General features: G+C 39.4%; 9 protein-coding genes, 5 long non-coding RNA genes, 1 other non-coding gene and 3 pseudogenes across 68 annotated transcripts, besides 23 other annotated features; 11 read left to right on the top strand and 7 right to left on the bottom strand.

Annotated features, from left to right (window-relative positions):
* Nucleotides 1-75,405: 75,405 nt before the first annotated feature.
* Nucleotides 75,406-181,219, bottom strand: LINC02066 (long intergenic non-protein coding RNA 2066). Its single transcript, NR_183765.1, has 5 exons — nt 181,115-181,219; nt 96,905-96,992; nt 96,104-96,234; nt 90,501-90,669; nt 75,406-75,721 (listed from the first exon to the last, which is right to left on the bottom strand). It is a non-coding gene; the product is annotated as a long intergenic non-protein coding RNA 2066 (long non-coding RNA).
* LOC105374157 (uncharacterized) lies at nt 107,763-113,447 on the bottom strand. The gene is made up of 3 exons (XR_924581.3): nt 113,367-113,447; nt 109,942-110,080; nt 107,763-108,112 (listed from the first exon to the last, which is right to left on the bottom strand). It is a non-coding gene; the product is annotated as an uncharacterized LOC105374157 (long non-coding RNA).
* Nucleotides 113,451-300,944, top strand: IGSF10 (immunoglobulin superfamily member 10). Of its 15 annotated transcripts, XM_011512709.3 has the most exons (11): nt 113,451-113,470; nt 132,425-132,629; nt 151,722-151,837; nt 194,114-194,223; nt 273,029-273,115; nt 274,666-274,860; nt 276,221-276,350; nt 279,602-279,992; nt 284,111-288,457; nt 289,492-290,392; nt 294,779-297,173. In XM_011512709.3, exons 6-11 carry the CDS (start codon nt 274,667-274,669, stop codon nt 296,685-296,687), a joined length of 7,872 nt encoding a protein of 2,623 aa, XP_011511011.1. In that variant the 5' UTR covers nt 113,451-113,470; nt 132,425-132,629; nt 151,722-151,837; nt 194,114-194,223; nt 273,029-273,115; nt 274,666; the 3' UTR covers nt 296,688-297,173. The 15 variants fall into 15 exon arrangements, with proteins under 15 accessions (XP_011511011.1, NP_001371991.1, NP_001371992.1 ...); NM_001385062.1 differs by lacking the exons at nt 113,451-113,470; nt 132,425-132,629; nt 151,722-151,837 and adding an exon at nt 272,331-272,430 and having other exon boundaries at nt 194,060-194,223; NM_001385063.1 differs by lacking the exons at nt 113,451-113,470; nt 132,425-132,629; nt 151,722-151,837 and adding an exon at nt 272,331-272,430 and having other exon boundaries at nt 194,060-194,223; nt 273,010-273,115.
* Nucleotides 153,198-153,398: a silencer, noted in NCBI's record as "peak4860 fragment used in MPRA reporter construct". NCBI's record gives its function as "represses an SCP1 promoter by STARR-seq MPRAs in K562 erythroleukemia cells {active_cell/tissue: K562}" and the evidence as "EXISTENCE:reporter gene assay evidence [ECO:0000049][PMID:32103011]".
* On the top strand, nt 167,381-167,500 carry MIR5186 (microRNA 5186). Its single transcript, NR_049818.1, has one exon. It is a non-coding gene; the product is annotated as a microRNA 5186 (primary transcript).
* Nucleotides 248,800-249,299: an enhancer, noted in NCBI's record as "H3K4me1 hESC enhancer chr3:151201865-151202364 (GRCh37/hg19 assembly coordinates)". NCBI's record gives its function as "activates a minimal SCP1, AML or CMV promoter by ChIP-STARR-seq in naive H9 embryonic stem cells {active_cell/tissue: H9 hESC(naive)}" and the evidence as "EXISTENCE:reporter gene assay evidence [ECO:0000049][PMID:30033119]".
* Nucleotides 249,300-249,801: an enhancer, noted in NCBI's record as "H3K4me1 hESC enhancer chr3:151201363-151201864 (GRCh37/hg19 assembly coordinates)". NCBI's record gives its function as "activates a minimal SCP1, AML or CMV promoter by ChIP-STARR-seq in naive H9 embryonic stem cells {active_cell/tissue: H9 hESC(naive)}" and the evidence as "EXISTENCE:reporter gene assay evidence [ECO:0000049][PMID:30033119]".
* On the top strand, nt 257,202-257,572 carry MRPL42P6 (mitochondrial ribosomal protein L42 pseudogene 6; annotated as a pseudogene).
* On the bottom strand, nt 296,723-647,712 carry MED12L (mediator complex subunit 12L). Of its 24 annotated transcripts, none has more exons than XM_017005676.2 (46): nt 647,440-647,712; nt 646,351-646,578; nt 616,934-617,038; nt 610,402-610,593; nt 605,392-605,551; nt 577,046-577,215; nt 574,577-574,687; nt 573,275-573,544; nt 569,334-569,483; nt 567,857-567,956; nt 567,394-567,530; nt 547,915-548,046; nt 544,896-545,022; nt 542,445-542,659; nt 540,722-540,826; nt 539,710-539,886; nt 383,170-383,317; nt 378,137-378,255; nt 377,337-377,480; nt 376,000-376,163; nt 372,771-372,902; nt 368,170-368,397; nt 367,385-367,526; nt 365,610-365,730; nt 365,125-365,226; nt 363,827-363,940; nt 360,610-360,809; nt 357,162-357,350; nt 356,502-356,576; nt 356,198-356,385; nt 355,203-355,364; nt 353,152-353,263; nt 350,631-350,720; nt 349,488-349,597; nt 349,158-349,293; nt 348,185-348,346; nt 345,204-345,566; nt 343,241-343,397; nt 338,509-338,720; nt 330,398-330,448; nt 324,044-324,133; nt 321,869-322,098; nt 320,081-320,237; nt 316,954-317,064; nt 302,996-303,077; nt 296,723-300,624 (listed from the first exon to the last, which is right to left on the bottom strand). In XM_017005676.2, exons 2-46 carry the CDS (start codon nt 646,447-646,449, stop codon nt 300,572-300,574), a joined length of 6,594 nt encoding a protein of 2,197 aa, XP_016861165.1. In that variant the 5' UTR covers nt 646,450-646,578; nt 647,440-647,712; the 3' UTR covers nt 296,723-300,571. The 24 variants fall into 24 exon arrangements, with proteins under 24 accessions (XP_016861165.1, XP_016861166.1, NP_001380698.1 ...); XM_017005677.2 differs by having other exon boundaries at nt 368,170-368,394; NM_001393769.1 differs by lacking the exon at nt 330,398-330,448.
* Nucleotides 304,181-304,475: a silencer, noted in NCBI's record as "tiled region #9761; K562 Repressive non-DNase unmatched - State 3:PromF". NCBI's record gives its function as "represses a minimal TATA promoter and a strong SV40 promoter by Sharpr-MPRA in K562 cells {active_cell/tissue: K562}" and the evidence as "EXISTENCE:reporter gene assay evidence [ECO:0000049][PMID:27701403]".
* Nucleotides 339,904-340,499: an enhancer, noted in NCBI's record as "OCT4-NANOG hESC enhancer chr3:151110665-151111260 (GRCh37/hg19 assembly coordinates)". NCBI's record gives its function as "activates a minimal SCP1, AML or CMV promoter by ChIP-STARR-seq in naive and primed H9 embryonic stem cells {active_cell/tissue: H9 hESC(naive and primed)}" and the evidence as "EXISTENCE:reporter gene assay evidence [ECO:0000049][PMID:30033119]".
* P2RY12 (purinergic receptor P2Y12) lies at nt 348,623-396,533 on the top strand. 2 transcript variants are annotated; one of them, NM_022788.5, is made up of 3 exons: nt 348,623-348,684; nt 392,616-392,780; nt 394,517-396,533. In NM_022788.5, exon 3 carries the CDS (start codon nt 394,531-394,533, stop codon nt 395,557-395,559), a length of 1,029 nt encoding a protein of 342 aa, NP_073625.1. In that variant the 5' UTR covers nt 348,623-348,684; nt 392,616-392,780; nt 394,517-394,530; the 3' UTR covers nt 395,560-396,533. The 2 variants fall into 2 exon arrangements, with proteins under 2 accessions (NP_073625.1, NP_795345.1); NM_176876.3 differs by lacking the exon at nt 348,623-348,684 and having other exon boundaries at nt 392,554-392,780.
* Nucleotides 355,239-355,308: an enhancer, noted in NCBI's record as "active region_20701". NCBI's record gives its function as "activates an Ori minimal core promoter by ATAC-STARR-seq in GM12878 lymphoblastoid cells {active_cell/tissue: GM12878}" and the evidence as "EXISTENCE:reporter gene assay evidence [ECO:0000049][PMID:35858748]".
* On the top strand, nt 403,827-407,064 carry P2RY13 (purinergic receptor P2Y13). Of its 2 annotated transcripts, XM_006713664.1 has the most exons (3): nt 403,827-403,895; nt 404,369-404,944; nt 405,784-407,064. In XM_006713664.1, the coding sequence occupies exons 1-3, from the start codon at nt 403,848-403,850 to the stop codon at nt 405,832-405,834; spliced, it is 675 nt and encodes a 224-aa protein (XP_006713727.1). In that variant the 5' UTR covers nt 403,827-403,847; the 3' UTR covers nt 405,835-407,064. The 2 variants fall into 2 exon arrangements, with proteins under 2 accessions (XP_006713727.1, NP_795713.2); NM_176894.3 differs by having other exon boundaries at nt 404,369-407,064.
* Nucleotides 415,971-417,170: an enhancer, noted in NCBI's record as "MED14-independent group 3 enhancer chr3:151033994-151035193 (GRCh37/hg19 assembly coordinates)". NCBI's record gives its function as "activates an origin of replication core promoter dependent on BRD2, BRD4, P300/CBP and CDK7 cofactors, and independent of MED14, by STARR-seq in HCT116 cells {active_cell/tissue: HCT116}" and the evidence as "EXISTENCE:reporter gene assay evidence [ECO:0000049][PMID:35650434]".
* Nucleotides 416,556-439,290, top strand: GPR87 (G protein-coupled receptor 87). Its single transcript, NM_023915.4, has 3 exons — nt 416,556-416,790; nt 433,178-433,309; nt 438,165-439,290. The coding sequence occupies exons 2-3, from the start codon at nt 433,276-433,278 to the stop codon at nt 439,205-439,207; spliced, it is 1,077 nt and encodes a 358-aa protein (NP_076404.3). The 5' UTR covers nt 416,556-416,790; nt 433,178-433,275; the 3' UTR covers nt 439,208-439,290.
* Nucleotides 449,061-449,355: a silencer, noted in NCBI's record as "tiled region #3159; HepG2 Repressive DNase matched - State 8:EnhW". NCBI's record gives its function as "represses a minimal TATA promoter and a strong SV40 promoter by Sharpr-MPRA in HepG2 cells {active_cell/tissue: HepG2}" and the evidence as "EXISTENCE:reporter gene assay evidence [ECO:0000049][PMID:27701403]".
* Nucleotides 454,834-521,259, top strand: P2RY14 (purinergic receptor P2Y14). 6 transcript variants are annotated; one of them, XM_005247922.4, is made up of 4 exons: nt 454,834-455,089; nt 471,938-471,989; nt 513,734-513,841; nt 519,036-521,259. In XM_005247922.4, exon 4 carries the CDS (start codon nt 519,060-519,062, stop codon nt 520,074-520,076), a length of 1,017 nt encoding a protein of 338 aa, XP_005247979.1. In that variant the 5' UTR covers nt 454,834-455,089; nt 471,938-471,989; nt 513,734-513,841; nt 519,036-519,059; the 3' UTR covers nt 520,077-521,259. The 6 variants fall into 6 exon arrangements, with proteins under 6 accessions (XP_005247979.1, XP_016863072.1, NP_055694.3 ...); XM_017007583.3 differs by lacking the exon at nt 471,938-471,989 and adding an exon at nt 455,319-455,383; NM_014879.4 differs by lacking the exon at nt 471,938-471,989.
* Nucleotides 463,082-463,934, bottom strand: SETP11 (SET pseudogene 11; annotated as a pseudogene).
* Nucleotides 464,459-464,528: an enhancer, noted in NCBI's record as "active region_20700". NCBI's record gives its function as "activates an Ori minimal core promoter by ATAC-STARR-seq in GM12878 lymphoblastoid cells {active_cell/tissue: GM12878}" and the evidence as "EXISTENCE:reporter gene assay evidence [ECO:0000049][PMID:35858748]".
* Nucleotides 490,708-491,305: an enhancer, noted in NCBI's record as "NANOG-H3K27ac-H3K4me1 hESC enhancer chr3:150959859-150960456 (GRCh37/hg19 assembly coordinates)". NCBI's record gives its function as "activates a minimal SCP1, AML or CMV promoter by ChIP-STARR-seq in naive and primed H9 embryonic stem cells {active_cell/tissue: H9 hESC(naive and primed)}" and the evidence as "EXISTENCE:reporter gene assay evidence [ECO:0000049][PMID:30033119]".
* Nucleotides 491,306-491,905: an enhancer, noted in NCBI's record as "NANOG-H3K27ac-H3K4me1 hESC enhancer chr3:150959259-150959858 (GRCh37/hg19 assembly coordinates)". NCBI's record gives its function as "activates a minimal SCP1, AML or CMV promoter by ChIP-STARR-seq in naive and primed H9 embryonic stem cells {active_cell/tissue: H9 hESC(naive and primed)}" and the evidence as "EXISTENCE:reporter gene assay evidence [ECO:0000049][PMID:30033119]".
* Nucleotides 522,041-522,335: a silencer, noted in NCBI's record as "tiled region #7583; HepG2 Repressive non-DNase unmatched - State 2:TssF". NCBI's record gives its function as "represses a minimal TATA promoter and a strong SV40 promoter by Sharpr-MPRA in HepG2 cells {active_cell/tissue: HepG2}" and the evidence as "EXISTENCE:reporter gene assay evidence [ECO:0000049][PMID:27701403]".
* GPR171 (G protein-coupled receptor 171) lies at nt 530,160-535,622 on the top strand. 6 transcript variants are annotated; one of them, NM_013308.4, is made up of 3 exons: nt 530,160-530,272; nt 532,379-532,467; nt 533,937-535,544. In NM_013308.4, exon 3 carries the CDS (start codon nt 533,990-533,992, stop codon nt 534,947-534,949), a length of 960 nt encoding a protein of 319 aa, NP_037440.3. In that variant the 5' UTR covers nt 530,160-530,272; nt 532,379-532,467; nt 533,937-533,989; the 3' UTR covers nt 534,950-535,544. The 6 variants fall into 6 exon arrangements, with proteins under 6 accessions (NP_037440.3, XP_047304010.1, XP_047304012.1 ...); XM_047448054.1 differs by having other exon boundaries at nt 532,379-533,814; XM_047448056.1 differs by having other exon boundaries at nt 532,379-535,622.
* On the bottom strand, nt 545,153-545,277 carry RNA5SP145 (RNA, 5S ribosomal pseudogene 145; annotated as a pseudogene).
* Nucleotides 646,960-647,254: a silencer, noted in NCBI's record as "tiled region #19; HepG2 Repressive non-DNase unmatched - State 4:PromP, and K562 Repressive non-DNase unmatched - State 10:DNaseD". NCBI's record gives its function as "represses a minimal TATA promoter and a strong SV40 promoter by Sharpr-MPRA in HepG2 and K562 cells {active_cell/tissue: HepG2 | K562}" and the evidence as "EXISTENCE:reporter gene assay evidence [ECO:0000049][PMID:27701403]".
* Nucleotides 647,691-648,060: a silencer, noted in NCBI's record as "silent region_14822". NCBI's record gives its function as "represses an Ori minimal core promoter by ATAC-STARR-seq in GM12878 lymphoblastoid cells {active_cell/tissue: GM12878}" and the evidence as "EXISTENCE:reporter gene assay evidence [ECO:0000049][PMID:35858748]".
* On the bottom strand, nt 652,650-760,698 carry CLRN1-AS1 (CLRN1 antisense RNA 1). Its single transcript, NR_024066.2, has 6 exons — nt 760,283-760,698; nt 670,373-670,733; nt 668,300-668,363; nt 666,947-667,066; nt 658,124-658,265; nt 652,650-654,487 (listed from the first exon to the last, which is right to left on the bottom strand). It is a non-coding gene; the product is annotated as a CLRN1 antisense RNA 1 (long non-coding RNA).
* LOC124909448 (uncharacterized) lies at nt 656,006-657,857 on the top strand. The gene is made up of 2 exons (XR_007096133.1): nt 656,006-656,170; nt 657,550-657,857. It is a non-coding gene; the product is annotated as an uncharacterized LOC124909448 (long non-coding RNA).
* CLRN1 (clarin 1) lies at nt 760,377-807,213 on the top strand. 5 transcript variants are annotated; one of them, NR_046380.3, is made up of 5 exons: nt 760,649-760,920; nt 787,697-787,847; nt 791,615-791,794; nt 792,857-792,895; nt 805,175-806,809. NR_046380.3 is itself a non-coding variant. In NM_001195794.1 (4 exons), exons 1-4 carry the CDS (start codon nt 760,668-760,670, stop codon nt 805,438-805,440), a joined length of 738 nt encoding a protein of 245 aa, NP_001182723.1. In that variant the 5' UTR covers nt 760,377-760,667; the 3' UTR covers nt 805,441-806,809. The 5 variants fall into 5 exon arrangements, 4 of the variants coding, with proteins under 4 accessions (NP_001182723.1, NP_001243748.1, NP_777367.1 ...); NM_001195794.1 differs by lacking the exon at nt 787,697-787,847 and having other exon boundaries at nt 760,377-760,920; NM_001256819.2 differs by lacking the exons at nt 787,697-787,847; nt 792,857-792,895 and adding an exon at nt 789,385-789,556.
* Nucleotides 806,970-807,470: an enhancer, noted in NCBI's record as "H3K4me1 hESC enhancer chr3:150643693-150644193 (GRCh37/hg19 assembly coordinates)". NCBI's record gives its function as "activates a minimal SCP1, AML or CMV promoter by ChIP-STARR-seq in naive H9 embryonic stem cells {active_cell/tissue: H9 hESC(naive)}" and the evidence as "EXISTENCE:reporter gene assay evidence [ECO:0000049][PMID:30033119]".
* Nucleotides 811,800-812,094: an enhancer, noted in NCBI's record as "tiled region #9248; HepG2 Activating non-DNase unmatched - State 22:ReprW". NCBI's record gives its function as "activates a minimal TATA promoter and a strong SV40 promoter by Sharpr-MPRA in HepG2 cells {active_cell/tissue: HepG2}" and the evidence as "EXISTENCE:reporter gene assay evidence [ECO:0000049][PMID:27701403]".
* Nucleotides 820,588-820,687: a silencer, noted in NCBI's record as "silent region_14821". NCBI's record gives its function as "represses an Ori minimal core promoter by ATAC-STARR-seq in GM12878 lymphoblastoid cells {active_cell/tissue: GM12878}" and the evidence as "EXISTENCE:reporter gene assay evidence [ECO:0000049][PMID:35858748]".
* MINDY4B (MINDY family member 4B) lies at nt 827,937-863,000 on the top strand. Its single transcript, NM_001351281.2, has 12 exons — nt 827,937-828,049; nt 828,287-828,314; nt 829,960-830,127; nt 839,071-839,190; nt 839,961-840,052; nt 842,273-842,438; nt 842,991-843,056; nt 847,938-848,008; nt 849,604-849,676; nt 850,318-850,479; nt 860,009-860,189; nt 862,189-863,000. Exons 1-12 carry the CDS (start codon nt 827,937-827,939, stop codon nt 862,329-862,331), a joined length of 1,383 nt encoding a protein of 460 aa, NP_001338210.2. The 3' UTR covers nt 862,332-863,000.
* On the bottom strand, nt 840,978-842,806 carry LOC124909446 (uncharacterized). The gene is made up of 2 exons (XR_007096131.1): nt 842,506-842,806; nt 840,978-841,330 (listed from the first exon to the last, which is right to left on the bottom strand). It is a non-coding gene; the product is annotated as an uncharacterized LOC124909446 (long non-coding RNA).
* Nucleotides 857,551-857,600: a silencer, noted in NCBI's record as "silent region_14820". NCBI's record gives its function as "represses an Ori minimal core promoter by ATAC-STARR-seq in GM12878 lymphoblastoid cells {active_cell/tissue: GM12878}" and the evidence as "EXISTENCE:reporter gene assay evidence [ECO:0000049][PMID:35858748]".
* Nucleotides 884,002-884,503: an enhancer, noted in NCBI's record as "NANOG hESC enhancer chr3:150566660-150567161 (GRCh37/hg19 assembly coordinates)". NCBI's record gives its function as "activates a minimal SCP1, AML or CMV promoter by ChIP-STARR-seq in primed H9 embryonic stem cells {active_cell/tissue: H9 hESC(primed)}" and the evidence as "EXISTENCE:reporter gene assay evidence [ECO:0000049][PMID:30033119]".
* Nucleotides 911,340-912,014: an enhancer, noted in NCBI's record as "H3K27ac hESC enhancer chr3:150539149-150539823 (GRCh37/hg19 assembly coordinates)". NCBI's record gives its function as "activates a minimal SCP1, AML or CMV promoter by ChIP-STARR-seq in naive H9 embryonic stem cells {active_cell/tissue: H9 hESC(naive)}" and the evidence as "EXISTENCE:reporter gene assay evidence [ECO:0000049][PMID:30033119]".
* Nucleotides 926,275-926,796: an enhancer, noted in NCBI's record as "OCT4-NANOG-H3K27ac hESC enhancer chr3:150524367-150524888 (GRCh37/hg19 assembly coordinates)". NCBI's record gives its function as "activates a minimal SCP1, AML or CMV promoter by ChIP-STARR-seq in primed H9 embryonic stem cells {active_cell/tissue: H9 hESC(primed)}" and the evidence as "EXISTENCE:reporter gene assay evidence [ECO:0000049][PMID:30033119]".
* Nucleotides 926,797-927,319: an enhancer, noted in NCBI's record as "OCT4-NANOG-H3K27ac hESC enhancer chr3:150523844-150524366 (GRCh37/hg19 assembly coordinates)". NCBI's record gives its function as "activates a minimal SCP1, AML or CMV promoter by ChIP-STARR-seq in primed H9 embryonic stem cells {active_cell/tissue: H9 hESC(primed)}" and the evidence as "EXISTENCE:reporter gene assay evidence [ECO:0000049][PMID:30033119]".
* Nucleotides 945,313-945,372: a silencer, noted in NCBI's record as "silent region_14819". NCBI's record gives its function as "represses an Ori minimal core promoter by ATAC-STARR-seq in GM12878 lymphoblastoid cells {active_cell/tissue: GM12878}" and the evidence as "EXISTENCE:reporter gene assay evidence [ECO:0000049][PMID:35858748]".

Below are 962,034 nucleotides of genomic sequence, written 5' to 3'. Positions count from 1 at the left end.
GTGTCAATTTGACTGAGCTAAGGGATGCTTGTGAACAGTAAATAGCTTGTAAAAAAGTATTTCTAGGTATGTCTTTGAGAGTGTTTCTGGAAAAAATCAGCATTTGAACTGGTAGAGTGAATGAAGAAAATCACCTTCCCCAGTGTGGGTGGGCAGAATCCAATCCATTGATGGACTGAACAGAACAAAAATGTGAAGGAAAGGTAAATTCACTCTCTTCTTGGGCTGGGACATTGTTGTAACGCTAATTCATATTAGTGCTGCCTCAGCACCACCTTCTTGGTCCGTCCCCAGCTTGTCACAAATGTCCTACATATTTTGAGACAGTCTCCACCCAGTTTCTGTTTCAACATAGATGTGGTCCCATTTGCTGCCTTATTTTTGCTTTAAGTCTGGTGAACACAATCATGTAACCCAAGTTCTCACACTTAAACTCATGCTTCCTTCAAATTAACCAATCCAACTCTGTTGTGGAAAACCCATCTAGGTAATCCTGAACCCCAATAAAGGGTTCTACCCATAGGTCCCTCCATCTCTCACTTGCTTTTCATCTGCTGGGTGAGAGACAGTGTCCTTGACTGCCTCACCCTTTCCATTGGCTCTGCAAGGCATTTTACACTCCTCTTTCTGGAATCTGCAAGTAATTGTAGTCTAATTGTGCTGTACCTGACTACACCAAACCTAACTTAAATTCTTCTTCACTTAACAAACCACAACAGACATCCATCTTCTCCTGCCCTTGGATATCAGAGCTCCTAGTTCCTATGCCCTTAGACTCTGAAACTCACACCAGACACCACCTCCCTGCTCCCAGTTCTCAGGTCTTCAGACTCAGACTGGTTTTATAGAACATTAACTTTCCTGGTTCTGGTTCTCCACCTTATATACAGCATACTGTGGGACTTCTTTGCCTAGATAATTGCATGGGCCAATTTACACTTTTTTATATATATATACACACACACACACACACACACATATGCATATATACATGCTAATATATGGATAGAGACACACATTTATATATTATAACTATACAATATATAAATTTATATATTGTATAGTTATATATTATATATGTATATATAATAAATTATATATAAATTTATATATTATAAATATATATAAATATGTGTGTATATAACATATAAATTTATATATCTTTATATATTATATATGTATATATAATTATATATAGAAATTTATATATTATAACTATATATAAATATATGTATCTATCCATATGTTATATATAATACAATAGATAATAGATATATAGATATAGATATATAGATGTATATAGATATATAGATGTATATATAGATATGGATATATAAATATAATGTATGATCGATATCTATATATAGGTATATAGATATACCCGTGTTTGTGTGTGTGTGGATGTGTCTATCTATCTATCTATCTATCTATCTATCTCCTGTTGGTTCTATTCCTTTAGAGAACCCTGACTAATACATATAGTGACTTTGTTCATGTGTTTCAGTGGTAAATCTTTAGGACTAATTCACATGAATAATTTAGCCTAGGGTGGCAGAGAACATAAAATACAAATGTTGGACTTTGCCTGCTGCAACCTGACAGGCTGAGAGAGACCCTGCCACATTACAGCTGATCACCTGAAAATTTTTCAGAGATACAAGGACTACTAGAGATTTTCTCTGTGATGTGTCAGGACATAGTAAATAGTAAGTACAGGATTGGTACTTATGGGAAGTAATTTTTAGTAATAGAATACACTCATATCAGAGGTCCAATATATACTTTTAATGATATAAGTATATATATCATTATACTGACATAAGTAAATGTCATAAGTATATCTATCATATGTATCATTAAAGGTATATATTGGACCTCTTTAGTGCATGAGTATTAACTCCAAAGTCAATCAAAATTGAATTATTTAAACATTTATTTTTATTCACCTATATTTCAGGCTTCTCTGAATTCTTTAGTTATAACTTAATATAGTCTATCACTTAAAAGAAGAACACTATTGCATCTATTTGATTCTCCTCTCTTTTCTTCTTTATTAGTCTTGCTAGCAGTCTATCAATTTTGTTGATCTTTTAAAAAAAACAGCTCCTGGATTCGTTGATTTTTTTGAAGGGCTTTTTCTGTTTCTATCTCCTTCAGTTCTGCTCTGATCTTAGTTATTTCTTGCCTTCTTCTAGCTTTTGAATATGTTTGCTCTTGCTTCTCTAGTTCTTTTAATTGTGATGTTAGGGATTCAATTTTAGATCTTTTCTGCTTTCTCTTGTGGGCATTTAGTGCTATAAATTTCCCTCTACACACTGCTTTAAATGTGTCCCAGAGATTCTGGTATGTTGTGTCTTTGTTCTCATTGGTTTCAAAGAACATCTTTATTCCTGCCTTCATTTCTTTATGTACCCAGTAGTCATTCAGGAGCAGGTTGTTCAGTTTCCATGTAGTTGAGCCGTTTTCAGTGAGTTCCTTAATCCTGAGTTCTAGTTTGATTGCCTAAAAAAAAGAAAGAATTTTTGTTCTTTTACATTTGCTGAGGAGTGCTTTACTTCCAACAATGTGGTCAATTTTGGAATAAGTGTGATGTGGTGCTGAGAAGAATGTATATTCTATTGATTTGGGGTGGAGAGTTCTGTAGATGTCTATTAGGTCTGCTTGGTGCAGAGCTGAGTTCAATTCCTGGATATCCTTGTTAACTTTCTGTCTCGTTGATCTGTCTAATATTGACGGTAGGGTGTTCAAGTCTCCCATTATTATTGTGTGGAAGTCTAAGTCTCTTTGTAGGTCTCTAAGGACTTGCTTTATGAATCTGGGTCCTCTTGTATTAGGTGCATATATATTTAGGATAGTTAGCTGTTCTTGTTGAATTGATCCCTTTACCATTATGTAATGGCCTTCTTTGTCTCTTTTGATCTTTGTTGGTTTAAAGTCTGTTTTATCAGAGACTAGGATTGCAACATCTGCCTTTTTCTGTTTTCCATTTGCTTGGTAGATCTTCCTCCATCCATTTATTTTGAGCATATGTGTGTCTCTGCACGTGAGATGGGTCTCCTGAATACAGCACACTGAAGAGTCTTGACTCTTTATCCAATTTGCCAGTTTGCGACTTTTAATTGGAGCATTATGGAACCAGAAAAGGGCCTGCATTGCCAAGACAATCCTAAGCCAAAAGAACAAAGCTGGAGGCATCATGCTACCTGACTTCAAACTATACTACAAGGCTATAGTAACCAAAACAGCATGGTACTGGTACCAAAACAGAGATATGGACCAATGGAACAGAACAGAGCCCTCAGAAATAATACCACACATCTACAACCATCTGATCTTTGACAAACCTGACAAAAACAAGAAATGGGGAAAGGATTCCCTATTTAATAAATGGTGCTGGGAAAACTGGCTGGCCATATGTAGAAAGCTGAAACTGGATCCCTTCCTTATACCTTGTATAAATATTAATTCAAGATGTATTAAAGACTTAAACGTTAGACCTAAAACCATAAAAACCCTAGAAGAAAACCTAGGCAATATCATTCAGGACATAGGCATGGGCAAGGACTTCATGTCTAAAACACCGAAAGCAATGGCAACAAAAGCCAAAATTGACGAATGGGATCTAATTAAACTGAAGAGCTACTGCACAGCAAAAGAAGCTACCATCAGAGTGAACAGGCAACCTACAGAATGGGAGAAAATTTTTGTGATCTACTCATCTGACAAAGGGCTAATAGCCAGAATCTACAATGAACTCAAGCAAATTTACCAGAAAAAAACAAACAACCCCATCAAAAAGTGGGCAAAGGATATGAACAGACACTTCTCAAAAGAAGACATTTATGCAGCCAACAGACACATGAAAAAATGCTCATCATCACTGGCCATCAGAGAAATGCAAATCAAAACCACAGTGAGATACCATCTCACACCAGCTAGAATGGTGATCATTAAAAACTCAGGAAACAACAGGTGCTGGAGAGGATGTGGAGAAATAGGAACACTTTTACACTGTTGGTGGGACTGTAAACTAGTTCAACCATTGTGGAATACAGTATGGCAATTCCTCAGGGATCAAGAACTAGAAATACCGTTTGACCCAGCCATCCCATTACTGGGTATATACCCAAAGGATTATAAATCATGCTGCTATAAAGACACATGCACATGTATGTTTATTGCACACCATTCAGAATAGCAAAGACTTGGAACCAACCCAAATGTCCATCAATGATAGACTGGATTAAGAAAATATGGCACATATACACCATGGAATACTATGCAGCCATAAAAAAGGATGATTTCGTGTCCTTTGTAGGGACATGGATGAAGCTGGAAACCATCATTCTCAGCAAACTATTGCAAGGACAGAAAACCGAACACCGCATGTTCTCACTCATAGGTGGGAATTGAACAATAAGAACACTTGGACACAGGAAGGGGAACATCACATACCGGGGCCTGTCATGGAGTGGGGGGAGGGGGGAGGGATAGCATTAGGAGATATACCTAATGTAAATGACGAGTTAATGGGTGCAGCACACCAACATGGCGCATGTATACATATGTAACAAACCTGCACGTTGTGCGCATGTACCCTAGAACTTAAAGTATAATAAGAAAAAAAGCTACATGCTAAAAAAATAAATAAATAAAGAAGAACACTATTAAATAAAAGAGACACTACTATTAATAATAATGTGCATATATTGGAACTGTCCTGGATAAAATGAGACTTATCATCTTAGCCCAATTATAAAACTTAAATTTAACTCATTTGTGTGCCTCCCTTTTTAAGTAGACAGTAAGATTATTAAAGGAAGACACCCTAATTTTTTTATCCTTGCAACCCCTAAGTGCTCAAAGCTGTGCATGTAGCAGTGCTTAATAAACATTTAAAATAAATTAATGGATGGCCTAGTTAATTGGTTAATTAATGCCTAAAGATACTAGGAAAGGGAAATTCTCAAATCCACCAACAGCAATGGTATCTGGAAAGTAACTTTAGGAGTGGTCAGTTATGGCAAAAACTAAGGGAGGAATAGAGTTAAGGTAAAGATAGCAAGACATCTGCCTTCACACACACCACACATGCACACACATAAATGAACAGAAAGAGACATTGTGGAAGAAAGAGAAATAATGTTTGATTTGCCCATTTGTGGCTTTTGGTGTGTGAAGTTCTGAGGCACCATGCAAACAGTTCAGGACAGTGTGCTTATTTAAGCTTCACAAATTTTCACCACACAGTGTCATAATATATGACTAATATCTATGGAGTCTTGGATGCCCCTTCCCACAACTTAGTTCTATTAAGTTCAGACAATCTCAAACACTTTTATAGCAAGTAGTATTTTTTTCATTTCCTCTGAGATAAAATCCAAATTCCTCAATAGGATGGTGTATGTTTCTGATCATCTTCACAGTGTCTCTTCTTTTACCCTATAATTTGGGTTGACCTCAATTGCTGGAAATGATTGTATAAGAACAACAACAACAAACCAATAAGGCTTCTAGAGCTCTTGTCACATGTCTCCTCTTAGAATGAACCACTCAATTTCTCTGATCCCATCTCCTTGTCAAACATTCATTTTTCCTTTTAATTTTCTGTTCAATTCCTTCTATGTTGCTTTTTGTGATCCCTAACAGGTAGGGTTGATCAATTTATCTTTATCTCCTCCTAAAGAAATGCAAATTATAATATAAGTAACACCAAACTGAACTTACATAGTGGGTATGAATCTTCTTCTTTTAATGATATGTGCAGGACACATACATACAAATATTTCTTTTAAACGTTGCTATACATTGAATGTTTTTGCCCCCCGCCAGAAGTTATATGTTGAAATCCTAACCACTTTCAAGAATGAATAAAACAACCAGATAGAAGATCCATGAAGGAATAGAGAACTTTAACTACACAATAAACTGACTAGACCTAACAGACATATATATAGAACACTCCACTCAACAACAGCAAAATATACATTACTTCAAGTGCACATGGGATATTCTCTAAGATAAACTATATATTAGGCCACATAATAGGTCTTAATAGATTTTTTAAAATATAGTAGCTTATCATAAAAAGTATTTTCCTATGATCAGAATGGTATAGTTAGAACTTAATAACAAAAAGAAAACTGGAAAATTCACAAATATGTAGAAATTAAACAACTTTTGTTTCTATTTATTATTTATTATTTATTTTTTATAGACAAGGTCTTGCTTTATTGCCCAGCCTGGAGTGCTGTAGTGCAATCATAGCTCACTGCAGCCTCAAACTTCTGGGCTCAAGCAATCCTCCTGCCTCAGCCTCCTGCCTCAACCTCCTGAGTAGCTAAGACTACAGGTGTGTGCTACTACACTCAATTAATGTTTTAATTTTCTGTACAGGCAGAGTATACCTATATTGTCCAGGCTGGTTGCAAACTCCTGGTCTCAAGCAATCCTCCCTCTTGGCCTCTCAAAGTACAGGCATGAGCCACTGCACCCAGACTAAACAACACACTTTTAAACAACCAATAGTTCAGAGAAAAAAAAAATTATAAGGAAAATTAGAGAATACAAAGAGATGAATGAAAACAAAACCACAACACACCAAAACTTATGAGTTGCAGCAAAGCAGTGCTAAGAGGGAAATTTATAGCTGGAAATGCAAAAAAAAAAAAAAAAAAAAAAAGAAAGAAGAAAGAAGAAAGAAAGGAAAGAAAGAAAGAGAAAGAAAAAGACAAAGAAAGAAAGGAGAAAAATCTCAAGTCAGCAACCTAAATTTATACCTTAAGGAACTGGGGAGAAAAAAGCAAATTAAGCTCAAAGCTAGCAGAAATAACAAGTAGTAAAGATTAGAATGTGAATAAACAAAAGAAAGAATAAAAAAAATAGAGAAAAACAGAGAAACCAAAAGTTGGATGTCTGAAAAAAACCAACAAAATTGACAAACCTTTAGTTGGAACAACAAATCCAAAAAACAAGAATACACAAATAACTAAAACCAGAAGAGAGAGTGGGGACAAAACTAACTTGTCTTACAGAGATGAAAAGGATTATAAGAGAATACAATAAACAGCTGTAGGCCTAAAAATTAGATAACCTCGAACCAAGGGACAAATTCCTTGAAACCTCAAATGTCCATTGCAGCATTATCCACAAAAGCCAGCCACAGAGCTGGAAACAATCCAAGTGTCCATCAACTGAGGAATGCATAAACATAAATGGCATATATTTGCAATAGAGTAGTATGTATTTGCAATATTCAGTCATACAAAGGAATGAAATTCTTTTCCTACAACATGGACCTTGGAAATATTATGCCTAGTGGATAAGCTAGGCACAGAAGGTTAAATATTTCATAATTTCACTTAACTGAGCTACCTAGAATAGATAAATTTACAGACACAACATAAAATCGAGGTTACCAGGGCCTGGGGAGAGGTTGGGAAAGTGAGTTATTGATTAATGGGCACAGAATTTTATTGGGAATGATAAAAAAAAGTTTTGAGTATAGATAGTGGTCATGGTTGCAAAACATTGTAAACGTATTTAATGTCTCTGAATTGAACATTTATGAGTGGTTAAAATGATAAATATTAGGTATATTTTATCACAATAGAAATAAACAAACCAAAAGCAAGCCAGGCAAGTACTTGAAAAAATATGAGTAAACTCTGTTATAACAAAGGAGAAGTTTGTTTTAACGGTTATTTAAAGACCTGGAAGTGATTATTAAAAAGATTGACACATTTTACAAGAAAATAAAAAAAAACCTTAAACTCACAGTAAGCAAGTTCTACATATGATATGGTTTGGCTCTGTGTCCCCACCCAAATCCCCTATTAAATTGTAATCCTCAGCTGTGGAGGGAGAGACCTGGTGGGAGGTTATTGGATCATGAGGGTGGTTTCCCCCATGCTGTTCTCATGACAGTGAGTGAGTTCTCACAAGATCTGATGGTTTTAGAAGTGCTTGGCAGTTCCTCCTTCACTCTCATGCTCTCTTGCCTGCCACCGTGTAAGACATGCCTTCCTTCCCCTTTGCCTTCCACCACAATTGTAAGTTTCCTGAGGCCTCCCCAGCCATGTGAAACTGAGAGTCAACTAAACCTCTTTCCTTTTTAAATTACCCAGCCTCATGTAGTATTTTTACAGCAGTGGGAAAATGGACTAATACAACATATATTTAAAATGTTAGGTAGATAGACATTAACAGCTAGGAGGCGGTAAAAGAAGAGAACAAAAAGGCTGTCACTAAGACAGCAGCCTATGGTCCACCTAAGTTCAGCCCCAGAACTGCCCTAACTCCACCCTAAGGGATCGAGTTACTGGTAAAGTCTGTGGCCAGCACATCCTGGAGAAGGAGAAACTAGGGAAGAGTTGGAAATCCCCTAAAGTGGTGCATACCCAGTAGCACGGAACTGTGTCCTCAAGTTCACCCCAAGCTCTTTATACCATAATTATAATAAAATTTACATGTGGTTTTATCCCTCCAGTGGGTTTTTCCTAATAAACTATGGGTAAGAACATATGCAGTTTAATTTTAGCTATGTAACCATAAACTGCTAATCAAATAACATCATTCTGTCACTGACATAGCCCAAACCTCAACTCCTCTCCAAAAAACTCTCATGAAAGCCCGTTGAGTTTTGTAAGGAGGGGCTAATTTCACTTTGCAGAAATTAGTCTGCTCTCCCTCTGAGAATGTATTACTGTGCTTCAATAAACTTTGCTTTGAGCTTGCATTTTGGTGTTAGTTTGCAATTCTTTGCTCACTATCACATGAGCCGAGATTGCTGGTCCAGAGCTTCAGGTCTGTTGACCTCCTCAGTTAAAGAGTTCATCCAAACGCAAAATTCCCAGTAAGAAAAAGACAAATGTAAAAACATTTAAAATGTGTGGAATGTGTACTACAGAAGAACAGATAGTTCCCTAATATATAGATGTTCTGTATATTAAGAATAATACTACCAACAATGCAACAGGAAATCAATGAGGTTTATGAATGCACATTCAAAGCAAAGGGAAACACAAATGGCCTTTAAACATGTTAAAAGAAGTTTAATATCATGTATAATAGGCTCATAATATTTCAGTGAAATGTAATTTTTTCCAAATTAATTGTGAAAAATAAAAAAGATTGACAACTCATTCTAAAGGCAGCATTAGTTTTGCACTAATACAGTAGTGCAAAATGGTCAAACCATAGGAAAGACAATTGTAACACCTAATAATGTAAATATATATTCCACTTTGATACAAACAACACATTTCCGAGAATTTGTTATACAAATCTAAATTATGAAATTATGTATATATAACTAAATTTTACTTCGTGACATTCTTTTTAGTAGAAAAACGTAATAAGTAACTCAAATGCCCACCTATGGGTGACTGGTTAAAGAAACTACAGCACCTCCACGCAATAGGATATTGTGCAGATATTCAAACAAAGTGGAAGCTAGGTAGTTATTTAAAAATTTCTTCAGAGTATATAATTAGGTAAAAAATAAAATGTGGAGAATTATGCAGATAATAGCTTACTTATAAGAAATAAATAAGAAAAACAAGAATATATAATTGTATTTTCTTATAAAGAAATACTGGGAAAATGAGCAACAGAAAAATAGCAAGGTCAAATGTCATAAAATTAATAAAAGTTACATATAGTTGTGGGGGTGCAGGAAAAAGTGTGAAGAGTAACAAGAATGTGACCACCACTTTTCCATGTTTTCTTTTTTGTATAAATTTGATTCTTGAACTGTATAAATCAGCTAAGTGTTGAAAATAAATTTAAAATTAGAAAACAGAACATTTATATAGATATAAAAACAATAAAACCATCTATATCAATACAATTATACTAGTAATTTTTGTGAAATACAGTTTTCAGTTAAAAGGTTAAGATTAGAAATTTTGGAAAAATGGAGGTAACAAGTAGCAGGCAGTTTTTAGGACTTATTGACATCTACATAGAAACAAATGGAGCACTACATATCAAAACTAAAATGAAATTGACAATGTGTACAACAAAACTTGTTGACAAAGTATTCCCACAAATCTCAAAACATAAGAATGGAAACAAAGTGTATTAATAGGCATAAAACTGGCGTGTTATCAACATCTAGGCAGGAGAATACAGAGGAAAGCAGAGGCTGTCTGACAGATCAAATAACAAGGCTATCAAAAATTGGTTAACAAGTATTCACTGAAAAACACAGGAGGCCAAGTTGAGAATAGTAGGTAAATTGGGACGGGTTTTGTCCATTCCAATAGCAGCTGCCTTCAAGAGGCCCAGTCTGAAACAATGGAACCATCTGGCTCCAATAAAGCCTGGATCTGCCCAGCCCTGGCTTCCATGAAGGATAGAACCCCACAGAGCAGAAATTGATGGGAGTGAAATACAAGCTGAGGAGGACGTGAACAACAAAGAGGCCATAAGCAGAGGTCCAGATAAAAGTGGGGAAAGGCTACTGAATTGAAAAACATCTGAAAGCAAGCCACTCTACTTTTTTATTTTAACACTTTCCAAAAACCGAAGAGGGAACTCTGATATCAGAGAAGACGTCTGAACTGTTTCCTTCTACAAGTTCAGAACCAAATGAAATCCAAATCGAAAAGTATCAAAGTCAAATCTCATACAAAGTAACTATAAAATAAAACATAGACATAAAAACCGAAATAGAAGGAATGGAGAAAAACACAACAAATCACAACAAAAAATGCAGTATGAAAAGGAATAAAATTTTAAATATCAAAAAAGAAGAGATAAATGGTATTCAAGAGAAAGTGACAAATTTTGAAGATAAGCAAAGAAGAGCCACCTCATGGATAAAGCAGTCACTAAAAAAAAAAAAAAATTGGCCAGGTGTGGTCACACCTGTAATTCCAGCACTTTGGGAGACTGAGGCTGGAGGATCACTTGAGTCCAAGAGTTCAAGTCCAGCCTAGGCAACATAGTGAGACCCCTGTTTCCACTAAAACATAAAAAAATTAGCCAGGCATGGTGCCACATGCCTGTAGTCCCAGCCACCCAGGAGGCTGAAGAGGGAGAATTGATTGAGCCCGGGAGGTTGAGGCTGCAGTGAGCCATGATCATGCCACTGCACTCCAGCCTGGATGACAGAGCAAAACCCTGCCTCAAGAAAAAACAAAATAAACTAACAAACAAAAACAGAAGGCAGCAGAAAAAAATATTAACTACAATTCAAGAAACTTTGCTAAAATAAAAAAGACCTGGAAATACATAATTGAAGACCACACCATGTACCTGAGAATATGAACCAGAATGGTCAACACCAAGACATATTCTTATAAAATTACTGTACTCTAAAGAAAAGGGAAATAAATATGTATCCAGACAAAAAGATCACTTGGCTTATAAGGTAACTAATTAGATTATCATTGTAATTTAATAGCCATTCTTTATGCCAGAAGAAAATATAGTGTATCTATATATGTAATAAAAGTAAATGTGAGGTAAGAATTCAATATTCACAATTTTTCAACATATAAGAACTCAGTAAATATTGTACTCAGGAGCACTTCCAACGTAATCCAAAAGTGGTGGGAAGGGAAGAGTGTGGTCCCTTTAGATGATACAGAAGTGAGGAAGGGAAGTGCTGAGTAGAGGAGGGCACAGTCCCTGGCTAGGGCTCCACCCCCACGGACCTAAATGAAAACAGACACTTCCGCCTTTGCACCCAAATGTTGCATTTCCCAAGATCACCCTGGCCTGCCATGCCCCAGTCCTGTGCCTATAAAAATCCTCAAGACCCTAGGGCAGACAGAAGCGGCTGGAGTTTGAGAGGAACACATTGGCGGAAGAAGACACAACTGGCAGGTTGGTGAGAGCACGCTGGCGGAAGAGCATGCTGACAGGCACTGGCAGGATGGGAGGCCATTGACTGGCGGAAAAAGGCAGAGTTTGGCTGGGCCAGTTGGAGCAGAGCCGGGGCTGCTGAGTGGCCCAATTCCAGGGGAAAACCATCTCCCTTCCGGCTCCCCCATTGACTGAGAGCTACTTCCACTCAATAAAACTCTGCACTCATGATCCAATTCTTCCAGTACACCAAGGCAAGAACCCAGGATACAGAAAGTCCTCTGTCCTTGCAACAAGGTAGACGGTCTAATTGAGCTGGTTAATACAAGCTGCCTATAGCCTGCAAATTAAAAGAGCATTCTGTAACACACGTTCACTGGAGCTTCAGCTGTAGACATTCTCCTAGACACTGCCATGGGGTCAGAGCCCCACAGCCTGCATGTCTGTATGCTCCCCTAGGGGTTTGAGCAGTGGGGCACTGAAGAAGCAAGCCACACCCCCATCGCACACCCTGTGAGGGGGAAAGGGAACCTTTTCCGTTTCAAAAGGAATCTAGTAGAGAATAACCTTCATACAACCAAAATTAATAAAGAGATATCAACATAGGTATTGATTGACATCATTAAATATATTGTTATTTAATACATTTATAAAGGAGAATCATTGTTAAAGGAGAGAGAATAGCATGTAAGGGCATTTTTTATCTGACAGTGTAGACAAAGTGCAACTAGATTAAGTAGGGGAAAAAGAAAATAGTAAAAGACAAAATTAACTATTTTCTGTAATCAAAATTAGTGGTGATAGTATTCATATTGTTGTTCTGAGACTGCTTAATTTTTAAGTGAGAAAAAGCAAACTTGAAAGTATTCGAAATTGTGGCTCTTTTAATTTTCTCATTGTATGTCTGTTAAGTCTCTATATTCTTAAATTCTTTTTGTGAAAAAAAGAGAGATGTGATACAAAAGAGATCAGGTAAAAACCTTGTTCCTGCATTTAAGCTAAAAAAAAGAGTAAAGTTAAGAATTACTTTAAATATTTATATAACATTCCTATTTGTGTTCACTGAAAAGAACTTGTGCTCAGATAATAGCTTTGAAACATCATTTTCATCAAAGTAAGCCAGATAGTAAATGGAAATTTGGTACTTGGGGATAAATAGCTAATCCCAGACCTGTGCTGGGAATACATAATGTGAGCCAGGAAAATACCAACATACCAGACAGCAAGGAAGTGGTCAAAGATTTCCAGGCTCATATCAAGATGACTGAAAAGAGTGTCCATTGGCCCTAAATGGGAAAATTTGAACTACTTTAATAAGGAATTAACCAATATAAGGGGCTGAAATCCTTGAGTATATACTAACATATTATTTTAAATTAATTGGTTGCACTATGAAGATAGCAGGGAATCCATTCATTATCTTGAAAAGTAGGTAAAGAAAAGGAAATGATTGACAATTTATCCTGCCTTTCTTATAAGATGTGTGCCACTGGATAACTAAATAATATATAAAGGTAACCATTTTGTATAAATCATCCAGGTAATGTATAAAAACAAAATAATAGAATTAAAATATTTTGCAATCTCCAGTGAATAAATCTATACTTTGAGTCTCAATGGTTTCTAACATAAACAAAAAGTGACAATTATATCCTTTCTAAGGAAAGAAAACCCCACTGTGTATACTCTTGCCAAAGTGATTAAATTTGAATCTGATCAAGCCTTTGGATTCCAACTGGCAATTCACAGAAAATACAGAGACAATGGAACATGGTAAACTGCAAAAAAAAAATGCAATCAGCAAAATCCAGATTTTAGGAAGCTACAGGTCAAATGGTTCATGTCCTTAAATGGCTCATGTCCTTCAACAGATAAATTAGAAATACAGTGTACCTGTAGATTAAACAGATTTAAAAGACATACCATGTTTTAAAATGTGCAAGAATAAATTAGAGTTTCTAATGATTCATAGGTTGGTGATAATACTATATGGAAATGCAGTAAAATTACTACCACGAAATTACGGATAGGGTTACACATGGAAGAACAGAGTAACTATGATTTGATTGTAGCACAAGGGTGGGCACATGGGTGGCTGGCAAAGTTCTATTTCTTAACCAGGGTGGTGGTTTACAAGGGTCTTCATATCATGATAATTCATTAACTATAAATTTGTTTCATGTAATCTACTATATCATTTGATTTTACAATGAAAAAATTTAAAAAATACTCTGACATCATATAGAAAAATTAACCCAAAACAGATTAAATACTTAATTGTAAGACCTAAAACTATAAAACTCCTAGCAGAAAGCATAGGGCAAATATTGGGACACTGGATTTGTCAATGATTTCTTTGGATATGGCACTAAAAGCACAAGTAACAAAAGCAAAACGGACAAATGGGACTACATCAAACTTTACCAAATTTGCACAACAAAGGAAACAATCACCAACAGGAAAAGCCAACCAACAAAATGGGAGAAAATATTTGGAAGTCGTATATCTGATGATAAAAGATTAATATCCAAAATGTATAAGGAACTTCAAAACCTCAACAAGAACAACACAAATAATCTGATGAGCAAAGGACTTGAATAGGTAATTCTCCAAAGAAGATATACAAATGGCCAACAGGCATATGGAAAGATAGTCAACATCGCTAACCATAAGAGGAATGCAAATCAAAATCCACAACAAAATATCACCTAAGATGGCCACTATCAAAAGAATAGAATTAACAAATGTTAACAAGGATGTAGAAAAATTGGAACTCTTGTGCATGGTTGATGAGATTGTAAGATGGTACAGCCATTATGGAAAACAGTATGGAGGATTCTCATGAGATTAGAAATATGATCCAGCATTCCCTCTCCCAGGCCCTGGAATCCTCCTGAGTGACCTAGGACAGATGATTTACTATAAAAAATAGATAACTCATTAACCTCTCAGCCTAAAGAAGGCAAAAGGAAGAAACCAATGACGACAACCTAAACCCTCACAAACAGAAAAGGAGCCGAAGACTTCACCACACTCTTCTCAGAGTGGTGGCAGAAATAGATAAACCTGATCCGAGAGATGAACTAGCAGGTACTACTTGTTCTAGAGTTATACGGAGCCCATCACTCAATCTCTTCCCTTGCTAAATTATATTGAAATACAGAAGAAACTTAAAATGAAATTACATCTAGTAGGTTTTTTTTAAAGTAACAACACTGGCTTTCCCAGTAGGAGTTGCAAAACCCCCATGCTTTAAATCAGAGGAAGCTAGAAGCAACACCATGATATTAAGATATTAGCATAAAGGAAAAGGGGGAAAGGGAAGAATGCATAGATAGGATGAAAGTGGCTAACAAGTACCACATCTACTGTGTTATTCTGGGCCACTGGCATCTCTTCTTCTGCCAAGTCCTACTGTTTTAAAGCTGTATGCCGAGATGATAAGGATCTCTTCTCTTACCTTTACACACTAACTAAAATCACCCTCTGATATGGTTTGGCTCCGTGTCCCTACCCAAATTTCGTCTTGAATTGTAATCTGAATTGTAATCCCCACGTGTTGAGGGCACAACTTGGTGGGAGGTATTGGATCACGGAGGTAGTTTGTCTCAAGCTGTTCTCGTGATAGAGTGAGTTCTCACATGATCTGATGTTTGAAAAATGTTTGGCAGTTTTCTCTGTCCTCTCTCTCTTGCGTGCCACCATGTAAAATGTGCCTTACTTTCCCTTTGCCTTCTGCCATTATTGTAAGTTTCCTAAGGCTTCCCCAGCCATGCAGAACTGTGAGTCAATTAAACCTGTTTCCTTTGTAAGTTGCCGAGTCTCGGGCAGTTCTTTATAGCGTGTGAAAACAGACTAATACAGAAAATTGATACTGAGAGTTAGGTGCTATAAAGACAGCAAAAAATATGGAAGCAAAAACTTTGGAACTGGGTAACGGGCAGAGGTTGGAACATCTTGGAGGGCTCAGAAGACAGGGAAATGAGGGAAAGTTTGGAACCCTAAGGACTTGTTGAATGGTCTTGACCAAAATGCTGATAGTAATAGGGACAATGAAGTCCAGGCTGAGGTGGTCTCAGATGGAGATGAGGAACTTATTGGGAACTGGAGCAAAGGTCATTCTTGTTATGCTTTAGCAAAGAGACTGGCAGTATTTTGTCTCTGCCCTAGAGATCTGTGGAACTTTAAAATTGAGAGAGATGATCTGAAATTTGAACTTAAGTTTAAAAGGAAAGCAGAAAAGAAAAGTTTGGAAAATTTGCAGCCTGACCATGCAGTCAAAAATAAAAACCCGTTTTTCTGGGGAGAAATTCAGGAAATTTGAAATTTGCATAACTAACTAGGAGCCAAATGTTAATAGCCAAGACAATGTGAAAAATGTCTCCAGGGCATGTCAGAGATCTTTACAGCATCAGAGGCCTGGAGGCTTAATGGTAAAAAATGGTTTCCTGGGCTGAGCCCAGGGCCCTGCTGCTCCTTGCAGCCTCAGGACTTGATGCCCTGTATCCCCGCTGCTCCAGCTCCAACTGTGGCTAAAAGGGGCAGCTTAAGCCATGGCTTCAGAGGGTGCAAGCCCCAAGCCTTTGTGGCTTACATGTGATGTTGGGCCTGTGAGTGCACAGAAGGCAAGAGTTGAGGTTTGAGAACCTCCACCTAGATTTCAGAGGATGTATGGAAATGCCTGGATGTCTAGGCAGAAGTCTGCTGCAGGGGCAGAGTCCTCCTGGAGAACCTCTGCTAGGGCAGTGAGGAAGGGAAATGTGAGGTCAGAGTCCCTATGCAGAGTCCCTCCTGGGGAACTCCCTGGTGGAGCTGTGAGAAGAGGGCCACCATCCTCCAGACCCCATAATGGTAAATCCACCAACAGCTTGCACCAAGCACCTGGAAAAGTTGCAGGCACTCGATGCCAGTGCATGAAAGCAGCCACAGGGGCTGTACCCTTCAAGCCACAGAGCTGTGGGAGCCCATCCCTTGCATCAGCATGCCCTGGATGTGAGACATGGAGTCAGGGAGATTATTTTAGACCTTTAAGATTTAATGACTACCCCATTGGGTTTTGAACTTGCATGCAGCCTGTGGCCCCTTTGTTTTGGCCAATTTCTCCCATTGGAATGGGAACATACACCAAATGCCTGTACCCCCATTGTATCTTAGAAGTAACTAAATAGCTTTTTATTTTTAGACTCATAGGTGAGAGAGACTTGCCTTGTCTCAGATGAAACTTTGGACTTGGACTTTTGGGTTAATGCTGGAATGAGTTAAGACTTTGGGGGACTGTTGGGAAGGCATGATTGTGTTTTGAAATATGAGAAGGACATGAGATTTGGGAGGGGCCAGGGGTGAAATGATATGGTTTGGCTTTGTGTTCCCACTCAAATCTTATTTTGAATCGTTATCTCAATTATAATCCCCATGTGTTCAGGGAGGGACCTGGTAGGAGGTGATTGGATAATGGGGGTGCTCAGGATATCTTTGGCTATGCTGAGACTTTTGTAGTTCCATATAAATTTTAGGATTCTTTTTTCTATTTCTGTGAAATAGAAATTGGTATTTTGATAGAGATTGCATTGAATCTATAAATTGCTTTGTGTAATATGGACGTTTTTTAACAACATTGATTCTTCCAACCCATGAACATGGAATATCTTGCCATTTTTTAAATGTCTTCTTAAATTTATTTCATCAATGTTTTATAATTTTCATTGCAGAGATCTTTCACTTCTTTGGTTAAGTTAATTCCTAAGTATTTTATTTTATTGGTAGCTATTGTGAATGAGATTACTTTCTTGATGTCTTTTTTAGATTTTTAGCTATTGGCATATGGAAATGCTACTAATTTCTGTATGTTGGTTTTGTATCTTGCAACTTTACTGAATTTGTTTAACAGTTCTAACAGGTTTTTGTGTAGTATTTAGTATTTTTTCAAATATAAGATTATATCATCTGCAAACAAGGATAATTTGAGTTTTTCCTTTTCAATTTGGATGCAATTTGTGTATTTTTCTTGTCTGACTGTTTAACTTAGGACTTCCAGTACTATATCAAATAAAAGTGGTAAAAGTGGGCATACTTGTTGTGTTCCAAATCTTAAATAAAAGGCTTTTAGTTTTTCCCCATTCAGTATGATACTGGCTGTGATTCTGTTGAATATTGCTTTTATTGTGTTGAGGTATGCTCCTTCTTGCACTGTTTTTTTGAGGGTTTTATTTTAAATTATGAAGGGACATTGCATTTTATCAAATGCTTTTTCAGAGTCAATTAAAGTGACCATATGGTTTGTGTCCTTCATTCTGCTGATATGTTGTGTCACATTGATTCACTCGTGTATGTTGAAACATCGTTACATCCCTGGCATAAACCCTACTTGATTATGATGATCTTTTTAATGTGTTGATAAATTTGGTTTGCTAGTAATTTGTTGAGGATTTTTCAGCAGTATTAATCAGAAATATTGCCTGATAGTTTTCTTTTTTTTAAGGTGTGTTCTTCTGGTTTTAGTAGCAGTGTAATACTGACCTCATAGAATAAGTTTGGAAGTATTCCTTCCTCTTCTATTTTTTGGGATAGTTTGAGTAGGATTTATATTAGTTCTTTAAATGTTTGGTAAAATTTTGCAGTGAAGCCATTGGGTCCCAAGAATTTTCTGTGCTGGGAGACGTCTTATTATGGCTTTGATCTCATTAGTGACTTTGGTCTGTTCTGCTTTTGGATTTTTTTCACGATTCAGTCTTAGTAAGTTGCATGTGTCTAGGAATTTATTAATTTATTTTAGATAATCCAATTTATTGACATGTAGTTGCTCATGGTATTCTCTAGTGATCCATTGAATTTCTGCAGTATTGGCTATATCTCCTTTTTCATCTCTGATTTTATTTATTTAGGTATCTTGCTTTTTTTTTCTTAGTTGTCAGGCTAAAGGTTTGTCAATTTTATCTTTTCAAAATGCTAATTTTTCATTTTACTGATCATTTCTATTTTTTATTTCAGTTTCATTTATTTCTGCTCTGATCTTTATTATTTATTTTCTTGTACTAGCTTTACATTTGGTTGACTGTTACTTTCTGGTTCATTAAGATGTATCATTAGGGGTTTTTTTTACCTGAAGTTTTTCTACATTTTTTATATAGACACTTATAAATATAACCTTTTTCTTAGTACTACTTTCACCATATTCCTTAAGATTTGGTATGCTATGTTTCCATTTTCATTTGTTTCAAAAAAATTTTCAATTTCCTTCTTAATATCCTCATTGACTCACTGGTAATTTAGAAGCATATTATCTAATTTCTGTGTGCTTGTATAGTTTCCAAAATTCCTCTGTTATTGATTTCTAGTTTTATTCCATTGTGGTTAGAGAAAATACATAATATAATTTCAGTTGTTTTGAATTTTTAACAATTGTTTCATGAGCTAACAAATGGTCTATTTTTAATAATGATCTATGTGCTGAGGAGAAGAGTGTGTATTCTGCAGCATTGCATGAAATGTTCTCTAAATGTCTATTAGGTCCATTTGATCTATAGTGCAGATCAAGTCCAATGTTTCTTTGTTAATTTTCTGTCTGGATGATAATGTCCAATGACAAAAGTGGGGTGCTGATGTCTCCAGCTACTATTGGGGCTTATCTCGCTCTTTAGCTCTAATAATATTTCCTTTTTATCTAGGTGCTCCAGTGTTGAGTGCATATATATTTACAATTGTTATATCCTCTTGCTGAATTGACCCTTTTATCTTTATATAGTGACCTTCTTTGTCTCTTTATATAGCTTTTCTTTTGAAATCTATTTTGTTTGATATAAGTGTAACTACTCCTGCTCTTTTTGGGTTTCCATTAGCATGGAATATCTTTTCCATCCTTTTATTGTCAGTCTATGTGTTTCTTTATAGGTTAAGTATGTTTCTTGTAGGCAACAGATCATTGGGATCATCTTTTTTTGTTTTTTTTTTAATGCATTCAGCCATTCTGTATTTTGATTGGTCAGTTTACTTCATTTACATTCAATGTTATTATTGATAAGCAATAACTTACACCTGCCATTTTGTTATTTGTTTTCTGGTTGTTTTTTGGTCTTGTTTTCCTTCATTTCTTCCATCCTATCTATCTTTTAGTGAAGGTAATGTCTCTGATGGTATGTTTTAATTTCTTGCTTCTTATTTTTTGTGGGTCTGTTGAATGCATTTTGATTTGAGGTTACTATGAGGTTTGCAAATAATATAACCCATTGTTTTAAATCGATGACAACTTAACAATGATTACATAAAGAAACACACAAACTAATAGGCCAAAAAAAAAAAAAAACCACTGATAAAAACTCTAGATTTTGACTTCATCTCTATGCTTTGTAACATTTAGCTGTTTGTATTATATCTTATTGTACTGCCCATGTCTTGAAAAGTTGTTGTAGTTATTATTTTTGATAGGTTTATTTTTTAGTCTTTCTACTCAAGATATGCATAGTTTACACACTATCATTACAGTGTTGTAATATTCTATGGATTTTTGTTTATATACCACTACTAGTGAGTTTTGAACATTCAGATGATTTGCTGTTGTTTGTTAACATCTTTTTCAATCAGATTGAAGAACTCCCTTTAGCATTTCTTGTAGAACAGGTCTGGTATTGATGAAATCCCTCAGCTTTTGTTTGTCTGGAAAAGTCTTTATAACTCCTTCATGTTTGGAGGATATTTTCACTGGATATATGATTCTAGGATAAGTTTTTCTCTTTCAGCCCCTTATATGTCATGCCACTCTCTCCTGGCCTGTAAGGTTTCCACTGAGAGTTCTGCTGCCAGACATATTGGAGCTCCATTGTGCATTATTTGTTTCTTTTCTCTTGCTGCTTTTAAAATTATTTATTTATCCTTGACATTTGAGAGTTTGATTATTCTGTTTTCAGGTAGCCTACTTTGGGTTAAAATTGCTTGTTTTTCTACAATCTTCTTATATTGAATGTTGATGTCTTTCTCTAGGTTTGGAACTTTTTCTGTTATTAAACCTTTGAATAAATTTTCTTTCCCTATGTCTCTCCCTCCTGTTTAAGACCAATAACATAGATTTGCATGATTGGAACGGTTTTCTAGAGATTCTTAAGTGTGCTTTATCCTTGTTTTTTCCCAATGATCTTTTTTTTTATTTCAACAGATTTGGGGGGGAACAGGTGCCGTTTGTTCCCCAGATCCTTATCCAGATTTGTTACATGGATAAGTTCTTCAGTGGTGATTTCTGACATTTTGGGGCACCCATCACTCAAGCAGTGTACATGGTACCCAAAATGTAGTCTTATCCATCAACCCACTCCCACCCTTCCCTCTGAGTTCCCAAAGTCCATTGTATTATTCTCATGACTTTGCATCCTCATAGCTTAGCTCCCGCTTACGTGTGAGAACATACAATGTTTCAGTTTCCATTCCTGAGTTACTTCACTTAGAATAATGGTCTTCAATTTGATTTAGGTTGCTGCCAATGCTATTATTTTATTCCTTTTATGGCTGAATAGTATATATATATATAAATATATATATACATTTTGTCTTTATCCACTCATTGATTGATGGGCATTTGGGCTGATACCATGTTTTTGCAATGGCAAATTGTGCTGCCATAAAGATGCGTGTGCAAGTATCTATTTCGTATAATGACTTCTTTTTCCTCTGGGTAGATACCTAGTAATGGGATTGCTGGATAAAACAGTAAATAGACTTTTAGTTCTTTAAGGAATCCCCACACTGTTTTCCATAGTGGTTGTACTGGTTTACATTTCCACCAACACTGTAAAAGTGTTCCCTTTTCATCACATTCATGCCAACATCTATTATTTTTTGACTTTTTGATTATGGCCATTCTTATAGGAGTAAGATGGCATTGCATTGTTGTTTTTATTTGCATTTCCCTGATAATTAGTGAGGCTGAGCATTTTTTATATGTTTTTTGGCCATTTTTATATCTTTTTTTTTTGAGAATTGTCTAACCATGTCCTTAACAAAGCCCACTTTCTGATGAGATTGCTTTTTTCTTGCTGATTTGTTTGAGTTCCTTGTATATTCTGGATATTAGTCCTTTGTCAGATATGTAGATTACAAAGATTTTCTCCCACTCTATGGGTTGTCTCTTTACTCTGCTGATTATTTCTTTTGCTGTCCAGAAGCTTTTTAGTTTAATTAAGTTCCATCTATTTATCTTTATTTTTGTTGCATTTGCTTTTGGGTTCTTGGTCATAAAGCCTTTGCCTAAGTCAATTTGTCTAGAAGGATTTTTCTAATGTTATCTTCTAGAATTTGTATTGTTTCAAGTCTTAGATCGAAGTATTTGATCCATCTTTAGTTGATTTTTGTGTAAGATGGAAAACAAGGATCCAATTTCATTCTTCTCCATGTGTCTTGCCAATTATCCCAGCACCATTTGTTAAATAGGGTGTCCTTTCCTCACTTTATGTTTTTGTTTGCTTTGATGAAGATCAGTTGACTGTAAGTATTTGGCTTTATTTCTCCATTCTCTATTGTGTTCCATTAGTCTATGTGCCTATTTTTATACCAGTACCATGCTGTTTTGGTGACTATAGTATTATAGTATAGTTTGAAGTCAGGTAATGTGAGGTCTCTAGATTTGTTCTTTTTGCTTAGTCTTGCTTTGGCTACATGGGCTCTTTTTTGGTTCCATATGAATTTTAGGATTGCTTCTTCTTGTTGTGTGAAGAGTGATGGTGGTATTTTGATGGGAATTGCATTGAATTTGTAGATTGCTTTTTTCAGTCTGGTCATTTTCACAATATTGATTCCATATTCCATGACCATGGGATGTGTTTCCATTTGTGTCGTCTATAATGTCTTGCAGCAGTGTTTTGTAGTTTTTCTTGTAGAGGCCTTTCACCTCCTTGGTTAGATATATTCCTAAACATTTTACTTTTTCTGCAGCTGTTTCACTGTTGGTGTATAGCAGTGCTACTGATTTGTGTACATTGATTTTGTATCCTGAAACTTTACTGAATTCATTTATCAGTTCTAGAAGTTTTCTGAATGAGTCTTTACAGTTTACTAGGTGTATAATCATATCATTGGTGAACAGTGACAGTTTGACTTTCTCTTTACTGATTTAGATGCCCTTTATTTCTTTCTCTTCTCTGATTGCTCTGGCTGGACTGCTTTATTCTTTTTATTGTTTGTTGTTGTTGTTGTTTGTCTTATCTGACTGTGGTTTTTCCAATAGGCTATCTTCCAGCTCACTAATTTTTTCATTTGTTTGATCAGTTCTGCTGTTGAGACTCTAATGCATTTTTTGATATTTCAATTGCATCTTTCAGCTACACATTTTCTGCTTGACTCTATTTAATTATTTTAATCTGTCCATTAAATTTATCTGTTCAGATTCTGAATTTCTTCTCTGTGTTATCTATCATGCATTTAATTTAGCTTCCACATATAGCTATTTCTAATTCTTTGTCTATAAAGTCACATATCTCCAACTCTCCAGGATTAGTCACTATGTCTTGTTTAGTTCATGTGGTGAGGTCATGTTTTCCTTGTGGTCTTCATGCTTGTGGATGTTCGTGGTGTCTAGCAATTGAAAAGTTAGGTAGTCTTCACAATTTGCACTTATCAGTACCCAACCCTCTTGGGGAGGCTTTCCAGGTATTTGAAGGAACTTGGGTATTATGATATAAGGTTTTGGTCACTGCAGCCATACATGCATTAGAGAGCACCCCAAACCCTCTAACACTGTTTCTCTTACAGACTTGTAGACATACAACCTCAGTGGTCTTGAATAAGATCCTGAAGAATTCTCTAAGGCAAGAGACTCATGTTCTCTTCCCTTACTTTCTCCCAGACAAACAAAGTCTCCATCTGTGCTGAGCCTCCTGGAGCTAGGGTAGTGGTGATACAAGCACCCCTGTGGCCACCACCACAGAGACTGCACTGGGTCAAACCCAAAGCCAGCAAATCACTGGTTCTCACCCAAAGCCTGTGGTAAACATGCCTGGCTACCACCTATGTTCGCTCAAGGCCCTAGGACTCTACAATCAGCAGGTGGCAAATCCAGCCAGGCTTGTGTCTATCCTTTCACGGCAGTGAGATACCCTCGGCTCCAGGTGGGTCCAGAGATGCTGTCTGGGAGGCAGGGCTTTAGGAGTCTACTGTCTACAGGTGTCCTAATCTACTGTCACTGTGCTCGCACCCAAGCTACAAGGCAAAGTCCTTCCCATTCTTCCCTATTCTTTCCACAGGCAAAAGAGTCTCAGCTTGTGGTGAATGCTTCCAGCCCCAAGACTCTCTGTTCAGGTCAGTGGGCTACTCTCTGGCACAGAGCAGGTCCAGAAATGTCATCCAGCAGCCACAGCCTAGAATCAGGGACCCCAGGAACCCTCTTGGTGTTCTACCACACTGTAACCTAGCTGGTACATAAACTGCAAGATAAAGTCCCCTTCTCTTCTTTCACGCTTTTTCAAGCAGAAAGCATTCCTCCCTGTAGTCACCACAGCTGGGAATGTGCTGGGTCACACCTGAAGCCAGAACACAGTTCTGAGTCTCACCTAAGATCCACTGCAAGTACTGCCTGACTACCACTGCTGATTATTCAGGGCCTAAGAACTTTTTAGTCAGTGGTGATGAATTCTGTCAGGACTGATCCTTCCCTTCAAGGCAGTGGGTTCCCTTCTGGCCCAGAGTGGAGCTAGGGCCTGGAATGGATGCCTCAGTACTCTGCCTAGTGCTTTATTCTACTGTGGCTGAGCGGGTATCCAAGTTGTAAGAAAAGTCTTCTTTTCTTTCCCCTCTCCTCTCAAGTGCAAGGAACTAGTCTCTCCTGGAGCTGCAAGCTGCACTGCCTAGGGTTGAGGGAGAAGTGTTTCAAACACTCCTTTGGCCACCCCAGCTGGTGTTTCACTGGGTCATGTGCACCCCAAGTCCACAGGCTACAAATCCAGCATAGCACCAGGACTTGCTCAAGAATTGCAGTCCTTGTTGCCTAGACTGCCTTTCAAGTTTACCTAGGACCTCAGAACAGTATAGCCCATGATGGCGATAATACAGGAGTTATTAAGAATTAATTTTAGGCAGCTAGATAAGGTAAAGATTCTAGGTGGAAACTTTTCTTTTAATAGAAACAACCTGTGAGTCATTTCTTTTCTAACAGAAAGGCAGCTTAAAGAGCCAGGCTGGCAACCTTTAATATGCAAAGGCAGGCAATTAAAAACTAGGCCCATCTGGCATGGCCAGTATGGCTAGTCCCACCTTCTCCTTATCACCAGGTGTGCCAAGTGTCATGACCACCTTCAGATAATATCATGCTCAGAACATTATGGTGACCCACATTTGCATATTAAAAATATTCTTGAATAAAATATTCATTCCTGGTCAATGATAATTACAATGAAAGATTTTTTCAATTTAGCAAATGTGTCATTTTAAAATTAACTTCTATAGCTAGTTTTATTTTAGTTTTATTTTATTAAATTAAATTAAGTTTAATTTTTGTTTCCTCATCTCTCACAGCTTCTCTCATGGAATAGATGCTGACTACCTCTCTATTAAATAATAATCAGCAACTATTCTAGACATTATTAAATGGTATTATGGGATAGATGCCCTCCTATTCTCATAGTAACACTGTAGCTTGTTGATTAGCTTTCTCATTTTGCAGTTGAAAAAACTGAGCCACTGAAGAATTAGATAAACTTTCTAAGATCTTATTGTCTTTAAAGCTCATGTTTGTCTCCTACTTTAAACTATATAATTTGAATGTGTGACTGCAGAGTATTATTTTTTTCTACACCATTTTTATCAAGAACCATAATATTGGTTTCCCTGACATATATTTAAAAATTAGCATCTCTCCAAGAATCACTTGAGTTATTGTAATTTAGTCATGACAATAACAGAACAGTTACCCCTTGAGCAAGTGGAAGTTGATCAATCACTAGAATAATCATCAAAATAATTCTTTCTCAATATTTTCTTTCTAATTGTGTGTATATACAATACATATATATAAAGAAATGCATAATGCCAATTCTATTTTAGATGTACAATGTCTTAATTCTATTTTTTATTTGAGAAAGTACAAGTCAAATTCTTACAGTTGCAGAATGTGCTTACATTGAGAAAATAAGCATTAGTCACTCTAAAGTCTAAACATATGTGAGCTATTCAGGGAAGATAACAGCAGTCACTGTAGGGCTGGCCCTTGCTCATACACCTTTCCCTCTGTTGTCCAGTGAATAAGACAAGACATTAGCAATTAATATTAAAAAATGGGAAGTTGAGGTCATTCAGCAAATTTTGGACTTTGAATAGAATATGCCTCAGGTATTTAGTTTGAGAAATCTGTCATCTTTTCTAGGTAACATAGCAGTCAGCCTCTTCCTCATATCCCATGCATTGCTCTGTTTTCTGTGATCTTTTATTGTCTGTTGCTGCTTTCTCCCTAGTTTCCTGTTATCACTATTATCTATGAGGTTTCCAGATACCAGCATGTTTTGAGAGAAGGAGTGAGTGTGGTATCTTCAACGTGGCAGATTTGAGTTCAAATTCTGGCATGGTCATAAAAAAAATTCTAAAATCTAGCAATTTAAGATTGAGGTAGATAAGAGCAGCAGATCTCAAAGTGTGATCTTGCAATGCTTATGGGTCTCTGAGACACATTCAGGAAGTGCACATAATATAATGATTCTTTCTGACTTTTTAAAAAAATCTAATTCACCCATGAGTATACAGTTGAATTTTCCAGGAGCTACATGACACACGATATCACAACAGACTAAATGTGAGAATCCAGCTATCTTCCATAAAGACATTAAAAAGAGTAATAATGGAAAACAATGCCACTATCATAACTATTTTTTCCTATACAAAGACAAACAACACAGACTAAAAGCACAATCATCATTGAAATCACAGAGCCTCCAAGTGTCTTTATCCATTTTAATGGGTTAATAGCTACTAATCTGTCTGCAGCTCCTTCAAGCACTCCAGTTCCTGGCATTAAGGTCATGTGTGCCTGGGATGCTTTGAACATTTGTTCTTTTAATTTTGCAATATCCAAAGACAAGTTTGTAGAGTGTCCTTCTAGACGCTTTTTTATTCTTTCCCAGATTTTGATCTTATTTAAGAGCCATTAATAGTTGCCACAAATCTTTAGTTTAACTCCTACAGTGGTCCATATCATTTGAGATTGAGGTGCCACTATACCATCAGGTTTCCAAATAATAGGAACTCTTGCCATATTTCTTACTATTTCTACCATATGACCATTTTGTTTAGACCAGCTGAACATAGTGTGGCCATGGCACACAGACTGAGAGGTGCAATTCAAGCTAAACATCCCCTTAGGGGACCAATCAATAATGATTCCATAGGAATCGTTGCACAGCCCCTCTGCCTGTTCTGCAATGCAATCTTCCCAAACAAGTATGTTCATTATTTCTGGCCAGGTCCAATTCTGTTTACAAATAGGTTTTTGAGGGTGATATGCCTCAATTAAAGGAGCAGATTTATTATGGTAAATACTGAGATCAGAAAGCATGTGTAACTGTACCATACAGTGATTACATCCAGGCATTATTGCCAGCCAACATTGACAAATATGCCCAATAAGTATAATTGTTTTCTGTGTCAGCCCTTGCTAAAGGAATACTCACAGCAATGGTGATCACTGCTATCATAGCTATCATTAAATTACTCATTGTGACTGGTTGTCCCGCTTTTCTCAGGTTTTCTTCCGCCATCTGTGACAGCTTCTTGATCTGTCCCCAGGTAGGTGGCTGCATTCGACGGGTGTTGCTCATGACAGTTGGGGTCCTCCTCAGTGTCAATTTGGACAATGCTGCCACCGGTGGGTCTTTGGGATCCTCCCGAAACCTCTTCCTGGGTATCTGGCTCATGATAAAGTTTTCAGGTGTCTTGATGGTATCCAAATCGACTGCTGGTTCTGGCCTGGAGAAACACAAGCATAACCTCTACCCTTAGTTATTATTTTACCTATTTCCCAACTTTTTGTTGTTGGATCTCTCCACCAAACCAGTTGTTCTGCTTCTGTTTTTGTAGCTGGTTTCTGTAGATGCTGTTCAGCTGCTGATAGCATCTGGCCTTTAGGCAGGCTAAAAAAACTTAGAGTTAATAATGTTAGATTCAATTGTATATGTGGTGTCCCATGGTCCTAGTTTCCCCCTTTCTGCTTTTGCAATTGTCATTTTAGGGAGAGATTCATTCTTTCTACTGTGGCTTGTCCTTGAGAATTATATGGGATGCCAGTAATGTGTTTAATATTCCATATAGAGAAAAATGTACCTAGAGCTTGGCTAGTGTAGCCTGGGGCATTATCTGTTTAATAGAAGCTGGAATGCCCATCACTGCAAAAGGTGACACTTAACACAGACAGAAGACTCTCCTGATTGGCATGTAGCCCAGACAAAATGAGAAAAGGTGTCCACACATACATGTACATAAGCTAGTCTCCCAAACGAGGGAACATGTGTGACATCCATTTGCCAAAGAGAATTAGGTTCCAGTCCTCGAGGATTAACTCCTCCTGTAAAAGATAAGGAACGCACCATTTGGCAAGTTGGGCATCGCTGGATAATAGCTTTAGCTTCTTTCCAGGTAATGCTGTATCTGCGTTTGAGACCAGAGGCATTAATATGGGTTAAATTGTGAAAGTGTCTGGCATTAGATATTGCAGTAGCAACTAGGTGATCAGCCATTTGATTCCCTTCAGTTAAAGGTCCTGGAAGAGGTGTATGAGCCCTAATGTGAGTGATATTAAAAAGAGTGCATTCTAGTCCTAACTGCTGTTTGCAATTGGGTAAATAAAGTCATCAGTTGTTCATCTGTATCAAATCATAACTGAGCATTTTCAATTAATTGTGTGGAATGAACCACATATGAAGAATCAGAAATCACATTAATAGGCATAATAAAAGCAGTCAATACCTCAATTACAGCTACAAGCTCGGCTTTTTGAGCTGAAGTATAGGGAGTCTGAAAAACCTTACCTTTCAAGCCAGAATAAGAAGATTTACCATTACTAGACCCATCTGTAAAAACATTTTCAGCACCTTCAATTGGTTTAAATTTAATTTTAGGGAGAATCCAATTAGTTAATTTCAAAAATTGAAATAATTTTGTTTTCGGAAAGTGATTTTCAAGAACACCCGTGAAATCAGCTAAATGGGTTTGCCAAGTAAGACTATTTATAAAGGCTTGCTGTATTTGTGCCTTCGTGAGAGGGACGACAATTTTTCCAGGATCATATCCATGTAAATTAACAATCCAAGTTCTCCCATTTCCTATCATAGTAGCGATTTGATTTAAATAAGGAGTTAGAGTCCATGAATTAGTATGTGGAAGAAAAAGCCATTCTACTAAGTCCTGCTCTTAGACAATAACACCAGTAGGTTAATGCTGAGTTGGAAAAATCAGCAAATCTAGAGTCTTCTCTGGTTCTGTTCTATTTATTTGAGTCTTATGCACTTGCTTCTCAATCAGCTGTAACTCTGTCTCAGCCTCCTTTGTTAATTGTTGAGGGCTAGTGAGATTAGAATCTCCTCTAAGGATAGAAAATAGATTACTCATGGCATAGGTAGGAATGCCTAGAGCAGATCATATCCAATTAATGTCCCCTAGTAATTTTTGAAAGTCATTTGATGTTTTCAATTGATCCCTACATATGGTTACTTTCTGTGGCACAATAGTAGTGTCATTTACTGAAGTCCCCAAGTAGGAGTAAGGAGTAGTAGTCTGACTTTTGTCAGGAGCTATAATTAAACCAACACGAGAAATCAAATTTTGCAAGTGATCATAACATTTGAGTAATATTTCTCAAGTGGGAGCAGCACAAAGTATACCATCCATATAATGAATAATGTAACACTGTGATAACTTTTTATGAGTAGGTTCAATTGCTTGCCCTACGTAAGTCTGGCAAATTGTTGGACTGTTTAGCATGCCTTGTAGCAACACTTTGCAGTGAAAATGCTTAGCAGGCTGAAGGTTGTTTACTGCAGGAATTGTAAGTGCAAACCATTCACAGTCTTGCTCAGCTAAAGGGATAGTAAAGAAACAGTCTTTTAAATCTATGATGATTAAAGGCCAATTTTTTGGAATCAAAGCAGGAGAAGGCAGTCCTGGCTACAATGCTCCCATAGGTTGTATAACTGAATTAATGGCTCTAAGATATGTCAACATTCTCCATTTACCTGATTTTTTCTTAATTACAAAAACTGGAGAATTCCAAGGGGAAAATGTTGGCGCTATATGTCCTTTTTCTAATTGTTTAATAAGTAAGTCCTCTAAAGCCTCCAGTTTCTCTTTGCCTAGCAGCCATTGTTCTATCCAAATTGGTTTATCTGTTAACCATTTTAAAGGTATAGGTTCTGGAGGCTTAACAATGGCCACCATAAAAAATGATATCCTAAACCTTGGCAAGAACTTTGTCTTTCTGCTTTAAGCGGTTCTTTCAAACCTTGCAAATTTTTTCCTAGTCCCATACCAGGGACATGCCCCATTTCATGCATCATATGTTGACTTTGAGGGCTATATAATTGTTCTGGAATTAGAACCTGTGCTCCCCATTGCTGTAATAAATCTCTTCCCCATAAATTTATAGGTACAGAAGTTATAATTGGTTGAATAGTCCCAGGCTGTCCATTGGGCCCTTCACAATGCAAAATATAACTACTTTGATATACTTCAGGGGCTTTACCAACTCCAACTATGTTAAATTTAGTGGGTTGAATTGGCCACGCTGACAGCCAGTGCTGCAGAGAAATTATTGAAATGTCTGCTCCTGTATATACCAAACCTTTATACTTCTTTCCCTGAATAGTTATTTCACAGGTAGGTTATTTATCAGTAATTTGATTTGCCCAGTAAGCTGCTTTGCCTTGTTTATTTGTGCTTCCAAATCCTCCTGTTCATTTAATTTCATTTTTCCCCATTTCCACATATGGCACAATCAGGAGCTGTGCTATATGCTCTCCTGGCTCTGCTTTCCAGGGAACAGAAGTAGACATAACAATTGGAATTTCCCCATTGTAATCTGAATCAATGACTCCTGTTTGTACTTGTTGTCCTTTTACATTTAAACTAGACCTACCTACAAGTAATCCTACCATCTCTGCTGGCAACATCTGACCGGAGACAGCAACATTCTTTAACAGCCCCATTACAAAAGGAGAACCTGGTCCATATTGATTAATAGCTTGTTTAAATTCTTCGAGTAATTTGAAAGGAAAAGGCTCAAATGTGGCTATAAGATTTCCCTGTTGATCTGGGGGGTGTATCCTAACAGGGAACTGCCAAGCCTCTATATCACCCTCTCTTCTAGCTTGCTGGATTCCTGCCTGAATATAACTGAGAGCAGTCTCTTGAGGAGCTGCTCGAACAGTCACTGGGGCAACTACTTTTCACCCAGCTTCCTCCAAAAAAGAAAGATCTGTAGGGTCAGGCCACTCTATTTCTTCAAAATAATGAGGGGACGCAGAAGGGTAGGGACAAACCTCTTCCTCCTTTGCTGCTTTAGCTTTAGCTGGTAAACAAACTTGCTATATTACTTCATTATACTCTCCTTCCTCCTCATCAACAGTGTGAAAAGGTTCCAAGGTGGAATGAACCAGAGCCTGCACTTGTCCCATTGTTACCCTGATGCTTCTGAGCTCCCCTTCTTACTCACCACGGGAATTGCTTAAGAGTACTCGGGTGTCCTCCAGCTTAGTTCCATGTTCTCCAACCATTGCTCTGGCGACCCTTCGACCTGGGTTCAAGCCCCATGTATGGGCACCACTTGACAAGACCAGCTCGATCATGGAGACCCTAATCCAGCAGCGCTAGAGGAATTAAAGACACATGCACAGAAATATAGAATGTGGACTGGGAAATCAGGGGACTCACAGCCTTCAGACCTGAGAGCCACTAACAGAGATATTTATTGACAGCATATGTTTATTGACATATTTATTGACATCAAGCCAGTGATAGGTATTGTTTCTATAGATTATAGATTAACTAAAAGTATTCCTTACGGGAAACAAAGGGATGGGCCTAAACAAAGGGATGGGCTCTGGCTAGTTATCTGCAGCAGGAACACATCCTTAAGGCACAGATCGCTCATGCTATTTTTTGTGACTCAGGAACACCTTTAAGCAGTTTTCCACCCTGGGTGGGCCAGATGTTCCTTGCCCTCATTTTGATAAACCCACAACTTCAGCGTGGGTGTCATGGCCATCACGAACATGTCACAGTGCTGCAGAGATTTTGTTTATGGCCAGTTTTGGGGCCAGTTTATGGCCAGATTTGGGGGCCTGTTCTCAACAGAAACAACAATATTACCATGAATTATCCAAAAAATATAAGAAATACTTCTCAGTTTATTTTATGAGTTCAGTATGGAGTTAATATCAAATTCTGACAAGAACATTCCAAGGAATATCACAGGACATCATCACTCATGAATAGTGATGCAAAAATGTTAAACAAATGGTTATCAATCCAAATCAAGATGTATATAAAGCACATCACAAATTAGTTGGATCATGTTCATGATGTTTTACTAGTTGATTAAAGCCAGTCAGAGGGCCTGACATCTGAAAAGGCAAAAGAGGGCCACTGAGAAGCACCACTCTGCGTTCACAGTGCAGCACACTTTCACCACCTCAGTTCAGCTAAGCCATACACTGTCTCTACCTTTCTATACACCAATATAAAAGAAAAGTCTTTCACTTACAACTTGAACTATGTCTAAGTAGGATGATATATTTCACTCTAACTAGATCTAACCAACTAGGGTGATAAACAGATATGACGTGAGCAAATCTAAGATGCTGGTCCACCACAGAACATAACAGAACACTTTATACTGAGCAATAAACAATAAAATTCATTATAACCAATCCAAAATCAATTTATGGACTCCTGTCATCCTATTCAGGGTGCAAGTTTCACATATAATTTATGTAACCACAGGAGACTCCCTCCCTTTAAGATTCCTGGACTTTTCTTGTTAATTATCTAGCAAGTGTTTCTTTTCATAACAAATAAATAAATTCAGTGGCCAGGGGCAGTGGCTCACACCTGTGATCCCAGCACTTTGGGAGGCTGAGGCAGGTGGACCACTTGAGGTCAGGAGTTCAAGACCAGCCTGACCAATATGGTGAAACCCCATCTCTACTAAAACTACAAAAATTATCCAGGTGTGCTGGTGTGCACCTGTAGTCCCAGCTACTTGGGAGGCTGAGGCAGGAGAATCACTTGAACCCAGGAGACGGAGGTTGCAGTGAGCCGAGATGGTGCCAGTGCACTCCAGCCTGGGCAACAGAGTGGGACTCCATCATAAATAAATAAATAAATTAATTAATTAATTAATTAATTCAGCACTTGGTTAATTGATAGCTGGTACATTTACACATTAACATGTTGGTTTTTGATCTTTACAGCTTTAGTGTTTTTATTATATTTTAATATTTAATTTTTGCAATTAACTCAAATACTTTAAAGAGGTTCATTATATTATTATAATACTCTGAATTCTAACAGGAGGTACAAATGCTAAAAATTAACCCTCTTTGAATACTCATACAGCTATGAATACATTATTACCCAAGAAGATATAAGGTAAAAAAATTACTAGGTCAGTAAATGTATTTCTTAGTTTCAAAAACTCATTTTCTACAGTTGGAATTCAACCAATGGCTGTGAATCTAAATGAACTTCAGGTAATCAACTCTGGGGGAAGCGTCTCTCTCTGATTGCAGTGGGAACAAGTCTCACATTAAGACTTGATGTCTTTCCTTTTAAGTCAACATCAAAATGCACATTCATTTTTAAGTTTTATGTCTAACCCAGGTGAACAAAGTCAATATGTGATACTCTCAGAAACAAGATTGGTTTCTCCCACACTTAGTTCTGAGTCCTTCTGAACTCAGGGCAGTACCAGAGAGATGATCTGTAATTGACTCCAGACACTCAGCAACATAATATGGATCATAAGGAAAGAACTGGACCCCTTTTGCTAAGCACAATTGTTCTTCTTCAAACTTTTAACCATGATTTTCTCATAAAGATAAACTGTGTCTTTGTTATACAAATGAACTAATTAATTTCTTGTGACGTTTCAAAGACCTAAATATGAAACAGATTTTTATCTTTGGTACATTGTAAAATTATAGTTAATTAACCTGATCAACCACCATTTCTCTGCATAAACCATGTGGTGATTATTAGTCTTTTCTTTAAAGCTTTTCTGACTCAAATTCCTAAAACTCGACCTTGGGAACTTCTTCTAGGGCTAGAAATTTTTTTTTCTGCTTTTTTTTCCTTTTTTTTTTTAATGATACTTTAAGTTCTGGAATACATGTGCAGAACATACACATGCCATGGTGGTTTGCTGTACCCATCAACCTGTCATCTACATTAGGTGTTTCTCCTAATGCTATCCCTTCCCTAGCCCCTGACCCCCTGATAGGCCCCAGTGTGTGATGTTCCCCTCCCTGTGTCCACGTGTTCTCATTGTTCAACTCCCACTTATGAGTGAGAACATGTGGTGTTTGGTTTCTAGGGCTTGAAATTTGAATATATGGTTAGGGAAATGATTTCATGATGACAAATTTCCCGTCAATCACAACTGAGCCTAACAGAAATCAATGCATGTACATGAATACAATTTTTAATTCAACCCGAAAAAAACCAAAAGAAGTAAAAAATGAGAATTGCTATTTACATCATAAACAAAATAATTATCCACATAATATTTAGCTACCAAAAATCAATAATAAGAAAAAAATCATTTTTAAAAATTCATAGAAGATTTGGGCAGATCAAAAAATGAGAAATACAAGAAATCCATCTGGGTTTATAATATATGAAGACCGCCCACACTAAATTATAAGTGAAATGTATATTAAGTTTACAATAAAAACCACATATCACTTGTCACGTTGACAAAGAACAAAACTTCTGGTAACATAATTCATGATAAGAATGAAAATGAGACAGTCATACATTGTTGTCAAGTGTTTCAATTGACACAGGCAATATAATTTATCATTTAAACAAAAACACTTCAGAGAGTGAAAGAGGCACTATTAATAACAGCATTCATAATCTATGGTTCTGGCTAATTGACATTCCTGCAGCTTATGAAATGGCAACCCTTTAATCATGTTTTATTTGTGTATCTGTCTTTCCAAATAGTAAATTCACTGATGGAAGACACTATAAGATTTTTGCCTTCTGACTCCTAAATATGTAGTACTTAGCATATAGTATGTACTTAATAAATATTTTAATAAATTAAATAATGGCTTAATTCATTCATTAGTGCCTAAAAGGTCTAAGGAATGGAAAATATCAAATCCGTTAACTGTAATAGTGATTAGAATTCTGAGAGAGGCCAGTGATAGGAAAGGCCAAGACAAGAGGTGGCATAAAGTTTACGATAAACAAGATTTCCTGTCTTCAAACCACAAATATAAAGGAGAGGAAAAGAGAGGAATTTTATGAAATTAAACTGTATGGTAGTTATGTAGAGAAGAAGGGGCCAATTAATATAATCAAAGAAGTTAAATGTAGGTGTCTGGAAACTTTTCAAAACTTGGACATCAAGTGGTTGGGGTTTATTCTCTCAAATGTGGAAATATCCATTGTGGTAGGCAGAATAATGGTCCCACAAAGCACAAAGATGTCCACATCCTAATTTCCCAAACCTGTGAATATTTTCTATTACATGGTAAAAGGAAATTGAGGATGCAGATGAAATTAAGATTGCTAATCAGCTCACTTAGAACAAGGAGATTCTGACAGAATATCCGGGTGGTTTCAATGTAATCACAAGGATCGCCAGAAGATGGAGGAGAGAGAAAAGAATAATATCAGAGTGTTGCAATATGAGAAAGTTGACTAGCCCGTTAGCTTTGAAGATTAAGGAAGGTTAGAAGGCAAGGAATGCTGGCAATCTCTAGAATCCGGAAAAGAAATAAAACAAACTCTCCCTTAGAAACTCCAGAAGAAAACAGAACTCTGCTGACACTTTGGGACCCATTTTAGACTTCTGACCTATACAACGGTAAGGTAATACATTTTTATTTTTTTAAAGCCACTAAGTTTGTGGCAATTTGTTACAGCAGTGACAGGAAACTAATATACCCATGAGAAGTTATAACAGCCATTATCACTGTAATATATTCTCATTTCTTTCCCAAGAAAGTTAGAGAAAATCCTAATACTTTTTTATTTAGAAAGGTAAAATATATGTGACATGATAACTAAGTTAAACTAATCAGATCATAGGTGTTTGCCTGGCACATAGTAAGCACTCAGAGACTGTTATTTATTGTCACTATTATATACATTATCATTTATATATACACATATACATATATATGTATCTCATGCATATGATTATATTTTATATTTAATTTTGCAATTAACTCTAGTACTTTAAAGAGTTTCATTATATCATTATAATACTCTGAATTCTAACAGGAGGTCCAAATGTTAAAAATTAACTCTCATTGAATACTCATACAGCTATGGATACATTATTACCCAAGAAGGTATAAGGTAAAGAAAAGTAGGTCAGTAAATCTATTTCTTAGTTTCAAAAACTCATTTTCTACAATTCTACAATTCTACATATACATGTATATCTATATATATATGTATCTAGATAATATCTAGATATATATATAGATATATATAGAATATATATACATATAGAATATATATAGATATATATAGAATATATATATAGATATACATATATACGTATATGACATAGGGTCTCACTCTGTTGCCCAAGTAGGAGTGCAGTCACATGATCATAGCTCACTGCAGCCTTGACCTCCTGGGCTCAGCTGATCCACTCACTCCAGCCTCCCGAGTAGCTGGGACCACAGTCATATGCCACCATTACTGGCTGTTATCATTTTTATAGATGATAACAAGAAAAGAGGTAATTTTGGAGCATGAGGCTTTTCATGAGACACAGCTGTTTGTTGATGATCAGTGGGAGAGGGCAGTCTAGGATCACAAGCACCTGGAGAGCTAGATGTGGCTCAAAAAAGAGCACCCTAAGACTTTGTCCTTTTATTGCTGGACACTAGTGTTTGTCTCTGAAGATTTTCTCATTCTGGTAGTGACACATGTTCCTCGGATCATCAGTCTTAAGTTTAGTGGGGAGAAAATATCAGTTGTATGAAATGAGAAAACAATGAAACTGACCCCATCATCTGTCAGATTGTTTTCCAGAAGCCATCAGCATTGTTCTATGGCTGGCTTTAAACTTTATCTTGTTTTACTCAATGAAAAGAGAGAAGAATAAAACTTTCAGAAGTTGGACACTTTATATGCCACCCTTTGACATTTGGCTTGCAGATGTTTTTGATAATATTGAAGTTTTATAGTTTGCAAGGAGCTGAGTATTTGCCAAGGTTCTCATTCTGTCATTCCCAAAGTTCTAACTTTTTCCTTTTAAAAACTGTTTGTATACATTTCTTGAACAATTTTAGATTTACAGAAAAATTGCAAAGGTGGTACACAGAGTTCCCCTATACCCTGTACCCAATAACAACTTCTATTAACATATTAATACTGTATATTTTTCAAAATTGATGGCCAACATTAAAACATGAACTTTAATATTAACTAAAGTTCATACTCCATTTTCCATGAGTTGTTTCATTATAAATATAGTCCTTTCTACATTTTTCTAGAAGTAAGGTACTCCAGCAAACAACAGAGTTTCGATTTCATAGGCATATGTTGGAATTTTCCACATTCTTTGAGGAAATGTTTCTTCTCAATCAATGAGTTTTATTGCCAACTTGCTTGGCAGAAATGGAACATGTTCATTTTCTAGGTAAGATGGCATGACTTAGGTACCAGCTGTATATAAACGAAAGTAAATTAAAGCTCAATTTCATTTTTTTGTTTCAAAAATCACTCTACCTGTAAAACTGTAAGACAATATATTTTTGTTCTTTTAATCTTTGAATCCTTTGATGTGAGTCAAAGGATTCCAAAATACAAAATTGAGAAATTTTATTCTAAACATAAACAAGCTATGACATAAAGCTATAAAAATTAATGTCATGAGTTAATAAATATTTTAACAGTTTTCCTATCTTTCAGGTACATGAAAAATATGAGAACTTTAATGCTAGTCTAATTTTAAAGTATTTTAACAAAAATTATGAATACATATATAATGAGGAATATTTCAAAGTATATATATTAATGATATATAAAAATAAAAGAATAAAATATCATGACCGCAGTAGCTAAGGAAGAATTCCTAATTGAATATATTATCCAAAGGCAAATGCAATTTCATGCAGAAAAATACCAATAAAAATAACAGATAATAACTTTCCTTCTGGAGGGAGGCTGTAGTGTTGTCGAAAATTAGTGGAGGAAATTGTAAAAAAATCTTTGCTAATACCCATGAGTGTAAAAGGCAGGAAATTGTATTTAGAGACTCTTTTTCTTTCCAGAGAAGAAAGGTTTATCTTCTGCCATTGGGCAAGGATAGCTCCGTACATTTTCCTTTTGTTTTCTTCTGGCCTTGCAGACTATGGGAGAAATTGGAACTTAATCTCCCAGGAGCAATTTTCTCAGCTATAGAGTGGCATCTGCAACAACAGCATCTAGACAAATGAATATAATTTGACCTGTTTCAAATGAAAAGCTTGGGATCTGAAGGCTATGCCTCTAAGCAATCTCTCACCACGGCTGCTGGTCAATTCCAAAAGGGAGAATTAATTGAAATCCAGGAGGCACCTGGCAAGAGGAAATAGACTCCAACTACCTCCGTAATGTACTCTCAAGATGATAGAGTTTCCACAAGTTTATAATGAAAACGAGCACATACAAAGTTTTTAGACAGAAGGTCTCCCAAGGTCCCTCCTCTCTCCCCAGCATCCTAAGGTAGATGTTTTACTGAACAAAGAGAATTAACCATCAACTTCAATTTCAAAAACTATCAGAAGTAACTCACAGAGACCACATAATGTGGTAGAGGCCAAAGAGACTCTACTCACACCCTTCCTAGGCAAATGCTGCTGGTTCAGGAGATATTCAGAGCCTATGTTTTCAGTTTCTTCATTTGTCAAATCGTATTGAAATAAGACAAAGGTTAGGTATTTGATCTAATTCATGGCAGTGCTGCAAAGAAGTGAGTAGAATTTTGTCCTACTGGGGGCCTGGCGCTGTGGCTCACGCCTGTAATCCCAACACTTTGGGAGGCCAAGGCGGGTGGATCACGAGGTCAGGAGATCGAGACCATCCTGGCTAACACGCTGAAACCCCGTCTCTAAGAAAAATACAAAAAATTAGCCGGGCGTGGTGGCGGGCGCCTGTAGTCCCAGTTACTTGGGAGGCTGAGGCAGGAGAATGGCGTGAACCCGGGAGGTGGAGCTTGTAGTGAGCCGAGATCGCGCCACTGCACTCCAGCCTGGGCGACAGAGCGAGACTCCGTCTCAAAAAAAAAAAAAGAATTTATCATACTGGGGGTGGAAGAAAACCCCAAAGTTTAATATGTAAGAACCTAGAAGCAATATTAGATTAGCAAATGGCAGGAAAGGAAACGAGCAGAATTAAATGGCTTTGTTATCATGTTGTCTGGGACTGCTATTGTCACTTCCTGTGCCAAAACCCACTCTGCTGAAGCCAGCTTGCAGAGATGGCAAGCATTCCCTTCCCTGTCTCTGGACACACACCTAAATCACACCTGTTTATGACAGTCTCAAAAAGGTCCTGCCTAGCGTGTGGGGTTATTTAAGGGTCATTTACCAAACCCCACAGAGATACCTGGGAAACTATGACTGGCCGTTGTTCACATGGGAGAGCTATTCAAGGAGGCTTCAAATTGCCTAGATTACTCTGAGGTATTTGCGGCCTGTGGAACAGCAATGGAAGTCACTGCCTGGTTACCGTAACAGGCCAAGACAGACAAGTCAGACAACTGTGGCATTGAACTTAGCTGGAGTCCTGTGATAGTCTCTAGAGGATTAGACAAGGAGAACTGCCAGTGAAATCTGTAATATTTCAAGAATACCCCACATCCGAGTCATTTGGAGAGGAAGCAGTTGTACTCTTTACAACTGGCACTACAGTAAAATTCTTCCAGTAATTCAGGTAACGTTTTGTCTAAGACTAGCCTGGTATCAGAACCTCAAAAGAGAAGAACTCAAGTTGCTTATGACCACATGAACTGTTACTTCCTTAAGAGAAAAATTTTCAGAACTTGGAGAGACCAGTACGAACAACTAGTCTACAATAACCATATCACTAATTAAAAGTAGTTTTAAATCATCTATGCAGCATAGAAAGTACATTTCAGTTTTATTCCACTAATGGTAACCAGAAGGAGGAAGGACCAGGTAGTGTGAAGAGGCAATAGCAACCCTTTAGCCTGGTCACAATTTAATGTCACTGGTACAACATACAAGGCATCAGCCAAGACCCAGGAATCTCTCACAGGAAAGGGATGCTGAAAGGAGAAGGTCTGCCAGCAGATGGTGACAGTCCTGATATGATGCTTCCCTTAATATGAACATTGCCCTTAATATTTTTAGCCATCTAATATCTGGCTCAAATCTCGCCTTCTGAGAAGCTAAATGTATTTTTCTTTTCCCAATATGACTTCATTTTTTTCTAATTATATTGTCCAATATCTTATCACACAATGACTTTTCCTATTTCTCTGCCATTCTTTACGATTCTGGTCAAAATTAACCTCCTTCAAGAAAGTATAAGAGATTCAGGCACGGTGGCTCATGCCTGTAATCCCAGCACTTTGGGAGACCAAGGCAGGTGGATCACCTGAAGTCAGGAGTTTGAGACCAGACTGGTAACATGGTGAAACCCCATCTCTACTAAAAATACAAAAATCAGCCAGGAGTGGTGGCAGGTCCTGTAATCCCCTCTATTCAGGAGGCTGAGGCAGGGGAATTGCTTGAACGTGGGAGGCGGAGGTTGCAGTGAGCCCAGATCGCGCCATTACATTCCAGCCTAGGCAACAAGAGAGAAACTCTGTCTCAAAAAAAAAAAAAAAAAAAAAAAGTATAAGAGAAACAGGTACCCAGACACTCCAAGGTTGATTACTTCTCCGCAGACCTAACCTTCCAGTTGTGTCACTGTGGAAAAATTTTTCCTGATTTTTAAAAACACATTTAATATATAATTTTTATCATATAGGTATAAAATTGTGCATGTAAATATATGATCTCATGACTCTCTTTTATACACTCCCAAATTTAAAGCCAATTTCCATGGTTTTTCTTCTGAATTTGATTAACCCTGACGTAATTTATTAGTCATCCCTGTATTGCTCTCTGGGAGCAAGATGGTGGAATTATCAAAAGATATTATGAAAAAATAGAAGAAATAATCAGTTGATATTGTTGTTCCGCTTATAATTCAGTTGTAACCAGGAAGACTAGTAAAATGCAGATGAAAAGAAGTAAGCATAATGTTCTATCTAGAAATCAAAGAAATATTACCTATTAATGCAACACAGGAAAAATCATAAAGTAGGATCTTGTTTCCTTACTTATGGGGAAAAAAAGAAAACAAAACTAAAAAAGAAGAAACCTGAAACAAACAAACAAAGAAATAAAACACGATTGTTATTATAAATAATACCCCACTTCATGTAAGAATGAAGTGAAGCAGGTAAGTGTCTATCTTTCCAGTGTCTATGGTAGTTGGTGTAAAATATTTCCAACGCAGAATGCATCACATACTTAAACATGTTCATTCTTTTTATGCAGCTGTTCCTTTAAAAAAATCTATCTTACCACAATAAGCCTACTATAGAAAAAGTGACACCCCCACAAATGTTCAGTAGAGTATGGCTCAAGAAAATTCGTTAGTAAAATGTTTTTGTCTTTACATAAAACTCGAGCGAACATATGTTTTACTCTTATCTATACTTCTTTTTTCTTAAGAATCTAGAGAGGAATAACAACTTTTCATGATATTGTTCTCAGAGCCTCTGAGTGGTGATATTCCCATCAATGAGAACAATAAGATATTAATGCCAAAATCTATTCATTAGCTAATATATGCAAACATAGTTGCTAGTGTCTGTGGATACTTAAGATGAAACAAACATGATGTCCCCCTTCTAGTGACTTGTAATCTAATAACCAACTCCTATGGGCTGGTATTTTAAGAACTGTTGAGATAAATTTAATCAGTAATTTATATTTTTAAAAGGTTAGTAATAATTATACATGTGAGAGTAGGAGCTATTACTAAATGTGAGAGAAATACTGTAATAAGAAACAATGTATTATTTTCATGAAAACCAAGAGGAAAACCATAATTCACTAAAAAATATTATACGCACAGTCCCCCAAACAGACATTTGTCTTAAGAATACTTGTACATGGAAATTGCTGCCCTCCCACTGAAAACTTTGCTCTCCACATGCCCTTATTGACCTAAAGAAAGAAACTGAGACAAAATTAATACAGAGAGTTTATTTGGATCAAGATTGAGGACACTGGCCTAGGACATACTTCCACATTGTCTTGGGGAGTACTCTGTTTCATCTTCATTAAAAGTAGATTTTTAAAGGCAAAAGGGGACAAGGAATGGGCTCATACAAGGTGTTTGACAGGAATTCTTGTTGGGCTACAGAAGTAACGTTAGTGAGTGGATATATATTGTTGAACTATATGGTGACCAGCATGTAACATTTTATGACTACTTGGTGTCAGTCTAAAACCCACATAGCTAGTGGCTTCAAGAGATAATTATTTAGCTCAGGAGGAGGGGGCAAGGCATGACTTCTGTCATATGCTGTCACATTTCAAAGGTTCTCTGGGTCTGACAATTAAAGGGGGCTAGCATTTCTCAAATGAAGTTTCTTTTCTTTCTTATTTCCCACTTTTGATCAAAAATCTTTCTTATTGAAAGCACTGATGATCAAAGTCTGAGTGTCAAGGTGTCCCTCATTGCTGGGAAGGCCCATTCCTGAATAGTCCTGCCCCGTGTTGAGGGGAAAGAAGAAGGCATCTCAGTGACAAAATTTGAGAGTACCCAAAAGCCAAATTGAAATGGCATCATAGGGCGGCAAAAAACAAACAAAAAAAACCAAAAAAAAACGAGATCTCAGTCAAGGCATTGATTTATATAGTTCAGTTGCCGTCACCTGTTGAATCATCTCTAGTCTTTGAAATGGCATGCTTTTAGTTTTCCTAGAAGAAGTAAAACAATGAGAGATACCTAGCCTTAATAATTTGAATGATAGAAATATACGCATTTAAGGATTATAATCAAAAAGATAATTTGTATGCCAGGGTGACAAAAAGACAAAGAAAAAACCTGTTCTATTAGAGAGCCAACTTAAAACATCATGAAGAAAATTAAATTCAGGTTTTTCTTTAGAGACTTCTTGTAGCCAAAATCAACTCAGGATTCAGTCCAGATTTCAAATAGATAATAAAACCACACAGAAAATGAACTGGGCTAGAAACTAATATTGAATACATATTGAATACATTACAGTTTTCTTCTGAAACCTAATTTTTCTCTCTATAGTCACCCTTACTTCTAACAAAAATAATTATAATCGAACTAATTTATTTGTTAAATAAATGTTAGTCTCATTATACTTGGCCTGTTTATTTGCATAAAGAGCAGCAATAAGAGTGATCAGCCACATACGCTCCTTCTAAGTTGGCTTTGCTGGAACTTTTTCATAAGGAATTTCAGATTAGACTTTTAAAAGCCTCTTGTGGCTCAGAAGCCAAGCCAAGGTTTACCATCAGATTGTGCCTGTCATATCTGTACAAGTTGGATGAATTTCTATTTTCTTGAGGTCCCAAAACATCTTGAATTTCCTGGGCCTGTCAGGAAGTGACATTACTTACTGCAAGGTTGAGAACCTCATAAGGGAACCATGTATACAGGTTAGGAGGCCAGTCTTTTCAAACTCTACTGGCTCTATAAAGTCAACTTCAATCCCTCAAAGCAATCTGGCCATATCTGAAAAGATGCCATTCCAGTCAAAGCGTTGGTAAAAATAGCCAATGTTTCCAATGCGTCCTGTTATAAAAGGAAAACAGATTATTGTTGAACTTATAGAAATAACTATATTGCCATAAAACAAGAATACTCACTAATAGTTTCCGAATTCTGGAGGGATGAGGTGGGAAGAAGAAGTAAATGTTTCCATTTTTGTTTACTAAAGTAAACTTTACCAAGTTGCTGTAAGCTATGAACAGCTTAAAAGAAAAAAAAGTTTTTTTAGGTCTGGAAAACAAAACAATCAAAGAACCAGCAGTGTTTGAAATAATGTCATGTCATTAGAAATGTCAGTCCTTCATCAGTTCAGTCCCATGTAATTAATTATTGTTCTGATTGATGTTGGATTAATAATCTTCATAAACCCACCAGTTTTTCATTAGAGGTCTGAATTTTTAAATCTAGTCCAATGGTATGATCTCCAAAGTTATCAGAAATCTATATTCAAGAGTTCTTGTCGTGGTTCTTTTCATAAATTTTCTTGAAGACACAACACTTTAGGATTTGCAAAGAACTTTTAAAGGAAAATAAAGCATCAGAATAAAGTAATTTACTGTGCTTACCAAGACACAGCAGAATTTTTGTTTGAAATCTCATGCAATTTTGGAACACATATTAATTACATATTCATACAAATATAATTCAAAGTATTTCAAACACTATTTCATATTTGACAATGCTTCCCATATAATTTTAACATCCCAGTAAGCCTAATGTGTCCCTCTTGGACTTCCTTTTTTTGAATGTCCAATAGTTAGTTCAAGATCAACAAACCTAATTTTAGACTTTGAAATTTGATTTTGGAAAGCCTTCCAAATGTGTCAAAGGTTTAAAAAAGACTTGATTTCAAAGTAGACTGATTACTATGAAATAACAGTCATTCATTTAGTCAAAGTGATAATTCAAAAATTCCAAAAGCCAAAACGTTTACCTTTTAATAGAGAGGGAATTCAGTTTTCCAAACAATCAAAAGACGTAATAAAGACAGTATCAGACCAACAGAATCTGTCTCTTCCTTTCTCTTTTGTTTTTACGGTTTACTGAAAAGGTAAATTAAAAATCCTTTATTATTTCTTATTAATACTATTGAAATTTTGTATAATTAATGCTAAAGCTAATTTTAATAAAATGTTATAAACAGATCCATCCAATCTCAATCAGCTTTGAATATACAAGATAAGATTTTCATAAATCTTTTATAACTTATTATAATTTTTCTATTCCTTTTCACTACTTTCTATATTTCTATATTCAGTTATCATTCTATTCTTTTATTCCTTGAATATAATACAACCTTTACATAACCTTTAAAAGGGCAAACTTACTTTTTGTTTAACAAAAAACACATCTTCATGTCTTTCTTATAATCTTCCTTACCAAAGACACATCTTATTTTCTCATACTTTCTGTATATGGAATTATTTCTCTTTTTACATCTAGTTGCAGTTAACATGTAATAGCCAGAATTTTAACTCTTAATAACTCAATTCATAGTGAAAACCTAAGAAATAAGCAATTTTTAACTGTCGGTCACATGCCAAGAATTTATGAATAAAAATTTTATAATATTTGAAAACACAGGCTTTCTAATTTAACAATTTTTTTAATGTGGAAAAGGACTTTTTACTAATAGATCAAAATAACTTTTGTTTCTCTGAAATAATAAGTCAAAAGCATAAATACTTAAGCTCATAATTAATTATTAATGTCTTGGAATTATATCTTATATGGAAGTGATTTAGATATTCAACTGTTAGAGTAGGTAGCTTAGGCAGACATGAGCAGGGCAGGAGAGCCCACCCATCATGCCAGGAATGGCAAGAGACCATCATGTGATGGTCAGGTGGTTGTTAAACTGTCTCTCTAAAATAATTGGTCAAGTTGGTACTAGGGAAAGGCAGTCTCCCAATAGATAGAAAGCACCTGAAGCTGGTGATTACCAGCTTCCTGGTAAAATCTCAGGAGTTGGGCAAGTGGGCGTATGCATGCACATTAAGAGGTAAAATGATGGAGTTTAACTGGTGTCTAACCCTCCTTTGGGAATACTCAACTAGTAAGGGAAAAATGCCTTAGATGAGCATGCACACAACTTCAGTAAACGTACTGCACATGCAGCTCCTCCTAAGTGCTAGCAGGCCACTGCACATGCGGACAGCCCATCTCAAGAGAAGAATCAGGGAGAAGAAATGCAAAGCCCAGAATCTTGCCAATGTATAAAACCCCAAGTCGAAGGTTGGACAGAGCACTTGGATCTCGCTAGTCTCCTGCTTGGCCCTTTTCCAAGTGTACTTTACTTCCTTTTGTTCCTGCTCTAAAAGTTTTTAATAAACTTTCACTCTTGCTCTAAACCTTGTCTGTCTCTCACCCTGCCTTATGCTCCTTGGCTGAACTCTTCCTTCTGAGAAGGCAAAAATCGAGTTGCTGCAGACCTGTACAGATTCACCACTGCTAAAACAACAAATATTCATCATTTAATATAGCTTAGCAAAATTCTGAGGGTATAGTTATTAAAAATATTTGAAAAACCATTTTAAGCAAACGTATTATAAAACATAATTATTGTTAAAAGTTAATTTATAACTTTTATTCATTCTTGACAGTTGTTTGGAAATTTTCATGTTAGACAAATACAGCCATTATCTCAAGTTAAATTTCCTATTTGCCATTTTTATGTTACTGTTTGTTAGGCAAGTATGAAAAAAGCGAGAACTTTGAAGTTAAATATGTATATTTTCTGGATAACTCAGAGGACGTAGTTGTTTTATTAAAATAACAATACTAAACTACTTTAGTTTAATAGCAACCGTATTTACCAAAAGAGTTATTCAACTCACGTGAACCTGAAAAGCATTTGGGCATATTAATTTATGAGTGCTTATTTATTTATAAGTCAATTTAGTACCATACTGGTAATAAACCATTGCAGATGCTGACCATGGGTGAAAATGCAACCTTCACTCACGAAGCGGGAAGGCATAGCTGGCAGGAATATTCACTCTCCTACATAGTGCCAAAGCCTCCCACTGTCATTAACCTTTGAGTTCCCTAGACCTCATCTATGCCATGCATATGAGTGAGACCTCCAACCACAAAGTGGGAGAGCCTAATCAGCAGGAATTAGTCATGCTCACCTACACTGTGCCCCAAGCTTCCGCTGTTGTCTGCCTCTGGGTCCCTCAGACTAGTACCATGAAGACAATATGCAAACATAGACCTGTACACATGTATACATAAAATAAAAAGGTTTTATAGCTTTGATTTTTAAATTTTAGCCATGAGAAAAGTAAAACTCATTAGTTTAAAAGGACAGCTGTATTCAAACTATGCCTTTGTAAACAGAACAAGTTAAGGTTTATGTGTCTCACATGACTGAAGCCTTTACCAAGTTTTAGAGGGCAAGGTAGCAAATTTACATTTCAAAACACAGAGGAAGAATTTAAGCTTTCCAAAAAGCCAATGAAGTTTTACATTATTTTTGGCAAAAATCATGTCAGCAAAAGAGAGGCAGACTGAAGGTATGCATATAGTTAGCAAGAGATTAAGAAGAAAGAAATTCAGTCTTTTGAGAAGGTTTTATAGAGAGAATGAGAACAGAGGCCTCAAATATGTGTGTGTGTGTGTGTGTACATACATATTCTACATATCTTTTAATTAAGTTAGCCTTTAACTGTGGAGCTCTTAAAAAATATCTTTCCAAAATCTCTGATCAGATTATTTTAGCCAGGACAAATAGCCAATATTCCTGCTTTTGTACTGTTTTCCCCCTCTATTAAACCAAAAGTAACTTTCCAAGTGATTCACTAAAATCAGTAAGCCTTAACCAAGTTGTTTTGGAAAAACAATTTTTGATCTGTTCTCAGACCACCACAACAACAATCATCAACACAAGAGAAGCCTTCTATGACCAAATGCGTGGGAGACTTTCCCCACACACCAAGCAGTGGACACCAGTTGGGTGTCCTCCAATTCTGGAATTTCTGACCAACTGGTTTCAAACTGGGGTTTCCATGACTCCCTCTTTGGGTTCCATTAATTTGCTAAAGTTGTGCATAGAACTCAAGGAAACACTTATGTTTACCTGTTTATTGTAAAGAATATTTCAAAGGATACAGATGAAGGCAGGTGTAGGGCAAGGCATGGGGGAAGGGGTGCAGACCTTCCATGCTCCTCCTTGGCACACCACCCTACAGGAACCTCTGTGGGTTCAGCTATCCAGAAGCTCCTTGTACCCAGTCCCCTTAGGTTTTTATGGAAGCTTCACAATGTCAGCATTCCTTTCCCCAGGGTGTAGGGTGGGACCCTTTCTGGGGAAGGTCTTAAGACCCACAGTCAGAAAGGTGGCAGAAGATTAGTGTCCTGCCTTGGGGCAGGTAAAAGGAAGGCAGGAGAAGGTCCAGAGATTTTGTTTCCTGAGGCCTTGCCCCTTAGGCTAAGACACTCAACATTGTAACAGGCCAGGAGGGGTGGCTCATGCCTGTAATCCAGCACTTTGGGAGGCCAAGGCATATGGTCAGCTGAGGCCAGGAGTTTGAGACAAGCCTGGCCAACGTGGCAAAATCCTGTCTCTACTAAAAATACAAAAATTAGCCAGGCATGGTGTTGCGCACCTGTGGTCCCAGCTACTTGGGAGGCTAAGGCAGAAGAATTGCTTGAACCTGGCAGGTGGAGGTTGCAGTGGGCTGAGGTCACGCCACTGTACTCCATTCTGGGTGATAGAGTGAGACTCCATCTCAAAACAAAAATACAAAAAAAAAAACCCACAAAAACAAAAACAAAAAAACAACAAAAGACTTACAAGGGCTATGAGCAAAGAACTGTGGATGAAAACATTATACCTATCTATCTATCTATAGTGCCACAAAAATGTTATGAGTTTTATATATATTGTATATATAATGTTACTATATATGTGAGATATATATATATATAGTAACACCACAAAATGTTATGAGTTAACCAAGGGCACATGAGGTGTCTCTAAAGAGGTGTAACTCAGTCCTCAGAAGATCCAGAACCACCCCCAGGACAGCTCCAAAAAAGGAAAGTTTCAGTAGCCACAAATGGTGTACTTCCCATATCTGACCCACCATATTCTCTCATTTTGTTGTTGTTTTAACATTTATTTTTGGTACAGGGTGCATGTGCAGGTTTTTTATATAGGTAAATTTGTGTCATGGGGTTCTGTGGTACAGAGTATTTCATCACTCAGATACTAAGCCTAGTACACATTTTTTCTGATCCTCTCCCTCCTCCCACCCTCCACCCTCAAGTAGGCCCCAGTGTGTGTTGTTCCCCATTTTGTGGCAATGAGTTCTCATTATTTAGCTCCTACTTATAAGTGAGAACATGTGATATTTGGTTTTCTGTTCAGTTTGCTAAGGATAATAGCCTCCAGCTCCATCCATGGTCCTGCAAAAGACATGAACTTGGGTTTTTTATTGCTGCATAGTATTCCATGATGTATATGTACCACATTTTCTTTATCCAATCTGCCATTGACGGGCATTTAGGTTGATTCCATGTCTTTGCTATTGTGAATAGTGCTGCAGTGAACATACGTGTGCACGTGTCTTTATGGTAGATTGATTTATATTCCTTTGGGTACATACTCAGTAATGGTATTGTTGGGTCAAATGGTAGTTCTGTTTTTAGCGCTTTGAGAAACCACCACACTGCTTTCTACAATGGTTGAACTAATTTACATTCCCTCCAACAGTGTATAAGCATTCCCTTTTCTCCACAACCTCACCAGCATGTTATTTTTTACTTTTCAATAATAACCATTCTGACTGGTGTGAGATGGTGTCTCATTATGGTTTTGATTTGCATTTCTATAATAATCAGTGATACTGAGCTATTTTTCATATGCTTGTTGGCCACATGTATGTCTTCTTTTGAAAAGTGTCTGTTCATGTACTTTGCCCACTTTTTAATGGGGTTGTTTGTTATTTTTTTCTTGTAAATTTGTTTAAGTTCCTTATACATGCTGGATATTGGACCTTTGTCCGATGAATAGTTTGCAAATATTTTCTCCCATTCTGTAGGTTGTCTGTTTATTCTGTTGATAGTCATTTCTCTTGCTGTGCAGAAGCTCTTAAGTTTAATTAGATCCCATTTGTCAATTTTTGCTTTTGTTGACATTGCTTTTGGCATCTTTGTCGTGAAATCTTTGCCTGTTCCTATGTCCAAAATGGTATTGCCTAGGTTGTCTTCCAGGGTTTTTATAGTTTGGGGTATTATATTTAAGTCTGTAGTCCACCGTGAGTTGATTTTTATGTATAGTATAAGAAAGGGGTTCAGTTTCTATCTTCTGCATTTGGCTAGTCAGTTATCCCAGCACCATTTATTGAATAAGGAGTCATTTCCCCATTGCTTGTTTTTGCTGACTTTGTTGAAGATCAGATAGTTGTAGGTATATGGCCTTATTTCTGGGCTCTGCATTCTGTTCCATGGTCTATGTGTTCATTTTTGTAACAATATCATGCTGATTTGCATCATGTAGCCATGTAGTATAGTTTGAAGTTAGGTAATGTGATGCTTCCAGCTTTGTTCTTTTTGCTTAGGATTGCCTTGGCTATTTGGGCTATTTTTTGATTTCATATGAATTTTAAAATAGTTTTTTTCTAGTGTTATGAAGAATGTCATTGGTAGTTTGATAGGAATAGCACTGAATCTCTAAATTGCTTTGGGCAGAATGGCCTTTTAACAATTTGATTCTTTCTATCCATGAGCATGGAATGTTTTTCATTTGTTTGTATCATCTCTGATTTATTTGAGCAGTGTTTTGTTATTCTCATTGTAGAGATATTTCATCTCCTTGATTAGCTGTATTCCTAGGTATTTTATCCTTTTTGTGGCCATTGTGAATGAGATTGCATTCCTTATTTGGTTCTCAGCTTGACTGTTGTTGTTGTATAGGAATGCTAGTGATTTTTGTACATTGATTTTGTATCCTGAAACTTTGCTGAAGTTGTCAGCTGAAGGAGCTTTTGGGCCGAGCTTTTGGGTTATCTAGATACAGAATCATGTCATCTGCCAACAGGGATAGTTTGATTTCCTCTCTTCCTATTTGGATGCCCTTTATTTTTTTCTCTTGCCTTATTGTTGTAGCCATGGCTTCCAATACTACGTTGAACAGGAATGGTGAGAGAGGGCATCCTTGTCTTGTGCCAGTCTAAAAGGGCAATGCTTTCAGCTTTTGCCCATTTAGTATGATGTTGGCTGGGGGTTTGACATAGATGGCTCTTATTATTTTGAGGTGTTTTCCTTCAATACCTAGTTAATTGAGAGTTTTTAAGATGGAATTATAACATGAATTATTTTAACATTTTGGGTTTTATCAAAAGCCTTTTCCGGTTCTATTGAGATAATCATCTGGTTTTTGTCTTTATTTCTATTTATATGATGAATGACAATTATTGATTTGCATATGTGAACTAACCTTGCATTCCAGGGATGAAGCCTTCTTGATCATGGTGGATTAGCTTTTTGATGTGCTGCTAGATTTGGTTTGCAAGTGTTTTGTTGAGAATTTTTGCATCAATGTTGATCAAGGATATTGGCCTGAAGTTTTCTTTCTTTTGTTGTATCTCTGCCAGGTTTTGGTATCAGGATGATGCTGGCCTCATAGAATGAGTTAGGGAGGAGTCCCTCCTCCTCAATTTTTGAAATTCCTTCTGTAGGAATGGTATCAGCTCTTTTGTATACCTCTGGTAGAATATGGCTATGAATCCATGTGGTCATGGGCTTTTTTGTTGTTGTTATTGGTAAGCTGTTTATTACTGATTCAAATTCAGAGCTCATTATTGGATGGTTCAGGGAATCAATTTCTCCTGGTTCAGTCTTGGGAGGGTGTATGTGTCCAGGAATTTATTTATCTTTTCTAGGTTTTCTAGTTTGTATGTATAGAGGTATTCATAGTAGTTTCTGATCATTATTTTTATTTCCATAGGGTTAGTGGTAATATCCTCTTCGTTATTTCTAATCGTGTTCGTTTGGATCTTCTCTCTTTTCTTCATTAGTCTAGCTAGCTGGCCATATTCTCTAAGGTCTCAGGTTCTCAGCTGTTCATCTACACACAAAGTCCTGACAGCAGATTTAATAAGACAATTGGTAAAACAGGAAAACAAAAGCTGCCCATGGAGGTAATGCCAAAAGGTGGAAAAATGTGGGAGAGTAAATTTATGGGAGGAGTATAGTTTGCTTCCAGATTCCCTGGCCCTGCTGGCATCACCAGCAGGGTTCATGGGTTGATAAGTAGCTATCACCAATAAAGAATAATTTATGTCCTGCCTTTAGGCAAACAGAGGAAAGGCAGAGAGAGTTCCCCTCCTTTTTAATTGTCTTCAGATTACCAATCCTCATTACTTTAGAGAGGAATAATTTGGTTTCCTTCAGTAGAAAAGATTACAAATGGGTACCCCCCAAAAGATAAAGAGTCATACAAACAAATTAGTTTAATAATTCAAATTCATTTCTTATAAATGTTTGTTTCCTACCTAAAGGTATCCAGTGAGGAAAGGAATTTTGTGGTAGTTTTAAAGAATTTTAACTCTATTTCAAATCTGATCTCAGCTAGAATGCTGCTTAGTTAATTCTCTGGATGTTAACATTTTAAAGACATGGTACTACAAGATGATAGAGAGGGAGAAAAATTAAAAATAAATTAAATAAAGAAATTAATAAATAAATAAATTTGAAAAATAAAATAAAGATTTATATCTCCAAGAGACCAAGAAAAGCCTGCAGGCCGTTTGGGCATTTACTGGCCTTTCTGGGGGTTAAAGAGCTCTCTAAAAAACTAATATTTTCAAATCTCTTATCTTCTGGGCAAGAGAACTTGCTTTCATGCACTTTTCAGTTTAAAACAGGAATTGGTCACAATATTTTTTAATGTTCAAATTATAAACAATAGAAAGCAGCTGAAATTTTAAAAACATGCTATGTAATTTTAGGCAACACATGCATACACACACACACACACACACACACACACACACACACACACACACACACACACACACACACAAAACAAACCATTGATGCTAGACTGCCAATATCTTGACCCAAACTTTCGTGCTGCATGGCAGAGGCAGAGAAAGGCAGTTTTTCTTTTTTTCCCCTGAAATTCAAATATCTTACCCTCTAGGCCAAAATGGAATCCCCATTCTGAAAAGGAGGTTTGCAAAGAATAGCCCAAATAAATTTAAGACCTTCATCCAAAGGGTGGAAAAGGTCTGGATTTCAGCAGGTCTCACCGCTTACATTCAGTAATTCTCTTGGAGACAGAAGACAACAAGGGGTTCAGAGCTGGCCAAGTACCAGGTCTGGGAGGAGTGTTAGATGGCTCGGGAGGAGTCAGTCTGAATCCTGCTCACAGCACTGGAAATACTGACCTAAAGAAAGAAACTGAGGCAAGATTAATATAGGGAGTTTCTTTGAGCCAAGATTAGGGACAGCTGTGCAGGAAGCAATTCCAAGTTGCCTTGGGGAGTGCTTTGTGTGGCTTTTGTTAAAATCAGGTTTTTAAAGGCAAAAGGGGACAAACAGTAGTCTGATACAAAGTTGTCTGACAGGAATTCTTACTGGTTTGCAAAAGTAACATTGATTAGTGGTTGACTACACATTGTTGAAGTAGGGTGTATGTGTTATGGCATCTAGCGTATGGCTTTTTTTTTTTTTTTTTTGGGGGGGAACAGAGTCATGCTCTGTCGCCCAGGCTGGAGTGTGGTGGCGCAATCTCGGCTCACTGCAAACTTCGCCTCCCGGGTTCACGCCATTCTCCTGCCTCAGCCTACTGAGTAGCTGGGACTACAGGCGCCTGACACCATCCCCGTCTAATTTTTTTTTTTTTGTATTTTTAGTAGAGACCAGGTTTCACCGTGTTAGCCAGGATGGTCTCAATCTCCTGACCTCGTGATCTGCCTGTCTTGGCCTCCCAAAGTGCTGGGCAGTGTATGGCATTTTATGGCTAACTGACGTCAGTCTAGAACCCATATAACAAGTGGCATCAAGAGTTAATTATTTAGCCCAAGGGGAGAGTGATACATGACTGTTGTCACATGCGTCACATTTCAATGTATCTCTGGGCCTTATAAGTAAAGGAGGCTCAGATTCCTCAGATAAAAAGTTTCTTTTCTTTCTTACCCTCCTAGACTTGATGTGCTTTCTCCCCAGGGTTGAGACCATTTCCCTTCCAGGATCTCCCCATCGTTTTTATGGGACACATCAAAGCTCCTAATACCCTCTTAACTCTGTTGATGCTGAAGATTTTCCCACATGTGTCTAGGGACCCTTCAATCACCACTGATTCCACAAACACCCATAAACTTGAAGAATCAGAAACGCTCAAATCTCAGGATCTAGATGGGCTCAGAGATTGTTCAAGACTCTGAACAGAGGGACGTGATGAAGGCCATTTTATTCTAGTCAGATGCTAAATAAGATGCCAACAGTTGGCCCTATTAATGACTAATATTTTTACCGAAAGGTACATACAATGATTGTAAATTAGTTTTTTAGAACACATGTTCCGGCCTGGCACAGTGGTTCACATCTGTAATCCCAATACTTTGGGAGGCCGAGGCCTGAGGTTTACTTGAGGCAAGGAGTTCAAGACCAGCCTGGGCAACATAGCAAGACCTTGTCTCTACTAAAAATAAAAAGAAATTAGCTAGGTATGGTGATGTGCACCTGTAGTCCCAGCTATTCAGGAGGCTGAGGCAGGAAGATAACTTGAGCCTAGGAGGATCAAGGCTGCAGTAAGGTGTGATTGTGCCACTGGACTCCAGCATATGCAACAAAGTAAAACACTGTCTCAAAAAAATAAAAACAAAAACGACACATGTTCTATATGTTAAGGTTGTACTTTATATTGAAATGGTTTTCTCTCTACTTATACTTCTTTTGTCCTATAAGAAAAATACAGTGCCACAGGAAAAAAAACCTGTAATGGACATAATTATTATTTAATTAAACTGCAGTCAATGCCTTCACATAGAAAGGCTTTAAACAAGGCCAGGCGCGGTCTCACACCTGTAATCCCAGCATTTTGGGAGGCCGAGGTGGGCAGATCACCTGAGGTCAGGAGTTCGAGACCAGCCTGGCCAACATGGCAAAACCCCATCTCTTCTAAAAATACAAAAGTTAGCTGGGTGTGGTGGTGCACGCCTATAATCCTAGCTACTCAGGAGGCTGAGACATGAGAATTGCTTGAATCTAGGAGGCAGAGGTTGCAGTGAGCCAAGATCGTGCCACTGCACTTCAGCCTGGGCAACAGAGTGAGACTCCATCTCAAAAAAAAAAAAAAAAAAAGGCTTTAAACATGAGGCCAGTAACACGGAATCTACTCATCTTAAAATAATAATCTATATCACAAATATTATATGACACAATATAGAGTATTAACATATTGTTCACAATAATTCTAAAACTTTGCAGGCATTATAATTTACCTAAAAACAATAGCATTACATAGTGTAAAACAGTTATTCCTAGATCTTGCTGTATTTCTCTTTATGAGGTTTTCATTTTATCTCCCGTATATCCAAGACTGGGCTGCAACCTGAAATACCAAACCATCCCCTTACTCCACACCAGGCAGCAACTGGAAGCCCTGCTGATGCTACTGGTCACTGTAAGTTTTCTGTGTGGGCACACTTAAAAAAAATTTTTTTTGAGATAAGTTCTTGCTCATCACTTCTATCCAACATTGAACTGGACATTCTATCCAATGCAATGAATAAAGAAAAATGACCAATAAAAGCATGTAGATTAAAAATAAAGAAACAAAACTTTATTCTCAGAGTGATTATCTATGTAGAAATGCAAAAGGAATGTATGAAAAACCTACTAGAACTGACAAGTAAGTTTTGCAAGAATACAGAATAAAAGACAGAATAGACTGGCACAGTGGCTCACACCTGTAACACCAGCACTTTGGGAGGCTGAGTCAAGTGGATTGCTTGAGCCCAGAGGTTTGGGACCAGCCTCGGCAACATGTCAAAGCCCTGTCACTACAAAAAATAAAAATAGCTAACCATGGTGGTGCACATCTGTAGTCCAAGCTACTCAGGAGGCTGAAATGGGATGATCACTTGAGCCTGTGAGGTAGAGGCTGCAGAGAACTGTGATCACACCACTGCACTCGAGTCCGCCTGGGTGACAGAGTAAAATCCTGTCTCAAAACAAACAAACAAACAAAAAACAAACAAAAAAAAGAGTTTTAAAAGGTAGAATATACAAAATCAATTTTTCTATTTACTAGTAATTAATAATTAGGTATTTTAATACTGTTTACAATTGCATCAAAGCATATGAAATACTTAAGAATAAGTTTAACAAAATAATTCAATATATATATTTATGCTTACAACTACACAAATTTATTGAGACTAATTAAAAAGACCTAACTACATCAAAAGAATACTACGTTAAAGTTGTCAGAATTCCAGCCTGGGCAACATGGCAAAACCCTGTTTTTACAAAATATACAAAAATTAGCTGGGCGTGGTGGCACGTGCCTGTAGTCCCAGCTACTCAGGAGGCTGAAGTGGGAGAATCGCTTGAGCCCAGGAGGTTGAGGCTGCAGTGAGTCGTGATCCTGCCACTGCACTCCAGCCTGGGTGACAGAGTGAGACTCTGTCTCAAAAAAAAAAAAAAAAAAAAAAAAAAGAGTTGTTGTCAGAATTAAAATTGTGGTACTTGGTTTAAAACCCTGTAAAACAGAGCCGGAGAAGGTCACAAAGGGAAGGTCCTTATGCAGAAATGCCTAATAACAACTATCACATTATCACAAAAGATTTCAAAAACCACAACCTTGCACAAAGACCATCACAATCTTATACCCACAAATACTTCATCAGGACATGTACCCAGCAACTGCTTGTCCCACTGTAACCACCCAGTGGGTTCACCTTGCCCACCACCTAGACAGAGCCGATGTCTCGAGACAGGGGAATTGCAATAGAGAAAGAGTAATTCACGCAGAGCCAGCTCTTTGGGAGACCGGAGTTTTATTATTACTCAAATCAGTATGACTGGGGATCAGAGTTTTTAAGGACAACTTGGTGGGTGGAAGGAAGCCAGTGAGCCGAGAGTACTGATTGTTCAAGTCAGAGATGAAATCATAGGGAGTTGAAGCTGCCTTCTTGGCTGAGTCAGTTTCTGGGTGGGGGTGGGCCACAAGATCAGATGAGCCAGTTTATTGATCTGGGTGGTGCCAGCTGATCCATCAAGTGCAGGGTCTGCAAAATATCTGAAGCACTGATCTTAGCAGCAGCTTAGGGAGGATCAGAATCTTGTAGCATCCAGCTGCATGACTCCTAAACCATAATTTCTAATCTTGTGGCAAATCCGTTATTCCTACAAAGTCAGTCTAGTCCCCAGGCAAGAAGGAGGTTTGCCTTGGGAAAGGGCTGTTATCATTTTTGTTTCAAACCGTAAACTAAGTTCCTCCCAAAGTCAGTTCAGCCCACACCCAGGAATGAACTAGGACAGCTTGGAGGCTAGAAGCAAGATGGAGTTAGTTAGGTCAGATCTCTTTCACTGTCTCAGTTACAATCTTGCAATGGTGGTTTCACAACCTTGGACTGAAACCACCCTTGTAGCCGAGAATAATTATGTCAAAATAATTGTGTAATCCTTCTCACTTTTCCTTTAAAACCTTTGTCTTCCTTTACCTTTCTTAATATAGACATAGTTTATTATGGCATACATATTCCCATTGCAATGGCTATTCCCAAATAAATATCATTTTCTTTTGGACAGTCTTTCTCTCTGTTTGTTACTGAGATTAACAATGATGTTCATTGATCAGAAGACTCAGTACCGTTAAGACGTTAGGTCTCCAAAAATTGATCTATAGGTTCAGTGCAATCCCAGTCAAAATCATAGCATGCCTATCTGTAGATAATGACTACTCTAAAAATAATTTAGAAATTCAAAGGATCTAGAAGAGCAAAAACAATTTTGAAAAAAAGAACAAAGTTAAAGGATTCACTCTACTTGAATTCAATACTTATAATATAAAGCTTCAGTGATCAAGAGAGTACTATCAGAATAAGCATAATTATTATAACTGATTAGAAATCCACACATATATGGTCAATAGATTTTCAACAAAGGTACACAGGCAATTCAGTGAGAACATGCATGGTTTTTTCAATAAATGGTGCTAAAAAAATTAAACATTCATGAACAACACATTGTTCAATTTTCTTACACAAAGTTAACTCAAAATGAATCATAAGTTTATGTGTAGAGCTTAAAGTATCTAGAAGAAATATTTTTGTCTTTATGTTATAAGACCTGTGTTGGTTTTTTTTTTTTAAATAGCCTGTCAGAGAAAAATAAATAAACCAAAATTTAACATGGTAAATGCATATAAAAAAGAAATAAGAATAATAAGCAAACAAGGAAATATTTTGGCTTATAAACATTAATTTTAAGTAACTATACAGACTAAAATCTGCTATATTTTCTTGGTAGATGTCTTACCAATAATTTCATTTTTTTTCATTACTCCTATAATTTGATTCAAACTTTAAAAAATCATTGTATTACCACATTACTAAAAGGCTGATTTTCACATACAAATAGGTTCATTTCCTTCCTTAAGAGAAAAACTAGAAAAAGAGCACTATTTCTATACCTCTTATCACTGATACAAAATACTATTTACTATTTCTCTCCAGGCTTTTAGCATTTTCTGACAAGTCACTGGAGAATCCCTCACAAAGGAAATTTTTAAAAGATTCTGTAGCAGTAGCAAGTTACACCATATCTATTATTATACATTTTATTGTATAATACTTTGCTAAGATTTTCCCAAGCATCAGAAATTATGTAACTCCTCAACTTTAAAGGTAAGGAGACTAAGTCCAGAAACTCTGAACAAATTTACACAGCTAGAAAATGATAAATTTGGATTAATCACGTTTTTCTAAGTATTGTTCTATTTGCCCTGAAAATATATATAAATAATTACTAAATTCTGGAAAGAGCTTGTAGGAATTCAAAGAGAGATTAATGAGGACTAGAGAAATTAGAAGAAGCTTTTGAAAGAAAAGAGAGCTTAACTTTGAAGGAAATAAAACTATTTTATTCCAAAATATGGCTCCCTGGTATAATCAGTATTCTTAATTAAAACTCTTTAAAGATCAACAAAAATCTTTAGAGATCAACAAGTGGCAGAGACTTCCCCTATCCACATAAAGATAGGACTGACTCACCAATGAGAACAATTGTTTTTGTTCCTCTCCCTGTTATCTCATTATCCATTACAGGAGAGAAGACCAAAAATGTAACCACATTGTAACAGACCTTTTTTCAAGATAATAACTGTTTCCAAGAATCATTTAAATTCCAAAGAGAAGCCCGAGCATGGTGACTTATGTCTATTATTCCAGCACTTTGGGAGGCCAAGGCAGGCAGATCACTTGTGGTCAGGAGTTCTAGACCACCCTGGCCAATATGGTAAAATCCCATCTCTACTAAAAATACAAAAATTAGCCAAGCATGATGGTGGGTGCCTGTAATACCAGCTACTTGGGAGGCTGAGGCAGGAGAATCACTTGAACCAGGGAGGCGGAGGTTGCAGTGAGCCAAGATCGTGCCATTGCACTCCAGCCTGGGTGACAGAGTGAGATTCAGTCTCAAAAAAAAAAAAAAAAAAAAAAAAAAAAAAAAAAAAAAACTGACAACTATTTACAAGTTTATTTCTGTTCCTCAATCCAGTCATTTCCCCCTAGTAATCATTCATTGTTCCTCAATAGAATTCCTCTTCTCCCCCATCCCATAACCTGTTCTACCAGGATCGAAGTCCCCATTCTTTCTGTAACCTCAAGAAAGTATATAAACTATAAACTTCTATACCCCATTGTGAAGCTGAATCTACATTTTGAAGGCTCCCATGTAAACATTTTACATAAATTTGTATGTCTTTTCTCTTATTAATCAATCTCTCTCATGACAGTGATTTTCAGCAAATGTTTAGAAGGCCCTTGGCTCCCACAACTTTTACCTTGAAAAATGCCTGAAACCACCTCTGCAAAAATTACAACAGTGAGAAAACTCTAACTTCTTTTTTTTTTTTTTTTTTGGAGATGGAGTCTCACTCTGTCACCCAGGCTGGAGTGCAGTGGCGCAATTTCAGCTCACTGCAAGCTCTGCCTCCTGGGTTTATGCCATTCTCCTGCCTCAGCCTCCTGAGTAGCTGGGACTAGAGGAGCCCACCACAAGGCCCGGCTAATTTTTTTGTATTTTTAGTGGAGACGGGGTTTCACTGTGTTAGCCAGGATGATCTGGATCTCCTGACCTCGTGATCCACCCGTCTCAGCCTCCCAAAGTGCTGGGATTACAGGCATGAGCCACCATGCCTGGCCTGAACTGCATAAATATAATTAAAAACAAAAAATGTATGATCATTTCAATAGATGCAGAAAAAGCTGCATAAAATCCAACATCCTTTCATGATCAAAACCCTCAAGAAACTAGGCACTGAAGGAACATACCTCAAAATAAAAAGCCATCTCTGACAAACCCACAGCTTACATCATACTGAATGGGCAAAAACTGGAAGCATTTCCCTTGAGAACTGGAACAACACAAAGGTGCCCACTGTTACCACTCCTCTTTAACATAGTACTGGCAGTGCTGGCCAAAGCAATCAGGCAAGAGAAAGAAATGAAAGCCATCCAAATAAAAAAAGAAAAGTTCAAATTATCCCTCTTCACAGACAATATGATTTTATACCAAGAACACCCTAAAGAATGTGACAAAGGTTTCTGGAACTGTTGAATGACTTCAATGAAGTTTCAGGAAACAAAATCAATGTACACAAATCAGTAGCATTTTTATACACCAATAATGTTCAAGCTGAGAGCCAAAACAAGAATGCAATTCCATTTATAATAGCTGCAACAACAACCACCACCAAAATCCTAGGAATACAGCTAACTAAGAAAGGGAAAGATCTCTACAAGCAGAACTGCAAATCACCACTAAAAGAAATCACAGATAACACAAGCAAATGGAAAAACATTCCATGCTCATAGATTGGAAGAATCAATATTGTTAAAATGGCCATACTGCCCAAAGCAATCTACAAATTTAACATAATTCCTATCAAGATACTAATGTCATTTTTCACAGAAGATGAAATAGAAATAAACTATTCTAACATTCATATAGAATCAAAAAAGAGCCCAAATAGCAATCTTAAGCAAAAAGAACAAAGCCTGAGGCATCCATCAGATTATCTGACTTCAAAGTACACTATGAGACTACAGTAACCGGCCAGGTGCGGTGGCTCATGCCTGTAATCCCAGCACTTTGGGAGGCTGAGGTGGGTGGATCACCTGAGGTAGGGAGTTTGTGACCAGCCTGACCAACATGGAAAAACCCTGTCTCTACTAAAAATACAAAATTAGCCAGGTGTGGTGGCACATGCCTGTAATTCCAGCTACCAGGAGGCTGAGGCAGGAAAATCACTTGAACCCGGGAGGCAGAGGTTGTGATGAGCTGAGATGGAGCCACTGCACTCCAGCCTGGGCAACAAGAGCGAAACTCCATCCCCCCACCCAACCAAAAAAAAGACTACAGTAACCAAAACAGCATAATATTGTTACAAAAACTAGATGCATACACCAGTGGAACAGAATAGAGAACCCAGAAATAAAGATACACATGTATATCCATCTGATCTTGGACAGAGGAGACAAAAAATGTGCAACGGGGAAAGGACTCCCCATTTAATAATTGGTGCTAGGATAGCTGCTAGCCATATGCAGAAGAATGAAACATGATCTCGACCTTTCAGCATATACAAAGTTAACTCAAGAAGGACTAAAGATTTAAATGAAAGACCTCAACTATAAGAATCCTAGAAGAAAACCTCAGAAATATCATTCTTGACACAGGCCTTGAGAAAGAATTTATGATTATCCTCAAAAGCAATTGCAACAAAAACAAAAATTGACAAGTGGGACCTAATAAACTCAAGAGCTTCTGCATAGCAAAGGAAAGTGTAAACAGAGTAAACAGACAACCTACACAATGGGAGACAATACAAACTATGCATAAAACAAAGGTCTAATATCTAGAATCTATAAGGAATTGAAATGATTGACAAGCAAAAAACAAATAACCACATTAAAAAATGGGCAAAGGATATGAACAGACAATTCTAAACAGTGTCCACTGATCATATGAAAAATTTACAACACCATAAATCATCAGAAAAATGAAAATCAGATGAGATACTGAGAGGTGAAGCCAGCTGGGCTTCTGGGTCAGGTGGGGACTTGGAAAACTTTTCTGTCTAGCTAAAGGATTGTAAATGCACCAATCAGTGCTCTGTGTCTAGCTAAAGGTTTGTAAACACACTAATCAGTGCTCTGTGTCTAGCTAATTGGGTAGGGGACTTGGAGAACTTTTGTGTCTAGCTAAAGGATTGTAAATGCACCAATCAGCACTCTGTCTAGCTAAAGGTTTGTAAATGCACCGATCAGCACTCTGTCAAAACGGACCAATCAGCACTCTGTAAAATGGATCAGTCAGCACTCTGTAAAATGGACCAATCAGCTTTCTATAAAATGAACCAATCAGCAGGATGTGAGTGGGGTCAAATAAGGGAATAAAAGCAGGCCACCCGAGCCAGCAGTGGCTACCTGTTCAGGTCCCCTTCCACACTGTGGAAGCTTTGTTCTTTCGCTCTTTGCAATAAATCTTGCTGCTGCTCACTTTTTGGGTCCACACCACCTTTATGAGCTGTAACACTCACCGCAAAGGTCTGCAGCTTTACTCCTGAAGTCAGCGAGACCACGAACCCACCAGGAGGAACGCATAACTCCAGACACACCACCTTTAAGAGCTGTAACACTCACTGCGAAGGTCTGCAGCTTCACTCCTGAAGTCAGCGAGACTACGAACCCACCAGAAGGAAGAAACTCTGGATATGTCCGAACATCAGAAGGGAAAAACTCCAGACACAACATCTTTAAGAACTGTAATACTCACTGCGAGGGTCTGTGGCTTCATTCTTGAAGTCAGTGAGACCAAGAACCCACCAATTCCGGACACATTTTGAAGACCATGAAGGGACTATCGCCTATCGCCAAGCGGTGAGTCCATCGCCTATTGCCAAGAGTTGAGTACCACTGGACTCCTTTCGCTTTCTATTCTGTCCTATTTTTCCTTAGAATTCGGGGGCTAAATACTGGGCAACTGTCAGCCAGTTAAAAGCGACTAGCGCGGCCGCCGGACTAAAGACATGGGTGTCAGGCTTTTTGGGAAAGGGCTCGCTAACAAACCCTGACTCTTCGGAGTCGGGAGCGTTGGTTTGCCTGGAACCAGCTTCCACTTTTCCTGTACTTCTGGGCTGAGCTGTGGGTCAGCAGAGAGGAAAGCCATTCAGCTCCAGGATCCCGACAACAAGTTGGTTGACCTGCGACCATGAGCGGAACTCTTAAAGGCATGTTGCCAAAGCAAGACTTGCCCATCTATCCTACCTATCCTGACCCTTGCCCCGTGGGTCCTAATGCCTACCAGACAAACTTCCTCTCGCCTCTGTTCTCCAAGGCTAGTCATGCTCCTAAAAACCACTCCCTGTCTCTGGTGCTTTTCTAATTTCTCCTGTAAGAATGATTTCTAGTATAAACTTCAGGACTCTGTTACCTTCTTTAGACACCCGGGCTCACCAATCAGAAAGACATAAATTTTGCCCAAAGTAGGGGGGACTATGTGGAATTTTAAGATCCCTCCTCAGATAAGCAGACCTAGCAAACGCTATTCCTGAAGCTAGGATATGAGGAGCCTCAGAAATTATATCCTTCCTATTCATATAAAAGGCATCACTCTTCCAAAAGGCATCACTCTTCCAACTCTGGAGATCCCTCCCCTCCCTCAGGGTATGGCCCTCCACTTGATTTTGGGGGCATAACATCTTTATAGGACAGGGGTAAGGTTCCAATACTAACAGGAGAATGCTTAGGACTCTAACAGGTTTTTGAGAATGCATCAGTAAGGGCCAGTAAATCCGACCTTCCTCGGTCCTCCTTGTGGTCTTGGAGGAAAACTAGTGTTTCTGCTGCACGTTGGTGAGCGCAACTGTTCCAATCAGCAGGGTCCAGGGACCATTGCGGGTTCTTGGGTTTCTGCTGCTGTGTCAGTGAGTGCAACTATTCCGATCAGCAGGGTCCAGGGACCATTGCAGGTTTTTGGGCAGGGGGGGATACAAAAAAACTAAAACCATGGGTGGTTTTGTCTTTCAGATGGGAAACACTCAGGCATCAACAGGCTCAACCTTGAAATACATTCTAAGCCATTGGGACCAATTTGACCCCCAAATCCTGAAAAAGAGGTGGCTCATTTTTTTCTGCACTATGGCTTGGCCCCAATATTCTCTTTCTGATGGGGAAAAATTGCCACCTGAGGGAAGTACAAATTACAATACTATCCTGCAGCTTGACCTTTTCTGTAAGAAGGAAGGCAAATGGAGTGTAATATCTTATGTCCAAGCTTTCTTTTCATTGAAGGGGAATACACAACTATGCAAAGCTTGAAATTTACACCCTACAGGAGGACCACACAGCTTACCCCCATATCCTAGCCTCCCTATAGCTCCCCTTCCTATTAATGATAAGCCTCCTCTAATCTCCCCTGCCCAGAAGGAAATAAGCAAGGAAATCTCCAAAGGACCACAAAAACCCCGGGCTATCGGTTATGTCCCCTTCAAGCTATAGGGGGAGGGGAATTTGGTCCAACCCGGGTACACGTCTCTTTCTTCCTCTCTGATTAAAAGCAGATCAAGGCAGACCTGGGGAAGTTTTCAGATGATCCTGATAGGTACATAGATGTCCTACAGGGTCTAGGGCAAACCTTCGATCTCACTTGGAGAGATGTCATGCTATTGGTAGATAAAACCCTGGCCTTTAATGAAAAGAATGCAGCTTTAGCTGCAGCCTGAGAGTTTGGAGATACTTGGTATCTTAGTCAAGTAAATGATAGAATGACAGCTGAAGAAAGGGACAAATTCCCTACTGGTCAGCAAGCCATCTCCAGTACAGATCCCCACTGGGACCTTGACTCAGATCATGGGGACTGGAGTCATAAACATCTGTTGACCTGTGTTCTAGAAGGACTAAGGAGAATTAGGAAAAAGCCCATTAATTGAATAATTGAATTAGGAAAAAGCCCATCATCATTGAATAATAATGTCCACCATAACTCAGAGAAAGGAAGAAAATCCTTCTGCCTTCCTCGAGCTGATATGGGAGACCTTAAGAAAATATACTCCCCTGTCACCCGAATCACTTGAGGGTCAATTGATTCTAAAAGATAAGTTTATTACCCAATCAGCCACAGATATCAGGAGAAAGCTTCAAAAGCAGGTCCTGGGCCCTGAACAAAATTTGGAGGCATTATTAAACCTGGCAACCTTGGTGTTCTACAATAGGGACCAAGAGGAACAAGCTCAAAAGGAAAAGCAAGATCAGAGAAAGGCCGCAGCCTTAGTCATGGCCCTCAGACAAACAAACCTTGGTGGTTCAGAGAGGACAGAAAATGGAGCAGGCCAGTCACCCGGTAGGGCTTGTTATCAGTGTGGCTTACAAGGACACTTTAAAAAAGATTGTCCAACGAGAAACAAGCCATCCCCTCATCCATGTCTGCTATGCTGAGGCAATCACTGGAAGGTGCACTGCCCCAGAAGACAAAGGTTCCCTGGGTCAGAAGCCCCCAACCAGATGATCCAACAACAGGATTGAGGGTGCCTGGGGCAAGTGCCAGCTCATGTCATCACCCTCACTGAGCCCTGGGTATGTTTAACTATTGAGGGCCAGGAAATTGACTTCCTTCTGGACACTGGTGCAGCCTTCTCAGTGTAAATCTCCTATCCTGGATGACTATCCTCAAGGTCCATTACCATCCAAGGAATCCTGGGACAGCCTATAACCAGGTATTTCTCCCACCTCCTCAGTTGTAATTGGGAGACTTTGCTCTTTTCACATGCCTTTCTTGTTATGCCTGAAAGTCCCACACCCTTATTAGGGAGGGACATATTAGCCAAAGCTGGAGCTATTATCTACATGAATACGGGGAACAAGTTACCCATTTGTTGTCCTCTACTTGAGGAGGGAATCAACCCTGAAGTCTGGGCATTGGAAAGACAATTTGAAAGGGCAAAAAATGCCCACCCAGTCCAAATCAGGCTAAAAGACCCCACCACTTTTCCTTATCAAAGGCAATATCCCTTAAGGCCTGAAGCTCATAAAGGAATACAGGATATTGTTAAATATTTAAAAGCTCAAGGCTTAGGAAGGAAATGCAGCAGTCCCTGCAACACCCCAATTCTAGGAGTACAAAAGCTGAATGGTCAATGGAGACTAGTGCTAGATCTTAGACTCATCAATGAGGCTGTATTTCCTCAGTATCCAGTTGTACCCAACCCTTATACCCTTCTCTCTCAAATACCAGAGGAAGCAGAATGGTTCACGGTTCTGGACCTCAAGGATGCCTTCTTCTGTATTCCCCTTCACTATGACTCCCAGTTTCTATTTGCCTTTGAGGATCCCACAGACCACACATCCCAACTTAAGTGGATGGTCTTGCCCCAGGGGTTTAGGGATAGCCCTCACCTGTTTGGTCAGGTACTGGCCCAAGATCTAGGCCACTTCTCAAGTTCAGGCACTCTGGTCCTTCAGTATGTGGATGATTTACTTTTGGCTACCAGTTCAGAAGCCTCATGCCAGCAGGCTACTCTAGATCTCTTGAACTTTCTAGCTAATCAAGGGTACTACGCATCTAGGTTGAAGGCCCAGCTTTGTTTACAGCAGGTTAAATATCTAGGCCTAATCTTAGCCAGAGGGACCAGGGCCCTTAGCAAGGAACAAATACAGCCTATCCTTGCCCTAAGACATTAAAACAGTTGTGGGTGTTCCTTGAAATCACCGGCTTTTGCCGACTATGGATCCCCAGATACAGTGAGATAGCCAGGCCCCTATATATTCTAATCAAGGAGACCCAGAGAGCAAATACTCATCTAGTAGAATGGGAACCAGGGACAGAAACAGCCTTCAAAACCTTAAAGCAGGCCCTAGTACAAGCTCCAGCTTTAAGCCTTCCCACAGGACACTTCTCTTTATACATCACAGAGAGAGCAGGGATAGCTCTTGGAGACCTTACTCAGACTAGTGGGACAACCTAAGGAAATTGATGTGGTAGCAAAAGGCTGGCCTCACTGTTTACAGGTAGTTGCAGTGGTGGCTGTCTTAGTGTAAGAGGCTATCAAAATAATACAAGGAAAGGATCTCACTGTCTGGATTACTCATGATGTAAATGGCATACTAGGTGCCAAAGGAAGTTTATGGCTATCAGACAATCACCTACTTAGATACCAGGCACTACTCCTTAAGGGACTGGTGCTTCAAATACAAACATGCATGGCCCTCAACCCTGCCACTTTTCTCCCAGAGGATGAGGAACCAATCGAGCATGACAGCCAACAAATTATAGTCCAGACTTATGCCACCCGAGATGATCTCTTAGAAGTCCCCTTAGCTAATCCTGACCTTAACCTATATGCCGATGGAAGTTCATTTGTGGAGAATGGGATACGAAGGTCAGGTTATGCCATAGTTACTGATGTAGCTGTACTTGAAAGTAAGCCTCTTCCCCCAGGGACCAGCACCCAGTTAGCAGAACTAGTGGCACTTACCCAAGACTTAGAACTGGGAAAGGGAAAAAGAATAAATGTGTATACACATAGCAAGTATGCTTATCTAATCCTACATGCCCATGCTGCAATATGGAAAGAAAGGGTTAGGGTTCCCCCTAATCTCTGGGGGTACTCCCAATAAATACACAAGGAAATTATGGAGTTATTGCATGCAGTGCAAAAACCCAAGGAGGTGACAGTCTGACACTGCTGAAGCCATCAAAAAGGGAAGGAGAAGGGAGAACAGCAGCATAACAGCTGGCAGAGGCAGCAGAAAGGAAAGAGAGAAAGAGACAGGAAGTCAGAGAAAGAGAAAGAGGAAGAAACAGAGACACAAAGAGAGGGAGTCAGAGAGGGAAAGAAAGAGAGACACAGAAAGAGAGAGAGGAAGAGACAAAGAAGGAGTCAAAGAGAGAGACAGAGAGAGGAAGAGAGAGAAAGAGACAAGAAGTCAAAGAGAAAGAAAGAGAGATGGAAGTAGTAAAGAAAAAACAGTGTACCCTATTCCTTTAAAAGCCAGGGTAAATTTAAGACCTATCATTGATAATTGAAGGTCTTCTCTGTAACCCTATAACACTCCATTACCACCTTGTTGTCAGTGTAAACAAGGGCATAGCCCAAAAGCACTGAGGTCACTGACAATCCGTAGCCTTTCTATCAAAAATCCTTAACTCAGAAGGTTTCCTAATAGGTGATCTAAATCTTAATTAATTACCATACAAAGGTCCAACCAGACCAAGGAGGAACTCCCTTCAGGACAGGATGATAGATGTTTCCTCCTAGGTGATTAAGGGAAAAAGACACAATGGGTATTCTGTAAGTGATAAGGAAACGCTAACAGAAGCAGAATTAGGAAAATTGCCTAATAGTTGGTCTGCTTAAACATGCGAGCTGTTTGCACTCAGCCAAATCTTAAAGTACTTACAGAATCAGGAAGGAGCTATCTATACAGAAAAAGTAAAGTTTGCTAAAAGTTAACAGTGTAACATGCATTATCCTACTACCACACACTCTCAAAGGATTTCTCAGTTTGCAAGAAATAACAAAATCTATCCTTACTTTACAATCCCAATTAGACTTTCTGTGTCTGTCCTTCTTTCTCTCTGACTCCTTTTCACGTCACCTCTCAGTAGGAATACAGGAAGCATGAAAGTCCGGAGACTAGGAAATAATTGTCAAAGGGCTTAAAATGAACCGGCTTAGGGAATCTTGGAAGTAGGAACTGGTGTTACTTATTCTGCAATTTCCTAGGGCATTTCTTGCTTCTATTTGGTGATAAAGATAGGGTGTTGGTATTTGGGATCCATCTTGTTCCTATTCCTGTATGGTTCCCCTACAGATTGGCTATATAACTGAAGAGCATATTTTCTTACTTTTTTTCTGATTTCCTGTATCCCCTGGGGAGAGACCCGCTGTGCAATTTTTAAACTACCATATTCTGTACCTCCAGACAGAGTGTATGTGGGGCTCCATACTATATGCCTTTGAAAGAAAAAGGGTATGGCAGAGGGGGCCAGTCCCAGACCACAGTGGAAAAACACACTGAGCTGAAACAGATCCATGCATTGCTTGGCCTTAGAGCTCAAATAAAATGGATAAAACCAGTTATGAAAGAATCAAAACAATAAGGGATAATTACAAAGGGCACTAATCCTGTGATACCCCCATACTTCCATTAAAGAAGTCAGGTAAATTTGATAAAGATGGTTGATGTCTATATAGCTTTCCACAAAATTTCAGGAAAGTAAATGAATTTGCTGTTCTATTAATCTCTATAGTCCCTAACATGACGATTATTCTGACTTCTGACTTTGGTACCATTGTCTGAAAATGTTTTCTCTAGAACTGGTCTACACTTTCCCTCCCTCCCTCCTTTTCTCCCTTCCTCCCTTCCTTCTCCTTCCTTTCTCTCTCTCTCTCAGGGTGACAAATAGGGATTCTCTGAGCCAAAAATGCTCATTAAAGGAATCCTACATTCTGCAGAAATGGGACAACAGTAATCCTCCACTATTCTTAGTCCTCTGCTGGGAACATTCCTAGAGAAGTGTAGTCATAACTAGAATATGGTGGTAGATGCAGAGGGGCAACTGCTGTAGCTGGTTCTGTTAAGGAGGTCTGAGTGGTACATTTCCATAGCTGCCACATAGTGAGATACTTTTTAACAATAAAAGGAATGAAACTCTAATCTACACAACCACCTGAATAGGTCTCAAAAAGATTATGTTGTGCCAAAGAGGTCAGATACAAAAGAGTGCATGACACCATTTATATAACATGACACCATTTATATAAAATTCTAGATAATTCCTACAGTACAATAGCAGATCAGTGGGTGCCTAGGGTCAGGGAAGAGGGGTAAGGATTAGCTGGACAGGGGCACAAGGAAACCGTCTGAAGTAATAGAAATGTTCTGTTAAATGTGGTGGTGGTTACACTGCTTTGTATATTTGCCAAATTCATAGAACTTAAAATGGGTGCATTTTCTTGTAGGTGAATTACACCTTAATAAAGCTGACTTCTTAGGACAATCTACCTTCTCAATAAGCTGTTGCTGCTACCCTGGTTTTAAACATTTTTTTGTAAAACTTAATTTTTTCCTAATGTTTCTACTGTTTTGGCATTTTTTCATTTTATTATGAAAGATGATTAACATTCAGAAGATTATGTAAAATGTGTACTCATTTAAAAATAATACTACTAATAATAAAGCAAACACTACATACTTACCACCCAGGATAAAAGGAGAAAGCATTGCTGATGCCTTAGAAGGTCCATGCGCCTCCCCACTTCCTCCCCCTTCATATAGGTTCATATAACTCTCTTAGTTCTGTACTATACATGTTAGAAGCCCTGGAATTCTGTCTCCTACTCACTTCTTCTGCTTAGACCTTTCTGCATGATGTTGTCTAGCTTTTTTTGTTTTCAGAGATTATCTATATGCTGATCCATCTTCTAAAACTCCAAATATTTTATGGCAGATGTAAATTTATTGTCACAACAGGCAAATCTTGAAAAATGCAAGTCTATTTGCTTGCTATAGTGAAACTTCACATAGCCCTTATTTTGTCTTAAGTGCCCATGAGGGGAAGTTTCATTCCTGTTAATTCAGAGTAAACTGAGTTACTGGCAGCTTAAAATTCATCATCTTTTGGGTAACCACTCAGTCAAATTAGGATGTTCCTTCGCTGAATTTTCCTTGCCTTATCATCAAGCGATACTCTATGTTCTGGGTTAGTAGACAAGGTATTAACATCTGCTCTCTGGCAGCCTCTGCCAAGACTTACTTATGCCTAACATATTGATCCCTAGTGCCAAGAAATATATCTGCTAAAATAATCAGTGCATTTCCTCTTTCCTACTCCTTTTCTTCAAAGCTTCCTATTTCTTGAAAAGTCTAGAACTTGTATGAAAGTGAGATTGTAAAAACTTAAATAAGATTATCTATTCAACACTATTACAAGCTTCCAGTTTAGTTTGTTTTAAAACTTCTAGTCATTGACAGTCTTGAATAAATTAGCCTACAAGATCATAAATCAATATGCCTATTAATATTATAAATCAATTTAAAAACTGAGGCATTTCTGAAAAACTGTAGACACCAAATTGTGGGTCCTCACCCTATATACAGCAAACTCATAGATTTCAGAAACCTGTTTTTCCACTCTTTTCATCACTGTTTTTGGCATAACATCTTACAGCAAATTATAAAGATACTACTACTAAAAGGAGAAATAGTTGACAGCTTTGATTATTCAATTCATCAACAAATGCTGAGTAATGTCAAGGGGACAAAAGTGGAGTATTCCCTTTTTGTTATAATGAATAATAATTTTTTTGATGATTGAAACCAAATTGTACTCAACTCTGTCCTTCTGCAGGTTCTTGGAATAGCCCCGTGTTTATAGAAACACACACACACACACACACACACACAAGTTGAACTAAGCCAACTTAACAGGTAGAGAGGTTAAAGTAAACTTTAAACTCTCTAATTTGTAAGATTTATTCTTAGGATACCAAAATACAGATCAAAAAGCCACTTGGTGGCTGGGCAAGGTGGCTCACGCCTGTAATCCCAGCACCCTGGGAGGCGGAGGCAGGTCAATCACCTGAGGTCAGGAGTTCCAGACCAGCCTGACCAACGTGGTGAAACCCTGTCTCTACTAAAAATAAAAAAAATTAACTTGGTGTGGTGGCGCATGCCTGTGATCCGGGCTACTTGGGAGGCTGGGGCAGGAGAATTGCTTGAACACAGGAGGTGAAGGTTGCAGTGAGCCGAGATCACACCACTGCTCTCCAGCCTGGGTGGCAGAGAAAGGCTCCGTCTCAAAAAAAAAAAAAAAAAAAAAAAAAAAAAAAAAAAAAAGGCCACTTGGTAATATCTGGACTTATGAATTTTCATAACTCATAACAATGAACTTTTCCAAGCTGATTATGCCCTTTACTCAGCCTGGTTTGGCACCTTCTCTTTCAGAATACATCAATGCCTCCTTTGCATATAGACTAATTCATTCCTTCTTTGGGGAAAGTAGACCTTGAAACTCTTTGTAACACATCATGGCTATTGGTGTCCAATCAATGGGGGTAGACAAACATATATTGCAAGATAACTCACATTACTGTTTTTCTTATGAGCTAATCGAAGTAAAAACACTGAGAAATCTATTATTGAAAATTTTAGGTTTTTCATCTCATAAAATATTTTGTGATTGAAATAAATATTAAACGAACCACTGAGAGGCAGTATAGTCCCCAAAATTATTTTTTCTTCTCATGAAAAGACAGGCATACTTTGAAACCAAAGCGTACCAATATTGCTGTCAAATATTTTAATGTACATAAGAGAAGAGAAAATCACCAGCCGTATCTCATTCTTCTGACTTGTTTTAACCAACCAGAAAACTAGCCATTTTAGAAACAGAAACTTGAAAACTAGAAAATTGAAAACTACAGTATTAAGAAAAAATGGTTTCACAGCAAGATCATAAAGTGTGTTTATATTTTTAAGGGAACAGTAAGGAATGAATCTAAAGATCCATTTGTTAGGGATCTTATTTTAACCAAGTGTCTATTTTTGGTAAGTAATTTTACTAAAACAAATTCAATGGAAAAATTCAGAAGCAAGGGTTAAATGATCCACTGTGAAGGTATAAGACAGATTTGTAAAACTAAACAAAAGCAAACTCATAGTAAAATATTTCAGTTGAACCGACAGAACTTTTTTGGTTCCTGCTCCATCTGCAGATGATACTAGTCCCTCACTGTGCCACACATCATGTGGCCTCTGTGGAAAACAACAACAACAACCACACACAAAAAAAAAAACAGGACACATGAAGCATTTTACAAAAATAAATATTTTTCTCTTGCAATATTTTGCAAAAAATGTCCAGGTTTCAGAATAACTGTCTATTTAAAAATATATATATAGAAGGTACTTAAAGTAAAAACCCATAAAGAAACAAAAAATGTTACCAAAGTTAGTCTGTTCAAGGTTGGAAAATAAAAATTCATTCACTTGATTTTTATATCTGCAAGGGTCAAAGGTCATCATATATCTCTAGTTATCAGTATTTCAAAAGTCAGAGAGGTAGCAACTTAAGAAAGGGCTCAAGGCTTCACTACTGAGGAATTAGTGCTCTGTGGGATGTTTTGCTCTTTAAAGTTTATCTGAGGATATAAAGTATCTTTCTTCCCAACTGTTATCTGAGGTGTGTAACCACAATGGCAGCAGAGCAAGGTGTCCATTTTGCCCACTCAGTGTCTGTTTCTGGTCATTTCATCTCCAAAGTGAAGATTTAACCACACAAATTTGTTTAGCTATTTTCTAATTCAGTATCACTAATTTGATGTTTTCTTTATTTAGTTGGTTTTATTTATTTAAAAATGTACTGGTTGATATGGTTAACAAACTAAATCCATAGGAAACTATAATTTCGTATTTTATTTCTCCCTGGAGGATCTGTGAAGCTCCCGAGGTCATAGTCTTCTTGCCAGAAGGACTTTCATTACCCTTATAAACATATGTATTCCAAGGCTAGTATTTAGACAACATCCAATACACTCCTACTAAGTTTTGCCTGAAGTACTTATAAATGTAGAGATATTTTTCTTCTTTCAAGATTCCCATAGTGTCAATGTTCCTATCCTACCAGAAGTGATATTCTTTCCAAGCTGGTAAGTCTGGGACCTATAAATCATAGAGCAGGCACCAGGGAGTACACAGTAGCCTCAAGAAGAATATCCCCTGTTCTTCAATATTGGACTTAGCATGCTTGATTTAATAAAATTTATCTGTAGCTGTGGCATTTCTGTAACACTCATGGTTATAAATTTGATTTGTTCAATTATATCCTGTAAAGAAGAAAGATTTATGTTGAAACTATGTAAATAACCACATTGTAATAAAAAGCAACAGGACACTTTGGAGGCATTATGCCTAATGTTTAACTATTGTTCTGAGCAGTTTGGTCAACACAACAATAATGTGTTTTTTAGTTTGGCAAAATCATCTTCCTTAAATTTTTCCGATGATTTATTAGTTATTTTGTATATTAGATTTTTTTAAACTTCTTTGAATTCTAACGTGTCAATTGAAAAAGATAACATTTAAAGAGTTTTTCCAGTTTGTAGAAGTATACTTAGTCTGTTAACATCGATAGATCAAGAAGAAAGAAAGATGGGCGTTGTTATATTTCAATTAAAAACTAAAACATCAACCACAACTTAATTTTCTCATCAGTGTCATTCAGACTGAGGTCATTACTTCTTATTCATTTTATCTTGAATTATTTCACAACATCATCTGTATTTGCACCAAGAGTGTTAGAAATCCTCAGTCTGCTCACGGGAGGAGGAAGCATGTGCACCTTAGGCTATTCCATGCAGAACCCATTGTTAAGAGCATGCAGTAAAATCCTTTACTGAAGTCATCATTCTTTTGATATTTCTTCTAGAATACTCTGAATCTTGTAGCAGAGGACTTTATGCAAGTGTGAAGGAAAAGCAGAACCACTTTTTACTTACAGGACTAAAATACTCTTGGTGATTTTATTACAATAATGAACAAAATCAGAATGGGGAACAGTGAAGTCCTGCACTGAAGTTTCACATGAATAAATATTTTAAGAATTTAGTAAATGATTACTCTAAAAATAAGAATATATTATTGATGAAGTTACTGATGAGTTTGTAAGGTCCTTTAATTTATCCTATAAAATGTGTGTTATGATTGTCACAATTGGCAAGCGATTTTAAACTTAAAAAGTAACTCTGTTTCAAATCAACTTAGTTATTCTGGCAGTCTTTATGCATTACCTTAACTGTTCCTATTCATTTGTCCAAAAGTACACATTTATTGAAATATATTCATTTTGTATATAATTACCATAAGAGAGATCAGCTTTCCTTTTTGATTTGTCAGCGCTTCTTTTATCTTGAGTTTGGCAAACAGGACAGTTTTGACAGTAGTGTTAAGCTAATTAAAATTATGGCACAATCATATATACATATGCAATCATTTTTCTTATCCCTCCTCATGAAGAGAAAGGGCAAAGTATTGGTGGTGTCTAGTAGTCTTTTGGGGTAAAAAACATATTGATAGTTTTTATTATTCTGGTTTGGAGGCGAATTTGTTGCTCAAAAGGAGGCCGTATATAAGTTCTAACAGTTTTAAAGATAATAAACAGTTATAGGAAACAGTTGTAATTTTGACTTAGGTTGAAAATCCAACTCAGCAGTAAGTAATAAATATTAGAAACTCTAGCCTTTTGAGACTTCAAATTTCGTTAGAAATGGATTCAAAAGCATGAAAAAAATCACACACACCCACACACAAACACATACACACACAAACGGGCTCTTGAGTGAGAGTGTTTTAATAATTATAACAATCTTTGCTATCAAAGAATAAAATCACATAGTGCTTCTTGTTAAGAGCAGACTATATATTCAAAGATTAATTTTTCTTTCAAATATTTATCTTCTTTATCATCTGTAAGCTTCCTTTAATAATTTTAAAATCTTGATACATATTTTTAGCCATACATTAATGCACATATAGTTAAAGGTTAGTCTTAAATTATCTCAGAATGCAAATTGCTATTTTCCCCTCTCTGTGGCAAGTGATGCTTCATTAAAGTGGCTAAGAACAAGGGCCAGGTTTTTCTTCTCAACCTAGAGACAGAAAAGAAAGAGCTATCACAGAGGGAATCCAATATAATTTTTTGTCCTGGAAAGATAAAACTTAAAGTTCCTGGGTAAATGTAACTCCCCCTTCCAAAATGAATACAGCAGGCTTACATTTGTTTAATCGATCAGATGAAAAAACTGTGGCCTGAAGAAGATAAGTGCCACATAGACCAATTTTTAAAAAAAAATTCATCCTGTTTTAAAATGGCGAGAATCAAAGGTTACATACATGTGCCTAGTAATAACCCACTGTTTAATGAGCTGACAGTTAAGGAATTAATGATCTACTTAAATATCTCCAGGAAAAGATGAAGAACAATCATTTAGAACAGTTCTTATACATCAAATCACATAAGCATTGGGTCCTTTGAAATCCTAAGAGGTAGAAAAAACTGAAATTAGCAAGTAAGTTTAAGAAGAATTAAAAGAACTTTAAGAGTGGAAGTTTCAAACTTGCTATTTACAGGCTGTATACTTTGTTGACTAGCCATACTTTCTCTTAAAAACATCTTTACCATAATTTTTTTAACTGCTGAGGTTGAAAAGAAAAACAGGAGAAAAACATAACTGATTTGTCTGATGCAGTTGGGCATGCCCTATACATTTAGATTCCTGCCTATCTGCAACACCACAAGTATATATTTTAATATAAAAAATATCCCTGGAAGTTCCGGCAAATCATTCAGAATAACCTAGGTTGTGTCAGAAATTAAGGTACATATATCACCATTTCATGGTAATTTTTAGGATATAAACAACATTCTATTCCTTAGGAGAAAACAATGAGGGAGTGGGATCTTAACCATAGATTTGTTGAAAGGATGGTTATTCTGCAGAAAAGCCCTTTTAATGTGACTTGTTTTAATAGAGAATATTTAAATGGCACCAAAATATTTGAAAGGCTACCCAAAAAGTTTTAATGCAAAAGAGAATGGTTTCTTTTCTTTTTTGAAAAAAAATCTGTTATTAATTACAGGATTAAGACTTGCACAATTGGAAACAAATGGCTTTATTTCATAAACCATCTTTTGAATAAACACACAACTCCAAAACAGAAAAATAAACCCAGGTTAAATATCTCATGATTTTGAGATAGGCCTAAGCCAAACTATCTTTCACCAAAAGAGCTTTACTTACAAAAGCAAAAACTATGTACTAGGTAGAAAGTAATAATCTCTGTGGCCCCCCAAATTATCCAATTTCTTTGTATGTTACATTATTGTACATTGATAAAGTAGTGTTTTCAAAGTTGCATAGCTGTTTGTAAGACACCCCTAAATCAGAGGGACCCTATAGGATACAAACAAAGCTGGATTCCTTTGAACAAAACAGGTAAATATTCTGTAATAAAGTGAGTTTATCTCAAAGTATCTGGACTTTAAACAATCGTAATCTTAACTTGTAGTAGTCTTAATTAAATTCTAATTTAAGTAAATGTTGTTTTGCTGTTATACAAATAGCAAAACTTGCAAACATCTATCTTTATGATTTTATACTTTCAGTTTAGGCTAGTTGGGAACCCAAGAAAAATCTTAATATGGGACTTTCAGGAGCATGAATAAAAACAGGGGGTCAGAGGATGCTCAGATGATCTCAACAGAACTTCATCATAGGAAATAAATAGTGTTAACTGTTCTGCTCTCAAGAAAAAAAAAGCTGTTATAAAAGTATAATGTATTTAATCCTTAAATATAACTCTGTGTGTGCCCACACATAAAACTTTCTAGCTTTGTCAACTTAAAAAGTCTAAAAGTGATTTAACTAACTCATGAACAAATGAACATCCCTGGTATCTTAACTGTGATCTTGAAATATCATTTCAAAACCATAAGTTCTTGAAAAATGGCTGTTTCCAATCCAAGTAATGTATTAGTTGAGCCTAGAACACCTTGTCTTACTAGACAGTAAGGAAAATATTAAATACTACAAGGGTTATGTCAAAAAGACTCAGGAGCCAACTTAAAGAGGTTCACACTGATTAAAGATGAAACAGCTTAAGCTTTAATATGGTGAAGAATTGCAACAGATCAAAGCCTATGAAAAATGTTTAAATCAATGGGTTCATAATGGTATTTAAAAGTAAACCAACAAAGTAGTCATCTTTAAGCTAGCAATTCATTATACTGAAAATTGTTTATAAAGGTAAAGACTCAAGAGTCTATCCTGACTTTTTCACATGAACTGTACCACTGGGCAACCTAGTAGATGAGAGGAAAAGGCTCTTTATAACATCATTACACCTAAAAAATAAAAAAGACATAATACAATTAGAATATCACCATTTTCAACCCCAACTGAAGTTAATGGGTCAAGGCACTGAGCATCAATAACTGCTAACAAAAAGGAACAAAACTAAATAGTATGGTGATCTGATGAAAGAACACAATACCCTCCAGTCTGAACAAATTGACAACCTGAGGCTGCAAGACATTTAAGCCTGCTACCAATTTGCAGCAAATACAGAAGACAGAGGTACATGTTGAACTTCATTATGAATGTGCAAGACAAATATATAAAAAGCAATGGTATTTCTGCACACTAGTAACAAAAGGAATATGAAACATATTCTCTGAAAATTACAAAACATTATTGAAAGGAATTAAAGAAGATCTAAATAAAAGAAGACACATTAAATATTCATAGATCTGGCTGGGCACAGTGGCTCATGCATATAATCCCAGCACTTTGGGAGGCTGAGGTGGGCGGATCACTTGAGGTCAGGAGTTGGAGACCAGCCTGGCCAACCTGACGAAACCCCTTCTCTACCAAAAATACAAAAATTAGCCAGGCGTGATGACGTGTGCCTGTGATCCCAGCTACTCTGGAGGCTCAGGCATGAGAATCGCTTGAACTCAGGAGGCGGAGGCTGCAGTGAGCCAAGATCGCGCCACTGCAATCCAGCCTGGGTGAGAGAGCAAGACCCTGTCTCACACACACACACACACACACACACACACACACACACACAAATTCATAGATCTCTTCTTCCCTACAGCCTAACCAAGAAAGTTCAGTTTCGTTCTTTATCTTTGAGAACTTTTTTAAATATAAGAGAGAAAATATAAAAATAAGAGTTAATTCCTTCTGAGTGCCTGCAAATAAAAATTTTTAAGATCTCAGATTTATAAACAAAAATTAAAATAATGAGATAAAGCATTTTGCCTGTCATAAAGACTTGTTTTAATTTAAGAATCACTGCTAATAGGAGTGTAATTAATTGGGGAAAAAAATGATTGCTTGAATCAAGAAATTGATTAATATTTTATTCTTTGATCCAGTAATTTAAATGTTCTTCTGGGTCTTCTAAATACAGAGAAGGTTTTTATATACAAAAATATTACAGTGCACAATATTTTTCATAGCCATATTTATAAAATGATAAAATTGGAAACAATTCAATAGTAGAGACTGCCAAAATAAAATATGATACAACTACAGGACACAATTTTATATAGCCATCTACAAAGCAACTATCATCAAAAAATGTTTAGTAACATGGAAAATGTTTAGGTTAAAAAGTTAAGTGAAAATAATCTGAATAAAAATATATTTACAGAATCTCAGTGTATAGAAAAAATGTTAATCAAATTATTGATAATGGTTATCTTGTGGAAGACAGGAAGAGACCCAAGTGATCAGGTTTTCTTCTTTCCAATAAAAACATTTTCATATAACAACTATATATTATTAGCTCTTAGTTTTAAGAAAGCTAATTTTAAAGATAACAATTAACTCGTGAAAAATAACCTGCTAAATCAGATAACAGGCAGTGCTTTTTAAGATGAAATTTCCTTGGCCGGGCGCGGTGGCTCACGCCTGTAATCCCAGCACTTTAGGAGGCCGAGGCGGGCGGATCACAAGGTCAGGAGATCCAGACCATCCTGTCTAACACGGTGAAACCCCGTCTCTACTAAAAATACAAAAAAAAAAATTAGCTGGGCGTGGTGGCGGGCACTTGTAATCCCAGCTACTCTAGAGGCTGAGGCAGGCGAATGGCGTGAACCCGGGAGGCGGAGGTTGCAGTGAGCAGAGATCGCGCCACTGCACTCCAGCCTGGGCGACACAGCGACGAGATTCCGTCTCAAAAAAAAAAAAAAGACATTTCCTTAACTAATATTTATGTTTGATCTGCCAGTTGAGTAAATGTATACACATTTTTCCCAAGTTAATCTTTACAAGTTTATGCTCAAAGTGACCTTAAATTTATAATTTTGAAAACATCAGGAAGTAAACTCTATTCTTCAAATATGATCACTAAAGATATGTGCATAATTCTTAGGCATAAGTCCAAAAGTTATTACAAAAATTCAAAATATTATTCTAGGCAAAATTTCATTTCTGGGCAATCACATGCAATTTAAGTGAAATCAAGTCCAAATGTCATTGATTCATTTACACTTACATCACATTATTTCCACTTTTAAGAGAGATTTGGTAATTTAGAAACTTTAAGTCTCTTTCATGAGCTTGTATTTTTCTCTTAGAATTGTTATATCATTTCAAAGTAACACTTTACTTGCTATCTCCTAGTTATGAAGAATTTGATTTAGAGCTGAGAAACTCCCTCTCTAAGCATAACTTTCATTATTCAATCTTATTTACTTCAATGGGAAAGCCAAGTCAAAGATTAAAGTAAAAAAAAGTAGAAGTGCTACTAGCTACATTGGTATATGTGTATTATTATCATTATTATTATTAGGAGATGGAGTCTCACTCTGTCGCCCAGGCTGGAGTGCAGTGGTGCAATCTGGGCTCACTGCAACGTCCGCCTCCAGAGTTCAAGCCATTCTCCTGCCTCAGCCTCCCAAGTAGCTGGGATTACAGACACATGCCACCACACCCAGGGTTTCGCTATGTTGGCCAAGCTGGTCTCAAACTGCTGACCTCAGGTGATCCACCCACCTCAACCTCCCAAAGTGCTGGGATTACAGGTGTGGGTGACTACAGCCAGTCAATGTATATTATTAAAAATAAATATGGCTGGGCATAGTGACTCATACATATAATCCCCACACACAGGAGGACTGCTTGAGCCCAGGAGTTCAAGACCAGCTGGGCAACACAGCAAGACCCTATCTGCACAAAAAGGAAAAAAAGGATAAATATATAGCAACTGCATTTTAGGCAGAACCTCTCAAAATTTGAGACACAGCCTGTTTCCTTTTTTTGAGTCTGCCAAAATTTTGAAACATGAAGACCTGCCCAAACAAGTCTATGAAAACTGAATTATATACAAATGTTTAAATCTAACACCAAATTTTTAATATAATTTTGCTATTCCCAAGATGATTAGAAGATTTATAAAAATATTAATTCACCATATTAGAAGGGTATATTGTCCACTATGAACACAAGGATGATGAAAGCCGTCTTCTCTCACACTGTTAGATTATCCTTAGAATTGCATATAAAACTTAATGATACATGCAAAACTTACAGACACAGCACTAGATTTTAACCTAGGATGCCTGGGTCCAAGGCTGTTGTACTCTTCAATCAGAGTGGACACAGAAGACTTTCAGACACTGAAGTTCTCTGATCAACATTGATATTGAAAATCTTTCTAAGACTCTCTTAATTATCTAGTCTCGTACCTGGAAGAACAATAGATATTACAGGGTCCATTCACCATGTTGGCCAGGCTGGTCTTGAACTCCTGACCTCAGGTTTTCTGCCTGCCTCAGCCTCCCAAAGTGCTGGGATTACAGGCGTGAGCCATCGCGCCCAGCCATGAGTGACCATTTTAATTGCACAATAAAAGTTTGAGGCATATGGCACCTTGACTTTGCTACTCAAAGTGTGGTCCTCAAACTAGTAGGATAGGCATTGCCTAGTAGAAATCCAGATTACAGAGCATCCCAGATCTGCTGAATCAGATTCTACATTTAAACAAGATCCCAGATAATTCAGGTAAGTCATAAGCACGTTGAAGTCGAAAAATTCTACACTAGATAGATACCCTTTCACTTTGTTTAATGGGTAGATGGACAGAATCATATAGATAACAAACTAAGGAATATTTTAGTCACAAACGTTCACAGCAATGTGATCAGCATTTACTTCTTTCCATAAGCTGCAGTTTGGATTAGACTATTAAACATTTCACAATAAATAATTATTTGAGATACTAAATCTATGTATTAAAAACTATAGAAAAGTGTTCTATATATTGAGAGTCTAGGGTAAGGTTAACATATGCTAAATGTTACAAGAAATATAAAAGAAAAATGAAAGCGTTATACCTTCAAAAATATGATTATCTTCATCAGAAAGTTGGAAATACCCAGAGAACACCATTTAGTAAGTTATTATATTTATACGTGTGTGTGCGTGTATGTGTGTGTGTTATCTTCCCATAACGATCGATCCTTTCCTTCTCTCTTCTGAGAATGGCATCCCAAATTTCACCGGGATACTTATTTCTCCTTCACTCTCAGTCCAGCTAGTTCAAGTAAGGCTCCACTCTGGGCTGCTGCTACCAGTCTAGACTTAGTATTGGCTAAAAGACCAACACATGATCTAAGTTAATTCAGTCAAAACAAGTCCCATTCATAAGTTCCCAGGAAGGAATCTTTCTTCTCAAGTTTATTTGAACATAGCACCAAATGAGCTTCAAACTGCTGAAGACCAACACACAGAGGGAGATAGTAAAAAATATTTCCCAACAGCAATACTTCACAGCAGCAATTTGATTAATAACTACGATCAACTTTATGAGAACTTAAAAATAAGACTTTGGACGTATTTTGGGCATAATTATTATTTTGCTATATGTTTACAACTGTGAAGGAGTTACATCTTTTGTGTTTTCATATTTATTTCCTTTTTCCCTGGTTTGTCTCTGGCAACCCAGGACTTGTTCTTTTTTATTCTATCATCTTATTCTTACTTTTTTTTAGTTCACATAGAAGCAAAAACATAGACTTCAAAAAGAAACTAAGAAATTTCAGAAGCATACTAACAGTGCGAGTTTTTAAGAATACATAAACAACTGGGACTATATGAGAGGAAAAAGGAGGTAGCAGAATGACCCAAAAAGAAAAGAAAAAAAAAATCAACAACGACAAAAACAACCAGAAAGATAACAAGGAAAATGTTTTTCCCCAAGAACAATGAGTGAAGTGCAAGTGGTGTCAGGGCTGAAATTTCTATCAACCACCAACCCTCAGTGAGATATCCATTGACCTGAAATCTCTAGTGCCAGGAGGAGTAGAGAGAATGGGCAGTCCCACCAACCTGCTAAAATCCATATTGGGATTCTCCAAAGAAAAAGAACCAATTGTGTGTGTGTGTGTGTGTGTGTGTGTGTGTGTGTGTGTCTGCAGAGTAAGAGAGAGAGAGACTGATGGATTAATTTTAAGGAATTAGTTCCTGTAATTGTAGGGGCTGGCAATTCAAAATTTGTGGGACAGGCCAGCAGGCCGGAGACCCAGGGAAGAGCTGGTGTTACAATCTTGAGTCTGAAGGTTGTCTGAGGCAGAAATTCCCTCTTCTTCAGGACACCTCAATCTATTTTCCTCTTAAAGCCTTCAATTGATTAGATGAGGCTCAGTCACGTTACGAAAGATAATCTGCTTTACTCAAAGTCTACCAATTTAAATGTTAATCTCATCTGAATAATATACCTTCACAGCAACATCTAGACTGATGTTTGACCAAGTATCTGGGTATCATGGCCTAGCCAAGCTGGCATACAATTAACCATCACAAGTTCATTCTGTCAATTTGGTAGTCAGACACATCTTAAAATCCATATCTCTGAAAAAAGACTGAAAGACTAGAAAGGCTTCAATATTTTTGGCTTGAACAACACTGGGTAAGTGGGAAATACTGGAAGGGGTAAGCTGCTAGAGTGGTGCTACTGGGTGGAGTAGCAGAAAGGAGGAAAATACCTGTTTCAGACATGTTGAATTTGAGATACTTAATAGAATGGATATGCTAGATAGGGAACAGAATGCACATGTCTAGAGTTCAGGTGAAAGATCAGAGTAGAAAATGTTAAGTTTAGAATTCATTGATATATGGATAATTACATGAAGTCATGAGATAAATGTCTGACAGAGAGAGAGAAGGCTCCTAGGACCTGTTTTGGGCAGGTCCAACATTTAAAGAATAAACAGATGAAGAGGACCCAGTATAGGGGATGAGAGGGAGTGGCAGGAAGGGGAGCCAGGAGAGGGTGGGGTCCCAAAAGCCAAGAAAACAACATGATTCATCAAGAAGGGACTAGTTGACTGATTCATTTATAACTGACAACATGGAGAAAATTGGTCGTGGAATTACTCTGGATTTTTTTCAAATTAATATACTACATTCTTGCAAAAAGAGAAGAAACCAAGATAGTTCATGAACCTTATCTTTTCTTAGGTGTTATAAACCTCAGGAAAAGAGTCAGTGTGTTACATTTTCTTACCTTTGCCTATACCAAATTAGCTTCCCTGATAATTGTGATGATCGCTTACAGGGAGCCTTTACTGCTTACAAGAATAAAAGAAGAAATACTGGAAAATGTGGAAAGGTGCTCTACACACACATAGAAATGTCCTGCCCTTTCTGAAGAGAATGAATTGCAGGTTCCCAAAGGCTCTAAAGAATAGCACTTGTTGATTTGACTCTCAGCTTGGACCTTATGGGTGTTTGGAAATGTCGCTGATTTTTGTACGTTGACTTTGTATCCTGAAACCTTACTGAAGTTGTTTATCAGCTCTAGGAGCTTTCCTCACAGCACTATTTACAATAACTAAGATATGGAATCAACGAAGATGCCCACCAATGGTGGACTGGATAAAGAAAATGTTGTACATATTCATCAATAGTACACAGCCATTAAAAAAGAATGAAATCTTGCATCCTTTGCAGCAACGTGGATGCAGCTGGAGGCCATTATCCTAAGCAAATTAATTCAGGAACAGAAAACCAAATACTGAATGTTCTCACTCATAAGCGGGAGCTAAACATTGAAAACAAAGATGGGAACAAGGGCCAGTAGGGACTACCTTAGGTGGGGAGGGTGTGAGGGGAGCATGGGTTAGAAGGCCACCTATCGGTTACTACACTAAGCAATAAATTATGGTCCAAGAAAAATTTCCAGAAAAAAAAATCATCTGAATCTACACGTTGAAAAGTTTCTCCTGGTACCTGGCAAAAATTAACCCAAAATGATTAACTCTTTGACATTATTTTAGTAAAATTATTATATTTCAAAAATAAAGACAAGACTCTCAAGACCACCAAGCAAAAATCTAAAATAACTTAAAAAGTCAAAAGAATTAGAATGCCATTACACTTTTCAAAACCAAATACCAAACAAGACAACTATGAATCAATCTTTATAAAAATACTCAATGAAAGAAAATGTGAAACAAGGATTTTATGTCCAATCAAGTTGTTCTTCAAATAGCAAGAATAGTAGAAATATTTTCAACATACAAGAACATAGGAGATTCTACACATGGCATCCCTTCTTGAGGAATTTGCTAGAGCATGAACTTCACATAAGTGATGACTGGGAAAGCTCTACTAGAAGAACTGATAATGAGCTTTTTTTTTTTTTTTTTTTTTAGACAGAATCTTGCTCTATTGCCCAGGTTGGAGTGTAGTGGCACAATCATAGCTCACTGCAGCCTTGAACTCCTGGGCTCAAGGGATCCTCCCACCTCAGTCTCCCAAGTAGCTGGGACTACAGGCATAAGCCACCAAGCCTGGTTAATTAAAAAACATTTTTGTAGAGACAGGTTCTTGCTATGTTGCCAAGGCTGGTCTCAAACTCCTGGCCTCAAGCAATCCTCCCTCTTTAGCCTCCCAAAGTACTAGCCTTACAGGCATGAACCACCACACCCAGCTGCATTTTAAAATATATAAATGTACACATAAGACTGAAAAAAATGTAGGATAAGGGTAGAAAATTAAGGTATAAATATTATATCCTGTGAAAAGTAGAAATGAAGCAACTAAAAAACAACCAAGTACAACAACTAAGGAAAGCAAAAAATAGGAAAAGCTTGGTGCTATATAAGCAACATATGCGCACTAAAGGATACTGGGGAAAAAAATGGTATCAACCAGATAGTTAAAGGGCAGATAAGAAAATAGACTAAAGACACTTATAAAAATAATAAATACAAAGGTAACCACTAGAATAAAAACACAAACCTTCCTAGACTGTACAAATAATAAATAGCACAAAGAATGTACATCTCATACAGAAAAAAACAAATACAAAATACACATAATTACAAAGTATCAGGACAAAGCATATTAGTTATATCGATAAATGTGAATATGCTCAACTTCCCATTTAAAGAAATCAATTTTCAATTTGGTTAACAAAACAAGACCCAAATATACGCATTAAAGAAAAGGCAATTTGAAAGCAAAGTAATTCAAAGAGGTTAAAACTAAAAGAATGGATACTTTACCCTATTTCTTTCATTCAGTATAAATTAAAATTCTGAATGTTTTGTTTTGTTTTGTTTTGTTTGTTTGTTTGTTTTTTGAGATGGAGTCTTGCTCTGTCGCCAGGCTGGAGTGCAGTGGCACAGTCTTGGCTCACTGCAACCTCTGCCTCCCTCATTCAAGTGATTCTCCTGCCTCAGCCTCCCTAGTAGCTGTGACTACAGGCATGTGCCACCACGCCTGGCTAATTTTTTGTATTTTTAGTAATCACAGGGTTTCACCATGTTGGCCCAGATGGTCTCAATCTCTTGACCTCATGATCTACCTGCCTCAGCCTCCCAAAGTGCTGGGATTACAGGCGTGAGCCACCATGCCTGGCCAAAAAATTCTGAATGCTATATGTAAAATGAACATAATAAAGGTGGTAAAGAAGGCAGCAGACCAGCTAGGGAGCTAAAGACCTGAGGAACAACATGGTGGTGAGTCCCCTGAGTTTTCTTTTTGTCTCATATATCCCACACTTGGATCTGAAAAAGCCAGCAATGTAGAAAAGTCAAGAGGTACCAACAGAGCAAACAAACTGTGGTCCACACCTATCCATGGCCAAGTGGGGGGCCTAGACTTTCATCTTCATGAGACTTCAACTCAACAGAAAAGCTGAAAAACTATTTCAAAAAATAAAAGAATTAAGTATGGTGGCAGGATACAAAATAACTATACACAAATCAATGGACCTTATATTTCAAACAAGAAAGTGTGAAAATTAGAATTAAATAGACTATAAAATTTATATTACATTATGATATAAAATATCAAGGAATAAATTGAAGAAATATTTGTAGAAAACTTTACAGTGCTACCGAGAGACCAAAAGCAGACTTGAACACATAGAAAGTTCAGAGGAAAATAAGAAAGATGCTAATGCCAGGGTTGTGAGAGGACTCCAACAGCCACGACTTCAGGGGGCATACAGGAATTAGTGAGATTGAGGTAAGATCCAGAGGAGGTGAGTGGGGCTTCCCAAAATGTTTGAGGCTATGAATCTTGCTAATGATGAACCATCAATTCCAAAGAGCAAAGTGTAAAGACTTCAGGGTTGGGAAGGTGGACAATAGAGAATAGGGGATCTGCAGAGCTTGGCACGGTGTGAAAATAAAGACTGACCCTGGTATCTGGTGCTTCTTGTGATAACTGACAAAAACAATAATAAGAGGCATAATGAGATTAGTCTTAGTGGACTCAAGGCAGATAGTTTTGGAGACTCTGTGAACAGAGGGAATAGGGACTAGTTGGTGGATATATCAGGCTCTCTCTTCACCCCTGACAATGGATGATTTCTCAGGCCAAAATACCTTGGAATCATTTATTTTTTGGTTTATCAAACTCCTCTTATAGCCTTTATCCAAATTCAAACATATATTATGGACTGAGAGAAGATTTTTGCAATACACATAGCATGCAACAAGAATAGTATTGGAAATACATATGGAACTCCTAATATTCTTTAAGACAGTCTACAAAAAGGAGACAAAACTGAAATGCTAATAAACATATGCAAATTTGTACAAATATGTATAAAATCATTATTAATCAGATAAATGAGAAATAAAATAACCAGACACTTTGGCTTAGCAATAGATAAGCCAAAATTTTAAAATGTGATAACAGCAAGTATAGAGAGGTAACTGGGAAACAGGAACTCTCAGCCACTTCTGTGACAATGTTTTTTATGATATCTAGTACTCTTGACACCGAATGTAGTCTGAAACCCAAAAAATCCACTTCTCAGTATAAATCTTAGAAATTTTCTTGTCTCTATAAGAAGACATGTATGGGATATCTATGTGGTCAAGTTCATAATAAACAAAAACTAGAAACAAAGTAAATGTCTAACTGAGAATGAATGACAAAATCAGTTATGTTACATGACTATAACAGAACACTAAATAATAGAGAAAACAAATGAACTGATTATGTGTTGAAATTATGGACTGTTGAGAGTGAAAACACAAGTATCAAAGAAGATGTGTATAATGTAATACTATCTTTCTACAGCTTACAAATGCAAAACAAAACAAAAGACCTTGTGTATTCTTTATGGGCACATGCATATGAGTGTAAAAGTATAAAAACATGGACTAGAGGGATATACACCAACTTCAAGACAGTGCCAGTCTCTGGGGATGGAGGGAGGAAAATGGGATAGGAAAGGTCATACTGAATCTTTATTGTATTTAAGCAGAACAACCTGCAACAAATACAGTACAATGATATTTTTTGTACATTCTGAGAGGTAAGCACTTAAGTGTCTGTTATATAGTCCTAGATACTTTCTGTATCTAGGATTATTTCACTTTTTAAATTTTAGTTTCTATTTGGATTTAAGAAAGAGTAGGAATCTACAAAAAATATTTTGTATGTCGTCTCTTAAAAGCAGATATTTTGGCATTCATCTTAATATCCCAAGTGCCTTTAAACAGGCTATTCAATTAATATTATGTACCTAGGTAAATAGTAAATGAAGAAATGAATGAATGAATCCCACTTTTAAATGCCTCTGCTTTTCCACATATATCAAAAAACATAAAAGAAATGAAGAACAATTAATATATATAGGGTAATATACATATAATACAACTCAATCTTCATTTTTGCTTTTTGTCAATGCTATTTGTGACTGGGCCTTTAATGCTCTGGAGTTTTTGCCTACTTGTGCCTCTGTCCACCTAGTGAACTTGACTTTTGCCCTACATCTGTGGATGGGACAGATGTCTCCCATTAAGGGGATAGCCAGTTTCAGATCCTGTTCTCCAAACCTGCCTTGATGTCTTCCACATTCCAAAATGATACGCAAAATTATATGAAGTCTCTTAATGGCTTTAAATTTTTATTTCCCATTTGTTTTTAAAGTTGTTGAAACAATACCATTATTACTAGACTACTTGTTAAAAGGGGGGAGAAAAAACAGAAAAGAAATAAATGCTAATTCTTAACATATGTTTAAAAACCATTGCCAGTAAATTTTTAAGAGTTATTTGCTTATGTAAGGGAAATTTTACCCAAGCTACTGCAAAGAATTTGCCAATTATATTGCATAATAATATTACCAAAAATTGGGAATTAAATACTGATTTTTCTGGGCATGTGAGATTTCTCAAGGAGGTAGACACAAAATAATGCCTCTTCAGGAAAGGTTGTATTAAAAGATATTTTTATAGTTCTCAAAAATATCAAAGTCCACTTTGGGAGCCCAAGGTGGGTGGATCACGATGTCAGGAGTTCAAGACCAGCCTGGCCAAGATGGTGAAACCCCATCTCTACTAAAAATACAAAAATTAGCCAGGCATGGTGTTGGGTGCCTGTAATCCCAGCTACTCAGGAGGCTGAGGCAGAGAATTGCTTGAACCCAGGAGGTAGAGGTTGCAGTGAGCTGAGATCGTGCCACTGCACTCCAGTCTGGGTGACAGAGCGAGACTCTGTCTCAAAAAAAAAAAAAATCAAAGTCATATTTTCCATCTGATAAAATAAAGTACCTCTTGAATTTGAAAATTATGCTATATTTGTATTATCTGCTCAACTACAAGATGACTTTGGGATTATATCTTTATAAAAAGAAAACTGATTTATACCATTAAATGCCCTATTTTTTATCTTTCCGATATTCTTTAACTAGGATAGGGTTTAGGCACTAATCTTCTCCTGAGTCCTACATTTAGTTCACTTTTCTTTTTACTCCGGTTTCCTCATCAATATCATTTATTCATGTCTTTTAACCACTGGTTACGTACATAGGATTTTGACGCCAGTATTTCTAGCCCACTTCACTCCAACAATCTGACTTGTCTAACGGCTTACTGGATGTATCACAAATACTGTAAACTCAGTAGGTCCCCCAAACATTTAATTTACCCATAATTTACTTCCTAATCTATTTTCTCTGTCTTGGTTTTTTTTTTTTTTTTTTTTTTTTGAGGCTGAGTCTCGCTCTATTGCCCAGTCTGGAGTGCAGTGGTGTAATCTCAGCTCACTGCAACCTCCGCCTCCTGAGTTCAAGCGATTCTTCTGCCTCAGCCTCCCAAGTAGCTGGAATTACAGGCGCCAACCACCATGCCTGGCTAATTTTTGTATTTTTAGTAGATAAGCAGTTACATCATCTTGACCAGGCTGGTCTTGAACTCCTGATCTCAAGTGATCAAGTGATCTGCCCGTCTCGGCCTCCCAAAGTGCTGGGACTACAGGTGTGAGCTACCACACCTGGCCTGTCTTGATTTTTAATACCTTATCTATTATACCTTAAGTCCAAAATTCTTTCCTTTCCCTTTCCAAAATCCTGTTGATTCTACCTCTAATTGTATGCCAAACAACTTACCTTCATTTCAACTGTCCCTTGGTCATAATTCTCTCTCACTTGACTTGAAATGTTCCCCAAATGAGCTCTATGTCTTTTACTTCTCCCCATTTTCAGGATTATGATCAACACTGCTAAAGGATTATCCTTGGCTTCTGGTTTGAATAAGTACATGGAGGTTGGTGCTTTCCTGATATGGAAAAGAGTAAAACACAAAAGGGTAGAAGAACAGTAAGAATTTTAAGATGCTTTGATATAAACTGGCAAAGATGCAGCCTAGGCATTTTGGTATACAAGCTAATAGTTTATTGATGACTCACCGTATCCCAGATCTAAGAGCTTTATATTATTATGGACTGAATGTTTCCCCCCCAATGAAAAATTTATATGTTGAAATCCCAACTCCCAATGTGATGGCACGAGAAGGTGAGACCTTTGGGAGGTGATTAAGTGTTGAGGATGGAGCCCTCGTGAATGAGATTAGTGTGCCCTTAAAAAAAGAGACATGAGAGTTTGCCCTCATTGTTTGCTCTCCACCATGTGAGGATACAACAAGAAGACAGCCCTCTGCAAAGTGTCAAGTAATGAGTTGGAGTTTTGATTATTTTTCACATGAAAAGCTGTATGTCTATCATAAATCCAGTGATCATATTTTCCAAATTATGGTTGAACTTATGGGGACAACTGAGTTGAAGAGTATTCCAAAAACTTCAGAGCACTGAGTGGCCATTGTCACATAGGAAATAATGTATTGAGCTCCTTAAAGGAAGGGCTCTGCATTTCACCTTTCATTTCTATTTCCTGGAATGCACTCAAAAAGGGTTAAATATATTAAACATAGCATAGAAAAATTTTTTGATGATAAGTAATTTTGAGGAAAAGATATGATTTTACTCTTATTTTCAATGTCACTAGGTTTGCTAAGTTTGCAGTCTCAGAGTTAGACTAGTCTTACAAAGTTTTCCTCATTTGTTTTTTCCCCATCAAATAAAATCAACCTTCAGTTTTGATAATGCAGCATGAAACACTGGGTTTAGGTCTCATTAGTTACAGAGCAGAGTTGAGCCTTTGAAAGCTCGAAAGAGAATTACTACTACATCATGCAGTAATAAATGTGCAGTAGTAGTTGACATTTAGGAAGCTAGTGTTTAGACCTGTAAAATTCAGACTTCTAAGGGACAAATTCGATTTTTAAATTATAACAACTTAATTAAATCCAAGATGTATATTCAGCTACATAGAAAGAAGGCTTTTTTACAAAAAATTTATTTGGCAATCACAAAGAAACAAGTAGAAATTATCACAATCTTCTTTAAATGGAAATTTTAAGTCTCTAAAAGAGAGAGAATGCCATCTCTTAACTTTCTTAAATACAGAAAAATTTTACTGATTTTCCACAAAATGTTTTCATTAGGGTAAAGAGAAACTTGGATTTCTCATCTGTCTTTTTTTTTAAGTGGTGGGGAAAATGTTTAATGTAAGACCACTAAAGGCCAGGCGCAGTGGCTCCCGCCTATAATTCCAGCACTTCAGGAGGCTGAGGCAGGTAGATCACCTGAGGTCAGGAGTGCGAGACCAGCCTGGCCAACATGGTGAAACCCCATCTCTACTAACAATACAAAAATTAGCAGGGCGTGGTGGCGGGTGCCTGTAATCCCAGCTACTTGGGAGGCTGAGGCAGGAGAATCACTAGAACACAGGAGGCAGAGGTTGCAGTGAGCCAAGATCATGCCATTGCACTCTAGCCTGGGGGACAAGAGCAAGACTTCATCTCAAAGAAAAAAAAAAAACACTAAAAATTTTTCAAAACTCTCCACTGATGTTTAAATAATTTTAAACTGTCATTTATATTTTCATAAAATTTTATGCCCTTTTTTTCCTATGGGAAAAAGGAAGTGGCAGAATGATGACAGTGATGAAAGGAAATAGATGGAAGCTGTGCTTAGTTGATCCCCAGATTGTCAGGTTGAGGTGTGAGCCCAGAGTCCTTAAGAAGCCAATCCCTGTGTGGGTTCCCAATACACTACCTGTGCCCAAGAGAAGAGAAAGAATAAATATTCATGAGGAAATAGAGAAATGTGTAATTGATATTTTTCCCCAAAGTAACAATTCTAGTGAACACAGTAAATAAAGGTGGTTTTTCTCTACTCTTTTCCTTGGGGCCCACTGAAAACATCAAAATAATTTTTTTTTATAGGGGAGGGAACACCATCTTCAGTAATTTAGAGAAATGACCATGTTTTCTATGTCTGTCTTGGGACACACACCTGCTGAATAGTGAAGGACCACGAAAGAAAATAGATGCTACATCAGACTGGAAGAAAGATACATTTCTCTCCCAAAAGGAGCGTCATGGCCCCATATGGCATATCCAACAATTCTTTGATTAGGAAAATAAGCTATAAGGGCATGGGCAAGCCATGAAGACAAAAAGAGTCACAGATTGACATTGCAAAATGGTGGAACAGAGCCAAAGAAGCAACCTTGCTGACCCGCCATTTTGTTTTTTTTCTCAGTGGGCCTCTCAGCTGACGAAGATGAGCAGAGGGAAAGCAGGGTGGGGTGGAGTGGGAAAAAGGGGAGAGAATGGACAGCCTGTGCCTTAGAAAGGTTTTGTTGTGTACATACACCAACCTCCTAAATAGGGGGCTACTCCCAGCATAAAGGAAGTAAAACATTTGGTGAGAGTATTTGCAACTACACATCTGAGTATTAAACTAAGAACTATTTTTATAATTTTTATTAAGTACATAAAAAGACTTAGTTTAGAATTAACTGCTGTAATTGAGAACTGGCTGACTTACAAGTAGCCTCTGGAGAATGCTGCTTCTCAAGGCTGTTAAGTGATATTTTTCTGATGTAAGCAAGTTTAGGGGTAACATGGAAGGAGCCATAAACAAGGTGACTTAATCATCCTGGTTTTCCCAGGATTCCCCAGGTTTTAGCACTGAGAGTTCTGCATCCTGGAAAACTCCTCAATTCTGGGAAAATGAGAATGGTTGGTCACCTAGGGAAGGAACCACAATTCCTCCAAGATTCCTCAGTGAAGGGGGTCCTAAAGATAGGATTCTAACTATCGTTTGGGCACTGCATCTGGAAAACAATCAAGAATACAGGTTGCGGAGAGTTGAGGTGTGGGTAAATGATCAGAAACACCAAGGTGGCAGTAATCTGTAACCTTACTGAGCCCTTTACCACTGGTAGGCAATTCGGGCCCTGAGAAGCCTCATACCTACAGTAAAATGATTACTTGATTTCTAAGTAGCTTTGTAAGTAGGATCCTGTTGCTCAAAAGAAGCAACAATGACATAAGGAACTAGAGAAGGCTACAGTTCTCTGATCAGGGTCCAGAAAGCCAGCTGTCACATTCCTGTGTGGTAGCAGGGGAAAGTCTGGCAATGAAAACAGTGAGCTTTATTGAATTGTCCAAAAATATCATGGCTCGTGTGACTAATTTTATTGTTCCATTAGCTGCTTTTCTAGAATTCTCCTCTGGAGAAGTATTAGCCATCATTAAATAAAGGAAGTCCTGCTGCTACTCTCCTGTGGCACACGATGTGGAGCAACTCACATGAGTGACTGAAGTCCATGCACCTGTTTATTCACTGTCAAGGGCTCAGCCATAACTGTAAATCACAAATGTGTGATGACACTAATTAACTCACTTGTGTGCTTTCTTCAGCACGTGGCAATCCAGGGAGAAAGGGTTGTTCTGTGGGCCCTGGTTTGAGGGTTGGCGGTAGTTGTGAGAAAGTGCTTGAGGAGTTACTGAGAAGGAGGTTAAAATGATTAACTAGAGAGTTCTGGGTGGATAGAGAAAGACAGGAGAGAGCCAAGAAAATGGGAGTGCAGATAACAATCAAAGCTACAATGAGATGAAAGAGCAAGTAAAGTGGGTCAAAAGTTATGATCAAAGGATGGAATGTCAAAGTTCAAGATTTCAGAGATAAAACAATTACAGTTAATTGAAGGTCCAGAGTATTGGCATAAAAGTGGGTTGCTAAAATGAGGTGAAGAAAATGTCCTTGAAATGAATGACTGAAGGAATTCCTAGAGGGCTGGATAGGTCAATGTGGACACTGAAGTTTGCCCAGAATTATGTCATGAGTTGCAATGAGCCATGGGGAGCCCCATGGGATTGGGAGAGCCCGTTAAGACAGGCCTATCCATGCCACATATCCTCACTGTGGTTCACAGCTCTTATCAGAGCAACCCTTTGTTTTCTATTTGGGGAAGTAACAGACAGATTTGTACAGGGAACCTAAATTTGGGTTCAAATCATATTACAGTAATGTAGTGCTCAGAAAACTGCATTCATATCCTAAATTCTGAAAAAATTACTACAACACAATGCGGAAGCTTTCTTGGCTTTGGGATGATTGAGCAAAGGCCTCAGGGATACCATAGCTGAAGAATTTCTAAGCTGCTTAAATATCAACAAACCTGATCTTGAAGTGAAGCCGGTCACTTCAACTATAGGATAAAAGGCAAGTTTATGGAAGAAATGACTGAATGATCACCGTGAGAACAGCTTGGATGCAAAAGGCAGAATATTTCATGAGCGAGAGAGATTGAGAGAGGGGGAGAGAGAGAGAGAGTGTGTGTGTGTGTGTGTGTGTGTGTGTGTGTGTGTGTGTGTGTGTTGTTCTACCATTGTTAACATGAGCTGGGGAGCTAGGGAGTGGGGAAGGGAAGCAAATTGTCTCTACTTGAACTTTGCTCTCCCAACTTTTTCCCTGACTATGACTGGTTGTCCATATAGCTGACTTCTCCTTAAGTTTTCTACCACTCATCTTGTTTCATGCAATTTGTTCATATTTCCCATTATGCCCTCTATATAAACCTTAACCCAAATTGCAGACATTAAAATGAGGCTTTTTTTCCAGAAACTGAGAATCATTGTAACTACTTTCAAGAAAAATTAATAAGAACAGTAAACATATATATAAACATATATATATATACATATATACACACACACTATGCACCAACCTCTGTTCTAAGTACTTTATATTCATTCATTTACCTAATCCTCACAATAAACTCATGAGATACATATTATAATTATCCTTATTCTATCTATTTGGAAACCAGGCACAGAGAGGTTAAGAAACTTGCCCAGGATGAAGGCTTAATTTGAACCTGGGTAGTCTGGCTCCAGGGCCAGTGTTCTTAACAACTAAACCCGTGGCTTTCCAGGGCTGGTCACCAGGCCAGCAGCAGTACCAGCAGCATTTGGGAGCTTGTTAGAAATGCATAGCCCTGAGCTCCACACCAAGCCTGTGGAATCAGAAACTTTGGAGGTGGTGTTAGGGATTTGTGTGTTTTAATGAGCTCTCCCAGAAGTCTGATGTTGTCTCAAGTTTGAGAAACACAGCAATACACCACATTGCCCAAAGCAGCCACGTAGTAACAAAGCTGGCCTCAGCGTCAAGAGACCACATGGATCATTTCTCTACCCACATTGGGAGCTCAGAATAACTGCTGTTTTAGAATTTCTAGATTGAATTTTTACAATCACGATTTGAATTCTACTAAAAGGAATTTACTTGAGAACCCACAACAGGGTAATGAACATGGCACAAGTTGTCAACATGCTGGTTAGGGTAGAAAAAGTATGCTACCTCTTTGTCCAGGGTTGTTTACACATCTGCCCATTTTCAGCTTCAATTGGAAAGGATGTGGCCAAGAAACTGTTTTGAATCACTGAGTCTGGTCCAAGTTAAAAAGTCATCCAACTTCTTCAGAGTGGCACCTGTAGACACAGCCAAATCTGTGTGGCAGAACATCTGCAACACAACTCCAGGTGACACTCTGCCAGATCATTTAAAATTCTGCATGTCTATTACTATGAAAAAGTGACTCTCCATCATTCTCAAGTTTCAGCAATGCCTTTTTAATCAAATTAAGAGATAAAATGTCATTGCCTCTACCTAAGGTCATACATTTTTTGAATATTCCCATGCTCAAAGAATACACCTACATAAAAAGACTGGTAGGAAGTAAATCAGCAAGTTAAGTGTCTGTCTCTAGAAATAGGGATTATGAAAGTATTTTTTCTTCTTACACTTTTATATCTCATGGCTTGACCTCTGCCCTGAACTCTAAACTCCACCTGAACTGCTAACTCAACACTCATTTAAATGCTTGATATGCAACTGAAACTTAACATGTAAAGAAATAGCAGCTTAATTTCTACCATTCTCCCAATAAAATCCTTCCCCTTTTTTTCATCTCAGTTAAGAAAAAATTCATACAAGTTCTTGAACCAAATCTTGTAGTCAATCTTTATTCTTTTTCGTTCACAAATTATACAAATTATATCTAATTTGTCAGAAATTCTGTTTGACTAACTACATCCAGAAGGGACTATTTTTTACCAACATCACAAAACCACCCTGATCTAAACTACCACCATTTCTCACCTGAATTATTGTAGTTCTTTCCTTGCTGGTCTTCATGTTTCCACCATCTCCCTCTAGGTCTATTCTCCACAGAGTTGCCAGAGTGACCCTTTTAAAACATGAGGCAAATCATGTCATTTTATTGATCAAAATTTTACAATGGCTGTCAAGAACTGTGAAGAGTATGAGATTTATATTACCCTACTTCGAAGTTAATAAATTAGCCTATTAGTGTTTCAGGGATGCTAGCAAAGACAAAAAGACTCCTAGGTCCAACATGAAGGATTTTGTTACTCAGAGCCCAGCAGGCAGCATGAGCATCAGCTGCAAACATCAGTTCTCCATACTCTCCAGGTCCCTTGACAGCAAGGCAATGGGCCAAAATAAATATGTGCATATGCAGTGGGGTACATTATAAGAGAGGGACAATGAGTTCATGGAATGCATCATTTTATAGCAAGCACTAAGCAAGCCTGCTCTTTGTTCTGGAAGAAGGCATCCCTCAAGGTTGCTCATTACAAACACGACTCGGAGAAATGGTCTGGATAAAGAGTGCTCAGGGACTTGCATTCTTGGCATACTTAGCAATGAAGTATGAAGGTGCGTAAGACGTCCATGGAGGACAATCTACTCCAACAATGACTTCCCATGTTAATTAGAATAAAAGCAATGGTCTTTATAATGATCTACAAGGCCCCACACTATCTGCTTTCCTTCACTGCCTTTTCTTTCTATCACTCATCACTCTATTGATCACCACTCTGCTTTAGCCATACTGGCTGCCATGCTGTTCCTCACATATGTGAGTCATGATCCTGCCTCAGAACTCTTGGTGTTACATTCTTCTGCCTGGAATGCTCTTCCTCCAGTTATACTCATAGCATTATAGATTGAACACTTATGTCCCCCCAAAATTAATACATTTAAATCCTAACCCCCAGGGTGATGGATAGTATTAGAAGGTGGGTTTTTGGGGAGGTGATTAGGTTATGAGGGCAGACCCCTCATGACTGAAATTAGTGCCCTTATAAAAGAGATCCCACAAAACTAGCCCTCCCCTTCCACCATGTGAGGACACAGCCAGAGGTGCTCTCTGTGAGGAAACATGTCTTCACCAGACACCAAATCTGCTGGTGCCATAATCATGGGCTTCTCAGCCTCCAGAACTGTGAGAAATAAATCTTTCTGGTTTATAAGCCATTCCGTTTACAGTATTTTTGAAAAAGCAGCCTGAATGAAGACACATGATTTATTCCCTTATTTCCTTCAAGAACGTGTTCAAATGTCACCTTTTCTGTGAGGTCTCTTCTGGCCACTATATTTAAAACTCCTATCTCTAAACCTTCTGGCACTCCATATGCCCCATGCCCTGACTTATTTTTCTGTTTGTACTTATCACCATCTGACATACCATATGAACACCTATGTTATATATATATACACACACACACACACACACATATATACACACACAAACATATACACACACACAGAGGTATATGCATATATGTGTAAATATATATATGATATACTATATTAGATATGTGTATAATTTATTGTATGTCTCTCCTCCAAGAGGACAGGGACTTTATTGGTTTTGTTCACTACTGGATCATCAGTGTCTAAAACCAGTCCTACAGTACATAGCAGGTACTCAAAAAAATACTTGTTGAGGCTGGGTGTGGTGGCTCACACTTGTAAACCCAGCACTTTGGGAGGCCGAGGTGGCCAGATCACCTGAGGTCAGGAGTTTGAGACCAGGCTGGCCAACATGGTGAAACCCCGTCTTCACTAAAAGTACAAAAATTAGCCGGGTGTGGTGGCAGGTGCCTGTAATCCCAGCTACTCAGGATGCTGAGGCAGGAGAATTGCTTGAACCCGGGAGACGGAGGTTGCAGTGAGCCGAGATCTCACCATTGCACTCCAGCCTGGGGAACAAGAGCGAGACTTTGTCTGAAAAAAATATATATACATATATATATATATTTGTTCAATAAGTTGAATGAGTTAATGTTTTTGTATAGTTTTCAAGTTTCCTAAAACAAACATCATTTTTATAATCGGAAACAAATAGTATAAGGTTACTTTTAGTGGCATTACTTTTAATGGCAAAAACCACAATTACTTTTGCACCAACCTAATACTTTCTATATAGAAGAATTTGCCCAAATGCAACAAGTTGTTTATAGACCCAAACAACTCAGGCAGACCCCACCCACGTCCCTGGCTGAGGTATGAGTAGCTAGCAATAGCTAAACTTACTAAGCATTACTATGCTGGACACTTTATAAATTAGCTCATATAATTTTTGCAACTTTGTAAGACATAACCCCCATTTTATCTATAAAGAAACTGAGGTTCAGTTAAATAACTTTTTCAAGATCACAAAGTTTATAACTGGAATTGTGATTATGAATCCAGACAGCAGTACTGCCCTGAGATCTGGGTAAGGAGGGCCCCTGTTTGAGACTTCGTATTTTTGTATGACTTCCTCAGCATTTTCTAAGTACCCTCAGTTGCCTGAACTCAATCAGGTCTACCAATGCTGTCTGGGCATGATGTCCTGATCTTAAACCCCATTTCTTCTCTTCCAAATGCTCTGCAACCCTCTCCTCTGCACAAGATCCTGAAGAGCATCAGAACTCATGCTAATAGGCTCCAGGAGAATGGTTCAGATGCAGGTTCCAGGACAGTGGCCTGACAAGTGGATCACTCCTGCTGACTCTTGCAGTATTTCTTTCATGGGATTATGTGAGATGGGACCATCAGAATGGCTAACTTGGGTGGCTCTTACCCCAGTGAAAAGATAAGTTCTGGGCTCCAAGCTACTGAGGACCATTGCTGGTACTTGGGTTTGAGCCAGATGTGTGGTCCCATGCATCAGCTCTTGCCTATCTGTATCTCAACCCTGATGCCACATACTGTCTATAGCACCTAAGGATGGTGGGAACAGTGATCTCTCAGCTTATGTGTCCCTCACCCACTGGCACTCAAAGCAGTCATTCCACCTATCTTCAGGGTCCATACCCTGCATCCAGCAGTGCTCTGGAGAATCTGTTGCTCTGCAAAGCCAATGGACCTTTCTCATCATTGTCTTCTCTTGGCTGATTGGTACAATGATAGAGGTCTCTCCTGGGTCAGTTTTAATCCATGACAGATGAGAAATGGTCATTTCTTGTGCAAATGGGACTGCTCTTTTTGCTCTGCCCTTGGGCTCTCACATCTTCTCCCCAAGAGCGGCAGTGAATGGAAGGCACAGGTGGGAGCCACATAGAAAGGGATCACATTCTCAGAATCCATCATTACAATTTAACAAGTTAAAGAGAAAACATGGCTGGTTGTTGCATTGCTCTAGTTTATGCTCTAACATTCCAGTCTGTAAACTTAACATGAATAGCAAATGAATTATTGTTCTCCATTTTTTCTGAATACTCTGCATAAAACTTGCATTTGTAGTCATCACAAGTACATATGTGGCACTTAACTCGGCACAATAATAACCTTTGAGTGTCATTGGAAGCCAGTATTCATGGGGTCACAATGAATAATGCAGCATCACGAGTAATGGTGTAACCAGCAATTAAATAAATGATATTAGGAAACTGCAAAATCAAGATAATCTCTGTTGCTTCAACACAAACAGGTTCCAGTGAGCCATGGCATTGTCCGTAACATCATTGCTCTCTTTTCATTGTGATGAGAAAATAAACACGAAGAGATATTTTCCAGAACACAATTGGCAGAGATGGTGCCAGAACACAACAAAAAACTTTCTGAGGCCAACCTTCTATTTAATATCCAAATAAACTATCAGCACAATCTATCCAACTTTTATTTTTGTCATCAGTCACAGTTCTCTACTATATTTGTAAAAGGATGCTTTATCTTGGCATAGCTGCAGCCCATTTCTGTGTTAAGATTTTTACATTACATAGTATTATTGCTATTTTCTCACACTGTGTACCTTCCTGTGCAAATCTCCCTCCCAAACGCTGACAATCAGCAGCTTATCTTCTTGATACCTAGATTCCTACTGGCCAACACCTCTCAATTCCTCTCTCAGCTACTTTTGTTTTCCTTTGTCCTACACTGTTTACCAACCCTTTCTCTTCCTCATTTTCTCCTTCTGCAAATAAAAACCTAAAAAAGAAACAGAAATTCCTTACTTTCTATCCTCCCTAATCTAGTGTTTCTCAATGCATGATCTTCTGATGCTCTTAATTAAAATCACTAGAGGGCTTTTAAAAACACTATACAGGTTCCCAGGCCCCACCTAGATCAACTGAATCATGTCTTTGGGAATATGGCCCGGGTCACCCATGTTTAATCAATCAGGTTGATTCATTCACAGGCTAAAGCTTGAGATCACCAACTTAACCACAAGGAAAAAAGAAAAACAAAACAATAACAACAAAAAAATTGCACCACTGTTGTCAAGCTTCATGATTTATAGAGTCAAGTACAAAAGCATATTGTACAGACTGATGACACAATGTACAACTGTGCTAGATACAGTGTCGTACATATGCTGTGATGTTAGAATATGAGGTACAGGCTTGCACACATTGCCCTTCAACCTGGAACCTCTTTTGCTCACTTATCTCATTTCTATGTCTTTCAAAACCAGATTTCTCCATGAAGCCTTCCCTGGCTCCTCCTGCCTCTCCTTTCAAAAGCCAGGTTCACATGTTGTTCACACCTCTCTTTATATTAATGATCAGACTGTATTTCTCATTGTTTCTTCATGGGGCTGTCTCCTCCTTCAAAGTATGAAGTTCATCAGAGCTATCTGTTTATCTCCAACAATTTATGAATATATGTGTCCCTATGCTATATGGCAAGTGCACAATAAATAGTTGTTGAATTAATGAACTATAAAAAACTAGAAGAACAAGAACCCATCCAAGTGATTTTGCAAAGTTTAAAATGAGACACTATAAATTATCTAGGTGAGTGCTGCATTAGAAATGAAATATATTATTCAAGTTCTACTCTCAGATTTTATTGATTTCCTTATGGAAAACATGTGCTGTGTTCAAAGTCAAAGAAGCTTTAATGCAAGTCAGATCTTCCTTCGTAATCCTTTGGAAATAGCCTTTGACAATGAGGAGAGAGTGAAATGTGACTTGTCACATTATAAATAAGGCTAAAAATACACACTTGATGTCATCTAGTGTTTGGTGTTCCAAGAACCAAAACTAGTCATTGCAACATTTCAGCTTAACATCTGCTCTTTCAACCTGTTCAGCTGGTTGTTTGTAAAACATTCCAGCTTATCTCTTCAAAGTAATGTGAGTGGGAGTAGGAACCCTTTGTTGAGAACATTTTTTAAGTAAGATTCTAGAGGGCCAGTTATTTGTGGAAACCAGCTGATGGAAGGGGGCAGCTGGAGGAGCCAGAGATAGGTGAAGAGAATAATTTGATCCTCCTGTGACTTTTCCTAGTGCTGACTTCCATCTTCCCAGCTGAGAACTCCTGTGATAGCTTCCTGTCTATCCCCCCACCTCCACCACTGGCTCATTCCTCCCTGCAGTCTAGTCTCTCCCCAAGCCCCACCACAGCAGACAACTTCAGCTGAAGAACATTTTGGTTTGAACTGTCCTAAAAATGGAGACACCCCTTTCTTGGATTTCTTTAATTGATATATCATACTTGTATGTATTTGGAGTTACATGTTATATTTTGATACATGTATACAACATGCAATGATTAAATCATGGTAATTGGATATCTGTCATCTCAAACATTTATCTTTTATCTTTTCTTTGTGTTGGGAACATTACACTTCTTCTCTTTTAGCTATTTTGAAATATAAATAAGTTATTATTAACTATAATTTCCCTTCTGTACTATTAAATACTAGAACGTATTCCTTCTATCTAACTGAATTTTTGTACCCATTAACCCAATTCTAAACATTCTACAACTATAAATCACTGGCAAGGAAAAAATGATAAATCAAAACAAAACATCAGAACTTAAAAACAGCTGGATTTTCTTCCAGGTGGAGTTGATGCCCTCTGAATTTTCTTGTAAGTTGTATACTTTCTTCAGAGAAGATCAGAATATTATCCTCTAGGATTAGGGTAACCTTTTATAGGAAGAACTGACACTCTCCAAATTCTCCCTCAACCAGCTTCTTAGTGCCCCACATTCCACAATTAGATGCTCATTTGTTGGTTTAAAACTTCTGTAGCTTTGCTTGTTTACTTTTCACTCCCTCATCGTGTTTATACATCATGACCTTAACATGGATACCTCAGAGTGGAAATATTTGTCAGATCTATTTCTAAGACCAAAAGACATTGGGGAGGATGCTGTTGTGAGGGTGGGGGTTGGGGAGTAACTGGGAGTTCCAGGGCCCACTTGGGCTGCCAGGAGGGAGGGAATCACAGGACGTCTTCAGGCCTATCTCATTTTCTTCACAATTTCCCCTGCCCCGTCCTACTCAGAATGTGAAAAAGCACAGCTTTTTGCCATATGTTCTTTGATTCCCCTGGTTAGCAATAGTCCTGAAATATCAAAATGCTTTTGCTATTTAAGACCTTAATGCTCTTTAAAGACTTTTTTATTAACTGTAGCACGTAAGTCCAAGTTACGGCAAGAGACTTAAAGTTGTTCGAGGCATTGCCAGTAATTCAGGACAGGATCACAAAAGCAATAAAAATGGGAGAAAGAAAAAGATGATGATGCATTGCTGATGCAGTACCTGAGATTTTCATGTCACAGGCTGAACATAGGTACAAGTTTTCCCACAGAAATAAATTCTACCAACTGTTATGTATCCGCAGCAGAGAAGGAAGGTATGATTCAGAAATTAATTTCTATCAAATTGTTTATAGCTCTATTTTGATTATCCACACTTTCATATTTGTAATATTATGTTAACAGAAAAGTAATCGCGGTTTTTGCCATTACTTTCAATGGCAAAAACCGCGATTACTTTTGCACCAACCTAATAGCTGAAAAAGAGTTAGCAAATAAAAACCTGAAAATGTACTATGCAGCCCTTTCTAAAACCTTTCCACAGCTCATCCTTTCTTCCAGCCATTAGGTCCAGCACCAAATTCTTTCCTTCTGCCTCTCCATTACCAGGACTAGTTAGTGCTTTAATGTTCCTTATTATTCACGAATTATCTGACCAAAATAACCCAGTCATTGTTAAAATTAATTCCTCTGAAACGGTTTAAAAATACGGCACATAAAATTTAATTAGGCTAATAAATACTTGGAATATTGTTAAGATATTACAAATGAAGGATACAGGAACTTATGGTCTAGTGGGGAATTTACAGTCTAGATCAAAACTATAGCCGCCAAGGAAGAAGACAAAGCAAATGCAGCTTTGCCATTGAAGAGGCACAGAGCGCTGTTGGAGCACCAAGGAGAGAGATATTATTTCTGTCTGAAAGGAGAAGGGAAATGCTCATAAAGGAGGAAGATGGTAGCTAATTGAGATAACCACCGATTTGTGAACACCACTTCTTTGAATGATCATTATGAAAAATATCTATGAACTAGATTCTTCTCTACATAGAAGTTTGAACAAAGCATTAAATGTTGAAGGCAGGAAGTTACCTAAACTACTAAATAAAAATAATTTATTTTTGTTATACCCTGACGTCTGTTAATAACAGATAACACTTCCTTGAAAGTCAGAGTTTCAGTTAAATACTGGGTAGAGAGTGAATTAAAAAGCAATAAACAAGTAACCCTTGTATACTTACATAACATCGTCTTTAAAAAGAGTATCCAGTATCAAAGTCAAGTGCCAAGGCTAAGGGAGGCAGCCTGGTGCCCTGGAAAGGGCATACATAGGCTTTGCCTATGGAGAGACCTATGTTCAATTGCCGGCTCTACCATTTGTTAGCTCTGCATGCTTTGATTTGGGCACTTTATCTTTTTCTCAAAGTTTTCAATTCTTTTCCTATAAAAGAGAAATGTTTTTAGATCTTACTAATGCACACACCTAGAAACTTAAATTCAGTGTCTGAAAAAAAATCACGGTTTAGCCTAATAATTTTGTTAATTTATTTCATTTTCTTGAATTGTGGTGTCTGATGCCAACCTTTGGAAGGCTAAGGCGGGAGGACTGCTTGAGCCCAGGAGTTCAAGACCAGCCTGGGCAACATAGTGGGATCCTGTCTCTACAAAAAAAACAAAAAATTAGCGGGAGTGGTGGCATGTACCTGTAGTACCAGCTACTAGGGAGGCTGACGTGGGAGGATTGCTAGAGTTCAGCAGGTCGAGGCTGCAGTGAGCCGATTACAGCACTGTACTCCAGCCTGGGAGACACGAGATCTTGTCTCAAAATAAAATAAAATAAAATAATTTAAAAATTTAAACAAATCACTCTCTCCCTTTCTCTCTTCCTTGCTTCCTTATCTCCCCTCCCTACTCTCTCATTGTATTATATATGCTGCAATTCTATCCACAGGTAGACTAGCTTGTAATCCTACTTACTGAAAATTTTACTAATAAATTTCTCACATAATAATAAAAATAAGGATAATAAAGAACACCAAAGAATTAATACTATCCCCGGTAATGAAGAGACAGAAGGAAGCAATCCATGTCCCATCTGAGGGTTTGAGGAAAGAAGAGGAGGTATGGAAGCCTTCAGATGGGGCAGCAAGGTACATTTTTCACAGATCCTCTAAGGTTTTTAAGAGGACATATTTTCCCTAGAGATTCTCCAAGACACACCTGCCAAATACAAATTTCAAATTGCTCTCTATATGCTAGTGTTCCTGATTTGTATGGCTGATAATTGCCTTTTAAAGGGGCTTCATATTTAGGATCACACCTTACCTTCTCCACACCATGACGAACCTGGGGCAGTAAATATCACCACCCCATGTAGCATTTCATCAGCACACAATATCCATCCTACGCTGAGTTTTCCTTGGTGCCCAGCTAACTAGTGTTAGAGCCCAGCCTTAACTCAGATGTTGAGTAATTCCAATTGCTAGGCATTCTGACCTCAAGCTTGTGGGGTGCCCTTCCTGATCTTTCTTAATAATGACAATATCACCTACCTTGTCCCAGACAAAATGCCAAGTGCTTAGCATGCACTCTTGATTACCTGTAACCTCAATGCACATTAGGAAAGACTGTGCTTGCTTTACAGATGAAGAAATGATGAGGCTCAGATCGGTTAAGAAACTCACCTTAGATTGGGTGTGATGGCTTATGCCTGTAATCCCAGCATTTGGGGAAGCCAAGGCAGAAGGATAGCTTGAGGCCAGGAGTTTGAGGCCAGGAGTTTGAGACTAGCCCAGGCAACACAGTGAGACCCTCTACAAAAAATAAATTTAAAAAATTAGCCAGGCATGATGGTGTGCCTGTAAGTCCCATCTACTTGAGAGGCTGAGTAGGGAGGATTGCTTGAGCCCAAGAGTTTGAGGCTTCAGGGAGTCATGATCATACCACTGCACTCCAGTGAGAGAAATTTGCCTTAAATCACATCGTTAGTGAATTCCAGAAGCAAAGTGCAAACCCAGGCACATTCTACATATTTCCCAAATGTCTTTTTCAAATCAATGTCACTGCAAAATAAGAAAAAATAAAAAACTAATGTCACTGCAACCTTCCTTTCCATTGAACTTCCATTGCTTTCTGTCTGAGTCTTATTTAGAAGGAAGTCTGCAAACTTCTTCCCTTCTCCACTCACCATTTCACTGTAAGGTCTTTATGACCAATAAATGACTTGCTGTATTTTTCCTACAATGCCTAGCACTGTAAGAGCTTAGACATATTTTTAAGTGATTAACACCATTTTTGAAAAGCTGTCCCAAAGAAACCAAAGCTAGGCCTGTGACTCCAGGTACTTCACTCCTATTGAAAAGTAGTAAATAATTAAGAGAAAGCATACAAATTAGTAGAATCTTAAATTTCCATAGGAGGCAAATAAGTAACCCCATTTTTATTTGCCAGTGAAGTAAAAAATGTGATCACTTACATGCCCATTTATGCCCACTCTTACCAAAATCTTTGAGGTGGCCCATCCATTTACGAAGACACAGTCTACTGTGAGTAGACATCCGCAGAAACTTCTAGATGATGATATTTTCCAATGCTAATTATTTGATAAAGAAGTTTAAAGGAACTCATAGTTAAAAACTCTTTGCTATTGTGAATAGTGCTGCAATGAACATACAGGTTCATGTATCTTTATAATAGAAGGATATATATTCCTTTGGGTTGCAGGAACATAAAACTAAATACTGCGTTCTCACTTATAAGTGGGAGCTGAACAATAAGAACACATGGACACAGGGAGGGGAACAACACAGACTGGGGCCAGTCAGGGGGTGAGGGTTGGGAGAACATCAAGAAAAATAGCTAATGCACACTGGGCTTAATACCTAGGTGATGGGTTGATAGGTGCAGCAAACCACCTATCAAACCATGGCACATGTTTACCGATGTAACAAACCTGCACATCCTGCACATCTGCACATGTATCCCAGAACTTAAAATAAAACAAACAAACAAACAAAAAACTCTTGACATGCATTGAATCAGTTCAGTCTCTTCTGTAGCTTTCAACCAGCTGCTGTGCTGGTTATGGCAGATCTCTCTGTGAATGTAACCTTCACGTGTTGCTGTTGTTGTTGTTGTTGTTTTCATTAATGTTCTTAGGAGTCTGCTGTTCTTCCTGGACACTCAGAGCAGGAACAGGAATACACAGAGCCTCAGAGTTGGCAAAGTTTATTATTTGACTATCCTTTTTCAAGGGGGGAGGTGGACTCAGGCTAACATACAATATCCTGTATCATAAAGTTCCAAATAGTAAGTTCCAAAACCAAATGAGAAGTTTTCATTGTTTCTTGAAGAAATAAATAAGATCACAAAACAGACAGCTTAATCTTTTGTTGATTGTTTGTATTTAAGGTAACATATTAATATAAATTCATCTCAAATATTTAATAATCCTTAGACACCAGAAACAGAATAATCTCTTCTTTTGATGGGGAGGGGCTGATATTTGGGTTGTGATTCACTGTCTTGGACCAGCAGACCACCAAAATGAATTTCCAATCTATAATAAATAGTGACGATGGAGTCTAAAAACTCTGGAGAAACATTTACTACTAACTACTGTTCCCTAAATGTCAAGATGTGCCCAATTCCTCTCTGGAAATATTACAGATGAAAATTACATCAATCCTTATTCACGTCTTCAGTTCCAGGAAAATATAAGCTCTCAGTCACTTGGGGAATTTTCTGGGAGAGAAGGAAATTAGTTTCAAATGGTTTGGTAATCATCTGAAAGGCGTATCTGTCAAAGTGAATCAGCCTGAAGGTTTAGAGAAACATTTATGTTGTTGCTGCTTTGTTCAACTGAACAGAACCCTCTGAAGAAATCTGAAGAGCTAGCTTCCTCACATTCTCCAAGTCTTTTCTGAAATCACCTTCCCAATGAGGCCTTCCCCACAACCCTTTTTAAAGCTGTTAACTCTCCTCCTAACAATTTTCTACCTTCCTTTCCTATTTGCTTTTCTCCAAAGCACTTATTACCAGGTGACAAACTATATATTCTACTATTTTATTTATATATCGCCTATCTTCTTCAACTAAAATGTAAACTCCATGAAAACAGAAATTGTTTTCCTGCCATATCCCCTTCACCTAAAATAGGCAGATACAGGTGCTCAGAAAATTCTTACTAAACGACCAAGATAATCAATAAATAAATAATCTAAGATAGTACTCTTATTGAAATTAAAGCCATACATTCAGAGCTGCCAAGAAATAATAGTTTTTTCTTTATTTTTATGAGCCAGATTTATTTTCAGCAAAGCTACAGATTTTTAAAGAAAATATGTGTGTGTCTTCAAACCACACACTTGGAAAGCAATAAATGACACTGAATGTTTCAGGAGTGAAAACATGGCTCGTGAAACATATTTTTTCATTAGTATTGTCTCTCAAGCAGTTACAAAAGGTGAATGACTTGAATATTCAAATACATGGCGCTTTCTGCACTGAGGCTAAAGGAAAGAAGCACCAAGCTAAGAACCAAGACGAGTGGGGTTTTGAGTGTGTGTGTGTGTGTGTGTGTGTGTGTGTGTGTGTTACTATTACTAGAGAGCTGTTTCTCTACTTGCATTAAAAAAAAAAAAAGTGTGGCCAGGCGCGGTGGCTCACACCTGTAATACCAGCATCCCAGCACTTTTGGAGGCCAAGGCGGGTGGATCACGAGGTCAGGAGATGGAGACCATCCTGGCTAACACGGTGAAACCCCGTCTCTACTAAAAATACAAAAAATTAGCCGGGCGTGGTGGCGGGCGCCTGTAGTCCCAGCTACTCGGGAGGCTGAGGCAGGAGAATGGCCTGAACCCGGGAGGCGGAGCTTGCAGTGAGCCAAGATCGCGCCACTGCACTCCAGCCTGGTGACAGAGCAAGACTCCGTCTCAAAAAAAAAAAAAAAAAAAAAAGCAACAGCAACAACAAAACGTGTGGGATGGAAAGTGACTCCAAAGTTCTGTGCCTCAGTTTCCCAGGCTATAAAGCCCTTTCACCCTTTCTAAGGAAAGAATATACTGTGACAGTAAAATGGTAAAGTAAAATCAATTTGAAAAATATAAATACAATGTTATTATTGCCAAATATTGATAATATTTATTGACATATATTTACTGATAATAAAGATGTATGCTTTGGCACTATGTTATACTTAACTTTAAATTTAGGAAAATGTTGGACCATATTGAACACAAAATGTTTGCAAATATATCAAAGATAGATATGCTTCCTTGACTGTGCCATAAAGAGAAGATGGGAAAAGGAAATCTTGACTTTCCTATGGTTTGATTTTATGAAAACAAGTTATCTAGTCTACAGATATAAAAAGAACATATTATATGCGCCATTGAAATGAATAGTAAACTTAGGAATTAATTTAAGATTTAGTTGTCTATTAATTTGGCAATAGAGTAATCAAGTTCCACAGATTTTTATGTGAACATTTTGAAATAATAGTAAGATCTACATTTACTTATTTATCTATAATTTCCTAAATAAAAAAATTAAAATTGTAAATTGTAGCATACCTGTGTCATGAAATAGGAGAACTGATAACTCAAATATGTTCACTCAGTCATGCTATGGTGAAAAGTTGAGCCAACTCTTTGGTAGATAAATATTTTGGAATTCCTGTCTTCAGTTAAGTGGCTGGCTCTGAAACACACTCTAAGAAACAACGAAACGAGCTGTGAATTTAGCATTGTGCCTTCCAGTTTGTTTATGCTGCCAGTTAAGTACCATGTATAGTCTTGACCAATGTTTATTCTCTGGGACTCAGTTTCCTTCTCTGTGAAAGGAGGTAATTGAATTAAATTATCACGGGAGCATCACAGAATGTTAGGACTAAAGGAGCTTTGGGGATTGTTTTGTCTAACTCCTTTGTGTTATAGAAGAAACCAATGCTAAAGTGCCTATATCTGTTGGATACGATGATTCTATTACTACTCTTCCAAGTCAGATATCTTACAGTAACATCCCCACATCCCACAAAGGAAATTAAATTGAATTAAGCCTTCTATTCAAAAAGCATAGTAAAGGATATTATCCAAATAAATAAAATGTGTCAGAAGTAAATTTCTAACCTATGACTAGCAATGCTATTTCTAAATATCCCCCTACCCCCAATTTGAAATAGATCTACTCATTCACACAGAGTTAAAACTAGAGTTGTTTCTCTTCCTTAGAGCATGGAGAGACCAGCATAAGGCCTGAACCCATATTGATACATAACTGCTGTAGTTGCTGAAACAGCATTTGGTAAAAGTTAATAATCATTATGGATTAAAATCATTCATAAAATAGCAAAAGATGGACATTTTCTGGTTATTTATAAATACATTTATAACTAAAAGATCTAGCATCAAGCTTAAGAATACAGGTGATACAGATGATAAACAGCTTCTAATTAACTTTAACACTCTAAGACAAAAACAGAAGGGGAGAAAGGCAGTGAAGGAGAAAGGAGGAGAAGAAGAAAGATGGGAAGGAGGAGGGGTGGGGGAAGGATAAGAGAAAGAAAGAAAAGTATGTTACCGAACTTGCAGAAAAAGAAGCAAAATTAACATTATTTTCAAATGATAGGATTGTAGAGATTGAAAAAACAAGACACTCAAGTAAAAGAGACTCAAAGTCAAAACCACTACAAACTATAAGAGATCTGGTATAAACATAAACATGCTTCAATAAAAGCAATAACCATTTTTCAAACATTATATAAGAGATCATATGTAGTATTTCTAGGCAAAGGTAGTATAACTACAGAATAATTAGCAAGAAAGTGAAGAAATGTTTTAGAATGCTTCTGAAAGACAGAAACATACTTGCTCAAAAGGAAAGCCTACCTTGCTCTTGGATAAGATTTATCATTATAAATCACAAACCAGAATCACAAACTGGAAAGAAGGAGAGGAAAGCTCACAGAGTTCTGTTTTATTAATGTAAAAAATAAAGCTTTCCCCAAAATGCCTAGCTGACTTCTCTTCACCCTTGGTAATATGAATGTGATTTGCATACGCATCCATTTCTTTTACACAAAATTACTGAGCATCAATATCAGGCAAGTACTCTTGTTATGAGTTTGGTTATTAATAATAATGTTATTAATAATCTGACCCTGAATGTTGGAAACAATTATAAATTGTAGAGTTGACGAGAAAATACTTGATTGAACTCCTGTGGGAATCACCTAAGTATATTCTGTCCAGTGAAAATCTTTCATAAATAACAGTCATTTGTTAAACTGGTTAAAATAAGTAGTCCAGATCACAATATTTTTTCTCCTACTCTTCTCAGTTATCATTTACCAATCAAAGTATTTTTTCCACATTCTGTAGACACAGATCTAAGTGACATGAGGTATATAAAAAGACATTTTATATACACAAGATCCTTTCGGTTTAATTAGAGAAATAAGACCTACATTCTGAAAAGAAAACATAACATAAGCAAGAGTGAAATATTCCTAAGTAATACTTATAGATTTTTTAAATTGTAGTTCTGATTAGCTAGCAGTTTCCCAAACGTTCACACTTGTTTTTTTTTAATTTACAATTCCATTCTGTTCTCTCCTTCCCTTTCTCCTTATTCTTTGAAACTCAGATCAAGGGTTAGCTTCTGTATAAAATCTTGTCCAACCACCCCATATCCTAATAGAATTCACTATTTCCTCCTTGTGCTTTATGTACCCTCTGCATAATATTTCAACAGCATCTTACAAATTCTTGCGCGTATTTCTTTGCATGCTTGTCTTATCCAAGATCATGCTCATTCAACTTTTTGTACCTGTCACCTGGCACAATGCTGCAAACATAAGAGATCAATTGATTAAGTGAATAAAATGATGGGAGTTTGACTATTAAAAAAGGAAATAGAGTCTGGGCATGGTGGCTTATACCTGTAATCTCAGCACTTTAGGAGGCTAAGGTGGGAGCATCACTTGAGGCCAGGAGTTCAAGACCAGCTTGGGCAACATAAAAATACCCTGTCTTTATTAATAAAATTTTTAAAACAAAATTAAAAGGAGATAGACTATAATGTTTTATGGAACAAAAAAACTAGAGGAGCACAATTGTGTTGTCCTTGGATTCGTTTTGAACTTCTTAAAATAAGAAATGAACCCAATTTACTTTACTGCTCCTGGGATAGAAAGTTCAAGGACCAAAGATATTTTCCTGTTTCTGTGCTACACAAAACTGGAGCTAGGCAAAAGTCACTTAGCTACTTGCTGCAGTAAATACATGCTCTAGAAGATAAAACTATGAAACAACAAAAATAGCTTAGTGTTTAAGACTAATAGCGTATTTCTGGACCCTTTCCTTGCCATGCCCACCAAACCAAAGTTATTATGCTCCAAACCCTGACCAATCCCAAACAGCTCCATCTTGCAAAATCTGCCTTAAAACCACCCAATGCCCTGTATATTTTTCTTCCTGTAACTTCCTTCTTTAGAGAATTTATTGACAATCTCAAACATGTTGATGTTCTCCTTTAGTGTAGTAAGTCTAATTAACTGAGCTTTACTTGATCAATATGTTTATCTAGTGGTCTTTGATGGCATTAAGGGCCAATAGTAGCCTTAAAATGAATTTATATATATATTCCCCAGTTTTGAAGAACAGTTTATCTATAATGGGGAAGCTGATTTTGTGTTATTTACCTTAGATTCTGTTATCCCCCAAAAGGAGGAAGCATGAGCTAATTTATAAAAACACAAAGTATTTTTTATTCACTTTTTAAATGACAGCTAAAGTTATACATTTTTTAACTCACTTCCTCTTTTAACAATATTTCCTCATATTTATAACTTCATTGAATGGCATTACCTAAAAGATAACCACTTATTTTATTTTTAACAGTTTTATTAAAGTATAATTTTGTCTTAGCTTGTTTGCTGCTGCTATAACTGAATGCCAGAGATTGGATAATTTATAAAGAAAAGAAATTTATTTCTTACAGTTCTGGAGGCTGAGAGTTCCAATGTCACATGACTGTCTCTGGAGAATCTTCTGCCAGTGGCGACTCTCTGGAGAGTCCTGAGATGGCACAATGCATCCCATGGTGAGGGAACTTAGAGAGACAGCCAAACTGACTATACAACAGACTCACTCTCATAACTCACCCACTCCTGTTATAACCCATTAACCTATTAACCCATTAACCTATCAACCCATTAATATAGTAATCCATGAATGGATGAATAAATTCATGAGGGCAGAGTCCCAATAACCCAATCACCTCCCAAATATTCCACCTCTCAACCCTGCCGCAGTGGGGATCAAGCCTCTAACAAATAAGCTTTTCCAGGATACATTTAAACCATATCAAATTTACATACCCACTTATTTTTATAGTAATATTTGGGGTTAATCATAAAATGCATATTCATTATTAAAAACTGGAAAAAATACAAACAAATATAAATTCTCAACTGTCTGATAAATCCATCTTAAAATTTTGGTCTATTACCACAAATTTGTTTTTCCACTACATACACACACACACACACACACACACACACACACACACACACACATTAAAAGTAATTGAAATACTATTTCATATGCCATTTTATAATTTGCTTTTTCTCTTGTTATATTATAAAAAATGTTCTGCTTTTATCATAAATACTTCAAAAACTTTACATTCATATTTATGGTGAAGTAATACGATGCTTGAGATTTCCTTCAAAATAATCAAGGTGGAAGCAGGGGGAGGCCAATGGATAAGCGAATAATAAAAATAAGCTAGTGTTTAGTTGATATCTGTTCAAGCTGAATGATGACTACATGTGAGATCTTTATATGTTTATTCTCCATACTTTTGTATGTTTGGTATTTTCTATAAAAAATTTAAAATCTTTATTTTTAGTATTTACATTATATTTTATTTACATATTTACTTCATTTTATGTAACTATTCTATTTATTAATTTTCATTAGAGATTTAGATTATTTATAGTTTCTTACTATTGAAAACACCGTGATAGGGTCTTTGTACATAAATATTTGTATTTCTTTGTATGAGACTTTCAGTGATAGCTGAAAGTTCGGAAAACTTCACATCTCTGTTTATTTATTTACAAAATATATGAAAAAAAGCCTGCTCTTGTACTTGCCTCCTGGCATACATAGTAAAACAGTATAAACATTTTTATTTTTATTTTTTATTTATTTTATTTTTATTTTTAATTTTTTAATTTTTTATTTATTTATTTTTTATTTTTTATTTTTTTTTGAGATGGAGTCTCACTCTGTTGCCCGGGCTGGAGTGCAGTGGTGTGATCTCGATTCACTGTAAGCTCCGCCTCCTGGGTTCACGCCATTCTCCTGCCTCAGCCTCCTGAGTAGCTGGGACTACAGGCACCCACCACCACGCCCGGCTAATTTTTTGTATTTTTAGTAGAGACGGGGTTTCACTGTGTTAGCCAGGATGGTCTTGATCTCCTGACCTCATGATCCACCCGCCTCGGCCTCCCAAAGTGTTGGGATTACAGGCGTGAGCCACCGCGCCCGGCAAACAGTATAGACATTTTAAAACTTCTTTATGTCCATTACTAAATAGTTTCATGGGAAAGTTGTTTCAAAGAAATTTTAAAACATTTTAGCATCTTAATCAGTTTGGGTGGCTGTAACAAATATAACATAGACTGGGTGGTTAAAACAATAGAAATGTATTTCCTAACATTCTGGAGACAGATGTCCAAGAGCAAGGTGCCAGCGCTTCAGTTACTGGTGACGACTCTCTTCCTGGTTTGCTGATGGCCAACATCTTGCTGTATCCTCCCACAGTGAGAGAGAGAGATCATCTCTCTTGTGTCTCTTCTTACAAGGTCACTGATCCCATTAATAAGGGTTTCATTACCTAGTTAACCTAATTAACTCCCAAAGGCCCCACCTCCTCATCACACTGGGGATTAGGTTTAAATCTTTGAATGTGAGGGAACATGAACATTCAGTCTATAACAGACATGTCTATTTATTTTCTGAATTGTTTATACTTGTTCTTGACCATTTATTCGATGCAGGATGCTTCATGATGAGGGGGCTAGAGCATGCTAATCTGGCTTTTATAACATAATCACTCTTGTGATAACTAACCCTCTCCCATGATAACCTATTAATTCATTAACCTATTTATCCATTCATGAGGGCAGAACCCTCATGACCCAATCACTTTTAAAAGGCCCACCTCTTAATACTGTTACACTGGGGATTAAGTTTCAACATAAGTTTCAAAGGAGACAAATATTCACACTATAACACTTTGCTCCTGGCCCCCCAAAACTCATATTCTTCTCCCATACAAGTAGATTCATTCTACCCTCACATCCCCAAAGTCTTAATTCACTTCAGCACCAACTCAAAAGTTCAAAGTCCAGAGTTTCATCTGCATCAGATATGGGTGATACTCAAGTGACAATTCATCTTGAAGTAAATTCTCCTTCGGTTATGAACCTTTGAAATTAAACAAGTTATCTACTTCCAAAAATACAATTGTGAGACAGGAATAGAACAAGCATTCCCATTCCTTCAGGGAGAAATAGCCATCCCCCCAACAAAAAAAAAAGAAGATGAAGAAAGAGAAGAAAAGGGAGAAGAAGGAGAAGGAGGAGGAGGAGGAGGAGGAGGGGGAGGAGGAGGAGGGGAAGAAGAAGAAGAAGAAGAAGAAGAAGAAGAAGAAGAAGAAGAAGAAGAAGAAGAAGAGAAGGAGAAGAAGAGGAGGAGGAAGAAGAAGAAGAGGGGGAAGAAGAGGAGGAGGAGGAGGAAAGAAGGAGGAGGAGGCAGAGGAGGAGGAAGAGAGGGGAGGGGGAGGGGGAGAAGAAGAAGAGGAGAAGAAGAAAGTAGTATCAAGTCCCAAGTAAGTCTAAACCCCAACAGGGAAAACTACTTTAAATCTTACAGCTGGAGAATAATCTCCTTTGACTCCATTTCCAGCATCCTGGGCTCACCAGTGCAGGCATTGGGCCCTAAAGGCTTCAGGCAGCCTTGCCTTCTCACTATGTGATGTCCTGTGCCACCCTGAAACTCTACAGAGGGTCCTTACCTGTAAAAAGGCCCTTACCAGATGCCACCCCTCAACCTTGAACTTCCCAGTCTCCAGAATTGTAAAAAATATTTTTTTTCTTTATAACTTACCCAGTCTCAGATATTCAGTTATAGCAACAGAAAACAGAATAAGACGCATTTCGTAGAGGTTTCTATAGATGATACATAGATGCATGAATGGATAGATGCTCTTTATAAATTAGAATATTAATCAATCAGTTAACTTATTTGTGGAAAGCATTTTTACTCAGCTTGTCAATAATGAATTTAAATATTTTAATGTAGAAAAGGTTTTTGTTTAACTTTTATGTGCCCAAATATATTAGTCTTTTGCATTGATATTCTGCCTTTTCTATGTTTAAAATATCCTTTAAAGGGGCCTAAGTATTTATTTTGGAAGTGTGTGTTTTCTATGAAAGAATTCTCCAAGATACAAAACCACTCTCTCCTTTAAGAGATGTTTTTACTTAATGAATGTCCATAAAAAAGAAAAGGATATAATAACACCATTCTATGTTTTTATATGTTAGATTTTAGTTAATTCTATACATTAAGTTACACTTAATTGGCATTATTTTTGAAGACTGAAATATATGTTGGATGAATGAAACAAAATAGAAAATAAAAGAGTAATAACAAAATAAATATTTAGTGCCAGGCACGGTGGCTCATGCCTGTAATCCCAGGCCTTTGGGAGGCTGAGGCGGGAGGATCACTTCCTGAGGTCGGGAGTTCGAGACCAGCCTGACCAACATGGAGAAACCCTGTCTCTACTAAAAATACAAAATTAGCTGGGTGTGGTGGCGCATGCCTGTAATCCCAGCTACTTGGGAGGCTGAGGCAGGAGAATCACTTGAACCCAGGAGGCGGAGGTTGTGGTGAGCCGAGATCACGCCATTGCACTCCAGCCTGGGCAACAAGAGTGAAACTTAATCTCAAAAAAAAAAAAAAAAACCTCAAAAAACAAAACCAACCAAACAAACAAAAACAAAATAAATATTTGGTAAGTGGATAAATAAACGAATCCCTATAAATTAACATAACTCCAAGTTGTCACAGTTGATAGTTAAATGCTTAACTGAATATTTTGCCATTTTAAGAATTACTGTTAATATTTTTCTATCTTTATCCTAAAAAGGATTCTTCTCGACCTTTGTATGCTATTTTAATCACTCCCTTAAAGCTCTATTTAATCACTCCCTTAAAGCTCATAATTTTTATCTGCCCTTGCTTTTTATAGTTTCCTTTCAGCGCTTCATATTTCCTTCCCTTTGTAGTTTATTTGATCCATAAAGAGCGTACTTAAAATTTTTCCTACTTCCGCACTGTTAGGTTCTCATTAAGCTTATTTCATATGCCCAGCATAATTTGAATGTCTTATTTCCCATTACTGCAAATTTCTTCACATATTCAGAGTTCTCTAATTTATTTTAAGTAAAAGAAGAGTAAAGTAATTAAGACACAGCATACATGGAACAATATAGGAGAAAAGTAGTTCTTTTTAGGTACTAGCTTTTAATATGTAATAAGAGAAATTTAAAATGAAAATTAAGTCTGTATTTATATGGTGAAATAAATATAAAAATTGTTTAAGAAAATTATAAATTAAAAATAGTGATATAGACATTAAAGGTGAAAAAACACACCATCATTTTGGGTAAATTACTTTTCATAGCTATAACTCACAAAAAAACCTTGACATTCAATCTTATAAATGAAGTAGCTTTCAGTTAACATATGCATTTTAATCAAATGTAACATTAGAGGGTAGAACATTGTCTGACCCAAAATAGAGGTTTCATGCATATTTTTTCAAATGTAAATATGTAAACAAAACTTACCAAAAAATGTGGCATTAAAATTTTTCTGACCTTAGCAAATGCTTTTAAACATATTTTAGAAGTTCATAGGCTTTCCAAAGTCATCTATCATTACAAGAATAGCTGTCATTGCTTTTAGTAAAAGTTTCAATTTTCATTGATATCACCATAATTATTACATTACAGGCTTCTTTTTTTTTTTTTTTACTGTTTCTGTTACCTCACTTCCAATTCCTATACTTCACTTTACCTTTTCTTATTTTTTTATTTTATTATTATTACACTTTAAGTTTTAGGGTACATGTGCACAACGTGCAGGTTTGTTACATATATATACATGTGCCATGTTGGTGTGCTGCACCCATTAACTTGTCATTTAGCATTAGGTATGTCGCCTAATGCTATCCCTCCCCCCTCTCCCCACCCCACAACAGTCCCCGGTGTGTGATGTTCCCCTTCCTGTGTCCATGTGTTCTCATTGTTCAATTCCCACCTATGAGTGACAGCATGCGGTGTTTGGTTTTTTGTCCTTGCGATAGTTTGCTGAGAATGATGGTTTCCAGTTTCATCCATGTCCCTACAAAGGACATGAACTCATCATATTTTATGGCTGCATAGTATCCCATGGTATATATGTGCCACATTTTCTTAATCCAGTCTATCGTTGTTGGACATTTAGGTTGGTTCCAAGTCTTTGCTAGTGTGAATAGTGCCGCTATAAACATACGTGTGCATGTGTCTTTATAGCAGCATGATTTATAGTCCTTTGGGTATATACCCAGTAATGGGATGGCTGGGTCAAATGGTATTTCTAGTTCTAGATCCCTGAGGAATCGCCACACTGACTTCCACAGTGATTGAACTAGGTTACAGTCCCACCAACAGTGTAAAAGTGTTCCTATTTCTCCACATCCCCTCCAGCACCTGTTGTTTCCTGACTTTTTAGTGATCGCCATTCTAACTGGTGTGAGATGGTATCTCATTGTGGTTTTGATTTGCATTTATCTGATGGCCAGTGATGATGAGCATTTTTTCATGTGTTTTTTGCCTGCATAAATGTCTTCTTTTGAGAAGTGTCTATTCATATCCTTTGCCCACTTTTTGATGGGGTTGTTTTTTCTTGTAAATTTGTTTGAGTTCATTGTAGATTCTGGATATTAGCCCTTTGTCAGATGAGTAGGTTGCAAAAATTTTCTCCCATTCTGTAGGTTGCCTGTTCATTCTGATGGTAGTTTCTTTTGCTGTGCAGAAGCTCTTTAGTTTAATTAGATCCCATTTGTCAATTTTGGCTTTTGTTGCCATTGCTTTTGGTGTTTTAGACATGAAGTCCTTGCCCATGCCTATGTCCTGAATGGTATTGCCTAAGTTTTCTTCTAGGGTTTTTATGGTTGTAGGTCTAACACTTAAGTCTTTAATCCATCTTGAATTAATTTTTGTATAAGGTGTAAGGAAGGGATCCAGTTTCAGCTTTCTACATATGGCTAGCCAGTTTTCCCAGCACCATTTATTAAATAGGGAATCCTTTCCCCATTGCTTGTTTTTGTCAGGTTTGTCAAAGATCAGATAGTTGTAGATATGTGTCATTATTTCTCAGGGCTCTGTTCTGTTCCATTGGTCTATATCTCTGTTTTGGTACCAGTACCATGCTGTTTTGGTTACTGTAGCCTTGTAGTATAGTTTGAAGTCAGGTAGCGTGATGCCTCCAGCTTTGTTCTTTTGGCTTAGGATTGACTTGGCGATGCGGGCTCTTTTTTTGGTTCCATATGAACTTTAAAGTAGTTTTTTCCAATTCTGTGAAGAAAGTCATTGGTAGCTTGATGGGGATGGCATTGAATCTATAAATTACCTTTGGCAGTATGGCCATTTTCACGATATTGATTCTTCCTACCCATGAGCATGGAATGTTCTTCCATTTGTTCATTGAGCAGTGGTTTATAGTTCTCCTTGAAGAGGTCCTTCACATCCCTTGTAAGTTGGATTCTTAGGTATTTTATTCTCTTTGAAGCAATTATGAATGGGAGTTCACTCATGATTTGGCTCTCTGTTTGTCTGTTATTGGTGTATAAGAATACTTGTGATTTTTGTACATTGATTTTGTATCCTGAGACTTAGCTATTTGAAGAATTGCCACACAGCTTTACACAAAAGTTGAACTAATTTACACTTCTACCAACAGTATAAAAGCAGATGATAGTATCTGACTGTTGTTTTGATTTGCATTTCTCTAATGATCAGTTGTGTTGAGCTTTTTTTCATATGCTTGTTGGCAGAGTGTGTGTCTTCTTTTCAAAAGTATCTGTCCTTTGCCTACAAATTTCTATGTCTTGATGCCAGGTCTTCAACACTCATTGAGAATTTTTGGTCTTTATCTGATAGCTTAAAGTCCAAATTTAAATATAAACTTATTACAGTCTGTATGCCCATATCGCTAATTGTTTTACCTTTGTTCGTATCATATAAGGAAATCACTCTCTTTTAATTGAATTATCAGCTATAAGTTGGCTGCAGATATCTATTACCTGGGAATGGGTTCTTTAGGGAGTGGAGAGCATCTTCTTTTCTACTTCTATACTCTTATTGCTCTATCCCTCTGACTTCTTTGAAGGGAAACAATTATACAGGCCATTCTGACCTTTTGCTATTAAAGAAAACTTGGAGGCTAATCACCACCTGTAAAAGTATTTTCCATGATGCTGAAATTACTGGTTCTGTGGTATGTGTGTGTCACACAATGAGACGTCCTTTATGATTAGAACAGCCTAGGATTGTACTATGAAATCATCTTATTCACACTCTGTGTGAACCACATCCAAGGGGCTTGAATAAGACAGGAAATGTTTTTCAATTCATTTTCAAGAGTTTTCTTGGTGTACTGAGATTTCAGCAAGTTTGGGAAGGAGAAGAAGGAAATGCTATGAGAACTTGACACGAAGTGCAATGCCACATGCAAGAGCAAAAGAAAAGAAACTGCAAGATGGATACTGCCACAAAAGAAACTTGAAACATTCATTTGGGGACAGGGAAAGGGGAAGACCAAAGAGAAAGGAAATAGTCCTATTATCCATTTTGTTGGCTTCTCTATTGCTGGTCAAATTATCTGAGCTCTACAACTTTCCACATGTAATTGATTTTCCTATTTATTGGCAAAATGACTTAAGACTGAAGGTGAGTCAGTGGCTCAACCTAGAAGGAAATTCGTACATAGTTCTTGGTCAACTTGTTAATATTTCTTTTTTAGTTCAGTGCTTAGTATAGTTTCCAAGTAATAAATCTTAATAATTCTTGAAAACGGAAGGAAAGAAGTCAGGTTAAAATACAAGCAGCAAAATAAATATATGATTTAAGCTGCTTTTCTACATACAGCTAAACTTTTAGAAGTAGAGTTTGTTTTTATTGGGCTAACACACATCATGTCAGGAGGTCTTAATAATGCTGGCAAGCAAGAAAGCTGATGGAAAGTTTCTCTGGCTAACAAAAATCCTTTTTTAAGAACACATGGAAGATATCCATTTCAGAGAATTTAGAAATCCATGGGGAAAAAGAAATTCCGAAAGACATTATTTTTGTTCTGGCTCTCGTGTTTTCTCTTTCTCCCCTTTGCCTCTACTTACAGAAAGAAAATCAAGGATTTCTTACTTCATAGGTCAATGAATCAAGATACTGAATCTCTGCACACTCACAACTGTATGCACTGCCCATGTGGCCTCAGGCAAAAGTAGCTGGCCTTCACATTCAAATTGTACAAATAATAAATGGCCATAGATTAGTACTTTAAGATTTGGAAACTGAAAATAAACATTTGGTGAGTTTTCAGTGAAAACATTAAAATATGTTTTCCAGGTGTTATTTTATAGGGATATCATTTATAAGGTGGGATATTATCATTTGTAAGGTTTCTTTGAACATATGTGAATTTTTGCATATGACAAGCTAAATTAGAAAATGTGTATTCTCAGTTGTTTCTTCCCAACTTGATTTATAACAATCCAACAACAATCATTTAATATTTTCTTCTTCCTTTTGAACCAACCTACTATGTGCACTTTACAAAGTTATAGATTAGCTGGACAGCCTAAGGCCTGTCAAACATATACCCAGTCAACTAAACCTTGGTGCTATGGTTTGAATGTATCCTCTAAAATGCATGCTGAAGTTTAATTGTCCTTGTGATGGTATTAAGTGGTGGGACCTTTATGAGGTGATTATTATTAATGCCATTATCTAGAGAGTAGATTAGTTATCTCAGGAGTGGGTCCTATACAAGGATAAGTTTGCTCCCATTTTCTCTGTGTCTCACATGCTCACTCTCCATGTAATGCCTTCTGCCATAGACTGACCCTCAGCAGATGCTGGTGCCATGCTTTTGAACTTCCCAGCCTCCAGAACCATATGCCAAATAAATTTCTACTATTTATAAATTACCCAGTCTGTAGCATTTCATTGCATCAGCAGGAAATGGACAAAGACACTTGGCCTCCTTAGAAATATGCATGTTTTATCTGAATGTAATTAAAACTTATTTGCACACACCTTCATCTGAGTTCTGTCATTTAATAAAACAATTGTTATTACAAAAATGATCATTAAAAAAGAATCTAAGAAAGTCTGACTAGCTATCACACCTATAAACTGCCTCCATATAAAGTTTTTCATTTTGTATCAATTAATTTGCTTTGTCCCATGTGAGCTACAGCTTGATCCATGACTCATTTGAGCTCCAGATCCTAGAGTACTCATTTATTGACTAGACACAAGGAAAACCGGTGGCCTATAAGATGGCATCATGCTCTGTATTGGGAATAGGAAATGTTCTATCAATATTTGAATGACAGATTCACTACTCTGATTCTCTTTCTTAGGAAGTTAGATATCAGATATGTAGCAAGTCCTATCAGTTCCTCTTTCACAATATTTCCTTTACCAATGCTCTCCTTCCACCCAACTGCCACCATCCTATCCAAACTACCATCATCTCTCTATTGGACTGAGACCATAGCCTACTTACCCAGTCTCTCCATCACCACTGTTGCCCTGTCAAAATCCACTTTCCTTATAGCAGCCAGAGTGTTCTTTTATTTTAAAAGATTTTTTAAAGTCATTTCAATTTTTATTTTAGATTCAAGGGGGTACATGTAGAGATTTGTTACATGGGTGTACTGCATGATGCTGAGTTTTGGGATATGATTGATTCCATTACCCAGGTAATGAGCATAGTACCCAATAGACAGTTATCAGCTCCTGCTCCCTCTCTCTCTCCCCACCAGCAGTCCCCAGCATCTACTGTTTCCATCTTTGTGTACATGTATATCCAATGTTTTGCTCCCACTTATAAGTGAGAACATGTGGTATTTGGTTTTCTGTTTCTGCATTAATTCACTTAGGGTAATTGCCTCCAGCTGCATTCATGTTGCTGCAAAGAACATGATTTCAGTCTCTTTATTGCCGCACAGTATTTAATGGTGTATATGTACCACATTTTCTTTATCCGTACACTGTTGATAGGCATCTAGATTGATTTCTTTGCTATTGTGAATAGTGCTGTGCTGAGCATATGAGTGCATGTGTTTTTTTTTTGTGGAACAATTGGCTTTCCTTTGGGTATATACTGAGTAATGGGAATGCTAAGTCAAAAGGCAGCTAGAGAAAAAGGTCAGATCACTTACAAAGGGAACCATCCGGCTTCTCAGAGTGTTCTTTTTAAAAGTACAGAAGATCGGGTAACTTACCTGATTAAAATTCTTCAATGATTTCTCATTCCTTATAAACTAAAATTCCAACTCTAGCATAAGCTACTTTCTGCCTGCCTCTTTGCATCTCCATTCTCCAACCTCACTCATTGTGCCCCAGATATGCTGACCTCCTTCCTGTTCCTCATGCATGTCAAATTCTCTTCCACCTCAGGTCCTTTGCTATTGCTGTTTCCTATCTCTGGAAACATCTCCTCCCCTTTCCCCCATGTATTACATGGCTGGCTTATTTTACCTTCAGAACTCAGCTCAAATATCTTCTTCAAGAGGTTTTCCTCTAAAGCAGTCGTTCTCAGTCTTCACTGTTTATCAGAATGTCCTAGGAAGCTAATAAAAACTTCAGCTGACTTGATTACTTCCCAACCCTGAGAAGTAATTCAGACTAGGACTCTGGCATCAGTATTAAATCAGAACAAAACAAAACCCTCTACAGGTGGTTGTAATTGCAGCCAAATTTTGAATCAGTGATCTAAAGAAACTCACCATTTTCTTTCTCCATTATATCCACCTTTTAGTGTCCCTTAGTGTGTATCATATTCTATAATCACCTTATTTACTTATCATTTTCATATTGTCTTTTTCTTTGACAAAAATGTCAATTATATGAGAGAAGGGAAATATTCTCCTTATTCACTGCTGTGCCCCTAATGTCCAAAATATAGTAGGTCAATAAAAGAAGGACTGAAGGACCTTTAGGTCAATAGACAAACAAACAAAGAAGTGTTAAGCATCCGAGAAACAATATGGAGAATCTATTAAGTAAAGGGGATACCAAAAGTGAAAGAGAGTAAGTGGTGGAAAGATATGAAGAAACCAGAGAGAAGCTGAATCATGAGAATGAAGAAAAGCATAAACTATGGACAACAACATTTGCTCTTAGGTCATTGGTCTCTTCCAATGAAACCTGAACGTCCAAAGGCTAAAATTGAGTCCTTTTTTGTGAGTCCTTAAGATGTCCTACATTATCTCAGTTTTATGCAAACTCAGTTCCATGCAAAACCATGCTCAGCTCCATGCAAACCGCTTTGCTGACACATTGAGATTAAGACTATTTCATTACTGAATTTTAGCATAGAGAAGCCTTACCTTAGACACAGAGGCTTTCTCTTTTTTATTCAAACCATTTTTAATAGAAACCTTTTTACAGATATGCTAATTTACTTACATTCTTCAAAAGGATATGCTAAAGCATATTTCACATTATCTTGGTAACTCCAGGATTTTTGAGAGTCAAATATTTCATTATCTTATATTACCCTGGTATTTTTAAGAAATTTTAAAACATAGACCACTATTATAAAAGTCTTCAGACCACAGGACATTTATAGTTCTCAACTTTTTTCTCTTTTTTATGTTTTAAGTTTTCTTTTTTATGTCTATAGGAACTCTACTTTTACTAGCATGTTCCCATTTCTTTTTTTTTTTTTTTTTTTTTTTTTCCGAGATGGAGTCTCACTCTGTCGCCCAGGCTGGAGTGCAGTGGCGCAATCTCAGCTCACTGCAAGATCTGCCTCCCAGGTTCACTCCATTCTCCTGCCTCAGCCTCCTGAGTAGCTGGGACTACAGGCGCCTGCCACCACACCCGGCTAATTTTTTGTATTTTTAGTAGAGACGGGGTTTCACCGTATTAGCCAGGATGGTCTCTATCTCCTGACCTCGTGATCCGCCCGCCTCAGCCTCCCAAAGTGCTGGGATTACAGGCATGAGCCACCGCGCCTGGCCCATGTTCCCACTTCTTAATCATGCTTTTATTAAGCTGTGAGCTTTTAAAGTTAATTACATACTTTTTAAAACAAACACAAATAGTGATTCCCAATTTTACCTAAAATTGTAATCCCCTGGAGAGTTTTATAATCTACCTATGTCTGCCCTTCTTCAGCCCCTAGAATTTATCATTTAAACGCCCAAGGTGTGGACAGGGCACTAGTTGTTATTAGTGGTTTTTTTTTAAAATTTTATACTTTTTTTATCCCCAGGTGATTCTAATATGTACCTCGTGCTAAAATGCACAGAGGTTTAGCAAAGAATAAATTTGGAATTATCCAGAAGTTTTCCCTATTTTTAGGGATAATGTTCAAGTAGCCTTGACTCTTTCCTTAATTCAGTCTCTCCTTAGTATCCCTCACTTGATTACTGCTGCCTCTGCCAATACTCAGCCTCTAAGATTATAAAGCTTTCATTTACGATTCCACCCCAAGAACAGACAAACTCCATTAACTTTGTTCTCTTTAAGCTCAAGAATATTAGAGTTGAAAGGGCTCTTCACAAATAATCTAATCCAACTCTCCTCTATTTAGAGATGAGAGATTTGAGACAGGGAAGTAGTGTGCCTGAGGTCCAGTAAACTAGTTCCCAGAAGAGATGGCACTACAAATTCTCCATCCATTGACAATTACAATACTGTCCCTGTGGAAAAGTGGTGCTATAAAGTCAGTAAGAGTACGTGTTTAACAAACTGTCTTAGTCAAGGTGCTTTTAGAGTACAAAAAGAAAAACCCATTCAACCTAGCAAAAAATCACAGAGAGAAACTTAAAAAGTATCAGTAGTATCTTGCAGATCTCCAGTCAGGAGGCATTAGGAATTGGAACCAGCAATTGGAAAAGCACTGGGGGCCCAGTTCGTCTGTGTGTATGTGTGTGTGTCTATCTCCATGCTACTTTCTCAGCTTTACCTTGCACCTAAAGGTAAATGACTGGCACCCCTGCTCCTGCAAATAAATGTCAGTTTCTGAAACTAATGAATCCAACAAATACCTCTGTCTCCATTTCAAAGTTTTGGGAGCAGGGACCTGATCAGCCCTTTGGTCAGGTGTCCACTCATTCTCCTCCCAAAAATGAGCAGGGAGCAAAGTCATGTTGTAGAAATATGGGTACAGGCTTATGTTACCATTGGGGAGAGTTCTGGAGAGACATTCTCAGAAGTGGGTCATGTACAATCCTAAACAATGATCTTACCCTCACTTAGTAAGACAATTAAACTTCTGAAATTTGCATAACGAAAAGCTTACCGGTTTGTCTTTGACCTATATTATATCATGAGATTAATAGCTTCATTAATTAGGAGTTCCTGGCCAGTCCCATATTGAAAGCTACATTCCAGAAACATTAATTTTTAAAATTACTCTCAGGTGATTTAAAGGAATTAAATAAATATCTCAAAGCTCAATGAATCAAATATGCAATCATAGAGAAAGCGTTTGCACGTGCATGTTTAGACAGGTGGCAGAACTTAGTGACAACACAGCAGAATAAGGAGCCCACCCTCTCTTCTTCCACCAGCCTCACTGGGAAATGTCACCCAGTGAAATTGGTTCAGATAGAATAGTGATTCCCAATAGTGGTCTCTGGACCAGCAGCATCACTATCACCTGGGAACTTATAGAAACAAGTCCTGAAGCTCCAGCTGAGATCTACAGAATCAGAAACTCTGGGGGTGAGGCCCAAAAATCTGTATTTTAAACAGCCCTCCAGTTGATTCTGATATAGTCTAAGCTTTGGAAACCACTACAATAGAAAGCTACTGAGATTGGGGCCACTGCTTTGACTTGGAATAAGCTGGTTATCTGTCCACAGAGTGGCAAGGTGAAGAAAATGAGCATAGAATAGACTATGGAAAAACCTAGCTTTGTCCTGGAATTGTCTTCGCTAGAAGAATGGCCTTGATCAAGTCACCTAGCCTGTCTAACCCTTAGTGTTTTTCATCTTTAAAATAGAAAATAAGGAAAATGACTTAAGTTTTTGAAAATCAAATTTAGAATAATGTGTGATAGCTTTTTCATCAGAATGTTTAAATTAATCGCACTAGAATTTTCGTAGCCATAGTCTACACCTATCCCCAGTACTGAAGAAGAAAAGCAGAATTCAGTTTCACAGTAAAGGGGAATTTTAACAAGCCCGACATACCTGCATATATATATCATATATAACAGTGTGTGGAAACTATTTGCTGTAACAGCTGACTGTAAGGCTAACTTTGTAATATTGATTAAAAATCCCTTCTAAAACTCCTTAAGAAACATCCACAGATATGGGTACAATTGATCCCCACAGATTCTATATTTGCAAATTTGCCTACACATTAAATTTATTTGTAACCACCATAGCAATACAGAGATTTTGTGGTCATTCACATGCATGTGATGAGCTGAAAAAAATTTGAGTTGCTTGACACATACATTCCCAACTGAGGTCAAATAAAGTAACACTCTTCCTTCTTGTTTAAACTCTCTGTTGGTGATTTTGCCCTTTTAAATGGCCCCTAAGCGTAGGCTGAATGCTGTCTAGTATTACTAAGTGCAGAAAGATATGATGTGTTTTATTGAGAAAATACATGTGTTAGATGAATTAGGCATGAGTTGCCACACTGTTAGCCATGAGTTTAATGTTAATGAATCAACAATGTATATTCAAGAAGTTGTCTTCAAACAGAAACACACATAAAACAAAGTTATGTATTGATTGTATGACAAAAATATTATAATCAAAGACATGCAGGAACCTGATCCTGTTTTTCTGCTAGGAGTGCTGGTTCAGTATTCACTAATTAAATGCTCACAGTGACTTTATAGAATATAACTACTGCAAATAACAAGAATTGTCCATATTTTTAAAGTCTAAAGCCAAGAGGAGCATAAAATCAAAGCTTACCAAACAAGCCTTTGGCAGCTGGAAGGTTTTGAGGACAGTAAAAATATATATAGATATTTTTAAACTATATATATATATGTGTGTGTGTGTGTGTGTGTGTGTGTGTGTGTGTTATATTGGTACAAATATATATATAATCCTAATATATCTCCCAACATGTACTGGGGGAAAGATGATACAAATACAATCTTTCAAGAATTATTAAAGAAAGGATTCTTGCTGAAGGTAGAAAGGCTTATCAAGTTTAAGATTATATTATGATGCTTATTTTTAAACTGTCTTAAACTTCCTAGTTGATTTACATATGTAAATATATTGAATGAATCACGTATTTGCCAAGGTAAACTAAAATTAGCTTATTTATGTTCATTTTACCATAGGATATAAATACTAGATTGAATTTAAAATGCATAATGCTTTCTGCCAATAAACATCAGCACATTCTGCCAGATGCTTATCACCAAGACAGATTTAGTATCAGACTCAGAATCTGTGATTACTATTAAATAGTTCTCATAAATATAATTAGAATCATCTTTGTGTTTAGATAGTTTACTTACTATACTTTAAAGTATTCTATATAGTATTTTGGATATTTTTGAATATCTACATTATCAGAAATGGAAAAGGTTTATAATTTTCAATTAGTTGACTAATTATGTAACAAATATTTATTGAATGCCTATCATGTGCCAGGCACTGTACTAGATATTAAATATACAGTGGAAAATAAGATAAACACATCCTTGTGCTCAGAGAGCTCGCAGGCCAGGAAAAAAGGACAGTCTCGGAACAAAGGCAAGGCTGACCATCCCCCAGGAGGAAAGTATTTTTTCTGCCTGACTGTTTTTGAACTGGGACATCAGCTTCTTTCCTGCCATCAGGCTTGAACTGAAACATCAGTTCTTTCTAGGTCTCAAACCTATCAGCCATTGAATGAGAACCACATCATGAGCTCTCCTGGCTCCCAGGCCTTCAGACTTAGATTGAAAGTAACCATCAGCTCTCCTTGGTCTACAGCTTTGCCAACTCACACTGTAGATCTTGGAACTTGCCTATCCCCATAATTGTATGAGCCAATTTCTTATAATAGATCTGTTTATCTATATATACGTCTGATTGGTTCAGCTTCTCTTGAGATCCCTAATACAAAGAAGGTATTAAAATTATACAGATAATGGTGATAAAGGGAGAAAGTTCTAGAAAGAAAGAAGAGCTGGTAGAAAGACCTGGAGGAAAAGGAGCTAGCCTCTTAGAAGAACTGAAATAAAATTTACAACAGCAAACACTTTCTTAGCACTTCTTGTATGTCAGACTTGTTCTAAGATCTTTTCATATGTTTTCTCATCTAATCCTCACAACCACCCCATGAATAGGTTCGGTTATTATTCCAAAGAGCAGATGAAAACATTGAGGCACAGAAAGGTTGAGTCACTTGCTTAAGATCAGGCCTACAGAACAGAAAGAACTGAGTTCCACAGTGAGGCCTTCTGTTTTCAGAAAGGCCTTCACTCCTCCTTAGGACTGGTGAGAAGAGTAAGTAAATGGTAAGGAGAAATACCAGATCACAGACAACCTGAAAGCCCTGTTAAGCAAATTCAAGCTTTTTCTTACAATAAGAGCAAGAACCAGAGGAAGGTTTAAAGCACAGGATTGACTAGATTTGATTTTTGTTTTAAAAAAGATATGAAATAATTGCAGGGAAGAAAATAGAACAACAGAAAACAAGACAAGTGAGTTTTGCTTTGATACAAGATTTGTCCTTCAACCGCTTTACCTGAGCACCTAAGAACAGTTTAGTCACTCCAGAAAATACGAAAAGAAAAACTCCAAACAATATAAACACCTTTAAGAAAATCTCTTCTCAACTGGATAATCATGAACCTATTCCCTTCAGTTATCTTGTCATCTTGTCCCAATAATGTTCAGAAAGGTTCCTGGCCACTTAAAAGAGCAAAGATGGGAAAATGAAGTATGAAGGTGCATGGAGAGGGCAAGACATCTGCAGGAGGGTGGCAGGGAACTCCTTGGGCTAAGGAGTCTCAGTGGTCAGGCAGCTGATCAGCCGATGATGAGGGACAAAGTAGATGGTGAGAGGTGGAAAGGAGAGAAAGGAGATCAAAAAATGAAATTGTAGTGTAAATATGATAAACCATTTTTACAAATGTGATAAGCCAATCAAAACCAATCTCTTACTGAAAATTTAAAAATTACCATGTCACTATTGTCTAAGCTGACCCAGAAAGTGTTTTGAAGGCCACACATGTAGCATTGGGCCACTTGGAATAATAATTTGCCAAGGAAAAGTTTAGCTTCTTAGATTCAGAATATAAAGATTGAGCACAGGAAATCAAATAGTGGGTTGAGGCCAAATTTTGCGTGAGCATGAAAGTACAAACTATTAAAAGCTGAAAAGATATATATATTTTTAAATGCATAAAGGATTATCCAATTCAATAAATTCTCCATATGTAATGATATCGAATGCTCTATTATGAAGAAAACCAAAATAACCAGTTCTAGTCTTAGAATCCCTTTATGTCTCAGATTCTTGAATCCACAACAAAGGCTTTCCTTAGCAGAGACTATCACAGTAAATATTCCTCTAGGCTGCTTCCAGCTTTGTTTTCCTTTTAAGAGCTGCTAGTTAAATAACACTGATAAAAGCAAAAAAAAAAAATCTTAAGATGCTAACTTGATTGATAGCAATGCTTCTTAAGTGATGACATCTGTTTGACATCTCAGATTTCCCAAAAAGCATACTTGTGAGGACATTTGGTAGCCTTTTCTATACAGGAAAGACAAGATTCTGAAGGTTGTCACTAACTGCCCCATGGAGACATGTCAGAGCTTGGATTGAGCTTCTCTTAACGGTCCTACTCATATAAGCACAGAATTTTAGAGTTCATTTCGTTTAATGCCCTCATGTTCCTGGGGTGTCTATTACCAGTTGTATTTACCAAAGTGCATGTGTAGATCTTTGTAATTTTTCAACAACTTATTGACAGAAAGAATCACAAAGGTGCTGAGCTCAGACTCACACCTCTGAGGAACTTTACTTTGGATTTTAGCCTATGTTTTAAACCTCATGAAACTTTATGCATAGGCAAAGAACACAGGCCCCAAGTAAAGCAGTCTAGTCATCAAGCATATGTCTCATTTAAAACATGTTCTTTGAGCCAAAGCAAGAGTTTCTTATTTGTTAAGTGTGTTTTTCCAAGGCAGTATGAGACTTGACTTTAAAATTTACTCAAATAAGCATGTGTGTGTGCGTGTGTACTTTATTTTTAATTCCAAATTCCATTTTTGTTTCAAATGTATATTTTTGCATAATTTTCAATTGTTCTGCATGAATTAAAATTTGCTAGTTTTCTTTCTGTTTTTGCTATTATTCTAATCATTTTCGGACTAGCACTGTCGTGTAAAAGAGATTTTATTTTATTTTTCCCTCTACCCTGGATCTGAACTTCCAAAGTTTTTAATTTAGAGTTTGAGCCAGTAATTGATTATTCAATAGGGAAGATGTGTCACCAAAATATTAATTATAGATCACATAGACTTGTGTGAATCTCTCAGGATATGGTATCAAAGGAAGCTAAGTGGGGAAAATTCTTGTTTCTGGTAAAGTCATCAAAACCTTTGATCAACACCAGTTTGTTTCTTTTTTTTTTTTTCCTGTCTACAAAGTTTGACTTGAATAAGATTTCTTTCCTTGACATAATACTTTCAAGAATTGTTTTATTTTTAAAACAGAATCTTAACCCAAAAGAAGAATGAGCCAAGAACATGAACAGACAATTCAAAGAAAAGGAAATGACCTTTAAACATATGAAACAATGTCCAACTTCAGGCAATAAGAGAAATGCACTTATTAAGACTACAAGAAAATGCCTTATTTTTTCATCTATCAGTCTTGCAAAGATTTGAAAGTTGACTATTATATCATTTTGACAAAAAGGTAAGAAAATATACACTATAATACATAATTGGTGATGTTATAAATTGATTTAAATTTTGGAGGTCAATTCGACAATATTTTCAAAGTTAAAATACACAAATGCCCTGCACTGAAATTTTACTTCTAGAAATTTTTCTTGAAGAAATCCTATAACAAATGCATAAAAATGTAGGTATACTGTTATTTTTTGCAGCAGCCATGCATTGGACTACTCCACAGCTTTTAATAAGAATAAGAAAAAGCTATAGAAAGTGATATGAAAGTAACTGCAAATCATATTAATTGACTAAGGGAATATACAGTATAGTTTGCAGAGTACATTACTTTGTGAATTACAAAAATAATACGTGTAGACATGAAGTATAAGAAACTGGCAAAATAATTTGCCTCTGGAGAGAATTGGTAAGCAGGACTAGGAGACCAAAGTGAAATGGAAATTCACTTTTTACTGTGTATCTTTTTATACTGTTGAGATTTTTTTCAAACCATCTGCACTATTACTTATCTTCTTAAAAATAACATTTTAAAATGAAAGAGTAAGAAATTGTGTTTTAGCTACCTGAAAATGAGTAAAAAATGCCAATATGAATGAACTTTAAAACTTTAAACCTGATAAAAATAGAAAACAAAAATGCATTTACAATGCATTAATGTTATTGATCTTAAGTTACAACTTCATGATACTACAATTAACTGAAAATGATACAGACAACTTACTACTTTGTCCACATAGCAAAAACACATTTATTACACTCCTGCATTCTCCAAACCAATCAATACATATCCAGCCCATTAATATCCTTGGACAGCCACTCATACTTGGATGGTTCTATTTGATCTGTTTCCAACTTTCCCATGCTGTCCTAATCATCTTTCATTTAGACCAGAGGTGGGCCAGCTTATTCTGTAAAGAGTCAGGTAGTAACTATTTTAGGCTTTGAGGGCCATGAGGCAAAATCAAACTTATTATCTATGTGTTTATATTTAAAAAAAATACAAATATCCACATTCTTTAATTGACAAAATTTAAAATGCAATAATAATTGAGAAAAAAATGTCTACTAACAAGAAGAATTATTTTGTCAGAAGGAATATTTTGCTTAATTAGTGTTTAAAGTTCGATTTTCCTATCATTAAGTCCATTGAAAATTTGTAAAAGCTTTTATCTTCTGGGTCCACAAAAAAGACGCAATAAAGTCAAATGTGGCCCATGGGCTGTAATTTTCCACCCCTGATTTCAAGACCAGTATCCTCCCCACCTTCTTGCCTCTGTTATCTTGACAACCAAATCCATTCTGCCTCAAAGATATTGCTAAGCTCTAATGTTACCAGTCACTCCCCTGCTTAAGGTTTCCTGCAAAAAATTTTTATTGCTTAGACTAGAGAATAAAAGCTAGGCTCCTTAACCCGCAGGCCAGTTCCTCCTAGTGTGGTGCTGGCCTATCCTCAGCCTCCTTTCCCTCCTCTCCAACCCTCAGCCCCGCCCACCCCAGACGCACAGGCACTTTTTGCTCTAACAACTCTGAACAACTTCTTGACACACCACAAGCTGTTTTACCCCCTTATAGCTGCTGCTGCCCTTTCCTGGAGCCCTTCCCTTCCTTTTCCACTCGACGGCTCCCAGCCAGCCAGCAAACTGCTCAGCACTCATCCCTTCTGAGAAGCCTGGCTGCTTCTCCACACACCCTATCCACATGGAATCACCATTTCACCACTTCTCTCAGCACTTCTATTCTTGAATGGATAACATTTGATTATATTTACTACCATTGGAAGTCTGTTGCCTTTCTTGTATCTAGTTCCTCTTTCCCTGGCCCCTAGAATATGCCTGGAACACAGTAGGAACTCACTTATTGTTAAGCTAAACTTTTTCAATTAAATGGCAGCTTTGATGTTAAATACAAATGAGCCCATCACCCACTCACTAGATACCTATGGTATTAACAATGTCCCAAACTTGTACAGTTGGCACTCCGTATCTGTGGGTTCCACATTCGTGGATTCAACCAACTGAAGATCAAAAATATTTTAAAAAAAATAGATGGTTGTGTCTATACTGAATGTACACATATTTTTCCCTTGTCATTATTCCCTAAATACTGTGTAACAACAATTTACATAGCATTTACCTTGTATTAGGTATTGTAAACTATCTAGAGGTTATTTAAAGTACATGGGATGATGTACATAGATTATATGCAAATGTTATACCATTCTATATAACAGCCTTGAGTATCCATGGATTTTGGTATCCTCAGAGGGTTCTGGAACCAATCCCCCATGGATACTCACAGATGACTGCATTTGGGGGTCAAATAATTAAGCAAACATTTCAGTACTACCATATTTCAATCATATTCAAACAATCAAGAGTTTTCTCTTTTGTCTGAGATGCTTAGACTTTTGGAAGCACAATTATAGCTAAAGGCTAAAACTTGCTCACAAACATTGCCCAAAGGCCAGCTCTTCTTGATGAGAATTTGCTCATACAGATGTACATACAATATTTGCAGGAAAAGTTGGCTTAAGTATCCCAACACTGGTATACAATCCACTACAAACCCAGGGCAGGAATAGGGGATGGCGGTGGGGGGAAGAAGCAAAAAAATGAATATTTTTCAAGTACTGAAGTATTCACACACACACACACACACACACACACACACACACACACACCAGTACTCATTTGTGCAGGTAACATTTCTGTTATTGCTATTGCTCTCTCCATGGGTTCCAGGAAGAATTTTCCACCAAAATATTTCAATTTGTGCCTCCACAAACTAAACAACTCTGTGTTGTGTAGGGTTGTTGTTGTGTTTTTTTTTTTTTTAGACAGAGTCTTGCTCCTGTCACCCAGGCTGGAGGGCAGTGGTGCGACCTCGGCTCACTGCAACCTCCGCCTCCCGGGTTCAAGGGATTCTTCTGCCTCAGCCTCCTGAGTAGCTGGGATTACAGGTGCCTGCCACCACACCTGGCTAATTTTTGTACTTTTAGTAGAGACGAGGTTTCACCATATTGGCCAGGCTGGTCTTGAACTCCTGACCTCAGGTGATCCACCCGCCTCAGCCTCCCAAAGTGCTGGGATTACAGGCGTGGGCCACCTCAAGCAGCCTGTGTTGTGTAGTTTTTAGGACTGGAGCATGCCAGGGTATTTCCCTTCATTTATGGGTTTCTATGTGCCAACCTAAAATAAAAGAGCACACCATTAAAGTTTCTATGTGAGTGTATTTTTGATGATGACTGTTAGGTAATTCTATGGCTTTTGCCAAAACCAGGCCTTATGCCAGGGATGTTCTTCTTCCTCATCTTTATTTACTTATCCTCCAGCTCTCTGGGCTTCCTCAGAAAAGCTGGCTCTGATCTCATCCCAGAGCAACCAAGCCCCTTTTTAGTGCTGTTCTAGCTCTCTATATTTGTCCTTCGTAGCACTAACCAAAGTTCATGATTAGACATTTGGGTGATTATTTAATCAATGTGTGTTATTCATAAGACCCGTGAAGTAGAATCTGTGTCCATTTCCTCACTGTGTCCACAACACCTACACAGTGCCTAAAGATGCATGCTCTGAAATACTGTCGAACACTTGTAGAGTGAGGTCAATGGTTCATTTGGTACTACTTCACTATTCTGAAGTAGTTTATATCTGAGACAATCGTGTGTTTGGAGGATAGAATTAACATCATAAAGGAACTGTGGAAACTGCCAGCTTCAATCTATTTATTTACTGAAAAAAAAAAACCCCGGAAACTCAGAGAAGTTACACAACTTGCCTGGAGTCTCATAGGAACTACTGGCAGAGTGTGGAAGGCCCATCTCCACCATTCAGTTAGTGGCAGCTCGCCATACCATTTACCTTTCTGTGAGGTCTCAAACCTTGCTTGCGATTTCAAACTCCCACCACGACTTTGGCTAGCATATCATAGCTTTGGCTCAATATGACACCTAATAACATCCATTTAGTTTACATGCTCACCCATCATCTTAGTGCCCATTTCTCAGTGACCTAATTTCAGTTCTGGTGAGGGAGAGAAAACCTGACCAGCATAAATTGGGCCCATTGTTCAATGCTGGTCTAGGTAACTGGGACCTAAGGAAGGAGTGCATTACAAGATACCTTAGGGATTGGGAATAGAAAGAAGGCGTCTCTAAGACGCTGGTGTCAGGGAAGATGTAGATACACAAGATACACATAGGCAATTGTAGCAAGGCCAAAGCGCATAAGAACATGCATAGAAAACACATACACAATACACACACACACACACACATAAACACCATAATATCTTTGTTTTGAATTCACTAGAATGGACTTCCTTATATGGAAAGCATTTTTGGTTTGTCATTTTGCCTTTTGTTTTGTTTATCCTTTGTCAAGCATGCAAATAAACATTTAAAAATACATTATGTCTGACGCATCTAATTATAAACAAACTTTATAGGAAGCATCTCACACAGGGTCTCCTAGGCATCTAGTAAATGGGCATTCAGTGATATGCCTGCTCCCATGAAAACATTGTTTTGTCTATTGCTTTATGTTACTGTTTTTAAAAATTTACAATAGTGACAGTAGCAATCTAATTGTCACCCATGGCTCAGCAAAGCCCATTGAACCATTCATATGACCACATTTGGCTTTTTGGTTTTTGTCTTTTCAAAAATTACATATATTTAAGGTATATGTGATTTTTTAATACATTTGTACATAGTGAAATGGTAACAACAGTCAAGAAAATTAACACACCCATCATCTCAAATAGCTACCCTCTTTTGTGTGTGTGTGTGGTAAGAGCACCTAAAATCTACTCTCAGTAAATTTCTAATATACAATACAATACAATATTATTAACTGTATTCCTCATGTTGTACATTGGATCTCTAGACTTATTCATTCCACTACGTAACTGCAACTTTGTACCCTTTAATCTATTTCTTTCCATTTCCTCCTCCTTCTCCTTCTCCTTCCCCTAGTAACCACCTTTCTATTCTCTGTTTCTATGTACTTCACCTTTTTTTTTTTTTTCAGATTCCAGATATCAGTGAGATCACTCAGTATATTTTCTTCTGTTTCTGGGGCTAATTTCACTTAGCATAATGTCCTCCATGTTCATTCATGTTGTCACGAATGACAGGATTTCCTTCTTTCTTAAGGCCAAATAAGATTCCATTATATTTATGTATATAATATATAGATCATTTTTATTCTATAATAGAATATAATAATATATTAGAGTATTGATGCTATTATAAATATATAATATTATATAACACTATATTATTCCATTATGTTATGTATGTGAAATATATGATATATTTTAATTTTAAGAATGTTTGGTCTATACCACATTTTCTTTATCCAGTCAGCCATCAATGGACACTTAGGTTGCTTTCATGTCTTGGCTATTGTGAATAATATTGCAGTGAGCAGGGTGGTAGTGAAGATATCTCTGTGGGGGGCTGATTTCATTTCCCTTGGGTATATACCCAGAAGAGGGGGATTACTGGGTCATTCGGTAGTTCTATTTCTAATTTTTTGAGTAACCTCCATACTGTTTTCCATAATGTCCGTACTAATTTACAGTCCTACCAACAGTGTGCAAGGATTCCTATTTATCCACACCCTTGCCAACAATTGTTATCCATTGTCTTTTTTATAATAACCATTCTAACAGGTGTGAGGCGTTATCTCATTGTGGTTTTGATTTGCATTTCTCTGATGATTACTGATGTTGAGTACATTTTCATATACCTAGTGGTCATTTTTATGTCTTTTTAAGAGAAATGTCTGTTTAGGTCCTTGTCGTTCTGCTTGTTTATTTTTGCTTAAAAAATCTTTATTGGTACATAATAATTGTACATCTTTTGGGGGTATATGCAATACTTTGATAAATGAGTACAATGTGTAATGATCAAATCAGGGTATTTAGGATATCACCTGGAATGTTCATCATTTCTTTGTGTTGGGAATATTTTAAAATCTTCTCTTTTAGCTATTTTGAAATATTCAATATATTGTTGTTAACTATAGTCACCCTACTATGCTACTAAAACTCAAATTTGGTAGACATGTTACACAGTTCTATAGTTTATCATACATTCTAAGAGTTGATAAAAAAAAAAAAAAAAAGGGCCGGGCGCGGTGGCTCAAGCCTGTAATCCCCAGCACTTTGGGAGGCCGAGGCAGGCGGATCACGAGGTCAGGAGATAGAGACCACGGTGAAACCCCGTCTCTACTAAAAGTACAAAAAATTAGCTGGGCGTGGTGGCGGGTGCCTGTAGTCCCAGCTACTCAGGAAGCTGAGGCAGGAGAATGGCGTGAACCCGGGAGGCGGAGCTTGCAGTGAGCCAAGATTGCGCCACTGCACTCCAGCCTGGGCGACAGAGCAAGACTCCGTCTAAAAAAAAAAAAAAAAAAAAAGCAGTTTTTATTCAGTTACATAATGGAATCTTTATTCACAGCTCTCTTAAAAAAAAAATCTCTGCTGCTATTACATTCACAGACAGTATCTCCCATAGCTCAGCCATTAAGACTTAAACTTTGAATCTGGGCACATTTCTTGGAATTTGGAGTTCCAGGACAAGGCTTCCAAAGAGTGTTATTAATGATGAGTCAGTTTTAAATGTGTGGTACAGACCACATAGAAACTACTTGAATTTAACTACTGGAAAGAGCTGAAACCCAGAGCAGACCAGAGGCAAAATGTAGCTGAGGCAGCTTAAGTTACACCTGTGGTCAAACAGTCTCTTCTGATCTGCCGTATTCATTCCCTCAGCCCATTCCTCAATCTTTTTTTCTGAGATGAAATCCTAACCAGAATTTATATTTGTTTCTCATATTATCATTTTTCATGAAAGTTTGTGCAGTCTTTCCCTTTTCTCTCAAAATCCCCTACAATAAAATCAAATTTATTAAAAAAAGGTTTTCTTAGTCACAGCTCTTAATTTTGAGTTGCCTTTTCTGTCAGGAATCTCCCTAATGCTAGTTCTTTCTGAGATTTAATGGCCAAAACACTCAACATTTCAAAATCTTTTTCTCTATCAGTACTGTATTATCTACTTTTGCTATTTTTTTCTTTGTCTTCCTCCTTCCTAAATGGTCCCTAATACTTTTCTTTTTCAAATATTTGTCAGAAATATGCCTTTGTCTTCAGAAAAAATCTTTTTTCTGATGACTTTTCATTTTTACATAGGTACAACCATTGGTGAAATATCCCAAAAACCCGAAGTCTTAAACAACATGGTAATCAAAAGAAAAAAAAAAAGACATAATTTGCCATGCATAAATGGTGGTAGCAGCCTCTACCTATCTCACAGAAAGCCATCATGAGGTTAATTAGAAGCCAGGCATGGTGGCTTATGCCTGTAATCCCAGCACTTTGGGAGGTGAAGGCAGGATGATCGCTTGCGCTCAGGAGTTTGGACCAGCCTGGGCAACATGGTGAAACCTCGTCTCTACAAAAAATACAAAAATTAGCCAGGTATGGTTGTCTGTGCCTGTGTTCCCAGCTACTCAGAAGGCTGAGGTGGGAGAATCAAGGCTGCAGTGAGCTATCATCATGTCCCTACACTCTAGCCTGGATGTCAGCGCGAGCACCTGTCTTAAAAGGAAAAAATTAAAAAATAATTAATTAGAACCATTTTTTACATGCTAATTGTTATACTTAGGTTTAATTAATAAAATGTTGACAGAGTGTTTAAACGTCTGTCAAATTGACTAATGGAACCAAAGCAGTTATGTGCTACTGATTATAAACAAGATTTCAGATTTGTTCAAGTATATATCTGAGAAATGTATTTACATAAAATACATTTCTTTGTAATTCTTTTCACTTAAATATATGATAAATATTGCAATACCCAAACATTATATTAAGTTTAGATGTGACTATTTCATGATAATTGTTCTTTCAAAGCACTGCATTACACAGTATGTAGACTAGTCAACAGTAATGATAATAGTGTCACTGAGAGCACTTAAAATGTGCACAACATTGTTTCTAAGTACTTTAAATTTATAGGTCTCTCATAATATTATAAGTCTCCCTAGATATATCAATAATTCAAGGTTTTGAGCACTCTTTACCCAAACCAATTCTCAGGGTTGTATTTGCAGTAGGTAACCCTGGGGAATGAGGTGATATCTCCCATTGAGACAAAGAGCAGACCTGCATACTGCCTGCTGTAAAAGAGGTGGATTCCCCAACTCAGGGTCCCTTGACTGCAACACTAATTTACCAAGTGCATAATAGCTATCTGGATCCTCTGAATCATCCCCCTAGAACTTGGAGGACAAGGGAACTGATGCAAACCTGATGCACATGCTGCCTGCTGTGCCTTCAACAACAAAGTCCTTTGTCTCTGTCAGGAGCTTTCCATGAAACAATAAGGGTCTAATTTGCCAACATCCATGAAATAGTAAAGGTCTTATTTAGCTTATAAGTAAGGTGAAATCAAATCCCAGCCCCTTACATGTGTGTGTGCGTTTGTATGTGGAGTGTGTGTGTGTGTGTGTGTGTGTGTGTGTGTGTATTAATCTCAAAACAATAAACACTTCTCTAACCCCCTTTTAATAGGTAAGGAAACTGAGGCAAGAAAAAAAGTTCTGTCATTGACCCAAAGTCATACAACTGGTAAAATTTTGAGCCAAGATTTGAACCTAGTAGTCTCCAGAGTTCATGCTTTTAACCACTATACTTTGTTACTACTTCAGGAGACATATAATTTCATTAAAAAATATTTTTAAAGACTCAATTCCTTCTTTTGATGGTACAAACTGCATTTAAAATTTGCTAAATTTTTGTCTTTATTAAAACATCATTCCCAGTGTAATAAAACATAATAGCACATTTATGCAAGCTAAAAAAAGAGAAAGATGTGTTTTTATTTGCCAAAATATTTCCAGGATTTTTGCATCTTTCATAAAACAGTCTAAACAAAAAAGAATAATGCACAGCAAAATTCTTCCTCTTTCCAGGACTTCATAGCCAATCTTATATATTTTTCCAGGCCAGGCTTAAGTGCCATTTCTCCAGCAAGCCTTCCCTAAAGAGCTAAATATTATCTCTCCAACCTATTTAGCATTTTTTCTCTAGAAGGAACTTTGCACTTTAGCCCTTGCATTCTTCTTATCCAGGTGTAGTTCAACTCCCACTTCTAGATCGTTAACTCCCTAAAGGTAATTTCTATTTATGATTCCCTTTTTCTCCTTCACAACTTTCAGCATGGTGCCTTGCAACTAGTAATAAGTACTAGTTAAAGATAGTTAAGGAACTATCTTTAGTATCTGGTAAATATATATATAATATATATATTTATATATTTTTATATAAATATATTATATATTTATATTTATATATTTTTTATATATGTAAAATAATTATAATCATCAAATACAACAAAATTTTAATGCTTTTTACAAAGAATATTTGTAGCATACTAAGATGTTTATATTTTTGAATCTCTACTCTGGTTGCCTAATAGCAGAATTAATGTTTTCCCACTTTTTTTCCTATTGCATAAATAAATTATAGAAAAAAATACAGAAATATTGCATATTTCTTGATGCATTATGCCAACATGTATCTTTTCTTTTAGCCGAATGTTCTGACATTTTGGGAATGAGAAATGTGCATTTGCATCATGTTTTCCCATCCAACAGTACATGATGGCCATCACAAGGCAGATTCATTTCACATCTCTTCCACCATTAGAATCTACACGTAGCCTCCCTTTCTCCAGTTCACTCCTCTCTCTAATCCATTCTGCTACCAGATCAACTTTCCTAATGTCTTTTCCCTACACCATCACTGTACTCAAAAACCTTCAGTGACTTGCCATTGATCATAATATAAATTAGAGCTCCCTAGCCAAGCACCCAAATCTAAATTTACCACAATATTCTTAGTGATCCCTATTGCTTACTTCTTCTTTATATGAAAACGTTACTTCAGTCAAATTTATCTGCTTTCTATCTCACACATATATGTTGCATTACCCTCCTTCTGTTTCTGTCCATGGGATGAAATAGTTTCTTTTCTACACATCTAAATCTTACCCATTCTTTAAGATCAAAATCTGAGCCATCTCTGCATGATGCTTTTCCTAACACCTTGGTCATGAATACTGCCTCCACTCTCACATTTTTTTCCTGTGCAACCATGGTAAATTTATCTTACTCCATGTCATCTTTTTTACTTGAGGTATTATTGTGATATATATCAAAATGTTTGCACTCCACTAAATGTTATCTTTAACAGATTTTCATCAGGGACCATTCCAATAATGCTTGCATTGTTTGAAATATTTCAAGGGCTCTTCCTCTGGTAATCAAAACACCAGCTGCACTATAAAGTCATCCATTTTATTTTATAATCTTTTCTTGTTTTCATTTTTTTTTAAATTACTCAACTTGGCTGGGCACGGTGGCTCATGCCTTTAATCCCAGCACTTTGGAAGGCTAAGGCAGAAGATTGCTTGAGCTCAGGAGTTTAAGAACAGCCTGGGCAATATAGCAAGAACCTGTCTCTACAAAAAATTTTTTAAAATTAGCCAAATGTGGTGGCACGCGTCTGTAGTCACAGCTACTTGGGAGGCTGAGATAGGAGGATCACTTGAGCCCAGAAGATAGAGGCTGCAGTGAGCCATGACTGCACCACTGCACTCCAGCCTGGGCCATAGAGTGAGACTCTAAAGAAAACAAAACCTAAAAAATAAAAAAATACCCAACTTGATCATTCACTCTTTTTCCCAAAACCAGTTTCCAATAATTTTTTATTTTATTCTTAAAAAAAAAGTAAACTCTTTCTTTCAAAGGGCAAAAGTTGGTCACCACTGAAGACATTCTAAAAAACACATCATAAGTTTTCAAAGCAATATATTCCTAGCTGTGACTGAAAAAGAAAACCTTTCCTTTGGATTAATTAGTAAAAGAATGACTAGGATAAAGTCTATAGCCATTTACTTCAGTAAGAAATTTAAATCACCCTGCAGAGTCATTTAGGGTTCATTTGCATCACTTTTGGCAATGGCTTAGGCAGTGGTTTTCCCATCAAAAACCCTTTTTTCTAGTTGGCATGACATAAAAAGTGAAAAATTTTGTAATATTTCAAAGACTATGAAATAAGAGAGCACACTCTGCTTCCTCAAGTCGCAGACAAGTGTAGTTGCAAATCCTTCTTCTGTGGCCAAAGAACAGTGAAGAGGTTTACTATGGAAGGATTTACCATGGATTTCCTCAGAGTTTCTCTCACTTCCAAAGGCAACATGGTCTCTGGTCTCCCTGGCCACACAAGGATTCCGTGGTCAGCTGGGTGAAATACACTAATGTTGCAAGATTGTGCATGTAAGATCATTGTCAAGTACATCTTCAGATGGAAAATTAGTGATGGCACATCTGCATTAAATAAAACCTAACTTCATTGCCGCTCTCAGAATGGCTGAGGGAAGATAATATTCTTCTCCCAACAGTTTCCATTTGGTTCTATTTGTAGAAACCATGTCTCTTCCAACTTTTAAATGATCTCTAACTCTACAGAAGGACAACAAGCTAACAAGCTAACAAGGCTTCTAGAAAGAACTCAGAAAGAGCTCACTGCATTTTCCATAAAATTTTACTGAAGAAAATTTAGCAAAAATTTTTACTTATCAATTTCCAAAGAAAATGTGTTAATTTATATGTCATTTATTTTATATAACTATAGAAATAGTTTTAATGAAAAGTTTTGTTATGATTTCTAAATTATATCTTCCTAAGATTATTGCTATAATACTTCTTCTTTATATTGCTATAAAGAAATACTAAAATTTAGAAACCATAGTTTAAAAATTCTTAAGGAAACTCCTACTTTTGTACTTGTTTTATTTTGACTATGCATTCATAGCAAGCCCTGGCACTCCCTATTCTCTTACTCTACTTTGTTGCTTCTGCATTTTACTTACTTGATATTCTATTGTATATTCTCTTGTTCTATTTGCTTGTGGTCAGTCTGTCTGTGTCCCTCACTAGGATGTAAGCCCCATTAGGGCAGAGATTTTGTCTTCCTCACCATGACATTCCTTGCTGGAACAGGGCATATAGGACCTCAGTTAATATTTACCAAATGCAAAGATGATCTACTTAATTTTTAAGTCCTAGTTGTCATAAATTGTATACACCGTATCAGAAACTGGGCTGTAACCACCTAATAGGAGCTCATAACTGCATGCCCCTGAAATTATACAAAAATATTAGTGTGTATATGCATTTCCCAATTTTTCTAAGATTCTCTGTATGCACATAAACCCCCAGAGAAGTTTTGCTATAGGGAAAAAAATAAGTATCAGCTATGTCAGAAAACATTTGGAATTCAGTTATGGCAGACAATCAGCTAGAGGGGCTGCTGGACATAGGAGAGTGTACTATTGTGTTCTCTTCTGAATATTCCCCAGTTACATTTTTCTGGGGATTCAGGACCAGAACAAGAAAGGCCATCATGATGAGACCCAGCAGAAGAAGTGAATTCAAAATTTCTAAAACTAGTTTTATGTGCTCAGATAAGGTCCTTTTCATGCATCTGTCTCTGACACATGAATCTAACTGAAACACTGAAAATAATTGATACACTATTATTTGAAGCCCCAAATCCTAATCTTTAGGTATCTCAAAAATTAGCTTATATTGACTATTTATTTATTTCATACCTCACTTAATTCATTTAGTGTCCTCTGGAACTTTTGACTTTACTTCTTCAAATGTTTTATTAGTCCATTTTCACGCTGCTGATAAAGATATACCTGAGACTGGGCAATTTACAAAAGAAAGAGGTTTAATTGGACTTACAGTTCCATGTGGCTGGGGAAGCCCCACAATCATGGCAGAAGGCAAGGAGTAGCAAGTCATGTCTTACATGGATGGCAGCAGGCAAAGAGAGAGCTTGTGCAGGCAAACTCCTGTTTCTTAAAACCATCAGATCTCATGAGTCTCATTCATTATCATGAGAACAGTGCAGGAAAGACCTGCCCCCATAATTCAATCACCTCCCACTGGGTTACTCCCATGACATGTGGGAATTATGGGAGTTACAATTCAAAATGAGATTTGGGTGGGGACACAGCCAAACCATATCAATATTGAAATGTGTTTTGGCCAATATGCTGCTGTAGGAATTTTGGCAAGTGTTAACAAGAAAAATAATTCATAGTGTCATTTTGAAAACAAATTTGTAATCCTATACAAGCAATAAAAACTGAAAAAAAAATCTGATTCAATGCCCAGAAAACAAATTATTCATTCAAGTACTGCAAGTAGTAAAAGTTAGCTACTCTTTTTAAAAATAAATCAAAACATCACCTTAGTTCTATCCAGAACAAAAATTACACATTCTCAACAGACTAATATGTCTGAGCCAAACTTACATATTAATTCACAATACAAGATGACATTAATCCAAGAAAACCACCAAACAGTATGGTTTTCAGAGGTGAATTCTCTGTGTTAGGAGAAAATTCTGACGTGATACTCTGATTCAGATCCTAAATGTGGGTCTGGAGCTCCCTGAATGCAGGAACCATGCTTCACTCATCTTCTAAGAACTATGGTGTCTAAGATATAGAGAGGCTGCATGGATGTTGAATTAATTAATGAATTGCCATAAGTTGTGAGGTTTTTTTTTGTTCCAACACACTGTCAGAACAAATTCCCTCAAAAATTTTTCTTACCAAAACAAATGCTATAAAACAGGATATCAAGTTTTATTTACTTTATTAATTCCTACTTTAAATTACAAAATGCCTCAGTATACACTGAACCCATGCTCAAGTCAGAACAGGGCCTCATTTATTCATGTTATTGCATTTCCTTTGCTAATAGTTTTACTGGGTTTTCTTTTTTTGTGTTTTCCCCCCCTCTCCATTTTCTTATAATGCCATTCCATTGTATATTTGAGCTAGTAACAAGAATTTCTTAGGTTGACTTTAAAGAACAAGGACACCTTTTATTTCACCAGTTGATTAATAAGCACTTTACTGGTCAGAAAACATTTGGAATCAAGGACCCAGGTATTTGCATCTCTTCACAATGAAACAGCTTAGCAAGGCATCCGGAGCAGTTACAAAAGTCATATGCAGAAATGACAATTTCAAGGGGAGATAAAGAATACTCTGAAGAAACTTCCCAAATCAATGACAGCAGGCTTATCACCATATTTCATTGGCCCTAATTAAGTACTATTTCTGATCTAATTACATGCTTCATATTCTCTGGTTATAATACTATACTGTTTTTCTTTTCTTATTGCCAGTTTTTATTCCTCAGATAAGCATTGATATTTCTTGGTGCTAATTAATAAAATTATAGCACTTAACTTTGAAACTGTAGGTTCTTCTAATGTTGGTGATGAAATACTAGCAAGGTAAAAAGGAAAGAAAGAAATATTCTTTTTCATTGAAACTATAGAAAAAAAGCTAATTTTTTGGCATCATAATGTATATGTTGTCCATGAAAAAGTTAATATGGGCCAGGTGCCTTCGCTCATGCCTATAATCCCAGCATTTTGGAAGGCTGAGGTGGGCGGATCGCTTGAGCCCAGGAGTTTGAGACCAGCCTGGGCAATGTGGTGATACCTCATTTCTACAAAAATACAAACATTAGCCTGGCGTGGTGGCAACTCGGGAGTCTGAGGTGGGAGGATTGCTTGAGCTCGGGAGGTGGAGATTGCAGTGAGCTGTGATCACAACACTGCACTCCAGCCTTGGCAACAGAGTGAGACCCTGTCTCAAAAAAAAAAAAAAATGGTTAATGTGAGCAAAGCAACTTCATAATATTTCAGAAATGGTTTATCCCATAAATATAACGTTTAATCTCTAAAATGCTTGTAATTCTGAATTGCCTTATTTAATAATTTGTTGTCCAGGTAATGGTATTTAAATTGGCATCATTATTTTCTAAAATGTGTAAAGGTTTTTAAGTTCACCAAGGCACAAGAGGTTAATTGACACTTTCTTCTTCCACATGCATGGAAGTAAAAACAAATAAAATATATTATATCTTATTAGAAAAAAATAAGTGAAGCTATTTCCAGTTAAACAAAAACTGAGGGAATTCATCAACAGTAGTTACAAAATAAAGCAAATACTAAAGGTAGTCTTACAGGCAGAAGAGAATAATCCCAGAAAGAATAAGAAAATACAGAAAGGAATGGAACCCAATAAAAAGGTAAATAAAAATATCAGCAAATATAAATGATAACTGACCACATGAAAACACAGTGACATGTACATAGTTTAAAATACATATATAAGTACAAATGCATGCAACAATAGCAAAATATGAGACAGAGTAAAAGAAATTGTAAGGTTTTAGCTTTGGTTGAGAAGTAGTAAAAACATCAGTTTATATTAAACAGCTTTGTCCCATTAAAATATAATGCAAGACACATATGTCATTTTAAATTTTCCAGTAGTGACATTAGAAAGAGTAAAATGAAATAAACACAGTCAATTTTGATATATATTATTTAACCCAAATTATGATCATTTCAACATATAATCAATATAAAAATTATTAATGAGATATTTTGCATACTTTTTTGTACTAAATCTTTCAAATTATATTAACAGCAAATCTCAACCCAAACCAGCCATATTACAAGTGCTCTACAGCCACATGTGGCTAGCGGCTATCATATTGGACAAAGCAGTATTAAACTCTAATAAGCCAAGGAAGTAGCTTGCAATCTTTACAGTAATCATTAAAAGGACTAAATGTAAAAGGACATATAATCAGAAAATTTGTAAATACAAAAGAATGTAATTTTAAATAAAGTTGCTGGATATAATGAACACAGACAGTGCCCTGCCCTATTGCCCGTTACTTGGTCAGCACACCTGCACCCCATCTGCTTTGTTAGCTGCTAATGACTCACAGCTTCCCCTATCTGGAGAAATCCCCTTAGCCAAAGAGGAACCAGCTTCCCTAGGAGGTTATGCTCCCAACCCCAACAATGAATAACTGACACATGGCTGTCAACCTTGTCAAAATGTTGGACTGACTTCATGGTACAATTTATGCTCTGGAGATCCCCAGGGGGTAAAGCTAAAACCAGCCTCCACCTGGGACCACATCTTAGCTCAACTCTTTTCCCTGCCTTATTCTGCTTCCTTCGCTTTCTTCTTAAAGCACTCCTTTGATAAATCATGTGCATCCACATCACTGTATCAGGCTGTTTCTAGGGAACCTGATCTAAGCCCCTGGGTTTATAAAAGAGAAAGCAAGAGGGAGAGAGAAAAAGCAACATAAAATAAGTAAGACAAATAAAACACAAGCATTATTAATATGGTGAGCATAAACCTAAATAAATCAGCAAGTATATTAAAATGCAAATGGTCTAAATGGCCTCATTAAAAGATAAAGATTGTCAGAATTGACAAAAAACATTAAGAAAACCTATGTGTTGCTTATAAAAAGGGTACGGAAAGATGTACTATGCAAATGCCAAGAGAAGTCTGGTTTTGATATACTGATGTCAGATAAGATCTACTATAAGGCAAGAAACATTCCTAAAGATGAGAAGAATTCTTTCATAATAATAAAAGGATCAATCCACCAGGAAGATATAAAAATTCTAAATTTGTGTGGACCTAATAATATAGTTTCACAATATGTAAAAACAAAAATTGATCAATTTAAAAACTGGAATACACAAATCCACAACTAAAGTGAGAGAATATGACACTCTTTGATAACTGATAAAACAAGCATCCAGAAAATTAGTAAGGCTATTTATAATCTAAGTAACACAATTAATAAAACAAAAACACTTGCTAAAATATACCATCGAATGACAGAATATACAATTTTGACAAGTGTACATTTACAAAAATAGTCCATATGTTGGGCCAAAAAGTCAGACTTGACAAATCTACAAGGACTCCAATGATTCAAATATATTATTTGATTATAGTGAAATAAAGGTAGAAATAAATAACTAAAAGATTAAAATAAAATTTTCAAATGTCTGGAAATTAAGCAGACTTATTATTTATTTATTATTATACTTTAAGTTCTAGGATACATGTGCACAACGTGCAGGTTTGTTACATATGTATACGTGTGCCATGTTAGTGTGCTGCACCTATTAACTCGTCATTTACATTAGGTATATCTCCTAATGCTATCCCTCCCCTCTCGCCCCACTCCACGACAGGCCCTGGTGTGTGATGTTCCCCACCCTGTGCCCAAGTGTTCTCATTGCTCAATTCCCACCTATGAGTGAGAACATGCGGTGTTTGGTTTTCTATCCTTGTGATAGTTAAGCAAACATTTTTAAATAACTGGGTGAAAGTTAATAAAAATGTGTACTAAAATACCTTGAACTGAATTATAATGAAATGTAATATTTGAAATGTATAATTTGGCTATTACTATGCTTAGTGGAAAATCTATAACTTAAATTCACATATTAGGAAAGAGGAAAGCCTGAAATGCAATTGTATGGGTATTCATCTCTAGAAGTAAAGAAAAGATAACAAATTAAACCCAAGAAAGAGTAAGAAGAAAAAATAAATATAAGAATAAGAAAGAACAAATAATAAAGAGAATAAATAATAAAGAAAAGAACAAAAAAATTAGTTAACTAGAAAACATACATGCAATAAAAAATCAATATCAAAAAGTTATTAGCTGAGGAAGCCAACAACATATATCAGGAATGAAGCAGAGAGCATTACCACAGATCTCAGTAGATGCAAGAAAAACTGATAACATGCAAGACCACGGGTAAGAAAATAAACCTCTAGGCAAGCTAGGAATAAAAGATATTTTCTGGAATAAAGAATATTTACCAAAAAATGACATTTAGTAAAATAAGGGAATTTTATTAAACTGATAAAGAATATTTAGAAAAAATTAGTAAAAATCATACATAAATGTGAAGTGCTGAAAAATTCCCCTGATTTTGAGAATGAATGAGAAAATGTTGCTCACTATCACCATTTGTATTTAACATTGCACTGCAAGTCCTATTCTGTTTAAGATATATGACAATAGATGCAGTTTGATAGAGATGGATAGATAGATAGATAGATAGACAGACAATAGATAGATGGATGATAGGTAGCTAGTATCAATAGTTGAATGGGTGAAAAAATAACAATATGTTCATACAATGGCATACTATCTGCGGTGAAAATGAACAAACCGTAGCTAAATACAATAGCATAAATCAATCTCACAAATGATAATGAGCTAAAGAAGCCAGCCACAAAATGGTATATATTATATTATTCCATTTACATAAAAGTCAAAATCTGGTGCGAAATAAATTAGTGATAGAAATCAGGATAGTGTTAAACTTGGTGAAAATAATCACTGGAAGGGAAAAAAGTGGGACTTCTGGGTTGCTGGATTCTTGCTCTATTTCTTGATCTGAGTATTAGTTAAATGGGTTTTCACTTAGAATTTGTGCTTCCCGCCCCCCCCCCCGGATATTTTTAATAAAATATTTATTTAAAAATAAAAATATATAATACCTCATAGTTGCATTTGGGTATTTGGGGAAGCCAATGAAAATATCTGTTATGGAAAACCGGTTCAATTCTTTAAAGACAATCTATTATTTGTTCTATTTACAGTTTAGAAATATATTTCAGGGACAGCATTTTGTGTTGTTCAAAGTAAATAATGGTATATTTTTGTTTTGTTTGTTTTTTGAGACAGAGCCTCACTCTGTCACCCAGGCTGGAGTGCAGTGGTGTGATGTAGGCACACTGCAACCTCTGCCTCCCGGGTTCAAGCGATTCTCATGCCTCAGCCTCCAAAGTAGCTGGGATTACAGGTGTGCACCACCATGCTAATTTTTGTATTTTTAGTGGAGACAGACTTTCACCATATTGGCCTGCCTGGTCTCAAACTCCTGGCCTCAAGCGATCCGCCCACCTCGGCCTCCCAAAGTACTAGGAATACAGGCTTGAGCCACCATGCCCAGCCAATAATGGCTATATTCTACAAATGCAGTCACCGTTGAATAACTAAAATATGGAGAATTGAAAGAAGCTATAAACTTATTCATAAATGGCTTTAGATATCACCTTCTAAATCTGCTTCATTATTTGTCACATCAGGGATCTGGTCTTCAACAAGTACAGGAAAGAATCTCTTCTAGCAGTGGGAAGAAAAAGTGCAAACTTTGGACCCATTACATGGTGGAAGCTTCAGAAATCTTTGTGCTATGAATAAGGTGAGCTGTCATTCCACTAATAAGAACTCCAAGACTCTTTCAGTAATCTCATTTTTGTTTGAGGTACCAAACAACACAAAGGAATAACAGTCCTCTAGATACGGTTTGGTAGTGACAGTGAGCACAAAAAGAAATACAGAGTTTAAAAAAAAACTATAATTTGTCTCTTCATTTCCATTTTGATCAAGATCACTGCAGGTTATAAGAAGTCTCTAGAGGCTTGTGGTATGAATAGAAAGTGTGAGAACTGCTGATTTCTGTTAAAGCTGTTGGGGTCTAAGTTGAATGGGGTTGCTGAACTACCACATTACGTCACTTCTGGTTGTATCAAATTTATATTTACTAAGCACCACAAAAATTTCGTGGCAGACTACTTTCACCCACAGTCTAACACAGCAACATGAAAACTGAGAAAAAGATCCATGAACATGTGTAAGAAAATATAAACTGCTTGCTTTTTTACAAATCATTTCTGTCCCCAAACAAGAAAGATTATACAACAAAATAGCTTTTTCTGCTATGATAAAAGCTTTTCCCTCCCCCGCTCTTTTCTTCTCTCCTCTCTCTCTATTTAAAAAAAAAAAAATCTGATTTTATAAAAAACAGATCTGGAATTTGGGTGTCATGAGAAGAAAGAAGACAATAGATACCATAAATTTAAGGGCACTTGAAAAAATGTCTGGTTATAAACAAGTGAAGAATTCTGCTAGGAATCAAGTTGGGCAATTTAGTTCTTTCTTCTGTAAGGCACAAAGAATGTTAGAATTACAAAGGCAATAAATCATCCTTGGAAACTGAACCACAGTAGAATTCCTCCGTAAGTGTACACACAGTAAGCTCCCTTATAGACAGATTTTTTTTTTAACGTTAAAACTGCTGAAGGTCTTTTGTTAGTTAGTTTGTCAGATGGTTGGTGGGTGATTAAGTGAGTTATATGCTAAATAATGATCTTGAGTCACAACAAACTTTGACAGGCTTTCCCAGTAATCAATAATCAAATATTAAAATGCTTCAACAAACATTTATGCATTGTATACATGAAATACATTGCTACTAATTTTGTAAATAGTGAATTATCTTCTAGAGTGATTAGAATAAGAAAAGATGTATCTTATATTTACCTTCATTTTTACCATTTTCAACATTTCTTTCTGTGTGTAGATCCAGGTTTCTGTCTGATGTATTTCTTTTGCCTAAAGAACTTCCTTTAAGTTCTCTTATAGTGAAAGTTGGCTGATAATAAATTCTCTTTGTTTTTCTTACGTGTAAAGTCCTCATTCTTTATTTTTTCAGTAGTATATTAACTGGGCATTGATTTCTGGAGATGACCACATCTGGCTAATTTTTTTCAATTTTTTGTAGAGACTGGATCTTGCTATATTGCCTAGACTGATCTCAAACTCCTGGGGCTTAAGCAATCCTCCCACCTCAGCCTCTCACAGTGCTGCGATTAAGGGTGTGAGCCGTGGTGCTTGGTTGTGGCTTGGATAGCTTCTAATAAGAAGTCTGTTGCAATTCTTATTTTTGTTTCTCCATGTGTATGTCTTTTTACTTCTGGCTGCTTCAAGATTTTATCTTTATCTTTGGTTTTCAACAGTTTGAATACAATGTCACTAGGCCCTTCCTTCCTTCCTTCCTTCCTTCCTTCCTTCCTTCCTTCCTTTCCTTCCTCCCTTCCTCCCTCCTCCCTTCCTTCTTTCCTTCCTTCCTTTCTTCTTTCCTTCGTAATATTTATTCTTCTGAATGCTCTGAGCTTCTTGGATCTGTTATTTGAAGTCTTTTGTGACTTGGGGGAAACACTCAGCCATTATCTTTTCAAATATTTATTTGTTCTCTCCATTCTCTCTCTTTTCTCCTTCTGGGATTCCAGTTGCTCATATATTAGACCATATGACATTGCCCCACAGTTTTTGAATTCTCTGGCAGTTTTTTTTTTCTTTACTTTTTGTTTGAATCATTTCTTTTGATTGATCTTTACTTTTGTTACTACATATTTTTTGTTTCTGGCCATTTCTATATCATTCTCTCTTACAGTTTCCATTTCTCTGACAAAAATCCCTATATTTTCTTGAATGTTATCCACCTTTTACACTAGAATCTTTAACTATATTTTTATAGTTTGTTTGTTTTTAAATTCTCTACCTGAAGGCTCTAATGTCTTGGGCACATGTGAGTCTGGTTCTCTTGATTGCATTGTTTTTTGACAGAAAGTTGCTTTGTCTTGCATTTTTGTATGTCTCATAATTTTTGGTTGAATACTGAGGTATATAGTATTTATATCCAGAATTAGGCACACTCCTTTTATACTACACATTTAATGCAAGGAATTGACTCAGATAATGGGGTTTGGGTTGTGTTAGTGCTATATTTACCCCTAGCACACCACTGGCCTCAGATTTCTCTAGCATTATCTTGTGCTTTGGGTAGGGATTGGGTTTTCGGAGAATGTTTTTAATGTTCTTTTCAACCCTTGACTTTAGTCTTTTTCTGTGAGTCTAAACCTCAGAGAAGGTTTCCCTTCATCTTCTTTACTCTTTCCCATTGATAGACTGACACAACTTATTCAGTGCTAGCTAGCGTGGTAGTAGTAGGTGGAAACATTCTGTTTCTTTCTTTATCCTCAGTCTTGGTCAAGACCTGTCTTTTTGTGTCTCACAGGTATGTCTTCCTCAATGATTCTGCCTCTTGACCAGCAGTAGTAAACTGCTAATGGTCTTGGCTAAAAGCAATTTTCTGTCCTTCCCTCAAAGATAGAAGATCTTTTTTTCTATTTCTTCTCCTAGCTCCAATGGGTCTTCACCTACATCTGAGACAGTATTTGTTGTCCTGCCCCTAGTGGCTTAAAGTGTTTGTTTCACAGAAAAGATAGGAAGAAGGATGCAGGCAGGGCTTTCTTTATCTCCCATTGCTGTTACTCTACTCAGTATCGCATTGCAAAGGAGTTCTCTTTGGTCTACTGCCTTGATCTCAGTCATTCTCATGAGCAATCAATGAGGTCCATAGAGAAGAGCCTGCCAGTGAGTACAAACTGCCTTTCTATTTGCTATTCTTAGGTATTCTATGTTAGAAGTCAGTAAACTATGGCTTGTTAGACCAATCATCTGTTTTTGCAAATAAATTTTCAGTGAAAACTTATGACAGCTACACCTAGTTATTTGCATAATGGCTATAGCTGCTTTTGTATTGTAACCACAGAGTTGAGTACTTGCCATAAGATACCCCATAGCCCACAAAGCCTAAAATATTTACTATTACTATCTGGCCTTTCAGGAATAAGTTTGCCAATCCTTGTCTTACACTTACCCTACAGTTAGGCTCTAGGAATTTATTAAAAATTTAGGTAATTTCTTTCATTTTTTTAATTTAGAAACAAATTTTATTGAAGATATGAAATACAATTCCTAAGATGTCAACTTTTCCAGAAAATTATGGCTACACAGTAATGCATTGCCTCTATCATGTTAGAATGTTCATTAGACTCAAATACAAAAACTGTGAAACAAACCACCATCCTTAAAAATTTGAGCAAAGATAGAATACCTTAGGGACAACATAGATGGACTTGCAGAGGATGGGCTATTTTACTTCAAAGCAACATTAAAAGAAACAAAGAGCACAAATGCTTGGGTTTTCAGGCATACGCATTGCCCACTTGTCTGGTGGTCTCCTTGTTTTCCCATGCTTTACCCCAGGTGAGCTCACTTACTCATCTCTTAATGAAGCCACCTGTCTCTTCTTAGTTTTCAGGTAGTTTGTTGCCCTTATTAACTCAACTCTCTGATGCATTCAAGAAAAGTTACTATATCTATAGTTCTCAGAGGTCAGGAAAAAAAAAGAAAGAGTTACGATTCTGTATAGTTGCTGGCATTTGTGGATTTTTTTTTTATTGGTGTTGGTTTAGGAGTGATGCTTTTTCCAATTTTCAACATTCTCAGAGAAGCCCCTCAATATGCATTTAATATGATATGTAGTTTTTAAAACTTTAATCATTAGAAATTTGGTAACCAATATTTAGTACAGATAAGTCATAATTAGGTATACCATGGGAAGTATCTCTAAAATTTGAGGACAAGTCTAGAATGTGACACAACATAAAGCTCATGTAAAAATGGAGAAGATTTAGTCTTTGAGGGAAAAAAGGATTATATAGCATTGTAAGCTTAGTAGACTACTGGATTAAAGGACAGACCCCTTAATATGGGCGGACATGGGCTATAATCCCAAATCCGGGTTCTTCCACTTTACTTTCCTAGCCATGTTATAAAGCATCTTCTTTTTCATGAGGATGTTGTAAAGATTATAAGACTATGCTCAAAAAAGGTAACTACCAGAAATAAAAATCTTCCTAAATACCAAAAGAAATGCCAAAGAAAACAATTCTACCTAGAGAAAGTGTGCATATAAATATGCTTGTATATACATAAATATATGGACAGAATAAATATAACGTAAAACCACATGACAGACCCGATGTCATAGGGCAGACTCCAAAGCTGAGGTTCAGCCCAGGAGGCCTTGGCTTTGTGCAGGAAGGAATTCAAGAGCAAGCCGACAGAGTAAATTGAAAGTTTACTAAGAAAGTAAAGGAAAAAAGGGGCTTCTCCATAGGTAGAGCAGCCCCAAGGGCTGGTAGCTGGCTATTTTTATGGTTATTTCTTGATCACACACTAAACAAGAAGTGGATTATTCATGAGTTTTCTGGGAAAGGGGCTGGGAATTCCCAGAACTGAGGGTTTCTCCCGCCTCTCCTCTTTTAGACCATATAGGGTAACTTCCCACATGAGCATGGCATTTGTAAACTCTCGTGGTACTGGTGGCAATTTCCTTTAGTATGCTAATATATTATAATTAGTGTATTATGAGCAGTGAGGATGACCAGAGGTGCTTTCATAGTCATTTTGATTTGGGGAAGTTATGGCCAGCTTCTTTACCACATCGTTTTATCAGCAGGGTCTTTGTGACTGTGATCTTCTAAAAGAAGTCCTGCCAAACTCCTATCTCACTGAGACCAAACGAATTGTCTGTTTGATTAAATGTAAGGAGAATTTCATGCCTTTGAAAAATTCAGATTGGCTTGCAAAGCAAAATAAAACTCTGGTCTGTGTTTATGAAAATATTCAAAACAAGGAGACTCAGAAAGATGATGATTCAGAGAAGATGATGGCAAATAAAAATGTAAATAAGTGAATAAATAAATAGCAGGAATCACAATTTTGACTTCAGACAAGGCATAATTTAGGCCAAAAGACCTAAATTAAGACCAAAAAACGGATATTTTGTAATGCTAAAGTCTAAAATGTATAATGAAAATGGTGCTAATATATTTAAAATAATATATAACATGAAATAAAATATAAATAGATAAAATAATATAGCAGCTACTTGATATAGCAGAAACTGGAAGAGGTAAATTAAGAAAAAGATAACAGACATAAACTAATAATAATAGACCAACACGCACACATCAAACCTAGAAAAATCAAATGGGAAAAATTAGAAAAGATGTCAAAGTTCAAAATAACATAATCAATAAATTAGATCATATAAAATTATATTAAACTCTCTAGCACAGTATATGAGAACTTGCCTTATTTTCAAATGGACATGGAATATTTGTGAAAATTGCCTATACGTAAGTCCACAAAGAAAGCCTTGATAAAGATGAAAAAATAGGGGTCTGTTCCAAGATGGCCGAATAGGAACAGCTCTGGTCTGCAGCTCCCAGTGTGATCAACGCAGAAGATGGCTGATTTCTGCATTTCCAACTGAGGTACCTGGTTCATCTCATTGGGACTGGTTGGACAGTGGGTGTAGCCCACAGAGGGTGAGCCGAAGCACGGTAGGGCATCGCCTCACCCAGGAAGCACAAGGGGTCTGGGAATTCCCTTTCCTAGCCAAGGGAAGACATGACAGACTGTACCGGGAAAATCGAGACACTCTCACCTTAATACTGTGCTTTTCCAATGGTCTTAGCAAATGGTACACCAGGAGATTATATCCTGCACCTGGCTCAGTGGGTCCTATGCCCATGGAGCCTTGCTCACTGCTAGTGCAGCAGTCCCAGATCGAACTGCAAGGCAGCAGCCAGGCTGGGGGAGGGGCATCCACCATTGCTGAGGCTTGACTAGGTAAAAAAAGCGACCGGGAAGCTCGAACTAGATGGAGCCCACCGCAGCTCAATGAGGCCTGCCTGCCTCTGTAGACTCCACTTCTAGGGGCAGGGCATAGCTGAACAAAAGGCACCAGAAACTTCTGCAGACTTAAACGTCCCTGTCTGACAGCCCTGAAGAAAGCAGTAGTTATCCCAGGATGGTGGACAGACTGCCTCCTCAAGTGGGTCCCTGATCCCCGTGTAGCCTAACTGGGAGACACCTTCCAGTAGGGGCTGACTGACACCTCATACAGGCAGGTGCCCCTCTGAGACAAAGCTTCCAGAGGAAGGATCAGGCAGCAATAATTGCTTTTCTGCAATATCTGCTGTTCTGCAGCCTCCACTGGCAATACCCAGGCAAACAGGGTCTTGAGTGGACCTCCAGCAAACACCAACAGACCTGCAGCTGAGGGACCTGACTGTGAGAAGGAAAACTAACAAACAGAAAGGAATAGCATCAACATCAACAAAAAGGACACCCACACGAAAACCCCATCTGTAGGTCACATCATCAAAGACCAAAGGTAGATAAAACCACAAAGATGGGGAGAAACTAGAGCAGAAAAGCTGAAAATTCTAAAAACCAAGCACCTTTTCTCCTCCAAAGGATTGCAGCTCCTCACCAGCAATGGAACAAAGCTGGACAGGGAATGACTTTGACGAGCTGACAGAAGTAGGCTTCAGAAAGTCAGTAATAACAAACTTCTCTGAGCTAAAGGAGGATGTTCGAACCCATCACAAGGAAGCTAAAAACCTTGAAAAAAGATTAGATGAATGGCTAACTAGAATAAACAGTGGAGAGAAGACTTTAAATGACCTAATGGAGCTGAAAACCATGGCATGAGAACTATGTGATGCATACACAAGCTCCAGTAGCTGATTCAATCCAGTGGAAGAAAGGGTGTCAGTGATTGAAGATCAAATGAATGAAATGAAGTTAGAAGAGAAGTTTAGAGAAAAAAGAGTAAAGAGAAATAGACAAAGCCTCCAAAAATTATGGGACTATGTGAAAAGACCAAATCTACGTTTGATTGGTGTACCTGAATGTGACAGGGAGAATGGAACCAAGCTGGAAAACACTCTTCAGGATGTTATCCAGGAGAACTTCCCCAACCTAGCAAGGCAGGCCAACATTGAAATTCAGGAAATACAGAGAACACTACAAAGATACTCCTCGAGAAGAGCAACCCCAAGACACATAATTGTCAGGTGCAACAAGGTTCAAATGAAGGAAAAAATGTTAAGGGCAGCCAGAGAGAAAGGTCGGGTTACCCACAAAAGGAAGCCCATCAGACTAAAAGCAGATCTCTCAGCAGAAACTCTACACGCCAGAAGAGAGTGGGAGCCAATATTCAACATTCTTAAAGAAAAGAATTTTCATATCCAGCCAAACTAAGCTTCATAAGTGAAGGAGAAATAAAATCCTTTACAGACAAGGAAATGCTGAGAGATTTTTGTCACCACTAGGCCTCCCTTACAAGAGCTCCTGAAGGAAGCACTAAACATGGAAAGGAACAACTGGTACCAGCCACTGCAAAAACATGCCAAATTGTAAAGACCATCGATGCTAGAAAGAAACTGCATCAACTAACAGGCAAAATAACCAGCTAATATCATAATGACAGGATCAAATTCACACATAACAACATTAACCTTAAATGTAAATGGGCTAAATGCCCCAATTAAAAGACACAGACTGGCAAATTGGATAAAGAGTCAAGACCCATCCATGTGCTGTGTTCAGGAGACCCGTCTCATGTGCAGAGACACACATAGGCTCAAAATTAAGGAATGGAGGAAGATCTACCAAGCAAATGTAAATCAAAAAAAAGCAGAGGTTGCAATCCTAGTCTCTGATAAAACACACTTTAAACCAACAAAGATCAAAAGAGACAAAGAAGGCCACTACATAATTGTAAAGGGATCAATTCAACAAGAAGAGCTAACTATCCTAAATATATATGCACCCAATGCAGGAGAATCCAGATTCATAAAGCAAGACCTTAGAGACCTACAAAGAAACTTAGACTCCCACACAATAATAATGCGAGACTTTAATACCCCACTGTCAATATTAGACAGATCAACGAGCCAGAAGGTTAACACGGATATCCAGGACCTGAACTCACTCTGCACCAAGCAGACCTACTAGACATCTACAGATCTCTCCACCCCAAATCAACAGAATATACATTCTTCTCAGCACCACATCGCACTTATTGCAAAATTGACCACATAGTTGGAAGTAAGGCACTCCTCAGCAAATATAAAAGAACAGAAATCACAACAAACTGTCTCTCAGACCACAGTGCAATCAAACTAGAACTCAGGATTAAGAAACTCACTCAAAACTGCACAACTACATGGAAACTGAACAACCTGCTCCTGCATTATTTACTGGGTAAATAATGAAATGAAGACAGAAAAAAAGATGTTTTTTGAAACCAATGAGAACAAAGACACAACGACACAACATACCAGAATCTCTGGGACACATTTAAAGCAGTGTGTACAGGGAAACTTATAGCACTAAATGCCCACAAGAGAAAGCAGGAAAGATCTAAAATCAATACCCTAACATCATAATTAAAAGAACTAGAGAAGCAAGAGCAAACACATTCAAAAGCCTGCAGAAGGCAAGAAATAACTAAGATGAGAGCAGAACTGAAGGAGATAGAGACACAAAAAAACCCTTCAAAAATTTAATGAATCCAGAAGCTGTTTTTTTGAAAAGCTCAACAAAATAGATAGTACACTAGCAAGACTAATAAAGGAGAAGAGAGAAGAATCAAATAGATGCGATAAAAAATGATAAAGGGGATATCACCACTGATCCCACAGAAATACAAACTATCATCAGAGAATACTATAAACACCTCTACGCAAATAAACTAGAAAATCAAGAAGAAATGAATAAATTCCTGGACACATACACCTTCCCAAGACTAAACCAAGAAGAAGTTGAATCCCTGAATAGACCAATAACAGGCTCTAAAAATGAGGCAATAATTAATAGCCTACCAACTAAAAAAAGTCCAGGTCCAGATGGATTCACAGCCGAATTCTACCAGAGGTACAAAGAGGAGATGGTACCATTCCTTCTGAAACTATTCCAATCAATAGAAAAAGAGAGAATCCTCCCTAACTCATTTTATGAGGCCAGCATCATCCTGATACCAAAACCTGGCAGAGGCACAACAAAAAAAGAGTATTTTAGACCAATATCCCTGATGATCATCAATGGGAAAATCCTCAATAAAATACCGGCAAACCGAATCCAGCAGCACATCAAAAGGCTTATCCACCACGATCAAGTCGCCTTCATCCCTGGGATGCAAGGCTGGTGCAACATACGCAAACCAATAAACGTAATCCGTCACATAAACAGAACCAAAGACAAAAACCACATGATTATCTCAATAGATGCAGAAAAGGCCTTCGACAAATTCAACAGCCCTTCATGCTAAAAACTCTCAATATGTTAGGTATTGATGGAACATATCTCAAAATAATAAGAGCTATTTATGACAAACCCACAGCCAATATCATACTGAATGGGCAAAAACTGGAAGCATTCCCTTTGAAAACTGGCACAAGACAGGGATGCCCTCTCTCACCACTCCTATTCAACATAGTGTTGGAAGTTCTGGCCAGGGCAATCAGGCAAGAGAAAGAAATAAAGCATATTCAATTAGGAAAAGAGGAAGTCAAATTGTCCCTGTTTGCAGATGACATGATTGCATATTTAGAAAACCCCATCGTCTCAGCCCAAAATCTCCTTAAGCTGATAAGCAACTTCAGCAAAGTCTCAGGATACAAAATCAATGTGCAAAAATCACAAGCATTCCTATACACCAATAACAGACAAAGAGAGAGCCAAATCATGAGTGAACTCCCATTCACAATTGCAACAAAGAGAATAAAATACCTAGGAATCCAACTTACAAGGGATGTGAAGGACCTCTTCAAGAACTGCAAACCACCGCTCAACGAAATAAAAGAGGACACAAACAAATGGAAGAACATTCCATGCTTATGGAATCAATATCGTGAAAATGGCCATACTGTCCAAGGTAATTTATAGATTCAATGCCATCCCCATCAAGCTACCAATGACTTTCTTCACAGAATTGGAAAAAACCACCTTAAAGTTCATATGGAACCAAAAAAGAGCCTTCATTGCCAAGACAATCTTAAACCAAAAGAACAAAGCTGGAGGCATCACGCTACCTGACTTCAAACTATACTACAAGCCTACAGTAACCAAAACAGCATGGTACTGGTACCAAAACCAATGGACCAATGGAACAGAACAGAGGCCTCAGAAATAACACCACACATCTACAACCATCTGATCATTGACAAACCTGACAAAAACAAGCAATGGGGAAAGGATTCCCTATTTAATAAATGGTGCTGGGAAAACTGGCTAGCCATATGTAGAAAGCTGAAACTGGATCCCTTCCTTACACCTTATACAAAAATTAATTCAAGATGGATTAAAGACTTAAATGTTAGACCTAAAACCATAAAAGCCCTAGAAGAAAACCTAGGCAATACTATTCAGGACACAGGCATGGGCAAGGACTCAATGACTAAAACACCAAAAGCAATGGCAATGAAAGCCAAAATTGACAAATGGGATCTAATTAAACTAAAGAGCTTCTGCACAGCAAAAGAAACTGCCATCAGAGTGAACAGGCAACATACAGAATGGGAGAAAATTTTTGCAATCTACTCATCTGACAAAGGGCTCATATCCAGAATCTACAAAAACTTAAACAAATTTACAAGAAAAGATCAAACAACCCCATCAAAAAGTGAGCAAAGGATATGAACAGACACTTTTCAAAAGAAGACATTTATACAGCCAACAGACACATGAAAAAATGCTCATCATCACTGGCCATCAGAGAAATGCAAATCAAAACCACAATGAGATACCATCTCACACCGGTTAGAATGGCGATCATTAAAAAGACAGGAAACAACAGGTGCTGGAGGGGATGTGGAGAAATAGGAACACTTTTACACTGTTGGTGGGACTGTAAACTAGTTCAACCATTGTGGAAGACAGTGTGGCGATTCCTCAGGGATCTAGAACTAGAAATACCATTTGACCCAGCAATCCCATTACTGGGTATATACCCAAAGGATTATAAATCATGCTACTATGAAGACACATGCACACAAATGTTTATTGCGGCACTATTCACAATAGCAAAGACTTGGAACCAACCCAAATGTCCAACAATGATAGACTGGATTAAGAAAATGTGGCACATATACACCATGGAATACTATGCAGCCATAAGAAAGGATTCTTTCATGTCCTTTGTAGGGACACGGATGAAGCTAGAAACCATCATTCTCAGCAAACTTATCACAAGGACAGAAAACCAAACACCACATGTTCTCACTCATAGGTGGGAATTGAACAATGAGAACACTTGGACACAGGGAGGGGAACGTGACACACTGGGGCTTGTCATGGGGTGGGGGGATGGGGGAGGGATAGCATTAGGAGAAATACCTAATGTAAATGATGAGTTAATGGGTGCAGCAAACCAACATGGCGCATGTATACATACGTAACAAACCTGCACGCTGTGCACCTGTACTCTAGAACTTAAAGTATAATTTAAAAAAAAGATTAAAAAATAGTTATAATGCCATGATCAATTGAAAATATATTCACAAATTCTTTAATATTTCTATTATCTAGAGATGGAGTCTGTATTTCCTGCCCTTGAACCAGGGCAGGACTTTGTGGCTGCATTTTAAATCTCTAGCCTGTAGAACACATTTGTCCCTGAAAGCCAAGGCATTGCAATACCCCTACTTAAATGGTGTGACAGATTATCTCAGCACTTAGCATCACTTTTGCCCCTTTTACACTCTTTTCTGGTATCATGGGGCAGGAAGCCTGGGAACTACATTTCCTACAATCCCACCCCATCAGTTATAGTAGAGATAACAAATGAGAGGCACACAAGTGATATTCAAAAGATGGAAAGGCCGGGCACAGTGGCTCATGCCTGTAATTCTGGCACTATAGAAGGCTGAGGTGGGTGGATCTCTTAAGATCAGGGGTTCAAGACCAGCCTGGCCAACATGGCGACACCCCGTCTCTACTAAAACTACAAAACTTTGCCGGATGTGGTAGCGCATACCTGTAATCCCAGCTACTAGGGAGGCTGAGGCAGGAGAATTGCTTGAATCCAGTGGATGGAGGTTGCAGTGAGTCAAGATCTTGCCACTGCCCTCCAGCCTGCACAACAGAGCAAGATTCGGTCTCAAATTAAATACAGGTGGAAAGGAGGCAGAATGTATTGTTGCAATAGAAATGCTGGTGGCAGACTAGCAGCAGTTGCTAGGTTCGGCTACCTCAGACTTCATACTCCTCCGTTATTCTTCTTTTCGGGGGCTGTGCAATGACTGTGACGTCAACAGTAGCATTCTGCACTTTGCTGTAATCTATTGATTCCCTATATTAAGTTTCTTTCTGCTGGAAATATTTAACATAGTTTGGTTTCATGACTACACACTCTGACAAATACACCTGAGAACAGTCATAAGGGTGTCTTACCTAGTAAATGGAGCTTCAGCAGCCCATTCTTCCTTTACCAGAAAAGAGACAATCCAGTGTCTGGAAGTCAAAATTGCTAGGATACACTTTTTCTATTGCATGGGAGGGTTGGAGGGTAGTGTTGCTATACTAAAACTAAATCCTCCCCCACCATGATGTTCAAAGACTAAAGGGAGGTGGATATTTCTGACAGACATGCTATGTGCTTGAATGTCAGCTTATTACACACAGGGGTGAAGCAGGGTTTTATAAAGAAAGAGAACTCTGTGTGAGCCGTCCCTAGGGAGATATTATAAATCAAATCGTGATTCAGGCATTTCTGTGTCCTCAAGCCAAACACTATCTAGTAGTGTCCCAGACCCCATTTAAAGTCCTAACAAGAGAATTGTAATACCGATAATTAAATTCTGAAAGAAATGAGGTCATTGTTTTGTTGTCATAATAAAAGGATTTTGGTTTGCACAGTGTCTGGAGGAGGCACGTGTCCATGTGTTTTCAAGCTTTGTCCAGTAAAACAGTGTGCCTGTGACAATTAGTACTGACTTTTTACCAAACATATGCTTAGAAATAAGGATAATTTATTATAATAATCATAAATACAGGATTAAAGAGGAAAAAGTACTTTTTTTGTTCTATTGTATATGTTCTGTGGCAGTAGACTAGACAGCTAATAATTTAGACATCTGAGAGGACCACCTACCAGAACAGAGGGTCTTTACTCTTCTGACAAATAAACTAGTAGGTACCCAAAGATTGAGGCCCAGAAGAAAACAGAGAGAGAGGCTTTGTTTTAAAATGTACTGGGGTTTGTTTTGATCACTTATAGTAAGACGTGAGCCTGACAATGACTGTCATGAAGGAAGAAGGTGTTTGCACTCACAGTTCCCTAGAAATAGGAGGCACAGCAATGCAGGGAAGTCGCTTGTGGAAGCCAGGCAGGGGGCACAGGGGAAAAGCAGGGGTCAGCGCCTTTACTGCAGTTTTGTGGAAAGGAATGGGCAAGGCAGGAAAATAGGCTAAGCAGGTTTAGAATTGTCTTGTTGAATCATTTCAGCAGGCTCTGGGGTGTAGGAGCTGTTTGGAATTGTCTAGCACCTCGCCCTGGGCTGATTAGGGCAAGAAACTATTGGCCTGGAGTGGAAGGGTCCCACAGAGGTAGGGGGCTAGTTACAGTAGGCTTTGAATTGCTTAGTTTGCATATAAAAGAGACCCTCCCAGGTAACACTGTTTGATATCTGCAGGAATTAACTAATGCTGGGAGAGGCCATCCCTCCAGATCTGTGAGGCCCAAGATGCCAGAGCATCAGGAATACAGAAAATAAGAAAATAAAGTTCAAGTAGGTTTACAGTGAAAGTTTTTCTTGTTAGTTCCCAACTATACACCCTAGCACGAGTCCCAGAATTTCTACAGTCCTGGTTTACAGATGATACTCTCAGCAGAGGCAGAGTGACTAGGCTTCTCAATTTATTCATATGGATAATAAAGTGGCTCAAATAAAATGAATATTTATTATAAGGCCATAAAGCCATTTCACAAAAAATGAAGCAGAGGTGAATCTCCCAGGAATAGGAGCTGAGATCCAGGGAACCACTGAAGATAGAAGTTTCTCTCTCTTTGTCTCAACTGCATATAATCTTCCTCATCTATGATCATTGGCTACTGTCCACAGACAGGATCAAAATGCCCAGGGCCCAAGTCTACAGACCCATTTACTTCATAGGCCCACATCCATTTGACTAGAGACTCTGTGTCTCAGAAAATACATTTGCCTACAGGCTAGCCAACAGATTGACAGCCACCTGGATAGGTGTTGGTCCCTGGTCCAATCAGGGAAAAGGCTATGACATTAGACGAACTTGAACAGAGAGACTCATCTCTTCAGCAAGGGTGAGCATGGAGCTGACAGTGCTGTAGATAGGCCAGGCAGGCACCCTGAAACTACACCACCTCTGTTAGCTAAGAAATATAATTCTTCTTGACATTGAAGAAATTGCTAAAAATTGTGACAGGACTTGTGGCTGTTAACCTATTCAGAGGGAAAGATGGTAGTACCGAATGCTGCTCACTAAATATTCCCAGCTCTCTGCCCTCCGGCACATAGCACTCTATGGCTCCCAGTGGTTGGTGGAGGCCATGTAACTATTCTGGCCAATGAACTGAAAGCACAAACAATGTATGCCACTTTCCTGTTGAATGTTTATCTCTTGGCATGATTTCCTCTGAGCTCTCTTTGTCCCTGCCATGGTAGCATCCTCCTGATAGCGACTATTCTATCAGCCTGGGACCCAAAGCAGGGACAACACATGGGTTGTCAGAAGAACAAGAAGTCAACTTCCTTGTTAGCCACTGAGATTTGGAGTTTGTTATAGCATAACACAACCAATGCCAACTGGTTTAATAAATCCAAAAAGTTGTACTTATTAAGTAGAACCCAACAAATGCTATTAACTTTAATCATCCCTCAGTTCTGGGGAGAGCAGAGGAGACCTTATGCACTATCTTTTCTACTATTCATCTCAAATCTTTCCTAATCTATCATTTGTGGGGTAGGGTTTCACTTCCCTGCTTCCTAATTCATAAACTATCATGTTTATCATTATTTGGTCAGATTTCTGATTTTCTAGCTGATACCTCCCATTCTAATCCAAATTTGCTTTCTCCCCTCTGCCAGGGAGTTCTCATGACATGTAGCTAGGGCCTCACTTTGTGGCAATTTTATAAGCCTCTCATTAAACATTGGCACTGCCTCAGTTGCTTTCTGCACTGATTCTCCCAGGACTGGACCCCTGCCTACTCCCCAACTCAGCCAGCTTATGACTTGACCCTCTCACCTGATTTCTACCAACCTTTCCTCAGCTGATTTCTTTCTGGGGAGAGATTGGTAGAAATCAGGTGAGAGGGTCATGCCATAAGCTGGCTAACACTTTCATGCATTAATTAATACAGGAATCATAGCTATCATCTTAATCTATCACTCTCGTATCTATCTGATACTATGCATTAACGTTCTCAAAAGGCAAATTCCAACTAGAACAGTGTTTCTCAAATACCAATCAGTGGGCCAGAAGCAACAGAATTAGCTCAGTAACTCACTAGAACTCCAGGGTAGGTGCTTTAGTAGGTCTAAAAATATAAAGCAGAACATTTCTATGTTTGTTTGTTTTTATAACTTCCCCCAGGTGAGTCTGATGCACAAAAAAGTTTTGAACCCCTGGAACAGATCATTCTGTAGCTGCTTGAACTTCATAATTTGAACTATTTACCTCAACCTGGAGGCAGGCCTGGCTTTCTTGATCCCTTGTTTCAATTTTGACAATGTTCACCTTCTGCTCTGGCCAGGAGCTCCCAGGATGCCAGTAAACCAGACCTTACCACTCACCTCTGTATATAATGGCATCTCAAATTCCTTATTCACTTTTTGTACTTCTGGGTTACAAACATACTGGTGATTTTATATTATGATTTTTACAAATGGGTGAAATATGGTTTCTGGGCCTATAAAGTCAAGCACTAGATTCTAGATTCAAGGTCTCTCTACCAATTTGCCAAACCCCAGTGAAGTACTGCTTAAAGTTCTCAACTGGTCTTACCTCCTAACAATTGATAATTCACACAGCAATTGTCAAACCATCATATGAATTAACCAGTAAATCCCATTCTCTGCCAGTACTAGAGAGTTCTTTCAGAGTTTTTAGAGAGAAAGTATAGCATAATATAAGCCACAGATTCCAGAACCAGATTGCCTGACTGAAGTCCTAACTGCGCTGTTTATTAGCTGGTGATCTTGCACAAGTTACTTAGCTTGCCTCTGTCTCAGTTTTCTACTTCCTAGGCTTGTTACAAGAGTTAAAGGGACTGATACCTATAAGAAATCTTGTGCTTAGTATGTATTCAATGAACATTTAACCATTACCATGATTCTTACTTTTTAGTTATAGGCTATTTATTTACAACCACTTGTATATGAAACTTTCAACTGCACGCTTACCTTTGGGTACCTCTTGTAATTGATTCACCGGTAACTCACATGTCATTATGCTCTCTCATGCTAAAGCTCAGTCAGTAAGTAAATTGTTTCTTGGCCTCTAAGGACATGCATACCTCATTCAACTGCCGTAACCCAAATGCATGCAGATATCAAGCAAAGCAAACTGGTAAAAACTATGGCCAACTGGGGAACACAAACTTCATCTAAAAGGTCAGCCACTTCTCAGTCCAGCCTAATATTTCCATGCCTGAATGCAAACCCAATGCTTCCTTCTGTCTTTTCAAAAAGAAGCCAGAAATTTAGACTTTCATGGTCAATTTCCCAATTTGTAAATGTTGTCAAAGAAAAAAAGAAAGAAAGGAGGAAACAAAGAGAGGAAGGAAGGAAGGAAGGAAGGAAATAAATTCTTAAACGTCATGCTGGCCAAAACATATATGTAAGCCAATTTGATCCAAAGCTGCCAATTGGCTCCCTGTGCAATTAAAAAAAAAGTCAAATATAAAATTGAATGTGTGTACTGATGCAAAAAAGGAGTATGAAACCCGATAATATCAGCTTGGTCAAATTAAATATGCATGTAATGCCCTAAAAATATGTATTTAATACATTGTTTATTAGAACTAACATAAAGAAATTAGAAAAAATATAGCTATTTATGTTTTACTCCTAAAGCCAATGCAAGGTTTGTGGTAAAACCTGATGATGATCATCTTCTATGAAACAGAATATTCTTTTCACACTCATAACAGGAAGCGAGCAAAGATGTGTTTAGGAACATAAATGCTGGATCCAGACTGCCTGAATTTAGATCTTAGTTCTGCCTCTTGCTGGGTGAATACCCTCTGATGTCTTCATTTGGATTGCTTCCCCAACCTGTCTGTGCCTCAGTTTCCTCACCTGTGAAATGGATATAAGAACAGCACTTACCTCATAGGTAGTTCTCTGACAATTCAATGACTTAATTATTATAAAGCATTTAAAACAGTGCCTAGCATATAGTAAGCCCTATATAAATATTTGTTAAATAAATTATGGCTTTTGTTCAACCAAAATTTTACTTCCTAAATACTTATAAAATATCATAAGGCAGGCTAATATTTTTTTTAAACGCTGCAAATTCAACTACAGGAAACCAAATTCTCTCCAGTGCTTTAAACTAGAGCTAAATGTCCAAGTGAATATTACTGTTGTTGGTGACAACTCTCCAGCACTTGGATATAATTCTAACAGAAGGAAAAAATGCAAGTTGTTGTCAGGGACAATTGAGTATCTGATGGCTTGATGGCTTCTGAGGTCTCTTTTATATATCCATAAACGTGTTATTTGTCTTACTTGGCAGTGAAGCTCATGGAAAACTGAACTCTCTCCCTAGAGTCCTTAGCTTTTTATTAGATTCAGGATTTCCTGAAGCCCATTCACATACCTCAAATTAAGAAGGCCCAAGTTAGGACATTTTATTATTTTGTTATTCTAGTTAGTTGATGCCTAAAGTGTAGGCAGGATGCCCTGGGACATGAGGTGCAGAGGTACGGGCCTTAGCAAGCAGTACCAGGTAGGAGAAATGGGAAGAAAGTCACTCTCACGGTCAAGGCTGTTTATTCCCTCTCCTAGAGGGCCGCAGGGTGAGAAGATATATGGCAGACACACCTGAGAGCATTAACTCAAGCATACCCTATGAATGACCTACCGTCTAAGAAAAATGTGTGTTAGGAGTTCTGAGCTAAGGAATCCGGGAGTGGCCAACCCAGAGATTCACTCCTTCTCTATGAAGAACATATGAATCCCTGGCCCATCCCTTAGAATGCAGGTCATGCAGAGGATTGAGGCCCTATGTTTTGGGTTAAATGGAGTTTGCTAGGTGGAGGTTGCTAGGTGGAGGGGGTTAAATGAACATTTTTATATAAACTCCATGATCTTTACAAGTGGTAGCACTTTTCCTGTCCATCCGACCACTCCCTGACTGCCCTGTATGTACGTCCTTGATAAAGTCTATATCTTATTCACTTGGGTCTCTTCTTTGGGCTCTTGGACATGGTGCATTGGTGCCTTCCCTACTGGAGTCAATAGGGGTCTGGCACCACAGTAGAGCACTTCTGTAGAATTAAGAAGCTTGAGGCTCTAGTCTGGACATTGGTACTAACAAGTTGTGTAATCCTGGCCAAGTACCTTCCACTCTTGGAGGAAGTACCTTTAGAAGGTACTTCCTTAAAATGAGGTGGTTTGACCAGGTGATCTTTAAGATGCTTTGAACAGTATGTGTCATCTTTATACTAGAGTAAAACTGTTACCGGAAAGGGGTCCCAATCCAGAACCCAAGAGAGGGTTCTTGGATCTTGTGCAAGAAAGAATTTGAGGTGAATCCATAGGGTTAAGTGAAAGCAAGTTTATTAGGAAAGTGAAGGAATAAAGAATGGCTACTCCATAGGCAGAGCAGCTCCGAGGGCTGCTGGTTTCCCATTTTTATGGTTATTTCTTGATGACATGCTAAACAAGGGGTGGATTATTAATATTCCCCTTTTTTAGACCATATATGGTAACTTCCTGACATTGCTGTGGCATTTGTAAACTGTCAGGCACTGGCGGGACTGCAGCAGTGAGGAAGACCAGAGGTCACTCTCATTCCCACCTTGGCTTTGGTGGGTTTGGGCTGGCTTTTTTACTGCAAACCTGTTTTATCAGCAAGGTCTTTATGACTTGTATCTTGTGCTAACTTCCTATCTCTGTGACTAAGAATGCCTTATCCTCCTGGGAATGCAGCCCAGTAGGGCTCAGCCTTATTGTACTCAGCCCCTTTTCAAGATGGAGTTGCTCTGGTTCAAACGCCTCTGATAAAAGAAAAAGATAAGTCTTGAAAGTATGTGTTTGGACCAGAAGAACGTCAAGGCTATACACATGGGTTACATTTTCAATGATTTATTTGTGTAATTTAAATAAGAAATATTGCAGCATGCTTCACTATTTAAACAGCACAAAAGATTGTATAATAAGGAAAAAATTATTTCTCCTCCTCTGCCTTCCACATACTTTGGTTCTGCTTCCCCAGGTTACCAGAGATATGTATACCTCTCCCCACTCCCCTTCCTATTTTTAAACTACAAATGGTAACAGATGTATATATTATTTTGCTTCTTGTTTCTTTCTTTATCAGGATATCTTAGAGGACGTTCCATGTCAGTACATATGCATCTTGTTTACTCTTTTTAAAGCCACATTTTATTTCATTACATAGATATACATATTACATAGAGATGAATAAAACTGTTTCCCTATTAAATAATATTTATATTTACAAAAGAGTCACCAGCATTTTGCATCGATGAGCAATTCTAAATAAATCCCTTTATACACCTCTTTGTACAGATGAACCTGATGAAAGGGAAGAGTATTTGGTTTTCTAGGGATTCTTAGATTCTTCATAATAGAGATTAAAAAGAGGAAATAGTATGTTTCTGCCTAAGGAAGTAGACTAAGTTCTCATTTAGAGAACTATTTAACCCATGTGCCTCAGACAATTAGATTTTTCTCCCTTTACTTTAGCAAGAAACAACATTTAGTTTTTTGTTTTAAAGAAAAAATTATCAAAAACTTTTAGGGGTAATAAGATGATTTCAAGACTCTCCTTGGGAAGCTGCTTGTTGTTCTGATTCGAGGCTGTCATTAGTGGGCTGTTTTTCAGCAAAATTGCACTAATATGTTTGACAGAAAACAAATAACAAACAGATTCTTCCAAAAATGCTAACCAGATTTTATCAAAGAATGTATACTCTCTGAAATATGTTGGCTCAATTTAGAAAGAAAAGAAGAATTTCATCATTTTCTTCCTTGGAACAAATACAATAAATAGCTTTGTTACTCTTAACTTTCCAACAAGTAAACGAAGACTCAGAGGCTATCCAATTTAAAATTATGTTTGGTCAAGAAGTCAACGTTGTTAAGAAAGCACTCATGTGGGTCACTTTTTTCTTTGATTAATTTGCTCACACATCTTGTAGCTTAAACAAACAACACACCACAGAGTCTAAAATTCCAAGAACTGGTGTGGATTTGAAGAAATATACACCCTAGTTTAATCCCTTTGCTTAAGAGATTGTGGGACGGAGGGGGGGGCTATGGCAATGCATAATTTGTTATAGATCTGTAACATGAGTAGTCCCAGACCTTATTAGTTTGTGTTTATAAATGGGATTAAATTAACATCATAACTTACACTTCATTGGCTCTAATTCATCTTGCCTAAGACGTTATAGGGGTGGGAAAAATGACTTATCGCTACCTTCTTAGGTTCTTTGGCTGGGCTATGAATTAAGTTAACATAAATCAAATCATTGGGAGAAAAATAATTTTAATTATGCACATATGCCAGGGATACCCACAAAAATATGAGACTGTAAGAAGGAACAGATGATTAAAGCTCCCTGAGTTAGACGGAATAGGAGTTTGGGGCTGCTGGGGTGATGGTAGCCACAAATTATGGGAGTGTGAGAGGAGGAAATGTATGGTGAATAAAAGTTGTCTTGTTATGCAAATAAGAGCCCCGAGGTGATAAAAGTTGTCATAGGAACAGCTTTCTTCCTGGTACAAATACCTATATTAATGAAAATTTCCTTTATAGATAAAAATTTTCTTTACAAAAGGGCAACTATTAAGAGCCACTCTTGTGTCCACAGTTTCTCAAAGTAACAAGCTCAAAATAATCAATATACCAAAAAGGCATATTTTGGGGTGGCCTATCCTGGTCTTCTGCAGTCATATGTTGGGGTTTTCCCTGCAAAACTTGCATCTAGCTCTGGATTGGATTTGGTCTTCTAAGCACTACACCATCTCCTCATAAACACAGATCTGACATTTGCCTGGAGTCCTCTTTTCCGTGACTCAGATGACCCAAGGACCAACTGGGGAATCCCATATTTCAGACAGATACCAGGCTGTCTTCATCACGTTGGAACTGCTCCACCCCCTAAGAACCCATGTAAAGTCTTTTTCTCCAGCAGGTGTCCTCTTGCTAATAACAATTCATCGAACCTATTCGAAGTAGTCTGAAACCTATTCAAAATAATTCAGGATAGGCGAGGACCACTCTCTTACTCTCCCATACCCTCCCCTATCCTCTACTCCTCTCCAACGCTCCCAACCCTACCTTTTCAACAACCACATTATACATCAGAAAATTCTTTTATTTGACTCTGATTAATAATTACCTTGATCCTACAAAGTAGTGTTAATACCTTTCAGCAATAAATTAAGAAATTTTCCTAGATATACAAAATTATCAATACAACCAAAATAATTTTCTTCTAGAACCTCCAAATTTTTAAAACATTCATGTCAATTACTCTCCCAATAGTTGTTTCCTAGTATATCAATTTTTGTATAGTGTTTATTACATTTTTGCAAGTACGTGTGTACTCCAGATTCTTAGAGCATCTTTATTCTAAACTCTCTCAGTAATCAAATGTTTTGTTTGGTGAATTCTCACTGTGCATGTGAAGCCAGACCTTGAGGTGTGGTACTGCTAGGGAATTTCCAGTCACCAATTATTAGAAAACACTCTGCCTTCAGGTACGTGCCTGTGCTTTCACATATATTGGCAAAATACCATGATCAATAGCTGTTGAGAGGCTTCATTGTTTGTTTGTTTTTTACTCCCTTGAATTATTCTTCTAGCCTGGCTAGAATGTTCCTTTTGTCTTGTGACTATAATTAGCCCAAAGAACTTGGAAGTTAAATCATCTAAATCTACTTGATTTATTTTCCTCAGTGTAAATGCAAATGATTTCTTTTTGTTGGGTTACTGTAACTGAACCCTTAAGGCCTTTCTCATGTCTCATGTCTTTTAAATGAAGCTTGGCCAACTTTGGCTTCAGCATTACATTTCTAAAATTTACTAGGTGGAAACATGTGACTGTATATGAAGATTGTGCATGAAAAATGGAATCTATCCACTAGAATTCTCCAAAACTCCTCCTAACAGACTCATTCTGGCTCAAAAATGAAATCACATGTACCATGAGTCAAAAGGTGACCCCTCCAGAGATGACAAATCTGAGTTCTGCCATACTATGCCAAACATTTTCATTGGCAAGCTCTGGGATTTCAGTGTGTGACCTCCTTAGGCCAACTTCTGCATCAAGTAGTAGGAAAAATATGTATTCACTATAGTCCCAGCTACTCGGGAGGCTGAGGCAGGAGAATCACTTGAATCTGGGAGGCTGAGGTTGCAGTGAGCTGAGATCACGCCACTGCACTCCAGCCTGGCAACAGAGCAAGACTCGGTCTCAAAAAAAAAAAAATGTATTCATGGGGCATACTTCTGAAGTCATGTGACAGCAATTATTAAACCCCAATAGTATAGCAAGAGTATGTGCTTGGCAGTGTCTTGAATGGGCATGACCTACATTTGTGGTCTTTCATTCCATTTATTCCCATCAAGCCTGGGTAATTTCTGTGATAGTAAAGCCAACCTGAAGCGAGAGTGTGACTAGAATTAACCCGAAGAACTTGGCAATTGCATCTTCTAAATCTACCTGACTTATTCTGCTCAGTGAAATGGAAATGATTTCTTTTTGTTGGGTTACTGTAACTGGACACTTAAGGCCTTTCTCATATCTCATGTCTTTTAAATGAAACTTTGCCAACTTTGGCTTCAGTGTTACACTCCTAAAATTCAGGAGGTGGAAACCTGTGACTGTACGTAAAGATTATACATGAAAAATAGAATCTATCCACTAGAATTCTCCAAAGCTCTTCCTAACAGAATCATTCTGACAAACATATTGTACCAATATATATATTATATATATATATTATATATACTTTATATTTGCTTTGCATCTGTTAAAATTGATTAAGCAGCAAGGCATGAAATACAGCTCACGGAGTTTTTTTAATAAGAAAGAAAAACTATACCCCAACTTGTGAAGATGTCTCTAAAATGTAGACAATATACTGAAGATGAGTTAACATTAAACTTAGGGGAAATGTTAAGCTTAGTAATAAACAAAGAGATCATTTGTAGCAAATAACGATCCCAGACTAGGAGAGTGCCACTATTTGCACACAGGGAAACTAAGCAGTCCACTCACTCTTCTTGTATTAGAAGCAGAATCTCTTCTTTCCAGAGAGATTGGAAGTCTATCCACAAAGATACTAATGGAATCCTTAAAGCCAGCTAATGCTACTTTATCTTACATGCTAAGGATCTTGGGTCACTCACATAACTTGTTGGGGGCTCAGAAAACATCATTGCATAATATGCCCCTTTGTATGCAAACTGAGAGCATCTGGGAAGTAGCAAATGCAGGGAAGGGAAGGGCTTTTTCTGAGGCTCCTCCGTCTAACTAAAGGCCAGATCTTTCAGAAGATAGTCAACTTCTGTAAATTTCTTCCCCACATATTCTCATCAACTAAAGGAAATTGATGCATATCACAGGAAGGAAGACTGGAGTTGGCACCACACCAGAGGCCAGGAGAACTTTGTCCTGGACAACTGTCTGTTCTTCAGGCCCATTCACCTCTCTTAAATTTATTTACTCTTCCCCTAACATTGCCTACAGCTCTCCTATGAAGAGGAAGGGTGTTTGAGCTTCAACCATCTGGCCTTTGTTTGAGTCACATATTTTGTGTGACTCCCATGCACAAGTGCACATAATAAATATGTATAGCTTTTTTCCTGTTAACCTGTCTATTGTCAGTTTATTTCAGCAGACTCAGTTATTGAACCTTCAGAGGAAATGTTTGAACTTTCCAACAAACCTAAAACTCTCTTCATCCTCCTTCTCCCCTTACCGCACCTTTTGTTATTCTCCTTCATTCATACATTGAACAAATAAACATTTTCCTCACAAACCGAAATTCCCACTCTTCCTCTCCTTCTAAAAGACTTTACAACGATCATTTGTGTAAGATGACCAGAGAAATGGTTATCCAAACTGGCATGTTATAGACAGAACGAATGGTCAGCCAGACAGGATCCCAAGGCATTAAGCAATAAAACATGACTTCTATGAAAACAGGAACTTATCCTCCCTATGCACAACTACTTAACAATCAAGCTTCTCTACATCTTTAATCTGAAACTTACCTACCATTTCCCCTACCATCCTCTCAAAGGCTGGAGAGGAGATTGTGTCAGCATTCTTCTTACTCTCCAGTGCTATGTACTGAAATCTTTTTTCTTTGAAACACATTCCATGACTCTGTCTGCTCCTTTCTCTCTCTCTCTCTTCCTTACTCTCTTCTTTTCCCTTCTACTGTATTTCTTTAACAAATTTGGCTACTGTTTACTAAAGCTTCTTACATCTTGTTCAGTTTTTCTCTCCATTTTTTGCATGACTTCAATATGCAAGCAGAAAACCTGTTCCATAACATAACCTTTTCCTTAGCATAACTGGTCTGTTTCATCAAAACTCCCATGAGAGAGCAAGGGAAAGTGTGCTCATTGAGTGCATTCTTCAGCTTAGTTTTCCACAAAGAAAGTTATGATTCCAAAGACTTTCATACATTTTGGGTAGTCTCACATCGTTTTAGTCTGTGTTAGTGGTACTTTTACCCATGGAAGTCTCTAAATATTTTTTTGTAATTTTCCTGTGAATCTGATTAGCATACATGTCATTTGGCAAAATTCACACCACTGGCTACAGAAAAATAAAGATCAAGCTTTTAAAGAATGAAAGTTAGTTTTACTCAGAATTCTTACTGAGGACTAACCAGCGGGGCCTCTGTAGCCCTAGAGCAGTTCCGTCAGACTGCTGCAGCCCAGTATTTCATCCCACTGCTCATATACAAGTAGTGAGGGTTCAGTATGTGTGAAATCACATTAAACTTGCTCAGAAGTTACACTGAGGCAGAATCATATCAAGGTTTGAGTGTAAGAGCATATCTGGTTATAGATTACAGAGGCGTAATTACTAACCCCTTGAGATGTTTTTTATTTGCAGGGAAAGGCAAGGACTAGAGTCATTTATCTTTTAAGGAATATAGTGACACAGGCCAGAGACATGGGGGGCTGCGTGCTCTATCCTGTTTTGTGTTCAAAGCATTTCTGCAGAGAGCTGCACATTGTTACAGAGGCAGGGGCTTTGTGAAATCATGCTGGCAAGCAGAAATGAGTAAACATGTCTTCTTACATTTGTTCCTTTATCTCACAACACCCATAATTCTTTTGAAACAGGCCCTGTTCTCTAGACTCAATCAGTGCTACTTTGATTAGGTCAGGCAGCTGGGAGATGAGACCCTTATGATTCCTAGCAGACTTTTGTAGGCTCAGAGGTATACCATGGACCACTTTAATTCCTTCAGAGGTCTTAACAAGAGTTCTTTCATCCACACGCTTGATTTGATCATTTCCTTAATCCCAATATTACTTTGATGAATTTTTAACTGACTCAACTAGATGAAGATGATAAATAGCTTTATTTTTCCAACCGTGTAAGTCCTAGTTCCTCTCTATTCCCTCTAAATTCTGCTTGCAAAGTGGCCAGTGTTTTGTCTGTCTCATCTGTTTTATGTAGCATTTTATCATCTGCAGCTAATAAAAGATAGTTGACCATTTTAATATTTTGTGTAGAAATCTTCTTGCTCAAATCCAAAAAGTTTATTTAAATACATTTTTCGTTTTTGCAGTTACCACAGGTGACAGTTTTACACGTTTTGTCACTATTAATGGGACACAATTTTTCCAGTTTGCTATGGCAGTTTCCTTAGTTCTCTTCCAGCCTTTGCTAAGTTTCCTTGCCACTTTAAAGCCTATGCTTGTCACCTGAATCAGAAGCTGGTGCCACGTACTTCAAGGGTTTGTTATGCCAGAATTCTGCTTCAGGATACCAAATTCCATATCAATTATTTATTACCACAATGTAGTGCTGCATAACAAATCACCCCAAAACTTAGTGGTTAAAATGGAAACCATTTAGTATTTCCCACAGATCTCTGGATAGCCTCGAACCCTTGCAAGCTATGAAAATGGCACTAACATATTTATTAAATAAAAAAATTGTTAGAGCTAAATATTTCACTGAAACTCCAGAGGCATTCTTTAGGCTTTGTATAGTACATGGTTTAAATTTGTTCTGAGGAAATAAGGTCTCAACCGTGTCAATAGTGATGATAGTTTTTGGTACAATTCAAAGATTGTATGAAATATTTTCTGGATCTGACAAAATATGGAACATCCTGATAAAAATACATGTTTAATGTGACTTTATAACCACTTCAGATGCAATATAGAAATGAAACTAGACAAGATTTTATATGAACAAAATGCAAATTGATTTATAATAGATAAAATAGGTAATGAACTATGAGAGTTAGGCAAAATCACAGAAGGTACCCAAACATGGAGAAAATCGCTTTGGCAAAAATTGAAATATTTTGCTAGCCTTAGTTATTTATTATGAAGTTGTTTGGTACTAAAGATGTTAGCAAAATTTACAAAAAGGAAAAAAAAACAGGCTGATCTAAGATGGGCTATTGACTTTTTTAAAGTATATAATTTTTTTATTTTTATTTTTAGAGTTAAAATACATTCAAACAATGCAGCAAAGTGCTATTCCAATAAAATCTTTGGAATTTAAGGGAAAAGCAAAAACTTTTGTAATTTTGACTAGGAAGAAGAAGTTCATGTCTAAGAATCTCAAAAACAACTTTGCGTGTGTGTGTGTGTGTGTGTGTGTGTGTGTGATCTCACTCTGTCACCAAGGCTAGAGTGGTGCAATCACAGCTCGCTGCAGCTTCAAACTTGGGAGCTTAAGCAATCCTCCTGCCTCAGCCTCTGGAGTAGCTGGAACTACAGGAGTACGCCACTGTGTCTGGCTACTATTTTTCTTTTGTTTTTTTTTTGTTGTTGTTATTGTTGCTGTTGTTTTAGAGACAAGGTCTAGCTTGTTACCCAAGCTGATCTCCACCTTCTGTCTTCAAGTGCTCCTCCCAACTTGGTCACTCAAAGTGCTGGGATTGCAGGCATGAGCCACCATGCCTGGCCTCAAAAGCAAATTCTAATGAAAATATTTTCTGCCCAGTGTTTTTCAACATAGGGTTTGACTGAGGAGACTTTTGAAAAACTTGAGGAATGTATCATTGTTTTTGGTTTGCTTTATAATATGCTAGTATTGAAAAACTCAGAAGATGAAAAAATTAAGAAATACCATATATATTGTAAATATATATTGTATATATATAGAAAGAGAGAGAGACAGAGACACAGAGAGAGAGAGAGCTCTGAAAGAAAGTGGAAGTCATGATATACATTATAAGAAAATTTAAACTAGTTTTAAGAATCTGTGATAGTGATTTGTCATAACTGATCACATTCTAATGTTTTAACATGGTATGAAACATTTTTGGTTCATTTCTGAATCTAAGTATTGCTTTAAGAACTTTTATTGACAATTTTAATAGCTACTGACTCAAAAGAATAGTTTTCCAACTTAAAATAAATAAAAATGTTATTTAATGAAAACTCAAGAAAGATTATCTTCTCATTAGCTTCATTAGAATGCAGATTATGTGAAAATTTTGATTACAACAATGATATGTGATTTTGCTGAAATAAAGGAAAGTAAATTTCACAAAATATTTAAGATAATTTGTCTTTATATTACCATCTATCCAAAATTGCTAACCCTTCAGCAGAACACTCAGATGTATAACCGTAATTGTTACAGGCATCTCTATAATCATAGATGTATACATGAGTTTCTACTTTGTATTAGAAAGGTATATTTATATTATAAAGCTACATTTATTATATTTTCAGTTATATGAAAATATAGCTTTGCATGTATTTTTTAATTTTATTAGGGTTGGGCAGGAGCTAGAGATAAAGGTATTGGAGTCATCACTTGGATTCATAGACATGGATGAGCCGTAAAACTAATGGGGTCCTTAAAAATTATGTAATATAACCACTTCCTCTTAGATATTATGCCAGATGGTTTAACAGTAAAAAGAAGGCCTATCATGACTAATTTCATTTTGCTCCTAACCCCATCACTGCAGTCATTTCTTTTAGGTTAACTGCTTTTGCTTATCTCTGCATGTAGGCAAAGCGAACTATGAGAGGTATTTCATTTATAGTTTAAAGCAAGAATAATAATAGTTTCTTTCCCAGCACTAACCCCCTGAGGAGATAAGAGAGGATGCATGTGACTAACAATGTTATGCTAAAGATTTATAGGAACATTGTGACCTGACTTACATCATCCAAAGCCAACTGATTGAGAAGAAAGAAGATTGAGAACCTCCTCGGACCCTCACTGCCACCCAGATGTCCGTGGTCATAGGTCTATTGATCTTAATGCCCTCCCTCTTCCCCTAACATAAAAGGAAAATAAAATTCCTGAAATTCATATTTACTTAAGATGTTGCTTAAGGACACTAGTTTGTCATCTTCTCGGTTTGCTGGCTCTCCAAATAAAGTTGCCTTCCTTGCCCCAACACCTTGTCTCTGTACGTATTGGCTGTCATGCGGTGTATTAGTTCATTCTCACATTGCTATAAAGAAGTACCTGAGACTGGATAATTTATGAAGAAAAGAGGTTTAATTGACTCACAGTTTCTGCATGGCTGGGGAGGCCTCAGGAAAGTTACAATCACAGTGGAAGGCATAGGGGAAGTAAGCACACCTTCACATGGCTGGCAGGAGACAGAGTGAGAGCAAAGGGGGAAATGCTACACACTTTTTAACAACAAGGTCTTATGAGAACTGACTATCACAAGAACAGCAAGGGGGAAGGAAATCTGTCCCCGTGACCCAATCACCTCCCACCAGATCCCTCCGCAAACACTGGGGATTACAATTCAACATGAGATTTGGATGGGGACATAGAGCCAAACCACATCATGCAGTGAGTGATTATGAGCATTGGATTTGATTACAATGGCATTATTGTCCTGTTCAAAATGATCACAACTTGTTTGAATCACAGCTAAGACTAGAATTCCTAGTTTTTTCCATATAATGTTTGAATATAGGCTCTAGATTTTGTAACTTAAAATTCTTGAAATTAAAAGAAGGATCCTCAATTAATATTTAAATTGCAAGAATAGAATGCCTTAAATTAATTAAAATATTTTAATGAAAAATTGAAACCTCAACAAATATGCCTTCAGATGTGTGTGTGTGTGTGTGTGTGTGTGTGTGTGTGTGTGTAATGCCCATGTTCCAAGGCATTTTATATCTTAAAAATTTTATATCTTGAAAATTATTTCTTGTATTTGACATCTGATTAACCTTTCCTCAAATTAAAGTGCAGTTGACCCTTGAACAACATGAGTTTGAACTGTATGGATCCACTTATAGATGGATTTTTTCTTTCTTTTTTGTTTTTGGATTGTGTTCAATTGAACTCAGATCAAAAATGCGTTATTGAGGTGATGCAAAACACATGAAAAATAGAAGGCCAACTTTTTGTGTACATAGATTCTGCAGGGCTGACTGTGATACCTGAGGATGTGTGGATTTTGGTATACTGTGGAGTGGGGTCTTGGAACCAATCCCCCACATATTGAGGGATGACTATAAGTTATTTAAAAAATAATAATAAATTAAATAGGAAACCACTGAACTCATTGAAAGCTTATAAGTATGCATCAAAGGGAGTTAACATCTGTGTTTAAGGGAACAAAAAGGTTTTTATTCAGTACACAGCAAATTTCTCTGCAAGCCAAGAAACCACTCTTCACCTCTGGTTGCCAGTATGGTCTGAGTTTGCTTGGCAGGACAAGGTCAAACCTTGTAGACACACAGGCAAGTTAATCTTGAGATGGGTTTTCAGGGGCCACACTGAACCATGCTGGGTTGTTAGCAGGACTGGCCCAGGTAAGTCCATTACAAGGAGTGAGAGCCAATGGGGACAAGGAGCAGAGCCAAATGACAGCACCAAGGGAGCAACATCAGCCTCAGATTTATCGGGCAAGCATACAATCGCAGGCAGGAGCGTAGGCCAGATGTCAGGAATCAAGAACAGGAACAGACCAGGATATGAAGGGCCAACAGACAGCAAGAAATGATAGGATCAACTCCAGGGTACATGGACACAATCTAATTTGGTGCTGGCCACATGAAGCCAGAGATGGTCAGATCAGCTGAGTTCATGGCTCAGGGCATGGTCAGACAGTAGAAATGTAAAAAACGAGAAAAAAATCGTAATGACCAACTTCTTTTTTAAAAATCAGGTCTCTAAATACACCTAAAAAAAAGATCTAGTTGGTAGCCATATGTGCCATCCCTATCCCAAAACACCCCCGAAAAGAAACATTTTAAATAGCCATTTGTGTAATTAAATTCTTCATGAATTAATTTTGCCAAGTTGGATTCTTTGCCTCACTGTATCCAGAGGATATGTGCAGAAACCTCAAATGCCCTTTCTCTTGTCCGAGAAAGCTCTTGGAATATGTTCTTTTCTATTGGCCCGGACACAAGAACACTTAAAAATAAATTCTCAATTAAAGATTATAAAAGACAATCTAGAAGATTTCACAACATTTCCTTGATAACAAGTAAAAAAATTCAAATGTTTGACCAGAGGGAAATCAGGATGAAAATGTCAAACTCACTACTCCGGAGATATGCCAAAATGGAATAAGATTTTCTTTTGCCTCAGGTAAAATTGTGAAATTGTGTACAATTCCATGATGATTCATTTTTCTCTTACTATTAGCAGAGTCAAAATATAAGACAAATTATTAATGAACTACTACAAGTCATTTTCTCCCTTTGCTTTGTTGCTAAAAGTTCTCAATTTTATTTTTTATATTTAATTACTATAGTTTCTCAGCCCAAATATTTCCAGGATTTTACCCTTTAATTTTTCTTAAACCAAGGTCTCTCTTACAATCAACATGTATATTTATTGGAAATAGTCTCTTTTTTCAGAGGCTGTTATTAATTTCAATATGCCACTCAGAAATGAATGAAGAAATTATAACGTTAAAAATTACAATACTCTTATAAGAAAAGGAATTCAATGAGACATATCTAGATTAGTTAACAAATTCTAAATTTTAATGTAGAGATTCCTTTGATGTACATATTTTAATTTAACAGTAAAGAAGGTAGATTGAGTACATATATTTACTCTCTCTGCCTCTCTGGTTTCCATTAAAATCATAGCAAAGAGCCATCTAAAAAAGCATATCAACCAAAGACAAAGGGAAAAGGAAAGAAAATGACAGTTGCAAAATTTTGGAAGCTGTAATATGAATGAGTGATACTGACTTAGCAGAAGCAAAGCTAAATTCTGAAAGTTAAATCTCAAGACTGGGCAGAAGAAATAAGTAAATATTTGAATTCATGCTGCAAACCCTTAAATGCATAGGAATTGAGGATATCAGACAGCTCTGGATATAAAGAAGAAGATAGGACAAAAACTGGAAGATTGGTTGAAAGTATCTTCATGTTATATGCCAAGTCCATGCAGCTAAACAACTGTCCTCTCCTGCTGGAGGCTACAGGTTTATTCTCTGGAGTGTAAAATAGAGGATCTCTGGGCTGGTAGACAGCAGGCACAGATCGAGGTAAGGAATCACATCAGTTCCTGCCACTTCCCTCCAAAAAAAGATAAAAATATTGACACCAGGACTTCCCCCAATGAAATGGCCCAGACAGAATATCAAGCGGTAAAGCCACCAACCAACTACTCCTCTCCATTTTTAGTGTCCTATTCTTAACTATGAGAAAACAACCAAGGGTCACAAAGCATCAAAGAAAGAGACAAAAACAAACAAATAGATAAAAGCAGCTTTTATGCAACAGAGGCTATGCAAGTAGAAGAAAACTTTAAAAAAGAAAGAAAAGTGAACAAAAATGATTACTAACATCCTAGTATAGACAAGAAGAAAAATTGCATACATTTTAGAAAAGAGAAAAAGAACAAAATGCCCTTAATAAAAGTGTTGAAAATTAAAACTATGACAAGAATTAGAAAAATAATGTTTGGAAATTTTTTCAGAAATTAAAATTTAAAAAGAGCTGGAAAATAAAAGAAAAAAAGAAGAAGAAATGAGAAAATTAGAAGATTATTAGTCCAAGAGGTCTGGCCTCTAAATAAGAGAAACTCTAAAAATAAAAATTAAATTAAAAAAAGGAAAAACTATCACTGCCAAAACAATTTGATAAAATTTCTAAGAACTGAAAGATATGAATATTTTCACATTGAAAGGGTTGACTTACAATGAGTGAAATAGCCATCATAAACTTTCAGGACACTGAAAAACAAAAATGAAATCCTAAGAGCTTTCAAAAATGTTTTTAAAAGTCACATACTGTTCCAGTCATTAGTGTCATGCAACAAATTCTCCCAACACTTAGTGGGTTAAAACAACAATTTTATTATGCTCTTGGGTTTTGTGGGTCAGTAATTTAGGCAGAGCGCAGTAGGAATGGCTTATCTCTTCTCCACAATGTCTGTGACTTCAGCTGGGAAGACAACTAGAGATGACGGACAGATGGCTTAAATCATCTGAAGTCTCATTCACTCATATATTTAGCATTTGATGCTGGCTGTCAGCTTGAACCTTAGCTGGGGCTGTTGACAGAGGAACCCCATGAGGCCTCTCTATTTGCCATGGGTTTCCTTAGAGCATAATGTTTAGGGTAGTCAGACTTCTTATATTGCCACTTAGGGTTCCGCAAACAAGTGTCCCCATGAACAAGGCAAAAGGCATACTGCTTCTTTTAAACTAGCCTCGAAATTACCCCAACATCACTTCCACTATAATGTGTTGGATATAAGCAAATTACTGGCCATGCAGATTCAAAGGGAAGGTACACACATCTCAATGGGAGAGTAGAAAGGTCACATTGTAGAAAAGCATGTGAGACAAAGATATTTTGCAACCATTTTTGGAAATACAATCTTCCACACCACAAACATATAAAACTAGAATGACTTCAGGTTGCTCAAACAGTAAAACTGGAAGTTGTATAGTGAGGGATTGATGCCATTAAAATATGAAGGAAAATACATTTAAACCTAGAATTCCATTTGCAAGCTAACTGTAAATAACATGCCGGCGGATTCTTTACATTTTCAGACATGCAATATCAGGAGCATTTGTCTCCCATGCACTCTTTCTCATAAAGTTACTGATGGATTTGCTCCAAGATGAAGACTTAAACCAAGAAAGAAGAATATCTGGGCTCTAGAAACCAGAGTACTCCATACAACCCAGAGGCAAAGAACATCTCTGAAAGAGGAAAACCAGAGTCCAATGACAAATATGCACCAGGTACAGTAAGCCTCCAGTCCAGGCTCTAGGAGAAGCTGTTTCACAAACATGATATTAATAGAATACATGATGTCTATACTGAGAGAAGACCTAGACAATTGGCAACAGTTTAGTTTTGAATAACGTGTGTGTGTGTGTGTGTGTGTGTGTGTGTATATATATATTTATATAATATATGGAAAACTAAGGAGAGGAGTCAAAAGTAAGATTAATTACTAACTTCAGGAAGAACATAATTGTGCAAGAACATAATCACTGGCTATGGCATTGCTCAGCTGTGAAAAGCATTTACATACTGATGAACATATTTAACAAAATGAATATTGTTCTAATGAAAACTATTAAAAAGGATGGAGTGGATCTTGGAAGCTTGCATGTGTGTGGGACGGTGTGGTTGTGAAAGGGAACTAAATCCTTATTTTTCATGGTAGAAAGTTAATAGAAAATGTCTAAAACTGAAAAATCCTGAAGAAGCAATATAAACATATTATTTAGAAATATGGAGAAAAGAGGCCGGGCACGGTGGTTCACGCCTGTAATCCCAGCACTTTGGGAGGCCAAGGGGGGGGTGGATCGCCGGAGGTCAGAAGTTCAAGACCAGCCTGGTCCACATGGTGAAACCCCATCTCTACTAATTATATAAAAATTAGCCGGGCGTGGTGGCAGTTGCCTGTAATACCAGCTACTCAGGAGGCTGAGGCAGGATAATTGCTTGAACCCGGGAGGCGGAGGTTGCAATGAGCCGAGATTGCACCATTGCGCTTCAGCCTGGGCAACAAGAGCAAAAACTTCGTCTCAAAAAAAAGAAATATGGAGAAAAGAATTAATTTAAAAAATGTAAAGAGGCTATACTTATAGAATGGGGAAGAGGGACACAGAGGACTTTGACTTTAATCATCAGGCTTGTACAAGCAATTTATGTGTATATAATGTTGCCAAAAATAAACATACGCCAGGCATGATGGCTTACTTTGGGAAGCCAAGGAGGGATTTGAGCTCAGGAGTTTGAGACCAGGCTGGGCGACATACTGAGGCTTTATCTCGACTAAATATTAAAAAAAAAAAAAAATTAGCCAGGCATGGTTGTGGACACCTGTACTCCCAGCTACCCAGGAGGCTGAGGTGGGAGGATCGCTTGAGCCCTGAGGGTCAAGGCTATGGTGAGCCATAATTACACCACTGCACTGAAGCCAAGGCAACAGAGCAAAACCCTGTCTCAAAAAGTAAATAAACATAAATAGTAAATAACAAGCATAGAAATTTATCAGTTGCTCTTGTTGGTGGGATGGTGGTGGTATCTTGGTGGTGTAGATAATGCTGTATTTTGGTAGGAGAGGGTTTTCATAATAGTCTCGCTGCATGCTAATATCACCCCCTGAGCCTTGCCAACAGAGATTTTTGCTTAATGGTCCAGAGTGAGACCTGGTCATAGATCTGTTTTTGATGCTCCCAGGTTGAGAACCACTGCACTAAAGCTGGGTTCAGCAATATCTTTCTGTACAGAGCTAGGTAACAATTATGCTAGGCTTTTTTTTTTTTTTGTGGCCACATATGATCTCTAATCTAATGTTTTGTTTTGATTTGTTTTGTTTTACAACCCTTTAAAAATGTAAAAACCAGGCTAAGCTCATCTGCTGCGAGCAACATTTGGATAGGGAGCAGTAATTTGTTAACCCCTGCACTACAGATTCCTAACCAGTTACCCTTCAGCACCCTTTTGCTTCTTCCTGATTCATGACAATTTCAATTAACAAATATTCACCACGTTTATTTTCTTTCCATCCAAAAATGTTATCAAATTGACAAATGATTTTTAAAGTACAAATTCAAGGACAAAGCTGAGAAAGGTGAGGAGATGACAGCAGATGAGGAATGCCAATAAATAATTGGAAAATATAAATAAATAACAAACAGATGGAAGGCCGGTTCTTGACAAAGCAAAGTGCAGGAATGCTAAAGTGCAGACACCTGCAGAGGGATTGCAGCTTGAATTGAGCCAATTTTCCCTATGGAAACTTAGAGAACTTCAGGACTTGATGGTCAAAAGTACCACAGAAATTGGGCTAAACCATAAGACCAAAAACAATGGAAGTGATAGAAAGCCTATTATTTAGCACTCAGAGCAAAGGCCTTGCTTCATCCTCCAAAGCTGCAAGGCAGAGGATTATAGAATTCTTCACTGTGAAACTGAGCAGCTCAAGAGAAAAATCTCTTAGTATCTCCTACATGAGAAGAGCACCTTGCTGCCTTATTACCCTACAGTGAATTCTGCCAAACTGCACTCAGTGATTCCATTTGCTTCTCAGGGCCTCCTTTTAACTACAAGTGGGGAGCCAAGCATTGCCAGGTGTTTGAGAAAAGTCTCTAATGTGAAAACAGGCCCACAATAATAGAAAATCAAGCCCAGAAAAAAAGAGAATATGCAAGAAGCATAAAAAAACTTTCAAAATTATGTAACTAATATGCTCAAAAAGATTAAAGGATATATTACAGTTGTGAAACAATAACAAAAGGCTATTAAGAAGGATCCAAGTAAGAATTTTAAAACACTTAAATGTAGAATAACTAAAATAGAAAATTCAACAGATATGAAAGATAAAGTTGTGAAAATGTCTCAGAAACCAAGAGACAGATGGAAAATTTAAAAATTAAGAAAGTTAGAGAATCAGTATAGAAGACCCAATAGCTAAACTAATAACAGTTCCAGAGTAGAAAACAGAGAAAACAAAGGAGAGAAGAATCATCATAGAAGTAAAATAAGACAATTTCCAAAACCAAAACACAAAAATCTTCAGATTGAAGGGCCTATCGCATGCATAATACAATAAATAAAACACAGCAAAGGACATCACAATGCATTTCAAACCCCAGGGCATTGAAAAAAAAAAAAAAGAGAGAAAATCTTAAATACTTTTAGAAAGAGAAAACAGGTCATTGAACAGAGGATTTGGAAATCAAATAGCATTAGACTTTCAGCAGCAAAACTAAAACAGGGTGGGTAGGTGGGTAGGGAATGAAATATAGAGCAGTGTCTTTAAAATTCTCAGTGAAAATGCTCTCCAATTTAGAATTTTTAAGCCATCAAACTGTCATTCAAACATGGAAGCTGGATATATATTTTCAAACATTCCATGCATTCTTTCTTGAAAAGCTTTAGAGGTTGCTATACCAAAAGAAAGATGTGAGGTAGAGAAAACAGGAAATCCTATGGAGGTGAGAGCAGAGAAAACCCCAGAAAGACTGCTGTGTTGCAGCAGCCTGGAGAGCCACCAGGAGCAATTAGAGCCAGTCAGAGGGCCCCTGCAGAATGTTCTCCTAGGCAAACCCAGTCCTGATGTGTTTGAGTACACTGGAAATATTAAAAGACATTTGACAGGCCAGGTGTGGTGGCTCATGCCTGTAATCCCAGCACTTTGGGAGGCTGAGGCAGGTGGATCACTTGAGGTCAGGAGTTCAAGACCAGCCTGGGCAATATGGGGAAACCCCTTCTCTACTAAAAATACAAAATTAGCCAGGCGTGGTGGCATGTGCCTGTAGTCCCAGCTACTTGGGAGGCTGAGGCAGGAGAATTGCTTGAACCTGGGAGGCAGAGGTTGCAGTGAGCCAAGATTGTGCCACTGCACTCCAGCCTGGGTGACAGAGTAAAACTCCGTCTCAATAAAAGAAAAGACATTTGACAGATCTGTTTGAGCACTTAGGGGTAGGGAGTTGGGGGAAATTATCAATAGCTACATAGAAAACTAAACAGATACTTATTGTAAGGTACATGGATATGCTTTGATCAAGGAATAGGCCAAGGCAGATATCCAGGCCTGCATGACTCAGCAAGTTTGGCAGGCAGACGCACACCTCCACTTGTTATATAACCTATTTGTGTAAGTTCATACTTGGCTCTGAGCCACTATTGTCTGTAAAAGGTGTAATTGCCCTGCTGACACTGTGCACAGGGGCTTGGCTCAGCTCGACTGGTCATGGCTTTTGTTCAGGCATTGGTACCCAGAGAAAGAGAGAGAGCAAGCAAAGCTGTTCATCTTGCAGGTGAACAGAGGGGAGGCAGGACACAGCTTGGCATGGCACGGCATGGCACAACACTGCTCGTGCTCTTGCCCAGAGAGAGAAAGAGTTAAGCTGCTGACCCTGAAGGCAAGGGAGAGCCAGCTGTGCAGCTGCAGGTGTGGGGGTAGTAGAAGCCACAGAGCTGGAGCAGACATCCAAGATAAAGGTGGACAGTGTAAGAGAGCTAATGTGGGTAAGCTGCTGATGAAAAAGCTGCTGAATAAAACTGCATTTCACCTGCCTATGGCCCCCTGAGTGATCTTTCTGCCCATCGACCCACTCCTCCCCTTGGACGGCAGCATAGGCTGGACCCAGACCCCTGAACCTAATACTTATTTACTGCAGGAAAACCCAAATGATAATCATGGACTTAGTCTCCTTGACTACGGAGAGAATTCTTACAAATATTCATAATGTAAAATTTAGCCTTAATTAAACCAAAATTCTGATATAATTATATTGAAAAATTGACTAGGGGAATTAGTAGGAGAGATTTTATAAATGAGCTGAATCATTTTTGAACAAAAATATCAATAGACGATGTCTAGAATTGGTGAAGATAAAGCACATTTTTAAAGATGAGCACATTGTTTTGAAATACAGTGGCAATGTCAGAAAAAAAGCTAAAATTGTGTGGCCTCTAGACAGCAGGTGAGGAAAGTACAAAAATACCTTTAATAAAAACATGTGATTTTAACAAGACAAAAGTATATAAAACAAATTACAATCATCAACAGTAACTTTAAGCATTCCCTCCTTGAAAGGACGTAATCTAACAGGATTACAGTATAGTTAGTTTTAAGAACCCAAATCAGAAACTATAAGAAGTTTTCCTTATGTAAATTCTTACTATAAACATTTCTTACTATAAACATTTCTTACTAAAAACATTTATTTTGTTTTTATAGTAAGTATTCAAGTTATACTGTTAGTGGAAAAACAAGGAAAGAAATGTATCCACAGCAGAATATAAATTTTAAGAAAAATACACATGCATATATATTTATACAAAGGGTATCCCTGCAAGGATGTAGCTGATGTTGAGAAGAGTCGATGCCTGTGAGGAAGAGGACTAGAATACAGAGGTCAGAAATGAGAGGAAGACTTGCTTATCCCTATATACTTCTGTGTATTGTCTTACTTTAAAATATCCTTATGAATGAATTCTACTTATGTTAAAGTAAGGGAGATTTTCGTTATAGTGAGAAAATACAGTAAAAAATTACTATATGTGTCTTATATTATGTCCAATATTATATATAAAGAAAATGAGTATTTATATGCATTTATGGTTCTGACATAAGATATACAGGAAGAAAAGCATTTGCAGCCTGGATATATAAAATAATGGATTTATTTTGAAATGTTTTGAGTTTAGTGCCTGTGTGATAGCCAGAACCTGGAGTACCTGAAAGTCATTTGGGCTGGAGATAAAGCAAGTGCTGTAAAAGCCACTGAATAAATAAGATCACCTGGGAAATTTTTAAGCGTGAATGAGAGGAGAAGGGAGTTGGGTGTGAAAGCAACAGTAATTTAAGGAACAACTCAGGAAAAGAGATTAAAATGAAGCCAAAGAATGTGTTAAGAACATTGGTCATGCTACCTGCCGCATACACAATCCTTTCTAAGGAAAGTTGCTTTTCTTAAGGGAGAAAGTGGCCATGCTTAGCTTGCTTTGACCCCCATTTTCTCCACAGCTGATTGGTCTAGCTTGGGCCCCAGACATACATCTATCTATCCACTCATCCACACATATGTATGTATATGTATTTATGTATTGTACTTCTGTATGTCCTCGAGAGAAGGAGGAAAAGATGATGAATTTCATAAGACATGAGGAGGTATTAGTAAGATGAAATAATAAAAAATAGAGATACTACAAAGAAAAAACTAAAACATATGCAGAGAGAGAGAAGCCAATTTATCAAAAAGGACAATATAAAATTAGAAATATCAGCCTCCTAAAAGAATAGTGTCAACTTTAAAATACAACCATGAGCAAACCTCTAAAAGTACTTTGTTTACTCAGTAATGTGTTTAAATCTCATCTATATGACTATAAGAAAACTGAATTTATGGCCTAGCAAATTAAACAAAGAACTTTAGTGTGCTAGCTAATCTCACTGACATCAAATTCTAAAATATGATTTTTTTGACATGACTCAGCTCTGTATCATAACAAATTTTACTGTTTTGTTAGCCTCCCATATAATGTAAAGATATACTGTCTTGAAGTCATTCTACTTCAACAGACACATCTGACTTTCTGCCATGAAGTTTGTAAAATATGTTTTAGATAACTGTGGACAGTCAAAAACATGACTGATGTAGGAGAAACTGATAGTTTATGAATCTTACTGCTAATCACATCAGATGTAATGAACTTAATTAAACTACTGAGGTTTTGAGGGTATTTTAAGGTTTGTTTTTTTAACCTTAAACGGAATCATTTGTTCCATACACACTATACAAACTTCAGCATGATTTCCACTATCTGGAACTGAACTCCCTCTGATGTCTCCCCTCTGCAGTTGTTCCAATAATTTCTTCTGTAACCTTCACACTTAAAATGTAGATGGTTGTTCAGGGTTCAACAGTGAAAAACTGAGGAGATCCTCAGAGAGCAACAAAATTACTAGTGGATCTCCACTGTGGCTCTGAAAGTTCCTTTTGCCATGCAAGGTATCATATTCACAGATTGCAGGGATTGGTTCGTGTGCATTTTCGTGGGGGACTAGGCTTGTGAGGATGTAAAGCAACTGGAATTTTTGTACACTGCTGGTGGGTGTATAAACTAGTAAACACTTTGGAAAACTGCTAACATCCACAAAAGCCAAACAAATACATACCCTCTGACCCAGCAATACCACTGTAGGCATAGAGTCAACAGAAGTACATAGATATATGTGCACCAGAGGTACGAACAAGAATGTTCACATCACTACTATTTATAATAGCTCTAAACTGTCAACTTCTCACAGGCTATCAAAAGTAGAATGGATAACTACACTGTGGTTTAGTTACACACTGCAGTACAACACACTAATGAGAATAAATGATCTGCAAATATACACAATAATATGGATACTCCTCAAAAAAATAATGTTAAGCAAAAGAAGCTGGACACCAGAGTACATACTGTATTACTCCATTCATAAAAAGTACAATGCAGGCAAAATTAATGTATTATCTTAGAAATTCAGGTAAACTTACCCTTGGGTGAGGGTGACCAGAAGAGAATAATATAGATCAGAAGAAATGGTAATGTTCTGTTTTTCGATCTAGTGTTGGCTACACATGTTCAATTTTTGAAAATTAACTGAGCTGTACACTTATGATATATACGCTTTTCTGTGTTTATTTCATACTTCTATTAAAAAATTTAAATTATGTTATTTGGTTGTGATGGGTGAGATTTCTTTATGACAATTAATTGAGGGATAGGCTTCTGATTTGTTCATCGATTTAGAAAGTCTTCTTTCACTTCCCACCACAAAATGACACCACTGACGCCCAGCTAAGGGGATGAAAAACTTATTTAGGTTACTTAGGCTCGGACTAAGGCCAGTTCTGTCAGAAGCCTCTCACTACAAATTCCCTCCCTGCACCTCTTGTTTCTTAGATGAATGGATGGATGAACAGACAGACGAATGACAGACACACACAGAGATGATAGATAGACAGATAGATAGATGATAGATACAGATAGATGATAGATAGATAGATAGATAGATAGATAGATAGATAGATAGATAGATAGATGCTGTTGAAATAATGCTGGGTGAAAGGATTACAGCCTAAGAATAATCATCAAGGATCACTCTTCACTATCTATTGAGAGAACAACCAGCTGGGTGTTGGAGGTGGGGGTGGTCGGATTACAGATTCATATTGATACAATGAGTTTCAAGTGACTATGACACATTTTTTTCTGCATCTCCATTTCTTAACTGTAAAAAGAGGGAAAATATGTACTCTGCTTGCCATCCTGAGTTTGGGAAGAAGATGAATATGTAAACATATTTTAAGCCAAGATGTGTTAAAAGACCCTTAAGTAGAAACAATGCTCCACTCCTCTGGTTTTTCTAAGCACCAGTTTCTTGTTCCGCCCTTAACACTCAAACACTCAGGTGGAGTGAATTCGCCTATTTGATGAATTTAAAAGAAGGAAGAGGGCAGTCATAGCTAGCTCCTCTCTTCCCCTTCCTCTTAAGAGCGGCTATGCGAAAGTTCACGTCTGCATCTGGTCTTCTCTCGGGTTACAGAGCAAGCCTCCACGTGGGAAGCAGAGCGTTTGTCTGGACTGCTGTGACTTGTGACTCTTCTGTAGTCATGTGTAACATGTGGACTCCGCTGGAAAAAAGCAAGGATTAAAGTAAGTCCCTAATTCTAGGGATCTGTATTTGCAGGTCTAGCCTTACCAAAATCTAGGCCCCTTTCCAACAGCAATGAAGCTGATATTTTGATCGCCATCTGCCAGAAATTTTTGTTCCTCTTCCAGTGTTTTTAAAAACACAGGCAAGAAAAAAAGCTGGCTCTTTATCGTGCCTCTTCAAATGCCCACAGAAACTGAAGTATTATTGTTATTGGGATGTGTTTTCGTTTGCTGGAGTAACAGTTCTCACAATGCATGTTTTGTTCTAAAACCTTTTCTTTTTCCCTGAGCCCTTGCTGCCTGTGAAACAATTATAATGGTTTTAAGGGTCCAAGATTTAACTTACATTCTTTATGTGGGGCTTGTAAATTCAACTCAACATTGTTCTGTGACTACTACATGCCAGACACTGCGCTAGACTTGGGGGTTGAAAGAGTAATGTTCTTAAAGCAATATTGTGTCCTGGACATTTTAAATTAAATTTCTTTATGGAAATTCTGCTCGGGGTCTGATGTCAGCAGTGTTAATGGAAAAACAGCATCAAAGTCTTGGTGATTGTGTTTGTTTAAATATTGGAACTAGATACCCTTTTTCTCACTTTTATATTCCAATGAATAATCCGAAGACTTACATTTCTCATTCTACTTAGGCTGTGGTCTTACGTTTCTTCTACTATTACTTGGCTGTGAAGTGAGGTATTTAACCATTTAAACCATTATAATGTCCTTATTTAAGTGAGAGAGAATTAAAAACCAAATGAAACAAGCACAGACCCACAAAAAATCCAGGTCCTTCTCGTTATAAAAAGGGCAACAGCCTTTTTAAGCTTTTAGTTAATAATTAAAGAAATATATTAAGCAATAATGAGTGGGCAATAATGAACTTCTATGGGCTTTGTGTTTCTGGTGTTATGGTGGTCCCAGGAGTGACCCATCACAATTCTAAGAAACCTCTAAGAATATCAAATATGTTTATCAGTGAAGTCGCAGAATGAGACTTTGACTCTGCATCTGACAATTAGTAGGTCCTTCTGAAGACCCTTAACTAAACGTGAAGTTTGGCAACTATTAAGAATCCCACAATTTTGATCTCTGCCAAGTCGTAGACCCAGGAAAAGTGAGGAGTGAGTAATAGTCAGAGGAATCTGAAACTGAGGAAGCAGGAGGGCTCATGAGAGGGATCCTAGCTGCTCTGAGGATTTCAAATCTTTTGGCCTAGCTAAACTACATCTTGGGGAACAGAAAGAACGTATGTCTATAATTACTGAACCACTGTGGGTAATTACTGGGAAACCATGGAAAACAGGAGAGGTTCCAGGAGACTGAAGGATGGAAAATGTTGCTCCAATTTTTAGAAGGGAAAGAAGGTAGGTTTATTGAATTACAGATCAGAGAGCTTGACAAAAATCCTAGAAGAGATTATTATTTTTTTTAAGAGTCCATGAACACTTAGAAGAGGAAACAGTGATGACTAAAGTTAGAATGCCTTTGTCAATAACAGGCCATTACAGACTAACTTCACTGCTTGGTTTTTGACAGTGTGGCTAAACTGGTGTATGAAGAAGGCATAGTATAAACCCTATTTCGGTTAATTAGTCAAGTGCTTCATCATAGCATCATGTACATGATGGGGAAAAATGAACTAGATGGTAGAACAATTGGCTTTGAATGATTTAATGATGTTGTCTCCATCTAAAGAGTGCAGACTTGCCTAGTGACAGGCTATAGTTCTTTCTTCTCGGCCTCAACCTCATCAATATTTCTCTATAATTTTGACAAAAATCAATAGCTTGTTATTCTCTTCAGACTTCAGGGGAAAGTCACAAATCTTTGAGCATCTGTCTACCTTTGAGAGAAAGTAACCCAAGCTGATTCTTTACTACCTATGTTGCTATGACTCAGTGCTATACGTATTGAGTAAATCCTACACTCCTGCTCTAGCCACAACTGATTGGCCAAAGTAACAATGCAAGATCAAAGCAAATACTAATGTGCCCAACTTTAGGGAGGCAAAAAAATTGCCTTTGAGATGGCTTACCCAAAAATTTTTCCCTCACAGTCCCCCCATATTAAATCCTTGCAAATCATCCCAAGCAAATATTGTTATTGGAAAGAATAAATGCTCGAATAAAGAACAAACTTAAATTCTGTAGTTTGGGGATCTCACTCTTATTGGGCCTGCTGTTTTAAAAGCAACAGGACCTAGAATAATAGTTCTTTCAATACCCATCAGCCAAGGTAATTTGCCTGTGTCTTTCTGATATTAAAAGGACTGGTTTATCACCTGCATATCAAATTTAAGAATCAAATTATGCTAGAAGTAGTTCACATAGTTAATGTGATGTATTACAGAATTAAGACTTCAAAATATTGGCCCATATTAAATTAGTGGGCCAAATTGAACAAAATGAACTTTAAGGGGAAAAGTAAAGAGAAAACAAAATCTTTTTTAGCCTCTAGTCAAATCTGGTACTTTAGATTCGGCATTTTTTTGGTGAACATTTTATTGTTAACCTTGGTTAACAGTAACTGAGGTTAAGCTTTACAGTAGAATCAGGACAGATTTACAATGCTAATGAAACTTAAGCTTCAGGATCCCTTCCTTGCATGGACCCTTTTCAAAGCTGTCATGTAGGGCCACAGTGATAAGGTTGCCAAATAAAATACAGGATGCTCAATTAAGTTTGAATTTCAGATAAACAATGAATAACATTTTCACTTAAGTAGGTCCCAAATAACAAATGCAACCTACATTTTTATTTGCTAAATAAACTCTACATGGGAAAGAATCATCAACCTCAGACTGAGGGTCACCCTCTCTGCCCTCGTGGTGGTCTTAGATCCGTAGGTGGAGTTGAGAGGCTGCCAGTCCTACCTTCACATCCACGCAGCCCAAGTGACAACCTTGTCCCAGGGGACCTCTTGAAGTATCCAGACTTTGACTCCAAGGAGAAAGGCACAAATGAGATTTTTTCCCTGCTTCCTGCTCAGAAGTCAATGCTAGACTTCATGGCATTTCACCACCACCTCCCATCCCCTTAATCCCCCTAGGACTAGTAGCCATGGTGGGACAGGACACAGTGGCAGCTAGGACCTAGCCAACCTAGAAATTGCAGCTTCCAAAGAATATGAAGACTGAGATCAAGGGGCTGCAAACATATGAAAGTCTGCCCCTGAAAGTAGTGCCATCTCAGCAAGAAGCTGCAGCTGGAGCTCCATGTACAGGATTACAAATAATAAACAGTGAAGTTGAAAGAAACTGCGAAGCCATCAATTTCAAAAATGAGTTTTGCTCTATCATTCTAGAGGAAAGACTTGATTATTTTTCTATTCTCTTTATTGAAAATGTAAGACTTGTGACAGAATGAAGCAACCAAAGAAAATGCAGCCCAAAAAAGTTAATTTAGAGGCATGTAAGCAAATAATTAGAATTGAAAGATTTCCTGACTTGCACTATTTGTAATACCTACCATACTTTATATATATGTAATTTATTGTAAATTCTAATTCTAAATATGAACTTTTATATCTTATTTTAAATAAAATAATTTTAACTTTTATTTTAGATTCAGAGCATACATGTGCAGGTTTGTTACATGAGTATATATAGTGATGGTGGGGTTTAGGGTACGATTGATTCCTTCACCCAGGTAGTGAGAATAGTACCGAATAGTTAGATTTTCAACCTTTTCCCCTTCTAGTAGTCCCAGTGTCTATTTTTGCCATCTTCATGTCCATGAGTATCCAGTGTTTAGTTCCCACTTATAAGTGAGAAGTATATTATTTGGTTTTCTGTTTCTGCATTAATTCGCCTAGGATAATAGCCTCCAGCTGCAGCCATGTTGCTGCAAAGTATGTGATTTTGTTATTTTTTTTCTTTTATTTGGGATTTTTTATTACAGCCAAATATCCTCAAAAATAAGTTTCTGTGGTGGCCCACATTATAATACCTCTACTAGGAATAAAATAAGGGATGATAACTAGATTTAATAGTTATTGTTTTTGCACTGTGTCAGATGTTGTTACCATTTGAGTTACATTTTCTCATTTAGTTCTCTCAAAAACCTTTAGAGATAGTATCATCTTTAATTTTATAGATGAGAAAACTGAAATGTAGATAGCTTTTTTTTTTAATTGCCAAAGATCACACCCATAGAAACTGATAAAGCTGGTATTGGATCCCTTATCAGTCTGACTCCAAAGTTCGTGTATGCTTGTAACTACTGTGACAGAACAGTTGGATGGAACTACATTTTTCATGCATCCAGTGAAGGTGATTCTGTAGTTTCCTCTAGATTCCTATAACCCTGCCCAAACCTTCATACACACACACACACACACACACACACACATACACTTTAAATTCTGGGGTACATGGGCAGAACGTGCAGGTTTGTTACATAGGTACACACATGCCGTGGTGGCTTGCTGTACCCATTGACCCGTCATCTACATTGGGAATCTCTCCTAATGCTACCCCTCCCCCAGCTCCCCACCCCATGACAGGCCCCAGTGTGTGATGACCCCCCTCCCCACCCATGTGTTCTCATTGTTCAACTCCCACTTACGAGTGAGAACAGAAACTTGTTTGGTTTTTTGTTCTTGTGTTAGTTTGCTGAGAATGATGGTTTCCAGCTTCATCCATGTCCCGGAAAAGGACATGAACTCATCATTTTTTATGGCTGCATAGTATTCCATGGTGTATATGTGCTACATTTTCTTTATCTGGTCTATCATTGATGGGCATTTGGGTTGGTTCCAAGTCTTTGCTATTGTGAACAGTGCAGCAATAAACATACATGTGCATGTGTCTTTATAGAAGAATGATTTATAATCCTTTGGGTATATACCCAGTAATGGGATTGCTGGGTCAAATGGTATTTCTAGTTCCAGGTCCTTGAGGAATCACCACACTGTCTTCCACAATGGTTGAACTAATTTACACTCCCACCAACAGTGTAAAAGTGTTTCTATTTCTCCACTTCTCCAGCATCTGTTGTTTCCTGACTTTTTAATGATTGCCATTCTAACTGATGTGAGATGTTATCTCATTGTGGTTTTGACTTGCATTTCTCTAATGACCAGTGATGATGAGATTTTTTTCATATGTTTGTTGACTGCATAAATGTCTTCTTTTGAGAAGTGTCTGTTCATATTATTTACTCACTTTTTGAAAGAGTTGTTGTTGTTGTTTTCTTGTAAATTTGTTTAAGTTCTTTGTAGATTCTGGATATTAGCCCTTTGTCAGATGGATAGATTGCAAAAATCTTCTCCCATTCTGTAGGTCGCCTGTTCACTCTGATGATAGCTTCTTTTGCTGTGAAGTAGCTTATTAGTTTAATTAGATCCCATTTGTCAATTTTGGCTTTTGTTGCCATTGCTTTTGGTGTTTTAGTCATGAAGTCCTTGCCCATGCCTATGTCCTGAATGGTATTGCCTAAGTTTTCTTCTAGGGCTTTTTTGGTTTTAGGTCTTACGTGTAAGTCTTTAATCTATCTTGAGTTAATTTTTGTATAAGGTGTAAGGAAGGGGTCCAGTTTCAGCTTTCTGCGTATGGCTAGACAGTTTTCCCAACACCATTTATGAAATAGGGAATCCTTTCCCCATTGCTTGTTTTTATCAGGTTTGTCAAAGATCAGATGGTTGTAGATGTGTGGCGTTATTTCTGAGGCCTCTGTTGTGTTCCATTGGTCTATATATCTGTTTTGGTACCAGTACCATGCTGTTTTGGTTACTGTAGCCTTGTAGCATAGTTTGAAGTCAGAGTGATGCCTCCAGCTTTCTTTTAGCTTAGATTGTCTTGGCTATGTGGGCTCTTTTTTTGGTTCCATATGAAATTTAAAGTAGTTTTTTCCAATTCTGTGAAGAAACTCAGTGGTAGCTTGATGGGGATAGCACTGAATCTATAAATTACTTTGGCCTGTATGGCCATTTTCACGATTTTGATTCTTCCTATCCATGAGCATGGAATGTTTTCCCATTTGTTTGTGTTCTCTCTTATTTCCTTGAGCAGTGGTTGGCAGTTCTTGAAGAGGTCCTTCACATCCCTTGTAAGTTTTATTCCTAGGTATTTTATTCTCTTAGTAGCAGTTGTGAATGGGAGTTCATTTATGATTTGGCTCTGTTTGTCTGCTATTGGTGTATAGGAATGCTTATGATTTTTGCACATTGATTTTTGTATCCTGAGACTTTTCTTATCAGCTTAAGGAGATTTTGGACTGAGATGATGGGGTTTTCTAAATATACAATCATGTCATCTGCAAATAGAGACAATTTGACTTCCTCTTTTCCTAATTGAATACCCTTTATTTCTTCCTCTTGCCAATTGCCCTGACCAGAACTTTCAATACTATGTTGAATAGGAGTGTGAGAGAGGGCATCCTTGCCTTGTGCCGGTTTTCAAAGGGAATGCTTCCAGTTTTTGCCCATTCAGTATGATATTGGCTGTTGGTTTGTCATAAATAGCTCTTATTTTGAGATACATTCCATCAATGCCTAGTTTACTGAGAGTTTTTAGCATGAAGCGCTGTTGAGTGTTGTCGAAGGCCTTTTCTGCATCTATTGAGATAATCATGTGGTTTTTATCATTGGTTCTGCTTATGCGATGGATTATGTTTATTAATTTGGGTATGTTGAACTAGCCTTGCATCCCAGGGGTGAAGCTGACTTAATCTTGGTGGATAAGCTTTTTGATGTACTGCTGGATTCGGTTTGCCAGTATTTTATTGAGGATTTTTACATCAATCTTCATCAGGGATACTGGCCTGAAATTTTCTTTTTTTGTTGTGTGTCTGCCAGGTTTTGGTATCAGGATGATGCTGGCCTCATAAAATGAATTAGGATTCCCTCCTTTTCTATGGTTAGGAACAATTTCAGAAGGAATGGTACCAGCTCCTCTTGGTTACTCTGGTAGAATTCGGCTGTGAATCCGTCTGGCCTTGGACTTTTTTGTGGTGTTTGTAGGCTATTAATTACTGCCTCAATTTCAGAACTTGTTATTGGTCTGTTCCAGGATTTGACTTCTTCCTGGTTTAGTCTTGGGAGGGTGTATGTGTCCAGGAATTTGTTCTTTTCTTCTAGATTTTCTGGTTTCTTTGCATAGAGGTGTTTATAGTATTCTTTGATGGTAGTTTGTATTTCTGTGGGATCAGTGGTGATATCCCCTTTATCATTTTTTATTGCATTTATTTGATTCTTCTCTCTTGTCTTCATTAGTCTTGCTAGCGGTCTATTTTGTTGATCTTTTAAAAAAAACCAGCTCCTGGGTTCATTGATATTTTGAAGGGTTTTTCAGGTCTCTATCTCCTTCAGTTCTGCTCTGATCTTAGTTATTTCTTGTCTTCTGCTAGCTTTTGAATTTGTTTGGTCTTGCTTGTCTAGTTCTTTTCATTGTGATGTTAGGGTGTCAATTTTAGAACTTTCCTGCTTTCTCTTGTGGACATTTAGTGCCATAAATTTCTCTCTACACGCTGCTTTAGATGTGTCCCAGAGTTTCTGGTATGTTGTGTCTTTGTTCTCATTGGTTTCAAAAAACTTACTTATTTCTGTCTTCATTTCATTATTTACCAGTAGTCATTCAGGAACAGGTTGTTCAGTTCCCATGTAGTTGTGCCATTTTGAGTGAGTTTCTTAATCCTGAGTTCTAATTTGATCACACTGTGGTCTGAGAGACTGTTTGTTATGATTTCCATTTTTTTCATTTGCTGAGGAGTGTTTTACTTCCAATTATGTGTTCAGTTTTAGAATAAGGGTGATGTGGTGCTGAGAAGAATGTATGTTCTGTTCATTTTGGGTGGAGAGTTCTGTAGATGTCTATTAGGTCTGCTTGGTCCAGAGGTGAGTTCAAGTCCTGGATATCCTTGTTAACTTTCTGTCTCATTGATCTAATATTGACAGTGGGGTGTTAAAGTCTCCCACTGTTATTGTGTGGGAGTCTAAGTCTCTTTTTAGGTCTCTCAGAACTTGCTTTATGAATCTGGGTGCTCCTGTATTTGATGCATATATATTTAGGATAGTTAGTTCTTCTTGCTGGATTGATCCCTTTACCATTATGTAATGCCCTTCTTTGTCTCTTTCAATTTTTATTGTTTTAAAGTCTGTTTTATCAGATACTAGGATTGCAACCCCTGCCTTTTTTTGCTTCCCATTTGCTTGGTAAATATTCTTCCATTTCTTTATTTTGAGCCTATGTGTGTCTTTGCATGTGAGATGGGTTTCCTGAATACAGCATGCAGACCAGTCTGTGTCTTTTAACTGGGGCATTTAGCCCATTTACATTTAAGATTAATATTGTTATATGTGAATTGGATCCCGTCATTATGATGCTAGCTGGTTATTTTGCCCGTTAGTTGATGCCGTTTCTTCATAGCATCGATGGTCTTTACAATTTGGTATGTTTTTGAAGTGGCTAGTACTGGTTGTTCCTTTCCATGTTGAGTGCTTCCCTCAGGAGCTCTTGTAAGGCAGGCCTGGTGGGGACAAAATCTCTCAGCATTTGCTTGTCTGTAAAGGACTTTATTTCTCCTTCGCTTATGAAGCTTAGTTTGGTTGGATATGAAATTCTGGGTTGAAATTCTCTTCTTTAAGAACGTTGAATATTGCCCCCTGCCCCCCACTCTCTTCTGGCTTGTAGGGTTTCTGCCAAGAGATTCACTGTTAGTCGCTTCCCTTTGTGGGTAACCCGATATTTCTCTCTGGCTGCCCTTAACATTTTTTCCTTCATTTCAACCTTGGTGAATCTGATGATTATGTGTCTTGGGGTTGCTCTTCTTGAGGACTATCTTTGTGGTGTTCTCTGTATTTCCTGAATTTGAATGTGGCCTACCTTGCTAGGTTGGGGAAGTTCTCCTGGATAATATCCTGAAGAATGAAACTAAGTTGGGAAACACTCTCCCCGTCTCTTTTAGGTGACTCATCCTATCAAACATAGATTTGGTCTTTTCACATAGTCCCATATTTTTTGGAGGCTTTGTTCATTTCTTTTCACTCTTTTTTCTCTAATCTTGACGTCTTGCTTTATTTCATTGCATTGATCTTCAATCTCTGATAGCCTTTCTTCTGCTTGATCAATTCGGCTATTGATACTTGTGTATGCTTCATGAAGTTCTCGTGCTGTGTTTTTCAGCTCCATCAGGTCATTTATGTTCTTCTCTAAACTGATTATTCTAGTTAGCAATTCGTCTAACCTTTTTTCAAGGTTCTTAGCTTCCTTGAGTTGGGTTAGGACATGTTCCTTTAACTCGGAGGAGTTTGTTATTACCCACCTTCTGAAGCCTACTTCTGTCAATTCGTCAAACTCATCCTGCATCCAGTTTTGTTCCTTTGCTGGCGAAAAGTTGTAATCCTTTGAAGGAGAAGAGGTGTTCTAGTTTTTGGAGTTTTCAGCCTTTTTGCGCTGGTTTCTCCTCATCTTCGTGGAATTATCTACCTTTGGTCTTTGATGTTGGTAACCTTTGGATGTGGTCTCTGAGTGGACGTCCTTTTTATTGATGTTGATACTATTCCTTTCTGTTTGTTAGTTTTCCTTCTAACAGTCAGACCCCTCTGCTGTAGGTCTGCTGTAGTTTGCTAGAGGTCCACTCCAGACCCTGTTTGCCTAGGTATCACCGGCAGAGGCTGCAGAACAGCAAAGATTGCTGCCTGTTCCTTCCTCTGGAAGCTTCATCCCAGAGGGGCACCTGCCTGATGCTAGCCAGAGCTCTCCTGTATGAGGTATCTGTCAGCCCCTAATGGGAGGTGTCTCCCAGTCAAGATATACAGGGGTCAGCAACCCACTTGAGGAGACAGTCTGACCCTTAGCAGAGCTTAAACGCTGTGCTGGGAGATCCGCTGCTCTCCTCAGAGCCATCAGGCAGGGACGTTTACATCTGCTGAAGCTGCGCCCACAGCTGCCCCTTCCCCCAGGGGCTCTGTCCCAGGGAGATGGGAGTTTTATCTACAAGTCCCTGAATGGGGGTGCTACCTTTCTTTTTTCAGAGATGCCCTGCCCAGAGAGGAGGAATCTAGAGAGGCAGTCTGGCCACAGCAGCCTTACTGAACTGTGATGGGGTCTGCCCAGTTTGAACCTCCCGGCAGCTTTGTTTACACTGTGAGGGTAAAATTGCCTACCCAAGCCTCAGCATTGGTGGACTCCCCTCCCCCACCAAGCTCAAGCATCCCAGGTTGACCTCAGACTGCTGTGCTGGTATGAGAATTTCACGCCGGTGGATCTTAGCTTGCTGGGCTCCATGGGGGTGGGACCCACCAAGCCAGACCACTTGGCTCCCTGGCTTCAGCCCCCCTTTCCAGGGGAGTGAACAGTTCTGTCTCACTAGCATTCCAGGTACACTGGGGTATGAAAAAAAAAAAAAAAAACTCCTGCAGCTAGCTCAGTGTCTGCCCAAACAGCCACTTAGTTTTTTGCTTAAACCCATGGCCCTGGTGGCATAGGTACCAGAGGGAATCTCCTGGTCTGCCAGTTGCAAAGACCATGGGAAAAGCATATATCTGGGTACCATTCCTCCCGGTACAGTCTCTCATGGCTTCCCTTGGCTAGGGGAGGGAAATCCCCCAACCCTTTGTACGTTCCAGGTGAGGTAACACCCCACCCTGCTTTGGTTTGCCCTCCATGGGCTGCACCCACTGTCCAACCATTCCCAGTGAGATGAACAGGGTACCTCAGTTGGAAATGCAGAAATCACCTGCCTTCTGCATCAGTCTTGCTGGGAGCTACAGACCGGAGCTGTTCCTATTCTGCCATCATGCCAGCAAGTCCCCCATACCTAATTTTTATTCATAGCATTGTATGCTTTCTCTTTTAAAAAAACCTTATAAATTATATGAGCTTTAGGCCCCTCGAAATCTGGATCAGTCCCTGAATGCAATGACCTAATAGAATAAAATTATGAATGACAACAAAAAGAATGAATAACAGATAAAAGTGGAGGAAACCAACATTTCTGAGAGTCTATTATGTTTCAAGTTCACTGCTAATAATAATAGCTGATATTTATTAAGAGCTTTCTTATGCCAGGTCCTATCTAAAGAGCTTAACCTACTGTATCATTGCATTTAATCAGCATGATACTAGGAAAAAAAGCACTGTGAGTATTATCTTCATGGTGTAAAGAAATGAGGCTAAAAACATAAAATATTTTGCTCAGGTCATGCAGCTATTAATTGATGAAGTTAAAATCTGAACCCAGGTTTCAATTTTTTTCTTCAAGACAGGATCTTGCTCTGTCACCCAGGATGGAGTATAGTGACATGAACACAGCTCACTGTAGCCTTGACCTCCCAAGCTGAAGTGATCCTGCCACCTCAGTCTGCTAGGTAGCTGGGACTACAGGCATGTACCACCATGCCCAGCTAATTAAAAAAAAAAAAATTGTAGAGACAGGGTGTCACCATGTTGCCCAGGCTGGTCTCAAACTCCTGGGCTCAAATAATCCTTTCACCTCAGCCTTCCAAAGTGCTGGGATTATAGGCATGAGCCACTACACCTGGCCCAGATTTGGATTTTTAAAACAATGCTTTTTCTCCTGCTTATTCCTTTTCTTTTCTTTTTTTACACTAGAAATTATCTTCTGGGCAATTAATACTGGGACTTAAATATCCATTTGTTCCTTTTTCAGTCAACTAGCATTTTTATTGGGCGGGTAACATGTAAGGTAATACAAAAGTTATGTAAGTCAAAAAGTATTTATGGAGACATTTGAATATCTGCCTTATCACTGCTATATAAAAAATCCATTATCGACTCTTCAGAAATGTATTGGGCCAAGAAGAATTCTGACATTTTATTGTTCATTAGGAATAGATGACCCCACAGACATGTTTTGATGAGGGAATTGCTTGAGAATGGAACCAGCATGAAGCATAAATGAGCCAAAAAAAAGAGTGAATCCAGCTCCCGCTGGTGTGGTATGGGCCTATTAGGTTAGGTGAGCCAAAAATCTTCCTATTTTCCAGAGCCAGGCTGGGCTGAGTTTTCTGTCATTTAAAGGCAAAATAATTTTAACAGGTATAATATTCTAAAGGAAAAAAGTGACTTCTAAAGTCAGTAGTGGTTTTTGTAGCCAATGGAATAGGGAAAAAAATTTTTTTCTACAAATTCTACCAAAAGTTAGGAAGACCAGATCTGTACAGGGTTTAGGTTAGGTCAACAAAAAGCAAATTCAGCAACTGAACTCTGCTCAGTTTCCACCCACATACGCTGGAGCTACATGAACTTCTCCTTCACATATGTACATACCAAGATCAAGCTGGTGGCCACAGTGCAGGCAGTTTTGGCCTCTCCAGTGTGCACACATTCTGCCCAAGCACCTGATACAGAGGGTGGAAAGAAAGGCTTCCGGCAGGGAACTAGGTAAAGATGAAGATGAGGCCAAAAACATTAAGGATAACCAGGAAAATTAGTTTGAAAGAAAGGGAGAAGACTGGAGTAAATCTGAAAGCAAATGCATCAGAAAAAGAAAAAAATGAGATCAATGAGAAAAACATCAAGGAAAGAAATTTAAATTTTTTTAATATTAGAGGAACTAGAAGAACCTAAATAACTTATGCAGAAGAAAGTTAAGAGAAACCATGAATCAGAAAATTGCTGGAAGAGGCTAAATTTAAATTGACAATAGAAACTTCGTGGTACTAAAAGTCTATGGAGTAGATACTCTGAACTCAAAGAGACTTCCCAGTTTAAAAAGTTATTAAAAAATAAAATGATGCAACATTAAACATTTTTTCATTATACCAAGTCTTTTAAAACATCAGTTTGAGATTATGACATTAACGCTGAAATATACTAAAGATTACCAATTTATGGACAAAGTTATACAACTGAAAAAAAAAACAATCAAGAAAAATGACAAGAAGAAAGGTCTGGCCTCTGGAGGGAAGGTCAAAGGCTTCCAGCCTTAGACAATCCAATAGACTGTGGAGCTCTGACAAGAAAAATAACAAGACTGGAGACATTTCCTCTTCTAAACCTTCACTCTGTTTCCCAATCTCTTCAACAGGTAGCTCAAACTTTTCCCTTTCAGTTCTGCCAAATGTTAGCCAGAAGTATCATGGTTATGTGCTAGATAAATAGTTCACTCCTGACACTAAGATGCTCAGTGATGAGGGGCCTTGGAGCAACAAGAAGTTAAAATTGGTGTGGCAGGAAGAATTCTGAGATGACCTTTGAGATTCCCGCTCCCCGGTGTACATGTTCTGTAAAATCCCCTCCCCTTGAGTGTGGGTGAGAATTGACTATGATGAACTTCACTCCTGTAATTAGGTTACTTCATATGGAAAAAAAAGTGAAGGGATTTTTGCAGATGTAATGAAGTCTCAAATCAATGTACTTCGAGTTAATCGGAAGGGAGATTATCCCTGGTGGGCCTGACCAATTTGGCAAACCCCTTAAAAGAGATTGGGCTCTTGTTGAAGGAAGGGATTCAAAGGGTAAGGGTATGGAGTGGGGCATGTGGTAAGGATGCTTAGGGTAGTCTCCAGTCAATAGTGGGCAAGAAAACTGAGATTTCTGTTCTACAGTCACAAGGAACTGAATTCTACCAACAACGTGAATAATCTTGGAAGCAGTTCTTTCCTTATTCAAACCCTCAGGTAAGAATGCAGCTGGCTGGCACCGTGATCTCAACACATCTGAGACCTTAATAGAGTACAGACTACTGGCCCACAGGAAATGTGAGATAATAGACTTGTGTTCTTTTAACCAGCAAACTTGGTGGCAATTTCTTACACAGCAATAGAAATTAATACAGTTAGGAAACTTGGATGCTACTCTATCTTAAACAAAAATCTTAAATAGTATTTTTTGTGGCTACCTGAATTCAGAGTGGCAACTAAACTGGAATTAAAATGTACATGTTATGCATATTCTGTAATATAGCCTTAATTGTACTTCCGTAAACTACTCGAATTTGTCAGAAAAAGGTGTTTGCAATAAAATCTAAATAGTTTTGTGTTAAAGATGATTATAATGAGCCAGGCAGGGTGGCTGGTGCCTGTAATCCCAGTGACTCAGAAGGCTGAGGTGGAAGGATCACTTGAGCCCTAGAGCTCAAGGCTACAGAGAGCTATAATTGTGCCACTTCACTTCAGCTGGGGTGACAGAGCAAGGCTCTCTTTAAAAAAAAAAAAAAAAAAAAAAAAAAAAAAAAAAAAAAAAAAGGTGTAATGCATTTTTAAAATTGTTACAAAGATTATCTATTTCATATTGACAATATTATAGCTGGAAAAGACATTTGATACTAAAAAGGAAAGAAGGAATGATGGAAGAGAAGGAAGAAGGAAAGAAGGAAAAAATCAAAATCCACTCAGTTGAATCTGATAAAGTAGCTTTCCATTATTACATGTCTCAAATCAACCTTTGGAATATCTATTTATGTATTTTTAACTTTTTCGGTTCAAGGGTACATGTGAAGGTTTGTTACACAGGTAAAGTCGTGTCACAGGGGTGTGTTGTACAAATCATCACCCAGGTATTAAGCCCAGTACCCAATAGTTATCTTCTCTGTTCCTCTCCCTCCTTCCACCCTCCACACTCAAGTAGACCACAGTGTCTGTTGTTTCCTTCTTTGGGTTCACTAGTTCTCATCATTTAGCTCCCACTTATAAGTAAGAACATGTGGTATTTCGTTTTCTGTTCCTGTGTTAGTTTGCTTAGGATGATAGCCTCCAGCTTCATCCATGTTCCTGCAAAAGACATGATCTTATTCTTTTTTATGGCTGCATAGGATTCCATGGTATATATGTACCACATTTCTTTATCTAATCTGTCATTGATGGACATTTAGGTTGATTCCATGTCTTTGCTATTGTGAATAGTGCTGCAGTGAACATTCATGTCCCTGTGCCTTTATGGTAGAATAATTTATATCCCTCTGGGTATATGCCCAGTAATAGACTGCTGGGTCAAATGGTAGTTCTACTTTTAGCTCTTTCAGGAATCACTATGCTTCTTTCCACAATGACTGAATTAATTTACATTCTCACCCACAGTGTGTAAGTGTTCCCTTTTCTCTGCAACCTCGCCAGCACCTGTTATTTTTTCTACTTTTTTGTAGTAGCCATTCTGACTGGTTTTGATTTGCATTTCTCTAATAATCAGTGATGTTGAGCTTTTTAAAATATGCTTCTTGGCCACTTGTATGTCTTCTTTTGAAAAATGTTCATGTCCTTTGCCACGTTTTAATGGGGTTTTGTTTTTCTCCTGTAAATTTGTTTAAGTTCCTTATAGATGCTGGATATTAGACCTTTGTCAGATACAAGGTTTACAAAAATTTTCTCCCCTTCTGTAGGTTGTCTGTTTAATCTGCTGATAGTTTCCATTGCTGTTCAGAGGCTCTTAAATTTAATTAGATCCCACTTGTAAATTTTGGCATTTGTTGCGATTGCTTTTGGTGTCTTTGTCATGAAATCTTTGCCAGTTCCTATGCCTAGGATGGTATTGCCTAGGTTGTCTCCCAAAGTATTCATAGTTTGGGGTTTTACATTTAAAAACTTGCATTGATTTTTGTATATGGTGTAAGGAAGGAGTCCGGCTTCAATCTTCTGCATATGGCTGGCCAGTTATCCCAGCACCATTTATTGAATAGGACTCTTTTCCCCATTGGTTGTTTTTGTCAGCTTTGTCGAAGATCAAATGGTCATAGATGTGGGGCTTTATTTCTGGGCTTGCTATTCTGTTCCATTGGTCTATGTGCCTGTTTTTGTACCAGTACTATGCTGTTTCGTTTACTGTAGCCCTGCAGTACAGTTTGAAGTCAAGTAACGTTATGTCTCCAGCTTCTGTTCATTTTACTTAGGATTGCCTTTTGTATGTGGGCTCTTTTTTTGTTCCATATGAATTTTAAAATAGTTTTTTCTAGTTCTGTGAAGAATGTCATTGGTAGTTTGATAGGAATAGCATTGAACCTATGAGTTGCTTTGGGCAGTATGGCCATTTTAATGATATTGGTGCTTCCTATCCATGAGCATGAGATGTGTTTCCATTAGTTTGTGTCATCTCTAAATTATTTGAGCAGTGTTTTGTAATTCTCATTGTAGAAACCTTTCAGCTCCCTGGTTAGCTGTATTCTTAGGTATGTTATTCTTTTTGTGGCTATTGTGAATGGGATTGCCTTTCTGATTTGCTCTCAATTTGGCTGTTGTTGGTATATAGGAATGCTAGTGATTTTTGTACATTGATTTACTGAAGTTGTTTATCAGCTGAACGAGATTTTGGGTTGAGACTATGAGGTTTTCTAGATAAAGAATCATGTCATCTGCAAATAGAGATAGTCTGACTTCCTCTCCTCCTATTTGGATGTCCTTTCTTTCTCTTGCCTGATTGTCCTGGCCAGAACTTCCAAAACTATGTTGAACAGCAGTGGTAAAAGAGGGCATCCTGGTCTTGTGCCAGTTTTCAAGGGGAATGCTTCAAGCTTTTGCCCATTCAGTATAATGTTGACTGTGGGTTTGTCATAGATGGCTCTTATTATCTTGAGGTATTTTCCATCAATACCTAGTTTGAAAGTTTTTAACATTAAGTGTGTTGAATTTTATCAAAAGCCTTCTCCATGTCTATTGAGATAATTGTGTGGTTTTTACTTTTAGTTCTGTTTATGTGATGAATCACATTTATTGATTTGTGTATGTTGAACCAACCTTGCATCCCAGGGATGAAGCCTACTTGATTGTAGTGGATTAGCTTTCTGATGAGCTGCTAGATGTTTGCAAGCATTTTCTTGAGGATTTTTGCATTGATGTTCATCAAGGATATTGGTCTGAAGTTTTATTTTTCAGTTGTGTCTCTGCCAGGTTTTGGTATCAGGATGATGCTGGCCTCATAGAATGAGTTGGGGAACAGGTTCTCCTCCTTAATTGTTTTGGAGCAGTTTCTGTAGGAATGATACCAGCTCTTTGTACATCTGGCAGAATTTGGCTATGAAGCCATCAGGTCCTGGGATTTTTTTGGTTGGCAAGCTATTTATTAGTGATTCGATTTTTGATCTCATTATTAGTCTGTTCAGGGATTTTCTTCCTGGTTCAGTCTTGGGAGGTTGTATGTATCTAGAAATGTAGCCATCTCTTCTAGGTTTTCTAGTTTGTGTTCATAAAGGTGTTCATAGAAGTTTCTGATGTTTATCTTTATTCCTGTGGGGTCAGTGGTAACATTCCCTTCATCATTTCTAATTGTGTTTATTTGGATTTTCTCTTTTTTCTTAGTAGTCTAGCTAGTGTGGCCTGTCTTATTTTTTTCAAAAAGCCAACTCTTGGGTTCGTTGATCATTTGAATGGTTTTTTGTATCTCAGTTTCCTTCAGTTCAGCTCTGATCATGGTTATTTCTTGTCTTCTGCTAGCTTTGGGATTGATTTGTTCTTCTGTAATTCTTTCACTTGTGATATTAGATTGTTAATTTGAGATCTTTCTAACTTCCTGAAGTGGGCATTTAGTGCTATGAATTTCCCTTTTAACACTGCCTTAGCTGTATCCCAGAGATTTTGCTATGTTGTATCTTTGTTCTTATTAGCTTCAAATAACTTCTTAATTTCTGCTTTTGAATTTCATTATTTACCCCAAAGTCATCAGGAGCATGTTGTTTAATTTCCATGTAATTGCGTGGTTTTGAGTGATTTTCTTAGTCTTGACTTCTATTTTTATTGCACTGGGGTCTGAGAGTGTGTTTGATATGATTTTGATTCTATTGCATTTGCTGAGGATTGTTTTATGTCCAATTATGTGGTCAGTTTTACAGTATGCACCATGCAGCAATGAGAAGCATGATAGTCTGTTTTTGGGTGGAGAGTTCTGTAAAGGTATATCAAATCCATTTGGCCCAATGTTGAGTTCAGGTCCTGCATATCTGAATTTTCTGACTCGGTGATCTAATACTGTCAGTGGAGTATAGAAGTCTCCCACTATTACTGTATGGGAGTCTATGTCTCTCTGTAGGTCTCTAAGAACTTTCTTTATGAATCTGGGTGCTCCTGTTTTGGGTATAAAACAGGATAGTTAGGTTTTCTTGAATTGAACCCTTTACCATTATGTAATGCCCTTCTTTGTCTTTTTTGATCTCTGTTGGTTTGAAGTCTGTTTTGTCTGAAATTAGTATTATAACCCCTGATTTTTTTGTTTTCCATTTGCTTGGTAAATTTTTCCTTCATCCCTTTGTTTTGAGCCTGTGGGTGTCATTATGTGTGAGATGGGTCACTTAAAGACTATTGGATATTGCTTTTTTTTTAATCCAGATTGCTACTCTGTGCCTTTTAAGTGGGGCATTTAGCCATTTTTTATACATTCAAGGTTAGTATTGATATGTGTGGATTTGATTCTGTCATTGTGTATTAGCAGGTTATTATGTTGGCTTGTTAATGTGGTTGCTTTATAGGGACACTGGTCTTATGTTTAAGTGTGTTTTTGTATTAGCTAGTATTAGACTTTCATTTCTATATTTAGTGATCCTTTCAAGATCTCTTGTAAGTAGGTGTGGTGGTAACAAACTCATTCAACATTTGCTTATCTGAAAAAAATCTTATTTCTCCTTTGCCTGGGAAGCTTAGTTTGGCTGGATATTAAATTCTTGGTTGCAGATTATTTTCTTTAAAGATATTGAATATAGGCCCCCACTCTCTTCTGGCTTGTAGGGTTTCAGCTGAGAGGTCTACTGTTAGTCTCATGGGGTTCTTTGGAATATCATGAATGTATAAACAGTATGGTTTTTAATCAGAATACTTCTACCAGTGACATTTTTCATAAGAGGAATAAAATTTTTATCAGTTTTGTCTGCTTTACATGTCTGAGAAGCAAGTTCTCTTTCATTCTCTTAAACTGCAATAGGACTACTTTTACCATCCTTTCCTAGCCAAGATATGCTAATAAACTGGATTACTTAAATATACTTTGGTAGGTTAACAGTTATGACCTCTGCAGTATTCTATAAAACATTTAATAAAGTCACCATTATGAAGACAAAACAAACTCGGGCAGGATTAGCTGGCAACAACAAAATATATCAATAAAATAAAATCCTGAATATCTGAAAAAGGTACACCAGAGTGTGTTTTGTAAGCTACCACTTTTTTTTCAAATGGAAGTGCATACATTGACTATCACTGAGAGGATACAGGAAAAAAAAGTAGAAAGGGAATCTGGTGAACCAAAAGTTGGATTAGAAGACTTAGTTATCACTTTATACTCTTTAGGACTTTTAGAATTCTCAAAACCTTCAGGTATTATTTCAATATGAAGCAAAATGAAATCTTTAATATGCACTATAACAAAATCAATATATTAGTCTTTCTTTCAGCTTGAAAAGTCAATATGTTCTCACTGGGAGATGTTTACTGAAAGAATGCACATAGTAGCCTACAGGCCCAGTATGTCTAAGGCTTTACTCTCACCTGGGACAGTGGCTCTTTATCATTCACAGTACAGTAGCAATCAAAACTAGTCATTTTGTTTCCCCTTCAGAAGTAAGAATTCATTGCTTTATTTTGCCTTTTTAGCATGCCTTTCACACTATATACCTCAAAGAAAAAAGATGATGTCTATTAGTTATCATTCTGCAGGCAGCCCATCCATTTGTCAAAGTCTAGCACCAAAGTAACCACATTCTTAACAATGGGATGGCTGGCATTACTTAAATTTAGGGTAAGTTGAAAGTGACTCCCAGTCATATTAATATATCCCACTAAACCTAAATAAAATATATCCCCCAACTTAACCTCCCTTTAGCCAGGTACCAAACTGTGGCTATTCTAATGCGGCCTAACACAAAAATGATGAGGAAAGAGGATTGGAAAGAGACAGTGGTCTTAAATTGCAGTTAAAAATCTAACTTTTGAAATTTTTACAAAAATACATGACCCATGCAAGTGAGGGCCCTAAAACTTAAGCTTCATTAGCTTCACAGAAAAATGTGCCTCTGGGTGGCTGAATGTATGGAAGACCTAAGGCTGGCATAAAAATTAAGTTGCCATAGTCTCCACAGACACATGAACAAGAAACAAATGCTAATTGCTTCATGTCACTGAGATTTTTGTGGTTGGTTGTTTTACAATATTATTGTAGCAATAGCTAACTAATACAAATACAAACAATCATACATATTCTGTGATCTCCCATCTCATCAGAACCATTTCATTTTCTTGGCATTTTTAAGTATTCTGCTAGTTTTAAGTGTAAAGTCCCAATGCACAGAAGCTGTCAAAGATAGCTAGCACTTTGCACATATAAATCAAGTCACCATTTTGGTAAGAGGAAGGAAAGAACCAAGTGAGGATGGAAATGTTCCCCCACTGAACACTAAATCTATCAAATTTAGAGCCTCAAAATACTAGCGTACTCTTTAGAACGTCTCCTTCTTTGACATTTTCCCAATAGAGTGACTCTTAGTTATCAATACCCAACTTTCATAGAACATACAGATCTCTCAGTACAAAACTTTTGGCTGATACTTACATAGGAAATATTTATATTATGTCCCAAAACTCAATACAACATTTTAAATAAAACAACATGCAGATAAAGTCCTATGTGACATCCCAAATACAATTGGTGAGAAATCAGAGTTATATCCATATTTTGAAAAACACCCTCTCTGTCAACAAAGGGGATGTGTACTGCATTACTGCATTAAAGCAATTGTTCTGGTGACAATTGTACTCATTGCTTAGTGATTAGAAAATGGTATTTTAAACATTTTCTTCCTAACCTAATTGTTTTTACTGTTAAAAGAAAAACTTTAGCCAAATTAAATTTAAAATGGTTTAATTGAGCAAAGAACAATTCATGAATCGAGCAGTCTCCTGAGCCAGAGTAGGCTGAGACTCCAGTGCAGCCACTTGGTGGAAGAAGATTTCTGGACAGAAAAACGAAAGTGAGGAACAAAAAATGGAAGTGAGGTACAGAAATAACCAGATTGGTTATAGCTTGACATTTTTCTTATTTGAACACAGTTTGAACAGTTGGCCACCTTTGGCCAAAACTCAGTGATTGGCACAAGAGTTGACTACAGTCTGTATAAACTCCACTTAGGTTATAGTTCACAATGTACAGAAAAACCTTTAGGCTGAACTTAAAATATATAAGTAGGCAGCTTTAAGCTAACCTTGATTTAACAATTACCCCTTTTGGTCATCCTCTCAATTTGGAGAGAGTGATTAGTCATTGAAAGCACCAAAACCATTGTAATGTATTTATTTGTCTTGAAACCCACTAGGAAATAACAGAACTCTGGGGTTCGTAAGGTGAGAACAAGGACTTCAGGTTATATTTTTTTTGTAAGGGTCAGAGTAGAGGGTACCTCCTTATGCTGGAATGCCCTGTTTACAAGAGAAAAAAGCAAAACCCAGTCTGTTCTAGTATCTATGTTTCCTTAAAGTCTTAGTTTGATTATGTTACATTTAGCAAGAGTGACTCCATTTTGGTTTGGTCTGGTCTTTTGGTACTTAGTGCAAGAGCTCATTCCAGAACAATGGCCTCCCATAACTTTGTTTAAAAATTCCTCCCTTTCGGTCAGATTCTTACTTAGGTGAGAGTGTAACCAAAACATAGGGCCTTAGTGCCACTCTGTTACTATCATATTGGATTTCCAGTCTCAGCATATCATTCACAGGTTACACTGCCCTCATGGTCACACATTTCTTTTGACTCTTTTCAGTTGAAGGGAGACCATTTGACATTCTAAGATGACTGCATGCAAAGATTTAAAACTTTTGAGAGAATACAGTGCACCAGGGAGACTGCTATTATGACTATCAGGAGGATAATACCAAGAGTTTGGAGTACCCTCCTTGGCCAGGGTGCCTGTAAACCAAACGACCTAAAATCAAATAGATCAAAGAATGAGCTAAACAGTCTACTCACTTTAAGCAGTCTCTTTGTTAATCCCCTACAACTAAATCTCTATAATATCTGATGGGATATATTTCTCCATGGTCAACAAGAAGGGCTAGCAGCTGCAGAGACACTCCTGTTTAGTCAGTAAGTAATCTAGAGTGATTCTATTATTTGGCATAACTTTCACAATAGAATTTAAACTCTGTTGTGTAACCATAGCCTTTATAATATAATCTACTATAGAACTTATCATGAAGGATAAATTTCTAATCATTGCCTCATTTACTTCCAACCATAGAAAAAAGAACTTAACAAATGATGCCCTTCTAGAAGAGTGAAGACTTCCAGGCAATGTCACATAAATGTCCTATGTGACATCCCAAATACAATTGGTGGGAAATCAGAATTATATCCATATTTTGAAAAACACCCTCTCTGTCAACAAAGGGGATGTGTACTGCATTACTGCATTAAAGCAACTGTTTTGGTGACAACTGTACTCATTGCTTAGTGATTAGAAAATGGTATTTTAAACATTTTCTTCCTAATCTAATTGTTTTTACTGTTAAAAGAAAAACTTTAGCCAAATTAAATTTAAAATAGTTTAATTGAGCAAATGTTCCAGGCAATGTTCTCTTGAACCCATATGATGTAGGTTAAGAGGAGTGGACCAATGTTCTGCTTCTGGAACTTAACAAATGATGCCCTTCTAGAAGAGTGAAGACTTCCAGGCAATGTTCTCTTCAACCCATGATGTAGGTTAAGAGGAGTGGACAAATGTTCTGCTTCTGACTGATTATGAGGCAACGTCCGTGCCATTAAAATTTCTCACATACATTGGGCCTTCATCTTCCATCTGTCAAGGCATAAGTTTATCCACATATAAGGCTGGCTGCAAAATCCTTCACAGGTTAAAGTATACCCCACAAGTGCACACAACAGACTCCCTTTTCACCTCTATTGTTCATAGAGGCATAAGTGGGGCTGGGGAGGTGGGGAATTGAAAGACAAGGGTCTTGTGATAGTAATCTTGATCTGTCAAGATTGATCTTAGACAGTGATAAAGCTGTTCACGTCAAGGATGTCATCATCTTCCAGGGAGAAACTTCCCTTGTTACCTTTACCTTAAGGTTTCCAATGGGTGTACAGTTCTAAGAATATGGAGGAACCTTCTGAGTTGTGAGATTATGAACCCAAGGTTCAAGGTCCTGAAGTTCTGCTGTAGCGTGGACAGCAAGGGCAGTCTACTTCAGAAGATCCAGTCTTTGAGTTCTAGATTATGAAGGTGTTGATTGTCCTCAGTCAGTGAACCATGAAAAGCTTTCTTTATCTGGTGAAAATGAATATGCACTGTGGCATAATGAGCATAATATGTAGTGTCAGCCCTCTTGCCTTGTTGCATGGGAAAGCTTTTATATAACCATGAAACATGAAATGAAAATGGCAATTGAATGAAATCCCTCTATAAATATTTAAATGGCCCATCAGATAGTGGGATGTACCTGAAGTTTTGATTGTCTTCCCAGGATTTTGGGCTTGACAAACCAAATACTGGTCATAAGCAATTTAGCAATTAAGAAGTCACCATACACACAAACACACACACACACACACACACACACACACGTAATATAATTTATATATTTTTTAAATTATATATATTATATATTTTTTGGTCATTTTATCTTCTCCATGATGAGTCACAGAATGCAGCACTTTTATTTTTTATATTATACTTCAAGTTTTAGGGTACATGTACACAACGTGCAGGTTTGTTACATATGTATACATGTGCCATGTTGGTGTGCTGCACCCATTAACTCGTCATTTAGCATTAGGTATATGTCCTAATGCTATCCCTCCCCCCTCCCCCCACCCCACAACAGTCCCCAGTGTGTGATGTTCCCCTTCCTGTGTCCATGTGTTCTCATTGTTCAATTCCCACCTATGAGTGAGAATATGCGGTGTTTGGTTTTTCTGTCCTTGCGATAGTTTGCTGAGAATGATGGTTTCCAGCTTCATCCATGTCCATACAAAGGACATGAACTCATCATTTTTTATGGCTGTGTAGTATTCCATGGCATACATGTGCCACATTTTCTTAATCCAGTCTATCGTTGTTGGACATTTGGGTTGGTTTCAAGTCTTTGCTATTGTGAATAGTGCTGCAATAAACATACGTGTGCATGTGTCTTTATAGCAGCATGATTTATAATACTTTGGGTATATATCCAGTAATGGGATGGCTGGGTCAAATGGTATTTCTAGTTCTAGATCCTTGAGGAATTTCCACACTGACTTTCACAATGGTTGAACTAGTTAACAGTCCCACCAACAGTGTAAAAGTGTTCCTGTTTCTCCACATCCTCTCCAGCACCTGTTGTTTCCTGACTTTTTAATGATCGCCATTCTAACTGGTGGGAAATGGTATCTCATTGTGGTTTTGATTTGCATTTCTCTGATGGCCAATGATGATGAGCATTTTTTCACGTGTTTTTTGGCTGCATAAATGTCTTCTTTTGAGAAGTGTCTGTTCATATCCTTTGCCCACTTTTTGATGGGGTTGTTTGTTTTTTTCTTGTAAATTTGTTTGAGTTCATTGTAGATTCTGGATATTAGCCCTTTGTCAGATGAGTAGGTTGCAAAAATTTTCTCCCATTTTGTAAGTTGCCTGTTCACTCTGACGGTGGTTTCTTTTGCTGTGCAGAAGCTCTTTAGTTTGATTAGATCCCATTAGTCAATTTTGGCTTTTGTTGCCATTGCTTTTGGTGTTTTAGACATGAAGTTCTTCCCCATGCCTATGTCCTGAATGGTATTGCCTAGGTTTTCTTCTAGGGTTTTTATGGTTTTAGGTCTAACATTTAAGTCTTTAATCCTTGAATTAATTTTTGTATAAGGTGCACAGAAGGGATCCAGTTTCAACTTTTTACATATGGCTAGCCAGTTTTCCCAGCACCATTTATTAAATAGGGAATCCTTTCCCCATTGCTTGTTTTTCTCAGGTTTGTCAAAGATCAAATAGTTGTAGATATGTGTCATTATTTCTGAGGGCTCTGTTCTGTTCCATTGGTTTACATCTGTTTTGGTACCAGTACCATGCTGTTTTGGTTACTGTAACCTTGTAGTATAGTTTGAAGTCAGGTAGCTTGATGCCTCCAGCTTTGTTCTTTTGGCTTAGGATTGACTTGGCAATGCGGGCTCTTTTTTGGTTCCATATGAACTTTAAAGTATTTTTTTCCAATTCTGTGAAGAAAGTCATTGGTAGCTTGATGGGGATGGCATTGAATCTATAAATTACCTTGGGCAGCATGGCCATTTTCACGATATTGATTCTTCCTATCCATGAGCATGGAATGTTCTTCCATTTGTTTGTATCCTCTTTTATTTCCTTGAGCAGTGGTTGGTAGTTCTCCTTGAAGAGGTCCTTCACATTCCTTGTAAGTTGGATTCCTAGGTATTTTATTCTCTTTGAGGCAATTGTGAATGGGAGCTCACTCATGATTTTGGTCTCTGTTTGTCTGTTATTGGTGTAAAGGAATGCTTGTGATTTTTGTACATTGATTTTGTATCCTGAGACGTTGCTGAAGTTGCTTATCAGCTTAAAGAGATTTTGGGCTGAGACAATGGGGTTTTCTAGATATACAATCATGTCATCTGCAAACAGGGACAGTTTGACTTCCTCTTTTCCTAGTTGAATGCCCTTTATTTCCTTCTCCTGCCTGATTTCCCTGGCCAGAACTTCCAACACTATGTTGAATAGGAGTGGTGAGAGAGGGCATCCCTGTCTTGTGCCAGTTTTCAAAGGGAATGCTTCCAGTTTTTGCCCATTCAAGTATGATATTGGCTGAGGGTCTGTCATAGATAGCTCTTATTATTTTGAAATACATCCCATCAATACCTAACTTATTGAGAGTTTTTAGCCTGAAGGGTTGTTGAATTTTGTCAGGCCTTTTCTGCATCTATTGAGATAATCATGTAGTTTTTGTCTTTTGTTCTGTTTATATGCTGGATTACGTTTATTGATTTTTTTTTTTGTATGTTGAACCAGCCTTGCATCCCAGGGATGAAGCCCACTTGATCATGGTGAATAAGCTTTTTGATGTGTTGCTGGATTCAGTTTGCCAGTGTTTTATTGAGGATTTTTACATCAGTGTTCATCAAGGATATTGGTCTAAAATTCTCTTTTTTTTGTTGTGTCTCTGCCAGGCTTTGGTATCAGGATGATGCTGGCCTCATAAAATGAGTTAGGGAGGATTCCCTCTTTTTCTATTGATTGGAATAGTTTCAGAAGGAATGGTACCAGTTCCTCCTTGTACCTCTGGTAGAATTCGGCTGTTAATCCATCTGGTCCTGGACTTTTTTTGGTTGGTAAGCTATTAATTATTGCCTCAATTTCAGAGCCTGTTATTGGTCTTTTCAGAGATTCAACTTCTTCCTGGTTTAGTCTTGGGAGGGTGTATGTGTCGAGGAATTTATCCATTTCTTCTAGATTTTGTAGTTTATTTGCATAGAGGTGTTTGTAGTATTCTCTGATGGTAGTTTGTATTTCTGTGGGATCAGTGGTGATATCCCCTTTGTCATTTTTTATTGCGTCTATTTGATTCTTGTCTCTTTTTTTCTTTATTAGTCTTGCTAGCAGTCTATCAATTTTGTTGATCTTTCAAAAAACCAGCTCCTGGATTCATTGATTTTTTTTGAAGGGTTTTTTGTGTCTCTATTTCCTTCAGTTCTGCTCTGATTTTAGTTATTTCTTGCCTTCTGCTAGCTTTTGAATGTGTTTGCTCTTGCTTCTCTAGTTCTTTTAATTGTGATGTTAGGGTGTCAATTTTAGATCTTTCCTGCTTTCTCTTGTGGGCATTCAATGCTATAAACTTCCCGATACACACTGCTTTGAATATGTCCCAGAGATTCTGGTATGTTGTGTCTTTGTTCTCGTTGGTTTCAAAGAACATCTTTATTTCTGCCTTCATTTCGTTATGTACCCAGTAGTCATTCAGGAGCAGGTGGTTCAGTTTCCATGTAGTTGAGCGGTTTTGAGTGAGTTTCTTAATCCTGAGGTCTAGTTTGATTGCACTGTGGTCTGAGAGAGTTTATTATAATTTCTGTTCTTTTACATTTGCTGAGGAGTGCTTTACTTCCAACTATGTGGTCAATTTTGGAATAGGTGTGGTGTGGTGTTGAAAAGAATGTATATTCTGTTGATTTGGGGTGGAGAGTTCTGTAGATGTCTATTAGGTCCACTTGGTGCAGAGCTGAGTTCAATTCTTGGATATCCTTGTTAACTTTCTGTCTAGTTGATCTGTCTAATGTTGACAGTGGGGTGTTAAAGTCTCCCGTTATTATGGTGTGGGAGTCTAAGTCTCTTTGTAGGTCACTAAGGACTTGCTTTATGAATCTGGGTGCTCCTGTATTGGGTGCATATATATTTAGGACAGTTAGTTTTTCTTGTTGAATTGATCCCTTTACCATTATGTAATGGCCTTCTTTGTCTCTTTTGATCTTTGTTGGCTTAAAGTCTGTTTTATCCGAGACTAGGATTACAACTTCTCCTTTTTTTTGTTTTCCATTTGCTTGGTAGATCTTCCTCCATCCCTTTATTTTGAGCATGTGTGTCTCTGCACGTGAGATGGTTTTCCTGAATACAGCACACTGATGGGTCTTGACTCTTTATCCAATTTGCCAGTCTGTGCCTTTTAATTGGAGCATTTAGCCCATTTACATTTAAGGTTAGTATTGTTATGTGTGAATTTGATCCTGTCATTATGATGTTAGCTGGTGATTTTGCTCATTAGTTGATGCAGTTTCTTCCTAGCCTTGATGGTCTTTACAATTTGGCATGTTTTTGCAGTGGCTGGTACCAGTTGCTCCTTTCCATGTTTAGTGCTTCCTTCAGGAGCTCTTTTAGGGCAGGCCTGATAGTGACAAAATCTCTCAGCATTTGCTTGCCTGTGAAGTATTTTATTTCTCCTTCACTTATGAAGCTTATTTTGGCTGGATGTGAAATTCTGGGTTGGAAATTCTTTTCTTTAAGAATGTTGAATATTGGCCCCCACTCTCTTCTGGCTTTGTAGAGTTTCTGCCAAGAGATCAGCACTTGATCTGATGGGCTTCCCTTTGTGGGTAACCCGACCTTTCTCTCTGGCTGCCCTTAACATTTTTTCCTTCATTTCAACTTTGGTGAATCTGACAATTATGTGTCTTGGAGTTGCTCTTCTCGAGGAGTATCTTTGTGGCGTTCTCTGTATTTCCTGAATTTGAATGTTGGCCTGCCTTGCTAGATTGGGGAAGTTCTCCTGGATAATATCCTGAAGAGTGTTTTCCAACTGGGTTCCATTCTCCGCATCACTTTCAGGTACACCAATTAGACGTAGATTTGGTCTTTTCACATAGTCCCATATTTCTTGGAGGCTTTGTTCATTTCTTTTTATTCTTTTTTCTCTAAACTTCTCTTCATGCTTCATTTCATTCATTTCATCTTCCACCACTGATACCCTTTCTTCCAGTTGATCGCATCGGTTACTGAGGCTTGTGCATTCATCACGTGGTTCTTGTGCCGTGGTTTTCAGCTCCATCAGGTCCTTTAAGGACTTCTCTGCATTGGTTATTCTAGTTAGCCATTCATCTAATTTTTTTTCAAAGTTTTTAACTTCTTTGCCATTGGTTCACACTTCCTCCTTTAGCTCAGAGTAGTTTGATCTTCTGAAGCCTTCCTTTCTCAACTCGTCAAAGTCATTCTCCGTCCAGCTTTGTTCCATTGCTGGTGAGGAGCTGCATTCCTTTGGAGGAGGAGAAGCACTCTGATTTTTAGAGTTTCCAGTTTTTCTGCTCTGTTTTTTCCCCGTCTTTGTGGTTTTATCTGCCTTTGGTCTTTGATGGTGACGTACAGATGGGTTTTTGGTGTGGGTGTCCTTTCTGTTTGTTAGTTTTCCTTCTACCAGTCAGGACCAACAGACTGCAGGTCTGTTGGAGTTTACTGGAGGTCCACTCTTTGCCTGGGTATCAGCAGCAGTGGCTGCAGAACAGTGGATATTGGTGAGCTGCAAATGCTGCTGCCTGATCGTTCCTCTGGAAGTTTTGTCTCAGAGGAGTACCCGGCCGTGTGAGGTGTCAGTCCGCCCCTACTGGGGGTTGCCTCCCAGTTAGGCTACTTGGGCGTCAGGGGCCCACTTGAAGAGGCAGTCTGTCCATTCTCAGATCTCCAGCTGCATGCTGGGAGAACCACTACTCTCTTCAAAGCTGTCAGACAGGGACATTTAAGTCTGCAGAGGTTATTGCTGTCTTTTGTTTGTCTGTGCCCTGCCCCCAGAGGTGGAGCCTACAGAGGCAGGCAGGCCTCCTTGAGCTGTGGTGGGCTCCACCCAGTTCCAGCTTCCTGGCCACTTCGTTTACCTACTCAAGCCTGAGCAATGGTGGGTGCCCCTCCCCCAGCCTCCCTGCCACCTTACAGTTTGATCTCAGACTGCTGTGCTAGCAATGAGGGAGGCTCTGTGGGTGTAAGACCCTCTGAGCCATGTGCAGGATATAATCTCCTGGTGTGCCGTTTGATAAGCCCATTGGAAAAGTGCAGTATTAGGGTGGGAGTGACCCAATTTTCCAGGTGCTGTCTGTCACCCCTTTCTTTGACTAGGAAAGGGAATTCCCAACCCCTTGCACTTCCCGGGTGAGGCGATGCCTCGCCCTGCTTCAGCTCATGCACGGTGCGCTGCACCCGCTGTCCTGCACACACTGTCCGGCACTCCCCAGTGAGATGAACCCGGTACCTCAGTTGGAAATGCAGAAATCACCCGTCTTCTGTGTCACTCATGCTGGGAGCTGTAGACTGGAGCTGTTCCTATTTAGCCATCTTGGCTCTACCCCCAGAACTTTTAATAAAATCTTTAAGGACGCAGGAAGGAAAACATGGTCGTCTTGGTTCTCCATAAGTCCATGTTTAACATTGGACTGCTGTCCTTTTGAACACCAGTTGTTTCTCCAATTTAGGTGTATAGCACTGATAACTGATGGGTTATCATAGGTAATTTGACTGAGACTGGAGTTCATTCAAATTGTATATCTAAACAATTTAGTATTGGCTGATTAAGCATGAAAATCTGGTAAAGTATTTTCTTGGAATTCAATTAAATTTTGTTGTGCTTGGTTAGCAGTTTAATAAACCTGTCAGTCTTTTCATTAAAGCTCTAGGAATTCTTACCCAGTCCAAATGATGTGATTCTAAAGTTAACAGATACTGATATTCAAGAGTGTTTTCCAGGGTCCTTTTCATCCTTTCATGAATCTTCTTAAAGATACCTTATTCTAGGATTGTGTGCTGTGAAGTTTTCAGACGCTGCATCAGAGTTAAGCAATTAACTGTGGAAATGACTTTAGTAAAGACACAGTTGACAAGGAAATGTGCATATTTCTGTGGTCTATGGTAACATAATAACCATAATTATAATTGATAGCATAAACTCAGACATATTAGAATTTTAGAAATCCCATACAATTTTGAAACATATATAATAACGTTCATTAAAATATAACCTGAAGAAGGTTAAACATTATTCTTATTTGACAGTGCTTCCCATGTAACTTAACATGTCAAATAATCCTGTTTATCTCTCTTTTGGATGCTCCATGGGCCCTCTGAAGCATCCCAAAGTTAGAGGTCAGAAAAGACTTAATTTCAAAGCTGAAATTTGATTTTGTAAAGCTTTTCAAATATGTCAAAGATTTAAAATATTTGACCAACATAGGATCACAGATCACTGTAAAACAATAGTCATTTAACCAGAGTACTAATTAGAAGATTTTTAAAAACAAAAACCTGTACTCTTTGATAAAGGAGACTCAGTTTCCCAAACAATCAAAAGACCTAAGACAGCATGAGACAGAATCTCTCTTTCCTCTTCCACACTTTTTTTCCTTTTTGCGGTTTACTCAAAAGGTGAAAAATACTTTGTCTTATTAATGCTACACAAAATTTTTGTTCAAAAGAGAGAACCAAATTTTATTTTTATATTAGTGTATTATCAATACTAAAACTAATTTTAATAAAACCTCATAAAAACTTTCCATAAACCTTTCATTTTATGTTTTCCATAACTTTCTATTTTTATCTTGTTGTATCTATTTTTTACCCCTTCAATTTGAAACTTTTAAGTAACTTTAAGCCAAACAAAATTTTTAATACACATTTTTATGCCTTTATAACTTCCTCATCAAATGCATATTTTGACTTTGTACACTCTGTATATAGAATTGCTTCTCTCGTATCTAGTAGTTTTTAATGCTTAGTAGCCAAATTCCTAGTGAAAACTCTAGAAAGTAATTTTGAACTGTTTTATATTAGTATTTGTAGATAAAAACCATTTTATAATCTTTTAGAAAAATAGTTCTTCCAATTATTTATTGATAGATCTAGATCTAAATTTATTGACAGACCTTCAAATTATTTATTGTCAATTATTTATTGACAGCTTTCTTTATACCATATAAAAATACTTTCCAGGTATATAGACTTAAACTCACATTTAATAATTAATATTTAATATGATTTAACTGTGTTCTCACCCAAATCTCATCTTGAATTTTAGTTCCTATAATCCTCATGTGGGCAGAGGGACTTTTGGGAGGTAATTGAATCATGGTAGTGGTTACCCTCATGCTGTTCTTATGATAGTGAGTTCTCATGAGATCTGATGGTTTTATAAAAGGCTTTCTCCCTTTGCTCTGCTTGTCTCGTTCCTGCCATCGTGTGAAGAAAGACATGTTTACTTCCCCTTCTGCCACGATTGTAAGTTTTCTGAGGCCTCCCCAGCCATGCAGAACTCTAAGTCAATTAAATCTCCTTTCTTTATAAATCGTCAAGTCTCAGACAGTCCTTTATAGCAGGATGAGATTGGACGAATACAATATTTCAGTATCTTACAGATTACTCAGATATTTTAAGATTATCTACTTAATTTAATATAACATGACTCTAAGATTTTAAATTACTGGAAAGAATTTTGAAACTCTGACACAGGTAGCTTCCTTAATGTCTTCCCCCAGTAATTCTAGGTCCCAAGTAGCCACGTGGCTCCCAGGAGGAATATGAAGGTCAGGGCCATTCTGAGTCCATCAGGACAGAAGACAGAACTGTGAAGACTATACCTGGAGGATCCAACCCCTCTCAAAATAACCAGGAGACAAAACAGGGAAAGCAGAGGAATAAAGGGCCATATTGGACTTGATTCTGGCTTGCAGCTGCTGGTCTAGGCACTAAGAACATGTCACCAGACTTCATCATGGCCACCTATCCAGACCCCTGAATCTAGAGACTCTAAACCAAAGCCATAAGCTCACAGTCAAATCAAGCAAGTATCTAATTATATTTAACTGATAATTTTGAAACCAGTTCTATTTTTACCAACTATTTAAAAACTATAATAGCTTTATTTACCAAATATCACATATGCATATAGGGATACAAATACATAGAAGCAGATTTTATAGCTCTCACAAAGAACGTTCATTTGTCAGTTTTGAAATAGTTTTCTTCTCCCCATTTGGTCTATCAATCTTCCAATTACTGGTTTTGTTGCCATAAGAAATTGTTAACTAGGCAATAAATTTACATTTCTAAAGGGACAACTCTTAGGTGGAACGAAAAATATTTTATATCTCGTAAGCACAGAGCTAAGATTTTAGGCCCACATATTGTTCAAACCAAAGGAATTTAGGCCTACATTTGATCAAACTAAGGGAAAAGAATCTGCTCAAATAAAAGTTCACTTAAGAGAAGGTGGCCAGAAAAGCACCTTAAACAAAAGTATGACCTCTTATATAAATTTAAAAGAATGGTAAGAGTTTTTATTATACATAGGCAGAAATCTTTAAAAATGATTTCCTTTAATAAATGTAAATTCCTTTGACAAAAGAGTTTCAAAATAGCCAATTAAAATCCAGAAAGGTGTATTTGAGTTTAACAGGGTGTTCCTTTTAACTTACCTACTGTTTTTTAGCTAAAATTACGGAGTTCAGGGTAATTGGTGGAGTCCATAAAGGAATAGGGCCAAGAAAGCATTGTATGCCTGGATTCAGCATGGATAGATCTGGAAAAAAAAGCAAGCCTAGGCTGGGTGTGGTGGCTCATGCCTATAATCCCAGCACTTTGGGAGGCCAAGGTGGGTGGCACATGAGGTCAGGAGATCGAGACCATCCTGGCCAACATGGTGAAACCCCGTCTCTACTGAAAATACAAAAAAAATTAGCTGAGCGTAGTGGCGTGTGCCTGTAGTCCCAGCTACTTGGGAGGCTGAGGCAGGAGAATTACTTGAACCTGGTTGGCAGAGGTTGCAGTGAGCTGAGATCAACACCACTGTACTTCAGCCTGGCAACAGAGCGAGACTCCATCTCAAAAAAAAAAAAAAAAAAAAGGAAGAAGAAGCAAGCCAGCCTAGTTTGCCTGAAGGTTTTATATAAACACCTTATCTAGGTTAGCTTAATTTGCACCTTTGGGATGGAACACTAATTAAGCCAGAAGATTAGCAGGTTTAATTTTTTTATCAACTAGTCCCTTAATCATTTTATTTGCCTTTTATAAAGTCTTTAAATGTATATGCGGAAAATTTATAGAAACTTCTGCATATTAATAGGCATCCCTAGAAAAGACTAATTTGGGAGGCCTCATTTTCAAATGCAATTCAGTGCAGTGTTGTTCATTTGCAATGTCCACTGTAACATATCTTTAGAAAGATTTCACCATTCCCATAAGACTTTGCAGCTTCCAGGGCCTAATACCTATACATATATAAGCCAGAAAGAACTTCGTTCTCGGGGAACTAAGGATCCCCTTTTCACCTGATAATTTTGAAACCAGTTCTATTCAGTTCTATTATATTAGTCAATGATTTTTTTCCTCACTAAATGTGCAAATCTCATTGAATTGTTCCCATAATCCCCACTTGTGATGGGAGGGACCTGGTGAGAGATAACTAAATCATGGGGTGGTTTTACCCTTTCTATTCTCGTGATAGTAAGTCCTCACGAGATCTGATGGTTTTATAAAGGGCTTCCCCCTTCACTTGGCTCTCATTCTTTCCCTACTGCCATGTGAAGGAGGACATGTTTGCTTCCTTTTCCACCATGATTGTAAGTTTCCTGAGGCCTCCCCGGCCATGCAGAACTGTGAGTCAATTAAACCTCTTTTCTTTATAAATTACCCAGTCTCTCTCAGGTCTTCATAGCAGCATGAGAACGAACTAATAAAGTAAATTGGTACCACAGAGAGTGGGGTGCTACTATAGGGATACCCAAAAATGTGGAAGCATCTTTGGAACTGGGTAATAGGCAGAGGTTGGCACAGTTTGGAGGGCTCAGAAGAAGACAGGAAAATGTGGGAAAGTTTGGAACTTCCTAGAGACCTGTTGAATGTCTTTGACCAAAATGCTGATGGTGATATGGACAATGAAGTCCAGGCTGAGGCCATCTCAGATGGAGATGAGGAACTTACTGAGAACTGGAGAAAAGGTCTCAGCCAAATCTTATCAGTACAGAAACAGCTGCATTGATTATAGCTCAGCATTTATCTTACTTGAACACGAACAGTTGGCCACGTTTGGCTAAAACTTGGTGGTTGCCACAAGAGTAGACTACAGTCTGTATACAATTTCATTTAGGTTATAGTTCATGATGTGCAGAGAAACCTTTAGGCTGAACTTAAAATAGTCAGCTAGCTTTAGGCTAACCTTTGTTTAACATTATTTATATATAGATGCTTGTATATGTTGTGGGAAATTGATTGGAAATGTGAGTTTGATATGTAACTATTGGAACTTTCATTTAAAATAGGAAATAGACTTCCAGTCAATATTTAAGAGAACAATTGATTTTCATGATGGGATTATTGACCATAAGCAAAAAGGATCAAGATATTTTTTATTAATCCTAAAGAATGTTCAGACATTATCTCTTCAGGTATTACCTCTGCCTCATTTTCTCTCTGCAAATTCTGAAACTCTGATTAAACATGTTAGAATTTCTCATTCCCAACTCTATGATGAAACCACCTTTGCAAGCATTTATAACAGTGAGAAAAATTATGACATTAAAAGACCTAACCTAACCAACTCCATCTTGCCTTTAACCTCCAAACTGCCGTTGTTCTTTCCTGGGCAAAGACTAAATTTAATATAGGAGGAATTTGTAGTTTAACTTTGAAACAGGTGGTAATCGCCTTTTCCAGAAACAAAGCCCCTTCTTCTTGCCTGGGGCCAGACCACCTCTATAAGATTAACAAATTAGCCACAAGATTAGAAATTATGGTTTTGGTGTCATGCAGCCAGAGGCCACTACATCCCAAATTGCTCCTAGGGATAACATCACTATTATAAAACCTAAGGTTGGTGTTTGATATATTTTGAGACCCTTCATTCTGATGCACAAGCAGGCACCACCCAGACTGGTAATTGGGCTCAACCAGTTCTGCGATCCCATCCAGAAACAGAAGACAGCAAGAAGAACTCGACCCCCTGCAATTTTATCTCCTATCTAACCAAGCAGCACTCCCCTCTCCCTAACCCTCTACCTGCCAAACTATCTTTAAAAAACTCCAGTCTCCCAATTTTTGAGGAGACTGAGTTGAATAATAAAACTCAGGTCTCCCATTTAGCCAATTTGGCGTGCATTAGACTCTTTATCTGCTGCAATTCCTCTGTCTTAATAAGTCAGCTGTATCTGAGCAGTGGGAAAGGAGAACCCACTGGGCATTTAAAATGTCATGAATTATCCTTTTTGTTTCTTCCTATCTTTTTGTCTCTCTATGCTGCATTCTACACAATTTTTTCTAATATATCTCTTAGTTTACTCCTTTGTCTCTAATCTGTTAAGGCTATCTATTGATCTTCATTTTTATTGTATATAAGTATATTTTACTTCTAGAAATTCCACTTGTATTTTCAAATTCATGTTTTTATTTTTTCTTGTTCCTGCAAATATCTCTAAGTTTACATTATATTACTTTAAACGTAATACTTGCAGTTAACTTATTGTCTGTGACTTATGTTTTAACTGAAGACCTTGTGAATCTGCTTCTGCTCATTCTGCTTGTTCTCACTCTTGGTGTCTTATTTCCTAGTGGGCCTGATTATCTTTGACAGTATACTGGTCATTGTACTTGAAGATTTATTTGTAAAGCATTTTAGGGCCTAAGATAAAAGTATTTTCTTCCAGAGAGGATTTGCCTTTGCTTTTGCACTGCCAGCCTGGGGACCCTTTAGTTCAGGTTCAAGACTTAAACTTCATTATTTTTTGATATGATCTCACACAGAAAAGATGAAGGCTGTTTTATTTCTGATTTACTCTGAGAGTGATGATGGAGTCCCAATTTATTTTGGAGAGAGTTTTTGCTATTAGCCTTCTACTTCAAGTAGAGAAGGCCCTTTAATATCTGTCCTTCTCACTAAAAAGCCTTTCAAAATAGAAGTTCAAATTTGCTAAGGCCACAAAAGCTCTCAAGACGAAAGCACCTTTCTGGTTTTCTTATCACTCTAGTTTTTGCTCAGTATTTTCTTGCTGTATTGTTAGCTCTTCGTAGATTTTAAGGAAGATTTTAAAATAATTTACATGAGCTCTTTAGTTCTTTTTAGTAAGAGGTTGGTCCAAATAACCAAGCCTGCCAAAACTGGAAGCTAGAAGTCTTACTTCAAGTCTTAAAATATTTTAAAGTAATAGAAAAAATTTTAGTTATATAGTAATTTTATAATATTGATAATAAAATGGAGGGTTGAGCCATTATAAAAACAGATCGAAGTAAATACCCTAGGTTCTGAATTTTTCCTTGCTAAAGTGTAGTTAAAAACAGGAAGCAGCTGTGGCAAAATCTATGGAGAGAGTTTTTGTTTATCTGCTTTTTTAGTGGAGCTAATATTCTACAAATAGCATGCCAAAATACTAGGCCAAAAGTGACTAAAATACAAGCGTCACTCCATAGGCTCTTTTCTTTACCCATCTTCCCTTACACTTGAATCCATGACTTTCTCTAAACTCCAGAACATTAAGATTTTTACTGTGAAAAGGATTTACTTACAAAATGTTAAGATTTTTTCCTGAACTTGTTGTTGATACTATGAAAAACCTTCTGGCAAATCATCAGTTCTTACTAACATAATGAAAAAAAAAGATAAAACTTGTCATTTCACACTTTGCAGATAAGAAAAGCAGTTTACTGAACACTTGGTTCCGTAGAAACGTGGCTATGGAGAGTCATAGGTGTAACATGAGCACTTAAATAAGGCCAAGAGTAATACATTTTAGACATGTGGCTGGATATATGGGGGTGGGTAGGAAGATCTATTAAGTAATTTCTCACTATTTTAACAGCTTTTAGGTCTGTAAAAAGTGATACATCCAATCTAGGACTCCTTGATTTAAATTAGAGAAGAAATAAACAGAAACATGCTGAGAAATAAATGCTGAGCTGTTATCAATTTATTGTGTAACTTTACTGGCAAGAACAAAAGAGCTATTTCACTAATTTTTCCAAAAACAATGTTGATATTGTATAAACAATATCTGAAAAGGTCAAGGAAGCATGTTTGTGAACTGTACTTTTCAAATTGGTTACCTACGTAAACACTCAATGTTCCTATGAAGACTCTTAATCATTTCTGAGACAGATTTGTTGACTATCATTTTGTTTGTTGGTTTGTGCAAAATCTCTAAAATTCTGTATCAACATTTCACACATTTTGGCCAAACCACCAACTCAGCATTTCTCAAACTAAGGAGCCTGCAGATATCCTGTCCTGACATTCTTAGGTTTCAAGTTTGAGAAATACTCTAACACTTAGAAGGAATCCATATACTGATGACTAACTTGAATAGATCCTTGAATGATAATAATCTCGGGTACCATTTTTTAAATGCCTTCGCATACCAAGCTTTATACTAAGTACATTATTTTCAATATATTGTCCTTTTTCTAATCCTGGAAGTTAAATGTTATGATGATCCCTATTTTACATATAAAAAAGATTCAGAGAGGCTGTTTGACAAGAGCAGTAGAAACTAATAACTTGTTCCAGCTCTTGAATGAATGGGCTAGAATTCAAATCCTAGTCTGCATAACAAAAGTGCGGAAGACAGGGAAGCTTGAGGCAAACTTAAAAAGAAAAATAAAAAATAAAAAGTCCTCAAACTGCCTTACGGATCATTTCCAATGGTGTAAGCAGCCCTTGAATTTTGGGACAGATCTTTTTGGTTTTTTATTATCCACACGCTTATAATCAAGCAGGCTTTTGTTACCACTGTGGTAGATTGTATTTTTGTTCAAAATATCCATCCTTTTTGAGTTGTCCCTCTTCATGGGAGGATTATATATCCATGGTTCCTTGACATTATAGATACATAATATCATGTGACTTCTAGCACCTTTCCCTGAAGGGAAATTTTACCTGATGGAAGTCAGGCATGGCCATGTGATTTGTGACCAGAAATATATGAACATAAATGACAATAGAACCTGTAAGAGGGAACTCAAGATCTGCTATGATCTCTTAGTTGTTCCCTTGAGTTTGACAACAACAACCCCATAAATGGCTGCTCATTAGGGTTGAATACCAGAGAAAAGACGATATGGAATATACGTGCAAATGTGATGGACAAGTAATATCGGTGAGAAATGCTTCTTTGTAACCACTAAACTTAGGAGTCACTTATTGCTTTTTTGAGTCTCGATTTCTTCATTTGTAAATTGGGATGATAATACCTGCTTGTAGATATTGTGAAAATTTGGAGAATTGTCTAAGAAAATGAATTTAAAAAGCTGAACACATTGGTATGTGCCATGTCTGGCCATTACTATTCCCCGTTCTATTATTGAGCCATATATTTAAGCAAATAAGTAAGCAGATGTATCTGAGCTTTCTTATTTCTGGGATGGGCTTGCTGCCCCAAAATAAAATTAAGATATCCCCATGTGAAATTTGGAATTCAAAATCTTTCTTCAGAATTCAAAAAAATAATAGCAAAATATACTGGTCAATTCCTCAAATATTAATAACATGTATCAGATATTGTTTAGTGTCTGGGAGATACACAATACATGATTCATTCTCTTTTCCTAAAGGGTGCTAATCTAGTGCATTTATGAAACTGGTGGCAAATTAAAGCTTAAAATAGAAAATAAGGTTACATTTTTTATTTGACTGCAGCCATATTTCTTTCCAGTAGAATAATTTGAGCTACCAAGGTGCTATTCCTAAGAAGTTGAGTTGGCTACAATGGATAAATAAAATTCATTGGTAATTAATGTCAACATTGATATTAAATGATCATGCTGCTATTTTTAAATGATTTTATGACAATAGTGTAATTCTATTTTGTTTATAATTTCTTTGTATCTTGTTTACACTACAATTTCTTTCATGGAAATCCAAATAGTATAACTTCAACCAAAATCTAAAACACCAAGTCGCTCATCATTAAATTATAAATTGATGATAATTTGCTTTTACATGTAACATGGCAGCAGGCAAACCCATCAAGTCCTTAGATGTACATTTCTTTGCCTGCAGGGCCCATATTTTATTCTTCAGTTTTCAGAGCTCAGACAAATTATAAAGTGCATTTTAATCCCATCAGAAGCTACAGAGTTGGAGCGAATGGGGCACCTGAAACCACTGTGTGAGCTGAATCACCTGAGTGTGACAGACAGGAGTAGAATGTCCTCTGGTGGGGTCCTGGAGCCACACTGCTTCTTTATGGGTCTTAAGAATTTTTTGTTAAAATACTAGGCATCCATTATGAACACAATTCTCTTGTTCATAGAGAGTTTATAGAGTGCCACAGATACTGAAGTCACAGTCCCTGACTTTGAACTCAGCAAACTGCTCTCTGAGCAAAACTCTGCTGTAATCCACAGTTGCCATTTACTGAGAATTGGGTGGGGCAAGAAAATCAGTTCTCTAGATCCTTGGAAAGATTTACTGTGTAATGCCACGTGTTTTTTATTGCAGAAAACAACGTACAAATTTCCCTGCCAATGCCAAACTGACATCACTAAATTAAGTATTCTCAATGTATGCTTTCATTCAATTCCCTGTTGGCATTACCTTTTAGCAAAAGATCTGCAACCACTGGCAAGACTTTTTTAGTCAAATAAAATAAAGGAATTGTTCAGGGTATAATGCTTTTTGTTGCCAATGCTCTCGACAAGATTAATAATTCAGATGAAATACATAGCCAAAGGAATTGTATGCTTTCTCTCATTTGAACAAGTGTTTAATTATCTGCAGATGTGCAGGAAAACATGTACAAAAGTAAAATGTACTCACTTGCTATCACTTTAAATGTAAATGCCTCCTATGGCTTCCTTTGCATATTAAGAATTTTAAAGGTAAACATTTGTTAGATCTCTTGAAAAAAAATCCTATTAAAAACAAATGCAATATGAGCCAAAATGTCCATTTTAGCAGCCAGTTCCTGAACTAATATTATCCTGTATTGAGCGAAACTTTGATGGAATTGAAATCAGTATGCTCAAGTGTAAGTAGATGTTCTGAAAATACACAAAGGCAAAGTTGTTAACAATGAGGTCCATTATGGGGGAAAAATTCTACCTCTTTGCCCAGCAGGACATCCTTATTCAGCTTCTGAAATGGCTGTCTGCTTTTAGTTCATTTCCCAGTAAAAATGAAGATGTGTAAATTTTCAATTTGTCTACTTGTATAACTTTATCTAACATGTCCCATTACTGCATTCGCTATACATTGTATAACAAATACCACTTCAAAGGCCTTTTCTGCATCTATTGAGATAGTCATGTGGTTTTTGTCATTGGTTCTGTTTATATGCTGGATTACGTTTATTGATTTGTGTACGTTGAACCAGCCTTGCATCCCAGGGATGAAGCCCACTTGATCATGGTGGATAAGTTTTTGATGTGCTGCTGGATTCGATTTGCCAGTATTTTATTGAGGATTTTTGCATGGATGTTCATCAGGGATATTGGTCTAAAAAACTCTCAATAAATTAGGTATTGATGGAATGTATCTCAAAATAATGAGAGCTATCTATGACAAACCCATAGCCAATATCATACTTGAATGGGTAAAAACTGGAAGCATTAGAAAACTGGCACAAGACAGGGATGCCCTCTCTCACCACTCCTATTCAACATAGTGTTGGAAGTTCTGGCCAGGGCAATCAGGCAGGAGAAGGAAATAAAGGGTATTCAATTAGGAAAAGAGGAAGTCAAATTGTCCCTGTTTACAGATGACATGATTGTATATCTAGGAAATCCCATTGTCTCAGCCCAAAATCTCCTTAAGCTGATAAGCAACTTCAGCAAAGTCTCAGGATACAAAATCAATGTGCAAAAATCACAAGCATTCTTATACACCAATAACAGACAGAGAGCCAAATCATGAGTGAACTCTCATTCACAATTGCTTCAAAGGGAATAAAATACCTAGGAATCCAACTTAAAAGGGACATGGAGGACCTCTTCAAGGAGAACTACAAACCACTGCTCAGCGAAATAAAAGAGGATACAAACAAATGGAAGAACATTCCATGCTCATGGATAGGAAGAGTCAATATCGTGAAAATGGCCATACTGCCCAAAGTAATTCATAGATTCAATGCCATCCCCATCAAGCTACCAATGACTTTCTTCAAAAAATTGGAAAAAAACTGCTTTAAAGTTCATATGGAACCAAAAAAGAACCCACATCACCAAGTCAATCCTAAGCCAAAAGAACAAAGCTGGAGGCATCATGCTACCTGACTTCAAACTATACTACAAGGCTACAGTAACCAAAACAGCATGGTACTGGTACCAAAACAGAGATATAAACCAATGGAACAGAACAGAGCCCTCAGAAATAATGCCACATATCTACAACTATCTGATCTGTGACCAACCTGACAAAAACAAGCAATGGGGAAGGGATTCCCTATTTAATAAATGGTGCTGGGAAAACTGGCTAGCCATATGGAGAAAGCTGAAACTGGATCCCTTCCTTACACCTTATACTAAAATTAATTCAAGATGGATTAAAGACTTAAAAGTTAGACCTAAAGCCATAAAAACCCTAGAAGAAAACCTAGGCAATACCATTCAGGACATAGGCATGGGCTAGGACTTCATGTCTAAAACACCAAAAGCAATGGCAACAAAAGCCAAAATTGACAAATGGGATCTAATTAAACTAAAGAGCTTCTGCACAGCAAAAGAAACTACCATCAGAATGAACAGGCAACCTACAGAATGGGAGAAAATTTTTGCAACCTACTCATCTGACAAAGGGCTAATATCCAGAATCTACAATGAACTCAAACAAATTTACAAGAAAAAAACAACCCTATCAACAAGTGGGTGAAGGATATGAACAGACACTTCTCAAAAGAAGACATTTATGCAGCCAACAGACACATGAAAAAATGCTCATCATCACTGGCCATCAGAGAAATGCAAATCAAAACCACAATGAGATAACATCTCCCACCAGTTAGAATGGCAATCATTAAAAAGTCAGGAAACAACAGGTGCTGGAGAGGATGTGGAGAAATAGGAACACTTTTACACTGTTGGTGGGACTGTTAACTAGTTCAACCATTGTGGAAGTCAGTGTGGAAATTCCTCAGGGATCTAGAACTAGAAATACCATTTGACCCAGCCATCCCATTACTGGATATATACCCAAAGTATTATAAATCATGCTGCTATAAAGACACATGCACATGTATGTTTATTGTGGCACTATTCACAATAGCAAAGACTTGGAACCAAGCCAAATGTCCAACAATGATAGACTGGATTAAGGAAACCATGGAATACTATGCAGCCATAAAAAATGAGTTCATGTCCTTTGTAGGGACATGGATGAAGCTGGAAACCATCATTCTCAGCAAACTATCACAAGGACAGAAAAACCAAACACCGCATGTTCTCACTCATAGGGAATTGAACAATGAGAACACATGGACACAGGAAGGGGAACATCACACACTGCGGACTGTTGTGGGGTGGGGGGAGGGGGGAAGGATAGCATTAGGAGATAAACCTAATGTTAAATGACAAGTTAATGGGTGCAGCACACCAACATGGCACATGTATACATAGGTAACAAACCTGCACGTTGTGCACATGTACCCTAAAACTTAAAGTATAAAAAAAAATACTGCTTCAGAGCTTCTGACAAAAGCCGTGTGACCTTCAAATGAGACCTACTTTGCTGAAACCACGTGTACATACAAGCCAAGAAGGAGTGTATCCTCCCGTTCAGATGCAAAAGTGGCTTCTAGAAAGGCCTTATATTCAACGTGTTTCATAAGTTTTTTCCTCTAATGGCACTGTATAGAACATGAGTATCAGACTGAACCTTAATCATAGGTTGACTTTGACCAGTAGCATTACGGATATAAGCAAATATGGTAAAAATCCAGCAAATCTCAATACAAACTTTAATATCAGTAGAAGAAAATGAAACATGGTTGATCCTATTCAGCCTGGTGCAGATGTACATATTGGGAAGTAGGAATACACTCATATATAAGATTGTGTCTAAATAGTTCACCAGTTTCAGGAAAAATATGTTATTTGGTGGTTTAGTATCCAATTTGTGAGAAATCCTCAATATTTGGCTCATGTTCCCCTTCTCCCCTCTGGCTAGATGCCTTTTGGCCATTTCACTCCATGGGCCTATTTCCAGCAATGGGTAGAAAGACAGAATAAAAAAAGGTAAATATCAACTTGGTCATTTGGGATGCTTGTTATTAGTTTATGAAAGGTCTGATAAAAAAAACAGTGAAAATTAAATTTTTGAGTTATTTGTCGTTCTTAATTTTTTTCACTTTATCTCTAATGTTGTCACGGATAATGTAGAATTGGTGTTTTAGCCCAAATTCTACCATTAAGCTTGACATGTTTTTATTGAATAAGCCATGAGTATTCATTGACATTCGTGGTAGATCATAATCACAGACACAGTAGGTTTTGTTCCACAGATCCCCATTTAGTTTTCACACAACTGCATTTGTGCTATTTTTACTTTGCAACTGACCTTCTCTGTTGTATGAGAATATAGTTAGAATTCAGTACCTTGATGAGCACAGGAAGTTTCCCATTCCAGTCATAATTTCTAAATTGCCCAGGTTGCAGCTTTGGAATGATGTGGATTAAGTCAGTTAATGCCCAGAGAAAAAGTTTTGCTCAAAAGAGAAAACAGTAATCACGTTTATGTAAGTATTAAATTGTGTCAGAAAGTATAAATGTCATTTCCATTTTCCAACCAAACTTCAATATACGCTTTGGTGTTTTGGCACCACATGGTAGTATGTACAACCAGACCAGGAGAATGTTCATCCTTACCTTGCATATACTGTCTGGGCTCTCAATTTATTCTTTCTATGCTTTTCAAAAAGCCCAATATTGAATTACATAAAGTAATAAGCCTTTCCCAGAAGGTTTCTGAAAAATATTTGGAATATTTTTTCCTAAAATGTGTTTGTGATTTAATGGCACTGCCTTAAAATACAATTGTCAGACAAACCCTTGCTGATTATCTTGTTTTGCCAGCAAATCCTGGCACATGAATTTTATAGAGACATAGTGAAATTCATTTCCATCGAAGAACAAGAGAATTACAGTTAAAAGTAAGCCCTATTTTTGACAGAATCTATGAATAAAAGGTAAACTTCTCAGTATTTTCAATATGAAGTGATAATTACCTTGTAAGTACAATCAGGTCCAGTTATTGTCAAGATCTGATTATTAAATTGGGAACTAAAATAGAATTGCAACCCTGAGTCGTATTTACATTATTTGCTCATAAAATCAGCCCAGATATTCCATGAACAATTGAAAAGTCATCACTAAACAATGCAGAGGGGAAGAAAAAAATCCAAATTTTTAGTTACTTGAATTAGTAAGGCTGCCTTATGATTATTTTTTAATGCAGTTAACATTTTCATCAGAATTTAAAGCCATTCCCATTCAAGATATGCCTGGGGTTTCTGCACATAGCTCCCCTCCTGTCTTTCTTCCTAACTTAATAGAAAATTCTAGTTATATTTAGAAGATGTTGAAAAATCATTGTTTCTTCTTCTTTTTGCTTTATTTCACAGAATACAACATTTTAGAATTAAAGTCAAAGGAGTATTTATGTTAATCAATAGAATACTTCTGAAAATTTGGAATCCTGGGTCTCTTTCCAAGAAATAAAATTTTAAAAGGTATTTTGGAGAAGTTGAGTTGTAGATGTGGTATCTTAAAGCTACTAAATTAGAAATTTCTCAATGTTTCTTATTTTCTCTTCCGGAATGTATTTATTAAACATCAGTAATAGTCCAGAACTACAATATAAATTTTTTGTTTTTTTTCTTTACAATGCTCTTGAGTTCTACTGTTTTAGTCATCTATTGCTGTGTAACAAATTACCCCCTAAAATTTAGTGACTTAGAACAACAAATACATACTTGTCATCTCAGTTTCTGTGGGCTAGCAATCTGTTTTTGTTTGTTTGTTTGTTTTTTAAACAAAAACCAAAAACAAAACACAAAAAATTGGTACCTTTTATTTTGTATATGGGAGGTTTACACCATATTATGGGATACATATACAGTCATGTGTCACTTAACAATGGAGAAAAATGTGTCCTTAGGCAATTTCTTCATTATATGAACATTATAGAGTATACTTATACAAACATAGTTGGTATATCCTACTATACACCTAGGCTATGTGGAATGTTTTATTGCTTGTAGGCTACAAAGAATACAGCATAGAATTACAGCATTTTAGCATTCTGTACTGGATGTTATTGTACTGAATACTGCAGGCAACTGCAACACAGTTGTAAGTATTTGTGTATCTGAACATATCTAAACATAGAAAAAGGGCAGTAAGAATATGTTATAAAAATTAAAAATGGCACCTCTGTACAAGGCTGCTTCACTAAAATCTTGTGGGACCTGGTATATGGGGGTCCATCGTTGACCAAAATATTATTATGTAACACATGACTATAGATAGTAAAATGGTTACTATAGTGAAGCAAACTAATATATTAACTCACATTGTTACTTTAGTGACAAGAGCAGCTAAAATCTACTTATTTAACAAAAACCAGTAATATAATTTTATTAACAATAATCCTCAGGTTGTACATTAGATCACTTGTTCATTCTACATATCTGCTACTTTGTATTCTTTGACCCCTACCCTCACCCCTAGTAACTGCTATTTCATTCTATTTAACCTTTTTTTCCCCAAAATATTCTACACATGAGTGAAATCATGCAATATTTTTGTTTCTGTTCCTGGGTCATTTTACTTAGCATAATGTCCTCCAGGTCCATTCATATTGTGGCAAGTGGCAGGATCACTTTACTTTTTATGGCTGATTAATATTTCTTTATAAACTATATACATATGCATATATAGGCATACATATACATATATAAAATATATATCTCACATTTCCTTTATCAACAGACAGACTGTTTCCAATCTTTGCTATTGTAAATAATGCTACAGTGAACATAGGAGTACAAGTATCTTTTTGAAGTGATGATTTCATCTCCTTTGGGTATATATACAAAGATTGCTGTGTCATATGATGGGGTTTTGTTTGTTTGCTTTAATTTTTTTGAGAATGAGTCTTAAACACTGAAAGCCTGTACTGTCACCCAGGCTGGAGTGCAGTGGCGCGATCTTGGTTCACTGCAACCTCCGCTTCCCAGTTTCCAGTGATTCTCCTGCCTCAGCCTCCCAAGTAGCTGGTATTACAGGCATGCGCCACCACACCCAGCTAATTTTTGTATTTTTAGTAGAGGTGTCAGGCCGGTCTCAAACTCCTGACCTCAAGTGATCCTCCCACCACAGTCCCCCAAAGTGCTGGGATTATGGTTCCAATTTTAATATTTTCAGAAAACTCCATACTGTTTTCCATAATAGCTGAACCAGTCTATATTCCCATCAGCAGTGTGTTGGGGTTTCCTTTTTCTCCATATCCTCGCCAACATTTATGATTTCTTGCCTTTTTGATGATAGTCATCCTAATGGGTGTGAGATGACACAGGGGTTTTAATTTGCATTTCCCTCCTCATTAGTGATGTTGAGCACCTCTTTATATACCTGTTGGCCATTTATATGTAGTCTTTGAAGAAATGTCTGCTCAGGTATTTTGCCCATTTAAAAAAATCGTGTTATTTGTTTTTCTGTTATTGAGTTACAAGAGTTCTTTATAAATTTTGGATATTAACTCTTTATCATATATGTGATTTGCAAATATTTTTTTCCAGTCTGTAGGTTGCCTTTTCATTTTGTCGATTGTTTCCTTTGGTGTGCAGGAGTTTTTTTAGTTTGGTGTGGTCTCATTTATTTTTGCTTTTGTGGTCTGAGGTTTTGATGCAATATCCAAAAGCATAAATAATCATGACATATAATCTTTTCGAAGTATTCTTACACTTGGTTTGCTAATGTTTTATTGAAGGTTTTTATATCAATTTTTATCAGAAATATTGGCCTGTAGTTTTGTTTTCTTGTGGTATCTTTGTGTGGCTTATGTATCAGGGTTATGCTGGCTTCATGTGTTTGGAAGTATTCCCTCTGGCTCTATTTTTGGAAGCGTTTAAGAAAATACTGATATTCTTCTTTGAATGTTTGGTAGAACTCAGCTGTGAAGCCATCTGGTCCTGTGCTTTTCTTTGTTGGGAGATGTTTTATTACTTACTCAATCTCTTGCTACTGGTGTATTTCTTCCTGACTCTATTTATGTATTTATTGTTTGTTTGTTTGTCTATTGTAACTATTTCTCACTCCGTCACCCAGGTTGGAGTGCAGTGGCACAATCTTGGCTCACTGCAATCTCTACCTCTTGGGTTCAAGAGATTCTCTTGCCTCAGCTGCCCAAGTACCCGGGATTACAGGCACACACCACCACACCTGGCTAATTTTTTGTATTTTTAGTAGAGACGGGGTCTCATCATGTTGGCCAGGTTGGTCTTGACCTCCTGACCTCAAGTAATCCACCTGCCATGGCCTCCCAAAGTGCTGGGATTACAGGCTTGAGCCACCACGCCTGGTCAACTCAATCTTGGCAAGTTATATTTTCCTAGAAATTTATCAATTTGCTCTAGGTTATTCAATGTGTTGGTACATAGTTGTTCATTTATAATCCCTTATGATGCTTTTTATTTTTGAGGTGTCTGTTGCAATTTCTTCAATTTCATTTTCTGTTTTATTTATTTTTGTCTTCTCTCTCTTTTTCTTAGACTAGCTAAGGGTTTGTCAATTTTAATTTTCCAAAGAATCAACTTGGTTTTATTGATTCTTTCCATGGCTTTCTGTTTTCTGTTTATTTCTGTTCTAATCTTTATTTCCTTCCTTCCGCTAATTTTGGGTTTGTTCATTCTTTTATATAGTTCCTTGAGACATAATCTTTTACTATTTATTTGGAATTTTTTAATGTAGGTATTTAATGCTATAAACTTCCTCCCAAAACTGCTCTTACTTCATCCATAAGTTTTGATATGTTGTGTTTCCATTGCCATTTGCCTCAAGAAATTTCTTATTTTCCCTTTTGATTTATTTGTTGACTTATTGGTTGTTCAGGAGCATGTTGTTTAATCTCTACATGTTTGTGAATTTTCCAAGATTCTTCTTGTTATTTATTTCTAATTTCAAACCATTGTGGTCTGAAATAATATCAGATATTATGTGAATTTTCTGAAATTTGGTAAGACTTGTTTTGTGGCCTTTACATACAGTCTATCATGGAGAATGTTTTATGAATGCTAGAGAAAAAAGTATATTCTGCTGTTGGGTGGAAAGTTCTAAATAGTCTGTTAGGTCTTTTTGGTAAAAAAAAAAAAAATGCAGTTCAAATTCAGTATTCTCATATTAATTTTCTGTCTAATTGATCTATCCATTGTTGAATATGGGATATCAAAATTCCCCACTATCGTATTGCTGTCTATGTCTCCCTTCATGTCCATTAATATTTATACATTTAGGTTCTACAATGTTGGGTGCAAATACATTTACAATCACTCTGTCCTCTTGATGAATTGACCTCTTTATCATTAAATAATGACACTCTTTGTTTCTTGTCAGTTTTTGACTTAAAGTCAACTTTAAATTTAGCCACCCCGATATCTTTTGATTACCATTTGCATGGACTATCTTCTTCTATCCCTTCACTTTCAGCCTATGTGTGTTCTTAAAGCTTAAGTGAGTCTTTTGAAAGCAGCATATAATTGGATCTTGTTTTTAAAAATTCATTCAGCTACTCTTGAGTGGAGAATTTAATGTTTAAATTAAAGGTTATTATTGATAAGTAAAGACTTATTACTGCCATTTTGTTTGTTTTCTGGTTGTTTTGTAGCTGCTTCATTCCTTCATCTTTTGTTATTATACTTTAAGTTCTGGGGTACATGTACAGAGTGTGCAGGTTCATTACATAGGTATAGACGTGCCATGGTGGTTTGCTGCACCCATCAACCCATCATCTACATTAAGTATTTCTCCTAATGCTATCCCTCCCCTAGCCCGCAACCCCCCAACAGACCCCAGTATGTGATGTTCCCCTCCCTGTGTCCATGTGTTCTTATTATTCAACTCCCACTTATGAGTGAGAACATGTGGTGTTTGGTTTTCTGTTCTTCTGTTAGTTTCCTGAGAATGATAGTTTCCAGCATCTTCCATGTGCCTGCAAAGGACATGAACTCACCCTTTTTTATGGCTGCATAGTATTCCATGGTGCATATGTGCCTCATTTTCTTTATCTAGTCTATCATTGATGGCATTTTGGTTGGTTCTAAGTCTTTGCTATTTTGAATAGTGCTGCAATAAACATATGTGTGTATGTGTCTTTATAGTAGAAAGATTTATAATCCTCTGGGTATATACCCAGTAATGAGATCACTGGGTCAAATGGTATTTCTAGTTCTAGATCCCTGAGGAATCACCACACTGTCTTCCCAATGGTTGAACTAATTTACACTCCTACAAACAGTGTAAAAGCGTTCTATTTCTTCACATCCTCTCCAGCATCTGTTGTTTCCTACTTTTTAATGATCACCATTCTAACTGGCATGAGATGGTATCTCATTGTGGTTTTGATTTGCATTTCTCTAATGACCAGTGATGATGACCTTTTTTTCATATATTTGTTGGCTGCATGAATGTCTTCTTTTGAGAAGGGTCTGTTCATATCCCTCACCCACTTTTTGATGAGGTTGTTTGTTTCTTTCCTGTAAATTTGTTTCAGTTCTTTGTAGATTCTGGATATTAGCCCTTTGTCAGATAGATAGATTGCAAAAATTTTCTCCCATTATGTAGGTTGCTTGTTCATTCTGATGATAGTTTCTTTTGCTGCGCAGAAGTTCTTTAGTTTAATTAGATCCCATTTGTCAATTTTGGCTTTTGTTGCCATTGCTTTTTGTGTGTCAGTCATGAAGTCTTTGTCCATGCCTATGTCCTGAAGGGTATTGCCTAGGTTTTCTTCTAGGGATTTTATGGTTTTAGGTCTTACATTTAAGTCTTTAATACATCTTGAGTTACTTTTTGTATAAGGTGTAAGGAAGGGATCCAGTTTCAGCTTTCTCCATATGGCAAGCCAGTTTTCCCAACATCCTTTATTAAATAAGGAATCCTTTCCCCATTGCTTGTTTTTGTCAGGTTTGTCAAAGATCAGATGGTTGTAGATGTGTGGCCTTATTTCTGAGGGCTCTGTTCTGTTCCATTGGTCCATATATCTGTTTTGGTATAAATACCATGCTGTTTTGGTTACTGTAGACTTGTAGTATAGATTGATGTCAGATAGCATGATGCCTCCAGCTTTGTTCTTTTTGCTTAGGATTATCTTGGCTATGCGGGCTCTTCTTTGGTTCCATATGACATTTAAAGTAGTTTTTTTTCTAATTCTGTGAAGAAAGTCAATTGTAGCTTGATGGGGATAGCATTGAATCTATAAATTACTTTGGGCAGTATGGCCATTTTCACGATATTGATTCTTCCTGTCCATGAGTATGGAATGTTTTTCCATTTGTTTGTGTCCTCTCTTATTTCCTTGAGCAGTGGTTTGTAGTTCTCCTTGAAGAGGTCCTTCACATTCCTTGTAAGTTGTATTCCTAGGTACTTAATTCTCTTTGTAGCAATTGTGAATGGGAGTTCACTCATGATTTGGCTCTCTGTTATTGATGTATAGGAATGCTTGTGATTTTTGCACATTGATTTTGTATCCTGGGACTTTGCTGAAGTTGCTTATCAGCTTATGGAGATTTTGGGCTGTGATGATGGGGTTTTCTAAATATAAGATCATGTCATCTGCAAACAGAGACAATTTGACTTCCTCTTTTCCTAACTGAAAATGCTTTTTTCTTTTTCTTGCCTGATTACCCTGGCCAGAACTTCCAATACTATGTTTAATAGGAGTGGTGAGAGAGGGCATCCTTGTCTTTTGCTGGTTTTCAAAGGGAATGCTTCCAGTTTTTGCCCATTCAGTATGATATTGGCTGTTGGCTTGTCATAAATAGCTCTTATTATTTTGAGACACGTTCCATCAATGCCTAGTTTATTGAGAGTTTTTAGCATGAAGGGCTGTAGAATTTTGTCCAAGGACTTCTGCATCTATTGAGATAATCATGTGGTTTTTGTCAGTGGTTCTGTTTATGTGATGGATTACGTTTATTGATTTGAGTATGTTGAACCACCCTTGCATCCCAGGGATGAAGCCAACTTGATCATGGTGGATAAGCTTTTTGATGTGCTGCTGGATTTGGTTTGCCAGTATTTTATTGAGGATTTTTGCATTGATGTTAATCAGAGATATTGGCCTGAAATTTTCTTTTTTTGTTGTGTCTCTGCCAGGTTTTGATATCAGGATGATGCTGGCCTCATAAAATAAGTTAGGAAGGAGTCCTTCTTTTTGTATTGTTTGGAATAGTTGCAGAAGGAATGGTACCAGCTCCTCTTTGTACTTCTGGTAGAATTTGGCTGTGAGTCTGTCTGGTCTTGGACTTTTTTTGGTTGGTAGGCTATTAATTGCTGCCTCAATTTCAGAACTTGTTATTGGTCTATTCAAGGATTCGACTTCTTCCTGGTTTAGTCTTGGGAGGGTGTATGTGTCCAGGAATTTATCCATTTCTTCTAGATTTTCTAGTTTATTTGCATAGAGGTGTTTATAGTATTGTGTTTTGGTAGTTTGTATTTCTGTGGGATCAGTGGTGATATTCTCTTTGTCATTTTTTATTGCACCTATTTGATTCTTCTTTCCTTTCTTCTTCATTAGTCTGGCTAGCAGGCTATTTTGTTGATCTTTAAAAAAAACAGGTCTTGGATTCATTAATTTTTTTTTGAAAGGTATTTCATGTCTATCTCCTTCAGTTCTGCTCGGATCTTAGTTATTTCTTGTCTTCTGCTAGCTTTTGAATTTGTTTGCTCTTGCTTCTCTAGTACTTCTAATTATGATGTTAGGATATCAATTTTAGAACTTTCATGCTTTCGCTTGTGGGCATTTAGTGCTATAAATTTCCCTCTACACACTGCTTTAAATCTGTCCCAGAGATTCTGGTACATTGTGTCTTTGTTCTTATTGGTTTCAAAAACCATCTTTATTTCTGCTGTCATTTCATTATTCTAATCTTGTCTTCTTGCTTTATTTCATTGAGTAGTCATTCAGGAGGTTGTTCAGTTTCCATGTAGCTGTGCGGTTTTGAGTGAGTTTCTTAATCTTGAGTTCTAATTTGATTGCACTGTGGTCTGAGAGACGGTTATGATATCCGTTCTTTTGCATTTGCTGAAGAGTGTTTTACTTCCAATTATATGATCAGTTTTAGAATAAGTAAAATGTAGTGCTGAGAAGAATGTGTGTTCTGTTCATTTGGGGTGGAGAATTCTGTAGATGTCTATTAGGTCTGCTTGGTCCAGAGGTGAGTTCAACTCCTGGATATCCTTGTTAATTTTCTGTCCCATTAATCTAATATTGACAGTGGGGTGTTAAAGTCTCCCACTATTATTGTGTGGGAGTTTAAGTCTCTTTGCAGGGCTCTAAGAACTTGCTTTATGTATCTGGGTGCTCCTGTATTGGGTGCATATATATGTAGGATAGTTAGCTCTTCTTGTTGCATTGATCCCTTTACCATCATGTAATGCCCTTCTTTGTCTCTTTTGGTTTTTGTTGTTATAAAATCTGTTTTATCAGATACTAGGATTGCAACCCCTGTTTTTGTTTTGTTTTGTTTTGTTTTTTGCTTTCCATTTGCTTGGTAATCTCCCTGCATCCCTTTAGTTTGAGCCTATGTGTGAGTCTTTGCACGTGAGATGGGTCTCCTGAATACAACACACCGATGGGTCTTGACTCTTTATCCAATTTGCCAGTCTGTGTCTTTTAATTGGGACACTTAGCCATTTACATTTAAGATTAATATTGTTATGTGTGAATTCGATCCTGGCATTATGATGCTAGCTGGTTATTTTGCCTGTTAGTTGATGCAGTTTCTTCATAGTGTGGATGGTCTTCACAATTTGGTATGACTTTGCAGTGGCTGGTACCGGTTGATCCTTTCTATGTTTAGTGCTTCCTTCAGGAGCTCTTGTAAGGCAGGCCTGATGGTGACAAAATCTCTCAGCATTTGCTTGTCTGTGAAGGATTTTATTTCTCCTTTGTTTATGAAGCTTAGTTTTGTTGGATACGAAATTCTGGGTTGAAAATTCTTTCCTTTAAGAATGTTGAATATTGGCCCCCACTCTCTTCTGGCTTGTAGGGTTTCTGCCAAGAGATCCACTGTTAGTCTGATGGGCTTCCCTTTGTGCATAACCCAATCTTTCTATCTTGCTGCCCTTTACATTTTTTCTTTCATTTCAACCTTGATGAATCTGGTGATTATGTGTCTTGGGGTTGTTCTTCTCAAGGAGTATCTTTGTGGTGTTCTCTGTATTTTCTGAATTTGAATGTTGGCCATCTTGCTAGATTGGGGAAGTTCTCCTGGATAATATCCTGAAGAGTGTTTTACAGCTTGGTTCCATTCTCCCCATCACTTTCACACACACCAATCAAACATAGATTTGGTCTTTTTACATAGTCCCATACTTCTTGGAGGCTTTGTTCATTTCTTTTCACTCTTTTTTTTTTAATCATGTCTTCTTGCTTTATTTTATTCAGTTGATCCTCAATCTCTGATATCCTTTCTTCCACTTGATCGATTTGGCTATTGATACTTATGTATGCTTCATGAAGTTCTTGTACTGTGTTTTTCAGCTCCATCAGGTCATTTATGTTTTTCTCTAAACCGATTATTATAGTTAGCAATTCATCTAACTTCTTTTCAAGGCTAGCTTCCTTGCATTGGGTTAGAACATGATCCTTTAGCTTGGAGGAGTTTGTTATTACCCACCTTCTGAAACCTACTTCTGTCAATTCATCACACTCATTCTCCATCCAGTTTTGTTCCCTTGCTGGCAAGGAGTTGTGATCCTTTGGAGGAGAAGAGGCTTTCCAGTTTTTGGAATTTTCAGCCTTTTTGAGCTGTTTTCTCCCTATCTTTGTGGAATTATCTACCTTTTGTCTTTGAAGTCAGAGACCTTTGGATGTGGTCTCCGAGTAGACGTCCTTTTTGTTGATGTTGATTCTATTCTTTTTTTTTTTTTTTGTCAGTTTTCCTTCTAACAGGCCCCTCTTTTGCAGGTCTGCTGGAGTTTGATGGAGGTCCACTCCAGATCCTGTTTGCCTGGGTATCACTGGCAGAGGCTGCAGAACAGCAAAGATTGCTGCCTGTTCGTTCCTCTGGAAACTTTGTCCCAGAGGGGCACCTGCCAGATGCCAGCCAGAGCTCTCCTGTATGAGGTGTCTGTTGGCCCCTACTGGGAGGTGTCTCCCAGTCAGGATACACAGGGGTCAGGGACCCACTTGAGGAGGCAGTCTGTCTCTTATCAGAGCTCAAACACTGTGCTGAGAGATCCGCTGCTCTCAGAGCCATCAGTCAGGGACATTTAAATCTGCTGAAGCTGTGCCCACAACTGCCCCTCCCGCCATGTGCTGTGTCCCAGGGAGGTGGGGGTTTTTATCTATAAGTCCCTGACTGGGGCTGCTGCCTTTTTTTCAGAGATGCCCAGCTCTGAGAGGAAGGAATCTAGAAAGGCAGTCTGGCTGCAGTGGCCTTGCTGAGCTGCAGTGGGCTCTGCCCAGTTCAAACTTCCAAGCGGCTTTGTTTATACTGTGAGGGTAAAACCGCCTATCAAGCCTCAGCAATGGCAGATGTCCCTCCCACCACCAAGCTTGAGCATTCCAGGTTGAGCTCAGACTGCTGTGCTGGCATGAGAATTTCAAGCCAGTGGATGTTAGCTTGCTTGGCTCCGTGGAGGTGGGACCCGCTGAGCCAGACCACTTGGCTTGGTGGCTTCAGCCCCCTTCCAGGGGAGTGAACAGTTCTGTCTTGCTGGTGTTCCAGGTGCCACTGGGGTATATAAAAAAAACTCATGCATCTAGCTCAGTGTCTGCCCAAACAGCTGCTCAGTTTTGTGCTGGAAACCCAGGGCCCTAGGGACATAGGAACTGGAGGGAATCTCCTGGTCTGCAGGTTGTGAAGACCATGGGAAAAGCTCAGTATCTGGGCCAGAGTGCATGGTACAGTCCCTAATGGCTTCCCTTGGCTAAGAGAGGGAGTTCCCTGACCCTTGTGCTTCCTGGGTGAGGCAATGCCCCACCCTGCTTCAGTTGTCCTCCTTGGGCTGCACCTATTGTCCAACCAGTCCCAGTGAGATGACCTAGGTACCTCAGTTAGAAATATAGAAATCATCCACCTTCTGTGTCGATCTTGATGGGAGCTACAGACCAGAGTTTTTCCTATTAGGCCATCTTGCCAGCAATCCCCCCTCTTTTCTTTTCTACATTTGTGATTTGATAATTTTCTATAATGCTAAGCTTTGATTCCTTTCTTTCTTGTTTGTATATCTGCTGTAGTTTTTTATTTTGTGGTTACTATGAAGCTTACATAAAATATTTTATACTTACAATCTGCAATTTTAAGCTAAAAATAACTCTGTCACATAATGAAACTCTAGGTTTTTATCCTTCCCCTATTTATGTTTTGAATGTCATAATTTACATCTTTTTATGTTGTGTATTCCTTAACAACTTATTGTAGCTTTTGTTATTTTTGACCATTTTCACTTTTAATCTTCATATTGAAGATATATGTGGTTTACACGCCAGCTTTACAATATTGGCACATTCCAAATTTGACTCTAAATTTATCTCTACTAGTAAGTTTTATTTTTTCATATGTGTTAATGACAGTAATTATCATCTTTTTGTTTCCATTTGAAGAACTGCCTTAAGCATTTCTTATAAAGTGGGACTATTGATGAATTTCCTCAGTTTTTGCTTATCTGAAAAGACTATTCTCCTTCATTTTTGAATAACAGATTTGCTAAGCATAATATTCTTGGCCAGCAGGGCTTTAAAAAAAAAAACAAAAAAACACTTAGACTGTATCATCCCATTCTCTCCTGGCCTGCAAGTTTTTCCCTTAGAAATCCACTAATAGTAATGAAGGTTCTCTTATCTATGATGTAGGTGCTTTTCTTTTGTGGCTTTTAGAATTCTTTTTGTCTTTGACTTTTGACTGTTTTATTATAATGTGCCTAAGACAGGACTTCCTTGGGTTGAATCTATTTTGGAACCTATAATCTTAATGGGTCTGCATGTCCACATCTCATCCAGGACTTGGGATTTCCCCACAATTATTTTATTAAAGAAGCTTTCTTTGTCTTCTCCATCTCTTCTTTCTATGGAATCCCTATAATCTGAATATTTGTTTGCTTAATAATGCCCTATAGACTGTCTTTATTCCTTTATTTTTTTGCCCCTCTGAGTCATGTTAAAAAACCAGTCTTCAAGTTCATAGATTCTTTCCTCTGATCAGTATGGTCTGCTGTTGAAGCTTTCAATTGTATGTTTTATTTTATTCATTTAATTCTTCAGCTCCAAGATTAGTGGTAGTGGTGTTGGTGGTTGTTTTAATGATACCGGTCTCTTTATTAAATTTCTCATTCTGGTCATGAATTCCTTTTCTGGTTTCATTGAACTGTCTATTTGTATTCTCTTGCATCTTGCTGAGTTTCCTTAAGATCATTGTTTTGAATTTTTGAATTTCTTTTTGGGCAATTTATAAATTTTCATTTCTTTAGGGTTAGTTACTGAAGAATCATTGTGTTCCTTTCATAGTATCTTGTTTTCTTTTTCATGTTTCTTGTGTCCTTGCATTGATACGTATGTCTCTGGTTGTGCAGTCAGCTATTCCAAATTTTATTGATTGGCTTTCATAGGGAATTACTTTTATCTGCAGATGTGCTTGAGGGTGTCGGTTGGGCAGGGTGTGGTGACTCTGGTTCCATGTGGATATAGTGGAGTAATCTCCATGCAGTTTCTTTGGCTGTGATCAATGTTAGCGATGACTGAGGGTGACTCAGTGATCTAGGCTGCAGGGTTTGTGGCAGTGACAGTAGCTGTATAAGTTATTAGGGTAAGGACTTTAAGAATCCTCTTTAGTTAACAGATTTGCTAAGAGTTCCTCACAGTGGGAAATCTTAGTTGAGGGGATCTCTGTTGGTGCTGAGTCTTCCGTGGGTCATAGGTAGCCACAGTGGCACTGCAATCCAGGACATAGGTGCTTGGAGTAGCTGTGGAGTCAGGTTTGTGGACTTAAGGTCTTACAAAACTATTGCAGCCCTGGGGATTTAAGGTGCATGTTCACTTTCTGAGGCACAAGTGAATGCATTTCTCCCACTAAGCCAGGGTCGGTTGCTCTGAGATACACCCAAGTTTTTATCCAGAGTCCTGAGATATAGCTGTGATTTTGACCCTGAGGGGTAGGGTACAGCACTAGCCTGTGCAAGAAAGAAGGGATGCTTCAGAGCCTCAGGCCTTGAATTTAGGACCGCTTCAATTTGGGGCTGCAAATTAGCTCTGTGAGGCCAGGTGCAGCAGCAGCAACATGGACCCAAGAATGGAAAGATGCTGCAGTTGCTTGGACCCTGCGGGTAGGGAACAACACAGTGATGATACCCCTCCTTACAGAGGTGGAGTGCTGCAGCTTAAACTGCAGAAGGCTAATGTATTTCCAGATAGGCAAGGTGCTATACCTGTTCAGCCTGGAGAGTGAGGTCACACGGCTCATGCAAGGGTCTGATTCCCTGGGATGCAAGGGTCTGCATCTGCTCAACCCCAGAAAGTGCAGCTACGTGAGTCAGCAGAGCCTCTGGATCTCTGGGGGGTCAGGCACCATGTCAGCTATGGTGCTGGGAAATGCAACTGTTCTGATGGGCTAGAGCTCAGACTTCCTGGGGCGTAGCATGCTGCCGCCCTCAGCTTTGGCACTAGGGACACCAATAATTCCTTGTGCAGGAGGACTGAGGTCCCTGGGGGACAGGGTACTATGCCTGTTCTGAGGCTGAAGACACATTTCTCCAGTGTGCTGGAGATGCAGGTTGCTGGGGGAATGGGGTGATACCTTGGCTGTGGTGCTGGGGGCACAAATGTTCTGGTAGTTCAAGCCTCTGGGTCTGCAGGGGTGGGGTATTACTTCAGTTCAGCCCTATAGGGAGGATCCAGCAGTAACTGGGATGGGGGCATGGGGTGGCTCTGCAGGAGCTTGGCTCTGGGCCAAGCTCAGGGTATAGCAGCAGCTATACCCAAGCAGCTCTGCTTGGGGGTGGTGCACTACTGGGTGGGCATGGTGCAGTGGCAGCCGAGCCTCAGGGATAGATAGATGCAATGGCTGCTTGCCACTGGAATAGCATGCACTCTAACTGTGCCTCTGCTTATAAGATGGTGCAGAGCAATAGCAGCAAGGGCCATAGGGAGGTGGTCAGTGCACAGCGTCAGCTCCATCTCTGAAAGTAGCTCAGTGCGTGGACTCTAGGAGCTCTCTCGGCTGGGCTTAGACCCTGTGAAGGACACCTATGAGGACTGAAAGTGTCCACGATGCTAATGGTGGCTGTTGGGATCCTATTGCTTACCTTTTTCCAGCAGAGAGAAATCTCTCCTAGTCCCAAGCTGATCCCAACTGGGAAGATGGAGGTAGTGAGGGAAAGGTGTTTCCTTCCCTTCTCCATGCAGCATCCTGGATTTCTGTGCTCTGCAGGATTTCTGCTGCTGCTTTGCTGTTCTATGGTACTCTTCTTTATTTTGGTCAAAATATAGTTGTTTATTTGCTGTTTGGCGGGAGGATTTAGTGGGGAAGAAGAGCTCTAGGAGCTTCTAGTCGGCCATCTTGCTGACATCATTCTCAGGCAACTATTATTTTTAAAATCAAAGCAGTAAATGCAGGCTTACCTTCATATGTGGCTATTTGGATATGCACTCCTGAATAGATGTGTGTGATAAAAAAAAAAGTGTGATAAAAGTAATGATTTGTCACTTATTTTTTTTTTCTTCGTTAGATTATTAACTCTTCAATGCAAAGACTGTGTCTCTTCATGATAATAAGTTTCTATAGACTGCCTGGTATAAGACTAGAAATGTCACTGATGTAAATAGCAGTGGCATAGAAGAGGAGGATATAAATTATATTCCATATTTATAGTTAAATGTGTCTGTTTGCAGACCTTTCATTCACTCCATAGCTATATTTTCCATATTCCCTTGCATTGTTAAAAAGTGACATATTTATGAGCCACATATTTGGAGTTCTCAGATTCCAGTAAACACTCTTGGCCCTAACAAGGAAAGGTCTGTTCTGTGTTTCACTTTAGTAGAGGACATGTTTAACCACTGTGCTCGCTGGTGAATTGCTCTAAGTGTCCATGAGATTAGCCAGGAATTTCTTATGCTTTATTATTTTTCTGTTAAGTAGAGAATTTAGTGTTAAATATTAGTCAGGGCTGTCTTGACTCACTGTTCATTGTCCATCAAAGAAATATTAAACCTAAAAAAGAGCGGAAAATAAACTTAATAAAAAGACATTTTAATTAATTAATTAATTACCCAAAAAGAGTGAAAAATAAATTTAATTAAAAGACGTTTAAAAGTTTGCTTTCACATTAAACAGAAAGAAACATTTGTTTTCAATATGTGCAGGAGTCACCCAGAGTTTCCAACCATTTTTCTCATTAAGACTTGGGGTAAATCTGTCCTAGCTTGTTAATTACCAGCATCCTACTTTCCATCTAGTATTGTGTTTAATCCATGTACAGGACAAAAACGTTGATCTTTGTGAACTCTTTCAACTTTAGCTCTTTCAACTCCTACAACTGGGATTTCTTTGACCTAGACTACAGGATTTGAAAATATCTTGCTGCTATGCATTTGCAGGCATGACTTTCCTCACTTAAGCTTAGCAGAAAAATAAGGCTTGCAAAATATTAAACACTATTTACCTGAGAGTGTAGGTGTTAGGAAGTTTTAAGAATTTAAAATGCTTCTTCTGAATACTTGATGAATCTTACCCTTGATATTTTTGGTTTAGGTTAATGTTCTCTGAGCATACATCAATTTAATTTAATACAAAAGTCTTTTATTTTATCTTATCCAAAGCTACATCCATGACTTCATCCTATCACTTAAACACTTTCTCTCATATCACACTCTTTTTTTTAGTCCCTAAGGATGGGCCTTGTGTGTGCTTTTATCTTTTAGTGTTTATCCTTCTTCTCAAATGCAAAATGATTCATTCTTATAGAGCATTGGAATTTGATTGTCTTCTTATGATGATCAGAAGTAAATTCTCTCTTTTCTAAATACAGAATTCTGAAAAGAAAAGGGCATTTACTTGCAGACTGCAAAGTTTTAAATTATCTGTCTAGTTAGGCGTCCTTTAAGACTGCATCAGAATCTTGTCAATGCTGTAATATGTTACTCTGGTATGCTGGCAGGATTCTCATGGAATACTGCACAAGAAACTCCAAATTACACAATGGCTATGATCTGTCCAAAAAGTGACTTTTGACTTCTGAAGAGAAATCTCTTAAAGCAATGTTTAGATATTTAGTCCTGGATTTTAAGTGAAAGAAAACCCTTAAACTGTTCCCTTTTGTATTAGAAGTGCTAGATCAAAGTTTAATATGACAATAAATGCCAGTGTCCAGATAATGTCTCCATGACAAAGAACACCATGGTAATGTTCAGCTCTAACACAGGAGCAGGCAAACTATGGTCAAATCTCACCTTCTGACTGTGTTCCTATGGTGAGCTAAGAATGGGTTTGTTTGTTTTGTTTTGCCACTGCCTTGTCACTTTAAGGGGCTTTAAGGTTTTAAGGTTTAAGGTGCTGCCTGAGGGTGTGGGGGCAGGCAGCCCAGTTCCTGCTCTGCTGGTGCTGCAACCTGATCCCCTGCACACCCTGGAGAAGGCAGCATGTAAGAATGGATTTTGAATTTTTAAATGATTAAAAGCAAAATCAAAAGAATAATATTTTGTGATACATTAAAATTATATGAAATTTAAATTTCCATGGCTAGGAATAAAGTTTTATTGGAGCATAGCCATGCTCACTTGTTTACATATTATCTATGGCTGCTTTCCCTACAAAAGCAGAGTTGGGACTTGTGAAAGAGAACATATGGCCCACAAAGCCTAACATATCACTATCTGGTCCTTTGCAGAAAGTTTGCCAACCCCTTCTCTAACATCATGAACTTTGCTCTGCATTGTTTCAGTGGTTATTCTCAGAATGTATTAAATTTAAATCTCTGTTGAAGGAAGTGAAAAACAAAGTAACTTCTCTATGATGGTCGGTGATTTTTGGAATCCTTTTTACTGGATCTTTCCATATAAAGCTTCGTTCTCTCATAATTTCCTAATACATGTCTATAGCTTATTTCAAGAGAAGAACATCTAATATATTTTACAACATTGTTTAGTGACTTAAAATAACAATGAAAAATAAAAACTTCTAAATATTTTGTGAATTATGTATATGAAGATAAATCCTTAAAATCCAAGACACCTCCCCTAAGAAACTTCCCCATTTATTCTATTTATACTTAATTCTGCAACATACTGGAAAACAGTACCTCTTGTGTATATATATAAAAGCATATAAAGCTTTCACAAAATTTTGGGACTTCGTTACTTTTCCCTACTATCAGAGAAACTGGGTTTGAAGAATCATGGCATTTTGGTATTAGAGAAGAATGGGCAAGGTTCTAATAAAATATGGTATTAAATCAATGACACAGCTGAGATTAAAAAAAAGGGAAGAGATAATAAACAGTGTAATTGTTGGCTTTAAAAAAAATTTGTAAAGCAGCATCCTGACAAGGATATGATTCTCTAGACCTTACCCTATTCAAAATTCTTACAACCAACGTTAGTACAACTCCATACCCCAGAATGCCTCAGTGGTGTAGAAGGGTTTATACCATAGTTGATGGCCTAACCAGACACTGTGTATGTTTTGCCCATAATTTTGGTTTTGCATTCCTTCACTCCTCTTCCCAGTGGCTGACATCAGAAAACACCTGGTAGGCATCTTCTAAACACAACTCCTAGGGTGGTTAATTATAGTGCACTTGAGTCTACTTCATGTGCTGACAGCTCTGGTTCTGACTCTCCACTTGCTCTTAGAAAATGCTCATGAAATCCTGACTATATTGTACTGCCACCTCTCTAAACATAGCACATTCACTTTTGGACAACCTCTGATGCTTTGTCTCAACAAAACTGGAGGGGGAAACAAGATGACAGGCCTGTGGTGAGTGTAAGATTCTCCCTGGGGGCCTGAAAGCTTAAGGAGATGAATTAACTCCTCCCTTCTCAGGCCCAGTCCCAAGGCGCAAGGCCACTTGGTGTCAGCAGTGTGTGTCAGCAAGATAGCAGAAGCAGGAAGAGAGCTGGCCGGAAGATACCTCCTCTGGCCGGAAGATACCCCTGAAGATCGAGAAAGAGGCCATCCGGGTACAATGTAGCAGTTACGTCAGACTAGGATGCTTCCTGTTTATAGGAGACTATAAAACTTTTGCCCCATCCTCATTTGGGGCAGAGGCCTATTAGGCCTCAGCCCACCTACACCCAGGCGCTCATTAAAACAGCATGTTTCTCCACACCTATTCGTGTTGTCTGTTGGCACACTCTCAGGGTTCAAACCGATACAAGAACCTTACAGTGAGGAATCGTCAAGGGATGAAAATTGGTATGTCTTAGAGGCAGTTTAAAAGCAGTTTCCTTCAAAACATATTTTTATACCACTTTATAAGTATCTCAATACATCATAGCAGTAGCAGCAGTAAAATAGGTGATATCACAGAGAATTATTTTGAAACATTTCCAATCCAAATGTTTGGACTGGAACTGTCCAAATCCAAAGATACACTATGACAGACATAGTGTATCTGTCATAAATGTAAGTAGTCTTCTCCACCAGATGACTATAATTGCAAAGTCGAGTTTGATGTGATGTCTGATGGCACCCTTCTATGGACATTCCATATGAACATACAAAACATATCTCTTGACTAGATCCTGTGCATAATAATGAAGAAACACATGATCTAGGGCTGAAAACCAGATTAGAAGAAAAAGCTGAACACCTTGAGCAAGGACTCATGACAATTTAGCAAAATGTTCTTTACTACTAAGCACTGTTAAAAGAAAACGTCAGACAAAGTAAATTTAACGAAGTTTAATTGAGCAAGAAAAAAAAAGATTTATGAATCAAGCAGCCCCCAAAATCACAGCAGATTCAGAGAGATTCCAGGGATTCCTCATGGTCAGAACAAACTTACAGACAAAAAAAGGACATGCAGAAATCAGAAGTGAGGTACAGAAACAGCTGGACTGGTTACAAGTTGGCATTTGCCTTACTTGAACACAGTTTGAACACTCAGCAGTGTATGAGTGGTTGAAGTATAACTGCTAGGATAGGCCAAATGTTACAGGCATATACTCCTAAGTTAGGTTTTCAATCTTGTTTACCTATTAAGTTAGGTTATGGTTCATCCCCAAGGACTCTAATATAGAAGCATGAAATCCTTCTCAGGCCATATTTAATTTGCATTAACATTTCCCCCCTTTTGGTTAACCTCTCAATTTAGAGAGATTGACCAAAACTTTAGGCATTGACACCAGTCTCTCTCACAATCGAAAAGACTTATTTGGTCTGTGTGTTTACAAGTCCTCTTTAGTTTTAGTAAGGAGCTTCACATGTCTTCTTGGGTGTCAATATGAAATTCACAAGTCACATCTTTTTTCCAGCTGAATGAATCTTTATGTTCTTGCTGACCCATTTGGAGTGAGACTATTAACTCTCAATGGATGGCTATATACAAAACATTTAAGACTTAAGAGGATACAGTACACCAGGGGGGCTATTACTGTGACTATCAAGAGAATAATATCAAAATGCCTAAGACATGCTCCTTAATAAGAGTTCTGATATGGTTTGGCTGTGTCCCCACCTAAATCTCATCTTGAAATCCCACATATTGTGGGAGGGACCCAGTGGGAGGTAATTGAATCATGGGGGAAAGTCTTTCCCATGTTGTTCTCATGATAGTGAATAAGTCTCACAAGATCTGGTGGTTTTGGAAAGAGGAGTTCCCCTGCACAAGCTCTCTCTTTGCCTGCTGCCATCCACATAATATGTGACTTGCTCCTTCTTGCCTTCTGCCATGATTGTGAGGCTTCCCCAGCCATGTAGAACTGTAAGTCCAATTAAACCTCTTTCTTCTGTAAATTGCCCAGTCTTGGGTATGTCTTTATCAGCAGTGTGAAAATGGACTAATATGAACTGAACCAAATTAACCAAGTTAAGGTTTATACAATATAGGCAGTTCAACAATATTAGGGTCTAATTGGTCCTAGTCCTCATTTGGAGTGTGAGAGCGACTAAGGACCATAGTTCGCTGGAAAGTAGCCTAATTTAAAGAGGTACTCATTTTCCTTGTTACCCTGGTGTAATACAAATCATAATAACTTGGAAACTTATTGGAAGAAATATAAAGATTAGAAACCCTTGGAAAACCCAAGCGTATCATCCACCACTTAGGATTATGTGCAAACCAACTGTCAGTTGCTCCTGTAAACACATCATGGGTTCCTTTCTCTTGAGAGATTTCTTTAAGGTATTTGGTAGTAGTGTCTAAGGAAACAGCAGTATCACCCACCTTTTAAATTAAGCTTTCTGTAGTAACGAAATCAGGGGTGAGATAAGTACAACATTCAGTTCTGTTTAACACCAAACGTATGCCTTCAGCTTGAGCAAAATATCTAAAGCTGCATGATGTTCCATTAAGTGCTTGTTTTGAATGTGTATGTTGTCATCTACTTTTCAGAGAGTAGCTTTTACCCATCTGAAACTCTAGGAGGTCTAATTGGCTACAAAATCTAAGATTTTCCCCAATTCACAAATTAGCTTTAAATTCCATACAACTGATACCCCACTACCACCAAGAGTGAGCCCCCAGGAGCCCCACTGGAATATTTCATCAGTGGAAACTAGCTTATCCTTATCTTTTTCAAAGCTAGTGCTAATTTCAGTTATTGATCATTTTGGCCTCCAATTATAAGGGCTATCATGAGAATTTTCAGGGGAAGCTATTAAAAAAACAGGAGCAAGCCAGGCAAAATAACAAGATCTGAACCAACGAGGAGGTAGAACAGAATATGCAGATTCTCCACAGACCCAATATAGATCCTCAGGGCTTGGAAAAAAGGGCCCCCTAGTTACATTTGAGCAGAGGTCAGTCAAGTTTGTTCATCCATAAATCTGCACAGCTCCTGAACAACATCCAGTGGGAAATTTACTTTTTTTGTGGCTCCTTTATAATATATAGTAAGGGTGTATAACCACATTTAGTAAAAGGAGACCCTACTGGGTTTAATCCAGTTACATTATACAAGCAATTACTTGTACCAACATAGGTAATTCCCAAATCTTGAGTGCATGATACCTTGGAAGCACAATATACCTTTTGCTTGCATCACTTGGATTGTTTTTTTATAATTGGCAATGATCAAGTTATCGATTGAAAAAGTTAGTGAGCGTAGGAAAGCAAATAGCAGTGATGTTTAGAATATCAATAATAGTTTTCCATTCCTCCCTTGGAGTCTCAGGGTGATTCTCACTGGGAACACAGAGAGGCATTGGCATCAGTGGAATCATTTCCTGATTTTTTGGCATTAGCCCACAAATCCAACAATTACTCTGGTTTTGTGTTCAGCACAAGCTTGAGCTAAAGCCATCAACTGATTATGGTCCCATGGATTTTCCTGTACAGAAAACGAAAGGATTAGGGCAACAAAAGATGAGGAAAACAGAAGAACACATAAGGCTTTCATGATGGTAGAGAAGTCTTGATCCATGATCTTAGGAAAGCTGTCCACAACTAGGATGGCATCTCTTCCTGGAGAGAGATTTCCCTGGTCAACTTTATCTTAAAGTCTCCAACAGGTGTACAGTTCCACAAGTCAGAAGGGGTCCTTTTGAGTTGTGAGACGTGGACCCAAGGTTCAAGGCCCTGAAGCTTCACTGCAGTGTGGGTGGTGAGAACTTGGTAAGGTCCCTTCCAACAAGGTTCAAAAATAGTCTTCCTCTGATATTGTTTCCAGAAGACCCAGTCTCCAGGTTCTAAACCATGGGGAGGGTCTGATTGTCCTCAGTTAGTGGATCTCAAAAAGTTTCCTTTACCTGGCAAAAGTATACTTTGGCATAATGCATTAAAGCCTTGCAGTACTTAGTTATATCAGAATTTAAGAGAGCAGGAGAAGCATGAGGCCTTCCAGTGACTATTTCATAAGGGGTCAACTTATGTTTTCCAATAAAAGTGGATCTGATTGCCATTAAAGCCAAAGGTAGTACCTTTGGCCAAGGCAACCCAATTGATTCAGTTAACTTTGCCAACTGCAGTTTTAATATGACGTTTGTTCTTTCAACCTTTTCAGAAGAGTGAGGGTGGTAGGGACAATGGTAATGCCGCTGCATTGGTAGCACCTTATTTAACTGCTTTATAACTTGCCCAATAAAATGAGTTCCTCTATCACTGGAAGATTTTTCCAGGGATCCCCCAAAAAAGGAAAAAGATTTTCTAATTTCTTATCACAGCATCAGCTTTACTACATTGGAAGGCCTCTATCCAACCAGAAAACATGCAAACTATTGCAAGAATATACTGATATCCCATTGAGGGTGACAGTTGAATGAAGTCTATCTGTAAATGCTAAAATACTCCATCAGGTGGTAGACATATATTACCTGAAACTTTGATTGTTTTTCCAGGATTATTGCTTTGACAAGTCAAACACTGGTTATAAACCATTTTAGCAGTTTTGGAAGTCACCCCACCAGTATTTTTTTCATAATTGGATCATTTTGTCTGTTCCATGATGAGTTGTGGAGTGCAGAGCTTTCAACAATGGAAGCTTCAAAGACTCAGGAAGCACCAGGCAGCTATCTGGGCTATGAGTCTGCACTTTACATTAAATTTACATCCTTTTAGATACCAATTTTGTTTTTCCAAATGAGATGCATTGCATTGTTTATTAAATAAGTCGTCGTAAGGAAGCTGGCTTGGATTAATCTTATGTAGTTCATTCAGATTGCATATCTTAACAGTTTCAGCACTACCTGATTCAGCATAAACATCTGCTAAAGCATTATCCTGACTTTCAAGTTCAGTTCTACAAGTATGAGCTTCAATCTTAACAACAGCAACCTGCAATAGTAAAAGGATAGCAGAAAAGAGTTCATCTACTTTGAGTCAATTTTTGATGGGGGTTCCACTAGATGTGAAAAACCCTCATAGTTTCTATATCATTCCAAAATCATGTAGTATTCCAAAAGCGCATCTGCTATCTGTATAAATATTTACTGACTTGTCCTTAGCTATATGACAAACTCAGGTGAGGGCAAAAAGCTCTGCAGGTTGGGCCAACTTAAATTGAGGAAGAGTTCCCTTCTCTATTAACTCATTTTGGGTAGTAACAGTGTATCTTGCCTGAAATTTTCCTTCTGAGTTTCTGACATAGGATCCATCAATAAAAAAGTATTAATTCAGGATTATCCAGTGGAGTGTCTTAGAAATCAACATGAAGGGCCACTATTTCTGACACTACAAGTATTATTCTGTTCTCACTGCTAATAAAGACATACCTGAGACTGGGCCATTTATGAAGGAAAGAGGTTTTTAATTAACTCACAGTTCCACATGGCTGGGGAAGCAGAAGGTGAATGAGTAGCAAAGTAACGTCTTACATGGTGGCAGACGAGAGCATGTGCAGGAGAATTCCCCTTTATAAAACCATCAGATCTCATGAGGCTTATTCACTATCATGAGAACAGCATGGAAAAGACCCACCCCCATGATTCAATAATCCCCACAGGGATTATTACAATTCAAGGTGCGATTTCGGTGGGGACACAGAGCTAAATCATATCATTACACTTACACAATTGTGGTCTTCACCATCATTGGGCAGAGATAACAGTATCAGGGTTAAGTAGATTACAGTGTTTTAGATGAAGATTAGAAGGAGATAGGAGAAGTAATTCATAAGATGTTAGTCTGCTTACTGAAAAATGCGGGTTTGGTTGGAATTTAATAGACTTTACACAGCGTGTGGGATTTGCAAATTAAGTTCATTTCCTAAAACAAGATCTGATGAAGTTTCTACCAGTTTGGCCACTGCTGCTGCTGCTTTTAGTCAATTAGGATATGCCTTAGTGACTGGGTATAATTGCAGGCTATAGTATGCAATGGGCCTATGTTCACCACCATGTTCTTGAGCAAGGACTCCTAATGCCTGATTGTTACACTCATGAACAAACAAGGTGAAAGGTTTAGTGTAATTTGGAAGTCCTAAAGATGAGGGCTGTTGTAAGGTCAACTTTATTTGGCCAACAGCCTGCTCATGACTGTCTTCCCAAGGTAAAGGCTCTGGTATAGCATTATTAGTGAGCTCATACAATGGTGAAGCTATTAAGGAAAAAATTGGAACTCAGAATCTGCAACATCCTGCAAGTCCAAGAAAACTTCTTAATTGTCTTTTGGTTGCAGGTCAAGGAAAACTTTGAATAGCTGTTATCCTCTTAGTTGAGAGGGAAATTCCTTCAGCAGCCAAGTCACATCCCAAATGGTGGACTTTTTGCCTTGAAAACTTAAGTTTTTCCACTGAAGCCTTGTGACCTTTGTATGAAAGTTGCTGTAAAAGGTAAACTGAGTCCATTACAGAGCACTCCTTAGTGGGACAGCATATATTCATCTATGTACTGAATGAGAGTAGAATTTTGAGGCAACTGTAGTGTCATTAAGTCTTGATGCAATGCCTGGGAAAAATAGAAAGGGCTTTGGTAAATCCTTGTGGCATTACAGGCCAAGTGTACTGCTGATTTTACCAAGTAAAGGCAAACTAGTATTGACTCTCTTTATAAACTGGAATGCTAAAGAAGGCTGAGCAGAGATCTATTATTGTGAACACTTGGAATCAGTGGGTACATTAGATAATAAAATATTAGAATTTGGGACTACGGGAAATCTTGGTATTACAATTTTATTATTGCCTGTAAATCTTGAACAAATCTTCAACCTCATCCTTTTGGCTTTTTAACTGCTAGGATTGGAGTGTTACAAGGGCTCCTGCATGGGAGTATGAGTCCTTGTTTAATTAAATCTTCTACAATTGGTTAGAGCTCTTGAATTGCTTCAGATTTTAGTGGATATTGGGGTAATTTAGGCAAAGGTTTAGGATGATCTATTTGGACTTTCATAGGTTGCACACTTTTAATTCTTCCTATATCAGTTGGGGAAGAGGCCCATAAACATTCAAGTATTTTTGAGAGATCAGGGGTATTACAGGCCTGAGTTTCTATCTTATCAATTTATTTCTGTAGACAGCATAACAATTCTGCTTCAGGAGAATCAGGAAACTCTGAAGAAGGTTTACATGCCCTTTTAACTTGAAAGTAAATCTCACCCTAACAAGTTTACTGGAGCAGCATCACATAGTACAAAAGTATATTTTTCTGAAAAGGGCCCCAATGTTAATTGGATGGGTTCAGATACAGGAATGTCTTGAACTTGATTTGAAACCCCCACCACAGAATGTAAATTATTTCAGCCATTGTGGAAGACTGTGGCAATTCCTCAAAAACCTAGAAACAGAAATACCATTTGACCCAGTAAACCCATTACTGGGTATATACCCAAAGGAATGTAAATCATTCTATTATAAAGATACATGCATGCATATGTTCATTGCAGCACTATTCACGATAGCAAAGACATGGAATCAACCCAAATGCCCAACAATGATAGAATGAATAAAGAAACTGTGGTAAGTATACACCATGAAATACTATGCAGCTATAAAAAAGAAATGAAATCATATCCTTTGCAGGGACATGGGTGGAGCTGGAAGCCATTATCCTCAGCAAACTAATGCAGGAAGAGAAAACCAAACACCATATGTTCTCATTTATAAGTGGGAGCTGAACAATGAGAACACATGGACACAGGGAGGGGAACAACATACACTGGGGCCTAGGCAGCAGGGCAGGGGGAGGGAGAGCATCAGGATAAATAGCTAATGGGTGCAGGACTTAATACCTAGGTGATGGGTTGATAGGTGCAGCAAACCACCATGACACACATTTACCTATGTAACCTGCACGTCCTGTACATGTATCCTGGAACGTAAAATAAATTTTAAAAATACAAACAACCCTCACAAAAATGACCCTTTTTACTTCTAGGGATTTACTGGCTTATTAAAGTGGGGTTTATGGTAGATAGAATAGCTCCAGTATTCATCGGGACTGTACACGACTCCCCATTTATTTTAACCTGTTTCTCCATGTTCATTTAAAGGTATTACGGGAGCAATTTAGTAGAGAATCCCTGGGAGCCCCGTCAATGCCATTATCAGGAGGGCTAAGGTCTCTTGGGCTCCCTCTAGTGGAGAAACAGTTCAGCCTAAAGGGAGGCTTATTGGCAGACCTCTTACATAAAAGCGGTCAATCCCTTTTCCAATGCCCTGGTTGTTTGCAATAAAGGCAGATATCTTGGGGTAAAGAATTTCTTGTTCTAGGATCTCTCGGTTGTGATTTAAAATGAGAATGAGAAAGGTCCCTTTGGTCGCAGCCCCTGTAGCCATTGTAACTGAAGGGTCAGCTTGTTAGCTTTTTGAGCTTTTTCTTGCTCTAGAGTCCTCTCAAAATGTTCAGCTAAAGCCACCAATTCAGTCATATCTGTAACTTCCCATCCAAGCTTATGTTTTTTAATTAAACTTCTAAGTTCAGGACGGAGTCCATTTATAATAGAGCAGTTAATGCTATTTCAGTCCCTGCAGGAAATACTCCTTGCCGTACTTTAAGCCCAGAATGTTTCACAAACAATGTCTCTAAGCGAGTTCTGTAATCTCAAACTGGTTCATCCTTTTGTTTTTGTTTACAAGATTGTATGACAGACTAATCAACTTTTTGCAGAAAAATATTAGAAATTGAATGTAAAATGTTTTCAGCCATTTTTCTTTCTTTTTTTCTTTTTTCTTTTTTCTTTTTTTTTTTGAGATGGAGTCTCGCTGTCGCCCAGGCTGGAATGCAGTGGCACGATCTCGGCTCACTGCAGGCTCTGACCCCGGGGTTCACGCCATTCTCCTGCCTCAGCCTCCCGAGTAGCTGGGACTACAGGTGCCCGCCACCTCGCCCGGCTAATTTTTTGTATTTTTAGTAGAGACGGGGTTTCACTGCGTTAGCCAGGACGGTCTCGATCTCCTGACCTCGTGATCCACCCACCTCGGCCTCCCAAAGTGCTGGGATTACAGGCGTGAGCCACCGCGCCCGGCTCAGCCATTTTTCTAGCTACTTTTGGTCCTTCTCATGAGGAGCTTTTGGAGGGGTCTTTAATACCCTCCTCAGGTTTGTCCCATTCTGCTACTGCCATCCATTCTTGAGCTTCATCAGGCCCTAATATCATGTGAATAAATTGGTAAAGGTCAGGAAGCCCTGGCTTGTAAGCTCCTATTAGGATTCTAAATTCCTCAGTAAATTTTTGAGATTTTCCCTTGAATAAGGGAAGTCCTTCACAAAACTTTAAGCTCAGTTTTAGACCATGGAGTGAAAGTAGTTATAGCAGACAGGCCTGGCTGATCAGGTCTTACTTTGTAAGGCATCTAACTTCCTCTTTTTCATCATCTTCAGGGTGAAAGGGTAATTTAGCAAAAAGGTTAGTGGACTCAGTATATAGGCAGAAATGGATAAAGAGAAGAAACAGTCGAAGTTAGTTCAGTCAGAGCACAGCCCTCTTTTGTCATGTCCTTGGTCTGGTGCCTAAGCTTTCCATTTGCTTTTTGCAAAGAATCTTTCAAGGAGTTAATTTTTGATTCATTTAGTCTTTTGGAGACCTCTGCATACCAATGAAAGACTATGTCCCACTGTTTCTGTGGGACATAGTCTTTTTCCAATATGCCTCACAAATACACAATTTTTTCCAAATTATAACTTCCTCATTTCGACCATCTTAAGTTCTCTTTAGTGGGGTTAACCCATTTTTCTAAAAATGCACACGTTGAGCCAGGCATAATGGCTCACTACTGTAATCCTAGCCCTTTAGGAGGCCGAGGCGGGTGGATCACCTGAGGTCAGGAGTTCAAGACTAGCCTGACCAACATGGTGAAACCCTGTCTCTACTAAAAATACAAAAATTAGCTGGGCATGGTGGCAGGTGCCTGTAGTCCCAGCTACTCGGGAGGCGAAGGCAGGAGAATCATTTGAACCCAGGAGGTGGAGGCTGCAATGAGCTGAGATTGTGCCATTGCACTCCAGCCTGGGAGACAGAGTGAGACTCTATCTCGAACAAACAAAACAAAACAAAACAAAACAAAAACACGTGCTGGGCCCATAATTTTTATACATAAAATTAGCTGGAGTTCCAGAAGGTGGAGTCCCAGACTCCTTGGACTGAGATAATTCCATTATTAAAAATAAAGTACCTACCCAAGGTCCAAGGCCTCTAATTGAATTCAATCCAGTTAATTATCAAATCCAATTTGATCTTAGACTCGGTGCAGTCTAAGTATTGCTCAAGTAAACTCAGAGACCCCAAAACACAAGTTACTGGAGTTCAGAATCTGAGAGAAAACTCACCCATGACCTCCATTTACAATCAAGAGAACAGTGAGCACAATGGGCTCAGCGGGTACCTCGCCTGGTCACCTGGTATTTCTGGGGGTCGCCAGAGTTTTACTTTGAATCCCACTTCTGATGCCAGATCTGTTAAAACTTCAGACAAATTAAATTTGACAAAGTTTAATTGAACAAGGAAAAAAACGATTCATGAATTGGACATCCTCCAGAAATACCGCAGATTCAGAGAGACTACAGGGATGCCTCGTGGTCAGAAAAAATTTATAGACAAAAAAAGGAAAATGATATACAGAAATCAGAAGTGAGGTACAGAAACAGCTGGATTGGTTACAGGTTGGCATTTGCCTTATTTGAACACAGTTTGACACTCAGCAGTGCATGAGTGGTTGAAGTATGACTGCTAGGATTGGCCAAGACTCAGCAATTGTTACAGGTGCATATTCCTAAGTTAGGTTTTCAATCTTGTCTACCGATTAAATTAGATTACAGTTCATCCACAAGGACTCAAATATAGAAGTACAACGTCCCTCTCAGGCCATATTTAGTTTGCTGTAACAGCACCATTGGTATCCTCTGGATAGTATGACAGATGTCATAAGAAATTAAATCCTCCAAAAGACAGATGATACTGAGCTTCCTGGAGAAATCAGAAAAATGTGCCTCATTTGCCATTTCCCATTTGAGAAAATACAAGCTGCCGTATTCACTAATATGTTATATAGTAAAGTAATAATAATGTCTTTTCATTAAAAAGAAGAAGAAACTAGAAGAGTTCTCAAATCTCTTAGGTGCATCTCCTACCCAGGCTTAAGAAATCATGGTGAGTTCTGCAAACCTCAACCAATGGCTTTTGATACAATACTTATCATAAAAGCAACACAGAGCATTTACAGCGACCAGAGTACAAAACTAAAGTCAGCAGAGCTGCTCTTCAGGCACCTATTTCTAAACTCTTGACAACAACAATGGTCATTCTTGTGCTCCTTCTGCCTTAGTCTTCTCTCAGGTTTGCATCTATATCAGGTTTCTAACTTTTATCTACTTCAGCCCTGGCTTTCCTAGGATCCTTGGATGTCACTAACAAAAATGTGAGATTCATCCATCCTCTCTTTTATTCCCTAAGTAAAATCTTAACTCTTGTTCCTCCAGATCTAAAATCTTTATTTATTCTCACAACCACCACTTTAATTCATTGTCTTAAGGCTGGACTATTATAATTGCCTCCTAGGTAGTTTTTCTATTTCCTATAATCCAGAGTCCATGGACTTATAAGAGGACCATGCATTTGCTTCAAATTTTTCTCCACATCTTCCAAAACTGTACCCATACATGGTGTTCTGAAAGCTCTGAAAGGTTAGAGATCTGGAATACTATATATAAAGTCTTCAAGTCATGTAGTTTGACTTTAGTTGGTTGAGTTGCAACTGTATTGGAAGAAAGATGATACTGATTTTCTTTCTACCTCCTTTTCCTGCATTATGTCTCTTCATGGCACTTATCACTTACCGTGCTAGTCTGTAACTTCAAAAAAGGAAGGGCTAAGATGTCAGTCTACTTCACTGCTATTGGAATCACTCAGTGGAGGTCTTGACTGTTTGGTTAATTGAATAATATGAAAATTGTGGAGCTGGGAGGTGGTAATGATTGTGCCTGATTAAAAGATATGTAACAATTTTGGCATTTGGTTATCTGTTGACACATATATAAGTCAGTTTTAAAATTCATAGCTTGTTCTGATTGTCAGGTGATCTATGACTTGTAACTGCTTGCGCTTGGTTGATTGGTGTTAAATAAATACTCTGATTAGGAGGGTGATGTAAAGGATGGTATGGATGATAAATTAAGGATGAGGAGTAAGAAGTAGTAATTACTAGAAAAGACAGCAAATAATGTCAAAGACCTAGAGATGAGGGGAAATGTAATTCTCAGGGGTGATATAAAAGGTGAAGAAGATGTATATTTATTGTCGTGTTTACTAGAAAAAATACAAAGCCTGAGAATTTACCAACAATACTGTTTAAGAAAAGAGTAACAAAAAGAGGGGGAGGATTTAAAGAAAATCATTAGGTAAAACTATAGTGAGAGGTAATTAAAATGTCAAACCATCCTTAAAGCGTAGGTAAATTACCGTAGTCCAGGAAACACAGGTTTAGGAGTTCAGATTGACAATTAACTCAGAGTCGCTATGCTCAGCTCTGAGATCTTGGCAAATTATACACTCAATTAACTTCTGCAAAATAAAGTTACAATTACAAAATAAAGTCATTATCATTGAATTTCATATATTTCTTATTAAATGAGGCCATGTTCAAAGGTGAAAGTGATTTGTAAACCATATGAATCTATAGAAACATATTGCATTATTAAGCATGGTTAGAAAAAAGAGTGGTGAAACTTTTCTTTGATATGCTGTGGACTCTCCAAATTTTATAAATAGAAGCAGGAAGAAGATAGAAAATATAAGGCTTTTTTTGTATTTTTGTAGAGACGGGGTTTCACCATGTTGACCAGGCTGGTCTCAAATTCCTGACCTCAGGTGATCCTCCCGCCTTGGCCTCCCAAAATGCTGGGATTACAGGTGTGAGCCACTGCGCCCAGCCATGGTGGCATGTGCCTGTAATCCCAGCTACTCAGGAGGCTGAGGCAGGAGAATTGCTTGAACCCAGAAAGTGGAGGTTGTGGTGAGCCGAGATTGCGCCATTGCACTCCAGCCTGGGCAACAAGAGCAAAACTCCGTCTCAGAAAAAAAAAAAAAAAAAAAAAAAAAAAAAAAAAAAAAACCAGAAAATGTAAGGCTTAAAAGCATTGGTTTTACAATTTTAAAATTAATTCAGTATTGTATTTTGGCTCTGAATCATTTAGCATTCTTTATCCTCAGCAATCTCATCTGAAAAACTGGTATAATTTTAGCACTTACTCATCAGAATATTTCTGAGAATTAAGCAATACATATAAAGGCTTTGACACATATATACTCTAACTATAAAAGTAATTACAAATATTAGAATTGTTATTAAGTGGAGCAAATGGAACTAGAATTGGTGCCAATATGACTCAGGTTTCTAATAATTCTGGAAGATGACATGAAAAGTAGAAAATACGTCAGAGAAGAGCTCTGACATAAAGCAATTGTAGAGATTTATCTCATAAAAATTCTTAAGAGAAGCAAACATTCCTATCAGGAGTTCACTTTGAAATTGATAGCAAGAAAATGACCCCAGGTAACAAGCCTAGGAAAATAAGTTTAACATGTTGCTGTCATCTTTCTGTGGTTCATCCTAGTTGAGGTCTGGAAGTCCAGACCTGGGTTAGAAATTGACTAAAGAATACGAAGCCATGAGGTTGGTCACCAAGGAGCTTTGGGAGAAAGATAAACTGTGGCTGCCAAAACCCGACAAATATGCCACATTTCCAAAGCAAGCATCCAAGTTTGGACATCACGTGAATTTTTAATTTAAAAGAATCTTGTCAGCTCTGCAGAGCTAAAGACCATGTTCATATACATGCTTCTAGGGTTACTTCTAACTCTGAGTCTCTGATTCTATAATTCTACTTTGGTAACTGACTTATTACTAACCATAAATCACATGAATGCTCGGCATGGGATATGGCACATTATCCATGTTTAGCTAAGTGAGGCAGCCACAACTTTATGGTTAAACGTTCAGACCATAGGGCAAGACTGCCTGAGTTTGAATTAACGGCTTTTCTACTCACAAGCCACATGGCCTGGAGTTCTGTCACTTTCCTTCATGTACCTTACTTGTAAAATGGGAATAACATAAATACTTTCCTTTTAGGCTTTTTGGTGCTATGGTGAGGCTGAAATGAGTTGGTATTTGTAAAACATTTTTCAGAAGTTATTTCACTAAACCAGCAATTCTCACATTGTAGCTGCATCAGAATCATATGGAAGGCTTGTTAACACATGGACTCCTAAGCCTCCTTCGTACAGTTTCTGAATCAGTGGGTCTGGGATGGATCCCGCAAATTTTTGATCTTAACGAAGTCCAAAGTAATGCTGATGCTGGACCCGTGACCCTATCTTGAGATCCACTGCCCTAAAACATTCATTGCAAATTGTCATCAAAAGCTTAAGTGCTATGTAACTACGTGGAAGGAAACAAGGTCATTTTAGTTATGTTAACTCAGTGTTTATGAGTATTGGGAGCCCCACCAAGAATTGCAGGAGATATTACATGTGGGCAAGTTGGTAGAGGTGATTCTGGAGGCATCTCTGCCTCCAGATGGTAGGGTTGGAGATGAGAAAGGAGAATGTAATCCAAGCAGAAATAGTAGTATTTAAATCCGGTTCTGTGATAATGATTTAAAAGAATTCCTCTGAGACATCTATATACGATGTAATATTGTTTGGCAGTTAAAAAACAAAAGGGAAATATTGCCATTTGTCACACATGGATGAACCTGGAGGACATTATGCCAAGTGAAATAAGCCAGAAACCAAAAGAAAAATAGTGTATGATCTCACTTATATATGTGAAATCTTTTTCTAAAAGGTCGATTATACAGAGATAGAGAATTAAATAGTGGTTATAGGGGTTGGAGAAAGGAAATGGAAAAATGTAGATCAGAGAATACACAGTAGCATACATTTATATAGATCTAATGTGCAAGAGGACTATAGTTAATAAAATTGTATGGTATTTGGGATTCTTGCTAAAAGAGTAGATTTTAGCTGCTCGTGTCACAAAAACAAAAATGGGGTAACTATGTGAGATGATGGATATGTTGTTTCACTATAGTAACCATTTTACTATCTGTATATAGCCCATAACATGTTGTATACCTTAAATATACGCAATATAATTTACTTATTTTTAAAAGAGGGGTTTAAATAAAACATTGACACTGCAGGTATCACAGGTCATTAACGCTAACTTAGCCTTCAAATAGAACTTTGGGAGCCACAGGACCAAGGACAGCCTGCGGCGATTTACGTAAACCCTTAAACCAAAAGGCCCACCTGTCAACAGGTGGAAGAGGTCAAGGAGGAAATGAACGGGCGGCCACTGAAACTGCTCTGCCACCCAGCCAGGACCTGCCAACTTGCTAGGAGAAAGCCCTGGGAATTTAAAGAGTGAAGCCACGGCGAATTAGCTTCCCACACGCTCGTAAACATAAAGAGGGGCCCGGTGGTCGTTTCTCATCCTTGTGCTGCTGAGCCCCGGCCGCGTCCCCAGACACAGAAGTCGGGCTCATCCCCCGCCCTCGCTCCGCCTTCCTTCCTTCCCTCCCAGAGCTCCGGACCAGCTCCGCACGACCCCAGCAGCTGAGCCCGGGACCGAGCCCGGGACCTAGCCCGGGCAGCTCGAGCCCATTGGTCACCAGGGCAAACAGGTGAGCGCCTCGGCCAATCCTTCCCCGGAAAGGGCTGGAACCCCACGCCGGCTGGGGCTTGGCGTGGGAATGGAGCGAGTACCGTGGCTGCAGAAGCGGGCGCTGGGGCGGGGAGGGCTGAGGGTGGGGGAGGGAAGACGCACCCGGAGAAGGTGGGGGCATGAAAGCACACGACAATTCTTCGGTGACTGGTGCCAGGCAAAAAAAAAAAACACACACTGAGGAAAGACAATCAATAGATGGAGACATCTGTGACAGATTTGTCCAAAAAAGACAATTTGAGGAGAAGCTCTTGGGACTTTGGAGCAAAATGGAGTGATTAGTAGTAGTTAATATTCAAGTGATAACTTTAAGGAGTATTAAGTACACTACTGAGGGAGGAGAAAGGAAATTTAAAAACCTCCACTTAGCCTTTTGTTTCTGCAACAGCAAGCATCATAATAAAAGAACGCTTCTGGGTTAATGTGGTTATGAGTTATAGAACTTTGAAGCTGTGGAAGCGGCTCCAGGTCTCCCTGAAGAGCATTACTCCTGGCTGTAAGCCAAAAAGAATAAGGCTTTTTGCTCACTTTGGAGCAGAGAACTTTTCCTCCCTCAGGTTTGGACACAATTTTCCATTTCCTGGGAAGATTTTCTGTCTCTGCCTATGTCACAAGAGGACTCAGGACCTGAAAGAAGAGCTCAGGTATTGCCAATTCCTATTTCATTATGTACATTTTCAGCCTTACGTTTGTGAGAATCCCTTATTCATGTGTTGTCTTATGCTATTGATCCTCTTTTAAATAATTTGAACGTGGGCATACCCAGAACTTTTATTTAAGCTGAACGAGAGAATTACCTTCATCCTGCTGTTCCTTCCTTTGTTTATCTAATGATAAGGTGGAAATGCTGTCTCCAATCATACAAAGCTTATTTAAAATTATTGTAACCAGGTGGTTACGATGGCAAAAGTGGTCATATGATTAATCCTATCTTAAATTTTAATTTGGACTAAATTATAATAATACATCCATCATCTTTTTATCTGTATGAAAATCCAAGCAGTTCAGCCCCAGTGTTATTTCTCAGTGTAGTTTGTAGCTAAAGGGTGGTTGCTGGTGGAATCCAACATCATGCTGTTCCACAGAACGGTGGGATTTATTACAAATTATGAAGGTCATTTTGCTTGGAAAAGCACAATAAAGAGTTTATTTCAATCCTGCATTTCAGGAGAGAATTAGGTTTGAATTCCTGGGCTTGCCCCACATATGGGTAACAGATACCATTTTTTTTTTTCTGACAAGCTGAGCATATTTCTTCCCTGGTTATGCTCCCCACCTCCTGTGGCAGCCATGAGCTGGAGGAGGGACCAAGGAAAAAGGCAGAGAGATGTCCGAAGCTGAGCAAAAGCAGACAGCATCATGCCTGCACAGGGTCAGCATGGCTCAAGCCCTCTCAGCTGGTCAGTCGCTGTTGCTTATGGTCATTACTTGGCAGTGAAGTGTTCAATGTGTCTTTTTTTTTGGCAGGGACTTGAAAACCGGTTAGAAAGAGATTTATTCTCCCTTCCAGTGGATTATTACAACCTTTAAAAAATGTTTCTGAAGAAGGTTTAATAAAATGAAAAAACATTATATATGAAATGATAAAATGTGTTACAAAATTGAGTTTGATCACATGTACACATATACACGTAAATGTATGTACACCTATACATATACACACAATAGATGAAAAAGGCTGGAAAGGAATACAACAACATGTTTAAGGATTATATAAGTGGTGAGATTGAGTAATTTTTTTCCTTTTTACTGCTTAATTACAGTTTCCAAATGTTTTATTATGCACAGATATTACTGTTATAATCAGTTTCTTGAAAGTTACTCTAAAAGAATTAATGTATATAAAGGAAACTAAATTCTATATATTTTAGTTGTCACAATCTTTCTTATGGTTTCCAGTTTCCCTTTTAATGAATGCCTGAGTAATAGGGATTGCTGGTTTTCATAAAGAAGTGAGAAGCTGTGAAGAAATTTTCACAACAGTAAATATCCCACTTGATCATAAAGCGCAGTGTGAGGCCAGCAGCACACACTATAGTTTTGTAAAGAGTGCATATGACCACAAAGGGTAGGAATGGAATTGACCACTTACGACCCTTAAAGAAGGTCTCCCAGATTCCCAGAGTGAGTGTGTGGTGGTCCTGGGACTTTGCTCCACCACTCTTTATAACTCTGAGGTATGATGTTTTTTCAGGATGAAGGTAAAAGGCAGAGGAATCACCTGCTTGCTGGTCTCCTTTGCTGTGATCTGCCTGGTCGCCACCCCTGGGGGCAAGGCCTGTCCTCGCCGCTGTGCCTGTTATATGCCTACGGAGGTACACTGCACATTTCGGTACCTGACTTCCATCCCAGACAGCATCCCGCCCAATGTGGAACGCATCAATTTAGGGTGTGTGAGACCTCATGTTTCCTCTTCTCAAAGAGGGATCAGTCGCAGCAGTGACTTGTCCCTCAAACATCTATGACTTTGGGAGATGAATCTCAATTGTTTTAACAATATTTCTTTTCTGAAATGAGCTCATGAGAATTTTGTTTGTTGGGGGCAATAAGAAAACTTTTCCTGGTAAACTTTTATTAGGAGAAAGTTCTTCTAGAATTTGAAGTCCCTCTTGGTAGGTTGGGAGACTCATGACGGTAAAAAGCTTCTTTCTGGCTACATTTTTGCTGGAAAATGATATAGTTTCTGTTAACTATTGGGGTTATGATCATTCATCATAAGAGATGACAGGGTAACTGGAAGTGTCTGCCTATATAATACACACACACACACACATACATACATATATATATATATGTATCCTTTTTATAGGCCCTTTGGTTTCTTTCCATACAAACTTATTTAAAATGGATGCCTAATTAAATTTTTAAAAATATGACTGTATTTTAAACGTTCATGAAAAAAAAGTCTGTGTGTGTCTGAATACACATGTTGGACTTAGCATCGTTTATTTGACATTAGTGAGCATGTACTATGCACTGGGGATACAATGGTAAGATATACTATTCACTTCTAGGATGTGTATTGATCGTTAAAAAGACCAGACAAATGTACGGTCAGTACAATTAATAAAAACTAATAGAGCATACAAAGTGTTTTAGAGACAGTCACTAATATTAAGAGCTAACATTAAGGTTGTGCTCAGTAGGTGCTGGCATTGGGTTAAGCACTGCATCCATTTAATCCTCATAACCCCTTTGGAGTGAGTTCTATTATTTACATTTTATAGATGAGGAAACTGAGGCACAGAAAGCCTGCTGATTTTACCCAGGGTTGTACCACTACTCTGTTGAGCCTGAGCTCGTAATCATACCCAAACGAGACGCCCAAGCCTGGCCTCCAGAGCCCAGGCTTCTTAACCACTGCTGACGAATTCCACCTGGGGGAGTGGTGAGGAGATAGTGTCATGAAAGAATGGGCTAGATATTAAGTGTTCACAAATAGAAAAAGGTGAGGTCAAGGGCATTCCAACCTGAGGGAACAGCATATATATAAAAGTTTGAAAATGATAAGAAATGTGACAAGTTCCCAGAATATGAGGGGGGTGATTGTAACTGAAATGGCAAGAACTGGGTAGAGAGCCGACCTTCTGTGGCATCTGGTGAATTTCAGTTTTTGAAGCATTTGATTGTCTCAATAGAGTACAGTTATAAAGAGAGGTATTGAGTTTTCTTGTGTTTATTTTGGTTATGACATTTGAACTTTAGTTGACAGACTTAGCTTATGCCTAGAATGTCATTTTTTATTTCAGATACAACAGCTTGGTTAGATTGATGGAAACAGATTTTTCTGGCCTGACCAAACTGGAGTTACTCATGCTTCACAGCAATGGCATTCACACAATCCCTGACAAGACCTTCTCAGATTTGCAGGCCTTGCAGGTGAGACTGATGGAGAGAGGGGGCAGGTTAAAGAGGTAAGGTGGGACCTGTGAGATAGACCTTCAAAGGCTGCCTATCTCTACACAATACGAAAATCAACATTCTGTAAATTAGAAGCAGACGTCAATGGAGAATGTTAACTGATTTTTAACTGTGGAACTGTGTGTATAAATTAGAATAATAAGAACTCTGAGGCAAGTTTTCTACTACCTCAAGCTAATAGAAAAAAAATCAATACCCAGAGACGATAAACCTTCAAAATTTAATCCTAAAAGGACACTTCTAGTCATGTTTATCTGGGAATTGAATGTGGTTCCTAAAAGTAATGACTATCTTAGACAGATAATAGTTTTATATAAATCAATGTACTATTTTCAGTTTCATTTTATTTACTTATTCATGTTCTACATTGTTCAATTTTTTAAAGTTAAGAGGACTCCCAAGAATGCATAAAATCATGCAAGAATGATCACAAAAGTAAGTGAGAAAGTAAAAGGTAAAATAAGCCTAGAGAAAAGAATAAAGGGAACATGAGGAAATGCATACATAGAGACCTTTAAGTCTGCTATAAGTAGGACTTGAAGCTTTCAAGACGCTAACAATACATGACATCTATTAAAACTTAAACTGTTCAGGAAAAGCACAGCCATGTATGATTTTTAAATCAGAAAGAAATGTCTTACAAAGCTCCTCATAAAATACAGTGCCATAAAATAAAGTCAATAATATCCTTGTAAAAGATGAAGTACCTGTGTTCATAGAGCCTTCTAACATATACCAGAGCTATGTAAGGGAGGTTATAACCATGGTGAGAGCAATAGAGTATAATGTAGCTATGTGATTCTGTTGATTTGGTTAATCAGGCTCTATTTGGAATGTATGTCTTCGGAGGAATAGATGGATTGCATGTCCTTTATAGAATTCTCTACATATATTTATTCTCTCGACCAAATTTTCAATGGCTGTTGAGGAACATTGAGTTGGAGATTGAACTCCCAGGTTACATTTGGGGCAAAGCTCTTCTATGTTGCCAACTTATATTTTCTTTTCTTATTAGGGGTCTTGGCATTCTAGAGAAGCATTCTCGACAGAGATGATAGTTCAGGCCAAGTCAGGAAAATATGATGAGAAATGGTGTTTACTAGCATTTCTTTTTTCTTTATGGGAGAGAGTATGTTCAACTGGTAATTGGAGAGGGAATTGGAGAATACCTGAGCACTATTGAAATATTCAAAATTATTTTAATTGCAACTCAAAATTAGTCATATTACTCATAACCAAAAAGTATAAGACACCTCTTAATGTCCATCAACCAATGATAGATAAAGCGTTGTGCATGTATACAGTAGAATACTATTCAGCAAAGAAAGGAATGAAGGGCTGATACATGCTATGAGAGGGACAGGTCTTGAAAACATTTTGCTAAGTGAAAGAAGCCAGACACAATGCCATAAAGTGTATGATTCCATTTATATAAAATGTTTAGAATAGGCAAATCCATGGAAACAAAGTAAATTAGTGGTTGTGAAGGGCTAAGAGGATAGGAAAAAATGACTGCTAATGGGTATTAGTTTTTATTTTAAGGTGCAAAATAAAGTTTATTAGAAACTTTAGGCCGGGCGCAGTGGCTCACACCTGTAACCCCAGAACTTTGGGAGGCCAAGGGGGGGCAGATCACCTGAGGTTGGGAGTTCAAGACCAGCCTGACCAACATGGAGAAACCCCATCTCTACTAAATAATACAAAAAATTAGCCAGGCGTGGTGGCACATGCCTGTAATCCCAGTTACTCAGGAGGCTGAGGCAGGATAATCACTTGACCCAGGAGATGGAGGTTGTAGTGAGCCGAGATCACTCCATTGCACTCCAGCCTGGGCAACAAGAGTGAAACTCCATCTCAAAAAAAAAAACAAAACGCAAAAAAGAAACTTTATTTAGAAGTTTCTAACAGTGGATATGGTTGCACAACTCTATGAATATACTAAAAACCAATAAATTGTACACTTTTAAATTATTTTTTTGAGACAGAATCTTGCTCTGTCACCCAGGCTGGAGTGCGGTGGTGCAATCTCAGCTCACTACAACCTCCACCTTCCAAGTTCAAATGATTCTCATGCCTCAGCCTCCTGAGTAGCTAGGGAGTATGTGTGTGTGCCACCATGCCCGGCTAATTTTGTGTGTGTATATGTATTTTTAGTAGAGACAGGATTTCGTCATGTTGGCTAGGCTGGTCTCAAACTCCTGGCCTCAAGTGATCTGCCCGCCTCAGCCTCCCAAAGTGCTGGGAGCCACCATGCCCAGCCAGTTGTACACTTTAAAAGGTGGATTTTATGGCATGTGAACTATAACTCAATAAATTAAAATCAATAGTCTCTCTTATGAAAAATTTATGTTTAAGAAATCTTAAATTTACTTGAAATACTAAGACTTAAAAAAAAAACCTTATAAAAATTTTCAACCATGGACAAAAGTAGAAAGAATATAATGAACTGTAATGGACCATTACCCAGCTGCAATAGTTATGGACTCATAGCAGATGTCTCACCTGCACCTCTACCCACTATTCTCCGCTCCATTCAACTATTTTGAAACAAATCCAAATTTTCATAATATTCATCTGTAAGTACTTCTATATATCTCAAAATTAAGAAATCTTTTTAAAATAACCACAATATCATTCATATATCTTAAATTTTAACAGTCATTCCTGGCTGGGCATGATGGCTCGTGCCTGTAATCCCAGCACTTTGGGAGGCTGAGGTGGGCGGATCACCTGAGGTCAGGAGTTTGAGACCAACCTTGCCAACATGGTGAAACCCCATCTCTACTAAAACTACAAAAATTAGCTGGGCATGGTGGTGGGCACCTGTAATCCCAGCTACTCAGGAGGCTGAGGCAGGAGAATCGCTTCAAACCAGGAGGCGGAGGTTGCAGTAAGCAGAGATCACAACACTGCACTCCAGCCTGGGCGACAGAGCAAGACGCTGTCTCAAAAAAAAAAAAAAAAGAAAAAGAAAAAAAGAAATATATATATCTCATTCCTTAATATAAATAGGCAAATGTTCATGAGTGTTCTAATTTTTCTGATATTGTCATATTTAATTTGCAATGAATTTGATTGAATTGGGATCCTAAGAAGGTATATAAATTGCACTGAATTAATTTCAACATAAGTTTTGTTATTGATAGGACTTTTCCCTCTTGTGAAAATTCCTTTGACAACATAAATATGTTCTTTTTTTTAATTCATAGGTCTTAAAAATGAGCTATAATAAAGTCCGAAAACTTCAGAAAGATACTTTTTATGGCCTCAGGAGCTTGACACGATTGCACATGGACCACAACAATATTGAGTTTATAAACCCAGAGGTTTTTTATGGGCTCAACTTTCTCCGCCTGGTGCACTTGGAAGGAAATCAGCTCACTAAGCTCCACCCAGATACATTTGTCTCTTTGAGCTACCTCCAGATATTTAAAATCTCTTTCATTAAGTTCCTATACTTGTCTGATAACTTCCTGACCTCCCTCCCTCAAGAGATGGTCTCCTATATGCCTGACCTAGACAGCCTTTACCTGCATGGAAACCCATGGACCTGTGATTGCCATTTAAAGTGGTTGTCTGACTGGATACAGGAGAAGCCAGGTATCTATATTGTTTATTTTTTTGTCCCAATTAAGTGGAGGAAATCTGCTTGGAGGTATTATATTAGGAAGTGGAGAGCCCAGGGTAATTTAGGAGAGAAAATAACATCTCAGAAATAATTCAAGAATAATGAATTATTTACACATCATCTATGGCTGTGTTTTGGCAACTGTGGCAGTCAAGTAGTGTCACAGAACTGTTTCACAAAGCCTAAAAATCCTTACTATCTGGCTCTTTATAAAAATGTTGCTGATCTCTGGCTTAGAGAATAAATCTCATGCTCCTTAGGCTACAAGCCAGGTCCTCATAGTGTGGTGCTGGCCTATCCTCAGCCTCCTTTCCCTCCTCTCCAACCCTCAGCCCTGCCCATCCCAGGCACACAGGCAGTTTTTGCTCTTAACAACTCTGGACAACTTCCTGCCACACCACAAGCTGTTTTACCTCCTCGTACCTGCTGCTGCCCCTGCCTGGAGCCCTTCCTTTCCTTTTCTGCTTGATGGTTCTCAGCCAGCCAGCAAACTGCTCAGCCGTTCTGAGAAGTCTGGCTGCTTCTCCACCCACCCCATCTCCATCAGAATAACCATTTCACCACTTGGGTTGTTTGCCTATACTTCCATTCTTGAATGGATAACATTTGGTTATATCTACTCCTATTAGAAGTCTTTTGCCTTTCCTGCATCTAGTTTATCTTTAACTGTGGTTTCAATATGTCCCAAACTTACATATATGTATAAAAACACATCATATATGCATTTATACATCTGTCATATGTACATATACATATGCGCACACACATAATCACACACTGCATACTGACATCTCAGTCAACAACAGATGGCATATATAATGATCCTCCCATAAGATTTACAATGGAGGTGAAATAAAACTATTGCCTAGTGACATTGTAGCCATCATAAAGTGGTAGTGCAATATGTTACCTTTTCTAAGTTTAGATACATAAATAATTACAATTGTATTACAATTGCTTACAGTATTCAGTAGAGTAATACACTGTATGGGTCTGTAGCCTAGGAGCAGTAGGCTTTACCATATAGCCTAGGTGTGTAGTAGGCTATACTATCTAGGTTTGTGTAAGTACACTGCATAATGTTTGCACAACAAAATTGCCTAATGATGCATTTTTCAGAATGTGTCCCTGTTGTTAATTCATAACTCTATATGTGTAAAATAATTAAACCCATAGGGGCTCACATCTTTCAGTCTTAATAATCAAGTGTTATCCTTTTGACTGAGATGACTTAATAATTTTTACGAGACCCATGGGTCAGTCACATCAACCTCTTCTGCTTTGAAAAATTTTCATGATTTCAAGAGATTCGACAGTTGTTCATGGCTTCAGGTGCCTCACTTGGCATGTGGTAGGCAATCCTTTTGCACTGATCTCAGTAGTTAAATGTAACACTCCTTTATCTACTTGTGGGTATCTTCTATTCTTTGATTCTGCAAAGATGTTGATGCAGCATTTCTATAAAATGAATTTGTGGCTGTTTCTCTAATGAGCATTCATTTCATGAATATGAAATTTATGTTCTGCTGCTCTGTTTCCATTCTTTTTTACATACTTGACAACCTGTTTTTATGCTAAATCATAGTGTAATCTTAATTGAAACATTTTAAAGGCAAATTTAATATATGTCATAGCACCAATACATGTGATACAATGGAAAGCAATGACAATAGCTATGACAGTCTTTATAGGTATACAAGCTGTGATAGCTATATTGATTGCCAATTTGTCAGTTGTTACTGTAAAACATCCTCAATTGTAAGGCACATCTTAATTTATAAGTTGAAATGTGAAAAAACAAACAAAAAAACATGGTCACAGAATTAGGCACTTTTTCTTGCCTGCCTGTCTGCCTTTCTTCCTTCTGCTGATCTTTCCTGAGCATCCATTGGCCAGGGCTGGGGACATACAGATGAACAAGAATGAAGTTTATAGTTTCATGGGAAGACAGATAAGTAAACAAGTCATTCTAATAGTGAATAATGAAAAAGTAGGATATAAGAAGTGAAGGGTACCCAGAGACTATAAAACAGGGAGCCCACCCAGAAGAAGTGCTGTTCAGACTGGGTTCTGAAGGATGATTGGTAAGTACTTGGGTCATGATGAAAGACACCAAGTGTGCGGGACATAGAAGGAACAGCGTATGCCAGAGCCAATGGGGCATGGCAGGGTTGAGGAATGGAAAGGATTTCCATGGGGCTGGAACCGAGGGAATGGGGGTGATATGGTCAGGTTTGCATTTGAGGCAAAATACCTGATGTCCAAGGCCTGCTAACTCTGGCTCAGTGCAAGCAATAATAAGCATGCCACAGTGTGAGCATAGTCTATGATGAGGTTTCATTAAGCCAGAAGTCTGCCATGTTGTCTTAGCCCAGGGTACTGATAAGTAGGTAAAGGAATACAGCTTGTTGGCAAGTGGGTGATGGGGAGGCAACTCTTTTTTTTTTTTTTTTTTTTTTTGAGACAGAGTTTTGCTCTTGTTGCCCAGGCTGGAGTGCAATGGTGTGATCTTGGCTCACTGCAACCTCTGCCTCCCGGGTTAAGTGATTCTCCTACCTCAGCCTCCCGAGCAGCTGGGATTATAGACATGTGCCACCATGCCTGGCTAATTTTGTATTTTTAGTAGAGACGGGGTTTTTCCATGTTGGTCAGACTGGTCTCAAACTTCCAACCTCAGGTGATCCGCCCACCTCGGCCTCCCAAAGTGCTGAGGTTACAGGCGTGAGCGATTGCGGCCAGCCAGGAGGCAACTCTTATGATTGTTCAAAGGTTTCCCAACTTGCCAGCCACCTCCTCTGCATAGGTTTAGACTATAAAATTTGCTGAAGAATGCCCACTGGTCAGGCATCTGTGACATTACCTGTCACACTGTAGTACACGCAGAAGAGTTTGGTGTCCTTGGTCAGAGTGAGTTTCTTAAGCCTTTGAGAGGACATGTGCACACATGGGAAGGAGATTTGACCCTATCTAGCCACTCTGACAAATTAGATCTTCTAAGAAGTACAATGCTTTTGTTAAGTGCCATGTCCAGTGCATCATATAAGAGCTACTATATGGAACAGCATGGATGTCTCAGGCTGTATTTTGTGTAAGGGAAAAGTCTATACCTCTTACCAAGTATTCCAGTGACCAGCCATTTTAAATAGGCTCACCAGAGCAGAGCTTTTAAATGGTATGTGATATCCAAATATTTGAAAGACAAGGCACCTATGACTTAGAAATGCTGGTCCTTATAATGCTGGTCCTAGTGCTGTAAGACTTGCAACCTCTGACTTCGCCAGAATGTCAGACCTTTAATGAGCCTCCCCACTGCCTTGGCAAAATGTTCTTCCCTCCCCCTTAAACCTGAACCTGCTCTAGTGCATCTACCTCATCCAAGGGAACCATCAACCATCCAGTTTCCAAAGTCATAAAACGGAGTCTTCCTTGACCCTTCCTTTTAGTCACTGTCCATATTCAGTCAATCCTCACCTCCTATTGATTGGTTCTACCTTCTTCATTGTCTCCTGCATCCATCTGCTTCTCTTAATTCCTGTTGCTACTAAGCTAGACCAGGTCAAGGTACCCTGTAATTCAGTCAATATTCTTTTGGATAATGGAAATAAACTTGGGTTTTTTAATGATACCCAAGGAATTATAAATAATCCTTTAATAAACAGCTTATCTTTTAAAGAACAGTGAGGTCCTGTGGCCATCTTAAAATGTTAAAATGAAGAAATAGAACTAAACTGTTATTAATAAAAACTGACAAACATGAGCATATCATTTTGTTTCCCTAGATTTAAAAAAATGACTTATTCAACTAATATTTACTGGGTACCAAATATATATCAGGCATTTGCTGAACATGGGAAATACTGCAGTGAATAAGATAGACAAAATCCTATGTCTATGCATATTATGTTGTAGCAGGGTATACAGACATAGCTTTTTAAAAAATCAAATTCAGAAGCAAAAAATCAGAAAACTTTCCATTGAACACTAAAATTTCCAAATTGTTTCAGCTTCTAGCAAAAGCTATTTCTTCAAAATGTTTGTGTCAATTCATAAAGAGGTCACAACTGATAATTCAATTGTGATTTTTTTCCAGATGTAATAAAATGCAAAAAAGATAGAAGTCCCTCTAGTGCTCAGCAGTGTCCACTTTGCATGAACCCTAGGACTTCTAAAGGCAAGCCGTTAGCTATGGTCTCAGCTGCAGCTTTCCAGTGTGCCAAGCCAACCATTGACTCATCCCTGAAATCAAAGAGCCTGACTATTCTGGAAGACAGTAGTTCTGCTTTCATCTCTCCCCAAGGTTTCATGGCACCCTTTGGCTCCCTCACTTTGAATATGACAGATCAGTCTGGAAATGAAGCTAACATGGTCTGCAGTATTCAAAAGCCCTCAAGGACATCACCCATTGCATTCACTGAAGAAAATGACTACATCGTGCTAAATACTTCATTTTCAACATTTTTGGTGTGCAACATAGATTACGGTCACATTCAGCCAGTGTGGCAAATTTTGGCTTTGTACAGTGATTCTCCTCTGATACTAGAAAGGAGCCACTTGCTTAGTGAAACACCGCAGCTCTATTACAAATATAAACAGGTGGCTCCTAAGCCTGAAGACATTTTTACCAACATAGAGGCAGATCTCAGAGCAGATCCCTCTTGGTTAATGCAAGACCAAATTTCCTTGCAGCTGAACAGAACTGCCACCACATTCAGTACATTACAGATCCAGTACTCCAGTGATGCTCAAATCACTTTACCAAGAGCAGAGATGAGGCCAGTGAAACACAAATGGACTATGATTTCAAGGGATAACAATACTAAGCTGGAACATACTGTCTTGGTAGGTGGAACCGTTGGCCTGAACTGCCCAGGCCAAGGAGACCCCACCCCACACGTGGATTGGCTTCTAGCTGATGGAAGTAAAGTGAGAGCCCCTTATGTCAGTGAGGATGGACGGATCCTAATAGACAAAAGTGGAAAATTGGAACTCCAGATGGCTGATAGTTTTGACACAGGCGTATATCACTGTATAAGCAGCAATTATGATGATGCAGATATTCTCACCTATAGGATAACTGTGGTAGAACCTTTGGTCGAAGCCTATCAGGAAAATGGGATTCATCACACAGTTTTCATTGGTGAAACACTTGATCTTCCATGCCATTCTACTGGTATCCCAGATGCCTCTATTAGCTGGGTTATTCCAGGAAACAATGTGCTCTATCAGTCATCAAGAGACAAGAAAGTTCTAAACAATGGCACATTAAGAATATTACAGGTCACCCCGAAAGACCAAGGTTATTATCGCTGTGTGGCAGCCAACCCATCAGGGGTTGATTTTTTGATTTTCCAAGTTTCAGTCAAGATGAAAGGACAAAGGCCCTTGGAGCATGATGGAGAAACAGAGGGATCTGGACTTGATGAGTCCAATCCTATTGCTCATCTTAAGGAGCCACCAGGTGCACAACTCCGTACATCTGCTCTGATGGAGGCTGAGGTTGGAAAACACACCTCAAGCACAAGTAAGAGGCACAACTATCGGGAATTAACACTCCAGCGACGTGGAGATTCAACACATCGACGTTTTAGGGAGAATAGGAGGCATTTCCCTCCCTCTGCTAGGAGAATTGACCCACAACATTGGGCGGCACTGTTGGAGAAAGCTAAAAAGAATGCTATGCCAGACAAGCGAGAAAATACCACAGTGAGCCCACCCCCAGTGGTCACCCAACTCCCAAACATACCTGGTGAAGAAGACGATTCCTCAGGCATGCTCGCTCTACATGAGGAATTTATGGTCCCGGCCACTAAAGCTTTGAACCTTCCAGCAAGGACAGTGACTGCTGACTCCAGAACAATATCTGATAGTCCTATGACAAACATAAATTATGGCACAGAATTCTCTCCTGTTGTGAATTCACAAATACTACCACCTGAAGAACCCACAGATTTCAAACTGTCTACTGCTATTAAAACTACAGCCATGTCAAAGAATATAAACCCAACCATGTCAAGCCAAATACAAGGCACAACCAATCAACATTCATCCACTGTCTTTCCACTGCTACTTGGAGCAACTGAATTTCAGGACTCTGACCAGATGGGAAGAGGAAGAGAGCATTTCCAAAGTAGACCCCCAATAACAGTAAGGACTATGATCAAAGATGTCAATGTCAAAATGCTTAGTAGCACCACCAACAAACTATTATTAGAGTCAGTAAATACCACAAATAGTCATCAGACATCTGTAAGAGAAGTGAGTGAACCCAGGCACAATCACTTCTATTCTCACACTACTCAAATACTTAGCACCTCCACGTTCCCTTCAGATCCACACACAGCTGCTCATTCTCAGTTTCCGATCCCTAGAAATAGTACAGTTAACATCCCGCTGTTCAGACGCTTTGGGAGGCAGAGGAAAATTGGCGGAAGGGGGCGGATTATCAGCCCATATAGAACTCCAGTTCTGCGACGGCATAGATACAGCATTTTCAGGTCAACAACCAGAGGTTCTTCTGAAAAAAGCACTACTGCATTCTCAGCCACAGTGCTCAATGTGACATGTCTGTCCTGTCTTCCCAGGGAGAGGCTCACCACTGCCACAGCAGCATTGTCTTTTCCAAGTGCTGCTCCCATCACCTTCCCCAAAGCTGACATTGCTAGAGTCCCATCAGAAGAGTCTACAACTCTAGTCCAGAATCCACTATTACTACTTGAGAACAAACCCAGTGTAGAGAAAACAACACCCACAATAAAATATTTCAGGACTGAAATTTCCCAAGTGACTCCAACTGGTGCAGTCATGACATATGCTCCAACATCCATACCCATGGAAAAAACTCACAAAGTAAACGCCAGTTACCCACGTGTGTCTAGCACCAATGAAGCTAAAAGAGATTCAGTGATTACATCGTCACTTTCAGGTGCTATCACCAAGCCACCAATGACTATTATAGCCATTACAAGGTTTTCAAGAAGGAAAATTCCCTGGCAACAGAACTTTGTAAATAACCATAACCCAAAAGGCAGATTAAGGAATCAACATAAAGTTAGTTTACAAAAAAGCACAGCTGTGATGCTTCCTAAAACATCTCCTGCTTTACCCAGAGACAAAGTCTCCCCTTTCCATTTCACCACACTTTCAACAAGTGTGATGCAAATTCCATCTAATACCTTGACTACCGCTCACCACACTACGACCAAAACACACAATCCTGGAAGTCTTCCAACAAAGAAGGAGCTTCCCTTCCCACCCCTTAACCCTATGCTTCCTAGTATTATAAGCAAAGACTCAAGTACAAAAAGCATCATATCAACGCAAACAGCAATACCAGCAACAACTCCTACCTTCCCTGCATCTGTCATCACTTATGAAACCCAAACAGAGAGATCTAGAGCACAAACAATACAAAGAGAACAGGAGCCTCAAAAGAAGAACAGGACTGACCCAAACATCTCTCCAGACCAGAGTTCTGGCTTCACTACACCCACTGCTATGACACCTCCTGTTCTAACCACAGCCGAAACTTCAGTCAAGCCCAGTGTCTCTGCATTCACTCATTCCCCACCAGAAAACACAACTGGGATTTCAAGCACAATCAGTTTTCATTCAAGAACTCTTAATCTGACAGATGTGATTGAAGAACTAGCCCAAGCAAGTACTCAGACTTTGAAGAGCACAATTGCTTCTGAAACAACTTTGTCCAGCAAATCACACCAGAGTACCACAACTAGGAAAGCAATCATTAGACACTCAACCATACCACCATTCTTGAGCAGCAGTGCTACTCTAATGCCAGTTCCCATCTCCCCTCCCTTTACTCAGAGAGCAGTTACTGACAACGTGGCGACTCCCATTTCCGGGCTTATGACAAATACAGTGGTCAAGCTGCACGAATCCTCAAGGCACAATGCTAAACCACAGCAATTAGTAGCAGAGGTTGCAACATCCCCCAAGGTTCACCCAAATGCCAAGTTCACAATTGGAACCACTCACTTCATCTACTCTAATCTGTTACATTCTACTCCCATGCCAGCACTAACAACAGTTAAATCACAGAATTCTAAATTAACTCCATCTCCCTGGGCAGAAAACCAATTTTGGCACAAACCATACTCAGAAATTGCTGAAAAAGGCAAAAAGCCAGAAGTAAGCATGTTGGCTACTACAGGCCTGTCCGAGGCCACCACTCTTGTTTCAGATTGGGATGGACAGAAGAACACAAAGAAGAGTGACTTTGATAAGAAACCAGTTCAAGAAGCAACAACTTCCAAACTCCTTCCCTTTGACTCTTTGTCTAGGTATATATTTGAAAAGCCCAGGATAGTTGGAGGAAAAGCTGCAAGTTTTACTATTCCAGCTAACTCAGATGCCTTTCTTCCCTGTGAAGCTGTTGGAAATCCCCTGCCCACCATTCATTGGACCAGAGTCCCATCAGGTATGTGAAACTTTTTCTTTACACTTAGTTTTTGTTAGAAAACAAGAAGAAGATTGTTATGTTTTGGGATTAAACATCCAAAGAATCAGTATCAGTTTCAAATTTTTCTAAGACAAAGAAACTATTAATATCCTCATTTGACACTGGCATATTTTCACTCATCAGAAGGGATTAAATATGTTAACTAAGAACATTTTTTGGAATGCCTCAAAAGCTGATTCAAAGTAATATGATTTGAAAAAGAGAGAATGGTTATTGTGTTGAACCATCTGGCTTTTAAAGTAAAATTATGTGAATAAAAAAATCCAGGCTGAGCACAGTGGCTCACGTCTGTAATCCCAGCACTTTGGGGAGGCCAAGGTGGGTGGATTACCTGAGGTCAGGAGTTCAGGATCAGCCTGGCCAACATGGTGAAACCCCTACTCTACTAAAAAAATACATAAATTAGCCGGGTGTGGTGGTGGGCACCTGTAGTCCCAGCTACTCGGGAGGCTGAGACAGAAGAATTGCTCGAACCTGGGAGGCGGAGGTTGCAGTGAGCCAAGATTGTGCCATTGCACTCCAGCCTGGGCAACAAGAGTGAAACTCTCTCAATAAAAATAAAATTAAATAAAATAATCCAGGAATAATTTTAGCAATCTGAAGACTAGATGTCCTAATTTTTTTTTTTTGGTCTGTCACCTAGGGTGGAGTGCAGTGGTACAATCATGTCTCCAGGGGCTCAAGCAATCCTCCTATCTGAACCACCTGAGTAGCTGGGACTACAAGTGCACACCACCATACCTAGCTAATATTTTATTTTTTGTTTGTAGAGACAGGGTCTCACTATGTTTCCAGGGCTGGTCTTGAACTCCTGGGCTTAAGTGATTCTCCCACCTCAGCCTCCCAAAGTGTTGGGATTATACAAGTGAGCCATAGGGCTGGGCTTTCATTTTAATTTAAATGTATTCTTAGTAGCCCAAAAAACGATAGCTTTATGTTTTCTAAATAAACTTTGATGACCCGTAGCAATAATTTTCTTTTTTTCTTCTCAGGACTTGATTTATCTAAGAGGAAACAGAATAGCAGGGTCCAGGTTCTCCCCAATGGTACCCTGTCCATCCAGAGGGTGGAAATTCAGGACCGCGGACAGTACTTGTGTTCCGCATCCAATCTGTTTGGCACAGACCACCTTCATGTCACCTTGTCTGTGGTTTCCTATCCTCCCAGGATCCTGGAGAGACGTACCAAAGAGATCACAGTTCATTCCGGAAGCACTGTGGAACTGAAGTGCAGAGCAGAAGGTAGGCCAAGCCCTACAGTTACCTGGATTCTTGCAAACCAAACAGTTGTCTCAGAATCATCCCAGGGAAGTAGGCAGGCTGTGGTGACGGTTGACGGAACATTGGTCCTCCACAATCTCAGTATTTATGACCGTGGCTTTTACAAATGTGTGGCCAGCAACCCAGGTGGCCAGGATTCACTGCTGGTTAAAATACAAGTCATTGCAGCACCACCTGTTATTCTAGAGCAAAGGAGGCAAGTCATTGTAGGCACTTGGGGTGAAAGTTTAAAACTGCCCTGTACTGCAAAAGGAACTCCTCAGCCCAGCGTTTACTGGGTCCTCTCTGATGGCACTGAAGTGAAACCATTACAGTTTACCAATTCCAAGTTGTTCTTATTTTCAAATGGGACTTTGTATATAAGAAACCTAGCCTCTTCAGACAGGGGCACTTATGAATGCATTGCTACCAGTTCCACTGGTTCGGAGCGAAGAGTAGTAATGCTTACAATGGAAGAGCGAGTGACCAGCCCCAGGATAGAAGCTGCATCCCAGAAAAGGACTGAAGTGAATTTTGGGGACAAATTACTACTGAACTGCTCAGCCACTGGGGAGCCCAAACCCCAAATAATGTGGAGGTTACCATCCAAGGCTGTGGTCGACCAGCAGCATAGGTAAGTCTATACCTTTGGGTTGGAATTATCTGCTTTATGTATTTAGCTGTACAACTTCTGAAATGGAAAAAGTGACACAGTGAGGCTAGCAGCAGTTTTAGAGTACACATAGACTTTGGACATAAAGGAAACTCTCTCAAAAAAAACTAATCTTTTGAGATCATTTGAATACAAAAACCATTCTTTTCACATGCTTAACTCAAAGGGTCAACTTCTTAGGGTTTTTATATTTTAGGCAGAATTAAAAAATCTCATTTATCTCCATACTTGGCACAGTTTTAAAATAGTAACTGTAGGACAGGCACGGTGGCTCACGCCTGTAATCCTAGCACTTTGGGAGGCCGAGACAGATGGATCACCTGAGGTCAGGAGTTCAGGACCAGCTCGGCCAACATGGTGAAACCCTATCTCTACTAAAAGTACAAAAAAAAAAAAATTAGCCGGGCATGGTGGCCGGGCGCCTGTAATCCCAGCTGCTTGGGAGGTTGAGGCAGGAGAATTGCTTGAACCTGGAAGGCAGAGGTTGCAGTGAACCGAGATTGCACCACTGCACTCCAGCCTAGGCAACAGAGTGAGACTTTGTCTCAAAAAAAAAAAAAAAAATAGTAATTGTATAAATATATTCACACTCTCTGTAAACAAAACAGAGAAGGGAATTTTTATGATGCAGTGGAGATTCTAGAGAGAGACACTCCGTTATTTTACTCGTCTGAGTCCCCTATTCGACATTTTAAACTTCATTATAATCAGTACTTAATTTTTTCTTTCCTAAAATTACAAAGCACTTTGTGAAAGTCACAATATTAAGACCTCCACCAAGTGAAACATATTCAGGGCCCCCGCATTCTGATGTGATGAGACACATATATACAAATACACACTTTCTCTGGTCTGTTATAGGCATATGAATATATATATTTTTTGAGACGGAGTCTCGCACTGTCGCCCAGGCTGGAGTGCAGTGGCAGGATCTCTGCTCACTGCAAGCTCCGCCTCCCAGGTTCACGCCATTCTCCTACCTCAGCCTCCTGAGTAGCTGGGACCACAGGCACCCGCCACCACATCCGACTAATTTTTTGTATTTTTAGTAGAGACGGAGTTTCACCATGTTAGCCAGGATGGTCTTGATCTCCTGACCTCGTGATCTGCCCGCCTTAGCCTCCCAAAGTGCTGGGATTACAGGCATGAGCCACCGTGCCTGGCCTCAATATTCATTTTATAGCTGGCTTTCTATATAAATTATATCTTCAAAAATCAATAATTATAGCTTATGAGGTTTTTTTTTGCAAGTGGCATGACTTTACACAATGGTTTTCCATTACAGGACAAAAAATGAGGATGAGAATTTCCATCTTATATATCTGTTTATTCATTAATAGAAAACATCCATGCAAAAAAATTACACATAGTAAATGTGAATTTGTACTCATGCTTAGGAGTTGAAGATTTTCTTCTAATGACACGAGTTGATACTGAATACAGCTAATAAATTTAACTTGTGATCTTTAGTTCAAAAGTAAATGTTAATTCTCAAGTTTTTCAAATGTCATCAAAAATCACCTAAATTAAATTGAAATTTGTTTAGATTTAGAATTTTTAAATGCTGAGTTATGAAATGTGAGTTTTGTGCTTTGGAGAGGCTGAAGATGCCTCTGCATTAATCTTTATTAAGAATTCTGTCTTCCACTCTGGGAAACCTTCTATTTTCAAAAGTAAATTATCTCTCTCAAAAATATTAGTTTATAAAAAGAAACATCAATAGTTCTGTCTGTTATATGTCACAATCTCCAGTTGCATCAGATCTTGGGTGCAGGGGATATCACTCTAAGCCAGTTTTTCTCCAAGGGAAGACCCCCTACCAGTAGCATTAGCATTGTCTGGGAATTTGTTGAATCAGGAGCTCTGATTTTGTTTTAATAAGCAATCTGTTCTTAAAAGCCCTCCAGGTGATTTTGTTGCTAAAATTTGACACTTGTGTTCAAACTTAATTATTTATGTTAGCTGGGAAGTTTTTTAAAGAGTGGGTTTCTACATCCTTGGCGAGACCTATTGAAGCAGAATTTCAGGAAACCAAAGCCGGGGAATATGCATCTTAAACTCGACCCATGTAATTCTAATGCAGCTGATGAGGGATCTTCATTGAGAACCCAGTTAGAACAGTGGTTCTTTGCTGCACATGGAAACCTTTAATCCGGAAAATTCTAAGAATCCTGATGCCCAAGCCATGCTGCACACATATTAAGTCAAATTCTGGAGGTGAGACTCAGACATCATTATTATTTTAAACTCCACAAGTGTTTTAATGTTTAGCCAAGTTTAAGAACCAATACTTTTAGAAAGCATTAGGAAAGAATGCCAGTATAGCATGGTGGAAAGCGTAAGGCTTGAGAACCAGCCCTGTGACCTAAGGCAAGTTGCTAAATCTCTCTAAATACCAATTTTTCAGCTGTATAGTGAGGGAATTACTTCAAGATTAAACAACCAGTGCAAAGCACCTGGCAGTTTCCCTTCCTTTAGGTGTATTTGTATTGATTTTACTTTGGTTTATATGCCAGAGAACTTCCTTCCATACTTGGGGAAAAAAAAATTTTCTCTAATATTTTACTATAATACTTTCCATACTTACCTTTGCTGGAGAATAACAGTGACTTGATGACTGGGTGTGGTGGTTCACGCCTGTCATTCCAGCACTTTGGGAGACCAAGGCGGGAGGATCGCTGGAACCCAGAAGTTGGAGACCAGCCTTGGCAACACAGTGAGACCCTGTCTCTACAAAAAATAAAAAAATTAGGAGGGCATAGTGGTGTGTGTCTGTAGTCCCAGCTACTCAGAGGTTGAGGTTGGTGGATTGCTTGAACCTGGGAGGTTGAGACTGCAGTGAGCCGTGATCTCACCACTGCACTCTAGCCTGGGCTCCAGAGTGACACCCTGTCTCAAAAAAATATAAAGTAAATAGAAAATAGGAGAGAGAGAAATGACTTGAGGCTGTTTGACTTGGTTAGCACTTATGCTATGAAAACAGTTTTTACTTTCCTCTCGTTTTATCTACCTGCTTAGCCCATGTTGCCCAAAAATAAGAAAGACGTTTTCTCATATAGGTATCCCTGATAGCACTTTTAGCACCAGTTGAGTCTCCACTGGTCTAAAAAAGTAGATTTAGTTTTACCAGGAAAGATCTGCCATCTGGTGGTTAAATTTGGTAATGATAGGCTGTGCAGCCACTGTACATCTGGAGAAAAATGGTATTCCACACAGCTCAATCTAGTGCAAAAACTAGTCACTGTACAGCTGCCCATAGAGGGCAGATGCTGCAACAACCTTCTAAGGAACCTTGCGTTGGTATTCTAACAAAGTAAAATTTATTTTTTTCTAAAACAGTTTCATTTTTGTCACCCAGACTAGAGTGTAGTGGTGTGATCTCGGCTCACTGCAACCCCAGCCTCCTGGGTTCAAGCGATTCTCAAGCCTTAGCCTCCCGAGTAGCTGGGATCACAGGCATGTGCCATCATGCTCAGCTAATTTTTCGTATTTTTAGTAGAGATGGGGTTTTGCCATGTTGGCCAGGCTAGTCTCAAACTCCTGCCCTCAAGTGATCTGCCCACATTGGCCTCCCAAAATGCTGGGATTACAGGTGTGAGCCACTGTGCCCAGCCAAAGTAGAATTTTCTAACCAAATGATTCAGTAATTGTTTTGTTACTAATAACTGTTTAGAAAGTATCATCTGGCATCTTTTCTGAGCAACTGAGTTTACCTATATATATTACAAAATCACCATGTTTGTGGATCCAATTAGTTTACTTGGTATGTGAAATGGTCAAGGAAGTCATGGTGTCTAGAACTCCCATATTTCTAGCATGTGCCTCTTCATTAAGATTTTTTTTAAAAAATTACTATGTAACGGAGATTCATTTGAATTCCATCTGAGAAATACTTACTTGCACTAAATTATACCTGTTCAATTAGATAATTTCATCTTTCAGCAAATGGCTTAGAAGACAATAAGCTGGTAGTAATTTTATTTTTTTATTGCAACAATTTAAAGCTAATCACACATACAAAAACAGGTAACTATGAGGTGATGGACATGCTAGTTAATCGTGGTCATTTCTCTCTCTCTATATATATATATACCTCAAAATGTATGTGTATATATATATATCTCAAAATGTATATATATATATATCTCAAATATGTGTATATATATACACACACACCTCAAAATGTATATATATCTCTCTCAAAATGTCATGTTCTACACCTCAAAGATACACAATTTTCATTGGTCATGCTTCAATAAAGCTGGGGCAGAGGGAGGCAATCCTGAGTAAAACAGTTTCCCTCATTGCTAACAGCTGCACACTCAAATGAATCTCTTTTCTCCTTAGAGTGGGCAGCTGGATCCACGTCTACCCTAATGGATCCCTGTTTATTGGATCAGTAACAGAAAAAGACAGTGGTGTCTACTTGTGTGTGGCAAGAAACAAAATGGGGGATGATCTGATACTGATGCATGTTAGCCTAAGACTGAAACCTGCCAAAATTGACCACAAGCAGTATTTTAGAAAGCAAGTGCTCCATGGGAAAGATTTCCAAGTAGATTGCAAAGCTTCCGGCTCCCCAGTGCCAGAGATATCTTGGAGTTTGCCTGATGGAACCATGATCAACAATGCAATGCAAGCCGATGACAGTGGCCACAGGACTAGGAGATATACCCTTTTCAACAATGGAACTTTATACTTCAACAAAGTTGGGGTAGCGGAGGAAGGAGATTATACTTGCTATGCCCAGAACACCCTAGGGAAAGATGAAATGAAGGTCCACTTAACAGTTATAACAGCTGCTCCCCGGATAAGGCAGAGTAACAAAACCAACAAGAGAATCAAAGCTGGAGACACAGCTGTCCTTGACTGTGAGGTCACTGGGGATCCCAAACCAAAAATATTTTGGTTGCTGCCTTCCAATGACATGATTTCCTTCTCCATTGATAGGTACACATTTCATGCCAATGGGTCTTTGACCATCAACAAAGTGAAACTGCTCGATTCTGGAGAGTACGTATGTGTAGCCCGAAATCCCAGTGGGGATGACACCAAAATGTACAAACTGGATGTGGTCTCTAAACCTCCATTAATCAATGGTCTGTATACAAACAGAACTGTTATTAAAGCCACAGCTGTGAGACATTCCAAAAAACACTTTGACTGCAGAGCTGAAGGGACACCATCTCCTGAAGTCATGTGGATCATGCCAGACAATATTTTCCTCACAGCCCCATACTATGGAAGCAGAATCACAGTCCATAAAAATGGAACCTTGGAAATTAGGAATGTGAGGCTTTCAGATTCAGCCGACTTTATCTGTGTGGCCCGAAATGAAGGTGGAGAGAGCGTGTTGGTAGTACAGTTAGAAGTACTGGAAATGCTGAGAAGACCGACATTTAGAAATCCATTTAATGAAAAAATAGTTGCCCAGCTGGGAAAGTCCACAGCATTGAATTGCTCTGTTGATGGTAACCCACCACCTGAAATAATCTGGATTTTACCAAATGGCACACGATTTTCCAATGGACCACAAAGTTATCAGTATCTGATAGCAAGCAATGGTTCTTTTATCATTTCTAAAACAACTCGGGAGGATGCAGGAAAATATCGCTGTGCAGCTAGGAATAAAGTTGGCTATATTGAGAAATTAGTCATATTAGAAATTGGCCAGAAGCCAGTTATTCTTACCTATGCACCAGGGACAGTAAAAGGCATCAGTGGAGAATCTCTATCACTGCATTGTGTGTCTGATGGAATCCCTAAGCCAAATATCAAATGGACTATGCCAAGTGGTTATGTAGTAGACAGGCCTCAAATTAATGGGAAATACATATTGCATGACAATGGCACCTTAGTCATTAAAGAAGCAACAGCTTATGACAGAGGAAACTATATCTGTAAGGCTCAAAATAGTGTTGGTCATACACTGATTACTGTTCCAGTAATGATTGTAGCCTACCCTCCCCGAATTACAAATCGTCCACCCAGGAGTATTGTCACCAGGACAGGGGCAGCCTTTCAGCTCCACTGTGTGGCCTTGGGAGTTCCCAAGCCAGAAATCACATGGGAGATGCCTGACCACTCCCTTCTCTCAACGGCAAGTAAAGAGAGGACACATGGAAGTGAGCAGCTTCACTTACAAGGTACCCTAGTCATTCAGAATCCCCAAACCTCCGATTCTGGGATATACAAATGCACAGCAAAGAACCCACTTGGTAGTGATTATGCAGCAACGTATATTCAAGTAATCTGACATGAAATAATAAAGTCAACAACATCTGGGCAGAATTTATTTTTTGGAAGAAGTTTAATCAAAGGCAGCCATAGGCATGTAAATGAATTTGAATACATTTACAGTATTAAATTTACAATGAACATGCAAAATAAAAGGACTTGTAAATAAATGCATTATGAACTGATGATACTGATTTATTTAATGGATCTCAAAACAAACTTTTAACTTAAGGCACTTTTATTTTGCCAACAAATAACAATAAACAAACATTGAAACGGTTCACTATAAAATAACAAATGGCTAATGTACCTGAATTTTTCAGTAAAAAAATGAACTTCTAATACCAGTTGCCTAGTGTCCACCTCCTATCAATGTTACAAGCATGGCACTCAGAACAGAGACAATGGAAAATATTAAATCTGCAATCTTTATGATGTAAATTTACCATCCTGATGTATAAATATTTTGTGGTTTATAAATTTTTTTGCTAAAACCTACAGAAAATAAGCACTGAACTGTCTTATGATTCACCATTTGTTCACACTGAAAATTTTCATTGATGGGGAATACAAAAATGTTTTAATAACTGCATTTAAAAATAAATGCAGGCTCACTTTTCCACATGTAAAAAGCAATGTAATACCTGCACATCATAAAATGTGAAAAGGGGGTTATTTTTGTCCAAATACACCCATTAAAAAGGTTTTAAAAATACAATGAAACTTCTTTATAACTTTAAAATCTAGCTCAGGCACCCCTGGTTTGGAGCTGTTTATAAGGAAATTTTTCTGAGCAGGAATCGTTGCTCTATAAGCATTTCATTTCATTAATTCTTTATGGGATGGGAAAATGCTTGGGAGGGTCTAGGTCTATTATATATAATGAAGTTTCACTGTATTTAAAATCTGATCAATCCTACACAAAATGTGTTTTTGTAATTCACTGAATTTATATTACATGCTTAATTCAACCTGAATTAATTTGGGGAATATTAAATGATTGATCTTATCTAAATCTAGGGGTGGGGTTTTCCAGTGTAATTTCTCCAGCATCTATTCAAACATTCACCTAGTACTTACTTAAGAATTATAGGAGCTTTATAAATGGGAAAAAAATGCCATAGGTCTTAGATATCTCAGTGCACAAAACCGAGAATTACTAATAAGTTAGCCCCTGCCAATCATTTGAGACATGTGGAATAGCGCCCTTGGGTTTTCATCACACTGACTTTCAGTTAGCCCCATCTCAGCCTAAAATGTGACCTGGTTGCAACTTATGTCTGATGTTAGTACCCTGTGGCTGGAAGTGGTCAAAGCTACGCATTGATCTCCTCTACTTCCAGGCCAAGAAGGGTAAATGCAATGACTGACAAATGCAACCCTATTAAGAAAAAGCCTACAGTGTAAACAAGAGAGTCTATGGGCTTCTTATATCCAAGAACTGTGATTGATTGATAGGTATAGCTGACTCCATTTGATTTCAAGGTCTTGTCTTTAAGGGGAGCTGGGGTCTCGCTCCATCTTATTCTAAGGTAATTTCCTCTGGTAAGGTAAAGTACCAGGTTCTGCCACAGGGCTTTACCTTGTGACCATCTTAATGCAAAAGAATGCATTTGCAAGAAAAGAAAAAAAAAAAAAAAAAAAAGAAACCTCTCAAGATACAGAATTAACAGGGAGAAAATCTGAAGACTAAAGTAATTCTAGTTATTTTCTTTATAATGCGCAGGGGTAAAACAGCATTCCTCAACTTTCAATAGAATCGTGGAATTAATTAGAGTCGTAGCATAACTTCCTCACCTAAAAAAAGAAAAAAGATATGCCCCACAGCTTTCATGTGCAAAATGATTAATAATTTAACTCACCTCTGCAAAGTATAAAGTGCATACAAATGCTATGCAATTATAACACTCATTCTTAAAACAGTATTACTGTTGTTTGCAATGCTGAGCTACAAAATATATGGTTCAAACTGAACTGGCAAAGAAATTTGGAAAGAAATAATGATGGAACATGACTCACTCACTAGGCACAACATTCACATTTCGGTTGATTTGCCAATGCAGTCATTATATAGATATATTACTTTGAAGAAAACAACTTCATTAGCTTATCTAAGTATGTTTCTTGAGAGGAAAAAATCTGATATACAAAACCAGCAAAAATGTGTACAGATAGATGATACATCTTCTGAAAGCAGATAGACTATTAATTTAGTGAAAAGAATAGTTTTTAATGTTTTGGCAAAGTCTTTTCCAGCCCAGAGTAAACACAAAATGGGCAGGCTGGAGTGAAATATTTTCACAGTGTACAAAGCAGTTCACATGGATGTTGCCACAGCAAAGTAAGCTGACATGTATTTGAGGTCATTTGCATGAGTCAAACTTTGCAATGAGTAACTCACCCAGGAAGATATAAATTATTTATAGATAATGATTTGCAAAAGAAAATGTCTACTAAAGTTGTACTAGCTACATTTTAAAAAAAGTAGATTTACATGGTCTGCTCATTATAGACAAGTCTATTCACAGTATGCTTGACTATATTATATGTAAAATCATATGGCAAAAGAAAATGAAATAACAGAGAACATGGGAAAATATCCCCCACATATGTTTTAAAATGCCCTGCAATTTTCACATTCAAAATTTTATGCATCTAAATCTAAAAAAATATTATATAGAATACTCTTAAGTTACACAAACTGATAATTTACTGGTTTCTTTTTTACTCTAATAGGAGCAAATTACCACATACTTGAACAAAGTTAAAATAGTTACTATTTCTTTATAATAAATTTGATGTATAATTTACTTGTGCTTTTTGCACCAATTTATAAATACAGTATATGCAATACACAACCAAGACTGACACTGACAGTAATAATTAAATTCAAAAGAGCAAATACTTACCATACAAAATAAACAGCAAATACACCTTTTATGAAAACCAGAGCCTTCTGGACTTTGGGGCCAGATTCTCTGGAAACCATGTCAAGTGTGAGCACTGGAATCTCAAGCCAGCTACTGGATTTTTTTTTCCCCTTAAGGTGGCATAAGGTTCAGGAGAACCAAAACTGGCAATAAATAGTTGGACGATTCCACTGCAGTTCTTTCAGGCCTTTAGGATTTACATGTTGTACCTTCACAATGACTCTCATCAATGATCTTGCCTCAAAACAAATTTGAGTACAGCTACTTCTAACAGGTTTCCGCACATCTTAGGGCGGCTCTCAAAGAAACCTTGGTTTAGGTTCTTGGTTTAAGAAGTTTAAGTACGAAGCAACAATCTGTTTCAGCACCTTTTGACCACAACAAAAGCAAAGAAGAGTCCTACATAAATAAGAACAAAGTTTATAAAGTGCTTATGAGATTACAAACATTTCAAATTAGAGCGATGCAAATAAATGTCCGTTTCACCATCACAGGTGAATGCAGAATAAACAGGCCATGTTTCTGTCAAGATCTGACATGCCTTTCAAATCAGTAGTTTGGTCCAGCACAGTTTGGAAAATAAAATTAAAAAAAAAAAAACAACGTCATCATTAATGAATGAAATACATAAATACCTTAGATCCATCATAATCCATTCTTTCTAGAAATGTGAGATTCAAAAAAAGCACCAATTTCAAAAGGTCTGCTAGCACACTCTTCCGGGAGTAGGCCTGCCTGCATGATTCACATTTGTAAACCTACTTTAAAGGTGAATTCAACAAAATCAAACCACAACTTCTCCTTGGCTTTTTGTTTAAACACCTTTTTTTTTTTTTGTGAGATGTAGCATAAAATATAGTAAAATGTCAAAGAAATGAAAAAAAGGGACATTTTTAAGATGACTAATGCATTAAATTTGATTTTCTGTTTTTCAGTGCAAACATAAAACGTCATGTCTTCTCCTCTTGCAGATTCAGAAGTGTGAAGGATGCCCATACGGAGTCACTCCTTGCTGTGGCTGGTTGCCTAAGGAGAAAAATAAATTGAACCAAAATTACAGACACAAAACTATTGCACAGATGGATGCTACCCTCTTGTCACTGCTCTCAGTACCAGCTGCAGGTACAGGGAAACAGAATGGCCGGAGAGTACTATCCTTGCCCTGAAAAACCCTTGTGGTGGGATTCAAGTACCACCCTGCAGAGGGGACACCTTTATTCACAGTCCACACTTGCCAATGCAAGGCCGCAGGATTTAGGTTACTGGCCCATCCAGAGTGTCTCCCTCTGAACTAAACTACTTGGTATTAACTTTCAAAAGGAATACAGTAAAAGTTTCATAAAACATTGAAAGTTCTCAAAATGCTTATGAAAGTCAGCAATTCTACTTTAACACATAATTGGTAAGAAAAAATTAGATTGGAACTGGGCAATTTTCTGCAAATAGCCATAAGGTATGTACAACAGAACTGTGCAAGAGTATATGCAGGTGCAAGACTGTCCGTGTGTGATGACTCAAGCGTGTGCCTATGTAGACATGCATGCCTGCACATGCATACAGAAACAAGGAATGGTCAGTAGATACCAAAAAATGACATGGGCTTAGAAACAGCTACTGCTTGTTTAACTCTGGAGTATTCAAATCCGGAGGCCCCATTCACATGGGCCATGCTATCAAAGGAGCCCTCTGGAGTTGTGTGGTGAGCAGCTCAGTTTAGTCACCACCCTTCAACAATGGAGTGTGGCATAACTGCTTATCAGGCAGCTGAGTATATACTGTGGTTAGGAGGTGGGCTCTGGAAGGAATGCTTCTGAGCTCAAGCCTCAGCTCTATTAGCTGAAAAACCTTGGGCAAATTAGTCAATGTTCCCGTTCTTCAGTTGCTTCCTCATCTGTAATGTGGGAACAGTAATAATACATAATCTCACAGGGTGGGTTAAAAATAAAGTAAATCAATACATGGAAAGTCCTAGTGCCTGGGTCCTAGAGAGTCCTCCATAAATGATGGCTTTAACAAAAAGCTGAGCTCTGGTAGACAGGAACTAAGAGTAGATATCTTTCCCCAAACAGATGCCACTTTATAAAAATCATAGTTACCTATTTCTAAACACTAGAAGAAAAAATCTGCCTTAAGATTGTATTTTCTATAAGAATAAGGATTCTGGAATTAGTGAAACATAATGAGATTTTAATTACAAATGTGTTTTAATAGACCAGATCTATTAAACAGTAAACAGTAGCTAGAAATGAAGATTTACTTGATTTAACTGACATTAAATGAGGCCATAAGAGGAAAATATTTTTAAAGAAGAAAAAAAATTTTGGGTATCCACTGGTAGAGACAGACACTAAGGTGTAAGAGGGATATCCCTCTGTCAGAAAATCAACTCACACAGCAGCCAGGCAGAAAATTAAGACTAAAACCAAGCTGCCCCTCAGTAATTACATGACCTGTTTCCTTATGTCTCAGCAGGCTACCAGACCTGCACCACTGCCTTCACCACAAACTAGTCTTCCCTCTGGTACCTCACAAGTACATAATCCAAGACCAAGAAGAAACTGCTAGTCTCACTCATTGCACGGATGGAAAAACTACACAATCCAGATAATGGCAGCCAAGCTGACACCAAAATTTACGTCTTCTGACTTCCAGGCTAATATTCTTTGCATCACAGGGAGCTTGCTCCCATTTCTAAAAGGATTTTCCGTCCTATGACACCCGCCCAGGGGTGATTCAATTCATGGGAGCACACTGCTGGCATTGAGATGAGGTATGATGAAATGGGCTATTGGTAAATTCTCTAGAAAGGCAGCACATTAAACAAAACAAAACAAAACAAAAACACCACACCAGCACTACAGGCAAGATTACTAGGGAGAAAACACTGTCTCGATCATGCTGTGTATGATGTTATAGGTTTTGATTTATGAGTCACTATCAGAAGGGTAGGATGGTGCAGTGGTAAGAACATTCACAGTCTGACAGTTTAGTGCTGGCCTCCCTGTATCTGAAGATCTTCGGGAGGCCAGCTAACTTTATTCATCTGTATAATTAAGGGCATTAGCTGATGCTCCCTGAACTCTCCAGCTTTAAACAAAGGACACCTTTGATTCCATAGGAGTCCCCCCAATGAGAAGAAATATTTCTAGATTCTGGTGGAAGCAAAAAGAAAGTATCTTCACTGAATTTGAGAAAAATTGGGGCTTTCCCAGGAAAGGAAGCATTCAAGCCAAAACCAAACGAAGACAGAATGAAAATACCTTGGGCTAAACCAAATAACATGAACATTGTACTGAGGAAGATGGTACCATCTTGGGAGAGCCGCCACTTTACGTTTCGCTGGCTTATTTTTAATTTTCCGGGAGCTGTCTGTTCCATGACACACAGGGGTACTTACTGGAAAGCTGCTTCTGGAGCTGCCGCACCAAGGCGGCCGTCTGCTGCTGCTGCTGGGTCTGCTGCAAGCCTTGCCTGGGAAACTGTAATGGCGACAGGAGAAAGGACAGAAATCATTCCATGGTGCCAATCACAGACAAGAACAGAGACTAACTCGCAGGGCCAGTCTGTAAGGTACTTCTCAACACTTCACGAAAAAAGGGCTATGACAACTGTGTGTGGATTAATTTTCATCTACACCTTGTTGTGCATCTGGTGAACATCTGAAGTACCCCATCTATTCAGGAACCCAAGCTCCAGGTTATTAGTTGGCATTTATTTGAAGAGCCCCAATGAAGAACTCCACACTACAGACGTAGCTCAGCAGCTCAAAGATCCTGGTCATCTCACCCTTCACCAGCTAGCTCATGAGTATCATGATATTAATACTGGCAAAATGAAAGCTCTCTGGTTGGAAGATTTGTTCAAGGACTACAGGTTGTGCCTTGCACAAATGGGAGAAAATAATCTGGTGAGGCAGGGTGGTGCCCTAGGACTAGGGCTCATTTGGGACTATACCCTCCCCATATGATGGAGGATGAAGGTTCGCTAATCCCACCCTCAGAGCCCGGGCCTGGGCAGGATGAGTGAGTGAGGCACTAACTTTAAGAAAGTGCTAATTCCCAGGGCCATGCAAATACAGGCTCTGTAGGAAGAATCAGATGAGAGGCACAATATAGGGGACCACATGCCCTGATTCTATCTATTAAGTTGATGCAAGAAATTGTGGTTATTCCAAAGAGGAAAAAAAGCAGCATCTACCAGAAGCAAAATTACTTTTGGTTAGAATCACTGGTAGTGCCAATTTACTTTTTTATCTTGATCTTCAAATTTCAGACTATCGTTTTCTCCTTTTCTTTCTTCCCCTTCTCTCCTCCTCCAACCCTCTTCTCTCCTCCTGGTCTGTCACTGTCATAAACGAGGCGTTCTGACACAGGCACATACACCAGCACGGTGCTGGCTGTTTCCCATGTGCCCACTCTCCGTGTGCTCACCAGGCTGCCTGTGTGGAGGGCATCAACAAGGCTGGCTCCTCTGCCCTCCGACTTCTAGGTGGGGAGGAGGTGCTCCCAGGAGACTGGAGCATAGGAGCACAGTGAGGCTGGGAGGGAGCAGAGTGAAGTTTTGTTTTTGCCAATTTTCCTCCATGAGTCTCTGCTGGCTGGCCACGCCCCACACCGGGAAGGTTGCAGCTCCTGTCAGGTAGCCTCCCTACCTCTCTCCCCTTCTTGTCCCGCTGGGATTAGGGGCAGTCAGTGAGTGGGCCATCACCTCCAGCTGGTTTTCCATACCTTTGTAATTTGTCTTTTGAAAAAGACTCTTCAATTACCCAACGCCAGTGCAACATCTATTTCCTCCTCAGAGCTTGTCAAGAATAGCCCAGGATTGTAAGTACAGTTGCTAGATTTAGCAAATAAAAACGCAGCACGTCCAGTTAAATGTGATTTTCAAATAAACAATAATGTTTTAGTTCCAAGCATGTCCCAAATATTGCACATGACAAATATTGCATTTAGTACAAGTATATCCCATGCAGTATTTGGGATATACACTAAAGTGTTATTCATTGTTTACCTGAAACTCAAATTTAACTGGGAGCCGTGTATTTTATGTGGCAATCCTGTCTTATCCTCTATTTAGAGGGCATTACCAAGCTGATACTTTCAAAACTGAATATTTGGCATGACAGCTGGTTCAACTTTCTCTCTCCCACTAGACAGTGAGTGACTGAAAGACAAGGGCTTGGCATACCTACTGATGTATCTGTAATATCCGGTACTGCCAGGCACACAGCAGGTGCTCAGTAGCAACTGATGGAATGACTAATTCTAAGAGCCTTCAATTCCCACAACTTTCCTAATAACAAGAAAGATCCACAAAACTAATGAACTATTCCCTCCACCAATGTTACTATTTTCCCCAATACAAATTAGAGAAGCAGCAGCTTGCCATTTTTTTCCATTGCCCAAATCAAGAGTGAAAAATAAAAATCAATCTTTCATTTATATGGAAATGTTAGTATTCTTTTCTATTCAATAGTTTTTATGCTTACTTGGGGAAACTATTGTACTATGTGCCAGGTACTGTTCCAGACATTCTATGTGTCTATTAGCATATTTAATCCTGACTTAGCTGTAACTGTCCTCAATCTCTTATCCAAAGTCCTAAGACAGATATGTGCTTTGGAATCTGAACATATGCAGTTTACTAAGAAACACTCCTAATATGCAGACCAGGCAAAATGTAGGACAGCACTCCATAATCAAGCATATTACATTTCTGTAGCAAGCACATGAATAATTATATCAGGTAGGATAAATGAAAAGAGCCTCATGTCTATTCAGGTCAGCTTTTGCCACCAATGAGTTCATGTCAAATTTTGCTGTTCACTTCTGACTGGTTAAGACTGCTGCCCCCAGAAAATGTCCCATATCTATGACATCTATCATCTTGCAGACTTATTTCACTGTGGTGAACACATTTAAAATCTACTTTAGCAATTCTGGAATATACATTATTAACTATAGTTACCTTGCTATGCAATAGATCAACAAAACTTATTCCTCCTGTCTAAATGAAACTTTGGACCCTTTGACCAACCACTACATTCCCCTCAAGCCTATCCATGATTGAAAATACCAGCTTCCAAATATCAACTTATTCAGAAATAATTACAGATTCTAAAAGGCTGGCTATAAAGATGTCTAAGCTGATTGAACAGCATATTGGGGTACATGGTGTACAAATAGTCAACATTTATTCACTCAACAAACACATAGCTGCCTTCTTTATGTTCATTTAAAGCCTGCTTCAAATAGAGTATTTCACAGAATAAAACACTGTAGTGGTTGCCTCAGATACTATATTTTGCAGAGCCTAAGCAGTAACTAGGTATACCCTAGGAAGCTTGTGTACACATGTATGCGTGTGTGTGTTGGGGAGTTCAGGGTGGTGTGAGGGTGGCTTAAGAGGTAGTACATAGTCAGAGGGCCTCAAATTGTGATCCAGGGATTCCTGGGAGAGGTCCCCAAGACTCTGTCAGGTTATCTGCAAGGTCAAAACCATTTTCAAAATAAATACTAAGACATTATCTGCTTTTTTCACTTATTTTCTCATGCACGTACATTACAGCTTTCCAGAGCCTACATAACATGTGCTATTACAACAAATCAAATGTTCTCTATTAAACCAGACACTGAAGAAATTTTCAAAAATGTAAACCAGGCCAGGCACAGTGAGTCACACCTGTAATCCCAGCACTCCTGAGAGGCCAAGGCGAGCAGACAGCTTGAGCCTGGGAGTTCAAGACCAGCCTGGGCAACATGGCAAATCGCCATCTCTACAAAAAATTACTAAAATTAGCCAGGCATGGTGGTGCATGCCTGTAGTTCAGCTATTTAGGAGGCTGATGTGGGAGGATCACTTGAGCCCATGAGGTCAAGGCTGCAGTGAGCCGTGATCGTACCACTGCATTCCAGTCAGGGTAACAAAGTAAGACCCTGTCTCAAAAAAAAAAAAAAAGTAAAACCATGTCATTCTCATATAACTTTATTTTGAAATATATGCCTATTTTTCATAAAAGCATGTTACTTCCAGGAACATAAGTTTATCTTTAGGTACTAAACATAACAATATTTAGTATTAACGAATATTTGATTTCTAACATGGTAAATATTGATACACAAAAGCTCTTTGGGTCTGCAATAATCTGTGAACATGAAAAGATTCTGAGGCCAAGAAATTTGACCAACTTCCTTAAACTGACCAGAAGTACATGATCTATATCTACAATCTTCTTACAGTGTTTTACCACATCTGCTTCCTCTCAAGGCCTCTGGCTACTAATTTTAACTTGCTTTCACCTGTACATGCACAGGCAATAGGCCCCAGATGCAATTTCTCTGGGCTCTGGAGCACCTACCACTAGGGGATGAGGGCTGCCTCCAACACCCTACAGAAGCCTCACTACTGAGCATTTCAATTCAAACTGAACCCCTCCTGTGAAGAACTGAACCCTGTATGTGGCTGAGGCAGCACAAAATCACTGGGGGAAATTTAAAGGATTATCCTCCCGGGACTCCTCTCTAGACTTCCTGAATTAGAATTTCTGTAGCTAATGTGCTAGAAATCTGAATTTTTAAAATGGCTCCCCCAAGTGGTTCATTCAGGTGCCTGGTGAGATTTTGGAATCATCACTGTGGTGGGAGTTGAATTTTTAATTTACCAAAACAGGTCAATAAATAGGTTCAGTAAGGTTTACTAGAGGTCCCCCAAATCATAATCTATGTATGTTTTGCCTTCCCTATTCAAATGTGATAAATGAAGTGGGAAAGATTTTTTGGCCCATATCCATACAGAAGATGATCTCTCCCCTCTGTGCCTTTGCAGATGTTCATCCCTTCTCCTGGAATACACTTCCTCCCCACTTCGTTCCACTCTACCCTTCCCATAAATCTACTCATCCTTCAAAGATCAGCTGAAGTTATCATCCATTCCCTCACGCATTTAAAGAGTGAATCACTGCTTTTGTATCCTTAGTACTGTGTAAATGCCTCTATTAGCAAACATATGGTTTAACATGATAATTGCTTCTCTCTCTAGGATTCTGGATTTTTACTTCTCAGAGGCAGAAGCCATGCCATGCTCCTGCTGTAACCACAAGACCGAATACCCAGCTTACTACTGTCAGGTATAACTAATCAACATGGTATAACCACTTCTCCAGGAAATACCATTGTTTGCTGAATTAAACACAGACACACACACACACACACAAACAAAAACAAAAATGTATTTACTGTAGTTCCCAGCTACTTGGAAGGCTGAGGTGGAAAGATCACTTGAGCCTAAGAGTCTGAGACTGCAGTGAGCCATGATCACATTGCTGCACCCCAGCCTGGCTGACAAGATTGAGCCTCTGTCTCTAAAATAAATTAAAATTAAAATTCTGATAATGTATTTTGATGTATTTTGACTGATCTCTAAATTCCTATTTTATTCAATAACATTTACTTCTTCTGCTCAATCACAGCATAGGCAAAAATGTGCTGCTAATTAGTAATTTCTATTTAAATAAACATCATTTAAATATTTTTTGTCTCAAAACTTGAGCTTGCCCCGTCAGCGAAAGCATATGCTGACAAAATCAGCTGCAGGACTGATTCAGTAATGGACCTACCGATGCTCAGATGGTCTGGACACCTTGCCTCCTGAATTGTGTTTTCCCTTTCTTATGGATAATGTGTGATTTTAACAAAGGTTTTTTTCATTGCTTTGACATCCAACAAATGAGTCATTCAACAAATATTTATCAAAATCCAGGCAATCTTCTGGGTTCCAAGGGCACCAGAGTAAAATACATCCCTTCCCTCATGACAGTTAAGAGGTTTTTGCTGTGACCACTTCATTTGTTACCAAAAGAACAAAGCAGCAAAGCAACATTTATTTTAAAACTGCACTACCAACTGACAGAGTCCACAGATTGCTCCGACGAATGAAGCATGGTCGTCCGTCCCTACAAGCGGCAGCGGAAGGAACAACAACGTATAGGGTTGTGCATGCACTCAGCCACATCTCCACTCTCACAGGGCGGCACACTCTCAGTCCACACTCTCAGACAGAGCTAGCAGCTGATGTGTTTCAGAATTTTTTGTGTGTTTATTTTCAAGGTAACTAGTAACTTGCATAGAGTTTTTTTGTTTTGTTTTGTTTTGTTTTTTTTGAGACAGAGTTTTGCTCAGTCGTCCAGGCTACAGTGCAGTGGCGCAATCTCGGCTCACTGCAAGCTCCGCCTCCCGGGGGTTCACGCCATTCTCCTGCCTCAGCCTCCCGGGTAGCTGGGACTACCAGCGCCCACCACCACACCCAGCTAATTTTTTGTATTTTTAATACAGACAGGTTTCACCGTGTTAGCCAGGATGGTCTCAATCTCCTGACCTCGTGATCCACCCGCCTCAGCCTCCCAAAGTGCTGGGATTACAGGCGTGAGCCATTGCATCCGGCAGAGTCATCTAATCTGTACACAGTTTAGTAAGAAAAAAGTACTATATCAAATATATTGGCTATCCAGTTACCAGAAATCTCCTGATATTTCTTCCCCAACCTCTTTCTATAAATATTACTTCTTCTTTTCCTTCCAAAAGAAAAAAAAAATTTCCAAATTCATGCAAAGGAAGGCAACGTAGCTCAATGTTCTCTGGACCTAATTTCTTCCACTTCAAAAGGAGAATCATATTATCTGTGCCTGCTACTTCCCAATTCCAGAGGCAGACTGAAAAAATATCTCAATTTCTCTGAATGGAACAAATGAATTTCTTGAGGAAGAGTCAAGGACAATTTCACAAGTGATCACTGACTAAAATTTAATGTAATTAAGTAACTACTGCTACCATTATGCATATTTTTAAAAGGCAAATATTCAATATAATATGAAACGGACACAAGGATCAGTCGATGTAAAAAGCCAACTATTTAAAGCTTTCTGTTAGCATATTTTTTTAAGTCACCAAACTAAGACAACCTGAGTTTAAGATGAAAGGAAATGATGCAGCGGGATGGTGTTAACATTATTTTCTTAACACTGGAAGTAGTTTTAAAGAATAGATCATGGTCTGTCAACATATTTAGTTAAGAATTAACTTAATCACAACAAGAAGCATTAAAATTATTTAATGATTTAATAAGCATTAAAAATATTTTTCTAGTCAAGAACTATAATTTAGGCCAAAATCAGACATGCCAAATATATTTTCCCAGCAAGGGTACCCATGTCTTTATTTCCAGATGTTTTTCCTTCACAGAATACAAGCAACTGAAGTAAGTAGATGGCAACACAGGCATTGATATTAAGTCCAGACCAGATTTAATTTGTAAACATAGGCTTTTCTTAGTCTTTCTTGCTCTTTTCACAGAAAAACTCTGTTTTCTGGTGACACGTTTTAAAGAAGCACTAATTTCTGCCCTGAGTCACTTTTTACAAGTTGTTAACTTTTTATAAGTTTTTAAAGTGATTTTTTACAGCCAAAACCAAGGGATGATCATTGTCCCACACATCCCAGCTGATGACGTCAACGAGCAAAGAGATGAACAAAATAGTCAAAAAGCAATGAATCCATTCTGCACATGTACCCCAGAACTTAAAGTATAAAAAAAAAAAATAGCTGGGCATGGTGGCAGGCACCTGTAATCCCAGCTACTCGGGATGCTGAGGCAGGAGAATCGCTTGAACCAGGGAGGTGGAGGTTGCAGTGAGCTGAGATCATACCATTGGACTCCAGCCTGGGTGACAGAGCAAGACTCCGTTTCAAAATATATATATATATATATTTTTATGATCTCCTAGAATGCATTAAAATAGAAGGGACTTGTGCAAAAGCTAAAAAAAAAAAACCTAGTTCTGTTCCTCTTACAACAGCAACAAAAGAACAAAAAAATATATTTTCATTAATTCTAAATAAAACTTGAATTCTAACTCTAAAAAAAATTAACATTCAATTTCTTCTTTTCAAAAAAAAAAAAAAAAAGCAATGAATCAAATCCTACTGCCTTCAACATCTGCCACATTCAGCCTCCTCTGTCAAGGCTTCCCAAACTTCTCTCACCTTCTGACCTGTTATTATTTCGGTTGAATTATGTTCCCTAAAAAAGACATGCTGGAGTCGTAACACCCAGTACCTCAGAATGTGACCTTATTTAGAAACAGGGTCTTTACAGTGGTAATCAAGTTGAAATTAGATAATTAGGATGGGACCTAAACCAATATGACTGGTGTCCTTATAAAAAGTGAAAACGCATAAGGACTGGTATCCTTATAAAAAAGTAGACACGTATATGCACAGGGAGAATGCCTGCGAAGGTGGAGGCAAAGCTCAGGGTGCTGCTTCCACGGGCCGAGCGATGCCAAAGAGTCCCAGCGAGCCACCAGAAGCTGGAGGAGAGGCATGGAACAGATTCTCTCTCACAGCCCTCAGAGGGAACCAACAACCCTGCTGACACCTTAATCTTGGATTTCTGGCCTCCAAAACAGACAGTACATTTCTGTTGTTGAAGACATCTAGTTTGCGTACTTTGTTAGGGAGTTCTAGCAAACTAATACAATGCCTCCAGCTCTTCTGTCAAAAATTCAGCAACCGTAAACTACTTTCCACAGGCAGTGCTGCCATTGAGCCACTTCCTATGATTCTAAGTCCTCTAGTGGCAGGAAGTGATGTTTCACTGGCACGCTCTATAACATCTGGCAGGGTGCTGGTCTCCACCACACACACGACTGCAATCACTTCTGCACTACCCTAAGAAAAAAGCATTTATTGAATTCAACTGTGAATGTCACCAGATAGCAGCAGGACAAGTCAGGGGATGGGGGGCAATGTGTTACCATTACCACTTTGATACAGCATGAATCAGAACCCCAAAACAGGAAGAGTTCACTTATCTTCAACAGCTACCTTACCACCCTCTTCTCTAGCAAAGAAAAAAACAAAGAATGAAGAGCTTTGGCTAGTACCAAGAACTGAATCTGCTGGAGATGTTTATAAAATATAAATAAATATATTTATAATACATACAATGCATCTTAGTGGAACTATTAAGAAAAAGAAAAATACCGAAAGATAAAAGGATATATAAAAATTTTCTTGCCAGGCATGGTGGCTCATGCCTATAATCCCAGCACTTTGGGAGGTCCAGGCAGGTGGATCACTTGAGGTCAGGAGTTCGAGACACCTGGCCAACATGGTGAAACCCCATCTCTACTAAAAATACAAAAATTAGCCTAGTGTGATGGTGCGTGCCTGTAATCCCAGCTTCTTGGGAGGCTGAGGCACAAGAACTGCTGGAACTCGGGAGGTGCAGGTTGCAGTGAGCCAAGATTGCGCCACTGCACTCCAGCCTGGGTGAGAGAGCAACACTGTCTCCAAACACAAAGAAACAAAACAAAAAAAAAAAACACAGTAAAGCACAGGAAGAAGCATGATTGGAAAACTAGTGACAAAGAAATTTGGGGAAGAGGTATGTGGCTGGACCTCTCTGAGTGGTTGAAAACTGTGAAGATATTTGTATTCCATGTGAGTGCTCGCCAATGGGTGACCTCAGCAGAGGAAGATTTTAATAATCAAGTGGATAGGATCACCCATTCTGTGGACACCACTCAGCCTCTTTCCCCAGCCACCACTGTCATTCCTCAATGGGCCCATGAACAAAGTGGCCATGGTGGCAGGGATGGAGGTTACGCACAGGCTCAGCAACGTGGACTTCCACTCATAAAGGATGACCTGGCTACGGCCACCACTGAGTGCCCAATTTGCCAACAGCAGAGACCAACACTGAGCCCACGATATGCCACCATTCCTCAGGGTGATCAGCCAGCTACATGGTGGCAGGTTGATTATATTGGACTTCTTCCACCATGGAAATGGCAGAGGTTTGTCCTCACTGGAAGACACTTACTCCGGATGTGGGTTTGCCTATCCTGAACACAACGCCTCTGCCAAGACTACCATCCGTGGACTCACAGAATGCCTTATCCACCATCATGGTATCCCACACAGCACTGCCTCTGACCAAGGCACTGACTTTACAGCTAAAGAAGTGCAGCGGTGGGCTCATGCTCATGGAATTCACTGGTCTTACCATGTTCCCCATCATCCTGAAGCAGCTGGATTGACAGAATGGTGAAATGGCCTTTTGAAGTTACAATTACAATGCCAATTAGGTGACAATACTTTGCAGGGCTGCGGCAAAGTTCTCCAGAAGGCCGTGTATGCTCTTAATCAGTATCCAATATATAGTACTGTTTCTCCCATAGCCAGGATTCACAAGTCCAGGAATCAAGGGGTAGAAGTGGAAGTGGCACCACTCACCATCACTCCTAGTGATCCACTAGCAAAATTTTTGCTTCCTGTTCCCACAACATTACGTTCTGCTGGCCTAGAGGTCTTAGTTCCAGAGGGAGGAACACTGCCACTAGGAATACAATGATTCTATTAAACTGGAAATTAAGATTGCCACCTGGACACTTTGGGCTCCTCCTACCTTTAAGCCAACAGGCTAAGAAGGGAGTTACAGTGTTGGCTGGGGTGACTGACCCGGACTATCAAGATGAAATCAGTCTACTATTCCACAATAGAGGTAAGGAAGAGTATTCATGGAATACACGAGATCCATTAGGGCGTCTCTTAGTGTTACTATGCCCTGTGATTAAGGTCAATGGGAAACTACAACAGCCCAAACCAGACAGGACTACAAATGATCCAGACCCCTCAGGAATGCTTTGGGTCACTCAACCAGGAAGAAAAACACGACCTGCTGAGGTGCGTGCTGAAGGTGAAGGGAATACAGAATGGGTAGCAGAAGAAGGTAGTCATCAATACCAGCTATGACCACGTGACAGTGGCAGAAAAGCGGACTGTAACTGTCATGAGTACTTCCTCCTTTTGTTAAAAACATGTTTGTGCAGGTATACACTTGTACTAATATCTTAATTTTATTTCCTTTTCCTTTATCATGTGACATAGGATTTACTGACTTCATATCAGGATTTAAGCATTGTTAACTTTATGTAATAGTATTTGGGTTGGGGATTGGTGCGTTTCCGGTTGCAGGAAGGATAGTTGTATTATGTTAGCTGTAATTACGACCTTACTATTGTCTTTATTTGAAGATTATGTCTGATCTCAGGAGGTGTGTATGGGCTCAAGTAGACAAGGGGTGGACTTGTGATGGTTAATACTGAGTGTCAACTTGATTAGATTGAAAGATGCAAAGTATTGATCCTCGGTGTGTCTGTGAGGGTGTTGCCAAAGGAGATTAACATTTGAGTCAGTGCGATGGGGAAGGCAGACGCACCCTTAATCTGGTGGGCACCATCTAATCAGCTGCCAGCGAATATAAAGCAGGCAGAAAAACATGAACAGGAGAGACTGGCCTAGCCTCCCAGCCTACATCTTTCTCCCGTGTTGGATGCTTCCTGCCCTCAAACACCGGACTCCCAAGTTCTTCAGTTTTGGAACTTGGACTGGCTCTCCTTGCTCCTCAGCCAGCAGACAGCCTATTGTGGGACCTTGTGGTCATGTGAGTTAATACTTAATAAACTCCCCTTTATATATACATATCTATTCCATTAGTTCTGTCCCTCTAGAGAACCCTAACTAATACAAATACCAACTGCTAAATGCAGAAACATAAGAGTAAGAAAAATCACCATTTTGTACCCATTACAAAGTAAGAACTAGTGTTTGGTAGTACAATAGGGCAACAGTGGTTTACAATAATTTACTATATGTCTCAAAATCACTAAAAGAGTAGAAGTGGAATACAAAGAAACACAAACAACACGAAATAACACAAAGAAATTAGAAATGCTTGAAGCGATTTTGGGTACCCCAATTACCCTTATTTGATCATTACACATTGAAAGCTTGTATCGAAATCTCACGTATCTGTACATAAATATGTACAAATATTATGTATCCATAATTAAAAGAATTAAAAATTAAAAAAAAATAATTTTTCCACATCCATAGTAAGAATGAATTTAGGCAAGAATAATTTAATAGATGCTAACAGTAGTGTGTGAAGATTTGATGAGTAATGACAGATTTATCAAACTATTCTCATAAATTATTAATTGCAAAGGGAAAATAATAAGTTCACAGTGGGGAGATCTATCAGACACAAGACACACAAAAGGATTAAAGTAATATCACCAACAATGTATATCCTAATGCCATACACTGAAAAGGACACAATGGCACCTCTAATGTTGCCAAAAATGTATAATCTGAATCTAATCATGATTAATCTAGGCAGATAAATCAAATTGAGTAGCATTCTACAAAATAAACATTCCATAGACCTTAAAAATGTCAACTTCATGAAGACAAAAAGGCAGCTTTGGAGTTGGTCTAGATGAAGGCGAGTAAAAAGACATGAAAGCCAAATGCAAAATGTGATGATCCTGAACCAGGGGAAAAAGAAAATCAATGCAATAAAGAGCATTAATTTGTCTATCTGCAAAAGAGTTATAGGTTATAAAGCATTGTAGTAATGTTCAATTTCCTAATTTTAATAATACCCAGTTTTTATAAAAGAATATCTTTGTTTTGGAAAAAAAAAAGTGAAAGTACTTAAGGGTAAAGAGGCACATGTATGTTTAAATGGCAGTAGGTGGGGGGAGTGAAAGAGAGAATAATAAAGCAAATGTGACAAAATGTTAAGAATTAGTAAATCTGGGTAAAGGGCTTATGGAAATTCTTTGTACTATTCTTGCAAATTTTCTGTCATTTGAAATTATTTCAAAACAAAAGGTGTATCTCGTTCTTGTACGGGACACTAGACTCAGCTAACAGTGGTGCATCCAAAGGAATCTCTTCTACAACATTTGCTAAGTAACAGCCAGTTCCTGCTAATACACATTGGATAGGTAGGCAGGCAGTGCAGTTTTACATACTACCTCTACTTTAAGAAGGTTTTCTGAAGTAGATTGCAGTAAATGTCACAAACATATATATATTTTTAAATCAGAGCTGGAAAAACTAGATCCATAATTAAAAAGAATTAACTTAAAAATGGGGAATAGGCCGGGCACAGTGGCTCACGCCTGTAATCCCAGCATTTTGGGAGGCCAAAGTGGGTGGATCACCTGAGGTCATGAGGTCAAGACCACAGTCTGGCCAACATGGTGAAATACAAAATTTAGCTGGGTGTGGTGGCAGGTGCCTGTAATCCCAGCTACTTGGGAGGCTGAGGCAGGAGAATTGCTTGAACCTGGGAGGAGGAGGTTGCAGTGAGCTGAGATCGCACTGCACTCCAGCTTGAGTGATCGAGTGAGATTCCGTCTCAAAAAAAAAAAAAAAAAAAGGCGGGGGGGGAGCTGGGGGAGCGGAACAAACTGGCTTACGCAGAGTTTGTTAAATGTACTATGGATGCCCTATTCCAGTTGACCATGTTCTGGTCAATCTGATTTGGACGCAGTTCTTTAACCACCTAACTCTACTCTGATCCCTCCACATGTACTATCTCTATACCACGTTGTTCCCCCTTTTCTACAAGTTGTGAAACCAGCTAGTTTAAAAATCCTGTGCTGAAGGCAGTCTACACTAGTGTTTCTCAAAGTGTGAGACATGAGCGGTCAGCCAGCTCATCGTAGGTAGGGCTCATTCATGCAATTCACATCACTCAGTTAAATGGAGATTCCCTTCTAAATTATTTTTGTATTTACTTTCACAGATATTTCCAATATGTGGCAAGTGATATAATTATGGATGGTAATGATAAAATGCTTCTTTGAAAACTACATTTATTTAAGCAAATATAATAAGATGACAGTTTAAAAAAAAGTAATTAATGAAACAGGAATATGGCTGTTGTAAATGACTGAGGTTTAGAAAACTTTGATGGCTATGCATATGACATTTCCAAATTTGATTTATGAAGCTAGAGAAGTGAACTATCCGACTGTGAGTTACATGAAAACTCTTGCAGCAAGTGCTAACTGAATGAAAAACAATTTCTTATTGAAGATAATAGATAATATTTTAGAAAGTGCGCCCATGGTTTTTGAGATTATAGTAAAAATCAAAGTATGGTAAGACACTCTTTTAAACATACATAGTAAATCATCGTTTTATCATTGTTTAGGAAAAAAAGACCACGTCTCAATGTAAAAAATTTTGTCTGTGGAACAGTCCGAAAAATTTTGAAGAATAATGGTATAACCTACTGAATCCCAAATATTTACTTGTATCTTCCTATGAAAATAAATATACCAACTACAATGACAATAAAACTCTAGTAAAGTTCTAGGAAAAATTTTTAGGGTATACTTAGGCTTTGTCGATTCTTAACAATCTTATGAACATGAACAATGCAACCTGCTTTTAAAGAAGAAACCCACATGTCTGATTCCAAAACAACAGGCCTTACCAAGGGCTGCTGGGGCTGCATTGCTTGGAGACCAAGGGTCTGACTCTGGGACTGCGAGGACTGCTGGGGCTGGGGAGGCTGCTGGGGCTGGGGCTGCTGGGGCTGCTGCATCTGGAAAGAGGGTAAAAATGTTATACACTTAAAAGGAAGAAGAAAACAGCATTGCTGAATCTGTTTCCCCCATATACCTTTTATCTAATTTTTATGTTGTAGTAAAAACAATATATACCTGCCTGCTGCATCTCTACCTTGCTGAACCTCATTCGTCCTTTTGAGGGCAAGACCTAAACCTGCTCATCCATGAAGCCTTCTAGGACCACCCCAACCCTACGGATCTCTTCCACTGGCAGTCAGTACTGCTGTCTATTCCACACTGCGCTGTCCGGGGCCATCCCTTCTGCTTACTGTTTTAATTCCTTTCATGTCCTTTGTCCTTCCGCATGTTTTATCCCTTCTTACACTACAGGTTGGACGGGGACTGCTCAGTAGTAATCCTCTCATTCTTTATGATATCTGGCAGAATTCTTAAAGGTTTTTTTTTGTTTTTTGTTTTTTTCCAAAAGGAAGAGGCAGACTAGTCGCCATGACACCTTCTGGCATAATTTACATCAGAAATTCAGAAATCATGTCAGTAACAGGGTTGGCTCAAACACACAGCTCTTGGAAAATGCTTCCAAGTCACAGAAAAAGCACAGACCAGACATCCACAAGGTGGGACACAGAGGAGAGAAAAATATTAATAGTTGTTTTGTTTTGTTTCAATGACCTTTAAAATTTCCTCCACCCAAACACTTCATCCTGATAATGATGACAGTCTAGACATTTCTTCATCTTTTGTACTTTTCCAACTTGGTTTGCATACTATCCCCTCAATTACTGGTCTGCTTTACAGCCAACTAATAAATAGCTATTGCCATATGGCATGTCTCACTAAGTGACAATGCTCATGGATCTGGAATCCTAGCAGAGGTCTGGGTAGCATGATCCCAACAAGAACAACGCAAGTTGGACCCAAATCACAATGACTGCAATATGATTCTCCAGTTAGCCCTCTAGAACCTCTTCTAAGAAAAATTAACCCAACTTCATCATTATTAACTTTTTCCTTTACAGAGGTGGCCAGTCACCAAAAAAGAAGTATAATCCTGTTGTAGAAGCAAATCACTTATCTCCAGGGAAGAATGTGTTGATGATGAAAAAATTACCAGAAGGACATATTATGCTAATTAGGATAAAAAGTACATATGGTCTAATAAGAAAAGGCTTTCCGTATTTGCAGCCTTGAAAAACACCAACATAAGATTTAAAACTGGTAAGTAAACAAATAATGTGGTAACTTTCCTCAGTGATTTGGAAATGAGAAATTCTAAACTAGAGCAAAATATAAATTATCAATCCTAAAAAATTCTGAAACATAGCCTCAGAACTTGGAAAAAATGATTTAAGAAAGTGAGTACTCATAGTAATGATAATAGTCATAACATTAATCGTAAAATTATCAAATGAGTGGTTTACTTGAATATTCTTATTTAATCCTTTCTACATATTTAAGAGATAGGTACTATAAGTATTTCCATGACAAAACAGGATTAGAGAGCTTTTACCATTGGAAACAACATCTATACAATGACTGAGATTGCTATCTGAAGGCCATACTCTCCTAATCGGTTACCACATGTTATCAATTTTGTGATACAACTTTTTTTTTTTTTAACATTTTTAACAGGTCACAAATTGGGATGGAACTAATGACATCTTACTACTAATGGCATCTTATAATTGGGAAGCCCAGTTCCAGAGGGTGTGTTGGCTTTTGCCTGTCACCTGGGCACTACCAACCAGAATTTTGTGGATCACACTGAATTCAGACTCAAACCCACCGGAGCTTGTGGTTCAAATGCTCAGGGGAGATATTTGTTTCTCCCCTCTATCCAGTGTCAAGGATAAGACATCCAAGCTCCTTTGTGTCCCTTTCTGCATGGCAGGTTTACTTCTCACTGACCTCATACCGAGTTGAGAGTACAGCCCTTGGGCACTCCAGCTCTACTAGATTCCTCATTTTTGGTGTTCTGTTCTTGGTAGTATATAAAGTAAGTGTGTATCTCAAGTTGGACTGCTGATAAGATTAGAGCCCACTGTACAGTCTCCTTAGGAAATCTCCAGTCCAATAACATAGGACAAGCTTGTTAATATTGAAGACAAATGACACAGGTAAACATAATGGCCTATATTTTTTAAATAAGCAAGTCAGAAACAAGAACATATCAAGGAAGCTGCGTGTGGTGGCTCACACCTGTAATCCCAGCACTTTGGGAGGCCGAGGTGGGCGGATCACTTGAGGTCAGGAGTTTGAGACCAGCCTGGCCAACATGGCAAAAACCCGTCTCTACTAAAAATACAAAAAAATTAGCCAGGGGTGGTGGTGGGCGCCTGTAATCCCTGCTACTCAGGAGGCTGAGGCAGGAGAATCACTTGAACCCGGGAGGTGGAGGTTGTCCAGCCTGGGTGACAGAGGGAGACTCCGTCTTAAGGGGAAAAAAAAAAAAAAATGTATCAAGGGGAAGAACCCTTTATCTAACTGACTTAAAATGTACATCAAATAAGTGAATGACAGTTCTCTGGATTCTAACAAAGACAAGATGAAATATCCTTTGAAACAGTCTATGTTCCTCCCATTTCACAGCCTTATCAGACCAGAGGTGTTATAGAAATGTTTTTAGATTGCAGAATGCTCTAGGAATCTGATGAAAGCTCTGGATGGCTCAGTTTTTTGTTTTCACATTTATGACACTTTTAAAAAATTTGCATGGCTCCTACTTAAACAGAGACTGGGTAAGCTGAGGCCAACTCTATTAAAGGCATCCGTCTGCCCTCCCAAACCTTTGTGAAATGGGAAGAATGTTCTGCAAAACGTACTCTTCTGCCCATAACCTGGTAGATACACAGAGAAAATAAAATTCTTGCCAAGTTGTAACTAAATTGTACCAATGTAGCTCCTAGCATCAAATCCACAGGGATCCTTGGAATCTGGCAATTGACAACTATAGTGTTTTTCATTTTTTATGACTGTTGCATATTTGCACTGTCTGAAGGGTGATGGCATTGCCCTCATCTCCCTGCCCCGTACCTGGAGGAGTCTCTGCTGCTGTCGAACTTGCGGCTGTCTGGGTCTCATGGGATCCTGAGGCAGGGGCACGGAGGGAAGGTTTGGATGTGCAGAAGTCAGCACAGCATCAATTCCCCCGCCCACCAGAGGGCTCTGCTGTAGAGCCTGATGGTTCAGTCTGGCAAAGAATAATGCAACTTGGTTCAGGCCCAAGCATAATGTCAAACTTTTAATCAGTGCTACCAGCACATGACATACACCAACCAAGAAACAATCAGTGCTCAATAATCCTTTGCACAATTCAAATAGACTAAAGCCCAGTGGTTAAAATAATAGATGTGACCACTTGAAAAAGTACAGCAAGCACATGACTTAAGGTAAAATTGCAGTCATGCAATAAATCACTTTTTAAACATTTAATAGTTTTTAACAACGAGGAATATTAATTGAGCATTTACTTTGAAGCAGGCACTGTACTAAAGGTCTGAAATGTGTTACTTCATTTACTCCCCACCAGAGAGCCCTTTAAGGTCAGCAGTTTCGTTATCCCTACTTTAAAAATGAAAAAACAGAGCTAGAGGTAACTTATTAAGAAAGCAAATGGCACAGGTGGGATTTGAACCCAGAACTTTTGGGCTTTGAAATTCAAGTTTGTGGGCCATGCTATGCTGCTATTTATTATAAAAATTGTACATACAATGCACATTTTCCAAATTATTATCCAAAATATCTATTTTCTCAAATGTGTTACCATCAACCTTGCTAACTTTCCAAAGAGCGATTACTTGGAGTCGTCATGCAGCCATTGATGGTAACAGATGGGAGCTGTGCTGCTATCCACTAGATGGACACGTTTTACATGATGCTGCTAAGACAGTACTATCCAACAGAACTTTCTATGATGGCTGCAATGTTTTCTCTCTGCGCTGTCCAATAAGATAACTACTAGCCACAAGAACGAACTGCATAATTTTGGGGTCTCAGTGAATAACGAAAACACAAGGCTCCCTGATCAAAACTTAGTAAGAATTTCCACAGAGAAACTGCAGAGCATTAAACTAAGCATGAAGCCTTTTTAAACACAGGCCCTTCTAAACACAGTGCACGTCACACACCATTGAAGCTAGTCCTGCTGGCCACATTTGGCTACCACTGAACACTTGAAATGTGACTAGTGTGACTGAGGAACTATATTATTAATTTAATTTTAAATAGTCTAAATTTAAACAGCCACAGGTGGCTGGCAGCTACTACAACAGACAGTACAGTTATACACTCTAAGGGATCTAATTAAACAAGAACAGAAAAAAGTCTATCATAATCCTGTTTTGCCAAATATCTTTGAGGTGGAAAAGGTAGAAACTAAGTTATAACAAAACTCTCATGTGCACCATGCACAATTAGTATTGCAATCACACATTTTATTGCTCCAATCAACAAATTGTAGTAAGGCATTCCTAACAATAATCAAGAGTTTTCTCTGTTAGATATGTTCAGAGAATTTTTAAAAAAGAAGAGGAAAAAAAAGAACACTGAAGCAAACACACTATCACGTAAAGACTGTTACACTCATGTCTTGGAAGACATGAGTCAAAACTGTAAGGATCTTTAATGAAATAAACAAGATGGAGCATTCTTTATGTTGAACCTCTATCTGGATACTACTAAAAACGAGATGACAGAATGCAAATTATCTGCAAATATGCAAGCTCATAAAAACAATGATAAAGTACCATGCCCTATAAGAAGCATAAGAAACCCGAGAATGTGACTGTTCATTATTGCCATCATCATTTCCACATGTATCACCTCTGAGAGCCAGTCAGGGGCTGCAGGTACGGCGAGGCCTGCTGCTGAACATAGCCACTCGGCTGCTGCTGAATCTGTCTGAGTCTTTCCATTAGCACGGGGTTGGAATGTGCGGCCGGATAGGCTCTGGAGTTATAGCTGGGAGACAGGACCACACTGCCAGCCTGCTGCTGCGATGTCTGCTGCAAAGGCATCTGTGTCCCATACATTGTATAGCCCTGTGGCATGGTCTGCAGGTAGGCACAAGGGAAGAAGTCAATGTTTCAACTTATCACCTAGCTTTCCCATCACTACGATATATGGGGCAAAAACAAACCCATGAGGACTCCCCTGAAATTCACTGTTTTCAAAGGTTCTCATAACTCAAAATTTGAGGAGGACTACCCTGGATGCAGGGAATATGGTCAGAAAAGCCACAGAATGATCTGGCTGTGTAATGACTCACCAGAAATGTCAACTTAAAAAAAATGAATCCTCATTTAGTTAAACTGGCTTTTAAGATTAGCTGCTTATTTTTAGAGAAGGGCATGTTTCTATATAGAAACAATCAGGCAAGCATCTAAATCTTCAGTGCACAGATGACACCAAAGTTCAACAGATGAAGTATTATTAATATCATTTCCAAAATTAGAAAAGCTACCCATGCTCAAATGTAAATTAAAATAATGAAATACACTTTTCCAGTATGTGACTACACCTCTTCAGGTCTGATAAATGTGTGTGTAGTAACTAACCAGTTCCAAAACAATAACAAAAAACTATTAATACCTTAGCCAGGAATGGTGCAATTGGTAACTGTTCATTATCCTCTAGTACGGGCTGGACCTAGTTTGGCACTCTACTAATAATGTGAACACTTAATTTACCTAATGAATATTAATATACAAGTACCTAGTTCTTTGTGTATTGTCACCTTATGGAAAAGAGAAACCTGAAGTTCTGTTGGATCACTAGGTACAATTTATAGAACACAATGCTAATTAAGGTAGAACAACATTGCTCTTCAAATCCTCAAAGCACATTTTCAGGTAGTTTAATGCCTCTGACTTGGAAGACAGAGAAATGGATAATGAACTTCTAGCAGGCAGCATGAATGGATCCAGGCTGAAGGACGCAGTGCCTGTGTAGGCCAATGTGGGCTTTTCTTTCAGCTGTGGACATAGATTGAATTGTCAATCCAACTAGCAATCTTGCCAACACCCCTGCATTCCTGATTCCCAGAGGGATGGGGTGAGAGTATACGAATACAGAAATAGCAAAATTATTAGTAAAAGTAGCTCAAGATTTGCATTATATTGTGTATCAGGCACTATGTTAGTTCCATAGGTTAGTTCCACTGGTTGTTCCATAGGTTGTCCTCATACACTTCATCTCTATTTTACAGAGAAGGAAACCGAAGCTCAGAGTAAGTAACTCACACAATGTCACACAGCTAGTAAGTTGCTAGGAACTGTGCCAAAGTCTGATTTCAAGCCCCGTTATTTTCTTATTCTACCATGATTCCTCATTGATGCTATCTTTGAATATGACAATTTCTATTTATTTATTTATTTTGAGACAGGGTCTTGCTCTGTTGCCCAAGGCAACAGATCACAGCTCACTGCAACCTCAACCTCTCAAGCTCAAGCGATCCTCCACTTTAGCCTCCCGTGCAACTGGGACTATAGGTGCATGCCACCACGCCTGGCTAATTTTTTAATTTTTATTTTCTTTTGTAGAGACTGAGTCTCACTATGTTACCCAGGCTGGTCTCAAATTCTGGGGGTGAAGCAATCCTCTCACCTTGGCCTCTCAAAGTGCAGATTACAGGCATGAGCCACTGAGTCCAGCCCAAATATGATGACTTCAAAACTGAATTACATCATTATACATTATAACATAAAAGAAGTAACTCTGGGATTGTTAAGTATTTCAATATCTATAATCATCACTAATAAAAGGTTTGAATTTACACTTTTAAAGGGTTTTCTAGAATGTTTTATGCTCCTTAATCAATCCTAAGACTTCAACAATCCTGATCATGCTTTTTTGAAATATCAATTATAATCTATAAGTAGAAGAAGTAATCAAGTTCTAGACCCTATAGGGAGTTGATATATTCTATTTACTTAATTTCCCACCTCCAATAAAGAGCTTTGAAAATCCTGTCAGTACCTACAAAGCAAATGTGGGTACCTGTGCTTGCTGCAGCCCTGGATACTGAGGGAGCTGAGGGGAGGGCCGTGCTTGCGCAGCAAAGAGAGCAGCCTGGTCCCCCGGCTGGCCCTGGAAAACAAAGCCAAAGCAAACTCTTGATCATAACAGCAAGGGCTTGATTTGAGCTTCTGGTTAATAATCCAAATAACCCACATCTAATCTCATTACATGGATAAAGAACTCAAAGATTTTCAAAATGTATTAAATATTATTTCTCATCAATATCCTATGTGTTTAGACTGTTGAACTTATTCCTTCCAAAGAAGACTACAGATTTTCCCAATGATAACAAAGCCATAAATACAAGCCTAAGTTATCAATGGTCTGCTCAGCAGAGAGGCTGTCAGCTGGCTTCCAATACATGCCAGGGTATAAATGTCCCACTAAGTGTGAAATCTGGAACCACAGGGCTGCACTACCCAGTGCCTATAAAGGGAAGAGAACGTGTGGTACAGACACACGGTGGCATATAAAATTTTTATGACTTTTTAATGAAGCTTCTTCACAGTGACCTACTAATTGCCTATTTAGCCAGATATTCAAGGAATACATTTAGTACTTTCTATGACTCTAAAAATCAATGAGAATATAGTCGATAAATTTTGTAAGTTAATGGCAAACATAATTCCAACCAACTACAATGCAAAATAAAACCAATTAACATCTGTTCACCAATCTTAATCTAATACATGTTTTGGCCATAAGAAAACAAATATATTCACAAGAGCAATGGTATGTGTGTTTTATGTTTTGGTGGCAGAAGTTACTTCATGGAAGCTTGCAGTAATAATCATAAAAATAATCCTAGTTTCCTACCACTCTGTTTTTTTTTCAGGACTTACTGATTGTAAAGAATGAGATTTATTGTAGGATTATTTTACTACTGTCTTTAACAGAGATTCTCATTTTAAAAAGTGCTAAATTATAGTTACATAAAGCTATTTTAATGTGTTTGAAAAGTAGTGTAGGTATTTCTAGCAGGGAGAAAGGGATAAATATGTAGCTTAAGAGGAAGGATATCAACGATTATTAAGAATCGATCATATTTCAGAGGCTGGGCTTCTGGTTCTTACTCTCATTTTCTCACAAGAACCCTATAGGAAAGGAGCATCATTCTCATCTTCTTCAGACAGGAAAAGCCAGGCTCAAAGAGCTTAAGCAACTTAGCAAACTTGCCCAGCAAGACCTGGCAGTGCCATGATCTAAACTCCAGGAAGTCTGACTTGAAAGCCTAGGGCTCTTTCCATTATCATGAGATGCCTCCATGTGTGACATTAAGGATGAAAATACTTATTTGGTGCTTATTATTTAAGGACATATAGCCTCTTAAAATCATCCTAATGAAAAACCAAAAGGACAATCTCTATTAAGCCTTATTAATGAGATACCAAAACCAAATGCATACCTAAGACAGTTAAGCCCTTTCTCTGATCCCCACAAAAAAAATCACGTGGCCATTTACGAAACTTCAGCATCTCTCTAGGTGACTATCTATCTACACATGAATGAAACATAAATTTTTGAGTGTACCTCTGAGGGTATTTATACATACAAGAATCTTACTTTCAGAGTAGGCTATCATGAAGATACTCTTAGTCTCTAACTCATTAATCTGTTAAAAAAACAATTGTATCTCCATTTGCTTGGGTTAGAGAAATATAGCCCAAACTTCCTCTGTGAGAACACATACCATGACAGTATGACCATCAGGAGCCTAAAACTGTTCTTCCCAAAGAATCCAAATGGCTCTTGATCCTCCAAACACTATGCCAAGGAATAATTAAATCAACCAGATCCTTAAAGACCACTCCTGGACACTAGCATCATACAAGGTCCCTGAGACATACTGTTGTGCTTCTTTGTAGAGACAAATATATGTATATTACCATTTTTACAAAACAGAAAAATCAACTATTTATATATGAGTTAGAATCTAGGGATCTATAGGTAGTTTATAACACTCGTGCCCTCTTTTGGCTTTGTGGGAAGCAGAATGCGATCTGCATGTGACAGCTGCATTCAGATGCATAAAGCAGATGTTTTCTAACTCTTCGCTCTTCTTTTGCTTTTATTGAAGAACTTTATGAAACACATTATGACTTACATGGTGGGGGGAGCTAGAATACTAATAAGGTATATATCTGAGCTATTGGGCAATATTCTTATTTACATATATTAGTTGAGATCATGGGAATTTAAGAAATAGGAACTGGGCAGGTGCGGTGGCTCACGCCTCTAATCTCAGCATTTTGGGAGGCCGAGGCGGGTGAATCACCTGAGCCCAGCAGTTCGAGACCAGCCTGGGCAACATGGTGAAATCTGATCTCTACAAAAAATACAAAAAATTAGCTGGATGTGCTGACACGTGCCTGTAGTCTCAGCTACTTGGAAGGTTGAGGTGAGAGGATTCCTTGGCCTGGGAGGCAGAGGTTGCAGTGAGCCAAGATCGTGCCACTGCACTCCAGCCTGGGCACCAGAATGAGACCCTATCTCAAAAAAAAAAAAAAAAGAAGAAGAAGAAATGGAAACTGAAAACTATTATTCTACATTTTTAAAAATCACAAAACATTCAGAAAATTGTGCCATACTTTTAAAAGGAAAAAGAAATACAAATGGAAATATAGTTTTTGTATATAGTTTTATACCATGTTCAGGTACACACCCTAACATTTTCCACCTTTATGTCTAAAGGTGAACTATTTATATGTGAGCATATTATGTTTCCTCCTGACCACCAGTTTGTCCCAACATACTACTTAAGTATGGAAAATAATTCAGATATGCAATATTCTCCCTGAGAAAATCACAAACATCCCTATTTGACTAGCACTTCCCAATTTTGCCAGGCATAGCTGTTATCATCATGTGCTCCTAAAAAGAAAACACCCTAATCTCTCCTATCAGAATGAAATGGATTCCTACTTTTCTTTGTTTTTCCAAGAATAATGTCAGGAACACATTATTTCAATTTGTAGAAACAGTTCAATTAGTTGAGAACAGAATGAATAAGTTCTTTAATAACTTGAAATATTTTACAAATGTTAAATAAGAACCACAATGTGGGAATAATAAAGGAAACTAGAGACTGAGAATTAGTAAAAAAACTTTTAAATGTTGGTAGGCATGGGTTTGGCCACATTAAACCAAGAACAGACTATCTAACATGTCATCCAAACTAGGACAAGACAGGGCAAGAGGGCAAAGTGAGACCATGCCTGGCAAATCAGGACATCTGGTCACCTTAGTTATCTGTTAATTTCTGAAAAATTTTTAAGCTTTATTTTTAATTAGTGCCTAGCACATATAGTAAGTGCTCAGTAAATATCTGTTCAGAATAACTAAGATTTAATTTAGTTTATCTGTTAACCAAGAAATCCAGAGGCAAATTAGGATTTATGTTTGAGCATCAATTACTTTACCAAGTGCTTTCTAATTGCTTCACAGTTGTCAGCTCCATCTTTTGAAAACTCAAATTTAATTTAATGTTTAGCATCTATCATTCTAATGATTTCTTCTTCCTGCCAGCATTAGTATCTGAAGAGTAACTTAATTTCTCCCTATTTATTCTGCTCAACCAAAACAACTGAGGCCACTTTAACTTCATATTTTTTAATGCATGGAGAGAACTATATGGGAACATGATTTGTTTGTTTTTGTTTATGTGAAACACAAAGTGAGACAGCATCTCACTTTGTTGCCAAGGCTGTAGTGCAGTGGCAAGATCATACTTCACTGCGGCCTCAAATTCCTGGACTCAAGAGATCCTCCAACCTTGGCCTCCTAAAGTGTTGGGATTATAGGTATGAGCCACTGCATCCAGCCTGCAGGAAGATGGTTTTTGGTGGCATATTTGTGTCTAGGCAGGTGCTATGTGATTTTAAGCATATCAGTAAGAGAGAATAAGATATTTGTTCCCTGCTCAAGCTTCCATGGCTCAGATACCTGACTTGTATGTGCAAAGGGAATGATCTACAGAGAACTGGGACAGTCTAATAATTGTATAAGCCCATCTCTACATTGCTACCTGAGGTAAATTCCTACACATGGTCTCTTTACTTCATTTTCATGCACTCTGCTTTGGGCTTACCTCTATAAACAAAATATAACATTAAATAAATATGTACTTTCTAAAATTTCCATTTTTAAAAAACTTCTAAAGAAGCTGTGCTGTTCAATACTGACCTATCTTCCTAACCTTTATAAGAAGAGTTCTCTCTCTTACTGCTGTATTTTTTAATTAGACAGAAGTATGTGAGCTCAAAGAGATGTTGACTCAAAGGCTTTTGGCATAATTTGAAATGAATGCATCCGATAAGTTTTAAATTTTTAATGATCCTCGAACATAATTTTCATTCTTCTGTGTCTTAATCTGATCTGTATTAGCAACTACACCCTCAATCAAATGAGAAAATGTGAAGATCTCCTTTTCATGTAGGACTGGTTATACCTCCAATTAGCAATCAGTAAGGATTATAATCAGAGCATTTTAGAATCAGGAGTTTCCTATCCACTCAATTTACTAGTAATGATTCAAATCCTTATTTAGTAATTTTTCAGTAGTGTTTAAGGGTTACAAGTAGAGAGACAAGTTATATCTATAAAAACCACAGCCAGATTTTGTGACTTGGTTTCTGGAAATACTGATTTGGAAAAAAGTAATAAAAGGCACATAACAAAAACCAGTGGGTAATGTTTTACAAGTCACCTAGCAGAAAGGGTTTTATTTATAACTCCTAGTTTGGAAGTTACTGAGTGCTTTAGGCTAAAACACCACATGGTATGAACCAGAAGTTGTGGTCATTACATCATACTGGTTTATTTCAACTGCAGACAACAGAGAGAGGAAATTCTAAATTATAAGAGGTCTTGTTGGCTAGTTATGCTTGATACTTTTAAAAGTTTTCACCTCAAATACGACTTGGTTGGGAATCAATGAACAGTAACTAACTGCTAGAATAGTCTGATTCATTCTAAAACAAACACATCCCATACAGTAATGAACCTTTATGATTTTAGCATGTCCATATATTATAAGAACTGATTGAGTATAGATTCATTAACTTCCTAAGAAAGCAGAATATTATAGAAAAATAAGAGTGGTAAAATGGATAGCAAAAATACACATTTTCATTACTTTGAATTAATATAGAAATCACGGAACCTTCTTTTGACTTTAAATACTTATACATAAAATAGCTGTCAATAAAAACATTTTTTAAAAAGCCAGTGATTGATGCAAATTGTTTTCTATCTGAATTACATTATCACCTGAATAATAAACAATGCCCTATAGCAAACATAAGCTGTCTCCAAAACATTTTTGAACTTCATAGTTTAACTCAAGTTTTTCAATAAAATCCTCACCTGCCCCCTGAATACCATAAACTGTCAAGAAAAACTGAGTCTTTTCAGAAAAGTTTCCAAGCTTTCCTTTGCTGAAATAACTATTGGAGAAAATGCTTATACAACAAGTATTAAATAACCTAAATATTTTCAAAGTTTGAATATGCAGTTAAGGATATCTTTATCAATGTATAGATAATGTTACCCATTAAAATGGCAGTGAAACAAGTTAACTTACAGTCACATCTGAGATGTGTGCTCTTTTTTATTCTAATGCTTCTTGGGTTTATGTTGTGGGTTGGCTACCTGATACAGAAACCTATAAGTAATTTAATGCAAAACATGCATTCTTAGCTAGCCCAGGCAAAGCAGTAGAGATGAAGTCTTATGACATGCATGCACAAGACCTATGCTCAAAAAAAAATCTTCTCCATACTGGAAAGAAAATAGAGATGATGTGTTCCGTTGAGATTTTGGGAATAGCCAGTGAGTGGGATGTGATGAGAGGGTAAGTTTCATAACCACAGTTTTCATTATCTTGCATTGGCCTATGAATCAGCATGCCATGCATTCCTCTACTAATGATATAAATTACCACAGAGAGAAGCAAGAGCTCAGGAATAGACAGGTTCAAAACTGGGACTGAGATGAAGGTGCACGAACTGGTCTATGTTCCCAAGCCCAGGCCATGAATGTCTATTGGTTTCTATACCATAGATGTATATGATGGAAATCATGAGGCGATCAAAGGGGTGCATTTTCAGAAAAAAACTTCCATTAAATTAAACATGGTCAATGCATTCATGATTCTGTGTTACAGTCTCAAACATAAACCGAGTTAACAGTGAAATGAAGACTATAATTATTACCAGCTACAGAAAAACCTGCTTCTCATTTTGACGTTCAAAGGGCAATGCTATAAAAATTTATTAAAAAAAAAAAGAAAAAAGAAAAGAAAGAAAAAGGAAGGAATGACAGCAGGGGTGTTACCATTATGTTGTCAAAGTCTTCCAGAAGGGAGACAGCAGAGTTACAGAAGTCCTACAGAAAGGGGACAGCAAGAAAATGGCAGACAATACAGATAAGATTTTTTAGCCTAATGACGTGGGTAGCCAAAATACATATGAACTATTTCATTTAAAACAATGTTGCAGGAAGTCAAGACTTAAAAACATAGGCCCTATAAGGGTTTTATTAATTCATATGTCAAACATCCTCACTACAGACTGCAACACTGATAAACAATATGGTGATATTCATATACTAGAATAGCACAACATGGAGGTTAAATGGTGACATAAAGGAAGTAGAGGAGATATCAGACACCAAAACGTGCTGCAACTAAGGGGCTTTGGAACCCCCATGTGACCAACAAGGGGCTAGGGTCCTTCCCGCCCTAGGGCCAGTGGGGGAGCTCAGGACATGTGGGTCACATTAAGCAGACAAGACATTAAGTAAACAAGTCAGCAGGCCATATGTTCTTGAAGGATGTAATTAGCCCCATCCCCAGTAAATCCAAGTAAGAAGAGATCATCAGATTAACCACACATTCAACCAATCACAGTAGACAGCAAATATTTATAGTGCGACCACTGTTTGCACACTAAAAGGTAATCTGATTTAGGAAAAGTCAACTGAATACCTGGGGAAAATTGCTATTTCTCAACTAAATGAGTCCCTTTCTAAATCATTTATATATTCAAATGCCAAAGGATATATTACTGAGATGTTAAAAATTTCCCTGAGCTCACTGAGTTCTGGAGATAGAGATGAAGCAAAGGATTTCACCAATAATAGAAAAAGCATTTTACTATACTGAGGATTGGAAAGTATAGGAGGAATTTCCCAGGCAAATAATACCTATTCTCACCATTTTACATATAGGTACATAATTGATTGCATTTGTACATTGGTCTTTAGATCCAGCTGCCATGCTTGTATTGGTGATTCATTTCCTCACCCCTCCATCCAATCTTCTGCCCTCTCTCATAAAAATCAAGCTGCAAACACTATCTCCGAGCTCATTATATCTGCCTAATCATAATTTTAGCAAATAAAATCAGCACCTTCCTCATCATTCAAATAAACAGAGAAATACCAGATATAAGTAATAAGTGAAGCACCCACCTCCCTGAACATGCTTTCTACCCAAAAACCAAAATGATAGAGTTTAGGACATATTTACCAGGACAGTGGTTTTCTTCTCCTAAGTTCATTTTTGTCATTGAAATGTATATTAATTACACCCTCTGAATAAACACATTAGTTATCAATACTCAAAATATGTTTCAACAAGACTATTTTGCCTACCTTTAACAAATGAGACTATCATTTGAAATATGCTCTATTTATATGATCAGGAAATTTACAAAAGGGAAAACCTGAATAGCTAGCAAAGTTATAAAAAATGGTTAAACTCACAGGTAATCAGGACAATGCAAATTAAGATGTCATAATATAATACCATTTCACCTGCTCTGATTGAGAAAAATAAGGTCTGATAACACCAAGCATTGGTGGGAATATGGAGAAAGAAAAATGCTCATATACTATTCTAAGAGGAATCACCACCACTTTCAAAATCAATCAGCATTTCCATGTTCAGGTACACACCCTAAAACTTTCCACATGTATAGAAGAAATGTAAAAGAATGTTTACTGTAACAGTTAACAGTTAAAAAAAAAAACAAACAAAAAAACTGAATAAATTAAATGACCATCAACAGAATGAATAAATAACATATTAATATTCGTAATGAAATAACATCCAACAGGATAAATGAATGAATATAACTACATAAAGTAGAAATAATTAAATTAGCTACAAAAAAGCCGCAAAATAATACAACACGTGTGAGAACATTTACGTAACATTTCAAATCTACAAAGTAATACTGTACAATGTTTATGTTGATGGATGCAAACGTATAGATTAGAAGTATAAAAACATGCATAAGAAAGTAAAATGCTAAATCATGATGGGGATTCCCACTTTAGAAGAAGGGAGGGAAATGATGATACAAGGAGACTCATCCACATCTGTAATTTTTTTTAAAAAAATAATCTACAGCATTATGGAAGAATATTATTTAATAAAGCTAGTAAGTGCATTAGTGATTATTACATTTTTTCTATTCTCGTCTCTATGCTTGAAATATGTATACCATTAAAGAGTGAGTGGGAGGGATAGAGAAAATAAACATATTCCAAGGTGATACCATTTCCTTAGGGTGGGAGATCAATTACCGAACAAAGGGTAATTACTCAATTTAAATGGTAATCCAAGAGCATGTTCCCATGAAGTCACAGATTCATTTTTGCCAAGGAGCTAACAGCTCTGGGAGGTTCTGACTCAGTCATCCTTCATTCTTTAAATTACCTATTTCCTTGATTTGGATACACAAATGATGGGACCTGCTCCACGGTGGATAACCTAACCTCTTTACAAGTCGCTACATGTACTGGTCGCTACATATACTAGCTATAACTGGGCACACATTCCTGTCCTCTGAAAGGAAGCTTCCTCTTTTCTGTCCTGAAAAATCCTTATGATTAATGATCTGTATGGAGCCTATAACCAAGTGCATTTTTTAACCAATTTGTCTGAATCAATTCAAGCTAAACATATCTTCTGTCTATCCTTCTTTGGACTCTTGAAAATATGCTGTCTGGAATTATTACAAAGAAAAATAAAATAATTTAATATACTGAAAGAAAAAATCAGGATAAAGCAACACCATAAATCAAGGCATAAAGTTCTTTTCCTGGGTCAAAACTTTAGATTGCTTCTGCAAGCCCCTTCCCTAGATGTCGATATTGTGAGGGGTATGAAAGTTCCTTAAGGCCTGGCGCGGTGGCTCGCGCCTATAATCCCAGCACTATAGGAGGTCGAGACAGGTGGATCACCTGAGGTCAGGAGTTCGAGACCAGCCTGGCCAACATGGTAAAACACTGTCTCTATTACAAATACAAAAATCAGCCAGGCGGGGTGGTGCATGCCTGTAGTCCCAGCTACTCGGGAGGCTGAGGCAGGAGAATCGCTTGAACCCGGGAAGCAGAGGTTGCAATGAGCGGAGATTAGGCCGCTGCACTCCAGCCTGGGCGACAGAGGGAGACCCTGTCTCAAGAAAAAAAAAAAGAAAGAAGGAATTCCTTAAGATTCCTTCTGCAAGCTCCTTCCCTAGATGATCGATAGAGTGAGGGGGATGGTGAGGTGAGCTGAAAAAAAGTTCCTGTTGTCAAAAGAAAAATACCGAGTATAAGAAAGGAATGAGTGGAAAATAATTAAAGCAGCATTTTGCATTATAACCAATATTCTATATTCTGTGATAGTTCTAACAGAATATGTGAAAAATAAAATACAGTGATACTTTTAACACTGAGATTGGAATAAGTCTCTCAAGTATCACAGTATTTAAAGAACAAAAACACACCACTCTAAGAAGCTAAAATGACAATTAGGATGACAAAACAACATTCCTTTTTATGAGTTTGTTCTATTGGTAACCACTAAGCAAATGAGGATTAAACCAATCCTATTAATGGCAATTTATGTAATTATACAAGTAAACCATTTGATATGCTTTTATTTTAAAGCTTAACATATTTAAGAAAATAATATTGTTATGGGAAATGAATTTCTTTTGAAATAACAAACCATAAAAATACTAATAAGCAGCAACGATAAGTATGACAGCTAACACTTTTTGAGCACTTACTATGAGCCATCCACTGTTCTAAGGGCTGTTTTACACATACTTAATCATTAACTTCACAACTACCCTATAAAGTAAGTACAGTATAGTATTAGCTCCAGTTTATAGATGGGACTCTGAGGCACAGAAAGATAGTGTAACCATTGTACTGAGTCCCATCTAAATACAGGATATTGAGTAAGAAATAGAAATAGTTCTTTTTTTTCAGTAGTCGCCACTTCTCTGCGGTTTCACTTCCCACAGTTTCAGTTACCTGCAGAAAACTGCAGTCCGAAAACAGGTGAGTACAGCACAGTAAGGGATTTTGAAAAAGACGACATTTACATGTTTGTTACAGTATAATTGTTCTATTTTACTATTAGTAAGATATTGTTAGTATCTTACTGAGCCTAATTTATAAATTAAACTTTATCATATAGGTACCTATACATAGGAAAAAACATGGTCCATATCAGGTTTGGTCCTCTGTGGTTTCAGCAATCACTGAAGGTCTTACAACATATTCCCTGTGGATAAGCAGGGTGATAGGACTACTGTATTTTCCTAGATGAAGACTGCAACCAAGAAGAATGAAAACAGGTTTCTTGCCAAAACATCTTTCTGCATGTCCATATGCACTAAAGCTATAGGGAAATATACTCAATTATAACAATTATTACATCAAATAATCTCATTAAAATACTTAACAATATCCATGCTATTCAGCACTTGTTGTCTAGGTACTGTGTTAAACACTGTCTTAACACATTCCTGAGGAAATATAAGACAATCCATGACAGAATATTCCATGACTGACTGAAGCTCATGTACAATCTCTGCAGTGGAACTAGAGGGTTATTTTATGGAATTCTAGTTTTCATTGTGTATCACTGAAGGCTGGATGGTTTCTGCATATGCCAACTTCCCCCACTAGACAGAAAGAGGATAAGGGGACTCTGTGAGGTCTTAGATATATCCTGAGTTCAGGAATTTATGTTTACCTTTCCCATTTAGGTTTCCAAAACAACTGTAGCAGACGTCACTAGAAGGGTCAGTTTCTGGAAGCACTGGAAGGGAAAGCTATGAGAAGGGTGTGTGGATAAAAATCAGAATGCTGAGGATTAAGGCTACTAAGAAACTTTAGGCTCCTGGAAGCAACTGTTCAAATCTTACATTATTCATTTGATACACAGCTCACAGATTGTACCGTGTGCTTAGCAGATGAAAGGATAATACAAAATAGTATACAGCCCAGTGTCTGACCTCATAAGAAAAGGGGGTAACCAGTGGGTTACTAGAAAACTGTCGTAGGAAGCAGTCACATCCAAAACCTGGAGAAACTCATCAGCCTATAAAAGCATCTGCTGAATTCCAAAATCAGTTTTGAAGGTTAATATAAATGGAAATTCTCTAATATGTTTGTTATATTTAAGAAAATGGACCTCTGGAATAAAAACATATCTACTTACTTTTCTCTACAAGAAGCCAAAAAATGAAAAAGTAACTATATTATTAGTCCTTATGTAGCTAGAGAAATTCATATCATATGTGGGTGAGTAACCTGAGAAAATCTTCCTGCCATAGCACGAAATGGTCAGTACTCACTAGAAAAGCAAACTGTGCCCAGCAACAGATATTAAAACAATTGATCAATATTGCTTACATTCCATATAATTCTGTCTTTAGATTTTGAAGGATTATCAGAAGAATTTTTTTCTGCCATAAGACCATATTTGCTAAATTCCAGTTATATTAATAGCTTATACATGATCTATTGAGAGGAAAGGCACTAACATTTCCTCAGAACCTCCTAAGTACAGGTACCATGACGGATGCTACATGCAAATCTCATTAGCTCGATGTACTACAGGATCACTGTACATCGTGACTGCATAATGTATGCATTTCTCTTCCTTTAAGAATACTATTTTCCTCAATTATCTAACACTTGAAGAATGATGAGAGAAAAAGACATATCCTACTTGTGAAAGCCCTTCAGAGACTCCATAGTTAAGTTTCAACTGTTAAAAACAATATGAAGTGAGTCTGAGATGAAGAGGTGAATACTGTACAATCACTGTTATGAAGTGGAGCTTTTACTATTTGAAGATGGCATTTCTGGTCTTAAAAGTTTAAAAAGAGAAGAATAAAGAAAAAAAATCCAACACTGTAATGGAGTTAGCACAAAAGAATCAGAAAAAGAATGAAATCACAATTAATTCCCATTGGTACAAGCAGTACAACTGTCGGTGGTACAAAAGGATACAGCCAGGTATTTTTGGTAGGAGAAAGAAAAGTAATGGTGTCATCAAGGTACACTTCCCCAAATATGCAAGGATATCTTTGATTACATGTAGATTATTCAATTAAATGCTTTAAAAAAATTTCTAGCTGAAATCGTTTGTCATGGCTTATATCAGGAAGTGAACCTTTTAAAAACAGGTATATTTACCCATAATGGCCCAGTGGGCTTTTCCCTAGTGCTAGGAACAACTTAACAAGTACTTCAAAGTTAATTTGGCAGTAACAGTTTGAAAGTGGGCTATAAATAAGAAAAACTATGCCTTGTGATAAAAAGGTAGATATGAAAAAATGAATTAAAGTGGCAAGTTTTACTTTACTTTATTTATTATTTTATTTATTTTTCTTGAGACGGAGTCTCACTCTGTTGACCGGGCTGGAGTGCAGTGGCGTGATCTCGGCTCACTGCAAACTCCACCTCCCAGGTTCAAGTAATTCTCCTGCCTCAGCCTCCCAAGTAGCTGGGACTACAGTGTGGCATGCTCTACCATGCCTAATTTTTGTATTTAGTAGAGACAGAGTTTCACCATGTTGGCCAGGTTGATCTTGAACTCCTGACCTCAAGTGATCCACCTGCCTCAGCCTCCAAAAGTGATGGGATTAGAGGCGTAAGCCACCACGCCTGGCCCTAGGCGTTATTACTTTGAAAGAGGGCTAAATTCATTCTAGTGGGATGGTTTTTCAACTTCTAGTGAAATTTTTTAACTCAAAAATGATTTGAAGCAATAGTATAACTCTATTTTTGCTGATTCCCAAAAAAGAGCTAAAAATCCCAATGAGGTTTTAAATGGCTCTAAACATGTTGCTTATTTAGGCAAATTAAATAATTTTTTTTCATATTTTAATCAAATGTTCATCATTTATGTGCAAGCAGCAGCTTAGACTCATCCTTTCTGACACTCAGGGAGCTAAAGCAATTAATTGTTAGAGGTCAGGAAGAGACAAGCACATGGTGATGACTGTTGCTTGCGTCATCATACAGTTCAATTGGTTTCTTCTCTCTTGTCCTTATAATGACTAACCTTGCCATCACCATCCACCAAAATCATCACTAAGTGGCCCAAATGCAGGAAGTGCCGTAAATTACACAACGGAGATATGCCTAGAAAGTTATCCAAAAGACAAAGAATATTTTTTAAAGCATTTGAATTTCTTGCTATGTTGAAAGTATTATGGTTATTCTTAGAGCAGGATGTACCTGTAGATTCGCTATTTCCATGTGAGGATCACGAAGGTACCTAACTCATAGAGTTACCCTGGTATCTTAAGATAGCTAATACATCTAAAGTGCTTAGAAATGTTTTGGCATATAGTAAGTGCTCTATTAGTGTTAGCTATTATTATCAAAATACTGCATGACCATTTTAGAAAAGCTAGAAAATACAAGTATACAGAAACTAGAAAAAGAAATCCCCATTCTCACCTCACACTTTATTTTAATGTACAGACGCATAGGTGTTTCATGAGTTTATACTAAGTGCTGATGTTTTCTTAAACATGGATCACTGTCTTCTATGAAGAACATTGAGTTATAGGCCACAAAAATAGAAATATAAATCAAGAATTAAATTGAATGTATCCAGATCCTGACTGTTGTTTATAATTTATCTGCTCTAGACCTTATTAAATATACACTAGAAACAAAAATTAAAGGCAGGGCACTATCAGAGAAAACCTAGGAAACATCAGGGCTTCAGAGACATAACCTCACAGTAATAAGTCTAAAAATAATACATGAACACAAGAGCTGAAAGTAGTACAGAATATGGTGGTAATTATAATAGAAAAATGAGGGCTCAGAGAAGGTCACCTCAAGGATAAAAGGCCTGCTTCTTCTAATTGACCAAAAGTCATCAGCCCTTCTTTTTGTTTTAAGGTATACTTTTAATAAACCTAAGACATATCAAATTCTTATTTGAGCAATGATAACAGTAAAGTACAATGGAGGAAAACTATTTACAAGCCTGTAACAGAGAGATAGACCTGCACTCACACAAGTATACAGGGATATGCATACAGAAAGAATATGCTACATATCCCAAACTTATCCCAAGCTAGCAGAGGTAATAAAATGCAAAGGACTCCATTGCTGGGGTCTGGACAAACCTGTTGGAAAGGCCGAGTCTGGGCTTGCCTGAGAAGTCGCTGTTGCTGCTGCTGCTGCAGAAGCTTCATCTGTATCAACTGCTGCTGCGATGTGATTGCATGAAGAGAAGGCGGCTGCATCATGGCGCCTGAGCGCCGCTGTAGCATGTTTGACAGAGCTTGTTTGGTGTTGGTTGGGACAAAGGAGCCTGCAGGGTCCAATCTGGAGCCACCTACAAAAGCAACCAAAAGGAAACACTTTCTAACTACGTTAATGCAACAGGTCTTTTTATGTATCAAAACACAGAAATTTCACCTTCTAAGTCTCACTTTATGAACAAAGTAGAAAAAAATGCACTGTCCCACCTGCCACAAATATTATAGACCTGTTGAGTTGCATAACTTACAAAAGATGAGGGGAGTGATGTAGAAGTGAATTATACTACTTTAATTTCATGGAGGTCTTCAGTTCATAAATTGAAATGTGTAAAACATACAGTTGTTGGCATAATTTCATAATTACATGGGTTTTAAATTAGGCAAGGCCCTCAGGAACATATTACTTGTATAAAACATACTGCCTTTGTGATGTATTTTGCCAAGTTCTTAAGCCATTCATATAAATCCTTTTGTACTTTTCATCAAATCTGAAGCTCATGTCATTAAAGTCTTTTCACCATGGCAAAATGAAAATGCCTGTTTTATAGCAGAGGCATGAAAATACTTTAAAATCTTGAAATGCTTGCAAACTTCAAGTACTATGATTGTAATGACAAAACATCTTTTTTGAAGGCTAAAAATCAAATAAACAAGCAACTATTATACCGATGCTTAAGAAACCACAGGAAATCCTTTACATATTTGTATATTATAATTTGTCACGCGCATTTAAAAGTTAGGGAAAAAAAAGTCGACATTTGCTGGCTTCACAATAAATGTAAATTCTTCATTCACCAAAAATAGTCCTTGATACATGTAAATGAAAAAAACCTCTACATAAGCACCTCACAAAAGTTGTTTTATCTTTTCTATAAAGCAAGGTGTATGATGAAAACAAACATTTTAAAGCTGTTTTTTTGGAAAAACCCACATTCTTTTAAAGACTCAGTGCCACAATCAGCAATACAATTTATGAAGTTGTGAAAGGAAACTAAAAATCTTGGGACACCAAACTCACTATGACAAAGGTAAAAGTCAATGTTGGGAACTGAGTCATGCAAAACTATCCCCTGGTTTGTTTCCTAAATAGATAGCTACAAAGATAGAAGGCTATATACCTCCCTAGGAGGTCTCCCTCATAATTTGCTCACAAGGAAATTCCTTGTGGGTTCCAAAAGATTTACCCTAAAATTAACAGCTTATCTTTACGGTGGGAGGGGGGGTTGTGGGGGAGCAGGACAGAACTAGAAGTCATCCCTCCACTTATCAGAGACAAATATATACTTGACTTCTTCCTCTACTCTATGTTTACTTAATCTTATGTAAAAATGCAGATTCAACACCGTAATTGACTAAACCTTTAACCTGCTTCTTTCATATGTAAAATGTAGATTCAGGGAATGCTGATCAAAGCCTCTAAAGAATGAAACTGCTTACTCCTTTTATCTACTTCCCCTTCTTTTTCTTTCTTCTTTCCCCTACTGCCTACTCTTTCCCCTTTAAATACGGAAGCCCCCAAATCCTCTTTGGAAAAAGCAGAGATGTTCCTGTGATTCTGTGTTCCTTTCTCCCAGGCATGTCCTCAACCTTGGCACAAGAAACCTCTAAAATGAGTGAGATTTGCCTCAGCCATCTTCTTCTATTTACAAAGTCATTCAGCAGCATTTGAAGAGCATTTGGAAAAAAACAGAAGATCAATCTAAGTAACACATGGCTGGGTAACTTCTATTGAAGCAACAATCAGAACATATATTACGTGTTAAGAATTATGTATATTGATATGTAAAAAGAGACTCATTTACAGAAAAGGGAAATTCTTTTTAAAGATTAAACTATAATCTAATTTTTAAAAATTTTCCTAACTCTATGATCTTGTACCTCTGAGAAACTACTGGAATAAAATATTACAAATATGGCTGAAGCCCTTTGTACACCTAATTACTTTCCTCACTTACTCCTACCAAATGCTACTCTGAATCTGGAGTTTACTATCCTATGCATTTCCTTACAACTTTATAATACTGGTGTGTATATATGAGAAAGATTAGGAAAGATACATATGTTTTTGTATGTGAGTGATGGTGGGAGATTGTTTTGCATTTAAACCCTATATGAATGGAATCATGCTGTACATACTGTCTTGTAACTTTAGATTGTGCTTGTTTAAATGAAAATAAATTTGCTCATATAAATCCTCAAAAATAATTTTTTTCAAAATTTATTTATTTATTTATTTTTACTTTTTTTTTTTTTTTTTTTTTTCTTGAGATGGAGTCTCGCTCTGTCACCCAGGGTGGAGTGCAATGATGCAATCTCAGTTCAAGCAACCTTTGCCTCCTAGGTTCAAGTTATTCTCCTGCTTTGGCCTCCCAAGCAGCTGGGATTTCAGGCACCACCATGCCTGGCTAATTTTGTTTTTTGTATTTTTAGTAGATACGGGGTTTCACCATATTGGCCAGGCTGGTCTTTAACTCCTGACCTTAGGTGATCTGCCCACTTTGGCCTCCCAAAGTGCTGGGATTACAGGTGTCAGCCACCGTGCCCAGCCCAAAATTTATTTTTTAAATGCCATCTCACACCTAAAGTTCCTCAGTTTATAAAAAGCTTTCTATAGTATTCTATAGGGAGAGATTATGTGCTTTTACAAAGTAGTTAGCTTTCAATTCACAGACAGTCCTTGTGTGTCAAATATCTACAAACAAACTTCTACATCTACAAACAAACTTCTACATCTCCAAAGTTTAAAATGGCTAAAAATTCACATGGACCGTGGCATTAAAAAGAGGAAGTTTAAAAGGATGATGATTGCATCCTTCTTTTTCACTCTGAGTCTAGTTTGTAGTCTATATTCATTCACTCAACAATCTATTTTTAAAAGCCTACTATAAAGCCAGAGGTTCCTCTAAGTTCTGGGGATACTGCAGTGAACATAATAGGAAAAATATCTGCCACGAGGCTTACATTCTGGGAAGATAATAAATCAATAAGAAAGTAAGATATAAGCAAGTCTGATGCTGTAGAGCAAGCTTGTCCAACTCATGGCTTGTGTGCTGCATGCGGCCCAAGATGGCTTTGTATGCAGCCCAACAAAAATTTGTAAACGTTCTTAAAACATTACGAGTTTTTTTTGTGATTCTTTTTTTTTGTAGTTGATCGCCTATTGTTTGTGTATTTTATGTGTGGCCCAAGACAATTCTTCTTCCAATGTGGCCCAAGGAAGCCAAAAGATTGGATGTGCTTGCAACAGAGAAACAGAAAAAAGAGAGAAACAGAGGGTACAGGGAAGGGGTATGGGTCTACAATTTAAAACAGGTTAGTAAAGGCCCCAGTGAGAAAGTAATGTGACCAAGCCCAACGGAGACAGGCAGGAAGTGATGTAGATATTTGAGGGAGAGCACTGCAGGCACAGGGGTCAGCAAGCACAAATGCCCTGAGCTAGGAATATGTGAAGATCACTTACTGAACATGTCTGTGGGGTCAGGCTACCTTCAAAAGGCTATATAACTATTACAATTTACTTTTAAATCTTACATATGTATGTGTGTGTAACATAAACTTTATTTCATCTTTTAAAAAGTAGGTATTTTGCACACTTTAGTCACTGCAATATCCTAGCATCCAAAACTGGGTCCACTGTATCATGAAGCTCAATACATTCTTGAATAAATAACTGAATCACCCACCCTATGGGAATAGGTATTAGCATATTCATTTTACAGATGACCAAAATGAGGCACAGAGAAATTAAGATTTGGCCAAGATTATACAGCAAGAGAGTGGTAGAACCAGATTTGAATCTAAAACGCTTAACTACCAGACCAGTTCCTTTAACCATTAATTTAGAGGACAAAATATGGATTTCCCCCTGCTATAAGCCATAAATGAAACATTTTCTTCCACAGACCTCAAAATGTCAAACTCAAGTTATAATAAAAATCACAATAGAAAAATTTAAAAAATTATTTGTTAAAATGGCACATCCTAACAATGCTGACAGATTTCAAATAATTTAAATATGCTAAAACATGCAATGTTTCATATAGAAAGAAAATTGAATTCATTTTTCATTAAGAGATGTTTTCATTTAGAAAATTTTCATTTGGGACGAGAAATCTACTTGGGCTTGAACCAAAGCAATACTAAAATCAGGAACATTTACTATGGTAGTTTTCCTTGTTGTTATCTAAATCTTGCTGAACCAATTTTCTTAGCTGTCATGATAATTCAGAACAATAAAAGACACTGTGCAATATTGTGTAATCTTTTAAAATGCCAATAAGAATTATATCTGATAAAAATACACACATTTTATAACATAAAACCGTTATCAACTTTTATATCTTACAGCTTAGATTTTCATCACTAGCTAATTTCCTTTTAACACTAAATAAAAGTTCCAAAATCAGTACATAAACTCGTAATTTAACCTATTTTAGAAAACAAAAAACATTTCTGTGTGAAGGGAATTACAGAAATGTCAACTGAGCACTCAGTGGTTGAAATGTCCAAGTTTTGTGGAGGTTTCAGGTTAAAAGCAAAGAGAACCACAAGCTGTTTCTCATCTCTGAGTGATCTGTGCTTTCTCATCACATACCTGGAGTAAGAGATTGGTTCTGAAGGAAAAAGCCGGGCTGCTGGGGCTGGCCCACGAGGTTGTAACCCCACAAGGTGGACTGTGGATGGTGCATCATTTGGGAGGAGATAGGCGAGTAATTAGGAGGCACTCGGTATATGTTGCTCTGTGGATATTCCTTCAACATAAAGTTTTTTAAAAAGTTACGTAACTCCACATATCACACAGCTAATTAATGCAAATAACTTCAGTAAGCTATCTGAGGTACCTCCTATCCCAATGTACAAAGCTGTTTTTTATAAAGGAGAAGATGGAAGGAAGAGTGCTAATAAATCCCCTGGAAATATTCATTTGAGGTAAACTTTTCCTTGACTTAAACAGTGCTTGGCTTGCAGTGGGCAGAGATGGAAAAGGATCTCTTCTGAATTCTATTTCAAAAGACTACAAGTGTGTCAGGAATACCAATACTGAACGACACTCATCACTGAAAAAGCACCTTCAGTTGCTAAGACTCATGATCATTTCATCTTAGAAGGCCTTTCCAATATCTTGGGTCTGGAGAATTACGCCAGAGAGCCCTACAGTGCTTCAGAACCACTCTTTGGCCAAGATGGTATTTCACTTGCAATTTTCCAGACATCGTTCTAAAGAAGTAGACACTCCCCTCATCCCCCATGCTTCCTCTTCCTTATAGTAGCTGCAAAGCCTGTAAGGATCACACCTGAAGGTCTCAATTTCCCTACCTTCCCTCATCTAGTCTAGCCCTAGAGGATGGAAGAGAAACAAAATCTCATTTCCCTGCAATTTTACTGAAGAGCATATCTCATTGAAAAGAGGGAGCTTCAGGAAGAATAGAGGAAGAGGGGACATGACCAGACTGACCTGGGGAGCAGGATTGGTTTCAGGGCTTTTTCATCAGAAAAGAACAAAAGCCCATCCACGTGGACTGACAGGCTGGAAACCCCAAATTTGAGGGAGTGTCAGTCTGGACCATTTTAAACTTCCCTTCAAGACAAAGGAATACTGGTAGGAAGACTGAATGAGAAGGGGGCACTGATGCTCAAGTGGCATCCTAAAGTGGTGGTGGTCATTTCTAAAATAGTATTAATCACCAAGCTATCAGCTAGGAAAAGATGTATTTTAGTTCTCACATAGGTAAACAATAACCAATCATGAATATCTGAATGAAATGGTGAATATTTCTTCCACTGTGCAGCAAGAATGCTGTGGAATTTCATTAAAAATGTCTCAAATCCTCTATCAAATATTTTCCAGGTTTTAATTTAATTTAAATAGAAAAACATTTTATGCATTACTTCTCAAGGTTTATAAAATTATTTCTAAATCACCATCAAATAGATTTCTGTTGTAATGAAAAGATTATTATACGTGGGGAACACTAATAGAGAAACAAGAAGTAAAACTATTTTAAATTAGGCTTATTTTCATCTTTTATAAAGTCTGAAAACATGGTAAAGAAGGAAAATATATGAGGGTAAGATGGAATAGTAAAACATAAAATCTCAGGAACATCCTATTGGCTATGCTAACTCCAAGTTTTATCAAAGAAAAACCAAATAGAGCTTTTTATGTTAATTTACTGAAGATATCAACCACTTAAAATACAATAAATATTTTAGACATATTAAAAATATGTGAGAGAATGGGATTGTATAGTTCTAAAAATTTCAAGTTTCAAACCCGAGGAAATTAGGAGGCACTGAAATATTAATTAAATATTACAATGGAAGCCTACAATTAAAATAAAATTATTAAAAGTGGAGGACGGAAAATCAAAAGCTTTAATCTTTTGTCTGTGACAAGTCATTGTGTGCCATTCAGTTAATGCAGAAACCTGTTAGGAGAACTGTCATAACAAAACTTATCCTGCTCTTGGTAATGTTTCGAGGGATATGATTTGGGCACGAGTAAATCTCATACTAAATGCTAATGAGCCAAGGTTCTCCTTCCTTTCCCCACTTACATCAACTCTTGAGCTAGATTTCGTCTTGCGCTTCCTTCCTTTTGTTTTCTTTTCTTCATCTGTTGTGGTTTTTCCCTGATCTGACAGCTCAGCGGACTTCCTTTCTGGTTCCTGAGAAACTGGAGATGTGGGCTCTTCCTCTTCCTCCTCAGGAGGCAGGGGCAGTGGCTGGAGGTAGTAACTGCGGGGCTTGGGCATGGGGTGTGTGTGATACAGCAGGAGGTGATGCTGCTCCTCGTACTTGATCACTCTTCGGTCCACTCGGACTGTCCCAAACCAGGCCCAGGACAAAGGAGCTGGGTTCTTCTGACCCTCAAACAAGTCCCACGGGGACACCTTCTGCTTCGTAGAGACCTGGAGACCCTGTGGGAAAATAGCGCTCTAAGATAGCACACTCAGATCTTTTCCTTATTCATAGGCCAGGCTTGTATGGGACATGGAGTCAGAGAACACTTTGGCTGGCATGAGCCCTAGAGAACCCGAGAATACAGCAGAGAGGGTTACACAGCTACATCACCGGAGAGCAGTGGCTAGAATTCAGACCTTTGTAAGCCCGGTTCTACAGTTCTTTAACCACATGATGCTCTGTTTAGGCAACAGAGGCAGTCTAGCATATTTTATTGTTAATGTGTATTTCCTCTTTTTGCTAAAAAAATTCTAAAAATTTGTTGCTAAAAATTCTAACACTGCAAAGTTAATCTTACTAAATTATAACCAGTTCTAAATCTCTGTAATCTATTTATAATTTTGAAGATAATATCAAATTTAAGAGTCAAGTTATAGTCAACCTGTAATTGGGTTAGTATTAACTTCAATCCAAATCTGCATGAACTTGGTTCAATATGTGGGCCCTGTACTTAATAAGCCATACTCTGAATATAATATTATTATTAGAGAATTAAATTGTAGCAGCAGGAATAAGTAAAGTCTTTCAACTCAAGCTTATATTTACTGACTCTAGAAAAAAAAAAACGGTTACCCTCTTTTTATTCTTAACATTAATTGGTGACATCTCTTGGCACTTGCCTTAAAATGTCAATTTAAAAATATTTTTCCTTAAATGGCCCCCAAATAACTACTCAGTCATTCCCTAAGATGTAAGTGTTACTGTTGTTATCTATATGCATTCTTTTATGAGTAGCTTCATCTAAAACTAAGGTTCAGGCCAGGCACAGTGGCTCGTGTCTGTAATCCCAACACTTGGTGAGGCTGAGGCGGGTGGGATCACCTGAGGTAAGGACTTTGAGACCAGCCTGGCCAACATGGTGAAACCCCGTCTCTACTAAGAATACAAAAAAAGGCTAGGTGTGGTGGCTCACACCTGTAATCTCAGCAATTTGGGAGGCTGAGGCAGGTGGATCACGAGGTCAGGAGTTCAAGACCAGCCTGGCCAAGATGGTGAAACTCCGTCTCCACTAAAAATACAAAAATTAGCCAGGCATGATGGCAGGCACCTGTAATCTCAGCTACTCAGGAGGCTGAGGCAGAGAATTGCTTGAACCCGGGAGGTGGAGGTTGCAGTGAGCCGAGATCACGCCACTGCACTCCAGCCTGGGTGACAGAGCAAGACTCTGTCTTGAAAAAAAAAAAAAAACAAAGACAAAAACAAAAAAAAATTAGCTGGGCCTGGTGGTGCATGTCTGTAATCCCAGGTACTCAGGAGGCTGAGACAGGAGAATCGTTTGAACCCGAGAGACAGAGGTTGCAGTGAGCAAAGATCGCACTACTGCACTCCAGCCTGGGCGACAGAGCGAGATTCCATCTCAAAAAATATAAATAAACAAAGTAAAACAAAATAAAACCAAGGTTCAATTGCCACCTGTAAATTGACTGTTTCCTAATATTTGTCTTGAGATGAGAACTTTTTCCTTGGTGTAAAAACCACACATCCAAATGGATTCCAGATGTCTTACTACCAGGAAGTCCGCTGACACTGCAAACTCAAACTTGACCATGACTTTAGCTTTTTTTCTTTACACAAACTGGTATTAGATTCTCAGGCTACTCTAAATTCCCTGGTAAATCTGATTCTTTCATGTCTTCATATAAACTCTCCCTTTATTTGTACCACAATTTTCCCTACCTCCCAGCTAACTCTTAATCCTTCAAAATGACTCGTGTCAATTTTCCTGGGGACCCTCTATTCTATCCCCTAATACTCTCTCTGTACCATGTCACACAAATCTCATTACACTGTAATTGTCTGTCTACTTCCCCCTTGAGGGTAGGAACTCTGTCTTTCATCTTGGTGATTGTGGAATGTCGGTGGTTGCTTACTGTTCATTAAAAGAGTAACTGACCAATTTTCTCATATTTTAGAGAACCATCTTTAATATCTTATATAAAACAAATGTCCATTAAATACTGCTTGATAGGAATAGAGAATATCCTAACAATTAAAATAATTTTTATTTGAAATAGCTTACTACAGGAAGGTTTTTTTTTTTTTTTCCCCCCCCAGAGACAGGGTCTCACTTTGTTGCCCAGGCTAGGGTGTAGTGGCTATTCACAGGCATGAGCCTAGCACATTGCAGCCTTAAACTCCTGGCTTCAAGCAATCCTCCTGCCTCAGCCTCCCAAGTAGCTGGAACTAAAGACATGTGCCACCATGCTCAGCTTACAAGAAATTTTTCATTGATAAATATATTCTGCTTCTAAATCTGAAGTATAATCAGAACTTATTTATGCAATTTTTTTTTTACACTAAGCTTTTACTTAGTTTTCTCTTGGTAGGTTTCCAAAAATTTACTTAAATTCAGGGAAACATTTTAAGTCCTTTAAACATATAAAACGTAGATCTTCAAAGATATGACCTCTTTATATGATAATGCCAATGACTAAGTACACTTAGAAGACAAGCATATGCCTTAAAAACATCAACAGCAAAATTAATATATTTTATATATCCTATGGTAAGACAAAAAAAAGTATTTCATCTTTTGTAAATAAATTTATATATAAGAAAAAACATTCACTCTTGCCTGTTTTTTATCTATAGAGTCAAATCCAGCAATTTTGTTTCCTTTTGTGTCAATCAAGGAACCCATAGGTTCACAAGTGATGACATCACATGTCTGTTTCGGCAAAGGTAGTAACTGTCGAACTTTGTCAATACTTTCTGATCGCTTGTCTCCTAGCTCTTTCTAAAGAAAAAAGAGAGAGAGAGAGAGTGAGAAGTGGGACAGAAATTACAATGAAGGCAAAAGTTAACCAGAAGGAAGTTCCCCTATGAAACATTTCCCTTTTTATAGCTTAGCGCATGTTCTTTAACCCTGAACATGTTCTACAAGGCAGTTCCAAATAGAGCAATGAGTGTTTCATTTCTTCTATTTAAGTAGAAAATAGAACACATACAAAGGCACTGTTGTTACACAACAAACATCATAGTGCTGAAATGACAAAAATCCAGGGTAGTGATCACAATCAGAAGACAGGAGCTGCAGAACAGAACACTTTCTCATGTCCAGGGTCAGATTACAAGGTAACCATTGATTTATTTGATTGGTAATGCATCAGATTTATTTGGTTTCTTTTTTGCACTGTTTTCTTACAATTTTTTTTTAAAGGAGTCTGTTAGTGGTCGGTCAAATGAATCGATTTATAAATTTCAATGCAGATGGCTATTTTTTCAATTACACGTGCCAGTCCAAGCATAGAGTTATCCTAAATCTATCTAATGTTAGTATTCTGGTTATATATTTAACAGTGGATTTCTAAAGTTCTTTAAAAAATTAAACATGTTTTATAATGTAATTGTTTTCAATAAAAAATAATCAAGGTTATGTGCATGTAACTTCTGGGTACTAATAAGGTTAGGTGAAACAAATAGCAAATAATCACATTAAATTAAGTTGAATACAATTAATAACATTTAATGAGTAATAAATTAAAATGCACTAGATAATAAATCCATAAACAACTTGAGCTCATAATACAGGCTGATCTCAAACTTACTTTCAGTTTCTTTACTAAATTCATGTATGCACGCTTGTTCTCTTCAGATCCCCCAGGGGATGCATTTGATAGGTCAGAGGCTAACGTTCCATTGATTAAAACACCCAGCATGTCAAGAACTGTTGTGAATAATTCACTAAGAAAGAAAATAATTATTTTCATCTTAAAGTGAAACTGAAATACACTTATTTAACTGAGTATTTTTATTCAAGGCACAGAATTTTTAATAGCATCCAAGTAAATAAGATGTGGCAGAAATCGCCATCAGTATATCAAAGCTTATACCATGCATACATGTAGCAAAATCAATGTGAAGTGATAAAAACATACTTGTTAGTGTGCATGTCAACAGTTCCTGAAGTAATGATCTGAAGGAGTAGCAGGGCCCAGTCTGTAGTCCACTGGGTGCTCCTCTGCACCGTGTCAAACATTCCTCCTACCTAGCAGACAAAATACAGTAAGATATTTGCATTCTGTAAAACAGAAAGAACACCCCATTGCTTTATGTTATCAAATTTTGATTGTTTTTTATTTAAAAAAACAAGGGATGCTCTAGTTTATAGATTACCTTATCTTTTCTCTTTTACCTACATGTTTATCACTATTTTTAGTTCTTTCAGCACAGTTCAGTCATTCAAACATTAACTAAAATGAAGAAGGGACGTGAGTATCTGAATGTGGGCACCAATAAACTTAGCTTTCTTTTGTTCCAAATCTTTTATGATGTCCAGTTTTATGATGCAATTATAGTTGAATTAAACCTGAATAATGTCAAAGTCATGTAATCCAATTATCTGCATCTTTGTGTTTGCTGTACAATTACTATTGAATCTAAGCCTGCTATCATAATACCATATGGAAACATCCACTATCACAGCAGTGGTGGGCAGGAGGCTTGGCCCGCACACCTACCAGTTCACGTGTTGGGACAAGGTTAGAAACAACTGCAAAAGTATCAGGCAGGCCATCCTCCAGAGGGGCCTGCACTTGGGCCTGCCTGATGGGAAAAGAAAACTCAAGGAATGCACAATATGTGAGACATTTTAAATTTCTATAAAACTTCTCTGTGGGATTTGTCTTTATAATCAATTTGATGGAAAGTTGGACAAAACTTTGAGTTAAAAGACTTTTTAAATGGTTTTAAGTAAGTATAGTAGAAGCTAACACTTATAACAGTCTTCTCAGATTTATTCTTAGCACAAACTGAAGAGAAGGAGAGATTCACTGGGGTAGAGGTAGAGAAGGCAAATCTATGCTTAAAATACCTAGCACTGTCTAGATGTCTGACCAGACAGGAAGGAAAGCAGCAAGGGAAACAGAAGGCTTTAGAAACAGGGAAGTAATTACAGAGAGCAAAGAGTGGAAGGCCTCACCTTGTAATGCAGACTTTGCACTTAGGAGAAGTGGAAAGCTGGAGGTATTTTCACATGTAAATATGTTTAATGGAGGGAAAATACTAGAAATGTCACTTACCAAATTTAGGCGGAGTTGCAATGCTTCGTGCATCATCTGCCGCGCTTTTATGTCATCTTGGTATCGTTCTTCTCTCCAGTTACTTAAAATCTAAGATCCGGAAAAAAACTCCCCATTAAAGTTTAATTTTTCTCTCATTTAAAGATAAATTGAGCTTTATACTGATAGCAAAAAACCACTTCTTATCTTTAACAAATTAACAAACAAAGCTAAATAAAATTTTAGCTTTCTTCTTCCTCCATGCAGAAAGAAATCTGGCTATTTATTTGTGCATTTGCCGTTCTAGGTGGAGGAAGAAAATCTTATATAATTATATAGCTAGCCTATGATTAAGTCTGGGAAAATGCTTGAGAGGGCCATCAAATTAAGCATTAATAAAAACTTTTAAAATACATTACCTCATTGATCTTACGAAGAAAAACACTGGAGAGAGAGAATTACATTTTGCCTCAGTCCTGTTATATTTCTAGGGACTTGCTGAACCCTAGCAAATGTATTATTTTGATGTTTTATAGAAGAGAAGGTCTGCTATCTTATGTATGTGTCTTCCTTGATAAAGAGAACGCACGGTACTTTGAAAAATATGGCATTGCAGACATCAGCCAAGTGGCTTTATCAGTTTATAAAGTGGGCTGCTTCTTCACTTCCTCACTGACTCACACTAATGCTGGAAAAGGAAAAATTTGCTTAGGAAAGGGAGCCACAAGTGGGCAACACCCTAAAATCAGATGAGATGAGCAAAAAAAAAGTGCAATTCAAAACAAAAACAAAAAACCACTAACAAAAACCCTATCATGCTCTGAAATATGGTCATTAATGAGAGTCATCTTAAAAGAGTTCAAATGAGTCACATGCAGAAGTACTCCATCCCAACAGATGACCTGTAAGTACCCTGCAAGGTGAGAGGAAAGCACTTCCCAAATCTCATCAGAAGAAATGAACCCCTCCCTAAGGCTGGCTTAAGGGGGCAAGGTAGTTAACTAAACAACAAGCTCTCATGGAGCTCAAATAATAGTAGTGGGACAAATAAAACTAAGTGTAACAAGTGGTTTGAGGCATGGCAATGGCATACAGAATGGCTGTGGTCCTATTTTTAGAGGTGATCAAAGGCCTCCCGAAGGAGGTAACATCTTAACAGAGAACTGAATGAAGGGAGCAGGCCATGCTAATCTCTGGAAGGGAATCTTTCCACCTAAAGGGAAGAAAAGATGCACAGGCACTGAAATGAGAATTTGCTCAGCAAGTTCAAGAACAGTAACATGGCCAGTGCAACAACCATGGAGGAAAGAGGGCCATGACTGGTAGGAGACAAGGTAGGAGAGAGAGCCAGTGTCAAATCATGTCTGGCCTTATCAGCCCGAATTTTTTATACTAGGTATACTGAGGTAATATGTGACTTCCATTTAAAAAGGTTCACTATGATTGCTATATCTAGATCTCTCCTACCCAAAAGGTGAGAAATGACAAGAGGATCAAATAAGATTAAGTGTCCTTGTCCATGTCCATCTAGTACCATTCGAGGGAAAGACATGGTGTCATAGAAACACAGTGCCACAAGAAGGGGTCAATTAGGCTGTGTATCAGGATAAAACACCTCATAAGACCAATCTATCCACTTTGCTTAATTCCATGCTCTCCAATTTCTGTTGTGAATGCTCAGTTTCCTTATAGTACATAGATGCAAGAGCCTCAAACAGTGACCAGGAGAACTGTGTTTGGTGAAAAGGCAATGTCCAAATTATTTCTAAATAAACCAACATGCCTTCTGATTTATTTCTTGTGTACTTGGTTGGCATCAATACAACTGAGTTTCTGAACCTACAGATTTCAAGCTGAAAGCGTGCCTGATAATGTGGCATCCAAGCTTGAGGAGCTGGACTCACTGCCATGCCTACTGCAGCATAGATTGCTCCAGGTCCTCTCCTATGAGGCAGAGTTAGGAGACGGGCAGATAGTTCAAAGTTATATGCAATATATAAAATTTTACTTTTATAGGCAGTACACATTTATTGTATATATCTCATTAATATAAAGTTGTTAATCTTGTGGTGTCTACAATGCCAGGTAGAAGAATAAGGCATGGATTGTTTCTCAGCGTCTACTCAAAACATTTTGTAACCTTACTAGTTGTTTTTTTTTTTTTTTTTTGAGACAGAGTTTCACTATTGTTTCCCAGGCTGGTGTGCAATGGCGCGATCTCAGCTCACTGCAGCCTCTGCCTCCCAGGTTCAAGCAATTCTCCTGCCTTGGCCTCCCGAGTAGCTGGGATCATAGGCGCACACCATCATGCCCGGCTAATTTTTGTATTTTTAGTACAGACGGGGTTTCACCATGTTGGCCAGGCTGGTCTCGAACTCCTGGCCTCAGGTGATCCACCAGCCTCCGCCTCCCAAAGTGCTGGGATTACAGGCATGAGCCACCACACCTGGCCCTTATTAATTTAATCTCAGTATTTGAAAGGCAAATAAATGAATGCCGTTAGAAAGATATTTGCCTGTCTTAATATTATACTATACTTTACCTGGTTAACTTGATTCTGGAGAGATGTTAGGAGGCCTTCCCTTTGTTCATCTTGTCCCTTAAGGCAGGTAAGTACCAGTGAGAGGAAGGGTTGTTGACTCAAAAGAGACATACTACAAAGGAAGTAATAATAACAACAGATCTAGTTAGAAATAATGCATTACTTCCTCTGGCAACATTCATTTCTTTGCCTCACTATTAGATAAATAAGAGAGGTGGTAAATAGCCAAAGACTGCTTGAAAATTTAAATCATACCTCTACTTATAAAATTAAAAGCCACTGTAATGCTTCTAAATCACTTCGTATGCTCTAATTGCCCTCGAAGCCATTCTCAAACTAGCATCAAACCATACTGCATGTGAGCATGCCGGGCAGTGAGGGTAGAAGACAGTGAATTCATCTTCTACATCAATATGCAGAATTTAAAAATGTACATCAGAAAGAATATCAATTTATACACAGGATAAAATTAAAAATTTTTAAAGTTCTCATATAAAACTCTTGTTTTAGAGTCTGGGAAAACAGGCCTATATATATGTCTGTTGAGCTTGTTTTGGGGTTTGATTTTGTTTTTCAGCACATTTCCCAAGACCAAAAAGCAGGGTGTTAGTAGAGCTAATTCATCAGCCAGGGCTGAGGACTCCAAAAACAGTGTACTTGCTGGCGACCCCTAGTGTGCAGCTCCAACACAGCCCACAGGCTCCAACATAGCCCGCAGCATCCACTGGTAAAGAGGTGTCAAGGCATTTGGTTAAAAATTCTGTTTTAAATTGGCATTTTAACAAAATGTCTTCAATTAGAGAATAATCAACAAATCATATTGACAAACAAAGCGCCATGTTGGAAAGACAAATTTCTTAAAATGAGACCTAGGCCAAAATATTTCAATCAGCATTATTCTCCATGGGCAGAATAAAGAGCCCCTGATGTGGGAAGAGCGATCTTTCAAGTCTCTTCAATACCATCTGTCCTGCCTATGGGAAGTTAGGCAATGCACATACACTCACCTATCAGCAAATATGATTTGAAAATTAGAATTATGCTTCCTTGTTGGTTAATTAATCCTGGCCAACATGGTAAAACAACCAGATGTAAAACAAATACAGTACATACAATGCTGGGTCTCTACCAAAATGTACTGTAGTTAAGAGCACAAGCTCAGAAGCCAGACCTCCTGGATTTAAACCCAGGCTTTATGTCCTTCACTGTGTGTCCTGGAGCAACTCATGTAACCTTTAAGTGTCTGTTTCAACATGATATAAAGAAGATAATGAGAGTACCTACCACATGATTGCTATAAGAATTTTAAAAGCTCATGTACATAATGAGTTTTAGAGAGGAGTTGCCATTCTGTAAGCAGTCAATAAATGGTGGCTACTATAGTATTATTCATTAGTGGACAAGAAATCTATGTGCTTAAAATATTTTTTTAATGGAAGAAATTATCAATTTTTTTCCTTTACTCCTAGGTTTCTTGGCATTTTCACATTAGGGTGAGGTTTCTTTCTTTCTCAGTAACACGGTTTTCAAATATAATTACTTGAAACCTTTTCTTGGGCATAAAATAAATTAAGAAAACATTAGTTGTGGTGGCCGAGGAGTCTTAATGTCTAGTCTAGAACAGGAGCCCTAAATGTTAAAAATATGAGCAACTAGTTCAGACACCAACATGCCAGAATTATACATTATATTTATTTTAAACATAAATATCTAAATAATAAAAAAATAGAAATAATTAAAAATAAAATACAGGGATCAGGTAGCTATCCAGATCTGATTCAGTTGGTCTAAAGCGGGTCTCGGAAATCACTGTTTTTAACAGTTCAGCAGTGATTTGGATATAAAGGCAGAATTGAGAACTAATGTATTAAGGATTATAACCTGAAATTTTTTAGGAATAAGACAGCCTTGCCTAATAGAATATTCCCAGTTCCATTTAAAAACTAAATTTCAGTGGACTGTGGGTACAGTGACCACACAGGTTTACAGGAAGTGAGACTTTCTCAATTATTCTTTAAACTCTCACACAGACGCCCATCTTCCAGCCACACCTTTTCTGTTTCTGTCTGTCCCTTTCCTTTTTGGAAGAAGAACCCAAGTGCTGTCCCTTCTCCAGCTCTTCCCCAGCGGCTTTCAGCACTCTTCCTTGCACAGAAGTTGGCAACCTGGCGATGAGGGGGGCCACCAACCATACACCCCTGCGTTCGGAGGAACTAAAATCAGAAACAGGTGTTACACCGGAGAAAGCATCCTTTCCCCTGCTCTCACAGTTATAACAGAAACTCCAAAGCGAAACTTTGATGTATGAGACACACAGACTGTTCTAAAATTTCCCTTTTATTTCTGTATTATCTTTCCTTTTTCCGAACACTAGACATTTGCATGAGCTTTCCACCTAAGCCTACAGAAAGCAATAAAACATGCAGTTCTGGAAGGATATTGTAACTAAACTGACTTTAATGTTTTCCGATGACCCCCTCTCTCTAATTAAAAACAATCACTTTGTCCAACAAACAATATACTTTTCTGTCACAGTTACAATATGAAATATTATATGTAAGCATACTAATAGCTAATTTTTAAGGTTTAAAATTCGCTAGTTATACTTTATACCAAAATGATGAAATACAAATCAGCCTTTCATGATTAAATAATTACTTTAAGACTTTATATGCCTACTGGTTCTAATTCTGCACAAAAATTACCAGGATATATTTGTGCAAAATAATTAATTAATAAAAATGGTGGAAAAAGCGTTTCCCATATAATGAATACTACGTAACACAGTAGACTAAGGGACACTGAAAGCATGAACCAAACCTGAGTTCACCTGCAGTTTCAAGGTGTTTAAGCCTACTCAATCAAATATTCCGAAGCTATCATTCACCCCAGCTTTACTCATTAACTTATTAATAATAATCCCTGCTTACAAGTAACTATGTTCTTCACATTCCTATGACTTAAAGAAAAATCACTGTGCTACACAAAATTTACCGTTACTTGTGAAAAATTCATGACAGTTCAATAAAACAACAGACAAAAATACCTTAGGAATGTCTTTATTCCATTCTGTCTCGTGCTACTTGTATCAGCACTTCCAATACTGTTTGGGTTGAAGAGGCTCATGCCAGAATTAGAAGAATTATTTAGGTCTGCAGACTGCTGGAATACCTCTATTGTTGCCTTTGCAATATTGTCCAGTAAGTTGTTCATTTCGGCCACAGAACCAGAGCCCTAGAGTTAGATATAAGAATACTGGCACATATGTGTATTCCTTTATCCTCAAACATCAACGTGTTTTTGCTTTTTATAAAATTTCATACAGAGATAAGCTTTCAATATAAACTCACAGGGTCCTTCAAGCACTGTTTGATCATTAGCTGGAGTTCTAACCAGGATTGCCTCAGTGTCCACTGCTCAAGATTCTGGGAAAAATGGAAAGAATTAAAACATTATGGGTATCAAATGTGTTAAAATACAGTAATTTCTTACAGTACTCCTTCTCTCAAGAAAGAGCAGAATAATCATACACAATGAAATAATTTATATGAGTCAAAAGGTTCCCAATCTTGCTGCATATATATTCAGTAGCGATACAAACCAATAAACAGAAACATTAATTATTAATTAGTTAATACTGTGCCTGACTCAGCTATGCACTGAAACTAAATAAGCATTTCTCCTTTCAAAATCTATTTAACCAATCCCAATCCAAAATGATTTCAATATTTCTTTAATAATATATTTAACATAGCCCCTCTCTGAAGCATATTTCTCATGTAAATACAATACTGATTTAAAATATCAATATTTGTTTGATGATCATATACAATTTGCAGCATGTACATCCACCCAAAAATAAAGTATGTCAATTCCACAGAAAATGTGTGGGAATAAAAATCAGAATTGAAATCACAAATTAGCAAGGACAAAAAAAGAGAGGAAGTAACTCTTTTTATTATTACGAAGAATTTATCAAATGACAGAAACACAATCTGTATACGACTGACCTGAAGAATACGCTTAATGTGCTGTCTTTGCAGATTGTCCCCCTCGGTACATTCTTTAATGCCATGAGGATAACAGATAAGCTGCAGTAATTTCTGTGCTTGCATATTTGAAAGCACAGGGTCCAATATAAGTTCTTTGTCTGTACATAATCTTTCAGGTTCTTTTAAGCAATGCTCTCCTACCCATTCCTAAAAATAATATGGCAATTAGATTGACAGGCACTGGCTTTCGGTATATATATATGCAATATGTACTAAATCCACAGTGCATAATTGAATAGAAAACTGATAGGAATTTTCCAATTTAAAAAATTACATTAAAAAGTAGGTAGAAAAATTTTAAAAAACAAAATTTTTAGCATTTTGGCTTCTAAAAAATACAAAGTAGAACTTGCTTAAAAACATTTTTTAATGGGAAAAAAGAAAAGACAATAAAGAGAATATTAGTATGTTTTTAACTGGAAAGTAAGGTCTTGCTCTAGGCACTATTTTGTGTCAGTTTTTTCTAACTTGCTATATAATGATTCTATCAGATATACGTTCTTCATAATTTTTATGGAATACATTGTACTATCTCACTGACTAGATACAACATAGTATAACAAATATTTAGAAAACGATCTTCCTTTTTGATACTATTATGAATAATGTTATCATTATAAATGAGTAGTAGTGCACATCTCTTTTTTATACAATAATTTTCTTAGGGTAATTTCATAGAAGTGCAATTGCTGGGTCCAGTGTGAGTGGGGGGCTATAGATGCATGGGGTTAATGACCCTCTGAAGAGTTTCTACCAATTTAAACTCCTATTGCCTTTTCTTTACCATTTTTTTCAAAGGCAAATTATTATACTAAATAAAGTAAGAAATCATCAACAGTAACAGAGCCCAATTTGAACCCAGATCTATTTCGGGTGAAGTCTGTTTTTTAACCACCATACCAGTGGCTCAATGCTGGTTGCCCACTAAAATTACCTGGGATCTTTATAAAATTCCATGCCCAGGGCCCACATCAGACTAATTAAGTCAAACTCAGGTGGTGGCACCCAAATATCAGTAATTTTTTAGGCATCCAAATTGTTTTAAATGCCCCAGCTGATTCCAATATGCACTCACAGTTGGGAACCAACACACAATTGCCTCTCAATACTTATATGACTATGTAGCTATCTTTTACCATAGTTATAACATGCCTGTAAAAATACAAAAACATGACCCAGTCGGTATGACACCTATAGCAAAGTACAAAATAATATATAAGGTATGTCACTTTTTTTTTATAAGAGAACTTTTAAAACAAATATATGGGAGGGAGAATAAACCAAAAAATAATAAAACTGGATCATCTGGTAAGAGGGATATGGGAGGGAGACACATCTCTGAGTATACTTTTTTGTATAGTTTCACTTTTGAAAGTAAGCTATTCTATAGCCAGAGCTGGGGACAAGAAAGGAATTTAAATAATGCAAAACCAAATGAACCTAGTTCTATTTCACATAAAGAATACACTCATAGGGATGGGAAAAGTTCAAATAATTTTTGAACACAGTATTTTAAACCCTTAGAGAAAATGGAATTGCAAACAAATCTTCAAAGCCTTTTAGGTAGGTTTGTTCTTCCTAGTGGTATGTGTGTAACATTTCTTTCTTTCTTTCTTTCTTTCTTTGAGACAGAGTCTTGCTCTCTTACCAGGGCTGGAGTGCAGTGGCGCAATCTCGGCTCACTGCAACCTCCGCCTCCCAGTTTCAAGCGATTCTCATGCCTCAGCCTCCCAAGTAGCTGGGATGACAGGCATGTGCCACCACACCTGGCTAATTTTTGTATTTTTAGTAGAGATGGGGTTTCACCATGTTGGCCAGGCTGGTCTCAAACTCCTGGCCTCAAGTGATCCACCTGCCTCAGCCTCCCAAAGTGCTGGGATTACAGGCTTGAGCCGCTGCGCCCTAGCCTAGTGTACATTTTTGATACTGTATTTTAATTAATCATTTTTTGACAAAGCGCTGGATAGCACATTTAACATGCCCGGCCATGTGTAACATTTTAAAACTATTTCAGATGTATCATAGAATTAAACAAACAAGTAAATTGACGTTTTTGGGAATCAGCATTCTTACTAGGGAAGAAGGTGATACTAATATGAATTAGGGGAAAACACAGAACAACTTTGTGGGGTTGGATTGGAATTGAAGGTATCAGTAGGACCTCATAAATATATATATTTACATATATTTAAGTGTATGGATATATTTTTCTTTCTAGCTTTGTCTGCAGACAGGTCGTAGAATTAATGATACTCCATAACCATGAGCATACATAATACCCAGATCTTGGTTTCTCAGTAACGTTCTCTGCTAAATAGAACCAAGGGCTCCTTGGAGGAATAGTTGATTCCAGGCCCGGGGCAGAGAAAGTACAACATGGGCCAGAAACTATGAAAATACCAACTATTTTTAAAATGTCAAATGATGTGATAGGATGAATAGATTCCTACTGCACAAATCTGGGACAGTCTGAACATGAAAATAACTAAGTACAGTATATTATAACCCATATGGATAATAAATAAACAGGGGAGAGGAGGGCAGGCTCTTCCTTAAAATAGGACACAAACTGATATTATGAAGGGAGAGGAGAAGTTGGGGAAAAAAAAAAACCACCATTTTGCAACCATCATAGTAAAGACTAGACTGGGCAAGAATGAAAATGAATGCTTATGAGGGGTGGGGGAGTTAAACAAGGAGAAGAAAATTTGCACTGTCTCGAAGTATCTCCTCAAAGATTGCTTACTGCAAGGGGAAAATTAGTAACTACACAGTCCCCACTGTATAGTTACTAATCTTGAAACTATACAATGGAAACATCTTAATCAAAATTAACATCACCCTTGAGGTGCAAATGGACATCACATGCCTTCAGACATGATTACCTGAAAGAACTCAAGATTATTTCTGTAGTATCTTGGCCAGGGATGCATAATCTGAAGCTAATCTACAGGAAACCTCAGACAAATCCAACAATACTGGGACAATTAATAAAATCGAACTGTGGCCTATAGATGAGAAAAAATTACTGTACCAAAAGCTAAATTTTCTGATGTTTAATAGCTATATTTTGGTTATGTTATGAAATAATGCAATATTCAAAAGAATAAAATATACAATCTACTCTTAAATGATTCAGAAAAAATAGGTATATGCACCCACATCTCCACATACAAATTACAAAGCACATGTAGCAAAATGTAAAAATTAGTAAATCCGTGTAAAGGATGGACATGAGTTTTTTAAAAATAATTCTTGCAACTTTTCAGCAAACTTAAAATTATTTCGAAATAAAGTGAGCAAGAAAAAAAGGCCCACCTATGCACAAGTTTCCTATAAGTGTAAGTAGCTCTCTCCAAAAGAAGAGTTACGTACTCAAAGTAAAAGGCAAATTAAATTAGAATACCTGTTGACAGATAGTCCTCAGTACATATCTAGCGTATTCTCTTAAATTGGCAGTTTCTATGGAAATGCTTTTCCCACAGGATTTTGGATTTTGTGAGGCAGTCCAGATATCATCAGCATTCCCATCACATCGCAAACCTCTCATGGTGAAGTCATCATTCTTTAAAGAGCTGACACTGTTATTGCCAATTTTGGCATCTCCTAAGTAATAGAATCACAAAAGCAAAATCACAGAAGTTCAAAATATTGCCAAATAATTGAGGAGCAAATGAGGATAGCATTCAGGGATTTAAAATATATGAACAGTATTATTATTGAATAGCCAGTTGTTCAGGAATAGAGAGAATGGATCAAGAGCATAAATGCATGAACCCAGAGAAGTTTCTAACAGAAATGGAGAAAAAGCAAGTTCAAGACTCGGTCCTTATTTTGTTTGTATAATTATAGTTTCACCAAACTTGGAAAGGCCATTATGAATCACACTAAGTAATCAGAGAACATTGGTTTCACCAATATTTCAAGCATGAATGTATTCAAATTCATTTGACTTATAGACAAGGAAAAAATGGGTTACTCACCCTTCTAGATGTCCCTTTTCCATTTCTTCTCTTACAATGACTTATTTTCTATCCATAGGTCAAGAGAAAAGTTTTGCCTTAGCCCACCTTACTATCAACTTCTTGACAAGAGAGATTTATTTCCCTGGGAATGGAAAAGGGCAATGCATACTAAGGAAGCCCTGAAAAGTAGGGCATTCATTGAATAACCCCTGTTTTTTTACCTTCCTCTCTGTAACATACAAATTAGAAAACCTTACCTGATAAATCTTTAGTATACTTAGTGAAATGAAGCTAAGGAAAGTGTTTTCTTCATAACAAAGTTCTGGGAAAGAAACTAAACAGAATGTCTGAATAGCTAGAAATAAGAAAACTCTAGCCATGAGAGACAAATAACTATCATATTTTAAAAGTGAGAGAGTAATAAAAATTCAAAATAAGGATTGCCAAATGACAGCACAGCCTTCAAACTTTTGCCTTTTACTCACAGGATCATAGGCCTTGACAAGAAAATTTCCTGGAACCAACAAATGCTTTTACAGTAGGCCTTCACTGCTTGCAGCAAGTGGGCAAAACAATGCCCAAGTTAATGGAAAAAGCCTTTTAAAACCCACAAGTCAACCAAGAAAAAGTTTTGACTTTGCTGAAAAAAATGGCTTACTGAGTATTTACTAACAAAATCTTAAGCAGAGGAGAGGAATAAATAATGTATTTCAATTTATCAATATATAATCATATGTTTCTCATTAAAATACAAACACAAAGAGTACCAGCTTCACTTTACCCACAGGATTTCATTTAATAGATCACTTCAGGAGCTGAAAGAAAAGACTAAATTCTGCAAGTACCAAAATGTAGTATGCTTTCACTACCGTTAGGTGATGTAAACAACTACCTCTATACCTTGAGTTACATTGTAGAAATTAAAAACCAAATTTGATATAATGGTCCCATCTCCCTAACTCAAAATATATCCTGGTGGATAGGAATTGAGAGTTGGTTAGGGCATGGTAGGGTGGATAAATTAGAGCTTCTGCAAATAAGAAAAGAGAAGAAAGGAAAAGAAAAGAAAGAGAAAAAACAGTACCTGCTAGCCCCATACTAGGAGATCCTCATTTAGTTTAGATGTTAGGACAACAGAGAAGGTATGAGAGTCTGTGCCAGGCCTTCTGCAATTGCATTGACAATAGAATACATTTGAGCGTTCAGTGCCCACCTGGCTCAAAGCTCTGCTGACGTTAAACTGACCTGATCCTGACTTCTTAGACCCAGGGAATCCTCCAAATTATGTGGATGAAGAGGTGGGCAAATTCTACTTGAGATTAGACTAATCCTACAAATCATGGGGCCAGTGTCTAGAAGGTACTCATCTTGGTTTCTGCCATTAGCATATTTGTCATTTATAGATTCACACTTCCAACATAATTTTATTGAAAACTGATTCTTTGCTAGCTTCTCTGATGAGCACTAGAAATACCACAGGTAAAAAAGCCAGTCCCTATCTCTATGGTCCCTACATTTATTTATTAAGTAGAACCGACCAACTGACCTTCCCTTCAAATATGATCACAGTAGGGAAATTCTACTCACTGAAATGAGCACTTAATGTTGGCTGTATAAATCTATAAGCGCCTACACTCAGAGGAGGCTGTGGTCCTTGACGTGGCTCTACCTCCCCTTTTTACTACAAAATTCACAGGCCCGTGTGTGTATCCTTTCTTAAGGTGAAGTTTTAATAGCTTGTTTTATGAAAATTCTGTTATCCTTCCTCATCATCACCAAATAACATTTCCAAAGCAGAGCAAGATTATAGCCCAAAACATGTTATTTAGGACTCATCTAAAGCAATTCCTATCCACTCAGTAATTTCTGTTCTAATGAAGGGGAGCTACTTCTGAACATAAGAGTCAAGACCAAAAGAAGGTACCCAAAGTTGGAATTAGGCAGTCTGACTTGAAGACTTCCTAATCATTCAAAGCCTTTAAGATTTACAGAATAATGTTTTAATGTATTACCCTGTAAATGAAGAGAAAAGGCAGTGCTATTATTCCAGGAAAATTCTTACAAATAAGGATGTAAAGAACATCTTGGACATTATGAATTAAATGAAAAAAATTATTGTGAAACTTAATATTGATTTATCAATAATATCAACATCATTGCAACTATTGCCTGGGTCATCAAAAAACAAAGGTAGAAGGAAATATACTCGTTCAGGGTCATGATAGGAGCAAAAATACTAAGATTAAGACTCAGATTTTCTGGTGTTCTGCTCCTGAAATATAATCTGGATAAAATGTAAACATTTAGTTAGATTACCAAGTCATCCCTGTCTCTCACAAAGTGTGATTTCTGCCACCAGAGAAGGCAAAACAACCCTGTGGGTCTGAGGACCTATTTTACATCAGAATGAGACATTATGCAACTAAAATACCATAAAAAATATTACATGTAAGTTCCCCCAGAGACACTAGATAAGGGACAGGATCTTCCAGAGTCTGATGTATTTGGTCTAGGAGAAACCACTAATTTTTCCAGGAGAATAAGCGATCAAACAGTATCATGTTTCCAATAATACTACTAGATTTAAACCTGAAAATAAATTATTTTGCCTTCATTTCTGGTGATTAACCAAGAAGCTTAGGGTCAGAATAATCTTACCAAGCATCATAATTGCTTTTAAGACAGCAAACACGGCTCCCACTTCAATGCTGTTGTGAGCAGCGGCTAAGAGGTGTCTATCACAAGATGATCTTATTCCAGGGAAAGGTTTGCCTACAAAAACAACAAATCTTTAATAGTCTCATTACCATCATTAGTAATGTTTTGTAATTATTTACAGGCAGTCAGCCTTTCATTGTTAGACTGTGGGTGCTTAATTGCCATTAGCTTGCTTTAATTGATGCTTCATGGATTCACTAAGAAACATGGCCAGTATTCCTCACTTATCCTTTTCTTTTTATTTATTAAAACAATGTCGTTCCTCCTCAGAGAGCTACATCAACAAGATTAGTAGGACCTTCACATATTTGTGTTGATTCTCACACAGACACATGCCTATCTATATGGAAATGATCTTTAGGAGCAGACTTCACCAACGCCCCTAAAATTCTTACTTTATTCCTTTTACTTAGTACAAGAATAAATGAGGGATGGGTGCGGTGGCTCACGCCTGTAATCCCAGCACTTTGGGAGGCCGAGGCAGGTGGATCACGAGGTCAGGAGTTCAAGACCAGTCTGGCCAACACAGTGAAATCCCCATCTCTACTAAAAATACAAAAATTTGCCAGGCATGGTGGTGCATGCCTATAGTCCCAGCTACTTGAGAGGCTGAGGCAAGAGAATTGCCTAAGCCCGGGAGGCAGAGGTTGCAGTGAGCCGAGATCACACCACTGTACTCCAGCCTGGGTGACACAGTAAGACTTTGTCTTGGAAAAAAAAAAAAAAAAATGAAATGACATGAAATGAAATGAAATGAAATGAAATGAAATGAAATGAAATGAAATGAAATGAAATGAAATAAAATGAAATGACATGAAATGAAATGAAATGAAATGAAATGAAATGAAATGAAATGAAATAAAATAAAATAAAATAAAATAAAATAAAATAAAATAAAATAAATCACCATTGCCCTAAGCTGCTGTGATGTGGTTCAGAACCAACACACACAGTACGTGAGAGGACCATGCTGCCCACCAGCATGGCTTGGCCTAAGAGCAGAGGTATTTTTATTGCTTACTAACTCTTGATTCGTATTTCTCAATATATCCTGATATTACACAGATAAAAGGTGCTGACAGCCCTCTCAATGAATAGTATCATCTCACCCTTCATCACCCCCAGGGCATGCCCAAAAAATTAAGAAGGCAATTACAGAAAGGGACAGCCTATTTGGTCATTTTAGAAACTTTAGCTACCAATGAAAAGGTAATCAGATTTTTCTGCAGTCAGCTCACCCGTTGCTTGAGGTAAGAAGCAGGCCTGGGGAGCTCGGAAGAGATGAAGCAAGAGTCGGCATGTCATTCTCGCCCCAGGCTCGGCGTCCGCATCCCCACAAGCTAGGAAAGGGGGATTGGAAAAGCAAGTTTTCTAACACACTTGGGAACAAGTCCTTCAGGTTTCCTATTAAGCTAAATTTCCTGGAATAATTATTTAAATAAATTTTCCTTATGGTAAGAAAATAAGGCCCTGGCTATTTTTCTGAGAAATCTTGGTGCTTCCTTAAAACAGACTGTAACATAGCAGTTTCCCACCTTTTTCACGGTGATACATGTTAATTTGTATAAAATAACTATTAAAATTCTACCATATCTACCTTGATACTACACCACTTCCCAATATACATACCCTCAAATACTCCTTTCCCTGTGTTGTAATGTTAGAAACCACTCCATCAAGACAACAATCAAAGAGCAACGGATGTTCATGGATGCTGCCTTACCTGCTGCTAGAAGAGAGGGAAGTGCGACATGCTGCACGACGTCCTCCAGGGAAAAACACTGTCGTGCTATCAGAATAGCAATGAAAGTAGCTAATGAATCATGGAATGAAAGGTCACTCACCTTCAAGAAAAACATTGACAGGTTTTAATACCTAACAACCTTGTAAGCAGTATCTAAGATTAATAACTAAGAGAATGCAGGCAATACCAATAAGATCTCAAATCCCAACATGAACCAGCAGAGGGAAATGATAACATATCATGATGATTATCCTCTAGGCCTATTTCTATTTTATAAAACAATGAATGAGGTTTACCCACATTCCAATGCTGTAAGAAAATACTGAGCTTTGACTTGCATACATGCAAATGAAAAACACAACAACAAAAATGGAAAATCAGGAAATCACTACAAGATGTAACATCATTAAAACATTTTGGCAGACTGCAACAAGATATACCATTTAAGAGTCAGACAATTAGAAGGCAGGGAAAAACCAGGAGGCTCCCCCTAGTTGAAAAACAAGCCTCACTAAGGTTTTGGAGTTCCTTTCAGTGGTAACTACTAAGGATTCTTTAATGATTAAACTCGTTTTAAAAACAACTCTGAAAGTTTCCAATTGACTCTTAAATTTAAAAAGAAGAAAAAGGACAGAGGGGGAAATTAATTCAGTCACAGTGAAATCTTTACCTTTCTAGATCTCACGTGACCTTGGCAGAAAATAATAAGAAAAACAACTACAATAGCAATCTTCATACTGATTCGCACCATATGCCAAGGACTATGGTTAACTTGCAAAAATCACCTTATTTATTAGCACACCACCATAAGGTTCACACTATTATTAATTCCAATTTTTTAGATGAGGAATTGCAGAAGGTAAAGTGTAATTTAAAAAAACAACTAAGAGATTAAGAAACTATATTAAAGATAAAAATTTAAGTCTCTTCTGTCCAGAAAAGCAGGCCACATCTATGAATTTTATATACATAAATTCTTAAGTCTTCATATAATGAAGATATAGAGATAGGATTATCCAACCAGTCCTGATTAGCAGAATTCAGAAGTCAACCTTCAACTGAGAGGCAGGTGTAAAGATGTATAAAGAACTATGCATAAGAGATACTAGTGTACGACAAAGACTACTCCAATAAGTGGCAACAGGAGAAGTAAAGAATCAAGACAGATTTTTAAAGAAATACACACATCATGGATGCAACATGATATCCAAGGAAGTCAGTGATATATACAAGGGGTATCTTTTCATCATCTTCCAGGCATTAATTGCCAAAAAACACCGGACATCCTCGGAATCTAGACCTGGACATTCTTATGTAACCCAACAAAGCCTTTATTTGTATACTGCGCCTTGCACTTAAAAATATCAAAGTGGCCTTCTTCAGAATGTGAACTGCTTTAGTTAGATTATGTCCCATGCTGTGAGGAATCCAGGGCAGTTGGTAAAAAGAAAAAACAGCTCTGAAGAGACCATCCATATGGAAGAAATCTCAACTAAATGGAAATTTCAGGAAACAAAGAAATTCTTGGCCCCTCTGCTACAGATTAAACTATGCATTCTATTTATTTCTATTTTTTTTCATGTATTTAATCCCTGGCAATGTCATTGTGGTTTACTGCTTTTGGACAGAGAAAGAAAAAATATTTTATAACATTTCAGTTGAATCAATTAAATAAAAGCCAAAAGCAAAAAGATTACCCACTAACTAAATATTTAATTGCACAGTTCAATTTTTAAATGAAAAAGAAAACTTACATCTACAGTGCAAAGTACATCATTAAACCCCCACACGTGATTTGAAGAACAACAAAGAGCCTTCAGAACCCCCAGCCATTCTGAACTAAGAACAGTGCAGCAAGCCGTAAGCTCAGAGGAGAAATTGGCTATGTCGTTAATCCTAGAAAAGAAAAAGAAGACACAGAAAGTAACCTTGTACAAAAGAGAAATACTCACCTGTGATATACTTAATTAACATATATTTCACTAACATCAAACAAGTCATTTTCTTAGATTCACAGATAAAATACTCATTTGTCAAATAACTTAGTAGAACCTTGAGAAGAAGATAACAATGGCTTCAAATATTTTTGACAATGCTGTTAAGCAACAAACAATAATCAGTACATACACGAATTAGAATATTTTTAGTTTCGTGAATAAATCTGAGCTACGATTTACATTTTTAAGGGCATCAAAAAATTTATAGACATCATGTAATTTAGGTGGACCCAAATACGGTTTTTTTCAAAATACAGGCATTCTTATTTATATTTTTATTATATGTTTTTGAAAATAAATCATGTAATTGTTGGCCATATTGAAAACATCTCATGCCAGAGTAATAAATAAGAAAGCACTGTCTCTCAGGTTAAGGAAATTAAAAGATAGTGCAGAGGTAAATTAAGGAATAAAAGAAGATTTAGAAAAAGCAAATGATAGCCAAATGTGAGTCCAGACACTTACTAACGACATCAATTTCAAAGAAGCACCAAGGCAACAACTCTTTGGTTAATCATGAATTCCAGGGTAACCCATCTCACCTGCCAGCATCCTGATGGCCCATACATACATTCATGAGTGTATTGCAGACAAAGCTGTAGCGATTGGCCGCATTGTCACTGAGGATCTTGCCCAGCATTGAGTAGTTGATGCTGCGGGCTGAGGGATTCTCAATAAAATCCATCATGAAGTCTGGATCCCATCGCAAGTTCGAATTTGCAGGCATCACGTTATTATATATGGTTTGCTTTACTTTTGAACAGGCACTACTGAGGTTATAAGAAAAAAAGTTAAAACAGAAAAATAAAACTAGAATAACTAGAAAACTATTTCACTTAAGGACATATTAAATGGCAGGAACTGTAATGCATTCCTAGAGAAGATTCACATTATGAGTTCTTAATTAGAACTTCTTACTAATTGGCGCTAATCAAAGTACTTTGGAATGTAGAAATTCCTCAATAAATAATTTCTAAATAGGTGGAAGAACAAAACAGAAATGAAGTATTTGGTTATAAATCTTAATTATTTCCTAAATATGGTCTACATTTTACATGCTTTAAAAATCAAAGAAATTACTATGGCTTCCAACAACTGTGTCTTAACAGTTGTTGAAAAGTGTTATTACTTAAAAATAAAAAAAGATTCAATTACACATAAGAGTACTCTTAATTACATATCTTACAAAACTATTTCTCTGGTATAGTGTACGCAGTAGAAGTTCGTGTGCCAAGACTATTCTGGAGACTATGGCACAGCTGTGAAAAAGAGAGGCACATTCCTTGTCTTCAATGAACTTACATTCTAGTAAGGGGATATGGATAATACACAAATTCTATGGAAGTGAAAAAACTATTATATCATTCATAAAAACTTATCATGTTGTATTTCTCAGAGGCATTAAGAGATTTTTAAAGAGCCTGCTCTATCATATAAAAACAGCTCATGTTTCAGTGAGTTACGTCTGAATCAGATATAGACTACTAGAAGTATAACAGGAATTAGAACCTATCTCCTCCAAACCTGCTCTGTGAATGAGACTGGCAGAAAGATTTGATGTAAAATCTCAGATTCTATATAAACTTAGCCATTTGTGCTTACCTTCTGTAGGTAGCATATCCATAAACAACATTCACTCTCTCTACTCAAAAGCTCTTTTATGCATCAGAAAGTCTGTTTTATAGATTAAGTTTTTGGCAGCAAAAGTATTTGTGGTTTGTGGTGACCTATGGCTTTTTTTTTAAACCCCATATTGTTATATACTTGCATCAATGGCAGCCAGGAATGAGTCCCTCGAAGATGAAAAGTCACAAAGACTCTCTATTCTAAACTATTGCCACTGTCAATAGCTTTAAGAAAACAGAGATTGTTCAGTTCAATGTTTACCAAAATGTAGTTTCAGCTCTATTCCTTGAGAATCACTTTTGGGGTGTTTGTTAAAAATATAGAATCCTGGGCCTCCACTGTGGGTGTATAGAGTCCGTATGTGTAACAAGATCTCCCACATAAATCAAGTGCCAAGTAATGCTTGGGAAGCACTACTCTAACAAAGAGGACTAAAGTCATCTACTAAATGGCAGCAATTACAATCTTCTACACTCTCTTTCTGTGTAGACAACTTATATTTTAAAAAATGTGTTGGTTGTCATTGAAGGATACAAGTTTGCAATTCAGAGTCATGACATTTTCAGTTTCTTGAGGTTGATGTGAGAAATAAAGCTCTTGATGGAAATAACCCAGCACAGTGCTTGGCACACAGCAGTAGCTCAATCAGTGGTAGAGGTGACCAGTGTTGTATCTCCCCCAAATACTCCTCTCACACAACTGTGTGAATGGTGTTTCAGAAAAAAATACTCCTCTCACACAACTTTATGAATGGTGGTTCAGATAAAATTATTAAAGTTGTTTTATCAGCATACTGATAGAAATCTCTCTGTGTATCCAGCTTTTGTTTGCCCATTTTTCTTCATCTCAAACTACAAATAGGTCTCTGACTTCAAGATATCCCAAGAAAGTTGTATTTCTCTTTCATTTTTTCAAATAGAGGAAACTTTAGACAGTGCCAATCACTATGATGTGCCACTCTGCTGACCCCTGAGTAATTACTCTATTCACTGTGTGCTGGTACCCTAAATTTCCACACACCCCACGCCCAGCGCATGTTACTTGAATTACCTCATTTAACCTATTTGCACCACACTGCAGGAGTATTAAGGGTCAAATAGGCTACTGGGGCTGTCTGAGGAAGTTCACTATTAAAAAAACGGCTGCTGTAAGAACTAAATCATGTAAGAGAAAGCTCTTTGAAAAATGTAAGCTGAAATGGAAAGCTCTATGTAAAGTAAGAGAAGAATGTTAAGTATTTTTAAATTGTGACACAATTTCTGTGGAAAGATATTTCCTAAGACCCACTCAAATATTTCACAAAGGATTATTTTGAAACCTAACCCATTTCATATTTTCACACTTTATTAATACCATTAAAAACATGAATTGTCTTAGATATAACTATCATTCAACAGATTTTTTTTTCAGTGCCTACTAAGAGCCACATACTCTTCAAGACACTGGGATGTAGCAGTGAAAAAAATAGAAAAAGCTTCTGCTGTCATGAAGCATACATTCTAAGGAGGAGCCAGGCCATAAATAAATATAGAATCTACAGTGGGGGTAGCAAGTGCTGAGGCTCAGAATGATGACATGGGGGTGCTATTTAAAATGGTGTGCTCAGGGAGACAGTCGTGAGTGAAGTGTGGGAGTGGGGCACACAAGTAACTGAGGACAAGTATCACAAGCAACGTAAGATAAAGTGCAAAAGCCCTACTGTGGGTTGTTCTTAGAGTGTTTGATCAGTAAAGAGGTCTGTGTGGCCACAATAAACAGAGGGAAAGGGGTGGAAGAGAAGATGGGACCCTGCAGATCTTGAAGGCTAGGTAGGGATGGTGAATTTTATTCTGAGTGGGTGGAAAATCACTGAAAGCCTGTGAATCATTCGTATATTAAAAGGATCACTTTAGTGGATGTTGAAAATGTGTTTTAGAGTTAAGGGTGGAAGCAAGGAAACCAGTTAGAAGAACTCTGCAATGGTCCAAGCAGAGGTATCCACAGCGGTAAAGAGAGGGTGAAGAATGGGCAGGTTCTAGAGATGCTTGGAAGGCAGAGATCACAGAATTTACAAACTGGATACGAGGTATGACAAAGGAAAAAAAATGGTAGTTGAACATCCTTTCCCTACCTCCTTCTGGATTCCAAATTTGTTTTCTTAGCTATTACCTTCTACCACTCTCCTCCTACCCATCTATAGTAAATAATTGTCCTCAAAATAACATTAAATAAGCATTTACTTTCCAGCCCTAGTGCTGCCTGTGGGGGTAGCAAGTGCTAAGATACAACGAATGACAGGAAGTTGGGGATGCTATTTGAAGTAGGAATGGCCATGGAAGCAGAAAGACAAACGGAGTGAAGAAGTCAGCATGCAAATAGCTCTGAAAGAATGTTCTGAGTGGGGTGATTTCAAGAGCAAAGCACAGAATATTGTCTCTCACACTTACAGTAATTTGTAATAAAGGTTATAGCTACAGCCAAAAATAATTCAATACAAATTCTGGATAAGAGTATTAAGAAAATAAAAATATTTATAAAAATACAACTTTCTGGACTCATTAAACAATAAAATATTCCTTCAGCAATAAGATGTATTGACAGGAATCAAATACTACTATCATTATCAGGTCATGAATTTTAAGTCTAAGATAGCAAGTAGGTTAACTGCAGAATTTACAGTACCTTTTTATGATTAATTCAGTTCTATTTTTTTCATACCAGGAAACATTAGATAGCATTTATCAAGCTGAACCTGAATCTAATACAATCTGTAATAGAAACCAGGTTTCCTACTTTTAATGCACATTGATTTAATGTTATTCAGTGAGGGTACTGGTCATTTTAAAAAAACTCATTAACACATGAAAAAGTTACCTGCTAAACAGCAAAATTGTTTTTGTGAAAAAAGAGGAAAAGTAAACACAGTCTGAAAAAGTTCTAGAAAAGTGAATGGGGCTATAGAACCTTCTATGAGTCACCAGGAAATAAAAAATGAAACACTGTAATGCCCAAAGGATATTAAAGCTAATCCAAGTAATGCAAAAAGTCAGCTCAGAAAAGGTAGATATCAAAATCAAGAGGGATACAAATAAAGCAAAATACAAAGAGCTGCCTCATTGATCTTTCTATTAGATTTATAATCCAAATTGAATTTTAAACTTAAAATGGAAAGATATATCAAATAATCATTACTTCAGTAGGACTTACTTAAAATGCACTGTCTGTACAACATATAGAAAATGTAAAATCTTAAGAAATACTTTATTTATTGAAGAAATAAAATCAGACCTAACATCATTTCAATATTGGGGGAAAAAAAACCTATGATCACACATTTACATTGTGTAATAGACTATCGTGTATTGTCCCTGTCTATTTTAATATTCAGTTTAAACAAATCATGAGTATATCAAAATTACTGCCTAATAGATACAATTGCAATTAGCTTTCATTATTCAAAAGGATGACAATATTGTCAGGGTCACTAACAAACATAGGCATGATCCTATTTCTGTCCTTTTGAGTCTCTTCTACTCACCTGAAGAGGTCTCCAAATTTACTTCTGAGGTGGCTACATGACACATAGAGATCATAGAGGTAGGCTAAAATGCATCTTTCAGGGGAAGAACATTCTGAGGGGTTTACGACATGCTTGACCACACCACACAACCTGAGGAGAAAAATATACGAAGAAATAAGACATAGATTTGTACTATGTGGGTTATCATTTGACTCTTTTAGAATGAAAATATGTATCACTTGGGTAAGAAAAAGGATATTGGATTGTTGAAACTAATAAATAGAATAGTAAATAACTCAGTACAATATAATTTTTCTATTATGACACTGAAATAGATTTTAAAAAAAACTTCAGAAATGTCACTGATGACAAGAAACAAAAGCAAGGAAAGAAATTCCTTCATAAAGAAGGTACGTATGGAGGAATCCACCGATTAAGTTGCTGGGACTGAGACACAAAAGGAAAACTGTTGTAGAGAGCCCCTGCCTCCGCAGATTCACAAATTCCATCAGCGTGCAAAGATTCCCAAGTTTTCTCCTTTGTAAAGGAGCAATGCTTCAAAGCAGTCAATCTGGAAAACCCATTTTCAAGTGCATAAGCAGTTCATGGTTTGGAGTCACATTCCCCTTATGCATGTATACATTCCCCTATGTATACCAACTAGTAATAAATTTATTTTAGTTTATCTTATATAAGAAGATAAAGCCCCTTCTGTTTTGTAATATTCTGTATAACTCCTGTAGTTATAGGCCTCTTTGTCCACAGTCCATACAACACAGAAGTCCATACACCACAGCTGTAAACACTTGTGGTCCATTCACCTATCTGTGCATCTGATTCCATCACCATCTTGTATTTTGTTACAGGGCTCAGCCATTATATTACACTAACGGAGTCACAGATGACAGATTATTAAAGACGAAAAAAGCTTTAGAAACTATCTGATTCACCATCCTTATTGTATAAAGGAGGCTCTGAGAGGCAGAAAGGTGGGGTGACTTGCTCAAAGGCAAAGAGCTAGTTCTAGCAGAAGCAAGACAACAGCTTAGGTTTCCAGACTCCCAGATCAAACTCCTCTGTACTATTCAGGGGAAAGGGCAAAGTGGAGAGAACATAGGATGTCTAGGCCAAGGAGGACAATGGAATCACAGGTACCATAGGTGGAACCAAGGAGACTTCTTGAGGAAATGGCAATGTAGTATCCCAAACCCTGTGAAATGACATCAACAGATGGGACTACCTAGCAGCAGGTAAAAGCTGCCAATTAGAACAAAAGTGTCACACAATTAAGAAGAAAAGTAATGATTCAACCTGTTAACTATATAAACAAGCAAACCAAAAACTATGCAGCCATAAAAAAGAACAAAATCATGCTCTTTGCAGCAATATAGATGTAGCTGCAGGCCATTATCCTAAGCAAACTAATGCAGAAACAGAAAGCCAAGCACATATTCTCACTGTAAGTGGGAGCTAAGCATGAGGTACACGTGGACATAAGGATGAGAACAACAGACACTGGGGACTACTGAAGTGGGGAGACAGAGAGCAGAGGAAAGGTCTGCAAAACTACCTACTGAGTACTATGCTCACTTCCTGATGGTTTCAATCATAACCTGAAACCTCAGCACCAAGCAATATACCTTTGTAATAAACCTGTAATAAATCTGTTCTAAAATAAAAGTTAAACAAAATCCTGATATTATCTATAAAGCGAAAAATTATTTTGTGACTAAAGTAAATAAACATTTATTCAGAGTCTGTTAGGTTTAGGTATCCATCGTATAGTAGTCAGTGTTTCCTCAACTTCTTTGATTTGCAAGCAATAAGAAAAACATTTCACATCGTAATCCAGTGTACTGTTCACATAAGTACGAAGAAGTGAAATAATAGTTTTAAGCATAATACTTACCCTTACTAATATAAGGTAAAAATACAACAAAGTTAATGTCAAATATGATTTTATGAATATTTAACAGGATAAAAATTTTCAAGGCCAAACTAAATGATACTGAAATCAATTTCAAAATAACAATATTAAAAACAAAAAACAAAAACAAAAAAACTTGTCACAACCCATTAAATTCATTTCATGACCAACTAATGGGTTTCAATATACTATTTTAAAAGTAGAACATAGATTAAACAGCATGAATAAGCTTCCAGTTCGAAAGATTTTTATTAAAATCTGTGAGATTTATTAGCTATGTGATATAGGGTACATCACTTCACCAAACACTTAACAGGCCTGAATCTCAATTTCCTGGGCTGTAAAATAATACTAAATTCAAACTTTATACAGTAGCTGAGTTATTAAATAATTCTCTATTTCCTGAATTCTAATATGTAAATATTCTTACATTCTGATGTTTTTAGGATGTTTCAGATTTCATTTCATAACATGTAATTAATACAAATAAAGGTAGCATTTCCTCTTTCCCAGAATAGCTACTGTTAAATTGATATCATTCTAGGATAGCATATAAATTGATTACATGTGCTAGATTAAAAAAATAAAAGGTACTATAAAACCAAAGAACCCCATGATTCTTTTGAGCTCAGAAGGAAAAACTGAAGAGAAAGAAATAACAGGTTGTCTTTCTGTGTTTAAATAAAAAGCCCTGGAGAGTGGATAAAAAGCAGCTTATGTAAGTTTTTGAGAGCTCATTTACACTAATTTGGTGCCTTAGCCTCAGTCTTTAATGGGGGTGGTATTAGCTAATTCTGTAGCTCAACTTCATTAGTAGAGTAAGCCCCAGCCTACAACTGAAAATGAAGTAATTTGTTCTAGGTTAATTCTTATCAAAAGATATCTTTAATCAAAGAAATGCAATTGAAGAACCAAATTTCTAAGATGATAATGTATGCAAAGCTTATTTGATGTTGAGTCTGCAAACATAAACTGAAATTACATGAATAAAGAAGTTACAGCATTCACTATTCATAATATGCCAGGATGCTGGCCAACATTAACCGTAGAGTGCTATAAATGACTAGCTTTGTACTTAGAAACCAGGGAGAGGGAAGAAAGGCAAGGAGGAAGGGAAGAAGGAATCACACATTATTAGAAAGAACATACTTTACATGCTTAGACCTTTTTGATCGATGTTTTCTGGCAAGAGTGTTCTTTAACCATGTTTTAACTAAAACAGGTATCAGTACTATTTTTCTTTTAAAGCCACTATAATATTTCATCACTAGTTATACATTCTGAGATTGGAAAAACAACAATGACATGCTATATACCAACCCTTCAAACACCTGGGCTGTCTGATCAGGATTCAAGATTAGACAACTGTGATAGCGCCTGAGAACAGCCACGATGCAGACACACAGTCCTGTTGTATAACTTCCTGCCAGGCTGGAGGATTTTAGGAGCAGTTCAGCTTCCACAACACTCAGTTCATTTAGTAACTGTAACAGGAGAAAAGACTGAATAAACATGTAGGTGCCAAAACAAATAGAGAAAACATTTATTTTTATAAACCATAGATATACTGAGTCATTACACTACAAATACATTCCCTAAATTTAACTTTTTTAAAATTTTTAATCCTTTTCCAATTTATAGAGTTGTTCTTCTGTCTAGACATCAGGATGTATACAATTAGGAAGTACCCAGTGCTGAAATAAGGTACTGAAACTTCAGGGCAGTGCAAGGTCCTGGACTGTATAATTTTAGAAAACCCCACCCCTCACTTTTCTCCCCTTTGTCTTTTTAATAAAATGAAAGTTATTTGGCTTTTCTTTTCATTAACAAAGTTAATATCTCCTATAAAATAAACAAAGGAAACCAAGTCTTATTTCTGTTTGCTAATAGCAGAAGGAAATAATGAACTCAAATGTGCATAAGAAATAACACAGTGGGGCAAATCAAATCATAAGGTTTGTTCTGGCTCTTAACCTAAAACATGCTCTATTATAAAGAGCAAATAAACTTTCATCTTTGCTTCAGGAAAATAACAAAGACCAAAAGAAAAACAACAACAACAACAAAAAAAAACAGAAGAAACACTCAAAACTCTCACATTTTTAAATGGTATATATTTTGGCACCAATGATAATTATTTAATTGAAAACTATGAACACAACTTTAAATAAAATGTTAGTTTAAGACTGTTAATTCACAATGTCTAAATTATTCAAAATTGTACTATGTCCCTAAAATGATGTTAATGTACAGCAATTGGTTCATTGATTTTTATTTTTTAAATTTTATTTATTTATTTATTTTTGAGACAGGGCCTTGCACTGTCCCATAGGCTTGAGTGCAGTTGTATGATCATGGCTTATTGCATCCTTGACCTCCTGGGCTTAAGTGAGTCTCCTGCCTCAGCCTCCCAAGTAGCTGGGACTACAGGCATGCAACCAGCTAATTTTTAAATTTTTTGTGGAGATGGGGTCTCACTAAGTTGCCCAGGCTGGTCTAAAACTCCTAGATTCAAGCAATCCTCCTACCTCGGCCTCCCAAAGTGCCAGGATTACAAGCACAAGCCACTGTGCCCAGCTAATTGGCTCACTTTAAATTGCACAATGCCTGGTGGATTTGCTTTCCTAAAAGTAAGAGAAACATGGTCTCTTTGACACCTGTATTGCGAAGTCAATTAGTCCGTTGATGTTCAGTGCTGGCTCCATGAGATCAAAGATGAGCTGAATGTGGTGAGCCAAAGGGAGATGATAGGATGTTCCTGACGCAAAGCTTGTGATTTGTTCTAGCACATTGTTAGAAATCTGTGCAAATAAAAACAAAAATATTGTAAGACCAATATTCTAAATAATCTTTTACTAAGATAAATCATTTTTACTTTTTAAGACAGTTGAATCTATACATGATTCTACTTTGACGAAAGTCAAAACGTGTTTCTATAGAAACTATAAAACTATGTACAAAGAAAATGATTTCTTCATAACTACAATTTTAAAAAATACAAAAAGTTGTCATTCAGACCTAAATCTTAAGTATTCTAATGGTAGAACAACTACAAATATTAATTTTTAGACACAACCATTTGAATATCAATGGATTTGTAAAGCAAAACAGATGTGTTTTCTTCTCAATGTCGTAGTATTTTATTTCAATCATCAACAGATTTCTCATCAATTGCAATATAGGACCAAACTCTAATAACCTAACTATTTCATTAGCTATTACTTTATATGTCACCGATTATTATCATAAGGACAAAAAAAGTACATAATAAAAATTAATCCTTCGAGGAAGGCAACCTGACACTTAAAAGAACTACTCAATAGTCTGAGATACTTCCAAGTATGTTTATAAAATATATGTCTAAAACCATTAAGGTTGAGAAAATATACTGCATGAAAAAAATTTTTAAGTAAATTAGAATACTGCAAATGCATAATAAACAGCTTTAAATAGCTACCTGAGATGTCACTTGATGTTGATCAAAATATGAAAGGAGCTGGAGTTTAGTGAACACAGTCTCCAGTGTTGGAAATGTCTCCTGTTTGTTCTTCCTGGCTTTTTGTCCTTCGTCCCCAACTACATAAACATAAAGCAGATCCATTATTTTCCATTTAATAGAAGCTCTCGACATTTTTAATGGATACTTTTTTTTAAAGTATAGCATACATACAGAAAAGTGCACAAATTCTATGAATTTCAATAAAATAAATACACAATAAGACTTGAATGCAAAGTAACAGAATGGAATCTCAGAAACTCCCTCAGGCCTCTCTAGGCATGTCTCCCTCCCTAGGAGATCAAAATCCTGACACCTAACAACTTAGATTGCTATTGCCTACACTGGAACTTTATATATAAAGGAAATCATATAGTATATGCTTTCCACATCTGGCATCTTGCAATCAACAGTATGCTTTTAAGATTGATTCATGTTGCTGAGGTAATTTTAATGTGTTCTAAAAACTAATAATTCTCACTTATTTACAGTATTCCAATGTGTTACTGTACCACCATTTACTTAACCATTCTAGTGAGTAGTTTCCAGATTTTAGCTATCATAAAAAGTGCCTTTATAAACATTTCTCACTAAACAACTTTTAAATTACAATGATATCCACAATGAAGGTGGGGAGATCTCCTGGGCTCACTTTGACTTAATCAAACACTTGCTTGGCATCTTCTTTGGAGACTCATCTTGTTACTTTTCTGACACAGTTTAATATATTTTTTAAAAAAGAAATTACATGATTCCTTTTTTAATAGTGGCAAAAAATTAAATCATTCCACATTAATGAAGAAGTGACATGTTTATCAAATTAGCATAAAGAGGTTTGAAGAAAATTCCAATTAAAAAAAATAAGCATTGCTTATTCTAGGGGTACTCTTCTTAACTGTTCTAACAATAAAATCCAAAGCTAGCTTCAATCCTGCTTTTAAATACTTTAATATTTTATGTTTACAAAGACAAATCTAAAAACAAAAAGGAAAAGTTGGATATATGATTGATAATGTCATTTCTAGCACTGTGATTCTTTTTTTTTTTTTTTTTTTTTTTTGAGACGGAGTCTCGCTCTGTCGCCCAGGCTGGAGTGCAGTGGCGGGATCTCGGCTCACTGCAAGCTCCGCCTCCCGGGTTCACGCCATTCTCCTGCCTCAGCCTCCCAAGTAGCTGGGACTACAGGCGCCCGCCACTACGCCCGGCTAATTTTTTGTATTTTTAGTAGAGACGGGGTTTCACCGTGTTAGCCGGGATGGTCTCGATCTCCTGACCTCGTGATCCGCCCGCCTCGGCCTCCCAAAGTGCTGGGATTACAGGCGTGAGCCACCGCGCCCGGCCAGCACTGTGATTCTAAGTAGTTAAAGGCTACCAAGACAAGAGTTCTACTCCTCACACTGTCGTCTTCTTTAGGAAAGTTTAATTTCAGAGAACAAAGGTTACTTTACAGATTTCTCTATTAAAGACACAAGAAATGAACAAGATTTCACTGAACTCAAAAATATTTTGCTAATGGCAAATGTAATGGTCTTAAACAATAACATGAAAATAAAAGAGACTTCTCTTTCAACAATAAGCAATTAGTGGTTACAGTCAAAAACAAAATAAAACAAAACACCACAAGGCTGGTTCTTTTCTAATTCCCTAACAAAGAAACCTTGATGCTAGAGTACATCAGAATTTAAAGGTGCTGGGGTAACATAAGTTACAAGCTTGTGCCACTTTTGGCCAGTAACACCAAATATAATGCAAAGATTAGGAACTAACAAATTCATTAAACCTGCTTATTTTTTCAATGTCTATTCTCAAAAGTACAAATTATGTATGAAATTTTGCCTTCACTGTAGCTGCTCACATGTCATGAGCATGTTTAAAATAACCAAGTTTTGAATTTTTCATTTACTAACATCTTTGATCCAAGGCTGAAGAGCTAACATCAATAGTCTTGTGCACAAAATGCCTTAAAAGTGAAATTAATGCATTGATTCAGTTCTTCCTGGGACAAAACAAATAATAACAACAGACTTAAAGAAGTAGATCCTACTAAAAACTCCCAAGTGCACCTTTTTATTTGTTTGTGTTAATGGACTCCATTTATCTATGTATCACTAACTTCTTAAAACTTCATGTAAAAGAATGTAATTGGTTCTTAGCAATTTATACTCATTTTAACAGCAAAATGTAAGAAATCAGTGGTGATTCTCAACGAAATACTTTATTTTAATGATATTTACATGAGTAACATTATAGTCAATATATATTTTTCCTCATCTTTCTTATGTTAATTTGCTTTTATAACATATTATTGCTCTTTTGTTGCTTAATTTTGATTTTCTTTTTTAAAAATCTTTAAGTCCTGAAACTTTAGCCTCTTAAAGGTTGTCATAGTAAACTTCACTAATATTTTCAAAAGATACACCATTGACAACCAAAAAAGATAACTGGTCAAGGCAAATGAAAAATGAACTTTGATCATTCAACTGGAAATGTTATTTAAACTTTATACTATAAATTCCCCTAGGCAAGACCTGGCTGATCTGACAACACTCCTAAATGAGTTGGTTCCTCAAAATATTATTTTCATGTGTTCCCAGAAATCAAATACATGCTAACACAAGGTCTGTTTTCCTTACCAGTACTCATGTTGCTGAAAAAAGTGGGCATATTTCCATTAATATGAAGTACAGTTAGCTAATTTCTGGTGCTTACACTAAGTTTTAACTAGTGACTTAAAATTAAGATTATTTACAATACAGCAGCTCACTACATCCCAAATTAACAGCTTTCTGGTTAAGGAACTTTATCTAAAATGAAAGAAAGTCAAAAATCCCCTCCCAACGATGTGGTTCCACAGATGATGTTTCTATTTACTGAAAAAGGTTGAGGATCCCTATTCTGAGAATCCAAAATCTGAAATTCTCCAAAATATGAAACTTTGAGTGCAGACATAATGTCACAAGTAGAAAATTCCACACTTGATCTCACATAACAGGTCACAGTCAAAATGTAGACACACAACACAGTTTATTAAGCATCCCCAAGAGAAAAATAAAATTACCTTCAGGGTATGTATATAAAGTGTATATGAAACATAAATGAGTTTCATGTTTAGACTTGGGTCTCATCCCCAAGATTTCTCATTATATATGCAAATATTCAAAAATGTGAAACTATCCAAAATCCAAAACCCTTCTGGTCCCAAGCACTTCGTATAAGGAATACCTCACCTGTTTCTCAAAAGGCAGCACAGAACAACAATGTTTTTCGCTTTGTGAGTTCATATGCTAGAATTGCCTATTTGAGGGACTGCTACAAAGACAGGACAAACTATAGTGTGGCATTAAAAAGCTGTGAAGGAAGTTAGTACGCTCAACAGAAAAGGATACCACATTGCTTCCTTCCCCTTCCCATACCCCTCAAGCCTTCTAAAAAGTTCCATAGGCTCTGGAAAGACCCTCTAAAAATAATTTAGATAAAATATGTATTACGAACCTCCTGAAGGAAATACTGACTCCCCCCTACCCCATTGCCAAGTATACCAAAAGTAGTTTTAAATATTCTTTGCTAGCTAGTTTCAGGGCTTCTAAATTCAATCTTCTAAATGCAACTGTTTCCTCTTTTCTCTAAGACAGAGAAAACACCAAAACAACAGATAAACAGTTTTCTTAGACAGAGCACTTTCTTTTTTCAAACTCAATAATGACACATCAACAAGAAGGTTTCATTTCCCTTCCACAACTCTTGGTTGCTTCCTCAGAGAGCTGAGGTATTTCAAAGCCCTTAACTGGGAATGGAAGGGAGTTAGGGAAGGTGATGTGAATAACAGGAAGGATAACTTTCCCACTGTGTTCTGAGGACTATCACCTCTGACATCAGATACCCAGAATGCCATATGCAGATAGAAACACACTGCCTCTTGTACCATGTTTCTGCATGTGCACCATGATTGACCGGGAAGAAAGAGAACCTATCTTCATTATTAAGATCTGTATTTTTCTCTAGTAAAGATCTAGGGTGGACAAATTCTAGCAATTTATCCTGCTAAAGTCTAGGAACTGGATCTCCTGTGAAGAGTCCATAAAAAAGTATATGTACTACAGAACAGTAGGGCTCCTAGAGGTGGTTTATACCACGTGCAGGAAGAATGTTGTTTACATAGAGTAAACACAAACTTTCTTTTTCCTTCTATGATTTAAGTATTAGAGAAATAAACACCAGTGGTGGTAGCAGGATACCTAATTATATATTTAAAATAATTTGATTGCCTAATGAAATAAACAAACCTTGAAAAGAATAATTAGGCAAACGTGAAGTGGATAATTACAAAATTCCAATTATGCAATGTGGTGATACAACATAAAGGCACAGCTTCACTGTAAAAACTATGTCAAAAGGATGAGGAAAGAGCATTTCAACTAAAGAAGACATTATAGAGCAAAGATCAAATTCTTTTATTTGAAATCATTTGGAGATATAGGTAGCCATCACTACCTACTGCAATCATTTTTCTCAATAATGCAAGAAAAGGTGAGCAAATATGCTGTCATGATTTTCAATTAACATGCAAATGTGAGTGCCCCAGAAAAAAAACTAACCACAAGCTTGGAAAATTATGGTAAAGAAACAGAGAAATGGATCTCTTCCAGACTAAAGGTTTTCAACTCATTCTTCAGTACTTCATTTATTACTACTATAGAAAATTTGAGAAGTATACCAAAAATCAGAATAAATTACCTACACCTACCTATGGAATACAATATTTTAATAAAATAATATTTAATATTAATACCTTGTATTAATATTTTAATACAAGGGTTGCTATAAATGGAAACAAGGCTTTAAAATTTAAATGTGCTTGTTCACATTTCAATGTGAGAGTCATTCAGGAGGGGAAACGCTCTGTTGACAGTGACATAGAACACTTTGATAAAGACTGTGCTCAGAGGGAAGGCAAAAGGCAACACAATGGGAGCAAATGCATTAAGGTTCTTTACCCCCTGTCTCTGTGGTGCTCTTCTTATTTAGAATTTTCAGGATATCTTTGGTAATCTTCTTCAGCTGATGCCTTGCTTCATCACGCTCTTTGCCGACTCCATAGAGAAGGATTGTGCGCTGGTTACATTCATGACTTGAAGATTCATCCTGAAAAACAGAAAATGCATTCTGAAACTCTTGTCTGCAGGGGTGGGGTTGCATTTCATATCCCTGAAATGCACTGACCACAGCACCTCCATGCTGGCTTGCGGTGGTGGCATCCCGCCCTCCCTTCAATTCACCTCAACCTCCACTGGCAACACCCTTGTTTTTCCAGTTTGGAACTTGCTAACATTATAAAAAAAAAAAAAAAAGTGTCAACTGACCTGAAGTCTTAATAGAAGCACTTGATGTGGGCGTACCCTACAAAGTAAGTTTTGGCTATTGAAAAACTTTTCATTGTTTAAAATTGAACATGGTATTAATTTCACATCATGTAACATATTGTCTAGTCATATTTTTCCCTTAAGGAAAATGTTATCTCTTCATAAGCCTGGTTTTATATATAGCAATAGTAAATATTTACATTTAGGGAAAAATATCTTGCTAGGATCCTCAAACACCTTTATAAAAAATATTCCTGGACAGGGTGCAGTGGCTCCTGTCTGTAATCCCAGTGCTTTGGGAGGCCAAGGTGGGAGGATCTCTTGAGGACAGGAGCTCAAGACCAGCCTGGAAAAGAGCAAGACTTCATCTCTACAAAACTATATATATTCCATTTATTTCCAACATGACTGTGTGAGATACATGTATATTTATTTCCAAAAGACAAAACAATAAAGCGTGTAGGTGTCATTAGGTGTGAGGCAAACAGCTGAAAATGCAAACATGTTCTGACATCACCACTCTTCCCTTCTGGACCACCTCTCCACCACCACCCCATAGGCACAGTGAATCCAAGCACCATTTTTTTCCCCACGTGGGAAAGAAATTTAGTCACAGCATAACGAAAGCATATGCACACCACTGAACACATTCCTCAGCCAAAGTAACAGAGTCCAAGATGTGCCCTCTCTTGTGCCTGGCTCTGAATCTTTCTATAGCAATTTCTCTCTTGGATCTTATAATCTTCCATTTTCTTAGAAAATGTCCAAATCTATCCTTTGGTAAACCTCCTTTTCTTACTCTATGTATATTTTTGCCCATGGCAAGCACTTACCCTTCCCAACAGCATCCATCTTATCCTAAGGAGCTTATATGAGAAAAGAATTCCTCACAGAGAAAACAAACTGCACTGTGTTCCTAATTAGCAGTGGCAGCAACAAAGAACAAAAACCTCAGACTAGGAGAAGTCCAATGTTTGACCTGGAGTACTTCACATGTGTACTCTGCACAAAGTAGCATATTGCTTCTGTAGCGTTAAACTAAGCGCCTGTTTTTCTCTCTCCAATTCTGTTACTTGGCTCTCAGTCTTTGTGTCGGTCTGTCTTTCTCAGGGACACACTTGCCACTGCTTCCCATTGCACTGGTTCCTTTTTTATTATACATTACAAGAAATAAACATTTATATGCCCTGCCAATCTATCTATTCCCCACCCCCAAATGATTCTTAATGTTTCAGGTGTTCAAATTTGCCTCCAAAAAAAAAAAAAAGAAGCTAGGAGCGAGTTTCTCTTAGAAGCTGTTCTTATTTAATATCCTGAGTACCTCTCCCAAATTTTCAAAAGATATTCCTAATCATAGGATACAAATGACATAAGCAGTGATCCCTAGAGCTGGCTGCGCATCTGAATGAGCTGAGCTGCTTGCTAATTTCCCATTTTCGTTGTTGCTACAGAGAATTACTGATATATTTCTTTTTTCTTTTTTTTTTTTTTTTTTTTTTTGGTCTGGTGGTTTGTGTACATATGAACCCTAGGAAGGAAACAGGGGGGCACTAATAAAATTATGAAAAATGAAGGCAGTGCCAGTCACATGCTTTGGCAATTGTTTTCAGTTAAGGCATATCAGATGGTCCTAATGTAAATGTCCATGTGAAGGCTGATGACTGTAGCATAGTTATTCAGTAACTGTTTATAGAATATCTATTTGAGGCAAGACAAAATGCTAGGAGCCCTGAAAAAATACAAGGATGAATGATTCCTGTCTTCAAGGAGCACAGATTCAATGTCATCAAAGTAGTATTTACAGACCTAGAAGTCCAAAGAGGGGTGGTGAAGGAAAGCATCCTAGAAAGAGCCACGTGCTCCTCACATCGCACAGGATCACTATGGCTCCAAATTTACTGATAATAGCCCAAGCTTGGGGTAAGAGAGCTGTGACTGCATACTGGTTGTGCCACTTGCCAAGTCCATGATCTCGAATAATAAACCTTTCTAAACCTCTAATTCTTCCTCTGAAAAATGGGGTAACATCGCTTCCTTGTAAGGTTTTTGTGAGAAAACCTGGGATAAAGCGTGTAAAATGCTTCGAAGTATAATGGACAGTGTTCACTACTGTTAATTCACATGCTAGACTTCCCCTCCTCCTCTGCACATCCCCCACACCCACACCGAACTGCCTTACTCAACATTTCACCAAGACTCCAGGGCACTTCCTCCCTTTGCTGTTGCTCGTCCTTACACCTAAAATACTCTCATAGCCACGATTTCACTTGCTGAAATGCTATGTACAAATACAGTGTCAGTTCCCTCACTCTGTCACTCCAGTTTATTGAAAACCTCCCCACAGAAGGAGGGGAAGTAGACTTTGGAGCATTTATTACAGTATAATTCACTTATTTTCTAGGTATTTGTTTAATGTCTGTCTTCCTCATTAGTGTGTAAATTTTGTGGAAGACTCCATGTCTGTTTTGTTCATTTTTATAATCTCCTTAATAGGCAATGAATTAGCATCTAATATTTGTTGAACATACTAAATACAAAATAAGCAGACTAATGAACAAATATATAGCTAAAGGAATAGGGCAGAGGTGAAGATAAGGAGAAAAATTAGTTTTGTAGGAAACTTTACCTGATGATTAAGTGTTGAGAAAAATGAAGGGGAGATGTGAGAGACAAAGCTAGAGTAAAAAAGTTTGTAGGGTGAACTAAGTTTTAGTGGTGGGAATGAAGACTAAGAAGCAAAATGAAGAGGTATCTAAGAAGTTAGGAAAGGATCAGGCTTTTGAACCCAAGGAGTAAATGTGCATCTCACTGGACTTCAAGATGTATCCACTAGTTAAAATTATTTATAATGTATACTAATAAATAGTATTGTTTATATTACCAAGTAATTATTATTAATCTATTTACAATGTATAAAAAATTAATACATTATAACAGCAGGGAACTTTTGAATTTACATGTAATTGCAAGGAATTTGAAGGGTAGGTAGAAATGTGTAAATGTCCAGTAATTGGTTTGATATGGGCCCTAACACAGAGGTGACAGCTCAGGAATAAGGGCAGTATGTCAAGTCCTGGGAGGGGTGCAAAACCTTCACATTATGTTTAGGGAAGAAGGGCTAAGAGAGCTGAGATGGTGAGGGGAGAAATAAGCCAGCAAATGGTGCACATACATGCTCCTTAATTAACAAGATACTATAATTCAGGGTCACACAAGTCAGGGGAGGGGATACATAAGAAAGAGTGTCACTGACAACGTCCAGTGAGGTTAAGAAGTCACAATGGATGTGACTTCTTGTTTACTGACAAACCATGTGTGAACCTCAAAGGAGAAGAAGTTTCTCTAAGTGGCAGGGCACAAAGCTAAGAAACAAGCGGTTAAAGTAAGAGGTGATGATGAAATGGTGAAGATAGGGAAGTGACCCACATTTACCAGGAGTTGGGCATGAAGAACAACAGCTTGAGAGGAAAGAGCGTTATGAAGATCATCAAAAGACTCTTGTTTCAGACCTATCTTTCAAATAAACAAATTTCCATAGTAGAAATCAAGATTGGGGAACAGATAACTGATGATAAAGGATATAAGAGACAATGGCCTCTTAGCTGGATTAATATGGAAAGAAAGAAAGGAACATCTTTCTACTTGACCATCGGGAAAAAAAGAAAATTAGTGAAAATAAAAAGACATTTTGAGGTGAAGAAGACACTTAAGAAGCTCAAATCATTCCTTGGCCTTGATATGCTCAGGGAGTTGGGCCAAGGAACAAAGTCATGAGTTGAGAATGCAGGGATAAAACTGAAAGCAAAAGCAGCACGTAGTGAGCTGGAAAAGAATCACTGCTCAACCTCTATAAGGGGTGTAAAGACAGTATTCCTTTCTTAGCATTAATATTTTCAGGGAACTCATGCTAGGTGTTACTACAGTAGTCTTCAAATAGGACAGGCAGAGGCATTTTAGAAGCTACTATTTTTCAAGAGCCTACAAGATTTGTTTACATCAGTTTTTCATACAAGTAGAAAATGTAGGCTGGGCATGGTGGCTCACATCTATAATCCCAGCACTTTGGGAGGCTGAGGTGGAGGATCACCTGAGGTCATGAGTTCGAGACCAGCCTGGCCAACATGGGAAAACTCCATCTCTACTAAAAATACAAAAACTAGCCAGGCGTGGTGGCAGGTGCCTATAATTTCAGCTACTCGGGAGGCTGAGGCAGGAAAATTGCTTGAACCTGGGAGGCAGAGGTTGCAGTGAGCCGAGATGGTGCCATTGCACTCCAGCCTGGGTGACAAGAGCAAAACTTGGTCTCAAAAAAAAAAAAAAAAAGAAAAAGAAAAAAGAAAGAAAACGTAGAAGCCTTCAAATAGCAATTCATAACAAATGAGAATAAAGTCAACCTAAGAAAATATACCAAATATTTTCAAAAGTATCAACGATTTCTGCTCTTTCAACTTGGTGTTTAAACGCCCTCAAGTTGCACAGTTGTAAGTAATATTAATAATCTGAGATAAACACCCAAAAATTACTCTTGTTTATTCCCTCAAGGATACAGTTGTTGGACAAGGAAAAGCATCAACTGGAGAGTCTGTTACAGGAGACGTCAGGCTACCTCTTTTATCCTAGTCCACCTGCTGCTATTGAATTGAATGTGTCATCTCCCATGTAAACTAAGTTCTAAAAATCTCGTCCTTTAGATCAATTACTTTCTTTCTCCAGATATTATCTCATACTCACAGAAACTTAATAGATGAAGAAACTAGAAACATGCATGCCCAAAACCCTGGCAGGCTTGTTGTACTACACGAATTAAAATATGTCTCTTGAGCCAAATGTCCTTAGAAAGAAGAAATGGAGTTAAAGGAATTGAGGTCTGCTCTAATTCATCTTTATTTCTTTAAAATAACTGATTAGAAATTTTGCCAAAATGTGTATGTGTTGACAAAGATGTCATAATGATGGTAAGATGATCAGAGCTGTGTATTATCCTTTCACCTTACTCACATTTTCTGATATTTCAACAATGATTCAATTATCATAGAATTTTTAAATTACTAATGTCCTTAAGGAAAAATGAAAAAGATCTCACTCAGAATGCGCTTCCTTTCTTCCAAACACTAATAAAAACAGATGAAGTGGATGTAATTGTCCTTCTGATAAGACAAAATATGGCACTTCATACTTCCCAGTACTTCCTAATTTTTGCATGCTCTACTTCAAATGCAAATCCAGTATATATCCGGAAGTAAACTGCACATAGCAACCTATCACGTCTCTAAGAAAAGCAGTAAAAACCAGTCTTTAGAAACAATAAATGCATTTAGTTAAAATTTTTAGCTTATTAAATAACTCTTAAAAGATGCCTTAAAACACTATTTCTTTCAGCTGTATCTTTCAATATACCATGCTATTTTGTTTAGAATAAAACAAGTTCATATAAATGTTCCATCAGGAATAAGCTTCGAGCCTGGGAGGAAGAATGGGTGTGCACATGGATGAGGAAACTGTTACAGGAATGAAGAAATTAACAGGTTTTTTTTTAATCATTAGTAACTATACATAGAGTATATTTTCTGTAAATCAAGAAAATAGGAGGCGGATTTAACTACATTTGTATATTAAATCTTTGTTCTACACAGCTTATAGTCCACAGTATGACTGATATTTATATATCTACTAGTCCTCTTCTTGCAAGCAGAACACTTAAGACTGGGATGTCAGATAACTAGGTCACAAAAGACGGCATTCATTTTTGCGAAATATTTCAATGCCCAAGACTCGTTACTTTTGGAACCTGTTGGTATCTAACCTAAATTTCTATATTCCAATGGATAAAGCCAAGCTAGCAGACATGACTATGCACTGCTTTAAAATACACACCCTCAAACAAAATATTAATGTCAAAATGACCACATTTAGAACCAGAGACCACTGGAACTAAAACAGCCTAAGAGCTATCAAATGTCATAATTATATCTCTATCCTCCTGCCCAGTTCCAAAAGACTACAGGTTTCAGAGTAATCCCATTTGAAGCAAACATTTTCAGATGAGCAGACTACCTTTAGTAGACTTGGTAAAATAAACAAACCAGTTAAGCCACTTAAAAGTAAAAATTCTGTTCATTTTTCTAACTCATCTCAATTATACAAAATAACCAAACCAACCAAAGTTAGCTCTGTTCCCAACACTAACACAAATAACTACAAACTGTATGTGTTGATGTTATTTACTAATGAGAGATTAAAGTATCTATAACTTGCTCTGCTTCTATTCATATGAAAATATACTTCTGTAACTGAGATACTTTTCACTTAAAGATTTTAGTCACTTTCAGCATTAAGTGGTCTAACTGGCAGTCTTCCTCCAATGAAAAAATGTTATCAGAGGTGGTTTGTAAATAGGTATGTGGTTGTGAGTTAAAAATCAGAGGAAAAATAAAGTTAATTTAGATCAAGAACTGAAGCCCTTCTTTTATCCCTCAAATCTCTACTGTTAGCCCTTCTAGAGGTTTAGAAATATAAATTCTCAATAAGGTAGTATGACTTAAGTATTCTGAATTAGTAATATGGCAGATTGATTTGTTAAAAATAATCATTTTCTTGAATAAGCCTTGTTTCATTTGATGGTCTTAGAAAAAGCATCATAAACATCCTTTAGCATTTACAATTTGCTGTAAAGGAGAGTATGGTCCTTATTTTATTGAAAGACGTACAACCATCCCACACGAGATTCACTTCTCACTACTGGGGCCTCTTAGTGGGAGAGGGGTTGAGGAGAGGGTGTGATAGGGAAAGATTCTCAGGTACAGAAATACACAAATACAGATTCTAAGGCTAACTAGACAGCACAGGTCAGAATGGGGTCTCCATCTAACTTCACTGCTCTGCTCTTCAGTTCCCCTCATCCAGAGAATGAGGATGATACGCGTACTTCAGAGAATAGTTGAGATTATTAATAAAGTGAGTTAATCCATGACAGTGTAAGAAATTAAATATTGACAATTATTATTTGAAGTACATACAGCATAAAAGCTCTTTTTAAAATTTTGAGACTCCAACAAATAAGGAAGGCTAAGATTTGTTTACAATAGTCATATTTAAAAATAACAATACAACCCTTTCCAAGAGTTTAATATCAAACTAATCCCTTTAAGATGACCAACATTTGGGGATTATTATGTGTCTGAAGTGACTGATATTAATAGCTTCAAGTTCTAAATGGCAACAAAATTCTTATTCCATTTAAATCAGTGGTCCTCACATTTGAGTGTACCAAGCATCAATGGAAGGCTCACTAAAATACAGATGCAGGGTGGGGCACCCCAGAGTTTTTTATTCACTCAGCTAGATTGGTGCCCAAAAATGTGCATTTCTAGCAAGTTCCCAAGTGATGCAGAGCTGCTGCTCTGCACTGTGAAAACCAATGAAGATATTTAACATGTAAAGACATAGACAAATACTCAAAACGCAGAAGAAAAAACCAAAACGTGTTCACAGCAAAGGCACCAACACAAATGATTCCCACTGATAACAGAAGGACACTGCAGTTTGAGACACCAGGGAGGTGTGTTTCTGCAAAGCAATATTTACATAAAGTTAAAGCAGCACAGGTGTTGGAGAGGATGTGGAGAAATAGGAACACTTTTACACTGTTGGTGGGACTATAAACTAGTTCAACCATTGTGGAAGTCAGTGTGGTGATTCCTCAGTGATCTAGAACTAGAAATACCATTTAACCCAGCCATCCCATTACTGGGTATATACCCAAAGGATTATAAGTCATGCTGCTATAAAGACACATGCACACGTATGTTTATTGCGGCACTATTCATAATAGCAAAGACTTGGAACCAACCCAAAAGTCCAACAATGATAGACTGGATTAAGAAAATGTGGCACATATACACCATGGAATACTATGCAGCCATAAAAAATGATGAGTTCATGTCCTTTGTAGGGACATGGATGAAATTAGAAATCATCATTCTCAGTAAACTATCGCAAGAACAAAAAACCAAACACCACATATTCTCACTCATAGGTGGGAACTGAACAATGAGAACACATGGACACAGGAAGGGAAACACTACACTCTGGGGACTGTTGTGGGGTGGGGGGATGGGGGAGGGATAGCTTTAGGAGATATACCTAATGCTAAATGACGAGTTAATGGGTGTAGCACACCAGCATGGCACATGTATACATATGTAACTAACCTGCACATTGTGCACATGTACCCTAAAACTTAACGTATAATAATAATAAAATTAAAAAAAAAAAGTTAAAGCAGCAAAACACTTTGCCCTTCAATCTCACCCCTAACATATTTTTTGCCCTTCTGGTTTCAAAGTTAAACAACTGTAAATAATTGTGATACAAGGATGCCTTAATTTAATGTTATATTTTCCCAAAAACTCAAAGTTAGGTAAAGAAACAAAAAAAAATTGTTTATATTTAAATTCTATTCAAGAAAAGCATGAACGACACAGTATATAATAAGCCTGGCAATGGATACAATCACTTCTCTAATGTAATTTTGGAATCTGCTAATTTATAATAGAAGGAAGCTGTTTCACCTACAAAGGAGTTAATCAAACACAGGTTTAAAATAATGACATTATTAACCAAGGGAAAAACAAAGGGCCAGAGACTTAACATCCCTAGCCAGCACGCATTTTGAGTTAACATAATTACTTGTTAGAAGAAAATACATCACCCAGTGTTGTACACAATATATTTCAGATAAATTAACCACCCAAGAAAGCAAGCTTAAAATCTTCTCCAGGAAGCAGACTTCGAAGGCTTGATCTCAACTTGGATTTATCATTTGCATAGAAAATAACCATAACTCGAAGTTATAAATCATCAACTCTATAGCAGGTTTCAGTAAAAAGCCGCAAGATTTTAAATTGCTTTTTAAAAGATGACTTCTCAGCCATCCTCATCCCACATTTCCTGGGAAATAAAAGCAGAAGTCCTAAAAGAGGACAGATAGAAATTCAGTGTCTGCATAGCTTTGAGTCCAGTGTTTGAAGACAATCTCTGATTGTGAAGCCCTCTTTTTCTCTCCTTCTATTTCTCTCTAGAGCACTCAAGACTTTACTGACGAAAACTCAGGAAATCCTCTATCACAAAGAGGTTTGGCAACTAAACTAAGACATTAAAAGGAAAATACCAGATGCCACTCTGCAGGTTGCAATAACTACTACTTACTGGATACATTCAAACCCTCCAGAATCAACAGTTATCAGGTAATGTTATTTCTACAAGTACTTGACAAATATATGTATTTACACTCTGATATGTGTGTACATTTTTTCCAAGTTTCTCTTAAAATTGTAAACCTTAATAACTATCAATGCAAGCATGTATTTGGAATAAAAATTATAATTAAAATAGAAGTCTAATTAGTGATGTCAGAGACAATTGTTAATTAGCCTCTTTATTAAGAAAAATTATACAAAGCATAGAAATAAAATATAAATGGTCTTAGTTACTTTGCCTCAAGTATAAAATGAGATTTAAATACAGATAAAGGGAGCTGAAATTCTCAATGTCAAGAATACTTGTTAAATATCTTACAGACTACACAAAATGTATATTCACTAAGTCGAATTTCCAAAACGGTCAGGGATGAACTAAGACCACACAGCAGTAGCAGGAAAGGTTAAAATCAGTGATCTTGTATTGGAAAACATTAGGTTTTGTTTAGCATTATTTTAAAGCGCTAAATAGGTGAGGAGATGCTGAAAATTGAAGCCATACTGTGACAACATGATTCTTAATCGTTTTCCTTCCATAATTAAGGACAGAAAGGAATTCCATGGACATTTTGGGGAATTTAAGTGCTACATTCATTTATCTAAATATCTTTTACACGAAAGTTATTTTTTAAAATTTGTTATTTGTACTTTCAATATATCTCTGATTATTAAGAATATTTTATATAGAATCAATTTCACTTATCTCTGGTGAAATAAAAAGATTACAAACGTCATTTCAAATTCCCAAGATGTAGATGCCATATAGCATATTCAAGTCACTTGTTAAGTTTTCATTATAGCTGCCTATTGTGGTAATAACCTATATTTTATTTTAGCTACCATTACACACTCCATAAATCTGGAAAGTATGCCCTGTTTTGAGGAATGCCAACTCATGACCATATATACACAGGCCATTTCTGACTCTTATTTTTTTTTTTACTGTTTTAAAATTTATACTGAATGATATTCAAGAAAATGTATGCAGCAACTTCAAAACACTGAGGAAAGTTGGAAATAAGATACACATGGGTTAAAATATTTGAAGCAGAATAATGAATCTCCGTGAGGCCAATCTTTGAATGAGTGAGCAATATAGAGGCAGGAATATCTTCCAAATATAAAGAAAAAAGGTCAGCTTTTTTTTTTTTTACTGATTCAGTATTTTATTTAATAAGTTTCCCAAGAGTAATTTTCCATCAATTTCTTCCCCCTTTTTATTACTTTAGGATTCTAACAGGCAATTATCCATCATTTCTCTCTCAACTGTTTTGACGGTACTACAGTAAAAGAAGCTCAGAAATAAGGACGTTGGGGGGAAAAGTGACTGTGAATAGAAACCAAAAAGCTAAAAGGCATGGAGGGGAAGCTAGAGAAGAGTAAAGCACAGCCCCATTATTTCTCTTCCAGCTTTTGCATATAAATATGAGTGAGCTCTAAGACAAAATGTGCTTTAAGAGGCAAACATTCAACAAATAAAAAAATACTAAGCATCTATAACTTCACATATTGTACTTCAGATCATTTCTCTTCAGCAGAGATGCAATATTTGCTGCAATGAAATATTTTGGGATTCAGTTTTCTGTGTTCATACTAACTACTACAATGAAGATGAGAAACCTCAACTTTTAGAGGAGGCTGTGTCCAAAAAAGTTACACACAGAGATAACAGCAATAATAACTACCTTAGGCTGAAAATAACCATCCTCTCTTTTGTTCTCTAGGTAACCAACAAGAAATGCAAGCCGTCGACAACCTCACCTCTGCGCCTGGTAACACCAGTCTGTGCACCAGAGACTACAAAATCACCCAGGTCCTCTTCCCACTGCTCTACACTGTCCTGTTTTTTGTTGGACTTATCACAAATGGCCTGGCGATGAGGATTTTCTTTCAAATCCGGAGTAAATCAAACTTTATTATTTTTCTTAAGAACACAGTCATTTCTGATCTTCTCATGATTCTGACTTTTCCATTCAAAATTCTTAGTGATGCCAAACTGGGAACAGGACCACTGAGAACTTTTGTGTGTCAAGTTACCTCCGTCATATTTTATTTCACAATGTATATCAGTATTTCATTCCTGGGACTGATAACTATCGATCGCTACCAGAAGACCACCAGGCCATTTAAAACATCCAACCCCAAAAATCTCTTGGGGGCTAAGATTCTCTCTGTTGTCATCTGGGCATTCATGTTCTTACTCTCTTTGCCTAACATGATTCTGACCAACAGGCAGCCGAGAGACAAGAATGTGAAGAAATGCTCTTTCCTTAAATCAGAGTTCGGTCTAGTCTGGCATGAAATAGTAAATTACATCTGTCAAGTCATTTTCTGGATTAATTTCTTAATTGTTATTGTATGTTATACACTCATTACAAAAGAACTGTACCGGTCATACGTAAGAACGAGGGGTGTAGGTAAAGTCCCCAGGAAAAAGGTGAACGTCAAAGTTTTCATTATCATTGCTGTATTCTTTATTTGTTTTGTTCCTTTCCATTTTGCCCGAATTCCTTACACCCTGAGCCAAACCCGGGATGTCTTTGACTGCACTGCTGAAAATACTCTGTTCTATGTGAAAGAGAGCACTCTGTGGTTAACTTCCTTAAATGCATGCCTGGATCCGTTCATCTATTTTTTCCTTTGCAAGTCCTTCAGAAATTCCTTGATAAGTATGCTGAAGTGCCCCAATTCTGCAACATCTCTGTCCCAGGACAATAGGAAAAAAGAACAGGATGGTGGTGACCCAAATGAAGAGACTCCAATGTAAACAAATTAACTAAGGAAATATTTCAATCTCTTTGTGTTCAGAACTCGTTAAAGCAAAGCGCTAAGTAAAAATATTAACTGACGAAGAAGCAACTAAGTTAATAATAATGACTCTAAAGAAACAGAAGATTACAAAAGCAATTTTCATTTACCTTTCCAGTATGAAAAGCTATCTTAAAATATAGAAAACTAATCTAAACTGTAGCTGTATTAGCAGCAAAACAAACGACATCCAATTGTCATGCTGCATGCAAAACTACACAGAATTCATGTTTTGCAGAGTTTTGCCAAAATGAGTAATCATATAATATTTACTGTAATTTTTAAAATACATTATCGTTCACAATTTTATTTTTTCATAATCAACTAAGGAAGAACGATCAATTGGATATAATCTTCTTACCAAAAATGATAGTTAAAATGTATATATATCCTAGTCCCCTAACCAAATCCTGACCTATTGGGATACTTATAAAAATTTAAGTAAGTGGGATACACAAAGAATAATAACTATTAACTTTTCATTATTAGCAAAAACCTAAGGGATTTAAACTAATTGAAACTGTATTTGATTGGACTTAATTTTTTATGTTTATTTAGAAGATAAAGATTTAAAGAAGACCTTTACAATAAAGAGAAGAAATATCGAAGTCATTAAAATAAGGAGACTTACTTTTATGACATTCTAATACTAAAAAATATAGAAATATTTCCTTAATTCTAGAGAAACTAGTTTTACTAATTTTTTACAACTTCAATAATACCATCATTGACACTTACCTTTATTAATTAGCTTCTAGAAAATAGCTGCTAATTAGGTTAATGAACATTTTACCTTAGTGAAAAAAATTAATTAAATATGATTACAAAGTTGCACAGCATAACTACTGAGAGGAAAGTGATTGATCTGTTTGTAATTACTTGTTTGTATTGGTGTGTATAAAATACAAAATTTACATTAAACTCTAAATCATTCTTTGTTGTAAATTCTTTGTTCAAAGATATTAGATACCATGACTCACCATACCATATACAACTACATCAAATCCATTTAAGAATTAATGCCAACACCTTTATTACATGTTATTGTGCAAAGTCTCTTCTGAAGATGACTTCTCATTTCAATAAGTTCAAATGTAAATGATAAAACAGGTCAGACTTATAACATGCAGTCTAATTCTACACAAGGCATATTCGCTATTTTAACATAAACAAAACATATAACACATGTGGAAGTTTACATCACTTATCTCAATTTTTTATGATCCTCAGAGGTGACTCTCAAACAGAAGGAGGAACAGACATCAATACCTAAATATAATGCCAGAAGAAATAAAAGGGTGTATTGTTGTATAAAGTTCACTGAACTTTAATAATAATCACTTTTATTGAAACCCTCTACAACCTCTGCTGAGTTCTATTTCATTACGAAGCTGAACTCATTTAACTACTAAGTGGTATTCATTTCCAACCAGCCACATTTCTTTCTCCGGCACCACTAAAAGTGAGCACTCAGTGTCAGTGGAGATACAGAGACAGTTCATATAGTATATAACCTATACACTGCTGGGATAAACAGCAGTAATAATTTCTGCTATGTAGACTAGTACAGTTCACTCTAAAATCATATGCATAAATTTACATGTTCTATAGGAATACCAGGATATTTGAGGTAGAAGACAATCTAGAGATCAACTAATCTAACCTTCTTCTTTTGCATATAACAAAAATGAAAGGCAGACTCATCCCTCCACCCATTCAAGTTGGGGTAGAGCATGGACTGAAACTGACTACTTCACAGTGTCATGGAGGTCAGATGTTCGGAGACTACAGAGGGGACACAAACTACCCCCAAAATCTTTGTCACTGAGATGACAATTTCCACAAGAGATGAAATAAACAGAAATGCTAATAGTAATATGGTATTTTAGTAAAAGTAACTGAAAGTATTTGAAATTACCTATGTTTTATGAGTATGTATATATGCCATGGAAATTTTACATAAAACTCTAAAATCACACTTTGCTGGGATATCTTTATTCAGAGACCTTAGACATCATATACTACATCAAACTAAACCCATTCAAAACAGTGTGAGAGTTAGTATTTATGGAGGGATCATTATACATAAAACATGCCATTATCTCTAGCTTTTGGCATATTAATATATATTAACCCCACATTTCACAGTGAGTTTTACTTTTTTAAATGAAGCCAAATTCTGTAGACTCAGGTCCAGATGTGAAAAGTTCAAAAGATGAGACAACAAAATGTAGTCTTGCCCATAGCCTCAGTGGCTTACAAGTCCTAAAGGTATTGGTTATTGACAGTTTTTCTCAGTGGTTTCTTACAGAAAAGGTCTGAAGCAGGTGTTGGCAAACTATAGCCCACAGGCCAAATCGCAGCCCACTGCCTATTTTTGTACAGCTTGGGATTTAGGAATGTTTTGTTTTCATTTTTGTTTTTAATTGTTATGGATACATAATAACTGTACATATTTATGAGAGTAGAATGACAGTTACTAGAGAGTCATGGGGAAGGAGGAGATAAAGAGGTACTGGTAAATGAGTACAAAAATACAGTTAGTGAGAAGGAATAATATCTAGTGTTCCATAGCACAATAGGGTGACTATAGTTAAAAATACTGTATTGTATATTTCAAAGTAACTCAAAGAGTGGGTTCCTAATAGAAAGAAATGAATGCCTGAGGTGATGGATATCCCAGTTACCCTGATTTGACCATTACACATTGTATACTTACATGAAATATCACGTGTACCCCTTTTCAAATGTTTGTGAGGAAAAAAATCAAATGAATAAAATTTCATGCCGAATGAAATTTATATGAAATTTGAATTTCAATGTCCATAAATAAGGTTTTATTGGAACACAACTATTCAGGTTTTATCCATGGCTGCTTTCATGCTACGACAGAGCTGAGTTGCTGTGATGTAGACTGCATGGCTCACAAAACCTAAGTATTTTCTAACTGGCTCTATAAAAAAAAGAAGACTGGGGGACCTGGTGCAGTGGCTCACACCTGTAATCCCAGTACTTTGGGAGGCCGAGGCAGGCAGATCACCTGAGGCCAGGAGTTTGAGACCAGCCTGGCCAACATGGTGAAGCCCTGTCTCTACTAAAAAAATAAAAATTAGCTGGGCGTGGTGGTGGGCACCTGTAGTCCCAGCTACTCAGGAGGCTGAGGCAGGAGAACCGCTTGAACACACGAGGTTGCAGTGAGCCGAGATTGAGCCACTGCACTCCAGCCTGGGCAACAGAGTGAGACTCCATCTCTAAATAAATAAACAAATAAAAATTAAAAAAGAAGACTGCTTCCCCCTGGACCAGTACTTTAAAAACAGGTGGAAAAAAACCTTTTACAAAAAAAAAAACACAACTCTCTTTTTGTACCTAGGTGTTTCAATCATTTTGCACTGAAGACATCTGATCACTGTTCACTGCCAACACTCAAGGTGTGATTACAATACTGTCAGTGGGAACTAAAGATGTGGAAATGCACTTCATAATCAATAGGTAGTGAGAAATCGCCTTTTTTTTTTAAATGGGGCAAGAGCATGAAAAGGCAATTTCCAGGAGAAATAGAAATGGCAAAAAAAAAAAGAAAGAAAGAAAGAAAAAACACATAACATCACCAATAAGGAAATAAATTTATATTTATATAACATGGCTTTTTCACTTACAGATTTCAAATTAATTTAAAAGATTTTTTTTCTTTTTTTTGAGATAGAGTCTTGTTCTGTCACCCAGGCTGGAGTGCAGTGACATGATGTCAGCTCACTGCAACCTCCGCCTCCCGGGTACAAGCAATTCTCTGCCTCAGCCTCCTGAGTAGCTGGGATTACGGGCACCTGCCACCATGCCTGGCTAATTTTCTTATTTTTAGTAGAGACGGGGTTTCACCATCTTGGCCAGGCTGGTCTTGAACTCCTGACCTCATGATCCACTCATCTTGGCCTCCTAAAGTGCTAGGATTACAGGTGTGAGCCACCATGCCTGGCCAAGAATCCCACTCTTAATTGAACAATAAATTGGTACAATCTTTCTGGAAAACTATTTGAAAATATTATTTAACATTTTGACAAATAACTTTTTCCTAGAAGGACTGAACCAATAATCCTTCTTCTAGGAAACTTCCTACAAACATGCTAGAAAAAATGCTCAAAAATATATGGACACATACATGCTCTATAGCATTGTTTTTAATAGAGAAAAACTATTATCGTAAACTAACTACATGCCCATCAGTCGCAGCTTAACTATGGTAAATTTATGTAGCATAACTGATTTTAAATTTGATTGGCATGTTGTTAGAGAAATGCAGATCAAAACCACAATGAGACATCATCTCACACCAGTTAAAATGGCTATTACTTAAAAGTCAAAAAATAACAGATACTGGTGAGGTTGTGGAGAGAAGGGAACACTTACACACTACTGGTGGGAAAGTAAATTAGTTCAGCCACTGTGGAAAGCAGTTTGGCTTTTCTCAAAGGACTTAAAACAGAATTACCGTTCAACCCAGCAATCCCATGACTGGGTATATACATAAAGGAATAGGCGTTATTCTATCATAGAGACACATGCATGTGTGTGTTCATCACAGCACTATTCACAAAAGCAAAGACACAGAAGCAACCTAAATTCTTATCATTGGTATACTGGATAAAGAAAATGTGGTACATATACACCATGAGATACTATGCAGCCACACAAAAGAAAGAGATCGTGTCCTTTGCAACAACATGGATGAAGCTGGAGGCCATTATTCTAAGCAAACTAACACAGGAACAGGAAACCAAACACCAGATGTTGTCACTTGTTAGTGGGAGCTAAACATTGAATTCATATGGACACAAAGAAGGAAACAACAAACACCAGGGCCTACATTGAGGGTAGTGGGTGGGAGGAGGGTAAGGACTGAAAAACTACCTATCCGGTACCATGCTTATCACCTGGGTGACAAAATAATCTGTACACCAAACCCCTACAAAACACAATTTACCTATGTAACAAACCTGCACATGTACCCCTGAACCTAAAATAAAGTTAAAAAAAAAATCACGTCAGTCTACATGTACTAACATGGAATGAAACAAAAATCCAATACATAAATAAATGTAAATATATTTGTACACATATATTGGTATGTATATGTATTAACTTTCACTTTCTACTATATATGTTTGTATTTCAATTTTTAAACATAGTGTGAAATATTAAATGTTCCAAATAGCAGTGAATTTATTGCCTATCTCTAGCTACATGTAGATATTTTCTACTATTGTTCTTACTCAGAAAAACAGATTGTTACATTAATAAAAAGTATAACTTATTTCAGCTTATTATTACCACTTTTAGTTTACCACTTTTAGTTACTCTTGTATGGAATTTTTAAAACAATTTCACATAATCTGAGAAAGTACCATGGTATACTTTGATGGGAAGTAAAAGTCTTTTCTAAGAGTATAGAAGTATAGGAGTTCCTACTTCAATTTTCATCCCAAATGAAAGCAAATACTTCCTCATCTTTTCACATATTATTTATATGGTACTGGGCCTTGGACTGTCAATTTTGATGCAACTGAGAAATCCCAAATAAGACTACAAATGGAAATAGTAGTTTATTCCTATCTGGCTAGAGACTGATTTCTGTGACTTTTCATTTTATCTTCTTTGTATCCCTTCTGATCACACTGCTTTCACTCAATTTACATTGGCATAAAGTTTCACAAGTCCATTAAACATTGTGGCTGATTGTTTCCTTCTCACACATCAGGAACTTTCAGCTCAAGAACTCCAGAATTTGGCAAACAATTCCACTGTCACCCTATCTATGGCTTAATCGGAGGCAAGAGAGTGAGGCAGGTTCCAAGCATGGGCTCTGGAACCAGACCAACTGTGTGACTTTACGGCAGATTTGGGTTGCATGATATGGGGAAAATGGCTTAACTTCTGCATTTCCTTTTTTCTCAACTCTAAAAATGGGACCAATCTCTGGGGATTGTTAAGGATTAAATAAGATAATATAATCACTTAAAACAGTATAGCTAGTGTGACTTTACTGATTTTTAACTACATTTCCTTAGAGCCCTATAGGATCTTAAATGTTTAGTTTATTCCCATTTGATAGGCTCCTAGCCTCTGGGATCTTTCACTGTATCTTCTTTGATTCTTCTCTCCTTTCGTGAGACATCACCATATGTATGCACAACATTCCAATTTTCTTTCAATTTCATTTAACAAGAAACCTACATGATACCTACCACATGACAGACATTATTCTAAGCACTGGTGAATGTTCACTCATTTTATTCTTTTAACAACACTGTAAAGCAAATACTATTATTTATTTTTATTGTAAAGATAAGGCAACCATTTCATAGTGGGCATAAGCAGCTTGCCTAAGGTCATAAGAAAAGAAAGAATTGGAAAAAGGAATTGAGCCCAGGCACTCTGGCGCCTAAACATTCTGCTGAGCAGCTTCTCAGCTGTGTCTTCAAGGGCAAAAGGCCTCCCCAGCAGGCAATAGTGCTGCTGTAAACTAAGGAAAAATCAGCTAATACATAAGAAGCACAAACACATAGAAATGAATGATCTATTGGATATTTACTATAGTCAAACACTTTGACATCTACCACATTTAAGAGACTCTATTTCCATAACTCTAGAAACAGGCACTGTAAGTCAGTTCCTCTTTGGAAAGTTTCCCACACTTCAGTGTTTTGAAATTTGACCAAGAAGTGATTTCCAGTTTTCAGATTATGAAATTATCCTGCACAGAATTTATCTTGCTTAAAGAAAAACTATTCCAGATCTTCCTTTAGATTATGGATTTGGGGCTATAGGAAAATTTACAATTAATTTTGTAGGTTAAATTTCTCTACTTAAGAAATAAAGGATTTTTTTTCCTCTGCTGAAGCAAACAAAAAGATATACATTTATGTTTAAGACATACATGTATGTTCTATTAATGAAATCTTGAATCTATACTCCCAAGGATTAATTTATTTCAGTCAAAGAGAAATTTTTCAAACTGTGCCGTTATTGGGTAGTCTAATCAAAACTATTAGACACTGTATTGCCTCATATTTTAAAATGTCCAGGGGGATATTAAGTTTTTCTTCTCAGAATTCAAAGCCAAGTCACCCAAAACTTTGTGATCAACTAACACTAGTCTCGTCTAACTCCATGGTAACACTTGTGGCAAGAAACATGAAATGAAACTCACCATGAACTCCACATCCTCCGTAAGATCTCCTAATTTCCGCTTTTCCTATGCCTACCTGGCAAGTAGATTTCTGCCATGGACAACAACTTTCTCTATGCAAAAGCACCATTACATCTTTCAAACTTGAAGAGAATTAAAGCAAAAAAAATGCACAGATATTGGCCCAATGTTGATTGATGAAATTCCTGAAGTCCTCTGCACTCGAAATACACCAAATACAAAAAAGATTTCTAAAAATGGCCCTCTACTAAGTGAAAGAGTATAATATCTCTATCTGGATTTGCAATTCATTCCCATGGCAATGGGACTAAAAGCCACTAAAAGTGGCTAACATTTTTTAGTGCCTCCTATATGTCAAGCACTATTCCAGGCAACCAATTCATTCTTAATAACACAGTGTGTTAGATACTATTTTCAAACCCATTACACAGATGAGGAAATTGAGACACAGAGCTGTTGAATCATTTATCTATAATCTAATCCCAATTAATTGGTGGAACTGGGATTCTAACTCCAAAAATCTGGATCTAATAGTCTTCACCTCTCAGAAAACATCATGTTAACTCTCAGAGATCCCCAAACCAGAAGACTAAGTCAAATACCTACAAAAATAAACATACCGTCTTCCTGAACACAAATTACTGGAAAATCCAGTTTACAAGGATACAGAAGATTATTCTGTCTGATTTTAGGTAGTCTTATTCTCCTACTTGATTGTAATTTGGGACTATTTTCTTCATCTTTCTACTTTCCACTATATACAAGAGGCACTCAAAAAGTTCACTGAACATGCAGATCAAGAAGATAAACTTCAAGAAAGTTATGAAGAAATTTAAAGATAATTGCAAATAAGCTTCTTTATTCAAGTCACAGATTAACAGTATGAAAGTTTGAACTAAAATAGAGTATTAGCAAATGTCCCAAAGGTCTAAATATGAAGAGGTTCTAATGGGTCACATTACATAAGTAAAAATAAGGAAGGAAATCCACTATAAGAAAGCAGAACATTTGCTTCACATGCTCATTTGTAGGCTGAACTAATGACTGCCGCCATAAGAAGACAGAGAGAACTGAGTATCCTCCCAAAGGTGAATTTCAATTTTTGTTATTATGAGTGTGCTTGCTTATATAAAAGAATATGCTTAAGGGAAAAAAGGTGCTTTAAAGTTAATATTCTACAAACCATAGTTTATGAGCATAAGAAATTACATAATTTACAGCAATCTGATGTATTAGTAATAATAATGTATTATTATCTCTTAAACAGTGTTTTGTTTTATGGCTAACAGTAGCACCTGTGAATGAGGCAGAACCTGTTATTTGGATTTCACAAGGATGTGAAAGTAATGGTACTGTTAAAAGTACCAAAAATGTATTATATGCTTTAAAAATTCTAGCCAGAAAACAGTATTTTCCTTTTCAACACATCTATTGAAAGTGTTGGATAAATGCAGGATGTTAATATGCTATAAACATAAAGTCTGTTTTTAAAAAATAGCATTTGAAAATCATGAAGGGCTTTTTGTTTTCTTTTGTTTGTATATATGTTTATTGGTAACAGGTGACACTGGAAGCAATGAACACCACAGTGATGCAAGGCTTCAACAGATCTGAGCGGTGCCCCAGAGACACTCGGATAGTACAGCTGGTATTCCCAGCCCTCTACACAGTGGTTTTCTTGACCGGCATCCTGCTGAATACTTTGGCTCTGTGGGTGTTTGTTCACATCCCCAGCTCCTCCACCTTCATCATCTACCTCAAAAACACTTTGGTGGCCGACTTGATAATGACACTCATGCTTCCTTTCAAAATCCTCTCTGACTCACACCTGGCACCCTGGCAGCTCAGAGCTTTTGTGTGTCGTTTTTCTTCGGTGATATTTTATGAGACCATGTATGTGGGCATCGTGCTGTTAGGGCTCATAGCCTTTGACAGATTCCTCAAGATCATCAGACCTTTGAGAAATATTTTTCTAAAAAAACCTGTTTTTGCAAAAACGGTCTCAATCTTCATCTGGTTCTTTTTGTTCTTCATCTCCCTGCCAAATACGATCTTGAGCAACAAGGAAGCAACACCATCGTCTGTGAAAAAGTGTGCTTCCTTAAAGGGGCCTCTGGGGCTGAAATGGCATCAAATGGTAAATAACATATGCCAGTTTATTTTCTGGACTGTTTTTATCCTAATGCTTGTGTTTTATGTGGTTATTGCAAAAAAAGTATATGATTCTTATAGAAAGTCCAAAAGTAAGGACAGAAAAAACAACAAAAAGCTGGAAGGCAAAGTATTTGTTGTCGTGGCTGTCTTCTTTGTGTGTTTTGCTCCATTTCATTTTGCCAGAGTTCCATATACTCACAGTCAAACCAACAATAAGACTGACTGTAGACTGCAAAATCAACTGTTTATTGCTAAAGAAACAACTCTCTTTTTGGCAGCAACTAACATTTGTATGGATCCCTTAATATACATATTCTTATGTAAAAAATTCACAGAAAAGCTACCATGTATGCAAGGGAGAAAGACCACAGCATCAAGCCAAGAAAATCATAGCAGTCAGACAGACAACATAACCTTAGGCTGACAACTGTACATAGGGTTAACTTCTATTTATTGATGAGACTTCCGTAGATAATGTGGAAATCAAATTTAACCAAGAAAAAAAGATTGGAACAAATGCTCTCTTACATTTTATTATCCTCGTGTACAGAAAAGATTATATAAAATTTAAATCCACATAGATCTATTCATAAGCTGAATGAACCATTACTAAGAGAATGCAACAGGATACAAATGGCCACTAGAGGTCATTATTTCTTTCTTTCTTTTTTTTTTTTTTTAATTTCAAGAGCATTTCACTTTAACATTTTGGAAAAGACTAAGGAGAAACGTATATCCCTACAAACCTCCCCTCCAAACACCTTCTCACATTCTTTTCCACAATTCACATAACACTACTGCTTTTGTGCCCCTTAAATGTAGATATGTGCTGAAAGAAAAAAAAAACGCCCAACTCTTGAAGTCCATTGCTGAAAACTGCAGCCAGGGGTTGAAAGGGATGCAGACTTGAAGAGTCTGAGGAACTGAAGTGGGTCAGCAAGACCTCTGAAATCCTGGGTAAAGGATTTTCTCCTTACAATTACAAACAGCCTCTTTCACATTACAATAATATACCATAGGAGGCACAAGCACCATTATTAAGCCACTTTGCTTACACCTTAAGTGTGTACAATTCAAGTGTGAGAATGCTGTGTTAACTATTCTTTGGAATTCTCCTTCTGTCCAGCAAATACTCTAATGATGGTTAAACATGGCACCTACTCAGCAATGCCTTCCTGGACCACAACCCCTATCCCCCTGCCCCACCCTCCTCATTAAAAACAAATACTTCTACTGTTTGGGTGTGTGATAGGGTTCTCAATGCAGATCTCCCTTTTCTAGTTAGCTATATTCTTGACTGCATCCGCTAAAAATGTTAAAGCTTCTTGAGAGACAGACATGCCAGATTTTCTTGGTATCTCCCATAATACGACCTACAGTCCATGGTCTACAGATGTTTTAAATAGAATTGCTATTCTCGATACATACAAAGACGTAATTGCTGACCCACAATCAGTAACATCCATATTGAGAGATTTTTCAAAGGATGGTGACCCTGCTTGTATTTATTTACCTTGGTATTTTTTCTTGCATCCTTCTGTGATTCAAAAAAGTAAAATGTGGCTTTCTGAAATGATGGATAAGAGTCTACATCTTCTAGAAAAAATACATAAAGGAGTAGTTAAGCTCTGTAAATGTGCCACGAGCTCCAACACGACCATCGTAGGGTGAAGCCCACGTTTTCTTCCATGGCCTCAAAGGCCCTAGAACTTGCCTACCTTTCTGGCCTTACCTCCTAGCTACTTATCCATCTCTTGAACTTTATACTCTTGTATAAATTTCTAACTTTCAGAAAATGCCATACTCTGTTTTGGCACCACACATGTATATTTCCCCCTGGTACACTTGGAAGACTCTTATCCATCTGTGAAACCCTATGTTGTCATCACTTGGTCCATGAAATATTACCTGGCCAATATCCCACCATCACCTCAAACCCAATCACCCCCTCCTCTGTATGCTGTCACACCTATATTATTAAACTTATCACATTGCATTGTAATTACTTCCTGACCTTTGTATCTACTCTTTTAGTAACTGATGTATATATCTGAAAGGAGAGATTGTTTCATTGTGCAATCAATAAATGTTTGATAAAATAAAGCCCATTTGGTTTATTTTATGTATTAGAGAAGCAAAAGGGAAGCCAATTCTCATTGATGTTTTTATTATCCAAAGACAACATAAATTTCTTGAAATGAAAGCTCAAGCTCTGTCCACTCTCCTATAACATGTATGTAGGGCCTGAAAATTGTGGTGCTCCTGGGGTCACTAGTGAATGATCATGACAACAGGAGGATCATGGAATAGCCAAATCCAAAGTTTTAAAGCTATTGACAAAATCCTTTAGCTATGCACTATTGATAATGGTTAAGTAAAATTTGTAACTGTGAATATAACAAACACCTTTAGAAAGTACTCTTGATGTCTGATCTTCATTCTCTCTGATAAAAGAATTAAATAATCATTACTATTAGGGATGCCACTAAATCCATATTACCTCTACTGAGTACATTACACAATCACAAATAGACTATAATCATGTAAATAACTGCATCCAAGCTACCCTTGTTAAACAGCCAGGTATGTCTGGTGGGGTAACCTGTGTATTTTGCCTCTAATGACAATTTCAATCTCTACTTAATGTGGGTACACCTAAAGTATACAATTTTTGGGAAAGATCTTTCAAGATAAATTCCAAGACCAAATCTGTCATCCATAAATACAAATATTTCATTCCATTATAATATTCCACTCAAAGGCAGAGTGCCTGATCTGTAGAATAAAATAATCTATTACATCAAGAACGTGGTGAAGAGGCATAGTAGAGAGATCTTAAAATCACTTTCACAAAATGAAGAACTTCCTAAAATCACTTTCACAAAATGAAGAACTTCCTAAACTAGCAATCACAAATACTAAGTTCTAAAATATTAAAAAAAACAAGATGCTACAATATAGTCATAAATGATACACCAAAAAGAATAAAAGAAAATAATAGCTTTGGACTGATAGAATATGTGAGCTCAGAATACAAAGGCTTTTGTCAAAAGTTAAAATGTAATTACTTGTACAAATAAATAGGATAAGATCTTCCCAATAACCTTCAAGAAAAGAGAGGGGTTGAAGGGAGTGAAGTTCCCACACTCGGAAGAATTCTTGAGAAACCAAGGAAGATAACTGTAAAGTGGAAAGGATGAGGCAGAGAAGGAGTGAGAATTCTCAATTCATGGAAGCCAAAAGGTAGATAAAGTCATTATGTCATAACTTATAAAACAATCATTCAATCTTATTAATCCCATTATTTCTTACATTCCATATCCATTTAAAAGCTTTTGCCTTTCATAACTTTCCAAGGTATTCTTTCTAAAATACTTAACTCTTACCCCGACATAAACTGTATTCCTTCAGCAAATTAACAAATCAAAGTTCACACAGATATTAACAGAATATCCAGAGCAAAAAAACCCAAAGTCAGTATTATCTATTATTTAAGAAAAAACATACTTAGAAGACAGTAGCCCTACTAAGGAAAGTGCAGAATTTACAAATCATTTGAAGCACCCAGAAACACATCTCAACATTTGAAATTTTACATAGAAACCAAATGTAGGAAATATGAATACAGAACACATGTGCCATATTAGTTTGCAAATTTTAGTGGCTACCGGAATCGGCTGGAGAGATTCTCCAAATACACATTGCTAGAACCATCAAAACAACAAAGCAGCACATCTGTCTCCTTTAATAATCCCAGGCAGGCTATGAAATGCTTATTATCTTCATTTTAGAGATCAAGAAGTTGAGAAACAGAAAGGCTAAGTAACTTGCATGAGGTCACAGAGCTTGCCATCTGCAGGAATGGGGCTTTAATTGAGACGTGGCTTCTAAGCCCATATTCTTAACAACTGTATTTACAACCTCAGGTCTAATTTTCTCAAGTGAATTCACAATTCCAGTCTCCCATGCTATATTTCCTGTTATTTACAAAACTTCCGTAGCCACCCCCATGCTCCCTGACCCCACAAAAACGATACGTTTCTGTGTGGGTAGTAACCAGCCCAGATGCTGCCAGGTAATAAGCCCTGACCTAGAGGCTAACAAGAACCTCCCAGGACCTTACCCAAGCAGCTCACACTCATTTCCTGAATGCCTGCTGTGTGCCAGGCTCTTTACAAAGATTATCATTTTTCTAATTCTTACTACAATCTTATGAGACAAATACTACTAGGCTCTCTAGTTAAAAATAGGAACAAAACTGAAGCACAAAGTAAACATACACCTTGCCCATGGTGCACATCACTCACCAACAAATGGGGCAGAGCTGGGACTGAAACCCAGGAAGGTGGTCTCAAGACCAGCACCTCAACTGCTCTGGTCACTGCCTCTCTGTCCTGTCAGACTTAGCAGAATTCCTCAAAGGCCCCACTAGGGAGAATGAGGAGGCTTCTTAGAGGGGAAGAGAGAAGTCTCAACACGAATGGGCTTCAACAACCTCAGGGGTATGAATGGTGCAATAGTGGCACCTACAATTACTTCAGGGGTCCCTCCAGCACTTGAGAGCTCAGGGGGAGTAAACTCCCCAATAGTGGATTCATTTGTTCATTTAGCCAGTCATTCCTTCATCATCAACTTGGGTACAGGGCCTTTTGCATCTCTAGAAGGTGAACACTGGTAAGGAACACAGATTATAATGACTCAAGATGTGATAAGAGGTGTGAGAGACACACCACAGAAGTTCAAAGGAATAGGCAATTCATTCCACATGGAGAAAATGAAGAAGGGTTCACAGGAGATGGAAATTTGAACTGGAACTTGAAGAAAACAGAGCATTCAAAAGGGAACCCTGCGGCACAATAAGCAGTTTCAAGGCAGGCTCAGGTAGGGGTGGAACTGTGCTGTGGTTGGAGCGTGAGGGTTGCAGGGGGCCTGAGCCTACAGCACATGACATAGGGAATACATTTGGGACAGAGATGCAGGACTGTACAGCCAAGCACTGTACTGGGACATCTAGTCTTCACTAATGAGTCGTTGAAGGTTTCTAAGGTGAAGAACCACATGTTCTGGGCTGTGCTTTAGGAAAATCAATTGACCAACTATAGGATGATTCTAGACTGAAGGAAGAGCCAGTGAGGCCAGGTCAATTAAAGAGGCTTTCCATGTATGCAGGCAAGAATGATGGGGAAAACATCTGACATGGACCTTCCAGACATTCTCAGGGAGAGAGGTTTTAAGTTCAGAGTCCAAGACCATTGAAAGTGGGGGACTCTATGTAAAACATGTGGTTAACATGTAAAATATATTAGCAATGGGATCCATAATGCCTCCACCCCCTTCTCCTCGAATTGAGGGTTGATTTCTCTCAGGACCGTTAGCTTGAACGATTTGCTAGGTCATCATCACAGAAGTGGATTTGGGGTATGTTCCATTTGAGGTATCAGTGAAAGAGCTAGGGTCAAAGAGCCCACAGCTGGGCCAAAATATGGACCCAGGCTCCAAAAATAGGACTAAGATTAGAGGTCTAGGGAATAATCTTTTTTGAGACAGGGAGAGAAAAAGGAATGAGATGAGAACCCCAGAGGCCATACTACACAGGTCTCATGGTCACAACAGACAGAAGAGGAACAGGGGATGATGCCTTGGAACTGGGAGGAGTGGGTAGTGTTAGTAGAAAAGGAGAATCAGGAAGTCCAGTGTACTGAATACCAAGGAACAAGAGAGATTCAAGGAGGAAGAGATAGCCAACAGAATTATACACTCTAAATTTAGTCAAAAGTGATGAATCTACAACTATAAGGTCAACGATAACTCTGAGGTGGAAGTGGGGTGAGCTCCAGTTTGTGAATGGGAAGTGAGGAAGTAGAAGCAACCCTTATCTTCCCATAATGGATAAGTCAGTTTAAAAGAGTTCCATGGGGCGCCAGATGCAGTAGCTCACACCTATAATCCCAGCATTTTGGGAGGCCAAGGCAGGTGAATTGCTTGAGCCCAGGAGTTTGAGACCAGCCTGGACAACATGGTAAAACCGCAACTCTACAAAAAATAAAAAAATAAAAAAAAAATTACCTGGGCCTGGTGGCATGCACCTGTAGTCCCAGCAACTCGGGAGGCAAAAGTGTGAGAATCACTTGAGTCCAGGAGGTTGAGGTTGCAGTGGGCCATGATCACACCACTGCACTCCAGCCTGGATGACAGAGCAAGACCCTGCCTCAAAAGACTTCCAGGGAGAAACAAATCAGCTTTTATATTAGTTAGGCTTTTCCCAGGGATTTCTATGAACATGTAGAATAATTCCTTTCTATGCTATGATGTGCATAGTGAACATGTTCCATGTGAAATAGCTAACAGAGAAGTACAAATCAAACAGTTGGGTGCAACCACACAGGCCAGAGAACTCAGCCTTGGTCAGAAACTGGGTGTATCAATATTTTCAATATCCATGTAACCCGGGTTTCTGCTTCCTTGCCTCCATTCTCATTCTAATATGAAGTCCTTATAGAAAAAAATAAGATGGGAAGAAAGGAAGTCAGAGGAAAGGAGAGATGGGGACACTAAGAGAAAATGGTAGGAATGGAAGTTGAGACAATTGGGGGGAGTGATAAAAGGGAAAGAAAAAGGCAAGATAATATGAAAGAGAAAGGAAATTAAATTTAAGACTTAAGGAAGTAAACTAGTTCTTTAAAAATTACATAACTTACTCAGCATGTGAACTTTTGCCACTCTTGTAATACAACTCAAACTGACAAATATAACATCCTGAGGCATAATAACAGAATGTCCACCTTTATTTTTGAACTTCAGTTTAAACGTTAAATGTGTGTATATGACTTTACTTACTGGTGTTGATCTTAATTGTATCTAATGTATTTCTGAAGGCTTTCATAGCTTTGGGTTTTTTAAAAAAAATATTAGCTTTATGTATTGACTTTATATCATATATACACATAATGTCACTGGTCTTTAAGTCTTTTTTTATTCTATTTAACTGTACAACTGAGTTTCCTAAGTCCAAAAATGCCCAAACTGTGAATGAATGAAGCTTTATCCTGAACACAGTAACCCTACTGAGACGACCTCCCTTCTCTCCCCATATATTCTAACCTCAGCTTTTATAGATTCCCACAATTTCAGATAGTCTGGAATAAAGAAGTCCAAACTTCCTTCTTTACAGGAGAAAAAAACTGTCAAAAAAGATTATAAAAAGCATTTCAAGCAATCATCAGTTTGTCACTAATAGGAAACCAGAAGCTTTCTAAAAGCAACCAAAATTATGGATGTACCTTAACTTCTAAGCTGAGGCATATCATTCCAACTCCACCATGCATCAGACACCCCATTCATTCGCTTGCTCTCCCTTCACCTTCTGACAAAAGACAAAGTGCTCCTGTACCCTTAAATGCCAACCAAGTTCCAAACACTGTGGAACTACACTGTATATATTTATCCTGAATAGATTACCTCATTTAAGCTTTACAACCCTACATGGCAGGCATTGCCATGCTCATTTTCAGAAGAAGATATGCTTTGCCCAAAGTAAAAAAAGCTGCTAAGTGGAGATGTTCCAAATTGGAGTTTACCTGACCCCAATCACTAGTCTTGTCACAGCCGGACACTGCCTCTCGCACAAGCAAGATTTACAAAGCAAGGAGATAGATTAAGTTGCCCAGCATAGGAAGGAGTATCAGTAAAAGGACAACAGTCAGAGATGCAGCCTTATCTCCAGACTCAATCTCCAAACCATCCCCCTTCCCTTTAATCAAATGAAGTTCTCATACCAGAAAAAGGTGTTTCGTGTAAAGCAGACCTGATAGATACAAATAATTTCAAATGACAGATTAAACACAGTAATTCAAGCATAGGGACCCAATGATACCAATCTTGTCAAAGGACTGACTATTAAAGGGCTTATAATAATTATACTCAGCACAAGTTCTCAGCTACTGGATGTGAGCCACAATTAGAAAGACTTGTGTACAGAGATGGAACAGTAAGACTTGGGCAAAGGTTTTACTATAATCCTTGTTGCATGTTCCAGCCACATGGAAAAGACCAACACGGGCATTCAAGAGAGATCACCTTGAGCTATGTTGCAATTAGATCCCTGCTTGTCTTTGTTTTGTAATAACAAGTTAGTGTACTATAAAGGACTATGACGCCCTTTATATGTGCATTTTCCTTAAGAAGAAACAGATACATCTGAGATTAGTGATACAGAAAAATGAGATTATAACACAAATACTATGCCTACCAACACTGGGAGGAAACACTGTCCCCAGGTCCACACCAATGCAGAAAAGCCAAAGAAAGAAGGGAGGAAAAAGTCATATGCCATGGAGAAACCACTAGAAACCAAGGTAAGCCTTGGTAATACATTTGCTCAATGTCTCATATCAAAAACATGAGAAAACAGAATAAAGAGTTCATTTCAGGACTGAGAAAGGCTTATGAGTAATCTTACCTATTTTAATTCCTTCGAAGATGTGACACTTTTTCTCCTTGAGCGCCCCTGTCTCTTTAAGAATATATTTTGAAAAATCAGTAAGATTACGGGAATCCTCATTTGAATTTCTGTGACTAAACCAAATATGTTTGGTTTAGTTTGTTGCCAGTTTGTTGTATTTTGAGTAAAGAGTTATGCTATGCAGATTTTGCCATTTTTCATGATGATTCATAAATAATAAATGAGGTACTGCTCATAATCTGACATTTTACTGTCGTCAGTAAATATGTTGGAGTGGGGAAGAGTATATGTGAAAAACAGTAACAATTTATAAATCTAGATGAAATCTAGTTGAACAATTCTTTCAATTTGTTTGTAGTCTTAATACCTTTAAAAATAATGTTAGAAGGAAAAAAATCACCCTAGTATAAAAACAAAACAAAATTTTTTAAAGTTTTCTGGTGGCCGACACACACACACACACACACACACACACACACACACACGCACACACACACACACACCTGGATGTTCTGTATTTAAAATAAATTTGGGGTTTGTAATGGCTAAACAAAATTAATAAAAGAGTGCCCTGCATTTAACAGGATTTTCCAATGAAGTGGAAAGGAAATTATCGCTATGAAGATTCCCGGGGCTTTTATGAAATGTGAGACTTGCTATAAAAACCAGCAGGAAAAAAATTATGCTGGTTTACCTTTCGATTATGTGAACAATAATAAAGCTATGGGCTGGCTGTTAGCTGCTCTTTGCATCAAAGTGTTACACTTTTTTCATGACTAAACATGTATTACTTCCCTTTTGGAATGTTAGGTAAGACCAGCTTTCACAAGTCCCAACTTGAGACTGGCATAATATACTTTAAGACTAACGCATAAAGGCTGCCTTGCGTTAACTTTTTTGTTACTATACTAAATTTGCGCTGCCAGCCAACGAAACACTGAAACACTCCAAGCCAGCTGTTAGGCTACCGTCCCGGGCACGTTGCTTACAGAGGTATTGGGAAAGGAAAAAGTGCATCCTATCCCAAGCCCACTTCAGGAGAAAAAGGGGGCCACCTACTGTAGTGAAGGGACATCACCTTATTTCCTACTTAACACCATCACACATAAAGTTAAAGATGCTTCATTATACAGGAAAATTTCATAGGCCCCTCACAAGCCCTTCTTCGCACTTAGAAGGGCCTATGATAACCCTTTCACAGTAGGGCCCTCTCTTTTTTTTAAAAGGTCTTTATTCTTATAACAGAAGCCTGTCAAATATCTGTCAGAATAAGCTCCCTACTAAGATTTTATACACATCACTGGAAATTTGGGGTGATAATCCTCAGTACTTGCAGCAAAGTTCTTTGCACAACATACTTTTATGGGGGCCATAAGAGATGCTTCTCCCTTTGACTGATGCCTTTAGTACTTAACAGTTAGTTGTTCTGGCAGTAAAATGTCAAATTATGAGCAGTACCTCATTTATTATTTATGAATCATCATGAAAAAATGGCAAAAAGGTCAACACAAGGACAAATCTCCCAAACTAAAGTCTGCATAGCATAACCCTTCTGCTCAAAATACAACAAACTGGTTTCAAAAAAAAAAAAAGAAGAAAAGAAAAGAAACTGGCTTCAAATGCTAAATCAATGGGGAAGTATAAAATAGCACAGAGAGAGTCAAAACTAAATGAAGGATTGTTTGTAAATCTGCAAATTCTTAAAAGATTAGGCCATTATTAAGTTGGCTAATTGTTATTCAAACACCTTCCCCAGGACTAGCTACTTTTCCGTAACATACTTAATCCACCCAAAGCAGAATGTAAAAAAAAAAAAAATTAAAATTGTAGGTGTCTGTTTTTGTATGGTTAGGAAGCAGATAGGAAAATACAAAAAATATAATTTTGATACCCAACTCTTGATTTTTAAGTTAAACACCCATTTGTTTTTCTGTAAAAACATAAGGAAAATCAACTAGTACGTACACATTATTTCCTTAAGACACAAGTAAACACTAAGTAATACCTATTATAGATTTATTCACTCCAAAAAAGTTTTCACCTTTGATTATTTTCATTTATCTTCATCCACAATAACAGGTTTTGATTCCATTTGATGAAATTTTATTTTTTTAAATGTATTTAAATGTTGCATTCAAGAAAATATCAGAATCTTTGAGATTCTCATCTGAAAGCAAGAAAATTATTTACAAATCAGAAAAAGTGGCCGGGCGCAGTGGCTCACACATGTAATCCCAGCACTTTGGGAGGCTGAGGCGGGCGGATCATGAGGTCAGGAGTTCAGGACCAGCCTGGCCAACATAGAGAAACCCCGTCTCTACTAAAAATACAAAAAATTAGCCGGGTGTAGTCGTGGGCACCTGTAATCCTACCTACTCAGGAGGCTGAGGCAGGAGAATCACTTGAATCCGGGAGGTGGAGGTTGCAGCAAGCTGAGATCATGCCACTGCATACCAGCCCGGGCAACAGTGTGAGACTCCGTCTCACAAAAAAAAAAAAAAAAAAAAAAAAAAAAAAGTGATATGATTATATAAATTTGTCATTGTTGGATGCTTTTTTAAAGCAATAAAATAAATTGTTTTATGTTAAAGGTCAGCATTCAAAGGAGTCAGTGAACCCAGCCCCTGAATAATTTAACATATTTTGAATACTTATCATTGTGTATGTGTAAAAATATGTCTATTGTGTATGTGTAAAAATATGTCTACAGATTTCATTAGTTTCATAAGACTACAAGTTTCCAAAGTTATCAATTACAACAATACTCTTTAAATAATATGTAGAATAATATTTTCAAAGAATTCATCTGTCATAAAGCATATTCTTATTTCTTTTAATCCAAAATTTAATTGGCAGGAAGGCTGCAAATACATGTTTTCTAGATAGCAATAGGAGGCTGGAAAAAAAAAATGACCTAAAAATTGGATCTGATGAGTTAGTAGGCCCCAACCCGAGACTTCATCCCCCACTCCTTAAGCAGACTTCTGGCAGTCTAAGCTCCAGCCCTCTGTGTTTCCTTCAGGTGAATCACCATCTGATTCCTGCAGGTTCAGGAAATACTCTTCCCCAGTCGACAAATCTCACCTACTCTTAGTTATGAGTCATTTACATTAGCAAGAGAGCAAGTTGTTCCAGTAGTCGCCTGGCAGGAGAATTTGAAAGGGTGCCCCAAAGGACAATCTCTAAAGGGGTAAGGGAGATACCTACCTTGTCTGGTAGGGGAGATGTTTCGTTTTCATGCTTTACCAGAAAATCCACTTCCCTGCCGACCTTAGTTTCAAAGCTTATTCTTAATTAGAGACAAGAAACCTGTTTCAACTTGAAGACACCGTATGAGGTGAATGGACAGCCAGCCACCACAATGAAAGGTAAACGAAAAATTTTTCATTTTCTTAAAAGCCGTGGTTGATAAGACACAGCAATGATTAAAAACTGTAATTATACTTCTGCTTAACTCTGAGGTTTGAAGAAAAACTAGAAATTAGAATGCTGACAGTAAGATATGAGGCACCACTGTGAGCCATGAAGCTTCAACTGTTTCCAGCTCAGGCAGGCAGAAATATAAACTACATATTGTGCCTTCAAAAGTAGAAACAATGTTTTGGCAATCACTCCTATTTAGTACATTTTTTTTTAAACCACATTTACTTTATTAGATGAGTAAAAGTCAAAGTCTCTTATAATTGTTTCCCAGGACCCAAAACTTAAAATTTGTTTCATAATCGTTTATCCGTATTGTTTTTTTTTAAAGAGAGAGACAAAGATTTTTCTCTTTCCCAACTGTCTCATTTTGATAAAATAATCTCAGTCTTTTCATTGTACCACAAAGAACAGGGCAATCCTCATTCTGATCCCTGGAGAAGTCATGTTAAAACATGTCAGGAAAGGCACTGAGAAAACTGCCCAGTGACTGACAAACAGGTTAGGAACAGCTTACTGTTGTTCCACATTCAAACTGTTTGGGAAGTTTTCACTGCAATGAGGAAAACAAGAAGCAAGCATGGAGATCTCAGTTCTTTTAAATTTTAATAAGGACTTTTAAAAGATAGATGAGCCTAAAGTAGAGTGACTTTTTGATTTCTTATTTTAAGATTTATCTGCTATGGAATTTTACATCACATTCTCAAGTTGAATCTGCTTTTATTTTAGGTATATTAACATTTTTAACAAGAGATTTCTTTCATAATTGTTCTCCAATTTACTAGCAATATGAACAGCAACAAATCTGGTTCTATATTACTTTATACTGGGGGGAAAAAAGCCAGACACCCTGTTGATATTTATTATTTCTGCCAATTGAGATTAACTGTCTCCATGAAGTTAGGGATCAAAGAGGCATATTCTCTTAATCCTTCAGCAACATCTCATCCTCAGACTCTTGTTTCTGACCTCTACTTGAAATGTGTTGCAGGTATACATGGGTTAAGGACAAGGGCCTAGAAGAGCAGATGGATGGCTGAATTTCATATTTAAGGATACAGCCTATAAAAAGAAAGTATCCCGCCAGAAAATCTTTATTTCATGAAGACACTGAGAAAATGCCCTAACCAGAGATAACATGCTAAGAGGATTTACTGCATTCAGAGATGTGGGTGGGAAAAGGAAGACTAAGTTAAAAGGAATGTTCTTATTTAGAGTTGTGCTGTTTGTGCTCTTCAGAGTCTGCCTGCTTTTCTTCCTTAATATCTTGGCATTTAACTCTCTTTAAGAACCACAACAACAAAATATTTCACGCTTAGCTCTTTACTCTGAGAAAATACCAAGGAAAGTTAAGATAGAGGAGACCACAATGGCCATTAGTTCCTTGTATGCTCCTGAAATAAGAAAAGCCTGGAAAATCCATGAAAATCCCTCAAAGCCCAATAAAGGGTAAGGTTGTGAAGACAGGACAGAAGTGAGGTGAAATCTACGTAAAGTCACCTCCCTAGAAGCATCCCCCAGTCTCCAGGGTAGATGTTCTCTATGCAGGCAAGAGGCAGTAGTTTGGGTTTAAAGTAGAAAGCCCAGGACTCACAGCAAAATGACCTGGGTTTAAGGGCTGATTGTACCAAATATTATCAGTGTGACTTAGGCAAGTCTCTGAATTCCCCAGGAGCTCACTTCCCTTCCTCACAGGTAAAATGAAGGGATTAGATCAGAGGGTCATTAGAGGCCCCTTGCATCTCTAGATTCCCACGATCCAGGTGATATGCTGAGACGCTGGGGTTGGTAATGAAAGAACCCAAGGCTTGGACCAAGCACACAGGAATGCTTGAGAGGAAATGGGGTAGAGCCACAAATGAGGACCTTCCCAATTCTGCCCCTAGCCAGCTACGTGATGTTAATCAAATCTCGACTTCGCTAGGTCTCAGATTCTTCCTCTACAAGATGAAGATGAATGTACTATTTGCTCTTCCTACCTGGCTGAAAGTTTTGCATTAATACAAGTATTAATACAAGTGCCAGCTGCAGTTCTTATACTTGTAACTATCTAAAGCAGGGAGGCAAGAGCAGAAGCAAATGCAAGGTGACCCTGCTGTTAAAAACTAGATGAGATGCACCCACCTCTCAGACCTTCTGCTTCAGGCCAATGGTGAAAGACAGGTTCTTTCTGACCTTACAAATATTACGAAATCCTCTCCCTCCTTATATGGCAAACACAGGCAGAATAGAATATTTGTTCTCTATCTTGTACCTAATTAACATATTTTGTTTCATTAATATTATTATTGGCCAAACATTTAAAAAATTACACTAAAATACATTTAAGCGAGAGCACTGATTAAGTTCCATTTAGTGTAAGCCATGACATTAAGTCATTTATATCAATGATTCTATAGTTTCTCTTAAACAGTAATTTCTAATGATTTCCATCATTTTAAAAGAAGAGCAAAGCTCCTTAAATGACCTTTTCTAATGTACTAGATAGGATCCGTATGGCACAAACTGTCCTTCTATCCTTAATACTAAAACAACAATAATTAGCATATACATCTAGCTTGATATGTGACAAGATTACTGCATATTTTATCATGCAATTTTTTTTTTTTTTGAGACGGAGTCTCGCTCTGTCACCAGGTTGGAGTGCAGTCGCGTGATCTTTGCTCACTGCAACCTCTGCCTCCTGCGTTCAAGCGATTCTCCTGCCTCAGCCTCCCAAGTGGCTGGGATTATAGGCGCCCACCACCATGTAACCTCTGCCTCCTGGGTTCAAGCAATTCTCCTGCCTCAGACTCCTAAGTGGCTGGGATTATAGGCGCCCACGACCATGCCCAGCTAATTTTTGTATTTTTAGTAGAGACGGGGTTTCACCATGTTGGCCAGGATGGTCTCAATCTCTTGACCCGGTGATCCACCCATCTCGGCCTCCCAAAGTGCTGGGATTACAGGTGTGAGCCACCGCACCTGGCCTTATCATGCATTTTTTTTTTTAACTCAGACAACCTTAAGGTATAAATTACTATTATCCACTTTTACAGCTGAGCAAACTGAGGCTTAACAAGCATAACAGTAGGGAGCACAGCTCTGACCTTGAACCACTGCCCACAGTCAACCACGCTGTATTTGCTGTTACCTCTTTTTGTGGGTAGTTTCATATGTAAAATGATATAGACTTATTGTATATTTACCATATACTAGTACCATAGTATAGACTACAGTAGATAAATGGCCAACTTGGGTGCATGATCCCCTGCAATCAAGTTGGAGCTATTTTAACTTGGTAGTTTTCCCAAAGGAGGCATCAGGTGCTAATCAGCACATGAATACCAAACTTCTGTGCAGGCAGTAGCAGAGCGGTAGTTAGGAGCACAGCACTGAGATGGGCTTACGTTCTGTTCAAATCCAGGCTCTGCCCCTCATTAGTGGTGTTAATGAGGGCAAGCTCTAGCACTCCAGCGACAGCACATATCTGCTCAAAGAACAAATAACATGTGCAAATAGCCCAAGTATATTGTATTCCAAGTATTCTCTCTAAGCCTCAGGTTTTTTCATCTGAAAAACTAGAGTACTAATTCTTACTACCCACTCAAGTAGCATGTCAATACTGAGTTATTACTACATGTCAAGTTTGAATAAAAGGTCTATGCTATGGTAATACTTCATTCAAAACAATCTTATGAGGGCTGTTTTACAGAAGAAGGCGGCACAGAGGGGTTGGGTAACCTGCCCAAGTAAGTGGCAAACCTGTAATGTGAATCCAAAGTCCTTTTAATAAATTAAAATATACATAGGTAATTTAGAACACTTCTAGGCACACAATAATACTAGCCAGCATTTGGGGAGCTCTTTTACTGTTGTTGTATGTAGCAAGATAGACACTTAGACTTCTCAAGCTCCCAGAAAGGGTTTTGCCCTGTAGCCTGAACAGGCTCTCAGGTCAAAGATATTACTGTCTCTTGACCACCAGAGAAACTCTCTGGAGGACATATAACAAAGTGAAACTTTGTTTTCCAAGTCCTTGAGTCTAGAGGGTACCCTTTACTGACTATATCAAGATTCGGAATGCCTCCAAAGCAAAGGCCAGTATACCAAAAGGGCAGCAGAAACAAAATGATCTGAAGTCCCTGTACTAAAGGAGCTTATGATCTAGTTAAGAAAGAAAAAAGTTAACAGAATACTTGGACTGTTTGCACATACTAGAGTATGAAGCTCTGTGGCTCTCAGGCTGAGAACTAAAAAGAGAGATCCAAGAAAACAATGCATAAATATCTGTTGCCTCTAGACTGTAGGCATTTGAGGATTTGCTATACTCTTTTCGGGGTGGATGACCTACCTGTCCCCCATCTTGTTCCTCCTCAGACCTGCTAGGCCCCAAAATTACAAATAAAACTGAAAATAAATCACTGGGCCTTTCAAAACTTTTTTAGATAAACCGGCTCCAAGACAAATTGGGAAAAACTGCAAAATCAATTGTTTTTGTGTTGTTGTTTTTGAGACGGAGTCTCGCTTTGTCACCCAGGCTGGAGTGCAACAGCGTGATCTTGGCTCACTGCAACCTCTGCAACCTCCGCAACCTCCGCCTCCCAGGTTCGAACAATTCTCCTGCCTCAGCTCCTGAGTAGCTGGAAATACAAGTGCCTGCCACCACACCCGGCTAATTTTTGTATTTTTAGTAGAGACAGGGTTTCACCATGTTGGTCAGGCTGGTCTTGAACTCCCGACCTCGTGGTCTGCCCACCTCAGCCTCCCAAAGTGCTGGGATTACAGGCATGAGCCACCACGCCTGGCCTAAAATTAACTGTTTACTAGATATATTTATATAGAAAACAGTGCTACATATCATGATGAAGTAGAATGTGGCTCAAAGTAATATGCAATCCTTAAATAATCGCAGCTACAATTGTATTCTAGTTGTCACACCTAAGCATTTTAAAAACCTAAAAAATGAAAACTTTTAGAGGATAATGGCTTGCATTAGGTCAAAACGGTACATGCCTATATTATATATAGCAAAACAAATTAATAGAAGAATAGTAAATGCCATTTAAAAGGTAATTACTACATCAATGTGTCAGCATATACCATGATGGCTGCTGGAAAAATAAAACTATAGTATCTGCTAAACATCAATATTCCCTTTACCCTAAAACATTCATTCTAATTTCATAATGTAAACAACAACACTAAATATATATATATACACACACACACAGTTTATATATATATATATAATTTTAAAAACTATTCATTCTGTGCCTAGAGCCAACAGTACAATACCTCAAGTATTATCTCTACTTTTCATCCTAAGACCCAGAAATGCTAAAATGTACTCAATCCTTCACAGAGTCATGCTGGATCTTACCATGGTCTGTTTATATCCAGTTTACAGTCTATATGAAATTGCAAATAAGACAGGCACTAAACAACTGGCCAGTGCGGAACTCAGTTTGAGTGCTCAAAGTTGCAGGCACCTGAAATATAAATGTCATGGTACACTACTTCTTGCTCTGATGGCTTCCCCATCCTGGAAGATGCTCTCAGCAAAATAACTGTCTCACAGCCAGGGTGGCAAAGCCAAACAACTCTACCCTTAAAGTTTTTCCCCACCCCAGCTCCTATCTAGAGATGGTACATTTCCCATACTGCCTCCCTTTCCTCTTCTGTCAATTACAACCTGATTAACTTCAAGCCAACTAAGCTCTCCTTCCAATGTACTCATATAATTATTTATTTATAATCTTTCTGGTTCCAACAACAACAAAAATAAGGTGTTTTATGGAGATGCTTAATATGAAATTAATTCAAATGAACTTAAATTTAAACAAATGAAGCCTGGGAAAAAGAATGGTGGGAAATTAAAAACCATATGAGAAATTAGTTCACCAAATGCATTCATCCCTATCAGATGGTGTTGGGCCTTAAGGTGGATCTCAACTCCAACAGGAAAACAAGAAGGCATAATGATTTGGTGTTGATAAATTCATAGCTGGCCTACAGAACACCATTCTTATTATGTAGAGTAGAAATAACTTTCTCCCATGAGTCTTAACATAAAGAACCAATGTTGTATTGAACACCCAAAGAGTAGGCACAGTGAAAAGGGCTGAATGCTTGAAGACACCAACTCAAAGCTTAATCCAGGCAAAGCCATTTTACAGAGGCAGGATAAGACAACATAATGGGGTCCAGGCATGTGGCTCACTTTAAATATTTTCATCTTACTGCTGTTTCTTCATAATTGTTCTATGGAAACCTTTCTGCCTCCTTCTCCCCAGTGTACTTTATTCTAATTATGAAAATTTCATAAGTGTTAGACATACTAGCTGTCTTTTATTAGCATACTGGTACTGTTGTTTCTTCTTATACCTGGCTGACTTTCCTCACTGACATAACCTGTGGGGCTGCTGCTGGCATTTGAATTTGCAGCCCTCCACTTTAGCTCCCCCAACTTTACAGTGAGCTATTCAGAAATGTCAGCAGGCCCAGCGTTTGATTAGCCTCCTAATGGTTTGATCAGGCCTTCTTCCTGGTCTTCAGCCATGCCTTACACAGGTCAATGGCCAATTCCTACTCTTGTCTCCACCCCTCCCTGGGTTGTACCATTTCACTTCAGAAGGCAGAAAAAAAAATTGTTAAAAATAAAAAACAAAAAACTGACATATGCCTTCCAAAATGAAATTAAGTCAGAGAGGAGGCCAAATTCCATGACTGCCTAATAGTAAGTCAAAGGTGTTTTTGAACTCTGACTCTGTGCCCGCAGGTACTCTGCTAGACCCTGGAGATAAAAGGATGCAAGGACACTCTGGTAGTCAGGCAAACAACAAAAATAGAATACAACAGCTGGAGGTATGGGAAACCACAGGGGCTGAGGAGCACTTATGTGGCACATGGGGATAACATGGAAAGCTCTGAGAAGAGGAGGCAGATGAGTTACACCTGAAGGCGGTATAGGGAGCTTGCCTAATAGATAAGAGGCAGAAGGGATTTTCAGGATAAAATGCAAGGTAAGGAGGGTCTGGTGCAGGAACTATAAAGTGGGCAGGTATACAGGTCAGGTCAGGAGGTCCTCATCACCTGCAGAGGAGCCTGAGTTGTATCCCATATAAGACAGTAAGCCAGTGAAGACTGTGACAGAAGAGGACATCAAGAAAAGAAATGTGAATAGCAGGAAAATGCATGTGGCAAATATTAAGATAATACAAATATACAGGTTACTATTTCTCCTAGTTGAGGAAGTTACTACATCTATAAATCAAGCCAGAGAAAAATATTTTAATTCAAATATTCCTATTAGTTTAAGAGACATTGTTTAAAACATGATTAATGCCAGAAGTTGATAAATTCACTGAAGTATGAATTACTTTGAAGAAACGTTGTGTGTGTGTGTGTGTGCGTGTGTGTGTGTGTGTGTGTGCGTGTATTTCATGAAATGAGTTATATGTGATCCCAGATCCTTTTACTACATATGGGTGAGGGTGGGTTATTTATTTGTATTCATGAGAAGAGAAAAATGAGAGTGAACGTTTGATGCTGATTAAGAAAGGTGAAATATCCACTCATATTAAAGACTTCACTTGAGAATTTTAAAATTGTCAGTGAAGACAAGTGATGAAATTGAAGTAAAAATGCTCTCTTAGGTAATTGTCTTACTCCATTAACTTAAACAGCATTAAGGTTTGGTTAAGCTGTGATTACAAGAATAAGGGTAGCTAACCTGACAACAGTTCTAATGGAAAGGTCTGGAGAATACTTGCACCATATCCCACAGCCCAGAAAACTATAATGATGACTGTATTAAAATATCAAGGTGACGCCACCACCACCACCATGAAGAATAATTATAACTCTTAAGTAGAATGCTTAAGCCACAGGATGCTATTCCAAAACAAGGAACAGCATCTACATGAACTTGTGAAAAGCATTCTGCATCTTTTAATAGCCTAGTAAACAGTAATCAAACAACTAAAGACTTTACCTGGAGTCTTGAATTCTAAGAATATCTTTAAGGGCCAGAAGTCACTTGAAATGTATTTAGTTTAGAACATATTCATTTAAAACCACTATGTTGGCTACTGGGACTGTGGCCCCTAAACTGACTAGCCTCTTACATAAATGATCCAGAAGTTACCTATATGGAATTTATACTTTGCTTAAACAGAAAATAAAAATACATGTTTCACCTCAGTAAGTTGTAAAATTTGAGTAAAATTCTTATTACTCACAACTACATAGTAATGTGATACAGATCTCCTGATCTGACTCACAATAGCCATAGTAATGTGAGTAGTAGGAATTTTACTCAAATTTTACAACTTACTGAGTTAAAAAGTGTATTTTTATTTTCTGTTTAAGAAAAGCATATTTCTTAAATATGCTTTTTAAGAAATATGTTTAAGCAAAGTATACTTGCCATGAATTACACCTTTACATTACTATAGCACTTACAATATAAAATTGACTTAACATATGTTTTCTTACCACATTCACACAGCACCCTTGGGAAGTACGTCAGGTATTTATTATTCTCCCTGTTTCATAGATGAGGAGGCTCAAGCTCTGTGAGGTACAATGCTTAACAGGGTCACAGACTGAGCCAAAAACTTAACAGCTGCCTACTGAATCCAGGTCTAGGATACTTTGCACTGGTCAGGGAATCTCAGTCTAGAACACTTTCTACCAGGGAAGCTACTTCTGACACTCCACTAGGCCAGCAAAGCAACACCACAGAGGCAGCCTGTTCTGGGGTCTTAAAAGCTAGAGCTCATTTCCTGGTTTTGCCTCTCACCATCTGTGTGGTATTGGGCAGGTTGTTGAATCCTGCTCAGTTCCCTCACTTGTCAAAAAGAATAGTCAGGTTTGAGGTTAAGGTTATAAAGAACCATTAGACACAAATCTTGTCTTCAGGGAGTTTACAATCCACTTTACATCAACCCCCCATCTGCTCTAAACACACACACACACACACACACACACACACACACACACACACACACACACACAGAGCAAGTTACCTGAGGTCACCTAAAAAAAATTTAACTCTAAATTGTTAACCAAAATAGGTCTATTTGTAAGCTACATGTACCAGCAAAACTATGAGAACAGAACATCAGTGTAGCACCTGAAAAACCTGAATGAAGGGCTGCTGTGCTTTGCATTCCAACACATTTAGGAGACTAACTCCATGCATGCATTAATGAAATGTGCTATGAATACAGTGACCTAATTCCATTACAATAAGAGGTAACTCATAACCAGTGAGGTAATCTGCCTCTTTCCCCAGGCCTTCAGCAGAGCTATAATCTTAGCATTGTTGAAAAACACACATAAATTTACAAATACACATACACATAAAGTCAGGCTTAAACTGAGAAAGATTCTTAGATTATAGGTGATTCCAAAATAGAAGAGATCCTGTATCTTTCAAATAAACTTTCTATCAGATGGCTTTTGTGAAGACTATCTCTTTACCACAAAAATGCAGGAACTACATCAATATCTCTATATAATCAATCAGTTCAGTATAGCTTTTCAGAACTAAAGTGGCAAAATAAACCTTCAGATCTCAAATTCTTACAATTTCAGATGTGAGCTTTTAGAGGGAAAACTGGAGAGTGGAGGACAGATAGCAAAGATATTGATATTATAACTCTGTCATTTGAGAACCACCACTACCAAACACTAAGTCAAAAATTAATCATGAGCAACTGCATTTAGGGAGCCAGCATTTAACTGGCACTGATATTTCAAGATCCTGACCAGAGGGCAATAACAAGAGAGATGAAGCCCAGGGAGAGTTAAAGCATTGCCATGGCAGGGCAGGGCACACCGGCCTGCTCTTCCTGCTGACAGAGTTTCCCCCGGCGTGGTACAAATGACTCCCCACCCATGCCAAGATCCAATCCAGTGAACTGCAACAGCAGGCTGGCTCTGTGTGGACCACAAGGCTGGGTGTCCAAAGTAGCTGTTCAGTAGTCCTGGATGTTGTCCTCCCATAGCCCTTCTGGGGAGAGAGCAAATGTTTGGGCATCCAACACAACTGGGGTCAAGTCCCTATTCCACTACTCAGAAGCTTTTCGTAACACCAGAAACCTCAGTTTTTCCCCACCGAAAGCAGTTTTATAACACAATCAGTAGGGTTTTCACTTAAAGGCCCCAGTAGAGGGGCAGGCACAGAGAAAAGCTCCACTGTGACTATTAACACATTCTCAGGTGTGAACTAATCAACATGACCTCCTGTCACTACTTTTTTCTGGGTTGCTAAGAGGTATAAGAAAAACCATTTGAAAAGAAATGGTTAAGTGATGGTCAGTAATACAAGAAAAATCAGGCGTTTGCAGGGAGGAGAGACACAGAAGAAGGGAAAGATACATTTATAATCAAAGTAGAACAATTGGGGATCTATAGAGGTTAAGTATAGCCACATAAGATTAAATGATAAGCGGAATAATCATTGCCAAATCAACTGACTGTAGGACCCGGCAGGTAATGCTCCTGAAAGAGGTGGCCCAGGGATGTCAACGCGTATGCTGTGAGCCAGAGAACTGGAGAGAGCTCACTTCCCCATCAGGAAGAGGCAACTAATAGTGCTGGATTGTTCATGCTGGATGCTAGCAAATCTTCTCATCTTTCAAAATGGGTTCCAAATCTGGATTCTTATGTGAAATTTCCTGATGTTTTCAACATTGTTCAGGCCAAATAAAACTAGACCTCTAGTTTGGAAGATTAGCAGTTCCTTCACAAGCTTGATGGAGAAAACAGACTCCTACCTCTGCCCAATACTGCCCCCCTCCCACTTCCTGTCCTCTAAAATAACCCCCCAGAATCATTCTTCACTTTTACTCCACAACAGTATAATAGAACTGCAATTTCAGTTTCTATTGTATTTGATATGAATCCCAGCTCTACCCATTACTCACAGTGTGAGTCAGGGCAACTTAATTAAACTGTCTGAATCTCGTATCTTCCTACCTGGCGGGGGTGGAAATATATCTAGGTCCTAGGGTAGCTCTGAAGATTGCTTAAGGTATCAACCACCAAGTTCGGGGTCCAAAAGCAAGGAGAAACTGAGAATGTGTTAATCCTTTTCCACCAACCTCATTTTACAACCAACAACAAAGAAACATGGTTAGTAAAATAGCCAAAGGAAAATACCAATGGGTGGCTGGAAAAAAAACAGGTCTCTAAGCAGCGATACCATCTAACCTCAGGAATGACTGTGAAACCTAGGCCTACCACAAACATCACATTCTTGTGTGGTTTCATCAGCTCTCAGCTGAAGGAACAGTAGGTGGCAGGGCAGGATTCCCGCCCGGGATCCAGGTCCTGGAACCAAGCCCTTTACTACCACTGAAGCAATCTTCCTTGCAACACCCTGCAAGTGCTGGGACATGCAGACAATGCAGAGCCACTGTAGTAAAAGCACACAGGGAGCGCTGAAGCTGAGGCACTGATCATTCAGAAAGACAGCAGGCAGGTAAGGCTCTGAGACAATTTAAAGGAAGGGCAAGCTATTGGAGCAAAAGTATCAGTCAAATGACTCCTGAGAGGGCAGCTGAGGCCACCAGCCACACAGCCATCTCAGCATAAACAAGGTGCAAGGATCCACCCCCCTCAACCCCCTTGTCCAGCCTATGAAGTGCTAAATAAATTCAACTGTGTACCTATGATATACAGCAGGAACTAAAACGACTTCAGCTCCACCCTGCGCAAGTACACAGGCTGCTTTGTAAACGTTCATCATTTTAACCTCGCAGTCAACCTATAATGGATGAGTCTTCATACCCATTTTATACAGGCAGAAATGGAGGGTTAGAAGCTAAAACCAACAGAGCTGGGGCTGTAATTCAGAGAATGAGAGAATCAAATCCTTGCTCTATACACTCCACCACGGTGCCACCATACTTGGCTAGAGGTCAAGGCAGGATTTTTTTTTTTTTTAATCCAAGCTGGAAAAAAAATTTTTTTTTGAGACAGTCTCACTCTGTCGCCCAGGCTGGAGTGCAATGGCATGACCTCGGCTCACTGCAAGGTCTCCCGGGTTCAAGCGATTCTCCTGCCTCAGCCTCCCGAATAGCTGGGACCACAGGTGCACGCTGCCATGCCCAGCTAATTTTTGTATTTTTAGTAGAGACAGGGTTTCACCATGTTGGCCACGCTGGTCTCGAACTCCTGACCTCAGGTGATCCACCAGCCTCGGCCACCCAGTGCTGGGATTACAGGCATGAGCCACCGTGCCTGGCCAGAACATTTTTAAATGCCAGACATTGAATGATATGCTTAAGAAAACCCTCCATTAATCCTTTATCTATCTCCACCTCCCACCTTCTCTGTCTCCTTTCTGTCACAGGCATGTTCTTTTTTTGAAAGAGTTTTCTGAGATTGCTGCCTCCACTTCCTCACCTTACAATCATTACTCAACCCTCTGTCATTAGGCTTCTCTCCCCAAAACACCCTGGGCCCCCCAGCACGTGGAGCACTGGCAAAGATGAACAATGACCTTTTTGTTGCTGAATCCCATCCAGTGGCACTTTGCTGTCCTATGTCACTTGACTTCCCCCACAGGATAAAACTAGTCACAATTCCTCATTTCCTAAACTCTCTTTTTGGTTCACATGACATTATTATTATTATTTGGTAATCCTCCCAACTCTCTGGCCTCTCCTTCAGGCACTCCCCTCACCCTAAGACTGCTCCATTAAAAAGTCTACATTAGCTCTCTGCTATTCTCACTCCACTGTGTGGTTTTGGGTTTTTTGTTTGTTTGTTTGTTTTGAGACGGAGTCTCACCCTGTCATCCAGGCTGCAGTGCAGTGGCGTGATCTCAGCTCACTGCAACTTCCGCCTCCTGGGTTCAAGCAATTCTCCTACCTCAGCCTCCCCAGTAGCTGGGATTACAGGTGCACGCAACATCATCTGGCTAATTGTTGTATTTTTAGTAGAGATGGGGTTTCACCATGTTGGCCAGGCTTGTCTCAAACTCCTGACCTCAGGTAATCTACCCACCATGGCCTCCCAAAGTGCTGGGATTACAGGCGTGAGCCACCATGCATGGCCGACTGTGCAGTTTCATCTTGAACAATCTCATTCATTCCCACAGCTTCTTCTATCACCTATTTTCTATTGGCCTTAGATAGACATCACCAGCCAGGAGTACTTCTCCAAGCTCCAGACCTTTCTCTTTAATCATCTAGTAGACACCTCCACATGCATACTACACAGGCATCATGAAATCAACCAATCCAAAACTAAACTCCACTCTTCCCAGTACGTGTTTGTCCTTTCATGGGTCCTACATCAGCGAAAGAGACTAAAATCTATAGTCAAATACCTGGGAGGCCTCCAACAATCTTCTAACCCTTTTCACCAGCATCATTCAGCCACAGATTCTTTAAGATGCCTCATATTTTGTCATATATCTCCATCTCTACATGCTGTCACCAGTTCCTCAGTAGACTATTATACCTTATCTTTGGCTACACTCAGCATTTCCATGTGCTCCTTTCTGATTGGACCTTGGGCAAACCTGCCACAACCTGGGCATCATAGTTGTCATGGAACCTCTGTAATCCTTGCTTCCCCTCAGTTCGGGTACACCTCTGTATCTTCACAGCATCCCAAACCTCTCATTCGATATTGAAATGGTCTATTTCTGGATTCTCAACTAGACTCTAAACTTGAGGACAGAAATGTACCTTTCTCTTCTTTATAAACTCCAGGGCCTGAAATATGAGCAGACTCTTAGTAAACGACCTTATGAAAGAGATCAGGTTATGGCTGGTACTGAAGAAGTAGCAGAGATTCCCAAGGTAGGGAGAGAGGGGAGAAAGGAGGCCATTCACAGGGCAGGAATGGGTATGAAGAAAAGTAGGGAATTAAACTCAGGCATATGGCTGACAGTCTGCAGTTTGGTTAAACCAGAGAGTTCCAATAAGAGTAACAAGATCTTGACTTTAATTTAGGCAAAGATTAATGGAAATAACAGAAGCAGAAACTGGCATTTATAAAGCACTTAATTTATAAATGTATATTCAATTTAGCCTCATGAAGGAGGGATGCTAGATACTATAAAGTAGGTATTATTGTTCCCATGATTCAAAAGATTATGGGGCAAGCAGATTTCCCAAAAGTCTATTGTGATCTCTTAGTTACCAGAATTTAGCATGTTCTGACTTTCACATTCCGTGATCTTTAACACTACAAGAATAACTCCTTATCTTTAGTTAGCAATTATAATTCAAGAATTGCCTTACCATACAGTAACACAGGATTAAGGAGCAAAACAATAATATCTTTAATGCCCTCCACTCCTGCCCCCAACCCCAGCAGACACTAATCGACTTTCTGCCTCTACAGATTTGCCTTTCCTGGACATTTCACCTAAACACATGTAGTCTTTAGGTATCTGGCTTCTTTCTCATGCAAAACGTTTTCACGGTTCATCTATACAATAGCTGTATTTCACTTATTTTTATTGAGTAATATTCCATCCTTTGCCTATACCACAGTTGACTCATCTACTCTCCAGTCAGCACTTGGCTTCTTTCTGCTTTTAACTATCATGAATAATGCTGTTATAAACAACTGCATACAAGTCATTGCATGGACATAAGTTTTCATTTCTTGTGGCTAGATACCTAGAGGTGGAACTACTGGGTCATATGATACATTTGATTTTAACTTTTTAAGAAACTGCCAAACTCTTTCCAGAGTGGCTGTACCGTAATTTTAAATTCTTATCATCAGTGTATAAGGGGTCCTGTTTTCACCACCCTCAGCAACACTTGTTACTGTCTGTCTTTTTCAGATACAGCCATTCTGGTAGATGCAAGATGGTATAGCACTGTGGTTCTCATTTGAATTTCCCTACTGACTGATGATGTTCAGTGTCTTTCCCTGTGCTCTTGGTGAAATGTCTAGACAAATCTTTTGACCTTTTTTAAATTGGGTTCTGTTCTCCTTATTAAGAAGCTGTAAAAGTTCTTTGCATAGTCTAAATAGAAATCCTTTATGAGAAATATAACATGCAAATATTTTCTCCCAGTCTTCTCTCTCTATGTCCTGCTTATTGGCCAACTGTCTGCTCTCTCTCTCTTACTGCAACTGTCAGTGAGGAAGGTTACAGGAAGCCATCTGAAGAGGACAACCATACAACTTGAGAACAGAGAAACATAAAACTAAAAATGTGTCTATCAGGCAATTTCCTTGAAATGTTTCCATGAGAAACTGGATTCAAGCTTTTTAGGCTTACTGAAATCCAAAGATCATTATTATAAAGTCTAGAAAATTAACTGCGTCAGTCATTCTCCCCAGTAAACTTTAATAAATAAAAAGAAAGTAGAGTTTTACCTCTTTGCCTTACATTAAAAAATAATGTGATGCTGGCACCCAAAAAGGAGGGATTCTGAGAGCCTTAATCATTGCCTATGCTGCATTAACCAAAAAAACACTTTCTGACTTCTGCTGTGTACCACATACCGGAGCTGTTCAAGGTGACGTATGGATAGACTGTCTAAACTCTCAAAAGAGTGGATTCTGGGTGGAGAGCATCACTGAAAAATTAAAAACCATTTTTTCCATCTACTACCAAATCAAGTACCTTAGCTACATGTGATATTTGCAAACAGAAGAGAAGGACACACACAGGAACATAAAAAGAAATAATAACTGCCTCTCCACTTACTGCAAACTCTTACACATACTCCTGCCTCCCACATGCCCTTTCCCTGCTATCTCAGCACATATGCAGGGACAAAAGTAACTGCTCACACCAGCCTCAAGTTTGCTTTGTGATTGGACAGAATGAGGTTACCTGGGGTCTCTTTAAGCAACATCAGTGATGGGACCTGAAAGTCTCACATGGTTTTATTTCATGAGAAAGAGTGTGACTTCCCCTAATGGTAAACTGTCCTATAAGCATATTTTACTTTAGCTGCACTTTCCAGAACAGTTCCCAGGAATTCTGCTTTCTATGGTCAATACGTGATAGAATCCAGAGAACAGGGAACAGACCCAGCTGCAGGGGAAGGGGTGGGGGAAATCATGTTTGATAATATCCAACATTGCACATACATATGGTCTCAGCTAACCTTTATTAAGATGTTGTGAAGAATGCAAAGCTCAGAAATGTTAAGGTATGTAGCCAAAGTCACCCACAAGACATAACTCCCAGCAGGGAATTATGAAAGAGGGCAACTCTGTGTGGCCCAGGTGTTCATCTCCAAAGAGCACATGCTTTCTGAATCGTGGAGGCAATTGCTTTAACTGAAAAGACCAAAATGTTGTATTTTAAAATTCCTTCCCAGATGATTTTTTCCTCATTTTTCATTTTCTCCCCAGAAATCAAACCAGGAATAACCTATGCTGAACCCACGCCTCAATCGTCCCCAAGTGTTTCCTGACACGCATCTTTGCTTACAGTGCATCACAACTGAAGAATGGGGTTCAACTTGACGCTTGCAAAATTACCAAGTAAGCCGTCGTAAGAGATACAAAGAAAATCTTACTTTATTGATGACTATTATTTCCACTGTTTGGGAATTTGGGGAGTTTAATGGTCAGAGAACCAACTAACAAAATAAACCAGCATTTAGCTTTGTGTTTCCTTATGTATAAAACAGCAAACATGCAGGACAGTATCGCTGAGATAAATTTAGCTTGCTATCATTTTGTTTTAAACTTTGTTTCATCTAGACATCATCTCTAAAATGACAAGTAGGATTAAATTAATAATATTTATGGAAGATTTTAAACACAAACTAAAATTACGTATTACTTTCCAGATTTAATAGTCTAAACCAAGGTTCATGAGGTTCCCCAAGAGGCCAGAGATAACATCTACCTAATCTACTGGGTAACTATTTGGAAAATGATCATACCTAAATACAAAAAATTAGCCAGGTGTGGTGGCGCACGTCTGTAGTCCCTGCTACTCAGGAGGCCGAGGCACTGGAATCGCTTGAACCCAGCAGACAGAGGTTGCAGTGAGCTGAGATCGCACCACTGTACTCCAGCCTGGGTGACAGAGCAAGACTCTGTATCAGAAAAAAAAGGAAGAAAGGAAGAGAGGGAGAGAGAGAGGAAATAGAAAAGAAAAGAAAAGAGAGGAGAGGAGGGGGAGGGGAGGGGAGGGGAGGGGAAAAGAAAAGAAAAGAAAAGAAAAGAAAAGAAAAGAAAAGAAAGAAGGAAGGAAGGAAAGAAAGAAGGAAAGAAAGAAAGACCGACCTAGGCAGCTGTGCCCTGGTAGTGACACCCTATAATTTGAATGACTTTTATTATTTCATTCCCACCTGGCAGGTAGAGCAGTGACATATGTTGAGACTTTCACATTTTGTGCCAAGTGTCACGTCCCAGTGAACAATGATGTAGCTTCACCAAAGGCAAAAGTGGCAGATTCTTCCCTACTCTGTCATTCATAATGTGACTCTATTAACAAGAGAAATGGTAATTAAGCTTTATGTTATAGAATGCATACCTACTAAGTACTAGATACTGTAGTCAAAATGTTTGCAAAGCATTTAACTCTCAGAAGATCCAGCAAGACAGCTATGTATTCCATTTTACAGTTATTAAGAGGCTAAACCAGCATTGTCAAATAGAACTTTCTGCATTGATGAAAATTCCCTGTATCTGCACTGGCCAATACAGTAGCCAGATGTGGTTACCGGGAAACTTGAACGTAGCTAGTATGACTGAGGAAATTAATTTTTTAAATTATGTTTAATTTAAATTTAAAAGTTTAAAGCCACATGTGGTTTGTGCTATATCTGGCTACAAAGCCCAAGCATTCCCCAACACACACACTCAGTCCTGTACACACACATGCACAAACCTATTCCCCCCGGCAAAGACAGCCAAAGTTCCCTTACGTCCCAAACAAATACCACCCTCACACATGGCACAAAATAATTTACTATGGAACTAGTAAACTGAGTTATGTCACTGCATTTGTTAATTTAAAAGGAATTGGAATGAGAGTCAGAGAGAATACCAAAGTAGGTTTTACTCTCAATTATCGCTCTGTGTCAAGCCCTGCACTATACAATCCAGAGAATACCACCCTAGTAAACAAGAAGAAGGGATGGGGAAATCATGTTTGATAATATCCAACATTGCATGCACATATTGCGAGAAAACAGCCTTTACACTGTAAAACAGCTTCTAATTTTTCTTAACTGAATGACCAAGCTACTGTCAATTAAAGATGTTTCCTAACTTGGCCAAGTTCTTTACTGTCAGGGAAGAACAACATGATAAAACTGCCTGGGTGAAGAAAGCCATTCACTTTTACTGGTCAATATTCCTGAGTGGAAATATCATATAGAGAAATGCTTCTGAGTACACCTATACGTTTTGGAAATATTTAAGGCAATGATAGAGAATAAATGATGGGCATTAGCTGGCAAAAAAGAATGTGATATAAACTTAATTCTAAAAAACAAATTAATCACACGAAACTCTCAAAGTTAAGTTTTGAGCCTTCCAGAGCAACCAGATGAGTAATGGCTCATCTGCTTCTTACAAACCATTTTTTGTCTCTACTACCATATTGTTTCAGCAAATAACCCATAACAGGCTTTAACCACTAATTTGTTTAAGCTTTGCTGCCTAAATGTGAAATTTGTGAATGAAGTAATAACCAGGAGAGTAATAATATATATATATGTATATATGTATACACACACACACAACCTTTTTTGACATTCTGATTGGAGACTATCTTTAATAATAACCATAATTGTTAGGCAAAATCATCATCAATATCATCATTTAATAAGAATGTGTTCATATAATTAAACTTTAAAATATTATAATGATATATGGAACTCATATCCCTAAGCAACACTGTGAAGTAGGGGTTCTTGCACTCCACGATAGGTATGCATAGCAGATCCCCAGGGAGCCAACACAAGCAGTTGAAATATTCCCTGCCAAGTATGCTGTAGCTCATGAACTAATATATTTGTATTTAAAATGATTTTGAAAAGCAATTCATAAGTAATTGTTACAAGGCACAGCCAGCACCTCAAGAGATGACATGGCTGCTCCTTTTCAGGCTGTGTCCCTCAGCTGGACCCTTTATTCCGATTTAAACTCACATGTCCTCTCTCTATTTCCCTAAGAGTTCTATCCCAGGTTAGATGAAAGTGACTGCTAATCATTTAATTGGGTAAATTAATTCAAGCAGACATCTTAACTCAGTTAAAGCCACACATCTTAAGAAGTTCCTAACGTCACTGATACTGATTTGGATCTTATGATGCAAAAACAGCCAAGACTACAACACGTCATTAAATCAAAATAGGCTTGAATGATACTGTACAAGGAAATATTACAAACTGGCAGCAGTGATATAGATGGCTGCTGAATCAGGCATTTTAACTTGTAAAGCTTAGTAATACTATGGGTCTCATAACAGGCTAGTCCAGATATAAATTACTAGCCTGTGTAAGGATAGTTAGGTCAGGGAAACCAGTTTTTAAAAACACTCATGGTAAGGAATAAAAGGGAAAGAATTAGGAAGAGCCTGCACTTAGATGTCAAGCAGCAATTTAGGAATCTGTTTTTGGATTTTAATCATCAAAACTTTCCTGTTTCTCTCCTCAAAGAAGGGAACCAAAACAGACACTAAACTGCCTGTGTGCAGGGCAGTGAGGGCTTAAATTCATGGTGTTATCTCTATAACAAAACCATTCCAAAACATAATTATAACTATAGTAAATATTATTAATTACAGGGAAGTAAAAATTGAGAAATGATCTTCCTTCTAACCTTACCTCCAAAAGGTGAATCTATAAATTAATTCCATTAGTTCAGGTTCCCCAAAAATAATGATGATAAAATGTGCTTAAATGGCCAAGAGATTTACTGGGGAAAATGGCTACCAGGGAAAATGGGGACAAGCAGAAGGCTGGCACAGCCTTCCAACCACTTGTGGGAGAAAGAAGGAAGGAAGATTGAGTAGGAACAGTGCAGTTTGAAGAAAGTTCAAAGAAAAGGTTTGAAGACTGGTAAGTACTCCTCCAGCCAAAGTCCTTTGTCAGAGAAACCCCTCCTCTTACAAAAACAGGTTTGTCTTGGTGTCCCTGCCATGCTCAATCACAGGCCTGGAGCAGTCCGCGGGAAGCGTGGCAGCAGCAAGAATGTGGTGGTGGATCCACAGCAGGAGCTACCTGTCCATCATGCTCCCCACAGTAGGAGACATGAGAGGCCCATGTCCATGGCTGCCACATAAGTCAAATGCTCATGACCCATTTCACTGATTATATGATGCAGTGATATGGTACAGGTCTTTAACAACAGAAACTAAAAATTCCAAAGAAGCAAAAGGTTTAAAAATTCCCACAATAAATACAATAGGCGTAACCTAGCCTTGTAAACAAAAAAAATATACCAGGTTGCAATTACTTTTAACAAGTTGTCCTCTTTGGTAATAAACTGTAAATCTGCAAAACTTAATAAGAATGAGAAAACAAAATCAGCATTTATCATTAGACTATACAAAAACACATTTGTGGATACTCCTGACTATACAAATGCATTTTAATGAAGAATTTACTAGATGACATGTAAATATTTATAATAATCAGCAGTAACTTCACACCAGCCTGCAACTTAAATTCTACTAAGGTGAAAACAGATTTCAGAGAATCAGCAAGTCAGATCTGTATGTATCCAGGACTTTTTTTGTCTGTTCACTTTAGAAGACAGTAGATTTTCTTTTTATTTACAAAAAATGCCAAGACATTTTCTTTCTATTCCTATCAATGATCCCTAAAATATCTTAAGTACTATAAGAAAGTCACAGGCAAAAAATTCAAAATGACCCACTAGTTTTACAGCTTCTTAATTCTTAATGATTAAACAGCTTAAAACTGAGGCAAGGGAAGGGAAGATATATTCAAAGAGGGTGCCAAAGACTACACTGAAACAATAACCATGTGTTGGCTATTGTATTTTCTTGTTATAGAAAATTTCAATTTTCTGTCCACATTTTGTTGATTCTATTTGTAATGATATCAAACATGGGAGTAAGAATCGGAATAATTTACACTGGTATGTTTATTTTCAAAAGGCTGGCAAAGGGGATCAGAAATGGGACTTTTTACTCAAGGGTCCTGATATGAGGGAGGCAGGGTAGTGAGAGAAGGTCACTAATTCTTTGGCCACTCAAAACATTAACAATGTGCTACCTTGACTCTGTAAATCATTGATGACATCTTTAAGTTCACCTGAAATAACAAAAAGTTGGGTCTGTAAGGGAACCTAGTAGCCTGTGGGCATGCTTGCCAAGCACTGAAGTCCTATCTCCCCACTTCTCCTACAGATAACGAGCTGCACGGCCAAGAGAGTCACAATTCAGGCAACAGGAGCGACGGGCCAGGAAAGAACACCACCCTTCACAATGAATTTGACACAATTGTCTTGCCGGTGCTTTATCTCATTATATTTGTGGCAAGCATCTTGCTGAATGGTTTAGCAGTGTGGATCTTCTTCCACATTAGGAATAAAACCAGCTTCATATTCTATCTCAAAAACATAGTGGTTGCAGACCTCATAATGACGCTGACATTTCCATTTCGAATAGTCCATGATGCAGGATTTGGACCTTGGTACTTCAAGTTTATTCTCTGCAGATACACTTCAGTTTTGTTTTATGCAAACATGTATACTTCCATCGTGTTCCTTGGGCTGATAAGCATTGATCGCTATCTGAAGGTGGTCAAGCCATTTGGGGACTCTCGGATGTACAGCATAACCTTCACGAAGGTTTTATCTGTTTGTGTTTGGGTGATCATGGCTGTTTTGTCTTTGCCAAACATCATCCTAACAAATGGTCAGCCAACAGAGGACAATATCCATGACTGCTCAAAACTTAAAAGTCCTTTGGGGGTCAAATGGCATACGGCAGTCACCTATGTGAACAGCTGCTTGTTTGTGGCCGTGCTGGTGATTCTGATCGGATGTTACATAGCCATATCCAGGTACATCCACAAATCCAGCAGGCAATTCATAAGTCAGTCAAGCCGAAAGCGAAAACATAACCAGAGCATCAGGGTTGTTGTGGCTGTGTTTTTTACCTGCTTTCTACCATATCACTTGTGCAGAATTCCTTTTACTTTTAGTCACTTAGACAGGCTTTTAGATGAATCTGCACAAAAAATCCTATATTACTGCAAAGAAATTACACTTTTCTTGTCTGCGTGTAATGTTTGCCTGGATCCAATAATTTACTTTTTCATGTGTAGGTCATTTTCAAGAAGGCTGTTCAAAAAATCAAATATCAGAACCAGGAGTGAAAGCATCAGATCACTGCAAAGTGTGAGAAGATCGGAAGTTCGCATATATTATGATTACACTGATGTGTAGGCCTTTTATTGTTTGTTGGAATCGATATGTACAAAGTGTAAATAAATGTTTCTTTTCATTATCCTTGCTTGAGCCCATCAAAAATATGAATTCAAAGAACTAAAATGATATGAAATGGGGTCATAATTTGAAAGTAAGGAAAACATTAAAGCATAGCAAAGAGATAAACAAGAGGTAGCGTATGGGTGAATGGCAGGGTTAATGGCTGGAAGTCTGAGGAGCAGAGTGAAAGGGCAGAATGAGCCACAGCAATGTCCCTGCACTGTGGCCATCCTCCAGGAAAAGCTGCTGCTCTGAAGCCACTTTTGCAGAGAACAAAAAGTATAGAAAAGAGAATTATATCTATCCTTGAAGTTGAAGGATAGGAAAAGAAACTACTACTTTCCATCTATAAACTAAGATCTTTGGCAGTCATCCCCTCATTCTCTGTGTGGGGATTTTTTAAAATTATTTTTTCCTTTACTCAACACTATAGAAATGAAGGTAGAGGGTGTGTGTGTGTGTGTGTGTGTGTGTGTGTGTGTGTGTGTAAGGGCTTCATTTTAGGACCGTGTGTGTGTGTGTGTGTGTGTGTGTGTGTGTGTGTGTGTGTAAGGGCTTCATTTTAGGACCCTCTGTGTCCAGGTCAGAGCCCACCTTCAGGGCTCCAAAAGCAAGTAGGAATGAGCTGTGGAAATGCTTCTGCCTCCTCTCTGTGCTTCATGCCTCACCCCCACTCCTGTGATGCTCCTGTGATACTACCTTTCATTCCTCTGGGTAAGAGATTGCCCTCCAGCATCGTAAATGCCTCGTGGGAGACGCATTAACAGAGGAGGAGTGAAGGCGTGTTTGCTGACTAAAAGAAGACGTTATGGTTAACAGTCAAACACACGTGAATAACACAGTACAATACTTCATTTAGAGTCTTGTAAACTGCAAAGTTCTAAGAAGCTCAAATGAGCAAAAATGAGAGCACAAGAATAACTTAGCTCAACAATGACTATCATTGTTAGGTAGAGGAAAAGAATTCAGGGACTACAAAGAATCTTACTCTAAGTGTCTAGTGTCTTACTCTATCTAAGTCAGTCAGGTTTAGCAGAGAGGTTAATGGCAAAGGGGTTAAAAGGATTATCTGAGGACTTCTATCAAAATATCTGTCCATCAAGATTCCAATTCTATAAATGCAATGGACACTGAAGTGCATGAATTTATATATACCTCAGTTGGTCATTTGCATAGCTATCACCGCCCCCAATTGTGTGTCACTGGCTAGATTAAGATAGTCATATTTTAGATCAGCTAATTAAGAAAAGGCAATTTGAAAGGCCAATTCTTTTCTCCACTTTCCCCAGAAAGTCACAGGTAAATTACAGCTTCCGTATATATATAGAGGAGGAGCAGACCAGCCTGACCAACATGGAGAAACCCCGTCTCTACTAAAAATACAAAATCAGCCGGGCGTGGTGGCGCATGCCTGTAATCCCATCTACTCGGAAGGCTGAGGCAGGAGAATTGCTTGAACCCGGGAGGTGGAGGTTGCAGTGAGCCGAGATCGTGCCATTGCATTCCAGCTTGGGCAACAAGAGCAAAATTCCATCTCAAAAAAAAGAAGAGGAGCAAGCTGCGCGCAGTGGCTCACACCTGTAATCCCAGCACTTAGGGAAGCCAAGGTCAGGAGCTCGAGACCAGCCTGACCAACATGGTGAAACCCCCCGTCTCTACTAAAAATACAAAAATTAGCTGGGCATGGTGGCACACACCTGTAATCCCAGCTACTTAGAAGGCTGAGGCAGGAGAATCTTTTGAACTCCAGATGGGGAGGTTGCAGTGAGCCAAGATCATGCCACTGCACTCCAGCCTGGACAAAAGAGCAAAACTCCATCCAAAAAAAAAAAAAAAAAGGAGCAATATTATTGCTGGGAAAATACCTTCAGTACATGTCCTATCCTCTTCATCCTCTGTTTCTACCACACCACAGCTCCCAGGCAATAATCTCAAAAATGATATTATCTACTTTCGTGTTTATATAAGCTATTAAATGTATGACCTCTTTAACAGCATCAACTGGCTCCATTCAGCACTCTGGAGTTTAGCAAGTACTTCTCTATCCCATATCTCATTTAATCCTTTCATTCAGGCCTCAATTCTAAGAGGTCTTTAAAACATCTAAATCCCACTTTAATGTTTCTAAAATTAGACTGCTATATAGTTACTAGGCATGTTTAATGTGATAGTAGCTTTATTTCTCCTACATGACATTATTAAATCAATGGAATATCTTCAAACGTAGGCTAAAAACACAGAGAACATCATCCCTATTTTTTTAAAAGTCATATGACAAAAACCATCAATATCAAACTGCTTATATTTCATACCAATTCCCACGCTGTGGCATGAAAAATATTTATCCAGGCCAATGAAAAATGAATCATTTACATGAGCTAAATAACATCAATGGGAATAATACATGATGCTAGTGTCAGAAGTTACATAATACTCTATTAATATTGAATAAAATAATTACATTTGATTGCTTTTTCAAAACTGGCTTTTGGGAATAATCTAAAATTTGAAATCCAAAATTTCTTACTTAGGGCTTTTGGATTACATTCAGTATTTCAGAATCTTCTCAGAAAGCAATAAATAGTGTATTTATTCTTCCTTTTATGCAGAAAAGAAACATATTCAGAGAATTTCCAAAAGGAAATTTTCCATTCTTCATAAAACTGACATTCAGAGAAACTGATCTTGTAGAAAATCTTTCAATGTGTGTGTTACTGACTGTTATATTCATTAAACCACTTCATAAATATTTTACCCTCAATTTGAAATTGTATAATAGTATTTTGTTTCTCAACCATCGTTTCAAGAGAATGTGGTGCCTAAGGGAATGCAGAAATTTAAATACGTCAAAATTTTGTGTGTGTGCACACATGCAAACGAGAATAAATACAGCTTAAACATAAAAACATGTAATGACCACCATAAGGAAATGTGACATACTAGAAAAAAACAAATAAAAACAAAAAAAAAAAAAAACAGAAAACAAGGACAAAATAAAGCGTAGGAACCATTTAAATCTTATAAAGACTGTACCCAGACTAAGCACCACAAGAAGCCAATTATCAATAAATACTAAGCACACGCCATATAAAAAGATACTGTGCTCAGCATGATACATAAAAGAATCTCTGGATACCCCTAAATGACTTCTAAAATTAAATACTTAAGAACAAACATTTTCGATTTTCAACATAATACAAGTATCATAGTAGATGCAGAATTCAGCACACTCCCCAGTCTTCCATCACCATCTAGTGGTAAAATTCACAAAACAGGTGAAGAAAATTCAATTTTTGTCCTATTTACAGCATTCGAATTCACAGTAACACAGCCTAGCACTTTGCTAAAGTTTTCCTTTAAACATCCTTATTAATGCTAATGTATACAAATGTGTATCCTGCAGCTGCCTAGTTCAGTGTAATATGGAAATGCTTGATGAGAATAATTAATGCTGTCAAGAAGTTTTGTTACAGATGTAAAAAAAAAAAAAAACAAGGCTGTAATAACATGAATTTCATGGGAAAATGCTACAAATAGACTGTTCTTTCTAAATTAACTTATAGAAAAATTTTAAAAATGTATAATTTATAGTTTCAAAAGTATACAAAATCATCATTAGAACTGAATAGGGAGGAGTAAGACTACCAGTGTTAAATAAAATTTTCCATCAATTTATCAAGAAACTCCTAAGATTCACTTTGAATGCAACTTTCATTTTGAATACTCTTGAAGTTTTCTTATAAGCCACAATGAAAGGAAATCATCTAAAATTATAAAAATGATTTAAAAAAAAGTCATCCTTAGAGACACACATCTCTTTTTCTCCTTAGTTGGAAACTCAAGATACAGAATTAAATTGGAAATTCCTTTTATTTCAGTTTAGGCAAACATTTTTAATAAAAGTAAACTGGCCAACTTCTCTTTGAATTATGTTAGAGTACGGTCGGAAGTGGTGGCTCATGCCTGTAATCCTAGCACTTTGGGAGGCCAAGGTGATCACAAGGTCAGGAGTTCAAGACCATCCTGGCCAACATGGTGAAACCCTGTCTCTACTAAAAGAATACAAAAATTAGCCAGGCATGGTGGTGTGCACCTGTAATCCCAGTTACTCAGGAGGTTGAAGCAGAAGAATTGCTCAAACCCGGGTGAACCTGGGAGGCGGAGGTTGCAGTGATCCGAGATCGCACCACTGCACCCCAGCCCACGTGACAGAGCAAGACTCTGTCTTTAAAAAAAAAAAAAAAATTGTGTTCGAGAATATTCAGTGGTTGTAGTCTGGGCAGACTCCCCAGCAACTCCTAGAATTGAACCATACATCTGATTTAATCAGCCTATGACAAGAATCTGCAAATAGATACTAGGTTCCCCAGGGTCTCCAAGTCTAGGTATAGGTTTAAATGTTACATGCAAGACTTTTCAACATTCTGGACACATTTACATAAATATATATGCAGACAAACACATAGCATGTATAATTGAGGCTAACAAGTTTAGCATAAAGAATGTAAATCAGCCCCTTAACCCATGATAGTTTTTAAACAGTCTTAAAAAGCTATATACAATGCTTAAGATGGTTACTGCTAGCCTGAAGCAAAATATCTTTCGTAACACAGAAAGCCATCTGTCAATTACCCAACGATGAATTACCTCTACGTATTTTGCAAAAAACCTGAACCATATCATACGTCCTTGAATAGTTCTTGACTTCTTCTCAGTATATAACTTATAATACAGAGTGAGTATCTTTTTCTATGCCTTATAGAATTGTCATGTACCTTTGTAAGTATGAGTCAACTTCCAACATTTTATCCTTTGTGCTTTCTACGTCATGAAATATTTCAAAAATTCCTTAATTGTGAAGTTTCTTGTCAGCATCACTTACTCTGGGATAGCTCATCCGTTCCCTGTAGATGTTAATAACTTTGCCTTCATTAAGTTCATCTAACAGCATATTATAGAGGTTTAACCTTCCCCTGGTTAGCTATTTCTTTTGTATTTCCATATGCCTGTGATTCAAATTTCACTTCCTATATTATCACTTTTCATTTCTCTCCTGAACTTTAATTTTTGTTGGTATACCCTCTTTCAAATATCTCTTTTTGTAAAATGTCATGGAGTTTATTATTGGCAAACAAGGAGGCAACACAACTACACACTTTGCTGCCACCTGTGCATGAACTGAATACCAGATGTGCAGTGACCAATCTCCAACAGACTTTGAAAGAAGTGAGATGACTGGCCACTCCTGTATGTTATTTACATGATGAGCTGCGAACTGGAGAGCTATCAATTAAGTTTGATAGCTTTATGCAACTACTTACAGTTAATATAATGTGGTAACTAAAATTTGGACTGTTGCAGGGAGACTGGTATTATTTAACTAAATCATGATAACTCAAATACATGTCAGAACTGTGAAATCAAGGCCTGCCTGCAAGTGTATATGTAACCATAATCATAATTCAAAGGAAAAACGGAGAGAAAAATATATAATGACATGTAATGGAACATGTAAATGCTTAGGCAGAACTATTTGAAATAATGTCATTCATTCATTCAACATGAAGTGGTCAAATGCTTGGATCTATACATTTAATTATGTGAATTTTTAACAGATACAAATATTTGTGACCCAAACACAACTTATATCATTACCATTAGTGATGTGGATCTCCAAAATAAATAATTCTTGACAAGATTCCAAATAAAGTATTTAGTAGACAGTAGCTATATACTTGGAAAAATTAGGCTGGTGTCTATTAAACCAGAAAAAATACATTTATATGTAAAATAGACTTAAATTATAGGCTCAGATATTAATGAACAAGTTTTTCACCCATGGGAAAGTTAATGGGTCACTCCTATAAGCAGCATGGGACAATTCTTCACTGTGTAAGAATTGTGCCTCATACTTTGCATGCTATAAAGCATTCATGGTCCCAGCCACTGAACATAGGGACAACAAGAAAATATCCTGAAATCAACAAATACTCTCTGGGGCAGTAATGCCTACATTGAGAACCCTGATTGGATTCCTGAGCCATTTGTGGAAAGATAGAAGAATATGACCAAGGTTTCAAGCAATATAGAATCCCAGATCTCTAGATATCAGCAGGTACCAACCAAATTTGGGAAGGGATAGAGTATTAATAAATAAAGGGTAAACTTTTTCTGGGCCGCTTCTATTAATCACAAAAATGGTAAAAAAAGAAAGCAATGATTTCTATAAAGTTTATTAAAAAGCTTCAATAGATGACTGCTTTGAAGTTTTGTACAAATGCTATTTGAAAGATAACTGTAGATATATAGATATACTTCCCATAGAAATCCCTAAAGAGGCAAGTTAAAAATAGTGATAATGATCAAATCTTACACAGTGCTCATCAGTCACTGTCCTACATGCTTTACTTTTTAATAAACCTTTAAATCGCCACAAGAACCTTATATAGTAGATATCCTATTACAGATGAAGAAACCGAGGCACACCTAGCTAGGAAGTGAAGTGATCGTGACAGGTTTTGAAGCTCTGGTGTCTGACTACAAAGTCCATGCTGTCACCAGGACTGCAATACTTTCTGTCTCCACCCCATCCAAGGAGGCCGCTTACCCTTGAACTCACTTAACAATACCATCATATACCCAGGCCCCTGAACTGAAAATCTGAGTGCCCTCTTTTCTTCATTCCCATTAACAACCTTTTACCAAATCCTGCCACTCCACCCCCAGAAATAGACAAGGCAGGTCTCTGCCCTGCCTGGCCTGGTACCCACTGTAGCTCAACCCCAGCAGTAGCAAGTCTGGTCTCATGGATAAGAAAGGATTTTGGAGGTAGGCAGACCTGTATCCCACCTCTTACTTTGTGCCATCTGAGAGAGGAAAAATAAACCAACTGCCATGATTTACATTGATGGCAATACTACTTGAGGTCTTGATTTTTCTGCTCCTTGCCAGTCTTTTGCATACTCTTTTCTAGAACTTTTAACATTGACTGATTATTTTCTAATAACATTAAAATACCTAATGTCTACTGAACACTCCCTACATACCAGCACCCGACTTGTATTAACCCATTTAATCCCCAAAACAAACCCATAAGGAAGTACTAGCATTGCCCCTAATTAGAGATGAAGAAGTAACTTTCTAAGGCTTGGGTTGAAGCTGGGAAGCCCTCTCAACTAAAGCCTGAAAAAACTGATTAATAAGCATAACAGACAATATCTAACTATGAGAACATTAGTTTAAGCCAATCAATCATACACTTTCGATCATTTTATTCCCTTATAATTATAAATTAGAATGGCTCATGTAATTTATTGTCAAAACCAGGACACTTTTGAGAGTGAAAGTGTTGCTTGCTGAGCTGGCACAACAGGTTTCAACTGGGACTGTGTAGGCAAACAAGAATATATGCCCCTATGTTCACAATACATAGGAAAATATGTCTATGTTAAGATAGCATTACCTAATAAAACAAGCAGCTTAAGGAAAAAGAACTCCATGAATCCAGCCATTTCATCAATGAGAAGCTCCCCCTCCTGTGAAGCTTCTTCCATGGAGCTAACACAAACTGTGAACCCCTGGATGCTGGATTAGCAGCTATTTAACAAAAATCTCTCATGGATGCTTCCTAAGAGCATGGAGAACAGTTTTCTGAGTTAGTGCCTATTGCTTGAAGTTTTTTGCTTAACACCACAAGAAGGAACACAGCCCATCCAATTTGAATATTTGCTTTTGCTTGCAGAAGGAATAAATAATTTAAATTCTAATTTATATTTTTTCTCTACTCCAAAGCAAAACTATCACAAATCTTTCCTAATACTATGGACTGGTAGGTACAAAATTTATGTTCTGTATTGATTTCAAGAGACCTTTAGAGACAGAAACTACATTTGCCTTTCCAAGGCACTGGTCTCCCTGCAGGCCACAACTAAATGAAAAGCTGATCAGGAGGTAGAGCCATGTGAGGGCACAGAGTACTCTAACTACAACAGCGGGGTCACAGGAAGTCTGTGATTCTCCTGAGAGAGACTGATGATTGCAAAGCCCAATCAAGTAGAAGGTGGGCTCTGAATAAATCCTCCTATCATAACCACACACCATCATACAACTCACCTCTCTTAGTTCATTCCTGCTGCTGTAACAAAATACTTTAAACTGGGTAATTTATAAACAACAGAAAGGTCTTGCTCACAGTCCTGAAAGCTGGGAAGTTCAAGATCAAGGAGCCAACGGATTCCATGTGAGGTGAGGACCTATTCCTCATGGATGGTGCCCTGTGTCCTTACATGGCGGAAGGTCAAAGGGCCTCTTTTATACAACCACTGATCCCATTCACAAGGGCTCTACCCTCATGGCCTAGTCACCTCCCAAAGGCCCCACCTCTTAATACCAACACATTGGGGATTAGATTTCAATATGTTTTTTTCTTTTATTTTTTTTTTATTTCAATAGGTTTTTGGGGGAACAGGTGGTGCTTGGTTACATGGAGAAGTTCTTTAGCGGTGATTTTTGAGATTTTGGTGCACCCATCACCCAAGCAGTGTACAATGTACCCAATGTGTAGTCATTTATCCCTGGCTCCCCTCCCATCCTTTCCCGAGTGCCCAAAGACCACTGTATTATTCTTTTTTTTTTTCTTTGAGACAGAGTCTCACTCTGTCACCCAGGCTGGAGTGCAGTGGCGCAATCTCTGCTCACTGCAAGCTCCGCCTCCTGGGTTCACGCCATTCTCGTCCTGCCTCAGCCTCCCGAGTAGCTGGGACTACAGGCACCCGCCACCACACCCGGCTAATTTTTTGTATTTTTTAGTAGAGACGGGGTTTCACCGTGTTAGCCAGGATGGTCTTGATCTCCTGACCTTGTGATCTGCCCACCTCAGCCTCCCAAAGTGCTGGGATTACAGGCGTGAGCCACCACGTCCGGCCAGTCCACTGTATTATTCTTATGCCTTTGTATCCTCATAGCTAAGCTCCCACTTATAAGTGAGAACATATGCTTGGTTTTCCATTCCTGAGTTACTTCATTAAGAATAATGATCTCTAACTCCATCCAGGTTACTGCAAATGCCATTATTTTGTTTCTTTTTATCAACACATAAATATTAGAGGGACACAAACATTCAGACCACAGCACCACCTCATGACCACTGAGAATTAGACAAGGGTAACCAGCACAGCTGTTCCTTAAATGGCTCATTCAAAGACTAAATATAAAATTTTGGGCTGGGCACAGTGGCTCACGCCTGTAATCCCAGCACTTTGGGAGGCCAAGGTGGGTGGATCACCTGAGGTCGGGAGTTCGAGACCAGCCTGACCAACATAGAGAAACCCTGTCACTACTGAAAATACAAAATTAGCCAGGTGTGGTGGTGCATGCCTGTAATCCCAACCACTTGGGAGGCTGAGGCAGAAGAATCACCAGAACCCGGGAGGCGGAGGTTGTGGTGAGCTGAGATCACGCCATTGCACTCCAGCCTGGGCAACAAGGGCGAAAACTCTGTCTCAAAAAACAAACAAACAAACAAACAAACATACATAAAAAATTTGGCCTCACTGATTCTTCATTCTGATTAAACTAACAGGTCCACACATAATAGCCTAAGAATAACTGTTGTGCTCAAATTATTAATTATAAAGATATGCAGCTCTCTACAGCATTAATTGCCTAAAACCACTATTCTAGTCAGGCCACCAAGGAAATTAAATTACCAAGATAACCACACAACCCTCCCACAACCCAGAACTAAAAATAAGTGTGCTTAGCTAAAATCATTTGCTGGGCAGAGATGACTGATCTACATAATGTCAGGTGCGGCTTATTCTTTGGGTAGAAAAAAAAAAACAAACAAAACTCTACATGTGATCACCCATAGCACTTCCTTTGATTTCAGTTAACCCTCAGTCAAGTTCCCTGAAAAGTCAACACCACAAATCTTTCCTTAAACTTGCTGAGGCCATGCTCCTCCCACACATCGTGGCAGGATGACAAGCAGCACTGTTTATCAGAACAACTGTGGGAAAGTTTATCTGACAAAAACGAAGTATGTTCTTACATTCATTAAGTTTCATTCCAGCTCACTCAGTGACTTCCCAAGGCCTGTTTTCCTAACTTGTTCTATCACTGTATTAAAAAGCTGAGCAGTTAGGGTACTGAGTAAATAAACTGTCTGATAAAGCGGCGTGTCATCCTCTTAGTTACCTGTCCTAAGTTGAATCATTATGCAGGTCAGGGATTCAGACATCTACAAAAGGGATTCAAAAGTGTACAACTACAAGTGATTAGATGATTTAATACACTTGGGATAATATTATTTAAAATATTCATAGTCATTGTTCTCAGATAATTTCCATTATCTCATTTATCTTTACTTGCAGAACCAGAGCACGGAGTTGGAGAATATTCTCTGTCTTCCCCATATTTTGGTTACAGATATTCAATTAACAAATACTTCTGAGTATGTACTATGGTAGTGAACATCACGGGTACAAAACAAAGCCAGCAAGGACGGCTAGGCATGATACAGAAACACAGGCCACATCAGAAGAATAATGACAACACTGAGGTATTAGGGACATGTCTAAAGACGTGGTGAGTCTTGCAAGCAAATGGGAACAACAGGAAGATAATCAGAGATGACACATTTGTGAGACCTCAAGGTGAAAAAGAAAATGCTTTCCTCTGCTTCCTCAGCATCTTTCCAAAAAAAATACTGAAAAGAGAAAATACACATACAAAAGTTTTTGTTTTGTAACAAAGTTCTAAATTCTGATTCTTTGCTAACATCAGTCGAGATTCAGTCCTTCTGATTTTCAAGATTTAAACCCAATCTAATGCTAGCAATACAGAAAATCTGTTTGCACACTTCAACTAATTGGGATTAGACAATCAACCATGACTCAACGTTAGTATCCACACCAAAGTGAGGTTTTGTGAACTGCCTACAATACATGTACAAATTGCACCTATTAATTTTTTTAAAAACTGTTACTTCTTTCAATCTACCAGAAGGGGGTGATATTGTACCAGGCATTTGTTTCTCCATTGTAATTCTCAGATGAAGGCAAGTGCACAATTGCCAATGAAGTCCCATGTCCTGTCATTCATTGCAAGAGGTTTAACAAAAAGGCATTATTTTATAATGTGGTGACTTATCTCACATCTTAATGATGTAATTTCTGCCCCCTTTCTCCACTACTCTAAATCAACAAGCTGGTAGAACTGAATGCTTCACATAGGGAAACATAAAAAGGCATGTCTGCATTCAATGTTTTCCTATCAGATTACAATTTTTTCAAAACACTTTTTCAATTATTTTACTACAAAGCTCAAAAACTTTACAGCACACTAAATTAGGAAGTCCTGAGCGTGACATTTTGGATCCCCGACATTACGCGCTCCTCCACCTTTGCTGGCTTTCCTAACATTAAACCTTGGCTCACATCATTCTTTTAATACAGTACTAAGTTGACTTTCACCCCCATTCTACAAGTAAAAGAGCCATCCAACAAGAAGCATTTTGGATGCTAGTTCCTTCAGAGATCCTATAGAGGACAATTTCCAAATATGCTTCCTTTAAATATCCTTGTACACTGTACTTTCATAAAATGTTTACACCGGGCCTTTACTAAAATCCTCTACATTCTTACGTCAACATCTTTCTCAACAACCAGTGGAATCCTTTCGGCAGCCATGCCCCCCAACACATACAAAACACACACACACAATTATAAATAACTTGCCAGCAAAACAAACAAACAAACAAAAAAAAACAAAAAAAAACTAAATTATATAACCCAGCAAATATCTGCTATGGTTAAAATAAATTCATTGAAAATGTTCATATTTATCTGAAAATCCATCAATAGGTACTGATTAAACAAATTATGGAATACTACAAAGCTACGAAAAAGAATAAGGTCTATACAGGGCTCACATGAACAAGTCTCCAAGAGAGCAAGTGGGGATGAGGCCGGATGCGCTAGTGTCTTACTCACTATGCTCAATAAAGCAACCAGGGAAAGGCAGGGGAAGGGCAGTAACAATGAAGTTGTCTCTGTACTTACTTTAAAGAAAAATGATTTCAAAAGACATATGGTAACAATTATGCATAGGTGAATTCCGGGGTAAGGAGCAAAATAGGACATTTATGGAATCAAAATGTAAGCCAGCCAGCTATTTATGCGCAGTCGATGACGGCCTGGATAGAAACTGACTGGAAACAGTTACAGACATATTTGGGGATTACGTGTGTTAAACTCATTCTATTTGTAGTATGAATACACAAGGGATGTTTATATATAACCAGTCCTATTACTAATAAGGCAGAGTCCTGTCTCTAAATGGTATTGGAGAATGTGTGAGCACGTGGGGTGGGCTAGGGGTGGTTGTCATATCAGGGTTATGTTGAGGGCTCTGAGAAAAAGATTAGTCAGGAGGAAATCACAGTACTTTAATCTTAGGATTCCACCAAAGGAAATGGGAATTCAGAACTATTTAGCATAAATCAAAACACCACAGATAAAAGGAAAATATTGACTATTTTAGATTTTGTTTTTTAAAAGATTCTTGCACACAAGGACCAGGCCCTCTATTATTTTAATTATAATGTCGTTATTGGCTATGTTGTATTATGCCTGGTGTCTAGTGTTGAAAAGAGTCATTACCTACGTTGCTAAAAGTCATAATAAAATATCTTTTTATTTTTTATTTATTTATTTTGAGACAGAGTCTCACTCTGTTGCCCAGGCTGAAGTACAGTGGCGCAATCTCAGCTCACTGCAACTTCCACCTCCCGGGTTCGAGTGATTCTCCTGCCTCAGCCTCCTGAGCAGCTGGGATCACAGGCGAACTCCACCATGCCCAGCTAACTTTTTTTTTTTTTTTTTTTTTTTTTTTGTATTTTTGGTAGAGATAGGGTTTCACCATGTCGGTCAGGCTGGTCTGGAGCTCCTGACCTTGTGACCTGCCTGCCTCGGCCTCCCAAACTGCTGAGATTACATGCGTGAGCCACCGTGCCTAGTTTAAAATATCTAATTTCAAAAACATATGAAGATAGAATAAATATTGTCAGGCTAAAATATTTTTTCAAACATTAATACTTACTTCCAATTCTAATAAAGGAAAATGTGTACAAGCTAAACTGTGATTTAAGCATATCCACAAAATGTACAGCACAACCTAAAGACTACTTCAAAGTCCAGTCCTGCTACTTTCTAGCTTAGACAACTGTTAAATTTTCTGAGGCTCTATTTTCTTACTTGTGAAAAAAAGGAATAGTTACTTCTCCAAGGGTTGCCAGGTGTTTTGGCTGTGAAAAGATCTAGTAGGCACAGAGTACGCTTCAATCGAGTGTACGAGTATGTGCATTTGAGACGATCCAATCTTTCCAGATGAGCTTTCCTTTCAAGTGCCTAGCTGTCTGCCCCCTACCCACCCCTCACCATCCTTGTACTGCTACGTGCCAATAAAACCACAGAACAGAGGTCACAAGCTGACTGCTCACAAGCCCAATACAGTGCACACTCAGGTTTTGTTTTAGCCCACAGGGTATCAGGTCTACACTGGTTTGTAAGGTATTCGATTTAGACACCAACAAATGAAATCAGAGGAGACATATAAAGGCAGTAGCAGTGCACAGGCTCCAGGATCTGCCCAGCTCCAGCAACCTGATGTAACATCTCCATGCCTCAGTTTCCTTGTCTATTAAGAAAAAGGTGGGGAAGAAGTAGTAGACAGACCTACTTTACTCATGGAGCCATTGTGAGTAATCAAGCTAAAACACACAGAGTGTTTAGAACAGTACATGCAAATCAGCGTTTAATGTTCTGAAGACACTGGCCCATCCCAAGATGAGGCCCATGACTCTGGCAAGCTTCCAGACACAACTGTCCCCCTGGGTGGGCCCTTTAGCTTTCCATTTCTCCATACTCCCTCTACTCCCAAGTGTCTTACACAGAGTCCAACCCATTTGTACCACCTGCCACGAGGGGACCACCTGTAGGGCTATCCTTTTGGCCTTGGACTTTGCAACTCCTGGCATTAAGAGGCAAGCAAGCAGCTCCAGTCAAAGAAATTATCATGTTCTCCCCAGTCATACTCAATAACATCTATGTGAAACACCCCACGGGGAAGTCAAGAAGCAACAAATTATCATGTTCTCCCCAGTCATACTCAATAACATCTATGTGAAACACCCCACGGGGAAGTCAAGAAGCACAAAAGGGACCCGGAACAATTAATGGGTGTTTTTGAGACTGTCAGAGTAAACAGCATCTCCTGCAATAAATCAGGGAAGTCTTGAGAGTCGCACCTTAGAGATACGGTTCCTGCCAAATCATCAATTTAATCAGCAAAATGTTTACATCTGGAGGACTCTGCAATGTGCCCTGGTAATAACCAGGCTCTAGCGGCTCCTCCTCACATCCACTTGTCCTTAAGTTTATTTACCTACCAGATCTCACTGCAGCTGAAGCTAACAAGCCTCTCTATGCACATCAGTATTCTTAGCCCCTCAATCAAAGCATCAGTGAGGACTATTGGGGCCCGCTGGGGGTCTGAAGAAGAGTCCCTCTGGCAGGGAGAAATGGCGAACTTCTCTAAACAAGCTCTGTGTCTCACAGGTCTTTGCCAAGGATCAACAGTGACTAGCAAGTCTGTGAGACAGAAAGTAAGAAAATACTCTTCATGAGGGAAATAACTGTTTGGGTATGTGTCAGTCACTACTCCATCTCCAATGTCCAGAACACTGCCTCCTACGTAGCAAGTACATATAAAGCAACTAGAATAGTAACGGGCATGTCATAAGCCAGTTATAATTATTATAACTAAATGTATAGCTATGTTTTTAAGGCAAGCTGAACTTTACTAGTTGTTACCCATAATTTGGCAATGGAACAGCCTAAGTAAATACACTTAAAATGCAGGAACCTTATAAAGTAAGCTTTTCAGCCCCTTGTCTTCTTTCTTTCTGGTTCTGAGTTATACACTTTGAAGAGGACTTTGTAGCCATCTTCTGAAAACTTCCAAATCTAATGGCACTAATAGTCAATGGGAAAGACAGTGGAGCACTGCAGGACATCACCAATTATATTACAGAGCCTGAAAGGAACTAAAAATATGAAGACTTTCAAAATAGTAACACAGCACAAACACCAAAATGTTAACACACGAGGAGTTTATCTGAAGTCCTACTTGTGATCTATTTATCAGTAATGTTCAAATATGGGAAAATTAATGTGGGAAAAATGACAATGCAACACCTCTTATCTAGAATATGTCGACATTGGTGTCAAAATACTTCTTTATTCTGTTAATTCCGCATTTCCAGGTAGCTCCAACTACCCATCTCTGCACGTTATACTGTGAAGCTGCTGACAATTTTCTGAGGGTGCTTCAGAAAGAACCATATCTTACACATCAGTTCTCCACCTCATACCACATGTTGAATTTGACAATGGCAAAGGTTAGAAAAGAAAACAGGTTTTTGCCTGGCTGTGCATCAGATGATGTAGGGATGTGGGGAAAAGTAGGAGGAGAAATAAGAAAGCAGGACTGTTTTTGCATTACTGGAGGAAAGGAACTAGCTCAGAAGTCAGCCTAACACCCACAGAGATTAAAACGTCTCTTCCTTCCTCTTTGTTTCCACGTCCCAGTCTTCAATAAATTCTATCTGACAACAGCAGCAGAGGGACCCACTATCTTGTGGTTTCTGTCAAGTTCCTGATTTTCATCCGTAGTTGAAGATGAGCAAGAACTCTGTAACAGTGTTACCTTGGAGCCTACAATGAGAGGTATTTCAAAATGAGTGAAGCATGACTCTCACAGATGAAGGCCTAGACGCAGGTAAGAAAACAGCTTTTCCATGAAATGACTTGCATGTATGTGAATGGTGCATGGGAACAGAAAAGATTTCTGAGCTGGGCAGCAACAAAGCTGAGGAACACTGAACCATTGCCACTCACATTTTTCTCAGTAGGTTACTTTTTGTTTGACAACTATAATTGGTATATTAATATATTTCCCCATGCTAATATGGGGATCCAATACTGAAATATTATCATTTATGATTTAGGATTTCCAATCGTGGCTGTCAAAATATATCTGTGATGAAGAGATATCAAGGAAAATGTTTAAAAGGTATTCATCCAGGACAAACATTTCAAAAGCTCGTAAATGTGTATTAAAATTGCTTCTCAAAACTACAAAATCGATTAGCATAATACTTAGGTCAGTATGTCTTTGTTTGCAATTGCATATGTGTACAGATATATAGTTGCATTTACTTGTACATACACTTATATAGGTAAAAGTTTTTATCTTTGTCATTATTAGGATAAGTTAACCCCATTAACACCTACTAAAATAAAATGCCTTTAAATTGTAAATCACAGAAATATCTGTCCTAGGCATAGCAAATATTTGAGTTCATATGCTACTTATTTATAGTCTATGACTAATCAGCTAAATTACTTACAATTCTTTAAACATTATAAATTAAATTACATTCAGGAGAATTAGCACAGACCCACAATGTCAGCTTATTCAACCAAGCCCATGCAATCCATCTTGTCTACATATACTTTGTTAACCAAGGACAATCAATCCTACGGAGAAAATGAATCAAAGATCACACTAGTAAAAAAATAAATAGTTTGTATATTCATCTTTCTAAAACATACAAACTTGATAATCAGTTTTAGCACTAAAAAAAAACCTAGCCATTAAGTTAAAAAGAAAACAATGCACTCGGAAAATACCAAAATGGCATATTTTATGATTTGTAAACATGCAATGAATTTTATATTTCGGTAAAATTTATGAATACTATATATACAAACATGCATACAATTGTGTGCACACAATTAACACATTGGTATATATGAATGAACTCTATATTGTCATGTCTGGAAAAAAAAAAAACAAGGAGGCCAGGCATGGTGGCTCACACCTGTAATCCCAGCACTTTGTGAGGCCAAGGTGAGTGGCCTCAGGAGAGGCTGGTCAGGAGTTCAAGACCAGCCTGGCCAACGTGGTAAAACCCCTATCTCCACTAAAAATACAAAAATTAGCTGGGTGGTAGTGGTGCATGCCTGTAATCCCAGGTACTCAGGAGGCTGAGGCAGGAGAATCGCTTGAGTCTGGGAGCCAGAGGTTGTGGTGAGCTGAGATCGGGCCACTGCACTCCAGTCTGGGCGAGAGAGTGAGACCCTGTCTCAAAAACAAAAACAAACAAAAATAAAACCAAAAGAACAGTGGGGAGATTCCAAGGTACTCAAAGCATGAAGACACAGGGGAAGTGGGCCGGGTGCAGAGGAAGAAGTATAATTTCCTGAAGTATTACGGTGCCCACTTCACAGTTGAAGCAGGTACAGAGGGTGTGACTATCCTGAGCAAGGCCACCTATGATGCTTCTAAAGTGCTGAACAGAAGAAGAACACGGCTCCCTAGAAGAACGTTCACTCTATAAAGTGCTTCTGAGTGAATTTAGATGTTGAGGCTTCCCTAAGCCTAAGGCTCTATGAACTCAGAAGTCACAGGTTTATTCCATTTGGCCCCAGGATATCCTTAGAAGTTAGGTCGGTCACAAGTGAGCTGTTTCAACCTCCCAGTGTGAGCAGTCTCTAGAATACCAAAAACAGACCAGTCCAGGAGGTAGGCTGACACCAACACAAGCATATTCTGCCATCATCATGAGCATCCTCACCTGCAGAAGGCTGTCTAGTGGAGGATGATGGACAATAAGGAGTGTTTCCTTTAATTGAAAATTATATCAGTACAAGAGTGCCAAGTTTGTTTGGATAGAGCAGTGGATCTCAAAGTGCAGATACTATACCAGCTGAATCAACATCACCAGTGAGCTTGTCAGACATGCAAATTATTGACCCCAAACCTACAGAATCAGAAACAATGGGGGTGGAGCCCAGCAATCTCTTTTAACAAGCCCTCCAGGTAATTCTGTTGCACATTCAGTTTTGGGTGACCCCATGTCCTGGGACAGATCCAGTTTTCACCTGTTGTCTGGGCATAATTGAAAATAGTGCCTCCTTTCTATCTCAAAAGTGTCCTTGATTGTATAATAAATTAATTATGATCATCAATATGATCACCCTGCCAGTTCATACTGGATGCTAAGAAGGCATTTCATTGGCCAGATGCTGTCTACTACTTGGGATTTCAAATTAGCTTCAAGTCTGGTGCTACACCCATAGCCTCCCCACCATCACCCCGCAATACTAAAAGATGCATTGCCTCCTAAAAGTCTGAGCAGCACAGCTAGATAAATCAACTTCAGTAAAAATATCCTATCTTAATGAGAAAAAATACCTACAACCAAACTATGTAAAATCTATTTTAAATTCTCAGCTTCCTAAGTAGCATGAGAATCAGGTCTCCAAAACCCTCTTTACTAAATTTTCTGGTTCTTCTTTACAGGGAATTTTCTTTTCCTCCCTAGCACCCTTAAAAAGGATAAATCTAGTAATTAATGAATGCTATTTTTATAGTAATCATTTGGTTACATTAATTCACCGAAACACCAAGTTTACCACAGCAAAGCTTCTCAATCCACCTGTTCTTTAAAGTCAAAGTGAAATACTGGTCATATGCTTTTAGATCTGATTAGATTCCTTTGAAATTTTTGTCTTTACTCGGTATAAATTAAATTGCTAGCTTTTTATTTTTCACTGAAACCTCCCATCTGTTGTTTTTGAAAAGCATCAAAGGCCTTAGATATCATGTTCTGACCCCTCATCATTCAAATAAAAGAACAGCCAGGGACGGGTGCTGGCTTCTACCCAATTATATGACATCTGCTTTTGAGGTTAAGATACCAAAGAAAAGAGGAAAAGATCAGTTAGTTGGCTTCTGAGGTTGGCCCAAAGCGATCTGTACACTTGTGGTGTGATCACTTGGGGAAAAAAATCTGATCCTCGATACTCTCCAGGATCATACACACGCAATTATTTTCATCACATCACTTATAGCCTCTAGACTCTAGGAGCCATTTATACCAAGCAGATGGGAAATGTGCCACCTTCTATAGTGGGAGAGACACCTGGCTGGAAAGAACTCACCTGTTGCTGATGTGATCTTCCCAGTGAGTCGAGCCCTAAGGTCAAAGGTTGGTAGGAGAGCTCACACAAGGTTTCATCTAAGAACATTTCCATCCTGCTACAGATGATGAATGAAATCCCCTTCTCACTCTAGGGATATTTTGGCCATTTATTCATTCAACACTGATTCCTTACAATGAGGCAGCCAACATTCTAGGAATGGTAGAGATGGTGTGATGAAAAGGTTCTGGGCCTCTGGTGGCTTACATTCTAACAGACATATCCACAAACCTTAACATCATCACTCCTAGGAATTGATAGTCATTCAATTATGACAACAATCTTTGGACATATTATAACTTATAAGATTACATTTTTATTTCCTTAATGGGGATTTGGAGACGATTCTAATCTCATCAGAAGTCATTTACTGACTAGATCCAAATCCCTAACCTTAATCCAGCTGGGAGCTGATAGCCCTGCATGTACAGATGACAAAAACAGAATATGAAAAATGATACTTAGTTCAGTTAAATGTCCTAGGAGGTGGCCTTTAGTGTTGAATGTTCTTTCTCTCCTGGCCCCCAAAACTGCCTACCTATGTTTCTGCACAAGGATTTCACTGCCTCTTTCCCCACTATAAATATGCCTATAAGCACTACCTTTATAGAAGTGAAAAAAGGAAGAGGGAGGATATGGTCTGAGATAAAAAGAAAACCTAAGATGTCAGACCAGCTGTCCCTGTTATCACTGAGTTTGATACACAGCAGCTGTCCTTATAACTGGTACCACTGAGGCAAGTTAGTTAAGGAAAAATACAGGTTAACCAAAATAACAGGTTAAGTAGGAATTATTTTTAGAAACCTTAAATACATTATTTTAATTTGAAATACAAAGTGCACATTAATTGCTTAATCTTTTGGTTTTGTGGCAGCGAGGCCTTTTTTCTGAATATGGGTTGGTTCATCAGATATCTGCACCAATTTTCTTTCATGAGCCACGACTTTAGCACACTGCCAGTCAAATCCAGTTTCTCAGTTTAGTTCAAGTAGTGTGAGAACTTTAAAATGCTTTAGAGGCCACACGATTTAAAAAATCCAGACCCAGTCCTAGACTTTAAAGTCCCTCAAAAGAAAAGACTCTGTCTTAGCCTCATAACACAGTGAAGTTTTCAATAAATGTTACATGAATGGACAAAAATGAGGGTCTTAAATATGATTTGAAAACAACAGTCTGCATCACCAAGTTTTATTTAAATCCACTCCTACCCCAATTAAGAAATGGTATATGCCTTGTTCTAAAGAAGACAACCAGTCCCTATGTGTACAATGCCAAGTAGTATAGCATAATAATGAAAAGTGGGCATTCTAGAATCAGACTTTTTGGCTTCAAATCTTGACTCCACCACTTATTCTAATACAACCTTAATAAAGTCACTTAACAACTCTATGCCTCATTTTCCTTACTGAGTTATGGGGATTAAATGAGTTATATACATAAATTACCCAGAACAGTAATTGGCATAAGAACACAATCAGGCCGGGCGCAGTGGCTCACGCCTGTAATCCCAACACTTTGGGAGGCCGAGGTGGGCAGATCACAAGGTCAGAAGTTTCAGACCAGCCTGGCCAACATGGTGAAACTCTGTCTCTACTAAAAAAAAAAAAAAAAAAAATACAAAAATTAGCCGGGCATGGTGGTGTGTGCCTGTAATCCCAGCTACTCAGGAGGCTGAGGCAGAATTGCTTGAACCCAGGAGGCAGAGGCTGCAGTGAGCTGAGATCGCACCACTGCACCACAGCCTGGGTGACACAGCAAGACTCCATCTCAAAAAAAAAAAAAAAAAAAAAGAACACAACAATGTTTATTGCTGTCATTGCCAGCATCATCTTCTTTCCCAATAACATAGTGTGGTGCTCTGATGACTATAAGAACAATGGAAGCCAAAGAGATACAGAGGTTGAATATTCCTTGATCATACTGCTTTGGACCAGGAGTGTTTCAGATTTCAGATTTTGGAATATTTGCATTACACTTAGCAGATGAGAATCCCTAATCTGAAATGCTCCAATGAACATTTCTTTTGAGAGTCATGTCAGCCCTCAAAAAGTTTCGGATATTGAAGCACTTCGGACTTCAGATTTTGGGATTAGGGATACTCAACTTGTATTCAAAATTCCAGTGTGTTCCTTAACCTCTCCCTGCTCAGTTGACTCATCTGTAGAAAACAGAACAAAAATAACCACCTAGAAGAATGGCTGTAAGAGTTATCATGCCTGGTACATAGTTGAGAGTCAAAACATTATAGCCATTAACACTCATACAAGGAAGAAAATCTACAACTCCACACTTCAAGCCATATCCACAGATGTCCCCACCTCCTGCACATCTGTCAACCTCTACCCACCAAATCTTAATTAACCAGGATTTGGTTGTGTACTCAATATTTTATACTTGGGGCAGAGGACAAACAACCTTTCCCGAGTATGCACTTTGTAAGAATATCCACACTGAAAAACAGGATATAATCTAGGAAAAATTAAATGGTGCTTTTAATTTATAAGTTAGAAAATGGGAATTTGGGAGGAGGAAATACCACTGTGTGCTGGTGCACCTGGAGAACAGAAGAAGCAGAATTAAGATGAGTCTTGTAAGAGGGACATGATACATATATATGGGAAATGATAGACTGATAACTATGGGAATGATATACTGAGTAGAAAAACAACTTCAATTTATGTTTATTTGTCCAAAAACATGTCCTGTTTTATTTTTATCTTGACCTCTTGACTTGAGAAACCTTGACCCTATTTGAGAAATCTTATCCCCAAGTCCTAAAAACATTTACCTCTTTGCATCTTCAAAACACAGCACAAACCATCTATTGTCCAGAAAGCCTTTTCTGTTTATCCTGCCTTTTCCTGCAAGCTCATGTGGTACACACTGTCACTTCTGCCCTCTTTCAAGCACCCTATACCATTTACACACACATTACAATCTGCTCTGTGTATGCTCAACATCTGTATTGCTTCAAGAGCAAGTTTTGTGCCTTTGACTTTTTCCCCTAATTTATATTGGGGTATAAACCACATACAATAAATGAAAATTAGATTTTAAGTGTAGAGTTCATTGAGGTTTGACACCATATAATCACCACCCCAATTAAGATAAATAGTATTTCCATCACAAAAATTTCATCATTCTCTTTTCTAGGCACAGCCATCTACATTCCTAATTTCTCTCATTAGAGCTTAGTTCTACCAGTATTAGAACTACACTGAAATGGAATCACAAGGTACATAGTCGTTTGTGTCTGACTTGTTTTGCTCAACATGTTTTGAGATTTAACTTGTTTTGCTCAGCATGTTTTGAGATTTACCTATATTGTGGGCCCGCATCATCCTCCGGATCACCATATGGTATTCTATGAGTATACCACAATTTGTTTACCCATTTTAATCTGTTGATGAGCATTTGGGTTGTTCCCAACTTTTGGCTGTTGTGAAAAGAGTTGCTATGAATATTCTAATATAAGTCTTTCTATGGACATACACTTTCACTTCTCCTGGGTAAACACCTAGGAGTGAAATTACTAGGTCACAAGGAAGCAACATGTTTAACTTGATAAGAAGTGACCCGTTATTCAAAGTAGATTTACTATTTTACACTATAACCAAAAATATACCAAAGTATCAATTATTCTATTTCCTCGTCAATTCTTAACATTGTCAAGTTTTTTTCCATTCTAATGGGTGAAAGTACTACCTTATTATTTTAATTTGTATTTCCCTGTTGACAAGTGAGGCTGAGAATCTTTTCATGTGCTCCTTGACCAAACAGCTTCCTTTGTGAATTATTTGTTTGCATCTTTTCAGCATTTTTTTTAAGAAACTGAGTTTGTCTTTTTATTATAGAGTAATGAAAATTATTTAAATAGTCTGAGCCTTTAACAGAGATACTTTTGTGAATATTTACTCCCCAATCTATGGCTTGCCTTCATTTTCTTAATGGTGTCTACAAAAAAAATGAAAGTTTTAAATTTGGGGATTTTTTTTTTTTTGGTTTTTGGGTATGTGTACACATTTAGTTTTATTCTAACAAAGCAACTTGTACACTTTTAACATTTAAAACTAAGTGTCATCTTTCCTTTCCAGTGAAATAAAAAGAAAATTTTAAAATAGACAGGTACAAAAGTACAACAGAGAATGTGAATTCTAAATAATATCCTGCAGGTTCTGTGGATTGTCCCATCGAGTGGCAGGGCAAGAGTCATCACTGGAGAGAACTTATTTTAAATGTGTCATGTTAAACTGCAAAGATGCCCATTAAACATCACAATTAAATATGCCAAAGGAGAAGCCATGTTGTCAAAATACACACTTAACCCACCCAAACATCTCAAACTCACCCTTTGCTGACCTTACATAGTCCCATTTTTTGTTTTGTCTTTTTTTAAACAAGAGAAAGTAGACAGATACATGTTGGCAAATGCTAACTATCCATATTCACGCAGAGACACAGTGTTCTGAGCATAATACACAGAGAAAGGAAGAAAAGCGCTAAAATTCTGTGCACTAATACACAGGGGCTTAGCACCATGCAAATTCCAGCAGAGCAAAGGGAGGTTTTTCTTTTTTCCCCAGAGAGTTCAGTGGTATTAAATCCATACAGTTTTTGTTCAGACAAGAAGGGATAAAAATGAATTTGGAACAGAAAGGGGTAGAGATCCTTTTCCCATTGTATTCTGCTCAAGTTATTTTCCCCCCAAATAAGTTGAGAGCTGTGGTGTAGAGAAAAAAAGACCTCAAGAACAAGGCAGCTGAGCCCAAAAGAAAACACACACACACACACACACACACACACACACACACACACACACACGACAGCTTGCTCCCAGGAACTGGAGAAAATTTTTAAAAAGGTTGGAACCTATCAGTGTTCTATTAGTCATTTTCTCCTTCACCCCCTTTCTTTCCTCCCTTTCATCATCATCTTCATCTTCTTCATCTTCATCCTTATCCCCTTTCTTTATCAATATCTTCCCATCCTTCTTCATCATTTATCTCCTTCCCTTTCTTCATCATCCATATTGAAAACCAAGTAGTACTGTAATGGATTTGTCCAAGTATTATCTTTGATGAACTCTCCCAACTCAACAACACCTGCATCAGAACGGTCAGTAAACCAGGTAAAGAAGCTCTCTGGTTCTTCGTGCTGCCTCTTCCTGCTGACTTTACTCTGCGTTTGACTGGAACGTTTTCATTATATCCTTTCCAGATTTGCATTTGACTTCAGTGGACTCTAAAAATAGATCACCACTCTCATTCAGATGAAATTCCTTGGAGAGAACTTTATTTTCAAACTAAAGATTTTCATCAAAATAAAAATCTTTCTGTAACCTGATTTAATACCTCCAAATTCTGTCACTTCAACTCGTCAAATAATACAGTGCCTCTTTGTCTTCCTCCCCAAGTAATGTAGACACTTGTGGATGGCTGACAAATGCTGTTACCCAAAAATTTGAAATTTGGGCAATCAATTTTGACCTCTTCCAAAAAATGGTTGGCAGAATTTGTTATACTTCTGTTCTGCTTTCACAATCTCCCCACTGGCTTGTTCATTAAGTCTCTGAATTTTGTGTGTGTGTGTGTGTGTGTGTGTGTGTGTGTGTGTGTGTGTGATGGAGTTTCACTCTTGTTGCCCAGGCTGGAGTGCAATGGCACGATCTCAGGTCACTGCAACCTCCACCTCCCAGGTTCTAGTGATTCTCCTGCCTCAGCCTCCCAAGTAGCTGGGATTACAGGCATGCACCACCACACCTGGCTAATTTTGTATTTTTAGTAGAGATGGGGTTTCTGCATGTTGGTCAGGCTGGTCTCGAACTCCCGACCTCAGGTGATCCACCCACCTTGGCCTCCCAGAGTATAGGCATAAGCCACCGCGCCCAGCCTGTATTTCCTTTTGTACGTCGTCAATATATTCAATTGCTTCTTTCTGTTCTTTTTCTCCCTTCTTCAGCAAGCCCAGAGAGGCCAATGTCTCCTCCGGTCTCAGAGCAGGAAGTAGTCTTGGTTTTGGGGGTCACACCGCTAGGAAAGTTCAAGAACCAGACCACAATTCTTCTTTCTCGTCAGGAAGACGCTCAGAAAACTTAATTTTTTTTGTTTTGTGGCTAAAAAATTTTGCATACTAAAACCAACCGAAGGTTGGGAAGGTATTTTACATTTTCCTCTAGAAGCTTTGTGGTCTTAGTTTTACCTTTAGGTCTATGATACATCTTAAATTGCTTCCTTGATTCCTCCATTTCATCTGTTAGTAGCTCTCTGCAGAGAACAAGTGCTTTGTAAACACTGCTGACTCACTTATAAATGCCCTATAGGTTAGAAGAAATGTGTTTTCAAAGCTTACTAAAGGCTCTATGCTCAGCCTCAGTAACATTCTAGATTTAAAAAACCACTAATGGGAATGAACTCACAAATTAGACAAAATTTGAAACAAATTAGGCAAAATTTGACAAAATGTCTAACTCACAAATTAGACAAAATGGAGAAACCTGGAAGCTTCCATTTAGAACTCATGTTATGGTTCTGCCTAGGACATGCCTTGACTAGGGCAGGGATAATCCAGTTTCATTTCTGTACAAATAGCAGTTTAACTCAGCACAGAAAATGGAGAGCAGTATGCTCACCATATTTTCTTCCTCTTTGTATATATGTTAGAAAATTACCATGTCATTAGCATAGACTGAATTCTTTTTAACAAATTAGGCCATAAAACAGTAATTCACAGCAGCTCTGTTGAAAACTGACTTATATATATATATAAGTAATAAATGTTACAAGATATTACTCTCAAGAGACATTTTCTATACCCTAAAACACTGGCATTATTTTATAGGATTTAGGTAGCTTTAAAAAATGTTTTATTAATGCTTTGTATTGAAAACATGTAAGCTGAAAACATAAAAAGAAGTATTCCCACTGTTTAAAGACTACCACCGATGCATATTAAAACAGAGCATTTCCAGCTATTTCCTTGAGACTTTACTAAGAACGCATAAGACTAAAAAGAGCAAAAATTACCCTTGTCCATTTTACTGGCATTTGGAGAAATTCATAAATTAGGATAATAGCGCATTTCTTAAGTACTTAGCAACTGATAAAATACTCTACGTACAAAGAAATTTTAAAAAGCTATTCTCAAACACTGTATTTTGACAGCTGTTTCCTTGATATTATTCAGCCAAAACATGCTCCATGTTTTAGCAAGGTTCCTTTCTTATTACTCTGCCTTAGTGCCTAAGTTTCTACACCACAATTAGGCAATTCTTTTTAATGAATTAGGCCATAAAACAGTAATTCACAGCAGCTCTGTTGAAAACTGACTTATATATATAAGTAATACATGTTACAAGATATTACTCTCAAGAGACATTTTCTATAGCCTGAAACACTGGCATTATTTTATAGGATTTAGGTGGCTTTAAAAAAATGTTTTAAATTCATAGGAAAACTATTTACATCTAAGCAAGGACCGAGGCTCTCATTTGTAGCTTGCACTTTTCTGTTTTTAACAATTACCCAGATTCACAAGCTAACATTTCAGGGATAATCAATAGTGGCTTAGAATTTAGGGTGAAAAAAGAGAAAGTAACATATAACCTTGATATTGTTTCTTTCTAAAAAGAAAAGGGGATTTGTGATTAGCTACTTAAATTTGATTACATTATACACTTAAATTCCTTTTCTCATGAAGTATTTCAATGACTACCATTTCCTTAATAGCACTTCATTATTGTTATGCCTTTCTAAATGACAATGTACAATCCTTTTCACAGCCAAAGGTCAAAAAGAATAAAGAAAGCAAAAATCTCCCAGTAAGGAATACTGTCATAAGTCACATCTTCCATGAAGTGTTTAGTTGATAGTTCCTGTAAACAGTCAAAATAAACTTCACTTCAAGAATGTAAGGAGTTCTAACACGCAAGAAATGAACTCTAGAATGAGCTGCCCAGACAATTTTAAATTAGGAAAAAGTCTTTTGTACTTTACAGTATAGATGTAATTTGTCAACACTATGTATAAAGTAAATCCAAACATCCCATAAAATCCATTTTAAACCATACTGAAAACACTCCAGGACAGAATGGATTGACTTCATGTGAAGGTGGGGGTTTATAAAAGTTACAGACTCCTACAACATGCTGGGCATGACAGCATACCAATTCCTTCCCAGGAGAAGGAAGTTTTCCCTTCGTAGGACATCTACAGCACTTTTTTGCTCTGACCTTAGTCTTTCTTCTTACCAGGCAGCTAACTATTTCCTGCATGTATGCTTTATTTTTCCCTGTGCCAAGCCACCAAGTCCCAAAGCTTTCCTCCCATGGCTGGAGTTCCTTTCCACTGATATGTTCATATCACTTGCTCATCCACTCCTTCATTTACTTAAAATCTTCAAGGTACTAGAATAGGAAAGAATGTTCAAGGAAAATAAGACAGCAACCCCCATCTCTTATAGCTAACGCTAAGGTGGAAGTCAAAATTGAAACGCGATTTTTAAAAAGGACTGCACTATTATACAACTGCTTCTGTAAAAATATAATTTAAAAAATGTCTAGAGTCTAGGCAACCTGTGTTTAATGTTAAGTCCGTTCGCTCAACACTAAACTGCTTTCTATCTGGATGATACTGTAAATGTGATCCTAAAAGTCTCTTCTGTTTGAGATTTCCAGACACATGCAGTGATAGGGTTCAAATATTTCACAAATTTGTTAACATTTTGGCTTTGATAAGTTCATGTTCTCATTTTAATAGAAGATGTTGAATACCTTGGAAATTGAGGTCATGAAGGGACATCTACTTATTTAACAGAAATCAGATGAGCCTTCCTCAAAGGCACAGAGGCAGCAGCATCATTAGCATAAAGTTGCCGTAACAACGTTGTGCTGCAAACAAAAGCACTAAGGAGAAAGGGGAACTGAAAGGGGAAAGATGGCAGCAAAGCCAAGGGCACCTGTGCACACTGCCAAGTCGAATCTAAGTCAGTAGCTCAGAAACTCTTGTAACTGAGCAACCTGAAGGCACAGACAACAATTAAATGCCTCTTTGAACCAGAACTAATCAGACTTGCCCAGCGCTGATGCCCTTTGCCTGCCATCTTCAATTCTCAGGGCCGCAAGACTCTGCTCCAAGCCTTTCCATGATTCCCTGAAAAGGACCAAGAGACCCTTCCAATTTCATAGGTGTTCTGACTTTAATTTGCAGGGAGAAATTTTTTTATACAAACACAATCTTACCAATACATAAGACAGAACCAGAAATACTATACTCTTGGTGAGGCTGAGATGGGGACACCATCCGTCTCCCTGGAACCCCAGAAGGCCTATGAGGACTGCCAGAAGCCAGCCAAGAAACATTTTAAAACCTACTCAGATTCCTCCGTATAAAAAGGAATATTCTTATGATGAGCCTGCTGTATACTGCCTATTTTCTTAGAGAGAAACCCTGAATATAACTGAAAATCTGTCATCAGTGATTTGAGAGGAGATAGGGAGGATGATGGCAGTGACCGGCAAGTGGGCAGTTGAGAATAAAGACTCGAAAAGGCTCTCATGGTGTAAGACACAAATATAAGAGTAAAGAAGCAGAAGATAATGATACTCAAAAAAGAGAAATCAGTCTGTGAAACTTCTGCTTTTTAAAAAATTCTCAGAAATTCCACGTCTGTGCTGGGAAAAATAAACTCAACAGTTTTATTTTCCTGATCTCTTTAACTTTAAAAGCCAAAAGATCTACTCAGTTTCCATGATGACTATTTAAAGTCTCAGAATAGAGCATCGTACATTATATTCTATGAGTAGCTCCCCTTTGTTTATTCCGTCTTTGGCTCAACCATTATTAACTGAATACTTCCACTGTGCCAGATACTGCTCTAGGTGCTGGCGACACACAGCATAACAAGTGGTTCTGCACTGAAGAATAATCTAGCAGGCTGGAGGCAGGACATAATGGCGAGTTCTGGAAAATAGGGTGAGAGGAAGAAATCATCATGAAGATGAGAGATCAGAACAGAAATAAGGGAGACAAAGAGGGAGAAAGAGCAAATGGAGAAGATGGGTGTGTTATCTTTGAAGTGGAGGAGCAAGAGCAAGAAGGCCAGTGTGGCTACAAGAGAAGGGCAAGGCAGTGGCCACAGGAGGTACAGTCAGAGAACCAGGCAGGGCCAGCTGGTCATGTAGAGCCATGCAGGCCATGACCAAACTCTGGATGTTTTCTAAGTGTGATGAGACCACACACACACATACACACACACGCACTGGGTGGGCCTGAGCAAGGGAGTAGCAAGACTTAATTTGTGTTTTTAGAGCTCCTTCTTGCAGCTGGCTGGGGTAGGGGGCACAGGCTGGAAGGTCACAGGAGGCTCCTGCTCCCAGCATTGATTATGACAGAGCAGTTTTTAATACACAAATTAAACTGCAATTTGAGGGAAACAATTTCAGGAGAAAGAAACCCCATCAACTATAAATGAGAAAACTCTCCATACTGGGTTATGGTTATCTTAGAGATGTGCGCTTTACACAATCATAAACCAACTAATAAGCTCAGGTTTGAATTTCTGAGACAGGCCATAAGGCGTTTTCAATAAAAGCTCTTAAGCAGTTTCTTCTTTCCTAACTGACAAAATACACTCCTACTGCCCTCGTGAGAAGAGTTCAGTTCTTCCATTTAAAAGATGGCATGTCCAATAATTACTTAATTTTATGCTAAGTGAGCACAAACTCTTTTTGATGTCACAGCAAACAAGTGCTTACAAAATAATGAAATCAATTACAGCAGCTGTACTGAAGACCAACCTCAAAACACAACCTTCAAAGATTTTAGGGGAATGTGGGAGGGAACAAGGAAATACAAGTACAGAGATCTTTAAACACTGAACAATGAAATAACCCAAATGTCCAGTAACAGAAAAATGGTTATGATTCTTTTCTTCAGTGAAATGAAGTAGAACTACTCAAAAGAAAAAGGCAGAACTTTAAAAACTGAAATGGAAAAGTCACCATGATATACTGTTAAGTGGGTAGGGGAGAGGGAAGGAGTGGTGGTAAGAGATCTCAGCCTCTGTCCATCGTTATCTGCCTTTCTACAATTCCTAACATTAACTGAAGGCTGTGCCACACTTTACCCTGCACTGACTTCAACACTGCTTTGTATTGTCTCACTCTTACCACAACCCTATGGGGTAAAGAGAATTATTACCATTTAACAGATGAGTTAGGTATTTTACCAAGAGTCACAGAGCTGATAAGTGGGGGGGGTGGTACGGGAATCCAGGAATTCCAACCCTGTAGCCTGCATTCTTAATCTCTATATTACATTAATCTCTTAGAGATGAGTCCTTATTCACTGAACATGTTAAATTAATTTTTTCTTGGATTGTTTCTTTCAAATAACACTTAAAAAATTTAAAACTCCCATTTGATGTTCTGGGAAATAATTTCAAGGAAAATTAAATTAACGATAAAACACGTAAAGCTCATGATATTTTGGAAAGTTGATATGACCCAAGTTGGCATTAAACTCAAAATCAAAGAACAAAACAACTTTACAAACAAATGTTATTTAAAGGCTCAGTGACTTATGATAATTCTGTCAGCCTTCACTATGATAGCAAATTGTGAACACCACATTTGTACATTTCCTTCTGGTTCCACATGTTTGTAATAATGCAATGTTATCCAGTTTAAAATGAAACAGATGCTCACAAGTTTAAGACACTCTGGGGAGGTCCACTCAGCTGGCATTATTTCAGCAGTTTCACGTGCTGATGACAAAGGACTGGAAGATAGCTGAAGGTGAGGCTGATTAGCCAAATCACTAAAGGGTGCTGGGCCATCCTAAAAGCACAGGGCCTGTGCACACTCCTCAGCTGTTGATCCATCTCTGCACCCACTTCGCCCATGCAGACATGTCCTAATCCTCACTCGTCAACCCCATGTACTCCTACATGGGTCTCTTCCCCAACGCCACCCCACGCGACAGTCATTCATTGCAGTGTTTTCTCTTCCTCCTAAAGACCAGCAGAGGGTACATGTTAAGATGCCCTAGAGAACTACGGCTTCCCCTGCCTCAACTCAAATCCTTACCAGCTACGTGTCTTCAGGCAAAATGCTTAACCTCACCAAGCCTTACTGCCCTCTATCATTTAACTGAGGAGACGTTAACAGGACTTACTTTATATAGAAGCTATCAGGTTTTAATGAGTTAATATAAATAAGGAATTTAGAACAGTATCTGGCATACAATAAAAACTCAGTAAGTCTTAGGTATTATTATTATTCCTGTTATCTTCCTAGTGCATTTTACCATTTGCAACAAAATAACTGGTTACCCAAGAATAAATCTGTCGGTGATTTTAATTTTCTGCTTTCTACTTTTCTGTATTTTCTAATGTATTTACATTGCCCATGCATCCCTTAGTAAATTTAAAAAACACATATACAAACTAAGCTTTTAACATAGGCCTCACCAAATTTCCTTCACAGTGGCTGGCACAGGGACCTCCAAAAGGCTGAACTATGTAAAGTCTATGGCTGAGCAAGCAGGCACCCACTGTTGCCAGCCAGGTGTCAGGGCCACCCCATAGGTACCATGTTTACATTCACCACAGGGCCCAGCATTAATGTCTGGAGATATCTCAGTGTGCAAATTCTTCCCACAAAAAGTTGGGGGCAAACCACAGTCCAGGGCTACTCATGCTACTGGAGATGAACAATAATCAAATTCTCAAATCCAAACTATCACTAGTGTGACTTAAAATCTAATACTTCTGATGGGATACATCCTGAAACCAAAATGTTTCCTTTATAACAGGGGACTTAATCAGGAGAGTTCATGAATTCCCTGCTAGTGTATAAAATGTGTCTGTACATTTTTCTAGCTATCTAACTTTCAATAAATTCTGAAAGGTATTCATAACCCAAAGCTATTAAAAAATAGTAGTTTTAACAGTGATTCTCAAACTTTAACATGTTTGTTAAAACATCTACCCCTTCAGCTGAGTGCAGTGGCACATACCTGTAATCTTAGCACACTGGGAGGCCGAGGCGGGTCAATCACTTGAGGTCAGGAGTTCAAGACCAGCCTGGCCAACGTGGTGAAACCCCGTCTCTACTAAAAATACAAAAAAATTAGCCAGGCATGGTGACGAACGCCTGTAGTCCCAGCTACTCGGGAGGCTGAGGCACAAGAATGTATTGAACCCAGGAGGTGGAGGTTATAGTGCGCCAAGATCATACCACTGCACTGTGGCCTGGATGACACAGCAAGACTCTGTCTCAAAACACAACACAACAAAAACAAAACAAAACAAAACAAAACAAAACAAAACAAAACACCACGTACCACTGGACCCCTCCCCAGAGGCTGAGTTTCAGGAATGGAGGTGTCTGGGAGTCTTGGGTAACTTGCATTTCCAGCAAGTTCTCAGGTCATGCTGATCCAGGCCCAGGAACCACACTTTGAGAACCACCAGCTTAAGGAGTTATGTGGGCATTTTTACTTTATTCTGAAGATAAGCAACCAACCTCTCTAACGGAAGTAATGTATGAAAACTAATGGCTGTTTCTCCATTACTTACCCAGGAATTACCTAGCAAGCCATGGCCACCATCCCTCTTACCCTCCACAATTCCAGGTAGGCTACACTTGACTATCAGTTCAATCCTGCAAATATTATCATATTCCTTATATCCTATTAGATTAGAAACCAGCTTTGATATTAGGATAAAACTGTGGCTGTGAATGTATCTCCACCTCTGCCTTTTGGGGTTTTTTTTTGGTCTCTCCATCATTCGTTCATGCAAAATACCTCTCTAATCTGTCTCATTCATGGGCATTTCCAAAAGAGAATGGGGAACAGTATAATTTAGTTTATAAAATTGCACCCCCTCTTATTTCAGAATTAAATGCATAAATAAACATGGCCCTGAAAATCAAGATGCTTCCCCTCCAAAAAAACAAAAGCCGATGACATTCCATTGTTAAACACACAGGGATCCTCAGGCCATGCTTGCCCTGCAACACACAGAACCAAAGACACCATACACATCCACACCATCAAGGAAATCAGTCTGGGGAGATGGAAACTGGAAGGCCAGAAAAATGGATGTGACGCCGTCAAGATAAAGATAAATGTTGACTTTACTGGAAACGTCTCAGCTTTGAGTATAATTTAGTCTGAATACAACTAAGGCAGGAACAGTATTCTGAAGAGAAAAAAAAAGATTACAGTTATTTACAAGAATACAGTTATTTACCTTTTAAAGACTAGGTCCAAATACCTACAAACCTCAGAAAAGTGATCACTGGGAAACAAAGCCGGTCAGCATTGAGCTGTACTTATGTAAAATGTCATTAAAAACCAGCTTTAGGGCCAGGTGCAGTGGTTCAGGTCTGTAATTCCAGCATGTTGGTAGACTGTGGCAGGAGGATCACTTGAGTTCAGAAGTTCGAGACCGACCACGGCAACATTGTGAGACCCCTATCTCTATGAAAAATATAAAAATTAGCTGGACACAGTGGTACACGCCTGCAGTCCCAGCTACTTGGGAGGCTAATATGGGAGGACTGCTTAAACCCAGGAGTTTAAGGCTGCAGTGATCCACTATCATGCCACCTCACTCCAGCCTGGACAACAGAGCAAGACCCTGTCTCAAAAAACAAACAACAACAAAAACTGGCTTTTAAAAGATATTAGTAGACCTAGATTAAGAAGGAAATGAGAGGTTAACATAAGTTCATAATGCATTTTGGCTGTATCAACTCTTAACAGAAAGTCCATACAATTTAATTAGGCTAGATAAGGTGACGTTGCGGCTCTTTTCTTTATTTTTAAACACCGTGTCCATTAAGTTTACTAGCCCTCATTCTTTCCACAACTGAAACACACTCATGATCTGCTACCCTAAGCCCACCAATGGTGTCCCCAGTCCCACCCATCACCATATCCCCAGCAGTGAGCTGAATGCTGTGGTTGACAAAAACAAAATACAAAATAACCCGAGCTCCCCACTTCACAATGCCTACCAATCTTTTATGTATCACATGAAGAAAATATTTACCACATACCAAAAGGGGATTGGTTTCCAAACTTAGAATTAAAATACAAGGATTACAGAAAGGACAGAACAGGATGAACTAACACAGTCAGAGACGTCATGAAGGAATCAGCTTTAAAATAGAATAAACAGAGTGAAAAAAGAATGCACTGGGGCAAGAACTATAAACCAGGACTCTAAACTTTTGTTTGGAAATGCTATGAGCTCGTTTAAGTGGAAGAATTCTCTGAAAGATTAACACAGAGTATTTATACACAGTAGAAGCTCAATAAATTTGCACATAGTAGCATTCACTGCAAAGAGGGACAAAGTAAAACCTACCTATCTTGAGGCTCATTTTCAGATGTTTATGAAGACCTGAGCTTGCAAAAAATTTTTAGTATTTGAAAAGTTTATTCTGATTATCCAGTGTCTACTTATTCTTAGGGTGAACACATACCCCAGTTTGCCTGAGACAGACCCAGTTCACTCCTGCTGTCCCCATGTAATTAAGTCCTCTTTTCATTCTCAAAAGTGTCCAGGTTGACTAATAAGTTAGAAGACCACCCTATCCAAATCAGTACTGGTTAAGCATTTGGTGAATAAAATCTCACTGAAAGTATTTCCTGGGGTTCTGTACCTCAGATCAGAAAATTCCTCCTTAAATCTTAAAGGCTTTAAGAAAAATATAGCATAGTTCAAAAGGAGTGCCTATTTCTGAAGGAAAGCCAGAGGTTGATAGCACCTCACAGAAACCATTGTTCTCAGAGAGTTGTGTGGCCGTAATCCTACAGCAGGATAACTAATCAAACACAAAGAGTTGAAATATGCAGAGGCACCACCTTAGGTGAACCTTTCAGTCCATGTGTTAAAAAAGGTTCTCCTTATTCCAGTATATTTAAAGTATGTCATTTCCCAAATGCGTTTAAAAATTAAATTTGATTTATTGCTAATAGTAAATACATACATATTACATATGTGTGTGCAGCACCACTTATCAGCACCATTTCACAGGTGGCAAAGGCGAAGCCTGCAGAGGCTAACAGCACACACAACCTGAATCCACAGCTCCCATCCACAAAGCCTCCTCTACCTTAGAGTAGGGAAGGACTTTTTTTTTTTTTTTTTTTTTTGAGACAGAATCTTGCTCTGTCGCCCAGGCTGGAGTGCAGTGGCACGATCTCAGCTCACTGCAACCTCCACCTCCCAAGTTCAAGCGATTCTCCTGCCTCAGCCTCCCAAGCAGCTGGGACTACAGGCATGCACCACCACACCTGGCTAATTTTTTTGTATTTTTAGTAGAGACGGGGTTTCACCATGTTGATCAGGCTGGACTCTTAAAAAGCCCAAGGATGTTTATTTGTTGAGGCTAGATCTAAAGTGAACAAAGGTAGAAAAGGAAAATCCTCAAGTTCCTCAGGATGCACCACAGCCCTAGAGATTTAGCAGTCATTCAAAAAAACAGCTAAGAATGTGAAAATTCTCATTGTTCTGTTGCAAGGGATACCCTGGAATTTAACCCAGGGCCAGCCTCAGATAGCATTTCATGAATCAGTCTTTTTATTTTATTCTTCAAGAAAATAACAGAAAATTTTCTTCACCTGGTTTATACACAATGACCACATTAGAAAGTACTAAAAATTATTTTGTCAGCAACAAGACAACAAACAGAATTAAAGAAAGTGGGAAGAACTAGTGAAATTATATTAGAAAGCAACAATTGTGAGGGTCAAGAGTACTTGATTATGCCCGAGCTAGTTCCCATCTAGCTTCCAGATCTTTCTAATCCATCTCACAGTGGTCTCATACCATATCGGAACTCCCACTTTGGGCCTGTGGAAGAAAATGAATCCCAGGAGTTTGCCTGTAAATGCCTTGGAGCAACTCAGGGACCCACAGATTGGAATGGTATAGATACTGGGCTTGCACCTTTACTAATCAGGAATATCAAAAATAAATACAGCTTTATGCCAGAAAAATTGAACTTGTGGCCAAAACAAATTGTTTCTTATGTTATCTATTTACAAAATGCCTAAAAGAAGCTAGAGAGGGAAGGTGGGGAAGGAAGCAGCAATATTAATTGCCATTCAAAGGCTGTAGTAGGGAGAGAGAAGGAGGAACTTGGAATATAAAAATTTGTGTGACTCTCATCTAAGCCAAGTGGTCCACATGACACTTGAACAAAAGGTGGTCTAAAATGTAAGCCAGAGGAAAATTGTTGTGAGATATAGCTCCATAAATACCATGTTTACACTGAATTTCAAAAGCATGTTTTCTCCAAAAAATCATCTCTTGAAGATGGTATGAAAGCCCACACAATGCAAATCTTGAAGCTCCTTTCAGTTCTCCATATACGAAATAATACTGATGACAGACAATATTTATTTTTCTCTTCTATGTGCCAGGCATACAGAACAATATTCCTCACAACAGTATTCTGAAGTAGATATTATAATCACTTTTGTACAGATTCTCCTAACGATGAGGGTGCTGAAGCACAGAGAGGTTAAGTAATGTGCCCCATGACACAAAGCTAATGTGTAACTCAGCCGGTATTCTAACTAAGGCAATCTATTCTGGAGACAATGCTCTTAATCATTCAGATATATTGTTTCTCACATAAACAATTTAAAAAAACAGGACTACAGGTCAACAAATGTTTCAACTGTCTAAGAGATTAATACGCAGTGGAAAGGTTCTGAAAATATTTAAACTACAACATGCCAACTGGCATACAGTAAACTGAGAATTACACTGAAGCTGAAGAATAAGTGGTACAGAGAAAGAAACTACATAAATATGCTTTCCAGGCGAGGTCACTTCAAAATCATTCCAAATGGTTCTAGAAAACTTAACAGCTCAAAAATGTCTAAAATCTCTCATAAGCATTTCTTTTTAAAACTACACCATTTCTTGTATCTCAGAAGCAGCTGTATCGTGCTGCTTTTCTGTTGTTTTCAAATCCATGTGCTTCTAATACAGGGTTAAGTATCCTAACTCCTGGCAAATCATACATACTTCATATGTGGACTTGATAAGTGATATTTGATTTGGCAAATGGCAAGAGATTATTTAGCAAATTCAAACACTATTTTCCCCATGACCCATTTAAAAAAAAAAACAACAAAAAAAAAACCTCTGTCATTTCCCACCAAGAAAAAAAAAAAAACAGACTGGATTAATAACCAGTCAGCTGAACTAACAAAGTATTAACAAAATGCTCTGCTTGTATGAGTTTTTGTTCTCCTTACCTAAGAAAAATAAATGTTTCCTGCCTTTACTATTATTTAGCATCTCTTAGATCTTAAAATACGAGAAACTCATCTTTAGTGTAATAAGCTTTTGTCTTTCCTGTAGGACAGCAGTCTGTTGTGATTTCTGGCAATGGAGAGGTACTTTAGGACCACATGTTTTGCCTACATTAGGAAAAAAATAGCAAAACCCTAATTTCTGTGGTTGACAAGAGGGAAGAAAGATGGAGCCATCCTCATTCACACTCCCTGTGGAGACAGGGTGGGACTGGCAATGGGGACCAAGGGAAAGACCACCAGCTCTGGTTGATCCTGGATGTGTCTCCATCCCTTCCTTACTGAGACCACAGAGTAAAGCACAGATGAGAATATCTCCTATTACCTTAGGCATGTTGAGGCAAAAATGTAAAGCTCCGAGAAGCACTCCATCATGTGTGCCCCATCCGTAATAGTTTGAGTTTACCAGGGTACTGCATATGAGATCTTATTTCCTCTTGTATTAGATTTATAATTTGAAAATACTTTCCATGAGTTATGTATTGCTATGTATCTAAAAGAGCCTTCCTATAACCACAGTGGCTGGGTCAAAGACCTACTCAAATTTGGCTCTTTCCATAACAATTAATATTCATTAAAAACACAAAGCATAGCACTGTATTTCTATCTAGCATATGTTGAACCATGCAGTTTTGAAAGCATTGTAAAGGAACAATTAGCCTGTCATAGTAAAAAGAGACCCTACCATTTACTGACCTTAGAGCTAGGCATTATAGTAAGAAAATACACCTTACGTGATTTAAACTTTCCAACAACTTTAATAGTGCAGGTAGTACTAGACTCTTTTTGCAGATGGGGAAACAGATTGAGAGAGATTACATTACCAGCCTGAGGTCTCCTGGTTTATACAAGGCAGTGCTGCTGGCTTGTATATCCAAATTTAACTCCATATGCCACGTTATGTAGCATTAACTGCAAAGAATCACAATTAATCTAATCCTGACTTTGTCTCTATGCTGGAGTAAACAAGTTCGCTGTATTTTTTCTTCATTTGTCCTGGATAAAACACTAGCTTAAGATGGCCAAAGGTTTCATCTCAGGGGCCAGTTTTGACAAGACTTTCTAAGCTCCACTATAGAAGGGAAGCTGCAGGAAAAATCGCGTGTGTTCAGTTAGAGATGTCTGAAAAGGCCCATAGCAGCACAGACCCTCCTCCCCAGCCATGGCAGAACCAAAGTTGGTGGGCATTTATACCCAAACCGCCTGCCCGCACCCCCAGCCCCCTCCCCCTGGCCTTTTCTGCTGAGCAATTTAACTGCCGTGGACTTTCCGTCTACTCTACTGGATGCTCATTATCTAGAAACTCCCTCCCCCAACTTTTGAACTATGGCAAAAGCTAAGGTAGATATTTAAGTCACACTGCATGTCACACATGAAGGGTACCCATTAGTATAAATCCCAAAACAGCATTTTTACAAACAAATGGAAGTCACTGTATCCCTCTCACATCCCCTGTTATATGGCTGATAGTTCTATCCTCAGATTGCTCCTTCTTACATGAAATTGGTCTCCCAACAGCTTCATCAATTCCATAAGTCAATCTTCAGCCTGCCTATTTGTGACTCGAAAGTTCCTATCTTTTAAGCGCTTCTCTACATTTTTAAATGAATACAAGCAAAGGCCTCGCTTATTATGAGTATAATACTATATTTATATTGTTAAGTATAATATAAAGTTTCTGGGAAAACTACAAAAAAAAGAGCAGCAAGGCAAAGTATCAGAATCTGACTCAGACTTTTGGTAGCAGACAAGTCTCAACTATTCCGACAAGAATGAAAAACACAGTTTTGGAAGTGTGTATATATATCATGTATGTGACATTTATAAGACAGCAATAATTGCAACCTGCCAAAAGCAAAAGGCCTAAAACTGGTAAGCTAGAGGTCTCTCCGGTGAAATGTAACACAAAGTTATTAATAACAAGCACATTTGTCAACACGAATCTCCTCTGCCTGTTGAGTTGTAATGCTAAGAAGCATCTATGCTGCGAAAGTTTTATCATATGCATAAACATGCACTTGGACTTCACATTTCTCTCTAAATGCAGCTGTTCACAAAAGTACTTTTAAGCTTACACATACACGTATAGCTAAGAACTAGATTAAATAAGGTTTGGTTCAAATTATAATATTGAAATAATAACAGCTAACATTTATATAGCATGTTTACATATCTCAACTAATTATAAATGGGAAAATGGGCAAATGGGCAGGCAGAACCCAGAGGGAAGCCTGCCCTCATTAGACCAAGACAGCAAGGTTTCCCCTGGTCACTAGATGAAATTAGGGAGTTGCAATCCTTCAAACGTAAATGTTAAGCCTCTGCTATAAATAATACTCATATAGCTCTAGTTACGTGAATGAAAGATGCTGATTTATCCAAAAATTGTGGACATAATTATCTGGTAAAGGGAAACGTGCACAGTGAGCTAAATCCTCATCTTCCACACAAGGAAGTCAACAGACACTATCAAAAGCCAAGAACCTCCAGTTACATAAGAAATACAGGCACTAATACCTAAAAATAGATAAAAGGAAAAAGAGGTGGCTACCAGGGCATAAGAAAAGGGTATGGACTTCTATTTTTTTCATTATATGTTTTTTTAAATTGTTTCTTAAAGTACACAAATGCATAACTTTGATAAATCTTAAAAGTTTAAATTAACAAAAAAAAAAAACAAGAAAAAATCAAAACAAAAAGAAGGTATATCAAATGTATCCATTCCTTGGACTAGAAGAAGAAAAAAAAAGTAGTGGAGGTCCTCACTGATTAAATTAAATCACCTTCTTGGATATGAAAGACCTTTTTCAGTGGAGCTAAGTCTTAGGAGTCAGGTGTCCATGGATTGCTCTCAGCAAAAGGACAATGTTTCAAGCCCAGAAAGTAATCCTGGACAGCCTGGCAATATGGATGAGAGAGGCTGCAAAAAAGTCACCTGCCCCACCCCATTCCCCAGACAAGCCAAATGACTCCATGAATGAGACTGGGGCAACATCAGCAAAATACCCACCCACCCCCTCACAAAAAAAGAAAAAATCAGAAGACACAGCCATCACCATCTGTGATACAGTACAAAGCCTGAGGGGTGGCCTAAGTAGAATTAAATTAAGCACTATAGGAATTCAGAGAGAGGAAAACCATTCATTCTCAGTAAGAACATAAAGGAAAGCTCCACTAAAGTTGAAATTTAAGAGGGCCCATGCCAGGCTTAGGAAACGGCCCAACAAAGGCCAGAGGAGGGAGAACAGAAGGTGTGTTTGGAAATGAACATGATCTAAGCCATATTAAAATGTGTATCTTATGCTGCTGTTGCTCCACTCTAAACTGGAGTGAGGGGTAAGAGCGGAAGGCCCCTGGGACAGTCAATGGTTTCCGGCACAGTGCAAAACTTGAGTGCAGTATACGTGCCTCTCAATTAACTCATTTATAGGAATATACTCTCCATATTTGTTGGCTTTTCTCGGAACAGGCTCTTAAATCTCAGACACTGACATTTATATCACTATACAGGGTGCCTGTCATGACCCCAGATCTCCAGAAGTCCTTAGCTGCATGCTAGTGGATTCTGTTAATACATTTTCCTTACAATTTCCCAAGAGTGTTGAACTCAAAAGACAGGGACTTTAGTTTAAGGCAACATAATTTCTCCCTTTAGCTCACGACATGTAATATTTATTTTAAGGGCAAGTTCCCTTAAAATAAATATTCTCCTAAATGTATACACATTCCCTATGTCATTTTAATGTAGTACATGCTCCTTTTAACACTACAGTCATTGCTTTAAATCAATAAAATTGGACTAGGTTTGATCCACACAACCCCAAATACCAGTTTTGGTTAAAATACACACATTTTACTCAAGGTTTTCTAGATAAGTTCTAGAACTTATCTAGTTAGTAGATAAGTTAGTAGATTACATATGAACAAACCTACTCCTGCATAGCAAACTGAATATGTACAAAAGACAGTCTATTTGCATGCATCATAAGCCTTCAAAAATAAAAATGAACATATTAACTTTTACTTTTTTACTTTCACTCTGGCCTTTATGAACATGTTTAGAAGTATCATTTACGAAACACAAGTATAAGTAAAACTTGAAAGAGAAAATTAAGGAAGCAACACATCTTTACTTTTATATTCCTTTAATTAAATGAATAAAAATGTCAGGTGCCAAAGATGCAAAATTAAGACACTGCCCTGGCTCTCAACAGCTCACCCAATCTAGTTGGGAGAAACAACTGGCAGACAATTAAAAATCAGTATTTATGCCAGAAGTTGCAATTATTTTCTATGAAAAATCAGATCTTAGCGATGACCATGAGCAATAGGATATGAATAACTCCCATGAGCTTAGTGTCCCAATAATGGAACACAAGGTATAAACAAGTTAAGCACTACTCCTGGTTGTACCTCCCACAGTATTTAATACAGAAGGTTACTAATAAATTATTAGTTGGGTGACTGGATAAACAGATGGATAGAAAGATGAATGAATGGAGATATTAATAGTACTTTTTGGTAACACAGGAAGGTGAGTTTATCCTGCATAGGGAGGGAGGGGATGGGTGGTCCAGGAATAACCTCCCATAGGAAAGGGTGGGCCAACTGCATCTGAAAGTAGTATGTTTCCACAGGGATAAACACACAGGTTAAATAGAACTCAGACAAATTACACAGTTATGTAATAATTTCAAGGTATGTTAAAAGAATCAAAATCTGTGACTTCAAAGCTATTTTTACTTAGGATGAGGGTAAACATTTAATTTTTAAGGTGATTCCATGTACATAAATATCAGATATAAACAGATCAGGTGGCATGTGGATATAATAAAGACTGAGAAGCAAGTACACAAATAGCTGAAATTTTTTAAAATGCAATTCAAATTCAGAATAAGCCAGGTGAAAGAAGAGAAATTATTCCAGAGAGCTGTTCTAGGCAGAGGAAAGATCTTAAGCCCAAGCAATGGGGCAAGAACCACAGATATTCACAGAGAGTTCAAACAATTGAGTGTTGCTGTGATATACAGACCAAGGCAAATAGTGGTGGAAGAAGAGGTGTCAAATCACAGAGCACTCTACTGAATTAAACACCATGAACTTATCTTTTAAGTATTAGAGACCCACAAAAGGGACACAGTGCTGCTTGTATTTTAGAGGGATTCCTCTCACGGGTGAGTGGAGGACACACCCTGTGGGTGGGAGGCAGATTGAAGGCAGGGAACACAGACAAAAAATGACCTGAGGTTTGGTGGGAATAACAGTCAAGAAATATTTAAGCATAAAAAAAAAAATCACCAGGCTTTGGAGATTGACTGGCTAGGAATGGATGAGACAGAGTGTTTAATTGTTGACAGCTTGGGTAATGGGTAGATGGTATTATCACAAATTGAGAGAGACACATTGAGTAGGAAGAACCCAAGAAGCATCTGGGTAGAAAGGTGCAAGGAACAACAGTGTACAGAGGTGCAAGGTGGTGAGAGATGCTGGCAGAGATGTCACAAGTGCTAACAGGGCAGGGCAAGGGCAGAGAAAGGCAAAAGCATGGGGCTCAGGATGGAATCCATAAAACATCAACATTTGAGGGCAAGCCCTTAATCATGGAGGGAACAGTGTCAGAAAGGTACAAGGGCAGTATGCCAAAGTACCACAGAGAGAATCATCATCAAAAGCTGCCTTAATGCCTCATACCCATTAAGATGGCTACTACTAGAAAGAAAGAACAAACACAACACACAAATGGAAAACAAGTGTTAGCAAGGATGTGGGGAAAGTGACACCTTTGTGCACTGTTGGTGGGAACGTAAGATGGTTCATTCAGCCTCTATGGAAAACAGCAATTCCTTTAGAAAATTAACATAGGATTACCACATGATCCAGCAATTTTGCTTCTGGGCACATAACCAAAAGAACTGAAAGTAGGGTCTTAAGCAGATATTTGTATACCCACTTTCATAGCAGCATTGTTCACAATAGCCAAAAGGTGGATGCTACCCAAGGACTATGGACAGATGAATAAACAAAATGTGGTATATACATAGAGCGGAATATTATTCAGTCTTAAAAAGAAATGAATTGTCACATGCTACAAAATGCATGAACCTTAAAGACATTATGCTAAGTGAATTAAGCCAGTCAAAAAAGGACAAATACTGTATGATTCCACTTCTATGAGATAGCTAGAGTATTCAACTTCGTAGAGAAGAACAGTAGTTACCAGGGACTAGGGGCAAGGATAAATGGAGAATTATTATTTAATGGGTACAGAATTTTAGTTTTGCAAGATGAAAACAGTTCTAGAGATGCATGGTGATGATGGTTACACAACAATGTGAATGTAATTAACGTCACTGAACACTTAAAAATAGTTAAGGTGGCAAATGTTATGTGTATTTCACCACAATCCCAAAAAAGCTACCTCAAAGACAAAAAAAATCTTTCAAAATGTCAATTGGATTGAGGAATGTGCAATGAGGAGGTCTTTGGCAGTTCTAGATAAGTGCTGAGGACAGAAGGCAGAGTGGACTAGATTACAGAGTGAATGGGAAAGTGGAGACAGCAAACGCAGACCATTTCCAACAAGTTTGGATAAGGAGATAAAGGTACCGACTGGATGATTGCTAATAAAGAGGATTCACATTTAAGGGAGAGCTTTGAGGGTTTTCGCTTTATTTTATTTGATAATGATAACAGGCATGATTGATCGTGAGCATGCCTCTCTAGGACAGAAGGAAAGAAACTGGTAAAATGGGAAAAGTTGATGCTATAGGCCCTAAACTGGATGAATTCAAGTAGACGGAGTATAGGAGACTCAGGCCTTTCCTTCTGAAAGATGTATTATGACTGTATTAATCCAGAGCATAATTTCAGAAATCCCCAGGAAGAACTTGTTAAAGAAGGAAATATCCAGGCATTGGGATCAAGTAACAACCCAGGACAGAAACAGAATGTTGTGAAACCAGATTTAAGTCAAGGAGTAATACGAAGAATGATTGGAGACCCAAAAGCCCCCATTCAAGGCTGGAAATGTGTCAGGATAACAGATGGAGTAGAAGAGGTACTGGCATGCATCAAGTCCATCCCTAGACCAGGATAAGTCTAGAGGAGCAAATCCCCCAAGTCCCAGAGGAGATAGCATAGTCTTGGGGTCCTTTCAATATCTCTTCTCATTTGACAGTTATCTTGCCCTGCACCAATCAAGACCCCCAAGTTAACACCTACTTAAACAGCTTTCCTGCCTCCTCCCCTGGTACTGAAAGAAGGAAACGTGCAGATGTTTTACTCTCAAATATTTTTTGGTTTTCCAACTAATTTCAAGGAATTAGTTTGAAACCATGTGAATTACAACTTAAAAATACTTCCCAATAAATACAGAAGCTATTATTACAACAGCTTCACAGGAAAAGGTCATAAACAAGCATGGGAAAGATCTATCTTCCTGCTGGCTGGAGCTCTCACTTGCTCAGTCTCCCTTTTCACAGCTGGTTTCATACTATTTACTATTTGGTCAAGCCGTGCTAATCTGTAACCCTAAGCAAATCCAAATCAGGTCCAACTTATGCAAGCATATATTAGAGCTGGGCTCCAAAGAATACTGGACATCTGTAGTACCTGACATTCAAGCATTTGGCGAGATGTCAATATTTCAGAGAGCACTTTAAATGTTTTGATTTGAAAGCTAATGCAGTGTTTCCCACTGGTCAACACGAGCAGTCCAGCAGAGAGCAAAATCTATTTCCCTCAACATCAAATGCTACACTCAGTTGCTGATCCTATCTTGCCTACAGAGAACCTAAAAGACTGGAAAAATTGGTAAGTAAGAAAATTCCATCTAATGCAGAGTACAGTTAAATAATATTTGTGATTACAATGTAAAATGGCTTTGTGTGGTGCTGACATCCTAAATTTTTTTTTAATGGATGGAGTCACAGAGTTATAGGCTATGCAAGACTTTTCCAAATTCAAGTAATAAACCAAGTCTAGTTAAATTTTCCTTGTAAGTATCCTTTTTTAATTTGATAAGGCATGATTTCCTTTCATGGGGCTTGTACATTAGGCATTAGGAAATTCCTATTTTAAAAATACTTATTATCCAGACAGTCGGATGGGTATGTGGGTAGTGACAAAATTAGTATTTGGTATGATAAAGTGGACCAGTACAGCTGGGTTATGATATATATAATCTCAGGGCAAAGACAGTCCAATAAAGAACGAATATACTGAAGAAAGAAAACAAAAACCAGACAGTTTGGTTTAAAAGCACAAAATGCTAAAACTCTACAAATAATGAAACCAAAGGTGAAATACTTCATGCAAGGCAGCTGTGATGTCTTCTCTAAAATATTAAATGCATGGGTCACTGGTATGGATTTAATGGTGAGTCACAATTTATTTTCAAAGGAAAGAAATAGGAATTAAATAGGTCTCATAGTTGCTGTTTTATTTTTTATTAGTGTCTTAGGTTTTAATTTTCCTTTCCTTGGTTCTTCTGATTGCTTCCTCTGAGCGTTAAACATTTAAATAACAAACATTCATAGCATTTTTTGTTTTAACTTGTGGATGGCAAGGACAAGGAATATTATTGTGTAGTTTTTCTATAAATTATGTAGTAATTTCCAAAAATCTAGACTAATAGATAATTTAGAAACTTAATATACATGCTTAGAATCTACTCCAGATTATTTCTCAGGCAAAAAAAAAAAAAAAAAAAAAAAGAAGAAGAAGAAGAAAGAAAGTAAACAAAAGAAAATCTTTTTAAAAGGAGCCCTGTCTTCTGAATACATTATAAGAACACTGCAACTAAGGGAAGGCAGAGCTTTTTTAAAAACTGTGACTCTTGTCAACAAATGACTCTCTAAATGGAGAAAATGCAACTTCTTAAGTCCTAATTCATTTTTTTTTTGCTTTTTTTTTTTATTATACATTAAGTTTTAGGGTACATGTGCACATTGTGCAGGTTAGTTACATATGTATACATGTGCCATGCTGGTGCACTGCACCCACTAACTCGTCATCTAGCATTAGGTACATCTCCCAATGCTATCCCTCCCCCCTCCCCGACCCCACAACAGTCCCCGGAGTGTGATATTCCCCTTCCTGTGTCCATGTGATCTCATTGTTCAATTCCCACCTATGAGTGAGAATATGCAGTGTTTGGTTTTTTGTTCTTGCGATAGTTTACTGAGAATGATGATTTCCAATTTCATCCATGTCCCTACAAAGGACATGAACTCATCATTTTTATGGCTGCATAGTATTCCATGGTGTACATGTGCCACATTTTCTTAATCCAGTCTATCATTGTTGGACATTTGGCTTGGTTCCAAGTCTTTGCTATTGTGAATAATGCCACAATAAACATACGTGTGCATGTGTCTTTATAGCAGCATGATTTATAATCCTTTGGGTATATACCCAGTAATGGGATGGCTGGGTCAAATGGTATTTCCAGTTCTAGATCCCTGAGGAATCGCCACACTGACTTCCACAATGGTTGAACTAGTTTACAGTCCCACCAACAGTGTAAAAGTGTTCCTATTTCTCCACATCCTCTCCAGCACCTGTTGTTTCCTGACTTTTTAATTATTGCCAATCTAACTGGTGTGAGATGGTATCTTCTTGTGGTTTTGGTTTGCATTTCTCTGATGCCAGTGAGGATTTTTTCATGTGTTTTTTGGCTGCATAAATGTCTTCTTTTGAGAAGTGTCTGTTCGTGTCCTTTGCCCACTTTTTGATGGGGTTGTTTGTTTTTTTCTTGTAAATTTGTTTCAGTTCATTGTAGATTCTGGACATTACCCTTTGTCAGATGAGTAGGTTGCGAAAAGTTTCTCCCATTTTGTAGGCTGCCTGTTCACTCTGATGGTAGTATCTTTTGCTGTGCAGAAGCTCTTTAGTTTAATTAGATCCCATTTGTCAATTTTGGCTTTTGTGGCCATTGCTTTTGGTGTTTTAGACATGAAGTCCTTCCCATGCCTATGTCCTGAATGGTAATGCCTAGGTTTTCTTCTAGGGTTTTTATGGTTGTAGGTCTAACGTTTAAGTCTTTAATCCATCTTGAATTGATTTTTGTATAAGGTGTAAGAAAGGGATCCAGTTTCAGCTTTCTACATATGGCTAGCCAGTTTTCCCAGCACCATTTATTAAATAGGGAATCCTTTCCCCATTGCTTGTTTTTCTCAGGTTTGTCAAAGATCAGAGAGTTGTAGATATGCGGCGTTATTTCTGAGGGCTCTGTTCTGTTCCATTGATCTATATCTCTGTTTTGGTACCAGTACCATGCTGTTTTGGTTACTGTAGCCTTGTAGTATAGTTTGAAGTCAGGTAGCGTGATGCCTCCAGCTTTGTTCTTTTGGCTTAGGATTGACTTGGCGATACGGGCTCTTTTTTGGTTCCATATGAACTTTAAAGTAGTTTTTTCCAATTCTGTGAAGAAAGGCATTGGTAGCTTGATGGGGATGGCATTGAATCTATAAATTACCTTGAGCAGTATGGCCATTTTCACGATATTTATTCTTCCTACCCATGAGCATGGAATGTTCTTCCATTTGTTTGTATCCTCTTTTATTTCCTTGAGCAGTGGTTTGTAGTTCTCCTTGAAGAGTTCCTTCACATCCCTTGTAAGTTGGATTCCTAGGTATTTTATTCTCTTTGAAGCAATTGTGAATGGGAGTTCACTCATGATTTGGCTCTCTGTTTGTCTGTTGCTGGTGTATAAGAATGCTTGTGATTTTTGTACATTGATTTTGTATCCTGAGACTTTGCTGAAGTTGCTTATCAGCTTAAGGAGATTTTGGGCTGAAACGATGGGGTTTTCTAGATATACAATCATGTCGTCTGCAAACAGGGACAATTTGACTTCCTCTTTTCCTAATTGAATACCCTTTATTTCCTTCTCCTGCCTAATTGCCCTGGCCAGAACTTCCAACACTATGTTGAATAGGAGTGGTGAGAGAGGGCATCCCTGTCTTGTGCCAGTTTTCAAAGGGAATGCTTCCAGTTTTTGCCCATTCAGTATGATATTGGCTGTGGGTTTGTCATAGATAGCTCTTATTATTTTGAAATACATCCCATCAATACCTAATTTATTGAGAGTTTTCAGCATGAAGGGTTGTTGAATTTTGTCAAAGGCCTTTTCTGCATCTATTGAGATAATCATGTGGTTTTTGTCTTTGGCTCTGTTTATATGCTGGATTACATTTATTGATTTGTGTATATTGAACCAGCCTTGCATCCCAGGGATGAAGCCCACTTGATCATGGTGGATAAGCTTTTTGATGTGCTGCTGGATTCAGTTTGCCAGTATTTTATTGAGGATTTTTGCATCAATGTTCATCAAGGATATTGGTCTAAAATTCTCTTTGTTGGTTGTGTCTCTGCCCAGCTTTGGTATCAGAATGATGCTGGCCTCATAAAATGAGTTAGGGAGGATTCCCTCTTTTTCTATTGATTGGAGTAGTTTCAGAAGGAATGGTACCAGTTCCTCCTTATACCTCTGGTAGAATTCAGCTGTGAATCCATCTGGTCCTGGACTCTTTTTGGTTGCTAAGCTATTGGTTATTGCCACAATTTCAGATGCTGTTATTGGTCTATTCAGAGATTCAACTTCTTCCTGGTTTAGTCTTGGGAGAGTGTATGTGTCAAGGAATTTATCCATTTCTTCTAGATTTTCTAGTTTATTTGCGTAGAGGTGTTTGTAGTATTATCTGATGGTAGTTTGTATTTCTGTGGGATCAGTGGTGATATCCCCTTTATCATTTTTTATTGGGTCTATTAGATTCTTCTCTCTTTTTTTCTTTATTAGTCTTGCTAGCGGTCTATCAATTTTGTTGATCCTTTCAAAAAAACCAGCTCCTGGATTCATTAATTTTTTGAAGGGTTTTTTGTGACTCTATTTCCTTGAGTTCTGCTCCGATTTTAGTTATTTCTTGCCTTCTGCTAGCTTTTGAATGTGTTTGCTCTTGCTTTTCTAGTTCTTTTAATTGTGATGTTAGGGTGTCAATTTTGGATCTTTCCTGCTTTCTCTTGTGGGCATTTAGTGCTATAAATTTCCCTCTACACACTGCTTTGAATGCGTCCCAGAGATTCTGGTATGTTGTGTCTTTGTTCTCACTGGTTTCAAAGAACATCTTTATTTCTGCCTTCATTTCGTTATGTACCCAGTAGTCATTCAGGAGCAGGTTGTTCAGTTTCCATGTAGTTGAGTGGTTTTGAGTGAGATTCTTAATCCTGAGTTCTAGTTTGATTGCACTGTGGTCTGAGAGATAGTTTGTTATAATTTCTGTTCTTTTACATTTGCTGAGGAGATCTTTACATCCAAGTATGTGGTCAATTTTGGAATAGGTGTGGTGTGGTGCTGAAAAAAATGTATATTCTGTTGATTTGGGGTGGAGAGTTCTGTAGATGTCTATTAGGTCCGCTTGGTGCAGAGCTGAGTTCAATTCCTGGGTATCCTTGTTGACTTTCTGTCTCGTTGATCTGTCTAATGTTGACAGTGGGATGTTAAAGTCTCCCATTATTAATGTGTGGGAGTCTAAGTCTCTTTGTAGGTCACTCAGGACTTGCTTTATGAATCTTGGTGCTCCTGTATTGGGTGCATATATATTTGGGAGAGTTAGCTCTTCTTGTTGAATTGATCCCTTTACCATTATGTAATGGCCTTCTTTGTCTCTTTTGATCTTTGTTGGTTTAAAGTCTGTTTTATCAGAGACTAGTATTGCAACCCCTGCCTTTTTTTGTTTTCCATTTGCTTGGTAGATCTTCCTCCATCCTTTTATTTTGAGCCTATGTGTGTCTCTGCACGTGAGATGGGTTTCCTGAATACAGCACACTGATGGGTCTTGACTCTTTATCCAATTTGCCAGTCTGTGTCGTTTAATTGGAGCATTTAGTCCATTTACATTTAAAGTTAATATTGTTATGTGTGAATTTGATCCTGTCATGATGATGTTAGCTGGTTATTTTGCTCGTTAGTTGATGCAGTTTCTTCCTAGTCTTGATGGTCTTTACATTTTGGCATGATTTTGCAGCGGCTGGTACCAGTTGTTCCTTTCCATGTTTAGCGCTTCCTTCAGGAGCTCTTTTAGGGCAGGCCTGGTGGTGACAAAATCTCTCAGTATTTGCTTGTCTGTAAAGTATTTTATTTCTCCTTCGCTTATGAAGCTTAGTTTCGCTGGATATGAAATTCCAGGTTGAAAATTCTTGTCTTTAAGAATGTTGAATATTGGCCCCCACTCTCTTCTGGCTTGTAGGGTTTCTGCCGAGAGATCCGCTGTTAGTCTGATGGGCTTCCCTTTGAGGGTAACCCGACCTTTCTCTCTGGCTGCCCTTAACATTTTTTCCTTCATTTCAACTTTGGTGAATCTGACAATTATGTGTCTTGGAGTTGCTCTTCTCGAGGAGTATCTTTGTGGCGTTCTCTGTACTTCCTGAATCTGAACGTTGGCCTGCCTTGCTAGATTGGGGAAGTTCTCCTGGATAATATCCTGCAGAGTGTTTTCCAACTTGGTTCCATTCTCCCCATCACTTTCAGGTACACCAAGCAGACATAGATTTGGTCTTTTCACACAGCCCCATATTTCTTGGAGGCTTTGCTCATTTCTTTTTATTCTTTTTTCTCTAAACTTCCCTTCTCGCTTCATTTCATTCATTTCATCTTCCATCGCTGATACCCTTTCTTCCAGTTGATCGCATGGGCTCCTGAGGCTTCTGCATTCTTCACGTAGTTCTCGAGCCTTGGTTTTCAGCTCCATCAGCTCCTTTAAGCACTTCTCTGTATTGGTTATTCTAGTTATACATTCTTCTAAATTTTTTTCAAAGTTTTCAACTTCTTTGCCTTTGGTTTGAATGTCCTCCCGTAGCTCAGAGTAATTTGATCGTCTGAAGCCTTCTTCTCTCAGCTCGTCAAAGTCATTCTCCATCCAGCTTTGTTCCGCTGCTGGTGAGGAACTGCGTTCCTTTGGAGGAGGAGAGGCGCTCTCTTTTTATAGTTTCCAGTTTTTCTGTTCTGTTTTTTCCCCATCTTTGTGGTTTTATCTACTTTTGGTCTTTGATGATGGTGATGTACAGATGGGTTTTTGGTGTGGATGTGTTTTCTGTTTGTTAGTTTTCCTTGTAACAGACAGGACCCTCAGCTGCAGGTCTGTTGGAATACCCTGCTGTGTGAGGTGTCAGTGTGCCCCTGCTGGGGGGTGCCTCCCAGTTAGGCTGCTCAGGGGTCAGGGACCCACTTGAGGAGGCAGTCTGCCGGTTCTCAGATCTCCAGCTGCGTGCTGGGAGAACCACTGCTCTCTTCAAAGCTGTCAGACAGGGACATTTAAGTCTGCAGAGGTTACTGCTGTCTTTTTGTTTGTCTGTGCCCTGCCCCCAGAGGTGGAGCCTAGAGAGGCAGGCAGGCCTCCTTGAGCTGTGGTGGGCTCCGCCCAGTTTGAGCTTCCCGGCTGCTTTGTTTACCTAATCAAGCCTGGGCAATGGCGGGCGCCCCTCCCCCAGCCGTGTTGCTGCCTTGCAGTTTGATCTCAGACTGCTGTGCTAGCAATCAGCGAGACTCCATGGGCGTAGGACCCTCCGAGCCAGGTGCGGGATATAATCTCGTGGTGCCCCGTTTTTTAAGCCCGTCGGAAAAGCGCAGTATTCGGGTGGGAGTGACCCGATTTTCCAGGTGCCGTCCGTCACCCCTTTCTTTGACTCGGAAAGGGAACTCCCTGACCCCTTGTGCTTCCCAAGTGAGGCAGTGCCTCGCCCTGCTTCGGCTCGCGCACCCACTGACCTGCGCCCACTGTCTGGCACTCCCTAGTGAGATGAACCCGGTACCTCAGATGGAAATGCAGAAATCACCGTCTTCTGCGTCGCTCACGCTGGGAGCTGTAGACCGGAGCTGTTCCTATTGGGCCATCTTGGCTCCTCCCCTAATTCATTTTTATACCTCCCAACTTTCTTGCCAGTATTCCACAAAGAAAGCATTCACAAGAGAAAAATGAAAAAAAATTATGTATGTGTGTATGTGTATATATGTGTGTATATACATATATAAAATATCCTACTGTGTGTGTATATACACACACACATATATATAACCCACTGTGAAAGTGTGTGTGCATATGTATTCCAGTTAACATAATTAAAATGACTAGACTAGCATTTGCATCTCTCCACATCAGTCCATCAGTCCCATCCATTATAGGGGAAGATGCTTCACTGCCTTTAGTGTTTCTTCAACACAAAACATTTAATAAGTCGCTAGGGATCAACACATGGAATTCAAGATAGCCTGAGGAGAAAAAAATCAAGAGTAAAAGTTTGTTTTGAAAACTACAATAAAATCTAGGCTTACTTGCCTTTTGCCATACTCTTTGATATTGATACAAATACATATATTTTAACATTTGTAATTTTACTAATAACCTTTGGTATTGCCATTTTTGAAGGTAAAAAATTGTAAAATATCAACAATTTGATCACTCAACCAACTAAAGAGATATAGTCTCAAAAGGCAATCCCAGATGCCAAAGGGCAAGGAGAAAACCACTAATGATATTTTACATAATTTTTATGTGATAGTGAGATCTAAGACTTCTAACTAACACTTCCAAGTACAAGTACTAAACTCCCATGAGTATAGTCCCCCGTTTTTAAAGCCTTTACACAGATACTCTCATCTCACTGGATGTTTTTGGCAACCAGGAGACACTGGAAAAGGCCTTCTATTCTTGCCCCTGTTTCACCAATTAGCAAATAGGGTTCTAGAGAGGTTCAGTGATTCAGGCAAGATGACACAGCTAATCAAGACCAAGCATGGTACTTGAAGAATAAAGTCATCTGGCTTCAAATCCACTACCCTTTCACCTATCACTCCTTGTCTCTGACCTAAGGAAATGACCAGGTCCAATAAAAACCATGATTAATATATAAATACAAGTTAGATGCAAGAGTGCACAAAACTGGTCAGTCCCTTGACTGGATATTTACATAACAGCAGCAATAATCACACTGTATAAAATAGTCAATATTATTGGGACTCAGATTTTCATAGAAGCAATCTTGCATGGTAGATAAAGGAGATGCTTAAAGATAAACAACTAGATTTGAATCTGCCATGATCTTGAGCTACACCTTTTGTTTTGTTTTTTAGCTCTTTCACCTCTGTGACCCTCTTCTGTCCCACTTCCTATTAAATAAATTTTAAAACAGATAAAGCCAAACAGCTGCTGAGAAACTAAACAAGACATGCTAGTACCTGGCACGCAGCAGCTATTCAATTAAAATGGAGTTTCCTTCCCATCCCTGCTAATAACTTATTAGGATAAAAGTGTAAAATCCCACTGGAAACTGCTTGAGCTGTAATCTGAGAGTCAGAGGTCCAAAAAAGAAATCACAGAAATAAAGGGTAAGGAGTACCTCTCCCAATTTACCTGCCATCATTCCCACAAAAAACTGGGCGTCGTGTCAGTACACAGGTAGTGAACATCTATTGACACAGGCCCATTGACTACCTACTACCTTAAGTAATCTACACTCTAAAAAACGGGGCCACTCCTTCCTGGCCAGAACAATGGTCCTGACAGTTATGGAGCCTGGAATTACAGGTCAGGGGCTGTGAGACCCACAGGTGGTGGCCATACACACACACACAAAAAAAAAAAAGGTGGGAGAAAGACATCAGGATTACTTCCTGTTTGATTCACACATCTGGTGGGTAGATAAACAACCTTAAAAATGCTCAAGAAAACAAAGTGAAAGATATGTGTTCTGTACAAGTTACAAAAATGAACTTGGGAAGTTTCATATATTTTTAAATTTAATTACTCTTCATAAAATGTGGTGTCCTTTTTTGATATTTATAGACAGTCCAGTATAATACATATATTTAATAGCTTAAGAGCTGGAGTGCTAAAACAAGCAAACTAACAACCATAACAAAATCTCTTATCAGAAAATATAGATAAATGTATTTTAGCCAAGAATTCTCAAATTTTTGGTCTCAGGATCCCTTTTACTCTTAAAAAATTACTGAGGACCTCAAAGAGCTTTTGTGTATACCTATCCATACTTATTATTTTAGAAATTAAAATTGTGACAGTTATAAAACTTTTAAATAGCAGGTTAACACAAGTAACATTTTTATGAAAAATATTTTCAAAAAAATTTATGTCAACAAGTCATGTTATTCTACATTTTTGCAAATCTCTTTAACATCTGGCCTAGAGAAGACAGTTGGATTCTCATATCCACTTCCATGTCCAATCTCTTGCAAAATGTTTAGGTTAAAAGTATGTTGAAGAAAATCCAATCCCATACAGATAAATAATGGCCTTCTGGATTTTCTTCTTTGACAGCACAAAACTCAACAGGTGGTTTTTTAAAGCATGATTGCAATATTGGATCTAAAACCATGTCAATGAATATTTTATACTTTGTAACACTGAAATCTTTTGGTCTTGACCTTTAAGTCTATGTGTTTTACTTATGCCCAATTTTATAACATCATACATTGGTCATGTAGATAAAATACATTCATGCAGAAATTTGTAAATATAAACACTTTTCATTCTACAGTACCAAAAAATCATACTAATTAATATTGCCCCTCCTCACAGTGTCAATACCGGAAAGCTACGAAACTCACAACAGCAGACAGAAGCTTTCCAAAATTCTGCTTTCAGTTTGAAAGCTTGAATTTTATCATTGTCAAAAATTGTCTCTCAGTTCATTCAGTTTTGAGAAAATGTTTGCCAAACACCCAAGTACAATTATTAGTTTGTCATTCGATCAAGTAAAAATGGTGTTCCATGAAAAATGCATCTAATTCAGCTTATAACTCAATTATACAAGTGTTCATTCCTCTAGACAATCATAAGTAGCAAATGTACTTTATACATAATTAATATTTTGGCACACAAAATATTAAAAAGATATTTTTATGGTTGAGATTTAATAAAAACTAGTATTGCTTTATTAAGCAATTGGTAAAACTGATTTTTCTTTTCTTGTTTAAGATTGTATGTCAGTAAGGTATAAAATGCAATGAACAGTTGAGTGCACTGCCTTGATTTGTGCTAAGACACCTGAACATTTTACACATCATGGCTTTTGCACCATCAGTGCAAATTTCAGCACGATGAAAATAGCAACATCTTAGTACTCTTATAAAGATGGATTTGATTTCATAGTGTCTCTGAAAGGGTGTCAGGAACCCCTGTGGTTCTGCAGACCACATTTTAAAAACCACTGTTCCAGGCTGGGCGCGGTGGCTCACGCCTGTAATCCCAGCACTTTGGGAGGCTGAGGCGGGTGGATCACCTGAGGTCAGGAGTTCGAGACCAGCCTGACCAACAAGGTGAAACCCCGTCTCTACTAAAAATGCAAAAATTAGCCGGCCAAGGTGGCAGGTGCCTGTAGTCCCAGCTACTTGGGAGGCTGGGACAGGAGAATTGCTTGAACCTGGGAGGCGGAGGATGCAGTGAGCCAAGATAGTGCCACTGCACTCCAGCCTGGGTGACAGAGCGAGACTCCATCTCAAGAAAAAAGAAAAAGAAAAAGAAAAAAGAAAAAATGTGCACTGTTCTAAACTTTAGGACAGAAAAGTTTTAAGATACAAAAAGCACTAGTTAGAAAAGAAAAAAACGATAATTTGATCCTTAAAATTGGTAAATTTTGCTTCTTGAAATATAACTTTAAAAGTGAAAACAGTAAGTCACAATCTAGAAAGCCTATTTATAGTAGAGACACCAAACAAAATATCAACAATATTCAAAGAAGTCTACAAATCAGTAACAGCATAAACAACCCAACAGAAAAATAAGCAAAAAATGTGACTAGACATTTCATAGAAATACCAGTGATCATATGAAGAGATGCCCATATCATTTGAGATCACTGTACAAATGAAGACTACAATATAATAACATTTCATAAGAAAAAAATTTTTAATCTGAAAAGATAAAACGTCAGAGAGGACTGATATCCACAGGATCACTACACATCATTGGTAGGAATATAAACTAGTGTAACTTCTTTGGAAAACAGTTTGGCGGCTGGGCGCAGTGGCTCACACCTGTAATCCCAGCACTTTGGGAGGCCGAGGCGGGCAGATCACCTGAGGTCAGGAGTTCGAGACCAGCCTGGCCAACATGGTGAAACCCCATCTCCACTAAAAATACAAAAAATTAGCCAGGCATGGTGGCGGGCACCTGTAGTCCCAGCTACTTGGGAGGCGGAGGCAGGAGAATCGCTTGAACCCAGGAGGTGGAGGTTGCAGTGAGCCAAGATCGTGCCACCACACTCCAGCTTGGGCGACAAGAGTAAGACTCTGTCTCAAAAAAAAAAAAAAAAGAAAAAAAAAAAAAGCCAGGCGTGGTGGCTCACGCCTGTAATCCCAGCACTTTGGGAGGCTGAGGCAGGTGGATCACAAGGTCAGGTGTTCAAGACCAGCCTGGCCAACACAGTGAAACCCCGTCTCTACTAAAAATACAAAAAATTAGCTGGGCGTGGTGGCATGCACCTGTAGTCCCAGCTACTATGGAGGCTGAGGCAGAATCGCTTGAACCTGGGAAACGGAGGTTGCAGTTAGCCGAGACTGGTACTCCAGCCTGGGCAACAGAGCGAGATTCCGTCTCAAAAAAAAAAAAAAAAAAAAAGTTTGGCATCACTTCCTGAAGTTTAACATTCATGCTGTCCTTGACTCAGCAATTTAACTCCTAGGTTTATATCCACGAGAAATTTTCAAATGTCCATCAATAGGCAACAAAGATATGCATCTCGGCATGACTCACAATGGCAAAAACCTGGAAATACCCCAAATACAAGAAACTGAATTAACTATGATATGGTCACACAGCAGAATGCTATACAGTAACCAAAACAAAATTAATTATAGCAATACTTAATAACATGGATGTGTACGATATATATGAAATCAAATTTTATATATTTATGTCAGTAAAATATATAGAAAAATCATGAAGAGATTACATACAGTTTTAAAATCATAACTTCATTCACACACACTTTTAGGAATACATATAGATGTTACAAAAATTTGTAAAACAGGAAAAGTGAAAGATTGAAGAACACATGACTCAGGTAATGTGGAATAAAAGTATCCAGAGAGATGGCATGGGGGTGGGAGGATGGACCATTTAGACAAGAGCAGCTGCTTACTGTCAAGGTCTTGGCTTTCGTTTTGGTTACTGAGTCTGAAGGAGATTATTAACATCGTTAAGAATAACAAAATAAATCTGTAAAAAGTCATCCTTGCTTGAATGCTGCATAACAAGAATGCTTCCTGAATCAAGAATTATGATTATTCTAATTCTGTGATCCAGAGATTTAAAAGGATATCTATATATGTTAATCTACTATGCACATTGAAGTGGCAATTCAAAATATAAAAGTACATTTTAAAACTCTAGAAGTGCTGAACAAACTCATCATTTGACAGTTAAGGAAATCCTTAATTTGACCAAAGTTGTATAAGTAAGTTCATTCTGAAATTCCATAAATATTCATTGAGCTTCTAACTGTAGAGCAAGCTCTATTCTGGGACCTCCTAATTTTGCCGTTAACAAGAGAAATAAATTCTGGTCTGGCAAAGCTTACCTTTAAGAAGGGCTGTATGTAAGAATAGGGGGAGAGGAGAATAAGTTAAAAAATATTAGATTGGTGCAAAAGTAATTGCAGTTTTTGCCATTGAAAGTCATCACAAAAACCACAATTACTTTTGCACCAACCTAATATTTTAAACAACAAAGGGAGACAAGAGAAAACAAACGTGGTAAGAGGCTAGAGAATGCGACATAGGGGGAATGGCTATGTTAGATGCCATGAACAGGAAAGGCCTTGCTGAGAAGGTGACATTTTAACAGAGACCAGCATGTGGCAGCCACACAAAGGTACCAGAGACTGACAATCACAGGCAGAAGCCAGCTCCAAGGACCTCTGCCCAAGTGAGTTGCTTTTACTTATTTATTTATTTATTTATTTATTTATTTGAGATGGAGTCTAGCTCTGTTACCAGGCTGGAGTGCAGTGGCGCGACCTCAGCTCACTGCGACCTCTGCCTCCCAGGTTCAAGGAATTCTCCTGCCTCAGCCTCCCGCGTAACTGGGATTACAGGCACGCCCAGCTAATTTTTGTATTTTTAGTAGAGATGGGGTTTCACCATGTTAGCCATGATGGTCTCGATCTCCTGACCTCATGATCTGCCCACCTCAGCCTCCCAAAGTGTTGAGATTACAAGCATGAGCCACCATGCCAGGCCATGAGTTGCTTTTAGATCTTTTCAGAATCAAACTTCAACCCCACTATAGGGAATATTCACATTCACCTGAACATTCCTGCTACTCTTATGCAGAGCTTGACAAAACTCAGCTGGTCATGCTTGCAGGGCCCTGCCCCCATCAGTTTACAAAGGTCCAGAAATCTTTCACAATTTAATGAGACTGAGGAAAACATGCACCTGCTCAGAGTTCTGCCAGGCATTAGATGACCAAAAAGCTCAAGTGGGTAGGTTAAGCTTTTACTTTTTATTTTGAATTTTTGTTCCACTGGACCAAAATACCTAAGTAGCTTAATAATCTACATCTACAAGGAATATTGGTTTGCCTGCCAAAGGCACTAAGTGTCTGCTACCCTGCTTTCTTCACAACCTCCACCGCATACAAAAAAACACGCCTGAGCTTTTTCTACAAGTTAACCACGTCCATGACGTGGTTAGAAATAGAAGAGATAGAAGAAAGTTCGCTGGAACGTTTGCTGCTTCAGGCTGGACAGATTCTTATTATAGGTAAAAGAGTCACACAGCTGAGGATAGGCTTCTGCTACCCACCAGGAGAGTGATGGTGACCCCTGACTAAGGAACTTGACAGCAGGGTTAATGATAGTCCACATTATATGGGCATCACTTATGCCAGGCTTCTCCCAGCCATTTACTAGAAGAGAGGCATGCAACCAAGTTAAGAACATACAGGTTGGATATTACAGTAACTGAGGCTTCGAATGGTTGGGTCCTAGTTGTAGGGGCTCTGATTACCATATCTGGGAACTTACTCAACCCATTAAGCTCCCTTCATCTTTCTTCCTGTGTAAAATAAGGATATTTTTGGTCATTCATCAGAAAGTTTATACAGCACCTACTATGAACCATTTGCTGGGTTAACTGAAAATACAAAGCTCTCTCCCAACACAGTAAAACAGACAAGCTAGTAAAAACAAATACTTTCAGTAGGATGCAATATTTTCCATTGATTAAGGCTGTAAACTGGCAATGACCTCGATTCAAATCTCAGCTCTACAACGTAACTATTTGCAATACCTAGACAGACAATTTATTCAAGCTCTCTAGGCTTTGTTATCCTCCAGTATAAAACAGGATTACTCCTATCTTGTCAGGACCACTTGAAGCTTTGAAAGTTACTAACTGTAGTTAATTCAGTCTCACTGCTGCATAAAATTTCACTAGGCAAATAATGGGTTTTTTACCCATTCTCCTGTCAATAATCATCTGGGTTATTTCCATATTTTTGCTATTACAAACAGTGCTTCTATGAGTGTTCTTGGACATGCTTCCTGGCATGCATCTGCAGGAGTTTTCTAGGGCATACACCTAAAAGTTAAAATGCTCAGCTACAGAGTGAGTGAATGTTCATCTTCACCAAGTATTTCCAATTCCCTTTCCAAAGTGATAGACTTTTTAAATTTCTCTACTCAGCATTATGTTTTAAAGTCCTAAAAGATTACATATAGCATGAACAATTTTTACAAAGGAATGTATGTACACATGGACTAAAATCATTAGTTTTAAAAGGGAGGAAATAAAAAACACACAATTCAGGACAGAGTTACCACAAGGCGGAGAAAGGCGGATGGCAGAGGAGGAACAGGAACGATCCAAGAATGCCTGTGGGACTCTCGCTCTCAAGTCGGTGCTGTGTTTTTGTTTTTGTTTTTTTGAGACGGAGTTTCACTCTTGTTGCCCAGGTTGGAGTGCAATGGCACGATCTCGGCTCACCACAACCTCCGCCTCCCGGGTTCAAGTGATTCTCCTGCCTCAGCCTCCCGAGTAGCTGGGATTACAGACACCTGCCACCACGCCCAGCTAATTTTGTATTTTTAGTAGAGACAGGGTTTCTCCATGTTGGTCAGGCTGGTCTCAAACTCCCCACCTCAGGTGACCCGCCAGCCTCGGCCTCCCAAAGTGTTGGGATTACAGGCGGGAGCCATCACGCCCGGCCCAGTGCTATGTTCTTTTTGTTGTGCTTTAACTTATACTACATGTAGTCTTTTCAAAGTATCAAACATTCCATTGAAAAGAAAGACTATATTTAAAAGCAATTAACACTGTCTGTGTTTGGTAAAACACAAAACTCAAAATGAATGGTAGCTATTGCTACAGAATGTGATGAGAATAAGAGATGACAAGACAGCGTAGCTCAAGGTGAGGCATGACTAAACTCAGAGGGCACGAGAGTGCTACCCTGTGGAGGTGAGGCAGCCGGGCTCGTCAACATCCAGAGCTGCAAATGACCCAGATCTGCAGAAACTAGAGATGTTCAGGGGAGGAGGGGAAAGAAATGGGGCTGCTCAGATGCCAGAACAGCAGGCTCTGAGCTCCAAGAGGGCAGGGACAATGTTGGTGTTTTTTTATTGCTTTATCACCAATAGCACATACACTGTCTGGTAATAGCTGTTAGAAGAATATTTGAAAGGTGAAAAGAAAATTTTGTTTTACAGATGATGGTTTTAAACAATATTAAAAAAAATTTAGTTTCAAGGGTACATCTGAAGGTTATATAGGTAAACTCATGCCACAGGGATTTGTTGCAGATTTTTTTGTCAGGTACTAAGTCTAGTACCCAATAGTTATCTTTCTGCTCCTCTCCCTCCTCCCACCCTCCATCCTCAAGTAAGCCTCAGTGTCTACTGTTCCCTTTGTGTCCATGAGTTCTCATGATTTAGCTCCCACTTATAAGTGAGAACATGTGGTATTTGGTTTTCTGTTCCTTTGTTAGTTTACTAAGGATAATGGTTTCCAGCTCCATCCATATTCCCACAAGACATGATCTCATTCTTTTTTTATGGCTGCATAGTATTCCATGGCATATATGTGCCACATTTTCTTTATCCAATCTGTCACTGATGGACATTTAAGTTGATTCCATGTCTTTGCTATTATGAAATAGTGCTGAAATGAACATTCATGTGCATGTGTCTTAATGGTAGGATGATTTCTATTCCTCTGGGTTTATACCCAGTAATGGGATGGCTGGGTCAAATGGTAGTTCTGTTTTCACACCAATCAGAATGGCTATCGTTAAAAAGTCAAAAAATAACAGATGCTGGCAAGGTTGCAGAGAAAAGAGAACACTTCCACACATTGGTGGGAGGGTAAATGAGTTCAACCATTGTGGAAAGCAACACTGTGATTGCTCAAAGAGCTACAAACAATGTTTTAAGTAAAGACTACTTTGGCATAGAGGAGTATATAGAAAGAGAAAAGAAAATGGCCAAGAATAGAACAAGAAACATCAATTTTAAGGATGGGCAGAGGAGACCCCACAGGAAAGTAAGAAGGAAAGGTAAGAAAAATAGCAGAGACACCCAGGAGACTGTTATTAGGCATTCGTTACCTGTCAGGCACGGAGCACAGGACCCTTCCCTCAAAACCAACACACACACGTGTGTGTATACATGTATATGTGCATATAGGCATGCATATATCAGCAAAAAAAGCCCATGAATACACAAGTTTATACAAACATACAAACATAACACTTTGTTTTCTTGTACTGAAGTACTTTCAAAATAAGTTGCAGGTAATCATGACCCTTCCCTTCTAAATACTTCAATAAGCATCTCTAAATACTCTCTCGCTTAACCACACCATCAATATTTCTGGGAAGATTATTACTCAGTAATATTACCTAATCTAGAATCTGTATTCAGAGTTATACAACTGTCTCAAAACAATTTGTATGGCTATTCCCTCCAGCCAACAATCACCACTCATTAACGGTGTTATTTCTCTTTGGCCTGTTTTAATCTACGACTGTCCCCTTCCAGCCCATCATGTTTGTTTCTCGTGGCATTGATTTTTTTAAAGAGTCCAAGGCTGGTTGCTTTATCAAATGTTTCATATTCTAAATTTGTCTGATTGCTCATTGAAGATTTTTGATACAGTTTATTACAAAAGTATGTTGTGTACATCTAACTAAATCATATCAGGAGGCATACGATGCCAGATTATCTCACTTTTGGTAAGTTGGATCATTCAGTGACCACCAGATCTCTCTGCTTCAGAGGTATACTTTTTATTACTCTAAATGATGGGGGAGTATGTTTTCAGACTGAAAGATACTATTCTCCCACACCCATTCACCCAGTGGCTTTTGGCCACAATTGAAGCTTATTGCCTGAATCAGTTATCACACTGAGGTTGCAAAATGGTGATGTCCTAAATTCTACCCTTCTTCTACCTTTACTAGCCAGCATTCTCCTGTAAACAAGAGCTTTCTCATTTGCATCCTACCTTTTTGTAATCTGTACTTTTAATATCACCATAAACTCCTGAATTTGTTTTGGTTTTCAATGTATTTTCACCTGTTGCTATCATTCTCATTAATGCCCAAACTGTCCCAGATCTAGGAGTGCCCTCAAGTCGGCTTCTGTGTCCTTTTTTAGCATTTCCTAATCGGTCTGAGCACTTCCTTGCTTTCTGATCAAAAGATGTCACAACTCAACTTATACTTTTCCTGTACCTGATCGGAAATCAGTAATTTCTCTTAAGGAGCCCTGTTTCCTTTCAGTGGCTAGTGAGAGTTCCAAACAAGATGAGCTCACTGACAGTGGGAAGTCACTACTTCTGCATTGGCAGGGGGGTTTCACTTTTGTTATTTAAAAATGGCTTGAGCAAGTTTACAGCTATTGGGGTGTCATGACTTACAGACATACAGATTTTATTACTTTTTTTTATTAAGGACTTTGAGCAGGTTTAAAGTTTGAAGGGAAGTAGCCCTTAGAAAGAGACGTTGAAAATAGAAAAGAGAAAAGCAATAACACATAGAGTTCAAAGAAACATTAGAAGGAAGTGGAAGTGCATTCAAAAAAAAAAAAAAAGCGTGGAGTAAAACAAAACTAGTCCTGGCACGTTTCACAGTCCAAGGATGTCAATGAGCATCAAAGTGTAGTGTATAGTATAACGAGAAAGGAGTGTTTATCAGAATTTTTTTACATACAGGTATTATACCTGAGGCAATAATGAAATGGCATCTAACAGCTCCCCTGGGGCAGGGCAAGACATAAGACTATTTTCTTACACTGTACTTGACTGACTTCTATTGAAATTCATGGGAAAGGTGAAATATCACAAGTGGAATGTTCTAAAACAGACACGCATATTCAAGAACAGATCCCGGCCGGGTGCGGTGGCTCACGCCTGTAATCCCAGCACTTTAGGAGGCCGAGACTTGCGGATCACAAGGTCAGGAGATCAAGACAATCCTGGCTAACACGGTGAAATCCCGTCTCTACTAAAAATGCAAAAACAAAAATTAGCCAGGCGTGGTGGCGGGCACCTGTAGTCCCAGCTACTTGGGAGGCAGAGGCGGGAGAATGGCGTGAACCCAGCAGGCGAAGCTTGCAGTGAGCTGAGATCGCACCACTGCACTCCAGCCTGGGCAACAGAGCGAGACTCCATATCCAAAACAAAAACAAAAAACAAAAAAACAGATCCCAACATGTGAGCCTAGGACTCATAAAAAGTAAAGGTCTTTGATTTCAAATACAACTTGAACAACATCTTCAAGCTGCATAAAAGTGCATCTTTCACCCTTAAGTCCTACTAAGTTTGCAACTAATACAGTTGCTCCATTGTTGCATGCTCTAGTTAATAAAACACAAATTCGTTTAAGAATTGCTCAGTTCGCCTGGCGCAGTGGCTCATGCCTGTAATCCCAGCACTTTGGGAGGCCGAGGCAGGCGGATCACGAGGTCAGGAGATTGAGACCACGATGAAACCCCATCTCTACTAAAAATACAAAAATAAGCCAGGCATGGTGGTGGGCGCCTGTAGTCCCAGCTACTAGGGAGGCTGAGGCAGGAAAATGGCATGAACCCGGGAGGCGGATCTTGCAGTGAGCCAAGATCGTGCCACTGCACTCCAGCCTGGGCGACAAAGTGAGACTCCGTCTCAAAAAAAAAAAAAAAAAAAAAAATTAGCCGGGCATGGTGGCACGAGCCTGTAGTCCCAGCTACTCGGGAGGCTGACGCAGGAGAATCGCTTGAACCCGGGAGGCGAGGTTGCAGTGAGCGGAGATCACGAAACTGCCCTCCAGCCTGAGCAACAGAGCAAGACTCCATCTCAAAAAAAAAAAAAAAAAAAAGAATTGCTGAATTTATAAGTTATTACCACAGTATGTTTTATTAAAATCAAAGAACCCTCTAACAGGGATTAATACACAAAACAGGGAGGAAACATACAACACTTTGGGTTAGAGAGTATATGGGAATCACTTCTGTACAGTATTTCTACTCCCACTTAAAATTCTGGATATTTATATTCTTTTCCTTTGGCTATATAAGCCTGAATCTTGAACAAACACACAAGTGGTTGATATTCAGCTAAGCAGTTAAAGCTGTTGTTTTCTCACACATGGAAATTTGTCTTCATCTTCACAGCAAAGGATAACCACTAATGGTCTAACAGCCCCATGATCTGCAGATCTGAGTACTGCTTGCCTGAGAAATGCAAATACCATCTCAGTGAGGCGAAAAGAGGTCATGGATTCATTTCCTTGCCTGGCCCCAGGGAATAGGACCACATATTCCAAAACAATGCTGCAGAAGAACAGGCTGGAAAAAATTCAGTAATTCAGGCAGCTCAACCTAGTTCCAGGAGAAAAAAGAATTGGTTCCCAAAACCCTGAAGCCAGGAGTGATGCAGAGCTTTGTGCCACTCTCATGAAAGATTAGCATTGTGTAGGGACTGGTAAATTAGAACTGAAACACTCTGGACTTCATACATACACTCTGTTGTTGAGTGCCACTTCCTGTGACTAGAATAGAGGGATCATCAGAAGCAAAACCTCTCCCAATTTGTCCCTTGTTCAAGCACTGCTGGGCCACATACTGGAGGAAGCTCAGAGCACTCTGCAAAGGGTCTACTGTGCCTCCTGCAGCCCTGAATTTCAGTGTAGAAGAGCGTCAACTTAAATCAACTTAAAGAAGAGGGGAAACTGTCAGGAGCCTGATAGTTTATTCTGTTATCAGCTGAGTCACTCCCTGTACGCGCAATGTTCCCACTGAGTCACAGCCTGCCTCACACCAGGTATTTGATTCTTATGGGAACAGGAACCCTAGATGTAGCTGAGGTAGCTACTACTTCTCCCCTCATTTTAGACATGTAAAAACTGATACACAAAGGCAGTTAATAATTATCGCAATATTCTAGCGCCATACATGTAGCCAAGGCCCACTGTATCCCACAAGCATGCATGTAATCATTATGCTGCACTGTCTGTCCTCTGTCCACTATTCCAACAGAGCAGTAAATAAAGCACACTTCACATTCCTAGACCTTAGCATACAGATTACTTACTGCTGATGAGTTATTCAATTACAGTTAAGGTCTGACCCCAACAAGAAAGCTAAATTCTCTTCCTGTATCAAAATCATCTGAAACATACCTACCATTAAGGGGTCATTCCAGTGGTTCTCAAGAAAATTTAGAAATGTGTGGGGACGTGGCTGGTTGCACAAACCATGGCGTTCTACTGCCACCTAGTGGATACAGGCCAGGGATGCGGCTAAACACCCAACAATACACAAGACAGCCTACCCACAAAGAACTGAAACCGAAAAAAACAGTTAACAGTACCAAGGCTGAGAAACCCTGGACTATTCCAATCATTATAGGCAAAAAATTACAGGTCCATCCTGACTACCAAGATGCAGTCCCTAGAGTAAAGGCTAACAGTGGGTGGCCATTTTCCTGGCCCCCAGTTTGCCATTCGGGAAGACTGCATGACTATGTATCCATTGGAGGTCATGAGGTGCCTATGCCACACCTCACCCTCCACTGACAGCTCCCATGATCCATTTGCATAATCACAAAGTGAAGACAGGCTGGAGTTCTTAGACATGCCAATATGCTAGACTTGCAGTCTGCCACAAGCTATGCCAAAAGTGTTTTGAGGGAAGCGATTAGAATACAAAGTAAAGACTATGTTTGGACGTTATCAGTTTATAAATCCAACCTAATCCGTCCCCCCTTACCATTCTCACACATAATCAAGAGTTGGATCTGTTTGTAGCAGAAATTCAGATTTCTTTTATCTTTATGGGTTGTAAAGACTGTGAATACGAAGATCAAGAGGGAATCAAGAGAGGGCCGAATTTATGCTTTGGTGGAGGAGGAAGTTCTTGGGTATCTGCAATTCAGCCTAAGAAGAATATTTAGATATTTCTAATGTGAAAACTTAGCACAGCTCCTCAATGAAAGTATGTGGCCACACCATTCAGCCAATTTTAAGTTACATTAACACATGTTGGTCACTGACCTGGATTCTAACTGAAGGTAAAGTCGATGGGTCACAGCAGCAGGAGTTAGGATCAAGTGACCTGATCTTGAGCTCACATCTCCTGCCAGAGAAAACTGGCTGAAGGTGACAAACAGCAGCAAGCAGAGCTCTCCTTGTGCCAGGGGCCCCAGGGGATCTGCGTGTGGCATCCAAACCACATGCAGCAGATCTGGGTTTCTCCCTGCAGAAGAGTTTCCACCATTTATAGGTTAACGTTACCTGTTGTAATCACCATTCATGATAGTCCGACTCTGTATCTCTCTTTGGATATCAACGCAGGAGATAGAAAACTGAGTCAAAAAATCAGAAACTCATTTTAAATACTTTTAGAAACTGGCAAATCAAAAGGAGGTTCTCTATGCCGCAGTATCTGGAAGATAACTGAAGAAACTGAAGGCATCCACCTCATGCAAAACCTTAAAACTCAGATCAAAAACAAAAATAATATATATACTCTCAAACATACACACATGCACATTCCTTTCTTGAAAAAAAAACACTGGCTGACTTCTCAAGATGCGACTCCAGCAAAATGTTGAAGGGCCTGTGTAAAGGATCACATTCATATAAAACATGCTGCCCCCACATTCTTTCAGGAGCAGGGGAGCCCTGGCTTGGAATCAATCAGACATTAGTTTGAATACTGTCTGGCTATGTGTTAGGTGCCCTTTGATGAATCACTTAACCATTTTAAGCATCACTGTCCTCATTTGTAACGTAAACGTTTACTCATTGGCAAGATTCCATCATGTTACCCAAGAGCTTAGGCCATCCATTTTCCCCCACTGTGACAGCCTCTCGTGTCAGTCTTGATGCCTGTTCCTATAGCTCTCTCACCCCAAAACTCCTTCCTTCTTCTTTGCCTAGCTAAAGCCAACTCATTTGTCAATCTTCACTATCACATGCTCCAGGAAGGCTGCCCTGATGCCACCATTTCTGAAACTAGATACGTGCTCACTGTGTTCCTGTGCTTCCTCCTTCAATGATGACCCCATGTCATACCTTGAAGTGTCCCTCTGTTCAGCCTCCCCCTAGACTGGAATCTTCCTGAGAGTTCCCTGATGTGTTTCCATAGGGCATGGCAGCATGTTCTGACGGCTTTATAGTGAGCAAATGAACAAAAGGCCTTGGCAAAGGAAGAAATATCAGGGGTACACAGGAGCCAAAGGTTACAATGTACTTTATAAACAGCAGATTTCAACAAGGGGAAATCAATGATATCAAAAACTGCAAGCAAAGAGGTCAGGAAATAGAATAACTGAGAAAAAGACAACAGACTTAGAAATTAGGTCCCTGACAGCTTCTGAGAAGTGTGGTGAGTGTCAAACATCAAATGCTGTGGGTAATGAAAAAAGATAGGGGGTGGGAGAGTTCCTTCTTCTGGGTGAAGGAGAAAGTGAGATTCTCCTTGACTGAGCCTAGACAGGGCACGGACAAGAGTGCCACAGGAATGCAGAACACGGATGAGACAGCTACCGATAGGATCTGACAGAAAGCTGCTACGGTTTGAGTGTCCGTTTCAAAATTCATTTGAAATTGATTTGCCATTGTGACGGCATTAAGAGGTGGTACCTTTGAGAGATGATTAGATCATGATAGCAAAGGCCTCGTGAGCAAATTAATGGTATTACTGCAGAAGTTGGCCCTCTTTTTCTCTTGGTCTCACATGCTCACTTGCCCTTCCACCATGATGCAGCAGGAAGGCCTCACCAGATGCATCCCCTCCATCTTGAGCTTCAGAGAATCCAGAACCATGAGCCAAATTAATTTCCTTTCTTTATAAATGACTCAATACGTAGTATTGTTATAGCAGCAGACAATAGACTAACACAGGAGCTAAGCAGAAGAAGGATTTCTGAGAAATAAGGGGAGTGTAGCCAATTACAGAGAGAGAACAGCAACTTCTGTGAAGTCGAGGGCACCCTGGACAGGTCTATGACTTAGAAACATAGGACATTGTTTACCCAGCCCTAAGGAGTCACAGTGCTGGGGCAGAAAGGCAAGCCCAATAGGCAGGGTGAAAGAAGTTCTAAAATATCCAGCTCTGCTTGGGTAAGAAAAGCTAGGAGGCTGATGACAGAGAGAATTAAATAACACTAGTAAATAATATAAAATATTTTAAAGATGTAAAACGCTGTAAGTTATTTTAGTAACATAAAATGTAATAAGCATGTTCTGATGGCTTTAGTGAGCAAATGAACAAACGGCCTTGGCAAAGGAAGAAATATCAGGGGTACACAGGAGGCAAAGGTTACACTATATAAACAGCAGATTTCAATAAGGGGAAATCAATGATATCAAATGCTGCAAAGAGGGTCAGGAAATAGGATAACTGAGAAAAAGACAACAGGCTTAGAAATTAGGTCCCTGACAGCTTCTGAGAAGTGTGGTGAGTGTCAAACTTTAAATGCTCTGGGTGATGACAAAAGATAGGGGGTGGGAGGAGGATTCCTTCTTCTGGGTGAAGAAGAAAGTGAGATTCTCCTTGACTGAGCCTAGAGAGGGCACGGACAAGAGTGCCACAGGAATGCAGAACACAGATGAGACAGTTATTTGTAAATTATTTTAGTAACATAAAATGTAATAACACAACTATAAATACACGACACATAAATACTATGAAAACCGCATAGGCGATCACATTGACACCAAAAAAAAAAAAAGTGTTAAACATTAAGGCATGAGAGATTAAAGCAGCAAGAAAATGGCTTCAGTAAGTTTAAAAATGTATAAATGATTACATACATCTATACTATTTTCTATTGATACAGAATCAGCTAGAAAACAAGTATTTATCTCATAGAAAAAGATCCAGAGCACTGTGTATTAAAGCTTTTGATGTCTGGACTGAAAGGAAGGAAAAAAAATATATAAAAGTTGTACCTTTATAAGAACTGAAAAAAGAAGAGGAAGAAAAATGCACGTCATAAGTGGGTACTGATAAAAGCATTATTTGAAGGCAATCCATTCTCCATAGATATTTCTATTCCTAATTATGAAATAATTTAAATATACAAAAACAGAAGTGCAGACACTAATGTTGATAACACCAATGTACCAGTCACCAGTGTTAATAGGCAGTAATATTAGGCATATTTGATTCAGAATTTAAGAAATAAAATATCACAGATACAGCAAAGTCCAACCACCCTACCACTTATAAGCTCCCACTTGTAAGTTAAAACACGAGGTATTTGGTTGGGTGTAAGGAGGCTGGACTTGCTCCTACTTCCCTCCCCAGGAGTAGGCAATGTTCTTTTCTTTTTTTCTTTTAGGTTCAACAGTTACATGTGCAAGTTTGTTACTTGGGTATATTGTGTGACACTGAGCTTTTGGGCTTCTAGTGAACCCATCACCCAAATAGTGAACACAAAACCCAAGAGTAAGTTTTTCCACCATTTCCCCGCTTCCTACCTCCCCGTCTTTGGAGTCTCCAGTGTCTACTGTTCCCATCTTTGTGTCCATGTGTATCCAATGTTTAGTTCCCACTTATAAGTGAAAATATGTGGTATTTGGTTTTCTGTTTCTGTGTTAATTCACTTAGGATAATGGCCTCTAGCTACAACCATGTTGCTGCAAAGGACATGATTTCTTTTGTATGGCTGCATAGTATTCCACAGTGTATATGTACCATATTTTCTTCATCCAATCCATCATTGATAGGCACCTAGGCTGATTCTATGCCTTTGCTATTGTGAATAGTACTACAATAAACATGTGAATGAAGGTGTCTTTTTGGTAAAACAATTTGTTTTTCTTTGAGTATATACCTAGTAATGGGATTGCTGGGTGAAATGGTAATTTTATGTTTAGTTCTTTGAGAAATCTCTACACTGCTTTCAATAGGGACTGAACTAATTTACAATCCCACAAGAGTACATAAGTGTTCTCTTTTTTCTGCAATCTCACTGACATCTAGTTTTTTTTTTTTTTTGGACTTTTTAATAAAAGCCTCAATGTTGTAAAGTTAGAATATATGATTTACAACCAGCACATGTTCCATACTGCCCTAGGCCACTGAGATTATTACTCCATGCAGAACTTAACCTCTTTCTTTCCAAAGAGAATCTCATGACTTTTTAGGAACATTCTAAGTAAATATAAGATGATCACAATCGCCACCTCTCAAATAGGTATAAAATACCAATTTACATTTCCAAGAGACCATAAAGATGGGAAGATTATGATGAAATGTAATGAATAAACTTGGGCAAAGATCCTAGATTTCAGGCCTACTTGGAATATAATTTTTCTTGTCTAAAGTCCCGACTACAACAAAAATATTTTACCATCATCACCTTTATTAAATGTCTCCTGGGCACAGGATCTGGGGGAAAAAAATGATGCTAACTCAAAGAGTGGTACATGGACCAGCAGCATATCATGCTTTATTAGTCCATTTTCACACTGCTGATAAAGACATATTTGAGAATGGGCAATTTACAAAAGAAAGAGGTTTACTGGACTTATAGTTTCACATGGCTGAGGAGGCTTCACAATCATGGTGGAGCACATCTCACATGGTGGCAGACAAGAGAAGAGAGCTTGTGCAGGGCAACTCCCATTTTTAAAACCATCAGATCTCATGAGACCCATCCACTATCACAAGAACAGCACAGAAAGATCTACTCCCATAATTCAATCATCTACCACCAGGTCCCTCCCACAACACATGGAAATTAAGGGAGCCACAAGATGAGATTTGGGTGGGGACACAGAGCCAAACCATATCATTCCACCTCTGACCGCTCCCAAATCTCATATCTTCACATTTCAAAACCAATCATGTCTTCCAACAGTCCCCCAAGTCTCAATTCATTTCAGCATTAACTCAGAAGTCCACAGTCCAGAGTCTCATCCCAGACAAGGCAAGTCCCTTCCGCCTATGAGCCTGTAAAATCTAAAGCAAGTTAGTTACTTCCTAGATACAATGCAGTACAGGCATTGGGTAAATGCAGTCATTCCAAATGGGAGGAACTGGCTGAAACAAAGGGGCTACAGGCCCCATCCAAGTCCAAAATCCAGCAGGACAGTCAAATCGTAAACTTCCCAAACGATCTCCTTTGACTCCATGTCTCACACCCAGGTCACGCAATGCAAGAGGTGGGTTCCCATGGTCTTGGGCAGCTCCACCCCTGTGGCTTTGCAGGGTACAGCCTCCCTCCTGGCATTGAGTATCTGCAACTTTTCCAGACCAGCGGTGCAAGCTGTCAGGGGATCTACTATTCTGGAGTGTGGAGGATGTTGGCCCTCCTCTCACAGCTCCATTAGATGGTGCCCCAGTAGGCACTCTGTGTGGGGGCTCCAATCCCACATTTCCCTTCTATACTGCCCTAGCAGAGGTTCTCCATGAGAGCCCTGCCCCTGCAGCAAACTTCTGCCTGGACATCCAGGCATTTCCACACATATTCTGAAATCTAGGCGGAGGTTCCCAAACCCCAATTCTTGACTTCTGTGCACTCGCAGGCTCCACACCAGGTGGAAGCTGCCAAGGCTTGAGGCTTGCACCCTCTGAAGCCATGACCTGAGCTCTACAAGGGCCCCTTTCAGCCACACTAGAGTGGCTGGGATGCAGGGCACCAATTCCCCAGGCTGCACACAGCACAGAGACCCTGGGCTGGGCCCACGAAACCACTTTTTCCTTCTAGGCCTCCAGGCCTGCGATGTGATGGGCTTGCAGTAAAGACCTTTGACATGCCCTGGATACATTTTCCCCATTTTCTTGGTGATTAACATTCAGCTCTTTGTTGCTTATGCAAACTTCTGCAGCCGGCTTGAACTTCTCGTCAGAAGATGGGATTTTCTTTTCTATTGCATTGTCAGGCTGCAAATTTTCTGAACTTTTAAGCTCTGCTTCCCTTATAAAACTGAATGCTTTTAACAGCACCCAAGTCACCTCTTTAATGCTTTGCTGCTTAGAAATTTCTTCAGCTAGATACCCTAAATCATCTCCCTCAAGTTCAAAGTTCCACGAATCTCTAGGGTAGGGGCAAAATGCCTCCAGTCTCTTTGCTAAAACATAACAAGAATCACTTTTGCTCCATTTCCCAACAAGTTCCTCATTTCCATCTGAGACCACCTCACCCTGGACTTTATCGTCCATATCACTATCAGCATTTTGGGCAAAGGCATTCAACAAGTCTCTAGGAAGTTCCAAACTTACCTACATTTTCCTGTCTTCTTCTGAGCCCTCCAAACTGTTCCAATCTCTGCCTGTTGCCCAGTTCCAAAGTTGCTTCCACATTTTCAGATACCTTTTCAGCAATGTGCCACTCTACTGGCACCAATTTACTGTATTAGTCCGTTTTCACACTGCTGATAAAAATGTACCAGAAACAGGACAGTTTACAAAAGAAAGAGGTTTACTGGACTTACAGTTCCACATGGTGGGAGGCCTCACAATCATGGCAGAAGGTGACAGGCATGTCTCACATGGCAGCAGACAAGAGAAGAGAGCTTGTGCAGGGCAACTCTCGTTTTTAAAACCATCAGATCTCATGAGACCCATTCACTATCACAAGAACAGCACAGAAAGACCCACCCCCATAATTCAATCATCTCCCACTGGCTCCCTTCCACAACATGTGGGTATTACGGGAGCTACAAGATGAGATTTTGGTGGGGACACAGAGCCAAACCATATCACGTGCCAAACTCCAGACATAATGGAATCTCAGTCCTCATTTTAGCAAGATCCCAGGTAATGTGTATGCACATTAAAGTTTAGGGAGCACTCACTGGTTTAAAGAATTCAGAAATATGAAAACCTAGACTAAGGCAGAACCAAATCCAACCACCATTTTGCTAAACCTATCCTCTTCCTATCAGACCACATGGCTTTCAGGTGTTATCTCTGCAAAGTCCACACATTAGTCTCATTACACTGGTGGTAATCAAATGAGGGCAATTTTGTCCCTCAGAGGACATTTGGCAAAGTCTAGAAACATTTTTGATTACCGCAACTTGGGTAGTGGGTTACTGGCATCTAGTAGGCAGAAGTCAGAACTGCTGCTAAACATCTTACAATGCATAGGACAGCTCCCAAAAATAAATAATTATCTGGCCCAAAAGGTCAATAAGACAAAGGTTTTTAAAAAACAAAACAATTAAAAAAATCCACCTGCAATTAGACTTATGATTTCATGGCTAAGATGAATTGTTATATTCAGTCATTTGATAAATTGATTCGATCATCCATATCCAAGGGGGGGGGGGGGGTAATATAAACCAATAACCAAAACCACTTCATGCCCAAGCTCTCAGAGTTTAAGTTTCCCACAAGAGGCTGCAACCAAATCAATAATCAATAATGACAACAAATAGCAAGTATAGTGAAACAACAAATGCACATGTTGAAATATTTCACAATTACACAAGCTGAATTTAAGAAGTAAGTACAGACATATTTTCCCAATAAAAAGTCAGGTGCTCACTTAAATCTTTGGTTTTTTGTTTTGTGTAATGCAGGATCTTTAATGAAAAAACACTTGGGCCACTTCAAGACGACAAACGCTCACTGGGCAAAACACCTTCACTGAAAAGAGACCTCATATTATGCAAAAAAAATCTTAAAAGGTAATTTTTTAAATCCCTCAAGTATTATCAAGAGCTTTGTTAATTTCATCGAAGTGCTATGAAGAAAAAATTCTTTTCTTCACAGAAGGAATTACAGCTCACAATTAGGAAGGTGGAAGGTGTTCTAATACAAGAGGAAAATAGGTCATGGTATATAATTACACAGATGAGTAATGAACTCAGAGCTGACTAAGCCTGCTTTTATTAAGATGAACGTATTTCTGGAGTGAGCAATGCTTTGCACAGCCTTGTATCAATTAAATTCTGTCCAAAGAGAGAACCCTGAGGTTATCTGTAATACATGACAACTTGAAAACACTTCATGCAGCACAATCCTAAGATATTACACTGCACTAAGGGACAAGTGCACTCACTATCTAAATCAGATTGAATCTTTGGCATTGACATTCTTTCTACACAATGCTCCCACTACACTTTAATAACTGTCTTTGGGCCTCATAAATCTCATTCTGCCATGTTCTTTAATTATGTTACCAAAGTCTCCAAAGTGACAGTAGACAATGTAGGCTAAAACATTTCAGACCACTTCATTCTCATATATCTGGATTTGTGAAACAAGGCAAAATTTCACTGAAGAAAATTTCAAGACTTACACTATTACAGTATACCCCCCCTCTTTTTTTTTTTTTTTTTTTTTTTTTTTTTTTGAGACTGAGTCTTGCTCTGTCACCCAGGCTGGAGTGCAATGGTGGGATCTCGGCTCACTGCAACCTCCGCCTCCCAGGTTCAAGCAATTCTCCTGCCTCAGCCTCCCAAGTAACTAGGATTACAGGTGTATGCCACCACACCTGGCTAATTTTTTTATTTTTAGTAGAGGCAGGGTTTCATCATGTTGGCCAGGCTGGTCTCAATCTCCTGACCTCGTGATCCACCCACCTCGGCCTCCCAAAGTGCTGGGATTACAGGCTTGAGCCACCGTGCCCGGCCACAGTATTCCTTTTTAAAAAGTTTAGCTATATATATGAATCTTTCTTAAATGTGATCTCTAGAATTTAGGAAGCATTGTTTATATTCCTAAAGCCTCAAGGTTAACATAATGACAACTTTCACAGCAGAAATTCAGTGATAATACCAGAAGTAACTATCAATGAGCAGGGCTCCACAAACAGACACCTACACAAACTGGCTCACCAGACTGCCTGCTTATCCAGTAATCCAGTTAATCATCATCCAGAAGTCCTGTTCATCTTTTAATTTTTTTCTGTTGCCTATCTCTCCTCTTTAATGGACTGGCATGAGCTGGTAAGAAACAGTGAATCAACTGAGAAGTGGGCAGGGAAGGGAGGGTTGCTGAGCACACTAAAAGCTTCTTTTCTGATTCTTTTGGTTCTTATTTATTTTTACATTTTTGTATAAAATCAGCATGAGAATAAAACGATTTCCTTCATTTGTGAAAGATTTGAAGTTTCTGTAGGTCCCTGTATGAGGACATTAAATCATCTCAATCTGTACTAAAGATAAGGAGAGGAGACTGAGTAGATATCACGAGGTCCAAATGATGCATGTCTTTTTTAATGATTTTGTCCTGATTTTCATCCAACACATATTCCTGCCTTTTGGTCTCAATATATAATTTGGTCTTACTTGCCTTAAGAGAGCTTCTTTTCCACACATCTCTCAGTCTATTACTGCTCTGATCTGCCCTACAGAAAAGGCTGCCATGCTCTAAGACACTTGAACCCGTAAGACAGTATGTTCTCACCATTAACCCCACTGCTTTTAAAAAAAAATCAATATTTAAGAGTTCAAAAATTACTACCAAGAGTATCTTGGAATTTCTCTTTAGCTTGTTCCTTTAGAGTGTTCCTTTAAGATGAAGAAATCTGTCCTGGCATGAGCCTCTGCTGTATCAAACCAGACAGTGGCACAGGGTAGCAGAGGCACCCAACCAGCATGTCTAAAACCTCCCACCCTAAACTGGAGGCTCATCTGCAATTGCATCAAAACTGCCAAAATAGCAGTGTTTGGGGAAAGGGCGCAGGTAAGCTGTGTGCATTCACTCCATTTCAGGAGGCAAAGCTGCTCTAGAAGTTTACCTTGGTCAGTCAGTCCCTTCCATCCAACTCAAAGTGGTGGGAGCAGTGAAGGGGAATGGTGTATATCACCAGGGCATACACATGCAGATTCCCAGCAACCTGAGGAATCTGAGAGCAGAGTTCTGGACCTGCAGCATTAGGTCACATGCAGAAATACTGCAGCTCAAAAATACAAAAGACACAAGACTCTGAGAAAATAATTTTATAAGGGTTTCTATAAGAAAAGGAATTATGTCTCTCATTAAATCATTTCTGGGATTCACTATTTCTATAAATAGTGGCTTCTACAATATTTCTAAAAGGAAAGGAATTTGGCTCTCATTAAATTATTTCTGGGAAATTATTCAATATTTCACCATATAACTATATATTACACAGTTATTATTTCTGTTTTCCAAAATAACAGCTACAGTTTTTTATATTTTAAACTCAAGTGAATCCCACAAGTACTCAGTACCTACCATGAGTATGACACCACAATGGCCAGGCGCTGGGGGGTTGTGTGGCTTAGGACTGGGAAACCAAATTAGACCTGGGAATACAGCAGCATGCATTCTCTCAAGCTCTGCAAGACTGGCATTTAAACCAAAATGCATCTAACTGTCAAGAGACAGTTACCAGACAAATTAGTTACCAGCCACAGACTCTTAGTCACAGTAGACAGCTAAAAATGGAAAATGTGCTCCCCCTCCCTTATCTTTTAAAATATGAAACAGGCTCATAAGGAGAAAGGCGATAGAAGACCTACAAAGAAGCAAATGAGTACAAACCCATCATGCCCAGAGCCAAGCACACAAGGCTACAGGGAAGAGGAAGAATAGTGCTAGTGAAAGGTTTTGTGGAGGAAGTGATTTGGGGTACTCATTCCTTCTATAGGAAGTCCATAGACTGGCAAAATCAAGTCTATCAATATTTCTAGTTTTGCCATAAAGCAAAAGGAAAGCATATGGGAAAGGAAAATACGCAGAAACAAGATATTCTTGTGTAGGAAGCAGCACACAAGTTTACATGGATGTACTATTTTTTATGTGGAATGTGACTGTATTTCATATTCCATATTTCAAAATATCCCTTTGTCATGCTTAAATGTATCAACCTAACTTGTCATTCACTGTGATATGCACTGTGCTGGCACCACAAATACAGATGAAAAAGATGCATTCTCTGACATCAAGGTACCCACTGTTCCCACAATCTTTCTTTCCCTTGATCCCTGAATAAATCTTAAGAGCAAGGATTCATGCCTTGTATTCCCAGAGTGCATATTCATTTATTTCACAAATATTTTAACTATCTAATGCCCTAAATATTATGCAAAGAATTCAAGAGTAAAAAAATGACATGATCTTTCTCCTCTGAAGGAGCTTGTAGTAGTGGAAGAGACAAACAGCTGGAGAGAGGAGTGTTGATAGGAGAAAGACACAGGATGATAAGCACACACTCAACCCACCCCAAACCAGGCTAGGAAAGTTGAGGTTTCCTAAGGAAAGTGACAGCTAAGCTGAGGCCTTGAGGATAAAGAGAAGTTAGCCAGCCAAGAAGGTATGGAAACAGTTTTCCACACAAATGAAAGTCTGTGCAAAGGTCCAGGCTGAGAGAAATCACAGAACCTAAAAGGAGGCAGATGGGCCCAGGACAGCAGGAACTCAGTGCTGGGGGTGGAGGAAGCAGGAGGCAGAACAAGAAAGGACTTCAACATTACAGACTTAGGGCATTCTCCTGAGGGCAAGGACAGACTACTAAAGGGTTTTAAGCAGGATAATTGGTACTGTTCACATATAAGATGGGCAGTAAACATCTGTTCCGATATATCAAATAACCTTTTGAATTTAATTCTAGTCTTCCCTCTGCCCTAAATCAACACTTCCGACATCAGTGAAGAATATACAGGATTCCTAAACAATAGAAGTTCTGGATAACACCTAGCACAGCACTGTGCAATAAAACCATAATGTGAAACACATATGTAATTTAAAATTTCCTAGTAGCCAGAGTCTTAAAAAGTAAAATTAAGTTAAATTTAAGAGTAATAATATATTTTATTTAATAGAGCATTTGTAGAATATTACTTCAACATGTGATCAGTATTAAAAATACTGAGATATTTTACATTTTTTCATTCCAAGTCTGCAAAGTCTAGTGTGCATTTTATACTTAACAGAACATCTCAATCTGGACTGGCCATATTTCAAGTGCTCAATACCCACACATGGCTAGTGGCTACCATACTGAATAGTACAGATGTAGAATGTACTTTGGGAAGCATTTCTCAGAATGCTTAAAGTACTTTTTATCATTTGTTTGTATTTGTATTCTAATTTATTAAAATAATGCAAATCAGTTTTTCAATGGGAAAAAAAAAAAGCTCAATATTGAAAAGGTACCCATAATCCCATACCAAAAATACCGGTTAACATTTGAATGTATATGTTTGTTAGACACTGTCTTCATGTCCAACATATATGTAGAATACACTTTTCTAAAAGTAAGGTCCGTCTGAATAGCTCTTAATATGTAAACATTTATAATGATTTTTATGAATCCATAAAAATTTCTCTTTTAGGAAAAAACAATCACATTTCCAACATAGGTTTTAAAAAAATACATTACACATGGGATTCTGAATAAAATAAAACATTAATTCTGCTTTTACAGTTACTACCTTTTAAGATTATACCTAAATGAGTATTTCCTAGAACTCTGGAGTTTTATAGGGAACCATTATTATTTTAGGGGCATGCTGGTCTCCGTATTACCTAGAAGTTCTCAGAGACTGCCCTGCTGCTCCAGTTTCTCTTTACTGCCACCTGTCTGCTCCATTCTTCCCTTTTCATTGCCCAAAAAAAAGGAAGAAGGAAGAGGAGGGAAAAGGGAGGGGGAGAGGGGAGAAGGAAGAAAGGAGTGGGGGTTGGTGGGTAAAGGGGGAAAGAGGGAGGGAAAGGAGAAAAGGAAGACCAAAAGAAAGAAAAGGAAGAACAGAGGGAGGGAGGGATGAGTGTCTAACTTACACAGAGTAAAAAGGTGGCTTCAAAAATTTGGTAGGTTTGACTATATTCATTGCCCTTTGCCTTATTACTCAGCAAATGTCTTGGAGGCCATAAGTGCCCTATGAGTGACCAGTTCACACCTCTTTTCAGGCCTCTGCCTTCAGAAGTTACAAGATGATCAATTCAACCTCCACACAGCCTCCAGATGAATCCTGCTCTCAGAACCTCCTGATCACTCAGCAGATCATTCCTGTGCTGTACTGTATGGTCTTCATTGCAGGAATCCTACTCAATGGAGTGTCAGGATGGATATTCTTTTACGTGCCCAGCTCTAAGAGTTTCATCATCTATCTCAAGAACATTGTTATTGCTGACTTTGTGATGAGCCTGACTTTTCCTTTCAAGATCCTTGGTGACTCAGGCCTTGGTCCCTGGCAGCTGAACGTGTTTGTGTGCAGGGTCTCTGCCGTGCTCTTCTACGTCAACATGTACGTCAGCATTGTGTTCTTTGGGCTCATCAGCTTTGACAGATATTATAAAATTGTAAAGCCTCTTTGGACTTCTTTCATCCAGTCAGTGAGTTACAGCAAACTTCTGTCAGTGATAGTATGGATGCTCATGCTCCTCCTTGCTGTTCCAAATATTATTCTCACCAACCAGAGTGTTAGGGAGGTTACACAAATAAAATGTATAGAACTGAAAAGTGAACTGGGACGGAAGTGGCACAAAGCATCAAACTACATCTTCGTGGCCATCTTCTGGATTGTGTTTCTTTTGTTAATCGTTTTCTATACTGCTATCACAAAGAAAATCTTTAAGTCCCACCTTAAGTCAAGTCGGAATTCCACTTCGGTCAAAAAGAAATCTAGCCGCAACATATTCAGCATCGTGTTTGTGTTTTTTGTCTGTTTTGTACCTTACCATATTGCCAGAATCCCCTACACAAAGAGTCAGACCGAAGCTCATTACAGCTGCCAGTCAAAAGAAATCTTGCGGTATATGAAAGAATTCACTCTGCTACTATCTGCTGCAAATGTATGCTTGGACCCTATTATTTATTTCTTTCTATGCCAGCCGTTTAGGGAAATCTTATGTAAGAAATTGCACATTCCATTAAAAGCTCAGAATGACCTAGACATTTCCAGAATCAAAAGAGGAAATACAACACTTGAAAGCACAGATACTTTGTGAGTTCCTACCCTCTTCCAAAGAAAGACCACGTGTGCATGTTGTCATCTTCAATTACATAACAGAAATCAATAAGATATGTGCCCTCATCATAAATATCATCTCTAGCACTGCCATCCAATTTAGTTCAATAAAATTCAAATATAAGTTTCCATGCTTTTTTGTAACATCAAAGAAAACATACCCATCAGTAATTTCTCTAATACTGACCTTTCTATTCTCTATTAATAAAAAATTAATACATACAATTATTCAATTCTATTATATTAAAATAAGTTAAAGTTTATAACCACTAGTCTGGTCAGTTAATGTAGAAATTTAAATAGTAAATAAAACACAACATAATCAAAGACAACTCACTCAGGCATCTTCTTTCTCTAAATACCAGAATCTAGTATGTAATTGTTTTCAACACTGTCCTTAAAGACTAACTTGAAAGCAGGCACAGTTTGATGAAGGGCTAGAGAGCTGTTTGCAATAAAAAGTCAGGTTTTTTTCCTGATTTGAAGAAGCAGGAAAAGCTGACACCCAGACAATCACTTAAGAAACCCCTTATTGATGTATTTCATGGCACTGCAAAGGAAGAGGAATATTAATTGTATACTTAGCAAGAAAATTTTTTTTTTCTGATAGCACTTTGAGGATATTAGATACATGCTAAATATGTTTTCTACAAAGACTTACGTCATTTAATGAGCCTGGGGTTCTGGTGTTAGAATATTTTTAAGTAGGCTTTACTGAGAGAAACTAAATATTGGCATACGTTATCAGCAACTTCCCCTGTTCAATAGTATGGGAAAAATAAGATGACTGGGAAAAAGACACACCCACACCGTAGAACATATATTAATCTACTGGCGAATGGGAAAGGAGACCATTTTCTTAGAAAGCAAATAAACTTGATTTTTTTAAATCTAAAATTTACATTAATGAGTGCAAAATAACACATAAAATGAAAATTCACACATCACATTTTTCTGGAAAACAGACGGATTTTACTTCTGGAGACATGGCATACGGTTACTGACTTATGAGCTACCAAAACTAAATTCTTTCTCTGCTATTAACTGGCTAGAAGACATTCATCTATTTTTCAAATGTTCTTTCAAAACATTTTTATAAGTAATGTTTGTATCTATTTCATGCTTTACTGTCTATATACTAATAAAGAAATGTTTTAATACTGTCTATTTTTTCTTAATAATCAACATATGAGGAAACATTACCAGATTTCCTCACAGTCAAGACATATGTAGTTTCTTTATATGCTCAATTATGCATGCTAATACAATGGAGACAGTTACATAGAGAATTCAAAAATTCTATCTGCCAGTGACTTTTCAGAAGAAGTACTCCAGATAGGGCATGGTGGCTCACACCTGTACTCCCAACACTTTGGAAGGCAAAGGTGGGCAGATCACTGAAGTCCAGGAGTTCAAGACCAGCCTGGGCAACATGGCGAAACTCTGTCTCTACAAAAAAATATAATTAGCCAGGCGTCGTGGCATACGCCGATAGTCCCAGTTACTGGGGAGACTGAGGTGGGATGATCACCTGGGCCCAAGAGGCAGAGGTTGCAGTGAGCCATGATTGTGCTACTGCACTCCAGCCTGGGCAACAGAGCAAGAACCTATGTCAAAAAAAGAAACAAAAGTACTTCATATGTCCTATAACCTCATCAATATTTTAGGCAAAACTCAGAAAAAAATACCCTAAATTGGGGAAAAGCTGGACAGGTTTTTTTTCCCTCAGTATCTACTTTCCACTGTTCTAATAGTTCCCAATTCTGGGTCAATCAGACCGTCTCAAAAAATAAAAAACGAAAATTGCTATGCTATCACAAATGTGCTTGGTAAACTAAGCTTGCTATAATTGTTTATCTAACTACATCTGCAAAAAAAAAACAAAAAACAAAAACGAAACAAAAAAAAAAAACAAAGGCAGTGTTTATTCTTCACAACTTACATTGGCCAGGACAAATGAGTAAATACTAGGGTTTTAAATGCCCCCTACTGGGCCATGGTAAAAAAGTGAAAGTGAAAAAGAGAAGATGAGTAGCACCAAGAAATGCCTTTGTAAGCATGTGCTAAAGCAGAATAGCAATGCAAAAGTAATATTTTTCAGGAAACAACATGGATTGCAGATAAGGATATTGTGAAGCAACAGCTGAGTAATAGTTACTACCTATTAGAACTTTCAGGTCCAGAGTAACAACTAAAAACCAAGTGGCAGAGCACCAGCAATAATAAATTAACCCAGCGACTTCCCAGAAATCACTAGCACTAGTGTAGGTGGGCAACAGGGAACACTTGCCAGGTCCTTTTGTAGATAAAGCTATAGTGCAGGCACGCCAGTGTTCAGGGTGCCCACCGAGGCTTACAACTCAGGTGCCTGCAGAAGGCACTGTAAACACAGCTGTAAGGAAACAGGGGAAGCTAATGACAGTCTGCTGAGAGCCTCTGCCTCAGAGTCTCTGCCAAGAGAGGCCAAAGGGCTCTCAGCTCTAGTCAATTATTTCCTCATTTTTCAAGATACGAAAAGTCACAAAGTTTTTCCATTGCTGGGGCACCAATGAAAAGAAAATATACCTGCAGATAGAATATGCTAATGGCTACTCTGTAACATGTGGAATGCAGAAATCTCACAGAAAGATATTCAAAAGTCACTCATGACGACTAAAAACCTCCCTTTAACAGAAATCCTTACATTCCATTTTGATGCATAAGTGATTCAACTACCTATACAAAATGTTTTAAGGTGTTTTTATAAAAGGAATATTTGAGATAAGAGTAATAAAGAAACAGATCATAGAAAGATCATAATCATATAAAAAGATCACACACTGACATCTACCCACTGAGGTGGATGAACCCTGCAATGGTCTTTTACGAAATGTTGTCATCACTAGTGCTCATTCGTTGGTCATCTTCAGCCTCCGTCTTCTTTGTCCAGAAACAGAAGCAAAACTTTTCCTTTGGGAAAGTCATTCTGTCCTGTTCTCAACCATGCAGCTATCATATGCAGCTGACCCCATCCCCCACATAAGGGGCCAGCCATAACTGACTCTAGGCAATCAGCATGTCTGATTCCACTGGCCACAAGTTGGGATGGAACATGATCCAATTTGACCTAATAAGAGCAAGTTCTAGGCTTCTGAAAAAATTATCTGGAGGGTGTGCCATGAAGATATAAGATCTAGAAGCACTTCTTTCATCTGGCTACCATAGGAAAGAGAGCCTAAAGCACCCTATGAGTTGAAATTGACACCATGGAAGGCACACTGAAGACATGGTACAAACCCAGTCCTGGTTACAAAGCTGAGTGCCTGCATCAGTCCTAACCTAAAAACATACCCACAGCCAATAAGCCCAATTTTAATTGGTTTCTTTTCTCTTTCTTTCTTTTGGCAACTACAAATGAGAAACTCGTGATACACTGGCTTTATCTAACAGAGTAATCTAAAGAGTTCAGAAGTTCTAGAAAACACCCTCACACAAAGCTGTACTTCTGCTTGATGATGTTAGTCAAGTATGTGTCATTAGTTCTGCGCTCTATCCTTAACCCTATCGCTGCCATCTGTATCTTTCAACTCTGGAGAAAAAGCATCAATAAATACAAAAAACATCTGTAACATCAAGAGATAATATTATACAAATTACAAATATAACAGATCACTCCCCCAAAATGACACGGGATTTCTTTCGGGTAAGCAGCACTGTGAGGGTTTGTGTGTTTGGTAGTGTGTGGTCTTCAACAGTAAAAGCCATTACTTCCTTTTGTTCACTATTTTCCACAAGACTCTAATGGCATGTGGATTACCGTTTCAAGACAAGACATGCCCGTCAAAAAAACCACTTTAACAAAATGTAGTTTTTCTTTCCCACAGGTCACTTTTCAAAATGTTTTAACCACTTTATAGTACTGCTTGTACAAAATGATTAAATGTCGTATTAATTTCTCTGCAGTAAACGTATGTGATAAATATTACATGTGAATCAGCTACAAAAAAACAAACAAGAAAGTGCGCCCCAAAGCAATCTCAAGATTTTTAGGAAATATGAGATGTTACTGCATTCCTATCTCCCCCTGCTTCAATAGAAGTTGGGTGTAAGTAAGAAAGGGGTGTTATAAAAATAGGCCCACCTCAATAAACAGGAAAATATATGACAGGTATTCTCACTGATAAAACTTATAAGACTACTTGTTACTTTTTGAAGGTGTTCATTGTATGATTCTATGGCTTCTCTCATGGTCACCGTCATAGCCACTAGCCACTTCACTCCACTTCCTAAATATTGTATCATGTGTTTTGGGGACCTGCAACACAGGACTTAAGACAAGGGAGTAAATTTGTTCTTTATCAGCCTCCAGGTGTCACCAGCCTTAACTCCCATGGTATCAGCATGGCAAGGGAAGCCCATACCTGCACTACTTCTCCCTTCTCTCCCAAATCCCCCATCATCTGATGACCTGCTAAACCTGCCCCAGAAGTGTGTGGCAAAGGGCTTACTTTCCTATCATTCCATTTCCTGACACAAATGAACACCAAGAAAACATGGCCCTCATCATATCCATACAATATTACATATTACTTAAATTCTTGATTTTTCTGTTTTCTTTTTTTGACATAGAGTCTTGCTCTTGTCCCCCAGGCTGGAGTGCAGTGGCGTGATCTCAGCTCACTGCAACCTCCACCTCCAGGGTTCGATTCTCCTGCCTCAGCCTCCCAAGTAGCTGAGATTACAGGTACCCGCCATCACGCCTGGCTAATTTTTGTATTTTTAGTAAAGATGGGGTTTTACCATGTTTGCCAGGCTGGTCTCGAACTCCCGACCTCCGGTGATCCATCCACCTCGGGCCCCAAAGTGCTGAGATGACAGGCGTGAGCGCCCGGCCTCAATGTTCTATTTTCTAAGCTAAAAGGGTCTCTACATTTAACTTGCAGCTTTTTTCAAGCTGTTAGTTATGTTGTACTTTCAACCATTATCTTTCTAAAGGAATACTAGCTCTCTCTGATATCATATTGACTGCATGAGAACATAATCCTTATAAAAGCCAACTTCAACTCCACATCAAATTCACTTTCTTGTTAAGAAAAACAAGCAACTATAAAAAAATTGGCATGGCCAAGTGTAGTTCATATCTGGCTAACAGTATGAAAGTAGTTAGGTAAAAAATAAGAAAAATGGTCTTATTTTAAATAAGAAAACCAGCATTTCCATCAAGGCCATTCAAAATAAGAGCTCCTTAAGTGTTTGCAAAGTACATTCAGAATGTTCTGGTTAATGACAGATAAAGCTCTGAGAAACATTTAAAACCTAAATGAAAAAGAATAAAATAAAAATCTATCTAAGCTATATCAAATAAAAACTTTGTCAGCCAATAAGGCAAATTCACCTTTCTATCTGACCAAGCTGCCTCTCTCCTCAGACTTCCTTTCCCAGGACTAAAACCTCAGTCTCCTCTGCTCCCTCTCTACCCCACCCTGCAGTGATCTTACTTCTGCAGTGGTTCTCAGCTATTCCTCCCTTCCCATGTAATTTCAGATCCTTATTGCTTCTCACTTAAAATGACTGCAATCTTTCCTTAACTGGCTTCTCACCTTCCACTTTCTCTCCTAACCAAGCAAACTCCAATGTTGGTAGATTCACCTAATACTGCCCAATTGACAGCTCCTTGCCTTGTATAACCATGAGCTCTCCAATGCTTACTTTATTAAAATCCCAGGGAGCATCCAAGATTTGGTCTCAATCTTTTCCTCACAGAGACACCCAAGCCCCCAAATTGCCTGACAGTCCCCCCCAAAATTTCTCATACTCCAATTATCTGTGTCATCCCCCAAGCATGCCACCTTGTAGCTCATTCTGAAGAAGCTCCTATTCACCCCACCACAGTCTGGAGCATTACAATACCCGGATTCCCACAGGTTCTAACAGCACATAGCAGGTGATAAGATTCCTTTTCATTCCTGTACAAAGCATAAAATATTCTCCAGGATAAGAGCTCAGGAGGCAGCCTGTAATTGATAAATATTTGCTGTTATAATTTTTCATAAATACTTGATCAAGAAATATTCACATGGCTGGGTGCAGTGTTGTGCCCCTGTAGTCCTAGTTACTCAGGAGGCTGATGCAACAGGATTGCTTGAGCCAAGGAGTCTGGGACTGCAGCAAGCTATGATTAGACCTCTGAATAACCACTGCACTCCAGCCTGGACAACGTAAGACGACCCTGTCTTAAAAAAAAAAAAAAAAATCACATGGCTAGGAAAAGGGAGATGTTCTCCAAAGAACATTCTCCTGGAAAGTAACTAAAAAGTTTTAAAAATGTGTTCTGTGCTTTGAAAATGTGTTAGTCATGGCCGGGCACGGTGGCTCACATCTGTAATCCCAGCACTGTGGGAGGCCGAGGCAGGTGGATCACGAGGTCAGGAGATCGAAACCATCCTGGCTAACACGGTGAAACCCCATCTCTACTAAAAATACAAAAATTTAGCTGGGCGTGGTGGTGGGTGCCTGTAGTCCCAGCTACTCGGGAGGCTGAGGCAGGAGAACGGCGTGAACCTGGGAGACGGATCTTGCAGTGAGCTGAGATTGCACCACTGCACTCCAGCCTGGGTGACAGAGCAAGACTCTGTCTCAAAAAAAAAAAAAAAAAAAAGATAATGTGTTAGTCATAAGTTCATAAGAAATGGACCATAAACAAACAAATGGGGGAAAAAAAGCATGAAATTCAGTGACTAAAAAGAAACGAGATAATCTTTAAAAGTTCTTTATTATAAATTTCCCCTCCATAAATTATCTTTTAACCATGGACCAAATAGCAGTCACACCTCACAACCAAAAGGTAAAATGAAATGTTGACGCAATAACATCAACAAAAAGGCAGACAACCAAAAGGACTGTCAAGGGGAAATGACAGGGTAATGTACCCAGCCATTCTTTTAACTGAGTTCACATTCCAAGAATGTGAAAAAAACAAATTTGCCTTCAAATCATTTCCAAACATGTATTCTCCATTTCAGTAAAGAAAAAAAAACAAGGCAGAATTTAAATAATACAGAAACAGTAACATGGAAACCATACGTCTACATTTCACTTTAAAACTACACTGCTTAATCACATCAGTCACTCTCAGATTTAAAGCTACCAATCTCAGAGCACAGAAAAAAATCTTTGGGCTAACGCAGGTGGGAAAGAATATTATGTGCAAAAAAAAAAAAAAAAAAAAATTATTTTCTTTCAAAACATAACCCTGAAGCACAACGGCTATAGAGAGAGGGCTGAACTGGAGTTGCACAGGCTGTGGCAGAAGTGACTGATCATAAAAATCTTCCATTTGTAAATTATTTTGATGTAAGAGCGTCCCAAATTCACATTCCAGAGGCTGAAAACTCCATGAGGAAGGCAAGAACAGTGGTACACTGTTCTACCACCCAATGGCATGCAAATTCAAATGGTTACAAATACTAAATGGGAAGGGGGACCGGATTGACCTGATGGCCTCCATTGTAATCACTGTCCCCAGCAATTTCATTGTAAGAAGCATAACTAAGAGCTGGGACGCTAGGGTCTAACTGTGCAGGCTTGAGTGGGCCTTAATTTCTCTGCACCACAGTTTCCCCATCTGTAAGAGGCAGAATCTCCTGTATCTCATGGCTTGTTTTAACAAAAACAAGTCCTCAGACCTGTGCCCGGCTGTGGCAGTGACCACCGACCCCAACATTTGCTTTCCCCTTCCTCATTAGTTCCAAATGGCTTCCATGCTATGCCGAAAAAGCACATTTTAAAAACGCTAAATATTCAAAGCAAGTATTTCTACTGAAATACCGTTGTTTGGTATTTGTGTTCAATAAAATCAAAAGCACGTTTTGTATGGATAGGAGAGTTGACCACAGAAAATATTTTCTTTCTCAATTCATAACTTGGTGGACAATTTAGCTTTAATTTTTATTTTACACATACAAAATATCCATGAAATATTCATAAGTAATGAATAGATTATTTCTTTAACAAAAAGTACTGCCATGACCAAGGTAAGGGAAAAATAACTTCACCTCACTTCTTCCCGCTTGGGTGTGTATTAGTGATGACATGCAACTTCCCGGAACACTAAGTACAGTCACAAACACTTGTCCTCAGTGAAACAGATAGAAAAAAGTGGCTTATAGAAAATCAAATGAAACTAGTATTAAAAAATGAAAACTACATGTATTTCCACTGTGAATAAACTTCCACACAAAGCCAGGTTGCCTAAGCTCATTCTCAGAAGGAGGAATATGATTCATCTATTAAAAGATTAATTCTCACTATTCTAAAAATTAAATAGAACTCTGAGAACAAGGGCACTTCAGTGCTTTCACATTTGGCAATCCAGACACAGAAACTGTGGTCTGGGTAGATTTTTAAGTACAATTGTTTGTACTTTTCAATTGTGTCTACAACCTTAAAGTGAACCGAGGAAGTAAACATATAAAGAGACCTAACTAAAAAAAGCAAAACAGAAACTGTCAAAAATCTTTCATCCCAGTTTTTCTCCATGCCATGGTAAAATCATTCACCACTGTTTGCAGTCAACTCCACTCATCTCTAAATTCTCTCCCTTTCATCTCCTCTACCCTCCAGTGGATGTAAACCCTGATCACTTCTCACTTACTTGTCTGCAAATATATCTTTTCTACAAGTATGTTCTTCAGTGAGTCCTGTACAATGTTGAAGCATACATATCTTAAAAGAAAGATCCTTTCCTAGCACTATGATGATGAAGTTCACAGTGGTTCTTAACATAAAATGTTTGAGAAACATTTGCTTTTTCCCTCCTAGTTTATAATTTATGGTCTTCACTGGCAAAAATAATAATTATATGAATTTGGGAGAATGTCAGAATACCTGAGACGTGACCAATATCATCATAAGCATCTTTACATTTTTTTCAAAAGTCTCCTTAGACTTTCCCTAAATTCTCCCTAGCTAGATACTTCTCATTTCATCTTTTGAGACATTTTTCTTTTTAAAAACTAATACCAAGAGATTAATTTTAGATCCTGGAAAGGTATCTTCTTTTTTCTTATCCAGAAAACTGACCAAGTATTATTAAAAGAAACCAAAGCACCTACCAAGCCAATGAAGCATTAGAAGAAACCAGACCCTAAATAACCAGGCAATGGCTTTGCATTAACACATCAACTTTGAACCAGAAAATTCAGAACTCTTGAAAATATGTTTGTTAGGTCCCCCAGCATGCTAGGCTTCTTTCAAACATTCAGTTAGTTCTGCCACAGACACAATGAACATTTAACCAAACAACTTAAATACACACTGTAGGGTTCCTTTACACACAATCTATTAATTACTAAATACTATTCCAATTCATCAGGCTGTTTGAGTCAAACAGACAAATACTTATTACAAGTCTAATCTCATAAATTGAATATATAATATATTCTTCAATGAAAAATTATAAACTATAAAATAGTATGAATAACATCTAAGTGGAAATACATAAGCATAGAAAAAATTTAAAACTTATGTACCAAAAATATTAACAGTAATTATCTCTCTGCATAATGATGTTCCTTTTTTATTTCTATTTCCAGATTTTTCTATAATGAACATAAAATAAGATAAATAAAATGTATACATTAGCTGACTCTGTAAAACACATCTTTTTGTTTACTTCTTTTTTTAATAATAGGTGTCTCAGCAGGAATAAAAACTGCAACTATTTTTTAAATTTTAACTTTGAAATGCTGTGTTACTATATATACTGAAAAAATATTTGCTTAAACACCTTATATCTTTAATTATTAATCCCCATCAAGGCATGAAGAGTGATATTCTTTGAAATCATTATGACACAAAACATACCTTGGATACTTTAAAAAAAAAAAAAGGCTAGGTACTAAATGAAGATCTTTTCTCTAAAAAATATGACAAATAAATTGCTTAAGAAAGCATACATGAAATTGTATACATTAAAAAAACTTCTTTAGGAGACTTTCATAAAGTTAAACTACTTGCAAACCACAGTTTCATCTACGTCAATATGCAACATTTTAAAACCACACAAAAAGGAAAGGAAATTTTTAGTAAAGCCAGCAGCCTGCAATGGGGTTGCTACTGCTGCGGCTAACCAAACAGCTCATGCTTCTCTGAAGACTTGCAGCAAGGCTTGCTGAGGCTCACAGAAGATAGCCCCAGGTATGTCTTTTTAAACACTTAATATATTCAAATGCTTTTCCGTGGAAAACAAAATTGTGATTTTTCAGTATTTAAGGCTTATAAGTAGAAAAAGCCAAGCTGTATAAAAAAAAAGCATCAATTTTTAAACTCTAAATAGGTCCTAGCTGTGAATGACACTATAATTTTCTTATATCTGATGAACCCATTCATCTGTCTCCAAAAGACAGGATAATTGACACCAGACTGAATACCTGAGCGAGCATAACTATTCAGTAACTCAATCTTATAACTGGGTGGATAGAGGCCATGTTGTAGATCTTCACAACAGGGAACAACAGGCCTTAAGATGACTTTCCTCTACAAACATTACAATAGGTGATTTCAAGAAGATTCCACTGTGATTCCCATAGAAAATCTAATAAGCTTTTATTTTGTTTTTGTTTTGTTTTGTTTTTGAGGAGTCTCGCTTTTTCACCCAGGCTGGAGTGCAGTGGTGCGATCTCAGCTCACTTCAACCTCCACATCCCGGGTTCAAACAATTCTCCTGCCTCAGCCTCCCGAGTAGCTGGGATTACAGGTGCCCGCCACCGCGTTGGCTAATTTTTGTATTTTTAGTAGAGACAGGATTTCACCATGTTGGCCAGGCTGGTCTCGAACTCTTGACCTCAAGTGATCCACCCGCCTCAGCCTCCCAAAGTGCTGGGATTACAGGCGTGAGCCACTGTGCCCAGCCAGTTTATTTATTTTCTAAGCAATGGGCACTCTATCCAAACTACAGAGACAGTTAAAATCTTGTATTGTTGTTGCTGCACTACTTCTGAGTATCTCACATTTTCACTGGTAAGTAACTGTCTGGTAAAATATTTATTAAGCACTTAGTTCTCAAACTTGTGACACAGAACACAGGATGTTATTATACAATATTTTAACCTCTAATTTACATAAGCAAAAATTTTAAATAAACAGATTTGTTTCTCACTGCAATTTAGACAAAAGTTCACAAACACAAATGTGAGAAATGTGAGATGCTCCATGATTCTTGAGAATTACTGAATGATTATTCATTTCAGATAAATTATTCATGTACGGTATATATCGTCAGTTCTAGCTACAGAGAAAATTAATCAAAATAAATTACTCTAATTCTTCTCTTTACCATATACGTCTCATTGATACAACAGACTTATTTTATAGTTGTGCAAGCAATGGAGCACTTAAAGAAACACATTATGTTACCATTATTATGTAATATTTGAAATAGAAGTGCGTAAGCCAAAATCCTAGGGCCTTAGAAAGTAACAATAAGCAAAGATGTGACACTATATCAATGCACACGAATACTAGTTTTTCACATAAAGAAGAAAAGTATGTTCAAAATTCCAAGGTACAAATGGTAACTATCCAAATTCATGGTCGCCAAGGACATCGGTAAAGCCTGGAGTAGCTTTCAGATGTGAGGAGCTTCCTTAAAGCTCTGGAATAAGCAGGATTCAGGAATAGTAAGGATAAATGCAGAGCGCTTAGAAGATGACCAATAAGAACAGATCTTAGTCCTGCCTGAACATGCTGTGAAAGCTTGAGGAACACACCAGTGCCAGCCCTCAATCTCCTCAACTGACTTGGGGATTAGACTACAGGCTATCGATAAAGTTTCCATCCATCCTTAAAATCCTATGACTCCAAAATTTCTATCACATGCAAAAGTATAAAGGCAGGAAGGAACTGTACACAGAATAATAGAGACCCCACCAATCCCAATCTTAATCTGGGATGTAAGTAGAGATGGTAGAGAGAAACTAGGTTATGGAAGCTTTGAGAGCAAAGTTGGTTTAAACTTATTGGATGGGCCTAGGTTTTGTTTTTAAATGTGCGTGTGAGAGAGAGAGAGAGAGAGAGAGTGTGTGCACGTGGTTGTATGCATAGAACAGCAAAATATACGAAAAGCCTAAACTTATATTCTTAGTATTTTGGTAAAAAGTTAAAAATAGTTTATTTCAGCTTTATTACATAAAAATTGTTTAGAACATAGTTCCTGCCCACACAGTAAGCCCTTAGTAAAGACTGGCAGATATAATAATAATCATTATCATTTCTATCATCATCTTACTATTGTTACTGAGGCAGTGTTTTGGAGTGGTTTTGAATGTGATTCTGAGATCAGACTGACTGAGCTGGAATCCTGGCTTTATATCTTACCAGCTACACAACCTTGGGTAAGTAACCCCATTATGCCTCAATTTCCTCATCTGTAAAGCAGGGACAATAACAACACCTAGCTTATGGAAATGATAAGAAGTTAAATAAGTACATGTAAAGTATTTGGCATAGTGCCAGATACAAACCAACTGCTTAATTATTTTCATCGAGTTTGGTAAAGAATGACATTATTCATGGACTCTAACGTGCTAACTCAGGTAGGGAAAGAGAAAGGGCATGTAGCCTTTAAGCAGCACTTGAATTTAGAAAGCTTTGTGTACATCTGCCTTATTCATCTGTTTGCATACATTGTTTCATTACAAATGCACACAAAGGATCATTAATTAATTGGGGAAATTAAAATTTAGAAAGATGTCAGAAGTTTTATTCTCTTATTAAAAGGCACTTACAGAGTAGCTGATCTGGCCTTCAATGTTGGTCACTATAACTTATATTTGCTTCTTTTAAAAAGGTTGTATTATAATATAAAATGTTTCCTTGCTAAAATACAAAAATAATCTTCAGGTCTTTAAAACAAAAGAACACTGTTTAATGTGCAAAAGGGGGACCCACACCAACAGGCAGCACCAGAAAGATTACTAATGTACCCTTAGCTCTAAGCATGTGAGTTTGAATAGACCAGGTCAAAGGGAGCCCTATCAGTTTAACTTGAGCTTACAAACCCGCTCAATGTTCCAGATTTGGGAGGGACATGACAAGACTTCATTGTCATTATCAGTGGTGATCACAGTAGTTCTAAGGGTATGTCTTATGCTTCTGGGCTTTTAACTGCTTCAAAACCCACAATGAAAGAAAAAAAAAGCGACTCAAGTGTTGAAGTCAGATGTTTTGATACTAATATAAATAAATCTTTCTCCAAGGATTTTGTAACCAATGAACATACATCCATGTTCTGGTAGTTGTGGGTTTTTTTGTTTGTTTTTTTGGTTTTTTTCTGTTTGTTTTTGAGACAGACTCTTGCGACCAGGCTGGAGATTTTCCATCAACTCCTTACTTCCCCTGTCAGCCTGGGTTCTCCCAGCCTTAGGAGCCACATGAATCTATGGAAAACAAAAAACTAAAACAAGAAAAAAACCAGAAGGCCTCATTGAAAGCTCTTCATGCTCAACCACAACCCTAGTTTCCTCTCTCTACTTCTCAGAATCTCGGTTCACTTATCTCCTCTGCAAACTAACTTCCAACCCAACTGGTAACAAGAACTACCAGAATGGAAAAACCTGAGGTTGAAAATATCCCTACCAAAAGCAAACCTGCATGGGATTTCCTGAAAGTCACAAAATCAGACAATGGAAAACCCAGGCATCTTCACAATCTAGTATGTTCTCACCAGGCCATATGGTCTGGTAAGTTCACCAATAAAATTCTAAGAACTGGAAAGACAACGGTATTGTGAAGACCAATGTCTTTTAAAGAAAATAGTTGCTAATTTTAATTACTAACCTCCCTTTCCTTGTTTCTTTTACAGAGTCTTAGAAATTTTTTCTTTTCAATAAGCAGTCATCCTTACTTTCCCTCAAGATGACAAACAGTTCGTTCTTCTGCCCAGTTTATAAAGATCTGGAGCCATTCACGTATTTTTTTTATTTAGTTTTCCTTGTTGGAATTATTGGAAGTTGTTTTGCAACCTGGGCTTTTATACAGAAGAATACGAATCACAGGTGTGTGAGCATCTACTTAATTAATTTGCTTACAGCCGATTTCCTGCTTACTCTGGCATTACCAGTGAAAATTGTTGTTGACTTGGGTGTGGCACCTTGGAAGCTGAAGATATTCCACTGCCAAGTAACAGCCTGCCTCATCTATATCAATATGTATTTATCAATTATCTTCTTAGCATTTGTCAGCATTGACCGCTGTCTTCAGCTGACACACAGCTGCAAGATCTACCGAATACAAGAACCCGGATTTGCCAAAATGATATCAACCGTTGTGTGGCTAATGGTCCTTCTTATAATGGTGCCAAATATGATGATTCCCATCAAAGACATCAAGGAAAAGTCAAATGTGGGTTGTATGGAGTTTAAAAAGGAATTTGGAAGAAATTGGCATTTGCTGACAAATTTCATATGTGTAGCAATATTTTTAAATTTCTCAGCCATCATTTTAATATCCAATTGCCTTGTAATTCGACAGCTCTACAGAAACAAAGATAATGAAAATTACCCAAATGTGAAAAAGGCTCTCATCAACATACTTTTAGTGACCACGGGCTACATCATATGCTTTGTTCCTTACCACATTGTCCGAATCCCGTATACCCTCAGCCAGACAGAAGTCATAACTGATTGCTCAACCAGGATTTCACTCTTCAAAGCCAAAGAGGCTACACTGCTCCTGGCTGTGTCGAACCTGTGCTTTGATCCTATCCTGTACTATCACCTCTCAAAAGCATTCCGCTCAAAGGTCACTGAGACTTTTGCCTCACCTAAAGAGACCAAGGCTCAGAAAGAAAAATTAAGATGTGAAAATAATGCATAAAAGACAGGATTTTTTGTGCTACCAATTCTGGCCTTACTGGACCATAAAGTTAATTATAGCTTTGAAAGATAAAAAAAAAAAAAACAAAAAAAAACTCAGTATGAAAAAATACAGTTAGCTAGCAAATATGGACAGGTTTACTTAGAAATCCTGTTTCTAAATGCAAGTCAAGCTTTATTGTTAGGCTTGCTGCTACTCATTAACCCAAATATTTGTACAAAAAACTAAAGAGTCTCATTGAACGAATGTAAAATCCTGCAATATCCTTGAAATCCAAAAGAGGTCCATGACATAGACCCAAAGGTATTCATGAGTTATTCATTTAAATGCCTGGAACTGACTTCTTGATAAAAATATAAAAAATAATTTCCATGTAAGTTACCAGAAAGCCCACCAGCAACATAATTTTAAAGCCTTTCAGATTACTTTTAAAAAATGCAGCTTACATATAACAACTTGTGCCTATTTTATTTCTAATCTATCACTTCAAAAGATGGTAATCTTTCAACTCATTATTCCTCCAATTTTTAATGTCGAATTTTTTTCTAACACAATAACCAAAAGCTTTTATTTATAAAAAGGCTTGAAAAATATAGACAATCTTTAATGTATTATTTGTAATTATATTCTACCTGTAGGTTATAATAAAGGCTTCCTGATGTTAGTAATAATACATTTAGTGACTTCTCATTTCTATTTTGAAGTAACATGAAACACAGAGGCCCTGTAACATTTCAGAGGGAGTTGTTAAGTTATACTAACTACTGAAACTAGTGTTTTGGAACTAGAAAATCACATCGATAGCACATCAATGGTAAAACAGCACCAGTCAGATGGTCTTTATAAAACAGATACACTGACTTCGCATAGCAAGGCCGTGTTAGGAATGTAGCACAGGCCGAGCTACTCAGTGCCACCCAGGTCCAGAAAGATGAGCCTGACTCCACGTAGGGCCCCAGTTTAAAGTATAGGTGACTCCAGCCGGGCGTGGTGGCTCACACACTTTGGGAGGCTGAGGTGGGCAGATCTCAGGTCAAGGGTTAGAGATTAGCCTGGCCCACATGATGAAACCCCCTCTGTACTAAAAATACAAAATTTAGCCTGCTGTGATAGTGCACGCCTGTAATCTCAGCGACTTAGGAGGCTGAGGCAGGAGAATCATTTGAACCTGGGAGGCAGAGGTTGCAGTGAGCTGAGACTGCGCCACTGCACTCCGGCCTGGGCAAAAAGAGCGAGACTCTGTCTCAAATAAATAAGTAAATAAATAAATAACAATAAAGTATAAGCTGACTCCAGCTCTCAGAGTCACAACTCTGATCAAATTCTCTCCACTGCTGGTGATGCAGAAAGAATACACAGCATTAAATAAAAGACTTATTAGGAAAAAGAATATTGGAAAAATTTAGATAAGCATACATGATGACTTTGTGTTTTTTATTTCATTAGTAAAATAAGCCCATATAAAAACCGCTGGTAAATCCATTTGCATTAGCTGCAATGATTAAGAAATGGTGTTCCTGAAAGCTAGGAAAACAAGTTTGATTCCAAACTCATTTTTGCATTTCACAAATTATTTTCTAAAGCTTGAAAATCCTATCTACAATTCCATAAAAATATTCTGACTCTGCAGTGAATAATAAATGAGAAAATGCATGAAGTGCCTATTACAAAACATACAACAAGATAATGCTATACAATTCTAGCTAGCTAATGGTAATGACAGAAACTCCAGCAGCCTCACACATCTGACACAGTGTAAATGACTTACCTCAGTTGCAGGCTGTAGAATGCCTATCCACTAGAACCTGTGTTTGCTGGTAGTCTAGGAAACATGGTTCACTAATGGGCAGATCAAGTATTATTCACAGAATAGCATCATGAAACTGTTTTTCTGAATCTTTGGTCAAGCCCCCTTTAGTCCTCTTCTCTTTGGTCTTCATTTAGTAGGGCCCCATATGACAGATGGGGACATGGAAAACACTTTTCTTAACCATATTTTTATAGTCTCCTCACATGCAATGAGAAGCTAGTCAGATTTTCTCTTTTTATTAAGGGAAAAAAAACAGACAGTAGCATTCCTAAAGTCAGTGTTATATTAGCATATCCTTTGGCTTCTTCTGAATTGAACTCATGGTAACAGGGAGTTTAGGGCAACCAGTGGTGGAAGGCTATTAAAAAATGTATCCTACAATATCAATTGTCTAGCAGTTCTTTCATGAATTGTTATAGTTAAATTATCTCATGATTCATTATGACATGTGGTCACTGAAAATCATTTAAGCTCTTTCTTCCAAGGAAGTAGAATGTTAAATGCAGGGAAAGGCTGTAAAACCAAGGTCACAGGAACAACAGAATAAAGAAGCTGAGGCTTAGTGTCCAGCTCTGACACCCAGACACCTGGGAGAGAGACATGCAAAGCTCTGTTTACCCAAGAAAGGAACACATAACCCTCAACCATTCAACCAGTTTCAAACACTTTCAACATTTTGCCATCTTTGCTTAATTTATCACCCCCCTTAATTCTTTCTTTTAAATAAACTTTTTATTAGAGTAATTTCCGATTTACAGAGAAGTTGCAAAATAGTACAGAGAGTTCCATATGCCATTCAGCCAGTTTTCTCTAATGTAAATGACTTAAGAGAACCACAGTACATTTGGTGAAACTAAGAAGTTAACATTGGTATATTACTATTAAATAAACTCCGGACGTTAATATTGTCTCCCTTTTTTACCCAGAATATTTTAAAAACAAATCCCAGACATCATGATAGCTCATCTATAAATTCTTCAGGATACATCTCTAAAATATAAGGCTACTCTTTCTGCTCCCCTAAATAAACTGTGAGATTATTCCATTATATTATAAATGAATAATGTCTATAGGTAACAGTAGAAAAGCATAGATATTATTCAGGCAGTGATAGATAAGAACAAACTTTGGCAAGTTTTGACATATCCCTGGACATAGAAAAATTAACAAAAAATGGATTAATTGTAATAAGGAAAAAAATATGGGTTTGATAATTTGACAAGTTTTGAAATGGCCCTGGACATAGAAAAATTACAAAAAAAGAGACTTTTAACTGTAATAAGAAAAAAATAAATGGGTTTGGTAATTTTGAAAGTCATTTCAGGAGATATTCCAAAATACCAAAATAAATAAATAAATAAATAACTTAACAGAATACTTTGTTTTGCTGATAAAAACTCCTAGAAGATACCCAGAAAGTAACGTAATACATCTACAATTACTTTTTCTATTTTGAGACAGAGTCTCCCTCTGTCGCCCAGGCTGGAGTGCAGTGGTGTGATCTCGGCTCACTGCAAGGTCCACCTCTGGGGTTCACGCCATTCTCCTGCCTCAGCCTCCTGAGAAGCTGCGACTACAGGCGCCCGCCACCAGGCCTGCTAATTTTTTGTATTTTTAGTAGATACGGGGTTTCACCATGTTAGCCAGGATGGTCTCGATCTCCTGACCTCGTGATCCGCCCACCTCGGCCTCCCAAAGTGCTGGGATTACAGGCATGAGCCACCGCGCCCGGCCCAATTATGCTTTTTATATGTAAAAGTAACACCCAATGAAAAAAATGACTCCCTGAAATTGTACTTAAAATAAAAATCCAGAAAAAAAGTTAGTGAAGCCAAGAATAAACTTTTTATTTCAAATTTTGACCCAATTTTTATTTCTAATATTAAGAAACCAATTTTGTTACACTTTAGAATAAAGCACATCACTTTGCTAAGAGTCAAATGGTAAATTTCCTGCCAAGCATTTCCCATTTGCTATACAATTCTTAAATTCAACCAGTCCAAATCTGAGCCTATCTTGTACAAGCCTCTATGAAGTCTTACCCAATTTTTCAACTAAAATACTCTTGTTCTCTCCAATACTCATTCTTTGAGAGTGGAAGGGGCCCAGAAATGTCAACTGGCTCACCTTCCAGTAAGAATTTGTGTTTTTACTCAATTATTGCATGTATTTGAGGGCTTGCCATTTATAGATGTTTGTCTCCTGTCTTTCCTATGCCTCAAAATTCTTGCTGACATTTGTCTCCCGTCTTTCCTATGCCTCAAAACTCTTACTGACTAGAAGTACCTACCATAATACAGTGCACATAAAAGCTACTCAGCAAATTTACTTTCAAATTAGAACACATTTACGCCTGGCACGGTGGCTCACGCCTGTAATCCCAGCACTCTGAGAGGCCTAGGCGGACGGATCACCTGAGGTCAGGAGTTCGAGACCAGCCTGCCCAAAATGGTGAAAACCTGTCTCTACTAAAAAGACAAAAAATTAGCCAGGCGTGGTGGCAGGTGCCTGTAATCCCAGCTACTCGGGAGGCTGAGGCAAAAGAATCACTTGAACCTGGGAGGCAGAGGTTGTGGTGAGTCAAGATCGTGCCACTGTACTCCAGCCTGGGCAACAGGAATGAAACTCCGTCTCAAAAAAAAAAAAAAAAAGAAAAGAAAAAAAACACATTTAGACATCACCTGCAGTGACTCAAATGCTCTTTAATAAAAGGATACTAACATAGAAAATTTCATTTTCTAAATCTAATTAGCCACTAATATCACTACAAATTCGGACAACCTCAGTACATAAGCTTAAGATCAGAATTAGAACAGAAGCAGGAGCAAATGCAAAAAACTCACCTGCTATCATTATTAGTCAAGAATACAGTTGAATAATCTGACGTTCAACAGTTATTGATCTTATAATAAAATAATCAGGGTATAGATTAACTGAAGCAATGACTTACCAGAGGTATAGGAAAATGTGTTGCATACTGTAAGTGGCGAAGGAGGTCATAATTAGATGGAAAAATTAATTCCCTTGGCTTTTCCCTCTTCACCAACTTCTCACAATTAACTGACATTCTTCTGCCCAACGAAGTGTTGGCATTCTCACAGGATTCTCCAGGCATAGGAGAAAAAATCTAAGTCATGTAAAACAAATGTTGGAGATTGTAAATGAAAGCCAGCAAAACCAAACCACAGTGCTACATACCAAAACACACACATAAGACACTTATACACCTTTTCCTACTTAACCACTTAGCAAAAAAATATGAAGAAATTGTGTTAATTTCCACAAAATTCATATTCAGATCAGTACGAATCTGTGAGCATCACCCTCCATTTTGTAGATGAGAAAATGACAACCACACACATAAGAAATGTGTCTACACTACCTGGAAAGCTAAAGATAAAAGCAGAATTATGGGTAAGTGTTTTCCTCGTAGGGCTACATTTCGTACAGAAACATATACATAATAATAAACTAGTAAGACTAATGAATAATAGACATAAAGGTTTTGGTCTGTACTCCAAACAATTTTTTTTTAAAGTTATATATTGTGATTCATGAGAAAGAACACATTATAATTATATTGAAATAAAGTAGAAGAATGCATAATAGGCCCAAAGCCACCAAAGCTATTATATAGAAGCTGAACATATACATAGCAAATCAACATGGACTGTCATCGTGAAGCTACATTCACGCATTAATGAGATGATGATGAGCTCAAAATGAACAAAAAAGTTAGCCAACCAGGAGGACAGGAGTGTTCCAATTTACAGAGTAGGCCATGCAACCAAAACTGAGGATGACCCAATTGTGTCAGATGATAATTGTACCAAAGGAAGAATATGGCAAGATTACATATCACAAATGTGCAAGTCATTCTGAGAACACAGAAGGATCGAGACAGGCTGGGATGGGAACGGGTTAATTCTTAATTGTCAATAAGAATCAAAGATTGAACCTACTGGAAATTCCGAACCAAAGTCAGTTTTAAAGTCACTCTTGTCTACTTCATCAAAAATGTTAGTGGTTCCTGAGTCAATGCCCATATGCGCCATAATACTCTGTTCCTGATAATCGCCAGAGAAAGAAAGTAACATTGTAAGTTTTGGAGTTCATCAAGAAACTGAAGCTAAAACATGACAGTGGGATTTTTAACCATCTCTGTCTTTTGTTCCCCGTATTGTTTTCTTCCCCGCAAATTGAAGGAAGCTTTAAGGCATGCCTTGCTATGAACAGTCACATTCTTTTCCCTCATCATGAGAAAATTTAACTTCCATGATATTTTAAGAGAAGAGCACACAAACATCCGGATTAAAACAAGTGTCCACAATTTCCTTTCTTGGGCTATTTCCCATCACATACTTTAACCAACTCTTCTTATTAAGAAAAATATAAGACTATATCTGAAATATAAGACACTTTAATATCTATAGAATAGAAAAGAAAAAGCAGGAGGATAGAAAACATGTAAACAGGTAAAGGAACTTCAGTTTTTAGCCTTGTAATTGCTACTGTCAATAAATTAAGACAAATGTTTAAATATTTTTAACCCGACACCATTTTGAAAACAAGCCTTAACAGTATGAACTATGAATCCATGTTTGCAATTCTAATACCAGGTTTTTAATTGTAAGTATAGCTACTGTTTTAAAAAATAATAATGGTATATGCCTAAACTGTGAGGTGTTTTTTTTTTTTTTGTTTGTTTTTTTGAGACAGTTTTGCTCTTGTTGCCCAGGCTGGAGTGCAATGGCGCAATCTCGGCTCACTGCAACCTCCACCTCCCGGGTTCAAGCAATTCTCCTGCCTCAGCCTCCTGAGTAGCTGGGACTACAGGCATGTGCCACCACGCCCGGCTAATTTTGTATTTTTGGTACAGACAGGGTTTCTCCATGTTGGTCAGGCTAGTCTCAAACTCCCAACTTCGGGTGGTCTGCCCGCCTCAGTCTCCCAAAGTGCTGGGATTACAGGCATCAGCCACCGTGCCCAGGCTAAACTGTCAGTTTTTAAGCAATTGTCTCAAGTTCTCGTCATTTTCTATAACTTCCTATCACCACCTCCATCTTTTTTGCCTTGAAAATTTCAGTAAGTATCTGGAACAATATCCAAAATACCAGAATTTGGCAGAAAATTATAAAGTCACACTCATAGCATAAAATAATTTGTTGAAAAGGACACTTCTACAACATTTGAGAAACAGAGATTAAACTTTTAATTAACTGAAATGAAAATATGTGTTGTGACTAACAAAGAATTTCCCATTATGAATAAAAGAGTGATATAAGTAATGAATGATACATTAGGGAAAAGACGATTCTTAGAATGAAAACTCAGCTGACACTTAAAGGTCAAAACAAGTCCAGTTTTGAGACACAATGTTAAAGAAAAACTAGAGATTAGAAACATCTAGAACTGAAAGTATATAATTCCAATCCTATGAAAAATGTTATGGCCTGTCAGATTATTTTCATTACAGTTTTATAGTATCCAAAGGGAAATTCTGGAAGACATAAGAAGCTACAGTGTAAATATCTTTCCTGCTCGAGAAGTAGAGATAAACAACCACTGGGGCAAAAGAATACAACAAAAAGCCATCACTCTTCTACCACTACATGACCCATTTGAACATGGTTCCCAGTAGAGTTTAGTTTCTGGGGGAGTGGGGCATCATATCCAGGGCCATACCTCCATTTTCACATCATGGTCCTTTGAATAGTGTTCATCTGCATTTTCCCCTACTGGTGACCGCGGCCGAGTTGAGGCAGTGACTGACAAATCTCCTCGAGATATGAGGGTACACATGTATGCGTCATGGGAGAAGACATCATGGCGGATGAACTCGCAGAAGAGCAGCACCAGGTTCACAAATTCCACCTTTTCACATTCACTGTTTGGGTCCGCTATAGAGAAACAAATTCAATCAAGAATTCCTTGAGCAGGTGGTAGAAAAAAACTAATTACTAAGGCTTAATATTTTCATTACTTTTCACAATCAACTTTTCTGGGGAAAAAAAAGATCTATTGGAAGATTTACTGAGGCACTAGCATTTTGGGCAGAACTGACAGGCAGGTTTTGATTGTCCCACCATAACTGAAAAATATCCAGTATGGTAAACATGATTACAAGTTTAAAGATAGTAGTCCTGGCTGGGTGCAGTGGCTCACACCTGTAATCCCAGCACTTTGGGAGGCTGAGGTGGACAGATCCCCTGAGGTCAGGAGTTCGAGACCAGCCTGGCCAATATGGTGAAACCCCGTCTCTACCAAAAATACAAAAATTAGCTGGGCATGGTGGTGGGTGCCTGTAAGCCCAGCTACTCGGGAGGCTGAGGCAGGAGAATCGCTTGAACCCGGGAGGCGGAGGTTGCAGTGAGCCAAGATCGTGCCACTGTACCCCAGCCTAGGCGACAAGAGCGAAACTCCATCTCAAAAAAAAAAAAAAGATAGTAGTCCTGAATACCCATTCAAGTACTAATGTAAAAAAGCAAAATTTCAGGATCAGAAAAAAAGACAGCAGGACTAGACTGCCGTCCTCTGGTTTTACTAATAAAACAGTTCATGACTGCTTTTTCTAGCTTGAGTGGGTCTGTGCAATTGTGAGAATATGGGTGCACATTTTCAAAGGAGATTTTACAATTGAACCACAATTTAAATGGTGTTTGAAAAAAATGTAAGCAGGATCCACGGAAAAGAAAAAGGAACAACTGAATAAAAAGAACACAAAGATGGAGCTCTGCAGATTATTTTTATTCATAACTAGCCTATTTAACTCACATTATGACTTTCAATATTGTCACTGCACTCTAAAGTTTTGTGACTACACCTTTAAGATAAGATTCAAAATTTGTAAGATGAACCTGCAAAGCTCAATCCTTGGTACCATCACATTCACAAACACCAATAGGAGACACATTTATCCAAGGAACATTAAGCTCAGTTCCCTAAACCTTGAACCTAAATGTTTCCTCTTGCTCACTACCAAACTCGGTGATGAGCAGCCTCTTTCAGGGAACAGATCAGCTTTTTCTGACAGACAGTAAATGAGATGAACTAGCAAAGACACAGGAGTAAGGAGTTTTTCCTAAAGAGAGAACAAGAATGGGGAAGAAACGAGGGAAGCAAAGGGCAAATGTCTGTCTCCCCCAGGGTACAAGGTAAGTTACAACTGCTAACTTCATGCCTGACAATATATTTTCTGCTATCAGGGATCTCTTCAGTCCTTTCACTTTTCTGCTTCCTTTTCCATGAATTACTCCTCCCTATGTTCCAACCACTAGATTAGCTCCAGTGCTTGCTCTCCTTCTAGCCTGGAAGCCACCAAATAACTGAGAGAGCCCTTTGTCTCAAAGAACCTCACCTGCAGGTCTCACTCAGGCCCCTCCTCAGAGGACTCAGAAGAGTACTGTTTGTTGTTGCTTTACCTCTTTCTTCACAAGCATCTTCCTCCTCCCCAACCTTTTTCTCCCTCTTTCTATTGCTTTTGACTTTTTGCCATTTTTCTGTTACCTTAAGATCCTCCCTGTTGCATTTTGTCATATGAAAATCTCAGAATAATTTCAAGCCTACATAGCTCACAAAATATTTCAAAAGTGTTCACCCACAGTCTGAACCCACTGGGTGGCTGTTTATTTCAGAAACCCTCAACTCCTCACTAAAAAGGCAAAAAAAAGAGCTTGAGATGACATAAACATCCCAGAGAGTGTAGAGAAGCAGCTAGGCATCTATAAATTACTTCCTTGTACCATGCCTCTGGCTATAGAGTACTGTTGCTTGATTCCCCCCTACTCCCATGTTTAAGAGCAGGAACTAGAAAATCAGACATACAGAAAACTACTAAAAAAGAGAAAATTCCAAATCACATTCAATATACAGACAAATGTCACAAGACCTTACTTCCTTACATGAAGGAGTGAGGTGACTTTTAACAATTATTTTAAAGTCTTTGAAGCTTGACTGATTTTAAAATTGCCTAAAAGTCTCCATGAAAAAACATGCCACAAAATTTTGCTCAGTAAAACATACATTATATTCAGTGCCAAGAATATTAAATAAGATCTAAATTTTTAAAAAAGGAATCAGAAAAAAAAAATCAATCCCTTATTTAAGATCTAGAGGCAAAGAGTTTTCTCTACTTACACAAAGAGGGGGCCTGTGTATCTAAAAACCTTAACAGCACATTCTGGAAAACAGGCAAACTGGATCCAGCAAGAGAGGATGAAGAAATAGACTCCTTCTCATCTAAGACTTCTGATTCACCACATCTCTACAGATTAAAAATAAATAACAAAGTTAATTACAGAAGTATAGTCATAACAGATCATGAATTTGTTAATTTTTTATTGGCATTTAAGTGCTCAGGTAAAACATGTAAAATTAATTGATATGTCTGTACTTATTTAAGGGACCATGCACCTCAGGTGAATATAATTTCTCCATCCAAGTACTAACCAGGCCCGACCCTGCTTAGCTTCCGAGATCAGACGAGATCGGGCGCGTTCAGGGTGGTATGGCCGTAGACAGGTGAATATAATTTCTAAAAGTTGGAAAAAACTACCCCAGAACAACTCAAAGGATTTCAAAAACACCCCTGAAAAACATTTATTCATGTGAACTATAAACTCTGCACAGTATTACATGAGTGCCCACTAAATATATTATGGTACAACAAACTATTCATTATCCCTATGCAAAATTGCTAAAAATAATTTGAGGTTGTCTTCATTTTTAAATAGTTCATGTTTAACTGTATTCTCCCTGGAAAATATTGGGGCATATATTATTGAACTGTTTTTGTCAGAAGGGTTTATTTGTGTTTTTGGAGAAACATGGTATCAAATGAGAAGGCTAACATAATTCCCCTAACAATATTCTTTCACTTACTCATCACATTCCGCCAATAAGATCTCTCAGAACCTCTGGGAATGTCCACAGTTCATGAAGTACCTCTAGGGAAGTTATTTAACTTCTATTTTCTTAAAGACAGAACTTACACAGGACCAGAACCTTGTTTTCTATTCTTTGTTATATTCCTTTGATCATTCCCATTTTCATTACTCTTTAATATCAAGATACTAATTATGTTAAGAATATCATTATTTTTCCAATCTATTTTCTCTTTGTGAAGGTCAAATTTTAAAGATGGTGATGTTTAACAAAAAATCAATTATTTTAAATATCTCTGAAAGAATACATTTTTAGATATAGATACATTTAGGCTATTAAAATTACAAGGTAATCTATATATGAACCTCTTCTAAAAGTGGAATGTGTATGTTTGTATGTCTGGAATAGAGGCAGGAGAAAAGCAGTGTAAAAAAACACATATGCAATACAGAAGGAGCAATGAAATATTTGGGAAATTTCATTTTAGCTGCTGAAGTTTATGGACTGCAATTCACCACAGAATAGTCCAACTATTCACAATGTATGGAAGAAAAGCAATGAAAGGCTTTTCCTAATTTGCACACTGTTCAATAGGTCATTTAGCTTACACCTTAACATTAATATCTTCAAGCCCCAGTTTCAACAATATGATCTTTCGTTTTTGGTGAATACAACTTTCCTAACAGGAAGAGAAAAATGTCTATAAAATGTTCTTCCTATTTCATTTTTACTAGCTTCACAAGAAGGAGGTGTAATATCAGCAACACAGAGAGCCAGCTAAGGCTCATCCAGTCATGCAACAAATACCTCCTGAGCATCTACTATGCAGTGAGCACTATTCTGTGCCAAGGACACAACACTGAACAAGATGAGTGAGCTTTCTGCTGTCCAGCTCACCTTCTAGAGGGGGAAGGTAGGTATTAAACAATAAGCAGATTAACTAGATAAATGTGCACTGCAACAAGGAAAGTAAAAACAGTGACGTGAGAAAGAGTGCTTGAGGGGTAGAACGCTGTTAACTTTGATCACGTGGTGATGGAAGACCTTCCCCAGGTGCCACATGTTGAGCTAGGAATGCTGGAAAGGAAGGTACACTTCTTGAGATGGGAATGCCAGGAAGAGGCTGGCCATGCAAAGACTGGGGAACAGTCTGCAACCTAGAAGGAACAACAAGAGCAGAGGCCTCAAGGTGACAGTGTGTTTTGTGTATTGAAGGAGTAGAAGTACCAAGGTGAATGGAGCTGTGACCCTGGGGAGAAGGGCACAAGATGAGGTGGAAAAGGCAGGTGAGGTAGCTCAGGAGATGCTGCAAAGGCTACAGTCAGGAGCCACAGAGAGTATCAGTAAGGAGACAATGCGATCTATTTACATTTCGAAAAGATCGGCAGTTGCTGTGTAGAGGAAGCAGAGAGATGAGGTAAGATGCCTCAAAGTTGCCAGGTGAGAGATGACAAGGACCTGGTCAGATGATATACACACATTCCCCATAGCCATCCCTGCTAACAGTCACAGGCAGAAAGGAAGGCCTGCTTAGAAAATTTCCCTCAACAAAAGCTAATGTTGATGAACTTAGTTTTGCTTTTTCCCTTATAATTTACTTCCAAGGCTTTAATTGCTCTCTCTGGGGCCAGAATATAATCTCAAAAGCAATACAAATTGGTATTTATAATATCATAATCATAACTGCCTCAAGAAAGTATATCCAAATCCACTAAAATATGTAGTTGTAAATTTCATAAAAGTTGGTATATCTTATACACATGTGCACATGTATATTGCACATGTGTGTGTATGTTTTGTGTACGCATATTTCAATATAGCAAAGAAATTTCTTTGTTCTAAATCAGATGCTAAAATTGTATTATTTTATCTTTTATTTATTTACTTTTTTAGAGACAGAGTCTCACTCTATCAACCAGGCTAGAGTACAGTGGCACCATCATAAGCTCACTGCAGCCTCAAACTCCTGGGCTCAAGAGATTTTCCTGCCTTCTCCTCCCAAAAAACTAGGATTATAACAGGTGTGAGCCATTGTGCCCAGCCTAAAGTTTTATTTTAAAAGATACCATTTTTAAATTAGTCCAGAATATAAATGGCTGCATCAATTTAGAGAGATTCTACTATAAGAATCTTCCTTATGTGAATTTTTACATCCTCCCTTTTTTCCTCAAGAGCAAAAGAATAACATAATGAGGGTAAGAGAAAATGATCTTCCCCAAAACAGTATTTTTACATTACGGCATTCAACAAGCAGAAAGAAAATGGAACCTACCTCTGCCTCAATTTCTGCTTGCCTCTTCTCCAGGAGTTTTGCCACAGCCATGGCCCTGTGCTTGCCAGACCGTTTGCAGCTCACGGCCCATTCACATAACAGCGTCACCACAGCTTCATCGTTGGGCGCAACCTAATGACCAACAGAGAGGGGTACCAGCCACATCAAATGAAACATTCACCCAGCAAGAGGCAGGAAGCAAGCAAGGGAATATCTAACACTTTAAAGCTTTTTTCCATGTTTTATTATAGTAGCTTTAGAAAGCGCTTCCAAAACATTTTTAATTGAAATACAAAAAATAAACCTATACAAGGAAAGAAATCACTTATGCTGAATCTGTGACAATTCCAAAAGAATTAGAGCTTCCCTGTGGATGCCTTCACTTACACAGGGACATAACCTAGCCCCAGCTACCCTCTAGAACTCAAATTTCAAAACCAAATAGTAAGGGAAAAAAACAACCACTGACTGTCAAGAACAGCTGTCACAAAGTCAAAGTACATCACTCTACTGTTGGCACCCTCAGGCCCCCCACTCACTCAATGCCTCATACAATAAATAATTCTGACAAGCCAGGTTATCCAGTGACCCACTCCAATACAAAATTAGAAGGAACAAACCAGAGGGGAGGCTGGAACGCTGGTAAAACACCCGTCCCAATGGAAATAACAAACACGAAAAATGACAGCCCAGCACCAAAACGAACCAACAATTAAGGGCAGACACAGTCAACCAAGGACAGCAGCCGGGTCTAGGTAGGGCTCAGCATGGTGACCAGAACTGTCAGCCACAGTTGTCATGGCCTAGAAATAGGCACCAGCGACTGAGGATGAGAGGATGTTGGGGACCCAAATGACATGAGTCGCGGATAGGGGTGCAGCGAGTGGTGAGCGGGGAGATGGTACTTCCGTGTGATCTGTCCTTTCCTTTTAGAGGGTCCACGCCAACCAATAGGACATCAACTACAAGTTTTTAATATGTCCCCATGGGGATAAACATGATGCCAGAAAAACTAGATAATCGCAGCATTAGCACTACAGGCTATGAAGGAAGTTAATACTGTAGAATCCATAAACTCAATTAAGATTACGATATGGCTATGAGCACACGCCATGGAAGAACATACATACATACATGCATGAACTTAGCACATTTCGGAATGTCTGTGCAGTCTGAAAAGCCATCCAAGAATCCCAGAATAAGTATCCCTGATCAGCTGTAGATGCTAGCAAACAATTCAGATCATGAAAATCAGTTTATTCCAAGATTTTTATTCATCATACCCTAAATTTTGTCATTTAAACACATGGTTACTCAAACCAAAGAAATGAGTTACCTGAGGCAGATACCTCAAAGGGAGCTCTGTTTTCCTAATTTAAAACAAGAGAAGTAACTCAATTGAAAGAAATGTTTGAACATAACATTTAAAACAGAAAGTAAACTGGGAGGACTTTCTGCCCAGATTCACTCTAACCTATATGAACATAAAAATATAAAAGTCAATCCAGTGAAGGACCACATGCTTATAGGTTTAGAATATTAAAGATAACAAAAAGAGTTACCCTAAAAATACTGCTTTCAGTTTTTATTAATCTAAGCAGTAATATGCTTCATATCCACATTTACACAGATTTTTTTTTCTCCTGCATCTTCAGGATTACACTAAAATGTGCTACAAGAAACAGGTGATTTTAAAATTTAAAAACTTCTTTTCCCACTGAAGATTTTATGTGAGATTTAATATCTATGTGAAATTAGGGAGACATATAGAAGAACTGTATGTGATCAGTAATGTCTCAACACCTACGTGGGAGAACAGATTTCTTCAGATCTACTGAATAAACTACAACAAAAGAGAAGTCAAAACAAATCACATTACCACATCCCTTTTATAAACCAAAACAACAGCTAGTGTGCCCACATCATCTCTGAGAAAACAAACACAAACTCATCACACACGACACTCTGAAGATCAGCAAACCAAGCACGGTGTACACACAGCACACACGATTCTGAAAAGGCAGGAGAAAGACAAATCTCATCTGGGCACCCATAATGTGCATGAGCGTTCAGTGCTGCTAGGGATAGGAAGGCACATTTTCTTGCTTAAGAAGCTTACACTCAAGAGATAAGAAGGAAACAGCAAACACAGAGCAGAATAAGAGGCTCTATACACTGCACATCCACAGGGACAATCCAGGGAAGGTTTTACGAGAGGCATGGTCTTGAACCTTCATATAGTCACACTGTTAACTAGGGTTTTATCCAGAGAGAGGACTACAGGAGATTTTTATTTTCTGCTTTTATCATGCAAAAGAAAAACACTGTTTGTTTTGGGGAAAAAAATGTAAATTGGGCCTTGGAGGAAAAATATCAGATTTCTGATAAATAGAAAAAAAATGTAAAGGACAGAAAAGACCTATCTAAACATAGTGGAAATCATATGCTCTCCTGAAGCCTTGGGGTATAACATCCACTTACACAACTATGTGCTAGGCACTGTGTTCTGCCCTATTTATACATATGATCTCATTTTACCCTTACAGAAACCTGGAAGTAGTTATCCCAACTGTAATGAGAGGCAAGCTAAACCCATGCCTCCAGCCCCAAACTCACCCCTAAGCTACTAAAACCCATCCGCTCCCTGGGCACCTCCACCTGCTGACCACAATCACCTGATCCCAAACTAAGCTCATCTTACCCCTCAAATACATTTCTTGTCCTGTGAACTTTCTCTTAGAAAATGGCATCACCATTCAGGCCAGAAAGCTGAGAGTCCTTCTCTCTCCCCAGCCACATTCTACCTACACTGCAGTTTGAGCCCCTCAGACATGCTAAGCCCACCTCCACCTCGGGCCTCAGTGTTGGCAGCCCCTTCCCTCCAGTGCGTTCCTTACCCCCGAGTTTCACAGAGCAGCCCCTTATCTGCCCTAAAATCTGGAGGATTCAGGCTGACCAGAGGCTCCCTGGCCACCCTTGCAAACGTCATGCTATTTCATTTGCTTAGCAGTGAATGCTGCTATCTGAAAATGTTTTCTTCACTTATTTATAATTTTACTGTCTGCATTCTCTCACTAGTAAACAAGGATTTTAGGTGGGAACATCATGAATAAAGCCACTCAGCAGGCCCACTTACAGAAATCCTATGAATGACAAAAAAAAAAACTCATTCTAATTTAGGGCAAATACTGGGTTTATCTTATGGCATACATCCAACAGCAGTCTGAACGAATTTTAAAAAGTAAAATAAGGAAGCACTGTTATAACATCTAGAGCATTCACAATAATTTTCAATCAGCTTGCTCTAATCTCTAAATAATGCTCCTGGAGATGCAAAGAAAATAAGCAGAGACATTTTTTCTCTCCTAATTCATATAATCTTCACTCCTTTAGGTGTCTTGTCATCTCAAGCAACTTTAACTTACCTCATTAAAAAAAATAATTTAGCTAAATTAAAATGTTCTTTTTACATTTTCATGTCTTTATTCCACTGAGTTATTATTGCAAGGTCACAATGCTACATAAAATGAGCAAAATTATTCCTTTAAGACTGCCAGAAATGGTTATTACAAATGACAGACTGGGCATGGTGGTTCACGCCTATAATCCCACACTTCAGGAGGCAAAGGAGGCAGATCACCTGAGGTTAGGAGTTCAAGACCAGCCTGACCAACATAGTGAAACACCATCTCTACTAAAAATACAAAAATTAGCCAGGTATGGTGGCGCATGCCTGTAGTCCCAGCTACTCAGGAAGCTGAGGCAGGAGAATCATTTGAACCCAGGAAGCCGAGGCTGCAGTGAGCCAAGATGATGCCTCTGCACTCCAGCCTGGGCAGCAGAGTGAGACTCCATCTTAAAAAAAAAAAAAAAAAAAAAAAAAAAGACAATGAGCTAAGTACAGTGGCATGCACCTGTAGCCCCAGCTACTGGGGAAGCTAAGGCAGGAGGATTACTTGAGCTCAGGAGGATTACTTGAGCCCAGAAGTTCGAGGCTAGCCTAGGCAACAGAGCCAGACCCTGTGTCTTAAAAAAAAAAAAATGGAAGGAAAGACATGGCAATGATTTCTACATTTATATAAAAGCACTAATGATGAGCTGAAATTACAACTACCAATTTTTATTTTTAAAAGAATAGATTTCACTTTTACATTTCTAAACATGCTTGAGATAAAATACCCACCAATGTGACTTTCATTTTACTTAAACTTTTGCATATATTCCAAATTTTAAACGAACATATATTATTTTTAATACCAAAGAGATAAAATACATATTTAAAAAATATCTATAACATAATAACCTTAGATGCTGATTCCAAATATGAAATAAGCCTAGGATTTTGACAAATCTCCAAATGGCTTTAAAAAAAGATTGCCAGCAAACTTAACCACCGAGAAAACAGAAGTGTTTTTTTTTTAATCTTTTAAAAGTAAAATCACTTAAGAATTTAAAATCATTTAGGAAAGAATTTTTTTACTAATCATAAAAATGACTTGCAAAGAAAACAATTTACTAGAGAAACTGGTCGATTCTTTGGAAGAAGAATAGGGTAGTTGCTTACATGTTAAACAATGTAGTGAAATAAAGCAAACATTGTATCTATGTGTATACTGTGCACTGAAGGAAATTAAATTTACAAAATGTCCACTGGAATTCCAAGTCTGTGCAGAAGAGTTGGGTCCTTGATAATTTCCTAAAATAGATTCATAAAAATCCAATGAATATGGAAAGGTACACTTGTCTCTCAATGATTTGACTCACCCAATTTAAGTAACTGACACGTCTTCACCTAGAGATGCATAGAAAAGCACACATAAAGAAAAGAGTTCTTTTGAACACATCCAGATGTCACCACTGGGGTTTGGGAGGCAGAATGTGCTAGAAATAGAAAACAGGTTCCAAGAGGAAGTCAATTCACTTCCAAAAGTACCCATTAATGTGCTTTCTTTTTAAGTGCCCATAATACGGTAGGCATGGGGAAACAAAAATTTTAAAGATCTTGTCCCTATCCTCAAAATGCTCACCTTCTAGAGAGAAACGTCTAAAAGACAAGTAATCATAAAGTAACAAGACATTTCTAGAGTGGAGGAATAAGTAAGTCTAGCCTTCCACCCCTTCGGTATCTCCTGGGAGGGGAGCATACATCTGTCCCAACTTACTGACATCTGAGATCTCAACCTGAAGAAATTCCTGTGGACTACCTGCTGCAGTTGTAGTCCCAATTTCTGATTTTTAGAAATTAAGTGAATTAAGAAACCCAGAAATTAAAACCTTGAGGAAAATGCTGCTGAAAAGACTGAGCTTTTAAAAAATAGAAAATTTCAGCACAAAAATTTTCTTGTCCTTTTATCAATTATGCCTATAAAAAGTTATGCATTTCAAAATCTTATATTTAACCAATAAATATTTTCCAATACTAGCTAGATACCAAGAATGCAATGTCCACTATTTCTTAAATATCATAAAACCTGCCAAGTGATGCCATCCTTTCCTTAGGATATTTAGAGTGGTGGGAATAAAGGAATAGACAGCTTCTGCGCCTACTTTAAAAGAAATGATACTATCAAAGAAGTTTTACAATGACTTATACTAACTTCTCAGATTGAATGTCTTCAGCAATGGAACTATGAAAATTTTTGGTTTGTTTTTATTTCCATTTTTTCTGCAGGCTAATGGGCCAGATTTCAATGTCTGATTAAAGACATACAGATAAGGGCAGATGGCAGAGGCTTCCAAAGGAACACAGGAAAAGGAAGGTCAATGGTGCATGACCAGCAGTAAATCCCAAGTCCTATCCAAGAGGGGTCGTTCTCAGCCCTCAGACAGTGTCTCTCACCATGCTTTCCTTCTTCCAGGAGCAGTACCCCTACTGCTCCTTCCCCTTCTTGGGGTAATTACAGTACCCCATCCTCTCAGCTTTATTGTTATAGTCTGCATTTGGAGCTGTGAGAGGCAGTGAAAATTTCAGGCAATTCTTTGGACATAAGAAAAACAAAATTCACTCCATCAGGTACTCATTAGGTGCAATGTCCTGTAAAACATTTCAGATGCCAAAGGTCTAGACCAGCCCTGACCAAATAAAGTATATGTTTCTCTTATGATTAACCCCCCGCCCTTTTTTTTTTCGGTCTGGCTCTGTCACCCAGGCTAGAGTACAGTTGTACAATCTCGGCTCACTGCAAGCTCTGCCTCTTGGGTTCAAGCGATTCTCCTGCCTTAGCCTCCAAAGTAGTTGGTGTTACAGGTGGGTGCCACCTCGCCTGGCTAATTTTTGTACTTTTAGTAGAGATGGGGTTTCACCATGTTGGCCAGACTGGTCTAGATCTCCTGACCTCAGGTGGTCCGCTCACCTCAGCTTTCCAAAGTGCTGGCATTACCAGTATGAGCCACCACGCCCAGCCAAAAACTCATTTTTAGAATAGGTTTTCTACAGTATTTATTGCTTATTCTAGTCATGGACTAAAGTCATAGGACTGATAGCAGACACAATAAAAATAAAAAATTGAAAGTCTTAATGTTACATGTAAATCTTTTCAGTTGCTTCTAATGAAAATTTAATATAAAATAACTTGCAGATTAAGTTATGGGTTTAATCACACTGAAAATCAATAATGATGATAGATTACCAAATTTACAGGTAGTAGTAATAAAGATAATTAACATGTACTGAGTGCCTACCCAATTTACAGTCAGACATTGCAATAAATGTGTTTCAGGAATTCTTTCTCTCAATCTTTACAACCTATAAGCTGGTTATATTATCCCCAGTTTACAAATAAGGAAACTGCAAGGCATAGAGATAGCAAATAACTTGTCCAAGGTCACTCAGCTAAGTAATGGAGCTCTTCCCACAACATAACTCGTGGAAATGAACCAAACAGGTAAAGCAAAACCTGTGTGTCAAAAGAACCTGGGTAGGTAACTCTGTCCTTCCCTCCAGCGTACACAATACACAATGGCCTTTTGTGTGAGCCCCCAGCACCTCTGGCTTCTCCTGACTCCACCCTCCTCAATGCTTACACAGCCTCAGAGTATTCTGCTCCCTTTTGAGCTGGAATATTTACTCCTATGTAACATGCACATTTCACAACACAGCTTTGTGGCTATTAGATTTCCAGCTTTTGGCTTTAAATATACACTAGGAAGGCTCAGGTACCACCCTGGAGGTGCACCACTGAGAATAACCAAAAGGAAGTACTTCATTCCAAACACTACAAAGGAGGGTTCAGGTCTTCATGGGGCAGAAACAGGCAGCTTTTCATATTGGCACTTTCTTTTTTTTTTTTTTTTTTTTTTTTTTTGAGACCAAGTCTCATTCTGTTGCCCAGGCTGGAGTGTAGTGGCACAACCTCAGCTCACTGCAACCTCCACCTTCCAGGTTCAAGCCATTCTTGTGGCACTTTCTAACGAATAGTAAGAAGTTGAACAATGTAAGCATGCCTCCCTAGCTTTAAATAACAGGTGAATGAGATACATAAGAACAAGAGGTAGGCTTGAGGGGAGGGAATAATTGAACCCTGGCATATAAAGTTAAGGTCAAAGAAAAAATAACAAACTATAGGCCCAGCCCTGGCATAAATTAAAACACATAATCATGGCAATAATAGTATTAACAGTTTTAAATTTCCAACTACAGGTAGTTAGCAGTAATTAAAAAATATTTATTGGCCAGGTGCAGTGGCTTATGCCTGTAATCCCAACACTTTGGGAAGCCGAGCAGGAACAATGGCTTGAGGCCAGGAGTTCAAGATCAGCCTGGGCAATGTAGTGACACCCCATTTAAAATAAATAATAAAAAAAAAAAAGCCAGGCATGGTAGTGTACATCTGTAGTCCCAGCTACTCAGGAGGCTGAGATGGGAAGAGAGCTTGAGCCTAGAAGTTCAAGTCTACAGTGAGATATGATTGTAGGCGACAGTGAGACCCTGTCTCAAAAACAAAAATTATTGAGCAAGTACTGGAAATTTTACACACATCATCTCTAATCTTAATAAACTTGAAAGCAGGTATTGCTATTCCCATTTCAAAGATAAGAAAACTGAGGTTCAAAGAAGTTAAGATGGTCATGGGCACAGAACTAGAAAACAGCACTAGGCTGTCCTAATTCCAAAGCCCCCATACATTCTGCTATACCATGCTGCTGCTCACATCACGGGTAAATCAAGATTACTTATAAAAGGAGGATCACCGTTACATGTAAGTCTCCTGAGTGGCTCACAAGGCCCAGGATCCCTGCTGCCCAGCACCACTCCGGCCAGCCATTGCCACCCTCTGTTCCAGCCCTGACTTCTGCCTCTCTAGGGACAAGCTGGACTTCTAATCTAATTGATACACAGAAAATAAAACCACAGGAGTGAATTACCAAAGACTTTATTCTGTTTCCAGATGCTCATATGATATCACCTAGAGCACAATCCCCTTTATTCTGCCTCTAACACATGCTAGACTTACTGTCATTTTCACGGTTTTATTTTCAGCACCTTCCACGGTGCCTGGTGTAGAGTAGGTTCGACTGTTTTTAAATCAAAGAGTAAAAGTAATACACTGTGTTACATTAAACCAAAGGAATAAACAAGGTAGATGGGGAGAAAGTTTACAGATGCACTTAATTAATATAAGTAACTGACTTAATTCCGCAGTTGACCAAGTGTGACACACTAGAAGCATTCCCATTCCTCATTTAATAAGTTCAGGCTGCTGGCCTCAACACTATCACTTAGCATCATTTTGAAAGTGTTAACCAATGAGAAGAGACAGGAATAAATATCTGAAAGGATATGGCAATGTGTCACTACAGTTTGCATAAAAGGATTATGCCCCACCCCCACCCACCCAGATAATTAACTGGAAAACTTTATTAGAAGTAATAAAAGAGTGGAGCACCATGACCAGAAAAAAATAAACAAGAAAAAAATGATGAACAATATTAAGCAGTAAAAGAAAAAAAATCCTGTAGAATATTATGCATAGAGCAATTTCATTTATGTCCTCCAACCTTTATAGTTAAGTGTTCATATATGTTTATGAAAGTTTCCATACTTATATTTCCAAAAGATATTTGAAACGTATTTTTTCCCTAGGCAAGTAATGGACCTCTTGCCACAACATAACTCTTGAAAGTGAACCAAATATGGACCAAAATTAACAGTGATTACTGCTGGTATATATGTTTGTTATACAGTATGCCCTGTTCTCATGTTTTAATGACAATCCTATCATTTTACAGTTGAGCAAACTAAAGTCTAAAGGTTAAATAACTGTCAAATGTCTCAAAGCTACTAGGTCAAATCTGAGTCCAACTCAAGCTATCAGCCTCCACAGAGAGGGCTCTTACGCCAATACCTCCTGTCTGGGCAGGGGAGTGGGACAGGGGTCCACACTGTGGGCTGAACGAAACTTAATATCAAGAATGTACTCCTGTATTATATATATAACAATCACAAGAAGAAACTTCTACAATGACAGCAAACAAGAGAAAATGAATGGACACAAAATTCAAAAATCAATAAGGTCCTTCAAATAACAGCATTGTTTATCTGGTCTCATGAACTTGGGGCATATCTACAGTGGCAAAATAGTAAAAGAATTAATTATGTAGCAAATAATCATAATTAATGATGTTATCTTCATCTATAATAAAGGTATCTCAAATGTGAAGAAAGGTTTTCAACATCGGGGGATTTGCCACATTCTTCTTTCTCAGGGAAGAGCAGGCACAAATCTGAAAGATTAGGCCTAATTCCGTAATTCAGTAATTCAATGTATTCAGCAATTCAATAACCTAATAGTTGTAGAAGCTAACCACAGGTCTTCTATCCCTCAACAAATAAAGAAGGTAAAATAACTGACAACTACATCTGAGAGGCAGGCTTCCTTTAGAAATTAGGAGGTACATGGTGAGATCTTTTGCCAGTTTCAAATAAGAAATTTGTTAATATATTACCTAGGTTATATAACACCATAAAAAGGAGTGGGGGAAAAAAATCAATGACTTATTACTATCAGCAACAGCTAACTAAAAAGAGTTGAAACGTTTTTTAAAATTAAAAATAAAAGGACGTAAGATACTGAATAAAGCTCTTAACAGCTCTTTAATCTTAGACTAAAAGGACATGTTTATAAATGAAATCAATCACTTAGTCAAGGTCAAACAAAATGGTCAAATTTGGAGAAGATATTATTCATATTACAGCACCAATAAATAATATGGAATAATATGTAGTGTAGTTATATTAGCAAGTCATATAGGTTGCAAGCTGAGGCATACTGTGAGGAGCTGGATGAACTGCAAGTCACAGAAGTAAAAAAGTTAGTCTTAACTGCTAATAGAACATAACCTTGCTGTACCTGGTCACAGTCACCAATATAAGATAATAGGCCTAACACTGTTAACCATAAATTCACAAGATCTATTACATAAGCATAAATGGTATTCATTTTTTATAATCTTTATACATATAAACATTTCCAAGCCTGGCATGGTGGCCCAGACATGGTCACCTGTAATCCCAGCAACTCAGGAGGATCACTTGAGCCCAGGAGTTCAAGACCACCAGCCTGAGGAATATAGTGAGACCTTATCTTTAATTAGCCGGGTGTGTGGCGTGTGCCTGCAGTCCCAGCTACTCGGCTGGGGATCACATGAGCCCAGGAGTTCAAGGCTGCAATCAGCTGTGATCGCACCACCGCACTCCAGCCTGGGCAACAGAGCAAGACCCTGTCTCTTACAAGAAAAATTAAAATAAAAAAAATTAAAAAAATATTTTGCATATATACATTTCCAAAAGATATTTGAGGTGGCTGATTTCTGACTGAGAAAGGGACAAGTTTTCCTAACTTCACATCCTTAAAATCAATGTTGATAGTCTTTAGGTCTTGTGACATCAGATAAACCAAACATATACCATGGAAGCAAAAGCAACTTCCTTTTTGTAAAGCAGTAGTTAAAAACAGAAGAGATCTAATTCTGCGAGGAAACAAGACAGATAAGACAATCCTCTCTGAGTATTTAAATCAACTAATTTTTTACTTAGGTTTGTCATTTATTTGCACTTTAACAAAAAATGATTCTTCTAATCTTCAGTCAACGTTTAAGTAATACAAATGAAAAAAATAGAGGAGTTGTGAGAAATACATAATTGCATAACAGAAAGTCATACAGGGGCTGATCCATAATTTCAAAGTAAAATCTCTCCAAAAGTCCTTAACAAGTACATGTCTCTCATATTTAAAATACAGACTGAGCATCCCTATCTGAAAATCCAAAATCTGAAATGCTCCAAAATCCAAAATGTTCTGAAGACCAACCTGATGCGCAAAGGAAATGCTCACTGGAGTATTTCACACTTCAGATTTTCAAACTGGGGTGCTCAACTGGTAAGTATATAATGCAAATATTCCAAAATCTGAAAAAAGTCTAAACTCCTAAACACTTCTACTCTCAAATATTTCACGTAAGGGATATTCAAGCTATAATTAAAATATTATGCGTAATTTCCAAAATTCATCACTGTACAAAAAACTTTACTGCTTGCCTTTTATGAAGATCAAAGTAACATACAGATAAGAAGGAATTACAAATTTCTAGAAGATGGTGCTTTGTTCTACTCACTTGACAACCAAAAGCTGTCCAGTCAAGAACATAACAACTGGCATTTACTAAGTGCTTATCATGTACTACTACACGAAGTGGATTCTATTAGTAAGGCCATTGTACAGACAAACAGACTGACACTAAGGGAGATCTGAAGCCACTCAAATACTTGGGAGCAAAATGAAGACTGAAAATCAGGTCTGAACTGGCCTAAAGTCTATGGTATCCTACCAAGGCCAGCGTGCTCAACTTGAGGATTTGAATTTTCTAATTAAAATATTGTTTACTATGTTAAAATTGTCAAGCAAGCTTTTAAAAATTAATAGATTATTCCATCACATAAATGTACCAATATTCATATTTGGAAATTGTTGGTGAAAATTGTTCATGGCAATTACAAAGGTGTCTTCCTCTTTTTTCCAAAATTACATCTGAAACTTGTTACTTCAGCTATATTGTTCACTGAAATAAAATCATTTTTTAAATAAACAGTAGAAGAAATAGAACGTACTAGTTAAGAGTACCATTTGGATTGTACTGTTAATTGGAACTACTTAGGATTCCAATTCCTTTCTTCCACCAATGAGTTGGGTATCAGCCTCAACAATTTCTCATCCTCTCTAGCATTGGTTGCCTTGTCAAAAAAGTAAAAGATTTTTTAAAAAGAGAAAGTAAGAAAAAGAATAACGTGCATCTCACAGGCCAGGGAAAAACTAAATAAGATGACATAACACTAAAACAGGGCTCGTTGTCTAAAAAGAACACACACAAAAAAGTTAAAAAAAAAAAAAAGTCGCATAATACTCAAAAACAAATCAAGAGGCCCACTCCAATCTAAACAATGTGTGACAGGCCCTTCTCAGTGACAGCAAGTCTAAATAACTGGACACACAATTTTGTTTTCCCAACTATGTTACTAGAAACCAAACTTTTACTAACACATTATTTCAAAAAATAAGAAAATACTAGTTGTAAAAGACTAGCAACGCTTCCTTTGGGTGTCCAGTAGGAAATGTGTTAGCTTCTGAAGCACAATACACTTCTGGCTGGGCTGTGATCAGCATCAACAACATAAATTCAGCACACCTGGATCTCAACAGAAAGCCATCCATGCACATTTTCCTTGCTTGCTTGACTTTTGCCTTATTTGACTTTCTGCAGTCTTGGTTTTAGAAACTGACTTTTTTCCTTAAACAACAACAAAACCTAAGCATTTAAATGAACATGATTTCCTTTACAACATGGTCCTGCAGCTACCCCATCCTGAGTGGATCAATGCCATCCAACTGCCTCCCTACAGAGAGTAAAGACTTCATGAAAACCAGCAAATGTAAAAAGCCCAAAAGATCCTGGCTGTGCCTTATGATTAGTAGACTGCGTGATGGGTATCTGTGTGTGCCCACAGTAGCCCCAAGGGGCCCACTATGAGTCTCTGATCATATTCCTTCCAATTCTGCAGTTTTTAACTAACTCTATATACATCAGTCAGTAATAATAGCAGCTAGTGTTTATTAAGTACCCATTTACATGCTGGGAACTATAAATATTTGAATGGTTTATCAATCAAATATTTCATGTCATTTTCACATCGTCAGGAAATAGCATGCCCATTTTACAAAATGAGGAAACTGAGACTCATCAAAAATACGTGAATTGTCCAATGTCCCTAAAGAAATACACTAAACTGCTGATTTCACAGCAGAGAGCTCCCCTGTCAGCCACACCCCTACCTCTACCTGCACGTACTCTCTCCCACATCTGAATCTAAGCATTCGTCTAAGACTGATATATACAGATTCCATGACTGTATTCATCTCTACCTTTCCAAGCCAAATCTTATAGGGGTGCTTCCCCTTCCAGTTCACTGCCCGAGTAGCTTTTTAATGAGGTCTAAAAAATGAATTCAATAAATGCGACTGAGCATCTCCTGGGCCCCATGCATGGTACTTGGGGCTGATAATGTGCATAAGGTGAGGAGAAGAAGAAACATAGACCCCAGGGAAACGCTTGCAGGAAGACAAATGTGGAACAAGCCCAGCACTGACAGAAAGCGAGCTTTTGTCCTCTGGATCGTGGTGGTGAAGCAGAGTTCGCCAGCTGCACTGATACAAACCTGGCTGGGCCTGGGACACTCTGTGCCACAGGTGAGGAAAGCACATTTTCTAAACTTAGGGCCTTTGCCATTCAAAACATCACTATGAACTCATCACAACCTTTCAAAGAATTCTGCACGAATAGTCTAAGCATAAAACAAATCCAAACAATAAATATGTAAGTTTCCCCGTCTGGGGTGTGTGGTTTTAGCAGCAGGGAAGGAGGAAACACACATGCTGCTGCAGGAACACTCTGTCCAGTGCAGCCGGTTCCATCTTTTCATTACTCAGGATAAAGCTGGCTTCCTGGGACCCCCAAAGAGAGAAGTGAAAAGGCAGCTCTTCCTGCCACCTTTAGCCTGTCCCTTCTATCCATGTCCTTGAGGCACCCTAAAGATGCAGCTGCCTCCGTGCTCACACTCATCCCAAACAGAGAGATGCCAAGAGGAAGGAAGTGGTCTGAGGCCTCTGAAAAGCAAAGAGAGCAACTCCTCCTCCAGCTGCTCAGAGGTGAGGTCACAAGTGACAGGCTCAGTGAGCATGTGGAAACCAGGGGTCCCACTGTCCACATAACGACTCCTTTGTGTGGATGTCAGGATTTGCCACCTCCATCACCCAGACTAGAAATGGCTCTGAAACACTAAACAAGCAAATAAGTGAGTACATGTTGTAGAAGACATGTACCAGGAATTGAAAAGTGACAAGCATCTGAGTGAATATGGCCAGCAGACACACTGCCTGGCTGCACAGTATTTTAAAATCAGGAAAGTTTACATGCAGATCTTGACATCCAGCTTCTCTTGAAATGTTGGATGATCAGGGAACAGTGGATCCCAAGCAGAATCTAAGAATTTGAGAGGCTTCCCTCTTCAGACAGGGTCTGCCCACTTCCCAGACACCTCAACCCCCACCACCTCCAGGCTGCCTTATACATAGCATCCCCCGACTCATTCCCACTACCTGCCTGGCCACTGTGGGACATGAGCCCTGACCTCAGTATTACCATCTTTATATCTCACACTACTCTGAATGGAAAACTAAGCAGCACAGATCTAGAATAAGGAAACACTCAGGTTTTTGAGATTTTTATTTTCACCTCCCTTGCCATTATACCCAAAAGCCCAGACACAGAAACAGTGGCCAAGGAAATGGGGCGGTAAAGGGCAACAGGGAGGGAGAGTAAAGAATTAGCACATTCCAGGCCAGGTGCAGTGGCTCACGCCTGTAATTCTAGCACTTTGGGAGGCTGAGGTGGGTGGATCACGAGGTCAAGAGTTCAAGAACAGCCTGGCCAACATGGTGAAACCCCATCTCTACTAAAAATAGAAAAATTAGCCGGGCATGGTGGCAGGCGCCTATTAATCCCAGCTACTCGGGAGGCTGAGGCAGAGAATGGCTTGAACTCAGGAGGCAGAGGTTACAGTGAGCCAAGATCACGCCACTGCACTCCAGCCTAGGTGACAGAGCAAGACTCCATCTCAAAAAAAAAAAAAAAAGAAAAAGAAAAAAAGAAATAGTGCATTCCATGTGGAATCAGTGAAGGCACACCACATAGCCTGGCACACCCCAATGTGGGCACAGAATCAGCTCCTACTCCCACTCTCATGACCACAGTCCAACCACAAGGCAGGGCCCAGGCCTCGGATGCCTTCATCCCATGCACTGCAGTTTTCAACAGGCTTTCACCAATACTGAAACTGATTACACACACAAACTTCTCCCATTTAGACAGAAGTTCTCCCCTCCCTACAAGGAAGTAGAGAGGACTGCATTTCCCTGTCGCAGTTCCAGAGAAAAGGGAATTAAGGAATCAAGGAGGGTGAAATTCAGGTTTTCCCAACAGATGTGAAGAAGCAGGCTATGCAACCTGGGGCCTAGGCCTACCTAGACACGACTTCTAGTAACAGCAAACCTCCAACCTATTGCAACTACAGAAGTTGATCATGTTTTATCTATCGTGCTATCTAAATCCTGAATGAATTATGAAAACAAAAAAGGGGAAGTATATTTTAAAGAAGTGAGACCAATTTCTGAATCCTAACCACACGTAACTCCTTATCAGAGAACAGCATCATCACATTAGTTCTTCCAGTATAATACTAATAATTGCTATATTATTATTGTTAACAATTTTTAAAACATATTTGTATAGTGCCTTATAATTCTCAAAGTGTTCATGTTTCCTTAGAGAAAAAAAGGGCAAGTACTCTATGCCTACTTAACCAGGAAGGGCACTATTGCACAAAGCCTTGAGTAACTTACTCAAGATCACCAGCTGATCAGTTAACATGATGCTGCAGCACATGCATGAATTCCAGAAATACGCAAAGTGACTCTGCAGTCAAGAAAACAGGGCTGGGCACGGTGGCTCATGCCTGTAATCCCAGCACTTTAGGAGGCCAAGGCGGGTGGATCACTTGAGGCCAAGAATTAGAGACCAGCCTGGCCAACATGGTGAAACCCAATCTATACTAAAAATATAAAAATATTAACCGGGCGTGACGGCAGGGCACCTGTAATTCCAGCTACTTGGAAGGCTGAGGCAGGAGAATTGCTTGAACCCAGGAAGTGGAGGTTGCAGTGAGCCAAGATCACGCCACTGCACTCCAGCCTGGGAGACAGACAGAGACTCCGTCTCAAAAAAAAAAAAACAAAAAAAAAAAAAAACAAAGAAAAAGAAAACAGTAACCCCTGTTAAGGAGTAAATAGAGAGATAAAACTTGATTACATATACATATATACCTTGATGCATATACCATACATACAGATACCAACGACATATTTTAAAAATTAATTTAGTCCAGGCACACTGGCTCACACCTCCCAGCACTTTGAGAGTCCAAGGCAGATGGATCACTTGAGGCAAGGAGTTTGAGACCAGCCTGACTACAAATAGAAAAATTAGCTGGACACAGTAGTATGTACCTATAATCCCAGCTACTGGGGAGGCTGAGGCATGAAAATTGTTTGAACCTGAGAGGCAGAGGTTGCAGGGAGCCAAGACAGTACCACTGCACTCTAGCCTGGGCAACAGACTGAGACTGTCTTGGAAAAATACTAATAATAATTTAATGTTAAGTATTACAGAAGGATCCATCTATTTTGTTATCCTTTTTGCCAGACTATTAAGAAAAGGTGACCAATCTGAATTATGGGTTGAAAACGTAGTTTTCATCAAGTCTTTCTGAAGTTGAGTCAACATTCAAAATAATTACTGCTAAATGGGGCAACACTGATGGCCCTTCCAGAAATGTGCGTGCCTAGAGCCTCCAGGACTCTCAGTCCTGAGCACATGTCGCCCTCTGGTGGCACGCACCTCTCTGAATCCTGGAGAAGTCACTCAGGTAGGGGAAGCTTCCGGCAGTGATTTCCAAACATTTCCCACACACCCTCTCAGCTCAAAGAGTTTTTTTAGTAAAAACTTTCAACACACACTTATTTATAACTTCTATACCTATACGATCATAATAATTACATTCATTTCCAGAGACAAAAGAAGCTTTTGAAAATTATAATCTGAACAGAAGTTCTAATAACCTTCTTGCACCCTAATGGCTCATTGCAAGCACCCACTCCGGAGATATCTGTGATTTACAAAGAACCTCACAGTGTGATTTCATTCAGAAAGATTGCAACATAATTTCTGCCCTTGAATTTTTTTGAAAAAACACCCCTATTTTTTTCTTGAGAGTGCTGTAACTTAAGTGTCTGCAGGTGAATGGGGCAATAATCCTGAAGTTAGCCAGTGCATACACTCTGAAGGTATATAGTCAGGCTAACCACAAAACTAAGGTGGTTATGATAATCTTGGTAAAACCCTCACCAGGAAACAATGTAGCTTTTACTCAATACTTAGTGCAAGAAGCTAAACAATCCAAGATCCCCCTGAATTTTGGGTATCCCTACTTTCCTTCCAGATAACTCACCTATATGTATTAAAAATCTTAGTATTCATGAAGTCTTTTATCTAAGAAAGTCTTTACTAAAAACACACTTTAAGGTTTCCACCCAAAAAGAGCACGTAGCACTCTAACTTGCCTCAGTAAGCAGAGGATTATATCAGCATGCTCCACTGAAGTAGGGAGGCATTGCTACTGAACTCGCGATGAATTTAAAAAGCACACTCAATCAGTCCCTTGCTCTCAACGTTCTGAATGATCCTAGCTGGCACCATTAGTCTTGAACCATATCTTTGAGAAGCAGGGTGATCAATCAAAAATTATTCCAAAAAGAATAATAATCTGGAATATGTATCAGGCTCACATAAAGGTAAGAGAAGGAAAGGTTTTTGATGGTGGTTGTTGTTGCTGTTTCATCTTTTCTTTCCACATATGCATTCCCAAAAGCCAGTTGAAATATCAAAGATGCTTGCCATCAGCTAACTAAGGTATTGAAGGTGTCTTAAAACTTAACTCTGCAGTCCTAGTGCCTAGCACAGGCTGGATATTATCATCGGCAGTTTTCATTGTGAAAAGAAGACAAACTTTTTATTTCTCCCCAAATAAGGCTGAGGAAAAAAACAACTGAATATCCTAGTTTTGGGGCAATTCATTCATGAAACAATCTATTGCTAGATATGTGTGAGATAAAAATTATCTGTGATTATCAATTTTAGATATTAACTTGGCTAAGCTATTGTATCCAGTTGTTTGGTCAAACACCAGTCTAGTTGTTGCTAAAAAGATTTTTTTAAGATGTGATTAAGATTTAAATCAACAGACTTTGAGTAAAGCAGATTATGTTCTATAATGTGTGTGAGCCTAATCTAGCCCATAGAAAGTCTTAAAAGACTAAGGTCCCGGCCGGGTGCGGTGGCTCAGGCCTGTAATCCCAGCACTTTGGGAGGCTGAGGCAGGCGAATCAGGAGATCAGGATTCAAGATCAGCATGGCCAACATGGTGAAACCCCATCTCTACTAAAAATACAAAAAATTAGCTGAGCATAGTGGTGGGTGCCTGTAATCCCAGCTACTCGGGAGGCTGAGGCAGGAAAATCACTTGAACCCAGGAGGCAGAGGTTGCAGTGAGCCGAGATTGCACCACTGCACTCCAGCCCAGGTGACAGTGTGAGACTCTGTCTTTAAAAAAAAAAAAAAGACTGAGGTCCCCAGAGGAAGAAAGAATTCTGCCTCCAGACTGCCTATGGACTCAAGACCGCCACATCAGTTCTTCCTTGAGTCTCCAGCCTGCCCTGAATATCTCAAATTTGCCAGCCCCATAATCATGTGAGCCAATTCCTTAAAATAAATACCCCTCTCTTTTCTCCCCCCCTTTCTCTCTCTAGGTAGATATAAACATATATGTACGCATACACATATATATACATACACTTAACACACACTTTTTTTCTATTGGTTCTATTTCTCTGTAGAACCCTAACACATTGTCTAAGGATTTTTGAAAGATCATGACCACGGGTATTCATGCACTGCCCTCTGCTGTGCTAAATGTTAACATACATTCCCCCAAGTTAAAGCCAACCCACCATATTAAGTCCAATCACTAAATGAAGGATATTCTTCTAAAACTAAAATTGGAAAGTGATGGTAAAAGGGCCAAGAAAAATCTTGCCCGTCAATATATCAATATTCCTAGGTAGATAAGCCCCACTGACATTTCATTTTAATAATGGTAGGTAATCTTAGTCCAACAATAGAATGATTTCAAGTGTGTATGTCTTCATAAGATACTACACTTCATAGAAAAGGTTTCGCCAGAGTTTCCTGAATGAGAAAGAAGAAAAAAACACTATGAAAATAAAAGGTGAAAAGAATTAAAAAAAAATTAACTACCTCTTGGTTATCTTTGTTTTGGTTTGCCCAGAAAATCTTATGATAAAGTGTCTCCATGGAATTGCTGGAATCAGTTCGGTCAAAACAGTGACGATCCAAAACTTCCAACGTGTGCAAAACCCGACTAATAGTCACCCCTATAGGCAGAAATTAAACAAGTGGTTAATGAGGCCAAAAATAACACAGTTATAACACAGTACAAAATCACCATTCTATGTGAGGCAAAAGAATTTTTTTTTAATTATCATTCTTGGCATATGTTATCAAACAATCATCAACAAAACCAAACTTGACATTCTAGACAGCCAGGATCTAAAAGGCATAAACTGAAGATTGTCCTCAAAATTCACCAAGTGGCTCTGTCAAAAAGCTGCCTTATTCATGTGGAATGGTTTATAAGAAGCAAAAACACAGCATAAAGTCCAACATTCAAAAGCACTCGTTCCTCTGTGGCATTCTGTACCTGCTGTGGATTCTTGGCACTTGTCAAATGACCACCGAACTTCCACTGCACGGCCTCTTTGTTTTATCTGTTGTTCTACTTCATAAATCCTTGCCCGAACCTGAAAGATAATCGCTTCTAATTAACTTGTGCTTGGAATGCCACAGCGCATGTCTAAATCATGTCAGGTTTTTCCACGTGAGTAAAGTATCCTATAGTGAACTACAATCTTGACTGCATTGTAAGAAATGCAGCCTGTGGCCCAATAAGTGAATTTTTAAAATTTACAAAGGGCAATTCAATGTCAGTTTTCAATAATAAATGTTCACAAAAATAAATGCTTGCAAAATTTGTTTTACGAGTGAAATTTCTTTTTTAGGACACCACGTGGAAAGGTGAATGTTCTAAAATAATCTCTTTGAGCCATTCTTCCATGTGTGAAAGCAATTTGCAACGTTCTATTAAGAAAACTGCTTGGGAAAAGACAGGGATCTTATTCTTTTTTTTTAATGGATGAATATGATTTTATTTTATTTTTATTATACTTTAAGTTTTAGGGTACATGTGCACAATGTGCAGGTTTGTTACATATGTATACATGCGCCATGTTGGTGTGCTGCACCCATTAACTCATCGTTTAACATTAGGTATATCTCCTAATGCCATCCCTACCCCCTACCCCCACCCCACAACAGGCCCCGGTGTGTGATGTTCCCCTTCCTGTGTCCATGTGTTCTCACTGTTCCATTCCCACCTATGAGTGAGAACATGCGGTGTTTGGTTTTTTTTTGTCCTTGCAATAGTTTGCTGAGAATGATGGTTTCCAGCTTCATCCATGTCCCTACAAAGGACATGAACTCATCATTTTTTATGGTTGCACAGTATTCCATGGTGTATATGTGCCACATTTTCTTAATCCAGTCAATCATTGTTGGACATTTGGGTTGGTTCCAAGTCTTTGCTATTGCGAATAGTGCTGCAATAAACATACGTGTGCATGTGTCTTTATAGAAGCATGATTTATAATCCTTTGGGTATATACCCAGTAATGGGATGGCTGGGTCAAATGGTATTTCTAGTTCTAGATCCCAAGACAGGGATCTTATTCTAAATATTAATCACAATCCTATGGTTCAAGTCACATAAGGCTTTGAAACAAATAACCCAGTACCAATAAGAACATATAATAATTACCAAATATCAAAACTACTACAGGAGTCATGGTCATGTATTAGAACCACCACCATAATTACAGTCTGGGTGGCAGAACTCTCAGCAAGAACTGTTCAGCAAGACAGTGAAAAGAAAGGGAGCAACTTCGAGAATTTCAGTGGTTCTGAAGAGGCTAAACAATTCTCTAAGGTCACCCAGAGTGTTAGCAGGCAAAACTGGGATAGCACCCAAGCATCTAGATACTAAAACCTGTGCTTGACCCACTGTGCCCTGATGCCTGTCAAGAATGAAAACAGCCATCAAATCACTGAAACATAAAGTCTACCTGCTGATTGAAAGCCGTGTTCCCACCCGGCATGGGGAGGCTGGACGGGGCCACCTGCAGCAGATCCAGGGGTGAGCCTGGGTTTGCGCTCTTATTTTCATTTGTGGAATAATTCCACACCAAGGCACTTGGGCAACAGAGAGTGACAGTCTGGAAATGAAACAGATAAAGTTGGATGTTCAGAGGAAGGAGAAAAGCATAACAATAGCTAAACAGTAAAAACGACACCCTGTCATCACTGTATTATTGTCTCCTACTAGTAAGTTTAAAATACGAGAGTGTCTTACCCCATTCTCAACTTCGCAATTGAGAAGACAAAACTAAAAATTATTAAGTTGAAAGGGAGGAAGTACAGCTGTTGAGAAATTAAGGAATAATTCATAAGCTAATACTCCAACAGGAACCTGAAGGAACTTAATAAAAATGCAGTAATCATCACTTAAAAATCGTCACTTAAACCAATTTTTCATGCAATTAAAAACATGAGATGAACTTATAATATGTAATTTCTAAGGCTGTAAAAGCTAAAAAAAAAGAAGTATTTAAAAACAAAAACAAAATCAAATAATCATGTAATAGTAGCTTCATAAATGGTGGGCAGGCAGTAACCCTGGACAAGGGGTTGTCAAACTTTTTCTATAAGAAGCCTGATAGTAAATGTTTTAAGCTTTGCAGGCTACCTACAGTTTTTGTCACACATTCTTCATTTTTGTTTTAATAATGCATTAAAAACATAAAACCTATTTTTACCTTGTGGGCCGAATTTGATCCACAGCCTGTAGATCTCCCTCGCCCTAGACACTTGCAGACACTCTTCACTCAACCAGAAGTACTTTATATGACCATCTTGCTTATGTGTCACAATAACCCCATGATCTAGGTAGTGTTATCCCCCACCTTTACCAAAGAGGACTATGAGCCGCGTAGATTAGTAACCAACCCAAGTTTGATTTTATTAATAGCACACATGCTCAGAACCACTATGTTATCCTGCCTCCTAAACATAGATTAAACATTATAGCTCACATTTAATTAAGCTAATTACACTTAGTCTACGCTGAACACTATCTTGGAAGCTTTCCGTCATCATAACCTTAACCCTATGAGGCAATGAAGTAAGAACTATCATTACTCCCCAACCAGACACGGGGAAACAGAGGCTCAAGGTCACCGTTACTAAGTGGCAGAGTGAGGTTTAAAATCAGGTCTGTAACAGCTTTAAAGTGTATATCTAAGCCATTATGCTCTTGTGCCATTCAACAGCAAATTTTTTTTCAAAAATATGAAATTAAGTACAAAAAGCTGGCCAGGCACAGTGGCTTGCACATATAATCCCAGCGCTCTGGGAAGCCAAGGCAGAAGGATCACTTGAGCCCAGGAGCTTGAAACCAGCCTAGGCAACACAGTGAAACCCCATCTCTAAGAAAAATTTAAAAATTAGCTGGGTGTGGTGATGCACATCTGTAGTCCTAGCTACTAAGGAGGCTGAGGGGGGAGGATCACTTACTTGAGGCAGGAGGATCACTTGAGCCCAGGAGCTCCAGGCCGCAGTGACTGAAGATTAGGCCACACTGCCCTCCAGCATGGGCAACAGAGCAAAACCCTGTCTCAATCAATTCATCAATCAATTTAAAAAAAATAAAAATAAAAAAAATAAACTCTGAGGTCTAGGAGACATCTTTGTGGAAACCAGATAGCAGATACAAAGAATGTCAAGTCCCTGAAACCTACCAATCCATCTCTTTCCACTGGGCTACATCCCTACTGCCTTCCTCATGACTGTAACAATGTGGAGTTCTCAACTCCTCCTGACAGAGCCCTTCCTTGTGTCCTTGATTCCAAAGCCCTCTAATACCCAGGGCACTGATCTATCAAACACTGCTCCTTCTCCTATTTGCTCTTAGCCCAAAAATACATTCAAATCTGCCCATCAAAATATATATATATTTTTAACTCTCCACTCAGCTGCCATCTTTATCCATTATCCATTCTCTTCTCTTCTCTTCATAAACACGTTTCTCAAAACAACAATTAGTGCTATTTCTCCTTATTCTCCATCACTCCTCGACATTCCTTAATTTGGCTCCTTATCCACCATTCAATTAAATAGCTCTTTAAAAGATCACCAATGAACACTATATTGTTAAAGACTACTTCAGCCATCTTCTTGCCAGATGTCTCCAATACTCTACACATTGCCCACTACTAATTCCTTTTTGAAACTTTCTGCAGACCCCAGTTTAGCATAGTGGTTGAGTGTGGACTCTGGATCCTGATTGCTTTGGTTTGGATTCCAGCTTTGCCACTTTCTTGCTCTGTAATCTATGCATTATTGATGTTATAAGAATAATAATGGTTCCCATCTCAAAGGCTAGTTCCAAGAACTAAATGACTTAATAACATACGTTGCAACTTAGAACGATGCCTAGACCATAATAAATGCTATCCATACGCTAATATAATTATGACAATATTACTGTTATTCTCATCATCTTTGGGCAACAATACTCTCCCCCTGTTCTCTCTCCAGTCTGGCCAACCTTCCCGGTCTCCTCCATGGACTTCCCCTCTGCCCGACTCTTAAGCACTCCTGTCCTTCAGGTTCACGGATTCTCTCTCACTACAAAATTCTTCAGGCAACCTCACTCCCTCTTGGGTTTTTGAACAGCCAAAGTTCTTGAAGGATTCGAATCCACACAAGTAGCCAACTGTCTGCCCAAATCTGCAGAATTGGACATGTAACAACTCTTGAACATATCCATTTGGAGGTTCTAAATAAAGGACAAACAGTCCAAAATAGTCCAAAGCTGAACTCCCTGAAATGCTTCCAAACTGATTTCTTTGCCTTGCAAGCCTCCTTTCCTACCTCCCCACTCCCACCAATCTTCCCTCTACTGTGGCCAATCAATCTAACGACAATTACACAACTACCTGTGTCACTTTGCTGCATAAAACCCTCTGATGACACCTCAATCATAAGGCCCACAGGGCATCTTCTATGCCCTGACCCCCAACAGAGTTTATAATGTATGTCCCACTAACACCCACCTACACAAAAGATAACTGACCAGCCTCTGGGCCTCTTCCCATAGTGTTTCCCCTGCCAGGAAACTTTTACTACTTCTTTTTACTTGATCTTTCTCAACTCATTCGAAGAACTAAAAAATTTCTTTCACAAAGCCTCCGTGAGTTTTAGGCTGGACTAGAGGTTCCCCTTTTCAACTGCCTTGGCCCCCTGTGTATCTCCCCAACAGCCCTTGTCATATTATTTGGAAACTGTCCATTTATGACCCAGTTTTCCTGAAAAGACAGTAAACTCTGAGAGTGGAGACCATGTCTTGAGGGTCAACTGTTTCAAAGCTCCTTAGTATACAGCAGAACACATTAAGAGCTCAAGAAATACAAACTGAACACTAAGCTGTGAGCTCCTCTAGGGCAGGACTGTACCTCATTCCTGATATTCCTGGTAGTATCAGCCCAGCAACCAGCATGTTACTGGATGTTCAAGGACTACACAAGCAACAATGCTTGGAAGACGAACGGAACCCGATACGATTTGGACTTTAAACACAGACAGGCAACCAACCCAAGATGTGAACTTAGAAAGATTAAAAATGCTAGCTGGAGAAGCTGTCTTTCCAGAAGAACAATAATACAACTGACTTATTCTGTGGGTTCCCTGAAGGATTTTTAATTGAACTGCTTAATGACCCTAATAAAGGACAACTGCAATAACACTCTCCTAGACGAATGTGACAAATCTTCTCTCAGCTTGATCCATCACAGGGAAATAAAAACATAAAATTTCAATCAATAAATTACTTGGGTGAGGAAAAAACTAGAGTTGTAAAAAGTCAACTAGAGAATTGAAAATGCCATTCCCAACTCAATCACTTCCCACATTGAATTTTAACATAAAATAACAAGGGCCAAGGACTTACCTGCAACATACAACTAAGTCCATAAACCAGGGGACCATGCTGTGCACAGGAAAGAAAATCTGAGAAGGCCAGCTGCACGGGGCTCATGCCAGGGCCGGGGGGGCCAGGGCTGGGGGCCCCGATACTCGAGTTGTTTGGTCCTATCATCATGTGGGGTGAGTGGGCAGCAAGGAGGTTGGGGCTATCGCTCAGCAGCAAGGAAAGACGCCGGGCACAAAAGTAGGCAAGACGACGAGACAGGTAGGCCGACTGAACAAACTCATCTGAATACTGAGAAGTAGAAGGACACCAGACTTCAGTCATGTCTTATGCGTCTTGGTTAAATAACTATTTTAACACAGACTTTTTTTCATTTAAAAAAGATAAAAAAACTTCAAAGGTATAAAGCAAGTGCTGTCCAATAGAAATAGAATGTGAGCCACACGTATAATTTTAAAGTTTCTAGGAGCCATGAAAAAAATAAGAAACAGGCAAAAATTAGAATAATGTATTTTATTTAGCCCAATATATTCAAATGTTATCATTTCAACAGGTAATCAACATAAAAAGTATTACTATTATACACTTTTCCATACTAAGTCTGAAATCTGGTGTGCATTTTACACTTAGAGCACACATCAATTTGGACTGGTCACATTTCAAGAGCTCAGTAGCCACATCTGGCTAGTGGCTATTGTAATGGACAGTGCAGGTACAGACTATCTCAGGGGAGAGACACAGGAACCTATGGTATAGTCTGTGGGGAGGGTATGAGAGTGAAAGGGAGAAGTGCTGTTCACTGGATATTCTTCCATCTTCCTTGAATTATCAAATACATGTATCACGTAAGAATTTTTTTAAATAAATCTCATCTAGATACATCAAATTTAAGCACATCTTAGACCAATCATCAAAATAAAAAGTTTCCTATCCCAAGAGTCTCAAAGACTTGTCAAAAGAATGTAGAAGATCCCCTATCTTCAAAAGGGATGATTTGTTTTGTTTTCACAGAGATTTGTGTTATTATATGGAGACAGTATTTTAAAAGTTGGTTGCTTTGCTCAGTGATAGGAGAAATCAATGTGGGTAAAATTACTTAAAAATTAGGACACATGGATAAAAACTACCAACATGGTTAACACAAATGATGGCTAAAACTTATTAGAAGCCTTTATCACTTCATGTGTTATAGCATCAAAGACATTTTTTCCTTCCATTTCAACAGGATATTTTTTCCTTTTCCTCTTCCACTTACCTAATCATTCTTATCAGGCTCATTTCTTGCCCATAAAACCAACTGCCTCAAGGGGACATGTACTATACCTGCAGCATTAGTGGTAGCAAGAGTTTAAGAAGATCATCATCCATTGGTCTGATCTTTTCTAAAACATCCAGGATCCATGTCAAATATTCGTGTTTTTCTAACATTCCTTCCTTAAATGAACAAAGAAAAATTACATTAATAATGTTAAAGAAAAAAAACAAAAAAGGCACTGTCATTCTTATGCTTAAGTCTAACTGTACTACTGTTTTTGTTGTTGTTAAACATAGTCTCATTGCTCACAGTCCAAATTCTAAACAAAACAAATAACTAATATGTTTTGTATAGTTTTTTTTGTTTTTTAGAAATCTGCTCCAAATTGAGAAAAATTCATTCCAACAATGAAAAAAAAAAATTTCAGAAGCTTTCACACCCCCAGTGTGTGTCAGGGTCCTGGCTAGATTTCGGGGGAGTATGAACTCATGCTCATAGAAGGAAACTTGGGTAACAGTGATAATTATAAAGAAGATAAGCACTGCTCATGCCATCATCTTAACAAAAGTGTGAAAATCCCATCAGACCCAATGCCCCCTTAATAGCTTCTTCCACTATCCCAAAATTAGTTTCAGATACTATCACCTATCTATAAAATACAACCTTAAAAATCAATGACCTAATATACAGAAATGAAAGGAATTTATGATAAAATAATGTATAAACATTTCAACACAACTACAATAAAAAACAGTAATACCCCCTACAATTTCCAAAAATGCCCCACGGGGGTGACACAGACCCTATAGAGACCACTAATCTTGATATAAGCACTACAAACATCTTTTGTCTCTTGCCTTCATATGCATATACACATAGATAAACACATTATTTTATGACATTCTATGCACATATAGATTTAATATCCTATTATAGTTTTGTATTATGATTCACAGAATGAAAGAAAGAAACAAAAAACTGTTTTCTGGGAAAGACATATACTTTTATGGTCATTCTGGTAACAAACTTAGTAGTTCATATGAAATCTTACTTTGTTCCTAGCAACTGTTATGTATTACCAGTGTTCCACTGCAATGGTTATCAAGGATTCATGTGAAAATATTACACTGATAAATTACAGTTGTAGTATTTCAAAGTTTACAGTGAGGCCACATTGACATGACATCTTGCTAATTTCTAATTTTTAAAATGTTTACAGTCAAAAATAGTTAAAAAGTCACATAAAAAGTGCAATTTAAAATTTTAAGACCAATAAAGTGAGTTCTAAATAAATATATATACAGTTTTCATTTGTCAATTTAAAAATTAATTAAAATTTTTTTAAAAAAGAGACAAAATGGAATTTTCCATTAAGGTATAAGAGATGGTAAATTCAAGATTCAAAAAAACAAAGAGAATCTTCATAAATAACAGTCCATCCTGTAGATGCTTTGTTTATATACCCATGCCCTTGTTTCTGCATATACATGTCTTCACGTGTATGAATTAGGGTGTGTTTCACATTTCAGAATACGGCAAATTAAAATATAATGAACATTTAAATTTTAACATTACTATTTCGATTATATTCATTCCTTTAGGACCTAACTGCTTTCTTAAAAAAAAAAAAATTCTAATTTCAATACTCCTAATACGTAATTCTTCCAGAACCATTAAACATGCTGAGAGATACTTTTTCCAAGATGCAGACTAAATTCTGAGCCCAGTAAAAGTCATAAAAGCTCAGGGCAGCACTAAAGTAGTCCCTCTTCTAAATGGAACTAGAATTTATTTTTACTGACTTAAAAACTAACAATATTACTTCTCAAAAAGACCTTATTTTTTCCTATGTTGACCTCTTAGAAGAGGAGCATGAAAATTATAATAAAGGTTCTAAAGGGAAAATTTAGAAACCACATGTCCCCTCCCTCTTTAATCAAGATAACAGGCACTAAAATCTCTGCTAATAATAAGACTTGAACTGAAGTCATCTCTCTTACCTTACCATGAATAAGGTAATTAAGAGCCCAAACGCCCTCTTCTGGTCAACATTATTTACATCAGCTTGTCTGGGTGAGAGTTCAGTCATTCCTAAACGCCCTTACCCCTCCCCTCAGCTCTGTTTGTATTTTCAGCTGCAGCTGAATTAAGATGACCTTTCTCTGGAACAACTTAGGTCTAAAGGAGGTCTGCTACCACAGAAGGCATCAGCACAAAGGTGTTTTTAAATAAATATATCCAATTTTGCAAAATAAAAGGTTTAGAAGGATTACATTTAATAGTGCAATTACGAACTAATTAATAGCACTAAAAGAGCTAACATGATTGAAAGCTGGAGATCAATATGTATAATAAGCTGTCATCCCAGGGCAGATGTGTCACCCTGAATACAATTCGATGTGAGAAATGTCAGACTGCTTTCTTTGAATGTATTGGTTCATGTAAAATAGGATTTAACCCCAGAACACCAAACTATAAGGAATTTGCTGTCTTCTTAAAAGCATTGCACACAACTCTGCATGTCTTCAAAAGGTTACCTGGAACATGTGAAATGCTAGCTTTTCGTTGTATTCCCATTGCTTCATGGCTTGCTCCACCTCTGGTGGCACAGGGACAGGGCCATCGCCCGTGCTGGAGGCCATGTGGTAAAAGTCAGAAATCTTGGCCAACTGCTCTCGAAGATATCTGGTAGATATCTGTGTCCACTCTGCATTTTAAAAAAAGAAAAATATGAGTTTCTAGACACAATGGGTACAAGAATTACATGTTTTCTTCCCCATTCTGATTATCTCGAGGGTGTACTGATAAAACAAACATCTGCTCCCTAAAAATGATCTGTGCCTGTACAAGCAGTGCTCAGAAAAGGATACCCACCCAAAGCCCTTAGAGAACGCATGCTAGTGTGAGGTGGCCTGCCCTGTGGCAGCAGCCAGCTCTCGGAGAAACAGGCAGCTCTACCCTTGTGCTTCTGTGACTCTTAACCTAGGAGAAGAGATGTTCACTCTCGAATTGGGTCCATCTGGTGATCCTCCTTGTTAAACATCAGTTAGTATATCAAAAAAACAAAGGCAAAGCAGGACAGAATCGTGAAGGGGAGATCTCAAGGAATCTCAAATTCCACAGCAAAAGAATTCAAAATCCCCCAAAAGCAGCTCTCTTAGGATCCATTTTTCAGGCTCCACATGGAATTTCAAATATGCCTAATTAAGATTTGTTTGTTTTTGTCAGTCTTTAAGAGGACAGACATTCATTCACTGCGGGCTGGACCATGAAAGCATTCCAACCCGCACTGCCCCAGGATGTGTCAGGGACACCCGCATGGCTTCCCTCAGGACAATCATCTGGATCTTCAATTATTCTACTCTCCTCAACCAACACCAAGTGTCTCAAAACTCAGGGAGGGTGAAATCAGAGAGGTTGGGGAGCAACAAACAGTGGGATACTGGAAAGGAAACAACCAAAGTAGCAACAGGAAAAAAATCACTGAAATTGTTCAAAAATGTCTGCCACAGGGGCACAAATTAAATCAGTGTGTTGCCTCTGGCAACCATGAGGGATGTGATGCCAACTTTAGCCCATTCTGTGGATAAAAATGTAATAATTGCATGCTCACAGCCAAATTTCCCCAAGGATTAGCAAAACAGCATTTCAGAAGAAAACACCCTACTGAAACATTACCACACAATGCTGTTTTCCCATTATTCAGCAATAGGTTCTCCCACCTTCTATTTTGACAAAAGAAAGAGTAGAAACTAAACATCTGCTAGTCACTGAGTGCTTTGTTTTTACTTTTTAAATACCCTTAAAATTATTTAACAGAACCCAGAGATAACTACTGTTAAGTTTTCATCTAAACCACTTATTTTAATTGTGTCTTATTTAAAATTCAAATTCAAATGCACGCTGGAGTTGTTAAACTTCGGTAACAAGCCAATGCGAAAAGACGAACAAATACTAGGTCGACATTCTGTTCCTAGTTTAATAGTTTTTCTGAAAGCACCGATAACAGATATTAAAGTTAGTCCATTGGCATTAAAAACAGTAAACTATCTATGTCATCATGTTCTTCTGTCCTGTTATGGACTAACAGTCTCATGACACTCACTTGTTCAACAAAACGAAATACCAACCATCAGATGAGACAAGTTTAGCTTAGCTATAATAAGCAAAAACAAAAATAACAAGGATCCAAATCCTAACTTTTGTATGCCAACCCTTGCTATTAACTCACTGTCAGTATGGTACTATTCTCAATATCCCCACTGAATATTTTAGCCTCAGGAGCTAAAAATATTAATAACACACACATTCATACACCCCTATTTTGTCTAGGGTATATCTCCTTTTTAAGATTTTTTAAAATATAGGAGAAATACGCGTTCATTATAGAAAATTTATACTGCAGACATGAAAAGAAAAACCATCTGTAAGGCCATCACCTATAATCACAAAATATTTTCATATATATCTTTCCATCTTTTCTACTCTAAGTATGCATGAATGTTTCTATAAACATATGCATATCTTTTTTAAAAACGTTGCTGAATATACTATTCCACAATCTGAACTCCTTTTGGGAGTCCATAAATAAAGCCCTCTTAACCCTGTGCTTTAAGTGTATTTAACTGACTTAAAGTTATGTCAATCAGATAGCTACAGGGCTCTGGGACATAAGACAGTCGAGTGGATGCGGATTAGTAAAACTGCAATTAAAAATTAAAAATAGAAAATAACACATAGTGACTAGTACTGTACTCCTTAATAATTATTAATAATGTTTATAATTATTCACGACTAGAGAATGGTAATGAAACCGGACCAATGAGCGGACAGTGGCCAGACGGGCCTATTTTCAACTCAGCTCTCAGCCCTGAGTGCACAGCAGAATGGTGACGGGAACTTTTAACAAATACCACTGCCTTAGGCCCCAACCCATCAGTTTCTAATTTAATTGGTCTGGAGTGAGGCCCCAGTTTCAGGTGACAAAAAGAAAACAGAAGGCCGGGTGAGGTAGCTCACACCTGTAATCCTAGCACTTTGGGAGGCAGAGGCAGGCCAATCACCTGAGGTCAGGAGTTCAAGACCAGCCTGGCCAACATGGCGAAACCCCGTCTCTACTAAAAATACAAAAATTAGTCAGACATGGTAGTGGGTGCCTTTAATCCCAGCTACTCAGGAGGCTGAGGCAGGAGAATCACTTGAAGCTGGGAGGCAGAGGTTGCAGTGAGCCGAGATCACACCACTTCACTCCAGCATGGGCAACAGAGCAAGAGTCTGTCTCAAAAAAAAAAAAAAAAAAAAAAGAAAGAAAACAGAAACGGATACATACAGATTATACTGAAGATGAAGGGGCGGGGAATGTTCAGGGGTAGAAAATACAAAGAAAGTGACTATGCAAGCTACTCTGAAAGTAGAGCAGTTCTAAATTCAGGCAATGCAGATGATATGAATACATGTGTAGTTGTTGATGTTAAATAGAACTTAATGTCCATGAAGCCAGATTATTAGAAAGTTTATGATCATGAATGTTACTGAGAGTGGTGTGAGGGGTCAGGATTGAAAAGAATGACAGCTTTTTTGGACCATACTCTACCTAGCATCCAGAATTCTGGAACCACTATTCCTTCCTTGTTAATGCCTAACCCTAGGAACAGAAGGCTGACCTGGAAGGGGTTTCAGGGGTCATGCAGTCCACCCTACCATTTTAGAGTTATTAGCACTGTGATCTTGGTCACCGATGCATAGCTAAAACAGTAGTACACTGAGTGCTTTGTTTTAGTAGTACAAAAATTGTGCCTTGCTCTAGTATATGAAAACACGTAAATTATAAACACATAATGGGTGACAGCAGAGATGTGTCACATTACATACAAGCAGCTCCTCCCAGGCCTGGGATACCTGCAGTATTAAAGAGAGAAATGGAAGCTCAGCAGAGGAGGAACACCCGCCATGGAGGCAAATACAGAGCACACCAAATGAAGTGAGGCTCACAAAGGTCACTGGCGGTGTTACACCACCAGAGAGGTAGTGTAGGGCAGCATTTAGTGCTATTAGCAGAATGGACTTTGGAACAGGATGGCCTGGGGTCCAAATCTCAGATCTGCCACATATTAGTTGTGCAACCTGGAGCAAGGCATTTACCTCTGCTAAATCTCAATCTCATTTTAAAGAGAGGCATTAATAATATACATATGCCTCAGAGTCACTGTAAGGATGAGTCACTTAGCATGAAGCATGCAACACGGAAATCAATAAGTGGTAGCTATTATCACCATCAGGATGAAAGTCAGTAGAAAGGAAACTGATAGACCTTGAGTATCAATAGACAGCACCTGCTGTCACCAATGTCAGACCCTGCCTCTGCCTCAGCTGAGTTAACACCCCATGATTAATATAATCCAGGCAATGCTCTGGATAAGTATTTACGGAATCAATCAATGTCAGTTTCACTGTTCAGTACCTTCGATGGGCCAGGCGGTGGCTCACACCTGTAATCCCAACACTTTGGGAGGCTGAGGCAGGACGATTGCTTGAGACTAGGAGTTTGAGGCCAGCCTGGGCAACACTGTGAGACATCATTGTTACAAAAAAATCAACAAAATTAGCCAGGCATGGTGGCACACACCTATAGTCCCAGCTGCTCAGCAGGCTTAAGTCAGAAGGCCGCTTGAGCCCAGGAGATAAAACCTGCAGTGAGCCCAGATTGCTCTACTGCACTCCAGCCTGGGCAACCGAGTGAGACCCTGTCTCCAAAAAAAAAAAAAAAAAAAAAAAAAAAAAAACCACCTTCAACTGATCCACAATTCTTAATGAATTAAGGACAAACTCCTTAGCTAGGAATTAAAATCATTTCAAACACTATCTACCATTTCTCACCACCATGCTAGCTCCAGTTGCTTTCTCTCCCATGTTTACAGTGCTTTATCCATCTAAAATACAGGCATACTTCATTTTATTGCACTTTGCCTTACTGGGCTTTGTAAATACTGCATTTTTTAAGAAACTGAAGGTTTGTGGCATCATTTTCCCAACAGCATATGTTCACATCATGACTCTGTGTTACATTTTGGTAATTCCCTCAACGTTTCAAACTTTTCAGTTATTATTATGTCTGTTATGGTGATCTGTAATCAGTCATCTTTGAGTGACTATTGTAAATGTCTTGAGGTGCCACGAACCATTCCCATATAAGACAGCCAACTTAATGGATAAATGTTGCGTGTGTTCTGGCTGTTGCATCAACCTGTCTCTGTCCCATATCTCTCTTCCCACCCCCCACCCAACTTCAGGCCTCCCTATTTCCTGAGACACAATATTAAAATTAGGCCAATGAATGAACCTACAATAACCTTTAAGTGTTCAAGTGAAGAGTCGCACATCTCACTGTAAATCAAAAGCTAGAAATGATTAAGCTCAGCGAGGAAGGCATGTTAAAAGCCAAGACAGGCCAGAAGCAAGGTCTCTTATGCCAAACAGCCAACCTGTGGACGCAAAGGAAAGGATCTCAAAGGAAATTAAAAATGCTACTTCAGGCTGGGTGCGGTGGCTCACGCCTGTAATCCCAGCACTTTGGGAGGCAGAGGCATGCGGATCACGTGGTCAGGAGATGGAGACCATCCTGGCTAACACGGTGAAACACCGTCTCTACTAAAAATACAAAAAATTAGCTGGGTGTGGTGGCGGGCGCCTGTAGTCCCAGCTATTCAAGAGGCTGAGGCAGGAGAATGGCGTGAACCCCGGGACGTGGAGCTTGCAGTGAGCCCAGATGGCGCCACTGCACTCCAGCCTGGGCAACACAATGAGACTCTATCTCAAAAAAAAAAAAAAAAAAAAAAAGCTACTTCAGCAGTCATACAAATGATAAGAAAGCAAAACAACTTTATTGCTGATAGGGAGCAAGTTTCAGCAGTCTGGATAGAAGATCAAACCAGCCACAACATGCCCTTTAGGCAAAAGCCTAATCCAGGGCAAGGCCTCAACTCTCTTCAATTCTATGAAGGCTAAGAGAGGAAGCTACAGAAGAAAAGTCGGAATCTAGCAGGAGCTAGTACGTGAAGTTTAAGGAAAGAAGCCATTGTCACAACATGGAAGTATAAGGTGAAGCAGCAATGCTGACGTAGAAGCTGCCACAAGTGATCCAGAAGATCTAGCTGGGATCATTGATGAAGGTGACTACAGTGAACAACAGATTTTCAAGTTAGACAAAACAGCCTTCTGTTGGAAGAAGATGCCATCCAGGACTTTCATAGCTAGAAAAGAGAAGTCAAGGCCTGTCCTTAAAAGACAGGCTGACTTTCCTGTTAGGGACTGATATGGCTGATGACTAACCTAAAACCAATGCTAATTCACCATTTGGAAAAGCCTATAGCCTTTAAGAATTATGTTAAATCTAGTCCGTCTGTTCTCTGTAAATAAAACAACAAAGCCTGGAGGACAGGACATTTGTTTACAGCACGGCTTACAGAATATTTTTAAGCCCACTCTTGAGATCTACTGCTCAGAAAAAAGAGAGATACCTTTCAAAACATGACTGTTCACTGACAAAGCACCTGGTCACCCAAGAGCTCTGATGGAGATGTACAAGGAGATTAATGTTGTTTTCATGCCTGTTAACACAACATCCATTCTGTAGCCCATGATCAAGTAATTTTGACTTTCAAATATTATTATTTAAGACATATATTTCATTAGGCCATAGCTGCCACAGATAGTGATTCCTCTGAAGGATCTGGGCACAGTAAACTGAAAAGCTTCTGGAAAGGATTTACCATTCTAGATACCATTAAGAACACTTGTGATTCATGTGTCAGGGGGTCAAATATTGACTTCCATAGGAGTTTGTAAGAAGTTGATTCCAACCTTTATGGACGAGTTTGAGAGGTTCAAGACTTCAGTGGAGGAGACAGCAACAGATGTGGAAACAGCAAGAGAACTAGAATTAGAAGGGGAGCCTGAAGATGGGACTGAATTGCTGCAACCTCCCAGTAAAATTAAGCATGAAGAGTTGCCTCTCATAAATGAGCAAACAAAGTGGTTTCTTCAGATGGAATCTACTCCTGGTGAAGATGTTGTGAACACTGCTGAAATGACAACAAAGGATTTGGAATATTCCATAAACTTCGTTGATGAAACAGTAGCAGAGTTTGAGAGGACTGACTCCAATTTTGTAAAATGTTACCAAACAGCATCACATGCTACATAGAATTCTTTCATAAAATGAAGAGTCAATGAATGTGGCAAACTTCATTACTGTCTTACTTTAAGACTTAAATTGCTACATCCACCCCCAACCTCCAGCAGCCACCACCTAGATCAGTCAGCAGCCATCAACCCTGAGGCAAGACCTTCTGCTAGCCAAAAGGTTACAACTCAGTGAAGGCTCAGATGACTGTCAGCATTTTTAGGGATGAAGTATTCCTTAATTAAGATGTTACTTTTTTTGACATATGCTATTGCACACTTAATGGACTACAATACAGTGTAAACATAACTTTTATATGCACTACGAAACCAAAATATTCATGTGATTCACTTTATTGTAGCAGTCTGGAACCCATAATATCTCTGAAGAATGTCTGTACCTTCTCTACTTGCCTGTATTCTAACATTTAGTTCCCTCTAGTCTCTGAACACCACTTCATCACCTAGCAGGGCTTTGTCTCCCGTCTCTGACATATTACAATTTCCTCCATCCTCCATCCCCGTAAAACTACACCTTACACGTAGACAACACCTAAGTATTGATTTCAATCAATACACCATAAGGTCCTCCCAAAATAACTACCAAATCAAGTTCCCTCCCAATGATTCTCTCATTTCTTGAAACAAACTTATTTCTTTTGTAGTTTAAACTCACCACTGCACACCTAAAAGGTTTCAAACATGACAACAGGGAAAAGGCCAAATTCCTTCTCTAATACACTGTCTCTAATATAGCTAAATAGAAGCACCTGTTAATCAATGGCTATAAATGGGCCGGGCAAATATTGGACTTTCCATTCTTTTTCAATAAATTTCCTTGTAAATGTATGTGTATGTATAGGTTTTTATATAACCATATATGAAAAAACTAACTTTGTAAAGATTCATTTTCCTAGCTACTTCCTTTTCCATCATCAAAGCCAGTGGGAACTCACTATGTGAAATGAAATGCAACAGAGATTGTTTTTTTTAAAACTCCAACCAAGTCCAGAGACTAAGGAGCAAATCTTTAAGGTGATCCACCTGACACAGCACTTTAAGTCAGAGGTGATGGACTCCTCAATGGAGAAATTCATTTCCTTGGAAATCCTTCTTTAGGCTATATGACTACAATAATACCCCCTTCTGAGTGTGAACAGCCTGCTTCTCAAAGCTGCAGGACATAGAGGGTTTAACCAGCCTGACGTTGGTGCAGACTGAATGAGAGAAAAAATGCAAAATCAAAAATTTCAGTACATGTCAGCTATTATATATACCATTACTCAACCCTCAGTAAGAATGGCTGAAAGATTTTCCACCATTTTTCTCACATTTTCTGTTGTTAAAATACTTTTTTGATCAAAGACACAATTAACAGGGTGAAAAGATAACACACCAATTGGGAGAGAATATTTCAAATCATATATAAAGGAGTTGGATCTAGAATACATGATGAACTATTAAACTCAATAATAAAAAGACAACCCAGTTAAAAAATAGGCAAAGGATCTGAACAGACATTTCTCCAAAAATAATAAACAAATGGCCAATAAGCACATTTAAGATGGTCAACACCATTAGCCGATAGAGAAATGCAAATCAAAACCATAATGAAATACCGCTAGGACAGCTATAATAAAAAGACTGATAATAACAAGTATTGACAAGAATGTAGAGAAACTGAAATCCTCAGGTGTTCCCCACGGGAATATAAAATGATAAATGTAATATGTGGAAAACAGTAGGATAGTTCCACAAAAGGTTAAATATAATGTCATCACATAATCCAGTAAGTTATACATACCCAGGAGAACTAGCCTGTATATCTAAGAGAAATGACACATGTCCACACAAAGACCTGTAAACAAATGTTCATAGCAGGATGTTCATTATAACCAAAAAGTGAAAACAATCCAATATCCGTCAGCTGATACCCAGATAAATAAAATGTGGCATATGCATACAATGGAACACCATTCGGCCCTAAGAGAGAATGAAGTACTGAAACCTGCTACCACATGGATGTACCAGGAAAACATACACTAACTGAAACAAGCCAGTTTCAAAGGACCACATGTTGTATAATTCCATTTATATAAAATGTCCACAAAAGGCAAATCTACAGAGAAAGTAGGTTAGTGGTTGCCTGCGGCTACTGAAGGCAAATGGGGAGTGACTGCTCATGGGCATGGGGTTTTTCAGGGGTAGCGAAAATGTTCTAAAATGTGGTTAATAGCTTCACAGCTCTGTGAACATGCTAAAAAACACTGACCGTAGACTTTAAATGGATGAATTATATAGTATTTCAATTATATCAATAAAGCTGGTTTTTTAATATTCAAATATTTAAAATGTCTTCTTGAAGTACTTAACTACCAATAAAATGAAGTAAAAGATTATTTCTTCATGAAGTAAAAGAAAAGATTACTCCATACTGATAAAAAGTAAAACACTAGGAAATGATATAATTTCACAGGTGGGGGGAGACAGAGAGGATAAGGGGTAGAAACAAGAGTGACTGTGAGTCAATGGTTAAAGCTGGGTGAAGAGTAAATGGGTGTTATTATATACTTCTATATTTGTACATGTTTGATGTCCCATAATAAAAGGGTTTAAAAGTTAATCAGTTGTACCCTATAAAATGAGCCACAGAAAATCCAAAATCCCATACTCAGCCACTGTTCACATGGGGAATGAAAAGTAGTCAGTGCACTGATTGGCTGCCTGGATAAATAGCCCAAATGAAAACTGCTGCCTCAGTGCCACAAGACCAGCAGAGTCAGACCACTGGCCAGACTGCTGGGTTCTGCTGAATGATCAGATAGTTAAATCAGGTTCTCTGGCTGGAGAGCAGGAAAAGAGAGAAAAGGAGGAGGGGTGGGGATGGGCTGTTGGTACACAGTGGAAATGACACAGCGTGATACATTACTGAAATACATTTTTGCTTTTAAAAAGTTTTCCTCTAACAGAATTACCTGTAGAACACTGGGGACAAATACAGAGTGCCTGTTTTTGTCTGGATGACTCATTTTACTATGTTATTTTAAACCAGCCATTTCCCTCTGGTTTTAATTATTGTGCAATGACACCGTGCAAAGTACTATTACTTAGGGATCAAGTAGGCAGCTCAAGATCAAATAAAATAAAACCCATCAATATGTAGCAGCAAACACTAAATGCCTACCACGACCCTCTACTGGGATATGAGGCTACAAAGAGAAGAAAGTGGCCCTGCCTGAGGTGCACATGACACAAAAGTAGACAGCAACAAGGTAAGTGCTCCATTGTACCCTGAGACCCAGGAAAGGAAGCAAAGAGGCGTTTCATCCACATATTGGGGAAGGTACAAAGGAGTTCCACACACAGAAATGGCAGCGTGTGACATTTCAGGCAATGCAGATGGCAGGAAGGCAGAGGGAGTCACCAGTGAGGCGCAGGAAGGTCCCCAGAGGCCAGAGTTCCTCAAACGCTAGTGCACAAAATGGTCACCAGAGGGTGCTGGTTCAACGCACACGTTTATTTCCAACTCCAGGGATTTCAACTCCAGAGGTCTGGAGTCGGGTGGAGAAATCTGCTTTTTTAATCAGCAGCCTGGAGGACTCTGACCCAGGCAGTGGCAAGCTATGGAGTTTGGTTTTTTATCACAAATGGGTAACTGAAACATTTTAAACACAGCAACGGCAAGATCAGATACGTAAATTAACGCTATTTCTCAGGAAGTTGTAGGGGAAACCCTGGAAAGGAGGCTGCCAACTCCATCAGGGAGGTGACTGCAGCAGGGAACAAAGAGGCAGGTGCGACACCTTTGTGAGGCAGAAGAGGAAACACCCTAAAGTGGAGATGAAGGAAAGAGAAAGGGCAGCTAACACATTTCCGAATGGGTGGTCCTGGTGCCATCAACGGAGATGTGGAATTACAGAGAACAGCTGGGGAGGGGTGGCAGGGCTGGGTTCAGTTTGTTATTTCCTTAACTTGTTTTAATGAAACTTCTTATTTTGAGATAACTGTAGATTCACATCCAAGTGTAAGAAAGAGATCCCATGGACACTTTACTTAGTTTTGCCAAATGTTAACTTCCTTCAAATCTATAGTACAATATCGCAACCAGCATACTGACACTGAGGCAACTCACCAATCTTACCCAGGTTTCCCAGTTTTCAGTTTAGTTTTGAATACGCCAGATTTAAAATGCTGGAGATATTCATGGGAAAATATGTTAAGGAGCAGGTGGATATGCAAGTCTGATACTCAGAAGGGTCAGGGGAAAGATGCAAATGTAGCGAACATTACCATATGTGGGATGCAATGCCTTAAAGAATGTGTTCATGACTACAGAAGTACCTAGCAGACACAATCCTGGGGACAGACCAGTTTATCATGCAGAGTAACAATATTGGTAGTGCACTCGCTGTGCACTGGCCCTCTTCTAAGCCCCTGACATGCATTAACTAGCTTAAGAGTGGTGAAGGGCACAGGTTCTAGAGTTAGCTGGCCTGGTTCCTGCCCTGGCTCCAATCACTTACCAGCTTTGGAGTTTTAGAGCAAGTCAGCCCCTGGGTGCTTCAGTTACTTGCCTGTAAAACAGGGCTAGTAAGTGTTCTTAGCCTATACAGAATTATTTTGAGGATTAAATGAGATGCAACATGCTAAAACAGTGACTGGCACAGAGCGAGGGCCCAGAAGAAAGCAAACTTACATGGTTTACAAGGCTGGGTAGGGAGGAGGCTACAAAAAAGGAGGAAGTAACCTTAGGTGAAAGTAGCATCTCTCCAACCAAGACTGGAGGAAGACGGGTAAGGACAACCGCTGCAGGTAGGTTTACATGATGCAGGTATGTCGGGGGCGGCAGTGAATAGGTCACTGAGGGAAACTGACAGGACTGTTCCTCTGGGATGTTCCTGGGACAGGTGGTGGGGAAGGGAAGGAAGACTGAAGAGAGAGGTGAAGAGGTGAAGATATGACCAGCCACAGTGAGTGAAGGGCCCTCTGCCTAAGGAGTGAATAACACAGCTGAGGAAGGGGGGCAGTACCCCAGGAAAGACAAGGCCATTATAAGGCAATATCTAAATACTTGCCCAGTTGTGTGTCAGGTAGTCAATGCTTAAGATTTCAGAAGAAAAGAGACCAGCGTGGCCAAGTCAGAAAACAGGGGGCCGAGGCCTCTGACAAGGATACAAAAATAGGGGAGAGGGGTCGACAAGGGAGGGTCTGACAAGAGCACAAAAGTCTTGTACTGCAAGGTTGCATGGAAACTCCCGACTGCATCTTTCTTCCTGTGAGGTTGCTGGGCTGTATCTGATAGCTGAGGAGAACCACACTGGACACCTTTCTTGGATTCTCCCTTTCACTCACAGGTCTCCAATTCTCATTTTCATTTTAACGTAAACATGCTAACTGTCGCATTTAGGGATTTTTTTTTCCCCCAGTTGTCCTTTTTCCCTATCAACCCTGTACATGCATCTCAAGCTAAGGCATGCGGCAACCACAGAATCCAATTTTAGCCCTTAGAACAAGAATTTCTTATTTGACACATCAGTCACACCACCAGCTTCCCCCACAGCTACAGTTTCGGGGGCTTCCTTCTAACAGAGGGACACACTGAACATGTGCCACCAACAGGCTCAGCTCCTTCTCCAGGGCATGAGATAGCAGTCTGAAATTAATGTTGGAATTATCATATGGTAAATTTCTGTCATCTTTTCAGATTTCTATATATACCTGAGTGAGCAACAGCCTTGGCTTTGGTGAAATATTCGTATCATAGGGAATAACAGGGACAGCATTTTTACAAATATTAAATTGGTGCACTTAATTAACCACTTAGGACATATCCCCACAGCCTTCTACATGTGACACCAAGTCATGAGTTTTACTGCCCCAGGACAGGAGGACTGTAGGAAGATGTAAGACTTGTCTTCTAGCAAGACACACAGGCCACCACTTTGCTTCTGTGTAGAGAACACACCTCTGTGCACTCCTCTGGCCAGGTCTTGGGGGACAATGCTGTAGAAGGGAGAAGAGGAGACATGGGGAAGAAAGGGAAGGCACCCACCCTCCTGAAGATTCAGGGGAATGGGAGCAAAAGAAAAACGGAGGACAAGCACTGGTGAAAGATACTTGCTGCTAGCCCCACTCTGAAGACACAGAAGTTATTTAAATTATTACATCAGACATTTCACGACCCTCACCTCCTCTCCCAGCTTCTGCTGCAGAGGCAGTGGGAGGAAGCGCCCAATCATCTGAGGAGCAAAAATAAACAAACTACATTTTCTTTTTTCACTTTGCATTGGAATTTAATCCCATGATCAGCTGTAGTTAGAGTAACGTTTCAATAGTTAAAGTGGCATTGTGCTTACTATTTAGGTCCTAAATGCAGTTACTGTAAAGTTTCTATTTCTGAACAAGCTTTAGACAGCTAAGAGTCTTTCATTAGAACACAAATACGACAGACATCATATTGCCAGATGACCGTGTAAAATAACCCTAGAGCAAAAAGCTCTAAAACACAGCAAAAATGCTTACACAGTACACAGACCAGCCAGATCCACCCCGGCTTCCCTCTCATTCCCTGCTCCGGAACTCACTCCTGTGTGATTTTTCTGGAGACTAAAGAATGATGCATGTTATGTTCATTTAATTAAAGCTATTTGCTTTAGCTGTGTTAGATTCACAAAGACATTCCAACTATAATTTATTGACCCTTAACTGTTTTCTACCCGGCATACCCTATGAATTCCTTGACTACAAAATAACAGATTTGAATCAGGCTTTAGAGCCATGTTATTCCAGGGATTTCACTTGGAAGTTTATACACATTTGGAAAATGACTTTGAAACCTAATGTACTTCTTTTTAATTAAAAAAAAAAAAAGCTTTCTATTTATCATGGAATTAACATTCCAGTGCAAATTGCAAAAATAAAGAACCTAGCTTTTATAAATAAGTCATTAAAAGGTTAGCTTAGAGCCATTTAAAAAACAAGGCCACTGTATGCACAGTATGGAGCAAGCACCAATTTTTTAAAGGACTGTTAAAAAATACACAAAATCTACACTTAAAAATACATGAAATATATCTCAGAGGATATGCATGAAACTGGTAAGAATTATTGCTTCTAAACTATGTAAGGAGGGGTCTGGGATAGAGGTAGGGGGTCTGAAGACAGTATGTTAGAAAGGAGACTTCACTATCCCTTTCTGAACATTTTGTGTTTTGGACCACATTTTGTAATATTACCTATTAGAAATTTTAGCTCATACAAGAAGCTATCTTTTCTTAAAATTCTCTTGTTTATGCTTTAAGCAACAGATCTGCAAGATGCCCAACAAATTAAAACTCATTAAACATTGAGCTTTTGGAAGCATTCTTCATACCTTAAGCAAACACCATTCCCCCACTCAGCTTCACACAGTTGATCTTCATTTGATGTGAGCAGCATGCAAATTCTGTAAATCAAACAGGACCCAGAAACAGAAGTCTAGGATGGAATTTCCCATTCTTCCACTTTCCACGAACTTTGTCCCCTCATTTGTGAAATGGAGGCACTCAACTACCTCAGAGAATTTTCAAGAAAACTAGCCCAAATGAGAAGCTACGAAACCAGCCTGTAAACTGCCAAGACTTTGAACAAGCTTATTTTGTAGTATACTATCTTCCAAGTATGCACGTATATACCAATAGCCATAAAGAGGGTAGGGAACCATGATTTACCAATTAAATCAAGGTTCTTATTAACATTTTATCATAGAAGATGACTGATTAATTCAAGTGGGAGTGAACATTTACTAGGACTGACTAGAAAAAACTGTTGAGTAGCAATGGATTCTTAACAGAAAATGTGGGACTAGACCATTCACCCAAAGTGACAAGACCAGAAGAAATGACAGTAGTAAAGACTGCAGCGAATATACTATCTGGAACAGAACTATAAACTTAATTCATTTGCTCATAAGTTGCCAAAGAGGAAGATGGAAGATAACTGAAGAACCAAGAACTACTTAAGATCCAAAAAACAGAGTAAAAAATCCCAATTCTTACTTAAAGGCTAGATTTCTTTAAGGCATAGCTCATATTTTACTACTACAGAAAACTTTCCCTAATTTTTCCAGTCGATCCATTATTTCCTATATGATTACAGGTAATTAGATACTAATGTATTATGCTCCGTTTTAGGTGTGTATCTTGTAACCACAAAAAGATGGTATCCCCTTACAGACAAACAGCACAGCCCCCATTTGGTTAAAAATCTTCACAGCATCTACCCCAATGCACAGACTCTTGATAAACCTTTTTTAAACTAAATCACTCCTTATTCAAGTGAAATACAGTAATTTCTTTCAATGCATTTCTCTAAGAAATTCAAAAACTGGCCAGGCCCAGTGGCTCATGCCTGTAATCCCAGCACTTTTGGAGGTCAAAGCAGGTGGATCACGAGGTCAGGATTTCGAGACCAGCCTGGCCAACACAGTGAAACCCCGTCTCTACTAACAAAAAAAAAAAAACAAAAAAAACAAAAAAAAAAACGCCAGGCACGGTGGCTCACGCCTGTAATCCCAGCACTGTGGGAGGCCAAGGCAGGTGGATCACAAGGTCAGGAGATCGAGACCATCATGGCTAACATGGTGAAACCCCATCTCTACTAAAAATACAAAAACTTAGCTGGGCGTCGTGGCGGGTGCCTGTAGTCCCAGCTACTCGGGAGGCTGAGGCAGGAGAATGGCGTGAACCTGGGATGCGGAGTTTGCAGTGAGCCGAGATCGTGCCACTGCACTCCAGCCTGGGCAACAGAGCGAGACTCCCTCTCAAAAAACAAACAAACAAACAAACAAACAAACAAACAAAATTATCTGCGTGTGGAGGCACGTGCCTGTAATCGCAGCTACTCGGGAGGCTGAGGCAGGAGAATGACTTGAACCCGGGAGGCAGAGGTTGCAATGAGCCAAGACCAGGCCATTGCACTCCAGCCTGGGCGACAGAACAAGACTCTGTCTCAAAAAATAAATAATAAATAAATAAATTCAAAAACTATCATGGGCATACATTTTCTTTGATTTCACCAAAAAATTAATTAAACATAAATATACAACCACCACAACCACACACCAGCATTCTAACTTGGAAGAGGGTATAATATTTTTACTTTGGAAAAGCTGAAATATGTTTCCACAGGGCAACAATCGGGCACATAGAGTTACAGTGCAGCATATTAAACTTGATTAGAACTTTTTAAAGTTTCTGTAAATCAGCAAAGTATGATGGCAGTAGCCAGAGGCTGGTGGAGGGGGAGAAAGGGGAGTTGTTCAATGGGCAGTTTCAGTTTTGCAAGAGAAAAAAGTTCTACAAATCAGTTGTACAACAATGTGCATTGAGTTAATACTGCTGTACCATACACTTATTGTTGGTTACAATGGTAAATTTTATGTTATTTTACGTTAATAAAGGGTCTGTAAATAGGGAAAATTTGCATATTCAATTAACTAAAAAGCTACATACCTGGAAAAATATTAGAGGTCTTCCAATTTTTACAAAGAACATCTACTTCATTTAAGTTAAGGTCCCAAAAAGCAAGTAGTTAGCTTAGAGAAAAGTAAGCTCTTGCAATTTATCTAAGAATAACTAAATTGTAATGCTACTGGGTAAGATGGCATTCCTTAAACTTCCTCCAAATCTTTTTCATAAAACATTCTTACAGCAAGATATCTTCCAGGAAAAGTACCAATGACAACAAAAAATAGGCAGTAATAATTTGGGACTGCGATTAGGCTTAGCTAACTTTTGTTTATATGAAAGCTCCTCTTGTGCATGTCTTAAAGAGTCCAATAGTTCTATATGATTTATTGTGAACACAACAGCCTATTGTCCATAAACTCCTCAATTATTCTCCAAAAGCAAATTATTTTCAACTCTTTCATCTGTTGTATTTACCTCTACCTCTAAATAACATGCTTACAGTCCTACTTCCTGATTGTAAGCATTACCCACTGGCTTCCTACATGGAAGATGATGAACATTCAGCTCTCTTTCACCTCCCATCAAGACCTTGCTTACATATTTCTCCTATGCCTGTCCCGCCAATATTCTCCTCTCACAACTTGAGTAGGTCTAGTCCATGTTAATACTATGAAGGAAAACTTGGCAGAATCTAACAAAATGGAAAAATGCACTTACCAGGCATCAATAAGAATTCATGTTTAGCTCAAGAGATAACACAATCACATATAAAAATATTTATAAATATATGTACATACATGAGTTAGTCCACACACATGCATCTCCTTAATCTGTCAACTGAGAGGGCCTAGAAGCAGTGACACCCCAAGTAGCAATAAGCACTCTTTGTGCTCAACTCTTGGTTTCTAATACCACTCTCCTTTAAAGACAACCAGGGCTCCTTGGAGAAATGGCTCATTATAGGATTGGAACAGAAAATATACACAATGAACATGGAATGCACCTTCTAGTGCCAGAAAAGAAGAAAGTACTTAGAAAGACAAAAACAAAAGCAAACTAAGATGGGTATGTCAAATGGACACAGGACACAGCTGAAAGAGCTCTCAATGGACAAAGGTGGAACAAAATAGAGTATTATAAACCAAAAGATGAAGTAAACATCTATGAATCAATACTGATAGAAATGCTTGAATACATACATACATTAATGAATGAAAGAATAGTAGGTAGGTAGGCAGGTAGGTAGGTAGGTAGGTAGATAAGAGACAAATCACCCATGCAGAAGAATTTTAAATAAGTAGATACTCTGCCCTCAAGGAGGGGGATGGTTAACTCCCCACTTCTTAAGTGTGGACTGTCCATATTACTTCCTTCCAAAGAGTAAAGTGTGGAAAGGGATGGGAGGGAAATAACTTTACACTGTAAAACCTGGTAAGTGCTACCTCAGCCAGGTGATCAAGGTTAACATCAATAGTCATAAGTCATGGTGATAGCATGTACCCTTGATGTAACATGATGAGAATGACATTTGACTTCTGTAACCCTGGTCTAACCATAAGAAAAATATCAGACAAATTCCAACAGAAGATAACCCTACAATATACCTGACTAGTACTCCTCAAAACTGTCAAACATCACTGAAACTGAGAAAATGTCACAGCCAAGAGAAGCCTAGGGAGATATGAGAACTAAATGTAATATAATATCCTGAATAAGATCCTGAAATGGAAAAGGGTCATTAGGTTAAAACTAAGGAAATCCAAAGTATGGACTGACTTTTATAATAATCAATATTGGTTCATTAATTATAATAAATGTATCATATTAATGCAAAATGTTAATAATGGGAGAAACTGTTTGCAAGGGTGAGAGAATGCATGGGAACTCTGTACTATCTTCTCAATTTCTCTGTAAATCTAAAAAGTTTTTTTAACATTTTTGAAATAAAAACAAGGGACTGGCCAAACTGTGGTACATCCACACAATGAAGGACTAAGAGGCCACAAAAAGGAACAGAGAACATCAAGTAATCACTAGGATATTGTTAAGTTAAAAAAAAAGGCAAGGTATCCAACAGTATATATAGTATGCTAATTACTATGTAAGGAGAAAGAAGAAATAAGAAGATATAAGTATTTGCATATTTTTTGCAAAAATAAAAACTGGAAGATTAAAAACTAGTAAGAAATGGTTACATCTGAAGATGGGGTAAAGGGAATTGTGTGAAAAGATGGAGATAGAAGCAAAACTTCTGCACATCTTTATATAGTTTTGACTCTTGAATATGTCAAGGTATTACATATTCAAAATATAAAATTAGTTCATAAGGGAAAAAAATCAAACCCTAAAATGGAAAACAAACTGAAACAGTGTACCTTACTGCAGAGAGAATCATTTTAAGTGAAACACAGTGTAAAGCTTAAAAAAAAAAAATTTCACATACTTTTAATGTATCAGATTATAATTCTCAAGCCAATATGTTTGTAGCAAGATGAAGCAGGTAAGTAACCATGTTCATTTACTAGAAATCATTTGATTGTTCATGTAATAGAAATGAAATAAACATAAAATTGAAGAAATTACTAAAAACTCTTTCTTGTTAAATAGGAAATGCTAAAGATAAGCTGGAAATAGGAAAACCCCCACATACATGCACACACATGCAGATATGTGTGTCTCCATCCATTTACCCACTGATGGGGCCTAGACACAACATCCCAGTAGCAATGAGCACCTTTAGCACCCAGATCTTGCTTTCTAAATACCATTCCCCACTAGAAAGAAGCAGAGTTCCTTAGACAAAAGGCTCTTTGGAGATCTGAGGCAGGAAAATTACAAGCGCCTGGGACATCTTTCTGTGCCAGAAAGCAAGGAGATGTCCCATGACAAATGGTGTCATGTCAAAAGTTTACAAGGAGCTAGAAGGGTCTCTGGCCAATTTTGGGGCAATTTTAACACGAAATTTAACAGAAGTGTACTTGGTTGTAAAATACAGAATAAATAAAACTTCATGAGCCCATAACAATGATCAAAAATAAACTTTTTTTCGTTCTTTTTTTTTTTTTTCTTTTTTTTTTTGAGACGGAGTCTACCTCTGTTACCAGGCTGGAGTGCAGTGGTGCGATCTCAGCTCACTACAACCTCCGCCTCCCAGGTTCAAGCGATTCTCCTGCCTCAGCCTCCTGAGTAGCTGGGATTACAGGCACATGCCGCCATGCCCAGTTAATTTTTGTATTTTTAGTAGAGATGGGGTTTCACCATGTTGGCCAGGATGGTCTTGATCTCCTGACCTCGTGATCCACCCACCTTAGCCTCCCAAAGTGCTGGAATTACAGGTGTGAGCCACCGCACACAGCCTAAACTTTTTTAATAAATAAAAAAATAGAGAAACATTTTTCACCACTGTGGAGATGCAACAATTTCTACTCCCAAAATTGAAATCAAAGGAAAAGAATTTAGCATTTATTCTGCCTTTTTTAGAAAGAACTGTAATTTATCACATGAGAGAAAGCCCTCATTTACTGAAGAATGCCTACATCTTGCCATTCCCAAAGAAATAACTATTCCAGGCTCAGTTCATCAACAGATGTTAAAACTTTTAGGTAAAAGATTATTGAGGAATGGAATAGCTGCAGGTACCAAAGTCTCACCCCCAATAGCCCCATTCCTTCTATTGGAGAATGGTTTTTACCAGATAGCCAGAGTTACCTCACCGGTTAAAACCTATTTTTCATGCCTAAGCAAAGTGTGAATTTAAACTAAGCTTATACAAGCACTTCTGTCCAATCTTCAGGATTACTTTCAGCATAAACAAGGCAGATATCGCCTTTATGACAAATGAGATAGAAGGAACACTGTGAAAATGTGGAGGCAATCTTGACAAAACTAAACGCTTGTCCCTGGAATCAAAAAAGTTAGTATGCAATGTCTTCACAGACCCAAACTGCAAGTAAGCTGGTAGGCTTAGATAAGAAACCAGACTGTCAATTATGAGTTTAGCAGGACTTATTTTTGCAGTCCAAATGGCTCAGTGAATATGTCACAAATTAATTACCCACTGTGAAAGAAGGGTGGCTGTTTATTCTTTGTATTTTGGGAGCGATAAGGATAGTGGTTACAAGAGTATAGTCAACCAAGAAAAGTCTCTCATCTGACTCAAATCCCCACAAAACCTCAGGTGGCACAGAGGAAATGACTAGGGGTAAACAGAGCAGTGCCCCAGGCAGTTTAACCACGAAGCATTTTAAGCTTCTTTGAATCTATCTGTTCCCCCAAAAAAGACCTCATGCGCATGATATGTCTTGTCACTTTTCACCATATTGAATACCCAAAAATTCCTAGGCAGAATTAAGGCTGCTCATCTTGCAAGCAGTTTCATATTTCTTTCTCTAGTTGCCATGGCACCCTGGACTTTGCTTTGCTCCTCCTGTTCCCCATAGCACCCATGAGAACAAGAGTTCTGACTCCTCAGATGCTGCTCAGAGCCACCAGTCCCGCAGCCTGCTTCCTGCCAGCATCTTTCCACCTAGAGATGCTTGTTGCCTCCAGTGGCCCAGACCCACACCACACACAGGCCACCAGCAGCTATCACCTCACAGCGAGGAGTGAGGAGCAGGCACTCTAGTGGCAGGTGCCTGGGCAGGGATCCAACTCCATCTAGGCCAGCAAGTTACTTAACTTCTCTGAGACTCAGGTCCCTCATACACAAAATGGAATAATGAAACCTACATTGCAAGGTTACAGATAAAGTCTGCAAAGTTCCCAACGGAGTAACACAGGATAATCAATAAATACTGGCTGGTAACAGCAGTTCTAAGTAGCAGTTGTCGCATATTATCAATGGTCTACATTTACTGTATGCCAGTCACTGTTCTAAACACTTTAAAGGTATCGATTCATTTCATTCTTAAAAAGTACTATCAGGCCAGGTGTGGTAGCTCACGCCTGTAATCCCAGCCCTTTGGGAGGCCAAGGTGGGCAGATCACCTGAGGTCAGGAGTTCAAGACCAACCTGGCCAACATGGTGAAACCTCGTCTCTACAAAAATTAGAGGAGCACGATGGCAGGTGCCTGTAATCCCAGCTACTTGGGAGGCTGAGGTGGGAGAATTGCTTGAACCTGAGAGCGGAGGTTGGCGTGAGCCGAGATCACACCAATGCACTCCAGCCTGAGCAACAGAGGAGACTCCATCTCAAATAAAAATAAATAAATAAATAAGTACTGTCAATTATCCTTATTTTTTTACAGACAAGAAACTGAGGGAAAGAGTCATAACAATAATAGTAATAATAAACCCTTCCATGGCTTTTCATCATGCACCAGAGGGAACTCACATATCTCACTCTGGCAAACAAACCTTCACACAGGCTTTCAGCACCTCCCCACTGGTAACTGATGCTCAAGCTGAAGTTAAATCCTGGAGGTGCAACAAGTCAAACTATTTGATAACGTATTTCTCTGCAGACTTCATCCTTCTGTCAGAAATGCCCTTCCCTGAACAACAGCCCACTCCAGCTGTGTCCTCCTAGGAAGCGTCTCTTCTTGCAAAAGTATACACCTAAGTCACTTCCTCTGTGAATCTCCTGGATGTCCCAAGTTCCCTCAGTGGCTTATTCCTTAAGACTTCCTCTGTATTTTCTTCCTGTCACTATGAAGTCTTCCTTCTCTAATATTTGATTGTTTGGATGCATGTCCCCTACTCATACTGCAAATACCTAGAGGGCAGTGATTACACTGTCACACTCTTGTCCTCACTGACCAGTGGTGTCCAGCACAGGCTCTGGAGCCAAGTTTGGACACTTACGCTGAGGGGTTCTGTGCACCACCTGCACATCACCATCCTCATCCACGAAATGAGAATAACGTATCTCTTTCACAGGCTATCTGAATAATAAGTCATAAAACGGACAAAATATACATAGAACCCAGCAAACATTTACTAATGAAATGGGGAACACTGTATCACTGCACAACAGAAGAACCGTGGCAGAGAGCCAATAGACCTGGTGAGGGACTGACCATTTTCAAACAGGCCAAAAAAAAAAAAAAAACAACCCCACAACAGCAAGGGATGGGGCATTCCCATGGCTGACAAGCTTCTCCAAACAACCTAGATCATTACCCAGCACACATCGGGAGCTGATTCAACCTTGAAATGCAGTTAGCACCGTATCCCTGCTTATCACAATACCGGGGATTCCATAAGTGCTCAAGAAATGCTGTTAACAGTGACAGCAATAACAGCAATAAATGCTGTAGTTATTATTAGTTGATTCAGCAACAATAAGACTCCTCATGGGGAAAATTCCTATAAATAAATGTACAAAATTCCGTTATTTACTATAAAGTCATATTTCCTAATCTGTTCAAAGACTTCAATTGCATAACTCAATGTGAGTTTTACTTTTTCATTTTTAAGTATTAGCTAGCCTGTTTTAAATAATTTTCTCTGGTGAGCTCAAAATATTTAAGGCAGCTGAACAATCTTGTTCTCTTAAAAATGAAACTTAATTCAACTCTAAAAATATCTGAAACCGAACATGCATTATTTCTGGCGTACTCTCCCTCAAGTAGCAACATCAACTATTTCATGACATTTTCTAAACATCGTGTCCACCTAAACCTTTTTTTTTTTTCAGGTCTCACAAGGACTAAGAATTACAAACTCTTCTTTCAGGCTTCCCTAATTCCCCTCTATTTAAAATCTCTGTCCTGATACTCAGATTTGTCCAAGTCAAATATTTCATTACCCACTTTGAAGTTACACATGAGACCTCACTCAGAAACCCAAGGCGCTTCTCACTCCTCTCACTTTTGTGTATACAGTGTACTGGGTACATCTTTGCTGACTGCAAGCTCCCCAGGGCAGCAACCCATTTAATCTACATTTGAGATCTGTAACTCTCTGCATAACGACAGTAAGGATCTCTGTGTTGCTCCTTGTTGCTGTGAGCCCACTTAACTTTGGGAAAAGTTCCCTTCAATAAAATCAAACAGCAGTGCTTTATAGCTCTGCTCCAATGCTGAAAGTAGGAACTGAAAATAAAACACGTTTCTATTACAAAGGAATAAAAGTCATTTCTACCGAAAACACTTTACAAATCCTAATAACAATCATCAAGACAACGGAAGTCATAAAACCAATGCCAGAAAAGGATGACACTTGATAGTCAATCTTTTCCCAAACGTGCTGAATGATTCTTTTTGCTATCAATGCCAGAACACAGAACCTATTACTAGAAGTTAATCTTCTGAAGTGTATGTGATTTAATCCAATTCAACACATATATATGTGTGTACTCCCTTGGCTGTATCCCTTGCTAGGAGTGTGAAACTTGCTACATTACATTATGGCTATGTCTACACAGCCAAATGCTTTCAAATATACTGTATAATTTGCTTTTAAAAGTTGAAAAAGCTGCTGACGACAAAGGCGAATGTCAGAGGTATCAGGTGTAACAAAGTGATAGTAAAACAAGATTAGATATTTGGAAAACATGCTCTTTTCATATAGTATAAACAGAATCCTTCATTTTCAATTAAAATACATATAAGAATATAGAGAAAGGAACTGTATATTTACACAGGTAAATTACTAATTACAAAGGGTAGAATAGTAACTTTGAAGGAGAAAAATCCGATAGACACCACCTTACCCAAATCATCAAAGTTACCACCATCAGTATTGGGATATGATACACTGATACATTCACAGCATCACCTCCAGGCTATTCCAAGCAAAGGTATGTAACTTAAATCTATTAATGAGAAACTGGAGAAAGGAAAAATCAATGGACAGTCTACAAAATAACTGGTGTGCCTCCTTCAAAAATATCAAGGTCAAAAGAAAATGGCTAATGAACTGTTCTAGATTAAAGACAACTAAAAAAACATGACAAAGGCAACACAGACACTGGATTGAATCAAGGTTGAAAAGACTGATGTCTGGAGAAGCTAAGGACTTTGCATTAAATCACCTTGTCTCTTAGTGGCAGCACTGATAAAAGTAAAGCCCAAAGCTCCCTCTGAGATGGTAGACCTGGGAACTTAGGGGTAAACTCCTGAAATTCATACATTTTAAAAATATTTCTCTTTTTAGCCTTTGGCCTGTCTTAGTTCAAAGCCTGGATACTCTAACATAAGAAATATTATTATAGGCACTTGATCTTCATGGAGTTAATATTCACAATTTTAAATATACATTAATAATCATAAAAACCCATGAACTGCAATATACTGTAAATCAACTGGATCAAAAAACAGAATCGTATGTTATCTGGCTTACAGAGGAAGAAAAAATACAGCTAGTGACTAAACCTAATAATCCATCCATTATGGGTATGCAAAAAATAAAAGTTTTAACTTTTTGGTGGGGAGAAAAATAACCCTCCAAAGTCCAACCAGCCATAGTGATAAGGAAATTAATGGTAAAACTAATGAATCCAACAAGTCCATAACGTTCTTAAGTAGAAACTGGAGCTATACTTCCCTCCATTTCTCCATTTAGTAGGGGAAATCATGTGGTCCTGGTGAAACACTCATATCTGGGATTTCCCAGAAATTACATAACCTTTCCAAATTATCAAGATCTATCAAACTGTTTTTTGTTTTTGTTTGTTTGTTTGTTTTTTGAGGGAGAGGGTCTCTCTCTGTTGCCCAGGCTGGAGTGCAGTGGCTCAATCCCAGCTCACTGCAGCCTCAACTTCCTAGACTCAAGCTATCCCCTCACCTCAGCCTCCTGAGTAGCTGGGAATACAGGTGTGCACCACCACACCTTACTAATTTTTTTGGTGGGGAGGGTTGGAGAGACAAAGTCTCACTATGTTGCCTAGATTGGTCTTAAACTTCTGGGCTCAAGCGATCTTCCTGCCCTGTTCTCCCAAAGTGGTGGGATTATAGGCATGAGCCACCATGCCTGGCTTGAACTCTTATTTGCTCTAAAATCGTTTTAAGTTTCAGTTGTAAAAATCATTCCTGCACTTCCTTTTTGCATTTTTGTAGCAGTCGAAGTCAGATTAAATTGAACATCAGGAAAAACACTGACAAGAACATGTTACCAAAAAAATATATATTAAGAGAACATAAGGAATGGAGTAGTCTCTCCGATATAGCTGGTGATAATGAAAGTTTCAAGGATTATCAATTGGGAGAAATTTTTTTAAATACATACATACACAGATGCAGAAATATGTAATCACATCACACACACACACAAACATAAATGTTTCAGGCCTAATTATTCATTTATTTATTTTAAAGATTACTGACCACCTTGTGTATGCCAAGTACTGTCTTCAGAGACTCAGCACTGAACAAATCTAGCGAAGTCCTTCATGGAGCCTGTGTTGTACTTGGGAGTGGATGTAGACAGATGATCAAAAATTAATAAAAAATATAACATCAGATGGTGTTAAGAACAATGAAGAAAAATAAAGCAGAATAAGAAGACAGTAACAGGGAGATATTTTGGCAGCAGTGGTTGGAGAAGGCTTTTCTTAGGAAGCGCGTCTGGGCAGAGACCACAGTGGAGCAAGGGAGCAGGCCCATGTGCACCCACAGGTGAAGGAAGAGCCGCGCCCACAGGTCAGCAGAGCTCTGAGTTTGGAATGTGCAGGCAGGTCGCTGGCGTCGCTGAGTTACACAATCTGAGTGGGACAAGGGGCCATGCAAGAATTCTGGGCATAAGGGTGGCGTAATTTCTGCCCTAACAGGATCATTCTGGCTACAAAGTGGAAAGCTGACATTAGAGGAAGAAAAACAAAAACAAGAAGATTGGCTAAAACCCTGCCATAGACAGGCAAAGGTGGTGGTGGTTTGGCCAGAGTAACAGCAGGGACACAGAAGACCAAGTTTTCAGATTCTGGTTTTATTTTGAAAGTAAAGATGACAAGATTGTTGACGGACTGAATGTAGGATTTTGAGAGAAAGATAAATACCAGGAATGACAATTTGGCTCTTACCCTTACCCATCCAATAACTACACATAACATTTACTAAGAAGAAATGTCAGGAAGAAACAGTTAAGGGATGACAAGAAATCAAGACCTTGATTTGATATACATTATGGTTCAGATGCCGATTCAGACACTTCAGATGTCATCAAAGTGAAGGTGGCTAGTAAGCAATTGGATATCCAGGTCCTGGGGAGAAGTATTAATAAATCCAATGGAGACTGGTTGGGCAGTGGCTCACCCTGTAATCCCAGTACTCTGGGTGGTGCAGGTGAGAGGATCACTTGAGCCCAGGCATTCCAAAAAAGCCTGGGCAACACAGTGAGACCCTGTCTCTACAAAACATTAAAGAATTAGCCAGGCATGGTGACACACGCCTATAGTCCCAACAACTTGAGAGGCTGAGGCAGGAAGATCACTTCAGCCCAGGAGTTTGAGGAAGCAGTGAGTTATGATCATGCCACTGCACTCCAACATGGGTGACTGAGACCCCCCACCTCTAAAAATAAATAAATAAATAAGTTAATCCAGTGGAGATACACACACACACACACACACACACACACACACACAAATGTAGATATATGAAGAAATATGTGTGTGTGAAGGCTGAACTTTGCTGAATGAATGAAACTTCAAAAAGGATAACAGAGGAGAAGGGAGAAGAGAAACCTGAACATCATGTTGTATCTACTTCAGCACTATTTGAAAATTTTGTAATGAAAATGTATTACTTTAGTAATAAAAAGGGGCACTTCTTTTGTATTCCCTCAAATAAAATAAAATGCTGATGGGGGGAATAAACTCAGAGAAATATAAAGATAATAGAAGACCACCGTGAAAACAACACTAAGAGGCCATCACTGTTAACTTGTGGATTACTACCTTCTAGTATTTTTTCCTGGGCATTTCTTCTCTAAAATACAGTTTCTTTTTGCTTATTTCTTTTAACACGTATAGGATGATGCTGAACTCAAAGATGGCAGCCACAGAATTCAGACCATGTTTTTGTTTTTAATTTTAAGTGTTCATGCTTTTTAGAGTGTGCTCCAATCACACCACTCCCCACCACTTTATACCCCAACTCATTTATCCAGGGCACCACCTGGCATCTGAAGACGTCTGTACTTTCTGTCCCTCCTCCTCAGAGATTTGTGATTGGACTCTCCCTTACAAAACCATAAGCTGTTTTCATTTCATAAGGAATTATTTATAAACCCAATCTCTAAATGGTCATATTTATATATAACTCTTTATGTACATTTCTGGTTTAGCATCACATCTTCTACAAAGCATGCTTTAGCACCACCTCAAGAAGTCACAGTCTAGAAACCAACATAGTGGGGACTCTGACTCAAAATACTGACCATGGCCAGCATAACTCTGGACACTGGGGACTTGGTGAGAATAAGACCAACATTCCTGCCCTTATGGGCCTTACATTTTAGTGTATGTGAGGTGGGGCACAGAGTGACAGATACAAATATTTTAAACATAATTTCAGATATTGAGATGGACATTGAATAAAATAATAACGTGAGAACATAACCAGAAGTAGAGGGAGAAGAGAGAAAGAGAGGGAATGCAATTTAGGTAGGTGGCCAGAGAAAGCCTCCTGCAGAAATGACATTTGAGCCAAAGCTGCAATGAAGAGACAGAAGCATGCAAATATTCCAGAGAAGACCAACCAAGTACAACAAACAAGAAACACAGAAGCCCTGAAAAGGGAAGGAGCTCTGCTCAGCATATTAGGGAGATAGAAGGAAGGCACTGTGGCTGGAACATCACAGGAAGGGGGGGAGCCGGGGGTGGGGGCAGATCAGCGATGACTTCACTGGCCACAGTAAAGAATCTGGATCTGTATTCCCACTGTAATAAAAAATTGCTGCAAATTTATAAATAGAAACACAATATACCATTTAGGTTTGGAGATTAGTATAGTAGTTATGCAGAGAATACAATGTAAGGAGCAAAAGTAACAGCAGAGAAAGCTGCTAGAAGGCTGTGACTCCAACCAGTTAAGAGATGTCGGTGGCTTGAACCAGCATTTCAACAGCTGTGGTGGTGAAAAGTGTTCAGATTCAGGATATATTTTGGCAGTAAGATCAACAGCCCTTGCTAATGGAGTCAGGATTCTGAGACTGAGTGAACTAGGAACAGCTGCCCTATCCATACCCGAGCAAATCAGTCTCACCACGGACCTTCTCAACACTCACCATGCTGGGCTGTATCCAGAGGGTACAGGCAACAATTACTTGCAAAATCAATAATGAAATGTAAGGTGTATTGTATTCTCTCACTTACCCAAATTCGGATCAGGAGCCTGACGTTTCTTAATTTTAGCTTCAGATATAGCAGAATAATAGGCACAAGTCATCTTGATCAGCCACGTTGCTCGAACCATTGGCACAGAATATTTAGCTAAATATGCAAAAACATCCTCTTTTTTACTAAGGATAGGAACCTAAAAAGAAACAACATAGTATATTTATAATAATCACGTACTGTGTTCATCACTAGATAAACCTAAATAAAGGGGAAGCAAAAGAAAGAGTCTGTAAGTTACCTGCTGGCCCTAAGAAAGTATATCCTTGATGGATTTTCAAATAGTGCATGTAGTTTTTGTTTTTTTAAAGGAACATTTTAAGCCAATTTTCATTAAGAAAAAAATAATCAAAACTAGGTGTAGCACAATATAAAACTTTCACTAGTTGTGCTTTCCATTTTTTTTAAATAAATGATTTTCAAATTCTCAGATGCTGAGAGCTACTCATCTTATCAACAGAGCAAGGAAAAATAATTTCATGACAGTCCTCCAAAGAATTTATCTCAAAATTGGAAGGGACAGACCAAGTGAAAATTGTCCCTACTCTATATTTTATCCAGGACCTTTTTTTGTGTGTGTACAAAGCTTTCTGATTAAAATTTCATAAGAGTAACAATTTCCAGAAAGCTTCTAAAAGTGACATTAGTACAAAATTTAAAAGAGAGACTACAATGATGGATCAGTGAATCTGCCTAATAAACACTGAGCCAGAAATAGCTAGGTAATTAATTTACTGGTTGAAATTAGGCACTTGAGGCAGTTAATTATGTCTTCCAGACCACAAAGGTACTATTTAGCAAATTAGTATCCCAATGTACACTGAATGGTTTGAAAGAGTTAATTCATTCTTCTAGTATCCCTCATAAATATCCTAAGAATAGCCCATTCATCTATATCATCTATTCAAGTTTATGAATATAAAGGAAGAAAAACAGTGAACAAAGACTATATTAGCCACGATGCAGCAGGATGAGAGCAATGAGACTGAGGGCCAAGGACATGCCCCACGCCAGCCATGACCCCCTCTGTACTCCACTCCTGAATGAAACCTGTTTGGCTAAGCCCTTCATTCCTGGGATCCTCATTTATGAGCTGTGTTATTAACATCAACCCTGTCCACCTCACAGGGTAGTTATAAGGATAAAGCAAAACAATTACATGAATCAAAATTACAATGATTATTTTGTTGTCAGTTCCAAGGATTTCTCCATGCCAACCAAAGTGCTTTCAGGCCATGGATGTGACCCTTTCTTAGAGGATCCTGAACATCACTACTATAAATACCAAGAGCCCTGGTCTCTCTGTCCCAAACTCTTACTTGATTTTGTGAAAATCAAGGCTTCAAACCAGCTAACTGATTGATATAGCATGGCATTTTTCTCTTAACCAAATCCTCACTCATACAGTGGATATCTGTGCACTGACATGTCACAAATTTGACCATTCACACACTTGGTACAAAGTGTGATCCTAGAATAATTCTTTTTAAGAGCTCATTCTTTTAGTATGTGGCCCTTAAAAACAAGCAAACTATTTCACCTGGTCTTGCCAAAGAACCATAAAGCTTTTCAATGCTGAAGGAAAAGCTGCCTGGGTTGCACAGTAAGATGCAGCATATAGGCCCTGCACGGCAGCTCAGGACTATTAATACCAGCACTTTGGGAAGCAGAAGCAGGTGGATCACTTGAGCCTAGGAGTTTGAGACCAGCCTGGGCAGCATGGCAAAACCTTACTAAAAATATAAAAATCAGGTGAGTGTGGTGGCACACACCTGTGGCCCTAGCTACTCAGGAGGCTGAGGTGGGAGAATTGCTTGAGCCTGGGAGGTGGAGGTTGCAGTGAGCCAAGATCATGCCACTGCACTCCAGTCTGGGCAATACAGCAAGATCATGTCTCAAAAAAAAAAAAAAAAAAGAGGATGCAGTATATCCACATACATATTTTATGGGCAATTGAAGAGACTTTAGGTCATGTACAGTTCCTGCCTTGGGTGCTGACTTCAGAACACAGACCCCATGACAGAGGCGATTACACTGCACACAACACAACTAAACAGGAGATAAAAGTCATATAGGCCAACGCTAGAAGGCTTCCTCTCTGCAGACAGATACTAAATTTTATCTCTTTTAGACAAAAAAGATACAACTTAACAGGAACATTTCCTGAAAATCAGGCTTACAAGGCACATCTCTCATGGAGCACAAGGCTCTCGGTTTACTGGCCATCATTTAAGTCAGGGACAAGAAAAGCACAGAGTTCAATATTCAGTTCAAGACCCGAGTTGCTGCTTTTCACTAGAATGTACAGTGTGGTGTCAGTGAGTTAAATTTTCATTGTCAAGGTGAGACTGTCTCTCATTCAGACATGCCAAAAGGTTATACAGGTCAAGGCCTAAAACATAAACAAGCGCAAGTTAGCATCTCCAACACAGTCACCACTAGTAGTTATCTTTCACAGATGCCTAAAGGATTTCCTTTGAACTACAATTGGCAGAGGGGAAAAAATAAAACATCTGAATTTGTGAAATGTTTAGATGAGACAGCAAACAAAACTCAGCACAGATCTTACATTAACAGCACAATGCAAACCTCTACCTCACTGTCTCCGTACTAGCAGAACCCCATGAGAACTGGCTGATGCAAATCAAGACTTCGGAATTAAGAAGAACATATGTGAAAGAAGTTACTCAATTAAGAAAGCAGACCGACCAGACACATATTAATAATTTTGTCAAATCTACAGTTGGGCCCACTCAAAAAGAAAAATACGTTTATATTGACTAAAGTATTGACTTCCTCACCTTGTTGCATTACATGTTATTCAGTAAAGAATCCATCTGATTTTAAATGATAGCTAAAACTTGGCAATCACAGGGCAGTTGTCTGGTTCTAAATCAAGCTACAGCCGCATCTAAGTACAGAGAAAATTAAGACACCTAGCATGTGCTGGCTTTCAATCCACAAAAGGGTGTCCTATCACCTTTCTCCTTGGATGCACGTTATCACTGCATCCTCTGTTTGCTAAGCAAGGGTAAAGGCAAAAGAAAATTTCACAGACCACAGTAATCAAAGTCACCTGAAGGGAACAGGTGAGAGTTAATGAACTGCTCAAGACCTGGAAGAATATCCCTAGATGCCAGAAGTCTCCTTTTCCAAATCTATCTACAATTGTGATTGAGTTAAAAGGTCCTTTACAAGCCTCTCTGTGGATAAACGCCTTGGCGCGCTGTGAAGCTTCACAGTAGCAGAAAACCAGGTCCTGAAACATGATCCATACAGGAAACTATTATGAACTCAAGGTAAGATTTCAAAGATGACTCAGGATCTTAGCAAGTAAACCCAGGCTTTCAACCTTAAGCCATCGCACAGATGAATACCAAAAATTAAAGAAGTATTTGAACTTTCTATTATGAAGAACATGCAGAGAATGTATTGCTTTACCCCATTCTAAAAGAGATTTCACCATCTCAAGAAGATGATATGCTGAGGAGGGAAGGGGAAGGATTCTTGAAATGCTCAAGAAATGAATAATTCAAGGTATATTTAATCATTTTATAAAGAAACCATCTTCAAGTTTGCAAAGAATTAACATCAGGGCTTACCTGAGGAACACCTGACTTGGCCAGAGGCAGCTCCCAATAAAGAAAGAAGAATAATGGCTAACACACTGCACCATGATTCAACTTCCTCCTACAAGAGGAGAAACCACTACTTCGCTAGAGCAAGGGCATCAACTCCTCAAGAGTAGCAAATCCAAAATATGCACTCTAAAAACTTATGAAAAAAGAAAACCTAAATGGAAAGATGTCAGGCTGGCAACATGGAAAGTATGAACTGTTAGTCAACAGCCATCAAATATTGAAGGATGCCCTATGACTTATATGGCCTTCAGATACAATTCATAGGCCACAGTGGGACCACAAAGTAAATATTCACCACTGGAAAAGAAGTCATACATGGTTCAGCCTGGATTGAGACAGTGGTACTAACTGAATGGTAAGAGGTGGTTATGCTGACTGTTACACTCTTCCAAGATTTCAGTTGCCTTTCACCACTGAAATCTATGCAAGGCAATACAATGTTATGACATTAAGGCAAAATAAAGCCAATGGAAGCTACAGACACTATTTTCAAAGAGTTGCTTTGGAAAATAGGCAAATATACAAAAGAGCTCCCCTATAAACTGGGCCTGTACCAAGCTGGTAAGGAAAACTTAATACTAAGAACAGAAGACAGGCACTCCTAACACTAAAGGGCCTTAGAAGAGATAAGAAAAGACCCCTGGGATTATTTCAAAGTTGTGCAAGAAATCAGAGATCAGGACTATAAGCGAGGTTTCTAGTTTCTTATATAAATTTCAAGAGGTATCTTATACTGTTTGGACCACAAGATTGTTGAATCTATGTATTATTTCCCACTTGAGAAAAATGACCAAAGGCAAAGATTTTAAAAGAACCTCCCACATCCCCTCCCCTATAAAAAAAGCTAGAAGCTATGAATAAACCTGCCCATTTTGTTCTAAAAATTTTTCAAAGAACAAGCACACACAGAATCACAATCTTTATCTTGCTTGGTAGGAAGGAGACAGCTTGAAGCATTTGGATGGATACTTTTAAAGACAAGAAAATAACCTCAAAGCAAGAATCTTTTTAACAAATCTTGGACATCTTGGCCTAAGAAAACTGGAAATGTAATTTTTTTTTAAATGAAGGCTTCTTGCCTGTTCTTGATTTTAAAATCTTGTCTACCTAAAATCCACATAAACAGCTTGATATGCAGAATGTTTAGGGATTTATAGATGTCCTAGGCACTACATGCAATCAAAATAAAGGGGAAAACAGCATGGAGTAACACCCACCTGGGACCACAAACCTGCCAATAGGCTTGCAGTCTCAAAAAGAATTGGGAAAAACAAATATATACTTGAATATTATCCCAAACAGCTGATTATAAGACCATAACTAAAACAATGTAAGAAATATTTGATACCTTTTTTGCCAAAATAGAAAGTGGCTTATTTCCTGCTAAGTCAGAAAACCAACTATGAATTGCACTCTGGGATCGAGCAGTAACCAGCCAATAATTATCTTTAGCATTAACTTGTGGTTTCTTCTTTCCCGTGTCCTGGAAAGTGTTAAGCTTCAGTTTCTCAGCTAATATGCTGCTAAAATAAGCTCCAATCTGTGGAAAGAAGAGAAAAAAAGGGAAAGTTAAGACAATAAGCAAGTAGCTTAGTACTGTACATTAGTATTTTTCTTTATTGTTTCAATTGAAAATCTTCATACATCCCATCAGAAAATAAATTGGGAATTTAAGTCTTTGAAGCCAAGAGATGTGATTTCCTTACACTAACTCTGATACACAGCACCTTTATACCACTACTCACAAGTAGTTTGGCGGAGGGGGTTAAGGAGAGCCTTTGGAAATCTCTGCTAAGATGAAATTAATTACATCCTGAATAAATTTCAGTAGAATGGGTTCTGCTTTAATCCTTCAGCTGCTCTTTCTCCTTTCTAATACTACGCACCCGTCAGGAGAGAATGCTTTCCCTGAGAGGAGAAAGCCTAGTAATCACTCGGTAATCATTCTTTTTCTTGTTTCATCTTAATAGCACTTATTTTTGGAAAGGAAACTCGGTATTTACACTCAATGCTTTTAAACAAAGAGTCTAGAGAAATTTAATTTATTTAAATGGAAAATTACAAAAGGTTCAATTAAATTTGGTATTCAACATTTTTTATTGGGCTGCCAATTTCAAAACTACAATGTTTCAAGAGAAAGCTAGTATTACCTGCTCTGAATGAGGCAAAGTGGCAAAGAAAGCTACTATGAATTACTGTATCATTTTCATATTAACCAAATTAAAGATGGACAAGGAAAAAAGAAAGGAACAGGAAAGAAGTAACAAGAAGGCAAAGAACAAAGTAATATCTAAAAATTTAGTGAATCTCACTGGGTATGGTGGCTCACGCCTGTAATCACGGCACTTTGGGAAGCCAAGGCAGGCGGATCACCTGAGGTCAAGAGTTCGAGACCAGCCTGGCCAACACAGTGAAACCGCATCTCTACTAAAAAAAAAAAATACAAAATTAGCCTGGCATGCGCTTATAATCCCACCTACTCGGGAGGCTGAGGCATGAGAATCACTTGAACCCAGGAGCCAGAGGTTGCAGTGAGCCAAGATCACACCACTGCACTCCAGCCTGGATGACAGAGTGAGACTCCATCTCAAAAATAAAAATAAAAATAAAAAATAAATTCAGTGAATCTATAGAAAATCTGTTGGAATTTTTTCAAGAATCCTATCAAAGCATCACATTTCAGACTCTGGGAGTTCTTTAATACAATGATGCAGTTAATTTCTGATAAATATCCCCAATGAAGTTAGCAGAAAGTGGCAACCATGACTAAAATAAAATACTTACCCTGTTGAAGCAAAATAAGAATCACCACCTTAGTTAATGAGTCAATAAACAATTAGTCTATAGGTTGAAACACAGTTGTAAGCCATTAGCCAAATTCATCTATAGGGTAAAAAGCCTGACATTCTTTGATCTTTGTGATTGATGTAATGCCATGAAGTCTGGTTTTGGTGTGTTAACGTAATACAATAATAAAAATTAGAATAAGTAGAAAAGGAGTCCGTCTTTTTTTTATACAAACAACTTCATTGCAGTTTGTGATTTCTTTCAAAGCAAATATTTGCAGGATGTCCAAACAGTGAATAAATTAAGTGCAAAAATGTAGGAAAACCAGCTGTTTGGAAACAAGCAGCCAGTAGCAGCCAATTGTTTAATTTTAAATTTCTCAATTGATATTTGGTCTTTGCACCAAGAGCACAAAACACCTACAGCTGCAGATTGCTATACATTCAAAAGGTCTCTTATTTGCAATTATCTTTAAGTATTTAATAATAACAAGCAGAGCTCTAAAAATGAAAAAAGTAGTCTGAGCAATCTATTTTATAATTATATTCTCCTATATACTTAATGATAGCAATGGAACACAGTGACTGCATGTTTATGTATTAATTCCTGCTAACAAGCCCTTGTAAACAAATGCATACTGTTAACAAAGTCAAAATTCCCAAGAAAGCAAAAGACTAGAAAATACACATTAGGGCTCCAAAAAAGGTCAAAACATGATTATAACATTTAATTGCAATAGCAATATATATTATTCAGAAATCAATCCATAAATACAATAAAAAGTAAAGAGCCGCCTCATTCCCAAGTCCCAATGTCTACCTCCAAGTAAACAATTTGATTCATTTCTTATGTGTCCTTCCATTGTTTCCTTATGTGGATACAGGTGAGTAAACACACATCTATTATTTTTTTCTTCCTTGTATGTATAGCTCATTATGCACACTTAGTAAATGAGACCCTTCCTTATCTGTATACAGAAAGCTTCTTCATTTTTATAGACACATAACAATGTACTGTGTGGATATACATTTAATCAAGCTACCATTAATGGACATTTACAGCATTTTTTGCAAAATGTTGCTATTACGAATCACACTAAAATAAGTAGCCTTTCACATTTGTTATTTCATACATAGTCAGCTGGAGCTTTAGGCTAGGCTTCCAGAATTCAGACTGTATAATTCTGCAATTTTAATAAGCATTGCCAAATTGCCCTCTAAAAGGTTTATAGAGTTGTGTACTCCCGCAAACAAGGTATAAGAGGTAAGGTGTTTTTTGTTTGTTTTTGGTTTTTCGTTTTGTTTTTTTTTTTGAGACAGTCTCACTCTCTTATCCAGGCTAGAATGCACTGGTGTGATTTCGGCTCACTACAACCTCTGCCTCCTGGGATCAAGCGATTCTCCTGCCTCAGCCTCTCAGAGTAGCTGGGATTATGGGTGCCGACCACCACACCCAGCTAATTTTTTTTTTTTTTTTTTTAGTAGAGACAGGGTTTCACCGTGTTGGCCAGGCTGGTCTCGAACTCCTGACTTCAGATAATCCACCTGCCTCAGCCCCCCAAAGTGCTGGGATTACAGGTGTGAGCCACCACACACGGCCAGAAATAAGGTTAAATTTAACATTTGTTTCCATCCATCCAAAGCTATTTTCAAAAATAATTCATTTGATAAGAATGTGGGGAAAAAATTTAGGAGTTACATTATAATTCATGTATTTCATATTTATAAAATCAAATTCCCCTCAGAAGTCTTGGGTCCTTGAGTAAATCTCACAGAAAGAGTGGTAGCGGAAGTGTAATAGATGTTATTTCCATTTACTTAGTTATTTAAACTGACATAAAACTTTATACAACTGAACAATTTAGCAGTTCATATCAAGAGACATAAAGCATTCATACTCTCTGTTATGAGACTAAATTGCATCCTCAAAATTCATCCTCAAGCCTTAACCCTCAATGTGACTATATTTGGAGATAGGGCCTTAAGGAGGTAATTAATGTTAAATAAGGTGACAGGACTGGGCCCTAATCCAGTAGGACTTTATAAGAGGAGACACCACGGAGGAACACACAAGGAGAAAAGACCATGTGAAGACACAGTGAGAAGGTGGTCATCTGCAAGCCAAGGAGAGACGCATCTGGAGACACCAGACCTGCTGACACCTTATCTTGGACTTCCAGCCTTCAGATAGTGAGAAAATAAATTTCTGTTGTTTAAGACACCCAGTCTGAAGTATTTTGTTATAGCAGCCCTGGTAGATTAATACACCCTTTAACCAAGTAGTAATACAATTCAGGGAATTTATCCTAAAGAACAAAAGCTATACTTTCAAGTATGACTACAGTTTCTTTATACATAACCATGAGAAATTGGCAACAGACTAACTGCTGTATATAGAGGTTTCAGTCAATTACAGCACATACATCATCGAATGTTATCTAGCCATGAATTATTATTCATATGACTACTTTAGCCATAAGGAAAAGTGCATACAAAATAATGTTTCAATTTTTTAAAGTAGACCAATTAAGAAAGATGGTAAGGCTCTGAGGCCGGGCACAGTGGCTCACATCTGTAATCCCAGCACTTTGGGAGGCCAAGGCAGGCAGATTACTTAAGGTGAGGAGTCCGAGACCATCCTGGCCAACATGGTGAAACCCTGTCTCTACAAAAATACAAAAATTAGCCAGGTGTGGAGGCGGGTGCAGCCAGCTACTCGGGAGGCTGAGGCAGAAGAATGGCTTGAACCTGAAAGGCAGAGGTTGCAGTGAGCGAAGATTGCACCACTGCACTCCAGCCTGGGCGACGGAGCAAGACTCCACCTTGTAGATCTGGTTTGGGGGAGAGGAATATAAACCTGGAATACGTCTCAAAAAAAAAAAAAAAAAGTTCTGGAGATGGATAGTGACAATGGTTGATGTTTGCAACAACGATGCAAATGTACTTAATACCCAAGAACTGTACACTTAAAAATGGTTAAATGGTAAATGTTATGTATGTTTTATCATAATTTTAAAAAAGAATCATAAATTACATATACATAATTGCGGTTGTAACGTAAAAAATTGTACCAAGATTGAAAAAAGACAAAACTAAAAACGTGTTTAGTCAATAGGACTATCTGCAGAAAATGTTTCTATGTTCTTTCACACTGCTTAAGTAATATTTCAGTTGATAGTTTAACAAATTGTCAATTATTTATATATTTGTGTGCACATAAAGAGAGATCTGGAATGATACACAAACCATTAACATGTTTCTCTGGAGAAGGGAAAGGAAATAGAAATTCACCTGCATGTCTGATTTCTTTTCATTTGTATGTGTGTTTTTAATTTCACAAAAGTATTTTAACATCCAACTCAAAATATATATATAAAAAAAACCCTAAAAGATTACAAATAGAAACACAAACAATTCTATTTACATTCCTTTTTTTTTTTTTTTTTGAGATGGAGTCTAGCTTTGTCACCCAGGCTGGAGTGCAGCGGCGCAATCTCGGCTCACTGCAACCTCCGCCTCCTGGGTTCAAGCAATTCTCCTGCCTCAGCCTCCCAAGTAGCTGGGATTACAGGCGCCCACCACCACACCCAGCTAATTTTTATATTTTTAGTAGAGACAGGGTTTCACCATGTTGGCCAGGCTGGTCTCGAACTCCTGACCTCAGGTGATCCTCCTGCCTCGGCCTCCCCAAGTGCTGGGATTACAAGTGTGAGCCACCACGCCAGCCTATATTCCTAATTGATAAGATAAACACACAGAAAAAGACATTTAATTTTAAAAAAATTTTTTGAGCACAACATTCTGAGTATACACTTTTAATGAGAGTTAGTCTAAGGGCAAAAAGTATTGTAGAAAAATTCTACATTTATTCAGTGGTTTTGTTGTTGGAGTGGCAATGAAGTATTTTATTCTGGAACTTTTTTATGTGTGTTGTAAGGCGGAATAAATGAATAAATATATTGATATTATTAAGAGCCAGGGTTCTCACTTTGGGAGAAGGGAGACCTAAAAACGGAATACGAAAAAGCAGGGGAAATACCCTGCAGCACTGGGCTAGAAAAGGTAATGATAGGTAGGTAGAAAAAATATGTATCTATGTGTCCCATCTCTGTCCACTGAGAAAGCCTAGAAAGAATGACACTCCAGTAGCACTGAGCATCCAGATCTGGTTTGGGAAAGAACAAGATAAACTTGGAATATGTTTTGGTGCCAAAAGTAAAGAAGTGCTCAAAGGATGACAAGGACATTTAACCAGCAGCCAGGTTAGCGGGGCCCCTACTGGCAGAACATGAAACAATTTGAGCATCAAAAAGAAAAATGAAGGTACGGATTATAACACGACAAATTAAAAGAAAAAAAAAGAATCCAAAGTGACAATAAAAACTTGAGTTTAAAAGAAAGCACTTCTTTTAATAAAAGAATGCCAAGTAAAACATGCGTATGGAATAATTAGAAAACCTGCATTTTGCAATCACCAGCAAAATAAATCATTCAGCAGGAGTCATCAACTGATGCTAAAATAACAGGATGAACTTTTACTGAAGAATAGGATATTTATATCCTCTCAAATTATCACCTTGTAGACCTTACTAAGAGGTAGAGAGGACTACCTTTCCAATGCAGGGAGATGGTAGACACCACCCGGACCAAGCGATCAAACTATAGCCAATAGTAGGGCAAACTGGCATTGTGTGTCTCCTGGTATGATGCAATGTAGTCTTCTTACCAAAAATATCTAACCTGGATCCCGTCATGAGAAAACAATCAGAAAAATCTAGAATATAGCACTAGTATGTCAGACAACTGACCTGGGCTCTTCTAGAATAGCAGTCATAAAAGCCTTTTTAAAAAAAGGCAGGAATGGGGAGGAGGGAGAGGCAGAGAGCTGTACTGTACTAAATTAAAAGATGTGACAAGGAAATGCAATGTATGATCCCTGATTGGATCCTGGGGCAGGACGGTATACATGGTATTTGGGGGAAATCTGAATATGGACTGTGGCTTAAACAACACTAATTTATCAACAGTGATTATTAAGGGTGTCACATATACACACTTTTTCAGGAGTTTGAGGAAACAAACAAATAACATTACCTTTGATGGGTTAATTACAATATTTCTGGCTGAGCCATGTTCATCTCCAGTGAAGGCTGGCTGATTATTGAAGCCTTGCTTTACATTCACAGCAGTAAGTTCATCCTGTTCAAGAGACGGTATTGATTAAGCAGAAGGATGTAAAAGCTTCAACATAATCCCACATATTGCATCCTAAGTAATGGCTAAATTTGTTATACTCTGTAGAGGAGAACTCTTGAAAGGACAACAATCAGAGAAGGCAGAAATTGAAGTTTAAACACCAATACATAAACACATAAATGTGTAGAGGGATGAAGCAAATGTTAACTGTTGACTCTAGGTGCAGAGTATATGGGTATTCCTTATACTATTCTTTTTTTTTTTTTTTTTTTTTTTGGAGATGGAGTCTCGCTCTGTCGCCCAGCCTGGAGTGCAGCGGCGCAATCTCGGCTTACTGCAACCTCCACCTCTCGGGTTCAAGCCATTCTCCTTTTCCTCAGCCTCCCGAGTAGCTGGGATTACATACAGTCGCCTGCCACGATGCCCGGCTAATTTTTGTACTTTTAGTAGAGATGGGGTTTCACCATTTTGGCCAGGCTGATCTCAAACTCCTGACCTCAAGTGATCCTCTGGCCTCAGCCTCCCAAAGTACTGGGATTACAGGTGTAAGCCACCCCACCTGGCCCATTATACTATTCTTTTAACTTTCCTGTAAGTTTAGATTTTTTTTTACTTATAAGTTAGAAAAAGAAAAAAATGAGCAAAAATCTCACCGAAATATAAAATGATAGGATTTTTTTAAGAATTGTTTCCAGGCCGGGCGCGGTGGCTCATGCCTGTAATCCCAGCACTTTGGGAGGCCAAGGCATGTGGATCACCTGAGGTTAGGAGTTCAAGACCAGCCTGGCCAAAATGGGGAGACCCCATCTCTACTAAAAACAAAAATTAGCTGGGCGTGGTGGCAGGTGCCTGTGATCCCAGCTACTCTGCAGGCTGAGGCAGGAAAATCGCTAGAACCTGGGAGGCGGAGGTTGAAGTGAGCCGAGATCACACCACTGCACTCCAGCCTGGGTGACAGAGTGAGACTCCATCTCAAAAAAAAAAAAAAAAAAAAAAAAAAAAAAAAAAAAAAAGAATTGTTTCCAGAGAGCCCACAGTTTGTTTCTCCATTCCTGGCCAACCCCTATGCACACACCTGTTTTATGTTTAAGAAAGCTGGCTCACCAACTTACCCAAGACTAACAGTAAATTAAAGACAGAAACAAAAGGTTCCTAGGCACACGCCTTATGATTACAGCCACACAACATCACAACCTACAACTGAAGGGAAGTTTAGAGCTGCAATGTTTTCTCACGTATTTTGGCTCACTTGATCTTTGCCAACTCCAATTCCAAGGGAGACAGTAGGTATGTATCTTCATGCCCGTTGTACAGATGAGAAAAGTGTGCCTCACTAAGCTAGTGCAGCAATTGGACAAAGCCAGCACGGAAATACTATCTTCTAAATCCTAGACTAGGAAGAGAAATTTCCATGACACCATGCCACCAAAGAACAAATGCCACATGAAAATGTGGTCTAAAAATATGTGCCTACAACTCCTACTCTCCTTAAAAAGATCTCCTACTGGATAGATACAGGAATACTTTTCCAAGGTCACAACACATCAAAAATAACCCAAGGCTTTAAAAAAGAAAAAAAAAAAAAACCTTCTTGCCCTACCCAGATTATCATTGAGTTATGGAACTACATCAGAGTTCCTAAAATACAGACCTGAAAGAATAAGAGGGAGAGATTTGAGTAAATGAAGCTACCTCCTGCTCCCCTCACTCCAAGCCAAGAAATAATCCTAGTAACAGTTGGAGTAATGGTAGCCACGGCACAAGAATAAGATACACTTATTCCTCTATGTAACTGCTGAATGCATAAAATGAAAAACAGCAATTGATCAAAATCACCGCTATGATTAATCAAGAAGCTTAGAACAAAATAGTTTATGACATTTAAGCACCTAACCAAACTCTAAAAAGGTCACCCTAGCTGAGAAAGAGGTCTCCTGGAGACATGCCATGTAACTTTACTTAATTATGTGTGCTCTTACTAATGCCTTGGCGGGCCACTGTTTTGGCGGGTTTTCAAAAGACCCCGCTATAGGAAATTTCACTCTATGGTAATCAAGTCTCCTCCAAGCATAGGTCACTGAAATCGTGATCCGCACAGAATATGAGTTACGTGTACATTATCAGAAGATATCTCCAAACTGCTCCTACATTTTCAAATAAATTATGTGAAAATATAGAGCAAAACTACATAATGCATATTTTAAGTCAGAAAGGTTTCAGTCAACTTAAAGCAAATGTGCTACCAAAATTTCAGTAGTCTCTGAGTCTAAGAAAGTAGGAGTACCAGCAGTGAGCTCAGGGGGAAAGTAGGATGAGAAAACTGAATATTTATCTTTGATTTGCCGTCAGAGTATTATAAGAAACATTGAGTAACAGCATATGTTTTTACTAAAAATACATTCTGGCCTAATCAAGAAGAATGTGTGAGATTTTAAGAACCAGATAGTTTAGTATTGCTTCAGTTTTTACTTTAAACTAACACCAGATCAGATAGCTGCTCATTGTATCCAACTGCTAATCGCTGGGATGAAGAGACACACCCACTCCTGAGTGTGTGCACAAACTCAGAATCCCCAGAAGGAAAAGAACATGGAACAATGGATACATATCTGTCATCTACCTCAGATTTTCCTCAAACTAGGAGCCACACAGATATTATTGGGAGCTTTGAGTTCTGAGAAGTTTAAACTTTGCATTCTAAATTTCACAAAAATACATGTAGAATTTGACCACTTCTCATTACCACCACTGCATCATCTCATGCTTACGCAATGCAATGTCTCCTAACTGGTCTCCTAGCTTCTCCCCTTGCCCCCTGAAGGCCACTTTGACCACAGCAGCCATAGGGAGCTTTTTAAAACTCAAGTGAGACCATGTCACTCCTGCTCCAAATGCTCCATTTTACTCAAAGTACAAGCAAAGGCCCTATGATGTCCTAAAAGTTCCTGTGTGATCTTAACCCCATTACCTTTCTGGTCTCATCCCTAACCACACTTCCCTTCACTAACACTGTCTAGTCTCCTTGCAATTTCTCAAACACACCAGCCCAGCATTCTCTAATCAGGGATTTTGCACTGTCTGTTCCCTCTGCCTAGACTGCTCTTTTTCCTGGTATCCACATGGTCAATGACCTGACCACCTTAACTTTTTGCTCAAATTTCACATTCTCAATGAGAAATGTGATGACCCTATTTAAAACTGGAACTGTCCACCCATTCCCTTTACCTCCCAGCATTCCTAATCCTTCAACAATCCATAGCATTTATCACCTAAAACACACTATAATTTACTTAGAATGTGTATTGGCTGTCTCCTCGACAAGAAGATAAGGTGCATAAAACTGGGGATCTTTATTTTGTTGACAAACGCAGGCCAAGCACAGAGTGCACAGATGCAGTGCCTGGCAAATAGCACACATCGCAGCTGTTCAATAAATATTTGTTCAAAGAATAAATGAAAGACATCCTATTCTGAACAATTAACATGAGCATATTCTGAGTCACTACCTCATGAATTTGGAGTTGTAATTTCATTTGTGTTTCTAACTAGCACTGCTTTGTCACCCAGAGTAGGGGCACTCAACCCATCAAACCCCACACACCATCCTGAAAACAAACATTTTATAACATCGATTTCCCTAGTGTGAAATGAAATTCATAGATAACTTACCTATATCAATATTTTTTAATCAATATAATGCTCTCGTTCTAAAATTTTTAAAAAGGAAAGTAACTTAAAATAGGCACTTCAACAGGAAACGCTCAGGCACACTACAATGGACTCTCACAACTGAAAGTGTGGTCCATGGCCCTGGAGCACTGGCATTACCTGCAAGCCTGTTAGAAAGGCAGAATCTCACTCCTCCCCCAGAGTCACAATCAGCCTCTTAACAAATTCCCACATGATTCATGGACACATTAGACTTTGAAGAAGCAGGGCCCTAGAAGGCAGAGAATTGCTTGAACCCGAGAGGTGGAGGTTGCAGAGAGGAGAGATCGTGCTGCTGCACTCCAGCCTGGGCAACAGAGCGAGACTCCATCTCAAAAAAAAAAAAAAAAGAAAAAGAAATTGTTAAATGTTTGCTCCTATTCCTAGCATTAGCACAACATAGTAACTACAAAATGCAAACTGATACAGGTGTGCTGTATTGCCATTTCAAATGATCAGGAAGAGCATAACATGAATTTTTTGAAACTGTGATACACTCTTGCTACAGTTTCAAACTAACAAAATAGTCTCCCAACATAGTAAGACGCAACAGTTATATTCCTCAGAAACTCAGTGTGTATTAAATGTATATTAAAATCATACAAAAAATACTTTGAGATCATACGTAAAACAGATTCCCATCTGAGATGGGAAAAAAACAGTTGAAGGTTTCAGTGACACATCTGAAAGTGCAGGGGACACAGGACAATTTTTCATGGAACCCACCCATCCGCGCACTGAAGACAGCCCCACCCACTCAATGGTAGCAGCCACAACCAACTAACTCCTCTTCCCCGCCCAGATTTCCACAGCACTTCCAGTGAGAGCCACAGACCCACCAGAGGGATAGCTTTTATCTTTTAGAGCCCTATTCTGAAAAGGAGGTTCACAGGCTCTGGGTTTAAGAAACACTGAGCTCCATACTGAAGTGTCAGTCAAAATCTTGCTCGTGCTGCAACACGACAACAATGGGGATGCTCTAATTCCAACTCACTAGGCCATCCTCTGGCTCGCAGTTGTGGTTCCAGGTGGATACACGCTGGCACCAGCTAAGACTGACTGATGGAGATGCAGACAAGAGTGGGGACAGCACTGTGGGTAAGAGCCCAGGGTCTGCAATCAGACAGCTCGAATTTAAACCCCCTACTCCATTTAAGAGGGACTCTAAGCAAGCTCTGGGACCATTGCTGTGCCTCCGTTTCCTCAATTGTAAAACGGGGATAGTAATAGTTTCTACCATGTTATCTCCATAACCCAGTTCAAAAAAAAATAAAGCCCAGAGAGAAACTAACTTGACCAAGGTCACACAGTAGTGAAGAATTCCAAAAAGTCTATGCTCCCAACCATCAAACCATATAAAAATGGCTGGCAATTAGCATTGCTGCTATTGTTCGTATCATATTTTTGGTTCCAGAAAGTGATAACCTGAAGCTCCAGTCAGAAGAGATACAAAAAACCTTCTTGGGAAAATAAAAAGACCCTTTCCTTAAAGCAGTGGCTCTCTAACTTTTACATCTATCAGAATCCTCTGAAGAACTTGCTAAAGCACAGCTGCTGGTCCCACCCACAGAGTTCCCACTTCAGTAGGTCAGGGGTGGTGCCTGAGAATCTGTATTTCTAACAACTTCCCAGGTGATGCTGATACAGAGACCATGCTAACATGAAGAGTTGAGGTTTCTGCCTCTCTAGAAAACCGGGGTTTCCATGCCCAGTGCCAGTACAGGTCTCACCACCAGGAAGAAAATGGATGTCCCATCTTGGCTCAACAGCAGCAGATCCCAAGAGGAAAAGTCCATTCAGAATTCTCTACCATACCCCCTTCCTTCTCTCACTGTAAGGGCACAAATGCAAAGCTACACACACACACACACAAACATACATACAGATCCAGGAAGGAACCAAGCGTATAAAGTTTTCACTTCACTCCTTTAACTTCCTATAGAACACTAGGGCCACAGAGCCAAAAAAGAAGCTGTCACTTCTGTGAGGTTTATTAGTACAAAACTTTAGGTCAGGGACCTAGAGAAACTAAGTGAAAGGAGGTAAAAATCCAGAGTATCACAACCAAAAAAATGCACCTTGATGGTCTATTTCCTGAAGTTTCTGAGAAGAGTTAACATCAATGACAAAAATCCAAAAGATAAGAATAAGATTCAAGTTCCAGAGTGTTAACTATTGTTGCTTAGACATTATTTCTCAAACTCCAGTAATGCACCAATAGACCCCTTTTAGAGGAAAACCACAGCCTCAGGGAGTCCTTAGACCCCAAGTTTGGGAAACTGGGCTGGACATGGACACTTAATGGTATTAGGCAGCATTAAGAGGTTCCAAACAAGAGGTAATGCGTGTCACCTGAACTCAAATAACAAACTTTTATGACACTGCTCTGAAGGCTTTTGTCAAGTCTAATCAGGCAAAAATAGAAAGAGGAGAGTCCAAATTTTGGAACAGCATGCCTCTAAAACCCCCAAGCCAGAATGTTTAAGGGACACAAATAGCTTCCTCTTGTACTAGCCCCAAACCTCTTCAAAGATGTCTTGAAATAATGGAGGGTAACAGCCACCAAAATTCTTACGACGCCTTTCCTTACAGAGATTTAAGCTTGTTCACTATATCTAGCCAACAGTTCTTATAATAGAACTTCCAGCAACTACTTTGCCCATCTGCAAAGGTGAGGCAACTAAGATCCCAAAAACGTGAGGCACACACAACAGTTAGTCAAGATCCTGTTCCCAGGGTCGTGCTCTGGGAACCAGATCAACAGCACTGAACCTTTTAAAAGGACTCTTACTAAAGGCTGCACATCTTCCTGTTGTACAACATGGAAAGTAAGAGAAAAAATAAAGCACTTTTAATAACTGTTGGGAAGCAGAAGAGACCATGAATCCAGACATACTTTTAAATATGTTTAACATTAACAGCATCTAGGGCAAAATAGTTGTACACACATGTCCAAGACCAAGTATTAACTAAGCCAAGAGACAATGCCAGCTGAGAATGTGAATTCACAGTCCTCACCAAGCGGCCCAGAGTAGCAGTGCACCAAACCATTGTGCACATGGATTTCAACAGATTTACAACAAAGTAATCCAAACATAGAGAAAGGAGAACTCTCACACCTCTTGTCATTGGTTTCGACTAAAATAACAAGCTTTAAAGCAATTCGAGGGAGACAGGCACACAGAGAGAAACAGAAACCAAAGTCCAGAAAATAGTCCATGCTAATATGTAAGGCCTGTGTTCACTCTGTATTTTTGTATTCTACACTGATAACAAAAATCAGACCTTCGGCCCAGTGCGGTGGCTCACGCACTTTGGGAGGCCGAGGCAGGCAGATCCCGAGAGGTCAGGAGATTGAGACCATCCTGGCTAACACGGTGAAACCCCGTCTCTACTTAAAATACAAAAAAATTGCCGGGCGTGGTGGCTGGTGGCTGCGTGTAGTCCCAGCTACTCGGGAGGCAGGAGAATCACTTGAACCCGGGAGGCAGAGGTTGCAGTGAGCCGAGATTGCGCCACTGCACTCCAGCCTGGGCGACAGAGCGAGACTCCATCTCAAAAAAAAAAAAAATTCAGACCTTCGATACTTCGGGTAACCTCCAACTGCATCCATAAATCTCATGCATTTACCTTGAACTTCACAGAATGATCTTATTTTTTGGATCACTTTCAAAGCAATCTTTTAATTTCAATGAAATGTTTCACTGGGAAAGTGAAAACATTTTGATGCTAGTTTGGGAATTTCTTAAGCTCTTTTGCACTCAAGAAAAAAATAAGCTCAGTTTAACACAATTTTCAATGGCCATCTCAAAGTCAGATAATGCACACAAATACATACTACAGACACTCACAACCTCCTGAGCGTCACCCTCTATCGCACAGAACATGCGCAGAAACTCCCAATTTTTTCCGTCCCCTAGTCACATCTAACAAACCAGTTCCATGACGATTCAATGAATTGGACAGAAATGTCCACCAGGGATGAGAAAGCCACAGAAGTAGAAAAATATCCCTCTATGCGCTAGTCAAGAAGGCTGAGTTAGCTCAAGTCTTACTCAGAACAAACAAAACACTTTTCATGGTTTTATAGCTATATTTCCTAGCCTTGTCCACCTCTCCCCCAAAAGAACATTCTCTCAGACCCCCAAGGATGTCTGTAAACCCCAGTTTGGGAAACTGGGCTATGATAATCCCCATCACAGATACATGTAATTGTTACTAGGCAACACCTACAGTTAGCAGATATAAAAGACCTGGAAGATAAGGGAAGAATCTTTTACTCCTCATAACTCATCATTAACCAAACCTATCCATACTTCTCTCAAAACATATCTCCCCTTTATTCCTTCCTTTAAAATACTACAACCCCCCTCCCACCCACCACCTGCCCCTCACCCCACCCCTACCAACTGAGGCAGCTGTTACAGCAGGATTCGGCTACTGCTCCGCACACATTTCACTCCTGTCCAGCATGCCTACTGGCCCTGGATGAATCTTCCTGAAACAGTTTTCTATTCTGCACTCTCCTATCCAAAAGCATCAGAAGGCTTTCTTCTCTTTTTCCCCTGAGAAGCGAAAAAGCAGCATCTAGCATAACTGTCTACAAACCCTCAATAACATCTCTGGTCTTCTCCCCACTTATCTCTGGCCCCAAATCAAAACACAGTCGCCCAGGACTGGCATTCAAAGCCTTAAACAATCAAGCCCAGCATTCCAGCCTTGCTTCCATTCTAAGTGTGCGAGTCACATGGATCTGCGTTTGAATGCATAGGCTTACCTACGATTGAGACTAAGATAACTGATCTCTGTATCTTGGTGGCTTTGTTTGAAAGGAGACAGGAATAACTCACAGGACTGAGGTTACATAAGATTAAATGTGCAGAGTTTAGCACAGTGCCTGGTCCATTATTAAATGCCCTATAAATGGTGGCTATTGTTATTATAGCTGTTTTCTATTTTTGTATTTTAACTTTCATTTAATCTATTTTATTATATGCCATCCCACATACGCTGTCTTTTCAACCTCTAAGCCTTACATCATGCCATTCCCACCCCCTGAAATACATTATTATGAAATATTTTATATTTTTCAAGCCACAACTCAAGGCCTGCTCCCCGTCCTTCATTCGATTAACAAATAATTATGCATACAGACTCTGCTAAGTCCAGGGGATTCCATAGTGAGCGAATTCCAAGTGTTATAAATACCCCAAACTGCCTGCTCAGAAAGCACATAACAGTGGCTTAAACTAGTCTGGGGAGTTAGACAAGAATGCTCTGAAAAGGTGGCCTTTGACCTGAGCTCTGACTGCAAAGTAGGAGTTAACTTCAAGAGGATAGCCTCTTACAGTGGTAAGCTTCTGATATTTTGCATGAAATGATATAATATTAACTCTAAGGAGATCATGAATAGGTAGGGTGTAGACTGTAATTCCTAGAGCAACAACTCCGAAAAACAACACAAATAAGTATAACTAAAATGCAATTGGTAAACAAAAGTTATTTTTAAAATAGTCTAATAATCCAAAAAAAAAAAAAAAGCTGGGGACACAGAAAACAAATAGTAAAATGGTAGACCCAAAGCCAACCATATCAATAAGCACATTAAATGCTAATTAAATATTCGTGGACTAAGACTCCAATTAGAAGACTGGAATTGTCAGAATGAGTAAAAAAGTAGAGCCCAACTACAGGCTATACTTTAAATATAAAGACATACTTTAAATATAGAGACAGATAAGTTGATAGGAAATGGATGAAAAAGACATATACCATGCAAACAATAAACATAAAAGAGTTGAAGTAGCTGTATTAATATCAGATATAGTAGACTTCAAGACAAAAAGTATTATCAGAGATAAAGAGGGACAAGTCATAATGATAAAAAGGTCAATTCATCAGAAAGGCATAACAATCATTGGTGCATGTGTGCCTAACAAAAGAAAAGACAGAGGATGGGCATGGATAAAGTCTGCAATGTTGGGAAAATTAAAGAAAGAATGCTGTCATAGCAGTAGCAGGAAGTGGAATGCAGCTGTAAAAGACAAGAATGAAGCAGTACAGGTTGGGGGAGAGACTATGCAGGGTCTGTGAACCAAGTAAAGAGCTTCTGTCTTTATCATAAGAACAGTAAAGGTTTTAAGCAAGAAGGTGACATCAGGCGGGGCATGGTGGCTCATGCCTGTAATCCTAGTACTTTGGGAGGCTGAGGCAGGAGGACTGCTTGAGACCAGGAATTTCATATTAACCTGCCCAACATGGCGAGACCCTGTAGGAAAGGAAAGGAAAGGGGAGGGGAGGGGAGGGGAGGGGAGGGGAGGGGAGAAGGAAAAGGAAAAGGAAAAGGAAAAGGAAAGGGAAAGGGAAAGGGAAAAGGAAAAGGAAAGGAAAGGAAAGGAAGGAAGGAAGGAAAGAAAGAAAAAAAAACAGAAGGTGACATTATCCGACTTGAATAGAAGTGCAGTGTGGACAACTGACTGGAGTAGGGTCAGACCAACTGGGAGGCTGAGGGTAAGGGGATTGGGACCAGTTACCAGGCTCTCATGAGAGTTGGAAGATCACATAATAGTAGCTTGGACCAAGATGGTGGTGGTGGAAGTAAAGAGAAGGAAGAAATGGAGGGATATTTAGGAGGGAAACCCAACAGGATTTACGTTGATTTCTTGGATGGAATGACAAACAGCAAGGTTGTCAACGATGTCCTAGACTTTTGGGATGGTATATCTCCCCCATGTTGGGGGCTTTTTGCAGAGGAAGGGGAGCAGATCACAAGTTCAGGTATAAACGTCGTAAGTTTGAGGCATCAGACACACAGAGAAAATGTTTCTAGTAGGCACTCAGCTATACAGGTCTAGAGAAGTCTAGGCTGGAGTCTTAAAGTCGTGAGTTGTCTGCATATGGCTAGTGACTGAAGCCTGGAGATGGCTGGGATCACCTAGAGAGAAGGTCAAGTGAGAAAAGACCAGGACCTAAGACAGACCCTGGGAAAAATCCAGTATTGATTTAATAGCCAGTTAGAGGAGGATAAGCCTTCAAAAAAGACTGAGACAGTGTGGCCAGAGGGGAGAGAAGGAAACTAGGAGTGTTTTACCTCAGAAGCTGAGGGAAGAAACTGCTTCCCAAAGGGAGGGAGCAACAGAATCAAGTGCTGCAGGGAACATGGCCATTCCGGGTGACCTGAGAGGGGTGTCTCAGCAGAAAGATGAGGGCAGAACCAGACTCGAAAGAGCAGAGGAAGAAGTGGGAGGTGAGGAAGACAGTGAGTACACTGGATGCTTCTGGAAGTCTGGAGAAAAAGGAGGAGAGATGCAAACATGGGGTCTAAGGTAGGAGATCTAAGATGTGAGAGCTTGGTGCATGTTTTAATCACACAAGGAAGAAGGCGATGAAGGAAGCAATTGAAGCTAACAGGAAGAAAGGGAGATGGCAGATAAGTTCAAGCTCCTGAGAAAACAGGAGGGAATGAGCTGCCAACCCAGGCCCTAGAAGGCAATAGCTAGTACCAGACCAACTCAGGAGGATGTGCAGAGGAGGATCTGGAGACAGCCCCTGGAGCCACACTGTGATGGGTAGAATTCGGTCCCTCAAAGAGATATATCAAAGTCCTAACCCCTGTACCTGTGCATGGGACATTCTTTGGAAATAGGGTTTCTGTGGATAGGACCAAGTTAAGACAGTCATGCTGAATTAGGGTGGGTCCTAATCTGGCATAGCTAATGTCCACATATGGAAGGGATGGACACAGGGGGAAGACAGTAATGTGAAGACAGAGGCAGAGATTGGAGTTAGGCTGCCACAACCAAGGAATACTTGGAGCTAGCAGAAGCTGGAGGAGGCAAAGAAGGGTCCTGCACTAGAGGCTTCAGAGGGAGGATGGCCCTGCATATGTTGATTTCAAGCTTGCAGCCTCTAGAACCATGAGAGAATAAATGTCCATTGCTTTAAGCCACCAAATGTTTGGTACTTCATTACAGCAGCCCTAGGAAATGAAAACATACAGGTAGGGGAGGGCAGGCTCTGCTCTATTCCCCATGGCAAGACTGCCCCCTAAAACCAGGATCCAGGCCATTTAGCAGCAGCATGGAGACCATTACTGCAGAGTCTACAATGGCCAAGAAAAGCAGCTTCACTAAGGCTCTGGATAAGCAGACATCTCGGCCGCTGACTGCACAGCAATAGGGACTGATTTCTACTTGGAGCTCCTCTACTTGACATGATACTTAATAGCTGTTTGAGAAGTTTTTTAAAGGAGGCTGGGGAAGAATTCCCCATTGCAGCCAAAATATTTATAAGAGAAAGCATTAATACCAGCCTCCTGAAGAGGGCCAGAGGTAGGGGCCTGACTTAGGAAAGGCAGGACTTCCCTAAAAGGTCACCTTGTCCTTCTCCTGCCCCAACCCTTCTAACACCAGAGCCACATTTGCATCAAAGCCACATATGAAAGTCAGCTCTTTACATCCACCGTCACCTATACTGCTATTAGCATTCACCCCCATCCAAATCACACCTGCAGGCCATCAATCACGAACTGTGGGGACCAACAAAACCAAAAGGATATGAGCTCAACACAAAACAGCAAATACTATCTTAACATCCGTACCTAGAGCAGGCAAAAAGAAAAAAATCATGGTAATAATACCACTCCCTCACATTTAAACAGCACATTCATGACCATCCTCATAACAGACAAGTGGCTTAGGCAGGATGTGTCCCATTTTATAGGGTGAGAAACTGAGGCTGAGAGGTGAGAAGTAAAATGGATGGTTAGGTGGCCATATGAGAAGCAAGCCCCAAATAGGTCCAATGTATGCTCCAAGACAGTGAAATCTTTGAGGAGAGCACAGTGTGATTCCAACAAACTTAAACTGGAATCCCATCTCCCTTTCTCTTCTGCGAAATGTAGATCACCCCACCTACCTCACATGTCTACTGTAAAGGGTAAGTGGAAATCAGTTGTGATACAATCAACACAGTAACTGGCACGCACACTAAGTACTTTAAAAATGGTATCACCATCATTATAATTATGATCTTTTGTATGACCAGCACATATGGCCCAAAATGAGCACATGACTGACTACTCAGTAAATTCAATTTAGATGGAAATGTCCACCATGAATGAAGTGTTGAACACACAGCTCTCAGAAGTGCCAATTTCCCATGACAACCTCCTTCATCCTACCCAGAAGTGTCCTAGTGAGACAGGCAGTTCCTCCTCCCTCATTTAAAAGTGGGAGAGAGCCTCTGATTCCAATTATATCTAAATATACTTAGCATTTACTCCACTCTTATCTAAATAATTGTATCCCATTAATTAATTCATATTCAAATCACATTCAAATGCATATCACCCTCTGATATCAAACACCTGGATGTGGCTCTCAGAAAAAAAATCTAGGAAACTGCAGGAGAAAAATACTTGAACTTTTAGATTTGCATATTCATAAAGCAGACTTAAGGTATTTGCTAGTTTATTCTGCCCAGAATTATATTTAAGGCAGCCTCAAAAGATAGTTTTCTCTTTAGATCCCTTATTGCTGAGGTATGCCATATAGTTCTTGCATTGCAATCTTACATAACAAATTTTTCCTTTAAATCATTTTTCACAGAGTACTTAACAAGCTAGTGTGCTAGGTGATCTGAGGGCAGAGAACACAAACATAAGCCTTGGTTTCTGTCCTCTGAAGTCCAGTTAATTGACTTACACTTAGCCACTATGTAGCTCCTTTCTTTTATCCTTCTTTCCCACCTCAATTCCATCTCTGACCCCACGCTCAGCACACATCTGCAGGAAGCCATGTTGTGGGAGACAAAAGAATGATTCCCCACCAAATGTATTGCAAATTCATGAAAAATAACAAGGCTGGGTGCAGTGCTTCACGTCTATAACCCCAACACTTTGCGAGGCCCAGGCGACGATCACTTGATTGTCCAGGAATTCAAGACCAGCCTGGGCAACATAGTGAGACCTTGTCTCTACAAAAAACAACATAAATAAAAATTAGCCAGCATGGTCTCAGCTACTTAGGAGGCAAAGATGGAAGGATTGCTTGAGCCCAGAAGGTAGAGGTTGCAGTGAACCATGTTCACTGCAGAACATCCTTCTTCTGGCTTGGAAAAGAGGGGAAAGAGAATGGAAATGTCTCTTTTTTGCTGTTGGTGGTGGCAATTTTGTTCATTACTTTTAGGCCAATTATTCAGAAACGGGCTAAACGTATAATTTTGAGTCAAGGAAACAAATTTCCCCTGGTAAACCTCAGAAAAACTAGTCTAAACAGTTAACCTCTGTTAGCACTTCTCAGCCTCCACCCTTTTTATTTTCAGGGGGCTTGCTCATCCTCCACCAAGCTTAGGAAACCTTCCAAGCAAATCTGGTGATTAACTATCACCCAAGCAGCCCACAAGGAGGTCAATAACAGGCGTTAAAGGGAGATTTAAAGCACAGGACAAGCAGTATAAACCAAAGCTACAAGGGCCCTTTTAATAATAAGACCTTCAAGTAAATCAGTTAATGCCAGTTAGAAGTCACAGGGTGGGTGGGAGTCTGAGTATTCATTCCAATTCAGCACCCAAGGAATTCAAATGCCTGTCCCATCACTGAAGACTGAGTACAAAACTGTGTCACTCTGAGGTCCTCAAGCAACAGGACCTACTATCCTAGCTGAACAGTGTTCCAAGAAATATGAGTGTTGTCTATTCTCCTCTCTTCCTTTCCTTTGACCAATCTGTCACCAACTGCCAATTCTTCTCCAGTCCTATTTAAAGCCCTGATCAGTCGGGCTCTTTTTACTTCACGCTTTGGTTACTAGAGTCGTCTCCCTCCCAGCCTCTCCGACTCCACTGTCTCCCACACTGGATTTATTAGGCATGAGCTAGTGAGATAAATCTAACAGCAAAACCACGTGAGCTCACCACCATCCCCCACCCCCCAACCTGCTGGGGCTCCAGCAGACGCTCCACCAGGCCTGATCTGCAGAAAAACTGCCCCCCTCCTCCTCCCTTCCAGCTTTTTCTTATGAGAGGATACAGCATGTCCCACCCATTCAGGTCCTGCCTTTCTCAAGACCCTACATCAGCCAGTGTATCCTCCATGTATCCAGCCCTCTCTTTTCTGAACTCACGCAGCATTCTTAGACTCACTATATAAATAGAGCAGAATGTTTACAGCATGGGCTCAGAGAGTCCAACTCCATCACTATGCCACTCAATGACCCTGGGCAAGTTAAGTACCTCTCTGTGCCTCAGTTTCTTCATTTCTAAGCAAGAGATAATAATGACCACCTCACAGGTACCGTGAGGCTGGCATAACACCAAACACCTAAAGCACTCAGAACAACAAACACAATAAATAGTGGCTATTATAATGTCATGTGGCACTTTGTACACTCTACGGAATGTTATTCTTCAATTTTCAAATAAATAAATAAAACTAATGAATTAGTCATTTTAAAAATTGTTTTATGTGGGTAGGTAAACCGACATTAACTTCCAGAGCATTGCTACCACCCTGAGTGTGGTCTGATACTGTCACTGGTCCTCAACATAAAATGTGCAAAAACTAAGAGTATTTGAAAACTTTTACAGCAATTTGACATTACCACTACATTCAAGCAGCATTTCATTTTCCTGGTAATTCATTTTTATATTAATCTACAACAGATTGAAAATTAATTTTTCTAAAAACTGATCCTTCGCCACAGTTATTTTGAGAAGCACATTTCTAGAGGAGACAGATAGGAGGCTTCTATTTCTTTTCTACACCCCCATATCACCTAACACAGTGGAAGACACATATCAAGTACTAAGTAAACGAAAATATAATTTCAAAAACATTTCAATTAGTCAATAACTTAAAAGCAGATTCAAGTGAGTAGTAGAAATGTAAATAGTGTCTCCAATTCATAAAGAATCTTTTTCAAGAGGGAGTTTACATTTAGTCTGAAACTGACCAGAGTAAAAACAACTCTGACTCCATACTGTCAAATAACAGCACTGTGTGAAGCTTTATTAAAAAAGAAGATGAAAAAGAACCTAAGCAATGTCAATATTAACCTTCCTCGCAGAACTCAGGAGAATGATAAATTATTTAGCACTGCCTCAGCCACAGTTTTGATAGATCCTCCATACCTTTAAGTAAACGAGCATCTTAGCAAAAAATTCCAACAACACTTCAAACAAAATACATTTTTATTAGTTCTTCACTCCTGCCAATGCCTTAAATAGTCCAAATCTCAACAACCTCATTAGATTATCCATGAATGAAATGGCTGGAAAAGGAAAGCAGCAAATTCTACCAAATTTTAATTGACAACAAGGAGGCAGTTGCACAGCTGATCTGCAGCACATTGGATGTGGGTTGAAGGCTGAGTTATTCTTACTGAGGGAAATCTTGGCACATTCCAACTGACTCTGGAAATGCCTGTAGAAAATTCAAGGTAAGTGGGGAGCCCTGTGTCAATTCCGTCTCCTCTCCTTTCTAAGAAGAAGAGATTTATAACAAGGTCAAAGCTATCACTTCCCTTGGGTCCTCAATCCCCTGCCTCAGGGCCAGTTCAGCCTCGCTCAGACTGATAAAGGAAAACTAAGAGGAGGCAAATGGAGCTGGAATCTCACCGATGTTAACTGTCTCTTTGGGTCACTTAGTATCTGTACCCATAAATCCCTATCAACTGCCCTCAGAGATCCCCTGAGTCCAGGAAGTCTATCCCTAGAAACTTCCATCTCTCCAGGTCATCCAGATCCTCCATCTCTTTGCACACTCTCAACAGGTAATCACACCCATGACTTCAATTATTTATGAATATATCACATTGGAAGCATTCAGAAATGAACTCATTCTCTCCTCCCCTCCCTCACCCACCCCATCCTTGGAAAACAGTTAAATTACTTTGTTCCCTATGGCATGTTAGTTTACGGACCACCATTGATCTACCTACCCAACAGTCTAAACAAGTAGTTTTCCAAGTCCAATACCTCTGGAGCTCTCGAGAACATTTTAACTATTTGTCTGTGAAAGGCCAGATTTTCTGCATGCTCTTCAACCCAAACAATGTCTCAAAACAGATTGAATGCAGAACTAAATACAAAAGTCTAGACATTAAAGAGATATGCAAAAATGTAAAATAATGCCACTCTTTTTTCACTATTTTTTGTTTGGGGAAAAAGTTATTTTCCATTAAAAAAACACAGTTTAACATGAAATTGGTTGACTATGATTTTTTAATGAATATGTATTCAAATTTCTCAGTTTTAATTTCTAACACAGTAATTATTGAGAGATGTAACCTACATAAATAAAAGCTTAATAGATCCTCAATCTTTAAGACTCCCAAGAGCAGAAAGTTTGGAAACCACTGGCTTAAGCTAAAAGTGTTGGTAAATTCTCATGCTCCTTCCTCTTACTTCACATATTCACCTTATTGATTCTGCCATCCAAATAACGTTTCTCATAAATTCACCCCTTGATATGGTTTGGCTGTTTCCCCACCCAAATCTCATCTTGAATTGTAGTTCCCATAATCCCCACCTGTTATGGGAGGGACCTGGTGGGAGATAAATGAATCACGGGTACAGTTTCCCCCATATCTTTCTCTTGGTAGTAATCTCATGAGAGCTGATGGTTTTATAAGGGGTTTTCCCTTTCACTTGGTTCTCATTCTCTCTTGCCTGCCACCATGTAAGACATGGCTTTCACCTTCCACCATGATTGTGAGGCGTCCCCAGCCACATGGAACTGCGAGTGCATTAAACCTCTTTTTCTTTATAAATTACCCAGTCTCAGGTATGTCGTTTTATCAGCAGTGTGAAAACAGGCTAATACACCCCTCCTTTCTTCCTGAGCTTCCCAATCCCACAGACCAAAAAACACTCCCCTAAAAGATATTCACATCAAATCCCACAACCTGTTAATGTGACCTCATTTGGAAAAAGGGTCTTTACAGATGTAATTAAGGATGAGATCATCATAGATTATCTGGGTGGGCCCTAAATCCAATGACAAGTGTCCTTATAAGAGACACCCAGAGGAAGACCATGTAAAGTGGAGAAGACCATGTAAAGATGGAGGCAAAAATTAGTGATGTGTGGACACAAGTCAAAGAAGCCCACAAACACCTGGAGCCACCACAGGCTGAAGGAGGCAAGGAAGAAGTCTCCTCCTAGAGCCTTCAGAGGGAACGTGGCCCTGCCAACACCCAGATTTCAGATTTCTGGCCTCTAGAACTGTGAGGGAATGAGCGAATGTTGGTTTAAGCCACCCAGTTTGTAGTCATTTGTTATGGCAGCCCCAGGAAACCAATCACCCACTTCCAGTTCTGAATGTCAGGGACCACCTAGCTAGGCAATCCTTCTGCCTCAATATGACCCTCAGAGGCACTGTCCCTTGAAACTGCAACCCTCAATCATCTTAAATCTCATTCCCTTATCACCCTTGAATGGTGGCTGGCTTCCTCCACCATAATACCCAAAAGCCTCCACAAAGTAAAGATCCCCATGACTGTGTCCCATCTTTCTTTCCCACACCAACCCAGCTCTCCCCTGGATGCCCCGCACCATGCGGCAGGCCCACAGCCGAAGGCACACCCATATCATTTTGTCCTGCGACCCTTTGCATGTGCTGCTCCTTCGTCCTGGAATTAATCTTCTTCCCTATCCTCAACCCCATCCACTCCTACACACCCTCCAAGTTCCAGATTCAAAAATCTCTTTCTCTATCCACAGCACTTTGTACCTTCCTCTTAAAGAATATCTGAAACATTGTGCTCCTCATTTACAAGTCCATCACTCCCTCTAGACGACAGTTTCTCAACCCCGGAACTACTGATAGCAGGGGCCAGTTAAGTCTTTGGTGTAGGGGGTTGTTTGGTGCATTGGTGAACATTAGCAGCATCCCTGGCTTCTACTCACTATATGCAAGTACCAAGACACACACCCAGTTGTGGCAACCCAAAATGTCTCCAGACACTGCCAACATCCTGAGGAGAGAGAAAGAAAATGCACTCTCGCCCCTCGCCAGTTGAAATCCACTGCTCTAGACTGAAGGCCTGGGGCACTGGGACTATATCTAATGCTCTTAGCATTTGTGGATTCTCATATGCATTCATAAAAGAAAGTTTTGAGTCCTCGGTGCAGGCCAGGCACTGGGTTGGAAGTCAGTGACACAGTAGGAAATACAAGTCTGTGGTCCTGTCCTCATAGTGCCACAGCTGGCAAAGAGCCTACAAGGTGCTCAGTCATTTGCTGAATGACTGAATTTGTTTGGCATGCATATGTTATAGTAAGATTTTGTGCAAAACATGGAAAATAAAATCCAATGGCTAATATTTTTCTCCTCTTCTCAGGGTCACAGCATTGTACAACTAAGAAAGATCCATTTATATAGAATGTCATGTACATATCGCTTCCGGGAACTGGGCAACTGGTACCGCTTGTGTGCGTCTCTCTCAAGAGAGCTGCCCATAAATAAGGGGGTATCTCAACCAAGGAAGTGAAACTAGATAGAAATGACCTCCAGCACACACACAGTCCACAAATGCCAATGCCAGAGCTATCCCCAGAGGCTGCAGATAGGTCTGGGAACCTTCCATCAAAAAACACAATGACAAAAATGCATGAGCTTCTGAAGCATTCTTCCCCCTGCCCAGGAAACACCACACAAGATCTGGCAAGCTCTGAGAGGATCAAGTGGTGAGCTGAAGAGTTACCAGCTCTCAAAGAGGCACCGGGTGCCCTAAATTGCAGAGTGATTCTCATTTCCAGGGCAACGTGAGGGTGTTTACCAGAAGGGGAGGCTGTTTACAGACAGGCCAAGTAAAGTTGCAAGAACAAATCAGGGCACACAAGTGCTTGGCCCAGATCTGCTTTGACAAGCCACTTTAACCTGCCTGGGACTCAATTTCCTTTTGTATTGAATGAGATGGTTAGAACAATCCACCTCAAAGTTCCCTTCTAGCTATAAACATGCATGGCTTCCCCCCCCAAAATAGCAGACCTACAGAATCTCCCTCTCTCAGCAAAACAGAACAGGCTTCTTCCTCCCTTCCCACCAAAATGCTTTCTGCCAGAAACAGATATAAATAAAGGAGGCCGCTGTTCAGCTCCCCCTCCATTTCTGATAGGACCAAGTCAGAATGCACTGCCTAATGGACAAGATGCCACTGCTCTTTGTCTCTTGCCATATATTCCTCATGAAGCCAAAGAGCAGGAGAGTTCCTGGAATGTGTAATCCCTGAGGAAAAAAAAGGGGGTGGGTGTGGGGCGGGGGGAGTGGCCCTCATGATTATTCAAGGATACCAAAATATAAACAGAAAGTACCTTAACAACATTATATGGCTATAAGAAATTGACATATGGTCCAACTGTGGCTTAAACCATGAGGATAGCTATGCACTGTTTACTTAACAAGAAGTCCAAGGAGAAGTGGTCCCAAGGTCAGTTTAGCAGCCTAGCGATTTCATAAAGCCACTCAACTGACTCCTCATGTTGTCTTTTCTCCATAGGCTTGTTGCCACAAGGCCATAAGATGGTTGCCCCAGATCCAGCTATCATGTTCTTTTATTACCTTTCCAAAGATAGAAAACTAAGGAGACTTCAGGTCATCAGGAGATGCCATTCTCCTTCTGTGCCTGTACTTTTATCAGACAGGAAACAAATATTTTCCAGGAGTCCAGATTTTCATTAAATTTCTTGGGCCAGAGTTAAGTTATATGCTTATCTCAACATGCAAGGGAAACTAGGAAAGTGATAATCTGGCTTTCTTTTGAGATCGGCTCTCACTATGTTGCCCAGGCTACTATTGAACTCCTAGGCTCAAGTGATTCTCCCACCTCAGTCCCCAGAGTAGCTGGGATTACAGGCATGCACCACTGAGCCTTGCTAGGATCTGGCTTTAAAAAAAAAGAAAAAAAAGTTTTTAGTGAGAAGCAGGCAAGGGAAAAGCAGGATAATAATCATGTTGAAGTAGCCAACAAAGTGTCTGCCATCTATAACTACACCCGGTGGTAGGCAGGTAAATGTTAACCAGCTTAGACTGAAAGAAAGTCAGCCAGGCACAGTGGCTCACCTGAGGTCAGGAGTTCAAGACCAACTTGGCCAACATGGCGAAAGTCCATCTCGACTAAAAATACAAAAATTAGCTGGGCATGGTGGCATGCGCTTGTAATCCCAGTTACTCGGGGGGCTGAGGCAGGAGAATAGCTTGAAACTGGGAGGCAGAGGTTGCAGTGAGCCAAGATGGTGCCACTGCACTCCAGCCTGGGTGACAGAGCAAGACTATATCTCTAATTTAAAAGAAAAAAAATGAAATTAAGTTCTCATTTGTAGCATTTGCCAATTTCCTTGGTGTAAATACTACTACTATTGAATTGTATGGCCAATTTCAAGCTACCAACATGGTATCAACCATTTCATGAAATTCCTGAAATTTTAACAATCAGCTGGTATAAACCTGCTCCTGCAGGTCACTGAATTTATACCTTACATTTGATTAAAAAGTTAAGTTTACAATGCTACTTCACATTTAAAATGCTCTATATATCAGATATTATTCTCTGCAGCTTATAGGTGAGGAAAATGGCCAAACTGCCCGATATCGCACTGTTCAAGTCGTGGAGCTGGAATGATCACCTAACAGTCCTAACTCCAGCCCTATCCAGCTTTTGGCAGATCGCAGGTACATAAATGCTTCTATCTATACCCTAGGAGATCCCTCTGCCTAGGCACCACCTAAAGGGGCTCTAGGTTGGCTTGAAACTAACAGAAACCCATTTCTCTAAATCAGTCAAAGTTACTTAATAATTATTCTTTAATGTACTTCCTCCAATGACAAAAGTAGTACATATCTATTGTTACAGCTTAGAATACAAATTAGTACAAAGAAGAAAATAAAAATCATCCTTAATCCTATCCCCCAGAGATAACTGGTTGCATGTGAGTGGTAATCCTTCTAGATTGTGTATATATATTTTTAAGTCAAAATTAAGCTACTGTATAACTTAATGACATTGTTCTTTACATATACATACACATTTTCTAAGAGAAAGAGAACAGTATCATGAACTCCCTTGTCACCATCACCCAGCTTTAGAAATTATCTAAAGGTAATTAAAAGTCCAAGTGTTTCCATGCTCCCTTTTTGGGGAGGAATACGTAGGAGGTAAGAGCGTCCCCTCTACATTTCAATTGGATTTCTTCCCTCCACCTGGTTTTTCTCAGATTCTGAAGTTAGCTTTTCTCCAAGCTAAGTCAATCACCCCTTCCTTCACTGCTCAAGAGACTTGACATTTTAACATCTTTCATCATGTTCATTCTTGTGGATCATTCCAACTTCTCAAATTCCTGCCTAGTCTAGAAGCCCTGAGAATGGTGTTCCCAGAACCTCATGGGAGGAGAGCTTCAGAAGAAATACATCACAGTTCTTGTAGTTTGCAAGTTTCACTTACTCTATGCTTCTACTTCTGCTTTTCTTTTTTCTTTAACTCTCTACTACACTAACGAGGAGCACTGTCTTCACACACTGGTGCATATATGCATGTGCAGACACACACGTGCACACACCTGCGGGTGGCACTATTAACTGGTTCAACTAGAATCTTTCAACTCTGTGCATCCTCATCCTCTCCTACCTCGTGCTCACCCAGTGCAGTTTACTCTCCAGATCTCATTGTGTGGTCCTCCAACCTCCTAAAGGATCACATTTCATCTCCTCAGGTACTAGTCCAAGGGAAATATCTGACAGGCTAAAGGACAGTGGTTGTACCCCTAACTGACAGCCTTACGGGGTCCCCAAAGAGCAAAACTGAGAACCCAGGGACACAGTCAAAGAAAATCCCTCAACCCTGACAAGTTCAAAGAATGGCTTCATGGAACAAAGCAAGACCTGCTCGCTTATACCCCAGTTTAGCCAAGTGCATGCAGAAGGGAGATATAGCTATTTCAAAACCAAGGCATAAAACTCTCCTCTGCTATAAACTGTGTACAGCAACAGAAAACAAGCCTATGCTGGGAACCATTGTTATTAGAACTTCAAGGAGGAAAGTAACTAAACTCATTTGCACTGTTTAGTACCAAAAGGTACTATACTTCGAGTAGTATTTATTATCCAAAAGATTCTAATATATCAAATCAAGGGCAGCAGGTAGGAATAAGGGGGAGCCCAGTTCACAATGCTCTCTACAGATAAGGATAGCAAACTAAAGCAAAGGTTTTCAAGCTTGACATGTTTCGGAATCACCTAGAAAGCTTGTTTAAAATGCAAATTTCTGAGCTTCCTTCCCAGAATTCTGACTCAGCATTTCTGGGGTAGAGGTGGGCCACTTTATCTGCATTTTTTAAGAGACAGGGTACCACTCTATAGCCCAAGCTGGAGTGCAATGGCAAGATCACAGCTCACTGCAGCCTTGACCTCCTGGGCTCAAGTGATCCTCCTACCTTGACCTCCCTAGTAGCTGGGACCGCAGGTGTGCACCACCAAACCTGGCTTTCTGAATTTTTTGTAGAGATGGGTGTCTCACTATGTTGCCCAGGCTGGCCTCAAATTTCTACTTTCAAGCAATCCTCCAGCCTTGGTCTCCCAAAGTATATATGTCCATTTTTAACAAGCATCTTTCACATTCGGCTGCAGAGGCTGGCAGACCCTGAAAAATGACAACCAGCTGAGTTCCTCCTCCCTGGCCATAGAGTTTGGGTAGCAAACTGTGAGAAGCTGAAAACAGCAGGACCTCCCAACCAGTGCTTCCTACACTGCTCCTCTCCTAAGAGTCACCTGAGGCATGAGTTAAGCACAAACATCAGTTCCTCCCTGAACACTGGGATTCTGGGAGGTCTGCAGCAGCGCCTGGGGCCAGCCAATTAGTCTCAGGTGAGGAGCTTTCTGAAATGAAGTATCTCCCTTGCCTCCTCTTTTGGTCCCCCAAGTCAACTGGTCAACCTGTCCTTTCTTCCCAGAAAACTTTATCAACATCCTCCCCTTTTGAAGAAACAAACTTTCCACCTCCCTCACTCCACTTCCCCAGCTGCCTCTAAAACAGGCATTCATGCCTTTAAGAGTTTTCGATGCTAACAAGAAAACTAACAGGAGTTACCAAAATAAACCAAGCATTGAGATAGTTAAATGTTATAAATACTCACAATTGCTCATTAATAGTTCTTTCTGCATTTATTAATTTCTTCATGAAGTATTTACTGAGCACCTAGTCTACTCCCAGGCACTAGGCCGTTCACAGATGTGAACACCACAGACAAGCCTCTGCTCTCATGCAGCTTACATTCCAGCTGGAAGGCAGGCCATGGAGAGAATAGCATCCTAATAATTGCATTTCAGTGACAAGCGCTACAAAACATATTAACTCAGGGAAATGAACTGGCAAGGATGAGGGAAGACAGGCTGCAAGGAAGGCCTCCCTGTGGGGGAGTTTCCGAGCTAAGAACCAAATGACAGGAAACAAAACTGCTGCAGGGAGCAAGGGACAGGAACCTATACACAAAGAAGCTAGGCCTGTTGGAAGAAGAGAGAGGCAGCCTGTGGTCCCACCACACAGCAAGTTGGAAGGGGTGACTCAAAGCCCAGATCTTGAAAGGCAGGATCTTGTGGCTGTTATGGTTAAGTACAACAGGAGACCCCCAGCATCCTTTAATAAGGGATCAGCTAATAGTGGCTGACCTGTGTTGAGTGCTGCCTGTGTGACAGGCACGATTCTACACACTTTGCATACATTAGCTCATTTTCTCTTCCCAGCAACTCTATGAAGTTGGAAGAAATACAAACCTCATTCCATGGTTGAGGAAGCTGAGTCAAACAGGCAGTAAACAGAGTAGCCAGAACTCAAAGCCAGGCTGTTTGGCTGCAGGCAATGACTGCAGAGGTGAACAAGGGCCAGACTGGTAGGGCCTTGAAGGCCAAGGTAAAGGGTTTGCATTTTATTTCAAGTGTAATGGAAAAAGCCACTGGAGGGGGACTGAGACTTCCTGGTCCATTCCCTTAGATCTGAACTAAGAGAGGGCACAAATTCTGGGACAAGAACACCAAATCTTGGCTGGGTTGGCTGTTAAACCAAACTACTGCAACTTCAGCCATACATAGAAGTCTAATCCAGCCCTGCTCGTATCAAGCAGAATGCTCTAGCCCCTGCAGAACTGGATGTCTTCCCTTTAGGTGAGGGTTCTCGAAGTGGGGCCCTAGACCAGCACCATCAGATTACCTGGGATCTTGTCACCAGTGCAATTTCTGAGGCCTGACCTCAGACCTACTGAATCTTAGAGACCCAGCAATCTGTTTCAACCAGCCTTCAGGGTAATCTGAATGTCCTCTGAAGTTGAAGAACCACCACTCTGGGATATCCGCATGCAGACACCACCATCACCACCAGCTCTCCTAAGTCATGCTGTGTATATCTTCGGGCAGCCCCTGCACTGCACACCAGGCCATTATTCCCGTAGGTCCCTGCTGGTGGGGCTCTACAGCTCCTGATTCCCGGAAATCTCATTACTGCCCCAACCCATTTTTCTAACAAATTTGATTTTCTGCACATATTTACTCTTCAAATGTTTCGGCCTCTTTTTCTGTTGTTTTTTGTTGTTGTTGTTTTGTTTTGTTTTTGAGATGCAGTCTTGCTCTGTCCCCCAGGCTGGAGTGCAATGGCACAATCTCGGCTCACTGCAACCTCCGCCTCCTGGGTTCAAGAGATTCTCCTGCCTCAGCCTCCCAAGTAGCTGGGATTACAGGCGCCTACCACCATGCCCAGCTAATTTTTGTATTTTTTAGTAGAGACGGGGTTTCACCATGTTGTTAAGGCTGGTCTCGAACTCCTGACCTCAGGTGATCCACCCGCCTCGGCCTCCCAAAGTGATGGGATTACAGGCATGAGCCACCACGCCTGGCCCTGTTTCAGTCTCTTTTGTCCCAGAGTAAACCTCCTCTTCCTTCCTACTTCTGGAGCTTAATTTTACTTTCAGGCTTAACCTAGGCTCCAAAGCAGATAGATGCAAAGGATACTTTCAGCTTTAACCTTGACTTTCCCCAACAGCCCTCAGTCACCGGATTTCCCTTTTTAATTTATTCATCCCAAGTTTATTCATGTTCCAATAAATATTTGTGCCCTCAGCCTTCTAGGAACTAATTGTGCAGGTGCCAGGTACTTCTGCCATACCAAAACAGACCTCATCCATGCCCTCATGAAACTGACCTATTAGGGGGAGATGGCAAGATGCAAATAAGTATATAATTGTAAATGATATATCAGAAAAGCCTGAGACTTGAATGATGAAGGGGCAGGCATGACAGTAGTTCATGACAGCAAACATATAGGGGCTGAATCTATGACAGATTCTGTTCTAAGTGCTTTTTACATATACTATCTAGGTAATCTTCCAACAGCCCTATGAGTTAAGTAGTATTATCACTCTCACTCTATATGGAAGGAAAATGAAGTATAGGGAGAATAAGGGGCACATAAACAGGACAGCCAGGGTCCCAACCCAAGCAGACTGGCACCAGAGCCTACCTTTCTAACCACAGGCTAAGGTGAGAAGAGCTGAGTGGAATGCTAAGTGGGAGGGGGTGGCTAGACAGGTGTCCAGGCAGAAAGACCAGAACAGAATATGCAGGAGCCCTGGGGAAGAGAAGTCACCCTGAAGCCAGAAGGGAGACCAAGCATACTGGTGAAACTGGAGAGCATCTGGTGGATTGGAAATATATTTTGGAACTGAACAGGATGTGCGCATGGATGTAGAGACGCTGATGGATGAATGGGGTATAAGCAAGGAGGAGGTCTCAAGGATGACTGCCAGTTTTCTGATTCCCTGCTTTAAAGGCTTGAGCACAGTCTGTTTGTAGGAAGCAAAGTATTATAACACAATATATAATGAAGTCCTACAGGATGCTGATGCACAGCAAGCTCTCAAAAAAATATAACCAATCCATCAGGCAGGTTAAAGCTTCCATATTCTCCCCCCCGCCCCACCCCCATACTTCTCCACATGGGTCTTCGTTCATGGGTTCCACCCTACCTTCTGGGAGCCCTTTTCTGAAATATATTACCACTGGTTAACAACAACAATAAAAATTACATTTATGGTGACAAGAATAACTTCTACCAGGAGGAGGGCTTTTCTCACACAAATGTTGGTTTGAAATTTTTTCTGAAGTGCACAAACTAATTTACAAATGAGAGGCTATGCAACTTGCCCAAGGCCACACAATTGCAAAAAAAAAAAAAAAGCTAAATCCAGGTTGGCCCAACTTGGAAGCCCACACTTCCTCCATTAAATCAGCATTTTCCACCACAGCTATCTCTAATGGAACACAACTGTTGTTTTCGATACACAGATGAACTTTTAAAGTGTTAATAGTAATGGTCTCATTTTATTATGTATAATCATATACGTGTGTGCATGTAATATCAAATAGATTAAAAATAGTATGTAAACATGATTTGATATAAATTTTATATATACATATATTTCAATAAATCCATGACTCCACGTGTAGTACTGCCCAGGAAACACAAAGTTTCTTAAAAAATTAGTTTAAAGAAAACTTCAGAATAAAAGTACAGGTGGTACAGGGGTAGGGTAGAAATCTTGAGGGAGGTAGGACATAAATAACTAAAGCTTAGGAAACTCTACTCACCAACCACCCAAGAACAGCCAAGCACCTGTTCCATATTGTACCCAAATTTGGCTACAGCCACACATAACTCTGTCTGCTTGGGAGAGTTAAAACATTGGCTGCCTTGGGGGAAAGGGGATAACATCAGAAGATAATTTAGCATAAATCATCCTCAAAGCAGTATTAGTTTTGACATAAATACTGGTTTGGTGGTACAACTCCTCTGCTTATTCACCTATACACCTTGGTTAAACGAGTCAAGCTTTCCCAGGCCTGTTTCACTTAGTCAAAAGGAAGTTATAGAAAGTAGTCCCTAAGGTCGCTTCCAGTTTTAGAACTCCATAAAATGTTGTGAGACCCTGAAATCCAAAATTACTCTTTCCAGAATCAGAGGCCCCAGTCGTGAAATGAGCATTGGCCTGAAGAACAAATGCTAAATAAGCCCACACAGCACCCCAAGCCATCATGCCATCAATTATGCTGCCCTCTGGAAAGACAGAGTAAGACATTAATTACAAGATGATAAAGTTCAACCAACAAAATATCCCTGTCCCTATCAAAACTTTAAGAATTTCCTCCCAATAATTTTTAAGCTATTAACTGTACACTTGATCCTCAGCTTCTCTATTATTTCCAGTCCTTAACCATTAACTTCATTCTAAGTTGGGGTAGCAGGGTGGGGTAACGGGTAGGAAAAAAAATCTGGGAAATCTTCTCAAACCTCTACCATCCTGTAAAGCTGGTGCTGGAAACCACCTGTAAAACCTTCCCAGCTTTCATCTGCGTGACTCCACTGATGCTAGAGCATATTTAGTGTGCTAAACCTCTAAAAGGAGTTGCTGTTCCTTACTTCTCAGACACTTTATAAGCAAGACAGTTTAGCCAGAACAAGCACTTACTCTCCTAATGAAAGATACACTTATCAAAAGGAAAGTCTTAAGGACCCCTCCTTGCCTGGTTTACAAGGCCCTTTCTGTGCTATCAGTGGGCCCACAAACTTTTAATGGAGGGTTTTTAGATTCTCAGAAAGGTAAGTTTTGAAATATGGTCAGTTCGTGTTTAGCTGAACAGAAGATGGGTGGACTGCAGCTGGCAAACTCAGAAAGCACTGCTGGGTAGCAGGTGATCAAAAAAAAAACAAAAAAAAGGCAAGTCCCTGGGCAAATGGTGTAGCCAAAGGTGATCATTATAACTAGAGACTTGTTACATAATTACTTGTTAACTCCTGACAAACAGATACACAGCTACAAAATGCCATGGTTACCCTAGCCATTGAAGCTAATGTAGCTGGTGCAAGAGTCAAGGTGTCTCCAATTAATCTCATTCAAAGAAATAAGCAATCCTGGGAACTATTCCCTCCCAAGGTAACTCGCCTGCTTTTACGTATACAAAACAGCCTCTAGCAATTAAGCCCATTGCCTCTAGAGACGAAAATCAGTGTTTCTCCTTAATTTTAATTTTTAAAGGGCAGAAGGGTTACAGAGGTATATTCAGAGAGCTAAATATTTATCACTTCGATAAAAACGACTTCCATTCCAAACTGGAAAATTTGAAAAGCTTCCCCCTCACCTTCGTCCCTGGCCAGCAAAAGCAAAACGCAAGACCTCAGTGTAGGATGCACTGCATTCCAACATTTTTCAAAAAGTTTACGACGATTTACCGAAGCGGCAAGAAGAAAAATAAAGCAGGCAGAAACGGGTGAGAGCGAGCAAGGTTTCGGCAGGGAAGAAGCCCGAGAAGCGCCCGGCGGCGCCGTGCAAGGCCCGGCAACGGGAAAGCGACCGGCACATGGAAAGCGAGCGCCCCAGTGGAGCGCGGGGACTGACAGCCGCTCGGTCTCCGCCGCCGGGGGGTCGCCCAGCACCCCCAGCCTGGCCCCCGCCTCTAATCCCCCTCCCCGACCTCTTCCACCGCAGCGCCGGCGATGCCCGCTGGGCCAACTTGGCCCCGGGTCAGTGCTGCAGAGCGCGGCCCCGGTTGCCGGGGAGGCCGCCGGCGCCCTTACCTCCTTCTGCTTGGGGTCCTGTGGGTAGACGTCGGGCGGCCCGAGCCGGGGGCGCTTCAGCGGTCTCTGCTCATAGCTGAGAAGCCCGAAGGCGGCCATGATCTCTCATGTTAACCGGCGAAATGAATGAGAGTTGGAGCTGGAGCAGCCGCCTCTGAGCACCAGGGAGCAGCACTTTGCAGACAGACTCCCTCTCTCCCCCTCCTCGCTCGCTCGCTCGCTGTGGCGCTGCAGGCAGGAGGAATAAAGCAGGTTGGATGCTGCCGCTGCCCGGCAGCAGACACGCACTGATGGGGACAGCCTTCGGCGGGTACTCGGCTGCGCTCGAGCCCCGGGACGCACCGCTCCGGTGGCGGCGGCGGAGGGACTAGAGGTCGGCCAGGGTCCTCCGCGGCGCCTGCCTCCTCTGCTCCCCCCTACCTTGTCTCCAGGGGGAGGAGCAGCTGATGGGAACGTGTGACTTTTTTCACCAATGGACCCAAACCCACCCCAGCTGGGCGCAGGATGGGGGTGGGGGTGGGGCACTGGAAAAAAAAAAAAAAAAACTTTTCTTGGCGCCTAGGCTGGTGGCTGAAGTGCTCGCCCAAGGCGAGGGTGGCCCTCCCCTCCCGGGAAGAAGCTGTGGAGCGGACCGCCCCCGCCTCTCTTCCCCGGCAGGGACCCTTCCCCCGCCGCCACGCGCCCCGCAGACCCCGCCACCTGGACACGGACCGGGCCAGTGCAGGCAGAGGCAGGTCTGGAGGGGGCGCGAGACGCAGGGATGCGGCCGGTGGGAAGCGGCCGGTGCCTCCTAGACGCCCGCCAGGTTCCAGTGGCGCATCCGCAGCTACGGTCCCCTCGGCGGCTCCGGGCAGGCGCCGAGGCGCGCTGCTGGCGGTCGCGGCGGCTGGAGGGGGCCGTGCTCACGGTGGCGTGGGGCCGACTTAACCCTTTACAGTCCCTCCAGGGGCTGGGGAAGGGGGTGAGGAGCGATGGCTGTGAGCGCCGACGGGGGCAGCCAGCCCGCAGGCGTCTCGGGCTCCTCCAGCCCGCCGCCTCCCCACGGCCCCAGCTCCTCTTCCCTTCCGCCCCCAACCCCCAACACTTTACCTGTTGGTCCGCGGCTAGCGGGCTGGGGCTGGCGGCGGCGGGGTCACTCCGGCCGCCGCAGCCTCCATCATTCGGGTTGGGATGGGGGACTTGGATTTGATTTTATTTGTGCGGTATCTGCCTCGCCCGGACGAGCTCCGGGAACGCCGCGAAGTTTGCCACTGTCTGGGGGCGGCGAGCGACGCCGGCTCGCCGCCGGCGTTCTCGCCCCCACGGCCCGGGAGCGCGAGCTTCCGAGTTGGCGGACGGCGGCGCGGCGTCCGCACTGAGCATGCCCAGCTCGGCGGCCGGACCGCGGAGGAGTTGGCTGAGAGCGCGGTGAGCGCGCTCCAATCCGCCTCTCCGGGTTTTCGCAGCCGCAGAGCGCGCAGCCCGCGGGCCCCGGCGCCGAGGCTGGCCCTGGGGTGAACCTGGGCGAGGGAGGGAGCGCCCTCTGGAGCCCTGCTCCAAGCCCCCCGCTGCACCCTCCGCCTCGACCTCCCCAGAGGTCGCGGTCCCCGTGGCCTGGGCCGAAAACCTCACCTGCGCCGGGAGCGTGGAAGGGGCGGGGGGGGTGATCCTCCAGGGCAGACCTTGGTCATCCAACCCGCCCTCGCTCCTCGCTTCGGGGCGCGGGCACCAAGATGCTGGGCCACCTGGCGCGAGCTCTGCGAGACCGGAGCCGCGGAGGCGGGCTCGGCCTGTCCTGAGGGACCCCGCGGGAGGCGTGCCCGGGAGAATGCGCCCGCACTTGGCCAAGAATGATGGCTGCCATTTATGGAGCCTTCGCTACGTGCCAGGATCTTGATAGTCAGAATCTCTGGTCCTTACAACCTTCCACGGTCTTACTGTACCCTTTTTATGGATGGAGAAATTGAGCCAGCTCAGAGAGGACCACTCACTTGCCGAAAGCCACGAAACGAGTCGGAATTTGAACCCACGACTGATTCTAAGTTTCTGACCTGTTTTCCCTGACTTGGACTTGGAGGGACTGGGTTCCTAACCTGTCCTTGCCTGATGGACTCACGTTCTCCACGGCTTGAGGCATTCTCGGCCTTCCCTCTCTGTAAGGTGGTAAAGGCAGATTCTAACCGGAAGCCTTTGATACATAGTAGGTGCTCTGGAAATGCTGGTTGAATCTGAACATCAACTTTGATGTTCGTTGACATTTAAGCAAAGGGGGAAGAAGGAGATAAATAAAGTGAAGGTAATGTGGTAGAGGCTAGTTCCTCACTCCTGATCCTGACCTGTGAGCACCTCCAAACCCAGTTTGAGGCTGAGTCAGGTGTTTAGCTTTTGGCTTCCTTAATCTGAACAATTACTTCTAGAGAGCATTTACCTAACTTCACTGGAGGGCATTTCCTGACCACCTTCCCCATCTTGCCCCAGGGTCTTCTCTTCCACTAATATCCTGGGATTAATTTCATGGCTGGACTTGCCCTTGTGATACAGGCATCTATCAAATGTAGCTCCCTTGTTTGAAAGAAAGGACAGTTTTTTGTTGTTGTTGTTTTCTTTGTTTGGTTGGTTGGTTGTTTTTTGAGACAGAGCCTCGCTCTGTCGCCCAGGCTGGAGTGCAGTGGCGAGATCTCGGCTCACTGCAAGCTCCGCCTCCTGGGTTCACGCCATTCTCCTGCCTCAGCCTCCCGCGTAGCTGGGGCTACAGGCGCCCGCCACCACGCCCGGCTAATTTTTTTTGTATTTCTTTTTTTTAGTAGAGACGGGGTTTCACAGTGTTAGCTAGGATGGTCTCGATCTCCTGACCTCGCAATCCGCCCACCTCGGCCTCCCAAAGTGCTGGGATTACAGGCGTGAGCCACCGCGCCCGGCCGAAAGGGTTTTTTTTATTATCTAACTTTATTAGGGAAATTATTAAACATACAAAAAGCTGAAGAAATCATATAAGGAGCCCTCAAATATTCATCTCTCAGCTATAAAAATTAAAGTTACTATTTTTGTTTCATCTTTCTCCCCCATTCCCAACTCACTGACATACACTAGTAAGGACAGTTTTACTCATTGTTGCAACTCAGAAACACTGTATGGGACCTGACACATGGTGAGCATTCAAAAATGTTGGCTTATGGAATGGATGATAGGTAGGCGATGTGTGGATGGACTGATGATTGCATCATTAGTGGTACTTTGGGAATAACAGCCTGCGCTGCTACTGAATCAAACACCCCTAGTTTGGGGGAGAAATGTAATCTCAGTTCTTCCCTTGGGATGCCTAAGCAAGCGCCTCCAACTGAAACACTTTGAAGCACTTAAAATCTTATCTGCCCATAAGAATTTTATCTTAAAATCAAAATGTGTCAGTAGTGTGCCCCTGGTGTTTGGGAAGAAGGGAAAATAATAGCCCTCTCCCTGTTGTTGTCCCTTCTTAACTCCCTCTCCTGAAACAGTCTGGCATGAATTCCTTGACCCTCTCAACACAAAATAAATAAATATTGAAAACTTTAATATGCTTAGAAGCTTCCCCTAGGAATCATTATTTTACTGCATGGATTTCCCATGGGCATTTGGCTCCTTACCCTGGGAAATCTTTGTAATCTACCCCCTACCTAGCAATTCAGCTTTTTCTCCTTAACCTCTTGCCCTAGTTAGCTTCCTTTCCTAATATGGAATTCCCAGGCTCTTCATCTTCAAATACTCACCTCTACAGTCCTCAGAGTACGGATTCCTGTACAAAGCCCCTTCAAATTCCCCTGGCAAAAGGTGATCTTTTGGCTTTTTAGTGCCCTTAGCACTTAATTTTTATTATCTTAACACTTATTTATTGGCATGCATTTGAATGTGTCACACAGAATAGTCTTGTTGCCTCATTCTCACCTTTTCCTCCTGGTCCCCTTCTTCCATTCCAGGTCTTTAAGCAGACTAAGATCAGCTCATCATGATGGGCTTAACCTGTAACCCACTGTGTTCTATACAGTGCTTGAATTTCCCACGTGGTGCTGGTTAATATAGCAGGCAAACATTCTCGTTGAATAATGTGGGTTCTAGCTGATACTGTTCCTAAGGGGTATTTTATCTTTACCTAGCTAATGATTCCCTGGGACCAGGAAAAATTTGCATGGAACAGAAATTAGAGAAGACCAGAGGCTCCCCAAATAGGTCCCAGCCTTGAACCTCAGCCTAGCAAGAAGGGATGAGTTCAGGTTCCTAAGGAAGTTTTGTATAGCTATCCAGGGAAATGGGGTTGAAATGTGGCTGGAGAAAGGTGAATGAATTACAAACCATTTTAAGCATATGGTGCTATATCCTCCAAGTATAAAGCTGAGTCTTCACTGCTGCTTTTGAGGGTTACCAGGTATTTAAAAGTTGACCCTTTTTCTTGGGTCACATTCAAGGGTTTCTCAAAGATTCCCTAACTGCTTATGTTCCCTCTGAAAGCCCTGATTTTCAGCATTCTGCAAGGAGTCCCTCACAGTTGGTATCCATTTGTGCTTTTGGGCAAATCCCTTCAATATAGCTCATGGCTGGCTTTCTCTCCCTACATTTGGTCTGCCAGAAATACACAAATGTCCTTTGCCTGTACATACGCTAGTGCAGGCATTTTCTAACCAGCCTTCTGTCCTTGCCCACCATGAACACACTCTGCAAGCCACAATTCTCCACCTTGAAAGTTCAATAGTCTAAATCGGAGACCAGTTCCTCAGGTTCATCCAAACTGCAGAGGATGAATGTCAAATGCTCAGGTCAGTGACCCTCTCAAAAAGTTTGAAGTGAGGAATAAAATTTCTTTGGTGAAAGGCAGAGACACAATCATTTGCAGAGAAGTTGTTTTTTGTTTTGTTTTGTTTGTTTGTTTTGTTTTGTTTGAGACAGAGTTTTGCTCTGTCACCCAGGCTGGAGTGCAGTGGCGCCATCTCTGCTCACTGCAATCTCCACCTCCCGGATTCAGGCGATTCTCCTGCCTCAGCCTCCTGAGTAGCTGGGATCACAGGTGCATGCCCCCACACCTGGCTAATTTTTGTATTTTTAGTAGAGATGGAGTTTTGCCATGTTGGCCAGGCTAGTCTCAAACTCCTGGCCTCAAGCGATCCACCCATCTTGGCCTCCCAAAGTGCTGGGATTACAGGCATGAGCCACCGCACCTGGCAGCAGAGCAGATTTTTTAAATGAGAGTGAAGAATGGCTAGGAGCAGAGGCAGGATGTTTACCCATCAGAAACTGTGGTCCTGGCTGGGCATGGTGGCTCACACATGTAATCCCAGCACTTTGGGAGGGCCCAGGTGGGTGGATCACTTGAGGCCAGGAGTTCAAGACCAGCCTGGCCAACATAGCAAACAAAAAATTAGCTGGGCGTGGTGGTGCATGCCTGTAGTCCCAGCTGCTTGGGAGGCTGAGGCAGGAGAATCGCTTGAATCTGGGAGGTGAAGGTTGCAGTGAGCGGCGGTCACCCCACTGCACTCCAGCCTGGGTAACAGAGACTCTGTCTCAAAAAAAGAAAAAAGAAAAGAGAAAAGAGAAGGGAAGGGAAGGGAAGGAAAAGGCAGGGGAAGTGGGAGGGGGAGGGGGAAGGGGGAGGGAAGGGGAGGGGAGGGGAGGGGAGGGGAGGGGAGGGGAGGGGAGGGGAGGGAAGGGAAGGGAAGGGAAGGGAAGGGAAGGGAAGGGAAGGGAAGGGAAGGGAAGGGAAGGGAAGGGAAGGGAAGGGAGTGGTCCTACTATTCCTATTCCTATTTTACAGATTAGTAGGTAGGGCTCCAGAGGTGAAGCTGCTGTTCCCAGGCCATTGAGTTAGCGACTAGCAAAGCCAGAATCAAACCTAGAATCTCTCTGACTCCCAAACTTATGCTTATTATTGTTGTCAATGTGTTACATGTATTAATTATCATTTACATAACACATAAAGGTGAGCCTTTGAAGACAGTTCTGGTATAAGAGAAGCAAAACTCCTGACAGCTCACTCTGGCATAGCAGCACAATTCCACTCAAGTGGAAAGAAACAATTCTCAGTGTAGTGCCTGTAGGTAAAGTAATTAAAGTTGCTAGCTTTCCTCATGGGATTGTTGCGTGTCCAGGTGTATATACTGTGTTTTGTTAACAGATTGTCTATAGGCAGTTTGCTTACTTTCCATTTTTCTTACATCCCCATTATATTTCAATGTATTTGTCTCATGCCTACTTCTAAATCAAAACAGAAAAATTTCCCCTTTATTTTAAACTCCCCAAAAAAGGAAAGATGATAATGACTTGGGAAGGTGGGTCAGAAGAGAGAAAAGAGAAATGGAAGAGTAATTTGGGGGTGTTTATTCAAATTGGGTTTTTAATACAGCATTTATGCTTACAGAGATATAAAAAATACAGACATTAAGACTCTCAAGTAGCACTGACCAATAGTTTTATATTGCTTGCCAGATAGGTACTTTTACATTTTCTGGTATTAAAGAAGTAAAAAGAAATAGATGAAATTAATTTTAATGTACATTTGCTTAAGCCAGTATAACCAAATATTACCATTTCAATAGGTGATCAATACCAAAAAAAGTATTAATGAGATACTTTACATTCTTTTTTATCTTCAGTATTCTAAATCTTGTGTGAATTTCATACCTATACCATCATTTCAGACCAGCCACATTTTGCATTTCATGTATGCAATAGTCACATGTGGCTAGTGGCTAACATGTTGGTCAGCTCAGCTCTGAAGGAATGTTTCAGTCCTAATGAACCTGTAACATGTGGGTTTTTAATAATGACACTGAGGAAGCAGGTGGGTTTCCAAATTAAAAGAACAAAAAGTAATGACAGAAGTAAAACAAGAGAGGCTGTGTGTGGTGGCTCATGCCTGTAATCCCAGCACTTTGGGAGGCCAAGGAGGGCGGATCACCTGAGGTTAGGAGTTCAAGTCCAGCCCGGCCAACATGGTGAAACCCCGTCTCTACTGAAAATACAAAACTTAGTCAGGTATGGGGGTGCACACCTGTAATTCCAGCTACTCATTAGGCTGAGGCAGGAGAACTGCTTGAACCCGGGAGGTGGAGGTTGCAATGAGCCGAGATTGCGCCACTGCATTCCCGCCTGGGTGACAGAGCAAGACTCCATTTCAAAAAAAGAAAGAAATAAATAAAACAAGAGAAAGGTAAAGAAGAAAAGTAAAGGCAACTTGGGGAAGACAGTAGATACCCAAACAGTGCTTAGTTGCTAGACAGATGGAAACTTCAGGGGGCAAAGGACACAGAAAGGAAAATCTGGGGATTTAAAATCAGAGGGTAAAATAAGAGAGTTTTAAATTACAAAGCCGAACCAATGACAAGGCTAAAGATTTAACCTCATTCACTAGCAAAATGGTGTCTGCTACATTTACAAAATGAAGGCTGACTGGTTGGTTTCTGGAGAACGAAGGGGGCCACACAAACTTAGGTCACTGTTAATATCATGGTCACATACTCAGCTTTTCAGCACCAGAATCTTATTTTGTCAGCTGACCCAGAGTGGTTCAATCTCTACAAGGCTCAACACACTCAAGAGTTCTGGCTTCTCAATACAAAGAAATACCCCTTTCCAGAGACTGAAAAACATATATCCTCTTATTCAGATCACCTCCTTTCTAAAGTTTGTTGTAAAACAAAGTTAGCAAGCAGAAATTTGGTGACCATGAAATTAGAGCAAAAGGAATTGGATAATCTCCTACGAGCAGTCACACAGACTGTCCCACAGTAGAATTCATCTCCCTTATGACATGAATAGGATAGATGTCACACTGTGGCCCATCGGTCCCATTGGTGGATATACAGACAGGTTATTATTGTTCAATGCCTTTATTATTTACTTCATACCAGAGGTTCTTGGTGGTCCACAAATATTTGTTTGGATTGCTTTGGGCTTGCACAGTCACTTCTGGACTCTCTAGGAAAGTCTGCCTACACTGGGTCCACCTTTTCCAATGACACCAATCTGTTGGAGCTGAGAAGGGTCTGCCCCTTTGAGTGTGCTATGTTGTCACAGCCCCAACTGACCAGCTTCACTCAGAGGGCTGGCTAACCAGTTGAGATCCTACATCTTGAAAGAGTGAGATCCCTACTATACGGAGACCTCTGCTAAGCAGGCCTGGCTTCAGACTTTCCTGTTGGGAAAGGAGAGAGAGAGAGATTACTTTTCAGTTATACAATAATTGATTATGTTACTACTTTTTTATTGTTAACCAGTTAAGGATCCAGTCTTTATCATCAGTTAGTTTCAGATTGTAACTAACCTGTTAGGATGGGTTACATCTGATGAAAATTATAATCTGATAACTATTCATTATGAGATATTTCGGTTCTCAGAGAAATATTTTTCTCCAAGTTCTAGGGACATCCTCTTATACTTTCTTATCTATCTGCTGCAGTCACACAGAGCAAGAAAGCGTGGAAAATATATTAGATGGCAGAATCTGTATAGTAAACAAAATATCTTGATGGATTAAAATGATGAACTAAATGTAACAGGGTCAAATTTTATATAAGAATAAATTCTTTTTTCCCCTCTCTACTGGATATATCTAAGACTGTTTGGTACCTACTGTTTGCTAAATCTAAAGTTTAAATTCTAAGCAGTAAAAAATAAACGCTGCCAACACTTTGCTCTCAGTAGCATTTGGGGAATAGTGCACAAATCAATTACATGGATCCTTTATATAATAGTATTTTTTATTAGTATTGTTAAAACATTGCCCAACATTCTCACCACTATGCCTCTTCCCAGGGCTGTTAACAAATAGGAGAGAAAGGAAAACACCTCTTGGCTACAGTTGTGGTATGCGGAACTGCAGAGTGAATATAAAAATTGTCTCGGAGAGGATGTTGCAAACCAAGATGGAGAAATGTGTCAGATCAGCAAAGGAGCCTGGAGAAGTTAGGGTCTCCTGACCCCTGGAACCTCAGCCACCTGGTCCAGTTTTGCTAACAGGAAGCAGGGGCCAGCTGGGAGTGTGGTGATGAGCAAAATAGACATTAAGTTCAAGTTGGGGCATCTTGAGTACGAAGAGACAAAGGGAGTCCTTTCTGAGCAGTAGTAAATGGAGGCTATAGAGGCTGTGACAGCTAGACTGAAACAGAAGATGAGAGTAGAGACTGGCTGAGTAAGGATGAGAGCAGAGAGGAAGAAGAGCTGAGAACCAAGTTGTCATCAAGACGGATCAAGGCTTGTGTGTAGGAGGCAGGCAATTGGCTTGCCCTGCAGAATGGTTGGCTTTTTGCCCATTGCCAAGGTACATAATGAACGCGAGGACCCCCCATTAGATGACAGCACCAACAGTGGATGGGGGGAGGTAGGGCAGAATAGCTGAATGGCATAAGATCAAAGGAGAATGGTTTTTAACAAGACAGTGAAATATAATGTGGGGGAGTGAAGCAGACACTGTGGCAGACACTGCTTGTTCTCTGCCCGATATCTTTATCTTTATCCCTTTTCTTCCTTAGTAACGAAATCTTGAATTTGTTCTGGGGTACAATATGCCAGCTAAATACACCTACCTTCCTAGATTACCTTACATCTAGGGATGGCCATGTGGCACACTTCTAGCCAATGAGACATAAGCTTAACTTCTCTAGGGATTCTGAGAATGTTTTTCTTTCCTGATGCAGGCAACACCCTTTAGCTCCTTTTCTCTTCTCGCCTGGAATTTAGTCATGAAGTCTAGACTACAATGGCCATATTGTGACCAAGAAGTTAGAAATATGGTATGAGGAAAAGGCAAGACAACCCCAGAGATGAGCCCTGATTTCAAGTGGCCACTGAACCAATACCAACAGCCATCTACAACCAGGTATCTGGTTATGTGAAGAATGAGCCCTACTTAATGAAACCAGTGTTAGTGACTTTTCTATTATTCATAATGTAATATATTCCCCATAGATATTAACCCACCTGGTTGAACTGAAATACAAAGGTAAGAGGGGTGCAGGAAAAGCAGTGCTCCAAGGGAAGAGGCCAGCTTTCCCAAGGTAGGAGGAAGGAGGTGAGAGTGTTAGAAAAGAAACTGTATAGGTATGGCAATTTGCTAGCTATGGGGAAAGGATTCAAGAGGCCAGAGTGGAAGAGAATGAAAAGGAGATAAGGGATGGAAGCCTGGGGCAGAAAGACGTGCAAAGCTTCATGAGGACGATAGCGTGGAAGTGGATCAGTTGACTATGTGGGCATAGGGGTAGAGGCTACACTTTGAACCTAGACCAGCATGAACAGAAGTGAGATCCATGGAAGATTTGGTCTCCAAGTCTCTTTGAGGTCAGAAACCTTGTTATCTTCGCAGAGGGATTACCAGGTTGCACCAGTGGAACCATCATCTTTCCACATCCTTGGTTAGGAAAAAAAGGAGAAATGTCATCCCTTTCAGCTCTCTAGAGAATCCATGTGCAGGTTTAAAGCTGAATAATGAAACCTGGCAATTTATCTGGATTCCCTTTAAATCTCTCTGGGGTCAGAAATAGAAGCAACCTGAAGGAGGCGGGGAGGAACTGAAGGCCACAGGGCCTGCTAGGGCAGGATGAGGGAGGCATTTTGCTCTCTTTTCTGGTAATTGGCCCACAAGGGCTGTTGTCTCCCCAAGGAGGCTAGTGTTCCCCTCCCTAAGTCCTTAGTCCCAAAGCAGAGTGACAGCCGTGAGCCTGCTAGATCATCCATGTTGCCATAGCAACAGGCTTGCCCTTGGAGCAGTGGGTTCATGACAAAATGATCAGCCCTCTCTTAAAGGTTGTTGCTGTGTGTTGGACCAAGAATGCAGGCCAGGTGGGTGGGTATGAAGGCCTGGAGCCAAGAATATTCAGGGTAGGAATTTTTTCCCAAGTGGTGAAAAGCCTGAAGAGTCTGAGAATGAGTACAAGCTAAATCTAACCAGCCAGGGGCCAAAACAGAAGAAGCACTATTCAACCATCAAGCCTGAGGGACATCCCCATGATGAATTTGGTGGGGGAAAGTACGGAGTGGTAGTGAGAGTAAGAGAAGAAGCCAGAGCAAGAGGGGTTGGAGTGTCTGTGATTCTTTTCTTAGGCTGCTGGCTACATGTTGTGTTAGATGAGCTGCATTAATAATATTCAGGGACTCTGGGTGGACACTGGCTGACCCCAACCCTGTTAAGCCATGGATAGCTTGTTTCCAACCCTCATTCTTGCTCTAAGTCAATGAAAACCAATTCTGTTGGTGTTCTAGGACTCCATCTTCACCTCTTCTTCAGTCCTTTCTCTTGGATGAAGTTCTCAGCATCTCTCTGTGGGCCTGTGAAAGTGCGGATACCATCCAGGATACCTGACCAGTTTCTACAACCAGACATATTCCTAGATTCTCCTGTAGTTCTTAACTAGGATCAATCCACAGCTCTCTAGGCTGGGACCTGGTGGAATGTAAGCTCCATCAGGGAAGGGTCTTTTACTGAGCGTTTATCACTGTATTCCTAACACATAGCACAAGCCTGTCACATAGCAGGAGTTTAATAAATATTTATTAAATGAATAATTGAACAAGAGTGCTTGACAACTTTCATAACTTTCACCTACTCCAGGTTATTGGACTCTTCTGTGGGCACTTAACCATAGTCATAGTCCTGCTTCTTCCAGGATGGACCCTCTTAGATCCAAGACCTTCTACCCACTTGTCACTGAAAGCTTCTATGACCAGAGATTCCTCATTATCCACCTGGGTGGGCCCATGGACACCAGTGCCAGCCTTGACTAGGACAAAGATTTCAAATGTCCCTTTAGGCACTGCAGTGATAGCTTTTTTATACCCTTCTTGGTGACAACAGCATTAGTCCCCTGACCCAGAACTTGGGTCTCAGCCTACTTCCTTCTTGTCATCCTTCACAGGCAGCTCTATGAGAGTTGTGGTGATATTGTAGACGCCCTTGAGGGTCTCCCTGCTACAACAGCCTAGGAGTAAAAAGTAGGATTATAATAATGTAATTTCACTCTGATTCACAATTGAAAACATGTAAATCTTCTCTCCTAATATGCTAATATATATATACATGTCTGTTTTTAATTTTCTTATAGCATTTACTGCTATTTGAAATTGCCTATATATTTGTTATCTGGCTTTTTGTCAGTTTCTGTCATAGGAATATAAGCTTTTTGGTGTCAAGAATGTTGTCTGTTTCATTTACTACCTGTCCAGTAACTATTAAATGGATGAATTAATTACTCTGGATTAATCAGGGTCAGGGTAGGCCCTCTGTGTACCTAGGAACCCAGATCTCTGACTGCATTGTGAAATGCTTATTTTCCTCTTCACTTGTTCCATCTTTCCTTGGGCACAGGTCCAGTCATTGCCTCTAACGTCAACACACTGCCAAGACACTTGGTGCTTCCTCTGCTATCAAAGCCCCCAGTGTCATCTTACATCTACCCATACCAGAGAACCCAGTTCTCTGACTGCATTGTGGAAGGCCCATTTTCCTCTTCACTTGCTCCATCTTTCCATAGGCACAGGTGCAGCCACTGCCTCAGGCATTCACCACACTGCCAAGGCCCTGGTGCTTCCTTTGCTATTAAAGCCCTCAGTGTCATCTTCCACCCATATCTGCCCAAACCACACTGCACCAAGGAGCCTGTTGAGCTGGGCCCAAGCCTGCATTTCCAACCCTGATAACATACCAGTGTGGAGATGTCCAGCTCCCCACTGAAGAGGAGGCAATCTCTTTCCCCTACCCTTTGTATTACCCACATCCCAAAACAAGGCTTCCTTGAACGTCCAGATATTTTTTGTAAAAATAACCTTTTGATCTTTGCAGTAAACTCCTTTGCTTAGGAATCTGGCATTAGCCCATCTCAGTAACAAGCACAATGCTATACCCAGGCATCGGTGTTAGATTAAGCTCGCATGCAGTGTTTTTCCCAATCTTTTATCCCCAAGGTCCCTCAATTTCTCTTTAGAGTCCCTAGGAAAGCCTCTGCCACTGCCTGTTCCCATAGCATGACTTGATGTGTCTAAATTCTCCTATGAGCAGCAGCCAGAATGGCCACAACACAAGGAGTTTGGATTTTACCCTGTGGTGACAAGGAACAAATGGAAGCCTTGGATAAGGAGATTTTCTTGGAGAACCAGTGCCTTAGAGATAGATATGTATTGTTGATATGTAGGATGATACATGGGAGAAGACTCTAGGCTGCCTTTGGTCATTGTAATTCACCCTCCCAAAGATCCTGACTGAACAGAATTCCACTTCCTTCCCATATTTCTGTGAGTCAATAGTTCTCTCTGAATATTGCTGGCTTTCTGTTTTCTTGGCACATGGTTGGTATGATTATTAATTTTTTTTTTTTTTTTGAGACAGAGTCTCACTCAGCCACCCAGGCTTGAGTGCAGTGGCTCCATCTTGGCTCACTGCAACCACTGTCTCCCAGGTTCAAGCGATTCTCCCGCCTCAGTCTCCTGAATACCTGGGATCACAGGTGCCCGCCACCACGCCCGGCTAATTTTTGTACTTTTAGTAGAAATGGGGTTTCACCATGTTGGCCAGGCTGATCTTGAACTCCTGACCTCAAGTGATCCTCTGGACTCAGCCTCCCAATGTGCTGGTATTACAGGTGAGAGCCACTGCACCTGGCCCATTATACTATTCTTTTAACTTTTCTGTAAGTTTAGAATTTTTTAACTTATAAGTTAGAAAAAGAAAGGGTTTCCTGTATATTAGATAGTTTTCTGTGGGCAAAGAACTTAGAACAATGCTTGGCTTAAGCATGCAAATAAATGTTACTTGTTCTGATCATTCTAAGTGCTTTACATGTAGTATCATGTTTAACCCTCACAATGGCCTTGTGAAGTTCTGATCGTAGGATGCTGTCAGTCTCTCGCATCCCTTTTACCAGGCAAGTGCACACCTCTCCAAGTTACCATAAAGTATTGGTTGCTAAAGGTTTACAGCTCCCTTTTCTCTGGAGAATTGCCTTCAGTCTAACAGAAACCGCCCCGGAGATTATACCACACACCAACCCTGGGGGACGGTCAGCAACCAATGACTAAGGAACAAAGAGGCATAAAAAGCTAGCCCTAGTGGTGGCCTGTAATCTCAGCACTTTGGAAGGCCGAGGTGGGTGGATCATCTGAGGTCAGGAGTTCAAGACCAGCCTGGCCAACATGGTGAAACCCTGTCTGTACTAAAAATACAAAAATTAGCTGGGCGTGGTGGCACATGCCTGTAATTCCAGCTCCTTGGGAGGCTGAGGCATGAGAAGCACTTGAACCCGGGAGATGGAGGTTGTAGTGAGCTGAGATCACACCACTGCACTCCAGCCTGGCAACAGAGTGAGACTCCTTCTCAAAAAAAAAAAAAAAAAAAAAAAAATTAGCCAGGCGTCCAGGCATCTTGGTGGGTGTCTATAATCCCAGCTACCCAGGAGGCTGAGGCAGGAGAATCACTTGAGCCTGGGAGGCAGAGGTTGCAGTGAGCTGAGATCGCACCACTGCACTCCAGCCTGGGCGACAAAGCAAGTTTCTGTCTAAAAAAAAAAAAAAAGCTAGCCCTGGCCTTAATGCAGGACTCACTTTGTGGTCCAATTCCAGAGCTCCCTGAGGATCAAAGTGAAGCTGGACCCAGTTGAGACCACATCTTTACTTAGCTCTCCACTTTGTCCTATCCCTCTTCCCTTCCTGCCTTTGGACTGTGAGTCAAAAAATAAATCACATGTCCGCTAAACCTTTATCAGGTTCTGCTACAAGGGAACCTGACCAGGAGGAAACAGAGGCAAGGAGGGCTAAGAAACTTTCCCAGGAGCCTCCCCAGACCACACAGTAGTAGATTTGAACCCAGGTAGTCTGAGCTCATGGTCTTTACCACTGCTCTTCATACGTAAAGAACTTGTTATGTGCCAATGAAAGTTATGTCTCAATAAACCTCAGCTCTAGCCTCCTTGCTCAGTTGCTGAGCATTGAAAGTCAATCAGACATGATTCTTGTGCTTCTCATAGCCTGCAAACTCATGGACGAGACAAACATAGTCACCAGTGGCAGCCAGTGGTTACAGGCATAAACACACGCACACACACACACACACACACACACACAAACCCACATACATACACATATATAAGCCTACACACACATACATATACAAACCTATACAAACACATTAACACACACGGAAACCTATACACATATGCACATTCACACATGCATATGCACCCAAGCCATACCCTTACAGTGGAATCCCCTACAGCTGCTAAAAAAGAAAGTCATAGGCTGCATGTTCTAGGAATGTATTTGTTAATGGAATAAAAAAAATAAACAATATTTTGGAAATTTCAATCATATACATATATTACATATATTTCTTTTTAAAAATCAGTGGAATTGTTTTTTGTCTGTTTCCTTCATGTTTCTATATAATAGGATATTTAAAAACACATAAACAGATAAAACCTGAGGCACATCGATATTTGTAGAGGATATTTATGTAGCTCAGTAAATAATAATGGTACATGTGTGAAGCAACCTATAGCCTTATGAAAAGAAAATAATATAAAACTGCAGGTCATTTAGGGAAGTAATAATATGAACATTAAATCTTTAGATATTCATTTGTTCTAAGATTATTAAGCTATGTTTTCTAGTTGCTGAATTCCCACAGAATCTGTGTTCTAAGGCCTTCTCCTCTAATGTCTCAGAGCTGCTATGTTTTGTTTTCTGATTCTGCAACGTCTGTTGATGGTCACAATGTTGGGCCCCTGAGGCCTGAACTGATGTGAAATGAACACTGAACCTGAAGTCCTAGGTTGCAATTACTGCTTTGTAATTTACTGACATCGACTTTGGGCAAGTCACCTCTTTGAGCTTCATTTGTCTCATCTATATATAAATGGAGGAAATAAAATCTACTTCACAAGATTTTTGTGAAAATTAAATGGGGTAACATTTGGATGGCACCTAGCCCAGCACCTAAGAAGATGGAAATAAAGGAATGAATAAATCCATAGCCAATAAACAGCAAAGGGTGTGCACTTACTGCAAGAGTCCCTGATTATTAATGCAACCCAGCAACCACAAGCAGCCATGAAAAGAAATCACAGACAGTCCTTCACCTAGATTGACCAATTAACGTTTTGCCACATTTATTGTATATCTACTGTTGTTATTATTACTAAGGGTGGGGATGGTGGCAGTGGTAGTAGTAATAGAAGTAGTTTTGGTGGAAACATTTGAGAATAAGTTCCAGACATCAATCCTTTATCCATTAGATACACTGGCATGAGTTTCCTAATAGCAAAGACATTCTTTTACATATCCACAGTAAAATAATCAAATTCAAAATTTAACAGTGATCTATAGTTTATATTCAAATTTTCTTTCTTTCTTTCTTTCTTTTTTTTTGAGATGAAGTCTCGCTCTGTCACCCAGGCTGGAGTGCAATGACATGATCTCAGCTCATTGCAACCTCCGCCTCCCAGGTTCAAGTGATTCTCCAGCCTTAGCCTCCCGAGTAGCTGGGATTACAGGCACCTGCCACCGCGCCCAGCTAATTTTTTATACTTTTAGTAGAGACGGGGTTTCACTAAGTTGGTCAGGCTGGTCTTGAACCCCTGGCCTCAGGTGATCCACCCACCTCAACCTCCCAAAGTGCTGAGATTACAGGCGTGAACCACCGCACCCAGCCTATATTCAAATTTTCTAACTGTCCCAATGTTGTCCTTTATAGCTTTTATTTCTTCAATCCAGGATCACATATAGTTGTTGTTTGTATTCTTTTCCTTTTTTGTCCTATATGAGAAGTCTTTGTCTATTCCAATATCACAAAGATTTTATTCTGTTTTCTGTTAGAAGTTTTACAGTCCAAGTGTGGTGGCTCATGCCTGTTATCTCAGAACTATGGGAGGCCAAATTGGGAGAATCGCTTGAGCCCATGCATTCAAGACCAGCCTGGGCAACATAGCGAGACTCTGTCTCTGCAAAAAAATTAAACATTAGCCAGCCATGGTGGCACATGCCTGTGGTCCCAGCTACTTGGGAGGCTGAGGTGAGAAGATGGCTTGAGCCCAGGGTTTGAAGCTGCAGTGAGTAGTGATGGTGCCTCTGCACTCCAGCCTGGGTGACACAATGAGACCTCATCTCAGAAAAGAAAAAAAGTTTTATAATTTTAGCCTGTATTTTTAAGTCTATAAATAGATATTTAACTTAATAGAGTAAAATCTATTAATATCGTTGTTTATTTGATGCTCATATTTTCCCAGTTTTCCCAGTAGAAGCTGCTTCAAGGCAGTTTCCATAGCCTTTTGACAGATTCCCTTAATTTTTTTAGCACTTTCTTATTTTCTGGCACATGATGTTTCAGGCTTATCTTGTACTTTAACTGCTCCAGCCCTGGAATCAGCATTTTCCCAAGGAGCCCTCCCTCCTTTTAGTGTGAGTGATATTTAAAAATCAAGATCTGGATACTAGTTGCTCATTGCTATTGGGTATTACTGCTTCTAGATTCTTTTAGAGGACAGAGCTAGGAAATATCTGTCTATCTGTCTGTCTATGTAGATTATTCCAATTCCAGTGCAACAAATTAGATTCTTTTTTGTCTTCACTTGTTTTATATTTGTATCTGCCTTCTCCCACAGTGAGAACCCTGGCTCCCAACACATCTTGTATGTACCTGTTTGCTTAGTTCTACAATACCCAACATAGTTTTAGAATTGCTATAACTATGGTCTACAAAAAACCTACTAAACAGAGTTTAAGTGTTTTTATTACTTTTTTTGTTTGTTTTTTGACTGAAGATATTTAGCCAAAGTATTGTATTCAAATGTTACTTGAATTATTTTTTTCCATGTAGATGTGCTATTCATTTGAAATATAGTTAATTGGTTTCTGTTTGCATTCAATTTGCATTTTTTTCTCATACTTGTTTTTATTTAACATTATTTTTGAATTTATAGAGCATTAATATGGTTTTAAAATAAAAACTATACAAAATACACACTCACAGAATTATCAATTCCTCTTCTATTCCTTTCATTCTATTCCTATCCACCATCTATGGATAATCAATATATTAATTTCTAGTATATATTTCCTATGGTTTATTTATTTATTTATATTTTTAAATTTATTTATTTATTTATTTATTTTGAGACGGAGTCTCGCTCTGTCACCCAGGCTGGAGTGCAGTGGCATGATCTCTGCTCACTGCAACCTTGCCTCCAGGTTCCAGCGATTCTTCTGCCTCAGCCTCCTGAGTAGCTGGGATTACAGGCGTGCGCCACCACACCTGGCTAATTTTTGTAATTTCAGTAGAGATGGGGTTTCACCATGTTGGTCAGGCTGGTCTCAAACTCCTGACCTCGTGATCCGCCCGCCTCAGCCTCCCAAAGTGCTGGGATTACAGGCATGAGCCACCATGCCCGGCTGGCCATTCCTGTGTTTTTTGGTTTGTTTGTTTTTCTTTAAGAAATAAGCTTTCTTACTCATATGGCATACCACATATACGCTTTTGTATTTTGGTTTTTTTACTTGATCACATACCCTGCAAATCACTCCATATCAGTTCATAGAGATCTCCTAATTCATTTCCCTAGCTGCAGAGCACTCCATTGTGTTGATATCATAGTTTATTAAACCAATCTCCATGCCAGGGATTTTAGGTTGTTTATATACCTTTTCAATTGCAAGTAATGCTGTGTAGGTATTTTTGTATCATCGTTAGAGGTAGTATCAGTCTGGACACAGAGACCATGCAGTAATTAAAATGAGGAGATTTACTATTAAATTATTAAGCTATGATACAATAACATAAAGATGTAAAGAGAACTCTAAAGTCGGGCTGGCAAACTTCTTTATAATGGGACAGACAGTGAATATATTAGGCTTTCTAGGCCATATTTTCTCTGTCATAACCATTCAGTACTTTATAGACAACACATAAATAAATGGACCTGGCTGCATTTCAATAACATTCTATTTACAAAACAGGTAGGGAGCTGGATTTGGCCAGAAAACTGTGGGGTTTGAACACAGTTTGCCAACCCTTGCTCTAAAGAATGCCCTAGGACCGGTCGGGTACAGTGGCTCACACCTGTAATCCCAGCACTTTGGGAGGCTGAGGCAGGAGGATCACCTGAGGTCAGGAGTTTGAGACCAGCCTGGCCAACATGGTGAAACCCTGTCTCTACTAAAAATACAAAAATTCACCAGGCGTGGTGGCGGGTGCCTGTAATCCCAGCTACTCGGGGGGCTGAGGCAGGAGAATCATTTGAACCCGGGAGGCAGAGGTTGCAGTGAGCTGAGATTGTGCCACTGCACTCCAGCCTGGGCAATAGAGCCGGATTCCATCTCAAAAAAAAGAAAAAAGAAGAACGCCCTAGGGCCTAGGGAGAGTGCTCAAGGCAGCACAGACCTGGAAGGGAAACCCCCACCTTCCTAATGAGGTTAAAACCTAGTTGAAGAAGGTGTGGTTGCAGCCTACTGGATAGCCCAACATTTGCTGGGTTCCCTGGGCCAAAGTTTGCCATAGCAGGAAAAAAACCCTCAGGCACACAGGTACATAGAGATGGTCAGGGACCCACCTGGAGCCACTTAGTGTACCCAGCAGGAGGCTCACAGCAAGCTGGTCACTAGGCCTAGGCTGGGAATTGGATTTTGCTGAGGGGCCAAACACTCAGGTACCTCCTGGCTCCACCACTGTCCTTCTACTGCCTCCACTCCCACCCCAGCCATTGCCCCACTGACAGGCTATGCAGTAGAGCAAGTAAAAGCAAAGTGCAGCTTACCAGAACTAGAAATTGCCCCCATTTCTCCTGCAATGTCCCTCCAGTGCCCTCTACTGACAAAGGTTAATTAACGTCGTGCTCTCTGTTGAGGAGAAATGCTTAAAGAGTCCAGTTGATTACCCCAGAGCAGGTACTGAAGGGTAAACTTGAAGCTGAAGTCTCCTGGGGTAAATTCTTAAAAGCTGGATTTGTGAATCAAAGGGTAAAAAAATATTTTGCTAGGTTTTGATGAATTTATTTCAGTGTGTTTGTATCATTCTGCATTGCCACCAACAATGTATGGGAATACTATGTGTTATTTTAAAACGTCATCAACGGCATTGCCAAACTTTTTACTTTTTGTCACTATGATCGTTATGAAATCTTATCTCATTGTAGTTTTTTGTTTTGTTTTCTTTTGTTTTTTTTTAGATGGAGCCTCATTCTGTTGCCAGGCTGGAGTGCAGTGGCGTGATCTCTGCTCACTGCAACCTCCACCTCCCGGGTTCAAGCAATTCTCCTGCCTCAGCCCCCACTGGTAGCTGGGATTACAGGCGTGCACCACCACACCTGGCTAATTTTTGTATTTTTAGTAGAGACGGGGTTTTGCCATGTTGGCTAGGCTGATCTTGAACTCCTGACCTCAGATGATCCACCCGCCTCAGCCTCCCAAAGTGCTGGGATTACAGGTGTGAGCCAACCAGACTGGCCTCATTGTAGTTTTAATTTACATTTCTTTTACTGTTTGTAAAGTTGAACATCTTTTCATATGCTAAGAGTGATAAACTGTTCATATCTTTCATCCACGTCCCTATAGGGTTAGGAAATAAGTTCTTAAACTAGCTTAAAGCAGGAAAAACATCAGGTAAGCTACAACTGCAAATTACCTGTGAAGAAATAGTTTTGTAGAACTCTTGTTGTTTTTCCTAAGTTAGACACCAAAGTTTAATCTAAGTTCAGTTTATTTCAATATTTAGTGAAAACTTCCTGTGGGCCAGGCACCAGAGCTGCAGAGAAAGACATAATCCTTGCTATTAATGAGCTTAGTGGTAAAACAGACATATAAAATCACTTGGGAGATAGTAGAACATAGTGATTAAAATATGAATTAGGGTATGTGTGGACTTGGGTCCAAATTCTGACATTGCCATTTCAACAACTAGCTGTGTAATATTGGATGAGTCATTTCTATCTTTGCGCTTCAGTTTCTTAAGGCAGAGATAATAATATATATCATAGAAATATTATAAGAACTACATGAGTTGTTATATGAAAACAACTGCATGCTGCTTGGTATATAGTAAACATACAACAAATGTTAGCTAATAATAATAATAAATTAAAATGAAATAATGAGTAGTGACAAAATGATAGAGGAATTTACATCACACCATGATTGCATATATAAGCTCATTCCATTTTAGCTGAATTTAAATATATTATAACTAAGCCATCAAAAATGTTTAAACCATATGCAGTTGTTCAGTTTAATAAGAGAATCTATCAGATTTTTTCATATAATTTTCTTAGACATTGATGAAAGTAAATACTTAACAGAAGAATCTCAAATACTGAAACAACTAATCTGACATTCTGAATTGTTAATTATATAAATAAAGTGTTAGTAAAAAATACAAGACCATAGAATTTACATATTATTGTCATCCACTGACAGTTTTAAAGAACTCAAAGACCTACTTCAAGCAGGGAATCACAGTTCAATTGATTGATTCATTTGCTAATTTCCTTTCAGTCTCTATTACCTAATATATACTTAGAAACAAAAGTTGAATTCAAGGGTTACATTTAATGTAAAATATAAAATATCAAAGGTCTAAATATATTTAATAAAAATGCTCAATTCACTATGATACAATGTAGTCTACCTCTTCTACTTCAAAGAGTCAGCAAAAATTTTCCAGGAACCATAATCTTGAATATTCCAAACGTGCAGCTATGTGCACAGCCATAAGAAAAAACAGTTGTTTTATTTTACCTAATTACAAATACTCCAGATATACCTTTGAGGGAAATTAACAAAATACAGAAAAGCAAAAATGAATAAAAGTCACAAATAATTGTATCACTTGGAGATAAACTGTATTTGGGTTGTACCATAGTAAAACAAGTATTTATAGACCTCCTACTCTATGCAGGTGTATTAGTCCGTTTTCACGCTGCTATAAAGATGCTGCCTGAGATTGGGTAATTTATAAAGAAAAGAAATTTAATTGACTTACAGTTCTGCATGGCTGGGGGTGCCTCAGGAAACTTAAAATCGGGCAGAATGGGAAACAGGCACTTCTTACATGGTGGTGGGCGAGAGAGAGAGAGAGAAATAGAGAGAGAGAGGGGAGAAGAGAGAGAGAGAAGAACTGTTAAACACTTATAAAAGGATCAAATCTCACGAGAACTCACTATCACAAAAATAGCATTGGGGAACTACCCTCATGATCCAATCACCTCCCACCAGGTCCCACCCTTGACATGTGGGGATTATGGGAATAACAACTGAGATGAGATTTGGGTGAGGACACTAATGAAACCTTATCAGCAGGTCTAGGTGTTTTTTTTTGTTTTGTTTTGTTTTTTTTGAGATGGAGTCTTGCTCTGTCACCCAGGCTGGAGTGCAATGGCGCAATCTCAGCTCACTGCAACCTCCGCCTCCCGGATTCAAGTGATTCTCCTGTCTCAGCCTCCCAAGTAGCTGGTATTACAGGTGTGCACCACCATCCCTGGCTAATTTCTTGTATTTTTAGTAGAGATGGGGTTTCACCATGTTGGCCAGGCTAGTCTTGAACTCCTGACCTTAGATGATCCACCCGTCCCAGCCTCCCAAAGTGCTGGGATTACGGGTGTGAGCCACCATGCCCTGCCAGCAGGTCTAGTGTTAAACTCTGGAACTGCTTGTGCCAGAGGAATGTGGGAAGCAACTCTGTGCTGCAAGACTGTTCCCTCCTGAATGAGTGATGGCCCCTGCTCTCTGGGCTGGAGACTTGATCTGTAAAATCTGCTCTAGAGTGTCAAGCTACATTCCACATAAAAAAGTTGTGTGTGTGATGATGTTCTGGGGACCCAGATGGCCATGCGCAACACTATGCAGTAACACAGAATCTAAATTCCAAAAACATGCATGCAATGATAACTTTTTCCAGTGGTTTTCATCTTTGATTGGGCAAAGAAAGCTAATGCTCATTGAAATTTTGACAGAACTTAAAGCCCTGCTTGGTTTTAAAGAAACTTGATGTCCAGAACCAAACTCATAAGATACAAATTATCAGGTGATTATTCTTGTGTAAAAAGTGGTCTTCTTTACTAAAGCATTTCCTGCTATCACTCTTTAATTCTACTACATTAACTGAACAGGGGCTACTGTGAGTTATTTTCAGTTGAGTTCCACAAATATACTGAAATTTTCTATTTAATTTACCAGAAATTTATTTAAAGTATAAATTTTCAAGAACATATTAACTGTATACACCTCTAACTATCTCAAAATTTGACTCTTGCTTGGAACTGTGGAGGAATCCAGCTCCATGATTTAGCCATACATTATTTCCATTAACATTAGTTCCATTAAAATGCAACTCAATAGATGGGGCTTCCAAACTTTGCTAAAATTGCATTGGTTTGCAGAATAGCTATAGTTGTGTTAAGATTCGTGACTTCCATAATAGCTTCTAATATTAAACTTTAAAGATCTTAAATTGATTTAGGTATGTTATTGGGTTCTCAGATAGGTCTTTCTTGCCATCTTTTCTCCTGTGGCCCCCTGTCATTATTGGTATCAAAACCATCTCAGGGACTGACTTCTTCAAATATCAGAATAAAAGAAAATACAAATCCAAAATGTGCCTGTCGCCTTGCAGACTCATTCTCTGAGAAATATTTTTTGGTGCATATTTATTTAAATAAAAGGCATAGTGCTCAGAAATTGCCATTTTGACATATTCTATTTAAGGATTGATTGCATTTTCTAGTATTTGTGAATGATATTAATATTCAAAAAAGAATCACAAGGGACCATCTGGAGTTGGACAGAAAGTAAGTGTTCAATAAATGACTCTCAGAAAGACTGCCCAACAGTTTTATATGTTGCTGGTGAGAATGTAAATTGGTAGAACCTTTCTGGAAAGCAACTTTGCAATCTATGATTTGATTTATTAATTCCATCTGGGAATTTATCATAAGGAAATAATAAAAGATGCAAAGATATTTGTGCAGAGATGCTGATCATGTTAATTGGTAAAATGGTGAACTTTAGAAAAAATTTAAAACCCCTCCATATGAAATTGGTTACAGAAATATATTACCTCCATATGATGGTGTGGCTGAGACTGCTTCCTGGTTGCTCAATCTCCATTCTCCTCTTCTTTGTTGTTAACAAGACTCTATATTATTGGAGCCAGCAACGTGCTTATTAATAATACTGTATTTCACAGCTTTCCTTTCAGACAAAGATGACCAATGAGATAAGAGCAGAAGTCCTTGGGTGGGACTTCCAAGTGTCTGGATTACTGCCTGGATCCAGCTGCCTTGATCACTGATATGATGGCTGAAACTCCAGCAGTCATTTGGGGACCATGAGAGAAAAGCCAGGAGAATTGTAGTGACTGCAATTCTGACATTCTTGAACCACTGTAACAAAGCCAACAACTGCCTCCTTCCAGATGTCTCATTATATGAGAAAAAAATAATAAACCATTATATGCTTATGCTAGTCAAACTCTGTTAATAGCAGCCAAACACAATTCCTAACTGACACAGATGAAACATTTTGCAACCATTTAAAATTATCTTTCTAAAAAATAGAATATAATATTAAATCAGAAAGAATATGAAACTCTATATGTGGTATGTCTATTTTGTTCTTAAATTAGACATATACATTATATATGAATGAATACGGCTATGTAATACATTAAAATGTTGATAGTGCCTGTCTCAGGATTATGGTTTTTGTTTGTTTGTTTGTTTTTTGTTTTGTTTTGTTTTTTTTTTTTTGAGACGGAGTCTCGCTCTGTCGCCCAGGCTGGAGTGCAGTGGCGCGATCTCGATTCACTGTAAGCTCCGCCTCCCGGGTTCACGCCATTCTCCTGCCTCAGCCTCCGGAGTAGCTGGGACCACAGCCGCCCACCACCACGCCCGGCTGATTTTTTGTATTTTTAGCAGAGACAGGGTTTCATCGTGTTGGCCAGAATGGTCTCCATCTCCTGACCTTGTGATCCACCCGCCTCCGCCTGCCGAAGTGCTGGAATTACAGGCGTAAGCCACCGCGCCCAGCCAGGATTATGGGTTATTTATTATGATGATGATTTACGCTTTTTTATGTTTTTAAATTTTTCAACATTGAGAATTTTTAAAAAAATGTTTTTGAGGGCCGGGCGCGGTGGCTCACACTTGTAATCCCAGCACTTTGGGAGGCTGAGGCTGGCGGATCACGAGGTCAGGAAATGGAGACCATCCTGGCTAACACGGTGAAACCCCGTCTCTACTAAAAAACACACAAAAAAATTAGCCGGGTGTGGTGCCGGGTGCCTGTAGTCCCAGCTACTCGGGAGGCTGAGGCAGAAGAATGGCGTGAACCCAGGAGGCGGAGCTTGCAGTGAGCCGAGATCACGCCACTGCACTTCAGCCTGGGCAACAGAGTGAGACTCCGTCTCAAACAAACAAAAAAAATGTTTTTGAGATTGCCCAGTATATACACATGACTAGTGGGAAGGTAAATTGGTTATATCTACACATTTTATAGAGCAATTGGTCAACATAGATTAAAAGTTTTTATAGCTTTTATACTCTTTAGCTCTCTATTTTCACCCTGAGGTGTCTATCTTGGTAAAATGAGACCCAAACAAAGAATTATGCACAATGATGTTTACTATAACATTACGTATGATACCAAAAAAATGAAAACAAACTAAATGTCCAACATTAGGAAAGTAGTTAAATAAATTATGATATATCCATCTTATTTTACAAATACACAGAAGTCACAATTAAAGCAAGAGAGATAACATTTTGGAACTAGGTTTAGAGTTATTTACATATTTTCAAATCCCCCCACTCACTGAGGCAACAATGGGCATAAGTGGAATGGAGGGGTACCCCCAATCTAGAAGACATTTCTACCCTCAGCTGGAATTAGATTTCTGTCTGAATCTACAGCAGGAAAATAGCTTTGTTGAGAAAGACAGAATAATTTTCTTTTCTTTTCTTTTTTGAGACAAAGTTTTGCTCTATTGCTCAGTCTGGAGTGCAGTGGCTTGATCTCGGCTCACTGCAACCTCCACCTTCTGGGTTCAAGCAATTCTCCTGCCTCAGCCTCCTGAGTAGCTGGGACTACAGGCGCGCACCACCATGCCCGACGAATTTTTGTATTTTTAGTAGAGACGAGGGTTCACCATGTTGGTCAGGTTGGTTTCGAACTCCTGACCTCAGGTGATTTGCCTACCTTGGCATCCCAAAGTGCTGGAATTACAGGCATGAGCCACCTGGCCCTGCTGATAGAAGAGTTTTCTAAATTATGTTAATATGTTAAGGGCCAATCCTAGCAGAGTCAATTCTTCAAGTTGTTTCTCTCTGCCATGGAAATGAGGCCTCAGGATTGCCTGTCTAGGTAAGAGGAAGATATGATATACTGGGTAGGGAATCTTGGAGTCCACCCCTTCCTGCTCAGAGGAAGCAGCAGCTGCCCTTTGTGCTCCACATCATGTGCTCTTGGCTTGCTTATGGTGCTGTGGAGCCTAAGTAGAGGCTTCCATTCATGATGATAGTCTGAAGCACCTTTCATCTCTCCATTTCTCTGCAGCCACGTTAGGGAGTGGGTTGGATACCTCAACCAATGGGGAAAACAAGACTCGGTGAATAAACCTCCCAGCCTCCCATCCTTTGGAAACACCATTCTACCCAACGTCCCCAGAAGTTCCCCAGTAGGATTGAGCCCCAGTTGCCCAATGGCAACTTGTACAATAACACACTTTGTTTTAGTTTTTCCTTCTTTCCCATTTCTTCCCTGTTCTCACTTCTGCACTTCTGTTTCCTGGAATCACCTTCCATATAAACAACCTGCATCCCAATCCTTACATCAGGCTCGTTTTCAGGGAAAACCGACCAAGACAGATGGAGTGTGGGAAAAAAGAAAAGGCAGAGAGGTATGGACTCTCTTTTGCCCCAGTTTGGAAGCTCAAAAACATTGAGTAATAACTCATTTCACCTGGTATATTTGACCAACATTTTTAAATTCAAAAAATGAATAAAAAAGAATATAGCAGAGTGCATATCATGTAGAAAGGGGAAGTACTATCTCATGAAACTTCTGTTTCAGCAATGTGTATGTGTCAGTTTGTGTGTACGGGATCACAATGTATGATGTATTTCTTCCTGTGGATTGTGGTATAAAAGCTGGAAGGCCTTTTTTGGTATCAAGAAGATACGGGGCTGGGCGCGGTGGCTCACGCCTGTCATCCCAGCACTTTGAGAGGCTGAGGCAGGTGGATCACCTGAGGTCAGGAGTTCGAGACCAGCCTGGCCAACATGGCGAAACCTCGTCTCTACTAAAAATACAAAAATTAGCCAGGTGTGGTGGCAGGCACCTGAACCCGGTAGGTGGAGGTTGCAGTGAGCCCAGATCATGACAATGTACTCCAGCCTGGGGACAGAGTGAGACTCTGTCTCAAAAAAAAAAAGAGGATACTACATGGGTACAAGGAATCCCTGCTGTGCTCCAACAAAATCACCTAAATATTTAAGAGAAAATTTTAATGACATGGAAAACTACTTGTGAACCGTTATCAAGATTGGGACTGGAAGTAATGGGAAATAATTTTAAAATACTGAATACAGTATCACTTCAACTACGTGAGAGAAAAACTGTGAAGTAAAAAACCAGAGTCATTCACTCATTTCCAGTTTTATCCAATAGGTAAATTCCAAAAACACCATATGCAATTTAAAGGTACCTAAGTCAAAACAAGTGTTCTCATATGAAATAAGGCAAAAGCAGGAGACACATTGTTAAAGGTCACAAAGAAGCTAACTATTTTTCTTCTGGCTTTTCAAATTAATATTAGCAATAATTAATGATTCGGCTTGGGGAAGAGGTGAGCTAAAAAAATTGTGTTCATTCATGGAGCAAACAAACAAAAGGAGACTGCTGATACCTAGTGAACCACAGACAACGGCGAGCCTATCAACAGCTGTGTTACTCTGTCTTCCCTAGGAGAAGAATTCTTCCTTTAGAAGGCGGCCATGTGCATTCTCAGCACTAAAATCTTGGTCACCAAGAAAGTATTGTTCTGAGGGCGTTTGCACTGAGCATGCCCTGGTAAGTGCTTTGACTGACAACCTCCCAGTGGACTCCAAGGTTGAGAGGCTTCTATTACTCACAAAGCCAGAGGCCTGCCTGAGCTACTGACATTTTCCAGTCATTGCCGCATTTCACAATCTCCATAACGAGCAGGACTCTGCAGCTCTTGTTCCACAGTGCCTGGAATTGTGTTTTCTACGCAGAAAAAAACATTTGATGGATGACAGAGGGAAAGTGAAGGGAGCACCTGTTCACAAGTCCTAATTTTAGAAACATGCACAGCCACAGGGAGGAAGAGGAGGCTGAGTGATGGTCCTGCTTCACGTGGCTGCAACAGCTGTATACTTTCCAGCATTGGCTGTGGCCTCCCAGGCACTTCAGACATTGCAGTTTCCACAGATTCTGCTGCCATCACCCATTTAGAAGACAATTGTGTATGTCTGCTTTGAAAAAGGTGTTAATGTTTTCACTGTTTTATTGAAAAAGCATGTAAGTTAATTGTTCATATGTTGAGTGGAAGGCATATATAACAAAATATTTATCGTGTTTTCTTCTAGATAATAGGGTTATAGGAGGCAGCAAAATTACTGGGAATTTTAGCTCCTGTTTTGGGCCTAGCCTTGAATCAACTTTCTATATACCAGAACTATATTTTATTCTTGCATTAACCAATGAAACAGGTACTATTATCCTTATGTCACAGAGGAGGAAAATGCATAATATTAATAATAGTTAATAGTTATTGAGCAAAAACTATGAACCAAAAATAATGCTGAAAGCTTTACCTGTATAATCTCACTTCTCACAACAACCCAATGAAAAAAGTACACTTATCTTCCCATTTTAGGTAGAAGTAAGGCTTTAGAGAGGCTACTTGAGAGGAAAGAGTGAACACAGCAGGTCTGGTGGCTTACTCCTTGCTCTCTCCAAAGGAACCATGATTGGCCCTTGGTCACCCTTAGGAATGTGGCCCTGAGAGAGTTCTTCATGTTATGATTGATAATTTTGTTATATACATCTGAATCAATGGACCATGTCTTACTTGCTCATCAAGTGCCTTGCACTAACGTCAAGATTGATGATGTGCACCTGGTTTCACTGTTGGGTCCTGGATTTTGGTTGCCATGGTAGATTGTGTAGCAGGATGTTTCTATGCTAACAGCCTCTGTAGAAAGACCTTGGACCCTGAGACTCAAAGAGTCTTCCCTGGGCAGAAACATTTCACCCATGTCTCTGAATTTTCCTGCCAGAGAGATCACTGTTGTGCAGCCTTGGATGATAAAGAACTGTGGAAGCCTGTGCCTGACCTCTCCAGACTCTAAAGATGCACATCTTTTTCCTGATGCTTTTGCTCTGTATCCCTTCCTACAGAAAATTCTAGTGCAGACTGCTACTGAATCTTGTGAATTCTTCACGGGTTGAAACACTATCCAAGACCATGCAAGTATAAGGTGGTAGAAATAGAATTCAGGGGCAGGCAGCCTAGCTTCTAGCCTGTTCTCCCAATTATCTACTACCATCTAACTATCACACAATAGATACCGTACTCAAAATTAGTGCTTTTAACATTATTATTTCTTCACTTCCTTTACTTTCTAAATCTTTGATGAGCATGCAATATTTGATAATCAAAGGGAGAAAAAATTTGTAAATATCCATGGTTAACAGAGAGAAACAAGAGGATCCAGAAAAGAACAGACTAAAAGAAGGTACATTGGAGTGGTACAATATAATGAAGTGAAGGAGCAAGTTTAAAGATAGGGCAGTTTTATAGGATAAAATCTTCCCAATATTTGGGTGGGCAATGATTTATTAGATAGGACACATTTAGTATGAATCATAAGACGAAAAACTTGTAAATTTAACCTCATCAACATTAAAATTTCTGCTCTGTTAAGACACTGCTAAGAAACTAAAAAGGCAACTCACATATTGACAAATGTGTAATAAATATATCTGATGAAAGACTGATATCCAGTGTACATAAAGAATCTTTACAACTTAAAATATTAGAAAGGAGCAAAATATTTGAACAGATATTTTATAAAAGAAGGTATAGAAATAGAAAATAAACACAAAAAAGATTCTCAATATGATTAATGATTAGGAAAATATGAATTAAAACCACAGTGAGATATGACTACACACCTGACAGATGGCTAAAATTAAAGACTGACAATGTGGAGCAACTGGAACTCTTATACATTTCTGTTAGAAATTCAATCAGCTTGGAAAAACAGTTTGCAGTTTCTTAAACATACCTAAGCTGTATAATGTAGTGTTCCCACTCCTATTTACCCAAGATAAGTGAAAACATATGTCTGCTCAAATATTTATGTATTAATGTTCATGGCTGTGCGTGGTGGCTCATGCCTGTAATTCCAGCACTTTGGGAGGTCGAGGCAGGTGGATCAAGAGTTCCAGACCAGCCGGGGCAACATAGTGAAATCCCATCTCTACAAAAAATACAAAAATTAAGCAGGCATGGTGGCATGTGCTTCTAGTCCCAGCTACTGGGGGGACTGAGGTGGGAGGATCGCCTGAGCCCAGAAAGTTGAGGCTGCGGTGAGGCAAGATCCCACCACTGCACTCCAGCCTGGGGGACAGAGCGAGACCCTGTCTCAGCAACAATAAAGTGTTCATAGCAGCTTTGTTTATAATAGCTGAAACCTGAAAACCACCCAAATATGTGTTAGCAGGTGAATGGATAAGGAAATTATGACTGATTACTTCAATGGAATACTACTCAGCAATAAAAGGGAACAAAGTTGATATGTACAACAACATAGATGAATCTTAAGAACATTATGCTGAGCAAAAGAAGTCAGACACGAAAGAATGTCTATTGTATGATTTTACTTATATGCAATTCCTTCGATTGCCTTGGGCTGGAGGAGGAGAGGATTGACTGCAAAGGGCCATGAGGTGAACTTTTGGAGTGATGGAAATGTTCTATATCTTAATTGTGGTGGTGGTTACATGGGCATATACATTTGTCAAAACTTATCAAAGTATGTGCTTCAAATGAATGAGTTTTTTTTTTTAATGTATCATACCTTAATGTCGTTGATTTTTAAAAAAATAATAAGGGGCTGGGAGGGGTGGCTCATGTCTGTAATCCCAGCACTTTGGGAGGCTGAGGCAGACAGATCACCTGAGGTCAGGAGTTCAAGACCAGCCTGTCCAACATGGTAAAACCCTGTCTCTATTAAAAATACAAAAATTAGCTGGGCGTAGTGGCACATCCCTATAATCCCAGCTACTCAGGAGACAGGCAGGAGAATCACTTGAACCTGGGAGGCGGAGGTTGCAGTGAGCCGGGACTGCGCCACTGCACTCCAGCCTGGGTGACAGAGACACACTCCATCTCAAAAAAAAAAAAAAAAAAAAAAAAAGGCAGTTTTATTGAAAGAGGAATTGTCAATTCTCTCAAATGTTACAGAAAGGCAAGGAGAAGGTAACTGGAAAAAGGCCATTGGATCTATCAGTTGAGGGTGACTAGGAGTTTCAAGATTATAAAACTAATAGACTTGGTATTCAGAAATCAGATGATTGGGATGTAAGAAGGGAATACTTGGCAGGTAGAACAATTTGGGCTGCTTTTGATCCATGGAACACCAGATGCTGGCTCACACAGGCATATGCTAACCATATAGCAATAAATCTCAACCTGTGGAAATCCAAAACCCAGAAATCTAATGAAACAATTAACTGTATTGCTTATTAAAGATATTTTATAACCTCAAGTAGAGGAATATAAAGATTCCCTTCATCACTAGAAGTTTTTCTTTTTAAAGCAAACATTAATTATATTTTTAAGCCTTCTTAAGATTCTTTTACCAATTCTCAGCCGAAGGCCTCTCTTCCTACTAACCTGAGAAGGCTCCCTCTCACATTGGCATAAGATTCCTCATCTAGGTTCTTCATCATCCACAGTTCCCCTTTTCTACACCACGAAGATGGATCCTGCTCTACTTACAGGCTCTCTCCCCTACTGCACCATGAATTCTACCAGCACCAGTGCTGAAAGGCATATTTGTCAGTATCTACAGTTATCCCCTTGCCACTGACTCCTTCCCTTTCTGTTTACCCGGCATTCCAACTTCAAACACTGTTCTCTACCTCTTTTCAATGCCGAAGCCATCAAACTTCTCAAACAAGTCAAACCCTTAGGTCACGATTTCTTGATCATATTTTTCCCACAACCTGGCTTCCTCCCCTGCCCCAAGAACCTCCCTTATGCCAAATCCAGTAGGATTCTGTAGACACACTCTCTCTAAGCTTTCTATAATATTCGACATGGAATGTCCCTTTTTGGCTTCTGAGAAACTTTTCTTCCCATTTCCATGCTAGAGTTCTGCCTTTCCTTTCTTTTCTTCAACTGAATCTTCCAGCCAATCAGTTGGGATATTCCCTTAAACATTTCCTCTACCCACCCTCAGTGCAACACTTCTCCAATGCTAAGGTGCATATGACTTGCCTGGGAATCCTGTTAAAAAGCAGATTTGGATTCAATAGTTCTGGAGTGGGGCCTGAGATCTTGCACTCCTAACAAGCTCCTGCAGGAGATCAATGCTGCCAGTCTAGGGACAAGCTAAGTAGCAAAGTCTCAGAGAACAGAGCCTATATCCAGATTCAAACACTTTCAAGTTCACCAACTCCAAACGTGATGAGTCCAACATGAAATGCTCAGGAGTTAACAGTCTAAGCGCCACAGAGATGAACATTCAGTGAGGATTACCCATAACTTTATTATATAATTTTTTAAGGGAAAAGCAGTTTTCCTCAATATATTAGAGATTGATAGGAAATACAAGCTCCAAACATGGCAGATAATTGGAGGGCTTGTTTTCCTTTAGAAACAGATGCAATGAGAAGGTGAAATTACATGAGGAGGATTCTGCCGAATCCTCAGGCATGTGAAATGGGATAGTTTTTCCTAGAATACTCATTGCTCACTGAATGACAAGAAAAGATTCAGTCACTCTCAATTCCAAATAAACCAAACATATATTGCCTCACATGTGATTGTCCAATTGCATCCACCTTCTTTCTTTGTGCTCTTGAGTTGGCATTTGATTTCAGATTCCTCCTCCCAGACTTATTCAGCTAAGCCAGTAATTCAACCTCCATGGGATGTCAATGATCACCTAGGAAGATAACAGCCTTGGTCCTTCTGTACCATGACTCTTTGAAAGCCCGGTTTCTTTTGTCTCCTTTCTTCCTGTTTATTAGAAAGATTTTCCCCAAAGTTGGAGAATTCCTTCAATAGCATGATTTGGGCCTGGTGATTATGAGATGTCTCAGCTGCACTTTGTTATTTAATAAAAATAATAAACAAAAATAATTTTTAAAAAGAGGTCACTTAGTGTGTTTGGTACTTCAGCAATACACGGACACTGAATTTCAAATCTTCCATGAGTCCACTAAAATCTTGCTCCAGTGAATATCAAGTGGCATTAGAACACAGAATATTTGGAAGCAATTTCTTGATAAAAGGCTTTGCCTATTGAGGATATTATTTCAGGCAACCAGAAAATAAAGACTGAATTATAAAGCAATTTGTGTCAAGATGCAAGTAATAGCTACTGGAATAGCAAATGAATGCTGTATTATCACTGCTACTAAAGTGAATCAAAATTAATTCACAGTGAACCATTTTCCCAAAGATGGAAAGAATTTGTGGGTTTACTATCATGAACAGCCAACAGTAGAAGTTAGCATTTGTCAAATACTAAATGCGAATCTTCAAATAATTAAATAAGGTAAGAAGAGGATAGGAAAAAGAAATTTTCCTTTAGAGTTCATTGAGGAACACCTCACACCTCTTTGAGTTATCTAATGGGGAATAATTAAATGAGGACAGAGATGAAGTCAGACTTGATCGTACAGTAAAAATGGAACACTTTCTTTGTCTCAATATTCCGAGCAATTCATCCTAAAGAGGTTGCAGACTTGGGAGAAACACTGTTTGAAGCACATGGTGAAAGGGGAATGTATCTCTGTTTATCACTGAATCTCTGCTTGAGTCACACAATGACAAATCTGCATTTTCATATTCAAGCATAAGAGCTGTAATGATTCAAATGTTGTCCCATCCATGCTTCCTGTCACCACCAATTGAATCCCCAAGGAGGGAACGTGGCATAGGAGGAGGCTTGGGAAGTGAAATAAAGTACACCAGGTTTCAAGTGTTTGTTAGGCCATTTGCCAACTAAGTGATTCTAAATAATTCCCTTGGTCCCTTACAGATTCAGTTGACACAAATGTCGTTAATATTACCTAATCGTTAGAATGATGAGGGTTTAACAAGTTAACACACATGAAACACCTAGCCCAGTCCATATAGAGTTGCTGTCATTACCAGCACACTTTACCACTTCAGACTTACCCTGTGAAAGTCTATCTTGCGCTCTGTTATCTGTGGAATAAAGTCCAGTGTAGACTGATGGGCAAGAACCTCCAGATTCGTTCCCTTTCCATCCCAAACTAGTTAACTCACTCAGAGTAACCTTTGGGCTTTCTTATTTATTCATTAACTCATTCAATCTTTCATTGATTTATTAAATATTTATTAACTACCAATTAAGAAATAGGTATTGGAATATGTGCTGGGGTTCAAAAGGTAAATAAGACACAAAAGTGCTACCCTCAAAGCAGGTCTATCATGCAATGGGAAAGCCTCTATAAAAGACGTAAAGTGCTGTGAGAACACAAAGGAGGAAGCATTTAATTCAGACTTTGTTCTTCTCTTTGTTCTCAAGATCCTTCCCTATCTCTATTATATAAATCTTATTCAACTTTCAAAACCAGACATTTCCAAGCATTGACTCCTTCAACAGGCATTTATCATGTTCTTACTGAATGCTTAGCCCATTACAAAGTGTGTTTTCGGCCGGGCATGGTGGCTTACGCCTGTAATCCCAGCACTTTGGGAGGCTGAGGTGGGTGGATCACCTGAGGTTGGGAGCTCAAGACCAGCCTGACCAACATGGAGAAATCCCGTCTCTACTAAAAACTACAAAATTAGCTGGGCACGGTGGCCACACCTGTAATCCCAGCTACTCGGGAGGCTGAGGCAGGAGAATTGCTTGAACCCAGGAGGCAGATGTTACAGTCAGCCAAGATCGCACCAGTGAACTCCAGCCTGGGCAACAAGAGCAAAACTCCATCTCAAAACAAAAAAACAAAAAAACAAAGAAAGTGTGTTCTCACAACTCTGAATTGCTGCTCATTTGTTACCTATCAGATGTTCTCTTGCATTCTCAATTATGCCATTATGTGTCTCTGTTTCCCAACTTGATTTTCAGTTCACTGAAATCAAGGATTTGATCTTCTTGGATGAATGCCCACAACTGCTAACAAAGTAGAAGCAAATAGTAGATGATCAATAAATTTTTGTTTCTTGTTTTTAAGTTTCAATGCCAAATTAAGTTTGAGGTTCAAACTAAATACCTCAGAATATTTACATGAATTAATTGATTAAAAATGATGTGTAACATAGGATATTGGCAGTGGATACTTGAACAAAAAAGGAGGAATGGATTCTGGGTAGAAAAATCAACTAACTTTGTCCTGTGTGGTGGCTCACACTTGTAATCCCAGCACTTTGGGATGCCAAGGCGGGTGGATCACTTGAGCTCAGGAGTTCGAGACCAGCCTGGCAACATGAAGAAACACTGTCTCTACTAAAAATACAAAAATTAGCTGGGCGTGGTAGTGGGCGCCTGTAATCCCAGCTACTCAGGAGGCTAACGGAGGAGAATCACTTGAACCTAGGAGGTGGAGGTTGCAGTGAGCCGAGATCATGCAAATGCACTCCAGCCTGGGCGACAAGATCAAGACTCTGTCTCAAAAAAAAAAAAAAAAGGAAAACCAACAAACTCAGCCACCTCTCTGCTATGGTATTTTAAATACAGCAGGATTGTGTTCCAGTATTTGACACTGAGAATGTTTTTTCTCAGTATTTATAAATAAGATATTGTAATTAGAATGACATTCAGATTTTTAAATTTTCATCCTGAAAGGACTTATACATATTTTCCAGGGCAAATGCTATTATCATTTAAATCCTTGATCAATTTTCTCTACACTGCAGTGAAACCATTTCAATGTTTGCTTTGTACTTCCATTTTTATTTTACCAAAATTATTTTCACTGGGATCAGTTCTCCTTTGCGTACAATTTCCAAGAAAGGTTTGATTCATCATTCAAGTTATTGTCCATATGAAACTACTGATTATATTTTTGCCACTTTGAATTTTGTTTTGTCGCCCTCATTTTTAATAATTCCAATTTTATCTGGATCGCATTGGACAGAGACAGATATAAAATACGAAGTAAAAGGTCTCATTTCTGGAAATTTATATTGTGCTGATAACTTCTATGAATCTAATTTTTCATGTCAATTTTTAGTTTTCAATATCACTAAAAAGATGTCATTCGCCAACCAGGTTTGTGCCTTTGCGATATATTTTATGTGTGAACAACATTAGCCAGGATCAGTCGATTATTTCTCAAAAATCTACTGTTTCCCAGTGATCTGGTCAAATTGTCCTTGGAATTAAAACAGCAGAGTCAAATGGCACTGTCAATGGAGAAGAAACATAATGTCCTTCTACTTCAGAAGTCCCACATTAGAGATGCAGTAGTTTTTCTTTTCTACCATTATAATACAAACACCCTCTGGAAGAATAAAATGTTAAAATATCAGTTGGTGAGAGGCAAGTAGTTAAGAGTATGTACTCTGAAGGAATGCCTGGATTGAAATCCCATCTCTATCACTCACTAGCTGTGTGAATTTTGATAGCTTAACTTACTAATCTGTGCCTCGGTGTCCTCGTTTGTAAAATAAAATTGATGTGAGGATTAAATAAGTTGTTAAATCAGTTAATAACTCAGAACAGTGCTTGGCACATACTGATTTTCAATAAAAGTTAGGTTCCATTATTACTACTTGAATAATTGTTTCAATAGCTTCCAAATACACCATATGCTTTCATATCTTTGTTCAGCCATGCTTCAATTTCCTCTTCTAAAAAATGGGGCTATTAATAAATCTCCCTCATACAGTTGTTATAAAATCTGAATGTGTAATACAAGTGCTTGTAACAATGCCTGGCCCAGGTTTAAGTGCTACAGTAAGTGCTGTGTTAGCTGCTATTATTATTTTCACCACAGAGTAAGTGAGTTTACAGTTTCCTTCTAAGGGCCTAAGAGCTAGTTTCCATAACGAATATTACAGAGACAACACAAGGACCCAGGGGTAAAGCGTGCTACTGATGAGTATAAGACTAAGTTAAAAAGCAAAAGGAGCCTATGCAGCCATTTAAAATGATAATACACAAAAAATATATGCTCCATGAAGATAGGAATTTTTGTCCTTTTTGTCCTCTGCTATATACCCAACACCTAGAACAGTGCCTGGGACATCTTAGGCAGTCTATAAATACTTGTAAAATGAATGAATGAATGAATGAGTGAATGAAGATGAAGACTATGTGGCACCATTGAAAGCATTTCTTATATGGCATTAAGTAAACAGAGCAACATATAAAATTATATCACATTATCATCAATATATGCAAGTAGTGAAGATGAAAAAGTAATGTATAGAATTAAAAATAGTTGTGTTATTCTGTCTGTTACATTGTTATGTTATCTTTTTATAAGGTAAAATAAAGAAGGCAAATGTTAAAAGTTCTTAAAGAAAAACTACAGCCATGTCATAACTTGATATAACTTGGGGCACCATACTCATATCCTTTTAAAGTTGATCCTGAGAAATCTATGATCATATAGAAAAAAATTGGACTGAAACCAATTAATTGGAACCCTTAATTAGTGGGATTACTTTTCAAATTTCTGATTTCAAGAGAAAAGTGAAAACAGTACACAGGCATAATATGTGTTTAATGAACACAGACACACACACACACACACACACACACACACACACACACACTTTCCTTCAGATTATATCTTGAGCTGATTATCCATTTAACCCAATCTCCTAGACCCTCTACATCCCCTGTACAGCACAATGAGTATTTATGCTCATAATGATCTTTCTGGGGCACTGCAAGGACTTCGATCATCAAAGATTCAATTATGTTCAACACCCTACACTTCCTAAGGCATGAAAGAGCCTAATGCATTTTAGAAAGATTTTTCTATGGAAAGGTTTGAACAAAGCGTGTTGGGTTAATTTCTAGTTAACTAGAAATTTAATTAACCAAAATGACATGTCCCCTGAACATTCCCATTAAATGAGGTTTGATTGTACTTTGATTTCTGAAATCATTGTAGAGCTTCTTCCTATTAATAGTTCCTGGTGGAAAAGATATAATTCTAGAGTCAAACTGTTTGGGGAAGATTTTATTGTTCTTAGTCTTAAAGACAAAGAGACAACAGGCAGAAAAAAAATCCACTTCTTGAATGGTTCTCTATGTTTGACTTTGACCCTTAGATATGCTGCATGAAAGAAGTAGCCCAGTTAGAGAGAAAACAAGAGTTTGGGTTCTTATACTTTCTATTTAAGATGATACTGATGTTATAGTTCTCATTTGAGAAAGTGTATGTCGGCCATTTAAAATTAATTTTTTTTAATTTGTTTCCCAGATTAACGGTCCTTCTAAAATAGAAAACTGAATGAAGACTCTGTTATTTCATTTGCAAAGCTTATTGAAGCACATATTTATGAAATTAGACATGGAGAAGTGAACCACCACCACCTGCTCAACCACCACGAGAATTTGTATTATTTCGAGATAAAAGAAAATAAATTAATATGCATGTGGTAATTCCTCCACCTTCTTCTTCAACCTTGCTAGTGTCTCTTAGGAAGGAGTCTGGGTCTTTTGTGATGATAATGGCCTAATGGGCGAAGTTAAAAATCCCAAGGAGCCAGGGGCTCCATAAGAGGAGAGGCCTTGTGGACTAGATTTTATGCCTTTTTGAATATTAATTTTTAGTTTATCAAACCTTATGTACAATGAGATTGAAAAGACAATTATTTCTAAAGAGCATATAAGAAACCTGCAGTCCCTCTGACTGCCCCTTTCCATCCAACAGTAGGCTTCCTCACAGGGTGTTGGACTCTGAAAAGGCAAACCCCAATGCACAAGAGCTTATCAAGTCTGCACTTGCATCATGTTTTCTGGAATACTATTGGCTAAATCAAGTCACATGACCCAGCCCACAGTCAATGTGGGAGGGGACTAGATAGGGCAGGAATGCTGAGAAGGGTGGTTCATTGGAGACTGTTAGCAAAATAATCTCCAACACATGTTGAAACCTCATCACTATATCTTTTTTCTCTTTTCTCTTCTTTTTCTTTTCTTTTCTTTTCTTTTTTTTTTTTTTTTGAGGCAGAGTCTTGCTCTGTCTCCCAGGCTGGAGTGCAGAAGCGCGATCTTGGCTCACTGCAACCTCTGCCTCCCAGGTTCAAGTGTTTCTCCTGCCTCAGACTCCCGAGTAGCAGCGGGGATTACAGGCATCCACCACCACACACTGCTAATTTTTGTACTTTTAGTACAGACGGGGTTTCACCATGTTGGTCAGGCCGGTCTCGAACTCCTGTCCTCACATGATCCACCTGCCTTGGCCTCCCAAAGTGCTGGAATTATAAGCATAAGCCACCGCGCCCAGTTCATCACTATATCTTTTTGGTAATAATTTCCATCTTCCTAACTCAAAGATGAAATTCTACAGAGCTGTGTATTTTTATGGTCCCATTTCATCTTCATCAAAGTCTTCTGAGGAATTCCAAGAGGTTCTCCATTGATAATGCACAGCAAAATTTCTTAGTGTCCACTTTCCTTGTCTTTCCCTCTGCATCTGAGTGGCAGTCTCCCTGTATTTGTTTTCTATTGTTGCCATAACAAAGTACCACACATTTGGCGTCTTTTAAAAGACCACCATTGATTATCTGTAGGTCAGAAGTCCAGTGGGTTCAGCTGAGCACTCCACCGGCTACCAGGCTAAAATCAGGGTGTCAGCTAACCTGGATTTTTTAATCTGGAAGCTCTGGGGGAGAATTGGCTTCAGGGCTCATTCAGGTCCTTGGCAGAATTCAGTTCCAGAGCTGGAAGATGGAGGTCCCTGTTTCCATGTGGGCTGTTGACCAGAAGTTATTCTCAGCTTCTAGAGGCTGATCATGTTCTTTGGCTCTTGGCCCCCTTTGTCCTCAAAGCCGACAATGGTGTATTAAATCCTTCTCATGCTTCACATCTCTCTGACCTCTCCTTCTACCTCATCTCTCCTGCCTTGTCCTCTGACACATCTCTCTGCCTTTCTTTTCTATGTTTAAGGGCTCAGATGATTACTTGGGCCTACCCAGATAATCCAGGATAATCTCCCTATTAGTAACCTTAATTCCATTTGCAAAGTTCCCTTGTGGTAATACATAGATTAGTGGTTGCGTGAATAAAGAAGGGAGAAGAATCATGGGAGGACACCATTAGAATTCTGCCTACCATACTTCCCACATCTTTCTCTTTCCTGTCTTAAACTTCCCACAAAAATGTCTCTAAAATCCAGCCCTAGGTGGTGGAATAAAAATATTTCTTCCCTCTTATCTCTAAAAATGCTCCTAAACCACAAGAAGAATAAACCAAAACACAAACTCAATTTTTTTATTAAACTAGAAAAAACCTTTTATATCGCTAGTATATAGATAGAGAAAGCAGATGGAAGAATCGTAAATTATTTAGCAGAGAGGAGGAAATTCAAAGTTGGTGCTGATAAGAAGCCAGATTGCCTCATAGAAGTTTAAGAAAGGCTCAGGATTCAAGGTGCTAAGGGTGAAAAACCCTGCATTACCCATATTTGGTGTTTACCAATGAAAACCCCAGCTCATATCTCTTTTTTTAAACTTTATTTATGGACATTTGGAATTGACATTTAATAATTGTACATATTTACGGGATGCACAGTGATATTTCAATACACATAATGTATAGTTATCAGATCAGAGTAATTAGCATATCCAACATATCCATCATAAAAAAATATTTATTGTCTAGAGGCAGTGGCCCACACCTGTAATCCTAGCACACTGGATGGCTGAGGTGGCAGGATTGTTTGAGCCCAGTAGATCGAGGCTGCAGTGAACCATGACTGTGTCACTGCACCCCAGCCTGGGAAACAGAGCAAGACCCTGTCTCAAAAAAAAATTATAATTTATTTGTTTCAGGAGCATTCAATACACTCCATCTACCTATTTAACCCATGTAATATGTTATTGTTAACTACAGTCATCCTACAGTGGTATAGAACACTAGAGCATATTCTTCCTATCTAATTATAATTTTTTTTTTTTTTTTTTGAGACAGAGTCTTGCTCTGTCACCCAGGCTGGAGTGCAGTGGTGCGATCTTGGCTCACTGCAACCTCCACCTCCCGGGTTCAAGCAGTTCTTGTGCCTCAGCCTTCCAAGTAGCTGGGACTACAGCTGTGTGTGCCACCATGCCCAGCTAATTTTTGTATTTTTTGGTAGAGACGGGGTTTCACCATGTTGGCCAGGCTTGTCTCAAACTCCTAGCTTCAAGTGATCCGCCCTTCTTGGCCTCCCAAGGTGTTGAAATTACAGGCATGAGCCACTGCGTCCGGCCCTAGTTATAATTTTGTATCCTTTACATCTTTCCCTATTCCTCCCTTCCCCTTAATTCTTCCCAGCCTCTAGTATCCTCTGTTCTATTTTTTACTTTTATGAGATCAACTTATTTTAGCTTCTACATATGAGGGAGAACATGTGGTGTTTAACTTTCTGTTCCTAGCTTATTTCACTTAACATAATGTCCTCCAGTTCCATCCATGTTGTAGTGAGTGACAGGATTTCATTCTTTTTTAGGGCTGGATAGTATTCCATTGGGTATATATGCCACACCTGAAAGATTCATCTGTTATTGGACACCTAGGTTGATTCCATGTTTTGGTTATTGTGAATAATGCTGCAATAAACTTGGGAGTGCAGATGTCTCTCTAGTCTAATGATTTCCTTTCCTTCAGATAAATGCCCAATAGTGAGACTGATGAATCATTTGTGGTTCTATTTGTAGTTTTTGAGGGATCGCCATAGTATTCTCTACAGTTGCTGTACTAGTTTACATTCCCACCAACAGTGTATAAGCATTCTCTTTTCTCTGTGTCCTCATCCCAGCTCATCTCTTGACTCATCCATAGGAAGCCCACTAGTAGTCATGCCTTGCTCAAGCACACAAAGGCTCTAGTTAGCTTTATAATATAATACAATATAATAATATAAACAGAGTGCCAAGGATCACCAGACATTTGTAAAGACAAAGACCAAAACCAACCAACCACACATACAAAAAGAATCCAGAGGAAATAGAGACGATTCAGGAGCAGAAGAAAACTCAAAAGAAATTATAATGAATATTCTCAGAGAGATACAAGAAACTCTTGCGTCCATAAAATAAGAAGAGTATATTATAAAAAGTAGTAATTAGGCTGGGCAGAGTGGCTCACACCTGTAATCCCAGCACTTTGAGAGGCCAAGGTGGCTGGATCACCTGAAGTCAGGAGCTCGAGACCAGCCTGGCCAACATGGTGAAATCCCATCTCTACTAAAAATACAAAATTAGCCGGGTGTGGTGGTGGGTGCCTGTAATCCCAGCTACTTGGGAGGCTGAGGCAGGAGAATCACTTGAACCCGGGAGGTGGAGTTTGCAGTGAGCCAAGATTGCACCACTGTACTCCAGTCTGGGCAACAGAGTGAGATTCTACCTCAAAAAACAAAAACAAATAAAAAATAAAATGTAGTAATTAGAAAATAAGAAAGAACCTTTTATAGGTAAAAAATATATTAATAGAAATGACAAAGTTAATATATGGCTTGAAAGATGAAGTTTAGGATATTTCCCTGAAAATGGCTAGAATGGTACAACAGGAAAGAGAAGACAAGATCATTCAAAGATCATTTATAAAATGCCCAATATCTGAATAATAGGAGTTCCAGAAAGAGGGAAAAAAAATAAGGAAAGGGGCAGTATTATTGAAAGAAGAATACACATATTTTAGACTTAAGGACTAGAAGAATTCTACCCATGTGTCCAGCACAATGAATGAAAAAAAGACCCGTACTGATGCACATTATTGTGAAATTTCAGAAAGCCAGGATAAAGAAAAGGTTCAGAAAAAAATAGCCCACATCCGAACAATCAGGAATCAGAACATTATTGGTCCTGGCAGCAGCAGGAGTAGAAGCTCACAAAGAGTACAGCAATGCCTTCAAATTACTGAGGGAAAAATAACTTTCAACCTAGAATTCTGCACCCAGACTATCAATCAACTCTAAGGACAGAATAAAGAAATTATTAGACTTGCAGATTTCAAAAACAAAAATCTCTTGTTCACCCTTTCTCAGAGTGTTATTGGAGTGTGTCTCCACCCCATCCCCCAACCCTGTGCAGTGGGTAGAGAAGTAAATTAGGAAAGAGGAATCCAGGAAACGGGAAATGCAGCAAAGAAGAAATGAAAATTCCCAAAATGCTGGCAAGAGGGGCCCCAGGACTACAGCTGGGCAATGGATCTAAAGAGTGACCAGTCCAACCTAGAGCTGGACAGAGGGCTCTTGAAAGAAATTCTTCATTAAAAACCAAAACCAAAACCAAAGAAAACAAAACAGGGAAATGGTAGATTTTTCTGACAGATTTGACTGTGTAGAAAACAGTACTAAGGGGTATTTTATGGAGTGGTTACAGTGTGCAGGAAGAGATCAACTATTTTTTTTAATAAAGTAATTTTAAAATGAGATGATTTTTTAACCTCAGGGAAAAAGTAGTAAAAGAAAGGAAATGCAATCTTAGTACATGACTTGGCTCAAGAGCCAACAATAAAAATAAAAATGCTGCATGCAGCTTTAATAAAAATGGAGATATAATAATAATAGTTATTATTATTATTTGAGACGGAGTCTCGCTCTGTCGCCCAGGCCAGAGTTCAGTGGCTGATCTCGGCTCACTGCAACCTCCGCCTCCCGGGTTCAAGCGATTCTCCTGCCTCAACCTCCCGAGGAGCTGGGACTACAGGCGCCTGCCACCATTCCCAGATAATTTTTTTGTATTTTTAGTAGAGACAGGGTTTCACCCTGTTGGCCAGGCTGGTCTCGAGCTCCTAGCCTCAAGTGATCCACTCGCCTCGGCCTCCCAAAGTGCTGGTATTACAGGCATGAGCCACCCTCCCCAGCCACAAATGGAGATATAATTATGCTACCAGGGTGGTGGGCAGGCAAGAGAAGGGACAAGCGAACGTGTTAAAAACTAGAGGACAGAGCTGAAAGTAGGGAGCTAGATGGTTGGGTGTAGGGAAGACCTGAGGGACTGCGGGTTTTTTAAAATAAACTTTCTAGAAATAATTCTTTTTATCTATTTGCATGTGAAGTTTGATAAGCTAAAAATTAATATTTAAAAAGCACAAAATCCAGTCCACAGAGAATTTTTTCTCATCAGCCTCCCAGCTCCCTGCCATGGAGAAGAGAACCAACCGTCTCAGCTGAGCCCAAGCCCCAGCGGACCCTCGGGATGAATATATAGCCTCATGAATAGGCCAGGAGAAAAAGAGAAATATCCAGCCAACCCACAGAATCATGAGAAATAATAGATAGTTGATTTAAGAGGCTACATTTTGGAGTCACTTTTTGTTATGCAGCAATAGATAAGTTATACAACATGTAACTAAAGCTAAATAGATTTTTCTTTTTTTGAGATGGACCACACCCAGCCTGGATTTGTTTTCCACTTGTACACATCACTGAGAAGCACACTGCATATTGATTAAATATGTAAACTCTGTATCCAGACATTTACTAGCTATTTTCTACCTGTGAGGCTTTGGGTAAATTACTTACCTCTCATTTTTTTCACCTGTAAAATGGGGAATATGAATAATGAACTCATGGTTGTTATGAGGATTAAATGAGTGATGCACTAAGAAGCATGCTAAAAGTCCATACACACTCCCAGCGGCAGCTATTATTTCATCATTATCCTTTAAGCAGATAAAAATGCTTAAAATGGGTTGGGTGCAGTGGCTCATGCCTGGGATCCGAGCACTCTGGGAGCCCGAGGCGGGCAGATCACCTGAGGTCAGGAGTTTGAGACCAGCCTGGCCAACATGGTGAAACCCCATCTCTACTAAAAATACAAAAACGTAGCCAGGCTTGGTGGCACAAGCCTGTAATCCCAGCTACTCAGGAGGCTGAAGCAGGAGAATCGCTTGAACCTGGGAGGAAGAGGTTGCAGTGAGCCGAGATCACACCACTGCACTGTAGCCTGGGTGACAGAGTGAGACTAAGTCTCAGAAAAAAAAAAATGCTTAAAATGTAACTACTTGAATTATAAATATAAATCTGGGGAGCTGTAAGGTCTAGAGGCAAAGCCCTTAGGAATAAAATTGAGACTCCAGTACTGATTTTCAGACCAAATTACTGGTCAAACAGGCCATTTGTTTGTTTGTTTGTTTAACTTTTTATAATAGAAGATTTTAAAGATACATAAAAAGTATTTGATCAACTTCTTTGTACTCAGCTTCAGTAGTTATCAACTCATGGCCAATCTTGTTTTATCTAAATTCTCCCTTCTTGCCCCACACTGGATTATCCAAAGCAAATACCAGAGATCATATCATTCATCTTTAAATATTTTAATATGTATCTCTAAAAGATGAGATTCTTTTTTTAGTAACCAAATCAAATGTCAGTATTAAACTCCAAAAATTTAATAATTCTTTAATATTATCAAATATTAGAGTCAGAGTCAAAATTGCCCTGATTTTTTCTTTATATTTTTTGTGCAAATCAGGATCTAAGCAAGATCCATACAGTACACTTGATTGATAGATATGCCTGAGGTATCATTTGTATAGCAAAAGCAGGATAAATGCTTGGTTCTTTCCTTTTATTTATCAGTTTTCAGAATGAGATCTGGAATCCCAGATCCTCAAAAGGTGGACAATCTCTTCATCCTCTGTAGTCCTGATGTAAAATCACAGGGTTGGACTAGGTAACATTTGAGCTTCTTCCACCTCTGTGATTCTCATATTTTGTCTCCATCATTCTTTTGAATTGTGCAAGCTTTTATATATAGGTGGTCTTTTCTTGAACCACTTCCTCCCCTTTGAGTATTCTTTCTCCTCTTCTCTGCCCAGCTAACTCCATTCTGTTAAGCCCAGCTAGAATGTCACCTCATGTGCCATGGATTTAAGGGAACAAATGTTAATTTGGTGCTCATCGTGTTCTACTTCCCACCTCCACTCACACCACTCACTCATCTGTTTTTTCTCCTCCCATAGCACTTTGTACTCACTTTTCTTGGAGTCTTTACTATGTTGTATCTTAATTATTGGATCACATATCTGTTTCCTATGATCATATGCTGGTTCCCTGGGTCAATGAGATCAAAAATAAAACGTGAGTCTTATTGGAATGAGCCAATGTTGGCTTCACACTTCAGAGATATAATGATGACTTTTCAGAACTGATCGTGTTGATGAACTCCTAAAGGCCTCTTGACCTTTTGTAATCTCCATTCAACTTCCTATCTATAGGATGCTAAATGTGCTTGGGTGCATTTTTGAATTGCCTGTAGGAGTGATCTTTATTTGAGTCCATGCATCTTGACTATAAATGGTAGCCATAATCTCGCAGCAGTTATCAGTGTCTAAAACAGGTGCAGTATAAAATGTGGCACTTGGATGTAACTGGGAACACAGCATTTTGGAGCATTCAACAGCACTAAACCTAAGGGAAGTGGGACTACTTTTTCTCATTATGTGTGTGCTTCTGCCATTTGCTCTTGGGTCATATGATTTCAGAGCATGGGTTGCCAGTCAAGTAACAAAAGTGAGAATGAATTGATAGTTTGTCTCACAAACAGAATTTGCCAAGAGTAGCAGGGTAGAAACCACCATAGATGGGTTCCAGTGCTCTCCTAACAGAATGAAACTAGTCCTCTTTGACTTCTACCTTGCTCTGTAAAAAAAAAAAAATAACAAAGGCTTCAAAATGATTTTACCAGGATGAGTGTGATGTTTTAAGCAGATTTGTGCTTCTACACCACACACACACACACACACACACACACACACACTGAAAGATGGTCCCAGCGTTCATTTTGAGATGTTCCTTAAAAGTACCTTGGAACATGAACAGACGCTTCTCAAAAGAAGACATTTATGCAGCGAAAAAACACATGAAAAAATGCTCACCATCACTGGCCATCAGAGAAATGCAAATCAAAACCACAATGAGATACCATCTCACACCATTTAGAATGGCAATCACTAAAAAGTCAGGAAACAACAGGTGCTGGAGAGGATGTGGAGAAATAGGAACACTTTTACACTGTTGGTGGGACTGTAAACTAGTTCAACCATTGGGGAAGTCAGGGTGGCGATTCCTTGGGGATCTAGAACCAGAAATACCATTTGACCCAGCCATCCCATTACTGGGTACATACCCAAAGGACTATAAATCATGCTGCTATAAAGACACATGCACATGTATGTTTATCGTGGCACTATTCACAATAGCAAAGACTTGGAACCAACCCAAATGTCCACCAATGATAGACTGGATTAAGAAAATGTGGCACATATACACCATGGAATACTATGCAGCCATAAAGAAGGATGAGTTCATGTCCTTTGTAGGGATGTGGATGAAATTGGAAATCATCATTCTCAGTAAACTATCGCAAGAACAAAAAACCAAACACCGCATATTCTCACTCATAAGTGGGAATTGAACAATGAGAACACATGGACACAGGAAGGGGAACATCACACTCTGGGGACTGTTGTGGGGTGGGGGGAGGTGGGAGGGATAGCATTAGGAGATATACCTGATGCTAAATGACGAGTTAATGGGTGCAGCACACCAGCATGGCACATGTATACATATGTAACTAACCTGCACATTGTGCACATGTACCCTAAAACTTAAAGTATAATAATAATAAAAAAAAGTACCTTGGAAATTCCTTTAACAATAGTTTAAAACAGTAACATTCCTGTGACCCACAGAAAGTTAGCTACTTTAGGGTCCTATAAATATTACAATGTCATGACATTCAGGAAAATAATATTATCAACAGTGCAAAGAGTTATTGATTTATCCAAGTTAGGGCAATTCTTATTCCTCATATTTGTATATATGCCCAAATAGTTCCAAGAGACAAATAACACAGAAATGCCATTGCTGTTGATGGTGTGAGGTTGGTGTCTCCTGCTTTTGGGAGCCACATAAGTATTATGATTCAATGAATATTTTTGCCCAGCATCCTTAAATGTGTTCTAGACCCTCTGGGAAATTATTTCCAACTCTACAGAGTGCTCCTCAGAACCAATGCAGAGTAGGCTGAGGCTGAGGTGGCAGCCACAGAAGTTTCATAGTCTCGATTTAGGAATCAGGGGCTGCTTCAGTCCTCTTCTGCTCTCTAGCCCCTTCTCTGAAAAACAAAACAAACAACAACAACCTCCTCACACCCCTCAAACAACCAAAGCTATACCCAACTTGTCTTTTTTTTTTTTAAGCAATGCTTTAAAAATGCATTAGAGATAACTTAAAATTTATGTAACAGGTTGATATCAATTCAGTCCCATATCCACTCCCACCCATCCCCACACCAGTCAAAAGACATTCCAACCTAGGGTTAAGGATCTGATCGCTCCATTCCCCAACTGGGAACCATGACTCCACACTACTCTAGGAGAGTGCCTGCACACTGCATACACTATCTTGTTTAACCCTTCCAATAACGGTCATTATCATTATTTTTTTCCAGAGGTGGTGAGGCTTTTGGGGTTGGACTCATATTATCTAAATTCTCAAGGGACTCACACAAACACCAGACTGCCAATTTGTTAATTTGACTGAGAATAAAAATACTCAGGAGGCTGAGGGTCAGCACATCCTCTCCCTTCTGAAACAAAGCATGTGGAGAAAGCCAGGGGACCCACAGAAGGCTGCCTGTGGCCACGTCATAGCAAAGGAACTTTATGGAGAGGAGCAGGAAGTCAGAGAGCCAGCTGGTGTGCACACCCCACTGGGCCTGTGGCCAGCCTCCCAGACAGAGGTTGCTCACCCTCAAACATTCTCTCTTTGGATATGGATACTCCTACTCTCAGAACAACTCATTCAACTACAACAATAACTGAGGACAAGAATTCTAGGTTCTGGGAATAGAAACTGACCCACGTTATCCAGCAGCTTCCTGTTTAGTTAGGGAGCCTGAGTACAAACAATCACCATCTGGGCGAATGGGCAAATCCATCCATTGGTTACAGAGTGTTTATCAAAGTGGAATCCATAGGTGCATTCTCTGGGGTAGGATACTTCACTATGAAAACCTTTCCTGTGTTTTTTCATTTCAATAATAATATAAAAATTGAGTATAAGAATATGGTGTTTCCTATGGATGGCCACCTTATAAGGGAGAGTTGCAGAAGAATTGAATTGTACACAAGATAGAAAGGCAGGCCAAATACTGAGAATGCTCTTTAGAAGGCAGTATGATTGTCACATGATGAGAAGAAATTTAGTTTTAGTTACTACATTAAATTAATGCTGTTAACTTGAACATGATCAGGTTTGCAATTTTGTTTGTAATTTATTTGTTTCTTTTTTTTGGTTTGCAATAATATAAGATCTTATGCGTATAAGGCATTTGTTAACAGCTTTATACACATTCAAAAAACATTATTAAAAAGCAATATACATAAACCCTGGGTCTCATCAGAAAGTCTTTATTTTTTAAAGGGGTCCATATGATACTAAGATTTGAGAAACATTGGGTATAGCTGACTTTAATTGCATTTTAAGCATGATTGCCTTGATTAGATCCTTCACCAGCAATACATTTGGGTTACCTGCGCATATAAATAAATTACCCCCTTTGTATTGAGTTTTACTTATTGACGTCTGAGGAAGCTATATCATAAATTCCTGTACATTGACTACGCTACAAAAGTCATGGCCATTTCACACACGGTTGCCTCTCTTTCTTGCTCTCTTCTTTCTTTCAATGCATACAAGCACTGCATTGGGGCCTAAGTGTAATTGATACACATATGGAAGGGGTAGGAATGATCCCTGCCCTCATGGAGCTTATAGGCCAGAGCAGTGTCTTCCAAATAATCCTGATGATAAGCGGTGCATGAGAACTTGTTATAACATATTTCCAGACCCCTCCTTAAACTGAGTAGATTCTCCAGGGAAGGGTCCAAGAAACTGTAAATTTAATAAACACCCCAGGTGGGGGTTGTCACGAGAATTTTTATGAACTTTCCTGGTAGATTCCACTTCTTTAAGTCTGGGGTTGAATCCAGGACCTGACCATGATATTAAGGGAAGGAGAATGGCAGCAAATCATTTTAAGTGGGAATGAGATAATCATATTCACATCTGAGAAAGGGGTCACCCTCCCCCTGTGGATAATAGATTAGCAAGGGGGAAAATGAGAGCCCTGAGAGTAGTTAGGAAGCTATGGGGCTACTGAAGATGGAAATAATAGCAACCTGGACTAGAATAGTGGCAGTGGGACTTGAAATAGGTGAAAGGATTTGAGAAGCATTTAGGAAGAGAATCTACAGGACCTACTGATGGATTGATGTGGCGGCTGAAGGAGAAAGAAGCATCAAGATTGACTCCTCAATTTCTGGGCTCAGCCTTCTAAGCAGATGGAGAGGACTTTTGCTGGGATAGAAAGAGAAGAAGAAGAAAGGCTTTGGAGCATGGATAGGGTAAATCATGAGTTTAGCTTGAGAAAATTTGAGATTAAAGTGCCATAGGTACATCTAAGTGGAGACGGATGTTCAGTATGAAGTTGTATATATGAATCCCTAGCTAAGGAGAGGCACTCGGGATGGATATTTTCATCTGGGAACCATCAGACAAAAGAATCGTTGATAATATGACCGTGGATAAGATTTCCCAGTGAGTGTATATGGAGAGACATGAGAATGCCTGAGGCAAAGAGAACTCTGAGGAACATTTAAAAAGACAAGATGCTAAATGGAGACATAAACAAAGAAGGCATAACTAGAGAGGTAAGAGAAAAACCAGAAAAGTAAGAAGTCACTGAATCCAGAGAAAAACATTGTTTCAAAGGAATGAAATGTCTAGCACTATGGAATGTTGCTGAGGGGTCAAATAAGATGAGTTGAAAAGTGTCCATTGGACTTAACAAATAGGTCACTGAAGACCTTGATGGGAATAGTTTCACTGACACAACCAAGGCAGATATCAGTGGGTAAAGCAGGAAGTGAGAAAGGGGAGGCGGTAAGTAGGGTTGCGGGGGATTTGGGGGGTACTGTTTCAGGAAGTTTATCTGTGGAGGGAAGGAGAGAATAATAAATAGAGGGATTGAGAGACTAAGGATGGGAGAGACTTGAGCATGTTCAATGATATGAGGAGGAAAATGCAGAGAAGGAATATCTGTAGGTACCGAAGAAGGGGCACTGCTAAGAAAATAGTGTCTGGAAGACTGGCAGGGAGAGAAAAGAGCATCTGGGGGAGGAACTAGCCTTAGATGGAAGGTGGTACAGCTCTTCCTTTGAGGTAGGAGGACCTGGGGGAAGGAAAGGTAGGAGGAAGATGCTGTACGTATAAGCCGTGGTGGGATTGGGCATAGAGTCATAGGTTTGAGGAGAATGGAGCACAGGAAAGGTGACTAACAAAACATAGCAGGGCCCTCTGGTGGCACTAAGCCTTGTTCAGGTCACTCCCCATGAAACAATAGGCCTGGTGGTGTGATTCTCCTCAGCAGCTCCAGCTCACTGAGTAGACTCAGAGAAGGTGAATAACTGGATTCGCACAGGGTGGATCATTTTACAGAGGAGTTTGATAGAAGAACAATGTATAAAGAAGTTGACGGTATTGGTAAGAGTGTGGCTGAGGCGATGAGGGAAGGGAGGAAAGACAAGATGTGACTGATGAGTGCAGAGTGAAAGAGAGAGAGACAGATAGAGAGGACTGGAGGCTCAATGAGGTTAAAGAACTGATGTGTGTATGTTTGTGTGTGGGGTATTATGAAGAAAGAACTGGAAAGAGAGGAGTCTGATCAGAAAGGAAGATGCCTGAACTTGTGATTCCACTGCTTTTCACCATGTTCTTAGTGGCCGTGAAGATGGGTGGCGGAAGTGGAGTTAAGAAGGTCATTTGAGAAGAAGCATATTAGTTAAGGCAATGGTTAGCTGCTATAAGAAAAAAAACCTTCCAAAATCTCAATGGCTTGCCACAGCCAAAGTTGATTTTTCACTCCCATAATAGGCTGACGTGGGTATTCTTCATTGGCAGCTCATTTCCAGGTGGTGATTAGATAACCCATGGTCCTTTTGCCTTGTGTCTCTGATGTCTCCTATGAGTAGGTCCTAAGGCCACCCTGAGATTCTCCACTGTAGTCAGCAGAAGGCGGAAGAGGCCTGTGTATTATGTGTGAAAGGTTTTTGTTGCCCAAGCCAGAAGGTGGCCCATATATAGCTTATGCTCATATTCCATTGGCTGGAACTCAGTCACATGGCCACAGGCATGTTCTAGGGAGGCTGAGAAATGAGTGCCCAGGAAGAACATAGAGCAGGTTGGTGATCAAGCAGAAAACTCTGTGACAGAGAGCGGAGTCTTATGCAGTCACCATTTGGATGTGAAGACACCCAGGATGAAAGAAGGCTGAAGGTGGAAATAAAGCCCTATCTGGGTCAAACATACTTCAGTGACAGAGACAGCAAAGAGGTGGCTTTTAGAGACAGCCAAGTGGCAAGAGAGTAATGGCAAGAGGCCCAAAGGCACCAGGTGGTTTCATCTTCCCTGAGGGTGGAGGATGATGGTGTAGAGGTGACAGTATGAACCTCACAAGACAAAGCCCTTCTTCCAGACTCGAGGGACTTAGAGGATTGGCAGCTTCCACGAGCAGGGGAGGTGGGGGTGGCTAAAGCCTGTGGGGCAAGTAGCATCCTTCAGAGGGAGGCTGGTGTCAGGGCCAAGGAATAGAATCACTGGGGAAGCGGCTGAGGATATGGGGGATTTTGTTAACTGTGGATCAGGTTTGCAGAGGGCTGGGCAGAGAGGCAGGAAAGAAGTGTGAGGGAGAAGTCCAGAGCAGGATGGAAAGAAGAGAGATGACCAGAGGAAATCACATCTGAGTAGTGAGCCAGGATTCTTGGGGTGTGTAGCAAGGTGGATTTAGCTGGCCACAGTTGCCAAAAGAATCGATGTCTGCCATTCCTGGTGACCAGAAGCACTCAAGTCTCCTGGGTACAGCCTGGGAAGGTTACTCTTCCAACAGAATTCAAGAATCTGATAGGAGAGAAGATGTCAGTCCCTCTGGAAGAAGTTAGCAAAGTTGTGGCCTTGAATGGGAAGGGACAGAAGAGAGGTTCAGGGTTCGAGGCTGAGGCAACAGGAAACTGCCTGGAATGGAACTTGCCAAGGGGGATGGGAGGTGCAGGCCGGGGGTAGGAAAGTTCTCACGCTCTGCTTAGAGGACTCCCCGTGAATGCCTGGCACAGGGCAGGCACACTGCTTGACTTAATTCCAGTGTAAAATCAGATCATTTGAGAGGAGTAGAAAGCTACCAAGCAATTGCTCTTTGTTGGTGGGTTAAGAGATGAGAAGGCTCTGAGAACACACTTGAGATATGACAACTGCACATTCACGTCTCAAAAGCATAGTAGCAAGCAGATCACACTGGCTTGCTATATGATATGTGACGAGGTAGTTCGATTTGAGGAAAAAACATCTTGCTGTTTGTAGAGCCAAAGAAGTCAAAGCTGTAAAGACCATATGATCTGTGGCAGCAGTTTTTCTTTGAAAACAGGTTTTATAAGTAATCAGAGTAGGAGGCCTCATCGAGTAATGCATGAATCTTTCCAAATGTTGTTAACTGTCATGAAAGGATGCCAACTTTATTCTACGTTAGCTCTTATTCTGTTATCCTAATACAAGTGAAGGAATTATAGTAACAGTTATGATTAGTGGGATACTTCAAAATTCCACACACAAATGAAATATTTCCTTTTCCTACGTTTCACAGTGATATCCCCGATGTATACCAGATATCCAGTGAAATGCATGTGAACCACAAATTGCAGTAATAGGTAGAGAGAAGAGAGTTAGAGAGCAAGAAGAGAGACAATGTATCAAAATTTGTATTTCATAATGTGAATAATATTCCCTCATTTTTTTTTCTGATTTCTGAGCTTTTACCGAGTTTCTGGGGTGAATCATCCTGCCTTTTTCTTTTTTTCTTTTTCTTTTTTTTTTTTTTAAGTTCAGGATTACATGTGCAGATTTGTTACACAGGTAAATTCATATCATGGGGGTTTGTTGGACAGATTATTTTATCACACAGGTATTAAGCCTAGTACCTATTAGTTATTTTTCCTGATCCTCTCCCTCCTTCTGCCCTCCACCCTCCGATGGGCTCCAGTGTGTGTTGTTCCCCTCTGTGTGTCCATGTGTTCTCATCATTTAGCACCCACTTGTAAGTGAGAACATGCGGTATTTGGTTTTCTGTTCCTGTGTTAGTCTGCAGAGGATAATGGCCTCCAGCTCCATCCATGTCCCTGCAAAGGACATGATCTCATTCTTTTTTATGGCTGTATGGTATTCCATGGTGTATATTTACCACATTTTCTTTATCCAGGCTATCACTGATGGGCATTTAGGTTGATTCCATATCTTTCCTATTGTGAATAGTGCTGCAGTGAACATACGTGTGCATGTGTCTTTATAATAGAATGAATTATATTCCTTTGTTTTCCCTCATTTTTTAAATAGTAGTGCTTATTGCATTGAGATGAGCAGAGTATGTTAAGAGATACCAGTAACTTATGGCTCCATTTTCATAATGCTGGTATCATTGATAGAGTTTGATCTGGAAGTAGTTTTATTATTTACCATTTACACACAAACATCAGAAAGAGGTGTGGATTTTATATGTGACTTTGTCTTTACTAATTAAAGGAATAAAAGGAACTTCAGAGTACCTCACTACTTTTGAACTAATTTATATAAATAACTGCCTACACTTTATAGTGAGGGTGGATTCGACCTTTAGGGAAAGATCTTTTCTGTAGGGCAAATGATTTTTGCCATTCCCTGGAGGATTTATTTAAGAAAGGTTTTCCTGTAATCAAGCCTCCCTGGGAAAGACAAAGACATTATTTCTAACAAATGCCAGTTCTTCTATCAACATTGTATGGTCTAAAATCCATGTGTAGGATGTGCTGTGATCCTTTTTTATGGTAGAGAGGCATCATGACTTGAATGGATAATTTCAGATTAGGCTGCACAAAAATTGTATGGAGACATTGTGATCTAAAAGGAGTTTTTCCTGTCATAAATTGTTTTGACAGTTCTATCATCCAGTGTATATCTCTCGATGTTGCAAAATGAAATTTATAAAAGAACGTAGGCCCTTCTTCTTTCTGACTTACCACATGACTAGAGATGTTCTGGGGAAGAGAGACCTTAACAAGGCTTGGAGGAAAGGCATCAACAAAATATTTATTATTCTCTCAACTTCCTTTCTTCAAAGTATTATAATTGAGGTCATTATAAATCTTTGCAAGCAACACTTTTCCCTGTATGCTATACCTGTGTATTAGTCAGGGTTCTCTTAGAGGGACAGAACTAATAGGACATATATCCATATATATATCATATATATGATATATGTGATATATATCCATATATATCATATATATGATATATGTGATATATATCCATATATATATCATATATATGATATATGTGATATATATCCATATAAAATATATATCCATATATATCATATATATCCATATCATATATATAATAAACTCCCCTTTATATATACTATATATCCTATACATCCATATATATGATATATATGATATATGATATATACCCATATATATGGATATATAGGATATATAATATGAATATATGTGTGTATATATGTATAGATATATAGATATATATCTATATATCCTATATAATATATAATATATATATCCTATATATATTATATATATAATATATAATATATATATCCTATATATATTATATATATAATATATAATATATATTATATATAATATATATCCTATATATATCCTATATATCCTATATATATCCTATATAATATATATATATCCTATATATATATCCTATATATATCCTATATATATATCCTATATATATATCCTATATATATCCTATATATATCCTATATATATATCCTATATAATATAGGATATATAATACATATAAAGGGGCGTTTATTAAGTATTAACTTACACAATCACAGGGTTCCACAATAGACTGTCTGCAAGCTGAGGAGCAAGGACAGCCAGTCTGAGTCCCACAACTGAAGAATTGGAGTCTGATGTTTGAGGGCAGGAAGCATCCAGCATGGGAGAAAGATGTAGGCTGGGAAGCTAGGCCTGTCTCTCCTCTTCACGTTTTTCTGCCTGCTTTATATTTGCTGGAAGCTGATTAGATTGTGCGCATCAGATTAAGGGTGGATCTACCTTCCCCAGCCCATTGACTCAAATGTTAATCTCTTTTGGCAACACCCTCACAGACATACCTAGGATCAATACTTTGTATCCCTCAATCCAGTCAAGTTGACACTCAGTACTAACCATCACAACCCACTACCAGAAGACATTATTACAAATAAAACAGCCTCTCACATCTCTTCAGAGAAGTTCCATGAAGCTGGTTCCAAATAAAAATGAATAAATGATGTTTATCTAGGTCCTACAGATAATGCTAAAAAGAAAAAATTGATTAGTCCATCAATTCTGTTATGTACTGACACTAACACCCTCACATTTTTGAGGTTGACTTATTTTAAGAAAAAATGGTTTAGAAGATGCAAGGAAAAACAAAGAAAACCCCATTAATATGTATTGATTTTGTTGTAACATTAATTTGATAACTTTGCTATTGCATTTCGACAGTGGTGAAATAATTGCGTTAGTGTGACTTGGTGAAAACATTATACACATATAAATAAAGTTTATCAATTTCTATTTCAGAGTCAGAGAAGGATCTGGGATTTGAAAATCAACTGCAATGATGTTGACATGCATTAGAAATCAATTCTCAACCATGGCAATCCAAACTACTTATTCATGATAGCCAAAGAATAAATATAAATCCTGATCAAGTTATAAGAATCACCTTTTAAATCCTCCTGCCTTTCAAAGGACAGCATTTCTCTCTATTGAAGATAGATATTTGAAGTAATAAGGTTCAAGTTGTAGTACTTTTTTTAAGTACCTGCTTTAAGGCATCGAATTTAAATTCAGATTATTCCTGAAATTTATTTAAAATGTATATACATTAATGGCCCAGAAAGCTGTCAACTTACATTTCTTCAACTACTGAGTTTTGAGGCAGCAATCTTACTATGTTTATCTTTATATCCCTGGTTCCATGCATAGTGTTGTGCACATAGCAGGTCTTCTATAAATATTTGTTGGAGATAGAGTAAGTGAATAGCTGAATGAGGCTTTAGGGTTAGGAGATCTACACAGTAGGTATTCTATAAAGGTTTGTTGGAGATGGAGTAAGTGAATAGCTGAATGAGTCTTTAGGGTTAGGAGAAAGTTTGTACGGTGTCATTTTCCTTCCATTATGATTCAATCTGAAGCATTCTGCAGCCTCTTTGGTCAGATGCAATTGATTTTCACATTTATATTCTGGTGTGGATGCAGCCCTGGGCTTTTAAATTTCTTCAATGGGAGGGATATTAGCACACATCACATCATATTATGGTTTGTTGGGTGTATTTATCTCTCCTAGAAGATTCTGAACTCCATACCTTTTCCAGTTTTACATTCCTGGTGGCTAACATGGCATGTGACGTATGGTAGATCTTCAACAAATATTCCATGAATTAACTGGAAGCCTTGTGGGATTGCATCCTAGTCTTCTGTAGCTTGACCTTGGGCAAATCACTGCACCCCTACGGGTCACAGTTTCCTCATCCATAAAGTGAACACTTTTAGCATTCTGTGACTCCTGCTTAACAGACTAGAAAGTAATACTTGGCTGCACAGTAGTAAAAACTGGGTAACTTATGGGAAATTTTCTCCTGTGCAAACTTTATTAGGAAGAGGAAGGGGAAAGGAACTAGCATTTATTATATGACTTAAGTGATCAACTGTGCAGTCACTTTTTGAGATAGAATGTTATATTTCCATTGTAATAACATTATTTTATAGGTGAAATATATTATGTATTATTTTATAGATATGAAAAATTGGCTTCAGAGAGGTATACAACTTGCCTAAGATCACATAGTTAGTGAATGGTTGGGCCAGGATTCAAATCCAGTTCTGCTGACTTCAAAGCCAATATATTTTCCTTTATGCATATATGTTCTACCTGCTTAAATTTTGATTTTAAAAAATAAAAAAAGGGAACCAGGCCAGGTGTGGTGGCTCAAGTCTATAATCCCAGCACTCTGGGGGGCTGAAACAAGCAGATCACTTGAGGTTAGGAGCTCAAGACCGGCCTGGCCAACATGGTGAAACCCCATCTCTACTAAAAATACAAAAAGTTAGCCAAATGTGGTGATGGGCGCCTGTAATCCCAGATACTTAGGAGGCTAAGGCAGGAGAATTGCTGGAACCTGGGAGGCAGAGGCTGCAGTAAGGCTGGATTGCACTACTGCATTCCAGTCTGGACAACAGTGCAACAGTGTGAGATGCCATCTCAAAAAAAAAAAAAAAAAAAAAAAGGGAACCAGTTTGCACTGAAGGTGGGATAGATCTTTTCATCTTGTGTTTCTTCCTTTTACAATTTGAGTCAAGCAAAAATATGAGTGATTCTTGCTGAAATTGTATTTCCCAATTTTATTTCATCTGCTTAAGTTCTATGAAAGAAGTAGAAACTGAGGGCATATCAAAATAAGGGAAAGAGGCTGTGGGGCAAATCAGAAGCAAGATGGCTCCATCAAGGGGACAGTAACATGAGAAGGACTGGAGGCAAGACGAGAAAGTGACAGGAAAGGCCTGGTGGGGGCGGAGGGAGGACAAAGGACATTTGCCTGATAAGAGCTAAAGGAACAGGTTATGTGAAAATAAACATATTCAGGATTGATATAGGAAGTAACAAGTTTGTGTGGTTTTATAGGAAAAGTTCCATAAGGATCTCTGTATCCCGTGTTAGATGGCTAGATGTCACAGCATATACCATGATGGGCTCAGGCCACTGCAATAGAATTTATATCTCTGATCTGATACCACAGTTTGTTTGTTTGTTTTTAGTGATAGGATCTCACTCTGTTACCCAGGCTGGAGTGCAGTGGCATGATCATAGCTCACTGTAGCCTCGAACTCCTGGGCTCCAGCAATCCTCCTGCCTTAGCCTCTCAAGTAACTAGGACTACAGGTGTGCACCACACCTGGCTAATTTTCTAAAAAATTATTTTTTTCGTAGAGACAAGGTCCTGCTACATTGCCCAGGCTGATCTCAAACTTTTGGCCTCAAGCAATCCTCTCACCACATCTTCCAAAGGCACTGGGATTACAGGCATGAGCCACCATGCCTGGCCTCTCAAAGTTTTAAGGACTATTCTTTAAACTTTTCACTGCTTGATTTTGCTTTAGTGGGTTTACTTTCAACACAACATTTTTACCTGTTGTAGAATTACCAATGCCAGAGATGTATTTGTTAGTGAGATCAAACTGCTCTCACACAATCATAGGCAAAATGTGGGATGTATTTGTATCTCTATAGGAAATGTGAAGAAAGTTGATAGTATCTTTCCCAGGAAATAGAAATGGCTCTCTGTAATGCCCAATTTTCTTTTCAATGCCTTAGGTTTTCTCAAAAGTTACTCACTAGTTCACTATATTCGGGTTCTAAAAGAGGTTTTATTCCAATAGAAGTTTTAAAAATCTAAATTTGTTGGGAAGAATGGGTGAGAGAAGCTCCTATAAAGTGTGTATGTTCAAGAAGCCAGGTGGCTGAGGGTCAGCTAGCTAACATTGGTAAGTGACGACTGGCTCAGCCTGGGACAAACCAAACTAAGCTAGAGAAATTATTATTATTATTACTACTATTATTATTATTATTAGATGGAGTCTCGCTCTGTCGCCCAGGCTGGAGTGCAGTGGCGCAATCTCGGCTCACTGCAAGCTCTGCCTCCTGGGTTCATGCCATTCTCCTGCCTCAGCCTCCCGAGTAGCTGGGACCACAGGCGCCCGCCACCATGCCCAGCTAATTTTTTGTATTTTTAGTAGAGGCAGGGTTTCACCGTGTTAGCTAGGATGGTCTCGATCTCCTGACCTCATGATCCACCCACCTCGGCCTACCAAAATGCTGGGATTACAGGTGTGAGCCACCGCACCTGGCCAAGAAATTATTATTTTTTTACACTTTACAAAGGAACATTCATTATGAAGATGAAGCTTGTTCAACCAGTGGCCTGTGGGCCACACATGGCCCAGGACAGCAGCTTTGAATGCAGCCCAACACAAATTTGTAAACTTTCTCAAAACATTATGGGAATTTTTTTGCAAATTTTTTTTTAGCTCATCAGTTGTCATTAGTGTTAGCGTATTTTATGTATGGCCCAAGACAATTCTTCTTCTTCCAATGTGGCCCAGGGAAGCCAAAAATTTGGACACCCTGTTGTAGATTGTGGTTTCTAACACCATTCTCCAATAAAAGGAACCAGGGCTCCTTGGAGAAATGGGTGATTCTAGGACTGGGGCAGGAATTTTACAAGTTGAGCCTAAAGCATCTTCTAGTGCCAGGAAGTAAGGAAGTTCTCAAACAAAGAAACCAAACCAGACCATTGTTAAGGTACATCAAAGGGACACTGGAGCCAACTGAAAGGGCTCCCAATGAGCAAATCTGGAATGATTTGAGCACATAAAGAAGGTAGCATTGGATTATAACCTGAATTACAAAATAAATATGCATGAGTTCATACTGATAAAAATAATTAAAAAAACAAAAAGACAAATCTCTTTTACAGAAGAATTTCAAATAATTTATGCTTTACTTGGCCTTCAAGAGGGAAAAACATAATACCCACTCCTTAAGTCTGGGCTTCGCAGAGTGACTTCCTTCCAAAGAGCAAAGTATGGAAAAGGGATGGCAGGAGAAGAGTAACTTTACAGTGGAAAACTTGACAAACACCACCTCAGCGTTGTATCATGTACTACAAAGGGTTGTAGTACATGGCCTTGATATGACTTAAGGAAAATGGGACTCTACCCCTGCAGTTTTTCTCCCCAAAATCCATAGTCAGTACAATCATGAGAAGAACATCAGACAAATCCCAATACAACGCAACCTACAAAATACCTGACCAGTACTCCTCAAAGCTGTCAAGGACATAAAAAACAATAAAAGTCTAAGAAACTGCAACAGTGTAGAGGAGTCCAAGGAGACATGACAACTAAATTAAGTGTGGCATTTTGGATGAAATTGTAGAACAGAAAAAACTTTGATTAAAAACTAAGGAAATCTGACTATGCTATAAACTTTAATTGATTATCATGCAGCTGGCTGGGCATGGTGGCTCATGCCTGTAATCCCAGCACTTTGGGAGGCCGAGACAGGAGGATAGATTAAACCCATGAATTCAAGGCCAGCCTGGGTAACATAGTGAGACCTCTATCTCAAAAAAGATAATGTATCGATACTGGTTAATTAACAAGTGTACCATACTAATATAAGATGTTAATAATAGGGGAAATTAGTAAGTGGGAAAACACAAACCATCGGTGTTTTTTTTCTAAGAGGTTGTGGGATTAACAATGGGATGAGGAGGAAATTAATGCTAAAAGGATCTTTCACATTTTATTTAGCATAATTTCATTCTGTTTGAAATCTCTTATGTTGAAAATCTTTACAATTTACGTGATTAAGAAAGTAAATCAACATATAAATTTTCTAGATTTGTTCAGAAGTATTTGACAGATATCTTCAGAAATAATCTGAAGATATGAGATATTTTCCCAGTCATAAGGAGGCAAGACACATTTGTCATGAACTGCAACCAAATCTGGGGCATTACTAACATGGAATATTTGTGGAATGTCCACGAGGTCTCAGTGCCTTGTATGGGTGTGGTGGCTAGTCCTCAAATATGGTTCCCATCAGTTTCTCCCCTCCCTGAATGTGCATGCTTCTCCTCACATCAAGAGGTGGAACTTATTTGCCCTCCTCTTGAATCTGGACTGCCTTTATCACTGACTTTAACCCACAGAAGACTGTAGAAGTAACATTCTGAAATTCCAAAAAAAAAAAAAAAAAAAAGGCTTTAGAGGGAGCAGCAGATTCTACTTCCCATCTGGTGGGAACAAGCCTTCAAGCTGGAAGAAGCCCAAGCCACATGGGGAGGGCATTTGGAGTAGAAATGATGCTCCTTGGGTGAGCTACCAGGCACCAGCCAGCACCAACAGCCAGCCATGTGAGTGAGCTAGCTTCCTAGTTGATCCTCCAGATGGAATGCACCCCTGGCTGACATCACATGGAGCAGAAGAATCATTCAGCTGAGCCCAGTCAACCCACAATATCATGAGTGATAATAAAATGTTGTCTCAAGCCACTATGTTTTGGTTTAGTTTTACATACAATAATAGAACTGAAACAATGGGCATAATATTTTACTCCATGTAGTAGACTGAATTGTGATCCCCTCAAATTCATGTATTGAAGTCCTAACTCCCAGAGTGTTAGAAGGTGACTATATTTGGAGATAGAGCCTTTAAAGAAGTAATTAAGGTTAAATGAGGTTATAAGGATAGGGCCCTACTTATAAAAAGAGGGAGAGATACCAAGGATATGCATGCATAGAGAAAGGGTCCAGTGAGGACACAGTGGGAAGGCAGCTATCTGCAAGCCAGGGGAAGAGGCCTCAGCAGAAACCAAACCTGACAGCACCTTGATCTTGGACTTTTAGCATCCAGAACTGTGAGACAATAAATTTCTGTTGTTTAAACCATCCAATTTGCAGTATTTTGTTGTGGCAGCCCTAGTAAACTAATATTAGGCTGGTGCAAAAGTAACTGTGGGTTTTGCCATTACTTTTATTGATCTTAATCATTTAATCATTACTTTCAATGATTTTAACATATTCCATAGAGTTCATTTTACATAAGTATATCATTCTTATTAGAGGTCTCACTAGTACTTTGTATATGGTTGGAGCTTGGGTAGATTAAAGGGGAAGAGAAAGTAATGATTACTATCCACCTTTTACAAACAAGGAGCCAGAGTCATGAGCAGAGGCATTCTAGCCCCAAATCCAATGGCTTTTCTTCTACACGACATTGCTAACTACTAAGGATTCTCTGTTGTCTGGGTTGGGTCACTCTTCTGCCTAGAAGAGATGAGGAAGAGTGAGAGTTTAGCAACCCAGCAGGCCTTGCCTGTGGAACCACGTCTGTGGATTTGGGTTGAATATCTTCCTCCATGCTTGGGAGAAATGTACAGTGGCTGAAAAAGATTCTAGTTGTTTCCCACGGACAAAACTTTAGATGATTTAGAAGCTTGAAATGCCCTTCCTTTCTCCTCTTTCTCCTTCCTTCTTTCCTTCCTTCCTTCCTGCCTGCCTTCCTTCCTCCCTTCCTTCTTTCCTTCCTTTTCTTTTTTGGTTTAATAATATTTACCATAAAAAACTTGAGTATTAAAGTGTTTCAAGCAAAAAAAGAAAAATTTTGCCCCTTTTGTCCTTACCATACATCTATTCCAACCCTTTAGAAGTAGTAGTCTGAAGAGTATTTAGGGGTGTGTGTGTGCATACATGTGTGTGTGTGCGTGTGTGTGTACGTGTATGTGTATGTGTACATGTTTGTACGTGTATGCACACACACGCACTTGCTTCCAGGCCTCTAGTAATGTTCCTTTCCTTGGGAATGGCCCAATATACACAGAGAGAGATCTCTGGAGACTCTGAAAAATATTCTGTATATTTCCTACCATTCTTAAACATACTGATTGATCCAGAAATAGACAAATGACCCAAGTCAAGACAATCAGATTCTCTCTCCAATAGAGTATGAGAGGGACTGGGAGTTAGACGCTGAGCCACTTCAATGGTAGTGCTCTGAAGAGAAGATCTGTGTAATGCTGCCACTGAGGCCTAGATGTTGCCCTGGGTCTTTCCCTTTCCTTTCCTTTCCTAAATCTTGATAGTCCAATATTTGCCATTAATTTATGAGCTATCTTAGTACTCATCCAAAAAACAATTGTACTTTTTGCTCAAGCTAATCAAAACTAGTTTTTCTCTCTTGCAATCACAAAGTCTTAATGTATATACACATAAACATTGAATGTTCCTAGAATAGGATCATAGAATTTATGTTCTCAAATTTCTTTTTCCCCATTGTACTATGTATCATAGATATAATTCTACACCAGTGCATAATAGATTTACTCTATTATTTTTAGGAACTGTACAGTCTTTTGTGTATGTATGTACTATAATAACACATTTATCTAGCCTGTTTTCATAGGTTATTTCCAGTTATTGTCATGAAAAACAATGCTGAGTACAGAAAGGGGTTATGGGAAGCTGGAGAAGACATGACTCCTTTCTGCTGTACTACTAACTCCAATCATTCTGCCTGTCCTGAGACAAATAGCTTTATGAGGCTCTAGATACCTAGCCTCTTTATGAGGCTCTGTAGAAGTTCCAGCAAAGAGAATTTTGTACTCTGTGGACTGGGGAAGCCAGCTGGAGAATCCCTACTACCCACAGTCCCCAACCCTGGGAGCTTTGCATAAAGCAAGGAATCCTGTGAAAACCTTCGTCTCGGAGATCAGTGGCCCTCAATCCCACATGAGTGTGCCACATCTCCCTGGCTCCTGGGAGACCTAGAGGAAGTTGGCCCAGTGGGCAGAGTTCTCTCTGACCCCAAGACTGGGAGAGTACAGGATGGGAGTGCAGGTGACCCCAAGGGGCCTGCAGCCTGCTGGCTTCTTCACTGCAGCCTCTTGGGAGAAAGAGCTGCACCATCTTCCAACACCTGTGGGAATGCTGTCTTGAAAACACTGCAGCAGCCAGTCATGAGCCAAGGAAGCAGACAAGAGCAACGAACACAGGCGTAAGATGGTCTGACAAAGAAAGGAAGACCACTCAGGTCAACCAGAACACATGCCCTGTAAAATCAAACTGAGAAGACACATAAAAAATTGATCAAAGAAGGAGTACTCAAGGAGACGTAAGTAATCAGACACACACACACACACACACACGCACACACACACACACTCTCTGTCTCTCTCTCTTTCTCTCTTTCTAGAGCTAAAAACATGATTTTCCATCTAAATAATTCAGTAGATAAATTGAAGGAGATTTACTAATTGTCTGGTAAATAAAATTGGAGAATCATCTCAAAATATAGATAAAAAATTAAAGAGAAGAAAATCCTTAGGGAAGGGGTAAAAGACTTGGAGGGTGCATCAAGGGTATCAAACTAACAAATAATAGAAGTTCCAGAGGAGCTAAAGGAACAGATGGAGGAGAGGCAATAATTAAACAAATTAGAAGAACATTTCCCTGCAATGAAGAAAAATCTGAGTCTGCAAATTGAAAGGGCTCACCAAGCTCCAGGAATGATTGATGAGAAAACATACACATTTAGGCATGCGAAAATTCTTGAATTCTAAAGATAAAGAGAAAATCTTACATGCTTCTAGAACACAGGGAAAAACACTACCTACAAAAGAAAAAGAATAATATTCATATTAGCCATATAGGTGACTAACAGAAAGAGCAGCAGCCCAAGAACCCTATGCTTGCCAAGCTCTCATTCATCCTACTGAGCCGGCAAAGCTGTTTATGGACATGCCAGAATTCAGAGTGCATATATTTCATGTAACCCACAACCCCCAGTATGGCATAAAACAGCATTTCTCAACTTTCATGTGCATTTAATCACCTGAGGATCTTGTTAAAATGCAGATTCCAATTCAGCAGGTCTAGGGCGAAGATCAGAGATCCTGCATTTCTAATAAATTCCCAGGTGCTGTCCTTGCTCCTGGTGGATGGACCACTGGCGTGGACTCTCAGGGTGATCCTTTGGGTTCCAATCTTGGCTCTACCTCTTCCTGGACATGTGAACTTGTTCTTTAAGTTTTCTATGCTTCAGTTTCTTCATCTGTAAAGTGCTTCAGCTTCTTCATTTGCCTCACAGAGTTGTAAAGATTAAATAACACATATAAACTTCAACTGTGCCTGGCACAAAGTAAGGATTCGATAAATATTGGCTTTTAACCTAATGGTAGACTCTCTGGAAATTTGTAAAATAGGTGTTAAACAATAAGGGGTTTTAGAACAGAAGCAGCACGCTGCAAAGGCAATTGTACTATTGTAAATCAAAGTATTAAATGATCTCTGCAAATCTCAGACAATGAGGAGGGGAGAGGGGCTGGGCACCAGTGCTGCCGAGGCCTCATCTGGGAAATACTGAGGGGAGAGGGAGGAAACAAATGTATTCAGAGCTATTTTAGAATTCATCTAGTGGGAATAATTACTGGCTTATTTTCAGAGTAGAGAAAAATGTCTGTGAGCATAGGAGTTGAGAAGGTGTCTGTTGACAGGATGTAAAAGAATACTAGAATTTCCGTATTACCACAAGAAAATAAAACGGACTGAACAGAAAATTTGTCAAACCAGCAAGAAAAGCTAAAGAGTAAAGTCAAATATTAATCTTCAGAATCTTGCAAGAAAATCTAAGAAATTGAAAGTCTACTCTAGGGTCAAAGGAGACCTTCTTGACTAATCTTGATAACACAGACACTGCGCCCACCCCCTAGGCCTATTTGACTACATAAAAATGGCAAATTGGGGAAAATATTCATAAACTTCTATAATAATGAGAGAGATTGGTTTGCTGATCACTAAATATATTTCTTTTCCTCAAGAGACGCACTCCTTTTTCCCCCATCACATTTTTATAGCTTTATTGATGTACAATCAATATACAACAAACAACACATATTTAAATTGTACAATTTGATGAGTGTTGACATATAACACACCTATGAAACCATTACCACAATCAAGATAAAGAACATAACTATCACCCCCCAAAGGTTTCTTGGTGCCCCTGTGTAATCCATTCTTCTCTCTCCACCCCATCCCCATGGGGCTCACATATAGATTACACTTTTTCACCTTCCCATAGGCTATGGTCAAGCATATAGGTGCTGCGTAAAGGAATGTGAGTGGAAGTAAGAGCATTCCTCCAGATCTGGCCCAAGAAACCTTTCTGTATTCCCTTATGTGCTGGCTGCATGATGACAGCCCAAGGTGAACTAAGGAGCCACTGTTGAAGATGGCAGAGCCCCCAACAGCCTGGGTCTTTGAATAACTGGGTAGAACAGAGTATCCCTATCTCATTGTCAATAAACCTCTATTCTGTTAAATCACTGAGATTTTGGGTATTTGTTATGGCAACGTAGTACTACCTTAGCTAATACAATAATAGTCACAGAGCTCTTACAAATGGATAAGAAATGATCAAACAACCCAATGGAAAAAGATTAAGAAGAGTCAACTCATAGAAGAGCAAATCCAAATTATAAATACATGAAGCATATGAAAAATGCTCACATACTAGTAAGTATGAAAATTCAGTAAAGTAACATAGACTAGTATCCATTAAAGAGACTAACAAGACTTATTGGCAGGGGTAAAAGGGAGAGGATACTCAAACATTGATGATGAAAATGTGAGTTGCTACAGACTTTTTGAAAAATCAATCTGGCAATATATAGTAAAATGAAAAATATAAATACTCTGCTTTAGTAATTCTACTCCTGGAAACCTAACCCATGGAAATAAAGGATAAAGGATAAAAAATATCTTTGCAAGAGAATGTTTACTACAGATGTGTGCACAACAAAAACAATTAAAACACAGCTGGAAACAAAAGGAATACATATTAGTAAAGGAATGGTTGAATAAATGGTAAAATATCCTCTTCAAGGAAAGTTATGCTGCAAATTTGAAAAAAATAAATTAGAATTAAATCAGATAACAAGGATTTCCATGAAGTTTTGTTGAATAAGGAAAGGAAAATGCAGAAAAGTACATATAACACAAATGCATTTCCATTTAACAATGACCAAAACCTTCCAGTATATATATGTGTGTATATGCATATGCATATATGTTCATGTATATGTGTTTGTGTGTGTGTGTGTGTGTGTGTGTGTATTTAAGAGTAACAGAAGACATTAAAACATGATTTTACCTAGTATGGTTGGGGGCAGGTAAAGTGGGATGAATTTTGGTTCCTTATAATGTCTACATCCAAATCCGCAGGACCTGTGATATTATATTGCAAAAGGGACTTTGCAGTGTGATTATGTTAAGGATCTCAAATAAGGGGATCACCCTGAATTATCCAGGAGGTCCAGAACTGTAAGAAAATAAATTTCTGTTTTAAGCCACTACATTTGTGGCAGCTTTTTACAGCATCAAAAGGAACACGGGTGATATTGGTAGAGGATGTGTTAGGCAAAAATCCAAGATGACTCTCTAACCTTGTACAATCCTCACCCCTTGAGTGTGGGTGGAACTTGTGAATATGATGAGATATCACGCCTGTGATTATCTTATGTGGCAACAGTACATTTTTGCAGATGTAATTAAAGTTTGACTTTGAGATCATCAAAAGGGAGATTATCCTGAGTGAAGTGATCCGTGAGATCAGATCTGAGAAGTGGCAAAGATTTTTACTCCTGCCGGCATTGAAGAAGCTAGTCACCATGAGTTCTCCAGCCACTAGGGAGTGAATTCTGCCAATGATCACATGAGTTTAGAAGAGGAACCCCGAGACTCGGATGAGCCTGCAGCCTTGTGAGACCCTGAGCAGACGACATAGCTAAGCTATGCCCCGACACCCGACCCAAGGAAACTGTGAGATAATAAATAGATATTGTTTTCAGCTCCTGAGCTAATAAAGAGAGTGAAAAGATAAAACAATGGGAAGATCAGGGGAGGAAAGGAACCACAGCACTAAAAAATAAGATTAATTATAGTTATATAAGACTGTATAGATGTGTATGAAGTAAAAATAAATATTTTAAAAGTGAAAAAGAAATCTAATATACATTTGAAAATCGAAAGAACAATTGTAGACTGAATTTAGAAGACTTTGGAGGAGTTGTGTATGAGAAAGAGAAGGTAAAGGTATTCATGCTGCTGTAATATGCGATATGGGGAAAGACAGAAGGGGAAAGGATTTTCAGAAGTTTAACTGCGGGTCCTAAGTAGAATTCCCTTTGGTGCATATTTTGGAGGTTTCAGTGGAGTTTTCATCGTATTCAATGATTTGGGGATTCACTGGTATTTCTTTTGGATATAAGACAATGCTGTGACTGCCCAGGAAGTAGCTCTTTATTCTACAGATGATACGTGGAGCCATCTTATGAAAGTGTACGATAGGATAGAGTCTCTTTTTTTTTTTTTTTTTTTTTGAGACGGAGTCTCACTCTGTTGCCCAGGCTGGAGTGCAGTGGCGCAATCTGGGCTCACTGCAACCTCCGACTCCCAGGTTCAAGCGATTCTCCTGCCTCAGCATCCCAGTAGCTGGGACTACAGGCGCCCGCCACCGCGCCCCGCTAATTGTTTTTTGTATTTTTAGTAGAGACGGGGTTTCACTGTGTTAGCCAGGATGGTCTCTATCTCCTGACCTCTTGATCCGCCCGCCTCGGCCTCCCAAAGTGTTGGAATTACAGGCGTGAGCCTCTGCGCCCGGCCGGATAGATTCTTACAAGTAGAACTGCTGAGTCCAAGAATATGTGCATGAAATTTTTGATTAAATCTTTATATTTTCAATCTTGGTCTTCATAAAAAGCCTGTACCAATCCATAGTCCCCTTTACATAGGGAATGAGAGAGCCCATTTTCCTATGGCTTGCTGCAGTATTATAAATATTTATAATATTGTTTATTATAAATATTTATAATATTGTTTATTATAAATATTTATAATATTGTTTATTATAAATATTTATAATATTGTTTATTATAAATATTTATAATATTGTTTATTATAAATATTTATAATATTGTTTATTATAAATATTAAAGATTTTTGCCTATAAGCCAAAAAAAATGGTAGGAATACATTTTTCTGATAAGCACTAGCCATTTGTACTATTTCTCTAAATTGCCTGTTCATAGCCTTCCAGCCTGAAATGATTGTTGTCAAACTAAAGGCAAATCATCCACTGTGGGACACAGTAATAGAAAAACCTTCCCCTTCCAGCAGTATCACCGTGGAGCAGTGAAGGACTAAGTATCACATCATCTAAGCTATTCTGTTACTCTCAGAAAACTGCTTTGCGAAAAAATTGTGGTGAGTAAAACAGTAAAAATATTCCTGCCTACTAATGTATGTGATGCAACACAAATGAATCATTAAAATCATTGTAAGAATAGCTCTCATTTAAATATATAAAAGTCAGCAGGGAATTTTTTTCAGGGTTTGCTACAATAATCTACATTGACTTAATGTCTTGTCTCTTGCAAGGTTCTAAAAGCTTTGCCAAATTTATCTTGTTCGCCTGCCTTGCTCTGCTAACTTTAAAAGGAGCTGGATCTACAGTGTCGAAACTTCACAGGGTAATATTTAGTTACCTTTTTCTTAAGAGTCACTGGATAAACCAACGTGGATAGCTCATTCACTCATTCAAAAAATATTTAGCACTGATTATGCACTAGGCATCCTGTAAGATTGAGGACACAGTGTTGGACATAAATGACATACATCCTGCCTTCATGGATTTACAATTTACTGGGAGAAGTCAGTTAGGTAAACAGACCATTATTATATGGTGTAACAGTTGAGGAAGTTCATTAAAACCTGAAAGATAATTGGAGGTGTCTGGTTTGGGGTGGCTACAGGGAAGCATGCTCCAAGCAGAGGAAACCACATGCCTTTTATTAAAGAATTATGACATGATCACATAATATTTCCTAAGCATGCACATCCTGGCATGAAGTCAGTGACAAATTCTTGTGGACATTTTAAGAACCTCAATATAAAAGTCTCAGGATTGTTTTCAAAGTTTCTATTTCACCAGAATCTCTGCCCTGTCAGCCAGAAAAGGGTTTTACTAGGGCAGCTGGAAGTTCTTGCCTGCCCTATAATCATTCATTTGACATTTATAAAGCATCTTCTCCATGCCTGTTTATGTGCTGGACATTGTGAATACCTAGCTGAATCAGACACCATTGCTGCCCTCAAGGGTCAATAGTCTCATTAGCAAGTAGGGAGGAGATAGACAAATAAATAACTATAATTCAACATAAGTACTATAGAAGAGGAGGTATATATATTATGAGGTGAGAATAAAAGGACAGAATGAACTCACTCCTCCAGGGAGTTAGTAAAGAACTCACAGATCTTGATGAGTAGCTCTCTACCGGGACATCAAACTGGGAAAGGGCTTGTGTTTAGTTTTTTGACAGAAGGGACACGAAGGCTGAAAAATGAAAAATGTGCGCAGGAAAAGTTAACAATATGGCTGTGGCTGGAGAATAAGGTGCACGGTAGGCAGTAGAGAGAAACAGAAAGATAAGCAGTAACCTCTTGGTAAGCATCCTGACTGGGTTTGTGATGATGGAGCAATAATGTTCTGTTATCACCAAGAGGGGATGGTTAATGTGTTACCCAGGAAGCGACATGGCAACCAGGCATCTATGCAAAGGGCACTTATTTTCAGAGCCCACTCCAAAGAAAAAGTAATAATTCAAGCCAAAAGATGTTTAATCCACTCTTCCCTCCCCGCTCTTCAATTGTAGCTCCAAATAATGCAGATCCAAGAGGGGTACTGCATACCCCAGAAGTTCCTTAGATTTGCCCAAGACCAATCATTCCTGAGGCTAAATTTCAGAAGCTAAGGATTATTTGCAAAAGTCATAAAACTCAGAGGTAAAAGTGAGCATTGCTGCACAGGAACCTAAGAATCAAATAGTGAGAAATACGCAGAAGAAGGCTGGTAAATTTTACTACCAGTTTCTTAGCAAGGCTCAACTAGAGACAAATATAGCACGCTATTATATATCCCCTTGATGGGTAGCTGGATGTAACCATATATATAATAAACTTTGTAGAGTTCTCAGTTCAAAGTGTGGCTTTAGTCATCATCTTTGCCATCTTCATAAATTCCCTAGCTAGACAACTCCTCTGGATATTGTTTTGTATGTAGATGTCTATTCTGAGCAGACAGCCAAGAGTCTAGTGTTCAGAGTGAAGAAACCCAGGTAACAAGGCCCCCGTCCAGACTGCTGTCTGGATGTGTTGCCTGCCATACCAGTTTGAGGTGCTTGGACTTTATCCTGTAGGCCAGAAATTCCTTATCTCTGCAGTAAATGCTCTACACAGATACTGACCTCTCAGACCTTGGGATAACCAGGTAGAACTTGGGACCGTCATAGCCCCGGAGTGTTATTTTTCAGTCACAAATAATCTCTTTCATTTAGCTCAGTATGTGCCTAAAAATATTACTGTTTCCTGTGTGTTGACAGGTGAAAAGACCAGGAAGCACTCCTGCAATGGGGAGCTGTCATGAACTCTGACAATTCCCTCTATCACCCTGAAACATAGGTACCCCCAAATTTAAAGTTTTGGATGTCCCTTTGGATCAGGGAAATATGCATGTAGAAGAGAAGACCTGGGACCTCCACACTGGGATAATGAAGGCAGATTATCAGGAGGATTGAGAGCAGAGAGGTGAAGTCATCATTAAATTACCCTTTGAGATGCAATTACATGAAAGATACTGAATAGCTGCTATCCATCTCTTCTCAGAAATGAAATGGAACTGTGTTTAAACTGCAGCCTAAGGAATTAATGTTAGATACAAAGATGCAACAGAACCAATTCCATGCTCCCAAGACACATGTGTTTATAGTATGTGAGGCCTACTTCTGTACCTATCATAGTCTGCTTTGATTTGAATTCATTGTGTATTCATTCGCCATGCTTATTCATGCTTGTAGCCACAGTGCCTAACTCAGTGCCTCACACGGAGTAGGCTCTCAATAAATATTTGTTGCATTGCATTAACTTGTTAAGTGATGGTGATCAGGAAAGACAGGCTGGTGTTCTCTGAAAGTCAGTAAATACAGAACAGGTTTTCTCACTTGAAGTGTCTTAGGAATCATGGACCACAGAACCATGATGTATTCTCTTACTCATTTTTATTTCTCACATCTCTGTCTCCCAAGTTCTAAACTAAGAAATTTGTATTTCCTTCCATGGAGATGGTTGACTTGCTGAATTTTCAAGAGCAAAATGGTATCTATTATGTTCCTTTGAGCTTAAATCTATGAGATGTCCTTTAGTATAGATACATTCTATAGGTGAAGATTTCCCATTCTGTTTGCTACATGTTTTGAGTACATTATGCTGTTCCTGATGATTCAGTTGCAAGTTTTTCACATTCTTGTGCTGCGATCTTGCCCCCTTCCTGACTACACACTCTACCTGAGTTGGACAAGGGACCAATTAATGTGTTGTTTTATCTGTTATATGTACTTTCCTTATTTTGAAATAGGAAAAGGAAAAATGGGAAAACATTGTCTTTGCTACTTGTCTGAATTTAAACAATCTTATAACTTTACTAGAACTTAAAAAAAAAACCAAATCATTGGTGATCAATAAAACTGTAATCTGTATTATAATGCCACAAGTCTTAAAACCCGCTATATCAGTCAGGGTCTTAAAACCCGCTATATCAGTCAGGGTCCTGGCAGGGAGCAGATGACACACTCCAGGAATAACTGAGGAGAGTTTAATGAGGGGGTAGTTTCACAAAAATGGGGCAGAGTCACGGGAGCCAACAAGCGACAGTGAAGCACTCAGGAATGAGCCCCACTGGGGAGCTGTACCATCCATAGAATTGGAAGGGCAAAATGAAGGACCTGATGGAAGCTAAGCTCTGAGAGAGGGGCTTCCTGGCAGGAGCTGTGGTCTTAAGTAGAGGAACACAATGGCCAAGCCTGGCAGGAGGTAAATAACCCATTCCTCTCTCCTCGCATCCTCTAATCTTCTGACGGTGGCACCCATTGGCCAAACCCAGTAGGAGGTCTGCAGATACCTGCCTCCTAGGATATAGGAAACAGGGGGAAAGGGTAAAGACTATTTCTAGAGGGTCCAAAAATACACAGCCAATCACTGTATCCGTCATGGTACAGTGACAACCCCTACATGGCAAACCCCTACTTAGAATAATTCAAGAGGTCAACTGCAAAGCATCTATTTACAATACTGTGCATTATATAAGGAAACACAAGGGATAGGGCAGTAAACTGGAGTTAGTAGAAGTGAGGCTGTTACCACTCCAGCCCCAAAGAGACAAGGGGAGAATGCTGTTACCAGAACTTGGAAAGAGAGTATGTAGGGGAAGCTGCCTTGAGAGAAACACCAAGCTTTGTCACCAGCCTAAGGGAGGGGCCAGGTGCGTGGACACCCTCACCTCCTCCTCATGCCTTCTAGGCTCCCACAAGGGATTCCTATTGTTCAAAGCAAACTGGAGGCCAGAAGGCAAGGGGGTCCTTGTGGCCTGTCCATATAAGTCAGCACCCTCCTCCCCTGCCCCAGTGAAGAACAAAGTGGAGAAGAGTGACAAGTGAATCTGGAGGAACCAGAGACATCTGGCATGCCAGCTTACAACTAAGTCACTAACTTGTCCCTTCTTCCCACCCTTTCTTTCCTTTCTTCCAACAAACTTTATTAACTTTTGTGCCAAGCACTGTGCTAGATGCTCTCACATAAATTATTTATTTAACTCTTAAAACCTCCTTCAAAGGCAGGGGATGTTATTTTTCCCTAAACAAGCATCCTCTATTGTGTTGATCTCTCAGTGTTTTTCAACTGTTTTAATATAAGAGCTCTTAAAAAAATAAAACCTCACTGGAAACCTAAAGTATGCAACCGATAAACCAATATTCCTTAGCAGAAATTTTAAAACATAAATTTACATTTCCTTATTATTAGGTTTACCAAGGAGAATAGTAAGAATATTTTTGATAAACACAAGTTTGAAATCTATTTTACTGCCCTAGGTTGGCATCAGCAACCACAAACATTGACAGTCTCCCTGAAACAGACTTTGACAATCACTGATACAAGTGACTGAGAAAACATGAAGCTTTAACTTTTCAAATCTACAACTCCTCAGCAAAGCCTCTTTTTTTTTTTTTTAAATCAAAATCTGATTACTAAAACACATGAGATGCAACTGACAGCTATACTTTTCTGGTCACCTGTTCAGGAAATATCTCATCCCTTTGAAAACTCAGCCTTTACGCCTCAGTTATCGAACACTTTGGAGCAGCTTAGCCCAGGAAATGAAGGCTCTTGTTAAAAACATAGAGATTTAGGAAGCCAGGACGTGATTAACCATGTGGCGTTTTGCCAAATGAGCAGTTAACAACCAGGGCCAGGAAAACAAGTGCTGATTAGTAACCCCTGGGCTTACAAAAGTGGTTTAGACCCAATCCTAACAATCCACTGTGACAGACCAGAAAATTCCTAGCCTATTGTAGCTGGAACTGTGCTGCCTTTAAAAAAGTATTAGTCTAATCAAAATGTATTCATCAGGGCTTCTACATGTTTTTTTAAAAAACTCTATGATTATTTACATTTAAATTTAGCACACTAGAAATCTCATAGGTGTTCTCTAGGAAACATAAAATTAAACTTTGAACCTACTCTATTTTTTATTTTTTATTTTTATAGATTTGAAAGGTAGACGTGCAGGTTCGTTACATGGATATATTGTGTAATTGTGAGGTTTGGGCTTCTAGTGTACCCATCACCCAAACAGTGAACACTGTACCCGATAGGTAATTTTTCAACCCTCACCCTCCTCCCACCTTCTCCACTTTTGGAGTCCCCGGTTTTCCCAGTTTTATCATTTCCCTCTGTATATCCATGTGTATCCATTGTTTGGCTCCTGCTTATAAGTGAGAAAATGCAGTATTTGATTTTCTGTTTCTGAGTTATTTCACTTAGGATAATGGCCTCAACCTCTGTCCATGTTGCTGGAAAGGACATGACTTCATTCCTTTTTATGGCTGCATGGTATTTCATTTTATATATATCACATTTTCTTTATTCAGTCAACTGCTGATGGACATTTAGATTGGTTCCATGACTTTGCTGTTGTGAATAGAATCTACTCACGATGTTTTTAATGGTTAACATTTTTTAATGCTTTGATGTTGAATTTAGTTATTCATTCATTTATTCATTTAACATATATTTGAGTGTCGGCCATGTACTGAGAAGTGTTCTAAATACTGGTAATAAGTCTCAGTGGGCTAAACCAGGAAGAACACTGCCTCTGAAGTTGATCAGAATTGGGATACCAGTTTTGAATACATTTGAGTGCAAGAAACAGAATGCCAAGCTTACACTGGCTCAAATTATCCTTTTTACTTCTATCCAATCAGTAGAAGTCTGGAGGAAAGTCGTTGCTGACTGTGGTTCAGGGGCATGGCCATGAGGTGCCACATCTCAGCAGTGCTCTTAACCTTTCCTTCATATTCATCACTTCATGGTGACCAGATAGCTGTGAAGGAAGCAGGGACACCAGGAACAAGTTGGTGGTGGTGGCAGTGTTGGGAAGAGGAGTTATGCATATTTTAGTTGGGTCATGTTGAGTCAAGAGACTCCATGATGTGATGACACATGGCACATGTGTTCTGTGGACAATGAGAGATACAGAACTGTATTTAAGGACAGAAGTCAGAGTTGATGAGGCAAGGTAATATGATCCCCAGTATTGGAGGTGGGCCTAGTGGGAGGTGTTTGGGTCATGGGGCGGATTCCTCATGAATGGCTTGGGGCCATCCCCATGGTAATGAGTGACTTCTTCCTCTAGGTTCACCCAGAGAGCTGGTCGTTTAAAAGGGTGTTGCACCTCCCCCCTCTCTCGCCATGAGAAGCGCCTGTTATCCCCTCACCTTCTGCCATGATTGTAAGCTTCCTGAGGCCCTCACCAGAAGCCAAATAGATGTTGGCACCATACTTCTTGTACAGCCTGCACGACTGTGAGCCAAAATAAATTTCTTTTCTTTATAAATTACCCAGCCTCAGTCATTCCTTTATAGCAATGCAAAATGGCCAAACACATTCCCTCCTACCTAGTTCCAACAACAGAAGCAGAGGACAGCCATTTACACTTCTGTGGCCTTCCAAAGTCATCTCTGTCCACAGAGTAATGGGAATTTCCTTACACTACTGCAGTACCAAAGGAAGTGGGGTGGTGGGGGAAAACCAGGCAAATTAACAATGACTGAATGATTGTAGATAGAGGTTAGAGTTCAAGGAAAGTAGGTGATTGGAGAACACCAGGAAGATCAAACGTGGTCTTTCACGTGGAAAGAACAGAGCCAAAACATTGCTAAGATGATGAAATCAAATGAAAGCTCTTTGTCTCTCTGTATCTTCACTTGAGAGGAGAACTTTAACCTTTCCCTTAGGGGGGGAAAAAAAAAAACGGAGGCGGTTTCTCTAATCTCACAGAATTCTACGCTCTTAACATTGGAAAGTCACCTACTGGTCACCTAGTCCAGGCTGTCACCCCTTCCAAAACTGCCTTGGCAGCTGGCTGTTTGGCATCTCCCCAAACACTCATGGGGTTGGATGCTCATCACTTGGTGAAGCAGTTCATTACTTTCTGGGCAGTCCTGAATTTTAGACAATTGTCCTTGACATGCAATTGTCACTTGCTTCCCTGTAGCTTTAATTTATTGGTCCCAGTTTTATTTTCAGGTGCTTCATGAGCACATACTTTCCTTTTCTCAAATGAAGGGCCGTCCAATGCTTTAATGCTCTTTTCAGATTTCCACTAAGAATTTCTTTTTATTTGAGATTAAATATCCTAGCTCTTCAACCTTCCCTTCAGTGACATGGCTTTGGAACTCCTCACCATGCTGGTGTCTATCTCTCAGTTGGTCATGCAAGCCTGAGGCCCCCAGAGTGGGAGACAGCATTCTGTCTATAGGCTGAGCAGCATGGGGAACACTGGGACAACTCCCTCTCTGGAGTTGGACGCGGATGCTTCAACCACTATAGCCCAAGACTGCATTTGTCTCTCTAGCATGATGAGGCTATAACCCCATCTTCTGGGATTTTAGTGTACTACCACTTAGCTCTGTTTTCTTCTTGTGGCTTTGCATGGTACACATGAAATTTATCCTGAATTCTCCTTGTTTTATGACCTGGGTTAAATTCCACCCCCATTTCTTATCCCTGGGAAATTTCTCATTACCAAGAACCATGATTTCTGCTTCTACTTCCCTAACTGAAGTATTAGTTCAGTTTAGTTTGGTGATATTTATTGCATCATGTGTCAGGAATTGTATTATATGCTAAGATGGAGTGAGGGGATACGGATGAATTAGAGCACAATTACTACCCTAGGGCAGATTGCTGGCTGGAGGGAGAAGACACCCACATACACACACTGTTACAATGTGACATAGGAAGAGCTGTGCCACATAAGCATAGTGATTATGGGGGCCCAGATGGGGAACTCTTGGCCCAAAGTAAAAATTCAGGGAGGGAGTTCCAGAAATGGAAGTATTTTGAACAGTAAGAATTAAGGGGTATCGAGAAGAATGTGGAAAGACAGAAAAAAAGGAAAGAACAAAGTCAAGGAGGCAGGAAGCACAATGGTATGTGTGAGAAGCTACAGGCTATTTGGCAGTGCCAGAGCATCAAGTACTAGAAAAGGAGGGGCAAAGTCATGAAAACCTTACTTTCAAGATAGGGCTTGACTCTGTAGGCAATGGGAAACCTTGAAATGTTTCAAGAAGATGTAGTGGGGGGAAGCGGGAGTAATCAGATTTGCATTTATCACTCTGGTCTCTGTAGAAAGAATATGTTTTGATGTGGCTAACCTGGAGGTAGGCAAATGGGTTGGAATACTTAGGAGTCTAATGTGTTATTTCAAGTAAGAGATGTTGAGGACCTTAATGAAGACAGTGGTAGTAGTACACACGGTATAACAGATGCAGTTGGAGGCCTTGGAAAGCTGTGAATGGCAGAGAGCAACAATAACAGCCAAAGTCCAGATTAATTCCTAGAGATCTAGATCAAATGGCTAGGAGGATGGTGATAAAACTAGCTGAGAGGGTGGAAGAGATGTTTGGAAATCATGAGCTCAAGTTTAGACATGGGGAACTTGAATTGCTCACTGAACATCCAAGTATAACATCCAGCAAATAATTGGATTTATAAATCTGACTGTCACAGGAGAAACCAGGCTGAGAGATGGGGATCTTCAGTTCCTCAGTGGAAGTTAAGATCATGAGAAGAGATGAGCTGGTACAAGGAGAATACGTAGAGGAATAGCCAAAGGGCCAGTGTGTACCCATTAGGCATACAGTTATTTAAGACAGATTTTACAAATAAGTTCAGCATGCTTTACGTGGTTGACAAAGCCAAATTAGACTTTGTCCCCAACATTTAAAAATCAGGGAATTTTACCTTAAAATGAAGATTTCCAGATTCTCTTAAGACCAGGAGCTCTGGCCCCACTGGGCTTGCATTTTCATGTAGCAACATTCTACCAGAGCTGAGTAGTAGTTTCCTTCTTTGAATGAGATACCTGTTCTCCAGTTCTTTACAGTCTCCACTGTCTTTATAACACCAAGGCCAATGTCAACTTCTATTAATCCTTACATTGGTGCTGCTACTTCTTATAGCTGTTTCATTTTTAAAAAATATTGCTTGCCTGGCCTGATAGGCATTTGAGTTTTTAATTCCTGGCATAAAAGATGAGCAAAGTTAAGAGGATCACATTAGGGAGATGAAGAAGTATGGTCAGAGAAACGGGAAGAAATCAGGAAAGAAATGTTCTAGTTGTCAAGAAATTTCAAGAATGAAAAGTTCAATAGTGTCAAGTACTAGAGAGAGGTTGAACAAGGTAAGAATTGAGGTGCCTGGATTCCTCAAGGATCTAGAACGAGAAATACCATTTGACCCAGCAATCCCATTACTGGGCATATACCCAAAGGATTATAAATCATTCTATGATAAAGACACATGCACACATATGTTTATTGCAGCACTATTCACAATAGCAAAGACTTGGAACCAACCCAAATGTCCATCAATGATAGACTGGATTAAGAAAATGTGGCACATATACACCATGGAATACTGTGCAGCCATAAAAAATGATGAGTTCATGTCCTTTTTAGGGACATGGATGAAGCTGGAAACCATCATTCTAAGCAAACTAACACAGGGACAGAAAACCAAACACTGCATGTTCTCACTCATAAGTGGGAGTTGAACAATTAGAACACATGGACACAGGGAGGGGAACATCACACACCAGGGCCTGTGGGGGGTGGGGGGCTATGGGAGGGATAACATTAGAAGAATTACCTAATGTTGGTGACAGGTTGATGGGTGCAGCAAACCATACGGCATGTGTATACATACATAACAAAACTGTACATTCTGCACATGTAACCCAGAACTTAAAGTACAATTAAAAAAAAAAAAACTGAAGTGCCTGTTGGGTTTATCAATATGAACATCACTGGAGATCTTTAGAGAATCATTTTTAGCACAGGGATGGATGTTGGAAGTGAGATCTCAGGGATGTGAGGAGTGAATGGGAGATGAGCAAATGGAGACAAGTTAATTTTCCTTTCCAGAAATTTTGACTGGAAAGGGAGGAACAGGGCCAGGTGCGGTGGCTCATGCTTGTAATCCCAGCACTTTGGGAGGCCGAAGCGGGCGGATGACGAGGTCAGGAGTTCAAGACCAGCCTGGCTAACACAGTGAAACCCCGTCTCTGCTAAAAATACAAAAATTAGCTGGGCGTGGTGGCGGGCGCCTGTAATCCCAGCTACTCAGGAGGCTGAGGCAGGAGAGTCACTTGAACCTGGGAGGCGGAGGTTGCAGTGAGCCAAGATCATGCCACCACACTCCAGTCTGGGTGACAGAGCTAGATTCCATCTCAAAAAAAAAAAAAAGAAAGAAAGAAAGAAAGAAAGAAAAAAGAAAAAAAGAAAGGGAGGAACAGATCTTGGCAGTAGCCCAAGACGTTGGAAAGTAAACAGGACCAAAAGAGATTGTTATTTTCTAAAAGGAAGGTTTTGAGCATATTTATGGATTGCATGCAAAGAGCCAATAGAAAGGAAAAATGGATGATATACGAGAGAAGTGATAATTTATAAAGGAGGGTGTCAGAGATGGGAGGCAATGAGATCAAGGGTACAGATGAAGGGGCTGGCTTTGACCAAAAGAGAGGAACTCTTTATCCCCATAAATGGTGGTGAAGAGAAAACCATGGGAAGAAGTGAGTTTGTAGGATCAAGTAGTTTATGTTCAGTCACTTTTCTTGATAAAATAGAGGAAGAGTCATCTACTGAATGTGGGAACTGTGGATTGGAGTTAAATATCTCAGGGAGAATGAAGGAGGGTTGGCAGAGTTCCTGGGTGGGAAAGGGAGTGGTGGCTCACGGAGGACTATCACCAGGATTGTTGAATGGCCCCAAAGACCCAGCTGAGGCTGGAGGTTGGGAATTCTCAGTGACACCGATCTGCATGGTTGAGTGATTTTCTCTAGCTCCATATACCTGAGAAACATACACAGGTATGTAGCATATATTACAGCACATGGCAATACTCTCATTATGGGTGGCAAATATTATGGCTAAAAATACATAGTGAAAAAGCAGGCATCAGTGTTCTCCACCCTTTAAGGTTGTGTCTACCATAACCTTAAAGGCGTTAATGTGCTAGAGACCTTAGCTTAACTCTTGGCATCATCTTTTGTACATTCCTCAAGTTTTAGCAGCAGGAGGAAAATGATACTTGGTCAAGTAGCTCTCAGCAGTTTTCTAGGTTTCAACTGACTAAAAGTGCGAATTCTGGTCCAGGGTTAGTTAATCATGCCTCAGGCAGTCCACAGCATAAGGCAGAGGTAGAGTCCAAAGCCTATCCCAGCCTTGAATTGAGAAGGTCCTATCAAGAAAGTCAGAGAAGAGACAGCAGTAAGAATTAAGAGATAAGACTGGGGTGGGGTAGAAGCCAGGGTGAACAAAAAGAAAAAATACTACTATGTAGAAAAGACTAGGAGAAAATAAGAAAAGACAGAAAGAAGAGGGAGGGAGAGATTTGCAAGTACAGAGACAGAAAGAGAAGGAAACACGAAAAAAGAAAAAAAGTGAGGAATAAAGTGAGAAAGAGAAGGAACCGAGAATCCTGGCTGGGAATCAGAGGCCTCCCCTCCATCTGCCTTGAGAGCTGGGTCTGGGGTCCCACCTGTCTATTTCTCTCTGTTGGGGGACATGCATATTCACTCCTTTCCTCCAACCTGCTGCTGAAAGTCCAGGCCTTTTATTTTAAAGAATCTATGCCAATTAAACGAAAAGTGGTGTCCAAGAGAAGTCACAAGAATTCTTATTCCTTCTTCTTCTTCTTTTTTTTTTTTGAGACAGAGTCTCGCTCTGTCACCCAGGCTGGAGTGTAGTGGTGCGATCTCAGCTCACTGCAACCTCTGCCTCCCGGGTTCAAGCGATTCTTCTGCCTCAGCCTCCCGAGTAGCTGGGACTACAGACATGCGCCACCATGCCCGGCCAATTTTTGTGTTTTTAGTAGAGACAGGGTTTCACCATGTTGGCCAGGATGGTCTCAATCTCTTGACCTTGTGATCTGCCCATCTTGGCCTCCCAAAGCTCTGGGATTACAGGCGTGAGCCACTGTGCCTGGCCTTATTCTTTCTTTTTAAAATGATTTAACCTTCATGTGAACATAATAGGGCACCACTAAGCATCAAGACCAGGCCTATTTTGCTGACAAAACAAAAGGGAAAACAAGCTGAGAGGTTTAAAACTTTCTTCAACCAGTGATCATGGGCCCCCCACCTATGCTGTGTTCCTGAAAATTAAGAAAAAAATCTGTAAATAAAGTTTCATTTAATTTGTCATTCTACAAAATAACCTTCTCTGAGTATGAAAGTACCAAGACCTGGCTACACACTCCCCTTCCTCAAGGAGCACACTGACAAGGACACTGAGAACACGTGTGTGGACACAAGGTTTTTGGTTATGCTGACATCAGCATGTTCCTTAGCTGGGGACTGTTAGCGCCCCCTAAATAACCCCCAGGTGTTCCTCCAGGGGTTTTTTGATGTCATTTTGTCTTTTGTCCTTGTTGTTGTTTTTTTTTAAATGGCAGCTTCATTGAGACCTACCCCAGTTTTTGTGTAGTACTCTAAGCCACCCCACCACCATCTGCCAGCTGGATTGCCTCCTTAATTCCTTTGATTGTAGAAATTCTAGAGTCCCAGACTGTGTCATGGGTCCCCAAGACCATCCCAGGTTTGGTGTTCACTAGAAGGACTCACAGGACTCAGCTAATAGTCACACGCCTGTGACTCATTGCAGTGAAATGATACAAAGAAAAGTCAGCAAAGGAAAAAGGCACACAAGGTGAAGTCAGGAGGAAACCAGGCACACGCTTCCAAGAGTCTTTTCCCAGAAGACTCACACAAGACATGTTGAATTCTTCCTGCCATGAATTGTGACAACACATGTGAAAATACTATCTACCACGGAGGCTCATTAACGATTCAGCACCCAAGGTTTTGCTGGTAGCTGGTCACACTGGCACCCTCTGCCCAACACATACTGAATTTCAGACTCCCAGAAGGAAAGCAGGTGTTTGACAGAAACCATACTGTTTGCATAGACAGTTTAGTTACAGTGAACCATTCTTATCGCTTATGGAAAGTTTTGTGTCAGTCTAGGGAACTGTTTACTATTCAAGTTTCCAGATACCAGCCAAGGGTCAACATTGCAAGCAGCCGGTCTAAGCATTGCAGCCTCAGGCCTGCTATTGTTCATTCTTTTCTGCATACCAACATTAATAAGATATTGATTGATTACAACAAATTTACCCTGCATTACTGCCTCAGAGCTCTTATCACTAATTAAAATTATAAGGTATTATATGTATTTAATTACCTACTTGTTTATTTTCTGTCTCTCCTACTAGAATGTAAGCTCATGAGGGCAAGGACTTTGTCGTATTCACAGCTGTATCTTTAGCACTTCAAACAAGGCCTCCTCCATTATGGGCACTCAACAAATACTGATTGAAGGGATGAAAGAACAGATTAACAGTTCAGCCTAGGATAGAGTCAGATGCGAGATATTTTTTGGAATACTCGGCAAATACAAGTCCTTCATGGGTGGCCATGACTATCAGATCAAACAAGGCCTGAGCCATGCTCTTCACAGGCAGTATTGTTACAGAGATTCCTGGTCTGGTGCACTTCTAAAGTCAGAGTCTCTGGAGATCTCACCTGCAGCTGTATGAAGAAGAAAACATAAGAATGTTCTCTATCTGCACATTCCTTTCCCTTTCTCTTATTAAAAATAAACATTGTGCTGGTGAGTTTTTCCTGTGTTCCTCCCCACTCTCAGAAACAGTTCTAATGTCCAGATTAAGTATTTCCTAAGGGGAGAAAAAAACTGTATTCCTTTTGAAGAATGACCATCTGTGTAGCCTTGGAGAAACCCTAGAGGACTCATGAATGGAAAAGGATCTCCGGGCCAAAAATCAGTTCTCACTTAATGTCTTCTCTGGCTATTGCTCTGGCAGTTGAATGGAGTCAGATTTTCATCTTATGTAATATGACAGGACAATTCAACTTCCATTGAGTGTAGCACATATCCCTAGAGCTACATAGGACAGAACTAAGTGGTTACATAAACACATATGGAAACGTAAAAATTTTAAAGACAGGCTAAGCACTCCAAGGGACATGTTACCCCCAGGGGAAATTAACAGTTAGATCAACAAGCAGAGCTCTCCTCTAAGTCACACATGGATTTCATACAGTTTATGGCCATACTACTGGAGGGGAAAATGACTTTATGTACATATTTTTCATGACTTACTCTGAGAAGGAGAAAATAGGCAATACCTTTTATCTCAGGATATCAGGAGACAGAAAAGGGATGACCATGGGGCATACTAGTTGGGGTCAGAACAAACAATGTATTAATCAGGGATTCTGCAGGAAACAGCATACTCAAAACAACTTATTGAAAGGGATTTAATTAAGCCACTAGTTACAAAGGTATGGACAGGTTAAGGGAACAAACAAAGGATGGTGAGGCCTCCAGGGACTGAGGAAGCCTGTTCTACTTTTAGGCCTGAAGAGAGCAAAGGGTGGAGGTTGTGTTATCAAAACCAGCACAATCTATAGTCCTTGGAGAGAATCCACCCAATAGGAGCTACAGCTATGTGCAGACAGAGCCCGAACCATGAGGAAATTGGAGGGAGAGCATATGGAGATGGGGGGAACGAATATAAATAGCCCAAACTCTCTTTCTTCCCACCTACCAGTTTCTTGCTGATGCTTCTCACTGGCCACAGGAAAGCACCAGGGGCAAGGAAGTCTGTGTAAGAAAGAGCACAGGGGTCAGCTTCCTGAGGCACAGCAGGTTACAGAAGGGCCAAGAATGGGCAGACAAGGAGGAGAGGGCATGTGGACAAAAATCAACACAAATAACGCCTACTAGCCCTACTACTACTCGACTGCAGACAAGGGTTGACATTTGTTGGATGTGCTAGGCACAGTCCTATGCCGTTTACATGAATCATCCCACTTAATACTTGTGATGCGATTTACTGTGAAATCAACTAAGCTGAAGCTTCAGGCCCCTCTATTGCACAGATACCTTTCAGGGACCTCAGAGGGACCCTAGCCATAAATTTACATAGTGCTTATGGAAATTTTGCAAATGTAAGATACGTTTACCTTAATTAATTAAGGTTACTGTTTCTTTCCAATCAGACTTCACTGCTGTTACGTTTCCCTTCCCGTCAGGTGGCACTGAGTGTGGGAATTTTTTGGATATGGCTAATGGGATGTTGAGGTGGGATTACACTAAAGTTGGGTTTAGTAAGAGATTTTTAGGTGGTTTTCAATCACGCCAGTGTAGAAACGGCGTCCAGGAATACTCCTTTTATCTACTATGCTGATTCATCATGGAACCAAGCTTCACGGCCAGGGGTTGGGGTACGAAAGTGAGATACAGCACGTAATTCTGGACATACGGCTATGGAGGAGACACGAGATTTGAAAAACTCGAGCCGGAAGCTAGCCTCTGTGGAATTCTTCTAATCATAGCATGTGTAAAATTGTAAGGGGAGGGTGGAATTCTCATTGATAACTAGACAATATGGAAGTTTTTTTCTTGGCAATAATATACTGTAAAATTCAGTGCATACAATTGTAACAGCATTGTACTTTTTTCTCCTTTTTGATGAGAATTGTGTGAAGTAGAAGAGTAGAATTTCTGTGCCTGGAGGGCATATACCAATACCAGCACCACTTATATGCAAATCATCACAAATTCTACATTTTATCATGTATTTTGCAGGCCACCAAAGTAAAATTGAGAAAAAGATATATGTAAGTATATTCTAAAGTAATGTAATAATAGCAAATATTTACTAGCATGTACTATATCTGGCATTGTGCTAAGCATTTTATAGGTATTAACTCATTTAATCTTCACAGCAACCCTTTGAAGTAGGTGCTATTGTTATCCTCCTCCTGTCTTTTCTTTTCTTTTTTTTTGTTTTTTGTTTAGTTTAGTTTTGTTTTTTTTGAGACTGAGTCTCGCTCTATTGCCCAGGACGGAGTGAAGTGGCACGATATTGGCTCACTGCAATCTCCGCCCCCCAGGTTCAAGCAATTCTCCTGCTGCAGCTTCCCAAGTAGTTGGGATTACAGGTGTCCGCCACCACGCCCAGCTAATTTTTGTATTTTTAGTAGAGACGGGGTTTCACCATGTTGGCCAGGCTGGTCTCGAACTCCTGACCTCAAATGATCCACTCACCTTGGCCTCCCAAAGTGCTGGGATTACAGGCGTTAGCTGCCGCACCCGGCCCTGTCTTTTACTTTCAAAAGCCTAAACTCATTGTTGGGATCAGAATTTGAGGTGAGAGAGGAGTCCTTCTGGGGAAGTATGATCAAAGAAGACTTTTCTCAAGATGAAGTCCCAGGGACTGGAACAGACCTCAGTGGCTGGGCCCAAGGGTGGCGCCATGGCATGCCAAGGATGACCAAGGATAAAACATAGTGTGGAAATAGCTGACTTCAGACTTCAAGGAAACACTTGGGCTGAGACAGTGGGGCATTTCAGCAATTAGTAGACAATTTAGCAGGGTGGGGGCCTGAAATTATCATTAAATTGATTTATGAAAATGAAAGAAATTAATTTTGTTTGCAGAGTTTGAGGAATAAGACTTATATTTGCTATTTAAGTTTAACTCTGTGAAAATAGAAACAAAGGAATTATACACCTTGGCTTCATCTCCTTCAAAATCTGAAATACCTAATAAAAAGAATATTGGTTTGGGGACCATAAATAACTGGCTTTGAATTCCAGCTCTGCTATTTATTAGCTAAGTGACCTTGAAAAATGTGTAAAATTTCTGTGAGCCTCAGTTTCATCAGCTGTAAAAATGGGAATAATAGTGTTATTGTAGGAATTATCTTAGTGCATTTAAAACTCCTGACCTGCTACTTCATAACAGGCATTTAAATATTGGTTTTCATTATAAATGAAAATAAAATCTAAACGCATTTTCTGGAAGAAAGTGTTGCAGAAGCACAAATTACATACTACCCTTTCAATGCCACCTAGCTAATATGCTTTATGAAGAAACCCAGCTGTAATTTAAAAAAAATTTTGAACTCACCCAACGTTTTTGCCCTGCTTCTAAAACTAGAAACCAAGGAGGTAACGTGTACCCATCTGTGCACCCACACCCTTTTGAATATGAAGTTTAAATAAAAGTCTTCTCAGTCTGTTTAAACAGTACTCCTCGGCTTTGAGGCAGATAGATCTGCTTCAATTAGAACCTAATCCTGCTCTCCTCATACTTGCAATGCTCTCACTAAAACTCGTGAGAGAGAAACAATAGTCCATTTAATTAAATGATGCTGAAGCCTGAATTCAATCCATCTGTGTATTGAGAAGTAAGATTTTGAATATTGATTATTCTTCCCTGCATGAAAACTTTGCTATCTGCTCTGCATTCTCTCCCCAATAAGGAATGATGTTTTCCCTACTATAGCGGCTTTTATTTTAAAACAAACTAAATAGGCCTAGTTCTAGAACAAAAAACAATGTTATTGTTTCTCTTTTTCCCTTCAGCTCTCCATTTCGGGCTTCTGGAACTTTTCTCTCTGTCCTTACCCCACCCATCTAGTCTCAGGTGGCCACTTTCCTTCGGCTGCCCTCTGTGGCTTTCCATTCCTTGGCAGCACCCTGGGCTACTAGTGTCTCTCTCTTTCCTCTCTGCCAGCCATCTTTTTTCTCCTAACTATCCCTTAGGGAGGGTCTCGCTGTGTCTGGGACCTCACCCTGAGCAACACTAGGGATCTCCTCTTTTTTGCCTGCCCAGAAATTACACAAAAGGTGTGTATGGAAATCTGAGCGAACTGATGTCCTGCTTCTAACCTATTTGGGTTGATTTGGTGACCCATATAGAATCTGAACCCCAATCCAGCTCTCAGTGAAGGTGTTCAGTAAACGGACTCCATTCTACTCTGTGCAAAAGGGTAAGGGCCTACCCCTTGCCGTAGTCAGCTAAGGAAGAAGAGTTGGTCAATAAATTCAATTCATGATTAAGTGATTAAGTCACTTGCAACCCTGACTTTACCATAAAATAATTCAGAAAGCTTTTAATAATATTGAAGCCCTAGCCCCACTCCATCTGATTTAATCGATCTGATGTTGGACTCAGGATGTGTATTTTTTTGTGTGGTAAAAAAATACCACACAGAAAACTTACCATCTTCACCATTTTTAATTGCACAGTTCAGTAGTGCAATTTGGTTTAGTTGTACAGTTCACATGGTTGTGAAACAAATTTCCAGAACTTTTTCATCTTGCAAACCTGAAACTCTATACCCATTAAACCACAATTCCTCATTTCCCCCTCCTTTCAGCCCGTGGTAAGCACCATTCTACTTTCTGTTTCTATGAATTTGACTACTTTAGATATTCGTATAAGTGGAATTGTATAGTATTTGTCTCTTTTGTCACTGGCTTATTTCACTTAGCATAATATCCTCAAGGTTCGTCCATGCTGTAGCATGTGACAGAATTTCCTTCCTTTTAAAAGCTGAGTGATATTCCATTGTATGTATATACCACATTTTGTCTATCCATTTATCTGTCAGTGGACACTTAGGTTGCTTCCATCTCTTGGCTACAGTGAATAGTGGTGCCGCTGTGAACTTGGTATGCACCCTTGTTGGACATCTTTTGCCTAGATATGCAAGGGTTAATTTCTGAGCTCTCTATTCTATTCCATTAGTCTACATGTCTGTTTTTATGCCAATTTCACATTGTTTTGAGTACTGTAACTTTGTGATATGTTTTGAAATAACATATTACAAAGTGTCTGTCCTTTAGAGTGTGATTCCTCTAATTTTGTTTATTTTCAAAATGTGGGGCCTCTGGAGATGCCATATGAATTTTCAGATGAATTTTTCTGTTTCTGCAAAAAATGCTGTGGGAATTTTGATAGGAATTGCATTGAATTTGTAGATAGCTTTGAGTAATATGGACATCTTAACAATATTAAGTCCTCCAGTCTATGAACATGAGATGTCTTTTCATTTATTTGTGTCTTCTTTAATTTTTTCAGCAATGATTTGTTTTTAGTATACAAGTCTTTCATGTCTTTGGTTAGGTTTATTTCTGAGAATTTTTATTCTTTTTGATTCCATTATAAATAGAATTGTTTTCTTAATTTTCTTTTCAGATTATACATTGTTGTTGTACAGAAATGCAGTCAATTTTTGCATGTTGATTTTGTATCCTGCAACTTAGCTGAATTCATTTATTAGTTCTAACAGACTTTTTTGTGTGTGAATGGAATTTTTAGGGTTTTTATATATGAAATCATATCATCTGTGAACAGTTAATTTTACTTCTTTCTTTCCTATTTGGATGACCTTTCTATCTTTTTCTTGTCCAATTGCTCTGGCTTGGACTTCAGTACTATGTTAAATAGAAGGAGTAAGAGCAGCTGTGCTTGCCTTGATCCTGATCCTGATCTTAGAGGAATGAGAATTTTAAAAATTTTCTTATTTCTGATCTTAGAGGAATGAGAATTTTTAAAAAGCTTTTCAAGTGATTCTAATTTGAATCCAGGCTTGAGAATTACTGGGTTAGGTATTCATTTCCCTCATCCCAGAAAAACTGGAGCAGAGAAAATCAGGAAGGCACCTTAGGCCCCAAAGTGAAAGCTATGAAGGTAGGCTTCAATAGAATGCTTTTACTAGACCTGGTCATCGTCTCAAACCACTGGACCTAGAGCATACAAGAAAGTTTCTGATACTGGTGACAAAGTGTTCATTGATTCTCGACAGGGCTGGAGAGGATAAACTTGAGCATCAGGGGTTAACTGTTTTGATAGCCGCAGTTGGTGAGGGGATGGAAACATCAAGGGTGGGTTTTCAGAATCAAAAAGACACAAATACTGGAAGAGGTAGTGGACCAAAAAAAAAAAAAATACTCCCCAGCATTCATTCTACTTCTGATAACCAGCTCTGGTTCCTGTTTGTAGAGCTAATCTTTCCCCATCTGCTGCCCAAGTAGCTCTGATGGAATTGCCTCCAGCCTCTGTATTGAGGGTGGCATGAGACTGAGGAATGGCTCATCAGAGCTTGTGCTTCCCTTGGCCACAGTAATTTCTTCATAGATAGGCACATGGCTCCTTCAGAGCCACTGGGACACAAGGGAGCTTTTTCTTCAGATATCTGAAGCAAAGGCAGACTCTCTTTCTCTGTGCCTCGAACCTGAGGGGATGAAGAGTCTGAAGCTACTGTCACCATCAAGCCATGAAGTTTGAAGTAGAAATGAACACAGTGAAAGGCTGAGAAAAGGTGGAGTAATACTGAACCTGGATGACTTCTTTTGAACCCTGACACCAGCACTACCCCTGATCTTTTCAGTTATATAAGCGCGAACAATTCCCTTCATGCCTAAGTCAGTTTAGGTTGGCGTTTCTGTTACTTGCAACCAAAAATCCTAGCTGACTGAGAAAATATGACAGATATAAAAAGAAAATAAGAGTAAATGGTCAGACAGCCAGAACCCAGGCCAGCAGTCCTGGGCATGAGCTTTCAGCAACCAGAGCATGGCCCCTTGATATTGCAGCAATGTTGCCCTTGAACAGAACCTAATCCCTGGCTGAGGTCAGCCAGCAACTGAAAAAGTTGGCCCACTCTGCTGACCTTGCAAGAATTGCTGCAGTCCCCACACCCTTCACACCTGACAGTCTTGCAGATTACTCTTCCTTCCTTTTCCACCACCCCTCAGGCTCTTAGCACCAATTCTTTTCCTCCCATCAACACTGCTTTGAGGAAAAAAGCTAGTTAATTCATTCACTCTAAGGTTTATATGACTCATATGTTCCTATTTGTTAAAATATCTACATTTCCAAAGGGCGCAAACTATCCTTTAAATTGCCTTCGTTCATTGCACCGTCTTTGAAGTCTAATTCATTGCAAACAAATGAATTTGTCGATGCCTGTATAGCTCTATATGACACAATGATACAGTACTTTATTAATCATTACAGAATACAGGAAGCCTCAGAGTTTACTTTCCTCCTATGCAGAAAAGTGCCCTAAAAAACATCAAGGAAACATCATCACCATCATCAATATTTATTAAACATTTATTATGTGTTTAGTATCGTAGGCATTGTTCTAAGCACTTTACATACATTATCTGATCGAATCCTCACTGCTACTCTATGAAGTAGCCACATCATGAATCTCATGTTGCAGCTGAAGAAATTAAGGTGTAGAGAAGTTAAGCAACTTGTTCAAGGTGACACAGATGCTAAGTTGAAGAAAACGATGGAGCAAAAGAAACTATTAGAGGAACCAAGGTGGAGCTGGCCTCTAGGGCTCTTCATAGGTCTTCTGGAGTTACAGCCAGGTATCTAATGAAATCATTGGCTGAAAATTTATTATATTTAAGTTACATAATTTAAGAGCCAAATGGAATGTCCAGTGTTCAATTAAGATGAGAGAAAAAAGAGAACCAGTCAGAGTATCAGAAATAAAACTAGATCACATATCTGCTACTTTCCAGTCTGAGCTCTTTGCATTCATTTATTCATTCATTCTATCATTCATTTGTCATAAGCATTCATGAACATAGAGAATGTTCTTTTACTACATATGGAAAATGTTGGGGCTGGCTACATTAAAAAAAAGTACAGGCATGCCTCATTTTATTGTGCTTTGCTTTGTTGTGCTTCACTGATATTTTGTTGTTTACAAATTGAAGGCTTGTGGCAACCTTGCCTTGAGAAAGCCTATTGGTGCCATTTTTCCAACAACATGTGCTCACACACAAATGATAAGAAAGTGAAACAGTCTTATTGCTGTTTAGTGGTCTGGATAGAAGATCAAACCAGCCACAATATTCCCTTTAAGCCAAAACCTAATCCAGAGCAAAATCCTAACTCTATTTAATTCTATAAAAGCTGAGAGAGGTGAGGAAGTTGCAGAAGAAAAGCTGAAAGCTAGCAGAGGCTGGTTCATGAGGTTTAAGGAAAGAAGCCATTTCTAGAACATAAAAGTGCAATGTGAAGCAGGAAGTGCTAATGTGGAAGCTACAGCAAGTTATCCAGAAGATCTAACTACAATCATTGATGAAGGTAACTAAACTGAATAACAGACTTTTAGTGAAAATGAAACAGCCTTCTGTTGGAAAAAAAAAATGCCATGTAGGGCTTTCATAGCTAGAGAGGAGAAGTCAAGGCCTGGCTTCAAAGTTTCAAAGGGCAGGCCAGGGGTGGTAGCACATTCCTGTAATCCTAACATTTTGCGAGGCTGAGGCAGGTGGACCACTTGAGGTCAGGAGCTTGAGACAAGCCTGGCCAACATGGTGAAACCCCATCTCTACTAAAAATACAAAAAATTAGCCGGGCATGGTGGCATGCACCTGTAATCCCAGCTACTCAGGGAGGCTGAGGCAGGAGAATCACTTGAACCTGGGAGGCAGAGATTGCAGTGAGATGAGATCACGACACTGCACTCCAGCCTGAGCAAGAGTGAGACTCCATCTAAAAAAAAAAAAAAAAAAAAAAAGCTTCTCTTCAAAGGGCAGGCCGTCTCTTTTATAAAGGGCTAACGTAGCTGGTGACTTTAAGTTGAAGCTTGTGCTCATTTACCATTTTGAAAATCCTAAGGCCCTTAAGAATTATGCAAAATCCAGTCTTCCTGTGCTCTATAAATGGAACAACAAAGCCAGGATGAGAGCACATCTGTTTACTGCATGGTTTACTGAATATTTTAAGCCCACTGTTCAGACCTACTGCTCAGAAAAAAAGCTTTCAAAATACTACTGCTCATTTGTAATGGACCTAGTCATCCAAGAGCTCTGATAGAGATGTAGAGGAGATGAATGTTCTCATGCCTGCTAACACAGTATCCATTCTGCCACCCATAGATCAAGGAGTAATTTTGACTTTCAAGTCATACTATTTAAGAAAAATATTTCATAAGGCGATAGCTGCCACAGTGATTCCTCTGATGGATGTGGGCAAAGAAAATTGAAACCCTTCTGGAAAGGAATTGCCATTCTAGATTCCATTAAAAACATTCATGATTCATGGGAGGGGGTCAAAATATTAATATAGAAGTTTGGAAGAAGTTGATTCCCAACCTCATGGATGACTTTGAGAGGTTCAAGACTTTCATGGAGGAAATAACTGCAGATGTGATGAAAACAGCAAGAAAGCTAGAATTAGAAGTAGAGCCTGAAGATGCAGCTGAATTGCTGCAATCTCCTGATAAAACTTTAAGGATGGGATGAGTAGTTGCTTCTTATGAATGGGCAAGGAAAGTGGTTTCTTGAGGTGGAATCTACTCCTCATGAAGATGCTGCAAACACTGTTGAAATGACAACAAAGGATTTAGAATATTCCGTAACCTTAGTTCATAAAGCAGTGGCAGGATTTGAGAGGACTGATGGCAGTTTTGAAGGGGAGTAAAATGCTGTCAAACAACATTGCACCCTACAGAGAAATCTTTCGTAAAAGGAAGAGTCAATGGATGTGGCAAATTTCATTACTGTCTTATTTTAAGAAATTGCCACAGCCACCCCACCTTCAGCAACACCACCCTGATCAATCAGCAGCCATCAACATTGAAGCAAGCCGCACTACCAGCAAAAAGATTATGACTTGCTGAAGGCTGTAATGATTGTTACCATTTTTTTTTTTTAGCAATAAAGTGTTTTTATTTATGGTTTGAACTTTTTTAAGACATAATGCTATTGCATACTTTATAGACTACAATATAGTATAAACATAACTGTTATATGCACTGGGAAGCCAAAAAATTTGTGTGACCTGCTGTATTGTGATATTTGCTTTATTGTGGTGTTCTGGAATCAAACTTGCAATATCTCCAAGGTATGCCTCTATAAATATATAGGCAAAATAAATAAAGCTCTTTGTTCTCAAAAAACAATAGTGTAGGAAGAAAGGAGTTAAATCATTACCGTAATGCATGATAATGGGCTAATCAGCCATTTAGAAAGGGTGGAACCATCTCTGTCTAGAGGTGTCAGGAAGACTTCAAAGAGAAGAAAGAGCAAAAACTTTCAAAGGAAACCAAAGCAGGGAGGGGTAAATCCGGGAAGAAGAAACCACACAGGTGAGGACACAGGGGTATGAGAAGGTGAAGCTAGGAAGATGGGCAGTTTTGATCATGAGGATTTTTTATGCCAGGCTGAGGAATGATTCTTTCTATGGGTCTTGGGTGTTCTTGGTCAGATTTGCAATTATAAACAAATCAAATTTTTTAAAGTCTGTAGAGAAGAGGTTAGAGCTGGGTAGGAGTGCTAGGTGGGGTATTTTTCTTAATAGACTTTATTTTTTAAGAGTAATTTTAGGTTCACAGCAAAACTCAGAGGGAGGTACAGAGATTCCCCATCTACCCTCCTTCCCAACCACACGTATAGCCTCCCCAATTATCAGTATCTGGGTGGGGGATTTTCAGCATGGCAGTGACCAGGTCAGGTTTGCTCTGGGTCAGAGTAGGAGTTGCAGTGGGGAAGGTGGGGGAGTGAGGGGAGGTGGTGGTGGTAGTGCCTCTCAGAAGCTGAGGGGAGATGGGTGGAGTTGCAGGGAGTCGGTTCAGAGGCTCTTTTTGTTAGTCAGAGGAGTGTTCCTGAGTGCCTGGGCTGAGGCACAGCTGTGAAAACGGGGAACAGGGATGCATTTGAGAGATATTTAGGAAGAAAACCCACAGAGTTCAATTACTGATCAGGCATGAGGAGTGAAGGAAAAAGAAATGGTGTGCCTACTTCCCTGGTTTCTGAGCTGGGAGACCAGGTGGCTGGTAAAGGCTGCTGCCTTTTTTCTGCAATTAATACATTTAGGTTATAAACAGTTCAATAATACAGAAGCAGATGAAATAATAAGCGAAAGTTCCCTTCTGGTTTTTCTCCTTCACATTCAACGCCATTCCCCAAGGCATAGCCACTATTAATATTTTGGCATATTCCTCCAAGTGTCTTTCCATGCCTATACTGAACTCAATTAGTTTCTCAAACTCAAAGAGTAATTCTACTGCAAAGACATCCGGCCAAATCTTTGAAATTCCTAAAGAAGATGTTTGCACTTGACCATGTGTATCACAATGTTGGGCAAAGCCTTGGGCAAGAGGATAGTTTCAGCAATGAGGCTTCTTCCAGGAACCACACCTCTGAGAGTTCATTGTGGGCTACATCATAGATTCAGCCCTGTTCAGTACAGTTATTTGTAGGACCAAAAAAATGCTACATGGTGCCCAAGTGTAACACACCAGTAATTAAATTGATAAATCTTCTTTATTACCAATTCTTCTATAATATAGGTACATTCATGCCCCCAAGATAATCATAAAATATATTTTCTTTGGTATTCAATGCCCTGGAAATGCCAACAGAATTGTGTCTGTATGTACATCAGCTTTTAGTTGGAAAATTAGCTATGGAAAATTTACTCTCTCCTCTGACCTGGAAAATATTACTCCTACAAATTAAAGATAAGGCAAATGTCATAAGGATGTGAGGAGATAACTTTGATGAGATAAGAAACTGCAGTTGAATGAGATCCTACATGCATACTCACAATACATTAAAGCCGCTCAAATTTTCAAAGAAAAAATGTCTGCCTTTTTTCTGGAGCTAAAATTAATCATATTGCATACACTAAATTGTGAGTATTCCTACAGGGAATTCATTGGTTGGAAGTTACTACCAAGGACTAAAATGGAATAAAATAGCCCCACTTAAGAACTATAAATCTTTCTAAAGTTAAGTATTTCAGAGAGAACCTGTGTGAAAAGATATATTAGAATGGTAACTAAGCATACTAGGATATTGAGCAAGAAATTGTCAAAAATTTAAGTCTTATGTTTAATGTTTTAAAATTTGGTATAAAAATAGGAACCAATATGTAGCAAGTGTTAATTCTTGGTCCAGCAGTTTTCTTAAAACATCCTTGATATTTTAACTGTTTCTGGTGAGGCATCTCCCCAGTTCAGAAAGTAATTATAATTTAAATAAAAATTATTATAATAAAGAATAGCTAACATTTATTAAGCATTTATTATATGCTAAGCACTATTTCAAGGTATTTATATTATTCCATTTCATCCTCACAGCACATTATTATCACTCATTTTAAACATATGACTACTCCTGACTTTTAGAATTATTGGAGACTAAAGATCTGCTTATTTAGGGTGTTGTTTGGAGGTGACAAAAGATTCAGTGGTTTCAAAAACTTTTGTGCAAGGAGGGCATTCTGGGAAGATGACAAAGTAGGAAGCAACAGGAATTTGTCTGCCCACCTAGAAACAATTTCACTGGCAAAATCTGTCGGATGTAGCTATTGAGGAACTCTGGAGTCTGTTGAAAATTTGCAATGTCTAGGGAAGGCTTAGTAAATTGTGGTTAACTGTGGTCAATTTCAGCTCTTACTGCAGTAGCAGCTATCCTTCCTTCACCCCCAGCCCCATGGTATGCAGGTATGTACTTGTTCCCGAAGCAGCTTTTACACAGTTTGTGGGAGCCAGGGGACCCTGACCTCCAAATGCTGGGGATTTGTGCATTTGTGCTCTGCTCACTGATTGCAGCTTCTTCTTCTGTTTTTTGTTTGTTTTGTTTTGTTTTGAATAACCTGTGTGTGGATTTTTTTTTTTTTTTTAAACCAGGTCTTGCTCCATCACCCAGGCTGGAGCACAGTTGTGCGATCATAACTCACTGCAGCCTGGAACCTCTGGGCTCAGGAAATTCTCCCACTTCAGCCTCCCAAGTAGCTAGGACTACAAGCATGTACCAACACACCCAGCTAATTTTTAAAATTCTTTTAGAGACAAGGTCTCACTATGTTGCCTAGGCTGGTCTTGAACTACTGGCCCCAACGGATCCTCCCATCTCAGCTTCCCAAAGTACTCAGATTACAGGCATGAGCCACTGTGCCCAGCCATCACTGATTGCAGCTTCTGATCACAGAGGCGCAGACAAACACATAGTTGGCCATTGTTGCTGCATCTCTCCCACTGTGGCAAGCCCCTCCCTGTCCAGCTGAAGTGACTTCCAAAGGAGTAAATGGCTGGCACCACTCTCCACATCCTTAGTTTTCTCTTTTTTCCCTTTTGGGAGGCAGACATTGAAGACTAGGACATTCAAAAGCAACTGCATATACATTAGCAATTAGAACAAATGTTCATGCCCAGAGAAAGACAGGCTCAGAAAAGACCTGAGAAGACCTTAATTTTACACCTCAGGCTTATCCTTGGCGCAGAAACAACCTACCTAAAACAATTTTTAAAAAAATAAAAAAAAATGAAAATAGTATAACCTGGGAAAGGGAAAGAATATGATTTCCAGAGTTACTGCATTATTAGATTTAAATGTCTGGTTTTTGATAAAAAAAATTATAAGGCATACACAAAGAAACAGGAAAATATAGTCCATTCAAAGGAAGAAATAAATAAACAAAACAGCCCCTGAAAAAGATCTGATGGTCTCTGGGCACAGTGCCTCATGCCTGTAATCCCAGCACTTTGGGAGGTCGAGGCAGGCAGATCACTTGAGGCCAGGAGTTCGAGACCAGCCTGGTCAACATGGTGAAACCCCATCTCTACTAAAAATACAAAACTTAGCCAGGTGTGCTGGTGCACACCTCTAGTCCCAGCTACTTGGGAGGCTGAAACACGAGAATCCCTTGAACCCAGGAGGTGGAGGTTGCAGTGAGCTGAGATCATGCCACTGTACTCCAGCCTGGGTGACAGAGTGAGACTCTGTCTCTAAATAAATAAATAAATAAATAAATAAATAAATAATTCTGATGGTAGATCTAGTTGACAAAAACCCTTAAAATTATTGTCTTAAAGATGCCCAAATAATTAAAGGGAGATATGGAGAAAGTCAAGAAGACAATATTTGAACAAAGTGGAAATAGCCATAAAGAAACAGAAAACCTACAAAGAAACCAATAAGAAATTCTGGAGCTGAAATGTACAATAAGTGAAATAAAAATTCACTAGAAGGATTCAAAGGCAGATTTGAGCAGGTTAAAGAAAGAGTCTATGAACCTGAACATAGAACAATGGAAATGATCATGTCTGAGAAACAGAAAGAAAAAAGATTAACAAAAAGTGAGCAGAGCCTAAGGGGCCTGTTGAACACCACCAATATACATACTGTGAGAAAAGGAGAAGAGGGTAGAGGAAACAGTTAAAGAAATAATGGTGGAAACTTTACAAATATGATGAAGAATATAAACATAAATGCCAAGGAGTTCAAATAACTCCAAGTAAAATAAACTCAAAGAGACTCACACAGAGACAGATTATATATAATCAAACTTTCAAAAGACAAAGAGGGACTCATGAAAGCAGAAAGAGAGAAATAATTCATCATATGCAAGAAATCTTCAATAAGATTATCAGCAGATTTCTCATCAGAAGCTTTGGAGGCTAAAAGGCTGATATATCCAAAGTTCGAAAAGAAAAGAAAAAAAACTGTCAACCAAGATTCCTATATCTGGCAAAACTGTCCTTCAAAGTGAAGGAGAAATTAAGATATTCCCAGATAAAACAAAAGATGAGGGAGTTTGTCATCACTAGCCCTGCCCTGTAAGACATGTTCAAGGGAGTAAGGCACGGTAAAATAAAAGGACACTAGACAGTAACTCACAATCTTATAAATAAATAAGAATCTCAATAAAGGTACACACGCATGCAATTATAAAAGTCAATATTATCATAACAACAGTTTGTAATACTACCTTTTGTTTTCTATATGGTTTAAGAGACTAACACATTGAAAAAAACAATTATTAGTTTAAAAGCTAGGATTTTTGTAACTTTGGTTTGTAACTCCACATTCTATTTTCTATGTAATTTAAGAAACTAATGTATTTAAAATGTTACTAGCATATATTTTGGCATATGCAATAGAAAAAGATGTAATTTTGTGACATCAGCAACTAAAAGAGGTAGGGATGAGGCTGTAAAAAAGTAGATTTTTTCTTTATTATTCAAGTTAAGCTGGTATAAGTTCAAATTAGAGTATTATAACTTTACTGTATTAAGTGTAATTCCTATAGTAACTACAAAGAATATAGTTATAGAATATACACAAAAGAAAATGAGAAAATAAGTTAAACATTTAACTACAAAAAAAACCGATGAAACATAACAGAAGACAATAATGCAGGAAATGAGGGACAAAAATCTTACAAGGTATGTTAAAAACAAATAGTCAAATGACACAACTAAGTTCTTTCTTAGCAGTGATTAATATAAATATAAATAGATTAAACTCTCCAATCAAAAGAAAGATTGGCAGACTAGATAAAAAAACACATAATTAAACTATATGCTGTTTATAAGACACTCACTTTAGATCAAATAGATTGAAAAAGACATGGATTGAAAGTGAACAGATGGAAAAAGATATTTCATGCAAATAGTAACCAAAAGAGAGCAGAAGCAGTGATAGTAATATCAGACAGAATAGGTTTTAAATACAAAAACATTACAGGGGTCAAAGAAGGACATAACATTTTAATAAAAGGTTCAATACAGCAAGGAAAGATAACAATTATAAACCTTTATACATATCTAATAATAAACTATCAAAATATATGAAGCAAAAACTAATCCAACTGAATGGAGAAATAGACAGTTGTACAATAATAGTCAGATACTTCAATATCCCACTCTCAGTAATGGATAGAACAACCAGGCAGAAAACAAGTAAGGAAGTAGAGGACTTAAACAACACAATACACCAACTAGATGAAACAGACATATATAGAACACTTTACCCCCAAATACAAGCATACATATTCTTCTCAAGTGCACATGTGACATTTTCCAGGATAGAATATAGAATAGGCCACAAGTTAAGTCTCAAGTCTCAATAGAATTAAACAGGTAGATGTCATGCAAAGTATCTTCATTGACTACAAGGGATAAAGTTAGAAATCAATAATTTAAAAAAGGTGGAAACTTCAAATATTTGTGGAAATTAAACACAATACTCTTAATCAATAGATCAAAGATGAAATCACAAGGGAAATTAGAAAGTACTTAGAGACAAATGAAAATAAAATACAACATATCAAAACTTATGGGACACATTGAAAAGAGGAAAATTTATAGCTAAAAATTAGTCTCCCCTTATTCATGCAGGGTACATCCCAAGGTCCCCAGTGAATGCCTGAAACCTCAGCTAGTATCCTATACATATGATGTTTTTTCCTATACATATATAGCTATGATAGTTTAATTTGTAAATTAGGCATAGTAAGAGATAAACAGTAATAAAATAGAACAATTAAGCAATATATTGCAATAAAAGTTATGCAAATGTGTCTCTCTCTCAAAATATCTTATTGTACTATACTCACCTATTTTTAGACCACAGTTGATTGTGGGTAATTGAAATTAAAGAAAGTAAAACCACAGATGAGAGGGCACTACCATAAATGCTTATATTAAAAACAAAGAACAATCTCCAATCAGCAATCTCACTTTACAAGTTAAGGAACTAGTAAAAGAGGAAGGAACTAAACCCAAAGCCAGCAGAAGGATGGTAATAATAAAGATTAGAGCAGAGATCAATGAAAAAGAATAGAAAACAATAGAGAAAATCAGTAAAACCTATGTTGGTTCTTTGAAGAGATCAACAAAATTGACAAATCTTTAGTCAGATGAACTAAGAAAAAAATGAGGAGACTTAAATTAATAAATCAGAAATGAAAATGGGGACATTACTACCGATTCTACAGAAATAAAAAGGATTATGAATATAGTACTATGAATTAGTGTGCGCCAACAAATTAGATAACCTAGAAGAAAGAAATAGATAAGCTCCTAGAGACACAAAACCTACTGTATTAGTCAAGATTATCTAGAGGGACAGGACTAATAGAATAGATGTATATATAAAGGGGAGTTTATTTTTTATTTTTATTTATTTATTTTTTAAACATATTTGATACATTTTATTTTATTTTTTTATCATAATTTAAATTCTAGGGTACATGTGCACAACTGCAGGTTTGTTACATAGGTATACATGTGCCATGTTGGTTTGCTGCACCCACCAGTTCGTCATTTACATTAGGTATTTCTCCTAACTCTATCCCTCCCCCAGCCCCCTACCCCCCAACAGGCCCAGTGTGTGATGTTGCCCTCCCTGTGTCCATGTGTTCTCATTGTTCAACTCCCACTTATGATTGAGAACATGCAGTGCTTGATTTTCTGTCATAAAGGGGAGTTTATTAAGGAGTATTGACTCACACAATCACAAGGTGAAGTCCCACAATAGGCCACCTGCAAGCTGAGGAGCAAGGAAGCCAGTCTGAGACCTAAAACCTCAAAACCAGGGAAGGTGACAGTGCAGCCTTCAGTTTGTGGCTGAAGGCTTGACAGCTCCTGGCAAACTACTGGTGTAAGTCCAAGAATCTAAAAGCTGAAGAACTTGGAGTCTGATGTTTGAGGGCAGGAAGCATCCAGCATGGGAGAAAGATAAAAGCTGGAAGACTTAGCCAGTCTAGTTCTTCCATGTTCCTCTGCCTGCTTTTATTCCAGTTGTGGTGGCAGCTGATTAGATGGTGCCCATCCACATTGAGAGTGGGTCTGCCTCTCCCAGTCCACTGACTCAAATGTTAATCTCCTTTGGCAACATCCTCACAGACACACTCAGGAATAGTACTTTGCATCCTTCAATCCAATCAAGTTGATACTCAGTATTAACCATCATGCCTACCAAGACTAAATCATAAAAAAATAGAGAAAATTTGAATAGACTTATGACCAGTAAGGAGATTAAATCAGTAATCAAAAATCTCCTGACAAAGAAAAGCCCTGGACCTGATGGTTTCACTGCTAAATTCTACCAAACATTTAGAGAACTAGTATTCTTCTCAAACTTTTTCCAAAAAATGGAGAGGAAGGAACACATCCTAACTCATTCTATGAAGCCAGCAAGTACCCTGTTACAAAAGCCAGGCAAAGACACTGCAAGAAATTACAGACCAATATCCCTTATGAATACTGATGCAAAATTTCTTAACAAATAGTAGAAGACTGAATTCAGCAGCATATTAAAAGGATTATACATCATGACCAAATGAGATTTATTCCTGGAATGCAAGGATGATTCAGTGTATGAAAATCACCAAATGCAATACACCCTATTAACATAATGAAAGAAAAACCTACATGATCATCTCAATTGATGCAGAAAAAGCATTTGACAAAATTCAACATCCTTTCATAAAAAAAAAAAAAACCTCAATAAACTAGGAAGAAAAAGCAACCACTTCAACATAATAAAAGCCATATTTTAAAATCACAGCAAACATCATATTCAATGGTGAAAATTTGGAAGTCTTTCTCTAATGAAGCAGGATGCCAGCTTTCACCACTTACATTTAACATAGTACTGCAAGTTCTAGCAAGAGCAATTAGGCAAGAAAAAGAAATAAAAGGCATCCATATTGGGAAGAAAGAAGAAAAAAATATGTGTAAGGATGCCCTGTCCAAATCAAATATTTGGAACTGTTCCCTGGCTGAGAGTAAATCACCCAGGTTGGGTACTGTATAAAATCGAACTTTAGCATTTGGTTCCACCCCCGACACACAGAGAATCTAAACTCAGAAACATTACCCTGGCACATCTTGGACTGGTCATTTCTAGCATAGGGTGGCAAATGTGGATGCTGCTGAGAATTGCTTCCAGATCTCAAATTAAGGAAAGGGTGTGTATTAATATTTCCTGGGGAGTTGCAGTGAGTGGCTGTGGATGCATGCATGAGCAACAGTACATGTATCTTCAGTGACCTCCTACCCAATAGTTATTAAAAGTTGAATTTGTTGCTGTCAAAACAATCAGACAGACTAAACAACCAAAACAACCATGTGTGTGTATCCATTGGAATCCTCACAAAGACATTTTATTAAGTGAAAAATCCTAGATGCAGAAGGGTTTGCATGGCATATTGCCGTTGGCTTAGAATGCAAGTGGTAGAAGGAGGATGTATTTACATCTATGCTAAGATGATCAGAGAATATAACAGGAAAGTTTCATAAGAAATTATCTTGGCAGAGGAGTGCCTGGGAGACTGAAGTTCAGAGATAAAAGAAGACTTTGTTTTCACCGTTTACACTTTTACAATTTTTGAATTTCTAAAACCATGTGTATGTATTAACTATTTCAGATAGATAGGTGACAGATAGATGGATAAATAGCAATAGCTAGTAGGATTTCTTACATCTTCCCCCTCCATATCTATTTTGTTAACCTTGCTTATGCCTTGAGAGGCTGACCTTTGGTTTCCTGTTGGGTTTGGTCAATGGGAGCACCAGCAGCAGATCAGAGGAGAGGAAAGGAAAGGAAAAGAGTCCGGTCGAGCTGTCTATTCTGTCATCTTCCTCCCTGTGGGGTTATAGTGCACTCCAGAAGTCAACAGAAGGGCATAGTTCTTGTCAGGAGGCCCTCTCCACACAGGCTTCTCTATCTATAAGTTCAAGGACTATGCCCTCCCCAGCCCCCTTCAGTTCTGATAGGGACTCCATCATCCCTTGTAGTTTCCCTAAACCCCTCCCACATCTTTGAAAATTGTCCCTTTATTAAACTGTCCTTTTCAGATTATATTTGAGTGAGCCAAAGGTTCCTATTGGGATCCTAAGAGACAAACAAACAGAGAAATGAGAGAGATGAGGAGTGAGGAAGTGGGAAAGAGGTAACAAAAAGAAAAGAAACTTGAAGGGGATAGTGTAGAAGTGTTGCTTGACCACAGGCACCACATTCCAGAGTCGAGCCCTCAGCATTACAGGTTCATTGACTTGTTTTTGCTAGGGCTCTGAAAATGGGTCTCTTCCTGCTGAGGTCACAAGAGACTGAAGAATTATGATGATGATGATTATTATTATAATTATTATTTTAGAGGCGGGGTCACACTATGTTGCCCAAACCTCAAATTATCCTCCTGCCTCAGCCTCTTATGTTGCTGGGATACCAGGCAAGAGCCATCGCGCCCGACTGAAGAATTAATCAGAATACCAGTTTACCTACTTAAAGCAAAAACTAGAACTTCCAAAGGGAGTATTATTAGAGTGTCTTCTGAATCATCACAAAAATAAAAACTTATGTGTGGCATGAAATTAGTAGTAGGTAGACATTGCCTTATACATGTTATGACCTCGGCAGAATCCCGGAATGCACCAAGTTGCCTCGTGGAGATTATTTAATCTAATAATTTTTCAAACAAGTAGGGGATAACTCCCCCCAAGAATTTCAGACATGTGAAGGCTTTAAAAATATCTCTACATCCCCGAAAGATATTAAAATAATCCCTTAGGAGTTATTTCCTCCCTTGGCTGCTTTCCTTAACCCACTGAAAATCACCGTCTGTGATAAGAACTGTTCCTGATGACAGTGTTCCTTATCTGTACCTGTATAGGCAGAGGAAAGGTCCAGAAGCACAAATCAAGTCAACCTACTCATCTGAAGAGTGAAAAAAATGAAAGCCAAGGAGGAAAGTTAACTTGAATGTGGTCATAGTAAGTTAGCACTAGGAAGTACCTCTATTGAACCCAGGTATCTTGATGATGCTGCTTCTTCCAAAACATATTGAATGTTTACAATAGAACAATTTTTGAAGGAAGCATTTCTTAAATTATAATTCTTTTGCAAACAATGCTCCCTGTATGTAATAGTATATATAACACCTATGTTAAACAAAATATTAAATTAACTTGAATATCCTGTTTTTCTATTCTAAGAGGTTAATTCATATTGAAAGAGATTATTCATTTGCATGAGAAAATAACTAGAGAGTTCTATGCTGAGTGGTGACATTTAAAGATATTCTAATTGTTTTATTTAGATATAAGTCACATATAGTAAAATTCTCCTTTTTTAGTTGTACAGTTCAAGAATTTTTGACCAATGTTTTCAGGTACATAATCCTGCCACAGTCATTGCTGAACAAAATTTCCTCCTGCCCCTTGGTAGGCAATACCCTCCCCCAACTTTCAGCCCTTGCCAAACTTTGATCTAATTTTTGTCCTTGATCTAAGCTTTGCCTTTTTCAGACGTCATATAAATGAAATCACTTATGACCTTCTGAGTCTGGCTTATTCCACTTGGCAAAAACCATTTAAGATTTATTCATTTTGGTGCATGTGTTAGTTTGTTCCTTTTTTCTCCTGAATAGTGTGCCATTGTATAGATGTACCACTGTTTGTTTATCCATTCACCAGTTGATGAACATTTGGGTTGTTTGCATTTTGGGGTATTTATGAATAAAACCACTATAAACATTTATGTACAAATATTTATGTGGACCTTGCTTTCATTTCTCTTGGATAAATATCTGGAGTAGGATTACTAGGTCATATTTAAGTATGTGTTTAACTTTTAAAGAAACTGTTAAACTGTATCCCAAAGTGGCTGTGCCATCTGGCATTCCCACCAATATTCTAAAGGATTCCAGTTGCTCTGCATCCTCGCCAGAATTTGGTGTTGTCAGTTGTTTGTTTGTTTTCTAAATTTTAGTCATTTTAATAAGTAGGCTGTGATATCCCATTGCAGTTCTAACTAATGATACGGAGCATCCTTTCATGGGCTTCTTTGCTACCCATGTCTCTTCTTTGAAGAAGTATCTTTCAAATATTTTGCCCATTTTAAATTGGGGTATTCATTTTCTTATTGCTAAATTTAGAGATTTCTTTATATAATCTGTATACAAGTCCTTTATCATGTATATATTTTTCGCATACTTTTGCCCAGTCTGTGGCTTGTTTTTTTCATTATTTAGTGTTTTTCAAAGAATAGAAAATTTTAATTTATCAACTTGTTTTTAATTTTATGGTTCATACTCTTTTTATCTATGAAATCTGTACCAGAAGCAACAAAGACCTTAGTCTATGTTTTCTTCTAGAAGTTTTATATTTTAGGCTTTACTCTTAGATCTATAATACATATCTAATAAATTTTGCATATGATATGGTTTTCCTTTTAAAATCTTTAAAATAATCTTTTTCATAATGATAAAATATTTCTTGTATAATTAATATGACAATGTCATCAGCTAGCTTAGCTTTCATTCCAGTAGAAGTGAAGGCACAGAGTAAAGCTTAGTTCTCCTCCATAAGGACTTCAGGTTTGTTGAATTTCCATCTATTCTCAGTAGTGCCCATGGCTCGGTGCCCAGGCATTATACATCATTTAAAGACACAATGCCATGTCTGATCTAGCTTGCTGGTGATTTTCAGTACATGACAAGTCCAAGAGTTTTGGCTCCCAACTATGGTAATTGCATAGACAGTTCCCACTCCAGCTTAGGGTTCCCAGTGCTCACCACCTCCTTACCTAGCTATGGCTGCTTATCTTGGAAAGAAACCTTATAGGTAAGGCATTCATAATACCCTCTGGGGTTTCTTTAACTACAATCTGCCTTCACATAATTTTTTCAAATAAGGACTGTGCATATCAAATATACACAGACAAGTAAAAATTAATAATGATCTTATATTCCTTTCAACCTGAATTTCCTGGAAAAGGACTCAACCTAGAAATTTTGTCTTGCTTTATTAGTGCTTAATAAAACTGTCTTGGCCATCGGGTTTAAAATATTTAGTTTTAATACTTCACTGCCCTAGTGACTGGCTTATATTTTACCAAAGGAACAGTATTATTTTTCGAAGGTACACAGATATGCACTTCATTAAGGATTTTCATCTTCTCAGAGATGGGCAAAGTATTTATTCTTGATAATCAAACTAAAGGAGGAGAAAGCATGCGCATCTAGAACAGTTATGGTAGAAGATATTTGAAATATTAATTCATGTGTGTTCTCCCTTCTCTACATGTCTGATTCCTTTATATCTCCCCTGGGGGTTGGAGGCAGAAAGAGTCAGATCTAAGCAGGACACACATTGCTGCCTGCCAATTTGCTAAAGGTCACTGTAGTCTAGGAAAGTAAAAAGGAGGAAGGCACCCAGTAGTCAGAAGGGAGAGTATTGGGAAACTAAGCTGGAGCTAGAGTGGAAGTCAAGTGCCAGATGATTTTACCCAGTTGTGCTGCTATCCAGTCCTTCTCGTGGCCAGCTAGTGAGGCCCGCCACCAGACAGCAGCCTTGACCAACAGCATCCCAGCTTGTCTGTGCTCCAGGACCCAGTTCAGCCCTCCCTACTCCTTCTGCTTCTCTCCATGAAGTCAATCCCAGGAAGTTCAGCAGCCCGGTACTCTTATGGTTCCTCCAGGATAAGAGGGTGGGGCCCTGAACACCTTTAGTGACAGTATAAAAGGGCAATATTCATCCCTGATGAAGGAAGGACCAGACAAGGCCAGCTTGATTGAAAGCTCCCACTAAGCTAGGGCAGTGTTGGCCACAGAGACCTTGTGACTCCGGACGGTTGATACCAATATATATATGTACCTCACATAGGGTCTGAGTAGCTACCACCTGTCCCTTCACTAGGCAGCCATCACAGTTTGTTTCACCTAGTGCCCTGGACCAAGAGCCAGATGGTGGGGAGAGCTGAAAATCAGTGCCTCCCAGAAGCTTTTTTTAGAATGCACACAAAGAGGAAAAAGACAAAACAAGTAAAAGACAAAGAGAACTTTGAAAACAGAGAACTGCACTTGACTGCCGGGAAGGAGAATGGTGACAGCTGGAGAAAAACTGAACAATAAATTTGGGCACTATAGGGCAGTTCAAGGCTTTATTGGTGGGGAAAAAAAATTGCTTCCTTCTCAATTTTTGCAGACTGGCTTCCAGTGATTTGACTTGCGTCTCTTAATATTACTTTTACATTTTCAGGAGACACAATCTGGTTGATTTAGATGTCTAATCCTAATCAAAGTAGGCTAGAGAGGGTGGGTCACATTGTTCAAATGTGGCTGTCACAGAGTTTATATCTGTGGTGCGTGCCTGTAGTCCCAGCTACTTGAGAGGCTGAGGCAGGAGAATCACTTAAGCCCAGGAGTTCAAGACTAGCCTGAAAATATAGTGAGACCCTGTCTTAAAACAAACAAACAAAAAAAAGTTGGTAATCACCAAATCAAACTACCCCAAAATGTACTATTTTAGCACATCTATCCTAAGTTATATCAATGAGGACAATTATTATCTGTTTCCCTGTGCTAGGAATGTGGTTTGCCTATTATCGTTAAAGGATGTGTCTTAAACTATGCCTTCTTTCTTCACCTCTTCAGGTTAGGTAACTTTTTCCTCCTTTCTGTAGGAGCTCAGACATTCTGCTGGGTGAAGCTTAAGTATCAACATAGCCTTAATGTGAGATACCAACAAGAAACCCAGACAAATCCGAAGGTGTCACACTGGATCTTTTTTTTTTTTTTTTGAGACGGAGTCTTGCTCTGTCGCCCAGGCTGGAGTGCAGTGGCGCGATCTCGGCTCACTCTAAGCTCTGCCTCCCGGGTTCACGCCATTCTCCTGCCTCAGCCTCCCGAGTAGCTGGGACTACAGGCGTCCGCCACCACGCCCGGCTAATTTTTTTTGTATTTTTAGTAGAGACGGGGTTTCACCATGTTAGCCAGGATGGTCTCGATCTCCTGACCTCGTGATCCACCCTCCTCGGCCTCCCAAAGTGCTAGGATTACAGGCGTGAGCCACTGCGCCCGGCCACGAGATCTTATTTAACAGACAGCATGGGCAGCAACTTTACTCCACTCCCTGGTTCCTCTCTGTGGCTTTTGTGTCAGAAGCACAATTCTTTCACTTATTCTAAATGTCTCCACAACCATCATCAGCCCCAAAAATCCCTGTACTGAATTCTCTCCTCTCAGTCCAAATCCACTGCGGGTTCATCTGTATTCCAAGAGAACTTTGTTTTCTTTTTCTTCCTTTCCCTCAATCCTTTTAATCCTCTAGTTCAAGCAATTAGCTCTACAAATATTAGCTGCAATCAAGGTCTAGCACATGTGGTAATTTTCTCTCTAATAAATCAATCAATTCTTTCCATGGAGTGTTTTTTTCCTTTACAGTCATTAGAAAATTACAATGCTACTTGAGGATCACCAGCAACTTGAATTAGTCAAGGCACGTCAATCAAATTTGCCAGATTTTGCTTTAAAGATGAGAAAAATGGGGTAGATTTACAAAGGCCTCTTGTCTTAGAATAGGAAGCTTGATAGACCCTTGTTGAATCTCTCTTAGAGAGGCCTTGGAGTATAATGATCCATTTGGAGGAAAATCAAAATCAGTACTACCAGTGACAAATCAGACAAAACATAGAACCTCTCATTAAATAATCTAAAAATTAATAATTGGAATAATCAGCCATGCAGTGTCCCTGGGCAATGCAATATTCCGTAATAGCTAACAGGTTAGCACAGCAAAGAAAAAAGAGACATAATCTAGCAAATGGCCAAACTGTAGTTCTATGGCTTATTAAATTTTTTTTTCTTTAGTTAAATGGGAACTAAAGGAGCCAAACTGTGCTTCTCGAAGCTGTCTTTCACGTTGGGGATAGGACACTGTAGGGAGTAGGGAGCTGGGGAGCCCAGTGACAACTCCTTGATCACCCACCCTCCCAGTATAGCAGCTCGATTTTTGTCTTATTTCACACAAGTTGTGTTGAGGCAATGGTTTTTCTTCTTAAAAATGATTTGAGAATCACCTATGCAGCCCAGACCACTCTTTTCATAAATATGTAAAATTAATGCCAGAGAAGGAATTCTTAATTTAGCCATACAGCTGGAAATAGACCCTGGACAGGATCTTCCCATGCCATGCTATACTGTCTCTTATACTTGGCGAACAAACCAGGTGAGAATTTGCATCCCTTTGTAATGGGGCTGCTTTTTTTCTTTTGTTTTCAAATGGTTATAAGGAAAAACTGATGCAGCCAAGTTAGTGTGAGAAGAGGCACAAATGCTACACTGGAAGTGAAAACAGAGTCTGCAATTGTGCTCCTTTCTCTACAGAATCTCTAGTCACTCTGAAGAATTATATCATTATCCAGCACCTGAAAGGGGTCAGAGGAGGGGGAGGCCTAGTTCCATTTTCTTATGTCACCGAATGTATTCCTATTAAGATTGAGAGAAGTAAAGATTTCAGCAGGATACTTGGTGAAAACTTGCTGACATTAATGACTCAAATTCTCAGAGAGACTGCAAGGAAAATGGTGTCATCACTGTCATTCAAGACATTTAAGATGAAATTTCAAAAGAAGGCTGTCAGGCATAATGACTGCCAGGTTCCATTATATCATTCTCAGAGGGTGGATCACACACACTACTACGCAGCCTGTGGGTGGCTGATGCTGAAGTTTGAAAGGAAGCTGCATGGAGAAGAGGTGAGGGGGGCTGCCTCACATGAACAGGATACAGCACCATTGATATTCATATGGTGATTTGGGGGTAAATCTATGAATCGGGGCCTGGTCTTTTGTTGTGGATATGCTGAAACCTAGTGCTGAAAAAATGTAGGAAAGTTTGAGCTGTAAATGGTAGTGCCTATTTATTAATTTGCTATGAGCATATTCCTCTCTAGCGACCCAGATGCTCATGTCTGTGTGCATTCCAGCACTGAGATGCCTGCAAAGCCTAGTTTGTAATCAGTAGATAGCCATGTGAAAAGGAGATAAGGGCAGTGGCTTCCAACCTTGGCTGCACAATGCAATCACCTGGGGTGATTCGACGCTAAGGCCATACTCTAAAATCAAATAAATCTGAATCTCAGGGATGAGGACACAGACATCAGTACTTTTAAAATCTTCTCAAGTGATTCTAATGAGCAGCAAAACTGAGAACCACCGTGTCAAAGCAAAGGGTGAGGTTTTAGGCCTCAAAGGGTGAGTCTCACCCTTTCCACTCAGGGATCTTTTATGTCATAGAGCAGTGGGTTTGATTTGGTTTTGTTTTAAATCAGGAGTAGACATAGGTTTGCCAGTTTCTAAATTTGTCAAATAAAATCATTAAAAATTCAACTACCATTATCTCATTAAAGAAAGAAAATTTCAACAATAAAAATTAGGAAGGGCCTAACTTCAGGATATAAGAGTAACTCAGTATGTTGTATTTATTTTTCCCATGTCTCTACAGACGAGTGAACATGTCGCTACAGACTGATGCAAACTGATGCAACTGATGTGATCTAATTGCTCTCTACACCCATAATCAAGGCTTTCCTCCTTGGACAGCTTTAGATATACTTGGCTGAGTTTGGGTTAATTAAACCGCTGTCCTATGCTAACTATCCTTCTCTTGCCATATCCTTTAGTAGAGGTTATTAATAGTATTGATTAAGTTGTAGGTGATTTCTTCTCCCAGGCTTTGGAAATGTTCTGTCTCTTCCAATTACAGAATATGTTGATTTAGTAAGCTCAGCTCTGCTTAGACATCTTAAACTAAGTTTTCTAGGGTGACTGTGGCACATATATGCCCAAATAACCACTTATCAGGGGCACTGGCACCCCCTTGTTTTGCTAGTGGACCATGATAGCGATTATTCTAAATCCAGTGGTGAATTCATTGGAGGGCCAAATAAACTGAGATGAGTTGCTTATTCTGTGTTCTAGCAATTATTCTAAATCCAGTGGTGAATTCATTGGAAGGCCAAATAAACTGGGATGAGTTGCTTATTCTGTGTTAAGTTATACAAAATAAAAAAGACTTACTAATATTGTAAACTTTATTTTAAGTGCCTCTTTGGAATCTTCTATATGCCCAGTTCTTCTGTGGCCATGTTTTATATTGCCCCTCTTCTCCCCGAAGGTACATTGGCATTCTAGAATGAGTTCTATACTTAGTTGTCTGTCCTTAACGAGACTGGCTGTTGCGACTCCTAGGAGAGGCGAGCTGTGAGAGAAGTTTACCAGTACTCCGAGTCTATACCTCAAAGTTCCCTTCGAAGTGTGCATAATGTAGAGACTCATTTATGCTGAAAATGGTGTGAAATAAGTCTTCATTTATTAATTTCCTCTAAGCTGTCATGCTTAAAGGTGGATCAAAAGAATAGAAGCTAGCATACACATGTGCTTTTGGCCAACTGAAAAAGTTCTATTTACTGATGTCTGTGTTCTTCAAACACTCAATATGTGTAACTAATAATGGGCTAGTCTGCCCCTGTTACTCCTAGACGAACCCAACCCAAACTGAAATGTTTGCCATCTTTTCAAGGTCAGGGGCTTTGCTTGGAATAGAACATCAACCTCAGAAGTAGAAGACCTGGATTTGAATCCCAGCTCCACTACTCTCTTCAGCAAGTTGCTTAAACTCTCTGAGCCTCAATTCCCTTATATATAAGATACGAATAATTGCTTTTTCTTCTTCTTTCTTCTTTCTTATTCTTCTTCCTTCTTCCTTTCTCCTCCTCCTCCTCCTTCTTCTCCTCCTCCCTCCTCTTCTTCTTCCTCTTCTTCATTACTTTATATGCTAATTATGAGAATTACATATGATAATTTAGGTAGAATACTTCACAAGTTGCCAGACATAAGTTCTTACTAAACATTAACTTTGTAGGTCAGAGCTCAGGACAATAACATGGCATATAATAAACATTCACTAGACACTTCACACACACACACACACACACACACACACACACACACACACACACAGTCCTGTGTCTGTAGAAGGAGGAATCTCATTGGAAATGCAAAGTTAAAAAGCTGTTACTGAATTCTGAACTTTAGTTTCCAGGTCTTGACCGTTTAACCAGACCTACCTGCTGCTTAATCTTTGCTCATAACTGTCTCTAGTCTCCCAAACAGATTACCTTTGCTGAGACCTGTGCATTTTTATGATGAATCCATAGAGTCACCTATCTGACCACCATCCCTCTTTCCATCAATATGCCCTTATCTTTACAGATCCTGGTATTCCTTGGACCCAGAAACACATTCCCTTGCTATTATCCTAAAGCAGCTAAGCCTGTTAAAGGAAAGCATTTAGAAATCTAGATATCTGCTCCTGCATTTTCATATTTCTGTATGCCAAGAAAAATTTGAATCAAATTCTCTATTGATACATTAGGTATAAACCATGGATCTGGGAGAAATTAAGTTGGAAGGACAAGGACCCATGGTTGATCCAGAGCACTTAATATTCGTGTAGGACCAAATTCTGTTTAATATTTTTATCCTGCTGTAATTAAAAATTTTTGACATCAACTATCAATACAGGTACATATGTTCTCCCTACCTCTGCTAAAGCTCCTTCCCCCACCACCAAAAACAATAACAAACAAAAAACAAAAATAAAAACATCGATAAGTGAACTTCTCAAGTTGCTGAAAATGTACCATCAGATTCAAGCCTGTTTCTGAAAGTTTCAACTCACCCAATCAGACAAAAGGCTGAGGAAGGGAAACATTTATCAAGTTACACTGAGGACTCCATCTGTTATCTTCGACCTTTGTTACCAAGTGACACAGAGGAGATACTTGAAGGCAGTTTGAAAGACTTGTTTTACAGATTCTTAGTCCAAAGATTTCCAATTAGGGAGAAGAAGCAGCAGAAAAGGAGAAAAGCCAAGTATGAGTGATGATGAGGCCTTCATCTACTGACATTTAACCTGGCGAGAACCGTCGATGGTGAAGTTGCCTTTTCAGCTGGGAGCTGTCCGTTCAGCTTCCGTAATAAATGCAGTCAAAGAGGCAGTCCCTTCCCATTGCTCACAAAGGTCTTGTTTTTGAACCTCGCCCTCACAGAAGCCGTTTCTCATCATGCCAAGCCAACAGAAGAAAATCATTTTTTGCATGGCCGGAGTGTTCAGTTTTGCATGTGCCCTCGGAGTTGTGACAGCCTTGGGGACACCGTTGTGGATCAAAGCCACTGTCCTCTGCAAAACGGGAGCTCTGCTCGTCAATGCCTCAGGGCAGGAGCTGGACAAGTTTATGGGTGAAATGCAGTACGGGCTTTTCCACGGAGAGGGTGTGAGGCAGTGTGGGTTGGGAGCAAGGCCCTTTCGGTTCTCATGTAAGTAGCAATTGCATTTGAGTTATTTAATGCTTTAGGCAGACTCTTCCCAGTGTTGCGAGGAATTATATTTGAGAATTTTGCCGTGTTTACTGCAGGACTTTTTAAATCGGTGTGAACCATATGAAAAACCTATGACTCTGAGCAATTTCTTCTTCCTAGTTTTTATTATTTTATACTTGCTTTTTATTATAATATAGAGTTAATTCATTGTTACATAATTAAGGTTTTTGGAAATATTGGCAATTAAGATGCTTAAGTATTAATATTTATGTAAAAAATTATGGAGTCTTTTTAAAAAAGTAAACTTGGGGAAATAGGAAAGCTGTAAAGAATGATCTTTATGCTTTTTGTTCTTTATAAAAAGAACCAAGGTCATGGGCTCCGTATTTAACCAGGTTGCCACCTTTCTCATGATTTTGTTTCCTGCTCCCCACTCCCTCCCATTATTCCTGCTAAGACCTTTCCTGCTGCTAAATATTCAGTTTTCATTTTTAACTAATTTGGAATCATTTGGCTATAGAAATTTAAAATGATCTGCTGTGCTAACTGGGAAAGAAATGGATGCCTATTTAGTATAGAACATTTTAAACTGATTGACCTGCAAATCATGTAGAGAATATGAGAGAGATTTTCTTGTTGTGATTTTTGTGAAATGGAAGTGTAATCCACAGTATTTATAACCTGTTTATCTTAAGAAGAGAATTTTTAAAAATTACCATGTGAATAGGCAACTCATTAAATGAAAATTAATAGGAAGTCATTTGTTATATCTCTTACAACACACATTCAGAAGTTATTATTATTTCAGAAGGGCTGGTTTGGAACAACCTTATGAAGACACAGTCAGTAAATTACTGCATAAATCACTCTTCAGGAAAGGAGGTTACCAACTGAAGCATTTAAAATGAATTATTATTTTGCCCAGGTTTTTTTTTTCTTTCTAGTATAGGTAGAAGGCTAAATTAATTGAATTTATTATTAACATATGCAGTGCCTAATTAAATTTCAGTGCTGGTCTATTTATATTTCTGCAACATTCCTTATATCTTCTTAGCAGTCATTGGACACCAACCTTCAGCTCACATAGGTTACTAAGTGATATGAATTTTCATAGGGCTCCAGAAAATTTCCAAGAATTGGTTGTTAGCTTTTTAATTGATGAAGTGGATACCAGTTCTTTTCACTGAATGGCTTTTATTCATTAAGGTAATGGGGCTGTTAGAGTTGCTTAGTTTTCCTGGGGAAGGGGAAGGAAGAAAACAAAGCAGAATGTCATGTGATATGCAACTGTATTAAAAAACCGAAAAGGAAAAAAGTTGAGAGAGATGATTTAACCGTGAGTCACCGGCAGCCAAAGCGTGAGTAAAGCTTCTCACAGATGAATTTAGACAAAAGCGGAGAAGGTACTGGTGAATTTTCTGGAGCCTTTACATTTTCTACAGTGAAATGGAGATAAACTTTACTCATGCCATAGGACATGTTTCAAAACAATAATAAGATGTTTTCTGAACACTTACTACATACTAAGCACTTTATATGCTTTGTCTCATTTAATCCTTACACAGCCACATTCTTCTGGGGTTTAGCGAATGATTTTTGTGGTTGTGTCCTATGCTTGTCCTGTCTAAGGATGAAGTTGTTCTAATTGGGTGCCCCTCCTTTTGCTTTCTGTGAGGACTTGCAGAACTGGTGGGGTTTAAACAGTACCCTCACTTATCTCACAGAATTTCATTAGCTCCCAGATACCCCTGACATTCTCCCCCTAGCCTAGTGAAGAAAATCTTCCATTTACTTGTTCATTCTGCAGTGACAGCTCCATCAATATACAATAGACTATACATATTAAGTGTACTGTATATACTATACATGTTAAAAATCTCATTCATTTTGGTGAGGCCCAGCTAAGAATACTTACAGTAGAGCTTTTTTTTTTTTCCTAAGCATAAAAGTATCTTTTTCAATGCAGCATGAGACAGAGTTGGGAAAACCAAAATAAATAGATCCAATGGACTCCCCAAAGAGGATAATATTCATTTAAATAAACACCCCTCTCAGTGTTAAAACTTTCTAATCAACATGCCTTTGGGACACATTGCACCCTCAAAGTTTACACTCCCATTGCAACGCAGCTTTGTGGTTCACGTTTTTTCCATTCAGAATGTCATTACCCTGTCAATGATGTTTCATCAACGTTTGCTTGGATGAGAATCCTCTGATATTCTTCCTGATAGAAATGTATAAGCCCTGTTCATATAAATGAATAAAAGATCTAACCTTACTTTCTCAGTAGTGGCTTCCTTGGAGCAAAAAGCAGGGACCTCCAGAGAGCTCAGGTGGATGACTCTTTTCTGTTTCTTCCAGAGCTCAACTTACAATTAGTGCACAATTCATTTCCCAGAATGTCTTCTTTCTTATTGTGCCTTTAGAAAGTTATTAAGCAAACATTTGAATTCACAGAATCTTACCAGTGTAAGAGGAATGGAAAAGGTAACTTATCAAGGTAACAATCACTTCGTGGCCAGTTTTTTCGGCTCACTGCAACTACCCCTCCTGGGTTCAAGCGATTCTCCTGCCTCAGCCTCCCAAGTAGCTGGGACTACAGGCGTGCACCACCATGCCCAGCTAATTTTTTTTTTGTATTTTTAGTAAAGACAGGGTTTCACCATGTGGGCCAGGCTGGTCTCATGGCAAGTTTTCTTTGTGTTGTCATGTTATTATCAATTAATAGGAATTTATATTTCAGTTCTGTTAGGTGGATAAACACTATTTTGCATACCTAAATGTTTCATTTATATCAGCACTGGCCAATAAAAATATACTATAAGCAGGCCGGGTGCAGTGGCTCACGCCTGTAATCCCAACTTTTGGGAGGCCAACACTTTGGGAGGACACAGGGTCAGGAGATCGAGACCATCCTGGCTAACCTGGTGAAATCCCGTCTCTACTAAAAATACAAAAAATTAGCCGGGCGTGGCGGGGGCGCCTGTAGTCCCAGCTACTTGGGAGGCTGAGGCAGGAGAATGGCACGAACCCGGGAGGTGGAGCTTGCAGTGAGCCGAGATCTCGCCACTGCACTCCAGCCTTGGTGACAGAGCAAGACTCTGTCTCAAAAAAAAAAAAAAAAAAAAAAAAAAAAAAATATATATATATATATATATATTACAAGCCACAAGCCACATATGTACTTTTAAATGTCCTAGTAGCCATATTAGAAAACAAAAGTAAAAAGGAATAGATGAAATTAATTTTAATGATTTTTTTAAACCCAAGATATCCAAAATATTATCATTTTAACATATAATTAAAAATTTATTGAGATGTTTTACATTGTTTTTTTTTTTCTTGACGCTGTCTTGGAAATCTAGAGTGTATTTTACATTTACATTACATCTAATTCAGTCTAGCCACATTTCACATGCTCATTTTTTTGTGTGTGGTTTTATGGAGCAGAGAGTTTAATAGGCAAGAAAGAAAAGAGAAGGCAGAAGAAAATGGCTCCCCTGTACAGAGACGCGGGGGTGGGGCGCTCCAAAGCCAAAAGAGGAGGTCCCTAAGTATGGTAGACACCAGCCAGGAATATATGCAGTGTCTGGAGGAGGGGATGTCTGATTTGCATAGGGTCACATGCTCATTTTTATGGCTACTGTATTGGTCAGTACAGATTTAGATGGGGATTTGCTCTGAACAAGTTGGTGATTGATGGTGTTCATATTTTAATTGAATTTTTCCTGGGTTCTGCTGTACACTTGTATGTGTGTTAGTTTCATGTGCAATGCTTGTGTCACTTTTAAAACCCAGATATATGGCATAACATGAGAATGAAAAATGGACCAGAAAAATAGTTTGGCAATGTAGTCATGTTTGTTCCTATTAAATGTTCCCTATTGACCACTCTATCTCTTTTAATTATAACAAGAATCTGCCCTGCCAGCATGCCCAGTTACGCTGGGAAAACTTCTGCCTCATTTACTCTGGCTGATTCTCATCCACTTATGGGTCAGTGGTTCATTTTCTAGAGGTCACCAGCATTCATACCTAGCATACAATTTCATTCATTATAATGAAGGAATGTTTTCCCTTCAAAGAGACACAACTAGTGGGCTTAATTTTTCTTGATATGTCACCTGTAAAATTTTAATGATGATGTTTAAACTCTAAATGTAGCCATCAAGACAAAAACTGCAAATTTTGAGCCTCAGTGTGTGTGGGTGGGTTTCTGTTTCGGTAATTTGAAACATTGCAGAATATCATCAAAATATGATACCCAAGAATCATATGGTATCAATCATTCCTAGATATACTGATCTATTCATTGCCAAGATAGTTCAATGAGCTGGCAAAAACATATGGAATTATTTTCTTAAAATGTGAAAAATAAAATTTAACCAATCATGTATCACAGCTTGCAACTTTAGTCATACTTTGAAAAGCATTTTAATTTGGACCTCATGATTGAAAATTTATAAAAAGCTGAACAGAAATTAGTTCACTTCATATTTTAGAAAAGCAGAGTTTCTTTACTAAATGAGGCATTTGACCCAAATTGGAGAGAAAATGTTGAAACTACTTCTGTGAGCAAGCAGGTGGCTTCTCAAACACATGTTGGGATGAAATGGTTGGGCCTCAGGGTCTCAGTGCCTGTCACTGAGAGTTGGCACTCTCTATCTCCATGGTCTCCTCCAAGTGTGACTCTTGTCTCTTGCTGACCTGACCTGCCCCAAGTGACTCACTGGTCATGACCCTGCACACCTTGCGTCTCTCCTATCACCCTGCCGATGGCAGAGCTACAAAGGTCTTTGATGTAGCTCTGTCTGATATCCTGTGTTTCCCCCTATGGTCTGTGTGGAAGCAGGTATGGGGGTGTGTAAAGGGGAAGCCTATGAAGTTCATCTGCAAAGACTACCTGGTTAGGGGAGGAGAGGAAGAAGCTATATGCACCATTTCACCAGCAAGCATGGGCTCTTCTGCCTTTTAGCTTAGGGGTCCTGTTGTCTAGTCTCACTCACCTATTAAAACAGTCCAGCAAATAGAGGTTTTGTTTACCTCCCATTAAAAAAAAAGCAATTAATGGAATAGAAGATAATAATGTATGAGAAGCACTATTGTGAAAGAAAAACCTTCAACTTCTCTCAGCCAAATAATTGCTTCCTCCTCTGTCCTTCCCAGACCTTGATGTTTGCTCTATTATTTCAAAACAACTATATTATAAATATTTGAGAATGTGTATTTCCCTGCAAGGAGATCTTAATCCCCAAGAAGGCAGGAGCTGTGTATTATTCATCCCAGTGCTCCTTCAAACCAGGGCCTCAGACAGTGCATGGCCCAAAGAGGTACTTAATAAACGTTTGGTAAACTGACACTATTGAAATTAAGCAACCTGGATTTGAGGTGGGTCTCTGCCACTCACAAGAGATTACGCTTTGAGAAAATTCCATCACTTCATTGATTTTCAGTTCTTGCATCTGTATATGGGAGACGATACTAGGTGATTTCTGACATCTCTCACCGTTTAAATGCTCTGTGATCTATACAACGAGGGGCTCGCTGTTCTAGACAAGTTCCTTCCAGCTTTACAGTTGCATAACCCTTCTAATCTTAGTCACATGATGACTCCACTGACAGATTTTTGGCCACCATCATTAGACATGCTGAGTTACGTGTGCCTTTGCTCTGATCCTCAAAACTCATGATTTTTAAAGTTTTCTGAAATATCTACCATTTATCAGGATCCAGATGGATTTCATGACCAAAGTGGATGTTTCTTTTCTCTCCCATTACAATCTTTTACTTTTTGTGTGGGAAATTGCATGTTAAAGAAAGGGAAATTGAAGAATGGGATGCTTTGGAATTCTGGCAAGATGGATTAGTGGGTTCCAGAAAGTAGGGGCAGCCACAAATACCGAAATAAATGAGATCGTATTATTGAGAAAGCACAAATGGAAGAAGGTCAAAAGCAAGAAGAAGCTGACATCCTGCTTCCTCCAATTTTTGCTTTCTCTGTTTTTCCAAGAAACTCCTCTTCCAAGCCTTGCTGAAAAACTCCACTTTCCTAAATCTAACTTCTTAAACTGATAATGGCAAGAAGTTAGGAATGACCAATATGTTTAACACTCCAAGAGTATTTGTTTTGTTTTGTTTTGAGACTGGGTCTCACTCTGTCGTCCAGCCTGGAGTGCAGTGGTGTGATCACAGCTCACTGCAGCCTTGACCTCTCCTGCCCAAGGAATCCTCCCACCTCAGCCTCCTGAGTAGAAGGGACCACAGGCATGTGCCACTACACCTGGCTAACTTTTAAAAAATTTTTTTGTAGAGATGGGGTTGCCCAGGCAGGTCTCAAACTGCTGGGCTCAAGCAATCCTCCTGCATTGGCCTCCCAAAGTGCTGGAATTATGGGCATAAGCCACTACGCCTGACCTCTCCAAGGGCATTCTTTACCCAGAAGAGGAACTTGGCAGAACTTATCCTCCAATTGGTGAGGAATATGGAGAAAATGACTTTAAGCAAAGGAACTTCTGGTTCTGCCTACCTAATCCAGAAAAAGAAGTTTTATTTCTCCCTTCCCCTAGTAACTATCTTCCCATATTCACATAAAAAAGTACAGAATCAACATTGTTCAAGAATTATAATTTTACTTGTAAGCACATGTGCACACGCACACCCATATACCTTCCTTCCCTTTAAATCATCCCACACCCTAATAGTAGTAAAATCATTGACCCGAGCATACCTGGGAGAGGAAGAGGAGTCTGACAGGGGCAGGTTCTAAGTGGCACTCCTGGAACTTAACCCTGGTGTATATGAACTTTACCTATTGAAGGATGACTCCTCAACTGTTCTCACAATTTGCTGCTCTGCTTTCTTTTCTAATTTCTGAAGGTGACTCATCTTCCCCAAGGACTTTCAGACTTCTCAGAAGAAAAAAATATTGGGTGGGTCTCTGCCACTGGCAAAAGATTAGACTTTGAGAATCATAAAAGTATATCAGTATATACTCATTAATATTGAATTACTATAATTAATATTATGATATTGATATAATGATAGAATGATATTGATAAAAGCAATATTCAATAATGAATATTATTTCAGCTGCCCACTTATTGGGTGCCTCATAGGTGCCAGGCATTTTGTATGTATTATCTACAACCCTTACATGGGACATATTATGATGCTGTTTCTCTTGAAGAAATATGGAAACTGGAAACAGAGAGGTCACCACAATTTTCCAAAGTCACATAGCTAATAGGTAGCAGACTTGGGATTCAAATTCATATGCATATGGTAAATCATGCTCTTCCTCTGCTACATTTTGCCCCCTTAGAATATGAAAAAGGGATACAAAGAGATGAAGAAAATATGTAAGATTATCCTTCAATTTCACTATCTTTTTTAAAGTTTTTTTTATTATACTTTAAATTCTGAAATACATGTGCAGAACATGCAGGTTTGTTACATAGGTATACACGTGCCATGATGGTTTGTTGCACCCATCAACCTGTCATCTACATTAGGTATTTTTCCTAATGCTATCCCTCCCCTAGTCCCCCACCCACCGACAAGCCCCGGTGTGTGATATTCCCCTCCCTGTGTCCATGTGTTCTCATTGTTCAACTCCCACTTATGAGTGAGAACATGCGGTGTTTGGTTTTCTGTTCCTGCGTCAGTTTGCTGAGAATGATGGTTTCCAGCTTCATTCATGTTCCTGCAAAAGGCATGAACTCATTTTATGGCTGCATACCATTCTATGGTATACATGTGCCACATTTTCTTAATCTAGTCTATCATTGATGGGCATTTGGCTTAGTTCCAAGTCCTTGCTATTGTGAACAGTGCTGCAATAAACATATGTGGGCATATGTCTTTATAGTAGAATGATTTATAATCCTTTGGGTATAGACCCAGTAATGGGATTGCTGGGTCAAATGGCATTTCTGGTTCTAGGTCCTTCAGGAATTGCCACACTGTCTTCCACAATAGCTGAACTAGTTTACACTCCCACCAACAGTGTAAAAGCGTTCCTATTTCTCCACATCCTCTCCAACATCTGTTGCTTCCTGACTTTTTAATGATTGCCATTCTAATTGGAGTGAGATGGTATCTCAGTGTGGTTTTGATTAGCATTTCTTTAATGACAAGTGATGATGAGCTTTTTTTCATGTTTGTTGGCCGTATAAATGTCTTCTTTTGAGAAGTGTCCGTTCATATCCTTTGCCCACTTTTTAACGGGGTTTTTTCTTGTAAATTTGTTTAACTTCCTTGTAGATTCTGGATATTAGTCCTTTGTCAGATGGGTAGATTGCAAAAATTTTCTTCCATTCTGCAGGTTGCCCGTTCACTCTGATAATAGTTTCTTTTGCTGCGCAGAAGTTTTTTTAGTTTAATTAGATCCCATTTGTCAATTTTGGCTTTTGTTGCCATTGCTTTTGGTGTTTAGTCATGAAGTCTTTGCCCACGCCTATGTCCTGAATGGTAATGCCTAGGTTTTCTTCTAGGATTTTTATGGTTTTAGGTCTTATGTTTAAATCTTTAATCCATCTTGAGTTAATTTTTGTATAAGGTATAAGGAAGGGGTCCAGTTTAGTTTTCTGCATATGGCTAGCCAGTTTTCCCAACACCATTTATTAAATAGGGAATCCTTTCCCCGTTGCTTGTTTTTGTCAGGTTTGTCAAAGAGCAGATGGTTGTAGATGTGTGGCATTATTTCTGAGGCCTCTGTTCTGTTTCATTGGTCTCTGTATCTGTTTTGATACAAGTACCATGCTGTTTTGGTTACTGTAGACTTGTAGTATAATTTGAAGTCAGGTAGCGTAATACCTCCAGTTTTGTTCTTTTTGCTTAGGATTGTCTTGACTATTCAGGCTCTTTTTTGGTTCCATATGAAATTTAAAGTAGTTTTTTCTAATTCTGTGAAGAAAGTCAATGGTAGCTTGATGGGAAAAGCATTGAATCTATAAGTTACTTTGGGCAGTATGGCCATTTTCATGATATTAATTCTTCCTATCCGTGAGCATGGAATGTTTTTCCATTTGTTTGTGTCCTTTCTTATTTCCTTGAGCAGTAGTTTGTAGTTCTCCTTGAAGAGGTCCATCACATCCCTTGTAAGTTGTATTCCTAGGTATTTTGTTCTCTTTGTAGCAATTGTGAATGGAAGTTCACTCATAAGTTTGCTCTCTGTTTGTCTGTTATTGGTGTATAGGAATGCTTGTGATTTTTGCACATTGATTTTGTATCCTGAGACTTTGCCGAAGTTGCTTATCAGCTTAAGGAGATTTTGGGCTGAGACGACAGGGTTTTCTAAATATACAATCATCTCATCTGCAAACAGAGACAATTTGACTTCCTCTCTTCCTATTTGAATACGCTTTATTTCTTTCTCTTGCCTGTTTGCCCTGGCCAGAACTTCCAATACTGTGTTGAATAGGAGTGTTCACCACCTATTTTAAGAATAGTATTGAAGCCTCACAAAAGCTGGTTCTCATGTAACCATCTGAGAATATTTGGCCTTATGACTTGAATTCATTCATTGCCTTTTTATTTCACATTTTAGTGATCCTGATGTCTAAATCTTAATCTTTGATCCTTGCAAGGTAAAATAGCCAAGTCAAGCCTGTTTAATAATATTGGTTGAGGAAGTCACATGCTTATGATCAATCTTTGGGTTATGTAATTATATTACCTTAATGTTGGCAGTTTAGGTGTAAGGCAGAGATATCTGATCACATGTGTGGTTAGCTAATTTAAGATCACTGCCAACTAAAATCTTCATGGTATGATCTTCAAAGTTAGCTACTTTGACCACAGCAATGATTTCACCACAGCAATTAACAAAATGGCAGACTCTTTCCTGAGGTGGCATGAACAGTTTTAAAACAAAGTCAAGGACCAAAAGAAAAGCAGGCACATGGCATTTGATTCATTTCAAAAACTAGTATTGTATTAAGAGCCAAGGGGATAGAATTGTAGCATCAATTAAAATCTTGTTTGAAAAAAAATAAAAACAAACGTCCATTTTTATCTCTCAAATATATTAGGGTTTTCATAAAGTTATAGGTGTATTTTTAAAAAAACAAAACTCATATACATTAGACTGAAAAATTTGCCTGTCATCTCATCATGCAGCTAAATGCAATTGTCTATGGCGAGATACACTCTTATTAGAGGTATGATAGCACTAACTAATAGCAAACTTTGTACCTGGTAGTCTAATTTATGCAGGGTTCATATTTCGCTCCCTCTCAGCATGCTGTAACTGTGGCAAAGCCATTCTCAGGAGTTATTACCCCAACATAATCATACCCCTGTGGATTAGGAGCAGTTAAATGGGTCCTGTTATCAGAGACACATATGTGCCACAGCCGCTGTCATCCCTAAGCCACCGTGGGTGATTAAGACTCACTGATGGGACTACCTCTGAATAGGCTTGAGTGAGGTGGATACACTTCAGCTGAGAGAAATTCAGGTAAGGGGCTGAGAAAATCAGATTTTGAATGGTTTTATCATACCATCAGGTCTCCTTTTAAGTGCTGGGGTCATGGATTTCATTCAACCTGACCACATAGCCTTTGGAAGCTTGGCTCAATACCTGAGTGTGAGATTATGGGTGATATTAAAGGAGATGAATGCATTGAGCTGATGTCAGAGAATGTCTTTTACTGGATTTTCATAATGACTGGCTGCAGATGGGCTGAGGGGAAAGTCAGATCAAGAGCATTTCTGTAAGAAGAAAGAAATCTTCCCTCTTATTCTCTTTCAAGAAAATGAATAGCTGAGCACCAAGAGGCCAAATACTTTTTTAAAAAACACATCCTTTTATGTAGAGAAGGACAGGTTGAGACGAAAAACAGGACCTCTGAAACTGTCTTTATAGCTTTAATCTAGGAAGAAATTGCGGCACCATTGCTGACATCATTATCAGAGGCTGCCTTAGTTCTGAGAGCTTCACAGATGGCCTTTTCTGCATTTTACATCTGGCCAGATGAAGGCAAAAAGGTTGATGAAACCAAAACTATTAGATCAGTGGTCCATAACTCTGGCTGCACTTTAGAATCATCTGGGGAGTCCTTAAAACTACTGATCCTGAGGCTCCATCCCAGACCAATTGAATCAGGATCTCTGGGGGTGGGACCTGAGCATTGGAATGCTTTAAAAGTTCCTCAGGGACTCTAATGTGCAGCCAAGGCTGAGAATGACTGAGGTGGATGGTGGCCAAGACAGGTGAGGCCAAGAGTTAGAAGCCCTTACTGTTAGGGAAGGCAGAAGCCACAAGGAGGAGGGGAGGGGGAAGGAGCAGTATTTAGCATTTCTTCCACACAGTTGGGGGGTTTTCTGATCAAAATTAGGCTGGGATCTTTCGCTTCCATTTTCATGAAGGTCTTATGCTTTGTCCACAGCCACCTGGCCTCAGGGCAATGAGCAATCTGATTGATGAATTTTCAGTAAGAAACTGAGCACACTTGGCTCTCAGCCCCAGTGGCTTCCCCTGTTTCCAAATCTGCCCACCAGTTACAGGAGCCTGCTCACCAACTGGTTGGGTTAAAGAAGTCGGCTCTGTCCTTGGCAGGGAGGCCTTCAGCTGTCTGGCCCTGTCTGTGACTGCGTGGGTGAAGCTGCCTAATTTGGGGAACTTGATGGAAGATCTAAGCTATGTTCTCTAACAGTTTTATCAGAAATAAAGTTAACTTTTGACCTCCATCTGCCTGTCTCCTGTGGAAGGGCTCTGCTCCTTCCAAAGAGACTCTCAGGGGTTCTCCTTAGAGGTGTGTTATCAGTCCAAAGATCATTTTAGACCAGCCATTACAGAGGATGTCCAAGAAATTGCACAAGGGAAATAGAAGTAAGAATGAGAGCAATATATCAGATAGTAAGGAAAGTATGTGACTGGTTTCAAATAAGTAATTAACCATAAATCCAAAGTTCCTGCATTAGTTATAGCAATAGTCATCCACCTGGTCAGGAAAAAAAAAGTAAAAGACTGAGCTGCAAGATAGAAAGTTTGCCTGAATTCCACGTACTTCAAGGACTACTATGGAGGATTCCTTGGTCCCAATGCAGAGACATGTACTCTGACCACCCATGGGCCAAATCCCTCTTACCCACCCTCAGTGATTCCTCCTGGGACCTCACTACATTGAGTTCTTACATTCCCCACTCTTTTCGGGGGAAATATAACCCTTCTGCTCTTCTCATGATGTTAAAAATATTTAGACAATTACTTAAAATTTACAACAATCTTCCACATAAATGATCTCACTTATGTTTCTTGTGAGCTCTGTGATTTATTTCTATTATCATCTATGCTGATAGTTAAGGAAACTGAGATATCGAGACCAACATGCATAGTAAATGGCAAAACCAGATGAATTTTAAACTTTCCTAACTCCAAAAGCCACATCCTGCCCAACCCGCCATGCTGCCGCTCAGTTAATGCCTGGCTGTTTGTCTCCCCATTGGCCCCTCTACCCATTGTGCTTTGATGGCACACTGTATTCCAACTGCCTGAGACTCCTGGTTAATGCCATTACGTACAGACTTAGGTTGAATTTACTAGGATTTTTAAGATTTGTAGGATAAGAGATATGACTGTTAGACTGGAATCAGCAATAGATAAAAGGTTAACAAAGTTTCAGAATAAAATATAATAGAAAACCCCAGCAGATAGAAGTAAAATGAATGGTAAGACAACTGAAATGAAAGCCATACATTTAGAAATATCAAATAAAACACAGATTAATGGCAGACAATAAAGGAACATACTTAGCAGTTAGTAAAAACACTTTTTACCTTATTCTTATTACCCTCCAGTAACCTTTTTTTTTTTTTTTTTTGAGACAAAGTCTCGCTGTGTCGTCCAGGCTGGAGGGTAGTGATGTGATCTCGGCTCACTGCAACTTCTGCCTCTTGGGCTGAAGAGATTCTCCTGCCCCAGCCTCCTGAGTAGCTGGGACTATAGGGGCCCATCACTGCACCTGGCTAATTTTTGTATTTTTAGTAGAGACGGGGTTTCACCATGTTGGCCAGGCTGGTCTTGAACTCCTGGCCTCAGGTGATCCACCCGCCTCAGCCTCCCAAAGTGCTGAGATTACAAGCGTGAGCCACCAAGCCCGGCTGTAACCTATTGAAAATAACATTACTTGACATGTGAGACAAATTATTTGTAAGTTAAAGAGTTTATGTGCCTTCAATGCTCCCACCCTTCCCTCCCCTAAAAAGATTATTGAGTGCCCATGATGTGCCTAAGCCTTCTGGTAGACTCTGAGAATGTGAAGAGAGTTAGAGGATACTTGTTCAACAACCCAGAATCTAGCAGAAGTGTTTTGAAATGACCAGCCACTTGGGAGAGCTATGCTAGCATATCATTCAGGATGGGCTGGGTCATGTTTTAATAACAAGTAAGTTTGAACTTTATAGGTTTGAAACAAAAAAGATGTGTTTCTTGCTCACAGTTCATATTTTTTGGAGATTGGCTGGAGCTTCATTCCAGGATACTGCCACCATCTGGAATGTTGACAGTTACCGTAACAGAGAAAGAGTTGTGGAGGCTGTCACACTGGCAATTAAATTCGCTGACCTGGAACTGACACATGCCACCTCCACTTATATTTTATTGGCCAAGGCTTGTTACACAGCCACATCTAACTTCAGAGAGGTCAAGATGAGCAAATCCTACCACGAGCTATAGATGGATGAGTAGCACTCATTATTATCACAATTATTTTATTTGTTATAAAAACTCCAAGAAGGAGAGGTACTCTATGTGAGGAATAGGCATAGGAAAATCAGAGGGAAGTTCTTAAAGATGAGCTAGATTTCACTAGATGGCATTGAAGAAACATTCCAAGTAAATGAACAGCATAAGCAAATGCATGAAGAACTTATTGTGGTCCTAGTACAGACGATGCGTGAGAGTGTGGAGGAGGGAAAAGGTAAGACTGGAGAGGAAGGCAGGAACCAGAACAGGACAGACTGTGTTCACTGTCAGGCAGTTAAGTCTATCTTGTAGGCAACATGAAGCCTTTTAAGGAAGGCAAGCAGCTATGTGACAGGACAGAAGATGGATTGGAAGAAAATCAAAAGAGAAGTGGGGACCAGTCATAAGGCTCCTCCAATATTTGGGGATCCAAACCAAAGCACTGGCAGAGAAATAGAAAGGAAGGGAAATATTTCCAAAATATTCAAAACAGAAACCAAGAGAACTTGATGACAGAAGATGAACCCAGGTTTCTACTGAATGGACAGTTGTTACATTCTCTGAGATAAGGAATACAGAAGGAAAAAGTTGAGAGGGAATATGAAATTATTTTTAATCATGTTTAATTTGATCACTTGTGGAACATCAACCAGAGATGTCCATCAGTTACACCAATTTGTAGGTTTTGAGAGAGGCCTGAGGTAGAGGCAGAGAAGTGGGAATCAGCAGATTAGCGGCAGTAGTTGGAACCATAACTGAAGATGAGATTTCCCAGGGAGGGGAGTTGAACAGGAAGGTAGACAAAGGCTGAGTGCAGTGGCTCATACCTGTAATCCCAGCACTTTGGGAGGCTGCAGTGGGTAGATCACAAACAAGATCAGGAGTTCAAGACCAGCCTGGCCAACATGGTGAAACCCCGTCTCTACTAAAAAAACACAAAAATTAGCCGGGCGTGGTGGCACACACTTGTAATCCCAGCCTCAGGAGGCTGAGGCAGGAGAATTGCTTGAACCCGGGAGGCAGAGGTTGCAGTGAGCCAAGATCGTGCCATTGCACTCCAGCCTGGGCGACAGAGCGAGACTCCGTCCCCACCGACCCCCTAAAAAAGAAAGTAGACAAAGATGTGTCCTAGAAAACACTAATATGAATGGGTAGAGAGGGGAGACTTGTCAAGGAGATCGAGGGGAGAGTCAGTGAGGTGAAACCTTAGAGGATAGACCTTCACCAAGGAAGTAACAGTCAACAGGCCTAAATGCCACAGAGATGTCAAATGAGAGACACTGGAAATGGTTCTTTGAATATTACAGCCAGAACATCACAGGAGACCATTTCCAAAGCAGTCTTGATGAAGTGGTGGGGAAGGGAGGTCCCTGAAGGAGCTAAGGAGGGACTGGGAGATCATGACCCAGAGATAAGTGTTGCAGGTATAAAAGGGAAAGACTGAGATCAGGAAATAGCCACAGGATCCCTAAGGCCAGGCTTCGGGTGGGGTGGTGTGTGTGTGTGTGTGTGTGTGTGTGTGTGTGTATAAAATGGGAAGACCTTGAGTATAATTCTGTACTAAGAAGATAGAGCAGTAGAGAGGAAAAGGCTGAAGACAGATGGGAGGGTAAATAGTGAATTAGAAAGGTCTGTGCAAAGATGAGAAAGGATGAGTCTGAAAGCACAGGGAGAAGGGCCAGCCTTGGACAGGAGAAAACATTTCTTTCACTAAGAATAAAGGGAAGGTTGGGTATACACCACAAAGAAGGTGTAGATGGGTGGCAATGGAGTTCTGTCAAGTTGAGGGCATTCCATGATAGCCTCACCTTTCTCTGTGAAATGAGAGAGTTTAGTTTACAAGATATTTCTGAGCACTTCATAAGCCAGGTTCATAGACTGAAAGAAGTGGAGGTGGAGTGTGATAGGTCCTTAAGAATAGGGGAAGTTTGGAATATCTGACAAGGGACAGAGAGGAAAAAACTAGAAAAGGCTTTGCAGAATGTGGGCCCACAGATCAGAGGCTAAGGGGTCCCCATTTGTGCAGGAGAGTAAGGGCAGGGAGGCAAGGCTCACAGCCCAAAATATAGAGCCCCTCACCAAATGACTGCAGGAGGGCAGCTTTCCTATGAGAGCATCCCTATCACTGTTTTCACTCCGAGTCATTAACTTACGACTTACTCAGCTCTGTTTCGTAATAGCAGACTCGAGTAATGAGGGTATGACAGCCTCTCTCTGCATGCCAAGGTATGCAGCGTGGATTTCCTTTTTCGCTTTCTCTCTCCTGTGGCTTAGGTGCCTTCTGTTCTGCTACCAGGATAGAGAACCCAGTGACTAGTTTCTTCTAGCTCTCTTTTTCTGACTAGGTATCTTGTCAGAAATTTCTGCTTACCAGACTTCATGGAGAGGGAATCAAGCTTTGAATCAGGGTTGAAAAAGTAGAGCTTAATATATATATTACAAAATGCCACTCACGTTCTTGAGGTTACCTTGTATCTATACCACAACTAGCATTCTTTTAGAAAGCACCATTACCGAAGTAATCCCTTTCCTGGGAATTCACCCAAAAAGGTTATTCCCACTTATCCCCCATCTCCAAAATAAAAAAGAAAAATGTGTGTGCTTAGAGATGTTCCTGGAAGCATGAGCTGTAATACTGAACCAATAGAAGACGAACTAACAGATTGCAGGGCATCCGTTTGGCAAAAAACTTATGCAGTTATCTAAATGATAGTTATGAAGACAATATGTATAACACATTATATTCTGAGTGAAAAGAACAGAAGGTGATTTCAAAACTGCATTGGGATAATAGTAATATAGGAAATAGTGAGATGAACAAAGATTTCAAAGGAACAAAAATAAAGAAAAATTTTGCTTTTTATATTGGTAGGCGTATGGGTGAAATTCCAATTTTAATTTTAATTTCATAGTTATAAAATTGTTCATAAAAAAAGGTCCCCCATAGACAGTTGGGCTTTGGGACAAACTAACAGAAACAGAGTAGGAAGAAAATTCATCTTCCTTCAATCCCCTTTCTCTGCTTAAAACAAAACAAAAAAGAGCTTTGTCATGTTCAGGTGTGCAACGAATTCTTTTTCCAAATCTGGAACTTTACATCTGCTATTAAACAGGAGTCAGTTTCCATGTAACATGTTGACAATCCCCCAAGTGTGTTGGAATAATTTTTTTTAATGAGGAGATTTGAAATTCCATTTCAATTGCCAACCTGCCTCTTTCAACTTCTAAAAACAAAGTAAAACAAAACAAAAACACACTGGGTCCTATCACCCCCTCTTGCTACTACTATTTTATCTCCATTGCCCTGAATTCTTTCCAAACTTCTTTCCACCCAGCTTTGATTTGTTTTCAGTCGGGTTTATTGAGGCATAATTTACGTACAGTAAAATTCATCCTTCTTAGATTTAGAGGTCTATGCATTTTGACTAATGCATATTGGCTTATAATGACTACCACAACAAAGATATAGAACACACCCATCACTCCCGGGTTCTCCCTGTCCCTTTTTTGGTCCATCTCCTCTCCTACCCCCAACCCCTTGGCAACCACTGATCTGTTTTCTGTCCTTATCATTTTGCTTTTTCCAGGATGTTGTATATAAGGAATCATGCAGCATGCAGCCTCTCGAGTCTGACTTCTTCCAGTTAGCACAGTTATTTAAGATCTATCCGAGTTATTGTGAGTAGCAGCATCTTTTTTATTGCTGACTAGTATTTCATCACATGGATGGGCCACAACTTGTTTATCTGTTCACCTGTCAATGGATACTAAGTTGTTTCCAGTTTTTGGCAAATATGAATAAAGTAAACATTTGCATACAGATTTTTGTGTGGACACATGTTTTCAATTCTCTTAGGTAAATACTGAGCAATGGGATTGCTGGGTTATATGTTAAGTCTATGTTCAGTTTTCTAAGTTCTGAAACAATTGGATATCTATATGCAAAAATACAAAATTAACCTTGACTCAAACTTGTACCATACACAAAAAATAACCTGAAAGAGATCACAGGTGTAAATGTAAACCTAGAACTAAAAACTTCAAGGAGAGAAACATAGCAGAAAATATTTGTGACCTTGCATTAGGCAAAGACTTCTTAGATTTGACATTTGAAACATGATACATAAAAAATCTTGATAAATTGGAGTTCATAAAAATAAGAACTACTCTTCAAAAGACACTGATAAGAGAATGAAAATACAAGCCACAGACAGAGAAAATATTTGTGAATTTCTTATCTGATAAAGGGTTTGTATCCAGCATGCATAAAGACTTTTCAAAACTCAATAATAAACAATCCAATAAGAAATGCACAAAAGATACAAACACATCATCGAAAATGACCTATGAAAGGCAAATAAGCCCACAAAAAAATTCTCAACATCATTAGACACTTGGGAAATGCAAATTAAAACAACACTGAGATAAACTACATATCTATTAAATGGCTACCACTTTAAAAACCTGTCAAGTGCCAGCCAGAATGTGGAACAAGTAGGACTCTCTTACATTGCTAGTGGGAAGGTGAATGGTACAGCCACTTTGGAAAACACTCCGCAGCTTCTTATAGTTACACATAGGACCTGGGGGTAGAGGATGGATTGACTGTAAAGGGGCAAAACTTCCTGGTAGGGGTGGGGAAAGTTTTTAGAAGGGTGAAATTGTTCTATATCTTGATTATTGTGGTGGTTACACAACTGTCTGCATTTGTCAAAACTCACAGAACTGTACACTAAAAAGGTATATTTTTATGCTCTGCTAATTTTACTTTAATCTTAAAAATAGGAAGGAAAAAATAAAATCAATGCCACTGTGCGACTTTGGGCAAGTTACTTCACTTCTCTGTGCCTTGGTCTTTTGAAATCTATACATTAAGGATAAAATAATACCTTCCTCATACTGTTAGAATTAAATGTGCTAATTTATGTTTTATATATATAAAGTACTTGGCCGGGTGTGGTGACTCACACCTGTAATCCCAGCACTGTGGGAGGCCGAGGTGGGCAGATCACTTGAGGACAGGAGTTCAAGACTAGCCTGGTCAACATGGTGAAACCCTGTCTCTACTAAAAATACAAAAATTAGCTGGGCTTGGTGGTGCGTGCTTGTAATCCCAGCTACTTGAGTGGCTGAGGTGGGAGGATCACTTGAACTCCAGAGGTGGAGGCTGCAGTGGGCTCCACCCACTGCCTGGGTGACAGAGCTAGACTCCATCTCGAAGAAAAAATAAGTACTTGAAACATAGCAAATGTTTTATAATTATTGGCTTTTTTTTCTTATTGTTATTACTTGCATTATTGCTGTTTGAAGAAGTTTGGTGATAATGGAGAGAAAAGGGCAATTAGGGGTCTGGGATGGTTTAAGTATGAGGAGACCGAGACACATTGACTCAGAGTGAAGAAATCAAAGATAAGAGAATGAAAGAAAGGGAGGGTAATTCTGAACGCACAGACAAAGTTATGTTACTAACGTGGCATCGGCTGTGTGTTGTAATAAATAACTCCCTTTCACTTGTCAATAGCTAATCAAATACTTTCTGGAGACCAGAAGTGACTTGCTGGATCAATGACAACTCCTCCACAGATCAAAATGTTCAAATCCTTTTTCTGTGTTGTAATCCTAAATCTAAAAGAACAGAGAGACCAAGCAAATCTACCTCCCAACATCATTAAAGTGACAACTCTCAGTATTTATTTGAATGGTCTGCTCTCAGCTTCAACCAAGGAAAAGTCAAATTAGTGTTGGTCAGAAAACAGAAGGGTGTTACGAGAGTTCTGGCTGGTCATTACAGACTTGGGGATTTTTGATTAAAAGAAGAAGAAGAAGAAGAAACCTGATAAAGTGTAAATATAGCAAGCAGGGATTAGTGTCCTGCTGGGTCATGTTCTCACAACAGTGAGAATTTCAGAGATTTCATAAGAATTAAACTGCTCCACATGACAATTTATTTTACCTTCTGGCTTTTCCAGGAGGCAAATCAGTGCAACTTCTTTCTGCCTTTGTTTCAATTTGGTAACAACCCTCAATTTTAGGACAGGCTAAACCTAGCCACCCTATCAGAGATGATGAAGTAGCCATCTTTTTAACAGGTGGGGAGATGAATGGAATCAGGGTTTGTTTGTTTGTTTGTTTAATAACTGCTAGTAAAAACCAAGTCAATAGCTGACTGAGTGTAAGGGAGGCTCCAGAAGGCAGGTTATTGTAGTATAGATGTGACTCGACTTATGATGATGTTACTTCCCGATAAACCCGTCATAAGTTGAAATATCGTTAAATTGAAAATGCTTTTAATACACCGAATCTACCGAACATCATAGCTTAGCTCAGCCTACGTTAAATGTGCTCAGGACGCACATTGCCTACAGCTGAGCCAAATCACCTGGCAACACAGGACACTGTAGAGTATCGGTTGCTGGCCCTTGTGATGCTGTGACTGACTGGGAGCTGCGCTTAGTGCCTCTACCCAGCATTGAGAGTTTCTTATCGCTTATTACTAGCCTGGGAAAAGACCAAAATTCAAAACTCAAAGTGCGGTTTCTACCGAATGCTTATAACTTTCAGACCATCATGATGTTGAAAAATCGAACCATCGTAGGTTGGGATCCATCCTATAAGACGAGCTACACTGCCGGAAGTGTAAGACTGCTATGCTGCCGGAAGATGGGGCATAGTGGACAACTGCAAGTCCTGACAACAGGAGGTCAGCATCTGCGACCTTTAACATCCACATTGACACTACCACAGTCTTCCAAACAGAGCTGATGATATAGTTTGGATGTCGTCCCTGCCCAAATCTCATGTCGAATCGTAATCCCCAGTGTTGGAGGTGGGGCCTGGTGGGAGGTGATTGGGTCATGGGGGCAGAGTTCTTATGAATGGTTTAGCACGGTCCCCCCTTGGTACTGTATAGTGAGTGAGTTCTCATGCGATCTGGTTGTTTAAAAGTGTGTGGCACCTCCCCTCTCTCTCTTTCTCCTACTCTGGCCATGTGAAGTGTTGGCTCCCGCTTTGCCTTCCACCATGATTGTTAAATTCCCAGAGGTCTCCCTAGAAGCTAATGCTGCCACGTACAGCCTGGAGAACTGTGAGCCAATTAAACCTCATCTCTTTTTAAATTACCCAGTCTCAGGCCGGGCGCGGTGACTGACACCTGTAATCTCAGCACTTTGGGAGGCTCAGGCAGGAAGATGATTTGAGGTCAGGAGTTCGAGACCAGCCTGGCCAACATGGTGAAACCCCATCTCTACTGAAAATATAAAAATTAGCCAGGCATGGTGGCGGGTGCCTGTAATCCCAGCTACTTGGGAGGCTGAGGCAGGAGAATCGCTTGAACCTGGGAGTCAGAGGTTGCAGAGAGCCAAAATGGAGCCACTGTACTCCAGCCTGGGCAATGGAGTGAGACCCTGTCTCAAAAAATATATATATATTACCCAGACTCAGGTATTTCTTTACCTGAGACTATGAGAGAATGGACTAATATAGCTGAAGAATTTTATTTTATTTTTAAAAAACTTTTACGTTTGGGGGTACCTGTAAAAGTCTGTTACATAGGTAAACTCCTGTCATGAGGATTTGTTGTACAGATTCTTTCCTGCTCCTCCCCCTCCTCCCACCCTCCATCCTCAAGAAGATCCCAGTGTCTGTTGTTTCCTTCTTTGTGTTCGTAAGTTCTCATCATGTAGCTCCCACGTATAAGTGAGAACATGCAGTATTTGGTTTTCTGTCCCTGTGTTAGTTTGCTAAGGATGATAGCCTCCAACTCCATCTATCTTCCTGCAAAAGACATGATCTCATTCATTTTTATTGCTGCATAGTATTCCATGGTGTATATGTACCACATTTTCTTTATCCAGTCTGTCATTGATGGGCATTTAGGTTGATTCTGTGTCTTCAGAATTGTGAATAGTGCTGCAACGAACATTCGTGTGCTTGTGTCTTTATAGTAGAATGATTTCTATTCTTCTGGTAGTAATGGGATTGCTGGGTCAAATGGTCGTTCTGCTTTTAGCTCTTTGCAGAATCACCATACTGCTTTCCACAGTGGTTGAACTAATTTACACTCCCACTAACAGTGTATAAGTGTTCCCTTTTCTCTGCAACCTTGCCAGCCTCTGTTATCTTTTGACTTTTTAATAAAAACCATTCTAATTAGTGTGATGGTATTTCATTGTTGTTTTGATTTGCATTTCTCTAATGATCAGTGATGTTGAGCTTTTTTTCATGTTCGTTGGCTGCAGGTACATCTTCTTTTGAAAAGTGTCTGCTCATGTCCTTTGCCCACTTTTTAATGGGGTTGTTTTTCTCTTGTAAATTTAAGTTCCTCATAGATGCTGGGTATTAGACCTTTGTCAGATGTATAGCTTGCAAATATTTTCTCCCATTCTGTAGGTTGTCTGCTTACTCTTTTGATTGTTTCTTTTACCATGCAGAAGCTCCTAAGTTTAATTAGATCCCATTTGTCAATTTTTGCTTTTGTTGCAATTGCTTTTGGTGTCTTTGTCATGAAATCTTTGCCAGGTCCTATGTCCAGAATGATATTGCCTAGGTTGTCTTCTAGGGTTTTTATAGTTTTGGGTTTTACATTTAAATCTTTAATCCATCTTGAGTTGATTTTTGTGTTTGGTGTAAGGAAGGGGTCCAGTTTCAATATTCTGCATATGGCTAGCCAGTTATCCCAGCATTATTTATTGAGTAAGGAGTATCTCCTCCGTTGCTTGTTTTTCCCAGGTTTGTTGAAGATCAGATGGTTGTAGGTGTGTGGCCTTATTTTGGGGCTCTCTATCCTGTTCATTTGGTCTATGTGCCTGTTTTTGTACCAGTACCATTCTGTTTTGGTTACTGTAGCCCTATAGCATATTTCAAAGTTGGGTAACATGATGCCTCCAGCTTTATTCTTTTTGCTTAGAATTACCTTGGCCATTTGGGCTCTTTTTGGTACCATATGAAGTTTAAAATAGTTTTTTTTCTAGTTATGTGAAGAATGTCGTTGGTAATTTGATAGGAATAACATGTAATGATATTGATTCTTCCTATCCATGAGCATGGGATGTTTTTCCATTTGTTTGTGTCTTCTCTGATTTCTTCAAGCAGTGTTTTGTAACTCATATTGTAGAGATTATTCACCTCCTTGCTTAGCTGTATTCCTAGGTATTGTATTCTTTCTGTAGTAATTGTGAATGGGATTGCTTTTCTGATTTGGCCCTCAGCTTGGTATTGTTGGTGTATAGGAATGCTAGTGATTTTTTGTATCCTGAGACTTTGCTGAAGTTATTTATCAGCTGAAGGAGCTTTTGGGCTGAGACTAGGGGGTTTTTTAGATATAGAATCATGTTCTCTGCAAACAGATTTAGTTTGACTTCCTCTCTTCCTACTTGGATGCCCTTTATTTCTTTCTCTTGCCTGATTTCCCTGGCCAGGACTTCCAGTACCATGTTGAATAGGCGTGGTGAGAGAGGGCATTCTTGTCTTGTGCCAGTTTTCAGGGAGAATGCTTCCACCTTTTGCCCATTCAGTACGATGTTTGTGGTGGTTTGTCATATATGGCTATTATTATTTTGAGGTGTGTTCCTTTAATACCTAGTTTATTGACAGTTTTTAACATGAAGCAGTGTTTAATTTTATTAAAAGTCTTTTCTGCCTCTGTTGAGATAGTCATGTGGCTTTTGTCTTTAGTTCTGTTTATGTGATGAATCACATTTGTTGATTTCCTTATGTTGGACCAACCTTGCATCCCAGGGATGAAGCCTACTTGATTGTGGTGGTTTAGCTTTTTGATATACTACTGGATTCAGTTTGCAAGTATTTTGTTGAGGATTTTTGCATTGATGTTCATCACGGATATCGGCCTGAAGTTTCTTTTTTTGTTGTGTCTCTGTCAGGTTTTGGTATCAGAATGATGCTGGCCTCCTAGAATGAGTTGGGGAGGAGTTCCTCCTCCTCAATTTTTTTGGAATAGGTTCTGTAGGAATGGTACCAGCTCTTCTTTATACATCTGGTAGAGTTTGGCTGTGAAGCCATCAGGTCCTGGGATTTTTTAGTTGGTAGGGTATTTATTACTGATTCCCTAAATAGACCGATAATGATTTTAGAAGTGGAGTCGGTTTTTTCCTGGTCCAGTCTTGGGAAGGTGTATGTATCCAGGAATTTATTTAGCTCTTCTAGGTTTTCTAGTTTGTGTGCATATGGGTGTTCATAGTAGTTTCTGATGGTTGTTTTTATTTCCGTGGGATCAGTGGTAACATTCTCTTCATCATTTCTTTTTTTTTTTTTTTTTTTTTTTTTTGAGACGGAGTCTCGCTCTGTCGCCCAGGCTGGAGTGCAGTGGCGCGATCTCGGCTCACTGCAAGCTCCGCCTCCCGGGTTCACGCCATTCTCCTGCCTCAGCCTCCCGAGTAGCTGGGACTACAGGCGCCCGCTACCACGTCCGGCTAATTTTTTGTATTTTTAGTAGAGACGGGGTTTCACCGTGTTAGCCAGGATGGTCTCGATCTCCTGACCTCGTGATCCGCCCGCCTCGGCCTCCCAAAGTGCTGGGATTACAGGCGTGAGCCACCGCGCCCGGCCCATTTCTAATTGTGTTTATTTGAATCCTCTCTCTTCTCTTCTTTATTAGGCTAGCTAGTGGCCTATCTATCTTATTAATTTTTTCAAAAAACCAGCTCCTGGATTTCTTGATCTTTTGAATGGTTTTTCATGTATCAATCCTTCAGTTCAGCTCTGATTTTGGTTATTTCTTGTCTTGTGCTAGCTTTGGGGTTGACTTGTTCTTGCTTCTCTAATTCTTTCAGTTCTGATGTTAGTTTGTTAGTTTGAGATCTAACTTTTTGATGTGGACATTTAGTGCTATAAATTTAACTCTTAACACTGCCTTAGCTGTGTCCCAGAGAGTCTGGTATGTTGTATCTTTGTTCTCATTAGTTTGAAAAAACTTCTTGATTTCTGTCTTAATTTAATTATTTATCCAAAGTCATTCAGGAACATGTTGTTTAATTTCCATGTAATTGCATGGTTTTGAGCGATTTTCTTAGTCTTGACTTCTATTTTTATTGTACCGTGGTCTGAGGGTGTTTGATATGACTTTGGTTCTTTTGCATTTGCTGAGGATTGTTTTATGTCCAATTATGTGGTTGATTTTAGAGTATGTGCCATGTGGTGATGAGAAGAATGTATATTCTGTTGGTTTTGGGTACAGAGTTCTGTAGAGGTCTATTAGATCCATTTGGTCCAATGTTGAGTTCAGATCCTGAATATCTTTGCTAATTTCCTGCCTCCATGATCTAATACTGTCAGTAAAGCACTGAAGTCTCCTACTACTATTGTGTGGGAGTCTATGTCTCTTTATAGGTCTCTAAGAACTTGCTTTATGAATCTGGGTGCTTCTGTGTTGGATGCATATATATTTAGGATAGTTAGATCTTCTTGTTGAATTGAACCCTTTACCATTATGTAACGCCCTTCTTTGTCTTTTTTTTTCTTTGTTGGTTTGAAGTCTTCTTTGTCTGAAATTAGGATTGCAACCCCTGCTTTTTTCTGTTTTCTGTTTGCTTGGTAGATTTTCCTCCATCCCTTTATTTTGGACCTATGGGTGTCCTTACATATTTTATCTTTATCTATCCATCCAGCCATCCAGCCATCCATTCATCCGTATCATTTTTAACCAATAAGGACTTTTAAAAGCGCAACCACAACACCATTAACATAACCAATAAAATCTATAACAATGATAAAATATCATCTAATACTCAGTCCATGTCCAATTTTCCCTCGCTATCTCAAAATCGTCTTCTTAGAAATGGTCTGTTCAAATGAGATCACATGGACAGAGGAAGGCGAACCTCACACTGTGGGGACTGTTGTGGGGTGGGGGGAGGGGGGAGGGATAGCATTGGGAGATATACCTAATGCTAGATGACAAGTTAGTGGGTGCAGCGCACCAGCATGGCACATGTATATGTATGTAACTAACCTGCACAATGTGCACATGTACCCTAAAACTTAAAGTATAATAATAAAAAATAAAAATAAAAAAATAAAAAGTGAAAAAAGAAAAAAAAAAAAAAAAGAAATGGTCTGTTCAAATCACAAACCAGATTCAGAAACAATAGCCATACATTACATTTTATTAATATGTCTCTTAAATTTCTTTTAATCTATTACAGTCTTTGGAATTTTTATGTCTTCGTTTATCCTTCCAATTATTAAAAAAAAAGTATTTTTGTATTCATTGAATAGACAATGCTTGCAGAAAAGTAAAAAAAAAAAAATTTAGTACAAAAAGGTACATAGTGAGCTGTTCCTTAGTCTCCCTTCCCAGAAGCAATGTTACCACTTTTGTACAAATAGTCTCTGCCTAGACACACATGCCAGTCCCTAAGGTGGCTGTAACAAGGTGGTTAAGAGTGAGAACATGAATTCAAATTCCTATTATGCCACTCACTAAGTATAAATCTTGGTCATGGTACATGCCTCTGTGCCTCAGTTTTTAATAATGGTACCTACCTCATAGGGCTGTTGAGAGAATTAAATCAGATAAGTGCTTAAATAACTATTAATATTTATTATTATTCACATTCCCTTTTGGCTTTTTTCCCAAATAGCAGAGTGGTGCACATATGTCTTCATTTATTTGGCTTGTTTTTTCACCTCACATCACATTTTGATGAATAATTCCATACATGTTGTTATAGATTTGCTTCATTCTTTGTAATCATTGACTAATATTCCATTGTATGAATATGCTACTGCTAAACATGTACGTTATTTCCAACCTCTTATTATCAAGAAATGCTGCAATGAATATCCTTGTAATACTTTAGTGGATTCATGTGCAAAAATATTCATAGGATAAAATCCTGAAAGTTAAATTGCTGAGCTAAAGGGTATGTGCATTTTAATGCTTTATAGATTGCCCAGCTGCCTCAAAGGAGGTTATAACAATTTACACTCCCAAGAAAAATGCACAAGGGTCCCCATTTCCCCATACCCTAGCTAACACAGGATATTGCTAAATGCTTTCATCTTTGTAAACATGATGTATTGAAAATGGTATCTCAAAGTTTTAATGTGCATTTTTCTGATTGTGAGAAGATAAAGGAAATGTAGTACAACTAAACATCAGCAGTCAAATGACCTGGCCATGACTCCTGAGTGAGGACACTGGTAAACACCATCAGGATCCAAACACCTCTGTATTTACGAAGAGGATGCTCCCTATTGGATAGCACTAAGCTTATTTCATGTATGTACATATGTAGTTAGTTAATTACATCCAGCGGTGGCAAAGGGCTTGTTCTGACCCAATGAAACTTTCTCTCCTGGCCCCCTTCCAGCATGTGGTCAGGAGTAGAGTGTTGTGGCCATGAGGCATGCATTTGTACAGATGACTACTTACTCCTCCTTGAAACATTTTTTTCCATTTGCTTCCCTGCTGTCTCACTCATGGGTCTGCTCCTAATTCACAAATCACTCTTTTCCCAGTCTTCTTGGTTGGGTTTTCTCCTCTTCTGTGCTTGTAGACATGGGGGAGCCCCAGGGCTTCTCTCTTGAACTACAGCTTCTCCCTGGGTTCATCTCCTTGGGATGTCTGTTCCAATGGGTTTAAATACTAGGGCTAGGACTAGGGAGAGGTCATTGAGGCACTTAGCACATAAAGTTTAAGGAAACATTCTTTATCAGGCCCATGCAAGTGCAGGACTGGCCCTGGAGGGTGACTACCACCTTACCTTTTCCACCCTAGGCACCTTGTTTGCCTTACCCTAGCCCCAGTCCTCTTTAACACCCCAGTCTTCTCCCTGGACCTCCAGAAACATAAATCCTATTTGACATTTCTACTTGGAGGTTTTAAGGTAACTCAAACGTAAAATATCTAAGACAGAACTCTTGCATCACTTCCCATCCTGGGGCCCAAGCCTGTCTCTTCTACTAGTCTATCTCAGTTAACAGCATCACCATTTATTCAGTTGCTCAGGACAAAAAATTTGAAGTAATCCTTGACTCTTCTTTTTTTTTTTTTGAGACGGATTCTCACTCTGTTGCCCAGGCTGGAGTGCAGTGGTGGGACCTTGGCTCACTGCAACCTCTGCCTCCTGGGTTCAAGCAATTCTCCTGCCTCAGTCTTCTGACCTCGTGATCCACTCGCCTCGGCCTCCCAAAGTGCTGGGATTACAGGCGTGAGCCACCGCACCCGGCCTGGATTCTTTTTTTTTTTTTTAAACAAGTCCTATCTTCCATCTCCAAAATGTATCCCAAATCTGACAACCTCTCCCACCGTAGGCCAGCCCCCATCTCTCCCCTCTGAAAATAGCCTCCCTTAGATCTCTGGACATTTGTTCTTCCCCACCCCCTTGTGATCACTATTCAGCATTCAGAATGATCTTTTAATATTATGAAGGAGACTGTGTTCCTCTCCTACTTAAAATTCTCTAGTGGCTTCCTAATAAATTTAGAATAAAAAGCCAACTCCTCGCCATGGTCACCAGGCCAGGATCCAGTGGGTACAACAATCTGTTCCCAGCACAATAATCCCACTTCTGCCTCCCCACCATTCACCAGGCTCCACTGCACTGGCTCATTCCTGCCTCAGTTGTGCTTCTTTTCCCTGGAAAGTTCTTTCTGTAGATCTTTAAAGGGTGATTTCCTTCTCAACATTCAGGTGTCAGCTCGTTTCACTTTCCTGACCATGCCCATCCACTCAGAGATCACTCAAAATCCCATTACCCTATTTTATTTCTCCATCATATGTATCACTATCTGAAACTATCTTGTTGTTGATGCAGGCTATTTTCTTGACCCCTTCATGGGACTCCCAACAGGGGTACCCCATTTACTCAGCCTGCCCTGCTCAACCTCTTGCAGGAGGGAGCACACGAGTGAACGAGTGCAGGAACCAGCTGGCTGCTTTAGTGCTGTGAGGAGTAAACTCCATGCAGGCCCTGCAGCAGCAACCAGGTAGGGGTGCCTGCAACCCCAGGGCCCCAGAGGGTGTGTTACAATGCTCTCGTAGCTCTGCCATCTGTGGACAGCAGTGTGTTGTCAGCTCAGTGGGCCCTTTGCTTCATCATGTAGGGTGGCTGCCCTCTGCCTGTGAGGGCAAAGGGCCAGGGTGACAGTCTTTTTGGGTACCCACAATTTGTGCATCCTGAATTCTTGTTTGGTGCCCAAGAAGAATGGGGTCACACAGATGAACTGAAGGATGGTGAATGCAGAGAATTAGCAATGAAAGTGGCTCTCAGCAGAGAGAGAAGCTGAAAAGGGAATGGGAAGGGCAGGTCACTCTCCCCTGAAGTCAAGTCACATCTCTCCAATGTCCAGCCACCATCTCTGAAGTCAAGTTTCCTCTCTCTGATGTCCAGCCACTTCTCCTCTCTACTGGCTGAGTCTGGGGTATTTATAGGCAGAGGATAGGTGGTGGGGCAGGCCATACATAATTTTGGAAAAGGCAACATTCTATTGGTAAAAAGACATTATTCATAAAGAACCAATTGGGAAAGAGCGGGCACACAGGGATGGAAGTTCTCACTTTGGGCTGCAGGTTTCAGGCTTTTCAGCTCAAAAGTGAGGTTTTTCCAGGGACCTGCCCCGTCTGCCTAAAATTTCTACACTTCTGTCATTGATACCGCTGGATAACAGCTCTCCTATAAAGTTCAGGGGCTTAAAACAAAAATTTACTAATTCACCCGGACAGTTCTTGATAGGGTCTCTCCTAACTGTTGCAGTTACATAGCAACTGGGTTGGAGTCATCTTTTCTGGGCTTGACATCCAGGACAGCTTCTTCCCTTGTGTGTCTGGTGCCTCAGTGCTCCTCCAGGCAGCCTTTCTCTCCAGAAGAGTAGCCTGGACTTCTTGGCAACTCAAGCTTCCAAAAGAAAAAAAAGCAGAGACTGCTGGTTCTCTTATCAAACAGGCCTGGAACTGGCACAATGTACTTCTGCTGCCATATTCAGGAGGTCAAAGCAATCGAAGGCCAATCCAAGTTCAAAGGCATTGGAGAAAAATGAGAAGTGTCACTTAAATGAGAAGTGACACATGCGTAAAAGGGGGAAAAGCATTGATTGTGGCCATTTTTGGAGATAAGCTATCACGTTTATTTGTTTGTTTGCTTTCTAATGGTCTGTCTTCTCCCATTAGGTTATAAGCTCTGTGAGACAACAGGAATCTTGTCCATCTTGTTTTATGGCTCTACTTCCAACACCTAGAATAATGCCTGGCACATAGTAGGTGCTCAGTGAATAACTTAAGCACTTGATACATGTTTGGGGAACTAAAATGAACAGAATTAAACTTCCCCAGATTGGTCCTGCCAGATTTGCTGATGCCAAGCATGCTGATGCCTCACCAGATGAAAGAAGCCCTAAAATGTAGGGTTTCGCTTTCTCTGCAAACAAGAAAAACTTGCCCTGAACACAAAATCTAGAAATAGATTTGGCGTGTTTTCTACATTGAAATATTTCCCGTAGTACCAGAAATTATTTTCCCACAGCTTTGTGCTACATTAAAATATTGAAGTTGACTGAAAATATCTCCATTCTTTAATCTTGGTGTAGACTAGAAACAATTTTTTTGTAACAAAGTAAATATGAAAACTTCCTAATATTTGAACTCCCCAGATATCCCCAGATATCTCCAAACTTAAAATATCATTGCAAGTTAAGATAAATTTTTTTAAATGACTACCGAGAAAGGTCATTAAAGGCTTGGTTATTAAAATGTACAGATTTGGGTTATAAAGCCAGAACTTATTTGTTTAAATCATTACATATGACCAAGCACAGAAAATAAATTACCTCAAATCTCCTCTTTGCTAATTTTTACTGGTAAACTCTATAAAATGATCCTATCTTTAAACCTTTTTGTAAACCCCTTATAAGTTAGTAAGTGAGAATGTATTCATCAGAAGGATTTTAGTGATGTTTGAAATTAAAAAAGAGAGATTTGATTTTTAAAATTATACTTGCAGACTACTGCTAATGAAACTTCTTCTAACCCTAGTTTTGTCTTATCTTCAGTTTTTCCAGATTTGCTCAAAGCAATCCCAGTGAGCATCCACGTCAATGTCATTCTCTTCTCTGCCATCCTTATTGTGTTAACCATGGTGGGGACAGCCTTCTTCATGTACAATGCTTTTGGAAAACCTTTTGAAACTCTGCATGGTCCCCTAGGGCTGTACCTTTTGAGCTTCATTTCAGGTAAGTACAAAATTCTACCTCTGAAGACAAATGTGCTTTTCAATATGTCAAAAAGACCGTCTACCTAAATATAAAGTTATAATCTTAACATATATACATGGATGCACACTGTAGTATTATACATAATAACAAAAAGTGTGGAAATACCACACTTGCTCAACAGTAGGGAATTCAATAAATACTTTATGGACATCTATATGAATAACTGTGATGCTGACATTAAATTATATTTTTGAAGATGTAATCAAGAGGATAAACGCTTGTCTCAAAAAGTTACATGGGAAAAGCAGTATGTAAACTTATATAAACATTGTGAACCTAATTTGATTATATATATAAAATATAGGGAATATACATATAAAATACATATATGTATATATGGGGGCTATATATATATATATATGAAAGAGATAGATAGATAGATAGATAGATAGATAGATAGACAGACAGACAGACAATACAGACTCCAATCTGTTGGTCGTGGTTGTCTCTGACCCATGACACTATGGGGGACTTTTATTTTTGCTCATACTTTTCAATATTTCTTAGTGTTCAATAATGTGCTATTATTTATACATAATAATAAAAATAAATAAATGGCATCAAAAAAGAGTAAAGGGCCAGTGTTCCGCCCACATATGAGCAGCCATATTCAAGCCTGTAGACACTTTGTGTAGCCTAATGCTAGGTGTATCTGGGCAAGGATAAACTCTAAAGCCAGAAATTAGTTCATCAATAAACATGTGCTACTCAATAGCTAGGGCTGATGGAAAAGAATATAAAACCCAGTCTGTGCCAAATGGTGCTTACTATCTGCAAGTGGGAGAAGGAGAAAGACGAGAAAATGAAAAATGTGTGTATAATTTATATGTAGCTGTTCTGTAGGAGATCTCTGACTTCACCCCATTCTAACTTTGCAAAAAGATCCAACACTTTGTCAGATTCCTGGGAGGCAAGTAATTTTATTGATGGTTTCATGGAGGGATACAGAACGATAACAACTCACACAAAGCAAACAATGTAATGAAAATCTCTATTCGACTGTTTCTTTTTCTCCTGAAGTTGCCCTTTGGCTGCCAGCTACCAGGCACCAGGCTCAAGGTACTTTCTTGCTCTTGACACTACTCCCTTCTCTCATACAATTCAACCCCAACCACAAACGTGTATAGATCTCTCTCTCTATAAAACAAAGGCCTGTAGTTAACAGGAGGTCACTTGCAGTGTAGCCTCTGTTCATTGTTACTTGTGCACACTGCTTAGGGTCTCACCCCATCCACATTCTGCTAATCACATTATTCACCCATCCAATGTAGATCTCTCCAGTGGAGATTCTGCTAATATTTTCTTTAGATTTGTCACAAGTATATAATACAGTTTTAAATTGTACAGATGATTATCCTATAACAGAAGAGTCTAAGCCTTTTACATCTTTGTATCTCTAACGAAAGCATTCAGCATGAAGCTCTGTACACAGCAGACAATTCAATATGAATTTGCTGACTTGAAACAGCAAGCCTAGAAAGGAGATGTTAACTTGGTCACTTAGACAGAACAGGTTTCAGCAATCAGAATTCAGATGACATGGAACTGGTAGAACAGGCGCTTTGAAGCAATAGGACATGAGCCAGTGAGGAGAGGGATGGAATATCATAAACAAAGGCCAAGGGCTTTGCAATCAGAGCTGAAGAGCCAAGAGCACAGGCTCAGGGTGTGGGCAGACTGAATGAGAAAGTGATTCAATCACATGTGAAAGTCCAGATGAGAAGAGAGAGTTGGGATTACTTCTGCTCACCAAACATCCAAAACCAAACAGGTGGATCCGGGTGGTGTGCTGTTTTACTGATGACCATTACACAGAATTTTAACAGAAGGAATGTAAAGCAGTGGTTCTCAAACTGGAGTTCCCAGATGAGCAGCGTCTGCATCATCTGGAAACCTGATAAAGCAGCAAATTCTCAGGCCCTACCCCAGACCCACTGAATCAGAAACTTGGGGGTCTGGGGGAAGATGGCCATCTGTATTTTAACAATCTCCCTTCAGGAGATTCTGAGGCTGGCTCAAGTTTGAACTACAGGTAGTTGGTTCAACAGGTGTTGGTGGACTGACAAACAAAAAGAGACTCCGAGGTAACTCCAAGATGGTAATGTCAGAAAGCAGCTACCACCCCTAGGGCTTGGGGGAACCAACAAAAGAGTTTGGCATTGCCAGAACCTAGAATCTTGAGGAGAGGCCCCAGAGCATTGTGTCTCAGACCTTGAGGACTTGGCACTGGGACACCATGAGGGGTTTCTGGGTGTGGGAAAGGGCTGGAAACTCCCCAGTTGCTGCCACCAGGGAGAACTACAAGTGAAGTGGAAGGTGTGGGCCTTTCTCCCTTTTCTTTTCTCGTCTTCTCTCTCCCCCTGGTGCTCATGTTTGACAGAAAACAGCTGAAAAGGCAGAACTAGTTTGGGGAGTCTTGACCTGGCATCATAAAGCAGAGAAAAGCAAAGCTGGAGTGAAGGTGAGACACAACAGCTCATTAGCAGCAACAGCCGTCTAGCGCTCCAGCTTCTGAATGAAATTCTGAAGAACAGCGCACTTGGAAGACAAATTATTTGACAGTTCTGACAGACGACCAAACTAACAGCATTTGAAAAGCAAGATGACTCAGAGAATACAGAATTTAATCCAAATCCCAGATCCTATCTCTGCCTTTGGCCAGGCCTAATGCAAGGAGAACCTGAGCACACAAATATATGCAGGAATGATCAGGACCTGTGCCTGCATTCTATTCTGTCTCACCCACCTTCAAATTTGTTGTAAAAACATGGGCTCAATAAAGGTTTGTGAATCAGGGAAGGAAGAGAAGGGGAGAAAGGAAGGGAAGGAGCCAGCTCCAGATCTGTGTCTTGCAGAGGATAAAGGCCAGTGTTTTTAGATCACCCAGTGTTTTTCTAAGCCCCCAATACTTATTTTGAAATATCAAAATGTTCAATAACTAAAAAAAAAACCGTTACAACAATAAAACATGTTTGAGGGTCAGATGGACTGGCAGTTTGTGACCTCTGGGGATAAACAGGTCACTTTGGAATCACAGACTTCCTCATTCCCCTTAAATCTCATATGGTACCCAGAAGCCCTTGGAACTTTGGAAGGTGTTTATTCACAGTTGTAATGTCCATGCAGACCCTGGCTCTAAGACCCAATTGTGTAAGGGTAGGTTTGTAGCCCTTATCCCAAACATTCTAAGTGTGAGCCAATGCGTCACACACTCAGAGGCCAGAGACTGTATTGGGGTCCTTTATTTCACGTACGAGTCACATTCCATTAAGAGACCCCAGAAGTCAGCTCTCTTCCACTGACTGGTTCTCTTCCCTTGTTTCTCTTGCCAATGTGTGCTGCCCAGGTGGCAGTGCTCACTGTCAGCAGAGAAGAAAAATGCTTTCCTCCTTGGACCTCTTTTCTCTTTTTCTCCTCCCTACTCACATTCAGGTTCCCTAAGCTTCCCCGCTCCTTGTGCTGAAGTCATTCTATGGTCATTTCTTCAACTGTCTACTTCCCTGCTGGATGGGCACCCAAGACTTGGCATCCTGGGGCATGTAGAAAGGGGAAAGGGAAGGGAAGGGAAAAGAAGTCCTCCCAATTGTCTATCTGGACCTTTCCACACTGCCCAGAGTACTGCTATGGGCATCTCCTTATGTCTCCCGATGTGGTGCATGCCAGACCCTGCAGGTAGAAAAGGAAAGAAAGCAACCCATTGGACCAGGCCAGCAAAGGCTTCAGTCACACAGCTGGCTCATACTTATGGCTTCATATTCTGTTGCCTCTTGAACCAGACATTTCTTCCACTCTCATAACCTCCAGTTTAGCTCGTATTCCTCAGCATTCTCCATGTAATATTGTTGCATGAAACCCATGCAAGTCAGCCAATTTGCTCTTTCTCATCTTGTCATTTATAAATTGATGCTGAGAAGTCTTTTTCCCAAGGTTTTTAGTAATACCTTCATCATCCCCCATAGTTCATTTTGGGCAGTGATTCGCTTCTTTGACTGTACATTAGAATCATCTGAAGAACTTTCTAAAACTACTGATCTCAGGTCTCACACAACACTAATTAAATTATAGTCTCTGGTGGGGTAGGGCTTGGGCACTGCTATTTTACCTTAAGCTCTCTGGAGTCATTCTAATTTGTAGCCAGTGCTAAGGGTTGCAATATAAGTGAATATATTTCACGTATTTGTCAAACATTGACTGAGTGCCCATTATGTGCCAGCCATTATAATAGGCACTGGTGATCCCACAGTGAATCAGGCACACAATGCTGTCTTCACGGAGCTTGTTGTCTAGTGGGAGAGTCAAACAAAAGTGTATATCAATAATTAAGTGATTACAGATTGCAATAATTACAATAAGGGTGATAAACAGGTTGCTATAATATACAATAGTATTGCCTTTCACCAGACATTTCTTAAAGAGGTAAATCATCTATCAGACACCTTTTAAAAATCTCATCTAATTTCAAAAGTGTACATAAATAATTAAGTGATTACAGTTTGCAATAATTACAATGAGGGTGATAAACAAGTTGCTATGAAAGAGAAAGATAGCAGAGATCTGGCTTTGAGATGGTGGTCAGGGAAGACTGCTCCAATAGCTGAGTTCTAAAGCTAAGAAGGAACTGAGAACCTTCACAGAACGTCCCAAGTAGAAGAGAAAGCACACTGAAGACTCTAGGGAAAGAGGTCTGCTTGTTGTAGGAACCGAAAGAAGGCCAATGTGGCTAGGTGCTGGGTAGTGAGGGGAAATGGCACAAGGAAAAAATGAGGTTAGAGAGATCAGTTGATACCAGTTAATGTTGGACCCTAAACATTAACCATGGTAAGTCTTTTAGAATTGATTCTAATTGCAATGAAAACCTTTTGAAAGATTTTAAAAAGATATCTGATAGCTGATTTACCTCTCTAAGAAATGTCTGGTGAAAGACAATACCATCACATTGGAGATGGAAAAAGATGAATGGATTCTAAAAACATTCTGAAAGTACATTCAAAATGTTTTTCAGGTAGCTTATGCAACTAATAAATAGTGGTGGCATTCTGGGTAAGACAAGGGAGGAGCAGGCTTGCAGTTTAGGGCAAGAAAGGGGTGGGGAGAAGAGCTCAGCACTAAAATCATGTGTTCCATTTGGGGCACATCGAGTCTGAGTTGCTATGAGACCACCAAGTGGAGATGCCAAGTAAATAGTCAGTTACATGAATCTGGAGTTCAGTGAAGAGGTCTAGAAGAAAGATGTATATTTGGGCATTATTCGGATATAGATATTATGTAAAGCAATAAAATTGGATGAGATCACCTAGGGAGAGAATGCACATAGATAAAAACTGACCTAGGACCACTTCATGTCTAAAACACCAAAAGCAATGTCAACAAAAGCCAAAATTGACAAATGGGATCTAATTAAACTAAAGAGCTTCTGCACAGCAAAAGAATCAGAGTGAACAGGCAACCCACAAAATGGAAGAAAATTTTCACAACCTACTCATCTGACAAAGGGCTAATATCCAGAATCTACAGTGAACTCAAACAAATTTACAAGAAAAAAACAAACAACCCCATCAAAAAGTGGGTGAAGGACATGAACAGACACTTCTCAAAAGAAGACATTTATGCAGCCAAAAAACACATGAAAAAATGCTCACCATCACTGGCCATCAGAGAAATGCAAATCAAAACCACAATGAGATACCATCTCACACCAGTTCAAATGGCAATCATTAAAAAGTCAGGAAACAACAGGTGCTGGAGAGGATCTGGAGAAATAGGAACACTTTTACACTGTTGGTGGGACTATAAACTAGTTCAACCATTGGGGAAGTCATTGTGGCGATTCCTCAGGGATCTAGAACTAGAAATACCATTTGACCCAGCCATCCCATTACTGGGTATATACCCAAAGGACTATAAATCATGCTGCTATAAAGACACATGCACATGTATGTTTATTGCGGCACTATTCACAATAGCAAAGACTTGGAACCAACCTAAATGTCCAACAATGATAGACTGGATTAAGAAAATGTGGCACATATACACCATGGAATACTATGCAGCCATAAAAAATGATGAGTTCATGTCCTTTGTAGGGACATGGATGAAGCTGGAAACCATCATCCTCAGCAAACTATCGCAAGGACAAAAAACCAAACACCGCATGTTCTCACCCATAGGTGGGAATTGAACGATGAGAACACATGGACACGGGAAGGGGAACATCACACACTGGGGACTGTTGTGGGGTGGGAAGAGGGGGGAGGGATAGCATTAGGAGATATACCTAATGCTAAATGACGAGTTATTGGGTGCAGCACACCAGCATGGCACATGTATACATATGTACCTAACCTGCACATTGAGCACACGTACCCTAAAACTTAAAGTATAATAATAATAAAATAAAATAAAATAAAAAAACAAAAATTGATGTAGGACCAATTCCTGAAGAACACTGACAGTTAATTTTTTGGTTTAGGAGGAGGAGAAGCCAGCAAACGACACTGAGTAGCAATATCCAAAGAAAAAGAGGAAAAAGGAAAACTGGGAGATTATGAGTGTCCCAGAGGGAATGTTTCAAGATTACCATCAGCAGTGAGCTTTGTGTAAAGGTGGCCTCCTGTAATAGAGGTGCGGGCAGGAGAAGGCAGAATAGGGAAAAGGGGGTGAAAAAGCTTCCCTCAAGATTTATAATACAGTGGAAGAGAGAGACAGAGAGAGAGAAAGAGAAAGAGAGAGAGAGAACTTAAGGAGGTAGAGGAAGAGAGAGAACCAAAAAAGAGGGAGCTGAGTATAGAAGCAATTAGATTCATAGTTTTTAGTTGCGGCAGTGATATTTGAGTGGGGGCCTTTTATATATTCCATTCTAGGTGTTTCCCAGTTGATGGGAGAGGGTCTTACCTAGATCTGCATGTAAAAGGGAGTAGGCCAGCTGGCAGACTTGACATGGATCAGTGGTAGAACATCCTAGCAGTTCTGTGAATACTCTCTGAGAATGACATGAAAGGTATTGGTTCAGGCCTTTTGGAGGTGATAAAAACCACCAAAATGTGGACTTATTGCAAATTGTATTTGTTACCATTTGCAATGATTATAATTATTCTCTTATATATAGGCTTTCTTACATATAGCTTCTCTTACACATAGCGTCATGAGTTATGCCTTCTCTTACATATAGTGTCTGCTATGAGTTATGCCAAGCAGGGCAAACAAAATTGCTGCCTTTCTTTAAAAAGAGGACGCTCCTAGTATGGGCCTAATTAATTATGATAATTACAGCTATGGCATGGAACATAAGCACATTCATATACACAAAGACAATAAAATAAAGAACAGTTCAAAAACAGAACAGTTACATTATATATCAGTTTCAGTATGAATAATACCCTGGACTCTGAAATATGTCTGGGGCACATTATTCTGTAATTGGTGGTGAAAAAAAATCTGCATCTTATCTCTACGCCAATCCTTATGAAGGAGCTGTTTTTCAGGAGTTCGAGAAAGAGACACAGGGATGTCCAGTCATCAAAGCCGCAGAGCCTGAGGAAGAATAAAGGATTTGTGGCAGGAAAACCCAGTAATGAATGTATTCTGCTAGTTTCTCAGCATAGAACTTAGAAAAGAGGCCACAGAAGGAAAAGAGAAGTAATGTTAGACAGCTGATGTTGGCAATGGGCAAAGAATTTCATTCTCATATGCAGGGCAGTGGCTAAAGGGGCAGTGTTGTGAGGAATCACATTCCAGGTCATTCATGTCCAGGGTGTGGTAGGAGGACTGTGTTTCATTTATTTTGTACATGGCCCAGCTATGACCTTGTGCAAGGAAATGCTTAATCATTTTCTATCACAGTTGCAAAGAGATTCTTATCCTACTCAGAATGTACGTCTTCTCTTCTGTTTCATTTACAGTCACAACCCAAGTCCTTGCTTTGACCTCCAAAGCACCACTTGATGTATCCACTTCAGAAACACACACAGACAGCTCACCTCTTTCTATCCCTTACCTTCCTCCCCTCTTCACTCAAACCACCTACTTCCTTTGCATTCACTCTTCCTTCAGCCTGAAATAATCTTCCTCCAAATATCTACCTTCTCACTCCCTCACTTCTCTCAAGATACACTTAAATGTTATATTCCCTATGAGGCCTCCCCTGGCCATCCCTCCCCAGCCTTCCTATCCCCCCTCTCTGCTTTATTTTATTCTCCTTAATATATATCACACTCTGATAAACCATTGAATGTACTTATCAAGTTATTGCCTCTCTCTCCCTTTCCATTGTCTCCATCACTGAGAGCTCTGTGAAGAAAAGGATTTGTACCTGTTTCATTTAGTGCTGTACCCCCAGTTCCCACAACAGCGCAACAGGCACTCAATAAATAGTTGTTGAATAAGTGAATAAAACAGAAGTAGCTGCATATTTTCTGGTAACAAATGATATTCTTCTGAAAATGTCATATTTTCAGACATATTTCCGAAAATAAATTCAAATTAGATAAACATTGTATTTTTAGACCATTTCTTCTTTGCATTAATCATCCTTCTCAATAATATAACATTTGTAAAACTTAGGTTAGATATGGGCTCTTCAACTTTCCATTACAGAAGATAAAGTGAAAAGGCTAGACCCAATGGTGTTATTCCTTCATCTACATCTATCCTTTGGAAACACATGACCAAATTGCTTGCCATCACAATCTCAAAATCTACCCTTTGGTATTAACTCACTTCACTTGTCCCTCTGTCCCTTTTTAGATGGTAGCCATCGGTCTCTGGAGCAGTGTAGAGTCAGAACAACTTCTATTTGGGGAAGAAATCATTGCTGGTGACCTTACTTTCAATTACTAACTTTCTAGTGACATTTACATAATTTTAGAGAAAATTAACACCTACACTTGTAAAGTTGTGGCTTTCCCACACCTATTTATCATCTCTCAATATTCCTTGAAAAGGAAATTATCAATTTATCATTCTATATTGGCAATGAAATGCCCCTAATATCTGTCACCTATAAGACAATTGAAGATGATGTGTTGAAAGCTTTCTGAAAATGCTGATCATTACTTTAAATGGAATTGAAATTCCAGTTTATTATTTCCAAAAATATGATCTTACTGATCATAGGATAACATTTCATAACATTTCAGAGATTTCTTCCCCTTCGAGGAGCCAAACCCATAGGACCTCTGGACTCCCACAGATCCTGGCAGGGAGTTCCCACTCATAAAAGCACAGGTGCCCTCAGAGTCATTCAGGGATGAAGAAGCAACCCTCATTGGCCATGTCCTACGTTCCCCATATAGTAAGGACTGGAGGAGACCAGTGCTCAATTCTGCAGTCTCAGACAGCTGTCAGAGGAGAGTCATGAATGTGCAGTGTCTAGCACATTACAAACGTTTGTTAATTGACTGATCATTCATGGTGTGACAGCCCTATAACTCAGCTATCCTATTCAGTCAGAAATTAACTCAGTAATCAAAGTCATTAAAAGGAAGAAAAAAAAAACCTACAGTACCAGACAGATGGTGGGGAAATCAGACAGATGAAAGGAAAAATGGCTGTAGGTCATTGAGTAAGACACTGGGCAGCAAAACCTGGGCCTTGTGCCTGGTTATACTCCACATTATAGCTCCAGCAAGGTTTGGCAGGATTTCCACAGTCCTGGCTTATTCTAACCTTTCTTGGGAGCAGGAGCAGTGTTGGTCAGATAGACAGACACATAAGGAATCTGTCCAACTGGCACCGTGTGAATTTGGGCTCTTGGTGTACATGGATAACTGGGAAAAAGAGGAGAGAGACATGTAGGACTGATCCTACCGTTTGTGAAGTCTTGGGCAAGAGTATGAATGAAAACCCACTTCTCTTCCCCTGCCTGGCTCCACTGCACACAGTAAAGAGCCTCAAGCATAGGTGTGTGGACATTGCACCATGTATCCAAGCTCTGACCATGCCTCTTGAAACAGCTATTCCTCAGCCACCCTCTGACCATGGGAGGAATGACCCAGGAGAAATGACCACATAGGTCTTGAAAATGGGCTCAGGGCTATTTACGAAGTCAATTCCGGGGTCCCAGGAGTATGGACTAAAATGTGAGTCAGGCATGCCAGATGGGTATGTTCTATTGACTTCAAGGATTCCTCATGCTGTGGGAAGGAACCTCTCCAGAAGAGAGACAGAGCAGAACCCTCTAAATGTGGGGCACAAAGCAGGAGCCCCTCTTGCTGGATTCAAAGGGTCATACTGGAAGAGTGTAGGTTGAGTCTTATTCTCACATCACTCATATCACTTACACACTTCTTTTATAGCCTTAGCAGCCATGCCACAAAGAGAAACTCTTCATGCATATCTTTTGGTCCATAAGTCATAAATAGTTATCCTTGATCCCATGTCTTTTTTAGAGCCATGGACAGAGAGAAGCAAAAATATACCAAGTTCACACTGAGTTGTCTCCCTTCATATCTCTTAGCAGTCACTGAAAGGTTATGAGACTCAGGCTGGGTTTCTATCCTCTGTCCCTGAAACGACAACGTTGACCTCGTGATCAACCCTAGAATCCAGAGCAAGATCTCAGACTGTCCTCTCTACTACCAGACAGCACACTTTGTTTTGGGGGCTGTGTGCTTGAAATATTAGCTATGGCAAAAGGCTTTGAGTCTTATGACACCCCAAGTAACTTTTACTTTAGGAATTTGAAATACAGCCTTGCTGTAATGCTGTCTCCTTAACAAAGCAGTACCTTTGAAATATTTAACAACTTGAAAAGGAAACCGAGCTTGAATTTTCCTTTCAGGTGCTCAGGAAATAATGTTTCACTTCTGTCTGAAATTCACCATCTCCTCAGACAAAGAAGGCTCTTATGGTAAAAGGAATGGCATTTTCTCCACAATTTTCGAATAAAAGATAAAGAGAAAACAGCACTGCAGCCTTTTTGTTAGGATCTAACAATAAAGAAATAATACGGTTTTGCCAGGGGAGAGCTCTGGTTTTAAGCTCAGAATACAAAAATAGGCTGACAAAATTTTACAAAGGAATATTCTCAGCTACCACTCTGAGGATGGTAGAAAGTGAAATTTCAAGAAAATTATATTATTTGATTATTTGATGATGATTAAGCTGATTGGCCAGTCCTATGTGAAATTCTAAAGTAGAAGAAATGTGATGTTGTCTTTTCTGCTCACCTCTCCCCTCATTCCTACCCCCAAATCTCTGCCTCTACCCCAAACCCAGCCTGACCTTTGGGAAAGGAATGGGGGCTGTCACTTGCACCGTAGCTCCTCCTGCCTGCAGTACTCTCCCCCCACAGTCCAGCCTCCCTCTGCTCAGCTAACTTTTCCTATAGCTCCTTCTGGCTACTTCTAAGGAACCTTCCATAATGCTGCCCACCCTCTCAGTAACAGCCCCTCTACTATCCCTTGATTACATGCACTGTAATTGGTTAGTAATTGATTTTATGTCCTCTGCCAAATTATACTCCATGAGAGCAAAAATCATGAGTATTATCTTTAATGTTTAAATCTCCACAACTATCCCCCATATAAGTCTAGAGAATAAATGAATGAGTGAATTAATGAATAGAAACTCAAGCCATTATGTTGCCACTCCTAGGATATTTGGATTAACTTTAACTGAAGAGTAAAAAGCATTTACCTGTCCTAAAGGAGACATAAAATTAGTGGGAGAGTATTTGGAGAAAAAAAAGACACTGTAATACATTCTTTTGTGTTGCCTACCCTGATGTAGTCAGGTGTCCCTGATATGGGGTGGGCTGAGGATTTGAAATAAAATACCTAATTTGACATTGTAAGTGGAGGAATCAGGATTTGAAACCAAATTGGTTTGACCTAAATCAAGCTATTATGATAAGGACTTGCAAGAAAAAAGGAATCCATAAAAACCATATGAATAGCTACCAATTAGTAAGCATTTATATGTGTCAATTACAAAGCCAAATGCAAATCATGCTTTATTTATATTAGCCACCTTTTATAGATGAAGAAATTGAGACCTGAATATTAAAATTGCCTACTTTTACATAGTAAGTAAAGGAATCAGGGTTTGAACCCAAATTGGTTTCACCTAAGGTAGAAAACCATCCCAGCAAGTCTCCTATTAACTGGAACCCTATTGTGGTGGCCTGAGATATAACAGTAGCTGTGGAAGCGCTGTAGAGTCCTGGCCATCCTATGTGCTCCTGATCTGGTCCCTCCTGCCACCTGCTTCTGCTCCCTGTGCCATCCACCCATCTGGAAGTCTCCCAGTGTCCATCTTCGGGGGAGACACTCACCAGAGTTTCCAGCTTCCAGCCAGTATGGAGTGCCCCTGTCCCACAGCAATCTCACCGAAATCACAGCTACATCTGTTAAAATTAGGCTACCAATGAGTGATAGATGAGGGGGAAAAATAATAATAGTGTACTAAACAAAACAAATGTTTATTTTTCTCACACATAAAAATCTAGAGGTTGAAGTCCAGGGCTGGTCCAGAGGCTCCAAGGATCTGGGATTTAGACTCCCTCTTTCTTGTTTTTCCACAGCATATGGCTTCCATTTCTGGGGCCACATTGGTCCAAAATGTATGCTGGGGCTCCAGCCATTGCATCCATATTTCAGCCACAGGAAGGAGGAAGTGGGGAAGAAAGGACAGGCCCCTAATACCTGTATAGTTCAAGAAGACTATCCCGCCCATACTTCCCAACCACCCTTAGTTGAACAATGCTGTCTTAATTCAAGACACTCACATGTCTAGCCAAAAATCTGAATTCTGTTACAAACAAGGAGAATAGAGATGTGCGCCACCTCAATACCTCATCCATAGCTACCTTTTCCTTTGTGCAGCTGTGGCCAAGTGAAAGCTGAAGGAGCTGTGGTAACCCTTCTGAAGGGAGGCTGGGGCCTTTCACAAGAGGCTGCATGATTGACATTTATCCTGCATGGCCTGTGAAGTACAGAGAAATATTTTCTCTTGAAGCCACATCATAGCAGTGGCTGCTTTGTAGCCTGATTCCACCATTATGCCTTTAAAGTGCCTAGCAATTCAGCCTTCACATCATGCAAAGAGGAATATCTCCCAGTCTTTGTAAGATCAGCTTAATTCTAACCACCTCCTTACCTCCCACTGCACTCCTACACGCACACACAAATCTTCTTCACTCAGAGCAGAACCATAACCCAAGCCCTACCACCTAGAGACTGAAGAATCAGGCTCATGATTACAAATATGCAATAATTTTTTGTGTGGATAATGTCAATGGGGATGATGGTAAGAGAATTCCTTGGTTTACACATTGACCCTCTTCCCTGTCCCTTACAATCAGGAAATATTTGTCCCAACACCTTGTTTCTTCTGTTGCAGGCTCCTGTGGCTGTCTTGTCATGATATTGTTTGCCTCTGAAGTGAAAATCCATCACCTCTCAGAAAAAATTGCAAATTATAAAGAAGGGACTTATGTCTACAAAACGCAAAGTGAAAAATATACCACCTCATTCTGGGTCATTTTCTTTTGCTTTTTTGTTCATTTTCTGAATGGGCTCCTAATACGACTTGCTGGATTTCAGTTCCCTTTTGCAAAATCTAAAGACGCAGAAACAACTAATGTAGCTGCAGATCTAATGTACTGAAAGGCAAACCTTTCTATAATTTTACAAGGGAGTAGACTTGCTTTGGTCACTTTTAGATGTGGTTAATTTTGCATATCCTTTTAGTCTGCATATATTAAAGCATCAGGACCCTTCGTGACAATGTTTACAAATTACGTACTAAGGATACAGGCTGGAAAGTAAGGGAAGCAGAAGGAAGGCTTTGAAAAGTTGTTTTATCTGGTGGGAAATTGCTTGACCCAGGTAGTCAAAGGCAGTTGACTAGAATCGACAAATTGTTACTCCATATATATATATGTGTGTGTGTGTGTGTGTGTGTGTGTGTAAGATGTCTTCCTATCAAAAAGATATCAAAGGCACATGGAATATATTTTAATAAAAACAAATAATATCTCTAATATATCCACACATTTGTTGCCAGATTTCAGAAAACTGAGCTGCAATCGCTTTCCTAAAACAGTAGTGTATTAAATGAACATCTATAAAATGTATCAACACACATTTTAAAAAATTTGTTTAAAGTATACTCTTAGGCCAGGCGTGGTGACTCACACCTGTAATTCCAGCACTTCAGGAGGCCAAGGTGGGAAGATCATTTGAGTTCAGGAGTTCGAGTTACAGCCTGGGCAATAAAGTGAGACCCTGTCACTAACAAAATTAAAAAATAAAATAAATATAAAATATAGGCTTTAAAAAAGCATAGTCTTATTAACCATGTCTGTTGGTCAAAATCTGCAAACTCTAAAAGAAGAAAAGAAGAAAAAACCAAGCTTAGGGTATTTTTCCTCCCGTGCCTGAGTCCCAATTACATTCACGACAGTACTTTCAATGAACATAATTGTTAGGACCACTGAGGAATCATGAAAAATGATCTCTGCTTAGTACATTTGATGCAAAATGACTTATTAGGGGCTGTTTTTCTAGCTATAGTGTCTCGAGTACTAATATGCAATTATGAAAATTATATTAAATCTGGGATTATGACGGTATCACTGTATCATCTTGGTCTTGTTCTGGCTGTCACCAAGCATGACCCAGGTCAACTTTTTTTTTCCCCTGAATTACCCATCAAATTGATCTGCAGCTGACTAAAGGCCACAGCTGAGCCTGGAACTGACCCTTCCTTCATCCTCAACCTGCTGTCCTCCAGAAAGCACCAAGGAAAAAGCAGAGAATGACAGCAAACAGATCACTAGGCCTCTGACCACAGGTGCTGAGTACTCAGCAGCCCTCATATAATAGGTTTGAAAGTACTCCTTAAAATAAAACACTGTTTCCCTTTGGAACTATTTACAAGGATGAAACAACCGTATACCTGAGAAATAACTTGCTCTGGTGTCAATTCGCTATTCGCCAGCAGACATCAGAACACACCGAGTTTCCAGATGCTGGTTTTTCCCCTTAAATCAGGAAATACACCTGGACAATTTCTAGAAGACTACAATTCAGTCTAGCCACAAAGGGGATTTTTTTTTTTTGGTAACAGGCTAGAGCCCGGTTCTGTAAGTCTTTAGCTGAAATGGTCCAGTACAAAAGCACTGGAAATGAGTGGGCTAGGAGGACAAGGACCGTCTCCTGCGTGAGGAGTTGGTTGGAGGTCCCCAAGGCCAGGTACCCCCTGCACTCTTATTGGATTCCTCTCTGTCTTCTTGGAGTTTTGAAAAACTCCTTCGAACACCAGGCTTTTTTCTTTAGAAAACAAGTCTCCAATCGTTCTCTGTTCCGTAGAAAGAGAAAGAAAACCTGGAGCAGCTGCTGAAAAATCTAATGAGGAACTAAGAGGCAAACCCACCATGTTCCCTGGCTGGAAAGGAGAAGCAGGGCTGTGACAGACACTCAAAAGGTCCCTGCAGAGCACACCGCACACAAAATAAAGCAGGAAACAACCCGGCACCAGCAGCACCGGTCTCCCTCTCTTCTCGCAGATGAAACGCATAGTCCCCAGGCCTATGGGGAGCCCTTAGAAGAAGGGTCTGGCCAGGACGCTCATAGGCGGCTCCCACTCGGTGGGAATCAAAGGCCCCGGGAATGACATTCGTTTTGCTGGGACCCGCCCTCCTTCCCCAGGTGGCAGCTAGCCTTCTCACAAGGTCGCGGGGCCCCCTGCTGGCCCTGGGGAGGCGAACACCATGCCAGGTGGGGAGCCTGTTTAATTGTCTCAGACACCTTCATGTCATCAGTGAGAACATCAGTGCTGATGATGCTGCCAGAAAGAATGGCAAGAAGAATGTATGAACATCACCCTAGGTTTGTCCAGGTGGACCCAGCCAAGGCAAGACGTGTTCACCGGAAGAGGAGCAAGCTTCAGAATGAAGCGAAAACAGATGCAGATGGTGCATTAGAATGAAGAGGAGGGGCACTCCTTACATCCGGGCGTCTTACAGTTGGCAGAGGTCTTTTGCTCTTGCGGTCGCATCTGTTCCTCCAGGGAAGCTGCTTCCGTGTCACATTCCAGGTATTCAGGGCCCCTCAATGAGGCCAGAGTATCATACGTGTACACAATCAAGGCAAGGGACAGTGCTATTATTCTCCTCTCCCTCTTGCCCCTTTACCTGGCAAGAGGCTAGGAGAGGGAGACCACCACCCCTTCTTAACCCTGGTGGAGACAGAGGGTGCACTCTGGCAGCGGTAGGGTGCACCAGCTCCAAGGTAAGCGTGGCTTGCTGCTAGAATGGATATTTGTCCCAATCATTTACCTAGAGAAACCTGAATGAGAACAGAGGCGTAGACTCCAGAGGGTGGAAAGTGGGGCGGGGGTGGGGGGAGGATTAACTTCCCTCTCGATTTTCCTCACCCTCTCCCCTTCCAATAAGATCCAGTGTAGTTAAAACAGTGCATCTGTTATAATAGAAATGCTGCTTCAAGACCAGGCCAAAGCCCGGCCGTGTTTCTCTAACGGCCTTGCTGCCCCTCATCCCTTCTATTTACATATCCTGGGGCCTGTACTAGTTCAGTGCTCAGTGTCTGCTCTAGAGACATGCCCATTTTCAAGCCCCATCAACGTGGCAGTTGGTCCCGGCTCAGGGCTGATGGGCCACCACCATCAGTGACAAGGGACACAGCAATGCTGGTCAATTTAAAGGGCAGACAGAAAGACTGGGCGGGACTGGGGTTTCTGCTTGTGGGCCAAAATCCCCCCTTGGAAAAAGCCCTCTTGCTCCTGTAAATACTGATGTAAACCAAATTAAATTATATTTTGATTTACAGACTTAGTGATAAATTCCCACCAAGGCAACCAGACACATCCATGGGTGTCACAGCTCAGAGCTGGGATTTACTAGCTTATGTGGAAAGTCCAAAGACCCAAGTCAGAAATCTCCAGACTCTCCCCTGCCAGTCCTACCGGACAGTATCAGGCAATAGTTATAGAGACCCCAGGGTGGAAGTGAGGTGAGGGTGAGCTATGGTGCAGTTAAAAGGCAAGTGTCTTAAGAGATTGTTTCTTTGCTTGAATCTTGGTCTGAGGGATTTTGACCCACTCTGAAAGCAGTAGACAGAATGAGTTACAAGTTTGTGCACCCCTCATTCAGCAAAAGTCCACTCTTCCCTCTGTGAGCCACGAACCCGACTGAAGAGAAGAGTGAGAGACTTGGGAATTCCTGCTAGCGGTGTTCTCTCTCTCCCTCCTCTGGTATAGTTTGTCAGTGGGTTCGCAGAGGAGGAGGCTTGGGCCCCTCAAGTAATCTAAGCCAGTGCCCTACCAGAAACGTGCAATTTCAGGGCACGACATCTGCCACCCTGTTGTTGCACTCTCCTCAGGTTCCAATTTATCATGAACTTTGCAAAAAAGGGTAGCATAGCTAATCCAGAGGTGTGGATTCCGGGATGCCATGGCTGTCTGATTTGCACTTAAATTTGCCATCTTTCTATTTAGCCAAGTGTAATGAATAGTGTGCCTTAATATAGGGAAGGACGGTGTCTGCTGCACATCCCAGGCCAGAAGCTCCAAGAGAATCAGCTGTATAGACTTTCATTTGCTGCCATATAGCTGCCCCCTTTGCCCTACTCCTCTGCAGTCACCCTTTCACCCATGGAAATTCGATGTGCTCTTCACCAGTTTCCTCTTCTCTGGAGCACAGTTAAACAGCTAAAGTACATTTCCCAGTCTCCTTTGGAGTTGGGGCCATGTGAGTGTGGCTGTACCAATGACATGTTGGTTGAAGTGACCTGTGCCATTTTCAGGCCTGGCCCTGAAAAACATCCCATGCAATCCTCCAGCTCTCTCTTCTTCTGGTGCTGCATGCAGCCTTGGAATCTGTGAGATCCAGACGGAAGGCTGCAAAACTGGGGCGGGCCTCCTGCCCTGCACTAGAGTACAAGAGTAGTAAATAAACTTTCTCTGTAAAGCCACTGATTTTTGGTGATTGTGACTGTAGCTTAGTCTAATTTAGCCTAGCCTAGCAAACAGGAACCCATTCTCCAAGAAAGCTCTTCTGCTGCCTGCCAGGGAGATGCTTCTCTAGGGCTCCCAAGGCACAGTCTATGCCAGTGCACCTTGCACCGTCTCCACTTGCTCCTCTCTGTGCCTCTGTCCTTTGTGGCCCTCTGGTCACATTACCCATCACCCACTGAAATGAAGACCGGAGAGTGAATTGTCTACATCAATAACTAAAGAGTAAATAAACACTTTTGCTTATGCTGCTGTCCTTCAAGATTCTTTCCAAATATGGGTTAATAAACCCTTTTTCATTATTCAAAAAGGATCTATCTTGCATCTCCTACAGATGTAGCTGTGTGTAAGGCACCAAATATTGGGATGGCTAATGTAAAAAGGGTAAGAATACATTTTTTTCTTGATTTTTGGCTGAGAGCAGAGAATAATATCCTCTAAAACTTTCTATCTTTAGTTTCTGTTTAAAACTTCAGTATAGTATTAAGAAAAGGCTTTTTAAGTTTACCCATAATAGGAAAATCTGATGAAATTTTGTAACAAAGGAAATCATTTAAAAAAAAAATTATCCTAGAGTTTCAGTTTTCACAAAATGCTATAAGAACTCTGTTACTTAATTAAATAATACTGAAAAAAAACTTAAAAAGAATGTATCAAGAAGAGCGACTGGGAGATAGGAGGGAGGCTTCCATCACCATCCAGATCTGGGAGGGTTCCCTCTAGGAGGCGTGGCTGCTCCCTCCTCCCTAAGGGGCGGGGCATTCAGATGAGGAATTTTCCGCAGTCCTGCGTCAGACTACATGTTGAGGTCCAGAGAAATGCTTTTCCTGCTGGTTGGTGGCGAAGAGACCTGCTCCATGCTATCAACTTGGTCGTCTCCTGGGCAGAAATGAGAAGGCATTGGGCGCTGACTCAGTTTCCCCAACGTCCTCTAGTGCTGGAAAACGATGGTACTTGTTCTAGCAGAGATTCTAGATTTATTCTAGGAGTACCTCCTCTTAAATTTCTGCCCATCTCCAGCCCTTGGTATTTTCTAGCTTATCCTGCAAGAATGTCACTATTTTAAACCTAAACTAGTGACTATTGAACTTAAAAATCACTTTTGTTCCCTGGATCCAGAGTCACCCACTTCTCCCCAAAGCTGATGAGCAGTTACCTGGACTAAGCAGAGGTTTCTGGAGTATAAGGGAAGCAAAACAAGCACAGGGGAGCACGAGAGCATATCCAAAAGAACCAGTGAAATATCCTTTCACCGCACACAGTAACTCTCAACTGGAAACTCCTTCTGATTTTTTCTAAGCATTTAACAAACTTCACAGATGCCCTCCACCCCACACAATATGCTTATGTCCTTTGAAAAATACGTAAATATAAAAAAATACAAAATGCATGCATGTCCTGTCAATTACCTCTCTGTCCTTTACCACAAAGGAAAGGCTTCCTATTTTACTTAATGTTTCGGTCAGGAAGCATTTAACATGAGAAAAAAAAATCTACCTAAACCATCCTAAACAAAGAGAGAGAGAATGAGAATTAGAGATCCAGTGCAAAGATACAGCAGCATCTCCCGTGGCACTAGGATACTAGGGCAGTAAGCACATTCAGACCTCACGAAGGGGTGGATCCGGGAGTTGGAAAGTCAGTAGAAACAAACTTCCCTTCCCTCCCATTCCTCGCTTCACCATTGTGTTGGCATGGCATGCATGCGGGTGTGAATGTATGAGTGTGTGTGTGTGTCTGTGTGTGTGTGTGTGTCTGGCTGGCATGCATGCGGGTGTGAATGTATGAATGTGTGTGTGTGTGTGTGTCTGTGTGTGTGTGTGTGTCTAAGACCACATAGTTCTGGCCCCTGTTTTACTTTGTGCCTCTGAACAATTCACTTCTCTCTCTGCCTACCAGATTTCTGTGCGTTTTCAAAGCATGAGGGGAAAAAAACTCTCTTCAGCTTGAGGCCTACATTAATGCCCTAGATTCAGCACCAGCTTCCAATCCTTCAATCTCTGTTGCCCATTTCCAAATTCCAGGTAGGGAAGGAGAATCAGAATGGTCCTGCCCAGTTCTGAATCAGTTCTCCTTGATCAGGTGCCCACCCTTGCTCCACACAACTGAAGTGAGGGAGGGATGAGTCATGGCTGCAGGGCCTGGGTGCACAGTACGTGTGTGCGTGCACATGCAGGGGTGTGTGTGTGTGTGTGCACGTGTGTGCCTGTGTGCACGTGTGTGTGTTAGGGGGGTCTCCCAGAAGAGGATGTGAGCTTGGCAGATACCCCAAAACTGTCCATCATGATTGGTAAAATAAAAATGTGATTCTGCATCCTATACATTAACATTTATAGGAGTCTTTACATACAGTTTTATGCCTTATAATGACTGACCAAATTGTCTTCCCAATTTCTAACCCATTTTATTGTTTTATAAAATCAGAGAAAGACATTGAGATTTTTCCATAGGGTTTAAATTTTTTCTGTGTATCTCATTCTTCAATATATCAGTTGAGTGACTGATACTTCCTTAATTTAAAACAAAAACACTCTAGATGGTTTCTAGTGAGTAGACAAAGCAGTTTTATTAATATTTCTAGATGTCTCTTCTATTCTAACATGGGTTTTCATTCTTTCCCTGGTCTTCCCTCACCCACATTATAGCAGACCTATGGCCAAACCCACACATATATAAGGAACAGGGCAAACCAACTGGGCTGAGCTGAGATTATTCTGATCAAATTTACAAACTCACATTTCTCTGTAAGACACAGACATCAAGCCACCTTCTCCCCTCTTGCCTTACCCCCAGCTGTTCTGTGAATCACAATACATTCTTTTGCTCAGGAGACATGTGCAATGTCTTTGCCACACAAATGTAGAGACTCACTTATATCATGGCATACTTGTCCCTCATTATTTTCTGGAGACTCAATATCAATTCAGAAAGATTCAATTGCTGAACTCAAAGTGACACCTCTTCCAGCCTCATGAGTGGCATTTTGCTCATGATGTAGTCCTGCAGCACCGCCACAGAGTATCCTGATTCTGAAGGATTCTTAGAAACATTTCCTTCCGGTCTCAGTATCAGGATTGGCTGTTCTGCCAAAGAAGGGTTTTGTTTTTGTTGTTACATGTTTGTCCTAATGGATCATATCATCACTCACTGTGGATTAGTCACTGCAAAGCCTGAGGTGACTTCTGTGGCTCACCCATGGCAGTATCTAGAATTTCATGGGTGTCTTTTGTGTATTGGGAACTAGATTTATTCCTGGCTCAGGTGGGTTCTGATGCTTTTTATTCCATTTTTTTCTTACTCATCTATCTTTTCAACTCCTAATTTATAATCTTTCCAAGAATCACATACACCTTTGTAAGCTGCTTTAAGTTTTTTAGAGCAAGGGATACAAATTTTACAAATCCAGATCTTCCCATCATACAATACTAAAGTTACATGAGAATAAGAAAAAATGTAAGTAAATTATAACCCAATTCTCAAAATGCTTTTACGTCACATAAATTGTTTTGTCCACTGCTAAATCTTCTTCCCTAGAACAATGCCTAACATGTGCTGAGCACTTACTAAGTTGAATGACTATGGGCCAATTTCAATCCTCCTTTCTGTTGCAGAGATCTGTTTCCAACCTCAGCTGAGGTTCCCCTACACAATCAGCTTCCTGCCATTGCCATTTTCCTTAATTTCCATCTAACTCTAAATCTGATGAAGCTTTCACGCCTTCATTTTGAAGGAGGTGACTATTTTGATTCATAAGATCTACTGTCCTGCAATATCTTCCTGATCCTTTGCCAGTAACTGCCCAGAGCACTCGAGAGAAGATGCTGATGCTTGTTCTAATGAATGAATCAAATGACTCATAAGATATTGATTAAGCTTCAACCATGTGTCCTGCATGAAAGAAAAATACAGGGCATAGCCCCTGCTCTTAGAACTCAAATCACTTTCCAAAAATCACAGAAACTATACTGCTACTAAAGTACAGACTGTTTTCTCAGTAAGTAAATTCAAGTTAAACCAGCTTGATGAAATGGAAAGGGCACCAGGTTTAAGCCCAAACTCTTCCTCTCACCAGTTCTGTGAGTCTGGGGTGTCACCTAACTTTTCCTGAACTTTGTTTACCTATGAGAAACTAATCTAAATGTCTCCAAACTGCCCCCATATATGCACACAAATAACCATCACACTAGCCTTAATTTCCAATTTTGGTGGCTCTTACAAGCTCCTCCAAGTAGAGAACCAAGGCATTGCTCCCCAGCCCTGCCCACTCCCCATGTGCCTCCCCTTCCATTCTGGGAGTTTCTAAATCCTCCTGTGTACCCAGGAACAAGTCTGTCATCCCAGTTTCCACACCAAGGCAGCTCACAGCTGACCTGCTCCTGAGGCTTTTGTGAGAAGACTGCTTGGCTGAAGCAAAGGATTTGTTCACTGAGGGATGCTCTGCAACCCAGGGTTCTAGAATGCACTGCGGCCTGGGGTAGAGTGGGGTCAGGGTAGAGAACAGCTCCTCCCACTGCTGTGGCACTCCCAGTCTTCTGTGCCCCTAACCGCCTTGCTTCTGCCTGAGATGCCACATGTCTGCTTGCATTCTCTCTTGTCACAGGTCCCTCTTTTCTCCTCTCCAGGTACCTAGCTACATTTCCTTCTATAACCAAAAAGGAGAAGCCTCATGCCCATCAGCTCTCATTAATGTCTTATCAATGCATCCAGAAGGGTCCCCAGCCCACATTGTGTGGAGTCAGGATTCAATACACAGTTGGATTATCCACTACGTGAAAGAGGATCCACCTAAAGGATCTCTACAGGGCCAACGATTCCAAGGAATCCTGTACTTCCTTGGGAGCACTGAACCACCAGATGGTGCAGCGCATCGTAGGAGCATTTATTTCCGCTGTGCTGTGGTGAGCAGAGGGGTCCAGGGCCCACCATAACCAGTTGGGCATTTGCAACTCCATTTTGTACATTGTTCCACCATGCAGACCAAGGAGACAAGAAGATGAGCAGTCAGTATTTTAAGCCTCACTACGCCCTACTCATTGTCAAGCTTTCTTTCTCCCTTTTCTCTTCTTTTATATTAGCATTACTTCCCTTTTTTTCTTTAAGCAGTAAAAGGTTTATATCATATTTTTAAAGTGGCTTGCTTGAGAAATTGGAAGTTTCTCTGTAGGGCACCTTGAGGGCTTTCCAAATCTGCTCCCTGCTCAGAAGTTCAAAGCTATATCTTCAGTACCTCATGAGTTGCAAATACTCTGGATTCTAAGTCAAATTAATTACTGTCTTCAGCTGAAGTATCATCCTGACACCTAGGGAGGACTGTGTTGATTTAGCAAGCTGATAGAGCAGAGGAAGGCACAGGCAATGCTGATTTAAATCTATCCAACCGTGGAGAGGTGCTCGGTGTTCTGACGGAGGCTAACTCTGCAGCAGCAGCACAGAGGATGCAAGCACAGATCCTGGTAAGGGGGGCCTTCTGCATGTTGGAGTTTATCCAGCAGCTCACGAAGGGAAATGACATAGTCCGATTTGCATTACAGAACAACATGCTGGGGCCTGTCGACGAGGGACAGGAACAGAACCTAGTCAACCAATGAGAACATTTTACAGAAAGTCACCCAAAAGATTATGAGAGTCAGACTCAGACAGTAGATGGATGCAGAAATGTGTATCATGCAAACGTGTAGTCGAGATTTGATGATGGACCAAACGTAAAGAGTGAGGAAGAGACTCTCTATTTGAAGTCGAGCTCTGTTCTGAATTGAAGTCTCTCCTACTGCAGTAGCTCAAATATTAAGTTGATGAAAAAGTAATTGTGTTTTTTGCCATTACATTTAATGCCAAAATCCGCAATTACTTTTGCAGCAACCTAATAAAATCTGTCTTGCTGTTTTTAATGAGTGTTCAATGAAAAAAAAATTTCTATTATGCACAGACAAGCCACCCAAATGTTACAAGTGGATGAGGGGTGAGAATACCGAAGGTAGAAGTGAAGCCTCAAAAGTGGGACCCAAAGTTCAGTGAGGCAATCGGAGATTTCATGCAAGAGTTCAAAATGCTTGGGTGGTGCCTCAAAGGGCTAGAAGCAATAGCCAGTTGAATGAGGTAGAGTAGGGTCAAGGAGCCAGGTCTTCTGCCTTCAAACCCAGTGTAAGCTAAGCTTGCTTGATACTGCATTGTGATGTGGCTACTTACATTTGTGAGGATGCCCCTATGTGGACAAGCACACAAGCAAACTAAGTAGCCCCCTGCATCACACGATGTTAAGCAGAGGTGTGAGGGGTTGAAAGCTCTTCACTTTCTTCAGAAAATCCACTTCCTCCTCTCTTTCCCAATGTATACAATTTCTTTATCAGGGAAAAATATATTTTATTATGTAATGGAATTAAGGCTACACAGTCACTCTAGGAGAGGTAGAGATCTACAAATTCTCATTTTTTTTTTACAGTGTCAATGACTGCTGTTGGAATCTTTTTGAATGACTAATTTTGATTGGAGAAAGAGAATGGAAATGAGGAAGAAACCACAATTTACCTTTCACCCTGAGGGGGTGAAAAGGGCACAGATTTATAAGACTAAAGCACCAAATATTAAACTTTGTCAATTTTGCCAATAATAAAATTGCTTACTTAAGGCTCTTGTAAGAAAGAGAAATTACTCTTAACAAATTTAAGCAAAGAAATGAATGTACTGAAGGAATAAGGTATTTCTCAGAGTAGGAGGACTTTTGACCTCCAGGTGTCAGGAAGGAAGACTCTAGTACCCCAGGTATGTCGGTGGTCTCTCTACAGACCTCAGCCACTAGTAGGACTCTGTCATCGTTATATGACCCTTGAGTCAAAATGCTATATCCCCAAAAGAAATAATCAAGCTTGTTAGGGATAAGATTCCATGCCTGAACCAATGAGCTGTGGTCAAGGTTGGGGTCCTGTGCAGATTCCTGGGGCTCCCTCTGTGAGAAAGGAGCTGGTCAGATTGGGGAAAAGTACACAGCACGCTGGAGCACTCTCCCTGCCCTATTTCTCAGCCATGTGGCTCTTCACCCTTTGAAACCCCAAGTCTCCATGACTCTCTTTGAATCCTCACAATGATCACATAAGGTAGGCTAAGCAGGGACTCTGCTTTGATGCAATGATGCCTTCTTTAGAGGGAGGAAGATGAGGCTTACAAAGGTTAGTCAACTTACCCAAGGTCACAGGTAGACTAAATAAGGGAGGCAGGACTTATCCACATCTCCTGGGCTGCAAAACCAGTTATGTGAATGTGGATATGGGGGACAAGTGACTGAACCAGTAGAAATACATGAGCAATAGGTGAGGGGGCATCCATATCAGAACCACCAGGACTGAATGAATATGCTTACTTGGGCCCCCCAACCAAGCTGTTGACAAGAAGGCAGGGAGAAGGGGAGGAAGGACAAGAATACAGATGGAAGAAAGGGAAAGGCAAGAAATAGGCTCAGATCAAGAGGAAGGTTTCTCGAGTGCGCACGTAAGCACATCTGTCAGGCATCCAAGGCAGAGGCTATTCATGGCCCCCCACCAGTTATCTTCCCTTTCCTATGCAGTAATAGTATTCTCAGTAGAATGGATGGCTGTCCAACCTAAGGCTACATTTCCAACCTCCCTTGCAACCAGAAGCCACATGATTCTGGCCTAAGGGATATGAGCAAAAGTAACATGTACGAATTCGGTGTCACGCCCTTATAGGTCACGTCTTTTCTCCCTTTCCCCTTTCTACATTCTGGAATGCAGAGTTAATGGCAGGAAACAAAGCAGCCACATTGGACCATGAGATGCAAGCCAAGTATGAGGATGGCAGGGCCACAGAATGTAAGGAGCCTGGATGCCTCATAATTGAGAAACCATCACACCAATCCTGTCAACCCAGACTTACTTTCAAGTCTAAGAAATAATTTCATAGCAGTCATAGTAAAGAAATAACAAAATGCCATATATCATGCATGGTGTCATAGTAAACACCCCATAATTGCTAAATGCTTTCATGATTAATATACTGGCTAAAAATACAAAATAAAAAGTAGGTATAATTGGCCGAGCGTGCTGGCTCACACCTGTAATCCCAGCACTTTGGGAGGCCAAGGCGGGCGAATCACGAGGTCAAGAGATAGAGACCATCCTGGCCAACACGGTGAAACCCCGTCTCTACTAAAAATACAAACATTAGCCGGGCATGGTGGCATGCACCCGTAGTCCCAGCTACTCAGGAGGCTGAGGCAGGAGAATCACTTAAACCCAGGAGGTGGACGTTGCAGTGAGCCAAGATCGCACCACTGCACTCCAGCCTGGGCGACAGAGTGAGACTCCATCTCAAAAAAAAAAAAAGTAGATATAATTGATTAGGGAATAAGAATTTATCTGCTCTTTATTTATATATGTAAAAATTATAAATGACTATATACCGATAATAAAATTAATAATGTGTATTCAGTCAATTAAAATTTTTAAATGCTTGAAACTTTTGACACAACTGTTCCTCTTCAGGAAATTTTTTCTTATAGGGAAACTTGTTCCCAGGTATTTTATAAACCCAGCTATGATGACTGTAATGATACATTTTTGGCACTCGCGTGAGCTTTTTCATGGACTAAATTTCTTTAAAGTATAAATTTTTAATCACCGGTTATGAACATTAAATATTTTAAACTTTTTGTTATGGAAAATTTCAAATATATACACGATTATTGAAAGTAGTATAATGAATCTTAGGTACCCATTACATGTATTCAACTACCAACTCCTGGACAATTTTTCCAACCCTCCCCACCTGGATTATCATGAGGCAAATCTCAGACATCATATCATTTCATCCATAAAATCGCAGTATGTCTCCCAGGACTGTCTTTTGAAAACAAGATCACAAAACCATTACCACACCTAAAAAATAAATAAATAATTCTTTATTATCAAAATGTAGTGTTTAAGCTTCCCCAATTATCTCATAATTTTTTTGGCAGGATCCAAATAAATTCCATACATTGCAATCAATTGATATGTCTTTTTTGGTGTATAAGTTACCAGGACTTTTGTTGGAAAGATAAATATGCTTCTAGCTTGTTTAGGTCACTGTTCTTGAGATCTCTGTATCACAACAGCAACATCCTAAGCCCACAACCACTGCAGCCCCCAGCTCTCAGGGCAAGCTCATGGCTCATCACTCTGGTTCCCAGGCCTGGGTTGACCCAGAGCAAGAGCAGGAGGGCTGGGGTTCAACATTCCAATCCTGTCTCTGGCCAACACACTTCCCAGTCCTTTTCAAGACTTGGCAGAGGTACCAGATTCCCTCTAGGAGCAGCCCAGGACTGGTTCACCTACAGCCTGGAATTTCTCAGGTTGAGAAGGAGCTGTGCTGAGAATTAGTCAATTTTTAAAATAAAGTTACAGGGACCTAAGAGACGATCTAACTCAGGGATCAGCAAACTTTCTGTAAAGGACCAGAGAGTAAATATTTCAGGCCTGGCAGGCCATACAGTCTCTGCCCCAGCTATTCAACTCTGCCGTTGAGTGTGAAAGTAATCATAGAAAACATATAAACAAATGAATGTGGCTGTGTTTTCACAAATCTTTGTTTATGGACACAAATTTGAATTTTATATAAGTTTCATGAAATATATTACATAATTATATGATATACTATGAAATAGAATATTTTATGTTATGGATTCTTTTGATTTTTTCCTACTATTTAAAAATATAAAATCCACTCTTAACTTGCAGGCTATACATAAATGGACACTAGAATGAATTTGGCCTATGGGCCACAATTTGCCTTGATCTAACCCAACCTTCTCATCTGTTGCTGAGAATTAAACTGAAGACCAGAGAGGTGAATTAATTCACAGAAAGTCACACAGCAAGTTGATGAGAAAGGCCAAAGTTAGAACCCAAGTCTTCATCCCTTAAAATTTACAAAGGAATACTTTAATAGCAAGAACAGTATACTCATGAACCATTTGAAAGGCCAAAGACAGAGAACCTGAGCTAAAACCCCAAGCCATATGGATATATCACGACAATAGAAAGCCTGACTGCAGTGCTCGTTTCCTAGTAACCACAGCCTCTCTGATGAAAGATTGCTCTGACTTGTTATTTATAACTTATTTCCCAATAGGGAGGGTGAGTGATTTGATTATATTTAGTTACAAGAGCCAGGGAAATCCTAATCTACCATCTTAGCATACTCGCGAACCTTAGAGCCACAGCTGCCAGGAGATGGGAGAAAGCAAAGAAAGCTGCAATGTACAGTGTTGTCCCTGTTACTAACAACAAGGGTCACATATAGCAATTACTGACTGCCTGACACAAATAACAGATGGTGTGAGGGGAGACAGGGAAGAAAGGCATGCATTCCTATTTATACTCTATGGAGGCAGTCATTATGAGAAACATTTCTGCACCTTGTTCATTACTCTACTTGGAGCATCTGTTAATTTAGCCTCCTTTTTTGACTTTGTCAGTACGACTACGCTTCTGGCTCCTAGAGTTATGTTCTTGAGAATGAACTCTGCTGCCTCTTAAGGGGCTTTCTTGGTTCCAGAGAAAATTGGATGATTTGAAGTTCAGAGAGGGAACACAAAGCATTAGAAAACCACAAACAGCCTATAAATAGAAGAGGTCTCATTGGCCTCTTCTAAGAGTCAAGAGATTCCGGGTGGAGTTAGGTAGAATTGACAAATTAAGCCAATGTCAGAGACAGTAAGCCGTGAAGGGGTTACCCAGAGATTATCTAGTGTTGTCCAACCCCATATTTTACCTCCTAGGGCCCAGAGAGGATAAGTGACTTACAAAAGATCACACAGCAGATTTGATGAACCCAGATCTTGTTACTCACTGACTCATAACATTTCTGATACCTAAGCAGCTTCTAAAACAAGGCAGAAAATATCTCAAAGCAGGCAAATGGACAGAAGTGAAACGCCAACATGATGAATCAAAGCAGAATCTTCGTTTCCTTCTGTCCACAAATTTAAATAGATAATTATGTGTCATTGCACAATTATATGAAAATAGGAGAAGAGGTGGCATTTGTTAAAAGAATAAGGAACAAAAAGAGATCGGGGTGGGGGGTCACAAATTGATGGAGGCATCCAATGGCTGCCTCGGACACATTACTTGTAGAATGTAGTTCTTAGGTTTAGTGGCTCAGCTGGGGCTCTGGAAGTGCACATGGGATGTCTGTTCTTTGGAAGAAAGAAATAAGAAATCATTCAGGAATGTTGTATAGTTTGTCTGAAGCAATGGTTGTCTTTTCCCCCATCCTGATTAATGACGTAATAAGATTTGGGGTGTATTTTTTATTATGCGAATACATACAGATACGTGTTTTAAGTGAACAGCTACATATTGATTATAAAATAATCTGTTATTATTTTAGGAGCAAATCAAACACTGACCTTTCAATTTTCCACCAAGTGTTTTTCCCCATAATGCCCCATGCACACTTTAGACATGCAAGATGGATAATGAGGGCCAAGGCAACAGGACTAGAAGAGAGGCTTCAGGAATGCTGAGCAAGCAAATGAACAGACCTGAGATGCTGGATAGCTTTTATACAGAAGAAAGAGGAAGAGGAAAATAAAGCAGCTGACAGTATTCCAGGGGTGCCTGGCTGACCATCTGTTGGGGACATGGGAGGGGGAGGTTGACTAGATGGCTTGTGTGATCCCTGCAGCAGTCACAGTCTGATTCAACAGGAGAAGACCACATGTATTTTCAGAAATAGCTCTTACATTATGTTTATGCTTTATTGGCAGGGAGTTCTAGTCTTGTTGTTCATACTTTGTAAGAGTGCAGTGAGCCTTTTTTAAAAAATATATATACAAGCAAACATCCACTACCCGGTCTGGTAACAGCTTTTCCATTTTCTGTTGGAGAGCTATTCTTCCTCACCCTCAGTCAGGGGATCTAATGTTATCCTCCAGCTCTAAGAGTGAGCACATAAGCCAGACCTGGCCAATTAGTGCTTCCCATCGCCCTGGTCACAGAGATTGGGCAAAAGACTCAATGAGAATCAATCCTGGGATTTTGCTAAATTTTCCGATAGGAAATAGGGGTATTCTTGCTGGAGTGGCTTATCTGATACAAGTAAGCCTGGAGCTGTCGTCTTTCCTATCATGGGAGAGCCTTCCTAAAAATAAAGCCCACATAGAAGCAAGCCAGCCCAGAGGTGGAGAGAGACTAGATTCCAACAGTGTCATTTGAGCATGTGTGTTCAGTCATATCTAAACTGAGTTTTTCCTTTGAAATCAAATGAGACACTAAATTCCCTTTTTACTTCACAGTTTAAACTCAGTTTGGTCCTCACAGACAAGAGTCCTGGTTAAACAAGAAAGACAAAATAAAATGAAAAACAGACCCTAAAACAATAATCCATCTTGTTTGCATAGTCCTTTTCAGTTAGCAGAAACCTTCCAGGCCCCTGGAAGGTTTATAGCAACCCCAAGAGGCCAACCAAGCAGGAATTGTCCCTATTTTGAAGATAAACACCAAAAAGTAATTGCACTCTTGCTATGTGCCACTGTTCTAAATGCTTTTCAGGTATTAATTAATGATTCCTCAAAGTGACCTAGTGAAAGAGCTGATATTGTTATCCCCATTTTATAAGAGTAGAAACTGAGGCAAAGAGGTGAAATTGTTGGCCCAAGATCGCTGCCAGTAAATAGATGTGGTGGACACACGCTAGGGTGACCCCACCCCAATACCAACCAGTGATGCTTCTGAGGAATCCTCTCCCCCGAGCGTGGGCAGGACCTATGCTTGTTTTTTGCCAGTGGAATATGGCAAAGGTGATGAGATGTCACTCCCATGATCACATATGGCAAAGGTGAAGGGATTCTGCAGATGTAACTAAGATCCTTAATCAGTTTGACTTTGAGTTAATCAAAAGGGAGATTATCCTGGGTGGGTCTGACCTCATCAAGTGAGTTCTTTATAAGAGCAGAGATGTTTCCCCAGGATCAGAGACTTCAAGCAGCAGAGATTCCCTCTTTCCTGCTGGTCTTGAAGAAACAAGTTCTACAGTCACAAGGAGATGAATTCCACCAAGAACCATGCGAGCTTAGGAAAGGATCCCAAGTCTAGACGGGACTGCAGACCTGGACAGCACTTTCACTGCTGCCTTGTGAGACCCTGAGCCAAGGACCCGGCTAAGCCATGCCCAGACTCCTGGCCCCTGAAAGCTGTGAGATAACATACGGGTGGTGTTAAGCCGCCAAGTCTGTGGTAATTTGTTACACAGAATGGACAACTATCACAGAAGAGGAGCAGAGATTCCCACCCAGTGTGACTCCAGGAACTGTGTGACAAGTGCTGGTTACCAGGTTCTTTTGGACACCAAAGGAGAGAGGTATTTTACCACACCAACCAGTTTCCAATCCCCCAACACTAAGTAGGTGTCCTGCAATTCAATTCAATCTGACACTACCCAGAGTTAGTGTCACACTCCCCAGGTGTGAGGGCTCAGTCCCACCGACTGCCTTCACTTCAGATGCCAGTTGCAAGGATCATGTCACCCGTACCTCTGACAGACTGGCTGTGAATCAGGGGTTCCCATGACCCCCTGATAATTTGTTAATTTGCTAGACTTGCTCACAGAACTCAGGAAGCCACTTTATTTACACTTACTAGTTTATTATAAAGGATGCAAATAAACAGCCAAATGAAGATGTATGCAAGGCCAGGTCTGGGGGAGTCCTGAGTGTAGGAGCCTCTGTCTCTGGTGGAGTTGGGATGCAACACCCTCCTAGCATGTGGATGTTTTTGCCAACTTGGAACTTCCCTAAACCCTGTTGTTTACGGACTTTCATGGAGGCTTCATTACATAGCCATTATTGATTAAGCCATCGGGCATTAGTGATTAAATCATCTCCACCCCTTCTTTCTTCCCCGCAGGCTGGGGTGTGAGCTAAAAGTTCCAAACATCTAATCAAGGCTTGGTCTTTCTGGGGACAACACCCTGTTCTGAAGCTGCTTAGGAGCCCACTAAGAGTAGCTCATTAGAATAAAAGATGCTTCTATCGCCTTCATCACTCAGGAAATTCCAAGTGTTTTAGGAACCAGGGAGAAAGACCAAATATAGATTTCCTATTATACCACACTGGTCTTTACGGCCTTTGAAGATGATGACTGGGGCCCATACCAATGACTAGGGGACCAGCCAAAGGCCAATGACTGAGTTGGGACCAATGCCTGTGTTTCCTCACTTCAGGACTTTTGACTTCTAACCGTGTCCCTGACTCATTCTGCCACCGCTAAAGTACACAAAGGCATAAAAGATAAAATGGGTTTTTTTTCTCCAGAAAAAATAAAATGTTTAAAGGAGAAGTTTAACATATAAGAGCCAAGAAAATGTTGATTAAAGGTTAGGAGTTTTTATATGTCATATACATCATGACTCTATAAGTCAAAGAAGTGTGGAAAGTGAAGCTCAGAGACCCTAAGTGACTTCTCCAAGGCTATTCAGTCATGGAGGAGGAGCTGGGATTTCACCCTGGGTCTGACCTCCACCTTCTTCCTCCTCCCTATAGCACCAAAGAACAAAGGGAGAATATTTCAGCCATCTTCTAGTATCCAGTGGATTGGCAGAATTCTTTTAGGAAGGGATATAATCAGGAAATTTCCATCTCCACAGAAAGTATTACTAAAGAAAATGCATGGTAATTAAAGCATAAAGGATTTCACTTAATCCTAAGGAAGAGCTTTCCAGGGATAAGGTTAATTAAACGCTAACGAGATTTTGTTTTAAAAAAATCAAAAGCCTCGAAAATTCTGCTTTCAGATTTCTGTTTATGAAACATCACAGGAAAACAGCAAGAAGAAAGGTTGGGAATGATTTTGCAAGCTAGTCAAAACGCTTGCAAGCCCAAGGTTTTCAACTTTGACTATAAGGCTGAACTGAGTAAATAAATTGTAAAGATCAGTCAGAGCTTTCTGGGAGACTATAGCAAATGTTAATGGCATTAAATTTTACGTATTAATTTCCAGGTTTGAAATACATACTAGCTTTTCTCATGATACCGTTCATATTTTTAAAAATTATCCACAAAGAAAGCAAATGGACTCAGCTGCAGATTTCTGCACTCACACAGTGCATTTCTTTTATAGGTGGATGATTTCAGACCCTCCACTATCTATCCCCCATTGCGGGGCCACAGAAACTCTCCATCCCCACCACGGCCCCTGCTTTGTACTTGTGCTTTCTTTTTGCTGCTGCAGACCCCTTACTGCCTGATACCCCACATTTAGTCCCAGTCCTTTGCTGCATCAGGAGCAGTCTTGGGATAAGAGCTTTAGATGACTTCATATGCTGTAAGGAGGGAGCAAGGACATAAAAATGGAAGAGGGAAATCTCAGATTCCACATATTTCTGTACCCTCCCTTGCCCCCTCTCTCCAGACCTGGTCCAGGATCCTCCAACCCCACATCTGCTTCCCAACCTTTTTCTTACAGCCAGGCTTCCTGCTCTAAGTCTTTTAATAAAATGCCCCAAAGAATGGTGCTTTTCTCTGGATGTGGCTGAATTGCATTCTTAAACCTTGGTGTATTCCAGAGACCAGCCCTTTCCATATGGAGGACCTAACTGAAAGAGGAGAGAAAGGTGGGGGAAGGAAAGACAGCACTTTCTTTATTGAAAAGTGAGATCATGAATTCCACCCTGGGATAAAAGTAATAAGAGGGCTGGGCAAGAGATGATCACAAACAGTGTTGAACCCTGGTAATTTGTGTCAAATGTCTTTAAATGACCACATTATCTGATTCAGTCATTTCACTCCTGGGGATTAAGTCTAAATAAACAATGGGAAGACAAATAAGATCTAAACAAATAGTGATATACAATGTTCATAGAAGTCTCAATATGGTAAAGATATGAAATCATCCCCATTTCATAGATGAATAAACTGAGGCATAGAGAGATTACATAAACTGTCTAAGGTGATATAGCAAGTAAGAGGTGAAACCATGATTCAGAACTAAGCAGTTTGGGCCCAGAGCCCATGCTCTTAACCACCCTGCTGTCTTGCCCATCCCCTGTGCTCCCGCTGTTCCACTGCATTTTCCTCGCTGCGTGTCTATTTCTTGCACTAGGAAGAGCAGGAACCACATCTGGTTCACCTTGGAACCTCCAAGTCCCTGGTGTGTAGGGAAGAGTCAAAATACATTTACTGAACTCAACAGGATGGTTTATTGGTAAGTTATCTAATCATTGGGATTTATGCTTCTACCTTTACAGAATTCTCTGTAAATTAGGGCACAGATGTAGCCAAAAATACACAGATTTAATAATGAGTCTTTAAAAAATAGTTTCCTTAGCTGCTCCCCTCTTCTGGTTTTGGGTTGTTAAATAATTTAAATGGCGGATCCAGAATTTATTTTTTAATATGATTTTTTAAATAGGAAATTCCGGAACATTTCTCATCATATTATTTGAGAACAAGAATTATGTCATTTCTTATTTTTTTCTACACTGTGGGTGCCCAATAAATATTAATACTGATGCCACTATTAAAATTATAAAACTATAAACAGGAAAACAGTAGTGAAGTGTCTTTTTTTTAAAAAAAAAAAAGGTTTTATGGTTAGTGAAGGGAAATAAAAAATGATTTATTTCGGCCTCTTATGTTTATAACAAAAATAGTAAATCTGATGAACATTTCTGAGACCTGTGGAAATCAGGTAGTTAAACCACCACCAAAAATTAGTTGAAGAAACTGGTGGTGGAGCACTCCTAAGCAAGACTGTGGACACCTAAACCCACCTCTGGTTTCTTTGGTGCCTGGCTACGTTTCAAGGTCTTTGCAACATTATAAATAACCAGTCCTCTCAACCCTGACCACTCTAGTCACAATAAATCCACATAGCCTCTTTGTCTTGACCTCTTAGCATTCCCAGGATTTTATATAACTCATGATTAGAAATGTTTATAGAGAAAATGACCTCCTATTGAAGAGGTTCAAGATTTATATTCAACCAAGTCAGAAGGAGCAAGAGAAAACTTTTACTGGTAACCAGTATTGTTTTTGATAAACAACATTATATTAGGGTTCTCCAGAGACATGGAGCCAATAGGCAACATATAGACACACACATACATATAGACAATTGTGAGGGCAGTCATGCAGTTGTGAGGGCTGGCAAGTCAAAAAATTTAAATTGCAGGGCAGACCAGCAGTCTGCAGTCCCAGGGAAGAGCTGATGTTTCAGTCTTGAGTCCAAAGCCTGTCTGAAGCATTCCTTCTTCCTTGGGGGACCATTTTAAGGCCTTCAACTGATGAGATAAGGTCCATCCACATTGCAAAGGGTAATTGGCTTTATTCAAAGTCAACGGATATAAATGTTAATCATATCTTTTAAAAAAGACCTTCATAGCAACATCTAGATTGGTGTTTACATGAGTACCATGTAGGCAACTCAGCCTAGCCAAGTTGACACATAAAATTAATCATCAAAACCATCAATATTCTTTATTATATCAGTGACTGCAGCTATAATTCACTAAGCCAACAAGAAGAGATATAATGATATAACTTTTGGATTTCTCCCTGAAACAAATCAGACCAGTTCTTCAACTGTGCAAGATTTCTGTGTACTAAACTCTACAGCAAATGCCAGTTGGCCAGTGTCTTTTTTGGCCTATATATTATCCAACGGTAGTTGATAAAGTTTTCTGATGTCAGCAGGATGGTTTTTACTCACTTTTGGCTATGTATTTCTGCTCCACAAACACTTCCAAGAAGGCATTACAGCATAAAAAACTATCACATTCCACCACCAGCATAGTATCTCTCACCAATTAAATTATCCCAATTGCTTTGATACAGATAATTGCAATCCCTTTGTTTATAAATCTATGTCTTAAATTAAACATTCATGGTCCCTATATAGTGAACAAAAATACACAGACTATTTTACCTCTAATGAAAGTTTAATCATGATCTGATAGCAGGGGCTTACAGTGCGCTCAGAGCAGCAATTGTGTGGAGTGATCTCTTTGCTGGTCAAAGTAGGGGTGGCACACTTCCTCTAGCCATCTGTTTCAGCCACCTCACTTGCTTCTCCACAGCCCGACCTCTCTCTCCCATCATAAGAACTTCCCGTTTTCAGTTCCTCCCATTATCCAAATGGATATGGAGGTCTTGGGCCAGGAACAAAGCTCCGAACAGCTGGATTTAGAGGAGATCTCAAGGAAAATTTCATTCCTTGACAAATGGAGGGAAATCTTTAGTTATCACAGGTAAGGTGTTCTCATTCTCTCATTTCTTTAGAAACAAAGGAATTTTCCGTGTTTAAGTAATCAACTTATAAGCTTGCAACATGAGAAATTTCCTTTATAGATTTACCTTTAAAATGCTTCAGGCATAACTATTCGTGGACAGAGACTTCCCTAGCAAGGTTGGGGTTTGGGAGGTTTGTGGATGTGAGGTTTGAAGAGAGTGAGTAATTTACTTGATGTTTTCTCTTTCATTTAAAGGTTGGGAACCAATAATTCAACTCCTCAGGTAATTACTTTTCCCAAAGCCAGTGTGTTCTCCTTTAGTTGCTTCTTCAAACAATCACATTAACAGCATAATCTGCATTTATTCTTTGCACATAATGTCACTCAGGCACTGGCATTTAACGCGTGAAAACATAAAACTAGAAAGCCTGTCGAAGATTTTTTTCTTGTGCTTTTTTATGGATTTCTCTTTCTACTTCTAAGAGCTATGTTTGTATCATTAAGAGCATCATATGGTTATTATTTTAGGAAAAAAGGTAATATTAAAATCGAAAGTTCCCACATTTGTGAAATAACACTGGATTCTGACAACCAAGTGCTTCTGTGTCCCTGAAGAAAAGCAGTTTTGAAAATAGTTATCGTCTTTATTCAGCTTGTGAAAAATCATTTTCCTTTACCATTTTAAAATAAGAGAAAGATGACTGAATTCTGGTGCTAAAAAGGTATTTTAAAATCTGATATACAATATAAGATGAAAGATGTTTGTACCTCATGTAAACTGAAAAGGTTAGAAGGTAATGGACTTTGTATTTCAGGTATTACTTCAATCACTGAGCAAACACAGCATAAAATATTAAGGTGGTTTTCATGGTACTAGTATATATGATCAAGCAATTGAATCATTAATATTTTAACTATAATGCTAAAGCTTCTCGCCCCAAGTAGCCTATGATCAAAAGTCTTATTTATGCTAAAACTCTCTTAACCACAGTCTAAATTAGAATCAGAGCAATAATGCTTCTATTTTAGTCTTGGAAGTATTAAATGGAGATATCTATCATTTGGGGGGATAGAACATTCAAAAGATAAAACAATCTTTAAAAGAAAAAAAAGTCAAGTTATGCTTTACACACGGTGGGAAAAACCCATTGGCACAAATGTAAAGATTTTCCATTTGATTTACAAAATGCATCTTAGCTGATCAGTAGTCCGTGATTTGAATGCTGTGCTTCTGAGATAAGAAAGAATCTTTGCCTCTAGGAATACAGAAAAACTAAGAAGGTGGTTTCCCTCATGTTTCAGCCACCAATAGGACAGATTTGTTGCACAACATTAGTATATAAGCTAAGTAAATTTGAAGAAGAGCTGATGCTAACTTACAGTGACATGTCATGAGAATCAGTCAAGAAAAGCGAAAAGAAATTTTTTTAAAGGTAGACGGTGGATTTTTTTTAAGGAAAAAGAACGATTATACTCACTTGTTGGGGAGTAGGAATCTGAAAGAATTAAAAAGAGATAATCTGACTTCATTTATTGGCCAGTTAACAATGTAATGAGAAACACTTTGTGTAAACTGGAAAGATTCGTTCAAAGTTTATAAAATGTTGTCTTCTCAAAACAAGAGACAGTGACATTTACATTCTTCTCTAAACATAATTTCAAGTCAAGGTCTTGATGGCATTAATTATGTTTCCATAGTTACATTTAACCTCTCCAAGTCATATAAACCCTTATGAGAAACCCCTTTGACACAGACACTGGGATTTTTCTGCCTCTTTTATTGCTATTTATCACAATTTTCAGACGTCTTTAAAAGTGAGACAACATTTTCTGAACACTGGTATTTCAGAGAGAAAAAGAGAAAATTTAAAACAAGGTCATCACCAGCTCTGTTTGCTTTGTCTTTTGTGGGGGTGATATTTGCACAGAATCATGAAGGCAACCATACATCTGCTGATGAAAATGAAGATGGAACAGGACTATCTCAGCCCAAAGGACAAGGACATTTGCCATCAAGTGGCCTTTGTTCTATTCCCAACCCCTCTATCATCTCTTCAAAATTGGGTGGCTTTCCTATCTCCCTAGCAATGGCCACGGTAAGTATAGCTTGTCAATTAAACATGAAATGAAACGTAATCTTCCCAAAACAACAAGGCTGGGGAATCTTATCTCCTGCCATGTGAGAGTATATTGAAGATAAGACTACAGATGGTTGTTATTGGTAAAAGGAGAATATAATTAAAATGACTTATTTATGGTATTCTTCAAGGACACTTGTGGCAGTACAGCCCTTTCCTCCCAAACTCTGAGTCTCTCTTTATTCACTTCTTCAATTTGACAGTGAAATTTGAGGGAGTGAGTTACATTCAAATAACTCACTATAGAAGGTAGGATAGGACAGACTCTCTAAGTGGCAGACTGTGGAGCGCTGCAAATGCGTAAGACAATGTAGATGTGTAAGAAAGTACCCCACCTGTATGCATGCAGGAGGGAGAGAGCTGGGGAAACTTGTCAGGCCATGTCCTGGGCAGGTAGCTAATCTCAAGAAAGAAACAGTTTTCTGGGGCTACCAATTAATATGCAGATTTGAAAAGAACATGACATTTCAGGATCCAAATCACCAGGATCTGTAAGCTATTGGTCCCGGGGACCATTTGCTCAATTCAAGACTTCACCAGGGTGGGGGCAAGGGGCTGAGGCAGAGATCCAGCCAGGAGGCAAAACTAAAGGCATCTCATTGGGTCAAATAGGCCAAAGCTGGAGGTAGTGCCTTGGCAAATGTCCAAAGGACCAGCTGTCATGGTCAAAAAGATGCCATTGGAAACTTGGGAAGCAGAGGCAAGGGTCAAGCCAAGGTAAAAGTACCAGAGAGGCTGAGATGCCCCTCCCATTGGATTGCCCTCCAGTGTAGCCCTTGAAATCATAATGAAACTCGGGACTTCTCAAGACAATTTCCCCATCATCACCCTATCTTCTAAACCTCCACATTACATCCTAGAAGCTCAGGCAGGGACCTCTACTCAGGGCCTTAAGAATGAGAGTTGGAAGAGGGACCTTCTTCCTGAGGACATGCTGTCACACATGGATGTTTGTAGAAACAACCCAGGACCAGCCTAGGCATCTGGGCAAAGACCAGCAACACTGGCCCTGCAGTCAGGCCTGCCATGTACATCGAGTTGCACAGTTTGTGCACTGCACACAAGATCCCAGCTGAGAGGATGAGTGGGGACTAAAACTTCTTCCGGGGAAACCACATGAAGCCTAACACAGAGTTTCCGTCTGCTTTTTGAGAATGAAGGCTGGTGACCCTGACTGCGGTATTTCCAGCTTCGATATAACCTTTCCTTAAGCTCCCCGAGACAGGACACAATCAGATGCAGGGACCACACAGCCCCTGGATTCGTTTTTATCATACAAAACCTCCCAGGCTTCACCAAATAACTTTCTCCACCATCACACTTGCAGTACAGATGCACTGGGAGGCCTCACTTGCTCTTTCTCGTTGTCGAAAATCTATCTGCCTTGGCCGGGCATGGTGGCTCACATCTGGAATCCCAGCACTTTGGGAGGCTGAGGCAGGGGGATTGCTTCAGGCCAGGAGTTCAAGACCAGCCTGGCCAACATGGCAAAACCCCATCTCTACTAAAAGTACAAAAATTAGCCAGGCATGGTGGCACATCCTGTAGTCCCAGCTACTCAGGAAGCTGAGGCAGGAGAATCGCTTGAACCCAGGACGCAGAGGTTGCAGTTAGCCATGATCCCGCAACTGTACTCCAGCCTGGGCAACAGAGTGAGACTCTGTCAAAAAAAAAAAAAAAAAAAGAAAAGAAAAGAAAAGAAAGAAAATCTATCTGCCTCAATCCACCTTGCTTTCCTCTTTTTGCTCAGATGCCTGAAGCCACAGGAAGATGGGCAGGTATGCAGAGCTCCCGGAACACTGCACTCAGCTCACTGGCCTTCAAGCCTCTGGATGGAGCCTTAACTTGTATCTTATATAGATACTTAATCGCTGTCCTTTCAAGCAACGAAGATAGATAATATGTAATCCTTGCCAGGGCCCCCAGCCCTCAGTGATTCTGCTGCCTACACTGTGGTATAGACCAGAAGTTAGAGCAACTATCTGCATTTTACTTGACAAGGAAATGTTTTTAATGAAAAACTTTAATAAAAATGTATTCTTGGCTTCTGCAATGAATTTCTTTAGAGAATGTCATTTTAAAATTTACACGTATCTGAAAAATAGGCTACCTTTTATGTGAAAATGAGAGACAATTATGATTCTATATTGATACTTGCCTGTAAAAGAAGTAATTCCAGAAGGCTTCCTAAAACACAACAGTGGGTACAAGGGAGACGTGGATGGCAGGGAGTCTTCACCACATACCTTTTTGTCTCTCTGGATTTTGAACCACATGAATATACTATTTTTTAAACACACACACAAATTTTAAAAATAGAAAAAGCATTCACAGACATTTGCAAAATCTTCTAGTCTTTCTCTGTACTGGGGAGGCGAGAAACTCTGAGTCTGAATATTCCCACTTATCTACAAACACAAACATGAAGCAACTGGGGACCGCCCCATGACTATGCCAAGGTAATGTTCTCCCTTTGGAAAAAGCTAGGAGACAAAAGATTTAGAAATGAAGTTGATAGGGTGTTAAGAAAGTCCCAGAAATAGAGATAATTGATTTTTCTTTAAAAAAAAATAAATTTGGATTTATTCCCATTATATGGGCCAGATGATCATGAGTCCTTTAAATAGCAGTAGCATTAATTAAACACATCCTGGGAATTCAGGATGACAAGCTTGGGATTCTAAATATGCTTGTTCTAGGGAGGCAGTTTGGAAGCTTGACCAATTCTAATCGATGTTTCAGCAGTGCAGCCACCTGGCAAATTGTCAGAGCTATTGAATCCTAATACCACTCCAGAAATCCTTTTGTTGTCATTCTGCTATTCTTTTCTCTTCTCTGTTTGGATTACGGATGCATGGCATTTCCTGACATTGGCACACACTGTCTCTTTGCTGGGAATCTTCTCTGAAAGTGGAGGTTGGGTAAAGCACCCTACGCACCTTTGCTTTCCTTAGCTCTCCTGTTTCTCACCTTTTGCTGTCCTCTTTCCAATACTACAGCTTTCTTCCTTCCTCCAGCCTGACATCTTTGAACATATGTGTTGGAACAAACTCTGGCCAAGGCTGCTGGCTCAGGTGAAATCGTGGGAAAGGTGAGCATCGCCTCCAGGCTATTCCACCAGCCCCACCTAATGACCTTCCTTCTCTCCAGTGGCAGTTTCCCACCTTCTCCCACTCCCAGGCCCTTTTCTGGACTCAGCCTTGAACACATTTCTGTAGCTGCAATATCATCCAGAAGAATCATAGTAAAAATGTAATACCAAGAGACCAAAATATTCTGGAGAGACTCAAATGAATGAAGCTCTGAAATGGGATAATAGGCAGGGTGTGCTTTTTGGAAGGAAGCACAGCCGGGTGTCCCCCCATAAGGTCTAGCTCATAGATGGGTCTCGACAGGTGTGAGTTAATGAATTCAGTGCCTCTGGATAATCCTCTAGCGCACCTCAGACTAGAGTAGGGGTGTCCTTTGTGTGCCCCTCCAGATGCATGGTCCACTCTTCTCCGACCTACCCTCTGCCCAGTAGAGAGGCTGACCTGTAGCAAGACTGACCTCCATCAGCAGGGTGCCCCCCTCCTCTGGCTTCCTGTTGAGTTTGAGCAATGGGGAGCCCTGAAAGGAAACTGAAGGGAGGGAAGGGAAGTGAAGTCAGGTTGCTCGTGGCTAGCTGAGTCCCTCTCCTCTCATGGCAGTCCTCTCCCCAGGACTCTCTCCTTTCTGGTTCAAGTCACCATTCCTTTGTGTGCTCCTTCAGGTCTAGGGGTCATAATGACTTCCCACTGTTGCTGGGACACTGCATTAGCCATTGTGGTGTCCCCACACCGAGCCCACATCTTTATAAATAGTCTCTGTCTTAAATGTTCCTCAAATTAATTATCTGACTTGAGAATGCCATCTGTTTCCTGCTGGGACGCTGGCTGGTACAAGTTGAAAGGCTTGCATTTGGGTCCTGGCACTGCCATTTACTATATACATGACCTTACATGTGCCATTTAGCTGACCTAGGCCTCTAGTCCTTTCACTGTAAAATGAAAGAGCCAAATTAGAACTTTAAAACTTCAACAGATACCTATTTTGAGCCTACTACATACCAGGCACTATGCCAGATGCTAAGAAATTGATGGCAAACATGATAGAACCAAGAGTCTACTACTCTGTTAGTTGGTCTAGGATAGAAATGTCTTCTTAGAACATCTTGGAATCTCTGATTCCATGATGGTCTAGTAATTCATAAGGCAAGAAGAGATTTAGGGAAGGAGCTTTAAAGAGGATTAGTCTACCTCAAGTTAGGGGTGGGCAGGTGGTCACAGGGAAGCTCTAAACCCGGGACAAAGTACAAGGCAGTCAGGGTAAGAACATTAACCCTGTTGGAAAGAATGATTCAGGGCCTCTATCTTTGAATGTGTGTATAAAATGTGTGTGTCTAAATGATGATCACCATCACTGTCATCATAGCAATCAAATGGAACAAAGTGCCAGGAAAGAAAGGAATTCTTCACAAATATAGAATACTAGCAAAGCACAAAGAGAAAAACTATAAACCATGCTTGATTATGTTAATAATAATCATGGCAGCCACTTATGAGGACCATTTACCATCTGTTTCTAGTTACTAGACAGCACAACAGCACATGTAATTATGTGTCAGGTTAATCTCATTATAAATAATATCTGATATTGGAAAGTAAATGTTACACAAGTAAGTTGGGTCATCTTTGTCACACTGGCCAACGGGGCCTGGCCAGAGAGAACTGCAGCCCCTCTGTTTTTAGACCTCCTCAGAGGGACAGCTGGAGAGAGAAGCTTCTAAGTTGGAGGTGGGAACTGGCAACAGAAATAAGAGTGTGGTTTGGCTTGCAGAACTTTTAAAATTGAATTTAAATTCTAAGCCTTCTTAGTCTCAACGGTCTTAATCTTCCACATTTATACACAGCTTTTCCTCTCTTATTGCTGCCAGTCTCTGGTCTTTTTCCATCTGTGTTGGGACTTTCTTCCATACGGCACAAGATGTTCCTGCATAGACAGGCTGTGTTTTCACAAAGGTAATAACACCCTACATTTACTTAGCACTTATGGTTCCCAAAGCCCTTTGCCATGCTTCTCTTTCAACAATAGCCAGGATGTGGACCAAGCAGGGGTTACCCCATTTCTGGATAAGTAAATTAAGTCTTAGAGAGGTTCAGTAATTTGTCCAAGTTCACATGGTTGGTAAGGAGCAGAACTGGGGCTTCTTTGCCCTTGAGTTGGGAGCAGTCTTTCTGTGCTGTGCAATCTCAATGTCAGGGAAACATTTTCCATTAGTTTTCAATGCCTGTCCTGGGGATGTTCTGGGTCTAGGGCTCTCTTTGACCATAGCACACACCAAGTCTGTGTCTTCCAGAGCAGCCTCTGTGCCTGTTCGCTGCCTCTCCTTGAAGTGCTATTGCATTGAGACAGAGAACACATAGTTTTTCTTCAAGTGGGTCCTTGCTCACCCTGAAGTGCACCTGCCCCCTTTTCTCAGTAGAGACAACCTTTTCTTTTGAGGGTGGAAGTAGAGATGGCCGGGAAATAAATTCTAACCTTAAACCGGCCCCTGGGCCAACATAGGAAGAACATTACAGATGCATGCTTCTCCCACGTCTTTCCTTTTTAGAAACCAGTAGAGCCTACTCTCAGGGCCTGCTCCATGCACAGCTGGGAAGAGGCACCTCAGCTCTGGGCCCATTGAGCTCCACGCTCCGTTTGTCCACACTCTTTGACTGGCTGCAAGTGCCTGAATATGATATTCAAAGTTATCCAGGATCAGGCCCAGGGTACTTTGCAATCTGAGCTTCTACTCTTCTTCCTACCCCTTGGCCTACACACACACACACACACACACACACACACACACACACACACACACAGTTCCAGTCACATTGAACACTTACTCCTCATCTAGGGACACCCCAGGTACTGATGTGTGCATGTTTGTAGATCTTTCTCTCTGTCTAGTCTCCCCTCTGTTACAGGTAACAGGCTGGTGTGTGGCATGTTCCAGAGTGTGAGATGTGTGTCTGTGCTGGAGCAAGGGGTGCTTCTAGGGATATGGCATTAAGTAACGTGTTACATATCCTTGAGTTACCTAGTGAGAAAGTGATCCCCTTGTCCACTCTGACAGGTCAGAGAAAAGGACAGTACAGTAAAGGGCAGTACACATTCACACCTCTTTAATACTTCTTACCTCCCTTTTAAGGCCCAGTCAGAGCTTTCACAGGCAGCAGTTTCTAGCTGTAATTTGTAGCATTGTTTCATTTTCATTATATTTTTATCATGTGTGGCAAATGATTTTGATTTCCATTGAAGGAAGTTATGTAAAGTGTCCTTCTTAAATAAATAGATTCCAAGTTACAAAATGTGTCCCAAGCTGGTGAAAAGTATTAATTAGATAGATTTCACCCCCCTGCCACCTCCACCAGAACAGGTGCTGGTATCCATGGCTGAGACACTCACAGACGGTTCACATCACAGGACTTTTGTGCAGGCAACCCTCAGTACTGGCCAGGAGCCTGGTAGGCTTGCTAGGTGGCTAGATCCAGAAGAGAGATAACAATCACTGCAGCTCTCAGGAAGCCACATCCATAGGAAAAGGGGAGAGTACTATATCAAGGGAACGCCCCGTGGGACAAAAGAATCTGAACAACAGCCTTCAGCCCTAGACTTTCCTTCTGACAGAGCCTACCCAAATGAGAAAGAACAAGAAAACCAACTCTGGTAATATGGCAAAACAAGGTTTTTTAATGCCCCCCTTCCCCCACCAGAAAGTTACACTAGCTCACCAGCAATGGACCCAAACTGAGAATAAATCCCTGATTTACCTGAAAAAGGATTCAGGACGTTGGTTATTAAGCTAATCAGGGAGGCACCAGGGAAAGGTGAAGCCCAATGTAAGGAAATCCAAAAAAGGATATAAGAAGTGAAGGGAGAAATATTCAAGGAAAAAGATAACATAAATAAAAAACAATCAAAACTTCAAGAAACAGTGGACACACTTCTAGAAATGCAAAATGCTCTGGAAAGTCTCAGCAACAGAATTGAACAAGTAGAAGAAGGAAATTTGGAGCTCGAAGACAAGGTCTTCAAATTAACCCAATTCAACAAAGACAAAGAAAAAAGAATCCGAAAATATGAACAAAGCCTCCAAGAAGTCTGGGATTATGTTAAATGACCAAGCCTAAGAATAATCAGCATTCTTCTATTATTCTAAGAATAATCAGAAAGAAGAGGAATCTAAAAGTTTGGAAAACATATTTGGGGGAATAATAGAGGAAAACTTCCCCAGCCTTGCAAGAGACCTAGACATCAAAATACAAGAAGCACAAACACCTGGGAAATTCATTGCAAAAAAATCATCACCTAGGAACACTGTCATCAGGTTATCTAAAGTTAAGATGAAGGAAAGAATCTTAAGAGCTGTGAGACAAGGCCAGGTGTGGTGGCTCATGCCTGTAATCCCAGCACTTTGGGAGGCCAAGACCGGCAGATCACCTGAGGTCAGTAGTTCAAGAACAGGCTGGCCAACAGGGTGAAACCCTGTCTCTACTAAAAACACAAAAATGAGCCAGGTGTTGTGGCACACACCTATAATCCCAGCTACTCAGGAGACTGAGGCAGGAGAATCACTTGAACCCAGAGGCTGAGGTTGCAGTGAGCCAAGATCGTGACAGCGTACTCCAGCCTGGGCAGCAGAGCGAGACTCTGTCTCAAAACAAAACAAAACAAAAAAAAGAGCTGTGAGACCAAAGCACCAAGTAACCTATGAAGGAAAACCTATCATATTAACAGCAGATTTCTCAGCAGAAATCCTACAAGCTAGAACAGATTGGGGCCCTATCTTCAGCCTCCTGAAGTATTAATTAGATAATGGTTGGTATACAAAAATGATAGAAATCATAAGGATGATACTTACATGATTAAAGTAGGGCAGGTGTTAAGAGAATGGGTAAAAACCCAGCTGTGTCTACTAACTGGGTGAACAAAGGCAAATACTCTAACTTATTTGGGTCTCGGTTCCCTCATCTGGATAAAAGCTGGATAATAGCACCAACTGCATAAAATTAAATGAAGGGAATAAATGGGAAGCACTTATCCCAGAGCCTGGTTCATAGAAAATGCTCAGTAAATGCTAGATGCCATTGACCAGCCTCATTCAAATGCCAGTTCTTCCATGAAGCCTTCCTGAGTACTTCAGTCAGAAGTTCTCTCTCCTCCCTCTGTTTTCTCATAGTACTTTTTACTTATCTTATGGAAAGTCACATGTTCTGTCTTGTACATAGCTGTGGGGTGTTAGACTTTTTACATAACTATATCCCACACAAGATCGAGTACATGCTAAATGATCAATCAGTCTTTGATTTTGAATAGATTCCCTTTTTTTCATACATTTGGTTTATAAAAAGTCTTGTTCCCATTTTTCTGGGAAGCTGTAAAACATCCTCTTGAATCTCAACGTGCTGCAGAGTATAGGAAAACCTCAAAGACCCTGGGACAGAGAGAATGCTTGTTTAAATCGCTACTGTACCAGGCTGGAAACATGAGATCCTGACTGTTCCTTTTTTCTGGAGTGAGAGACAAAAGCTCAAAGATGGGAGAGGCAGGGGTTACAAGTCATGGGTATGGGGCAAGAGCTGTAGACACAGAGCAGCCACGGTGAACTGCAAAGTAGATGCCTGGCAAAGGAAGGAGAGACACGAGGGACAAACGTTGTCTAGACATCTTCTGCTCAGGAGTTCAGACAATTAAAATCAGGGACTAGAGTAATATGTAAACCTGAATGTAGAAGGGAACGAGGCCCACCTCCTTGAGGTGGCCATGAGGCCACCATGAGGAATATGTCTAGGAAGAATTCTCTTTTGTTGAATCATTTCTTTCCCCTCTTTTCAGAAGCTGCGGCAGATCCTGTTTGGAAACACAGTCCATGTCTTTAGCTATAACTGGAAAAAGGCCTATTTCAGGTTCCATGATCCTTCTTCTGAACTAGCTTTCACTCTGGAAGTGGGAAAGGTAATAGCCAGTTTATAATTTTTAAAAAACCTTATTCCCATGTTCCTTATCCATATATCCTTCCTGTCCACATCCATGTAAATGCATGTCTTCATTATAATCATGTGTAGAAATATATTTATAATGTAAAGTTTAACCTTAAATGATAACAGACTATTTAAAATTACTTTGTAACAAATCTAAAAATCTGATATGGGCTGGGTGCAGTGGCTCACACCTGTAATCCCAGCTGTTTGGGAGGCTGAGGCAGGTGGATCACCTGAAGTCAGGAGTTCAAGATCAGCCTGGCCAACATGGTGAAACCCTGTCTCCTCTAAAAATACAAAAATTAGCTGGGTATGGTGGTGCACACCTGTAATCCTAGCTACTCGGGAGGCTAAGGTAGGAGAATTGCTTGAACCCAGGGGGTGGAAGTTGCAGTGAGATGAGGGCAGGCCACTGCACTCCAGCCTGGGAGACAGAGCAAGACTGCACCCCACCCCCCCCCCCAAAAAAAAACTACTATGAAGCAGGGACATGGTGAAGGCAAGATGGAGGAAGCCATACATCCCCAGTCACCAGTCCACAGGTCTCCACAAAGATGCTAGGCATTGCAGAATCCAGCCCAGCCACAGCACCAGCCACGGCTGCAGGGAGGAGTGGCACAAATATAGCATGGTGTCCCTTCACAAAGCTCTGGGGGATACCAGGAGGGAAAAGCCTGCAGAGAAGAATAGATAACATTAATTTCCAAGAGTTCTTCACCTCGTCATTCATTCTCCTCATTTCAGGGAGGGGCCCGAAGCATTCAGATGGCTGTGCAAGGATCCATCATCAAATACTTGTTGTTTACCAGGAAAGGAAAAGACTGTAACCTTGGCAAGTAAGAGGACTGTGAGAAGTACTTGAATTACCCATTTCACTAGAATCTTGATATGCTAAATAATCATAACTGAAAAATTCAGGTTGTCTCAGAAAGGAAATCTACCTCCTAAGACAGAAATGGCCCTGTCTGTCCCAGAGAGGCTGGATTCTGCCACTGGGAAGGGCTCTGCTGGAGTCATTCTGAATGTTCATTTGCAGGGATAATGTTGACAGGTTTTATGCTCTACTGCAGACCACTCTGTCAGGTAGAATTAAGCAGCAGGTCTCAGGTGGGCCTACTTGTCCATATTTGATGGAAAGCTCTAACCTAATAATTAGGGAGGAACAAAGGGGTGATATAAAAACCCCATAAATGATCAATCCTCCATTTTTTTTTTTTTTGCAACAAAGTCTCACTCTTGTCCCCAAGGCTGGAGTGCAATGGCATGATCTCGGCTCACTGCAACCTCCGCCTCCCAGGTTCAAGTGATTCTCCTGCCTCGGCCTCCTGAGTAGCTGGGATTACACCCGGCTAATTTTTTGTATTTTTTTTTTTTTTTAGTAGAGCTAGGGTTTCACCATGTTGGCCAGGCTGGTCTCGAACTCCTGACCTCAGGTGATTTGCCTACCTCGGCCTCCCAAAGTGCTGAGATTATAGGCGTGAGCCACTGCACCCGGCCAATCCTCCTATTTAACCAGGCTGATAAGGTATGATGTTTGGTTTTTGCCTATTTTTAAAGATCAGCTCAAGTTTATTCAAATTACTTTATTCCTAGAAGTTAACAAACCCCTATCATGTGCAAAGCCCTGTGCTAAATATTAGAGGAAATATAAATACTTCTGCCCTCAGGCAGGTAAAGTTATTACCCCCAAAGAGGAACTAAATATATAATATATTCTAAGATTGTGAACTGCCAGTTTCCCTAGAAGCAGAGCCCATGATGTGGATTCTTGACGCAAGTGATTTATTAAGGGAGTGCCCTCAGGAGAAAACCATAAGGGAGTGAGGGAAGCAGGACAGGGAAGGAGAAGCTGAGGAAGACTGTGGCTTCCAGCAATGTCAGTCTGATGCCATGGGAGCTCGGGTGCATGGATTGCACTGCGGAGCCTGCCCCATCTTCAGATGAGGGAGCAGGGCTTCTGTACCTCTTGCTCCAATGAGGCACTGGCTGTGGGCCATCCTTAGGGAGGAGGCATAACTCCCAGTGACTTCTGGGCAAGGTGGCTTCAATCCTTCAGAGAAAGTAGAAAAATGGGAGCCACGGTATCCAAAGTAGCTGGAGGATGAGTCCATCTCCTAAGTAAAATGGATCACAGGGAATTCAAATGGAACACATATATTTGCCACATAAAGGTAAGGCACTTAGCACAGCACTGTACTTGGCCTATGGCAAATATTAAATAAATGTGAACAAGTAACTACGTCTGTAGACACACTGCACGAAGCCTTCCTGAGCCCCCCAGTCACAAGGTGTCTCTATTTCCCGTGTTTTCTCATAGCACTCTGTTATTCTCATTCTATCTTGCCATATGGTTTTGGAGTATTAGGCTCCTTGACTTTTTTTTTTTTTTTTTTTTTTTGAGATGGAGTCTCACTCTGTCACCCAGGCTGGAGTACAATGGCATGATCTCGGCTCACTGCAACCTCTGACTCCCGGGTTCAAACCATTCTCCTGCCTCAGCCTCCCAAGTAGCTGGGACTACAGGCGCCTGCCACCATGCCCAGCTAATTTTTATATTTTAAGTATAGAAGGGGTTTCGCCATGTTGGCCAAGCTGGTCTTGAACTCCTGACCTCAAGTTATCCACCTGCCTCAGCCTCCTAAAGTACTGGGATTACAGGCATGAGCCACGGTGCCTGACCTTTTGTTACTCATTTCTGTATCACCACAGAGCTAGACGGATTGTATAAATCATTGCTGAGTTAATTAATAAATCTTTATCGCGTGTTTCTTTATAAAGACTATAGTTCTCAATGTTAAATGTTTGGGAAATAAGCAGAGTAAAGGTCTCCCACTGTGTAAAGACTGGCTCCCACTTCTTGGGAAGGCTAGACAGACCCTGAGTGTATTCAATGCAGTATAAAAGTCAAGGGCAGGAACTTTGGAGCCAGGTGAGCTGGGTGTAAATCGCTGCTCTCTGACTTTGAAGGTCAATGACCAGGAGCAAATTACTTCCCATCTCTGTGGCTAGGTGATGTTCATTCCAATGGTTTCCTACTCCTGCCTTCTGCATTATAGCTTATGTGAAATAAGCAAGAAGGAGCAGGAGCAAGCCTTGGCCGCGGCGCTTGCTGGCATCCTGTGGGCTGCAGGAGCAGCTCAGAAGGCCACCATCTGTCTTGTCACTGAGGACATTTACGTTGCGTCGACTCCGGACTACTCTGTGGACAATTTCACTGAGCGAGTAAGTGCAGTTCTCCCTGTCCTGGCAGATGAAAGGCCAGTGAAGCCTGAGCATGTAATAGACTTACCATGTGTATGCAGGTGGGGCCCCATCCATGCTCCTGATGTGACCGGAGGTGCCTTCCAAAGAGGCAGGTACCAAGGGCTGTAAGTGATCCAAGCAGACACAACAAAGAGTCCTGTTTTAAATTCCTGCTATGGAATTCACCAGGACCAAGAATATCTCCCATCTGAAATAATCATAAATGATATTTCCATATCCACTGTCCGAAAGACAGCTAAATTTCACCTATTAGGAAAAAATCTCTTTCTAGTTTTACTGCTCAAGATATTACATGATTTTAAACTGAGGAATGTAGAAGTGATGCTGGTAGCTACCCAGTTGCACTGTTTATGTTTTGCATGGCCTTGCATAAGATAGTATGTCAGTTTTTAGTAATGTGATTATGCAATGAAACAAAAAACCCACTTGTGGTAATAACAGTGAGTTGACATCTCTTAGATGTAACTTTCATCTTCCTTTTCATTTTTATCTTCTGTTCCTGATTTATAGCTCCAGCTGTTTGAATTTTTAGAGAAAGAAGCCGCTGAGAAATTCATCTACGATCACTTACTATGTGTAAGTGTTTAAGTGTTGAGATAATTCCTTTATGTTGACTGATCTTACAGGGATCTTCTTCCTTTTACAAAGTCTATTTCTAATGATGCCTGTTAAGAAAACCAGGTCATTTTGAGGGCTAAGAAAGGGCAGAATGAGAGAACAAAAAAGATCTGCCTCTTCCTCCTCACAACCTAGAAAGAGGCCAGATCACACACAGACCCACTCACGAATGCATCTTTTTCTTTGGTTAATCAAGACCAGAGAATAATCCATTAGAGAGTATATACCAGTATTTCTTTTGTGGCAAGCAATCCTGTCTCATCTAATGAATAAAAAACAAAATGGTGAAAAAATAAAATAAAATAAGGTTCTTGTCTAAGCTGCCAAAATGACCATTCACATTGACTCCAAGTAATTGGCTTCTTGAAAAGGTCCTGTTTCACCTGTCTATCAGCACCTTCCACACAATGCCCTCCACTGCAGTGATTCTTCCCTACCCCCAGGGTGGAAAGGGGACAAAGAAGGGTGCAGTGATGGTAGAAAATGGAAGACATTTTTAAGACTCTTCTGTGTAGAAAGAAATAAAAGCTGATTTTCCGAAAAATCAGAAACCTACAATGTGAAAGCAGAGGGAAATTAGCAGGATAACCATGAAGTGATACAACTGTTCATTGCATGGAGCAGGGAAATGTGATCTCATGTCTGTTGAATGAGTTAAACAAGGTCTGTTGTTAACTTGTGTGATAGGCAGAGGACTAGTCCCCCTAAAGAAGTCCAAACTCTATACCCGGAACTTGTAAATATATTACACTATATGGCAAAGGGATATTAAGGTTGTTAGTCAGCTGACTTTAAAATAGGGGAAGGATCCTGGATGACCCAGGTGGGCCCGGTGGAATCACAAGGGTCATTAATATGGAAGAGGAAGCAAAAGAGGAAGTCAGAGAGAAGTGATAGGAGAAGAGTGCCCCCTGCCCTTGCGGGCTTGGATCCGCTTCGATGATGGAAGAGAAGAGCCATGAACCAAGGAATGTGGGCAGGGCCTTTAGAAACTGGTAAGGACTAGGAAACAGATTCTTCTCTCGCGTTGCTAGAAGGGAAGCTGCCCTGCTGACATCTTGATTTTAGCTCATTAAAACCCACTTCAGACTTCTGACTTCTAGAACTGTAAGATCATAAATCTGTAGTGTTTAAGCTATTAAATTTATGGTAATTTGTTACAGCAGCAATATGAGCCTAGTAAAACCTGTATGATAGATTTTAAGTACCTGACGTGAAATGTTGAGCTAGAAGCCTGCTTAGGGATTCTTTGTTGTGGGCAAGAGACATTGAATGGGATTACACAGATATAGAGGATCCATTTAAGAAATGACCCTTTCAGCAAAAACAGGCAAACCCCTCCCCTCCCTGTCTTCCATCTCAACTCAAATCTGGGAGAGTCTTATGCCATAGGAAGAACCCCCTCCACCCACCCATATCTGCAAGAAATTCTTAAACGTAGCCACGGTTGAGATCAGAGGATCAGAGCTGAAGCTATACACAGGCTTCCCCAGTCAAAGACTAAGGGTTGAGCTGGAATAATCAAGGCCCTACACAGAAGTGGACTCTGCAACACAGGTGGGCTTGGCATGAGAGCTAAACATTACCTTAGCCACACTAGGGAAGGGCTGGTGCCATTTCCTGAGTGAGGGGAGCTTGATGGTGTATATATATTCCTCTCAAGGACCTCACTGAGACGGGGTTGCACATTGTGATCAGCACCCCATCCAGAACTTTACCAATCCCCCATCAACTATCAAAATGCATCAATCCTGTGTCTCATTCCATTTGGCAGAGATCTCAAGATGGAGGTCTGAGGGCTCCATGTGAGCAGCAGATCTTTTGTTATGGGTTGAACTGTGTCCCTCCAAAATGATATGTTGAAGTTCTGACCCCCTCCCCTGGTACCTGTGAATATGGATCTTATTGAAAATAAAGTCTTTTAGATGTAATCAAGTTGAGATGAGGCCAGACTCAGTTAGGTTGGGCCCTAATCCAGTGGCTGGTATCTTTTACAAGAGAAGGAAAAATTTGAACACATGGAAGAACACCATGTGATAATGGAAGCTGGGACCAGAGTGATGCTTCTCCAAGCCAAGGAATGGCGGCAACCACCAGAAACCAGGAATATGCAAGGAAGGATTCTCCCCGAGGGCCTTCAGAGAGAGCATGGCCCTACTCTTTTGTTTTTTGAGACGGAATCTTGCTCCGGCTCCCGGGCTGGAGTACAGTGGTGCGATCTCGGCTCACTGCAACCTCCGCCTCCCGGGTTCATGCCATTCTCCTGCCTCAGCCTCCGAGTAGCTGGGACTACAGGCGCCCGCCACCACGCCTGGCTAATTTTTTGTATTTTTAGTAGAGACGGGGTTTCACCATGTCAGCCAGGATGGTCTCGATCTCCTGACCTCGTGATCCGCCCGCCTCAACCTCCCAAAGTGCTGGGATTACAGGCGTGAGCCACCGCGCCTGGCAATGGCCCTACTCTTACACCTTGATTTCAGACTTCTAGCTTCCCAAACTGTGAGAGAATACATTCCTATTGTTTTAACCTTTCGATTTTCTGTAATCTTTTATGGCAACCCCAGGAAACAAACACACCTGTCATATGAGATCTGCAGCATTAGCCTACAGTGTTGCTTTTTACAAATTTGAATCAGTGAATGTCAGAAGTATTCAGGAAATTCCACATAAAAACCTAGATTTTTGGCTTTTATCAAAAAATCAGAAAATCTGGCTACACAGGGCCTATATTCTTGAATGTCCTCAATTAGCTGACATAAGAGGCAGCTACCCTCATTAGACAAGTTTTGATAGACTGAATGATGTCCACATCCTAATCCCAGAAACATATTAATACAGTAGTCCCTCTTTATTCTTGGTTTTGCTTTCTGCTGGTTCCATTACCCTGGTCAACTATGGTCCAAAAATATTAAATAGAAAATTCCAGAAATAAGCAATTCATACATTTTAAATTGCATGCTATTCTGAGCAGTGTGATGGAATATCTCACCATCTCACTCCATCCCACCAGGGATGTGAATAATCCCTTTGTCCAGTGGATCCACACTGTAGACGCTCCATACCCATTAGTCACTCAGTAGCCTTCTCTGTTATCAGACAGTCAGGTTGTGGTACTGCAATGCCTGTGTTTCGTAACCCTTATTTTACTTAATAATGACACCCAAACACAAGAATAGTGCTCCTGGTATAGTGCTATAAATGTTCTACACTATTATTATTGTTGTTAATCTATTACTGTGCCTAATGTAAAACTTTTTCATAGGTATGTATATATAGGAAGAAACATCATATATACAGGATTTGGTACTATCTGTAGTTTCAGGCATCCACTGGATAATGGAACTTATCACCCATGGATAAGGGAGACTACTGTTATGTTACCTAACTGATTGAAGGGATTTGCAGATGATCAAGTTAAAGATCTTGAGAGTGGGTGGGGGACATTATCCTGGATTATCCAGATGGGCTCAATTAATCAAAAGGGTCTTTATAAGGGAAAGCGGGAGGCAGGAGAGTCAGAGAAATGTGACCAGGGAAGCAGAGGGAGGAGGGTTATGTGATGTGGGGCCACTAGCCAAGGAATGAGGGTGACTTCTAGAAGCTGGAAAAGGAAAGGAAACAGAATTACCCCAAAAGCTTCCAGAAGGAATACTGGTTTGTGAGCACTTTGACTTTAGCACAGTGAGACCCATATTGGACTTTTAACCTCCAGAACGGTGAGATAATAAATTCGTGTTGTTTTAAGCCACCAAGCCTGTGGCACTTTGTTACAGCAGCAATAGGAAACCTATATATAAAAGCATCTGTTTGCATCAGGCCTCACCCCTCCCCATTTCTCTCACTCATTTCAGTAACTATCTGGCTCCTATGGCACTGGAATTTATTCTGCTACCTGAGGGCCCTGGCCCCTGTCAGGTCACACATAGCAAAACGGATACATTAATCCATAAAGGGAAAAGCATATGCATTTTAGCAAAAGTCTCCGTAAAGAAGACTTTGAAGATGTTTTAACTCTGCACCTAGAAAGCCAGCCAGGGAAGCTATTCTACTTGTCAGCAAGTAGAGTGTTGTCATCAAGCTAAATAAAGCCAACTGATGAGAAGCCCTGAATGTTTATTAGGTAGTTTAGATTTGATCCTAGAGATTGCAAGGCACCTTCAGAAAATTCTAAGCAGAAAAGAAACCTGTCCAAGAAAAGACAGGGGAGAAGTGCATTAGAGAGGGACACATATTAATTTTGCTGTGGATCTAGCATATTCCAAGAACCAAGGAAGGTTCAAATAATTAATTACTTCATTTAACTTTTGCAATAAACCTGGAGAAAAGTTCTTTTTATCCTTGATTGTGGATTGGATTGAAACTCAAAGAAGTTAGTAAGTAGGAGTTAGAAAGCAGTAGAACCGAGGTGTATAACTCCAAAGCGAGTTCTACAAAGCCTCTCTGATCTCCCTCAGTTTAACGGGGCAATGAGGAAGGACATGAGGAGAGAAGAGGCTGGATAAGGAGAGGGCAGCCAAGGGCAGCAAAGAGCAGCAGTGAAGTGGGCTAGAAAGGACATACTACACCTTGGCCAAGGTTTGAAGAGAATCACATGGTAGAAGTGCAGGACAAAAAGATAAGGTGAGGGCCAAGAGAATGACAGCACCATTGACAGGCATGAAGCAGGGAAAGAGAACAAATTTTAGAGTAGGAAGACTTATGGAGGCAGAGGAGCTCATTCCTTTCAGCAGCCAGGGGGAAAAAATTCTCTCAGCCTGTAAATCCTTGAATTCATACCCACAGATACACGTGTCTGTGTTGCTTTTAGACCAACATGCTTTTCTTTTCTTTTCCGAACAGTTCAGAGGGGAAGGAAGCCATGGTGTCATCCTGTTTCTGTACAGCCTGATCTTCTCTAGAACATTTGAAAGGTAAATTCTACAGATGTTTACACAGGTATTTTCTATAGGATTGGGATCACATAAACAATGTACTCTTGTATTGAAAAATCTCCATATTGGAAACATGAATGCAATGTTTTTTTCTAGTAGATTCTCTTTTGTTGACACGTCCTTTCCTACAGTTGGTTTGGCCATCTTAATGGGCAAGTGGATGTCGTCAGTCAAGTTTGAATCTGTTCTTACAATACCCTAGTAGGTTCCTCCTTCTTGTGGCTGTAAATATTGGTGGACAACACCAAAGCTTGTTTGTACAAGTTTCATAAATAAATACATTTTATTATTTAGATCCATGATAAGGTATATCCTCAAATATGTATTTTGTCTCTATGATATGCAAAACTCTGTTCTTGGCACAGTGGAAAGTACAAAGAAGAGAAGATATGGCCCTGTCCTCCTGCAGAGTCCAGGCTGGGAAAGACAAGGGGTGTACACAGAGATGCTGGGCAAGTCCCAGGAGGTATCTGATGTGCCAAATGAGATGTAAAGAGAATGAGTCTCAGTGGGCTCCAGAGGAGGAAGGGGCCTCTGCTGACAGGGTGGTCAGGGAAGGCTTCAGGAAAGAAATGGACTTTCTTCTGAACCTTGAAAGAAAGGTAAACTTTGGAGAGTCAGAAATAGAGGTCTCTCAGGAGGGAAGGATTACAACCCTGCGGCAGTGGTCCTGAAGCTTGTCTTTTATATACCGCCATCACATTTTATGCTGTATGTTATCATTCACTTAACATTAAAAATAAAATCAATACACATTTAAATATCAAGCTCTTCCTAAACGTTAATGTCCTTTAAGTCATGTACCACGCTAAAGATAAACGTATTAAAATAAATACAACATTATTAAAATTCTAAAATGTTCAAGTCTATCATACCACCCTTTGAGAAGCATTATCCTGAGTTGTATCTGATGCCACGACGGTACTCACCATGCTTGACCCAAGTCTTTAAGTCTCATTCACAGAAGGACATAAGCTCCAGTTCCATGAATAGATTTGTTCAAGAACACATACAGTTCACATACTAGTATGCGGCAATTCCCCCTAAGTGACAGCAGGAGCCACATTCCACCTTGACCTTATATTGTCAAGGGTGAGACCATGGCCCCTGACATAACAGTGGAAGCTGCCCTTCTGCAGCCAAGAAACGGGCTCAGCCAAGAAATGGCCACAACCGTGTTTTCCATTTGGACAATCTGTTGAGATCTGCCTTGAACCAGCACTCTGCAGTGTGGTCATGTGTCACCACCCTGAGCCAAGTGCATTCCTTGTCACATAGAACAAAGAGCTTCTCTACTGAGTCCAGCATCCACCCAGAGCACACACACAGGGATTCGAACATTTGAGACATCTGTACCTTCTCCCCTACCACTTATTACTCACTTTCCCCAATTGCATCCACCTCTGCAACCCCAGATCTAGAGGCTTTCCCTGTGAGAGATGGAAAAGTGCAAGTGAGAAACAGTGACTAGGAGAGCCCGTGTTACTGCTGCTTTGTGTTTTGGGGGAAAAGAAGCTGCAGGCTCCCGGTGCACTGTCTCTGACTGGATGCTGATGGCTTCTCCCACTCTGCAGGCTTCAAATGGACCTAGATGTCACCACCACTCAGCTGCTACAACCAAATGCTGGAGGCTTTCTGTGCAGGCAGGTGAGCTGGAAGACTCTGCCTTTCTATTGTAGAATCTGAATTAGTTGAATGCCACATGCAGAGTTTGAAAAAGAAAAAAAGAAAAGCAATCTGAATTTTGGATTGTTTTCTAATTAAATATATTCTCTCCTTAAGTAAAGAGCAATCCGGTTATCTTTGAAAGAGTATGAAGACACTACCCTGGGTTGCATCAAAATCTACCGTCTAATTTTCATAACAGTCCTCCTTAGTTTACCTCCGAGAGCCTTTCATCTCTGAGATCCTAGCAACAGTAGAAAATATCTTGACAAGACCCACCAGGAATCCCTAATAACTGAAAAAAAGTGCTAAAAAACATCTTAGCTTCATGCTTCTTAAATCACAACCATGGAAAACAACGTTTAAAAGAACTGTAAAAGGAGGACGGGCAGTAAGATCAGAGTGGGGTACAGAGGGAGTTATGGGGTAAGGTTTAAGAAAAAAAGCTAATAAATGATTGTTTTAAATCTACCAAATATTTAGGACATATTTTTCCTGAAATATGTATCATGTGATTTCATTCTTTTCACTAAAAATAATTTTTAATGATTTTTAAGAGAAAAAATTAAGTTATTGTTTCATTGCTATCTAAAATATAAGTATCTGTAAAATATGCTCTCTAGGCAGTTCTGAACATGATTTTAACTGGAAGAGCAAGTCCCAATGTCTTCAATGGCTGTGAGGAAGGAAAGTCTCAGGAAACACTACATGGAGTCCTGACCCGCAGTGATGTTGGCTATTTGCAGTGGGGTAAGGATGCCTCGGAAGATGACAGACTCTCACAGGTGAGTGTGTTCCAGTCCTCAACCACACAACCAGAATGTCAATATTTTAACAGTTTAAAAGTCTGTCTATTTAGGCAATTCAAACCCGAGCCTACTTTCTCCCTTACTGTCTGCCTGTGTACCTCCCTCCTGCCACACACAGACATTCAGGGAAATTTCCACAGATGGAAATATCCCAGTCTACTTGCTTCATATTTTATTTTACATATTTTTATGTATATAAAATAGGTAATAAAAGTAATACATACATTTTTAAAGCAATATTTGAAATATACAGATATCCCTGTTTAATGAGGTTGACAAATATATATATATATATATATATATATATACACACATACACATACACAAAGGAAAAGTCCTCTGTCATCCCCATGCGGCTACATACCCCTTCACAGAAATACTGTTAGCAGTTGATGGGTGTCCTCCCAATCCTTCATTTATGCAAATGAATGCACACAGCCTACATATTGCTCAAAGCTTAAAAAAAACCACTGGAAAAAAAAGGGGGCCCCTACGTTTGAAACTCCTGTCAAAAAGCTTTCCAGCTCAGGGGTTTTATAACTTCTGACAACCAGAAAGTAAAATGTCCTGTTGAAAAGCACAACCAGGGAATTAAGTAAGATGTGATTCTGCGAAAACAAACAGAAGAAGAGTGACAAAGCAAATATACCCATCCCAAACCACAAATCAAAGCTGCTTCTGTGATATTTCACAAAAATTTCATCCTAAAACCCAGGGAAGATGAGGCAGACTCTGTAACAACACTTTTCTGGAATGGCCTTGAAACCAGTTCAGATGTCATTCAATTTGATGGAGGATGTAAACCCCCACAAGCCTCCCAACCACCTCTCCCAAATGCCAACAGCAAACAAGGCCTCGCTGCTCAGCATCTGTCCTGTCCTCCAGCCCTCCTGGTTCCCACTCAAAACGCCTTTCATGTATATAGGGCTTCATCTGTCCCTCTACTATTGTCTCCAGCTACTATGTTATCATGAAACCAGCATCTTGCAACACATACATATGTCTGATGCCATCAAAAAAATAGTGTCTGACTATAGCAGAATTGGCATATTTTGTGTACAAGTGTGCTTTACAAGTTTGCATGTTATTCCTTGAGTTTGTATTCTTTGTTCATCATAGAAAAATGTGAAGTGATAGACAAGGTAAAAGTAAAAAAGTAAAACAAATTTCATTACCCAGGGGTCAATCTTTTCAGGAACATTTTTCAGAAATACTCTTTCTTTCTCATATCAATGTGTCTTTTTTTTTTTTTTTTTTTAAACAGAGACAGGGGTCTCACTGTGTTGCCCAGGCTGGTCTTGAACTCCTGGGTTCAAGCAATTCTCCTGCCTCAGCCTCCCAAAGTGGTGGGATTACAGGTGTGTGAGGCACTGTGCCCAGCCATATCAATATGTCTTATTCTACTCTTCCGAAACCTGCTTTTCTCGTTTAACACAAATATCTCATTTAATATCAAATATGAGTATATAACCCTCTATTTATTTATTTTTGAGACAGAGTTCGCTGTGTCACCCAGGCTGGAGTGCAGTGGTGCCATCTCAGCTCACTGCAACCTCCGCCTCCTGGGTTCAAGCGATTCTCCTGCCTCAGCCTCACGAGTAGCTGGGATTACAGATGTACACCACCATGGCTAGCTAATTTTTGTATTTTTAGTAGAGATAGGATTTTCGCCATTTTGGCCAGGCTGGTCTCAAACTCCTGATCTCAATTTATCCACCCACCTCAGCCTCCCAAAGTGCTGGGATTACAGGCGTGAGCCACTGCCTGGCCTCTCATTATATTTAGAGGCTGCAAAGAGTTCTATTGTGTGGATGTGAAAGACTATACTTTGAATACAGCCTGGACAGAGAATTGTTTATCGTTATAAAGCTCCTAATCACTTTTTCCAGATAATTTGGGAATTCATCTTAAAATTGACTCATATAATGAAGAGTAAAACTAAGCCAGAAATAGAGGATTTATAGATTTCATTTTACATATTTTTCTTTTCTTTCAACCACGTGTGGTCACTTGGTGTCCGTGGTCTAACATTCTATAGCTATAAGAACCCAGTAATATGCCAAGACTTGGTTTGAAAATGGGGTGATATACTGGAAACAAGTTCTAGTGGTGACGACACAAAAATGCAATAATGATTTTAGTATTTTGTCTGTTATTACAAAAGCTCTTTCATAAGATTATTTCACTGGATCCTCGCTATAAACTAGAAAGACTTAAAACAGCGTTTCTCATATTTCAGTCATCTGAGTAGGTAATTCAGAAGCTTTTTCATGTCTCTGTGCTACCACTACTATTATTTGCTTAATGTTTTTCTTTCAAACAACTCACTTAAAATGTGGTTCTAACCTTTTCTGCAGCAGAAATAGATGCCATGGGCTTGATGTGCTGATTTTTTTTCCTAATACATATTTAATTAAACATTTGTTTTTTGTGCCATCCACTTCTTCTCCTACACAAGTCTGCTTGTGTAGAAGTCTCCTTGTACCATCCACTTTCATGCCACATGCCACCAATGGGCGCGTGTGCGCATCCACACACACACACACACACACACACACACACACACAGATGGGAACCTGGCATAAAGGTGAGGAAGTTCCTGTAGCATGTGCAAAATAACCCTGGCCTGGAAATCGGCAGGCTTGGCTGGAGGCCTTACCATGCCACTCACAGGTGTGTGACTTGTACCAGTTTTACCCTCTCTGAGCCTGTTTCCTCACTTACAACACAGGTGCATTCATTCCACATGTGCCTGCCCTGCAACCTGATCAGATTAAGGATTGACGTGAAGAGCAGAGGAAATCATGGATGTTGAAGCTCATTGGAAGGCCAGAATATTCTATAGACATATAAGACTTTATAATAGAAGATAACAAGGCATAATGTTATAGTGCTTTATTCAGCTATGTTCATTCAGCACAGCTAAATGCTAACTGAATACTAATTGGGAGGCTCTGTGTCCAGATCCAAAGATGGGCCATACTTGACCATACATACACTGATTTCTACAGGAAGGATACAGGCAATAAATGCTAGAGAGCAGTGATGTCAACCCTGACTGCACATTGAAGTCACCTGGAGATCTTTTACAACTATCAATGCCCAGGTCATCCCCCAGAACAGAGTTAGCTTTATAAGCATGTGTAGTCAAACAGGACCCCACACTTGGAAGGCCCTATACTTTGTTTAATGCTCTAGTGTCTGGTATCACTGTCTTGAAATTGTTAATGTTTGAACGAGGGCCCCCACATTTTCATTTTGCACTGGGCCCCACAAATTACGTAGCCAACACTACCCAAAGACTGCTTCATTTGGTCTGGGAAGCATCTGGGCAACTGAAGTTTTTAAAGCCCATAGATGATTCTAAAGTGCAACCAGGATTAGAAACCTCTGTTCCAGAGCAGGACTTCTCAACCTCTGCAGCACTGAAATTTTGAAGTGGTTAATTGTTTGCTGTGGAGGGCTGTCCTGTCCACTGCAGGCTATTGAGCAGCATTCCTGGCCTCTGCTCACTAGATGCCAGCAGCACTGGCCCCAGTGTGGCAATAAAAATGTCTCCAGACATTTAAAAATGCTCCCCTGGGGAGCAAAATTGACCCTAGTTGAGAACCTCTGCTTTAGAGGAAGGAGAAAAAAAATCTCTTTAGGCTTAGCTGATTAAATCCATGGTGTGCAGAATTGGCCAACTAGCTATTTCAACTGAACTTACAAGAAAGAGTATATCTTCTTTCAATCAGTATTAGAAAGGTTGACAGCTTTCGGTTCGTTTTTAACAGTTGCAAGGCTTTGGAAACAAGTTGCAGGCTTTATCTTAAGTTAAAATTAAACAGCTGTTTGTGAAATAGCTACTAAGTTGTTGTGAGAAAAGGGACTATATCAAAGAATATGCCACCACAGAAACAGAGTCAAGAATTCACAGGGATCCAGCACTGCTGTTTTTTCTGGATCACATTTCTTTCTACACAAGTCTGCTCAGACCAATAGAACTGCTAAATCATGCTCTAAAGAAAATTACCTGCAAAGCCTAAAATATCCACCAATGATAAAGTGGATTTTTACTGGGACCTTAAAGTCAGTCAAGAGGCCACAGCACAAGGTAAAAAAATAAGAGCTTTCCTGCTGGGAAGAGGGCAAAACATACCAGACCACAGGACCATCACCCAAATGCCTGCTCACAAACTGGAAGTGGGGCAAAGGATGGAAACTGCCCAGGCTAGCTTTAAAATCTACATAGAAATTAGATCTATAATGCTTCCATCTTTTTGAAAAGTGACTAATGTGGCTTTTCATTCTTCTTTCTTGGACTCAGTGTTCTCTCCCCAGAGAGATACCTATGAATTCTGCCCTCAGTGAAAATTGCCTGAAATTGTACACTAATGGCTTGAAACCCTGAGGATGTTTATTATGTTGTCTCTGTCATGCATTTGAAGTTTGGTTTTAAAAAAAGGTATTAAAGAGCAAATACAGGCTGGCAGTTAGTTTTCTTACTTGAACCCCTGGCATGTATGAATATGTTAGAAACATACGTATCAAGGTGATTTTACCTGAAGGTGCTTTTTCATATCAGCTCATTATACAGGAAATATGTATGAAGCATATTTATAGTCAAGTTTATTTATACTTATATGCTTAAGTATATTTATATTCAAGTATATATGAAATTTATTTATTCATTGTGCTAATAACCTTGTGCATATAGCACCTATTGTGTGCCTGGCCCTTTCTGGGTCATTTCATTTATTTATTGAATCCCCACGTCCACTCCAAGTTGTAATCAGTATTACTTTAAGCCCAAGGTCTATTGCTTGGTCATTCATTTTAGAGATAAGAAAGGTATGGGGACTTACCCAAAGCTAGCAGCTAGGCAAGTGTCAGAGCCAGGGATATGAACCGAGTTCTATCTACATTCAATGATCACATTCTGTCCACTGGACCATGCTGCCTGCCATTATCATCTTTGATTATTTTCTGAGAAGGTGATAAATATAGAAATGCCAGTTCTTAGAATTATACTCTATCATCAGTACTTTTATCATCTATTATATCTATATATAGATATATGGTCTATAATATCTGTTATAGGTATACTCGTGTTGGTAACATTTAAATGGTAGCAAATCACAGCATGACAGTTGTGCTCAACAAGCTGAAACTCTATCCACTGACTTCTAGGTTAGAGTGGTGTGAGCTTGTGTTGATGGTGAACTGCCTCCACTTTACCTCCTGGTTTGGCAAATCACACTTGTCGGGTGTATGGAAATCCTTAGCCCTAGGAGACCAAGCTCAGTGGTGCTTAGAGACATGCTAACCAGAAGACCATTTGACTGTATTATCCCCAGAAGTCTAATATTTCACAACATCCTGCATAGAACTGAAACACAGTGCAGAACAGAAGTTTACTCAAGAAAGAACATGATGTGCTTCTGGGACAGTGCTCTAAGTATGACCGGATTGGAGACCCCTGCAGCCACTACCTTTCCTTTCTGATTCTGTATGAGACCCGTGAAAATGCCAACTAGGTATACAAGTGCTTTGTGGATATTTAGTAGCTCCTGCCTATGGTAGGTGCAACAAATCTGAAGGTTATTTTTATGTACTGATGATAAAAACCTAATATAAGAAAGATTTCTTAGTTCAGAAGAAAACCAACGTGCTGCCTGACAGGTAGATTCTGCTGTCAAGGTGAAACCCATCCTGTAATGCTGCCTCCGTCTTCTCTAAGTAAATCTCTTATTACTCTGCGATAAAATTGCAGAGATTGCAAAAACATGTGCCTTTCAGTCCCAATGTCACAGCCCAGTGGGTGAGACTTTAAAAAAAAAAGATGGTATTCTCATTAGATGACATGACAAGCCCCCCAGAGCCCACCAGACTGATGGTTCCTGCAGAACGCAGCCAGCTACCCATAAGATGAGGCACTATTTTGAAGCCTCCCTGTCACTTTTCTATTTGAAGGTACAGATTTGAGTGTGAGGTTCCAATACCTAAGTGAGAACATAAAGCAGTTTGAGTCTAACACCATCTGGAAAGCCTTGGGAGGTTCACATTATCTTCACACCTGCCACTGAGAAGAAAAATCCACTCTGATTTTTCAGGGACTGAAGCCATTTAGGTCTTGCCAGAATTACTCCTACGGCAGCCCTGGCAGCACACATCACTATCCCAGTCATACCTTCTTCCCCCTTTACGTTTTCCCTTTAGAGAGTCTGATAGGAAGAAATCCAACCATAGAAGTACCCAGTGAAGCAGTACCCACTGCACCCTGCCACTAAGTCACTGAGGTAGCGCCCTGCAAACATGAACTAATTTGTCTTTACAACATACCTGCAAACTCAGTGAGAAAAGTTACATCAAGTATGTATTCCAGATGGCAGAGATGAGAGCCAGGCCATTAACAGTTATGCACAGGAATTGTCACCAGGAATCAGTGAAGAAAGCACAACGTTTCAAACACCTTTCTCCTGTTCAGATTACCAGCCTGGGGCCTTGGGACTTGCAATATCATGCTTATTATACAAAGGCATGTTCTAAGCGCCATTGTTCTAGACAGCATAAAAAAAAAGAATTACATGGACTCAATTCTTGCACTCTGATGTGTAGAATTTGTCCATCTTCCTTGCTGTCCTTGTAATTTTACATTGGCTTAAATGATATGTGTTATGAAAAGCCTGATTGCTGCATGTGATGCTGAAAATACTGGGCTGATTACACAATGAGTGAACTTAAGGAGAAAGGTATTTTATTTATAGCACCACTGTATCACAATTTAATTTCCTTTTTACCATGGCAACATGAAGCAACATGCACAAATTCAGCATTGATGGAATCTCACCAATAAAACATATTTAGAATCCTGCTTTTGGGGAGTAGCTGGTAAACTGTTTTTATCCAAAAGCAATACAAATGCTTAAAACAAAAAATGCCAGTCAAACTGCTTATATGGTGTGCCAAGAAGAAAGGGGGATGTAATCTCTGGCTGGATTCAGTTGGAAGGTGCTTTGTTTTGTTTTTTGCAGGACTCACTTTAAACCAGATGTGTTCTCAACTGTAATCTTAAGGCTCGCCTCTTAATACTCAAAGTGCAGCAACAGTCATGCATGACATTTCCCGTTTCATCAGAATCTCTCAGGGCAAGCAAGGTTCTGCTTGCTCACTATGAGAGCTCTGTAAGGCCACTTTTGGAGGGTTGAAGGTGGTTGCATTTTGACTACTTCATTTTCTTCCTACTAGAACAAAATCTTGAGTAGCTTTGAGCTCAGGAAAGAAAACTGTTGTATTGCTGCATAAAGCAACAATAGTGTGTCAGTCAGCACCTGGCAGAGTATGTTTATCTGAGTGCCAAGTGAATTTCACCTACATTACAAATATTCTGTGAAACAATATCATATATGTGTATATTCTATTACACCTACCCAGACTAATTTACAGGGAATATCACTAGATTAAAACTGACCAGAATGTCCATTTGAAGTTCCAATGGAATTACCTTTTACTACAAACAGCTCTCAATCTCCTAGTTTTATTCAAGTTTTTCAACCTTGATAATTCCATGACTTCCTGTATAACATATTTTGATTACATATCATCTTAATACAGAAGGGTGCCATAGCAAGAAGGCCTAAGAAAGAAAGTGCTTATTTTATAACTAATGAATAGTTACAAAGTTACTTGGAAATTGGTGGTGGATATCTGGAACTAAAACATATGCTACTGCTTCAATGGTACATCTTCACTGTTTTATTTCTGATGTAACCAGTGGGCAGACTGGCCCTGTGTTTGATATGTGAAATGCTCACAATATATTCAGCCCAGAGGAGATAACTCCAACAAATCCTGTACCTACTATGCAGATGAGTAAATCCTGCCCCCATTATGAACATGTCCTGATTGGGGTGCTAGGTTTCCACTTTTTGTAAACTACCAGCTGAGGTCATTTCTTTTCAGCATAGCAATATAATTTTTCTGTGGTAGCTAAAAGTGAAACACTTACAGACAAAAGCATCTCTGATTCACCCACTCACCCACAGCTGAAGAATTTAAACTCAAGGAAACAAAAAGATTTGAATAGAGTTATTGAGAAATCAAAATGTCAAGTTATTAGCCTTTAATACTTGGGTTGATAAAGCACGTGATAATTTTTCAAAGCTGGATTTCCACAAAATAGAATTTGTTCCTGAACAAACAGTACAACTCTGAGGACTGAGAAGAAAAGAAATAGAATGGCAACATTGGTCTCTTCAGTTACAGGAAGAAAGGCCAAGCTAAGGGGCCCAGGAATTCTCCTTGGCGTCACATGGAAATCATGGGTTTGTCCATGTAGATATATATGTTTATCTCTTTAAGTTGAAATAAATTTAACAAATTTTTAAAAACAGTTTCAATAAATTTTGATGGAAAGCCTTTAAAAATATGTGCTTCCCTGCCTGTGTAAACAAACTGATGGCTATCACTGATAGAAACGCACTAGAAGTTTGCAGGACCACTGCCCTTTTACTACATCCCCTTCCCTGCTCTTACCCCCAGTGCTGGTTTTTGCAAATCTCATTCACTAGCTATAAGAATTCAAGGCCAGGCCAGGTACAGTAATTCCAATAGTTGGGAGGCCAAGGCAGGTAGATTGCTTGTGTTCAGGAGTTTGAGACCAGCCTGGGCCACATGGCAAGACGCTGTCTCTACAAAAAACACAAAAATTAGTCGGGCATGATGGTGTCCACCTGTAGTCCCAGCTAATCCAGGGGCTGAGGCGGGAGGATCACTTGAGCCCAGGGAGTCAAGGCTGCAGTGAGCCGAGATCACACCACTGCATTATAGCCTGGATGACAGAGCAAGATCCTGTCTTTAAAAAAAAAAAAAAAAAAAAAAAAAAATCAAGGCTAAATTGATTGACAAGTACTTAGAAAAAAACCGATAACAAGCTGCTGTCTAGGAACATCTTCACAAATGATCATGTTAACCTGTAGATATATGTGTATATGTGTGATGTGTGTATGTGTTTCCCTCATTTTCCAGAAGCTATTTTATATATCTTAAATATCATTTTTTCTATATTCTAAATAGTTGATGTTGCCAGAAGTCTTACCACCACCTGCTGAATGAATTATTGCCTTATCTTGGGAATGGGAGCAGATATGCTAGTCAGTGACAAACACAGAATTAGAGTTCTCTTATTCCACCACTACATTCCTATTTTAGTTTATATATTTATTCTTCACTTCGCCTCAAAGCCAAACTGAAGTTGTTTTGCCTCCTCTGTGAGGCCACCAAAAAAATTTTAATATAATCCATTAAGATAAAAATGGCAGCACCACTATACCAGATCATTCATAAATGCAAATTTATTCATGACGAAGCCTTGATTTCAAATCTTGCTCTATGTACAGTGCCCTGCACGCGACAAGTGCAACAAGAAACCTCAGAGCTGCTTTTTGGTCGCGATCATGTATCGGCATGTGTCACAATGTGGCAAAATCTATATATTTATCTGCATTCCCCTTCCCCTTTCCAGGTGGGCAGCATGCTGAAGACTCCCAAATTACCTATTTGGCTGTGCAACATCAATGGAAATTACAGCATCCTTTTTTGCACAAACAGGCAGCTCTTATCAGACTGGAAAATGGAACGTCTCTTTGATCTGTACTTTTACAGTGGCCAACCCTCACAGAAAAAGCTTGTGCGTCTTACAATAGGTGAGCATTTCAGACTCCAGGTGTTGTGGATTTTAATGTGCTCAAAGAGATGCGGTTGCCAATGTTTAACAACTGTGTGGATATTCATGCTAGCTCCACAGGAAAATGCTTAGGCTCAGTTTCTGAAATGAAACCCACACATGAATCCCATGGCCCTAAACCCAAGTATTGCAATGTGGGAATTTGAAATCTGCTTTACCTAGGAGCAGGGGGGTTAGAAATAGCAGAGAAGAACCAATAACTTTCAGGTAAGAGAAAAACAAAAGTTATGGAGCCAAATTTCCAAAAACCATTCTCCGGGGCCTTTGATTTTGGAGCATGAGGTAGCTAATACCTGAGGAAATAATTGGGAAAACCCAGGGAAGAATTGGCTGATGCTATCTCACAACCAAACATCAGATGATCATCCAGTGACATAAGTAACCAAACTGATAGTAAATTTCTGTTCAAATGAGCACAAAACGCATTTTTGAGGGCCTACTCTGTGCCAGGCATGGGGCTAGACACTGGGAAAACTGGTGAATGCGGCACAGGTCTGCCTGGTGGCTCCTCTGTAGTCACACAGACTGGTTTCTTTTATTCCAAAAAGTTCCACAAACATGGTTCAAATCCAACAGGAGAAGCAGACAACCGAACAGATCATTTCGGTCATAAACTCCTGAGGGAAAAAGACCAACCTTAAAATGTCTTTAAACATTGACCCCCGGACGAGGTATTAACACTGGACAAACTGGGAGTTTGTATCCATAGCCTTAGCTGTATTTATGGAGCATTACTGTGTCTGACTTTGCACCACAAGCCTGGCATTAAGTAATCTTCCATTATTACATGTGGAAAAGCATCTAGTGACTATTTTATTTGTGCAGCTCCTAATTCTTTTTCTTTAATTATGAGAAATACATCTTAACCCACTTAATTTAGTATAACATTGACAATATGTTCCTTAAAATATATTGTTGTTTCTACCTCAACTTCCTTCTTTGCATAAAGCAACATTTTTCATTAGCTCACAAGAATCATTTGCTTTCTGTTCTGGGCATTGTGTTGAAAGCCTCACAGGCATTAACCCGTAACATTCCCAATAGTCACATGAGGTAAGTACTAGGATTTCTGTTTTTATGAAGTGGAAACTATGGTGTCCAACAAGTAGTTACTAATTGAATAAATGAAGTTTAGCAATAGATGCTAAGTACCTTCTTAAGTGTCACCTGGCTAATATGAGATAAACTCAAGCCCCAAACCCAGTTCTTGCTTACCCCACTAGAAAGCCTTGCCCTCCATCCAAAAATGCAAATGTATTCTGAGAAGCATGGAGAAGTGGGGTCGGTTGGTTGGTTGGTTGGAGATGGAGTCTCACTCTGTCGCCCAGGCTGGAGTGCAGTGGCGTGATCCTGGCTTACTGCAAATTCCACCTCCCAGGTTCAAGTGATTCTTGTGCTTCAGCCTCCTGCTGGGATTACAGGCGCGCGCCACCACACACAGCTAATTTTCTGTATTTTTAGTAGAGACAGGGTTTCACCATGCTGGCCAGGCTGGTCTCGAACTCCCGACCTCAGATGATCCACCTGCCTCAGCCCCCCAAAGTACTGGGACCATAGGCGTGAGCCACCATGCCTGGCCTCTTTTTTTTTTTTTCCTGACAATATTTAGTAACCTATACCTGGTTCTAGGTGTCACATCATGGTACGGGAAGGTGTATTACATAGCTTATCAACAGTTATGCACAACAACCCAGGTTACCACTGACTCATTCTGTATGGGGCGTTTCAACACACATACTACGTCCTAATATGCACAACAACCCAGGCTACCACTGACTCATTCTGTATGGGGCATTTCAACACACTACCTGCTTGAATCCCCATCTGCTTAACCAGTTGTAGGAGCACAATTTTCCAAGCCTGACTCCTGCCCACCCACCCTTCTGTCCTTCTTTAGTGGTTTCCTCTGGAATGGTGTTCATAGGCTTGGGTCTAAATGCTGGCTATTCCTTCTTCAGATACTCACTCCCATCACTGGGAAAGAGACCAACAGGAAGAGAAACATGGACCAAGACGACGGTTTTCACCAGTGGAGATGGCAATCAGAACCAAGTGGAGCGAGGCCACCATCAACTGGAATGGGACCGTTCCCTTCTTCTAAAGGGAAACTAGGCTGTGCAATGAAGTCTGAAGTGTCAGAACTGCTGGGATGCAAAAGCCTAATGTGGGGGAGACCAATCGTTTCCATATTTCTCATTCACAAGCCCCACCAAAAAATATATATATATACCATTAGCAGTTTTTTCATTTTTTAAGTCTCTGGTAAATCCCTAGCTGTCAGCATTGTAGGAGAAACACAGGCCCCCACACCAGGGCCTGCATGGTGCCTCCTCCGTAGTCACATAGACTGGTTTCTTTCTTTTATTCAAAAGAGAAAATGAAGCCTCTCTCTTGCATGTTTTTCCAAAGTTGTCTTTTCTTGGTATAACTCTCCATGAGGATTACGGAAGCAGGCTGCTAGCTTTCATTTGGGGATGAAGTCATTGGTAATGCATCATCGGATTTTTAGTTATGGCAAGAACTCAAGCCTTCTCAAGGACTTCCTGGTATGGACGGCATTCCTTTCCAAGGATACAGTTCATATGCCCACATTAGCAAGTTCTTGTCATTAAAATAGTAAATGGGCTTCTTGGGGTTTGAAGCAGGGGTTATTCCTGGTAGGCTGACAGCTATAGCAGTTGACATGTGGGTTTCAGTAGCCACAAGGAGACATTCTTTTTATTAGCAGTATGTTTGTTTCTTTTCTTCAATGCTGGATATAAATACACAAACAGACAAACTGAGAAAAATTCTGATTTCTACATAAAATTATATATAAAAATAAAATCTCTTGTGTCATTATTCAAAGGGGAAAACAATTCTTTTTAGAATATACTCTTTCCCTGTCCTGTTAAATGCCTATGTTCTTTCTGAAGAGATACACAGAGTAAACACATATTCCTTCTAAAAGAAGTACACGAGAATAATGTAGACACCGCCAGCCACCCCGCTAATCTGCCACCTCACAGACTTAGGGCACTGTATTCACAATCCCAAGGTTAGTTTCCAAAGAACAATCTTTCTGCATTCATTCAAATTCATTTATTAAATGCATTTGCATTTGGCTCAAAGAATAATGTTTTAACTTAAGGACCATGTAGGAAATGAAACTTCAAGGTGAATAATAAATTATGTCAGAAGAGAAAGGCAATTAGGCTTGAATTGCGGATTATAGTATCTTTATCATTGGTGTTTTCACTGGGGATTTTAAATACACTGGACAAATAAGTGGATCCCTACAGACTTTGGGCTTATGTGGTCTTAATCTTACTTACATTGTGCTTTTCCTGAGGTGCGGGCCTGTTTTTTGTTTTATGGACACTACATTGTTTCTTACTGAATGTCTCTTTTGGAGTTGACTGCTTAGAGCTGAATTAAAAAACACACCAGTGCATTAGTAAGGAACTGCTCAGCTGCAAGTAAGAGATCTCACGAAAAGTCGCAAACAATAAAGATATTCCTTTTAACAAGAGCTGTCTAGCTAGGGGATCCATGACTCAGATCATCATGGTTCATCCTCTGAGTCTGAGAACAGGGCACTTGATATTAGAACAAAATCAGGGTTTTGTAGAAGGAAGAAAAGCAGGATGACTGTCGGGTAGTGTATCGGTCCTTACAAAAGCCAACTTTTAAATTGACCTCATTCTTGTATCCATTTTATGTTCCTTCCCTTATTCCTCCTTTGAATTTTTAATTTGTTTATAATTTATGTTAGTTTGCCATATTTTATATGGTATTGTAATTTGGGTTAAATTATTCCTGGAACAAGTCTATAAATAAGTAAAATAATGGAGGAAAGATTAAGTACCTACGTTTTAGATGTAAAAGTATAATTTTGATATATAAAACTATTAATTACTTTGTATATCAATGTTCAGTGAAAATAAGTTATTTTATCTTATAAACAGGGTACCCGGTAATACTTGATTTTTTTCTTCAGAGTGGAGACATGTTATTTAAAAATAACTGGAAGTGGCTGGGCGCGGTGGCTCACGCCTGTAATCCCAGCACTTTGGAAGGCCGAGGTGGGCGGATCACGAGGTCAGGAGATCGAGACCATCCTGGCTAACACGGTGAAACCCCATCTCTACTAAAAATACAAAAAATTAGCCAGGCGAGGTGGCGGGCACCTGTAGTCCCAGTTACTCAAAAGGCTGAGGCAGGAGAATGGCGTGAACCCAGGAGGCGGAGCCTGCAGTGAGCCGAGATCACGCCACTGCACTCCAACCTGGGCGACAGCGAGACTCCGTCTCAAAAAAAATAAAATAAAATAAAATAAAAAAATAAAAATAACTGGAAGTTTCTCAGAGCCATTAGTTCACTTTTAAACTTTGTTTTGAGAAAAATGACTTTTTTTTCAGCTTCTCAAATACAAAGCAGAAGAAAGCTGTTTGCTTGAAGACGGGGATATTAATTTTTCTGACTAGTCATCTAAACTGACTGTGTCTTTAGTGGGAATGAACCCTTGAGGCGATGGCAACTATTTTCCTCTTTCAAATATCAACTTAGACTGGAACATTCCCCCGAATTATTGTTTGCTCTTAGACAAGATGTGTGAATCATTTTTCCAAGAACATTCTCACCAATGTCACAAGACCCGTAGGAGCAGGCCAGGTTGGGGGAGGCCTAAGATTCCCTTCACTTCACACTGTGGAAATAACCCTGAATAGCAACTGGCTGAGACTGGACCTGAGCTGTCCAGGCTGTGGGCACTCTTCAGCCACACCTGGGCCTGCATTTTCTGTTAATGGTTGTAATTCCCTTGTCAGGGCCTTAGAGACATAATCATTCATTCATTCATTCATTCAATGTTTTTTATTTTATTTTTATTTTTATTTTTGAGATGGAGTCTCACTCTGTCGCCCAGGCTGGAGTGCACTGGTGTGACCTTGGCTCACTGTAACCTCCACCTCCCGGGTTCAAGCGATTCTTGTGCCTCAGCCTCCCAAGTAGCTGGGACTACAGGTGCACACAACCACTCTGGCTAATTTGTTTGTATTTTTTGGTAGAAATTGGGTTTCACCATGTTGGCCAGGCTGGTCTTTAACTCATGACCTCAAGTGATCTGCCCGCTTGGCCTCCCGAAGTGCTGGGATTCAGGCATGAGCTACCATGCCTGGCCATTCAATGTTTTTTAACATGCCCTATGTGCCAGGCACTATGCTTGATGCTGGGGAAAATCAGCACAGCGAGCAAAATCAGATGTGGCACACCCTCTTTTCTTATGAAACTTAGGCTCTTCTGAGGAGATGGCAATTAATCAAAAAGCACTTTAATAAAGATAAACTTGAAAACTAAGGGAAGAGATTTTGGGTGCGTCAATCTTATAATAAAGAACTGAAAGAAAAGGAAAAGGCATGTCTGAGGAAGAGATGGTTAGCTGAAGTAAGAAGGCTGCATAGAGATAACAGGGTAAGGGGAAGAAGGGCAAGCAGATGTGAAGCCCTGTGGTGAATGCGCCTGAGGAACAGAAAAGCCTGTGGGGCTAAAGAGTGGTTGTGAAGCAGCTGGAGCAAAAGGTGGGGCCACCGCAAGGCAGTGTAGACTATAAGGTGTGAGAAACCTTGGAAAGGTTTTAAGTGGCCTGGTAAGATTTGCATTTTGAACACATGCCTCAGAGTAGAACATGGATTGGAGAGAGCCCCAAGTGCATGCAGAGACCAGTTAGGCATGCGGAGACTAGTTAGTTAGGCAGTGGTGTGGACAAGAGATGGTCAGAACAGAATGGAGGCAATTAAAGTAGACTGAAGTGGGCCTCTCAGGAGACACCTCTTGGTAGGTAAAATGGAGAAGGCTGAAATAGGTTGCATGGGGAGGGAGATGAGGAAGAAAGAAAGAAGGATCAAGGATGACTTCTAGGTTTCTGATTTGATAACTGGATGGAAGGTTGTACCTTCACAGAACTTGGAAACACTCAAAACATACCAGATTTTGAGGGCAAGAAATCACACATCTAGTCTTAGACATGAAACATTCAAGTGGAAAGGTAGATTAATGGATCAGAAATAAGGATCTGGAAATCAATGGAGAGGTTTGGACCAGAGAAATAAATACACCTGGGAGTCACTAAGGGTAAGTAACATGGTGGCCTGGGGTAAGACTGCCCAAGGAGAGTATGAAGCAAGAAGATAGCTGGGCCTAATGCTGAGCCCTTAGGAATTCTCGTGTCAGCAGTCAGGCAGTGTGCGAAGAGCCTGGAAAGCAGGCGCAGAAGAAATAGCCAGAGACAGAGGAGAAAAATGAGAATTGAACTGTGTCTAGAAACCATGCCCTGTAGGTAAGGGCAGGCATTTCTTCCATCAATCATCGTGGGAACAGGAAGGAGGACGCCTAAGGAGAGGGAAGAAAGGCTCTCCCCACCCTAATGCTGCTGCCAGAGCTGGGAGCCTTGCACAGGGCCTGGACCAACATTTAGGGAACACAGCCAAGTGACAGAGAACGGCAAGTTGTCAGAAGTCCAAGGGGCTTCTTAAAGCAGAGACACGATCAGGAGAAGTAACATTTTAGGTTTTCCTGCATTGTAATTCCTTTGTGTTTAAATTAAGATGTTAAACATTCTAGCCTGATATTCCCTGTGCTTTGTTTGGGAAATTAAGAGAGGGATCTGCTTCACATGTAGAGACACTTTCTAACACCTGGAGAAGCCAGTCTTGTGAAGGAAAGAGGTCTCCTGAGAAGCCCAGAGCAATAGAACAGGATAGAATGATGAGCTAAGGTGTGAGGAAAATGACGCCAGCAAAAAAGCGCAACAGAGAAAACCAAATCAGATTCAAGATGGCGGCAAGAAAAGCCCAGTCTCAAAAAAAAAAAAAAAAGGGAAAAAGAAGGGCTGGGCGCAGTGGCTCACACCTGTAATCCCAGCACTTTGGGAGGCTGAGGCGGGTGGATCATGAGGTCAGGAGTTCCAGACCAGCCTGGCCAAGATGGTGAAACCCCGTATCTGCTAAAAATACAAAAATTAGCCAGGCGTGGTGGTGGGCACCTGTAATCCCAGCTACTCGGGAGGCTGAGGCAGAGAATTGCTTGAACCCGGGAGGCGGAGGTTGCAGTGAGCCCAGAACGCACCACTGCACTCCAGCCTGGGCGACAGAGTGAGACTCCGTCTCGGAAAAAAAAAAAAAAAGAAAAAAGAAAAGCCCAGTCTCAGAGGATGCAATTCTAGGTGAGTTCGGAACTTAAGTGAGGAATTAAGATAAATCCATTTCCATCAGGCTTGATATTTATACAAAAATGCTTCCCGTAATCTGATGAAGATAAGTGGTAAATGCACTGAAAAAAACATATTTCGGCAAAAAAACAAAAAGTATTATTATGGGTTGTCAGGGGCTATCTGAATAAATGATACTTTTAGTCAATGACTATGTTAAAATCAACCAGAGAGGATCTAGTCTGAATGAATTTAACCTGTTATTTTCAGAATAGCCAGTTTAACTTTAACTCTTCCGAATGTATTCCTATCCCCTCTCCTTCCAAGAAGGACTTGGGGTGGCTGATAACTGGTAAACTTTCTGGAGAACTTGTATTGTGTTTTCTCCTAGTGATTGAATCCAACAATGCGTGCGCGCGTGCGCGCGCGCGCACACACACACACACACACACACACACACACACACTTTTTATTACTGTCCACAAGGTGGTGCTATGAGAGTGACTTTTTAAATTTCATAACCACATAACTAAAAGTAAACGTGGGCAATTTAATCACATGCATATATATAGGCACACACGCCTACAAACCTAAAATATTTATACAGATTGATGTAATGGGTATTTAGTTTTGGTGATACTTAGGATTGGTGTCACTAAGCATAGTGTATAGGATTGCTCTGACCTAGGAGTCATCCCCTCTTCCACTCCAATGCAGCAGCAAAACCTGTAAGTGGTATTAATAGCTCTGAAATAGCTCCATTTGCACTGCTGTCTCCATGATACAGGTACCACTATCTCTCACCTGGACTATTACAATAGCCGTCCGACTGCTCTCCTCACCTTCTCTCTTGTCCCCTTCCAATCCCTTTTCCACACAGCACCACACAGCAATCAATTATCTTTTAAAAAAAAAATTGAATCTTGATTATCTTTAAAAAATTCAAGCCTGATGAATTATGTTAGAGTAATCCATATTATGATCATTTCTATGCACTTAGGACAAAAATGCCAAAATCTTCACATGATTTACAAGAGCCTGCAAGGTTTAGCCCCTGCTTCATATCCTGCCAGACTCCTCTCATGCCACTCTCCTCTCACCACCATGCTCCACCCAAACCAAGCTTGTTCCCACTTCGGGGGCTTTTTCCTGCTGTTCCCACTGCCCACAACAATCTTTACCCCCATCTCCTGCTTCAGAACAGCTTAAAAACCACTTCTTTAGTAGCACCATCTCTGACACCATCCCCCATCTAAATTAGGTCTCCTGGTTCATCTCTCTTAGCACCTTGTTCTTTTCCTTTATATCACTCATTGAGTGTTATGGTTTGGCTGTGTCCCCACCCAAATCTCATCATGAATTATAGCTCCCATAATCCCCACATGTTGTGGGAGGGACCCGGCGGGAGGTAATTGAATCATGGGGGTGGGTTTTCCCATGCTGTTCTCGTGATAGTGAATAAGTCTCACAAAATCTGATGGTTTTTTTGGTTTATTTTTTGAGATGGAGTTTCACTCTTGTTTCCCAGGCTGGAGTGCAAAGGCATGATCTTGGCTCACGGCAACCTCTGCCTCCCGGGTTCAAGCGATTCTCCTGCCTCAGCCTCCTGAGTAGCTGGGATTACAGGCATGTGCCACCACACCCGGCTAAGTTTGTATTTTTAGTTGAGTTGGGGTTTCTCCATGTTGGTCAGGCTGGTCTCGAACTCCTGACCTCAAGTGATCTGCCTGCCTCGGTCTCCCAAAGTGCTGGGATTACAGGCATGAGCCAATGCACCCAGCCAATCTGATGGTTTTACAAAGGGCACTTCTGCACACGCTGTCTTGCCTGCTACCACCACATAAGATGTGTCATTTCCCCTCCTTTGCCTTATGCCATGATTGTGAGACCTCCTCAGACACGTGTAACTGAATCCATTATACCTCTTTTTCTTTATAAATTACTCAGACTCAGGTATTTCTTCATAGTAGTATGAAAATGGACTAATACACCCAGGTTTACAATTACATCCTTATTTGTATGCTTATGTGTTAAATACCTAACTATCCACTAGTCTAGTGGTTCTTAAACTTTTTTATCTCAGGACCCCTTTATGCACCTAAAAATTAAGGACGTCAAAGTACTTTGGTTTATCTGGGTCACACCTGTTAATATTTATCCTATTAGAAATTAAAACTGAAAAATTGTTAAGTATTTATCTATTTATTTAAAATAACAACAAAACCTATTATATATTTACCTGAAATAGTATTTTATGGAAAACAATTATATTTTCCAAGAAAAAAATAGTAAAAAGAGTGGCATTATTTTACATTTCTGTACATTTGTTTAATGGCCAGCTTAATATGAGACAGCTGTATTCTCATATCTGCCTCTGCAGTCAATCTGCTGTGATACATTGTTTAGGCTGAAATATATGAAGAAAAGTTGACTTCACATATATATTTAGTTGAAAAAGGGAGGAAGAATTTTAATAGCTTTGTGGCTATTCTTCTTTGATACTACACCAAAACTCTACAAGGGGTAATGTATTAAGGGTTAGTCGCAAAGTAGAACCTGAAACTGTATCAGTGAACTTTTCAAATCTGTTTCATTAAAATCCATTGGTGTATCTTACACTTTGAATGGATCTTCCCCATGCATTAGTCATTTGAAGTATATTGATTCAATGTATTATGAAAATTAAATCATCATATTTTATAATATCAAAAAACTCACAGTAGTTACTATCACCACCAATCACATCAGAAAAGCCTTTAAGTATTGGGAAGCTATCATTAAAATATGTTACACAACAGGTAAATAAAAATAAACTTCTTTCTGGGAAAAAAATCACATTCTGGTGTTTCTTCTTCTTGTTCCTCAGTTATCTCACCCAGTGGGTTTGCAGATTTTTTACCAGCAAAATCTAGTTTTCACATGAAATTTCATGTGGAATCCCAACATGTACAACAGATACACACAAAGCTGATGTGGATAAAGCAGAGTCGGGGCCCATGGTTCTGCCCACTTTATCTCCTTTCTCACTCATGGTGCTGCCTCAGATGCCTTCCTTGAATCTGTGCCTCCCTACAGAAACTATTTTTGAAAACCCCTGATAGTCCTGCCTGTGGAATTAGACTTATTTGGTAGCAGAAACCCGATTTGAATTGGCTTAAACAAAAAGAACATTAGTTGACTCACATAATTGACAAGTTTGGAGGTAGTCCTGCCTTTCCACACAGATGGACTGAGGAGTTCCAACATTGTCATTGGGGCCTGGTCTCTCTTCTGTCTCTGTTCTGCAGTTTGTCTTTTTCTAAGGCGAGTATCCATTCCTACCAGCAAGATGGCCATGTCTACTAGCCAAATCCTACACTTTCATTCTCTCTTCTCAGACTTCCCTGCAGAAAAAGCAATTCTCCCCCAACTATATTACCAAGGCTCTGAGTCACATGGCCATGTCTGCATCCATTTCTGTGGCCAGGGAAACATAATGTTCTGTTTGGCCAGTCTGTAGTCACCTCAGCATCCTGGAACTGGGGATGGATTTAGCTTTATCCAAATCATATTAACTGAGAGAGCAGAAGCAACATTTCCTTAAGGATAATCAGTGTGTTGTTACAAGAAAAGTGACCGGATATTGGGCTGACAAGAATGTTCACTTCAGCTACCTGGACCTCTGTGCCCTGATTAAGCTCTCCTCCTGCCCTCCCACCCCATGAAATATTTGACCACACCTCAATGTGAACACTCCTAGTCCTGCTTTGATTTTCCATGCCCAGTACTTTGGAGTTACACATAGATGATGATGATGCCTGCAAGGCAGAGCTAAGGCTGAGGCAGAGCCTGGAGCAGGCAGCAGGCAAGTGAGAGTCTAGTTGCAAGAGCCAAGACCCGAATCCCAAACCAGAAGCAGGCTGTAAGAGGCACAGGAGCGCATGCAAACAGAGGGCTAGGAAGCCAGCCAGGTGGAAACCATAGAGATGTCTGAAGCCACACATAGAAGTTCCTGGATTTGTGGTGCTGCCCCAGCTGGCTTGCAGACCCACTTGCTTTAAGATTGCTTGCTCCTACTATAGAAAATACCACAGCCTCAGGATTAAAATCAGACTCTGATTTTCTTAGAAATGTATCACAGAGCAGGAAAAAAAAAAAAGGGGGGGGGAATGCTCACCAGGCAGTGGCTAGGTGTCCACACAACCCCAGTTCCCTAACCCATTAACATCTCTCACATGGATACAATTTTAGACCTGAATAGAACTTAACACTCTGATATTTGTCTTGAAATTCTTGATACGTATGGGGGTAGGAAGGGTTGCACAATCTAGTGAAAGTGAATAGAGAAGAAATATTGTGGTCATAAATTAGCACATGTTGAAAGGCTATTTGTACCTATTTAAACTACCTGAAAGTGTGTGAGGGTTTTCCATTGTTCCACATTATTGCCTGCATCTTCGCTATTCTGGTGGGTATATTGTATTACATTGTGATACAATACATTGTGGCTTCAATTTGCATTTCTCTGGTGACTAATAAATTTGAGCACCTTTTCATATGTTTTTGGTCATTTTGCTCTCTTCTTTGTGAAAGTGTTTGTTCAGGTCGTGTGCTTGTTTTTCTATTGGACTTTTTTTTTTCCCTGCAGTTTCAAGATTTAATAGAATGAAAACAGAGCTCCCATACAAAGGGAGGGGACCCAAAGAGGGTAGCCATTGCCAGCTCGAATGCCTGGGTTTATATCCTGATCATTGTCCCTCCTGCTGTGCTCTCAGGCAATAGATGATTGGCTATTTCTTTACCTCCTGTTTTTGCCTAATTAGCATTTTAGTGCGCTCCCTTTACTACCTGATTGGTCAGGTGTGAGCTAAGTTGCAAGCCCTGTGTTTAAAGGTGGATGCAGTCACCTTCCCAGCTAGGCTTAGGGATTCTTAGTCGACCTAGGAAATCCAGCTAGTCCTGTCTCTCAGTACCCCCTCTCAACAGGAAAACCCAAGTGCTGTTGGGGAGGTTGGCCAATGACCACTCTAACTGCTTCCTGCTGAATTGGGGTATAATAGGGGTTGTGCAGTTGAGATTTCCTTGGGAGGGGTGCCTTCGATGTCATTAACATTGGAGCATGGGCTAGCAAGCCGGTCCAGGGGTCTGCGGTAGATCTTAGTCATGGACTGCATCTGGGGCTCCATTTGAAGAACGATTTGTAGTTTTACAGCTTTGATTCTGGAAGAGTCAAACTTAACAAGGACGTTAAAGATACAGGGATTGAAATGTATGACCTGCAGTGCAGGGGATTATTTCTTTGGCACACTTTACAGGCCCTGACTATCTGCCTGATAGTTTTGAAAAGGCCTGGCCCGGTAAATAATGATTTGGCCATCTGATGGGTGCTATCAATGCCTAAGTAAAAGGTTTGGGGAAGGGTTTTAAGTAATCTCCATTGGTTAGCTGCAGGCAAAAGTATTTTTCCTTCTTTGGTGGCTAGCCATCCTGAGGGGAGGAAACTATGTGCTCCTGAGGTTCCCCATTCTATTTCTTCTTCTGAGTACTGGGGCTTGGTTTTCCAGAGGGGATTACCTCATACTAGGGGTCCTTCTATAAGCATTTTTAATGGAGGGTCCTGTCTTGTGGCTCTTGTTGCTTCAATATCCACTTGGCGGTTCCCTTCTATTTCCCTTTCCTTTTCTTTCTGATGACCCTGGCAGTGTAAGACTGTCACCTCTTTAGATTTCTGTACCACCAATAATAATCTCCTAATGGCTTCCTGATATTTGATAGATGTTCCCTCAGAAGTTAGGAATTCCCTTTCTTTCCATATTGTTGTATGGGCATGTAGGCAAGCATACGTAGAGTCTGTATATATATTTACCCTTTTTCCTTCTCCTAATTCTAGTGCCCAAGTGAGGGCTATTAGTTCTGCCAGCTGAGCACTAGTTCCTGGAGTGAGAGAATTACTTTCAAGTATTCCATTATCACTGACCACTGTATACCCCGCTTTTCGAAGTTCTTTTTCTACAAAGGAACTTCCATCAGTATACAAGTTGAGGTCTGGATCAGTCAAGGGAATCTCTAGAAGGTCCCCTCGAGTGGTGTAGGTTTGAGCAATTACTTGTTGACAGTTATGTTCTATCTTTTCTTCATTGTCTGGAAGAAATGTGGCTGGGTTAAGAGTTGCACAAGTGCACAGTTGCAGCACTGGCCTTTCAAGTAATAGAGCCTGATATTTAAGTAAATGGTTGTCTGACAGCCACAAGTCTCCTTTAGCAGTGAGTATGCCGTTCACATCATGAGATGTCCACACAGTAACATCTCTTCCCTGTATTATTTTAACTGCTTCAGATACTAAGACTGCTACTGCCACCACTACCCATAAACAATGAGGCCAACCTTTTGCCACTACATTGATTTCCTTACTCAGGTATGCCACAGGTTGCAAGCTCATCCCTCAGACCTGTGTAAGGACCCCTAGAGCTATTCCTGTTTTTTTCTGTGACATATAAAGAAAAGTCTTGCCCCATTGGCAAGCTTAACACTGTGGCTTGGGTTAGGACCTTCTTTAGGGCCTAGAAAGCCGATTCTGCTTCAGGTGTCCATCTTACTAAATGAGTATTGGCTTTCTGAGTTTCCTTAATTAGTGTATATAATGGCTTGGCTATTTTGCCATACCTGGGAATCCATATTCAGCAGAAGCCTGTTATGCCAAAGAACCCTCTTAGTCGCGTTAGGGTTTCGGGATGAGGATAAGCCAGTATAGGCTGGATACATTCCTCACTGAGGGCCCTGGTACCTTTGGATAATTTTAGCCCTAAGTATTTAACCTGCTGTGAGCAGAGCTGAGCCTTTGGTTTGGAAACCACAGGTGGCAAGGAAATTTAAGAGCGCTCGGGTGGCTTGATGGCACAAGGTTTCTGAACAGGCGGCTAAAAGTAAATCATCCATGTACTGAAGGACAAGAGTGTCCTGGTATGAGAACTGGCTCAAGTCTTGGGCTAATGCCTGGCCAAATAGATGGGGGCTATCCCTGAACCCTTGGGGTAAAACAGTCCAGGTGAGTTGAGATATTGGGTTCGAAGGATCTTCAAAGGCAAATAAGAATTGAGAGTCAAGATGCACAGGGATGCAGGAAAAGGCATCCTTAAGGTCCAGGACTGTAAACCACTCTGCTTCCTCTGGTATTTGGGAAAGCAGAGTATAAGGGTTAGGTACAGCTGGGTATAGAGGAACAATGGCCTCATTGATAATCCTGAGATCTTGCACTAACCTCCACTGTCCATTGGGTTTCTGTACTCCTAAAATTGGAGTATTGCAGGAGCTATTGCATGGTTTTACCAGGCCTTAGGCTTTTAGTTCCTTAACAATTTTTTGGAGTCCTTGTTGGGCCTCAGGTCTAAGGGGGTACTGCCTTGGTAGAGAAAGGAGGCAGAATCCTTTAGTTTAATTTGAATGGGATGGCCATTCTTTGCTCGTCCATATTTTCCTTCTGTTGCCCAGACTTCAGGATTAATTCCTTCCTCAAGCAGGGGACAACAAACGGGTGTTCCTTCTCCTATGTTCAGGTGTATAATGGCTCCTGCTTTTGCTAGAATGTCTCTCCTTAACAAGGTAGTGGGGCTTTTAGGCATAGTTAGAAAAGCATGTGAAAAGAGTAAAGTTCCCCAGTCACAACTTAGTGGCTGGGAGAAGTATCTAGTGACTGGCTGTCCTAGGACCCCTCAGATAGTGACAGATCTGGAGGACAGTTGTCCGGAACAGGAGAGTAAAACTGAGAAGGCCGCACCAGTGTCCAGGAGACAGTTAACCTCGTGGCCCTCAATGGTCAAGCATACCCGGGGCTCCGTGAGGGCGATGGCATGGGCTGGCGCTTGCCCCGGGCACCCTCAGTCCTGCTGCTGGATCATCTGGTTAGTGGCTTCTGACTCAGAGGACCTTCATTCCCTGGGGCAGTGGGCCTTCCAGTGATTCCCTTGACATAAGGGTCATGGACAAGGGGGTGGCTTATTTCTATTTGGACAATCTTTTTTAAAGTGTCCTTGTAGACTGCACTGGAAGCAAGCCCTATTAGGCATTTGATTTGCCCAGCTTTTCCCTTTTCCAGAGCCTCCAAAGTCTGCTTGCCTGAGGGCCATGACTGAAGTGGTGGCCTTTTTTTTTATCCCGTTTGTCCCATTCCGCCTGCTCCTCCTGATCTCTATTATAAAAAACCGAGGTTGCCAAGTTCAGTAGGGTTTCTAAGTTTTGTTCTGGGCCTAAGGCAAACTTTTGAAGTTTTTTTCTAATGTCTGCAGCTGACTGAGTGATAAACTTATCCTTTAAGATTAGTTGGCCTTCAACAGAGTCAGGTGACAGACAGGTATGCTTTCTCAATGCCTCCCTTAGTCTCTCCAGAAAGGCAGTAGGATTTTCTTCCTTTCCCTGTGTTATAGTGGACATCATTGAGTAATTCATAGGCTTCTTCCTAGTTTTCCTTAGTCCTTCTAGCACGCAAGTTAGCAAATGTCTGCGGCACCAATCTCCATGTTCTGATTTTGTGTCCCAATGAGAGTCTACACTGGGAACTGCCTGCGTGCCTGTGGGGAATCGTTCTCTTTCCTCTGTTGTCATCCTACCATTGACCTGACTGAGATACCAGAGAATGCCAATCTCTCGGGCTGCAGTTACAGCGGCACTTTTCTCATTTGGGTTAGTGTCTGATTTAGCAGTAACATTATATATCTCCATGTCAGATCAAAGGATTGTCCTAACCCTTGTAGAACATCAGTATAGACGTCAGGGTTATCTGAGAATTTACCTAGGTCTCTTTTAATTTGCTTCAAGTCTGAGAGAGAAAAAGTTACATTCATTCTGGCTGGGCTGAATTTTCCTCCTCCCACTGCTTGGAGGGGGCATAATTGGGGAATATTGGTACTCTTTGATTCATTGTTTACCCCTTTGTCTATCTCTTTTTGGACCGTTTGGGTTGAAGTGGGGGGTCCTTATTAGTTGGGGAAGGAGTCGAGGGGATGCTGGGGTAGGGAGGTAGAGTCTGAGGGCTTCCTGTGGGGCATAAATCACACTTTTTACATAATTGCGAGTTGTCTCTTAATGAAAAGAAAGTTTGTACATATGGCACTTCACTCCATTTGCCTTCTTTTCTACAAAGGAGGTCTAGCTGTAAGATGGTGTTATAATTCATACTTCCCTCAGGAGGCCAGGTTTCTCACTCTTGAAGAGGATATCATGGCCAGGCGGTACTGCAGAAGAATATAAGTCATTTCTTTCTTAGCGTCTGAGGGTCAAATTGGACCCAATTCTCCAGAATACATCTTAGGGGCGTTTTTGCCTTGTGGGGAAAAAGAACATAGGGATGCCAGCACCCCTAGTCATTTTCCGATGAGCATTAGTCATAGAGTGTCCTCTATGGTCCTAATGCTTATTCCTTTCCAGGGTGCGTAACCACCCATGGACCTCTGCTTATCGGATTATTTACACTCACTGATGTAGCAGTCCTGCACCCCTTTTCCCACCTTTCTTGACCGCAAAGAAAGGGGTCCAGGCTACTGGATTCTAGTGCTCCTTTAACAGCGTGCCCAACATTGCCTTTGTGCTCAGGGGTGAGTTCTAGAGCTGGGCTGGGTTCCTGAGTATTTCCTAACAAACCAGCTGCCCCATCAAGATGCACTCCCATAAACAACAGTTCTTATGCAAATTCGTTTCAGAGAGGGTGTAGGTAACCTTTTGAGTCAGGATTGAGATAGTCTTTTTGATTTTGTAAGTACTTTAAGGCTTGGCTGAGTGCAAACATTTCGAAAGTTTGAGTAGACCAATTATTAGGCAATTCTCCTAATTCTGCTTGCACAAGAGTCTCCCTATCAATTATTGAATACCCATTGTGGTTTTTTCCTCAATCATCTGGGAGGAACCATCTATCATCCTGTCCTGAAGGGAGCTCTTCCTAGGTCTGGTCAGACCTTTGTATGGTAATTAAGATTTAAATCACCTGTAAGGAAATCTGCTGGGTTAAGGGAATTATCAGTGGTTAGTGTTATATTACCTTTTTCTAACAGACTAACCCTATACTTTAAGATTTTTGAGTTAGTAAGCTACCTTTTTGCTTTTTTTGGCTTAGAATAATTCTGAACTGGTGAGGTGTGCTCACATGAGGTTTCCTCTAAAAGTTACTTTTCTACTTTCTTCTGTTAGCAAAGCAGTTGCCGCTACAGATTGAATGCATTTGGGCCAGGGCCATCTGCGGGTTACTGGGTTAAGGATTTGTCATAGGAAGGCTACGGGTTGTCAGTGGTCTCAGTATTTTCAAGCTATGCCTTTGTTTACACTGACAACAAGGTAGTGTTGGAGTGTTATAGGCTCATGGAGAAGACCTTCAATTATCAATTATAGGTTTTAAATTTACCCTGGCTTTTAAAGGAATAGGGCACACTTTTTTTTTTTTTTTTTTTTTTTTTTACTATTTCTATATTTCTCTCTCTTTGACTCCCTCTTTTTCTCTCTGTCTCTCTTCTCTGTCTCTCTCTCTCCTCTCTGTCTCTCTCTCTTAGCCATTACAAACTTGGGGCAGGTATACAGCCCATGTTGAGAGCTGTATACCTAAATTGGGAGGGACACCAGGGATAAGACTCCCTGGGTTTATAGCCTAGATGCCTAAGGACACAGTGTAGAGCTTCCTTAGATCCCTTTGGAGTTACAACTTGCTAGAGGAAAGGAAAGTCTGAACCATTAGTACCTAGGAGGCAGGGATCAGAGGAAGTAGATTCAGAGGTAAGGAGAATTTTGGGACTACACTTTCAAGAAAGTCATGGTCAGGACCCAGGAGGTATGGGTCAGAAGGAAAGGTAGGAGCGCCCGCATGGGCGACTGTTGAGTAGAGACTTCTGGCTGCGCCATGATCTCAACCAGCTAATGCCGGGAGTTTGGGATGACTGCTTTCTGCCTCTAGTCGGCCCTTGGCTTCCCCAGGAAAACTGAAAGTGGAAGCTGGCTCCAGGCAGACCAATGTTCCCAACTCAGAAGGGTTGGGGATTGTTAGAAAGCCCTTCCCCAGATAGCTTCACACATGAGTCTTAAGTCTGGCGGCCATGCTAATTGTTTTTAACTGGCTGACAGGTCCCTGGTATTTTCCTCCAATTCTAAGGAAGGATAGGACAGAAGAGCAAGTGAAAGTGGTCCAATATTACTCACCACTTTGGAGGTCCCTTTGTGGTTGCCAAAATGTTACTGGGGGGTCCTTGCTCCCAGAGCTCCCAAGATGGTGGTGGGCTGCTTCCAAAATGGCGGTGGGCTGCTTACAAGATGGCAGCAAGCCTCGTGTTCTCTGACCTGGGGTTCTTGGCCTCACGGATTCCAAGGAATGGAATCTTGGGCCATGTGGTGAGCATTATAGCTCTACTAGAAGCCGTGGGTCACGGAAGAGAACCGTAGAACCCAGTGACTAGTGTTCAGCTCAATTAGGACGAACCCGGGCACTTAGCCGTGCAGGAACAATGGCAAGCCTTTAGCCCAATTGGGAGCAGCAATGGGCCCCTCACTGGGTCAGGAGCACAGCGGACACCCTGCCAGATCCAGAGGGATGGAAGTCAGCGGCAGGTCTGTGACAGCAGCAAACAGCAGTAGCAGACGGTGAGCAAAAGCTCAGCTTGAACCATAACAAACATGGACCAGAAGAGAGTTGCAAGATTTAATAGAGTGAAAACAGAGCTCCCATACAAAGGGAGGGGACCCAAAAAGGGTAGCCCCCCCCCTTTTTTTTTGTTTCAATAGAGATAGGGCCTCACTATGTTGCCCAGACTGGATTCAAACTCCTAGGCTGAAGCAATCTCCTCCTGTCTCAGTCTCTGTCTTGTCTTTTTGTTATTGATTTGTAAGAGTTATTTGCTTATTCTGATATAAATACATATATTGCAAATATCTTCCTCCACTCTGTGGACTTTTCACTTTGTTAATGGCATCTTTTGAAAAACAGATGTCCTTATTTCCATGTAAATTTGTGCAACCTCTTTGAAAAACTGCTGAATATATACATTCTGTGACCCAGCAATTCCACTCCTAGGCTGAATCTACCTGGCCGAAATGCATATTTATGCTTACTAAAAGACAGGTTTAAGTATGTATATGGCAACACTACTCTCAAAAGCCAAAAACTGGAAACATCTCAAATGTCCATAAGTAGTAAAACATATAAACAAAAACTAGAATTCCACATAATAGAATACTATACAGCAATGAGAATGCATGAACTGTTGCTACATGCAACAACATGGATGGATCTTACAAACAAAATACAAAGGGTAAGAAGCTAGACAAGAAGTAGCACATGCTATATGGTGCCATTTATATATAATCCAAAAAAATGCAAAACTAATTTCTGGTGATAAGGGTCAGGAGAGTGATTACCTTTGGGGATAATGACTAGGAGAGGTACAAAGCACTTTGTGAGGTGCTAGTAATGTTACATTTCTAAGTCTGGGTGCTGGCTACATAGTTGTGTTCACTTTGCAAAAATTAATCAAAAGGATACATTTAAAATTTGTTATTTCTATATGTATTCTAGTTAGTAAAAAGATTTTCCTGAAATAGGGTGTTTGGATCAATTAGATGGCATTGTGGATCCAGAAATAAGCACTAAAATTTATGGTCAGTTTACTTCAGAGAAATAAGCCAAGACACTTCAATGGGGAAAGAATAGTCTTTTCTTCAAATGGCGGCGGACAACTGGATATTCGCATGCGAAAGAATCAAGTTGGACCCCTACCTCGCACCGTACACAAAATCTAACTCAAAGTGTATCATAGACTTAAAGGTAAAAGCTAAAACTATAAAATCCTTAGAAGAAAATACAGGAATAAATCTTTGTAATTTGAGATTAGGCAATGATTTCTTAGATATAATACCAAAAACATAAGCAATAAAAAAGAAGATTGGTAAGTTAGATTTAATCAAAGTAAATAACTTAGGTTCTTCAAAGGATGCTACCAAAAAAAGAATCAACAGACTCAGAGAAAATATTTGCAAATCATTTATCTGATAAGACTTGTATCCAGAATATATAAAGAACTGATAACTCAATAATAAAAAGACAACCCAATTTAAAAATTTGAAATGGTTTGAATATACCTTTTTCCAAAGAAGATACACGAATGGATAAATAAGCACATGAAAAGATTAACATTAGCTGTGAAACAGGTTTAATAATGATCAGTCCCAAGGGATGATTGCCACTGAATGGAGGACACCAAAGATCATTACTAAGCCAACCATTAGTAATAACAGTCCAAACACTTCTGCCCACTGCATCCTGGGCTGAAGTTTTCCTACTTGTCCAAGTCCAGTAAGACAGAACCCATTCACATGCAACAAGTTATATGAAGCAGATTCATTACTTACAGATAGGCAGCAAAGGATAAAAGCAGCTTGGATTCATTGAGAGCCAGTCTCCCAAGGCTCAGGAAAGCTGCCTGGGGTGGATGAAGCCTTGACTGCATTCCCAGCTTGCACTCCAGCTGAGCTACCTTGAGAAGCAGTCCACCCTGGGCTATATACTTCAGAAGAATATGAATCATGAGGACATCTTGTTTCTAGGGGAGGGAAAAAGAGCCCAAGCTGTCCCAGACAGTTTCTCCCTATCTCAAGATGTTACATTTCCTAGTAAGGATAGGAACAAAGTCCAGGGTATTTCAGGCAGTCCTTCCCTATCTCAGGGTGTTGCATTCACAGAGCATTCACCAGTTATTCTGAGAGCTACAAGCAAGAAGACGGGGAGAGGCTGGGTTGGCCAAGAGACCATCAAGCATCAGCCATTAAAGAACTACAAATCAAAACCACATGAGATACCAATTCATGCCCTCTAAGATGACTATAATCAAAAGGACATGTTTAATTGAATTAAGTTTGTCCTAAACCTGCCTCCATAGGTAGTTTAAGTCTGGACTAAAAGTTTCTCCATGCACAGTGAACTGTAAACTAACTTGATGTGTAAACAGACTGTAACCTACTCTTGTAGCAAGTAGCTGAGTCTCAGCCAATCACAGCAGCCAAGTTTCACCCAATTATGAGTGGCCAACTGTTTAAGCTATTTTTTTTTTTTTTCTTTTTGGAGACGGAGTCTCACTCTGTCACCCAGGCTGGAATGCAGTGGTGTGATCTTGGCTCACTGCAAGCTCTGCATCCCAGGTTCACACCATTCTCCTGCCTCAGCCTCCTGAGTAGCTGGGACCACAGGTGCCCGCCACCACATCTGGCTAATTTTTTTGCATTTTTAGTAGGGACGGGGTTTCAATGCGTTAGCCAGGATGGTGTCGATCTCCTGACCTCGTGATCTGCCCGCCTGGGCCTCCCAAAGTGCTGGGATTACAGGCATGAGCCACCGCGCCCGGCCTTAAGCTATTTTTAAATATGGCACATGCTGAGCCATAACCAATCCAGTTGTTTCCACACCTAATTTTTGTTTTCTGTATATCAGTATTCTTTTTCTGTCCATAAACGTTATCTGACCATGCAGCTGGAGTTGATCTAAACCTATTCTGGTTATGGGGACCGTCTGGTTTGTGAATCATTTCTTGCTCAGTTAAACTCTGTTAAATGTAATTTGCCTAAAGCTTTTCCTTTTAACGGATTGGTGTCAGAAGTGGGATCTGAAGTAGAGCTTTCAGTGACTCCCAGGAACAGCAAGTGACCAAGTGAGGCATCACCAGGCCCAACTGGGGATTGTGGTTAAGTTCTCAGATTCCAAAGCTCCACAGGTTTGTGTTTTGAGCTATCTGAGTTTGTGTGAGCAAATTTTTGACCCAGACTGTTTGGAAGTTGATTCTGGAATCATGAATAAAAGCCAATTCAAATCTTTAAGTTAAATTTGTTGGAATTTTGTCTTTTAACAGTTTGGGCGAACCAGATGAGACCCAACTTCTGAGACCCCTTGTGGAATGCAGGAGAGGCACTGCTGATCTCTTTTGAGGTCCCATGTCTTCTTCATAGAGCCTCAAATGTTGTGAGTTCCTCTCAGGTTGAGCTCTGTTCTTTTCTCATTAAGCACTCAATTCATTTTCGGCTTTTGAATCCAGGGTTTTGTACTATGAGAAGGCATATAACCTTTCAGGATTTGCAGTGACTGACAAGTCACTGGAAAAACTGTGCTAGATCCAGAGTTGGATTAGATTTGATAGTTAACTGAATTGAACTCAAGAGGCCTTGGGTAACTGACTGGGTTAGAGAGAAACTAAATTGAGTTGAGGGTCAAATTGATTGTCACAATTCAAGGAGTCTGAGATGACACCATTTGGGACTCCAGCTAATTTTATGTGTCAAAATTATGAGCCCAAATTGTGTGCGTTTTGGAAGAATGTGTTAACTTCACTAGAAGCAACTCAAAATTAAAGTGGCCATATATTAGTCCATTCTCCTGCTGCTATAAAGAACTGCCTGAGACTCGGTAATTTATAAAGAAAAGAGGTTTAACTGACTCACAGTTCCGCGGGGCTGGGGGAGCCTCAAAAAAACTTACAATCATGGCAGAAGAGGAAGCAAACATGTCCTTCTTTCCATAGCAGCAGCAAGGAGAAGTGCAAAGTGAATGGGGGAAAGCCCCTTGGAAAATCATCAGATCTCATAATAACAAACTCACTATCATGAGAAAAGCATGGGGGAAACACCCCCATGATCTAATCACCTCCCAGAAGGTCCCTCTCCCAACATGTGGGGATTACAATTTGGATTACAAGTCAAGATGAGATTTGGGTGGGGACACAGAGCCAGACCATATTGGGCCACAGTGGGAAAGTTTTAATTTGGATACAGTTGTTTATTTGCAAGAGACATTAGAAAAGAAGGAATCAAAAACTGTGTAAAAACAAGGAGATACATTTTTTAACCAGTATGCAGAGGCATCTAAAAGATTAAATAAATCAACATTTGCTTCCCTAAAAAAATTTGCAAAAGGCATATATACAAAGCTTAAACAACAACTAAGAATGTAACGAAAAAGGACGATACCCTCATTGAACTAACCCTTGCTGCTTTTTCTCTCCATCTATCTTTACTTCAATACTCTGAGTCCATTAACCTTCTTGTTCAATTACCGTTTCATTCTGGGGATAATAGAAAAAGGGGAAGTTAGTAGAGAATAGACTTTTCTTGCAAGTTCCACGTGCTGTGGAAAGCCCATTAAATTTTAGTCAAACTTAACATCTGTCAGTAAGTAGACTAACATCTTATTAAATTCTTTTGTCTTCTTCCAAACCCCACCTAAAACACTGCAGTCTGGGCATGATGGTTCACACCTGTAATCCCAATGTGTTGGGAGGCTAAGGTGGGAGTTCGAGACCAGCCTGAGCAACATAGCAAGATGCTGTCTCTACCAAAAAAAAAAAAATAATTAGCAGGCATGATGGCACATGCCTGTAGTCCAAGCTATTCGGAAGGCTAAGGTGGGAGGATCACTTGAGCCACGGAGTTCAAGACTGCAGTGAGTATGATCATGCCATTGCACTCCAGCCTGGGTGAGTGAGACCCTATCTTAAAAATAAAATAAATAAAACACTGCAACTTACTTAACCTTGAGACTCCACTACTTCTACTGTCTGACAGTGAAGACTATAACTATGTACATGTAATATTAGAATCAGTGGCCCCTCGTGTTGATTTACAAGATACTCCACTGGATAATCCTGAATAAATACTTTCTGTGGATGGGCCTTATTCCAAATACTCAGAAGGAAAATATCAGGCAGGGAATGCTGTTACAACCCAAACTGTATAGCAAGCCTTACCTGTTTAAGGTGTTTATTCTTGGCCATTATGTCTTAACTGGGCCTTTATCTATATCCTCCTTCCTTGATTTGGGCAAATAATGGTATTTAGACCTAAAGTCTCAGCTCTGTGCTTTTGAGATGGAAATTTTCTACCTTATTTACTAAGCCATTCCTTTGGAAATGCAAATTTGGGTTAAAACTTTTTAATAGTTGCCCCAGCACAGTGGCTGATGTCTGGAATCCCAGCACTTTGGGAGGCCAGGGCAGATGGATTGTTTGAACCCAGGAGTTCAAGACCAGCCTGGGCAACATAGCAAGACCTTGTCTCTATTTTTAAAATAATTAATTTAAAAAAATTTTAATAGTTATTAAAAACGGGGTAAGTAAAGCAAATAGTGATGGGGTTAAAACAAAAGGTAAATCTACCAAAGATTAGACAAAACAGAGGAACACCTGCCGGTCTGCCAACATTACAAGATCCCAAATCAATTCACTCTTTTTACCCCAGTTTGGAGAAATTTTTTAAAGTCAGAAGGCAGAAATTACAATGAACAACCTAGCTAACAATTACTTAGGGTAATGATCAAACAGGTCAGTAAAGAAAAGGCCAAAGGTCCCTTGATATAACCCCCTGATGGAATGGGATAAAAGTTGTTTAGGTGAACCTGTCATAGTTTCAAAATTCTTTTTCAGTGAAGTCTTAAAGTCATAATAAATTAAGAGAGATTCATAAAATGTCTGGGTTATTTCTAAGTAGGTTAAAATGCTAAAACTTTAATTTTTAAGCAAAAGTTTAATTTTACAAACTTTGGCATGTTTTTATACAGTCTAGAGAAGCTAATATGTGGGTCTGTTAATAAACAAAAATTGTGTTTTGAGAAAATGTTTCTAAAAATTATTTTAAATGCTGATACAAAACAGTTCAAAATTGCTCACTTCCTAGGTTTTCACTAGAAATTGGGGTTACTAATACTTAAAAAGTCGAATTAATATATGGCAATTAAAATTAGAAATAAGAGAAACAAAAAAAGTAAGACATGTTTTTGTAAGTGAAGCTTAGATGAAAAGTATGTTTTTGTTTTTTTAAAAAAAGTAATTTTTTCCTAAAGTAGAATGATTGATTGTCCCAAAATAAGAAAGAAGAAAACTATAGGACAAATGACTTAAAGGATATAAAATGTAGAAAGTTTATGAATCTTAGGAAATAAATTTTATGTGTGATCAGGGTGGCTAAAATTAGAAGGGAATTATAAGTTTTTTTTTAAAAATGGAGCATTAATATCAAAAGTACACTGATGCAAAAGTAGAATCTGGTCCTCTCCATTGAAACAGGATTTCCTTGGAGTAAGCCTCTTCTTTTAATAGGAAGTTGTAAAAGGTATTTTAGATAATTGGCCTGTGAAACAAAAGTAGGGTGTTTTATTAAAATAATTTCCTGTTCTTCATGTTGTCTTCTATTAGATCTTTGATTACTTAAGAAAATTGAGTCTTCTCAATATTAAAAGAGCTAAGTTTTTTGTCCAAAATGATGTAAACTTCTATATTTGCCTTTAAAATCTTTGATGGCCACTTTGCAGATTTTTAGGTTAAGTCAGCCAGTACTGAAATTGCTGACATCAGCAATTTGAATGAACTTTGTAAGGTTAATCCAATTCAACTTATATATGATAATCTATCTAATAAACAGGGCTATGCACCTGAATTGGAGAAAAAAAATTGACATTTTGAAGAATGTAAATGCAATGTTAAACATGAACTCATGGAGAGCATAGACGGTCACCTATCCTTCCTGAGTCTTTCAAGCTCCCATTAAAAGTTCTGCACACCATGACTTATCATGGAAAAGATAAAATGATTAAAATTATAAAAATGTGGTGTGGTGACTGCTCTAAGGTTGCCAAAATGGCTTATGACCAATGTTTGGTTTGTCAAACTCATATTCCTGGGGAGACAATCAAAACTGAAGGTATGTTTCTGCTACCTAATGGGCTGTTTGACCATTTATAGAGAAATTTCATTCAATTGCCATTTTCAACACGTGTTTTTCTGGTTATATAGAAGCATTCCCATGCAGGAAAGCTGATGTGATAACAGTAGCTTAAAAGTTACTAGAAAGTTTGTTTCCCTCATGGGGCATTCCTGGAGAAATCTCCAACAATAGAGGTACTTGTATAACTGGACAAGTTGTAAAATAGTTAAATAAGGTATTATAGATACAGTAACATTAGGGAAAGCTAACTGAATTGACTGGATTGGCTTGGTCAAAGACATTGCAGATTGATGGCAATAAGATCCACTTCCACTGAAAAAAATAAGTTGACCCCTTATGAAATAGTCACTGGAAGGCCTATACCCCTAATAATAAAACCTCATGTATCTTCTGCTCTTCTAAATTCTGACTAAATGCTGCAAGGCTCTAATGCATTATGCCAAAGTATATTTTCACTCAGTAAGGGAGGCTTTTTGTGATCCACCACTGAAGACAATCAAACCCTACATAACCTAGAACCTGGAGACTGGGTCTTATGGAAACAACTTCAGAGAAAGACTACATTTGAACCTCATTGAAAGGGATCATACAAAGTTCTTCTTACAGTCCACACTGCAGCAAAATTTCAGGACCTTATAATTTGGGTCCCTAATCTCACAACACAGAAGGGTTTCTCCAATTTCTTGGAACTGTAACACCCATTGGAAACCTTAATGTAAAGCTAACCAGGAAAGTTATCCCTTAGAAGCAGTTGACATCCTAGATGTGGACAGCCTTCCCAAGATCCCAGATCAAGACTTCTCTACCACCATGAAACTCTTACTTCTCTTAATTTTTCCTTGCTTATGCCTGCCTCTTTCACTGGCAGGATCATGCTGAAATTTAGATTTCACAGTTAGTTTCTTCTGGGGGTTACTTGATGAAGTGTTATATCTGCCATGCCAAACACAGATCTTTACATGACCTAAGGGATCCTTTAGTTCTCCTAGTGGGTAACTTTAGCAACATTCCTGACATGACTGCTGTTCAAATTGTAATAATGGTAAGATTTCTAGGCCTACTTTTTCTCACTCCCTGTTCTAATTTAACTCAGTAATGGAATACAAAAACAAAACCCATGAGCATATCACAAGACAGGTTTGCATCAAAAGCCCAAATGGAGTTTCTTGTAAACTGACATATGTCCCAGGGTACTATAGCATGCTTTAATCTGTAATAATGCAGATTCAGACCCTTGGGTAGAAACTGCTCATTCCACCATTCCAAATAATGTGTCCATGAACAAGAGAACTGGAAAAGGAACCTTGTGTGCACCCATGGGGTATAGTTTTATTTGTGGAGAATTTCATGGCCAACCTTATGTGTGGACAATCTAGTGCTTTGATGGATGGAAAATGAAGGCCAAAATGGGCTAGGAATTTTAATAGTCCCCTTGTTGCTCCATAATCAGTCAAAAACAGAACATTGGTCCACTATTCAACCTATGTCATAGATTAAAGAGAACATTGCCAGGAAACATTAACCATTCTGAAGGGACATTATTTGTTAGGTTCTTTCCCTCATAATTGGCTCTATAGCAGATTCTACTGCAAAGCTACAGCTACACAACAAACTTCTTTAAATCATCTTGCTAAAATTGTACTAGATAATAGAACTGCTTTAGACTGCCTACTGGCTGAACAGGCAGAAATCTGTGCAGTTGCTGATACTTCTTGTTACACATGGATTAATACATCAGGTATTAGAGAGACTCAGTTGCATAGGATTAACAGACAGGCTGCTTGGTCAAAATGGGTAGACCCCCCATCTGGCTCATTCTTTGATCTACTCGATTTTAGTTAGTTTAGTTCAACTGGCCCCTCCCTCTCCCAGAGGACACTCAAATTCACAATACTCTTTCTCCTTCCTCTCCTTAGTGGTTGACCATCTTGGGCATGAGATGTGCTACAGGAAGCATGCAGGTTACCCCTCAGCAGCAGCCCAAGAAGCCCAGATTATTCAAGAACTAATCAGACTCGGCCAGGCAGAAAGACAGGGAAACCCTGATGGACAAAACAAAGGTGGCAGGTAAGCAATGACTTGACTGCTACTTAAAAGCAAGACAGATTCACTAACTAAGCAATTTAAAACCAAACAGAGAGACAAGAGGTGTGCAAATGAGGTAGATAAGCAAACTCAATTGTCACTGTAAAATATAAGATAGGCCTTCTCATTTGGTTGTTCACAGGATTGTCTCAGAATACAAGCAGTACTGGATCTCTAATGAGGTATGTGCAAACGTGCACACTATGCATCATTTTCAAATTGTGAATCCAGTGCAGAGTAACATCAGTTATGCTATACTCCAGGGCATGAACTTTCAGGGTAATAAAGACAAAAAAAATTGTTGTGTACACATGGCTATAATCTTTGCTTGAAGTTATTTGTAGCAGCCCCGTGTAAAATGTAAAATTAAAAGCCAATTTGTAATTTCTTCCATAGAACAAAATTTTCCATTTTAAAAAGGAAATGGTACACCATGGAAAACACTGTGTTCCTTGAAGTGACCCAGGTCACCTTGCCCTGAATGCTTAAGTGGAGGCTGCTAGCACAAGGGTAAGGATGAAAGAGTTAGCCAAGAATTTAATAGTTCCAAGTATGTAAGGTATGACGAATCTCCTTGTTCTGCCCTCAATGTGATACCCTTTTCCAAGAACAATCAAAGAAATTTTATGAACAGCAGTCATTCTAATCTACTGGCCACGCCCAGGCTGTGTTTATTTTTTGTTGCCCACTCCCCACTGCCCGCACCCCCAGCTCTTTTCTCCATAAATACTCAGAGAGCTTCTTGATAGTTTTGTTTACATGGAGTTTGCCACTACATAAATAACTCTGAAACCTATCCTGTCTCTCCCATTTTTCTGTGCTCCTCCTTTTCATAAACTGCCTTGTGAGCCATCCTTTGTTCTAAGAAGCAAATTTAATCAGTCCTTAGGTGTTGATAGAAAGGTATCTTTTGGTGAGCTAATTGAACAGTTCCCTTTTTTGATGGAAAGAATAGGGAATAGGGAATAGCGGTGGGGTGTGTGTGTGTGTGTGTGTGTGTGTGGTGTGTGTGTGGTGTGTGTGTGTGAGAGAGAGAGAGAGAGAGAGAGAAAGAGACAGAGAGAACCTCCAAAGTATCTCAAAACAGACTGGTAAGGGGCAAGCTGCCCAGAGAGCTGAACTGATAAGACAGGGAAGAATGCAGCCTAGGAAATATACACATTTTATAGAAACCCGTAACAGATACCTGTTCAGTCAGAAAAGTTGACTTCTTGTAATAAGTCTGGCTTATGATTTTGTGTGAGAAGAAAATAACATTTTCTCTCTGCCTTCAGCTTTCTCATTTTTAAATAACTGCAGCTGCAATCTATTTGCAAACAGTGTTAGAACTATAGCAATACTTTTTAAGTACTTTAATGTCCTTCAGACAATAATGAAATAATTATCAAAGAAAGAAAAAATGATCAAATTTTAGTAGAAGTCTAATGGTTAAGAGTTTGGCATGTATTTTTTTTTCAATCAATTTAGAAGTTTATTTTGTCAAGGTTAAGGACATGCCTGGGAGACAGGTCTGTGCCTTTTCTCCAAAGACGATTTTGAGAGCTTCAATATTTAAAGGGGAAAAGCAGACTAGAGGGGAAAGAGGGAGGGTATGGTCATATTACTGAATCCACATGTTGCAAGAGAAATGGAGCAGGTAGGAGAATAGTCAATTATGTATTCATAACATGCTCAGTAATTCCGTACTTTACATAAGATAAGGTGAACATAGAGTGGTTACCTGTGGAGATGGTTATAGGTAAAAGGTTAAAGATCTGCTTAGGAACAAAAGGAAAGACAGTTTCTTGCATGACTCAGCTTTCAGCTTTATTTTTCCTTTTGGCATAGTGAATTGGGTTCCCGAGTTATTTTCTTTTCACATTTCTTCCCACTTTTATTTTTAAAACCTTTCAGAGTAAGCAATTTTGGAAGAAAATGAGTCTCTGGCCTTGGATTTTGTCTGATCTCTCATGGCTAAGAGAGTTTACGCGTAGAAGAATAGGTCCCACGTTGTTAGGAAAGCTCATTTTTAGCAGGTTGTGAAGTCTCATATCCTATGAGGAAAATAGAGGGGGAGGCACAGAGAAAAACAAACAATAAACAAAAACAGGCAACAATCCTGGAAAACTGATATAGGCTATGATACTCTGAAGTCCATACATCAGTAGGCAGGTATGAAAGTGGTTTATGTATAGGTTGTTTTTATTTTCCTCCAAAGTTTAAGTTGTCAAGCTTCAGTTTGCAGGGTTTTAAGAAAAGCACAGCTTAATTTTTAGTAATTTCAAATCAGGAAAAGTGGAGAAAAAAGGAGAAGAAAGAAGGAAAAAAAATGAAAACATTATTTTGGAGACTTGTAACCAGGAAAAGTTTTAAAATTCAGTCCAAATTGTAGAAAATAATAAAAATTTTGGGGGAGGGCAAGATGCCTACTAGACACAGCCAGGAGGAAACAGCTCCCACCAAGGGAAAGAGGACTGGTGTCCTCCTAACAGATCTTCAAAGGGAAGACAGCAAGAGTGGACAGAGGGAAGACACAGAAGCTGGGCTGAAGGGAGAGAAAGTTGAGAACCCTACATGGGGTTACAGTGCACCCAGACTCAATTCTGGCCCCCAGTGACTCTGGGGAAATGGGTGAATTGAACTGGCAAGAAGCAACCTGCTCTCACCAAGGGCCTCTGGAACCCTGGCAAGAGGAGACCCCTTGACCACCATGAACACTCAAGTTGGCAGGGAGAGCTGCTTAGAGAAATGATAGGGTAGCAAGACAGCTGATGTGGAGACTAGAGGGTTGGTGTTGGCGCTTCTGTGGTGGAGCATGGCCAGGGGACGGCCATCGTACTAGGCTTGACTTGCTCCCAGAGGAGACTCCAGCCTAGGGGAACTGTCAGACCTGAACTCTGCAGAGTGGTTTTGCACATCAGACAGGGCTCATTCGACCTGAACATCCCTTGGTCTGCCAGCCTTTTATACCCCAATTACATAAAGTCATCTATCACATACGCCTTTACCATTAGTCTCATCCCCATAACTATATTTATATGCACAGGTCAAGAGGCCATCATCTCAAACTGACACTGAGTAAGGATCAAAACCCTAAAACTCTCACTCAGCTTCAAACTAGACCCAGTGTTACTGGTGGAGGGTCTTGACTACAAGTCATCCAGGTTCTTGGCATTTTGAACAAAGAATTGGACAAAATGCACAAACAAAGTCAGGGAAGAATGAAGCAATGAAAGCAGAGATTTATTGAAATAAAAGTACTCTCCAGAGAGTGGGAGTATGCTTGAGCAAGTGGCTCAAGCGCAGGTTACAAAATTTTCTGGTGTTTAAATACCCTCTAGAGGCTTCCCATTGGTTACTTGGGCTATGCCCTATGTAAATGAAGTAGTGGCCTGCAATGAGTCTGATCGGTTGCAGAAGACAATCAATCAGAGGCTAAAGTTACAAAGTCACACCCCATGCAAACATCTGATAGGTTGTAGGAGGGAACCAATTAGAGACTAAAGTGAAGTTACGAAGTTATACTCCTATGCAAATAAAGACTAGGACTATGACCAATCTGATTGGTTGTGGGACAGGACCAATAAGAGGTACTTTCAACTTTTCATCTGCCACGCAGAAAGTTGGGGGCAGGGGTTCCAAAGGGAGTAGCCTCTGGTCCTTTTGTTACTTGGGTGTGGAAAGTTGGGGTTTTCCTTTTGACTTGGTTCAAGAAAGTCAATGTGAATCAGCCTTAGGTTCCCTGCCTCCAGACCCTATTCTCCTGTCTCACTGGGGCCCCAGCCTTGGCATGCCTTCTTGCAGGGCAGTCTTGGGTGCCCTGGGGGCCTGCACCATAGATTCTGCACTGGCAGGATCATGCCTGACCTGCAGAGAGCTCCAGTGGGGCAGCCCCTGTGCCCACGCACCAGTCCACATTCTCCCTCCCAACACTGCAGTTTCCCCCAGGCCCATGGCAAGTCCCCACATTACTTTGCTGGCAGGTGTCTATGCCAGTGGGTTTTGCTTGCCTTGCCCTGCCAGGTGAGGGAATGTAGCCCACCCCCCTCCCCCCCGTCAACTGCCATTGCAGATGGAGCCTTGGCAGGCACAGAGCCAGCCAGCCTCACCCTTGTGCTAACACTGTGCAGAGAACAGTGAATCCTCCCCAACCCTCAGTGACACCCCTCGTTGCTGGGCACAGAGAAAGCATCCAGACTTGCGCCCTCCAGTGCTCCATCCCCAAGCCAACACCACCTCCAGCATAATCCTGCACTCAATCACCAGCAGGGGTCCCCCACCCCCCTCCCAGCTGCATTGCCTCCACCACTGTGGTGAATGCCAGCAGGGAGGCAGGTACCCTGGCACCCACTGGCATTCTACCACAGCTGCTGCTACCACTGCTGCTGACATGTGTGAACAAGGACAAATCCTATAGTCACTGCACTATTAAATGCTTTAGCTGACACTACTCATCAGATTTTAGTGACCAGCAGTCTGGGAATACCTCAGTGCCACCCCCTGCATCTCACCTCCCACCAGTACAGTGGATTCCTAACCTCGAGGAGCCAGAGAACAAAGTTGGTGCCCAATACAAGTCCCCCAGAGTTAGAGCACACAGTCTAGGAGTTGGGAGCTGAGCACTGACACCCTAAAATCTTCCAGAAATGAAGCCAGCCAGTTGAACCTACCTCATATCACAATCAAACCCTCAAGGTCATCAAATACAAGAAAAGAAAAAAAAATCCAAAGGTCAGCAACCTCAAAGATTGTAGGAAGATAAGCCCACAGAGATGAGAAAGAATCAGTGCAAGAACCCTGACAACTCAAAAAGTCAGAGTGCCTACTTTCCTCCAAATGACTGCATCACCTCTCCAGCAAGGGTTCTGAATCAGGCTGAGGTGGCTCAAATGACAGAAAATCGAATTCAGAATAGGTACAGAAATGAAGATCATTGAGCTACAGAAGTATGTTGAAACCCAATCCAAGGAAGCTAAAAATCATGATAAAACAATGTAGGAAATGACAGACAAAATAGCCAGTATAGAAAAGAAGGAAACTGACCTAAGAGAGCTAAAATACACACTACAAGAATTTCATAATGCACTCACAAGTATTAATAGCAGAATAGAAGGAGCAAAGGAAAGAATCTCAGAACTTGAAGGCTGGCTTTCTGAAACAAGACAGTCAGATAAGAATAGAGAAAAAATAAAAAGGAACAAACAACCTCTGAGAAATATAGGATTATATAGAGACCAAATCTATGACCCATTGGTGTCCCTGAAAGCAATAAGAATGGAACCAACTTGGAAAATGTATTTCATTATATCATCCATCAGAACTTCCCCAACATAGCTAGAAAGGCCAGTATTCAAATTCAGGAAGTGCAGAGAACCCCAGTAAGATATTTTACAAGAAGTTCACCCCCAAGACACATAATCATCAGATTCTACAAGGTCAAAATGAAAGAAAAAATGTTAAAGGCAGCTAGAGAGAAAGGTCAAGTCACCTACAAAGGGAAGCTCATCAGCCTAACAGTAGAACTTTCAGCAGAAACCCTACAAGCCAGAAAGGATTGGGGGGCCAATATTCAACATTCTTAAAGAAAAGAAATTCCAACCTAGAATTTCATATCTGGCCAAACTAAGCTTCATAAGTGAAGGAGAAATATATTTTTCAGACAAGCAAATGCTGAGGAAATTCATTACCACCTACCTTACAAGAGCTCCTGAAGGAAGCACTAAATATAAGGGGAAAATACTATTACCATTACCAGCCACTACAAAAACACACCAAAGTACACAGACCAGTGACACTAAAGCAACCACATAAACAAGTCTGCAAAATAACCAGCTAACATCATGATGACAGAATCAAATCCACACATATCAATACTAACCTTGAATGTAAATGGGCTAAATGCCCCAATTAAGAGGCACAGAATGGCAAGCTGGATAAAGAACAAAGAACAAAGACACATTAGTATGCTGTCTTCAAGAGACCCATCTCACATGCAGTGACACACATAGGCTCAAAATAAAGGGACTGAGAAAAATCTACCAGGCAAATGGAAAACAGAAAAAAGAGGTGGGGTGGTCAATATTAGGTGTCAACTCACTTGCATTGAAGGATGCCTAGATGGCTGGTAAAGTACTGTTTTGGGGTGTGTCTATGAGGGTGTTGCCAAAGATTGACATTTGAGTTAGTGGGCTGGGAGAGAAGACCCACCCTCAATGTGGATGGAGACCATCCAATCAGCTACCAGTGCCACTAGAACAAAGCAGGTGAGAAAAGGTGGAATAACATTGCTTTCTGAGTCTTCTGTCTTCCTTCTTTTTCCCGTATTGGATGTTTCCTTTTGTTCCTCCTGCTCTTGAACATCAGACTGCAAGTTCTTTGGCCGTTGGACTCAGGAATTTGCACCAGTAGTTTGACAGATGCTCTAGGGCCTTCAGCCACAGACTGAAGGCTGCACTGTTGGCTTCACTGGATTTGAGGCTTTCAGACTCAGACTGAGCCACTGCTGGCTTTTCTCTTCCCCAGCTTGCAGATGGCTTATCATAAGCCTTCATCTTGTGTGAGCCACTTCTCCCTACTAAACTGCCTTTCATATATACATATATCCTATTAGTTCTGTCCCTCTGGAGAACACTGACTAATAAAACAGGGGTTGCAATCCTAGTTTCAAACAGACTTTAAACCAACAAAGATCAAAAAAGACAAAGAATGGCATTACATAATGGTAAAGGGTTCAATTCAACAAGAAGATCTAACTATCCTAAATACATATGCAATCACCACAGGAGCTCCCAGATTCACAGAGCAAGTTCTTAGAGACCTTCAAAGAGACTTAGACTCCCACACAATAATAGTGAGAGACTTTAACACCCCACAGACAACATTAGACAGATAATTGAGACAGAAAATTAACAAAGATATTCAGGACCTGAACTCAGCACTGGATCAAATGGGCCTGATAGACATCTACACAGCTCTCCACTCAAAGACAGAATATGCGTTTTTCTCTTTGCCACATGGCACGTACTCTAAAATCGATCACATAATCGGAAGTAAGACACTCCTCAGCAAATACAAAAGAACTGAAATCAAAACAATCTCAGACCACAGCATAATCAAATGGCAAACCAAGACTAAGAAATTCACTCAAAACCACACAATTACATGGAAATTTGAATAACCTGCTCCTGAGTGACTGCTGGATAAACAATGAAATAAAGGCAGAAATCAAGAAGTTCTTTGAAACTGATGAGAACAAAGATACAACATACCAGAATCTCTGAGACACAGTTAAAACAGTGTTAAGAGGGACATTTATAACACTAAATGCCCACATCAAAAAGTTAGAAAGATATCAAGTTAATAAACTAACATCACAACTAAAAGAACTAGAGAACCAAGAATAAACAAACCCCAAAGCTAGCAGAAGACAAGAAATAATCGAAATCAGAGCTGAACTGAAGGATTGAGACACACAAAAAATCATTCAAAATATCCAGAAACTGGTTTTCTGAAAAAATTAATAAAGTAGGCTGCTAGCTAGACTAATAAAAAAAAGATTAGAGAGAAGATTCAAATAAACACAATCAGAAATGTCAAGAGGGATATTACCACTGACCCCACAGAAAAACAAATAGCCATCAGAGAATATTATGAACATTATGTGCATAAACTAGAAAATCTAGAAGAAACTGACAAATCCCTAGACACATACACCATCCCAAGACTGAACCAGGAAGAAATTGAATCCCTGAATAGACCAGTAACAAGCTCTGAAATTGAGTCAATAATAAGTAGCCTACCAAAAAAAGGCCAGGGGCTGGATGCAATGGCTCAAGCCTATAATCCCAGCACTTCGAGAGGCCAAGGCAAGTGGATCATTTGAAATCAGAGGCAAGTGGATCATTTGAAATCAGGAGTTTGAGACCAGCCTGGCCAATATGGTGAAACCCCCCTCTACTAAAAATATAAAAATTAGCTGGATGCGGTGGCACATGCCTGTAATTCCAGCTACTCGCCAGGCTGAGGCATAAGAATCGCTTGAACCCAGGAGGCAGAGGTTGCAGTCAGCCAAGATCACACCACTGCACTCCAGCCTGGGCGACAGAGTGAGGCTCTGTCTCAAAAACAAAAACAAAAACAAAAAACGGAAGACCAGACAGATTCACAGCTGAATTCTACTAGATATACAAAGAAGAGCTGTTACTATTCCTGCTGAATCTATTCCAAAAAATTGAGGAGGAGAGACTCCTCCCTAACTAATTCTATAAGGTCAGCATCATTCAGATACCAAAACCTGGCAAAGACACAACAAAAAAGAAAACTTTGAGCCAATATCCTTGATGAACATTGATGCAAAAATCCTCAACAAATACTGGCCAACCGAATCCAGCAGCACATCAAAACTCTTATCTACCACAATCAAGTTTATCCCTGGGATGCAAGGTTGGTTCAACACATGCAAATCAATAATTGTGATTTATCACATAAAGAGAACTAAAGATAGAAACCATATGATTATCTCAATAGATGCAGAAAAGGCTTTTGATAAAATTTAACACCGCTTCATATTAAAAACTCAGTAAACTAGGTACTGAAGGAACATACCACAAAATAATAAGAGCCATGTATGACAAACACACAGCAAACATCATACTGAATAGGCAAAAGCTGGAAGCCTTCCCCTTGAAACTTGGCAGAAGACAAGAATGCCCTCTCTCTCCACTCCTGTTCAACGTAGTGTTGGATATCCTGGCAAGGGCAATCAGGCAAGAGAAAGAAAAAGAGGGCATTTAAATAGGAAAAGAGGAAGTCAAACTATCCCTGTTTCTAGGTGACATGATCCTAAATCTAGAAAACCCCATAGTTTCAGCCCAAAAGCTCTTTAAGCTGATAAACAACTTCAGCAAAGTCTCAGGATACAAAATCAATATTCAAAAATCACTAGCACTCTAGGCCGGGCACGGTGCTCATGCCTGTAATCCCAGCACTTTGGGAGGCCAAGGCAGGCGGATCACGAGGCCAAGAGACTGAAACCATCCTGGCCAACATGGTGAAACCCTGTCTCTACTAAAAATTCAAAAATTAGTTGGGCATGGTGGCGCATGCCTGTAATCCCAGCTATTCGGGAGGCTGAAGTAGAAGAATCACTTGAAACCGGGATGCAGAGGTTGCAGTGAGCCAAGATTGTGCCATTGCACTCCAGCCTGGGCAGCAAGAGCCAAACTCTGTCTCAAAAAAGGAAAAAAAAAAAAAATCACTAACACTCCTATACACCAGTAACAGTCAAGCCAAGAGCCAAATCAAGAATGCAGTCCTATTCACAATTCACACACACACACACACACACACACACACACACACACACACACACGGAATGCAGCTAACCAGAGAGGTAAAAGATCTCTACAAGGAGAGCTACAAAATGCCACTCAGAGAAATCTGAGATGACAAAAACAAATGCAAAAACATTCCATGCTCATGGATAGGAAGAATCAATATTGTTAAAATGGCTATACTACCTAAAACAATTTATAGATTCAATGCTATTTTTATTAAACTACCATTGACGTTCTTCATGGAACTAGAAAAAACTATTTTAAAATTCACAGGGAACCAAAAAAGAGCCCAAATAGCCAAGGCAATCCTAAGCAAAAAGAACAAAGCTGGCAGCATCACACCACCTGACTTCAAAATATACTACAGGGCTACAGTAAACAAAACAGCATGGTACTGGTACAAAACAGCCCAGAAATAATGCCACACACCTACAACTATCTGATCTTTGACAAACCTGACAAAAAAGAGCAATAAGGAAAGGATTCCCTATTCAATAAATGGTGCTGGGATAACTGGCTAGCCATATGCAGAAGATTGAAAATGGATCCCTTCCTTACACCATATACAAAAATTAACTGAAGATGGATTAAAGACTTAAATGTAAAAACCCCAAATTATAAAAACTCTGGAAGATACATAGACAATACCATTTTGGACATAGGAACAGACAAAGATTTCATGGTGAAGACACCAAAAGCAATTGCTACAAAAGCAAGAATTGACAGATGGGATTTAATTAAACTAAAGAGCTTCTGCACAGCAAAAGAAACTATCAACAGAGTGAACAGACAACCTACAGAATGGGGGAAACTTTTTGCAAACTGTGCATCTGACAAAGGTCTAATATCCAGCATCTATAAGGAATTTATACAAATATACAAGAATAAAACAACTCCATTAAAAAATGGGCAAAGGACATGAACATACGCTTTTCAAAAGAAGACATACATGCAGTCAACAAGCATATGACAAAAAGCTCAACATCACTGATCACTGGAGAAATGCAAATCAAAACCACAATGAGATACCATCTTACACCAGTCAGAATGGCTATTATTAACAAGTCAAAAAATAGCAGATGCTGGAGAGGTTGCAGAGAAAAGGGAACACTTATACACTGTTGGTGAGAGTGTAAGTTAGTTCAACCATTGTAAAAAGCAGTGTGATGATTCCTCAAAGACCTAAAAACAGAAATACCATTCAACCCAGCAATCCCAGTACTGGGTATATACCTAAAGGAATATAAATCATTATTTTATAAAGACACATGCGTATGTATGTTCATTGCAGCACTATTCACAATAGCAATCTAACTAATGCTCATCAATGAAATGAACCTAAATGCTCATCACTGGTAGACTGGATAAAGAAAATGTGGTACATGTGCACCATAGAATACTGCACAGCCATAAAAAAGAATGAGATTATGTCCTTTGCAGGAACATGGTTGGAGCTGGAGGCCGTTATCCTTAGCAAACCAATGCGGGTACAGAAAACCAAATACCACATGTTCTCACTTATAAGTGGGAGCTAAATGATGAAAACACATGGACACATAGAGGGAAGCAACACACACTGGGGCCTCTTGAGGGTGGATGATGGGAGGAAGAGAGCATCAGGAAAAATAACTTATGGGTACTAGGCTTAATACCCAAGTGACAAAATAATCTGTACAACAAACCCCCGTGACAGAAGTTTATCTATGTAGCAAACCTGCACGTGTAGCAAACCTGCACATGTAGCAAACCTGCACTTAGATAAACAAGTTTATCTATGTAGCAAACCTGCATATAAAACAAAGTTAAATAAAACAAAAAGAGGAAAATAATAAAAATTGAAAAACATTATACAAGGCTAGACTCTAATAACAGATGTATTATAGTTTATTTTGAAACATTATTTTTCTCTCTCCAATTCTCCAATTTTATTAAAATTTTATTAAAAATCATAGTAGGACCAATTTGTTTGTAGAATAAGTTTTAGTCCTAGGGCTGGGCACAGTGGTTCACACCTTTAATCCCAGCACTTTGGGAAGCTGAGGTGGCTGGATCACATGAGTGAGTTCCAGGCAAAACCCCATCTCTATTAAAAAAGTAAAAGAAGAGGAAGAAGAGGAAGAGGAAGAGTAAGAAGAAGAAGAAACAATTAAAAAAGAAAAGTTTTAGTTTAATCCTATTATACTTGGCTTGATTATTGCATAAATGCAACAAGAATAATCATTTGCCATATATGCTCTTTAAAAAAAAAATTGGCTTTGCTGGAAACTTTTTCATAAGGAATCCAAGATTAGACCTTCATAAAAGCTTCAAGCCCAGCCAAGGATTTATCTGTGCCTGCAGATACCTGTGTGAACTGGGTGTATTCCTCTTTTCAAGGTCCCAAAAAAAAACTTGGGGTTCCTAGGCCTGTCCATGACGTTCTTTACTTACCACAAGTTAGGATTCTATAAAGGACAAAGTATGGGGCCAGTTTTTCCAAGGGGATTTTATTGGCTCTATAAGTCAGCCTCATTTTCTTAAGACAATTTTGAAAATAATATATTATTCCAGTTAAGGCCTTGGTAAAATAACCAGTGTTTCCAATGATGAGAATATGGCATATATTTTTAAGCATAATATGTCTACACACATGAAAGACATACTATCTAAGTACAGATAGTGTTTCCTAATGTTAGTTTAGGTCCATGCTCTGCCAATTGCTTTATCTTTCCTCCTTATGTTCATCTCTGTAGCAGTAAAGATTTTCTAATTATCAAATTTCAAAAGGTATTATCCTATATATGCAAATACCTTGCCATAAATTTGAAGTTTTTAGAGATTAAATATTTTTAATGTGATCCAACAAGGCTGCCTATAAAATGATAGTAGAATTGTGTTAACAGGCAAATAATCACTGAAAATTAAGTTTACTATTAAGTTACAACGTCATATACCTTGTGTGTGCAGTTTAGAACTGCAGGAAGTGGCTTTTCTTTTAAATTTCACAAAATGGAATTTAATGCAAGATATCAGAGAGGTTCAGCCTTGTAAAAAAAGGCCACTGTCCATACTGACTGAGGCAGTCTTTCTCCCAGTGCTCCTGCACCTGAACACTTCTGTCATCTGCTCATCCCACCTCAACCTGAGCCCCACGACACCCTGGGAGCCTTCATCCCCTCCTTTCAGCAACCAAAAACTGGCAAGCACTCACTGAAACCTTAATATTAAGTAAAATCCCCGGATCCCTCTGCTACGACAGAGGAGGTTAAGACTTAAACATAGAAAGTCTCATACTAGCGTCAGGTACTTTACATGCTTCTTTAATGACTGATTTAAAACCCCACTTGAAAACAGCTTCAGTATCTAATATTGTAATGGAAATTTACATAGCCAAAGAAAGAATCCCAAAGAAATCACATGACAAATTTCCCAACTGACTCACCTCCATCACTATATTTTTTAGCTCATAATCAAAATAACGTTAAATCAATTGCATTTAAATGTGCATTAGATTTGCAACGTGTTTTTCCACGTATCAGCTACTGTAAGCTTTACAGTGATCCTCAAGGTGGATTTAGTAGCCTGTTTTCTAGTAAGGAAAGAGATTCAGAGAAGGTAAACAAGCTGCCTGAAGTCGTATCTACGAAAGTACAAAGCTGGGAGTTCTGGTTCCATCCAGGGCTCCTTCCATCCTTCCCTCTGCTGTCACCTGTATGTTACATTAGTGTGAGTTATACAGCTCACAGGCCTAAAGCAGCAGGGTGAGAGGAAGGGAGGGCTGGGAGAAGCCAGCCCGCCTTTTCTAAGGGTCCTTAGATCATCAGGATGTTGCCAAAGTTCCCAAACCACTCAGTCTGAGTCTTGAGGGATGACAGGAGGGGTAACTTCAAAGGCAAACACTATTCTGCCATCTCTCTGACCCCAAACGGCACCTTTCAAGAGTCTGAGGCAGAATAACAGTTTTAGAGGCTTTCTGAAAGACTCCAGGGCTCTCTGGTTTCCTCAAGGAAAAACTGAATGCTGCAACAGCAGGCCTTTGGCCCTTGCTTGTATCACATTCGTTCATTCATTCATTTATTCATTCATTTGTTCATTCATTGTCCCTCTTCACTAAGATATAAGCTCCTTGAGGGCAGGAATTTTGTCTGTTTTTTTCACTGATAAATCTCAGTGCTAAATACAGTGCCTAGCACTTTGTAAGCACTGAATAAAAATATGTTTAATAATACCTAGATCCTATAAGCTTCCTCAATTTTGACTAAATTATATCTCACCACCACATGTGTTTACATGGCCATGCCAAAATTCTCAGAAGAAAAGGAAATGTGATGGCAAGGAGGTGCCCAGAAGGAGGTTCTCTCTGTGCTAGGGGCCTTACTGAGATATGGGGAAACAGTAGCTTGGTACCAACAATCATCTTTCAAAATAACCACTGAAAAAGGTGGAGGGTTGATTATAGTATAACTTAGTATTTGTTTTTTTTTAAGTCCCTAGTCCATTGAGACAAAACTGTCAATTTTGATATTAAAGCAAATGTGTATCATATTTTATAACTGAAATCCCTAAAGGAAACAAACTACAGATACTGATTACAACAGCTGGTCTAAATGCTTAGTACACAACAAGAAGTTCTCCATTGAAATATTGCACAGCTTTAAACAAATAAAACCCAAGTCTTGGGGATCTGGGAATGGAGTCTGGTGCTGCCTGCACACAGGATTTGGCTCCTCAGTATCTCAATTTTCCCAGCAGCTGCAAAGGAAGGAAGGGAGGGAGGGAAAGAAGGAAGGAAGGACAGAAGGACGGAAGGAAGGAAGCACGGACGGAAGGAAGGATGGAGGGAAGGACGGATAGAAGGAAGGAAGGAAGGACGGATGGGACGGAGGGAGGAAGGAAGGAAGAAAGGAAGGAAGGAAGGAAGGACAGACAGGAGGAAGGAAGGACAGACAGGAGGAAGGAAGGAAGGACGGGAGGAAGGAAGGAAGGAAGGAAAGGAGGACAGAAGGAAGGAAGGAAGCAAGGAGGGGGAAATGGAGGGAGGGAAGGAAGGGCAGAGATGATGGGGTTGGGAAGGAGGTGCTGTAAGTGATGGGCACAGTACTTTTGGTTTTTGTTTACCTAATATTTAAACACAAAAGAATCAATTCAGCTTTCAAAGGTGTTTGATAACTACAAAATCTTGATATCAGAAGCTTTATATTACTAACATTTAGAAAATATACTGTTCAGTATGATCCAGTTTTTAAGTACATAGTGTGGTGTAGTTTATTTACTTACTTAGAAAATGCTTTCAGCATTTCCCTTGTAGGCAAAGACCTAAGGTCCCCTCAGAGCAGACCTCTGTCACATCTGGCCACTTGAGGCAGTGGTGTTCTGGAGCTGGTTCAACTCACAGCGAGGTCACAACATAAAATTACTCTAAGGTCTTGCTCTGGCACAGACAACACTAAGTCCTTGAGGATTTGCGAGGGGCTACAGATGTCCCTGCTGTGCCATGCCTCAGTCATTTCATGTTTTGGGAATCTATGACTGTAAACTCGAAGCCGAAGCATGAAGCACCTCTGTAATACTTCAGAGGGCACCAAAGTCATGCGTTCCATAGCAGAGTGGTCTTCAAGAGCAACACTGAGATGCAACAACAAGCAATGGATAGTAAAGGAACAACCCTAGTTCTGGTGCTGCTCCGGCTTGGCATATAAAAGCAGGACCAAACCACTCTAATTCAAGTAAGCCCCTGGAGTTTTTCAACAAATATAGGAGGTGAGGGGCATCTTGTAGAACATAATTCAAGAGGGAAAGACTGGGGTTATTGCTAACAAGGGAGTTTTGGTTACTCGAGTAATTACATGATACACAGAGAACATTTTATATGTATATATGGAAAAAACTATATTCAAGTATTAAGAATGCTTATCACTGGATGGTGGTATTATGGATGAGTTTCTTATTTATGATTATTTGCTACAGTAATTTTTAAAAAGTAAAGCCTAAGCATATATATAAAATATCAAAAACATTCAAGTTCCTCCCAATGGCAGGAAGGGGGTTGCTCCCAGAGCCAGAGGTTTTCCCCGTTAGGGCGAGTGGACCCTGCCCTTGAATCCAGACCATTCTCTTGCCTGTGTCCAGGGCCTGTTCCACTCAAGGCTCACTAGAGAATGGCAGGTCTGGGGTTCTGCTGTGCACAGACCCCGGGGCTCAGGAAGGTGATAGCTTGAATGTCACCAGGTTCAGTAGAATGGGGAAGAGAAACACAATCACAGACAAGATCCTCAGACAGATGCAGACAGCACATGAAGGTCACCGACCCCAGCTGCTTCCAGCAAGTCCCTGGAACTGCATCAGGTGAGTGTGACTGTAGCTGATCTTTTATCTGTTTCTCAAATTTCTTTAACGTTGTGCTTTTACAATTTAAAACGTAAAAAGCAAAAACAAGATTGGTCAACAGGTATAGAGAACATTTCCCCTGACTATTATTCAAAGTTGGGATTTTTCAGTGAAGGTGACTTTTGTGCTGATTTTTCTTGTTTGGCTTCTGAAGGGGAATTTTTTGTGGGAATGAGGTGGGGGAGGAGGACATTTCTCCTAACATCAAGTTGACTCTAGGGAGCCATGTCTCCAACTCCTGAAAGCCATGAGGAATGTCTGACACCTGTGGCTCCGCCTCTCTGTCCCACTCCCCCATGCCAATGACTAGCTCCTTTGTGACAGAGGCAAGAGCAGGAACTACTGAACTGCAGACTTTAATAATTCTCTCTACATGCTAGCATAGGATCAGTGAAATCTAAATTGAAATCTGTGGTTGAATGGCTTTCTGAAAATGTCCTGTACCTCTAAGTCTCTGCAGAAGTTAAAACCTCCTTCAGAGAAAGGCGGGAAAATGTACTCTTGTGGATGGCTATTGTCCACCTCTCCTTTTTCACAGTAATAACTCAGAGGAGAATGGATTTCTGTTGCTGATGGATAGGAAATGGGATTTGAGGAAACAGGATATGATACAGAAAGTGGAATCTGAGAGGCAAAGACTTATGTATTTCTCCTTTAATAGGGAGAGCAACTCTGTGGAGAAGAAGTGAACAGTGGAGTGAAGTGAGGAAGGAGAGAGAGGCAGTGGCAGGGTACACCTGAAACTGTATCAACTACATGGGTGTCCCACAGAAATTCAGAAATATGCCTCAAGGGGTATGTCTCTCTGTAACCTAATACCCCAGCAGTCAGGGGGAGTGCACCTGACAGCTCCACCTTAGGATACTCCTCTACAGTCATTGTAAATGGCTGTAAGCCATTTACAATCTGCCTCAGGACAATTCATCCAGAAGAGAAGGAACTTCCCCATCAGCTCCTGTCTATAAGACCCACTCTGGGTGTTGCTTGCCCTGTACTTCTGGGCATGTATGTGGGCACTAAGTGGGGCTCCCCAGCTTCCTGTGTCTCAACATCAACAGGGAAGCCCCAGGACAGAAGGCAAGAGGTCTGAGGCACAGGCAGGAAGCTAGGTGCTGTCTGATGGTGAGGTTGGTTCCAGCCCATGCATAGCCAGTCACCACTGCAGCCCCTGCAACCGGAGACAGGAGCTGAAATAGACATAAAAGGTGTCTGCTAGAGAAGTATGAAAAAGTCACAGATGTAAATGGCAAATAAGATTAGTAGAGAAGTGTAAGGATTGGTGGAGAGTGAATTCTTTGTCATTATGAAGAAATATGTCCGATCCATGGTTGGGACCCATTGTGTGAAGCAATGTCCAGGGAGTTGGTGGTTTAATTCCAAGCCACATGAAGGCAGTCAGCACTTTAGGAAGGAGGGTACAAAAATAAGAAATTTGTGGCAAGTCAAATATCCACATCCTGTTTCCATATAGAAATACCAATTTAGGCTCAGATTTGCCTCAATGGTCACTTAATACGTAATGACCATATTAAAAAATCATCCACATTGAAAGGGTTCAAGGTGAGTCTAACCAAGATGTGCTTGTTAGGATTCTGTGATCTTACTGGCTGGATTCATTTTTAAAATTCAGCTTAGAGTTCATGTTTCACCCTCAAAGCAAATCTAAACCACGGCAGGTGTGTGAAATGATCCCACCTCTCAAAAATTTACCAGGCTGGCTCTTTTCCAATCAGATTTATCCACTGGTCATTATAAATTTTGGGCATCATAATGGCAAGAAGAGTCAGAAACCAAGGAAAGAGGAGCTGTGGTTCTTGACCTCAGAAAATTTACAACTATCCAGTTTCTGAGATCAGAAAGTGCACAGAAAATAGTATAGACACATGAAACAAAGTGAAATGACACCAATTATATCAGGAAAGCACACACACACACACACACAAAAATACAGCACGTGTGATTCATCTGGAAAGATTTCTTTAGAAAGTCTTTTGAGCAACATTTATTAAAAAGGAAGAGTATATGGTTTTATAGAGTGAAGATGGGAGAAAACACTCCAGGTGATGTAATATTACACTTAAACTCACCAGACAGGTGTAAGGTACATAGATGTGCTTTAGTCAAGGAATAGGCTGAGGCGGACATCCAGGCCACAGTGACTCAGTGGGAATGGTGTGCAGGCACACACCTCCACTTGTTATATAACCTGTTTAAGTTCATACTTGGCTCTGAGCCACTATTGTCTGTAGAAGGTATAACTGCCCTGCTGAAGCTGTAAGGGCACACTGGTACCCAGAGAAAGATGGAGAGAACCAGAGCTATCCATCTTGCAGACAAACAGAGGGGAGCCAGCGTTCAGCATGGCTCAACATGGCACACCGCTGGTGTCCAGAGAGAGAGAGTAATGCTACTGACCACTAAGGGAGAGCCAGTTGCCTTGAAGGCAGGCAGGGGGAAGCCAGGAACCGGCTTGTGCCCAGAGGGAATGAGTTAAGCTGCTAACACTGTAAGGGAGAGTTGGCCTTGCAGGCCAACCGTGCAGCTGTGCATGGGAGCCAGCTGCTGAGAGGAGCCGCAGAGCTGGAGCAGACAACCAAGATAAAGATAGACAGTGTGGGTAAGCTGCTGATGAAAGAGCTGCTGAATAAAACTACATTTCACCTGCCTACGGCCCCACAAGGCTTCTTTCAGCTATCTGCCCATCCACCCACTTCCCTCAGACCTCAGACCTAGACCCTATGCTGAGTATGACATTTGGTGTAGTCATGGCCCTGGACCTGACAATTGGCATAGTTGGCAGGATGAGGTGAATGGGTCTTCAGCCCGCAAAGGCTCCCGGGTCAGCTTTGTGGCCGCAGCATGGGCTGTGGCACCCAGCGGCAGTGGTGCTGCTTGGATGGGCCCCAGTGGAAACGTAGGAGGAAGTGGACGGGTCTCCCATGAGTGTGGAGAAGGCACTGAAGCACCTGGAAGTGCACAGCACTGAGGAAAAGCATGCCTTTGCTGGCAGAGTCAGATGGGCATTCATGACTGTGCTGTGGGAAGTGCATGTCCAGTCCTTGCGGGACACAGTGCAGGAAGGAGAAAGAACCTTTGCTGCAGGTTTACCCAGTGATCCACCAGAAAACAGAGCATGAACAGCTGTTGGGCCCCAAGGGTGAATGCAGGGACCCCCTATCACAGTGGAACACATTTCCTATGGTGCCTCTGTCCCCTCTAAGTTGCGGGAGTCAAGCAAGTAATGTTGGCAGTCACATACAGACTTAGCGCAAGTCATTCGGGAGAAGGACATTACTGCTCAATCCAGTCCTGCTCGAGTGTTCCAGTTCACAGATTGCCAGCTGCAGTCAGAGAGAAGTGTAAAGCCTTTTCTGTTTGATAAGAGACTGACCAAGATGCCCAGCTTCTAGGGTCACCGGACGACCAGAGCCACATGTGGACTTGGCAATCCACCAGTCCCTGCACCTGGGTAAGTTTTCAGGCAAGGCTGCATAGATAGCTATGAAAGCTGGTCAGTGAAACTAAAACCTGTGTCTCTGTATCTTGGCATCAGTCGTTTGGCTCTCCACTTGTGCATTATGTATGCCTCTCCCATGCTTGAAAACATTCTGAGGGGGGGGGTGGATGTTTTGCACAGTTTGGCAGCTGTATCATCTGTCACGGACTTGCCAGACCACTTGACAACGGAACTGGGACAGTCTACCGAGAGCCAGGAACAGCTTGCCTTCGTGGAAGGGTGGCGATGGACTTTCACAGTATTGCTGCAGAGCTGTATGTAAGGGAGAGCTGGTTATCTTGAAGGCAGGCAGGGGGAAGCCAGGAACTGGCTTGTGCCTAGAGGGAAAGAGTTAAGCTGCTAACACTGTAAGGGAGAGTTGGCCTTGCAGGCCAGCTATGCAGCCATGCATGGGAGCAGGCTGCTGAGAGGAGCCACATAGCCAGAGCAGACAGCCAAGATAAAGATGGACAGTGTGAGTAAGCTGCTGATGAGAGAGCTGCTGAATAAAACTACATCTCACCTGCCTATGGCCCTCTGAATGTTCTTTCAGCTATCTGCCCATCCACCCACTTCCCTTGGACCTCAGCATGGGCTGGACCTTAACCCTGAGTGTGACATTTGGCAGAATCATGGCCCTGGACCTGACATCAGGTGTTCTTTGTTTTGTTTTATTTTGTTTTCTGAGACAGAGTCTTGCTCTGTCATCTAGGCTGGAGTGCAGTGGCACAATCTTGGCTCACTGCAGCCCCACCTCCTGGGTTCAAGCAAGTCTCATGCCTCAGCCTCCTGAGCAGCCGGGATTACAGGCATGTGCCACCATGACCAGCTAATTTTTGTATTTTCAGTAGAGATGGGGCTTCACTATGTTGGAAATACTGTTCTCAAACTCCTAAGCTCAAGTGATCCTCCTGCTTCTCAGCCTCCCAAAGTGCTGGGATTACAGGTGTGAGCTACCGTGACCAGTTTACCAGCAAACTGTTTGAAGACTAACAAATGCGTATATGGAGTAAAGAAAGAAATATCAGGAACATTGGATTTCTTACAAAAAAAAATGTGAGAGTATTTAAGCATGTATTAATTTTTAAATTAGACAAACAATTCATTTTTTAGTCTAAGGAAAACTAGAAAAAAAATAAAATAAAAGGGAAGGGAGGGAGGGAAGGAAAGGAGAGAGGGAAAGAAGTAAAACTCCTACAATCCCAGGACCCAGAAAAACCAAGCTGATTACCAAAGCTCTATAAGCCTTTCTACACATGTATATTCTGGGTTTTTATTTGGTGTGATTTGATTTTTTAAACAAAAATTACACTCTTTTATAATCATTCTTTACTATAAATAAATTATAAATGTGTAGTAATCTTCAGTTGGGTTTGGAGAGACATATGGAATTCTATTTTTAAAATCACCTGAAACCGTATCCACTATATGTGTATCCCATAGAAATTCCGAAAGATGCCTCAAAGAGTATGTCTCTCTGTAATCTTTTTTTTTTTTTTTTTTTTCTGAGACGGAGTCTCGCTCTGTCACCCAGGCTGGAGTGCAGTGGCGGGATCTCGGCTCACTGCAAGCTCCGCCTCCCGGGTTCACGCCATTCTCCTGCCTCAGCCTCCCAAGTAGCTGGGACTACAGGCGCCCGCCACTACGCCCGGCTAATTTTTTTGTATTTTTAGTAGAGACGGGGTTTCACCGTTTTAGCCGGGATGGTCTCGATCTCCTGACCTCGTGATCCGCCCGCCTCGGCCTCCCAAAGTGCTGGGATTACAGTCTCTCTGTAATCTTGTACCCCAGCCTTGAAATGCATTTTAAAGGGGTTTTCCCCACCTTTCCTTCCTAATCTCAGAATATGGCCTGAAATATAGTTTAAAACTCTTTGTTTCCTTCCCTTTCCCACCAGGCATTCCCATGCACAGTGCTTGCTTCTCTAATTATGTGCTTGCTTAGAAATTCCAGGAGCTAATTTTGAAACAAAGCAGATGCAGAGATTCAGCTGTGGAATCCTCCTGCTTAGGAGAAGTTACAATTAGTCCACCACCTCACCAGGCCCAAATCAAGATGATGCCCACTGGACCTCCATATGGGTGATTACTCAACCATTAGAAAAAGACACATAGACCTGTACCCTCCTGCACCACTCCCGCACATTTTCCATACCAAGTTTTCCTTCTTAAACCACTTCCCTCAGTCCAAAAGTTGAGATAGTTCCTTTGAGGCTCAAGCCCAGCCATACTCCCATCTGCTAACATTTGAATAAATGCTGCTTTCCTTTTACCACACCTCACTTCTCCTGCTTTGACTTCCAAGTGGTGAGCAACTGAACTTGAGTCAATTACAAATTTGGTGCCCCATGTGAGGAGCTGTGTGTTTCATGTAGCCTAGACTGTCCGCCTGGTTTCTACTGGAGGAGGCAACAGCTGCTCAAAAGTGCCAGCAATTCACAGCTAGCTGACTCCATGGCTGGGGACTTCAGGGACCTCCCAGCAGATGCCAAGGACACTTCTGCCCCTAGGATTTCCCTCCCATCCCCATCACAGCATCAACTGCCCACAATGCTTTGCTGGTGCAAGGAAAGTGGCATTTGGGAAGCCGAGGCACTTGGACTAGGTAAGTCGACTGGAGTGTGAATGGGGCTCCTCTGTCTCTTCCTTTTGGGACTTTGTGCCATCTGGACCTAGCACAGGTCAACTGTGGTGCCATATGGGCCTTTGTGCCATCTGGACCTAGTACAGGAGATCCTTTTGCGGTGCCTTCTGGGTTTCAGACAAGACTTCAGGATTTTATCCAGTTTCCCCTTTCAGGGACCAGTTCAGAGTGCTCCATCTGCCTTGGATCCGTCTGTTTGTGTCTCTGTTTAGTGTTACCCCTCCCTCTGAGGGTGCTCTGGGATGGTCTTCATAGCACCAGGTTCATCTGATTGTCAGAAGGAGCAAGGTAGGCTGCTTCTCTCCTCACTAAGGAAGAAACACTTTCCAACACCCTGGCCCTGATTTTGTTATCCTCTTTGGGATTCCAGAGTACTCTCTGTATCTGGGTTAAGCTTTGTAGGGGGAAAGCGCATGTGAACTCTTTTCTAGACTATATGGGACTCCAGCTGGTTACATATTATAGGCTGTTTTTGTGTACATTTTAAACTGATGGGCAAATTACAGCAAGAAAAGTTCAGAGCTCAAATTCACAGCTCATTTAACCTGCAACTATAAAGTTAAGCAGAATCTTCTGAAGCTCTTTCTTTTCTTTTCTGCCTGCTTTGAATCTGCTGTTACTAAACTGCTGGTGCTGAGATAAGACTCATTATTTATTGTCTAACTGAAATGTAAACATTTGAAATTTCTTTAAAACTGAAAAGAAAAGGCCAGGGTGGGAGGATCGCTTGAGCCCAAGAGTTCAAGACCAGCCTGGACAACATAAGGAGACCCCATCACTACAAAATAAAAAAATTAGCAGAGTGGTGGTGCATGCCTTTGGTCCCAGCTACTTAGGGGGCTGAGGTGGGAGGATCTCTTGAGCCCAGGAGGTTGAGGCTACAGTGAGCCATGAACACCCCACTGCACTCCAGCCTATGAGACAGAGTGAGACCCCATCTAAGAGACAGAGTGAGACCCCATCTAAAACAAAACAAAACAAAACAAAAACAAAACAAAAAATCACTGATGTGGCATGGATGGTGTCAAGCTACAAAAGAAAAAAACTATTAAAAATGCATTAAAAAAGGCTTTTTAAAAAAAATACCAAACTGCTCCCTCTCCCTCTCCCTCTCCCTCTCCCTCTCCCTCTCCCTCTCCCTCTCCCTCTCCCTCTCCCTCTCCCTCTCCCTCTCCCTCTCCCTCTCCCTCTCCCTCTCCCTCTCCCTCTCCCTCTCCCTCTCCCTCTCCCTCTCCCTCTCCCTCTCCCTCTCCCTCTCCCTCTCCCTCTCCCTCTCCCCTCTCCCTCTCCCTCTCCCTCTCCCTCTCCCTCTCCCTCTCCCTCTCCCTCTCCCTCTCCCTCTCCCTCTCCCTCTCCCTCTCCCTCTCCCTCTCCCTCTCCCTCTCCCTCTCCCTCTCCCTCTCCCTCTCCCTCTCCCTCTCCCTCTCCCTCTCCCTCTCCCTCTCCCTCTCCCTCTCCCTCTCCCTCTCCCTCTCCCTCTCCCTCTCCCTCTCCCTCTCCCTCTCCCTCTCCCTCTCCCTCTCCGTCCACGGTCTCCCTCTGATGCCGAGCCAAGGCTGGACGGTGCTGCTGCCATCTCGGCTCACTGCAGCCTCCCTGCCTGATTCTCCTGCCTCAGCCTGCTGAGTGCCTGCGATTGCAGGCGCACGCCGCCACGCCTGACTGGTTTTCGTTTTTTTTTTGGTGGAGACGGGGTTTTGCTGTGTTGGCCGGGCTGGTCTCCAGCTCCTAGCCGCGAGTGATCCGCCAGCCTCGGCCTCCCGGGGTGCCGGGATTGCGGACGGAGTCTCGTTCACTCAGTGCTCAGTGGTGCCCAGGCTGGAGTGCAGTGGCGTGATCTCGGCTCGCTACAGCCTCCACCTCCCAGCCGCCTGCCTTGGCCCCCCAAAGTGCCGAGATTGCAGCCTCTGCCCAGCCGCCACCCCGTCTGGGAAGTGAGGAGCGTCTCTGCTTGGCCACCCATCGTCTGGGATATGAGGAGCCTCTCTGCCTGGCTGCCCGGTCTGGAAAGTGAGGAGCGTCTCTGCCCGGCCGCCATCCCATCTAGGAAGCGAGGAGCGCCTCTTCCCCGCCGCCATCCCATCTAGGAAGTGAGGAGCGTCTCTGCCCGGCCGCCCATCGTCTGAGATGTGGGGAGCACCTCTGCCCCGCCGCCCTGTCTGGGATGTGAGGAGCGCCTCTGCTGGCCGCAACCCTGTCTGGGAGGTGAGGAGCGTCTCTGCCCGGCCGCCCCGTCTGAGAAGTGAGGAAACCCTCTGCCTGGCAACCGCCCCGTCTGAGAAGTGAGGAGCCCCTCCGTCCGGCAGCCACCCCGTCTGGGAAGTGAGGAGCGTCTCCGCCCGGCAGCCACCCCGTCCGGGAGGGAGGTGGGGGGGGGTCAGCCCCCCGCCCGGCCAGCCGCCCCGTCCGGGAGGTGAGGGGCTCCTCTGCCCGGCCGCCCCTACTGGGAAGTGAGGAGCCCCTCTGCCCGGCCAGCCGCCCCGTCCGGGAGGGGGGAGGGGGGGTCAGCCCCCTGCCCGGCCAGCCGCCCCGTCCGGGAGGGAGGTGGGGGGATCAGCCCCCCGCCCGGCCAGCCGCCCCGTCCGGGAGGGAGGTGGGGGGATCAGCCCCCCGCCTGGCCAGCCGCCCCATCCGGGAGGGAGGTGGGGGGTCAGCCCCCCACCTGGCCAGCCGCCCCGTCCGGGAGGGAGGTGGGGGGGGTCAGCCCCCCGCCCGGCCAGCCGCCCCGTCCGGGAGGGAGGTGGGGGGATCAGCCCCCCGCTTGGCCAGCCGCCCCGTCTGGGAGGTGAGGGGCGCCTCTGCCCGGCCGCCCCTACTGGGAAGTGAGGAGCCCCTCTGCCCGGCCAGCCGCCCCGTCCGGGAGGGAGGTGGGGGGGTCAGCCCCCCGCCTGGCCAGCCGCCCCGTCCGGGAGGGAGGTGGGGGGGTCAGCCCCCGCCCGGCCAGCCGCCCCGTCCGGGAGGGAGGTGGGGGGGGTCAGCCCCCCGCCCGACCAGCCGCCCCGTCCGGGAGGGAGGTGGGGGGATCAGCCCCCCGCCTGGCCAGCCGCCCCGTCCGGGAGGTGAGGGGCGCCTCTGCCCGGCCGCCCCTACTGGGAAGTGAGGAGCCCCTCTGCCCGGCCAGCCGCCCCGTCCGGGAGGGAGGCGGGGGGGGGGGTCGGCCAGCCGCCCTGTCCGGGAGGGAGGTGGGGGGGTCAGCCCCCCGCCCGGCCAGCCGCCCCGTCCGGGAGGTGAGGGGCGCCTCTGCCCGGCCGCCCCTACTGGGAAGTGAGGAGCCCCTCTGCCTGGCCAGCCGCCCCGTCCGGGAGGATGGTGGGGGGGTCAGCCCCCCGCCCGGCCAGCCGCCCCATCCGGGAGGTGAGGGGCGCTTCTGCCCGGCCGCCCCTACTGGGAAGTGAGGAGCCCCTCTGCCCGGCCACGACCCCGTCTGGGAGGTGTGCCCAGCGGCTCATTGGGGATGGGCCATGATGACAATGGCGGTTTTGTGGAATAGAAAGGCGGGAAGGGTGGGGAAAAAATTGAGAAATCAGATGGTTGCCGGGTCTGTGTGGATAGAAGTAGACATGGGAGACTTTTCATTTTGTTCTGTACTAAGAAAAATTCTTCTGCCTTGGGATCCTGTTGATCTGTGACCTTATCCCCAACCCTGTGCTCTCTGAAACATGTGCTGTGTCCACTCAGGGTTAAATGGATTAAGGGCGGTGCAAGATGTGCTTTGTTAAACAGATGCTTGAAGGCAGCATGCTCGTTAAGAGTCATCACCACTCCCTAATCTTAAGTACCCAGGGACACAAACACTGCGGAAGGCCGCAGGGTCCTCTGCCTAGGAAAACCAGAGACCTTTGTTCACTTGTTTATCTGCTGACCTTCCCTCCACTATTGTCCTATGACCCTGCCAAATCCCCCTCTGCGAGAAACACCCAAGAATGATCAATAAAAAAAAAAAAATAAAAATAAAAAAATTAAAAAAAAAAAAAAAGATGAAATGTATTTATACACCCATAAATACATAGAGCAGTAAGTATTCAATAATATTCAATAAATACTATTATTGTGGTTGAAACTTTAGAAAATTCAAAAAATTAGAAAGAGCAAGAAAAGGTAATCAATAATCCATCTTCCAAAGGCAACCGATATTAAAATGTTGAAGTATTTACTTACAATAAAATTTCTATGGATATTTGTACCCAGTGGAAAAAAAAAAAAAAAAAAAAAATACCAAACTGTCCTAAAGATGCTCTACCCAAATTTTGGTCTACAGCTTTCCTTACATTACCCAATAGGGCAAACAAAATTTAGCCATGTAAACAGATTTCAATTTTGACAGAAAAATAATTCTTATCCAGTGATCTTATATAAAATCTTAAGTTTATATTGCTATCTTACAGCTAGAATTCTAAGGTGAAACTATTGGATCTTTGTGGATATGTATTCATGTTTAGATATATTTATGTGATGTACATGTATTATGTTTTGTGTTGTGTCTTGCATGCTGTCAAATGGCTCATAATAAATAAATACTCATAAATTAAGTCAAAATGCATTTCAAGTTCACATGAATTTATCAATCTTTAATAAATAAACTGGCTTTAAAGTCACTGGTAAAATAAAAATAAAAATATCTTCAGAATCATCAGCATTCATTTTTGTTTAGGTAGGAAAGTTTTATATATGCCTGTTGGATATTTTAAGGTGTCAGGGTTTGACACAAAGGTTGTGAAACTATAAACCTAGACAAAAACAGAGTAATCTTTGTGTAACTTTTTTAAACAAAGACTAATTTAATGTTGTTGGTTCAATAAAAACAGCTAAATATTCTAAGTTATCGGCAAAACATTCGTGTGCTTAAGGTTCTTACTTAGGTGAACACCTGATGTTTGCAGACTTTAAAAAATGGTTAATAAGGAAATAACTTTAAATTATGACTAGCTTTGTGTAATATTTCAGTTTTCAGAAGTAAACTATTAAAAATGAAAGGGTTGAATACATGTAAATGGGATAAATGCTTGTAGGTGAACTTTTTGTGCAATTAAAAATTTAGTTGTTTTAAATTGAATAGTAAATGCACATTGGATGTCTGAGATATTTACAATTAAGAAAGGATTATGATATGGGGAAACATTTCTAAAAATCATGGCATGGTTTTATCTATAAAATCCTAACATCTGAAAAACAATTCAAGATTTCTTGCTTCCTGCATTCCCTTTGAAAACTGGCACAAGACAGGGATGCCCTCTCTCACCACTCCTATTCAACACAGTGTTGGAAGTTCTGGCCAGGGCAATCAGGCAGGAGAAGGAAATAAAGGGTATTCAATTAGGAAAAGAGGAAGTCAAATTGTCCCTGTTTGCAGATGACACGATTGTATATCTAGAAAACCCCATCGTCTCAGCCCAAAATCTCCTTAAGCTGATAGGCAACTTCAGCAAAGTCTCAGGATACAAAATCAATGTGCAAAAATCACAAGTATTCTTATACACCAATAACAGACAAACAGAGAGCCAAATCATGAGTGAACGCCCATTCACAATTGCGTCAAAGAGAATAAAATACCTAGGAATCCAACTTATAAGGGACGTGAAGGACCTCTTCAAGGAGAACTACAAACCACTGCTCAATGAAATAAAAGAGGATACAAACAAATGGAAGAACATTCCATGCTCATGGGTAGGAAGAAACAATATCGTGAAAATGGCCATACTGCCCAAGGGAATTTATAGGTTCAATGCCATCCCCATTAAGCTACCAATGACTTTCTTCACAGAATTGGAAAAAAACTACTTTAAAGTTCATACGGAATCAAAAAAGAGCCCTCATCACCAGGTCAATCCTAAGCCAAAAGAATAAAGCTGGAGGCATCATGCTACCTGACTTCAAACTATACTACAAGGCTACAGTAACCAAAACAGCATGATACTGGTACCAAAACAGAGATATAGATCAATGGAACAGAACAGAGCCCTCAGAAATAATGCCATGTATCTACAACTATCTGATCTTTGACAAACCTGACAAAAACAAGCAATGGGGAAAGGATTCCCTATTTAATAAATGGTGCTGGGAACACTGGCTAGCCATATGTAGAAAGCTGAAACTGGATCACTTCCTTACACCTTATACAAAAATTAATTCAAGATGGATTAAAGACTTACATGTTACACCTAAAACCATAAAAACCCTAGAAGAAAACCTAGGCAATACCATTCAGGACATAGGCATGGGCAAGGACTTCATGTCTAAAACACCAAAAGCAATGGCAACAAAAGCCAAAATTGACAAATGGGGTCTAATTAAACTAAAGAGCTTCTGCACAGCAAAAGAAACTACCATCAGAATGAACAGGCAACCTACAGAATGGGAAAAAATTTTTGCAATCTACTCATCTGACAAAGGGCTAATATCCAGAATCTACAGTGAACTCAAACAAATTTACAAGAAAAACAAACAACCCCATCAAAAAGTGGGCAAAGGATATGAACAGACACTTCTCAAAAGAAGACATTTATGCAGCCAAAAAACACATGAAGAAATGCTCATCATTACTGGCCATCAGAGAAATGCAAATTAAAACCATAATGAGATAGCATCTCACACCAGTTAGAATGACAATCATTAAAAAGTCAGGAAACAACAGGTGCTGGAGAGGATGTGGAGAAATAGGAACACTTTTACACTGTTGGTGGGACTGTAAACTAGTTCAACCATTGTAGAAGTCAGTGTGGCGATTCCTCAGAGATCTAGAACTAGAAATACCATTTGACCCAGCCATCCCATTACTGGGTATATACCCAAAGGATTATAAATCATGCTGCTATAAAGACACATGCATACATATGTTTATAGCGGTACTATTCACAATAGCAAAGACTTGGAACCAACCCAAATGTCCAACAATGATAGACTGGATTAAGAAAATGTGGCACATATACACCATGGAATACTATGCAGCCATAAAAAATGATGAGTTCATGTCCTTTGTAGGGACATGGATGAAGCTGGAAACCATCATTCTCAGCAAACTATCGCAAGGACAAAAAAACCAAACACCGCATGTTCTCACTCATAGGTGGGAATTGAACGATGAGAACACATGGACACAGGAAGGGGAACATCACACACTGGGGACTGTTGTGGGGTGGGGGGAGGGGGGAAGGATAGCATTAGGAGATATACCTAATGCTAAATGACGAGTTAATGGGTGCAGCACACCAACATGGCACATGTATACATATGTAACAAACCTGCACGTTGTGCACATGTACCCTAAAACTTAAAGTATAATAATAATAAAATTTAAAAAAAAAAGAGTCATGTATTTCCCTGCTATACTCATAACTTTGAATACACACTTCCTGTGTCTGATTAAATTCAAGCACTTTTTTCATCAAGTTTGGCTTCCAGGTAATCTCAGTGGGCTTCTCATAAGAAAAAGCAGTCACACCGCAAAAGGTTTTTCTTTGCCTTTTTGGTAACTAGCTTAAGAAACAACATTTTATATTTAATTAAGATAATTCCTATGTTGTCTTTATTAGGTTTTTTATTGCTTAGAAAAACAGATTTAAAAGGCTTAAGGTTTTTACATCCATATAACCTATATTTCCTTTAAAGTCTTTTGATAATCACTTTGGTTAAATGAGTAACTATTGTTTCACAATGACCTACGGTTCTGTTTTGATCAAATGTTTTGCATCCTTTAACATCTTTGACAAATGCCCTCAAAATCACATCTTAAATCTCTGACTTATTGCTGGGATTTATCAAAGCTATAAAAATTAATCACCACTGGCCAGGCATGGTGGCTTACTCCTGTATTCCCAGCACTTTGGGAGGCCAAGGAAGGAGGATCACTTGAGCCCAGGATTTTGAGACCATCCTGGGCAACAAAGTGAGATCCTGTCTCTACAAAAACAAAGTACAAAAATTAGCTGGGTGTGGTGGCCTGTGCCTATAGTCCTAGCTATCTGAGAGGCTGAGGCAGAAGGACGGCTTGAGTCCCAGAGGTCAAGGCTGTGGTGAACCACGATTGCATTACTGCACTCCAGCCTGGGTGACAGAGCAAGACCCTGCCTCAAAAAGAAAAATAAAATTAATCAGTGAAAGGTTGTAAAATGTTTTTAAAGCTTCTAGTCAGGTCATGGACTCCAGTGTCCCCATCTACAGCCCCTTGAAAAGGTTGTTATCCGGTACTATTAACTAATCCTTGTGCTGATAAGTTACAGGGTTTTTGACTTCTGAGTACAAATATCTCATCTAAAGAAGGCACGATATTCTTGCCAATATCTGACATCAAACTCAAGTTAACCAAAGCCTCATCTTTAGACTCAGGCAAAGGTGACAAAGTAAGCTGCTTTCATGAGACACAGGGACAGACCTATATTCAAAAACATTAATATTTATTTAATAATTTTGCCTCTGTCTAAATTAGTAGAATGTATTCTATACCTTGATACTAAATAATTTATTTGTTTAGCTACCTGTGAGCTTCCTTTCCTGTCATTCTCAGAACTAAGCAAGGCTTATGACCTTTTTGTTTGAAATGTTGCCAATTCTTTTTTTTTTTTGAGACAGAGTCTCGCTCTGTCGCCCAGGCTGGAGTGCAGTGGCGCGATCTCAGCTCACTGCAAGCTCCGCCTCCCGGGTTCACGCCATTCTCCTGCCTCAGCCTCCCGAGTAGCTGGGACTACAGGCGCCCGCCACCACGCCCAGGTAATTTTTTGTATTTTTAGTACAGACGAGGTTTCACCATGTTAGCCAGGATGGTCTCGATCTCCTGACCTTGTGATCTGCCTGCCTCAGCCTCCCGAAGTGCTGGGATTATAGCCGTGAGCCACCGCACCTGGCCAAATGTTGCTAATTCTTTATGTTTTGTTTTACCTCCAGAATTTGAAACTATTCAATCCCTCTAGGCCCAGGGACTATTACAGAAGACATGGGCATATGAGATTGTAAGGACTGGGTTTTGAGGAACACAATTAATTCAGACCTTCCAAATCAAGGATGGACACACAGATGCCTAAACAGCTAAACAAAATGCTTGTGTTTTATATAACTGATTGCTACAAGCAAAGATTATGGTAGCTCACTGCATAAAATTTATAGATAAGCCAATTTTATAACCTTGTTTTTTATCTTTTGTCTTTGGCTCTTATGTTGCTTAAAAGAGGTCTTAAGGGTTAGTATGTGCCTGCCTGTGTCCATTCCCATCTTGCCCAAAATGTTTAATTGGCTATGTCTTTTGACTCTAAGTCCCTTGGCCATAGGAGTCCCACCAAGGGACATGATGAACAGCAGGTCCACCCTGCTGATGATGCCATGATGACCACCCTGGCATCAATATGGGACAAAATAAAAGACTGGCCATCTATACTGCCTCTGGCATATCTTGACCAAATAAAAGGGGAAATACAAACAAACAAGAAGTTCTAAGCCCTCCAACATACTAAATGGAACCCCTTCTTGGCCAAAGGAGATCCCCCCCAAAAACCTGAAAAACTAATTTAGGTTTTTACAGAAAGCAGGGGGCTGGACACACCTCATTATACCCTCCCCACTTTGGAATTCAGATGCAACTGACCAACATTAACGTTAAAATATAGATCATAAAACTGACAAAACAGACTCTTTGTAACAATAAGATACCAAATTATAAACAGGACCCAGGACCATGCCAGGCAACAGTGAAGTCGCGCACTCCTACACTTCAAAAGTTATGTTCTAGCTGCCACAAGGTGTTTCTTTTTCACGAGCAGCCAAATGAGTACTGGATTCAAGATAAGCTGACTGACCCCTACTCCCTGTTCACCAGGCATAACTACAGCTTTAATTAGACAAGAGTCTGATTTCAGTACATTTCTCCTGATAAAAAGGTCACTGACCATGGACAAATGTTGGCTGGTATACAGAAATTGCACACTCAACGTGTATTTTTGTACATACAGGGTCTAATTATAGTACATTTATATTTTAAGTCTCCATCCCAAAATAAACATGGGTCATATGTTACATACATATTTAATACACATGTGTCAAGACCAACTTTATGAATATTCATAGCCCCTCCTATAACCTGTTAAATATGTATATTTAGCCAACCTGTTGTCATATCCCCACAGGAACTCCAGGTACAACTGACAATGGGAACTGTCCACCGTAATTAAGACTAAATGCTGTGTATACTTCCTGCACAACTCTGGAAATACACCCTCAGCCCTACAAGACGTGCACAAGCAAACTAGTGCTATGTCTAATCCTGTCATGTCCTTAAATCAAGGGTTCTCCTCATAATTCAGATCAGGCCCCTCCTAGTAAAAGAAGTTGCTCATAATTTCAGCCATGATTTTAAAAATAAGTTTATTCTTCTACTGTGGACTCTATTGCTATTACACACTCACCACTCACACTCCAATAAATATCTTCTGTATTTTTCAGAAGTTTTCAAAAATTTTTCAAGGTCAGAGACTCAGAAAAGTTTTCAATTACAAGTGGACAGGTTTTCTTCTGTTGCCCCCTAGCTGTGCCCCCTTTTCAGTAGGAAGTAGTCAAATTGACATCTCCCACTTTCCATAAAAACGGAATATAATTTCACAGTGGGGAGCTGTAACCAAGTATCTAAGCCTCAAATTACATGTTAAGGTTTTTTCCCTTTCCTTCCTAATCTCGAAGTACAGCCTTGAAATGTACTTTAAAACTCTTCGCTTCCCTCCTTTCCCACCAGGCACTCCTGTGTACAGTGCTTGCTTATCTAATTATGTGCTTGCTTAGAAATTCTAGGGGCTAATTTTAAAGCAAATCAGACAGAGACTTGACTGCAGAATCCTCCCGCTTAGGGGAGTTATGAACAATGAATTCACCACCACCAGGCCAAAGTCAAGATGAGCCAACCAGACCTCCAGATGGGCAATTCCTCAAGATGACCATCAGGAAAAGGCACACAGACCTGTACCCTCCTGCATCACTCATCCATGTTTCTCATACCAAGTTTTCCTTCATTCAGTCCAAACAGCAGAGATGATTCCTTTGAGGCTGGTACCCAATCATTCTCCCGTCTGCTAGCATTTGAATAAAAGCTGCTTTCTTTTCACCACACCTCGCTTCTTGTGCTTTGACTTCTGAGTGGTAAACAGCCAGACTTGAGTCAGCTACCTCTCTATAGCCCCAAATCCAGTTTTACCACCACAGCGAGCTATGTGACTGGTGGGAGTGTCATAATCCTGGAGTGTACCATGGAGTGGAAGGTTAAGAACAAACCTGCATGTGTGTTGTTTTTTGTTTGTTTGTTTGTTTTTGAGACAGAGCCTGGCTTTGTTGCCCAGGCTGGAGTACAGTGGCACAATATCGGCTCACTGCAATCTCCGCCTCCTGGGCTCAAACAATTCTCCTTCCTCAGCCTCCCAAGTAGCTGGGACTACTACAGGTACGCACTACCACATCCAGCTAATTTTTGTATTTTTAGTAGGGACGGGATTTCACCATGCTGGCCAGGCTGATCTCGAACTCCTGACCTCAGGTGATCTGTCCGCCTCGGCCTCCCAAAGTGCTAGGATTACAGGTGTGAGCCACTGTGCCCAGCCCACATGTGTGATCTTTATTGAAAAACATACTGTGAAATAAAAACTGACCATGAAAATACAGAGCATATGTTTGCTACAACTGTTTATAAGACGACAGCTTTCTAACTGGGCTCAACTGGTTTTCCATCTCAAGATTGTACATACTGCTCCCCTCCCTCACCTCCACCCACTTATTTTGCACTCTCTAGAAAGAGAAGTTAAAATTCATAAGGCATTTTAACGCAGTGAACAGCACAGGGTTTTCCCTACCCATACTCTCTACCTGTCAGATACTGCAGGACAGAAGAATTCTAACCAAATTCCCTTTGTTATAATTTAAAAATATTTAGGAATATATTTAATGAAACTTTCTGACCTTTGATTTCTAGATGTAAATATGCTCATCCAGGAGTCTCTTGGGAATGGAAAATTTTATTTTATGACCTATATAATTATGAAATTCTTTCTTTCCTTCAGCACATTGCATTTTTTCCGACAGTTATAAAAGGAGTCATTCAATAGACAAGAACTTGACAGGAAAAATCAATTGAGCTTAACATTATTTGAAAACAATTAGACTATTTTCAAAAAGCATTTTTTATTTTCCATTTTGATTTAAAATAAACTTATACACTAATAGATCATATGCATCTGTAGAAGAATCTTGAAATTAAAATCAAGAATTCCCCATAAAGTCTAAACAGATTTCCCTTGTATCACAGAATAGATGAGTATCAGAAAAGTTGCTGCAAAACAACTCCTCCTTTCTCATATTCACTATAAAATAGGAGATGTGTCCATTGGAGAGAAAAAGCTTAGGTTTTATGAAATCAAGATGGCATCCAAATCCAGGGCATGCTGGGTAGTGCAGACTCCAGAGGGGTTAGACCTCATTGGAGTCATCCTGTCCATTTGCCCACTGAACACTGCAGAACCATCCTGACACCAGAGCTCTTCCCTCAGTCCTTTCATCTTTTTGTTGTCCTACTCCACAGGAATTTCTGCACAGTAGAAGAACCCCTGACTGAAATTCTGCTCCTTTCTTTCTTTAGTTGAAGAAATTAAAATGCTCTGACATGCCTTTGCTCATCTTTGCCGACTTATTCCTACACATGCTTCAAAAATCAGGTCAGATGCCTCCTCTTCCAGAAACCCTTCTCTGACAAACCATTCTCCTATTGTTCCACCAAACTGATTCAATAATACATACAATGACAGATTATTCCATCCACATTTTTTTTTTTTTTTTGAGATGGAGTCTCACTCTGCCACTCAGGCTGGAGTACAATGGCGCAATCTCAGCTCACTGCAACCTCCACCTCCCAGGATCAAGCGATTCTCCTGCCTCAGCCTCCTGAGTAGCTGGGATTACAGGCACGCACCACTATGCCGGGCTAATTTTTGTATTTTTAGTAGAGACGGGGTTTCACTGTGTTGGCCAGCCTGGATACTTCTTAATGTAAAGATTTTAGAGTCTGTAAAATAAATCACTATTTAATAAACTAAATATTTAACACTCCATATGTTGATTTTACTTAACCCAGTATAAATATAAAATAGACTCTATAGTGATTTTAAAATTCTCATTCACTGTGAAAGAATGAAAATTACGCCCAAATATTCATTTCCCTTCTTCTATATTACTACAGTAGTATTAAAAGTTTTCATCTGGACACACAGCCTCCCAGAATACATTTCCCAGGCTCCTGTGCAGCCAGATGTAGCTACATAACTCAGTCCTGGCCCAACTGTATGTGAGAAGAAGCTAGCAGTGCAAATACCAAGCTGGGTTCTTAAAGGGAAAGGGTGAATGCTCAATGTTATCAAATGGTACCAAACATGCTCAATAAATGTTAACTTAAAAAAAAAAAAGTAGGTATGACTAGAACCCAGAGGGCAATCTGAAGAGTTATCAGAGAGTAAGTAGGCTGGAAGGGATAGTCTATGAGCAAATCAAAGATTTTGGGATTTCATCCTAAAGCCTAAGGGAAACTCCAAAAAAAAATTTAAGCAGGAGGCTGACATGAGTCAGATAGATTTCTCCCTTAGAGTGCTCAATCTGGCAGCAGAGTAGCACATGGATCAAAAGAGTCAGGCCCTCTCTCCAAATGGACCACAGTAACTTTGCACAAAAACATTCCACACATTGCACCCCCTAAATACGTTTCGTGAAATCTAGAGGTGAAAATGGGGTAGACCAAGTAGTGTAAACAGATTATCTACCTGATAATGACAATTCACAACTGTCTGATGGGGGCTCGCTGCCTTGTCTCTGTGTAGGAAGGAAAGCATATTATTGCTTTTGTCATTATAAATCTATAATAACCTAAGTTGCTATGAAAAAAAAAGTCCTTGGTCATAAGACCAAGAGTATCATTTTCCACATAGGATTAAGCTATTACAGAACGGTGCCCCATGAACGGTATAAATTCACTAAAGCTCTTCTCAGGATGAAACCTGATCTATCTTAGTCTGGTTTTTCCACGCGAGTGTATCAGGAAAATCCTCAGGACTTTGCCCATTTGTTGACATCCTTTGGAAGACCCAAGAGTATTGAACAGAACACTGGGAGCAGATGCTGCTGGGGGGATCCTCCAGAAAATCTCCACCTGGAGTTGGACTGACCAGCCCTTTCCATGACATGATCTTCCTTCTTTCAGGAATGGGGGAAACCAGTACAATTGTGATCCTTTTGCTTAAGGAATACCAAGTAAGGCTTGGATACTCCCCTGTAAAATGTCTGCGTATCTGTGCTGAGGGAAAATAAATAATATATGCAAATCCTTGCTGGAAGGTTAGGGGAGGGCTTTCCTTCCCAAATAAAGTAAAATAAAAATCACTATGAACCAAGAGTTCATTTCTTCACGGGTCGTGAGTGTAAGCAAATTTACCAAAAGTCTGAAAGCTCTCCTGGGGAAGACAAAAAGCACTAGAGTACCACCTCCATTTTCTGAAAGGGTAGCCAGTCGGGTCTGCAGAGGCTCAGCTATAAAGGTATAAATGACTCCTTGGTTGTCTGCCCAAATCACCAAGGGAGCAAAACCAGCCTTCAAGGCCTCACCCCCTTCAGACAATTAAGTCTCATCTTCAAGCAGGGAATGGAAATGGGGCTGGTAATATCTGAATATTCTTGAGATACTACATTTGATATGCAAAACCCTTTGGCCTGTCTTTGTCTCTTGATGTCCAACAATGTATGTTCTGTTATGATTAAATGGCAAATCATAAGTAGCTCTAGTTCCTGGGTGGGGGGCGGTATGAGGAAGTGTGGGGAGCAGCTGCTCCCCACATCCTAGGTCCAGGGGCTAGGACAAGGCTAGATCTGGAAACTCTCTACTGGGGTCACCACTCCTAAGAGAGTTGTGGTCAAGGAAAAATAGTAAACAGCAGCAACCATCCTGAAGAACCTCAATCCAGAGGGCAAGACACAGCATCTGCACAGTGGAAGGTATATCTGAGGCCAGAAAAAAAAGTAACCAGAAGATGACTAAAGCTATCTGAAGTCAACAGGGATGTGGAAGGATGAAATGGAGGAGAGGAGGTCTAGACAGAGACAGGGCTGGATTTGGATGTCAAGTAGGAATGGTCCAAGAATATACTCTAAAGATTATGAATTGTCATGAGATGCTGCATCTTGACAAAGATGAGAATGTAATTGGTTTGCTTCTGTGGGGTCACAAACAGGGCCTCACAGAAACAGCCTTCCACCCACATCTACTGGCAGATGCTTGGGTACACAATAAGCACGCTGAACCAAATCCCTGTCTCATGTAGAGAAGTCCCAGCACTAAGCAGGACTCCTCTCCCACTCCATGGCAGCCTGGGCCTTGAGGAATCTTTGGGTCTGACATCACTGGCTGAAGCCGTGGGAGCAGAGGTCTCACTCACTCAGTGTAAAATTCCTTTACAGGACTGTCTCAGTCTCTTCTCCTGCTATAACAAAATAACTTAGACTAGGTAATTTATAAATAGAAACTTATTTCTCACAACTCTGGAGGCCAGAAAGTCCAAGATCAAAGTGACAGCAGATTCAGTGTTTGGTAAAGTTTCACTTTCTGCTTTTAGCCTGTAATCCCAGGATTTTGGGAGGCCAAGGCCGGTGGATCACCTGAGGTCAGGAGTTCGAGACCATCCTGGCCACTGTGGTGAAACCCTGTCTCTACTAAAAATACAAAAATTGGCCAGGCGTGGTGGCGGATGCCTGTAATCCCAGCTACTTGGTAGGCTGAGGCAGGAGAATCGCTTGAACCCAGGAGGCGGAGGTTGCAGTGAGCTGAGATCACACCATTGCACTCCAGCCTGGGCGACGAGAGCAAAACTCCATCTAAAATAAATAACTAAATAAAAAATAATAAATCCACAATCTCCCCATGTCCTCACATAGAAGAAAGGCATTAACTCTGTGTCCTCAAGTGGCAAAAAGACAAAAAATGGGATGAACTCATTCCCTCAAGCCTTCTGTAAGAGCATGAATCCCATTCATGAGGGCAGAGTCCTCATGACCTAATCATTTCCCAAAGGCCCCATCTCTTAATATTATCACCTTGAGGGTTAAGTTTCAAATATGAATTTTGGAGAGACACCAACCTTCCGGCATAGCAAGGACCCTAAAAGAAAGAGGCCTTAATGCTCAGTCTAGTAGAATAACAGTGTTATCTATTTTTAAAATGTAGCCAAAACAACATGATGCTGAATGGCAAGGAGCCTTCTTACTATTTGGGCATTCAATAAAAATGAGTGTATGTGCCCCAAATTCTCTTTGGATTATACATTTAAAAAATAACAATCAGGCACAGAAGAAAATTACATGAAACACACCAGGAGACACACACAACCTTAGAATTCTGTCTCTGAAGAGGGTACATTCACCTATTGTAGGTCCACCTCCAATCTCCTAGTCCCCTCGTATCTGAAAGTCTAACTTTTCATATGGGAATTCACAGTTAAGACTCTGAATTCCTGGAGACTGGGTCTTGTCTGCTTATTATCGGGGCAACCTCCTGTTGTGTCACAGGCATGGCTAACGTCCCATTATGGCTTCTCCGTTACTTAGCTCTAATTATTCTAAATTAGTGTTTTCCCATGGCACATCAAAATGGAGGAGCAAAGCCTCTTCTCTCTCTTTGAACATCTCATCTATTCCTCATCCTTGAAACATTCCAGAGACAGGTAGCCTAGCTACCCAGGATGCTAATTGCTTCTGACAAAAGAGACCATTAGAAGATTAGCCTTTCAGAGGTGAGGAACAATGAAAATGAGACAAATTCTGTTGATTCCAACACCCCTTTGTCATGAGCTTACCAAACCTTTCAATGATTTCTGCATTTGAAAAGCAGAAATTGTTTATTTGCAGACTGGAGGAAGCTTCAAGATTATTGTTCAGTGTCAACAACTAGAACAGAAAAAACGCCCAAAATATGCATATGTAAATTCATCCCATCTCACAGTTATCTCTGAGGAATTCATGATTTATTATACAATACTGCCTCTGTATTGAAGTTAATTACATACGTGCATTATCTCTTTTACTAGATTGGGAAAGTCTGAGAGGGCAGAGAAAATACTTATTGTTTCTTTACTTCTAGGAACAAGCTGAAGAGTATAACCATGCATACACACACTCACACTGTATGTCCAAAGCCTAGCACAGAACCTTTCCTATTATTGTAATAACTTTAGTTGAGTAGCACTCTTAACCATCAAAAACAAAAAAAAGTTTTCAAAGATTTAACAAAAGCAAGATGTACAATTGTCAATACAGATTGTGCCCAATATTTTCAAATATAGCTATGTAGATATTGATGCATACAAAGGAGATAGGTAGATAACACCAGAATGTTAATGATACTCATTCTGAGTGGTAGAATCGGTTTTTTTAATTCACAAAAATTTGAAGTCTTTAAAAAATGAACATGTATCATTTTTACAGTCAGGAAAATATTTCTAAAAATATTTCTGTAGTAAGGTTGTATATCTAAATTGTTAAACGGACTCAGGCATAATTTCCAAGTTGCTGAGAGCATCTAAGTTTGCAGTGAGTGCTTAAGAGTTTATAAAGGAGAAAAGGGAGAATAAGATGGAGATTATTACATTCTGTGTTTCCTGAGTCTCCAAGATTTGCTGCCCTCTGAACATGACTGAATAGACCGTATGGGAAAGACTTCCCACTTCCACAATCATCACAAAGCCCCTGGGGCCCACAGCTACAGATGACTCTGGGTTCCTGTCAGCAGATCCCCAAAGCCCTGCTACTGGGAAGGTGATGAACTGGGAGAAGAATGGTAGGCATGTACAACCTGGGACTAGCACATATGGAGCCTCTATGCAAATTACAGAAAATTATGCAAATTACAGATGAGTTTCATAAGGCCCCTTCCTTGCCAGACTGACTTTCTGCTCCGTCCTGCACTCTGGCATCTCTGTACATGGCACAAACTGCCATCCTCTGCTTCAGAGCAGACGATAGGTAAATATATAAGTAATATCACTAGATCTTTGTCAAATCTCCTCCATAGGCATTCTACCATTTTGCCTTCCCACCAGCAATGTAAGAGAGCTTCAATTTCCCCAGTCTTGTCAACAGTGATCTAACTTTTGAATTTTTGCTAGTTTTACACCTCAGCAGAGTAGTTTTTATTATTTTTTTCCTGTCTTGAGTTTTGTTTTTAGCCATCTTAGGGGGCTGTTTTGTCTCCCTCATCACTAACGCTTGGAGGAGGTGTCCTTTTCATTCATCTTTGCCACTTTGAGGCCATTGTGCCCCTCTCTCCTGAATCCCCAGCTCCAAATCTCATGTATAATCAGTCTCCATTATCTACTAACCCATAGCAAACCCCAGGTCTTTCCCTCTCACCTCTGTGAGTTCAGCTTCTCTCAGTGTAATTTTGCCTTGCATTTCTCACGTTTTGAATTAAACTAAGCATTTTATTTATTAGTGTAAGCTATTTGCAATTCTTTTTCTGTGAATTCTTCGTTTGTATGTCTTGTCCATTTTTAAAATCAACCTGTTTATTTTCAAAGGGTGAATTATTCAGGGGAGAATTTTGCAATAGCAAAGCAGAGAACATCAATCAGAAATTCTGAAAGCTAAAAATAATTTTTTCCCTATATTTAAACACCAGCAAATATTTCCTGCCATTCTCAATACTCATCCCTAGAATTTGTCATTAGCTGGAAAGAAAAGCAAACTTGAGCAACCAAGGTAGAAGTTAGTGATGCTAATTCTTTTAAACATAAGAATATTTTCCCGATCAATCAGATTTTTAAGACACGCTGAAATTAACTTATGCATAATGTATTCTCAGATTTAATAGTTAAGAGTTTTGTTAAAACAGATCTTATTATGAAAGATTTTAATTAAAGTAAAATCATTTACTTCATCTTAAAATGTTTGATATTTTATTTTAATAAAAAAATTACATGCTATTGTAGCAATTAGTTTTTAGCCATATTTACCTTTCTCTTTTATTAAATTGAAAAGGTTTGATTAGAATGTCCAAAGAAATAAAATTATTTCGAATTATTATGCTAAATTCAAATATAATTACTCTTCAAGACAGAATACCAGGGTTTCTGTGTGCTCCCACATTTAATTATAGGAGTACCAGGCCTTTATCAAACAAGTAGTTTCCACAGTAAAATAGCTTACAATGTGAGCTACAAATTGCACTGTATTATTATAAATTTTTAAAATAGCATATTAAATTTGTTTTTATAATTTACTGTATTAGGATTCTATCAAAGAAACAGAACCACTAAGATGTGATTTGTTACAGGAATTGGACCTCCTACAATTATGGGAGCTGATTAACAGTTTCTGTGAGGCTCTTCTCTTCCAGTCTGATGCTGGAGAGGCAATCAAGAGGGAAAGGCAGGTGGAAAGTGAGGGACAGCAAGAACAAGCTGGAACCCACAAGCACATCCGCAGCTCACAAAGCCAGCTAAAACCTGTGTCAGTTCCTGCTGCCTCTGACCGTAATGGTATGGGTGTCCTGGAGAAGCCAGGTTCCTTTGTCGTGTAGCTAAACACACATACATGCCTAGGAGTCAGAAAAACTAAAGAAGGATCCAGGGAAAGGTGCTGCAATTGCAGATCCAGCTGCTGCCTCTCACCACGAGGTGAGCTGGCAGGTAAATGACAACGCACGTGAACTACAAAATGGCTGCTGCTTCATTTTCAGCCTCCAAATCCCCCAAGACTCTCTCTTGTGGTGCACATGAACAGAAACATAGGAAAGGGAAGTCTAGGCACTGTATTTCAGCCTAGCCGATTTGACATATATCGAAGCCACGGCAGTCTACCTCTTGTCAACTTGGCACCCATATGTATGGTAGATGCATATATTAGTTCATTTTCACACTGCTAAAAAGAACTACTTGAAACTGGGTAATTTACAAAGAAAAGAGATTTAATTGACTCACAGTTCCACATGGCTGGGAGGCCTCAGGAAACTTACAATCACGGTGGAAGGCAAAGGAGAAGCAAGCCCTTTCTTCACAAGGCGGGAAGCGCCACACTTTTAAACCATCAGATCTCATGAGAACTCTATCGTGAGAACAGCAAGGGGGAAGGCCACTCCCATAATCCAATCACTTCCCATAAGGACCGTCCTTCAACATATGGGGATTACAATTCGACATGAGATTTGGGTGGGGACACAGAGCCAAACCTTTTCAGTGCACTTGACAGCATAGACCCTGAGAATGACCCTGTATGATAGGTGCATCTGAATATTTGTTCAGAATTCTGAGCTAAGGAATTCAGGAATGGCCAACCAGGAGCTTCATTCTTATCTATAAGAAACACCTGAGCCCCTGGATGGTCCTGTGGAACACCTGCTGTATGGGAGAATCAAGGCCTTTTCTTTTGGGTTAACAGTAAGGTTGCCAGGTGGAGATTGTTGGGGGGAGTGCTAAGTGAAAATGCTATATAAGCTACATGCTTTCTACAAGCGGCTGCAGTTCTCTTGCCCATCCTGTCACCACTGGTTTGCTCTATATGTACGTTTCCCCACTAATAAAGCCCTATGTCTCATTTGCTGCCTCCGGGTCTCTTCATGAGCCTCTTGAACATGGTGTCATCTCTGTTGAAGCTAATAGGGGTCCAGCATGGCACCATACTCGTGTCCTTAAGCCATACATCTCCAAAGAAAGACAAAAGCAAAGCCATAGTTTGCCTACATACCTGACACACAACCAAAACACACAAATCCAGGAGTGGATGCAAAATCTTTTTGTTTTTCTTGGGTAATGTTCCTTTTTCTCATGGCAGATTCACACTTCCCCTTTGCTATCCTGTAACTTAAGTACTAAGAAATTAAATACTTTGAACACATTTTGTGTTCGATGACAAAAGGATAATAAGGGAGGAAAAAACTCAAACATATTCTGTTAATATTTTGCAACTGGGCATGTGCTTATAGTTCTCACCTTTCATAGCTGAGTTGCCCTCAGCACATGCCTCAGCTAATCCAGGTTCCTTACCAGGTGGAGTAGATAAACCAATTCTAACAGGTCCAGGTAATTTAAATAATAACATTGCTGCTTTTGTAATCTGGCTTGCAGTTTATTTCCCAGTGTTTTTTATAATATCCCTTGAAATGTGTAGAGTTCAAAGAGTTGAGTACCATCACTGTGGCAAAACTCCTTCCACTTCCATCTACTTCTATATGTGAGTAAATATGCTTGTTTCTTATATCAACAAAAATAAAAATGGGAAAGTAATTGTTCAGCCTTGTCTCATTCTATAAATAATATTCACCCAGATAACTAAATGGGTTAAAAAAATTATATTACTAAAAATTTATTTCCAGTACAAGGTTAATGTTTTAGTACGTGTTTATCAAGATTTGTAGTATATTTGTTATTTTGATCAGTTGTACACAAAACCTATCTAAATTATGATTTTAACAGAGCCTTATGGTCACAGGAAATAAAACTAAAACTTTTATTTACACACATACATTTGTTGCAGAAAATACAATAGGACAATCAAAAGACTTCCAAGCCTAAAAATGTATTAAGTTAGAATAAAATTCTGTGGGGTAGTGGAATGAAAATATGAGTTCAAGGAGAAAAAGTAAATAAATGTCCTAGTTTGAATATTATAGAAGGGCATTTATATTAAAGAAAAACTTCTTCATGTGCTTTTAAAATAAGGATAGCTAGCATAAAATCATTGTGGTATTTACATTCTATTGGATATATTTAAAAGATCAATATATCAGGTGTTTTTCATTTGTTTGTTTTTATTTTTTATAGAGATGGGGTTTCACCATGTTGCCCACATGGTCTTGAACTCCTGGACTCATGCAGTCCACCCACCTCAGCATTCCAAAATGCTGGGATTACAGGCATGAGCCACTGCACTGGTCCCAGTATAGCAGTTTTAATTTAAAATGTTAATAACTACTACATGCCAGAAATTACATCCTTTACTATTATACTATATAAATCTGTAACAAAAATTTTAGATGTCAACTGAAAGGTGTTCAGTAGGTACACAGTTTTCAAAAAATGTTTGCTTAGGTGTAGCCAAGCAAAAAGTAACAATGTCAATTGACACTTTCTGAGCTCTTACTGCTCACCACTGTATTAAGCTTTTCTCATAATTTAATACTTTGGTGACAACTGTGTGAGGTAGATCCAGCCAGGCTATGACTGTGGGGCTTGACACAGGGAAAAGTGGTGTTCTGCTCTCTCTCCTATTCCTGACTTGGGAGATCTGGCACCTGGCGACCTAGTCCAGCCCCCAGCTCCTATCCTTAGCAGTCCTGCCCAGAGCCTCTTGCTTCTGGGGTCCCCCTCACCTAGTGGGCAGCTCTCTGAACCTTCTAGGAACTCTCACATCCGTATATCACCAATCAGTGGTGTCTGCTCCACCACCATCCCCTCTCAGTTCCATCATCTCTCTCCAGTTCTCCCTGCCCTGCTCATGTAGGTGGAGGGCAGTTCAACAAGTCAATTGCCCAAGTCCATGTCCAATCAGGGAAATATGACTGCAATGGGCTGAACAATGGCCCCTCAAGATGCCCAGGTCCTAATCTCTGAAACCTGTGAATATGTTACTTTACATGGTAAAAAAAGATTTTACAGATGTGTTAAATTAAGGATTTTGAGATTGGGAGATTATCTGGGTAGGCCCAGTGTAAACACACAGGTCATTAAGAGAGGGAAGAAAGAGGGTCAAAGTTAGGAGAAGGCCATGTGACCCCACCGGAATCCCTTCCCTTAACTTTGGAGTTGGGTAGGAAGAGCTACAGCACTCTCACCCCCATCAGCTGATGGCTCACAACTCCAAAACTGCTTTCTCTGCTGACCCCCCATGGCCGCCCCCATCCCCATCCCTTCTGCAAGCTACCTTTGGCCTATACAGATGGGGAAGAGTATGGGGGTGGCGGCTGGGATTGGCTAAGCCAATCCACATTTTACTAGGCCCAGAGGAAGGTGACTGGTCTCAATTTTTAGAGGCTCCTCGGCATCTTTCACTGTAGAACGTGAGGAATATAAGACTCCTTTGTCTTCAGCTTTGGGTCCTGGACACCAATTCCTAGGCCAAGGAAAAGCCCCACTCAGTATTCTGTTACTCCAATCTGGAAGCAGTAGGGGGCAATACGTTTTTCCTGAGAAATCGGTTATTCCACAGGGTTAGATCCAACTCCTCTCACTCCATATCTGGGTACCTTTCATAGGAATTTAAGACTCTTCATTATGAGAAAATATTAACTCATTTCTTTGTAATCCAATTCTAATGAATCAACAATAAAGTCTACCCCCTTTTTTTCATGCATCCAGTACCTTGCCTTCATCTGACTTCCAATCCACAACAGTTAAATCCGACAATTAGAACCAAGATCACTGAAAGCTATTCAATGCGTATGCTTGGTGAAATTCATTGTATTACTAAAGGGGCCTCCCAGGGCTCCCCACTCACTCTCTGCCCTTTGCCGAGTGGTGTTATCACTTAGGATGCATTCAACTGCAAGTAATAAAGAAAAAAACCCTGCCAAACAGCAGCATCAATCAATAGGGAAGTGGTTAAATAGAGGTGGCTGGGCACGGTGGCTTACACCTATAATCCCAGCACTGTGGGAGGCTGAGGCGGGTGGACCACCTGAGGTCAGGCATTCAAGACCAGCCTGGCCAACATGGTGAAACCCCATCTCTACTAAACATACAAAAATTAGCAAGGCATGGTGGTACATGCCTGTAATCCCAGCTACTTGGGAGGCTGAGGCAGGAGACTCACTTGAACCCAGGAGGTGGAGGTTGCAGTGAGTTGAGATCGTGCCACTGCACTCCAGCCTGGGTGACAGAGCAGGACTCCATCTCAAAAATAAATAAATAAGTAAAATAAAATAGAAGTACATCCACATAATGGAAAATTACTTAGCTGATAAAAGGCATGGGGATGCTACATACTGACATGGAAACACCTCTAGGACGTAATGTTAGGTGAGAAAAATAAGTTGTAGAACAGTATACATAATGTTGCCATTTCTGTAAGAAAGGGAAAAGGTGCTTATTTGCTAATATTTACCCATAAAACACTGAAAGATCACAAAAGCAACTCTTATAGTTGCCAGTAAAAAAGGAGGAAGACGGTGAAGACAGGACGAATGAGGACAGGTATAGGAATAAAAGCTCTCAACAAATACCCTACATTGTTTTCATTTGTAGCCAGATGGAACGCATTACCTATCAATGTTTTTCATCTTTTAAAAAATTTGGTTATGTAAGATGTTACTATTTGCAATATTTGTGTAAAGGGTCTATGAAAATTCTCTGTACTGTTTTTTGCAACGTTGTTATAAGTAAAATTATTTCCAAATAAAAAGTTTGAAAAGATTTTTTAAAATAAAACTTAGAGATAGTGTTAGAAGGGGAACAAATAAAAGACATAAAAATAATCTAAATATCAAATATTTACTTAATAAGAGAGGAAATAGCAAAGGGGATGTGGGGACAGGACAGTAGAAAGGGAAGTGGCTAAGAAAATCAGAAAAGGACTAATTAAAAAATAATAATAAAGAAAAGAAAAGCTGGCATCCTAGACCCATTTTCAAGGGTCCCGTGGACTTCTCCCCAGATTGTTATTAATGTAAAGAAGATTCCACTACTACAGACAAATCAGTGGTTCTTGACATCATCCTGGGACAGGATGCCTTCCAAGCACTGCTTCCTGCTGGATGCTTTTCCTCCCTCCCCCATGCTCCCCACACTGTGCAGGGGCACAGGCTCAGAAGGTAAATCCAGAGCGATTTGATTTGTGCCCTTTCAGTTGAAAGGACTAACCACAAGCTGCAGCGACTGGCAGTATTCACACACTTCCCTTCACAGGGGAAAGCATGCAAATTAAATCCTCACACTGCAGGTCAACAAAAATAAAAGCCTTTACTGTGGGTAATGTGTTTACCACCCCCAATTCCTGGAAACCAGAGCCTCAGAGTCTAGTTACCACAGTGTGGGAGAAATTGCTGGGAAGTTTATTGAGGGAAGCCTGAGGTGCAGCTCGCCCAAAGCAAACAATCTCCTGCTTGCTTTCAGGCTGCCGCCTCAACATTCTCAAAAAGTTCTCCATGTTCACAGAGATTGTGCAACCTGAGGTCCTAATCTAAAAGAGTCTAAGGGAGTCCCCAGGAGGGTTGCTGTGAAAATAATGTCAGCATCCAGGTGGTAGGAACAACAGTTTTTAAAAGTTTACCACTCTGACACCTTGTATTCTGGTCTATTTCTTTAGCCTTAACACTCCAAGCAATCATGCAGTTTTAATTTGGGGTCAGTTTTTCCAAAGCAAATCTGCTAAGGCTCTATTTTCTTCTTCAAGAATAGGGTGGCAAAGGTGGATTGTGTGAGCAGGACCTGTAGAGACCGCACAAATTCTACACTAATAATAACTTTCATTTGTGCAATAATGCAATGGCATACTAGTATTTATTGAGCATTTATTAAGTGCTTTGCATACTTGATATTTTTAAATCTTCATCGCAATTGTATAAAGTATTTTTATTCCTAACTCAATGAGGAAAAAGCTGAGATTTAAAGGGTTTAGGTCATTTGCCTAAGACCACTCAGCCACAGTATTTCATCAAATCTAAGATGCCACCATTATTTCATATACCATTAAAAAAGAAAAACATGCTGCTGATTAAACTGTGATGTACTATCAAGTGCAAGACAACTCCCAAGTCAGAGGCATTAAATGTGAAAAAGTATGGGTCTTAGGTTCTGACATGCAGTTGTAAGTGGTAGAACTACTCTGCTGTTTACAGTGCATTTCCACAGTAATTGTCAAATTTCTTCCTCAGAAAAACCTTGTAAGTTATAAAGCAGGCATAATTATCCCATTTTTAGGTGAGGAAATAGGTTCAGAGTAGGTAAGCAATTTGCCCAGTCACAGAGCTTACATGCACTCATGACTCAAACACGGAAATTCTGACACCTAAGACAGCAATTCCTACATCATGCAGCCTCCCCTAACCTTAAGAAATGTCTTAAGTGGCTGGGGCATGGTGGCTCACACTTGTAATCTTAACACTTTGGGAGGCCAGGGCAAGGAGAGAGTGATGCTTGAGGCCGGGAGTTCAAGACCAGCCTGGTCAACATAGGGAGCCCTCATCTCCTATTAAATAAAGAAATGTCTGGGCACTATGGCTCATGCCTGTGATCCCAGCAGTTTGGGAGGCTGAGAACAGTGGATCACTTGAGGTCAGAAGTTCGAGACCAGCCTGACCAACACAGTGAAACCCTGTTTCTACTACAAATACAAAAATCAGCGGGGCGTGGTGGCCCATGCCTGTAGTCGCAGCTACTCCGAAGGCTGAGGCAGAAGAATCGTTTGAACCTGGGAGCCAGAGGTTGCAGTGAGCCAAGATTGCACCACTCCACTCCACTCCAGCTGTTGTGACAGAGCGAGAAGAAGAAGAAGGAGGAGGAGGAGGAAGAGGAGGAGGAGGAGGAGAAGGAGAAGAAGGAGAAGAAAAAACAGAAGAGAAGAGAAAAGAGAAGAAGAGGAAGAAGAAGAAGAAGAAGGAGAAGGAGGAGAAGGAGAAGGAGGAGGAGAAGGAGACGGAGAGGAAGAGGAAGAGGAAGAAGAGGAGGAAGAGGAAGAAGAGGAAGAAGAGGAAGAGGAATAAGAGGAAGAGGAGGAAGAGGAAGAAGAGGAAGAAGAAGAACAGAAGAAGAGGAAGAAGAAGAAGAAAGAAGAAGAGGAAGAGGAAGAAGAAGAAGAAGAAGAAGAAGAAAAAGAATATTTAAAAATAATATTTAAAAATGCCTTCCTGGCCAGGCACGGGGGTGCATGCCTGTAATCCCAGCACTTTGGGAGGCCGAGGCAGGTGGATCACTTGAGGTCAGGAGTTCGAGATCAGACTGGGCAACATGACAAAACCCCATCTCTACTAGAAATACAGAAATTAGCTGGGCTTGGTTGCACACCCCTCTAATCCCAGCTACTTGGGAGGCTGAGGCACAAGAATTGCTTGAACCTGGGAGGTGGAGGTTGGAGTGTCCCGAGATGACGCCACTGCACTCCAGCCTGGGTGACAGAGCGAGACTTCATCTCAAAATACATAAAAAAAATAAATAAAAATGCCTTACTATTCTTATTTATCAATGGAATTATTTGAACAAGTATAGAGGACAGGCAGCTGGAGATCTCTTATTGTTACAACTGTGACAATATTATCCTGCTGAGCTCTTTGGTTGTGAGTGAAATGCTGCCCCTTATTCTGTTTAATTCATGAAACGCTTACTGAATGTATGCTATGAGCTAACAGACGCTGTGTCAGGCAGGAGACTGGGGCTACTTTAGTTCACAAATTTTACTATGAAAACCTTCAAGCATACAGAAAAATTGAAAGAATAATACAGGGAAACCTCAGATACCTCCATCTGTGTTGCAGTTACTAACATTTTGCCATGTTTGCTCTCACCATATGTACGTTGGTAAACTCAGTGAGCATAAATTGCAGACGTTATAACACTTTACCTTCAATATTTATCTTCTAAGAACAAAAATAATTTTTACATAAGCATAATACCACTATACTTGTGAATGTCAGTTTTGTGTGTCAGCTTGGCTACACCACGGTCCTGTTATTCAAACACTAATTTAGGTGGACTTTAATCACGTCTAATCTGTAGGGGTAATTTAAGTCCATAGTCACTAGATTTTAAGGGAGATTATCCTAGATAATCTATCCCAGATAATCTGAGTGGGCCCGATTCACTCAGTTGAAAGGCATAAGAACAGAGCTAAGACTTCCTGAAAGAACAAGAAATTCCACCTGTAGACAGCAGCTTCACCCTGTGCCCAAGAGTTCCAGCCTACCCTTCATGACAGCCAGCCCTGTGGATTTCACACTTGCCTAGCCAGCCCCCATAATCACATATACCAATTCCTTGTAATATATTTCCTTATTCTCCTACTTGTTCTGTTTCTCTGATTAAAACGTGATTGATACAATACCTATGAAAATTAACATTATGCCAATAGTATCTTCCTTTATTGATTATTTTTAATCTGAGGTCATGGGATGGGCTTCAAGGATTGGAAAAAGCCTGAAACTGTATACAGCATTTGAAATGTTTGTACGTTTTGTAAATTTTCCTGGAGGAAAATCTAGTTTTCATCAAATCCTCAGAATGTGCATTACCTCCTAAATGATCAAGAGCCACTGCATTAAATTCATCTTCCTAGTTCCATGAACCTCACAACAGTGATAACAGAAAAAGGCCAACTGACTTTAAGGGAGGACTGGGTGAATCCCTGGGACAGGAATCTGATGGTGGTGGGGGAAACAGCCAGCCACCCTGCAGTGGTTCCAGAATTTCATTCTCGTTAGTTCATAGTGACACAGGTATTTACAATATATTGCCAATCTCTTAAAGACAAGGACAGAGGGAATAAGTCCCTGCGAGTTTCATTGTTAGTGGCTCCAAGCACAAAGCCACTTAAATTTAGCCATCCTTATGGAGGTAAAGAAGTACAGTAAGGTTTTGCATTTAATCTTGATGACCTCATATTTTAAATAAATACTTGGCATCAAAGGCTGAAGAAGAATCATTTGGCCTATATCCGTCTTCCCAAGATTAAAATGTAAAAGGCAGTGAAATGCCTGTTATCCAGAGTGGGAAGAAGGAGAGCAGCTGTTGGCTGACCAAGTTAGAAGGTGCCAATTAATATTAGTCAAGACTTCAGAGAGAAGAAAAATCTTTTTAAAGTTTTTTTTTTAACAAAAATAGTACATTCTCAAGGAATGATATTTTTTCCTATTTTGAATTCTATTAAATCTCTGTAAGAGGTCAGCTTTATAAATGCAGGCATTCCTCCTATTTACAAAAATCTTACTTGTAAGCAGCCATATTGTATTCCCTTCTTGTCACACATCAGGTACTCACTGCCCATGACAAGGCAGAAAAGGGCAAAGCAGAATCCTGCTGGAAGTGTTCCCCTCTCTTAGTGGGGATCAGGGGGCAAGTGTCCTTCCCTGTGGTGGCTAAACTCAGCCCAGCCCCTGAACTAATCCTTGTCTGAGCAGAAATAGCCAGCAGCTCCAGGAACATTGTCATATGGGGCCTGTTGGTCACAGGGGCATAAAGCTAATGTCCAGTATCACCAGGATTTGCCCTGTGCCCAGGGGTAACCTCCTAGCTGTTTTCTTCTTCCAGTGAGCTGGCCAGTTCCACAGCTCAGCTTCTGCCTTTTGTTTCCTTACTTATGACTTGATTTCCTACCTGTGACTGCAACCTTCTTCCAAATACCTAAGTTAATTCCACAAAAAGTGATAGTAGAGTGTTTGAACTAAGAAGGAAACCCCATTCCAGAATTTGACATACATTTATTTACACCAGTCTTCATGATCAGCATTAGGGAAGAGTTAGTGAGTTTCCTGAATTCTCAGATCGAAGGTTTAATGTTATAGCAGTTCACCTGGACTGCTCTAATGTACGGCCCTGGTCTCTGCCACAAGATGGTGCCTTGTTGCTGCATCCTTCAGAGTCGACAAATGCTGTGTCCTCACATGGTAGAAGGGCAGAGGGCAAAAAAGGGGCCTAGCATTCTCTCCAGCTTGTTTACAAGGTCATGAATCCCATGAGGGCAGAGCCCTGATGACTTAATCATCTCCTAAAGGCCCCACGTCTTTTTTTTTTTTATGGGTATGTAGTAAGTACATACATTTATGTGGGGTATGTGTGATGTTTTGATACAGACATATAATATGTAATAATCACATAAGGGTAATTGGGGTATCCATCACCCCAAGCATTTATCATTTCTTTGTGTTAGGAACATTTCAATTATACTATTTTAGTTATTTTAAATATACAATACATTATTATTGAGTGTACTCACCCTGTAGTGCTCTCAAATATAAGGCCCTACCTCTTACCACTGTCATATTGGAGATCAAGTTTCAACATGGATTTTAAAGAGAACACAAACATTCAAACTATAGCAGGGGCTGATGGAAAAAATGTTAAGACTGCTAAGAGGAATTAAAAGATCCTTCAGGATCAAGATGCCTCAGTGCCATCTCTTCCTGCTTTGCCACTGAATAAGCCGAGAGTTGTAACTCAACAGTAAAAAGAGAAATAAATAAGAGAAATTTAAAAGATGGTTAAAAGTTATAAAAAGACAAAAAACTATAATAAATTGGACAGGGGAAACAAAAATAAAAGCTATGAGAGAGAATGAGATGAAATAAATATAAGCAAGCTAATGCTAGGAACTGAATGTGTTTCTCTCAAATTCATGTGTTGAAAACCCAATTATCACTGTGATAATATTAGGAGGTGGGGCCTTTGGGAATTGAAATGATCATGAGGGCAGAGCATTCATGAATGGGATCAGTATCATAAAAAAGGCCCAGACAGCTGGCTTTGCACTTCTATCATCTATGAAGCAGGAAGCAGGCTCTCATCGACACTGAATCTGCTGGCACCTTGATCTTGGACTTCCAGCCTCCAGAATGGCAAGAAATACATTTCTGTTATTTATAAGCCAGCTAGTCTATGGTACTTTGTGACAGAAGCCCAAAGGGACTAAGACAACTAAGAAAAATGTGGACATGAGCTAAAAGTGAGTAGCACAAAATTTTAAAAACAAGTCATGATTATGAAGACACAAACAGAGTAAGAGGGCTCATATATTTAAAAGATAATACCATAAAAGAAGCTACAAAAATAGCTTAAGTAAAATTGGGCCTCCATGCTCCCACCTTAGAGTCACAGTGTGGAATTGTATCCGGAAGAAACTCAAGTTTGCTTCCAGATAAAATAAGAAAAAAAACAGAGGTCTTTTCAATGGGTCTTGTGAGAAGGCAAGATCAGGGGAATTACAGTGCATGCACAGAAGGACTATTCTCCAAAAGCCCTCCTTGGATGTTTGTCCTCACCGGAGTCCTGCTTCTGAGCAGCTGTCAGAGATTTCATCACCTTCTTCTCCACATGGTTCCCTGCCCACCACGCTGCTTTCCCACTCCTCCCTCTCCGAGGTATACTGCTCATGCGCTGACTCCTTCCAAAAGCCATACAGCCTTACAAGTGACTGTCTTCCCTCTGGGACCTGTCCCATGTCTCCTATTCTGGTGACTTTTCTCCAAGATGCAATACTCCCTCAATCTGGAATTCTAGTGAATTAAATTCCCTTTATAAAATGTAAATGACATCATAAAAATATAGTATTTAAGAGGCGAAGAGTAAGGAAATTACCCCTAAAGAATATTTTAAAGTGAAATGGCAGAGTAGTGGAGGTTAAAGCTTTAACACTAGCCATCAAGGTCCTGGCACCTCTGGCTGGCTATCTACAGGCTATACCAAGCTCAGACTTAGGGAAATATGGAGAGAGCAGGAGAGGCCTGAGAGTTGTAATTGGTCATTATCTCAATACGAACTGACCAGGCAAAGCAACTACTAAAAAAGGAAAAATTTAAAAAGATGATGTGTAGTTACACTCATATGGCAAATAGGGATCATCACCTGTGCCAGCTCCAATTGACCAGTCGTGGCTACCTGGAGTGTAATGTGGAGTATCATGAGGTCACATGTGAACCCAGCAAAAGGAGCGCCAGGATCAATTAGCAATGCCAGCTGTGGGTGTAGGAGTGAGGAGAGGCACAGGGCATGCAGTGCCTCCTGGCCCTGGGCCTGGAAGCTGGCTCTCAGGAGGAAAGCAGTGTCTTATCGGATACAGTCAGGTTCAGAAAGTCATCAGCGGAAAGGCTTGCAGGAGCCAAGCAGGTACCATGAAAGAACAAAGCAGCCCCAGGGGAAGGGGTTGCCTCTGTGTGTGGAGGGCACATGGCTAGTAGAATATTTTTGGCAGAAAGTGATAGAAAAACCCAAGTCAACTGGTTTGAATAATATAGAACTGCATTATTTTACCTAATAAGTCTTTGAGAGAGGCAGGATGAGCCAGATGTGCTGTGGTGAAGGTTCTAGCTCTATTTCCCACTCTTCTTTCAATTTTCCCCTCCTCCATGTGAACAGCCCATCACTACCATCTGATAGTAACTGATTTAGGAACATAGGCTTAAACCATCAGTAGCTGGTATTCCCAGGGCTGGTCTAGGGATGGGCGTATGATCCAATTTGGCCTAATCAGACTTCAGGGAATGCCTTATTTCATGGGTGGAGGAGAGGTTTTCTTTTCCTTCCTGTGGATGTAAACAAGAACACTTATTGCCCCAGTCACTGCTGCCCATCATCTTGCAACCATAGGGGTAAGTCAGCTTGAGGACGCTCCATGTGGAGGAGAGGAAAGCTGAAAGAGGAGTGGGAAATAGAGCTAGACCCCTCACTGAAGCACATCTGGCTCCCCCTGTCTCTCCAAGTGCAACATGTGCTATGATCAAGATGTGTTCCATCTAGAGGCTCTAGGAAAAGATTTGTTTTATTTCCTTTCTCAGCTTCTAAAGGCCCTCTGCATTCCTTAGCTTGTGGCCTCTTTCTCCATCTTCAGAGCTGGCAATGTTGCAACTCTGAACATTCTTTCATAATCACATCTCCTTCTGACTACAACTGGGAAAGGATTTCTTCTTTTAAAGATCCATGTGATTAGATTGAACTCACACCAATAATGAATACTGTCCCTATCTCAAAGCCCTTAACCAAATCACATCTGCAAAGTTCCTTTGCCAGTAAGATAATGTATTCACAAATTTCAGAGACTTAGGACTTAGACAGCTTTGGGCGGGTGTTATTCTGCCTACCATACCACCTCATAGTTCCTTCAGGCTCAGATCCACACTTTGTAGTTATATATTTCCAAACTCTAGATAGAGGTCAAGAAAGTCAGGAAAAAAGCATTTCCACAAGAATAAAAAGAAAAAAACTAAGTGGATTCAGCAATGTGTTCCATTTGATGGGTAACAGTCTCTCCCTGGATTAAATAATAACTGTTGAAAAGGTCCTACAGGCTAATGTTAGCTAAAAGAGGGCTGAACAAAGCCCAAATTAAACTGCGTAAATTCCCTGAGGTCTCTGGAGAGTTTTCTGTATAAAAGGAAGGTCACAGGTGATATTGTATTTCTTATAACCCCAAGGACACAATAACTTTTATGTCAAACTGGAAATGAAATAAAATGCTGGCTTCTGAAAATTCATCAGATCAAGGAGAACATCTTGACTGGACAATGAGAAAATTTATAACTCTTCAGTCACCTCCTCGATCCTTTTAACTCTGGGGATTGCCATTGAATAGCTAACTCAGTCATGGAAATTAACTTATCCAGTCAAAAGGAAATTGTCTGCCTAAGGATGAACACAGAGGATCTGGCTACAACTAAAAACTCTTGCTCTCCTAGCTTGGCTACTCAATAGAAAAGGAAAGGGAAGTGTGAAAACATCAAATAGAAGAAGCAGTAATGAATTTTGCCAGCTACCTTTTTTTTCAATAGTGAGCAGTGCCGAGAATGAACATAAGGAATCAGTGCTCAGCAGACCTGGATTGTAGCCCCGCTGGGACATTAACTAGTTGTTAAGACTTTGGTCAAATGCCTTAACCTTCTGGGGACCATGTTTCCTTGTCCTTTTTTAAAAAATTTTAAAAATATTGACATGCATTTTTTAAGATGCATTAAAGAAAAAATTCATAATACTTCCACCACATAACACACACATATGCACACACACACACACACACACACACACACCCCTACTTCCTCTTATTCCACCCTCCAAGGGTGGAACGTCTAGTGAGTATCCCCTCGATACCTTTCTCCATGCTCGCATGCAAGCAGATATTCCTAAAGAGTTTGAATTTTTTGTTCTTACAAAAACTGAATCATACTATGTTTAAGACTCCACAATTTCTTTTTTTTTTTCATTCAACTTACTATGGTGATCCTCTAGAACAATTCATATAGATCTAATTCATTCCTACACACTAATTTAAATTGGAATTATGAATATACCAAATTACATTTATACCAAAATATATCCTATTGAAGTACAGTTCAGTTGTATCTCAATTTTGTTTTGTTTTGCTACTAAAAAATGTGCAAAAATCATCTCAATTACGTATTTCTATGTTCTACAGCTTTCATATCTGAAAAATATACTCCTCAAAATGAGATTTGGGGCAAAAAATATTTTTAAAAATTTTAATAAATATTACTATACTATCTCCCCAAGAGCAGTAATAATTTTCAGTCCTACCTTCAGTATATGAGAAGGCCTGTTTTCCCTCTATTAGCACTGTATGTCATTAATCTTTTTAGTTTTTGCCACTTGATAAGGAAAAAATGGTATCTTGTGTTGTTTAATTTGCAATTTTGAATGCTAGTAAGGTTGTTCATCTCATTTCTTAGTAAACTTTAGTTGCTAATTTAGGTTTTTACTCTGTACAGACACTATTCTTATGAGAAAAATGGAGGCATATTTTGGACTAAATCTCTAGCAAAATCACCGTAACTGTTATCTGGAATACCAGTTTAGCCAGAAACCAATCAGTACCTGAAAGCAGTCTGTAGCTTGGCTGTTGTATAACACCTCAACCCCATTTTAAGGAAGATCTTCAAAAAACTTCTGGAGAAGTCTAAATTGCAAACGATGATCACCACCACAGAGGCAGGAGTAATGGATGCCAAGTTCAACATAAACTTGTCTTTGACACCAAGGCATTGCCAAACCAGGAATGATGGCAAAGCTAATAGTGACTTCCTGAAGCACTTGGTTGAGAAGCATTCCGAGGCTGATCAGGGCTCAGCAGAAAAAGAGATGGAGTAGCAATGTGCGTTGGGTGCATACGAATATAAAGGAGCAATATCTCAGGTGAGAGCCCTGATATTGTCCCCAATTGGAATTGATACCTGGGCTCAAAGGTGCCCGGAGCTCTTTGATCTGGGTAGGAGGAAAGACTCATTCCCCATCCCTGCCATCACCTCCTCCTGAGACCACACAGGACCAGGGGTGTCCTCCTCTCTCTTCCCCAGACCTCCCATTCTTTGACTCTGTTTCATTTTATCCAGAATTCATCTGAATAAAAACGTTATTGAAAACGGAGAGAATACAGAAATTTTCTACACCCTAAATCCACTAGGAATGGACAGACAGGGCTGGTAAGGGAGAAATTAAATGACATTTGAAAATCTACAGACAAGAGAAATTGTAGGCAAAATGACAGACATAAAATCTCTGGCTCTCTTCAGAGAATTAGCATTCAAATCACAAAAGACAAAACAAAACAAACAAAAAGCTCTCAGTGCCAAAGCTTAGAATGCCTGCATTTCAGCTCCATCCAGGAATGGTGCACATTTTCTCTCCCAAAATGTGAGTTGGCCAGGCACTTCTCCGCCGCCTCACGCCTCCCCGTGACTGCGCTTCCTTTATCAGGACGTCGCCTGACCCCTAGTGGTGGCACCGCCTGCAGCTGCACCAGATAAGCTTGTCAAAATTCTAATTTGCTGACAGGTAGCAGCATTTCCTTAGAAAAACTAATGTTTGTACATTACCACAGTAGAAAATGGGTCTCTGACTTTAAGAAGATCTTCAGAAAGGTAAACTGCAGAGAAATTAACAGAGATGCCTAAACACCAAAGAACACAGCAATCTTTGTCATATGACAGCAATACATGACATTTTTCCTGGATCAGTAACAGCCTCGATCTCCCAGGCTCAAATGATCCTCCTGCCTCTGCCTCCTGAGTAGCTGAGACTACAGGTGTGCGCCTCCACCACAAACAGCTAATTTTTTTATTTTTTATCTTTTTTGTACAGACAGAGGTCTCCCTATGTTGCCCAGGCTGGTCTTGAACTCCTGGGCTCAAGCAATCCTCCTGACTCAGCCTCCCAAAGTGCTGGGATTACAGATATGAACCACTGCACCCAGCCAGGCCTATCTTTAAAAATGAGTAAAAATCCTCTGGTCCTGCTCAAATTTTTCTTTTTTATTATTTTTTTTTTTAAAAAAAAAAGGAGTAAAGAATTGCATCCAAGATAAGGAAGTCTCCACGTGTCTACACATTCATCCAAACCCACCTTGCTCAAGACTTCATGAAGTAGAAAAGCCTAGAAACTAGACATTCACAGTCCTATAAAATTCATGTGCCTTAAACTGATGCCATGAAAATTAGTTCTAAATGATGGCCAAAGGCAATAGGGAAAAAATGCATTTGTGAAATATTTTAGTTTATTTCATGAAGCATTAAGTAATGTATGAAAAGAAGTTGAAACTGAGACAAATGATCTTAAATGAGCCACAATCTTGGTCTATCCAGAATTTGCCTGCAAACCCCACCCTGCCCTTGTCAGAATGACTCAGACTTGGGTTGACTGAGCTTCCAAGGTGAAAGTCTCAGAAGCCACAGTTGAAGGAATCTAGGGTTGGCAAGGTTTCCCAGGTCCCCCTCCCACATGCCCCAAACTGGTCTCAGGTCCAGTTTGCTCTCAAAAGTAGGGTAACTCCTACTTTTTTTCTTTGAGATGGAATCTCTGTCTGTTGCCAGGCTGGAATGCAATGGCATGATCTTGGCTCACTGCAACCTCCCCCTCTCAGGTTTAAGCAATTCTCCTGCCTCAGCCTCCTGAGTAGCTGGGATTACAGATGCATGCCACTGCGCCCAACTAGTTTTTCTAGTTTTAGTAGAGATGGGGTTTCACCATGTTGGCCAGGATGGTCTCAATCTCTTGACCTCGTGATCTGCCTGCCTCGGCCTCCCAAAGTGCTGGGATTACAGGTATGAGCCACTGCGCCCGGCTGACCCCTACTTTTAAAAAGGGCAAAAGATCTGAACAGACACCTCACCAAAGAAAGTATACAGATGACAAATAAATACAGTGGTCCCACCTCAACTACGGAACATATGTTCCAAGACCCCCAGTGGATATCTGAAGCCACGGATAGTATGGAACCCTATTATACTATGTTTTTTCTATCTAATAATCAACATAGCTCCAAAGTGACTAATGGGCGGGTGGTATATACGATGTGAAGACACTGGACGAAGGGATGATTCACATCTTGGGTGGGACAGAGCAGGACAGAATGAGATTTTGTCACACTACTCAGGACAACACGCAATTTAAAACTTATGAATTGTTTATTTCTGGAATTTTTCACTTAATATTTTCAGACTTTGGTCAACTATGGGTAACTGAGGCTGCAGAAAGTGAAACTGTGGATAAGGGGGAAACTACTGCTTATGAAAAGATGTTCCACATCATTTGCCATTAGGGAACTGCAACGTAATAAATAAAAGTTGTATTGGTCAACTTTATTGGACAATCAATATTCATGAGCCTATACTGATATAAATAAATGATTGAATAAATAAATAAATTTGGAAGAATAGACAAATCTCCCATGCAGAATAAATTCCAAATAATTTATTACATAGATGCTTCTCGTTAGAGAAGTAGAGCACAGCTTCCCACTCCTTAAGTGTGGGCTGTAACATAGTGACTTCCTTTCAAAGTGTAGAGTGTAAAAAAGGCAGGGGGCAGTGAAGGGGAGAGTAATATTAGGCGGGGCACAGTGGCTGACGACTGTAATCCCAACACTTTGGGAGGCCGAGGTGGGTAGATAGCTTGAGCTCAGGAGTTTAAGACCAGCCCGGGCAACACAGAGAAACCTTGTCTCTACCAAAAATACAAAAATTAGCCAGGCTTGGTGGCGTATGCCTGTGGTCCCGGCTACTCGGGAGGCTGAGAGAGGAGGATTGCTGGAGCCCGGGAAGTCAAGGCTGCAGTGAGTCAAGATCATGCCACTGGACTCTAGCCTGAGTGACAGACTGATACCCTGTCTCAAAAAAAAAAAAAAAAAAAAAAGTAACGTTACAATGGAGAAACCTAACAAACATTAATCAGCCATGTGATCAAGGCTAACATTAGCAATGATAAGCATGGTGATACCTTACTCTGTGGTCTTCCTCTCCAAAACCAATAACCCCAGTCTAATCATGAGAAAAACATCAGACAAATTCCAACTGAGGGACATTCTGCAAAATACCTGACCAGTTCTACTCAAAACTGTCAGGGTCATCAAAAACAAGGAAGGTCTAAGACACTGTCATGGCCAAGAGGAGCCTAAGGAAACATTACAACTAATTATAATGTGGTATCCTTGATGGAATCCTGGAACAGAAAAAGGACATTGCATAAAAACTAAGAAAACCTGAATAAAGTATGGACATAAGTTAATAATAATGTGTTAATATTGGTTTATTAATTGTGACAAACGTACCATACTAATGTAAGATACTAATAATAGGAGAAGCTAGGTGTGGAGTACATGGAAACTCTCTATTGTATCTTTGCACTTTTTCTGTAAATCAAAAACTATTCTACAATTAAAAGTTTATTTAAAAGTAGGATGAGTAACTTCCTGATTTGCCCAGGATGTTCTGGGTTTTGGCACTGACAGTCTGGCATCCCAGGAAACCCTTCAGTCAAGGCAAAACAGGATGGCTGGTCATCCTATGATATTCAGTCCCCCTCTACCAACAGAGATCCCTGGGAGACACTAAGAATGTATTAATAAACTATCCTAGCTTTCCCTTTCTGTGATTTTGATTATTTGTTGCCTAATTTATTTCAGGCCTAGAGCATTTGCCATTGCCATTTCCCATAACTGACCTAAAAACAGCTAGGCACAAAAAGTGGGTATTTCATTGTAGTGGAAATATCCATGAGGAGAAAAGAAAACTTTCTCAGACATAATCAAGATAGCACCTCAACATTTTCCATACGAATAGTCCTGTAGCGTGACAAAGCATGAGTAATTCATAGAAACATGGTTATGACAGCTTTGATGCGTCCTTACAGCATGAGGCATTACAGGATTTCAGCAATGAATCAACTGCGTACACAAAACAAGTCAGCTCTACTATCTGACATCCTATGGGAAACTGAGGCACAATAAGGCCAAAGCTGACTTGGGGATGGTTCAACTGGACAACTGCCCAGGACGCTGATCCATAATGCTAAACTGCCACAAAAGCACTAAAATGTTGGTGGAAACATAAGGTAGGGAAAAAAATAATTTTTCATACTCCTCCTAGGGAGGTCAATGAACATGGCTGAAAGGAATACAAATGTTACTCAACTCTAAATCTTTCCTAGACAGAAACAAAGCTACACATGAGAGGACAACCATCCCACAGATGGTGTGGCAGTGGCTTGTCTAACAAATGCCTAGTTGGACTTATACACAAATGTTCTTAGGAACTACCTTTCAAACTTAGACTATCTGTAAATAAGGAAGCATCTGTAATTGATAAGCCACCAGGTTGACAGGGTGTGGAAACACCCACTCCCCATCCCCCAGCCAGGCAGCAAACTCCAGAGGTGGTCCTGTGAAGTGCCTTCTCAAGAAGTGTGAGTTCAATTAACCCAAGGCCTTTAACTATACTGAGATGGCTATGAAGGTCTGGGACTATAGGGTCCTTCTACTCTGCCCCTCCTGCACACAGAACTCAATGCTTCCTCCAAATAAACCCAGAATAAATTTCAAACACACATAGGTTTGAAGGATAGACAAATTATTCACCTGCCAGAGGCATCCACTAGTTAGATCCATTCCAGGCCAAGGAGGGCACTGTGTTGAGGGCAAAGGGCTAAGGCTTTAAGGATCCTGGGCTTAAATCCAGCCTGAGGTACTTACAAATTATTTAACTTTCAGTAGAATCTTGACCTCTGGGTTCCCAAATTTCCCATCTGTAAAAATAAGAATAATTTTATTCATCAGATTCTTTTCTATTGTGTTTGTTAAGCAATTGCAATGGTCTGGCTGATAGTTGGATGTGCATTCCCTCCATAGCTTGCATTACTCAAGAAGACTGACAGCATATTCCTCAAATCTGTAGCAAGATGTCCCTGCTGACCAGCACCCTCCTACTCTCTGCAGACCTCTCCTTATTCTGAGAGAGAAAGGGAGCAGCCACAAGGCAGCTCCACCAGCCCCTGTTGTCACATTAACCAGCCTCCCTGCATCTGTACCTGGTCTTCCACATGCCCTCCTTCTGGACGAGGTCTATCTCTCTTGACCAGTGCTGTGGGGCCCTCAACTCTGACCTTCTCAGCAATGGGGATCCACTGATTATCCCCTCCCAGTGAAACAGTGAATCTGCCCCTTGCCCATCAGACTATAGGCTTGCCCAAGGGTCTCATGTTAAAAATAAATAAATAAAATTCTTCCTCAGCCCCTCTCTGGGTTCTGCTCTGTATATCAATCTTTCTACCTAGCTAAACTTCGTGGAAGCCATGTCTATCCCACCATTGCCAATTCTTCACCTCCTGTCCTTCAACCCCAGCAGTCTGACTTCCAAACTACTACTCCCCTGAAAGTGCTCTCCAAGGTGACTTTTGTCTTAGTCTGCTTGGGCTACTGTAACAAAATACCATAGACTTAAATAACAGACTTTAATTTTTCACAATTCTGGAGGCTGGAAAGTCCAAGGTCAAGGTGTTGGCCTATTCAGTGTCTGGTGAGGTCTCTCTTCCTGGCTTGCAGACAGCTGCCTTCTCCCTGTGTCCTCAACATGGCAGAGAGAGAACTCTGGCCTCTCTTTCTCTTCTTATAAGGACACTAATCCTATCATGGGGACTCTGCCCTCATGACCTCATCTAAACCAAATTATCTCCCAAAAGCCCCACCTCCAAATACTATCACATTGGGGGTTAGGGCTTCGACATATAAATTTAAATTTAGCGGGGGTTGGGGGGTGGCATAAACAATCAGTTCATAGCACTGGCCTTGCTCTCCCTGGCCCCTCAGCCTCTGACACCCTTGATTACTCCCTTCCCTGGGTTCCCATGGCCTGGGGGATCTGGATTTCCCCCTACCTCTCTGACTGGCCCTGAAATGATGGCCCTTCTCAGAATTCAGTCCTAGGCTCTCCTTTCTTTTCTACCCAGGCACTGTGGATGATCCCATCCTCTCTCAATTATGTCTATACACCAAGGATGTCAAAGTTCTAACTTCAGGCCCTCCTGCAGACCCCTATATCCCACTGTCTATGAGTATCTCCACTTAAGGAGAATTAGTTAGAATTAGTTAAATTAATAGGCAAGCTATTAATTTGTCTGAGGCATTATATTAGTTTGCTAGGGCTATCATAACACAATACCAGAGTCTGGGTGGTTTACGTAACAGAAATTTATTTTCTCACATTTCAGAGGTTAGAAATCCAAGATCAAGGTGTTGACAGGTTTGGTTTCTTCTGAGGCCTCTCTCCTTGGCTTGCAGATGGCTGCCTTCTGGATATGTGCTCAGTGGTCTTTGTTTTGTGTGCACACATCTCTGATGTCTCTCTGTGTGTCCAAATTTCCTCTACTCATAAGGATACCAGTCAGATTAGATTAGGGCTCACTCTAACAGCCTCATTTTATCTTAAACACCTCTTTAAAGGCCCTATCTCTAAATATAGTCACATTCTGAGGGATGAGAGTTAGGCTTCAACATATGAATTTGAGAGGACATAATTCAGCCCACAACAAGCATCTACTTGGCATGTCAACTTCAGATGTGTGTGTGAGTCCCAAAGGCACTTCAGCATTAATATGTCCATGATCATCTCCTTCCTCACTCTCAGACCTTATCCTCTGCCTTTGGGCCCTTCCCAGGGTATGGCACCCATGTGGCTTACCACTTCCCATGGTCAATCCATCACAGGCATACCATGCCTCTGAAATATGATCATTTATCTCCATCCCCTCCGCAACAAACTTGGTCAAAGCCACCATCCAATCTCCTCTGGGTTAGCACAAGGGCCTCCTAATTTGTCTCTCTTCCTGGGTCTTGCCCACCTCCAACCCATTCTCCATGTGGCAGTCAGAGTGAACCTTCTCAAACGCAATTCTGGTCCATGTTAAAATCTTGCTTAAACTTTTCAGCAGCTCCCCACTGCCCTTAGAATAAAGCAGGCACTCTTCAGTAAGGCTTACAAGGACCTCCTTCAACTAGCCCTGCTTACCCCCACAACTCTGAATTTCTTTTCAATACTTTAAATGCACCACTTTCTTCTGTCTGGGGCCTTTCTATGTGCTCTTTGCACTTACTGAGATGCTCTTTGCCCTTCCCCCCACTCTTACTTTCTATTCAATTCTTAGTTTAACCATCATTTCCCCCAAGACGTCCTCCCTGATCTTCCCACTAATGGGATCAGGTGCCTCACTTTGTACTGCACTGAATGTTTAATTATGTGTCTCCTTCATTATGGATCAAAAGAACAGGAAACATGTCTGTGTTGCTCTTCCCCCAGTGCATAGCAATGTGTCTAAAATATAACTATTGAATGAAAGAATGCGTGATGCAGTATAGAATATGGCAAAAAATAATGGACTCAGTAAGAGATGACCTAGGTCTTTGTCTCAACTCTGCCATTAACCAGCTACATTACAACGTCTGTAGGCCAAGATGAAAATAAGATTGGGCTAGAGGCTATCTCTCAAATTCTCTCTTGATTCTAAATGACTATAATTCTTCATCTCCAATCCCAGGTAAAATACACTGTGCCTGCATATGGAAGGAAGAGATCTTTGACTGCTATTGATTTGGACAAAATGCCAATAGCTTGATGAAAATATAAGAGGCCCAGAAAAGGCCAGTAGAAGACGGAAGTAATAAAAAAGACTGCTCGGTGATACTAAAAGTCTTATAAATCAAGATGATTACATAAATCTTTCTTGACAACAACCCAAAGACAAAACAAAGACAACCAAATGTAAGGACTTTTAGCCTCCACTCCCCATCCTGTGTTTCTCTCTTCTGCTCTGTCACCCTCCCTACCCAAACTCGGAGACTCCCATTCTTAATAAGGTGAGTGTAGAGTAGTGGTGGGATGGGGAGGGTCTGTTAGATTAAGATGATTATGGATCAAGTCCCCAAACTTCCTCTTAGCTTGAGGGGGATCATAGTCTATTCCAAAAAGGAAAACAAAATTTGTTCAAGTAATAAAAACTCCTCTCTGGTTTGCAAGAACCAGGATGGGGAGAGGCTGGTGAATAAATTTAATTGAGAAGCCACATCTAGGCCTTGGAGAGAGTAAGAGCTGGGTGCAGCTTCAAGCTGAGGGCCACCCACCACCCCCATTGTGGTAAGAACCTTGCTTCCACTCCCTGACCCATCCAAGTCTAAAATATCTCACTATCTAGGTTGGCTTCATATTAGATATCTCTTGGAATTAATTTATATGCCAACAATGGCACTCAGGATTTACATACAAAACCCATCTCGTAGCTGTGGAAAACTAGTCAGACAGGCCTGTGTCCAAATCCCAGCTCTGCTGTTCGTGGGCTTGGAGATGTTCATCAAGCGATTGTTCTCCTGCACCTCAGTTGCTTTGTCTGTAAAGCAGTCACAGAGCAGATGGCCCAAATCCTCTACAGCTGTATGGGGCAAGGACGATTCCTGCCTTCCAAAGGTGGTTCCTCCAGGTGCTGAAGGGCCCGGCCATTGCTCTCGCGTCCCTCCGGGCTCTCTGCTGTTCCCTGCCTAGGAGTTGCCACGCTCATGGCTAAGAAAGCACCAGCGACCACCCACAAGGGTCGGGGGATCGGTTCTGCTCGTACTACACGTACACCCACCTCCTGGCCACCTCTCGGTGCTTCAAGCAGAACTCCATAGAGCTCATGTTCTCCTGAATCCTGCGGGTCTTCCACCAGGGGGACCCTGCCCTGTCTCTGAACTCTGGAGAGCTGGTGCTGCTGGGCAACCTGAGCCACGACGCCGTCTTCAACAACCACTGCAAGGCCCTCCTGGGCAACGGATGCCTGACAATGCTGGCCGGGCTGCTGACGGCCTGCGCCAGCACTGTCTTCCTTTCACTTCGAGGCCACCGAGCTGCCCTTCCGGCCCTGGACCACCATGGAGGTGGGCATCGACTGGAGCTCCTGCCAGCCACCCTCGGCCCCTCCAGCGCCCTCTGCTCCTGAGCCAGTGCCGCCCGAGGACATGCTCTTCACACAGAGCCTGCACAGGCGCTTGCCGACGCCGATGGCGGCGCCCTCGGAGCTGCGTCTCCTGCTGGCCAGCCTGCTGGTGAAGGGCGTGACGGTGATGGAGGCCGTTGTGGAGATCCAGGCCTCCCCGACAGCGGCCTGCTAGGGCGCCAGGGCCAGCGGGGCAGCGCCAAGCTCACGCTGGGGCCCAACTCGATGCGCAGGGACCTCAAGGGCCGCTGCTGAGCCGCGGTGTGCCCAGGGAAAAGGTGGAGAAACAGCCCGCTAAGGTCCTGCTGGAGCTCTGCGTGACGGAGGTCAAGCGCAGCCGCAGCCACCTGGCCTACAGGCTGCAAGAGGGGCAGTCACCGCTGCCCCCTACTCTGACCAGGCCTGCGCGGAGGAGCCGCCCACGCGCCACACCTAGCCCTGGGCCTGGCTCTTGGAGGACAGATGCAGCCTGGCACAATTCCGGGTGTGGGACAGGGAGGCTGGATTCTAGGAGAGCTCCTTCCGGTTTGAACTGGGGGCGTCGGGGAGCCCGGGACATGATAGGAGAGACCAAAAGCCTTGGCCAGTGCCTTCCAGGCGTATCCCTCCAGCTTCCTGCGGGCAAGCCACACCCTGCCGCCGTGTTCGAGGGCCCCAGAAGAGAGGGGTATCCTTGCCTCCAACCACCCATGGGTGTTACTGGCCAAAGCTCATGAAGGGAGCAGGCCATTGAGTGGCCACTTGCCATGAGTCCCTGCGGGGAGTGAGCCCTCGGGCACCATGTACGGGTACCATGTACTGTTACATTTGAGCCCAGGCAGCATGGTGGGCAGGCACAGTGGATGCTCACCTCTCCGCCACATGGGTCCCCAAAGACCGAGCGGGGAGACCCCCATGGCCCATGACATGAAAGCGTCTTGAAGTTTTTACTCTAAATTCTAAGTTTTTTTTTTTAATGCTGTATTTTTACTTACTGCTTTAAGCATATGTGACAGTTTGATTTTACTCCTGTCTTTGTAACGGTGTTTCTCGTAAGGCTTTTTTTTTTTTTTTTTTTTTTGGTAATGCTTTCTCCCCTTTGAAAGCATGCTGTTTGCTGGTTTGGGGACAGCCAGTCCTTCTGATGGGTCTGGTTTCTTTAGCCGCTGTGATGGTTAATATTGAGTGTCAACTTGATTAGATTGAAGGATGCAAAGTTTGAGACGGAGTCTCGCTCTGTAGCCCAGGCTGGAGTGCAGTGGTGCAATCTCGGCTCACGGCAACCTCCGCCTCCTGGGTCCCTGTTTAAGCAATTCTCCTGCCTCAGCCTCCTGAGTAGCTGGGATTACAGGCACATGCCACCATGCCCAGCTAATTTTTGTATTTTTAGTAGAGACGGGGTTTCACCATGTTGGCCGAGCTGGTCTTGAACTCCTAACCTCATGATCCACCCACCTCGGCCTCCCAAAGTGCTGGGATTACAGGTGTGAGCCGCCGCACCCAGCCTGGCACTGCTGTTTTAAGTCCACCCATTTTGTGGTACTTTTTTACGGTATCCCTAGCAAACTAATATAATAACCAAATGGGCTGAGGTCTGTTTGTAAAATAGCTTCAATAATTGTTTGAACCGATATGTCCAGTATCACAATAGTCACAAATAGGTACCAACTGTGTAATTCCCAAAACATTTAGTTGCATAAAGTTGTACCTGTCCTTAAAAATCTATCCAACATACTTTAGAATGGAAGGATGAGGCCAACACTACCTGACCGCACTGTCAACGCCCCAAACACATCTTTAGTCAAATGTTGTGTTCACTGCCTCACTGCAACAAAAGAAAATGTATGCCAAAGGGAGCCATGCAGCCTCAACAAGGTGTTAGAAAGGATTTATAAGGTCTGGGCTTGTGGGGATGATTTGGGGGAAATTTAAGGAAACAGAGCTTTGCTCTTAATTGGATGCTGCCAGGAAGCACGGGTGAGTCTATTATTGGATATTTTAGTAATTCTCATCTAAAAGGCAGAAGGAACAAAGTAAAGCTAAACCTGTAAATGGTAAAGAAGCAATAGCCATTTATATTAGCCAAGAAAGACAGGTGTTTTGTGGTTTGGACAATGTACTTCTTTTTATATGCACTCAGATATGATTATGGTATTGTCTTGTTTTATCTTGCTCCATTAGAGTCACAGATTGGTCCTGCATTATGCTGGTATTCTGTGAAGCTGGTGATGTTCAACAGGAGAACACCAAGGTTTTAGCTGTGAGTTCCAGGCCAGCTCTTCTCTTTCTTACCATGGGGCAATCTTAACAACCCTACCAGTAAGGCAACTGGATATTATGCACCCCCAGATGGGTTGCAAGGAGAAGTATGCCACATCACTATGGAAGAACCCTTGTTAAAAAAGAAAAAAATTCCATCTGAATCTAATGAAAACTTCAGCACTGTCCAACAGAAATATAAGCTACATATGTAATTTAAAATTTTCCAGTAAGCACATTTAAAAAGTCAAAATGGGCCGGGTGCGGTGGCTCATGCCTGTAATCCTAGCACTTTGGGAGGCCGAGGCAGGAGGATCACAAGGTCAGGAGTTCAAGACCAGCCTGGCCAACATGGTGAAACCCCATCTCTACTAAAGATACAAAAAATTAGCCAGGCGTGGTGGCGCGCACCTGTAATCTCAGCTACTCAGGAGACTGAGGCAGGAGAATCGCTTGAACCCGGGAGGCAGAGGTTGCAGTGAGCTGAGATCACGACACTGCCCTCCAGCCTGGGTAACGGTGAGACTCTGTCTCAAAAAAAAAAAAAAGTAAAAATGAAGAGGTGAAATTAATTTTAAAATATATTTCAGGTAATACATCCAAAATATTTTAATATATAATCAATATAAAAATATTATTACAACATTCTATTCTTTTCGTAATAAGTCTGAATTCTGGTTGTGCATTTTACACTCACAGCACATTTCGATTCATACTAACTCACATTTAAAATGCTCAGTAGCCACATGTGACTAGTGGCTACCATATAAACAGTACGGATCCACATCTAACTCCCAGTTTCGTAGAAATATGAGAGATAGAGGAACACCTATGTCCATCAAAGGATACAATTAGCTTAATCTAAAATCTGTGAAGGTCTACATGAAGGACTTAGTTTCTTCAACAAATAAATAAGGGAGAATAAAAGGAAAAAGAAGCCTTTATAGATTAAAAGGTTCTTTAGGGTCATATTAACCAAATGCAATCTGTGGACCCTGTTTGAATCTTGATTTGAAAACACAAACTGTAAAAAGATATTTTTATAGTCAGTTGGAGAAACTGGATACCAGACACTGTCTTTTAGATGATTTTAAAAATTATTGTTGTATTGTTGGATGTGATAATGTTGTTGTAGTTATATTAAAGCAAAAAGTCCTTATCCGTTGAAGATATATGCTGAAATATTTATATGTAAGAAAATCATATCTGAAATTTGCTTTAAAATATTTCAGCAAAAAAAAAAAAGTAGGAAGGAGAAAGGTAAAACAAAAATGGGAGAATGTTGATAATTGATAGGCGATGGGTACCCAGGAGTATATGATACTTTTTTCCTTACTATTGTGTTTGTTTGAATATTTCCATAATAAAAAGCTTAAAAATAAGTGTGATAAGAGTAAAAACAATCCATCTTTTTGTTTATTCTCTTAATTGTGGTAAAGTTTCACTGGTGTATACATATCTCAAAACCTATCAAACTGTACACTTTATGTGTCACTTGTTGTATGTCAATTAAACCTGAATAAAGCTGTTTAATAAAACAATCTATTATAGGACCGCACATACTTGGGAACCTAGTAAGGATAAGAAGTTTTCACGTGTATTATTTCAATTAATGAGGAAGATAATTTGTTACAACATATGTAAGTGTGTAAGTGACAGACCCCAATTCTTTCTGGCCTGAGAAACCAAAATGGAGGATTATTTTCAGGTCTGGTCTTATGAGCTAATAAGTTAGCCTGCAACTATTTCACAGATGCTGCCAGAGGATACAAAACTTCTGAATCAGATACAAGGAACTGTGTTACTCATGGTACAACAATGATGGTGTAACATGAGGAGCATTAACATATTTACATGGATTCCCTTGAACCCACTGATGGCAGCATTGGACTGTCCGGAGTGGCCCCTGGGAAGACGCTGCCTGTGGCAGGGGAGGCACAGCCAAGGTTGTGTGCTCTGTGAGGCCAGCAGGAGCTGGGAACAGGTGGAAGCCCCATCCCCTACTGAGTTGGTAGGGCAGGAACCCCACATTCCTGGGCACAGCTGCAGCCGCCCAGCCGCGGCTGTGAACCCATGCATCCCTGCGCTCTCGGGGGCCCAGGAAGCCCCTCTGCCCCTGCTGGGTTGGAAGGGCCTGCTTCTTCTCCCTGGCCTCTCCCCCCTCCTGGTGCCTGCTCCAATTTTGGAGCAAAGTTGAAGCTGAGCCCAGGCGCTGTTGTGACCCACCTGGGTGTGCATGCACTGGAGGCAGCACTGATATGATAGCATCCCCCTCCCCCTCCCATCACCTTGGCTCCCTCTGAAACTTTGGACATGCACGAGCTCAGGGAGGGAGACTGGGGGGTGCTGAGGGCGGCTCCACGTGGGCCTGCAGATACTCCTTGGCACAAACATCCTGGGCACCATGGATGGCATGTTGATGGCAGGAGGCAGGTTACTGGGCAGGAAAGGGACGGATCCCTGGTGAAACCCCACCTTCAAGCCAGGACAGCCTGAAGCCTGGGGGCTGGGCTGCCACTTCCAGGTGGAGTCCAAGGCCCAGAGTGAGAACTTGTGGTTTTTCCGGGCTGCCCATGGCAGCCCATGGACCAATCAGCATGCACTTCCTCCCATTTGAGCCCATAAAAAGCCAGACTCACACAGACATCAGGACTACCAGCTGCGGAAAGGAGCTACTCACTGCAGGTCTCCTGAGAGCTGTTCTGTTGCTCAGTGAAGCTCCTCTCCACCTTCCTCACCCTCCAGTTGTCTGGTACCTCATTCTCCCCAGACATGGGACAAGAACTCAGGACCTGCCAAATGGCAGGACTCAAAGTGCCGTAACAAAAACAGGGCTGAAACATGACCCCCTGCTTGCCACATTGTGGGCGACGAGAAGGAGAAAAGACCAGTAGCCCTTCGGGGAATCCAGATTTAGGGCGTCCCCACGCCAGGGCTTTGACACCTTCTTTGGGGGCTCTGTGGTTCCTGGCATCTCCAAGCTATTGGGCACCAAGTTCCCCTCATCCAGATGCAGGTGCCCGCAGCCGAAGCCGTATGTGGTACATCTGGTCCAGCAGCAGCCTTCCACAGAGCTGGCACCTGTGCTGGTGCCTGGAAGTGCCCGCCCCATCACAGCAGCCGGCATGCCTAGCTGTGCGTAGTAGCTTGAACCCACACTCGCTCACCCACACACCCATCACTGCTCCGTGTCCAGCTTGCCCTTGGCAGGTATGGGATCTGGGCTGGTAGCGCAAGCTGAGCACAGCCTGCCAGGCCGAGTGGGTAGAATGAGCCCAGAGGGCATTAGCAATACTCAGGCAGGAGGCACTGTCGCACACAAGGTTTCCAGCTGGCAAGGTGACAGCCCAAGGATCCCGAGACACCATGTCCTTCCACGGTGACACAGCATGGCTCAGATGGATACTTTGCACACGGTTACATTTACATTGCAACCAAAGAACACTGAGCTTAGGAAATCCATCACCACTTTTCTAGCAAGCAATTATCTCCCATTGGCCTGGGTCACTTCCCTTTCCCTGATCTGTGGCCAAGGGTAGACTGCTCTAGTTAGCCAGGGTCAGAGCAGCTTTGTATGGCTGGACAGGTTGTGTAATATACACAGCACCACATGTAAAGAGGCACCATTCACACCATATATATCATAAATCTGTATATGAAATAAAACAATTTCCAATGGATGAAGGGAAAGGGTCCTGAGGAAGGTGCTGCATGGGTGGCCCTGGCCAGTGTCATGTGTCCGTTTTCTAGCTGTGAGGTGAAGTCAATCCTACCCAAACCACACAATGTAGTTCCCCAAAGTGACACCAAGGAATGTTTATCAAGAGTGGGAATGGGCCAGACACAGTGGCTCATGCCTGTAATCCCAGCACTTTGGGAGGCCAAGGTGGGCAGATCACTTGAGGCCAGGAGTTAAGACCAGCCTGGCCAACATGGTGAAGCCCCATCTCTACCAAAACTACAAAAATTAGCCGGGTGTGGTGGCATGTGCCTGTAGTCCCAGTTACTTGGGTGGCTGAGGCATGAGAATCACTTGAACCTGGAAGGCAGTGGTTATGGTGAGCCAAGATCATGCCACGGTACTCCAGCTTAGGCAAAAGAGCAAGACTCTGTTTTTCTGTTTTTTTTTTTTTTAAAGAGTCGGAATGGATATGGATGCTGGAAAGACAAAACCACAGATGCCCATTACCCACCAGTATGATTATTGCCATTTTCCAGATGAAGATACTGAGATTCTGCAGTTAAGAAAATTGCCCACTCCCATAAACTACAGAAAGGGACAGACTCAAACCCAAGTCTGTAAATTAGCCAGGTGGGGTGGTGCATGGCTATAGTCCGAGCTACTTGGGAGGCTGAAGCAGGAGGATCGCTTGAGCTCAGTATATCAAGCCAACAGTGAGCCCTGATTGGGCCACTGCACTCCAGCCTGAAAAACACAACAAGATCCTGTCTCAAAAATAACAATCACCAAGTCTGGGTGACTCCTGAACACACCCATTTTCCATTTTAGCCATCCGAATTCCCTGTTGTTAAGGCCAAGTCTAAACTTAGGTCTTTGTTGTTCAAATCCTTTTGATGAATGTTCCCACTTTTCCACCTAATCTCACCTCTCAGCACTCAAAATGGAATCCACTTTGAAGACCGTCTCCTGCCCTCATGCATTCCTTTTAGGAACCTATGATCCTTCTATTCTTATTTGAAATAAGCATTCTCTCTAAAACTCAAAGGCGTATGATCCCTTAAAGTCAAGATCAATACGTCCATCATAAACTCTAAATTCTTCCCACAAAATCAAAGATTTTGCATTCATTTGAAATAACCTCAACTTACCATTTAATTTCCCCAACGGGGCTTAAGTGCTGAGAAGCCAGAGGTCATGTCTTTCCTTAAAACACATAATAGGCTGGGTGCCATGGCTTATGCCTGTAATCCCAGCATTTTGGGAGGCTGAAGCAGGAGGATCACTTGAGCCCAGGAGTTCGACACTAATGTGGGCAACATAGCCAGACCTTGTCTCTACAAAAAATAAAAAATCAGCCTAGTGTGGTGGCGGGTGCCCATGGTACCAGCTACTCAAGAGACAGAGGCCGGAGAATCACTTAAGTCCAGGAGTTCGAGTTACAGTAAGCTACATATCATGCCACTGCACTCCAGACTGGGCAACTGAGTGAAACCCAGTCTTAAAAAACCAACCAACCAACCACACATAACAGACAACTTTTGGAGTATCTGGCCAGCCCCAAACTGCTCTTGTCAGAATTCCTCCCACCCACCCACAAGGGCAGACGAGTGGCAGCCATGTTTCCACCCAGTGAGCCTGTCTGTGTGGCCTTAGCTTAATGGACTGGGAATGGTCACGTGACCTAAGCTGTCCAGTCAGATTCTCTCTTCTGAGATTTGGCTTAAATCTGAGATCTGGCAGTGCCTCATCCCTCAGGAGAGGCAGCTGGAACACAGGATGATAAACTCAAAATCTGCAGGCTGGCTACCTTTGACCTTGGGCTCTGGAAAGCAGTAAGAGCCAGTTTGCAGAAAGGGGAAGGGTTAAATAAACTCTATGACAAATAATTGGAGAGCACAAGTTGCCTGTTTACTGGAGGTTTGCAGCTCCTGATTCTAGGGGTCTCAGGCCTGTGGACACTGCCCACCCCTGTTTTCCATGAGACCCCCTGAAGTAGTCTGAAATAAGTTTCATCTTATTCGAAGGAATTTACAATGGACCTAGCCCAAGGCTGGGCATACAGTAAATATTTTCACACTTGATGAATGCACCAATAAGGTAAATGGTTTGCATCTTATTACTCAATGCTATAGCACTCATTACACGGTAGATCAGCTATTCATTTGCCAGAATTATT

This window comes from Homo sapiens, chromosome 3 (genome assembly GCF_000001405.40).
Source record: "Homo sapiens chromosome 3, GRCh38.p14 Primary Assembly".
Lineage (NCBI taxonomy): Eukaryota > Metazoa > Chordata > Mammalia > Primates > Hominidae > Homo > Homo sapiens.
This window is presented reverse-complemented; position numbering and strand designations above follow the sequence as displayed.

Coding starts and splice junctions, on each gene's coding strand:
- IGSF10 (XM_011512708.3), top strand. CDS start 272,901: ATGAGTTATAGAACTTTGAAGCTGTGGAAGCGGCTCCAGGTCTCCCTG. Junction 274,861..276,220: donor GTGGAACGCATCAATTTAGG/GTGTGTGAGACC, acceptor TTTTTATTTCAG/ATACAACAGCTTGGTTAGAT. Junction 288,458..289,491: donor TTGGACCAGAGTCCCATCAG/GTATGTGAAACT, acceptor TTTTCTTCTCAG/GACTTGATTTATCTAAGAGG.
- P2RY12 (NM_022788.5), top strand. CDS start 394,531: ATGCAAGCCGTCGACAACCTCACCTCTGCGCCTGGTAACACCAGTCTG.
- P2RY13 (NM_176894.3), top strand. CDS start 403,848: ATGACTGCCGCCATAAGAAGACAGAGAGAACTGAGTATCCTCCCAAAG. Junction 403,896..404,368: donor AACTGAGTATCCTCCCAAAG/GTGAATTTCAAT, acceptor TATTGGTAACAG/GTGACACTGGAAGCAATGAA.
- GPR87 (NM_023915.4), top strand. CDS start 433,276: ATGGGGTTCAACTTGACGCTTGCAAAATTACCAA. Junction 433,310..438,164: donor GACGCTTGCAAAATTACCAA/GTAAGCCGTCGT, acceptor CTTCTCCTACAG/ATAACGAGCTGCACGGCCAA.
- P2RY14 (XM_011513340.4), top strand. CDS start 519,060: ATGATCAATTCAACCTCCACACAGCCTCCAGATGAATCCTGCTCTCAG.
- GPR171 (XM_047448056.1), top strand. CDS start 533,990: ATGACAAACAGTTCGTTCTTCTGCCCAGTTTATAAAGATCTGGAGCCA.
- MED12L (XM_017005676.2), bottom strand. CDS start 646,449: ATGGCCGCCTTCGGGCTTCTCAGCTATGAGCAGAGACCGCTGAAGCGC. Junction 377,481..378,136: donor AACATCAAGTGACATCTCAG/GTAGCTATTTAA, acceptor TTATTTGCACAG/ATTTCTAACAATGTGCTAGA. Junction 367,527..368,169: donor GGCCATCAGGATGCTGGCAG/GTGAGATGGGTT, acceptor TTTCTTTTCTAG/GATTAACGACATAGCCAATT.
- CLRN1 (NM_001195794.1), top strand. CDS start 760,668: ATGCCAAGCCAACAGAAGAAAATCATTTTTTGCATGGCCGGAGTGTTC. Junction 791,795..792,856: donor CCTTTTGAGCTTCATTTCAG/GTAAGTACAAAA, acceptor TTTCTCCTGAAG/TTGCCCTTTGGCTGCCAGCT. Junction 792,896..805,174: donor TACCAGGCACCAGGCTCAAG/GTACTTTCTTGC, acceptor CTTCTGTTGCAG/GCTCCTGTGGCTGTCTTGTC.
- MINDY4B (NM_001351281.2), top strand. CDS start 827,937: ATGGATATGGAGGTCTTGGGCCAGGAACAAAGCTCCGAACAGCTGGAT. Junction 839,191..839,960: donor TCACTCTGGAAGTGGGAAAG/GTAATAGCCAGT, acceptor TCCTCATTTCAG/GGAGGGGCCCGAAGCATTCA. Junction 840,053..842,272: donor AAAGACTGTAACCTTGGCAA/GTAAGAGGACTG, acceptor TCTGCATTATAG/CTTATGTGAAATAAGCAAGA.